We start from the raw sequence: 1,070,979 nt of genomic DNA, 5'->3' as shown, positions 1-1,070,979 counted from the left end.
TACCAGTATTCTGCAGTCATTTTAATAACAGTCAACACTGCCAAGCATTTGTTTACGTAGATAACTGCGCACAATCGGCGCGGCACTCACGCATCCATCAAAATAACAGGTTATGTCCATATAGTTACAAATACTTGATTTCAGTGTTCAGATCAGGCAGGGCTACCTGTGAAACCAGTCATGTGATCTACAAGCTAAGCTGCAAGCATTGTGCTGCATTCTATGTGGGCATGATAACCAACAAGCTGTCTGTCGCATGAATGGCCACCGACAAACTGTGTCCAAGAAACAAGTGGACCACACTGTTGCAGAGCACGCTGCCAAACATGTCAACCTTCATTTCAATGACTGGTTCACAGCCCATGCCATACGGATCCTTCCCAAAAACGCCAGGTTTTCTGAATTGCGCAGATGGGGACTTCCCTGCAATACATCCTACGTTCCTGTAACCCTCCTGGCCTCTACCTCCGTTAGTCACTGTTCTCACCCATCCACCCTTGCCCCATTCCCATTCCAGCTCTACACACCCGTCGTTCCACCATCACATCCTGTCTTTTTCCTTCTCTCCTTATCCAAAATTCCCCCCCCCCTCCCCCCCCCCCCCACTACCCTGTCGCCGTCTAACCTGCAGCACTTCACTGTCCGCCAACCCCACCATACTATCCCTCCCCCTCCCCGCCCCAGCCTGCTCCTTACCACCAATCTGTTGCCACTCCCTTCAGGCATTGGTGCTGCTGCTTGCAGTGTGGCTTCAGTTGCCTGAGGCTGCAGTGCTGTGTGTGTTGCGTTTGCAAGCGCGCGCGCACGTGTTTGTGTGTGTCTATTGTTGACGAAGGCCTTAATAGTCGAAAGCTTTATTTTTTAAAATCTTTTTGTTGTGCCTATCTAAGACTTAGCATCTCTGCTATGAGGTGAGTGGTAACTTTCCTTTTCATAATATTGTTACATTCCAGCCTGGATTTTCCAGTGTTCTTATATTTATTCTTATATTTGTGGAAAAAACATTCTTTGACACCATAGAGTTAAAAAAAAGGGAGGTGCCATTACGTGACAAACTTGAAGCCAATGTCCGCTATTGAACCGGCCCAAAACACTACGTTCACCACATTCGTAGCTGCATAGTTCCACACAGTGATACTTACCCGTGATGTCACTGTGACGTTCCTGTGCCCAGTTTCGTCAGTGTTGGATATTTCGATTGTGAGGAGACGTAGTTGTTTCCGGGTGTACTAAGCGATCCAAGCATAATCTAAAGTTTAAAGGAATCAAATTTCATTTGTAAGTGGAATAATGCAAGCAATATTTTCTTTTGTATACATGAATTATTGCTGCAGTGTTTACTTTTATTGTAATTGTTTCATTCCTGTCATTTGACTTTAGATCTGCTTCACTTTTCTCAGTGTGCGTTCTTTCACTCATTGTCACAAGTCGGCCGCGCGGGATTAGCAGAGCGGTCAAAGGCACTGCAGTCATGGACTGTGTGGCTGGTCCCGGCGGAGGTTCGAGTCCTCCCTCGGGCATGGATGTGTGTGTTTGTCCTTAGGATAATTTAGGTTGATTAGTGTGTAAGCTTAGGGACTGATGACCTTAGCAGTTAAGATCCATAAAATTTCAGACACATCTGAACATTTTTTGAACTTTCAAATCGCAAATGCTCCAACATCCGAGCCACACTGTATCAATGGTGTAGTCCCCGCAAAATACACGGCTACATAACCAGCTAATTGTTGGGCAGCGCCTGGTGCCCTAAATTCCTCTCGCCGCTAATTATTACTCATTGTTCACATTTCTTCTCCCTTTAAAAAAGATTCTGTCTAGAACAGACGGAAACTGAGGTCATGTATATGTAAGTTTTGTTTGCTTGATTGTATGAATGTGGATGTATGCTGTGCTTCCTTTCAGAAGAAGGCTTTGGCTGAAAATTTATGTGAACACCCTTTCCGTCATGCCGGCCTTGTGCTTGGCGTGTGAGTAACAATCTATCCGTTTCACAGTATAGCTATCCACTAATGCAGTTTGTTGTAAATAATCCACTGAAATTCGACACGAACAATGATGTACATAATTACAATACCAGAAGAAAAAAAAGACATTCATTGTGCTACATTAAAGTCGACTGTAGAACAAACAGGGATTCACAATGCTGAAACCGAAAGTTTTGATCACTTGCTCATTGATATAAAGTAAAATTTGAAACTAAACTGAAAACGTGTCTCTTTGGTAACTACTCCCATTCTACAGAAGATTATCTATTACTATAATGTGTAAATGGTGAAGGGTGGGAATTCCTACCAACTAACATCTGTCCATCTATAATTAAAAAACGTAAAAACTAATAAACGATCAGTGTGGAGGCATATTTACAAAAAGAAATTGATGTCAATATATATTGACTCATTCCATATCATTACGATTTATCGAGCTAATGATATATGGTACATGAAAGTAAGTAACTAACTATTGGTACATCACAAATCATGGTGTAACCTTAAACACTTTGAAAACCTCCAAATGAAATCCAAAAGTAAAATCAAGCTTATGATCAAAGTATATGTACATTCTAGTTGTTCTTTGCCTGGTTATTCCTGAAAAACTGACAGCGTTACATCTACATCTACATTTATACTCCGCAAGCCACCCAACAGTGTGTGGCGGAGGGCACTTTACGTGCCACTGTCATTACCTTCCCTTCCTGTTCCAGTCGCGTATGGTTCGCGGGAGGAACGACTGCTGGAAAGACTCTGTGCACACTCGAATCTCTCTAATTTTACATTCGTGATCTCCTCGGGATGTATGAGTAGGGGGAAGCAATATATTCGATACCTCATCCAGAAACGCACCCTCTCGAAACCTGGACAGCAAGCTACACCGCGATGCAGAGCGCCTCTCTTGCAGAGTCTGCCACTTGAGTTTGCTAAACATCTCCGTGACGCTATCACGCTTACCAAATAACCCTGTGACAAAACGCGCCGCTCTTCTTTGGATCTTCTCTATCTCCTCTGTCAACCCGACCTGGTATGGATCCCACACTGATGAGCAATACTCAAGTATAGGTCAAATGAGTGTTTTGTAAGCCACCTCCTTTGTTGATGGACTACATTTTCTAAGGACTCTCCCAATGAATCTCAACCTGGTACCCGCCTTACCAACAATTAATTTTATATGATCATTCCACTTCAAATCGTTCCGCGTGCATACTCCCAGATAATTTACAGAAGTTACTGCTACCAGTGTTTGTTCCGCTATCATATAATCATACAATAAAGGATACTTCTTTCTATGTATTCGCAATACATTACATTTGTCTATGTTAAGGGTCAGTTGCCACTCCCTGCACCAAGTGCCTATCCGCTGCAGATCTTCCTGCATTTCGCTACAATTTTCTAATGATGCAACTTCTCTGTATACTACAGCATCATCCGCGAAAAGACGCATGGAACTTCCGACACTATCTACTAGGTCATTTATATATATTGTGAAAAGCAATGGTCCCATAACACTCCCCTGTGGCACGCCAGAGGTTACTTTAACGTCTGTAGACGTCTCTCCATTGATAACAACATGCTGTGTTCTGTTTGCTAAAAACTCTTCAATCCGGCCACACAGCTGGTTTGATATTCCGTAGGTTCTTACTTTGTTTATCAGGCGACAGTGCGGAACTGTATCGAACGCCTTCCGGAAGTCAAGGAAAATAGCATCTACCTGGGAGCCTGTATCTAATATTTTCTGGGTCTCATGAACAAATAAAGCGAGTTGGGTCTCATACGATCGCTGTTTCCGGAATGCATGTTGATTCCTGCAGAGTAGATTCTGGGTTTCCAGAAATGACATGATACACGAGCAAAAAACCTGTTCTAAAATTCTACAACAGATCGACGTCAGAGATATAGGTCTATAGTTTTGCGCATCTGCTCGACGACCCTTCTTGAAGACTGGGGCTACCTGTGCTCTTTTCCAGTCATTTGGAACCTTCCCTTCCTCTAGAGACTTGCGGTACATGGCTGTTAGAAGGGGGGGCAAATTCTTTCACGTACTCTGTGTAGAACCAAATTGGTATCCCGTCACGTCCAGTGGACTTTCCTCTGTTGAGTGATTCCAGTTGCTTTTCTATTCCTTGGACACTTATTTCAATGTCAGCCATTTTTTCGTTTGTGCGAGGATTTACAGAAGGCACTGCAGTGCGGTCTTCCTCTGTGAAACAGCTTTGGAAAAAGGTGTTTAGTATTTCAGCTTTACGTGTGTCATCCTCTGTTTCAATGCCATCATCATCCTGGAGTGTCTGGATATGCTGTTTCGAGCCACTTACTGATTTAACGTAAGACTAGGACTTCCTAGGATTTTCTGTCAAGTCGGTACATAGAATTTTACTTTCGAATTCACTGAACGCTTCACGCATAGCGCTCCTTACGCTAACTTTGACATCGTTTAGCTTCTGTTTGTCTGAGAGGTTTTGGCTACGTTTGAACTTGCAGTGAAGCTCTCTTTGCTTTCGCAGTAGTTTCCTAACTTTGTTGTTGTACCACGGTGGGTTTTTCCCGTCCCTTACAGTTTTACTCGGCACGTACCTGTCTAGAACGCATTTTACGATTGCCTTGAACTTTTTTCCATAAACACTCAACATTGTCAGTGTCGGAAAAGAAATTTTCGTTTTGATCTGTTAGGTAGACTGAAATCTGCCTCCTATTACTCTTGCTAAACAGGTAAACCTTCCTCCCTTTTTTTATATTTCTATCTACTTATATATTCAGGGATGCTGCAACGGCCTTATGATCACTGATTCCCTGTTCTGCGCTTACAGAGTCGAAAAGTTCGGGTCTGTTTGTTATCAGTAGGTCCAAGATGTTATCTCCATGAGTCGGTTCTCTGTTTAATTGCTCGAGGTAATTTTCGGATAGCGCACTCAGCATAATGTCACTCGATGCTCTGTCCCTACCATCCGTCCTAGACATCTGAGTGTCCCAGTCTATATCTAGTAAATTGAAATCTCCACCTAAGACTATAACATGCTGAGAAAATTTATGTGAAATGTATTCCAGATTTTCTCTCGGTTGTTCTGCCACTAATGCTGCTGAGTCGGGAGGTCGGTAAAAGGAGACCATTATTAACCTAGCTCGGTTGTTGAGTGTAACCTCCACCCATAATAATTCACAGGAACTATCCACTTCTACTTCACTACAGGATAAACTACTACTAACATCGACAAACATGCCACCACCAGCTGCATGCAATCTATCCTTTCTAAACACCGTCTGTGCCTTTGTAAAAATTTCGGCAGAAATTATCTCTGGCTTCAGCCAGCTTTCTGTACCTATAACGATTTCAGCTTCAGTGCTTTCTATCAGGGCTTGCAGTTCCGGTACTTTACCAATGCAGCTTCGACAGTTTACAATTACCACACCGATTGCTGCTTGGTCCCTGCATGTCCTGACTTTGCCCCGCACCCTTTGAGGCTGTTGCACTTTCTGTACTTGCCCGAGGCCATCTAACCTAAAAAATCGCCCAGTCCACGCCACACAACCCCTGCTACCCATGTAGCTGCCTGCTGTGTGTAGTGGACTCCTGACCTATCCAGCAGAATCCGAAACCCCACCACCCTATGGCGCAAGTCGAGGAATCTGCAGCCCACACAGTCGCAGAACTGTCTCAGCCTCTGATTCAGACCCTCCACTCAGCTCTGTACCAAAGGTCCGCACTCAGTCCTGTCGATGATGCTGCAGATGGTGAGCTCTGCTTTCATCCTGCTAGCGAGACTGGCATTCTTCACCAAATGGGATAGTCGCCAGAAGCCAGAGAGGATTTCCTCCGATCCATAGCGACACACATCATTGGTGCCGACATGACCGACCACCTGCAGATGGGTGCTCCCTGTACCCTTCATGGCATACGGAAGGACCCTTTCCACATCTCGAATGACTCCCCCCGGTATGCACACGGAGTGCACATTGGTTTTCTTCCCCTCTCTTGCTGTCATATCCCTAAGGGGCCCCATTACATGCCTGACATTGGAGCTCCCAACTACCAGTAAGCCCACCCTCTGTGACCGCCCAGATCTTGCAGACTGAGGGGCAACCTCTGGAACAGGACAAGCAGCCATGTCCAGCCGAAGATCAGTATCAGCCAGAGACAGAGCCTGAAACCGGTTCGTCAGACAAACTGGAGAGGCCTTCCGTTCAGCCCTCCGGAATGTCTTTCGCCCCCTGCCACACATTGAGACGACCTTCCACTCTACCACAGGACCACAGGTGAGGGGTCAGCCTCAATGTGGGCAGTATCCCGGGCAGCCACAGCCGTAGTCTGATCGGGGGATGTGTGGGTCCAGCTGGCCGTCCCCGACAAACCCCCGTCTGGATCCCTACAGTGATGCCCATTGACAACAGCCTCAAGCCGTGTGACCGAAGCCAACATTGCCTGAAGCTGGGAGCAAAGGGATGCCAACTCAGCCCAAATCCGAACACAGCAGTTGCAGTCCCTATCAATGCTAAAAACTGTTGTGCAAAGAACGTCTGAACTAATCTACAGAGAGCACAAACAATTCGACACAAAATTTAAACGGATATTAAAATACAAGATTGCCTAGTAAATGCTGTAATGCTGCTACTTGCGCACAGCTGACACACTGCTCGGCGGCGGAAGGAGACTGCGCGATTTTACACTATTCAGGTATTAAAAAGGCGATGCTATAACTCTCAAATACTATAATACACCCGAAATTTATGAATTAAACAATGAACGTACCCAAAAACACGCAAAAAGAAATTAAGAATTAAACTATGTAACAAACAAGTGAGCTAAGAGTATACGATTTGCTGCGGGCAGCTGCTTATCCAACGGCGACAGGGAGCACACTGGCTGTGACCAACCGAGAGAAATGTTCAGGGAAAAGAAGCAAATAGGCTACTGTTGGAAAGCTAGGCCTACATCTTACGCTGGTTGGACTATCATTACTAAAAAAGTTACTCACATACATGTTAAGGAAAAATATCCATTTTAAGGGGTCTTAACTGTTCGAGACCATTCCCTTAATCACAATGTTGGAACTTGTTTTAAAAAATATATCTTTTCTTTTTACCTTGTAAGTTGTTACTGCTGGCCACACACTGAATGACACATAATAGAAAAGATTTCAAAATTATAAGATGGGTAAACTACACTGAGATTAATGCATTGACACACTAATAAAACGAGAACACTATTCTGCATGGAGGTATAACTCTACACAGTTTTGTGTCTGCGACATTTCAATAATCGTTCACTTCACTGACATGCATAAAATGCAATAGCACACCTTGCTTCTTTCCTCATTGCACACGTTTATAGGCTAGCAAATAACATTTAGTAGGTTTTTTTGCAAACGTGAACATTAAAAACTTTGTGCCCGAGCTGACAGTTGAAAATGTAACGAATAAGCATTACTAGTAAGCAAACAAGCATTGATTTTGGAGTTCCAGTTTCATTTGCTAACGATACAATACAATAAAAGTACAATTAAACGGACTACGAAAGCATGGTTTTCACATCACTTCCTTCTCTTCTTCTTTGTTCGAAATATATCAACAAAAAACAAGTTACGTTAACGAGGCCAAGTGTGTCGTATTACTAGAGCAAGCACGCATTCAAGAACAGAAAAACTATCGAAATTGCCTTCCTGACACAATGTTATTCATGTAGCCACTGTAACTTTTAGTATTTAAAGATGTTGTTGCACGCACACGATGGAAATAATGGACAAGAAGCAGTCATAAACAGTAGTCTGTTAATGTTTTTGGACTACTTAAAATGTCTGGAGACCCATCCACTTTGGCTTCAAAACAATGTACAGCGTAAGTCTGTAGTGCCACCGCCCTTCTTTTCTAGCTCCATGGCTGACACATTGGTAATAACACTGTTCAAAAGTACCTTAGCCTAGTTTAAACGACGACCCTGTGTTGCAGGCAACTGCGCTACCGGCCATTGCGCATGTGCGGCGCACGTTTGCTGAACACGTTGGCGAAATTAAACATTTTCGGCTTGTTTCGACTTTAGCGACACTAGTTGCATGAGTATTAAGATTAAGTATGACGGTAGATAGTAACCAAACCGGAATATTAAGTGGGGAAATTGTTCGCTTTTTGGGTATCAATGCTATGCACAGGTATTTGTAGTGTTTTAATGACGTTGAGTACAAAAACAAGGAGCGACTTTGTCGCAGTCGTGTCGCAAAAATGCGTGAACGGACCAGCGCCGCTCACGGCTGACCCACGTTAGCTGCGTTAGGTATTCGTCGGCGTGCGTACCTGCCGATAGGCAAAATTGTGGCGCCGTGTGGCATGTACGGCAGTTCAAATGGCTCGAAGCACTATGGGACTTAACATCTGAGGTCATCAGTCCCCTAGACTTAGAACTACTTGAACCTAACTAACCTAAGGACATCTCACACATCCATGCCCGAGGCAGGATTCGAACCTGCGACCGTAGCAGCAGTTCGGTTCCGGACTGAAGCGCCTAGAACCGATCGTCCACAATGGCCAGCACAGTGCGAACTGAGCCGGTGTAAAGTACAGACGCTTTTTTTGAGAACGTATAGCTTCAATCCACAGACCATGTGTACACCCTACAGATTTGGTGTTCTAGTGGACCTGTTATGCAGAGAGAATTAACGAGATCGCCGGTTGATGGACGACGTTAGAGTAGCAGCCGAGTGGATTTTGCTGGTATCATTCCCGCTTTGGCAACGACGTGGCAAAGTGTCGGCTTCATTGCTAACACCTAAATGCCAGCTGCAAACAGGCCCAGAGGCTGCCGGAAGGCTGAGGCGCTGCATCTTCTGGCAGCAAACAATTCGACAGTAAAAACGTATGGCATTCATCACCGAAATTTGGACCTTGGACATCATAGCATATTCCCGTGGACGTTTATTGTGGCTGGTGTCAACAAAACAATCCTGGATGCAGATTTCCTTGACCACTACAATTTATTAGCCTACAATGCAGACACCCTCCTGATCGATTTGGCAAAAAAATTGAAAATAGCAGGACAGTGATGGCCAGCAGCCTTCTTCAGTGTTAAAATAGTGAAGTCCTTTGGATCATACACAGATACAGTATACTGGAAAAATTTCCAGAGGTCACTCGCCCACCTGGTGCAACGAGGAACGAGAAACATTCGATGGCCCATTACATTGTGACTATGTCAGGCCCACCCACCTCTGCCATCCGTGTCGACTTGTGCCCGAGTGACTCACTTTAGTAAAGGCTGAGTTCGAGGCCATGTTGCATCAGGATATTGTTCGCCCATCATGCAGCCCATTGTCCTCTGCCCTGCACTTAGTACCAAAGAAGGATAATTCGTGGCGCCCATGAAGAGACTATCGTGCCTTAAACACAAGAACAGTGCTGGATCTGTATCCGGTTCTGCACCTGCAGGATTTTAACCACGTTTTGGTGAACTCAGTTATATTTAGCAAAACTGACTCACAATGGCGTTCCTGTAGATCCCTGTGGCACCTAGAGACGTTCGGAAAACAGAAATTATCACGCCCTTCAGGCTTTTCGAAAGCTTGGAAAGCCGCCCAGACCTAGCTACTTTTCCTGGATGGCGTCTTACGAGGCTTACCGTGGTGTTTTGCGTACCTCGACATCATCCTCGTCTGCTCGAAGTTGCCCAAATTCCACTGTCGCCACCTAACGACCATTTTTCGGCGCCTGAGCCAGGCCAGCATGGTCATTAGCCCCTTAAAAAGCAGATTCAGTGTCACGGAAATTGTGTTTCTAGGGCATTTAATCACCCGTAGCGTATCCACGCCACTACTGTGCAAGGTACAGGCGATCTTGAACATGGCACGCCCACAGACCCACAAAGGCTTGCGTAGCTCTCTAGGCATGATAAATTTTTATTGGCGCCATCTGCCCAACGCCGCCGCAGGGCTGAGGGCTGGAACCCCTGACTGTGATGTTTCGCGGCCGTACCTCAAAGGGAAGGACTCCTGTTAATTGGAGGAATCCAATAGAGAGAAGCTTTATTAAGCCCAAATGAAGCCCCACAGAAGTGATGCTGCTCGCCCACTCAATGCAAGACGCCGAGCAGGCCATGGTGGTGGACGCTACCCAGACAGCCATAGGCGCAGCGCTTCAACAATGCGTCAGTGGCAGCTGGCAGGCACTCGGTTCTTCTCGCAGAAGCTTCCAGAATCACAGTGCATATGGAATGCTTATGATCATGAGTTGCTTGTGCTGTTCCAGGCAGTAAAATACTTCCGCCCGTCGATAAAAGCTCGTCCCTTTGCAATTTCCACTGAAAACAAGCCCCTAACTCACGTCTTTTGGAACAATAATACTAAGTGCATGCCACACCAAACCCGGCAGTTCAGGTATGTGTCGCAGTTCTCCATGGACATCCGCCATATTTCCGAAATTGACAACATCGTCGTTGCACAAGAGCAGGAGAATGACAAACAACTGGACATCCTCCACCACAACACATTGAATAGCCTACAGCACGAGTTAGTACCTGTTCCTGGCTCTGCCCAGAAAATTTGGCGAGACGCTTCAACAGGCACACACCACTCGTTTTTCCCAAAGAAATTCGGTGGCAGTTTTTTCGACTGTATCCATGTCTAACAATACCACCACTTGCAAAGTAGGTTAGAAATCAGATTAATAATGTTGCTCACACAGCATAAGTTTGCTTTATCGGGCAACAACAAAGTTATTGACTGTGGATGGTATCGTCAGAATGGAGATAATGAAGTCACTGTAAGAAAAGTCATTAATTTTGGCATTTATCTTGAATGGATCCCACATAGATTTCGTCGAAGTTGTTATGGCTCATCTTGTTGGTTCTAGGGTGATTCCACTTTGACTGCTAGAAGGTCCAGGTCTGTATTTTAGCAATATTTGAAGGCCTAAGAAATGCGTTTTTCAGGAAATTCTTAATGATCAAACAATTTCAGATCAGGTCAATGGTATGGTAGAAATAATTTTTGACTTGGTGTTCACGATCCACATTTTTATTAAACTTCCTGTAAATTCAAATATACTTCTTCTTAATTGTCACATCATCAAGTAAACAGTTTTGTATCAATCTTCATATATTTAATTTCCACTTTAACCAAACACAAGACTTGACTGTTCTTTTACAAAGCGAAAAAACAACTTAATACTGCAAAGTGAAACAAAGACTGCTCTGTGCGCATTCGCGCCAAAACGGTTACAAGTAAGTCAAAGATTATATCAGTCTCACAGAAATGAATACACACGAGAACCATATCACTGTAATATATCGATACATCGGAGTACCTATACATTAATAAAGCCAAATGTTAATATTGTCACAAAAATATGTCTGTTACTTCGCAAAAAAATAGTACGATATTACTGGTATCGAGAACTGGGGTTGGAGTGCCATAATTCCAGAGTAATGTTGATTTTATCTTCTAAAACATCGCTCTGGAAACAAAACTTCAATTGTAAAAGTGTTAAAAATGATATGTTATGTGCAGCTGTCGAACATAAGGTAGGCCTAAACAACCTAGTAAATATGTCATCGTCGAAATTTATGCTCCTGCACCAAAATGTACAATCCTTATCAAATAAAGTTAGTGGGATAGAAATATTGTTATCAGATGAACTAAAAGAAGTGTCAGTTATATGTGTTAGTGAGCACTGGTTATCAGAAAATATGTTACATCACACAAGGATAGAGGGCTTTACCCTTTCATCTTTTTTTTTGGTAGGAAAACCTCCATGCATGGAGGAACATGCATATATGTTAGAGAGGACGTCAAATACGATAATTTAAATTTCACTAACCAGCTAGGGGAAGAGCAAAACTTCGTAATTTCTGCTACACAACTGACAAATTTAAATATAATTGTTATTTGCATATATAGAAGCCCAGATGGAAACGTAACTACTTTCATTGAAAATCTTGAGAAGGCACTTAACAGTATAAAAATAGTTAGTAAAACAACCCTCATATGTGGTGACTTTAATATAGATTTCAACAAGAACTCAAAAGACAGATTAAACCTTGAAGCCTTATTAAAAACCTACAATATACATACAACTATCAAATCTGCCATCAGAGTCACCAAATCGTCAAGCAGTGCTATAGATCAGATACTAATAAATACAGATAAATATTTATACAAATCTTGAAATATGAATACAGGTTTCAGTTATCATTATGCACAGTTTATTGTATTCCCAGTAGAGACTGCAGGGAATACTGAACAACAAATGACAAGAAAAGGTAGAAATTTTAGCAAGCACAACCTAGAACACTTCAGGCACTTACTAAAAAAAGAAACATGGAATGATATAGACAACTATGAGGACACATGTAAAAAGTTTGAAATGTTCATGGAAATATTCTCCCATTATTTCAATATTTCTTTTCCAGTTAAAAACCAAACATTAAAAACTAGAAAAATAAATGTTACATGGCTGATGAAAGGCATTAAAATATCATGTGCTGAAAAGAGGAGACTTTATGAAATCTCAAAAACACAAAATTTTACAGAAGAATTTCTGGTGTATTTCAAGAATTATAAGAGAGTGCTTCACAAAGTCATAAAAGAAGCTAAAAAAACAACAAATGATCACCATATAAAAATGGCCAGGAACAAAATGAAAGCCATGTGGAAGATAGTCAGAGAACAAGTAAGAAATGAGACCTCCCAAAATGTAAATGTCCAGGTAATCCAAGATGGCAAAAAAATTACAAATCCAGAAGAAGTAGCCAATGCTTTTAATACATACTTTGCAAATATTAGTGAAAAATTACTCTCTGACATAAAATCGTCAAATAAAAATCCTGCTACAAAACCATCAAATCAAAAGAGAAACTGCAGCTCCCTATTTCTTACTCCAACCAACCCTAAGGAAATTATACTATCAGTTAGAGAGTTAAAAACAAAATTTTCAACAGGTGTGGATGAGATTCCAGTTTATGTCATTAAAAATGTGGGTGACCTCATTGGAATACCATTAGCCCACATTTTCAACAGTTCATTAACAAATGGAGTCTTTCCTTCCTGCTTAAAGACAGTGAAACTGAAACCACTGTTCAGAAAGGGTAAGAAAGAAGACATAGCCAATTATAGACCTATTGCCTTGCTATCTACGTTTTCGAAAATACTAGAAAAAATTTTTCATAAGAGGTTGCTAGATTTTCTAGAAAAGTGCAAAATATTATCCACAACCCAACATGGCTTCCAGAAAGGCCGATCAACAGAAACAGCAATATATGAATTTCTGGATGAAGTACTCGAAAAAATTGATAGTGGACAAAAAGTAACTGGCATATGCCTTGATCTGTTCTAAGGTTTTTGACATCATAGACCACACCCTATTGCTGCAGAAGCTTGAAAGAATTGGTATCAGACGTATGCCTAACAACTGGCTTAGATCATATCTTACTGACCGCAAGCAAGTAGTAGAAATAAATTTTCACAAAGAAAATAAATCAACAAGACACTATTCTGATTATAAAGCAGTAAAATATGGAGTACCGCAGGGCTCGGTACTGGGCCCCATCCTATTTTTGATATATATATATATATATATATATATATATATATATATATATATATAAATGACCTAACATCAACCAACCAGTACCATAGCACTATCCAGTTTGCAGATGACACAAGCATATTAGTCAGTGGGAAGACCGCAGAGATACTACAGACAAGACTGTCTGAGGCATTAACAAATGTTGTAAACTGGTTCAACCAAAACAAACTAATAATAAATAAAAGTAAAACAGTAGCATTAAATTTTCATAATGTCAAGAGAAACACTGAAGAGGATATAAGAATTCAGATGTCAGACACAGATATTGCAAGTGTGCCTAATACAAAATTTCTGGGGGTCTGGCTACAGGATAATCTTAGATGGGAAACTCACATTGGCAACATATTAAAGAAGCTAAGTACCGTGTGTTATTTAATGAGAGTGCTAGAAAACTGCTGTCATAGGGACTGTCTAATGACAGTTTGCTATTCTAATATACATTCTGTCCTAAAATATGGGATCACTTTCTGGGGTAACCCGCCATCCTGCCTAAAACTCTTCAGGATGCAAAAAAGAATAGTGAGAATCATGCCTGGAATAAAAAGAAACTAAACATGGAGACCATTATTTAAAAGGATGGGGATTCTTCCCCTTCCATGTATTTTCCTATTTGAAAGTGCAATGTTTATAAAGAAATATACAATAACAAATCCTAGTATCCTCCCCAAAAATGAAAATGTTCATCATCATAATACAAGACAAAAAACTGACTTTCATGTACTCCATACAAAAACCAGTTTGTGCCCAAAAGGAACATTACACCAAGGAAAAATTAGCTACAATAAATTGCCAAGAGAAATTAAAGTAAAGACTGATGTAAAAAATTTTAAAGCAGCATTAAAAGAATATCTGTTGATACATTGCTTTTATAGCGTGGAAGAGTTCCTCCAAAATCCTTGAGAGTCTAAGTGATGATTATGCAAATACTGTAACCATTAATACTGACCTATAAATACATTCAGATGTAATTCTCAAGTTTCTAATGGGGTTCGAGTATAAGTTGTATACCGACTTGCCCAGTATATGAAGTAAAAATCTGTGAATGTAATTCTCTAGTGTACATGTCAATTCATAGTATAGAAGAGTTCCTCAAAAACCTTAGAGCTTAAGTGAGGATCATGCAAATACTGTAATCGTTAATATTGGCTTATACATGTATTCAGTTGTAAACTTCAAGTTTCTAATGTGGTTTAATTATAACTTACACATTGACTTGCCCAGTATAGGAAGTGCTGTAAAATTTTGTGAACATAATTTTCTAGTTTCTAAAGTGTTTTAATTGTAAGATATACTTTTACCTGTCCAATATCTGATGTGCTGTACATGTAAGATTTACTGGACCAATTAATACAATACAATACAATACAATGGTCACGTAAATAAAGAACCATTACACATGGAATGTCACACCCTGGCATCAGCACCACCATGTCGCTCGTAGCTTCTCATTTCATTTTGCCGGTGCTACGGAAAGACGGCCATCAATGGGCACGCATCTGCAATGGATACCAGTGTGCCAAAGTTGGGAGGCACATCAATGCACCCATCAGCACGTTTCCCAGAGCGACATGCCGTTTTGCACACGTCCATGTCGACATCGTGGGCCTGCTCCCTCTTCACAAGGCAAGTGATATCTGCTGACAATGATAGGCTCCTTCACACACTGGCCGGAAGCAATGCCCATAGTCAACACCACCACTGAGGCCGTAGTCAAAGCCTTTGTTATCAGTTACGTGGCACACTTGGCAGCCAAGTCCCATCACAATTGATTACGGCCACCAGTTTCACTGTGTGCTGTTCACACTAGTCACCTGACTGTGTGGCACGCACTTACACAGAACTACCAGCCAGTGTCTAACGACGTGGTTGAGCAGCTCCACTTAACACTAAAAGCCACCCGAACTTGCACAATGCTGCCTGGATGGAAGTACTCCCACTGGTAGTGCTCGGCCTGCGTGTAGCGCCGAAAGAAGAGATTCTTGCTTCACCTGCTGGCCTTGTGTATGGACAGTCTCTCGCCATCCCTGGTGATTTTTTGGTGGAGGCACCATCACAGTACGACGCGTTGTCACCTCCACTGCAGAACATCTGCACTCCCACTTGGTCTGCCTCTGACCATATGAACTGACACAGTATACACACTGACCTGCAGTGCTGTACACACGTCATGCTGCTTGCTGACACAGTACAGTCACCACTTTGGACGCCATACTTGGCTCCACATTGCGGCGAGAGAACACTCGACATTGAGCACAACGGAAAGCTGACCAAAGTGTTACTTCACCAAGTCAAGCCAGCTTACATCTTGACCGCTCCTGCCGCCATTCACTTCTTTGGTGCCGCGGAAGACCTGTTAATGGGCGATATATCCTCCGTCACCAGTCACAGAGCTCATACCTGTAGCTGACAATGACGCACGCATGCCAGCAGCTGTCACTGCACTGCCACTTGTATCACAGCTCCACCTCACCTTGCCCAGCCAGCCGGCACAAATGGTTCAAATGGCTCTGAGCACTATGGGACTCAACTGCTGAGGTCATCAGTCACCTAGAACTTAGAACTACTTAAACCTAACTAACCTAAGGACATCACACACATCCATGCCCGAGGCAGGATTCGAACCTGCGACCGTAGCAGTCGCGCGGTTCCAGACTGTAGCGCCTAGAACCACTTGGCCACTCTGGCCGGCCAGCCAGCACAGCCACCCAGGCTACACTCACCAGAAGCGCCCAGGTGACCCCACCACAGCCGCCAACAGACTACATCATGCAGACTGGTCACCGTGTCTGATTCAAACGTTGTGCTGTATCATAATCAAGCCCCAGACGTCGCCTCCTGTAGATACCCATCTCGGTGAGCCGTATCATCAGCACATCGTCTCCAGTTGAGCTCCAGACATGCAGCCCATCCTGGAAAGAAAGTCAGCAGTGGAGTTTTTCCTCTGTCACCACAGAAATGATTCAGATGACTGGTTGGAGTGTGCTGTTTACATCGTTAAATATCAACATAGCATAATTATACATTGCCGTACAAAGAAGAGTGAAGTGCTCAGAAGGGGAAGGAAATACAAAACTTCATTGCTAGAGAAGGTATGTGATGTTATTTCAGCGATTACGAAACTGAGTCACCGCCTCTGACCTAGATGCTTGCACTGATTCGGTTGAAAAATGTCATAAAATCGTTGTATTCTTTCTGGAGGTAAGCTCGCACACAATTGTTGTAACTGATCCTTGCTACCCTATATGCTATCATTGGGACAGAGTTAACCTTTAAGTTGGTCTGACACATGTTTTATCAGGGACAGAACTGGGGGTCTCAATGACCGTGGTAGTACCTCAATGGCACACAGGTAGTTCAGGGAGACATGTGCCATGTAAGGATGAACATTGTCCAGTTGAAAAATGGCGCCGTTATATTGTGACAAGAGAGGTAACACATGAGGATGCAGTATCTCCATGACATACCGTTCTGCTGTCAGAGTTCTCTCAATCACTAGTAACAGTGACCTCAAGTCATACCCTACCCATACCATGACGCCAAACACAACACTGCTAGGCCTCTCCAAAACATTGGTACTATGGAACCTCTCCCCAGGTCGCCTCCATACTCGCCAAGAATGGTCATCCAGGTAGTGTAGAACATGATTTATCATTGAACACAAAGTGACGCCATTCATCAACTGACCATTTTTACCATTTACAGGACTACTCCAAATGTAACCATTTACATTGTCATGTTAATGGCAGCCTATGCTTGGGATAGTTATTCTGTTGTCTGGTTGTTACTACACTGAGATGGCAAAAGTCTTGGGATACCTCCTAATATCGCGTCAGACCTCTTTTTACCTGATACAGTGCAGCAACTCGATATGGCAGGGACTCTGCAAATCGTTGGAAGTCCCCTGCAAAGATACTGAGTCATGCTACCTTTATAGTTGTCCATAATTGTGAACGTGTTGCTGCTGCTTGATTTTCTGCATAAACTGACCTCTCGATTATGTCCCCTAAATGTTCGATGGGATTCATGTTCTGCGACCTGGGCGGCCAAATAATTCGCTCGAATTGTTCAGAATGTTCTTCAAACCAGTTGTGAACAATTACAGTCTGGTGATACGGTGCATTATGAACCATAAAAATTCCTTCGCTGTTCGGGAACATGAAGTCCAAGATGGTCTCCAAGTAGCCGAAGATAAGCAAATCCAATCAATGATCGGCTCAGTTGGACCAGAGGACCCAGTTCATTCCATGTAAACACAGCCAACATCATTATGAAGCCACCACCACTTTGCACAGTGCCTTGTTAACAACTTAGGTCCACGGCTTCATGGTATCTGTGCAACACTCGAATCCTGCCTTCAGTTCTTACTAACCGAAATCGGAATTCGTCTGACCAGGCCACAATTTTCCAGTCATCTAGGGTCCAACTGATAGCAGTGTTTCTTATCGATCTTTAAGTGAAGGCCATCGGCCACTGCGTTGTCGGTGGTGAGAGGTACTGCGTGAAGTTTGGTCTTCTTGGCACACTCATGACACTGTGGATCTCGGAATATTAAATTATCTAATGATTTCCAAAATGGAACGTCCCAAGTGACTAGCTCCAAACTACCATTTCGCATTCGAAGTATGTTAGTTCCTGTTGTGTGGCCATAATCAGCTCGGAAACCTTTTCACATGAATCACTTGAGTACAAATGACAATTCCACCAACGCAGTGCTCTTTTATACCTTGTGTACGCGATACTACAACCATTTGTATACGTGCATATTGCTGTCAGTGTAGTCTCAGAAAGGGAAGGCTTCAGACGCGGCCAATCGATTCGGCTCAAATTTGGCAGGTCGATGTGTACAACCTGAAATGAAGGACTCGGATATTTTGGCTCTACAACCCCCCCCCCCCCCCCCCCCCGCCTCATTTTGTGAGGTTGTGAAGAGCAATCCACTCAAAATTGGCGGGATCTATGCATATTTATAATTACAGCATTTTTCATCATCAGGTATGGGGTCCGCAAACGCATAGTTTTCCGCAAATCGAGGACAGAAACTTTTACAACTGCCGCTTATGTACTCACATGGCCGGGAGAGCCGATAGCGCTATGCTCAGGGTAAGTTGGTGGGAAGCAGAGAACCCGGATACGAATCTCTAGTATACTCTACGGTTTTCATTTTAGTAAATTGTAGTTTTTTGTATCAGAATTCGTAGGGACGGGAGGGTTAATAAGGTGCGCAACTCAACATGGAATAATGATAGTAATAAGATAGGCAAACTAATTTGCCAGACGACGTGCATTAGTAAAGAATTAAACTTTTAAGTCTCGTCACATGAAAACAACTCCGAGTAAGAGTGCTGCGAATTTCTCACGAGAGACCACAGATAGCCAGCGAACCTTATAGAAGTCAATCGGAAAGAGTTGTTTTCCGTCATTAAGCTGCAGCGAGCCTCGAGGATACATGTAATGATTTTTCATCGTTAATCCGTCGAATAAAACATGTTTTATGAAAGAATACAGTGATCATCCATAAGTAACATACGACTTGTACTGTATATAGTTTGTAGTAATTATCTTTTCTGTTTGTGCTGTAGTAGCTAATTATTGTTTGCTGTGTCATATTTTTCAGTTGCATAATCTGAATAATGGAGGATGTGCACCCTTCGACCAGCGCTGAAATGTTCAGTTGGAAGCCTGTCACAGACGATAGCCAGCGGGAAATTACCGACGCTGTGTTTTGGTTTGTAAAAGTGTTGCAAGGCAGATGTATCGTCAGTGCACTACTGGAAGCAGGCAGTTCTGTTTCTTGGCGTTTCAGGTTGTTAAGAGCGGCTGTCGTCGAGTGATTTTTGGAGCTGACGAACGAAACGACTATTGTTGATACTGGAGAACTATACCATGAAGGGGAAGCAGAGGGTGATTCAGTGGAAGATATCACGACTAGTGAATCGCAAAATGGTCATAACATTTTGGGAATGTCCACGTCGCAGGCACCTGTTCCCGATGAGTATTATGAACCGGTTACTAAACGATTGAACTACGGCGCTATATCACTTGAAGTAAAATTAAAGGCGGTAGCGCTAGCGAGGAATCATCCAAATTGGAACCTATAAACACTGCAAAAGAATGGAGCACCAACAGCCCTGAAAAGGAAGAAGGACCTACAATTGTGGGAAAATAGTTAGGGCTCACCGGCCACTTGACCATCTTCTTCCTCTGTGCGAATGCACAAACAGTGCCGAAGTCTTACGGGAATCGGCAACGCGCCGCGAGTAATGAGTATAATGGGCGGGGACACTACGAATGTAGTGCGGGACAATACGTTGAGAATGTGGGTTTCGCGGGAGGCGTGCCAGAGATAAATCCCTGCAGTCCTCGGTGACTCAGATGGATAGAGCGTCTGCCATGTAAGTAGGAGATCCCGGGTTCGAGTCCCGGTCGGGGAGCACATTTTCATCTGTCTCCGTTGACGTATGTCAACGCCTGTGAGCAGCTATGGGTGTTCATTTCATTGGAAAATCATACCTTTAAAGGAGGGACAAGATACGACCAATACCAGGCGATAAATAAGAGGACATACGACCGATTTGTCGAATGTCGTCGTCGTAACGAGAATGTAACAACGAGAATACTCCGGGAGTGGGCTGCAGGAGCAGCCCTTCAGTATACGACCAACGAGGATTTTACATTTGCTGCATCATTATCTTGGGCAAGGAATTTCAAATCGGAATATAAAATCCGTCAATGGCACGTCACTAAATACGTCTCCCACAAGGAGGTAGAAAATATAGAAGATAGACAGCTCTTTTCAGCGCGCAAACGGCGTCACTTATGACCAGTTTAATTGTTATTACGTGATCACACCGATCAAACAGGATGTGTGTATCGGGTGAACATTCGACGCACGTTATCGCGTAAGGGAGAAAAACGAAAACTTGTCGCAGTTGGTAGTAAAAAAAGTGACTAACACATTCTTACACGGCGCATTATGCCATCGCAACCTCTGGAAAAGTGTTGCATAGGTTTTCCTGTGTTTACAAGAAACGAATGTTACATTTGGTACTCGGGTTATAGAAGTCAATCGCGTAATCGCCTCGTTGTAAAATCTTTGCATTACTTGCTCCAAATTCGGGAAATCGACAAATGGAATTTACAGAACATTTATTGAGAATGCTTTAAAACCATACGTTGCTGAAAACAAGTTTTGTCTAATATTGGGTTCCTGGGGTGGACAAACTAATACTCTAATGTAACACCATGTATATAGATGACGAGGGTCAACTGACGCGCACGGTAAAAGTAATACCGCCAAACTGCACAACTGTGTGCGAGCAGTGTGATGTTTATTTCTATCACCAGGTTATAAACTTTATTTCGAAGCTTCAGAATTGCAGCGTGCTTCTGGAAACCCAGCAGGAATTGCACAACCGCACGGATGCAATAACTATTTACAGCATAATTCATAACCAACTTTCAGCACCGATTTTTCAGGCAATGATATCGTATGCGTGGTACACATCAAAATTAATTCTCGAAAAAGACATATGTTTAAATGTAAACCAAGTTTGTTTTCCACCAACTCTTCGGAAGGAACAGGGCAGCCGTCGAAAGAGTGCATTCGTTAGATTTTTCTTGGTGCCGCGACAGTGGCGGCTCGTGACCAAAGAAGATGGTGGGGTACTTTGCTCACGAAGGAAAACATCAACAAAAGAGAGAAAATCAGTACACTGCTCATGTTTTTGTAATGCCTGATATTAACAGACCACTCGCTCGTGTAACTCCCGCATCTACTCATAATAAAACCAAATGGTGTACTCAAAAAAGGTATTACTTTTGCAGAATAAAAGGAATTAAAATCAACTGCGGCTCTATGTACTCAAAAAGTGGTAGGCATGCCTTACTAACCTTTTTCAGCAGGACTGATGTTAACGCCGCTCGATTTTATCTCTGAATTTGCAACTCTGTTCTTCTTTCCTTCATATTTGCAAATCTTTCAGTGGCCGCGGTGGTCTAGCGGTTCTAGGCGCTCAGTCCGGAACCGCGCGACTGCTACGGTCGCAGGTTCGAATCCTGCCTCGGGCATGGATGTGTGTGGTGTCCTTGGTTAGTTAGGTTTAATTAGTTCTAAGTTCTAGGGGACTGATGACCACAGATGTTAAGTCCCATAGTGCTCAGAGCCATTTGAACCAGCCAAATCTTTCAGTCACTCTTTGATTAAAGTCTGCAATTCCTAAAACGAAGTCTCGTTCAATAGAGAGTATCGCGTGTGCTGATAGTCTTTCTTAGTCCATAGGTTTTGATGCATTTCAGCGAAGAAAAACCAACGTTCTGCTTATGATGTGGTCATTGTAGTTATCGCTTTCAGGAGTTTCACAGATTCGCTCAGTATATCACAAAGATCATCGTCTGTTATGTAATCCAGAAAGCTCAAAGCTCCACATATGCTTTTGAACTCCTCTCTTCCATAAATAACAGAAAGTTCTGTTCGAAGTTTCTTTGCTTCCAAAAAAGAGTAGCATTCAATAGCAGCTGTGAAAGAAGTTTCTGGAAAACTGGAAGAGTAAGTAGCGAATTTCTCTGGTAGAAAGAGAGAGGCTGCAACTAGGTGTCGTGAACTAGAATCTTTCTTTTGCCTCGTAACATATGACATCACATACTTCTTTTGCCTCCCGCAGTAGACTACACATCGCTGGGCCATCTTCAGTTCTCCTTCTTTTATGGTACTCGTGTAAACCTGTTGAATTTTCACTCACTTCCTTCCCTAATGATCGATTGCTTCACGTTCAAAAGCTGTCAGCTGATTTTGTGCGTAAGTTGGGTCAATATCCCTTTTTTGTAGCTGGTTATAGAAAATATCCACATGGATCATGATTTTATGAAAAAATTAAAGCCAAAAAATGAACTTTTCATCCTTCAAAATTGTTACTAAGCCATAGGCTTGCAAGATAGTGTTCTCATTACACAGTTTTCCCTCCTAGCTCATATTATTCATGCACATGATAATATCTTCCCTATATTCGAAAACGGTATTGACGCTCCTTGACTGAAAATTCCAACTCGTAGGCACTGAACGTGGCAGTCATTTTCGTACTATTTCGTCGAGAACTGCTGTTCTTTGAGGAGATGCTGAAAAGAAGCTGCAAAGTCCCTGAAGTTTAGTGAAGAATATTTGCACATTTTTATTAATGGATGCGGCTTTAAGCATAATGAGATTCAACTTGTGGGCATAACAATGAACGTGTGAAGCATAGGGAAACTTTTCCTTAACAAGAGCCTGCACCCCACGTGACGAACCACTCACGACTGCAGCACCATCATATGTTTGCGCTATTAGCTTATGTGGACAATTCCCCAAATGATTATTTATCTGTTCGATTTTTTTTCTATGGGACTTAACTGCTGTGGTCATCAGTCCCCTAGAACTTAGAACTACTTAAACCTAACTAACCTAAGGACATCACACACATCCATGCCCGAGGCAGCATTCAAACCTGCGACCGTATCAGTCGCACGGCTCCGGACTGAGCGCCTAGAACCGCTAGACCACCGCGGCCGGCAATATATATATCTGTTCGATGATGGACGTTGCCAATGACTGGGCATCATGCTTTTCTGGTGCTATGAAGTCTCAAAATCTTTCAACTGGTTTTCCGTTAATGATGTACATATATACCATAGCCATCTGGAAAACACAGGCTACGTCACTGCTTTCGTCAGCTATTACGGCCAAAAACTCAGCACCCTTAATTTCCTTTCTAATTTCCTCTTGGCAGACTTGAAGAATGCACTGGAGGAGTTCATTCTGGATGGTTTTTGAGGTTCCTTTGAGAACTGTAGCTTTCTCTAAACGCGATTTTAATACAGAGCCTAATTCTGCCCTAAAATTAATCAAAGTATGAAAAACACCAGGATTGGAAGATGACTCAGTCTCATTGTGTCCTCTAAGGGCAAGCCCCAACGCATCACAGAAACGAATACAGTTGATAACTAGATTCAATATGTACCTATTATCGGTAACTTTTTGGTTGTGTAATGCCACGGACCTCCTGTACCCACTTTCTAATTGGGTAGCTATATTTACATTGCCTAGACTTGCCATATTCAAAACGTTACTTACATGGACTGAAGAAAGTTCGTGTTTTCTAATTTTGTCATGGAGGTGTTGAATGTCACAGACTCCGTGTTTAGACCATGAAAGATCTCCTCCAAATAATAAACAAGGAAAACAAATAAGGCATTTTTCATGTCATAACCACACAATCATTTATGCTGGTTGTACAATTCAGAGTTAAATTTCCTGTTGAATTGGCGACTTTTCGTTTTAATGGTCTGCGAAATTGTTAAAGCAGGAGACGGCCTACCAAGCCTCTTGATTTCTAATTTTTCTTCAAAATTCCGTGAACTGAAGGGTTCAGTGAGCAATGAAACTACCTCATTCATTATTTCACGTATTCACTTGTCACTTGAGCCTCAAAAATTCACTGTAGCACACGCTAAAATAACTAACACAACGTACAGGAAATAATTTCGCTCACAGCTACACCTGAACTGGTAAGGTAGCGCGAGAATCCCGCTTTGTTCGAAGATCCAATAGTTCCTTTTCCCTTCGGAAGAGTTCGGGCCCTCTTCCCGCGGCTGGCAGGGTGGCCTGGGTGAGGTGTTTATACACACAAGGCCTGCATACGAGCACAGTGTTGCCAAGCGTTACCCCCGCACCCCACACCCCCACTGAGACACCAAGCCCGCGTTTGCAGCCACAGTGCAACCACCACCTGTCTCTAGGTGGTGGTGGTGCAACCCTCTGTCGCCGTCGGCACATTCTGTCCAACTCCGCTGCGTTCGGCGTTTGGAGCCCAGGCATTTCAATAGAGATAAACAGCGCGCTACTTCTCCACTAGTATAGAACGTTCAGAAGGCAAACACAGTTGAACAAAATTATTCCTTGGGGATAGCGCAAACCTGCAAACCTATACAGGAGCCGCCCCTGTGCCGTGAGTATATTTGTTTCGAATGTTTATAAGTACCATCCTTCTAGTTGTTCGAAGAAAAGTAAGGACACGTAAAAGTGACTGGAAGAGCCACTGTAAAGTGACCAGGAGTAACATTTTAGTTGTTTACCGTCCCAAGAGGTTTGATAAATTTATGTGTCCCCCTTTTTATCATTTCTTATTGATTTACTTACCTTTTTAACCCTCCTATTCCTATCAATTGAGATATGGAAAAATACAAACGAGAATAACTTCCACAAGGTTTCGTAAAGACTCGAACTGGTATTCTCCACTTTCCAGCCAGTAACCTTGGCCATTGCGCTATCGGTGCTCTCTGCAAAAAAGCGTTTACCATGTGGGTAGATAAGCGACTGTTGTAAAAGTTTCTTTCCTCAATTTCTGGAAAGTATGCTTTTGTGGACCCCATACCTGATGATTAAAAATGCTCCATTTACAATTTTCTATTGATTTCGCCAATTTTGAGTGTATTGCTCGTCATAATCTTTAGGGCAGATTTTCTCAAAAATGGGATGGCGTTGAGCCAAGATATCTTAGAGTCCTTCGTTTTAGGTTGTACATAAGCAACCTGTAAAATTTGAGGCGAATTGGTTGGCCATGTCTGAGACCTTCCCCTTGTCAGACCATTAGTACTGGATGACTCAGAACTGTTGGATGAAGACCATTACTTGTTCTTAGATGGCAGGCACAGACGAAGTGTTACAATATGGCTGGTGCGCAATACAACACTCCTCTCTAGTAGTAGTTAGATGTAGTTGACTGAAACTGTGACAAATATGCCTACCCTTATGTCCTCATAAGGTCCAGCATCAGGTCTCTGTCACATCCCAATGCCCCATATGCTGTTGGTGCTGTTCATGGCCCTTACCCTTCCATGCCTGGCACCAGTACTAACTGGCACTATTTTTTTCTGGCAATGTATTTTCGTAAGTTTTGTTATTTTAATTGGAAGATCCTGATCAGCAAACAAGTCCAAATGATGTACATGTTCGGCAATTGTTCTTACCATACAAAAGAAATATCTTTCACTATTTTCTGTGCAATCATTACCATACAGAAGTAATGCTTTTTATATTGCAATTCTGCTTTTCCTGTGTACGACTAGAATTGTATAAAATAGGTGATTTAACTCTGAGTAACATTTTCGTGTTAGAATTAAGTAGGGCGATTGTAAAATGTGATGACAGGTTCATTACTTGTATAAACCTAGCCATTGTTTCTCATAATGAAATCGCTTTGTTCTTGATGTGCTAGTGACACATGAAGTGTGATGTTTAACTTATTTATTGGAGATTTCTGACAGAGATCACGTCTGAAGCAGAGGAAAGCGATTTATTCTTGAGATTTCGTTCACATAATATCTTTCCCTGAATTCAATAAACAAAAAGTTCTCACAAGTCGAAAATTGGATAATGACAACTAGGTAGGCAGTTACATAGAAAGTCTCTTGTCACACTAAAAATTTGTAGCTGTAGGTAAAACTAGAGTGAAAACATAATGCATCTCTTTCATAACGCGCTGGAGTCAACAGTTAATGCAAACAATCATCTCTTTCATAACGCACTGGAGTCAACAGTTAATGCAAACAATGTGCTGTAATAACTAGTTTGTGGCATATAGCCAGTTTAACAGCACTTTGGTTGGTACAACACTCTAAAAATTTGCCAGAAGTACAAAACTGTTTTCTGAGACTCTTATGACCCAACAGTCTGTAACAGAAAATTTTCTTTTGTAAAATTTGGCATGCTTTGTTTTTTGAGTATGCTTTCGTCATGTGTCTGACAAGACAGAATGCTTCATCCCCTACTACAACGTATACTGACACAATATCACGATCCTGAATATTAATTGGAGATGAATAAAATGTCATTCGACTTAGTAAGTTAAATATTTCTGATTTTTTGGTGTGATTCCACTGTGAACTTCTTTTCCATATGATCCAATCTCTATGATTGTAGAGTTTGTAGTGAAGGGAACCAGACTAAGGTGGCTAACTCATTCTTGCCATTTATAACATTTGCATAGTTAAGATACTTCCATTTGGACGAAAATTCCTTTGCTTGTTCCAGAAGTTTCGCTGCTGAATGAACTTGCAAGTAAATTAGGGAAGTTTATAGACTAGAGTGCACAGCACTCCTTCCACAATTCTACTGATTCACCATGTATAAATTCGATGGAAAATTCTGGAGATGCATAAGATTCTCATGTTACCAAGAACCTCAAAAACGTGTTATTGAAATAGTGTACTTTTGTTCTGAATAAACTTAAATTTCATATCTCTTAGTGTAATATGCAAGAATAGAGGACGAAACATTCTGGACTCATATGGAGAAATAAAAGAGAAAAAAAGCTTGAAATAGGACAAAACGCCTTAGCGAAACCAATTATATGGGTTTGGTATGATAGCTTGGCTATCCTGGAGACAACTCAATGGGAAATACCTTAAGTAAATCAGTTGATATTAAACATACTACTTAAATCTGCCGATTGTTTCCACTACTTCGCATTTGCGAATAATAAATATGGCTTATTAACATATAAGAAGCAACTAAAAGAAATATTGTGTTCCCTGAACGTCTCCAATATTTTTCTCTCTCACTTGGATAGAATGATCGACAGATTTGCTTACAACATTGTGACATATTCCAGAGGTAACAGAGAAATTGTATCCATACTAATTAATCTGGAAAAGCCTGAGATGCGAGAGATGCAAGCTGTACCAAAAATTTCAAATGAACATACAACTTCCATGCAGTTGAAGGTAATTCTGATCACATCAACACAAATTTACATAAGAGAAGAAAATTACGCTAGCTTAACATCACTGTGATCTTTCAGCTCCACTGATGAGGTTCTTGAACTGGTCACATGACGGTTTTCTGTATATCACTTTCTATAGTTAGTAAAACATGTGCAAACTGACTGACATTTAATCTAAAGTATAGCCTGAATTTTGTGTCGTCATTTACAAGGTACTTGTTAATCAAAACGTAAGAACAGCCTTCATAGCCTGATGTCCCGGCAACTCCAGCAACATCTGTCTGTTGCTGCAGACAGCAGAGTCAGCGCTTCGCTTGGTATTCTTGCTGGCGCTTGTCTTTCTCTTGAAATGTTAATAAAATGGCAACAATGGACATCTTGATGGCAGCCGCTTTTACTCGATATCCTTTATAGGGCCAGAGAGACAACAATCATCACAACAGATTCATTCTGGACAAATTAAGGGATGCGGTAGCAGTAGAATTACAGACTACGACAAAGTACAGAATAAATTTCCTCTCTTATTGTCTGAAAACGAGAGATGATATTAAAGTTACAAGTAGGACAGCTGGCAAACAGGTAACATAAAAATTATAATTTATTTTGTGAGAGGAATTTTGTCAGAGAGCTTCTTATTTGGACAGGTTTATCTGAGACCATGTTAAAATTTCGTCCTGCTTTTTGAGTGTCTTGCTAAGAAAATTCGATTTCTGCCATCAGTTGCTCATCGACACTCAGAGATCCACATTATGTAGAACTCATACGATTGACAATAGCCTCAGCAAATTGTGGTGAAGTTTCTATTGGCTTACAAAATATTTCCTATACAGCGCTCATTATTCTGTAAACAGATTCAAATATTTCTCATTCTCTGGAAACGTCTTCATTAAAATATTCTTTTACTCTATCTAAAACCTGTCGGCTGTGAGGTTTGACAAAAGGCTCAATAATATGTATGCCTCATCTCCAATGAGTACAAAGGGCAGTAAAACTGACGACAGTCTGAGGTAGTGGAGTGTCTGGCAGCATATTAAGGTTCTGTTCTTTCATTGAGAGAAATACACTAACTTTTTTGTCTCATAGACCAAGTGCCAATTTTATTTCTGTTTTTGTACACCCCCTGGCTCTCACATACTGAATTTTTACAAATTCATCAGCTTGAAATGCGTGTTCGATAGCTGATAAAGTGCTACTCGCTTTGACAGGTTTAACTGTAGAAGAGTAGAGTGAAAGACTTAATAAGAGTTATGTTTTATATATTTTTGACTTAAATGACACAAAATGTAAGTTTTTTCAAATTACTGTATAGATACTTTAAATAGGATTGATGAGCCTGATACTTTATTAACAGATTTTCAGCATTTGGCATGAGTTTAGTTAGATTTTATCTTAAATCTCCTTGGTCACTCACTTCCAACCATTTTTTTATATGCACATATGCAACAACCACCTTGAAATTCCTTTCCATAAGGTAGGAAGGTGAAAAATGAAATTGAACAGATTTTTATCACAGCACTTAGTTCACTGAGCGGTTGCCACCACCAGATTCCAACACTGTTATAAGAATGTAATCGATCTGTTTTGTATATTACCTTAATACACTAATAATTATATTGTATGCAATAAATTCCAAATTAAACAAAGAACAAGATAATCACAGTGTCAGAAAAATAAACCAAGTGGTAATCTCCACCTAGTGGATAATTTAATATGTAAGTGATTATGAAGTACTAACATATCAAACTCACAAAACTTAATCAATTGGTAGGACCATCTGAAATTTTCACATTATTTTTAATTAACATATGAAGAAAACGTGTTACAACATGTCAACCAGTTTTGTTCATTGGTCGATCTATGGCACACAATGTCCAAATAAACATAAGAACCGCTATTTTCTATCTTTATAAGCAACTTATGTATCAAAGTTTACTAATGTTCTAAGTAATTATATGAGACTAACGAAATAACTAAACTCAACACATGTAAACAAATCGTCAATTTTAATTGAACGCTCTGTTAAAATGTATGTCCAGAAAATGATAGGAGCACCATACTTAATTTTGTTGTTCTGTAATTAATTTTGAAGTATTTATGGAGACTATGTTATATACTCATTCTAACATTCTGTAGTGAATGATTTATAGCTGCCAAAACAATTTACAGGTGTGACAAGAGAACCAATCCATAAACGATTTGTTATAGTCAGTAAAAAATGGTTGTTGTTGACAATATTTTTGGTGACATTTTACGCAATGCAGGTATATTTGTGTGTGTGTGTACATGTATTGAGCATGTGTGTTCACACACACAGGTATATGCATCCTCATTTTTTAAACTTACTGCCCACTGCTATCTTTAATATTTAAATCTCCTGTCCATTTCCAAGTTTCCTGCCAGTTATCATATTGAAAACGTCATGTGACTACAGTACCAAGACTGCAGTGCTGACTAGAAGCAGACACAATGAGTTTCAAAGGCCTCATAGTCATACTAATAATGGCCCATGGCAGTTATATCAAGCTCTAAGTGTCTGTTCTTTGACAGCTTGAAATATTTGACCAATCAGTTCACACTATGAAAAAGGCAATTTATTGTAAAATATTGTTAGGCCTGCTATAATGGATCGAGATGAAGACATTTTCGACGAAATGTTGGCCTGTCCAGTTTCAAAATCGTCTTCTTTGTCTGTGAGTAGTAACACATCCCTTGCCACAGAAGGAACGGCTGGAGAATGTCACACAAGAGACAGTCAGTAACTGATGTTCAAAATAAATTGATGGATGTTGAGAAGAGAAAACTTAAACTTCCAGCTGAAGATAAAGTCAAATCAGTCTAAGTTTCAGGGTTTTTGGACAGCCTCCTGCCACACTTAGGCAAACTTTCAGATGAGAAAATATGGTATTGATGTTGGATATTCAGTAACTCGTTTATAAACATATCACTTTCACCGTCACAAAACTACTATCGAATGTGTCTTTTTATAATCAGTAATGAGATCTACCAGATCATCATATTACTGGTGGTATATTTGTATCTCCCAGCATTTATTGTTAACAGTCAAGAAACACACAAGCAAGCCTACCTTTATGTCAACTGCCGATTTTATTTAAATTCAGAACCTTTGTAGAGTAGTAAAAAATAATACACACCTTTATTATATTGGCAATGGTGCAATTTTAAGGGTAAACCCCTCTGAAAGATAATATGACATATTTGGTTTTGCGAGAATACTTCTGAAACCATGAGAAATAAACAACAATGTTTCAAATATTAAAACTAATGTTCTTAAAGAGAGTACAATCAGATTTTTCAGTAATATGGTATTTTGCAAAATACCCTCACTACAATCAATAAATTCTGCAAAATTACAAAATTCTTAGGATAAAAAAAGAAAACGTCACGCCAAATTCAGCCACATAAAACAATCTTGGTTTTCAAAATGCCATTTTTACAAAAGAATCCGTAAATCACTCACTTTGGAATGGGTCGCCATGCTGCCAGATGCAGCTTGCATGCATGATTTTTCCAGGTGCCTCTAATTTGCAATGACTCTATGATGTGGGGTTTGGGGCTACCATCCACTCACCATTCAGGGTATATATAGACACCCATGGAGACTGTCAGGGCTAGTTGCTTGTCCCTTTGTCTGCATGCCATGAGTGCTGCAGAATTTCATAGTCCTTAATAGAGTCCACCGCCGATTGTGGTACTGTCTTCAATCCATAATATTCATTGCTGCAGTAAATATAGGATATCTCTACTAATTTGTATTTCTTCAAGCATTCTTTTTTTTTCTTTTTTTAGTCAGTTTCCTATATTCCAGGAAATACAATGGCACTAAATCCAAAGAACATTATTAAGTTATGAACAATGAGGTCTGACCTGCCTGACAGTTGAAACTGTTATCAGTGAAAGTGAGAAAACATTTGTTTTGCAGTTCTCTAACTGACTAAAGATGCCTTTCAGGATGGTCTGCATATAGAAAGTTAAACTACTTTCAATTCAGACAAAGCACATGTTATTCTACAAACAGTGGGAAATGATGATGATGATTACATTAAGGGTGTTAAGAATACTAATTTAAATTCATCTATTGGATGTACAGAAGAAGGCAATGGGGGATATAAACATAAAGTTAGTGAATTTTGGAAATCGGGGAAAAAATATAAATTAAAGTTTGCGACAGTCAAAGCCAGATTCAAATGTTTTCCTTCAAAGAAACAGCTACACATTTCGTATAAGACATTTCAAAAGGGAGAAGTCTGTGCATAAAGCTCCACAATATTTGAAAATACGTATGGACTCAATTTGAAGATGCTCTACAAAAATAATTATCAGTTCACAAAGGATATTCACAGATGGGCTTTGAATGCAGGAAAACAATTAAAATCATTGGCAGATTTCTATAACACATCTGTAGAATGGATATATATAATTTCAAATAGAAACACTACATTATTTCTAGAAAAATTAGTAAATTTTTAATGGAGAAAACCTTAAAAGATGTAGGTAAACTAAAAATAGAACTACTAAATTTGCTGAAAAAGTAATACCAGAAATCTCACTAGTTGGAGAAGAGAATCCTTTTAACTCTGATCAGTCAGTTCTTTCAAAGGACATAAAACTGAAACAATACCCCAACCACCAAACTCTATGACCGCAGTTATGCAATTCAGGCTATTACATCAACAAGTCGTTCTTTTTTTGTCACAGCTGTTAATTATTCTGCAAAAAAACGGGGGATTTGGCCCTTGAGTAACATCATATCTTTGTACTCCTGATAATGTTCTTCTGTTAGCCTCACAATCAGGTAAGATGACAACTAACATTGTAAAAACGGAAACGTCTCTGTAAAGTTGCTTCGTAGGACTGTTGTTCCATCTGATTCTGTTTACATCTTATTCTCTACACTGTTTATCTGCAGTATAGTTCTATTAACTCTCCCGGAAGGACTGAACGGGGGAGCTGACGAAAATTCAGTGTTTATTTGGTGTTAAGTGCAAGCAACTTGTGCTTTGCATCAGTATGTCAATACTTTATGTGATCCATTTATTTCCCATATGTAATCCAGATCCACATTTATCATATCCTTCCTTTACCTTCCTTGCTTGTGCTAGAATGTGAATGAAGGGGTGTTTCCATGTGACTTTTGCTGTTTGTTTTGTGTTTAGAAAATGAGTTGCTTCTGGTCTGATGGAGCACAGGTTAACCAACCTCACATGTCTTGCGTGGGCAAGGAGGTCTGTCCCTTGGGTTAGAGAGTTGTCAGTGTGTTAGGTCGGTGGCAGAAACAATCCCTCTGGTCGCCTTCTTTTCACACATGGGTCTTCTGGGTTCTCTGAGCAGAGTGACACTGTCTTGCTAGCTTTTAGTGAATGTGGTTCATAAGCTCTTAACTAAGCCTTATGCCGTCAGTGATGAGATATATCATAGCTTTAACCACAGTCTTCATGTGTTAAATCATTGGGTATACTTAAGTTCTTCACCCTAACTAAAGTGTTCTAATGAATTCTTCAGGGTGTGCCACGCATTGTTGATGATTTGATGCTTGAATGCTTCAGTTTATGATTTTAGCCATGGTCTATGTTTGCTTTGTTCTTTTGGAACATTGTGGTGTGGAGTGTGTGCCTCAGAATATGGTTAGGCTGACGTAAAGTGCTTTTAATCTTTTGTGAATATGAGAGTAATTATGACTTCGTATGTATGTGCCATATTTCAATCATTTACTGTACTTTCCTTTCACTGTTACAGTTTCTGTCTTATTTTGGTGTTGTCCCACATGTTCTTTATTCTGTGAGCCTTCAGCTCTGTTATTCCGTCTCAATACATTTTCCAGTCTAGTTTGATTGATCGTTACCAGTTGAACTAATTGAGCTATCACATTTTCCTGCTTTGTGTGAACTTATGATATCTGCCTTTGTTTAGTGGGGACCATGTGTTGTTTGAACCACTAGCAACTGTAGTAGTGCAAAGGATGTTCTGGCACACATTGTGAGTTGCCTACATCAGGGGCATGTATACATTCAGGGTGAACCTATTGTTTTCTTTTGATTGATAGGTGCTTAACCTATCATCCTGCTAAATGGGTTATGACCGCCTGGGGATAATCCTTTCCTCTGATTGACAGGTCCTTGACCAATTGTTCCCCTATCCATCCACTCCCCCTCCTCCTTCCCTTCCCCCTCCTCCTTCCCAATCCCTCTTGGAGCTCCCCTCACCGATACAATCACACTTCTAATATTAATTTGATTGACTCATTATTTAAATTGATCAATTCATTAACACCTCCCCTCTGGTAACCCCCCTAGCCTTCCCCCTCCCCTACCACTTCAAATGTTGGGAAAAAGACTCAGTTGATCAGTCATTTGGAGGGAAATCGATTGCAGTGTATGGAATATAGCTTAAACAGTTTAGACTATGTGTGGAATATTATTTATTTAAAGAATTTATGAGATTCAAGGCGGTGTATGGAAACAGGATACAAGGTGATATATGAAATATAGTTTATTTAAAGAATTTTTCAGGAAATCGATCTCAGTATGGAACATTTAAATAACTGTAGTGCCTTTTTATTCTGATAACACTTGGAAATGCTGAGCAGGCTTAGTTTATATTTGCTGCCAGAGTCACGGATGTTAAGGCTCTTATTATTTACTTTCCTCACTTTTCGAAGCACACTGGTGTCTTAGCACAGATGGGAAATCAGAAGATTTACATATCTAAGAGTTTGTGGCATATTTCAAAACCCACCTTCAGTTTCTGCAGATGGACAAATTACTAGAATCTCAGCGGCAAACTATTTTGTACATATCGAGAAGCATGCAGCAGTCATATTGCAGTGACAGTTAAACCCTGAAAATATGATCTACAGATCATGAATGGAATGAAATGCGATATAGTAGCCAGAGTTTGGGGTCTCCTGCGAGTGTGTCTATCATCAGGGCACCGCAATGAAGATCAAAATAGCCCAATGTCATAATTACAGATCACACTACTAAATACCACTAACCATTGAGTGGCTGCAGCCTCCTTTGATTTCGGGCCCCCAAACAAAGCATCAAGTAGTGGAATTCTGTTGATCAGGAAATTCCAGTCTCTCTTCCTGTCTGTGTCTTTCGCAAGAGGCCACTCCCTCATTGTCTGTGTGAAGCAACTTCCCAAAACATGCAAGCAGATGTTTCCATCTCTCGTCAGAATGCAGTGTTCCTATTGACTACTGCTGAAGACAAAGGGAGAGCTGATACAATTTTGATATCAGAAACAGAGTGAAATAAGTCATTTGCACTACCCTTTAAAGTTATGTGCTAAGCAATTTACAGCAGTCAAATAGATCACTTAAAATACTGATCTCTACCTTATGATGATCCTTCATAAAAAACAAATCTTTAATGTTTGAGTATCACACACAAACATGATGCAAATTAAGTAATGAAATTTGTGCCACAAATAGATCATATCACTTGTATTCACAGATGTTTGAGAACACAAACATCCTCCTCCAACACATCGTTCCACTAAACATATCCCATGAAAGAAAAATTCTAGCGATCAGTGTTGCAGATGGCTTCCATGACCGACTGTAGACCCGGGTTAGTGTTTGAGTGTGGATCTGCCACGGGTTATATCTGGAGTGATGTTTGGATGCAGATCCACAATGTACCACACTCGGGATAGGGTTTGAAGGTGGATCTGTGGCACAATATATCCAGAGTGGTGTTCAGAGGCAGATCTACAACATGTCATATCTGGGATAGGGCAGGAAAGTGGACCAACCACACATTACATCCAGAGATATGTTCTGTGTTTGAAGTTAGTTTCAGCAGCAGGTTGGACTGGATCATGGGAACCATATGCAACACATACATACTGAAAACAGAACAAACGCACTGCAACAGTAGAATATGTGATTGGATGCATTCGAGTACAGTGCTATACTGTACTGCCCGACAACGAACATAGTGCCTTTGAACTAGGTATTTTCAACTGTTCTACATTTACAGGCAATTATAGAATATGGAATGAGAAGTGATGTCATGATCGTATGGGTAGAAGCGGCATAAAATCGATAATTACGAAAAATGATGGAAAATACGTGTAAATTGAGGAAAATACGCCGAAATGCAAGGAAATTGAGGGAGTACTTTCATGTCTTCTGCTTGGTGCAGAACAATTCTTGCACATGGGAACGAATATATGGCAAGAAGAGGAATACGAGAAAACTTTGACTTGGAAGTGCCGGAAACCAGTGAAACAGTCATTTTTTTCGTTGAGGCAACATCATACTGTATGTCTATTGATGTAACAGTGATTCGCGCGAGTTGACTGCTGTATTTCCCTCTTTCCTGGAAAAAAGAGAACCATTTGTATCTAAACTTACTTGCATCCGTGTTAAAGGATGACTGAGAGTAAACGGAGTGAGCAGTTAAGATGGAGTTGCAACGAGGTATGATTAAATGGTAGACTGGTGATGCATTCTAGAGAGAGAGGGAGATGTTGCTGCAGGTCATTTGACCATTTTCTCCGTTATTCTGTCGGGATGTGTCAGTTGTGTGACATAACCTGCGTTCTGCTCTTATACAACTTTGTGTGCTGTGTGTGACTTACAACACTGTCTGCTTGCGATTGTTAACAGCAGACGTCTCAATCATCAGGGAACTTCCATCGTATACGTGATGAAAAATGTCCATGCTGTTTCGACATGTTCCTCTATATGAACGAAGATTTATGTGACATACTCCATTCCCCTGCCGCATCTTGGGCATAAAATGGAGTCCTCAGTTTCATAACTACAGTGATTCAAGTTAGCAACAGGTGTTTGTGAAGTATTGCAATCACTGTGTACACATCTGCTTGACAAATTCCTTCTACATAGTTATTGGCGGCATGACTTCTAATTTCACATGTCAAATACCGCTGCTACGCGGTTGTCTCTTTCTTTGAATGAGGTATTCTCCATTACTAACGATAATTTTTTATAGGACTGATGCAAGCACAGTACAATTTCTGAACTGTGATTGGATATGAACAGTGGGCGCTATATACCTATGGAATGCTATGTTTTAAGGACGTAGTTTTTTCATTTTACAGTTTGTCACCATAATTTATCTTAGAGATACCTGGAGGAGAATGTAAGTCATGCACTGGAAATATACTTCTTACACTGGGATAGTAACAGCTTTGCACTCCACATGACTAATAGATCAGAAACCTAAACGCTCTAACATTGTAGCGTGTTTTAAGTGCAGAACCGTGTAGCCTTAGGAGTGCACGTGTTTATGTTCTCTAGAACAATACTTTAGAATTGATAGCGCAGTTGATTTACGTAACATGCTTCAAACTCCGTCTGTCTGGAGCTCCATCGGGCACAAAACCACCCATCTCTTGTTCTTAACCGTCTGTTATATCATCACAACACTTTCATATCCACTATAAATCGATAAGGTGTGCTAACCTCCTCGGCATTTGCGCATCAGGAGAAATCTTGTGCTCTCGGATAGGTGCGGAACAGCAGTTACAGACTCGTTCGCTCTGTTCCTTCACGAAACGTGGAATGTAGCGGTCTACTTTTGGTCAGCTGCAGATTAAATTAGTGACAGTGTTGCAGAGAGCATTGGTCAAAGACAGTGTGAGGAGATGTTTCAGTATCTAACTTTATCCTAAGAATGCGAGAATGCTCTGTGACTCCCATCCGCATGCGGAAAAATCGTAAAATACGCACTATGATCGAAGCGCTAGAAATACACTACTGGCCATTAAAATTGCTACACCACGAATATGACGTGCTGCAGACGCGAAATTTAACCGACAGGAAGAAGATGCTGTGATATGCAAATGATTAGCTTTTCAGAGCATTCACACAAGGTTGGCGCCAGTGGCGACACCTACAACGTGCTGACTTGAGGAAAGTTTCCAACCGATTTCTCATACACAAACAGCAGTTGACCGGCGTTGCCTGGTGAAACGTTGTTGTGATGCCTCGTGTAAGGAGGAGAAATGCGTACCATCACGTTTCCGACTTTGATAAAGGTCGGATTGTAGCCTATCGCGATTGCGGTTTATCGTATCGTAACATTGCTGCTCACGTTGGTCGAGATCCAATGACTGTTGGAAGAATATGGAATCGGTGGGTTCAGTAAGGTAATACGGAACGCCGTGCTGGATCCCAACAGCCTCGTATCACTAACAGTTTAGATGACAGGCATCTTATCCGCATGGCTGTAACGGATCGTGCAGCCACGTCTCGATCCCTGAGTCAACAGATGGGGATGTTTGGCAGACAACAACCATCTGCACGAACAGTTCGACGACGTTTGCAGCAGCATGGACTATCAGCTCGGAGACCATGGCTGCGGTTACCCTTGACGCTGCATCACAGACAGGAGCGCCTGCGATGGTGTACTCAACGACGAACCTGGGTGCACGAATGGCAAAACGTCATTTTTTCGGATGAATCCAGATTTTGTTTACAGCATCATGATGGTCGCATCCGTGTTTGGTGGCATCGCGTGAAGACACATTGGAGCGTGTATTCGTCACTGCCATACTGGCGTATCACCCGGCGTGATGGTATGGGGTGCCGTTGGTTACACGTCTCGGTCACCTCTTTTTCGCATTGACGGCACTTTGATCAGTGGACATTACATTCCAGATGTGTTACGACCCGTGGCTCTTCCCTTCATTCGATTCCTGCGAAATCCTACATTTCAGCAGGATAATGTACGACCGTATGTTGCAGGTCCTGTACGGGACTTGCTGGATACAGAAAATGTTCGACTGCTGCCTTGGCCAGCACTTTCTTCAGAACTCTCACCAATTGAAAACGTCTGGTCAATGGTGGCCGAGCAACTGGATAGTCACAATACGCCAGTCACTACTCTTGATGAACCGTGATATCATGTTGAAGCTGCATGGGCAGCTGTACATGTACACGCCATCCAAGCTATGTTTGACTCAATGCCCAGGCGTACCAAGGCCGTTATTACGGCCAGAGGTGGTTGTTCTGGGTACTGATTTCTCAGGATCTATGCACCCAAATTGCGTGAAAATGTAATTACATGTCAGTTCTAGTATAATATACACTCCTGGAAATGGAAAAAAGAACACATTGACACCGGTGTGTCAGACCCACCATATTTGCTCCGGACACTGCGAGAGGGCTGTACAAGCAATGATCACACGCACGGCACAGCGGACACACCAGGAACCGCGGTGTTGGCCGTCGAATGGCGCTAGCTGCGCAGCATTTGTGCACCGCCGCCGTCAGTGTCAGCCAGTTTGCCGTGCCATACGGAGCTCCATCGCAGTCTTTAACACTGGTAGCATGCCGCGACAGCGTGGACGTGAACCGTATGTGCAGTTGACGGACTTTGAGCGAGGGCGTATAGTGGGCATGCGGGAGGCCAGGTGGACGTACCGCCGAATTGCTCAACACGTGGGGCGTGAGGTCTCCACAGTACATCGATGTTGTCGCCAGTGGTCGGCGGAAGGTGCACGTGCCCGTCGACCTGGGACCGGACCGCAGCGACGCACGGATGCACGCCAAGACCGTAGGATCCTACGCAGTGCCGTAGGGGACTGCACCGCCACTTCCCAGCAAATTAGGGACACTGTTGCTCCTGGGGTATCGGCGAGGACCATTCGCAACCGTCTCCATGAAGCTGGGCTACGGTCCCGCACACCGTTAGGCCGTCTTCCGCTCACGCCCCAACATCGTGCAGCCCGCCTCCAGTGGTGTCGCGACAGGCGTGAATGGAGGGACGAATGGAGACGTGTCGTCTTCAGCGATGAGAGTCGCTTCTGCCTTGGTGCCAATAATGGTCGTATGCGTGTTTGGCGCCGTGCAGGTGAGCGCCACAATCAGGACTGCATACGACCGAGGCACACAGGGCCAACACCCGGCATCATGGTGTGGGGAGCGATCTCCTACACTGGCCGTACACCACTGGTGATCGTCGAGGGGACACTGAATAGTGCACGGTACATCCAAACCGTCATCGAACCCATCGTTCTACCATTCCTAGACCGGCAAGGGAACTTGCTGTTCCAACAGGACAATGCACGTCCGCACGTATCCCGTGCCACCCAACGTGCTCTAGAAGGTGTAAGTCAACTACCCTGGCCAGCAAGATCTCCGGATCTGTCCCCCATTGAGCATGTTTGGGACTGGATGAAGCGTCGTCTCACGCGGTCTGCACATCCAGCACGAACGCTGGTCCAACTGAGGCGCCAGGTGGAAATGGCATGGCAAGCCGTTCCACAGTACTACATCCAGCATCTCTACGATCGTCTCCATGGGAGAATAGCAGCCTGCATTGCTGCGAAAGGTGGATATACACTGTACTAGTGCCGACATTGTGCATGCTCTGTTGCCTGTGTCTATGTGCCTGTGGTTCTGTCAGTGTGATCATGTGATGTATCTGACCCCAGGAATGTGTCAATAAAGTTTCCCCTTCCTGGGACAATGAATTCACGGTGTTCTTATTTCAATTTCCAGGAGTGTATTTGTCCAATGAATACCCGTTTATCATCTGCATTTCTTCTTGGTGTAGCAATTTTAATGGCCAGTAGTGTATGTATATCACTGTATGGTATACTTTGACGTGTATGTTCAAGAATTAACACAGAATTAACGTACTGCACAGTCATCTATCTACGTTCGCAATGGTATTCGCAAAGTAGAGGAGGGACAGTTTAATGATGATACAGAAACTGGGAAGCAATCTGCCGTGTCACTGGTCAGCATTGTAAAAAACAGTGAAATTTGCGAAAATTGATCGTACTATCAACTGCGATGCTTATTACAGTACATCAGTGGTGTCTTTTGCATCCCATTTGTCCACTGATATGGTGTTGATTAACACATAATGATTGACTGTCATCACTTGTTTGAGATGGAGAAAGAGCCTCGGAGGAGGGGCAACACCTTCCGAGGATAGCTAGCACCGAAACACTTATTGCCTACATGACTGCAATATGTGGAATCAATGAAACCGGTACACCGAGACATGAGTTATCCTGTCACTGTGAAAGATGAATTTAAATGTAGAGGTTGTCAGTCACCTTCGGCCAGCAGTTTGGAAACGCTCCACAATGCCGCATATCTCTTCCAGTTTCCTTATGTTATGACTGTCTTACATTTCATACAGTGTGTGTATTGTGGGATGATTTACTCTGTGCGATGTCCACTTTTCTGTGAGAGCAAATGGAGTGAAACGTGTTAATATCAGTTCAGAACAAGACACAGACCTCGAAGTCATGGCGGAAAAAACAAAATTTATGGAGGTGTTCAAAGCTTGTAAAAGCAGAAAAAGACAATGTATCAAACAACAAAACAGGGACCCTCTCTTGCGACTGATTGTCTGTGGGATATTGTCCTCCTACAGCACAGGTGATGAAACTTTACGCAGGTCAGTGCAACCGACATCGACCACTGGCCATGAGTCTTCCTTATTTTCCCGACAGGAAACATCATCGTAACTGTTCGTACTGTCTTTTATATTACCTAATGTTGCAGGAGAAAGCTTCGTTTTGGCGCTGACCTTACACACTGTACATCATTGGTGGAGCTATGACGACTTGTTCCCATTTTAATTGATTGATCAAAACACAGTTCTGTCGCATTAACTCCCATTACCCTGTTTCTACATGGGTTGCAGAAGTTGGTAGTTATAGCGCTTTCTGGCTTCTGATCAGTTCCGACTTAAAATTGAACGATCACACGCGCAAAGCTGCAGGGGTGGGGTAGGGTGGTGGTGGTGGGGGGGGGGGGGGGGGGGGAGGTCTGAGGAACAGTTACAAGATGCATAGGGGCTATGTAAAAACCACGTTGAAGTTTTACTATGCCAGGTAGGTTCGGAAAAGGTGACTCATTTCGAGATATGAGAGTGCCACGAATATGATTCACTAGTGGCTGTAATCATAGAAAGACATCTCCTTAGGATCCAGTGCATGTATGTGGTTGAATCGGGAGACTTGATTCCAAATCACAGACAGGGTTTGTAGCGAAATCATTACACTATCAGCAACTCTTGTGTGTGCCTGTAGAATCAAGACCACTTTTTATGCATGGTGACGGTAACCTAGTCATTGTGATCACGTTTTTCATATCGCAGTCCTTACGGGTAATGTATGCTGGCGCCAGCAGAATCTTACATGGTCAGCTTCGATGGTGGAGCTTTGACAACATGTTCCCATTTCCACCGAGTTGTCAAAAGACAGTCCTGTTGCATTAACTCAGCCCAACCTGTTTCTATACGGGTCGTAGAAGTTGGTGGATATAGCGTTCTTCAACATCCGTTCACTTCCGACTTAAATTGGCATGATCACATGGACGAAGCTGGAGGAGGCCAAATCAGAAACTGAAGAACAGTTACAAAATGCAGAGGAATTGTTGAAAACCACGTTGGAGTTTTGCTGTAGCAGATGGGTTCGAAACAGGTGACTCGTTTCGAGATAAGAGAATGGCACGAATATTATTCACTGGTGGCTGTAATCATTAGTAGCCGGCTATGGTAGCCGAGCGTTTCTAGGCGCTTCAGTCTGGCACCGCGCTACCGCTGCGGTCACAGGTTCGAATCCTGCCTCAGACATGGATGTGTGTGATGTCCTTAGGTTCTACATCTACATCTACATTTATACTCCGCAAGCCACCCAACGGTGTGTGGCGGAGGGCACTTTACGTGCCACTGTCATTACCTCCCTTTCCTGTTCCAGTCGCGTATGGTTCGCGGGAAGAACGACTGTCTGAAAGCCTCCGTGCGCGCTCTAATCTCTCTAATTTTACATTCGTGATCTCCTCGGGAGGTATAAGTAGGGGGAAGCAATATATTCGATACCTCATCCAGAAACGCACCCTCTCGAAACCTGGCGAGCAAGCTACACCGCGATGCAGAGCGCCTCTCTTTGCAGAGTCTGCCACTTGAGATTTGTTAAACATCTCCGTAACGCTATCACGGTTACCAAATAACCCTGTGACGAAACGCGCCGCTCTTCTTTGGATCTTCTCTATCTCCTCCGTCAACCCGATCTGGTATGGATCCCACACTGATGAGCAATACTCAAGTATAGGTCGAACGAGTGTTTTGTAAGCCACCTCCTTTGTTGATGGACTGCATTTTCTAAGGACTCTCCCAATGAATCTCAACCTGGTACCCGCCTTACCAACAATTAATTTTATATGATCGTTCCACTTCAAATCGTTCTGTACGCATACTCCCAGATATTTTACAGAAGTAACTGCTACCAGTGTTTGTTCCGCTATCATATAATCATACAATAAAGGATACTTCTTTCTATGTATTCGCAATACATTACATTTGTCTATGTTAAGGGTCAGTTGCCACTCCCTGCACCAAGTGCCTATCCGCTGCAGATTTTCCTGCATTTCGCTACAATTTTCTAATGCTGCAACTTCTCTGTATACTACAGCATCATCCGCGAAAAGCCGCATGGGACTTCCGACACTATCTACTAGGTCATTTATATATATTGTGAAAAGCAATGGTCCCATAACACTCCCCTGTGGCACGCCAGAGGTTACTTTAACGTCTGTAGATGTCTCTCCATTGATAACAACACGCTGTGTGCTGTTTGCTAAAAACTCTTCAATCCAGCCACACAGCTGGTCTGATATTCCGTAGGCTCTTACTTTGTTTATCAGGCGACAGTGCGGAACTGTATCGAACGCCTTCCGGAAGTCAAGAAAAATAGCGTCTACCTGGGAGCCTGTATCTAATATTTTCTGGGTCTCATGAACAAATAAAGCGAGTTGGGTCTCACACGATCGCTGTTTCCGGAATCCATGTTGATTCCTACATAGTAGATTCTGGGTTTCCAAAAACGACATGATACTCGAGCAAAAAACATGTTCTAAAATTCAACAACAGATCGACGTCAGAGATATAGGTCTATAGTTTTGCGCATCTGCTCGACGACCCTTCTTGAAGACTGGGACTACCTGTGCTCCCTTCCAATCATTTGGAACCTTCCGTTCCTCTAGAGACTTGCGGTACACGGCTGTTAGAAGGGGGGCAAGTTCTTTCGCGTACTCTGTGTAGAATCGAATTGGTATCCCGTCAGGTCCAGTGGACTTTCCTCTGTGGAGTGATTCCAGTTGCTTTTCTATTCCTTGGACACATATTTCGATGTCAGCCATTTTTTCGTTTGTGCGAGGATTTAGAGAAGCAACTGCAGTGCGGTCTTCCTCTGTGAAACAGCTTTGGAAAAAGGTGTTTAGTATTTCAGCTTTACGCGTGTCATCCTCTGTTTCAATGCCATCATCATCCCGGAGTGTCTGGATATGCTGTTTCGAGCCACTTACTGATTTAACGTACGACCAGAACTTCCTAGCATTTTCTGTCAAGTCGGTACATAGAATTTTACTTTCGAATTCACTGAACGCTTCACGCATAGCGCTCCTTACGCTAACTTTGACATCGTTTAGCTTCTGTTTGTCTGAGAGGTTTTGGCTGCGTTTAAACTTGGAGTGAAGCTCTCTTTGCTTTCGCAGTAGTTTCCTAACTTCGTTGTTGTACCACGGTGGGTTTTTCCCGTCCCTCATAGTTTTACTCGGCACGTACCTGTCTAAAAACGCATTTTACGATTGCCTTGAACTTTTTCCATAAACACTCAACATTGTCAGTGTCGGAAAAGAAATTTTCGTTTTGATCTGTTAGTTAGACTGAAATCTGCCTCCTATTATTCTTGCTAAACAGGTAAACCTTCCTCCCTTTTTTTATATTCCTATCTACTTATATATTCAGGGATGCTGCAACGGCCTTATGATCACTGATTCCCTGTTCTGCGCTTGCAGAGTCGAAAAGTTCGGGTCTGTTTGTTATCAGTAGGTCCAAGATGTTATCTCCACGAGTCGGTTCTCTGTTTAATTGCTCGAGGTAATTTTCGGATAGTGCACTCAGTATAATGTCACTCGATGCTCTGTCCCTACCACCCGTCCTAAACATCTGAGTGTCCCAGTCTATATCTGGTAAATTGAAATCTCCACCTAAGACTATAACATGCTGAGAAAATTTATGTGAAATGTATTCCAAATTTTCTCTCAGTTGTTCTGCCACTAATGCTGCTGAGTCGGGAGGTCGGTAAAAGGAGCCAATTATTAACCTAGCTCGGTTGTTGAGTGTAACCTCCACCCATAATAATTCACAGGAACTATCCACTTCTATTTCACTACAGTATAAACTACTACTAAAGCGACGAACACTCCACCACCGGTTGCATGCAATCTATCCTTTCTAAACACCGTCTGTACCTTTGTAAAAATTTCGGCAGAATTTATCTCTGGCTTCAACCAGCTTTCTGTACCTATAACGATTTCGGCTTCGGTGCTTTCTATCAGCGCTTGAAGTTCAGGTACTTTACCAACGCAGCTTCGACAGTTTACAATTACAATACCGATTGCTGCTTGGTCCCCGCATGTCCTGACTTTGCCCTGCACGCGTTGAGGCTGTTACCCTTTCTGTACTTTCCCAAGGCCATCTAACCTAAAAAACCGCCCAGCCCACGTAAAAAACCGCCCAGCCCACGCCACACAACCCCTGCTACCCGTGTAGCCGCTTGTTGCGTGTAGTGGACTCCTGACCTATCCAGCGGAACCCGAAACCGCACCACCTTATGGCGCAAGTCGAGGAATCTGCAGCCCACACGGTTGCAGAACCGTCTCAGCCTCTGATTCAGACCCTCCACTCGGCTCTGTACCAAAGGTCAGTTAGGTTTAGGTAGTTCTAAGTTCTAGGGGAGTGATGACCTCAGAAGTTAAGTCCCATAGTGCTCAGAACCATTTGAATCATTAGCAGACGTCTCCATAGGATCCGACGCAAGTATGTGGTTAAATAGAGAGACTTGATTCCAAATCACTGATAGCATTCCTATCAGAAGGCGTTACAATTTTAGCAACTCTGGTGTGCCTGTAGAACCAAGATTGCTCCTTATGTAGGGTTAAGGTAACATAGTCACTGTGATCATGTTTTTAATAGCGCGGTCCTTACGCGTAACGTATGTTTCTGGCGGTAGAATCCTTCTACGGTCAGCTTCAAATGTCGGTTTTCAGTAGTGTTCTCCGAAAAAAGCATCGTCTTCCCTCCACAGATGCCCATTTGAACTACCCGGTGAGTGTAATCCGACTACTGAAAAAGAAAAACTACTCGCCATGCAAAGTGACTCTCATGGTCAATTTAATTAATTGGCCTATAATCTGATGTCAGCGACATGCCACCTGACGGGTGTAGGCGATGTATGGCACCACGGATATGATTCTTCACTTGGTATTTTTTTAGTTACGGCGATATCTTGTAGCGATATTTGAATCTCTCACTTACACGGTGAGAGACCAAAGTAATAAAATCGTAAGCGTTACCGAATTTATAAAGTGATACGTAGTACAAAAATTATATTTACAAATTCTCTGTGTTGTTATCTTAATAGAGAGTTCGAAAGTGAGGAGGCGTCCTGTGACAGTGGTAGATCTTAGAGCTCCATCATGAGCCAAAAATGAGTTTAATATTCTAGTACTATGATGCAGGATGTGACAGATAAGAAAAGATATTTTTCTACCTGATGAAAGAATACTTAGAGGGAATATAGCCTATGCCATAGTTATGTACAGGATTTTCACAACAAGTAATGACACATTAGCGATGCAAAAACGTGTGTATTGTGCGATTTCTTGTATCTTCGAAACTAACGGGAGGAAACTAGGTTTCGCGTGAAAAATTTGAGGTGTATGGTCAACAACGTCGTTGCCGCAGATTAGGTAAAGTGGGTTTTTTTAAACTGAGTAGTCTATGTCATGGTGGAACTGATTAGAACTACTGCATACGTCCAAGCCGTAGCTGCTTGTTTCGTAGTGCACTGTGGCTGGCAGCAGCTGTGGCCAGAGGAGGCGGCAACTGGAAATAATGGATTAGCTCAGGCTTTGATGTGTACAAAGAATGCGCCTACCTATCTGATCTCGCCCGGAGCAGCGAAGGTGGCGAACTGACCAGTGTGCTGGGTGAGCGTGACAGAAGCGGACGTGTGTGTGTTGCGTGAGAGAAGATTCAAAATGATGGGCGTTTGCACTCGACATTAATAACATCTAAAGTCCCGCCACGCAAAGCATCCTCAGATGTTCTCCAAGGCTGGGGGTGGTTCTCTCTGGCGTACACAAGTGTCCACGACTGCGGCTGCGGCCGTGAGTATAAAATGGCTCTAAGCACCATTGGCCATAACATCTGAGGTCGTCAGCCCCCTACACTTAGAACTATACTACTGGCAATTAAAACTGCTACACCACAAAGATGACGTGCTACAGGCGCGAAATTTAACCGACACGGAGAAGATGCTGTGATATGCAAATGATTAGCTTTTCAGAGTATTCACACAAGGTTGGCTCCGGCGGCGACACCTACAACGTGCTGACATAAGGAAAGTTTCCAAAAGATTTCTCATACACAAATAGCAGTTGACCGGCGTTGCCTGGTGAAACGTTGTTGTGATGCCTCGTGTAAGGAGGAGAAATGCGTACCATCACGTTTCCGACTTTGATAAGGGTCGGATTGTAGCCTATCGCGATTGCGGTTTATCGTATCGCGACATTACTGCTCGCGTTGGTCGAGACCCAATAACTTTTAGCAGAATCGGTGGGTTCAGGAGGGCAATACGAAACGCCGTGCTGGATCCCAACGGCCTCGTATCACTAGCAGTTTAGATGACTGGCATCTTATCCGCATGGCTGTAACGGATCGTGCAGCCACGTCTCGATCCTTGAGTCAACAGATGGGGACGTTTGCAAGACAACAACCATCTGCACGAACAGTTCGACGACGTTTGCAGCAGCATGGACTATCAGCTGGGAGACAATGGCTGCGATTACCCTTGACGCTGCATCATAGACAGAAGCGCCTTCGATGGTGTACTCAACGAAACGATGAACCTGGGTGCACGAATGGCAAAACGTCATTTTTTCGGATGTATCCAGGTTCTGTTTGCAGCATCATGATGGTCGCATCCGTGTTTGGCGACAGAACTGTGAATGCACAATGGAAGCGTGTATTCGTCATCGCCATACTGGCGTATCACCTGGTATGATGGTATGGGGTACCAGTGGTTACACGTGTCGGTCACCTCTTGTTCGCATTGACGGCACTTTGAACAGTGGACGTTACATTTCAGATGTGTTACGACCCGTGGCTCTACCCTTCATTCGATTCCTGCGAAACTCTACATTTCTGTAGGATAATGCACGACCACATGTTGCAGGTCCTGTACGGGCCTTGCTGGACACAGAAAATGTTCGACTGCTGCTCTGGCCAGCACATTCTCCAGATCTCTCACCAATTGAAAACGTCTGGTCAATGGTGGCCGAGCAACTGGCTCGTCACAATACGCCAGTCACTGCTCTTGATGAACTGTGGTATCGTGTTGAAGCTGCATGGACAGCTGTACCTGTACACGCCATCCAAGCTCTGTTTGACTCAATGCGCAGGCGTATCAAGGCCGTTATTATGGCCTGAGATGTTTGTTCTGAGTACTGATTTCTCAGGATCTATGCACCAAATTGCGTGAAAATGTAATTACATGTCAGTTCTAGTATAATACGAGGGTTATTCCAAAAGTAAGGTCCGGTTATAAAAAAAAAATCTAAACTAAAATGTTTTTTCAAAACAATTGTTTTATTTACATTCCTTACATCTTTACCTATTTTTCTACATAACTTCCATACTTATTTAAACATTTGTCACATCGTTCAACAAGCTTTTGAATGCCTATGTTATAGAAATCGGCCGCCTGTGACGATAACCAGTCCTTAACTGCTTCTTTCACTTCATCATCTGTGTCGAAGCGCTTGCCGCCGAGAAACTCCTTTAAGTAACGGAACAGGTGGAAATCACTTGGCGCCAGGTCCGGACTGTAAGGAGGATGGTCCATCTGTTCCCATCCAAATTTCTTGATCAGAGCTTGCGTTTCATTTGCAGTGTGGGGTCTGGCATTGTCATGCAACAACAAGAATCCAGACGACAAAAGACCACGTCGCTTATTCTGGATTGCACGTCGAAGTTTAGTCAGGGTAGCGCAGTAGGCGGCTTTATTAATCGTTGTTCCTCTCTCCATAAAGTCGACTAACAATACTCCACGTCTATCCCAGAACACAGTCGCCATAACCTTACGTGTTGAGATTGTCTGCTTTGCCTTGACCTTGACTGGCGATGACGTCTGACGCCATTGCATTGACTGACGTTTAGACTCTGGAGTGATGTGAGAAACCCATGTCTCATCCCCTGTGACAACATTGTCTAAAAGACTGTCACCTTCCTTATGATATCGCTCCAAAAAATCAAGAGCAAAAGCCATTCTTTTCATTCGTTGGGGCTCAGTAAGCAGCCTGGGAACCCAACGGGCACACAATTTGTGAAACTTCAAATGTTCAGACACAATTCTGTACAAAGTTGTTCTACTCACATTCGGAAAATGCATGTCTACGTCTGTAATAGTGAATCGGCGATCTTCACGAATTTTTTTGTCAACCGCATTGACCAAATCGTCTGAAATCACTGATGGTCGGCCACACCGTGGTTCATCGTGCACATTATCCCGTCCTTCATTAAAAGCTCGCACCCACTTGCGCACTTTACTGTCGCTCATTATGTTAGGACCGTACACTTCAGTAATCTGCCGATGGATTTCCGCCGCTGAATTGTTTCTTGCAGACAAAAACCGTATCACTGCCCTTACTTCACAATCGGTGGGCTGATCAATTGTCTTAAACATTGTAAAGTGACACTGTGAACTACACTCAGCAACAGTAACAAAGCGAATGGCGGCGTTTGACGCGCAAGGCTTGCCGGGAGTCGGCGCGCATGCGTGTTTTGTCATTGGCGCCATATTTCAATAGTTACGGCGAATCGGACCTTACTTTTGGAATAACCCTCGTATATTTCTCCAATGAATACCCGTTTATCATCTGCATTTCTTCCTGGGGTAGCATTTTTTATGGCCAGTAGTGTACTTAAACCTAACTAACCTAAGGACATCACACACATCCATGCCCGAGGCAGGATTCGAACCTGAGACCGTAGCAGCAGCGCGGTCCCGGACTGAAGCGCCTAGAACCGCTCGGTCACAACTGCCGGCGCCTTTGTACAGGTTCTCTGGTCCCTGAACGTTGGTGACAGCGGCGTTTGAGGGGTTTTGTGCGCTGGGAGTTGAGTGCTCAGGATGTGCGAGTGCTTTCAGCTATCTTCGACATCTTGCCATGACAGCTTATTGCTATGGAGTGGATTGTGGTTTAAGTGTGTCGTGATTAGCGCTTCTCAGTGCATCGCAGTGGACTCTGTCTTGCAGTGGTATTTGATGTTTCTATTCTATCACGCAGTAGAGCCTTCCTCCCTTCTTCTGATTCAAATGGTTCAAATGGCTCCGAGCACTATGCGACTTAACTTCTGAGGTCATCAGTCGCCCAGAACTGAGAACTAATTAAACCTAACTAACCTAAGGACATCACACACATCCATGCCCGAGGTAGGATTCGAACCTGCGACCGTAGCGGTCTCTCGGTTCCAGACTGTAGCGCCTAGAACCGCACGGCCACTCTGACCGGCCCTTCTTCTGATTGTAGCGGAGAGAATCATTTTAGAAAGTCTACATTACTTTTAAAAACCCAAATCATGACGTCAAATTCTCGATTGATCAATTTATTGTTTCCGATAGTTGTACTGAGTGCACAGACGCGTTTGGGTGTGGGTCTCTTTCTCCCAGCCGGCGCGGACTGAGCTACCCCGCAGTCGGCGGAGCGCGCTTTGTGATCGCGAATTTGTGTGACTGCCAGGATTTTATTTCACCAGATATGTTTAGTGGAAACATTGTGGTAGAGGAGGCCGCATACAAGACACCAGGTATATTTAACTTTACGATCTATTGCGATGGAAATTTCATTACTTGATTTGCATAATGTTTGTGTGTGATACTCAAATGTTGAAAATATGTTTTATTACAAAGAAGGATCATAGTAAGATGGAAGTGAGTGTTTTAAGCGATTTATTTGATTCTTGGAAACCGTTAAACAATTAAATTAATTTGACAGGATAGTGCAAACGGATTATTTCACTCTATTTTTGATATCGAAATTGCATCAGCTTTCCCTTGTTTTTTATTCCAGTCTTTGATCAAAATATGAATTCTTTAGACGATGACCGGTTTCAGTCCGTAATGACCATCCTCAGATCTATAATATACAAATATATACACCTAGTGAGCAGTGTGTCTTTCAACAAAATACAGCAAAACGTATCACAATATACTATTGTACAACCAGGGAGATGTGCAGAAAATATGGTAAAACGTCCCTTTTTTTACACCATGTCCTAAAGTGATAAGGCCATATTGGCATCGTCAAAACATATAAATATAATCAGCATAGCATCGTCATATAGATCTAAAATAAGGTGTAGAATAGGCCGCACCGTCCATACAGTCATTATTGCAACTGGCTACTGAAGTACAGTCGCTACCAGAAATCTGTTTGCCTACAACATCCCTAGATGTCGCTACTGTCGGCTTAGATGTAGTCATGTATTACGTAATTAGGATATGTAGTTTCTGGACGTGAGCTTTCTCCACCAAATAAAGGTGGGATTCAGCACCTGCAAATTGAATTTTACAAATAAACAGTATATCCTATGCTACATAATTGAATTTCTATTCTCAGTCAGGAATTTGCATGCGTTCTTGCATGCGTCGGTATTCCACAGGGGCACGTATTTTGACAGGAATTTCTCAGGTTCTTTTGTTCTGGGATTAGCGTGACATCCGGTATGTCAGTCACGGGGCCCGAGCAGACACTCTTTGTCAGGCTCATGGTCTGGCCACTGATGGCCACGCCACTACGCAGAACCCCAAGTGAGCTGCATGTGCAGTGGCGCAAGTCAGCACTGGGTGTGGGCCAGTAGACAGGGGATAGCGGACAGTGTGTGCTTCACGATCGAAAGATTTTTAACAGTGTAATTACGTGTGATTGGGGTCTCATGACAGTATTCCTTGCAGGATCAGGATAAGAAGAAAAGTGGTCAATTTAATTCCTTCTTTACAAGACCTGCATCTTTCCAAACAGCGGAGAATGATGACAAGAGAGATCCAATCCAGCAAACTGAATTTTTGTAAATAAACAATATACCCTCTGCTTTGTAATTGAATTTCCTGTTCTGAGATCCTTTCTCTCCATCACAGAGCCGTCCAGACAAGGAAGGGGAGAGTGGAGGGAGGTTGGAGGGTTTACTAGAGTGGGAGAGGTTAATTCATTGATCAATTTAAGTAAACAGTCAATCAAATTGATAAGAGTGAGAGGGGCTATTCGAATAACTCAGGCCTGAAAGTGTACCTGTATGAGCGAGAGCGAGGGGGACTGGAGGTTTCCTGAGGTTTTGCGATGAGGACGGGGAGGGGAGGGGTGGGGAAAAACAGGTTACGGAACTGTCAATCAAAAGGAAGGATTATCCCCAATGAGTCATAATCCTCTTAACAGAACAATAGGTTAAGGACCTGTCAATGAACGGAGAACCATAGGTTTGCCTCTGAATGTATACTTGCCCCTGAATGTAGGCAACCTGCACCAACAAAGTGACCTAATACCCCTGTTGCCCCACTACCTTCATATAGTGTCTGATGAAAGACAGCGTTGTCAGCAGCTCATCGATACTCTGGTCACATCTCATGGCCTGCAGGTCACCAATCAGAATATCATTCACACATCTGTTGACCACTACTGATGTACTTACAGGGAAGAAGATGTGAATGCTGAAGTAGATGACGCCATTTTGGATTACATCACATGCACCCGCCCCCTCCCAGAGGCAGATACTTTGACAGTGGTTGTCACAAGAGACAAAGTTGATGACACAACCAGTAAGGGTGTAGTCAACAGATCGCCCATCATTGATGACTTATCGACTATGTTTTACCGAGCCTTCTGGGCGCTCATGGCAATGTGGTGGATGACTATGTTTCAAGGACTGCAAGAACTGATGACATCTGACCAAACAGTCCCACCCTCCTTTGTTGCAGGCATCGTTGTTACAGTCCACAAACCATCCCACTGTTCAACAGTCACAAGCTATAGACTGCTCACCACATTCAGTACTGATTACAAGATCTTTGCCTGTTTACTCGCTATGCATCTCATGTCCTCTCACCAGAGCAAACAACACTTAGGGAACAGGTTAATGTAGAGACTGCCACAGGGGAATGCTGAGACTTAATTGTGATGGCGGAGCCTGCATGCAGTGGTTGTCGCTATATATTTTGATAGCGCCTTCAATGAAGTGCACCACCGTTTCCTGTTTTTGGTTGCAGCCCACATGGGCATCCCACCTCCCTTCATCAATGTCCTCCAGCGCCTTTACGGGAGTGCCATTTCATTAGTCCAAGTCAATGGATGTTCAGCAGGGCTATTACCCATCTGCCATTAAATTTAGCAAGGGGATCCCCTCGCTACCCCCTGTATACTTTTGCTCATGAGCCTCTCATTTGGGGGGGGGGGTGTTCACAAACAAGCTCCCTGATCTCACCCTTCGCCAACACACTTTTTGCTATCTGGCATATGCTAATGGCCTCCTCCTCCTCCTCTTCCACTCTGGCTCCGAGATTCGAGCAGTCCTCAGATTGATTACCATTATGAGCCTGTGGCTGGCAGTGCCATGAACATCGCCAAATCTTCGTTGCTGTTCATTGGATGAGGCCTCCGGGAAGATGAAGTGGCACACCTACTGCTAGTGCAGACATTCCAGTACTTGGGCATCACCTTTACCCCTACTTCCACATGTGCAGTCAGAACGAATTTCCATCACCTGTTACACATCATCTGTAATGACATCCACCACAACCTCCTGCACTGCCAGGACGCATTTCAATTTGCTAAGTTACTTAATCTTTACGTGGCATTATAACTGGCCCACACCGTGCAGGTGCTCCCTATAACAAAGGCGATTGGATGCAACTTTCAGGTGGCCCTTAGTTGTTATCTGACTGCTGGTTCCATGTTCAAAGTCCGTTGAGAGACACTTACCCGGTCTCCATGGCATGGTGGCCTCAGACTCGTCAACGTCCATATGTGGGATGCAGCCTTGTATATGAGTATCATGGGAAAACAATTGGCCAGATAGGGTACATCCCTAACAAACAGCTTGCTTGAGGTTCTCCTACTTGCATTCACCTCACCCACCAGCATCTGTCGGCCACATCGTGCCTCATTTGTCTCACATTTCTGCCTTTTTCATCAACTACAATTACACATGTACCAGCCACCCAGATATTCGTCCACCTATGACCAAGGACTTTTATAACTTACTACTGCATCGTGTTCCCCATAATGTGATGTAGGCCAGATATCCCTCCATCCGGTGGCTCATAGTGTGGAGTACATTAAGCAGCATTCCTCCCTATGGGTGAGTAGGCAATATGATATTACATAGTCAACAGCAAATTTGCCACAAAACAGCGGCTGCACAACAGTGGTTTGTTGGATTCCCCTCTTTGCCTTCTTCACCAGCAACTTGCACTGATGATCACTATCTGGCCTGCCCCTCTTCACAAAACATCTGGCGATTCATGCAGCAAATGACTGTCTGCTATGTTCAAGTTCCACCAGATACGACTGAACTGCTGTTGCTTCTATACCTGGAGGACAAACATTTTCCTGTCGCCAAATTTCATGCCAATACATGGGTCAAGGGATGGATGGTCAGTTACCTATTCCATGCTGGGCCAAAATCCCGCCTCCACTGCTGGAACTATTTACAAACCTCCCATGCGGTGCTTGAACACACACCCTGTTACCGAACATTATTTGCCAACTATCTTCGAGGGATGTTTGTAATACCTTCACTTAGTTGGGGAGTGCCTGGATCTGAGGGCACCTAACCTCCCTCTGGCGGGGTGTGAGTTTAGGCCGCCTATGATCGATTCTACCCCCAACCTCCATAGAGGGGAGAGCGCGCCATAAATGCGCGGATATTAACTATTTTTCTTTCCTTTTACCCAGCCTTTTGTTTTTTTTCTATGTGATTGACATTGTTGCACATAATTTCATAATAATAGTAAAAATTACACAAAAATAGAAATTAATAAACGAAAATAAAGCCATCCACTTATGTTGCTTCCTATATCTCCCACTTCCCTGTGCCCCATAGGTTCGGTGGGATTCGCCCCCTGCCCCACTCTGCCCCCTGGTACCCTTCCGATCCACTCCTCCATGCAGTGGGCCTGGGTTTGATTCCTGGCTGGTCGTTGGTTGTGTTTCAAAAATGAACAGCATAGAGACAGAAGTGATGACACTTTCTGTAGGACCTGACCATCATTTTGCAAGACAAGGCTCAAACACATACAGTGCAAGCTGTTACTGATTTGTTTAACTGATGGTGCTGCTAAGCGCTATACCACCTACTGCACTCCCCTGACTTAAGGCCTCGTAAGTTCAACTCGATTTCTAAACTGAAGTGCATTCGCTTCAGAACTGCTACAATTCGTTGGGCAATAGACCGCGCCACTCGAACTGTCAACACAACTGACACTGCGAAGAGTATCCTACGACTTCCACACCTCTGGCAACTGGTTATACACAATGCTGGCGACTACTTTGAAGGTCAGTAAAACTTTGAAACACTTATATATTTTGAATGAGCTGTAAATAAATAGTTGCCACTATTAAAGTTCCAACCCTCGTACTATATTTCAGTAATTTTGCAATTCCAGGAAACGCTGATATTAATAAATGAATGAATAACTATGGCATAAGTGCAGGTGTACGATATTATACGAAGTAAACCGATTGTACGATGAAATTACTGACTGTGTGCCATAGTCGGCAGTCGTCGGTAAGATGCCTTTCGATTTAGTTATGCAGTACACCATGCTCTCGTACCATTAATAGTTAGCTTACAATCAGTGTGAACAAGTTCATTTTACATGAATTTCTTAAAGAAATCCATCATAATGGTGTCCTGTCTAAAAAATTCATTACGCAGAATTTAGACAATAGTATTGCACTTTCAGAATCTGACGGCGCTGCTACATCTCTCTAAGGGGACGTAAAACTACGAGAGTATATCCACATAACAGGTAGGAAGAAAACCTATGTGGCAGCTCACTACGTCAGTTTAAGGACGGACTGGCATAATTATTAGAAAATTTGGGAAGGAAAGCGTGGCCAGTTATACCGTACCTCCATTGTGCCACCATGTACGGACTCATCAGCTAAACTGAGACGTTTCTGAAGGTGGAGCACGAGTGGGGTATACTTGCAAACACACAGTCATTTATCAGTTGAAAACAGGCCTCCTACAGTGGTATAAAAAGCAAAACAGAGCGAGGTTTTTTCATGAACAAGTACGTAAAATGTCGAAGAAACACGATGAAACAGTAGTGAGTTTCAAAGACAGGATTCACAAGATAAATGTACAAACTTACAAATTTGGGAACAGTGATGGGATGAATAAGGTTACACTCCAAGAAGTCGAGCAGTAGATACCTTCCTGATGGTTCTGTAATCCAACACGTTTAGAAAGATTTAGGCAGGTATCCTGAAAGCCTTGTACTCTGCTGTTGGGCTGGCTATGAGTTTGAAGAAACTGATATAGCAACAGGGGTACGTGACAAGTGAGGAGTGTTTCCCATTAATGAGTTATGTTACAGTTATGGATGATTGGGGCATATCCAGAGGCAGTGCCAGCAGCCTTAATGGTTTAGAAATGGAATGGGTGGATACAAACAGTGGGAAAGTAGAAGCAATGGTAAGGATAGACAACAGGGATGTGGACAGGCGTTAAATGAAGCATGGCATTCCCATTAAGTTCGGTGTTACATATATATGCTGAAGAGTAAAAGAAACTAGTACACTTGCATTGTGTAGGGCCCCCGCAAGCATGCAGAAGTGCCGCATCACAATGGGGCATGGACTCGACTAATGTCTGAAGTAGTGCTGGAGGGAATTGACACCATGAATACTGCAGGGCTGCCAAAATATCCGTAAGAGTACGAGGGGATGGAGATCTCTCCTGAAGAGCACATTGCAAGGCATCCTAGATATGCTCAGTAATGTTCATGTCTTCAGAGTTTGGTGGCCAGCGGAAGTATTTAAACTCAGAAAAGTATTCGTGGAGCCACTCTGTAGCAATTCTGGATGTGTGGAGTGTCGCATTGTCGTGCTGGAATTGTTCAGTTGCGTCGGAATGCACAATGGACATGAATGGATGCAGGTGATCAGACAGGATGCTTATGTACATGTCACCTGTCAGAGTCGTATCTAGTTGTATGAGACGTCCTATATCACTCCAGCTGCATACACCCCACACAGCTACAGAGCCTCCACCAGCTTGAGCAGTCCACTGCTGACATGCAGGGTCCATGGATTCATGGGTTTGTCTCTGTATCCATACACATCCATCCACTCAACACAATTCGAGACGAGACTCATCCTACCAGGCAACATGTTTCCAGTCACTAACTGTTCAATATCAGTGTTCATGAGCCCAGGAAATGCTTAAAGCTTTACGTCGTGCCATCATCAAGTGTACACGAGTGGACCTTCGGCTCAGAAAGCCCATATCGATGATGTTTTATTGACTGGTTCACATGCTGACACTTGTTAATGGCCCAACATTGAAATCAGCAGCAATTTGCGGAAGGGCTGCACTGCTATTAAGCTGAACCACTCTCATCAGTCATCGTTGGTTCCGTTCTTGCAGGATCTTTTTCCGGCCGCAGCGGTGTCGCGGATTAGATGTATTCCTGATATTCACAGAAACTCGTGAAACGGTCGTATGGGAAAACCCCCACTTCCTCGCTACCTCGGAGATACTGTGTCCCATCGCTCGTGTGCCGACTGTAGCACCACGTTCAAACTCACTTAAATCTTGATAACCTGCCATTGTAGTAGCAGTAACCGATCTAACAACTGCGCCAGACACTTGTTGTCTTATACAGGCGTGGCCGACTACAGCGCCGTATTCTGCGTGTATACATATCTCTGTATTTGAATACGCATGCCTAACCAGTTTCTTTGGCGCTTCAGTGTATATACAGAGGTGGAATGTGACATCGTGAGAACTGTGAGAGGTGGGAAACAGAAGTTCTTGATTCTTGTTGGACACAAGTGTCAGTGGCAAGGTGGTACCTTCTGGGTCAGAAATCATCATGCTGTAGGTTGCGTGGGGTGGGAGACAATGACGTAAAGTCATTAGGGCCAGCGGTATTAAATTTTCAGATTGGGGTGGTTCAGCATTGCTTCCGGTAAAAAATAGTAGAAATAAATTGCTCGTACAGAGTCAATGAGATTACGTAGTAAGACTTGGAGAGAAGCTGACATGGAAGCAGATTCACGAGAGGTTAGTGACAACGAATTGGAGGAAGTCTCCATGGGATCTACATCCAATAGAAATATACAGGAAAATATTACGAATCATGAAGTAGAAACTGCACATCAGCGAGCAGAAAGTGAGCGTAGCGGTGATAGCAGCGTGTTGCCAACTGTTGCAGGTGAAACAGCCACGCCCGCAACTAAACAAACAGTTGCGTGAAACGCGCCTGGTTACGACACCGTAACTGCAATTCTAATGAAGTTAGATCAATTCCAGAAGCAACAGGAGGAGAGAGATAGAGAGAGGGAATGAATACAGTTAAAAAGGGAGAGAGAAAGAGAGAATGAAGAAAGGGAAAAAGAGAGGGAAAACAGAATATATGAATTGTTTAAAACTTAGAAGTCATGAAAGCAGTCATAGCCAGTTTGAAAAAAGCGTACCAGGAATTTCCAAATTCGGTGGCTTATTTAACAACAGACGTACAAAATCTGCAACTAGAGCAGAATAACATGAAGGAAGACATTCAGAACATAATTGAGAGGGTAGAAAATATAGAGATAGAAAATGAGGAAAGTATACAGAATTGCCTTACGTAACATACTAATAAAGTCGAAGAAAAAGTAGAAAAATGGATGAATAACAAAGAGAAACAAATAAACGATAAAATACAATCAGAAGTGCCACGCGCAATTCGCGCAGTTCACTCGATTAGTCAGATCAATCAGACAGAACAGGAAAGAGTAAATAACATGAGAATAGATGATAATTATGTACCTGCTTCGCATGTTTCACACGAAAATGCACCGTTCTCTGCCACTATAACACAATTTGTGGGGTACAGGCGCGACGTGTAGTCCTAACAGTGAACTGTTGAATGGAGCCAGGACTGTGCCCACTGTATCTTCAGTAATGGTGGAAGACAGTTTAATTAAACACCGGCAGCTCCAAAGCTTCTCCACCAATAAGAAAAATATCCACCCGGTTGTATTTATAAAGAGTTTTCGAAACGTACTGCCCAGAGCATGGACAGAGAAATAAAAGATACAGTTTATTGTTTCGCACATAGGAGATGCTGCTCTATGGGCGACAGATGCAGCTGAAACCAGCTACATCTGTGAACGATTTGAGAAGGCATTTCTAAATAAATACTGGTCGCCTTGTATTCCGGAAAGACTTAGAAAAGAAGTATATAGTTCAGAGGCATTTAGTCCTAAACAAGAAAGCCTAAGAAAGTATTTTGAAAAGTACATCAACAAAACGCGATATTGGGACGAACCGATCTCAAATCGTTGAGTGATCAAGCTATTAAAGGCCAGACTTCCGCCAAATATTAGAGGGAAACTAAACTATTTCCAGACAATGATCTGGATAACTTCTTGTCTGTGTTGGATTCAATAGATTTAATTCAGGAAGACTTAAAATGGCAAAGTGGCAATGGAAATAGTTGTGATTATAAGTAAAAGAACAATAATAAACAAAATGGTTGGAATAATTGTGGGAATTGTTATAATGGGCGAAACCACAATGGTAAACCTATGAACGAAAACCAGTCGTTTAACGGCCATCCGAATAGTGACAGAGGTAATAACAATAGACAGGCTTGGAGAAATAGTTTACCCGAACACAGATGGAAACGAAGGTATGAGGAAAGGTTTGGCCCAGGAGGTGGCAATCAACAGTAATTGCGAGACACAGGGTCACAGTGGAAGAATAGATTTGCAATGGCGTGGTATCTGAGAGAGGATAGTCAGAATAACACAGAAAAATATCCAAACAATAGCAATAATAGGAACGAACATGGTGAAGCAGGTACTTCAAACAACCCGGCTTGGCAAAATCAGAATCAAAGTGTGAGAATAGTTGATTTGACGAATGACAATCGTCCTATATCAACCGATTCGACAAACTAAAGACGGGCACAATTAGCTCTACGTTGTCGGCCGTGGGACAGACGGAGAGCACACAAGAGAATAAGAAGAAACATGATGTAGTGACTATGTTAAGATGCTGTATAATAATGGTATTGGGATGAAGGAGTAACTTTCATCAGAGAATAAGAGATGTAATCAAGTAGATAGTGAGTTGATACAGGCTGTGGTTCAGGGTGAAGTTCTTAGTATGCTGGTCAATATCATGATTGGTATAGGAGCAATGGTTAATGTTGTGGGTTATGTTTTCTATAGGAAATTGTGCCAGTTGCATAATGTGTCAGTGTTGCCAGTTCAGAATTGCAAAGTGTTGGGGACTATTGGTGCCCAACCACAGACAGTGAAGAACCAGGTACAGGTGGACGTATTTATGGGAAATGGAGCATTCAATTGCACATTCCTAGTTGAAAAGGGATTGAGAGTCGCCTGTATGCTGGGTTGGGAGTTTTTGAGGGAAAGGAATGCCTATATGGACCTCTCTCAACGTATTTGCAGTTTGGAGAAGTGAGAGTGAAACTGGAATTGCTGAGCACTATACATGGCAAGTATTGTCAGAATGTTGAAGTGAAGTGTACCCTGCCAAAAATGCTGTATATGCAGCAGTATTTTTTTTGGGGGGGGGGGGGAGGGGGGAGATTATAGCCATCAAGGTGGAGAGAATGTTAGTAACACAGAGCCCTGTCAATCAGTAAAAAAAAAAAAAAAAGTTCAAATGTGTGTGAAATCTTATGGGACTTAACTGCTAAGGTCATCAGTCCCTAAGCTTACAGAGTACTTAACCTAAATTATCCTAAGGAGAAACACACACACACACACCCATGCCCAAGGGAGGACTCGAACCTCAGCTGGGACCAGCCGCACAGTCCATGACTGCAGCGCCTTAGACCGCTCGGCTAATCCCACGCGGCCTCAATCAGTAATAGAGTAAAGGAATCCACGTTTCTGACACCAGAGAGACAATTACAGTTATCTCAGCTATTAACAGAATATATAGAGGTATTCTCTGAGAGACCAGGGATCGTCAGAGGTTACATATATAATATTGATGTGATACCACAGAAGACATTTTGTAATGCTACTTACTCCAGTCCATGGTCGAAAAAGGAGGCAATCAAACAAGAGATACAAAAGATGCTAGAATGTGTAATAATTGAGCCGTCAATGTCACCTTATAGCAGCCCGTTACTAATGGTTACAAAAGATAGTGGTAAAATACGTCTGGTGTTAGACACTCGTGACATTAATAAGGTTACTGTGCCAGTAAGGACCAAACCAGAGAATTTAGAGGAACAGTTGCAAAAGTTCCTTGGGGTGAAGTATCTTTTATCCAGAGATTTGTGAAATTCCTACTGGCAGATAGCTTTGATGGAGCAGTCGAGAAAGTATACAGCTTTCATTTTCGCTGACTGGAGTTACCAGTTCAAAGGGCTCCCATTCAGGTTAAATACGAGGGCTTCGGTGTTAGGCACTGAGTTGCTTGATAGAGTCACCGTATATATGGATGACATTTTGATTGCGACTCCCACCTCGGAAGAGCATATTACGATAATAAATAGAATATTGAGCAAATTCGAAAGGACGGGAGTCACTGCCAATCTAAATAAGTCAAAATTCGGTAGAGAAAAAATTAAATTTCTGGGACATGTCATTTCACCCTTAGGGATTGTGCCAGATGAGAAGAAAATACAAGCCATATAGAATTTTCCATCGCCTAGAACAAAAAGGCGATTGTAAGCGTTCTTGGGCTTAGTATCCTTTTTCCAGCGTTTTGTGATCGATCAATCATTAAACAGCAGTGTGTTGTTGAATCTGCTCAAGAAAAATATAGTTTGGCAATGGAATTCCGCCTGTGAGAGAGAGTTCAATAGAATCAAGCAAGGATTAGTCAACGCAGGTATTCTGTACTGTACCACCCCAACATGGAGAAAGATTTGTGCATTGCTGCTGATGCATCTTTGACAGGGCTAGGAGCCTGTCTGTTCCAAGTGGATGAAACAGACGGCAAACACCAGATTAAAGTGATTAGTTTTGCGAGTCATGTACTAGTAGAATGTGAACAATTGTATTCAGTAACGGAACTTGAAGCCTTAGCTGTGGTTTGGGCCTTCAAGAAATTTCATTTTTACGTTTACGGTAAGAAGTAAAGGTGTACTGTGATCATCAATCTTTAAGTTTCTTGTTAACATGTAAACTGTTACATGCATGCTTAGCGATATGGGCTTTCGCTTCCAAATTGTATATATTAATGGGAAACATAACAGCATTGCTGATGCTTTGTCCAGGTTGCCACAGGGCATGTCTGAAAATGTAGAACTTATCGAACAGGCATCAGAGTACAATGTACTGTTGATTAAAAATCAAACATACCGACGTAACTTTTTAGATATGTGAAAACACATATCTGAATTGCAAACTGTTGTCTGTAAGTGGAAAAACATTGTGCAAATGATCACTGAGAATCCAAAATATGAGTTAGCCAAGCAATTTAAGACAACAGATAGCATTTTGTACCATAAACCTAAGAAAGAGGAAGAATGGTGATGTGTGTGCATTCCGGAAAGTTGTTTGCAAGACTTTATCTGGTATACCCATAAAACTTGGGAGCATTTTGGTATAAATAAAACTTTTGCTAAGATGGAACGGTTTTGCTACTACACAAATTTAGGGAGGCATGTTCACAGAATTCTGAGAACATATCTCATATGTCAGAAAACGATACTGAGCAACTGCTCAGCAAGAAACGTATTACTTGCAAGCTTACCGACACACCTCTTACAACTAGTTTCCTTGGAGTTAACTGGAGCACCCTCGACAGCATGAGGAGGGGCAAGTATATACTGGCAGATTACGATGTATTTTCCAAATATATAAAGATGTATCCGATCAAATGCTCTTCAACTACAGCCACTATGAACAGGATAGAAAAAGATTATATACCCATAATTGGTAAACCAGAAGCTATCATTTCAGATAATGCTTTGTATTTTACAGGTTACAAGTGGTGAAATTTTCTGAGAAACCGTAGTTTAAAACAGATACTGATAGATAGGTTCCATCTGGAAGCCAGTCCAGTGGAATGCATATTCAAAGAATTTAACAGATTCATGTGGACATATGCGCTGAATAAACATGCAAAATGGATTGAATATGTAAACGTGTTTGAGAACATATTTAACTATCTACCACATTCTGCCACGCAATTAAACGCCAGCAGAGGCAGGATGAAAATGACTGGTGGGTAACTCCATTGCCAAAGTTAAACTTTTGGCTGCCGACTAAAGAAGAGAAGATCAGGAAAGCTTTGACCTCTCTTAAGAAATGTGCTGAAGTTAGGAAACATAAGTATGAGCAACAGTTAAGGAAAGTACAAGAGTTTGAAGTAGGAGAGATGGTACTTCTAAAGAACCACCCGAAGGCCTTTCTTGCAAATAAAGGAAATAAGAAGTGGCAATTATTGTATAGTGGACCATATGTGCTTGAAAAGATACCGTATGGCGTAGTTATTTTCTAACTAATCCTGAGAATAAGAAACCAATGGGTTTATACCCATATAAGGATTTAAAGAAGTTTTATAAATATATGTATGGATGTAATAGATGTAAGTTCAGGCTTAGTAATATTTCTTTTCATTAATGAATTTTCAATTTATTTGTAGTCAAGATGAAAGTTTTATCGTAGTATGTAGGAAAAGTTTTATGCAGTTAACGTCATTATAGAATTTGTTAGAAATATGTAATGACAAATACAATGGTATAAGTAGAATTTTTAAAAAAATTAAAGAATTTAAATGATCATGATTATAGTACACGTAACGGTACGAGCCATGAATCAACAAAGCGAAAAAATTAAAGATCAGTAGGTAGAAACCAGGTAGTTTTATCTACCGAATTTATGAAGATACAATGTCATTAAGATACGTTCATGTTTTGAGTGAACACGACTGACAAGTACAGTGATTTGAAGAGTATCACGGAAACAGAGACATATTGAGGAGTCCTGTATTCAGTGAATATATATTTATATGTGTCTTAATATGTGACCGGGCAGCGGCCTTGCCGCAGTGGATACACCAGTTCCCGTGAGATCACCGAAGTTAAGCGCTGATGGACGGGGCCGGCACTTGGATGGGTGACGATCCAGCCACCATGCGCTGTTGCCATTTTTCGGGGTGCACTCAGCCTCGTGATGGCAATTGAGAAGCTACTCGACCGAATAGTAGCGGCTTCAGTCAAGAATATCATAGTAACGACCGGGAGAGCGGTGTGCTGACCCCACGCCCCTTCTATCCGCATCCTCAACTGAGGATGACACGGCGGTCGGATGGTCCCGGTAGGCCACTCGTGGCCTGAAGACGGAGTGCTTTTAATATGTGACCAACTGAGTTAATGTATAAACCAGACTAATATCAAAAAGTCCAAAAAAAGGTCTAATTGGCCAAGCATATGTAACAGGAAGGTACTATTGATACCAATACCTAATGTGTATTGTAATGAGTTATAATGTGAGTACGAATACAGTGTGTATTTCGTCATGTAAGTAAAATGTTAAAGTTTTCATGAACGATTTATTGTGCCACAGTGTGAGGAACAGTGACTATGGGTGCATAGACCCGAATGAACGTTGTGTCAATAAACTGGATTCAGTGTGACCAAAAGTAACGTCATTTACGGGAACTATCGTGTAATAAATAGTGTTCATTAAACGTTATAAACGGTATAACGCCTGAGACTTTGGTTTTATTATAGTGTACTTAAGTTAAATATTGTAGATAGATTACAGGCCGTGGCAGACTGATAAGTGTGTTTCGGACGAGGACGTTACTTAACGCAGTCGAAGCACAGCTGGTCTCAACGGACATCAGAAAATCAATATCTCGCCAACGATTGGAGTAGAGTAAATCAACAATGGGAATCCGCCCGCGCAAGCGAGCAGAACAGCTGATATGTGCAAGCGAGTACGGAGATACCTATTCGTGACGTTATAGACAGTGTGGTGTGTAAAAGAAGTAGTGTGACTGTGTAAACAGCCTACTCTGGGGCACAGCAACTATATGAAGCTATAAAAAAGAAAACGTTAACGTAGGACAGACTGTGAATTTGAACTCTGTCATGCAGCAATAAGAAATGGAAATATAAACTTCAACAAGAGCGTGACGAACTGTACTTAAGCAGTGTCATACGGTGGACTTCGTATGTATTAACTAGTGGACGATTATTTCATACGCAAAAGGACATAAACTGTCGCTGGCTGAAGCAATAAAACAGGTTTAATAATCATGTACCTCTCCTACCTGCAGAATAAACATCTATTTATCTATAATGAACTGATGCTTCTGCTGTTCTTGCACTTCATGAAATTTTGCTGTACATCGGTGGCGGAGAACAGCTGCAAGGAGGGTAGGATACGACGCACGTCCGGGAGGCGGTTGTGTGCGGCTCGTCGCTGTCGCGCGTCAGTTGATCGCTAGCCTCGGCGGCGTCACAATCTGCAGTAGGCGCTGACGGGTGCGCAATCCGGCGCCCACTCCCTCATCACTCCATCAACTTACCATGAAAGAAAAATAACGATGAACATTCTATTATATGTAAAAACTTTAATGACAAACCAAAGCGAAGGTAACTATGTCTGTATTTACACTACTAGCCACTAAAATTGCTACACCACGAAGATGACGTGCTACAGACGCGAAATTTAACCGACAGGAATAAGATGCTGTGATATGCAGATGATTAGCTTTTCAGAGCATTCACACAAGGTTGGCGCCTGTGGCGACACCTACAACGTGCTGACACGAGGAAAGTTTCCAACCGATTTCTCACACACAAACAGCAGTTGACCGGCGTTGCCTGGTGAAACGTTGTTGTGATGCCTCATGTAAGGAGGAGAAATGCGTTCCATCACGTTTCTGACTTTTCCCTCGCCTATCGCGTTTGCGGTTTATCGTATCGCGACATTACTGCTCGCGTTGGTCGAGATCCAATGACTGTTAGCAAAATATGGAATCGGTGGGTTCTGGAGGGTAATACGGAACGCCGTGCTGGATCCCAATGGCCTCGTATCACTAGCAGTCGAGATGACAGGCGTCTTATCCACATGGCTGTAACGGATCGTGCAGCCCCGTCTCGATCTCTGAGTCAACAGATGGGGACATTTGCAAGACAAAAACCATCTGCACGAACAGTTCGACAACGTTTGCAGCAGCATGGACTATCAATCTGGAGACCATGGCTGCGGTTACCCTTGACGCTGCATCACAGACAGGAGCGCCTGCGATAGTGTACTCAACAACGAACCTGGGTTCACGAATGGCAAAACGTCATTTTTTCCGATGAATCCAGGTTCTGTTTACAGCATCATGATGGTCGCATCTGTGTTTGGCGACACCGCGGTGAACGCACATTGGAAGCATGTATTCATCATCGCCATACTGGCGTATCACCTGTCGTGATGGTACGGGGTGCCATTGGTTACACGTCTCGGTCACCTCTTGTTCGCACTGACGCTACTTTCAACTGTGGGCGTTACATTTTAAATGTGTTACGACCCGTGGCTCTACCCTTCATTTGATCCCTACGAAACCCTACATTTCAGCACGATAATGCACGACCGCATGTTGCAGGTCCTGTACTGGCCTTTCTGCATACAGAAAATGTTCGACTGCTGTCCTGGCCAGCACATTCTCCAGATCTCTCACCAACTGAAAACGTCTGGTCAATGGTGGCCGAGTAACTGGCTCGTCACAATGTGCCAGTCACTACTCTTGATGAACTGTGGTATCGTGTTGAAGCTGCATGGGTAGCTGTACTTGTACAAGTCATCCAAGCTCTGTTTGACTCAATGCCCAGGCGTATCAAGGTCGTTATAACGGCCAGAGGTGGTTGTTCTGGGTACTGATTTCTCAGGATCTATGCACCCAAATTGCGTGAAAATGTAATCACATGTCAGTTCTAGTATAATATATTTGTCCAATGAATACCCGTTTATCATCTGCATTTCTTCTAGGTGTAGCAATTTTAATGGCCAGTAGTGTACGTATTTAAATGCTTAATAAGAGTACAGTCTTTATAGCTCTGCCCTGGTTTTCCCTCGGTTTCCCAGTGGCTTTTACCCAAATGGGCGAGCATAAAACAAATCATTCCGTGGAGAATTAGTAAAAGAGGCTGCACTCAACCTTAGAGTATAAGCATCCATTTGCAAGAATTGTAAGAAAGCACGTGTATTATCATAACTATTAAAATGACATATGTCTGCAGTCACCTGTTTGGACGCAGGCAAACTTAAAACATATTAATATAATGATTAAAAAAACAACATGTATCTGTCGTCATCTCTTTTTACGCAGACGAATTTAGTCAATAATAATAATAAAATAAATCACATCGATCTGTAGTCACCTGTTCAGACGCAGATAAACATAAAAAATTAAATAATAATGATTAAATCAAACACGTCTATCGTCACCTATTTGGACATAGACAAATGATAAAAGGAAATATGCTAATGTGGAATGCCATTTACAAGACTGTATGTAGCTATGCAAATGGCATACCATGGAGCTTGTATAGTGCTGCCTCCGGCAAAAAATAGTAGAAATAAATTGCAGAGACTTGATAGTGGAGATTCTGTTCAGGCGCTCCACGATACTTGCCGTCAGGTGAGTGACTGTTGAGTAGTGATGTATTCCATACCGCTGCAACACGGTCTTGAAATACCTATTGGAGGACTTCCCACCATGATTGGCTTGGAGGTTGTCTGGGCATCGATTCGCCCTGTCTGTAGCAAACACTCAAAAACATCCGCGACAGTTCTACCCGTTTTTGTTTTGACAGGTAATGCCCAGGTGAATTTGGAGTATGTATAAATAACCATTAAAATATATTTGATTCCATTATTCTCATGCGAATATCCCCTCATATCTAGAAGATCAGCTTGTCACTAGTCATCCAACCCTTTAATCATCACATGCTTACGAGGGTATGTTTTGCTTGCTGCTTTGTGCAGTTCTCTAACTACCGTCTCCATACTTATTCGGTGATACCTCTCTCTCTAAGCTCAGAGATTATTGAAACAACCTCATTCGAATGAGCTGTATTACCTGCAACAGCTGATGCCATGAGCAGCCGTAGTCGATCTATTAGCTCGTTGAGGTCGTCATATCACCAATCTATATTGTGTTATTAGTTACAGTTATAGGATGCTTACCCAACATGTACGGCCTTCCCCTGCTAACGCCAAATGTTCTATCTATCTGACTGGGGGTGTGACACTTTAACATCAGCAACCGTAATTTCTCATGAACTGCTTTCAGTGCTTGAATCACTTTCTGCTTCGTCGACATCTTGGTGTATACTAATCAGACATCTCTGCAACGCGAAGCTGCCGGCCGGAGTGGCCGTGCGGTTCTAGGCGCTATTGTCTGGAGCCGAGTGATCGCTACTGTCGCAAGTTCGAATTCTGCCTCGGGCACGGATGTGTGTGCTGTCCTTAGGTTAGTTAGGTTTCATTAGTTCTAAGTTCTAGGCGACTGATGACCTCAGAAGTTAAGTCGCTTAGTGCTCAGAGCCATTTGAACGTGAAGCTTCATATATCCAGTCATTTTCTTCTTCCTCTTACTATGTACGTGCACCCCCTTCTCAACAACAAGGAACTCTACATCTATTTTCCCCTCAATAGCCTCGACCTTTTCAGTTAAGTCGGCTACTTTCTTACAGACTTCATTAACTAACTCATTTAACACATTCACCATTTTCAAAAGAGTCTGGTAATATGTCTCTATTTACCTACGCATACCTCCAACTTTATGCACAATAGCCTGAATTTTCGCATCCATGTACAGGCGAATGTTCTCTCTGAGTACACCCATTCTCTCGGGTTGAGAGCTAGACATGGTGCGGCGTGTACTGATGTACTAAGCTCTCTTACCGTGCTACATATGCAAAAACTCTTGAAAGTTTCGCTTGTACCTACCATCTATCAGTTTTCTTGTTTTATCGATAACGAGAAACCCATCCTGTGAATGATTCCAGCAATCTGCACATATCTTTACAAAATCGTTGAACGACATGTCAGTTCCAACATGTGTCTGATAAATGTGTTTTAAGTTCAGGTTGTCTTGTTTGAAGGCTATAATGAGATTTGCATTATCCCTGACCAACTGTTCGGGCATTCTGGAATATGTTTGGCTTGGATAAAATACATCAGCATCCATATGACGACCGAAACAGAAATATTTTCAAATATGAAGACAGTGTTTGGCTTTACTTTTCAGGTGGAGGAATATTACCACTTTCACTAAATGTCATGTATGTAACACCATCTACACCGTGCAATATCTCCTGCAGTAGCTGATACTTGGGTTGAAACAATGTTTTTGAGAATACACAAACATGATCAAATTGGACCCCATCTACATTTGTTGGCAGAGTCATGAGGACATTAGTCTTCCCACAATTGGATGGACCTACAGTAATTGCTTGTATATTACCAGGAAGGAGAATTCTGTTCTTCTTGTTCTTCTTCAGGCCTTCTTTTTCATCTTCACAGGACCAGTTACCTACTACAAAGTCCTTGTGGTGAGGGTGATTCATCCAGCCTGCCATGATACCTACTGCGTTAGGTCATGGTGTGCAACAGGCTTTTATATAAAAAAAGAAAATGTGCGTAATCAGATGTGGGATTATAGACAGGGTCATTTTGTCTAGAGAAATAAATCAAATATAATTTGAGATGATAAATATATTTATTTATTCACGATCTACAGTTATACATAGCATTAGCAAAAAAAAATCACTTGCTTCTTTTTTAATTGGTGCAGCAGTAGTGCAGTATTTGGAAAATACCTGCTTCTAATACCCCTCAAATTCTGCACGTATGTCTCACAAAGTTATAGGCGTGTTACAATACTCTGGTACTCCATCAGTAAATTTGATTTCGACATTTTCCACACCTAATTGGCGTATAGCACAAGACTTCGGCACTGTGCTTATACAGGTACTAAAACAATGATCTACATCTTCTATGTGAATGCTACATGTGTGAACCACGTTAATGATATTACTGTGTATGGCTTGAGCATATGGGAGCCATCTATTTAGTCTCTCCATCGTAGTAGTTGTCACAGAGTCTAGATTGAAAACGTTATCAACTGTTGAGTGGTGCATGTAGATACTCTGACCCTCATCACTTTTAACCCTCAATTTAGCATCATCATACGTTGATAGTATACTCACTATTAGGTCTCCACAGTAGATGTCCTGGTAGGACTGGGACGGAACATATTCTGTAGTCATATGCTTCTAAATATATGTTTTTGCACAGAGTTCATGCCACTTGTAGTCTGTAAATCGCACTTTAATATTTTTGTACACCTTTTCGAGCACTAACACAGATGACAAGCTATTGTCTTGTGAAACTTCAATTCCTAGATGAAGACGTTTTGAACCACTAACCGTTAACACATACCATGAGGTGAACAGTAAAGGTGGCAATGCACTGTAGGCTGGTATCTTCTCATCCACAACATCCACACCAGCGTGGTTAGCCATCTGTTCTTGCACTGATGCTGGCTGAATGGACGGTGTTGCACCATCGACAGTGTTGAGCGACACAGACAATAGAGTCTCATTATCATGATCCATCATGCTGAGAAGCTGCATTAGAGGATCCGTCGATGGCACATGTGTGGGTTCCTGCAGGTTGGAGTCTGCCGCCGTCGCTGCTACAGGCGCTGCTGCTCCCAACAGGTTGGAGGGGAGCTCTAGGGATGCATGTGGTGGATAGAGAGAATAATAATGATGGGTATAATTTGTTGCTGGTAGAGAAATGTTAATAATAATAATAATAATAGAGCACTGTAGATACTTACTTTTCCACTGCTTCCTGCTCCTGTTCTGCTGATGCTTCATCATCCCGGTTGTGTGACAACAAAAGATTTTAAGCAGCTGCTGTGCCCTCCTTATATACACAATACCTGCGTCATCATGATGCTGTGCTCCTATTCGTTGAACTGCATGATCACGTGACCTGTCGCAGCCCTCACTAGCAGCAAACTCGTGAACTAGGTTAGTTCTTTGGTAGCCTGGATCAGTGGCAGTTGTCTCTTGTGGGGTGGGAGATTATATGTAGGTTTTAGAAAAGATAGACAGTTCCAGCAGAGGCACATGTTTGCACGCGTTGTGTAATGCATCTTTAATGCATCTTGATGCGAAGCAATTATTTTCAGGACTGTATTCTGCCTCTTCGTACATTCGAGCATTAATGCTCTCTTCCATTCAACATGTAGGAGTCTATGGGGGCAGTGCTTGGCTGTATACTTACAAGCAACATAGCTGTTAAACTTGTCCTGGTCAAACACCAATAATTCATCGATAGAACACATTCGGCACGATCACGAGGATGTGATGGTATATGTCGCTTATACGAATATGCTTACATGGAAGCGACTTGAGATCAACTGCACATCTCTTCCGTTTTGGGAGAGTGAATGCTTCATGATAAACATTTTGGCAGTTTGTGCATGTGCAAGACCATGTGCTGGTTACGAGATGCATCCTGGCTCCATTCCTCTGCATTGTCACAATGTGCTGAACTGAATTCCTGTGCTTATTCCTCCTTCACTCCTCTATTATCATACTCTTCCATACCTCATGTAGTGAACTGTAGCTACAGTCCTGCTTCGAATGTGTACATGTAATGCAGCTATTGATAGCTGCTCTATCCTTCACATTCATCTCGATGATCGAACACATGATGATGGTTTCACAATGACAGTTCAGCAAAGACTGAATGTGCAGCACCAATTCCGGTCATCTGAGTGGAGAAACAAAAACTGCCGCCATATTGGATAAACATCAGCTGACGTCATGTCAGTCATCTTTGACGACAGCACCCTCTGCTGGTGGTACTATGTACTAGGCCCAGACCAAGTGGTGAACATGATGTAAGCCGCCATCTTGGATAATGGTACTTGTGTTATCAGATGACATCATGTCCGCCGTCTTGGATTAAATCTACATCTACATCCATACTCCGCAAGCCACCTGACGGTGTGTGGCGGAGGGATGAGAGTGCCCTCTGGTGGTGGCACTGTGTACTAAGCCAATTTGAGTCCGTACTTGTGGTGAACACACTGGATGGCTCTACTGCATCAAATTGTTTAAATAAAGACTTATGTCCAGCACTGGTCGAGTCCTTTTCCCGCCAATCCCTAGGAAGAGGTGACTTATGTTAGTGGAGGTAGTCCAAGTGACATTTCTTCCCGCCATTTTGTTAGGGTAGTAAACGTGTGTTGCATTGTCCTGTTGGAATTTGAACTTCCCCACATTTTCTGGGGGAGGGAGTTAGGTTAGTGGAGGTAGGCCAACTGATCTTCTTTCCGCCAAAATTCAAACTTCCCGCCCAAATACCCTATCTCGAATTACGTCATGGTCACCATCTTGGATGACATCACGTGCTGTTGCCAGGTCTACATGCCGCCATCTTGGATGTCGTCATCGCCGCCATCTTGGATACATCTGGCAAGTAGGTTACAGTACGCTTGTTTGCCCACTGCTTGAATACTGCTCAGCAGTGTGGGATCTGTACCACATAGGGTTGATAGAAAGATAGAGAAGATCCAACGGAGAGCAGCGCGCTTCGTTACAGGATCATTTAGTAATTGTAAAAGCGTTATGGAGATGACAGATAAACTCCAGTGGAAGACTCTGCAGGAGAGACGCTCAGTAGCTCTGTACGGGCTTTTGTTGAAGTTTCGAGAACATACCTTAACTGAGGAGTCAAGCAGTATATTGCTCCCCCTACGTATATCTCGCGAAGAGACCATGAGGATAAAATCAGAGAGATTAGAGACCACACAGAGGCGTACCGACAATTCTTTCCAAGAACAATACGAGACTGGAATAGAAGGGAGAACCGATAGAGGTACTCAAGGTACCCTCCGCCACACACCGTCAGGTGGCTTGCGGAGTATGGATGTAGATGTAGATGTAGAATGGAGAGTGGGGGGATGCAAAGGTTGTCCCACTACTAGTCACCCGTACATATGGGGCTCTAATAAGTCGTTAATCTTATTATGATAATGTCACATTCAAAACCACCGTCGCATTTCCCTGTCAGTGGGCAGCGGGGAGAATGCTAATACTGTCGTCCTCATTCACGCATTTTGTGGCGTTATCTCGCCCACAGTTAAATTGCTTTTTGGTGGCTATGCCTGAGCCAGTACTTTAGGTTGTTTGGGGGAAGAGACCAAGCAGCGAGGTCTCATCGGATTAGGGAAGGATGGGGAAGGTAGTCGGCCGTGCCCTTTCAAAGGAACCATCTCGACATTTGACTGGAGCGATTTAGGGAAATCACGGAAAACCTAAATCAGGATGGCCGTACGCGGGATTGAACCGTCGTCCTCCCGAATGCGAGTCCAGTGAGCTAACCACTGCGCCACCTCTCTCGGTGAGCCAGTACTCATACAGCTTCTATACGGAATTTCTTCATCTGTAACTGTGTCCACACTATGACCGCCATCTACATTCGCTATTATTTTGTCCGTGAGCACAACTTGCGGACTATTGGCAAGATATCCATTCTTGGGCAAGCACAGATCACTCATTGTCAGACAGCGAATATCAGGATAAATTGTTAACCGTGCGAAAAACGTCTGAATGGTGGGTCATCTGATTAGGTTGCAAATTATTAAATTTCTTCTCCTGTCTACCAGATGGTGTCAACATATACTTCCCAATAATATCATGACTCAACAGTCTGTAGTTGCAAGCTCACTGTGGGTCTGTTGAATCCGCTCTCATATTTAAGACCTCTTCCATCCGTCTGAAAATCTGCAGTGCCTTGGTTGAGCTGCATAGTCTCTAAATCCTCAAAAACTTCAGAGTAAGGGCAATAGTGCACTATTGCGGCTACAGCCATGACCACGGCTGGCCGTGGCCACAGCTACTGTGACCAGGACTGCAGCTGGCCGGCACAGCTGGCAGTCGGTTGGCCGCAGCTCAATCACACCATGGAGATTACGGAGATAGCAACAGCTGTATACCTCTGGCATCGTCAGGTGAAACGAAAGAAGAAAAGATACTCGATACATCCTACGTTGCAATCCTGCTCTACAAATGGAATGTTTGTTACTTTTTTGTGAACTTCGTGAACACGTAGATAAATCCCTCAATTTCACTAGAATGTCTATAAAAACTTTTGACGAAATACTAAAGAAAACTGAGGACAGCATAAGGGGTACAAACATGGAAATGCAACAATGCATAGGAAATGAAGGGAAACTGCTAATCACATTAAGATAAGTTTTATTAAATAAAATTTTTACCAATAATGAAATTGTTGATGTTACATTACGTAGTAAGTAAAAATAACTTGATGATTCACCAAAACATGTAAGAACTATTGTTGTAACACGATTATCTATACTGCTGTTCTGGTAGAGACTATGCCGAATTATTATTTTGTGAAGAAGAAGAACTAGATTGCGTGGGGTAGGTTTCCTGATAATATCCTGTTCCATCACAAGATAACGATGTGGTGAGGAATATCTGGCTGATGATTGTGGACTGTGAAAAATGTACGCTCGGTAATGTTCGTAGAAAGATGTGTTTGGACAGTTAGGATGCATTCGAGCTTCTTCAATAATACTTAAGATTTTCGTTTTACAGACAACTTCAGGTGCTAAGGTGTTTCTATAACTCACTGACCAAAGACAAGAAAAAAAGCCTGTCCTTATCTGTCATCATTTGTGTGTCCAGTTGCTGCCTGGCATCTGCAGATTTTTGCAGAACATCGATTAGTTGTCTTCCAATTTAGTCTTCCGTTTTCCTTCTCTTACCGAGCACCCTAGCCTGGTATGGTCCACTTGGAACTTCAATTTCTGCTGGGGACTGATTCTCAACATTCTCAGGTGACGCGCTGCTATGTGTATGTGACAGTGGAGTGGTAATATTTAGAAATGATAGGAGGTTAAAATGCAGCTGCAGAACCACTTTTACCGGTTAATCTCCGTTTTTCTGGGCTGCGTGAATCTTTAATGTTACGCCATTTCTTCTGTAATGATATACCTGAAAAAATGAAATATTATCTTACCTACCAATAATGTCTATTCTTTGTAAACAGAAGCTACAAGTAGTGATATGTTAGATGACTTTCCACATACCATATGTGGTAGGAACTGATGGAACATACATTAATTTAAAGAAAATGGTTAGAACAATTCTGTTTATTAGATTATCTTAGAAAAATATTTCAAGGCATTTTGTTCAGAAAATGGTTGCCTTAAAAATAAACTATGCCGCAAAAGTGTGAAATAATTTAGTAATTTCTCCCTTTTAGGTATCTGGCAACTGGAAATTCGTTCGTTGATTTGAATCATGCTTTCCGACTTGGACTAACAACAGTCCGAGAAATTGTAAGAAGCGTATGTTCATCAATCTGGATTAGGTATGTTCAAATATGAGTGTTTGTCAGAACTGACCAAAAACGACTGGCTGCAAACAGCAAAAGATTTTGAAACTAAGGCCAATTTCTCAAACTGTTTCGGCGTCAATGATGGAAAGCATGTGCGACTGATGAAACCAGCAAACAGTTCATCAGTGTTCTTCAACTGTAAGAAATATTTCTCTATTTTATTAATGGCTGTTTGTGATGCAAACTATAAATTTGTCGCTGTAGATGTGGGATCGTATGGTAAATACGCTGTCTCAACGATATTCAGTGTTCTCTAAGCGAATATTGTCTAATAACTTGGGCATTCCAGAAGGTGAACACATTTCAGACATAAACAAAACGCCAGTGCCTTATGTATTTGTTGCTGACGACGCCTTTTCGCAGTCACACAGAACTGCGTGTCCATACGTAGGTAGGTCTGCAAATGGGTACAAAAAAAAGTATTGGACTATCGTCATTCTCAAGCAAGACGTTTCATAGAGTGCACGTTTGGGATACTGGGAAATAAGTGGAGGATCTTTTACAGACCTCTGAATGTGGATGTTCACCATAGACATTGTTAAGACACGTTGTGTTCTATACAACTATGTATGAAAGAGTGATGGTGATTAATATTTAGATATACTGTATGGATATCCTTCAGTTCATGAGGATATTCCACAATGAATACGTAGGTGTGCATCCAGTTCACACTACAGAAACGTTTTTGCCAATTACTTTGGACATGAAGGCGCTCTACCATGGCAGCTGGATTACATTCACTGAAGTCTGAATTATATGTACATGTTGTGTTAATAAAGATAAGTAAAAGTAATAGAATTTACACAGTTGTTCTGTTCCCGTGGTGCTGCGCATTCTCTGCCCCTGAACATCATAGTCACTTCCTCCCACATGATCTTTTTACATTTTTCTCAGCATATTCTTCAGATGACAAGTCCACAAAGCAGGCCTCTTCCTGATGTTTACAATAAATTTCTCCGTATGACAGAAAGATCCTTCTGCAGTAAACAAATAATAAAATGTAAAATATCTCCACAGGTGGAACTGCATTGACGGCTGGTCGCACACTGGCAGTGCAAAGTGTGCACTGCCCCATTCAGTTGCGTGTAGCTTTGGCTGCATGACGAAGTACCAGTTTTGCCAAATCCTAAAAAACGTACCCCCCCTAAAATCAATTCGAAATCCCCCTACATTTTCCTTCAAACACCCTAAAATTCCGAATAGGCATCTGTGTTTGACAGAAACATTGAACTATTAATAAAAACATTCAGGTAGGAAGAAATGATGATTTTATTTACATAGTTGTATTTTATACAATGCAACTTATAATCTAAATACCCTATTGTGATAAACAGACACTGGCGTTGTGATCATGTTAACTGATATAAAAATAGACACTTTCATGTAAGGATGTTTGGTTCAGCATAATGGAAATCCATTCTTTCGATAGTTCTGTGATCTATCACGAGCGACGCAAAGATGCGCAATATCCACCAATAGCAGTACAATACCATTCAATGCTTTTGTGGTACAAAGTTCTTTCCTGTTGCCTTGGAGACTAGAGAAAACCATTCCCATCATAGCCCCATTTACATATATATACATCTTAAATGTTGCCGACCGCAGCGCCGCCAGATTTTGTGTCCACTGCTGAAGCACACTGTGCAAACTCCTTTGCTCTAGTCTCTATGATCTCAACCTCTGTCGTTCGCAGTTTCTGTCTTTCTCCCAGAGTCCAACCCCCCCCCCCCCCCCCCAAAAAAAAAAAAAAAAAATCCCCCCATAAAAATGAAGCCCCTACAAAAAACCCTTTCCATCTATCCTCCCCCTAAATTTGGAGGGAAGACCCCTAAGTTGGCAACACTGCAAAGTGCTGGCCAAAGGGGGGGGGGGGTTGGCCGCTGCCGACTCTGTGCGCATTGCGTGGCACCTTTCCATGCAAACTTTACCGCATCCAACCAGCTGCAAGTCTGCCCGTGGCCGTGGCCACAATAGTGTGCTATTGCCCTAATAATGACTGTTCTGCAACGAGACAGAAATGTGAGGGAATACAAAAGCAGCACTCTTTTCATCTGGAGATCCTCCATATGTTGCACATTTCTTGATGTCTCCTCCCACAATTAATAAAATGTTCTGGGTTATTACACTGTGGTCAAATGAATTTCACATTTAAACCCAACATTTCAGCCCCATCAGTGGAGGATTGTACCTTCTTCAAGTGTTCGATTCACACCCTGACTCGCTACTGACAGCAGCAAAATTCAGTTTACGTGTACTCACATGCAGTGGCGTGATGCGACGTATTTTGAATACCCGAGCGCAATTGGTCATTGTCTATTGCTATCGTCCACTGTTGCTTTCACCCCATAGTCCATAGTGGAAGATTGGAGCACATTATCTTCAGCTCCGGGATCCAAATGTCATTCAATTTCACACCCTCCTTCTTCCTACGTGGCGGTCTGCTGGCTACAAAGTATATTTCACAGCATGTTCTCCATTGAAAATGCCCTCCTCACATGGGATAAAAAGCTGAGTTTAAATATGGAATCCATCTGCGCACAGCCCAACAGCCCAGAACATTTTATTACCTGTCAGTCGATAACTTCTTTTACTGGACAGTTTAGATGTTATTTTTCAGAGTTCGTTTGTTTTCGATAGTTTATATATTTTTTTATTTTATATTATTAAATTAGTCCATACACTGTGTCTTTTCGTTATTTAACCTGGAGAATTTCAATATAGTCCTGGTATACCAGTCATGTCTTATTACTACTGATGAAGCCCTTACTGCTAGACACCAAATTAGTGACAAAAGCGTCTATATCCAACTGTTTGCTACAAACACGGCCATCTCGACTTTAAATATCCCTTAAAGCACACTAAAATACTCAAAATGTATAATTTCAGTACAGACTATTGCTATTGCATAATTGGTGGACAAATTGTAAATAGTAGCACTTACATGAAAGAAGATGAAACAGTATTTTGACTCTGCTGAAAATTTTGCTACAAGCAATTGGCCATCTTTGTAACCAGGCTACAGAATCCTTTTCATATCGCAAAATTGGCGCACATCTGACAAGTAGTTAATAGTCTGAGAAACTGCATTTACTGCTTATTGGAGGTAAGTGCTCACAATAAGCACCACACTTAAAAAATATACAGAAATGAAATATAGTGCTTCTTGTATCACTTGTCCTCATCTCTTTTTCCAAGGTTAGTTACCCCGATCAAATATTTTCGTAAACACACATGTTCATATAATGATAGAACAGTGGTGGAGCTACTGTCCCATCCAGAATGGCGGCTGCACCTCATGGTCCAGTTAACGATAGAAAATTTATGCTAAAAATTCGTGTAGTAAATTTTAGTTCAGTGGTTGGGTGGAAGGCTATGAATAACACACTAAAAATTCCATGCTAGCGGGAGTGTGAGTGTTCATGTGGAAAGCGGTGGTGGTGGTGGTGGTGGGGGGGGTCAAGCATTCAAAGGACTTTTTTTACGTTTTCTTGAATAATTCGAAAATCGCAGCTTCTGACGCAAATGTTTCCCAGCAAAACATTAAACATTAAATTTCCTACAAAACACATCTTATTCATTTTTCCTCTAAGACTGATAGTTTCCACATTACAGGGGATGGAAAAATTATAGATTTTTAAAAGCAGTGTGTTAGGTGAGAGTGCCCAATTATCGGATAGTTCCCATGTATTGGATAGTAAGGTTGATGATAATGATTTATTGATCCATTTTCATCTACAGCTGCACAATGTGCAAGAGATAATTGGATTTTTATGTTAATATTAACAGTTTTACATATAATATACCTTTGTACATAATAACACACATTAATATATCAATTAATGATGAATACTTAAATAAACATTGTTACGCTATGTACAGACAGATAATATACAAATGTTCTGTATTTATGACGGTATTCATTTACTGTGTAAAAGTAGTGATCAACCAAGTACGACTTCAATTTAGTTTTGAAGTGACCAATGTTTTTTATGTGTTTAATGGTAAGGCATTGTATAGTTTGGTACTATGATGGATAAGACTGTTTTGAAGTAACTTTGTGTTGGCGCTTTGAACACGTACATTTAATTTTTGTCTTGTATCATAGCTGTGTATTGTGTGATTTTGAGTGGTGAGTGGTCTTTTTGTGTGTAAGTTTTGCTTTAAATACATTATATTTTCAAGTGTATATATGCAAGGAAGTGGCAGGATCATCCTTTTTTGCAACAATGGTCTACATGATTTGCAATTATCTACCCCTTCCATTATTCCTAAATTTTTTTTTTTTTAATTTTAAATGTTTTGATGGCATCTTCAGAATTTTCCCAGAAGATAATCCCATACTGGAGGTGAGAGTGTACAACTGCATAATATACACACTGAAGAGTGTTGTAGCTGGTACAATTTTTTAATGTATGTAACACATAAAAAAGAAGTACTTAATTTTTGCTCATTTGCTCAATATGTACTTTTCATTTCAAGTTGTCTTGTAGATTATGTCCAAGAAATTTGGTGCAGGCTGTTTTGGTAATTGCCTGTCCATATAATTCTAGATTGGGTGATATCAGAATTTTTTGTTTGTGCTATGTGTATATCCATAGCTACAGTTTTCCAGTGTTTATTATTAAGTCATTGTTATTAAAGTAACATGTTAGCCTGTCAATCGCTTCTCTTTCGTTTTTTACAAGAGTTTCTTCTGAGTTTCCTGTATTTAGAACACTCATATCATCAGCAAATTGAAATATTTTACTGCTGTCATTGCTTATATTTAGGTCATTCACATAGAGTAAGGAAAGGACAGGACCAATTACTGATCCTTGTGGCACTCCATATTTAACAGTCAGTAGCTTGGAATTATATTTCCTAATAACAGTATACCTTCCCTGATCTATTTCCACATATTATTCCCTGTTCTTAAGATAAGAGCTAAGCCAGTTGTTAGCTATTCCCATAATGCCAAGATTTTCTAGCTTGTGTAGCAATTTGTCATTATTTATGGTGTCAAATGCCTTTGGCAAATCTAAAAATATGCCCATGGTAAGCTTTTTTGTTGTCTAATGCTATCAGTGCCTCTAATAGAAAGGAGTGAACTGCTGATTCGGTTGAATGGTTTGCTCTAAAACCGTTGTTAAGATTCTGACAGAATGCCATTATTCTCTAAGAAGTCTGTTAGTCTCTTATTGAAGAGCCTTTCTAATATTTTTGAGAAAACAGACAGAAGTGCCAATGGTCTGTAGTTGGAAATATCATCTTTGTTTCCTTTCTTGTATAAGGGCTTTACTTTTGCTATTTTCAGACATGAAGGAAAAGTTCCTGTCGCAAAAGATCGGTTACATAGGTGAGTTAAGAGCTCAGTGTTCAAGTCCCCACATTTCTTTATAATGGAATCAGGTATATCATCTATACCTGAGACTTTTTATTGTAACCTGTACTACTTCTACATTTGATGGGTACAGAAACATTGATTTGCTTGAGACTTTTTCCCACGTTTCTGTATGCTGTTTTCTATTGGAGGTCTGTTGTAGTAGTTTCTTTGTTACATTTATAAAATAGTTATTAAACATATTAGCAACTTCCTGTGAGTTAGTAATGTTTTCCAAGCCCGCCTTTAATACAATATTATTAACTCTATTTTTGTAAGATTAGGTTTCTTTCTTTGCAACTTGCCAGATTTAAGCATTCTTTATTATTTTATTTAAGATAGATTTATATTTTGTAAAGTAACTATCAAACTCCTGAGTTGTATTGTAGCTTCTTGCATTATTGTGTAGGTACCATTTTCTAGCACAATATTTCCTTATACCACTAGTAATCCACTTGTTGCTTTTAGTCGTTTGCGTTGTTTTGGCTTTCAATCAAGTAACAACTGCACTCTGTTGGAGGTGGCAGGAACTGTTAAGTATTGGTTCGCTTGGACGCCATTTTGAGTTTTGATGCAGCACGAAGTGTGCTTTCTTGTGAAGTGGTTGCCTGAGTGAATTCAGAGTTTGGAAATATTCTACAGAGGGAAATACGGAAGCGTCCGATACCACCCGTCTGCTTGACCCATGACGGCACAAATATGGCAGAAACGACAATCCACTACGACTCTAATATGGCGCCTATGATGTCATTATGTAAACATGACAACAAACACGAAAATACATCGAAAAACCAACACACACACCTTCCACAAAAAAACCTAATCAAACTAACGGGACAAGCGTGGGAACTTGTGGGTTTTTGGGTGGGGACAAACTAAATATAAACACACGCCACTACACAAACAACAAAAAAACACTAAAATAACAAGAGCCCATAACCTTCCCAAATTCCACTACACACAAAATCCACTGGAATCGATCACTTCCCTTGACCTATATACGACAACAGAAACAAACGGTACCACACTATAAATCTCAAAACTTTCACCACCACCACACTTAATCCTACCACAAAAAAACACCTAGAAAATCAAAATTGGAGTTGAACACTTCCCTTGACCTGTTATCCTTGACATCTCCACATACAGCCGTGCCTGGTCAGAGACGCTGGAAGTTTAGTAAGCCTCATTTCTTCACGACTTCAGCCAACAGGCCAAATAGCTGAAGAAATTTTATTAGAGACAATGCAGTGTCCCCCATTATCGCCGACAACCAAAAACTGTTGACCTCGTCCGTCATATCCATACCTACCAAAGACATAAACAAAGCAAGTTACCAAAATTCACACACGATGAACAGAGAAGAAACTACAATAACGTCGACATAACATAACCAAAATGGTTAACTCACTGAAAAATATTCCGCTGAAAGCACAGTCACCACCGATACCACACATGTGCGATGCTACCGGGCAAGTGAATCCCATATGCCACATAACACGCTACGCATAAACACACCACCAGAGAGAACCACCGACCGCAACAATACGCCACCTATAAACACGCCACACACGCAAACTAAACCAAAAACATCACCTAACACACAACACATAAACACTCCACCAGAGAGCACAACCGATCACATCAAAACGACACCTACAAACACGTCACCCTCACAAACTAAACTCCGTGCCGTTGTGACGTCACACACCACACTCGCCTTACGTCACGGGTCAAAGCCGACGGGTGGAATCGGACACGCAGGCATTGACTAAATATAAGTGTATACGGTTTTGTGTTATATATAGTGGGAAAGCTCATAGTTTCAACTTCTGAACAATAGCTCGAAATAATGTGTTTGTTAAATACTGTCTTTGTTATATGCTGGTGTTACCTTTCAAGCGTGGGTTCCTTTTTATCGGATATCCGGTAGTCGGCTTAGCTTTTTTTTTTTACTTATGTTATATTTCTTTTGTACATATCATTGTCGAAACCAAGCAATGTTAGAAGCAGTAAATGCCGTTAGAGAGGAGTAATGCGGGTATTTGAAAGCAGCAAAAATCTGCCACGTTCCCAAATTAACCATAGAAGAACCATAGCACAAAACTGAAAATATTGAAAGTTTGGTTAACAAAAAACCAGGAAAATCTTGTGTTAGGAAATGAATTGGAAGAAGAATTGATACGCTATTGTAAAGCAATGAAAAGTAGGTAATTTGGGTTACGGTCATGTGACGTAAGGCAACTTGCTTTCCAATGAGCAGTGAGAAATAACACCGAACATCCGTTCGCGCTTTCAAAAGAAGCAGCGGGGAAAAAAATGGTTCAGAAATTTTCTAAAGCGCCATCCCTGTCTTTGTTTAAAAAGACCAGAGTCCGTTTCTTTGGCTCGAGCTAAAGGTTTTCCAAAGAAAAACGTTGATTCCTCTTTCGACCTCCTGGAACCTGAGCTAGAAAAGATCGGTTTCAATCCCGCCAAAGTGTTTAACGTAGATGAAATGGGAATAACCGTTGTTCAGAATCGACGTACAAAAATTATTAGTTTAAAGGCTACGAAGCAGGTGGGAAGTTTGTCATCACAAGGAAGTGGATCCCTGATGACATAGGTAGCTTGCATGAGTGCAGCTGGCATGTTTGTTCCGCTACTGATTGTCTTTCCTCGTAAAAATATGAAAGCGCAATTGTTGAATGGTTGTCCTCCAGAAACAATTGCAAGCTGTCACCCCTCACAATGGATTCAGCTCCATATTTTTACAGAATGGTTGAAGCACTTCTTACAGTTTACAAAACCATCCACCGACAGCCCAATTATATTGATATTTGACGGGCATTTCTTCCACACGAGGAACATCGACGTGCCTGAACTAGCTCGGATACATGGTGTAATAGTCATGTGTCTACCACCACACACAACACACCACCTCCATCCATTAGATGTAGCCTTAAATGGATCATTCAAACAATATGACAGCCAAGAAATAGAGTCCTGGATATCTAAACATCCCTTTAGGGCAGTTACAGCATATCAAGTCGGGGAATTGATGGGGAAGGCATATGCTAAGTGCGGATATCTTGAAATTTTGGTGAGTGGTTTCAAAAAATGCGACATAATCCCCTTTAACAGGATTGTTTTTTCAGAACTGGACTTTATCCAATTAGGTAATGGGCATGAGAAAAATCCTAACAATAATCCTCAACTTCTGGAGCCCGCGCAAACGAAAAAAGTTGTTTCACCATTACATGTGCATCCACCTCCAACTGTCAACCAAACAAATGCAACAGCATGTCCCACTGGTAAAGCCATTACAATCACTAGCTCGCATTTCAAGAAGTTGCTTGAAGAAAAGTTGCAATTACAAGGCCCAACAGATAAGCCTAGGGCCAAACCACGTCCATCAAACACAAAACCAACCGGAGCCCAGTCAGAACATTCATTTTCAGAAAGGTCAACAGCATTACCAAGAAGGGATGGAAAACATTTGTATGTGATCACTGTAATAAATTACGCAAGCAATGCACAGTATATAAATTAATAACGCCTTTATGTTATGTAAGTAAGGTTTTTTGTATGTTATCTATTAAAAGTAGCCTACTTAAAAGATAAAGTATGTTTCTTCTTATATCGAATTGTACTTAATCCTGACTACTATCCGATAATAGGAACCTGAATTTAAAAACAATGAAATGCTCATAAATCGGATAATGTACAATTTGTGACCAAAATAATGTTGTTGTTGTTGTGGTCTTCAGTCCTGAGACTGGTTTGATGCAGCTCTCTATGCTACTCTATCCTGTGCAAGCTTCTTCATCTCCCAGTACCTACTGCAGCCTACATCCTTCTGAATCTGCTTAGTGTATGCATCTCTTGGTCTCCCTCTACGATTTTTACCCTCCACGCTGCCCTCCAGTACTAAATTGGTGATCCCTTGATGCCTCAGAACATGTCCTACCAACCGATCCCTTCTTCTGGTCAAGTCGTGCCACAAACTCCTCTTCTCCCCAATTCTATTCAATACCTCCTCATTAATTATGTGATCTACCCATCTAATCTTCAGCATTCTTCTGTAGCACCACATTTCGAAAGTTTCTATTCTCTTCTTGTCTAAACTATTTATCGTCCATGTTTCACTTCAATACATGGCTACACTCCGTACAAATACTTTCAGAAACGACTTCCTGACACTTAAATCTATACTCGATGTTAACAAATTTCTCTTCTTCAGAAACACTTTCCTTGCCATTGCCAGTCTATATTTTATATCCTCTCTACTTCGACCATCATCAGATATTTTGCCCCCCTAATAGCAAAACTCCTTTACTACTTTAAGTGTCTCATTTCCTAATCTAATTCCCTCAGCATCACCCAACTTAATTCGACTACATTCCATTATCCTTGTTTTGCTTTTGTTGATGTTCATCTTGTACCCACCTTTCATGACACTGCCCATTCCGCTCAACTGCTCTTCCAAGTCCTTTCCTGTCTCTGACAAAATTACATTGTCATCGGCGCCACAAAGTTTTTATTTATTTTACATGGATTTGAATACCTACTCCAAACTTTTCTTTTGTTTCCTTTACTGCTTGCTCAATATACAGATTGAATAGAATCGGAGAGAGGCTACAACCCTGTCTCACTCCCTTCCCAACCACTGCTTCCCCTATCAATAATGAAAACCTGGGTAAAATATTATATTTTGTTCAGATGCTTGTGACATGTGAAAGTGTATCTTATTTTAACATAGCATGAAATAAAGTACATCAAATATAATCATAAGGAAAAGTATCCGATAATCAGGCACTCTCCCGTACTGTTTACTAGTAAATGAAATGGATTAAGAACATCTGTTAAATTTTTGTACCTCATCTATGTACAGTAGAACTGTATTTAGGGTTGAATTGTCTTTTGAGAGTGTGATGAGCTAAAGGGGAGGGTGTGGAGATGCTTGAAGGAAGTCAGATAGATTCTGGTCACGCACTTCCTTCCTTTGCAGGTCTGCAAGATGAAGAGCAAGCAGGTGAGTCTCCATTCTGTCTTCCCCACTATGTTAGAAGAAGCAATTACAGGGTGTTTCACAAAGTTAAACTGACCTTTTTGTAGAGAATGACCGGTGACACAGTGCAGATACATGCCAGGGGGGGGTGTATATTTTCCGCATAGTGTGTTAACACTAGATGAAGTACAGATATGACTTACCAAAGCTTGATTTGTGGTGGTACAAAATAATGTTCAAAGATTTTTAATTAGAAAAAACTAGCCCCTGGTATGTTACAGTACTGGAACCTCTTTTTTTTTTTACAAATCAAGCACTGTGACTTACTAACAATACCAACACAAGAAATGCATCTGTACAAAATCTACTTAAACCTCTGCAGACCTGCCAGAGGGGGAAACTGATTCTTATGATATTGCAGTGCCTGTGTTGTCCAGATTTACAATACAATGTTCCTTCAGACATGCATGTCTGTCTGAAGAAACAGGCACTGCAACGACCAAAGCCATTATGAATGAGATGTATTCGCAGTTGCTAATATGGACAACTACCAGCGGTATAATCGAATGATGACAGTGAAAATTTGTTCCAGACCAGGGTTTGAATCCGGATTTTTTACTTATTACCAGTCGTTGCTTTATCATTAGGCTATCTAAGTGTGGTCCACTGTGAGACCCAAACTTCCATATGTCATCAACCATGTGTACACAACCTGAACTCATACATTCATATGTATGTTCCCATTATGTGGGAGACATTTTAATTGAAAGCCACTTGCTTTAGAATTGTGATGCAATATTTCTTTGGACATAAAAGCATGTCCAAAGCAACAGGCTCTGTGGCAACTACATCCATTATGAAATACATGAAATGTATTTGCAGTTGCAAATACAAACAACCATCACCTGTATAAGAGCCCTTAATCTTCCATCACTCATTACAGAATTATAAATTTTAATGAAATGAATAATGAAATGATGCAATCTACAACAGATAAAAAATAAAAAGTAACAAAGACAGAATAACAACTGATTTTAATGATGAAAAGTACGAAGAATAGAAATGGGTGCATGGCTATGTATTGGGAGGAAATGAACTTGGGCGTTACGTGATGAACAATGTATGACGATGTCAGCCATCAAAACTTTTTCCCGAGAAACTTATGATGGCCAGTGTGGATGCCACCATTTGAAACGCATTGCAGAAAGTTTTGATGGGGCACGATGTGATGTGACATGTCGGCCAGTGTCAATTGGCCTTTTTTCTTCTTGATTAGAGATGATTTTTTTCGCTTAAAATGTTATTTAATGAAAACTGCTTCATCATCTTAAGTTCTTATTTTTACACACTATGGGAGCCAACTCTGTTGCGTTATTGTAAAACCTAAATAATCTTTCGCTTTCACATAGCTGATCTCAGTTGTAGAAGAACACTCAGTGATACTGGTAATATATCCAACTTGTCATAGAACATTTCCAATTTGCCACAAAAATGAAGTACCATAGCAAAATAAAGATTAAGAAGACAAAAAAGTACAAAAGTAATTTAGCATCAGTTAGGGCAGCAAAAATAGGTAAACGTCTCGTTATCAGACAACAAGATCATCAAAACTTTCTTTCAGAGAAACACTGACATGACATGACATGCATTGAAGACCTGTGAGAATGCCGCCATTTGAAATGGATCATGGAGTGTCCTGACATTATGTGATGCCCAAGTGAACTGGCCCTTTTTTACTCTTTGACCACTGCAAATTCTCATATAAAGCAGAAGAGAAATGGATGAAGGAAAAGTTTGAGAAAATAGAAAATTAGAGTGTCGAGGGAAATACAAAATGATGTATAGGCAACCTCAAGAAATAGTCCCTGAAGGCAACAAGAGAAATAAAAGTAGAATGATAATTAATAGTAGGGACAACAAGAAGAGTTTAAAATATGAAAAGAGTACATACGTAGTAGATCTACATGGGGCAAAACATAGACCATGTAGCATACCTATTGAAGATGAATAAGCAGTAAATGAAGTAGAAAATGGATACCAAGTAATGGAAAATGAGGTGTTAAAGGCTTTAATGAAATGAAAAATTATACAGCAAATGGAGTGGATGATATGCTACCAGAAGTATTTAAGAATCTAGCAAATGAGAGAATAAAATATATTGTATTCTTGAAGTTTATGAATGTGAGGAGTGACCAAAAGACTTCTTAACTGCAGTAACAACATCCACTAAAAATAGAAAAATGCCATTTAGTGAAAGTGTTACCAATTGTGTTGAACAGGAGAATATTTACAAAAATAGAAAGCTTTATAGATTAAGAAGAATTTTGTTTGAGAAGATCAAGATGAAAAAGAGATGCAATAGGATTTTTAGAGCATTAGAAGAGATGTATATTAATCATAACAGAGAAGTTCATAATCATCATTATCAAGTAGCATCTCCAGTTTTGTGGGTGCTGGTGGTGAGCCTCTTCCAACTTTTTCTATCCTTCCTCAGGAATCCTATCCCAGAGGAGACCACTTTCAGCTATGTCCTTCTTAAATATGCAAATCCATCTTCTCCTTGACTGTCCAACATGTCTTTCCTCATTTGTAGTCATTTCAAGAAATTTTTTGGTTATTCTTGTTTCTTCCATCTGTTCCATATGACCATACTATCTTAATCTAGATTGAAAGAGGTTTTCTATTCTGGGCTTTGCACCCCCCCCCTCCCCCTCCCCCCTCTCACATCCATCCTGTTCTTTTCTGTGCCATAGTGCAGTTCAGAGAGTACAGTGGTACGAGATATTACAAATTTTAAGAGAAGAGGGAGTAGACAGAAGAGAAAGCAAGCTAATTAAGAACCCATAAATAGAGCAGAAAGTCAAGGTACAAACAGGAGAAAATACAAATGAAAGCCTATCAGGCAGAGGGTGCTCTCGCCCATTTTATTTAATATATATTTGAAAAAGAACTGTAAAAAATGTTTTGAATGAAACAAGAGTATATCTACCAGCACAGAAAGGACAGAATTAAAAAATTCACTGATAACACAGTGTTTTGAAAGAAGATAAATAAACTGGTAGAAGATCTGAGTATTTCAGGCCAAGAGTATGGCATGAGAATTAATATTAAGGAAATAAAGTGTATGGTCATTGGTAAAAAAGGAAAAGAATACAACCAAAAGGTTACAACAGGACGAAATTAAACAAGTATAAAGTTACGAATATTTAGACACCTTAATAAAGGAGGTATGACGTACATACAACTAAATGAAACCAGAATTAGAGTTTTCTAAGGAAGAATTCAAGAGGAAAAGAAGCTACTATATGGAACACTGAACAGATAACTGAGAAAATAACTGGTGCAAGATTTTGGTGTAGTGTGGTTTTGTATGGTGCAGAAATTTAGGTGTTAAGGAAGTAAGATGAAAATAGAGTAGATGTGGAGGAGGATGGAGAACATAAACTGGACAAACGGAGATAAGAACGAAGAAGTGTTGGTGAAAAAAAGACAAGTATTACATGAGTGTTTAAAGAGAAAAAAGAAATGGTTGCACTCTAAGATGATAACACTTACTGACAGATGGTTTAGAAGGAGGTGGTGAAAGGAAAAAAAGATGAAGTAAAAGACACCAATTGATATATAATGTGAAATTGCAAAATAGTTATGTAATCACAAAAAAGACAAAAGAGAGAAAAAATGGACAGCCAGTATTACGTACAGACCTGCCAAATTGCCAGAATACTAAAAATAAAGGGGTGTGTGCTAGATATATATTTACCTATTTTACATATTTTTTTTTTGCTGAGTAGGAATTGTATTTGCTTTAGATGCATTGTCTAAGCTTTTGAGTTGTTTATCTATTTTAACTTGTTAGACAGCTGAAAACCAAAGAATTTTACATGCACTGTTTCATTTAATGTATGACCATTAATATCTACTTTTGGTGCACAAACTTTGCTTGAAGACATTACCAGTGCGTGTCTAATTTAATTTTCTTTTCAAGGTGACCAGTAATTTAATAGTGCTCAAAAGAAACATTTCTTTGTTGATGCCTGTAAAACTTGTTTAGCAAATGACTGATTTTCACCTTGTTTCCAAAATTTTGGAAGAAGATATTACAGAGAAATGAGTGAAATGAATATCTGTCTCAGAATGTTAACCAGCCAGTCCTGCCAAAATGGCTGCAAAATGACTGCTCACCAGAAAGCAGAAGTGTTGAGTTGTTAATAGGCACACACGTAAGAAAGAAAAATTACACACACACACACACACACACAGAGGCATATGCTTACAAACACTTACGTGTATTTTAGTTTTATTCTTAATTCCCCAAAGGATAAGTCTGAAAGCTAGCAAGTTATTTTTCTTTTGTGTATGCCTATTGACAACTCAACACTTCTGGTTTTTGGTGAGTGGTCTCCTTTAACTCCATTTCTACAAGAACCTTCCTACAACTTCAAAATGGTTGCGAGGAAACTCAATTAAGTGGGTACCTGAAAACATTTCATATGTAAAGTCTATACAGTTACTTAAAATAAATTTTAATGTTTTGGTTCTTTTATCTTTCCTTGATCTTAATGTAGTTGCCATTTTAAGGCAAAGAGAAGAATGTAACAAGTTTTTTATCTTCTGAAAAAAGTATTTTATGGAAAATTCTGGCTGCAAGAAGATGAAGGATAGACCTAAAGCCTCAAAAATTAGATAAATGAAAATGAACTGCATCAAATACATCAATTGGTATACATGAAAATAAATGGATCCCATAATGACTTGGAGCCATGAAGAATACAGAATGCATCAAGATACACATTAACAAAAGGGAATATGGTAATGAAAAATTCTTGGTGGAACATTAATAGTAGAAGGAGTAAATGCAACAACTCAACATTCATTTGACACATTGAATTGTTGATAGGCACATAAAAAAACTGAGAACGTTGCTAGCTTTGGAACTAATTCTTTCTCAGAGCTCATAGACTACTTAGTTCTGGCTGACTATGTTCTGCCATTACTGTAGTTCATCTGGGGTGTTGGGCTCTACATCTACAACTATACTCTGCAAACCACTGTGAGGTGCATGACATAGGATGCGTCCCAATGTACCAGTTATTAGAGTTCCTTCCTGTTCCATTCATGTATGGAGCATGGGAAGAATGATTTTTTGAATGCCTCTGAGCATGCAGTAATTATTCTAATCTTATCCTCATGGTCCCTCTGTGAACAGTACATAGGGAGTTGTAGCATATCCCTAGAGTAATCATTTAAAGCAATTCTTGAAACTTTGTTAATAGACTTTCTCAGGATAGTTTACATCTGTCTTCAAAAGGCCCCATTTCAGTTCCTTCAGTATCTCTGTAACACTCTCCCATGGATTAAAAAAAAACCTGTGACCACTTGTACTGCCCTTCTCTGTGTACATTCAGTATCTGCTGTTAGTCCTATCCAGTATGGGTCCCACACACTTGAGCAATACTCTAGGACGGGTCATACGAGTGATTTGTAAGCAATCTCTTTTGTAGACTGATTGCACTTCCCCAGTTCTACCAGTAAACTGAAGTCTACCACCTGCTTTACCCATGACTGAACTTATGTGATCATTCAATTTCATTTTAAGTGTCGCACGCAGGTACTTGTGTGAGTTGGCCGATTCCATCAGTGATTCATTGATATTATAGTCATAGGATACCACATTTCTTCATTTTGTGAAGTGCAAAATTTTGCATTTCTGAACATTTAAATCAAGTTGCCAATCTCTGCATCATGTTGAAATCTTATCAAGATCTGACTGAATATTTATGCAGCTTCTCTCAAAAATAACTGAATCATCTACAAAAAGCCTAATTTTACTATTAATATTGTCTGCAAGGTCATTAACATACAACATGAACAGCAAGGGTCCCAGCACACTTCCCAGGAGCACTCGCAAAGTTACTTTTACATCTGGCGATGACTCTTCACCCGAGATACCGTGCTGTGTCCTCCCTACCAAAAAGTCCTCAATCCAGCCACAAATTTCATTGATACCTCATATGATCATACTTTTGACAATAAGCATAGGTGTGGTACTGAGTCAAATGTTTTCAAAAATTAAGAAACATTGCATCTACCTGGTTGCCTTGATATGAAGCTTTCAGTATGTTGTCAGAAAAGTGCGGATTGGGTTTCACATGGTCAATGTTTTCGGAAACCATACTGATTGGCACTGAGGTGGTCATTCTGTTTAAGATACCTCATTATGTTTGAACTCAGAGTATGTTCTAAGATTCTACAATGAATCAATGTTAAGGATATTTGACAGTAGTTTTGTGGATTATTTTTACTACCGCTCTAGTAGGCGGGTGCGACTTGTGCCTTTTTCCAAGAACTGATCATGGTTTTTTGTTCAAGGGATCTGCAGTAGATTATAGTTAGAAGAGGGGCTAACACAGTCGCAAATTCAGTTTAGAATTTGACAGGGATTCCATCAGGGCCTGAAGCTTTGTTCAGTTTTAACATTTTCAGCTGGTTCTCAACACCACTGACAGTGATACTTGTTTCACCCATTTGTTCAGTACAGCGAGGATTAAACTGCAGAAATTCTCCAGGATTTTCCTTTGCAAGGGAAACTTCGAAAACAGAGTTAACCATTTCAGCTTTTGCTTTGCTACCCTCAATTTCAGTTCCTGTCTCATTCGCTAGGAACTGGACACTTACTTTGGTGCCACTGATAGCTTTTACATATGACCAGAATTTCTTTGGATTTTGTGGAATGTCATTTGACAATATTCTGCTACAGTAGTCATTGAAGGCATCATGGATTGTTCTCTTGATAGCCAAATGTTTTTCCTTCAGCATCGCTCTGTATATAGCCCTATGCTTTGTTTTACACTTATTATGTAGTAATCTCTGCTTCTCTAGAAGTTTCTGTACAATGACTGTATACCTCGGAGGTTCCCTCCCACTATGAACTGTTCTACTGGGTGCATTCAGTGCATGGTCAGCTATTCTTTTAAACTTGAATCAGAGTTTTTCTACCTGCTCCAGACCTGTGCTGAAAGTTTCACATTCCCCATTGAGATATGACATTACTGATTTTTTTATCTGCTTACTGAACATATATATCTTTCTGATTGTTTTAGATGGCCTTGGTACTGTGGTAATCATTGTTGCCACTGTGGTCACTGATATCAGTTTCCAGATGGACACTCTCAAAGAGGTCAGGTCTGTTTGTGGCCATTAGATCCAATACATTTCTGTCATGAGTAGGGTCCCTAACTAGCTGTTCTAGGTACTTTTTAGAGAAGGTATTTAGTAAAGTTTCAGAGGATGTCTTATCACGTGCACCACTAACAAAACTGTCATTTTCCCAATTAATTGTTGGATGATTAATGTCTCCATCAATGATTAAAGTGCGCTTGGGGAACTTTCGTACAAGTGAACTGTTGTGTCAGGTGGAATGGGTGAAGGGAGAAAGGGAGGGGCAATTCAGGAATTGTCGATGACTGCTGAGAGGGAAAGGCAACAGGTGCATGAGGCAGGAATTGGGTACCAATGAGCTCATTTTGGCTGCAGGCAGCAGGAATTGGGCAGAGTGCACAATGATGAGGAGAAATGGGTTAGGAGAGGAGACAGAAGAGAGGGAGAGAGATTTTAGGAGGAAGCTTGTGAGTGCAGGATGAGTGAAGCTACACTCATGGGGCAGGGTTGGAATTGGTGTGGAGCAGGGGTTAGCAGAGACTGATGTCGAAGGATTACAGGATGAAATTAAAACAATTACAGCCCTTGGTCACAAAAATGAAGTCGTTTTGACCAAGGTTTTAGCTACTTCTAAGAGTGCCTTCATCAGAAATAAAACATTTGAAACTGGCATGTCACGTATAAAATAAGTATGAAGTGATAATGCTTTAGTCACAAAATATTAAAATAGAAAACATAGAGGCAGGCTACTAAGGGCTGCACCACATGTCAAGCTGCGGTAGCATCACTCAGAGAGTCTGCCTCCATGTTTTCTGTTTTAATATTTTATGACTAAAGTGTTATCACTTCATATTTATTTTATATGTGACATGCCAGTTTTAAATGTTTTATTTCTGATGAAGGCATTCTTGAAGTGGCCGAATCCTAGGTCAAAAAGACTTTATTTTTGTGACCGAGGGCTGCAATTGTTTTAATTTTACCTTGTAATGGGTGCTGAAAATGCAGCAATGTTTAATGCTTGAAGATTATAGGATGGAAGGATGCGTTGCAAGGGCAGTTCACATCTGCATAATTCAGAGAATCTGGTTTTGGGGGGAGGGCCTGGTGGTGTGGGTTGTGAAACAGCATTTGACATTGAGCATGCTGTGGTCAGTAGTGAGAGCAGCTCTGTTCTTGGCCACAGCATGATGGTGGCTATTCATTCTGGTGAACAGCTGGTGGTAATTTCCACATAAAATATCATGCAAAAGTTACAACAGAACTGGTATGTATGGTATGGCCTCTTTCACAGGTGGGTCCTGCCACTTATAGTATAGGCTATACACCTCACAGGACTGGTATGTTATATGTGAGACAGGCACATTTGGCAAGCCTTGCACCTAGGTCTTCCACAGTGGTATGACTCATGTGTAAGTTGGTTGGGAGCAGGTGTGGCATAATGATGGACTAGGATATTTCATGAAATGGCTGGTGGAATACCACTGTGGAATGAATGGGCAGTATTGCTGGTAGGATGTTTCTGATTTCCAGGAATTATGATGACTAGTTGAAGCCTTGGCAATGATATGGTTAAATTGTTCCAGTCCAGGATCATGAACCTAAGTCAGACAAAGTATTTGGAGTTTTGTTTGGTTAGGAATGCTTCCCTAGGTGGCTCATAAACAGATTGGTATAGGACACTACCAAGTGGGTGTGCATGGCTGTATAGTGTATTTGTTTGTATATCTACCCTTCAAAGTAGAAGTAGTTAAGTGTAAGGATGTAGTTTGTTTATGCATATAAAGTATGAGGCGGTGGATCTGGAATTGGTAGAGCATGGTACAGGTAGTGTGCAATATTAGTAAGGCCTTATGTTGGAATGGGAGATGTTGATGTAAAAAGGTAATATCACCTGTGATGAGTAGGGATTCTAGTGGTAATGGGGTGAGAGTGGTCGAGAGATGGTGAAGGAAATGGTTTGTGTCCTTGATATGGGAAGCTGGACTGTGGACAATAGGATGGAGGTGTTTGTCAGAAGAATCGAGATACTTTTCATGGGAACACAATAATCAGCTACAGTGTGGTGTCTAGGATGGTTAGGTTTATGGCATTTGGGAAGCATGCAGAAGATAGGTTATGCTGGGGGCTAGCTGAGTTGAGGAGGGAGATGGATTCAAGCAAGAGGTTATGGGATGGGCCTAAGGATTTGGGAATGGACTAGGTGTAATACTGGACTTCTGGAATGGATTGCTGTGGTAGGGCTTGAAGGTGGAAGAACTGGACAGCTGGCAGATATCTTCTGTCAAGTAATTACTGTGGCCTTAAAGAGTGGTGGAGTCTTTCTTCACTGGCAGGATGATTAAATTGGGGTCTATCTGAAGGTTGTAGGCAGCTGTCTGTTTCTCCTTCAAGATGTTTGCATTATTGGTAAGGGATAAAAAAAAGGAGGGTGAAACCAATTTGGGCATAAGAAATTTTTGGAAGATAACCTGCAAATGGTTAGGAAGTTTCATATCAGCACACACTCTGCTGCAGAGTGAAAATTTCATTCTAGAAACATCCCCTAGGCTGTGGCTAAGCCATGTCTCTGCAATATCCTTTCTTTCAGGAGTGCTAGTTCTGAAAGGTTCGCAGGAGAGCTTCTGTAAAGTTTGGAGGATAGGAGACGAGGTACTGGCAAAAGTAAAGCTGTGAAGATGGGGCATGAGTCATGCTTGGGTAGCTCAGATGGTAGAACACTTGCCCGCGAAAGGCAAAGGTCCCGAGTTCGAGTCTCGGTCCGGCACACAGTTTTAATCTGCCAGGAAGTTTCAAACACTCCTTATATTGCAATGCAGCAGCTCCAGCTGTCAGTCTATACTCGTCACTAATCTTCTACATGTCACTAATCTATATTGTTCTACTTATGTTTATGTTCTAATATCATGACCTAACAAATAGTTGTTGGTTTCTCATGGCGTGTCTTTTCTTGTGTTCGGAGTTAGTATACAAGCGGCAATGAGTCTAAGTTTCATATGCTCCACTACAGAACTTCTGTGTGTTCAACTTATGAACTTTCATGTGTCCAACCTCAGTGATTGTTTTTTTGTGTACAACTCTATGGATGTGGTATTTTCATTGCCTCTACAGTGTCAATGAAGTTTTCTGTCCATCTTAGACCACCTTGTGGCTATGTTGACAGCACAGGGTCCACTGTCTCTCTGTGTACCACCACTGTTTTCTGCCATCCAATGACTCTGCCACCGTTTGGTGAGCTTCTGCTTATTGCTCCACCAACACTTCATCGTATTCTGGGTAATGGACATGGACACTTGTAAGATTTTGTTTTTGTCTTCAATTCCATCTCACAAGTTCATATTGCTATGTTCCTTGGCCTCATTTTCAGGAGTGGTCTCCCTCTCATTGTTCTGTTAGTTGGCCCCCTTTTCAGGACCCAGCCTCTCTCAGTCAGTTAACATCCATTTTGGGACTGGCTTCACTTACTTTGCTGTCTGGTGTCATTTGTTGTTTGTTTATCATCACATTTGCACCCACAGTATTGATGCTCATGACAAATTTTTCCTAGTTTCACATGCAGCCACATCAGTCTCCACATAGTTCCCTGCCTACAAATTCCATGAAATCCTGTGCATCTGTTGTGTAGGGATGCCTAACACCCAATGAAGTGGTTTGTCAGTGCACCCTTTGCTGTTGGGATCCATTCTTGAAAGCTGTGCTCCATGATATCAAATTAAAGGGGGGGAGGAGGGGGGGAAATTCTGTCATTGTTCGTGAATCACATTGGCAACAGGCTCACTGAGAAAGAGGAAGTTGATGCTGCACAGATCACAGATCAGAAAACCTGGCTGCAATGGGCTACAACAACAGCAACAAGGATATTGTATGACACTTCTGTCGTGCCCCTCTTGTTTTGTGCAACATGAGAGAACTGCATGCCCCAGGTGCTGGGCATGCTGCCACAAGTGTTGCAAGAAGTGACGCATTGCATCACTTTCACATTCTCAGCCTTACTCAGAACAAACGAATGTTCATTCCATTTCGTTGTTGTCTCCAGGTCAGAATAAGCTCTGTCTGTGCTGAAAAAATCATTGTCACTACAAGCAGACATCAGGGCAGCCGTTTCATTCCTCATCTCTTAGATGTATGCATGTCTGGGATACCCACCATTGGCTCCCATCAAACACCACCTCGTAACCTACAATTAACAGCATAATCCAGTTCCTGGCCTATTAACCACTGCCGCGGCTTACAAATCTGTAGTCTATTCGTGTTAACAATCCTAGTGCTGTGAATTTGATTTGTTTGATTTTGGCATTTTGCTGCTTTTGAATTTTCCATTATTATGAGATACTCTTTGTCTTTCTAACCCATGTTGCGGGATGCCACACTGTCTCGGCTGCCCATTGAGGCCTGATCTGTTGTTTGCTCACGACAAATCAATGTGTTTTCCACTTAGCCACTGAAGTACAACAGACTATTGATGCTTTCCCATTGTCAGTGTAAGTAGGCTGTTTATGTTTTCTTATTGGCAACGTTACGTAGCGCTCTGTATGAAAATCACTGGCTGTGCTGTGTGCAGTCTGTCGCTAGTTTGCATTGTTGTCTGCCATTGTAGTGTTGGGCAGCTGGATGTTAACAGCGCATAGCGTTGCGCAGTTGGAGGTGAGCCGCCAGCAGTGGTGGATGTGGGGAGAGAGATGGCGGAGTTTTGAAATTTGTAACACTGGATATCATGAACTGCTATATACATTATGACTTTTGAACACTATTGAGGTAAATACATTGTTTGTTCTCTATCTAAATCTTTCATTTGCTAACTATGCCTATCAGTAGTTAGTGCCTTCCGTAGTTTGAATCTTTTATTTAGCTGGCAGTAGTGGCGCTCGCTGTATTGCAGTAGTTCGAGTAACGAAGATTTTTGTGAGATAAGTGATTTGTGAAAGGTATAGGTTAATGTTAGTCAGGGCCATTCTTTTGTAGAGATTTTTGAAAGTCAGATTGCGTTGCGCTAAAAAAAAAAAAAAAAAAAAAAAAAAAATATATATATATATATATATTTTGTGTGTCAGTATAAGCACAGTCATGTACAATTGTTCAAAGGGGACGTTTCACCAGCTGCAGAATTACATCTGCAGTAGTACATACCAAGTGCTTAAACACATTGATCTTTAGGTGGGCTGCTTGGTCACGGCCTCCAGCAATTGTTTAATTCAACAGGTGGTGTCATGCACTGTCTTTCCCCCTTGGCTAACAACTACACTATCTTGTAACAGATTCTACATCTTCATTGGTGGGTCCTTTATCAGCATTTTTGGTTGTTGGTTGTTGATGCCTTTCCCATGTTTCCTTATGTTGCTTGTTGCTTATCTACTGTAGCAGGTGTGACAGTCACAACACTGTCACACATTTTTCCTGTTGAAAGTCTACCCTGTACTGTGGTTTCAGTCTACAGTCCTCCCTCTTGGCTCATCTCCTTTTACAATTTGGTTTGTGCAAAGGCATCCACTAGCATCGCAGTTCACTGTGGGCAGCACACTGCCCAAGTTGTGCCCATCCGTCATCCTGCCAATGGACCAACTGCCCGACTACAAGTGACATGGTTCAGCCTCTCCATGTCCCTGCGATGCCTTTTTCTCTCATGGGAATGGGACCTGCACTAGCATGGGTGCCTCTGGGTGCCTTCTGCATTGACATGGGCACAGCCCATGCTGAAGTGGATGCCTCTGAAACCTTTGCTGGCACCTGCTGTTCACTGCTGGCACCACCTCCACTCCCACAGAACACCACACTTTGCAGCTTATGGCATCTAGCAATGACACCAACATCGCCATGGCCCTGCCTTTAGGATGCTGGGATTGTCCACCAGCTCTCCTGGACAGGAAAGATTGCAAATGGCCTTGCTCCCCCACTACTTTCCACACTTGGGGGCCACACAGATTCAGAGTTTTGTGTGCCCATAACAACTGCTTCCGACATCACAGACATGTCACCTGCCAGCATACCACAGAGGACCATGCATCTGGTCACTCCGACACCAAAGAAGGAAGGGAGGGGGGGGGGGGGTGTAGGAACCTGTACATTAGTACACCTTCACTGCTGCTGCAGTGCATATCAGACAGTTTGAGTAGGACACCATCTGGCTGCTCCAGGCCTCTACCACTGATCACCAAATGTGGTCCGGTGCCCCAGTCACCTGCAACTGAGAACCAACGGCCCCTGGCAGGCAAATTCTCTTTATATTGCCATGCACGATCTCTGTCTGGTAGTCTGTACTCATCACTGGTCTTGTGCTTCTCACAACTCTGTACTGTTCTCCTTACATTTATGTTGTCATGCCACACCTAATATGCTTTCTCATAACTGTGTCTTTTATTGTGTTCAGAGTTAATACACGAGTCACTCTGAGATTAGTTCATGTGCATTGTCAATAGAGGGAAGAGGCTGTATGTGTTGAAAGAGGCCAGTGATTCTCGTAAGCAGGCATTTACTACAGTATAAAGTTGGATCTGTTTTCAACACATCAGAAATGCGCATGACATCACGTCCTTAAGAAATTGAAGCTGAAACAGTACGTCAATTGCTTGAATAAGTGATTTAAGTGATTTTGGTGAAGAAACTGATTCTGGAAATAGTGATTTCACATCATCTGCCTTTAGTGGCAAAGTTTTTTCTACACGTGAACAATTGTTTTAAGTTGTATCACACTAAATGAAACTATGTCTCACCATCATCAATCCTCATAGCCATAAGTCCAACAATTTTCAAAATCTTATCTTCTCGGATGAGACGAAAATTGGTGAAGCTTATTCTTTTTTTTTTTTGTTGTCTGACATGTGCTATATTATGCTTGAATTGAGAATTGCCCTATCTAACATATAAAAATATAATTTTTGTAGTCCTTCACATAACTTATCATGTTTGGAAGGGATGCTAAACACTGATCATGTGCATCAACACCCTTTATTGTAATCAGTGATGCACTTATGTTTTACCTCAATTTTCCCAATATTTCCCTGTTTTCATAGTTTGGTCTGCCATGAATGGTTGATAGAATATGGACTGGTTTTTTATCAATCCATTTGAGTGTTAAAATTTTATTTGCTGATACAAAAGTCAGTTCATCTTTTCTGAGCACTACATTTTTTAATTCAATAGGCGTGTTCTTTCTGTTTGGTCTTACAGTTCCAGCAGCATGGGTGTTGCTCTTCAATAGTTTCAGAAACGATGTAGGGAAACTAATACAGGGAAACTACACCAATTACCCATATATATAGTTCTCCATACATCCAGAAAAGTTTCAGCTAAGTCAAAACCAACTTCTCACTTGATGGAATTTCCATAGTACTTTCTCTCTCAGATCTGTATAAATTTTAAAACAGGGTGTCTATGACCTGGGACAACCGGGAGATCCGGGAAAAACCCGGGAATTTTTTCATCCGGGAGAAAACCGTGAATTTTTTAGAATTCCAGGAATCTATTATTGTTTTAGTTTTCAGTTAAATTTTTGTGATTTTGACTGGTAAGAATCAATACTCCAACAAAGGATATTACTGTATCCCGCTTCTGCAGAATAATACTGCAGCAACAAAACATGAACGAGAGGAAAAATGAATGAAAATAAAACTTAAGTCTCAAAGGAAATGCGCCATATACAACAGCAAAACATAGTGCTCATACAAGCATCTGCCAACAGCAAAGTGTGTCAAATGCTTCAGGAAGACTATGCATTACCTCCTAACAACAAATTGTCTCCGATGAGCATGACGTCACAGCTGTTTACATTACGAGGGCAGTTCAATAAGTAATGCAACACATTTTTTTCTGAAACAGGGGTTGTTTTATTCAGCATTGAAATACACCAGGTTATTCGCCAATCTTTTAGCTACACAACACTATTTTTCAACATAATCTCCATTCAATGCTACGGCCTTACGCCACCTTGAAATGAGGCCTGTATGCCTGCACGGTACCATTCCACTGGTCGATGTTGGAGCCAACGTCGTACTGCATCAATAACTTCTTCATCATCCGCGTAATGCGTCTCATGGATTGCGTCCTTCATTGGGCTAAACATATGGAAATCCGACGGTGCGAGATCGGGGCTGTAGGGTGCATGAGGAAGAACAGTCCACTGAAGTTTTGTGAGCTCCTCTCGGGTGTGAAGACTTGTGTGAGGTCTTGCGTTATCATGAAGAAGGAGAAGTTCGTTCTGATTTTTGTGCCTACGAACACGCTGGAGTCGTTTCTTCAATTTCTGAAGAGTAGCACAATACACTTGAGAGTTGATCATTTCACCATGGGGAAGGACATCGAACAGAATAACCCCTTCAGCGTCCCAGAAGACTGTAACCATGACTTTACCGGCTGAGGGTATGGCTTTAAACTTTTTCTTGGTAGGGTAGTGGGTGTGGCGCCACTCCATTGATTGCCGTTTTGTTTCTGATTGCCGTTTTGTTTCAGGTTCGAAGTGATGAACCCATGTTTCATAGCCTGTAACAATCTTTGACAAGAAATTGTCACCCTCAGCCACATGACGAGCAAGCAATTCCGCACAGATAGTTCTCCTTTGCTCTTTATGGTGTTCGGTTAGACAACGAGGGACCCAGCGGGAACAAACCTTTGAATATCCCAACTGGTGAACAATTGTGACAGCACTACCAACAGAGATGTCAAGTTGAGCACTGAGTTGTTTGATGGTGATCCATCGATCATCTCGAACGAGTGTGTTCGCATGCTCCGCCATTGCAGGAGTCACAGCTTTGCACGGCCTGCCCGCACTCGGGAGATCAGACAGTCTTGCTTGACCTTACGGCGATGATGACACACGCTTTGCCCAATGACTCACCATGCTTTTGTCCACTGCCAGATCACCGTAGACATTCTGCAAGCGCCTATGAATATCTGAGATGCCCTGGTTTTCCGCCAAAAGAAACTCGATCACGGCCCGTTGTTTGCAACGCACATCCGTTACAGACGCCATTTTAACAGCTCCGTACAGTGCTGCCACCTGTCGGAAGTCAATGAAACTATACGAGATGAAGCGGGAATGTTTGAAAATATTCCACAAGAAATTTCCGGTTTTTTCAACCAAAATTGGCCGAGAAAAAAAATGTGTTGCATTACTTATTGAACTGCCCTCGTAGATTCGTTTGAGCAGTTGCGGGTGGGTTCTTGTGCATGCGCAGTTGAGTCGCGTATGAGTAATGCCTTCTCCCGCTTCTGGCTACGGATGTGTGGCTGGGCGCCACTACCTAATATTGCCCCGGTTCGGAAATGTCGTAGATCCGGGGCTGATGCACAGAGCAGTCTGAGCTGTAGTGGGGAGGTGGGTAGTCTCCACGTGATCCGTGTTTACGTTGTTTCCTCTTCATTTATTGCTCTCACATTAAATGAAAATCAAACGGATTTCTGTGGCCGGAAGCTAGCAAATGAATTAAAATACGTTCGCATGTTTACGGAAGGCTAAAATTTTCTCCACCTTTCTGACAGTCAAGCATTAATCGCCTTGCAGAATAATGAAGTTATTTTTGTTGGTTTGCTAAAGAGATTTGACTTGTAGTAATCTTTAGCGATGAGGCAGTCAATTTATTTGAAACGAAGTGTTTAGTTTCACACTGTTGGTTAGTTTCAACTGTTTGCTGCATTTAAGCCGAATTATGCATTTTAGTATGGTTCACGAAATTCTGATACTCTTGAAGTATCCTCTGATGTCTTGTTCCTTTTGTGAATAGCGCAAAATCTTTTAATGTTTTACACTTACGAACATATGAGCTTCCTCCGTCATCGTAGCTGCGCAAGAACAGGGATGCCTGTTATCTGGCGGCTGGTGCTCTCTGACAACTGCTGAAACTAATCAGTTTCTATAACACGTCACGGGAAAATATTGCAAATGGTGGTTTGAAAAGCGTTACTTTTTGATAGTAAATTTCCTTTTACACAAGATGAACTATGTGCTAGAATATACGATGAATTTCTTAAATCACAGAGCGTTTGACTCTCAATTAAAAGTCAACTCTTTGAGGTCGACCATCTAGAAGAATTTCGAGCCCAGAAGATCAGAAATTTACGTCGTTATTAAAATTTTTACTGGCACATTTGTGTGATACAATTCAAAGTGCAACATGCGCAAAAATGATCAACATTATATGTGGAAGCTTAGCTTCTCTTGCAGCTTATTAATCTTCGAGACCATGATTATATGTGAAAGCTTTGTTTTTCTTGTAGCAACACTATGTATCTTAATTTAAACCATTAACTTTTCCTATTTGTATTTTCGGCCGGTATTACACTATCAAATTTCTTTGTCCAATATCTTTGTCAAAGATATTTGATGGTGTAATAGGGACTTTGTCAAATGTCGTCCAATATTTGATCAAATCTAGGGCCTCGCTGTAGATTTGATCAAAGGAATCGCCTGTCTTCTGTTCACTGCAATGTGAAATGTTACCACATGGAGCGCTAGCATCGCTGCATTTTGTCGTCTGTAGTGTTTTTATAAACATTGCCGGTAAATACAATTGGTGTGTGCCGACAACTACAAAATTAATAGAGATGTATGAAGCTGATGAGGTGCTTTACAACGTGAGGCACCATGAATACAAAAATAGATTAAGAAGATTGAAGACCTGACCTAACCTAACATAACCCTTTTCTGTAGAAATGAATCGGATTGTTACAGTGAGCCTGTCTTCTGAAGATGTAGCAGTTCTTAAGTGAATATTGTGCTTTGTGATATGAGGATACACCTCACAGAGCACATACAGAAATGTATGCTCATCCATTCTTAAGTAATTGATGTACAACTTGACGTCTTCCACTGTAAGCCACCTAACAAGTTTTGTTGAATGCTTTTATCGTGTCGTCGTAAAACCCACGGCTTCACCCAGATTAGATTAATTTTTTCGTTCCATAGATCCGTGCTGAGAAGATCCTCGTGGATGTGGAACATGTCAATCTTTTTAAGCTGAAATAACAATACTAATAGTATGAATAAATACGTCATTTGTTTCTATTAAAAATTTCGTCAATGGAGTAGAAGGAGTTGACCACTAGTAAGTCTTCCAGGTTTCTTTTAAACTGATCTTTATTTGTAACTAAAATTTTTATGTTTGCTGGCAAATTATTTAAGATGAGTGTTCCTGAGTAGTGGACCCTTTTTTGAACTAAAGTAAGTGCTTTGAAGTCCTTGTGCAAATCATTTTTGTTCCTGGTTTTGTATGTATGAACTGAGTTGTTTGTTGGAAAAAGAGATATATTATTTAGGACAAATTTCACTAAGGAGTAAATATACTGAGAGACAGTAGTTAGTATACCCAGTTCTTTGAAGAGGTTTCTGCAGGACGTCCGTGAATTTACTCCACAAATAATACGTATTACACGCTTTTGGACTCTGAAAACTTTTGTTTGACTTTAAGATTTACCCTCAAAATATTATACCATAGGACATTATGGAATGAAAGTAGGCAAAGTATGCAAGCTTTTTCATTTTTATAATGCCTATGTCTGCTAACACTCGAATTGCAAATACAGATTTGTTAAGGCGTTTCTGCAGTTGTGGTGTGCTCCTCCCAACTGAATTTGTTATCAAGTTGTAATCCCAGGAATTTAAGACTGTCAACCTTGTATGTATGGTTCCTTTTTTTTCCCCCACTTCTTTTCCGCATGTGCACATGATGCAATTGCGGTACGTGCAACTGCTGCGGTTAAAACAAGTTGTTGTCAGCCATCTTGAACTTTGACGAAAAATTTGATGACAGTGTAATACCACAGTCTAATGTTAGACTGTGGTAATACCCCTTCTAGCACTACGTCAAAGATCTTTGTCAAATATATTTGACGGAATATTTGATCACATCTTTGATCAAATCTTTGACAAGGAAATTTGATAAGTGTAATACCGCACTACTTATGAGTGATCTTGCTATTGGCCGACTACATCACGTGTTCTATGCTGTCGTGATCTGGCGAGATCACGTGACATGAGCTATGACTGGCTTACAAAAGCATGTCGCAATCTCGATTTCAATGCTTTCGAAAGTAACATGCGGTATTTGGTGGAATTCGAAGTTATACCTTCATAACACGAAACTATGCAGCATACATGTTGCTGCACATCAGAGATCTTTCCATAACGCATTTTCCCCCATTAGTTTCGTTTTCTAAAATGCTGGGAAATTCTACGTCTCCATATAAAACCATAAACATTCAAAGTACTGATAAATTTTACAGTGCCAAGGAAAAGTATACTATCACTTAACACGGGAAGAGTGTATTTTCACCCGGGAGAAAGTGTATTTTCAACCGGGAAAAACCCGGGAATTTTTTTTCCTTGTCCATGTATACAACCTGTAAAAGTGTAGCAATAATCATTATCTGGCAGGCATACTTTATACATTTTCAAATCAACTCTTGCTCTCTTTTAAGGACTGTATTGCACATACAACAGTCCACCCCAAAACTTCATCAAACTTACATCAACACTAATATTTTTCCAGTTTTATACTCTCTGAAATTTTTCAATAAGATGAGTGATAACTGGTCTATTTATCGTGCTGGGTATCTGCAAAATAAGTTGCAAAATGTAGATACCTTGAAATAGTTTTTGATATTCTAGGAAGCATGGACTTACCAAAGATAGGAGTCTTAATTATTTCTGTCTTCAACCAATAATTTTGTAAAGAAGGGTTTCTTAATTGGGACATAAGAATACAAAGTGCAAAGTGAGCATTAACCTGTCTAATGCCACAGGAAAGTAGTGCTCTTGCTCAAATATTCTTTTCTACTTTGTTATTGCCAATACCTCAGGGCATACACTAGCTGCCAAAAAATTTGTTTCTTGACTATAGACTCCCAAAAACGTACCATAAACAACATGTCTGCTACTTGCATTTTTGTTGGGCTTTAGCCTGAGGATCCACAGATACTAGGATCCATGTTATCTTCATTGCTGTTGTCGCTAATGTGAGAGCTACACCAAACATTGTACCAATTCCACTTGTCAGTAGTTGTCAGTGAACTTGTTTCTAGCACCTCTATGTCACCTTAAGTGTTAGGCATACATCCTCTCCATAATCTCCCTTTAGTGGCAAAGTTTTTTCTACATGTGAACAATTGTTTTAAGGTGTATCACACTCAATTAAACTATGTCTGAATATATCTCATATTATAAGGTTCATGTGTAATAAAATATCCACTGTAAAATAGCATATAGTATGTTATTAGAGACACTGTCAAAAGTTGTCAAAAACAAGTGTATGTCTGTGTGATGATATTAATAAAAAAATTATATGCCAATGGGTTAATATTCATTACAGAACAATAGTCATCTGTGTGTCACAAGAAAAAAGGCCCATTTCCAATGTAAAAAATTGCTCTTAATGCAGCTAATGAATCTTCAGTTCTTAAAACTAGGTATTCAGATAATCTGTAGGATTAGCTAATGAGCTATGTTTTCAATTTCCCTATGAATTTGTAGAAAGGCTCAATTTCTTGCTGTGGTGTTTGATGAGAACTTACTGAAGTGCTTTGTAAGAAAATACAAAACTCCATTCTGAATTTTTTTTTACTGTAAATGTTGTTGTTGTTGTTGTGGTCTTCAGTCCTGAGACTGGTTTGATGCAGCTCTCCATGCTACTCTATCCTGTGCAAGCTTTTTCATCTCCCAGTACCTACTGCAACCTACATCCTTCTGAATCTGCTTAGTGTATTCATCTCTTGGTCTCCCTCTACGATTTTTACCCTCCACGCTGCCCTCCAATACTAAATTGGTGATCCCTTGATGCCTCAGAACATGTCCTACCAACCGATCCCTTCTTCTGGTCAAGTTGTGCCACAAACTTCTCTTCTCCCCAATCCTATTCAATACTTCCTCATTAGTTATGTGATCTACCCATCTAATCTTCAACATTCTTCTGTAGCACCACATTTCGAAAGCTTCTATTCTCTTCTTGTCCAAACTATTTATCGTCCATGTTTCACTTCCATACATGGCTACACTCCATACGAATACTTTCAGAAATGACTTCCTGACACTTAAATCAATACTGGATGTTAACAAATTTCTCTTCTTCAGAAACGCTTTCCTTGCCATTGCCAGCCTACATTTTATATCCTCTCTACTTCGACCATCATCAGTTATTTTGCTCCCCAAATAGCAAAACTCCTTTACTACTTTAAGTGCCTCATTTCCTAATCTAATTCCCTCAGCATCACCCGACTTAATTAGACTACATTCCATTATCCTTGTTTTGCTTTTGTTGATGTTCATCTTATATCCTCCTTTCAAGACACTGTCCATTCCATTCAACTGCTCTTGCAAGTCCTTTGCTGTCTCTGACAGAATTACAATGTCATCGGCGAACCTCAAGGTTTTTATTTCTTCTCCATGAATTTTAATACCTACTCCGAATTTTTCTTTTGTTTCCTTTACTGCTTGCTCAATATACAGATTGAACAATATCGGGGAGAGGCTACAACCCTGTCTTACTCCCTTCCCAACCACTGCTTCCCTTTCATGTCCCTCGACTCTCATAACTGCCATCTGGTTTCTGTACAAGTTGTAAATAGCCTTTCGCTCCCTGTATTTTACCCCTGCCACCTTTAGAATGTGAAAGAGAGTATTCCAGTCAACATTGTCAAAAGCTTTCTCTAAGTCTACAAATGCTAGAAACGTAGGTTTGCCTTTCCTTAATCTTTCTTCTAAGATAAGTCGTAAGGTCAGTATTGCTTCACGTGTTCCAGTGTTTCTACGGAATCCAAACTGATCTTCCCCGAGGTTGGCTTCTACTAGTTTTTCCATTCGTCTGTAAAGAATTCGTGTTAGTATTTTGCAGCTGTGACTTATTAAGCTGATAGTTTGGTAATTTTCACATCTGTCAACACCTGCCTTCTTTGGGATTGGAATTATTATATTCTTCTTGAAGTCTGAGGGTATTTCGCCTGTTTCATACATCTTGCTCACCAGATGGTAGAGTTTTGTCAGGACTGGCTCTCCCACGGCCGTCAGTAGTTCCAAAGGAATATTGTCTACTCCGGGGGCCTTGTTTCGACTCAGGTCTTTCAGTGCTCTGTCAAACTCTCCACGCAGTATCATATCTCCCATTTCATCTTCATCTACATCCTCTTCCATTTCCATAATATTGTCCTCAAGTACATCGCCCTTGTATAGACCCTCTATATACTCCTTCCACCTTTCTGCTTTCCCTTCTTTGCTTAGAACTGGGTTTCCATCTGAGCTCTTGATATTCATACAAGTTGTTCTCTTATCTCCAAAGGTCTCTTTAATTTTCCTGTAGGCGGTATCTATCTTACCCCTAGTGAGATAGGCCTCTACATCCTTACATTTGTCCTCTAGCCATCCCTGCTTAGCCATTTTGCACTTCCTGTCGATCTCATTTTTGAGACGTTTGTATTCCTTTTTGCCTGTTTCACTTACTGCATTTTTATATTTTCTCCTTTCATCAATTAAATTCAATATTTCTTCTGTTACCCAAGGATTTCTACTAGCCCTCGTCTTTTTACCTACTTGACCCTCTGCTGCCTTCACTACTTCATCCCTCAAAGCTACCCATTCTTCTTCTACTGTATTTATTTCCCCCATTCCTGTCAATTGCTCCCTTATGCTCTCCCTGAATCTCTGTACAACCTCTGGTTCTTTTAGTTTATCCAGGTCCCATCTCCTTAAATTCCCACCTTTTTGCAGTTTCTTCAGTTTTAATCTACAGGTCATAACCAATAGATTGTGGTCAGAGTCCACATCTGCCCCTGGAAATGTCTTACAATTTAAAACCTGGTTCCTAAATCTCTGTCTTACCATTATATAATCTATCTGAAACCTTTTAGTATCTCCAGGGTTCTTCCATGTATACAACCTTCTTTCATGATTCTTAAACCAAGTGTTAGTTATGATTATGTTGTGCTCTGTGCAAAATTCGACCAGGCGGCTTCCTCTTTCATTTCTGTCCCCCAGTCCATATTCACCTACAATGTTTCCTTCTCTCCCTTTTCCTACACTCGAATTCCAGTCACCCATGACTATTAAATTTTCGTCTCCCTTCACAATCTGAATAATTTCTTTTATTTCATCATACATTTCTTCAATTTCTTCGTCATCTGCAGAGCTAGTTGGCATATAAACTTGTACTACTGTAGTAGGCGTGGGCTTCGTATCTATCTTGGCCACAATAATGCGTTCACTATGCTGTTTGTAGTAGCTTACCCGCATTCCTATTTTCCTATTCATTATTAAACCTACTCCTGCATTACCCCTATTTGATTTTGTGTTTATAACCCTGTAGTCACCTGACCAGAAGTCTTGTTCCTCCTGCCACCGAACTTCACGAATTCCCACTATATCTAACTTCAACCTATCCATTTCCCTTTTTAAATTTTCTAACCTACCTGCCCGATTAAGGGATCTGACATTCCACGCTCCGATCCGTAGAACGCCAGTTTTCTTTCTCCTGATAACGACATCCTCTTGAGTAGTCCCCGCCCGGAGATCCGAATGGGGGACTATTTTACCTCCGGAATATTTTACCCAAGAGGACGCCATCATCATGTAATCATACAGTAAAGCTGCATGCCCTCGGGAAAAATTACGGCTGTAGTTTCCCCTTGCTTTCAGCCGTTCGCAGTACCAGCACAGCAAGGCCGTTTTGGTTATTGTTACAAGGCCAGATCAGTCAATCATCCAGACTGCTGCCCTTGCAACTACTGAAAAGGCTGCTGCCCCTCTTCAGGAACCACACGTTTGTCTGGCCTCTCAACAGATACCCCTCCGTTGTGGTTGCACCTACGGTACGGCTATCTGTATCGCTGAGGCACGCAAGCCTCCCCACCAACGGCAAGGTCCATGGTTCATGGGGGGGGGGTACTGTAAATGCTTTTATAATAAAAGCATACTGTAAATGCTTTTATTATAATTCAGTTGAAATTGGGCTCTATTACTATCAGTAACAAACTGCATAGAGTCAATACACTAGGAAGTAAATGTGAGAATTCTGAGGATCTTTGAAGGAGTATCAGCAAGATGTTCATTTTGCTTTATACCTTATTCCACTGGCTACTTTTGCTGAATATACACTTTTTGTACTTTTGTTGCATCTCTCCCAATGGATAATTGTTAGATAATGGGAAGTGAAAATACACAAAATAAGACTGAAATTTAGTCTTCAGTTTAAAAATTCAAGAGAGACGTCTAATTGCTGAACTGAACTTCTTTTTTTATGTGTTTCTCACATTGTTATACAGCTGCACCACAAGTACTTTTACTAATGTGTTTCATTTATTGGGGGGCTGACCACAGTGTGCCAAACTGCATGGAAGCCCAATGTGCAGGCCACGATTCAGTCTGTGTTGGCTTTGCTTGGTCCTTCTCAGAAGTACCCAATATAGAGTGACATTTCATTTAGTATTGCAGTGTGGCATTTCTGATCACCTTGATTCTCTTCAGTTAGGCAGAATTGTGGTGTCAATGCTGTTTACCCTTTGCTATATGTCTGTGGTATGAAAGACATTCATTGATTCAGTGGCTGTTTACACAAAGCAGTTTCCTAATAATGAATGAGAGTCACAGAAGAGAGGGATGAGACTTTTCAATATCTGTTATGGTGTCACATGATTGATGAGTACCACAAATTTGCTATGAAACAATGTTACAACACCATGTTGAAAGAATTTAAAGATTTAGTTAACAATGAAAGAGTAAAAAATTACAATGATCAACAGACAAGATTCATTATCCTGCACATCGAGAAGGAATTTGTGGCATGGAGCATGTGAAGCAACTGGTGCTACAAACACTAAAATTTCTGAAGTTGCATACAGTATCCCACTGTCAGCTGCAACTATTTTCGATAGGCTGAGCAAAGAATATGGAGACTTTATTTAGTACTGCAAAGTACACTGGTTAAATAAGGGGGCATGAATGGAATGATTTTTTTATTTAAAACTCACCGTTGTTGAATTTTGTGAAGAAGAAAGGATTACAGGAATGAATATTAGAAGATCCAGAATGGACTGCAGACCTCGCATTTTAAGTGTCCTGTACTGTCCACAGCAAGACACTGCAAGTTGAGAAACTACTTATTTAGGATTTGATGGGGATGCATTTAAAAAGAAAATCACATTGAAGAAGGAAAAAATTCTAAAAAAAAACCTGTTCAGGTCCCTAAGGTCAATGGTATTAAAGAAAATGTGATGTCTGAAGAACTCATTTTGATCTTGATGGAATTACAAGGATAGTTTTCTAAATGTTTGGAAGACAATACCAATCTTACACTTGTTTCTAAGACCATTTTCCCTTTCAGTTGGAAGTGTTCCTATGCATGTGCAGATGGAACTGATTGATCTGTAGTGTAATTCCCATTTTAAAGACAAATCCTTTTATGTTACGTCTGTTCAGGCATCTTGAGTGTAGAGTTTTCGCATCTCCGTAATGAAGTTGTAAAAGTACTACAATATTTCAGTCAGTGTATGTGTGTGAAGATCTTTTTTTGGATTAGGAAGCTGTGTAAGTCAGGATCACATGGCAACCTGAATGCAAAAATCTGTGAAATTGTCCGCATCTGTCCTTATGCCGACAGTTTGTACTGGATACAAATTATGTTATTGTCTCCAGTGCATCAAAAATTAAATAATACTGACAATTTGTTTCCTTTGTGACCTTTGTTGTTGAGAAATATGACACCAAGTTGTATGCAGTGTGACTGCATTGCCATCTAAATATGGCGCATTTCCCTCCTCAAGCTCGGACAGCATATCATGGCATGGTAATGAGAGGAATTGCGCTATGGCATGCAACCTAGGGTGGAGCTCATGAGCTGAATTCTAGCCCATCCCTTACTTAGTGTTTCCCTTACTTAGTATATTTCTGGTTTTTTATTTGTATGGAATTCCTTAACATGAGATTTTGTGAAATGTGAAACAATTGTGGGACTGTTAAGCTATCTTATGCACTGTCTGTGAAGGTTGTGTTTGGGCCCTTTCATCTTCAACAGATAATACAGTTTAAAAAAGGCTTTAGAGTCAATGGACGATCAATCATACAGATTATGAATAGGAACAGACCCAAAACCAAGCCTACACATTTCATGTTCTCTATTGTAAGTTCAGTTTTATTCCTGTCTCATGGTTAGGCAATATGATACTCACCCTTCTATTATGAAGATTAGATTCCATCCCTGCAGGAAGGTTGCCATAACATGTTAGTTTCCCAAGCAGAATTTAATGGCCCATACAATATGAGCCTCAGTAAGATCACCATTATAACAAAAGATTAGTTTTTGTTGTTTACCTACCCAGAACTTCATTTGTAAGAGCATATATATTTTGTTCAACAAGTCTGGAATACTATTGCAAAATGTAGTCTACGATACTAGAGGTCTCATTGACCTAGGCACTTTGTGCATTATCCAGTTAGAGCCCATATACTATATGGTGTTTACTACGGGCATGCTTTGTGATCATTTCCCAGTCACTTAAACATATTGCCACCACAGCGATACGCCCTGAGACATCCAGCATCAACAACAGCTTCATTCAGTTTGTGTTCAGCACTACAGTAACATGACACGTAAAGATATAAAACACTGTAATAGAATCAGCATAGCGGCTTTACTTTCAGCAGGTCATACACAGCAAGATGTTGCTGACTGGTTACATATCCCTCAAAGTGGTGTGTCTAGGTGTGGAGGAAGTACAGAGAAATGGGAAATATGAACAACGGACTTTGCAGTATTTATACTCGTATGACAACCAACATCAATACAGGATCATTTCCTCCAACTGTCGGTTCACAGGCACCCAACATGAACTGACAGAAAGATTGGAAATGTCTTCTCCTGGGCAACAGGGGTTTGTATCTCAGACAAAACAGTGCATAGAAGATTGCATCATGATGGTCTTCATTACTGAACACCAATGAGAAGTTTTGCACTGAACCAGTGGAACCGATGCAATTGAAGGACCTGGGCTCTTGCACATCAACATTGGACCATTGCAGGATGGAGTAATGTCATGTTTGCAGCTGGACACTAGAAGTGTTAGGGTTTGCAGAAGCACTTGATGACACCAAGAACACCAACACATTCAGGAAGGTCACCCATTTGCAGCCTGGAAGTGTAATGTTATGGGCGGCAATAATGATGAGATGGCTGACCCCTCTAATTACCGTCTATGGCAGTTTGACTGGTCCCTGATGCCTCTAAGAAGAACTACAAGTGACTGTAAAACCCTACAGAAGTGAAGTCAGTGACAACTTCATCCTAGTTGATGACAATGCAAGGCTGCATCACACTCTTCAAAGATGCAAACTGAATGTATTGGCTAGCACAGTCCCCAGACTTGAATGCAATTGAGCATGCATGCAACATGTTGAAGGTGGCCAGTGCACAGTGTCTGAATCCCCCTGACAGTCTTCAGAACCTCACTGAAGCTGCCACTGAGGAGTGGGAGCTCATACCCCAAGATAAACTTGATAGTTTTATCTAGAGCATGCCTTGCAGATTGGAAGAACTCATCCATGTGCGGGCAGGACACACTCACTACTAACGACTGATAATCATCATCATGAGATGAAGATTTTCACTGTTTTCTTTTTTTTCCAGGATGTACACTTAGAAGAGAGATTGATTTGTTTTGTAATAATTTTTTGTAACCAACCAAAACCATTCTTGTTTTCAGTAGGAATTGTGTTCATTTTGTTAATAAGTTATTGTTCTAATGGATGTACTATAAGAAGTCATTGTAGTAAAGTCTGTGATATTCCACACTTTAATTGAGGTGTGTACGTTCCTCTGTGCATTATCCTTTACAGAATGAAAACTCAGAGGCTGTTAGCAAGTTATGTTCTTAAGAATGAGTCGAACTTTATTGTAGGCCACTTATGTAAATTTTCTTGAAAATAATGGGAGAAATAAAATGGACCTCCAGTTAAAGATGAGCTTTAATAGATGGATATCACTTCAGTATATTTAAGTCTGTCAGGCAAGATCCCTTGAATCATGGACTTATTAATTGTTTTATTATAATGTCAGCACCAGACTTTAGTATCATATTCACTAAAATAAAAATTACTTCTTAATGATAATGACATTTGTAATATGATTAGGAGATATTTTTATTTTGTTTCTTAGTGTATTTTGCTGTTTATTAATAAGTGAAATGCATGCTGCCATTACTAGAATATCATTATTGAAATTGGTGGTCAATATTTTCAGTATACTGCCATTTCTACCAAGACTATTATCTTGGAATTAATTTCATTTGCTTCATCATCTTTATTTGTTTGTTGTTTGGTAATAATACATGTTTTGTTGTTTTAGACAATTGACTTTAAGCATTTGCAATACTTGTGGCAATGAAGTTCTAACTGTTGACTACAGATTGTCCTTTGAATTCGGTAGAGATTTCGCTTCCTCACACAATACGCTTTAATCCCATATGATATACAACCCCCATTGTTGTACGACAAAAAGTATTGAAGGACTATGATTAAGAAAAAGTAAAACTTTTCATCAGTACTGACTCTTTTGTAAACCTCTTTCCATAAGTTTTCTCTAGATACCATTATCGAGTCACTGGTTATGTTTTTGTTACACAATGTTTTTCATTTATGATCTGGTCATAACTGCCCAGGCAATTTTTTATTTTCTTTTTATCATCAGATACTCCACCTGTATAGGATGGACAAAAATATGGAAACACCAAAAACAACACATTACCATGCCTAATATGTTGTATGAAAACTGTTGGCATTCAAAGCAGCTTCCAGTCATCTCAAATGGATTATGCAGTCCTGTATAGAATTTTATACCATTCTTCCCATAAAATAGTTGCAAATTTTGGTAACAATTATGGAGGTGCACAGGAATCATGCACCCTTCTCTACAAAGTAGATCACAAAGTCTCAATAATATTATGATCTAGTGACTACAGTGGCCAGGGGAGATGCAAAAATTCATCCTCATACTCACAAAACCTGTTCTGAATGATGAGCTGTGTGAGCAGGGACCTGCCATCTTGGAAAACAGCACCACCATTGGAGAACAAACATCGTACCATAGGATACCATAGGATGGACTTAATCGGCCAAAATGGTCACATAATCCTTGGCAGTAATGCGACTTTGCAGAGTAATCATGGGGTCTGTGAAGCACCATGATATGGCAGCCCAAATCATCACTGAACCCCCTCTCCTGTTTTTACTCATGTTTTACTCCAGAACATAAATTCGGCCAGAAGTTGGAAACAATGTGACACTAGACTCATCTGAGCAAATGACATTCTTCTACTGCTCAGTAGTCCAGGTTTTGTGGCTTCAGCATCCTGTTTTCCTGTTACAAGCATTTGCGTCATTGATGAGTGGTTTTGGAATGCCGGCACACCTTGAAATTCCCTATTCCTGGAGCTCCAGTCCATTTGTTTGGTGGTGGCAGGATTTGCAAGTGCGACACTCAGTTCTGCAGTGCCTTTTCAGCTGTTGTCCTCTTATTTTTCATCACAGTCCTCTTGAATGACCATCTGCCACTGTCACTCAACACACACTTTTGTCTGCTTTGTGATGTGTGGAATGGTGTTCTTCTGCTTTCCCTGTATGTGGTATAAATCTTAGATACAGTGCCTCTTGAAACACCAAACACTTCAGCTATCTCAGTTACAGAAGCACCCACCATACAAGCATCGAGAATGGGTCCATGTTTGAATTTACTTAGCTCTGATATAATGTAGTCACAATTGCACAGAACACTGTTCTGGCTATGATTGACATTTAAAAAATGCTGAGGACATTGCACAGGTGCTGTTCATGGTCAAATACAGCGGTAAAGCCTGTAGGATTGTGTAGAATCTGCTTTTATGTACAAGCATGCACTGTTTCCAATTTTTGTCCTATCTCTGTAAAAATGGTTTTGTACGTGTGGATCAAAGAACAAGTTGTCAATGACTGTTACCCTATGCCTTTCAATTCTCTTTGGTAGTTTCATTGTGGGAAATAGTCCAAAGGTGGGCATAACAATTCTAGGAGATCTTAATCAGCACTACCAAATAGAAAATAGCTGCAGATAATGAGAGTATAACATTGCTATTACTCTCCCACACTAATGACCTTTTTTAATTTTTTTTCTGCTGTCATTTCGAAACCTATCAGTACTACTAGCTTGTGTTTCTCCAAATCTACTGTTGTAACAAAGAAATTAAAAAAAGTATGTTCAGCCCAATATACACTAAACAATTTTTGTGTATATTGCAACACTTCCTCTTTCCTAGTTCTATTGTAACACAGCATTAAATCATGTCCGTTAGAGGTATCTCTTCAATTTCAGTGATTTTCAACAGATGTTTACATAAATATAAATAACTACTGATACTGCATTTACCGTATCACTTTTCTTATTTGGGATTAGAAGTTTGTCCATTTTATTTCTTGTCTTAATATGTTTTGATGAGAGATACTCCAACGGTGTTTGTTCAGATCCACAGATTTATCCAAGCTGTAGTATTTTACTTTGCTAGTATCCTTTTCAAGGGTAACTATATTTGTCCAACAGTTCTGTCTTTTGAATTATATAGTACAAAATCGTTCTGTTCTCTGGTGTAAAATAATAACACTCAAGTATTTTAAAACATTGTTTTTAATTTATGTTACAAATTGGCAGTGTTTTCAGACAATATACATTACAAAGTAAGGAGTCTTAAACATTATACTATCATTTACACACATACAGAAACTTACTGATCTTCACATCACATAACACCCAATTTCACTCTTTGGAAATAAAAAAAGGAGTGTAAATGTTTAAAATTATTTCTCAATAAAACATTCTTGGCAGTTATTACATCTTACATCATCCGCTTCTAATACTAGTAATATTACACCACATTACTTACACATGGTTGTGAAAGCATTTATAATTTTAATGCAAAAGAGCTGTAAAAATAAAGTTACAAATATACACTGATTGTCAGTATAATACATTTAAACACTTATCAGTGGTTGGTTACAGTGATGATCCATCAAGAGAAGTATGTAAACTTAAAACAAATGTTTATATATGGGTTAAGAAAAACTGAAATGCAAATGAACAAAAACTTTTGTATGACTTTTCCACTGACACTTGCACATGAAATACAGAACATTGTCACAGAATTTCTGAAAATGAAAAAAATAATTATTGTCAGTAAGATATTCCATTGAAAAAAAGAAATAAAAGAAGGCAGATCATTTGTAGAATTATTTAAATTACACCATCAACATCTTAACAAACAATAAATGCATCATTTGTTCAACTTTCATTGACAATAACAGATGAGTTGACTAGAGCATCTTTTATTGACACAGTATCAAGGCAGAACCTGATGCATCTTTACCTCAGCAAATTTGTATAATATATGATACTATGGCAGTTTAGTATAACATTCAGCTTTCGCAAATTTAATTCTGTTTAGGAAAAAGGTTTTAATTTACAACACAAGAAACTTCAACTAACATAAATATATAACTTAATAACACATTTCATTATGAGTTAAATTACATTGAGTCTGAAGTGCCAGTCCTCTTTTCTTGAGGAAGGAGATGGGAGTGAGATGGGAGAAAAGGACATATATACTACAGTAAAGTGATATAGCACCAATAATTTTTTTCCACCAACACATATAAACACGATGCAGTGAGAGACATCTTACAAGAAGCACAGAAAAGTTCTTTCTTTGAATGCTTCACTATGTATTTCATACAGTTTGTTACACCTCTTAACAGCCTATGTGGTGGACATATTCCAAGTATGGAAGTATAACACATCACTACATTAAGGAACACATCACAACTTTCAGCAGAATTCTTTTCTGTAGATGAACACATGATATCCCATGAAACCCCTTGAAGGAGCCATGGAAACAGAGAAGTGAGAACAACACAATGAGTGCAAACTGTTTACACATGCTGCTCTACGTATTCTTGATGCAGACCTGGCACCGACTCACTCTTGTCCTCAAGGTGCCTGCCTTGAGAGTCTGGCTCTGGGGCACGCGGAACTGGTTGGCATCTTCAATTGTCGCCAACCAGAAGCTGAATTTGTTGGCAAAGTAGTGGCAGGTGCCCCTAGCTCCATTACATTCAATGAAGGGTGTTGCACGGAAATCTTCCAAGCATGAACCTGGACTTGCTAACGATTGTCCACCGCCTTCAGCCCCAGCTGCAGTGTGCTGTCAATGTGGTTTCAGATTAGTACCATGGTTATTGTTATGGTATCCTTAAGCAAGATTTAAGTAAATAAATTCTTATTGCTTTAACAAAAAGTAAACAGATCTTAGAAAATCCTATAAATGAAAAACACACATGTCTTTTATTAGACTGCAATAATCTGTCAGTCTGGGAAGTGCTTACTTATCATATTACTAACAAACTGGTACAACTAAAAATCATGGATTCCATGAAATTCTGTGTTAAAGCTTCAGTTAAATTCTTTCAAGCATGATCTAGTTACCAAAGTTTTCATGTCGGGTACTCTTTCTTCATAACACACCATCTTCAGATATACTTCTCATGCAAATTTCATGTCACATACATTTGAAGCTCACCCCTTTGTGATGTAAAAGGCAAGGAGTAAAATGTCGAAGTTATTTCTTCCCTCATACAAAGAAACTTTTACTACGTATTACCTCACATCTTTCCATTAAATACCACAGGATGTTCAAGCAATGTCCTAAACTTTGTTGATTATGCCTGTGTAAACATACCACTGCTAAATGTCTGCTCACCTTATTAAAAACTTATATTACAGCTAAACCACAGTAAATACATAATATTATGACAAGGATGATTTGTAAGATCATTATATATCCACATGCTGTAATTTATCCAGGATTTTCCTCATATTTTCACACAACCTACACTGAAAATGTGTTCTTAAATGACATCTCCTTATTATGAATCAAAGTATAGCTTTTTGTTAAATGATCTATTTCTGATAGATTCAGTACCTTTCAAACATAAACATATGAACTGACAAGCCCATTACCAGCACTATTACCTTGGCTGGAAATCATGTGATCAGTTGAATGTTGAGAGGAAATGGGCTGAGAGAAATACTTGTAATTTTTTTTTAAGATGAATCCACTGAACAAGTCTTCTACTATGAGTACTCTCACGCTAAAATTAACATCATTATTGTGCTTCATACCTTCTAATACTCCAGGTGGGTTTCAATGTCTTTCAATTAGCAATAATCAAGTGCAGATTAATTTTTAGTTTTTTTGTATTCAAGGGCAGCTGACAATATACTTACCACACCTCAGTCTTATCAGTGCTTTCTCAGAATACAAAACATCCAAAAAGAGTTCATAATTATAACTTACATATTCTGTCAGGCCATTACTATAACTGTGAACAAAAATTAGCATAGTATATGACTCTTTAGACATCTGATATTATATCTTTGTCTGATGAACAGCTATCACCCAAAATAATGCATTTTAGCTCAACTGTCAAGAAATCTTTAGTCCAGTCACTTATCGAGCAAAATATCTCATAGGTTTTCCACAGCAATGTATTTGACCTCACTGGAAAACAACTAAATATTGTCGCAAACCATTTGTGATAGCATCATAGAATAAAACTGTTCAGACTTTTGCAGCCTCCTCTTGTACCTTAGTGGTCATCTTGACAGCTTTGGCCGATGATTGTTAAGTGTTTTTATGGCATTTTGGGTGATAGCTGTTCATCAGACAAAGATATAATATCAGATGTCTAAAGAGTCATATACTATGCTTTGTCAAAGATTCATGCTCCATTGCTGGAAGTGAATGTTTAACAAATAATCTTTTCAGTTTTTCTGTAATTGTTGTCAGTTCTTGAACTCAATATTACAATATAGTGTGGCTGAGATATACCTGTTCTTACTGTATCATAATGCCATTTGTCTAGTAAAGCACTTTTACTTTGTCTCCATTCTTTATTCTTCTAAGTTTTGAGGATATTACCAAAGGTTATATTTGTTTTGGCACCTCCTCTCTTGTCTCACAAAATACCCCCCCCCCCCCCCCCACCCACCCACCCACCCACTCCACTAACCTACCTCCTCCCACAGTAGCAGATATCTGCGTAGACTAAAAGACATCAAAATCTTGCACGATTATCCAAGCTGTACCACCAATCAGTCATCTGCCTATCCTCATTTCTGTTTGTTTTTCCATCATGAATTTTCTATTTTTGTGATGTATCTGTCTTCTGTGTTAGCATAAAAATCCATATGCTCATCAACCACTCCACTACCTAATAAGGTATATCGGACTGTGTTAACCTTACCTTCTTTAAATTCATAACAAATTAACAAATTTATTCCCTTCATTTATAATAACAGCAATATTTCTAACTTTTATAATTAGCAACATGTTTTAAGCAAATAAAAGGTGCTTGTGAGGTACAGTGTCCATTCCTGTTGAGTAAACCCTTAAATAAGAGTATTACTTTTACAGATGAATTCAGAATGTACTGTTACTGGGAAAACAACATATTGACTGACAGTACAATTGTGCTCTTAAAGACAAATCTCTAGACCAGAATATATCTGGCCAGGAAATTTTCTCTGTCTCTCTTTGGGTTTTTCTACCTTTCGTTTCCTTTCCTTTCCTCTGTCTACTATGATTCACATTTTAATTTTTTTGTATTTTATTTGATTCTCTGCTCAGTCACTTGATATTTAACAAGCTACAAATCATTTTCTGATTATAATAACTTAAAAACTGCCGACAACACTTACCATGACAAAACTGTATCCTATCCAGAGTCCAGACCAACCAAATGGACATTCTGGTACTGTGTCAGATTGACTGTGGACAGCTATTATATTTGCTGGAGCTTCACAGACAACACACCTGTATGGACAAGAAATGATAATAAACAGCAATAAAAACAAAATAATAGGTGTTTTAAGTGTTTACTACCTTATAAAAATATCTGTGCAATTCTTATTTGCTATTTCTATTGTGGATAGAAGTCCCAAATTCTTACTGACCTTGAAATGAACTGCCGAATAGCACTCTCTTCTACAGGCATCATTGGTATGGCCTCATTTGTAGATAGCCAGTAAGACTTATCATTGCGACTGGCATAGTTACACACATCATTAAAATCACAGAACAAAAATGGCATTGTGCTGAATTTCTTCACACAGGATCCAGCAAAACCTTTTGAAGGAAAAAGTTACATTAAATGAAATTTTTAGGAATCTGAAAATATTTGTGGCAATGCTAATCTCATTTCAAACTGCGATTTAGGGAATACAAATGATTCACAAATAAGTTGATTTATAGATTTTTGTCCATGATGGTTTTGTGAAATCCATTAAATTGAAGGTAAGCAGCCAAGAAAATTCCAGAAGAGATAGAATTTGCATGGCTGCATGCACAAAATATAATTCATACACCTTGAAAACCTGAAAATTCACTTGGTATTGTACATTAGAATGTTTTCCTTATTTTGAAGGCACGTTTTCTGTTTAGGGTAGGATGGGAAACAACAGCACAAGATGCTTATTCTCTTCATGGGTGTGCTGCCGGACATGATTGTCTTCACTACACGATATTTCGGCGATCCATCTGGCCGCCATCTTCAGGTGCGATTGCTGAGTACACGATCATGCCAGAACTGAATGAACATCAGAAACAGTGGCTCCTTTATACCCTGGGTCCATGCCATTGTGTCTGCATGCGAAGGGGAAGAGCTGCCCCCTGCGAAGCGAAGAAATGCAGCGCCACTGGCAGTAGAAACTGGAGAAAGTGATAAATCGCAAATTAAGATGTACACAATCCGAGTAACGAGAAGCCAGAGCAATAATTTGTATCTCTTTAAATGACATGTTATGTCCCTCATTGAGACAATGTTTGATGACAGCAGAGTTTTCAGGTTGGAGCAAACGTATGTGGTGATGATGTTCCACACATTGGTCATGAACAGCGTGAATAGTCTGCCAATATAGGCCTTTCCACAATGACAAGGAATTTTATAAACTCCAGGCTTTCTCAATCCCATATCATCTTTAACAGATTCAAACAGGGCTCTAGCCTTGGCCAAAGACAAAAGAACACTTTTGATATCATATTAACTGAGAATTCTAGAAATTTTTGAAGAAATCTTCCAGCAAAGGGTAGAAAGGAATTGATTTACTAGTGTCCAGCACTGCTTCACCTGATGGTCCAAACTGAAAAGCGTGATTAATTTGATGATTGATATATCCTTTGAGCTTGAAGACAGCCTTAAGATGATCCAATTCCAGTGTCAAATTTTTGGAATCAGAGATGGCATAAGCCCTCTTGACCAATGTACGTAGAACTCCCATGCACTGATGTGGTGGACGACAACTAGCAGAATGACGATAGCGGTCTGTATGTGTGGGTTTATAGTATACGCCATGTCCCAAGGTAGTATTTTCTTTTTTGTGTACTAGAACACCCAAAAATGGTAATTTGCCATCTTTTTCAGTTTCCATTGAAAATTTGATGTGTGGATGAAGACAGTTAAAATGATCTACAAACCGATTAAGAGCTTCCATTCCATGTGGCCAAACAATGAAAATATTATCCATTTTTTGGAGAAAAACATGTAGGTTGAAGAGAAGATATCTTCAAAATCTTCCATAAAAAGATTGGTGACAACAGGGGAAAGAGGACTCCCCATAACCACACCATCAGTTTGTTCAAAAAATATGTTGACGATAACACGAGGTGACACAGCTCAGTAGTTTTATCATCCAAAAGTTGACAAATTAACAAGGACTCTTCTGAAGGTACCTGGATGAAAAGACAAACCACATCAAAACTAATTAAAAGGTCAGATGTTCCACTGCATAAAGCTTCAACCATTGAATGAAATCAGCTGAGATGGATAAATGATGTTCACATTTCCAAATGTAAGGGCTGAGGATGGAAGTAAGATATTTAGCTAAATTATAAGTAGGAGTGCCCAAATTACTAACGATAGGACGAATAGGAGTTCCAGTTTTATGCACCTTTGGTAAACCATACAACCTGGGCAGTACTGCCGACCCTGGATGAAGGTTTTTGATGGCATCCTTTGGCAGGCTGCTCTTCTTAATAAGTGAAAAGGTCTTGTGGAACATCAGTGTCACATACGTTTGCTCCAGCCTGAAAAATCTTCCGTTGCCAAACATTGTCTCAGAGAAGGGCACAACATGTCGTTTAAAGATATGCAAATTATTGTTCTGGCTTCTAATTACCGTGATAGTGTGCTCAGGGAATCCATCAAAATTCAATTATCTGATGACATTATTAATAGAGATAAAGATTTTTCTTTAAGCAAGATACGGAACCCTATTTTATCTGATATAAAACAACAACGGTCTGGTTTTTGACCTGCTGCATTTTAATTTGCGATTTAACACTTTCACCAGTTTCTACTGATGGTGGTGCTGCATCTCTTTACTTCACAGGGGGCAACTCTTCCACTTCTCGTGCAGGTGCAGTGGTCTGGATCCAGGGTATAAAGAAGCCACCATTTCTGATGTTAATTCAGTTCCGGCATGATTGTGTACTCAGCAATCGCACCTGAAGATGGCGGCCAGATGGATCGCCAAAATATTGTGTAGTGAAGATGATCATATCCGGCAGCATACCCATGAAGAGCATAAACATGTAAGATGCTGGGAAAATCTACAGACTCACAACAGCACACGATAGTTACTTGAAAGCAAGATTGGTAGGGCAGTTCTCAGATGCATCAGCATTTATTTGGGTGCTGAAATATTTTTGAGAATCAGCTTCCATACAGCCAAAGCCACTGAAGAAAAGAGAGTTCAACTCATACTTTTATCACATGACATCCCAAAAGCCAATGGATCACGGTTATAAAATGTGTGCAATTTTCTTGACTTTTGAAAAGCATTTTACTGAGTGTGACACCAGCACTTAAGTCTAATCATACAGGGGGATTGGATTGAGGATTTTAAGGTAGGGAGGACTCAGCATGTTACCTTAAAATGAGAGTCATCAACAGATGTAGGAGTACTGTCCTCAGCTGAGAAGAATGCGCATGACAGGAATGTGGCGGTCACTCGCTGTCGGCATTGTTATATGCCCTAGACATGATAGTAAGTGCTGGTCTAAAAAAGTTTTCATGATTGCAATTACATCAGCATTGTAACTGTATCTGGAAGAGGTTCAAGCAATGTACGTATTTTGAATTATCTCACTTCTTCAATGCAATGATACTTCCAAAATAATGTTGTTAAAATTGTCCATTTGCATGTATAAGCACTACACATGCTGTTTGAGTAATTATTAACTCTGGTACTGTCTATGCAACTACTGAAATGTATTTTTTCATTAGGACATATTTTTCATTTTATTCATTAGAAACAGCAGCAAGAATAGGATCTTCTTGATCATAACTTGCTTTCAGTGTGGATGTGATGTCTGCATGCACATTTCATTAGAATTTTCCTTTTTCTCACTGGTGCTCTATTTAAAAAATAAAAGACACAGGCAGACCATAAACAGAAAACAATGAAATGCAACAAGGGTGACAATGAAGTTGCCTGGTAAAGCAATATTCTCAATAGCCATGTGGTAGAAGGAAACTGGGGGAAGAACTGCCCCCCGTTCCCCACCTCAACCCTCACAGCCATTTCTCTTAACTGCCTACTGTAACCTTAGGTGTGTCCAAGGCATGTGTGTTGGGACCATTACTATTCTTGTTGTGTATTAATGACCAGGTAGACAATATTAATACCAACCTCAGACTTTTCGAACATGATACAGTGATCAGTGATGAAGGTGCACATACATACAGTCAAATCTTAGTAAGCTTACAAAGTAGTACAAAGGATGACAACTTGCCTTAAAAGTTCAGAAATTGAAAACTGTGCACTTCACTAAAGGCAGAAACATAGTATTCTTTGACTACAGTATCAATGAGACACCATTAGAAACAATCAGCCCATACAAGTACTTGGGTGTAACAATGTATAGGGATATTAAGTGGAATAGTCACATTTTCTCAGTCACAGTTAAAACTGGTGACAGACTTTCATTCAGTGGTAGTACAGTGGGAAAATTCAATCAATCTACAAAGGAGAGTGTTTACAAAACTCCCATGCAACATATCCTAGAATATTGCTCAAGTGTTTGGGATCCAAACCAAACCGGATTGACAGAGGATATTGAACACATACAAAGGAGGGCACTGTGAATAGTCACAAGATTCTTTGATGCATGGAAGAGTGTCACAGACATGCTGAAGAATACTTACAAGGATTTGAGATGCTAGTGTGAGGAATCTAGGAATATGCAACAGCATAGCACTCTTATGGGACTCACAAAGTCAAGACGACACTAACTACAGTATGGACAGAGGAATTTATGCAGTCATTCTTCCCACACTTCATATGTGAATGGAACAAGAAGAAATCATGACAAAGGGGTACAGTGGGAAGTACTCTCTGCCATGCTCTTCATAAAGATTTACAATGGATATAAAAACAGATGAAGAGGCAAATTGTGTTAAAAACATATCAAGCTAGTCAAAGACACAAAAAGTGCATGAGTTAACTAAATATTAGTGTTATTAAACTAGTGATAAATATTTACCAAGATCTTGGTGATGTGCTTTTTCATTTCCTTCAATATACAGAAGACTGTAACCATCCCACAGCTTGACATGTCCAGGCTCACATTGTGGAATCTGGGTTGTCTGACTATGCCTCACCAACAGAATACCAGTCAGGTAATCAGGCTGTTGTTCACAAGGCAATCCAGCATCACCTTTTGGTCCGGGATCTCCACGTTCTCCCTGTAGAAGATGTCACAATCATAACATACATTGATATTTTTATCCTTAATTGGTTAGCTGATAATACAGGCTACATGCAAAGTTCTTTTTCTGTAAAATAAGCTTAATAGTTATGTTTTTAGACACTGGTGGATTGAAACTGTGTTTCTACTACCACACATGTAGTTAAAAATGTGAATGACTGACAGAGGATATCTTTTATTGTGGCACATTCTCCTTATTTGAGTCATGCATGGAGCCTACATAGAAGACAATATATTTTTGTGCATCCAATATTTTAACAAAATCTTGGAGTCCATACATGAGCCATATGTTATATCTCTGTATTCTATTAAATTCATTGCAGAAATATGATTATATCATTCTGATCAGAAAGTTTCAGGATGTAACTAACATCTTTCTTTTAATGTAATTCAGGACTAAATTATTTGAACAAAAGTAACAATTTGTGTTGTTCTGTCTGAGATTCTCTTAGTTTATTTAATATAGATCCACTCCAAGCAATACTGCAGGATATATTCAGTGAATAATTCATTTGAAATTTCTGTTTCACAAAGAAGCTGCAATTTCATAATACACCAAAAATGAACAAAAGCCCATCATTTGAATTACCTAAAATACAGCTTACATTTACATTCCGATTCATAACAGGTTGCATTTTTATTCCCAGATATGTATAAACCCATTACCAGTTTGATTTGTGAGTCACCAAAACTCAAGCTCTACAATTTCCAACCTATTTTTTATCCGTAAATTACAGTTTAAAATTATTCTGTAGTTATGTTAACAATTTCTTCAAGGCTAGACTGAAATCTTCAGAATGTCAAATTGAAAGTAATTTATAAAATACTACTTTAGTCTAACATATTGTCAAGGATATCTATATTAATAAAGAGCATGGATAATAACGATATTATTACCAAGCCATAAATGCAAATTACAAAACAACTATTGTTACGTCACATTTCCTTAAGACACATCTCATGGTAATTGGCTATTATTCTTCTCTCTGGATAATAATCTGCACTCTGAAAACTCATCAGTTCAGTCACAAGTCTATTTAGACAAATATCTCTCAGAGACTACAGCAAAATGAAATGATTGCATGGCACTGATGGCCACAGGTTTGGATGCCAAGTTGCAAGTCTTTTCAGTTGACATCACATTGAGTGACTTGCATGTTGATGATCATGACATGATGATGAGGACAACCCAACATCCAGTTCCGAGTGAAGAAAATCTCTGACTCACCCGGGAATCAAAACTGGCCCATTGCTTTGCAGTCACACACACTGACCACTCAGCTAAGGAGATGGACAGAGACTGCAATGATAAGTTATTACCTTATTGCTTACACAGATTGTCATTTTATGTTTCTTTGTGATGTTTAGGTTATGCGGCATTCTTCAGAATTGTTAAAAATAAGAAGGTTTGGCTGCCAAGTTGCAAGTCTTCTCAGTTGACATCACATTGAGTGACTTGCATGTTGATGATCATGACATGATGATGAGGACAACCCAACATCCAGTTCCGAGTGAAGAAAATCTCTGACTCACCCGGGAATCCAAACTGGCCCATTGCATTGCAGTCACACACACTGACCACTCAGCTAAGGAGATGGACAGAGACTGCAATGATAAGTTATTACCTTATTGCTTACACAGATTGTCATTTTATGTTTCTTTGTGATGTTTAGGTTATGCGGCATTCTTCAGAATTGTTAAAAATAAGAACTTTATTACATTTGTTACACATGTAACCAGTCTAAAATTGTTATTGCAGCTATTTCGCTGACTGACATATCAGCAATGACTCAGATCACAACACAGCAGACATTACAGTTATAACAATCTCTGTGCAAATGTTTTCTACACAATAGGTAAGCTTGCTTTTTATGTAATTAATTCACGCTCTTTCATGTTCAGAAATACACCGCTGCACTATATTTTCTTAAATCATTTTACTAAACTGATTATTACATGTAACTGACAAATGTATGAACCTTATCTTTGACTAGTGCCTGACATTTAATTATTCTCAGTAAAAACCTGATTATTAAAGATCTATCACCACCCCTTCCACCAGTGCCAAGATGTGTAGCCTACACTCATTATTTAAGCACCTTGTATATTGTTAATCAATTCAGTTAAATACTATGTGTTCTCTGTGTCATAGTGCTTCAAGGTAATTAGCTTTATTTGTTTACAATGTGTATTTAATAGTTCATGTTTCAGTGTTGAGATTTAAAAAGACTGTAATAAACAAAAGTAAAGTGGCCACTCACTATATACTGGAGATGCTGAATCGCAGATAGGCACAACGAGAAGACTCTTCCAAATAAAGCTTTCAGCTCATAAAGGCCTTCATCAAAAATGGATGACACACACACACACACACACACACACACACACACACACACACACACACACACACACACACACATGTGACTGCAGTCCAAGGCAACCGTAGCCATCAACTGTATAGGCCGAAAGCTTTATTTGGAACAGTCTTTTTGTTGTGCCAATCTATGACTCAGCATCTCTGCTATATGGTGAGTGGCAACTTTCCTTTCCATAATATTGTTACAGTCCATCCTGGATTTTCCACTGTTTGACTGTAGTAAAGAAAAATGATACATGCCTGTTAATGTAAGGCCAGAGATGGTATCAGTGTATTGTTTCTCTAAAAAGCTGGCAATGTGACTTGTTACTAACCATGGAGCAGCAAGTTGAGTATTTAACTTTTTCTGTGTTTTCTTTACAGTTTAAGTCTTAAATTATGTGCATGTTATTCTGTTTAAGAGGTGTAATCTCACGTTTATATAAGTGTAAAGTATAAATTCAGGCAGTCTGTAGTGCAGTTGTCATTTCTTTTGAATAGCCAACAACACAGCTCAGTAAGGTGGCAGTCTGCATTTGTGACATGTCAGGATTGTAGCAAGTTGCATATTTAGTTTCTCTGTGTACTGTTACAGTTTACTTCTTAAGTTAGTTGTGATGAGATGGATAGCATGTGTGCACGCTGTGTGTGGATGCAAGATGAGCTGGCTGCAATTCACAAACAGCTGAAGGTGCTTTTGGCTAAGGTCAGCATTTTCAGGCTGCTGTCTCGGAGTGTACTAGTGGTGGAGAGTTTGGCATATTGCATGGGACACCTCAGGTTTTGCTTGTTTAGTTCATGGTCCCTGCTGCCGGGGTACTTTCAAGTTTACTTGTCACGATGGATCTGACCTCACCACTGGCTGAGTGGCAGGTGGTAAAACATTTGGGTCACTCAAGGTGGTGGGTCAATGTGGAACCTGATCATCTAGTCTTGCCCATTCACCCTGTGAATGGATTGATGGCCAGCCACTCCTTCAGCAGGGTCCTAGTAGACATATGGGGGGGGGGGGGGGGGAGGGGGGGGGAAGCTCCAATGTAAGGGCTATTATGCAGCCCCTTAGGCAAATAGCATTCAGGACTAGAAAGAAAGTTGATGTGAGGCCAGTCTGTCTACTGGGAGGGCCCAATCTGAGATATGGAGGAGGCTTTTTCTGTGGCTATCCAGCATGCAGGGTGCAGTCATCTCCAAGTTGTGGCTCACATTGGCACCAAAGACACCTGTCACTTTGGATCTGAGGTCATTAACGTTTCATATGGGCAACTGGTGGAAGTGGTGAAAACTACTGGCCTTCCATGCAGGGTGCAAAGCTAAGCTCACAATTTGCAGCATTTTTGCCAAAGTTCATCAGTTCCTTTTGCTTCAAGTGGAGGTTCTCAACAAAAGCTTCATTAGCTCCGTGAGTGCTACTGAATACATTTTCTGAAAATTGTCTTGAGCAGTTAGATCAAGAGCCCACACACAGTGGAAATATTTTAGACCTTGCAGCTACACACAGGACAGACTTTATCAGTGGTGTCAATAAAGAGACATGTAATGAGAGAAAATATGGAGAAAGGAGGAGTTGCCATATATGTCAAAAGTTATCATTGTGCAAAAAGTATAGAAACAAAAGAGTTTTGTGTAGAGAAACATATAGAAGCATGTGCCTGTGAGCTTAAATTAAATAAAGGCACATTTATAATTGTAACTGTATATAGGTCCCCATCAGGAAATTTTCATCTATTTCTGAAAAATTTGGACTCCTTGTTGTGCTATCTGTCAGACAGGGGGAAGCAAATTATTATTTGTGGGGACTTCAATGTAGATTCTCTGAAAGAGGGTAATAGGAAAAATGATCTTGAAGTATTACTCGGTTCTTTCAATTTGACACCCGTTATTGATTTTCCTACTCGGGTGGTAAAGGATAGCAGCTCACTGATAGATAACTTCTTTATAGACCAAGATAAGTTTAACCAGATAAATGCTCAGCCTGTTGAGAATGGTCTTTCTGATCATGGTGCACAGCTAGTTACAATATATGACATAGCACCATTCAGCAATACTAAACAGTCCTCCAAAGTAGTACGTTCAGTCAACGATTTAACAATTGCAAATTTCAGGGAAAGCCTACAGCAGTTAGACTGGGATGAGGTGTACCGTGAACCTGATGCCAATTTAAAATATAATTTATTTCATGACATTTTTGTAAATGCATTTGAAAACTGCTTCCCCAAGAAAATAGTTAAATATACTCGTAAGAAACCTTGTAACAAACCATGGCTTACTAAGGGTATAAAAATATCCTGTAACCGAAAAAGGGAAATGTATCTGACAGCAAGAAAGAGTAGTGACCCAGAAACTATCAAAAGTTATAAAAACTACTGTGTTATATTAAGAAAAGTTATTAAAAAATCCAGGAGTATGTGTATCATGTCTGAAATCAGCAACTGATAATAAAATTAAAACAATTTCGAATATTATTAAAAGAGAAACAGGTCAACCAAGAGCAGAGGAAGACAGTATTACCATCAAATTGAATGAAAACTTTATGAACAAAAAGTCAGAAGTTGAAAATATTTTTAATAATCATTTTCTAAATCTTGTGGATATAGTAGGATCCAGGTGTTCATTAGAAGATGCTAGGCTGTTAATGGAAGAGGCCATACCTATGCAATTTGATACAATTGAAATCTCACCCACTTCTCCCTCTGAAATTAGGAAAATAATAAACTTGCTTAAAAGCAAAAACTCACATGGAATTGATGGCATTTCCAGCAAAATACTAAAAGCTTGTTCTCAACAGATAAGTAAGATTCTCAGCCACCTGTGTAATAGCTCTCTGGAACAGGGCATTTTCCCTGATAGACTGAAATATGCTATTGTTATACCTTTGCATAAAAAGGGGGATAGATCTGATGTCAACAATTACCGTCCAATCTCCCTTCTAACAGCTTTATCCAAAATTTTTGAGAAAGTAATGTATTCAAGAGTAGCTTCACATATCTGTAAAAATGAAGTACTAACAAAATGTCAGTTTGGTTTCCAGAAAGGTTTTTCAACAGAAAATGCCATATATGCTTTCACCAGTCAAATTTTGAATGATCTGAATAACCGAACACCACCCATTGGGATTTTTTTGTGATCTCTCAAAGGCTTTTGATTGTGTAAATCATGAAATTCTGCTAGACAAGCTCAAGTATTGTGGCATGAGTGGGGCAGTGCACAAATGGTTTAATTCGTACCTAACTGGAAGAGTGCAGAAAGTTGAAATAAGTAGTTCTCGTAACATGCAAAGATCAGCACATTCCTCAAACTGGGGAACTATCAAGAATGGGGTTCCACAAGGGTCAGTCTTGGGTCCTTTGTTGTTCTTATTATATATTAATGACTTGCCATTCTATATTCATGAAGAGGCAAAGTTAGTTCTCTTTGCTGATGATACAAGTATAGTAATCACACCTGAGAAACAAGAATTAACTGATGAAATTGTCAATACTGTCTTTCAGAAAATTACTAAGTGGTTCCTTGTAAATGGACTCTCACTGAATTTTGATAAGACACAGTACATACAGTTCCGTACAGGGAATGGTATGACGCCATTAATAAATATAGACCTTAATCAGAAGCATATAGCTAAGGTAGAATATTCCAAATTTTTAGATGTGTCCATTGATGAGAGATTAAATTGGAAGAAACACATTGATGATCTGCTGAAATGTTTGAGTTCAGCTACTTATGCAATAAGGGTCATTGCAAATTTTGGTGATAAACATCTTAGTAAATTAGCTTACTACGCCTATTTTCACTCATTGCTTTCATATGGCATCATATTTTGGGGGAATTCATCACTGAGGAATAAAGTATTTATTGCACAAAAGCGTGTAATCAGAATAATAGCTGGAGTCCACCCAAGATCATCCTGCAGACATTTATTTAAGGATCTAGGGATATTCACAGTAGCTTCTCAGTATATATACTCTCTTATGAAATTTGTTATTAACAACCAAACCCAATTCAAAAGTAATAGCAGTGTGCATAACTACAATACTAGGAGAAAGGATGATCTTCACTATTCAAGATTAAATCTAACTTTGGCACAGAAAGGGGTGAATTATACTGGCTCTAAAGTCTTTGGTCACTTACCAAATAGTATCAAAAGTCTGACAGATAACCAACAAGTATTTAAGAAGAAATTAAAAGAATTTCTGAATGACAACTCCTTCTATTCCATAGAGGAATTTTTAGATATAAATTAAGAAAAAAAAGAAAAAAAATATTTAAAAAATAAAAAAAAATAAAAATAAAAAATAAAGAAAAACAAAAAACACACAAAAAAAATAAAGTTGTTATATTAACTTAAGTATGTTGTTAAATTAACCTAATTATGTTATGTATTAGAAAATTCGACTCGTTCCACATCATTACGAAATATCGTATTCATGATCCATGGAACTAGTATTAATCTCATCTAATCTAATCTAACAGGGATTAGTGATCAGGATGTCATCATAGCAACAGTGGTTACTACAGTAGTTATTAAATCAATCAAGAAGGGCAGGAGAGTACTTCCGCTGCAAAGAACAGATAAACAGTTGTTGGCATTTCACTCAGACAGTGAACAGAAATGATTTAGTTCTAGTATGATGAATTTAGGGGAATTCTGGTCAAAGTTTAAACAGACTCAAATCACCCTCTGAAGAAGTATGAGCTGAGTAAGTGCTTTAAGGACACAAAAGACCCACCATGGTTTAATAACAAAATTTGGAAAATGCTGAGGAAGCAATGACTGTTGCACTCTTGGTTCAAAAGAGAACACAAATGATGAAAGGCAAAAGTAAGTGGACGTTTGTACATCTGTAAGAAGATTGATACATGAAGCACACATCTGACACTATCATACCTTAGCAAATAATCTTGCTGAGAAGCCATGATGGAAGATAGCTAAAGGAAAGCTGAAGTTCTAAATTTTGTGTTTCAGAATTCATTCATGCAGGAGGAACATATAGACAGTTCACATTTGACAATAGCACAGATTCCCATATGGAGTAATAGGCATCCCTGGTATATAGAAGCAACTGGAAGATTTGAAAACAAATAAGTCACCAGGTCTGATTGGAACTCCAATTTGGTTTTACAAAGAGTACTTTATGGCATCAGCCTCTTACTTAGCTTGCATTAATTATGAATGTCTAGCCCAGCATGAAATCTCAAGTGACTGGAAAAAAGTGCCCGTCATTCCTGTACATAAGAAAGGTAAGACAATGAACCTGCAAAATTATGGACCACTATACTTCACAATGGTTTGCTGCAGAATTCTTGAATATATCCCCTATTTGAATATAATAAATTTCCTTGAGACAGAAAACATTCTGTCCACAAATCAGCAAGGTTTTAGAAACCATCACATGTATGAAACTTAGCTTCTCCTTTTCTCATGACGTTCTACACATCATGGGCGTAGGGCATCAGGCAGATTCCATACTTCTAGATTTCCCAGGGAAGTGTGAATGGACTGCAGTTATTCTCCGTGTACATAAATGATCTGATAGACATGGTGAGCAGCAATCTGCAGCTGTTTGCTGATGAGGCTGTGGCATATGGAAAGGTCAATTATTTCTGATTGACATAATAAATGACAGCTTGTTCTAAATGTAGAAAAATGGAAGTTAATGCAGATGAGTAGAAAAAACAATCCCGTAATGTTCAAATACAGTATTAGTAGTGGGCTGCCTGACGGTCATGTTGATTAAATATCTAGAAATAACATTCCAATATTATATGAAATGGAATGAGACAGAAGGACAGCAGTAGGAGAGGCAAATAGTCAACTTTGATTTATTGGGAGAAATTTAGTAAAGTTCATCTGTGAAGGAGACCATGTAGAGAACATTCAAGTACTGCCCAAGGATTTGGGAATCCCACCAAGTTGCATTAAAGGAAGATATCAAAGCAATTCAGAGGTGGGCTGCTAGATTTGTTATTGGTTGGTTCGATCAACACAAATATTCCAGAGATGCTTTGGGAACTCAAATGGGAATACCAGGAGGGAAGGTTATGTTCTTGTTGAGGAACACTACCAAGAAAATTTAGAGAACTGGTATTTGAAGCTGATTGCAGAACTATTCTACTGCTGCCAGCATACATTTCACTTAGGGACCATGAAGATAAGATAATAGAAATTATGACTTACATTGAAGCATATAGACAGTTGTTTTTCTCTCACTATATTTGTTAGTGGAACGGAAAAGGAAATGATTAGTAGTGGTATAAGGTACCCTCCACCATGCACCATATGTTGGCTTACTGAGTGTGTTTGAAGATGTTGACGTATATGTAGATGTAGAATAAAAAATGAAATCAGTCATTTTTCGTAGGTATGCACTTCTAAGTCATGTCTCAAAAATATAAGACAAAAAGATTTTACAATAAGATATCTTGACAAAATAAGGCATCAGTAGTGCTGGAAATGTGAGGAAATAAGAAAGGTGAAAATCTGTGAATGTAAAAGACTATCATTTTTCAGTAAGGAGACTTCCACATCATGTTTCGAAATATGGACACATAAGCACAAGATATAGCATTAAACAGTGTGCTGAAATTAAAAGATGCTGCAAGTTGTTTTCCGTTATGAGACTAGGAAATAAATTGGATGTTCATGGCAAAAACTCTTGGCAGATACATTACCAGAAAAGAAAAGAGAGAGAGAGAGAGAGAGAGAGAGAGAGAGAGAGAGAGAGAGAGAGAGAGAGAGAGAGAGTGTGTGTGTGTGTGTGTGTGTGTGTGTGTGAGTTAAACCCCATGTCCTTACCTGTGAAACATCTGATACACTTACAAAGATATGAAGATATACCAGAAGAATATAGTCCAACACAAGAGTCCATTACTTGGAGAGTTCTATAACAATGAATACGGTAGAAATTTAGATGTGATGTTCAATACTGCTAAAGTGCAACCCAAGCATTAAGACTGAATCACTTGGCGCAGAACATTGATGAAACAACATTAATCACAAGGATAACAACAGAGTTGCCTTATGAATACAAACATTTTGGTAGTGCATGGGACTCTACTATTAAGGGGACGAAAACATTGGAAAACCTGAAACTAAGACTCAAATCTGAAGAAGATAAAATGAAGAAAAACAAAGAAGAGATAAACTGTCATCCAAAATTATAACAACAAAAAGAACTTTTGAAAGGTGGTGTTTGTTTTGCCACAAAACAATATAAACAGGTCATAGGAAAGTAGAAACAATGTAAAGAATACAGATCATAAACAACTGCAACATGCATAATGATAGACAAAAATGTTCTCCATTTTTTCCAACTTAGCGGATTTTCACACACATTCTAACAATTGGTTAATGTGCTCAGTATGGGGTGTAACTACCTCTGGCAGCAGTACAGGCCTGAATGATGTCATCAACCTCATGTTGAGGCAATAATGTCCATTCTTCCTGCAGAGCTGCTTGCAAATCTTGGAGAGTGGTTGGTGGATGCTCATGATGCAACCTGTCCCCACTAGTACATCAGAGACATTATGTGTGGGATTCAAAATGGGAGAGCGAGGAGGTCATGCAATGCATGCGATACCTTCTGTTTCCAAGAAAACATCAACCACCCATGCTGTATGAGGTCAAGGATTATCGTCCACCGATACGAAGTCTGGGCTCACATCACCTCACAACAACCATACATGAGGTCCCAAGATCTTGTCACGATACCTGACAGCAACTAAACTATGCTGATTCACCCATACGATTTCATGAAGAGGCATTTATGTTGTCAACATAATCCCTGCCCACAGCATTAGGGATCTTCCTTGATATCGCTCTCTTTCCACAACATTTGGGTCCCAAAATCATGTTCCACATTGCCTCTAGATGTGAATCTATTGAGAATCACTCTCCAGACCAAATTAGGACTCATCTGTGAAAATAAAATTGGCCCACTGTTTGACCATCCACGAGGCATGTTGATAACTCCACTCTAGATGTTCCCTTCTGTGAAGATGCATCTGAGGTACAATACACCAGGTCTTTGACAATAAAGGACACTTTGCAGAAGCCTTTTGTACACCGTTTAAGTTCTAAGGCAGTACCATCATGCTCCTACAGCCAAATAACAGTCCTCTTTTCTGCTTTCACATTGGGTTTGCTGTGTTCTGGTCTTTTGGGCACAGTTTTGGTCTCTATAAACTGTTACCACATTTGAGAAATAACAAAATAATTCACTTTAAGCCTCCAAGCCATATCAGGTTGCGACTGTCCTCCAAGCCATATCAGGTTGCGACTGTCATGCCTCCATTCTTCCTGTAGTCCTCCACTGCAGAGAGTCTCGTAGGCACCTTCTCTGTGCCATATTGCACCATCTGTGGCTCCATACACAGTGACTGTGGATGTGGGACTATCCGGCAAATGCTACCCCATTTGATAGGTGCCCTGACATCATTGTTAATGTGGTTGCCATTGACCAGAATAGCATCTTTCATGCAGAACATGATTGTAAAGATATCTATTGACAGTTTGTATGATTACATCATGAAATAAGACATAGGATTGGTTGTTTTTTGCTTCAATTTTGGACACCAGTGTATTATTGCTTTCAAAGCTACTGCCTACAGGAAGAAAGATCAGAATAAAAACAATGAGAAATTAGTGTTTAGTTCACTATGTAAGTGAGTGTAAAATGAAACTTAGTGACAACAGGAACAAAATACAGTGCTGTACCTGTGGTACATATTATCTGGGAGAGTGTTGGGCAATAAAGAGACTGCATCAAATTAGTTCTGCAAAAACACAAATCATCCTGCTTACTGTAAGAAGGAACATGAGAAAATGAAAACACCAGAAGCACTTGTGACAGAAAAGCACAAAAAGAAAATTAATAAAATAGATATCAAATTTGTTGTTGATAATGGTAGTAAAGAGCACATGTCTGTCACATGAAAGGAAAATTATGTCAAGAGCGAACAGCTGTGAAGGTACAAAAATTAAAGACTACAAATGTGAAGGTACAAAAATTAAAGACTACAAATGTGAAGGTACAAAAATTAAGACTACAAATGGAAACTTCATGTACTGTAATCTTGTTGGTGAAGCTGAATCAGAAGAGGTGTTGTTGATAAATGTATCACACGTCCCTGAATTGTCAAGAAATGTATTTTCAGTAAATACCACTACTGAAAAAGGGGGAGTGTCAATATTTGACATGAAAATGGTGAAGATTGTGAAAGATGGAAATATTATTCTGGAAGACAACAAATAAGAAAATGGAATTTATGTGGTTATCTCACAATCAAAAGCAAGATAATGAAGCTTTTGTCAGTTGCTGAGCTCCTGTGGGGAATTTATCTTTGGTATTTTCAGTTCACTGTGAACAATTGTCTAGTGCACATGTGTTCGAATTGTATCTTTGTGTTGTAATCAACTGTATTCTAGAAGCCTAAATCTGCATTCTGCATTTCACTGCAAGCTTTTACCCCAGGAAATCCCACAATGCTGACATCTCAATGAACAACAATAGCTAATGCAACTTAATCACTATATTTTGCCTGATTGTCTTCAGATGACAAAAGAGCTGTCTCATGATTGTGTTAGTAACAGGTATGAGAAAGTGACTTTCATGGTGCTTCATGCGATTTTCTTCACCACATGGACCAACCTATATGGACAAAATAGGATGAATGGAGACAGAACACCAAATAGGATACTACGATAGATACCATCCCAGTGGAAGAAAAGGGGTCACCCATGATGCCGCTGGCAAAATGATGTGGAGAAGGCAATGGAAGCAGGAATCTGAATGTTGAGGAAAGTCAACACAGAAGAGGATGGAAACTAGGGACAGGAAAGTGGTGGCATCCATAGATAACCCACAAAAAGAAGAAGAAGAAGGCTCAACCTACATTGTATATGAACTGTGCAAATGATATTCTTCTGTTTCATGCTAGGCACTCCAGCAATGACCCAGTTGTAGATGAACAATGTGCAATGACTTTTGATCTGCTTGGTAATTTTGGTGATGAGTTTACTCAACATTCCCTACAACAAGACAATGTTCCACAGACTATTTTACAGTTTACCATATGCAACACATCTGGTTAAAGGAATTTTGTGTATCACCTCCCTCAGGCCATGTGATCCAGCACATAAACATCAAAATTTTTATGGGGCATATGTACAAGAAAGTTTTCATCCCAAGCTACCACCATTCCAACGAGAACAGCCATCAACATGGTTCACAACTGTTGACTGTATTCTAGAGGGCCGCAGCATTTCTGACAACACTTCCTAGTTTGTCACCCTAACACAGGAGAGCATGCATACATAATCAGCTATTTCATCGCAGCCCCCCCCCCCTCCCCCCTCCCTGTAACAGCAAATTCATCGCCACCAGAGAGGCACTGCTTCACTGGCTCGCAAAAACACTGGAGCCACAGTTGCTGCATGGGTAGAGTGGGTAGAGTGCTGTAGACTCAACATGCTGGATCTCTTACAAAATCAACACCTTCTGATCAACATCAGTTCAGAAGACAGCACCATTCCCAGGAAGACTCTGCTTACATCTTCCTACACCAGTAGTCCAACTATTCACTATGAATGACTCTCCTGTCAAAGTTCATGGAACAGTCACATGCACCATAGGCTTTGGCCTCTGCAAAACATTTTCATTGCAGGTTTTGGCTGCAAATGTTTGTGAACCAATCCTAGGCATGGATTCCCTGCAACACTTCCATCTCTCTCTGGGATTATCATAAGTAACCCTCAACCAAACCAATAGTAGAAAATCTGTACACTGATGGTCCGCCATTATATGCACAACTGGTTTCACAGGTCAACAATCCAGAAGCACCTTCAATGTGCACTCCACACGACCACCATCTACAGCTACTCAATGACTGTCAAACGTTAGAATTGGAGATACAGAAGATTACAATGGCTTCTGCAGAAAGTGAGTTACGTGTCACATGTTCTTACCTGCAGCACCTCCAACAGGAGCAGCTCCATAGTCCTGACGCAACTAATACCAACAACCATCACAGCTTCAGCAGTCGACACACACATACAGCTATGACACATTACAATGTCTGAGCCACCAGAAACTCATGTCAGTATCATGAATTTTTCTTGCTATGTGCATGCATCGTCCATGAGTGGTACCCCCCCCCCCCCCCTCCCCGCCCCAGGACTCGCACTCCTCAACAGAGAGGTATTTACCATGAAACTGGGCATACAATTGATACTATACCAGGTCGTGTGTTTGACAGACATTTCACTCACAGCTACAAACTGCCCAGTGATGTCAAGCTGGCTGCTATTACATCAAGAGACTATCAGCTGATGGGTTCCTTACCATCACAGATCCAATGTGACAACAATCACCTCCTAGCGTGCATACAGAACCTGATGTTACCACACGCACCACCATGTCACCTCCGCAGTCACCCATCCAACTGCCACAAATCAACACAGACCAGTAATCCCACCACAGCTGCCCCATTGATCTCCACCCTACTTCAGCCAATATCACTGTATTGATAAAAGGCAAGGATTGCGATGCCATTTTCATTTTCCTCTCTATTGATGAGAAATGGTCCAGCTCTGCCCTGCATAACAGCCAGCCATGGCATGGTTCGTCACGCACATATGCACAAAGAAGACTGTATCAGTTGTGATGCCGGGTGACCTCCTGTCCCCCAGTGTTCCACACTCCAATGGTGAGGGGGGCTCTTTAGGGACCTCACCACTGATAGTGGTGAGTTTGCTTAGTGGTTGAGGTCCTCCATCAGATTGTCTTTGGTATTTTCAGTTCATTGTGAACAACTGTCTAATGCAGATATATTCAATTTGTATCTCTGTGTTGTAATAAATTGTATTACAACATCCTAAATCTGCATTCTGTGTTTCACTGCAAGGATTTTCTGCAGGAAATCCCACATGAACATCACTGACATCAAAAGTGACTGTAAAAACAAAGCACTAATGACATAAAAGATGAAAACCATTCAGCAGCACAAAAGACTAGGACATTCGAATTTCAATTATCTGAAGAAAATACCAGAACTGTGTGATTTTGTACACAAAATTGTGTCAAGAGGGTATGCCTTGTTATGAAACATGTATTATGGCAAAGCAATTCACAAGACCATTTGATACTGTGTGGCACAAGATCTCTTGAGATTATTCACACTGATTTTATTCTACAGAGCCACAGCACCTCTAACAACATTTACAAGTTCGTCACCCTATTGAGCAACACAGGATGACATACTCACATTATCAGTTACATCATAGTAGTGACCCTGTCTAATGGTAAATTTGCCACTACCACTGAGTTAGACCAATGCGTTTACAAATCAGATACTGAGAAGAAAATGTGTCTTACTTTACATGTTGATGATGGGATTTTATTTGTGAAGACATCTGCCAATTGAAAACTCCCCTGCAGTAACTAAAAAAATGCTGACATCTCTTGGACATGAAATCAAAAGAACAAAAGAAGGTCCAAGGGACCAGAGATAGGGGTCATGTGTGTGTGAGATGTGTTTGCTTGTGTAAATGAATGTGTGTGTGTTTCTTTTTTTGATGAAGGCTTTGGCTGAAAGCTAATGTGTATGTATCTTTTCATTGTGCCTGTCTGTAACTTAAGGAACCATAAAATGAAACAGATTTGGTTTTTGGATAATCATCTGACCACAGAAATCTGTCATTTGATGATTTGGGATATAATTTTTACAGAAATTTTCCATTTCCTGAATAATAAGTTGATTATCCATCATGTGAACGAATATGGTGATTGAGCATATGGAAGTATGGTAATAAACAGTCCTTTACACAAAAGAGAAGGATTAGTTTCTTTACAGAGGAGAGAAAACAAATCTTTAATAGCTTAAATTACAACTGAGCTAAGTTATGAGTAGGGCCTACTGCACAACATGTGAGATTTGGAAACCTAGCTGCAGTTAAGTTTCATCAAAGCCCATAAGATTAAAGAAACCTGGAATTGAAACTAGGTGACAAGTTTTTTCCTTTTAAATTACACCATCATGACCACAATGACTTCCTAGAGAAAATTATTGCATTTATAATATTAATAAAATGATGAAAATAACACAAAACTAACTTGTATGCCAGCTGTTCCATCAAGACCCATTTCTCCCTTCAGACCTGGTGGCCCTCTTAACCCAGGAAGACCATTGATACCTGGTGGTCCTGGCTCACCCTTTAGTCCTGGAGTTCCAGGAGCACCAGCCAATCCTGGTGGTCCACGGTCGCCCGGCCTTCCAGGTAGACCTACGAACATAAAGAATATCTGAATGTACTAAAAAAACCTTAGTATAAAAATGTGCGACTTAAGTTTCAGTGTAACTAACAATAGAAACTTGTGTGCAACATGAGTAAAACAACAAAAAAGTCGATGACTGAAGGAATACGTGGTCAACATTATAAAACAATGAAACTTTGTGGTAGATTAACACTGTGTGCCAGACTGAGACTAAAATTCAGGACCTTTGCGTTTCACGGGTAAGTCCTTTACCAACTGAGCTTCCCTGCATGACTCACAACCTGTCTCCACAGCTTTAGGAACCATGTCTTTCCTATATCCTTTCTCCCAAAAGTGCTAGTCCTCCAAGTTTTGCAGAACTTCTGTGAAGTTTGGAAGGTAGGACATGAGGTGCTGGTGGGAGTAAATCTGTGAGGTTGGGTCATGAGTCTTGCATGGGTAGTTCAGTTCGTAGAGAATTTGCCCAAGTTTGAGTCTCAGTCCAGTACACAGTTTTAATCTGCCAAGAAGTTTAATAGCAGTCTGCAGCAGAGTGAAAATTACATTCTATAAAACACTATTCAAATTTTAACTATAAGGATGCATAATGCATGGAATGCATCTGTATAAGAATTAATAGTTCTTTACATTTTGCAGCTATAAAAGTGTATTAAATGAAGGAATAATTTAAATAATTTTAGAATATACTGACACAATAACCAAATTTACCAGAATGTGGTAACAGAGAAAGACAGTAACACAATTCTGAAAAAAATGATATGTTGTTGGCTGGAATTTCGATGATGGCACTGAGAGAGCAAACCAGGAAGGGTGACATGAAAGACAGTGATATCTCAATGCAAGATGATGGAAGGATGAATGCAAAGGTGGAAGATGACAGAGTAGGTAGCACATAAAAGCCGAAAGTGGCAGGCAATGATAAATCTTGCACAATTTTCTGAGCTTTAAGTATGACTCTGTGGTATTTTTCATTCACCTTCTGATGAGTTGCTGCCTTCATTACCTATACAGAGTGTTTCAAAAAGTACTTCACAACTTAAAATATTCATACAAAGTTATTGAAAGAAGATACAGAGCTGGGTTTAGTGTTATTTTGTATGGAAACACATCAAGTTTTTTTACTTTAAACTAAAGATGTTGTATGTGGCTTCCATTAGTTATTCTGCAGACATCCCACAGGAAGCCAATTTTTTCCCAAACTTACTGTAGCATTGCAGGTGTAACTTGCCCAGTGGTGGTGTAAATTCTTCCTCTAATTTCAGACAGAGAAGCTGGCACAGGAAGTACAAATGCAATATCCTTGACGAATCCCCATTAAAAAAAATCGAGTGGTGTCCGGTCTGGGGAACTCATGGGCCATGCAATTGGCACATCATGGCCAATCCATTGACCTGGAATGCGGTCACTGAGAAAATCCCGGTTGTCAGCCAGGTAGAGGGGTGGTGCACCATGTTGCATGAAGTAAATATTTCATTCTTGGTCATCTGGATCGATCTGTGGTATCAAAAATTGTTGTAACATATCCAGGTACACTATCCCGTTGACGGGTCTCTCATGGAAATAAAGAGGGGCCTTACACTTTGTTCCTCCTCTAAGCATAAACAACATTCAATTTAGGGCTATCAAAAACATGTTGCAATGTTTCATGTGGATTTTACTGTCCCAAATCCTACAGTTATGTGCGTTAACCTTGCCAATTAAGAGAAAAGTTGACTTATCAGAAAAGATGATTTGTTGCAAGAAATGTTCATCCTTATGTAATCAACTTAACATATGCATGCAAGAGTTCTTGTGAGCATTTTTATCAGTGTCTTTTATTGCTTGTATGCAAACAGTTTCACAACACACACCAATAAGTCATACAAGAGATTTGCAGTTCATATGATGCACGCTGGGTTGATTTCCTAGGGCTGTTGACAAAACATTGTCGCACATGCTCAACAATGTCATCAAATGTGCTTGGACGACCTGATGATTTCCCATGTCTTACCGAACACCCTGTTTCTACAAAACATTTACGCCACTCATAAATTGTAGGCCTGCTAGGAGGATTTTCAGCATACTTGGTACAGAAAATATGCTGAACTGTTTTCGCTGGCTTCAATTCTTCAAACCAAAAACACAGCTAGCATGCTTGGGTCCAGTGCAGGCAGCCATCTCTAGCGCAACTGCCATCAGCGCTCCTTACAGTGCGATTTGGCACCAGTGAACTACGCAAGACAAAACTTGATGTATTTCCATACAAATTGACACTACAATCACCTCTGTAGATACTATTAATTAATTTAAACTAATTTTCAAAGTTGTAAAGTCCTTTTTGAAACAACCTGTATTGCTTCTTTAAGGATAAATAGCAAACATCACTGACTTTATTCCATCATCTACAAATTTGTCTATGTCTGTGTGTAACAGATCTGCAGTTAAAAAGATTTCTGTGACTCTTTTTCAGTTTACAATCCTCCAGCTGACAGTTTGTAATAATAATAATAATAATACAGGGTGTTTCAAAAATGACCGGTATATTTGAAACAGCAATAAAAACTAAACGAGCAGCGATAGAAATACACCGTTTGTTGCAATATGCTTGGGACAACAGTACATTTTCAGGCGGACAAACTTTCGAAATTACAGTAGTTACAATTTTCAACAACAGATGGCGCTGCAAGTGATGTAAAAGATATAGAAGACAACGCAGTCTGTGGGTGCGCCATTCTGTACATCGTCTTTCTGCTGTAAGCATGTGCTGTTCACAACGTGCAAGTGTGCTGTAGGCAACATGGTTTATTCCTTAGAACAGAGGATTTTTCTGGTGTTGGAATTCCACCGCCTAGAACACAGTGTTGTTGCAACAAGACGAAGTTTTCAACGGAGGTTTAATGTAACCAAAGGACCGAAAAGCGATACAATAAAGGATCTGTTTGAAAAATTTCAACGGACTGGGAACGTGATGGATGAACGTGCTGGAAAGGTAGGGCGACCACGTACGGCAACCACAGAGGGCAACGCGCAGCTAGTGCAGCAGGTGATCCAACAGCGGCCTCGGGTTTCCGTTCGCCGTGTTGCAGCTGCGGTCCAAATGACGCCAACGTCCATGTATCGTCTCATGCGCCAGAGTTTACACCTCTATCCATACAAAATTCAAACGCGGCAACCCCTCAGCGCCGCTACCATTGCTGCACGAGAGACATTCGCTAACGATATAGTGCACAGGATTGATGACGGCGATATGCATGTGGGCAGCATTTGGTTTACTGACGAAGCTTATTTTTACCTGGACGGCTTCCTCAATAAACAGAACTGGTGCATATGGAGAACCGAAAAGCCCCATGTTGCAGTCCCATCATCCCTGCATCCTCAAAAAGTACTGGTCTGGGCCGCCATTTCTTCCAAAGGAATCATTGGCCCATTTTTCAGATCCGAAACGATTACTGCATCACGCTATCTGGACATTCTTTGTGAATTTGTGGTGGTACAAACTGCCTTAGACGACACTGCAAACACCTCGTGGTTTATGCAAGATGGTGCCCGGCCACATCGCATGGCCGACGTCTTTAATTTCCTGAATGAATATTTCGATGATCGTGTGATTCCTTTGGGCTATCCGAAACATACAGGAGGCGACGTGGATTGGCCTCCCTATTCGCCAGACATGAACCCCTGTGACTTCTTTCTGTGGGGACACTTGAAAGACCAGGTGTACCGCCAGAATCCAGAAACAATTGAACAGCTGAAGCAGTACATCTCATCTGCATGTGAAGCCATTCCACCAGACACGTTGTCAAAGGTTTCGGGTAATTTCATTCAGAGACTACGCCATATTATTGCTATGCATGGTGGATATGTGGAAAATATCGTACAATAGAGTTTCCCAGACCACAGCGCCATCTGTTGTTGAAAATTGTAACTACTGTAATTTCGAAAGTTTGTCTGCCTGAAAATGTACTGTTGTCCCAAGCATATTGCAACAAACGGTGTATTTCTATCGCTGCTCATTTAGTTTTTATTGCCGTTTCAAATATACCAGTTGTGGTGTCACCCCCAGACACCGCACTTGCTAGGTGGTAGCTTTAAATCGGCCGCGGTCCATTAGTACATGTTGGACCCGCGTGTCGCCACTGTCAGGGATCGCAGACCGAGCGCCACCACAAGGCAGGTCTCGAAAGATGGACTAGACTCGCCCCAGTTGTACGGACGATGTAGCTAGCGACTACACTGACGAAGCCTCGCTCCTTTGCTGAGCAGATAGTTAGAATAGCCTTCAGCTAAGTCAAGGGCTACGACCTAGCAAGGCGCCATTAGTAATTTATTGCCTGTATCTAAAGAGTCTCACTTGTATTGCCACAATCTCCAGATGTACAGGATGGATTAAAGTTAAGTATTCCAAAAGCTACGTACTTTTCTTTATAACATTCATTATGTATCCTGTTTCAGACCTCACGCCCTCCGGCTTTAGCGTAGCGCGTGCCTTTCGGCTTCCTCTCATTGTGTCTAGGCTGTCTTGTCTAGACACAACACCGGTCATTTTTGAAACACCATGTATGTATTACACAGAAAGGCAGATTGGTTACCCAGCTTTAGCAGGAACCAAGCTGGTCACATGACTAGGCACAGTCATGTTTCAGTTAAAAGTAGCATGCATCATTACCTCACAGTGCGATCGCAGAAAGAGAGAGTGGAAAATAACTTAATGAGAGCCAGTGACAACTTGCTATTAACATAATTAATTTTACTATCAGTGAGAACAAGAAAGTTGTGATATTGCTGACAGAGAAGGCAGCGGAAAGTGCACGCAAACATTGACAAGCATAAGTCAAGTAAGACATTGGTGTGCAAATTATGGGAGGAAGGATATGATGTTGAGTGGAGCAGGGTACAAGTGTCTACCCCAAAGCCAAATAAGTATGAGTAAAATGAACACAGTAAACAGTTAATTCATGATATAGATAAAGATGTTATTAGACAGCAATTTCTGCAGGACCGTAAATAACACACTGAAATACCATCTTTGCACAGGACTGGACTTCCAATCTAGCAAAATAACTCTGAGAAAACTATTCGTTATCTGGTATTTGGCTTTAAAAGGTGACAGAATGAGAGTCATTATGCATAGATGAGAGAATGTACTTGCATAAAGAGCATACTACAGTACACTTTTTACCAAATAAATAAATAAATCTATAGATATTATTAAGACCCCAACCACATTTTTCTGTCTGTATGTGAAGGCTAATTTCAGAACTACTGTTTGGATTTTGACACGGTTTTCGTTAATTGATGGACTGATTAACAAGGAATAGTTACTTAGTGCAACAGATACTTAGTGCTTCCTCTGCAAAGCTGGGACAGGACACTAGTCAGAATTAAAGTACTAGCGGTTTACATGGATAAAGTGTGAATAAATGTTGCAAAGTGACAGTGTGCAAAAGAGTATTGTCAAACAACATTTTCTGTTGCGAATGCAGAATTTCATTTTGTGTTCACTCCTCCCCTATGATTACAACACAAACTTGAGACTATCATGTAGAAATGGACAGAAAAAAAATTAAAAATACATAGGCAAGATAAGCCTTGAGTTGTTAATAAGGAGCATCAAACTTCTCCTCTTTATTCCAGTGACAAAATGTTGCCACTATATGATCTACACCTGAATTCTATACAACTGGTCTAGAATCTTGCAAAGAATAAAATCTTTAGTCGTAATATGTGAAGCATCTCGCTCTATAACCTGAAACAATAACAGCTGATGCTTTTACTGCTAGTACATAAATGTCGTGTCACTTAGCGTGGTGCAAGCCTTTCATTGCAGCATCACTTTGGCAACTTACCTGTCAGTTTCACTGTTTTTATATCCAAGCAGCTATGTAAATGGACTTACAAGCCTGAGTGGATCACATTTTGGCCCTTCCAAGAAGACAAAATTAAATTGGTGACGGAATCAAACCCGGCACCTTGGTGTTACTAAACAAAAACGCAAACCAATAGACTATGTGCTCACTTTGTGTTTTCTGTTGTGACATTAAACCACTAGACCATGTGGTTACTTTGTGTTTGATGTTGTGATGTTATCCCTTAAGGTTGTGACACTAGAAGTCTATAAAGGTTGTATATCAAGCCAAAATAGTGTGTGATGAGTACCGGCGGAAAGATATTTTGAAGCATGATTAAACTGAAAATGAAAATCAGTCAGCATAGATTCGAACAAAGAGTTGGCATTATCATTCTCAACTGAAACAGCACATGATAAAACAACAAAGCTGAAATACAGCAACACCACCAGAAAAGGTACTTTTATGGATACTGCCCATGAGGAGTTGTGGTCAGCCAAGGTGAGATATATGAGGGGGTATGCAAAACAAAACCGAAATAACATTGCCATGGGTGGAGCTTGTGTAGTACACATTTCTGCTGATAGGCATGTATAGCATAATACATTTCCAGTTCAGTGCCACCTTTTTTGTCAACTTGGCTTGGTCTGTTCATCTGCAGTGACTGTTTTTGCTAGCGCTGCTGTGTTCTTGTTTTGCTTTTTTATGGTGGCAAGTTTAAGTGAACAATGTGCAGTTGTGAAATTTTGTTTTATGCTTGGTAAAGATACTACTGAAACTGTTTTAATGTTAAAAACAGCTTATCACTATGCGAAAAACTCAAGTGTATGAATGGTCTGCCTGACATGTCAACTGATGACAAACCTCATTCTGGACGTCCATCAACTGCCCAAATTGACAAAAATATTGAAAAAATTCGAGAGCTTGTGCTCACAGACCACTGAGTGACAACTGATCAACTGCTAGGGATTAATGGGTTATCTTGGAGCTTGGTGCAGCAAATTTTAACAGAAGATTTGCGAATGAAAAGGTTGCTGCCAAGTTTCTTCCTCAGGTTCTGACTGACAATCAAAAGGAACGTCGAGTTAAAACATGTCAATCCTTGAAACAACTGCTTGAAACTGATCCAGATTTTTTGTCAAAGGTCATTACTAGTGATGAGTCATGATCCTATAGTTACGACCCAGAAATAAGGCAACAGTCACCAGGTCCAAAAAAATGTCATCAAGTCAAATGAAACATCAAAATAATGCTGATTTGCTTTCTTGATGCCATGGACATAGATCATTCATAGTTCGTTCCCTCAGGTCAGACCATCAATCAAACCTTTTATTTGAATGTTTTAAGAAGATTGCACAACAGTGTTAGTAAAAAAAGATCCGTTTTGTGGCAGACAGGAGATTGGTTATTCCACCACAACACATCTGGACACACAGCCATCTCTGTTAGACAGTTTTTTGCTGAAAATGGCATGGTTCCACTGCCCCATGCACCTTACGTGCCGGACCTGGCTCTGTGTGACTTTTTCTTATTTCCATGCATGAAAAGGGCCATGAAAATGGTTCAAATGGCTCTGAGCACTATGGGACTCAACTACTGAGGTCATCAGTCCCCTAGAACTTAGAACTACTTAAACCTAACTAACCTAAGGACATCACACACATCCATGCCCGAGGCAGGATTTGAACCTGTGACCGTAGCGGTCGCGTGGTTCCAGACTGTAGCGACCAGAACCGCTCGGCCACCAGTGGCCAGCGGGCCATGAAAGGACACTGATTTGACATTGAAGAAATCAAGGGGGTCGGGAGGGGGGGGGGGGGGGTGGATGGGTGGAGGGGGGGGGGGAGCCATTAGCCATGACTACAAAAAATGTTTTGAACAGTGGATACACCAGTGGAACAAATGTGTTAGTTGTAATGGAGAGTATTTTGAAAGGGATAAGCTTGTTTTGTAAACAATTTGAAAATATATAGTTTTTAAAAAATAATCAAGGTTTTTCTTGGATACCCCGTTGTGCTGTGTGCCCACATGTTGCCAAGGTTGTTTCAACTATGCTGCAGAAGTTTCATTGGGAAGCCCTTACACATCCCCCATACAGTCCTTATCTATCTCCGGGGAATTTCCATATTTTTGGAGCTTTGCAGAAAGCTATTTGTGGCCTTCAATTTTCTTTGGACGAAAAAGTGCATGCCTGTACAATCATGGTTCCAACGGTAATTGCAAACATTTTGCCATGAAGGCATTGACCATCTTGTCTCACAGTGGGATGAATGTATCAACATTTAAGGTGTTTACTTCTGAAATAATAAACAGTTTACTTACTTTTTTCCATCTGTCTCATTTTCATTTGATTACCCCTTATGTTCAGACAACCAGTCTTGACAATACTGAGAATAAGATTACGTGAAGTAAAACTGCAAGGAGAGTATGATAACTGATTCTCACAGAGTTGTATACTGATTTACGTTGTGTTGTATATTGTTTACTTTACATTTGACAAAATAAAAACTTATGATATGCTGCATGCCCCAAACTACAGTCAAATACCCACTGCAGTATTTCTACAGTTAGTTTGAAATGTCAATATATAATGTAAAATGGAACTGAAAGCAAAAAATGTAAATGCTACATGAGAGCAGCACAACCATGCCAGTTTTCATGAGATCTCCCATTATTCCTGATATATATCTGCTAAACAAGTTACATGTTGAAGAGAAAATTAAGGTCCAGAATCTTCTTCTTCAGTCGTGTACTGCTCTGCAGAGATTACAAACCAGTAAATTATTGTTTCTTCACTAAAATCTATAATGATTTTTTTCTGTATGTTTGTGATGATAATTTCACATAATAACAACAAAAGATCTCACCAAAATTATGTTCTACTCCTTTTGTAGCTAACAGGATGTTCAATTCTGTCTATGGGCTCTCACTTACCAGGAGGACCTCTCTCTCCCTTTGGTCCAAATGGTGGTGCAGGTCCAGGAAGGCCCTTGTCTCCTTTCTGCCCATCAAACCCAGGGGTACCAGGAGCTCCTGCAGCTCCAGGATAACCCTTCTCTCCTGGGGGTCCTACTGGACCAGGGGTACCAGGAAGGCCATCAAAACCTCGATCACCCTTTTCACCAGGTTGCCCAGGTATGCCAGCAACTCCTGCCAACAACAAAGACATTTACATAAGTACATTTTTCCATTGCAATAAACTAAACTGCTACTACTATTGTGCAGAGAGGAAGAGATCAAAGAAAGTGAAGAAAGGTGATTTATAAGCCCGCAAAAGAAAAGAAGAAGTTATTCTAACAATAGATCAAAGTAGAAACAAGATACAAGGCCCTACTTCTAGCAAGAGGAATATGACAGTAGGGCACAGCTGATTATTACTAATCATGTTGTACAACAAAATCATAGGGGCAGAGCCAATTGCTTCTTTATTTTTAGAGTAAAGCAAAACAAACGATGCCTTACAAGTGATGGTGCTTCTCTATGAAACAAAGTTCAAATAACTTTCAAGAATGTCAAGTATATAATGAATAAAGCAGAGCATTGGGCATATACTTAAGTGAAACTAAAACATAGTTCATCATAGTGAATTGGATTTCAAGGAAGATGAAGCATGCTGATAATAACGGCTAAATAACTACAAACACACTTCTTGTATAGAAAGACACTTAAAGGTGGTGGGATGGGCATTTATAGCAGAAATGTAGCTTGTTGAAAAGTCAAATGGGCCACTCATGTGTGTGCGTTTGTGTTCTGTACTAACTAGCTCTAAGGAAGGACATTGTTCAAAAGATTTTCAGTCTTGGACTCCTATCAACAACTCAACACCTCATCTATATAGAAGTTGTTAACTTCACTACATCTGTAATTTAAGAACAATGCTAATGATATTCATACAAATTATATTTACTACTGTGATACAAGTAATGGAACCAAGCTTTTGAAAAACTTATTTATGAAATTGCAAATCAATTATCATCACATTTTTTTTTTAAAGAATCAAGTTATTTTACAACATAAAGACAATTCAATCTAAATGTCATATATTAAGTCCAAAGCAAGAGCTATGATTTAATTACAGGCCATTGCCATCAACAATGGATGTTGGGTCATGCACATTAAGGCAGAAACGAGTCAATACTGAGCTTTAATACAAATGGCCCTTCCATGTAAATCAGAGACAATACAGCAGACAAAATACACATGGAGTTATGAGAGACAACTGAGGGAAGGTCATGGTATTCAACAGTCAAACTGAGAAGCACATTCAAGTTACAGAGAATAAAGAAAGGACACAACACTTAAATATCAGAGTTAAGAGATATAAATTACTACAGTAGAACATCAATTATCCAAACTTCGATTAACCAACTCCTTGGACTCTGTGGCCATGTGAGACCATCTGCCTGCACTTTGCACCAAACAGTGTACTAGCATTACTGGCCAATTTTACTTCTGTCACAACAGGTGCCCATCTGAGTCACATTTGTTCAGTTGATGGACTACTGTACTTCTGGTCTGTTCACTTTACTGTATTCTTTAATCTGACGTTTTAGCTGTGTGTGCTTTTTAAGTTTATTATTGTATTCCTTTTAATTTTAAAAATAGAGTGTAGTTTTATAGAGGTTATTAAGTTGTTGATTAAGAAATAGTGTGATGCATGTGCAAAGTCAAAGTTTAAGAAACTGAAACAAAAAATTTTACACTTTTTAAAAGGATTTTCAGTGTCTAAAACTTTCTGTTTTCTTTTCTCTTTATTGGAAATGTAACTTTGTACTTAATTTTGATTTACTATGTTGTTTTGAGCTCTATAAGAGATTTATTTCATTCTGCTCATTATTTGACCTTTTTAGCATTCCAACCACTACGTGGTCCCAAAAGTGACGGTTAACCAAGGTTCTACCGTATTATTACTTTCTTTCTTTTGCTTACACCATAGTCCCGCAGCGATCGCAGGGTTGGCATGGTTACAATGGATTTGGCAATGTTAGTGCCCTTCCTGCTGTCACCCCATACCCCCCAGGATGGAATCAGTGTACCCCAACTGTCTGCGTCGAGTGTAAATCGCGAAATAGTGCAGACGTGATTCAAATGTCTGCGACGAGTGTAGCTGAGGTGGAACGTGGGGACCAGCTCGGCATTCACCCAACGGGATGTGGTAAACCGCCTAAAAACCACATCCAGGCTGGCTGGCACAACGGCCCTCGTTGTTAATCCGCTGGACAGATTCGATCTGGGGCCGGTGCACCTACCCGAGTCCAGGAAGCAGCGCGTTAGAGCTCTCGGCTACCGTGGTGGGTGTATTATTACTATTACTATTAATATTATTATTATTATTATTATTACTACTATTAAGTTAGTCTGCTTCCTGTCACTGGTAAACATTCTTTTATATAATTCTGTGTATTGCTCATAATGTGTGTTCCTGTTTCATCACTTACCTTGGTATCCTTTGTCTCCCTTTGGACCTGGTGGTCCAAATAGTCCTGGTGGTCCAGTATCACCCTTAATTCCTGGAACACCTGGTGCACCATCCTGGCATGGCCTTCCTGGCGGTCCATCAACACCAGGCGGTCCAGGTGGACCTGCAAGTCCTTGTTCTCCTTTTTCTCCTTGTGGTCCTGGTAACCCAGGAATGCCAGGATTTCCCTGTATGCCAGGTAAACCAGGTAGACCCATTTCACCTGAACAGTACAGAACATTCTGTGAACCAGCAGTAGCAAAATTTTGAAGAAAACGATAAAAAGTACCCTTAGAATTATGGAATAAGAATTATGCAAGTTGTTTGTGAAGAAATAATGTAACAAATCCTGTACACCACTGACCATTGTACTGGGATTTTACCAATACTTCTCTCCTACTTTTCAATTAATTCACTCACTTGCACATCTTGTTCTGAAAATTCCATCATGATGAAGAGCCCCAGGGTTGGGGAATGAATCAGTTTATACATTAAAAGGCAGTAGGACCTAGGAACCACTGCTGGCTAATAACAAATTATGATTAGTGCTAATCTACTCAGACTGATAAGTGAGGGTATTAGTTCTAGATTAGTTTATTCTCTGCCTGGGATTTGACAAAAGATCAGGAACAACTCAAGGAACCCACTGAAGCTGGCTGACCAGCTCGTGGGCTGCCAACATTGGATCGCCAAGTACAGACGAAGACAACAATGAGGAAAATGGACATTGGGGACAGCACTACAAACAAACAAATCCAGTGAATAGTCCAAGGAGAGAAACCAAGAAGTAGTGAAGCTGAAAACAAAAGACAATAGTGTGCTATGATTAGTGATATGAATGTGAGGTGAATAAAGCACTGAAGGCAGAGCCATGGCACACTGAGGTGTTGATGAGATGGGTGTGGTATTGTGGTGCAGTGAGATCAGCACAGTGGCATGGGAATACTAATGCTTGCATCTGAAGTGCTGGCACCTACTGGTGGATAACAAAGTCCAAGACTTCTGGCATCTTTTAGAGTCACTGACCTGGGATACCAGAGCCCTCCCTCCTGAAATGGGCACATAGTTCCAGAAGTATCCTGGACCATGCTTTGGAAGGTGAACATGTGGCATGGTAGGTGTCTCGACACACAACCTTGCCAGTTGCTGTGAGGAACTGGGAACATCTGACATCATGCCAAGATCTGGCAATATGAGCATATTTTAAATTTCTTGTATGATGTCTGCCTGTGACCTGTCATAGAACTAGAGTACAAAACTCCATTCTGAACCCTAGAGAAGGATGCAAAGTCTACATGAAAGCTATTTTTACTTCTAGCATTCGGGTTGTAAATTTCAGAGTTCATCCTAAATTCATTCTTGTTATTAGCCACAAATATTATTACAGAGTATACGTTATGGTATGTAAGTGTAAGAATTCCTAGGCCCCTTAAGAAACTTCTGCAAGACGTTCAGTTACCAACTTCACACAGTATTCTTATTGTACACTACTGTAGAACAAAATTTTTTTTTTTTTTACCTTAGCTGCAATGTCCCAGAAGATAATACCACAGCCCAGTATTGAGTAAAAGTATGCTAGCCATCCGCTCTGTGGGTCAACACAATGAGGGGGGTTACTAAGTCCAAGCAGCAGAACTAAGTATTTTGTTTATTCACTTGGTGGTGCCATGTCAGTTAATTATCCACCTGGACATCCAGGAACTTGACGCATGGACTAATGTCTATTGTATGCCCATTTTGTTTTGTTTGAAATGCCATAGTACGAGTTTTTGTAAGAATAAGGGTTAAACTGTCGATTGTGAACCAGTTAGATGCCAATTCCATTATTCTCCTGGCTATGTCTGGTGTATATGTATTTGGGCCTTTTATCAAACATTACAGTTTTGTAAGAATCCCACAGTAACCTAGGCAAATAATTTACAGAGATCAAAAACAGAAGCAGCCCAAGCACCGAACTCAGTGGCACACCATATTTAATGTTTCCCCACAATGAATTTAATTTTATTCCTGTTGTATCATTTGTTAGTGTGACACTCTGTTTTTTGTTCTAATGTAAAATGTTATCCATGCAACAGGAAGGCTTTTAACATTAATTTTAGTTTTCGTAGTTGACTCTTATGATCTACAACTATCAAAGGCATTAAAATCACAGAAAATACCAACAGGGTAATTTTTCTCATTTACTTCTATTAGAATTGAGCCCTTGAGAACATAAACTGCTTTCTGAGTAGAGAAACCTTTACAGAAGCCAAACTGAGCTATTGTTAAATTTTGTTCAATTAGAGGTGAGTTGCTTATCCCCACTTTTACAGATGGGTGTTACAGTTATTGTACACTATTATAGAATAAAACTTTTTTTTTTACTTTAGCTGCAATGTCCCAGAAGATTATACCACAGCGCCATATTGAATAAAAGTACGTTAGAACATCATGTAGGATCCTGTTCAAGGAACTGGGTATTCTAACCACAACTTCTCAATATATTTATTTCTTAATGAAATTTGTTGCAAATAATATGTCCCTAATTGCAATAAGTAGGTAAATACATAGTATGTAATAGGAAGCTTAATACATAGTATCAAATGAGAACAATCTACATCAAGACCTAAAATTGTTTACCTTGGCCCAAAAGGGGGTCCAATATTCAGTAACACACATTTTCAATAAGTTTCCAGCAACCATTAAAACCTTGATTTCAGGTAAAGCACAATTTAGAATTTAGAGTTTATTCACCTCAAATATTTTACATGTGACTGGTGTAATTATTTACATATTACATTCATGACATTTACATCACTGACACATTGTTACAGATAATGTGAAAATTACACAGTCCGGGCACACTTTCAATTGTTTATTGCACAAGAACTAAACACTGCACAGATATCATACATATTGCATTTTGAAGAGAAACTCTGAAAGTTTTTTTTTTTTTTAAATTCGATATGTAAACCACGAGTGACCCGGCAGATGTCAATACGGTGATCAAATTCTTGCCATACCCATCCCAGCATGGCATCGTTGACTGTGGCAGTCACTTCCCGTATTCTCCTCTGGAGCTCTGCTGCATTACATGGTATAGGTGGGACATACGCCAGATATTTCATTGTCCCAACAGAAAAAAGTCACACGGAATGAGATCTGGTGATCAGGGAGGCCATTTGATGAAACAGCTGTCCCCATCTGTAACACTGCTGATCCATCAGTGTGGCAACTCCATGTTCAGGTACCCATTAACTTCATGATGAAAATGGGGTGGAGCCCCATCCTGCTGAAAGATGGACAGAGAGTCTGATTGGATTTGAGGCATCAGCCATTGCTGCAATATGTCAAAGTATGAATATTCTGTGAGAGTGCTCTCGGCGAAGAAGAATGGCCTGTACAGTTTGCACTTCTCTTTGCCAGGCAAAGGCAACCCATCAAAATGAATTTGTTATGCCAATGGTAAATGGCCTTCCTTGTTGGTGGCTCCTTATCATACTTGCTTAGAAACATCCACTGAACAGCTGTAGCACACTTGTTTTTGTCGAACTCCAACACACAGAAAGCTCGCTCTGCACCTGAACTAGCCACGTTTGCGACTAGCGCTATCGACAAGTCACCAAACAACGCTTTGGTGGTATACATGAAAAAAAGCTTTCAGGGTTTCTCTTCAAAATGACATATGTATGATAGCTGCATAATGTTTGGTTCTTGTGCAATAAATAATTGAAAGTGTTCCTGGACTTTACGTACACCCTGTATACTTAGGAACCTTTTCACCAGTGATTTATTATAACTTAATATGACAGCAGTCATAACTGTATGTCACTTAAATCTTGTTTCTCATACTCTGTCATGGAGTAGTACACTTCCTGCTTCAACTACTCTGCTAGAATGATTGTAAATATGCTACAGGGAACAGAATGGGCACCTTTTGGGAGTATACTGAAAAACCTACGGCCTAGATATTTGTGACTGTTGTGAATCTAGCCTACTGTTGAGTATATCAATTGAGTGTCCAGTTCTTGTGCTGTGATCATGTACAGACATCTTAAGGTTAAAATTATTTAAATTCTCTTTAACACTGGGGCTTGGCACTGTCATAATACTGAGCTTTTTGAAGTGATTTTTAAAAGATTATCTTGGAGTACATGCTGCTGTGCATCTCATAGCTGTTTTTTGCCACTTGAATACAGTTTTTGAGCTGGGGCAGTTACCCCATAGAAGAGTTCCATAGGTAAGGTGGGAGTGGAAAAATGTAAAATATGCATATACTAGTAGGTCTCTGCTTCCATTATTCCTCATTTTGTTCAGCAGATAAATCATTTGAGAAAGTTTTGAGCACAATTTTTCTGTATGACTCACCCAGATGAGTTTCTGATCTACCTGTAAACCTAGCAGTTTAATTATTTTTTGATCTTCATTGGAGACACTTAAATTGAAAATAATGTCTTCCATTTTATTGTTATTAATTTGCATGACTAAGCAATTTCCCTGGAACCAGTTAGTGCATTGGTCCATAGCTATGTTTACATTATGTCACAGCTCCTCTAGATTGTCCACTTGTGTGATTAGAGTTGTATCGTCTGTGTACTGGACCCAGTACTGAACCCGTGGAATGCCTTTTGTAATCGGTTACCATTGGTTGTTTGTAGTAACCATCTGCTTTCTGTTGCGTAGGTATGACTCAATAAGGTGCTGAGCATTCTCTCCAACTTCGTAGTATTGGAGCTTTTTGATAAGTGTACCGTGAGAGATAGTGTCAAAAACTTGCCTCAAATCTAGAAGAGTCACACAGGCTGTTTTCTTAGTATCAAAAGAATTAGTTTGACAGACTTTTTGGGTGGCAACTCCTTCTGCTCTGTAGATTAATATGTTAACAGTGAATGTTCAACCAGTTTAAACAAAAAATATCTGTTAGATTTCAATTCTGACAGCACTTGGTCACCACTGTAAAAATTAGGTATTCTGTGTATGATAAATTTATTAAAAGTGCATAACTATGTTTCATTCTGACAGTGTTTAATTCTGTAAACATTAGCAGTTCCAGTTTACTGTAATGTATTCACATACCTTGTCACTCTGCTACCAAATGATCAGGAAAGTGAGTATTATATTCAAATGTTCTATGTTTTTTATGTTATGCTTTCTGACATTTTCCACACCCATGAGAACCATCTCATTTTTTGGTCTATGGAATGAAAACTGAATTTAATCTAATGCATACTTCAGTCCCTCACAAAATACAACTTGACTGATTGGTTAGAAATGTAATTCAAGAATTGGGCTACCATTTCAGCACAAGATTTTTGTACCTAGCTGAAATACCAAATGGATTTTGTGATCCCATTAACAAATTATCTGGGAAAGATGATGTTTGCGATGGAGTACGCACTGTCTTTTAAACTAAACCTGATGGACCATTTTTATTCCTGTATCTTCAGCTATTGTCAAGAAGACTTTGTTGAACTCAGTAGGAAAAGATTTAAATTTTGTATCATCTGTCTCACTGTAAATGTCAGCAGGCTGTTAATTATCATCTGCCTTACTAAGTTTATTCATTTCATGCCTAGTAGTACCTCTAGTGTTACTGAAGCTCTTCTGTGTAATTTACTGGCACTCCCAGTAGTTGCACCAGGAGTACTAGTTCAGCTAGTTCTTGCTACTTCTGTGAAGTTCAGAAAGTACAAGAGTGGTAAGAACTGAATCTTTGAGGGCAGGTAGTGAGTTGTGCATGGATAGCTCAGTCAATAAGCATCTTTATTTCTTGCCCATGAAAGGCAAAGCACCATGTTTGAGTCGCTGTTCAGCAGCCAGCTTTAATCTATGAAGTGGAAAATTCATTCTGAAAAGAAGCTTCTTTTTCATGTATATGATTTTGTCAGTAGTGACAGTTCATTTCTTTTATCATTATGCAGTTCAACAAGACTGTAACCACTGTTTTTCATGATGATTATGATCAGTTCTTGATAGAGTTGTCAGAAGCTTAAAATATTGATATTTGGACATAAAATTGTCATTTGTATCTCTGGTAACATAAATTATTAGTGCGTCAATAGTGTTAAGAAAAATGTTTAGCTGTAGTAAATGACTGAGTGTGCACAAGTTACTCGTATTTATAAAAACAACTAAGGATGCATCTACAACACTCTTAGAGATTAGAGTAATTCTTTTAATATTACTGAAATCTCAAGAGGATCAAGTTATAAATATGAATGAAGCTGTAAGTAAGCAACAGTACATAAAAACACTGTAATAAAAAAGACAAGTCTCGTTAGTTTCAATCATTTTATATTGCCTTAAGTCTTTTTTTAATGTGGCAAAAATGTCACAGAATTACAGAAAGTAAAAGACATTAATAAAGGCAAGTAACCAGGTGAAAAGAGCATGGAAAATGCAACACACAAAGGGGACACATCTTTAAAAGGTTGACTTCAGATATACTGCTACTCTTTTCTATCTTCTTCAACATTTACTCAGTTAATAAAATTGCAACAAGTAGAGTTTTCTAACACAGTGTTAATATAATGGGTAATTCATGTAATACGTACACCGATGTGTTTAGAAGCACTTACCCTTCTGTCCTTGAAGTCCTGGTGTTCCATCTCTCCCATTTTTGCCTGGTAAACCAGGAAGTCCCTTTTCTCCTTTCACAGTGATCCCAGGAGGACCAGCAATGCCTTGAGGGCCTGTTTCCCCTGTTTAATCAGATGTATATGACAGTTGTATTAGCAAGGTGATGTCACAACATTATACCTGATCTATTCAAAAGCAAGAATAGACCTTTTGGAAGTAAGAAGAATAGAGGGGAAAGTTGCATGATTTAAAGGAATTCAAGTTACAGAGTTTTACACTACATTAAATGAGTCATGTTTCATGCATCCTGTCCTGAGAAGTAATGGGATGTGAAAATATAACAAATATCTACATTTCATTTGGGTTTATTACAATAAAATGATTTCAGCTATGAAATAATATAATATTATGGTATTAATATTAATTATATTTTTATATGCTAAAGGTGACAAAAGTCATGGACACCTCATGTTGGACCTCCTTCTGTCTGGCATAATGCAGCATCTCAATGTGGCATGAACTCAAGTTTTTGGAAGTCCCCTGCTGAAATATTAGGCACAACTGCCACTACAGTAGTCCATAATTATGAAAGTGTTGCTGGTGCAGGATTTTGAGCATGAACTAACCTCTCAATTACATCCAAAAATAATTGATTTGATTCATCTTGGGCTATCTGGGTGGCCAAATTCACTCGAACTGTCCAGAGTGTTCTTAAAATCAATTATGAACAACTGAGGCCTGGTGAAAATTCTACCATTGTTTGGGAACATGAAGTCCATGGCAAGTGGTCTCTAAGTAGGCAAACATTTCCAGTCAATGATTGATTTAATTGGACCAGAGGACCCAGTCAATATCATTTAAATACATCCCCCACCACCAGCTTGCACAGTGCCTTGTCAACAATTTTTGTATGTGGCTTTATAGGGTCTTTGCCACACTTGAACCCAACCATCAACTCTTACCAAATGAAATTTGAAATCATCTAACCAGACTGTGGCTTTCCAGTCATCTAGAGTCCAATTGATATGGTCACGAGCCCAGGAGAGGTGCTGCAGGAGATGCCCTGCTGTTAGCAATAACACTCGCACTGGTTGTCCGCTGCCATAGCCTATTATTGCCAAATTTCACCACTTATGTCACACATTGATTTCTGCAGTTATTTCATGCAGAGCTGACAACTCTATGCAAATACCACTGCTCTCGGTCATTAAGTGAAGGTCATTGGCCACTGTGTTGTTCATAGTGAGAGGTAATGCCTGAAATCTGTTATTCTCAGAACACTCTTGAAATTGTGGATCTCTGAATATTTAGTTCTTTAACAATTTCCAAAATGGAATGTGTCATGCATCTAGCTCTAACTACCATTCTGCATTCTAAGTCTGTTAATTCCTGTCATGCGACCATAATCATGTCAGAAACAGTTTTACTTGAATCACCTGAGTACAAATGACAGCTTTGCCAATGCACTGCCCTATTATGGATTATGTGTACAATACTACTGTCATCCATCTATGTGCAAGTTGCTAGCCCATGACTTTTGTCACCTTTGTGTATCTACCTGATGCATAAATGTACCTAACCTCCTACTGTTGTACATTCAAAGGCATTTCCGTTTAGTCAAATTACCTAAAAATATAGCTCACCCCATTGTGTGTTATGCTGACGATACAACACTACTTACCACACATCAGAACATTTCAGATCTGAATAACCTAACAAAAGAAACACTAGATAAGGCCCTGGACTGGTTTGCAGCCAATAAGCTCCTATGCAACCCTGACAAAACACAACAACTTTTAATGGGAACATCAAATGAAGTAGGCAATAAGTCAGTAAAATTCTTAGGTATTCACATTGACTCAAAACTATATTGGGAGGAACATGTCAATCATGTATGTGAAAAAATATCTCGGGTGGCATATCTTCTCTTGAAACTAAGGGAGGTAGTGAGCTTGGAGTACCTCAGGGTGACATATTTCGGGCTATTCCAGTCACATATTTCATATGGAATTATTATATGGGGGCACTCCCTTCACATCAAAAACATATTGAAATTACAAAAAAGTCATACGTATAATATGTAAAAGAGGTCATAGGGAGCACTGTCGTCCTCTTTTCTCCAGACTCAGAATACTTACAATTATAAACTTATACATCTATGTGTCTGTACTCTATATTAAAAATAATATTTCAGAATTTATTGCCAGAAAGGAAATACATGAACACAACACCAGGGCGGATGGTAATTTAGACATACTGTGCCACAGATTAGCGAGAACAGGAAATTCCCACAAAGTTAACCCACTCAAAATGTTCAATAAACTGCCAATTCATGTTCAGTCTATGGATACAAATTCTTTTAAAATTAAGTGGTACAGCTGGCTGTCAGATCATCCATTCTATGACATTAAAGAATTCTTTGAGATGCCTGAGGAGAATATAAGCATTTAAAAGTTGTCTGTAGTTAAACATATTATTTTGTGCTGTGGTTAATCGTGTGTAATTACAAAGTTTATACTATAAACAATAAAATACCTTATTATATTAGGTTATAAGATAGCTTGTTGCGTTAGCTTTTAAAAGCTATCCTTTGTAATTTGGTACACTGCCATGCTTCAAATGTATTTATAATGTATTGACAGAAGTTTATTTTGTTATTCTGTATGTACTAGTACATCTTGTATGACGAAGCCAATATCATTGTAAAATGATCTATGGTGAATAAAATTCTTGAAATTCTTGAAAAGTGGGGTCATAGGTGAAAGCAGCAATTACTAGGGTGGTGCAATTACTAAGTATCATTCTATGTGGGTATGGCAACTAAAAAACTGTCTACCTTGATGGATGGTTACTGTCATGCAGGGTCTAACTGCAAATACAGCCCTGCTGACCATGCCGTACCCCAAAAGAACAACAACTAAAACTGCTGCTTCAGTACCAATTCCATTTTGGTTCTCCTCCCCAGCACCAGCTCCTCTTCCTCCCAAACACCCCTGGCATAAACCTTCACTAATCCACATCCCCAGCTATTCCCTTGCCCTCATCTCTTTCTCCTCCAGTTGCCAAAAGCCTTTCTTCTGCACCACGCTTACTGGGATCTACAGTGTCTCATACACTGGCAATGTTGTGATGACTGAAAATTTGTGCCAGAGTGGGATTCAAATCTGAATCACCTGATTATTGTGAGTAGTCACCTTATTCTATTAAGCAGCAAGCAACTCACCATATCCCAGTGAACGACCTACAAGGTGCAGAAAACCTGTCCTTCTGGAGGATTTTTGGTACCTGACACCACAAAATGTAAATACAAATGTAATCAGTTCTCATCCTCATCACCTGCAGATTCTAAGCTTAAGCATTCAGTGTCTTAGAAATAAATCATTAGAACTTGAGGTAGCTATGAACAGTGCAAATATTGACTGCATGTGCATTGTGGAGCATTGGTGTAGAAGTTTTGAACTAAGTAGCATTAATATTCATCCGTTTAAGTTGGCAAGCCAATATTGTAGAAAAAATACCAAAAATGGAGGTGTATGTATATTTACCAAACCAGGTATCAGCTATAAAAGAAGGTGTGAAGCTGAATCATTGAGTGTGGAAAATCATTTTGAAGCAGCAGCTGTGCAGTTGAATTAAATACAGGGAAAGGTCATAGTCATAGCAATATACAGACCACCTACTGGTGATGCAGACATATTCTTTAACCAATTAGAAATATTGCTTAACACTCTGTTCACCAATAGAGCCACTGTAGTTGTGTGTGGTGACTTCAATGTTAATCTTATGAGTGAAAGTAGGCTAAAAGACCAGTTCCTAAATCTGTTATGTAATTTCAACCTGCTTCCACACATACACACACCCACAAGAATAACAAATAATACAGTGAGTCGTACTGATAATATATTTTCAAATGTAGGAGGCACAGAAATTGAAGTAACAAATACTGATTTGGGATTATCAGACCACAATGCTCTTGTCCTCAAAATTCCTTCAAGGTCACTGAAAGAGAAAAAAACACACTTCATGTATAAAAAAAAAATTTTCTACAGAAAACTGTGTAGAATTCATAAATGTGCTAACTAATGAGGCTTGGGCAGAAGTACTATCCCTGACAAATACAAATGATGCATATAACACATTTTCTTCCATTTTCATGGGATATTTTGAAATATGTTTCCCAAAAAAGGTGTCAAAAATCGGGTCACATGGCAATACGAAGCCAAGTTCTTGGATCACAGGTGGCATCAAAACTTCCTGTGGAACACTAAAGAGACTAATTTCTAAAATGAAAACATCCACAGACCCACAATTCATAGAATATGTCAGGAATTGCAAGAGATTATATAGAAAAGTAATTGCTAAAGCAAAATTCATGAGTAATGATAGTTTTATAAGACAGTCTGAAAAAAAATCAAAAGCCATATGGGGTATTGTGAAGACTGAAATGGGGAAGAGTTGTGAAAACCAGGACATTAGCCTCAAAAATTTAAAAAAAATGTCAATATTAATAAACAAGATTTGCCAAATTATATTAACAATTATTTCATAAATGCAACAACTTCATTAAGCTTAAAATTTACAAACAAAGAAAAACCCGAATATCCAAAAACAACTTGTAGGATGAGGGTAGAGCCAACAAATGAGGGTGAAGTGTTGAAAGTGATACAAAGCTTGAAACCCAAAATGTCGGCTGGCATACATGAGGTGCCTGTGTCAATCATAACAAGGACAACACCACAAATTGCAAAGCCCTTTGCACACATAGCCAATTAATCATTTAGTGAAGGAGCTTTTTCAGAAAAGCTGAAAATTTCAAAAGTGAAGCCATTATTTAAAAACAGCGACAAGTATAAGGTAAAAAACTATCGCCCAATATGTCTCCTCCCAGCATTTTCAAAAATATTAGAAAAACTAATGAAGCACCGAATCAACAAATATCTAAATGACCATAATTTACTAAACAGAAATCAGCATGGCTTCCAAGCACATAAAAATACTGAAACAGAAGTAATGTGCTACACTGAACAAATAATCAAAAATCTAGAAAAAGATTATAGTGTAGTAGGAGTAAATTTAGACCTCTCCAAAGCTTTTGACACTGTGAACCAGGACATTCTTTTAGAAAAATTAGAAGCGTTGGGTATACATGGGATAGGAAAAAAATGGTTTGAATCATACCTAAAAAACAGAACACAGGTTGAAGGACTGACATCAACTTACTCCAACCACAAAATAAATTCAGTATCAGAGGCAAAAAATGTAGAAATAAGAGTACCACAAGGCAGCATCCTAGGGCCCATATTGTTTCTTGTCCATATAAATGATTTTCACACCTCAGATGATGCAGCCAAAGCAATAATATTTGCAGATGATACTAGTGTGATAATAAGTGCACCAAAGCAATTGCTACCAACAACTGCTGATAAAGTACTAAATTACATGCACTCTTGGTTCAATGCAAACAGGTTGACATTGAATGTAAATAAAACAAATTATATGCAGTTTGGGAAAAGATGTCAAAATGTAAATCTCGATCTGGTGTGGGGTGGCAAAATCTTAGACAGAGTGACATCCACAAAATTGCTTGGGATTTATGTGGATGAAAACTTAAATTTTAATGACCACATAATAAAACTTGCACAGAAACTTAATTCAGCCTGTTTTCCCTCAGAATTATTGCAAATGTTTGTACCTCAGAGGGTGCCAGAATGGCATATTTCGGCTACTTTCAATCTCTTTCCACATACGGAATAATATTTTGGGGTTCCACAACAGGGCGCCTAAAACCAATTTTTTGTTGCAGAAGAGGGCCATCTGAATAATAACTCACAGTCATCCACAGACACACTGCAAACCCATATTCAAAAAGCTTAGAATACTTACTATACCAACATTATACATATACAAATGTGTATTGTATGTCAGGACCCAAACTGCAGATTTTCAGACAAATGCCAACTTTCATAACTACAATACCTGTAATAGCGCAGCACTCCATACTCAGCGAACAAAAAGAACAAATACACAAAGGCATGTGAGCCATATCGATGCAAAACTGTACAACGCACTGCTAGTCAACATCAGGCAATTAGAAGATGATAACAAATTTAAAACAGAATTTAAAAAAATTCTAGTAGGACAATGTTTTTATTCTGTAAATGACTATGTAGGTCAATAAATTTTTTCTAATGATATTTATAAAGGCAAATGGAAAATACTCTATCTGTACCTAATCATTCATTACCTAATCATTCATTACCTAATCATTCATTACATTTACATATTTAAAGGACAGCTGTTGTGTGATGTAAATATACTGACTTGGCAGAAAATCCTAAGAAATTTTGGTCTTATGTCAAAGCGGTAGGTGGATCGAAACAAAATGTCCAGACGCTCTGCGACCAAAATGGTACTGAAACAGAGGATGACAGACTAAAGGCCGAAATACTAAATGTCTTTTTCCAAAGCTGTTTCACAGAGGAAGACTGCACTGTAGTTCCTTCTCTAGATTGTAGCACAGATGCAAAATGGTGGATATCCAAATAGACGACAGAGGGATAGAGAAACAATTAAAATCACTCAAAAGAGGAAAGGCCACAGGGTACGCGAAGGAACTTGCCCCCATTCTTGCAGCGATGTACCGTAGGTCTCTAGGAGAGCGTAGCGTTCCAAAGGATTGGAAAAGGGCACAGGTCATCCCCGTTTTCAAGAAGGGCCGTCGTACAGATGTGCAGAACTATAGACCTATATCTCTAATGTCAATCAGTTGTAGAATTTTGGAATACGTATTATGTTAGAGTATAATGACTTTTCTGGAGACTGGAAATCTACTCTGTAGGAATCAGCATGGGTTTCGAAAAAGACGGTCGTGTGAAAGCCAGTTTGCACTATTCGTCCACGAGACTCAGAGGGCCATAGACACGGTTTCACAGGTAGATGCCGTGTTTCTTGACTTCCGCAAGGCGTTCGATATAGTTCCCCACAGTCGTTTAATGAACAAAGTAAGAGCATATGCACCATCAGACCAATTGCGTGATTGGATTGAAGAGTTCCTGATAACAGAACGCAGCATGTCATTCTCAATGGAGAGAAGTCTTCCAAAGTAAGAGTGATTTCAGGTGTGCCGCAGGGGAGTGTCGTAGGAACCTTGCTATTCATAATATACATAAATGACCTTGCGGATGACATCGGAAGTTCACTGAGGCTTTTTGCGGATGATGCTGTGGTATATCGAGGGGTTGTAACAATGGAAAACTGTACTGAAATGCAGGAGGATCTGCAGCGAATTGACACACGGTGCAGGGAATGGCAATTGAATCTCAATGTAGACAAGTGTAATGTGCTGCAAATACATAGAAAGAAAGCTCCCTTATCATTTAGCTACAATATAGCAGGTCAGCAACTGGAAGCAGTTAATGCCATAAATTATCTGGGAGTACGCATTAGGGGTGATTTAAAATGGAATGATCATATAAAGTTGATCGTTGGTAAAGCAGATGCCAGACTGAGATTCATTGGAAGAATCCTAAGGAAATGCAATTCGAAAACAAAGGAAGTAGGTTACAGTATGCTTGTTCGCCCACTGCTTGAATACTGCTCAGAAGTGTGGGATCTGTACCAGATAGGGTTGATAGAAGAGATAGAGAAGATCCAACGGAGAGCAGTGCGCTTCGTTACAGGATCATTTAGTAATCGCGAAAGTGTTACGGAGATGATAGATAAACTCCAGTGGAAGACTGCTGGAGAGACGCTCAGTAGCTCGGTACGGACTTTTGTTGAAGTTTCGAGAACATACCTTCACCGAAGAGTCAAGCAGTATATTGCTCCCTCCTACGTACATCTCGTGAAGAGACCATGAGGATAAAATCAGGGAGATTAGAGCCCACACAGAGGCATACCGACAATCCTTCTTTCCACGAACAATACGCGACTGGAATAGAAGGGAGAACCGATAGAGGTACTCAGGTACCCTCCGCCACACACCGTCAGGTGGCTTGCGGAGTATGGATGTAGATGTAGATGTATATACTTAAGCAGTGTTGTGTATATAAGGACTTGCTGTTTAGGGAGGACAAAACTAAAGCCTTATGAAAAACAGACTATGCATTTAAAATAACAAGCAGGGATGTATATAGGCTATATTAATTTCATTGTATTATTATTAACTTCATTGTATTATTTTGTTTTGTACTTTTTTACGTATATATTGTTTGTGTCCCATTTCTTTGAAATGGCTTACATGTACCCTTGACAACATCCATACAATATTTATTGTCAACGGATGGATAAATAAAATAAATAAATAAATATTATGGTATCTGAGTGTGCCTCTAGAACCAATACAAAATTTTCAATGCCACTCATGTTTTCTTAATATTTTTGCAAACAACCAGAGGTTTCAAACCAAGAATGACACCACTTGAGGAACAGATATGATGGAGAATGGAGACGTATGTGAGAAAGGGTTACATACCAACTGAAAGAAATTCACTAAAATGAAATGAATGGAATCAATTATTATAAAAGCAGTTATATGCAGTGACATGAAAAGCAGAAATACACAATCTTCACTGTACTGAACATATCATGACAACATAACATTTGTGCCAGACTGGAATTAGAATCTTGGTCTCCCTCCTATTCCTACCAGTTGTCTTAATTAATTAGGATGTTTGATCATGGCTCCAAGATTGACCCAAACTTTCAATGTCAATGGAAATTTCTTCTAATATCATCTGTTCATCTTCCATTAGACCATCATCTGTCTTCTCTTGTTCCCTACAATCCAACAAAGCATTTTGACTGACCACCATTAACGTAGCTATACTTTCTGCTCACATTTTCATTACAGCCACAATGTTTTCCAATTACAGTACGTTTCCTTATCTGTTACTTTGCTTTTAAGTCTCTCCTAGTAATTTACAACATGTATCTTTGCCCATGTCTCATTGCTTTAAGCAAAAACTGATAAATGGATACTGACTACAAACTTACTGTTTTAGAGACATGGAAAGTTTAGTTTTGAAACCACAGTTTAATTCATCAAAGGAACTGCATTCAATTTTTACTCTTCCATTTATTTCTTTTGCTGTCCATCTAGTCTCCATGTTCAAGTGCCCCTCCCCCCACCCCTCCCCCAACCGGTTCTACGACTTCATTGTTAATTTGTACAATTTTCTTTGTGATGTGTTGATTGACCATTATTTTAGTTCCATTGTAGAAGGTTTCTTCTTGATTAAGTGGTTTAGTTCTTTTTTGAACTCTGACTGCACTAGCAGTAAAGAGTAGAATGATATCAGTAAAATGAAGATGGTTCAGACACTTCCATTACTAGCAATAAAGAGTAGAATGACATCAGTAAAATGAAGATGGTTCAGACATTTCCATTAAAGATGTTTCTTCCTCTTTTTTTTTTTTTTTTTTGCTTTAATGATCTAAAAACTTACTCTAGGACTGCAGAGAATAGTTTTGATGACATGAAGTATCCTTGCATTGCTCCTTTCATTTCCAAATTTCCCACTATCCTGATGAAGTCAAATGAAAGCTCCAGCACTTGGGAATATATTACTTATAACAACAAGAACAATCTGCTTTTGACAAATCAAACAATGGAAAATCTGGGATGGAATGTAAAAATATTATGAGTCGTGTGTGAGTTACATTTACGTGAGAGAGAGAGAGAGAGAGAGAGAGAGAGAGAGAGAGAGAGAGAGAGAGAGAGAGTGTGTTTTGTGTTGTTGTTGTTGACGAAGGCCAATGGCCAAAAGCTTTAATTGTGAGAGTCTTTTGTTGTGCCTATCTGCAACTCAGCATCTCCGCTATATGATGAGTGATAATATTGTTACAATTTTTGACAAAATAATTTAATTGGATAGATAAAAGATCTGCTAACCGAGTGGCAGCAGAACACACACATAAGATTAGGCAAGCTTTTGGAGCCATGACTCCTTCTTCAGGCAGAAGGATTGAAGTGGAAGGAAGAGGGATGAAGGAAAAGAACTGGACAGGTCTAGGAAAAGGGATAGATTTTGACAAAGTCAACCAGAACTTTGGGTCAGGGAAAACTTATCGCATGAGATGAGAAGGAAAGACTGATTCATCTTTTTTGATAATTTAATCATGATTTTACTCTTTGTGATGTTGCCACTTATAGAAGTGGCTATATATTTTATTTGCTTACTCTGTTAACTTCAGGAAGACAGATTAATTATGAAGATGACCATAATGATTGACACTGGTAACTGAATAAACAAATAATCACAATCAGAGACTTTTATGGTATTTACAAAATTTATTTGTAAGTAAATTTATCTATACCGCTTTTTATCATCATTAAAGTACAATTAACACTGATGAAAAATAAACCCAAACAGTACTCGATGGAAGGCTGAAGCCAAGAGTAGGCATTATTGTTCATAACAGAAACCATGAGTGGATTAATAAACATGTACCATCAAGATTTACACTGTTGAGCAGCTATTTTCAGTGCAATACAGATACACAGATAAATGAGGGTAAGAAATCAAATGAAATTCAATTATTCTGTAATAAGCTACCATAGATAAAGAGTACTCAGAAAATATCCCTGAGCAAACTCTGAAATGTTGCCAGAGGGGCATGAGTTCACTATATATTATTAAAAACTACCACAAAATTTTAGATAAAAAGGAATTTCCTACCTCACACATTCCATAATCATCATGCTGCAATAACAAATGAATTTCAGTAAGATCTACTGTACTTATGATATTATTGTTATTTGCAGTTTTACTAATTAAGGTTTCTTAATGAGACAATAAATAAAAAAATTGAATTTGCTGAGTGATTCAAATTCCTCAGATGTATTTTGATTGAGATAATTGGAATAATATACAAAATAAATATTATTTTGTTTAAAACCCAAGTAGCATTATTACTTTAATGTACTATATGCTACTCACAATTTTCAAAAACATAGTAATATAAAAATGTTTCAGAGATCACTAAGAAAAGCAAGAGTTTTTCAACAAGTACAAATAAAGTATTCAAAACACAAAATTTGCAGAATTTTGATAATAATAAGTAGTGCCCATGGACACAAGAAACTCAGATGCAGGTGCTAATGATGTAAATGAATGTGTGTGAAATGAAAATGACACTGGCTACAATACGATTTCTGATAACAAAATTATTGTGAGGGCTGTTTTTTTTTGTTTTTCAACCTCTGATCGCTTAGTATAGATGCTACACGAGTGGTAGAAAGTGGACATGCACTGTAGGCTACTGTGCAACTCTCCCACTACACATTCTACCAGTTCCAACCTCAAGGCATGAGTCTGCGTTGCACTACAGCCACGTAAACATGGCTGCTGTCATTGTTGCTGCCGCCATGTGTGAATTGTGAAGTGTAATTTGGTTTCTGCAAGCAGAAGGGAACAGTGCAGCAGAAATTCATCGGAGAATGACCTGAATGTACAATGATAACTTCATGACTGATGGTGTTATGTGTGAATGGTGCCAAAAGTTTAAAGATGATTGCCAAAAGTTTAAAGATGATTGAAATGACATGCATGATGAAGGGGACCAAGGATGCAAGTATGTTGTTACAGCCGATCTTGTTGAATGAGAAAAATCATAGGTTCACCATAAATGCTTTGTCTATGGAAATTCTGGAAGTTTCAAGATCTGTTGTACACTCTATCATTACTCAACATTTGGGATGCAAAAACTTTGTGCTCATTGGGTTCCAAAGATGTTGATGGACACCCACAAAAGTCACTGAATGGTGTCAGTTTTGAATTTCCTTGACTGTTATCACAATAAAGGAGAGAACTTTCTGAAATCAATTGTTGCCAGAGATGAAACTTGGATCCAATAAGACACACCGGAAACAAATTGACAATCACAACAATGGATGCATCCAAATTCACCAAACAACCCAAAAAAATTCAAACAAACATTCAACAACAGAAAGGTTATGGATACAATGTTTCGGGACATAAAAGGTGTGTTGCTTGTAGAGTTTATGCAGCCCGGAACCACTATCAATGCAGCTGCTTATTGTGAAACTTCATGACGTTTGTGGAGAGCCATTCAAAACAAATGAAGAGGAATGCTGACTTCAGGAATTGTGTTGATCCAGGACAATGTTCATCCACACACCGCTGGCACAATCCAACGGCTCCTTGAACAATTTCAATGGAAATTTTTGATCATCTGCTGTACAGTCCTGACTTGGCACGCAGCGACTCTCACCTTTTCTCTGAACTGAAGACATGGCTAGGCGGGCAGCACTTTCAAACCAATGAAGATCTTCAAAACAACATCAATGCTCATTTGAAATCATTGGCGGCAACAATTTTTGAAGAGGGTATTGCAAAGCTTTTCCACAGGCACGATAAATGTCTCAATCTTTTCGGTGATTATGTTGAAAAGTAGCCATAAGTGTACAAAACTTCTGGTAATAAAATAATTGTTTTCAATGAACTTGTCTTTTATTTATAGCCTATTGGAGGTTGAAAAAAATGGCCCTTGCATTTATATGTTTAAAACTTACTGTGTTTTTCCCCCTTTAATATCTGGTCAAAATGTATACAAAAATGTACAGTTTGTGTGTGTTACACGAAAATAAATATAATGTATAAGTATTTTTGGCATTTAAATTATGTCATTCATATTTTTTATGAATTTGTGGATTATACAGATTTTTGATAATCTGGATAAATTATGGTCTTACCTATTCTCGATAAATCAAGTTACACAGCAATGCACATTCTTCTTCAAAGTTTAAGTACACAAATTCACATACTGATAACATCAAAACTTGACTGTCTTTTATTAGTGGACTGATGTGGTGAGAGGGATATGTGAGGAATGGTATGGGTGTGGAGACAGGTGATTTTGTAGAGCACAGAGGAGGAGGAAACAAAGAAAGAACTATTAGAAAAAAATGCAGAAGAGAGAAAGCAGTTAATAGCAAATGAGGCAACAACATCCCCACTTTCCTCTCTTGCTTCTTTATGCAACCTATTATGATTTGCAACCACTTATCCTTCCTATTTCCTTCAGTCTAAACCATCACTCATGGCTGTCACACTACAGTACTGAAACTGTGTTTTTAGGCTTCATATTTTTAAAAGTGACACTGATGGGTCAATCAATGAAGGCTGCAGAGCCAAACAAATATAATATGATAATGTGGAACAGAAATTAACTGTGAAGTGTACTGTTGCATTCCATAGTTAATTTTTGTTCCAAGACATATTTATAACCTCTGGAGTTAAAACAGTGATGATAAATGTGACTTTTCTAAACAGTTTTTACATCAGAATGAAATTTTCACTCTGCAGTAGAGTGTGCACTGATATGAAACTACCTGGCAGATTAAAACTGTGTGGCAGACCGAGACTCGAACTCAGGATTTTTGCCTTCCGTGGGCAAGTGCTCTACCATCTGATTTACCCAAGCCTGACTCATACCCATCCTCACAGCTTCAATTCCACTAATACCTCATCTCTTATCTTCCAAACTTCACAGAAGCTCTTCTGCAGAACCCTGCAGAACCAGCACTCCTGGAAGCTGTGAGGATGGGTCATGAGTTGTGCTTGGGTAGCTCAGATGGTAGGGCACTAGTCCATGAAAGGCAAAGGTCCCAAGTTCGAGTCTCAGTCCGGCACACAGTTTTCATCTGACAGGAAGTTTCAGTTATTACATCAGTTTCCAGATGTTCTCCTTTCTCTTCATTTCTTCTATTCCAGAAATTGTCAGTGAAATGATGGCCTTTTTCACTTGGTAGCAACAAACAGCTAAATAAAATAAACAAAGGAATCTTTGAAAACAAATATCACTAAAAACAGTAGAAGAATACAAGATTTGGAAACGGAGGTGCAGATGGCAGATGGTATATTATCAGTTGATGTAATGGAAGAGGTCAAATGTAATGTCTGATTTAAGAAACAGCTAGAAGTGCACATTTCTGATAGTAGAATGAATAACTTTACAAACAAATTGAAGAAATATTCATATTTTATATACTGCATCGTACTTGGAAGAGAGGTATGACTTGACATGTGTATGTCACAAAGCTTACTGTTTTGAGAAAACACTTAAATCAGCTCACCTTTCGGACCAGGTACTCCCATTGCACCTTGAGGACCTCTTGGACCAGGTATTCCTTGATTTCCCTTTTCACCTGAAGTTCCAGGTAGGCCATCATATCCTCTTTCACCCTTAGGGCCTGTTGGGCCAGGAATACCAGGTAGCCCTGGCTCTCCCTTGTCTCCTTTTACATCTACCACTGGTCCTGGAGGACCACGGTCTCCCTTATCTCCTTGTACTCCTGATAGTCCTTGGATTCCTGGCAGACCTGTTGTACAGTATTCAAATACATGTGTTCAGTCTCAATAAAATGAAATGCTGATTCAGCTAAAATGTTTCAGTATTCTCTCACATCTAACTATATACTCACACATGCTGATGAAAGAAATTTGCAGCACCCAAAAATAATTAATGTAGAGTAATGAAATTTCAGGAGTACATTTGTCTAGGTAACATATTTAAGTGATTAACACTGCTAGATTGGTTCCATAAGACCATACCACGGATTTCCAAAAACACTGCTAGATCACAGGTAATGTAGGTGTGAGTTATGCCATTTGAAATGTGAAATTCTGGTACATTAATAGCCACTGTAACCACCAAATTCTGGATGCAAGCACAAAAAAGTGAATGCATTGTGTTGTACACATGCTGTATGTCAGTTTGTGGAAAGGAGTTCCATCCTGTTGCACTTGATCTGTCAATACAGAGATGGCTAAAGCTGTTTGTGCACGGCACTGCAGTTATCATCTGAAGATGTCTCAGACATGCTCAATTGCAGACAGATCTGGTGATCGTGTAGGCCAAGGCAACATGTCAACATTCTTTAGAGTATGTTGGGTCACAACAGTGTTATGCGGGTGAGCGTTATTCTGTTGGAAAACACCCCTGGAATGCTGTTCATGAAAGGCTGCAGAAAAGATCAAATCACCAGACTGATGTATAAACTGTCAGGGTGTGCAGGATACCCATGAGAGTGCTCCTACTGTCATGCAACATTGTGCCCCAGACCATAACACGAGGTGTAGACTCAGTGTGTCTAGCATTCAGACAAGTTGGTTGAAGACCCTCAACTGGTTTCCTAATCAACACACAGCCATCATTGGGGCCCAGAGGTGTCCATTTGCTGTAAAAGTTTGTTGTGTCAATGTGGTGCCAACTGCTGCTCAAATTACTGCTGCAGATGCAAAATGATGCACCAGAGCCATACAATGAACATGATCATCTTCCAACTCGGTAGTGCCATGTGACCGTCCGGAGCCCAGTCTCTTTGTAACTGTACATTCTAGTGACCACCACTGTCAGTAATCATGTACAGTGGCTAAATTCCTGCCAAATCATTCAGCAGTGTCATGGAAGGAATATCCTGCTTCTCATAACTCTATTACAGACCTCATTCAAACTCAGTGAGATGCTGATAATGACATCTGTTTCACCATTAAGAAGTTCTTAATTAACATCAACTCATGCTGTTGAATCACAAAGGTAATTAATGCTCACAACCATTACAGTGTGTATTGAAAGCAAATCTGATTTGCATCCTCATAAGGGCCCACTACTGCCCGTCCTTTGAGACTGGCATGAAATTTGAATAGATGTCATCTTTCAGATGCAGAAACACACCTACCCATTTTTGTTTATGCTGCATAACTCCTTCTTGGTGCTGCAATTTTTTTCTATCAGTGTATTAATTAAGTGATAGCAACAATGATATGAATTTCTTGCTATGTTTCTGAGACTATTAACAAAGAAACATGAATGTATCAGAGCATGATGAATTTTCTGTATACTTAAAAATAATCTCTTTAATGTTAATTTCTGGTAAAATACTAGTACATCAATTTTATTTTCACACAGACTTAGAAATGAATGAAAGTTTGATTAACCTATTTCTATATTGACAGGCTGAATAAAAGTAACAGTGCAAAAGAGTAATTTAAGAATCACAGGTATTTAATTATTTCTTAATTAGTAGGAGAAAGGGTGTCAGTAAATCAAATAGATTTAAAAGTTTTTAGAATTCCCTACTCTGTCAACATATTAATCTACTTCATATAAACTAATCTACACAATGGTATTTTTAGAAATCTAATAAATTTTACCTCTTAGGCCGGGCTCTCCCTTTGGACCGTCCATTCCGTCTTGCCCTTTGAAACCCATGTCACCTTTAGGACCTGGCCTGCCTACAGGACCAGGGTAACCTCTTTCACCCTTAGCTCCTGGCATTCCATCAATTCCTGGCAAACCTGGTGTTCCAAAGATACCCGATGGACCCTGAAATACAGAAAAAAAAATCATAATTTTATAAACTGCATAATGATGAATACTGTATTAACCAATAACTGCTATGGCAGGGCCAACAGCAACAGGAAGGTGAGGTGAGTTACTGCAAACATTAGGTCATAAAATCTCACAATATGTACTACAGGAGTAGAACCAAACAGTGAATGATACAGCCAAATATACAATTCAAACTTGTTGTCACTACATCAGAAGACTGGTTTGTATTTCAGCTGATCTGTAAAAGTAGATGCAGAAAATCAGTATTTAGAATACCAAGAAAACTGTCAAATGATTAAGAAGAAATGGAGAAAACCCATGAAAATCAGCGAAAAAATTATTTCTTAAGTATTCAAAACATATTGTAGTTCCCAAATGGTAGTGACATTTACAGAAGAAATTGTCATGGTTTCAAGACACGGACTTGTAGACTGATCAGCAAGTGTATTTTGACCATCAATTTACTTTCGGAGTAATCTAGTGATGAATAGGAGTAGGCCTTTTTAGGATAAACAACGACAACAAGCTCCCCTCCCTTAAAAGTGTCTCAACACATTTAAAGATATCTTAAACATATACAAGGAAGATAGACAGTATTGTACCAGAGTGCGCAGTCATCAGCTGTCACAGAGGAAAACCAAATAATATGGACCAATACCACAAAAACTTTCTCCGAATTTTCTAGTATTCAACACAACATATAGTCTTTTACAAATAAAATAAAGCAGCTTCAAGTTTAATTACAGCACAATCATAAGCATTACAGAGCGCTGGTGTAGAGGCAACGAGATACAGCATATAATGTTATCATCATATAAACATGCAAGTTGCTACTGTAGAAATATCTTTTTGGTGGGTGTTCATACATTTATATCAGAAGTAGCCCACATTTTAAAGTTAGTATATATCTGATCACAATTACTGCAGGTAAACATTTTGAATAGCTATTAAACTAATAAACATACAAATACATAAAATGTTAAATCATCCATTGAATGTACCACTCACTTAGTGGTAATGTGGACACTCTCTTCAATAAATTAAATGAAATCATAGAAAGAGTCTCATCCTCCAAAACTAACACAATAATATGTAAAGAAATGAATATAAAACCACGTGTGGAGGGTGGAATTAGTAACAATTCCCTAAGTAAATTGAACAGTTTTGGCATGTTATAAACTGTAAACAATGCTACTAGGGCATCAAAGAGTTCACCATCAGATATAGATTGGGGTAACTTATTTATGAAATATTATCATTTGATAAAACATACGTAAATAGCAGCATGCTCTGCTGAGGCAGGCAATTCAACTCCGCGTACACTCTGTATGCACTCAACAAACATGCCTTCAGTGTGAAGTATTAGTTTCTGTTGAGTAACCTGCTCTCATAACTGGTTCTTTATTTCAGATTCTATGCGACAATATATTTTTAGTACTGAGGATTGTTAATAATTAATTAACTGATAACCCTTTCATGATTTTATCAATTTCCTTTTATTAGTGGTTTTTCCATCAGTATTTGAAAAATATGAAGAATGTATTTTACTGCAATAATTTCACAAAATGATTGTAGCTATATTACAGTAGTAATGAAAATCTTACTGTGTCTCCTTTCATTCCAGGGAATCCTGGAGGACCAGTAGCTCCCTTTTCACCATCTGTGCCAGGCAGTCCTGCAACTCCAGCGGGTCCTCGTTCACCTTTTTCTCCTGGTGCTCCAGGACGACCAATTCCAGGCAAACCAGGTTCTCCCTTTGCTCCTGGAATACCATCCAGGCCACGAAGTCCAGGCTCTCCACGTAGACCTGGAATACCTGGTTCTCCTTTCTGTCCTTTTTCTGATGTCTGGCCTGGTTCACCTTTCCTACCCTGCAAATTGAAAGGAACTACTTAACTCTACACAAGTAATCTATCACAATTCAGACACATATTTTTGCATGGCACAATGAAAACATTAATTCTGTAAAAGTTATTTGAAAATATTTGTTTATTTTTTCCATTGTAAAAGAATTGTATAGGAAACTATATCTGGACAAATTCTGCTTATGTTAAACATATTCCACCAATTTACTTATCATTGTATCTAAACTTCTGTGAACTCATAAGTGTTTATTATAACTTTAATCATGTAAATGTTTTAATAATAGTCCATTGTTACATTTCTGTTTATACTACAGTGGCTGTGGCCACCAGTGAATAGCAGTTTTTAATCTAAATTGGTTGTCGAGTATGTGTTAAACCAGTTTTGTAAAAGTTCGTTAAAAATTATTCAGAGTTCATCAAACCACAGTTTTGAGTATGTATGTTCTATAAAGAAAGTCAAAATTTTGCTCATTTGCAAAAGTCTGGATTACTGGAAGTCAGAGCAAGCAGATGGTTCATACACATTGGTGGTAAGTAAAAATTTCACAATTTTGTATTATTCTATTGCTGCACTCACAGAATTTGTGGTGTGCTTCATTTTCAAGCAGTAATAGTCAATCAAAAGCAATATTTTAAATTGTTATCATGATAGTATGTCATTGTAGCTGGTGGAGTGGTGCTGGGATAATTAAAATATGGGACTGGCATTCTAATAAAGTTTCAGACAGAATGCAAAAATGGAGCATTTGAATTAACAAAACTTTTTGAAATCTTTCAACTGCAAGTTAAAGTTATGGACATTGGGACATGTGGACATTATTGAGGACTTGATTATTTCCTTCCTGGCATGACAAAAAAGATGAGTGCATTTTTTTAATTTGTTTTTTGTGTGTAGGGCATTGACAGGGAATCCCTGAATGGAGTTATTGTTTTTAATTGAACTAAAAAAGAAATAACAAAATTATATCAAAAAGAACTGGTTACACAATTAATGAGAGGGGACAATTGAAGATTTGAACAAAGAGTCAGAAGTTTATTTTCAAGTGGGAATGCAATGATCACACATGCAATAATGAAATGAAAAATTTAAGAAATAAACTCAGAATAGATTTGAGAAGTGATTGAATAGCAAATAGAACAATTGAATCTTGAACTAAAAAGTGAGCTAGGTAAACTGGGTTATCAGAAAACAGAATGCAATACCAAAATTTATGAAACTAAAAAAAAAATCAAGATTTCAAAAAGTTAATTAAAGTTTGGATAAAGCTGCCAAATAATGGAAAACAGTGTCAAAATACACATATCAAGAGAAAATCTGAGCGGTGAACTGGGCAACAGAATCAATAATGTAACTCAAAAAGTACAGTAAAATGTGATTTAGATAGTCAAACAGCAAAAGCAGGTGTTCAGATCATGGAATTAAAAGAGAAAATTAATAAAATAAAATTTACTATAGAATCAGGGCCAAAAAAGATCATTGGGTGACTGTAGTTGAATCAAAAATTGTAAATATGGAATTCACTCTTAACCATATCAAAAGAAATAGAAAATACTGCAAAGACTTCTGAAATTGTTAATAATGTTATGACACAGGAATATGTGAATTTTAGCCCATAGATTGTTCAAACTAAGCAAAATTTAGAAGACAAAGTCAAAATATTAAAATCTATAATCACCCCCATCATATATGTTAAAGATATGACAGGGGTGAACAGAACAGATTTTAAATGAAATAAAAAAAAAAAAAATAATAATTTAATTTGAAAACAGGTAGACCCTGGAAAGGAAAACATAGTTCAAAATATAACAGGAGATGGATGATGGAAGAAATATACTGGGAAACTGATCATCATTCCATTGGGAGCATGTCAGTTTGTGGTGAGGAACATGCATCAAAATAGGATTAGTAATTTTAAAAGAAGGTTTAGAGAGAGAAAGAATTCACAATTTTATGGAAGAAACACAAAGGGCATATCAGATGAACAGGCAGAATTTTAATAAAGAATTTTGGAAAGCAATAGTGATAGTATGACAGATGACAGTTGGAGGAGGAAATGATAAATAACAATTACAATGAATATGGAATAAATAAGTTAATAGATGATGTGGAAACAGAAGTGAAAAGTAATTTTGCTGAATCTGATATTGTAACTGGTGAGTCTTACGATTGTGTACTTGGGAGTGAAGAAAATCTACCATATAATTGTAATGTAACTGATGATAAGTTTGTTAGTGAAGATAATGATTAGAATTGTGATGAAGAACTTAGTGGAATGATTTATGTTGCAGTTAAAGAAGAAGCAGTAGAAGACGGTAATTAGAAAATGTTGATGAAAATGGGTGATAAAGGCAGGTTACTGAAATAGATATTCATGAGAATCAGAATTTGCCAGTTAACACCAGTAGTTAATCAAACAGAAAGAGGAAAATGAAGAATGTGAGAAAACACATATTATGGCATTTTGCTGGTAGTGTGGGATAATTGTAATGACAGCAGAAAAAGTCAGAGCACAGTTAGAGGAAATTTGTGAGAAAATGCATTCTAATTTTTGGGAAAAGATGAGTAACAGATTTGAAAATGGGGAGGAAGCTGTAGACAATGGTCAGTCTGTTAATGAGAACTTCATAAATGAAGTGGAACCAGATATTGCTAAGAGTTCATTTAGATAGAAGGGGAGAGATTGGAAGACAAAGATGAAGTAAAGAATGTGGGTGTTAGGGAAACTAAAAAGATCTTTAATATGAAAGGGATCATGAAAAGGAATGTGAGCCATATGGAAGTCCTCAAATTTATGTACAAAAAGAAAGTTGGAAAGGTAACGGTAGTTGAATCTCTGGGATTTCTGAAAAACTGAAGGATAAAATTAAACACAGTCCTGACTTTATTGAAGTGCCTATAGTGAGAGTTAAAATAAGGGAGTGTACTGGGAGATATAGTAAAACTATGAAGAAAAGAGTATTTTTATCACGTACTGTTCTGGAAACAAAATTTTCAAAAAGTTGCCTAGTAATTTCAGATTTAAGAGAAAACATTATTTTGGGAATGGATTGGATTATGAAAGTGAAGTAGGATAATTGGTTTAAAAGAGAATTAATGTTTACTGACTCTTAAAGGCAAAATTTCAAGACAGGTTACATCAAATATTCAGAAGCACACAAACACTAGTAACCAAATAGAGGGGAGGGGGGGGGGGGGGGGCGGAATTATGCTAATAAAGTGAATATTTTGATGATGTTTATACTGAAGAGAAGCTAACTGATTAGTAGTGTATTAGTATAGTTGAGGGTAAATTAAAGGAAGCAGAAAAGATGAGCTCATACCAGAAACTGAAATTAAGGTAATTGCTGTGGAAAATATTGTTACATTTTCAACAAAAAACAGGTTAAAGCTGAAGGCATATGAACCATTTTTTGTCAGGCCATCTGGTGTTTCATTCTCAAAAAGAGAAGCTCTAGAAAGAGTTCTGCTAAAAAATGGAAAGATGGGGGATAATGCAATGGAGTGGAAGTGAGTACAATAACCATCTTGTCGTCTCAAATGAAGATGGGGGAGCAAGACCTTTTCTCGATTCTGTACATATACATAAATATTTCAGCTCGTCCCGGCGGAGGTTCGAGTCCTCCCTCGGGCATGGGTGTGTGTGTTTGTCCTTAGGATAATTTAGGTTAAGTAGTGTGTAAGCTTAGGGACTGATGACCTTAGCAGTTAAGTCCCATAAGATTTCACACTCATTTGAACATTTTGAACATAAATATTTAGAGTGAGAAACTGATCATTATGAAAATATTCATGAGTTACTATATACCTATGAGCATATTAAATTCATGACTAGTTTAGATCACACATCTGGATTTCACCAAATTCAACCTGAGACTGTTCTAGAAAATACACTGTTTTCTTTTGTTGGGGTGGGGTTAGATGTAACCAATATCACGTTGTGCTTTGTGCACATAACATTTCTGTTGCTGAATTTCTTATGTGCATAGGACTCCATTTTGAGGAAAGAACTGCTTGCCAAATTAACTATTTAAGTTGACGATGTTTTAATTATTGGAAAAACTGGGAAGAATATTTTGAGCTAGTAAGGGAAGTTTGTGAAAAATTTAGTGAGACAAGTTATGTTATTAAAATTAGAAAAGCGTAGATTCACTTGTTATACTACCCCTCTGATAGACTGTTTCTTTGATTTGTTTATTGTATGAACTTCTGAATCTTGATCTGATATTGTTCGTGGTAAAATTCAGATTATAACTCAAATGATCACAATAAATGACTTCCCTCATGACTATTTTAATCAATAATCCATAACACACACCTTGATCAATGACAAGTTTCATGCATGAAATTCCAGAGAGATAGAATGTAACAGACGGAGAAACACAAATTTAAGTATAGGATGTACATGTCTGCTAAAATAGCTGATCCATATTTGATTACATTCAAAAATACTCAGCCACATGGCTCTATGAAGAATGTAATTATTATTCATTTACATAAAAGATCTATTTGTTTGTTACGTTAACTCAGGCAGATTTGGAATATTTACATTATTCTGAACAAAAGTAGGAGCACTACGTAAATCTGTTGAAAGTTAAATTATGCCATAAATGTTACTAATTAAAAATAATTAAATAATAAAAAGTCATGTAAAGTTATTTGGAACTAATGTTTACTAATTCCATTTATTATTTTTTTTTGCCAGTTTGTAAAGCTTAACATTGTACCTAAACTTCTGTGAATTCATAAGTGTTAATTCTAAGTTTAGTTACATAAACATTTTAATAATATTTTGTAAATAGTCCATCATTACATTTCTGTTTACACTTAGGCAGTTGCATCTGACAGAAAAAGGCAGTTTTGTTAATCTAAAGAGTTTGTCAAATAAATGTTAGTCCAGTTTTGTAAAAGTTGTTAAAATTACTTGGAGTTCATTAAACCAAAGTGAAAATTATAAGATCTGGGTATGTCTTTTCTTTATCAGAATGCCAAAATTTTGCCTATTTGCAAAAATCCAGGCTATTGGGAATCAGAGCCAGTAGATAGTTAATGTGCTTTGTTGCAGGGATTATGGACAGACAAGATACGTACAAATTTCACAATTTTGTATGATTCTACTACTACGTTCATAGAATTTGTGGTACACTCCATTTTCAAGAAGAAGCCATACACAAATAAAAATAATATTTTGAGCTATTCTCATGGTAGTAGGATGGTTACAACATCCTATGCCATTTCAGTAATGTTACTTACCAAATTATGCTCAGTATCTTGTGAGAACTTATGTAAATTATGTTTTAACGTGCTTTAGTTACAGTAATGTGTGAACTTACCGGTATGCCTGCAGGACCAACATCACCCTTTGGTCCGGTGGGTCCAGCTGGACCGGGTAGTCCTGCTGGCCCTGGCAGTCCTTGATTACCTTTTTGACCCACAATACCCGGTGGACCTGGTGGTCCCACATCACCAGGAAGCCCTGGGAATCCAGGAGGACCATAGTCACCTTTATCTCCTTTGGGGCCAGGAATTCCATCCATTCCTGGACTTCCAGGAGCACCTGACAGACATATGCAATTTTGTGAGATACAAATACCACATTCAATATTTGACATTGCCACTTTTGGCATACTTAACCAGCAAGGCGTATATCAGAGAGAAAAATTCTCTTACTGGAAGAACTGCAGTGAAGGACTCTGTTCATTCATTCATTTAGTCATTCATATATTGTTTTTCATAAATACCATCACAAAGGATAGATTTCTTGTGCTTTAAAGGTAGTAAAGTTCTATTGTTAAAATACAAATGATTTTGGGCACATGATTGCTGTACTAAAGAAGTTTAGATAAAACGCTACATCCATTTTACCAGCCACTCACATAAAGGGCCATCAATAGAATAGGCATGAGAATGGAACTACCAGTTTGAAGAATTAATACACATTTTTCCTCTTTTGTTACCTCCACTGGAATGCAGATAGGTAATCTTGCAGTCTTCAGAACCATGGACTACATTACTGAACTATTGTTCTTGAGATACTAATTTAACCATAAAAAACAACAAATATTAGAATCATTGCTGAATTTGCCTAAAACAACTCTTAGATTGTTACCTGGTGGTCCGCTACGCCCTGGGAATCCTTTCGGGCCATCTATTCCGGGTGCACCTCTGTCTCCTTTCATGCCAGGGAACCCAGTAATTCCCATTCTTCCAGGTTCTCCTACCAAACCGGGTTGTCCTATGAAAGAAATAGTTCCATACTGTTAATGAAAACTTTTAAAACAATTCACTGTATATTTTGTCAATAATGAGACTTCATAATGAAGTACTGTTTTTATGAAATAGTTATAAGAACCAGAAATGTGCTGTTACAAATATAATAATATAAAACTGTCTAACTAAAGAAAGGCCATGAAATAAAAGCTTAAAATCATAAGATGCATTAAGCAGATACAGAGCTTTGTATGGAAGTAAAACATGGACAATAAATAGTTTGGACAAGAAGAGAATGGAAGCTTTCAAAATGTGGTGCTCCAGAAGAATGCTGAAAATTAGATGGGTAGATCACATAACTAATGAGGAGGTATTGAATAGAATTGGGGAGAAGAGGAGTTTGTGGCACAACTTGACTAGAAGAAGGGATTGGTTGGTAGGACATATTCTGAGGCATCAAGGGATCACCAATTTAGTACTGGAGGGCAGCATGGAGGGTAAAAATCGTAGAGGGAGACGAAGAGATGAATACACTAAAGAGATTCAGAAGGATGTAGGCTGCAGTACATACTGGGAGATGAAGTTGCTTGCACAGGATACAGTAGCATGGAGAGCAGCAACAAACCAGTCTCAGGACTGAAGACCACAACAACAACAACATATTTACATATTTTAAACACTCTCACAGTCAGCCTTCCAAATGCTGCCCTGGTGTAACTGATACTGTGTTGACTCTCAACATCAATATTTGATTTGGAAGAGACCTCACTTTCCATTTAAGTAGTCAACATTTTGAATAGGTAATGGTTAACTGTTATACTAGGTGCTTGGCCATGGATTCCTGGGGCTACTACATGTGCAATTTTATATTTTCATAATTTTGCTGGTGTCATAACTTGTTATATTCCTTGGTATAGGCTACACGTTTGGACTTGTTTTTAGTTCTGGCTCAAACTATGTAATGTGACCTTGTCATTGAAATACTGGAGCCTTAGGTCAATGTTATTGTCAGTTCAGTTTGGCTGTAAGCATGTTAAGGATGAAAAGTTTCCTACCCTAGTCGCATGGAAATATTTTTCTTGTAAGAATATGGACTTTAATGTGGTTGAGAGGTAGATGGAGAATACAGTTGTCATCATCATATTTCCCTGTTTCACAGCAGTCTTGAGCTTAAAAGGTTCTGCAATAATGCCTTTTGCAAATTACCAATGCCATCATGTTGTAACAAAGCCGTTTCAAGATTGTTATGTACTTACTTGTACAGCCATGAACACAAACAATTTTTCACAAAATATCTGTTTTCATAATTTGCACGGCAATCCTGTTAAAATATAACAGTCAACAGCAGTTTCAGCAAATCTCAAGACTGAAACTGCTAATCAACAAACACAGTAGCTGGCTAGAGCAACTATATAGACTGCTGTTAAATTAAACTGCACTGAATTTTATATGATCCTGTAGGATTACATTGTGTACAGAGACTGTACATGTAATACAGGACACATTAAAAATAAAAAGCATTCATCTTATATTTTAACATCACTGATTACAAGTAACAATTACACAAATTTAATGTGATAAATACTCTTCAACAGTGAATTCCTTTTCCACCACACAGTCTTTGTGATTCTTTGAAATCTTAGTGTCATGTCCATTACCATGCAGTTTTTAGGCAGACTTCTTAGTACTGAGATACCTGAGTCCCTGCGTCCTTTTTCAAGCATTGTCTGTCGGTGGGGTATGCTTCATATATCATTTTTTACTCTGCACTATCTTTTGTGACACATATTATAGTTTTATATATCTACAAGGATGTAAAAGTTAAGATGCTTAGTCTTTTGAAGCAGTTTTGCATGCTTCAGAAGTCCAAGTCTTTCTTCTTAATATGAAACTGATTGCTTCCCCCCCCCCCCCCCCCCCCCCCTCCACCACCACCACCAATGTGAACACCCTTTTTATTTCTCAAATGTTTGAATTGCCCCACACTACCGCTCCATACTGCAGGTATGGTTCGAAGAGTCCATGGTATACTGTGCACAGAAGCACACATAGTCTCTGTAGGTTTATAAGAACTTCATTTTCCAGGAGCCACTGAGTTGTGGTGTTTGCAGATATCTATGCTCCTCTCTCAAGCTGTACCACATTTTGGTCATTGCTGATTACTGCTATGTCATTGAGATAAAGATTAAACAACAATGGGCCCATTACAGATCCCTGCGGCACTCCATATTTGATAGCTTTAGTTTCTGACTGATACGCATTCTCTATTGATACATATTGCTTCCTGTTGCGTAAGTATGATTCTATCCATTCGCCTGCTTGCCCTCGAATATCATAGTTTTCCAATTTTCTTCTCTGTATTTCATGGCCAATAGTGTCAAATGCTTTGGAGAGATCCAGAAACATTACAGATACAACTTGTTTATCATCTAAGGACTGTATAATATATTCTTTCAGACTAGCAATCGCTGATCCCACAGAGCTATTCTTTTTGAAACTAAGTGCGATAGTATAAGAAAGTTGTATTTGTCTAGAAATCAACTACTCTATTATACACAAGCATTTCCAGGATTTTTGAGAAACCTGATATCAGTGAATCTGGTCATCCTTATCCCCTTTCTTGTACACTGGTACCATCTGCTTCATCTTCAGTTTTTCTCGAAAGATTCCATCTCTGAAAGAGCTGTTTGCTATCTTTTGCTATCTCCAGCAATGGTGAGATTATCTGTCCACCTACCATGCATGGCATCCCTATTCTGCTGCACTGAATCCACACCACAAGTCAGTCAGATTCCATTCCCTTATCTCAACCCTCAAAAGAAAACCTGAAATTTTCCAGTTTCCGACTCGTACATCAGTTCCTCACATATGCCCCACTTTCAGTTTCTACTTTCATCATGTCCTAGAAATCTCATTTGACCAACACAGCTACCTGGAACTGATTAACAAGCTCCCAAACATAATCCTCCAGCCATCCCACCATTATCAATCAATATAAAATCTACACCATAACTTCCACTTAGGGTGTCATCATTTCTGCATCATGATCATCTGATACAGTCATACCATATGTATGCTTTTCATCTTTCATGTTATTTTAACCACATTACATTTTAAGAACCTTTACTGATTGAGAGCAGTCACATTTGGCTATCTGTCAATCCCTCTCTTGAGGGAATGAAATGACAATTAGAAACAAAAGAAAGAAAGAAAAAATGGCATTCTGATGAGATCCGTGTGTCCCTACCTCAATTACGACATCACAAAGTTGACTGGTTAGTATGTATCACTTTTCTAATTGATTTCTGCAGCTGTGATAGCTCAGCATTAATTCTTGTGGATTGGGTATGTGGTCTTTATGGCTAGTCATTGTTATCACAAGGTTGTATTGTACTTCAAAATAATCCAAGGTAGTCACTGCATTGGAGTTGGGCCTGATGGTCTAGTGACAAAGCGCATGCTTGGAAACCAAGAGGTCATGGAATTGAATCCTGGTCAGACTACAGAATTTTTCAGTCTGCCTTTAATCTAGCCTTTGCTTTTCAGCAATGTGGGGAATCGCATGGATCAACATGTTAAACTGCATGCAAGTTTCCTTTCCCTAGTTGGATAACTGGATTAGGTCAGGGACACACAAGCCACTAAGGTGTCATCTGATAGAAAGACTTGCCATTCAGCTGGTGGGCCAAGTAAAATTATTATTACTGGGAAACATGTGGCCTTGACCATCCAATTTAGAGATGAACCACTCTTCTTGTATCAGCTGTTCAAAGAACACAGATTTTATGATGTAGGCATTTAGTACATGAGAAGAAAGCTGAGAGTAGTCCTGAGGAAGAATGACAAACTGACAACTGGTCCTCTTGTATTTACTTGAAATCTCAGAAGCAGAATTTGTGTGTCTGTGTATTTTATGGATCAGACACATCAGTCATCTACAAACTCATTTGTAGGAAGACATCACTCACATTTATCACATATTTATAAGTGAAATAATACCTTACTTACCAGAGCAAAACATGTATACATTAATGTATTTTATTTATTTATTTTTCTCTATAAGATAACAGCACATCACCTTTTGGGCCATCCATTCCAGGACGACCAGGTATTCCTGGAGGACCTGGGGGCCCTATTGGACCTGGCTCTCCCTTCTGACCTGGCTGTCCTGGAAGACCATTCAGGCCAGGAATACCTTGATCTCCCTTTTCTCCAGGAAAACCTTGCAGCCCTGAAATATAAAGCAGTTGCACATACCATTACAGACTTCTAAAAGTTACTGAATCATGACATTTCTGGAATTTCTATGAATTCAATAATCAACTTTAGTTTACTCATTGTGTTTTCTAAACTGGTTCATAGCGATCCCTCAGGGATGTGGAATTAATCAAAGTTATTTATTTATTGTACGTGAACTACTGGAAATATTGAGAAATATATACAGTTTACAATATACAGTTAAGAATTCAATCACAAATCTAATAGGTTCAAATTCTCAATAATACTAAAAGGAGGACATTTACACTATAAAATTAGGACTGTTATTAAAATAGATATTTAATCATAGTTCAACAACTATTGAATGCAGTCAACTGATAGTGGAGGGAGCAGCATCATAGCTTTGCACCTGGCATGACCTGTTCTTATCTTGTCCAGTCGTGTCCCCTCACTTGTCTTCAGATCAAATCCTAGTAGACTGGAGGATGGATCTTGAACACACTGACATTTTATTTTTACAGCATTTCACATCTTGCATCACTATTCTTTAAGGTCAAACTTCTTATTGTCTTTTCTATTATGGCACTAAGGAGTGCATGACATCAAGCGGTCTGGAGGAAGGTCATTTAAGACTCTTCAACATACCATCATATCCCGCCACCCTCCCTTAAAATACCCTCTCCATTTTCCCCTCTTTGTTTTCTATTTTGGTAATATTTATTTACTATTTTGTATTTGTTATCATTTGGTAGCATTTACTGAACTGGGAAGTCTTAGGGGTTGTCGGGGTGATGCAGATTCCTCCATTCTCGATCGGATGTTTCTTGACATTGGAATTCAGGTGGTGAAATGTTACTGATAGTGTGCAGCAAGGGGATCGGTGTGGATTTTAATGCAGCTGTAATAATTCTCATTGACTTATTCAGATGGATGTCTGTTTTCCTTGTATGAGCATTGTGTTGCCATAGGGTTGGGGTTGGGTTGCCTGGGGAAGGAGAGCAGACAGCGAGGTCATCGGTCTCATCGGATTAGGGAAGGATGGGGAAGGAAGTCGGCTGTGCCCTTTCAAGGGAACCATCGGGGCATTTGCCTGGAGCAATTTAGGGAAATCACAGAAAACCTAAATCAGGATGGCCGGACATGGGATTGAACTGTTGTCCTCCCGAATGCGAGTCCAGTGTGCTAGCCACTGCGCCACCTTGCTCGGTGTGTGTTGCCATACTGGGGCATCATATTCAGCAACTGTGTATACCAATGTCAGAGCTCCAGTCTGTAGAGTGATGCATCAGCAACCCTGGTTGTGCTTGCCAGTTTTTTATGATGTTATTTTGTGTCTTTAGCTTTTTGCTAGTGTTTTTCAGGTGTCTTTTATATGTTGAAGACCAGTTGAGCATGACACCACAGTATCTAGGTTGGAAATTTTGTCTGATCCTCTGCTGAAAGAAGTTCACATTGAGCTGTTGGTTTGAAATTCTATTGTTTAAGTGGAATGTGTGGACTCATGTCCTGGCTGCATTTGGTTGGAGTCTCCATGCTTTGTAATATGTGTGGAGACTTTCTAATTCTGTAGACAATATACTTTTTCCTTCCTCAAGTGTACTGGTTTGTTTGGTTACGGCAAGGTCATTGGAATAGCAAAACTTGTTACACATAGTGTTTGGCACACCACTGGTATACAGATTGAAGAGCAAGGGTGCCAGTATGGATCCTTGGGAAATCCCATTTTTTATGGTAAATGATTTACTCTGTTTCTGTCCAATGATAACCATGAAGTAACAGTTGGATAGCATATGAGGTGCGACAATAAAGTAATGAGACTGATGTGAAAAAAAAAAGTTTGCTTACTGTCTTCGTCAAGTTTAGTGTTGTCTCCTTCAAAGTAGTTCCCTTCTGATTGCACACACTTTTTCCAACGCTTCTGCCATTAATGGTAACATTTCTGGAACTCATCTTCTGTAATATCCTCCGAGGCCCTTGTCACAGCTTTTTGGACATCTTGTGTTGTTTGAAAATGGTGTCCCTTGATTGTCGTTTTGACTCTTGGATATAACAAAAGGTTGCACGGAGTGATATCTGGTGAATAAGGTGGCTGTGGTAGTACTGAAATCTGTTTTGAGGTTAAAAATTGCTGTACTGACAGAGCAGTATGGGATGGCCCATTATCGTGATGCAGAATCCAATCTTTCTCATACTAAGATCGTCAGTTATTATTAGACAAACCATTTCTAGATTGATGTTCAGTTCTTCTGCAATAATTTTCAAGGATAATCTCTGATCAGATCATACGAGTTCACGCACCATGGCCAAATTGATATCCATCCGTGAAGTTGATGGTCGTCCAATGCGATCTTCATCTTCAACATTCGTTCTGCCTTCACTAAACATTTTATGCCAACGATAAACTTGAGATCTTGACATAACCTCCTCTCCAAAAGCCTTCTGAAGCTTACCGTAAGCTGTTGTTGTGTTTTCACTAAATTTAACACAAAAATAAATGGCATACTGTTGCACAATATTATGCGGTTTCATTTCCGTGACGAGAGACACAAACACGTGTTAACTTAATACAGCACAACTCACGACTGAGCAGTTGCATTGATGTGCCGCTTGGACTAGAAGCAGCTTATAGACCAAGGTCAAAGATATTGTGCCAACGCAAGCCTGCAAGGTTGCCACATCTTGCGAAGAAAATCAGTCTCATTACTTTATTGTCACACTTTGTATTTCCGACAAGTGTCTTCAGTTCCTTCCTTGGGATATGCTGTTTTAGTTTCAGCAGTAGTCCATCTAGCCACACAGTATTGTATGCTACTGACAGATCAACAAAGACCACCAATGTCTTTAGTTTTTTATGGAATCCAGCCTCACCGTAGGATGTCAAGGCTAGAGCCTGTTCAAACCAGCTGCACTGGCTTCTAAACCCAGCCTGATATGTTGGAGTTATATTATGTATCATTCCTATGAATCAACATATGCATTAACAAAGAGAAACACCTGTTAGAAACTAATTCTGTGCGCTTTATTAACAATCCCTCAATTATATTAAGTCACTGCTGCTTATCTACTACTGACTGCTTACAAGATACATGGCTATGCTGATATTTAACACAACCTATTACAATAACCTGGCTGTTCAAAGGATGTTAAACGCTAATATTCTATCTTTTATTTTACCATCTCAACCCTGGTAAACCTACAACTCCATCCCATCCCACAGAGTCTCCCATCAAACATGAAAGACATCAACCACCTCCTGGAACAACTCAAATCCATTCCCACTTCTGTCCTACACTGAATCTTCTTTGTCACTTTAACACCATCTTGCTCTACAAAATCACACTGGAAAGACAGGGCACCTCATCCTTATATCATTAACTCACAACCCCACCTGAAAGTTTTCCTAAAATCTGCTTGGGGGGAAGGGGTGTGGGGCACTAAGGGAAGTGGGATGCCCCTGTTCTATACTAATCTTTTCATGGACTTCATAGAAGATGCATTTTGCAAGATCTAGAAGATTGTCCTCTGGCTTGGTACAAATTTATCGATGACACCCATGTGACGTGGGCTCACAATGAAGAATACCTTCACTTCCTGCGCAACATTTTAACTCCTTTTCCCAACTTAAATTCATCTTGTCATTTTTCAAAGCAAAAGCCCACCTCATTAGACATTGGACTTCTCCTCATAGAAGCTCACATCCAAACCTTGATCCATGTAAAGCCAATCAATAGGCAACAATACCTCTACATTGGCAGCCAATCCTTTCACACCAAATGCTCCCTTGCTCCAGTCCAGTCTGAACATCATTAAACTAGATGAGTGCATGAACAGGCAGAGAAGAAATGTCTGTCCTTGGTACTCTCAGACTCAGTTAATGAGAAAGTTCTGCAGCATGACTCAAGCAATCTGAGCAGCTGCTGCACTGAATGGATGATTTAGTTTACTAACAATCTAGTACTAGTTTCCCTGCACTCTGGAAATGGTAGCTTCCTCTTCAACATACCATCACATTCCGCCACCCTCCCTTAAAATACCCTCTCCGTTTTCCCCTCTTTGTTTTCTATTTTGGTAATATTTATTTACTATTTTGTATTTGTTATCATTTGGTAGCATTTACTGAATCAATAACTTACTCTGTTCCTTCACATTTTTTTTATCTGCATTTGTAACTCTCTTGTTTTTCGTTTTTCCCCCATCTCCCTTTCTATTTTCATCCTAGTGTTTAATTGTATTAGTCATTTAACTTCTCATCTCTCTTCCTCATATTCCAAATTTACTTGTCACTTTGTCCATTTATCATCTCTGGTTATAAACTAGCACAGTGCTCACCAATGTACTTCTCTCTCTGATGCCTCCCCCTTTATCCTTCCAACTCAGATTTTACGGTATTTATGTGATGCTCTCCTGTGAGTCAAACAAACATTTGACCATTTTCTGTTGTTTTTAAGCATTTAATATCACCTGTTATTCCTAGAACAATATTCTAAGATGAGATGCACAAGTGTTTTGTGCACAATCTCCTTTGTACACTGAATGCATTTTCCCAATCTCCTACTAATGAAAAGAAGCAGCCAGCTGTTTCACTTACAATTGAGCCTATGTGATCATTCTATTTCATATAACCTCAAATCAACTGTACACCATGGTGGATCCTTCACATGGCAAACTGTTCTCATAGGTACATATCTATTTAATGCTTTGTCAGTTATTCTTTTAAATGTGAGCTATAGTGCCTTTACATGCTTCTGCCCAGGAATAGATGTTTTGAGTTTCTCTTTGAGATATGAGGCTACTACCTCTTTATCTACTGCTCTGAACACATAAATCTTTCTATTTCTTTAGTTATCCTTTGCAGTTTAGTAATCATTGTTGGCAAAATTGCCTCTTGGTCACTGATATCAGTTTCAACATAGGTGCCCTGAAGAGGTCAGGTCTGTTTTCTGCCATTTGATCTACTATATTTCCATCATTACTTGGCTACCAAACTATGGTTTTCAGAGATATTGCAGAGACATGCACATACTTTAAAAATACCACATGTGCAGCAGTGCTATATTGTTCACAGAGGGTGCCTCAGACTCAGGTGCTCGTGCGCGCGCGCGCGCGCGTGTGTGTGTGTGTGTGTGTGTGTGTGTGTGTGTGTGTGTGTGTGTGTGTGTGTGTGTGTGTGTGTGTGTGTGTGAGCCTGCCAAGGTCTCCAGTCTATTTACGGCTAGCCAAGCTACATTCAGCCTCAGTTCTCTATGTGTATTGCTACAGCTCTTTGTGTCATTAATTGGTTCCTTCTGAATGTTGCATAAATGAATGAGCGTTTGGCTATGGTCAGTCATCTTCAGGTTGCTGCCTTGGGTTGTAGCAGTGGCGGAGAATTTGATGTGTCGCATAGGACACCTCAGGTGTAACTTGTTTTGCCCATGGGCTCTGCATCTGAGGCACCTCCTAGTGCACCTGATTCGATGGATCCTCCCTCACAGCAGGGTGAGAGATCGGTGATAATGTGTTTGTGTCAGTCGAGGTGGAGGGCCAATGTGGAGACTGGGTGCCTGGCCTTGCCCATTCACCCTGTGAGTGGACAGGTGGCCACTCCTTCGGCATGGTCTGAATAGGCACAGGGGGGCAATGGGTTTACTAGTTATTGGAAGGCCCAATGTTAGGGATGTTATGCAGCCCATTTGGTAGATAGCATTCAGGGCTGAAAAAAAAAAAACCATTGTGCACTCAGTATATCTGCTGCGGGGCCTCATCCAAGATGGGGAGGTGGCCTTGCCTGTGGCTAGCAAGTGTGCAGGATGCAGTTGTCTGCACGTTGTGCCTTACATCGCCACCAATGACACCTGTTGTATGGGTTCTGAGGCGATCCTCAGTTCGTACAGGCGGCTGTTGGAGGTGGTGAAGACTGCTGGCCTCATGCACAGGGTGCAAGGAGAGTTTGCAGTTTGCAGCATCGTTGTTACAGTTGATTGGGGTGCTTCGGTGTGGAGCCAAATGGAGGGTATCAACCAAAGGTTTTGTTGACTCTGTGACAGACTTGCTGCAGATTTTGAGACCTGCATTATCATATGGAGTTGTAGGGTAGGTCAAGGGTGCACTACACAAAGGAAGCAGCTACTCGGGTAGCAGAGGACGACATAGTAATAAGCATTCCTGTGTAGAGAAACAACTGAAAGATTTGAAAGGAAATAAATCACCAGAACGATATGGAACCCCAGTTCGATTTGAGGAAGAGTACACTATGGCATTACCCCCTTACCTACCTTGCATTTATCATGAATCTCTCACTGAGCACAAAGCCCCAAGCGACTGGAAAAAAAAAAAAAAAAAAAAAAAAAACCAGATGATTCCAATATATAAGGAGGATAAAAGAACGGACCTGCAAAATTACAGACCAACATCCTTAACTTCTGTTTGCTGTATTCTCAGTTTCAATGTAATAAAATTTCTTGAGACTGAAAAGATTATGTCCAAGAATCAGCATGGTTTTAGAAAGCAAGGCTTGTGCAAAACTCAGCTTGCCCTTTTCTCACATGATATACTGAGAACTATGGATGAAGGGCAATAGGCAGATTTCATATTTCTAGATTTCCAGAAAGCATTTGACACGGTACCACATGGCATGCTGTCATGCTTTCATGTCTCATTAGCCTATCCTTTTGATTCACTCTTAGATTTACCCCCCAAAAAATTAATGCTGTCGATTTTGGATTGCTGACAGATTTCTGTAACTAGTGTATGAGCCCCACTGCTTTTTAGGGTTGTTTCAAACTCTGTAACTTTATTGTGAATGCTTTGGTAGTTGAGCATTAGAATTAAAATGGACTCTTCTTTGGGATGCAGTGCTTTGGGTCTTTTGCTGAAAACCCGGAATCTCTTACAGCTGTCATTACCTAGACTGGATGGAGAGCTGCCTAATCCAAAGATACTCCTGTGTACATTCCATTACCTGGGTAGTGTTGTCTGATGGGTAATGCATGCCTGATCCACTTAGGATCACCCTAAAGTTCTGAACTATGTGGTGCAAGTCTAGGAAGTTACAATCTCACTTTTTTCAGAACCTTTGGAGTCTCTAGTTTGAGCAATCCACTCATCTCAGAAGCAGATAGCCATAATCAGTTCTGAGGACAATATTGCAGACTGTGAGCTACACTGAAACTCCATGAGCAATGCTGATCTTGCCCACTTTCTCTGCCAGGTGCTTAAATGAACCAAATATGACCCCTGATATGAGGCACCAGGAATATTTGTTCCTATATGTGACACAATGTACAACAGATTGCATCCTGTTCTCTAAATGGCTGCCAGAACAGTCTCTTAGACATGTTGACTGAGGTCCCGAGCCATATGCAATGAGAGCACAAGGTGGTCCTTACCATCCCTTGCTGCCCTTTTCCCAAGGGGTAAAATTATTTGCCATACATTTGACCTGTCAATGATTAACAGACCCCTCCCTTTCATGTACACTTCCTCCTGACACAGTGTAAAGAAGCTTTTCTACAGGGGAAGTGTGTCACACAGCCTTGTTTCAATTTCATTGGGAGACAGTATGTCAGACGTGCTGATGAGAGAGATGAGTATAGAATCTTGAGTTCTCCCTGGTCCTTGCCTTTCCTCTAAAGGATTCCCAGCACTATCACTGATTCATGATTCACAGTCTAATTGTAAATTAGTAATTGGATCATATTTTCTGGGGGAGAGGGAATATCTATGAGAGAGGCTAGTACTTGAGGCACATTTGAAATCTCTGATACATGTTTCTTCATAGTTCATCCAACACACTGATTCTCAGCAGCTTCTTATGGCCTGATGGCCATTAGGGCAAATTCTGACTGCTTGAGAATAGAAACTAACTGATCTTGTGCAAGAGAAAAGCAATCACAGTGAGGCTCCATTATGGCTGTTGCAAATTTTGTCTGAATGCTGAACAAATGTCATTACACTAACCTCACTGATTCTCTTTCAATTTCTGGATCTCTTACAGTACCTGAAATCCAAGTCTCCTTAAGATCTGTTGCTATACTGCTAAAGAAAGTGGTTTCTGTGTAATGAGAGAAAAACTTGGGGTAAAATTTATTGATTCCTTGACGATAAGTTTGTGTATTGAACTTTTGTTCAGGTTAGACTCACTAATTGACTCATACAACAATGTTAAAAACAGCGGTAATGTGCAACAAATGGTGACAATATACATTGAAGTCAAATGGGAAAATCAAAGATGATGTGACACTTACAATATAAGCAAAACACTATATTGCATTGCAGCACTCAAATTTATAAGAATTATATTTATGTCGGGATCATAAAATTTCAAACACCGACTTTGAACAAGCAAATCGACAAATGGAAGAAAACGAAAATTTTGCACTAATTACATAAGTACTACACTGTGATTAGTGGAAATGATGATCCAAAATATATTGCTGCCAAAGCTTGCAGAATATGCTAATGTAGCTCACAGTCATGATTCACTACAAAATATGTTACTGGAACAACTCAACAATTTATCTTCTAGCATATAAATACCCAATGGATTAGAATGTAACATTCACCTGAAAAATGATGCTGCTGCCAACATTTCTAAGAAGTAGCAATGTAGTTTACAGTCGATATTATAGTGTGAATCCTGTACAGCAATTGCAAACATGTGAAAATAATATGATACACACAAACCTTGACACAATCAGTGAATGTTAATGAGGAAACAACACACAGGTAGTAAAATCTTAGGATCTAGAATTTGTAATTTGACCTATCATGCACATGCTGTCTCACACAAAGATAAAACAAGATTTCAGCTTGTATGGGATGGTCAGAAAGAGACTGAAAATTTTAAGGGTGTTGCAAGGTAGGCTGTGTTGAGAAATAATTGTTAAGAAAAAAATTCAATATGTTGTGCTGTTTCCAAGTTAATTACTACTGAAGTAAGCAAGTCAGGCTTTTACATATGCAAATTCAAGCGGCCCACCAGAGAAGGAGTTGTCAAATGTGTTCTTCATTTGGTTTCCTAAAACCAAAACAGAGAGAGGTACGAAAACTGGACATTAGATGCTAGTAAGTATTGAAACTGAGCCAAAGGTTTGGCAGTGTTGTGTGCTATTATCTACTCTATGAGAATAACTGACACATATTGTATCTCATGGGCTGCTGGAATTTGCATGTGCAATGGCCTGATTGGCTAACTTTAATGCTAATTAACTCAGAAACAATGCAATATATCAAACTTTTTTCTTAACAACTATTTCTCAGCACAACCTATGCTTCAACACTCTTACAAGCTTTTCATACTGTTTCTGACAATATGTAAATAAACATGTGATATGTGCAGATATTTTACTTGGATGAACTTAAGATTCCTTCTAAATTATTGTACCAGTGTTGAACACAACAGTTTATCCCACTCAAAACAGTTAAAATCATGGAGCACCAAGAAAGTATTCTTCTGCTTGGGATGGCGAACAATGCATGCTTGTCTTGCATACGCTGCAATGTTTGTTTATTTATTTTGGCCTGACAGTACCTCATTTCTCAATTATGTTTAAGATGACATTGTTGAAGAGGTCTAGTACATGCTAGTTTCTGTGGAATATTTGTCCCTTACCTTTAATTACCTGATCAACTTATTTTTTGATTCACTTTCCTGTTTCCCAGTAAATTTTCAGACTTTAGTCCATTAGTGTAATTCCTTTCTGTAATATGAAGACAGTTGCAGACCTGACCTTATCCTGATTATTACCTTGGAGTCCAGGAGTCCCAGTCTTCCCTGGTGGTCCTTGAAGACCCTTCTCACCCTTCAGCCCTCTGGGTCCAGGTGGTCCAGGTGGCCCAATTTGTGGAATTCCTGGTTCTCCTTTGGCTCCTGGCAAACAAAAAATATCATGCTGTCTTATATTATCTCCAATGTTAGGTAATAGCACTTTCTCAGTTACACCACCGTACTTGGTAATAGTTTTGTAAATTACATCAGAAAATCTGAAAAACCAATTGAACCTTTTAAAAAAGAGAAAGCAGTTGAAAAATTTGGGTGATAGTGACAGAAAGAGCAGTAAGAAGTCTCAAACTTTGGTACATGTTATTTTGGGTAAGAAAACAGAAAGGGGCAAAGAGGGTAAAGCTTGTAATGCTACATCCCAATAAGATAATGTAAACATCATAATAATTGACTTAAAAGAAAAAGAAAACTATATTTATGTCATACAAAATTAAGAGTTGTAATATTTTTAGAGGTACAGAGGTTCATTTTATTGGGTACAAGTCTGTTCATTTGTCATAATGAAATGATGATGGTCGGTTCACTTTGTCAACAGGAAAAACTGGAATGTATGCAGAAACCATTGTTTCATTATAAAAAAATGAATGCAAAAGTACTTTCCAAAAACTTAACATCCATCAAATTACTTTTAATGTCTTCAGCAATGATGGTGAATTTATTGGATAATTCTGCAGACCTTCTGCAAAATACCGGCAGTGTTTGTGTGTGCTTTGCAACAACTCATGGGAATGCAGATGAAAAAGGATTTATGAGAGCTATATGTAAATAATCATAATTACAGTAGTCAAATATCATAGCACAACAACATTATGTTTAGGTAAAAAGTAATGTATTAACTGGCTACCCAAATTCACATAAAGAAAATTTAGTAGCAAATGACAACCAGTATGTACACAATAATGTGCAGAAGATCCTACAAAACCATATAATGTAAAAAAAGGTAAGGACAACAACAAACAAAAATTGTTTTAAACTTAATTTATGTAGATTCATTATCACTTAAAACAAGTTCAAATTTTACAGATTTAAATAAAGAAAGCACAATGGTGCTAATGTATGTTTATATCTCTATGAAAAACAATGTTTCGCATAACAGGTGAATCTTATATCCAATAATTTTTATCTGTCAAACATGGTCAATGCTAGAGCAGCAAAACCAAATGATAAATGATGGCAAATGATCAGCATCATTGGTATAAAGTAATTTCTTAGTGTGTAACACTTGTGTGTTCCACACCTGCACTTCCACTTCCAGAATAATGTCAAAGTTACAAGTACTGAGAAAGGGTGATTAGACAATATGTCTAAGATTCTCTACCATACCATCGACTCTCATACCGAATGTAAAATGCTTCTACAGATGCTACACTGTTGATTATACTTTTACCATCCAATTGTGGCCCTGTACAGTAGTGCTGCACACAGAGATGTCATTGTAAAATTTATCTGTGGCACTGATTTGTGACAATGTTTTTGTCATGTCTAGGCTAACACTGAGGAATTCCTTGGCTTACATGTACAATGCAACCATGACATTCATGCTTGACAGAATTTGTTCATGCGTGTTTCATCTTGTCTAAACTGATTGATTCCCCTAATTATTTTTACACTTCATGTTTTTATGCTTGTGGTCAACATTCATCAACAGTAAAAGTTCTATTTAGCATGTTCAATTTGTGATGAGATTAACTCCATCCAAATGTTTTATGTATATATTTTAATAATATTTTAAAAAACTAATTTTGAAATTTTTCACAAAAATGACCTTTATCCTTATAGTGAAAAACAAATACGAGCAGAAATTGGCAAAAATTACACATTCTATTTTTTAAGGAAGCAGTTTCACTTTGGAACCACTGAGACATAAAATTTTCAACCACTCATCATTTCATGAGATATATTTGAAAGAAATTTTGTATATTTCCTAGATACAATCTCACAGCTGGAACCTTTGATTAGCGCGTAAGGCCTAATAAAATTATAATCCTAAACACCAAACAAGAATGGGACTCAAATTTAATATATTTATATCATAAGTACAGAACAGAATAGATACTGCCCCAGAGGTTTCATTTTGAAACTGCTCATAAAACCAGTATTATAAATGTAAATTTATGTTACAATAACTTCAGATACACTTTCAATATCAGTGATCTCCTCAATATGATCACTACAAAAAAAAAAAAAAACCACATGTACAATCTCCTACAACTACATAACATAATCTCCACACCGATTGTTGCTTTGAATACTGTAAGTGACTGTTACAACACACTATGTTCGTAGAAGTACCTCAGTGTACCATTAGATGTTGTGGAATGGCTTATGTGGTACTCAAAGGGTTAACTGAGTTTTGGCATTTAAAACTTATGTCATAATGACTGCAACATCTTCATTGTGAAATAGTTGGTTGTAAAGATAATTCATGCACACTCAACTGCCTCTCTAGTGCTGGGTGCCAGTTATAAATACTTTTGGAATTATATGTGACTGGTAAATGATGTTCATTGCATAATGTATAAAAAAAACTGTCTTGCATCCACATTTGAAGTGGATGCATAACAAAACTTATGGTTTACTTAACTTTGCATAACACCAATGTGTGTTATTATCACAGTGGTTTTTATGTTTGAGTGATGTCTCATATTAGTTTGTGCAAAGTGTAGCACTATTTTGACTTAGCCCTCTATGTTGGTACCACTTCCTGTACTTTGCTGCTTGAAAGTGGGGCTCGTCTCTCTGGTTTTGAAGTGTTTATCTGGCCTTTCACTGATTGCCAGGTAGCGTGGACAGAGCAGTGAGGACTGAGGGGGTTGCTCAGTGGCCAGGCTATGACTTGAGAATTGGCTTGTTGATATATGGCCATCTGCACGTATGGTCAGTGGACAGTTGGCTTGCTAGATTTTGTGTTATTATTAGCACTACTGTTGTTCTGGTCTGCTGCACTAGCTGTAGTGTTTGTTATTGATAAAAGCCATGGTTGTTTCCTGTTTCTAATACCAAGCTGTTCCAGGTTAGTTTCTAAACTATTTCTTGTGCCCTGTACAAGCCGGTGGACTGAGATTCCATTACCAAGGTGTATGTGACGGTAATATTCATATAGCAAATATTCAGGCTCCGGCAAAAGGGAAGCTTCATTCTTAACTTTTTAAAATTGTATTTATCTTGTTAGTGTTGTTAATTGGTTTTAACTGTATGAAAAGCAAATATTTTATTTTGTTAGACTCAGTATAGTTCCAAACTTACTTGTGCCAGCTTACTGTCCTATGTTACATTGTACTGAACACAAAGGTAAATTAAAACAAATATTGTCTTATCACTCATTTTATCAGTTTTGGAGTAATATTTAGTCTAGGTAGCATGCTATTTACCAATTTACATCAATTTAATGAATGTAATTTACCGTTGACAAAAAAGCAAATTTATAGTTCTATGATGCACTTGTAAGGTGGGGAACATTAAAGGGAGGCAATAGCTGAGAAGGGAGTGATAAAGCGAAATATGTTAACACTGAATACAAATTTAATATTAGAAAGTCTTTCCTACAAGTATCTGACCGGAGTGTACCCTTATTTAGAAGTGATATGGAGACAAATAACAGCACAGACAAGAAGAGAGTAGAAGCTTTTGAAATGGTGTTTCAGAAGTGTGTTGAATATTATAAAGCTAGATCGGATAACTAATGAAAAGAAGAGCTTTATGGCACAACTTATTTAAGAGAAGGGATAAGCTGACAGAACACATCCTGATGAATGTTGTAGAGGGAGACTGAGGCTGAACGCAGAAAACAGTCGCAATAGTTCTGCAGAAATGAAGAGATTTGCCTGGATCAAACCTGTCTCTAGACTGAAGACCACATTAACAAACAAAACACTGAAATGAACCAAAAGAAATGAGATTGTAGTGGAGATTAAATAATAACTGAGCACAGATGAAAGGTTGTGTTGGCTATCAATATTACATTAACTGTAGCCATCCATTCTAAACAATATTCAGTTCACAACAAATTAGGCTTACCTTTAGGTGCCGCAGGTCCTGGCAACCCCCTCTGACCATCTCGCCCAGGCTCTCCAGGGAAACCCATTGGGCCAGTCTCACCCTTCTCTCCTCTTGGACCAGGAAGACCTCTTGGTCCCACTGGTCCAGGAGGTCCTGTGGGCCCAGGGGGCCCAGACTCACCCTGAGAGTGAAGAGAAATTGCCAAATGAGTTTCAGTGTGTTTTTATATATTTGACTTTTTGTCCTTCTTTACAGCATATACTAATTGAAAAATAATATTTTGTGTATTACAGAATTAAGACACATCATAAAGTAGTAAGTTTTCTGTACGTTATAGGAGCAATTCTGTTAACAGCGAACATGCAAGATCTAATGTCCAAAAATGTTTATGTGTTTTGATGTGGGCAACCCTACAAATGAAAGCAGTTGTGCTGTGAAATGGCTCTTCCATCAGTGTTCTAGTACACAGGTGATAGTTACTGTTGGCAGATGGTTGATAGCACTGAAATAGTAATCAAGGCACAGTTAAAAATGTTTCTTGAATTTTTGTTGTAACATCACAGGCCAGCCTGAGTCTGCCTGCACCAACACTACCATGTTCTATACCACACTTTCTGATAGGCATTCCCCACATCTTCATGTATGATCCTATCACCGCCTTCACTCCAGGGGTTTTGGGGTCACATTATCAGCATTTGGGAATGCTCTGCCTGCAACCAACCCCTGATCGCCTTTTCGCCACTCTTCCCTTCTGGCACAAGAATGGCTTTTTCTTTCTGCCATATTGCTGCCGACACAGATTTTCCCTTCTGCTGCTGGAACAGCTCTGCCCTTCTAGCACTGGAATGGCTTTCTCTTTCTGCCACTGGCATAGCTCTCCCATATCACTGCTGGCACAGCTTTTCCATTCTGCTGCTGGCACAGCTATGCCCTTCTGCAACTAGCATAGTTCTTCCTTTCTGCTACCGGTACAGCTCTTTCCTTGTGCTGCTGGTACGGCTTTTCCATTTTTGCCATCAGCATGGTTTTTTCAATCCACCGCTAGCATGGCTCATTCTGCTGTCAGTGTGGCTTCTTCTGCTGCCAGCATGGTCCCTTCCCTGCTCTGACACACATAGGTTTTCAGATCCATTTTAGTGCCTACTCAGAGCACATGTTTGTTGCCTGCATGGTCCCTTTTGCCACTAGCACGGCATCATTTGCTACAATTCTAAATTTTTGTGTCAATCATCACACGTTTCCTTTTCTGTGACTCATCTGTGCACAGGTGTTCTATTCTTCTTCCAGTGCTCATTTCTGTGCAAGTTTCCAATCCAGTTCATCCTTCTGTGCCACCAGCACCACTGCCTTAGCCAGCTTGTTTCCTTTGGAGTGTTCATGTTATGGATGCATTCCTTTTCATAGTCTATAGTGTGACCACCACCCGCAGCCCAATTTCAACGCTCCTGGACATCTTCTTCTTCTCTTTGGTGGAGCCCATCAGTGTTGTGGTGTCAACAGTGGCTGGTGCTGGTTGAATTAGCCTCCCAATGGCCACCAACATCTCGCTGACATCCCACTGGCCCTTCCACTATGGCCAAGCCCCTCAGTACCTAGATAGCTTGATCATCCTTTTCACCCTAGAGCAGGTACGCACTTTAATGGTACAGGAGCGGGCACATGGTGTATTATGTACACAGTGATGATAAATGTCCTTTACTTTATTATTTATTGCAGTAATTTACATTGCTTCATAAAGCAATTGCAGGTAACTTTTAAGCTATGCATAACAATGGTCCCACATAGGTTACAAATCTAATTTAATACACTACAATAAATTACTTGTAAATTAATTGCGTAATCACAACATTTTCCCCAGAAAACTGCTGTTTGAGAATGACTTCTGCAGAAAAAATAAATACAAACTAATCTTATTGTTGTGGAGCTATTCTTTGCCCTTCCACAAATTTCACATCTACCTTTTTCCTTCACTGGTTGATGTTGCATATGCAGCTCTTGAACTTTCTAATGACACAGATACAAGTTAACATCAGGTAGTAGACCTGGTATTGCTGATCTTCTGATAAGATGTGATTTCATGAGTTGAAAAGAAAGGTTCTTTAGAAAAACTTGACATGAATGTTTCTTATTCTTTCCATTTGCTTGAAATAACATTTGAGCCTTGATACCCAGTCATGTTCAACATTGCATACCATATAGCCATAGCCCATCTTCTTGTGACTCATGTTACTGAATATTTATTGTACATTTGGTCAACAGTATCAACTCCACCCTTTGTTTTATTAGAATCTAAATTTTATGTGAGATTTCTTAGTGGCCTCATCTACTATTCCTTCATTGTGCCTTTGGAAATGAGTACAATAGATTTGTTATGTTTAGGCACATACAGTGTGATAATAATCTTCAGAACTGGTTTCTCTGTTCTTGTTGGGCAAAAACTCATATGGTGTTTGTTTTTATCCTTTATTAGTGTTTCCTACACAAGTGATTTTGTTTTGCAACAGAGAGAGAGCCAGTTTGTAGTTGGTATAATACTTACCTGTTGTCACATTTGTATTTGTGCCTTTATCAGCTCAGTTAGTCTACACGCAATATCAAATGGCTTATTAGAAGCAAAAAACAGCCCTTCTGGCTGCTTGCTACAATACACTTACAATGAAACAGTGTAGAATGATTAAGCACTATACAGAGCAAATATTTTGATGCCATATTTAGATGCTAACCCATTCGTTTCACATCTCGTATCCCCAGTTTCCTTATCAGCAAATCTAATACACCTGAGCAGGAATAAAATTCTCTTGTAACTCATGTAGGATCTAAAAACAATAATTCCTGTTCCATCATTTGACCAAAGTTCCACTACATATATGTGGATTTCATCTTTGAGGCCAATCAAGTAAAGAATGTTGAATGCTGCACAAATTTCATTACAATCTGTTAACTCAGCATCTCTATCTCTAGAATAATTTTCTTATTGCCTTTTTCTGTCAAAGTATACACTAATAAGATGCACAATTTCTTCTATCATATCAACACTGATGATTTGAGGAACTGATTCAATTTCCTCTACAATACCTCATGCTACCACTTTAGATCCCGGAAACATCTCGATAATATTTTTTGGTGGTACATGTCACATCTTTTTATGCACATCAGTTTTCATCCAATTTGTTTTTTTGTCCTCACCAATAAATATATTATCTTCAGTATCAAAGGAAGATAATCTTTCATCATACACAATTTCAGAGTCACTTTCATGATCAATTGGTAGTATTACTTCATCCTCTATATCAGAAAACAAATCAGTATCTCTGCTGTCATCTTCTTCCACAAGCATCTCTAAAAGAGTTCAGTCTAATTCCTCATCTGTCAAGTATTTTTTGGCCCCACAATAAGAAACATAAACTATTTTTAGTGACTAATGAAGTATAAAAATGGTTTTCTAGCAACATTGACAATTTGAAATAGTACTTACTTACACAACGAGGCTTGTGGTGTATACAATACACTGCAGCTGCAGTTCCAGAAATAACTTATCATTGCCTTTGACCTATTGATCCTTCATGTAACTAAACATAAGCTAAACACTGACTGGGAAATTGTTGCCAGGTATATGGCTACAAGGCTTGGCCTTTTTCCACTGTGGGCATAAGGTGAGCCTGGTGTATAAAATACACCAGCACAAACACTCTAGGGAAAAGCGGTGAGGAGTATTGTGGCTGGACCAGTCATCTGGACACTGCTGCCATTGGTATGTACACCCACAGCTGGTGGGTTGCAATACTCCTGGTGTCTCCTACCAAAGCCAGCCACATGTGTCCAAAAACACCGCATGATTACTAACACTGGCAGACCACAACAGCAACCAGCCAATTTACGTACACAGCAACACATCACTCTGTGTACACACCAGATTCCAGTGGACTCAACTACAGGCATCATCACCATCCACTAGTGGCACATACATCTAATGGCAGCACTACAAGCAGGACACTACATAGTGTCTGTGTGTCACACACCTCATGGAAATACTTCTAATGAACTATTTAAGACGAAGCGTGTCCACTACTGACAGCATTTGTTCACATTCTGGGCTCTATGCCGGGTCTGCAATGCAGCCCATATACTGGTAGTATTCACCAGCAGCAGTTCCACCATGATACACCAGGATTAAGACTGGACATCAATGCAGTGAAGCCTAGGACTCCAACCTAAACACGGTTGCACAGCCTGCCAGCAGTATCACATCCCAGCAGCTGCCATTGGTTCAAGCACTGATCTCCCATCAGCTACTGGTGCTCTTCCAATGTTCCACTGGCCAGCCTTCACCTGACCATGCCAGACAATAAACCAGACATGACCTCCCTACTGTTTAGGACATCAACCAGACACTGACCAAGGACCTCCAACTGGCCTCCAGTTGACAGAGTTTATTAAACTACTAGTGTGGCTATTATTTTCTATTCATGTCAGAACTGTGAACTGTTCATTTATGTTTTTACCAATAATTGTGTTGAAACTTCCTGGCAGGTTAAAACTGTGTTCCAGACTGGGACTTGAACTCAGTGTGGGAAAGTGCTCTACCATCTGAGCTACCCAAGCATGACTCACAACCCATCCTCACAGCTTCAATTCTGCCAGTACCTTGTCTTCTATCTTCCAAACTTCACAGAAGCTCTCCTGCAGACCTTGCAGAACTATCATTCCTGGAAGAAAGGATACTGCAGAGACATGGCTTAGCCACAGCCTGGGGGATGTTTCCAGAATGAAATTTCCACTCTGCAGTCGACTGTGCAGTGATATGAAATTTTCTGGCAATTAAAACCGTGTGCCACACTAAGACTCAAAGTCAGGACCTTTGTCAGGAATTTTCATATCAGCACACACCCCACTGCACAGGGAAAATTTCATTCTGGAAACATCCCCCAGGCTGTGGCTAAGCCATGTCTCCGCAATATCCTTAATTCCAGGAGTGCTAGTTCTGCAAGGTCTGCAGGAGAGCTTCTGTGAAGTTGGAAGATAGGAGACGAGCTACTGGTGAAATGAAGCTGTGGTGACAGGTCATGAATCCCGATTGGGTAGCTCAGATGGTAGAGCATTTGCCTGTAAAAGGCAAAGGTCTTGAGTTTGAGTCTTGGTCTGGCACACAGTTTTAATCTGCCAGGAAGTTTCATGTTAGTGCACACTCTGCTGAAGAGTGAAAATTTCTTCTGGAAACATCCCCCAGGCTGTGGCTAAGCCATGTCTCTGCAATATGCTTTCTTCCAGGAGTGCTAGTTCTGTAAAGACTGTTTCATATCAGCACACATTCTGCTGCAGAGTGAAAATTTCAGAGTGGAAATAAATGTGTTTCTTTCATTGTGCCCTGGGAGCCGACTTTATTACCTGTTGTCCTTGCCACCACATAAGGACACTTTACACAGGAAGGGACCAAACTGTTTTTATGTAATTATTAATCATATGTAATGGATTTCCAATGACAAAGAAATGTTCAATCTAATTATATTGCTAACAAATATATAACTAATGAGTATCTAGAATATTTTGAGACATGATATTTGTTTTAACTAAATGCTGCTGACATACTGTATTTTGGTACTAATTTGTTCTCATGACTGGTCCTGGTGTTTAGAGATTGCCTTTCTTACATCTTCCTAACACATTTGATTGATGTGAAAATACATATGGCCATTACTTCATCTAAATATTTACTATGACCACAGCAGTCATCAAACACTGAATATTAAAACTAGGCCCATAGCATTAATATTTAAATTTGCAATTATCATACCTGAAAACCTTGGGTTCCCTTCTCTCCAGGTCGTCCATCTCGTCCTGGTGGACCGGGCTCACCTTTGTCTCCAGGGGCTCCACGGTCTCCTTTGAATCCATCTGTAATGTCTATGGGTGGACAGGTACCTGAAATACACAAATGTCTCTGTTATATTTATTTACTTTTTATACCTATATACCTGGACTGACTGTTATTTTTCTTCTTTGGTACACCTGTTATTTAAACTGTGAATTGTTGTCATAATTTTGAGAAAAAAATAATTACGTAAAAAAATTAAAAAATCTCATCTACAACTGTCACAATCGTGAGCTACTCATAGTACATGAAATTTCATCTGGTCAATCTTGATTTACAATTTTATGGAAGTAAGTGACTGACTAATATTATTTATAACTGAAAGAACAAAATCTGAATTATAATAATGGAATAAGAGAAATTACACAAAGTAAGAAAATTTTGTCTATTATGTGTGCCTAAGTGGACCAATTATCCATCTGCAGGTAAGTGATTACCTTTGCTATTTTTTGTTTTGTTTTGAGGTTACACTGGTAACAGAAATCTGTAAGGAGACAATGAGGGCTTCTAATTTTGCACTGGAGTACAAGTGTGCACATAAGATGCCCCATGATTGTCAATAAAGGTTGTTTTATTGTGACAAAAGCTAGAATATTTCAATATAATATCTTGAATTGTAGTTATTCCGCAAATAATGCCAAATGTTGAATTTCGTTTCTTAGTGAAACAGCACAGGTGTCCCTGAAGCTAACATTCCATTAACATTTGAATATGTGAGTGGGATATTAGCTTCAACGTCTCAGTAATTAAGAAGTGCAAAATATACCATAATTTGCAAAATAAATATGATCAAGACAATATATTAGAAGTATTCTCTTTAACATGGTTAAGCAACCCACAGAACCCAGTGCAGAACTTTAAGAATCATCACGTAAGCCTTCTGTACATGCCATTTGTAGACAAGCCTGAAATGACACAAAACTAGCAGTGCGCAAAAAATCATTAAGTGATTCATTGCAGCTATTTGTATCTTTAATTGTTTTAAGATACAATAGTGGTCAAAAATACTCACAGTGGATAAGGTTAATAAAATAAAAGCTGTTAAGAGGTATTAAAGTGAAGGAAGATGAGTCTACCGAACCTGGAAGAGTCAAATTTCTGTTGACTGTATTGTGTGCGAGTTGCTTACCCCTCTGGTATCCACTCAAGACTTTTTTCTCCCGTTTTGTACATAGAAATTAATTTTCTTGAAGAGATTCAATGTTTAGTGTCCTCACTACAAATACATTTTTTCTTTCTTTCTTTCTGGTGAGTAACTTTTTCATCTATCTATTTTTTTAAAGATGTACTTGCAGGTAAATGCTATTCAATCACTTCAGCTAAAGGTGATATTAACATTGTGTCAAAATTATTGACGACTGAACCTCACTTTCTTGTTATACAATTCAGATTATTTTCGAGATGCAAAGGAATTAAGGACACTAGCTGTCAGATACCAGATATATACAGATTACTTTCTTCAACAAATACAGGATTCATTGGTATCAAATATTCACATGAAATTGTGGAAGATGCTTCTGAAGCTGCACATCTGGAATAGAGAATTATGTGGGAGTGAAAAACAGATCAATGAAAACTGAAAAAAGAAATGTGTGATTTTTTAACAAATAAGTGGACAGATGAAGTATAAAGGTATTATGAAGAAAAGGTGAGGAAAGCAGTTTATGGATACTTCTTACCAGAAGGGACAAGTTTAGGGGAGTATCTACTGAGGCAGCTAGGCATTAGGGTTGTTTAGGGTAGCAGATAAACAGAGAAGAAAGTTCAGGTGTATTGGTGTATGTGAGAACTTTCTTTTTCAGTTATTCATACCTGCTTCTCCTTTGCGTCCAATTAGACCAGGTTGACCTTTGTCACCCTTTGCTCCTGGTCTACCAGGAATGCCAGGTTCACCCTTGACACTTAGACCAGCTTCTCCTTTTACTCCTGGCAACCCAGCTGCTCCTGGGATGCCATCATTACCTGGAAAACCTTGTTCGCCCTGTATATGAAAGCATTCATGTGTGACTGAAGAGTATTTCCAGAAGAAAGCTATTGAACTATACACAGCAGACATACTTTAAAAAGGACTAGTGCTACTTTTTCAGAAAATCTTTCAAAAATCTGCGTTCTCTTGTTGTACTACATATGACACTGGTTTCACATTGCACTAACCTTTACCATATATGCCGTTGTTGTTGTTTCATATGTTTATTTCATATGTTTGTTTATTAGTCATTCAGCATGTTTACCATACAACTGGCTTCATCAAAATACATTTTACATATTTCATAAAAGTATAGTTGTTACTCAACTGCTTGTGTCTGTATATGTGCGGATGGATATGTGTGTGTGTGTGTGTGTGTGTGTGTGTGCGCGCGAGTATATACCTGTCCTTTTTTCCCCCTAAGGTAAGTCTTTCTGCTCCCGGGATTGGAATGACACCTTACCCTCTCCCTTAAAACCCACATCCTTTTGTCTTTCCCTCTCCTTTCCTCTTTCCTGATGAAGCAACCATCGGTTGCGAAAGCTTGAATTTTGTGTGTGTGTGTTTGTGTTTGTTTGTGTGTCTATCAACATGCCAATGCTTTCGTTTGGTAAGTTACATCATCTTTGTTTTTAGATGTATTTGTAATTCATAAGACATCATGTACACAGAGAGGGCGGAAAATAAGTGATACTCCCTAAGGTGTGAAGAATGCTGTAATATTCCAGACAGTAGCTGATAATATGTTGCCTTGGTAGATTAAAGTGCTAGGAAAGTGCTGAAAGAAGAACAGGGGTTAATCCTTCTACAACTCCTCAGTTACTTCCACAGCCCACAATTACCATTTTTCATCAGAATGTAAAAATTTATGGGTGGCACTCACTGAAGCAACATTCGTATGTCGACATCACTAATATATGCAGATATGATTCTCACAATTAATCAGTGTAAATATTTTATGAACCTATTTGAACAGTCTGTCTGTAGTCACTCACATCACTTTTCTGGGTAAATGTATTAGAAAAAGTTCAGTGACTCAAACTGACCACTATTTATGACTATCAGTTTTCTATTAAGTGGTGTTTTGTGGGGATTTACCATTTTTTATGACATGAGTGGCAACTTCACTATGGAAATATGTACTAAAGAAAATGTCACTGTTTAGAGTTAATTTATATAGTTGGTAAACCAGTTTATTTCAACCATAAAAATAGCTAATAGAAGAAGCTGATCATCATCCTTATGGTCCGCCCCGGTAGCTGAGTGGTCAGCGTGACAGACTGTCAATCCTAAGGGCCCGGGTTCGATTCCCGGCTGGGTCGGAGATTTTCTCCGCTCAGGGACTGGGTGTTGTGTTGTCCTAATCATCATCATTTCATCCCCATCGACGCGCAGGTCACCTAAGTGGCGTCAAATCGAAAGACCTGCACCAGGCAAACGGTCTACCCGACGGGAGGCCTTAGCCACACGACATTTCCATTTATCATCATTATGAGTTTTGGAAATAATAAATGAGAAGTAATCTCAAGCTCAAATCAACAGTATAATATCCCTATTAGGATACAAATCAAACCAGTTTCAGAGAACAAGACACCAGAACTTCAGCATTATCAAGGAGCAACATCAGTATGACTAAGTTAGTAACATTACAAACTCTAATTGTGTCATTGTATAATTGAGTCACATTAAGATTTAATTAGGTTTTTAAATTTGTGTGCTTTTCATCTGAGCTATAGCTGTAACTGTTCCTGTTTTGGAAACTAGCTGCCCCTTTATCTTGAGTACTGGATTCTGGAGGACTGAGATTAAGCAGAAATGTATCAGAGCTTACCAAATCTCTTCATCTAAATTCATATATTATATTTATACAACAAACATCAATACACTTTGGAAAACTGATAAATAAACCATTTTTGACATCTCTGTTTGAAAATTTCAAGAAACAACACAGAGTAATGAAAATCATTTGGTATCTGGAACCTAAATGAACTTCAAAGGCAAACTAGTGATCCAAATTCGTACCAAGTAACTGCACTTCAGCACCACATATGCAGTTAGAAAAAATATTATCAGTTCAGTGCTGAAGTTTATACTATCTTCTGAAAGTACTTCAGTTTTATAAATCAAGTCAGCACATTACTCACTAATCAACACATACACCAGCAAATAATTAGAATTAAAAAGACCCCTAAAATGCAGAGGACTTTGGGGAACTACTATAAAATGTATGACCAAATACGTACATCATGAAAACATTTTGACAGGAGGCATTAACGTGCAGACTGAAAGAAAAGGTCACTCAGATCTGCTTCCTGAGTATACGCTGCTCACAAATAGGTCAACAGATATGGAAAAAAGATTAATCAGATTATAGTACCCTTCAATCAAAAATTAATTTCAACCTGTATCTCAGGACATTTACTGAAAACAACTGGAGATCCCAAAATCATTACTTAGGAGAACTCAAATAAGCCAGAGGGCTATTTCCAAGAATAATGAAAAATAAATTAGGAATGCGAAAGTACAGAAATAACACAGCGATTCCAATTATAAGGTATTAATTAAAGTTAAGTCCAAAAGGAACATAGCAATCCTTTTGGAAGTCTCTCAGGATACTGGTCTCTCTCTGAGCACATAAAAAATGTAAATAGTGGAATGACATCTATGGTGAGGCTGTAGAAGTGAGAATAAAGGACTGGAATGACCAAGAACCCAACCAACAGTGGCATCAATTCACCAAAATTTGAAAACAAACTTGAAGATCAGCACTTGCAAAATGCTCTCACTGTGAACAAAACTCACTGGCAAAAATTAAACAGGATTTCAAACGAAATAACACATTGAATTTCTATAGAACATTAAAGAAGAGTTCGCAAATTATTTGACTACCAATCTCTGCTTTAAAACTTCTGGTATGGTGTTGGAAACCAGTAAGGGGAAAATATAAATTTTTAGCTACATGAAACTTCCTGGCAGATTAAAACTGTGTGCCCGACCGAGACTCGAACTCGGGACCTTTGCCTTTCGCGGGCAAGTGCTCTACCAACTGAGCTACCGAAGCACGACTCACGCCCGGTACTCACAGCTTTACTTCTGCCAGTACCTCGTCTCCTACCTTCCAAACTTTACAGAAGCTCTTCTGCGAACCTTGCAGAACTAGCACTATAGAAAGAAAGGATACTGCGGAGACATGGCTTAGCCACAGCCTAGGGGATGTTTCCAGAATGAGATTTTCACTCTTCAGCGGAGTGTGCGCTGATATGAAACTTCCTGGCAGATTAAAACTGTGTGCCCGACCGAGACTCGAACTCGGGACCTTTGCCTTTCGCGGGCAAGTGCTCTACCAACTGAGGTACCGAAGCACGACTCATGCTCGGTACTCACAGCTTTACTTCTGCCAGTACCTCGTCTCCTACCTTCCAAACTTTACACAGTTTTAATCTGCCAGGAAGTTTCATATCAGCGCACACTCCACTGCAGAGTGAAAATCTCATTCTGGAAACATCCCCCAGGCTGTGGCTAAGCCATGTCTCCGCAGTATCCTTTCTTTCAGGAGTGCTAGTTCTGCAAGGTTCGCAGAAGAGCTTCTGTAAAGTTTGGAAGGTAGGAGACGAGGTACTGGCAGAAGTAAAGCTGTGAGTACCGGGCGTGAGTCGTGCTTCGGTAGCTCGGTTGGTAGAGCACTTGCCCGCGAAAGGCAAAGGTCCCGAGTTCGAGTCTCGGTCGGGCACACAGTTTTAATCTGCCAGGAAGTTTCATATCAGCGCACACTCCGCTGAAGAGTGAAAATCTCATTCTGGAAACATCCCCCAGGCTGTGGCTAAGCCATGTCTCCGCAGTATCCTTTCTTTCAGGAGTGCTAGTTCTGCAAGGTTCGCAGAAGAGCTTCTGTAAAGTTTGGAAGGTAGGAGACGAGGTACTGGCAGAAGTAAAGCTGTGAGTACCGGGCGTGAGTCGTGCTTCGGTAGCTCGGTTGGTAGAGCACTTGCCCGCGAAAGGCAAAGGTCCCGAGTTCGAGTCTCGGTCGGGCACACAGTTTTAATCTGCCAGGAAGTTTCATATCAGCGCACACTCCGCTGAAGAGTGAAAATCTCATTCTGGAAACATCCCCCAGGCTGTGGCTAAGCCATGTCTCCGCAGTATCCTTTCTTTCAGGAGTGCTAGTTCTGCAAGGTTCGCAGAAGAGCTTCTGTAAAGTTTGGAAGGTAGGAGACGAGGTACTGGCAGAAGTAAAGCTGTGAGTACCGGGCGTGAGTCGTGCTTCGGTAGCTCGGTTGGTAGAGCACTTGCCCGCGAAAGGCAAAGGTCCCGAGTTCGAGTCTCGGTCGGGCACACAGTTTTAATCTGCCAGGAAGTTTCATATCAGCGCACACTCCGCTGAAGAGTGAAAATCTCATTCTGGAAACATCCCCCAGGCTGTGGCTAAGCCATGTCTCCGCAGTATCCTTTCTTTCAGGAGTGCTAGTTCTGCAAGGTTCGCAGAAGAGCTTCTGTAAAGTTTGGAAGGTAGGAGACGAGGTACTGGCAGAAGTAAAGCTGTGAGTACCGGGCGTGAGTCGTGCTTCGGTAGCTCAGTTGGTAGAGCACTTGCCCGCGAAAGGCAAAGGTCCCGAGTTCGAGTCTCGGTCGGGCACACAGTTTTAATCTGCCAGGAAGTTTCATATCAGCGCACACTCCGCTGCAGAGTGAAAATCTCATTCTGGAAACATCCCCCAGGCTGTGGCTAAGCCATGTCTCCGCAGTATCCTTTCTTTCAGGAGTGCTAGTTCTGCAAGGTTCGCAGAAGAGCTTCTGTAAAGTTTGGAAGGTAGGAGACGAGGTACTGGCAGAAGTAAAGCTGTGAGTACCGGGCGTGAGTCGTGCTTCGGTAGCTCAGTTGGTAGAGCACTTGCCCGCGAAAGGCAAAGGTCCCGAGTTCGAGTCTTGGTCGGGCACACAGTTTTAATCTGCCAGGAAGTTTCATATCAGTGCACACTCCGCTGCAGAGTGAAAATCTCATTCTGGAAATATCCCCCAGGCTGTGGCTAAGCCATGTCTCCGCAGTATCCTTTCTTTCAGGGGTGCTAGTTCTGCAAGGTTCGCAGAAGAGCTTCTGTAAAGTTTGGAAGGTAGGAGACGAGGTACTGGCAGAAGTAAAGCTGTGAGTACTGGGCGTGAGTCGTGCTTCGGTAGCTCAGTTGGTAGAGCACTTGCCCGCGAAAGGCAAAGGTCCCGAGTTCGAGTCTCGGTCCGGCACACAGTTTTAATCTGCCAGGAAGTTTCATATCAGCGCAAACTCCGCTGCAGAGTGAAAATCTCATTCTTTTAGCTACATATTTCAAAGACTTTCAAAATTTTGATCATCCAACGATAATCTTATAATTGAAAAGATAGAATGATATCAAAAATCAGGTATCTGTCAATATAAGCATCCATAGAATAGTTTATTGGTTGGAGGGCTAAGCCTTGGGGTATGGGGTACTTTAAATATTTTGGATTTTGGAAGACAAATGGCAACTTATAAGTAGCCATTAAAAAGTTCCAGTGTTGACCTGTTAAAAACCTGCATAATACTAACTTTTAAATAATTTTCTTGAAATAAAAACATCAGACTGCTCTACATTTTTTTCCTTTCCCTGAGAGCTATTTAAGGGGGGAGGGGGGGGGGAGGCTGCCTCCCCTTGCCCCCAGGTAGGGGCACAGGCGCCCTTGCTGCAGCAGAAAGTAGTATAATTGCCAAAACATGGAAAATACAATGCAGGAAATTCATCCAGAAATGTCATGCAATTTTTACAAATATCTGCAATCACATAAGAAATCTCTGAAGATTACTCTGCCCACCCAAAAGAAACAGGGAAAACAAAGAGCTATAACTATAGAGTGATCTCTGTATTAGAATTTTCTTATAAAATTGTCTCAGAAGTATTACTCAAGTGACTGATCTTCTAACTGGAAAAATATCAGGAAAGATATGGAAAAGGCTGACCTTGTGCAGAACAAATTATGAATATTAAAAATCATTCTGAAATCCTGTAACGGCAGACAGATGGTGATCACATTAGCTGGCTTTAAGAGTCAGAGATGTATGTCTTGAGATATTAGAAGGACACAAAGACACATGAACTTCAGAGAAGTAACCAACAAATGTTAATCAACACCACTCCTAAAGTTTGATTGTCAGGCAAAATATCTAAAAATTTTGGTATTAAATCAAGAGTGCAATAAGTAGACACTCTTTCTCTTGTATTGTTAATTAGCATGTGAGGTAGAGAAGTCTATAGAATCACTTGGAACAGCCACAATCAAAATTCAATGTTCCTTAATGTGAAGGTAAGATATTACAACACTGTACCTGAGGCAGAAGAATTATAAGGATCAGAAACTTTGATTACAAAAATGATGAAATTATTTTTTTTCAGTACAGCCTGCACATGTGGACCATGAGCTACATGAGCTACATCAACATCCTAACCACATATCCAACACTTTTAGGAAAAGCTGACTGAAATTGTATGATTCCAATTTCAGAATGACAATTCTAGGCAGAAAAAAAATAATTCTCAATCTTACTCTCTAATAGCTAAGAGAAAATAACTGCTTGAAATTGAAACATATCTTCAAGAAATAGGCATTAGAGAGGACATACATTATATAGTATAAACTCAAAATTGTAACTGATAGTAACTAGTTTATTAAAAAACAAACCATCAGATACAATAACACTTGGATTGAAGAAAGCAGAAAAAATTCAGTCTCATTCAGGATACTACATAAATACAACTACAACATGTCACTTCCTGGAGTAAAAGTAAACATGTTTTTATCTTTATATGTTGAGGAGATATTCTTGTGATATGAAGTCATAAGTTCACCACATTTTAAACAAATATCTATGAAATATGTATACAATTAAATTAGTAAAATTCTTTTTATGCTTAATTCTTTTTATGCTCAAGGGTGTAATACAACACCACAAAATAAATGCAAATGACATCAGTATTAACAACATTACTTACAATTATCCTCTGTTCTTTTTAGATCTGCAATACTGAAATATCATGTTAATCAGTTAGAGATCCCTATAAGGGACAAAATTATGAAATAGTTAAAAAAGTGACTGCAATGCTCACAATTTGTTCAGTATCTAAATTACAACTCACTTTGTCTCCTTTCGCGCCAGGCAAGCCAGGTATTCCTGTTCGTCCCTGTCTTCCAGGTGGACCTAAATTGCCTTTGGGACCTTCTCTGCCTTGATCTCCTCGGTCACCAGGCAATCCTGGAGGACCTCTGACTAAACTCGATGATAAAATAACTGAATCACCTTTCTGCCCTTGGATTCCTGGTTGTCCTGGTTTTCCTGCCAAACCCTAAGGAAAGTTCATAAGACATTTAATTTTCGAATAATTACTTTAAACACAGAATAAATAAAATTGAAATCACTTGTGTAAATGGGCAGTATGTCACCACACATTACTCACTGCAATCTTCTTTAATGTCTCAGGTGCCTATGACCTTTGTGAAAGGTATCTATATTCTGCTTTACACTTGTTGGGCACACGGTTGATTGAGAAATAAGATGGTGGCCCCACACAGAATGTCAATATCCCTTTCTCAAGGAACAATCCTAAACCTAACCCTGTATGCAAAATTTACTACTTATATTGTAAGTTCCATACCCCTGACTGTTGAACTGTTATAATTCACAGATAATACATGTCAATATTCAACTACCATGTATCACCAAAATACCTACGGTTGCCTAGATCATGTTACTCCAAAATAAATGGCAGTTGGCTGATAAAAAATGGACAGACAATATCATATTGTAAAACACTAATAATGTTGTTTACTCATACACATGTGGAGTAGCTTTACAATTCGCAGAACTAATATAAGACTCATGAATGATATGGTATGCCCACATCAGACATCTGAGACCAAATGAAAAAACTGCCTTCATGGGTTCTTGACAGGGTGCAGATCCTTACGTAATGCCCAGTCTTCATCAGTTGCCAGTACAACTTCAATTAGATTATGGTGCAATTTTCTATCACAGTGATATCAAGACAGCATTACCCAAATGGGACAAAATACGTTGCCACTACATCAGAATCTGTATCAAAGCAATATCTTCAACACCAACAAAGTACACTATCAGAAATAGCAGAGATGCTCTTCATCAAATACCAATGAAATACAATAAATACAACAATCATAGAGATATAACAGAAATGCAATGAATAGAATGGGGAAACCACTAACTTCCACTTTACTTTTTGGAAACACCTACTTCTAAGATTCCAAGATACAGACAAGGCAGCACCTATTTGCACCTCATCTTCCTTATCACTAACTGTTTCACTCAATACATGGGTGATTTTTTTCTTTTTTTCCTATTTAAAATTTATAACAACGACATATGTATTAACTCAGTGGTATGCTCAGGTTAGTACTGTTGTTGTTGTGGTCTTCAGTTCTGAGACTGGTTTGATATAGCTCTCCATGCTACTCTATCCTGTGCAAGCTTCTTCATCCCAGTACCTACTGCAGGCTACATCCTTCTGAATCTGCTTAGTGTATTCATTTCTTGGTCTTCCTCTATGATTTTTACCCTCCACGCACCCTCCAGTACTAAATTGGTGATCCCTTGATGCCTCAGAACATACCCTACCAACCGATCCCTTTCTCTAGTCAAGTTGTGCCACAAACTCCTCTTCTCCCCAATTCTATTCAATACCTCCTCATTAGTTATGTGATCTACCCATCTAATCTTCAGCATTCTTCTGTAGCACCACATTTCGAAAGCTTCTATTCTCTTCTTGTCTAAACATGTTTCACTTTCGTACATGGCTACACTCCATACAAATACTTTCAGAAACGACTTCCTGACACTTAAATCTATACTCGATGTTAACAAATTTCTCTTCTTCAGAAACGCTTTCCTTGCCATTGCCAGTCTACATTTTATATCCTCCCTACTTCAACCATCATCAGTTATTTTGCTCCCCAAACAGCAAAACTCCTTTACTACTTTAAGTGTCTCATTTCCTAATCTAATTCCCTCAGCATCACCCAACTTAATTCGACTACATTCCATTATCCTCGTTTTGATTTTGTTGATGTTCATCTTATACCCTCCTTTCAAGACACTGTCCATTCCATTCAACTGCTCTTGCAAGTCCTTTGCTGTCTCTGACAGAATTAAAATGTCATCGGCAAACCTCAAAGTTTTTATTTCTTCTCCATGGATTTTAATACCTACTCCGAACTTTTCTTTTGTTTCCTTTATTGCTTGCTCAATATAAAGATTGAATAACATCGGGGATAGGCTACAACCCTGTCTCACTCCCTTCCCAACCACTGCTTCCCTTTCATGTCCCTCGACTCTTGTAACCGCCATCTGGTTTCTGTACAAATTGTGAATAGCCTTTCGCTCCCTGTATTTTACCCCTGCCACCTTCAAAATTTGAAAGAGAGTATTCCAGTCAACATTGTCAAAAGCTTTCTCTAAGTCTACAAATGCTAGAAACGTAGGTTTGCCTTTCCTTAACCTAGCTTCTAAGATAAGTGGTAGGGTTAGTATTGCCTCACATGTTCCAATATTTCTACGGAATTCAAACTGATCTTCCCCGAGGTCAGCTTCTACCGTTTTTCCATTCGTCTGTAAAGAATTCGCGTTACTATTTTGCAGCTGTGGCTTATTAAACTGACTGTTCAGAAATTTTCACATCTGTCAACACCTGCTTTCTTTGGGATTGGAATTATTATATTCTTCTTGAAGTCTGAGGGAATTTCCCCTGTCTCATGCATCTTGCTCACCAGATGGTAGAGTTTTGTCAGGACTGGCTCTCCCAAGGCTGTCAGTAGTTCTAATGGAATGTTGTCTACTCCCGGGGCCTTGTTTCGACTTAGGTCTTTCAGTGCTCTGTCAAACTCTTCATGCAGTATCATATCTCCCATTTCATCTTCATCTACAGCCTCTTCCATTTCCATAATATTGTCCTCAAGAACATCGCCCCTGTATAGACCCTCTATATACTCCTTCCACCTTTCTGCTTTCCCTTCTTTGCTTAGAACTGGGTTTCCATCTGAGCTCTTGATATTCATACAAGTGGTTCTCTTTTCTCCAAAGGTCTGTTTAATTTTCCTGTAGGCAGTATCTATCTTAACCCTTGTGAGATAAGCCTCTACATGTTAGTACTAAGACTCATTACTGATCCAAAACATTATCAGAAAACAGCACTTTCTTGATCTCCAGTCTATTATCTTCAATGTTGTGTCACCTGTAGGTTTATATGTGTGGAATGATTTTATTTATGACTGTGTGCAATTACTGAAGTTCTCAACTCTGTGACTTTCTCTCCTTCTCTTCACCACTCTGTCCTCTTTCATTTGTTATTAAGATGACTATCAAGGTTTGTCTTGAAAACATACTTCTCTTGTGTAGTCACATCTGTATTTGAAAGGTTCAACTGACAATGAATGCTGTAGCACCATCTGATATTGCCAATGTTTTCCCCAATTGCTGTCTTGCATTGCTATTCTTTAGGCATCAGTCTTCATGGAGCTTCCTTTTGCTCCATGTGACTGAAAGGCAACCATTGTAGAAAAAAACAAACACTTCAAAGAAGGTTAGACGAACTGAAACTAATAGTAATATTTGCAATAAGAAAAATATTAGCAGAAATTCTTTACTCACAGCTGGTCCTGGTGGCCCAGCAGTTCCAGGTATTCCATCATCTCCAGCCTCTCCAGGCGCACCTCTCTCTCCAGGTGGCCCTCTTGGTCCTGGCTGCCCAGGAATACCATCATTTCCACGGTCTCCCTTCTCACCTCGTGCTCCAGGTGTACAGTATTCACACCGACCACCTATCTCTCCTTTTTGCCCAGGTAAACCTACACAAATATTTGTAAAATAATATTAGATACTGACTACTGTTACAATGATAATGGAAATTTTAGGATGAAAATAAGAAACAATAATCAAAAATGTGGAGATGCATGTATCCACCAGCAGATGCAGCAGATGTATGATGAGTGATCTTGATGCATATTCAAAAAGCAGAAGAATCAAACTAATTTTCTGCTTTAGCTCTTTTTCTAGTATTTGCACAAACAGTCTCGCTCTCTATCTTTGTCTTTGTCTCTATCTCTCTCTCTGTCTCTCTCTATGCCACCAGTAAGGAGACACTGCACTGCACTAAGCAGGATTTATACATACATATCAGTCCCATAGGGATTGTGAGGATAAGATTAGAACAATTACTGCATAAACAAAGGCATTCAAACAATCATTCTTCCCATGCTCCATAAGTGCATGGAACAGGAAGAAACCCTTATAACTGGTCAATGGGATATACCCTCTGTCATGCACCTCACAATGGTTTGCAGAGTGTAGATATAGATGTAAACAGGATTTCATCAGTTCTATGTGATAATATACAGCTTCTTTCAACATTAGTAATGATGAAGGGTAACCTCTGTCCACTTGTTGCTTCAAATACTTCCTTATCAAAAGTTAATACCTATGTATCAAAAGTCACAAAACTGAAAATCTAGGGCACCATATAAATGCAAAAGATTTGCTGAAGACACCACTACAGTCAAATGTAGATCACTGTTGTTGTTGGAGAGTATATGTGGTGTGTAGAGGACCTTTATCCTACATGAACTGCAAACAATGTGATCTTGGCTCTCATAAAAGAAAAGGCACCAATCCTGAAGACCAAAAGGTTTAAATTTCACAGAGTGGCTATACATTCCTATATGTCTGCAATGTTTGAGGAAAACTGAACTGCTAGTTTTCTAGGGTAAAAGGTATCAACTAGTATGTCTCACTGATGGATCCTGATGCACAGTGGTTATTTCAATCATGGAACTGTTTTCAAAAGGAAAGTAGATAAAATTTTATAAAAAGTGTGATGTACCAGCTGATAACTTTTCCCCAAGAAAAAATGGCAGTCCATTGTGCCTCAAATATGGTGGATGAAATTTAATATCTTTGCTGAAGAGATTCTGGAACTCCACTATGTTGTCATCATTTACTGACATGGTGTGGCAACAACTGTGTGTGAGGTCTTGCCACCAAGATGCGGCAAGTTAAAATAAACATTTCATGTTTCCACAGAATATTTAAGAACCATTTGACAGTAATTTCAATTTGCAGAAAAACATAAATTACAAATTATTGATATCCTATGTAATATATTGAGTCCAGGTTCTGCGTTGTAAAATTTTGTACAGATCCTGGATGGTAATCATGAATAATCACTACGCTGTCCCATACAAAAATCAGGTTCACTTCTGGATTTCTTGCACCCTGCATCCCTTATATGGAGAGACAGTCACTTATGTATTTTACTGAGTTCAGTTTCAACACACTTACATGATACATACAGCTTCAAAAAGATGATAATTTCATTGTTTAATCAGATACAGCCGTACTGTGATGGTGTCTCTCTCTTGAGTGCAGCAGCCAAATCAGAATGAACAAAAGTGAACATATAAAAGAAAAGTACGTTACTTTCAATGTTCTGTGATACTACTGTCACTTTTACATTCCATTTTTTAGCACAACACTTTACACTGTATTTCATTCAATATTTATCAAATTATGAGAGAACGGCACATTGCTTGACTATGACAGTTTTATCTATTTTTCATCTGACAATTAACTTCAACAACAAAAATGCAGAAAATTTAACTTTACTATTTTTCTACAACAGAAGTTTACATTCCCTACAGCAATGTCTGATTAATCAGAGCTTGGGGGGGATTGAAAAACACAACTATTCCGGTATGGTAATATATTTCTTCATTATTAAAAAGGGATTTCGTGTCTCTCAAAACATTCTTATGAAAATGTCATCAAAAATCTTTTATCTGTTGATTTTCTCAGTATTCTGATATTTAAGGGGAAGGACTGCTAAAAGTGAGAAACTAAAGGAGAAAGAGAGTATACACCTTACATCTTGGCTGTAATTATAACTAAATACCAATGTTCGAATAAAAATATAATGAGTCAGTAGGTGTACATCTTAGTTTCATGTGGACATGGATGTATGTGTAAATTTTCAATATCATTTGCTTGACTAATCACAGGCTTCTATTAGTTTTTCAATACAATGAAGTAGTCACTAGAAAGCATTCATACAGACCTGGACGTCCTGGGGTACCAGGCCTTCCATCTCTTCCTTTTTCTCCAGGAGGACCAGCAACACCTGGAGGACCTGGAATACCATCCCTTGAGTCTCCAGGGAAGCCTCTTGGACCAGAAATACCCCTTTCTCCTTTTTGTCCTTTCTCGCCATCCCTTCCAGGTGCACCATCCATACCTTTTGGGCCCTAAGAAGAATATAACCCAAATGTGAGTGAAAAGAATGCTAGGCTCAACTTTTTCACTGCCCATATATCAAGAGCTGTGTTCCTTTGAACCCCCCTCCCTTTCTATTCATCAATTTCTCATACAATTTGAACCAAATAGAAACAAATGATTTTAACAAAAGGTTATTACACCATACTCAAAGATTGTTGGGTGAGAGTAAATATTACATCCACGTGTTGTGAAATTTAGTAAAGATGATAAGAAATTTTCTATAACTGGACAGATAGAGAGAGGGGGGGGGGGGAGGGCGGGGGGAGGGGGGGGGGGGGGGAAGGAGGGATGATTTTGAAAGAGCTGTTGTCCCTGTGATTGATAAAAATTATATCTCTCATGGTTGTTCAGGATAAAGAGGTAATGGTATTAAATACCATCAGCATTTAAAGAAAAGTGTAATAGAGAAAGCAGTGTCATTTCTATTGCCCCAAGTCAGTGCTGGGCTGTCATGGTTATTAAAAGATGGCTGCAGGGGTGGCCACATGCCTTCCTTGTCACCATCCTCTTACCGCTCAATGATGGAATATGTGTACTCCAGCTGTCTGTGGGCAGTATTATTCATATGAAGATGAGCAGAGATTTTGAAATGTCTGCAAATTGTGTAACTGAGGCAGATCTTGTGTACAAGAAAGACTGCCAAGAAGAGCTCTGGAATGAACAGACAGAATATGGAAGAAAATCAATTGGACAACCATGAACACAATGGAATGAATGCCAAATTGTCCATTATGTTCATAATAACAATTTATTTTTATTTATTTATTTATTTTGATCCAATATCAACTGATTACAAAAAAAGTTTCCTTTGTTCCAGTCTTCTGGATAAGTCAGAGCCTTACTTACTGGAGGTACATATTATTGCATATTATGGCATCATTATCTAAATTTAGTTGAGAGAACAATGTTACATATATGAACTATACACAAAAACAATTTGCTATTGGAATACATAGATTAAGGAATTTACAGTTTGCAACAAAGTATTCAGATCTGAGATTCAAATATTTACAGTTTGTGACACAGTCTAAGATCCGAGATTCATATATTTTTAGATATATGGACTTCCATCATATGAGTGTACTAAATCTAGAAACTCATCTATTGAATATACAGGATTGTGCAGGAGCCATCATTTTAATTTCTTTTTTAGTTTTGTAATGGTCAATTTGAAAATATTAGGATGGAAGCAACTGAGTATTTTTATGCCTGCATAGTGAGGGCTTTTCTCATGAAGTGTTGTTCTATGAGAGATGTTGTGGGGTCTCTCTCTACCTCTAGTGTTGTGATCATGTATTTCTTTATTAAGTGTTTTATTACTATTTACTGCCATAATAATCATCTTAAATACATACAGGTTATGAACAGTTAGTATTTTAAATGTTTTAAAGAAATTTCTGTAGGACTCCCTCGCACATTTCTTTCCTGTAATCCTAAGTGCCTTCTTTTGCAGGATAAGTACACATTTCATATTACCTTTACTGCTGGATTCCCATACCTAAACTCCCTTTGTGATTGTTTTGGTGCGACAGTTGACATAATGTTAACAAAACTCAGCAGATACTACCAAATTCAAACTTACTTTAGAGTGTGACAGAAGTAACTACTATCTCCTCATGTCTGCAGCAAGAACAGGTATGATAAGTAAGGTATAAAAGGGAGAGAACAGTGAATAACTTAAGTACCACCAGCTTTAATATATGTAAATGGAGGAAGCACTGAATAAATCTGACATTTGCCTATAAATTTAACAGCAACAAAAACTAATTACAACACTTAATGCTTTCAGTAGTGATTTATCTTTGGAAAAAATGAAGATTAGGTATGAAATACACTTGAAAAATACTGACAGAAAGCAACAGTGTCAAAACAAGATGAGCAACACAAATAATGTATTTCCAGATGTGAATAGCTGAAACTACAAAAATGCAATATCAAAATTAAGTCACTGAAGTGACACAATCTATTAGGAGCACATCAAAAGTGTTAGTACTGCTGACCATCATATGACCTGTTCCAGTACACTCAAAAATAAATTTTGATAAAAGGAAGCTTTTTCCCTCACCTATTTGCTAGAACTTTGCATTTATAAGTACTCAAACTGGTACTTGTATGTCAAGAAACAGCACAACTTTATGCACAAATCTGAATGCCATTACATTAATATTTAAAAAAAGAATATTTTAAAAAGTAGTAGTGTTGAAAAACCCAAATCTTGAAAACTAGAGATATAAAAATTCACACAGAATCTTTAGTTATGATGTTAGGATGAAAATGTTACACTGACTGCTCATAACTTGTGTAACTGTTAAATATTTTATAACTAGTATGTCGCATCTATTTCTAGTACAGGGGAAAAGAAGTTCAGTGTGGATCGATCAAATTATTAAGTGAGAAAGAAAACAGTGAAACTGAAGTTCAACAAAAGTATAGCAGCCAGGATGAAACTGATGTTGAAAATAGGTGGACTGATGTGCAGTGAACAAAATTTAGGCCTGGAAAAACACTTAACACAGAATGAAAGGTGCAACATCAACAACTCCAAGAAAAAAAATCTTAAAATAAGTTCTCTTCACTGCGAAACTAATGAGCCAAAGGAAAATAAATCTCAATCTGCTCAAATACAAAAACATTAGGGCAACCACTGTAATGAAGAAAGGCATAATATAAGCGAAGTATTGTTTTTATCAGACAGTCATGGCAGAAACCGTGTAAAAATGTTGAATGATGTATTACCAAGTAACTATAAGTGTACATCATTTGAGGACCATTACAAACTCACTGTAAGCAAAATTAGAATTTTTCAGGAGACACATTTAATTAATTAACAAGCAAGTTGAGAGGGAATTTTTTACAATTATCTAATTTCATACAGTTCTGAAGATGTTTTGAGATGGTCTTTGCATAAACATAAAATTTTTGATAGTTTGTCAACTGCTGGGAGTAGAAGAAGAGTTTTCTTTTTCGTAACTTGCTTTATGCTCAAACTAGGTCCATGATACTTGAATATTAAATGCTTGTTTTCTACATTAGAAGTTTTAAAATAATTTTTCTTTTTTCTCTCATACATAACCTCAGGAGATTCTTCATCCAAATAAATTCTCCTTAGGGTGTCATGATCTTCATACTCCTCACCATTTCAGAGAGTATGTCAATCTTTCTTTAGAAATACGTTTGAAGTTTAGGAAAACCAGTCATCCCCAAACATCAGCACTTTCCAAATTTTGCTAGAATATTCCTGTGTTCACAGGCTGGTATGATCTCTTCTATCCTCTAATACTCCTTCTAGACTCTACTGAGTACATGATCTGGTGCCATGAAACTGTATGCTTATAGGAAGATAGTTGGTAAGTTCAGAGAACACTTTAGCGAGTTCATAAAAGGTGCCAGCATACAGAGCATTATAGAATCTTGGCTCTGACTATGCATTAGTCTGAAAAAAGCTCAAGCTTCAATCCTCTCTTAACCATATCTCTAATTCTCTCTTCCAAATAATGTAGGAGAAAATGTTGTAGTGCAGATGTAGTTACATTTGCACCTCTTCCAGCTTCTGTTTCAAACCAGGTATATTGCAAAATGTTATCACTACCTTGTTTTGGTCATCTATCACTACAGTCAGGTTAGAGAACCATATCCATCACATGTAAAAGACTTCTCCAGTCAAGAGCTTTGGCAGAGGTTGATTTGTTGCATGTCAAGACAACTTTTACAGTGAAACTTCCTGGCAGATTAAAACTGTGTGCCAGACCGAGACTCGAACTCGGGACCTTTGCCTTTCGCGGGCATGTGCTCTACCAACTGAGCTACCCAAGCATGACTCACACCCCGTCCTCACAGCTTTACTTCTGCCAGTACCTCGTATCCTACCTTCCAAACTTTACAGAAGCTCTCCTGCAAACCAGGAGAGCTTCTGGTTCACAGGAGAGCTTCTGTAAAGTTTGGAAGGTAGGATACGAGTTGCAGGCAGAAGTAAAGCTGTGAGGATGGGGCGTGAGTCATGCTTGGGTAGCCCAGTTGGTAGAGCACATGCCCGCGAAAGGCAAAGGTCCCGAGTTCGAGTCTCGGTCCAGCACACAGTTTTAATCTGCCAGGAAGTTTCATATCAGCACACACTCCACTGCAGAGTGAAAATCTCATTCTGGAAACATCCCCCAGGCTGTGGCTAAGCCTTGTCTGCGCATATCCTTTCTTTCAGGAGTGCTACTTCTGCTTGGTTCGCAGGAGAGCTTCTGTAAAGTTTGGAAGGTAGGAGATGAGGTACTGGCAGAAGTAAAGCTGTGAGGATGGAGCGTGAGTCGTGCTTGGGTGGCTCAGTTGGTAGAGCACATGCCCGTGAAAGGCAAAGGTCCTGAGTTCGAGTCTCAGTCTGGCAAACAGTTTTAATCTGCCAGGAAGTTTCATATCAGTGCACACTCTGCTGCAGAGTGAAAATCTCATTCTGGAAACATCCCCCAGGCTGTGGCTATGCCATGTCTATGCATATCCTTTCTTTCAGGAGTGCTAGTTCTGCATGGTTCACAGGAGAGCTTCTGTAAAGTTTGGAAGGTAGGAGATGAGGTACTGGCAGAAGTAAAGCTGTGAGGATGGGCCATGAGTCGTGCTTGGGTAGCTCAGTTGGTAGAGCACTTGGCCATGAAAGGCAAAGGTCCCGAGTTTGAGTCTCGGTCCGGCACACAGTTTTAATCGGCCAGGAAGTTTCATATCAGCGCACACTCTACTGCAGAGTGAAAATCTCATTCTGGGAACTTTTACAGTGTCTTTAGAGTATTTGTTCATGATGCTGTGGAACTTCGTTGCAGGGGCTTTATGCAAGTGTAGGTTAATTTTACACACTTCCTGATCTTCAGTTCCTGTGACCTTTGTTTTCAGTCTGAGCTCCTTGCATATTGAACAGGTGTCACTGTGAGGGGTACCAAAGCCAAGATGCAAATTCTTATAGAATACTGTCTTAAATTTTTACACAGAACAGCTTTTAGTTCCTACTTGTCTTTGTTCTTTGCATAAACTTTTCCTCATTATATTTACATGCAATGTTGGGGGCAAATAAGACTGACTCATTTTTCCTCTGCTGTAATGACATTTCTGCACTTATACTTCAAAATGTGCTTCAAAATATGTTCTTTCACTTGTTGGGTCACAACAATGTTGGCTTGAGTTGCTCTTGAGCCACATCTTCATTCCTGTATTGCAGTCCCTCATTCTTGATAGTGCGAGCAATCAAGGCTAAGTGATCTCATAATACACCTGTTGCTTGGTATCCATCTTCAAGTTTTATCTTATACTTGATAGACACTGATTAGTTTCAGTGGGATCTACAGCATATCCAGCTGGTGCTAAGATATCCACGTGTGGAGGAGGCAATGCATCTTGCTTGCTCTTACGTACTGAAGAATATAATAGATCACTGAAATCTGATAAGTCAACATAAGAGAGTTTGCCTGTATGACAGTCTCTCCCTCCATGGTTGCTTGCCTCACTCCTTTCAGCCAGCCAGCAGTCAATATCAGGCACTGCATTTTGCTTTGAATATCGAGACAATTTTCCTATGGAGATGTTTGACTACTTTGTTTCTCTTCTCGTATAGCCACTATGTGCTTGATTCACAGTAATATTAACATTCATTATTGCCTTCCCTATATGCTATTTCACCCAAGTTTAGTCTTTTACACTTGGCTGTGACAAAATTGGGTCAACTGGCAACTAGCTCACATAACAGCTGTCATCAAGAATATACAGATCATGCAAACTAAATAGACACCCAGAGCAGTGGCAACGGGAGCTCACATCAGCCACTGTGCTGTCAGCTTAGATGGTGCGCACATAATATGCCCTGACATCTACCAACAAACAAACCAATTATTCCATGAGTGCCATAACATAGTCAGCAAGTATGTGTTCTGACATCTTTCACACGTTAAACAGATTACGAGAAAACCCAAGAACACCTCTAATGTCTTTGGCAAACTAAATAGTATAAAGCAAGTTTTGAAAATACCCCTACAAATGCATGAGGAAAGTTTTATGAAAAATGGCTGTATTCTCTGACTGTTTTGTTGAAGCATGCTGCATAGGCTTGTAGAGGAAGATGAACAATGTGCATTAAGAACAAAAATATTCAAAAAAATGCATAAAGTGAGTTTTGCAAAAACAATCCTCATTCGTAAAGCCTAACACCATGTTCAGAGACATCATTCATAACATACTAAATAAATCACTCAGTTCAGGAAAAAATGACTATGTCATTATCCTAGCTGGAGCAAATGACATAAACGAGAGAAAAGATGAATTTGTGGGCCCACTGAATGAAACTATTTCAAAAACTATGGAGACTCAAGTAATAGTCTGCACAGTACATTTGAGATGAACAGTTATTTAATGAAAAGAGCTACAGTGACAAACCATATCACAATAATCAATGTAAACAGGTTTCTTCAATGAAAAGAATTTTCAGAACATGGATTTCACATCACAAAGTTAGGAAAATCTAAGCTCTGTGCAAATTTATTGAAGGTGCTAACAAACAGTAGGTCCACTATCAAGTGTCTGACCCCTTCCCATCAACATATTCTATCTTCATGTACAATCGCAAACTAACTTCGTGTCCAGTCCCACACAAACCATTCTGTTTTCTTTCAAGTTGTCCCATAACACACTAAATCTTCCTCCTTGTAATGACTGCTCTATACTATTTTTACACTTAAATGTCAGGTCCCTAACATAAGAGTGACAAACTTGGTATTCTTTTGAGAGATAACAGAAGAATGATATGCTAAAATGAACATTGGCTAAAAGAAAATGACACAAAACTGTATATTCCACCAGGTTTTCATCTAATTACAACTGAAGGTTCTGGGGGTTCCTCCATATACATAAGTAATGACTTAGAAATGAATTGTACAGATCTGGACATTAACAACTTATGTACTAAAAGTGTTTTTGAAGCAGCTGTTATGCTTCTGCCAACAGTAACTTGTAACTGTTTTCTGTATATCACTTGTGAAAAATGAAATGTACAACAAGCACCATGCTATAAACAAAACTTTGAAAGTAAATCTGAATGATGAGTTAACATCCAAACCAGAAATTTTTTTAAATACTTTTAATGACTATTTTAGTACAATAGCTGAAAACCTGATAAAGAAGAATTGCCGTGGAGCCCGTACTCAACACCCAACACATGTCAAAACCGTAAAAGCATCAATGTTTCTTCACAAAGCCTCAAACACTGAAGTGTTCCAAGTTATAAAAAGACTAAAAAGTAATTACTTCAGTGGCAGTGACAGCATACCAGATTTTATGGTACAGAATTGTTAGGAATACGTTGTAGCACCATTAACTGTTATAACTAATGCTGCCTTTAGTAATGTACTTTTGCACGACCACCTAAACGTTGTTAAAGTTTCACCACTCCACAAAAAGGTGCCAGAAAATGATGTACCTAATTACAGGCCAATAGTACAACTCAGCACATTTTCAAAAATATAAACTGTTTTACACCAGATTAGAAAGTTTTATTACCAGATTCTCTTTAATATCAAAGCACCAGTATGGATTTAGAGATGCTAAAACAACAACCACAGCAGTGCATGAATATCTCAACACAACTTTACAAACATTAGATAGTAAAGAAGTTACTACTGGTGTTTTTTAGATTTGTCTATAGCTTTTGACATTATTGTTCACACTATACTCCTCAGAAAGTTAGCTAATAAATGTTTGAGAGGTACCGCAAACCAATAGTTAGAATCGTATCTATCAAACAGAGTGCAAAAAGTACATGCCTCTGAGAAAATGCCTGTTGGACATAGTGTACCACAAGGCTCAATCCTGGGACCCATACAGTTTCTTTTATACATTAATGACATAAACACAAAGTTTCCTTCACGGTATACTACACTATTGACATGACACAAATATTCTGATAGCAGTCACATACAAAGCTGACCATGATCAAAAGATTAAACCACTTATGGTCATCATCAAGTGAGTGGTTCAATGAGAACAATCTCATCACAATTGTGCAAAAAAAATTTATAAAAGTTTCGGCCTCTCACCTCAACAATGAGAAATCTCTGACCTGCTCCTAAACAAGAAAGAGCTCTCCAGTGCGAGTTCCACTACATTTCTTGGTATACGGCTTGAAGAAAATCTTAAATGGAACTCACATGTCCGTTATATCTCAAATAAGCTGTTAACTGTGTGTCATATTCTCATGGTATTCAGCAAATCAGCCATTAAATTAGTCCTTACACAATTATGTGTGTGTGTGTGTGTGTGTGTGTGTGTGTGTGTGTGTGTGATTTGTTCCGTACTTAGTTTTGATGAAGGATGTCTGAAAACTTTGCAACATTTTCAGTCTTATCTGTAAGCCTATTGACCACGCAACTGCATGGTGAGTTGTTATCTTTATTTTTCTTCCATTTTGCAGCAAGATTCAGTGGTACATATAGATACTGCCTGCAAAATATATTGTGTGTAGGGCAGGTAGTAACGAAGTAAATAATTATAATGTCATGCCTGATGCTGAAGTTTTACTGAATGAACAGCAAAAACGTATTTATTTTCACTGCTTTGCAGGGGTGTCAGCAAAGAAAGTTTCAAAATGGTTTGAAAATATGTGTGAAGTGGCTACGTGCTCTCCTTCTCAAATACTAGATGTATATTATCTGGTTAATCTGTACATCTTGAGTTATGCTGGTGCAAGAGATATACACAGTTTCTAACTTTAATACTTAACTTATTGTGTTAAATCTTTAACACAATGAATAGATTATGACACAATTTTTAAGTTTCAAATTTAGTTATTAAATATATGAAGCACTGAAAACAAAATTTTTCTTTCTCCAGAAAGCCATTAGATAGGCATCCTGCCACTGAGATTGGATGATGATTTTAGTTATTTAGTAATATAGCTGTGGATAATATTCAGTTGTTTCCTAACGATGGTCAAATAGGCTAAAAACAGGTTAGTAATAAATACATATTTGTGGATAAAAAAACTATTTACTAGTTTTTACCCTTAAAGATGAAACTCTTCTCAGAAATATAATGAAAGAAACATTAACTTTTTAAAAAAAAAATATGTGAATTTATCTGCATACTTACAACTATAGACAGCCCTTTCTCTCCAGGGAAACCACGAGGTCCTGGGGGACCTGGAGGACCAGTAAATCCACGTGGTCCATCATTCCCAGGAAACCCTAGAGAAAAAGTAATTATGCTAAATTAATTATTTCTCATAAGTAGATAAACAACGCTGCAGCATTATGCCCTAACAGACAAAAGAAGCATGCTCTATGACACTTTAGTATGGCGATTAATAAATCTCAAAAAAAAAAAAAAAAAAAAAAAAAAAAAAAAAAAAAAAGATTACATATGGTGCAGATAACCCCAAATTTAAACTGTTTAATGTTGAATTATGTCTTAGTATGTTGCTTGTTATTATGAATATTAGGGTTACAAGTATGGTTTTAAAAGTTCTTGGAATCTCCACGAGTGGTCAGCGCTCGTGCAACGACTTGTTCATGTGATATTCATTTGACTGTTACCTGTAAAAACATGCCACGTGAGTGCTCTTGGAAGACAGCTGTGGCGGTAATGTGGCTCGTTGTTGCTCATGCGTAGTGATTTGCAAAGATGGAAAAAAATCGAGATTTGATCAGTGATTAAGTACTTCATAAAGAAATGCATGAAAGCAAAAGACATTCATGTTGATTTCCAGAATACATGGGGAGACTCTGCTCCTACATATTAAACAGTTGCCAAGTGGACAAATGAATTTAAATTTGGTTGGGAGAGCTTCGATGATGATCCACACAGTGGTCAGCCAAGATGTGTCACTACTCCATAAATCACTGCAAAAGTACACAAAATCGTCATGGTGGATCGCCAATTGAAAGTGCGTGAAATTGCTCACGCATGTCAGATGTTATCTGAAAGGGTATATCACATTTTACCTGAAGAATTAGAAATGAAAACATTATCTGCAAGATGGGTGCTGCGACTCTTTCTTCATACAATGCATGCTCACACACATGTGTCGTCACCATGGCAAAATTACACGAAATAACGTATGAATTGTTACCACACCTGCCTTATTCACCTGATATGGCTCCATCAGACTTCCATCTCTTCCCAAGACTGAAAATTTTTCTTGGTGGGTGAAGATTCCCTTCAAATGAACAACTGATAGCTGGAGTTTACCACTATTTTGCAGACCTGAAGGAAACTCATTTTCAAGATGGGATTAAGGTACTATAACATCGTTGGACCAAGTGCATTAATCTACAAGGAGACTACATTGAAAAACAAAAAAAGTTTCAGTGATGTAATTACTTTTTTCCTATTCCATTCCGAGAATTTTTCAAACCACTATTGTAGTTTCCAATCCAGACTATAATGCTCTACAGAATCTCCAGTAGTGTCAGCAGGACCTGTAAACAGAGACAAATTTATGCTCAGAGGGACTATGCAATGTGCAATGCGGGCCCAAATTGTGAAGCTGAACAGCGCTGAAATGGTGGTGACCATGCTGCGGGCTTATCTGCAGCATCCAACTTGCTATAGAATCCAAACCACCTGAAAATTGACTTCATGACTAAATAAAATGAATAGATGATTTCATGATGATGACTGAATTTTATTGCTCTTTCTCTTTACAATTCAGTATCAACCACATATCATACACATACACAATCTGATTCAACATTCATGGAATGACACACATGCACAGAGCATCTAATACAACAGGTATACGATCATTGGTCAATTACTGTCAGCCAATATACATAATTACCACAACTAAAAAATCCTCGTACACATGCTGAATGGTCATTTCCAATAAGAAAAGGGAATGCTATAATGTGATATGTGAGACAGCATCATAATGAGAAAGCACTGTACAATAATGGCAGTCTGACACAACTCTAATAGCCCTTAAGCCCACAGAGTGGTACAATATGGCTGAACAATAACATTTATTGGGCCCTGATAACACAATAAGATTGTTTGAAGTAAAGTAATTTCTCAAAATATGGGGTGATAATGTATCATCCAGTCACTTAAGAAATACCTCTGAGAATGTTACTACCTTTGATATTCCAAATCTCTTCTTTTCTGTGAAAATGGTTCATCTTTCAGACAACCATAGAAGAAAGAGGATTCTTTTACACCTACTCAGAATAAGTTTATTATTATCTTAACAGTACTTAAGCTTTTTGCACTTTTACCACCTTATGAGAATCATTTTGAATCATCAAAAAAAATAAAGCAAATGCTTGATTTTTGAGAAACTTCATTTTACTTCTTCTCAAATTACTCTCCTTCAAATTGTATCTATGATTTGTGTCCTTGCAAGTACCACCGAGTTATCTCTCAATTCTGAATTTCAGACTACCGCGATGAGGTCTAATGGAAGATGTAGCACTGACATATGTATTATTTGATACATTAACATAAAACAAAAGAGTGCTTTGCTCTGAAAGGCTATTAGTACAAATTTTATTGAAACTGTGTCAGAAAAAGCAGAGTATTAATAATCAAAACAGCCCTATGACTACCTTTAATGAACTACTAAGCATGCAGTTTCTCTCTGCACCTTTGTGTCCACAAAGCAGTACCTGTAACAAAAGTGTTGGTTACAGTATACATCTGTATCTGCACCTAAACTTTACGAGCCATTTTCTCGTCTGTGGTGGACGGTACTTCTGGAATTCTGCAAACATATTCTTCACCTCCTCCCCTTGGACCCCGCCCCCCCCCACCCCACTTTTCCCCTTTTCCTGTTCCTTTCACAAACATAGTATGGGGAAAATAGCTGTCAGTAAAGCTTTGTAAGACATATAATTTCTTTAATTTTCTCATTATACTCATTTTTCAAGATGTAAGTGGAAGAATGTACACTGAGGTGACAAACGTTATGGGATAACAATATGCACATATACAGACGGTGGTAGTATCATGTACACAAGATACAGAAGGACAGTGCATTGGTAGAGCAGTCATCTGTACTCAGGTGATTCATCTGAAAAGGTTTCCAACTTGATTATGGCCACATGATGGGACTTAAAAGCCTTTGAATGCAAAATGGTTGTTGGAGCTAGACACATGGGACATTCCATTTCAGAAATCATAAGGGAATTCAATATTCTGAGTTCCAAAGTGTCAAGAGTGAGTTGAGAACACTAAATATCGAGCATTAAGTCTCACCATGAACAATGCAGTCTCTGATGGCCTTCCCTTAAAGACCAGCAACAGCGATGTTTGCTTAGAGTTGTCAGTGATAAAAGACAAGCAACACTGTGTGAAGTAACTGCAGAAATCAATGTGTGACATATGACGAACATATCCGTTAGAATAGTGCAGTGAAATTTGGTATTAATAAGCTGCAGCAGCATACGATCGATGCCAGTGCCTTTGCTAACAGCACATTACCTGCAGCACGTCTCCTGCTCTGATGACCATATTGACTGGACCCTACATGATTGGAAAAACTGTCACCCAGTCAGATGAGTCCCAATTTCAGATGGTAGGAGACGATGATAAGGTTTGAGTGTGACACAAACCAGATGAAGGCATGGACTCAAGATGTCAACAAGGAACTGTGAAAGCTGGTGATGGCTGCATAATGGTGTGGGCTGTGTGTGAATGGAATGGACTGGGTCCTCTGATACAACTAAACATATCATTGGCTGGAAATGGTTATGTTCACCTACATGGAGACCAAATAACAAGAGAATTTTTATGGCTGACAATGTGCAATGTCAGAACTTTCTGGACATGAATCCAATCAAATATTTATAGAACAGAATGGAGAAGTCAGTTCATGCACAAAAACCTGTACTGGCAACACTTTCATAATTATGGACAGCTATAGAGGCAGCATGGCTCATATTTCTGCAGGGGACTTGTTAGTCCATGCCATGTTGAGTTGCTGCCTACACTGGGCAAAAGGAGGTCTGACACAATATCAGAGGTGTCCAATGACTTCTGTCACTTCAGTGTAATACGTTATCCAACTCTTCTTGGAGAATAAGCTCTCAAAATTTGAACAGCAAACCTCCCCATGATACACAATGCCTCTTGTAACATCTGCCACTGGAATTTATTGAGTGTCTCCTTAACACTCTCCCACCAATTAAACAATCCTATAACATGTCACTCTTTGTTTCATTTTCTCTCTCTCTCTCTCATTTTAATCCAGAATGGTGAGGGTGCCAGACTGATGAGCAGTACTCAAGAATTACTGTTTTATTTTATGGATGAATTATATTTCCTTAAGATTCTCCCAGTGACTCTCAGTCTAACATCTGCTTTAACTACTATTTTTTTATGTGGTCATGCCACATTAGATCCCTCCTGATGATTACTCCTAGGCATTTTACAACAGCAGTTACTGTTTCCACTGATTTGCCACCAATAGTGTAATTGAACAGTAGTGAATCTCTTCACCTAGTTATTACAACACATTACTTTTATTCAGGGTCAACTAATACATCTTACACAAATCTCACAGCTCTAGAAATTCGTTTAAACTACATTCAATATGATTTATGTGGAATTGTTTCAGTTTTCTGTTGAAAACAGTACAGTTGTCAATGTCCTTTTGATATACAGTGGGAGCTTATTGTAAATTATTATTCATACTATACTGGGAGTGGCTGAGTCTTTGTGAAGGATTTGCTTTGCCCCTGCATTATGATTGTGAATATCACAGTTAGTTTGGAAAAGCTTTCTGTTATTGATTACAAATATCATCAACGAGTAGATGTACTGACTTGTGAGTGTCAATATCTCAAGTGCCTTGAATAGGTGCCTACAGGATGTCCTATTTGAAACATCACAGATCAACCTCACAGCTCACTTTTGTATTTTGAAAATTTTTACAGCATTTCCCCAGAATATTATACCATACAAGATCAACATGTGGAAATATGTCAAAATGACAAAATTATTGTTTCTCTGCCAACAAATGACACAACAGCTCTTAGAGCAAACCAAGCTGAACTTAGTTTCTTGAGCAGGTAATCAATACGTTAATTCCATCTTAATTTATTGTACATTTGTATTATATGTAAAGTTTCATTCATTTTCTAAACATTGATATCTATTTCAAAGGTTTGAAGCTTGTTATTTGCTGTCCAAAACTGCATTAAATTTGCTTTTGAGAGGTTTAGTGATAGACTATTTGCAGTGAATAATTAGTACACCTGTTGTATTATTGTTTCAGCTGAAATTTGCACTGAGGATTTCATGCCCTTGATCAATATACTAGTACCATCACCAAATATTACTGTATTTGCATTGTTATTCAATGATGCTAGTAGGTCATTAATGTACACTAAGAAGATGAGTGGTCCAAGGTTCAAGCCTTGGGGTACACTGTACTTAATACTTGCCCACTCTGATTTTATTGTTTCACCTTCACCTGTTATGGCAACTCTTTGTTTTACGTTAAGTAAGTAGGATTCTAGCCAAGCCAATGGTTGGTTTTTGATGCCATAACGTGGGAGTTATCATACTGATATGTTTTACACAGTTAGTTTGGAAAATATTTTTGTTGCTGATTACTGGGGGGCCAAACCACACACTGGGTTCAGTGTGGGGTGGCAGTGGGGTGGGTGGACTGCTGTGGCCAGTTGTGGGGTTGTGAACCACTGAGGGCTATGGTGGGATGAAGCTTCTCTATTGTTTCTAGGTCCCCGGTTCAAGACACAATACGCAATACAAGACTGTTTGTCGGAAACAGTCAATCAATGAGAAGCAAGACTGGATGCCATTCAAGTACCCACTGCTCAATCCAGACAAACATTGCATACTGATTTACATCTTGGCATATTACACTATGATCATAATTATGATTACTGTTTTCATCCAAGTGTGGTTATTGGAAAAATGGATACATTACTTGCATTTCCTGGTGCACTCAAATTTAAAAATGAAACATAAGGAATATACTGTGTGGGTGCAAAAGCAAAGAAACTGTCAGATTTACATTCACCACCCAAACTCCTGTAACTGGCTCCAGCAGGAATACAGACCAATCACAGCTGTCGGAGATGGACCCTTATTTAACACATCACCGCACACAGCATTCTGGGAAGAAGTCACACCACTGGGCAGATGTCACGCTATCTGGTAGGACCCTGTGACCATCAACCATTTATAACAGCTGGAGTGATCATCCTCTTGTGTGGTCACTTATGTGGAACATTCAGTTCACTGACCATTATCTACAGAAAATTTTTGCTTGATCCTGTACATTGCATGGACTCTGCTTTTGGCTTGCTACTTTCTGTTTCTGTATTACATGTGTTTATATTAACTTTGTGCCGCTACTGTGTATTTTGTCCAGTAAACTGTGCTCATCATCACAGACTTCAACATCGGCAATGAGTATTTTCGAATTTGCAGTGCATCGATATCTCAGGCTACATTGACCCAAAATTTATAAAACAGTGGCTTCTACAACAGAAGGAACAACAACAACAACTATTGGAAGAACAGTAACAGCAACTGGCCTCACTACAGCAGCAAACAACAGCATTACCCACCAGAAACAAGATGTCTTTGACAGTTCCTCTGTTTCCATCATTTCTAGACAGCAGTGATGATTGGAAAAAAATACTTATGGTACCTCAACCATCATTTGACTGCTTATGAAGTAGCTGATTCAGATCAAAAGGTATCACTTCTTCTTTCGTGATCTTCACTTGGCGTGTTGGTATTGCTCTATAAGTTGTTCCCTACGTTGGATTGTTATGGGTGTCAGCCCTGAGTGGCATACAATAGATTGGAATTTTAACAGCATTTTAAATGCTCAGGGAAACCTATGAGCACTGGATCACTGAGTTTCAGGGTCTTAGTCAGTGTTGTGCTATTGTGTGTTCAGAAGAAATATGTTGCGAATAGTATGCTGATCCTATTATTCGGGACTTGCTCCTCCAATGTTTACCTAATAAGGAAGTGTTTGCACCGGCTTTATGGTAGTTGGATGCTTCTCACAATGGGATACTCAGTCTTTCAAATCCACACAGGAAACTGACAGTTGGTGGGAGGTTCAGTTAGGAGTGTTCACTGTCACCACCAATGTGGCAATAAACACTTCCCACAAGAACACCAAGAAATCCAATGCATACTCAGGCCACTCTGATAAACATACTATGCCACACTAATATCCTCCTCCTCATCACAACAAACCAGGGGCACATGAATAGGACAGTGAAACTTCAAGTGTATCCAAACATTCTTTCACTCCTAGTTCAGTTTCTGAGAATTGTCTGGTATCTCCGTACAAACAGAACTTCTGTTGGCATTGTTTACCCTCCTATACTTAGTGTTTCCATGAGCACTCTCACTGCTGCTATCCACCTCAGTCAGCTATCTGCTTTTCACATGAGATTAAAGGACACATCAATAGTGTGATTCAGTCACCCTCCACACAGTACCATAGGTGTGATGTCGAGTCTTGTTCTACAATTTACTCCTTTGATGGCTCTTGTGAATGTTTGCCTAATGAAGCAGTGCACTGTAGTTAAAACATGGTTGCTGGAGGACCTCAAAGTGATTACTCCTGCGTCATCAAGCTGAAAGTCTGCCCCCCCCCCCTCCACCCCCCTTATAACAGTAAAGAAACTGGATAGCTCTCCCCAGTTATGTCTTGATTTTAAGGCTGTTAATGTCCAGTTATTTGTAGATACTTTCCCTATTCTGTGCCCAGAAGACCTGTTTTCTACATTGAGAAACAATGATTGCTATACAAAGGTCAATTTGTTGGAAGTGTACTTGCAATTACAGTTACACCTGGAATCTCAGGACCTGTTGGCACTCAACAACCCATTTGCCCTCCGCCAGGGTAACCAGCTGTTCTTTCGTATTTCCAGTGCCATGGCAGTGTTCCAGCATTATTTGGAACAGTTGGTAAAGGATGTTTCCTTGTACTGTTATTATTTGGATGACATCATAACGACAAGGGCATCTGCAAGTGAGCACCTTCAGAACTGGAAATCTTTGTTATCTTAATTAAACTATGAAAGTTTCATATGTAACACCCCACAAGCGCAAATTTTTCCACCAGTCCAGCCAACAGGCTTCTGTCATACCGAACAGCACATTTGTGATATAGCTGTTGAATATTTGGTTTTATAATCAGCAAGCAGTACATCCATCCTACGAAGCAACACAGCCATGCCAAGAGAACATGCCCAGGCCCCAGAATCCCAAGGAAATGCAATCCTTTATTGGAGAAATTAGGTTCTATAGACATTTCATTTCCCATGTTGCAAAATATCCTACTTGTTTCAATATACAGCAGAAAAAAAGGTATTACATGCAAGTGGTCTACAGACAGTGACACAGCTTTTCTCAGGCTGAAAAAAGCCCTACAGTTGGCACTGTGCCTCATCCTGTTTTCAGTGGAGAAACCTCTTCTTCTTGCCGCAGATGCCTGACATCATAGATAGGAAGAAGTGCTGTCCCACAAGGAAGCTGATGGTTCTGAACATTCTTTTGTGTTGGTTTCCAAGATATTCAGTGCTGCCCAATGAAACTACTCCCAGACTGAAAAAGAGGCATGAGCTATCAATTATGCAGTTAAGAAATTTCACCCTTATCTTTACGGCATCATATTCCACTGCTGACAGACCACAAGCTGTTGACATGCACCACAGTTTAGCCTCCCAGACAGGAGAGCATGAAGGCTGCAACAGTGGGCATTGTCCTTATCAGCATATAAATACATCACCTACCAGCCGAATGGCTCCAAGCCAATGCTCATACTTGTCCCAGTTTCCAGCGGGTCAGGAACCTGAATTTGACACTCAGGAAGTCATCACATTTCAGCAGAACTCTGGTTGTTAACAGACACTTAATGATTTTGTTCTTGATGTTGTACTTGTGACAGCTCAGTTGCGAGCACACCCTATCTATACAGTTACTGAGTGGATTAAGCAACAGGGTTGGCCTCAGCATTTACCTGTAATGACACACAGTTTACTCAAAACACTCTTTCCATTAACACAAAGGCTTGCCCTCTGCAATGGTGTACTGCTTCTGCAAACAGAATACAAATGGCCTTAGGGTCATTATTCCTGGTTCTGCGCCCCACAGTACTTGCACTCCAACATGCAGGTCACTGTGACACATTCCATGTAAAACAACTTGCACACCATCACACATACGTGGCTGGCCATCAACAAGGGCATCGAGTACACCATGTATACTCGGCAGCAATCTGGACCACCCGAGATGTTTTCACCCCAGCTCTCATAAGACCCTTGAAAGCATCACAACATTGACTTCACTGATCCTTTCTTGCATCAGATGTGGATATCTGTGATGGACACATACTGTAAATATTTCTTCATCCACTCTATGTGCACTGTACCAATGGTAAATGTCAATGAGGCCCTTTCATAAATCTTTGCTGTCAAGGACCTGCTGAAGATCATCATTGGCCCCAGGATTTGCCACATGTACATGATCAAAAAAGTCACACCACATGAAACTGATCAAGTCATCTTAGCAGAAGTATCAGATGTTTAAAGTGATTCAGACTTATTTGAAGTCATCATGAAAGGCATGATTCAGGACCCATGTGGCTTATTCAATAACAATTTGCCATGCACATCTGATGGGAAAAATACGAAACGATACCCAAGAGATTTATTTGCCGAGACTATCACTGACAATGATGGATGTCTCCTCTATCATCAAACAAAGATGGAAGTAAGTCAATTGCTTTAAATGCATGAATTGATGATGCTGACGTTAATAATCATATAGCTGTATCATATTCAGCATTACTCTTGAAAACCTAACAAGTATACATCAATGTCGGGTATTGCAGTTTGATGAAATCAATCATGTATATGTGAAACCATATAAACAATGGAAGTGATGTGGCAGTTTGTGGAGTGAGAAATACAACAGCATCTGCAAATGAAATTGACCAGTATCAGTTGGGATGCTACATTGGTAGCAACGAAGTAGTATGGCACATTTTATCATTTCCAATCTATGAATGACATCGAACAGTTGTTCATTTAGCAGTCCAGCTTTAAAATGGACAGCGTGTGTACTTAACAACAGAAAATGCCTGTACAAGAGCACTGTCACAACTGACAACAACATTAACTGCATGTTTTTCATTGTACAGGGAGTAAATGTTTGCTAATATACTACTTTAGTCTGAAGTGCCGCATGTCTGATGCCATGGCACAAAATCCAAAGAGATTCATACCTTCTCTGTGCAATATCAATGGAAATACTATCAATGACAATGCTGCTAAAGCAGAGTTACTAAACATAGCCTTTCAAAATTCCTTCAACAAAGCAGACAAAGTTAATATATCAGAATTTGAATCAACAGCAGCTGCCAACATGACTAATTTAGAAGCAGATATGCTTGGAACAGAGAAGCAACTTAAATCACTTAACAAAAGCAAGTCTTCTGGTCCAAATTGTACACCAATTAGGTTCCTTTCAGAGTATGCTGATGCAATAGCCCCTTACTTAACAACCATAACAGCCGCTCGCTTGACAAAAGAGCCCTACCCAAAGACTGGAAAGCTGTACAGATCACACCAATATTCAAGAAAGGCAATAGAGTAAACCCACTAAATTACAGGTCCATATCATTAATGTTGATATACAGCAGGATTTTGGAACATACGTAAAGTTCAAACATTATGAATTACCTCAAAGAGAAAAGTCCATTGACACCCAGTCAACACAGATGTAGAAAACATCAGTTTTGTAAAACACAACTAGCTCTTTACTCACACAAAGTGTTGAGTGCCATTTACAAGGAATTTCAGATTGATTCCATATTTCTAGATTTCTAGAAGGCTTTTGACACTGTACTTCACAAGCGGCTTGTAATCAAATTGCATGCTCATGGAATATCGTCTCAGTTATGCAACTGGATTCATGATTACCTGTCAGAGAGGTCACAGTTCATAGTAATTGATGGAAAGTCATTGAGTAAAACAGAAGAGATTTCTAGCATTCCCCAAGCTAGTGTTATAGGCCCTCTATTGTTCCTTACCTATGCAAATGATTTAGGAGACAATCTGCATAGCCATCTTAGGTTGTTTGCAGAAGGTGCTGGTGTTTATAATTTAGTAAAGTCATCAGAAGATCAAAACAAATTACAAAACAATTTATAAAAGATATTCACATGGTTCGAAAATTGACAATTGAATCTAAGTAACATGGGCGATAAAAGGAATCCACAAAACTTTGGTTACATGATAAATCAGTCAAATCTAAAGGCCGTAAATTCAACTAAATACCTAGGAATTACAATTATGAAGAACTTAAATTGGAAAGAACACATAGAAAATGTTGTGGGGAAGATGAACCAAAGACTGCCTTTTATTGGCAGAACACTTAGAAGATGCAACAGATCTACTGGAGAGACTGCCCACACTATGCTTGTTCATCCTCTTTTGGAGTACTGCTGTGCAGTGTGGGATCCTTACCAGAAAGGATTAATGGAGTACATCAAGAAAGTTCAAAGAAGAGCAGCATGTTTGTATTATCAAGAAAAAGGGAGACATTGTCATTGACATGATACTGGATTTGGGGTGGACATCATTAAAACAATGGCATTTTTCATTGCAGCAGAATCTTCTCGTGAAATTTCAATCACCAACTTTCTCCTCCAAGTGCGAAAACATTTTGTTGACATCAACCTACATAGGGAGAAATGATCACCATAATAAAATAATGGAAATCAGAACTCACACAAAAGATATAGGTGTTTGTTTTTTCTGTGAGCTATTCACGAGTGGGATAATCGAGAATTATTGTGAAAGTGGTTCACTGAACCCTCTGCCATGCTCTTAAGTGTGATTTGCAGAGTGACCACATAGATGTCAATGTAGATGTAAAAGTGCCGACATACTATGCATGGGGTGCATCAGTGAACAATTTTCAACATAGCAGACAAGTGAAAGCAGTTGTATGGAATATCAGTTTATATTCTATCAATGTGTTAGGCCAACAACACAATATTCATGCAAACACAGAATACTTTTATTTGTGATCACTGTTAATTAATGTACATGGAAGAAAATGCTCAAGTAAGTGCCACTTATCATGAAGCTTATCAAGAATTAAATATTTTTGAGAACAATGGACACTGTTACACTTAATGTGCTGGTGCACCGAATACTGTCCAACCCTAGCAAATACGCATTTCATTTGCAATGATATTGACAACACGCTTTGGAAAAAATATAAAGGCTACTTGAGTGAAGAAACCTTCACCATTTGCATGATACAAATTAAAATCTGGACATTCAGTTCACATCAAATATGTATAATACGCCATTTGTTTTGATTGAGGACATGTATTTTGCAGTCACTAACAAAGCATTAGTATAACTGGGAATGACTTAGCTGAATCTATCTGCAAAATGAGGTGTTTCCAATGACAAACATACTTTGATGTCAACAAATTGGTTGTTTGTTCAAACAAATTGTCCAAAATTGGTTTCAGAACAACATATAGTCTATGACAGAATTATGCATGCAATTACAAGCCAAAGTGGTGGATTGTATTTCATAGATGCACCCACAGGCACAAGCAAAAATTTTCTCATTTCACTTATTTTGGCTACCACATGATCAAGAAATAATACTGCACTGGCAATTACATCATGTGTTACTGTGACAACTCTTTTGGGTTGTGGCCAACCAGCACATTTGATACAGAAATTTCCATTGAATATGCAATTTACTGAGCCATCAATACCAACAAAAATTCTGGAATGGCTAAAGTACACCATCACGTTAACACATTATATGGGACAAATGTGCTGTGGTGCACAAAAAGCACTGGAAGCATTTCATCATACTCTTAGAAGTTTGAGAAGAATTGAACAGCTCTTCAGTGGTGCACTCATTTTATTGTCTGTTAATTTTCAACAAATTTTGCTAGATATGCCAAGTTCATCAGCTGCTGAAGAACTTAATGTATGTCTCAAATCATCAGTTTTATAATGGCATGTCAAGAAACTGATTTTGAAGAACAATATGCATGTCCAACAACAGCATGATCCATCTGCTGGAAGTTTTGCAAAACAGTTGTTGGATATTGGGGATGGAAAAATGGCTATAGATGAATCCGCACAATATATGTTACATTACAATACTGGTCTACATTATTGAAGAATCTTCAAAAGATGCGGTGGCTGCATCAAGAGTAAAACCAATAACCTGCACGTCAGTTACTGTCATATTTATTAATCATATCTCTACACCAGTATTCAGCACACAAAATTTGCCTAATGGGCTTTCTGACCACAAAGTCCTCCCTCCCTATTTAAAATAATACAAGCATACATGTGCATAAACAGTCTCTCATGACTAAAGACCACCTACAAATAGTGTATAAAATTTCCAACACTTTTATATTACTTAAGCATGAAACATGAGAAAATGATTATAGAGTACAACACTGAACGGAAAGCTACACCATTTTTTGATCATATGTGTCATTATTTTTACACTGTCTTTATACACATAAAACATATACAAAAACTCTTGACTGGCTATGAATACAAAAGAAGGACCATGGAAATAATCACCTTCTGTACAATGTAAATGTAACTTTAAAAAAAATTTAAAACAAACATGGACTCACATTTCCTAAAATGCTTTAAAAATAATTAAAAGATCATTAATAAAGTCACATCAAAGGCAAACAGATCTCCAACAATCAGTATATTGTAAACTCAAGTAATATGAGTAAGGTTCTTTGGGGAGTTGTCAAAGGTACCATAGAAGACAAATTCAAGAGAGATCTGCCTGAATATCACGAACCAAATGCAACAATAATTTCACATGCAAAACAGAAGAGTGAATTATTTAACCAGAATTTTTCTAAGTGTTATGATATCTTGCCTCGGATCACTGGACTAGCAAAGTCATTCAAAACTATACTGCCAACACCAGATAGGTCAGTTCTCCTGACCTAAGCAACTGAACTCAGGTAGTATGAGTAAAGACTTTTAGGAAGTTGTCAAAGGTACCACATGAGGCAAAGTGAAATCCACAGAATTGTCTCACTAATATGGGGTTGGTGGATCCCATATTAGTTGTTAAAGAATAATTCTCTGGCAATTTCCATACCACTGTGTAGTGTGATAAATAATTAGATATGCAGAGCATGTCTCCCAGAAGTATTCAAGAGTTCAAAGAAAATTTTGATCTTTCAAGAGGAGGACAGTCACAATGTAAACAATTATTTCCATAGTCTCAAGTACATCTAAGTTAACTGTGAAAGTCATCTACAACTGAGCAACAGATTTTTATATTTTTTTGTTGTTGATAAAATGGAACCACTATCTGTACATCAGTTTGGATTCCATGAAAACGGAGTAGTTAATGGCGAACTTTTCAGTTCCATTGATCACATTATTAGACCCATCAAATAAAGGAAACTTCTTCTGGACTTTTCATTTACCAAAGTAGGGCTTTACATCTCCTCAGTTGCTCATTATTACTTTAGAAGCTATAGTCAAGTAGCATCAGAGGCACAGCAAGTCACTGATTTCAATCATACTTCACCATAAAGTAAATAGTAGAAATCACAATCTCAGGATGTGAAACAGATTACTCTGACAAAACGCTGATAACCTGAGGAGTCCCAGAAACTTCAGTACCTATGCCTCTACCTCTCCTTTTCCTACTTCTATCAACACCTCACAAGTATTTCTCCTGTGTTATTTCCAATGACACAGATTTGCTCTTTAAATCTAACTCTGCTCTGTAACTGAAGTACAAGAGTAGTGATACAATTGATGCGTCCTGTCCTGACTGAATGGGAATAAATTGTCATTAAATGCAAGCAAGAGAACTCTATCCTCTTCTTATTGAATGAGTACTCTTCATTAAATTACTCTTGTCTATAAAAAGCAAAATTCCTACTTTTATGAATAATGTAAAGGAAATGCTAATAAAATACATTTTTTTATTCTGTTGGTGAATAGTTTATGTGGATTATATAACTTCATCCACAAACCTTAAAAGCAAAGTGAAAAATATTGGACCCTGAGACATTCCCAATTTCTGCTGCAAAATGTTTCCTCTTCTGGGATATATGTAGTGATTATTCTGTTATAGTCATTGTCATTGTCATTATTATTATTATTATTATTATTAGTAGTAGTAGTAGTAGTAGTAGTAGTAATAGTAGTAGCAGCAGCAGCAGTAATAGTAGTAGCAGCAGCAGCAGCAGTGGTGGTGGTATTAGTTTTATGTTTTAGCTGTTTTTCTGATCCTCTTTGAAAGGATTCAGAACACATGTCATCAACATTTTAAGCTCCTGCTGAAAAATGGAAAATGTGTGTTCCCTTTATTAAGCTTCTACCTCCACTTTACTATTTTTCTGTTACCTATAACATCTTAAACATTGTCCCATTTTCTTTCCTGCCAACCATCAAAACGTTTAATGTTTAGTTAGTCTTGAGACAGTTAAAAATTGCTGTAAATTATTGATTTCATGTAATATGCTTGAAATTATTATTTATTCCTACTATTATGTTTTCATTTTAACAATCAGATAGCTTAAAAAACATTTTAATAAACTTAAATAACAGGTCACTCACCAAGTAAAGAGTACAAGGTCTGTTCAAAAAAATTCTGGAACATTCGTAATTTTGTGCCATTGATATACTGGAGTGAAATTTGGCTTGAATCATTGTAGATGCCAATTGAAGACTGACTGTGAGAGAGATTGCAGAAGAATGTAGCATTTCAAGTGTATCGTGTCATGAAATCCTGACACAGCATCTTTGAATGCTTCGTGTTTCTGCCAAGTTCATCCCAGGCTCATGCATCAAGACCAGACCCTCGTTCCACGATCTGTGATGAGCCTTTGGTTCATGCAAATGAGAACAGGACATTTATTAAGAGAATCATAACTGGTGATGAGACATGGGTCTACAGTTATAATGTTGAGACCAAGGTTCAATCTTCACAATGGGTCAGGAAAGGTTCTTCAAGACCAAAAAAGCTCATCAGGTCAAGTAATATGTCAAAGCCATGCTGATAGTTTTCTTAGACTTTGAACAATTAGTTCATCATCATGAATTCGTGCTGCAAGGACAGACTGTTAATTGATGACACAGTTGGAATGTGTTGTCATGTCTGTGAGAAAATGTGAGAAAGAAATGGCCTGAAATGTGGAGAGACAATTCATGGCTCTTGCATTACTGCACATTCATCCCTGTTGGTGGATGTCTATTGTGCAAAAAATGAAATCACTGTGCTGCCTCATCCTCTGTACCCTCCAGACTTTTATTATTTCCAAAGTTGAAAATCCCATTGAAAGGACGCAGATTTGCAACTATAGATGAAATAAAAGAAAATTCACAGACGGCATTTCGTGTGATTCAACAAGAGGCATACCAAGATTGCTTCTGGAAGTGTAAACAGCACTGAAAGTAGTGTATCAATTGTGAAGGAGAGTATTTTGAAGGAGACCATGCACAATAAATAAAAGGTAAGCATAGAAAAATTTTGTGGACTAAGTTCCTGAATTTTTTGAACAGGTCTCGTATTGCTAGTTGTTATCACGGTTTTTGTTGTTGTTGTTGTTGTTGTTGTTATTCTTCTTCTTCTTCTTCTTCGCCTTCTTTCATGAATCAGTCATTTATAACCAGGTGTTATCAACACTTGTTGACCTTCATTTTAGCCCAGGATTCTTTCAAGCACAATGAGTGATCGTACTTCTATTGCTCCATTCATGTCTGTTTGGTTCTTCTCTCCTCTTCCTCAAAACTGAGATTTTCTTGACTGCATTTCACTCCTGTAAATTTGGTGATCCTAAGCTCTTAAAGTTTTCTTTCTCTTTGTTAGTACTTGCTGGGTACAATAATTTTATTTCTCAAAAATGTATGAATCTGATGGGTTATTTTTTTTAGGTCCATTCTTTTTCAATGTGTCCAAACAGTTGAATTATCCACATATGCTGTGTAACTATGACTGGGGATTTGCCTGTAGACTTCTGCACTGTTTTTGGATGACATTTTCCATCTTTTATTCTTGTTTCTAATATTTGTCTTGTAATTTTATGGTATTTTTTTCAGTTACTTTTTTTTTTGAAGAGGGTAAATACCTTTGATTTTTAGAGTGCTTCTGGTTTGATCAGTATTGTATGATATCAGATTTTACAATTCCAGGAAAGGCTTTTGTTGTTTTGTTCACTGAAATGTGATTTCTATTTTCTGATGTAGGAATTTCAAAGCCTTCCTTTTGTTATAGCTTTCAGTAATCCTTAAAATGAAGTATTTAAATTCCTTAGACTAAACAATTTGTTCTGTTTTGATGACAGTCATTTATTTATTTATTTTTCAAATGAAATTAGTAATTCAATTTTTCCCAGTTTGTTCCTGCAATATTTCAAGCTGTTTTAGTGTATCAGTGATATCTTTGCCAATTACTAGAATGACATCTGTGAATATTATATACTCTAATTCTATATCTTTGAGTTTAGGCCCTACTAAGTGAGTTGGTGCATGTGTTCTTCTCCGTCCCCTTACAGTTTTTTCAGGGGAACACTTGAATAGTAAATAAGCCACCTTTTGCTATACTCTTGTGTCTGTTTTAAATGGTTGCTCAGATCTATCATAAATTTCATTTTTTATTTCAAACAATGGAAAATCCAGGATGGATTTTTACTTTTTCTCTGTGAGCATTCATGATGTTTGTTGTCTTTTGACCTAATCCAAATTTAGCTCATATTTTGAAGCAAGATGCTTAGTCTATGCTGTCATATGCTTTTATGAAATCTTTCATGTCTAAACATGCAATGAAAAAATGTTTTATGTACCTGTAAGACCCTGTTCTCCTTTTGCCCCTTTCTCTCCGGGGAATCCCTCAGGACCTGGGCTGCCAGGAACACCTGGGCCACCCGTTGGGCCTTGTGGACCTCTCTCACCGGGACGTCCTGGGAAGCCATCCTCACCCTTTGGGCCTGTTGGACCAGGGAAGCCACGGGGACCTGGTGGACCAGGAGGACCCGGTCGTCCACGCCCTCCCTGTAGGGGAGAAGTTACAAAAGCATCTCACAAGTGCATACAAACATAATCAATACAATTTTGATAATGTAACAAGTAAATTCCTCCAGAATGAATTTTCACTCTCCAGCAGAGTGTGTGTTGATATGAAACACTCAGCAGATTAAAATTGTGTGTTGGACTGAGACTCGAATCTGGGACCTTAGCCTTTCACAGGCAAATGCTCTACCAACTGAGCTATCCAAGCATGACTCATAACCTTCCCTCAAAGCTTCACTTCTGTCAATACCTCATCTCCTACTTCCAAACTTCACAGATGTTCTCCTGCATATCTGGCACTAGTAGCACTCTTGGAAGAAAGAATTTGTGGAGAAATGTCTCAACCACAACCTAGGGGATTGTTTCCAGAATGACAAGGGTCTTAGGCTTGATTTCTGGTCTGACACACAGTTTTAATCTGCTAGGATGTTTCACGTAAATTCCTAATTGTAACAAAGAGAGATGTGAAATAATTTAAGTATGGAGTCATCTCCAAAAGAAAAAAATATACATAGTATGTTGAGCTACTTAAAACAAGAGAAGTTCAGAATTTGACAACTGCTACTACTTACTCCTGGTGGACCCTGTGGTCCTCTCAGACCCTGAGGACCAGGTGTTCCATCCCGTCCAGGTTCACCTTTCTGGCCAGGTCGTCCATCCAAACCATTCAGTCCGTCAAATCCCCTGTCTCCCTTCTGACCTTGGGGTCCAGGTGGTCCTGGATATCCATCTCTTCCCTAGGAACATTAATTATGTGCTAAACCAAAAATGTTGAAATAAAATGATAAATTAATAGAGACATTACCTAAAGAGTCTCATTTTCTAAGCAGTCAAATGTATGACCAGTCTTTTACTCCACAGATGAGGAGAAACCTACCAGAGTTGATTATGTGTAAAATCACAGATGCTATGAACAACACTAATAACCCACAATAAATTTTATTAGACTGAATGACCAATGTATGAATAAATTAGGGAGTGACAAAAATAATTTTATAAAATGGCAAGAATTCATGGAAATAACTGAAATTGCTTGTCATATTACAGTTTTCTGCTCAATGATTGTCAGATCATCTAATGTTTTCATACAGGGTGTTTCAAAAATGACCGGTATATTTGAAACGGCAATAAAAACTAAACGAGCAGCGATAGAAATACACCGTTTGCAATGTGCTTGAGACAACAGTACATTTTCAGGCGGACAAACTTTCGAAATTACAGTAGTTACAATTTTCAACAACAGATGGCGCTGCAAGTGATGTGAAAGATATAGAAGACAACGCAGTCTGTGGGTGCGCCATTCTGTACGTCGTCTTTCTGCTGTAAGCGTGTGCTGTTCACAACGTGCAAGTGTGCTGTAGACAACATGGTTTATTCCTTAGAACAGAGGATTTTTCTGGTGTTGGAATTCCACCGCCTAGAACACAGTGTTGTTGCAACAAGACGAAGTTTTCAATGGAGGTTTAATGTAACCAAAGGACCAAAAAGCGATACAATAAAGGATCTGTTCGAAAAATTTCAACGGACTGGGAACGTGACGGATGAACGTGCTGGAAAGGTAGGGCGACCGCGTACGGTGACCACAGAGGGCAACGCGCAGCTAGTGCAGCAGGTGATCCAACAGTGGCCTCGGGTTTCTATTCACCGTGTTGCAGCTGCGGTCCAAATGATGCCAACGTCCACGTATCGTCTCATGCGCCAGAGTTTACACCTCTATCCATACAAAATTCAAACGCGGCAACCCCTCAGCGCCACTACCATTGCTGCACGAGAGACATTCGCTAACGATATAGTGCACAGGATTGATGACGGCGATATGCATGTGGGCAGCATTTGGTTTACTGACGAAGCTTATTTTTACCTGGACGGCTTCGTCAATAAACAGAACTGGCGCATATGGGGAACCAAAAAGCCCCATGTTGCAGTCCCATCGTCCCTGCATTCTCAAAAAGTACTGGTCTGGGCCGCCATTTCTTCCAAAGGAATCATTGGCCCATTTTTCAGATCCAAAACGATTACTGCATCACGCTATCTGGACATTCTTCGTGAATTTGTGGCGGTACAAACTGCCTTAGACGACACTGCGAACACCTCGTGGTTTATGCAAGATGGTGCCCAGCCACATCACATGGCCAACGTCTTTAATTTCCTGAATGAATATTTCGATGATCGTGTGATTGCTTTGGGCTATCCGAAACATACAGGAGGCGGCGTGGATTGGCCTCCCTATTCACCAGACATGAACCCCTGTGACTTCTTTCTGTGGGGACACTTGAAAGACCAGGTGTACCACCAGAATCCAGAAACAATTGAACAGCTGAAGCAGTACATCTCATCTGCATGTGAAGCCATTCCGCCACACACGTTGTCAAAGGTTTCGGGTAATTTCATTCAGAGACTACGCCATATTATTGCTACGCATGGTGGATATGTGGAAAATATCGTAGAGTTTCCCAGACCGCAGCGCCATCTGTTGTTGAAAATTGTAACTACTGTAATTTCGAAAGTTTGTCTGCCTGAAAATGTACTGTTGTCCCAAGCATATTGCAACAAACGGTGTATTTCTATCGCTGCTCGTTTAGTTTTTATTGCCGTTTCAAATATACCGGTCGTTTTTGAAACACCCTGTATATGTTAACTGAGTAAATTTGCCAGTTATGAAAGGCCTATAGTTTGATGTGGAATCTGAACCACTGTGCAGCTTGATTTTCTTCACACATAAAAGTAGTTTCAGTGGTGACATTCAATTTAAGAGATAGAAAAATTCTAAGTAAGTGATCAAGCTCTAATCTTTGGACACATGATGTTACTAAACAACCAGTCTTAAATTGGTTTTTAGCATAGTTATGACAAACGTTAATCAAAATTCGTGTTTAATGTCCATCACTTACAAAATTAGACTGTTTTATTTGCTGTTTTATGCTCATAAGCCAACAGGGTTGCCGCAATTGTAACACCAGTTCCCGTCCAATCACTGAAGCTAAGCACTGTCAGGCTTGGCTAGCACTTGGATGGGTCACCATTCGGATCTGCCAAAAGTTGTTGGCAAGTGGGATACACTCAGCCCTTGTGAGGCCACTTGCAATTGAGGAGCTACTTGATTGAGAAGCAATGGCATTGGTCACGAAAACTGACAACAGATAGGTGAGCGGAATGCTGACCACATGGCCCTCCGTATCCACATCTGGTGATGCGTAAAGGCTCAGAACAACATGGTGGCTGGTTGGTACCATTGGGTCTTCAAGGCCTGTTTGGATGGTGTCTGTTTGTTTTTGTTTATGCTCAAAAATATGAAATATTCTAACTGCACACGTTATGTTATATACAACCTCTATAGCAAAATGTAAAGTTTCCTTTCAATAGATTTCTGAAACTGAATTTTGTCTTAAGTTATCACTAGGAACACAAAGCTAATATTTTTGAATGTTATTTGACAAGTTTGTACACCTAACAATTTCATCAACAAAGTAGATGAGAGTAGCTTTGAGTAAGCCCCTTCATATCAACTCCATCACATCTTCAAGAAGTCATATCTCTTAATTATTATTAACAATTAAACACAATCAATGACATCATGTTAGGTGAAGATAATTTACAAATGGATGAAGAATTAAATAAATAAGAAATAAAAATTACTTACACGTGGCCCTGTTGGGCCTGGTAAACCTTTTTCTCCCTTCATACCTGCTGCACCAGCAAATCCTTGATCTCCTGTCATGCCTTGCTCACCTTTCATTCCTTGAAGACCTGGTTCCCCCTGAAACATAATTAAACAACAGCAAGAAGTTTGTTTTAGTTTAGCAGTTGAAAAGAAGTTTAATCATTTCAATTACTTATTTAAAATGTAAGTACTTTGAAATGAAATACCTTTGGAATTTGCAAAAAGCTGTATCATTATTACCGAACAACAATAATTATCATTGAAGAACATATATACTTTTAACTCATAAGACAAAGAATACATGAGAAAAAGAAGTGACTTCTGATTATAATGCCTGCCATCATTGTTAAAGATTCACTTAGAGTTCGGTGTTGAGCAGTCTTAACTTGAATTTTATTAATATCTTTTTATCGGTTAGAGTTATATGTGTAAGCAGTCATGAAGGAGCATGCACAGCACGGCATGTTAGCACTCATAAACTATTCCACATATTTTGAAAGCTCAGCAAATAAAATGAGCTTTTGGCTGAAGGTCTCTGAAACATAGACAAACAATTTCTGTGCTCTGTTTTATAGCAGTGAAACACAACACACAAATGTTTACCACAGCTTAACATAACACTTCTTTCAAAACTTTTGTTTTTGTATTTGGATATGTTGTGACAACTAATTCCTCCTTTCTCGGTAATTAATTGCATGATAGGGCACTGTGTCACCCCTTTCAAAAGCTACCATCAAGACTTACACTACCTGACGAGAGAGATACATAGTTTGCTGCCTATTTCTCTCTCTCTCTCTCTCTCTCTCTCTGTCTCCCCCTCCCTCTCACCTTGATAGGGATCCTTGACATATATGCAAGATTGATTAGTCAGGAATTAGTCACTGAGAATTTTTGTGAATGAAATCTTGTCTGACAGTTGCTTAATCCACAATATTTTATAGGGTATATGACCAGATTTGGAGTTTTGGAATAGTTACCATTGGTTCCATGACAACCTTGGGGTGAGGAAGACCTCAGATTATTAAGTGATTTAATTTTTTAAACCAGATGATGTAACTGTAACTATTCCAAAACTGGTCATGTACCCAATAAAAGACTGTAGATTAAGCAACTATCCTGCAGTTTTCTTTGTTTTTCAAAATGATATTAGGGCCCCCCCATGAACCATGGACCTTGCTGTTGGTGGGGAGGCTTGCGTGCCTCAGCGATACAGATGGCCGTACCGTAGGTGCAACCACAACGGAGGGGTATCTGTTGAGAGGCCAGACAAACATGTGGTTCCTGAAGAGGGGCAGCAGCCTTTTCAGTAGTTGCGGGGGAAACAGTCTGGATGATTGACTGATCTGGCCTTGTAACATTAACCAAAACGGCCTTGCTGTGCTGGTACTGGGAACGACTGAAAGCAAGGGGAAACTACAGCCATAATTTTTCCCGAGGACATGCAGCTTTATTGTATGATTAAATGATGATGGCGTCCTCTTGGGTAAAATATTCCGGAGGTAAAATAGTACCCCATTCGGATCTCCGGGCGGAGACTACTCAGGAGGACGTTGTTATCAAGAGAAAGAAAACTGGCGTTCTACGAATCGGAGCATGGAATGTCAGATCCCTTAATCGGGCAGGTAGGTTAGAAAATTTAAAAAGGGAAATGGATAGGGTAAAGTTAGATATAATGGGAATTAGTGAAGTTCGGTGGCAGGAGGAACAAGACTTTTGGTCAGGTGATTACAGGGTTATAAATACAAAATCAAACAGGGGTAATGCAGGAGTAGGTTTAATAATGAATAAAAAAATAGGAGTGCGGGTTAGCTACTACAAACAGCATAGTGAACGCATTATTGTGGCCAAGATAGACACAAAGCCCATGCCTATTACAGTAGTACAAGTTTATATGCCAACTAGCTCTGCAGATGATGAAGAAATTGATGAAATGTATGACGAGATAAAAGAAATTATTCAGGTAGTGAAGGGAGACGAAAATTTAATAGTCATGGGTGACTGGAATTCGTCAGTAGGAAAAGGGAGAGAAGGAAACATAGTAGGTGAATATGGATTGGGGGGAAGAAATGAAAGAGGAAGCCGCCTTGTAGAATTTTGCACAGAGCATAACTTAATCATAGCTAACACTTGGTTCAAGAATCATAAAAGAAGGTTGTATACCTGGAAGAATCCTGGAGATACTAAAAGGTATCAGATAGATTATATAATGGTAAGACAGAGATTTAGGAACCAGGTTTTAAATTGTAAGACATTTCCAGGGGCAGATGTGGATTCTGACCACAATCTATTGGTTATGAACTGTAGATTGAAACTGAAGAAACTGCAAAAAGGTGAGAATTTAATGAGATGGGACCTGGATAAACTGAAAGAACCAGAAGTTGTAGAGAGTTTCAGGGAGAGCATAAGGGAACAATTGACAGGAATGGGGGAAAGAAATACAGTAGAAGAAGAATGGGTACCTCTGAGGGATGAAGTAGTGAAGGCAGCAGAGGATCAAGTAGGTAAAAAGACGAGGGCTAATAGAAATCCTTGGGTAACAGAAGAAATATTGAATTTAATTGATGAAAGGAGAAAATATAAAAATGCAGTAAATGAAGCAGGCAAAAAGGAATACAAACGTCTCAAAAATGAGACTGACAGGAAGTGCAAAATGGCTAAGCAGGGATGGCTAGAGGACAAATGTAAGGATGTAGAGGCCTGTCTCACTAGGAGTAAGATAGATACTGCCTACAGGAAAATTAAAGAGATCTTTGGAGAGAAGAGAACCACTTGTATGAATATCAAGAGCTCAGATGGCAACCCAGTTCTAAGCAAAGAAGGGAAGGCAGAAAGGTGGAAGGAGTATATAGAGGGTTTATACAAGGGCGATGTACTTGAGGACAATATTATGGAAATGGAAGAGGATGTAGATGAAGACGAAATGGGAGATAAGGTACTGTATGAAGAGTTTGACAGAGCACTGAAAGACTTGAGTCGAAACAAGGCCCTGGGAGTAGACAACATTCCATTAGAACTACTGATGGCCTTGGGAGAGCCAGTCATGACAAAATTCTACCATCTGGTGAGCAAGATGTATGAGACAGGCGAAATACCCTTAGACTTCAAGAAGAATATAATAATTCCAATCCCAAAGAAAGCAGGTGTTGACAGATGTGAAAATTACAGAACTATCAGTTTAATAAGTCACAGTTGCAAAATACTAACGCGAATTCTTTACAGACGAATGGAAAAACTGGTAGAAGTGGACCTCGGGGAAGATCAGTTTGGATTCCGTAGAAATGTTGGAACACGTGAGGCAATACTAACCTTACGACTTATCTTAGAAGAAAGATTAAGAAAAGACAAACCTACATTTCTAGCATTTGTAGACTTAGAGAAAGCTTTTGACAATGTTAACTGGAATACTCTCTTTCAAATTCTGAAGGTGGCAGGGGTAAAATACAGAGAGCGGAAGGCTATTTACAATTTGTACAGAAACCAGATGGCAGTTATAAGAGTCGAGGGGCATGAAAGGGAAGCAGTGGTTGGGAAAGGAGTGAGACAGGGTTGTAGCCTCTCCCCGATGTTATTCAATCTGTATATTGAGCAAGCAGTAAAGGAAACAAAAGAAAAATTTGGAGTAGGTATTAAAATTCATGGAGAAGAAGTAAAAACTTTGAGGTTTGCCGATGACATTGTAATTCTATCAGAGACAGCAAAGGACTTGGAAGAGCAGTTGAACGGAATGGACAGTGTCTTGAAAGGAGGATATAAGATGAACATCAACAAAAGCAAAACGAGGATAATGGAATGTAGTCAAATTAAATCTGGTGATGCTGAGGGAATTAGATTAGGAAATGAGACACTTAAAGTAGTAAAGGAGTTTTGCTATTTAGGGAGTAAAATAACTGATGGTGATCGAAGTAGAGAGGATATAAAATGTAGACTGGCAATGGCAAGGAAATCGTTTCTGAAGAAGAGAAATTTGTTAACATCGAGTATAGATTTAAGTGTCAGGAAGTCGTTTCTGAAAGTATTTGTATGGAGTGTTGCCATGTATGGAAGTGAAACATGGACGATAACTAGTTTGGACAAGAAGAGAATAGAAGCTTTCGAAATGTGGTGCTACAGAAGAATGCTGAAGATAAGGTGGGTAGATCACGTAACTAATGAGGAGGTACTGAATAGGATTGGGGAGAAGAGAAGTTTGTGGCACAACTTGACTAGAAGAAGGGATCGGTTGGTAGGACATGTTTTGAGGCATCAAGGGGTCACAAATTTAGCATTGGAGGGCAGCGTGGAGGGTAAAAATTGTAGAGGGAGACCAAGAGATGAATACACTAAGCAGATTCAGAAGGATGTAGGTTGCAGTAGGTACTGGGAGATGAAGAAGCTTGCACATGATAGAGTAGCATGTTGAGCTGCATCAAACCAGTCTCAGGACTGAAGACCACAACAACAACATTAAGGGCTTGGGTCAGTTAATGAGGAACATGTGTCATTCACTTCTATTAAAAATCATTTAATGTACGAAGTACAGTTTTTCTTGAGTTGTTACAATCTGCAATGATTTTTTTTCAGATCTCTTTATAAACAGTACCAATATCTATTAACAATCTCAGCTGCTGGCACTGTCTAGGAAGTCATTTATGCATATTGTGAACGTCAATGACTTGAGACAAGCTGGATATTGTCTTAATTTCCAATGAAAACTCTGCTGCCAAAATGACACACTGAGTTCTATCTGACTAGAAAGTCCTAGTGCAGTGATAAATTGAATCAGATATTTCATAAGTCAGATATTTCATAAGTATGAATTCACTTCCTTAAACTAAGAAGCAGAGTTCCCCTGAGAAACAAAGTGCTCTTCTTACTGGATCTGGCTCCTGTGACTCGAAAGAGTGAGCCTTCTTTCACAAGATCTGCTCCAGGAACTCATGCTGGTTAGGCAATTGTTCCAGCCTCATGAAAGTCACCATATCTTACAATATACATGCCCCAGAAATTTGCAAGAACTTAACACAAGGAATAAAGGTATGGATTTTTAATCATCATTGCTCAGAGCCTTCTTAAAATATATTTGTTGCCCATGGAGCATGGGATATCAATTCAAAATATGTCAAAATGAATGGGTGAACAGTTCAAATTTAACCTGGCTGACAGATTTCTAAGACCTTAATAACTATGACAAGTAACTAATGTATTATTCTTATGCTCTATATTTTATTCCACAGTGGATGTAATTGAAATTCAAGATAATTAATATGAAATATGACCAAACTAGATCTTTATGGACTGTAAGAGTTTAGTGGACTACCTAGAAGTATTTTTTTTTCTCAAAACATTCATACTAGACTACCAACTAATAGGAGAAGCTGTAAGCAGTATTCTCCAAACAAGTTTCTCAAAATGATTGTAATGCTTGAAAAATATGTTACTGCAATCAGTTTGCCATTTTGATAAAATCAGCATTCTCTTATCACTTTAGAGAGCTGACAGACAACCATTTAATCATGTAACAAATAAATTTTTTTTCTCTCGAAAATCTGCAAACACAAATAAAACATAAAGTTCAATTGAATAAATTCTTCAGTATGACTATCTTGAGTGAATTCGTTTTGTTTCTTGGACACTTACATAAAACTTGTGACAGCTGTATTATTCAGGGACTAGAATCTGGGAAAATGGTTTCAAATACAAAAGCAAATAGCATACGAGTTCTGTTCAAAAAATTCTGGAAGATTAATAATTTCAGACCAAAGGTGTGTTGGAGTGACGTGTGGTCGCCATACCTGATATGCCTGTGTTTAATGTGTAATTGCCAGAAGTTTCATTGTTGTACATCTGTTAGTTATTATTCAGTGCTGTATTGAGTAGAACATTGTGTCACACAGTTTGCAAATTTCGAGAGGGCAGAGTTAGAGGAGCAACATGTCTGCATTAAATATTGCATGAAACTCAAGAAAACATTTACAGAGACACACCAAATGATGCAGAAGGCCTACAGTGATGAGTACTTAAGCCATACACACAGTTTAGAAACAGCCAAACAAAAGTTAAAGCCAACCCTCATTCAGGATGCCCTTCGACATTTACCGACGACACTCATGTCAGGAATGTCAAAGAAAATGTGCATGCCAATTGAAGACTGACTGTGAGAGAGAATGCAGAAGAATTAACATTTCAGTTGGATCATGCCATGAAATCCTGACAAAGCACCTTGGAATGCATTGTGTTGCCACTGAATTCATACCACTGTTCATGAGTTATGACTAGAAAGACCTTCGCCTCACAATCTGTGATGAGTTTTCAAATCACACAAATGAGAACAAGTTGTTCTTTAAGATAATCATAACTGGTGCTGAGACTTGGATCTATGGTTATATTGTTGAGACTAACGTTCCCTCTTCCCAGTGGGTTGGAAAGGTTCTCCAAGAGCAAATAAAGCTCGTCAAGTCAGGTCAAATGTCAAAGTCATGTTGATAGTTTTCTTTGACTGTGAAGGTTTAGTTAATTCTGAAATCACGCCATAGCGAAAAACTGTTAACTGATGGTCTATTGGGACAGTGATAAAGTATGACACCAGTGAAAAAGTATGACAAGGAAACAGCCTGAAATGTGGCAAGGCAATTCATGGCTCTTGTATCACGATAATGCACCTGCACATTCAGCTCTGTTGGTGCATGACTATTGCACAAAGAACAAAATCACTGTGCTGCCTCATTCTCCATACTCTGCAGACCTGACCCCCGAAGACTTTTTTATTTCCAAAGTCAAAAACCCAACTGAAAGGAAGAAGGCTTGGAATGATAGATGAGATAAAAGGAAATTTGCAGATGGCACTTCTTGCGATCCAGCAAGAGGTGCGCCAAGACTGTTTCCGGAAGTGAAATGGCATTGGGAGTGGTTTATCAATTGTGGAGGAGAGTATTTCAAAGGACACCATGCACAATAAGTAAACAATAAACATAGAAAAAAATTGTGGACAAAGTTTCAGAAGTTTTTGCAGAGCCCTCATACTTGAGTCCCAGCCACATAATAAATAAATAAATTAAATACAGAAGAAAATCGTATCATCAATTTGTTATCCATCATTTGCAGTGTTTGAACAGAATACACAAGCAGTTATAAGTATGTTCTACTTGGATACTCCATAAAGTATGTCTTGACATGCTTTCTAATGTAGTAACTCTGTTTGACGTATTTCTCATTTTACCACACATGGACCTATAAAAATGATTATTCATTACTTCAAACAAAGTCAAAAACCCAACTGGAAGGATGAAGGCTTGGAATGATAGATGAGATAAAAGGAAATTTGCAGATGGCACTTCTTGCGATCCAGCAAGAGATGCGCCAAGACTGTTTCCGGAAGTGAAATGGCATTGGGAGTGGTTTATCAATTGTGGAGGAGAGTATTTCAAAGGACACCATGCACAATAAGTAAACAATAAACATAGAAAAAAATTGTGGACAAAGTTTCAGAAGTTTTTGCAGAGCCCTCATACTTGAGTCCCAGCCACATAATAAATAAATAAATTAAATACAGAAGAAAATCGTATCATCAATTTGTTATCCATCATTTGCAGTGTTTGAACAGAATACACAAGCAGTTATAAGTATGTTCTACTTGGATACTCCATAAAGTATGTCTTGACATGCTTTCTAATGTAGTAACTCTGTTTGACGTATTTCTCATTTTACCACACATGGACCTATAAAAATGATTATTCATTACTTCAAACAAAGTCAAAAACCCAACTGGAAGGATGAAGGCTTGGAATGATAGATGAGATAAAAGGAAATTTGCAGATGGCACTTCTTGCGATCCAGCAAGAGATGCGCCAAGACTGTTTCCGGAAGTGAAATGGCATTGGGAGTGGTTTATCAATTGTGGAGGAGAGTATTTCAAAGGACACCATGCACAATAAGTAAACAATAAACATAGAAAAAAATTGTGGACAAAGTTTCAGAAGTTTTTGCAGAGCCCTCATACTTGAGTCCCAGCCACATAATAAATAAATTAATTAAATACAGAAGAAAATCATATCATCAATTTGTTATCCATCATTTGCAGTGTTTGAACAGAATACACAAGCAGTTATAAGTATGTTCTACTTGGATACTCCATAAAGTATGTCTTGACATGCTTTCTAATGTAGTAACTCTGTTTGACGTATTTCTCATTTTACCACACATGGACCTATAAAAATGATTATTCATTACTTCAAACAATGGAACATTGAGGATGGAATGTAACAATACTATGAAAAAGAAAGTTGCTATTCACCATATAGCAGAGATGCTGAGTTGCTGATAGGCACAACAAAAAGACTGTCACAAGTAAAGCTTTCAGCCATTAAGGTCTTCGTCAGCAATGCCATTAAAGTCTTTGTCAGCAATAGACAACAGACACAAATACACACACACACACTCACACAAACACAACTCACACACACAACTGCAGTCTCAGACAACCGAACCCACACTGCAAGCAGCAGCGCCAGTGCATGATGGGAGTGGCTACTGGATGGGGGTAAGGAGGAGGCTGGGGTGGGGACTGGGAGGGATAGTATAGTGGGGGCGGCAGACAGTAAAGTGCTGCAGGTTAGATGGAGGGCAGAGGAGAGGGTGGGAGGGGGAGGGGGAGGGAGTAATGGAAAAGGAGAGAAGTAAAGAGACTGGGTGTGATGATGGAATGACAGCTATGTAGTGCTGGAATGGCAACAGGTAAGAAGCTGGATGGGTGAGGACACTGACTAACGAAGGTTGTGGCCAAGAGGGTTATGGGAACGTAGGATGTATTGCAGGGAAAGTTCCCACCAGCACAATTCAGAAAAGCTGATGTTGGTGGGAAGGATCCACATGGCACAGGCTGTGAATCAGTCATTGAAATGAAGGATGTCATGTTTGCACAGGGTGTTCAGCAACAGGGTGGTCCACTTGTTTCTTGGCCACAGTTCGTGGGTGGCCAGTCATGCCACTCCCCTGCCCTCCGTCTAACATGCAGCACTTCATCATCCGCCACCCCCACTATACTACCCCTCCACCTTCCCACCCCAGCCTCCTCCTTACCCCCACCCAGTCACCACTCCCATCATGCACTGGTGCTGCTGCTCACAGTGTGGTTTCAGTTGCCTGAGACTGCAGTCATGTGTATGTGTGTGTGTGTGTGTGTGTGTGTGTGTGTGTGTGTGTGTGTGTCGTATATTGTTGACAAAGGCCTTGATGACTAAAAGCTTTATATGTGACAGTCTTTTTGTTGTGCCTATCTGCGACTCAGCACCTCCGCTAATGGTGAGTAGCAACTTTCCTTTTCATAATATTATTCATTACTTCCACACATAGTACAACCCACCTAATTATCTAATTGTGTTTTCACAAATGTCATATCTGATTAAAGCCTTTTTTTATATTATGTGCATCTATCATTGAGGCCACATGAACGTACATTTGGTTGTGTGTGTGTGTGTGTGTGTGTGTGTGTGTGTGTGTGTGTGTGTGTGTGTGTGTGTGTGTGTGTGTGAGAGAGAGAGAGAGAGAGAGAGAGAGAGAGAAAGAGAGAGAGAGAGAGAGAGAGAGAGAGCTCTTTGTTATTTCTCTATGGCAAACAAAAGACAATGTGTAAATACCAAATGCTCAATGTAAAATGGTAATTGCTGCGAAAATAATTCCAATGTATAAACTTTGTGTTCAGCAAATATCAGTAATTGTTGTGGATATAGAAAGGAAAGTTCTGGCAGAATGTAATTAATTTAGGAGTAAAAAAATCAGTCACTGAATAGCGTTGAGTTGTCAAATATTCACAGAAAAAAGAGAATGAAAACTTACTAGCTTTCAGAAAGAATCCTTTGATAAGCTAGAGTACAAATACACACACAAAAAAAAAAACCACACACCTATGCCCCTGCAATACAGCCTAGTTGCCTGTGAACAGCATTTTAACAGTGATGAGAATTTCATGGCTCAATATGCTTAAGGTCTGATGAGGCCTTTCACAGACAGCCACTACCCCTCCATCTCTCTTCCCCATCCACTCCCACCAAACCTAGTCCACAAACAGACTTCTTGTGACAGATCCTCACACAAACCTAATTCTTCAACCACATTCAAGAATGAGCTACAAATGTACACCCACATCTTCATCCAGTCACCCTGGACTGGAACAACTCAACCATTACTCTGCCATGGCTTTGAGTATCTGTTATCATGACCAGAAATGAGGGACATCCTACCCAAGATCCTTTCTACACCTGCTTTAGTCGTATTCCGTAGCCCACTCAACCCACACATCATCCTGGTCCATATACAAATTCTGCTCGAATCTGTGCATAGCTTTTTATGTTTGCATGACAACCAACTAGCTGCCCACCAGAATGAATGGTCACTGCCAAGCTGTGGCCAAGAATACCCACCCACCAGCAACTGCTGAGCAAAACGTGCTCAAGTTCAATCGAGTTCAATGGCTACTTCACAACCTGTGCCACCTGGATCCTTCCCTCCAGCACCGGAACTATGTAAATGGGAGTTATTGTTGCAACACATCCTTTGTTCCCATAATCCTCCTGGCCTCAGACATCAGTAACCCACTCTTCCCACATCCTCTGGCCAGATCTCCACTTCATCTGTCCTGTCATCCCCTTCCAGTCCACACTTCCATGTCATCGTCACCATGTACCATACCTCACTTGCTCTGGACCTGTGTATCACATGCCTAGCCCATTCACATGTCACCCCTCCCTCCCTCCTTCCTAGTCAGCACACTTGCCACTTCCTTCTGAGTTGTTAGCTACACATCCCCAACCCCTCTTCTTGCTTACCACTCTTCCTTCCTTTATGCACCCCAACCTAGTACATCTGCTGAATTGTAATCCCAGTATTGTGTGTCTAACTGGCACAATGTAGAGACATAGGCATATGTGTGCATATGTGTGTGTCCGTGTACTCTTTTGTCAACGGTTCTTCCAAAAGCTAACCACACTTCTCCCATTTCTGTGTGTGCTTATCAACAACTCAATGGTTATGCTATTTAGTGAGTGGTTTCCTCCAGTCCTAAATTTTAATTGTTGCAGAGTATATTTCTGGAATCATTCTGAGTCTTGAATATGTATAACAAGATTGACTTTATGTAAAATGTTAAAATACAGCTATACTATGTGGGGTATTGTTTTTCTTATTTATTCAAATACCTAACTTATCTGAAAACAGAGATTGGTTTTCATGCCTTTTGAGCCACATCACTGGAGGGAAGTGGTTATGACAAAAAATGAAAGAGAAAATACAAAACAGTACACATTCAAACAACTGATACAAAACTTGTCAGCATTCATCAGATTCGTGTCCTTGTGGTAACTGATTACTATTTGCACTGACAGGAATAGTCAGAATAGATCAAGTTACTGAGTGTGCACATACTCTATAAAAAGCACTAATGAAATTTATATCTGAGTAAATGCCACCCATCAATCAGGTGCAGGCTGATGGTTGACTTTCAAAACTTTTGTTTGATTTTCCATCCTGAAATATTCCATGATCATAATATTTCACAGTAATTACAATTTTACATTTTTATTACCCTTTCTCCCATCTCTCCTGGTTCTCCTTTTGGTCCAACCACTACTCCTGATGGGCCTTCTTCATCAAAGGGAAGTACTGCTGGTCTTCCAGTTGGACCACGTTCACCTTTTTGACCTTTATCACCTTTTTGACCTTCAAAGCCAAGTCCAATGTTTCCCTTCTCACCTTTGGCACCAGGTGGGCCCCTAGGACCCTGAAACAGGATCATATACACATTGGCACAATTTCTATAATTTTGAATCTTAATTTACTGTAATGAAAGATTATATTAAAATGCCAGAGTATTTGTAACTGATCACTAAACTATGCTGGTGAGCAACATCAATGTCAAATCATTCAGAAAAAACTATATGCCTTACAGGGTCACTTTATAATGCCCTGAACAGTAACAGCACATACATTAAGAAGAGGAAATGTATTTGAAAAGGCCATCTATGATCATAAAAAATGTTTTTATTAACTGCACATGGGCTGCACTAGTGTTAAAGTTAATCATCAAAATGAAAGAAATAAGGAATCTGACATTTCAGAAGAGAGAGCTTGTAATGACCAAGTTGTGTATCTGGAAATAAGTGTATGTTTAAAAATAAATACATTTCTACTAGACACAGTGAAAATAAAAACACAACAAAAGAAAACTTAAAACCTGAATTTAAATTTTCTAAAGGTGTATTATTAGTGCATACTATATTTGGCATATTTCTTAGCAGCCACTTGATGTTTGGAATCACTTACCATAGGGCCCACCTCTCCCTTAATTCCAGGAAAACCAGATGGTCCAGGACTCCCAGGGAGACCTTGTACACCTCTAACTCCATCAAGGCCTGGTTCACCTTTCTGGCCTTTAGGGAACAGGCCGGCATACGCTGGCTCTCCCTTCTCACCCTTAGAACCTGGAAGACCGGGGATACCACGCGGACCAGATTGTCCAGGGTAACCAGGTGGTCCTTGGGCCCCCTGTAAAACAGAAAAAGTAAATTTTATATTTACACCTTAATTAATCTGGAAACAATTCCAAAATTCTCAAAGCAAGGAGAATAGTTAAAGCATTTTCTATCAATATCACAAACATTATTGCCTACTCTATAGAGAAATATACATCTGTAAATGATTCAAAATTCCTTTATGATTGCCCACCACATAATTTCTGCATTTTGCAAGAGGAATGACAGCAATTTATTTAATTGAAGAATTGCAAAAGACATGAGCACTTACCAAACAGGGCATTTTAAAAATTAATTTTATTACAGATTGCATATCCAACAATACTTACATCTGTCCCATTGCAACCATCAACACCTGGAAGACCTGGAGGACCTGGGAAGCCCTGTTGTCCAGGAACACCATTGGTTCCAGGAAATCCTGGCATCCCCATTTTCCCCTGCAAAAATTCATGGAAAAAATGAAATAGTTTATTATAATATATGCAGATTTTTTAATTATTTTGAACTTGAACAAAAATGACGTTTCCACCTTATCAAAAATATTTTCATTTCCCAAGATCTCATTCACAATTTTTCTGTAAAAGAAGATGTCTTGTACAAAAAATTAATAATTTAGAAGAGCTTGCATTATATCTCCTGTCACATTACCTTTCCAAAATACATTACAGTATTCACTGAAATATTCTGGAAATCCATGTTCATTACAATTAATTTGTTCAGTATATATTTTCTCTCTGCTATACTTTTCGTTAAGTGATTACATTCTTCTTGCTTTTTTTATCCTCTTTTAATTTATTTTTGACTGACTCTAAATGTAGTATGGCTGAAAACATGTGTCTATTTATGGCTATCATTAGCTAAGCTTCAGTTTTACAGCAGTGCTTTCTCACCAATAAAATAAAGTTAGAAAATGCTCAACACTTTAAGACAATTCAATAATTTAGAAATACTAACATACCCTATCACCTTTCAACCCACGAGGTCCTTGTGGTCCAGGTTCCCCTTTGTCTCCTTTAGGCCCAGGAGGACCTTCCATTCCAGGATGTCCCTGCTGACCTTGCAGTCCTGGAATACCAGGAAGGCCTGGAGGACCCTAGAATTTAAAGTATAATGGCAATGGCACAAATGTTCAGTACTTTCAGAAATTCAAACAGACTAATCATTGTCACCAACTCTAATACTACTACTGTCTCCATGCATATAAACTAAATTGCCTAAATTATGTTAATTACATAATTACAATAAATAAAAGGTAAAGTATAAGAACAAATAATTAAGTGAGTTATTGTAGTGTGAAAGATTTATACTGGAAAAAAGTGGAAAAAAGACATGTATTTTATGTTTGTTATATTAGTCACAAGATTCACTGCAATAAAGTAAATTCCAAGCAAACTTCATAAACCTAAAAACAAAAATTAAGTTTGACATATTCTCATATGGTGTGTAATGATGTGAATTTTTATTTTACCACATTATCTGCCTAGTTGCTACTAAAGCATTGTATTCAGATAGCAAAAATGAGAAGAACTGTCAGATGTACTTAAAAAACTGTTCTTAATAACTTCTTACCCTTGATCCTTTCTCAGCGAAACATTTCGGTATGCAGTTCGTAGATGGCGTACAGTTACCCCTCGGGTTGCTAGGAACAATTTCATAATTGCTGGGTGGTCTACTACCTGAATCCGTTCTTCCATATAGACCATAAGTTCTATTGTAGGAAGGTGGAAAGTAGTCCTGAAAAGAAGTTAGTAGATACTTAGTTTCAGAAATTTTATGTCAATAAATTTAGTTGATGCATAAAAAGTAATAAATTCAACAAAAGGTACTGAACAAAATAAACAGTCTTAAAGAGAAATACTGCCTGTTGCAACAGATAATTCTGTGACAAATTCTGTGACAAAATTTAGATGCAAGACAGTAGTTTATTTAACTAAGTTAGACTAGATGCATCAGTAGGTGTCTTCCTATATTTAATAGGAGACACTGCTACCATACACAATTGGTCATGTAAAAAACTCATTGAGTCAAATAAATAACATGTTCCTGCAGAAAACTGCACATCATGCCTGTCACTTGTCTCTGTGAGAAGTATGAGAACTGTCTCAGTTTTGAGTGAGTAGCAGCACAAGACCGAATGACAAAAACTATGGAAATTTACTGGTCTGTGTTTTAGTTATTCATATGCTGTAGTGGGAGAAAAATAACATTTACCAGAAGAATATTAGTTGATATTCAAATGAAAGAAAGCCTAAATCATACCAACATTATTCCACTTTCATGACAGATTTTATGTTCATGAGTCTCACCATATGCCTTTTCTAATACCAGACTGTCACAATGACATACTGGAAGAAAGTTGAGTACATCTACATCAATACTCTGTAAATCACTGAGAAGATCATGAAAAGGAATACTTTTTATTCTACCATATTTAGGGTCCTTCCCATTCCATTCGTGAATGGAGTGTGAAAAGAATGACTGCTTGTGACCTGAGTATGAACCATTAATTGCCTAATTTTGCCAGTGCACTCTCTACTGGCTGTCTGAATGATGGTTCTTGAGGTTTTTTATGGTGGTCTGTCTATAAGATGGGAATGTTAAGCCTTGCAGTCCCCACAGTGCTATTCGTAAGGCTGGCACTGGATTGCACACTCGCTCTTCTCTCATTGTCATACAACACAAAAATGACACCAAACCTTATAAACACCCATTTCAATTACTTTCATTCAATAATCATGCTTAAGGCACAACTCTCATACACTACTGGCCATTAAAATTGCTACACCAAGAAGAAATGCACGTGATAAACGGGCATTCATTAAACAAATATATTATACTAGAACTGACTTGCGATTACATTTTCACGCAATTTGGGTGCATAGATCCTGAGAAATCAGTACCCAGAACAACCACCTCCAGCCGTAATAACAGCCTTGATACGCCTGGGCATTGAGTCAAACAGAGCTTGGATGGCGTGTACAGGTACAGCTGCCCATGCAACTTCAACTTGATACCACAGTTCATCAAGAGTAGTGACTGGTGTATTGTGACGAGCCAATTGCTTGGCCACCATTGACCAGACGTTTTCATTTGGTGAGAGATCTGGAGAATGTGCTGGCCAGGGTAGGAGTCGAACATTTTCTGTATCCAGAATGGCCCGTGCAGGACCTGCAACATGTGGTCGTGCATTATCCCGCTGAAATGTAGGGTTTCACAGGGATCGAATGAAGGGTAGAACCACGGGTCATAACACATCTGAAATGTAACGTCCACTGTTCAAAGTGCCGTCAATGCGAACAAGAGCTGACCGAGACGTGTAACCAATGGCACCCCATACCATCACGCCAAGTGATACACCAGTATGGCGATGACGAATGCACGCTTCCAATGTGTGTTTACCGTGATGTCGCCAAACACAGATGCGACCATCATGATGCTGTAAACAGAACCTGGATTCATCCGAAAAAAATGACGTTTTGCCATTCGTGCACCCAGGTTCGTCGTTGAGTACGCCATCGCAGGCACTCCTGTCTGTGAGGCAGCGTCAAGGGTAACCGCAGCCATGGTCTCCGAGCTGATAGTCCATGCTGCTGCAAACGCCGTCAAACTGTTCATGCAGATGTTTGTTGTCTTGCAAACGTCCCCATCTGTTGACTCAGGGATCGAGATGTGGCTGCACGATCCGTTATAGCCATGCAGATAAGGTGCCTGTCATCTCGACTGCTAGTGATACGAGGCCGTTGGGATCCACCACGGCGTTCCGTATTACCCTCCCGAACCCACCAATTCCATATTCTGCTACAGTCATTGGATCTCGACCAACGCGAGCAGCGATGTCGTGATACAATGAACCGCAATCGCGACAGGCTACAATCCGACCTTTATCAAGGTCAGAAACGTGATGGTACGCATTTCTCCTCCTTACACGAGGCATCACATCAACGTTTCACCAAGCAACGCCGGCCAACTGCTGTTTGTGTATGAGAAATCGGTTGGAACCTTTCCTCACGTCAGCACGTTTTAGGTGTCGCCACTGGCGCCAACCTTGTGTGAATGCTCTGATAAGCTAATCATTTGCATATCACAGCATCTTCTTCCAGTCTGTTAAATTTCGCGTCTGTAGCTCGTCATCTTCGTGATGTAGCAATTTTAATGGCCAGTAGTGTATATTCAGTAGTCATCGCTTTTCACATCCCAAATAGCAGGACGACTTTCTACTTCACTTAAAAGATCTTCCATGTTAATCAAATCGAATCTCATGGCTACAATGTGTACAGTATAATGTACAATGAATGTTTCGCATCACTGTCTCAGAAATGACTGCCTGTCGGTTGGCAAATCTGCAACGCTATGTCTGTGATCTGTTTCCCAGTGTGAACACTCCAGTTCAAACTAATGCACGTCTGGCGGTGACTGCTGTAAACACAGTGACCCTGTCCGTCACATGTGGCGAGGGTGAGTCACTGCTGGGTCACAGTGTCTCGGTGAGGCACTATAGTGTCCCGGTATGAATGCTCCTGTTCAAACCTCTGTCGCTGACCGTCGCTGGGGACCGTCACCAATGTCGCAGTGTGAAACGGGCCTAAGAGTCACACAGCCAAAAATACCATATGACCCATTTTTTTTATTTCTTTTGTCCGCACTTAGACTGGTATATGGTTTTCTTATGGCTTCTGTCGATATTTTACTCCTTTTTTTGTCTTCTCTTTTAGCTTTTCTTGCTATGCAATTCCTGCATTCGAGAATTTACCTATATCCCACGGATGTAGGTTTCTCTTCTTCTTAAGCTGTCGCGGGGTAGAGTCTTGTACCACCTTGGTCCACGTGTTGTGTAGTACCTGTCCTACTTTGTGTGTGTGTTTGTGTATTTTAAACATATCTTATACTGTGCATTTTAGGTATGAATGTGGAACGAGATCAGCATTCTGTAGGTCTCTGTGGAAGCCCACGCGCAAGCTGTCCAGTGTATGACTACACAGACTGCTTGTCTACAGGCGAAGAGCTGATTCATGTCCGTTATCTGTCTCATACCCGAAATACATCTTAGTGCACTATTACACCCAGACAAATTTACGTTCCTTTCAACAGAATGCTGGTACACATGTTATTCCATTATGGCTGTTAACTACAATAAAACTCACTGTTGAATCGTAATTTACTACTATTTGCGCAAACTAAGTTGACGTTCGGTGTGGTGACTGATGGGAGCGACAGTAAATGGGAAATGCCACTCCCACCAGCCATCACGCCATGTGTCAACGTAGTGTGCACGGACTTTTCTTTTTATTACATTTCCTTACTTGGACATAACTTTTGTTATGTCACTGCATCTTGTCCTCCCTTGCATCACGGACGATTCATGTTACTCTCACTAAGAATAATTTGTTGCATGAAGTAACTTGCTTAAAACAAACAAACTGAGATAAGATGTGGCGGAGTTCTGCAGTATGTCGTATGTGTCAAGGAGGGTGTGGCATCCTGTATCCAGAACTCAACACATTGCTGGTGACTATAGTAACGGGTCGACTGGTAATTACTGTTGATGAGCTCATATTGGCGCTGAAGCGAGCCAAGACCGACGCCAATAATGTAATGCGCCGGTTCACTGCGTAATAGCTAAACGCAGGACAGTAGTTGCGCAACCCGCGTATCTAGTAAGCTGTGTGGGTTGCTGCTGCTATGTGCCGCAGGCGATCCGTATTCTCTTCCCAAAAATAGAAACGATATTTGCTCCGTTTCTTTTCTTTTATTCTAATCGAAATACTGTGTTGAGTACCTATTATTCTATAATAAAAAGACTTATTACTCAATACCACTCACCATTCTTTTTGTTAGAGTAACTCAAACTCGTTTTTTCACTAGACACTGTGACGGTTGCTTTTTGTAATACGCTGCGCAACCACTTTTTCGAAACCCCGTAATTGTCTCCCATTTCCATGCAGCAGTTTAAAATTTGCCTCAAAGGAGCCTACAACCTAACGCTGTAATGGTGGAAAAGGGTGGCATCCTGCGACCTCACCCTCGGGCTAGGACACGCATTAAACAGCAAGACGTCGACACGTGCAAGAAAAAGGGCAGAGCTCAGGAGGTAACGTGATGTGTAAGATGGGTTAATGATGCCACACTGGCACCAAAATTAATCACACTTCTACCTAACGCCACTCCTCTGCGATGGGGAAATGCCCAGCACTGAAATCACACGGTCTTCTTATGAATGGCAGAGCAAAGCATTTCGGACACTGCTCTTAGTATCGACAAGAAAAGGCCTCAGGGGGATGCCACAAAGGGCGTCAATAAAACCACCCCTTCTCTTTGGGCGATGATTCCCACACATTTCGCTGTCGGAAACGACAGTTCGCATTGTGACGGGCAAAGGGACGACGTTCTTGACAACCTTTGACGCTGATGACAACCCCCGGATAATTCAATTCTTCTCTAAGGAGATCGTCGACCTGCAAATCAACTGAAAGTGACTGCACCCGTTTGGAGCATGGCGCGAACGCAATTTTTGGTCTGGTGCACAGGGTAAAACCACTGGGGTCCATTCAAAACCATTTGATGAAATTCGAAACGTGATCCGAAGCAGCAAAGTGAGTGTGTGCTTTTTCAGCCCTCCTGTTTTGCGCCATCTGTGGCGTGATCATGGGTGGCTACAACGCTGACATGTGCGTGAATAAAACGGCAAAGGGTCACTCTATGACCCCCAGTTCGGCAACACCCTCGGTGCAGACATGCAACTACAAACAAACTAATAATTAATTACGTAAGTTTTTTTTCATACCATAATTAAAACGTTATGACTACCCGTAGTAGTGGTGTAACGGGCCAGTTATTTTTTTCCTCGGCAAAATATTAAATTCAAATACCGGGTGGTTATAATTAAAGCGCAGCTACTCACAGACGTCCAGCCTGGGCTGTAATCATTGTATGTCGGCGAAGCTTCGTTGCTATTTTAATGTGTTAATGTGGAACCGAACGACGCTGGAAAAAAATTAGATTCAATTTTGGCCAGCAGATGCAAATCTGGTGCTGTAAATGTAAGAAATTCATATAACAATGTTTCCATATGTAATGGATTAGGAATGGGACGTGGACAGAAAAACGTCAAACAAGTGGTTTTATTATTAACTGCCGCTTACACGGTTTCAACTGTACGGCCAATGTGGACGTCGACGAGGTGCTGTACAAGGACAGATTTGGACCTGGTGGCCAAAATTGAGACTAATTTTTTGTTACACATTAACGCATTAGAATATCTACCAAGTTTCACTGTCATACGATATAGATACAGCTCACACTGGGTCTCCGTGAGTAACTGCACTTTAATTATAACCACCCGGAGTAAGTGAGGAATGGTATTAATTTCGGACTGTTGCTGAGTGAGGGGAGAAGGGCGGCAAGTGAGGAGAAATCCCTTTGTTAGTGCTTATGGTACACACGTCATGTGCACATCGAAAATTCCGCGCCACAGTACCGTATGAGGCACGTCACGTACACATCGAAATCTCCGCGCCACAGTACCATATCACACCACTAGAGGGACCAAAACAAAATGGTGCAGCCCACTGATAAGGTAGAGTACTGTGGGGTAATTGACATAGCGAGTAGGGTTTGCCAAGTTCCAAGACAAGCAGTACAAACTTATGGCCTACCATGAAGGGCAACAAAACGGGGCGCAGACTATCATCGAGGTACTGCTGTGCTGTAAGGGTGACTGTTGGTATCTCGTCGCTGTCCGGTCTCGGGACACATCTTCGCTGGTCATCAGGTCTCAATTCTAAGGGGGACACATCACTGAAGACAATTCTACTCCAGTCAGTGAGATGCCAAACCCAATCTTGGCTAGTAAAGTCGCCAGAACTCTCTCCAATTGGGAACGTTTGGAGCATTATGGGCAGGGCGCTCTAACCACCTCGTGATTTTGACTACCTAACGCGCCACTTGGACACAGTTTGGCACAATATCCTTCACGAGGACATCCAGCAACTCTGTCAATCAATGTCAAGCCGAATAGCAGTTCCTTAAGCGCTAGAGTTGGACCAACGCGTTACTGAATTGTAATCATTTGTTTGTCTGTACATATAGATCACATCTACCGTTTTCCGTCTCGTTTGAATAACTCCTCCTTGATGCGTCTTTTTTTTGTCTTAGAGTGTAGTTGACGGTGGTCAAAGGAGAGACCGGCAATAGCAAGAAGAGCGTTTCTGAAAATGATGAATTTGTTAACTTCTAATATAAATTTAAGTGTTACGAAACCTTTTCTGAAGGTATTTGTTTCAAATGGCTCTGAGCACTATGGGACTTAACATCTATGGTCATCAGTCCCCTAGAACTTAGAACTACTTAAACCTAACTAACCTAAGGACAGCACACAAAACCCAGTCATCACGAGGCAGAGAAAATCCCGGACCCCGCCGGGAATCGAACCCGGGAACCCGGACGCGGGAAGCGAGAACGCTACCGCACGACCACGAGCTGCAGACGGTATTTGTTTGAAGTATAGCCTTTTACGGAAGTGAAACGTGGACGAGGATAAACGATTCAGCCAAAAAGAGACTAGAAGCTTTCGAAATAAAGTGCTTCAGATGAATTCTGAAGGCTGGATGGGTAGACTGCATAACTAATGAAGACTTAATGAATCGTATTAGGGAGGAGAGGAATTTATGGCACAATTTGACTAAAAGAGAGGATCCAGATTCATTAAGGGATCGTCAGTTTGGTAATTGAGGGTAAAAACTGCAGAGGAAACCAAGACTTGAGTATAGTAAGCAGGTTTAAGTGGATGTAGGTTGGTCGGTTGGAGGGAGCAGACCAAACAGGAAGGTCATCGGTCCCATCGGGTTAGGGAAGGTAGTCGGCCGTGCCCTTTCAAAGGAACCATCCAGGCATTTGCCTCAAGCGTTTTAGGGAAACCACGGATAACCTAAATCACGGTATCTAGACGCGGGTTTGAACCGTCGTCCTCCCAAATGCGAGTCCAGGGTGCTAACCACTGCGCCACTTCGCTCGGTAAGTGGACGTAGGTTGCAGTAGTTACGCAGACATGAAGAGTCTTACACAAGATGGGCTAGCGGTGAGAGCTGCTTCAAACCAGTGTTTGGACTGAAGACCACAAGAAGAACAACAGCAACAACAACACACGATGACCACACGCCATTCCAATAGTGCCAGTCAATGCCGCCCTGTGGAGGCGACGAGGTGGGCTACTATGTCCACGGAACTCAATTTGGTCGGCACCTTTTCCTAAACCTAAAGTCTCCGTCTGAATATTGGTTGTCAGCAATTCTCTTTCTCCATTCTTTTCTGTTTCCTGTTAGTCTCTTCATTTCCTCAAGTGAGCCTGCTCCCACATCATATACAGGGTGGGCCATTGATCGTGACCGAGCCAAAATATCTCACGAAATAAGCGTCAAATGAAAAACCTACAAAGAACGAAACTTGTCTAGCTTGAAGGGGGAAACAAGATGGCGCTATGGTTGGCCTGCTAGATGGCACTGCCATAGGTCAAACGGATATCAACTGCGTTTTTTAAAATAGGAACCCCCATTTATTTTATTACATATTCGTGTAGTACGTAAAGATATATGAATGTTTTAGTTGGACCACTTTTTTCGCTTTGTGATAGATGGCGCTGTAATAGTCACAAACATTTGGCTCACAATTTTAGACGAACAGTTGGTAACAGGTAGGTTTTTTAAATTAAAATACAGAACGTAGTTACGTTTAAACATTTTATTTCGGTTGTTCCAATGTGATACATGTACCTATGTGAACTTATCATTTCTGAGAACGCATGCTGTTACAGCGTGATTACCTGTAAATACCACATTAATGTAATAAATGCTCAAAACGATGTTCGTCAACCTCAATGCATTTGGCAATACGTGTAACGACATTCCTCTCAACAGCGAGTAGTTCGCCTTCCGTAATGTTCGCACATGCATTGACAATGCGCTGACACATGTTCTCAGGCGTTGTCGGTGGATCACGATAGCAAATATCCTTCAACTTACCCCACAGAAAGAAATCCGGGGACGTCAGATCCGGTGAACGTGCGGGCCATGGTATGGTGCTTCGACGACCAATCCACCTGTCATGAAATATGCTATTCAGTACCGCTTCAACCGCACGCGAGCTATGTGCCGGGCATCCATCATATTGGAAGTACATCGCCATTCTGTCATGCAGTGAAACATCTTGAAGTAACATCGGTAAAACATTACTTAGGAAATCAACATACATTGCACCATTTAGCATGCCATCGATAAAATGGGGGTCAATTATCCTTCCTCCCATAATGCCGCAACTTACATTGACCCTCCACGGTCGCTATGTTCCACTTGTCGCAGGCATCGTGGATTTTCCGTTGCCCAATAGTGCATATTATGCCGGTTTACGTTAGCACTGTTGGTGAATGACGCTTCGTCGCTAAATAGAACGCGTGCAAAACATCTGTCATCGTCCCGTAATTTCTCTTGTGCCCAGTGGCAGAACTGTACACCACGTTCAAAGTCGTCTCCATGCAATTCCTGGTGTATAGAAATGTGGTACGCGTGCAATCGATGTTGATGTAGCATTCTCGACACCGTCGTTTTTGAGACTCCCGATTCTCGCGCAATTTGTCTGCCACTGATGTGCGCATTAGCCACGACAGCAGCTAAAACACCTACTTGGGCATCATCTTTGTTGCAGGTCGTGGTTGACGTTTCACATGTGGCTGAACACTTCCTGTTTCCTTAAATAACGTAACTATCCGGCGAACGGTCCGGACACTTGGATGATATCCAGGATACCGAGCAGCATACATAGCACACGCCCGTTGGCCATTTTGATCACAAAAGCCATACATCAACACGATATCGACCTTTTCCGCAGTTGGTAAACGGTCCATTTTAACACGGGTAATGTATCACGAAGCAAATACCGTCCGCACTGGCAGAACGTTACGGGATAACACATACTTATACGTTTGTGACTATTACAGCGCCATCTATCACAAAGCGAAAAAAGTGGTCCAACTAAAACATTTATATTTCTTTGCGTTCTACACGAATATGTAATAAAAATGGGGGTTCATATTTTAAAAAACGCAGTTGATATCCGTTTGACCCATGGAACCGCCATCTAGCAGGCCAACCATAGCGCTATCTGGTTTCCCCCTTCAAGCTAGACAAGTTTCGTTCATTGTAATTTTTTCGTTTGAAGCTTATTTCGTGAGATATTTGGCCCGGCCACTACCAATGGACCACTCTGTGTGATCTGTCTAGGGAACTTGCAGTCCAGGCCTTGAATCAGTCCTTCTATTACATTAGCTAGAAAACTATTGTCGGCGGTTGCCAATTCCTTGAGCTCTTCCATTCCAAACGGTTTGCAGCAGATATCTGTTCTGATCTATGCTTGATTCCACTGATACCGTACAATCCTTCTGAAGTTGAATTATAGGATTCCTGTAAGAAATTCATGTTTCAAATGCTGAAATCAGTTTCATTCATTACACAATATTTTGCGACCACGAATTGAGGCTCGGTAACAACTAAACACCGTAGAGGATAACAGATTTTAGAGGGATTGGGGTAGGGAGGAGGATGGGGGGGACGCATTTAACAATTTCAAAACTTCTACCGCATATGAACAAAGGAAGCTGCTGCGTAATATTCACATTCAGTTACATGGCTGTTTGAAAAGTAACATTTACGAAGGTGTGCTTAAAAATAATGCCTCCGAATTTTTCATTCTCAAAATCGGTTGATGTATTACATGTCATGCACATTACCCGGTCGACTTTCTCACTTCGCTGATGCAAGTTGCAACCCTCTGCCGCTATAGGGCCACGAACTGTAGCGGGTAACATGGTTGTGTGTAATGTAACTATGTCGGTGCGTGAGAAACAGTATGCTATAATCGAATTGAGTTTCTAATCGCATTAAACTTTGTCCATACATGGAGCATCCTCTCCTGCAGCATGACTATGCCACACCACACACGACCGCTGCGACATCTGCAACAATCCCGTGCCTTGAGTTCACTGTCGCCTACCATCCTGCATAGAGTCCCAACTTGGCTCCATCCGATTCTCCACCTGCGTGCAGAACTTTCAGAACACCTACGAGGACTTGACTTTGATAGGAATGAAGCGGTGCAAGCAGAGGTGAGGTTGTGTCTCCATCACAAATTCAATCATTCTACAATGACGGTATCACCAAACTGGTCTCTCGGTGGGAGAAATTTATTTCTCGCCTGAGTGACTATGTGGAGAAATAAATATGTGGACATGAAAAATAAAGACGTATAATGTTAATAAAGTTTATTTTGTTTCAAAAGTTTCAAGAGTTTTCACATAAAAAATCTGGAGGCATTACTGTTTAGCACACCCTCGTATCTAGCAGATGCTGGAGGTTAAAAGATCATGATCTACACACACAACTGTAATCCAAACGCATCACCTGAATTAATAAAATACAGGGTGAAAAGTATTTAAACCGACAAACTCTGTGAGGTTGTAGGGGACATCAAAACAAAAAATTTTTCCCTAATGTCTTTTTTTCCTATGAGGAGTATTTAAACCGGTGGAGGCCGTATTACGCTCTTCAGTTGTTAGAGGCCGTATTACGATCTTCAGTTGTTAGAGGGCGTATTACGCTCTTCAGTTGTAGGCAATTGCTTTCCACGAGTGCAGTAGTGCATTGTCTCTGTTGGGCCGGCCGGGGTGGCCGAGCGGTTCTAGGCGCTACAGTCTGGAACCGCGCCACCGCTACGGCCGCAGGTTCGAATCCTGCCTCGGGCATGCATGTGGGTGATGTCCTTAGGTTAGTTAGGTTTAAGTAGTTCTAAGTTCTAGGGGACTGATGACCTTAGAAGTTAAGTCCCATAGTGCTCAGAGCCATTTGAACCATTTGAACCATTGTCTCTGTTTTCTAATGGAGCGATACACCTGGAGTGAGTACACTGATATGGTTGGTGCGTACTACGTAGTGCACCACAACGGACGAGCTGCACAGCGGGTTTATCAACAACAATATCCTAATCGCCATATCCCGCATCATACGACCTTTGCTGCTGTGTACCAACGTCTGCGTAAGACCGGGTCATTTAGCAGATTACCTGGACAGGGACGCCGTCGCATGGTAAGAACGCTGCAATTTAAGGAAGCTGTCTTGCAGCATGTGGAGCGGGATCCTTCAATCAGCACTCGTGCAATTGCACGTAACGTGGAGACGAATCAGAGGAATGTAAGAACAGTCCTTCGACAGCAGTTGTTGCGTCCATTTCATTTACAGCGTGTCCACAACCTGGAACCAGTGATGGAATCTTCAACATGCAAAATTCGCATGTTTGGAGTGAAGATAACCCACATGCCACAGTTACTAGCTCTCATCAAGTGCCGTTATTCGTTAATGTGTGAGTCGGTGTTGTTGGGGACTGTTTAATTGGGCCGTATCTGCTACCTAGGCCATTAAATGGCAGGCACTATTACAATTTTCTCGCCAGAGCATTGCCAGAATTGCTGGAACACGTCCCGCTCCCTACAAGACAACGCATGTGGTTCCAACATGAAGGGGCGCCGGCACATTTCAGTCGTCGTGTGCGTCGATTCCTGGACCGACGGTTCCCAGAAACGTGGATTGACGAAGGTGGTCCTGTACCGTGGCCTGCTCGATCCACAGAAATGCCCCCTCTGGACTTTTTTGTGTGGGGAGAGATGCGCAACCTTGTTTACGCAACTCCTCTTTCATCAGAAGAGGTTCTGGTTGCCCGGATAGTAGCAGCAGCAGGAACAATTCAGGATACTCCAGGGGTTTTTGCCCGTGTCAGACAGAACATGATCCGACCTTTGTTTACGTGTCAATGGAGGCTTTTTGAAAATCTACTGTAACTGAAATTGGGTTGTGTTAATGTGTTGTCTCTTGGTCATAAAAAAATGGAAAAGTGTTTGTTGGTTTAATTAATTTGCTGCCAGAGAAATCTTCCTCTGCCGGTTTAAATACTCCTCATAGGAAAAAATGACATTAGGGAAAAATATTTGTTTTGATGTCCCCTACAATCTCCCAGAGTTTGTCGGTGTAAATACTTTTCACCCTGTATAATTCGGGATGTTGAACTTTTCTTAACTTAGAAAATATTGCAGACCCGCAAAAATCTAAGAGCAGTTTTGGAATCAGCACGAAAATTCCTTTGAGATGAGTCATTTTATACGTAAAATATAGGTTCTTTTAAATTTTTGGAAGATATTATTTTGCTAATGTCGCAGACAGGTTTCAGGGTGTAATAGTGGACTCAAGTATGATTGCTATCATTTTAATATGCAAAATAAGAGTATTTTCTGTCAGCCGATTGCTGTCTTATTTCGAAATGGCGGTTTCTGGCAATGTCGTCCAGTCTCAGATCGTCTATAGTACTTACAGAGCAGCCTGTCCTAACGGTACTATCATTTCACTGTCATTTTCAGATCATATGTCGTAGTTACAGAGTAACCATTCTTAATGGAATGCCACAGTGGACTGTCACATATGACAGTGAACTGATAGTTCCGTTAGGCTACTCCGTACCTACGACATATGATCTGAAGATGATCAGCATTGCCTAAAGCGAATTATTTTGTAATGAAATAGCGAACGATAGGCATAAAATAAGTCTATTTCCTATAAGTAAGGATAAGTCCCTGTGATAAATATGACCCGTTTTGACGTGCGTTAGTAGACATTTAAAAAATATTTCATATGGAACAGAAAAATTCTTGTTAAGTTAAATCGAATTTAAAATAAGAAAGAGCTAACCTTCCCCAAGCAGTTCTATAATTATACATATTTTTATATCTCGTATTCTGACATCACATGCCTTAAACTGGCGGGGAAAGTAATGACTTGCCATACATTTCGTGTAGACACCAAGCAGTACTTGATAGTGAGCTGATGTTGTGGTACGTGATGATGATAATAATGATATTGGTTTGTGAGGCGCTCAACATCGAGGTCATCAGCGCCCATACAAGTTCCCAATCTTTCCAGTTCCATTCTCGCCACTAACCCCCGGCGGAGAAAATCCCCGACCCGGCCGGGAATCGAACCCGGGACACAGCATAGTCTGAGGCACCATATCACGGATTGCGCGGCCCCTGACGCCGGAGGTTCGTGTCCTCCCTTTGCCATGGGTGTGTGTGTTGTCCTTAGCGTAAGTTAGTTAAAGTGGTGTGCAAGTCTAGGGACCGATGACCTCACATTTGAACATCCAGAGGTAGCAGCGCTAGCCACTAGACCACGAGCTGCGGACCATGTTGTGGTACGTCACGAGACCTACAATGCTTTTATTTTTGTGAAAGTCAACCAAATGTCGGGTGACAGTCATATGCGACTTCTATCAGATGTCTGGAAGAAAAAATTACTGAACTATGAAGACACATTGATAAAAGTCACGGGACAGCAGTATGCATGCACTTGTACAGATGGCGGTAGTATCGCGTATACAACGTATACAAGAGCAGTGCAGGGGCGGAACTGTGATTTGCACTCAGGTGATTCTTGTGAAAATTTTTGCAACATGATTATGGTCGCACGACGGGAATTAACAGACTCTGAAAGCGGAGTGGTAGCTGGAGCTAAACGCATGGGACACCCCATTTCGGAAATCTTTAGGGTATTCAATATTCCGAGACCCACAGTGTCAACAGTGCGCCGAGAGTACCAAATTTCAGGCATTACCTCTCACCACGGGCAAAGCAATGGCCAATGGCCTTCGCTTAACGATCGAGAGCAACGGCGCTTGAGTGCACAGAGAAGCAACACTACATGAAATAACTGCACAAATCAATGTGGGATGCACGACGAAAGTATCTGTTAGGACACTGCGGTGAAATTTGGGATTAACGGGCTGTCGCAGAGACGACCGACGCGAGTGCCTTTGCTAATAGCACGACATTGCTTGCAGCGCCTCTTCTGGACTCATGACAATATCGATTGGAGCCTAGACGACTGGAAGACCGTGGCATGGTCAGATGAGTTCCGTTTTCAGTTGGTAAGAACTGATGGTAGGGTTCGAGTGTGGCGCAGACCCCATGAAGCCGTGGACCCAAGTTGTCAACAACGCATTGTGCAAGCTGGGATGGCTCCGTAATATTGTGGGCTGTGTTTACATGGAATCGACTGAGTCCTCTGGTCCAACTGAACCGATCATTGATTGGCAATGTTTATTTTCGGCTACTTGGAGACCAAGCAAGGACGGAATTTTCGTAGATGACAATGCGCCGCGTTACCAGGTCACAATTGTTCGCGATTGGTTTGAAGAATACTCTGGACATTCGAGAAAATTGTTCAGATTGCCGAACATGAATCCTATCGATTATTTTTGGGACATAATCGAGAAGTCAGTTCGTGCAGAAAATCCTGCATCGGCAACACTTTCGCAATTATGGACGGCTACAGAGGAAGCATGGCTCAGCATTTCTGCAGGGGACTTCCAACGATTTGTTGAGTCCATGCCACGTCGAGTTGCTGCACTAGGCCGAGTAAAAGGGGTCCGACACGGTATCAGGAAGTATCCCACGAGTTTTGTCACCTCGGTGTATGTTTTATTTATCAATACTGAACCTGCACAGCCGCGCGGGATTAGCCGAGCAGTCTAAGGCGCTACAGTCGTGGACTGTGCGACTGGTCTCGGCGGAGGTTCGAGTCCTCCCTCGGGCATGGGTGTGTGTGTTTGTCCTTAGGATAATTTAGGTTAAGTAGTGTGTAAGCTTAGGGACTGATGACCTTAGCAGTTAAGTCCCATAAGATTTCACACACATTTGAACACTTTTGAACCTGCACAGAGTTGTAAAACCTGACAACATAAGTCACAAGTGGACTTCGGATCAGAGACTTGGGACAAACTGCAGCCATAAAAATCATCACGCTATAGTGATGAAATCAAAAAGCTGGATTTATGGAGTAATGGTACTGTACTGAACGGGGTCTCAAACTTGATAAATGACCCATGCACAGGTGCTGCCCACCAGATATTTTCCATCCTCCTCCAGCACCACACCGCAACGCACAGTAATCTCCCGTCGCATGCAGGTTTCCGAGCCATAAAAGACCATGCGTCAGACAAGATTTTTCTCTTGTTTCCAATTTAATAATTTCTTTGGCTGTTTGGGTGATTTTTCCTAATTTAATTTTTGTGTTCCCTTTCTTGTGGATTTATATTTTTTGTGTTTTGGTCGTTACATTGACGTTCCTTGATGTAAGCAACACCTTTTTATTCCTATAGGGTGCTTTGTCCAGCAATTCTGCTCATTATGTCTTTTTTTGCAGTTAGTCTTCGTTTTCCTCGATGACAGCGGGCTCTATATAGGAGACGGCCCGCGGCAGCGGTCGCGTGGACAGGCGTGTGGCGACTATCGGCGACGCCCACGCCCACGCAGCTCTCGCCTTCCGGCGACCGTCGGAGGAAGCAGGGCCCGCGATACGCCAGAGGAAGCGTGGGCGCTGCTGCTGCTGCCGCCGCTTCCGGGCCTTCGTCTGCTCACAGCTCATCCAGCCCTTTCCATTCCAGAAGTGGAACTGTAGTGTTCTGCTCGGATCTACGCCTTTCGCGAGCTTTCTACACTAATCAGGCACGCTACATAGTTCACCTTACAGTTCCAATCACCGGACAAAAATATGACACCACCAGTAGAGAACACGTTAATGTAGTGAAATGCCCTCTCTGTGCTTGATAATGGCCTCAATTCAGTGAGGAAAAGAGTTCACAAGTTTCTTCAGGGAAGCCATATTCAGCTGATCACTAGATCCTGTAGGATTACCAAATTGCGGTGATGTTGCTTGCCACGTTTTACCAGCTGTTCCAAACGTCGAGTGAATTAGTGGATTACGACGAACGTATGTGTACAGCCCTGTGAATACGGCTGTTGTCACGCTGGAAGACGGGATTGTCCAAAGCGTAACCATTACGAAGATGCAGAAGGAAAGGAAATTCTTGGACGCCGTGAATGTTGAAGTTAACATCCTGGTTCATGTTCAAGGTGCCGGCCGCTGTGACCGAGCGGTTCTAGGCGCTTCAGTCTGGAACCGCGCGACTGCTACGGTCGCAGGTTCGAATCCTGCCTCGGTCATGGATGTGTCTGATGTCCTTAGGTTAGTTAGGTTTAAGTAGTTCTAAGTTCTAGGAGACTGATGACCTCAGATGTTAAGTCACATAGTGCTCAGAGCCATGTTCACGGTAACGCGAATGATTGGACCCCAGTCATGGTACGAAAAATATCATAGAATTATCTCCGACCTCCAACCATCCACAAACGTCTCACTGGGTCGTCGGTTCACTCCATGCCTTGTATCATTTGAGAAGAGGCACACTCGCGAGTCGTGGGACCATCTACACTCCCTTACACGATCAGCTAGTGCCCAGTTTCTATGCTGTTTATTTCATTGAGGCTTGCAGCTCTAGGGGCCGCTGTGAGCAACAGCCATTTGCGAGATCTCCGACTCGGCCTGCATGTAGTTCCATTCGCAATGTTCGCTCGGAAACTACATGAGACAGACAGCACTCACTGATAGCTGCAATTCCCGTCGACTTTGAGACATATCGTCATTAACAAGGCGTGACACTTACCTCTGTCGATTAGGACTTTTTTAGGGCCACTGTTCTTACCCAGTTACGTAGCTCCTTGTGGGGATGATTACTTTCTGTCCGATGCGCTTATATGCGTCCTTCTTCTGAGACTACTCAGTCTCTTCTGTAGGAATTTCTGAAGTATTTCCAGCGGCGGAAAAGATAAGCTAGGTAACGACTTACCAATCACCTAACGGTTGCGTCTGAATCCCTCGCGCTAAAGATGTGAGTCGAATTACAGGACGCGCCTGGATAGTTCGTCCATCGAACAGTTGATCTTTCCAGCAAACCGAACTTTTCACTTACATTGTACGGCTTAGATAAGCTGCTTAGTTGTTTGTCTGATCAGAAGTCTAAGGCCTGTGATTCTTCAGTTTCTCCTGGCGCATTTGTTGATCTAACAATCCACGTGTGTACCGTCGGTTCATAGTGTCCAACGGGCACAATATTTCGACGGCTCAGACATGTCATCATCGTCAGGACTGAGCTTCTCCGTTTTTCTTTTTTCCTCTCCTCGTTTCATCCCTTTCTCTGAAAGAGGAAGGCGGGCTGCTTCAGTGCTTCACTACACAATTCAGCCAATGTTTATGTAACTAGTATATACTGTTGAAAGGTTGTTTCTTTCGTTCACTTGTTGGCGAGGGGAAAAGGAGGGGGGATTACTGTATCTCCCATGCGCGTGATCCACTTATATCCCATCTTTTATCAAGCCATTCCCTCCACGAATCGCACCCGAGGACACGCGTCGGAGGCCACAGACGCGATTGCGTCGGCTTCTGTGGTAGCGTCTTTTTATAAGGGGCAGTCAAATGAAAACCGAACATCCGCCACAACGGGACCATCGAATGGTTCAATTCAAAGTAATCACCACACAGCCGGCCGGAGTGGCCGAGCGGTTCTAGGCGCTACAGTCTGGAACCGCGAGACCGCTACGGTCGCAGGTTCGAATCCTGCCTCGGGCGTGGATGAGTGTGATGTCCTTAGGTTAGTTAGGTTTAAGTAGTTCTAAGTTCTACTAGGGGACTGATGACCTCAGAAGTTAAGTCCCTTAGTGCTCAGAGCCATTTGATCCATAATCACTACACGTGTTAAGACATTTATATCACTGGAAGACGAGACGTTCAATTCCTGTTTCGTAAAACTCGAACGGCAGCTGACATATCCACAACCGCATCCACAGTTGCATTCCTCGTTCGATTGAAATCGACGTCCGCACATGGCGAAAGATCCGGACCGTACGGAGGATGTTGCAATATTTCCAACCAAATCATTGAAGCAGAGTCTTCGTCGGACTGGCAGTGTGTGTACGTGTGTGTGTGTGGGGGGGGGGGGGGGGGAGGGGGGGTGCGGCCGTTATCATGCAACAGGATGATTCCGACCGGCAGCACTCCTGGGTGTTTTGGCTTTATGGCGCGTCGCAGTTTCTGCGAAGTATCTTCACAGTGCTGCGCACTGACAATGGTTCCACGCTAGAGGAATTCGTCCGCAGCTCGTGGTCTAGTGTCTAGCGTTGTTGCCACTGGATCACGGGGTCCCAGGTTTGATTCCCGGCCGGGTTGGGGATATTCTCTGCCCGGGAACTGGTTGTTTGTGTTGTCCTCCTCCTCATCTTCATCATTTGTGACAGTGGCTGGATTGGATTGAGTAAAAATTGGACAACGTAAAAATTGGGACTTTTTACGGGCGCTGATAACCGCGTAGTTGAGCGCCCCACAAATCAAACATCATTGTCATCATCACGCCAGAGGAACTCGACGAGCAGAGGGCCGCTGCAGTCCAAGCAGAAGGTCATTACGACCTTACCGGACCTGTGCGAACAGCTTTGGATTGCTTTGGCGGGGAACATGTGAGAAGTTTCCGCTGTTGGCTTTGCCATTTGCTCTCGGGCTGTCGAAATGCTGTCGGACAGAATCATCCTGTTGCACGATACCGCCCGCACCCACATTGCCAATCGCACGAAGGCTACGCTTCCGTGATTTGGTTGGAAACCACAGCAACAGCCTCCGTACAGCCCGGATATGTCACCGTGTGTTTTCCACATCTTTGGCGGACTGAAGAAAGCGACACGTGGACATCGGTTTCATAGGACGAGGAAGTACAAGAATGGGTGTGATTGTGGGTGCCTCAGTGGCCGACAGCGTTCTACGAAACAGGAACTGATCATCTCATCTCCAAGTAGGATAAATGTCTTAACGCACATGGTGATCACTTTTGAATGGAACCATTCCATGGTCCCGTTGTAGCGGGTGTTCGGTTTCATTCGATCCCCTCGTAGTTTCTCTGTCCGTCCTGCTCGCCAGATCTTTGTGTTTGCAGGGAGCGTGTCTTTTTAGTTAGACCCTCTCCTGGTTCTCAAGCCTTGCTGAGATTATAGTCGCAGTCTCTGTTGAAGAGATTTTCCCTGGTGCCAATTTCGATAGCTTCTCTAACAGCAACATCTGGGGCTCATTTCGTCTGTTTACCTGACGATGGCGACTTGTCTGATCGCCGAAATATTGCGCCCGCTGGACACTATGAACCCGCAGTACACTCGTGGACTGTTCGATCTAAGGGCTTTTCGTTTCCTTGAAGCAACTTACCATACGGCCAGAGTCTATGTGAAAGCAAACATCTTTGAACTGTAAAACACGTAAACATTGGAAAGTGTGTAGTGACGAATACCTGGAGTTCGCTTATGGTAGCATACAGCTATCGTATTCACACGGATATTCAGTACGTACACCTTCCGCATACATACAGAAATGTGAATAAATGCTTTCAGTGTCACAGCGCTGTCTGCCAAATAGACAACGAATGTGTATGTCACAAACAAATCCAACATTGTAAAAGCACCCCAAGCCGTCTGAAGATGTTGGCACGACATTGAAACGCTTGCTGGCGTTAAAATAAAAATAAAAGCTTCTGAAATACCAATGGCTATTAATAATTGTTTGTATCTTTAGAGTCGCAGTCCTTAACAAACAGTCCATCATGCGCGACATATTTCTGTAGAAACATCCAAAGTCTTTATAATTTAACGCTCACTTTTAGTTAATGTACTTGCCTACATTTTCCACTCTTCAAATAGTAAGATACTTACGCCGTTCTTGCCACAAGTAATAACCCTCCATTCTGTGATAGTTTTGGCAGCAAAATACCAAGTTACGTACTTTAGCTACTCAGTCCTCTGTGATGTTTTGTCATTTGGAATAATTAATTTTGAAGCACATTTCTGAAAACGCTCTAGTCAGTTAGATACTGTCACAAGGTTAAGGACTTGTGTACTAAAACAGTAAGAGATACGTTTTAGCCCTTAGATCGACATAATTATACGACAGAGAAGAAGAGTCGGAATTTGTGCAGTAACACTGCCTCTTTCAACGTTTGATATTTACATTTACTACAACAACAGACCAACCGACAATGTGCCTCAATTGGATGTGCCTTGTGAAAACCAAAACTGTCGATATTCATCCTAAACTACGTGCTTACGATAACGTTATAAATGGATTTTGGACGTAAATGGGGAAAATGGTTGGCCTCTAAGGAAATTCGGCACGTCGTTTTTTGCTTTATTTCTCCACTTTTTTGCCCTCCGACCATCCCGTTTCTCTCTTTAACGCTTACCGAAAGAGAATGTTTGTAGCCTTGGGCGTCGCCCGAACGGGTAAACCTTTCCTTTAGCTGACGTCCCCGTTTACTCATAAGATGTTAAACATCTACGAGCAACTATACAGGGTTGTATGAGGAGTGACTCAGTCACAGTTTTTCTCTTTTTTGACGCGTTGTATTGCTACGTCAATGCTATATGTCAAGAATCTTCAAGCAAGTTAACTGTTGGGGTCAACTAGAACTTCATATGGGATCCAGGGAGTGTAATCATGTAATGTACACAGGTTTCCATAAAATAGGAAATAACCACAAATGGTTATAGATACTGAAAATATAAATCGATGCCCTGATCAATGGAGATGGGCAGGATAGAACCAGGTCAAACTCGAAGGCGATCAGGTGTTAGTTCAATAATCATTCATAGGCTGTGGCAACAATTTATAATCACGTATCCGATAACTGGGAGGTTTCGTCACGTAAGGCCTGGACTATGCTGTGAATCGATGACAAATTGGCTGTGATGCGCTCACAAGAATATGACAGTGATCCCGTCTCAACTATAGCCTGTTCTTGCTGCAGCCGCCGCAAGGGTGATATCATCGATACTGCGCGTGTAATGCTACGTACACGTTGTCATTGCCTGTTCCACTCATCAATCTTTACAGGAGAAAGATGACGCTCCTATTTAACGCTGGCCGACAGATGATTTTAGGACCAAGAGTGAGTGCTGATTTAATTTCCACTGTGACGGCAGATGTCTTTTGATTTGACAGATAGCCCGTACTCGTTAGAATCGATAAAACATCAATGTGTGTGGTGTGACGTATTTTATAACGTATTTCCTTGTCTTTAGTGAGGTATGGTAAAAGAGTGTGGGCTCACAGATTACCGACGGTATACTAGCGCTGTCGTTAAGAAGAGAGTAAAGAGTAACGGGTTGTGCTGTTGTGGTTAACGGCCGCCACCTCTAAGACGTCGCATTGGTGATAATTTCGGGCACGTACCCACTCCGGGTTGCAAAAAAGAAAGTCACACTCATTAAATAGTTGGAAGTGTTCATTCAGGGAGTACACTCACTGAGCTTGGACATCAGAGAAACAGTCACAGTCTTTAAATATTTGGGAATGTGCGTACCACCACGTAAAAGAAGTGGAAAAGACAGATGTCAGACTAAGATTCATTGTAAGAATCCTCAAGAAGTGTTGTCTGGTAGCGAAGGAGGTAGCTTTCAAAACTGTCGTTAATTGTTGCTCCGCAGTTTGGGGTCCTTACCATACAGGACTGATAGCGGAAACAGAGAATATTCAAAGAGAGCAGTGCGTTTCCTTACGAGTTCGCTTAGCAAGCGCGATGTCACGGAGGAGCTAATTCAGCTCTAGTGCCAGATACTGCAAGGGAAGCTTTATGTATCAAGTAGCTGCTTACAATTCAAATGCGGAGAACGCTCGTTCCTAGAAGAACCGTCCAACGTGTAACTTCCTTACATATACCTCCTGAGAAGGCTATGAACAAGAAATTAGAGTTCCGATCTCACGCCGAAGTTTAGGAGCAAACGTTCTTCCCGCGCGATCATGAAGGGGTGAAGTGTAATGGTACACGCAATCTCCTCCGCCACACGCTGTAATGTGGCTTACGGAGAACGGATGAAGATGTAGATGTAAGTGATCGGGCTAGCCAGACCAGACTGGCACAATCATTTTGTATATTTCAAACAATGTTCATGTTTTTTATGCTGCTATATGTATTCCACCGTTCAACCAATTTTCGTAGGTATCTAAGTTGACGTTATTGTTTCCAATATGTGTAGAAACCAGTGTTCATAGATGTCCTAAGCGAAAGCGTGAAAGATTTACAAACTTCCGGACCAGCGCTTGTTAATCTCAATGAATGTTTGAGGTGTGTCAAGAAGTCAAATTCCGACCGCTGGGAACAGAGCTATCCGGAGTAGTGTTAGTAATGAGAAGACTGTGAGGTCTGTCTGTGTGTGTGTGTGTTGTGGTCTTCAGTCCGAAGATTGGTTTCATGCTGCTCTCCACGCTAGCCTATCCTGCACAGGCCTCTTCATATCTATATAATTACTGCAGCCTACATCTTTTTGGACCTAATGACTGTATTGGTCTCCCTCTACAATGTGCAGTCCCAAAATTTCCCTCCATTACCAAACAGACATTTCCTTTTTGCCTCAGGGTGTCTCCCAGCGATCGATCCCTTCTGGTAGTCAAACTGTGCCATAATTTTCTGTACTCTTCAGTTCAATTCAATACCTCCTCATTCGTTATTAGACCTACCCATGTAATCTTCAGCATTCATCAGCAGCATCGCACCTAAAAAGGTTCTATCTCCTCCTTGTCTGAACTTTTCATTATTTGGTATAAAGGGTAGAGTGAATCATTGGAGACTGGACTCTTTGCAGATTCCACGTCTCCTCAATCAAATACCGGGCGAGCTGCCAATGTGGCGGAAGGGATTATAATTGACAATATTTGGGGGAGATATCTAGCTTACAAACTTTCCGAAAACCTTGGCAGCAACCGGAGATTTCGATCTATTTCTTCATTTATTTATGGGACAATGTATTCCAAATAAAAATATGGAAGCCTAGAGCATTCTGAGGTAACCGTTTATGACTGTAAGTTAGTATAGTCGATGACTCGCTAGACAAGATCAGAGTGTCTACCCTGATTACTGATCGAGGAGAATAGTTTAGTTAGTGTACTTTTCATCTCTGCTCCAAGGAGTAGTTAAGGCTGTTGTAGATTCGGTTCATTATAGAGCCTGGGTGTTTTATAGCAATATAACAGGCGAGCTGGTAATACAGTAGTGGAGTTGCAAATCTGAGATAATTGGGAGGGGTTACCACGTCCGGCATTTGCCTTCCAACCTCACGAAAAGTTTCGTGGAAACCGACGGGCAGAACCTGGTTTTAATTCACTTCGGAGGCAAGACTGTCCATTGCCCCAGACGACAACGAGAAATGTGAGTTTGTGTGTACGCGCGCGCTCGCTCGCGTGTGTGTGTGTGTTTATGTGTGTGTGCAACGAAAAGATTGTTTTGAGAGCTGATTACAAAACATTTCCGCGTCTGGCCAACGCCTGCGAGCTGCTCGATGGTGCCTCCCGCGAAGAGATCAACTGGTATTTACAGGCCGGCAGTGGCGCGACCCTTTTTATGCAGATGAGTCACTGACAGCGCCAGTTTATGGGCGTTTTTTGCGCCTGTGGGCGCTCCGATGGGACGTCCGCCGTAACGACATCGGGGGTGACGCAATCGTCGTGCCGGCTGGAAGCGTCTGTTGACACGCTTCCAAGGCGTCATCGGCGGGGAAGTAGCAGGAGCACACTGCCTCCCGATTGAAAACGAGAGACACTTGGTCTTAGTCATCTTGCAAAATGCCGACAGAACTGAACCTGTACAACACTGGGCATACAGGTTCTGCATCACATCAGAACTAGGAAGAGTTAGACGAGAGGGTTTGCTGCTAGGCGCTGAACACTGTTGTTATATGCATTCATTTGCCGCTTTACTTCCTCACAGCGTTCCTTGAACTTCAGGATACGGCCCAGAACAGGTAGTGGGAAGGCTGATTTGGCGCTGATCTACATAACACCATCTTACTGTCAACATTTTGTTGGATGTCTAGCTGAGTTTCTGCTTAAGGGATTGCTTCTGTCACATTTTTCTCCACTGGTTCGGTGTCCAGGCTCTTTCCTCAGATCCACGGCGTTTCTAGCCGCCAGCACTGAAAAGTAGTGCGACTAACGCGATGAAGCAAAATTACTCAGAGTGAACTCCACCCCTCGACCATCAAGAGCCTTAGCCAAGTTAGGTGATGGAACTGGTCGTTAAAAGGGCAACCTACTGCAATGGGGACTACTTCAACCAGGAGATGATCTTTGGAGCGCCCATGTGCTGTACAATGTCCAGTTTACTGCACTGCTCCTTTGTCTTTCCTCTATCATAACCAATGAACCATCGAAATACAAAACAGCTGATGGATATTTCAGAAACACTTTATGAAAATTTTTCGTCGTTTAGAGAGAAGAATTTGTCTCCAACTGTATGCGAATGGCGTCTCTCTATAATGAATATTTCACTCCGCAATGGAACGGAGTCTGTAATAAACTGGATCGGAACTACGTCCCAGTTTTTACCTTTCATGAGTAAATTCTTTTCTCATCGAGCCGTCTAAGCACGCCTCCGACGGAACAACTCGGAGCTTCAATCTGCCATTACATCTCTGCCACCCTCCCCAACGTCACAGAACTCTCTCGCATATACTGCTGAACTGCCATCCTAGGAGAAAATATCTGACTGAGAATGGTTTGAATAAAACTTTGCGGTTCCTTCTAGGATGCCTCCTACAGACTGTAACCGGGTGTAAGCTGTAATACAGTACTGGGTAAATGAGAGGGCAGAAGCAGATTGAGCTCTGGGTAGGATCCGCAAGTGTGCTCAGATGCTCAGCTGGTAGGAGCATTTCTCCAGAAGTGTAAAAGACTGGATGCGAGTCCAGATTAATTCGTCAGTAAATTCTGACTTGTTCTCAAGATCATTAGGGCTAATAGCTCTGGAGTGTTTCGTATAAAATTCGAGTATTTGTTCATCATCAAGTCGCGTGACTTTCTTATTGGACAGCTTACGTATCAAGCGTATTAAGGACAACTTTTAGTACATGCACCAGGCCCCCACAACCGCGCGAGTGGTCGACTGTGACGAGCGGACAAATTGAATAGCTGGCCGGCGGCCATTAGAGTGGTAAACTGACGCACGGAGTTCGAATGTTTATACATCGCTTTTGGTTATAAAATGCCTTCCCTAGAGTTAGGTCACAAACATAATGCCTCATTTAAATACTTTACTACAATATAGTTTTTAATTTATGAACAAACAGCAACTAGCCACTGTTTATGAATTTATGATACGTAGTACATCGAATCTGCCGTAGCTAAAAGTTATGCACTGGACCCCTAGCATTTTTCGTAGTTCATTTACGATAGAGGTACGCAAAGTGCATCAAAATACTCGAAGATTTGCCCACTATGTTAATAGATATTTTCTGACTCTACCTTGCTTTAGATTTTATGACGAAAAGTGCGTTATACATGGCGTAGTGCTTTGGCAACTCACGACCAAATTATCAAGTTACAACCTAACCTAGACCATGAAAACACTACCGATCAGCCAGCTACAACAAACAAGACTTCAGGCAGGCATCCAGTATCGATTAGTTGTGACTAATGCGATTTACTTTCGAAGATGTACACTTCAGTTTATATGTGTGGTTTTTTCATATAATAAATAAAACTCAACAACTGTTCCATCGAGAGAAGTTGTGAAATCAGATTACAATTACACACATTCAGTTGCATTTTATAACGATAAAAAGCCTGCTAACTCAAATTTCGTGTTGCTTGCAACTCAACTTTTATAGTTAAAATAAAATGTGGTTCACAAAGAAAAATTTATCATCTGCTGTATATGGTCTGGAAAACGAAAGATGGATGGAACAGCATCATCTTTCAGCTTTCTGCGATTTACGTAATTTTCAAGGAAACAACTTTCTTCAAAATGATCGGAACATATAAAATGCTATTCTGTCGGTCGGAAATCTTGCCTCCTGACAGCGTGTAACCATTTTTGTAACAGCTGTGCTTTTGAGAAAGGAAACCTGCAAATATATGTACAGACATTATGCTAATACCGTGTTACAAAAACATTTGTTAAGCAAATGCACTGACATACAAAACAACTTAAAATATCCACATATCTGTGAAATGTAATATTCGTTCCTTTCTCCAATTTATTTGTACAATTAATCGCTGTACAACTCTTCACCATTGTACTTCTTTTGATTGGAACGTACAGACGGTAGAATTACGAGTAACAAATACTGTATGTACGTCCCAACAAATATACATCGTTGAATAGGGTCTTCATAAACAACAATACTAGACAACATATCAGACTACAACCACTATAATGGCGTCTAGCCCAAGGTTCAATTTATCCCGCGACTGCAGCGCCATCAGTGAGTCTAGTTATTTTTTACAAGGTCTTTGACATGCACCTACAGGATTGTGTTGTGCTTTTGTTGTTGATGATGAGAGAGTGAAATCCGTTGGCGACACATAGTTTTATCTTTTCTAATAGCATCAAGGAGCTGCTGCCGAACTTGACGTCTCCATTGACATACGGATCATTATTAACAATGTCTCATCACACTCCCTGAGAGACTGTGAAGATGATTCGAATTTAACCTAGCGCACTCTTCCCTGATTAAAAGCTTACACCATCACACAGCTGCCGCTATACCCTCCCCCACAGCGTTCTTATCACCACTGAGGAATATGGCGGGAGAACGTAAACAATTATGAAAGACAACAGAAATGGAAAGCCCTCGTTCAATGCAAGACGACTTGCCTTTATAGCGATCATGAAATCTAGATAAAGAAGACTGTTTATCCGCGCAACCAACAATACTCCCCATGGCGCATATCTTTTCCACAGTGGAACACCGCTCCTCCTAAAGGGCCATTAAGTGACGCAATCCTCGTGATTGAGTGGAGTGGGATTCAAATTTCCATCCGGGCTTCCTGACCCAGATTTTCAGTGGTTTCCCTAAATGTTTAAGGCAAATGTCGGAACGGTTTCTTTGAAAAGGAAACTCTCTATTTCTTTCCCTGTCCTTTCCCAGTCCGAAGTTGTGGTCTGCCGGAATAATCTCGCTATCGACGTGACGTTATGCGACAGTGTTCTCTCTTTGGACTCCACCTAAAATTATTTAACAGTCCTCATTAAATATTTGGAACAACTGTGCCTGTGTGACTCACTGTAACAAATGGATGATATACGGTCACCAGATTGATGTTACTCGACGATTCCTCAGCAAGAGTAACTGCTTACTTAAATCAAAATATTACTTACAGATATGCCTTGGATCAAGGGTATCGGTTCGATACTACTTGCAGGGCTGAACAGCATTATTGTCCAGTTAAAAGACTCCAGAGCTTGTAGGTGACTGATTATAGCACCATACAATTCTCTATTTGCGTTCGTCGTGGAAAAGAATTTGTGAACACAGGAAGCCCGGTTAAAACTGCGTATACTCCTCATGAATTCCACGTGAAAGTGATCAGAAAGAGGCACAAAATTTCGTCAGGTGTGGGGGATATAATACGAACATTGGTGTAGGTGTTTTGTTGCCCACGGAGGGTTTACCTGCATTCTGCAATATGGACTGTGGGGAGACGGTGAAACTGGGTGCTGTGGGATCTTCAGAGTCGGGTGCGGCGCGAATGTTGTCAGAGTTACAGAAAGCGAGTATGACATTTCCATGAATGATCGTGAAAGCGCTACTGAACGGTAATCAGTGCGCATTTCTTGTTACGACTAACTTGACTAAATGTTGAAGCTCATCTTTCACGGAGTTGGCTGTTCCGACACGTCTGCTCCCTACGACTGTCCGCCCAGAAATGCTTTTGTGCAACCATGGAAACGATTGGTCTATTTGGACAGTTGGTTTCAGAGAGTCACCTGCATTCGGCTCTTCTCATGTTGCCAACCCAATTATCGTCTGTAGACTCGTTTTTCTCGCGCTTTTAACGCAGGAACGACAGAAAAACTTGTCTCTTTTAGTTTTCCTGGTAAATTTGATTTGTGCAGAAGGGCCGTGACTCACATCATCTTTCTGTTCCTGGCCGAATTGTGTCGTCCACTCTATATTATGATGTTACTTTGTTATCTCTCTCAGTCATGTCATGCCTGTTTTACAACTATTGCCGTAAATATGGAATGCTGCCTCATTAGCGCTTATCTGATTTTTTTTTAATTCGCGCTGTTAAAACCAAATCTTCATATTGTTGCCAAGATACCAATCTGATTTGCCGGTCCCTTTGTGAAATATTTGCAAAGATAAGGAAGATTTCTTGCAAACATTGCCTCAGGAACGTGATTTTCTGGAATCGTGCAGCAAGAAACAAAAAGATGCAATGTCCCGTCAAGGATCACATCATTTGAGACCGATCCAACCTCGGATTGGACAGTGATTAAAGCAGAAACAGGCCACGGCCTTTTTAAACGTGTTATCATGACATTCTTCTTTAGGGAAACGGCAGAAAATCTATATCTTAATGGCAGATGGGTATTTTTGATTTGGCAGAAGACGAAAACTGATTTTTAAATGATTAATGTTGTGATCTAAAGGTACCGCATTAGTGACTACGTAATGCTGAAGACTATGCTTCATTTCCCACTAAACCCCTCTGCAATAACAACTTACAAAATGGTTCAAATGGCTCTGAGCACTATGGAACTTAACATCTAAGGTCATCAGAACTTAGAACTACTTAAACGTAACCAACCTAAGGACACCACACACATCCATGCCCGAGGCAGGATTCGAACCTGCGTCCGTAGCGGTCGCGCAGGTCGAGACTGTAGCGCCTAGAACCGCTCGGCCTCTCCAGCCGTCAACAACTTACACTGATTAGCCAGGACATAATGACCACCTACTTAATAGCCAGTATGTCCACCTCTGGCATGGATAATCGCAGCGAAATGTCGTGGTTTGTAAGCAATGAGGCCTTGCTAGGTTGCTGGAAGGGTGGCACCACATCTGCACACACAAGTCACCTAATCGCCATGAATTCAGGTGGGGGGGGGGGGGGGGGGGCGCAATGAGCTCTGATGTCACCTTAAATCACATCCCAGACGTGTTCGATCAGGTTCAGATCTGGCGAGCTGTGGGGGGCCAGCACATCAATTGGAGCTCGCCACTGTGTTCCTCGAACCACTCCATCACACTCCTGGTCTTGTGACATGGCGCATTATCCTGCTGAAAAACGCCACTGCCGTCGGGAAACATGATAATCATGAAGGTGTGTACGTGGTCTGCAACCAGTGGATGATAATCCCTGCACGAGCTCAACTGAACCCAGGGAAGTCCATGTGAATGTTCGCCATAAATTAATGGAGCCGCCGCCAGCTTGTCTCCGCCCCGTAGTACAGTTGTGAAGAAGCTGATCCCTTGGAAGACGACGGATTCGCACCCTCCCATCGGCTTGATGAAGAAGATATCGGGATTCGTAAAACCATGCAACACACTGCCACGGCGCCAACGTCCAGTGCAGATGTCATGTGCCCGTTTCAGTCGTAGCTGCCGATGTCGTGGTGCTAACACTGGCACATGCATCGTTCGCCGTTAGGAGCGTTCGGTGTACCATGTGTTCAGACACTCGTGTACTTTGCCCAGCATTAAAAAGTATCGTGTTAGTTCCGTCACAGTTCGCAGCCTGTCCTGTTTTACCAGTCTGCCCAACCTACGACGTCCGACATCTGTAATTAGGGGTGTCCGCTCAAGCCGACGGCGTCTGGACGTCGTTCCACCTTGGTTTCGCCACGTGTTGAAGGCACTCACCACAGCGCTCCTCGAACACCGGAAAAGTCGTGAAGTTTCCAAAATACTCGTGTCGAGCCTCCGGGTCATAACAATCTGCCCTCTGTCAAACTCAGAGAGATCACAAGCCTTCCCCTTTCTACGTACAGACAGCACGATCACTGATACTACATGCACCGTGCGTGTGTCTGACGCAATCATTTCTCGCCAAGTGACGCTGCATCACCTGGAAGGGTTTATATCGACAGCAGGTCGGTGTCATAATGTTCTGTAACGGAGTAACGAAGAAGAGCAACATCGCTGATGGTTAGCTTCCTCCACATCTCAAGATGGTAATTGCTTTCCATGCAGGCTTTTTTTCACATTTGCAGACACAAATGGTAAAAGAAGAATGTTGTGACGGGAAAAATCTGAGTAGGACATTGCAAAGGCATGAACAAAGAAAAGGACACATGGAGTGCGCGATTAAATGGCTGTAGAGGAATCAAATACGGAAAAACAATAGATAAAGAAAACGTGAGACTGATTAGGGAATCACCAAAGTATTGGTATAACTTGTTTGGAAGATTGACCGATATTATCAGCTGCTTAGCCTTACATAATCTGGCATTTAAAGCCCACAGAGAATCCCTTAATAGCGGAAACAGAGGAAATTTTGTAGACCTATTTAAACTTTATTCAAATATGATCTGACGCTAAAAGAGCATTTGCAACGTGTTAATGAAAAGCAACTTTGTCAATATTATCTGAACCACGAATGAATTAATTATATTAATATCCAAATCTGTTATTAACGAAATTATAACAGAGTATGGTTTCATGCTCGATTGTACCGGGAATGTGAACTGTGCGGAACAGATGTCTATAATGAACATTTCGTTGTGTTTATTGCCGTCGCAGAAACAACGGGAGAATATTTAATAAATACCATTTTAAAGTAACTAGAAAATAATGGCCTAGACATCCAAAACTGTCGAGAAAAGGGATATGTTAATGGCGCCAATATGGTTGGTATTAATAAAGGTATCAGAAGAAGAATATTCAATATTAATTCACGATCATTCTCCATGCTGTGCGCGGCCGACCCACACTCTCACCGAGTACCATCATGACAAAACGAACAGACACCAGGCAATCATACAATTGATTCGCCTGGATGGGCAATGGATCCACCTTCTTCAGTGCTGATGCACAAGTACGTCCGACCTCCGGCAGGAATTTCTGAGTAGCGAGCACGGAGGAAATGGGCGGGGACTGCCACTGATGCCGCATATAGTCCTGATGCAGCTAATATCAATTGTCCCTTCCCTTTCCGCTCCTTTCTCTCCTCTCCTCATTCAGTTAGATCACATGTTTCACAGGTGCGGATTCCGCGTGGCGTTTGTTGTTTCAGAAATGTCCAAAACAACGGACACCACGAATTCATACAACACTTCTACAACTGGGAAAATATATTTCGGCTTCATCAATAAAGTTTTTGTGCTCGTTACAAAGTCAAGCAAGCTTTGGGATCTTATAAAAACGAAATTACAATTGGCATTAAAACCTCTGTCTGAAACAAGATGGGAAAGTAGAATCAGAGCAGTAAAAGCGATATTTTTGCAAATTGGTGATGTCATCGAAAGTGTGAATGACCTGAAAAATAAAACTAATGATTCTAAAATCTCTGATAGCGACTGCGAAGCAGTCTTGAACGAAATGTTAACTTCTGAGTTTATCGTTGCAATATACGTGTGGTTTGAGATTTTACTACGTGTAAACAACACAAGTAAACTATGACAATCGGTTCAAGTGAACTTGAAAGTAGCTGTTGATATTGTATGTTTATTTCGTGACTGGATTCAAGAATTCCATAATACAGGATTTGAAACAAGCATTGTACAAGCTCTATTGTTCATAGATAAAAGTAGTTACGAAGGAATAGCACAGAAAAAACGAATGTTCGGTTATGAACAAACTGATCAACCTACACAAGCTGTTGAAATGAAGTACAGAATTAACGTTTTTAACACAATGACAGATGCTGTAGCAGTCGACACTGAATGCTGATTCAAAGCGCTCAACGAATATTCTGAACGATTTCTTTTTATTATTTTTGATTATTTGAAATCTTTATTCAAGCGGGATCTTCTCAAGCATTGTACCGGTATTGATTTAGGTACAATACTTCGAGAAGGCGAAAATAGCGACATACAGCCTTTCGAACCTTATGAAGATCTCCTGCTTTTATAATACAATCCACTGGACTCAAAGACGCAAAACAACTTATTCATTACATTGTAGAAAATAATTTGGAAGGAGTATATCCAAATGTTTACATAAAGATGAGAATCATGCTTACAGTTCCGGTCAGTACAGAGAGAAGCTTCTCAAAGTTAAAATTTACCAAGACCCACTTGAGAAGCAAGATGAGCCAAGAAAGACTAACTGTGTTGTCAGTGCCATCAATTGAAGCGGAAGCAGCATGGGTAATAACTATGACGTAATCTTAAAAAAATTCAGTCAGTTGTACCCCGACAATATCGTCTGACAACATCGCGGCCACACGATTTGCAGCCCTATGTACTTCTACATTATCGGCCGGTATTGCCCCTCAGTATTTGCGGCAATATATTTCTGGACCCGGAGCGTTTACAAGAGTCCACATGATTGTCACAAAATGGATGACGCCGAGCTATTAGAAGTGAGTGCAGCTGTACTGCTTTTAATCACACAAGGAATCAAGTCTGAAAGAACAAGATAAATAGGGATTTGCGGACATGTTCTTTAAGTAGGGGGAACGCTTCGGAAGAGAAGTAATGCTGGATACATACTTGTTCTAGAATTTTAGCAAACTGTCGAAACACTATTTCAAATATCTCTTACAAGCAATTTGTCCCAGAACTGCTAAAACCGAAATAGATGTATGAGAACGTATAACGTACCAGTTACTATCCGCAGGAAAATATGTGATTATATGTCCCGAGTGCCGTGCAAATATACCGAGCGAGGTGGCGCAGTGGTTAGCACACTGGACTCGCATTCGGGAGGGACGGGACGGGAAAAACCCACCGTGGTACAACAACAAAGTTAGGAAACTACTGCGAAAGCAAAGAGAGCTCCACTCCAAGTTTAAATGCAGCCAAAACCTCTCAGACAAACAGAAGCTAAACGATGTCAAAGTTAGCGTAAGGAGGGCTATGCGTGAAGCGTTCATTGAATTCGAAAGTAAAATTCTATGTACCGACTTGACAGAAAATCCTAGGAAGTTCTGGTCTTACGTTAAATCAGTAAGTGGCTCGAAACAGCATATCCAGACACTACGGGATGATGATGGCATTGAAACAGAGGATGACACGCTTAAAGCTGAAATACTAAACACCTTTTTCCAAAGCTGTTTCACAGAGGAAGACCGCACTGCAGTTCCTTCTCTAAATCCTCGCACAAACGAAAAAATGGCTGACATCGAAATAAGTGTCCAAGGAATAGAAAAGCAACTGGAATCACTCAATAGAGGAAAGTCCACTGGACCTGACGGGATACCAATTCGATTCTACACAGAGTATGCGAAAGAACTTGCCCCCCTTCTAACAGCCGTGTAGCGCAAGTCTCTAGAGGAACGGAGGGTTCCAAATGATTGGAAAAGAGCACAGATAGCCCCAGTCTTCAAGAAGGGTCGTCGAGCAGATGCGCAAAACTATAGACCTATATCTCTTACGTCGATCTCTTGTAGAATTTTAGAACATGTTTTTTGCTCGCGTATCATGTCATTTCTGGAAACCCAGAATCTACTATGTAGGAATCAACATGGATTCCGGAAACAGCGATCGTGTGAGACCCAACTCGCCTTATTTGTTCATGAGACCCAGAAAATATTAGATACAGGCTCCCAGGTAGATGCTATTTTTCTTGACTTCCGGAAGGCGTTCGATACAGTTCCGCACTGTCGCCTGATATACAAAGTAAGAGCCTAGGGAATATCAGACCAGCTGTGTGGCTGGATTGAAGAGTTTTTAGCAAACAGAACACAGCATGTTGTTATCAATGGAGAGACGTCTACAGACGTTAAAGTAACCTCTGGCGTGCCACAGGGGAGTGTTATGGGACCATTGCTTTTCACAATATATATAAATGACTTAGTAGATAGAGTCGGAAGTTCCATGCGGCTTTTCGCGGATGATGCTGTAGTATACAGAGAAGTTGCTGCATTAGAAAATTGTAGCGAAATACAGGAAGATCTGCAGCGGATAGGCACTTGGTGCAGGGAGTGGCAACTGACCCTTAACATAGACAAATGTAATGTATTGCGAATACATAGAAAGAAGGACCCTTTATTGTATGATTATATGATAGCGGAGCAAACACTGGTAGCAGTTAATTCTGTAAAATATCTGGGAGTATGCGTACGGAACGATTTGAAGTGGAATGATCATATAAAATTAATTGTTGGTAAGGCGGGTACCAGGTTGAGATTCATTGGGAGAGTGCTTAGAAAATGTAGTCCATCAACAAAGGAGGTGGCTTACAAAACACTCGTTCGACCTATACTTGAGTATTGCTCATCAGTGTGGGATCCGTACCAGGTCGGGTTGACGGAGGAGATAGAGAAGATCCAAAGAAGAGCGGCGCGTTTCGTCACCGGGTTATTTGGTAACCGTGATAGCGTTACGGAGATGTTTAATAAACTCAAGTGGCAGTCTCTGCAAGAGAGGCGCTCTGCATCGCGGTGTAGCTTGCTCGCCAGGTTTCGAGAGGATGCGTTTCTGGATGAGGTATCGAATATATTGCTTCCCCCTACTTATACCTCCCGAGGAGATCACGAATGTAAAATTAGAGAGATTAGAGCGCGCACGGAGGCTTTCAGACAGTCGTTCTTCCCGCGAACCATACGCGACTGGAACAGGAAAGGGAGGTAATGACAGTGGCACGTAAAGTGCCCTCCGCCACACACCGTTGGGTGGCTTGCGGAGTATCAATGTAGATGTAGAATGTAGATGTAGATGTAGACGACGGTTCAATCCCGTCTCCAGCCATCCTGATTTAGGTTTTCCGTGATTTCCCTAAATCGTTTCAGGCAAATGCCGGGATGGTTCCTTTGAAAGGGCACGGCCGATTTCCTTCCCAATCCTTCCCTAACCCGAGCTTGCGCTCCGTCTCTAATGACCTCGTTGTCGACGGGACGTTAAACACTAACCACCACCACCACCACAGTGCAAATTTTTGAACAAGAGCGAAACGATATTGTCTTCGCTCAGACACGACTGCAGCGCTGATGTTGAGAGAAGTAGGAAACACAGGTGAAAGCAAGATAGAAGCATAATACTGAAATGAAATGTCGTGTGGCTAGGGCCTCCCGTCGGGTAGACAATTCGCCTGGTGAGGTACACCAAGGGCGGGGAATATGTCGGATTTCAGAGCAATATCTATCTCTGCCGTTGTCAGTATTATGCTGACAACGGCAGAGATAGATATTGCTCTGAAATGCGAAATATTCCCCACCCTTGGTATACGTCAGTAATTACCTGGAACATAAGCAACATTGGCCAGTCATACCGCAGAACTGCCGTCTATTGTAGCAATATTGAGGGCAACGCTATTGCAGTCATATACTGCTGTAAAATATGGTCCTTTAAAACACACCTTAAGATACCGACAAGTTTATGGCACTACCAACTTCAGGAAGCAATTGCGGTAACCATTATCGAATGCTCTGTGTTGTGCGTTGCTCGTTGTTTTGTGTTATTTTCAAATGAGTTAAGAGGCTATTCTAGGCCCATTTAAGGGTTTGAGTACAACTTTCACGACGCCAAGTCAGTTTAGCGATCGCTATTGCCATGTTCGCGTCTGCTTTCGCAGAAGCACTGAACGAGGGAGTAGACTGGCAGCGTTGCGAGAGGGAATCTTCCCCCAACCCTCCTCACTCGCGCCTTATGTTTTTAGTCACATAGTGTACGACAAATGCAGTTAATTTTAAAACCCAACTGACAATAAATCAATTGTTTTAAATGTTATTGGCAGAGATCGAACAAGCCAAAAATACGTCTAATTATTTAATGCCACGATTGATTTCGTCTCATTACGTCAAACTGGAGATGCCTATGCTTGTTTTACTACACTGTCAGTGTAATGTGATCATCATGTCATCCACTCTTGAAGGAACGTGTGAATATTTTTGCAACCAGCACACTTAATGTGCTGTGTGGACAACTTTTTATTACATGTTGTATAAAAAATGCTGATGTGCATACCACTCTATGCATAGATAAATAATGATTTGCGTACACTTACTTGTATTTCACTGTACAATGTTTGGTTTCTCTTTTGTCCTTACAAATTTATCAAAGGTAGCGCTAAATGCTCAAATGTAAACCGCACACACAATACTGTGGGACACGAACACAACACGTTTTTCGAAACAGTCACGACTTGAGAGATGTGTTTTAGGAGCAATGTATTTACGAGCAAAATTTATTTACCAAGCAAATACCATAGATTTCCTGACAAGCAAAGATCTAAATAACTGAGATGAAACTCACCCTTGATTCGTTTGCAGCTACGCCACTTGGAGCGCTGCAAGTTGATTGTTTCAGAGTTACCAGAAGTTGTATTCACTACAATGTGCGTCTGATTACTACTTCAGGTGTGTATTGGACTCTCTGAATTGCGTTGAAAATATGTTACTCGTTTTCTGGTTACGTCCATCTCGCATCCGTAATACTGGGTTGGGTAAGTGATTCCAAACTTGTTTTTGTTTCACATAAAACAGAAGCCGCTTTCGTTGCATGGTGTTCTGCGGACTTGTGTACATCTGTTACTGCTTACGAAACTGAGTGCGAAGTGCCCAGTTTAAATGTATTGTAAGTATATTGCTCACATTGTACGTTATTTTTGTTTGCATCCGTCATCTGTACTTCCTCGCATTTAATAAAGAACTCCATGCTAGCAGGTTTTGACAAATTGGTATTCAACTTTATGATATATTGCGACAGAATGCGTATGTAAATCTGCTTTGAATGGTGTTGCTCCTTATCCACTGTCCACTGCCTTCCAGAGTATGAATGTTGATGTAGACGAATAGGCCCTATGCTTTGTGGGCTTGGTGACTTCGTTGCAAATGCTAAAAATGTGACAGCTTCACAAATTTTTTCACACATCATTAACAGGTACTGCAAACAGTACATTTTTGGAGAAGTCGGTGAAAATTTCAGTGGCGTCCATTAAATGGAAGAGTACGAAAAACGAATGGTAACAAAAATTACTTAGAGTACAAGCAATATACTTACATTGCAGTTAAATCGAGCAATTTCACACTCGGATTCGTAAGCAGTAACATATAGACATGAGTCCTCTGCAAACCATGTGACGAAACCAGTTGCTATCACATGTGAAACAAAAACTAATAGCCGGCTGGAGTGGCCGAGCGCCGGCACGGTAACTCAGCGTGTTCGGTCAGAGGGTTAGCTATTCTCTGTAATAAAAAAACTGAGTTAATGGATCAACGACAAACTGAAATGGCTGTCTTGCGACGTCCGCCTCGAGCAGATACAACGAACAAAATGAGTTTTTAAAAAAAAAGCGGTTCTAGGCGCCACAGTCTGGAATCTCGCGACCGCTACCGTCGCAGGTTCAAATCCTGCTTCGGGCATGGATGCGTGTGATGTGCTTAGATTAGTTAGGTTTTAGTAATTCTAAGTTCTAGGGGACTGATGACCTCAGAAGTTAAGTTCCACAGTGCTCAGAGCCACTTAAACCATTTTAAACAAAAACTAATAATGGAATCATTTACCTCACGCAATATTATGCATGAGAGCAAAACTTCAGCAGAATACGATTAACATATTTACGTTGCAACTGAAAGAGCGCAAGTTGCACAAGAAGGTCATAATCGTGGACACAATTTCCTCTTGATAACAGCCACACGGTCGAAATGGCAATATTGTGTTTTACAAATAAATATACTTTACCACCGGCCTACCAGACCATCCATTAAGTATGAAGGAAAAATATTACCATACAGTACTTGCATTTCTGAAAGTAATAATACGGATTTCCGCTCCATACTTTTCATATTCAAAGTTCACTGCCACGCCACTGGTAGCGCCGCTGTCGTTGAGTTTACGTTTCGTAACAAGGGCCTTGCACTTCTGATATTTTGGTTTTGTGTGATCCAAACCGCCTCTTGCTGGCTGGTTTCGGCCTCCCTTAAAAATGTTTACTTGAAAAACAGCTGCGGAGGTGTGCAAGATTCGTCATTGATACAAAAACATCTTATATTTGTTGGCAGTGGCAAGAGTGACAGATGACGGGACTGCCAGAGTGCCAGTAAGACGGACCGTAACAAGACTTGCTGGGCACCGTGTACTGGCAGACTGGCCGTGGCGCAGCCTTTTAACCTCTGGGCCGCTTTACAATTACCAAACTGAGCGGAATGGGCCAGAGGGTGCCTCCGGGCTGGCAGCTCCAAAGCTTTCTACCCCAAAATATGTGCACACCGGAGCTCCGCCACCTCCCAGCCGTCCGTAAATATGTCACGTGATAGCCGCCGTGGGAGCCAGACAAAGCGGAGCAAAAGATAATCTGCGCCTAACGTCGAGCTTTTATCTCATCGATTTGTCAGTGACAACAACTTTAGTCTTTAACATAACATGAAGCTCTTACGCTTTGACTCAATGATATTGGCTTTATGCTGATTTTCACTTTAAATTGCAAAATGTTCGGTACTACAGCACTTCAGGTACAGTCTTCGGTGTACTCCGACAAATATGTACGATATTTTTAAGGAAGTAAAATTATTTCAGACAGACCAGCGGAAAAATACTCCTGTCAGAGCACAAAAAAATACGAATATGTTCCTGTTTATTTAAAAGACTCGAACTGAAAAGACGGCCGCTGTGGCCAAACGGTTCTAGGCGCTTCAATCTGGAACCGCACAGCTGCTATGGTCGCAGGTTCGAACCCTGCCTCGGGCATGGATGTGTGTGTTGTCCTTAGGTTAGTAGGGTTTAAGGAGTTCTAAGTCTAGGGGACTGATGACCTCAGATGTTAAGTCCCATAGTGCTTACAAGGGAACCGCCCCATCGCACCCCCCTCAGATTTAGTTATAAGTTGACACAGTGGATAGGCCTTGAAAAACTGAACACAGAGCAATCGAGAAAACAGGAAGTTGTGTAGAACTATGAAAAAATAAGCAAAATGTACAAACTGAGTAGTCCATGTGCAAGATAGGCAACATCAAGGACAGGATTAGCTCAGGAACGCCGTGGTACCGTGGTTAGCGTGAGCAGCTGCGGAACGAGAGGTCCTTGGTTCAAGTCTTCCCTCGACTGAGAAGTGTACGTTCTTTATTTTCGCAAAGTTATGATCTGTCCGTTCGTTCATTGACGTCTCTGTTCACTGTAATAAGTTTAGTGTCTGTGTTTTGCGACCGCACCGCAAAACCGTGCGATTAGTAGACGAAAGGAGGCGCCTCTCCAATGGGAACCGAAAACATTTGATCGCAAGGTCATAGGTCAACCGATTCCTCCACAGGAATACACGTCTGGTATATTCTATTTATTTATTTATTTATTTATTGTTCCGTGGGACCACATTTAGGAGAAGTCTCCATGGTCATGGAACGAGTCAATACATGAAATTATAACACGATTGTAGAAACAGATAAAATGAAACAAGTCGTTAGTTTAAATAAAGAAAATCAAGAATGTAACACTGGAATTTGCTTAATTTTTTATCTCTTCCAGGAGCTCCTCGACAGAATAGAAGGAGTGAGCCATGAGGAAACTCTTCAGTTTAGACTTAAAAGTGTTTGGGCTACTGCTAAGATTTTTGAGTTCTTGTGGTAGCTTATTGAAAATGGATGCAGCAGAATACTGCACTCCTTTCTGCACAAGAGTCAAGGAAGTGCATTCCACATGCAGATTTGATTTCTGCCTAGTATTAACTGAGTGAAAGCTGCTAACTCTTGGGAATAAGCTAATATTGCTAACAACAAACGACATTAAAGAAAATACATACTGTGAGGGCAATGTCAAAATTCCCAGACTATTGAATAGGGGTCGACAAGAGGTTTTCGAACTTACACCATACATAGCTCGAACAGCCCGTTTTTGAGCCAAAAATACCCTTTTTGAATCAGAAGAATTACCCCAAAAAATAACACCATATGACATAAGCGTATGAAAATATGCGAAGTATACTACTTTTCGTGTTGAAATGTCACTTATTTCAGATACTGTTCTAATGGTAAATAAAGCGGCATTTAGTTTCTGAACAAGATCCTGAACATGGGCTTTCCACAACAGCTTACTATCTATCCGTACGCCTAGGAACTTGAACTGTTCCGTCTCGCTTATAACATGCCCATTCTGTCTGATTAAAATGTCAGTTCTTGTTGAATTGTGGGTTAGAAACTGTAAAAACTGAGTCTTACTGTGATTTAGCATCAAATTATTTTCCACAAGCCACGAACTTACTTCATGAACTACATTATTTGATAATGTTTCAATATTACACACAAGATCCTTCACTACCAAGGTGGTGTCATCAGCAAACAGAAATATTTTTGAATCACCTGTAATACTAGAAGGCATATCATTTACATAAATAAGGAACAGCAGTGGCCCCAGCACCGACCCTTGGGGAACGCCCCATTTAACAGTGCCCCATTGGGACTGAACATCATTACCACTCTCAATATTGCGGAGGATTACCTTCTGCTTTCTGTTCTTAAAGTAGGAGGCGAACCAATTGTAAGCTACTCCCCTTACTCCATAATGTTCCAACTTCTGCAGTAATATTTTGTGGTCAACACAGTCAAAAGCCTTCGTTAAATCAAAGAAAACACCTAACGTTCTCAACCTTTTATTTAATCCGTCCAAAACCTCACAGAGAAAAGAGAATATAGCATTTTCAGTTGTTAAGCCATTTCTAAAACCAAACTGTACATTTGACAGCAAATTATGTGAATTTAAATGCTGCAGTAACCTTGTATATACAAGCCTCTCGATAACTTTAGCAAACACCGATGGCATAGAAATAGGTCTATAATTGTCAACATTATCCCTGTCTCCCTTTTTATAAAGTGGCTTCACTACCGAGTACTTTAATCGGTCAGGAAACCGACCACTGCTAAAGGAAAAGTTACAGATATGGCTAAGTACTGAGCTAATATACGTGGAACAATACTTCAGTATTCTGCTAGATACCCCGTCATATCCATGAGAGTTCTTGGTCTTTAGTGATTTAATTATTAACTCAATCATCCCTCTTGTCAGTATCATGGAGGAGCATTTCAGGTAACAGTCTCGGAACACTTTTTTCTAAGAGCGCTATATGATTCCCTGTTGGGACTAGGTTTCTATTTAGTTCACCTGCTATATTCAGAAAGTGATTATTAAGTACTGTACATATATGCGACTTATCAGCAACACGGACATCCCCACTACGCACTGATTCTATATCCTCGACCTGTCTCTGCAGACCAGCCACTTCCTTTACGACTGACCATATGGTTTTAATTTTATCCTGAGACTTAGCTATTCTATCTGCATACCACATACTTTTTGCCTTCCTAATAACTTTTTTAAGCACCTTACAATACTGTTTGTAATGGGCTGCTGCATTTAGATTTTGACTGTTTCTAACGTTTTGATATAATTGCCACTTTGTTCTACAAGATATTCTTATCCCTTTAGTCAGCCACCCAGGCTGCCTGTTTGTGCTAGTACCCTGTTTTAAACGTTCTAACGGAAAGCAACTTTCAAAGAGCACGAGAAAAGTCTTGAGGAAAGCATTATATTTATCGTCTACTGTATCAGCACTATAAACATCTTGCCAATCTTGTTCCTTGATAAGGTTTACAAAAGTCTGTACAGCAACTGGATCAGCTTTCCTAAAAAGTTGGTAACTATATTTAACATGTGTTGAAGCACAAAAATCTTTTAGACTTAAAATTTGTGCAACATGATCTGAAAGGCCATTCACCTTTTTGCTAACAGAATGCCCTTCTAATAATGACGAATGAACAAAAATATTGTCTATGGTTGTTCTACTGTTCCCTTGCACTCTCGTTGGAAAGAATACGGTTTGCATAAGATTATATGAATTAAGGAGGTCTACCAGCATCCTTTTCCTTGCACAATCACTTATACAATTAATATTGAAGTCACCACATATAACTAACTTTTTGTATTTCCTATAAAGTGAACCAAGAACCTCCTCTAGCTTTAGCAAAAATGTTGTGAAATCGGAGTCTGGGGATCTATAAATAACAACAGTAAGAAGTTTAGCTCCACTAAATTTAACCACACCTGCACAACATTCAAACACCTTTTCAGTGCAGTACTTTGAAACATCAATTGACTCTATACGACACTGGTGACGGCATGTGCGTCACATGACAGGAATATGTTGTCGACCCACCTAACTTGTACACTTGGCGAATGGGTAAAAAGATTCTTCTACCTTGCCCGATTTAGGTTCTTGTGGATGTGATAATCACTACCAAAAAAATGATGAAAACATAAGAGTTTGTTACATAAACTGCAACAAATGAATGCAAAAGTTTCACAGTCGCACAGTTTTCCCCATGCTCTGTCAAAACATATGTTTTTAACGTTTTCAAATTTTTCTGTGTGTAGACCGTCGAATCCTGCATATGTCCAAGCAAATCTGAGCATGTCCTGGAATTTTGGAGAGCGAAGTTAATTATATAAAAGATTAAACTTTTCACTCGAGGGAAGATTCGAACGAAGGACTTCTCGTTCCGCAGCTGCTCACGCTAACCACGGGACCACAACGCTGCAGTGCTCACACTATCCTTGATGTTGCCTATTATGCCCATGGACTACTCAGTTTGTATGTTTTGCTTATTTTTTTATAGTTCCACACAACTTCTTCCTGTTTTCTCGATTGATCTGTGTTCGGTTTTTCAAGGCCTATCCACTGTGCCAACTTATAACTAAATCTGAGGGGGGTGCGATGGGGAGGTTCCCTTGTTAGAGCCATTTGAACCATATTTTTGACCGAACTGAAAAGTGGGGTACCAGCAACCTCAATCTACCTTCCTCAACACCTTGAAAAATTTTCCCAAAAATTTTGGCATGCTTATTCGCGCATTTTTTAACATGCAACTCACCTCAAACTCCCACATGCTCCCCTAACTGTAACTCACTCACACCCACTAATCCATCACTGTAAGTCGCTCATAACCATCTGCTCCCAGTTACCCTTTCTCACTCTCTCGTTCAACACAACTCATTGTCATCATCTCTTTGTGTCTCTGTCATCGTGTTCTGTGTCAAAGGCACAGTCGCCTTCGTTCTGTCTTGCTCCTACAGCTTCCTCTCACTTCACTGTCTCCCTTTTGCTCTCTCTCCTACTGCTAATATGCCATTCATTCCTTCCTACTGCAGCTGTCTCTTCTCACCTTCACTCTCTCTCTCTCTCTTCGTTGTTGTCATTATTGTATACCCACATCCGCTTTCTCTCTTTATTCCTCCCCCCCCCTCCTCCCTCCACTGCCAGCACATTCTCCTTCACCTTTTTCCTTGCACCGTTCTATCACTGTCAACTATTCACCGATTCACTTTCTCTCACACTGCCATTGTCTCCTTCGCTCTTTCAGTACTTATTACTTTTCCATCTCTTCGCTACTGCCATTGTCTTCTTCTCACTCAGCATAAAAAAGCGAGATAAGGAATTTTTTACCGTCTATAATACAACATACAGTCACCAGTAATATTTATTTTACAATTGTTGTTGCCTACTTTGGCCTAAAGAAACAAATACTCATCTGCATCCCGCTTCTTCTTTCTTCTTGTACACAAATTAAGTGGCTTGTTGGGAATCAAGGTACCATAGGAAACCTTACCTAGTAGTCCTGTACTCTCCACTATACTCCAAGTCTTCCAAGCCAAAATGTTTGCATCTGGGAAAGCTTCAAGGCCACCACAGTCCGCATTGTTCCCCCATACAACAGCCAAGGTCAACCATGTGCTGCCTCCAAACACAGCTGATACATCACACGTGAACTGCATTCTTAACCCACGAAAGACATTTGGACCACCAATAAGCTGCTGCTTATTGAATTGGCCAGCACGGTCAATTCTATTGCCTTCAAAGACGTGAACACAGGAACACTGCGCCGCCAACGGTGACGATAACCACGTCGCAAAGGCATTGCAGAGGTACGTTAACACAAGTGCACAGTTCTATCACTGTCAACTATTCACTGTTTCCCTCTATTTCTCTCACATTGCCATTGTCTCCTTCGCTCTTTCCATAACAAAATCACTGTCCACTCTTCCAGTACTTATTACTTTTCCCTCTCTTTGCTACTGCCATTGACTTCTTCTCTCTCAGCATAAAAAAGCGCGAATATGTTCGCATGCCAAAATTTTTGGTAATATTTTTACAGGTGCTGAGGAAAGTAGTATAAGACAGCTGGTACCACACTTATGAGTCAGAGTCTTTTAAATAAACAGCAAAATATTGGCATTTTTTGTGCACCGATAGGAGCATTTTTCCGCTGGTTCCCTTAATTCCCTGCTGCGGCAGGGCATATAACTCATATGAAAAGAAATGTATTAGTCAGTGAAATTTAGATAGTTCACTAATGAAACTGAAATAACACAAAACTAATTTAACACGCCAGAATGGATATTAGTGCAAAAAAATTGCATATGATTCAGTACTAAAACATGGGGTTCCGAGATGATAACGGAGACACTTTACTAGGAGACGAGGTACTGGCAACATGGAAGCTGTGAGGACGGGTCGTGAGTCGTGCTTGGGTAGCTCAGATGGTAAAGCACTTGCTCGTGAAAGGCAAAGGTCCCGAGTTCGAGTCTCGGTCCGGCACACAGTTTTAACCTCCCAGGAAGTTTCACTTTACAGCATATTTCTTTGTGATACGTAACTTTTAAAACTACCTTTTCGGCCTCACGCCGGATTTTACGTGCGTATTTTAAGTGTACAAGTACGGTTACTTCGAACCTATACCTCGGGAACGTATAAAGATATGAAGAAAATTTTCGAGCTTGTTCGAGATCAGTATCTTGGGAATACATTGTAAAAATTACAATCATTTGCTGTGCACTGCCCTCTCGGACTCAGAGACTGAGGTTTGGTACCCAAACCGAAGGTTTTGGGGTGTTTCTCGGCAACGGATAAAACTTTTTGAAAACAGGGGTGGGGGAGGTGGGACGGCTCTTCTAGATAAATGCCAAGAGAACATACCGTTAAAATTTGAGCAATTTGCTGGGGTCATTTGGTATTTTAACTTCACCTCATACCGGATTTTACCTGTGGAACTAGGGTAATTCTGAACATCTGTATCTTGAAAACAGATAAAGATATCAAGAAAATTTTCAATTTTATTCGAGATCAAGATCTTACGAACATACAATAAAAATTTCAGCAATTTGCTCTGCATAGCCGTCTTGAAATCCTCCGCTGGTGACGGCGAAAACCTAGTAAAAATTCGTTTTTGTGGGGTTTCCCGAGGAACCACCCATAAGTTTCGTCAAGCCCACCGTAGCGCACCCAAAAAGAACCATCCGATTTGCTCCATTTGCCTGAGCAGGAGGAAGTGTGTAATATTCATATTTTTACCCTGTACTGTAGGATAGTGACAGTTAAACGATCCTTCTGTTTGGTATATAAATGGTCCCTAGTCCAAGGGCTATCCAAAACACTTCAGTCTACCTTTTTTTCACCGTTAGAAACTGAAGTGTGGGCACCGGAAAATCCTGTATTTATGCGTAGCGTTTTGAAACGTATCAGGTACGCATGCTGTCGCTTGCATATAGGTATATCCCATGGTCTGAATGCCCGTTTTGCTTCCGCAATTTTCTCTGCGATTTATCACTCGCACGTTATGTTTTTGAAGAGATGTGACTATTACTGAATCGGATGTTCACTTCTACTAGTACCTTAAGTGCGAACTTTATCACACTCTGGACAGGAGTGTCAGCTATTTTTTTGTGTATAAATGCTGGATTCTTTACGAAGCTGACCGTTCTAAATTGATGAAAGTTTTTTTTTCCGAAACAGATAGCTCTAAAGCTAGAAATAATATGTACAATCGGGGAGAGCGGTGTACCTGGTGGATAGTGTATCCAAGAACACAAGTTGTTTTCTGGTCGGTACTTCAGTCTTGTAACTGATGTTGCAGTATCTTGAATGAACGCGCATCAGAGATCGATACGAGCAGTTTTCGCCTTTTTCTACAGTTTTTGTTGTTGTTACACACGAGGTTGTGTTTTGTGCAGCACCTGTAAATATTTCGCGTTCTACACGTTTAAGTTCTTTATACATGTTAAAGCTATATGAAATGTATTGTTAATCCATAATGTACAGAATTTTATGATGACTGAAGGGCCGTGTATTTTTTAACTATCTGTAGAACAGCTGGACAATTAAGCCGTACTTCGTCGGTTGTGCACCAATTTGTACCTTGAAACAGATGAAGGTCTTTCATCATGGAACATGTGCTAATTGCGGATGAACTGATTTTTTTAAATGTCTTAATAATTATATCTGTCTCACAAATGAAAATATGTGTTCGTTCCCAAAAGTTTCTATTTCAAAATGTATTCAACTTGTAGCGAATTTTTTTATGATATTTCTGCTTTATTTGGTTTCACTTATTGATTGTTGGTATGTTGCAGAGTAATAATGTAACAGATACGTTATTAAATACGGTAATGACAAAATTTTCTCGATTGCAAGGCTTTTAAATTTCAGTTGAATATTTGTTCGTAGGTACGTGGCTCTGTTGTACCTTGGAACATCTTTTCACATTTGGAAAAACTTTAATTTACCGGAGTAATTTCTGTAACTTCAGAAAAAGACAGCTGGGCATAAAAAGTAAATATCATCGTTTAAAAATGGAATAGGAAATTACATAGAGGCGAATATCTGAAACATGTACGAAGATACAAGACTCTCCACAGATAAAATTCAGATTTGTATGCCACAAGTACTGGTTAGTTATTTTCAATCTTTAAGGTGTTGTAACGACACGGATAACACAGCAGATGAGTTGAATTCAAGTAAAGCAGTGCATTTCGCCCTATAGATTTTTCTACTGCAGATTCTTTCAATTGTTTAATATTTCCCTGTTTTGAGTACGAAGATTCACTGAAGATTTATTTGTTTTATTGATTTATTTTTGCCTTTATGCGTTCACATGAATATTTTTTTGGAGGTTTTTTAATCAGGAAACTATTATGACAATAAATTGCTATAGCAGCCTACAGAAATGTAACTTTGACTGTGTTTAGCTGAGTGAAACACAAACGATTTTCCCACAGCTAACGCTTTTTCTTACTCTGTACTTCCATGAGACAGAAAGAGTTAACTTCCTTCATTTGCGAGGTCTGTGTGCTGCAGTGTTTCTGTGTTACTTGACTGTTACACTAACTGGAGTGTAAGGGGGGGGGGGGGGGCGGGGGAGAGGGGGCTGATATTCAGTGAGTACAGTACTATGATCATTTTTATTTTTCTTAAGCCACAAACAATCCTTATGCCGGCGGTTATTAAATTTTTCATTTTCAATTTTTACTTTCTTTTCACCACTAGCACTTTGTTAGTTTCGCTGTCTGTCGAAGAATCGATTTGCAAAACAGCTTCATGGACTGTAAAGTATACAGCAACAACAACCAATTATATTGATCGACGTATTACTAGCAAAGCCGCTTCTCAATGTAGTTCGCTATACATGCTGTTGAGTGCAGGATAGCCGACAATGACTACAAGCCTAATATTTAATTTCGGTTACTTTTACGACACTGCCTCTTAATTTAAACATTTGCACAATAAACAGGCTGTACCATGTGAAATATTAGCCGTTTTACGTATCCCGATAAGGTGTGACTGGTGGTCGGGTTCTCGACAGAAAATTCAGGGAGATTTTTCCTAAATCGGGATACATGGTAAACTATACTGGATACAGTACTGAGCTACATGTTCAGTAATCGTCAACATGTTTCACAAATTTTGCAAATCATAACCGAATGTATAATGGTGGTACGAAATTAAAAATAAACTGGTCACCTTTGGCATCTAACACTGCTCGAGTACTTCAGGCGTTCAATATAATAATATACAACAAGAATGATGCACAAACGAATTTTATTCTATTCATTGCAAGAAGCCAGAAGTCCTGCAGTCCATCCCACTATTTTCAAGCACTTCATGTGTTCTAGGCGTGTATTAAAATCAAGTCAGTTTGGTGACAGTGGGCGGTTTGTTAGAGTAGCAATTGTCTTTTTGTACTCGTGTCTCTGACAGTAGATTTAATGTTTATTTTACTTCGTGTCTTCCCATGAACCTTTAATGCCGTCTTGCCCCTAGCTCTACATACCCCTAACCGATTCAAGACAGTTGTCCTAAAAGTAGCTCTACGGTACGACGCTTTACTGACTTTGGTAATTTTATAAGGTCATAGATGACAGACAGTACACATGATAAGTGCAAACAGTGGTCTCATACAACATTCATATAGTATTTACTCTGTGACGACATCACAATGATCATAGAGGTACTGACGGTTTTCCATGGATGTAATGCAGGAGGTAAACGAAAGACAAACGTCACCTTCCATTGTTCAACGTAGGAGCAAGTTCTGGAAATGAGCTTTCAACAGTTCAGCTGCTCCATTGTTTCGTCTTATTCCCGTATGTGTAGAGTGAGATGACATATGGCCGGAATTCCGTTTAACCAGTGATATGTTGGCTTCCAATGTCCACACTGCAACCGTCCGCAGAGCTACATATCAGTAGTAACTAGATAGATGAATGAAAGAACTGAAATATTCGTTGCTGTTCAACGGTGAGTGAGTATCCTGTATTCGAATATAAATTTTCTGAACGTAAATTAACTCATACGCCTTATGTATTATAAGTTAGCGGCTGTCAATAATATGCAAGTAATTCAGTGTTTTTAACGAAGTGCGTTGTAGTTTTTATTGTGTTTAACATCTTAGCCTTCGCTTCATTTATTTTATAGTTATATCCAATAGCAGCACCTTACACATTTATATGGGATACTGTCCAGTTGTGCAACGATTCTCCTTAACTCTCTGATTTACATCAGATTGACTTTGGCTCAATATCTTAAAATGAAACGTGTTATCGTGCGCAGAATTCTCAAGTTTTGGACTGGACTTACGTATAAATGCTATTACCACTCTAAAGCAAAAGTTAGAAACAAAGAAAGCATAGAACATAATGAGATGCTCATGTATCTGGTTGCGGAATTAATCCGTATTTTATCTTACAAATAGTTCGCTTACATTTGTGTGTAGTTTTTCGATTTTGTATCAAAAACGGAGTCAAAGCTTTACTAGGTCTCAATACTTAGTAATTAATATGGCGACTGCTCATTTCATCGTGTTAGACCAATGAGAGAAAACTTGTGCATTCGAAGCACCTCTGGTGGAGAAAGTAGAAATTTACGAGGCAATAAACTCTGAAGCGCCTCTAGCGGATTAAAAGTGAACTTTCAAAGCTAGGCGTCTGCTACAGTGCACTTTAATCCGCAACAGTATTATACCTTCGCTGATAATAGATTACCGTACGACATGACACCCCGTTCTAATACTCTTCGATATGTGGCGTTGATAGTACATTATCGAAGAAATGACCCCCGTTCTAATACTCTTCGATTTTGTGGCGTAATGAGAGATTGTGACTGCGTTGGGCGTTATAGCACAGCTTAAATTACTGGGTCGTGAGTGGACTCTCTCTCTCTCTCTCTCTCTCTCTCTCTCTCATGTCATGAGACTAATGTTGATGAGTGAAGAGTGCTTTGATTCTTAGTTGTTCGATTGTCCCACATCTACGAAACTGTAACAGCTTGGTGTGTTTTTAAACGTGCCTCGTTCATGCGTGTGCGAATTATGAATAGCCTGTACATGTGATTTTGATACAGGTTGCACGGCAAGAGAAATATTTAAGTGATATTTTACCACTGGTTTGTCAAAGCTGCTTAATCAATGGATTTCCCCATTCGCAACCCGTATCGTCCCTAGAATGATTCTCAATTCGCCTGTTCCGCTTGTATAATTTCCTTACCACGTAAGGTGTCCGCATCGCCGTCAAACGGAATTCATTCTCAGGTAGACAGCGGTCATAACATTTTGGTTCAGCAGTCACACCTTTCCCCACTTCGCAAAATGCGAAATACTGTGATGACACAGCATGTAATTATTAGTATTAAATTTGTGGAACATTCCAAGAGCTAACCTGACAAAGTCAACATCTGGGAACAAGGATTATGAAACGATGACGTTGGGGCACCAATAGTAACAGGAAGAATTTTAATCAATAACTCTTATGCATAAGCGCAGGTGTACTCCCTTTCTATCCTATGACGATAGCTCGCGAGTGATAGCCACAGGAATTTTACTCAGTAACCCCACTTTTTCAGCTTAAGCACGGAAAAAAGCTCATTATGTCGAAAGGCGGTGGCCCACCAATGGTCGCCTCAGGAAGTTTACCCAAGAAAACCAATTCTTCAGAATAACGCGGGAAACGTCCCTTTATAAGAGAACATAACACTGGTCCTCGACAAAGTTTAGCCAACGGTGAACACCAGAGGATCCTTAAGAAGATTCTAGCAGAGGTGTTCGAAACTTCGACCATGTAGAGAAACATGGCGCGGGCTAACCACACAAAAGAGTTTGCCTTCAAGGGGTATAAAACTTTAAAACTGCATAAAATCGTATGCTGGGCAGGTACTTCAATACCGAGAAGCTGTGTGAAATTTGGGAAGGAAGAAGGAGGACTGGCAGCTTAAAGATGTGACGCTGGCCATAAGGACTGCCTGATAATTCAATCGCTAACATCGTTGACGGAGAGAGGCAAGTTACCTAGACCTGATCCGGCACGCGGTTTTAATCTGTTAAGAAATCTTGAGCAGCGCACGTTCCGCTGCAAAGTAAAGAATCATTCTGCAAGGATTCCGGATAATTTAATGTTAAAATTGAATTCACAAACTGAATAATCTGATAGGATAAAAGCTCTTTATGCTGTTAGTTGGAGTCTTATGGTCTTTTCTGAATTATTCATTGCCATACGAGGCGAACAAGTACATCGGGTAATTTGGTGAAGATTGTGAAATTGTAGAGAGCATTTTCTGTGGAAGTGTAACACATCTCTTATTTCATGTTTGCTATTTTTTGTTGATATTGTTGTCTTCAGTCCTGAGACTGGTTTGATGCAGCTCTCCATGCTACTCTATCCTGTGCAAGCTGCTTCATCTCCCAGTACTTACTGCAACGTACATCCTTCTGAATCTGCTTAGTGTATTCATCTCTTGGTCTCCCTCTACGATTTTTACCCTCCATGCTGCCCTCCAATGCTAAATTTGTGATCCCTTGATGCCTTAGAACATGTCCTACCAACCGGTCCCTTCTTCTTGTCAAGTTGTGCCACAAACTCCTCTTCTCCCCAATTCTATTCAATACCTCCTCATTAGTTATTTGATCTACCCATCTAATCTTCAGCATTCTTCTGTAGCACCACATTTCGAAAGCTTCTATTCTCTTCTTGTCTAAACTATTTATCGTCCATGTTTCACTTCCATACATGGCTACACTCCATACAAATACTTTCAGAAACGACTTCCTGACACTTAAATCTATACTGGATGTTAACAAATTTCTCTTCTTCAGAAACGCTTTCCTTGCCATTGCCAGTCCACATTTTATATCCTCTCTACTTCGACCATCATCAGTTATTTTGCTCCCCAAATAGCAAAACTCCTTTACTACTTTAAGTGTCTCATTTCCTAATCTAATCCCCTCAGCATCACCTGACTTAATTCGACTAAATTCCATTATCCTCGTTTTGCTTTTGTTGATGTTCATCTCATACCCTCCTTTCAAGTCACTGTCCATTCCGTTCAACTGCTCTTCCAAGTCCTTTGCTGTCTCTGACAGTGTTACAATGTCATCGGCGAACCTCAACGTTTTTATTTCTTTTCCATGGACTTAAATACCTACAACAAATTTTTCTTTTGTTTCCTATACTGCTTGCTCAATATACAGATTAAATAACATCGGGGAGAGGCTACAACCCTGTCTCACTCCCTTCCCAACCGCTGCTTCCCTTTCATACCCCTCGACTCTTATAACTGCCATCTGGTTTCTGTACAAATTGTAAATAGCCTTTCGCTCCCGTTATTTTACCCCTGCCACCTTTAGAATTTGAAAGAGAGAATTCCAGTCAACATTGTCAAAAGCTTTCTCTAAGTCTACAAATGCTAGAAATGTAGGTTTGCCTTTCCTTAATCTAATTTCTAAGATAAGTCGTAGGGTCAGTATTGCCTCACGTGTTCCAACATTTCTACGGAATCCAAACTGATCTTCCCCGAGGTCGGCTTCTACTAGTTTTTCCATTCGTCTGTAAAGAATTTGCGTTAGTATTTTGCAGCCGTGACTTATTAAACTGATAGTTCGGTAATTTTCACATCTGTCGACACCTGCTTTCTTTGGGATTGGAATTATTATATTCTTCTTGAAGTCTGTGGGTATTTCGCCTGTCTCATACATCTTGCTCACCAGATGGTAGAGTTTCGTCAGGACTGGCTCTCCCAAGGCCGTCTGTAGTTCTAATGGAATGTTGTCTACTCCCGGGGCCTTGTTTCGACTCAGGTCTTTCAGTGCTCTGTCAAACGCTTCACGCAGTATCGTATCTCCCATTTCATCTTCATCTACATCCTCTTCCATTTCCATAATATTGTCCTCAAGTACGTCGCCCTTGTATAGACCCTCTATATACTCCTTCCATCTTTCTGCTTTCCCTTTTTTGCTTAGAACTGGGTTTCCATCTGAGCTCTTGACATTCATACAAGAGGCCCTCTTTTCTCCAAAGGTCTCTTTAATTTTCCTGTAGGCAGTATGTATCTTACCCCTAGTGAGATAAGCCTCTACTTCATTACATTTGCCCTCTAGCCATCCCTGCTTAGCCATTTTGCACTTCCTGTCGATCTCATTTTTGAGACGTTTGTATTCCTTTTTACCTGCTTCATTTATTGCGTTTTTATATTTTCTCCTTTGATCAATTAAATTCAATATTTCTTCTGTTACCCAAGGATTTCTACTAGCCTTCGTCTTTTTACCTACTCGATTCTCTGCTGCCTTCACTACTTCATCCCTCAGAGCTACCCATTCTTCTTCTGTGGTATTTCTTTCCCCCATTACCGTCAATTGTTCCCTTATGCTCTCCCTGAAATTCTGTACAACCTCTGGTTTAGTCAGTTTATCCAGGTCCCATCTCCTTAAATTCCCACCTTTCTGCAGTTTCTTCAGTTTTAATCTACAGTTCATAACCAAATGATTGTGGTCAGAGTCCACATCTGCCCCTGGAAATGTCTTTCAATTTAAAACCTGGTTCCTAAATCTCTGTCTTACCATTATATAATCTATCTGATACCTTCTGATATCTCCAGGATTCTTCCATGTATACAACCTTCTTTTATGATTCTTGAACCAAGTGTTAGCTGTAATTAACTTATGCTCTGTGCAAAATTCTACCAGACGGCTTCCTCTTTCATTTCTCTCCCCCAATCCATATTCACCCACTATGTTTCCTTCTCTCCCTTTTCCTACTCTCGAATTCCAGTCACCCATGACTATTTTTAGTACATATATATGCGAGAGATACTATATTGATGACGTGAAGTTTGCACCTCTTAGCCGCTTGGAAAGCAGTGCTTCTCACAGTGGCATTTCCGGGATGGGGTAGTGCGTCAACCCCGGATAATGACGAGGCTCGGTGCGGCGGCCAGCCTAGATGTGGTTTTCCCACATTCCACTAGGTTAATACTAGACTGGTACCCAAGTACCGGCTCTGTTATACGATTCGCAAACATTTAGGTATATTTCGCTCACTAAAACTACACGCACATGTCCCGTCCCAGTTCGATAACCATGCCGACCCTCCGTCGATGCGGGACAAAGGCACAAGAAAATGATGATTACGACGATGATGAAGTATCTGCCTCTTCCTTTCCCTTTCTCTGGGCGATCTCTTGCTTTCCCTTTCTCTGAGCGATTTATTGAAACACATCTTATTTCCTAGTAATGAACGAAACAGTATGTTTCTTTTTGCAGTGTGATACATTTTCTGCATGTAGTGAATGAAACCGGAAAATTACGTCGCTCCTTGCTTTGTCTGCGGAACGTTATCGACGAAACGAGTTTGCTTTCCTCCCACACTGGAATTATCTCTTATGGGTCATTGGGAGGAGGTCAGTACTCCCTTTTTTCCCCTTATATGTCTTTCGCCCGCGTATAAAAACAACACAGAGCTGTGTGATAAGTTCAATGACCTCCCCTACAGCAGCAGGCATCTGACGGCAGCCGTTGTTGCTTCCAGACGGTTACAACGGGGGAAAAAAAGCCCGGTACGATGCCAGAGGTGTGGCGACGTTGCCTTTGAAAAGGATGCATTACGATGCAGCGACTTGCGTCTTTACTTCCGGAAGCTTAAAAACATTTCCCAAGCGCTGACAGATTTAGGATTTGTGTTATTCGTTATACACTGAAGAGACAAAGAAAATGGTACACCTTCCTAATATAGTGTAGGGCCCCCGCGAGCACTCAGAAGTGCCGCAACACGACGTGATATGGACTCGACTAATGTCTGAAGTAGTGCTGGAGGGAACTGACATCATGAATACTGCATGGCTGTCCATATATCTGTAAGACTACGAGGGGGTGGAGATCTCTTCTCAACAGCACGTTGCAAGGCTTCCCAGATATGCTCAATAATGTTCATGTCTGGGGAGTTTGGTGGCCAGCGGATGTGTTTAAACTCAGAAGAGTATTCGTGGAGTCACTCTTTCTAGCTATTCTGGACATGTGTGGTGTCGCATTGTGCTGCTGGAATTGCCCAAGTCCGTCGGAATGTACAATAGACATGAATTGATGCAGGTGGACAGACAGGATGTTTACGTACGCGTCACCTGTCAGAGTCGTGTCTAGACATGTCAGGGATCCCATATCACTCCAATTGCACACGCCCCACACCATTACAGAGCCTCCAACTGCTCGAGCTGTCCCCTGTCGCACGTGCAGGGTCTCCATACCCGTAGCCGTCCATCTGCTTGATACAATTTCATACGAGACTTGTCCGACCTGGCTACATGCTTCCAGTGACCAACAGTTCAATGTCGGTGTTGACGGGCCCAGGCGAGACGTAAAGCTTTGTGTCGTGCAGTCATCAAGGGTACACGAGTAGCCCATATCGATTATGTTTCGCTGAATAGTTCCCACGCTGACATTTGTTGATGGCTCAGCATTGAAATCTGCAGCAATTTGCGGAAGGGTTGCCCTTCTGTCACGTTGAATGATTCTCTTCAGTCGTCGTTGGTCCCATTCTTGCAGGATCTTTTACCGACCGCAGCGATGTCGGAGATTTGATATTTTACCGGATTCCTGATATACAAGGTACACTCGTGAAATGGTCTTACGGGAAAATCTTCACTTCACCGCCATCTCGGAAATGCTGTGTCCCATCGCTCGTGCACCGACTATAACACGGTTCAAACGCACTTAAATCTTGATTATCTGCCATCGTAGCAGCAGTAACCGATCTAACAATTTTGCCAGACACTTGTTGTCTTATATAGGCGTTGCCAACCACAGTGCCGGGTTCTGCCTGTTGTACCGTAGCGATTTGCAGATGTCCATAGCTGTGCAGCGTTGTGTTGGCTAGTGTTTCCCACATTGTCGTCTGCTTCGTTGATAAGCTATGTTGTTGCCGTCTTGTGTTTTGTTGCGCTGTTTTCATTGTCATTTATTCGAAAATGAGCGATGATGCTGCTGTTGGCCCATTGTGGGGGTTACCTTCTACTCAGTTCGGAGAGAAACATGATAGTTAGGAACTCATGGAAGCTCAAAATACAGATTTGTGTTGCTGTCACAGCGTACTTACAGTACATGAAGGCGGAGCTTGTTACCCCGTGCACCCCACCACCACCGCCAATCATACCCACTCTTCCCGCTCCCCTCTAGCGAGTTCCAAGTTACAGTAATTGAGTAATGCGTCTGTCCATTGAAAAAAGGTTCCAAGTGTGTTTCGTACTTGTTATCAACAGAACAATCTTCACCAAATGTAGACTAGTATAATTGTGACTGTAGCAGTTACAAATGGTGTTTCTAATAATAAGTGTAATTCCTATTGAATTACTGCGGCGCCCGAAGCTGCTTTGCTGTGAAATAATGTGGCCTATCTGTGAGTCAGTCAGTAAATCCACTTTTGTTCAGTTTAATTCAGTTTAAAGCCTTCGATAACACGTTTATCAGAGTAAAAGTCTTTCTGCTTCAAGGAAAATACACTAATGCAGTGGTACTCGACTTTGAAGTAGCTTATCAGTATCATGGTGGAGAAAGAAGTTTCTATAGTGAATATATTGACTGCGCGAGAAGAAACTGTGGTGACCTAAAGCCTCTGTTTACCAGACTTTGCGCCAGTGGTCTTGATTATAATCATAAACCTACGAGCACTGTTTCACCGTCTCATTGAAATCTCTTGTACCAAACTATTACACTTACTCTCTATGACACTCAAGTCGCCTCGAATGCGATCAACTAGGCATTGTAAGCATATATGTCGAGGACCAAATACATTGTGAAACGGCCATTCGTTGGGCATTTTAATGCTAACAATGCGATTTTTTGTTTCGAGCACGCCCATGTTTTTATGTGATTAGTGGGTCGTTGGAGCTTTAGTGAAGGCGTTCACAATTTTGCAGAGCAGAGTTAAAGTGAAAAAATTAAAGATTATGAAATGTGCAATTAATGCCGACCATAAGTAAGCTAGGAAAAGGTGATGAGAGGAAGAATATTAATTAGTAATACAGAGGGAACGGTGATAATGTGAAATTATTGAGGAAGTAGTGTTCGCGTAAGGCGACTTAATCGGTTAAAGTTAGCAATTTTGTTTGAATGGTAAGAAAGATAATTGTCCTATGTGAAGTTTCATTTCCTTTTTTATGATTTTCATAGAGAATCTCCCAGAATGACACTAACCAGAATGAAAATAGTATTGTAAAAGTAGTGACGAGTGCCAATGCGAAATGAAGCTGTTAGGATTATCTAATAAGAGTGACTGAATTACCTTTTGTTCGTCCGGGTTATTTAATATAAACCATACACATTCTGTTTCATACCTAAATTGAAAAATGCGTAATGATACAGATGTAATTGGAATCGAATAGAGCCATGTGATAGGTATTAGGCACACGGTCACAGCTCTTTACATTGTCTTGTTTCCTAAACAGAGTGTATCAAAAAGGATGGCGCGAACTTACACGGCTGAAAGAACACGGCCGGCCGTCGTGATCGAGCGGTTCTAGGCGCTTCAGTGTGGAACCGCGCTACTTCTACGGTCGCAAGTTCGAATCCTGCCTCGGGCATGGATGTGTGTGCTGGCCTTAGGTTAGTTAGGTTTAAGTAGTTCTAAGTCTAGGGGACTGATGACCTCAGACGTTAAGTCCCATAGTGCTTGGAGCCATTTGAACCATTTTTGAAAGTACACGATAGTAGAAGCACATATGTTCCAGTTAACACGGCTCCGCAAACGAGCCGCTTGCGAGACAATTACGACTGTATGGTTCCACGCCGCCACTGACGGCATTGTTTGTAACATCGTCCGGTTGCCCCCTTGAGCACTTGAGGCCGTCCCATGTTCGCTGTTTACACAACGGAATATTGCCGAGAGGTGGAGTTGGAATCACACCACACACGCAGAACGTACAGGACGGGTACACTACACTGTCTCAAAGGGTATCAGTCGCGTCTGAGGAGTGCCATGTGTGCTGTGTTATAGTTACGATGGAGCCGTACAGTAACGAAGAGTATGCGGATATGTATCATAATACACATTTGTCGTGTGAAAGAAACCCACATTTTGCTGCCGGTGTGAGACTGCATCTGACGCGCAGATACGGCGGACCTGTACCTTGGCCTCCAAGATCACCTGATCTAAATCCTTTGGACTTTTGTGTGTGGGGTCACCTCAAAAGCAAAGTGTAGAGCACACCCGTTAACACGGTTGAAAAACTGGAGCAGAGAGTTGTACATGCTTGTCAAGAATTCCGGAATGATCCAGGGGTTTTCGAAATGATTCGAAATACATTACAGAGACGAGCACAGTATTGAATCCAGATGCAAGGAAAACACTTCGAACACTTCCTTTAGCAGGTACCCCATACATCAAATGTGAACTAATTGCGATGTACAACCCAATAGCAAAGTCTAAATTTCAAATTAATGTGTACTAACTACAATGACGTCAGTGGTGGCTTGGAACCATGAAGTCGTGATTATTTCGGAAGAGGCTCATTTGCGGACCCGTGTTTACTTGGACATTTGTACTTCTAATATCGTGTAATTTCAGCCGTTTTTGCGCCACCATTTTTGATACACCCTGTATAAGAAGTCCTAATCATCCCCCCCCCCCCCCCTCTACGAAATAAATAATTCCGATTGCCTTTAACTAAACTTGCGATCGCTGATAACCAGTGAAATATAGATCGTAGGTGGAGAGGTAAGATATTACCCTAAGGAGTAAGGATGGTTATTTGAGATATGCCCTCTTCGTAGATTTCATTTCTTTTCAGGCAAATTCCCACCGTGTGGGACTGAGACACGGGGATTCCCAGTGAATATTTCCGCTAGGATTTTGAGTTCAAGTAGTTACGTTACAACCAAAGAAAAACCTCACCAAAACAATGATTGGAAATCGCAGGACTGGAACAATTTTTAATTTGTTCATCAGGCTTCACTGTTCACGTAAAAAAATTTTAAGTGCAGGCAATCACCTAATTTCGGTCACAACTGTTATTTTATCTTCTGGGTCATATGCACGTACTGATCCGCTGAAAATAGCTATTGTTGCCGAAGTCAGCTTAAAACGTATAGACGTTAATCTAATTATTTCTGTGAAACAACGTAACATAATAAGTTAGTACAGTCTGTGGACCCTAGTTCGAAGAAATTACTTAAGAAATCGTGTGAGCCTGGTGTGTGTGTGCGTAGCTGTTCGTGTGCGTCAAAATGTATATTCGAAGACTTCTGTCGCCATGTATTGAAGAGTACCTATTTGGATCAAAAGCTTTTGTAACAGACCACAAACTACGTGAGATATGTGTATCCAAACAAGCCCTCACACGCTCGCAGTAATAGTAACCGTCTGAGATCCGTATTTCGGCTGGTCCTGGCGGAGGTTAGAGTCCTCCCTCGGGCATGGGTGTGTGTGTTTCTCCTTAGGATAAGTAAGATAAAATAGTGTGTAAGCTTAGGGACTGATGACCTTAGCAGTTAAATCCCATAAGATTTCTATAAAAAAAAAGTCCCTATTGACGGTTTGCGCAATATACTGAAGAAGACTTCAGAGCGTTGAAAACATTGATGCTCTTTCAATATGTTGTGCAATATGTTGTAGCTGTAAGGGTGATATTGCGCAATACGCAGCACTTCCTCCCGAGACCGAAACGAATTCAATTAACTCTGAACGTTTTTTTCCGCAAAGAAACTGAAAAAAGTAGATGACAAAAAAATCAGGAATTGGGCTGCAAGATGGATGGGAAGCACTGTGCTGTAATATGAGAAATGAAATTCCTGAAACGCCTGATATATCATTGTACACAATAGCAAAGGAAACTGAAGATCGCGGTACCATGACAGCAAGCAGAAATGTTTATTTTACTTGTAGCAGTTCTTAGAGTTTTCAGATAAGGTCAGGTCAGCTGTGCAGAGAGCATAAATTTTTCTTTTTCTTGCAACAGTTGTCACAACACAGACATAAGATCATGTAAGCTTTGAATCAGTAAATAATGATTTCATTTCGGTTGCAACTGCTGTCATAGTAGAGAAATACTTAAAAACCACTACATGTGCAATTACACAATTCATTTATGTAATTTGTAAATAGTTGTTTCTGTGGATTACGAATATGTGCTGCCTAATATGAGCCCCTGGTCCGTTGAACTGATCACGGAAACTTTTCAGATTTGTTTCGCCCGTTCTGTATGATTTCTGGTTGTGTTTTGCAAGGCAAACAACCCAAACGGAGTACATGTGATTTACACTTGGCCGCGCGGATTTCTTCGCTATGAAGGCAGAGTTCTAAGTGACATTCTTCGAACATAAATATTGCGCAATATTATTATGCCGGCTTGACCGCGCACTTCAGCGCAGTGTAAGGTAAACGTACAGTTCTGCTTGCTGGCTCTAGACGGGCCAACCGCCGTGTCGTCCTCTACCAGTGGCGTCATTGGATGCAGTCTGGAGGGGCATATGGTCTGCACACAGCTCGCCTTTTCGTTGTCGGGTTTCTTGACCTTGGGACCGTTATTACTAGGTCAAGCAGCTCCTCAGTTGGCCTCGCAAAGCTGAGTTCCAGCCCTCTTACATAGCAAAAATCCCTGGCATTACCGGGAATCGGAGCCGGATCTCCCGTATGGCAGTCAGGCGCATTGATCACTGACGACTCAAATACGGATGCGGGCATCCTCGAGGTATATTGATACAATATTATTTTGACAATAATGTTGAGCGTGAGAAGGCTACTTAACGCATGTTTGTAAAGAAAGGAAGCCAGAAAAAGGGGGAGAGAAAGGGATAAGAAGAAAAGTCATTACTACTGCGTTTTGTCTGTCTTTTGTATTAGTGCTCAGTGGAAAATTTAAGATACACTCCCGAAGGTCTATTCTTTCTGAAATTTAAGAGCAAGTGTTTCACGTAGGACGTCAACACTGTCTGCGAGTTGCGTGCGAACCATTACCTCCGTGGGCAGGCTTCGATCACAGCGTGACAATCCGGTCCATTGTTCAGTTACGTAGAGTACCATTCAACAGTTTGTTGTGCCTCGTTTACTTGCGATTGATCACACGTTTATTTTCCGTTGTTGTGTATAGTTTTCTATTCAAATGATACACATTGTCTGGTTAAAATTATCGGGAGACTTATTAGTGGGCATTAATATGGGGTGTGTCCACTCATCAGCTTTGAGACGGCTTTAAATCTGCTGGGGACACTTTCAACGATGTGTCTGCATGTCTGTGAAGGAATAACAGCCGATTCTTCCTCCAGAGCCAAAACCAGAGAAGGTATTGATGTTGGACGCTGGGTCTGGAGCGAAGTAGACTTCTAATTCATCGCAAAAGTGTTCCATTTCGTTCAGATCGGGACTCTGGACAGACTAGTCTATTTCAGGAATGTTATCTCCACTAACTATTGCCTCACAAACGCTGCTTCATGATAGAGTACTTTGTCATCCTTATATAAACAGCCACCGTCCCGGAACTGTTCCTCTACTCAATACGCAGTACTGCTAAGTGTGTTTTCATTCTTCTGCATTCACTGTTTTCGTAAGTGCAATAAGGGGATCATACCCGAACCACAAAGAACATCCTCCTACCATAACACCATCTGCTACGTACCTCACCGTCGACTCTATACAAGATGGTAGGTAACGTTCTCCAGGCATTCACCAAATTCAGACCTTACATCGGTTTGCCACAGGGTATAACGTAACTCATCACTCTTTTCCAGTCGTCCACTGTCCAGTTGCTTAGCTCCCTACACTACTTCAAGCGTCGCTTAGCACTGACTACACGATTATATGACTTATAAATAGCTGCTCGACCATTGTAGCCCATTCTTTTTCAGCTCCCTGCGATAAGTCATTGTGCTAGCTGGACTTCTGGTAGCACTTCGGTACTCACGAGTGACTCCTTCGGCTGATTTCGTGCGAATTTTTACGACCGCCCTCCGCAATGCTCGACGGCACCTCTCCGACAGCACATTGGGTTCACTGATCTTAATTTAGCTGTGGTTGTTCTTTCGCGTTTCCGTTCACAGTCTCATCATCAACAGCTGACTTTGTCCGCAGCTCGTGGTCGTGCGGTAGCGTTCTCGCTTCCCACGCCCGGGTTCCCGGGTTCGATTCCCGGCGGGGTCAGGGATTTTCTCTGCCTCGTGACGACTGGGTGTTGTGTGCTGTCCTTAGGTTTGTTAGGTTTAAGTAGTTCTAAGTTCTAGGGGACTGATGACCATAGATGTTAAGTCCCATAGTGCTCAGAGCCATTTTTTGAACAGCTGACTTAGGCCTCTTTATAATGGTTAAAGTGTCAATGATGCATTTGTTACTCAGGTGACATCCAGTGACTAATCCACATTAGAAGTCAATGAACTCTCCTGACCAACCCATTCTGCTGGTACTGTTTTCTAATGGCAACACAGTATTCGTCGCCTCCTTGTGGTAGGTCCGTCTCTCGTGACATCTAGCGCTAACATTACAAGAAAAACGTGCAAACTGGCCAGCAGACAAGCAAAGTACCAAAGGATCTGCATGCGAATGCATGCGAATGGAATAAATTAAACACTGGCATCCTACCGAGCTGTTTGTTCCAATATTATGATGTGTAGAGCAAGAAGAGAATTAAAGTAAACGGTGACATGTACTGTGCCCATTTGTGTGTGCATGTGTGTGTTTGTGGGGTGGGATGAGGGGCGGGGGCGGGGAGAGGAGAAGGCAATGATGAAGGGCGAGAGGCGGATGAGGACGCAGCGCAGTGTCGGATTATCAGGAGGAGGCGGCGTCCCTGCGGTCGCAACTGGTGGTGGGAAGCAGGCTGCAAGGTGTTGGCGGCGAGCTTATCGGGGACGGGCGCTTCATAATGAATAGGCTGTCTGACCGCGGCAACCCGACACCTCGCCAGGGCTGCGTCCGCGCCTCGTTAGCTCGCCGCCTTCCCGCCCCGTCCCCGGTTACATTCTCTCTTCCGACACACGTGCCTTCACCCACCACCAATCACCCATAATGACTCATACCCTGCCTTTGACCCAGACAGGGTTAACGTTCACCGGCTATTTTGTTTTACACAATCTTTACCTATCTGTCAAAGTACGCTGTACTCGGAGGTAGGTGCTTCGAAACCTGGTAGTAGAAGAAATCTTGGTCACTTGCATTTGGCGTGTAGGATGACATCGTAGATACACTGAGAGTCATTGTGTCAATTTCAGACGTCTCCGAAATGAAACTAGTGGTACTGTCGATAATGATACGCTCTTCGGACTAGAATTCTAAGATCGACGTCTCGTTTGCTGTTATTCAAGACGAGTATACTCCGTCCAAACATTGAGTTTCACCTGTACTATCCTTGATTCCATGATTATTCATCACAACACCGACTCAGCATTACACTACGCCTGCAGTTGTCGGAGTCATCCATGAGAGCACATATTTTTTGAATAAAAACTGATATTTTCGCTCTGCAGAGATTTGGTTACAAGCGTCTTCACACAGTTTAAATCTGTTACGTGTCTCATCTCAGAGGAATATCGTGACAATATATGTATAACGTAAATACAGCGTAAGTAGTTGACCATTGCGACGTTATGTTCTTAAAATGCCTTACACACAACTGTAAAAAAGGGTAATATTTTAAGATTTGTAGTAAATTATGGCACGATTATCCAAACTTTCTTCTTTGGAGTAATACAACGAAGCTGTGTCGCGCTCGATCCTAGATGTGGAGCACTAATTATAAAGGTGTCGTTTCCGATATATGACTGCGTATTATTAAATCTAGTTGCGTGTAGCGAAACTTAAACTGAAAGCCAAAACGTTATGACCGCTGCCCGTCGCGAGTGTGGATGCCGCGTGGTGACGTTGTGGGCACGTGACACACTATGAAAAGTACGTAAGTGCAACAGAGACGGTTGGAGATTACCCTAATGAGGATATGCACTGCAAATGGGGAAATACACTGAGACAAGCGTCTTTCTCAAAGGGCCGATTATTATTACGTTCAGTATCTCGAAAACGGCAAAGCCATTCGAATGTTCACGTGCTACTGTCGTGAGCATGTACGGCAAGAGATATGACAGTGAAACTACCACTAGGCGCTAAGTGAGTGGACGTCCACGACTCTTCACAGAACGTGGATTCGGAGGCTTGTCTGCTCTGTAAGGTAGGACAGAGGGTGATCTGGGGCATCTCTACCGAAAGAGCACTAGGCTGGTGCACGCACAAGTGTTTCGGAGCACACCGTTCATCGTATGTGGTTGAACTGGGAGCTCCACAGCAGATCACCCTTACGTGTTCACATGATGTTCCAACGACATCGTCAATTATGATTGCAGTGGGAACGAGACAATCAGGATTCGACCGTGTAGGCTCTTGGGTGTATCACATTTTTGATACACTAGGTCGCTGGTCGTTTCCACAAATGCCTTCATCGAGCTGCACGGCGGCGCTAAACGCGCAGCGCGCCATGCACGCAGGCTAGGGACAGTAGTATTATGCTACGGGAGACATTCTCCTGCGCTTACATGAGACCTGTGGTAGTAATCGAAGATACGCCGACAGCTGCGAACTGCCTGCATCCCTTCATGTTTAATGTCTTCTCCGACCCAATGTCGTCTTTCAGCAGTATGATTGTCTGTCTCGGAGCCAGAACCGTGATATAGTGGAATGATGAGCATTATAGTAAGCTCATGCTGATGTCTCGGCGACCAAATTCGCCTGATGTAAATCCTATGAGACCCGTCTGGGTTGCTATCGGGCGCTATCACCGCATTTGCAAATCATCGGCCCGTTATTTGCGCGAATTACATGACCTGTGCGTAGACATCTAATGCCACATACCTCTGGAAACCTTCCAACAAACTATCATACCTGTGATAAGCAGAATCAATGACATTTTGTTCCAAATACGGTCAAAGAAGCTATTAAGCAGATGGTCATAATGTTTTGGCTCATCAGTTTAATTCAGAGTATTGCAATGCTAAAAACGTGGTATTTTTTCGTCGTTTCTTTGTGCTTATTGGTAGTCCAGTCATGTTGTAACTCATAACTAACTCCCGGGCGTTCAGATAATTGATGATTTGATTTTTATGCACGATGTTGTGGACGAAAAAGTAATCGTCGACGCGGTCATACCCTGGCAAACTGTCAAATATAAGGTTTGAAAATTACAATGGAAAGATTTCAAAAAGGTATCTTTGTAGTGGAAAACTTGATAAGAGACCATGACCGTCTTTTCAGCAGTGTTTTTACTTCGCCAGTGCACATTTTGTAACACAGCTTCTTTATCAGGGCTGCAGTTGTAATGTGAGTATTTATATCTTTATAATGTCCTCAAATGAAATAGGTCTTAAACTCGATTAAAAATAATGGATCAAAAGCCTGTTGTTGCGGTCTTCAATCCAGTGACTGGCTTGTTGCAGCTCTCCACAACAGTTTGACATCTGCAAGCCTCTTCATCTCTTCGTAACTACAGCAACCTACATCCATTTAAACCAGCTTACTGTGTTCAGTTCTCGGTGTATCTATGTAATTCCTCTCACGGCCACACACTTCCCTCAACTGCCTCAGGGCGTGTCGTATCAACAGGCCCCAGATTTTAATCAAGTTATGCCATAAATTAATTTTTCATTTCGACTCAGTACTTCTTCATTAGTTGTTTGATCTGCGGATCTAATATGTATTATTCTACTATAGCATGCCTCTCTTCTTGTCTGAAATGTTTATTGTTCGCTTCACTTAATATACGATGCACGGTTTCGCAGCTATATACACTGATGAAATTCATTCGGGCTTCCATTCACGTCAAGTCATTTAAAAGAATTATTTAACCAGATGATCGGCTTCGCAATGGGAAGCCCATAAACTCCAGTTATAGCCAGCCTTTTCCACCGAGTATTTCTAGAAAATCGCCTTGGACACGCCTTCTGCAAAGCCTAGTTGCTTTTATCGTTACGTTGATGACACATTCTGGCTTCACGGACGTGAAAAGCGGTACGAGTTCATGGACCATATTAACAATATCCACGCTGGAGGTAGAGACGGTCGGTGCCTTGCCGCTCCATGACGTCCTAGTCCGCCGAAAGGAAAATGGCTGTCTTAGCCACTGTGTTTCCGAAAACCTACCAATACGGACCGGTATCTGCTCTAGACCAGCTACCATCACCCAGCACAGAAACGTTCTGTTATGAGAGCCTTGGTGCATCGAGAGGAAGCCGTTTCAGTCGCTGCGGATCTGCCGAAAGAACTGATGGAGAATTTTCAAATGAAACAACTACAACAACCGACAAATTTCGCAAGCCATTTCACCAAAGATTCGTAACCAGAATCCCCTGAGGAGGACACCAAGAATCTTGCATTTTTATCAATCTATGGCTGAGTAACAGGAAAGATTAGCCGTCCGCTAAAGAGGCTCAAAATCGATCCAGTCTTCAGGACCAGCAAAAATACAACTCCTGAGGTCCGTAAAAGATGACGTAGGTCTTACAATGACAGGGATATACAGAAATCGTGCGGGTGCTGACAGTTTCCTGTTGGATTGGATGCGCACTTTATAGAGCGCCGAGAGGTTTTTCTGCCTACGGTATCCTGAGATATCAGGGACTCTGGCAATTGGAAGGTTGAAGTGGGCACGACGGTCGCATGACCAAAACGTTAGTTTATGTGGTTGTGGACTGAGCACCAGTGACGCCACAGGTAGTAGCACCGCTGTGTAAGGACAGCAGTAGAAACCATACGACAGTCACCTTCTGACAATGGCCGGGGCGGATTCTCAGTCACTTGACATGGATGGAAGCCAGAGAGAATTTTATCACTTTTCACTTACTTACACACTATACCACTAAAATTTGGCGTTGGTTCTATTGAAATAGGTCGTTGCCATATGGATGCACTGATGTGTAGTGTTTAATATAGCACTAGTTTCGATACCGTACATTTTAAATACTTACATTATTGAGCTATCGATACGGCATAAGTGCACAGGGTATCGCTCATGGCCGTTAAGGAACGAAGTACCCTATTACTTCGGTCCGAAATATAACTAAAGCCACTCATTAGCACTGGAGGGAGACATTTGCCTACGTTCTTATCACCTTTCGTGGTTCAATCTCTTGGGACATCAACGGCCCTTTATTTGCACCCTTAGTGATGAAAATAGGTTATTATTCTCTGATAATGTTAATGCATTAGTAAAAAACCTAAGATGATCAGCTTCCACTTCAAATGTGTGCCGGCGCATCGCTATGATCTTCACTCCAGTGTGGCCCCCCAATACGGTACCTATTTCCCTATACAGCCGAGACATTTTTCCGTTTTTCCCCAATTTGGGAGCGGACTGGTAACAGCCGTTATTATATAGCGTGCAACTTAATTTAATATATAAAATTTGACTTTTACAGCTAGAGGCACAGAAACGATAAGCTTAAATTACAATACGTTTCAGAAAGTTTCGGCGGATGATGTGATAAAACGAATAAAACGCTAGACACAGACAAAACATGCCCAAAGTACAGCGTCGAGTCAAAAGTATTCGGACCCACTAGTATAAAAGGAGACGGTGAGTATTGTGTTGCCAGTAGGGAGGCAGTAACAGCAGAATGGTTCGGGAAAGAGAACTCATTGTCTTTGAACGTGGACTAGTCGTTGGATGTCACCTGAGTAAAAAATCCATCTGTTACATTGAAACTATTTTAAAGCTATCCATTTCGACTGTTGGTAATGTGACTGTGAAGTGGAAACGCGAAGGAAGAACCATAGTTAAACTAGATACCAGCAGTCCAGCTAGCTCAATGATTATGCGTGGAGAGTTGAAAAGAATACGGTAGAATGGTCAAGCAGGTCCTCATAAGCCAAACATCTCTGTGATCACTGCTAAGCGACGCTTCAAGCGGTGTAAAGAGCGACACCACTGGATAGTCGACGACTGCAAACGGGTGATTTGGAGAGATGAATCATGCTGTACCCACTGACTATCAGATGGAAGCGTATGTGTTTGACGAATGCGTGGAGAACTTACTTGCCAACTTGTGTAGTGCCAGCAGTGACGTAAGGAGGAGGTGGTATTATGGTATGTGGGTGTGCTTCTTGCTTATGGTGTGCTCTCCCTATTGCGCTTCAGAAAACGGTAAATGGGGAAGGATATGAACACATTTGACAGTATTATATACAGCGTGTTCTTGTGTAGAGGGTCAGTTCAGAGACGATGATTCTATAAGCTCGACAATCCACCTTGCATAAAGCAGCATCCCTGAGGCAATAGTTTACGGACAATAACATTCCTGAAATTGACTGGCCTGCCAGAGTCCCGACCTGAATGCAATGGAACACCTTTGAGATGAGTTCGAAAGTCAACTTCTTTTCAGACTGCAGCGTCTAACATCAAGTTTCAGCTCTTGGGGAAGAATGGGCTGTTATTCCTCCACAGACATTCGGACACGTCATTGAAAGTGTCCATAGCAGAGTTAAAGCCGTCAAAAAGACGAAGGGAGGACACACCCCATGTTAATATCCACTCAGAAGTGTCAGGATACATTTGGTCGTATACCTAGTTGGTTGGTTGATTTACGGGAGGGACCAAACGGCGAGGTCATCGGTTCCGTCGGTCGGATTAGGGAAGGATAGGGAGGAAGTCTGGCGTGCCCTTTCAAAGGAGCCATCGCGGCATTTCCCTGAAGCGATTTAGGGAAATAACCGAAAATCTAAATCAGAATGGCCGGACGTGGGTTCGAACCGTCGTCCTCCTGAATGCGAGTCCAGTAGGTCATAGAGCGAAATCTTCATTGGCTATGCTGTACATTTAGTAGTGTTTATACACGGTCCAGTCACATAAATGGGACCACTGCCTATTTTTGACGTTAGAGTGCAATAATCACGCACAGAAGGCAGAAGACAACACTAGCAATGGAGGATGCATAAAGTACGTCGGAGGAGGACGCTGAAAACAGTGCACTCGTTGTCGTAATATGCAAACGGAACGATGTGTTTGACGTCCAAAAGGGCATGATTATTGGCTTTAAATCCACAAAACCGGCGCCGATGCAACTGTGGTGCACCACGGGCCATAGATGACAAAGGTGAATGATGCCTGCGAAGATGTGTGCGGGCGAACAGACGTGCAACTGTTGAGCAAGTGACCACCCAGATGAACCAAGGGGCTACCATCAGTGTCTCCTCAACAACCGTTCGGCGAAAGTAGCTGCATATGGGCCTGTGCAACAGGCGCCTGGCTCATGCAGCCATACTGACTGCTGCTCATCGGCGACGAAGGCTGGAAATTGCGCGTCAGTATTGCAACTGGACGTCCAGTAAATGGCAACAGGTGATCTTTCCAATGAACCACGTTTTATGCATCTTCAAACTGATGGCCAATGGCGTGTACGCCATGAAACGTCTGAAAACCATGCAACAGCCCTCGGAAGCGTCCAAGCCGGAGGAGGGAATGTTATGGTCTGGGGAATGTTTTGATCTCGTCATTCTGGATGGCACAGTTGATAACATATATGCATCTATCCATGGGGGTCATTTATCCTCGGTCTGTTAGCATCCACCAGCAGGACAGTGCGACGTGTCACACAGCTCTCAGTGTACGTGCATGGTCCGAAGAGCACCAGGATGGTGGACTTGGATTTAAACTCAGTCGATGATTTGTGGGACCACCTCGATGAGGCTGTACGCGCCATGGATCGTCGACCGAGAAACATGGGGCAGCTGGCCGTGGCTCTGGAGTCGGCATGGCTCCAAATCCCTGTCGGTACCTTCCAGAACCTTACTGACCCTCTTCCTGCACGTCTCGCTGCAAAAGCTGGTTCTTCAGGCTATATTTATGTCACTATACTTTGCTTGACGGTCGAGATGTGTTGGATATGGATAGGCACTGCTCTGTATAGAACGGTCACATCAGCTGAGACGATGGTTTGCCAGTCGTGACATGAAATCCTTCGCAGTTTCCATGCGTGGTGCCGTCTGATCGTTAGACAATTTATGCGAAACAAATAGGGATCTTTTGCTTGCACAAAGCTTTACGAATGACTTCATTAACGTTAACTAATCTTCAGCTCAGAGAATGAGTGCTAATTGTCGAAAACGAATATTTAGTTGTTATTAACATAAATAACTTACGCTTTATATCATCAATTGTTCAGAGTTCATTACAAGAGAATCCATTTACAGAAGTGAGCCCTGGTTTCAAGATCATTTGACTTTATTATGTGACAGTACATTATTGCACCACTTGTACTTCCACGGAGTGTTGTTTTCTTAGAAGTGTACGTCTCACGGGCAGCTTGGCGGCTGATTATCTCGCTTAGGCTTCACCGCCCCTTTGCTATTCACAACGTCAACACTTTTTGCGGAATTTTTGTCTTTAGATTCGTTCCGCTTTCAAGATACTACACCTTGCTCCAACATACATGAAATGCATGTCTCTAAATTTCTGTGATGAGACACCTCCATCTTCGGTAAACAGTCGTGAACTGTGAAAGAGGTAAACTCCACAGTTTATACGCCACAGGCAACTATGTAACTTACTGCTTTTCAAGGAAATACTTCACAAAGAAAACACCATGCGACAGGCACTCGTTTGTTAAGAGACGTAAGTTATTAACAATTATGTAACTCATACACATTGCTCATTCAAGATTTCATACGGTATGATAAATTTATTTCTGATGATTTTGAGAAAGCGATGTTTGGAGAGTAGTGGCACATCTCAGTACACATAATTTGCTGTAAGACTCTCAGTTTGGCTTCAGAAAGGGAGCAGTCACAAAAGTGCTATTTAGTTTTTATGTATGAGATAGCAGGGCTAAATAATAGGCTGAGGACATAAGATTTTTTCTGTAATACAACAAAAGTACTTATTATGTGTACCAAACAACACTTTTGCATAAGTTGGAACGTGATGGGATTAGGAAAAAAGCTCAGCAATGATTCGTATCTGGAAAGTAGGAAACAGAAGGTTTTCTTTCAGTGTCAACTAACGGGGAAGAAGTTTGAGTCAGACTGGTGTCATGTACGGTGTGGGAGCCAAAGAGTACCGCTATAGGTCCGTTGCTTTTTTGTATGTGTCAACAGTTTGCCACTAAACATGACTGATGACACAAATCTTATCTTTGAAGATAACAAAAATGTTATTGTAAAGAGATAGAAAATAATATAAATTAGTAGCTAATAGGGTAATCAGTAACATCAGTATGTGGCATCAGAGAACAAATTCACGCTTAACAGTAACAGGCTGCAATGCTGCAGTCTCTCACACGGAACTCTTGCAAAGGCGAAATGTTACTGACCAAAGGTGGTCAAACAGTCAGTGAAGTAAACCATTTTAGATTCTTAGGTCTGATGGTAGATGGAAGGCTTCCTTGGCAGTATCAAGTTCAAGATATTATGCAGCAACTGAATGCTGCTCTCTTCACTATTAGATGTTTACTTTGCTTACTTCCACTCTATTATTTCGTATGTTGTATTCTGGGGCAATTCTATGCATTCATAAAGAATATTCGTAGTTCAGAAACGGGTCGTCAGACTAATCTACTGTGTCAGTTAGGGAACATTTTGTAGCCCACTGTTTAGAAGTCGGAATTTTAACTCTGCAACCCCTATACATACACTGATTTGCAAACATAAGGAAGACCCATTTCCGTAAGAACTACTTTATGCAACGTAACGAAATTTTGCAGGTTACTTATACATTCTTCGTGTACCTACTCCTCCAGTTTGGTTGAAGTATTTATGCTAGGAGGTATTACAAATTTTCTTCCTTAAATTTTTGTGTATTTTATTGGAGACATAAGAGCTCTCTCTACTATTCTACAGATATAGTATCATAAGGGTATTATAAACTATTTATAAAAAAAAATCAGGAGACTATTTTCTATAGGTTCAGAGAAAACGGGTCATTTCTCAGAGAAATGTATTTCTTCAGAAATTGCAATTACAAATTAATGTAAGATATAACTCCCATTTTAATAGAAACAACAAGTAAAACGCGGCAGCATTGTGATCATCATCTTCTACATTGTCTGAATGCACCATCTTTCTCCTCTTTAAAGATCTTGCCTCCTTGGACACTTTTTGGGCTTATAGCTCAGCCTTGTCGACTCGCTCCTTATAAAGTTCCTCGCGTATGATTCGCATATTCCAACCGATCATCACTCACAGCTCCTCCATGACTTTCAGTCTCTCAGTATTACCATAATTAAATGTGAATACAGCACCATACACACTAAGCTTTAATGTGTGATACCCCACAAATACATTTTAGGTACTCTTGTCCACACTACATTGCTGAAAGACTCTTTCACATTTTGTGTTTTCCCTTGTAGACATTTATTCAATAGATCTGGATTTTCAAAATCTCTGTAAACTGGCTTTTTATAGCAAACATAAAAGCATCAGGTAAACTTACATAAAGTCAAGCTGATTCAGCTTTTTTATATTTACATCACTCGCCTGAATTAGGGTTGTGGATCGGCTTGTCATCTGTTGATATTTTATGAAAAAAGGTTTCCCACAGAGACTTTTTCATACGTTTAGGTTATTTTCGTTGCTGCTTATGGCTTGACGACAGTACTCTGATAGTTGATTGCTTTTATTGTCTAGCAGACGATTTCTAATAGTTTTGCCGTCAGACATCGGTGCCTTCAGCAGCTCTTGCTTCCTGTGTGTTATACCAAGAATATTGCATGCACAACGTGAACAAGAATCATAACCGTTTTGCCAGTCGTACCAACTTCAAAGCAAGGTTTTCACTAGATTTCAAATCATACCACACCCTCCTAGGCTTTATGGTCCTTGAGATGTTAATTTTTAACTGAGTAGTGGTTTCATCGTCATCTTCAGTTTTCTGCTATATCAGCAGATCCGTTGCCCCTCTATTTTCTGCGATCCATTGCTTCCTTCTTAAGGCTGTTGTGCGTTGTACCATCCATCACGTCATCCAGTGTCTGAAATCTCGTCCTTCCTCGCTTCCTTTTCTCTTCTACATAACCTTCTAAAACTGTTTTTATCAGTCCGTTATTCTTCTAAATGTATGCCCAGTCCAATTTCTTTTTCTTCTTTTTATTACATCTAGTAACCGTCTTTTTTCTCCCACTCTTCTCAGTACCTCTTCATTTTTTACTCTTTCCATCCAATTTATTCTTTCCATCCTTCGCCATGTCTACATCTCAAAAGCCTCCAGCCTTTCTCTGTCTTTCTTCCTCAAAGTCCATGTTTCAGCGCCATACAGAAGAACACTCCATACAAAACATTTTATGAGTCTTTTGCTCAGTTCTGTGGTTTATGAAATCCTAAAAACGTATTACGCAACTAATTAAATTAAATGTATTTTAAATCAACCAAAGTTAATAAATCGTATATCAAATTGATCAGCAAATTCCAAATAGTGTTTTTGCATAAAAACAAAAATTAAAACTTTTCAGCAAAATGTCGATTTATGCTCCCTAATTGATAACTTACATTAAAGAACGCATCGAAAATTCGCCGCATTATTTCGGAACATTATGTTGCCTTAATAATGCTAAAAGCGTTTTTTAAAGCACGCTACACTAACAAGTTTCTTAAATTTGTCGGAAACTCATAGTGGTACATTATAGGCTTCGTCGTCGTTTCTGCTTTGGACAATTTCTTACAAACGAACCACAACCAATACAGTTTCTTGACTGTCTGAAAACGAATGTTATTTCATGTTTATTCACCCTTAAATAAAACATTATGTTGCCATTTACCATAGTAATTCTCTTCACCAGGTACACAAAAAGTTAGGTGGGGACGACAACAGAATCAACTCTGTCTTCAGACACTGACTCACTAAATGCCGGATGTACAAGAGGTACGGATTTTATACCATTGGTACAAATTAACAAGCAGCACAATATTCGTAACTCTTCCCCCACGTAGACCTGAATATTTCCTGAGCTGCTAAATTACTCTGAAAAGTGAAAGACTACTCCCAAATGAGTACGACGAGGCACACAAATCGCAACTGTGCAAGTTTTTTAATTGCGTTGAAGAACGAGATGCTGCACTCAGTGGGCGCCTTTACGAGTAACGGTACACAGGAAGCCAGCCATCTGTACGCTTGATTTACTGGCTGTAACAACGAAAGCGGGTCAGCCCCTCGGCGGTTAACCGGACTCGCAGTTCGCTTATCTGTTCATTAACCTGGCAGTCACTGGCCGCATCTTTACTGCCGCTTCGGCCTAATCTCTACGCTCCGCTTTCATTGCGATTTTTCATACTGAAGATGTACGCACGTAACGCTTTACGGACGTGTTCCGTCAGTACTTAAACAGGCGCAACGACCTCTCTACTTCGAATGTAATATAATAAAGCGTTCTGCCTAAGGGTTACGATCGGAAGAAAAGACTCACTCCTATACTGGCTTATCCTAACTACATACAAACTGAAAATCGCAATATAATAGCTGATCACGTAAAGTTATTTCAACTTTCGACCCCATTAATTTACCGAAATCCTTTGCATATCTTTTCATGCTCCGATTATCTTTTTCTGATTATGACTTTGACGTTATTAGTATATGCGTTACCAGAAATGTTTTTACGTGTCACGAACCACTTAATCTTAGCAGGCATTAAACGGCACATTTAAGATTACTCTACACGGCGTACCAATGCCTGTTTGACACACTGAATAGTATTATTAAACGGCTTATGCCGCCTCATGCGTTTTCCTTTCAAACATCCCAAAGGGAGTCATGCATCACTAAAATTTCTGCACTCGAATTTTTTGAATATTTGTCACGTATGAAACAGTCTCATTGCAATTATTTTATCTCTGATTCCAGATGGTGACGCAGCATCGTAAGTATTTGTTTTTTTTTCTCATAATGTGGGGCCACAGCCATAATATATGTCTTTAAAGTCAGTATCGCCAGTCGACTGTTTATTATTTGCAGTGTTACATTTACACGATTATGATTTCGGCTTCAAAGTGCCATTATCAAGTGTTTTAAGAGTTATACAGTCGTATTTTAAATACGACAGTATGCCATCTTCGGCAGTGTATAACACTTGATAATGGCACTTTGAAGCCGAAATCATGATCGTGTAAATGTAACACTGCTAATAAAAAACAGTCGAATGGCGGTACTGACTTTAAAGAAATATTTAACAGTTGGTCGCTACGCTCGCTATTATTCGCAAGACAGGGCACCTACATCTCACACAATCTTCTTTACGATTCTATCCAAATTTCTTGGATTGCATGTCTTTTCTAACATTATAGACCTCGTTACACTCAGTGGCAGCTCTTACAACTACTTGAATTTAAGCAAAATGGGTCTTGAAAGAAGTTTTTAAATACATAAATTGAGACACTTACACCATTAAAGTTCATCACTTTAAGTAATTTAATTATGACAAATTGTACCTAGCCAGTTCATCTCTTAGTGCACTGTTAAAAAAAATACTTTTCCTGCTTGTTTCAATATTTACCCAAACATACCACTGTCTATACCTCTGTCCTAATTGTCAAGAATGGAAACTAACAAGTTCCACTGATCACGGAAGCTCCACTGCGGAACTAAATTCATACTCAGGCGCTGCAGAACTAGTTCAATTGCTTCTCTTTGCTGAGGAATCTTAATCTAAGACCTCTGGTTTCTATGAAGCCCAATTAAACACCCACTAAAGGAAGTTCTCTTCATCACTCGCCCCTTATTGCTTCACGTTGCAAACCTCGCATCCAATAGCATCGTCTTTTCCATTGAAGAATTTTCTTCATCGGCGTCACCTTCCACGTTCCACACAACAAATTCCTTGTTTCTGGAAGATGCTGCCCTCTCAATACCATAGTCCCTTTGAGGTTAGAGAACATTTCGTGACGTCTAGGACCACGCGTGAGAGCTTGAGGAAGGCGTAACTAGTCTACGACGAACTTCTCCAAGTATACAAATATACCTGTCCTCTCTGCCAGATATCTTCAGGCAAACTAAGTGCCGAATCGTGACCAGCTAGCACGCAGTTACATCATTGTGCTGCGAAAAACATGCAGATCCCTGCGTTATCAACTTGTAGAAGTACTTGAAAATATTCCGTGCTACATACATGAGCGATAAATTCGTATATCCTACCACAAATTACTATAGCATAACAAATTTTATTGAATTCTGACCACGCATCATTATCCGTATGGACTAAATGTATCCACTTGAACCTCCTTACTGTAGTCGAGTCTAAGTCTCCCTCTACAATTTATACCCCCTCCTCCCCACCTCCTACCCTTCCTTTTATTACAAAAATTAACTATTCCTTAATGCCTCATGAAGTGTCTGTCAACGTAACACTTTTTTTGTCAAGTTGCACTAGAAATTTCTTTTTTCCCCCAGTTCGATTCATTGCCTCCTCATTAGTTATTCGATCTGTCCATCTAATCTTCAGCATTCTTAATAACACCACATCTCAAATGTTCTATTGTGTTCTTGTCTGTTCTGTTTACAGTCCACGTTTCACTTCCATTATAAGGAAAGGCTCCATACAGATACCTTCGGATAAAAGTTCCTAACACGAAAAATGAAAAGGACTGCAGAACCTTACATGGTACTTCCGTGTGATGAAGCCCACACAAAATGCAGTGAGACGGTCTGATCATCGTAACATTCCATCAAGAAGGCCTGTATATGCTGTTGGGAATCTCCATCCACGCAGTTTGTAAGCCAGTTCAGAAAGCATCACCAGTAGTTACTGGAGGGGCGTGACAAACAAGTTGCAGACCCAGTACCTGAGGAGATGCTTTAGTGATAACATGCCCGACTTCTGTTTGGGAGGAGAACAGTTCAGATCTCCGTCTGCCATCCAGATATATGTATTCCGTAGTTTCCTTTAATTGTTTGAGGTATTTCCAAGATTTTTCCTTTGGAAGAGACAGGGCCAATATCTTTCCCCACCCTTCCTTAATCTGAGATAGTGCTCCTTCTCTAATGACCTCGTCGTCGACGGGACGTTAAATACTAATCTTCCTCCCTACCGACTGGTCATGCACCAGACATATTCGATGGGCGGCATGTCGCATGACCGTACAAAATTATTCAAATAGCTCTAACCACTATGGGACTTAACATCTGGCCGGCCACGGTGGCCGAGCGGTTCTAGGCGCTTCAGTCCGGAACCGCGCGACTGCTACGGTCGCAGGTTGGAATCCTGCCTTGGGCATGGATGTGTGTGATGTCCTTAGGTTAGTTAGGTTTAAGTAGTTCTACGTTCTAGGGGACTGATGACCTCAGATGTTGAGTCCCATAATGCTCAGAGCCATTTAAACCATTTTTAAACTTAACATCTGAGGTCATCAGTCCTCTAGACTTAGAACTACTTAAACCTAACTAACCTAAGGACATCACACTCATCCATGCCCAAGGTATAATTCGAACCTACGACCGTAGCAGCAGCGCGGTTCCGAACTGAAGCGCCTAGAGCCGCTCGGCCACAGCGGCCGGCCGTGACCGTGGATAAATAGTGCTATCCGTAGTTCCTCCAAGAAGACTTGCAGAATTCTCGTCACATCCCGCCCGACATTCGTCTAGTGAAGTATAGAGGACTGACAACGTTATTGTCCAACACCTCATAGATGTAAATTGGTATTTCTCTGGTTTATTTTAGTCTACTAAAATTAAATAACGGTAGAATGTTAGGAATGTCCAGCGAAAGCCACTCTTTCATGAATAAGTTAGTAATATGTCCTCTAAAAGTTAATTGTTTAAAAAAATTTCTATTTCATCTAAATAGAAATTGGATTGTCAAGTAAATGACTTCTACGGAGATAATGGCACTTGAGAAACATGACAAGAGATATTAAACGAAATGAGAAATCCTCACAGATCAACAGAGCATCAAGAAGACGCTACGACTGAACTGCGGTGGTTTACGGAGGCATTTACAAAATACACTCTTAAAAAAGGTCGAGACAAAAATGGTCACAAATTGAATGTCACACAGGTGTGGACGGAAAATTCAAAACTGTAAAGGTTTGCTGCCTTTTGGGCGAATGTGTGACGCTACAAGTAATTTCACCGCGCGTTTGACTAGGATAGTATACAGGGGACAGGCCGATACCAGGACATAAAGTGTTTCCGAATTTCATTCCGTGTGCTCAGTTGAACAATAAATATGCCTCGCTGACAGATGCATGAACAAAATACACAGCTGTCAGCATTTGAGAGAGGACGTGTAGTCGGGCACAAAGAAACTAGCTGAAGTACTCGGCGAATCGCTCGACATTTCAATAGGAGCGATGCCACTATTCGACGATGTTGGCAGGAATTGGTGTGCCGTGGCCGGACACAGTGTCAAGAAGGCAGTGGTCGACCTAGAGAGCCGACAGAAAGTGAAGACCGACCAATCGTCAGCAATCAGAGCCCAGGATTCATCATTATCATCATCGATACGAAATGCAACGGGTGCTTCAGTGGCCACAAGGACCATTAAAACTAGAACACTGAATGGGGGGAGGGGGATGTTACATTGCAACTAAACCATTGTAAAGTTTAGTAAATCACATCTTATTCAAAAGAAGTCATAATTTATAGGTTGTACATTAGTGAATTGACCAACGGTCCTGCCGCAGTGGTAACCCCGGTTCCCGTCAGATCACAGAAGTTAAGCGCTGTCGGCTGGGCTAGCTCTTGGATGGGTGACCATCCGGTCTGCCGAGCGTTGTTGGCATGCGGGGTGCACTCAGCCCTTATGAGGCAAACTGAGGAGCTACTTGATTGAGAAGTAGCGGCTCCGGTATCGGATACTGACATACGGTCGGGAGAGCGGTGTGCTGACCACATGCCCCACCATATCCACATCCAGAGACGCCTGTGATCTGAGGGTGACACGGCGGCCGGTCGGTACCTTTGGGCCTTCGTGGTCTGTTAGGGAGGAGTTCACATTAGTTAATCATCATTATTAGATGTCAAATGGTATGTTAACACCAAATTAAGTACCAAATGTAATTTATACCATACTGCAGTCGTAAATTTTACGATGGTTTAGTAATCTAGGGTTAACAGGCAGCTCACAGAAAGGGGGCTGAGCTCACGGCGCCTCTTGCGCCGACTACCATTGATCTCTGTACACCAACAACACCGTTTGCAGTAGTGTCGTGCACATTTGGCCTGGAATTTCATTGACTGGAGAAGAATTATCTTCTGTGATGAGTCCCGCTTCGAACTGAGCACCGATATCCAGCGAAGACGTGTCTGGAGACGCCCTGGACAGCCGTGAGATACCAACGTGGGCTTGCATTTCGGCAATACAGCGCCCGATCTCACATGGCGAGGGTTTCTACTGCTTGTCTTTGTGCTTGCCAAACCCTGTCTTGGCCAGCAAAGTCGCCAGATCTCACCCCAGTTGAGAACTTTTGAGCGTTATGGGCAAGGCCCTCCAACCAGCTTGGGCTTTCGACGATCTAATGCGCCAGTTGGACGGAATTTGGCATGATAGCTCTCGAGAGGACATCCAGCAACTCTATCAATCAATGCCAAGCCGAGTAATATCAGGGTCAGAGGTGAGGCAGTTCGTAATTGACTTGTTCAATTTGTGAAGCTTGTTCCCCTTAATAAATCATCCAATTTTTTTGAAGTTGTAATCATTTGTTTGTTTGTACATATACATCACATCTACCGATTTGCGTCCGTTCTGGTAATTTCTTCGTGGTGCATCTTTTCTTTACTTTTTTTGGTCTCAGAGTCCATTAGTAAGTTGGGAAAATGGTTGTGTCTTCTAATTCAGCATATACAATTTTTTCTGGTGGAGTATTGAGACGTACAGTTTTTCCTTTTCTGAACTGACCGGTTACAAAGAAATTCTTCCAATCCATATGTGGCATACAGCAAACTAGTGCTTAACAGTGTTGGTTACAAACAGTCTTGGTTGCAATTTTAGTTTCTTATTTTTCAACGATGCGTTTCGCCTTATTTAGGCATCTTCAGGTTGTCTTAATTTGGTATTTCTTAGAAGAACCCTTTACTCAGTGTAGCCAATGTATGTAGGTACTCGCTGTTCTTTATTTCGAGCTCGCAGGGCAAAGATATCTCACATCAAGACAGATTTCTGAAAATGGCAGTAGTTAGCAGCAACTGTAAGGTTTTGTTTAACATATTGCTTTCTGCTCCGCACAGGAACGAAAACATTGTCACCTAATAATATAATCAGTAGTAGCTGTCTGCAGAAGATGGGTACGTCTCGAGGACATAGTGCTCAAAGGACTATATAGCAGCTACACTGACTGAAGGATTCTTCTAAGAAATACCAAATTAAGATATCCTGAAGATGACTAAATAAGGCGAAACGCGTCGTTGAAAAATAAAATACTAAAATTGCAACCAAGACTGTTTTTAACCAATACTGACCGATTACAGTTGGATGGCCACGTCTTGCTGTGGTAGATATGTTGACAGGCACGAGTCTTTCGTTCTGCCTTAGCTCGACTCACACCTATGGCCCTGCTCAGCGACGCCTCCTCAGTGGCCGAAATCTCGCTCTGATCTGACCTACGATTCAGCGCCTACCCGGCTCACTCTCGTACGTTATGCCACCCACGCCATTTCTCTTAACATACAGATAAATTCAGAGAGCACTAATTGTTTACAGACCCACTTGCTTACTAAATTCGCTTTAAATGTATCTTTAAAGATATCTTTTCTGTCGCTGTAGTTCTGTATCGGGGACGACATCGCTAAACGCACACATTTCCAGTTGAAGTTAGCTTCCGAAGCAACGAAGATGGTACATAATGAAACTGATGATGTTTGAAGTTACTTGCTGTTCTTTATTTCGAGTTTGCAGAGCAAAGATCTCATATCAAGACAGATTTATGAAAATGGCAGTAGTTAGCAACAATGATAAGGTTCTGTTTAAAATATTACTTTCTGCTCCTCACATGAATGAAAACATTGTCACATAATTATGCAATCAACAGTAGCTATCTGCAGAAAATGGGCACGTCTCGAGGATAGTGCTCCAAGGACTATATAGCAGAAATTTAAGCTCGTAGAGTGCAGCAAGGTTTTTGGCTTTCGGAGATCGTATGTCTGTACGCAGACAAAAGAGAGGCACAGAAATTTCCTTTTTTCATCTTCCATCAATACATCTGACTATATATCATGTATTTCTGTTCCGTCGAAAAGTTTATAAAACAAAATCCTGTCAGAAGAAAATTACTTTCGTTAGATTTCGGTTGTTTTTCACATCAACAAGACTCTGGTGTAGCTCTATAAACGCAGAATCAGAGTTCTCGGTGGAGAAGGGTTGGGGCATTTTTATGTGCTGTAGCAGGGAAGACGAAAATTATCACCGTACGAGAAACGTCAAGACTTGAAATGATAAACGTTTACAAACCATAATTTCCTTTTGTCAGGTAATTATGCGTTGCAGAAATAAGATAAAAGGAAGATAATATAGATTTCATTTTCATTCAAGACGAAGCTTCGTATCACTGGCACAAAGATTTCGAAATTACCTGCGTCAAAATTTTACCCAACATTAGCTTTGTCATTGACGTTGTTTGTGTAATATCTCTTTATATTCGATGAATTATTCAGATACAATTCTACCCTTGAATGACGTTTACTAATTTTCTATCTTCATACTCGCAGAATCCATGCGAAAAGTAGTTCATACAATAGCTATGCCATGAGCGCATAAGTATTCTTTGTAGTACTCTCTCTGGTGGTTGTTAGAAAAAAAGAAATGGGGCTTCCGAGATTGTCTTCGTGCCGATTAGCCTGAGCTTGGTTTGGAAGAACTGTAATCTGATTATTGAGATTTATCTCAGAAGATAACTGATGCGAACTGTACGATTAAAAGGAAATGTATATAGATTGCTCCTTCACATAAAAGGTGTGTATTTGAAATTTGAGAATTAATGATATTTATCGATATATTGCGTAGTTGTTAATCAGAAGGGAACTTCCGAAAGACTGGATACGAACCTGCATTTAATAATCCAAGAGCTCCATTACTTCTTCGGAAGGTTAAACTTCATCAAAGCTAAATATCCGCTTGATATGAGGTTTCCCGACTGATTATACAACGCTCCCAAAATTACGAGGCATTTTATTTGTACAGATTAGCAGACTGCCGCAAAGCACGAGCCTGCAGAGAAGAAGAATTATCGCCTGATTTCATTCTAACAAGTAAAATTTCAGAATCATTTTGAGTGACTGAACTATGACTGTGTTTCCTATCATGAATGATTGATTGCTCGAACGAATTGAAAGCTACAGAATTATATAGAAAAGATAGGAGGAAAAATTACATTTGGAATGCAGCATGACAATGTGCGCAAGCAAGAAGTTCATGTACAGCAGCTCTTGAGTTTCTTATTGTAGTTCTTTTATTTGCCGATATCCTAAAACTTACTCTGTAATTTCCTAATAAAATGAGATTTTTCGATCAGTATCTTTGATGACGAAAAAGTGTCTATTTATAACAATTGTACTCGTAACTGCGACACCCAAAGTTGAAGCTATAGGTCACAAAGCAACGCCATTGTACATCAGCAATACTTTTATTATTTCTAGTAGTGGAGCGAGTATTTATGCAGTGTTAATCCGTATTCCTCCCTATTAAAGGAAATTGAAGGCATGCTGCTTCCACGCCATTCATTGTAAAAGAGATTCTGTATACACCAACGTGTATATTTGGAGTCTATTGTCGGTTCTGGCTAGTCGTGCCAACAGTGGAGGCAATATATCCTTTTGGCTACTCATTAGTTATGATAGAACGTTGAGATCCATTTTCATTTGTGTTTCTCGACGCTGTATGAGCGACTGTGGTGAGAGCTTGTACAGGAATTGCTGTGACAGTGTTGTTTTGTTTGGGAATGGAACTGAAAGGAAGGGAGAGAATGAAAATTGTTTCCCTCGAATAGCAGCAAAGAGGTCATATTCTCGACGACCTCCGCAGACTGACTGAGAAGCAATTCTGTCACATATCCTCAAAGCTTGAGTCTGTCAGTATCTTTCTCCTACTTTCCAGGCTCTGCAGAGGCTTTCCTTCATAGCGGAGAAAGTCTTAATCACAGCGCATTTCATGTTTTCAGGGTGAATTTGTGGTGTAGGCACTACGCTGTAATGGTACTTCGTAACAGATTAAAACTGTATGCCGGATTATGATTCGAGCACAAACATTGGCATAGAGATGGTCACTCAGTTGGAGATACCTTATTACGTTTGAGCTTAGAAAATGTTCTAACATTCTGTAATATATCGATGCCGTTGATAATGGACTATTGTTCTGTGGATCAGTTCTGGTACTCTTCCTGAAGACGAGTGTGACCTATGAAAAAAATGTTCAAATGTGTGTGAAATCTTATGGGACTTAACTGCTAAGGTCATCAGTCCCTAAGCTTACACACTGATTAACCTAAATTATCCTAAGGACAAACACACACAAACACCCATGCCCGAGGGAGGATTCGAACCTCCGCCGGGACCAGCCGCACAGTCCATGACTGCAGCGCCTTAGACCGCTCGGCTAATCCTGTGACCTATGATATAGATCGAGGAGTCTACAGTTCATTAAAGTTAATAGAGGGGCTACATCAGCAGCAAGTTCTGTGTAGATTACAGCTATTTCTCAGTGCCACTTGTACTAATATCTACTGTAGAAAGAACGAAAGTTCGAACGTGATGGAGACGTCAGCGATTGTTAAAATACCTTTTAAAAATGTTTAATCTCACACAATCAGGTATAATTTCAATAATCTGAAGATGGTGGCTGACGACAGAAACTGGTAATTTCTTGATGAAATTATACATGTGGTATTGCTGGACAATAAATCATTAAAAAAAACATGTTTCACTCATCTATACAGTGGTGCGAGAATTCAATTGGGGCACTAATCCTGTAACTTCCTTTGGAAAAGAACATTTGAAAACAGAGTTCAGCATTTCTACTTTTCCTTGGCTACTCTTAACATGTTGTTGTTGTTGTTGTTGTTGTTGTTGTTGTGATCTTCAGTCCTGAGACTGATTTGATGCACCTCTCGACGCTACTCTATCCTGTGCAAGCTTCTTCATCTCCCAGTACCTACTGCAGCCTACATCCTTCTGAATCTGCTTAGTGTATTCATCTCTTGGTCTCCCTCTACGATTTTTACCGTCCACGGTGCCCTCCAATGCTAAATTTGTGATCCCCTGATGCCTCAGAACATGTCCTACCAACCGATCCCTCCTTCTAGTCAAGTTGTGCCACAAACTCCTCATCTCCCCAATTCTATTCAATACCTCCTCATTAGTTATGTGATCTACCCATCTAATCTTAAGCATTCTTCTGTAGCACCACATTTCGAAAGCTTCTATTCTCTTCTTGTCTAAACTATTTATCGTCCATGTTTCACTTCAAATCAAATGGCTCTGAGCACTATGGGACTTAACATCTGAGGTCATCAGTCCCCTAGAACTTAGAACTACTTAAACCTAACTAACCTAAGGACATCACACACATCCATGCCCGAGGCAGGATTCGAACCTGCGACCGTAGCGGTCACGCGGTTCCAGACTGAAGTGCGTAGAAACGCACGGCCACACCGGCCGGCTGTTTCACTTCCATCATGGCTACACTCCATACAAAGACTTTCAGAAACGACTTCCTGACACTTAAATCTATACTCGATGTTAACAAATTTCTCTTCTTCAGAAACGCTTTCCTTGCCATTGCCAGTCTATATTTTATATCCTCTCTACTTCGACCATCATCAGTTATTTTGCTCCCCAAATAGCAAAACTCCTTTACTACTTTAAGTGTCTCATTTCCTAATCTAATTCCCTCAGTATCACCCGACTTAATTTGACTACATTCCATTATCCTCGTTTTGCTTTTGTTGGTGTTCATCTTATACCCTCATTTCAAGACACTGTCCATTCCGTTCAACTGCTCTTCTAAGTCCTTCGCTGTCTCTGACAGAATTACAATGTCATCGGCGAATCTCAAAGTTTTTATTTCTTCTCCACGGATTTTAATGCCTACTCCGAACTTTTGTTTTGTTTCCTTTACTGCTTGCTCAATATATAGATTGGATATCATCGGGGAGAGGCTAAAACCCTGTCTCACTCCCTTCCCAACCACTGCTTCCCTTTCATGTCCCTCGACTCTTATAACTGCCATCTGGTTTCTGTACAAATTGTAAATAGCCTTTCGCTCCCTGTATTTTACCCCTGCCACCTTCAGGATTTGAAAGGGAGTATTCCAATCAACATTGTCAAAAGCTTTCCCTAAGTCTACAAATGCTAGAAACGTAGGTTTGCCTTTCCTTAATCTTTCTTCTAAGATAAGTCGTAGGGTCAGTATTGCCTCACGTGTTCCAACATTTCTATGGAATCCAAACTGATCTTCCCCGAGGTCGGCTTCTACCAGTTTTTCCATCTGTACACTATTATTCGGTGCCACGGACAGCCTTGACGTACGACTGGAACTTATTTAGATTTTGTGAGAGGTATGTGTCCTTGACGGCTACATTCTGCACTGTCGCTTTAGTAGTAATAGTTGGTCGTGCATGAGGACTACTCTTGTGAGCCGTCAGCTAGGCCGGCCGCTGTGGCTGCCCTGTTGGGTCTGGGGGCGCATGAGAGCAGGTGGCGGGCGTGTCCTTGGCTCCCACGCAAGTCACGGCGTACTCTGCCAGGACCCGCAGACGCCTGCAGTCTGCAGAGCGACCCTCGCCGCTCCTTGCTGTGCCGCACACACCGACTCACCTCACTCGCTTAGCTTCTCGGCTCTAGCTGACACAGCATTGCTCCCTAACTCTTCCTTACCTTACAGCTGTCCCAGGACAACGAATCAATATCACTTCATTGTCTTTTATTCAAGGCGCGGGGAGATACAACACCTAAGGCAATGGGCTCGCCTTATAGAGAGGACGGACTCAAATCGGCAACCGTATTTAGATATTGCGTGATTTCTCTAAATCACTTCCGACGATTGTCAGTCTGCGTGCTTCAACAAGGAGATGCTGGTCCATCCGAACCATTGCTCTGTATCTAATTCTCTTGTCTTCCCTACATCTATAATGTACTTCTAATTTGCTGTTTGCTGGACGCTGGTTCATTAAATATCTATCTGATTTTTGTCAAATTCACCTTTTTAAAATTCCAGTAACATGCTGCGTGTTGCCGACTTACCACGCCAATTGGATGAAAATCGTTTGAACATCTGTTATGGTTTCGAGAGATTAAGTTTGTATTTTCAAGCGCTTGAGTCGTTGCCCATTGTTGAATCAGATCTGCGGTTATGATAGTCTTGTTACATTTATTGCAAAGTGGAAACTGTTTAACATCAACATAATTTTAGCAATATGTGACGTTAAGCTCTATTTTCTGGCCAGACACAACCGTTGAGCGTAGCATCAGTTTCTGCTGGAATAAGCGAGGCTTTTATACTCAGTGCGCCATAGATGTGATATCAGTATTAGATGACTTAATTTTTGGAGCTCGATCGAGTGGTCTACACCCTCGGATCATTGTGCGTATTTTTCCTCACTTGCTGAATTAGATATTTTCACCCCTCTGCTGTTGCTACCTCCGCGTGACGATATGTGCATTTGCATCTTCCTCCTCCCCTCTCAAAAGCATACTCGTTTTCTAGGATATCCAACAACGGTTCCATGTTGGTTTCCCAATATATTAAAACAAATATGAACCTCTGTACAAAATTAATGGTTATTACTTTGCTCTTCTCTCCGGAGAAGACAGACAGCTGCTGACACCTACTGTAATATTACTATCAAATTATGGCATCGGATATTGTATTTCCCGTAAACGGGAAAACAGGGGCCATCATATATGCGTCATTATTTGAGAAAAATGTTTATGTATTGACGTATGGATCAATTCAACAGGACGGTTTATCTTATGTTTTGTCGACTCAGCTTGCGAAATCCGAACTGTCATACGCTCAGGCCATGTAATGTTCTGTAGTATAACAGTGTGTATTTTCTTATCTTTCAGTTATTTTGATAAAAATATTTTATTATAGTTTCTAATTTAAAACCGTCTATGGTTGTAAATGGAGCTCATATTTTCCACACAATTCTCGTTCCTAATATTTATAAGCTGTTCAGCCTGTAGTACCTGGGGCAATCAAAAAGTTTCCATTTGAAGGCGCTGCTGCACACTGGGCTCGCATTCGGGAGGACGACGGTTCAAATCCGCCTCCAGCCGTCCTGATTTAGGTTTGCCGTGATTTCCCTAAACCGCTTCAGGCAAATGCCGGGATGGCTACTTTGAAAGGGCACGGCTGACTTCCTTCCCTAATCCCATGAGACCGATGACCTCGTTGTTTGGTCCCCTCCTCCCCCAAAGCAACCAGCCAACCGCTACTGCAGCTTGTATGTAGCGTAGCACGACTCAAAATTCCTATTACTGGCTTCTATGGGTTGTTGAGAGGACGTAGTAGATGAAGTTTTGATTAGGAACTCATGGGTACTGGCTTTTATGGGCTGTTGAGAGGACGTAGTAGATGAAGTTTTGATTAGGAACTCATGTCCGAAAATGTACCGTTAGGATATAAAATAATCTGAAGGTCGGCTCGCCTACAGATCTCGCAGTTCACGGTACGCACACTAACTGCAAGAGGGCGCCGTCCTCAGTCCATGTTGTAATACTGTGACATCACACAACACCTTCGTCCGACCACAGAAACTGTTGCGAGAAATTTGTACGTTCGAAACTAGGAGGGTTGGCTGTGGTGCTCCACAGACGTGCTGCATTCTCCACTTTGAAAAAGCATGTCTGTCATCCATCGTCCCCTCGTCCCAAGAAGACGTTCAAGAGGCAGTCATATGTTAGAAAGGTGATGCGTACCCTGTTCTTTGATTACCGGGGCCCACTGCTTATTGATTTCAAGGAACCTGGAGTCTCCGTCAGTGGGGAACGGTGCTGCGTGATTTTGCCTGGTTGGCACACCGATTCTGGACTGTACAACCTTCGAACGGAAAGTTTTGATCGTCCCTTATACACTGCTAATTAGGAGTATTTTCACACAAGAATTCTGGGTTCACTGATAATTTACGATTCCTTATGTTATAATTTGTGATGCATTATGTTCCATTCTGAGAAACTGCACATTTTGTTTAAAGTAATCAGAGTTATTCGTACATACATTCTTCCCATTCTAAGGGTCTGTTCATTCGTAGAATGAATGAATGAATATAGCGAATTTTTCTCAATTGTTTTCTCTTAAATAATTTTGTCTGCATATTCGAACATTCCAGGGTTATTTATTCCGACTGTAGTAATTATTAAAATCTTCTGTATGATGGGAGCATACAGCGCACCTTCCCCCTTTACCCTGTCTTCTGTATTTTCAAAACTTTTAGTTCCATGTATTCTTATTTCTTCTAAGACACATTTTATAGTATCAAGGATAAACTATTAATTTGATTTGCACCTGAAAAGTGTATGAAGTTTCGCGTATGGATATTACCTCTGACACTGGTGTTGACATTTCGTGGAGTAGTTTTACCAATATAGACCTACCACCAATTCCTATTGTAAATTTAATTACAATCGGTTGCATTATCTGAAATGTAAATATCTCTTTAGAGTTCGATAACATGTGTTACAAATAGAACAACGTTTGTTACCTGGTTCTGATTTTTGATAAATGTATTTTTATATTACGAGGGTTGAATGAAAAGTAATGCCTCTACCTTCGTTAATTGTTTTTGGATGGGAATATTTTAATAAATCAATCGCAGAAATAATCCTTAGAGTATGATCTTTAATTACCAATATTCAATTGGGTGAAACCTTCCTCAAGAATACACTGACTGCACGTTGCTTAAATCGCATTGACCGACTATCTGCGCAGGGTTCCATACTTTATACTGCAACAACGCAACCGTACAATGCTAAGGCTTCCTGCCAACTGGAGCTGTAGAGAAGTGGTGGCAGGGGTAGCAGAAAATGGCGTAAACAAATAGACCTGCATTCTGATTGGTCCAGACTACATAGCGATTAAGGCACTATTGTCGAGACATCTCTAAAACTGAAACCACGATGGTTATGGCAGTTTGTGTAGCTGCGATAAAAATACTCTTTTAAGTTGCTCTTATACTCCTATTTTATATTTGACGCCAGCAGCAGGAACGGAATGCGTTTGTTTCGTGACCGAAAGACATTTAGCTTACTTGCAGTTCGTCTACAGGCACTTTCTATTCCAGGCACGCCGAGACTATTAGGGCCCTTGTTTAAGAGGGCGACAGCTGATAAACAGGCAGCAACGGGACAAGGAGTTCGGGTGAAGATAAAAAAAGGGCGACCTCACACCGTCCTGCGGGATGATCTGAGGTGGAGGCGGGTTGCGTGGAGGCGTGTGATCTGGGTTCTTCTGGAATGTTCGTCCGCTGTCAAACAATACAGACCCTGTGAGGTGATAAGGAATTTGAGACAAGGGACACATGATCGTACAGTAGTCCATGTCATAAATGTTTTCGTTCACAAAACTCTTAGAAGCATCTGGTGCCAAATCCTTTTAATGTGACCACTTCTTGTACAAGTTATGTAGAGCGCGTAACTAATGATTCAGGCCACCTGATGTGTGCTTGCGAATTGGAAGTAAGTCTTCATATATTTCGCTCACTGTCATTGGTCATTTTCGTCGACCATGGCAAAATGAAGGCATTTACTTTATACCTCATACAGTATCAGAGATCACCGTATGCATTTATTGTTAGGAGTGGTAATTGCTAACCGTATTAATATTACTTTTTCTATACCAAATTGAAAAATACTCGTCGATTTCACATAAGTTTAAAGTTCTTTAACTAGAACTGTGTTTTCTGTGTTTTGTTTATGACGTGTCGAATATTCTATAGTTCAGATATGTTTAATCACGTTCGATAAAAGTTTTGTCATCGATATTTTTTGTGTTTGTGTCTTAGTTTTTTGGTAACTAATGTAGATCGATGTTCAGGGAAGCAAGTACAGACAAAATTCTACCTTACCCGAAATGTTTGTCCTTCCCGAATAATTTGGAGTTGTTAAGGGCCATCTGTTGGTGGTATGGACCAGGGAGCGCACTGCCGTATGCCCAGCTGTGAAACACGGACGTGGCCCGCCGTTGCGTCACCGTAGAAAGCGGTCCGCCCACCAGAGTCAAAGCCCGGTCACTCGGGCTCCGGTGTCTGTGTAGTGGCTGGCGCCTAGGCTTCAAAATGGAGTTTCATCTTAATGAGTCACTTTAATAGTGAATTTCTTTGGAATCTCTAATCCCAAAGGTCATAGGGTGAAGTTCATTTCTTTCCCGCTGATTCCTCCTATTTTAAGGCAGTGACCTTCAGTCTACAAACTGTCCTCCATACGCTCCAGATGATTTTCCAGTATACGAGGAGTATATCATCTTGTGGAAGGTTTAATTTGGTTGTGGAATTAAATCTGGGACACCGGCACCATCCCCCATGCCGTTCGCCAAATTCGCTGGGAACAACCCAACTTGGGTAGGGACTGTAGTGTGAAAATGGAAAATCTATGTAATCAGACGTTAATTTCACTCCACTTGTCTGGTGAGTTATCGAATTCATCCTCTTTAACACCGACCTAGACACAATATATCTACATCAGCTTGGAACAGTATTGTTCCTACAAGTACAGCAGTTCCAACTCATGTTTGTGACTGAGGCTCTAGAACGTTTCCTATAATTTTAAGTTAAATGCCGAACCGAATATTGCTTTCCAACTATTCCTATTCTTGGCACTTCCTACTATCTGATACCTAATTGAAAAGAAACCCTAGCTCCGTTGGTGGTATGGACCAGGGAGCGCACTGCCGTATGCCCTGTCCTGCTAACTTCTATAGATTGGATGCTCCTAGGCAACATTTTTTAAAATTTTGTCCGATGATGTTTCTTTAATATTCGGAGCTCACTTTTGATAGATATTTGAGCTGACGTTGGAGGTGTTTTCTGAGTTCGGATGCCCTTTTGAACACCGCAATGTAACATTAATACCAAATAAGGGAAAGTTTTGTATTGAAACCGCGTGTGATTTCTGTAAAACGTATGCTTTTTAGTGCCTTAGTTTACTATAAAGGTTAAATCAGAAAAATGTCTTTTATGTTTTACTACTCTTCAAGAAAAGGACGATGGTCTATGTTTCGAGGTTAGAGTTTTATTTGAAGCCTCACATACATCTGTCTGCTGTCTTGCTAATATAGGGATGGTAGTCAGGGCTGGTTGAAGGCACAAGTGCCACAATTAGTAACGACTACTTGGGGCGCCAAACTGAGTAGAGCACCAGGGGCATCCAAGTCCAGGTTTGCATACAAAACTTATCACAGTAAGGCAAACCGATGTGAATGAATGTATGCCGAGGGAAAATAGAGGAAGATGGTGTGGGCGCCAAATGATAAGTCATTTGCTTGGAATAATGTTACCGAGCTGGCCCTGGTGGAAGTACCTGTGTGGCGGTTCACAAAGGACGCTTAAAAAGGGCTGACGTGATGGAATTCCTCACTGGTGTAGGCGTATCACTCGTTCAGGTCCACAACAGTTAACGTTAGTTGGTATGCATCAGCAAAGCGAACGGTATCCAGCGATGAACGGCGCTGCATTGTAAGTGGACAACAAGCACGACGAATTTTTTTATGCAAACTAGAAATGTGCGGTGGATTCAGACAACATTCACGGTACCAGTCGCATTATTCGTGAAAATTCCCGCAAAGCCGTATATGAACTATCTTATTTATCCAGTGGAAGAGGAAATATAGTGGTAATTATTCAGAACCCTACGAGAGGGGTATTCTACGTCAGTCAAGAGCTGTGGAAACCAATATCTTTCGACGTTTTTCAACGTTTCGAGCTGAATAGAGAGAAACTTTTGTTGAAGAGTGTGGCAGATTATGAGGTTTGCGAATCTAATACGATGAGGTGAGGCAGTCTGTTAAACACTTTTAACGTATGAGAGGCACATTCCTTGCTCAACCGCACTCATGGTAACAATGTCTACTTTGAGGTAGCGTTAATTAACTAAAATGTTAAACAAATTTTTGTAGATTCAGTCTACGATTTTTGAGGAATAAAGAAGATAAAATGTGGGAGGTATTACATTTAGACTGATCCTCGTATAAAGTCAGACAATTTCTGTGCATTTCAGACAACTGCCTTTCCTTTCTTCTGGTATCCATGTTCCTCATTATTTTGACGCTGCTTAATATTGCATCAATAATTTCCTCTTTCTTCAATTCTCTTGATTATTTATATCAGTAATTCGTTGATTTTTTGCTATCGAACATTTATTTCATATTCTCAGGTGACGATACCAAGAACAAATAACGAACCGAGGTTCAAGCATGTCGAAAAATTTATGAAAATGTTTCTGTTGTGTCCTGTATCCTAGTACTTTCCAGACAGTTCTTTTATTCCTGTTTAATTTCATTGTACTCATACGTGATTTCTGGCTACATTGCTGGATTGGAATGTCGAAAGTTTGCATTTCTTCTCAAATATAAGGCATCAATTACTTTCAGGCGCACATCTTTTCATAGTATGGTCACGAAGAAAAGGACCATAACACGGCAGACGCTGCTGCTGTCGAAGCGTGTATAATTTTTACGGTGGTAAAAGAAAATGCTGCCAGCATCTTACTGATTTTCTCGGAAATATGATTTACATTTCAGAAAACTTATAATTATTGTAGTAGAAAGCGAAACTGACTTCTCTTCTTTTAGAAAGAAATGTTCAAGGTACTTCTTTGGCATATTTCAATCGTGTGTCGGTATGAGCTTGGAGGTCATATTGTAAGGAGTGCACACTTCTGTATCACTTTCAGTTCATGTCGGTGTGATAAGCAGGACTAAAAATTCTGATTTGACCTTTTCATACTTGACCTAAATTATTAGAGGCTTACGCAGAGGCAGTTCCTAATAGTAAGAAACGGTCTATGTTCTCACTGTTTGTTGTCTAACGAGTTGGAGCCTTTTTAATAAAAGTAAATTCCTTAAATGAGTTTGCGATCATTATGAATTTTTGTGAGTAACGCTTTGTAGCTTTATTATGACGTGTTTTGGCTATTGCTACAATCAGAACCAAAACTTAGAGCTCCTGAAACAAAGTTCAGTGTCAGTTGATTTAAAAGTTGGTCGTCAATAGTCTGTTCCACTAGTTCAAAATTGTGGAACTGATTATGACAGCAGCTAAAATATTTAATAGCGAAGGGTGGTTTGCCAGCATATGGTGAGCCAGACAACCATTTGTAAAATTCTGCCACAGTCCATATCACTTACAACACGTGCTATCCTTGGTACTTACGAACTTGCCTCCGCGGCGACTGTTTTGCCGCTGGTTCATCGCACAGGTTACTGTGGTGATGGAATTTCTGTCATCTACCATATTCACAGATGAGGCTGCCTTTACGAGGGGTAGTCTGTCATCCTTCTCGACACTTGTGGGCTACGGAGAACCCACCGTACTATGGTGGCAGCGATCCGTCAGCATCAGTGTGTGGGCGGGGATTATTGGCGACCGCCTCATGTGTCGTCATCCATCCACAACGCCTCGCAGGTAAGGCATACTTGCACTTCCTGCTGGTGACTCTGCCTCCCATGTTGGAAGACATGACTTTGGTTGAGCAAAGGGTAATGCAACTAATACACGATGTTGTTCCAGCTCACTTCCCTCTGGAGCGTGGAGCTAAACCACTAATACAGACGGAACATTATCAGTGTCCTGGTTTGTTTTCATGTGTGTTTTCAATCATTGGAACTTGCACTGTCAAAGATCACCTTCAAGTGGGCGTATCTTCCTTGGAACGCATTTCCGGCCAAATGTCTATATGACGTTTTACCTGTTATCTTCTTAGGGATTGTTTGCAGCAATTTGTCCCTATTTAGCAAAGTCACGCAGTGTGTGTATATATACTGCGTGAAGGAAGCTATTACTACTCTTCCTTTTGTATATTTTTCGATACTTTTCCAATGAAAACCGCGAAAAGAAAATAAGTAAGGAAGACTAGAAAGGAATCAGTTGCGGTAATCGCCTTAACAGATCAACGTAAACCACGGAAACCTACATCTTTACGGTCAGATAGAGATTTGAGCCCCGTTCCTACTGTTGACGGACCTTAACAACAGTGCCGGTTATCTACCGTAGCTGAGAGTTGTATGAGACAGCATTTCGTAAAATAGGCTACTTTTGACTTGGTGATCCGGCTGTTTCAACTTCTAAGTACGCGTATTACACAAAATGTATTTTACGTACGATTTGATGCTAAAAATGGCATGTAAAAAGATGTATTATTTCGTTTGTGTCGAGCCATCCTCGATAGGCCAGTATTATCTTGTAAACATTGTGTTTCCAAATTCGCATAACAGATTTTGAGGATTTGTAGATGGGGCCGAGAGGATATTGGCTTGAAAGCTAATTCACACTCGGTAAAGTACCCTTGCAATTCTACATGAATAAATATTTAAAATAATGTGATCCACTTTCTCACACCAGCTGGACGTAAGAGTGATAGTAGCTAAGAATGACTAATAATTACTAAATTTTTAACGAACTAGCTAATGTGGTAAAAATGTTCAAAGTAGACTGACAAAGGAAACATACGCTGTTAACTTTGTACCCTCGACATCGCGTCTTCCACTGCTAGTCCCCAACCTGTTTCGATATACAAACTCTTTCACCCAGCAGACGCTTATGGGTGAAATAAATCATTTTACATGTTTGTTACTGTAACAGTGGTTAGATCATTACCAGACAGAGTTCATGCAGAAAATGATACCGTCTCGGTCCCCACTGCAATATTTCGTAGTGTCCAATGGAATTCATGAACACAGTTTATATGATGACTAACCAACATTTTTGACCGTCTACTTCAGGCACCACTCTTTTTTAAACATATCGATTTTTATAATCTCATTTCATTACACACAATGAAGGGAGTGTCTTCCTAAAAGAGCCTATGTTAAAAGAACCGAAAAAAAGTAATTTAATTCATCTATTACAGCTAGAATACGCTTGCTCAGATTGGACAAAATTAGGGGAGCAAATCTTTTGACGACGTTTGATGAGAAGCGATCGTAACACGCACATTGCTTGGTTCAAAGTGGCAAAACGTATGGATGAGATGGGCCGAGCATGAAGTTTACTAACGGTATTCGCACTCTGAATGCAAATTGGCGCCTCGGATTTAGTGCTTGTTGTGCTGCCCGTGTAGAGAACTACTGGAATGAATCACTAGTGGAATAAACCCTGAAATATTGCCTTGGCGAATGGAAAAACATTCATTTCAGTTTCCATTACATGTTTAAGTTAACTTTGACCGGTTTCCACTTATGGTACTACAGCGCACAACACTTGCTAATCCAAAGACGTTATTAACGAGATCGGACAATCTGGCAATGCCCTTAGGTAGCCAAACGGTAAGAACCTTACCGATATGAACATATAAAAATATGTCTACATAAAATAAAAACACCTCAGCCCTTACTCAATGAGCAAGCAGATTTCGCTAATCGCAGATACTTTAGAAATTTTAATTTTAATATATCATTTAATATTTGAAGATAATAGAACAAAATAATGTACAAGTAAGCTAATAACTTGGCTTTGGTAAGTAATAAGAAACATATCTATGAATTAATTTGGTTCGTTCCTAAAAAGGGTTCACTTTGACCGAACTAAAGTGTGATAGTGAATCGGACTGTAGTAGTCTTTCGACATTATGCATTTAAAAATGTTTCGTCCACTTTTTGTACTGAGTTTTTCTGACATGTTGCTCATTTTCTTCTCTTTCTGTTCCTTTTATTTTCTGCAATATAACACATAATCTTTTAATAACGTGACTGTACTCTTCCACGAGCTCGCCTCGCATTGTAACAAAGGGCACGCCGCACCAGAAGTACATGATGTTATGAAATAAAAGACGAATATTTGTCTCTGAAGGCGGTGTTTCGATTGCTCCTTACATATGCGCTACTGAGCCTGCTGACGGAACTTTTGATTGTGACGACGTTCCCATTCCCATATCGACGCACATTGATAACCCCGCTATCAGAAATACAGCAGATTACCGAAGACCGCTATTAATCATTGTAAGGCCCGATGCCCACGAGCGATTTATTATCGCGTGCTCGCAGCGTCATTTCGTCACGCATTTTAGCAGTACCTGTGGGGCAGTGGAGCCACGCACACTACGGCAATTAAGCTGTAAACTCTCTGCGACGAAGCGGATGAATGGAAATGATGGTATGGCGTCAGTGGCCGGGAGTTCCCAGACGGGAATTTCGGCCGCCAAGTGCAGGTCTTATTGAGTGCGACGCCACAACGGGCGACCTGCGCGTCGACAGTGGGGATGAAATGATGATGAAGACAGCACAACACCCAGTCCCTGAGGGGAGAAAATCTCTCCCCAGCCGGGAATCGAACCCGGGTCCCCGCGCGTGGCAATCCAATGCGCTGACCATTCACCTAATGGGGCGGACCGACGACACGGATAGAGAATCGTGATTGTCAACCACTACTGCTGCGTAGCAATTTCGCCTAGAAGCAACTGTCGTTGTTGGATAATTGGGCAGTGCACGCGTGATGTGACAGCCACCGCCAGCCTCTCATGGATGCAACCGGTTTGATAGTGGAACTGTTTATTGAAGAGGCGAATGCATGCTCTTGAAATACGAGAAACATGTCACAAAAGTTACTATCATAATGTTAAGAAGAGAGACGCATGGTTTCAAGCGCGTGGAAAGTATTTTTGAGGGTTTTGCTGCGAAACTGGATCAGCAGACAAATGGTATACGCAAGTATCACTGTAAAATGATGTTACGTCTGTGTTCCAATGACGACGTTTTCGCTCGAATTTGGTCGTTCAAAATTTGAAGCAACCTTAACAAGCAAATGCTTCGTTCCCCGGCGAAGCCCTTTCATTTCAATGTACAACTCTTCTGTCAATAGTGACAGTTTAAAATATATTCTGTTATTTCAGTGGGTTCAGTGTACTCAATACTTTATTGTATAGCAATCATGATGCTTGTTTACTTCTATTTACATCAGTACGGTTGCCTTCCAATCGCTACTGCTTCGCGATTATCGCTGTGATTTCGCTGTGCTTGTACTGAAACCATTGCTGAGGTAGAAACACGCGCGGCTGTTACTTGCTAATGTGCATCGAGTCTAAGCGAAATTGAAGAACATTTGGGTTTAGTGTCTCGTCGACGTCGGCGTCATAGGGACAAAGAATAGAAATAGAACGAACCATCCAGACATTTGCCTTGAAATAAACCGAAATATAGGTGGTCGGACGGGGACTTGAAGCACCGTCTACGCAAATGCGAGGCTATTATGTTTAATCTCTGCACCATCTCGCTCGGTCCGTTGTGGCGCCATCACGGCACGGGAATCTACGGTGGCTCACGTGCACGTCTGTTTAGCCACTGGCGACAGAAATATGCGTGCTCTGTTTGTTCTTGTTGTCACTACAAAGACAGGGGCTGGAGACCCCTGCCGCCTAGTCGAGACACTGTTTATTTCCCTAATCCTTGGTTTATCTTAACTATAAGATGGAGGTCCTCTCCAGAGCATCAAATACTGGATAGCTCTGCGTGGCAAACAACGGCATTTCTCGGAGTGCAAGAGAGTTTTTTCCTTAACAACTGACAATGAACAAAGCTCGTGACACTCAACAGTCTGAACATCATTCAGAATGAACTGGAAAAATTTGGATAGGGCATCCCTCCAACAAAATAAATTTTGCGTACGCCATAGTTGCTCCAGCGAAGATGGCTGTAATGCCAACTAAAGAACATGTTTTCATTCGGAATATGTCTGGCATACTCCCTACTCTGTCTTAACTTACATGTCATGTGTTTCATAGTCTCTCATTTGGACAGAATTTCGGTGTTTGGGATGTCTAATATTTCAAATATGTTACCATATAATAACAATGACAGTGATGCGTGCATATAAAATATAAAAGTGTAGTGTTGTGTTTATGTTCTTGGTAGTGACAATGCGAGAGAGGAGAAGGTGAAGCCTACTTCTATCGAGTAGCACCCAGGGAGCTGCTAAGCTCAACTTCTCGATCCGATGGGTGGATTTCAAAACGCAGTGTCTCGTGCTATCAATCAATGAGATACGAGGAAGGGTCTTTGACTATGGTCCAGTACGTTAGCTCAGAGTACTGTGATGAGAAGCTTTGTCGGCCACCTCGCTTCCCCTTGCCCACCAAATTATATCCATAAACATTTTTCGCAACGCTATTTCCGAACTGAGAGCCACCACACAAGCGTGCGTTAATAACCTGCACCACTGCGGAGATACTGTATCTCTAAAGACCGTGGAGTAGTCAGTTTCTTAAGATCTGACATTTCTTGTTTTCTTCGCTTCTGACTTGTGGTGAAATTTAGAATTTGCTAAAGAGCTGAATGCATCCCGTTTTGCTTTATGGAATGTTATCAGTTGGTAAAGGCATAACGAAGGAACAGGTCTAATAATGGACAAGAAAATAGGGGTCAACTACTGTGAATAACATAATGAACGGACGATCACAGCCAAGATTTGTACAAAGACATGACGCATTGCAGTAGTACAAGTATAACTGCTTAATATATCTACAGATAATGAAGAGGTTAAAAAGGAAGAAAAGAAAAATGTTGTGGGGAAAGGAAATGAAACAGGAAGCTGCTTGGAAAAATGTTGCAATAAACACAATTTAATGATTGCAAACATTTTGTTTAATAATCGTGAAAGATTTTGGTTCAAATGGCTCTAAGCACCATGGGACTTAACATCTATGGTCATCAGTCCCCTAGAACTTACAACTACTTAAACCTAACTAACCTAAGGACATCACACAACACCCAGTCATCACGAGGCAAAGAAAATCCCTGACCCACCGGGAATCGAACCCGGGAACCCGGGCGCGGGAAGCGAGAATGCTACCGCACGACCACGAGCTACGGACGTGAAAGATTTTGTGTACCTACAAGAACCCTAGAGGCACTATAAGATTTCAGATGTGTTATACGAGTATAACGAAAAGAAAACAGATTTAGGAACCAGGTTTTAAACTGCAAAACATTTTACACGCTGATATGAAGTCTGGCATTAATTTTTTAGTCATGAAACGTGGATTAATCCTAAATAAATTGCAAAATAGGTAGTGCGTTAAGAGATGAGACCTGGATAATCTGAAGTAGCCACCGATTTTTCAGAGTTTCAGAAGAAGAAACTTTACACTCAAACAGGGAAAAGGACTACAGCAAAAGATCAGTGGGTGGCTTTGACATATGAAATAGAGACAGTAGAAGACTAAACAAGGGAATAAGGCAAGACTCCGCAGAATTTTTTCCATAACACACGAAAAGTGAAATTTAATTGATGAAAGAAGAAAATATAAAAATAAGGCCAATGAAGCAGAGAAAGTGGAATACAGACGTCTGGAAAGGGATTCACAAAAGTGCAAAGTCCCATAACAGGAATGGATAGAGGAGAAATGCGAGCATGCAGAATCCTATATGACTAAAGAGTAGGAAGAGAGATGATGGTGAGATATTGGGGGGGGGGGGGGGGCGAGAAGAATTTGACAGAGCACTAAAAGACAAAACTAAAGTCATTAAAAGTCAAAACAAGGTATTTTGAGAAGACGATGCTTGCTCAGAATTATTAAGAACCTAGGAAAAAACCAACTATGGGTAAACTGTTCCAGCTGGTATGCAGGGTATAGGCTTATGAGAAAACCGAGATGTCCTCAGATTTAAAAAAAGAACTGTATAACCTCAACATGTTGATGCTGAAAAATTTAAGTATTATCGAAACATGAGTTTGAAGTTATGAAAGTTATGGTTGCAAAACACTGACACGCAACTACAGAAGAATGGAACGCTTGGTAGAAGCTGACGTGGGGAGGATAGGTCTGGGCTCTGGATAAATGCTGATCCTACGACTTATCTTAGAAGGCAGGTTGAAGAACGACTATTAGACAGTTAAAATTTTTGTAGATTTAGAAGAAGCTTTTGACTATGCCGAGTGGTATACACTCTTTGCATTTTGAAGTTATCAGAGATAAAATACAGGAAGTGGAAAGGTGTGTAAAACTTCTACAGAAACCAGACTGCAGTTTTTTTTAAAAGTGTCGAAGGATATGAAGGGGAGGCAGTAGTTGGCAAGGGAGTGGGACAGATCTGTAGAAAGCTGTAACCTATCTCCCACATTATTCCATCTTTATGTGTATCAAGCAGTAAAGCAAAGTATAGAGAAATTTGGAAAAAGGGACTAAAGTTCAGGGAGGAGAAAAGCTTTAAGTATGCCGATGGCATTGTAACTCCGTCAGGAGAAAATGACTTGGAGGATCGGTTAAAATAAAAAATGATGCCTTTATAAGAGGTTATAAGGTGATTATCAGTAAAACTGAAACAAGGATGCTGGGTTGTAGTAGAATTAAGTCGAGACAAGAAAAATTTGATTAAGAAATGAGAGCCTAACTGTCAATAGCAGAGGTAAAGAGGCTATAAAATTGGTCTGCCACAGGCAAGACATGATGTGCGGAAAAAGTGGAAGATGTTCCTTGGAATACAAATATGTTAGGAACTCGTCTGTGAAAGTACTTATCTGAACTGTAGCCTTATATACAAGTGAAACGTGAACGACAAGACAAGAAAAGAATGTGACGCTACAGAACGTTGAAGTTTCGATGATGACTAATGAAGGTACAGAGTGGAATCTAGAAGAAAAGAGCTTTATATGACATTTGATTACCGGAAGTAATTGGCTTGTAGAAATATCACGAGACATCAGGTAATGGAATGAAGTGTGGGATTAAAAATAGTAATGGAGACGAAGGTTTGAACGTAGTAAGGAGGTTCAAATGGATAAGATGTTCGAGCCTTCCAACTGCTTCCAAGTCGAACCTGATGGTCTAATGGCAAAAGTCATGCGTGTCAAACGAAGAGGTCACGGGATCAAATCCCTAACAGAGCACAGAAATTTCCAGTCTGTATTTAATCCAGCCTCCAGTGAGACGTCACCAGGAACGACACCTGGTTCGAATGCCCCGTTAAACTATAGGTGCCCTTTCCCCGGTAGTATAACTGGTATAGATTAGGAACACGCAAGTTCCCGAAGAGACGTCCGATTGAAAGACTTGACCCCGGACATTGAGTCACACGAAATTATAACTGCTCTCAAGGCTGTTGTACAAGGTGGTCAGAAAGGCATAAGCAATGACCTGACCACAGAAGGTAATAATGCCGTATCAGTGAGGCGAGTATCTTCCCCACAACACTCTGATAACTACTTGACTCCTCTTGTAAACGTTCAATGCATATATACTGAATCGCCAAAGAAACTGGTGTAGGAATGCGTATTCAAATACAGAGATATGTAAACAGGCATAATACAGCACTGCTCTGTGCACAGCAAGTGTCTGGCGCAGTTGTTAGAACTGTTACTGCTGCTACAATGGCAGATTATCAAGATTTAAGTGAGTTTGAACGTTTGTTATAGTTGGCTCACTAGCGATGGGACACAGCAACTCCGAGGTAGCGATGAAGTGGGGGTTTTCCCGTGCGACCGTTTCACAAATGTACCGTGAATATCAGAAATCCGGTAAAACATCAAATCTCCGACATCGTTGCGGCCGGGAAAAGATCCTGAAAGAACAGGACCAACGACGACTGAAGAGAATCTTTCAGCGTGAAATAAGTGCAACCCACCCGCAAATTACTGCAGATTTCAATGTTGGGCCATCAGTAAGTGTCAACGTGCGAACCATTCAACGAAATATTGTCGATATGGGCTTTCGGAGCCGAAGGCCCAATCGTGTATGCTGTATGACTGCACGACACAAAGCTTTACACTTCTCCTGGGCCCATCAACACCGACATTGGGCTGTTGATGACTGGAAACATGTTGCCTGGTCGGACGAGTTTCTCTTCAAGTTGTATCGAGTGGATGGACGTGTACGGGTATGAAGACAACCTCACGAAATCATAGACCCTGCATGCCAGCAGGGAACTGTTCAAGCTGGTGGACGCTCAGTTCAAAATGGTTCCAATGGCTCTGAGCACTATGGGACTCAACTTCTGAGGTCATCAGTCCCCTAGAACTTAGAACTACTTAAACCTAACCAACCTAAGGACATCACACACATCCATGCCCAAGGCAGGATTCGAACCTGCGACCGTAGCGGTCACGCGGTTCCAGACTGAAGCGCCTTTAACCGCGCGGCCACACGGCCGGCAACGCTCAGTAATGGTGTGGGGCGTGCATATGGAGTGATGTGGGATCCCTGATACCTCTAGAGACGATTCTGACAGGTTACATGTACGTAAACATCCTGTCTGATCACCTGCATCCATTCATGTCCATTGTGCATTCCGACGGACTTGGGCAGTTACAACAGGACAATGCGACACCCCACATGTCCAGAACTGCTACAGAAACACTCTTCGGAGTTTAAACTCTTCCGCTGGCCACCAAACTACGCAGACATGAACATTATTGAGCATATCTGGAATGCCTTGCAACGTGTTGTTCAGAAGAGATCTCCACCCCGTCGTACTCTTACGGATTTGTGCACTGCCCTGCAGGAGTCATGGTGTACATTCCCTCCAGCACTGCTTCAGACGTTACTCGAGTCCATGCCCCGTCTTGATGCGGCACTTCCGCGTGCTCGCGGGGGCACTACACGATATTAGCAGGTGTACTAGTTTCTTGGCTCTTCAGTGAAATATTCACTTAATGGTCAGCTACCTACAACGACTTTTTTCGCACAGTCATCCATTCATATCCGATCGTAGTCACCAACTTTTACTGGTACTAGCCTGCTCTGTCTTATGAAAGAAAGGGAAGAAAAGAAAAGAAAAGAGGGGTGTTTGAGGGGCATCCACGAATACTGAATAGATTCCCTGCTCCTTCCTGTGTACTCGTATTATTAGTCGATTGGAGAGGTATTCTTAATACTATTGCAGTCAACCGATAACATTGTGTTGTTATGTATTGTTATACAAGTGGACGGGATGTCACCGGGGCCAGCACTCAACGTAATTCTGTGGAATAGGACGAAGGAACCCGCCGATCTGAAAACCCACCAGACAATCGGAACACGATCAAAATAGTCACATATCGTCACTAAAACGAAGACAGTCGAGATTTTTTGAGGGCTCTACCCGATAGATTACAATGGTTCAAATTGCTCTGAACACTATGGGACTCAACTGCTGTGGTCATCAGTCCCCTAGAACTTAGAACTACTTAAACCTAACTAACCTAAGGACATCACACACACCCATGCCCGAGGCAGGATTCGAGCCTGCGACCGTAGCAGCAGCGCGGCTCCGGACTGGAGCGCCTAGAACCGCACGGCCACCGCGTCCGGCTGATAGATTACACTATCAGATATCGGGACGCAACGTGTTGGCTCAAGATGAGAAGACTGGATAAGCTAACTACCATAACGGGAGAAGAAATATGAGACAAACGCTACTTGAAGAGGTGGTGGTCAAATAGTTGGCAACGGAACAGGTTAGCAGCAATTAGGGTTGGAGAGTTACTCCTTATTCTCCAGTGTCAGGGAACGGTTAGGAATGAGACATACAAACCGAAGTAGAGGGATGGTCTACTTCTTGACTAGGCATGGCCCTTTCCCAATGCATTTACACCGCATGTTATCTGAGTTTAAGGGAGTAATCTACTTGTGGGCAGACACAACAGATAATCATGTCAGATATATCAGCGGCAGATGACGAAACTAACCTCAGCAACAATACAAAGTGACAACTCTGTTGACCAAATCACCTAGTTCACAAGCCGTGACAAGCTATTGTACCTAGAGTCATGTTGAAACTGTAGACTGAAGCAGACACATGTTCAAGTAACATTGGAATCAGTGGTGGGCGCATGACTCGATGTCTTTCCGATGTGTACCTTCCACCTACCCCTGCTCGACTGTGGTTGTAGGAATCTACAACTCATCTCTGTAATCTTTCCCATCATCTTTAAAGTTCCTTCAGTTTCAACAACATACTAACGTTCTTACTTCACACTCTCCGTTTTTACTAATTAATTTAATTTTTCTATGTAACTCATTGTTATTACTTCGATTTTTTATTGCTGAAAACAATATTTGCTTGTAATTTGGAACACTTTATGTTATGAAATGAAACATTGTAAAATGTACGAACTGTTTTCAAAATATTAGGAACAGGTCTCCAAAAATGCGATAAATAAATGAATGAAAAATGAAACTGTCTGATCTAGATTGCGTTCTCATACCGACAAAATTCTGGTTATGAAGATTTCTTTCACAGTCGTGATTCGGATTGGATGTCTGGGTCGCGCCACCTTACTACCATAGCTTTGCGACGTCAACTATACAAATAAGCTATCTGAATTGCTCAAAGAAGTTTTTTTTACAATCTGCTTACTTGCGAAATTGTGTGGGCTTTGTTAAAGGGGGACAGGAAAAATAAATCTTGAGAAAACTAAGAAAATAACTGTGCAATAAAAACAAAATAATAAAAAACTAAAGGCTCTCTCTTCGAAATTACACATCTTGCACAGTGTGAAGTCAAAATCTGCCGCAGGCTTACATTCAATATCTTGTTGTTCTACTCCCATTGTAACGTGTTTGGATCCTTCGTGGCATGCTGTCCACAAGATGACAGAGACAGAGGTGCTCTAGCCCTTTCTAATCTTCTGAGTTCATCCACTGTGTGAAGACGGTTCTTGCCATGACGCCCAGAAAGTTTCAGGAAGGTGTTCACAAGGTGGGCTCAGTGTGCTAGTGCATTAACGTCTTGAAAGACCAACGCATTCCTGAAATGACTGCGTGTTGGACAACAGGTTGGAGGATCCTCTCCCGATATCGCACAGCCCTCAAATTACCCTTCACAGCACTGAGAAGCGTCCTACGTCCGAGCGTGATATCGGTCCTCTTTGTTGAGCCCACTGGAATGCACGTCTGAGACGTACATTGATACACTGGTACCTGGCCATCTCCACATTCTTCTGCTATGACCACAAGCGTCAGAAAAAGTAACATCAGGGGAACTAAGGAGCACAGGAAAAGCATAACTGTGAGTGACTACTGCACTTAGCTTTCGGGGGAAAGTTTGTAGAGCGTTAGATCGTCGTACCAAGGGTCCTGGGTTGAAATTCCAATGATGTAATTTTTTTTTTTGCTATATTACACTTGAAAGTGTTATATGGGACTATTGATACTTCCACACGTGTTGTTTCTTTATTGTACCGTTCCGACTGTTTATGTTTATTCTATGAAACTACAAATGCACTAGTCGCTTCATCACAAGTGATGTCTGTTCTGTAGCACATGATCAACAGAATATCACATCGATCTGTACAAATGTACTCTATAGGTTTGCTACTTTCAACTATCGAAGCGAAAGCAGACTGCCAAAAGCACATTGCTACAGTCTCCGAAAATTTCTTTTACACATCAGGAAAATGTTCTCCCCTGTAACATTTTCAAGCGCAAACAGTGCAAGAAAATTGTGAATGGCGGGGTTTGAACACAGGACCTTTGCTACGACAACCTTACGCTCTACCACCTCACCCACACGAAATCTTAAAAACAATCATTAACTGAAAACCTTTTCATGTGCTCCATAGTTCTGGTGCTACTTTTAATTACCGTCTACGCGTGTTCTGGACGGCAGCACATAGTAAGAAGTAAATCGATGTTTCAGTTGATACTCTATCGACATACAACGATTGGTACCGATCTGACTGTCTGACATCTGGAGGTTGGGGTGTGAGAAAGAGTATTGGGAAAGAGATTCTCGATCAAAAAACACAAATTGTGTAAGACATTAGGGCGGCGCAAACCTGTTTTGTTAATTTTTATCAATCCCACGTGCCGAATTTCACTGCTGTTTCACTCCTAATGGATAATAGCATGTTAGATAACTTCTCAATCTTTTAAGCGCACTTGCCCAGTATCACTGCTGAGATCCCTTGGGAGTCGGCATTGTGTAGAAGAGTGGCGACCGACGTGTTCCAGCAGCGAGTTACGTTTACCCAGCACCTTATCTGTGGCATCAGCAGCGGTCTCACGGCAGACTGCGTCGACGAGGTCGCGCTCAGCAGCCACTATCTCGCTTCCCGTCTCTAGGGACCCGCGCAAAAACATCCAGCCCCCTGAGCTGTGACATCTCTTGTGCCGTGTTGCGTGTTGCGGAGCTGACGAGTCGCTGGCGAACCTCATAACTTACCGCTACCGTGCCACGATAGGGGACTTGCAGTTGGGCACGAGTACCTTTTAGCTCGTCGCGATCGCGTTTCAGGGTCTCGTAGATAGATGAACAGTTGTTGACAGAATAAAAGCTCTTGCGGCGCCGCTGTGTTTCTTTGACGGTTGTTTTCCGACGTCGGAAACCACTTAGCGGATTTTTCGCGACATTTAGCCACTATCGTGGCAAATGTTTTTCGTATCTCAGAAAACAACAGACAAACCTACCAGTCAAAAACAAATACTGAAAAGTGAAAAGAGTTTCATCCAAACATTTCTCATTCAAAACAGAGGACAGTCAGAACGGACTGACTCAGAAACAAAATGCATTTTGGTGAAATATTACTAACGAACAGCATTCTCTGAAAATTATGTATATTTGAAGCATAAATAAATGTGCAGGTAAAGGCGGAATTTCGCCAATATATTTTTATGCAGAAAACATGAGATCTTTGTTATGGACATAATTCTTGCAGGATTTCTCATTAGAGCTGATTCATTGTGTTTGTATTTTAATGCTGTTACACGAAATGGTCATTTTGGTGTCTCACTGAAAGAGATTACCATCACAATTAAGTACATCGCAAGGGCTACAAACCTCTGTAGGTAAGTTATAGCCTGAAAAATTCTGAGAGGCTGCAATGTATAATTACTTTCATTGCCGCCGTTTCACAGAGACATAAATGCTTGCGTCTGCAATTAATTCTCTGTAGCATTTTCAGAGTGTTCATTAAAGTGGTAATTAAAGTTCCTAAACTAATGCAGGAGCAAAATAACACCCCTACTCCGTTTCAATTTATGAGTAGGCTCAACAATTTCTTCAGCTATTTGGCTGTCTTTTATACAAGGGGTCGAAAGTACAATTAATTTAAAATCCTATAAGTGATAGCATTCTGAGCCCCGTACAACCGCTCGCTCGGCGAAATATACGTACTTAGAAACTAATAAATTGCACAGGTCACACCAAAAAAGAAAGGAAATACAAGTAACCTATTGAATTATTGATTAACCTCCTGAATTACAGATCCAAATCACTGAAATCGATTTGCAGTGGGATTTTGAATATACACTTTGTTCGAACATTATGTGAGACTTTGCAGAAAACGACCTTCTGCCACACAATCAAAAGGGATTGTGAAAAATATCGATTTTATGAAGAATAAGTAGCTCTTTATTCACTCGAGTAATAGGTGCTATCGACAGGGGTTCTCAAGCTTATTCCATATTTTAAAATTTCCAGAAGGCTTTTGACATATTCCTCAGAAGTGGATTTTAATCAAATTACGTTCCTATGGAGTATCATCTAAGTAGTGCGACTGGATTCGTGATTTCCTGTCAGAAAGGTCAGTTCATAATAATTAACGGGAAATCATAGAGTGAAACAGAAGTTATATCCGTGGCGCTCTGTTCTTCTTAATCTGTATAAACGATTTAGGAGACAATCTGAGCAGGCCTCTTAGACTATTTGCAGACTACGCTGTTGTTTACCGACGCTGTCGTCATCGGAAGATCAAAACGAACTCCAAACTGATTTAGAGAAGATACGTCTATATGGCACAAAAAGTGGCAGTCTACTGATCGTACACTATAAAAATTTTGAGGTCCTCCACATGAGTACTAAAAACATCCATTAAATTTCAGTTCCACGATGAACAAATTTTAAAGACTTCAAATCAACTAAATATCTAGGGACTACAGTTACGAACAACATAAGTTGGAACCATCACAGAGAAAATGTTGTTTAGGAGATGAACCAAAGACTGCGTTTTAATTGCAAAACTCTTAGAAGATGCAACAAATCTACAGAAGAGACTGCCTACAGTACGCTTGTCCAACCTCTTATGGAATGTTGCTACTGCGCGGTATGAGATCTTACTAGAAATGATTGACGAAGGACATCGAAAAAGTTCAAAGAAGGGCAACTCGTTTTGTAGGCACTGCTCTCGGAATCCCTGAAGTAGGGTGCTAGCCCTCGCCGCTATCCAGGCGGATCGTGACCAGTGAGCTATGAATCAGTTATACAGAGTGTCGCAGAAACGTCGCTACGAACTTCGAGGGGTTATAGAGAGTGTGTTGAGGAACAAGTCGAGGATAGGAACCAGAGTTCGGAAACGTCATCCAACATCGCTACAGACGGTCGAAGTTACAGGCGCCGGCAGCTGCCACTAGGCCACCTCTTCCGCAGCAAACCTGTCTTGTACGCTAACGGGCCGTAGGTGGAACGTTTCGCAACGTTGTTTGTTGTTTACTGATTGCGACTGATTGCCACGATCTCGAATGGAAAAGATAGAGCTATGAATGCGATGCTCTGTTGCTTCAGTGGGTGATAGTTTCACACACGGGTTTTCATGCACAATTTAGCTTTCTCCTAGAAACCTATAAAATCTCCAGGGTTTTATGCTATACACGAGAAAAATAAATTGCTGAAGAAAAACCGTGTCCGCGACCGACATCCACCAGGGCAACGGAGCATCTAATTCATAGGATGCTGATGTTTGGTTTGTAGGTCGCTCAACTGCGTGCTCAAAAGCGCCCGTACAAAGTCCAGATTTTTACACAGTCCAATTTGTTCACAATCCAATCTAGCCACTGCCACGAATGATGATGATGATGAAATGATGAGAGCAACACAAACACCCAGTCCGCGGGGAGAGAAAATACCCAACCCGGCCGCGGATCGAACCCGGGACCCCGTGATCCAGAGGCAGCAACACTAGCCACTTTTCTTTTTTTTTTAATTCATTTTGTTCGATATTGTTCGTTGCGTTTGGTCTGTGCGGACGTCATAACACAGCCGTTCAAGTTGATCGTTCTTTCTTTGACTCAGTTTCTTTTATTACAGAGAGCACGGAGCCCTCTGACCGAACACGCTGAGCTACCGTGCCGGCTAACCACTAGACCACAAGCTGCAGACTAATTCATAGGAGACGAGACGTGTCTATACAGCAACTAGCTCCATATTCTCCACTGACGATTGTGGCAATCACTCGCGATCACTGACTAACAACAACATTGCGAGACGTTCCAGAATCGTCTGTCTGCGTACAAAATCAGGTTTGCTGCTGAAGGGATGGCGTAGTGGCAGGAACCGGCACCTATGACTTCGATGTCCTGTAGCTTCGTTGAATGCCGTTTCCGAACACGGGTTTCTATCACCGATTTGTTCCAGAAACATCCACTATACAGTCCCTCGAAGTCTGATACAACATTCGTGGGTCACCTTGTATACAAATTACGACTGTATAACATGTGATACTAAATTTATGTGTAAAGTTAGTAGATCAAAGATCACCTTTAAACAGCTGTCATATTTTTGTATCATCTGAGCTGTTAGTAACGTGACGTGTGAGCGTTCGTGTATTTGCGTACTACAGGCGAGTTGGTGACGGAAATTTCTTCCACCACCATAATTCGGCTGCCTCCGAGTCGAGGACCACTACTCAAGCGTGCGTTAGCGATCTCCGCAATGGAGAAATCCCGAATCAGAAAAAAAGTCCATGGGAATGTCATAAACACTGATGTTGCTATAAAGTGATCGAAGGTCACATTAGCGAAGACAATTCTATACGACGAAAAAAGTACTACGCGGAAAAAAGTCATTCATAGGTGATTATCGGAACAAAGGTAATATTGTGCGATAAGAATTTGAGCGGTTTACTACGTCAAAAAAATCAAATGGCTCTGAGCACTATGAGACTTAACTTCTAAGGTCATCAGTCCCCTAGAACTTCAAACTGCTTAAACCTAACTAACCTAAGGATATCACACACATCCATGCCCGAGGCAGGATTCGAACCTGCGACCGTAGCGATCGCGCGGTTCCAGACTGTAGCGCCTAGAACCGCTTGGCCACATCGGTCGGCAATCGATGTTCCCCGTGACCTTCCATCAGGTCGTCAGCGGACACGTTGACGTCGATCTGATACTCATCTACATCATCATTTACATACTTATTTTGCAGTTCACAATTAAGTGCCTGACAGAGGTTTCATCGAACCACCTTCAAGCATTTCTCTTCCGGTCCACACTTGAACAACGCGCGGGAAGGACGAACACTAAAATCTTTCCGTGTGAACTCTCATTTCTCTTATTTTATTATTATGATTTTTCCTCCTATGCAGATGGGCGCCAAAAAACTATTTTTGCACTCGGAGAAAAAAGTTGGTTATTGAAATTTCATGAGAAGGTCGTGCCGTGACAAAAAACGCCTCTGTTTTTGTGATTGCCACCCGGGTTTGCGTGTCATATCCGTGGCACGCTCTCTCTTATTTCGCCCTAATACGAAACGAGTTGTCCCTCTTTTAACTTTTTCTACGTCCTCCGTCTTTGCTATCTGCTGCGGATCCCACACCACACGGAAATACTCCAGAAGAGGGCGGACAAGCATAGTGTAGACAGTCTCTATAGTAGACCTGCTGCATTTTCTAAGTGTTCTGCCAATAAATCGCAGTCTTTGGTTTACTTTTCCTACAACATTATCTATGTGATAGTTTCAATTTAAGTTATTCGCAATTATAATCCCTAAGTATTTAGGTGAATTTACAGCCTTTAATTGTGTGTGATATATAGTATAACCCAAATTTAGCGGAATTATTTTACTACTCATGTGAATGACTTCACGTTTTTCATTACTCAGAGTCAATTGCCACTTTTCGCACCATGTAAATATCTTGTCTAAATCATTTTGCAATTGGTTTTGATTATCTGATGACTTTACAAGACGGCAGATGTCAGCATCATCTGCAAAAAATGTAAGAGGGCTGCTCACATCGTCACCCAAATCGTTTATGTAGAGTAGGAACAGCAGAGGGTCTATTACAATTCGCTAAGGAACGCAAGATATTACTTTTGCTTTCCTCTATGAATTTCCATCATTTACTACGAACTGATACCTTTCTGATAGAAAATCACGAATCCAGTAGCACAACTGAGACGGTAGTTCATAGGCACGCAATTTGATTAGAAGTCACGCGTGAGGAACGGTGCCAGAAGCCTGTTTTGAAATCTAAAAACGTGGAATCAATTTGACATCGCCTTTCGTTATCACTCACTACTTTGTAAGAATAAAGAACTAGTTGTCTTTCACAGGAACGATATTTTCTGAATCTATCTTAGCTGTTTGTGAATAAATCGTTTTCTTCGAGGTAATTCATGATGGTTCAAATGGCTCTGAGCACTATGGGACTTAACTACTGAGGGCATCAGTCCCCTAGAACTTAGAACTACTTAAACCTAACTAACCTAAGGACATCACACACATCCATGCCCGAGGCAGGATTCGAACCTGCGACCGTAGCAGTCGCGCGGTTCCAGACTGTAGCGCCTAGAACCGCTCGGCCACCCCGGCCAGCAATTCATGATGTTCGAACACAATATACGTTCAAAAATCCTACGGAAAATCGACGTTAAGTGATATGGATCTGTAATTCAGCGTATTGCTTGTATTTTCTTTCTTGGGTAGGTGTGACTTCTGCACCGTTCCAGCCTTCAGGTACAGATCTTTCGACGAGCGACCGGTTGTATATGATAGTTGAGTATAAAATTGTATAAGTATACTCTGAAAGGAACCTGACTAGTGCACAGTGTGGGCCCGAGACCTTGCCATTATTAAGTGGTTTAATCTTCTTCGCTACACCAAGGATATCTGCTTATGATTTACTCATGTTGGCAATTGTTCATGATTCGAATTCTGGGATACTTACTTCGTATTCTTTGGTAAAGGAATTTTGGAAAATATAATTCGCACTAACCAAAGAAGAAACGAGTAGCGAAACTGGGGCAGGCAAGAATAATATCCTGCGCTTTTCGCAATACCAGGAAGCCATTGAAGTGTTAATAGAGTAATTCTATTAATTGTGCTGTCTCAGCAAATATTATCAGTTATGAACCTGCTTCCATTCTCATCTTAGTGAAGAACCTGTTAGCGTAAAAGACGAGTGTAGTACCGGTAACACTATTACTATTCAAAGCTGCATTCGTTATCGATTTAAACGCATTGAGCTAGCCGTTGCGGTGTGTTAAGAGTGGTGGACACAGCAATGCCTATGATTCGAAATTTATCGAAGCCCGAAACATTGCGAAAAGATGCATGTACTCACCCTCTGGCCATGCTGTGTTGAGATATTCACCAGAAAAGCTGCAGTACCGTTAGACACACCCAATAACCATCATGCATGTACACCATTCTTCATCTGTATGAATGGCATATTTCTGTACTTAAAAAAAACCTTGCATAATGATGACAGTTTATTAATATATCACACAGGTATGGTAATACCATAGTGCAAGTTTACTAGCATTCGGTTAAGGGTTTCTACATACATACTCCGCAAACCACTTGGAAATGGTACTTCCCACTGAACCAATTGTTAGGGGATCTTTCCATTCCACTGTTGTATAGAGCACGGGAATAATGTTTGTTTAAATGCCTTTGTGCGCATTATAATTAATTTAATCTGGTCCTCATGATCCCTACGGGAGCGATACGTAGAGGGGTTGTAGTATATTCCTAGATGCATCAATTAAGGCTGGTTCTTGAAACTTTGTAAGTTGGCTTCCTCGGGATAGTTTAGATCTACCTTCAGGAGTCTGCCAGTTCAGTTTATTCAGCATCTCTGTGACACTTTTCTGTGCGTCAAGCAAACCTGTGACCATTCGTGCTGCTATTCTCTGAAAAGTTTCACGTCCTCTAGTATTTGACAAAGATACCACACAGTTGAGAAATATTATAGATATGGTCACAAAACTGATTTGTGAACAATGTCTCTTTAGAGTGACTGCAATTCACTCACATTCTACTAATGAATCGAAGTTGTCACCGGCCTTACCTACTACGGAGACTATGTGATCGTTCCATTTCAGTTCCCTTAAATTATTACGCCGAGATATTTGTTAAGTTGATTGATTACAGTTATGATTCGTTGATACTGTAGTCATAGGATACTACATTTTTTCGTTTTGCGAAATGTACAGTTTTATATTTCTGAACATTTAAAGCCAGTTGACAATCCTTGCACCATCTTGAAATCGTATCAACATCCGACTTTTTTTTCGGACAGTTCTTTGTTGTAGATAACAGTATCATCTTGAACAGTCTGAAGTTATTATCAATATGATCTCCAAGGTCATTAATGTACGACATGAACAGAAATGGTCTCACACGTCTCCCTGGGGCACAGCCGAACTTAATTCTACATCTGTCGATGACTATCCATCCAAGACAACTTGTTGTGTCCTTCCTATGAAGAAATCATCAGCCTAGTCGCAAATTCCGCTTGATGCCTCACACGATCGTACTTTTGATAATAAGCGTCAGTGTGGTACTGAGTCATCGAGAAATACTGCATCTAACTGCCTTGATCAGTTGTTTTCAGAATCACATTTGAGAAAAGCGCCAGTTGGTTTCATACGAACTATGTTTTCGGGATCTATGCAGATTGGCATGGAGAAGGTAATTCCGCTCGATATAACCCATTACGTTTGAGCTTAGAAAACGTTCTGAGATTCTACAATTAATGAATCTCAAAGACACTGCACGGCAGATGTGTGGATCACTTGTGCTGCCCGTCTATAGGCAGGTATGACCTGTGTGTTCTCCCAACAACTGGGCAAAGTTTTTAGTTCGACGAATCTACGGCAAATTATGCTTAAAAGATGGGCTAACATAGCCGCGAATTCGGTATAAAATCTGATAGGCATTTCTTCAATTTTAGCGAGTTCAGCTGTTTCGCAACTCCCCTGACACTGTCATCTACATCACTCACCTTTGCAGTGGCACGAGAATGTGACTGGGGCAACAAAGTGGATTTTCATTTGTGAAGGAACATTTCAAAACGGAGTTCAGCGTTTCTGAATTTGATTTGCTACTCTCAACTTCAATCCTTGTCTCTACTCTCAACTTCAGTCCTTGTCTCATCCACGAATATCTGGACACCAACTTTTGCATCACTTACAGCCTCTACAGGCGACTAGTGTTTCTTTGGCGTTTGTGACAGGTCCTTCAATAATATTCTGCTACAGTAATCTTTGGAGGCTTCACTTATTACAATCTTGAAAGCAAATGCTAGTGTAATATTTTCCACTTCCATTTGTTTATATGTTGTGCCATATCGGTAAACGACTATTTTTCAACTATGAACTGTGCCCTTACAATGTGAGAGCTTTTTTAAAAATCGATCAACTCAGTAGCAGTGGACGAGGAATTTGCTATAGACGTATCCTTGCTCTCTGTTGATTCAACGCCTAATTAATAAGAAAATAAATCTTGTTAACATATTCTCATTACTATTTTATAAGTATTCTGTGAGGTTGAGCTGGTTTGTTGTGAGAGGGGGGAGGGGGATTGAGGCTTGAGATTCTACACCTGTGTGTATCAATGCGGGTACAGATGTCTGAGAAAGCCTTATTGAGCGTCATGAGAGTAGATGAGGAGGTACTTTGATCAGGAAGTGAGATTAGTGGCTGAATGGGGAGCGACAGGATGAGCATACATTATCCTCCGACTGACTTGCGTCATCACTCGGCTACTGTCAAGACACTATACCGAGCTTCAGTCACGCAGTAGCGGATATGGTGGTGTGTGAACGGCAACAACTGGCAGAAAATGGGAGTAAGCTGCTCACCCACATGGATGATTGTGGAGAACCCCCAAAGTAGAACGTTAACCGTCACATCGTGATCACTTAAGGAAATAGATGTCCGTATTAGGACACCAGACACAATCCGAAGAAATTTTTTGCGCCAGGGTTATCAGACAGTGACCATTCACAGAGCCCAAAATGTACATATCTGGGCATGGATTCCACTTGAAAAATGACCAGTTCACTTTCTTGTACAACGTACTACATGTGGTCATTATTTGTTTTTCTATAAACCCCATAAACTGGGTAAACCTACAATTAGACGCAGACGTATCTTTACTTTGGAAACTATGCCAGCACCCACCTTTACACACAAACAAATACAGGTTTGTTTTTAAAGTCTTTGCATCAATTGTCACATCATCTAGACTACAAGTGGTGTTACACTGTATTAACGCGGTGTCTCCTGGGGGTGACTAATTTCTGTCCGCTGCGCTTGTACACGACGCACTCTTAAAGAAGTTGCATTCAAGAGTCGTCATTGTTTTGCACATTTCTGAGAAGTATGAGGACTACACATTGATTAAAAGTCATTTTACGATTTCTGAAGGACATTTTCTCACCAAAACCAAGTACAAATATAAGGTACTAGTGCAGCCTTACAGAGGAAGGTTTTAATTTGTGATGTTGGTATTTCACAGCATAGGCCATCTATCCATAAATGTTTAGGTTGACGGTGGTCTCCATAGGCTTGGGATAATGATGCTGCCTCGAAACGCGGATATCACGGCTTCGAGTGTGGGTTTTTAAATGTGCTGTTGATGTCAGACTTCACAAAGGCGAACTTAAAAGTGATGAGGATATATGGCTGTTATTAGGAGCCAGTAAATAATGAGCCTGGCAGTATAGGCTAGTGTGTCTATGTAAAAAAGTTGTCCTGGCTGAATGGCTGTATATTCGGAAGGTCGTTGTGGTTTTTTAACGTTGCAGAAGTACCCTTGAATACGCGCAAATTGTTACCGTTCAACGATAACTTAGACATTTCTTTTGATGTCAGTCTAACGGTAGTTCGAGTGGTTTCACAACAGAGGAGACAAGCTCTAACTGAAGATACAATTGACACAGTAGACGATAGTGCACTATGGAGCTTGCAGAAGTTATTGCGGAAAGCTGGCCAGTAGTTGCACTTAGATACGTTTGATCCCGTACAACTCACAATTAGTACACAGACTGTAACTGAATGATGCGGTAAAGATACATATGTTCTACGAGAATTTATGGTCATTATGTAAGAGGATTCGAAAAAATTATTTGAATGATGAGCATTTGGTGAGTTTGGGAAAGTCAGAACAGAGAAGTTTGAATATTACAATCCGAGAAACTGAGTGATCTAAGTACTTCTGGCAGTCCATAGTTATCTTCTGTGAGAAAACTATAACAAACAACATGTATCTTTATTCGTAGGACCACTAGTAATGCATCATAGCGCGACGTAAAAATAAAAAAAAAAATAGGACAATTTTCCAACAAAACGGGGTACCACAAATGTTCGGCACCACCTTTGGCGCAACCTGAAAAGACTAAACTCCTCCCGAACAGGCCATGAAGGCCCAACGGTACCGACCGGCCGCCATGTCATCCTCAGCCCACAGGCGTCACTGGATGCGTATATGGAGGGACATGTGGTCAGCACACCGCTCTCCCAGTCGTATGTCAGATTCCGAGGCCGGAGCCGCTACTTATCATTCAAGTAGCTCCTCAGTTTGCCTCGCAAGGGCTGAGAGCACCCCGCTTGCCAACAGCGCTCGGTAGACCGGATGGTCACCCATCCCAGCCCGACAGCGCTTAACTTCGGTGATCTGACGGGAACCACTGCGACGAGGCCGTTGGCTTTGACGGAACCTACCGGGTCGATACATCAGATTTTTTTCGTAAATTTCCAATATTCTGAGCTGATTTTCTTTTACTTTGCCGAAATCGTGTGGGGAGGGATAATATACATGAGCTATCCTACACACATTGACAATAGGAAAAAGTCGACTCAAAATAACGAAAAAGGAGGAAAATCGCGCTCTCTAGCATTCAAACCCGAGACATTCAGGGCAAAATCACAGACATGATGATAGCTGGGCAACACTCACCATCTTGAGTTTCTTCAGAAGAGTGGGGAGGGACGAGGGTGGCTTCATCAGGGTCACCATTTGTTTTAGTATTTAAGTTTCTGTGATGTATATGTCCCGTTTATCTTGTGATAAAAATAATTCTGAACTCTTCTTACTCGAGTAAGATTTACTGCCATCAGATGCCATCGCAATGATGGGCAATGCGCAGACGGCGTGGTTGCACAACGCTAACAGCACGCGTCTGAACCGCGGACCTGAGGCAAAGCAACCGGCGGCTCTTCGCGGTGTAAATCAGCGGAACTGCGCAAGGAGGTCCCTCGCGCTCGCTCAGATTACAATCTTTTCTTGCCCTCTCTTTTGTTCCTCTGCTTCCCTCTGCTGTCTTCCCTTTCCTCTTCTCTTCTCCCCTGTCATCCTTTCGCTCACACTGCTCGTTCCAGGTCCTTCTCACGAGGTAGCATGGATACGAGTGTGAACAGCAAACGCTAACTGCTCGTCCGTGGACCAGTGAGCTTGGAACAGAGCGACTAGTGTGCAGTGGAACAGACCGATACTCATTTTCATGTTGATGGTAGGAGTGAGGGTTTGAGGAGAGGCAATTTTTGTCTCTCAAAAGCGAAATTAGTTAAAGTTTAGACAAGATCTGGAGCGCTAATTTTTTGATCTAGGGAATCTTTCGAAAATCACACAACACGAAGATTTTATAATGTTTCCTGTTGTTTTTTCGTTGCGACGTATACGTGCTCTTTTTATTTTAATAAAGTACTGTAACAAACACATGGGAAGCTAGCGTACTCTTTTCTAGTCACGGAACCGTAAAGAGCGATTTATGACTAGTTGCAGGCACGATTGTTAGAAAGTTTGCAAACTCGCTGGATTTTTTATAGACAGTATGTCTAAGATTGACCTAATGATCTTCAGGTATCACATCGGAGCACAGGCAGCGAGTGCACGAAACCCATCCCCTCGCATACCTTGTTAAAGATAACTAAAGAAGGTGCCGAAACGCTGGGCGTAAAAATGGCATGAAAACGGGGTGGATACCACAAAATGTACCGATTGATGTTTGCTGGCAATAATAATTTCTAATTTTCTTCTGGTGTTTGATCCCAGGGGAGTTCTCTGGAATTTTCATTGAATCCAAATGTTCAAAGGAAACAGTTTAGGAGCGACACGTCCTCACAGAGCGATCTGATCAAATTTCTGAGTATGGAAATTCCGACCATGTGATCTGTAGTAAAACATTACATTACATACAAGCCAGTTTACGGTGCATGACGTAGATTACAACGTACTACTATTAGTCCTGCTCCACCCACGGATACCATCCGGAAGAAGTGATTGTATTCCTTCATATGTGCCATAACATCGCTCATCTTCTCCTTATGGTACTTACGCGAGATATCTGACAGGGGCAACAGTATCGTTGTACAGTCTGTTCCCGGAAAGAGCGAAGTGGTGCTACAGCTAAGGCACTGGGGCCGCAGTCGGGAGGACCACGGTTCAAATTCCTGTCCGGACATGCAGATTTAGATGTTCTGTTGTTTCCCGAGTCAGATTGACACGAATGTTGGCATGGTTCCTTTGAGAAAGATACGGCAGATTTCCTTTCCATCTCTACCCTGACTCAGGGGCGATTCGAGAAGTAGGTCAAGGGGGGCCGGGGCTAATGGGGGAGGTGGCGTTTGGGGGAATGGAATATCGCTTAACAAAAGGAGCGTTGAGGTCCTCCATGGACAAATTGATAAAATTTGGTTTTGCTTAAAGTAGTTTCTGGTAACTGTTTTGGAGGTCAGGGTAAAAAATGTGTATTAATAAATAAATTTTAAGTTAAATGATATTTATTGGTTTAGATAGTAAGCTATTTGCTACTCTTATTCTTTTGTTAAAATGTGTTTGAAATACATTGCAACCTACAGTGCCACATAATTATATAAAAATGAATGAATCTGTTGGAGTAATATATTCACTGACTTCTGAAGTCATTTTGTGGTGTCACCGCCAGACACCACACTTGCTAGGTGGTAGCCTTTAAATCGGCCGCGGTCCGTTAGTATACGTCGGACCCGCATGTCGCTACTATCGGTGATTGCAGACTGAGCGCCGCCACACGGCAGGTCTAGAGAGACTTCCTAGCACTCGCCCCAGTTGTACAGCCGACTTTGCTAGCGATGGTTCACTGACAAAATACGCTCTCATTTGCCGAGACGATAGTTAGCATAGCCTTCAGCTACGTCATTTGCTACGACCTAGCTAGGCGCCATTACCAGTTACTATTGATGCTGTAAAACATGTACCGTCAAGAGCGATGTTCACCAATTATGGATTAAAGTTAAGTATTCCAGCAGCTACGTACGTTTTTTGTTAGTCTCATTTCCTTGACCTGTTCCAGACCTCACGCCAGCCTGCGTGAGCTAAAACGTGTGCCTTTCGGCTTCCTCTCATAGTGGGTTGGCTGTCTTGCCAATCCACAACACATTTTATCCAGTGTGATATGATGCTCCATTGGGGGAGGGGCGGGGGCCTCCCACATAGTTCCCCCCCCCCCCTTGCCACCGCCCCTGCTTTGACTGAATGTGTGCTCTTCTCTATCGACTTCATCACCAACATGACCTTAAAGCCTAATCTTCCTACTTTCCTTTAGCCTGTCTCAAATGGAAATGGAGTCCCATGCTTCTTTACAGAGCGTAGGGTAACGATGCGGGAGACCCGCACCGCCTTACTAGGCAAGGTCCTAGTGGAGGTGGTTTGCCATTGTCTTCCTCCGACAGTAATGGGGATGAATTATGATGATGAAGACGACACAAGAACACCCAGTCATCACGAGGCGGGAAAAATCCCTGACCCCGCCGGGAATCGAACCCGGGACCCCGTGCGCAGGAAGCGAGCTGCGGACCTGTCTCAAATAGCTGTTACCTAAATATTTCCCGGCACAGATTCATGAAAGATATGGCGTGTTTGTTCTACAGAGTTTGATGTGAATTCCGTAATCATCTTTATAATATTCTAGTACTAACAGACCGCTTACAGCTCCAGTATCGCGCATCGAATTCCTTCGTTCTCTTTCTCATATCGATCCAATGAAAACCAAAAATTGCTGAAAGAATAATAAAAGGTAGTTTTTCCCACAGATCTGACAATGTACTGCATTATCCGAAGAGTCTTCTTAGTCTCACCATACACTGCTTCGTAACGTTACACAAAGTTCTTTTTATCGCTGTAATAATTCCAGCGGAATGCCTGTATTGGTGGGCTCGAGCGCTACCAGATCTTTTGTGTTACTCATGAGCATTACCATTCTTTTATCGGCATTTAAGGCAAATTTACATTCATTACACGAGGGCGTTCAATAGTAATGCAACGCATTTTTTCTCCGTCAGTTTCGGTTGAAAAATATGCGGAATTTGTTGTGGGCCTTCGTGGAATATTCTCACTTAAATCTCTAAGTTCCGATAGGTGGCTGCGCTGTACATAGTCTTTAAAACGGCGTCTGTAATGGAGGTGCATTCGAAGCAGGGAGCTGTTATTGAGTTTCTTTTGGCGGAAAATCAGAGAATCGCAGATATTCATAGGCGCTTGTAGAATGTCTACGAAGTCCAGGCAGTGAACAAAAGCACGGTAAGTCGTTGGATGAGGCGTCTGTGGTATCGCCACAAGGTCGTGCAGATCTGTCCGATCGCCCGCCACCGGCCGGTCTCACACAGCTGTGACTTCTGCAATGTTGGAACGTGCAGACACTCTCATTGAAGGTGACAGATATATCACAATCAAGCACCTCGCTGCTCGACTGGACGCCTCTGTTGGTAGTACTGAGACATTTGTCCACCAGTTGGTTACTCAAAGTTTTGTGCCCGCTGGGTTCTTCGTCGCCTAACGGAAGACCATAAAGAGCAACGAAGTATCATCTGTGCGGAAATGCATGCTCGTTACAAGTCTGATTGTCGTAACTGTTTGACGAACATTGTCGCAGAGGGTGAAAATAGACTCATCACTTCGAACTGTAAACAAAACGGTAATGCATGAGACAGCGCCACACCACCTCTGTCCCGAAGAAAAAGTTCAAATCTGCATCCGCAGGCGGCAAAGTCATGACGACGATCTGTTTCTTGTCCTCTTTCATGGTGCAGCAATCAACTGAATAGATGGCAGTATATAGTGTGCGTGCGTCAGTTGAGAATTTAGGTCTGACGGGAGGCGCGCTAGGTTAGTCCGTGCAGTTGCTATGACCGCAGTGTCCGGATGGCGCATCTGCCTATTAAGCAGTAGACCTGGGTTCGAATCGCGGTCCGGTACAAATTTTCGACTTTCTCCATTGATTTAAATCAATGCCCGCTGGCAGGTAATGTCATTAATTGATTCTGACACTCTACACTATCTGATCAAAGTATCGGGACACCTACTAGTGGACATTAAATGGAGTATGTCCACCCTTTGCGCTGATGACGGCTTGAACTGCGCAGGGGACATTTTCTACGAGGTGTCTGTGGAGGAATGGCAGTTCACACAACTTCAAGAGCCGAAGCCAGAGAATACTGTGATGTTGAACGTTTGGGCCTGTCGAAGTCTACATTCTAACTCATCCGAAAGATGTTCGGCTTGGTTCAGACGGGGTCTCTGGACAGGGCAGTCCGTTTCAGGAATGTTACTCTCCACAAACCATTGCCCCACACATGCTGCTTTATGACAGGATGCATTGTCATGCTGATACAGTCATCGTCCTCGAACTGTTCCATTTCTGTACGTAGCATACAAGACTGTAAAATGTGTTATCCTACCGGATTTACCGCTTTCTTAGGTGTGATAAAGGGACCACACCCTAACCACAAAAAAAAAAAAAAAAACTGATACCGTAACACCACCTCATCAGTAATTCACCGTTGTCACTGCAAATGACGACAGATAATGTTCGCCAGGCACTCTTCAAACCCAGATCCTTCCGTCGGCCGGCCGGAGTGGCCGTGCGGTTCTAGGCGCTACAGTCTGGAACCGCGTGACCGCTACCGTCGCAGGTTCGAATCCTGCCTCGGGCATGGATGTGTGTGATGTCCTTAGGTTAGTTAGGTTTAAGTAGTTCTAAGTTCTAGGCGACTCATGACCTCAGAAGTTACGTCCCATAGTGCTCAGAGCCATTTGAACCATTTTTCCTTCCATCGGACTGCCACAGGCTACAGCGTAATGCATCACTCCAAATCAATTGTTTTTAGTCACCCAAGTTCCAGTGACGTCACTCTTTACACGACCTCAAGCGTCGCTTACCACTGACAGAAATGTGTGGCGTATCACCTGGCGTGGGAACATCTCAGATTGTCTGGCAGTCTTCTACACCCTACACGCAGTCATTGTGGTAGCCGGACTACTGGTTCCTTCCTCGGATTTAATTAGAGTTTTCTACAGTCACCCTCAGCAATGCTTGGAACTCACTAGTGATTTCTTTCACTGATTTGAGGCCTTTTTTTGTTTTTGTTTGTACAACCACCCTCTGCAATGCTTTACGATCCATGTTCTTCAGTACGTGAAGTCTTTCTGGTCTTGTTTTAGCTACAGTTGTTCCTTCGCATTTCCACTTCATATTTACAACACCAACAGTCGAGCAGTTATAGAATAGTTGAAATGTCCCTGATGCATTAATTACACAGGTCACATTCATTTCGAAGTCTCTCTTGACAGACCCATTCTACTGTTAGTGCTTCTCTACTCATAACACAATACTCCCCCTTTTCCCCTTCTTCCGTACTGGCGGGTCTGCCTCTCGTGACGTGTGGTGGTCGTTTCCGCTTTACATACGGATGTCCAGATACTTTTGATCAGATGGTGTATACATTTCAGATTAGATCTTTCCTACGGCTTCAACATAGTCTCTCAAACACGTCGCCGCGCTGACTGCCTGTTGTAAGAGTCTCACGTGTCAAGTCACGCCAACGGCTTGGAACTGTGTTAAAGGTTAAAACGGAATGCCTTTTGCACTAGTGTCGTTTAGCGACAAGCACAACGCCTCCCTGTCGCGCGGGACATCTGCACCGTCTCGCGTGAGCAGTAACTCTCAGAGGATGTCGCCTACGCCGTATCACCCCGCGTGGGAACATCTCAGACAGTCTGGCCTTCTGCAGCGGCAGTGCTGCTGTGCCAAAACCGGGCGCGAGTGGCGACTGCCGTCAGAAGCAGAACGGAATCTGGGAGAGTGGGCAGATGGTTGCATTGTATGCGGCTAGTATGCCGTTTGAGCTAAGCGCTCTTGTGTAGCTGCAAACCGCCCCCGTATGAAGAATCCCATTCTCTGAGCTTAACATCGACCAGTCATAATCTGCCCATACACGACGTTTGCATTCGCATGAACCGTGTTACTTAGATGAACTTCTTTCCAGCTACTAAAAAAAGAAAAAAAATACATTTGGGTATTTACAAAGACGGATTTTAGATGTAATTAACAACTATGGATACCATGACCACAGAATTGAAGAACGGTTTTATTTTATCGGAGTAACCAATGCGTTGCAGGTTTGAGTCGGTTTAATGAGGTGATAGAGGTCGCTCAGTCCTCGAGACTGTTGGGAATCGAGTCCCGATCCGGTACATAATATATAAGTCTTCACAAACGGCCATCGGAACGTATATTCCGTTAGGTAACATCCCGTTAAGTAGCAGAAAAATCTAATTTCAGTTACGGATACACTTAACGTGACAACTTTACGTACAAGCAGCTAAGATGAATTCATTACCTCAGGCGAGTGAATTGATGCGCGAATCATCGTTTTTCAGTTGCAAAGGACGGATTTTTTTGTATGCTATGGATTTTACAGCAGAACCATTATAGCAAAAATCTCTGAAATACACCGATCGCTCTATTACGTTAAAGTGGTAGCAGTTTCGTTTCGGTGCCACAGTTGCGTATCGCATAACTAAGGCGCGTAAAATCATGAAAACAGAGAATTAGTGCATTTGCAGACTTTAGCATGGTATTGATAAGAAATCAATGTGAAGGAGAAGAGCTGCATACACAACGCCGAGCAGAGGAAGTGAAGGAAGAACCCATAATCTCTGTTTTATTTTCGCAAAACTCTGGTTCCGTTTTTCGAAAAAAGAGAAAAAGTTTCTGTAATGATTACAACCGCGAATTTTACCTAACACTTCCGTGAAAGTTTGCTATCGTGACAGATTTGAGCACTATCGTTTGTTTGCCGTACCTTTCTGTAGTAAAATAAGTAGCGCAATACGCGTTTGTGTCCTTTATACGGTTATAGTTCTATAGCGGAGACTTTACGGTTACCAACCCACTAGAGACGTAGCATTACCTAAATGGAGGACGGGAGCAGCAAGAGGCTATGATCTATTTAAGGAATCGTTACAGTATTGGCCCGAACTATCTTAGGAGTACCCATGAATTCCATATCATAATGGGCTGGTGTTCCAACTACTTACGTTATCTCTTTCAGTATCTTACACCTACACTTTTATTCGAGAAAATTCCTTTAGAACTGATGTAGACCTTTAGAATGTTTTCTTAATTTCAGTACGCTTGAGTAGTTTGCAAGGACGAGTGAATCAGTGTTCACGAACGTACGTTCCTAATGGTATCAAGTGATATAAGTTTCTTTAGCAGAATTTCATGTATTTCACGACTTATTTTTCAGTCAGTACGCCATTTACTGCGCTTTCTTTCTTCCTAGTGAATTCTATTGCTGCAAGCGGATCCTTCTAGTAGTTAACACTGCCACTAGTTCAAAATTGGCCATATGTTTCACTTGTCACCCGAGACGAAAATTACTTCTCGCCTTAATAAAACTTTAATTTCAATCTGGCTATGGTATATTATCCAGAAACACACACAGGGCGCAACCCGAGGCAGGCTCCAATCCATGCTTGCACGTCACAAACAAAAATATCGCGGATGGGTGTGAGTTATTAGCAATAGTATCACCGGGTACAGATACTTAATTTTTACACTGATTTTGTACTGAGTACTGTCGGAATACATTTGCTTGAACAGGTGTTATTGAGACTTTTCCTCGCAACACGGACGGTAATGCCAGTGAAGAGAGGAGGGAGAGAGAGAGAGAGAGAGAGAGAGAGAGAGAGAGAGAGAGAGAGAGACGTGGAAAGCAGAGAGATGTTATGTCAGTTCTGTAGTGGAAACTAGATGGCACGACTTCTTCGTCCATAAACGGAATTAGCGCCGCCGCTAAGCATATCGCTGACACCCCAGTTCCCAGCTCGGCTCCTCTGCGGTGTCGGGCGTTGCCTGCAAGTTTCAAGTGGAGCGTTTGCTACAGATCGAGTAGCTGTAGTCGCATTCTCAAGACGCGTATTCTCTCAGCGCCATTAAGTATTGGCTAGTAACGTTGACTTCTTTGTGAGGAAGTGCTAAAAATCAGTTTCTATCGGCTATACATTCAGAGTTAGTGTGTTAAACACTTTTGTACATTCTGCAGACGTAGAACTGTCAGAAACTGCTTCTTATATTCAGTAGTCAGTCGTCATGTAGCGATGTGGTACACTCTTCGTGTTGTCGTAAAAGGCGAGCAATAGCAGAAAACACTCACGTTACCAAAGACCAAATGCTGTTGGTGGATTGACGTTTACAGCTGATGGATTAATATGCAATACCCTGTACGCCAAAGGCTGCCATACTGTACCACGAAACAAGGTTAAGTTTCTGTACAATACCCAGTACTGAATATAAAGCATTATTTTATATCTGAAAACTCAGCCATTCCTTTGTTTTAGGCGGTGGGTCACTGATCGCGCTGAGAATCCACAGTGTCTCGTAGTAGGGTGCTGTTTAAGTTGTCCAAGCCCCAAGTAATACTATCTTAAAACTTCTGCAAGCTCTGCTCTAGAGCTCTCGGGAGCACTAAGAACCAACCTACTTGATACAATAAAAGGGTTGTAATGAAAAAACATATCTTGTAATAAGCTTTTCATGTACGTATCATTCAGTCAACTGTTGTTAACCGTAATATGGTTATGCCTCGCGCTTATCATATCGACTTCCAGACATCACTTGGAAGCAAGCAGGTTACTACTGCAATAACACATTACGGAATTTTTGTTATTTGTACACGGCGCTCACTTCTCAGATATACGCAGCTTTCCCAGATCTGAGCAAAACAGATTCGAATTGTTCTTACTGATATCTCGTTGTGGAACTCAAGTCTGTACATTTTTTCGCTCTCTGTTTCCGTTCGTACATATATGTGATATATTGTCAAGAGAAGTGGCGAATTGTTAAATTACAGGGGCAATATTTACCGACATTTGGATCCAGTCCTCCATCTGTTCATTAGTCACACACGCGTGAAATCGCCAGATATGAGCCGTCCTCATTTCTGCAAAACTCTACTCTTCTGGACTCCAGTTAGTAACTTAGTGCAGCAAATCCCCCTTTCCTCGATTTTCCGCTCCTAAGCTTAACGCACTATCAGTTGAGAATAGTCGCACCAGATTGAGAATAGTCGTACCAGATTAAGTTATATGTGATGTTTTAGGAACACGAGATCGATTCGTAGTTTGCTCATCTTGAAATAGCTTTTACGTAGCTTCCTCGAACCACGAGACAGAAGCAGCAGTCGTTTTTGCAGACGTGTGAATTGACAGATCATCACGAATTTATAGCTTCTCTCTTCCATCTGCTTCTGGTGCGATGCACTTTATCTTATTGCTTTCGTACACTCGTAGTCGCTCTTCTGTCGGATGCAGATTTCGCATTGTATTTTCGGATCTGCCTTTGATTTTTAGCCACAGTCTTACTGGCTAAAGTGACGCGAGCACCATTCTTCGACTGTAATTATGACGTCATCGAAGAACATAAGATAGCTAATTAGGTTGCTCCCTGGCCTCCGATGAGACTGTGTTGGCGTCAGATAGTCAACTGCGGATGACGGTCATTCGCAGCAACTGACGAAGACGGCGGCCTAAACCGTGCATAAAAATTGAATTTTCTACTCGGAAAGGGTTATTTCTATCAGTTGTGCCGGGAAACCTTAAAAATAGGAGTCACTGCAGAGGTGGAAGAGTGATAGAAATGCGGCGTGCGAGATAGTGAAGAAGAGAACGGGGCGAGTACTCACCACGGCGGAGGCGGCGGCGGCGGCGGCCAGCGCGCACAGAAGAGCGGCGCGGGCCCCGAGAGCGACCATGGCGGCAGCGGCGACGCGTGGTGACGGCGCGCCCGGCGGCCAGCCACTGGCCCGGCTCTGGCCGCCGCCGCCGAGCCGCGCCGCCGGCCGCCGCCCCCGCCCCGCCCCACCCCCGCCCCGGGGGGGTGGGAGGCCGGCCGGCGTCCGGAGGCTGCGGCGCGCGCTCAGTACGCTGCGGACGCGCAGACATGCCGCGGCTCGCCGGCGTAGCCCTCGTCGGCGTCGCCGCCGCCCTAGCCCTGCTGCTCGCCGCCGCCCCGCCCGTCGCCGCTGTGGTGAGTACTCGCGCGCACTCCTGTTGCCATGGCGACCGGCCGCTGCCAGCGCTGCTAACTGTTACAGTGCCCACATGTCGTACGGTCAAATACGCCTAATGTCAACTGTCTTGCTAACCTTTCCCTCCACCTCGGATGACGCTACTCAGCAGGCCTAGCTACGACGCTTATCGCCTCATTATGTCAAGATATTTAGTGACCAACCTCTTCCCTTCGAATTAGGCTAGTGACTACGACGGAAGTGGCCGAAAAAATCGTGACAATTCGAAATCATCGTGGGATACTGGAGCGTGTTCTTCTTGTTTGTTTAACAGTGTAACGTCGTCTACGGCTTCCATGTCATGAACTCAACTGCCATAAAATGAAGTTCATCTAATGTGAACCATATTACTACTTTTCCGCGTTTCTAGGTTGCTTGACTGCTTTGGGAAGCGTGACAACTCCTTGTCAACAATGTTACTGTTGTGTCAATGACGTTTATCATCTTAGGAACCAAGATTGTCATCGACTATTCCACTTCGTATCGAATACCTTTGCTGCGGACAAAGTCATTAGTCTACCACCAACGAAGGGTTTTGTGGTACGATGCTTATTTCCTTAGTAATAAAATATAATAAACACCTCGCAGATGCTGACTTGTCAGATGTTTTATTCCAATGTCTGTCATATTAATAAACTTTCTACAGCATAGACACTTCTGCAGGTAACCTGTCAGTCACATGTCTCAGGCCTATATTTTTCAAGTGTGATTGTGACTAATCAAGATCAAAGAAACGTAAAGACTTCATCAACCTGTACGCTGGTTTGAACATCACAGTGCTTTACAGGGTGTGGTCCTATTGGAGATAGTATGCCGTTGACTTCTTGCTACCTCTGAACTGGCTTAACCAGCCAGTAATTTACCGTAGACGCCTTGCCACGGTGCAACAAGGCATTTGTGAAAAGTGAGAAGATTTTTAGTAACAAATAATTTCCTCCCGCGTTCAGCATAGTTTTAGAGTTAATGCATACGCCTGATGTCATAACAGTAATCTAAAGAGATTCTACAGCAATTTTGTTATATTTTGGGTTTATTTGTTGCGACCAGAACCACACAGAAGCACATGCGCCAGGAAAGGTGAACCCTCCCGACGGAACGTCACTGAGTCCTCTACGTCTGAGAGGTCATGGCGTTGAGCAAAACACAGTGCCGTCATTTCTTCCTGTCACAAAGCTGAAACTTCTCCTGTCCTTCTAAGTATGGCTCTTTTATAATGTTAGTGCTAACTTCTACCACTGAATACTTCTGTAGGGACGTGACAGGACCTTACAACGCCGACTGTTGGTTGTGCCGTTCATCGTATCATGGTATTAAGGCAATAAGCATTTGTGTATAGCACAGATATTCGGTGGAAGGGACCGACAAAATCACTATGATTTATGCTCATTTTATGGTTTTTAATGTAGCTTCTTTATTTGTATCTGGAACTCTGACTATTGGTTTAAGGCAGTACAAAAATGAAAGAAAACTGCCTCCGATTTATATGTAGCTGCTTCTTATTCCATCATCTGTGTCAAGCTGATTCGCCACGTGTTCAGATGATAATGCTTTGTGCTCTATCGACGGAGCGTTGAAGCAAACTTTATGCACTATGAGTAGAAACATAGTTGTGACTTGAGGAACGTGATCGCTGCTACGCTGGCGCTGGATGTATTTTTCGGCTGGAAACGTAATACAGACGTTACAGATAAAAGTGAAGTTTCCATAGGCTCTCTACACTAAATATTGAAACGCAAATACGTACATTTCACGTGTCGAGCTTTTACAAATTTTCAGAAGAATCTAATATCTCGTACATGTCGCTTGATATGATAAATTACTTACAGTGAATCTGTAGCGCATTAGATGTTTGGAATGTTGAACATGTCCAAACTTGACGACTGTCTACAGTGACTCTAATGATGGTTTGCCATTAAAATCGTATCCATTACAAGCGCAGGTGCAATCTCGACACGCGTCTCTCTTCAGACATCCCAAAGCGAAGTGTAATGTGTATAATCCAGGCAACATTCTGTAAATAGTACAACAATGTGAAGATGGTACACAGGTAAAGGGACCGCATATAAAGAAAATGTAAAGTGATTGACCGCCTCTCTTGTCAGAGTTTCCTCAATATGAGAATCATTCAACATTTGTGTGAAGATATATATTACTTGACAATAGAAAAGATAAGAAATTATTTTTCTACATAGCCCTCAATGGCCTATCTTATGAGAAAAAGTGCGTTATTCCAGCAAAAGAGAAGCTTTTAGCCGGTGCTTGATCGTTTCCGCGCCCTTTCATAGAAGTATCCACGAGATTCGAGTTTTTGACATTCAAAGTGATCCTTAAGTGAATCAGGAATGTTGACTTCAAGTCCGTGTCGGTGTTAGGAGGGGGAGGGGCCAGGGAGCAGGGAGACAATGGGAATGAGGGACACTCTTAGCAAATGACTTCATCACTTTAGTGCCGATAGACTACAGATACTTCAGCAGATCTCTACATGATGCACTTGTTCTCTCTCTTCCCCTCTCCCGTTCCATTCCCCCCCCCCCCCCCCCCCATCTCCTAACCACACTCACCTCCGCAAAGTATGTCGTGTTCAACTCTTCTGACCCCAAAAAACGAAAATGAATGTGACTCGGTCTTTCTTGACCAGCAAAGTGTTGTACCTTCTTAAACCTTGCGCGTCCACACACATACTTTTTACGATGATATTGAGGAGCTTCAGTACGTTTTGTACATTGCTCAGTGGACGTAAATAAGTTTCTCTCGCTCGCCTATCAGAAGATGGGTAACTGTCAGCTGCTCCGGCCAAAGGGCATGCACCAACTGCCTCTGCCATCTTTCACCAGCCGTCTTATTAGTACGAGCGTTACCCGCAGCTTGGCACACTACTATTACAAGACATACTTTTCAATCAGCAATAATAACAACTATCACAGTACCCACGATGCGACTTAAACTTTTAAGGCCGTCAGAAGCTCTCGTCATAGATAACCCTCACTCTTGCTGCACGAAAATATTCCTCTCCGTCCATAAGGGGGAGGGGGGTGGGGGAAGGGAGGGGGGTACATAGTCTTCCAGGAAGCACATCTGCTTTCTTTTCTCTCTTTTCACTCGGAACCCTGCACTGCCTACTACCATAGAACTGATGACTTGCACAATACGTCACATAATGAAGAATTCCTAATATGGACCGTACTATTAATCTTGTTTTAGTTTCATACAACAGGTTTTTCTGTAGGAAACCGGAAAAAAGGTTGTAAGGCGCCTGGTGGTTTGACGTTTATCGTGCTGTAGCCTCGAAATAAATCGTAACTATCAACTTTTCATGGCGTTGATGTTTGTTTTGCTATGCAAGTAGCCTACAAAATCATGAGGATTTACCATTATCTTAGGGGTTTGATTCACATTTCCCTATTCCCATATTTCGTAAGTAAAAAAGCAATTGAGGCTCCAGTCTTTCTGACAAATAAAGATGATTCATCTCTTTGCTTCAAGTTTTTACAATACCAATCGATTATTTTATCTCTTATTTCTACAACTGGCTTTGATTTATACAGTCGTATGTCTTAGTCGGTAAAGGCAACCTCGTTCTCCAGATTGCCATCTGTGGCTGTGCTGTTAGTCAGAATACAAAATTATGGTATAGCTATTTTGTTATTTACTTGGTGACCAGAAATTTAGCGCAAAATTGTTTTAAAGTAGATGCGAAACCAAGAGATAAACGAATTCATTGAAACCAAAGAAACAATACCGAAATATATGTGATTAAAAAAGGGAGAAGCTGTGGTTTGTTTAGTGACTTCAGATTACTTTCTTCTGTGGGTGTAATCATTACAACCGCAGTGAAGTTGGATGTCGTTTGTTTTCAAGATTAGATACTAGTGTATTACTAGGAAAAAACTGTTGGCAATTGTAGTAATTTTTGTAATTGACAATTTTTTTGTAGCTATACTGTGTCTATTATAGCGGACTCGAGCTGCTACTCTTTCTTTACGATGTCCAAAGAATTCTGAGTTTAGTGCTGCATTCGAAAACAGATTGCTTGGTTCCAACCGTACATCTACTATACTTTCGGACCTTCATCGTCTACTGAAAGTTTCTCTTCTACACCGGAAAGGGTCATGGATTTACACTTATGGTTCTTTACTGACTTGATCCCTTGCTAACTTGTCTTTTTTTTTCCTCTTGCTAATTTTTGCACGTTCTTACTACACAATGGAAACGCATACTATTGTTGCTAACTTGTGGATTTCCGAACTGTAAAGATGCAGTTGTTTGACTACGGTTCACACTGGTGTATTATTCTGATCTTCGAACAAAAGACTGGAAGATCCATCAGTATTTCAAAGGAAGTTAAGTGTGTGAATTTAGTTGCCACCGACACTGACTTTACGGTTAGTACTAGAATATGAGAGAGTGGTTTGTGGAAGCCTGAGCCTTAGTTGCCGATTGGAATTCAAAAAATACACGGGCACAAACAATTTCTTTTAACGATAGTATGGTAGTGATTAACGTTAGATGATCGTCGATGACCTTAATTAACACCTCAGTCTAGAAAAGTTATCTGTTAATGGAAGTAGACTTTTATGGGTTGATGTGATCTTCATCCAGACGGTTGTCATGCAATGAAATGAATCTTTTTGCACGACAGTGCAGCTTCGCATAAACTCAGTCGAGGCGTACACCAAGCGATGACCACTTTCAATATGAAAATACCCTGCTTCCGGCATTGCACTGTACTGTCGGGAATTCTGTGAAACAGGACACTGTAAAATCATTTTCCTTTCTTGCCTCAGAGAGAAGACAACACCATTATTTTTCTTTTTCGAGTCACTGTAATGCATCTGGCGTCTTACGAGCGTCTTGTCTTCTTGTTTGTGCTATTGCTGTCTGGGTTCCTTAAAAATTATTGTTCCCAGTTCTGGAGCTGTCTGAAGCTATTAAAGATTGATGCTGCTCTCCTGAAGACCATATGGGACTACGTTTTTTTGTGGAAGCCTGGGGACTAGCTCGAGTGTCTGTTGTTTCCTTTCTTTTTCTTTTTTTCTCGTGTCTCACTCTTTTCCGTGTTTGCTTTAACTATCTCGCCCGTTAATGGCTCCGAGCAGGGGATGTCGGACTCATCAGAACTTTAGCTGTTGAGATACATATTCCTTATAACTTCTCTCCTCATACGATGTAGTACTTTGAAAAATACATGCGATTACATTTTCAACATTTTCATCCTTGTGTTCGGAGTCGGCAAACATTCATCGCATGATATTCGTTGCAATATTATCAACAGACTTGTTACACTATTAATGCAGTAGACTGACATACAATTAATATCTACTCTTGGCAGTGAATATTAGCACAGCATATGACGCCAACAGCACTAAGTCGACTAATACCACAGGACATACAGTGGATAAACTGGAATAAATGGTGTCTGGAGGGTGGCTATCGTGGGATATAGCGATCTGCAGAAACTTCAGTTCACTTTAGTCCAAGATTGCCGTAACGTAGATGTGTCGCCTTGTATAATTTGATGTATTATAGACCTAAGCTGACGTCTTCTTCAAACCTAATTCATAGAGTAGCACAACCGTTCTAAAAGCCCTGATATCATCTCCCCTTCATTTTGCATTTCATTTCTTTCCTGTAGAGTTGTGTCACGACCTTTTATCGCAAAGGTGGTGATATAGAAATTGGTCACACAAATGCCTGTCTAGAAAATACCACCCATTTGCTGTGTTTATTTGCTCTGAGCGCTGAAAGAAACTAAACTTATCATCTAGCAGTGTTAACAATAGATACCAAGATTAGAATTGAGCAATGCACACATATGAAGCTTTTTACATGTTTGTAACTCCCAGTTGTACCGTTTGCAGTTGAAATGAAGGCTGAATTCAGTCCGAAAGAAAAGCAAGCGGCAGTGACATGGCAGTCACACTCCCAAGACTGTGGCAATGGTGGCAGTGGCAGCAAGGTGTAAGGCGGAGGGGGTGGGGGTGAAGGTAGGAAAGAAAGAGTGGGTTTGTGGTGGTTCTTCCCACTCACCACGTCCTCACTGGTCCGCCGCTTTTGTGATGTTGGCCAGTCGTGTCAGATGCCCTTGATAGGCAACAAACAAGGGTACGTATTTCAAAACCCAACGCAGTGGAGTGAAGAGGAAGTAGCAACATTTTTAATTTATATCTCGAAGTTCAGATTAATAAATCGGTTTAGTCGATGGAATAACCAGTGAGGATGTGCTGAATTGAATATGGCACAACTTGGCTAAAAGAGAGGGTCAGTTATAGGACATATCGCGAGGCATCAAGGAATTCTCAATTTCGTAATGGAGGGAAGTGTGGAGGGTAAAAATTGTAGAGGGAGACCAAGCCTAGGATGTAGGCTGCTGAAGTTCTGCAGAGGTGAAGCGCTTGCACAGGATAGATTACCTAGAGAGCTGCATCAAATTAGTCTTCTAACTGAAGAAAACTACAGCAACAGACGCGGAGAAGTAATCGTAATCAGTACATCAGTTGTTTAAGGAATGGAGTACTCTAGGCTTTGCATGGAAATAAATGTTTTGCTGTGATTTCTTTTTCGATATGTTTGACGCGTTTCATGGACATAATTCCATCACAGTCAATTTAAATATATTATGTTCGCATTGTGATTGCTTGTGTAGCCGCATTCGCCCACATAATATCATCCTGTGTGATATAAACTGAAGAAAAGAAATTAAATGGGCTTGTATATGTCCTATTTAAGAGTGGAAATGGCTTAATAGGTTGTTGTTGTAAAGCTGCATGCCCTCGGGAAAAATTACGGCTGTAGTTTCCCCTTGCTTTCAGCCGTTCGCAGTACCAGAACATGGAACATTTGTGTATGTAGCTCAAGATGGATCGAATATGTGGCAAACAAAGATATTAACATCTGTATGCAAGCTAGCTAAAAAAAACAACATGTAAGCTATAAATCAAATCTTATATGAAAGCTACGTCTCAGCATGTTGGAAGAGATAGAGCATGGCGCATGACTATGGAAACAAGCACCATGGGAAAATACTCCAGTGAAAATAAACCTGATGATGAGATCGTACCTTTAAGACACGTAACCAGATAAAAAAAATAAAGACGTCAGTCACATAATAAAATACTTATGTTCTCTTGTATGGGCTGAATAGACCTGAGTCTCCATTCACACGATGGAGACCAAGGGGGTGGGCGTGGAGATACGAGGATTCTGACTATATTAACGAAGCGAGTGAGTATTTTGCTGTCTGGTCAGTAGTCCAACTTTCGCTACGCAATTGTGATTTGTTTAAAAAGAAACCATTTATTTACTCTTCTCTGCGGTATTAGACGGTGCTTGAGAAGGGGCTTATACTGATATGTGTTCTACCGGCAGTTTTTTCCCCCATTTTTAGAGTATTCTTCAGCTCTTTTTGTACCCCGTTTTACAGCAAACTGTGACTGCGACATATCACTATATTTCTATCCTCAGTGGGTCACGAACACTCTCGAGAAAAGTAAGGATTTCAACTTTGAACAAACCACACCAATTATTCTATGTCGATACATTAAAAATTGTGAATAATTGACATTAGGGCAAAATACACACCACACAGGTAGATATGTTAAAACCTGTAAGTAACTGACATCACGGTAAACTGCACACCACGTAGATCGCTGCCTCTTGTTGGAAACATTATTTCGGTACCTTAAACAGTTCCATAGACATTGGAGGGTAACTAAATTACTCAAAATTACGACAGAGCGTGGTAAGGCTCTTCTAATACTCCTGGCTTTGTAATTTATCTCCATAATTGTCTTCCTCGTGCCGGCTAGATACCGAAGATGAAAATTTATTTAATCACAATTATTCGAATTGGTTGTACCTGTCTCCAGCGCCGATACCGGATAGACTGAATATACGAGTGACACGGAACACCACAGATGTCAGAAAAACCTGTGTTTTGTGCTGTGTGAACACCTCCTGTAGATGCAATAAGTTTGTATCACTTTGGAAGACCTTACATCCCGCTGCAGCCGTCAAAGAGGCGGCTGCAAGAAGGGGGATTTCTTAAGAATGTAAGGTACACGAGTTTTGGCATTCTGCGGTCCTGCGGACGTAAACAAAAAAGGAGGTCACAAAACTTGGAATATAGTATGTGAAGAGAGTGCGACAATAAATAGCTCTACAATGGGCAGAGTATATTTACAACGGATTTATTATTTGTATTAAAGTAAATAATCTTATTTTTCGGGGAAAGGATAGGAAGGTTGGGAGCTTACATCTAGTCAGCGAAGAGTTTATTAGAAACGGGACACACCCTCGGATTTGACAAGGACGGAGCACGAAACCAGTCGTCGCATATTTAAGGGAATCATCCTGATTTTGGACTTAAGGGAAAGTACAGAAGCCCTAAATTTGGATAATTAGTTCTGTTTCTCTCGAGTCCAGTGTAGTTAATCAGTTCCATCATTGGAAACGTACTAAATCAATGGCGCTCTCCTCTCTAGTCTACAGTCTTAAATTCAGCAGCCAATATTCGTTGCAGTTTGTTCTTCACTTCCTTCTTCATACCTGCACCCATACATCAGAATGCCTTACAATATTTTCCACACGATCATACCTCTAACTCGGATGGAATGGTTCAATGTTTTTCCGTTTAGTTTGTCACATGACTAATCGATACCCAAGCCTGCCCTTATTCAGCGCTGCATCCGTGCTTTCTCCTGTTCTTTGTCATCCATGTACACTCGAGACATCTTCCCAGTTCAAGTCTGTCTCTCGTCCAAGTGTGTTTTACTATGACTAGCCATTCGGTGGGACAGCGTGTCAATTCGTCATCCGGCTATCCAGTTTTAGGTTGTACGTGGTTTCAGCAAATATCTTCATGCAAATGACGGATTGATTAATATGAAAAGAACACTGACATTTTGCACCCTCGTCCTTCCTCAGTTCGATCTTGCAATAAGTCTCTAATGCCCCCGATATCGACAGGACTTTCAACCATTATTTTATTTCCTTGAAAGATTATGTGCTACCTCCCTTCAATCAACCATCCCATTTGTCTTCCTCAGAGTGTTTAGTAACAACATTCTGGAATCTGTATGCACGTTGTTCTCTGCAAATTTTGGAACACTGCAGCGTTGAGGTGCACTCTCGTTAATGTCTTTATTTAGGTTTTTTCGACTGTGGGTTGTCGCAAAATTCATCTGCTGCCGCTGGCAAAGTATCCAGGCTGCCAGTAGCAGCGCCTGAGGTCACCGGACTCGTTAAGCTACTACACAACGCTGGGCGGTACATGAGCAAGCCCACTAGCCCAGCTTATATGCGATTTCCTGGAGACGCTCTCGCAACGGAAAATGCCCATTTAATCTTCCTGCCACTTCTTTCTTGCGAATTCCAGAGTCACCAAGTATTAAATAAAACCTTGTATTAAATGCTGCAAGCGCTCTTCTATCTGAGCCAACTGCACCACGTCGTATGGTTGTTTTGGCGTTATTTGGTGTTTTGAATGCAGTTAGCAACTGAGCAACGATTTATTTAAATATTGTTTCTTTTTGAAGTATTGCCACTGTAATTCTGAAGAAACAATGCAAATGTGCTTTCTGCAAGTGCAACATATTGATCATCAAAGAAGCAGCAGCACGGGTATGGTGTACGAGGTGAATTGAACACTGACCAACGTCAGTTAGCTCGTTCTCTGTCTACGAATCAACCAACGACCACCCTCGACACGACACGAGGCGCACTGGCGAGAAAGCCAGCTTTACGACGAGGACGTCACAAGCAGCCAGCCGCTGAGAGTTTTGAGGACAGTGAGAGAGAGTGGCCCCGGGAAGCTACGCCCACGCGGCGGGTGCTTCCAGATAAGCGCGGGCGGCCGCTAGGCGCAGCAAAAAGTAAACAAGCCCGTGGTGCGCCCTGTCTTTATCTGCCGTCTGGTACGCCAGGATACTCTTACCTTATGCCACAATTCATAACATGTTACGCTCTTATGTTAGCGTTAAGAGGAGGAGACGTTCTATGCTAAGACGATGGAATCCAAGTTGTCAATAGCGCTTGTGACTGCAGCAAGTAGCTACAACCCTTAACACTTGAACTTTACGTTACTAACATATGTATCTGCTCGTATCAAAATGCTTTCAGATTTTTGGCCTTTCAGTGCTTTAAGTGTTGCAACGACGTAATATTGAGGACCGGAAACCGCACTGTTTTCTTTTAAATTAAGAACTAAAACCTCATTTTAAGTATAGGTGAATTAAAATGACTTTTTTAAGAGTTAAACCGCAATTATACATACGCACGCACACACACACACACGCACACACACACACACACACACACACACACACACACACACACACACACACACACACACACACACACTGAGTTCTTTAAGGAGGAACAAAAATATAGTGTAGGCATTCTGGGTTGGTTCAAATGGCTCTGAGGACTATGCGACTTAACTTCTAAGGTCATCAGTCGCCTACAACTTAGAACTAATTAAACCTAACTAACCTAAGGACACCACACACATCCATGCCCGAGGCAGGATTCGAACCTGCGACCGTAGCGCTCGCTCGGTTCCAGACTATAGCGCCTAGAACCGCACGGTCACTACGGCCGGTAGGCATTCTGGGACGTAATCTGATTAATAGATATAGCTATGACTTTAACACTTAAAAGTGATGCTTGAAGGACACCAGTCTGTTATTAGCATCTTACCTAACGTGATCGTCGACTTGATACCTGATAAATCATCTGGAATGATAGGACCATATGAAGATGGGTAAATGCGCTCGGACCCCCAATTTGTAATTTAAGCTGTCTCAAGATTGAAAAATAAGCCCCTAAGATACTAACTATGAATAAACCCATATTCATAAAAAAATGGTTCAAATGGCTCTGAGCACTATGGGACTTAACATCTGTGGTCATCAGTCCCCTACAACTTAGAACTACTTAAACCTAACTAACCTAAGGACATCACACACATCCGTGCCCGAGGCAGGATTCGAACCTGCGACCGTAGCGGTCACGCGGTTCCAGACTGAAGCGCCTAGAACTGCACGGCCACACCGACCGGCGATATTCATAAAATTAGGATCTCCACATTACATACGAATTCTCTGCAACCGCCCTCCATGGATAACTTCAAAAATTGACTTTAACATTTTTCCGTAATCCAGCAACCAACACTCCACGTCCGTTGCAAAAATGTTTTCTTACAGTATCCCGTTTTTGTGGTCTGTGTGATGCAAAGCACAGGCCAAGTAACCCTCAAAAACTGTGATTACTTTTGCGATTCTTGACATTGACTGATTCTCGCATAGTTATTCATTAGCGTCTTTGTTGACGTTAATCAGTTGTCGATTGATTATGGGCTTGTAAGTTAATCAGTTGTCGATTGATTATGGGCTTGTAAGTTAATCAGTTGTCGATTGATTATGGGTTTGTAAGCCAAAACTAGCTAACAGTAATAGTAAACACTGAACGACAGTCAAAGTGTGTTGCTTTTCGTTGATAAAAAATACTTGTTCTAGTTTTGCAACTTCGGAAGAGTTCGTTGACACGAACATGCGGAAGTACTGAAAACTACATCTGTTCTGGTGGCGTAGATCCTCACAACGCGCTGCAGAGTTCATTAAGTCTCACTTCGCCTGCTTTGGAACACCTGTCAAGTCGAATTACGTTTGTGAAGAAACCTCTTACTATCACTTACGTTTCACGTTGCAGACACCGAAAGCAGAAGTTTGTAGACGAAGAGAGCAGTAAAGTAGATACAGTGCGCCTGTAGCACAAAGAAAACTACCGCTGGGCACTGATAGACCGTGCTTTTATCGCGTAGTTAATTCCTCCTTTCACTTTTTCTATTCCTTCCCCACTGTGCTCGAGGTATAGCTTTCTGAGCAGAGACGAAGCGCAGTGAAGCAGTGTGGGTGGCAAAGCGTCACTGGGAGAACACAGCTTTCGAATTTCCGCATTTCCGTCGTAAAATATGGGTGTGAAATAATACATTCTTCTTTCGACTCGCCTTTTGGAACCGATTTCGAGGTAGCTTATTTCTCTTGTCATGTAATTTACTTGCAAGTGACTTCGCGGAAGAATAATGAACAACAGCCGCTACGCTGCATACTGATGCATCATTTGACGAGGAATGAAAAGGTTATTAGCTGTTGCCTGAGAGATATAATGGTTTAGAATGACTCCTCGTGACACTCCTCATCTCAAACGACCCTGCTCCTGTTCTTAAAAAGGTAGTTATTGTTCAGCTACACTCTGCTACTGAATCCACGATGGTATGTTGTCATAAAAAAATGGAAGCTTAGGTTTTCTGGAACACTGCATCTTTGAAATGAGGAAAGACTCAAGGTTAAGTTAACGCTCCACTAATGTTCGGCACAGGTGGAGCACTAGCGAGGTTAGACAAAGAGAGGAAATCGAACGTAACATTCCAGAGAATTACCCCGGTAATTCACTGATGCGGTTTAGAGAAAACATAAGCACAGTTTTTGACGAACTTTGCATCTTATTCGTTCTGGATACGTCCGTAACACCTTAACCCGTGCGTGGGTGAGGTGACAATGTAAAATGTTTAATTTACTCCGGAAATGGAATCTGTCAAGCGTCTAGCACACACTATCATGTTCTTTGGAAAAAATCTTTCAGCGAGGCTCTCACTATGGTACTGTTGGTATCACTAGTTCACCCTCTGTTGTGAAACCTTGGAACACTTACTACGACAGCTCGTATACAGCAGCGCCGCAAGGCGACTTTTCGCGACAGAAAAAATATCGGATTGCCACCTTGCGCCATATGCTGTTGTCTAATGAAGCTTGTGGCTTAGGAGCCGTGATGGTACCTTAAGTCTACCAGGTACACACAAATGTTGAATATAATTATTTCAGAAGCAGATACAAAGGACAGTGATAACTTCGGATAGATTTCACTAGCGAAAGGAGGATACTGTCACTCTCAGAATGATCTGTTTTATAATCTAGGACGCTCATGACAAAGACCGAATACTGTTATCGAAAAAAGACAGGATTGCTGGAGCTCACTTTCAGGGCTCTAGGAGCCATTCTTACCAAATACCATAAGTGGTAAACCTAATGCTTTCAATAAACGTGACACAGCAAACGTAAAATTGTGAAAAATCTCTTTTACGCCGACGGAATCTTTTTTTTTTTATTAAACAGGTACGACACTCTGGACATGACAGCCCATACGCTGTTGGTAGAAGGTCTTTTGATCAGCCGGTGGTTCTAGGCACTTCAGTCTGGAACCGCGCGACCGCTATGGTCGCAGGTTCGAATCCTGCCTCGGGCATGGATGTGTATGATGTCCTTAGGTTAGTTAGGTTTAAGTAGTTCTAAGTTCCAGGGAACTGATGTCCTCAGATGTTAAGTCCCATAGTGCTCAGTGTCATTTGAACCATCTTTTGATCACTGAGTTTTGCTATTTGGGGAGCAAAATAACTGATGATGGTCGAAGTAGAGAGGATATAAAATGTAGGCTGGCAATGGCAAGGAAAGCGTTTCTGAAGAAGAAAAATTTGTTAACATCCAGTATTGATTTAAGTGTCAGGAAGTCATTTCTGAAAGTATTCGTATGGAGTGTAGCCATGTATGGAAGTGAAACATGGACGATAAATAGTTTGGACAAGAAGAGAATAGAAGCTTTCGAAATGTGGTGCTACAGAAGAATGCTGAAGATTAGATGGGTAGATCACATAACTAATGAGGAAGTATTGAATAGGATTGGGGAGAAGAGAAGTTTGTGGCACAACTTGACCAGAAGAAGGGATCGGTTGGTAGGACATGTTCTGAGGCATGAAGGGATCACCAATTTAGTATTGGAGGGCACCGTGGAGGGTAAAAATCGTAGAGGGAGACCAAGAGATGAATACACTAAGCAGATTCAGGAGGATGTAGGTTGCAGTAGGTACTGGGAGATGAAAAAGCTTGCACAGGATAGAGTAGCATGGAGAGCTGCATCAAACCAGTCTCAGGACTGAAGACCACAACAACAACATTGATCACTGAAAAACAATCTTCTTCGAATAAAGCAATTCTTCTTGTATATCTACGTCCGTACTCAGTGAACCACTGTGAAGTGGATGACAGACGTAATTTACCATTATAGCACGTATTAAGGTTTACCCAGTTCCATTCGAATGTGTAGTTGGGGAAGAATGACTCTGTATGCGCTGCAATTAGTCTAATCTTGTCTTGGTGGTCCTTACGGGAGAGGTTGTACGGTGGTTTTGTGTTTCCCTAGATTCCTCATTTAATGCTGGTTCTTGACACTTTGTGTGTAGATTTTCACGGACTAGCTGCCCTCTATATTCAAGCGTCTGCCAATTCATGGTTTTCAGAATTTCCGTGACAGTTTAGAGAGTCAAACAAACACGAGACTATTAGTATAGCTCTTCTTTGTTGGTGTTCACTATCTCCTGTTAGTTCTGTCTGATATATGTCCCACACACTTGAACAATATTATAGGAGGGATCTCACGAATGCTTTGTAAGTAGTCTCCTTTGTAGAGTGAGCGCACTTTCCCAGTATCTTACCAATGAAACTAAAACTGCCACACGGTTTAGTCCGACTTAGCCTTCGTGATCATCCCCTATCATATTCACTAAAACAAGCGCGCGGGGCATCCTGGCGCTCTAAGGCGCCTCGTCACGGTCCGCACGGCTCCCCCCGTCGGAGGTTCGAGTCCTCCCTCGGGCGTGGGTGTGCGTGTGTTGTCCTTAGCGTAAGTTAGTTTAAGTTGGAATAACTAGTGACCTCAGCAGTTTGGTCCCATAAGCCCTTACCACAAATATCCAATCGCTAAAAACTGTTACACACAGGTGTTTGAATGAGTTGACCGCTTTCATAGGCCAGTGCATTTTTTTCGTTTTGTGAAGCTCACATTTTTAAGTTTCTGAACCTTTAAAGCAAGCTGTACCACTTTGAAATCTGATCAAGATCTGACTGATTATTTGTGTAGCATTTTTCAGATCGTACTTCATTATAGATAACAACATGACTGTGTGGGGCACATCCGAAATTACTTCTACATCTGTCAGTGATGCTCCATGCAAGATAGAATTCTGCACCTTCTCTGACAATATGCGCAGGTTCAAAATGGTTCAAATGGCTCTGAGCACTATGGGACTTAACTGCTGAGGTCATCAGTCCCCTAGAACTTAGAACTACTTAAACCTAACTAGCCTAAGGACATCACACACGTCCATGCCCGAGGCAGGATTCAAACCTGCGACCGTAGCGGTCTCGCGGTTCCAGACTGTAGCGCCTAGAACCGCTCGGCCAATATGCGCAGGTAAAGACCTCACACTGTGACTGAGACGTTCCACCGTTTTGTCTAAATGTCCTAAGAAACATCTGCAATGAGTTCAGCGTCGACGGATCACCGCTTAAATATGATATTTTATGGGACGCCTGCGTTGCCCTGTGAAATTTCTGGTACCATGTCCACAGGACAGTCGGTGTGAGGTAAACGATTAGCGGTCTGTTGTCTTGACGAAGAAAACTGAGCCGGTGAGAAGGTCCGACAAGACGCTCCGAGACCTGTGCAAATAGCTACGAAGCGGCCTGCCAGGGCGGCGCTTCTTTTGAAGTCAGCTGATCACTCTGCCGATGCACCCGTACCGCACCGTTGCTCTGGCGGAATATCAATGTGCGTCGCAGAGTGGCACGGACACAGTGACCAAAAGCATCGTAAATACATGAGCAGTGGCTCAAAACTCTTAATTATAATAACGTTGGTGCAGTGCAAATTACGCTACCTGACAAAAAAAAGTGAAGCACCTGAAAGACTTGGATGTCAGTGTAACTTCATACACGTACACGCCATCAGAGGATATGTAAATGATTCAAGTTGCAGTTCTCTGTGACAAGTAGAGCAGTCACCAGAGTGCATTAACGTTGTTCGTGTTTAGTGTTGTTACCAGACCTGATGGGATATATTAAGGGCCTTAACAGTATCAGATGTTGCGTGATCACTGTGAAGGACACGGAGATGCCGCGTACTCGTATGAGATAGTGTTATCAGCACCTGACGGAATTCGAAAAGGCCCTCTTTGTGGGTCTCTATTTGGCTGGCTGTTCGATTAGTGTACTGTCCAGATTTGTCGGCCATTCGGATGTGACAATGGCCCGTTCTTGCACTGCATGGGAACGGGAGGGCAGGAACAGTCGTCATTAAGGTTCCGGTCGACCACGTCTGACCATCACAAGGTAGGATCGCCATGCTGTGCAGTAAGCATTCCGTACATATCTGCGTCTGCCATCCGAAACAAGTAATGAATGAACTCCGTGTCACATTCCGTGTTGTGCCGCCCCGTTGGTCTGAGACTAGCAGTAGGTAGCAATAGCAGTACCGTGCCATGCGCAATCTGATGTTAACACCACGACATAAACGGCTGCGTTTGGAATGGTGCCCCGACCGGGAAGCATGGACAACTGATAAATGGCTTCGCGGCAGTGGAAGAGGTGCCAGTCTTCCAATTTGGAAAAATAAATATATTGTGTCTAGACAAGACAGCCTAGACACAATGAGAGGAAGCCGAAATGCACGCTATAAGCTCACGCAGGATGGCGTGAGGTCTGAAACAGGATACGTAATGAATGCTATAAAGAAAAGTACGTAGCTGCTGGAATACTTAACTTTCATCCATCATTTGTATACATCGTTCTTGATGAGACATGCTTCATATGATAACTATCAATTGCTATGGCGCCTTGCTAGGTCGTAGCCATTGACTTAGCTGAAGGCTATTCTAACTATATTCTCTGCAAATAAGCGAGGCTTCGTCAGTGTTGCATCGCTAGCTAAGTCGTCCGTACAACTGGGGCGAGTGCTAGTAAGTCTCTCGAGACCTGCCGTGTGATGGCGCTCGGTCTGCGATCACTGACAGTGGCGACACGCGGGTCCGACATGTACCAATGGACCGCGGCCGATTAATGCTACCACCTAGCAAGTATGGTGTCTGGCGGTGACACCACAGAAGAAACCGCAGAACAGTTGCTTAATCCACAACCTTTTTATTGTGCAAACGACTTATTTCGAAACACTTAAAAATTCCATTATCTGGTGTAAACTGTAATAATAAAAATATTCTGTTACAAGCGAATGGGAGGGAATTCTCAAGTCTGAAATATCGTATAAGGAACTGTGCGGCTAAACATTTTTAATTTAGAATTTTTTGGCCGCATAGTCCCTTATCTGATGTTTCAGACTTGAGGATTCCATCCCATTTGCGTGTAACGTAGTATTTTTATTATTACAGTTTACACCAGATGATGCACCTTCAAGTGTTCTGAAGCCGGTCGCATACACAATAAAAAAGACAGTGGATTAAGCAGCTGTCCTGTGATTTCGTTATGTTTCGAAATGGACTTGTACAGTTGCGGTTGCCCCACGCGTAGAACTCTTTGCCCATTCTGCCAATGTTTTTGAGAGGCACAGCCGTGTTACTCCAGGCGTCATGCTGTAGGGAGCCATCGGGTATGACTTCCGATCACGAGTGGTAGTGTTGTATTTCTGCAGTGAAAAGGCTTCGTTTTGACGATTTCATGCGCACATGTCGAAGGTTTTTAAAGTCTGACATGTGCTGAAACAAAATCTTTTACAGCACCACTTGAAAATGACCCAAAGGCCGGAACTGCAGTTGTGAAATAAATTATTTCTACAGTCAACGGTGAATATGATGTCCTTTAAAAAATCTTAGTGTACTGTAGCTCAGTGGCATGGTGCATGTCTCATTTACACGCTACTTAGGCGACTTGCGTGTCGCTAGCCTACACCAGTAATCTTACCACGGAAAGGAGACTTACCGCTTTACTTGGAATCCGAAACACTTGTCTTTACTGGCGAATCGTCACGTAGTTGAGAGGTGAAGATTAAATTAAAGGCAAAAACGTCCATGGTCCGAACGGGACTCGATCCGACGATTTTTTTTTTTTGAAGCACGTGCTTTACTTCTAGACTACCAGGTTCGACTTTAATAAGTCATAGATAAAATCCTGTAAGTTACTACACCACACGGATCGTAAAAGTGTTATTTAGTGACATCCAGTTGCTTGAGGCTTCCACTGGTTTAGCGAAGGGCGGTACAGTACTTGAGTAGCGGAGTGCCCTGCCGGTGCCGGCCGGCGAGTGCGCCCTTGACTGCGGCGTGAGAGCGCAGTGTCGGTCAGTGAGGCAGCGCATCAGCATGCGGGCGACGCACTGCCGGCGCTATGTCGCGCGTCTTTGTGGCCGCCACGCGGGGGACCTGTTTGCCCCCCACTCCCGCACTGCGCTATATTTAGTGGCCGACCGGTCCGGCCTACCTGCACTGATGGCTCTGCTCAGCCGGACGGCTATGTGTCAAGCAACGGCGGGCAACACACATCTGCCTTTAATGCCGAGATAAACAAATCTCGATGGGCTCTTATTTAAAAATAGGCGTCAAACGTCTGTAGTTTCGAAACATGGAGCGAAGTTACATACGAAGGCGAATTAGAAATGTCTTGCCTCTATTTTTTATTAGGTAACATACATTGAGGTGGCAAAATTCATGGGATACCTCCTTATATCGTATTGGACGACGTAGTGCAGCAGCTCGATGTGGCATGGGCTCAACAAGTCATTGGAAGTCCCCTGCAGAAATATTCAGCCTTACTGCCTCTAGAGCCATCCATAATTGCGAAAGTGTTTCCGGTGCACGATTTTATGCGCGAACTGGCCTCTGGATTATGTCCCATAAATTCTCGTTGGGACTCATGTCGGACTATCTGGGTGGCCAAATCATTCGCTCCAATTATCCAGAATGTTCAAACCAGTCGTGAACAGTTGTGGCCGGATGACATGAAGCATTGTCACCCATAAAAATGAAGTCTATGAATGGCTGTAAATGGTCTCCAAGTAATCAAATATAACCATTTCCAGTCAGTGACCAGTTCAGTTGGATCAGAGGACCCATTAAGTTCCATCACACCATTGTGGAGCCACCACCGGATTGCGCGTTGCCTTGTTGACAACTTGGGTCCCTGGCTTCGTTGGGTCTGCGCCGCACTCGAGCCCTACCATCAGCTCTTACCACCTGAAATCTGGGCTCATCTGACAGAGCCACTATTTTCCAATCGTATAGGGTCCAATCGATAAGGTCACGAGCCTAGGAGAGGCGCTGCAGGCGATGTCGTGCTGTCAGCAAAGGCACTCGCGTCAGCCCATTAATGCCAAATTTCACCGCACAGCCCCACATCGATTTTTGCGGTTATTTCACGCAGTGTTGTTCGTGTGTTAGCACCGACAACTGTACGCAAACGCCGCTGCTCTCGGTCGTTAAGGGGAGGCCGTCGGCCACTTTGTCCGTGGTGAGAGGTGATACCTCAAATTTGGTATTCTCAGCACAGATGGTTCAGATGGCTCTGAGCACTATGGGACTCAACTTCTGAGGTCATCAGTCCCCTAGAACTTAGAACTACTTAAGCCTAACTAACCTAAGGACATCACACACATCCATGCCGAGGCAGGATTCGAACCTGCGACCGTAGCAGTCGCGCGGTTCCAGACTGTAGCGCCTAGTACCGCTCGACCACACCGGCCGGCATTCTCAGCACACTGTTGATAATGTGGATCTCAGAGTATTGAATTTCCTAATGATTTCCGAAACGGAAAGTCTCATGTGTCTAGCGCCAACTACCATTCCGCGTTCGTAGTCTGTTAATTCCCGCCGTGAGGCTATAATCACATCGCAAAGTTTTTCACATGAACCACCTGAGTACAAATGACACCTCGTCCAATGCACTGACCTCTTATACCCTGTGTACGCGATACTACCGCCATCTGTATACATGAAAATCACTGTCTCATAACTCTTGCCACCTCAGTGTAAGGTGCAAGGTGCATAAAGGTAATTACAAATGTAAGTACTATTTTTCCACTTAGTCCCCACATGGGTTCAGACATTTGTCCCATCGCAATACTAAATTTGAGATGCCCCTGTCGTAGAATTCGTTCGGATGACTGTGGAACTACCATCTTGGCCTCATCGTTCCATGTGAATCGCTGTCCTGCCAGAGACTTATTCAGTGGACCGGAAACTTGGAAATCAATAGGGGCGAAATCCGAACTGTATGATGGGTGGTCCAGACTCTCCCAGTGAACTGATTGGAGCTCGTCGGCGGTTGTAATTGCCGGATGTCGCCTCGCATTGTCGTGGAAGATAACCACGTTATCCACATCGAGAATCCCTCGGCGCTTCTTCCTGATGATTGCCCGCAAACGTGGCGACGTGTAACAATAACTGTCGGCATTGATGGTTGCACCTGGTGGCATGAAATCCACCAGGATAGGTCCGCAGCGATCCCACAGGGCTGTTAACATATCTTTCCCAACAGACGGCAATGAACGGAATTCTTTTCTCACAGATGAAGCCGCATGTTTCCAAACCATGCTCTGCTGCTTCAATTCTACCATGAAGTGCATAATCCACTTTTTATCGCCAGTAACAATGTGGTCCAGGGAACTGTCAACATTCCTGGAATATCGTTGGAGATAGTTCAGTGAAGCAATCATTCGGTTGTCTTTCATCCAGTCATCCGAATGCTTAGGTATCCACCGACATGAAGCTCACGAGCCGTGTTAAGCCTTCGTACCGGGTACGACTTCAACTAATGTATACTTAGAATTGTCAAAAAGAAACTATAGTATAAAATCTCCAGTGTTGAGGTGGTTCTATGGCGACGTTCCGAAAGCCAATAAATAAAAAAGGTCCGCATTTGGTGAGATACGATAGAAGATTTCACTTCTGTGGGAAACCACAGCATCTACGTGTTTAATAAACGTACATTTAATAAACTGTCCGTTGTAGACTGTATTGTGCTTTATTAAAGTCTCGCTATTAGCTAATTTCGGCCGTGAGCCATTATCAGACACATTTGGCATGTTGTGTATTACTTATGGTGCTCTCTCAAACTCTTTTATGTTACATACATGAAACCAGAAGTCGTACTACATCGTAACATCGATTTCTGGTTTTATGTATGTGACGTAAAAGAATGTAATGAGCACGATATATAATATGTGACATAGCAAATGAGCTTGATAAATAAACATTAGCAAATAACACGATTTTAATAAAGTACAATACAATCTACAACGGACAATGTATTCTTTACACAACAGAAGGGTTAGAGGTTTACGACAGGACACTGACACAAAATATAGTGACCAGGTAGTGCGGTACTACGGCACCCCTTGCGCTCTACTTGCTCAGGAAAGAAAGTGATGAGAATTCCTTCCATCTCTAAGCCTTGAACTGAGTACTTGCGAATCGGGGAGCTACTGAAGGTATGTTCATAAACAACGTTCGATACGTCGTCGAATGATACACAGATGGCAGGAATTTCGGGAAATTCGTTGTATTTACCGCGAGAGGAATAAAATCGCGCAAGCAGCTGCAGCAGTATCCTTAATCATATCTGTCGGAATTTCATTCTTCTTTTCGTTACAAAATATAAAATAAGCAACGCATTAAAGTTGCTCGTTAAGCAGTACGCTTCGTGCGAGTCTACTTCATCTCACCTGCTATACGTTTTCTTCCTAGCAATAACGGGACTCCTTTATCTCGGAAATGTTCCCACTTCTTAATTTTATCGAGATGTTTTATTTCTTTCTTCAGTTTATTGATTACTTGTGACGGTTCCCTCTAGATAATAACGCAGCTTTCCTAAGATAGTTTTGACTGCCTTGATCTCATTTCCTAATCACATTTATAATTTTCCTAATCTTGTTGAAATACACTTGTTTAATACATATGCAATCGTCCATTCTTTTCAAAATTTTACCGAGCGAGGTAGCACAGCAATAATTCACTAGATTCATATTCTGGAAGAAAGCGGCTCAAATCCCTGTCGTCTCATCCAAATTTAGGTCTAGTTCGATCGTCTCTTTTTTTATAACCACGGTAGATTTCCTTCCTTTTCTTCTGATGACATCGTCTTCGTATTGACATCAAACCCTAATCTTCGATCCATTTCTATATTTTACACTACTGGCCATTAAAATTGCTACACCAAGAAGAAATGCAGATGATAAACGGGTATTCATTGGACAAATATATTATACTAGAACTGACATGTGATTACATTTTCACGCAATTTGGCTGCATAGATCCTGAGAAATCAGTACCCAGAACAACCACCTCTGGCCGTAATAACGGCCTTGATACGCCTGGGCATTGAGTCAAACAGAGCTTGGATGGCGTGTACAGGTACAGCTGCCCATGCGGCTTCAACATGATACCACAGTTCATCAAGAGTAGTGACTGGCGTATTGTGACGAGCCAGTTGCTCGGCCACCACTGAACAGACGTATTCCATTGGTGAGAGATCTGGAGAATGTGCTAGCCAGGGCAGCAGTCGAACATTTTCTGTATCCAGAAAGGTCCCCACAGGACTTGCAACATGCAGTCGTGCATTATCCTGCTGAAATGTAGGGTTTATCAGGAATCGAATGAAGGGTAGACCAAGGGTCATAACACATCTGAAATGTAACGTCCACTGTTCAAAGTGCCATCAATGGGAACAAGAGGTGACCGAGACGTGTAACCAATGGCACCCCATACCATCAAGCCGGGTGATACGCCAGTATGGCGATGACGAATACACGCTTCCAATGTGCGTTCATCGCGATGTCGCCAAACACGGATGCGACCATCATGATGCTGTAAACGCACCCAGGTTCGTCGTTGAGTACACCATCGCCGGCGCTCCTGTCTGTGATGCAGCGTCAAGGGTAACTGCAGCCATGGTCTCCGAGCTGTTAGTCCATGCTGCTGCAAACGTCGTCGAACTGTTCATGCAGATGGTTGTTGTCTTGCAGACGTCCCCATCTGTTGACTCAGGGATCGAGACGTGGCTGCACGATCCGTTACAGCGATGCGGATAAGATGCCTGTCATCTCGACTGCTAGTGATACGAGGCCGTTGAGATCCAGCACGGCGTTCCGTATTACCCTGCTGAACCCACCGAGTCCATATTCATTGGATGTCGACCAACGCGAGCAGTAATGCCGCGATGCGATAAATCGCAATCGCGATAGTCTAAATCCGACCTTTATCCAAGTCTAGGCTACAATCCGACCTTTATCAAAGTCGGAGACGTGATGGTACGCATTTCTCCTCCTTACACGAGGCATCACAACAACGTTTCACCAGGAAACGCCGGTCAACTGCTGTTTGTGTATGAGAAATCGGTTGGAAACTTTCCTCGTGTCAGCGCGTTGTAGGTGTCGCCACCGGCGCCAACCTTGTGTGAATGCTCTGAAAAGCTAATCATTTGCATATCACAGCATCTTCTTCCTGTCGGTTAAATTTCGCGTCTGTAGCACGTCATCTTCGTGTTGTAGCAATTTTAATGTGTATTTTATACATAAGTCACTCCAGTATGAATTACAAGTGTACCCCTGAGTGGGCTACGACCGCGAGATGCGACGGGCCAGACGGGGGCAGGGCGCCTCCTTCCTGGGGCGCGTATCTGCGCCTCCCTCCCCACTCGCCAGCCGCCTTCCTGCCTCACAGAGCTTCCGGCGGCGGCAGCTCGCAGCCGCTGGCCTCGACTGCCGCCCGCCTATACAATCCTCGCTGTTTCGTGCTCCTCTGCAGAGTCCGTTGACCGATCTCGGTATCGCCATCAATTTTTCTCATCTCCCTCAAATTACGACTAGTTAGCTACGCTTTTCGCCGTTTCAGTTGATCGTAAAATTTCATCGCACAGTGCCGACCTGCTAAGCCACGAAGGAGCCATTACCAAAGTAACAGCTCGGCGTTACCACACGGAGACAGCATTTGCAGAGGACGAAAGAGTCTGCTACGAGTGCAAGCGGCGAGCACCTACTCAAGGCATGCCAAACCTTTAGGGTCAAAATTATAAAGATGATTACAGATCCTAAATTGTATATTTTGGGATAAAGAACCATACAAAATAAATATACTCTAAGAAAAGAAAAGAAACATTGTACCACAAAGGTACGGAAATTGGTATATATGATGCACATAGGTACAAACAAATAAATGATTACAATTTCAGAAAAAATGGATATTTATTCAAAAGAAAGAGCTTCACAAAATCAGGAAGTCAACAACGCATTGGTCCACCTCTGGCCCTTTTGCAAGTAGTTACTTGGCTTGTGGCTGATTAATAGTGTTGCTGGATGTCCTCTGAAGGACATCGTGCCAAATTCTGTCGAGGTGGCGCGTTAGATCGTCAAAAGCCCAACCGGGTTTGATGGCCCTACCCATAATGCTCCGAAAGTTCTCAAATTGGGAGAGATGCGGCGACGTTGATGGCCAACAAAGAGTTTGGAAAGCACGAGCACAAGCAGTAGAAGCTCTCGCCGTGTGCGGGCAGGCATTATATTGCTGAAATGTAAGCCCAGGTTGGTATCCCAGACAAGTCATCGCTGGTCATCGGGGCTCATTTCGAATCTGGACTCATCGATGAAGATAACAATTCTTCAGTCAATCAGATTCCAGGCTGAATGTGCCCAACAGCTCTGTAAACGGGCTTGTTGGTTTAAAGAGAACAAAGGTAGTCGACGCAAGAGGCGCCATGGGCTCAGCCCCTTTTCTGTGAGCCGCTTATTAATTATCCTTGTGGTCACTGAAGCACCGGTTCAAAAATGGTTGAAATGGCTCTGAGCACTATGGGTCTTAATATCTGAGGTCATCAGTCCCCTAGAACTTAGGACTACTTAAACCTAACTCACCAAAGACATCACACACATCCATGCCCGAGGCAGGATTCGAACCTGCGATCGTAGCGGTCGCGCGTTTCCAGACTGAAGCGCCTAGAACCTCTGAGCCATACAGGCTGGCTGAAGCACCAGTTGCACGTCGTATTGACGATAATGATGAATCCGTAGCTCTGAGTGTCTCTCTTATGATTGCTCGGTTTCCTCATTCTGTCGTCACTCTAAGTCGATCGCTTCCTTCTTGATGCTCTCTTCGGCCATGATTCAGCCATTCGACCAATAGTGGCATCGCTCCTATTGACATGTCGAGCGATTCGTCGAATACTCCAACCGGCTTCTTTGAGTCCAACTACATGCCCTCACTCAAATACCAACATCTGCGTATATTGTTCACGCCCCTATGTGCGAGGAATTGTTACTGTCCAGCTGAGTACACGGAATGAAATTCACAGAGGCTTTATACCCTAGTATCGACATGTTCACTATTTACTATCAGTACCAGCTGCGCGGTGAAATTGCCCAGCAACGTCACACATTCAATCCATCCGACGCAAGAGTTTACAGTTTGTTTTTTCTTCTGAGAAATTATTTCATTGTTGCAATATACGTCCAGTTTTCTTACCTCATAGTCTCTGAAGATGTGTACTATAAATTGCTTCCTTGGCACAATACATATACGACTGATTAAAAAAACTATTTTATGTGCGGAGCTATCTCTTTAAAGTCATCCTTTTTTATTGAGACCTATAATCGTTTTACACTGTAGCGCAGTTTAATGTGGAGTACTATTAAATTTTGTAATAATTCTCAGAGAATACAAGTCGTCCATTTACTATGCATTGTAACCTAAGGATCTGTAAGCCACTAGTTGATCTGACAAATGCGCTGTGCCGCTCTTAGTCTCCAATATTTTGCACTCGCGCGAGATGTTATTCGCGTTGACGTAATTTAAAACTTTACGCTGTCCGAGGTCTTGAACGAGAAATGCTCGATGGACGAGTGTAAGAGGTTGAATCTAGACTTAATAGCGGTAATTGGAGTGAAATGTAAAGAAGATAAATGTAAGGTAAATCAACATCATCTCAAAATGATGTAGCGGGAGCAGGATTCGCTATGAACAGTAGAGTAAGGTGAAGACTGAGCATACGGTGTCGACACTGATGACGGTATTGTGAAAAACCATCCACAATCGGCTACGATGTGATCACAGTGTGTTTTCTCCTGTGAGGTTATACGTAACCCTCAGAGTAAGAGAACCTAGTAGAAACAGAAGAGCAACATGTTAGTATGTTCCCATGCGCTTTGCTCACTGTACAACGCACAGCAAGGATATTTGTAGGAGTGTGGCAAAATTTTATGCACCGTTGTAATGCACACCACTTCTGGTAACTGTTATGAACTTCTGTTGTTTCTCTACGGTGTCACTTGTTTACCTTAGTACAAACTAAATGTTCCTTTCCCATCATTAGTTCATTATTTCAAAACATTTCGTTTTGTCTCCCCTACCATCTGCGTAATTTTGGTTTGGGACACCCTGCGGAACGTTATACACTAGCTATTGGTCTCGAAGACTAACAGGGTATAGGACCTCAATTTTATACTACTTAAGCCTTTAATCTTGAGAGAAGAGTTTCCATTCGGTTTCATTGAGCAATAAGAGGAATTTATTCCATTGCCCCTGAAGTATTGGTGTGTTTTCGGGAGAATTGATCTGGCAATGATTTGATATTGTATTTCATGTCAAAGATGTTTCATGATTCTTAGAGCATCACAGTGTAGCAAACCACTTTTGTTTTCTTCAAATCACGACGCAACGATCCTCCGTTGTCGACTTGAGTATTAGAAAGCAGATACATGATAGGTCATAATCAAAACTATTTTCCTGGTGGGGGAAACATGGTATAGTATGAAGCATCCGTGTTTATAGGTGATAATCCGCTTAAGAACGAACATTGGCTGACTACAGATCATAATAACACATCCTAGTTACTGCTAACTATTCCATTCTCTTAGGTTATCCAGCGAAAGGAAGTAAAAATAGTACACATACACCAATCTATGTACTAATCAATGTCTTGGCTTACGGTGGGCTTAATTAGGTTAATATTAAACAATATTCGGACATTACGGTGTCGCGTACAGACAATGCATTGGATGGTACAGAAGTTCTCCGCCTAATCAGTAATATGTGCAAATTACCAACTCATAAGGTCCATGATAATTCTGAGTGTTTTATTTTTTTATGCGAGGGTAGCGGTAACACTTGAGACAAATTGTTGTTTCAGTGTGCTCCTATAGTAATCGTTCTGTGCATTACATATCTTGTAGAGCGGTTAATGGGTTCAATGATTCCCTTTAGAGTGACCTCGGCAACAGCTGACAAGAACATTTGTAATAGCAACTATGAATCCTCTACGTTGAACTTTCTGAACTTGTGGTTCCCTACAATCGTCCCCACTTCGAAACCACTTATAAGCTTCGATTCTGATAGAAACGAGCATATGATCTTGACGTCTGACGCACGTACAGTGGTATGTATCGTCATTCAGTTTTGCCTGAAGTGTGATGCTGCCGTAGACTATTACGGCCCGCAATAGAACACCAGGTGGCGACTGTAATGTGTGTAGAACAATAAAAAAAAAGAACAACGTTAATGTAGAGACGATCCGACAACACAAATGTCTGAGTATTAGCGAGATAATGTACACAAAATGAAAATAAGTGTTTGCGGCAACAGATACCATTAAGATACAACATTTCACGTATGCAAGTGCTTGCGTTTTTAATAGCGGAATGAAAAGCTGAAGAATAACATAGCATGTGTGTAAATGGCCGTAATTCTCGGAAATGGGGCGTTGCAGGTGATATTTTACGTCTGATGGACTGATAAAATCAGTGACACTGCTTCTGAGCTGTTAACAGGTAAATTAGGTATGCTGATTATCCTCCACCAGCCGTGAAATTTGTGTAACGTCTTCGTCTAATGAGCAGGGAAAATATAGTTTCTTGTAGTCAGCATTCATCGGATGAGAAATACGCTCGCTGTTGGTGTACATTGCGTGAGACTGAAATTGTAATTTCCCACTAATGTGGCCAGTCGCCTATAAAAGGCACCTTCTGAAGATTACTTTTATTTTGAGCAGTCGTGCAGTAAATCGCAAGTGGTAACGGCTTCCGTGTTGTATGTGGCTATGTCGGCGTTGACGATGCGACGCAGAGGTCTGTTACTCCCTCACGGCATCCACCAGGCGCCGTTTGCTGCAGGAGGTGCAGCAATAAAACATGCTGATAAGCAGCGACAGAGGCGGCGGAATGTAAATAGGCTTCCTTCTTCCAGGAACGATGACCTCAGGAAATAGCTCACATTAGGCGCATCGCAGACTCGCGCTGCATCATCTCTCATTCATCTGCGGTATTTCGAAACACTATAGATACAGCGCTTAGATAAAATAGTGTGGGCGCCCACGTAATATTGTGTAGATTCTCCTCTTGCCCCGGGAGAAAGTAATAATTCCAAAACAGACAGGAGATGACAGCAACGATGATACGTTTAAGAGCACCTGACGATGGCAATTTGCCGAAATGGGCTCATTGTGAATGAGATAAATTATAAACAACTTACATAGCAGTGTAACTGGATATTATTCATAAATAACCATGTAATTAAAAGACATATTTTGCACTGCGGGCCCCAAAGAACAAAAGCTATACAATAAGTAAACACTTTTACAGTTACAGTATTTACTGACCATTGAACATTAATATCACTTATACAACCGGATCCTTGTATCTGGGAAAAATTCAAGTCCCCAAGGAAATAAAAGAAGTAGAAGGAAGTAGGAGTTAACGTCTATCAAATGGTTCAAATGGCTCTGAGCACTATGGGACTCAACATCTTAGGTCATAAGTCCCCTAGAACTTAGAACTACTTAAACCTAACTAACCTAAGGACATCACACACACCCATGCCCGAGGCAGGATTCGAACCTGCGACCGTAGCAGTCCCGCGGTTCCGGACTGCAGCGCCAGAACCGCTAGACCACCGCGGCCGGCTAACGTCTATCACATGATGCTATCAGTGACATTTGAGCAAGTTCAGAGTTATACACACGACACAGTCCGTGTAAGCGCAGATATGCAGAGGAAATGTTTCCGAGTCTGTCACCTGCAGTCGGTCACTGCTGACAGTCAAATTCATGACGAAGTACTATAGGGAGCGACGACGAATATGGTAGAGTCCAGTAGAACGGAGTCACGTCGTCAGTGATCTCTATAATACCTGGATGCACAACTATGATCTCAGATCACAGAATTTCGGCTTGCCTGTTCATAGTCCGTCATGTTGTAATCAGGCAAAACAATTTAAATCGGTCTGTACGTTACAAAGAATTATTTACTTATTTCTGGCTTTGAAATGTATGTCAACAAGTGATATAATAGGCTGATGTGGGAGCAGAACTGAAACGTATTCTATTTTGCATTTTCGTGACATATCGTGAAAGCCATGTTGTAATTAGGCAAGGAACATCTTTGGCCGACACACTCAGAGAGCTGGAGTTAGACATCCGGGTGGTATAGAGATCACTGGACGTCTTACACAGAGTCCAGCAGCGGTGGCGATGGACGAAGGTGTACCGATGTCAGAGACTGTGGACCTCATAAGTTTAGCATCTCCGCCACAAGCGGCAGTAACTTCGTTGTGTGACCGCTGGCCATGCCTAGGGAACTACGAAAAGGGCCAGATAACCGCCGGCAGAGCAGGGTGCAGCGAGCATTCTTTGGGCAACCACCTCATCGTTACAGCTGCTAGACTGTCTAGGTGTTTCATTATTTGATTTTAATATTCAGAAACTGAAAGCCATCTTGAAGATAGTGACATCGGAAATTCTGAACCAAATAAACACAGTCACGGATTAGGCCTTAGGTCTGGTCCCACAGGCCCACTGCTGTCTACAAGCGGTACGAGGAGCGATTTATGAACGTGGGACCTGTGATCAGGATCTCGCCAATCCCTCCAGCCGTTTTGAATCCTGGTGATTCCGCTGTTTCTTTATTCAAACAACTGTGCGTTTGGTCTCACAAGGACTGATTGCACCCCGTACCGGAATTCCCAACATAAAAAGAATGTGAGGAGGAACCTGGAATCGAACCCGGGACCTTCCGATAACCATTTTTATTATTATTATTCTTGCTATTATTATTTGGACTTCCATCCACCCCTCAGCTCGTTCTTGCGGTCGTCAAATTGTGCCATCATTGGATAGCTTCTTTCACCTGTATTCTTATTTCCATAATTAATTAAATTCTTCTTCTTAAAAAATTAATTAAAAATCTCTGTTTCCTCCATTCACGGACGTAAATAGTGTTTTCTGTGGTGGAAAGTAACATAACTAAATTATAGTCGGTTGTTTAAGTCTTTTTATATAATAGACTTCACGAAGGCTTCTCATACCTTCCCCTATTTCTTCTTCGTTGGCAGCAAAGGTGCTGTGACTTGCGTTAAATTGAATCTTCTTCTTTATTGAGAGAAATATTCGTAAAATGTAGTTGGAGGCCTACAACGTTAAAGCATAAAGTAAATGTAATTGAAATTAAAAGTACAACTTCTTTTCTGTCACCATTGTTGCAGTTTAGTTACCTTCGTAACTTTGTAGTTAAAACAATAATTTCCGCTCTAAAAAATTTCTGAAGTTCTCTTTATACTTTTTTTTAGTCTAAGCAAATGAAGTTGTGCTGTTAAATATTGTAGGAAATCAGGCTGAATTATTTCGACTTTTGCTAAAAGGTAGAACATTTGACGAAGTTGTCGCATTTCTTTTGGTCACAGGATATGGTCTGTCATCAGAAGTCAATATATCAGCAGATGCTATGTGTACTGTGACTCTATTTGTAATCGCAACTTTGTATATCATGAAATCCCGTATCTCCTTCGAATTTGTACGCCCGCACCCATGTTCGTCTCTGTTTACCAGACCACATGTGGTGCACATGGGTCAAACTGCTAGGTGAATTTCATGGAGCTTAGAATTTATTGCAATTTTTCTGTTCTCTGTGCTCTCACTTTAAGATGGCAGATGTGGCCAGTGTATGCTTCCGCTTACCGGCTAGGGAGTTGATAAAGTCAGTACACCTTCTTCCAAGTTCTGAACTAGAGAATTGGTATTTATAGGAAAGGAACGTTTTACTCTAAAATTTGTCTGGTGTGAATTTTGTGCATTTAACAGCTAACAAAATTGAAAAATGTTGACAGACTAGTTTATTTGCCTTTGTTTACCATTACATCGATACCGGTTTCTTAGAATCAAAGAAGTTGTAACTGTACAAAACTGGCTCACATTGCAAGATAATGTTTCATTGTGTTGCCTTCATAGTAATGTTAGTATTGACAGATGTAGACAAATACGCGATAGTACTTAGATGTAACATCGAAAAATTAGAAATGTAGTTTCATAGACCTTATTACAAGGACAAACATTTGCGGTGACGTATTGGTAACAGGGCAGCAGGAGCGAGAAAACAGCTGTGCCTTTTCAAGGCAATCATCCCGACAAACTTGTCGATTTGAGATTTGCGAAACCAGTGCCACAACTACGGCGTCACCTCGTTCGATTTCGCTCACAAAATGAACCGCGAAACACGATGTTTCTATTCATTTATTTGTAAAAATCGGCTCCTTCTGAAAGCGACCATGTACGCCCACTTTGTCGATACGAGCTATTGGTATCCGTTTAAGTTTCACTGCATATCTCATTGAACTGAGTCTTATTGTAAAGAGACCGTCCTGGATCAATCGCGATGCTGCGGCGTCGGCGCACGAGCGGACCTACCAACATCGTAAATAACGCCCCTCCTCACCTGTACAGCAAGGTGGAGGTATGTCTCCGAGCCGCGCTTCCCCTTCCCACGAGATAAAAAAGTTACACCTTCCTCGTGGCACACAACATGCGTCGTTCATCCTATCCTCACCTGTGCTACGGAATGAACAAACAATTTTGTGGTGAGACGATAGGGGGAGGCAAGAATCTGTGAAACTTGGGACAATGTGTGAACTGTTAATCTTTAAACATGACTATTGTTATACGTTACCCTCAATTGTCCATAACGGAAACCACGTTACTTAGATGCTATTGCTTTTGCAGCCGGGTATATTGTATTTTACATATAAACTTTCAGGGACCCACATGAGTAAATCTCTTAAATGTCAGCATAGAAATGTATTCCAACCGGCGTCGCGATGCAGCTATGCTGGAGGCTTTGAGTGCCTTTCTGTCATTATTATTGTAGTTTGTCATTAATCATAATGTTACCGCAAACCCCGCAGCATAATTCAGATTGTGAATACACTGTTTACTAGTGTCTCAAACACACCTGACGTCGGTCGCCTCCAAGTTAAGCTACGGTTTTGCTACTGGTTCGTTATGTTGGCTGCAGAACACTAAGTTGTTTGTCGCCAGTTTGGAACGGATCGTCACACAGGAGGTCCTTTCTTCGTCTGCCCTGGACTTGTTAGCACACATTTAGCTTTTAGCACGGAGTCAAAGATTCCTTTTTGCTGTGTTTGTACTTGCCTATTTAGAAAACCAATACTTACGGAGCGTACTAAGGCATGCTACCCACATTCGCAGCCTCGGTCGCTAACATGCACTGGTGCATTTGCAATCGAGCAGCAAATAGCCGGTTCGAACCTCGGTGATGAAATTACTTTTCGCCACCAGTACAAGGCAACAAGAAGAGGATAGGCGATGGAATGAAATTTCTGTTTAAGTTCAAATGGTTCAAATGGCTCTGAGCACTATGGGACTTAACATCTATGGTCATTAGTCCCCTAGAACTGAGAACTACTTAAACCTAACAAACCTAAGGACAGCACACAACACCCAGTCATCACGAGGCAGAGAAAATCCCTGACCCCGCCGGGAATCGAACCCGGGAACCCGGGCGTGGGATCTGGTTAAGTCTTTGCGCCATTGATCCAGGTGAAATGTCAAACCTCTTCGCTGTGACTCACAGAGTGAAGAGACGGCGGAACGATAAATTCGGCGGTCCCCTTGGTGCTAATCGACAGGATTTAGATGTTGTCGACGCTGATTCCCCCTTCTGTCTTTTATTCTTTCGAACAGCAGTAGCTCGACACGGCATTCACCGCTTTGAAACATCAAAACCACACATTTGACACAATTCAATTTCAGTAAAAAATCTTGGACCAAGCAATGATCCACTCGAAAATTGAGTAGTTACGTAGATATATTACTTCCTGCATTATTTCTTCAGTTACAATTCTGAAAACAATCTCGTTGTATAGAACACATGGGGAAAGGGAAAACAAACCTAAATAGCATGCGATTTCTTTTAACGCTCTTAGCTGAAAGCGTAATTTGTTTGCGAAGTATTAGCAGATTTTGGAACTTCTAACATTTGTTAAAACTATGTGCACGGACCTGGCTTGAATCCGGATATTATTTTATTAACGCCGTGCCAAGTCATGAAGCTCAGTTTCATCGGGCCTGCACATAGCTCTCGTCTCATCTACTACCGACTTTTCCTCATTTTAATGTAAGCTGCTATTCTCCTTTCTGTTTTATCACTTTCGACTTTACGCAGTTGGGTACTAAATAGTTTGATGTATTGTGGACACATATTTTTCTAGAATTTGTTTCTTCAATTATTGTATTCTTTGAGTGTCATTTTTTGCTATTAATTTTATGCAGACACTGCGTGACAAAAACAGCTGCAGCACCCTGAAGACATGGTCGGAAATCAATGTAACTTCGTACACGTACACACCATCTGCGGCGATGTACATGATTAGAGTTGCAATTCTCTGAGACAGGTACAACGGCCACCAAAATGTATTAGTGTTGTTCACATCTAGTATTGTTACCAGCCTGATAGAGTGTAGAAGGGCCGTGAACAACGTTAGATTTTGAGCGATCACTGTGAAGGTCACGGAGGTGCTGTGTACTGGTGAGAGACAGCATTATCGGCACCTGAAAGAATCTGTAAGAGGTCTCATTGCGAGTCTCCATTCGGATGGCCGAATTGTGAAATATCCAGATTTACGGTGCATTGAGATGTGACAGTGGCCTGATGTTGGACATCAAGCATACTCGCCATAAAGATATACTCAACGTCTAGATTTCAGTCGGCTTTGTCTGATCACTACAAGGGAGAACTGCTGCATTGTGCACCAAGCACATTGTAAACTCTTCGCATCCGTGCCTACCATGAGTGACCAAATAAAGATCTCACTGAATCAGTCTGTGTCGTACCGCATACTGGTCGGAGACAAGCAACAGCCGGACTAGTGAATTATCGTCCCATGCTTAGGCTGGCGTTAACACGACACAAGGTTGCGTTAGGAATGGTGCCGTGACCAGGAAGCATCGACTGCTGATGAATGGCGTCACATTGTGTTCAGCGATGAATCGGGGGTCTGTACTACCCCGGATGACCACCATCGGCGAGTGTGGCGGCGATGTGGGGAGAGGGCCTCTTTGAATGCTTCCGGGAGGCACACCGGTGGTACTCCTGTCGGGATGGTGTGGAAAACTATCTGGTATGGCTCCAGATCATGGTTAGTAGCGACTGAGGGAGCTCAGACGACAAAGTGGTACATCACGGACATCCCGCGTCCTCGTGTCTCACATCTCTTGCTATAGTATCGTTCTGCGGTTTTTTTTATAACAAGAAAATACTCCTGTACATATGGCACGAGTCTCTATGAAGCATATGCGTGATGTTGAGGGTTCCAGTGCCATTATCCGGGATGTGGTTGGTTCAAATGGCTCTGAGCACTATGGGACTTAACTTCTAAGGTCATCAGTCCCTAGAACTTAGAACTACTTAAACCTAACTAACCTAAGGACATCACACACGTCCATGCCCGAGGCAGGACTCGAACCTGCGACCGTAGCGGTCGCGCGGTTCCAGACTGTGTCGCCCAGAACCGCTTAACCGGGATATCAAAGACCAATTACAATAATTGTGGGCCATCTTGCCTCAGGCTAGGATACAACTGCCCTAATACACCCTTCCCAACGGAATCAGTGCTTGCACCCAGACCAAAGAGAGTGCAACGCGGTACTGATAGGTGGGCTCGTACCACCAAGTTGTTTGTGAAATTGGCTCGGTTCGTAGTCACTGAATAACTTCGCATACCCCTGCAAACCCTTAATTTCATTTCGTTTCCACCTCGCGTCTGGTTGTTTCACTTTTTTTCGTCAGCTTTTATTCAAGGCTTGGCGAATATGTTTGCGTGGAATATGAATGAGCTAAACAGAATGAGCTAAATAAGTATGCTCGACTGCGTGCGTGAGCGAGCTACAAACACACACACACACACACACACACACACACACTTATTTAGCGCATTCTGTTTAGATGATTCATATTCCACACAAACATATTCGCCAATCCTCTGTCCCACATACGTATTTGTCCTGTAAAACTAAAATGTACGTCACTAGTACACAAAAATCATTTAGTGCTAACCGATATATATGTATGTCAGTCCCAGATAAACGGTTAATAGGAAGCATCTTGTGGTAGTTGCTGGGCGACGGGGAGGCGTGACGGCTCTCCAGATTGAGGCGGGGAAGCGAACAACCGCGGCCGCCGCAGCGACTTAACCGATGCCATATCGGTGCAGCTGGGCAGATGTGCCGCCCTCCTATTACGCTGCATCAAGCTCCTCAATTGATGGGACGACCCGCGGAGTAAGGACGCTGCCTCCCGCCGGGTTCCGTTAGCGCAGGCAGGTCGCCGCCGTCCGATCCAATCAGGAGCTCGTCCCCGTAATGACGGACTGCCAACTCGCCGCGGGCAGCACCCAGAGAGACCACCGCCGTCTGGGAAAGCACCTTCCCCAGAAATCCTATACTACTGGACCCGTCTCGCTTTCAAGCGTGGACGGCGTCCCGGCAGGGGACTGCCTCGATGTAGATGAGGTTAAGTACAACCCGAGGTTGTTACGGCACTGTGCCCCCAACTAAGCAAGGCCTTTGGCAGGCGGTCCACGGGATCCGGCGACTGTCGGTGTTGATTACTAAGGTGGAAGTGGGTGTCTTTTATTCCGATTGAGTAGTTACATTGCTTCCGAGGACAGCGTTTGCCACATCTCATGAAACCCGACGAACTGTGTGCAGTGAGTAACAGGAAGGTTCCAGAGTAAATCTTTCGCTCTGTAGTGGAGTATTGTCTGTAAAGAAAGTTTCTGCACATTAGAACTGTGTGCACAACAGCAACCTTAATCAGGATATTTGTTTTTCACAGTATTCTTACACACTGAACTATATAGACACAACTGATTACTCGCTTTACAACTTCAATCTCGCTTCGTATTTCCGTTTTTCATGGAAGTTTTCCAAAATATTTTTCTAGACTTGCGCGAGACAAGTATGGGCACTGACCAAGAATATTCTTATCGCAAAAATGGCAGTCCGCCATATCGTGAACTTCAGCTAGACGCATTCAGGTGTTCAGAATTCTGTGAAATCTTGACATATATCCCATCATAGAATATGTTAACGGGTATATTTGCTCATCAATATAACTCAAACTCTAACCCGGGAGCTCGGTCTTAGTCGCAAATTGTCTATCTTAACGGCTTCCAGAGGCAACAAAAATTTAATTCTCTGTGTTTGATATAATTATTGACCGCATTTAAAATTTTAAAATGTTGTCATAATATACTCATTAAGAGCTACAATCTTACGTCAAAGCTTAATACAGTAAGATACGTATTATAATTAGAAACTGCGCATATGCCTTGAGGCAGCGTAATTACGCCGCGCGAATTACCCGTATTGGAGATTGAGAGATTAATTCTTCAACATCAGACAGGGAATTTTAATTCATTACTTCGTTACTATTCACTCTATTCGCAACACATATCACTGACAGTATTCGCCCCTGAATGTACACTATATATTCGCCACTGAATATACACTATATGATCAAAAGAATCCGGACACCTGGTTGAAAATGACTTAGAAGTTCGTGGCGCCCTCCATCGGTAATACTGGAATTCAGTAAGGTGTTGGGCCAGCCTTAGCCTTGATGACAGCTTCCACTCTCGCAGGCATACGTTCAATCAGGTGCTGTAGGGTTTCTTGGGAAATGGCAGCCCATTCTTCACGGAGTGCTGCACTGAGGAGATGTACCAATGTCGGACGGTGAGGCCTGGCACGAAGTCGGCGTTCCAAAACATCCCATAGGTGTTCTATAGGATTCAGGTGAGGACTCTGTGCAGGCCACTCCATTATAGGGATTTTATTGTCGTGTAACCACTCCGCCACAGGCCGTACATTATAAACAGGTGTTGGATCGTGTTGAAAGATGCAGTCACCATAGCCGAATTGCTCTTCAACAGTGAGAAGCAAGGAGGTGCTTAAAACATCAGTGTAGGCCTGTGCTGTGATACTGCCACGCAAACCAACAAGGGGTGCAAGCCCCCTCCATGAAAAACACGAACACACCATAACACCACCGCCTCCGAATTTTACCGTTGGTACTACACACGCTGGCAGATGACATTCATCAAGCAAAAAAATGGTTCCAATGGCTCTGAGCACTATGGGACTTAACTTCTGAAGTCATCAGTCCCCTAGAACTTAGAATTACTTAAACCTAACCAACCTAAGGACAACACACACATCCATGCCCGAGGCAGGATTCGAACCTGCGACCGTAGCGGTCGCGCGGTTCCAGATTGTAGCGTCTAGAACCGCTCGGCCACTCCGGCCGGCATTCACCAAGCATTCGCCATACCCACATCCTGCCATCGGATCGTCACACTGTGTACCGTAATTCGACACTCCACACAATGTTTTTTCACTGTTCAATCGTCCAATGTTCACGCTCCTTACACCAAGCGAGGCGTAGTTTGGCATTTACCGACTTGATGTGTGGCTTATGAGCAGCCGCTTGACAATGAAATCCGAGTTTTCTCACCTCCCACCTAACTGTCATAGTAATTACAGTGGATCCTGATGCATTTTGAATGCCTGTATGAAGGTCTGGATATATGTATGCCTATTACACTTTACGACCCTCTTCGATCGTCGTCGGTCTCTGTCAGACGACGAGGTCGGCCTGCAAGCTTTTGTGATGTACATGTCCTTTCCAGTTTCCACTTCACTATCAAATCGGTAACAGTGGACCTAAGGATGTTTAGGAGTGTGGAAATCACGCATGCAGACGTCTGACACAAGTGACACCCAACCACCTGACCACGTTCGAAGCCCGTGAGTTACGCGGAGCCGGCCGGGGTGGCCGGGCGGTTCTAGGCGCTACAGTCTGGAACCGCGCAACCGCAACGGTCGCAGGTTCGAGTCCTGCCTCGGGCATGGATGTGTGTGATGTCCTTAGGTTAGTTAGGTTTAAGTAGTTCTAAGTTCTAGGGGACTAATGACCTCAGAAATTAAGTCCCATAGTGCTCAGAGCAATTTGAAGTTACGCGGAACGCCCCAATTTGAAGTGACGCGGAACGCCCCATTCTGCTCTCTCACGATGTCTAATGACTACTGATATCGCTGATATGGAGTACCTGGCAGTAGGTGGCAGCCCAATGCACCTAATATGAAAAACGTATGTTGTTTGGGTGTCAGGTTACTTTTGATCACATAGTGTACCTACAAAATTATATCACTGTATGGCACATAGATCAGGTGATACGACCTCATAAATAGTGAGATGCGTGAAAAACAAACTTTTGCTAAAACAGACCGCAAGTTACCCGGACAGTACTTATCCAGTGTTTGATAATGAGAGCGCTTAGCGACTTCCAACAAACTTAAAATTTCAAACGTTTGCTGAACTTTTTCTCGCAAACATGCTTAATGTCAAATATTTGACACAATAACTCATTTATAAAGTAATCAGATGTTTGAAACAGTTTTATACATGGGAATTCAATGCTTTAAAGTGGTGGGTTTATTGGTTCAGAAGAAACTGAAACATCGATTCAGTGAACACTAGTCAGCAAACGCACTTAGATACCACTTCCTTTACGCAATGTACAGAAAATTGTTTGCTGTTCAGCAGATTTCACTTTCAGTAGACTTCCAGAAGAACTAAAAAAAAAAAAAATACCGCTCACAATCTTTTACACTTTATTAATTCTTTAGCTTCTTTTGTTAATATGTTTTCTAATCACCGTTCTGAAACTATGTTCTGTCTCGTTCCATGACTAAATATCTTTGGCTCGCATGATCTCCAATGAATCTAATAAATAAATAAAAAATAAAATAAAGAAATTACATTGTGGAGAAAGGTTTAGACGCAGTCTTGGGGTTGTTCCCATGTAGAATCTTTCACTCTGCAGAGGAGTATACACTTTTGGGAAATTTTCTAACTATAAGAGCATTAACTCGCAGAAGGCAATATTCTGGGTTCGAGTCCCGGTCTGGTACACAGTGTTAATCTGTTGGGAAGCGTAATTAGAGCGTACATTCTGAAGCAGTCTCAACGATTCATTTTGGAAAATTCTTACAGGCTGAGGCTAAGCCATTTTACCTTTCTCCAAAGAGCGCTAGTCCAACAAGGGATGTGTGGTAGCTTATATGATGCTTGGAAAGCAGGAGAGTGATAGTGCGTAAAGAATGCCAAAAGGCGTGACGCGGTACCGAAGTCTGTAAAAGTCAAAGATTCTAGTTTTACTCACGATTCGCCACACCGTTTTAATGTATCAGTGTTTCAGTTAAGGTTTTATTTAATTCCAATATATTTACAGCAGCACCGACAGAATCATGCCGTTCTGTTTTTGGCGCGCTAGAGAATGCCGCATTGTGACGCAGTAGGTAGTGAATTTTTACAGGCGCCGATCATCCATATATGTTGAAGAATCACACAGGATTTCCTATAAACCTACGATGCGAGATTATCAAAAACTTTAAAGTACAGTATATGGTGCGGAGCAGAAAAAAAATGATATTTTGCTCAAAAACCATCCCATAACATTTCGTGAAGCACTTGGTATCAGTTCTGAATGTCTGTAAATAACAAGTCATATTAATGTAGAATTTTTGCCTAACGAGCGGACTATCTTCGAATCCCATTAAATCAAAACAATGATCTATTAAAAGAATATGTAGCTCTTTAAAACGTGAAGCAGCGTTTGACATTTGCTTCTAATTCCGTGACATATACATTTCTTTGTTGCCTATCAAGGATTTTCTGGGATCAGCAGTGTGTATCACAAATGCTTAAAAGTCTCCGCTAGTTGACAGGCGAAGAATATGCAGTGGAAACGGGCATCAGTAGTTACAAGAACCTTGTTTTAGGGGAGGAATACCAATATTATTATACCCACTGAATTTCATTCTCGTACGAACCGTGAAAGTAAGTTTACGCTTCCAATAGACAATTAGAAACATTCACATAAGGCACAATGCAAAAGCCCCTCTACAACGTAATGTGCACTCTGATTTTCCCCGTACAGATGCAGTGCAGCTAATGGAACGGCAGGGACGAGTTGAAATTTTGGTGAGCCCATTATAAAGGTCAGAGGCAAGTCGAAAAAAGTATGAAGAAAGAAAAAAAAGAAAAGCATATATTGTTGCAAAATTGTATTTGATACAATAAGCAGTAATTAACGCTGTATCATTATTTTCATTGTATTTACGTAATTGCATGGAAACTTTCTCTCATTAGATCTAATCGTATACTCTTTTTCCGCTTTAAGTCTGTAATATGGACACTTTGCTTCCTAGGTTGAGTAAATAGTATTAGAGGATATCGAACGATCATATAATTTCAATCAGAAATAACGTCCATAGAACAACAGATGAAAATACCGCAGTTCATATAAATTTAGTTTAGGGAGTTTATGTTCTTGTGATGAGTATATGTGTCAGGAGAGCTCGTTTTTCTGGTATGAGCTATCTATACATCAGTGCATAAGTCTTACAGCGGCTAAACGTTGGTGAGGGTGGAGCAGCAATTAGGCAAGCGTCAAATCCGTTCCCGTCACGTCACAGCCCCGGAAAGCTCTACCAGACAAGCTACAAAAAGCCAGGATAATAAATTTTCATTACCGCGATCAATAAAGTTGATTAACTCCAGTTTCGTTATGCTGTCAGCGCACGAAAGGGGTTAACATTAGTCTTAATAAGCGAGAAGAGAAGTCGGCTGCGGTTGCACTTCTTGTTTTTTATCGCGTCTAGCACCATATTTTGAGGGATACTATACTGACGTCCTTGAAACATCAGCTTGATACAAATCATTCCACTACGCCTCCTCCATTGCCTCCCTAAATGCTCCCACGCCTAATCGGTGAGCTTTCCTGTCTGTCCGCACGCACGTGCGTGACTTTACCCTCATTTGACATCCACTAATTCGACAGATCAGACACGTTCCTTTTTAGTGTTGCTGGTCCGGAACCAGGCACATTTACGCTTATTAGCACACATCTGGCGAGGGTCCACAGTAAATGGCACTATCAACATCGTTGGCAGCTGACGATGTTTCTATATTTGCAGCAGAAAAGGGACAATTGTTAGCGTGTTTAGGGATATGATTTCGGAAGCGTCCATTTACGGCGCGAATACTACATTGCCTGATGAAAAGTTTCCAGAAACACCTTTTTATGCGGAACTGACCACTAGATGTCATGATAGGTGGACCAGCCTGTGTATAAGGAGGCAGGAAGTGTTGTGTTATCGGTGAGAAGCAGTGACAGAAGATGGGTTGTTCAGGAGAACTCAGTTACTTCGAACGTGGACTAGTCACTGGATACCAACTGAGTAACAAATCTAGCAGGGACATATCAACTGTTCTAAAGCTGCTCATATCGACGGTTGGTGATGTGACTGTGAAGTGGAAACGCGAAGGAACAACCACAGCCAACAAAAGACCAAGGAGACCCCCCTGCAGCGACGGAGCACGCGGAGAGTAATTGTAAAAAAGTACTACCAACAGTCCAGCTAATACAATGGCTACGCGCAGGGAGTTAAAAAAATGGGCTACAGTGGTCGAGCAGCTCCTCATAAGCCACACTTTTCTGTAGCCGATGCTAATCGACGCTTGAGGTAATGCAAAGAGCGTAACTGATGGACAGTGAACGGCTGAAAACGAGCGATTTGGAGTCATGAATCGCGCTATACCCTGTGGCCGTCCGATGATGGGGTATGGCGAATATCTGGAGAACTTTACCTGCCATCATGTGTAGTGCCAGCACTGAAGCTCGGAGGTGGTGTTACGGTATGGCGGTGTTTTTCGTGCTTACAATGTGATCTCCCCATTGCGCTTAAGAAAAGGCCGAATGCCGATGGATATGAACACATTTTAGAGCGTTGTGTACTGCGTGCAGTAGAGGAACAGTTCAGAGACGATGACCGTATCAGCATGACAATGTATTCTGTCATAAAGCAGCATCTGTGAGGCGTTTTGTGCTATTGTCAACAATAATATTACTGAAATAAACAATAGTTCAAATGGCTCTAAGCACTATGGGGCTTAACATCTGAGGTCATCAGTCCCCTAGACTTAGAACTATTTAAACATAACTAACCTATGGACATCACACACATCCATGCCCGAGGCAGGATTCAAACCTGCGACCGTAGCAGCAGCGCGGTTCCGGACTGAAGCGCCTAGAACCGCTCGGTCACAACGGCCGGCTGAACAGTAGTACTGCATGAAAACTGGATTGGTCATTAATCACAAAGTCATGCTTCAAAAACAGAATGACTTTTTTGCTCGTAATATGACGTGTTTCGGTCTTAGCCATCTTCAGATATCTAGGAGCAACATGCTGCAAGCAGATATAAAGGTGACAAGAAGTTCACGTAAAAATCATAAGCAGACTCATTTTCATTTTACGAACAATAAAGTTATTCTATTTCTGAAGGACGGTTTTTGATTAGCGACCAATCCAGGCTTTATGCTCTACTACTGCTCAGTTTCAACATGGTCGCCTGCCTTCTCCAAATTCTCATTCACATCTCAGCCTACTTGGTACGAATGAGAATTTAGACTGAGGAGGGAGGCGTGCTAGGAAAGTCTCGTGCAGTGGTGCAAAGCCACTGTGCCAGGGTGGCGTAGTGGTTACCGCATCTGTCTAGTGAACAAGAGACCTGCGTTCGAACCCCGGCCATGGTACAAATTTTCATTCGTCGCTTCAGTCTGCATACATTCATCATAGATATTTGGGACTCGGAAATATCTACGGAACCACATTGTATCAGTTGATTGAAGCACCTGCGCCTGGTGTCCAGGCAGGATCCCCCGTTTTGTTCGATGCTGAGGTGCTATTCCAATATTGGTGCAGAATTCCAATATTGGTGCAGAATGTCTGCAATTCTGTTTGAGTTTAGGGGGAATACCGAGTGGGCTGGGGCGTGAATGGAAATTTGGATTGAGGAGGTAGGCGTGCTAGGATAGCATCTGCAGGCGTGCAAATCCACTGTGACAGGGTGGTGTAGTTGTTAGCGCATCTGCCTAGTGGGCGGGAGACCCGGTTTCGAATCCTGACCTTGGTACAAATTTTCATTTGCTGCTTCAGCCTGCATTCATACATCAACGTTTTTTCTATTTTTTAAAAATTGGTTCTCAGCTACGAAAGCTGTTTGTTCAATTTGTAATCTGTATTGATACACTACTGTCAATGGTAAGGCTCATTATTCATAGGGGGGCACACTAGATATTTACTGTTTTCTGAGAATTTTAGTTCTGTTTCAGTATCAACACATAATAAGCCACATTTGATACCCCTATCAAAGCACGAGGCGGGACTGGTACCCACAACCTCATGGAGTCAGGCAAACCCTGTTGTTCGAAGATAGGACAATATATTTAATTTAAAATTAAATTGCAAATGTGACTGAAATAATGAGTTATGCTTCTTTTATTCTTTTCATTCTGTGTGACCACGCACCTGATGCCTCCTTTACGACAGAAGCGAACGTGCTCTGGCAGCATAAGCGTCGGGTGCCTGCCGCCCTTTCTGGAGAAGACGTGTCACGGCGTAGACCGCTATTTCTGCGCACTGTGTACATACTGCAACCACCGAGCTGCACTGCGCGTTTCCGTCTATTTCTGCAGGCGCGTAACAGTCCTCTCATCCTCTGGTAGGGGAATATTTTTGTCCTCGAGCCCATTTCATCAACGCTGTTCCAACGAAACCCGTCGCAGCGAGTCTCTCTTATCCAGCCTACAATACATGGGTACATGTTTTCGACATGAAACACCCTAATGTCTGTGATACAGCATATATCAGATACATAAAGACGATTCATACAACAATGGATATACAGAGCTTTGTTTCTTCACTGTCTATAGTACAACATGTATTCGATAGAAAAAATTCGTACATCAATGGATACAGAAAATTTTGAGGTTTTGTTTGTTCAGCCACACACTTCTACACGAATCCCACGAATGTCACGGGATGTGTCTAATCGATACACGATTTCTCTCCAGGTATTCTTTAGCGTATGCTGATTCACTGTCTCAAATTTAGCTTTAGTTCTCTCACGAAGCTGTTCTACTTTCTCTGTCATTTTCATATGGCACATTCTGTCCTTCACATACACACACAGGAAGATATTCAGGAGAGTAAAGTCAGGCGACCAGCGTGGCCGTGGGACTGGACCACGTCTTCTAATCCATATTTTTAGGAATTGGTGACTCAAGACGTTATGAAGTTAAACATGCCAGTGCTCGAAGAGAAAGTGTGGGTCTCCATGTCGTTTCCGAGGGAATACAGAATTAACTAAAGGATCAAGATACGAGTGACCACTGAGAGTTACCTGTGCAAATAAAAAAGGTCCAGTAATTTCGCTCTCCATTAAATCATACCAAACGCTGACCTTAGGTCTGTCTCGTTGATACTCCGTGGCCTCAAGAGGATACTCACAACCCCAATTCACGCATTATGTTTGTTGACCTTTCCACTGATGTAAAATGTCGTCTGTGAGTTGTCTATGTGGTCTATGAATTGTCTAAGTCGAAGCGCTGAAGAAGTCTTCGACAAACTTTGCTCATCCGGGTTTGTCGTCGGATTGGGGGAGGTTGAACTACAATAACGAACCGCATACCACAACACGGTTTGTGCTTTTTCAACATTCGTTGCCATTTTCAGTTGTTTGTAAATCTTTCAGTTTCTTCGGTTTTCAGCTCCAGAAATAAAAAAAGAAAACAAACGAAAATGAACGTGATGTAACACTATAAATAATACTATTACACAGTTACTCTACCATCTAACACCTAATAAAATTATCTGGCTTGTTTATTATGTTCTTCATGTTTCAAATTAGTATGCTTCGTCTCACCCTGTATTACTCGCAATAGTTCGCAAGTTGACGTACAGTATTCAGATGAAAGCAATTACCTGCCGAAGTAGATATGACTCAAGCACGAGCATATTATTTCTCCCTAGACTTTAAGAAATTAACCTTTAAGAAATAATCCATTCCCTTCGTAGTATTACAAGTGAAATTCTTATCCAAACTTACTAAACGAAGCTATACTGTTGAAATGCGGTGACACGTTGGGTGTCACCACCTAGTTCATAGCTCCTTTCAGAATTTAACTTTATATCGGAAACTCCAATTTGAGAGGACCAAGGTTGAAAATCGCGTCTGGGCATCCTGATGTAAGTATTTCCTAAATCACGAGAATGCAAGGATGGTCCCTTTTACATAGCAGGGAATAATGTTTCCATCCTTCTCCACGAGAGCTAGTGTTCCGTCTCTAATGACCTCTACCTTGATTGGACATTAAAAACTAACCTCTGTCCTTTCTTCTTCTGTCGAGAGCAACACCATTACTGCCAAAGAAAACAATTTGTCGCAATGTCACCATAATGGATTCGTTAGCCCATTTATCCACTCGAACAACCTTCGCAGATTCTAAATTAATGCACCTATGGTTTTTGATAAGAGCCTACGTGGTTTCAGAAGATGCCTGTGCAAAAACTACAAGATATCCAGAAAAAATAACACAAGTCAGTGGTCAGAGCATCACTCCAAGTTTCGATTCGTAACATGCACCATGACGTAGCTGCATTAGGGGGTAGGCGTGTCACAATTTGTTGACAAATCGTCTGCTCTGGGATGTCACATCAAATTAGTTCGTGCCAGCAGATAGGCAACCCACTGAACGGATTTCCAAGCGCGCTGTTTCCACAGCTTCCCAATCAATTCGTTCAACAAACTGCACTCACATATTATTCGGCATCAGCTAACGACGTGCAATCTTGAACTGCACAACTCTTTTGATGCAGAAACGAGAACTGCTAGCATTAGTTGTTTCTACAGAATCCGAACGATTCCTATACTTCCATTGCCGAAAGATCTATTTCCTAGAGAAAGAGCTCTAATTATCAATTAGTTCTGATTTGATACACACAGTAACCAATTTTTTACTGGCTGAAGACTTTCCAGCCAATGCTAAGTGACATACATGAAGTGAAATGTTTCTCATTTCTAGTACTAATACAATGTATAAGAACTATCATTGAGAAAAACGTGGTTTTGTACACAAGAATGTATTGTAGGGCTCCTTTTATAATTATGCCTGATACTGATTCTGGTCTTCTCCACTAGAGCTAAAAGCTAGGATTTTAGGTGACTTACGATACCGAGAGATGAAAAACCACGTCAGCGTATATCTCCTTAATTTGCGCCGGACAGTTTTCAGCCGCTACAATACATAGAAATATAACCGCATCGTAGACGTTTTCTTTTTATCTCTTCACGAAGTGCGTTGTAAGGCACTTTCATACAGCGTAATCGCGAATATATACCAGCGAACTGTGTGCAGTCTGGTACGACACGAGGATCAAAGTAAGTATACAGGCAGCAGATGGAAAGTTTCGCGAAAAAAAGGGACGTTGGAGACTGACGTTCGAGAAACTTATTTAAGGAAGAAGAAATTTCATCGGCTGAAACTTACCGGTTTTTGCCCAAAGCGGTGTAGAGAAAGCAACGAAAGCTTCATTAGCAGTAGGCAAGACTGGGGCAGGGTGTCATAACATACGACTTTTAATTTTCTTGTTATTTTCAACAGATTTCTTAAATAAACAATTCATTGATTATTTTACTTGCATTTTTCAGCTAGTTGCTCAATCTTTCTTTTAACTGGTGAATCTGTTAAAACAGCTGTATTTAGTCTTTGGGAGTTATATCTGTCTGTATCGCCAGCCTTTGGCAAAGGACTTACAACAAGAAGCGACCTGCGCAAATTTCTTGAGCTAAGGACATTTAACAGAATTTTCCACGCGAAGATCATTTGAGAAGTTTCTATTTCTTTTGGCGTTAACCCTAGCAATAGCAAGGGAGGGGGCTGGGAGGGGGGGGGGGGGAGGGAATATCATGCCCAATGCCCACCTTTCAAAAATATTATAATCTAGTCATTTACTGTATATTTCAAAATTTTGAGAAAAATATTCATTGTATTTTATGAAGTCTTCTTTCTACCATATTCTATATTTTTTTTAAATTTTTCAGTTAAGCCTAACCTACAAATTTAAGTATTAGTGATAGATGTCACTTCTCCCAATGAATGTCATTTTCAATAATTTCACGATCAGGACCATGCTTACACATCAATATCCATCGGCCGCTTGTAGAGCGTAGTGCATTAATTCCTTCCCCTCGGCATCAGAAAAAAAAAATGCTTTTGTGTCTGGCAAATAACCAACGACAGTGGAAGGCTGAACAGTCTCTTCATCGTCAGTTTCATTTTGGAGAATTTTATCACAGTAACTTATTTTTCTACCGACCTCACTGCTGCAAGCATTATGTCTGGAGCAGCGTCTTCTTGAGAATGGAAATCATGTTCCAAGTAGGCTGTATTCATTTTATTGTCTGTACAGTCGCTCAATTTCAAGTATGGGTCAATCAAGCATTTATGTTAGCTTCCAGCTTGAAAATTACCCGAGGTTGAACTCGGTCGATCGCACAAATAATAAAAAGAATACCGTTTACTAGGACCATGTTTTCATTCACAAAACACGTTGAGGCTATGGACTCCACAAAAATAAAATTTTAAAACGTCTCCTTGGTTTGTCTATTTTATGATTTTTTACAATCTTTACATGAAACAAGCGAAAAAACTACTAGAAAACCGTCTGGGGTGGACTGTCACATGCGATAACATACCCGAAATTTTTGTGATAGCCAACAAAACAGATTTATCGTGCAAATGTCATGAAATAATAGAAAATAGATGGGATATAGATTTTATTGAGTAATGATTGAAACACTTACTGTTGCAAAAACACAATAAAGGCCGGAAAAGTTTCGCCAGGAACTAGGAACTGCATACACCCTACTCAGAATATTGTGATCGTGATGTAGTTTGAGAGTTTAGATCGCTACAGTCGAGTCGGCGTAAGTTGAAAAATGACAGGTGGCAACGCTATTGCAAGCTGTCAACTACGATGTGCCAACGGCTGCAGGTGAAAGCTTTAACAGTCTGTAGTGCTCCGGCAACACTGAGGCGTTGCTGCAGAGACGTTAACAAAACCGCGTAGCGTGATTGGTTGCAGTAGGCCCGCGAAGCTATTGCGCTACTGCGCCCAGCCCACTGCAGCTGTCATGGATCTTCTTACAACGACTCAACAATAGGAAGCAGCAGCGATTGAAAACAGACTTGTAACAAACAACCCACTTGGTCCGGTCTCCCCTGCAAACACGTGAAGACTGCTTTCTGCCAAACATGTGGGTCTCTCGAGCTTTCTGTGTATCATGACAGAGCTCGATGATATCAGTGCAAAGCCAGTGGTAGTGTATCTTGCGATTGTTTGCTACCTTCCAGTTTACCAGTGATGACACAATTATGTTGAAAGTTGTTGGCATTTCTGAATTTGGGAAAACAGTAGACACCAGCAGAGTACACGTCCCTTATTTAAGATGTAAGTATCGATAAACTCGGATCACATATTAGCTTGCGGGGTAAACTTGAGTGGACGCGTAATGCGGCGAGCTGAAGACTACGGGCGCCGGAAGCGCTGGTCCTTCCTCCTTCCTGCGCGCAGTTGATACTCCGTATCACTCCCACAACGAGGCCGCAGCTGCCTACTCACGCGCTTGCCGGCGTCTTCCGGCCCCAGTTTCGCCGACGGCAGAAATCTCCTACCCTTCCACTGTCCGCCAACTTACCATGTCCCCACTGGGTACAACGATAGTGTTTGAAAAAAGTCACTTGTCGCTAAATTAGGATGGGCAACGGGAATAATACTATAATTGTTTCACTGCCGAGAGAGTATATGAGGAATTGTGCAAAATGTGAGATACAAACAATCGATGAATGAGGCAAAAAGTCTTTTGGAAACCTATTTCGAAAATATGTGAAGTTCCGATTTTCACAGCGGATATTATCCGTTCCTCTGTTTACCATCACACCATTCCTTGAAGAGGGGGTGACGATAAAATAAGACTAGTAACAGTTCGCACGGAGCCAAATAAGGTGTTATGGTGACATGGTGAAATTGTAACAATTATCTTCCCGGACGACCTATGACCTATTTCCAGTTTGACAATCGCTTTCCGTATGGGTTCATCCAATGCCTCAACACGATTCGACGGAGTCGATACCCGAATTGTCTTCTCTCACTGTTACAGTACCAACTGCCGTCCTGCTCTAAAACATGCAATTTTCTGCTACAGACAATTAACACAGCCGAACAGTAGCATCGCTTTTTGCATTTGGTAAATGTTTAGTGTAAAAATATAGGCTACTGTCTTTCGTGAAAGTATTTTTCCGAGTTTTCCTTGTTTTATGGCAGCCAGCATGCAGTTAAATAAAAGGAAGCTGAGATAGTCACTGACAGTTTACTTGAATACTTTCAATTTTGTTGTTTTAGAGCCAGCACTGTTGTAAAGTTTACTTATAGTCAGGCAACAGATCAAGCAGGAACAATATGCTAACAAGAGAACCGGTCTACGCGAACGTCAGAAAATTGCCAACAAATGTTCTACTGACTTAAAGCACCCACGACACCCACGATATGGAATTTAACGTAGTTCTCTGCCCTTTACTCGAATCTTGCAGGTGTTGATTTATTATTGAAAGAAAAAAAAAACAAGGTTTTGCTTGGCGTAAACATGTGTTACCCATATATACTAAATCGATAAATGTTGAAGAATATGTAGTGAAAGCTCAGTAGTGAGTACCACGTTGACAGCAGAATACTGCTTTTTTATAAACTTCTGTCCTGCTGGACCTGATGGTTGTCCCTTACGAGAGCGAGGTGTGGCAGGCGCCGCCCACGGGAAGCCGTGTGGGCCCAACTTGTTTGTCAGCCGGCTGCTGACGTCACGCACCGTCACTTTCGTATTAACTGTGCCACTCCCCCGTGCTCTCCCCCCAATGTATACAGTGCTTGTACCAAAATACTCATGCTCAAGAGCGCGGAGGACGATGTCTTGTTGCTTTATCCCACTTGCTGCCGCCATATCCTCCACTCGCACCAAACTAAGCACAGGAATCAGGCAGTACACACTGCGTTTTTTGATATTTATCGATTCACATCACTCCATTCTTGAAAAAATAAAAGGGGTGAAAATATTTCAACCCAGAACTAACTCCGTCCGAACAGGTCTCGAAAGGCCCAACGGTACCGACTAACGGCCGTGTAATCCTCACCCTCTACGCGTCGCTAGATGCCGATAGCGACGGGCATGTGATCAGCACACCGCTCTCCCGGCTGTTGTCAGCAGTCGTGACCAGAACCGCTACTTCTCAGTCAAGTAGCTTCTCAATTGGCCTCATAAGAGCCGAGAGCACCTCGTTTACTAACAGCTCTCGGCAGACCGGGACGCTCACCAATCCAAGTGCTAGCCAAGCCCGACAGCTTATAACGTCGCTGATCTGACGTGAACCGGTCGGTGTTACCACTGTGTCAAGGCCGTTGGTTTCTGAAGCCAGAGCTATCAGCGTTTTCTGCACAGCATATCACAAAATCAGACAAATAGCAATGGCATGAGGCTTAAACATCTGTACTGTGAAGTCTCCAGTACTGGGAAATTGTCGTTATATGGGATGTGATCATGAATAAATATTGCAACTGAACTAGCATAAATCTGTGTTGTACGGGGACAACTGTAAGTGCCATATTTCACTCAGTCGCCTAATTCCTCTAAATATGTATCCTGAGCTATGAGTTCTTAGAGAGTCTTGATGGTTCGGCTTCTGATACTACCTCGCAGGATTTTGAGTTGAAGCTTCCTGATCAGGATACATTGAGTGATATGAACTTAGTTGCAGCTTGAAATGACGCTGAAATAAGATTGATACACAAGGTGCCAAGTTGCACCAAATAGCAAGAGTTTTGACGCAGAACCCGTAATATTTGACATTTCCTTCCATAACCACATCTAAACAATCAGCAGAAGTCATCCAATATGGCTCTCGCCCCGTATCAAATATCAGTTCATGCGGCTTGTCCTGAAAATGTTTCTGCTTAAGAGATCGCTTAAGGACGGTTGAAGACGTAAACTGTGCCCATGTCGAATAAACAACACTGACCTTCGAATAAATAGACTAAGTATTTCGGCTAGTGTGGTGTCCTCCCTGATTTGTTTCGATCCTTTACATCACTGCCTGCGCGCTACACTTGCCATAATATCTATTACGGTTCAAAGACTAGTCCTCGATTTATTAGCAAGTGAGTCGACGCATTGGTTGAGACACTGGACGTATCTCTCAGTCTCTTTCTACCACACTGATATAGGTTTTCAGCGGTTTCCATTCATTATTTGAGATGAATAGCGAAGTGAATCCTTTGATCATGCCATGGTCAGTTTACTTCCCCATCATTATTCGTCTGAGATAGTGTTCAGTCTCTAATGGCTCCGAAGTCGTTGTAGCGCTAAACCTCAATCCCTAACGAAGGCTTTACCGCCCGACACCACCTTTGGTAAATGATAGATTCTCATATATTCTGTGTAGTACCTATTCGTTTCGTACTTCATCACTCCACATAATTCTAAACATGTCTATGCAAAACCACGCTTCAAACGTTTCCATTTTATTTTTGTTTCTTTTTTCTCTGCCCAAAGTCCACTACCATACAGTATTTCACTGGAAACATACGCGTCCCGTTATTCCATCTCTGTTTTAGGTCCCTTTTCGCCATCAAAGAATCTCCTCTGTTTAAGACACTTTTCGTTACGTGTGTTAATCACCAACTTATGATAGCCCTATTTTGGTCATTTTCTGTGATCTTTTACTGTCGTTGCTGTTCTTCAGCAACTTCAGCTACTTGCAACTGTCATCCCTACTACCACTCAACTTTTGTTCACCAGTAACTTGAATTGTACGACATGTAGGATATTCATTCTATTGAAAAGAATCGAAATAATCCTACAAGGATTCGATTCCCAATTCTCCATATTCAGAATTCAGTACTCACTACTGAGCCAACTCGTTCGGTATTCGTCTGAGGCTAAATAACATGGCCATTTGGCAGTAGCTCGTTAGTATAATCTGGTATATACCGTGAACTGGCTACACTATGTGGCCAAGGAGTTATGCTGCATTGTTTATCATAGATAGCCTACTAGGAAACCGGAATATCGACGGGTTTCTCGGTATCTATTCCGTGAAGGAGAAGTTTGTCTACGCTCAGTCAGAGAATCGGCACTGTGGCTGTCACCTGTTGGGACGCACGTGTGTTGAGTGGGCCGGTACTGGTGTAGTGGTGCTTGTTTTACCGTGGGCCGTGGGGCGCGGGTTGCGTGAGCGCCTGGCCGTGGGTGGTAGCAGCCTTCCTGCGGCCTTCGCTGCTGCCGCGGCTCGCAGATTCTTGCCGCATTCTGCGCGCTGTTGTAGCATTCCTCTCCTGCTAGCAACAGATGCTATTAACACTGAGACCAACTGTGCTTGGATGAAGTAACTGACGGCAAAATTAGCTACACTACTGGCCATTAAAATTGCTACACCAAGAAGAAATGCAGATGATAAACGGGTATTCATTGGACAAATATATTATGCTAGAACTGACATGTGATTACATTTTCACGCAATTTGGATGCATAGATCCTGAGAAATCTGTATCCAGAACAACCACCTCTGGCAGTAATAACGGCCTCGATAAGCCTGGTCATTGAGTCAAACAGAGCTTGGATGGCGTGTACAGGTAGAGCTGCCCATGCAGCTTCAACATGATACCACAGTTCATCAAGAGTAGTGACTGGCGTATTGTGACGAGCCAATTGCTCGGCCACCATTCACCAAACGTTTTCAATTGGTGGGAGATCTGGAGAATGTGCTGGCCAGGGCAGCAGTCGAACATTTTCTGTATCCAGGAAGGTCCGTACAGGACTTGCAACATGCTGTCATGCATTATCCTGCTGAAATGTAGGGTTTCGCAGGGATGGAATGAGGGGTAGAGCCACGGGTCGTAAGACATCTGAAATGTAACGTCCACTGTTCAAAGTGCCGTCAATGCGAACAAGAGGTGACCGAGACGTGTAACCAGTGGCACCCCATACTATCACGCCGGGTGATAACGCCAGTATGGTGATGACGAATACACGTTTCCAATGTGCGTTCACCACGATGTCGCCAAACACGGATGCGACCATTATGATTCTGTAAACAGAACCTTGATTCATCCGTAAAAATGACGTTTTGCCATTCATGCACCCAGGTTTGTCGTTGAGTACACCATCGCAGGTGCTCCTGTCTGTGATGCAGCGTCATGGGCAACCGCAGCCATGGTCTTCGAGCTGATAGTCCATGCTGCTGCAAACATCATCGAACTGTTCGTGCAGATGGTTGTTGTCTTGCAAACGTCCCCATCTGTTGACTCGGGGATCGAGACGTGGCTGCACGATCCGTTACAGCCATGCAGATAAGATGCCTGTCATCTCGACTGCTAGTGATACGAGGCCGTTGGGATCCAGCACGGCGTTCCGCATTACCCTCCTGAACCCACCGATTCCATATTCTGCTAACAGTCATTGGATCTCGACCAACGTGAGCAGCAATGTCGCGATACGATAAACCGCAATCGCGATAGGCTTCAATCCGACCTTTATCAAAGTCGGAAACGTGATGGTACGCATTTCTCCTCCTTACACGAGGCATGACAACAACGTTTCACCAGGCAACGCCGGCCAACTGGTGTTTGTGTATGAGAAATCGGTTGGAAACTTTTCTCATGTCTGCACGTTTTAGGTGTCGCCACCAGCGCCAACCTTGTGTGAATGCTCTGAAAAGCTAATCATTTGCATATCACAGCATCTTCTTCCTATCGGTTAAATTTCGCGTCTGTAGCACGTCTTCTTCTTGGTGTAGCAATTTTAATGGCCAGTAGTGTACTTTTGGTACGATAGTCTCGTAAGAATATAAAAATATTTTACAGTTCAACGTCCTGTCGACGCCTAGGCCACCGGAGACGAATCATTTGCCCCATATCCCGTTCCGTAGCCGGTTCGAATCCTGTCAGTGGAAGACGATTTCACCGCTAGTATTTGGCCGACAAGGGGACTAGATATGGCGGCGTTCTTGCTTGCTAATCATTTCATCAATGTCCTGGATTAAAATCCAAACCTCTCGCAGTGTCTCGTGGAATGAAGGCATGTGAGACTGGTGACGGTGATCCGTTTATCGGATGGGGACGGTAAACTCGGCGGCCACCTTGGTGCTATCCGAGAAGGCTGTGTACCAGTAGCCTCTCCTACTGTCAATGTCAACAACACAAGCAGGACACTACACTGTAGCACACCCGTTACAGTTACCTACAAGAGACAGGTACACTGAAAACACTTGACATGCGAGCTGAGAAGTGGCGCGAAATGGAGAAGGCTTCCAACAGGTAGGGTACCACGCTAGTTCATTTGTTTGTTTGCTCAGATGAATAAATATTTGAAAGGAAACCGCCCGTGGTCTGTTCAGGAGATCTAACCGGCATTGCCCAAAGCGATTTAGTGAAACTGTGGAAAAATTACACGAAAACGAGTGAATCGGGATTCGAACTTCTCTACCCCTGAATACGCTCCCGAATGCAAAATTAATCTATCCGAACGGGGACGTAAATCGGTGGAGGTGATGTACGTATACAGACAAACAAATGTCACAATTTGACAAAAAATTGGACGTTTTATTCAAGAGAAAGAGTTTCACAAATTCATCAAGTCAATAAAGCGTGGGTCCACCTCTGGCCCTTATGCAAGCAGTTATTCGGCTTGGCATTCATTTACAGAGTTGTTGGATGTCCTTTTGAGGGATAATGTGCCAAATTCCCGAGCTGGTTGGAGGGCCCTGCCCATAATGCTCCAAACGTTCTCAACTGGGGAGAGATCCGGCGACCAAACTGGCCAAACTCTCACCGTGTGCGGGCGGGCATTATCTTGCTGTAGTGTGAGACCAGGGTGACTTTCCATCAAGGGAGCGTAGAATATCGTCCACTTACCGCTGTGTTGTAAGGATGCCGCAGATGACAACCATATGGGTCGTGCTATGAAATGAAATGACAATCCAGACCATCTGTCCTGGTTGTCGAGCGTATGACATGCAACAGTCAATGAAATTCCAGGCCAAAGAGGTGGCCGGAGTCGCCCCGAAAAGAGGTGATACCAGCCTCAATATTGCCCACCATATGACCCGACAACAAGGAGTAGCACCGAGCGAGGTGACGCAGTGGCTAGTACACTGGAATCGTATTCGGGAGGACGACGGTTCAATCCCGCGTCCGGCCATCCTGATTCAGGTTTTCCGTGATTTCCCTAAATCGCTCCAGGCAAATTCCGGGATGGTTCCTTTGAAAGGGCACGGCCTACTTCCTTCCCCGTCTTTCCCTAATCCGATGAGACCGGTGACCTCGTTGTCTGGTCTCCTTCCCCAAACAACCCAACCCAGGAGTGATTGTCGGGGGTGCTGTTTCATTTCATAGCGGGACCTCTTTGGTTGCTATCCGCGACATCCTTATTGCACAGCAGTACGTCGACGATATTGTACGCCCCGCTTTGTTGCCCTCTATGTTAAGTCATCCTGGGCTTAGATTTCAGCAAGATAATACCCGCCCGCACACGACGAGCGTTTCTACAGCCTGTCTTCGTGTTTGCCAACCTCTACCTTGGCCAGCAAGATCGCTGCATCTCTCCTCAATTGAGAATGTTTCGAGCATTATGGGCAGGGCCCTCCAACCAGCTCGGGAATTTGGCGATCTAACTTGCCAGTTGGACAGAATTTGTCACGATATCCTTCAGGAGGACATCCAACAACTCTATCCATCAACGCCAATCCGAATACCTGTTCTAAGAGGGGCCAGACGAGGCCCAACGCGTTACTGACTTTTTCAATTTGTGAAGCTCTTTCTCTTGAATAAATTTTTCAGTTTGAAATTGTATTGATCTGTTTGTCTGTACAAGTACATCTTCAGATTTTGGTCCCATTCGGATAATTTCTTCGTAGAGCACCATTTTTGTTTTAGGTTATATATAGTAAACAAAATCGACGTGGTACAGGGGGACAAGACGAACAAACAAAGTGAATACTCAGGAAATAAAACGATGTGATGTAAGTGAAGAAAGAGGAATTACAAGGTGTGTTGGTATCTTATATTCGATAAAACACCGTCGGTGTCAGCTGTCGTGTTGATGTCAAGGGTGCTGTTGAGTATGGATGGTAACAGCGGGTAGTCAGACTAGAGTGCAGCTGATCCGTCACCAATTAATTGGCGGATAATAAAAGTAGGAGAGCAACCTGCCATCTAGAACTACATCCTGAGTACATGGTAATGAAGGCACCTCTCTAGATGTAAATTTTCGCTCACCGAGCGTCAGAGGCCACAGAAATGGACGTGATCACAGGAACGTGACTAGTGGGCACTCGAAGCAAAAGTCCCGTGGACTGATGAGAGGAGGTAAGGACGAGTACGTCGGAATCCACATCAAGTGATGGATTCAGATAAGTTTTACACGCATTCTCATAGGAGGAGGGGTGTAGGAATTTGTATGGCATGTAGTGGGGCTCTTGAAACATCGGACATCGTCTCGCTGAAGCGAAAAATGTCTGAATCTATTATTATGTGTAACAGTTAACCGATAGCACACCACAAGCGACTTCACTTTTAGCAAGTTAGATAACGCCCTATCCTATCTCAACCATATTACATCAGAATAGTTCAAGGACACGAAAATTTTTGCGTGGTTCCCAGGGTCATCTGATTTCGATTCTGTTGAGCGTGTCAGGACACTATCGTGTTGAATGTACACTCCTTAAACTCAGCTCCGACAAGTCTCAGCGGCTGTGGGTGAATTTTGAACGGTTATGGATCCACATTCTTAGAAGTGTATCTTGGTGTCGATAGAAGTACTTGTTGCCGCTATCTTCTGTGTGAAAGGACGTTTTGGACGCTGCTAGTTAGATGCCTCTAACTCAATATGAAGGGAGTGAATACGAGGAGACACTGGAACGACGACATAGAATGACGCAACCCGAGTACGCCTATATCACACACACTACACACGTCGATGCTTTCTTCCCAGTGGCTATGCTTTCTGAGAGTGCTTTCTGAGAGCTTCCTCTGAGGCGCAGTTCCTATTAATTCACTTCTAATTCTGTTTTGTAGTCGTAAGACTAAAGTTACCGTAGTTATTAGATAATAGTGTGTTCTTTTTAGCATACGTTATCTGCTTATCACGCAATTACCTCTAAACTAGGTAACCTTCCTCATAGATAGCAACAAATGTGCTGGTTAGCAAATGTGCTAGATCAAAATAAGATCCAGGCCTTTCACGCGCAGGCTGTATAGTATGAAGCATAAGAGCATATTTGACGGATTGACTCAAAGTCTATTTCTACCGGTACTTCCCCTCTGTTACTCGAAACTACACAAAGACTCTCCAGAATGGAGAACGAAAGGGTGTGACGTAGAGTGGCTGGAGACAAAGTAAGGGAACGTTTCGGGAAAAAATATTTCCATCCACTGAGGAGGGGCTATGCAATTAAATAAACTTTACTGACAGGTACCTGGGAAGAAAAATCCGAATATGAATCGTAATACGCACTTTTGATTCAGTACGCAGTTTTATTGCTGTGGCGGTTAAACTGCGATAATTTTCATATTTGAGAGTATATAGCTGATAATTTTTGTTACGGTATCCTGTAAGATTACAAAATTCGATTATTATATGGTACTTTTATCGGCATAACGAATGAACTTCCGTTGAAATTAGGGAACTGATTTCTAATAGTATAATAAAACTACTTAAGTAATTCTGATTTGAGAAATATTATGTAAAACTATAATGATTAGTCTTTATTCGGGTGTTGAACAATGAAACAAAGCGACATTATCTGTAAAATTATTAATTTTTAATTTTTTGTTAAGCAAAAGAGGATGGCTCTAAGCACTATGGGACTTAACATCTGAGGTCATCAGTCCCCTAGACTTAGAACTACTTAAACCTAACTAACCTAAGGACATCACACACATCCATGCCCGAGGCAGGATTCGAACTTGCGATCGCAGCAGCAGCGCGGTTCCGGACTGAAGCGCCTAGAAGCGCTCGGCCACAGTGGCCGGCAGCAAAAGAGGAAAAAGTAGGACTGGTGTGTGATGCCATACGTTAACATCGTTTTTTTCCCCTATTTTCTTAAATCAAAAGTTTTATATACAGTCGTTAGTCATCGAAATATTCCGTTAATGCTCTGTATGTAATTGATTCTCAAATGCATGAATAGGGAAAGGGAAGCCAGTGATACGTACTCTCGGTTTGTGTTTCGCTGGGGGCTGTCTGAACTGCTCTCCAGCTGCCACAAAGTGTATTTCTGGTAGGAGATGGGCCCTTTGTGGCCGAGCCTCGAGGTTAGGTTCGCCAGCCGGCCGCTCCGGAGGAAACGACTTTGCGCTGTTAAATTTGCGGCCTCATCAGCGGGCAGCGGCGTGGGCCGCGCGCAGCCAGTTGCCTGTAACGAGTTTGGATGGGCGCCAGCGCCTCAGGACCGCCCTGTTCCGCGCTCCCTCCTGTTCCCCATCTGCCGAGTCCGTCTAGTTTTGAAATGGTGACTACACACATAGAAATCTGTGCCTTAAAAAACTGCGAAGATTATGGTTCAACGTGCTGTCGACGACGAGGTCGTTTGAGACGGAGCACAAGTTCGGGTGGGATAGGAAATCGATCGTGTTCTTTTCAAAGTATCCATCCTGGTATTTGCCTTACGCGATTTAGGAAAACCACAGAAAATCTACGCTGCCGGAAAGAAAGTACAACACCCTCCAGGATTGTGTTCAGCGGCTCCAGGGTATAGCAAGTGCACACTGAGGGGTCCTAGTGTTAGTGATTCATTATCACGGTCATCGGTCATGAGGTGGTGCTCAGGAGACCTCTCTGTGCACCCTCTGGTTTTAAACTGCTGGCAGTAACTGTGCTGACTTTTGAGGGGTACAGTGTTTGCAACATTCACTCTAGGATACGACCATGCCCCACCGACGAGTACGTAATCCTACTAAAGAGCTTCAGCCGTCTGAATAGAGTCACATTGTGGGCCTGCGGAAAAAAGGTTGGGGGTATCGACGGTATACTGCACTTGTTGGGCAGAATGTATCGGTGCTGTGTCGCTGCTTTCAGTAGAGGGCCGTGGAACATTCCCAAACTTGTACACTAGATTCTGGACGTCTGCACTGTAGAGACGCTCGGCAAGATCGACATAATGTGCGAGAGTCGGGACCGACAGAACATAATCTAAGGACGAAGGCATGGCACATATTTCACCTGCTGTGTCATTATGTTCCATTGGGTGTTGTCTGCTTGCAGCAGAATTACGATCACACGTGCCTCTGACCAGCTACTACTGATACAACGACACCGCTAGTCATGTCTACTCTGGTGTCCTGAAGTAGTTGACTAGAGAGCAGAATGGCACTCTGTTGTCTTCGGTGATGAGACTTGGTTCTATCTGGATGCGAGTGAGGACCGTACACGTGTATGGCGTGGACCTGCTGAGCTGTCTATACACAGGATGCATTCGCCCGTAACATACAGGACCCATCCCAGTCTTCATGGTGAGGAGACCATTAGTTACAAGTTCGGGTCACATCTGGTGTTTCTGCAGGGTAAAGTAACCAGTGCCCGCTACATTGCGTAGTTCACTATCCCCGTGCAACTGCCGTTTCTTCGACAGGAAGGTGATGTGCTTTTCCAGCAGGACAACGCACGTCCACATACCGCTGCTGCGACGCAACGTGCTGTTCATCGCGTACAATAGCTGCCCTGGCGAGCCAGCTCATCATATCTCTCTCATATTGAACACGTATGGGACATGATGAAACGGGAACTTACTCGTTCTCCAGGGCCTTCAAGAATCATTGCAGAATTACAACAAAAGGCGAAAGATGCTTGGGACAGTCTATCGCAGGATGCCATTCGGCACCTTTAGACCATTTGCAAGCGAGGATACGCGCCTGTGTTGCCGCCCTAAGGAGGTACACTGTATAGTGGGCGACCCTCGGGCACCCTTTACTGCGACATGGATGTTTCATTTTGTATGAATTTGTTATCATATTCCCCTGCAGTGACTAACTACCTGTCACCTCACTTGTCTATAAAATGACGTAGGCTTGATGATGTTGATTTTTTTAAAATCCCTAATGAGGGATTTGGGAGTCGTCCTGACAAATGAGAGTCCATTGTACTAACCACTACGTCACTCCGCTCGGTGTTAGACTTCGTTCTCTGCCTTCGCAACAACTAATATCGAGCATCTCCCTGCAAAAGTTTCACTAAACAATCGTTCTTGTTCGTTGAAAAATAGAGGGTTGTCGTTTTATGTCTCTTATACACCGAACCCATTAATTCAGTAGCAGGAAGAGGCTGACTTTGCCTGTTTGAGGAACAATTTGCCACAAGTGATCAGGAAATCCCGGTAAGTTTAAGTGAAGACTGCCAGACGGGGATTTGCTCGCCATTCCTCCCGAATGTGCGTCCTGTACCTGAACCACTGACCGGGAGTGGCGGGTTGCATTTGCTCTTCAGTCATGCGTTTTAAGAATTTAGAGAATATCTGTAAAATACTAGGTTTGCAACTGTAAATATCCGATAGTTAAATGTTGATATGACGATTTATTGAAGTTTTACAGCATCACAATGACATGAAATTAAATGGTTCAAGTGAAGGGTGTGGATGATGGTGATTATCGTCTAGATTTTATGAGGTAGATGTAATCCAGCGGTGTGGAGGGCTTAGGAGAAAAAAAGAATAAGGTTAACTGGAATATTGTGAATAACAGCAGTGGACGCTATATTTGATTTGTACTTGTGAAAAGAGAAGTTACAGTGACTGGAGTCACATTCGGGAGAACTGCAGTTTCAATTTCCTCCCAGCTGTCGAGATCTAGGTTCCGTGGTTTTCGTAAACCATTAGAGGCAAGTGCGGGAATGATTTCTTCTAAATGGACACGAAAAATTACCTTCCGCCGTTCTTTACAATCCTAGCTTGTGCTCTGTCTCCAAGGGCCTCGTCGTCGGAGGACCGTGAAATCCTAAATCTTCCTTCCTTGGAGGTGTGAATATTATAAAGAAGTTGTTGAGAAGGTGTTAGTTTAGCTATGCATTTTTTATGTATGGGGACAACAGGAGAGGAGCACAGGTGTAAATAAGTTAGGAAGGACCCGTTAGAATGGATGCATATCAGGACGGACTTCTTGTTGTGAAAAGAGGTATCGAGATTGTGTAGGTCTGCGCATAGAGCGATGTACTGCTGTAAGCTCAGGCTTGGTGATTAGAGGAGACACTAGGAAGTCGTTGGTATCAGATTAACGGGATATGTAGGACAAGCGTTCAGTGTGGATGAGGAAAGTTGGAGTTTAGCACAATATTAAACAACTCGTATGGGAAATGAATAACGAATGAAATAACTAAGGCGAAGTACTCGGCATTCAAAGATTTTGAGGGGACTGTAAACCTTTTAGGATAAAGATTGCGAGATGATGTTAACCAAGCCTTGAATGAATGAGATCGATCATTCTACTTCCGTTGAGCTATTGGTACGTGGTCTGTATTTGATATGATGCGGGTCTAGTTTCTTTTTTTTCCTTTTTTTGTGGAAATGTGTTGTAAGGTCTTATGAGACCAAACTACTGCGGTCATCGGTCCCTAAGTCAACACACTAATTAATCTAACTTAAACTAACTTACGCTATGGACAACACACACACCCATGCCCGAGGGAGGACTCGAACCTCCGACGTTGGGAGCTGCACGGACCGTGACAAGGCACCCCAGACCGTGTGGCCACCCCGCGCGGCAGTTTAGTTTTACAACGTAATCTGAATAGCACAAAGCGCTTTAACACTAGTTTTAACAACACTACGAGTTCGTCGTATTATACTCTGTCGGTATATGTCGTGCAATTTTACCCGATTTAAGATGCCCCGCGGGGAGCGAACACGGGGTAAACCCCCGATTTGTCGTCTCTACATGCTGTTTCTACAGTGTAAACGTGCCAGCAAGTTTAACTATGATCGATGAAACCTTCCCTGTAATATCGTAGGGTTTGACATTAGCTATCATTCTCAAAATGGACAATGTTTTGATGAAGTAGTTCTTCGATGTTCTAATTTGGCACAGAGTGAACAAGTAAATGTTTCGGAAATTTTCTGACAGGCCATCGGTGCAGGTCTCAGAGATTTTTCTAGCTTGAATCTTAGTTTGGTTGTATGGTTCATTTAGTAAGCGTGTTCCATGTGAAAAACAAAGTTTTGGGAGTGAGCCTAGGTTCTATAGCAGAATGAATTTGCCATTAAATGTAATTATACGTACCATATAATAGGCTGCAGAATGAGCTTCATTCTAAATGACTTTTGAAATAAGCCTAGTAAAATTGTAATCAACCCCAATATTGAAACTTCCTAGCAGATTGAAATTATGTGCCAGACTAGCGCACTACAACTTTGCCTTTCATGGACAACTACTCTCCAGGCAAATGCCTGGATAGCTCAGTTGGGAGAGCGCTTTCCAGCGAAAGGCAAGGTTACAGGTTCGTGTCATGCTCCAACACACAGTTTTAATCTTCCAAGAAGTTTAAAATCAGCACATATTCAGCTGCAGAATACCGAACCGTAAAGTTGGTTTCAACAATATACTGCAATTCTAGGCGTTGTCCGATTGGGTGTAGTTTGCATTTGCCTACGTCACCAAAGAGGAATGTCAACTTAAATGCCAGATAACAATCCTCTGAAAAAACTGAAGCTGAACCCCAGACTTATGGGGGTGTGGTCTAATACTTATCCGCTTAGCCTCCAAACTGCATGGTTAACAAAAGCTCATTTTGTGGATTCGCGGAAAAAACTGTTACCGATTTTGCAGATCCATCTGCAAACCTGAACAATTGTCCCATCTGCGATAACCTCGGTTACCACTAAACCTTCAACCTTCGTCCTTCCTCTCATTTGTTGTACCATTGTTTGATACATTAAAATGCAATATTATTGAATTTCTTGCTGTGTAATCTTATTGATGTCGGATGCTATAGGTTATCCTTTAATTCGTATTGCAAATATGTCATTTTGAGGTAGATCTCAATATAGCATATAGAGTTGGAATAGATTCTGGTGTCTTCATCTATCACCCACGAAGTGTTAACTACCGCCAAAGAGCATATGACTTGGCTATGGCATTGCTATATCCGATGGTTGAGTACTTAAAGGCCGTAGAAATAGTGTATATGTTGTGTCATAAGTTTATGGTACTCTTATTGTGAGAACACTGCAAATACTGAGCAAAATTTTTCTAAAAATTTTTCGTGTACAACTCGTTTTTCCAAGACCACTTTGTTGATAGCAGTGCATGGAGAGATATCACAAATGCTTTGCGTACGACGCAAAGGTCCGTCCGACTGCAGGAGTGTACTGCGCTGGAGCTGCAAGATAGGTAGATAGATAGATAGAGAGAGAGAGAGAGAGAGAGAGAGAGAGAGAGAGAGAGAGAAAGAGAGCGAGAGAAAGAGAGAGAGAGAGAGAGAGAGGAAGGGAGGGAGGGAGGAGAGGAGAGGAGAGGAGAGGAGGGAATGACCTCTGAGGCTGCTCTGGAAGTGTTTGCAAGCCAGCTGCTTGCCGGTCCGGTACTCCCACGCCGTCTGCTAGCCTCTCTCAGACGCTGTCTAGACGAAGCGCACCGTAATGCAAAATGCCGATTAAAGCTGTACTATCACCAACAGCAGTCTAGAGCTACGTCTGGGTTGTAGACACCATATAAAACGTGTTATTGGCTTTATATGGTAGTGTTTATAAGTAGCCATTCCTGTTTAGCGCACAAATATGCAGGCCCTGAGAATTATTAAGCCAAATGTGAGTATTCTCACTTTGTCTCATTTGCTAGTGCGATACTGAGATTGAGTGAACTGTGGACTTTCAAAGTCAGCGACTGTACAAGATTCCTTTGTACAAGAATAACGTCAGAAATTTCACTGTACAGTGTATCCGCTATTTTCGTCTTCTTCCATATTACAAAACCTTCTTGTTCTAGGTACGTTTCCCTTTTCTATTGACCCTCATAATTATTTTACCTAATTAAATGCTGGAATCCGTTTCCGTAGCTGAGTGGTCAGCACCATTGGCTACATCCGGAGGACTAGGGTTCGACTCTCGGTACTGTCAGGGATTTTCCTTGGTGGGAGGTCTGGAAAGGGGGTACTCAGCCTCGTGATGCCAATTGAGGGGGTACTCCGCCGAATAGCAGCGGCTTCTGATCATGAAAACTGACAACGACCGGGAGAGCAGTGTGCTGCCCCACACCCTCCATATCCCATCCAATGGCACCATTGACAGAGCATGACACGGCGATCAGTCGGTGACGGTGGGCCCGCCATGGCCTGTGGACGGAGTTAACGTTACGTTTTCAAACAGTAGTCCGAGATTCCTCATCACGACGGACTGGAGTCGTTTGTAAGACCCCTTTAAGGAAGCTCTGCTAATCTTAATCTACTCTCGTGAAAATCCGTTTTAATGTGCCGTTACAGTAATACGAGATCCAACTTTGTCAGAGACCGTTACACCTGTGCCACAACTGAAGTTTTCTATTCAAGTGCTGTTACTGTTTCACTGAGGGCACCACAGCGTCATCTCTTTATTTTCATCCTTTTAATCTGTCGGTATCATCAAGTGCCTACGTACGAGATATGGAGCGTTTACTCTTAAGAAAATCTGCTTGCTACGGAGCATGGCAGTTACTGTGAATATTATCAAGAATTACGCTATTAATGGACACTAAGCCGTAGGCTATCCGAGACTAACTTCTAGGTTAGGGATATAGTTATTAACAATATTCTGTCTTCAGTCACAATATTTTTATTTTCTGATTACTGCTCGACATGTTTCGGAGCTACGACTCCAGTTTCAAGAAATTATAGACATAATGGGCGTTACATTTACTTCAGTTTTTCATCTAACGGTAACAGAACGACACAGTTGTTAGATTTAACGAGATAACTGTCTCAGGTGGAATTAATGAGAGAAATGCTAAAGAAATAAATTACCTAACATATTACCTGTGTTTGACGACATAGCGTTCGTCTTCTACATTGGTGAAAAACACCCACATTCGCACCTACATCAACGTAAAGGACGGATGTTATGTGGTCAAAGGCAGGTAATATGTTACCATACCTTAATTCTCTCATTATATGAAATTCCATGGCATTAACTGGAATGTATCATCACGATCTTCAAACTTTTCGCTAATGGGTATATGACTTGTATTTGAACACAGACTAAAACAAGGCCGCAATTGCTGGCAGATTAAATATTTCTGTTGGACGGGGCACGAAATTTGATTGCTCACTTCAAATCTCGTTGCACACTGAAAGACTCATCACTTATTGTAAATGAAAGGTAGAGAGTTCGAACTCTCCATGTCATTGCTTAAACAGTGAATACGGAAGTTGTATTTATCTCATAATGTGGCGTTTTGCTTCTTAAAGATTGTGCTACTCGCCATCTGAAAGACGGAATTTGCTTTCGTGAATGACGTAACCACGTCAGCTACATAGAGAAATCAACATCGTATTCCAAACTAGTCACATGAATCCGTGATTGACGTTAGACGACGTGCGATCCGTTGGCAGTCACTTCCTTGCTACTGCCCGAACGTGGTTAAAACGATGGACTAGCGTCCTGGCGGAGCGGGTTTCAAATTTCTGATCCGTCATGCTCGATTATGTTTTTTGTGGCTTCGCTTTATCACTTGCAAAAATGGCTCTTAGCACTATGGGACTTAACATCTGGGGTCATCAGTCCCCTAGAACTTAGAACTACTTAAACCTAACTAACCTAGGGACGTCACACACATCCATGCCCGAGGCAGGATTCGAACCTGCGACCGTAGCGGTCGCGTGGTTCCAGACTGTAGCGCCTAGAACCGCTCGGCCACTCCGGTCGGCTATCACTTGCAACAAACTCTTGTCCACTTCCCAGATAACTTTAAGGAATGATCATTTCCTTCGAGATACGTATCCGAAATAGTTGCTTCCTGGTTGAAGTGCACCAAATAATAGTGCTATAATGACCGAACCATGCATAAGTGTCATGGACACTGTTGATAAAACAACACGGAACAGAAACTGCTTGGCAAATTAAAATTGTATGCCGTAACGAGACTTAGACTCGGGATCTTTGCCTTTCACGAACAAGTTTCTACCAACTGAGTTACCAGTGCACGTGGTAGGATAGCTGAGTCGGTAGACCACATGCCCAAGAAAGATAAAGGTCCCGAATTTCGGCCCGGTACTCAGTCTTAATCTGTCAGGTGGTTTCATATCATTGCACACTCCACTGCAGAGTGAATATTTCATTCCGGAACACGGAACAGGTTTACCGTGACCATAGGCCAAACGTAACTGTGTGGGGTATTACTTGAAACTAACACTGTTAACCCCATAATTATATGTCGTAAAGTTACTTCTTATCACAGACTTGGCACTTAGATCAACAGTACGCTGAAAAATTGCATCAAAGTTATGGTATATTGGCTGTATGAGCTGTAGGGAAGTAAAAAGAGAGGTACCAAAAGGCAAGTTGGAGCTTGTTTCCTTGTGTGAGCCTTCTGGAATGTTACACGTACAGAAATGTGAAGTGGTGCCAGTTATCGACCACTCTGCGTTCACGTTTTATCCCATGTTTTGGATGTGCGGCACTTGACTCGTAACAACGATTTTTACTGGTTTATGACAGCCGACGTGCATTGCACGCACTGTGATTTGCCGTATCATTTCCCGACGCTCCTCCCTCTGTGAGTAGGATTTATGTGACGCGCCGTGCGGTATAAATCTCTCCCTCGGAACGGCTGCCCTTTAAATAAAGACCTGTGACGTCCGCCCATTATGGCCTCTGCCCCCAGAAACCATCTCTCTGGCGAACAAGCTCTCTCCTCTCTCCGGTTCTGATAATCATTTCTGCGTCTTTCTTATAACTTTTTTTGTGGCAGTTTATCGTTGTCATTTTTTACGTCTCGCAGCAGTATCTTAGATTGATACTGATTGTTCCCAGCTACTGGCTGTCATTAAGTACTCATGAAGCTCAGAAACTGGTGAAAACAGTTCATATGTGCACGCCGCCTCAATTAAAATGACACATTTTTTTACTTCGACGTACGCGACTCCAAGCAGCGATGACTAGTTTTTGAAAGCCAAGACGAACAGAGCTGAGTATAAAATTTTTGGCTATTCAGCGATTACACTTATTTTATTCTGGGCTTTAATTCGGTCGTTGTGCAAGTTGATTCCGTCAGACCATAGGAGCAACAATAGACATTGTCATTAATGCTCTATTACATTTTACTTAAACTTGATTGTTCTTAGTGTAATGACTATCACCGTCGTATTGTTCAGCTGAATACTATGGGTAATGACATGTAAACATCAACAGGGATCGGATTTCTTTTAATAATGAGCTGTTATTCCTGAATAACTCTGCTGCTTGTCTCAAATGACGGGTTTTAGTTCCTGATACTGTCATTGTCCTTTTAGTATTCTTCACTTACAGAATACTAATGCCAGTGAATTTTGATAGTTGCTTACTCTGTTTGATCAAAACAATATGGGATTAGTGGATTCAACTTCATGCAGATACTTTGTTATTCTCCCAAAACTAGTTTCAGCAATAACTCGCTATCATCAGCAAGTTTTTTATGCTGAAGTACATGAAATATATAGTTTACATTTTTAAAATTCAGTTTAAATTTGTAGTTACATCACCAAATTGAAGTCGTTCTTAGCTCTCAAACACACTTCATCATAAACATCAACTATTTGGCAATAAGCATTTTATTTCTCTTAATCAAATTTAGAAAACTAACCACTGGAAAAAAAGTTGCACTTGAAGGCTCATATGGAATACTCGGGAAATATGAAATAGGGTTGTAAAACTGCAAATATCATAAATTTGAGGAGGAAACTATTTTATGTGCACAAAATAAAATTTTGAGATTGCTCTTTATTTAAACTCTTCAAAGCATTACTTGTTAGTAACAGAAAAAATACTTTGAAACGGTAAGAAATCTGTTAAGACCACAGTGAATTGTTGCATGTCCTCCTGCCATCACAGAGACCAGATCTCAATGTAATTGAGTCTTTGTGGTCCACTTTCGAGAGAAGCGTGCATGATCGTTATGCGCCTCCATCATCTTTACCTGAAGTTGCTACTATTTTGGAGGAGGACAGGTGTAAGATTCCCTTGAAAACCTTGCAGGACCTGTATTTATTCATTCCGAGACGACTGTAAGCTGTTTTGAATGCCAACGGTTGTTTTTCACCAGCGTTAATCATGGTAACGTGTTTTTGGTGTTTCGATATTATTGACTACCTCTGTAGAAATATTGGTACGTTTGATTGCATTCCGCTGTTGCGACATCACTGAGTCTGCGGTGCCATAACTTCCATCAAAGTCCTTAGAAAAATTCCTTATGTGGCGTACTGTTTCATGTTGCCCAGGGCGCTGCTGAGTAGGATCGAGGTGCGTTGAATATACACTGCGAGTCCTTTACCATTAGGGCGCCGTCTTGGAGAGCAGGATGCGTGTCATTTGATGGTAATCGTGAGCGAGCTAATGAGTGGCGGCCCCTTTGTCTCGTGTCGAAGGGTTGCCCGAAAAACAAGCCGACCCGAGTCTGTGTCCGCACTAGTCGCGCCGCGACTAATTGACGCCGCCCGGGAAATTAGCCCAGACAGTGCTGTTCGGCTCTGTGTATTACAGGCCGTGTGGACGTGCATGCAGTTGCAGAGATCATGACTAAAAGTGCAACGTATGTAAATATAACGTATGAGGAACCATTAGTTGAAAGTTACAGAATCGACTCAGTTTCGTTGCAGTCCTGAATATGTCATATTCTTCATGAATAAGCTCAAGTTACGGGAATAGTGATGAGTTAGTAATCTAAAAGAAAATATTTTAGCGGGAGGGCAGAAGGAAGGAAGATTGTATTTAGCATCACGTCGACATCGTGGTCATTAGTGACAGAGCAGAAGCTCGGCTTCTGTCAAGGATGGGGAAGGAAATCGGCCGTGCCCTTTGAAAGGAACCATCCCGGAATTTGCCTGGAATAATTTAGGGAAAACACGGAAAACATAAATCTGTATGGCTGGACGTGGGTTTGAACTGTCGTCCTTCCGAATGCGAGTACACTGTGCTAACTGACAGTACTAACGAATAATACTAGCTTCAGAAACCCTGATCTCTGCAGTTCTTGCACTTTTCTTATTTGAATTACATAAATCTCAGTAGAAAGAAACTAAATATATTGGATTCATAGCAGCCGATTTTTTTCAGATTCAATGAGTGGAAGTTAACAAAAAGCCAAATATATCTATCATACGTGCAAAATGGTGAAATAGGCGTCTAGAATTCGAGTGAACCAGGCTCGAAATCCTGACACTCAGCCGTCATGGATTCGGGGTAGCGTAGCTGCCCCGTAAAAGCTTGGAGTCCTTTTGTGCAAGGTTGTGGAATTTAATCGCACCGTTACTGAATGTCAGTATGCGCGTACATGATTCAAAATAAACATCGATCCTCGTTAATGACAGTAGTGCGTCAATTTGCATTAGTGAATCCATATAAACAAAGGGTAACATCGTTCAAATTTGGATATGGTTTTCAGGAAGTCAGTAACCGGTTCGAGCCACTAACCCATCTCGAACGACGTCCCTGTCAATTATGTCTCAACCTCTTCATCACCAAAGATATTGTAAGTATAATACTGAAAGAGCATGTCTCCATAGATGTCTGCTTTCCGTGAATAAGACATTGCTGTCTGAGAGGACAACATAGAAACAGGAACGCTCAGTCATAAACACGTGACACTTAGAGAGGGACGAGGGCATATATTGCCAACTTGACTGTAAACATTGCTGCCACAGAAGCACTTAAACTACCCGGAGTTTACGTAAATCACTCCACACGAGTGGAGTGTCGGAAAAAGAGGTATAGTTTTCAGCGGTCGAAACTTACTTACCGAGCAACCAGCCACAATGGTTGGTTCACTGGATTCGCGTTCGTGAGGGACAAGATTAAAGTTACATCTGGACATACTGATTTATGTTTTCTGAGGTATCTCTGTATTCATTACGGCGAACGCTTCTTAAAAGAAGACAACTGATTTAGTTCTCCATACATGACCTATTGAGTGTCTACTCCGTCTTTAATAAGTCATCGACGAGATGATGAACGCTAAACTTCCCCTCCTCCATTTCACGTGTCACCAACATTATTTAAAACCTATATAGGTGTTAGTCTTAGGATATGGTCTCGGAAATGTTGGAGACCGGGATTAGAAATTGTGGATGAAACATATGTACATCGTTTACTGTTTGCTGATGACCAAGTTCGTCATAGCACAAGACGTGGAGGATGCAAACTGGAACCTAAAGATTAATTATCAAGAAACAGATACTTGTACGTAGACGGAAACAGAATTAAACGATTAATAATTGTGTTACTTGGGATCTGTTTTAAAAAGAGAGGGAAAATCCGATACAGAAGTCGATAAAAGAATTAGCAGTGGCCCTTAGATTATCGAAATGCGCAACAGTCATATGGAACAGGAATGTGATGAATAGAACTAAAAGAATCATATTAAAGTCGATATTGGAATTGTAGTCTTGCAAGCAGCAGAGATCTGGACAACTAATCAGAAACATGTTAATAAGCTGAATGTATTAGAGGTGATTTTTTGGAGATCAGCAAAAATCTCAAGACGATAAAGTCAGGCACAATCAATTGTTACAGGGAATGGAAGTGAAAGAAGGAATATCTGATGTTCTGTATAGAAGGAAACTGCAGTAGTATGGACGTGTAAGAAAAATGAGGAAACAAGGACACCAAAACTTATACCGTGTTGAGAATCTGAAGGAAGAAGAAGAGGAATCCCTTTGATTTCCAGACTCCAGTATGCAGTTGATCATGAGAAGAGTTGGTGCGAAAGAAGATACACGAGACGGAAATACTTGGAGAAACATCTTGAAGTGACAGTGTTGAATATTGGTGTGCTAATACGTTAGAATTTCTGAGCTATGTTATGTTGGAGAAAACAAAAAAACATCTGTATTGAGGAAATCTCACATAAATAATCTGACAGACTCACAGAAAATAATGCTGGGATGCGAAAGACGAGAATCATATATGCTCGACAGTGCTGTCTTGAAGTTTTTGATTGTAAGTAAATGCGATAGTATCACTTATATGAGGCCTGACGACATAAAATAGCTAGTCTTTATCTCTTCTCTTCATGGCATTATCACACTTTCCAGATAATGATAGTTGCATCTCGTGGTCCTGATGCTTATTTCATCAAGATAACAAAGATTTCGACATAGAAAACGGTTCATCGAGATTGCCGAATCTAGCGGACACTCTAGACGCAAAAAATATTTAAATAGCCCTGTCGTCGTTCTGAGGAGGATATGATTTCACAAGTAGTATAAGACAAAGGTCCGTATTCAGAATAAGCAAAAAAGTTCAGTAAATATGTGCTCTACAGTGCGTACCTTAAGAGCTGTGTGCTCTTGTTCATGGTCGACCAAGTGAAACAAACCTCTTCTGTGGCAAGCTCTTTGTTTTCCATATTTTCGGAGATGGTAGTATGGACCCGAAAAAGAAAAAAATGTCGAGCGAATATGGGCCCTAAATTGTACTTTGAGGCTATGAGCACTTGTTCATCTTCGCTACTTTGGTACATCTCTCTTATACTGAACAAGTGCTCATAGCACCTACAGTACGCGTTTTACAGCCCATGTTTACTACACATTTTTTTTCTTCTTTTGGTATCTACTACTTCCTCTCAAAATATGGAAAGCAAAGAGCTTGCAGGAAAAGATTTGTCTCACAGTATCGGAGATGAAGAAGTGCTCATAGACTCTAAGGTGTGCATTTTAGCGTCCATATTTTCTGGACTTTTTTGCTTAGAATGATCCTTCCTGCCATATCCCTGAATACTGACCATTCCTCCTCTGACGCCCTGTGTATTAGTCGATAATTCTTATCGAAAAATTGGAAAGTGACCATTTTTCCTCCGTTAGAACTGTTTAGAGACAGGTGTTATAATCTAATAGTCTGTATGGTCACTGCGAACAGCCAATAGTGATTTGCGCGTGCTTGGCATCGATTCAGTGACTTAATTGATCAATTCCTGAAGGCCACTTAACTACTTATCAAGAAGAGAAACCTCGATTTCTGTAACAGTTGTGGAAGATGGTGTTATAGCTGCATTGTATGTTAGTACCAGCTGGGAATGAGGTGGAGGAACCAACAAAATAGTTACGTCAGTTATAAATATGTATAAAGCAAGAGAGAATGAATTGAGGCACAACCTGGAAGTTCAATGAAGAAAGACGTCTCATGATTTAAAGGGTTTGTAATTTATCGTAGTTATTTCAGCCTTAGCTCTCTTCTATGATTCAAAACACAGTAAGCGACAATGAGGTTTACGGCAACGAGAATTTCCGCGTTGACTCTATTTTTAACTGTAGTGTCGTACCCGCATGAGCTTCCACGAATAGCCTTCCCCTGTGCGATGCCCTTTGCGAAACTGCTGTTTGTAGGCTGTGAACGGGGGTGTTATCTCCCGCGCGCCTGCGCCGGAGTTTGTTTTTTCGCGTCTCGTCCCCGCGATAACCCCGCTTTCTGGACGCCTGCCCACTATTCATCGGTCGGCCCGGTTTTTAGCGACGATTTATCGTTTCATTGATGCGAGACACCGACGGCGGAGATGAAAGACACACGCTGCCGCGGCACGCCGGGTCACGGGGACAGATACGCGCGCTAATTCACGGCGCAGTGGCCTCTGGTCCGGCGATCTAACAGGCGACGAATTGGAGCATCAACTTTCTAGATAACTGCGAAACATTGTATCTAAGATTTATTTCGTACTTTTACGCCTATTGGCATGCGTTCAACGAACTGTTCGTCAGACTGGATTATACCACTTTTTCTGGATTGTTATTCGACTGAGACAAAGGATCTAAACTGAATTCCATAAAATTCTTCTGGATCGTAGATCGTGTCATGTTGTTAAAATGTATCAAAGTTTCAGCAACGATTGAAAGTAGCCTTGAGAAGGGCCGATAAAGGACGACACACCGGAAACATTTTAACGGTATGACGTGATCAACGACCTAGAAGAATTTTATGGAAATTCCTCCGTCACGAAGGGCACGAACGTGCGCTATATTGAGTTTCGAGAAATCTGTTTTTCGATGATTATGTGGGAGGTGTATGATCTGTAGCAATGCACCTTCGGGGAGAAGTGTAAATTTTTGCTGCGAATTGTGGTGATAGAAAAACTACAAGCTTTACGGAGAAGCACGGAGACGATGCGAGGTACAAAGAAGACAGTTCCTTTTCTGCATTCTCCCCAACAGTCAGCAGTCACTGGTGGAGATGTAGCATACAGGTGGATTAAACTCATTCAGGCCACTCGCCTGTGTGAGAAAATGTGGTACGTTTTTTATTTTAGATCTGCTGGATGCCATGACTTGACAAAATAGAAGTAAGCAATGTAAACTGCACGTTGTAGTTACAGAAATAGAAACTGCGTTTCTTGAGGACTAACCCGAGATGATCTTTCCGTTAATCCGTGCCGAATTTGTAAATGTACACGACAAGTATTCAGTAAGACCTCCTTTCTCCATATGTATCCAACTGCATCAGTGTTCCATATCTCTAATGACCTCGATTTCGATCAGACGTTCAACTTTAACCTTCCTTTCTAAACATACCCTTATGAGATTGTGAAATGGCAGATGTTATTTTCAGTTCTGCCGCAAAAGTGAGTCAAATATCCACAGAACAGAGAAAAAAACAGGTTATTTTTGCTCATAATGTATAAAACATGTGAATCAGTATATTTCAGATGATGGACGTAAGTACCTCGCGAAGGTCCACGAACTTGTAACATCACAGCGCAAAACGAGATGCCCATCACGTAGAAGGCCGCATTCTGGATCAAGCATATACGAACAATTTAAAGAGTCGCGTAATCATCTAGGCACCTATGACGTCTCAAAGCTGTGTAACGTAATAGGTCATATAAAGATATTACAGAAATAAATGAGAATGGCCGAAATTATCACATTTTTAACATGGAAACACTGCTACAATTGGAAGTTTTAGATACTTAGATTCTCAAAATGTTGAAATATTACCATAATAAGAACCAAAAGTGCGAAAGAGTGCATAAAATGACTGAAGCACAATGTAATGCTTTGTTCTCTGGTAACCTCTCCTTTCTTGAACAGTTCACATGAGACGGATCGTCTTTAACACACCTTCATCGAGTCCTGCACACCGTTGTGATGTATCAACCTGTAGTAAGGACAGACCGAAGGCACAGCCCTCACTGAGGAGGATATGACACGCGATGCAACTCGCGATACAACCCAGAAGCAACCTACATTTATGGAGCGCATAGAAACGTAACTGAAGCTATTTAACTGGTTCACACTGGGTCAACAGCTATACAATACCGACACGATGCTCTGTCGTATCGCCCGGCGCAACATGGAGTGGTGGTTGCTCTTGCAGCTGTGTAGTATGATACACAGAGAGGAAAATTACAAGTCATCTAAAGTGTCTCAAAAAATTATTTTATGTGGATGAAGCAATGCTACATCCACCTCAGTAGTTAGTTTCCAGTAAAACTTTTACTTTTCGTGTGAAAAATTAAAAAACGCTATTTTGGGATTAGGGCATGTTTTCCGCCATGCAGTCTTTCTCATATGATTTTCAAGAAACTATTGGATAAAAAAAGCAATAGTTTCCTTTCATCTTATAGTCTGACGTCATAGGCTGATATTGAACTGGTATTCTTTTCGCTATTGCCCACAGATACTGTAACACTTTTAAATTAAGTAAAACACAGAGCACATTTTGAAAAGTTTACAGTAATAAATTTAATAGCTGGGGAGGTTACTTGTGGGGTGTACCAAATGTAGCTAACATATCGAAATTGTTTTTAAGTCTGGAAGGACAGTTATGTCTTAGTTTCGTATCGCATATCGGATCGCCTCAGTGAGAGCGACACCGTAGAGGGAAGAGGGTTGCAGGTTTGTTCCTTCTAATCCACAACAGTATTTGTCATGGCCGGCCGGAGTGGCTGAGCGGTTCTAGGCGCTACAGTCTGGAACCCCGCGACCGCTACGGTCGCAGGTTCGAGTCCTGCCTCGGGCATGGATGTGTGTGATGTCCTTAGGTTAGTTAGGTTTAAGTAGTTCTAAGTTCTAGGGGACTGATGACCTCAGACGTTAAGTCCCATAGTGCTCAGAGCCATTTGAACCATTTTTTTTTTGTCATGACCATCGCGTGTCATACCCGTTTGGCTACCTTTGGTTGAAATTTATGCGTGCCGAACGAGTGGTGCACAGTCTTTGACCAACAGAATGACGAAACGTTAAGCCCCTGACCATTTCTGTCCGAGTTGGACTTGCATCCAGATAGGCAGTTCTCTGCTGTGTACTTGTGCATTCGGGTTGAAGCGCAGCAAGTTTACATGTGGCAGCTTTATTTTTTTCCAGTGTTGCTGTGACGGCAACACTATCAAGTTCGTGACATTCTCTTTGTGCTCTTTGATGGAATGTTTGAGCGGAGCGAAAAGAGACTAAAACGGGGTAATAGAATGGTTCTTTGTCCGAATTTTCACAGCTAAACGAAGATAGGGTAATGGAGTATCAGGCAGACCAAAGTGAGTTCTAGTTTTGCAAAGAAAGATTTAATTGCTTGAAAGTAACCAAGGTAATTATGAAAAACTTAGCGATTTACACGAAAATCACACAATGAATTTTCGTCCGAATTTTCGTAACCAAACGAAGAGTTAGAAATGGACAAAAAACTTACCAGACTGATCAGCGTGAGGTCTGGTCCTCCGGAAAAAAAACTGAAATAAAAATTTGGAAAATAAGATCGAATGTATTGAGAAATGATTTGTGTAAAAGCAAGAAATAAAACAGATTAGAAAAACATTTGCCGAACCATTGAACGACTGTCGACATCATTTCCAGCAAATAATGTGCCAATTGAGAATTTAAAGTTAAGTTTTTAGCTTAGAATCTTAGAATTTTGGAAATTTGTGGTAAGGACTATGGGAACAAACTGCTGTTGTCATCTGTCCCTAGGCTTGCACACTAATTAATCTAACTGAACCTAACTTAAGCTAAGGACAATACATACACCCATGCCCGAGGGAGGACTCGAGCCTCCGACGGGGGGAGCCGCGCAAACCGTGCAAGACGCCCCAGACCGCTCGGCTACTCCACGCGGCTCTTAGAATTTTAAGGAGTACTGTAAGATTTTATCTGCGGGAACCATAAATCCTCAATTGGTTCCTCATTTGCTGTACATGTTATCGTACATCATTCAGTGGTCGTCAAATTTTTCTCTAATCTGTTTTATATCTTACTGTTAGACATAACATTTCACAAAACATTATTGCTATATTAGAGACTTTTACAGATTTTTGCCAAGTAGTTTCCAAATCACTTCAGTGCATGTTTCATTGTCGTTATCAATTTTTAACAAAGCTCTGTGATACTTGATACTTGGCAAGCGTTTGAATCTTTGGCTGTTCCTGAGAACCCACTGAACGCCTGAGACACCTATCATCCTGGCAAATCGGTGATCGAGGTCACCATAGCACGTCGGTGATCAGAGGAGACCAGTATAAACTTTGGACGAGGATGTTGGTAGCCGGGGGAGAAATACGACACAGTAGCATCTGCCGTCTGCTTGAAGACCATTTGCTGAATTCGTTCGACTGCCTCGACGACAATCAGCGTTCTTGGAAGAAGCGAGGACAAGCAGCTCTACCGCCTGCGTCGGCCGTAACATTGAGCTAAGTGAAACTGCAGTCTGCGTCTCGTGTTACGAGCAGCTGGCTGGCTCGGGGGCAAGGACAAGAATTGATGCCGTTGGCAAACTGCACTTCTCTTGCGGGGATCTTGAAGCAGATTTTTCGAATGCAGTGCATTTCCGGGACTTCTTTATTTACTTCTTTCTGGCTTGAACTTCACGTCCCAAAAATCTGACAAGTATTAAAGTTGTAGCGTCAGTCCTCCTTCCAATCACTATTTCTTAACCGTAACTTTGATATGCTAGCATCTGTCAGGACTTTATATACGACGGAGCTCCGTAAGATGCGTGCTACAAAAAAACTGTACCAAGGAAGAATTTTACGTGACGGCTGAAATAAATTTGGTTTGGTTACACTTTAAAGGAGGAGATTGATTTAGTAAATGATTGTACAAGCGATTATAGTCCATTTCCAATAGCGCAAATGACTCAAAACGGAAATGTTTGTTTCGTACGCCTGGTGAACAGTTTTTCTCGTATGTCATTCTAATTCGAAGCAAAAGTCAGAATTGTGATAGTATGCTGGATCCCATTTGGTGTTCTGACTGTTATATTCGCTCGATGTAAACACTTTAAAGATACGCACTTCATTGCACGTCGGTTCCGAGTTCAAATATCAATCACGCGTAATCTAGTAGGGTTGCGCCGCCCAAACGTAGACACCTGGTGCCATCTGCCACCCACCACGTCCCGAGGACTTTATCAGTCGAGACCAATCGCAGAATCGATAAGAATATTCTGGGTGCGTGTTTGGCGTTCTCTTATAAACAATTCTAAATGTTGGCTTCTATTCCACGAGGCCTGCTTCATATTAATAATTGAATGAACGATATCATGAATATTTATCGACATGATCGAACATTTTCAGACACGATGAGGGCACACACTCATAAGAGTATTATCACAAATAACAACAGCTGCGGAAGTCTTAAGTTCACATAATCTCTGTTGATTAGCATGTACAAAGTGAGTCAGCTACACATTGCCTCAGCAATGCATTTTACAGCATCCAGGAGAAGATATATAAAATAACGTGTGATGAAGTTCGTCATTCCGGCTAAGTCATCAACATGTGCATATATGGGGAGAAAAATTGTGCCACCGTCTCTCAATAAAATGTAAAATGCATATTTTACCCAACTTTTGTTTGTTAACAACGAAGCGTTCTCCAACGTGCAGCAGTAAAACCTTTTATAAACCCTTGCTGCTTCGAATACCATACTTTCAACATGGATTATGCAGCAAAAAATCTTTGTAAACGTATCTCGAGTACCATTACTACGATGTCATGGGACTGCCAGTTTGAGCTTCCCCTCAGATATTCTCGATCCTTGCTCTTCGTACCACGAAAATTTCTCTGTAACGATCTGAAGTTGCTGAAGTATGTTGTTTGAGCCAAACCTGGAAGAGTATAGGAAAAATCATTTTAATTCACATTCATGTTCTGGAAATCAAAGGATATTACTGTAAAACCCTGTTGTGATCATGCTATAAGCATTATGAGTAGGTATTCGTCAGAGAAAACATGTAATGTTTTTTCACTTACATACTGAAATTCTGTTTTCGGGAGTGCTGCTTCGTTCCTTGCGTGGTAGACTAGTCTCCTCAGATAACGTCGCGTGCGCGGTGTGTGGTTGAACAATGGGACGCAAATCAATACGCTGACAGGACGAAACCGGACACAGCAGTGTGTAACATCTGGACATCAACACAAACAGCCAGCGCTACTCGACACTGCAGCAGCAGGTTTCAGCGTTCAACCCTTGTCTGAATGACTGAATTGCGGGGAAACCTCAAAGAGAGAAATCATCACTTCCCACATATTCAACAGTGATTATGTATGATACAATGATCTCGCAATGAAAGAGACTCGGTCAAGACCCTCCTGTGCACATCGGCGCTTACATATATGATGTCATGAATCAAAAGCTGTAGACTGAGTCGTGTACTGGCATATACACTAATATATGAGAAAAGACCTTAATAACGAAACACAACTCCACTAGAAGTTCCTACACGTTTCGATGTTGAAAATCGCCTTAAAGTGTAATTTCAGTAATATTTTTTTTTCTATCAGTTTTTCCCTAAAACAATTTAATACTCGTGGGGGTAGGCACTATGCTGTAACAGTAACCAACCGCCTGCAGTGGACTTTCATGTCGAAAAAGAGGTAATATTATTAATGTTATTATTATTGTGCCACAAAATACCGTTGCTGTCGACATGAAACTACTGACAATGTGAATTTATAGTAAGGAGAGTCTCTCATTATTTTCATCATTAGCAAGACTAACAGCAGACTACAATATGCTTGAAGTCATCACTGTCATTTCACTAAAGAACGACACTTAAGATGCAACAATCACGCTTTGTGAAGGAAAGCTGGAAGACTACAATTGCGCGCGGGTATACGAACGTACACCTTGGCGTCTGCCAGTCAACATACACCATACACAATATACACGCATTACAGTTGCACCAGAATGTGCAGCCTAATTAAAGTGGAAAAAGTTAATTAAATTGGCAACAACTGTCATCGCTGAGTCACTGTTTACACAGTGTCAATTCTTTCGTTAATTATCGAAACATTTCTGAGAAGCTATTGGCAATATTGGTGTAGAAACCGACTAAAGACGTTACTGTCTGCTTGGCTGTAAGTTGTTGTGTCTGGTCCACATTCCTTAGTAATTTGTTTCACCGAGCGAAGTTGTGCAGTGGTATAACACCGGACGTGCTTCTGGAGCACAGTGGTTTAAATCCTGTCCGGCCATTATATTTCTGTTTTCTGCAGTTCCCCATAAATGACTTAAGGCACATGACTGCCGGGACGGTTCCTTTGAAAAGGACACGCCGATTTCCTTCTCCATCCACCTCGAATCCGAACATCTTACCCTTATCTAACTACCTCGCCGATGGTACGTTAAACCTAAATCTTGCATCTTTTATTCCCATTTTGTACCCAGCCTCCAAGCTTCATGCCACAGCAGGCCGTGTACTTCTTTCATAGGTAATGGTATAGTAGCCCGTTATTAAAGCATTCAAGCATTACTAACTGAAAGACGTAATAACAGTGACACAACTTGTAATAGCGTACTACAACTTATACACTGCAATTCCAATATGCTAGCACCCTATTATTGACATTTTTAATTACGAGTGTTTTGTATTCACAACAATTTCTATATACATCCTCAGTACTGGAAAAGTCTCTTTAACGATACAGAAACGTATCCAGCCCGCCCAAAGCGTGTCTCTCCGTTAGATCAGCGTGTCCCTAAGCTGCTCATTGGAGTTGACGTTTCAACTGGCCTGGCGCGAAGCATTCTTTCCTCGTTATCGATAGTATTCCCTGTAGCGGAACACTCCGACAGTACAATTCCTGCGTGTGTCCCACTTGCCACGAACACCTCAGACTTCTATTTATTTTGTATACATACGTGGATTAGGACGACATCCATACAAAAAAGAATTACTCTTGATGGAAACAGGTAATAATTTTCACCGTTACCTCACGTCTGGCAGTAGCTGATGTGTTGTTGTTGTTGTTGTTGTGGTCTTCAGTCCTGAGACTGGTTTGATGCAGCTCTCCATGTTACCCTATCCTGTGCAAGCTTCTTCATCTCCCAGTACCTACTGCAGCCTACATCCTTCTGAATCTGCTTAGTGTATTCATCTATTGGTCTCCCTCTACGATTTTTACCTTCCACGCTGCCCTCCAATGCTAAATTTGTGATCCTTTGACGCCTCACAACATGTCCTACTAACCGGTCCCTTCTTCTAGTCAAGTTGTGCCACAAACTTCTCTTCTCCCCAATCCTATTCAACACCCCCTCATTAGTTATGTGATCTCGCATCTAATCTTCAGCATTCTTCTGTAGCACCACATTTCGAAAGCTTCTATTCTCTTCTTGTCCAAACTATTTATCGTCCATGTTTCACTTCCATACATGGCTACACTCCATACAAATACTTTCAGAAACGACTTCCTGACACTTAACTCTATACTCGATGTTAACAAATTTCTCTTCTTCAGAAACGCTTTCATTCCCATTGCCAGTCTACATTTTATATCCTCTCTACTTCGACCATCATCAGTTATTTTGCTCCCCAAATAGTAAACTCCTTTACTACTTTGTCTCATTTCCTAATCTAATACCCTCAACATCACCCGACTTAATTCGACTACATTCCATTATCCTCGTTTTGCTTTTGTTGATGTTCATCTTATATCCTCCTTTCAAGACACTGTCCATTCCATTCAACTGCTCTTCCAAGTCCTTTGCTGTCTCTTACAGAATTACAATGTCATCGGCGAACCTCAAACTTTTTATTTCTTCTCCATGGATTTTAATACCTACTCCGAATTTTTCTTTTGTTTCCTTTACTGCTTGCTCAATACACAGATTGAATAACATCGGGGATAGGCTACAACCCTGTCTCACTCCCTTCCCAGCCACTGCTTCCCCTTCATACCCCTTGACTCTTATAACTGCCATCTGGTTTCTGTACAAATTGTAAATAGCCTTTCGCTCCCTGTATTTTACCCCTGCCACCTTTAGAATTTGAAAGAGAGCTGATGTGCCCTTAGATAAAGTAGTACTGCATTTGTTACCATTCATTCCCCATTCTTAATTAATCTCGTTCCAAGTATCATTACACTTTATCGCGTTCTCCCCTCTTAATTATCAGAATGAATGCGTACAGAGGGGATCTCGGAAGAGCAGCGATGTTGCACTCTTCCGTCGCCTCCAGAGTTCCTGTTAAGTCTCACCAGCAGCAAGGGGTTCGGGAGAGCGCTGGAGCTGCGTAAGCTGACCTGCGGGAAGACGAGCCGCGCCAAGGCCAGCCGCGTCAGCTGCCTCTGTTTCTGCCTCTCTCCCAGGGGCTAAGCTCGCACACCTCCCTGCCGTCTCTACCCGCACCTGCCGCCCACTAGCTGAGCTCGGGTGCTTACCATTTCTGCATGCTCTTCCAGGCGTGCAGTCGCCTTCTTCATATTTGCTAAAAACGACTTTTACGATTGTCTTCGAGAAAACAATGGTCCTTTCTGTGTGAAATATTATTACGGATCTACTGTCTTCCCAGGAGACGCCACAACGATGATAAATACTGTTAAAATAGAGGTACCAGTAGAAAAAAGAAAACAAGTCCGTTGGTTAATTATACACGAGAAGAATATCAGGTGTACCATAAAACTAAGAAAATGGAACAAACATGCGAATGTTGTTACTAATTTCCTAAGTAGTCTGCGACGGACTCAGTGTGCTCTCAGAAACTGTCAGCGAAGACTACTTTTGCAATTTAGGGAAGTATCGGAAGCGAATTCCTTACAGACGAATGGAAAAACTGGTGGAAGCCGGCCTCGGGGAAGATCAGTTTGGATTCCGTAGAAATGTTGGAACACGTGAGGCAATACTGACCTTACGACTTATCTTAGAAGAAAGATTAAGGAAAGCCAAACCTACGTTTCTAGCATTTGTAGACTTAGAGGAAGCTTTTGACAATGTTGACTGGAATACTCTATTTCAAATTCTAAAGGTGGCAGGGGTAAAATACAGGGAGCGAAAGGAAATTTACTATTTGTACAGAAACCAGCATGGCAGTTATAAGAGTCGAGGGGCACGAAAGGGAAGCAGTGGTTGGGAAGGGAGTGAGACAGGGTTGTAGCCTATCCCCGATGTTATTCAATCTGTGTATTGAGCAAGCAGTAAAGGAAACAAAAGAAAAATTCGGAGTAGGTATTAAAATCCATGGAGAAGAAATAAAAAGTTTGAGGTTCGCCGATGACATTGTAATTCTATCAGAGACAGCAAAGGACTTGGAAGAGCAGTTGAACGGAATGGACAGTGTCTTGAAAGGAGGATATAAGATGAACATCAACAAAAGAAAAACAAGGATAATGGATGTGGTCGAATTAAGTCGGGTGATGCTGAGGGAATTAGATTAGGAAATGAGACACTTAAAGTAGTTAAGGAGTTTTGCTATTTGGGGAGCAAATAACTGATGATGGTCGAAGTAGAGGAGATATAAAATGTAGACTGGCAATGGGAATGAAAGCGTTTCTGAAGAAGAGAAACTTATTAACATCGAGTATATATTTAAGTGTCAGGAAGTCTTTTCTGAAAGTATTTGTATGGAGTGTAGCCATGTGTGGAAGTGAAACATGGACGATAAATAGTTTGGACAAGAAGAGAATAGAAGCTTTTGAAATGTGGTGCTACAGAAGAATGCTGAAGATTAGATGGTTAGATGACATAACTAATGATGAAGTTTTGAATAGAATGGGGGAGAAGAGGAGTATGTGGCACAACAAAAGAAGGGACCGGTTAGTAGGACATGTTGTGAGGCGTCAAGGGATCACAAATTTAGCATTGAAGGGCAGCGTGGAGGGAAAAAATCGTAGAGGGAGACCAAGAGATGAATTCACTAAGCAGATTCAGAAGGAGGTGGGTAGCAGTAAGTACTGGGAGATGAAGAAGCTTGCACCGGATTGGGTAGCATGGAGAGCTGCATCAAACCAGTCTCAGGACTGAAGACCACAACAACAACATCGGAAGCACACGTCTCTAAAAATCTGTAAATCTGTGATACAGATTTGTACAGCGTTGGTTATGTACCTAACTGTGGACGGAACTTGTAACACCAGATCCACTCCGCGATGGTGATGACTTATACAAAAAATCAATGCCAGCCATGGTTTTAAATCTCCAGCAGTTTCCGCCTGTGTTGCCCCGTCTCTCCCTCACCGGTCGTCAATTAATTAGTGTGGCTCATCTTGGACACACAACTTCCATTCATCCAAATCTTTGTGAATGATTATGTTAACACTTTCCTCGCTGCACCCCAGTTCCTCAGATCCTAATCGCATTGATAGTCGTCCATATGTTCTCAACGTTTTGTATTTCCTCAATTTTGTTTGTCATCGTGTGTTGCACTTGCTCGATGCTGTGTATCGTTACGCATTTTGATAGTTGATCTCACCATGCGAATCATCGACGCAAAATTTTCTTTCTGTTGCTGGTGCGTAACTACATTTCCTGGTCCCGGAGCGTGCTCCCTACACTTATACCAAAATCGCATGTATCTATATCGCCGTTTAAACTATAACGTGATGACTTTGCGTAGATCTTTTGGACTTCATGAAACACCCGCCTTGTTAGGGAATTTTCTGATAACATGTGCCTCAATGCAGTCCATAATGTCTCTGTTCGCCCCCTTGCGTGTCATCGTCGGTTCATAGGCATCTCTGAAACGATATTCGAACTTTTACAGCATATTTACATCTGAAAGTTCTTTTCCCAAGTGTAGCAACTGAACAAATGACTGGGGTGCTCGAGTGGACTAAGATAACGGATTACACATGAAAGTGCTTCTCTTTCAATTAATTCGGTGTCGTGCACAATCGAGCCGTGATCTAGAATAGATCGCGAAAGATTTCATCAAACTGATCTCTTTGTCAGTTCAGATGACATTACCACCGACTGTCAACACAGCCCATTGATGTTTCCATTGGACTTCATATTATTTCGATTTATAATTTTATGTTGCTACCATAATCACAATCTTACTGTAAATATTATATTTCGATTTATAATTTCATCTTGCTACCATAATTACAGTCTTACTGTAAATATTATATTTCGATTTATAATTTTATCTTGCTACCATAATCACAGTCTTACTGTAAATACTCTCCATCCTCATGACGTCCATTATCTTACAATATCAAGTTAAAGACACCTGCACACAGTCTATAAGAGAGTAATTTTTCATGAAGGTTTGGAAATGTATTTATCAAAAACAAAAAATACCCGTTTAACTGAAGAGTGGTAATGAAACACGTTAAAAGTGCCAGATCTGATATTTCTCAGTTGATTGAACAAACAATTTATTTCTGTTCGTACGCAACTAACTTGTATCCAATGAATTGAGAAGATATTGTGATACCACAGAATTATGCTGCTCACCGCATAAGCGCAGAAAATAACGAGACATATTACAAAATCTATAATTTATTAAAAACATTGTAAGTGCCATACCAGGAATCTGACTAGTTGTAATTAGCAGTAAGAAAGTTTTTTTTCAACCTGATTCTTGCAAAGTAGAAAACACCAACCAGCCATTGTTAATGACTTTATTTATTTACACAAACAGCGCTTACCGGTTTCGATCCGACGGGTTCATCTTTATATGGCTGTTCACGCTTATAGTTGGGGGGGTTGGGTTGTTTGGGGAAGGAGACCAGACAGCGAGGTCATCGGTCTCTTTTTGGATTAGGGAAGGACGGGGAAGGAAGTCAGCCGTGCCCTTTCGAAGGAGCCATCCCGGCATTTGCCTGGAGCGATTTAGTGAAATCACGGAAAACCTAAATCAGGATGGCCGGACGCGGGATTGAACCGTCGTCCTCCCGAATGCACGCTTATAGTACATTGGTTATTGTTTACATTAGTTGTTGAATGTTTTTATTCAAAAAATTAATGTAAACAACAACAGATGTGTTATAAATGTGAACAGCCATCCGAACATGTACCTCTCGGTTCGAAACCGGTAACGACGCTATTTGTTTGAATAAACGACGTTATTAACAGTGCTGTTTTAGTCTTTGTACCTGTAAGAATCAACTTGTATCTTGTGCACAGCCAAGGTCTAAAAAATGTCAGTTTTCGACAAAATATCAGGAAGCTGATTTTGTTCCAAATGCCCTTAATACCGAAGGACAATGCAAGTATAAAAACACGGCATTCGGTTTTTAACACGTACAATATAATCAACAATATCCAGTTCTCATATCTCTTAAATTTTGGAACTCCAGAAGGAAGCACAGCTTGGCACAACGTCCAGGTTCCATCTACTAATGAATGTTTGGAAGACTTTCCTCATGGTCTGGGATCTGGATCAAGTCCTGGGACATGCAATAGAGTACCGAGAAGACAATAGCATTGAAAACACTTTTTGTGGAAATTAAAGTTTGGAACATCTCCCATTTTCGCTCTTCAATTGTCATATAAGATGCTACGTTAACTGTACGTATTTTCATAAAGAGAAGCAGCAGGTTTTTGCAGATGAAGCGAAATCAGTGGTACATGATATTCCATTAGGTCTGTATAGGTAATAAGGTATTTGATTCACTACATAGAGATTACCGTTACCGCTTCAGAAGAAAGAGAGAATAAATTGATAGTAGCTTCACCTAAAGAACGCTGGAAGTTGCTGCAATTCGTGAGAGTATCAGAGTACTGCAAGGAATACCGCGTCACATTAAGTAAACTTCCCAACAAAAATTCGAACCAATTTAATTTGAATTTGCATGTGATGTGTCCAACATATTATTGTTTAAATGAGCTTGTGATAAAACGTATTGGATAGGGAATAGTAAGCAAACATGCAATAGGTAGAAATTTAATTTTATAGAAATTCTTGAACGAGATCTAAAGCATTTTTCAAGTTATCTCCTGACATTTCTTTTCATTGTTACTTTATTTAAGAGATACATTGAGTGATAAGAACTTACGTTCCGATAACATATTACATCTTACATGACGCGCCTAAATATGGCTTTCGTTAGCAAATCGTTTATGCTGCCGGCAATGTCTTGTTGCATAAGCTGTGTTTTTAAAACTTATGAATACATTTGAGAAGTAACAATCCACCAGCCCGTAAATCTTATACACAAAAAGTTCCATAATGTACTGAAACACATTCGACTCAGCTTGTGTACTAGACATCGATTCGACACAGGGACACATCTCGCCCTCTGCATGTTGCGATGCCTTGCCCACAAGATTTACAGTAACACTGCAGTCAGGTAACATAGCCATTGCCTTTGTCAGAGCGACAAGTTGTGAAGTATCTTTGACGTCTTGCAGGTGAAGAGCTCCTGTATTAATACCGTGTAGAGAAAAGTGATATATGACTGGAGTTTACGGCGCATTCATCTTGTGGTGGTGAAGTGGTAGCTGCAGCCAAAGTTGCGGTGAGCTCTTAACTCAGTCTTACGACTGCTTCCGGCGATTGACCCTATTTGGTGCTCTCCAGATCGTGAAAGGAGCTGAATGCGGCTCCCATGCAAATTACTCTTGTTAAACTCGAAGGCGCTGCCTTTTGTGCACGGTGTAGTGACGCGGGGGCGGAGATATCCCAGCGTTTGCAGAAAGTGGAGAGTCCAGCGCGTGCAGTCGCCTTCCCTTAATGAGGCGTTCGGCATCACGGTGCTGCTACAAGCCTAGCTACGCGGCTCCGGGTTCCCCAGGTTCTGTCGTGTTCCTCTGTGCAGGCTGGACGAGTCGGGAAGGCGACGACTCTCATTAGGAGCTGTCGACTAGAGATTTACAGTACAAACGCTACCACTCCTACTGGTCAAGCACGCCGTAGGTCCCCATTAATCGCTGAAAGCTTGTAATTATCTTTCCGTGTTTGCTAGTCTTTCATTATTGAAGTTGCTGGTTTCACAGCAGCCGATGGTACGACAACACTCCCCCTTACTTGGGAATCTGCCACTGCTTTCTCTCTCTTTCCTATCGTTTACCCTGACGTATGCGGTACGCTGTTTATACTGTAATATTTTAAGTAACTGACTCCTCCATTCTCAGCCTGCTGGAAAACGCCCAAGTGGACGTCCGTGGACACGATGGAAAGACCGAGTAGTAACAGTCGTTAAACAAATGGAGCCGACAGCGATGGAAGCTGAAGCTAGAGACCGCCAATCATGGGCTACCATATGCAACAGATATCCCCAGAGGGGATGCAACGTCTACTGATTAGGTGCTCTCATATTGCTTAGTTCCTTGCCAATTTGACTCGCTTTGGTAATCGCTGTAGGGACATCGCACACCCTATCAACCAGTAAAGTTTTATTTCGTTTCCTCCACCGCTTCTGTGTACTTCATTTACTATGGCAAGCAGCGTAGTGTCTTCATTGTTAAAGTAGTTAACGGATCTCTTTTCGCAGTTATTTAGACTAAAGCTATACGGACTCCTTCATCCGTATGTCACTGCTATTTAAGAGCAGTGAGTAGAGGTATTGTATCTCTCCCATTTTCTGAAGCGAAACCGCCAGTGCGATAACCAGTGTATTCTGTCTCATCTCTTGTGTCGAATAAAATAATAACTAGGCTAATCAATAAAAAACTGAACTACTTACGTAATTTCAGATCACAAAGAACTGGAATGGTATATATTTCTGTACGCTCTGTTTAAAGAACTATGAAAAGAAAAGCTTTCTTTCATTCGTTTTCATAGCGACGTGGATATTGACCTACCTTCGACGGTAGAGTCTGAAAGACGAGCACATTCCAATTACGCCCACAGGCTGCCTTTCTAATCCTGCTGCGAGGATACTCCGGTGACTATTATTAGATGGGGAATGCCGACAGCAAAACGCATTTACTGAGATACCCATAGAGATTGCCATCAGATAGCGGTCGCGGTTTCGATAAAAACTGTGGTTACGGGAGCAACGATTCATCCGCCTGAAACGATAGGCGTCTCTTTAGTAGCTAACCAGTAGTAAAGCGGGGCGAACGTCGCTTCACCAGGGGATAGTAGGCCAGATATCTCGTCAGGTACGCTTGCTTGCGCATTATGTGTAACAGGGCTGAATAACCACCTAGAGAATAGCGTGAATACGACTTTCAAAATCGAAAACTGAAATAATGCCAAGTGCGCTGAGAGAGCACAAAAAAATCGGGGCGTAAAAGAGAATCTGGGGGCTAACGGATAAATTTTGTTGGTTACACGTTTATTTCCAATTATTTACTGATCGGAAATTCACGCAGAGTTCGTCCAATTAGAAAATAATATTACTGTTTAGAGCCCCGTAGAAAATTAAGTTACAAGAAATCAAGTTAAAATGAAAATGCAGAATAAGGGATCATAAGGTGGTTCATTTTGATTCATATAGTTTTGCACAGTTGTTTTGTGATTTGATGTTTCATTTGCGTTGTTCGAAATGGAATTCAGACCCAGAGAAGAAGGAACACAGTGTAATTTCAAAACGATCAGTAAATGTCAAGGTCGCCAGAGATGAAAAACAAACTCGGAATGCCCAACTGTCGGTAAAGAAATCGGCCATCCCTTCTGAAGGAATAATAACGGCAGGTCATATTTAGGATAACAAGTAAATGGCCAGTTATTGATAAATAAATCGACCATTTCTTTTTTTGCCCCGCCTCGCCCCGGCCCGGAGCGAGTATACCTCACGGCAGAGTATATTTTAAAAAAATATCTGAAAATCTAAATAAGGATGTCTGGAAAGTGGTTTGAATCACGATCCCATCGCATACGAGTTCAATGTCTTTACACACGTAAAATAGAAATGTCGACGCAGATGGATTGTTTGTCCATCTTCCTCTACACGAGATGATCGCTTAGATGGTTAACGTATTTTCCATCAAAGTAGGATAAGCATACAAAGAATCTCTGGCTTTTCAGAAAATAGTGGTAAAGTAGAAGTTGAAACAACATATCGCGGGGGCAGTCCGAGGATTCCTTAGATAAACTTCCTCCTCAGGTTTTCTTACTGTTCTCAGATCTATGCTGTGAAGACTGGCTACCATTCGCTTCAATTGAAAGTGACGTCTTTTGTGACCAGTGGCGGCGTCCGGCGTCTGGTCCCCGCCGCCTCTCGTTCTTCCGGCTGGCGACGACGCATCCGTTTTAAGCAGTGCATCCGGGTCGCGTGGTGTCGATGACCGCATCATCTGCGCACCCGACCCAGTTTTCGCGCCTGCTGCCCCGCCTCGCCCCGCCCGGAGCGAGCATACGCCACGGTCGTGGGCGGCTAGCGAGCCGTCTCGTTGGGCGAATGCCGCGTCTCTGGCGCTTCCCTTCATATCACTGCGTTCGTTTCCTTCCCTGCAACATTTAGTAGATTTGTAGCGCTGTACTCAGTCTGATAGCCGTGCTTGAGAAAGGGAATAGATAGTAAATGGCGGATCGTTGGTCCCACTCCCGTTGAGGACTTACATTAAATAATTTCATCTATATATTTCTTCATGGTCCTCTATTTTTTCCAGAGAGAATCTTGTAGTTTACACTGTATCAGCAGGAAATAGCCATCATGCAGCTGCACTTATTTATTTGTTCATACCCAACTAGTGTAAAGAGCACATATATATATATATATATATATATATATTAAAAAAGAATCACCCCGGTTCCCAGGACTCCTGAAGATAGATGTTGACTGTGGAAATTGTGTCACAGACACAATCCCTTTGACTGTTCAGAGATGTGACTAAACAAGCCCAAAGATATAAAGAACCATGCATGAGCAGCGCCTATTAACGGAGGGGGTCCGACAGCCGATCAGTTCCAGTCATTCCACCAGGAAGGAGGTACACGGCTCGTGTTGTCTGTAGCTCAACCATGTCTAGACGGTCAATACCGCGGTTCGATCGCGTCCGCTTTGTTACTTTGTGCCAGGAAGGGCTCTCAACAAGGGAAGTGTCCAGGCGTCTCGGAGTGAACCAAAGCGATGTTGTTCAGACATGGAGGAGATAAAGAGAGACAGGAACTCTCCATGACATGCCTCGATCAAGCTGCTCAAGGGCTACTACTGTAGTGATGACCGCTGCTTACGGATTATGGCTCGGAAGATTGTTCAAATGGCTCTGAGCACTATGGGACTTAACATCTATGGTCATCAGTCCCCTAGAACTTAGAACTACTTAAACCTAACTAACCTAAGGACAGCACACAACACCCAGTCATCACGAGGCAGGGAAAATCCCTGACTCCGCCGGGAATCGAACCCGGGAACCCGGGCGTGAGAAGCGAGAACGCTACCGCACGACCACGAGCTGCGGACGGCTCGGAAGAACCCTGACAGCAAGGCCACCATGTTGAATAATGCTTTTCGTGCAGCCACAGGACGTCGTGTTACGACTCAAACTGTGCGCAATAGGCTGCATGATGCGCAACTTCACTCCCGACGTCCATGGCGAGGTCCATCTTGCAATCACGACACCATGCAGCGCGGTACAGATTGGGCTAACAACATGTCGTATGGATCGTTCAGGACTGGCATCACGTTCTCTTCACTGATGAGTGCGCATATGCCTTCAACCAGACAATCGTCAGAGACGTGTTTGGAGGCAACCCGACGAGGCCGAATGTCTTAGACACACTGTCCAGCGAGTGCAGTAAGGTGGAGGTTCCCCTCTGTTTTGGGGTGGCATTATGTGAGGCCGACGTACGCCGCTGGTGGTCATGGAAGTCGCCGTAACGGCTGTACGATACGTGAATGCCATCCTCCGACTGATAGTGCAACCATATCGGCAACATATTGGCAAGGCATTCGTCTTCGTGGACGACAATTCGCGCCTCCCATCGTACACATCTTGTGAATGACTTCCTTCAGGATAACGACATCGCTCGACTAGAGTGACCAGCATGTTCTCCAGACATGAACTCTGTCGAACATGCCTGGGATAGGGCTGTTCATGGACGACGTGACTCACCGGCAACATATTGGCAAGGCATTCGTCTTCGTGGACGACAATTCGCGCCTCCTATCGTACACATCTTGTGAATGACTTCCTTCAGGATAACGACATCGCTCGACTAGAGTGACCAGCATGTTCTCCAGACATGAACTCTGTCGAACATGCCTGGGATAGGGCTGTTCATGGACGACGTGACTCACCAACCACTCTGGGCCAACAGTGCCTTGATGAACTTGTGGATAGTATGCCACGACGAATACAGGCTTGCATCAGAGGGGGGATTATTTATGTAATTTTTGACTTATACAATTGGTAGTATTGTCCAATAAATAAATTAAAATAATTCCCAGAAATAAATGAGAATAATCCCAACGCCCCCCCCCCCCCCCTCCTATCCCTCCCACCACTACCGACCAACGTTTTCAGGGAATTATCCTTTGTTATCGGCGGAATGCTGGAAATGGAAATCACCTTCCAAATATTCCAAGTTGGGATTTCCTCTGGTCCACTCCCAGCCAGCTGGTACATTTGACAGAAAAGAACAGCGAATCTTTACTTGACAGGATATCATTTACTGAGACGAGAGAGTATTGGAGGTGGATGGCTAGGGAAAAGGATGCACACAACCAAGGTTCCAACAATTTATTTTTAAAAAACAGTAAACTTTTCATGTATTCTTTTTCTACGGGATTTAACATAGCAACCTTATCACTTCCAGGTATATATTACATTAACAAGACACCTTATTATCACAATTTTAACAGAATTAAATCTAAAAAGACAAGGAACTGTGCAAAAATATAACCTGTTACGTTAACAAATGGGATACAATAATCAGCAGTTTACCAGAAATTATTATTATTATTATTATCATCCAGATACAAGCAATACAATCAAAATATTATTTATGGCCGGCCGGAGTGGCCGAGAGGTTCTAGGCGCTACAGTCTGGAACCGCGCTACCGCTACGCTCGCAGGTTCGAATCCTGCCTCGGGCATGGATGTGTGTGATGTTCTTAGGTTAGTTAGGTTTAAGTAGTTCTAAGTTCTAGGGGACTGATGACCTCAGAAGTTAAGTCCCATAGTGCTCAGAGCCATTTTGAACCGTTTTTTTTATTATTATTTATGCTGATCAGTGTCTTTAAAGCACCTTTTAATTAAAACTCGAAGCCTCCAAAAGGAATCAAATATTACGATAGTTAGAGTACAATACATGAAAGGGTTAATCACATCAGTAAAAAATCTGTAGGATCTCCCTCTTAGCCGGCTGAAGTGGCCGTGCGGTTCTAGGCGCTGCAGTCTGGAACCACGAGACCGCTACGGTCGCAGGTTCGAATCCTGCCTCGGGCATGGATGTGTGTGATGTCCTTAGGTTAGTTAGATTTAATTAGTTCTAAGTTCTAGGGGAGTAATGACCTCAGAAATTGAGTCCCATAGTGCTCAGAGCCATATCTCCCTCTTATTGAAATTACTCCGAATTATCTCGGAAACTTTGCAGGTCGAGATCTATTACTTTCGGTTCTCCACACCAAGAAGAAGTTGATTCCCTGACCATGCCCTTTATAGACATGGACAAGACAGTTTTCTTTCTTAACTATAGAGTGTTCCTTGAAACTTGAGATCTTTAGGGATCAATTTAAATTATTGGTATACGCACACCAACAACACAATTTCGCGGCCAGTACTCTCAAACAAGATACCATACCCCACTAATTTGTCGTCATTGCAGGAGTAAATCCAGGAAGATAGTCATGTAACAATCATATGCAATAGGTAATTCCTCTATTCTAATAAGGCGGCATCCATATAGGAAGAATTCACAACTTGGACTGCCCTAGATACACCAATAAAATGCCACCATTGCTAACATACAGTACATTCCATGAAAATCCGGAGTCACGTTGAGTCCACTTCACTATAACACGCGTCGGTATGGAGCGAACCAATGATTATATATTCACATCCATCACGCGACGCTGAACACGTCAGTCATGCTCGACGGAGACTCCTGAGGCTCTGCTCAAGGGCAAACACGCTTAGCACTCACGCCATCACATGTGTCTGTCATACTGCTTCCACCCGGAAGAACTCACACTACCTCCTGTACAGTTGAAGCGTCCCCTTAGAAAAATTAATGAATGACTGTGCTGATAAACCTCTTACGTTATTTGAATTTCAAACAGCTGAGCAGCACTGAACGTACTCAGACATTGCTCTCTTTACTTATTTTGATCAACACTAAACTGACACACAATATTTTTAGCGCAACACAATCTGACTTTTAATAATCCCTACAAAAGAATGGCCCTGACTAACAATAACCTATACCTTTCATGAATCACTTACTTCGCAAAAATCTTCGTTACTCAAACTACTGCAATACAGCGAGCGCCAATACTGCCAGCTAAATAAAAGATTCTAACTACTGAAGTCACTAACTACTGATAGACATAGTTAGCAAATGAAAGATTTTGATAAAGAACAAACAATGTATTTACCTTAATAGTGTTCAAAGGTCATAATATATATCTCTGTTCAGCCGCAGCAGTCCAGAGCGTTAACTGTGCCTTCCTATTGCTCATTAAGTCGCCGCTTTTCTGCTCATTCCAGACACACGTCCCCTCCGTCACATGAGCCACTCCGCATCTGTGCTTCAGTGATCGCTTTCAACGATGCTGCCAAATTTTTTCACAAGAGAGAGAGAGAGAGAGAGAGAGAGAGAGAGAGAGAGATATGCCCCCATTATCAAGGGCTCAACCACAAGCTGTCATCGCACTGTCTGGTGCACACATGTCAGACGGCATTTGACATGTATCTTCTGATTACTACATCTCTGTGTGTGCCGTCTTATCTTTTATAGAAACTGGGAATTGAACGTCTGTCCTCCTGAATTTGAATCCTGAATCTTAACCATTACGCCAAACGCTCGGTCGCACGTATACGACTCAAAAAACTTGATGCCTGTTTCAGTTTCAGCTTCAAAACAGACAAAATGCACCAACAGAAAGTGTTTCGCCGGCTGTGGTGGCCGTCTGTAACCGCGCCACCGCAACGGTCGCAGGTTCGAATCTTGCCTCGGGCATGGATGTGTGTGATGTCCTTAGGTTAGTTAGGTTTAAGCAGTTCTAAGTTATAGGGGACTGATGACCCTAGAAGTTAAGTCCCATAGTGCTGAGAGCCATTTGAACCGTTTGTAGAAAGTGTTTCTGTATGTAAGTTTAGAGCGTAGAAGTGTAGCCGAAGATTCAGTTATTTCCTTTACGCTTAGTGTATGAAATAATCAGTTTTAATTCCGACCGAAACGTTTGATCCTGCCATTTACATTGTGTCATCTTGTAAATATTGGTGTTCTTAAGCCACACAGTTTGGTTACTTTTGGTCTGCAGAGTTCAGAAGGCTGTTTGTTGTCGGAAGGGGCGTGGTTTGCTTTTGGTTTCTACTTTCCCTAATCAACCTGATTAAAACGGGTGTCCAGATTTGCACCTGAACCAGAAAAATAACGGTACTGGTAATTTCTATATAACAGTTCATCCTGTTGGCCCACTTGAAACAAATACAAAATAAAGAGACGCTAACCATTTGCGACAATGTTAGCTCCGAAACTTCATATTCATGCAGCCGGGGAAAGTAACCTCAGTTTGAAATTTGAGTTCAACACATGAACTGCATCGAAATCTAATATTGTTTCAGAAGTTTTCCAAGCTCTGGTGAAATCAGTTGGAAACTGCACTAGACTAGGTTCATAACCACTTAGCCGGCCGGAGTGGCCGAGCGGTTCTAGGCGCTGCAGACTGGAACCGTGCGACCGCTACAGTCGCAAATTGGTTCAAATGGCTCTGAGCACTATGGGACTTAACTTCTGAGGTCATCAGTCCCCTAGAACTTAGAAATAATTAAACCTAACTAACCTAAGTACATCACACACAGCCATGCCCGAGGCCGGATTCGAACCTGCGACCGCAGCGCTCGCGCGTTTCCAGACTGAAGCGCCTAGAAGCTCTCGGCCACTCCGGTCGGCTGCTACGGTCGCAGGTTCGAATCCTGCCTCGGGCATGGATGTGTGGGATGTCCTTAGGTTGGTTAGGTTTAAATAGTTCTAAGTTCTAGGGGATTGATGACCACAGCAGTTAAGTCCCATAGTGCTCAGAGCCATTTTTGAACCATAACCACTTAACGTTTCTTTCTCTGTAAAGCAAATTCTTATTTTCGTGCTTTGCAGACAATAGTCCCAGAATACGCGAATACGTGATTGTTTCTCAACACGGTATGTGGTATATGGAAAGCGCCGACAGAATAAGACATTTCCAATTACGTCAGTCAAATCCAATCGCTGTTGGTGTGTACGAATGTGTGTCTGTGTGTTTGACAGGGGATGGAGGTGAGTCTTGTTTTGTCAAAAAACGTTTAATTAGATTTTTAGTTTCTTTTTTGTTTGCCCTCAGCTTCCAAACTCTAGAGAAGAGTGGTTGGATGTCGTTCGATATTTTGAAGTGTTGTGCAGTTTCTGTTTGGGAGCTCTGGGCAGCAAACACATGGTTCTGCAACAGCCATACAATTGTGGAAGTAGTTATTTCAATGATAAGCACGATTTCATTGATCTTATCTTTGCTTTCTTCGGCGCATGCAACTTAAGAAACAAACCGCAGTATCACTCTTCTTCAACACGTATTCGTCGGAACCATAAACTAAAGTTTTCTATTTTGTTCCTGTTTTTCTTTATTGTTTCTAAGTTGCGCTTCTTCGTGAATAACTGTAGACAGATATTTAGTTTCTATGTCTTTATAATCCGCGGAATTAACGAGCCACAAATACTTTTCAAATCCCATGTGCTCCTCGTTAGAGCATTCGATCAAAGAATGCATGCGAAAAACAGAATCTTTTAACTGTGAGAATTAGTAGAACAAGGGCACAAACGGTAAGAACCGCTGAGAGGCGCACGACTGTTGCACGCCTACCCGTCTGCGATGGGGTGAATCCTGCTGTGGCAATGGTCAATTCTCACAAAGCAGAGGCGTGCGTAACTCTGCACCGTTGCATGCGTCCTCTTGCCACTTCGTGCAACGGCTCTATCAACCTGGCGCACATGGAAAGTTAAACATGTGCAAACCCACCTTTACTCAGACTACTATCCGAGCGACGAGACGCAGTTGTTATCTCTTTAGAGTCGTAATTGGGGAAGGTGGTTTAAAATCCTGATCCGACCATCCAGATTTCAATTTGTCGTTTGGAACACGTCGAACGTGACCCCACATCTGAGCAAGTGCAGCGAGACAATGCGCGCCGCTCCGGACACGTAAGCTGGTGGCGGCATGCAGCAATCGAGTTCATTGAAAACATTAGGCACAACGAGTCCGCTTGGCGCGGCTATTGAGCGGGTCCAGCTGGGCGGTGCAGGTTCGCTGACAGTGGCAGATGCTCGCCCTATAAACAGACGCCCGGTTTCTTTCCGCCCAACACGTGCGCACCAGGACAGCAAAACAGCCCCCAGCAACGCCGCTGCATATGCCGACGCCGACAGAAAAGCGTCGCCACAAAGTGTTTCCTCGCGGGAGAAAAGCGCAGTTCCACCAGCGGGTTGTGTGTTGGGAGGTAGCTGTTCTCAACTAGAGTATTCTCTCGAGGCTCCTCCAACTAAAAACAAGTTGAGACTAGCTTCCGCGTGTTTCATAAATTAGATAATGACCTGTAATGGGCTATAATTGCAAGCAGCACTTTTTATGAACCGAGCGATGTGGTGTAATGATTAAGGTAGTGGAACTCATTTCGGGAGGAGAATGTTTGAATTCTTCGTCCGTCAATCCGCTTCTGGACTTCTCGTTATTACATTTTTCATACGAATAACGGGCTGATTCAGTCTGGACAGACCACAATTCTTTCCTTCTCTTAACAGTCTCACAATTAACCAGACGATAAGCTTTAACCTTCCTGTCTTTCTTCATTCTTCTCGTAATATGAAAAGTACTGAAGAGGAGCAGAAGAAGAAGAAGAAGAAAGTGAAAGTTCGATGTGGGGATGATGTATTAAGTATAACGTCTCTTCGCCGTCAAGCTGGCTAAGGCGGTGAACCGTCTCAGCTGGGCTAGGATGGAGAAGTCAATTGACCGTGGCCTTATTTAAGGAACCATTGTAGCCCTCGCTAAAGTAATTTTACAAAAACCATGGAAAAAGTGAACTGGAATAGGCTGGTCGGACATTTGGACCCTGCTTTTCCTGATGCGTCTTGTCACGGTCCGCGCTGCTCTCCCCGTCGGAGGCTCGAGTCCTCCCTCGGGCGTGGGTGTGTTTGTCGTCCTTAGCGTAAGTTAGTTTAAGTTAAATTAAATTGTGTGCAAGTTTAGGGACCGATGACCTCAGAAGTTTGGTCCCATAAGACCTTACCACAAATTCCCAATTTTCCTGAAAGTGAGACCACAGTCGTAGCTAATGCTCCACATAATCTGGTTTTGGAACAAGAAATTACAATAACAAACAAAATAGTAGGCAGACAGACTGTGCTACTACATCATGGCGAGCACTGACGTAACTTTTTACAATATTTGGCAGTAGCATGACTTCACGTGTTGGGTTTTCACATTGACAAGAAAAAGTTACTCTTTTCTGAACGTCTCCTAAAAAACAGAACGTCGATGTTTTTACCCATAAATAATGTCCAAATATTCACCATCACCAGTGAGTTGTGTCTAAGAGTATCAAAGAATGTAGTGTCAACATTTTTCAGCGCCTGTTAGTAAAGCTGTAAAACTTCCCCCCGCAGTACGGTTGAAGTGGCAGAACAGGAATCACGATCTGTCAGATCACCTCTACACCCTTGATGAAGTAACATAATTAGGCACTACGAGAGGATAATGGTAGCAATGCTGTGCACGTAGCAAGGGCCACGTATGGTTCTTAAACGACGAACCCATGACAGCTGTATGCGTTTGTTAAAAGAGTAGTCTGTCATTTCGAGCATCGTACCGGGACGTACCACGTTGAATTTTTTTTTCAATAATCAATAAGTAGTGTTGATAGCACAGTTATCAACGCAACGAATAGCTGTTACAGTCAGATGTTTCTGAGACGTTATCCTATCCAACAACTGTACAGGTTATCAGAGCCTCTACCAATTTCCGTACTGAAATCGTTGGCTAGTATTCAGCTCTGATACCTATTAATGACTGTGGTAAGATTTTGTCAGTAACCTAACCTCTCCATTCCCCTACACTGCTCGGTTAGTTCATAAATAATATTACCGCCTGACAGGCACTGAATTCGCCCGTGCTCGACCCTTAACTGTGTGGACAGTCGCGTTCACCTTCAGCTGACTCGAAAAGTATCGCACTGCCGCTGTGTTTATTACACCTTGCATTTTGTTTGGAAGTAATTTTAATGTTTACATGTAAAAACACAGATTTAAATTAAAAAATAAAATTAACGGCTTTCTTCCAGTACGTCCAACGGTCTAATATTCCGTTGACAGTTAATCTCAGTATTGACATAGTGAGATGATGTGCAGAAAAGTTTACCTCCGGCCTTACTGAAACACCTATCTTCCACGTTTCCGAGATATGTATAGAAAACAGAATCCTGAAAGGTTGCATCAGGTTTTTGCAGCCTGCTACTCCAGCTATGATGCCAGTGTCTTAGCCTCTGCGACACCTCAGCCAGTTTCCATTCATTGTAGACAGTGCAGTGCGAATGTAGTTCCCTTAAATATCTTGTTTTCGGATGGTAATTTTTTCCATTATAAATTGAGCAAAAGAGAACTGGCTGCCCATCTGCTTGCAATGTAACCACCACTGTGTTTCGATCTCACAGCAAGGAGAGCGAAGCGTAATAGGCGGCTTGGCTGCTGTTTGCTTCCATCCTGCCTCCAGGCTCCAGCATGAGGTAATGGCTGCCCAAGTAGGGTCCTGCCTGGAAGCGAAGCCCTGAGTCACAGCGCGAGCATTTCCTGGTGACGCGGCGTGACGGCACCGCTGCACTTATGTCGCGGGGCTCCTTAGCAGCATCCCTGCCGGTTAAACAGCGTGTTTACCATCAACTGTAATTGTTAGAGGCTCGCTCGGAGGCATCCACCTCATCCTGCAGCACTGGACGTAGGTTTGCTCTCGCTTCCGCTCGAAGCACACCTTCCTGTTTACACTTCTGTCCGCCACGCCTACGGCTATGCCTCCGGCAGTAGTGACTCATCCGGACTACATATAACTTACTTCGCATATTCGTTTGCGAGCGCCACAGTCGTGAAGTAATCTATGTGGAAGTTGTGTATTTGCGGAGGACTGTGGCAGATTTAAAGACTGCGCTGTTTCGTGGTACTTGCAGAGGGAGCTCAACGGTTGCACTATGTTGCGCAGTATGTGCCAGCACTGCCGGCAACTTGCAAACATTGCACTGATAGCAGATTTTATCTCTTTATCATTAAGATATGCATAGCCTCTGATTACGCAAAAACATTACTCTAAAACTAACAACATCGCATACGTAACTATGGACCAGCAACGTATTTTACTTGGGAGTTATGTCATTCTGTTGAAATAAAATACGAGAGCCGGCGTATCGTGTGACTGTCTTCTTCAATACTTCGATACTGCCGGTTCCTGGAGGGTCAGTTTTATATACGTACTGTGTTATCGTAAGTACCGTTGGTGTTTCAGATGACGACTGTGCGGAAGCTACAAGATGTAAAGAAATATGGCACATATCAGAGTGTAGACCGCTCTCAAAGTTTCGATTAGTAATATGCCCGGTGACGTCGTGGCGCCACGGAGCAGGCATTTCAGAACGTGAAGACCAATCATCTACTAAGTACTGTCGCATCGAATTAGTTCGCGCCTGCAGATAGGCTCCCCAATGGAAAGGTTTCCAAAGCTGGTTGCTGTCGTGCCTTCCCGGGGATTAAATGTCAGAGACTTCAGCGAATGGCACGCACGTATTGACGTTTGCCACATGTAAAACGGTACCCATGCTGAGAATCCGTAATGAGGTTTTAAAACTTTGAGAGGTGCCCTATCCACTGATACGTGTTTATTTTCTGTTTGTAGTTTTCGCGCAGTCGCCTTCTGAAACTCCAGAGGTACTAATGAAGAACCCTGTATTTCCATCTATGACAACTCTCTGAAGCACGCCTGTACGTTCGTGTTTCATCTTTGCCAATAACAAATGTGAAATCCCTTCCCAGGATATTTTAATAGCTTACAGAAATGGCCCGTGCAATTAATTACAGGTTCAGAAACGCAAGAAAAATGTTTTTGGTTACATTAGACGTAGGACATGAAATAGTGAAACTTTTAACATTAAGGTTTGTCCTCTTGGTCTTCATGAATGTAAAGACACTAAACATTGTGTCACTGGAAGTTAATCCTTTCCATAAACTAACAAAATAAAGAACCAGTTAAGTGATTTATTCAAACTTAAAGTGACTTATACAAAGTCTAATGAATTTATAAAATCCTTCACAGATTTGATAGTTCAAAGAACTTAGAGCTGATCGGAATGATAAGTAATTAACAGTTTTGAGTTCTTCGTGTAGTTTTTCTCCCTTTGACATTTTATCTTTTACACAGTCCAGTAAAAATGCAGGATGTCACATTCAGCTGTAAAATACTCGGAATTTGTAGACGGTATTAACTTTAACAGGCGGAGCGCTTTGTTGGTAACCTTGTGGACTAGTCTTAATATATTAATGATGATAGTTTCCTTACGCTTAAGATCAGAGCTTGATAATTGTATATTGAATAATGAACACGAGCTTGAATATCCCTTGACTGGTATCACGTTTCCTCTGTAAATATGATATTGTCACTCGACCAGTAAATATTCCTCCGCTTTATCAAGCAGTACCTGATCGCTTACAATGATTTGCGTTTTTCCTGTCAAAATGATTCGTTGTCCACATTCTGGGCATTTTCCATTCAAAGGGATGATTTAATACTGATCTTACTCTCAACATGGAACCTTGAATATAGAAGTTTCTGTTTCACGGGGAGAGATATGATTGCCAGTTCTGCGTGCATAATTTAAGTCTGTGTCATTCTATTACATAGCTTCCACAGATGCACAGACTATCATATTGAAAGCGGTACAAGAATTTCCGTGCAGTTGAAGAGGCAGGCGTATTCCATCTCGCTACTGATGAAAAGCTTGTAATGGTACAAGAGGGTCGCAAGATCTGCTTTCCATTCAGTACATGCAACAGTCTGAGCGTTTCTGGTTGGAACTCTTTAATGTGTCTCCGCCATGAAATTCGAGCATCAAAGCCACATGTCCAGGAGCACAGGGATATTGTGGTTGTTGATTTGTAAAGATATTGCATATGGGGCTAACCTGTGTCTGATGAAAACAGCCAATCGAAATTCCTGGAATACTACTTGTATTCCTTATTTGAGCGAGAAAATATTACACCTTTAAGAGTCACACTGGTTCTCCGTTTTCAACATGACTGCTACGTTGTAAATGGCTATCCAGGAAGAAAAAAAAAAAAGTCAAATGGCTCTGAGCACTATGGGACTTAACATCTGAGGTCATAAGTCCCCTATAACTTAGAACTACTTAAACCTAACTAACCTAAGGACATCACACACATCCATGCCCGAGGCAGGATTCGAACCTGCGACCGTAGTGGTCGCGCGGTTCAAGACTGAAGCACCTAGAACCGCATGGCCACACCGGCCGGCGACGAAAAAGCCTTTGGACCTATAAGCGAGTCGCTTTATGCTTTAAAATGAGAAGCAGCTGTAAACCAGTGTTGTAATCTGAAATCCATGCACGGATATCCGAACGGCGGCACATGGCCCCATTGGCTGTGTGCGGGGCGTCGCTGCTTTTTTCCACTCTATCCCTCCCAGTAGCGATGGCTCCCGGACGACAGAGCAGGGTGCCACGCAGTTTTACAACCACAGGATGGACCTGATAAACCAAAATGGTCTCATAATCCTTGGCAATAATGCTACCTCACAGGGTCACCACGGCACCTGTGGACTGTCACGATATGGCTGCCTAAATCATCACCGAGTCCCCTCGCTTTTTCGCTGTTGGGACGTAAACTCGGCCAGAAGTGGGAACCAGTGTGGGAAAACGGCTCATCCGACGAAATGACTTTCTCGCGTTGATGCATAGTCCAATTTTATGGCTTTGGCACTATGTTTTCCTATTACGGGAACTGTTTTTGGAATTCCAGCTCGCCCTGCAATTCCCTGCTTATGAAGCTACCTCACGAGTGCAGCATTCAGTTCTGCAGTGGTGACCGTCTCTCACGACCACTTAACACACACCTTCGTCTGCGATGTTACTTAGCGGATGATGTTTTTCCCCTTTCTCTATGTGTGGTATCAATCTTCGATACGATGCCACTTGAAACACCGGACGACTTGGGCTACATTGTTTACGAAAGTACTTACTATACGAGCACCAACAATTTGCCGACGTTCGAATTTGCTTAGTCCCGGTGTAATGTACTCACAGATACACAAAATACTGTTTTGAGAACGACTGGCACTTGCATCGTATCGTGTCACCGCCAGACACCAGACTTGCTAGGTGGTAGCCTTTAAATCGGCCGCGTATCGCCACTGTCAGTGATTGCAGACCGAGCGCCGACACACGGCAGGTCTAGAGAGACTCCCTAGCACTCGCCCCAGTTGTACAGCCGACTTTGCTGGCGATGGTTGACTGGCTACATCCGCTCTCATTTGCCGAGACGACAGTTTAGCATAGCCTTCAGCTACGTCATTGGCTACGACCTAGCAAGGCGCCATATTCAGTAATTAGAATGAATTCTGAACAGATAATATTGTGAATCATGTACTGTCAAGAGCGACGTTCATCATTAATGGATTAAAGTTAAGTTGAAACTAATTACGTCCATTTTCTGAATTCTCATTCCTTGTCATGTTCCAGACCTCACGTCAGTATAATTCTTCCCTCTTCACGCCAGCCTGCGTGAGCTAAACGCGTGCATCTCGGCCTCCTCTAGCAACACGGTGTTGGCTCTTCAGCCAACACAACACATCGTATTGAGGATATTGCACAGGTGCCGTACGTTGTCAAACACATCCGGCGTGGCTAGCATTTTTGTTTAAGCATGCATTTCTCGCGGTGTTCCCATATGTTTGTACATTTAACTTTACTTCTAAGGATCTGTGTGTGTTTTGGCTGATTTACACGCCTTAGTATTCTATGAAGCTGAAGTTCAGACGACCGCACACTGGTTTCACCGTGGCATGACGCCGACTTTGGGGCAATTGCAGCACAATGATGCGGCCGAACACTGTGCCGCCGCATCCTTGCTGGCTGGGCGGCGAGCTCGGTGGAGCGTGGCGCGCCGGTCCGGCCACCTGTTGCTTTGTTTCTGCCCGTGCGGCCACCCCGTGCAGTTCCACGGCGGAGCGTGCGCATCGCCACAGTCGTGGCCAAAAAAAAAGAAAAGGAGGGAACGCAGCCGGCGGAACGAGCTCCACAGACTCGGACAACCTCGTAACTCTGCATATTGAGGAGGGGCAGTGGGGGGCTGGCTGGCACAGCAGTTCAAGGACCTGTAGCCGCGCGGAAGCTTCTCGGCTAGCTGCACTTGCGCCTTTACGCTCATTTTATCTGGCGAGGAGATACCGGAAGTTATCTGTAGTCGAATAATACGTCATGTGAGTCGCTGGACAAGTGTGTGTCAGACTACAAATCCAAAGGGTTCAGTCATCGGCCGACCGAGGCTGGTTAGCACACTGGACTCTCATCTGGGAGGACGACGGTTCAAACCCGCGTCCGGTCATCCAGATTTAGGGTTTCTGTGATTTCCCTAAATCACTCCAGCCAAATGCCGGGATGGATCCTTTGGAAGGGCACGACTGATTCCTTCCCCATTCTTGGCACAATACGAGCTTGTGCTCCGCCTCTAATGCCCTCGATGTCGTTGGGGCGTTAAACACAATCTTCCTTCCTTCCGGTTCTTGGGTATTTTTCTGTAACATCGTTTTCTTGAGCATATAAAAAAACGCCAAATGGCTCCGTCATATAGAGTCTACATTGAACAGTACGTCGCCCTATAATTTACTGGATAAATTCATTTAGAGGTCGAAGGAAAGTAAGGACATACTGCTTCCAGTAGGAATATGTCTAGTAAAGCACCATGGTGTTTAAGACAAGCTTCGGGTTGTGAACAGCATTGTCTTATATATACCGATGTGGTAGACCCTGGTCAGAAAGATCAGCGTACGACTCGCAAGATATTTCGTTTGGAGCTGCGTTTGGTATCTTCAGAGATTAGTAAGAAACATCAGGAACAACATCCTTGCCTGCACGTTTCTCTCCAATCAGCCTTCAACGCTCATACCCTGCTATTGTTTTCAATTACGAAGGTCAGATATTGGCTGAGATGACTGTCACGGAAGAGTGACAACGGTAAAGCCACTGCCCAGAACTTGAGTTTCTCAGCTGCGTCAAGTACTGCAGTCAGTGCATGGCGAAATGCACACTACGTGAACGAGCGACTGTAAAGTTTCCACCTTTCCACCACTGTTGCTAAGAGAGGTGATGATCAACTTGTGCGGATTAAACAACGCTCTGCTTCAATCGGCATGGTATCGGTGGAAGAGGCATTTGCATGACCACTCTATTCTAGCTCAACATGTAATTGGAAGAAATTATATAAACCCCCACGTTCAGCCGCCATTTGGTTTTTTAGTCTTCAGGAAGCGGCGTGAGCCGGCCGGTGTGGCCGAGCGGTTCTAGGCGCTTCAGTCAGGAACCGCGCGGCCGCTACGGTCGCAGGTTCGAATCCTGCCTCGTGCATGGATGTGTGTGACGTCCTTAGGTTAGTTAGGTTTAAGTAGTTGTAAGTTCTAGGGGACTGATGACCTTAGATGTTAAGTCCCATAGTGCTTAGAGCCATTTGAACCCTTTTTGAAGCGGCGTGAAAAGGAATGGTGTAACAATTCCATTCAAGGATAAATTGTAAAAATAACAGGATAGTAGGAAAATGTTCATTCACCTCTTCTGTATCAACATTTACATCAGTACTCTGTAACCCATTGTGAATTGCGTGGCGGAGGGAAGAGATTGATTAACTTACACAATCTACATAACGTAAGCTCACTGTACGAAAATAGTATACTGATCACTCTTGAGCGCTAGCGATGGTGTAGACCCGGTACCAGACGAACACGAGGTCATCCATCTGTGACATAATCATAGCAGCGAAGTGGTGTGCGTGTCCCAGTCGGCTGTAAGGAATCAAATGGTTCAAATGGCTCTGAGCACTATGGGACTTAACATCTGAGGTCATCAGTCCCCTAGAACTTAGAACTACTTAAACCTAACTAACCTAAGTACGACACAAACATCCATGCCCGAAGCAGGATTCGAACCTGCGACCGTAACAGTCGCGCGGTTCCGGACTAAAGCGCCTAGAACCGCTCGGCCACCGCGGCCGGCGCTGTACGGAATCGGCTCAGATGTAATTCACAATACGGCGCCTCGTCTTCGAAATTTGCTAGTGATTCTGAACTCAGCCCTGGCGTGATAATTTCAACTTCCTGTGCTTTATTTCGATGGTAATTCGTGAAGAAAACACGGTCAGCATCGCCTTACAGGCTCTAAGAGAGCACCTTTGATCGCAAAAAAATATTACAATACGGGAATACGATTACTCATGAGTTTCAACAGTCACGGTTTCAACTATCACGGTATGACTCCACAGATAAAGATAATATTTCAAATGCCACTACACGTTGAATGCATTCGTAATACCCATACAACCATCTCCAATGTTGAAGTCATTGTTAAGGTGTCACAGTGGCGGTATTTTCGCGCTAGGTAATTCCAGTGAAGTTATTTATCACTTTGAGCATGGTGTTACTAATGTGTCCGCTGTGCTCCGTTCCCGCTGGAGTCCCGGAGGCAGCGCTGCGGTGACCGTGCTGCATTCCAGGCTTGAGGAGCCGCTATCCTGGGTGCCTGCCCCTCCCGCTGCCTTTCCCTGCCCCCACTCCACCCCTCCTTCCAACAGGACGGGACGCCTTGCAGTGCTCCAGCCGCTCCGCCGGTGCAGGTCCTACTCGGGCCGTGACGTCACCTGCTTTACGACCACGGCTAGGTGCCACGCCTAAGCCGCCGTTCTGCAGAACACGCGCGCGCGTTGACTGAATAATGACTACGTAACACATGTTCTGAATTTTAATTCTCCCAGATGAAGAGTCGCAGCCTCTATGGTTTGCTATTGAATGTCTATGTACCTCTTGTCTGAATATCAAGAGCTCAGATGGAAACCCAGTTCTAAGCAAAGAAGGGAAAGCAGAAAGGTGGAAGGAGTATATAGAGGGTCTATACAAGGGCGATGTACTTGAGGACAATATTATGGAAATGGAAGAGGAAGTAGATGAAGATAAAATGGGAGATATGATACTGCGTGAAGAGTTTGACAGAGCACTGAAAGACCTGAGTCGAAACAAGGCCCCCGGAGTAGACAACACTCCATTAGAACTACACAGCCTTGGGAGAGCCAGTCCTGACAAAACTCTACCGTCTAGTGAGCAAGATGTATGAGACAGGCGAAATACCCTCAGACTTCAAGAAGAATATAATAATTCCAATCCCAAAGAAAGCAGGTGTTGACAGATGTGAAAATTACCGAACTATCAGTTTAATAAGTCACAGCTGCAAAATATTAACGCGAATTCTTTACAGACGAATGGAAAAACTGGTAGAAGCCGACCTCGGGGAAGATCAGTTTGGATTCCGTAGAAATATTGGAACACGTGAGGCAATACTGACCCTACGACTTATCTTAGAAGAAAGATTAAGGAAAGGCAAACCTACGTTTCTAGCATTTGTAGACTTAGAGAAAGCTTTTGACAATGTTGATTGGAATACTCTCATTCAAATTCTGAAGGTGGCAGGGGAGCGAAAGGCTATTTACAATTTGTACAGAAACCAGATGGCAGTTATAAGAGTCGAGGGACATTAAAGGGAAGCAGTGGTTGGGAAGGGAGTGAGACAGGGTTGTAGCCTATCCCCGATGTTATTCAATCTGTATATTGAGCAAGCAGTAAAGGAAACAAAAGAAAAGTTCGGAGTAGATATTAAAATCCATGGAGAGGAAATAAAAACTTTGAGGTTCGCCGATGACATTGTAATTCTGTCAGAGACAGCAAAGGACTTGGAAGAGCAGTTGAACGGAATGGACAGTGTCTTGAAAGGAGGGTATAAGATGAACATCAACAAAAGCAAAACAAGGATAATGGAATGTAGTCGAATTAAGTCGGGTGATGCTGAGGGAATTAGATTAGGAAATGAGACACTTAACGTAGTAAATGAGTTTTGCTATTTGGGGAGCAAACTAACTGATGATGGTCGAAGTAGAGAGGATTTAAAATGTAGACTGGCAATGGCAAGGAAAGCGTTTCTGAAGAAGAAAAATTTGTTAACATCGAGTATAGATTTAAGTGTCAGGAAGTCGTTTCTGAAAGTATTTGTATGGAGTGTAGCCATGTATGGAAGTGAAACGTGGACGATAAATATTTTAGACAAGAAGAGAATAGAAGTTTTCGAAATGTGGTGCTACAGAAGAATGCTGAAGATTAGTTGGGTAGATCACATAACTAATGAGGAGGTATTGAATAGAATTGGGAAGAAGAGGAACTTGTGGCACAACTTGAATAGAAGAAGGGATCGGTTGGTAGGACATGTTCTGAGACATCGAGGGATCACCAATTTAGTATTGGAGGGCAGCGTGGAGGGTAAAAATCGTAGAGGGAGACCAAGAGATGAATACACTAAGCAGATTCAGAAGGATGTAGGTTGCAGTACGTACTGGGAGATGAAGAAGCTAGCATAGGATAGAGTAGCATGGAGAGCTGCATTAAACCAGTCTCAGGACTGAAGACCACAACAACAACAACATGTAGCTCTGACAGTTACGTGTAAAGACAGCTATCCACTCCCTACGGGTTCATCTCCCAGTTCTGACTTAAGACCTGTACATCTTCGTGGATATACAAACTAGTAAGAAACAGAGTCGTTCGGTTTCGATGAAAGTCCGTAAATACCTTCCTCAGTGTATTGCTTCGAGTGTGTATCTGTGTCTTTTAGATGACGGTGATGGATGTTGGTCTATGTTTTCTTTGCTATGGATAATTAGGGAAACGAAAGGAAAGGTATCCCTTACCAGCACATAGCCTGCTTTTTTCGAAACAGTCACCAACTTGGGGCTTCCATCTGACAGGCGAATCACCGTCACCAGTGTGAAATTCCTCACTCCAGAAGGTAAATGTTGTTGACAGGACACTAAATCCAGGGCTTCCGTTCCTTCTTCACTTCATGAACACAGAATACAGACTTGCGTTTTAACAGAGGATGCTGGCATACAGTCTGCAGATCAAGAACCGCAAGTCGTAACTTCCCTAGATAATATCTGGTGATGATAATTTTTTGGATCTCAAGGACTGCGACTATGTACTTTTGGGTTGAGGGTTATCCCCAGTACATGTTTACAATACTAGTAGTGGCTATTAAAACAAAAATTTCTGTGCACAGGTTTCTTGTCACAGTCCGCGTGTCCCCTCCGCCGGAGGTACGAGTCCTCCCTCGGGCATGGATGTGTGTGTTGTTCTCAGTGTAAGTTAGTTTAAGGTAGTTTGAGCAGCAATTTACTGCATTTTGTTGATGACCCTATTGTGCACGGTAAAGTATCTTCTTTGAGTGACTGTAGGAGGAAACAGGATGACTTGACCAGAATTTCTATTTGGTGTGATGATTGGCGGCTTGCACTAAATATGGAAAAAATGTAATTTAATGCAGACGAGTAGGAAAAACAATCTTGTAATTTTTAGCTGTGTGCTGCTTGACACAGTCACGTCTATTAAATATCAAGGCGTACCGTTGCAGCATTGCAAAGCAACTTGAAATGGAACGAGCTTGTATGTTCTGTTGTAGGGAAGGAGAGTGCTCGACTTCGGTTTATTGGGAGAATTATGAGAAAGTGTGACTCATCTATAAAAGAGACCGCGTACAAAACATGTATACGACCCATTCTCGAGTACTCCTCCAGTATTGGGTATCGCCACCAGGACGGATTAAAGGAAGACATCGAAAAAATTCAGAAGCGTGCCGCTCGATTTGTTACCGGTAGTTTCGGATAACACGCGAATGTTAACGGAAATGCTCCGTGAACCCAAATGGGAATCCCTGGAGGGAAGAAGGCGTTCTTTCCACAAATCACTGTATATTTATATAACTGGCATTACTGACAGACCGTGGAACGATGCTGCTGCTACCAATACACATCTCGCAAAGACCGCAAAGACAAAATGTAAGAAACTAGGTTTCGTACTGAAGCATATAGACGGTCGTTTATGCTCGCTCCATTTGCGAGTGGAACGAGAAAGGGAGTTGCCAGCTGTGGTGCAAAGCACCGCTTCACCAGGCACCGTATGGTGGCTTGTGGAATATGTATGTAGATTTAGATAAAGGAAGAGAAAAAATTAAAAAGAGAAGAAAAACTAAGCCATGGTTTGATCAAGACACTGCAATCTTCTTTGCGACGAGCAAGATTACAATTCCCACCTTGCCATTTCAGTTAAGTTTTCCGTGGTTTTCAAAAATCGTTTCAAAGGGACGCTGTGATGACCCTGCAACAAACGAGCTTCAGGTTAGCTGCTGCAGTCTCCTCTTCTTCCTCCTCCTTCTCCTCCTCCTCCTCCAGTGCCCAGACAAAACGACAGACGAACAAGACGCGGCGCGAATTCTCGTGGAGAGGGGGCCGGAGCAACAGGTTGTTGGCGTGGACGCCAGCCTATTTGAAAGTGAAAGTAGCAGCGGGTGGGTCGGTATTTCTGCCGGCCCGGCCGGGGCGCGGGGTCGTCTGCGGCGCGCCCTACATGGTAACAATGCTGCACCCGACGCCATGTGGTGGCCCACATCCAGCTGACGTCACTCTCGCGAAACAGAACACATGCATACACAAACAGCGCGCATATGTAGGCGCCGCTCACTAGGAACGTTCTTGTATGGAAGCTGAATTTCGACAAGTGCCAAGTGTCTCAACTAAAATTCTCCCTTGTAACAAGTTTACCCACATTTAAACGTCTCCGTTATTAAATGTTAAGCTACGTTGACAAAGCAGTTCATCTGCTCAATACACCGACGAATGGTCTCGTCTTATGGAAACACCGAGCACGCCCAAAGCGCATTACAATCGCAACGCGATGCTGTAGCGTACAATTTATTAGCGAGATTAATAAGAAACAGAGACCTACATTCTAAGTTGTGCAAGAAACAGCAACTAAGAAGTCGCCTGTAAATTTAATGACAAAATAAAGAAATGACGCTGAAGGCAGGGATTATTCTTCGAACATTGCCGGAAATGATGTGAATGAATTAGTGAAATTAGCGAAGCCTGACCGGAACGAAGGAATTTTGTCGCATGCGCATCTCTCTCTCTCCTCACGCTACTGGGAGATCATAAAGATATTTGACATTTTCCCCTGCAGTTTATTAACAGAGTATGTGCGAAATTATTCGAAACACGTATGGAAGCTACGTTCGACACGTTGAATCGTGCATAAACAGTGCTGCAACGACAATAGCGGCCGAATAGTCAGGTATCACATCCATATGCGCAGGCTTTAACTCTGCAAAGAAAATTCGTCCACAGAAAACGCTCGTCAGGGCGAGATTTATGACAGTCTTGGTTCTCAGTTTGCGGGAGCTAGGTTACTGTCATCCACTAGACCACTACAAAGTATGAAACTTCCTGGCAGATTAAAACTGTGTGCCGGACCGAGACTCGAACTCGGGACCTTTGCCTTTCGCGGGCAAGTGCTCTACCAATTAAGCTACCCAAGCACGACTCACGCCCCGTCCTCACAGCTTTACTTCTGCCAGTACCTCGTCTCCTACCTCCAAGGTGAGTCGTGTTTGGGTAGCTCAGTTGATAGAGCACTTGCCCGCGAAAGGCAAAGGTCCCCAGTTCGAGTCTCGGTACGGCATACAGTTTTAATCTGCCAGGAAGTTTCATATCAGCGCACACTCCGCTGCAGAGTGAAAATCTCATTCTCACTACAAAGTAGTTTGTACAGATAAGTGAGGGATATCTATGGACAGGGCTCTGAGCACTATGGGACTTAACATCTATGGTCATCAGTCCCCTAGAACTTAGAACTACTTAAACCTAACTAACCTAAGGACAGCACACAACACTCAGTCATCACGAGGCAGAGAAAATCCCTGACCCCGCCGGGAGTCGAACCCGGGAACCCTATGGACAGGGCATAAAATCATCTCTTACATCACCTGACAGATAGGTAGCACTGAATCATTCTTCGAAGTATTCTGCAGAAAATGTAAGTGTAAACTACCTGGACTCCTGGACATGCAGGGGTTGCACAAAAATATGGGAACACCGCAAAAAATGTATGCTTGAACATAAATGCAGATGCTAGCCAAACCTACAGGCTGCGCTGTTGTATTTGACCACGAAAGGTACCTGTGCGAGTGCTTCAATACATTACAAGTGTCTGTCGTGGTCAGAACAGTGTTCTGTGTACTTGTGAGCGCTTTATGTCGGAGCTAAGTGAATTCGAACGTGGGGAAATTTTTGGTGCTCATATACTGGGTGCTTCCGTAACCAAGGTAACCGAAGTGTTTGGCGGTTCAAGAGGCATCATGTCAATATGGCATACAGGAGAAGCGGAGAAACATCATCCACTAAGACACAATATGAACGACAGTGTTTGTTCAGTGGTTGTGACAGACGATCATTGAAGAAGGTTGTGACAGCTACGTAAGTCAACGCAAGACTCAACGTCGCGAACTCTGTCAGAACCAAAGCAACGTTGAGCGAGCTGTAATTCTAAAAATGCGTAACAGGAAAAGGTGGTGCCGAAGCTATAAAGCCTGTACTATGCTTCATGTCATTTAGTCGGATGAAGCTTATTGCTCACTGTTTCCAACGACGGACTGATGCTCCCTGCCAAGAGTGATGCATGGCGAGGGTTCGGTGATGATTTAGGCAACCATATCGCTGTATTCCACGGGCCCCATGGGTATTGTGTAAGATCGCTTTACTGTCAAGCAACATGTGACCATTTTGGTTGATTAGGTCCGTTCCATGACACTAAGTTTTTTTACGAATGGTGATGCTGGATTCCAAGACGGCAGAGCCAGTGTTCGCACAACTCGCGTCGTCCAGGGTTGGTTTTGTGAGCACGAGGATCAATTGTCGCATCTCTCCTGGGCACCACAATCACCAGATCACAATATTATTGAGTCTTTGTGGTCTACTTTGGAGAGAAGAGTGCGTGATCAATATCCACTTCCATCATCGTTACGTAAACATGCCACTATTTTGCAGGAAGAATGACATAAGATTCCTTTGAAAACCACACACACCTTTCATTTATCTATTCCGAGACGACTGGAAGCTGTTTTGAATGCCAATGGTTTTTTACACCTATTGGGCATGTTAATGCGTAGTGTTCTCGGTGTTTCTATATTTTTGTCCATCCTCTGTATATCTTCTGCCTCTCTTAGCAGTTTCTCGATATTTTTTTTTCAACATCCCTTTGCTAGGCATATTTGTTGGATTTTAGAGAGGGAAGGAGCATGTGGTTGTAGCTTATTGGCTCGCCTACATCGAGGTCATTTGGTATGTGACATTATTTCACTTGGCAAGGTGAGGGCAAGCATTAGGTTTGGCCACGTTTAACCTTCCAAGCATTCACCAGAGGCGACTTAGGAAAACCCGGAACATGTAAATCTGTGTAGGTACTCAGAGATTCCTCCCAGCTTCCTCCTCGAATTACAACTGGGCTTTCATTTATACACTGCAGGTAACAGTCAGGTGCGTGGCAAGGGACTATATTTATTTTACCATCAATTAATCGTTGCTGTTTGTGTACACGCCGTTATTACTCCAATTTTATCTACACGCTTCCTACAAGAGGGATACGTAAGACACGGAAGAACATTCGTAGATACCACTCTGAAACTTGGTTTTGAAATATGTTAGTCGGTTTTTGCGAGATGTTAGACGCCATTTTTTACTTGCCAACAAATTTATCTTTTCAATCATTTCTGTTTCCTGCTATTCAAACAGGCCTACACGATCACTCATTCTGTCCTTCTTTGTATAAGCTGGATGTTACCTATTACTCCAGTCTCATGCAGATTTTACACAACTTCATATTCTCATGCAAGATATTTGCACGAAAAAAAAACTGGTTTAGCTATGGCTCATTAATTAACAGTGTAGTGCTATTAATATTTTTACATTTTCTTAAGTGCAAAAATTTATATTTCCCAACTCCAAAAGCTAGCTGAATACTTTCTACCAGGCTGTTTTGTCAAGACTTGACTGGCCATCACTAACAACAGTTCCTCAAAGATGACCGCAATATCTAAAAAAAAACAAAAAAAAAAGTTAAGCTGACACTAACTACATAACTAATATTTAATAACAGTTGCAGTGGCCATATCATAATTCCTTGGGGATCACCACAAACTTCTTCTGTTTCTGTGGATATTCTTTGATTAGGGTAATATGTAGCGTACTCTCTGTCAATAAATCTCGAATTCCCTCTCAAGTACACTATCTTAAGGAATACGCTACTTCGTTCGGCCAAATTTCAGAGATGGCATCGCTTTTGCTAATGGGTGTCGGCGTCAAGGTTCTTTTCTGGTGTGTGTTAGGAAGCGTTTCCGCTCTCGACCAAGAAGCGGCATGTGCCAGGGCGAAGATGAGACGGAACGCCGCGAACAGTGAACTTCCTGCAGGCCCACGTGCACATGTTGCGCAAGAGGCTGCCACCTTTCTGGGTCAGCACCCGGCGCAGCCGCAGCCGCTGCACCCGGCCGTGTTTATCCTGCTAGGCGCGGCGCGGCGCGATGGCAGCGGCCGCGCAAGAAATGGCGACCGTGTCAGGATACGCATTCACGTGCCTCGAACTAGTTGCGAACCTCGAAACCTAATTTTACCACTGATTAAAGCATATAGACTTCACAAGTCTGCGACCCAGTATCAGATGTCTTTCTGAACAGATTAAAGTAGTTCAGTAGGTATATAAAATTATGATGTCACACACAGCACACATTTACATCTGACTTCCGTCTATTCCGCAAGACACCTTACAGAGTGTGGCAGAGGGTACTTCTGGTGTCACTGTCTCTTCCCCCTTTCCCTATTTCATTTACGAATGGTGCATAGGAAAAGCGACTGCCAATAAACCTCTGTAAGAGCCCTGATTTCTCTAATTTTCTCTTTGTGGTTATTTTGCGAGACTTATGTAGTAGGAAGTAACACCTTACTCGACTCTTCCCAGAATGTACTCTTCTCAACATTAAATCTCTCCATGATGCACGAGTTCTCTCTTGTAGGGCCTCCCACAGGAGTTTACTGAGCATCTTCGTAATGCTCTCACGCTGAATAAACGGTCCCCTGACGAAATACACAGCTCCTGGTTGCATCTTTTCTATTAATCCAACTTGGTAAATGTCTCGGTCTCAGACTGAGAGGAATACTCAAAAAAAAATCGGCCGAACAAATGTTTTGTAAGCCATTTCGTTCCTGGGTGAATTTCATTTCCTTACGGTTATTGCAGTGAATTTCAGCTTGTCATTTGATTTTTCTACTATTTATTTTATGTGGTCATTCCACTTTAAAGAGTTCTGGATGATTACTCCTAGATTTATTCTGCCAGTTAGTGTTTCCAGTGATTCGTAGCCAATTGTATAACCGAACAATAGGGTGGATTTCTTCGCCTATTTATGCGCAATACGCTCCATTTATTTTCGGGGCCAACAATCAGTCCCAGCACGAATCATCGATCCACTGCAGGCATTTCTCCAATTCTCTTCATTTTTCTAGTGTAACTACTTTCCTGCAGACTGTAGCACCGTCTGTGTCGAGCCTAATGTAGCTTCCAAAATTATCTTCCACATCATTTATATATGTTATAAACAGCAACACTTTGTATACTTACTCCTGCAATTACCTTTACCTCTGTCGACATTTTTCTGTTCAGATGATATTTTTCTGGTTACTCAGTTAAGGCGCATATAACAATTTTAGCTCAAAAGCAAGTTATTAGGTCAGTAAGTGATTTTGGATCTTAAGTAGACATTTTATGCAACTGACTGGTGTTCTTACACCTACACCTCAGTATTCTATCCACTTAAGAAGTATGTGGTTTGTTTTAAAGGAATGGCAACATTTCCGTGAACAGGAACATAGTAGGGCCTCGTAATTGTGTTACACTTAGAACTGAAAAAACAGTTTAATGTGAATACTTCATGACTGCTCAAACGTGTTATGCTGGTTGTGACTCGGTGAAACGGACTAGAAACTGCGAAAATGCTGTTTATGTGTGAATACTCTAAGTGCATTTTATCGAAAAGTAGGAAAACTGATCACGCGAGGAGCATTCAGACCCGTTTACTAATATCACACATCTTTGTTTGAATTTGCTATGATTTTTCCAAATCATTCCAAGCTAATGTCAGGATAGAACGTATTGAGCGGTGATGGCTAACACCTTTTGCATTCTTTTCCCATTTATTGGGCCTGTGAAATGGTTTAAAATATTTGAATGAATGTTTATTATTTTTGTCAGGTACTTGTTATTTCCGGTACGACGCTTGATATTTGAAAATTTAGATTTTTCCGATTTTTCTTAACAAAAATATGGGGGTGCGGCGACGTAATCAATGGCCGCGTGTCATATACGTAGAAATTTATTGAAAAAAAATGAATGGTGCACTTGAGCAGCATTTGACAGGAGTGCGATCCAAATACCTGGTGGACATCCTCATTGAAGTACCATACGTGTCCCTGAATAACTTGACGTTAATGTCGGGATGATCCAACTTCCATCTTTGTCTAACTGAGCTAGTGCTCCGTCTCTAAAGCTCTTGTTGGCAATAGGACATTTAAATCGTACTTACGTACGGTTGTGGAGGTAGTAAACTTACTACACAAGCGCACCTGTATACATACATAAGTTATAATAGTCTGACTCACAAATGAAAGGCTGTTTCACAATCTCAACCAAAGGCAAGTGAAACTCTAAAAGGTCACAGACAGCTGTTCTTAACTACGAGAATAAGCGGGTACTTGCTTCCCAGTACCTCCGGGTCGTATTGCGTTAGTGAAGAATTTACCATCGCTGATTAATCATTAATTTTTTGAGCGAAAATAAAGCTGACCCACAGTTAAAACGCAGCTGTGAACAAGCCACTCACTTTCCAATGGTGCATTAAAACGCTAAACTGACCCTTTCACTCCAGCGAATCGTCTCTTATCTTCACTGAATTCTCCACTCGAAGAAACTCCAGACAACTACCCGTACGGCACTTTAGCGTTGACCAATGGCTTTCAGCAAACTACTCGGGAAAACGACACTTACGGGATAACAGACGTGGAGAGTTTGCAGACATGTGTTTAGACGTACAGCAATAACTTTTCACCATATTTTAATGTAGGACAACGTGAGTATGGTCTGCCAATCTGGTCGTACCTCCAGCTTTACGTGTTATAGAGAATGAGAAGGTTCTTTACTTAAGTGCTTCTGTGTAGACAAAAACACGATTTGCTTAGTTCTCAAAATTATTAATATTATTATTTTTCTCTTTTACGGTATAGGAGAGTGGTGCTTATGGCACTTCTGGCGAAGATTATCCTTTACAAAATTATAAGCTGCTATTACTCAATTACTGACGAAAACTGCTTTCCGTTGAAGAAAGATTAACGTATTTTCTTTCGATTCTCCAGTACCAGACGGTCATGCTATTCTGCGTCGCTGACCCAAATCGTGCCAGTGAAGTGGTGCGAGTGTGGCAGTCGGTAGTATGGAATCAAGATGGGACGATGTGGAGACTTGACAGAGTGGCAGAAAGGAGCTATCGTGTTTGGACGTGTCCATGAGAACACTGTGAATGAAACTGCGCTATTTGTTGGTACGTCAGTGCGGAATGTTCAACTCGCAATATGTCATTGCTCACTACAGCAAATGAAGCAGCGCGTCTTCAACGGGCCGAACAACACAGTATATGACTTGAGTCATGATTAACCTTTCTTCTTATGATCCAAGACGTCGAGTGCACCGACGGCCAGAACATGCAATTAACACGAAGTGTGTGGAGGGTTTAGTTAATCGCGAAGATGGGTTTATGATGTATTGGGGATGTTTTTCGTACCATGACTTGCCTCCGCTCATTCAGATTCCCGCAAAAACGAGCCAGGATTTTTATTTTAACATTCTCATGATCAAGTGTTGCTATTTCTTCTGCATCTTCGTGATCCACCTGTATTCCAAGATGACAACATACGTGTTCACGTTGCTGCACGCATACGCTCCTATTTTGACGAATGCTCAAGCACTCTGTCGCACATCGACTTACTTCGAAATCATCGGATCTTAATCCCACAGAAAATCTATACTATTTTTTGGAAGAGTGGGTGAGAGGTAGCAATCAACATCCGCGGAATTTTGTAGTTCTCTGGTATTTAATCACCAACGAGTGCCTTTTTCTGGATATGGCCTTCATTAAGAAACTTACGGACTCTCTTGATCGCCGAATAGAGGCTGTTATTAAGGCTAGAGACGGTGTTACTCGGTATTATTGTTGTGCCTCCTGTGCGTGAATATTTTTCGTGTCGTTAGCTTACAACTGTTTAGGGTCTGATACTTCCCTGGAGGTTGCTTTGTGCCTTCCGAAAGCTGAGAGTGGGCAACATGGTGATCAATAGTAGGTTGTGGGAGGTCTCGAGCGTAATCTTCGGAAGAAAAACTTTGTTGAATAGCTTACGCTGCGAGCGCAGAGACGAGGACACTCGTGTCGACACGCGGAGGACTGGCTGGCAGGAAGCGGGGCCGCGGCCGGGACCGCGATAACCCGGGGGGTCGCCCACACCAAGTCGATGCTCTCCGGCCTGGATCGCAGAGGCGCGCCAAGCCGCCTATCCCATATACGCACATCTGGTCGACATTCCCTCAGGCCGATTAACCCAACATCGCCGCTGACGCTGCTCTCGCTTCTGTGGACAATTGTTATGCAAATTCGGATCAGGTGGGAATCAACACGTAGTCGATATAGAAATTTGGAGCATACACTATAACATGCCATGCAGCTGAACACGGCGCATGTGGCGAAGTATCAGCATTGCTATCTTAATTACTGTTTACAATATCCGATGACCATACCAGTGTGCAAGTACAATTACCACCATGACGGGTTTTTACCAATGTTGGCAATCTTATGAAATCATGAATGTCTGCTTATGATCGTTACCACTACAACATGTAACTTTTGCATCTATGTACAACAAGATGTTTCAGGATATCTGATGATATTGGAATAATGAAGTTAGCTTGCATCCAGTCAATGAATTTTTCCTCAGCGACATATTCAGCAGTTTTCAAAACTGCACTTATTTTTCAACGTGGTCGCATACGTCCTTCTTAACTGCATGTCGCAGCTGTGTTATGTAAGAAAGAATGTCATGTGGTGTACTAATACATTCTGATCCTGTGTGTTTTCCACATTTAATGTACTATTAACAGTTGTAGGCAGTGTGTTATAATAAAGCGTTTCTGGACCATATGCACATAACATATAATCGTACCTTTGATTACACCCTGCACATACATCGCCGGCCATTTATACTGAAACAAGCAACAAACTTCAAACTAGCATGAAGCGTACTTCATGCTTCGATAAGCGGATGATTAGCATTTCAGTACAATCGTATAACGTAGGTAAGAGCAATGCATCTACGTTCTGTGTGTAAGGAGAGATTACATAAGGTGTTTCTACGCATTTCAGTATTGTCTGTTTGTGAGAAGGTCGCGTAATGCCTAGTGTAAGAAGGAAAACTTCTACTCAGCACACGCGAAGTTCGACAGCTGTAGGATCAGGTCTATCGTGACTGCAGATTATACTTCCGCAATATTGCTGCTCACGGTCGACGAGATCTCACAATCGTCATGCGAAAAGGGAAGCGATGGGCTCACAGGACCATCGTGCTCAAGCAGGATCTCAGCACCGCCCCCCCACCCCCTCCCGCCCCCTGCGCTCCTGCCGCGACTAGCACCCGAGAGGACAGACTTATGGACTGCTCCACCCTGGAAGATCATAATGCATATCACGCATATTGCGTCATGGAATGAGCTTGTTTTCAACATTCCAAATATTCACACAGACAGTGAGACTACCTCTGGAGCACCAAAGACTATCAGCACGATGACTTGTTGAGGCTTCCCTTGACGCGGCAGCATTTAGAGCACGCCGACTTTGGGCATACGACTGGCACCAAGTCGAGTACCAGTTCTATGTCATTATTACGATGGATGGCCGGCCGGAGTGGCCGAGTGGTTCTAAGCGCTACAGTCTGGACCACGCGACGCGCTACGGTCGCAGGTTCGAATCCTGCCTCGGGCATGGATGTGTGTGATGTCCTTAGGTTAGTTAGGTTTAAGTAGTTCTAAGTTCTAGGGGACTGATGACCACGGATGTTAAGTCCCATAGTGCTCAGAGCCATTTATTGCGATGGATGTGTCCCAGAGCGCAAGCTCTAAAGAGGATGAACGTTGCCAGATTGCATTAATCATAGTGATGTGGGTCCACCATCTGGCCCCATGGTTAAGGATTGCCGTTGGGTACACAACACGTTCACCTCCGATTCGCATAGCCGGTAATCTGAACAGCGGCCATCAAATTTCTGACGTGGTGTTAAGGCCGGTGGGTGACTCTTATCTTCGAAATTTCCGTGACATTATCTTTCAATACGGTGGCATGTTGGCCATTCTGCCTTGACTGAATTCTATACAGAGAGTGTTCGACTGTTGCCCATGGAAAACATCTGGTCATGGGTTAACGAGAGACTGACACGCCACCACTCGCGAGCCGCTGCGACTGATGAACTTTCACGTAGAGCTGAAGCAGCATGGCAAAACGTATCTGTCATCAAAAAGCAGTTTGAGGCGACGCCGAGCCAGCTTAGAGCCAAGACGTTGGTGGCGGTAGTGGCAGCTCTGACTTCTGAATTTCGAACCTTGTATTTGTGGTGTCGTCAAGATGTCGCAGTGCCACACTAAAGTGAGCTAAGTCAATCTTTTATTAATTAATATAATAAAGCGAACTTATATTTCATGAGTTACAGTTCCTATGTGCCACCGCACCAAGCAATCAAAGAATTCAGTTTTGACCAGACGAAAGTAGTTTCGCCTGCTCACAACAATATTCCCCCAAGTACCCTACAAATTTAATTTTTCTTCCTACTGTACTGTATACATACAATCAGTAAAATTTAGTTTTATATTTTGCCCCTTGTTTCTCAATTTTAATGACCATCAGTGTACATAATTTATTGCGCAGTTAAAATGTATCTGTGTGATGTACAATTTAATATCCTCAGCCAAATTCACTTTTATTCGACCTGAAGGTCAATTCGCTCGGATACTGCAAACAAATTTGTTTTTGAAGTTCTGAATATCAGTCCGTCAGATTATTTGTGGAGCAAAGTGCCTAATATGTGTGTCGGGGTGAGGCTGTCTGTCCGCTGATTTATTTGGTGGCCCAGGCTCTTGCTGACGTCCGCGTCGGGTTCGGACCCAATTAATGGGGGTCCACGAGCAAAAAAGAGCAACAGCGTCGCGCCGGGCGTTGCCAAATGTTCGGCGGGCGACGGCCACATGATAAGGCGCTGGCTGTGCCCGCGCACAAAGGCTTCGGGGCAGCGACAGCTCTGCGACTTCCTGCTCACGCCCTAGGCGTGTGGGTCTGTCTGGTGGCAATGCAGCCAGTTGCTCTCCGGTGGTTAAAATTAACGCAATTTTTAACACAATAGACGTACGTCCCCTGGATCACACGCATGTACATTAACAATGGAAACATTCGTAGGGACGTTCTAAGGGCGTGTACATCCACTATCAATAGGTGATGAGACATAAGTAGCGAAGTGATCGTTAACCGGAAAGAAGTACTTGACTACGCATGGCATTTCCTTGTTTGATTCGACCGAGTAAGGGAGCAGTGGTTGAGTCAGTGAACTAGTATCTGAGAGGAAGTGAGTTCAAGTCTCTTTCTATATAATTTATGTCTTCTATGGTTTCTCCAACTCGTCACTGTCTGGTGACAATAAGACATTAAACTCCAGTCGTTTTGCTCCGAGCTGTGAACCAGTTGCAAAGGATATACAGCTTAACATGGATTCTGCATTCAGCATAGTTGATAGCAATTATAGACGTGAAAAAGTCATGTTCAGAGATTTCTGAAACTACCACACGTACGATTTTGAAAACGAAATCAAAACTAGCCGATGTAGCCAATACGTCTCATATATTCAATCTATTAGCAAAGAAAAGTGTCTATTAGCGAAAGACTGTTACACCCAAAACGAAAGCAGATTTGGCAACTTTATTTTTGCCGTAAACCCTGTTTAGCAGCTGGAATCGAAGAGGAACAAGGTGGTTGCGCTGATAAAAAGCTTAAATGAGATACTAACAAGCACACAAGTGTCTCTCGAGTAACATTCTGAACATTCAGAGGCATGGAAAGTCTGCACACGTTCAGTGATGGAAAGTTTAATTGCCTTTCAAAGCGAATACATAAAGCGTGAATAGGAAAAAAAGAACACAGGAAGAAAAGCTGAAGTTTACTGCCCTGTAGACATTTAGGTCATTAGAAGAGGAGAGCAAAGGATGATTTTAACTTTTTCTCGACGATGAGGTCATTAGAAACGGAGTAAAAGCTCAAACTGGAGAAGACAAAGTAAAGTCTGTGCCCGTGATCGAGCTATTGGCCTCAGTGAAGGTGGAGTACAGTCTTCCTCCGCCGCGGCAGTAGGAGGGAGAGGCTGGCGGGGCGATGTCCAAGACCGCCTTTTACCCACGGGAAAGATTCCCGGTGTTCATTAGATAGCGGGCTGAATGAACATGGAGCCGTCATAGATGGATTAGAAAGAGGAAAATTCCCCCTGCCCTTGTATAGCGAAAGGCTATTTACAATTTGTACAGAAACCAGATGGCAGTTATAAGAGTCGAGGGACATGAAAGGGAAGCAGTGGTTGGGAAGGGAATAAGACAGGGTTGTAGCCTCTCCCCGATGTTATTCAATCTGTATATTGAGCAAGCAGTAAAGGAAACAAAAGAAAAATTCGGAGTAGGTATTAAAATCCATGGAGAATAAATAATAACTTTGAGGTTCACCGATGACATTGTAATTCTGTCAGAGACAGCAAAGGAGCAGTTGAATGGAATGGACAGTGTCTTGAAGAAGGATATAAGATGAACATCAACAAAAGCAAAACGAGGATAATGGAATGTAGTCGAATTAAGTCGGGTGATGCTGAGGGAATTAGATTAGGAAATGAGACACTTAAATTAGTAAAGGAGTTTTGCTGTTTGGGGAGCAAAATAACTGATGATGGTCGAAGTAGAGAGGATATATAATGTAGACTGGCAATGGCCAGGAAAGCGTTTCTGAAGAAGAGAAATTTGTTAACATCGAGTATAGATTTAAGTGTCAGGAAGTCATTTCTGAAAGTATTTGTATGGAGTGTAGCCATGTACGGAAGTGAAACATGGACGATAAATAGTTTGGACAAGAAGAGAATAGAAGCTTTCGAAATGTGGCGCTACAGAAGAATGCTGAAGATTAGGTGGGTAGATCACATAACTAATGAGGAAGAATTGAATGGGATTGGGGAGAAGAGAAGTTTGTGGCACAACTTGACCAGAAGAAGGGATCGGTTGGTAGCACATGTTCTGAGGCATGAAGGGATCACCAATTTAGTATTGGAGGGCAGCGTGGAGGGTAAAAATCGTAGAGGGAGACCAAGAGATGAATACACTAAGCAGATTCAGAAGGATGTAGGTTGCAGTAGGTACTGGGAGATGAAGAAGCTTGCACAGGATAGAGTAGCATGGAGAGCTGCATCAAACCAGTCTCAGGACTGAAGACCACAACAACAACAACTTGTACCTGGGAAGGATTGAACCCGGACTCTACTGCTGTACCCACCAGATCACCACTGCCACTTGGATTGTGGAAGAATGGGACGAAAATCCCCATGGTCTTTTCAGAGAAGCTAAACGGGGCTGACCGGATGAGGATTTGAACCGCTGTCCACCCGAATGTGAGTCCAGTATCTTACCAGTGCGGCACTTCGCTCGTTGAGACAATTAGAGACAAATCAGTACCTCGGTTAGGCAAGCATAGAAAATGAATTTAGCAGTGGAGTAACCGTATCGGCATTTGCCTTAGTCATTTAGAGAAACAATGGGAGATTCAAGTCAGTTTAGTGGACTGGGATTTAAATCTCATTCGTCCCCGACACATCGGTGTGTTAACCATCTTGCCATGTTGCTGGTTAATAGTGTATTGTGAGAGAGTTTTGTAAAGTAAGCTATTTGAAGATGACAATAAATTGCGATAATTATGCTTTGACAACTAAACTATAGTTTGTTCGTAACGTTCGATACCAAATTACAGTATAATAATAATGACTTAGTGATGATTTCAGAAGTTTTATACCAATAAAAGGTGCGTAATTGTTCTGGAGAATCGTTCCGGGATTAATAATTGGCGTCAAAGATGCGTATTTCAAATCCTTATGATTCAAATGAATCGTAGGCGAGAGTGTCCCATTTGACGATAATACGAGGACACGCAGAAGTACAGGACCTCGATTTATTCTTTAATAATTCGCATTTAAATTATCATTCCTTTTTCAGATCACTTAGAACGGACGTCAGAGTAAGCCGTTTATCAAGACAACCATCATTTCTGCCTTATGATTTTACCACAATTTAGAAAATATGTTCTGTCTGTTGCTGTCCTTCACTGAAGAATTTCAAACAGTATTTAAACAAAAGTAAATTATGATTGGTACACCTTATTTGGAGATGCTGCATTCCAACGCTGAAAATTGGCACGATTTTTTTGGACTGTATTTGTTCTTAAAGTAAAACGCGAACAGATATACATGTGCACTTGGATGTAGAAGTCAATCATTGTAAGCGAGTTAAGCACCCGAGAACTCTTATAATGGTAGGTTAGGAAACACTCTAGCTGAATTACTGAAGTGTACACAATGTCAGAGCGAAGCAGCAAAGTATACGTGGGCGAATCTTCGTGAAAAGGTAGAATTTTATTCTAGTTTGCTGTGATCTTATAAAACGCTTCACTGAAATGTTAGGATGATTCCTTCCAGTTAGTGTCATAACTGATCTCGATATTGTTAATGTTATTGTGGAAAAAACATAAAATTTTACTGAAAAGAGGAAGTGAGCGATAACTTTTACTTAGTAATGTCCGGTTTGGGCTTTCTTCATTTCGATGTATGAAAGTATGAGGACTTAAACATGTAAATGACACTTGAAAATTTGTTTTCTACCCTCATGATATTGCTGAAAATGCTTCCGAGCATTAGGCGTTAATTTTTCGTGTCTGTGCAGTTTTAGTAGGATGAACATAGGTACGACTTATTGTCTATAGCCGGTCGCTGTGGCCGACCGGTTCTAGGCGCTTCAGTCTGGAACCGTGCTGCTGCTACGGTCGCAGGTTCGATTCCTGCCTCGGGCGTGGATGTATGTGATGTCCTTAGGTTAGTTATGTTTAAATAGTTCTAAGTCTAGGGGACTGATGCCCTCAGATCTTAAGTCCCATAGCGCTCAGGCCATTTGAACCATTTTTTAACTGTCTATAATGATGAGTTAGACACTTTTAATAAATGTTAGCTATGGTACGAAGATTCTAATCCGATTACTTTCGATCAGTGGCGCCATTTTTCGCGGTCGTTGACTCGTCCAGCCGACAAATTTCCGCACAGGTGCGGGGTTCCTCCACTTCAAAAAGGATGTTGTATAAAGCGAGACTGCCTGTCACTGCTGACAACATGACAATGTATGACGCATGTAGCATGTGTTGTCGTTTCTGTCATTCATACTTCTCTCAGATATAGACGTAAACACACACACAGACACACACACACACACACACACACACACACACACACACACACACACACACACACACACGTTTCTCTAGTTCCTAAACAAGCGCGGACTTGTAGTATAGATAGGATGTGACGCTGCAAATAGAGAGCGGGTTTTCCCCAATATTTTTAAAAAAATAAATGAATACAACTACTTATTAACTCTTAGCTGAATTGAAAGTCCCTCGGTTAAGGCAGAGGTTGCTTTTTCATTTTGTTGATTAAATTTACATGAATTGTGTACAGTCTATTGATACCTCGAAATACATTATTATTTTTTCTTGTTACTATGTACGTTGTTGGAATGGTCTGTGGTATGTGGTTACATATTGACACATAGTGGCTCATCAGAATATTAATACAGGCCTTTTACCTTTGTTTCAGGTATGTACCTCGTAAGCCTGTTAATCATAATGCACACACACATCATACAAGTGCCATATCACTGAACTGCCATGCCGTCCAGTGAACTGCGACTTCTTCGTGTGAGTATCTACGTTCTTACTCAACGTATGTACCTGGAAATTGCTGTTACTTATAGAACTTCTTTTACAGTTTTTCTGAATCTTCATTTTGTTATTGATTGCTATTGGCAACAGAAAGGGACGAAACGGAAGATGCTCGTATCATCTGATATTTATACTCGGAAACGAACACAGATTTACTTGTGCTGTAGTCTGTTTGAGGGAAGTATTAAATGTTTGCTTACTGGGCAGAAAGGTCACGCGCAGGCACAGCTCATCTCTGTCTACGCTGCTGTTTTCGATCTCCGCCACCGCACCACAAGCAAATCGTTGGACAGAAACGCTGAGTGGACGCCGGGAGCTAACAGACCATTCATTGAGTACAAAGAGCGAACGTGGAGCCCACACTCCGGGTGGCCCCCGTGCCGCCTCGGCCGGCCGATGCAACCCGCTCTGCACTGATGTTTCGCGGTTTGCCTCTTTTAGCGATGTGTACTTCCCCAAAAACCGCGCGTCCGGTCAGTCATCAGTATTGCAGAATTAAGCTTGTAAACAGTTTATCTTACGCTTCTGTGTGTTAGATACAATGGAGTAACAAGATCGCTTAATTATTTTCTGTAATTTTAAATTACTTATATTCACTAGCAAAATATTAAAAGAGGCATTCCCGGGTATTAAAAAACAATTGAAAATACTCAAAACCAACAAAGCTGCAAAATCCGCTAGCATTCTCATTATATTTTAAATTGAAAGTGCATAAGATTACAAGATAATACTGCAAATTGCGCATTTTGTTGAATGCTATAACGTGCCCCTAAATCGAAGACTGCGACGTATCTGTAGAGATAGGAAAGCTTCTGTCGAAGAAAAAATAAAAAATAAAAGAAAAAAGAGCAGTTCGGGAGGTACCACTCGTGTGAAAAGCAGCACGTTTTCTCTCACGTACGATATCTTGCAAAATGTGGCCATAGGCAGAAGACGCAGATTCCATCTTAGTGGTTTCCCGAAAGGCTTACAGAACTTATAGTTTCGACAGCTAAGTAAAATAATTGGTTCAAAAAACTTTGGTAGGTGGAACTTAACACGTAACAATGGACGGAGAGTATTCATGAGAAAGGAACGGCACATCGAGGAGTCCCAAAGAGGCGTAATAAGACCAACAATGATCTGAATAAACGTAAACGTTTTAAAAAGTTGTGTCAGCAAAACTGTCAGATTGTTCACTCAGAAAATGGTGTCCACAGGAAGGACAGCCGTTTTGTAATTGTAAGGGAATGGAGCACAACTTAGTAAGTATTTTAACATAGTTCACTGTTTCAAGCTCTTTTTGACTGTGGATAAACACGACATGTAAATGAGAAATAGAAAACGATTAGAAGCTTAGATAGTTTCTCCTGGAGCCTGTTGCGTAGTTTAACCATCTGGGGATAATATTACGAAGAAACGATGTAAACAGGAATCAGTACATGAAATTAGCTATAGAGACAGTGTATGGATGACTTACACGCTGAAGCGCTAAAGACACTGGTATAGGCAAGCGTATCCAAATAAAGAGAGATGTAAACAGGCAGAATACGGCGCTGCGATCGGCAACGCCTGTATAAGACAAGTATCTGGCGCAGTTGTTAGATCGGTTATCAAGATTTAAGTGACTTTGAACGAGGTGCCATAGTCGGCACAGGAGCGATGGAACACAGCATCTCCGAGGTAGCAGTGAAATGGGGATTTTCCCGTACTACCATTTCACGAGTGTACCGTGAATATCAGGAGTCCGGTAAAATATCAAATTACCGATATCGCTGCGGCCGGAAAAAGATCCTGCAAGAACGGGACCTACGACGACTGAAGAGAATCGGTCAACGTGACAGAAGTGCAACCCTTCCGCAAATTGCAGCAGATTTCAATGGGGGTATCAACAAGTGGCAGCGTGCGAACCATTCAACGAAACGTAATCGATATGGGCTTTCGGAGCGTTTATTCAGTCTCTGAAGCCCTTATCAAGTATCCCTGACTGCACCGTCAGAGATGTGATCTAGTATTCAGCCCAATGAGTGTGTGAAAGAGACAGGGAACTGAAACGATACGTATTAGCAATACGGCACGTTATTACAGCTGCTAGGGAACAATCGTAAGCACCACCATTTCGTTTATTAGAACTGAATCTTCCGTTTCTGTTGTCCTACGTGCTTTCGTCTCTTGTTTATCTCTTATCACTTCGAAAGAGGAGAAACGTTTTATAATTTTAGCTAGCGGCCGGCGCCACCCACAGTCGTAAAAGCTGATGTCACTTGGTACAGAATAATTATTTGCCAGAGTAGCAGTATTATTTTCTGTTGCTGTGTTAAAACATAGGTTATATATTTCTATTTATCGTAACTTGTCACTGGTTGCGTGGTAAATATAGAAACTTTGTTAAAATTGATCCACCTTGATAAAACTAAACAACGATGCTAATAAACTGCAAATAAATAAATAAATGAAAACAGCGCACATGTAAGTAATAAAACTCATTTCGTGACAACTCAGTGTTTTCTGTGTTAGAAAGATGTGAGCAGTATGGGACTGAATATTAATACGTGCTTTGAAAGGACAATTGAAAAGGGGGGAGAGGATCAGACATTGTTTCTAGGAATAAAAACGCCTACCCAGATCTATCGGATTGGACGCGATTTCAAATGGCTCTACTAAATAATTTATTGGTAGTCGTATTCTCCTTTTCTGCCGACCTTGAAGTTGTGGAGAATTATTTGTCAGTTTTTGCAACTGGCTGCATTACGATTTAGTTTTTCTGTAATTTTTCTTGAAAATATTAGGTGGCGGCTTACAGCGTCTAGAATAAGCTAGTATCACTTTCTACGAATCGAAGATGACCCATGGTTGTCTACAAAACACTATATCTGAACATAGCATTAACTTGGAAAATATACCGAAGTAGTTATGTACACGAACAAAATAAAGCTGTGTTACAGTTATTACTAGAAACATTAACAATTTCGGTTTTTGTGAAAATAACTGAATTTAAATTTCGCACTTTCGTTCAAGACCTCTTTTTGCACGCCAACTTGTAAATTTTCGATTCTGGTTCGAATGGCTCTGAGCACTATTCGACTTAACTTCGGAGGTCATCAGTCGCCTAGAACTTAGAACTAATTAAACCTAACTAACCTAAGGACATCATACACATCCTTGTAAATTTTCGATTCTGGTTCGAATGGCTCTGAGCACTATTCGACTTAACTTCGGAGGTCATCAGTCGCCTAGAACTTAGAACTAATTAAACCTAACTAACCTAAGGACATCATACACATCCGTGCCCGAGGCAGGATTCGAACCTGCGACCGTAGCGGTCGCTCGGCTCCAGACTGTAGCGCCTAGAACCGCACGGCCACTCCGGCCGGCTTTTTCGATTCTGCAATTGTCTTTATTTTGTGAAGTTCATGAACAATAATTTGATAAATGTTTATTGAATTGAGTTAGTAAGTGTTGGTGCTGACTGTATTTGTACGAAAGACATATTTCTCCTTCGGGGAGGATGCCCTACATTATTACATTATACTGCTGGATGAATGAACTCACGAGCGTACGCCTACTCGTAAATCAACAGTTCGCACCAGTGCATCAGCACGTGGCCTCGTATAGTACTGACGTTGCTACTTTGTGGAGTGGCCTGAAATTTTTTCGGGGTTCTTCCGTCATTGTTTATTAGTGTGGTGGAGAACACGTAAACAAGTTTCGCCAGAGATAAACTTCCCAAAGGCTGCCCGCGACCTCCAAAAAAGGATCAACGAAGAATAAACAACGTCTGCGACCCGCGACGCTGACCGAGTTTAAGCTTATGCCGCGCGCTGAATTATACGTTAACAAACGACTTAGTAGACGAACAAAAAATTCCCTGGGTACTGCGCTCGCTTAAGTATCTATGGTTTTGGTTTCTGTAGAACAGCAAGTATCTATTCCACCGATTCCGAGCGAGACTTACTATTCTTAAAATAAAATCTGTAACAGTTCGAAAGCTCACTTGGGAAGTAATATTTATCGTTATTTTACAACTTGGAATGTCTTTCCTGACGTCGGATAAATATTTTGAAATAATAAAGTCAGAAAAATTGTCATGTCCAGGGACGGACAGCGAAAAACTATATCAACTTGGGACAAATAAATGTCAGTGGAGCTTAACACTAAAGGGCATAACGAATTTTAAAATTTCTGCCCTTGGTGACTGAATGCACCGGGATCTACAGAGTTACTTGTGAAACTTAGCAATTACTTATAGAAGTGCTGCACTTGTTGACTCACATTCGGGAGGGTCGGGGTTCAATTCCCGGTCCGGTATCGAAATTTAGGTTTTCCATAGTTTTCCTACATTTCTTATAGCTAATGCTGGGAAGATTCCTTTGTAAATGGCATGGCCGACTTCCTTCCGTCATTACTCTCTATCCGAGTTTACACCGTCGTCGACTGGACGTTAAACTTTAATCATGTGTCATTCCTTTATTCTCTTTCTTCTGCTTACGTTACGGCTGTTGTTGGATCATGAGTAGCTCTTCATGAATTGCATTTTCTTCTCTTCTCAGAACATTTAAATTCTTTCTCTTCTTCTCTCCTGTTCTTCTTCAGAGATCTTCAGTAACCTCTAGTCTTCTCTGCTCATCTGGTGATTCTCTACCCATTTCCTGTTTATTTCTCTGTCGTTGATCGCCCGTATACTGGTCAGTGTGTACTCGGATCTCCAATTTTCCTACCCTTCCATCTTGATCCTCAATTCCGACCAGTCCTTCCTGAGTATAACAAGATACTTGGTTCGTATCTTTGTCCTTGTCCTCCCCGTCCTCTTTCAGTCGTTCTATTCATATGCATCCTGGTCACATGCCCCTCAAATCTTGTGCTTTCCAGTCTGATTTCTTCTGATACCGTCGTCACGCTCCGGTACAGCTCTTCCCAATGTGATCGTTTCCGTCTCTAACTAACACTTTTAGGTACCAATATTTTTCTAAGTTCTTTCTCTAGTTCTGCGCCATGTCTTCCTATCGGCAGAGGTGACTCGTCGGCAATAACATTTTCGAACAGCTTCGGGTTTAGTTACCTCTGACAGTTGGGAATCATTAGCACGGGATGTATTTTCCTAATAAAAGAATCCTTGGATGTTGGTCGATCTGAAACGTCAGGAGAGTTTTCCATAACATAATGAAAACTAAGTCACTAAGCTCAATTAACAGCAAGAAAAGGGCGCGCTCAACTGGTAGCTGACTAGAAAGAAATACAGTCAGTATCTAGTCCAGTGCTGATTGGTAGAGGCCGCTGTGAACTCGAGAAATCGAATATTTTGAGATGTAGATTTACAGAATGAAATAGATCACCCAAGCACATTGCTATAGGCAGTTAATGTCCTTCGTACAGTGAAGAGTAGGTTATAGACGTAGAGTTGTCATTTTGAATATAACTTTTATACTACATAATACAGAAAACTGTTGTTCAGTAGTTATCCAACATAGTTCGAGAAAAAGAATTTATGTTCGAACAAGACCAAGTGTAAATATAAAAATGTGAATTTGATATAACGCAAGAAGCTTGAGCACGTTGTGTGATTACCCCAATCAGCAATTCAGTGCTCTTTGTGCTGTTAACTGTGGCATCTATTGAAACCCATAACAAGTGAATATTATTCGAGATGCAAGTCTGTACTCCGCGTGTTAAGCGTCTGGAGAGGAGGACTGTAAATGGCAACGGCCTCCAGGTAGCAAATCCGATGTGTCTTTTAGATCACAGGAGGGCTGGCTACTCCAGTAACAGAACAGTTTATTTTTGGAAATATCCATCCACATGGCGAGCGGCAAAGCTGTGAAGTAGTAGTGGAAAGACTCCGCAATGATGGCACTCTACGAGTTTGTCAGGGATACACGCCTGAAAAAAAAAAAAAAACAAAAAAACAAAAAGGCGTCCTCTCATCTGCCGTGCGGAGCGTACTTCGCGTGCTCAGTGTAAAAGTCCTAATTTGTGACGATCTGTACACTTCCATGAAGGTCTCTGCGCTGATTACTCAATAATTTTACTCTTCCTGTAGTTGTAACAAGGGCAGACCGCAGTTGGGATAAAGTCGCGCTCTATTTTTTTGATTGCATAGCAGCAGTACACTTCCTTGGATGAAGTTCTTAGGTTTCTGGTCTGTTCTAGAAGTAGTTGAATTTGATCCGCCTCCATTGTTTTAATGATCGTCCATGACAGTTTACCTTGTAAATGATACCCCGACGCCATACCGAGAGATTGAGAAAGCTAGTTGTCGACTCTCACTTTTACAAGACTAATTAGTGCCTTCCTAAACATGGATTTGTCTATTATGTGAAGACTACAACCGTCACAATGTACTCAACTTTCAGTATGTTCTCCCGACACATTTTTCTGTTTATATTATTTTTCCCGAAAATAATTTAAACCATTAAACATTTACGACCGGTCTCTGTAGCCGAGTCCCTAACGCACGTTTATACGGTGGTGCTCGGCTCGGAGGTAAGCTGGTTCAAATTCTGGTACTGCATGAAATTTTCACTGCCAATATTTAATCGGCAACAGAACAGAGAGATGGTGGCGTTTACTTCCTGGTCATCAATCTTTGAACCAATTCCCTGTATTAAATTTTGAACCTCTCCAGAGTGATCCGTCGTCGGATAGGAACGTTGAGCTCGGCGGCGCCCCTGGTTCTATTCGAGAGGCGTAGGCTATGTGCCGGCGCCGGGTTTCGCCCTCTCCCTCCCATTCTCCCCAAACCCAACACTGCACTGTACAAGCACTGATCACAGTCATCTAAACGACACACATGCACACCTGGCGCTCCATAAGAAGTCGGAGGAATGCCTAAGCAAACAACGTTCACTAGGACCTTGTCTAGAACGGCGCTGCAGGATCCCTGCATCTGCCAGCTGCACTCATTCCCAGAGTCTTAGAGCTTCTTTGCCTTCCAATGTTTTCGAATGAGAAAAATGCACATTATTTTCATTCTGGTGTGAATAGCCATATTAGTGCACGTTTTTGTGTCCACAGAATGAGTGGCAGCTTGTTTTGTCTGTGTGGGTCACAGGCGACCATTCTGCAAGGACTGGGCCAACGGTGGTACTGTTTCCGGGTCCCAGGCTGAAGCTGCTGCGGGAGTTTTTTAAGTTGCACTTTTCGCGTATATTTAGCGCAGAATAAACCGTGCATCCAGGACTGGACTGGGGCACAGCTGTGGGCCGCGTGTTTAAAGGATGCCGTCCTTATTTGGCGAGACGGGATCCCTGCGCGGTTTTTCGCTTCGCTTGTTTGGCCTGCGGTCAGGCGCGCCTTGCGTCTTCCCAGAGCTGCTAGCAGCCGGTGATGCAATTGTTTAACACGTCGCCCGCATCGGTTAACCGCGACCGTCGCCGCGCCCCACGCGCTTCTCACACACACACACACACACACACACACACACACGGACGCGTGCACGCGGAAAGCAGAAAAAAGGCAGGCCTTGTCGATGTAAACTGGGCAATGAGACTGCCTCACTGGCGCGTGCTTTAAAGGGATCCCGTCGCAGTGCTCAGTATTTCTTCTTACACTACTCGCATACTCTGTTTGGACGTTTAAACATAAACTCCGAGCCGTCACTTGTAATTTGAGTTTCCACTTAAATTTTCGTGGGAAACGACTTTCCATGCTGACTGTAAACTGTACAGCCTTGCTGCAGTGGTTTACGAATAAGAGGCGTACCGCGAATGACTTGGACATGTAATCCAAAACTGTCATGAGCTCTGGAACAAGTGGCTAGGAGAGGGACCATAGGAGATCGAGTAACTCCAGTCAACGGTAATTCTGGAAGCACTGATCGTGCGAAGTCAGTTTAGCTCGTTTTGTCCATTGGGTACAGTAGGCTGTAGATGGCATGGCTCGAGATGGAAGTGCAAATGTCTCGACACAGTTGTACACTGTCGGATAGAAGACTAAATGAGATATGATTTATTATTATGTTAAGGACTTCGTAGAAAGCAGAACTCAATAAATTATTTTCGATGGGATGGCTTTATCACAAGCGAGAGTAGTATATACGGTTCCTTAAGGAAGTTTGATACGACAGTGTCCATTCTTGATGTGTATACATAACCTGATAAGTCCTCAGGCCGCTGTCCTAGGCCTATACATTCAGGTCACACCATTAGAAAATTATTGCGAAATGCAAGAAGACTTGAAGATGATCGATACATCTTATTTATTCTCAGCATAATCAAATAAAATGTAAGGCTAATAAATCGAAGGAAGTGCTCGACGTGATAACCTAGCAGGGTGGCGTAGTAGGCTTACTTTCGGTTGTTCAGATTCCCTTCTGGCCCTCTAGATTTATGTTTTACGTTGTTTACATGAGTCGGTTAAGGAAAATGACATGATAGTTCCTTAGAAAAGGACATTGCCGATAACTTCCCTATCTTTTCCTAATTCTATTTTGTGCTCCGCCTCTAATGCCATTGTCGTCGTCTGGACGTTAAATCCTAATATTCCTTTTTTCCATTTTTCGGTGTTACAATGAGTCATAATCGCCATATATCTAAGCCTATCCAAGAATAGGCTTCAAGTGGTGGATGGGACTCCTAAGCAATCTTACCCTTCATAAAAAAAAAACTCTTAACCATTCCTTGCAACATGCGCAGGTGCAATGCCATGCAAATAAGGCGGGTGGTGGCCAATACAGGTGTGACACCTAGTGCTTAAACCTCCCTGGCGCGGGGGTTGCAGCAGCTTACCAGCATTGCTTGATTGTTCCATCTGAAGTCTGAGGAGTTCTTCGTTTCAGGGTAACTGAAGCCAACGCAATAGTATACATGTTACCAGTCCATCTTGCAACATACAGGTGCTCGAGCGTCGAACCGGCACAGAAGAAGAAGCTGTATGCTATGTTACCACCATGTGGACAAGAAGGCTGTCATCTAACACCGAGCTTTCGGTCACCCAAGGGAGAGCACCAGCAGACCTTCGTGAACACCGTCTCCCGACAATCTTATTCACTGCTTATAAAACGAATCTTTCACTCTGCAGCGAAGCCTACTCTGTTATGAAATTTCCCGGCTGATTAAAACTGACGAGAAGAAGGGAATCGTTTAAATTACGTGCATTAGGACATTAACTCAATGAAATCCCTTTTCTTTCAAGCTAGTGGAGCCTGTGCTAAACAACAAAACATATGAATAGTGAGCAGTTTGTATAAGTGTCGAAGATTTGGACATTGTAGGTCTCATGGCTCAGGGATGCTTTCGTCGCGATGCACAAACGTCTTCGTAAAAACTCGTGTGCTACGAATCCGCGAGACAGCATCACATTGTCTTACACATGCTCGAAACTGTTTCCTAGAAGGCCTTACTCACACGTTCAAAGATGTGAGATGCGGCAAAAGCCAACACCGCACTAAGAGAAAAAACTGGAAGGGATAATACGTACGGTTTATCGTCCTATCAAAGTCAAGGTATTTGAAGCCTAAGCTCAGATTGGACAAGGACAAGGGAGAAAAGTGGCTATGTGCTTTACAAAGGGATTGTCCTGGCATTCTACGTAATTGATTTAGCGAAGTTGTGGATAACCTGAATGTGAATCACTGCTCGTGAATTCCGATGTCGTTCCTTATTTCGAATCATTTGCCTCAAGCATTATAGCTATGCTACAAACGCATCAGACGCCCACACTCGTGCTGTAGGGTCTAATACCTAAATGCAGTTATAGAACGTTTTCTATAATGGAATTGATCTCCATGCTTCAGCGTGCGGCTACAGTGCTTCACCGTGATTACGTGCCATCAGCCCTGAAAGTGGCTCTTCCAACTTTCTTTCTTCCTTCTTCTTCATCTGCTATCTGACTGGTTTGATGCTGCCCGTCCCATTTTCCTTTCTTGTGACAAACTTTTTATCTCAGACTAGTGCGTAACCCAATGATCTCAATCATTTGCTGTATATATTCTAATCTGTACTGTCCCGTGCAATTTTTGCCTTCTACGGTTCGCTGTAGCGCCACGGAAATTGTTTCCTTTTGTGTCGACACATCTAACATCCGTCCCTGCTTCTAGTCAGTGTTTTGTACATATTCCTTTCCTCGGCGATTCTGTAGAAAACCTCGTCATTTCTTATCAGTCGATTTAATTTTCAACGTCCTTCTGTAACACCGCATTTGAAACTCTTCGACTGCCTTGTTTTCCAGTTTCCCCACCATCCATTACCACTTCCATGCAATGTGCTCCGACACCAAACGTACATTCTCGAAAATTTCTTCTTCTACTTCTACGTCTACCTGAGTACTCTCCAATTCACTCTTGGCAGAGGGTTCATCGAACCACTTTCAGACTATGCCTCTACCGTTGCACTCTCGAATCGCGCTTGGGAAAAACGAACACTAAATCTTTCCGTACGAGCTGTGATTTCTCTTGGTCATTTCCCGCTATGTAAGTGGAAGTCAACAAAATATTTTCGTGTCCTCGGAGTCTTCCGCGGTGGCATGCTTCACTAAAATCTTCTCGGTTTCCAAACCACGTCACTTCGGAAAAAAAACTGACAATATTTTCGCATTCAGAGGAGAAATTCAGTGATTGAAATGTCGTGAAAAGATGTCACAGCGACGAAAAATGCCTTTGTTTTAATTCCTGCTACCACAAATATCAATCCGCGAGACTGGCTCCCCTTTCTCGCGACAATACAAAACGAGATGCCCGTCTCTGAACTTTTTCGGTGTCCTCTGTCATACCTACCAGGTAAGGTATCCATACCGCGCAGCAGTACTCCAGAAAATGCCGGACAAGCGTGGTACAGACAGTCTCTTAAGTATATCTTTTGCACCTTCTAAGTCTTCTGTCAATAAAATAATCTTGGGCTCACCTTCCCTAGATTATCTATGTGATGGTTCCTGTTTACATTGCCGGTAATTGAAATCCCCTGGTATTCAGTTGAATGGATAACTTTTAAATTTGTGTGATTTATTGTGTACCCGAAATGTAACGAATTTCTCACGTGAAGAACTTCACATTTGTTATTGTTCCTCAAAATAAGACTGATGTTTGATTGTTGTAGACTTCTTTTGGCCAATAATGCTACCTTTGAGTTTGGCAGTCTGCCCCTTTTTCGTGACAATACAAAACGAGCTGCCCGTCTCTAAACTTTTTCGGTGTCCTCTGTCATACCTACCAGATAAGGTGTCCATACCTTACTTCATGCGTTAATTTGCTTCCTAGGTAGCAGAATTCCTTCACTCCCCCTATTATGGTCCCTAATTTTAATGTTAAATTTGTCACTAGCTTCATATCCACTACTCGTCAATATTTTCGCCTTATCAAGCGCAGTTAAGCATTGAACATATTTGACAAGGTTAGAGGTGGTCAGAGACACTGTCTTGTTAATAGCAGTATCATTAGAAGATAACGAAAGGTGTTGGTGTTGGACTTGTCAAAATGAACCAGCCAAGCGTTCACCTTAAAATATTTAGAGAAACTGCCGAAAACGCATGTCTTGGGGGATGGGGGAGGCGTATAAGCATTTGAGGTCTCCATCTCTTTGCGGGGCCAGTGCATTTCCATTTAGAGTTTGGAGAGAGATTTATTGGCTAGTTGAAGCCCTGAGTCGGTCCAAGAGGCGATCATCCACTGTCCTTAACATACAGACTTCCGGATTCCACACTGATATACAACTTTCGTATAAATATTTTGGATCTGTTCTACAAGCGGAAAAATACATAAAGTGTAGTATACAGCGGCTACAAACAAGTCCTTCCGTATATCAGAAGCCAGCTTAGAAATTGAGATGAGGTAAGTCTACTATTTCCGCGCTAAAGAGGAATACGGTCAAGGACATCATAGGTGTGAAGCAGGTCATAGGTGGTCAGTAGGCTGTGTGGGTAGTTGCTCGGTAATTAGAGATTCGATGCAGTAGTGGGCTACGCGGCAAGTGTCGCCACGAAAGAAAGGGGAGAGTGGGGGCGGTGGTGGGCGTAGCGCGGTGGCGTTCCCACACTGTGCGGACACCGCTGCTTACGCAAAACCAGCGAGCCGAGCTGACATTTGTGCGGCCGCAAGCTCCAGGGAGTCGCGAGCCGCGGCTGATGTCACAGCCGGCAGCGTCACCGTCGTGACATCACGCCGGCCGCAAACAAGGCGGCACCCACACAGCCTGCCTCTCCTTAGCTCAATAGCCTATGTATAAACATTACGGGATGCGCTCGTGGTTATCGGCAGCTGGATCTGCGGACGTGAACATTACCCACTGCTCAAGAAAAACGGAAGGGAAAAAGTGTCTTGTTAAGGGAGGGCAAAGAACAGGAAGGTGGAGAGCCTGAATGAGATTTCGACCGGAGAAGAGATTTTGTCATTAAGGAGCAAAGGAACAATGGAACGTTAATCAGCCCGTGGACGTCGCGATCATTAGAGACGGAAAGAACGGAAAGAAAGAAAAGTGTCGTACTGTTGGATGGCGACCCCGAGGGGATGTTCAGATGTCTGTTTGGAAACGATTTGCTTCCTCCATGCACAACAGTCCCATTACAAGCGCTGTGGCGTTGCGGGCAACGTGGCGCGGTAACAGAAGTATGTAAGCGGAGCAGACACAGACGGGAGATCAGCCTAGCGAAGATATGGGCTGAAATGGGGGAATCCGTTGACATAATCGACGATGACAAGGGCAGATTATTATTACGCAGAGCTTTGAACGACTATCTCGAAAACGGCGAAACTGGTCGAATGTTCACATGCTACTACGGAAAGAGGTAGAGGGACGTGAAACTACAACTAGGCGTTAAATGGTTGAACGTCCACGACCCTTCACAGAACGTGGGGTTTAGAGGCTTGTCTGATAGATGATGATGTGTGGCATCTCTGCCGAAAGAGCACAATGCTGGTACACAAACAATTGTTTCGGAGCACGTCGTTCATCGTACGTTGTTGAACATGGAGCTCCGCAACAGACCAGCCCCAGGTGTTCTTACGTTGACCAAATGACATGGTCAGTTACGATTGCAGTGGGCATGGGACGATCGAGAATCGACCGTCGATCAATGGAAACGTTCTGGCTCTTCGGGTGAATCACATTTTTGCTACCTTAGGTCGGTAGTCGTCATCGATGTGAACGGTGCCTTGAAACATGCAGCGCGCCACGGACGTAGGCTGGTGGGAGTGGTGTTATGCTATGGGAGACATTGTCCCGCGTTTTCATTGGACCTGTGGTAGTAATCGAATACACCCTGACAGCTGCGAACCACTTTCATCCTTCATGCTTGATATCTTCCCCGACGGCGATGTCAGCTTTCAGCAGTCTAAGCAGTCTAATTGTTCGTGTCTCGGAGCAAGAACCGTGATAATCGGTTTTAGCAGCATTATAGTGAACTCAAGTGAATGTCCCGGCGGTCAAATTCGCTTGATGTAAATCCTGTTGAACTCATCTGGGTTGCTATTGACGACATCACCGTGTACGCAAATCAGCGCCCCCTTTTTTACTCGAATTACATGACTTGTGCGTAGACATCTAATGCCACGTACTTACAAAAACCTACCAATAAACTGTCAGAACTGTGATACGCAGAATCAGTGTTGTATTTCGTTCCAAAGTTGGACAAAAAGGCTATTAAGCAAGTGGTCATAATGTTTTGGCTCATCAGTGTGAATGTGTGTGTGTGTGTGTGTGTGTGTGTGTGTGTGTGTGTGTGTGTGTCACGGTAATCAATGTGTGTCGTTCTTCTCAGGCGCCATCCGCGAATGGAAGCTGGAAGGGGAGAAACAATGGTGGTGAAAATTTCTTCCAGCACCATGGTTCGAAGCGGTGGCCATAATAGTCACCTAGAAGTAAGCACATGACAAACTACACTGACGAAAAAAGAAGCAGCAAACTCAATAATTCAGCACAAAAAAAGGAAAAGTTACGTGTTCTGGCCATAGACAGGCCAGTCGGGGCCGACTGACCGCCATGTCATCCTCTGGCAGTTGCATCATTGTATATATGGAGGGGCATGTTGTCAGCCCACCTCTCTCCCGGTCGTTTTGGATTTCTGAGCTTGGCACCGCTACTAATCGCTAGAGTAGCGCCTCACTGTTGGCCCTCACGATGCTGAATGCACCCCATACATGTCCTCCCACCAAGGAAAACTCTCTGGCACTCCCAAATGTGTGTGAAATCTTATGGGACAACTGCTAAGGTCATCAGTCCCTAAGATTACACACTACTTAACCTAAATCATCCTAAGGACAAACACACACACCCATGCCCGAGGGAGGACTCGAACCTGTGCCGGGACCAGCGGCACAGTCCATGACTGCAGCGCCTACGACCGCTTGGCTAGTCCCGTGCGGCGTCTGGCACTCCCGGGAACCGGACCCAGGCCCGGCGCATGGCAGTTAACCGCGCTGACTACTCAGCAACGGAGGCGGCCAATAATTCAGAATAATTCAATATAATTCACACTAACAGTTACCTGGGCTGTTGTGACAGAGATTGTATAACATGTTAGCATGTCGATTTGTCCATTGCAGTTTCTACAAGGTAGCATCAACCACGTAAATACTTAAATGAAATGTTTCTCCGTGTTTGAGTTATATAATAACAGCACAAAATTGCTATATATTCACTTTTGTGTTGTTCGCTTTTGTCGTTCCTAGCTACTTCACTGCAGCAATGCTGTGTCTATTAATGTAGGAGTAATATGGAGAATTGTGACGCCTTTCCTTTCACTGGATAACGAGAGATCTGAGAAATGTGTTTTGAGTCGAGGAAACTTTGAGATAATCCTTACAACGCAGGAGGAGGGAGCGCAGTAGGCACTGGACTTGCTTTCGCAATAGGCGGGGTCCAAATCCTGGCCTCGAACGGTCTGAGTCGAGACTTCAAGCTCTAGCCTAGGTTGGTTAGTTGATTTGGCTGAGGGACCAAATAGCGAGGTCATCGGACCCATCGAGTTAGGGTAGGATGGGGGAGGAAATCGGCCGTGCCCTTTCGAAGCAATTTAAGGAAATCACAGAAAACCTAAATCAGGACGGCCGGACGCGAGTTTGAACCGTCGTCATCACTGATGCGAGTCCAGTGTAGTGACCACTGCGCTACCTTGCTCGGTGGCCTTTGTTATTAAGCACAGCAGCTTCATTGCAGTAGTGTATTAGTACCAGTAACATGCCTTAAACTTTAAAATAACTGTGTGAACGGCTGGGGTGCAAGTTAGGATAACTCGAAAATTATTTTATGATTACTTTTGTTTCTCAGTTGAGTTAAAGAGGAAATATGTGCCCAATATTGAAAGCTGAAAAGGGATGATTGTACGATTTTCTGCTAGAAGACGCTGGACGGCAGTGGGTTGGCCAGCCTGACTATGACACTGTCTCAGTAAACAGTCACTCGTACCAAGGTCTGCCTGAGATGTGGTGTTTGCAAACACAACGGAGGTACATTTCACCAAACGGTCCTCGTCTGCGCAGCTGTGCGACTGTCGAGCGTATCATATTCACTCTAATTTGGGTTCAGGGACAGTTCTCTATGTAATAACTGAGTTGTATGTTGTTGTAGTCTTTGTTATACCTATTTTTCCCTCATGACGACTTTGCCTGCCTAGAGAGGTAACACTCAACATGTCTTCTTACGAGCCGTTTAGTATTTGCGCTATGGCTGCTCCTGTTTCTTGAAGACAAGTGCAACCAGAGATGCTCTTTTTCGGAGCTTTAATACATTTTTGAAACATTTTTTTCCGCTGAATGTTTATGATACTATCATTCTGGCATGTGAGGATGCTGTTTTTAAGTTTGTTTTATCTGTCATCATAAGTGTACAGGTATTTACAAGATTCTATGTTTAGGTAACAGAAATGACGAATATAAATGATCGAGTTACGTTATGCATATAACGAACATTTTGTTTCTATCACAAACGTAATCTCTTCTTGACATGGCAGTATTTTCACCACAAATTTGTATGAATTCGCTGGATTGTCGTATACTGATTCTTCCAAGTACTAAAAAATGATGCTGTTTGAATTTCCTACATATAATGACAAGAAGTACTGATTTCGAGCTGAGGTTTTCAGCATGTCAGGGTTTTGTTCTTTCGACTGCTTTTTTTTCTTAGTTTTATAATTGTAGGCTACAGAGTACAAGCCCACTTACATTAACGCACGTTGATACTCGCCGGAGTGGCCGTGCAGTTCTAGGCGCTACAGTCTGGAACCGAGCGACCGCTGCGGTCGGAGCTTCGAATTCTGCCTCGGGCATGGATGTGTGTGATGTCCTTAGGTTAGTTAGGTTTAATTAGTTCTAAGTTCTAGGCGACTGATGACCTCAGAAATTAAGCCGCATAGTGCTCAGAGCCATTTGAACCACTTGATACTCGGTGGGGATAGTAAACCGACCTTTGGTGTGGAATAAAAATGTTCTGCAAGAGGTCAAGCGTGCCAGTTCTCGGAACCGGTACTATAACACCTGCAAGATACACGTACTTAGTCAATCTAGTCACCAACAAGACGAGAGGAAGTCAGCTCCGAACATGAAGACACGCACACTAAGTGGACGGAAGTCGCGAGAAAAGCCTAAATCACTATATTCACAATATGAAGACCTAGACAGCACTGGGGCGACACATTATGTAACACCCGGAGGACTTTAGGATTCCGCCCCATCCAGGTAGTGGTGCCGTCAAAGAGCCGGAGTAACGGGCGCTGCTTTCTTGGCCTGTAGACTGTTTGAAGCGCTAGCCCAGGATGCAATTAAAGTTACTTAGAAGAATCTAAACCTGGAAGACCTAAAATTCGTTAGCTGTATAGGGACTATAAACAGGAGTTTAATGTGTTGAATAATACTATGAGTATCACTGCCATCATTGTTGACACTATTCAACCGCCTCGAATTGCCTATTAACTTGGCGGTTTCTGTAAATGAAAAGTTCGTGGGAAGGAAGTACTGATGACTTTGACAATTAAAATCAACCTTTTCCAGTACGTACGTATTTTGATTGCAGCAGGCTGGTAGAAAGCACGAAATTCTGAGAGTAACTAGTGAAGGCCGCTCCGTTATAGCAGGCACTCCAGAGAAATCCGCCTGAGACATCTTTCTGTGACCCAGCGCTGTTTATCCCGCAGTGTGTTGTAGATTGTATCTGTTGCGTCTCGGCAGCCGGTGATGTAAGAGCGCTACACCCACGCTGCGGTGCGAGATGTCCCAGTTTGTCGCGGAACAGCGGGCGCGTTCTTGAAACGCGAGAATAGAGAAACAAGTAGGAAGCCGTCTGATGTCATGGGCTTACGCACTTCTTTCCTCCAACGCAAACCAGCGCTGCCGCCTGGTGGAGAAAGCTGTACTGCAATGATAGAGAAGTGTCACTGGCAGTAGTTAACACGATACGATATTGTAGTGCCTGTCTTGTTCAGACATGCGATGCAATGTTCCATCGGACAGGCATGCATATACCTAATGGATGTACGAGTGCAGGTTGGTAGGCACCTAGTTGACGACATATGGAAATTTGGGTGTGGCCATGACCCGTGCGTGGTTCCTATTGGTAAGGCGAGCAATCGCGATAAGCGGGAAATCCGAATTTGGGTTGCGGTCCGGCACAAATCTTCAAAGTCGTCATTCCATTATACAGATGATGGTTCAGCATATTCGCAACCGCAAATACAATTCAAGTAGTTCATACGTCTACTTAACGAAGGCTGTTTCTGTGCTGTTTGCGTTAACTGAGTCACGCTCCATATTCATAATGTTCTCCCCTGAATTCTGGGGTGCGACGCTCTGAATTATTGGCGTCATGGTTAGAAACCACGATAATTAGGAGTCATCAGGCTGTTTTAACTCATGTGTCATTTACGCTGCTGGCTTGTAATTTTTACATCTAGGATGGCGTAGTAAACTTAAGATTATGCAGGATGAGTCACGTAAGCGATTAACGTCAGGCCAAAGGCGTTTGTTAATTCCCCCTACAGACTCTGCAGATTTGAATTCGGGAAGAGAGTCTACAACTTATATCGTTGCGTCACCTCGTTCGGCTCACTGTTTGTAACTATAGCACCGTTTTAAATGAATAAACACGTAAAGTAATGTATTTCAGTTCTTCACATCTACAGCGTGAAAAAGCAAAAGCACTTCTCATAGACTCTGGCAATAATTGTCAAATTTGGAACCAAGTACTACACTAACAAGATCCAACGCTAACCACTATAGTAGTAGCGAACAGGATTCGCACCACCAGTGGAAGAAAAAGGACAGGGAAGTGTTCCCACATTAATTAGATAGTGCCGATGCCTAGTTACAGTGACTCAGTAAATTAGCATCGCTCTTTCGGCCGGTAGACGGTGGTTATTGGGTATGTTATTTTACATGTTTGTTTCTGTAGTACAGAAAATGTATTTTTTCAAGCACTGTGAGACGACAGTACAGAATTATGAACGAAAATGTCTTAGAAACCACTCGAAGCTAGATGTAAACGACGTCCGAGTGCAGATAAATTCAGCCACTACCGCTAAAGCAAAACTACTATCGGAAGAAATGAATTCAACACATCCACGCAATGCAAAATTCAGTATTTGATTTCATGAGAGACCGCCCGCCAGCATAAGATTAGACGGGGAGTATTGTCAGTAGAGAAGCAGTAACAGCAAAGTGAGTCGGTCAGTGGAGCTTAGTGATTTCGAACGTAGACTAGTGATTGGAAGTCACCTAAGAAGCAAATCTATCTGGGACATTTCAGCCCTTCTAAAGCTACCGAAATCGACTGTTGATGATGTGACTGTAAAGTGGAAACGCAGAAGAACAACAACAGCTAAACACACTCCAGGTAGAGATGTACTGACAGGCAGAAACCGTCGAGCTCTGCGAACGTTGGCTGTGAAAAAAATATTGAAATCAGCAGAAGGAATTACTCGTAAATTCCTAAATGCTACCACCAATCCAGCTAGCACAGCGATTACGCGTAGAGAGTTGGTCAAGCAGCCCCTCATAAGTCACACATTTCTGCAGTCATTGTTAAGCCACACATTTTTGTAGTCAGTATTAAGCGACGCTAGAGATGTTGTAAAGAGCGACGCAACTGGACAGTGGGTGACTGCACGCGAGTGATTTGGGATAGTGAATCACGCTATAACCCGTGGCAATCCGACGAAAAGGCTTGGGTGTGGCAAATGTATGGAGAACGTTACCTGCCGTATGTATAGTGCTAACAAATAAGTACGGAGGAGGTGGTTTTATGGTATGGGGATGTGTTTCGTGGTTAGGGTGTGGTCAGCTTATTGTGCGTAAGCAAATGCTGAATGAGGAAATATATGAACACATTTTAACGACGTTGTGTATATCCGAACAGTAGAGCAACAGTTCGGAGGCGATGATTGTATCAGCATGACAAGCACTCCGTCATAAAGCAGCGTCTGTGAGGTAATGGTTTTTTTACAATAAAATTCCTAAAAAGGATTGGCTTGTCCAAAGTCCCCATCTGAACCCAGTGGAACGCCTCTGAGGTGAGACAGTACGACGATTTTCGACTTTGCAACCAGAACTCAGTATCCAACATCACTACCTTCTCTGATTTCAGCTTTTGAGGAAGAATTGGTTGCGAAACCTCCACAGACTTTCGGACAACTCATTGAAAATGTCGCCAGCGGGATTCACTGCATTATACACCCGAAAGGTGAACACACTCTATATTAATATACACTAACAGGTGTTCGTATACTTTTGAACAAATAGTGTAGACTGTCACACGACAACATATTTTCCAAAGTGCTGCAAGCTACAAGATTTTTTTGCGCAAACAAGTGTAAACTATTCGGCCATTGAACTGACTGTACAGTCTAATTCGACAGGATACTCTTACATTTTCTCTTCTGGTATGTGTTACGATACATCAGTTTGGTCCTGTTAATTAGGCACGTTTGCAATTCTACTTTTTTTTTTTTAAATAAGCAGAGCTTCCAAATTGAGTTGTCACAACTAGCATCCGATTTCTGATCTCCAGTCGACATGACCAATCCTTATTATCACGAGGTGTCCGTAGCTTGTGAACTAGTGACTGACGTCGCCACCTCTAGTTCGGAGTTGGGGGAGGGGAGGGGGGGGGGGGGGAGTGTCGGGTTCGATTCCCGGCAGTGTCTGAGATTCCCTTCACTCCTAGATTGCGTGCTTGTTTTGTCCTTTTCATTTCATCTCATGTTCATCACAAAGATCCGCCAGTAGCCGAAATGGCGTCAAATAGAAAGAGTTGTTCCAGGAGTCCGAAAAGCCCCAGGCTGTTTCCGTACATCCTTCTTTTTAATGGATAATGGGACAGCAGCAGCTTTTTTATTGATGTGTATGTGTTAGCCTTATTTAATTGCAACCACTTTCGGTGATAAAATGCATCATCTTCAGGCAGTTCTGTAACATAGGACGATTACGCTTCCACGGACACTGTCGCCATATCTCTAATAAGAGGAGCAGAAACCACTGACGCCCACAGATCTTACCGTTTATGGTGCGTCTTGTTACAGCACGTCAACTCAACTCCTCCTGTTGAAAACCACCAAGGGGGACCGCTGATCTTAATGCCCCCAACCGACGAAATGGATGCAGATAAAGACAAGCAGATAACTGAGCGTATACTTGCGTGAAATATTCAGGTAGTAATAACAATCTTAAAACACTGCGCGTATCGCAGGAAGTGATATACGACACAATGAAATAATAAATATTATCATTCAGTTTTTATATTGGGTGTACTGAGATGAGAGAGAACCTTACTCCGTACACTCATAGAAGAGGAGATGATCAACCATAAAGATAATTGGATCATTACTCTCAGCAGTAATTAGCTCTTAATATTATCAGTCACTGTGGAGCATATCACGCATAATAAAGGTGACGTAATTATGAAAACGCATTTCCCGAAGTTTAATGAATCAACTATTGCACCGCAAAAAAATGAACTTGCACAACAAGAAGAGGTTACATCAGTACAGTGAGTCTGATCATCAGTACTCTGAAATCACCGTGACGGAAACAAACCTATTCCTTTCTGTTATACTTCCCTTTATAGGCACGGAAAAACCATACCGTTTCACTACATAAGCACTCATAAGCACTCAAAACATTCTCCAAACTATAAACAGATACATTTACAGTGTTCGCGAAAGGAAAAATAATTTCCAGGTATAAGATTAAATTGTGTTAACAGAGTGTGAGTAGCTCATTCACAACACGGCCCGCTTGCCCGAATGTTCCGCTTATGATTCCGTCAGAGCGTACCTCTTACCTATTACACTAGTTGCTAGCTGATGTTGTAACGCTTCCTTATTACTGTAACAGATAAGAGTGAATATTTTGTCTCGTTGTAGTAGTAGTAGTAGAGTACTAGTGCAGGAAGGATCATATACCGCAGTTTCTTCGTTTGATTGCTTCTGGTGGACAAATAGTTCCTTCTGTTATCTATATTACTGTTGTGGGTATCGTGCTGTGTGTTTGACTGTCAGCCAGGTACAAATAATGACGTGGTAAGTTTCGGGAAGACTGGTTCAGGTACATCTAATACTCCCTCTGAAATTTTACTCATCAACCTCAAATGTTCATATTTGCCTCAGGTTCCTCAGAATTCATACCGTCGCTTCGGTTTCCCGATGATTAATAAAGTTAGCCTCTCCAACTCCGGAAGCGGCAGTTCACCGAAAGTGGAAATTTGGAAATTTGTGGTAAGTTCCTATGGGACCAAACTGCTAAGGTCATCGGTCCCTAGGCTTACACACTATTTAATCCAACTTAAACTAACTTAAGCTAAGGACAAAACACACACACCCATGCCCAAGGGGAGGAGTCGAAGTCCGAGGGGGGGAGCTGCGCGAACCGTGGCAAGGCGCCCTCAGACCGCTCGGCTACCCCGCAATTCTCCGCACTGACATCGAGTTCTGGTTCAGGGCTCGGCAAATGCACCGTGGGCTTTCCTGAGCCCACGAAACGACAAAATCCGCAGACGATCTACAAATCTCTCCATGCTGTTCAGAATCTTCTCGAAACGCAGGAGACTTTTCCCGGAATTCATCAGAAATATTCTGTGCAGGCGGTACTGGACAATTTTTTATGAATGTTAGGAATTGCATCGTAAAATAAACAGCTATAGTTATTACTTTACTAGCTGACAAACTCGGTATTGCCCCGGGTACTTTGTATTACAAACGAAAAAAAGAACTCTTTTGCTGTATAATATCCCGGACAGTTCCTGTATGCTGTGCGCAGCTGCTTAGCGTTTAGACAGCAGGATTTTGTAAACGTGTCTACGGCGACACCTCTTCATAGCTCTCTACAGATGGCGATTGTTTTCACCTACGACCGTTTGCGCATCGTATTTGAAAGCGGTCAAAAGCACTGCCAGGTACCAGGGATTTCCATAAGTTGGCTCGACTATGGGAGCGCATTATTAGTAAAAAATAAATGTATTAAAATTTCATCCATGATGCAGAATTTTTTCACGTATCTTTATGTTAATGATGACATATTTCTTGAGCTACTTGTAGTGCGATGGTATTTTTGTGTGTTTACATTCAGTGCCATATGTGGATACTGTCTGCAAAATGTATTGCGAATAGAGTTATATATGCTGTTTATGACGATATGTCTTCTAAACTATGACAGGCAGGTGGTTCTTACGCCAACAGCGGTTGCTGCCAGACAGTAAGGGATATGTGAACCAAGTTTGGGCTCCTATCATTTAACTTTTGCAATACTTAAATATGCAACAGGTGTACTTGAGACGAAAACAACATATATGATTTATTTATTTAACGACTGTATTCTTTCTAATTATGAATTTTCATACATTACAAACAAGCAGTGGGAGAAATCTATGCACAGCGAAATCATGTTTCTTATCGAATGGTTAATTTAAGCTCTGCGGTACCCTGGTTCATTATGGTCTACCGAGCGAGGTGGCGCAGTGGTTAGACACTGGACTCGCATTCGGGAGGACGACGGTTCAATCCCGCGTCCGGCCATCCTGATTTAGGTTTTCCGTGATATCCCTAAATCGCTCCAGGCAAATGCCGGGATGGTTCCTTTCAAAGGGCACGGCCGGCTTCCTTCCCCGTCCTTCCCTAATCCGTTGAGACCGATGACCTCGCTGTCTGTTCTCCTTCCCCGAAACAATCCAACCCCATTATGGTCTATGGAGGACTAGGTTAAGTGCCGTACTGTTCTCGCTCTTATTAATACAATAATTTTTGTTGCAGAGTCTAATCAGTGTATTTAGAGTGATACCTTTTTTTTCAAATTTATTAAGAATCCTATCAGGTGGTATCCGTTTCCTGTTTATAAAACAACGAAGGTACTGCGTTTATCCTGAAAAAGAAAATCGAACTAAGAGCATTAGACCAGGAATTTTAAACTTTCGAGATACCAATTACAAGAAATTCACTGTAACCGTTCTTTGCTTAATTTTCGGTCACTTAAAACTTCAGAAATCCAGAATAATTACCTTAAATAATTCGTGAAAACACCAGGACCAGTATCTTAATGAGCCACAAAGATTATGCAAGAACGAATGAACATTTCAAATTAAATAGCTGTTCAGCATACTTTTCCACTATTGTTGCTGCCTACCAGAATTTCCGGACAATTATTATAATGTTCATTTTGAAAATTCTAGTATGTATTTGACCACTGGACGAAAGAGAATCTGAACAGGGCGAACAAATTAGTAGCGTTTGAGAATAGCGTTAATGTTATGCCGACAGTACGAGATCGTATCACTCAGCTCAGTTAAGAAGCGATGTAATATGAAACGAACACGTATGAAATTAGAATCAAAAAGTTGAATTAACTATGAGAATTGTGGGAAACAGTACCGCGTTTGCAAAGGAAAACGCACGGAAGATTGGTGTACCACATAAAATTTCTTCAGGTGTTTGACGTGCTCACTATGCTGGGCTGAAGAAAAAGGTTGAAGGTATTCAAGGATTTGCTGCTAGCATTGTAAATAACGGGTTCAGTCAGTATAGCAACTGTATGAAGACTCTAAAGTAACTTCGAAAGCTTCTGAAGAAAAGTGAAGCCGGAAAGGTAAGTTAAGAGAAATGATATTTGAAATGATTGGAACACAATTCTGCCATCTCAAACGATATTTCGAGTATGGACGATAAAGAGAAATGGGATAAGGTAGGTGGCGTCCGAAAGCAAATGGATATCATTTTCTCTCTCGATGCATTTCACAATGGAACAAAGAGGGGAATAAGAAGAGTAAAACGTTCTCGGTTTTCCAGCCGCGTCAATTCGAATAAAATCCTCGAGCTTTCGATGGCCATCTCCGCCATCGGAAGCTCGAGGATTTTATTCGAATTGACGCGGCTGGAAAACCGAGAACGTTTTATTCATGTATGCCGTCGCGAAAGACTCCGAGGACACAAAAAAAGGGAATAAATAATAATCACTTAAATTGAGCCTCAACTAAGAACTGCGCAGGGCTTGTGGAATACGTAAGTAGGTGTGGTATAGATGTATAATGTAGAACAAGTTGGCTACGTGCTTAGATTTCATGTTGCGTCTTTTTTTCACCGTGCCCGCTACGATACATGATTGAGGATGCAGAGAAACAAGTACCTTGTATTTGTCTTTATTGTATATTGCCTGTTCGACTCGACGTAGTATTTATAGCAGACATTTGATTTGCAGCACGTGTTCGCAGCTGTAGACAAAAACTGAAGTGGCCCAGGTGGACCTCCCGCCGCGCTTTCTGAGAATCGACTCTCGAAGAAGTCGATCTCGCCCAGGAAGCGAGTTGCGAAACGCCTCTTAAGACCAATGCTGAGGCGGCAGACAACAATAGCCTATTAGCGCAGGCGGCAATGAAGGCGCTGCAGCAGCCGCGAAGTGGGTCGGTGGAGGCAGGGAGGGGCTGCGAGAAGACAAACCAAGCAAGCCGTGGCGACCGATGTGTACACAGCACGTCCAGTCCAGAGACTGAGAGTGCGGACACTCAACCATGGCGATACTTTAGTGCCGGATTTTTCAGATACGTATTTTGTTTTATTCAGTTAGATCACTGCCAATGGAAGGGTACTTGTCTGTTTCTTGCGTATAGTGTGAGTGAGATGTCTGCATGTGCATTTCTCTAACATCTCCCTCTTTCTCACTCATGCTGTATACAAGAAATAGAAGTCTCTGGGAGACCATAAGTGGTGAACAACAAAATACGACAACGCTGAAAATGCAATCCAATTAAGGGCAATATTTTTCTGACGATCAATATCACAAACCCGGGGAAGAAGGGAGCCGAGGAGAAAGGACTGTTTCCGCGCTGCAGGCCTCACCCCTCGCAGTCGTTCTTCTCAGCAGTCTACAGTAGATTAGCAATTATCGCAACCTTTGCTTGTCTCGCAAATTTACTCTATTCATGCTACAGAAGAAACACTATTTTGACGAGTCTCGTCCCCGTATGAGCGCGGGGGCAGCAACAGGAATCTCGCATTACCGTCCTGATAAGGGAAACTCCCAATCGCAGACCCCTCAGATTTAGTAGTAAAATGGCCCGCTGGATAGTCCGTCAAAAAAGTCTGAACGCATGTCAAGTATGAAGACAGGACGAAGCAAAATAGAAACAGTCAACGGTCCAAGCTCAAGATGAGCAACATCGAGCGAGTTGCAACAATCACGGCGTCATGATTGTGTGGTCACGGTGTTAGATTGCCAAGCGGGAGATCCGTGTTCAGACCTACATCGTCCTCCTTTTTTTTATGAACTATCCTTCCGGTCATTGATGTGTCCTCCTTCTGTAGTCTTGGCAATTGTCATTGTATACGTTTTTATAGAATTGTCATTCTATACCATGGCAAGTGAATGTGATGAAAAGTGAGAACAGGCGAAATGCCGCATAGGCCTCTCACAGAAATGTAAATAACAAGTAAACGGGTGTGAACTATGTTACATCAAAGGAATTCAAGAGTCAAAACTTCCAAAACGGAGAGCAAGAGTTGTAACATGTAGTACTTGCGTAGAACAAATAGGAGGTACGTACGTTCTGGAGGTCCCTTCCTTCCACCTCGCTGTTGCAAATAGACGTTAGACCTCGACACGGACATAAATTTGAATACAGCGAGAAGTCACGACAATCACCGAACGGATAGTTCACAATGTGGAAAAAAACTTGGTCGCAAGGGAGATTGGAACATGGATGTCCTCCGTCACAGTCCAACAACATGACCACACAACCACGAATTCGCTCGATCTTACACATCTTACGGTTGGGCCTTGCACCGTTTCTATTTAGCTTCGTTTTTCACAGTTCAGTACACCTTCTTCCTGTTTTCATGTTTGATCGACATCTGTTTCTGACGGGCAACTTGCAAACAGGAATTGCCGCACTGGGCCTTCTTACCACTATCTGAGGGGGGCACGATGGGAAGGTCCCTTGTGAACATGGTCCTCGTGGGGATGGTTAGCCGCGCTTTCTTCCGATCTCTTTTGAAGAATCAAGAGTGTATCTGTGTCGTGTGGATGACTGTGATGAGTGTTTTCATAGCGTGTGGCGTTTCTATTACTACTACTGAAAGGAAGAGAGAGGGTAAAAACACGCACTCGGCACGCAGCCTACTCTTCTCAAATAGCTCAAAGGAGGCCGCCGATTTTATCGTTCCCATCCGACGGACGGATCAGTATCAGCAGTGACACATGGCCTCACTCGGAGAGTTGCCGCAACAGGACTAATGGAGCGTATTGTTGATCCCGAAATTGTTTTAGTCACCATGCGACTAAAACAGAGGTCCAAAATTACACGTTAATTTCCGTATTCCAGTGATTAGTTTCTTGTGAAAGAAGTTTCGTTATCTACGCTACGACTTCCAAATTTGAACAGCGTCTGTCACCGATGGCGCGGGGTCGAGGGTCTTGTTATTTTTATTCTCTGTGATGCTTATTCCGGCCATATAGAGCTTTCGGATATTCTCTTTCAAAGAGTGAAAATACACTTTTGTACGTAAAAATCAATGGCAATAAACTACACGCTATCGATTTATGCCTCAATCATTGTAATACAAAACTGAAACCCAAAGGTTAGAAGCGCGAAAAAAGGAAAGTATTAAATGAAACTGAGAAACTGAAAGTTAAAAGCAAGGTTGGAACTTAAAACTGCCACTTTGGCTAACACTTCTGAAATTTTATATCGTGGTATATCGGGGCACAAGGAGGATTAAAGAGAAACTTGTAACATTTCGAGTGATAAATCATTACTCTGATGCCGCGCGGAGTGGCCGCACGGTTTAGGGCGTCATGTCACGGACTGCGCGGCCCCTCCCGCCGGAGGTTCGAGTCCTCCCTCGGGCATGGGTCTGCGCATTTTTCTTCGTATAAGTTAGTTTAAGTAGTGTGTAAGTCTAGGGAACGATGACCTAAGCAGTTTGGTCCTTTGGAAATTCATACACATTTTTTGCATTACTTTGATAATAGTGCCAGAACAATGCGTAAATTGTCAAATTATGTTGTTGTTGTCTTCAGTCCTGAGACTGGTTTGATGCAGCTCTCCATGCTACTCTATCCTCTGCAAGCTTCTTCATCTCCCAGTACTTACTGCAACCTACATTCTTCTGAATCTGCTTAGTGTATTCATCTCTTGGTCTCACTCTACGATTTTTACCCTCCACGCTGCCCTCCAATGCTAAATTTGTGATCCCTTGATGCCTCAGAACATGTCCTACCAACCGGTTCCTTCTTCTTGTCAAGTTGTGCCACAAACTCCTCTTCTCCCCAATTCTGTTCAGTACCTCCTCATTAGTTATGTGATCTACCCATTTAATCTTCAGCATTCTTCTGTAGCACCACATTTCAAAAGCTTCTATGCTCTTCTTGTCAAATTGTCTTCTTGTCAAATGATACAGGCAGGTTATTCCACTGCAACGATGAGGACTTCATATGAATTTGTTATATAAGGCAGAACAGTTAGTATTCGTGGTGCAGCGGTACTGTATTTGACGGAAGTTTTACGTGAGTATATATAATGGCAAGCACTTACTATCACATGTTCTCTCTTTTCCTTTCACCATTAGAAACATTGTCACGGCTCCGAGAGGCAGGCAGAATTTGCTCAAGCGCTTTCAAAGAGATGCAGCGTCAACAGCAGACTGGTACTGCTCCTCCTTAGAATGTATCAGTTTTTTTTTCTTTCGTTTCCCTCTATTTTTTCGTTTCATAGTAGTAGTCAACTTGCAAGGAGGCGCTTATCGTTTGCGACGATTACGCAGCACTTTGTACACGATGTCTTCCTCCGTACATGTCGGTATGTTTACTTCTCTACTTTTCTCCTTCCCCTTTCCCCCTTACATACTCCCTCCCTCCCCCCACCCACCGTTTCCCCACTCTCTCTCCCCTTCCTTCCCCCACTCTCTCTCTCTCCCTATCCCACTCTCTCTTTCCTTCCCCCTTCTCTCTCTCCGTGTGTATGCTTTTCAGAGGGGGACAGATAAGGGAATGACTGTGTTGCTGTGATGAGAAAGGAAGAGGGGCGAGATTCCAGAGCGCGCGTGGGTCTAGCGCGGGGAGTTCAGCAACCGCTGAGGCGCATCGCCTGCCAACTGCCTTAAAGTGACGAGATCCTCTGATAGGACGACAGCGGCGCGGCGCGGACTTCGCTAAAAAAGCGGAAAACAGCCTTATCTGCTCCTCCATCTTTCAGACAGTACGGGAAGCGTCCTGAAATGACCAGTCGACCATTCTCTTAACATCGGAGGCGACCTGAGATAAATTTAATTTTCTCTAACTTTTGTCTATATCGCTTTTCCGATTATCTATTTTTTTCTCTCTTGTAAATGGGTTGGACTAGCTTTTACACCAGCTTTAGTGTCCACCATCTGTTGCTTCTTTACGTGTCTTCCTTTCAACTGTATAGTGATTTTTTTTTATTGTGAGATCATTACTCATTGTAGCAATCTTGTAATATTCCTGTCTTCGTTCTGAAGACACTCTGATACTTGAAACTTCCTGGCATATTAAAACTGTGTGCCGGACCGAAACTCGAACTCGGGACCTTTCCCTTTCGCCAGTCTCGGTCCGGCACACAGTTTTAATCTGCCAGGAAGTTTCATATCAGCGCACACTCCGCTGCAGAGTGATAATTTCATTCTGGACTCTGATACTTGTTGTGACCAAAATTTATCATTACATTTAGCGTTTTGTCAATCCCAAACCACTCATCAGTTTTCATAGATTTTCTTCTGCTGGGTTTCCTATGAATCAGCATTTTTGTTGTATTGCTTCTAAACTCTGCAGTGTGACTAACTGTGCGACATGATCTTACAATGCATTTATGTACGTTTGTTTAATCACAGTGCATTGTATATAAAAAAGTTGCCAATGGGTTCCTACTGCGTTTTTGAGAAGGGGAATCCACCACTAGTACTAAATTATGAGTAGCTAGGTGCCTACCTAGATCATAGACTGGGCATACTGCTTTAGAGAAGGGAACAATGGTCATCTTGTGATTGAAAATATTTAAGTATAGAGTTTCAACTGTAATTTCGTTTCTGCATTTGTAATACCCACCTTTCTCTGTCTTTTTAAGCGTATCATCTGATGATGACATGGTAAAAAGTCGAAACCGATCTTTATATTGGAAATATATAATAAAACGAACTCTGGACTACTTTTTATATCGAAACCCGCAGCTGCATGAAGATTGCTAACGATTCCCTGACATCGCATTAGGCGATATCGTACAGTACCAAATGAATTTTCTGTCAGTCATCCTCTTTTCGAAAACTGATTATTGTCTCAGTGAAGAAAATTTTGCTGTCTTTTATCATTACTGACTGTCTTCCACTTTTGCTTTTGCCTCTGTTATGTGCAGTTACTTTTGTTTTCGACCCTAAATTAGCTGTTTCCCTATAAGAGCGATCCAGTCACAGCATTTGTGTCCACGTGCAATGTATAATATGGGTAATTTTCCGTATTTGACCTTTCATTTGTTTCTAATAGAATTAAGATAGGCCATTTACGAGACTGCTAGTAACATTTTACTTGTTTACAGTTATGTTAAAGAGGAAAATAATTTGCTTTAGCCTTTCGTAAGGTTACGTTCGTCTCATCAGATAATTCTACAAAAAATGAGCACTGGAAACTCTGGAAAGGAGAATGGGTACCGATCGAATCCGGTCTGACTTCCCCTGTCTCCAAGTGAGGCATACACATTGATATCATCTCATTTTATCCGCCGAAATGATAGAAAGAGGCTTCCACATTCCAAGAAGATTCTGGCGTCATATTATTTCTTCCAATATACGTCGCGCGAATGTGCAATGATGAGAAATTCATAGAAATTAGATTTCACAATACCAACGCCTTCTAATGAAAGTACGTTCATATAGTTCGTGAAACGAAATTTGTAACTGGACTGATCTTAGTAGCGTGGAGCAGATTGATCTTGAGGAGAACTATTGGTACAAGTAGAAGTATCTTCAGGCGTGCCTCAAGTAAATGTATTGGGAACTTTGCTGTCCATGTTGTGCTTTAATCAGCTGGTAGACAGTGTTAGTAGTAACCTCACACTTTTTGCAGGTGATTCAATTATCGATAACGAAGACTGTCTCGAAAAAGCTGCAATCTCATCTTCATCTTCATAAGGTTTCAAAAGATGAAAAGATTGGTAACTCGCTTCATATGTTCAGAAATGTAAAATTATTCACTTAACAAAATTAAAAAGTGTAGTATCCAGTGACTGCTGCATCAATGAATCACACCTGGGATCAATAAATTCATACTAAAACGTTGGTGTAACAGTTTGTAGGGATATGAAATGGAATACTTACATATACTCAGTCGTATGTAAAGCAGGTGGCAGGCTCGGTAAATTGATAGGATACTGGAAAAATGCAATTAGCCTGCAAAGGATGTTGGGTAACCTTACAAGACACTCGTGCCACCCGTCATAGTATTTTAGTCAAGAGTGTGGGACTCATATCAAAAGGATTAACAGAGGATGTTGAATATATAGAAATAAGGGCAATGCGTATGGTCAATTTTTTTAACTCAATGGAAAGCATTACGGAAATGCTGAGAAATTTGAACATGGAGACGCTTGCAGACAAGCAGATAGACACGGACTGTCCTGCATAAGCCTACATAAAAATACATCCAGAAGCAGCACTCCATTACATATCGCTCTCGTAGGGTGAGCGAAGAGAAGATTAATCACATAGCGCACAGAGACATTGTAACAATCATTCTTCCCGCGCTCCATACGCGAACGGAAGGGAACGAATCCCCAATATGTTGAATGGAGTGACCACTTTGGAGCGATTCTCCAGCGTGGCTGCTGTCGGTTGCACGTTTCACAGTCAGTTGAGGATGATTCAGCGAGAGCGGCCTACGTATACAGGCGTAGAGGAAATCACTGTTCCCAAGCATCAACTGAAGATGTAAGACGAAGAAATCCAAGAAATGCCATGTTTCATATCATTTACAATACTCGCCGAGTATAGATATCGATGTCTTAAGCGCTAAGGCATTTGGAAAACCATCTGCAGTCATTGCTTAGCCTACCGTTACCTAGTCTCGCCAGACAACTGACAAAATTTTTCCTCAAAATAAAATCAGTCGTCAGCTGCACAACTGAAATATGATATTGTTCTTAACTGTTTTCGACAGATTAATCTGCTGCCAACTGGAAATTTAGCAGTGGATATATCAAATTAGGGTCGAACAACTGGGGAATCAAACTTCCTGGCAGATTAAAACTGTGTGCCGGACCGAGACTCGAACTCGGGACCTTTGCCTTTCGCGGGCAAGTGCTCTACCATTTGAGCTACCCAAGCACGACTCACTCCCCGTCCTCACAGCCTTAGTTCCGCCAGTACCTCGTCTCCTACCTTCCACTGCCCGCGAAAGGCAAAGGTCCCGAGTTCGAGTCTTGGTCCGGTACACAGTTTTAATCTGCCAGAAAGTTTCATATCAGCGCACACTCCACTCCAGAGTGAAAATCTCATTCTGTAAAAATCCCCTAGGCTGTGGCTAAGCCATGTCTCCGCAATATCCTTTCTTTCAGGAGTGCTAGTCCTGCATGGTTCGCAGGAGAGCTTCTGTAAAGTTTGGAAGGTAGGAGACGAGTTACTGGCGGAAGTAAGGCTGTGAGGACGGGGCGTGAGTCGTGCTTGGGTAGCTCAGTTGGTAGAGCACTTGCCCGCGAAAGTCAAAGGTCCCGAGTTCGAGTCTCGGTCCGGCACACAGTTTTAGCCTGCCAGGAAGTTTCATATCAGCGCACACTCCGCTGCAGAGTGAAAATCCCATTATGGAAACTAGGGAATCCTTCGTTCATAAACGATGATAACACGACGTATCGCAAAACGTACATAGTGTATGTAAAAATTGCCGCTATTGACTGATAACTAGAGTAAATTAATATCTCTTGTCATATAAAGAGTAAAGTCTTCCAAAAATGACAGATTGATCTGTCGAAACCGGTTAAATTCAGTAAAATATTTCAGTTGTGCAGTTGGCCACTGATTTTGTTTTGAAAGAGTATTACCACAGTTACTGGAAAAATGAGAGCTATCAAGAAAATCCTCTGACTACTATTTGAAAAATAATAGTTGTTCACGTCGGCGACAGGAGGAGTCGCTACGAATAATTTCACATCACACTTTGCAAAGGAAGTCGCTAATAGAGACGAGGAACGTAGTCATAAAGACAAGCAGCGTGTTCTAGTGTGTCGGATGCGGCGTTGCGCGCAGGTCGCGCGGGAACAAAGGCAGCGACCTATCACGTTCGCACGCGGCGGTAGGCGCGGCCGCTGCATTGTCGCCGGAATACACGCGCACACGCCTCGCACACAAAAGAGTCGGCGGCGCAGGCGCGCCCAGCGTGGATGCTCCTGCTGGTTGCAGCCTGCTCGCCTCTGGCGGCCGCACTCCACCATCCACCCCCTCCCCCCATCCGTGGAATCTGGAGTACAGACTTTTTTTTTCCATTACGGAATTCTCATACACCATGGATAACTATCAATTCTCTGGGATATAATAATTTTTTTTTCCGCTTGGAAAAGTTAGTTCACGCGGCACGACACATCTCGAAACTAATCAGCTCAATAACATAAAAAATGGCAATTTTAGAGCTTTGCCTCTCCCCCTTCCCTCTTACCCTGGATAAATTTCTATACACTCTGTGTAACATCACAGTCTAACATACAACTTCGCGACGCTCATTGCTGAGATAACTCTCGGCCTCTGACAGCTAAAATGACACTAGCGCCCCAAGCGCCGAGAAACACTGCTATCTCTTAGTGTCATATGTGCTGTAAGAGTAATGTTTGTTTTTAATTTTTTTTATACATAATTTGCCAACGGCATTGCCTCAGTGGTAACACCGGTTCCCGTCAGATCACCGAAGTTAAGCGCTGTCTGGTTTGGCTAGCAATTGCTGGGTGCCGTTGGCGAGCGGGATGCACTCAGCTTTTGCGAGGCCAGGTGAGGAGATGCTTTATTCAGAATTGGCGGCACCGGTCACGGTAACTGACACCGGCAGGCAGAGCAGTGTGCTGACCACATGCCCCTCCAAATCCGCAACTGGTGACACCTAAGGGATGAGGCTGACACAGCGGCCGGTCGTACCCTTTTTTGGGCGTTCAAGGCCTATTCGAACGGAATACATAATTTACGAAATAGTTATTATATTATTGGCTACCTAAGACTCGTTAGTAAAATCTCAAAGGAAAAGAATGGTCGCGTAACAAATGTAAAGGCATTCTAAACTTATAATTGAAATGACGGACTACAGTATATTCGTGAAGGAATGTTTTAGAATGTATTTTCGTCTTTCTATCGTGCCGCACGTATTGCTTTCAATCAAAAATGACTCTAAGCACTTTGGGACTTAAAATCTGAGGTTATCAGTCCCGTAGACTTAGAACTACTTGAACCTAACTAACCTAAGGACATCACACACATCCATGCCCGAGGCAGGATATGAACCAGCGACCGTAGCAGCAGCGCGGTTCCGGACTGAAGCGCCTAGAACCGCTCGGCCCAGCGGCCGGCCTGCTTTGAATCCAATCTTAATTTCGCTTAACAATAAGTCGTGAAGGTCTTTGTTTTTGTTTTTGGTTGTTTTTTTTTTTTTTTGAAGAAACTGGTTCCAATATCTTTCTAAAAGTACTTGTCTTTTTTCATTTGGTTTCTACGATATTTCTGTGGATGTCTGTTCCTATTATGATAGGCACTTACCTTGTCATGTAACTTCACGGAGTCTGATTGTTAACACTTTCTTACACTTCACTGCTTCACTCGATTTTCGAACTCTCGAATAATTTTATTTATTCTAATTACTTAATTTTCAAAACACGTCTACTTTTTTGTGTACTTGGTGTTTCTGGGTCCGATGTCGCAAGATTTGTGGAAATATTACGTGAAATTTTCCTTCTCAACAACTGTGATGCCGTTTATAAACTGGTTTGGTTCGAACTGTAACGAACGAAACTTCACTTTGTTTTTATGGGTATAGGAGGTCTTTCTACACAAGAACTTGTCTTCTACTGTTTATTAGCCATTTCGTCCTCCAAATAAGAAACTTTACTTTTCACCAAAAGTTTGCAGTTTGCTATAGAATCCTAATCCTAAGGAAACTTGAAGAATGAGAAATGCTGTTTCTTTTTCGTCATTGCTATAATTTATTGCACTATATACGCTCTCTTTTGTAAAAACCATGTTACTAATTGATATAGAAGATGGTACGTGCGTTTGTCGCCTATCTTATTCAACAGTGCGGCGTTGCTGAGCAGGAGGGTTAAGGACTGTATTCCTGAGACTGTGGTACCATGCTCTCCTGATAGGGAATCTTGCAGCCGATAGTAGCCATGTTCACGCTTACGCCAACTGCTCATACCAGTCAACGACTTCCGAATGGTGTCATGTTTTTTCTAGTTATTTTGGTGTTTATATTTCCCATTTCGAAAACTGACTGGCCGAATGCAGACTTACGGTGTGTCTTTTGAAAACAATTAGAAACGTAAAACTATTTTTTAATGTCGAAAATAAACACTGATGGTTAAACGCTGGTGGCGCGCATTTTTTCTATGACTTGAGTTTCTGGTGAGGCTTCTCACACGAAGTGTGACAGATTAGCATGTGCAAATAGTGTGAGACTTGTGTATGCGGAGAAATACTATGAGATGACGTGTAACTTTTCGGTGAGGGTATGGTTTTTCTGTTCATATTATGTGGAAGATCTTAGCATCGATGCCTACTTAATACCTGCAACAAGTGATAACTAAGGGGATTGCATCTCCCCACGATTCTCCACACGTACAAAACCTTGTTTCGACATACCTTCACCTATGCCAACGTCGTCTGGGCGTCAGCATAGTCCAGTTTCTATCAGTCCCTCGAAGTCCTCGAACGTCACGCACTCCGTCTTGCTTATTGCTTCCCCTTACCCTCCCTTACCCGACTCTTACACCTCTTAAATTCCCCCTCCTTCCTCGTCCACTTAGAATAACTCCCAAACTTGACCCCAACTACTCCTAACTGCAAAACCAGGCATGCTGCCGAGCCAATATTAGTGCATCACATCGCTCCTACATCTACACGCCTTCCACTTTGTCATCCAACGCAACTTTCAAGCCCATCCTCTTGGAAATTAAAAGCCGCCCTGACATTCATTCTTCCTAACCTCTTCCTCTGTGTACCTCTAAAATTAAGACTCCCCTTCTTCTTCCTCCTCCTACATTTTTCCCTTCTTCATAACTATTACCTGACAACCATTCTAGGTACCTCTGTCTTAGTCCTATGTCTCCTTCGCATCCCGAGATATCATGCCACCACGTAAACTTCCGCAACACGTCTCAGAGTACCGCTTATCCTTCTTAATACGACGTGGTTCTCTCGTGCGGCATGTCCTAAAATTTGGTGCAGTGAAGAGCATCATCTTAATTGTAGAGACCATCATCTGTTCCAATTTTAACAACACTAGCAAATAAAGTCCTTTTTAATAATTAAAACAGTTAAGTAAATGTCTTAACCGCTGAAATATCTCAGAAATGTTCTTTGAATATTTTTAAAGTTCCTGCAACCGAAAAGCGAGATATGTACCGCTGTCAGCTCTTAACGGCGTGTTAATTATGTATTAGTGTCTTTGCTGTCGTACTAGGTCCATTGTTTTCATGTTTTGGCAGATTTATTTTAACTTCGTGGCAGGATGGCCTTCAGTCTTTACACATGTCAGTTAACGTACGAGATGAGATGGTATGCGTCAACTATCTGAGAATCGTATAACTTTGTCCAGTGTGTTATCATATTTTAACTGATAACTGGTGTATCGCATTATCTGAAGCGGAGATTAGAGACCAGATCAGCGTTTGCCTTAAAGTAGAGTGGAAAACCTCCTAAAAACCACTAACAGGTGGGCATGTGTACCAGGCCAACGCTCGTTAATCCGCAGCGCGGATTCGATCTACTTCTGGCTCATCTCCCTGCGTCGCAAGCTGGTGTGCTGTGCGTTACGCTATACGAGCACGTCGAGTCAGTAATGTAACCGGAAAGAAAAACAAACAGATAATAGTAAATTTCTCATACAGTCGCCGACCAACACTATATAACGTGACAAGAGAGACAGTACTGTGTAGTCGATCGAATTAGCAACGATTGGCGACATTTGCTGTGTCCAGAAAACGGTTAATAATGCGGTTTAAGACCAACGTTTGGCACAGACTGTGTAGGCAGCGGTTGTTAACAAGGCAATTCATAGGTTGGCGGTTTCTTGTGCTTCTGTAGTGTCTTCTTAACGTATGATCTTCGTAAACAGGTCACCTGCTTATAGAAAATTGTCCCTGCCTCAAACAATTAGTGTACGCCTATGGAAATGATGGGGTGGCAGGTTTTTCAGTGAAAAGGTGTACTGGAGTTGTAGATTGTAGACGAATCTTTGATAGGCGACGTAAAACTAGCAGAAAGCGGGCGAATATTTTTGTCTTTTGGTAAACAGGACATATAATTTAAACTACAGTATAGATATAAATGGAATGTAACACACTTGGTTCGGCATTATCCGTCGTTATTAATCAAAAGCGCTGATATTGTTGAGCGATGTCGTATGCAGTTGCGGGTGATCAGTAGCATTCTGCGTAAAGCGCGTTGTGTATGGAGCCTTATCGCGTCGCACGCTAAGTAGGTCAGGCTGAACGTTTAACGATGCGGAGAAGGTAAAGGAAAAACGACTTTGTTTACCGCTGCAGTCGTAACGCAGACACGTTGTCCGAGGAGTCGAGTTTATCGCCTGTACCTGGGAGGCGCGGTTGTTGCTGGTGTAACGTGCCGCTCGAGTCAGTACCCGGTGCTAAAAGTGCTACGCTGTCGGCTAAGTAAACAACAGACGGCCTAAAATACAGCCAGAGGTGTCGGGAACAGCTCCTGGAGGAGATGACACATCGCTACGCATTACTGCTGAGTAACTAGCGTACTCTGGCGAGTAGAGCGTCATCATGATTCCCGCACCTCCAAACTGGAGGTCTAACCACTGCCAGTAAATCGTATCTCGGTACAAAATATCATCAGGAATTTGGGGTATTTCCAACGCTGCTTCTGCTCACGCTTCCAAGTTTAGGTCCAAAAGTTGGGCACAGATCATAAATCACAATTTCCTTAAAAGTTTGAAGGCTCCTCGCAACTACTATATTATAGATTGCAGAATTTATTCCAAATATTCCGCTTCACAAGTCCGTAATGTAATAGCTGATGGCTAGGTTGCTAGCTGGAACCCATCGCTGAAGGTACAAGTGTTTCTTCGTTTCAGTTTTTCCATCTTCTTCCTTCTTTTCCTCTGTTTCTGCGTAATAACTGGCCAATGGGAAACGGAAGATTATCTTCACTTCCTACCAGAAGGAAAGGCTAATTGGTAGGGAAAGGTCGCCGAGAAAGAAGAGGAAGATTTTGTTTAACGACCTGGTCATTAAAGACAGAGCACAAGTCTGGACTGATAAGACCAGGATACAGTGTCGCTCTTGGCTTTCACCTTAAAGGAAGACACGGAAAATCTAAATTTTATTGGCTGGATAGACGCGAACTTCACTCTATATTTACACATACAGTGTGAACAACGACTCTGCTGACAAAATTTCGGAGGTTTTAGAGGGAGACCTTCTGAGTATTTTGGCATAAGGAACCCGTGGTCTTCGGTGGCTCGTTATTGAGTAACGACGTAATTATTATTTATTCAGTTTGCCACTCCAGTTACCGTTATTTGTGGGCAAACAACCTTCATAACAGTGAAAAAGTCTGTAATACAACACGAAAGACAGAATAATCTAACAACCCAAAAGAGATGCAAAAATAGTGTGACTGGGTTCATAGCGTCGATGTGCCGTTCTTGCATTGCGTTCAGTGGACCCAGCAATAAACCTATCCGTACTGCTGTGTATCACTGTTAACGAAAACCTAACTTAGCCGTAAAAAAAAAAGAAGAAGAGTAAAGCGGCCTTTACTGTTATCAACGAGGAATACCATGTGTGAGTGGAGCAACAGTTACTAAACAAATGTTGTTATCAACAAGAAATACTTTGTGTAAATGGAGCAACAGTTTCTAACAAATGCTCACGGTCGATATCTGCAGTGGTATGCAGATATTCTCAGTGCAATACAGATACGAAGATGAATGAGGACAAGAAATCAAACGAAATGCAATTAGTCTGTAACGAGCCACGGAAACCGAGGGTTGCTTGTATCACAGTAGTTAGTGAACATCCATAAATGAGCTGTGAACTTTTGTCGGTGGAGCTATGGTTCACGCGGTATACTTCGCAGGCAGAGCGGAGGGAACGTTGTGTCAATATTATAGATTTTCCGTCCGATACCTTTCGCATATTGAGTGTGAGAAAAATGACTTATTCTCAGAATCGCTTTGAGAAATACACGATGGTGGCGGCATAATAGTCGTGCAGGTTTTTTTTTCGAATGCAGGATCTCTAAATTTATCTAGCATGTTTTTAGGAAAAATAAAATAATTGTCGTGTGACTAGCGCCTCCTGTCGTGTAGACCGTTCGCCGGGTGAAAGTCTTTCGATTTGACGCCACTTCGGTGACTTGCGCGGCGACGGGGATGAAATGATGATGATTAGGACAACACAACACCAAGTCCCTGAGCTGAGAAAATCTCCGACCCAGCCGGGAATCGAACCGGGGCCCTTAGGATTGACCTGTCGCGCTGACCACTCAGCTACCGGAAGCGGACATGATTTCAGGTGAACTACGTCTTTCTTCCAACGATTCCCAATTAAGTTCTCCGGGCGTTCTTTCGTATATGGAAAACCAAGCTGTCACGATTCTAGCAGCGGGTCTCTGAATCCATTCGATGTCTGTTGTCTTGCCCATTTGATAAGGGCTGCAAAGACTAGGACAATACTCTAGAACTGGTCGCACTAGCGTCTTGTATCCGATTTCCTTTAAAAATGCTTTGCATTTTCCGACGACCCTTGCAACAAATCTAGGTCTCACATTCACCTTCCCTAATAATGTTCCGTTTTCGGTACGTTCCACACCTTTCCTTAGTAACCCTAAATATTCACAAAATGTGACGTGCTCAAGGCGTTCATCACTAGTCTTGTACTAGGTTACTGCCCCACTCTTTCTCTTTGTTAGGCACTGTATTACGTCTATCCACATTTAAAGAGAGCTAGATTTAATTTCAAGCATAGTTTGTATGTAATGAGAACAGCAGAGGCCCTATAACGCTTGCTTGGAGCACACCCAATGTCACTTTCGTTTCTGCGGAACTCCACGTGAATGAAACTCATATGCGACAATAATTGCTCAACGTCCCTCTGTAAGGTTACTGCCGGCCGCGGTGGCCGTACGGTTCTGGCGCTGCAGTCCGGAACCGCGGTACTGCTACGGTCGCAGGTTCGAATCCTGCCTCGGGCATGGGTGTGTGTGATGTCCTTAGGTTAGTTAGGTTTAAGTAGTTCTAAGTTCTAGGGGACTTATGACCTAAGATGTTGAGTCCCATAGTGCTCAGAGCCATTTGAACCATTTGAATCTGTAAGGTTACTAAAAACGTAGATTAAAAATTTTGAACGGGATCCGCCTACATACAGACATATTTTGATTGTACATGGTTCCCACCACTCTCCATCAAAGCGACCGCGATACATCGTCATTCAACTACTGTGTGACTGCAGTAGCAGATAGTAATGTTCCTGAGGAAAGAGCATCACTGCAGCACCCGACAAAAGCTAGAAGACTGAAACGTCCCCTTTTGAAAAATTATACATGACTGTGCTTAAACTGACACACAATATTTTTTTAGCGCAACGCAATCTGACTTTCAGAAGTCCCTACAAAAGAATGGCCCTGACTAACATTAACCTATACCTTTCACAAATCACTTACCTCACAAAAATCTTCGTTACTCAAGCTACTGCAATACTGCGAGCGCCACTACTGTCAGCTAAATAAAAGATTCAAACTACGGAAGGCCCTAACTACTGATAGGCATAGTTAGCAAATGAAAGATTTTAATAGAGAACAAACAATGTATTTACCTTAATAGTGTTGAAAAATCATAATATGTATAGCAGTTCATGACATCCAGTCTTACAAATTTCAAAACTCCGCCATCTCTCTCCCCACATCCACCACTGCTGGCGGCTCACCACCAACTGCGCAACGCAACGCACTGTTCACATCCAGCTGCCCAACACTACAATGGCAGACAACAATGCAAACTAGCCACAGACTGCACACAGCACAGCCAGTGATTTTCATACAGAGCGCTACGTAGCGTTGCCAATAAGAAAACATAAACAGCCTACTTACAAGACAGCATGTTGGTTCTCTCACGCTTGTCTACTGCATTCACTGTCTACAAAAATCTTCACCTATCCCACAGCACGCACAGCTTCAGCTGTTCTCTGTATTTCGTTCATACGGTAAGCTCATCAATCAAAGTTAAAATTTCTAGACTCATGACCACCTTCTAGACTCGTGACCACCTAATACTTCGAGCTAAGTCGGATATAATCAACACTTTGAATGCTGTTTTGTTATGCACGTAATAGCCGGCGGCGTAGTAATCTTAAAGAGGAAGGAATCGATGTAACGCAGCGCTGACAGCATTAACATTTTAATTGACCTAACGGTTGTTGTCTGTTCCTTAGGACCTTCGTAATACATCCGTTACTTTACACAACATGCTAGCGGTGATCCATACCAATGAGACCACACCTACAACGGGCTTGGTGTGCTGAGTAATACATGTGCAGTCAACGGCCTCATTGCAACTAAATCCCACTTGTGCTTCAATGGCTGCTTAAGCACAAATCCCTTTTAAGTTCTCTGGAATGTAAAAAGGCGTTAAGTTGTTGATCTCTTCTTCATCGTCATCATAATAACAATAATCTTTAGCCATTTATCATCCCATGCAGGTTAAAGCCTCTTCCACACTTCTCCATACATCTCAATCTTAAGCTTTTCGAATTCAAGTTTCTCTAATTGTTTGGTAGGTGCTAATCCATCTCCCATTAGATCTTCCTGTAGGCCTCTTCTTACCACGATAAATTCAAAATAGTACCTCTTAAGTCTATTTCCCATAGTACACTCCTGGAAATGGAAAAAAGAACACACTGACACCGGTGTGTCAGACCCACCATACTTGCTCCGGACACTGCGAGAGGGCTGTACAAGCAATGATCACACGCACGGCACAGCGGACACACCAGGAACCGCGGTGTTGGCCGTCGAATGGCGCTAGCTGCGCAGCATTTGTGCACCGCCGCCGTCAGTGTCAGCCAGTTTGCTGTGGCATACGGAGCTCCATCGCAGTCTTTAACACTGGTAGCATGCCGCGACAGCGTGGACGTGAACCGTATGTGCAGTTGACGGACTTTGAGCGAGGGCGTATAGTGGGCATGCGGGAGGCCGGGTGGACGTACCGCCGAATTGCTCAACACGTGGGGCGTGAGGTCTCCACAGTACATCGATGTTGTCGCCAGTGGTCGGCGGAAGGTGCACGTGCCCGTCGACCTGGGACCGGACCGCAGCGACGCACGGATGCACGCCAAGACCGTAGGATCCTACGCAGTGCCGTAGGGGACCGCACCGCCACTTCCCAGCAAATTAGGGACACTGTTGCTCCTGGGGTATCGGCGAGGACCATTCGCAACCGTCTCCATGAAGCTGGGCTACGGTCCCGCACACCGTTAGGCCGTCTTCCGCTCACGCCCCAACATCGTGCAGCCCGCCTCCAGTGGTGTCGCGACAGGCGTGAATGGAGGGACGAATGGAGACGTGTCGTCTTCAGCGATGAGAGTCGCTTCTGCCTTGGTGCCAATGATGGTCGTATGCGTGTTTGGCGCCGTGCAGGTGAGCGCCACAATCAGGGCTGCATACGACCGAGGCACACAGGGCCAACACCCGGCATCATGGTGTGGGGAGCGATCTCCTACACTGGCCGTACACCACTGGTGATCGTCGAGGGGACACTGAATAGTGCACGGTACATCCAAACCGTGATCGAACCCATCGTTCTACCATTCCTAGACCGGCAAGGGAACTTGCTGTTCCAACAGGACAATGCACGTCCGCATGTATCCCGTGCCACCCAACGTGCTCTAGAAGGTGTAAGTCAACTACCCTGGCCAGCAAGATCTCCGGATCTGTCCCCCATTGAGCATGTTTGGGACTGGATGAAGCGTCGTCTCACGCGGTCTGCACGTCCAGCACGAACGCTGGTCCAACTGAGGCGCCAGGTGGAAATGGCATGGCAAGCCGTTCCACAGGACTACATCCAGCATCTCTACGATCGTCTCCATGGGAGAATAGCAGCCTGCATTGCTGCGAAAGGTGGATATACACTGTACTAGTGCCGACATTGTGCATGCTCTGTTGCCTGTGTCTATGTGCCTGTGGTTCTGTCAGTGTGATCATGTGATGTATCTGACCCCAGGAATGTGTCAATAAAGTTTCCCCTTCCTGGGACAATGAATTCACGGTGTTCTTATTTCAATTTCCAGGAGTGTAGTTCCTGACAGTATCACGTCATCAACTTCTGTCTTTTCTCCTATCTGTTTGTTTGTTTTTCTGTACCTTCTTGTTACACTGTACCCGCATAGTATCAGTGTTCGTTTGCGCATTTAACTTAGACTCTTCACTTCTATGAGTTGTACTGGCAGTACGAGCGTTGATCGAAGAACATTTAACTATAAGCATTCCTTTTTTACGTGTATCAATATCCAAATTGCTTAGCCAGGTTTCTGAGAGTAAAGTGAAATGGAAACAAACCATCTCGAAAGTACTTTGCAGTTTTTTGTTAGTGATGCTGATTCAAGCAGTAATGCAAACGAATAATTATTATTATATTGTGATGTTTTACATATTTTATTGTTATTTTTATTATACCCTAATCAGTTCCACTTTAAAAATGTTGGTGACAACAAATTATATTTTCCCGGAGCTGACGGTTAGGGAACAATAACAAATTGTGACTCCCCAACTCTACCCCCACAACTCGAAGAACTGAATCCTCGATCTGCTCCTGTTGCCGTATGCCCTGGTTACAGATTTTCCATTCAAACCGCAGTGAGATTTACTTCTTCCTAAAGCATTCAGTTTCCCAAATGAACTCCACCACCTCACTGTTTTTAGTTGTCCTAAATAGAAACATTTGTCATCTGTTTCTATAACTTTATCATTAATCTTTACAATTTCGCTTTCTGCGTACTGATCGTACATCATTTTCGTCGTCATACGTGCTTTGTTCAGTTTATCCATCCGTTTCTTAAGGTCATGTGGAAATTAAAGGTGTTTTAGATAAGATCGGTTTGTGTGTATTTTTCTTCATTTCAGATTAACGATTTGAATGAATTTTGAGTTTTTCAGTCGTTTGGTGAAATCGCGTGGAAACAGTATCGTTTTGTATACAGGGTGCTTGACTATTATTACTACAATGGAAAGAGGCAGATAGAGGACAGTGAAAGACATGTCCGAAAGAACAGACCACGTCCATATATGTATATAGGTCTGACAATACCGGCCATGACCTTCTTCTTCCGTGCAAATGCACACATATTACCCGAACTCATACGGGACTTGGTAAGAATGTCTTCCACGAGCAATGAGTGTGTTGGGCAGGGACACTACGAATGTAGTGTGTGAACATATAAAGTGAGAATGTGGGTCTCGCGGGAGGTGTGCGTGAGATAGTACCTGCAGTCGCACTATCCTCTGTGCCCTCAGTGGCACAGATGGATAGTGCTTTTTGCCATGTAATCAGGAGAGCCCGGGTTCGAGTCCCGCGCGGGGCACACATTTTCACCTGACCCCGTTGATATATATCAACGCCTGTCAGCAGCTGAAGGTATTATATATAATTCTAATTTCGTTCTAGACGGCTGTAAGTCTGTTCTTTCGGACATGTTCAAGAAACAAATGTCAGTAGATGCTAATGCTTGGTTCTCACTTATCGCTTTCGCTTATGCTTTTTGTCTATGAGGCTTGTTGGGTAGAACGAAAAACTCAGCCAAAGCATATACTTCTCTTTGTTACAACCGTCACTGCACTCCAAGACTGTTCCCAATGGAAAGATAAATAGCAGCATCAGTCCGATCCTATCAAAACCTGCACTGCTTGTGCCGACCAGGATACGGAAAGTAGTAACTCAACAAATACGACAAAGACACAATTTTGACAAGTTTAGGATTCTGCCACATTCTTAAATGTTACATCTAGATCTTTTTAATGAAGTAGAACTATTCTGTTGCACTCAAAAGGAAAAATACTGCACGATGTGTATGTGGCGCATGAATACAATCACACCTACAATGCCCAAGAGTTCGGCGCTTCCGGTGGAGACAACTGACATGCGCAAAGTAATACCTTTCAGCTTTCTGTAGAGCCTCTGGGGGTGCCGTATGCTATAAGTTAAAGATACTTATGTTATGAAGGGCATCCAGCGATAAAGTTAAAATATACAGGGTGTTACAAAAAGGTACGGCCAAACTTTCAGGAAACATTCCTCACACACAAATAAAGAAAAGATGTTATGTGGACATGTGTCCGGAAACGCTTAATTTCCATGTTAGGGCTCATTTTAGTTTCGTCAGTATGTACTGTACTTCCTCGATTCACCGCCAGTTGGCCCAATTGAAGGAAGGTAGTGTGGACTTCGGTGCTTGTGTTGACATGCGACTCATTGCTCTACAGTACTAGCATTAAGCACATCAGTACGTAGCATCAACAGGTTAGTGTTCATCACGAACGTGGTTTTGCAGTCAGTGCAATGTTTGCAAATACGGAGTTGGCCAATGCCCATTCGATGTATGGGGCAATAGCCGTGGCGCGGTACGTTTGTATCGAGGCAGATTTCCAGAACGAAGGTGTCCCGACAGGAAGACGTTCGAAGCAATTGATCGGCGTCTTAGGGAGCACGGAACATTCTAGCCTATGACTCGCGACTGGGAAAGACCTAGAACGACGAGGACACCTGCAATGGACGAGGCAATTTTTCGTGCAGTTGACGATAACCCTAATGTCAGCCTTAGAGAAGTTGCTGCTGTACAAGGTAACGTTGACCACGTCACTGTATGGAGAGTGCTACGGGAGAACCAGTTGTTTCCGTACCATTTACAGCGTGTGCAGGCACTATCAGCAGCTGATTGGCCTCCACGGGTACAGTTCTGCGAATGGTTCATCCAACAATGTGTCAATCCTCATTTCAGTGCAAATGTTCTCTTTACGGATGAGGTTTCATTCCAACGTGATCAAATTGTAAATTTTCACAATCAACATGTGTGGGCTGACGAGAATCCGCACGCAATTGTGCAATTACGTCGTCAACACATATTTTATGTGAACGTTTGGGCAGGCATTGTTGGTGATGTCTTGATTGGGCCCCCATGTTCTTCCACCTACGCTCAATGGAGCACGTTATCATGATTTCATACGGGATACTCTACCTGTGCTGCTAGAAAATGTGCCTTTACAAGTACGACACAACATGTGGTTCATGCACGATGGAGCTCCTGCACATTTCAGTCGAAGTGTTCGTACGCTTCTCAACAACAGATTCGGTGACCGATAGATTGGTAGAGGCGGACCAATTCCATGGCCTCCACGCTCTCCTGACCTCAACCCTCTTGACTTTCATTTATGGGGGCATTTGAAAGCTCTTGCCTACGCAACCCCGGTACCAAATGTAGAGACTCTTCGTGCTCGTATTGTGGACGGCTGTGATACAATACGCCATTCTCCAGGGCTGCATCAGCGCATCAGGATTCCATGCGACGGGGGGTGGATGCATGTATCCTCGCTAACGGAGGACATTTTGAACATTTCCTGTAACAAAGTGTTTGAAGTCACGCTGGTACGTTCTGTTGCTGTGTGTTTCCATTCCATGATTAATGTGATTTGAAGAGAAGTAATAAAATGAGCTCTAACATGGAAAGTAATCGTTTCCGGACACTTGTCCACATAACATATTTTCTTTCTTTGTGTGTGAGGAATGTTTCCTGAAAGTTTGGCTGCACCTTTTTGTAACACCCTGTAGTGAATTAGCCAAGCCATGGAAAACGGTGAACATCGTACGACGGGGTAATCACTAGGAAACAGACGGAGTGACTGAAAGATGTGCCACAAATAGACGCTGATATTGAGATACTGCTAGAGGGAGTCTAGTTAGGGGGGAGGGTGACGCAAGGAGCTGGCCGGTGCGTGGACGGCGCCACTTGGCGTCGGTCAACGGCGCTCGCTTTACGGCCGGCGCCGCCCACCGCGGCCGCTGCCCAGCCGTCACCGCAAACGACATAATCGCGCGGCCGGCCTACGGCGCCGAGGAAGTGGCGAATTTGAGGCCCACGCGGGGCGGGACCGGCGCCCGCCTGTCAACAGCCCCTGTCACCGCGATAACATCTCGAGAGTTCAGCCCTGGTCGTCCATATTTAATTAATAACAATTTCTTATGGTTTATAAAACGTTAGAAGGTAGTTCTGTAACTCACGTACATCACTCAGGGACATAAGTGTAGTAACGGGAACAAAAGTTAGAAATATGGTGCAGTAATGTACTATCTGTCTGAACATATTATTGTGCTGCCGTCTGCAATTCACTGTCTGTGCCGATAGTGTCCAACACTGATGCAGGAAGCTATTTTAATGATTAAGTATACTTTTACCACTAAACTACTGTACTATTCCCCTACAAAATTACTGACATAGTCTGATATCGATTTTCTTTATTTGTTGTTTCCGAAAAAAAAGAAATGGATACTAGAGTGCATTTCGGGCTAAACCTATATTCGCTGGCGTTAACATACTGACAAGAAAAAATGTTGTTCCTACTTGGACACAAGTCGGAGATTTTCTCCTCTCTGGGACTGGTTGTTGTATTGTCCTTACATTCGTATCGTCACAATTGACATCGCTATAGAGAGGGCTGAGTGGGCACGGCCCGAAAGCCAATAATTGGAAGAAATAAAGTACTCAGGCCTTAGCACACCACAACATCGATTTCGCACAAAACCATGCAACCTCCTCTTTGGAAAATTTATGAATGATTGTGCTGATAAACCCCTTACGTTATTTGATTTTCAAACAGCTGAGCAAAACTGAACGTACTCAGACATTTCTCTCTTTACTTATTCTGATCATCACTAAACTGAAACACAATATTTTTAGCGCAACGCAATCTGACTTTCAATAATCCCTACAAAAGAATGGCCGTGGCTAACAATAACCTATAGCTTTCATGAATCACTTACCTCACAAAAACCGAGCGAGGTGGCGCAGTGGTTAGCACACTGGACTCGCATTCGGGAGGACGACGGTTCAATCCCGTCTCCGGCCATCCTGATTTAGGTTTTCCGTGATTTCCCTAAATCGTTTCAGGCGAATGCCGAGATGGTTCCTTTGAAAGGGCACGGCCGATTTCCTTCCCAATCCTTCCCTAACCCGAGCTTGCGCTCCGTCTCTAATGACCTCGTTGTCGACGGGACGTTAAACACTAATCACCACCACCACCACCACCACCTCACAAAAATCTTCGTTACTCGAACTACTGCAATACAGCGAGCGCGAATACTGCCAGCTAAATAAAAGATTCTAACTTAATAGTGCTCAAAAGTCATAATATATACATCAGTCCATGACATCCAGTTTTACAAATTTACTCTCTCTAATGGACACACGTCCAGATCATCCACTCTCAAAACTCCGCCATCTCTCTCCCCACATCCACCACTGCTGGCGGCTCACCTCCAACTGCGCAACGCTACGCGCTGTTAACATCCAGCTGCCCAACACTACAATAGCAAACAACAATGCAAACCAGCCACAGACTGCACACAGCACAGTCAGTGATTTTAATACAGAGTGCTACGTGGCGTTACCAACATAAAAACCTAAACAGCCTACTTACAACCAGTAGGTAGCGGTCATCCACTGCAGTAGTAGCTCTTGGGCAGCCCAAGCAAGGCATGTCATCTCCTCCATGCCCGAACAACATCGCTTCGGTTCACTTCGAGACGCCTGGACACTTCCCTTGTTGAACTACAGACAACACGAGCCGTCTACCTCCTTCCTGGTGAAATGACTGGAACTGATCGGCTGTCGGACCCCCTTCGTCTAATAGGTGCTGCTCATGCATGGTTGTTTACACCTTTGGGCGGGTTTATTGTCATCTCTGAACAGTCAGAGAGTCTGTGTCTGTGATATAATATCCACAGTCAACGTCTGTCTTCAGGAGTTCTGGGAACCGGGGTGATGCAAAACGTTTTTCGATGTGTGTATAGTGTTTCTTTACAATCAGAGTGTTTCCAAGATTGTTATAAAGTTCCAAATACTAATGGGCATGAACAAGAGAATTTTATTTTAAAGTTATTAACTATTGACTAATAAACATATCAAAGTACGAGCAAACCTTTTTTTTAAAGTTCACTGCTGCTGATTCTGTTCCTGAACTGTTACTGTTGCGGATTAGTAATGTATGATTGTCTGCATTGTTAGAATATCGGCGCTGCAGCTTACTTGTTTTATTTGATGCTCCACCAGTCAGTCACATAGGGCGTTTGGCGTCAGCTCCAGGCTTCGATAACCCGTGCAGGTTCTGCCAAACCACGCCACAGTTTTGTTCAAATGTGGGTGAATTCCAAAGGAACCAAACTGCTGAGGTCATCGGTCCCTAGACATACACACTACTTAAACTAACTTATGCTAAGAACAACACACACTCACACACACACACACACACACACACACACACACACACACACACACACACACACACACACACACACACACACATACACCCATGCCCGAGAGAGAACTCGAACCTCCGGCGGGAGCGCCCGCGCAGTTCGAAACATGGCGTCTCAAACCGCGCTGCCACTCCGCGCGGCGCCACGGGTTTTATAGCTTCTGAAACAAGGTCGCTTCCTTATAGAGCATGTTACCGAACGTCGTATATTCATCCGTTCTCCGCGTCAACTATTTCCATTTCCTCTGGCTGAGGCATCCATGTAGTGTCGTCTTCTTTTTTATTTACGTTTTAGCATTTCGATACGTTTGGACCACTTTCTTACCGTTCAATGCAGTAATATTTCGTAATTAATTTCGCTATTGTTCCACAATAAATAAATGAGATTTCCAAATGCACAGAATAGAAACAGGAAAAGAAAAACAAGGATGCCTGTTGTGAATCAAGAAAATAAGTATTAGGTGTGGTCGTTTCAGTTGTAATGAAACAAGAAGACAGGTTTCGTTGTCTTTTATTTGCCGTCTCGGATGAGACAGTAATAATTCTTTTTGTAATTTGCCTACGCGTTCCGATTTTTTGCCATTGAGAAACAACCGGATAACATTTGTTTGCCCACAGAGTTTCTGCTAATCATCGAGTTTCGGACTTTGTCGATAGGCGGCTGCGTAAGCCACTTCCACAGCATTGTCATTGCTGTGTAATGTTACGTAGAAGGGCTTGTATAATTTGCTGTCTGTCGGAACTGTTCGATATACTGGCTTGAAGTTTCAGGAGAAATGCAATTGAATGACAATTTGCAAGATAGTTTTTACTTTCATAGAACATGTCCAGCCAGCCACACTTCCTTTTTCTAGAATACAGAGAGTAGGGCAGGGGGAAGGCGCTGAGATAGAACAGTTTGAGATAGAACAGTTTTGCCATGCCATCTGTTGAAAGAAACCACGGAAAGTTGCCTCGGCCACAAACAATAATAATTTGTAAAAATTAATCTTAATGCTTCTTTTCATTTTTACTGCAAACATATTGAGATCTTAACTGCAAAGTTGCAATTAACTTGTAGGACCTCTATAAGGCAAAAGAACATGTTACTGTTATCAGTCAACATCTGAACTGGAAATCACGCAGCCCACTGCTTATAGAACCGTGTCTCCCTTGGCAGTAGTGATCTAAAGGTGTAATGTTTCATTTCAAATACAATAACTCTGATGTCATCTATCCGCCTTCGTCGCGCGGAGCGGCCGCGCGGTTAGAGCCATGTCACGGATTGCGCAGACCCTCCCGCCGGAGGTTCGAGTCCTCTCTCGGGCATGGGTATGGGTGTGTGTTGTTCTTAGCATAAGTTAGTTTAAGTTCTGTGTAACACTAGGGACCGATGACACCACTAGTTTGGTCCCCTAGGAATTCACACACATCTGAACATTTTTTATCCACCTTCACGTAACACTCAACTACAATTACCTAACATTGTTCAGACAGATAACTGGCTGGGGTAGTCCCGTTGATGAGCCATCAACGTTGACATCCTCCCAACCTGTGTTTAGAGGATATTAGAACACAGTACACAGAGAGTGAATAAAGATAAGAACAAAGGTTCTCTGTAATATTGGAATTGACATCCTGCGAAAAGCAGCAGGACAATGTATACTGTTGCGAAAGTGGTTGAAATTATGTCAAATTTTATGGAGAAAATTGAATTTAGTTTAAACTATTGTGAAGTATTCTGTTATTCCCTCTATTGTTATTCCCTCGATATTCCATCGATGAGCCAGAGCTGTCGAATATATTGTTTGGTTGCTCAACTCATAACCAGATCACAAAATCACCCATAGCAACACAAGCAAAAAACATTGGACACACATTTATGTAAGTGGACCTTGAGATACTCGATCAGTTCCAGAATATTTATTCAATGGTTTTAATGGAGAAGCAAGGAAGTTTCTACACATCACGAAAAGCAAGGACAAAAAATTCTCAATGATAAACAAGATAGTGAATCGATTGTTTTCAAATGTTTCTCCTGTACATATATGCTCGTTCCTTCACAGATTACACTCAACAGTTACAACAAAAATTGTATAAAATAGAATATAAAGGATAGTCGATAATTTAAATTGTCGGTAGTGGTAGGACTGAAGTTATAAGGGATAGCTTAATTTGAAAAAAAGAAAAGAGGAGGAACACCTCTAACTGTATGCAAACTCCCTGAGAATACATACCGACGTTATATCTTTGTACCATACTTCGATTTCACATTGGTAAACCGTGCGAGTGATGCTTCGCGTATGTGTGTATTTTTGCACAGTGGTGGAGGCACAGTACCTGCACAAGACAGGCAAGAAATTCTTGTTTCTAACATTAGCAAGTGAACAGTCACAAGTTTTATATTTTCCGATTTCCCAATTGCAGTAGAACCAGAAAAAGGTGACAGGACAAGAGAGGCAGAACAACAAAGAACACGCATGCAAACACCACAAATAATACACTGAAGGGTACTACGAAAGTCTTGCAATACGACGCAGCAATAAGTCGCAGGAGACTGGTTGTTGCTGTGTTCTGAGAATATTTCATACTTGCATTGTAGCCGCTATGCCCAGTCTGTGGGCGTAGTTGTTCACTAGCAGGGATAGTTCGAAGTGGTATCGTCGTCACGAAGTGAGAGTCGGGCAGTTTTGCGGTATACCTTCGTGCGTGGTTTACATGTAGACCAGTGCTTTGAAGAAATGACTTTTGCACTCGGTGTTGTGTTTTCACATCGTACAATTGTATTCAGGTGGTGCAGAGAATTTCAAAGAGGAAATTTCACTCTGGAGGACGTTGGGAGGACGGGAAGGCCACGATCATCCATTACGGAGGAAAACATTGATGTAGTGAGGGAAAAGCTGGACGAAGACAGGCGAGTGACAAAGCAGATAAAGGATACCTTAGGGATAGGATATAAAATGTAGACTGGCAATGACAAGGAAATCGTTTCTGAAGAAGAGAAATTTGTTAACATCGAGTATAGATTTAAGTGTCAAGAAGTCGTTCTGAAAGTATTTGTATGGAGTGTAGCCATGTATGGAAGTGAAACATGGACGATAAATAGTTTGGAGAAGAAGAGAATAGAAGCTTTCGAGATGTGGTGCTACAGAAGAATGCTGAAGATTAGATGGGTAGATCACATAACTAATGAGGAGGTATTGAATAGAATTAGGGAGAAGAGAAATTTGTGGCACAACTTGACAAGAAGAAGGGACCGGTTGGACCGGTTGGTAGGACATGTTCTGAGGCATCAAGGGATCACAAATTTAGCATTGGAGGGCAGTGTGGTGGGTAAAAATCGTAGAGGGAGACCAAGAGATGAATACACTATGCAGATTCAGAAGGATGTAGGTTGCAGTAAGTATCAAGCATGCCAAGCATCAAACCAGTCTCAGGACTGAAGACTACAACAACAACATTACCAAACTTTCCTAGACCCTTTTGTAAATCCATAAAAGAACGCAACTGATGTGATGTTTTACTATTTAATAGTATTCTTCTTGATCTCTTAGTCTACGAGACGTTTAACTTGAATTTTCCGTAGTAATCGACTTGTTTGTACATGCGCATGCACATGCAGATGACAGTGTCAAAACACAAGTGGTTTTCGCTTAGCGTTACAACAGAGCACGCGATCCCATATCATCGTCGCATCTGAGGGAGCCGATAGCGAGGCTGTCATCAGCCGCAGCGGTCGCGGTATTATTTATAGGCGCGTCTCGCGGAAAGCGTGAGGTAATGCCTGCGCGGTGAATCAGCGGGGCGCGCAAACATTCCCACAGCGGCGCTGCTAGGGAGTAGGGAGATGGCAGCGCGGCGAGCACGTGGTGCTGTGTCGGGAAGGGCAGCCGTTTTTGCGCGCTGCCGCCCGCCTGCAGGAAGAAAACGACCCGCCCCGCCCGCAGTATCCAGTGTCCGGCCGCAGGAATGCCGACCCAAAACTCCGCTGCATGCTCGCGAACGTCGCCTTCCGGCCGTACTGGTCTCCATTGCCTGAAGCGGAGAACGGAACAAATTACTGTGTCTCCGGATGAGTAGTCAATCGAATACTTAATCGATACAAATAAAATAGTTTCTTTTCCAGTCACTTGTATTTTTTTTTTTTTTTTTTTTTTTTTTGCCACTACGCGTTTTGATGTGTAATATCATCATCTTCAGGTGGAGAATTATTTGTGTACATAGCTGGTGTTGAAGAGTACAGATGTCTCTCACAATAGCAGACCAAGGGCACTATAGGTGCAACATAACCTACCTGCAGTGTACTCCTCATCGCTGCAGTGTAGGTTATTTTGAATCTAAACTGCCCTTGGTCTGCTACTATGAGAATAAGTCTGTACTTTTCATCAACATCAACTGTGTAAATAAACAGTTCTCTACCTGAAGATGATGGTGTGGACCATCGAAATGCAGAGTGGCAAAAGAAACAAGTGACTGACGCAGAAACTGTTTTATTTATTTTTATCAACAGTCGCAGCCTCCATAATGTCGTCCGTTATGGATGAAATATTCATATTTAATAGACACAAAATAAATGGCGTTGTTCGCATGAATGAAGAACTGTTTGCTGTGACGTATTGATTCAACTCTAAAAGACTTAAGGCGAAACAAGGCACCTGGAGTGGAAGACGTTCGCTCTGAATAATTGGGGGGACATACCATGACAAAGAAGTATGAGACAGACTAAATACCCCTACACTACAAGAAAGCCGGCCGGTGTGGCCGAGCGGTTCTAGGCGCTTCAATCTGGAACCGCGCGACCGCTGCGGTCGCAGATTCGAATCCTGCCTCGGGCATGGATGTGTCTAATGTCCTTAGGTTAGTTAGGTTAAAGTAGTTCTAAGTTCTAGGGGACTGATGACCTAAGATGTTAAGTCCCATAGTGCTCAGAGCCATTTGAACCATTTGTTAAGTCCCATAGTGCTCAGAGCCATTTTTGAACTACAAGAAAAATGTGATACTTCTGTTCCACATTTAACAGTTGTTGACAAATGCGAATACTACTGAATTACGTAATTACGTAGGTAAACATAAAGTGAAAATTTTAAAATAATTTTGGAATTATACTTTCACCAGAAAAATCACAAAACGTGATCAGCTAAAATCTTTAAAATAAAAGAACTCAACTTATTGTTTGGCATTGAAGGAAAGTCTACTACACTGGCTTCAAACTCTACATGACAGCCTCTAATGGTGCGAAGAAGGGAATGAGGCACTATCCTTTACCTCTATCTATCGTCCTACCCATCATTCCTCACTACATGCTAGTGCAATACTAACTGGCTATAGTATTATGGTGTGTACTCTTAGAAATTGGCTCGGTGCATTTGAGGACAGTGGGATAGATTTTCTTTTTATGTAAAACTTATATTTGACTTCTTTTATTTGAAAAAATCCTGATTCATCACTTTTGTCACTGATTACGTAAAACTATAATACGTTAAAATTCCTCAAGGATTTCGTCACAACCACCAGAAAAAAACTAGTAGGAAAGACGACGTCGGTTTTGATCCTATGACAGCACACAAGCCATCTGAAGGACAGTAGATTATTAATGGTTTGAACGTCGTCCGCCAACAGATAGAGTAGTGACACAGCTACCAGAACGCCATCTGTGTCTACCCTTTAATAAGGAAAGTTCACAATCAGAAGGCTCCGTGTGGTGCAAAGGTGCGAAGCAAGCAGGCAACCATGCCACCATGTGTGCCACCTGAGCGAGTTCAAAAGGGGATAGATTGTAGCCTTCCTTGTGGCGGGATGGTCCTTTCGGAGAATTGCCACACAGGTTGGACGTGCTGCGTCAGTTGTGCAACGATGCTGGTATCTGTGGTCGCGTGAATATTCTCAGACCGTAGACGAGGTTCTGGACGTCCACGAAGCACAGACGCCCGCCAGAATCGTCTCATTGTAATGGCAGCAGTGGCAGATCGTACAGCTACCAGAGCACAGATAGGAGGATTTGTAAGCCTAGACGTGTCAACACGAACCGGTTATTAGCAGTGGGACTACGGTCACGCTCACCTCTAGCCTATCTTCCACTCATCCCGGAGAGTCGACGTCTACGGCCCGACTCGTGCCGTCAGAGGATCACTTGGAAGATGGGATGTCGTGTCGAGGTCTTCAGCGATGAAAGCAGACTCTGCTTGCACGCAAGAGTAGTGGGGCAATGGGGCTTCAAGCACCAGCGACGTCACAGCCTATCTCTGACGTCACAATGACGTAATGATGACGTCGCAATGACGTAATGAAGACGTCACAATGATGTAATTATGAAGTCACAGTCACAACCTATCTATGACGTCATAATGACGTAATTATGACGTCATAATGACGTCATGATGACGTAATGATGAATTACATCATAATGACATCATGATAGTGTAATATTTTTATGAAGTTATGATGACATACTTGGTGGACTTTTGCCAACAGCGTTGACCTTATTTCCACATGTTTTGATACTGACCTTACATAATATGACATCTTTAGCTCACTGCGACATCATTTTTTTATGAAGTTATGATATACGTGGTGGACTTTTGCAAACAGTGTTGACCTTATTTCCACATGTTTTGATACTGACCTTACATAATATGATGTCTTTAGCTCACTGCGATATCGTTGACAGTGCCACAACCTACACAGCTATATTTTGTTAAGTCATGATGATGTCATGGTGATGTACTTGATGGCACTGACCTTACGTAATATTATGTCTCTAGCTCATTGTGGTATAATTGACAGATTTTTCCTCTTGTTCCCTCCTCTGATGTACTTGATGGCACTGACCTTACATAATATGACGTCTTTAGCTCATTGTGATATCATTGACAGATTTTTCCTCTTGTCCCCTCCTCTAAGCGTTGTGACTACCTCACAGAACAAGGTTTTTACACACACACACACACACACACACACACACACACACACACACACACACACACACACAAGGTGTGCTATAAAAACAAGCTCATATGTTTATTCGGATATCATTTAATGTAAGAAAAAAAATTTTGTTACAAAATGTTATTAATTTATTTTACACTTTTACTTAAATCTACTTCATCATCTGACAGATCAGGTTTATTTTTCAACCATAAATACATGCAACGAGGGAACCAGCGATAGTGTTCCTCCATGGATCATCACCATCAACCCAATCATGCAGTGTCCCACTACAGTAGAAGCAGGTCATGTGATCAGCAGCACCAGAGTAGAAGAAACCTGCTTCAGGCAGTTCTTCAGCCTTTACTGGGATATACGAGGGCCAATCATGGAAGGACTGTTGACGTACTTGTTGACACCAATACTGAGGCCATGCTGGCTGTGCTGTATGCATCAAAGAGAATTTTTTAACTGTACAACAAGGACAACATGTGTTGATACCAGCAAGATGATATGATGTAGGACATATATGTCTCAGAAATGGTATGTCATCAAATTGCCAGTTACTCTCTTCAATGTTATAATAAATACATTTTACAGTATCATCGTTACTGTTGTGATTTGGTCTATAGAAGCCCATCTCTGCTAGGTCTTCAGGCTTCAAAAAGTCGATGGGCCAGTTACCATTCTCAAAAGTCTTTAGACGCTCAGCAAATGTAGGGTACATTGTGTAGTTTGCTTACAATTCTTAGTGCACATGTGTTATGCGGTTACTAACTTGTTGTTTGCTCTTTATATATTCTAATGATTAGATAACCAATTCTTACATAATTATTCCAGCTTCTCGTAATTCTTCTTCAATAGAAATAATCTCATTGTCATGTGATGAATTACCTGTTGCTTTTGACCTATGCAAAAAGAAAAGGCGTTCAACAACTTCATTTGGGTCATCCCAGTACACATAATCAGGAGGTAAATTGCTGCTATGTGTCTTCCACTGTTTTACTTCTGGAACATTACCTTCTGTTTCTTTCTCATCTACAGTAATTCCTTTACCACTACGAATACTAGGTTCGCTTTCCAAAGTTTCCTCACTTAGCTGACGATGTGCTTTTAGTAAATTTGCTCGAGATGATTTTCGAACTTTGTTTACATCAGACCAATTTAAATGAAGAATGTGTCGTATGATTGTTTTATATTTTATACTGTTATTAATATTAACTGGTTTATGAGCAGGATAACCTTTCTTATGGGCATTGGTAGCTTTTAAAATTTTTGCATACGTAAGAAGATCAGATTTTGTATAGCTTCTAGCTAAAGGTTTTTTTCTAAGAAGTAGATTATATAATCCTTTTGAACCATTGTATGTTACATCATTAATGATTATATCTGCTCCATCAATTATCGCTTTTTCATTCCCTATCATCCACCCATTATGGAGGTCATATCTCATACCATACACTTCATCACGTTCTTTAGGAGGAATTTGCCTTAATATTGATGATACTAATGTCTCATCAGGTGAAGCGAGAATACCTGGTTTCACATCATCTTCCACTTTTTCCTCTTGATTGGATGATATAACATCGGGTGAAATAAGATTTTCTGGTTTCACTTCCTCTTTGTAATGAGATGATGTAAATGTAGGATATGAAAGTTTTTCTCTTTTACTAACAGAAACAAGTTCTCTCAGAGGATCAGAAACTGGCTTCAATTCTTCCTCCAATTGTTTTTTTCTTTTAATTTCTTCTTCCTTAAGGGATAAAATTTTTTTACATATATTTCTTCTAGCAGACATAATTTGCCTTTTCAATTTTATATTGCGGTTTACAGCCTGTTGAACATTTCAATTTATTTGTATGGTTGGCACTAGATAATGATTGAAACAGGTACTGAGGTTACATCTCATCTGAGAAATATAGTCAAGTTACAGCATATTTATATTACCTCATAATCAAATTCCACATGAAGACCATAGTTTCCCAATTGAAATGGGTATAGTTGCTTAAAACTGAATTTATCTCCTTCCTTCACACTTAAAGGTACATTTAATGCAAGCTCAGTTTCCTTGCCATTGTGTACAAATGTAATCACTTCCAAATCAGGTGATGCTGAGCGTAGTTTCATAGTTCCTGTATAAGGAATATTATATTCATACTTCCCAAATATTGTATAGAATTAGGATTTGTGGAAGGTATGCTATCTATGCATAAAATGAATTTCTGACTTAGTTTAGAGAGTGTTTTATCTACATATGCTTTGTTAGCTGCATCGGTTTCTATTATTGGTTCTTGCAAATTTACAAGACGCTTATGTTGTATAACATATTTATATTAGGCTGTGGTGTGTGTGTGTGTGTGTGTGTGTGTGTGTGTGTGTGTGTGTGTGTGTGTGTGTGTGTGTGTGTGTGTGTGTGTGTGTGCGCAACGCTTAGAGGAGGGGACAAGAGGAAAAATCTGTCAATGATATCACAATGAGCTAAAGACGTCATATTATGTAAGGTCAGTGCCATCAGTACATCAGAGGAGGGAACAAGAGGAAAAATCTGTCAATAATATCACAATGAGCTAAAGACGTAATATTACGTAAGGTCAGTGCCATCAAGTACATCACCATGACATCATCATGACTTAACAAAATATAGCTATGTAGGTTGTGGCACTGTCAACGATATCGCAGTGAACTAAAGATGTCATATTATGTAAGGTCAGTATCAAAACATGTGGAAATAAGGTCAACGCTATTGGCGAAAGTTCACCAAGTATGTCATCATAACTTCATAAAAATATTACACTATCATGATGTCATGATGATGTAATTCATCATTACGTCATTACGACGTCATAATTACGTCATTATGACGTCATAGATAGGTTGTGACTGTGATGTCATAATTACATCATTGTGATGTCATCATTACGTCATTGTGACGTCAGAGATAGGCTGTGACGTCGGTGGTGCTTGAAGCCCCATTGTCCCACTACTATAACTTCATGAAAATATTACACTATCATGATGTCATTATGAGTAATTCATCTTTATTATGACGTCATAATTACGTCATTGTGACGTCATCATTACGTCATTGTGGCGTCATCATTACGTCATTGTGACGTCAGGCTGTGACGTCGCTGGTGCTTGAAGCCCCATTGCCCCACTACTCGCAAGTGACGGTCGTTTGCGCGTACGATGTAGACCTGGTGAGTGCTATCTCGTAGAGTGCTTTCGTACAAGACACACTGAACTCACCCAAAGCTTTGTGGTCTAAGGTGTGATAAGCTACAACTCTCGTTCCCCTTTGTTGTTTATGCATAGGACACAACGAGCGCTAGGTGCATGCAAAATGTTATTACAGCAGTTCTTTTGCCGTTCTTGCAACAGGAAGGTGATGTGTTGTTTCAACAGGGTAATGCCCGCCCACACACTGCCTGTGAAACTCAACGTGCTCTGCAACACATGCAGAAACTTTCCTGGCGAGAATGATCGCTGGACTTGTGTGCAATCGAGCACGTGTGGAATATGGTGAGACGAGAAGTGACTCGTGCGTCTTGTCAGCCAACAACTCTTACAGAACTATGTGGACAGGTCAAGCAGTCGTAGCATAACATATATTAGGACAGTATCCATCATCTCTACGATCAACTGGATGTCAGAATCAGCACCTGTATAGCCGCCCATGGGAGATACCTGGAACCTCTGAGCCGCAAATACTGTTCATTTGTAAATGTAATCATTTCATGTACTCCATATGAACTGTTGCGACAATAAATCTTGAGTGAATTTAAAACATCTAAAAGGGTTTCTTTCGGCAGTGTGTGTGAAACTACTTAAATAGCTACCGGTACTTATTGTTATTTTCCAGGTTATCACTGGATGGCTGAAACTAGTCTTCAGAAATAATATATCCAATTGAGATTGCAAAAATAAACTTTTTTTAGATGTGCTGTTCTGGTATCTCTCGCCAAGAAATGCTGCCTGCTATTAAAATAGTTCCTAAGCTATTTGAGTTGTCTCGTTTCTTTCCTGTCAAGGAATTATACGTTCTCTAGTAGTGCTCAAACAATAATCTTTACTGGAAAAAGGGAACAGATTTCAAATTTGTAACGATTTACTATATATTTCAGTTATTTTGCCCGATGCTTTTTTAAGGTCTTGACACGTAGCCCTCGGGTGTATTTCGTCTCTGAGTTAGTGTGTACGTGATGTTACTGTGGCGTTTTGATGAGGCACTGTTTTCCACCGCTGGGCGTAAATGGCGCACATTAACATAACTGCAAAATACACTCTAACCTAGATGATGAAAACGAAATGTCGCTATAGATAGGCTACACTGGAAATGTCGAGTAAAGTTAGTGTAACAATTTGTTGCTGTTTATAGTTTTCAGTGCTTTATATATTGTACATTAACGGTAGACATAATCTTAATATGCTTTCAGGAATCACCTTCAATTGGAAAATATCACGTATTATGACAACTGTTACTTATCGTAAAAAACGTATTCTTCGTGGGGTCACAAATGTTCTGTGCACTTATGTAACCATTTCCCTAATCCACTCTTTTTATTTCCTTTTATTAAATAGTTTATCAACGTTCTTGTGTGACCAGAATTACTTTCTATTGTGGCTAATCTCTTCACTTCCCGCCGGCCGGGGTGGCCGAGCGGTTCTAGGCGCTACAGTCTGGAACCGCGCGACCGCTGCGGTCGCACGTTCGAATCCTGCCTCGGGCATGGATGTGTGTGATGTCCTTAGGTTAGGTAGGTTTAAGTAGTTCTAAGTTCTCGGGGACTGATGACCTCAGAAGTTAAGTCCCATAGTGCTCAAAGACATTTGAACCATTTTCTTCACTTCCCAATGACGTGTTCGACTAGTTGTCCCACCTGTAGAATCTTTCATTGCCAAATCGGTTAATCCTTAATCCTGGAGCACTCATCTCCTATGAGCCCACCCGCTTCTGTCGATTCTCATAGGCTCATCGCTTCATCGATTGTGCAGTGAACACCATGTAATTTCACATTTTGTCTTTTCGCTCAGTACTGAATGTATCTGTGTAGCAGGACGTTGCAGTGCATGCTTCAGTTAAAGAAACGCGACTTTTCATCCTCAGCAAAGATTCACGGCTTATTACTTGTCTGATAAACTTTGCTTTTTTATTTTCCTCATTTATTGCAAGGTTTATTTAATAGAGAATAGAGGTCCTACCAGTCATTTCAGCTGATTGCAATAATGTTTTGGCTCGCGCTCTGTATTTATTTACGCTCTGTGAACCCACTTTCGTGCTAAGTAGTCTGTCCATTTCGTAATCCTTCCTTTCTTTCAACCAAAAGAATGCCAAGACGACCTGCCCAACATGCCTTTCATTGCATATTTTAATAGTGAGTACCTCAGACTGCTTTTAATATTTTTGCTATTAATATTTGCTTTTTGTAGATATTGTAAATTTTCAGCTCCTTAAACGCTACCTACCTTTCGGCAATTACTAGAGAAACAGCAGCTGATAAATCGAACGAAAAATCACACGCAATTCACACAGCATGGTGTCCTCCTTTTTACCACAAAAAATTAATTTTTCTACGTAATATGGAAAATTCAAACTGTTGTTTCTTTTATTAAGTACGCGGTTTCAGTAATTACGCGGTTTCAATATCAGGAACTAAACTTGACACCATGTCAGTGATTTCTGGGTATGCTTGTGGTGTGTAGTGTTCTTGACGTCGACTGATAGATTTGTCCCTGCTTAACAGCAGTGTAGATTTCTATGCTGCATGCATACAGCATGGCAACATGGAACCGTACAAATAGAGTATAGGATTGTTTCCGAAGGTGGCTATAATTATGATCGTTTGATCTTCAGACTCGCAACATTAGTCAGTGTCTGAAGGTTAACTACAGGTGAAACTGTAAGTCAACGATACGTTGTAATATGTTTCCCTGCAACGAACACGGCGAGACAGTGCTAAAAATGTTTTGAACATAACGAGGACTGTAGCCGATATTTTTCCAACAACCTGCAGCAGTATAGGACAATATACCCACATCGTAGGCGGAAATGACGGATGTTTGATCCTCAACAGTGACACTCACAGTGCGTGAAGCGGCTTCTAATCTCTTGGTAGCAGATCCAGTCGCAGAGCTGGGCGACTTCGGCCAGGAAGCGTGGCGCGAGGTGTCGGCTTACAGGGCTGTCTGGGCGTGGCCCTTGTAGCCCGCCCGCCACCCCCTCCCACACTTGCCACCATGTGGTCTCAGTAAACAATGGGTCCAAGTCGCCTTTGTCGGCTGCCCAAGCAGCGCCAACACAGCTTTAGCGTAGACTGGCGTTCCAACTACACGAACACACGACCTGTTGTCATGAAAACAACAGCTGTCGAAACATTCTACTCACTGTGAAATTACGCGTTTAGTTTTCCAACATATTTTTTGTCTCCGTAACCTATAAGGATCTGTATTTCTAAACTACTAACCTGGAGCACGGTTCCAGCTACAGGGTACCATTCTAACGGCTGCCAAGGGCAACACAAACTTGATTTTCAGTATTTCATGTGAATATTACGAATTTAAAAATTTAAAAGGCTGTCTTAATGTACTTATTAAGAGTTGTAATCTTCCGTGAAAAGTTTAATGCAGTAAGACAAGTATTACAGTTAGGAACTGAATATATGTCCTCACGCAGTGTAATGCATGGCGCGCAGACTATCAAGATTATATTCTTACAGTATTTGAGAATGAGACCACCTAGTGACTTCCAAGAAACCTTACACATTATTTCAGGCGTTCACCAAACTTTTTATCGCTGACCATCCCCCACCCCTTCCCCACCCCACCCGCTACCCTTCACACACAAAATGTTGGAATTTAATCACTTACTACAGTTTCGCTATTCATGCAGCAAAACTTCGCCATCAGGCATGACATTTTAATTTATTACTTGTTTACTACTAACAATTCTCAACACATTTTTCAGACAGTATCCTCACACACTAGTGGATGTAACTTCGAGATTATGTCATTGTACGGCACATAGTTCAGGACATATGACGTCATACACATTGAGATGCGCGAAAAACTGGCTTGTGCTTACAATGAAGCGGAAATTACCCAGACTATATCCGTACAGTGTTTCATAATAAGAACACTTAGCGACTACCAACACTTTTTGAGCATAATTTCAAACATTTTCCCAACTTTTTCCCGCTTACAAACTTGACTGAAAAGTGTAACACATTAACTCATTTGTAGAGTAGTCAGACGCTTTTAGCGGTTTTACACATGGAAGGTCGATTCCTTAAAGTTCCGCCGTTCCCCTGATAATCAAGAACCTCCCGAACACCTTGATCGGAACCAGGAACTAGAACCATAATACTTTCAGTTTGTTGCTGGGACACTGCTATCCATTGTGCCATTCCTGTGGAAACCCGATTGCACAACTACCGTCTCTTTCAAGTGTTCCTGACGCCACTGACTTTGATAAAAGATATGCCTGCACAGCAACCACTTATTAACGTCTGTGCGGCCCAAACAAACGAAAGCACCTAGATACCCTCCAATGTCAGTGTGCACGTAGGCAGCCTCATATAGGGGTGCAGTGGCGTGATGGAAGATAATGCGAAATCTGAATAAGTATGCAGTAGAATGATGTGATGTACAGTCTACCCAAACCACCCTGACCCCATCGTAATTAAAAAGAAAAAAAGTAAGTTGAAGACGCAATTGCATATACATAAAAAGTTTTCTCTTAGGAGAACGAGGAAGTTAACTTCGTTGAGTTCCGTTTTTTTTTTTTTTTTTTTTTTTTTTTTTCATGCGTATCCACCACTGTGGTACATCATGAAGACACGCAGTCAAAATGGCTCAGAGCACTATGGGACTCAACATCTGTGGTCATCAGTCCCCTAGAACTTAGAACTACTTAAACCTAACTAACCTAAGGACATCACACACATCCATGCCCGAGGATTCGAACCTGAGACACGCAGTCAGCCCACCCACAGTTTTCAAGGTTGTAATGTGCAATACTTAACTGAGATACATAAAATATGAAACCTAAAATAGTTTTTTGTCTCTGTTCCAGGTACGTATCAACTCTGGTTTTGGATCTTGGCGCCTATGTCGATGTAAAGAAGTACTGTGGTGAGTTATGTCTTTACTATTGTACAAGAAGACTAGCTATCTTCCTTCGAGTGCTGTAGGGGGAGGAATACATGTTAAATATGGGGTCGAATTACGGAAGTTTGGTAAGTTGAATTCGGTGGTCAGAAAGTTTTATGTATGAGAAGGAAACAGGGATCATTGGTGAGACAGATTATACAAACCAAAGGAAGTTCTTTTAATATACCGTGTTGCGTAAAAGAGAATGTACAGAACAATTTTTTAGAATCATCTCCATCAAGTCTTTCGTGAAGGCCTTTCAGAACATTTTAAGCGATTGGTGACACCTCTTCAGGTACACAGATCTACCTCTCATTTCGTTAACATGATGTTGTCACCAAGATTATTTTCTCTATACTTTGACCAGATGAACCGCATCCAAGAATGTCCTGTGATGAACGGCATCGATGCATGTCCCGTGATGCGATATCGGTTGCGTCATAGACGGGTGTTTGCGCCATGGAAGCGATATGTTACGAATTTTTCTGTCACGATCATTATAGAATGTCCTGTGATGAACGGCATCGATGCATGTCCCGTGATGCGATATCGGTTGCGTCATAGACGGGTGTTTGCGCCATGGAAGCGATATGTTACGAATTTTTCTGTCACGATCATTATAGGGCGTGTGACATTGCGATGTAAACGGCTGATGTAGTGCGAAACTCATCCACCGAGCAAAGTGGTGCAATGCTTGTTCTGGACTCCCATTCGGGGACAGCGTGGTTCACATATCCATTCAGTCATCCACAGTTTGATTTTCCGCGTTGTACTATATCGCTTAAATAATACTGGTACAGTTACGTAAATAGCAACAATAAGAAAAACGTCTAAAGTCCTTCCCCATTCTTGTCTAGTATAAGCTCATTCCCTGTCGCACGATCACCTGGTCGTTTACGGGGCTTAAGACTAAACTTCCTACCTTTCTTCCTTCCTCCAAAGCCATTCTTAGCAGAACTAGTGGGCAGTGACAGCTTTTAATGGTTGAAGGATGTACGCCGTTGGTTACACGTCCCAGATTGTGCAACTATAAACCGCCAGCCGTGTGCCAGAGAAATCCATTACAGATTGACCAAAGTTCGCTCGGTAGTCTGAGAATAGGCCTACTGGCAACACAATCAGTTAGACAACAAGGCATCCTGGTTCGACACATCTGTTTCTATCGATATTTTGTTGATAAAAGATACTTAATCTGTTGATTAACTATCAGCTGGAAGAAATGAGAGGTCTCTGATAATCCTGCATGTACCCCAGATTCATCACTGCATTGCTATCATATCTCCAGGCCATAGAATGTATATGTCAATGGGCAAGGATTCAACTCTTTTTGGGATGTCACTGATTGTTAACGATTGTTTTCAACAGCAACTGACGATTTTCTTCAAGGACAGCGTCCACCGGTTAACTACCAACGGAGTTTTTGGCATCCTGCCATGAAGAGATTATTAAAAGGAAAAGTTAACCATGGTCTACAATAAATAACTTTCAGACTTCGACACTATCCATTTTAACTAACATCTTCGTTTTTTAGTTACTGTAATTCTTCAGATCGTTTCATTTCAACACGTCTCTGACGAGAGCACACGCCGCAAGACACAAATCACGGCAGTATCAGCCGCGTCAGCTTCGGCACTACAGGTAAAGGCGTGCTGATGGGTCCTGCGGCACTGTTTGTGTGGAACCCAGCCTCCAGTGTCTTCAACAGCTGCACACGCTTGTTACACCGTTCGCTAAACACTGGTATTTCTGTCACGGCGCTGACGTATTTTAAACTCTGACCGGTTCTTCGCTCCAGCGCAGAACGCAACACACACACGAAACCCTTACACGCACAGCCATACAGCAGGTCGACCATTTCATAATCAGAGTCACGCATAGCCCTTCTGGAAACATCGACGTTTCATATCCGGTCCAAACAGAGTACGTGATAAGTACAGAGCATATCCGAACGCAAGGAAATTGATTTGTAGGATCGGCAAATGCACTGCAGTGCCTTAACGAATACTGGCTGCGATAGTTACTCGTTTACGCGGCCTTCACGTGTTGTAGAAGGTATACTGTTTTGAGATTAAATAAACGCTGTTCAAATGGTTCAAATGGCTCTGAGCACTATGGGGCTTAACATCTATGGTCATCAGTCCCCTAGAACTTAGAACTACTTAAACCTAACTAATCTAAGGACATCACACAACACCCAGTCATCACGAGGCAGAGAAAATCCCTGACCCCACCGGGAATCGAAAAATAAATGCTGTAAAATAGGTCATACTGACCAGACTAAATAAAGGAAGTCCTTTGGTTACTCGTTTGCTTCTCATGATAATGTACGTGGCATTCGCTTACCTTAACAAGCAAAAGCATAGACTATTTCATTTATTCTTTCTCGTTTTGGATACTGCGAAGCTGAACAAATATTTCCGATGTGCAGTATTTGAGGCACCAACAGCACATAGTTAAATGATTAATATGGCTTCTAATAAAGATTATCCTTCTCAACATTAGAAGGCGTTATGATACCGTCTACTGATAAAAGCCACATGGACTATGCTGATTAGAGATTTACCTTTTCTTCTGTACTTTATAAAACCTAGCATGTGTACACATGTCTTTTCCATAAAAGCAGAACTGTAAGCACTTTTCTTGAAAGCATTTTCATCAACGCCTCTTACATTAACGTGCTTCTAAATGTGGATACTATTGATTGTACTTCAAATACAGTTTGAGATCAGCATCCTTATTCCAGTAGCATAATTCGCTTGTTTCACTCACTCACGATCCACAACAATCTGTAGTTCTGGGAAATTTAATTACGTAAAATCTATATTGTCTGACAAAAAACTAAGCACCCGGGAGACATGGTTGTATGTCAGTGTAAATTGGAACACGTACACACCATTGACGGTATGTAAATGATTAGAGTTTCGATTCTCTGTGACAGGTAGAATGACAACCAGAATGGATTAGTGTTGTTCGTGTTTAGTGTTGTTACCAGTACTGGTACGGTATACAACTGGCGTGAACAGCGTCAGCGTTGAGCGACGACTTGTCGCGTACTCGTGTGAGACAGCATTACCAGCACCTGAAAGGGACCTCTTTGTGGGTCTCCATTTGACCAGATGGTCGAATCGCGTAATATCCAGATTTATGGGACATCCGGATGTGACAGTGGCGCGATGTTGGCCAGCATGGGAACGTGAGGGCAGGCATACTCGCCATTAAGGTTCCACGGCCGTGTCTGATCACTTCAAGCATTGCCGGATTGTGCGACAAGCTTATCGTAAAACCTTCACATCCGCTTGTGCCATCTGAGAACTGGTAATTGATTCCCTGTAACTTTCTGCGTCATCCCACAGCATTGGTCTAGACTAGCACCAACCGGACTAGGGAACTGACATCGCAGGCGCAGGCAGCCGTCAGCCCCACAAGAAAATCCTCAGCACTTCGAGTGGTGCTGTGGCCGTGAAGTATGGACCGCTGATGTATGGCGTCGCGTAGTGTTCAGCGATGAATCGCGGTTCTGCACTATCACAGATAACCATTACCGGCGAGTATGGCGGCTGCCTGGGCAGATTCCGTTCTTGCAGTGTTCTGGGGAGGCACAACGGTGGTACTTCTCGCGTCACGGTATGGAGAGTCACTAGGTACGACTAGCAACTCTGACGGCGCAATGGTACGGTACGGACATACTGCATCCTAATGTGTTACGTCTCAGGCGACAGTATCGTGCTGTCCTTTTACTGCAGGATAATGCTCGTCCACACATGGCACGAACCTGTTACATGCTACGGCGCACTTCTGTGGCCGTAGAACATGTGTGGAATCAGCTCGGACGTCAACTCCGTCCGATTGCCATGGATGTCAGGAACCAGTTGTGGACCGGCTTACCTCAGAAGAAGACCCAACAGAATCAGTGCACGCATCTAGCCCAGAGGAGTTGCAATGTCATACTGATAAGTGGCCTGATACTGCCAAGTATATTTGACTCGATTGTGTAATCACTGAAATAACATCAGGTGCACCTCAACCCGCAAAGTTTCTCCTCGTTTTCTCCTACCCTCCTGTGTACTTCACTTTCTGTGTCAGGTAGTGTACAATAATATTTTGTAACGCAATGGCTATCCACCTCTACACTGCATTTTCCCCTTATAGTACCATTGAGCGTCAGTAATGGAGGGTATTTGTCTAGCATACGTACCTCCCCGCCGTTGATTTAACATTCTCTAAATTAGAACTCCTATCGCTCCTATCAAATTTCGGTTTCCCACGAACGAAAAAGCATCAGCACGATACGGGATGGAAACAGGGACATTCGCGTGGTAACCAGACACGCAGTTGCGGATAGTTTGCTTTTCATTTCAGAGATATTATTTTCGAAACCAAACTATGGACATTAGGTGAAAGCTGTAGTCTGCTGAAGTTTTATCTTTTTGTATGTACACTCCTGGAAATGGAAAAAAGAACACATTGACACCGGTGTGTCAGACCCACCATACTTGCTCCGGACACTGCGAGAGGGCTGTACAAGCAATGATCACACTCACGGCACAGCGGACACACCAGGAACCGCGGTGTTGGCCGTCGAATGGCGCTAGCTGCGCAGCATTTGTGCACCGCCGCCGTCAGTGTCAGCCAGTTTGCCGTGGCATACGGAGCTCCATCGCAGTCTTTAACACTGGTATCATGCCGCGACAGCGTGGACGTGAACCGTATGTGCAGTTGACGGTCTTTGAGCGAGGGCGTATAGTGGGCATGCGGGAGGCCGGGTGGACGTACCGCCGAATTGCTCAACACGTGGGGCGTGAGGTCTCCACAGTACATCGATGTTGTCGCCAGTGGTCGGCGGAAGGTGCACGTGCCCGTCGACCTGGGACCGGACCGCAGCGACGCACGGATGCACGCCAAGACCGTAGGATCCTACGCAGTGCCGTAGGGGACCGCACCGCCACTTCCCAGCAAATTAGGGACACTGTTGCTCCTGGGGTATCGGCGAGGACCATTCGCAACCGTCTCCATGAAGCTGGGCTACGGTCCCGCACACCGTTAGGCCGTCTTCCGCTCACGCCCCAACATCGTGCAGCCCGCCTCCAGTGGTGTCGCGACAGGCGTGAATGGAGGGACGAATGGAGACGTGTCGTCTTCAGCGATGAGAGTCGCTTCTGCCTTGGTGCCAATGATGGTCGTATGCGTGTTTGGCGCCGTGCAGGTGAGCGCCACAATCAGGACTGCATACGACCGAGGCACACAGGGCCAACACCCGGCATCATGGTGTGGGGAGCGATCTCCTACACTGGCCGTACACCACTGGTGATCGTCGAGGGGACACTGAATAGTGCACGGTACATCCAAACCGTCATCGAACCCATCGTTCTACCATTCCTAGACCGGCAAGGGAACTTGCTGTTCCAACAGGACAATGCACGTCCGCATGTATCTCGTGCCACCCAACGTGCTCTAGAAGGTGTAAGTCAACTACCCTGGCCAGCAAGATCTCCGGATCTGTCCCCCATTGAGCATGTTTGGGACTGGATGAAGCGTCATCTCACGCGGTCTGCACGTCCAGCACGAACGCTGGTCCAACTGAGGCGCCAGGTGGAAATGGCATGGCAAGCCGTTCCACAGGACTACATCCAGCATCTCTACGATCGTCTCCATGGGAGAATAGCAGCCTGCATTGCTGCGAAACGTGGATATACACTGTACTAGTGCCGACATTGTGCATGCTCTGTTGCCTGTGTCTATGTGCCTGTGGTTCTGTCAATGTGATCATGTGATGTATCTGACCCAAGGAATGTGTCAATAAAGTTTCCCCTTCCTGGGACAATGAATTCACGGTGTTCTTATTTCAATTTCCAGGAGTGTATATCACTTTCAAATTGTTTGCCAGGAACAATGTAACATTTCTGAACTGCGAAAGGGTGAACATTGCCGGTGTCATTAATTTCAATAACGTCCCTCGCCCTATTGTTATTTCAAGGGGTCATACTGATTTACTTATTTATGTGCTGGCATATCCTGACAATGTTACACATCTCTCGTTGACTTACGGGCTTCTAAGATTAACAGAAGTATTGCAGAAAATAATGCAGTTTGAGACCTTTACGATGACGTGTAACATGGTTAATCGGATAAGCGAAAATTAACGATTAATTTTTATTCAAAATATTTTCATTATTACAGGTATAATTTTTTTTATCATACGATTGGTGAATATCTCTGAGACGACTACTGGTTTCCAAACGTTACTCTCTGAATAATTGATTAAAACTGACTGCCTCGATAGGTTTATATTAACCTATCAGCAACAGTTAGCAAAAACTTCAATAAATTATATATTTCCGGTCTAGCTAGTTGAATCCCATGGTGCTCACTTACGTCAATCACTAAAACTAACGGGTATTACACTCCATTAACGTTTCATTCCTCTTGGACGAGATTCATTTGGCAGTTCGTTTACAGCCGTTATGGTAGAAGGTACTGCGCAGGCGGAGCACACATGGGTTCCGCGATAAAGACGTTTGTAAATTATTAATCTACCGTGGCGTCATGTTGTTTCACATTACTTAGTAAATTACCAGTAACTGGCATTTCATATCTATAAGTGGAAGCGCATGAGATAATACGAGAGAGAAAAATGAGCTCGAGATGACAAGAAAAATTAGTATTTTCGTTTTTTTCCCCGATAAATAGAACTGTTACATAAACCTGTCTAGTTTCCAGCTGGGTAATTTTCCGTTCCAATATGACGAGAGTGACACTCATCGGAACGGTGCACTTTTTAGAATACCTTTACTTTCGCAGAAACCAGAGAACTTTATTTCACTGTAGCGTATTACACAGCGTTTTTACTGAACAGTCAGATTTTGTTGATTTTGTTCGTCTACTGTACGTATTTACAAGCAAAAAACCAATAGGGAGACTTGTACAATCGATTTCTTTGTTAACCACCGATGTCATCCTGTACTTTGATTTAGTGTCGCAAAATGCATAGTCTCGTAGACATTTGCATATAGTTCTATTGTGTTTCAGAATTGCATTTGTTTTATTATTTACTTCGACGCGCAGTGAATTATAAGGGCTGAGTGTTGAACCACCTACTCTTACGATCATGTTTCTGCCCTTTGGAAGTAAGTTGTGTTACACTTAACTATACAATATTTCTGAATTTATAGCGACATACCTCACAAGCACAGTTGATGTAAATGCCTTGTACGCCCACTGGCTCTTGGCATGCTGGCATCTTTACATGAGCTTCCCTGCATCATTTAGTCGTTAGATAAACTCTTCAGCCATTTTAATTGCTCTCACGAGACAATGTACACATTCTTCGTGTATAGGAGAGAAGTCAGTGCCTGCTAAAATCGTTTTCGAGGCAACAGACTCTAATCGCTTTTCAGAAATATTGAAATTACGTCAAAAGGGTGCTCTGTCATAGAATCTTTCGCGTTTGAATCCTTCGTTTCACAGCAGAAATTGTAAACCTCAAATAAATCGGTTTGGAGACTACAAGAAGTGCCAAGCAGTAATACCTGACCCGTTAAGCATTGTGTAGTGTTTGGAACTGGTTCTGCACTCCATGTTGGGCATAAATTCACTGAGATTTAAATCGCTCGTAACCATAAATCCTGTGAAAGGATCGCAATTGGCTGGAACAGCAGCTTATCTACAGTGGAGTCTCACCGCCATAAAATAAACATTTTATGCTTGGCACAGATATAGGCGACGAACGCCGCAGGGATCAACGTTAGGTCATGAATACCCGTGCACGTTTCTAAAATTGCTACGTTGGAAATCCCATAGCCGTGAATTTTGGCCTGTCTGTGTTTCCGACAGCAAACGCCTAAGCCCTCATATGTTCTCACCTTCTAAACTCTTGAAACAATGTGCACATATTTCTGCAAGCAAGAGTGAACATAACGAAGCACGCTGTTGTAGCTGCAGAGTATATTCTTATGTCTGGTACGATAGTTGCTGTCTCCTTAGAGAAGCCAGATATAATGAACAAAGCTAGTTGTCTATGTTCTGACGAAATTAGTAACTTATTATACTGATAACATCGAGCATATGGGCATACGGCTAAGTAGCGAATATCGTACAGTGGAAATGGAACTGTATCGTATTTACCAAATGTTTTACGTCAACTGTTGAGTAAAGACCTCTTCCAGATGTACGCCCATGTTATGATAAGTATATTTAAGCATCCACGATTTACTTGCCTGTTCTCCGATGTCACCTGCCCATATCGAGCACTATGGGACTTAACTTCTGAGGTCATCAGTCCCCTAGAACTTAGAACTACTTAAACCTAACTAACCTAAGGACATCACACACATCCATACCCGAGGCAGGATTCGAACCTGCGACCGTAGCGGTCTCGCGGTTCCAGACTATAGCGCCTAGAACCGCTCGGCCACTCCGGCCGGCCATATCGAGGTGCAGGGACGGACAAAAATATGGAAACAACACACAGTGTAGGAAACCCTGTGGAATTTAACTTCCAATCGTCTCAGAATAGATAAATACAGGTCCTGTATGGTTATAAAGGGAATTTTATACCATTCTTCCTGCAAAATAGTGGTAAGTTCATGTAACGCTGAGGGAAGTCGATAGCGATCATACGCTCTTCTCTCCAAAAGGCTCAATATATTTAGATCCGGTGACTGTGGTGGCCTGTGTGAACAGGGGCCCTGTCGCCTTGGAACACAGCATCAGCATCAGGGAACTAACATTGCAACATGGCACGCGATTGATATGATCATCCAAAATTGCCACATAATCCTTGGCAGTAATGCGCCCTTGCAGAGTAATCATATGGCTGGCGGAATCATCACCATGATTCAGTCTTGGGACGTAAACTTGGCCAGAAGTTGGAAACTGTGAGAAACAAGACATATGCAGCCAAGTGACTTTCCATTGCTCGACGGTCCATGTTTTGTGGTTTCGTCGCCAAATTTTTTAGTTATGGACATTTTCATCACTGGTGAATGGTTTTGGAATTTCAGCTCGCCGTGCAATTCCTTGTTTATGGGGCTCCTTGTGTTGTTTTGGTGCTGAGAGGGTACCAGAGTGCGACATTACGTTCTGCAGTGATTTTTGCATCTGTCGTCCTCTTATTTTTCGTCACAATCTTCTTCCATGAGCGTATGTCACGATCACTGTTACGATCACTCAACACACCCTCTCTTCCACGTCGTGACTTAGCGGATGATGTTTTTCCGCTTTCGCTGTATGCGGTATAAATCTTTGATACGGTACCTCTTGAAACACCGAACACACTGGCTGCCTTGGTTACGGAAGCACCCACCATTCGAGCCCCAACAATTTGCCCAGCTTGGAAGTTACTTAGCCCCGACATAAGACCATCACGACCATATGGAACACCGTCCCGTCCACGACTGACACTTGCTGCGTATTCAGGACATTGCACGGGAACCGTTCGTGGTCAAATACAACAGCGCATCCTGCAGGATTGGCTAGCACCTGCATTTTTGTCCAAGCATGCATTTCTCGCATTTCTCATGTTTCTGTTCAGCCTCCGTAGGTGGACATTACATTTGTTGGCCATGCTAGAGCTTGGGTTACGCCATTAATCAATCCGTCAATACCACCTACTCACGGAACCTAATATTAAAGCGAAACAAGTATTGTCGGTGTTCAGTTCTATCTACGTCTGCGTACGTATGATATCGCACGCGATAACATAACTACGTCGCGGGTAAAACCCTCCTCTAGCTGTCTGTATAACAAATAATAAAGACGTGACATAAAGTCATATAGAAGACTGGCGCCCGTTCAAGTAAATATGCGTAGAACTGCAGTTTCGGAATTATTACCATCTTCAGATATACAAGCGCAAAGGTAGCACAAAGACAAAAGAGCGTTACCAGTTGGGTACTTAATTGGTAAGTCTCTTGTCCTTGTGCCACCTTTGCCCTTGGATTTCTGAAGATGGAAATAATTCCGGAACGCTTAATGCATACTTCGTGATCGATAAACTCATTCGTCACCTGCTGTATGACTTTTTATGCGACCTAACTTTAGTTCTATCCCTACAGGGTGGTCCAAATATCTCACGAAACAAGCATAAAACGCAAAAACTACAAAGACGAAACTTGTCTAACTTGAAGGGGGAAGCCAGATGGCGCTATGGTTGGCCCGCTAGATGGTGCTGCCATAAGCCAAACGGATATCAACTGCGTTTTTTTTTAAATATAAACCCCCATTCGTGTAGTAGGTAGAGAAGTATCAATTTTTAGTTGGACCACTTTTTTCGCTTTGTGATAGATGGCGCTATAATAGTCACAAACCTATGGCTCACAATTTTAGACGAACAGTTGGTAACAGGTAGGTTTTTTAAATTAAAATACAGAACGTAGGTTCGTTTGAACATTTTATTTCGGTTGTTCCAATGTGATACATGTACCTTTGTGAACCTATCATTTCTGAGAACGCATGCTGTTACAGCGTGATTACCTGTAAATACCACAATAATGCAATAAATGCTCAAAATGATGTCCGTCAACCTCAAACCATTTGGCAATACGTGTAACGACATTCCTCTCAACAGCAAGTAGTTCGCCTTCCGTAATGTTCGCACATGCATTGACAATGCGCTGTTGCATATTGTGAGGCGTTGTCGGTGGATTACGATAGCAAATATCCTTCAACTTTCCCCATAAAAAGAAATCTGGGGACGACAGATTCGGTGAACGTGCGGGCCATGGTATGGTGCTTCGACGACCAATCCACCTGTCATGAAATATGCTATTCAATACCGCTTCAACCACACGTGAGCTATGTGCCGGACATCCATCATGTTGGTAGCACATCGCCATTCTGCCATGCAGTGAAAAATATTGTAGTAACATGGGTAGAACATTACGTAGGAAATCAGCATATATTGCACCATTTAGATTGCCATGGATAAAATGCGGGCCAATTATCCTTCCTCCCATAATGCCGCACCATACATTAACCCGCCAAGGTCGCTATGTTCCACTTGTCGCAGGCATCGTGGATTTTCCGTTGCCCAATAGTGCATATTATGCTGGTTTACGTTACCGCTGTTGGTGAATGACACTTCGTCGCCAAGTAGAACGCGTGCAAAAAATCTGTCATCGTCCCGTAATTTCTTTTGTGCCCAGTGGCAGAACTGTACACGACGTTCAAAGTCGTCGCCATGCAATTCCTTGTGCATAGACATATGGTACGGGTGCAATAGATGTTGATGTAGTATTCTCAACACCGACGTTTTTAAGATTCCCGATTCTCGCGCAATTTGTCTGCTACTGATGTGCGGATTAGCCGCGACAGCAGCTAAAACACCTACTTGGGCAACATCATTTGTTGCAGGTCGTGGTTGACGTTTCACATATGGCTGAACACTTCCTGTTTCCTTAAATAACCTAACTATCCGGAGAACGGTCCGGACCCTTGGATGATTTCGTCCAGGATACCGAGCAGCAGGCATAGCACACGCCCGTTGGGCATTTTGATTACAATAGCCATACATCAACACGATATCGACCTTTTCCGTAATTGGTAAACGGTCCATTTTAACACGGGTAATGTATCACGAAGCAAATACCGTCCGCACTGGCGGAATGTTACGTGATACATCTACATCTACATGATTACTCTGCAATTCACATTTAAGTGCTTGGCAGAGGGTTCATCGAACCACAAGCATACTATCTCCCTACCATTCCACTCCCGAACAGCGCACAGGAAAAACGAACACCTAAATCTTTCTGTTCGAGCTCTGATTTCTCTTATTTTATTTTGATGATTATTCCTACCTATGTAGGTTGGGCTCAACAAAATATTTTCGCATTCGGAAGAGAAAGTTGGTGACTGAAATTTCGTAAATAGATCTCGCCGCGACGAAAAACATCTTTGCTTTAATGACTTCCATCCCAGCTCGCGTATCATATCTGCCACACTCTCTCCCCTATTACGTGATAATACAAGACGAGCTGCCCTTTTTTGCACCCTATCGATGTCCTTCGTCAATTCCACCTGGTAAGGATCCCACACCGCGCAGCAATATTCTAACAGAGGACGAACGAGTGTAGTGTAAGCTGTCTCCTTATTGGACTTGTTGCAGCTTCTAAGTGTCCTGCCAATGAAACGCAACCTTTGGCTCGCCTTCCCCACAATATTATCTATGTGGTCTTTCCAACTGAAGTTGTTCGTAATTTTAACACCCAGGTACTCAGTTGAATTGACAGCCTTGAGAATTGTACTATTTATCGAGTAATCGAATTCCAACGGATTTCTTTTGGAACTCATGTGAATCACCTCACACTTTTCATTATTTAGCGTCAACTGCCACCTGCCACACCATACAGCAATCTATTCCAAATCGCTTTGCAACTGATACTGGTCTTCAGATGACCTTACTAGACGGTAAATTACAGCATCATCTGCGAACAACCTAAGAGAACTGCTCAGACTGTCACCCAGGTCATTTATATAGATCAGGAACAGCAGAGGTCCCAGGACGCTTCCCTGGGGAACACCTGATATCACTTCAGTTTTACTCGATGATTTGCCGTCTATTACTACGAACTGCGATCTTCCTGACAGGAAATCACGAATCCAGTCGCACAACTGAGACGATACCCCATAGGCCCGCAGCTTGATTAGATGTCGCTTGTGAGGAACGGTGTCAAAAGCTTTCCGGAAATCTAGAAATACGGAATCAACTTGGATGGAGCACGTACTTATATGTTTTTACGTATCACAGCGCATTGTACTACAAAGCGAGAAAAGTGGTCCAACTAAAAAATTCATATTTCTTTACATACTACACGAATATGTAATAAAAATGGAGGTTCGTATTTTAAAAAACTCAGTTGATATCCGTTTGACCTATGGCAGCGCCATCTAGCGGGGCAACCATAGCGCCATCTGGTTTCCCTCTTCAAGCTAGACGAGTTTCTTTCTTTGTAGTTTTTTCGTTTGATGCTTATTTCGTGAGATCTTTGGCCCGGTCACTATCAATGGACCACCCTGTATACACTAACAGATCTCCAACAACTGGTTTCCAATATGAAACTTGGGAATGTTCTTCAGCACATTACTTATTGTTCGTTCCCTTAGAGATTGTGAAGATTAATGCTCCTGATGCTCCATCCAATAATAAAATGGGAAGCATTTCTAATATGTGATACACGAAGTTTTACCTGCCTCGAAAAATACATACGTAGACGTATCTGAGTGTGACGAAATATGCGGAAACGATGCTCGGTATGGCGACTTGGCTGCAATTGCTCTATCGGAACCACCCGATACACGGGAGGACTGAGTTAAAGCGTAGGAACTGTCCGGCGTGGGTGCAGGAGAAGCGCAAAGCACGTGGAGGAGGAGGGAGGCCGCCCCGCCGGGCGGCGCGGTGTCAGCGCGCCGGCTGTGACGGCGCCGTCACGTGTGACGTGACACCCGTGCGAGCGGATCGCGGCGATGCGCGCCAAGTCGCATTACGCGCCGTCAGCTGCCGCGGCGGAAATCAGCAGTCGGCGCAGGCGTGCCACTCTCCAGGGGGGATGGTGCGTCTGCCCGTCCTGCAAGCGCCACCGTCCATCTGCTCTTATCAATCTCTTTGTCGGTACACCGGTTTCTCCACGTTTTCAAGTGAGTCGTCAAAGTATGGTACAAAATGGTTCAAATGGCTCTGAGCACTATGGGACTTAGCTGCTGAGGTCATCAGTCCCCTAGAACTCAGAACTACTTAAACCTAACTAACCTAAGGACATCACACACGTCCATGCCCGAGGCAGGATTCGAACCTGCGGCCGTAGCGGTCTCGCGGTTCCAGACTGTAGTGCCTAGAACCGCTCGGCCAGTATGGTGTAGATTTGCTTTCAGATCTAGGCGGCAACAGAATTGTTGTACAGTCAGCTTCAAATGCAGGTTCTCTAAATTTTCCCAATAGTGTTCCTCGAAAAGATCGTCGCCTTTCCTCCAGAGATTCCCATTTGAGTTCCCAAAGCATTTCCGTAACACTTGCGTGTTGTTCGAACCTACAGGTAACAAATCTAGCAGCCTTCCCGCCTCTGAATTGCTTCGATGTCTTCCTTTAATCCGACCTGGTGCGGATTTCAACCACTACTAGAACAGATCTCAAGAACAGGTCGCACTAGCGTCCTATATGTCGTCTCCTTGACAGATTAGCCACACTTTCCCAAAATCCTCTCAAGTCGACCGTTCGCCTTCGTGCGACAGGCCTCACATGCTCGTTCTCTTTTAAAGCGCTTCGCGACGTTATACCTAGATACTTAAACGATGTGACTGTGTCAAGCAGGACACTACAAATGATGTATCTGAACATTATACGTTTGTTTCTCCTGCTCATCTGCATTAACGTACATTTTTTGATATTTAGAGCTAGCTACCATTCATTATACCAACTAGAAATTTGGTCTAAGTTATCTTGTATCCTCCTACACCTTACTGTACGCCACGGCGTCACCAGCAAACAACCGCAGATTGCTGTCCACCCTGTCCGCCAGATCTTTAATGAATACAGAATTTAGTAGCGGTCATATCACACTTCCCCGTGCGTCTCCTGACGATACCCTCGTCTCTGAATAATACTTGCCACCGAGAACAACCCACTAAGTTCTATTACTCAAGAAGTCTTTGAGCCATTCACATATCTGGAAACCAATCGCATATGTTCGAACCTTCTTTAACAGTCTGCAGTGAGGCACCATGTCAAATGCTTTCCGGAAGTCTAGAAACATGGAATCTGCCTGTATCGCTTCATCCATAGTTCGCAGTATGTCATGTGAGAAAAGGCCAATCTGAGTTTCACATAATGATGCTTGATAAAACCGCGCTAATTTGTGGACATAAGCTTCTTGGTCTCAAGAAAATTTATTATATTCGAACTCAGAATATGTTCAAGGATTCTGCAGAAAACCGATGTTAGGGATGTCTTGTCTGTAATTCTGCGAGTCCGTTCTTTTATGTATGTGAGTCAGCTTCCATTTCTCCAGTCGCTTGGGGCTTTGCGCTGGGTGAGAGATACGCAATAAATGTCAGCTGAGTAAAGAGACAATGCCGGAAAGTAATCTTTGTGTAACCGAATTGGTATTCCATCCAGATCTGGCGACTTATTTGTTTTCAACTTTTTCACCTGTTTATGTTGTCCATACGGTAGGTGTTATATGGTTAAACGAATACTGTGGAAGTGAATCTCATGAACATTAATTTTTGGCATGTGTTGAAAGAAATAGTTTTACACCATGAACACCTTGGTCGAACGCTACCGAACTGACGCTTCAACATTTCCATGCATGTGGCTTATGATTAGAATTTCATCCTTATGCAACCTTATCTTCAGTATAGCAAAAAGCCATTCCTACTGCTGAGGAATGGTGTGAGTGCAATATGGTTGTGCAAAATATCACTGCAACTTTTCAGTTGGAGATAGCAATACAGCATGCACACAGAACGTGTACATGCAGATTATCGCCATCTTTCGTATTTTGAGAAACGTCGAATCACCGACATGAGTGAGATGGAAGTATCATATCGACATATTGCTGAGACAGTTTGCTGTAGTGCAGTGAGTGCAGAACGTGAAGTATTAAAATGCACTCAGGGCTGCAGTGTGGCAAGGAGAGTGGTCACGGATCCTTTCAGAAGGAGTACACCACGAGAAGTTCGTACCATTGTTCGGCTGGCGCTGACGAGCAGGCGGATAACAAGAGATGAAATCCGGACAGAGGTTACAGGAAAAGTGTGACCAAGAACCTTCGGGCACAGATTACTGTTCCGAACGGTTCTAGGCGCTTCAAAATGGCTCTGAGCACTATGGGACTCAACAGCTGAGGTCATCAGTCCCCTAGAAATTAGGACTACTTAAACCTAACCAACCTAAGGACATCACACACATCCATGCACGAGGCAGGATTCGAACCTGCGATCGTAGCGGTCGCTCGGTTCCACACTGAAGCGCCTAGAACCGCTCGACCACACCGGCCGGCCCTAGGCGCTTCAGTCCGGAACCGCCCGACTGCTACGGTCGCAGGTTCGAATCCTGCCTCGGGCATGGATGTGTGTGATGTCCTTAGGTTAGTTAGGTTTAAATAGTTCTAAGTTCTAGGGGACTGATGACCTCAGATGTTAAGTCCCATAGTGCTCAGAGCCATTTGAACAGATTACTGTAAGCTGGGATAAGACCTATAGTTTGTGCCTCGTTTACCGATGACACCATATAACAGACAGAGATTTGCTTGGTGTAGAGTCAGGCTACGCTGGGACACTGAATGGCATTCTGTGGTAGACAGCAATATGTAGCGGTTAGATCGACGCCAACGTCGCAATCGACGCATTTAGAAATCGTGATCACTTTTGTTATAATAAACAAATAAACGCCGTCTGGATCTTAACATTTTATTACCTGCTACCACTATCATTCTGCGCTATGGATCATCTACAGCTCTGGCGCCGCAAGGTGCAATTTGTCAGCATCAGTAGTCACTAATAGAACAAACAATTCTGTTGGCAGTTGGTGGTACACGCGGCGCTCATGAACCACAGCACAGATACGACACCTGAGGATGGGCTTGCAACAGTCCGAAACCGGTCGTATGAAAATAAAGTAATACAACTGAAGCGGTATTTTCAACCTCTTCGCTAATAGAAAGTTGTGATCCAGATGGTGTTTATTAATTTATTATCGACGCCAACGTAGACTGCCTGGTGAAAGGTCACATTAAGCAATAATTCCCGTGTCTCGTATCTCTTCAGCTTTCGGAAGCATGGTCTGAGGAGCTACTGGATATGACAAAAGGACGAGTTTGGTAATTGTTGAAGAGTGCTCGCAGGTTTGTGGCTACAACATTGTCAAGCCCATCACAGCCAGAAAACAAAAAAAAAAAAAAAATTCAGGGAAGAATGCAAGACACCACACTACAGTCAGCATGTCAAATGCGTTGCGGAATGTATGGATTCTACACAGGCCTGGCCGGTCCCCTGATTTGTCACCCAAGGACACATCTGAGATGCGATAGCAAGACGTATACTGTCATACCAGTCAGCAACAAGCTATCTTCAAGCTTCATGCCCTGATAATTCTTTCAGGCATGGAAAATGATTCCAAACTTGATACTCGGAGACTGTTGGCTTCCAGGTACGAATGGCGGTTATCACCAAAACAACTAGTCTTCAGTTATGCCGTTTTTCTTCATCTCCAGTTTAACCTGAAAGTTAAAACCGCACACAGTAACCGGTTTCTGAAATAACCCAATTTCGGTTTTGTTTCCAAAATAAACGATTTTGGGTTTTTTATTGCTATTGTTTTCAGTAACAAAGGTATGCAGCGAATTAAAACTAAAACAAAAGAAGAGTGGTTGGTTCAAATGGCTCTGAGCACTATGCGGCTTAACTTCTGAGGTCATCAGTCGCCTAGAACTTAGAACTAATTAAACCTAACTAACCTAAGTGGCAGTGTCAGTAGGCAGACGTATTAGAAACGGCTTGTGGTACTGAAGTTACTTAAAGTGAAGAAATTATTATACTTAAGTCAGTAGCATTTTTTTAAAATTTAAACTATGCAGTGACCGTTTTTGAAGAGGGTAGTTGCATCCGTCGCCTTTGTGACTTAAAAAAAGCATATTTTTTATCACACCTTTCGTTTTACTAGATTAAAACAATGTATTTAGAATTTTCGTTTGGTAGCAGATCTGAAAGCAGTTGTGTGGTATGCTACTGAAGTGTGTTTCTTTTACTTAGCGCATTCGCGTCGCTTTTTATACATCTAGATGTGTCGTCTGCGTGAAGATTATTTTTAGATCTACAATCCATACCAAAATAATGAATACATTTTCTTTCCAGACCACTTACCATAAAAAATCGCACTAAACAATAAAAGTACGATAAATACGCATTTTTAGTAATTGCGTAGGCTGATCTAAAATACCTTAAGTAATTGTACACCATCTAGTGCACCATGGCACGACATATGAAGAATTTAATGTACAAAACTTGGAGAAGGATTTTCCTCTGTGTGAGTCTATGACTAGGTGTTCTCATCCTATTGAGGACAATGAGAAGGTACTTGAAAGAGGTACAGCAAGTCCAGTTAGAAAAATGACATTAAAGGCCGTGGCACCATTTGTATTGACTTCTAATGGTGACTTAAGTGGAGGATGACGCCCTGGCCGGCTGGTAGCACCCAGTTGACTGGGACTGATCGCGGAGGTTGAGTTAGCAGGAGATGGATGTCTTGGCGTGTTTGGCAGCAACGGATCAACGCTAGAATAGATTGCTAGCGCGAATGAATGCAGATGCGACTAGCAGGGATGAGCGATGGCTGTCGGCTCGGAGTGTCCTCGTCACTGGAGGAAGTGGGCTCTTAGCAGAGGAGCTTGCTGGCACGCGCGCCGTTCCCAGACACCACGCTCCGTATGCAGCGCGCGTAGCGGCTAATCGGCCCCCGGCGGCGCCTTCGCTTACTCTCCCTGGCGCAGCGAGTTTCACAGTGTGACTATTCTGTTTCTCGATACACAATCTGTTCCCAAAAGGGAGTTTTTCACGGTGTCCAAAGAAGAGGTTCCCAAATTAAAACAAGGAAAAATTTAAGTTCCAAGTCATTTTTGCAGCCAATAAAATTGCCCCGAGTAATTCATGGAGTCAAATAGGACAACTATTTTTTAACAGGTGATAACGAAGTTTTTTTCCTTTTTTAGCGTCCAAGGCCCTAGATGACTATGTATTGAATCTGCAGAGCAATTTCTTTGATATTCATCATTTGGATTTGCTGCCCTTGCGTCTGCCATGTTTTCCATTAAAATGACTGGGTATAAGGCTCGCCTATTATGGAAAGCACTGTCTTTTTCATATGACCCATAACTGTTCAGCACCTCTGAGCCATCATCAGTGGGTTTTTAATTACAATCTGTGAAATGTGACCATACACTGATCAGCCAGAACATCATGAGCACAGGCATACTTTCGATACAAAACCGTCCATGCGATAGCAGTGTCACCTGACGAGGCATGACTGCTAGTCAGGCACATGCACGATGCATGTAACATCAGTGAGCGTGGTGTCCGTGTGTAGGCCGGCCGTGGTCGCCGTGCGGCTCTAGGCGCTGCAGTTCTGAACCGCGGGACTGCTACGGTCGCAGGTTCGAATCCTGCCTTGGGCATGGATCTGTGTGATGCCCATAGGTTAGTTAGGTTGTTCTAGGGGACTGATGACCTAAGATGTTAAGTCCCATAGTGCTCAGAGCCATTTGTCCGTGTGTAGAATGGGGAACGTGCGTGATCTATCTGATTTGACGGAGAGCAGATTGTGATGGCCGAGAGGCTTGGCACGAGTATTTCTGAAACTGCACGACTTTTCGAGTTTTCGAGAAGTGGCGAAACCAAGATGAAACCACATCCAGACGTCGTGGGGTTGGACGGACACCCCTCATTGCAAATGTCGGACGTCGTAGGCTGGGCAGACTGGTAAAACAGGACACGTGGCGAATTGTGGCGGAACTAACATCTGACTTTTATGCTGGGCAGAGTGCAGTGTGTGTGAACATACAGTGCACCGAACACTCCTAACGATGGGCCTCCGCAGTCGGCGACCCGTGCATATGCCAATGTTAACACCACGACATCAGCAACGTAACGATCGATACTGAACATTGGCGCAGTGTCAGAGCGTTTCATGGTTTGGTGAATCCCAATACCTTCATGATGACGATGGGAGGGCGCGAATCACTCGTTTTCCACGGGAACAGCTCCTTGACATCTATATTGCGTTGCGGAGACAAACTGGCGGCGGCTCCATTATGCTCTGGGGAACATTACGTGGGGAATTCACGGGTCTCCTGCAAGGCGCCATGACGGCCAAAGAGTGTCGTCGATTGGTTGCAGACCACGTACACCCCTTCATAATGATCATGTTTCCCGATGGCAATGGCATTTTTCAGCAAGACAATGCGCCATGTCACAAGGCCAGGAGTGTAATAGAGTGGTTCGAGGAACACAGTGACGAATTTCAGTTGATGTACTGGCCTCCCTTTTCTCCAGATCTGAACCTGATCGAGCGCATCTGATTGTGATTGAACATGGCATCAAACCACATCGCCCCCCTCCCCGGAATTTGCAGGAGTTAGGTAGCTTATACGTGCAGCTGTGGTGCCCACTCCCTCCAGCGAACTATCAGGGCCTCATTGGTTCCATGCCACGACGCATCGCCGCTGTTATCCCTTCCAAAGATGCCATACCGATTATTAGGTAGGATGTCGTAATGTTCTGGCTGACCAGTGACAACTAATCTACGAGAATTACGCAAAAGACAGTTTTTGCTTGTTAAGGTTACGACAGAAAAACTGACCTTAGGCCTAATTTCCATACATTATTTATCATTTAATATACATTCATATTTCACAAAATTGAGCAATAAAAAATTGATGATGGCACAGAGGTGCTGAAACATGTATGGGTCACATTAAAAAAACATTGTTTTTGCACAACCGGCGGAACTTTATCCAATAATTTCTGTAACGCTCTTTAGACTGTCTCAGAGATCATTTAATTTGAACATAAAACTCAAATTTTATTGTTTCGTTTCACTTGCAACAGCTTACTTTCCAAAACGGTCTTTAAATGAGTCGCCATGAGGGTTGTGCATCTACTCCTGGCAGTTGTGGTGAACAGCTGTGGTATTTAGAGTCATTTCTGACCAGAAATGATGATGATGATGATGATGAAGTCCCACACTCCTTGACAAGGCGGAGGGGAACGATGCGGGAGACCCACACCGCCGTACTAGGCAAGGTCCCTTTGCCCTTGCTTTCCTCCGACCGTAATGGGAATGAATGATGTCGATCCCGGGACCCCGTGCTCGGGAAGCGAGAACGCTACCGCAAGACCACGAGCTGCGGATTCAGACCGTTTTGAAAAAAAAAAAGAAAAAAAAGAAATTGAGGAAAGTGTTCTTCTGAAGCCGTATTAGTCCGAATAAGCATTCGATCACAGCCAATCGTTGGTCCTCGTCCACGGCAACCACTTCACATCAAAAACACGTTCAGCCGACAATTATTCAGTAATAACTGAACTGGTTGGTTGGTCAATAGACAAAAAATGGTTCAAATGGCTCTTAGCACTATGGGACTTAACATCTGTGGTCATCAGTCCCCTAGAACTTACAACTACTTAAACCTAACTAACCTAAGGACATCACACACATCCTTGCCCGAGGCAGGATTCGAACCTGCGACCGTAGCAGTCGCGCGGTTCCGGACTGCGCGCCTAGAACCAATAGACCACCGCGGCCGGTGGTCAATAGACATTGATTTGCACTTTGTATTGGTTATGAAGGCAACACCTTTGCCGCAATGGGAACATCGGTTTCCGTCAGATCAGCGGAGTCAAGCGTTGTGGGGCTGGGCTAGCAATTGGATGACCAGCCGGTCTGCCGAGCGCTGTTGGCAAGCGGGGTGCACGCAGCCATTGTGAGTCAAACTGAGGAGCTACTTATTTCAGAAGTAGTGGCTCCGGTCTCGTAAACTGTCTTACGGCCGGGAGAGCGGTGTGCTGACCACATGCCCCTCCATATCCGCATCCAGTGACGCCTGTGGGCTGAGGACGACATGGCGGCCGGTCGGTGCCGTTGGGCCTTCCAAGGCCTGTTCGGACGGAGTTAAGTTTTTGTGTTATAGTTTATGAAGCAATGATTGCAGTCATTTGCAAGCGAATAAGGAGTTCGTTCCAAATTGTAAAAACGAAACTGACCAGGACAGGTCTGACACCATCATGTAGGAGTACAGAATGACACAGGTAAAATTTTCAGCTATTGTAGAACAGTAATGAATACATTTCATAAAACTGCTTCCAGCTACTCATTTAGGAAGTAATGTAATTTGTGCTCTATATCCTTCGGAAATTTTGGCCACAGTTCTCTGTAGGTTTTGCGATGGTACAGCTTGTCTCACATATCCCAGTATTTCTTATTACTTGTCAGAGTCTCAGCAGCCATAATAAACACGGAGATGCACAAGCAGCAACAGGTGAACTCTCAGAATAAAGATGCTCGACGAATCCCATACCATTATTATTAATACGACGTCTGCCACATTCATTGTAATTGGATGAATTTTTTTGTAATTGATGAACCTTTTTTTGCCTCTGGTTTGGGCGACCAGTAGACCAATTTATCGGATATATAAAGTCCCAGTGGATGGCTAGTCGTACAGTTCGGAGGGATCAATAATATTCATATCCCACCTGCGCCTACTTTAAATCCGTAGGACATTTAAAAGTGTCGTGTAAGTACATAATAACGTCAACGCTGTCGTTCCAATGTAACTGAACAGTTTGTAGGAATCTATCGAACATCACAATAATATACGTTGTTATGAGATCAAAACATGACTTCTATTGCGTCGATAAGCGTAATCTGTTCATCCCAACACCATAGATCAATTGATGGTAAGGTCATCGGTCCCTAAGCTTACACACCACTTAATCTAACTTAAACTTACGTACGCTAAGGACGACACACACACCCATGGCCAAGGGAGGACTCGAACCTCCGACGGGGAAAGCCGTGCCGACCGTGACAAGACGCCTCAGACGAGGAGGCTACCCCGCTTGGCATAGATTAAGCGTGGGCCATGAAATCACGTAGCACAACTGTTATCTTCACGACAACGGTCATACGTGATGTATCTGATGCTTGTGATTGGCTACGTGCTACCTTACCTTCTGGACGTCCGTTCAGTGTGAAAAGCGAAATATTTCTACAGAAACACTTCCCTGTGAACGACTGTATCCTTGATGATAAACATTCATAAGAACGCCACGCCCATGCCATTTAAGGAGCTCATTGTTTCCTGGATGCATGTTTTCTGGATTCGGTTCAAAATGGTTCAAATGGCTCTGAGCACTATGGGGCTTAACTTCTGAGGTCACCAGTCCTCTAGAACTTAGAACTACTTAAACCTAACTAACCTAAGGACATCACACACATCCATGCCCGAGGCAAGATTCGAACCTGCGACCGTAGCGGTCGCGCGGTTCCAGACTGCTAGCGCCTATGACCTCACGGCCACCCCGGCCGGCTTTCCTGGATTCGGAATAGATACCTAATTTCGTAGGTGAACGAAAACAGATGATATGTCCATAGGGTGCGATAGTGATGAATTTCTTGAACAATGCGGAAGTGAAATTGCGACTACGTACAATGAGAAGTGTCGCCCCAAGAACGCCGGGTAGCCGCATCAGTGCCTGGCGCGTGGGTAAGCTACGCTCAAAAGCCCGCGGCATGGCAGCTGACGTAATGTGCGCCGCTATCTGCGAGCCGTGTTTATTCAGAGACAAAGCCGCCAGTGGGTCAGATAAATTACGCAGCCTTTCGCGGAAGCCGCCTTTTTCTGGTAGTGCGTTGTCGTCCCCGGTGCCGGGACGTCGCCTGTTTACACGCGTGGCCCGAGGCGGTGCTGGCGACGCCGTACTCCCCCCTCTCCGCTGGGACGAGCAGATGGAGGGGTAGTAAATTCCTCCTGGAATGTATGACGGCTAAGGAATGGATGCTATTTAAATAGTGAGCTCAGCTTCTGGAATATCTTGATGACATTGGGTCTTCGAGATGACGAGACTTCTAGTATTCAACGCGGAAAATTCTCAGACCGATGAAAGCTGTAGACGAGGATGGAGCAATGTATGTGACAGCCATTTTTCCATGTACTATACTTCTTCAGGATAACAAAGTGGAGTAGGATGTTATGATTCTCGGATGGCCAATTTTTTGATTCTCGTTTTCCAATAGTTCAACTGTTCAAAAGTTCAACAGGACAACTCCAGCGATATGCAGCAAGGCTAATAATTTTACAGGCACTTAGCTGCATTAGGACAATTTATTTCTTTGCTGCTGGTTTCAATCAGTGACCATAATCTGCCACATGAATCAACGTTAAAAAAAAAAAAGACATCAAAATCTCAATGTACAAAAGTCATAAACACACGATAGTACGAAAAGTAACTTACGAAAAACTGGCTAATACAAGTCACATGTCAATCGTGTTGAACCATAAAATCGGATTAGCTGTCAAACTCATGAATAATAACACAGAAGAACAGTAATTTTCTCACATCAGCAACCTTCGTCATGCACACGCAATAAGGAACTCAAAATGAGTAGTCTGGATTTAGTATGAGTAGCCAAAGTACTGAAAGATAACACCACAAAGTTATCCAGTCGATATGAACCATGAGACACAAAGACAATTTTGTTACTGTTTTGTTTATTTATTTTATTTAATAAAGGCTGTGCGCCTTTTAATGTTGCACAAGCAGAATACTCCAGGGCAGGACAGGACCAGCGAAACTAGTAATTACTGCTAACGATACCAGTTACGTTTATACTAGCATTGAGAGCTTCGCAGCGTGCACTCTAGAGCAAGTCGAGCAGGTGGATGCAGTCTAATTTGCGTGTGGTTACAATAGCTCTTGCTGTTATGGAAGTAACTTTGATGTTAATCTAACTAAAGTAATATTTCATATTTTGTATTATTCAGAGAAAGTGTTCAATTATAGTACGGCACATATTTGTGCTGTTTAGTAATGCGGGTCAGCTAAAATTAATTTTGTCATTCGAGTAGCAACCTTTAATGGTTATCACTCAGGTCCTTCAGCTTCAATACATGTTGATTAGCATGCACACAGACATTTTGTCATATCAGTGGCGTTAACCGTAGTTATTGAGTTAGAAGAAAAAAGACAGGCAGATGGGTCGGGATGTTACACCAGAGAGAGTTAACTGTTTAGTTCAGCGGCATCTGTGTTCTCGGGGCAGCGTGTCCGATTGATGAAGTCTACTAGGCAGGTTGGATCCTGTCTAATGAATGCATGAGATTTTAAATCTGCCGCTACTATGTGTGCTTTTTAAATAAATTAGAATGTGTAAGTTGTGTGAAACATCGCGTTCAAGCAGTTGGTTGATGGGAAATTGAATGGGCAATGCCTAGAGAATTAAAAAACAATTAATATATTAGCTTGGCGTAGGAAGAAAAGAGGAGTCATGAAACAAGTCGAAAGAGTGGGGAATAAGAAGGAAAGGGAACCTGTGGAGCTTGAGCACGTGGACTAGAACTTTTTTCTGGTTTCAGGCAAAGCCCATTTCGCCAAATACTATTATGTCATATAACGATTTGAACAAAACATCTGTCTGACCTCGTTACTATGAAATATAATAGTGCAAGATATTTGGTGTACAAAGTACGTTAGTCTGACTGCGCCATTACAGTTGTACACTGTGATTGTTATTGGGTGATTGTGCGTATCACGTTCTACTAATATAGATGAGGCAGGAATCACACTTGGAGAAGGTATTAATTTGAGAAATATCTCGTTTTATTAGTGTTCACGTTACGTACTAATGGTAAATTAATAGTAAAAATATTTTTTTTTTCATTTGAGCACCGAGTTGGGATAGCCTACCAAGAGTAGCCTTGAGTCTGTTGCTGCATCGGCAAATACCATATGCCTTTGATGTTATGGTTCTTGTCCAATAAAACGCTGTATGGTAGGGGTAGTAGTAGTGCACCGTGTACGTCAGCTGATCCGACTAGGATTTGGCTAGGTGAAGAAATCATCTCATAAATAATTATTTCTGGCCCACACGTCTTGGGCTGTGGCTGTCGAAGACGATTAGCTGAACAGATGCATTTAGCTCCGTGTGTCCGCAAGGCTGGCGCTGTCTCACGCACCTGCGTCCCGCCATTAAGCTATTGGTGCGGGCGGAATCCAGGCCGCAGTCGCCGCTGGGCGCGCTATACTTGGCTCCCCGCGCTGACATCACTCTTAAACGGGCTTAAACGGCCCTAAGTTAAACACGTCGCTACACTCCGCTCTGCTCCTCCGGCGGCTGAGCGGGAAGCTTCAGTCGCTGGACGAAGCGCAGCGGCAGGGAGTGTGGTAGGCGGCGGGGGGGGGGGGGGGGGGGGGGGGTGGTAGATGAGAGCTGGGTGGAAGGGTGGGGGGACTCGGCTCACGCTGTGAGAGCAGCACCAGTTATCACGCTGTCTGCTGCACCGCCGCACACTGGTTGCCTTTGTCCCGCGTGCCGGAACTGCATTCTGCTTGTAGCGAAGCAGCTCCCTCAGTAACTTTAAAACGCTGTAGAACTTCATTGTGAAGCATTTGCCAAAAACGGCTTTTATCTGCAGTTCGAAGAGCGAAAGAGTGATCGTGTTAATGTCGCGCTACACTGCCTTAGATGGAAGAATCGCTAGCTGTTGACACCACATATCTGTCGAAAACTTACTACACGAACGGTTCAAATGGCTCTGAGCACTATGGTACTTAACATCTGAGGTCATCAGTCCCCTAGAACTTAGAACTACTTAAACCTAACTAACCTAAAGTCATCACACACATCCATGCCCGAGGCAGGATTCGAACCTGCGACCGTAGGGGTCTCGCGGTTCCAGACTGTCGCGCCTAGAACCGCTTGGCCACACCGGTCGGTCTTACTACACACACTTTCGAATACATTCTCCTTCAGATAAGCTTGATTTTGCACGCTGTAATCTGTTAGCAGCAGGACTGGGTGTGGCCTTTACTGTCATTATTACACATTACTCAACAAGACATTGCAATTCTGCCGGAGCCAGAAAATGACTTGGAAGAGCAACTGAACACAGTGTCTTGAAAGGTGGCTATAAGTTGAGCATCAACAAAAGCAAAACAAGAGTAATGGAATGTAGTCTAATTAAAGAGGCGATGCTGAGGGAATTAGATTAGGAAACGAGACACTTAAAGTAGTAGATGTGGTTTCCCATTTGGGCAGTAAAATAACTGATGATGGCCGAAGTAAAGAGGATATAAAATGTAGATTGGCAATGGCAAGAAAAGCTTTTCTGGAGAAGAGAAATTTGTTAACATCGAATAATGATAGGACACAATCTGAAACATCAAAGTATCGCCACTTTAGTACTGAAGGGAAGTGAGGGAAAGGGTGGGGGATAAAAATCGTAGAGTGAAATGGTTCAAATGGCTTTGAGCTCTATGGGACTCAACTTCTGAGGTCATTAGTCCCCTATAACTTAGAACTAGTTAAACGTAACTAACCTAAGGACATCACACACATCCATGCCCGAGGCAGGATTCGAACGTGCGACCGTAGCGGTCTCGCGGTTCCAGACTGCAGCGCCTAGAACCGCATGACCACTTCGGCCGGCAATCGTAGAGTGAGACCAGATTCGGAAGGATATAGGTTATAGTAGTTATTTTGAGAAAAAGATGCTTGCACAGGACAGAGTAGCACGGACAGCTGCATCAAACCAGTCTTCGGACTGAAGACCACAACAACAATAAAAACAAGATACGAAGACTATACAAATCATACGCACCAAAATATGCACACTAAATATGTTAACAAACTGAAAGATATATTTACTGAAGAACTTTCCAACAAACAATATTTTGCATGTGTTGGCAATGCTGGCTCACAACGCCGATTCGCGAACGCCTAGTAATATCTCAGCCAGAGACAACAATCATGACAAAAGACAAAAGCCCATTCATTCACACGAATGCACTTCATTCACATACAATCATGCAGCATTGAATACATAAGATTTTTAGATTTTTAAATAAGGAACAATGCCAACATCGTAAGTGCTAAATAAGTCACCTAAAATAAATCTCAGTTTCAACCACCAGCTGTCAGGTGTAATGTAATGAGTTTATGATTAATGTTTTTGAGCCATCAACCATGCAAGTTTATAATATCGGATTCTTTAGATAAGCACTTTGAAAACGAGGCAATGCTTTTCACTATTATTCGGGACTGAGGAACAGATTTTAGTCTGGGGACAATAATTCACACCGAAACGCAAAGTTAGTGTTCACTACAATAACTATAGTCTGAGATTAAGCGTGTACGTGATCAGATTACAAACAGAGCAGGCCCTAAGCAAACTACAGCAGTCCACCGATTTGTTACGGTAGCTGTTCAAAAATGGTTCAAATGGCTCTGAGCACTATGGGCCTTAACTTCTGAGGTCATCAGCCCCCTAGAACCTAGAACTACTTAAACCTAACTAACCTAAGGACATCACACACATCCATGCCCGAGGCACGATTCGTACCTGCGACCGTAGCGGTCGCGCGGTTCCAGACTGTAGCGCCTAGAACCGCTTGGCCACCCTGGCCGGCTTACGGTAGCTGTTGTGTCGTGGGAAATGTCGCCAGTGCTTCTAGTTAACGTCAGTTTGCTTAATCGCTTTCGATTTTCTCGAGTACGGACATTACCATTTTCAGCGTACAGATTATTCTCTTGATATTGCTCATTAATGAATGCCTAGCGCCCAATAACCACGCCCATTCACATTCAAGGCTGGCGCGAAACTTCTGTCGTGTCGCGTCAGTTCTTGAATCGCTCCGCAACAAACAGTAATTGGAAAGGACAACAATATATGGTTGACCACTCACCATAATGTGTGTCATATGCATCATTATCATTTAAAGATTGTAATTTAGACTATAATAATTTTACATCTTTTACAGTGATATATGAAAAATCCAACAGAGCGCGCAGTAGACGTGTCAGGTGTCGTATACTAACCGTAAATATCGAATGCATATTTCATAAGGCAATATACACACACATATAATTTGTGTTGGGAAGCTGTAGAATTACATAATTATTGATGTGGCACTACGCTAGCTGCAAGTACCACGGTCGTGAATCGTACTACTACACTGGCCACGAGGGATCATCAAATCTCGGAATCGGATGCAGGCGGAAATGTTTCGTCACCAAAACTGAATACAAAGTGTTGTGTCTAGACAAGGCAGACTAGACACAATGAGAGGAAGCCGAAAGGCACGCGCTTAAACTCACGCAGGCTGGCGTGAGGTCTGAAACAGGATACGTAATGAATGCTATAAAGAAAAGTACGTAGCTTCTGGAATACTTAACTTTAATCCACATTTGTAGAACATCGCTCTTGATGATACATTAATAGAATCTCAATATCAATTGAATTCGGCGCCTTGCTAGGTCGTAGCAAACGTAGCTGAAGGCTATGCTAACTATCATCTCGGCAAATGAGAGCGTATTTGTCAGTGAACCGTTCCTTGCAAAGTCGGCTGTACAGCTGGGGCGAGTGCTAGTACGTCTCTCTAGACCTGCCGTGTGGTGGCGCTTGGTCTGCAATTACTGACAGTGGCGACACGCGGGTCCGGAGTATACTAATGGACCGCGGCCAATTAAAAGGCTACCACCTAGCAAGTGTGGTGTCTGGCGGTGACACCACACAAAGTGTTTATGTAACGTTCCTATTTTGCGAGAGTGAGTCAATCAAATTAATCGCAGAACACGACAGTGACATGAGCGCCACCTGTACTTCAGAAAAGCGTTTGACTCAGCGTAACAGCAACACGTATTGGCAAAAGTACGATCATATTGGGCATCAAACGAAATTCGTCATTGGTTTGAGGAGTTTTTAGTAGGGAGGACGTAGCTTGTTATTTCGAATAGGGAGTCATCGACAGACCTAGCAGTAACTTCAGACTTACCCTGGGGAAGTGTGTTGGACCCCTGCTGTTCACGTTATATGTTAATGATTTGACAGAGAACGTTAATACTGAGTTTAAACTTTCTGCATACACAGTCATCTGCAATGAAGTGCTGTCTGATAAAAGAGCCATAAATTTCCAGTCAGACCATGACAAAATTTCTAAACTGATGCAAAAATTGGCTAGTTGTAGGATGTAAGGTCTGCCAGTTATTATTGTTTGAACTAAATATCCACATAATTTTGTAATCATTTAGTAAAAATGTTCACATTACAGATTAAATAAAACGGGAACCCACTGATGGCACTGTGGTGCTGAAACATGTTTGGGTACTTGGAAAAAACGGTGTTTTGCATAACTGGCGGACATCACATCCTACAATTTTAACTGCAAACACGGTAAACACAAGGAGCGACAAATCCAAATGATGCATATATTGGCTAGTTGGTGTATGGAATTTACAAAATTGTGCACTTCACGTAGCGCAGAAATTAAATAAGTCATACTGGAATCATTCAATTCATACAGATACCTAGGTGCAACGGTTTGCAAGGATATGAAATGGAACGATCACATACGCTGTCTCGTAGGCGGGGTAGGCTTAAGCCCAAGCAACACAAGCCACTGGCGCCACAGCTGTAAGATTTGTGTGTTGGACGTGTCACAATTAGAAGCGGCCGCTTGGGACTCCCAGCTGAAAGAGGCGCCAGAGGAATTACAACTGTAAGATTTGTATACAGCGCGTATCACAGTTAGTAGTGGAAACTCAAGCGACTGAACGTGTAAGATTGATAAGGGGAGAGAGGGGTCGGCGGGGGTGCCGAGTGATAAGTCGCTTCAGTGGAGGAATGTTCTCGAACCGGCCCTGTTCGTAAGTAAAGCAGGTGGCAGACTTCTGTTGTAAGCTAATGAGAAACATGGGGCTAATGGCAAAGCGCTTAAGTGTCCTATCTTAATTGCTTAAGTGTGTGAAACCCCTACCAAGATGGCCTAACAGAGGGCACTGGCCGTTTTCAAAGAAGGGCAGCACGAATCGTCACAGGTTTTCCTGACTCACGGGAGAGCGTCACGGAAATACTGGAAAAGTTGAATTGGCTCTCGCTTGAAGACAGACGCCAGTTGTTCCGTGAAAACTTACGAATGAATTTTTAAGGTACTTCGAGTGTCGAACCTATGAATAAACAACAGCCCTGAAAAGCACGCTAATTGTAGCGTGCGGAGGCATTTAAGTAGTCATGCTTCCCACGGTCCATAAGCGAATGGGACGGGAAGAACCCCTGTAATGTTATACGATGCTAAGTGCTCTCTTCTGTACACTTCTCAGTGGTTTGCAGAGAATGTATGAAATTTCGATGTACCGGGCTAACATTTATTTTACTTTTCAGCTTACTCCTCCAGCGAGGTTAAACATTTATCCGATCCTTTGATAAGGCCTTGAAAGCCAGCAGGATAAAAAAAAAAAAAAAAACTGTCCCAGCCGTCACATCCAACGGGCTACCTCTCGGACTAAGGTCTCAGCGTCTTCAAAGTGCTGCTTACCTATATGGTTATTGAGGGACCCAAACACAGAAATTACGGGGGCCTAAGTCGGGGCTGTACGGCGGATATTTCAAACATTCACAAAGAAACGTTTCGATCTCTGTATGCAGCCGAATACAACTCTCAGCGAAATACAGATCTCACAATAAAACCCATCCTCCTTGCACAGTCCCAAGACCCTCACAGAATTGAAATGACACCATTTCATATCTCATACAGATATGATTTGATGTATATAGACTGCAGCAAGGTTGGGAATCGAACCCAGGTCGCCTGCTTATTAGGTAAGCACGTTAGCCACCAAGCCACATTGGCACAGCAGTTCACACAACTACACGAATTACCCTGGCATGCCTCCCTCCTCGACCCAAATTCTCACAGGGCACCTGCCTAGTATGCAGAAGATCCGGGTTCGATACCAGACCTTGTTACAAATTTTCGCTCGTCGCTTCAGTCTATACGTATAACCTTACAAAACTGCATAAACGGTGTTCTACTCGAGCACACGACTATAGTACAGCACATCTTGAACTTACTACAATTTTCAAATAACTGACCAGAGAATACTGCTTATCGGCTGTCTTCAACGCAACATAAGCTGCCATCTTAATGTTGTCTTATCTTTGCAGTTTCCCTCCAGGTTTTTTTTGAAACATGTAGCCTGCAGCTCACGCCTGATAACTCTTCTCATTCAGTTACGCTTTATACTCGGTAAAGTGCATTAGATCATGCGGTTTTTCGGAACAAGCAGATTCTTAAATGTATCAAGGCTGGCACGAACTGCTCCCATGTCACAAAGGCCGTCATGGTTTTTGCTTATAAGCTAGTTTCTCAGCTTCTGCTTGCTGCAAGAATTTAAATGGATTTGTCAATAGAGATCCTATCACTATCCAGCTGACTCCACAGTAAATGGGTTCGTCATTGCATTTCTATCAACAAGGCACTATTGCACAACTATAAGCATTGAGAAAACTGCGCCTCTGGTATACACGAAGTCGGAAAAATACAGTTCTTAAGACAGGTGCAAATTCTTGTCTTGCAAACGTTACGCTGGTTGATTTGGGGGAGGGGACTAAACAGCGAGGTCATCGGACCCATCGGATTAGGGAAGGAAGTCGGCCGTGCCCTTTCAAAGGAACGATTCCGGCATTTGCCTGAAGCGATTTAGGGAAATCACGGAAAACCTAAATCAGGATGGCCGGGCGCCTGTTTGAACCATCGTCCTCCCGAATGCGAGTCCAGTGTGCTAACGACTGCACCACCTCTCTCGGTTGCAAATATTATTAGATTTCGTTGTGCAACTAAAGTCAGTATGGTCTCGTACTAACCTACAAAAAAACTCTCTTCCTCAGACCGTCGGCGAATCCTTCAATAGGTAGGGTTGTTATAGCTCGCCGAGAGTATTGCCTTTTTGCGATCTTTTGTCAGGTACCCGAGGATTCTACCTTACAAAATAGGGCACAGTTTGTGTTTTTATGCATATTGGTTGCTAACATTACCAATAATTTACGTTCTGCTAGTGAATGAAATGCTAACATGCCATTGTGGGTCTCAATTTCTGCTTGTCGTTAATTTTTAATCGCATGCAGTTTAGTAATTTGGACTGGTCCTTTCACAAATATATAGCATAATTTTGGTTTGTGGAGAGATCCAGACGTGACTGTGAACATTTCATTTTCCCATTTTCCTCTTTTCCAGATTACGCTTACATTTTGGAGACTAGTGATTAGACAAGAATTTGGCTTCTTCTTTTACTGTATGTGTTTTTATAGGACGTATTTGTGGCGTATATTTATTCAGTCAGCTTAAAAATAAATCCTAAACTCCATAAATCACACCCAGAAGTTTACGCGACGCCAGCAGTGTTTTTGTGAACGGTGTAGAGGGGCATATGGTATAACTTGAAGAAAATAACTTTTTGACTGTCAGATGTCAATAGCGTAATGTTAGTCTTTTGCACTCGACTCAGTGAATCGTCAGTTGCTTTAAGCGAGGTATCGTATTTCTCGTTCCCTTGTCAGCTTTCCGAACCTTAGACCACGTACTCCACAACTGGTGTTAAGAAAATTTGGACATTTGTGTTAAGTTTCTATGAGACCAAACTACTGAGGTTATCGGTCCCTAGGCTTACATACTACTTAATCTAAGTTAAACTAACTTACGCTAGGGACAACACATATACCCCTGCGCGAGTGAGGACTCGAATCTCCGACGGGGCGGAACCATGCGAACCGTGGGGCAACGCGTCTCAGACCGCCCGGCTACCCCACGCGGCCTGGTCTTAAGAAGTTGACAAAGGCGGGCAGACCCACCTATTTCGACGAGTTTTGGCATACTTGTCGGAGGCCAGTCGAAAGTAAGTCCTGCGAAAAAGTTTATGCCTTTACACGTACATTTTAGGGAAAAAAATCCGGGGTCAACGGTGATGAATCTGGGTCCATTTCGGACCCGGTGGAATCGTTGGAATGTGGTAAAGACTTCTTTTATACACATCTGGCCCTCAACCTAACAGTTTCGGAGAAACTGAAGAATCAGTAATTTCGTTTCGTTGCAGATCTAATGCACAAGAAAAGCTACAGGCAACAGGCATGGAAGCCATGTGCTGTAACATCTATGTTCAACTCATATGGGCATTAGTTTGCAATATTTAACATTACTTTTTACTGCTCCTGAATGCATCCAGTTTCAGTCTTCCCACAAAGGACAGGTCCTAGACAAACCCAGGAATCGAACACTGGCAGATAAGTCACGCAAAGACGCCCTAACTGCATATCTGACTGGAACCTCTGAGAAGTTTTGGTCTTATGAAAAGTCAGTAAGCGGATCGGAATCATCTATTCAATTTCTCAGAAACCATACTGGCATCGCAACGGAGCCAGAAAGAGAGCCAAAAATTTAAATTCGATCTTCTGAAACTGTTCCACCGAGGAAAATTGTTATGAATTTTCATTCTTCACTTCAGTCTGCATATGTACATCGGAGATGTTTGAGACCAAATGGTCTGTTGAACCATCTAATTTCATTTCATCAAAGCACCTATGCCTGTGTTTCATTAGGATCTGCCATTTCATTCGATGCTGAGGTGCTGTTCCAACACAGTTGAAGAGTCTCTGCAATGCTATTCGAGTTTAGAGGGAATTCCAAGTGAGCTGAAGCGTGAATAGGAATTTGGATTGAGGAGAGAAGCGTACTAGTCCGTACAGTTTTGTAAAGCCACTGTGGAAGGGTGGCGTAGCGATTAGCACATCTAGCAAGTGAGCAGGAGACACGGTTTCGAATCACGGCCTTCGTACAAATTTTCATTCGCCGCTTCAGTCTGATATATACATCATAGATGTTTGAGACTTGAAAAGGTCTTTAGGACTATGTAGTTTCATTCAACTGTAATATAGTTCCTCTTTTCTGTCATCCCACGAAGACCGAAATGGCAGACATTGAGATAGGTGATTGCGGAATAGATAAGCAACTACTATCGCTTGATAGTGGAAAGGCATCTACACCAGATGAGACACCTGTAACGTTCCACAGAGATTATACGAACGAACTTGCTCCCCTTGTAGCAGTAGTTTAACGTAGGTCTCTGGGGCAACAAAGGGTACCTAACGACATGAAAAAAAGTGCAGGTCATTCCCGTTTTAGAGAAGGCCCGTTGGACAGACGTACATAATTATAGGCCTATATCGCTCACTTATTAGGACGCTTTTGGAGAAAGAAATTTCTGTAAAAATCAGCCACGCGGATTAACAGTGGTAGGTCTGCTCGCCTTTGTCAGCTTCTTAATACCAGGCCGCGCGGGGTAGCCGCGCGGTCTGAGACGCGTAGCCCCACGGTTCGCGCGGCTCCCCCTTGTCGGAGATCCGAGTCCTCCCTCGGGCATGGGTATGTGTGTTGTCCGTAGCATAAGTTAGTTTAGGTTAGATCAAGTAGTGTGTAAGGCTAGGACCGATTACCTCAGCAATTTGGTCCCATAGGAACTTACCGAAAATTTCCAATTTGCAAAAGTCAACATGGATTCCGTAAACAGAGGGCTTGCGAAGCTCATCTCGCTTTTCACGTCGATGAGATGCAGAGAGCCATAGACGTCGGCGCACAGGTTGGTGCCGAGTTCCTTGACTTTCAGGAAGGCATCCAATACAGTTCCGCAAACCTGGTTTGTGACTGGATCGTGGACTTCCTTGCAGATGGAACTCAACACGTCGCTCTTAACGGAACACAATTGACAGATGTACACATTATTTCAGGAGCACCCTAAGAAAATGCGATAGGCTCGTTGTTATTTACAATATATGTTAGTAATCTGGTGCACAACATCGGAAGCTCCATGAGGCTATTGGCAGATGACGCTTTGTCTACAAGCAGGTAGCAACGCCACAAGACTGTACCGAACTGAAAGAAGGGATGCAGAGGATTGATGTTTGATGCTAGGACTGGCTAGGACTGAACGTAAATAAATGTTTAATATTACGCACAAATGGAAGAAATCTCCTACTTTAAGATTCCGCTATTGGAAACAAAACACTGGAAACACTAGAGATGGAAAAGTAGCTAGGAATAGCCACCCGGAGTAACATAAAGTGGAATTAACACACACGCACACACACACAATTTAGGAAAAGCAAATGTCAGGAATGTTCGATCGCTTCTTGAGAATTGTTTATAAATCTAGGACCTTCACCAGTTCAGATTAATAGAAGAGATAGGCGAGATCCAACGAAAAGTGGCGCGTTTCATCACGCGATCATTTAGTCGGCCCGAGATCATTAAGGAGGTATTCAACGATCTCCAGTAACGGACGGTAAAACGTAGGGGGGGGGGGGAGACAGATTTGAAATTGAAATTCCGAGATAGTACGTACCGGGCAGAGTGAAGCAACATATTGTTTCCTCCCACAAACTTCTAGCGAAGTGATCAATATCACAAAGAGAATATCCGAGACATTAGAGCTGACACTGAGGTTTACCAACAATTATTCTTCCCACGCGCAATTTGAGAATGGAGCAGGGAAAGGGGGATCAGATAATGGTATCAGAAGTACCCTCTGCCTCACATCGTCAGGTGACTTGCGGAACATAGATGTAAATGTAGCTGTGTCAGACATCGGAAGGTTTGTTCTAGCAGGTAATAATCGGTCTGCTTCCCTATGTGGGGTACTGGTACGAGCATTCTAGTAAGGAGGCGGGTATAGCAGCGCGGGGTGGTGGACACTTCAGTAGGCCGGCCACGACGGCCGTGGCGATGGGAGTTCGCGGAAGTGCGGAGCTCCTAGCGCCAGTGGCGATAGCTGGGGGCGCCGGGCCCTGGCGGCGCGTGCGCTATCACGCCCACTCGCGCAGCCGCTGGTGCTGCACTTCCCACAGCCGGCCGCATTGCCAACATACCTGCGGCACGCGCCAGTCGGGTCTTCGACCTCCTCACTCGTCTCGGGCGCGGAATGGCCAACTCTAGCTCAAGAGCTAGTCAGTCCATAGGCTGATCTCACACATAGCGTGGTTGGTAAGCGCACAGAAAAATCACAAGTTACGTGCTTAGCATCGTTAAGCTGCGTTTGCATTTTCCCGTCTTACCTCGCGAATCAGTGGCGCCAGGATGTTTCGCGGTACGGATGTCTCGCCACTTAATTTACACTCAGCGAAACCTTGCTCGACACTGGCATAAATTGGGTGATCCTTCAGTATGGGAGAGACGATAATGTCAGCGCGTTCTGTCGTACCTCCGGATGCTGCATCCGCACTCAGCCTCACGACGGTAGGCCTACTGCATTTGTAAAAGAAAATGAAAACAGATCGCCACTGGTGGCACAACATATTATTCCGTTCGCATTAAGACGTCACAAAAATGTTTTCCCACATGTCCCCTTCACATCCAGTTGAAGATGACTTGAACACAGTACCAAATGTAAACGTAGAAGTAAAAATAACACAAAGGGCTCATTGTAACACACTTTTGAGAGTTCGGGGGCCCTGTGACTTCTGACGACTTTGATTTGGAATGTCATTAATTCTGTGAGCTGTAGATGCTGGTGTACCACACTGTCACCATCATTTTACGACCACGTAAATATTTTTGAGAAAAGTGTTTGTCGCATTGAAGAGTCGGAACTGTCACCCACTGATTCTTTAAAACATTTCATAGGTAAAAGTTGTTGGAATCACTCAAGGCTAGAACTGTGCAATAGGTTTGATTAATTTTTTAGCCAGTATATTTGTAAACTCTACCCCTGGTGCAAGCAAAGCCCTGTTTCGTGAAGTTACACAGTAAACCGCACGTACAAGAGCTTTTTCGATATAGTCGTTAATGCTCTTCATTTGAAGTTATACGTCCACAAAAATCAGAACTGCTGTGTTTATACGACTTTTAAACGTTTCTGTTCGCCCTTTAAATGTGTTAGCAAGTTTAACAATATTTGCTAACACGAATTATTATTAAAAGGTTTGAATTTGCTACCGAAAAGTAGCCGGTAATAGAGTTGGTAGAGGTCATCCCAGTATTTTTCTTATCTCTTGCTGTTTAATCATTGTAACCTGTTCGCCTCAAACTTAAAATTAACCTTCTCTTGCTTAAATCGCTGGCAGAACCAGACGAGTAATTAAATAGTTACCTGCATTCATTGATAATCGAGTTCCAGTTTTGGAACGCGTTATACTTAAGGAAACAATAAAATCTGTAAACGATTTTATTTAGTCACAATCACAAGAGGTGATCTTCCCATTACCAGTTTCGGCTGCTTGTGGTCGTCTTGTAATGCGGTAGTAATAGGCCTACACTAATTATTTCTACGGGATTCCTAAAAAAGTAGGAAAACATGAATATAAAAGACAACAAAACTTCAGTACACTTCGATAAGTGTGAGACGAATTCGTTCACCTAATAGAAAAAAAATTGAATGTTATACCTGAAGATGCAGTATAATTACGGAAATTAATCTGTAAATTCCGTTGAGTTTCCTTTTTGCCAGTTGCTTAAACAGTGAAATTCAAATGGCTCTGAGCACTATGGGACTTAACATCTGAGGTCATCAGTCCCCTAGAACTTAGGACTACTGAAACCTAACTAACCTAAGGACAACACACACACATCCATTCCCGAGGCAGGATTCGAACCTGTGACCGTAGCGGTCGCGCGGTTCCAGACTGAAGCGCCTAGAACCGCTTGGCCACACCGGCCGGCTTAAACAGTGAAGTTTTGGTGCGAAAAATATGCAGTGAATCAGGACTGATGGCATAAGGTAATAGTTTTCCAAATATGTTTGCAAATACCAATATATTTTTTTAAATAATTTTCACTGGTGATAATATATGTGTCTGCCCTTCACCTCATCCCATGTAACAGTTTTTAGGTACACAGTTATGCTAAGCACTCTTGTACTAGTTCCAGCCCTGCAAGTAATATTCACCGAATGAATAAAATCATTGGTAAGATACTGTATGCGAGACAGGTGGCGTGACTGGCGACATTTTCTGTAAAAGTACGAGTTAGTTTCTCCACGTATGCACTCCGCCACGCCCAAGAACGTTTTAAAAAAGTGTGATTCATTCGTCAGCCTCAGGTTTTACCTGAGGGGGTGCGCACTCTTCCGAGGGATGGGAAGACAGCGGGAATGAAGGACTGGGCCAAGTCACGCTCGCTCGGCGCTAACTGTGCCGCAAGTCAACGAACCGTCAAGTTCAACAAACCGAGACCAAGTACCCGCGAGGCCTCCTGTGGCTAGGCAACCCAGCAGTACGCCCTTCTTGCTGCGCTGCTACTCCTGTCACATTCGGCGCGGTAGCATTTTCTAATTCTTACAAATTGCAAGTAGTTGTGGCTAGCAAGATATGAGCAGTATCTTAACGAAGTAAAAAAAAGAAGCTCTATTTTTCTACAGTTATTTCATGGAACTGAAGCCTGAAAGTAGCGTTTGCAGCACGATTCCGATTCTGTTCTATTTTACCATCATTCATGCTTCTCTTTCCGTATTCATTGTAACTACGTTGGTCTGATGCTGCGACTGTTCACACATACTAATGGATCTCTTTCTCAGTTTGGACGCAGTAAATTAAAGGATTTAATCAAGTAATTTGGCGCAGTGATTAAGAAATGCAACTAATTAACAGTTAGAGCTGGTTTCTGTTCAAATTTAGATTTCCCGTAGTTTCTTGTGAACTGAATGTCCAGCGGTTCCTTAAATCAGATCATGACAAATCTCCTTCCAAACACTACTGCAGGGACAACTTTCCCATGTTCAAGAAGAGATGTGAAGCAAGTTCTGTAGAAATGTAAGTCTCCCTTCATCTCCTAATTGTACATATTGTTTTTGTAAGCTACGCAATCAAAAACGCCGAATACTTTATGAAGCGAAGCAGATGCAGAGTCTGCCTAGACAACCAGTTACACAAGTTTTCGAAATGCAGTGCAGAAAGAGACTTTTGCAATTGTTTTTAATGCAAGCTAGTTTTTGACAGATAAACGTTTTCCTACTGTGAAGCCCGTACATTCAAAATAGAATATGGGCCGAAATACTGAATCATGCACGTAGGTGAAGATATGAGCTTACCGTGTTGTTCATCAGTTAGTTGACACTGTTATATGAAATTGTTAGTTGGTACTGTTGTATGAAATTGGAATTAACGTAATTTATTGAAGTCTAACAGAAATAATGAGCTCCATTCATAAGTCTTTGGATATTACCGTTTTTTTTATTTCTATGCTATCAAAGAACCCATTGAGGTTCATTCAGCAGAACCTAATACATCTACAATTCTTCAGAACGTGTAACACATTCGATGACGTATCCTAGCCAGAGCCAGCAGTCCTTATTGGTACCTGAGTATTTCAGAATATCTGCCACAAATTCATGCCGAAAATTTGAAACTACGGTTTCACCACTATCTACCCAACTATTTTTTCATCCTTTTCCCAGTTACGGAGTTACGGAGGTAGTAATAATAATAATGTCGTGTGGCTAAGGCCCCCCCTCGGGTAGACCGTTCACCTGGTGCAGGTCTTTCGATTTGACGCCACTTCGGCGACCTGAGCGTCGATGGAGATGAAATGATGATGATTAGGACAACACAACACCCAGTCCCTGAGCGGAGAATATCTCCGACCCAGCCGGGAATCGAACCCGGGACCTTAGGATTGACATTCCGTCACGCTGACCACTCAGCTACCGGGGCCGGACACGGAGGTAGTAAGTGCAGTAGTACCAACAAACAGGACCAGATGACGTTTACTGACCAATGACGGTTTGACGATTTGTATGCCCATTCCAAATTTACTGTATGCATCTATTGATAGGGTGATAACTTGTGAGGGAAGCCCAAACGGTTCTGATATTGGCCAAATTGTTTTCATTTTCACAGTTTCCAAAACTACTTCTGTTGAAGAACTCCACTCCGAAAATATTTTACTGTAGAATAAATTTCTTTTATTTCTTAGGACCTAGAAATTTGTGAGAATAGACCTGAAATAAAATCTGTTAATGTTTCTCTGTGTTGGTTGAAAGCGGAATTTAGCTGGATACCTCAGATATCTGACTTCTCGTATCATCATTGTATTCTAAATGCTAAATCCTTGTCGCTGAAAGCTTTTTTTTCTGCAAGCGTTTCTGTCCGAAGTAATTTTCCATCTCTTGATATCTTTTGTATCTAGGTGGCATCTTCAGGGATTGTGAGGATTACTTCCTGACTCGTAACAATAATTTTGCCCGCAAATGTGTTAGCTATCCATTTCTTTTGTTTACTGCTATTGCAGCATTACTTTTCTAGTCCGTCGTTTATTTCTTGTGGGAAGCACTGATATGTTTTTCTCTGGATCGAAGACATTTTGGTGATACATGGCCGTATTTCAGTCGCTTCCATTCGTTATCATCTTCTTGCCCATCGTCTAATTCACAGCCGGCCGGAGTGGCCGTGCGGTTCTAGGCGCTGCAGTTTGGAACCGAGCTACCGCTCCGGTCGCAGGTTCGATTCCTACCTCGGGCATGGATGTGTATGATGTTCTTAGGTTAGTTAGGTTTAATTAGCTCTAAGTTCTAATGGACTGATGACATCAGAAGTTAAGTCGCATAGTGCTCAGAGCCATTCTAATTCACACTTCAGTACAGTAGGACATTCCGGACAAATGCTTTAGCAAAGGAACTTCTTGGCACGAGGTTCGTATGTTATCTCGTCAAAAGGTGTGTCTAGCCTTTAACGAGGGTACATTTGCTGTCCCCAGAAATAAGTAGCGAAACAGTAATGCAACTTTGATTACTTTTTACGAAATAAAATATTGGTCTCAGCAAAGTCTGAGTGCGCGAATTTTACGATGAATGGCGAGTATCGTAATTTATAAAGCAGGTTTCGCCAAATAAGGTTAGTGATACCTAAGGAAATCGAAGCGACTGCAACAGTTATCAGAGCCTTCGTGTTCAATTGAGTAGTAGTGCAGCTCGGCACTTGGGGCTGCATTTCGAGCAGTCAAAGGGCAAGAGTTGAGGATGACGAACTTCCTGCAGACTGCGGTATGCACTCGTGGCGTCTGCCTGGCCGTCACGTGAGCGGCAGGGGAAGGCAGGCGTGCCTGGAGGGCGAGATGCACGCAGCACTGGCGCAATATCCTGCACGTGTGCGCCTACGCGGGTTCCTCTGACTGCCGGGCTGCCGGTGACGTCACGCCTGCTGGATGCACTGGCTAACGTTCTCCAGAGACTCATGCCCAGCGTCCAAACACCTCCCAGTCCAGTTTAGCCGGACGTTTCTTTTGACACCTCAGTGTTTCGTACCGCCGTCTTCTGGACGATTGATTTTTGATATTTCTTTACAGCGCTATTCATTGTTATATTTTTATTGCTTCCGAGAGAAATTATATTTTTAATCTCTAATGTATATGAGATAGAATATACTGTATCCTGTTTTGGCAGGGATTATAATATTTAGTTGATCCATCAGTCTTTTTTCTTTATGATAAACATTTATTCAAAAAAAAAAATTCTCACTGTGTATCGTGGTCTTCACTACACCTAGAAAGCATTTTAACGATACTCAGTTCTTTTATTTCTCGTAAACTGATAAATTAGTTCTTGTGATAGTCATTATCATTTACTTCAGATATACATATATTTGTAACTGCGTATTGCAGTCTCCATTTGAGCTATAAAGCTAAAGAGTATTTTTCGATATTGGCTTAGATTGTTTTACGTAACGTAAGTTGCCTGTATTTCTTACTATATACCGAGATCTCATCTACAGCTGTAGCGCTTTTTTTTCACGTTACTCGATATGTTTTGCTTTCGATGTATGTTTTTCTTAATAATTCCCGGCGGAGCATCGTAGTTGTAACTTGAAGTATTTCTTTTCCTGATGCATTAAACTCTCGTAAATAAAACTGTTTTATTTACGTTTCAGAGCATAATCTAGAAGATGACGATTAATTCGTCATGTTGCTTATGTCTTCTGACGCATGCTAACTACGTTTCTTGTCAAAGCCAAATGTTATTGCAGCGATTTCCACTTTATCCGACACCAGAATATATAATGGAAATGAGGTCATTCTGCGACTCCTGAGAGTCTTTCGTCTATAATATAAGTAACACACAACAGCTTGCAACGTTATGTCACTGGAGCCCGTATTCGATTCATAGGCAGGCGAAGTGATCTGGAGATTAGGGAGTCGGTGGCCAGCGCCTACCCCGATCCGAACGCCTCACTAGTGCTCCATCTTTTCTGTGTCCCTGCTGAAGCTGTATGTGGTACACTAGAATTGTGCCTCTCAAGAAGCTCATCGTATCTGGTCGATTACAAACAAGTCTGTATCATAACAATGAGCCGGTTATTCTTATTCCTATAGGCACGCATATATATACATATAATGCGTCATCAGTTTTCCTACTGGTTTGATGCGGCCCTGTGGTAACCTTTTCGTCTCAAAGTTCCACTTAACGGCAAACGTTTTTAATTATTTCCTGGATATATTCCAGTCTCGTGTTTCCCTATAGATTTGTCTCTCTACGGCTCCCTCTAGTACCACGAAAGTTTTTGTCTCATGTCTTAACACACATTCTGCCACCCTGTTCCTTCTGCTACTTAGTGCTTACCATACATTTCTTTCCGCGCTGGCTTTGCCGAGAACTTCCTCATCTCTTATAAGTGTCCACTCCATTTTCATCATCCTTTCGCAACACCACATTTCAAACGCTTTCGATTCTTTTCTTTTTCGGTTTCCCACAGTCCATGATTCTCTCCTATACAACGCTGTGCTCCAGATGTAGATTCTCTGAAATTTCATTCTCAGTTTAAGGCCTATTTTCGATAGCAGTAGGCTTATTTTGTGGGGAAGTGCGCTTTTTGCTTATGTTTATTTTCTTTATCTGCTTCTTTATGCCCTCTTCACTTCGAACGACACACTTTTTCCATTTCATTATAGGGGAATTGCTTCAGTTCGTCTTGTTACTGGTGCCCAGTTGTCATGTTGCGTCTATGGCTAATATGATTTCTGCCATTACTCATTAGTTCGTCTTTCTCGGTTTGCTCTAAATCCATATTGTATTCTCATTAGGTTTCAATTCATTCAACAGCTTCTTCAGTTCTCTCTTACTTTCACATAGGATAACAGTCTCATTAGCGGATCTTGTCACCCTGAACTTTTGTCTCACTCCTAATCCCTCAGTGTGGTAGATTTATCATATGGTGTAAGTGGCGAAGGGGCAGAACGAATATGTAAGTATAAAATGATTATGTAAGCATCTCAGGTGTAAGAAGAAAATAAAATATGACAGACTGGAACATAGTTGTGCAACAGATTTAGTTTTCAGTAGCTCATAGTACATTTCATCTTGGAAATAAATTGTTTTAATCTCCCGCGGATGTGTATTTCACAGATGGTATTTTATCTGATTGCTAACGTCGAGGTAATGAATCTTCTGTAATTTGCAAACACCAATTACCAGCGGAACTTCGATAAGGAATCTCAGTTTCCTGGGCGACTGCTGGCCTGATCTTGTAGCAATCAATCACCATTCAAATCTCAGGGTTGCGGCTTGGAACACAAGTAGTTTGTTTTCGTCGCCCAGTGCTGATTGATCTCGGAGGTCGGAAGAATGGCCATCGCTGCTGCAGGTTAATTGCTTCTGCGAGGCTTAGCGGAGGGCCCGGCGAGGTGCATTCAACGAGACTGGGGCATGTACGTAGCCTACGCGGCTCGGCGGCGCACGTGTATCTGTGGAGGCGGAGCAAAAACGGACCAGCCTTGTGAGCGGGCAGCCCGCCGTTTTCTGGCAGCTTCCGCAGCAGCGCCCATAAACAGCCACGCCACTTGCCAGCCCATTGTGCGCCTTACACGTCTCCACGCACGTCTGTACATTGTGCCACTGCAAGCTGCTCGAGCCAGCCTCGTGCTGCGACAAGGGGATTGCCTCTTCGTACTCACTCGTTTCACTTACCATTATTATTATATGTCAGAGTGCTGAACGTTAGAAATTATAAAAATATGTGACATAAATCTTGAAATACAAACTTGTCTCACAGATGCAATAACAAAATACACTATTAAATATCTTCACTCGAGTCCTAAATCATATACTGGACAGGATAGAGTTGGCACTGGTCGTGGTGTAGTTAAATAATCCCATTTATTTTCTAACTCGCAGTGTAGTAAAGGTTATTCCGATGACCTTATATGTTGTGTTTTCGAAAGTTGCTGTTCACAATGTATATAAATGATCTAGTAGAAATCGCCGGATGCTCTTTAAGGCTATTCGCAGATGATGCAGTTGTTTATACCAAAGTAGCAACGCCAGAAGAATTTGGCGAACGACCTGCAGAGAACTGATGAATGGCGCAGACTCTGGCAGTTGACCCTGAACGTAAATAAATGTAACATATTGCGCGTACGTAGGAAAAGAAATCCACTAGTGTACAGCTACACTGTTGTTGACAAACAGCTGGAGACAGAGTCTGCCGTAAAATATCTGGGCGTAACTATCCAAAGCGACCTTAAGTGGAATGACCAATTAAAACAGATAGTGGGAAAAGCAGACACCAGACTCAGATTCATCGGAAGAATCTTAAGGAAATGTAACTCATCCACGAAATAAGTGGCTTATAAGACGCTTGTTCGCCCGATTCTTGAGTATTGTTCATCTATCTGGGATCCCTATCAGGTAGGACTGATAAAGGAGATAGAGAAGATCCAACGAAGAGTGGCGCCTTTCGTCACGAGATCGTTTAACTGGCGAGAGAGCGTCACGGAGCTGCTAAACAAACTCCACTGGCAGACGTTGCAAGAAAGGCGTGCATCACGGAGAGATTTACTGTTAAAATTTCGGGACAGCACTTTTCAGGAGGTGTTAGACAAGATATTACTTCCGCCCACATACATCTCGCATATTTACCACGAGGAGAAAATTCGAGAAATTAGAGCCAATACAGATGCTTACCGACAATCATTCTTCCCACGTACTATTCGCGAGTGGAACAGGGTTGGAGGGATCAGATAGTGGTACCGAAAGTACCCTCCGCCACACACAATTAGGTGGCTTGCGGTGTATGATGTACATGTAGATATAATTATTGATCGTATTGTGAAAATGTAAAATGCTGTCATAATCTGCTCATTAAGAAGTGTAATCGCACGTTATAAAATGCCAGTAAGACAAGTATTACAGTGAGAAACACGGCTTGTGGCAAAGTGACTAACAGCGGGCAAATACCAGAATATATTCATCCAGTATTTGAGAATGAGAGCAGTAAGTGACTTCCACCAGATATTACACAATTAATTTCAAACCTTTAAGAAATTTTTTCTCTCTAACACATCCCACAAAATGATGAAAGGAAAGAAGTTCATCGCTTGTTACATTTCCGCTGTTCATGCAGTGAAACTTCAGCATCAGACATGACGTTTTAATTTGTTGCTTCTCTACAACTAACTATTAGCAACACATTTCCAGACAGTTACGCATGTACCTACGAATGTACCTTCAAAATTATATCATATTACGACACATAATTCAGGAGACATGACGTCATAAACATACTCGAAAAGCTAGCTATTACTTAAAATGGAGAGCAAATTACCCCGACTATGTTCAGCCAGCGTTTCATAATGAGCACGCTTCAGACTTCCAAATAACTTTAAAGATAATTTCTAACATATTCTACACTTTTCTCGCTTGTGTGCTTCACGTCAAATATTTAAAAAAAGAGCTCATTTGTAAAGTCAGATACTTTAAGCTTTTCCTCGATTCTTTAAACAACCAGAGTTTGCTGGTTATATACCGAGTGATCAAAAAGTCAGTATAAATTTGAAAACTGAATAAATCACGGAATGATGTAGATAGAGAGGTGCAAATTGACATACATGCTTGGAATGACATGGGGATTTATTATACACCACTGTTTGGTTGGCACTGAGGCGTACCCTCCGATGCTATCCGTACAAAATCCATCGGCATCATGAACAGTTACCTGGCAAATTAGTGAAGCGGAGGGCATTTGCGGTGTGGGCGTTTTAAAAGATGGCGGAAGATGACGATTGGTTGAGTAACGTGTTGTGGACCGACGAAGCTCATTTCACGCTCCGAGGGTCTGTCAACGCCAACAACTGCAGAATTTGGGCTACCGAAAATCGTAGAACTGTCGTGGAAACTCCATTGCACGACGAGAAAGTCGCGGTATGGGTTGGATTTACCACATCTACCGTTATCGGGCCTTTTGTCTCTGAGGAAATGCGTGATTCTGGTTTTGTAACTGCTACCGTGACGGGTGAGAGGTACGCGGATATGTTACAGAATCGCATCATCCCCAGCCTGGCTGATAAACACCTGCTGGAACGTACGATGTTTATGCAGGATGGCGCTCCACCCCATATTGCTAGGCGAGTGAAAGGTCTCCTGCGCGCGTCGTTTGGTGATGATCGTGTGCTCAGCCACCACTTTCGTCATGCTTGGCCTCTCAGGTCCCCAGACCTCAGTCCGTGCGATTATTGGCTTTGGGGTTACCTGAAGTAGCAAGTGTATCGTGATAGACCGACATCTCTAGGGATGCTGGTAGACAACATCCGACGCCAATGCCTCACCATAATTCCGGACATGCTTTACAGTGCTGTTCACAACATTATTCCTCGACTACAGCTATTGTTGAGGAATGATGGTGGACATATTGAGCATTTCCTGTAAAGAACATCACCTTTGCTTTGTCTTACTTTGTTGTGCTAATTATTGCTATTCTGATCAGATGAAGCGCCATCTGTCGGACATTTTTTGAACTTTTGATTTTTTTGGTTCTAATAAAACCCCATGTCATTACAAGCATGTGTGTCAATTTGTAACTCTCTATCTACATTATTCCGTGATTTACTCAGTTTTCAAATTTATACTGACTTTTTGATCACCCGGTGCTATACGAAGATTCGATTCCTTGTTCCACGGGTTCTCTCGGCATTGACCTGTAACAGAATCAAGAGCTAACAGAAAACCAGTGAGCGCCGGACGAGGAACAAAAGCACGGGTCATCTGGCGCAGTGGGATTGGTCACGCAGCCGTAGCGCTGCAGCCAACAGCCTGTGGGAGCAGCGACAGAGCGCAGGCGCGGACCGCACGCAGCGCTCGTAAAGGCGCGCGCGCGCATTGTGTCTGCCGCCGCCAGTAATGGCCCCGCGCGCTGCCCATGAATTACAATGCCGCCGCCGAGGTGTCTGCCGGGCCAACAGCTCGTGCGTGCGCAGTCTTCTCTCCGTCCTTTCACCGGCTGCGCGAATTCTGTTGCAGTTTCTCCACATTTTCACCTGTTCTTATCACGTTCCGTAAGGTATCTCTGCTTGTGTTGTGAGGCCGGATTCTGTGGTTGTTGTCTCCGTTCATCCGAGGGTAGCAATCACGTGTATGTCTTACTTCTGCGAATCGTCTAATTTTTTTCTGTGTGTTATCGCATTTAACGGTTTATCCGTTTTTTTTTTTTTTTTTTTTTTTTTTTTTTTTTTTTTTGAGCAGGTGGTTGCGAAACACTCCACCAGCCTAGGTTGGTGTACAAATCGTACCCAGTTTCTCCGTTCTTCCGAACGCTTCTAAATCCGGATCTGATATATTGCGGATGTAAACGTACTGTAGGTGTAAAATTTTTTGAATATTTTTAGATGCTCATTCAAAACACGTACGGTGGAAAGAGCAGAAAAGGTAGACAGCTTCGCTGTGCATATTCAAATGTCTCTTGCGCCTTGTTCAACAGGAGGAAGCAAAGACTCCAACTGCAGTCACGGGATGCATCCGTGTTGTGTTCCTGACGGATATGCGAATTCACCTGCAAGTAGCATGAATGCTTCCTGTCGTCCAAGCCAACTCTGTTTAAAGTGGGGCTGGCCCCTTCCAATGTTCAGATAGCGCACGCAACGAGAGAAGATCGTCATAAATATTGATGAATGTATAAGGACATAGGCTTCCGCGGCCGGTACCATAGTGATTAAAATTCTTCTGGGTATTATGCCGCGTCATTGCTAAGAACTAACAACAATAATAAACTAAAAGCGACGTTTCGGCCGAACCACACGACTGGTTTTGCGTGGGGATAGGTTGGTTCAAATGGCTCTGAGCACTATGGGACTTAACATCTGTGGTCGTGAATCCCCTAGAACTTAGAACTACTTAAACCTAACTAACCTAAGGACATCACAAACATCCATGCCCGAGGCAGGATTCGAACCTACGACCGTAGCGGTCACGCGGTTCCAGATTGAAGCGCCTAGAAACGCATGGCCACAACGGCCAGCTGGGGATAGGTGCTTCTATTTATTACAGACTATTGATGTCTGACGTCACTCTTGTAAAACATTTAATTGGCTCTCTAATACGATTGGCTAGTCATGACGTAAGGGAATATGGAAGGAAAGAGGCTATTCGTGGATGTCCATGCCGTCTACGACTGGTAGCTGTCCGCCAATCAGCGTTCGGCTTCTGGTCGGCAAGTTTTCCTCCTGGTGTACGCGGAAGAGGACTGACAATTGATCTACAGCTGTTTGTGCAGATACGTCCGTGTCCCGTGTAGCTTCTGCCCCGCGACCGTACGCGGCCCGTTGGACTGGGATGGCCGGCAGCCAAGACGTCGGGAGTTTGTAGCCATCTTCTCTGTTGATGTTGTCAGGCTGCTTAATAATTTCGATCGCCTCCCGTATTTTGCGTTCTCGCATCCATGATTCTTTCGCCAGTACTCGGGCTTCCTGGAACCTGATAGGTTGTCCACAGTCACGGTCGTGTTCCGCTTTCGCCGATTTATTTTGTTGTTGTAATCGTACGTAGCGTTCGTGTTCTGCTACTCGTAAGCTGACAGGTCTCCCTGTTTCTCCTATGTAGGCAGCTCCACACTCACACCGTAGTTCGTCAACACCTGCAGTGTTAAGATTGTTGACTGCATCCTTGGTGAAACCTATCATTTCGTGGATCCTGTGACTGCTTCGAAAAATCGGTCTGAAACCTTGTCGGCGGAGGACGTTACCTAGCCGTTCACTTACGCCTTTTACGTATGGTAAGTGTACCAGTGGAAGCTTCTCTTCTTTGCCTTCTTCTCGTGTTCTGCTCCCCTTGGTTTTAGCTACCTTTCTTATGATATTGTCATCATAGCCGTTGGCGCGAAACGTGTGTTGTAGCTCCTTTAATTCTTCTTTCATGCTATTTTCATCGCTTATCCGGTAGGCTCGGGCAGTTAACGTATGCAGAACAGAATACTTTTGAGCTGGGTGGTGGTGGCTCTCCGCGTGCAGGTACCGATTAGTGTGCGTTTGTTTCCGGTACACTCTGTGTCCCAGTTTACCTTCGACAGCTGTGTATACTTCCACATCCAGAAATGGCAAGGTACCATTGTTTTCAGTCTCATGTGTGAACTTTATGTGCAGGCTATTTAAGTGCTGGAGGAAGTTTCCCAATTCCGCTTCACCATGAGGCCAGATAACGAATGTGTCGTCCACATATCGTAGCCAACAACTGGGACGTAATGGAGTAGAAGCTAGGGCCGTTTGCTCAAAGGCTTCCATGAAGATGTCTGCAGCTACAGGGGAGAGCGGGGAACCCATTGCCACTCTATCTAACTGTACGTAGATGACAGGCATAAGCGCACCAGATCGCAGATATCTGGTGGGATCCGATCCTGTAGAAAGCGCACAGTCTCCTCAATAGGTACGTTAGTGAAGAGAGACTTGATGTCAAAACTGACCATCATGTCTGATGGCTTTATTCACTGTTCCCTAATCAGTTGTATCAAGTGGGAAAAATCTTCCACCTAGGAATGTGTTTGTCCCACAAGACGGCGTAACTTAGGTGCCAGATGTTTCGCAACATAATACGTAGGTGAATCTATTCAGTTCACTATGAGCCTCAGCGGATAATCCTCCTTAAGGAGCTTAGATACTCCGTAGATTCTAGGAGGAACAGGCACCTTGGCGATTAGTCTCTTGGCTGTGTCAGGATCAGTTCTCGAGTCCTTCACGAGAGACTTCGTATTTGTGCCTATCCTCGCCGTCGGGTCACTCCTTAGTACTCAGTAAAGGGGATCGCTTAGCAGTTCGTCCATCTTCTTTTCATATTCAGAAGTGTCCGTCAGAATCGTAGCGTTTCCTTTGTCCGTATGTAGGACCACAATATCCTTGTTATTCCTGAGCTCCTTTATGGCCTGTCTTTCTTCACGTGTGATATTGGCTCTGGGTGGTTTTGCTGTTCGTAAAATTCTTAGTTTCCTGCCTTATCTTTTCTGCTTCGACACGTGGTACTTGGTGGAGTGACGCCTCCACAGATTGAATGATCTCTTCTGTGAGAATCTTTGCGGGCGTAACTGCGAAGTTTAACCCTTTGGACAGAACTGACGTCACTGCCTCACTGATGGTCTGTGTCGAGATGTTAACCACGGTACGAGCTGTATCCAGACTTAGCTGTGAGTGGTTTTTGTTTCCCGTTAGCTCCTCAAATTTCTTTTTCTGTCGACTGCTGACCAAGTCCTCCTCCATGCAGGCCTGCTTGTGGGTTATTCGGTCGATGTTATGGACATCCACGAATAGCCTCTTTCCTTCCATCTTCCCTTACGTCATGACTAGCCAATCATATTAGAGGCCAATTAAAAGTTTTACAACAGTGACGTCAGACATCGATAGTCTGTAATAAATAGAAGCACCTATCCCCACGCAAAACCAGTCGTGCCCTGAAGAAGGCCGTTGCAATTCGGCCGAAACGTCGGATTTAGTTTATTATTGTTGTTAGTTTTTAGCAATGACGTGGCATAATACCCAGAAGAATTTTAATCACTATTGATGAATGTAGTCGTGCAAACATACATAAATACATCTTACGGAAACAACATAAGAGACAGGCAGAACCGATCGGCTAATTAAAGGCTCCTTCGCGCTCCGTTCAACAGGAGGGAAGCGAAGACTTCAAATGCGTTCACGCAATGTTTCCATTCTTGGGAAGATGTATTTTATGTCCTATAGCAATACTGTGATTCTTGGTGACTTACTACTAATAATTGGGGTTGTTTTTGTTGTGTTTTTGTTGTGTTTTTGTTGTGTTTTCGAGGTTTTTAACTGTGTCGCCGTCGTTGTTGCTTTTATATCAGTTACTTGCGCTTGTGTTGAGCGAGTCAGTGTGAACCTTGGTAGTACGTTGCAACCCTCTCTAAGTTAATGTAATTCATCGCACGTCCATCTGAAGGGTCATAAACTCCTTGTTCCTACAGTACAAACATGTCCCGTAAGAGACGCAAAGGTGCTTAGTAGAGAGGGGGAGAGAGGCAGTCAAACCCGTCTGGGACACATGTCTAATAACATTTTGCAAACGTGACTTACACGAGAAATGCTGCATGAGTGTAATTCGAATGAACTTCAGCAATATCATCTGGAGTGTACTCTGAGCTTTCATGTGGTTACATCGTCCGTGGGCGTCATTTACGTAATGACCAAAAATAGTGGCTTCTGGATAGCAGGAGCGATAAGCACGTGGTGGTCAACGCCTGCCTGGAAAAATGAATTCAGGACGCGGCCTCACCCCGCTTGCGAAACCAGCCGCCTACCGCCTCGAGTTATCGCAGAGAACCACATCATCAGCGCGTCGTCATCGTTCTCATCGTGTCTTACTTGTAAATTTTTCTTATGTTATCTTCGCTACGCTGAATTCCCTTCCTATATGATTTCTTGCTTCTGTATGTTGTTTGTACAATAAGAAATAAATTTGTGGTTCCCAGTCCTGCTAGCTGTTCGATTTGAAACAACTCATCAGCTGGCGCATCGACTTCACTCCCTCAGGAGGAAGTGGGTGGAATAGTCGCTTGCAAACAATCTGTCTCTTCCGATATCCCTACGTTGCAGTAATGCAACTTTGGTAGAATTTTATAGGAAAAAACCAGCGAAGCTAGAGAAAATGTGTATATGTGTATCCTTGAGAATGCGTCAAGCTCTTAAGTTTAATACCGAATAGATGCAACTTAATTAGTTCCTTTCGGAAATTAAAAGAGTACCTGCTTCACTACATTAACTCCACAAATACCACCAAAAATAAATAATATTTAATGTAAATCTTACGAAACTGGCAGCTAGACGCCTCTCTCCGATAAGGGAAATAGACTTAGAATCACACAAATACCGGGGAATTAACATTAAGGTTAGAGTTCCGACTACGATGCGATCTTTGGAGACGGAGAACTGCCTTGGTCAGTGATGAGGAAGAGAAGTGACAGCGTACGTTTTAAAGGAACCCTCCCCACATTATCCTGATTTGGTTTAGGGAAACTCAAATCTGGATACGGTTCAATAGGGATTTCAAGCCTGCTCTATCCGAGCGATGTCCACTGTCTTTACAATTGCCTGAAATCGTTCGGTAGAAAGATTTAGTATTTGAGGCTCTAAGTGATGGTATTAGTGGAATGAGTAGTGATACTGGCACGACGAGTATTTAGACTGAAGCTACAAATTATAGAAAAGTGTACAACGCGGTACTAGCGTTAAGATCCTAACTCGAAGATAGTGAGATCGTAGTCTGTAAGTGCCCATATGCTCTCCTCAAGCTACATCAATAGTGCTTCCTACTGTCAGCCATAAGCAAAGAGGAAAGTACACTCAGTGACCAAAAGAGCGCCAACTCGAGAACCATACTTCAACGAGTACACTATTTACCGTAAAGAGTAACAGAAAAAATTTAAGAAATATGTAATAATGTACACGCAATGCTGCCCCTGGCCCCCAGTTTCCCACAGAAACTTTAAATATCATGCAGTGTAGTGTTAACTTGTATCCAGTGCAATTTAATGATTTAAAGCTCAGGACGTCGAACAGAACAGTCAGTGGACACTTACAGAATATAAGAGAGAGGAAAATGACTTGTATTATGTACTAATAATTAATGCAGATATTGAATTATTTTAAAATACTACCACAATCCAATACATATGTAAACAAAAAACTGAAAACAAGATCTTTCTATTCAGCAAATGATTTAATGAACACTGAAGATGCCTGAAACAATTGGGGAAAACATATCTGATTATGAAAAAAGAAATCTGTAGAAGTAATCGAGTAATAGCTGTCTTATCTCTAAGGTGAGCAGCATTTCTTTTATTCCTTTGTGATGGTCGTGGATTGGCACTGAGAATACAGGAAGAAAAGTACAGTTACTCAGCAGAGTAACAGAGTTCACTTTTGGAGTGTTGCCCTCCTGAGATAACGAGAAGACGCGGAGCCGGACAGGGAGAGCGACCTGAGCGCCGCTCAGCAGGCGGCGGCCGGCGGCCGGCGGGCCCGGTGCACAGCCAGAGCACGGTGGCCTGGTCCATTACGGATGCACGAGCGCATCGCGCCGTGGATCTGCCGCCGCGCGCCGGCCTGCCATGCGGAACTAACGAGACCTGTCCGGATCCCCAGCTGCGCCCACTTCTCGCATTGTCCCGCGCCCGGCCCGGCCCGGCCATGTAACCCATCTCTTCATTACCCGGGGCTCGCTTAACGCTCCTCAAGAATAGGTGCTCGTTTGTAGTTCATTCTCTGACTGCGTCCGATACGGCTCTCACCTCCTTGGAAAGGTTCGATGCCCTGACCGCTCACGTATCCCAGACATCGAAAGTTACGTGTCTAAAAAAATGAAAATACCGACACCCAGCGCAGTTCTTAGGAGAGAGCTGTAACTCATGATTGGCAATTTGTCATAAGGACTCTTTTGGTGCTACAGTGTATAGGCGGCGAGGTCATGTTTCAAATTTGATTCGTTAATGTTCAGCAACCTTCAACGCCGTACACATCACACGTATCACATACCACACGGAGCACACCACCCACCGACTAGTCCAACGTGCCCAACACCAATTTCCGATAGTTACGAAAAAGCCGACAATGTAGCAATATACTGTAAAAAGAAAGACTGTTGATTAACATCACGTTAACGGCGATATCACTACAGAATGGACCAGGATGGGGAAGAAAATCGGCCACATCCTCTTCAAAAGTAACCCTCTCATCATATGTCTTATTAAGTCCCATAGTGCTTAGAGCCATTTGATTTGAACCATTTGTCTTAGCTATTTAGCGAAACCACAGAAACCCAAATCTTTGTGGCCGGACGGGGATTTGAACCGCGTCCTAACTACGAGTCCAGTGTCTTAAGCACGATGCCACACCACTAGGTCAATATAGACTGCCGGATCTCATTTTTCTGTACTGGAGTGTTCAATCTTCTGAGAAGTTTCTGTTGTTAGTGAGCGACGGTGAATAGCTGCAGACGAGTATTTGACAAATACACGCAGCCGCCGATCTGAGTCAGCAACCTATTGTTACTGTTGCAGCTTTGAACAGGATAGGCCAACAAATCCATCTGATTTTCTTCGAATCACATTGCAGTGCCATGTCTTAATAACAGCAGCAGCAACATGCTGATACAGTGTAGGTCCGATTACAAGATGTTTCCAGACTGTACGAAACATATTGTTCTCTAACACATTTTCTTCAACACCTTCACCGAACTTGTCGCTGTCCAGAACCAGAGAAAATAGCTGACGAGACGAAAATAAAATAAAGGTGGTGAAAAAATATGGATACAACAAAAACACACACATTACCATGCCCAGTAGCGTGTGGGAAAACCGTACGCATGCAAAACAACTTCTAGTCGTCTCAGAATGGTTCTGTACGGTTTTCAAAGGACTCTTACACAGTCCTCCTGCAAAATAGTGCCAAGTTCAGGTAACGAGATGGAGGTGGATAGCGATCATGCATTCTTCTCTCCAAAGTAGACCCCAAAGGCTCAATAACATTGAGATATCTTGACTGTAGTGGCTAGGGGAGATGCGACAATTCTTCCTCGTGCTCCTGGACAGTGCGAACCTTTTGAACCGGCGCCCTGACGTTTTGAAACATAGTTCACTGTTGGGGAACAAATATTGTACGAGGTGATGGACGTGGCCAGCCGAAATCGTCACATAATATTTGGCAATAATGTGACCTTGCAGAGTAATCATAGGGCCCGTGAAACACCACAATACAACTGCGCAAATCGTACCGAACCCCCGCTACGTTTCATTCTTGGGACGTAAACTCGCCCAGAAGTTGTAAACACTGTGAAACAAGAGTCATCCGACCAAATGTCATTCTTCTGCTGCTCCACAGTCCAGATTTTATGGCTCCAGCACATCGTTTTCCTGTTAAGGGCATTTGCGTCATTGATGAGTCGTTTTGGAATTGCAGCTCGCCCTGCAGTTCCCAGGTTACGGAATTCCCTTCGTATTGTTTTGGTGCCGACATGGTTCGCGAGTGGGACATTCAGTTCTGCAATGAATTTTGCAGCTGTTGTCCGCTTATTTTTCGTCACAGTCCTTTTCAGTGATCGTCAGTCACGATCATCAGCACATCAGCACACACTTCCGTCCGCAATGTAACTGAGTGGATGATGTTTTTCAGCTCTCCTTGTATGCGGTATAAATCTTCGATATGGTGTCTCTTGTAACTCCAAACACTTTGGCTGCATTGGTTACGGAACTTCAAACCATACGAGCACCAAAAATTTGTCGACGTTCGAATTCACATGGCTCAGACATAACGCATTCACAACTTCACAGGACACTGTTCTGACCGCGACTGACACTTGTAGCATAATGAGGACATTGCGCAGGTGCCATTCGTGGTCAAACGTACAGCGCAACCTGCTACCTTGGCTAGCATCTCCATTTGTGTTCAAGCATGCATTTCTCGCGGTTTTTCCATATTTTTGTGCAGCCTCTGTATAACTCATATTTTAGTGGCACCAAATTTTATATAGCCACAACACACTCACTTTTCGTTAGGCATCCACGAGGGCCGTATACTTCCCTCTGAGTGTCACATCAGGTGTCTTTCCTCATTTCCCCGTAAAAAAAATTCTTCCAGTGCTTCACAAAGCAATGATGTCGAAGGCCTTACCAATTTAAACGATGTTGCGAATAAATAAAGTATAAGTGAAGTTAAAATGAAAGCTTTCACAACCGGATTACATTGCTGCTGGTAAACCTTTCGGGTATAAGGTGGTGGTCCACGAAACTCGTCTGCTCCTAACGTTTCGTCCAGAACAGCGCTGGACGTCTTCAGAGGCGTTGTTCCACTGTTAAGTCTTGCCGAGGACCGTGACCTTATTCCCCGAAATGTTTACCAGCAGCAGTAAGTGAAATTAACAAAGAACTAACAATTTGAAAACGCGTTTTTAGTAGTGCACTGTCCTTGAAAGGGAGTGGTTTCGCATTCGACACGAAATCTAGTACAAAATTTTAATTCCTTGCCAAAATGTTAATAGCTACATGTATCTTCTTAATAGTAAAAACGTTGTTTCAAACTAAGCAAGTTTTCACTATGAAAATCAGCAATGTTTTCACTTAGTAGCCTGCCTCTATGACCAGGAGGTTTACGTTCAATGTATCCTGATCTGAATGTCACGAGTGCGATTAATGGTGATAATCTCAATTTGATTTCTGTGTGCGAGATGGAAGATAGATTCATTCGTTCTCGTGAGATAAACTTGGCAGCAAATTGAACGAAACGACGCAAAATTCCCAGCAGTGTCAAGTCTGAAGGATTGTACAGGTTCGTTAGACACCCCAGACTATTCATTATCGGCCAATGCCCTCTTCCTGCTATCCAGCAGTAGCAAAACACTCCCAGATTGGAGGTGCATACGTACAGTATGTCGTCACCCTTCACAAGAAACGAAATCCCCTGCTCTGTTTTTATTGCTTCCTAACTACCGACTCTGACAGCCGTGGTATGTGCGGCACGCTTGAAATGTTTTATTGCCACTTTCCTGTACGATATAACTTTCGAAACTGTCAGTGGGTTGTACTGCACATGTCTCCTTTCGTGTCTGTGTTTGTGTTTTTGTGTCAGGGAAGAGAGAGAGAGAGAGAGAGAGCTGTGTGTGTGTGTGTGTGTGTGTGTGTGTGTGTGTGTTTGCGGGGGGGGGGGGGGGGGGGGCGGGTGCGCGTGCTTGTGTTGTGTGCGTAGGGAGGAATGTTATCTTAATAGTATAACTACGTATTCATTGTTGTAGTAGACAAGGCATGATCGGAGCTTAATGTCATCTGTCACCAAATAACTCGAAGCTATATACCTTGTATCATATCCTAACAGAGCTTTTATCTTTTACACTTGTATTTATGCAATGAGTAAGTCGCGCGTTTACATCCACAGCGTTTCAAACACGAGTGTAAGGAGTTAGAAGTCTTACGCCTCGATCTATTTCGAAATGTGTTACGATGGAGGTGTGGCCGAGCGGTTCTAGGTGCTTCAGTCTGGAACCGCGCGACCGCTACGGTCTCAGGTTCGAATCCTGCCTCGGGCATGAATGTGAGTGATGTCCTTAGGTTACTTAGGTTTAAGTAGTTCTAAGTTCTAGGAGACTGATGACCTCAGATGTTAAGTCCCATAGTGCTCAGAGCCATTTTTGAACCATTTTGTTACGATAGACGCATGAAACACATGGTGCTACATTCCTCTCTGAATCTTTACTGAGAATTTCTTCGGATGTTGCCAGCAGTTTTCCTCGGAAGTTCTTCCATAGCTCTTTTGTGTTGTCTCCCTGTAAGGCTTTTGATCATGGCCGTGATGCTCGCGCGATAACTAAGTAAGTCAACTGAATGGGCTAGACCTCTGAAATTCGTAATCTAGTAAGGCAACAGCAACTACACATGATTCAGGGTAGTAATAGGGTTCCGTAAATATCAGTTTTCTCGTGAAATCTGATTTCCTAAATATTTCTTCCTGTCGGTTTAGCGACTTATTTTGCCACCACTGAGTCGCTTTTTGGTCTCTGAGTAGCTATTTGACCAACAAGAATATTTCAGGGAGCATTTTCTTGATGTTTTAAGGAAAAAGATTATCGATTTTTATTTATTCCTGCCTATTATTTTGTAGCATCTTTTGTTTATGGACAACTAGTATCGATAATCTCACTGGAAACTTTGTGTGCAAAATCACGAGTTTCACAGTAGCTTCCCCTGAAGACCATTTCTCAACGCACAACAATATTGTAAGCTAATACAGATAGTATTGAAGTGCATCGCCTACCAAATAATTTCTCCTTATTGAAGACTTAACAGGTCGAAAATCAAGCACATTTTCTGATGCAGAAAGTTCTAGGAATATCTGTAGTTTAAAACAGGATTCGAAGCGAGGTTTCAGCACGTTATCTGGAAACATGCGCCGGCCGCGGTGGTCTAGCGGTTCTAGGCGCTCAGTTCGGAACCGCGGGACTGCTACGGTCGCAGGTTCGAATCCTACCTCGGGCATGGATGTGTGTGATGTCCTTAGGCTAGTTAGGTTTAAGTAGTTCTAAGTTCTAGGGGACTGATGACCACAGATGTTAAGTCCCATAGTGCTCAGAGCCATTTGAACCATTTTTGGAAACATGCGTAGCGCTGAAAACAGTTTTGAGAAAATGTTTAAAAATGGTTCAAATGGCTCTGAGCACTATGGGACTCAACTGCTGAGGTCATTAGTCCCCTAGAACTTAGAACTAGTTAAGCCTAATTAACCTAAGGACATCACAAACATCCATGCCCGAAGCAGGATTCGAACCTGCGACCGTAGCGGTCTTGCGGTTCCAGATTGCAGCGCCTTTAACGCACGGCCACTTCGGCCGCAGAGAATGTTTACAAAACGCTTAACCCCAACACGTGTCCGACTGTGTAGGTACCCAAAAGGATGTGTATGTATTAAACACAGTAAGAAACACCTTTATATTTTGCTGTAGGTGAGGAAACGATGTTCACTTCAACACATGAAACGACGACATATTATTCCGTTTTGATATAAGAAGCCTCTATAAACGAAAGGGTTGATGGCCGTTTGTGTGCAGAAATGCTGCTGACGGATATTAGTTCGATATTAGTGATATTCAAGAAAAGAAACGCTAAAGACACTTAAATTTTCATTTTGAACGGAATTTGTAAAATACTGTTTCGTTTTGGACTAGCAACAGACTTAACAGATGTTGAAATTGCATGAAATCCATACGAAGCGTGGTGGGGTTCTATCAACATGTTTGAACCAAATCAGTTGACTAGAAACGTTTTAAACAGCTGTAAAATAATGCTGATAACAGCGGAGAGGTTGGTGGACTTCGGAATTTTGGCTTCAGTATTACCAAGTGAGGCGTTGCAGTGTTTAAATCAGGGTACTTGGAAGAGGGGCTAAAATCTCCGACCAGACACCTTCATTAACTTTTCCTGTGCATCCCTTAATGACTTCACACGAATGGTAGGAATGTTACTGAACTGTCTTCCTTTTTATATCCCCAACTGAGCTAGTACTTTGTCTATTGACATTAACAAGGACTGAGCGCCACCAACTAATCTTCCATAGTTGAGCGCCGGCTATCTGGAGAGAGGGAGGCGAGAATTTCGGGAAAATTGTCACGAGTAAAGTTTAGCTGTGCTTGTTCCCACCTTTGTAGACGAGGTCTTTTAGCTTACGTTTGTGCCGTGACGCTCGACTTGAAGGTAATCAGTACGGTATTGAACCTATGGAGAAGTGGCAAATATAGTTTCTTATCACCTTACTTTGCCAAACTATACTGCACTGTCTTTGAAATGTGGTGATTTTTTCGTCGGGCAGTAATATTAAGTTCGGCGTTCCCCAGGACGTTGTTACGGACTGTACAGAGCGAGCCAGGAGGAGAGGTACATGCTTTTGGGGGTGATGGTATTGATGATTTTGAACAAAAAACTTCAAATGAATACATGTCCGTTTCGTAACCGTATCCGACATACTGCTGTTTGAAAATCATGGGTGTCAGTCGCTTAAGCTTCTTCACTACCTCCCACATGGGAATACAACCAAAACGTCATTAGGCTACGTAGTGCTGTCGTTACTGATCATAAGTCATATTTCTGAAACCACGCGTTTCTCCCCCATACACATTCACTTAGCGTTCCCGTTGCTTCCAGCATTAGGATTTCCATATGTCTTAACGGCAATTGACCGGCACACTAATTGGGCTGATGCTACTGCAGTTACGGACATTTCGACGAAAACAACAAATAAGACATTCGTTACAGTAATGAACTTCTCGCTCATACTTTACATGCGTGTGCTCAAGTAAAGGACCGTACAAATGCACTCAGGTCAGCAACAGAACAACTGTCTACAAGAGCTGCAAAATGCATCGTAGTTGACGGTGGACTTTTTCAACATCTGTTGTGAGTTAATGTTCACAATTAAACAAAACATTAGATCACAATGTTTCATTTACTGTCACCTGCATATGTTCCTCACTGTTTTCATTAGTTTCTTCGGAAACTGTTATGATCAAAACATATGTTCAAATGATATTTTTTGTTCAGAATCTCACCATTATCCCTCAAATCATGTACCTTTCCTCCTGCCTCATCCTGTATGTCGACGTCGGATTTCATCCGCTTCCTTCTGCATCATCGACAGCAAAAAACTACTCTCTATCGACACACACTCTTGACATGTATACTATATAAACATCTGAAACGTTGGATACATATCCCTCTAGGATGGCTTTCAGTTGAGAGGCTCGAATCGGAAGTGAACACACACACACACACACACACACACACACACACACACAAAGTACATGAGCGGTAGATGCGTAGATGCGCCGCTGCTGTTGACGCTACAAGTCTTGGCAGCGCATTCGTCAACTGATTCTGGCGGGAGCGTAATCCCGTGGACGCGCACAGCAGTTAACCGCTACCAGACCTTGGCATTTCGCAGGGTCGCCAGCTGGAACCGATGACCCGACTAAACACGTCGTGTGACAGTCTTTTTATGCTCGTCGCCAAACGCCTCGCACTCAATAAATTGATGTCAGCGTAACAAGAGCTCATGCGGAAATCTGATCGTCTCGCTGCCGTAAACGTGCTACATGTGTTGTTAAACAGTCAACACAGAACGCTCTCTGTACGTTTGGCCATCATTCCTGTGTTACAAAGTAGCAACGCAGACAAAGAGGAGCTTGGCTTCTGGCGACATTAATCTTAAATGTCAATGTATGCAGGGCATTCCAAAAAGATTCATCCAGTTTCACAAGTCCATATCTCCTACATTGACTCAAACAAATAACACGTTTAGGGTGGTGCCAGTCATTATTTGTCAGTTCATGTGTCTACCTGTAGTTGTCTCCCTGATGGTGCTAGCTCGCTCGCTGGATTACACGAATCACGTTCCTGGATATTTTAGAGATCTTACCTTTTCCCTTTTCCACAGTTACTAGAACATGGCGAAGTTTTCATTTTTCCACAGTGCGGAGCACCACCGTACTCTTATCTGTATTTAAGAGCATTTCTTAAGAATGGCGTGCCTCAACGACCGGCCGCAAGAGGCGTCTTGATCTCTCATCAAACCATTGTCTTCCAAGGTCGCCTGATCTCACAGCATGTAATTTCTCTGTGAGGCCCGTTAAAGACTCCGGCTATGTGCCTCCCCTTCCCAACAGCTTTGGGTGAACCGAGCCGACGCTCAGCAACAACATTGAACGCAGGAAGTTCAGACATTTTCGTTAAAGTATGGGACGAGTTTGACTATCGCCAGGTTGTTTGTGGTGCGTCCAATGGAGGACACACTGAACGTATGTGCAAGGTGAATGAGAAATATGATCCTAAAACGTAGTTGTAAATAGTATTCAAGATTGTACGTGGATGCATGTCAATCCTTCCAGGAGGGCAGACCGAGAGAGGTCGAACAGTGATTAGCACATTGGACTCGATTGGGCAGGATGGCGGTTCAGATCCGCGTCGAATTTCGCTAGATGGCTCCAAGCGAATGCCTGCAATGGTTCCTTTGAGAGGGCACAGCCGATTTCCTTTCCCATCTTTTAAACATCACGAGCTTGTGCTCCGTCTCTGATGATGTCGGTGTTTATGATACGCTAAACTCTATTCTTCGTTTCTTCTTCCAGGACGGCGCCAGGTCCATCCAGCCTACTATCAAATGAGTACCGGGAATCTTCCTCAGGGACAAAAGGCGGCTGGTCCCGCCACCCTCCCCCTCCTAGTGTCGCGGCGAGAAAAGGTTGCAATCTACCTTCAGTCATTCTAACAGCCCGGTCACAGAGTCTGCGCGACACACCTTTTACCAGTGTACGATAACGCCCGATAGCGTAATACCGTATTCAGATTTAGAACAAAGGACTTGTTAGCTGTCACATAGTAAAGAATGGTTGCATCAATACTGCATTGCTAGTTTCAATATTCGCTCGATGAACTTATCGCTAATAGCAGTAAAAGAAGTGCAGATGAGTAATAGCAGTCGAAAAGAAGCAATGAGTGACTTTATTTCCGGAACAAATTAGATAGTCCTACAGGAAACGGCCGTCACTACTCTTCATCACAACTACACTATTGCTCATAAATTAAGGACAATTGCAGAATGTGGTGCCACACAACGTGGCACTACACAAAACTGGCGCTAATAGCATAGGCACATAGGGGACATACACGGCACAGATCTATAAGTCCACGCTATTGGTGATAAGTTGAGAAAACCGTCACGGAACACATGTGCTACAAAACGCCACTGTTTCCTGCGCATGTACCCCGACATCAGTATGGGATATGATCACCATGCACACGTACACAGGCCGCACAACGGGTTGGCATACTCTGAATCAGGTGGTCGAGCAGCTGCTGGGGTATAGCCTCCCATTTTTGCACCAGTGCCTGTCGGAGCTCCTGAAGTGTCCTAGGGGTTTGAAGACGTGCAGCGATACGTCAACCTAGAACATCCCAGACGTGCTCGATGGGGTTTAGGTCTGGAGAACAGGCAGGCCACTCCATTCGCCTGGTATCTTCTGTTTCAAGGTACTCCTCCACGATGGCAGCTCGGTGGGCCCGTGCGTTATCATCCATCAGGAGGAAGGTCGGACCCACTGCACCCTGAAAAGGCGGACATACTGGTGCAAAATGACGTCCCGATACACCTGACCTGTTACAGTTCCTCTGTCAAAGACATGCAGGGGTGTACGTGCACCAATCTTAATGCCACCCCACACCATCAAACTACGACCTCCATACAGGTCGCTTCCAAGGATATTAAGGGGTTGGTATCTGGTTCCTGGTTCACGCCAGATGAAAACCCGCTGAGAATCGCTGTTCAGACTGTACCTGGACTCGTCCGTGAATATAACCTGGGACCACTGTTCCAATGAACATGTACTGTGTTCTTGGCACCAGGCTTTACGGGCTCTCCCGTGGCCAGTGGTCAGTGGAATGCACCTTACAGTTCTCCAGGGAACAAACCATTTGTGTTTAGTCGTCTGTAGACTGTGTGTCTGGAGACAACTGTTCCGGTGGCTGTGGTAAGGTCCCGAGCAAGGCTACTTGCAGTACTCCGTGGCCGACAGCGGGCACTGATGGTGAGATATTGGTCTTGTTGTGGTGTTGTACACTGTGGACGTCCCGTACTGTACCGCCTGGACACGTTTCCTGTCTGCTGGAATCATTGCCATAATCTTGAGATCACACTTTGTGGCACACAGAGGGCCCGTGCTACGACCTGCTGTGTTTGACCAGCCTCCAGTCGCCCTAGTATTCTACCCCTCATAACTTCATTAATATGTATTCTATGAGTCATTTTCAACACACAGTCACCATTGGCACGTCTAAAAATGACTGCACGCTTACTCGCTGCACCATACTCTGACATGCATTAATACACCTCTGCGTATGTGGGCTGCTGCCAGCGCCACCGTGCGACGACCGCAGGTCAAATGCACCACATGGTTATACCCCGAGGTGATTTAAACCCGCAAACCGCCCACCAGAGTGTTGTTTCGCCATGTATCAGCCTTATTCTTAATTTATGAGCATGAGTGTACTTTAAGATGTGCTGCCAAATTACATGAGTAATGCGACCAAGCGAAATAATTACGACAATGGCGTATTTTCGAACTAAGTGTTATCGTGTAAGAGAAGAAATTGTGAAACAACAAAAATTAAACAATTTTCTGTCACCAGCCATCTGACGTCCGCTGTGTGACTATGGTCCTACTGTCTTGTCTATACAATTATGGTTTTCAGCCATATGCATTTGCACGAATTCAAATGTCATCAACCCATAATCCATCAGTTGGTCGTCCCCTCATTTTCTTTTCTCTCGGAATTGATGCAAGAACGACCTTACTCCATCTACCATCCATTCGTCGAGCCACAAGTACCGTCCATGTCACTTTCATTACAGTCATATGTATGTCTTCCACTCTCCTCTGATCCATTTGTTTCCTTTTGTGGCTCTCCTGATAATTCCCAACATTACTCGCTAAGCGACCGTCAATTTTTGAACGTTCTTTTTTTTTCATTAAAAGTCCATGTCTCAGCGCCAAGAAGCAAACAGATAACACACACTGACTGCAAAGTTTGCATTTCAGAGAAATCGAAAGCATGGTTCTGAAAACAATAGTTAGCATACTGAAATCACTCCGTCATTTTACCCTTCTGTTTATTTTTGGTATCCAGTCATTGTCTTCAAAAGCGCTGTATATTGAGTCTCATCAACTGGCTCCATGACTTAAACGTCAACTTGTCCCTTTTCTATTAGCTGTGTTCATTATACATTACCTTAGTCACATTACTTAAGTTTAGACATTTTTTTATGCGGAGTCGGCTAAAGGAGGCGTAGCTCCGACGTAAGCTGCCCAAGTCCATAACCTTGGTTTCTAATATCAGCAGCGAAAACAGCCGATGAAAAGGCGTCGTATAACGATGTAACATTCCAAATCTGGCCCTCTTCTATCTAATGACCTCGGCAATATCGGTAAACAAAGCGGCAACTTGTTGATATACTCGAAATATCTCCTTATTTTCTCGAATAGTTTCTATATGTGTTTTATCCACACTGATAGGAAGTCTCGATATGGAAACTGATAAAAGCTTTGGGGTTTCCTTCGACTGAGATTTGAGAATATCATATGGATTAACCACAGATACTCACTGTTCAGGTACCCTAGTGAAGTTAAATTTTCTTCTACTTTAGAATGAAACAAAAATTATATTATTTACATACAGTTTGAATCAAGTGCTGATGATACAAGTAATTACTGTGCATTCTCTCTCATTTTCGTCATTCTTCATACAAAAACCCTTTTGTAGTAGTCATGACACAGGTTTGTGGTACGATAGCTGTGGGCTTCACTTGTCTCGAACGACCCTAGACCAACTTGTTATCAAGATAGAATATTCATCAAAGATATTTTATCTGGAGACTGAAAAACAGATCTATTGTGAAACACTAGTCAGTAAAATGCTGGACTGCACTCTGTATCTACCGATCTATGACAGTGCCATTGCCACAGTTTGTGTGACTGATGGACTATTCGTGACTGAGTGAGACCTATGACGAAAAACCCGTTACGATGCCAAATTGTACTATAAATTCACAAAAGTGTTTAAAACTAACATACATCACGTGACGGTGCTTGGCTCGCGGCCAGAGGTTAATAATGATAACGCGTGCTGTATAGTCTACTAATATTTTGTTTCGGCTATGTTTTTAGTTTGATTGTGTTCTGAATCGACTTAGTTGATGAGGATCAGGTTGAATTGCTGAGGTATGCGTACCATGAAACTCTGCTTACCCACGAGTTCTGGCCAGATACAGAAAGGTCAAGAAGTTAACAGTGAACTCTAAGGGTACGAACTCCCAAGATTTGCTGGAGGAGAGGGAGGGATAAAGAATGTTTCTAAATGTGCTAGGTTGAAGTAAACTTTATTCTATAGGCGATTCAGTGCACTTGATTTCAAAGGTCTAATGTAACCTAAGAGATAAAATTAAACTCCCCACTTTCATCAGTGAATGGTAAACAAAATACAAAACTGGAGGAGACCCAACACTTTGTGGTCCATAGAAAATTAAAGATTAGAAAGGGTATTCTAAGGCGTCTGTGAAGAACTAAATGGGCAGGCTACAGTCAGCCTAGGTACATTGTCTTTTCGAATCGCAGAAACGAGTTTAATGGCACTGGCGAGAGAGCCTTCAGACGGACTCTGGCGAGGTACGACGTCAGTGCCATATGTGGAGTTAGTCAATTTTGACGTTCCTGAGTGACAGAATGCCTTATGATTCTTTTGACTGCAGTTGCAGCAACGAAATGAATATAAAACTAAAGTCAGTTGGAGGAAAGTATGTCGGGTTGTTATGACTTCGACAACTGGCGACAATACAAACTAGGGTAAATAAGAGTAAAGTATTAGAAACAGCTTTACGATTGTCAACTGGTTAATTTTCCTAACTTTTGCGAGTGCCGTTTTTAGCATCGGGTATCATTATAAAATCGGGTATCATATAAATCACATCGATATATGGCTGACACAAAACAGATCTGTTGAGAAGCACTAGTCAGTAAAAAGCTTGACTACACTCTGTATCTACCGATCTATCACAGTACCAGTGTCACAATTAGTGTAACTCGTGGACTATTCATGACTGAATGAGACCCGTAACAAAAAACCCATTACGCTGCCAAAGTGTATAATTAATTCACAAAATTGTTTAAAAGTAACATACATCACATGACGGTGCTGCCTCCCCCTCCCCCCCCCCCCCCCCTCCCGACGCCTCCTGGAGCCTTTTGAAGTAGGACGTCGAAAAGCGAAAAGGCGAAAATATTTTTAAAAAATCAAGTTTTCAAAAATATGTTCATTTTGTTCCGCACATCTTTCCGAAGAGTTTGATGTACAAAACATTTATTTTCTTGGAAATGTAAGACACGTTAAATGTGCCAAAGTGCACTGCCACGTCTCTTCACAGAGCATTTTTATATCGCACGGCACTATTTCGCTCTGTAGAATTCAAACGTGTGTATTTTGTGATGTAAGCCATCAGATCTCTATTCAGGACAGTGGAAATGAAAATGTCCTCTGGTGCCTCTCCTGCTCCAAGTCAGCTGGTTTGATATCCTACACCCTTTAAAAACAACTCACAATTAATACTGGATGGGATTATTTGTGACCGGGAGAACAAGAACTCCTTTGTGGCTGACAGAATAAGAACTCTTCAGAAAATTTGCGCTCTTTATTATTAGCTAATAATTTTCTCTCTTGTGTAATATAAAATTAAATTTAGGAAACCGCTTGCTTTGCGTACTTTCACTCTATCTTCCCGTATGGTGTTATATTTTGAGGGAACTCTGTGCACCCAGCAAGAGTACTGTTTGGCCACTGATCTGCTCGTTTGTAAACACCTGCAGTGTTAAGATTGTTGACTACATCGTTGGTGGAACCTATCGTTTCGTGGATCCTGTGACTGCTTCGAAAACACCTGCAGTGTTAAGATTGTAGACCACGTCCTTGGTGGAACCTATCATTTCGTGGATTCTGTGACTGCTTCGAAAAATCGGACTGAAACCTCGTCGACGGAGGACGTTGCCTAGCCATTCACTGACGCCTTTTACATATGGTAAGTGTACCAGTGGAAGCTTGTCTTCGTTGCCTTCTTCTCGTAGTTTACGAATTACGGTGTAAGTGCGGAGCTGCCTACATAGGAGAAGCAGGGAGACCTGTCAGCTTACGAGTAGCAGAACGCGAACGCTATGTACGATTACAACAACATAATAAATCGGCGATAGAGGAACACCACCGTGACTGTGGACAACCTATCAGGTTCCAGGAAGCCCGAGTACTGGCGAAAGGTTGACTAACCAATCATATCAGAGGGCCAATTAAAAGTTTTACAACAGTGACGTCAGACATTGATGGTCTGTAATAAATAGAAGCACCTATCCCCATGCAAAACCAGTCGTGCCCTGAGGGAGGCCGTTGCAATTCGGTCGAAACGTCGGTTTTAGTTTATTATTGTTGTTAGTTTTTAGTAATGACGCGGCATAATACCCAGAAGAATTTTAATCACTATGTGTACATACTGTTTCACAATTTTTTCGTCTTACTTTAATTCTTTTTCTTACAAATTTTCTGATCAGGATTCAACATACTATGTACTTCCATGAGCAAATAGCACTGTCTCGCATTTTCCCAAGCATCCTGATGGATACATAAACGAATAAATAACCTTCAATGTAAAAAGGAAGATCTTGACCGAAAATCCCGTGACGATGAGTTATTCAGGGCCGGGACACTAGACAAGAACGGGAAAACAAATCGCAGTAGTTTTCTTGAAGTACCTAAATTTTGGATAATTGAACGGAGGTTCATACCCAGATCTTACAGAATGTGAGTCCTCTGCCTATCTACTACGCCACCTCTCGGTTTCTTTCGATCTGCCGGCCGGTGTGGCCATGCGGTTCTAGGCGCTTCCGTCTGGAACCGCGCGGCCGCTACGGTAGCAGGTTCGAATCCTGCCTCGGGCATGGATGTGTGTGATGTCCTTAGGTTAGTTAGGTTTAAGTAGTTCTATGTTCTAGGGGACTGATGACCTCAGATGTTAAGTCCCATAGTGCTCAGCGTCATTTGAACCATTTTTTTCTTTCGATGTAATCGACGCAATATTGAACTGTGTGGTCGGTAACGGTAGTGACAAGCGCATTTCCGTACAAGGCAACGTACGGCGAATGCGTACTTCATGGGCATACGGCATCTTATAGAGGTAGTTATCGGAAAATTATACGAAACGGAGTCAGTGGATTTTATTCTCGCCTTACGCTGACATGGCTACATTCACATGAGAGAAATTCTTTGTCAGTCAGTGTCAGGAATCAATGGCAGACAAACAGAACATTTAGTCGCGATTCGTTCACTCGTCACTCACTCGTCCAATTGTCCGCTGGCCCTGAGGTCCTCTGACACGGGTAGCAGCACTCTATTCAGCTGGGCGGAATTGCCGTTGATGAAACCATATTTGCCTCTAGATTAAAGCACTACAAGCAAACGTCGTGGATAGGCCGTAGCTGTTACTTGTAGAGGAGATATGTTTCGATGTTAATATACCTTCTTCAGTCATGGTTTTGTTTCCTTTTCAAGTCCAACGCGATTCGGAGCTAAGGCTCAGTTTTCAAGAAATACATTAAAATGTTGACCGTTTAGTTTGTTTAAAATTTTTCATGTAGCTGTAAAAAAATGACATACGTGATTTTAGACGAACAATGTGGCACAAGACATTATTCAGACATAGAAAAATTGCCTGTAGCGTGAGTGAATAGCCAGTGTATTTGCTCGTCGAGGATACGAGCGATGACATTTTCGTTCACATACTGCACGTTTAAAATCAATCTTAATTACTTGAATACTCAGAATTAATGAATTAATATTGAGTATTCAAGTTATTAAAATGTCTATGTTCCTCCAAGTACCGAGGGAATATTCCATAAATATTTAAAATCCATGTTCAGAACTTATATTATCTGTAAATAAGAATAGTTTTTTTCAATGCTATCATGTAATAAATTTTTTTTAAATAAAGTACTGCAGAATGGCCATTATTCACTACAGCAGGATATTCTCTGTTCTGAAACATTGTGGCAGGTTAAAACTGTGCCGTGTGTCAGACTCGGACTCGAAGTCGAAACCTTGTCTTTTGCAGGCAATGGTCTTACCATTAAGCTATCGAAGCAGAACTCAGAGCCCGTCCTCACAGCTTCACTTCTGCTGTTACAGCTCTCTCCTTCTTTCCAGTCTTTACTGAAGCTGTCCTGCATACCGTGCGGGACTGTCACTCTCGGACCAAAGGATATTGAGAGGAACTGGACAAAAGCCACAGCTTAGAGAACTGTTTCCAAATTTAAACTTCATAACAGATTACATTTATGTGGAGGACTGGGATTCGAACTCGGGACGGGGTCCTGCCTGGATAGCTCACTCGATGACCGTGTTAGAGTCCCAATACGGCACACATTTTTAATCTGTCACGAAGTTTAAAAATACTGGAGAGATGTAGCAAGCTACGGAGGAGTTTAGGATTAAGGGTGGAGTGTGAAAGGGGAGGTGAAGTTTCAATCGGCATGACGAAGCCGTTTCTAGCATGCCTGGTTATTCAAAAATTTGCGTATGTCGATGTTATGAAAATGTATATTACACGTTGTGGTAATATAGATCGCGTTGCCATAGCACAATCGGCAACGCGCATCTGTACCACAGACATTAGCGATGCCGCGCTGCAATCCGCTACGACGAATGGGAGGCGCTCGTGAAGACAGCTCTCTCTGTCAGCACCGCAGCGCCATCGCATGGAGGTCGATATAGTGCTAAGCGTGGACTCGCCCTTCCCAGTTCGTGTCTTCCGATGAAGCAGTCAACATTATCTAGTCAGGATATCGGTGCTTACCATGTCTCAAACGGAGCTTTTTTGTAAACGTTGAACATCTACTTCAAAAGAAGAGTTTGTAATTGTGTACTTCAAATGATGCTTTATTGTTCAAAGACATTTGTAAATATTCGACTCGTTCCTATAGCAATAGATTGTACAATGTTAAGTAAACGTTTTTATAATTCTTTCAGTAAAGTTGCATATATTGTAGTTCCGATCGGTGAGCTCCCAAAGCAGTCAAAGAACCCACAGTTATTACCGGGCGATTGTCATTTCGTCATTACATAATGTACATTATTGCACGTTTTTGTGCGATGAATGTTCTTATGGGTAAATGTAGAATTACAGTCAGTTAATTATCCTCCAAAAAGCAGTAACGTTTGCAGGCATTGCCAGATAATCGGATGCTGAGTGAACACTCTGTCGCGGAGGACTGTGAATGGCGGACGCAGACTCGGCGGAACTTTGCCCCTGCGTGGCGCGGCGCGCCGCGGCGGTCATTATCGGGGTCACGCTGGTGGCGATATCTGCGGCCGACGCTCTTAATAGGGACGCCTCCTGTCTCGCCGCTTGCCAAATACGGGTCGCGCCCGCCGCTATCTCTCCGCTCCCACAAAGCGAGCCATTCACGCTGCCACAAAAATTTACTATCTCCTCAGCATCTCACTGCGAGGTGCAAAAAAATATCAGAGCTCTTTAGGAAACCCAAAACTGTACGAACAGAAAAGTCCGCGACTCAAAAATTTGAATTAAAAGCATGTTTCAAACACTCTAATAGTGCTTCGCCAAATGTGTATATCTTAAAAATGACATCTATCGGCACTTTTTCCTCATTTATTTACCGTCACGGAAGTGAATTTCCATTGCAGGTGATCTACAATGATAATGTAGCCACAGCTGTATTTGAGGTACATTTATTACGTCGCAATCGGTATCGTCCAATGAAGGCACGTTCTGGAACATACACAGCCCTCCGCTTTGCTTGTGCTCGGAGGTCGGGGGAGCGTTCATGTGCTCTTCAAGTTCCAGAATGTGCCTTCACTGAATGAAACCGGTTGTGACGTAGTATACGTAGGCCTGTCTTTAATACAGCTGTAGTGGTTCTTGTTAACATTAACATTAATCAATTGTGGAGCACAAAATGATCAAGATTAATCTGTGATGAGTATTGGAAGGGAGTCTGCTCCAGAATAACGCTTCATATTGACATTACTTCTGCAGTATCAAACTTACACACCTAAATTTCTACATTTCAAACATGTTCTAATTTCGAATGTAAATTCTTAGTCTTGGGCTGTAGTTCGTGTTGTATCAATACCGTACCAGATATTCTGCATTTAAGTATATTTTCATGAAATTCGAAGCGGATGTTTCGTAGCTATCGTATTTTTCATGATTTCTACTTGACTTGTGGAACCAGTGTGTGAAGGGAAAGAAGCACACATGAGTACCCAGACTGCACGAGTACGGCTCTTGACCTTCATTGTAATATACAGGAAATGTATCCGCAGTTGTGAATAAGGGCAACCTCCAACTGTAGAATGGAATGACGACATTGAAAATCTGTGCAGGAGTAGGATTCGAACCCGGATTTCCCACTTGTCGCGAGCGGTCATCTTCACCATTTCGGCTATCCGTGCGCGCTTCACGGCCAGACCCCAAACTTTCATGTCGCCATCCATGTGTTACTAACCCGCATTCGTACACTTACTGTAATTCCCGTACTGGTAACGTCGGATAAATACGATACTGCAGTGATTGTGTTTGTAAGAAGTACGATGCAATATTCCTTCAGAGATGCATCGATACCCGAAGGAACGTTGCAGTGTACTTCTTAGAAACACAGGCCCTGAGACATTATATTTATTGTAATATACTAACGTTTTTTGAAAATTCTGTCCCCCATGAAGAATGGCCCGAATCCATCCTAGCTCTGAAAATGTATAGAGCAATGTACCACCAATAACTGATCACAACTTCTGAGAGATATGTGCACGTAGATCCTACAGGCTACGGAACGTTACGGTTACACGAAGCTCAGTCAATGAAGAGCTGTCAAACGCAGGAGAAATATAAAATAAAGTACTGTTATGCTCCATGGAAGTCAAATGGCATTATATCAGCGTGAGTTCTAACATGGTGGAATGCTCGGGTCTGAAAAATGAGATCGTCGTACAGAGAAAATTCAACCGTTACAGAGTATGTCGCTAGAAAATTGATTAGATGTGAAACCAATGACTAGAATAAGGGTCGTACTCAGCGACCACATAGTGTGGCTCATAGTAGCTTGAGATGGCCGCCATCATGCCCGCAAAGCCACAATGAACCATATCGTTAAGCCTGCAAGGTTGCCTTGACGCCCAATTGCAAAGACCGTGCAGTTAACAGTGCTGACTATTTGACGGTATCAGCTGCGGATTGTACTCGTGGTATGGATGCCATTCCGTCGGCTTTCTTTGTCCATAAACCACAAAGGCCTCAGATCGTGACGGGCACATGAATACCGCACACGACATGCTGTATGTCAAAATGTATAGTTATCTGCCGCTCCACATTCGACTTTCCTTACAGTGATGGTCACACACGTCAGTTGCTGCTGTGATGACTACAATCTGACTGTGTGCTTTATTCAGCGTCTTAGTGGTGATGGTTTGGAGCACAACTGATTTAATATGCTGTATTTCAGCACAACCAAGTCCGGTCACATGTGCGGTGAAATATGGAAGCCGTCGTAGAGAGATTGTACAACATCGCTGGCATTCGGGTTCGCCATTTGATTATCTCTGGAATATAACTGTTCGGCAATTCCTTCGTTACATGTAGTGGACATTTTTGTCAGACGATTGCCTGAGTTATGATGATCAGTTTATTCCATTATCTATTTCGCCCTGCAGCCGTTTCCAAGTGATTTTAACTCGCCTTAGCAGATGTCAGGGAACGAAGGATGTGATGTATTTGACACAGTCAACACTTATGGCTGTATACAGGGAAACGGTGCTCAGCATCCACAACACGACGAGCGAAGATATATCAGGCGCTATATTTGATGGTAATTTATGCGCTCTGTTTTCTTCTGTGTACAGCCATGACTATTGACGACGTCAAATATTTGCCACCTCGGTTGTTCCGTTTCGATTGTGACATGCGCTACGGAGTTTCAAAAACAATTAAAAGTGATCCATAGTGGAAAAAATTATTATACCTCAACAGTCGCCTGGCGAAAATGTTGTCATTTGATAAATACATCGAGGCAGGGGCAACCGAAGTAAAATTGCTCTTTTACAGCTCTTCAGTGATTAATGTTCGTGTTTTGACGACTTTTATACACAACTCTTGTAGGGAGGTCCTTGGGTCCCTCTCACAGGTGGCTGTAATATGCTAATTCCAACATAGGGAGGCAGACTTTTGTGAAACAGGAATACAAAAAAGAGTCTTCGTTATGACAATTCCGGGGATAGACATTTGACAGATATTTTGATTAATAGCCCCAATATGGTTGCATTTTTTGCAGAAACTGTATGATTTTGGTCCTTGCCCTAGAGAACGTGGTGTCTGGATACATCTCTGTTCCTTCCACAAGAAGAAATTGATGGTTACTTTTGTGTACACATTTTAGTGATGGGTGAGATATTTTTCTTGTCACCGCGTACGACTTAGAAACTATAAGCGTATATACTTTGCTTAAATTTTGCGAAAGATTGAGCTCTGAGGACGGAAATAGTTCCGTTATTAGCACAACAGACGAAGGTGGTCCTCATAAGGAAGTGAGCTACACGCAGTGTTCTAAGTGGCCAGTTTAGCCGTGTGCGGTTTCCGGATCCGGTTAGTATTGCGTTACTGAGGAACCGTCTCATAACGCGAGTGCCTGCCGTCCATAATGGGCGCTCTCATTGCGAGCACGCTCCCCGGTCCGTTATTAGGAAATGGGGAATATGGAGGACTCGCAGTTGGCAAGAGCGCAGAACTCAGACTTAATCCGCTGCGCTTGCGTCGCACTGCAGAGCGCCTGCATTTCAAACACTGCTTCAAATAAACATAAAGTTACTGTACGCTCGTCGACAGCAGATTCTGGTGTTATACACTGCCTGACAAACAAAGTGAATCACCCAGGAGAGGAGGAGACGAAATGAGGGTTAAGAGCGTTGTTTGATGTTGTGGCCTTCAGTCCAGCGACTGGTTTGATGCAGCTCTCCATGCTACTCTATCCTGTGCAAGCTTCTTCATCTTCCCGTACCTACTGCAACCTACATCCTTCTGAATCAGTTTAAAGCATTCATCTCTTGGTCTCCCTCTACGATTTTTACCCTCCACGCTGCCCTCCAATACTAAATTGGTGATCCATTGATGCCTCAGAATATGTCCTGCCAACCTATCCCTTCTTCTAGTGGAGTTGTGCCACAAATTTCTCTTCTCCCCAATTCTATTCAATACCTCCTCTTTGCTTATGGGATCTACCCATCTAATCTTCAGCGTTCTTCTGTAGCACCACATTTCGAAAGCTTCTATTCTCTTCTTGTCTAAACTATTAATCGTCCACGTTTCACTTGCATACATGGCTACACTCATACAAATACTTTCAGAAACGACTTCCTGACCTTTAAATCTATACTCGATGTTAACAAATTTCTTCAGAAATGCTTTCCTTGCCACTGCCAGCCTACATTTTATATCCTCTCTACTTCGAATATCATCAGTTATTTTGCTCCCCAAATAGCAAAACTCCTTTACTACTTTTACGGTCGCAGCTTCGAATCCTGCCTCGGGCCTGGACGTGCGTGATGATGTCCTTAAGTTAGTTAGGTTTAAGTAGTTCTAAGTTCTAGGGGATTGATGACCTCAGACGTTACGTCCCATAGTGCTCAGAGACATTTGAACCATTTTCCTTTACTACTTTAAGTGTCACATTTCCTAACCTAATTTCCTCAGCATCACCCGACTTAATTCGACTACATTCCATTATCCTCGTTTTGATTTTGTTGATGTTCATCTTATATCCTCATTTCAAGACACTGTCCATTACGTTCAGCTGCTCTTCCAGGTCCTTTGATATCTCTGACAGAATTACAATGTCATCGGCGAACCTCAAAGTTTTTATTTCTTCTCCATGGATTTTAATTCATCCTCCGAATTTTTCTTTTGTTTCCTTTACTACTTGCTCAATATACAGACTGAATAACGTCGGGGATAGGCTACAACCCTGTCTCACTCCCTTTCCAACCACTGCTTCCCTTTCATGCCCCTCGACTCTTATAACTGCCACCTGGTAAATAGCCTTTAGCTCCCTGTATTTTACCCCTGCCACCTTCAGAATTTGAAAGAGAGTATTCCAGTCAACACTGTCAAAAGCTTTCTCTATGTCTACAAATGCTAGAAACGTAGGTTTGATTTTCCTTAATCTATTTTCTAAGATAAGTCGTAGGGTCAATATTGCCTCACGTGTTCCAACATTTCTACGGAATCCAAACTGATCTTCCCCGAGGTCGGCTTCTACCAGTTTTTCCTGTAAAGAATTCGTGTTAGTATTTTGCAGCTGTGGCTTATTAAACTGATAAGTAATGTTATTTCAGTGATTATAAGATCGAGTCAGATTTACAAAGATTGAGCCTTCTTATCAGTATGACGTTATATCCCCTCTGGCCTGGATGCACGCAGTGATTCGAGATGGAAGGGTGTCATAAAGGCGACGCATCCACTCGGGAGGCGTGCTCGCCCACAATAGTTGCAACTGGTTCTTAATATCGTGGTTGCTGGCACTGGGACGGAGATGACATCCGAGCCGGTCTCGCACACGTCCTATCAGGGTAAGATCTGGAAATGCCGGACTAGGGAATTACTGTCCCATGCGTGCGGAAAGACGGCGGCGTTACAAGTGGTGCCATGACCGGTAACCATGGACTGCTGATGAATGACGTCCCATTGTGTTCAGCGATGAATCGCGGTTTCGCACTACCCTGGATCACCGTCGTCGACGTGTACAGTGGCGACTTGGGGTATGATCCCTTTCTTTCAAGCTTTTGGAGAGGTAAAGCGGTGTTACTCATGGCGATATAATGTGGGGAACCATCGGGTATGATTTCAGGTCATGACTGGTAGTGACTGGCGGCACAACGGTACGTCACGGGCATTCTGCGTTCTCATGTGTAACTTTTCATGTGACAGTATCGTGGCCCCATTTTTCAACACGACAATACTCGCCCACACGTGGCACGTGTCTCTATGAACTGTCTACGTGATGCTGAGGTACTCTCCTGGCCAGCACGTCCACTGCTGGACGAGGCCTCATTTAACGAGAGGTGGGAACACGTAATAAACCAATGAAGAATGTCGAACATGATCGTTTTAGTGGTCCAAGTGTTAGGGTGTGGAGAGGCATAACGTTGCATCGGTTTACTGACCCCCAAGTCTTTGCACAAGGTAAACTCACCAGTCACCGTTATTGTGACACTGTATTACTTACCCCAGTACGTCTTTTAAAGGGTTCTTTATTCACCGCTGACATCACTTTTGTGGAGGATAATGCGCGATCACATCAACAATACGTATGTAGGAACTCTTATAGCGAGCGTATATTCGGCGAATGGACTAGTCTGCTCGTTTTCCGCCTTAAAAACCATCGAGACGCATCGCATGTATTGGGAAGACGTATCGCAGCACGTCCACATACACCAACGAACATTCAGCAATTATCAGCCGCGTTGGTAGGGGAATGGATCGCCCTATTACATCAACCTCCTTACCAACCTTGAGGTGAGCATGGGAGCGCGTCGCAGAATACGCATTGCCCTCCGTCGTGATCACACACCCTTTTAAGAACCATATATCGCCTTTAGTGATGTCCAGAGACCATCATGAATCGCGGTGACTTGGGTGTAGATACGGTCTTTCAATAAAAGTGTCGTTTCTGTTCGTCTTATTGTGTGTTTCTTTCAGTTACCTTCTGTACTGTACTGCAGCCGTTTTTTCTATGTTTGATCCAAGTTTCATCGAGCTATGCTATTTAGCAGTAACACAGCATGCGAAAGTTACTTTCGTTCTTATGTCTTGCACACCAGTGTACTTCTTCTGCCTCTTTGTTGGCATTCCATGACCAATGGCCGGATCTTACTCTACTGATCTGTTATTTCATTAATTGTTAACATCTTAATTTTTTCTCAGGAGGGTATAGGACATTGTATGGGGGATGGTATGTCTTTGTGTCAATCTCTCTTTAGTCTCCACGATTCATTTCACATGTGTTGAGTGGAAGGGATGGCTGTTTACCAACTCCTTGTAAGGCCATATTAATCCAGTTACACTGTTGCTGTTAATACATGAGATATGTGTGGGAGGTCTGAGAACTTCATCTAATGAGGGTTGGTATTAGAAAGACCTGAATTTGTGTACAAAATAGATGTTATTTAATGTAAATTGAACTGCCGAAGTTTACTTCGACAGTCGTCATGTGAAATAAATACGGCCTCTCTTAGTTGCGAAGAGTCCATCTGGAAGACCATTAATATTGAAGGGCATGCAGTCGAATAACATCCGAGGAAACTATTTATTAGATTTCAAACATATTTTCAATTTAAAAACTACAGTACGCTTAAAGAAAATGAAAAAAAGACGGTCTTAAGTACGAAACAGTCTAAGAGCTAGAAACAGTTATTTTCCTGACGGAGTTGAATTGGACATAAGGCACGGAATCGACCACAGAGTCTGGTACGGGTCATGATCAACATGTCGTTTTTATCCGTAACAGGGATAAGAAGCTATGGACAGATCGCCAGAGTCTGAATACTCTTGGTTCCCAGGTGAGTGAAACAATGTTTTAATGGGAATACTATAATGAAGGAGTCATTCCATCGTCGAAATAATTGTCTCATTAGGTGACATTATTCATGTCCCTCACAACTACATTGTAATTTTATGTACACGGCCCAATCCCATTAATGTGACCACCACCGAAGTTTGACGTGAATGTGCAATAACCGCAGACGGCAGCACTAACGATGGAGGATATGTAAACCGTGTCTGGGGGGACGCGGAAATAGTGCTGTTATTGTCGTAATGCGGAAACAGAGCAACTGATTTGACGTTCAAAAGGACAGGATCATTGCTTTCAGGCCAAGGGTTGACGGCTTGCCGAAACCACTGAGTCTGTAAACTGTTTGAGTGCCACCGTAGTTAAAGTGTACCGTACTTGGCAAAATGGTGCTATCAAACACAGGCGACGAGGCAGCTGTGCTACACCATGGGCCATTGATGACATGGGTGAACCACGTCAGCAGAGATGTGTACCGGCGAATAGACGTACAACAGTTGAGCAACTGACAGCCCAGATGAACCAAGGGGCTACCAACAGCATCTCCTCAGCGACAGTTCAGCGAACGTTGTCGCGTATAGGCCTAAGCAGCAGGCGCCTGGTTCGTGCATCCATGCTGACTGCTGTTTATCGGCGACGAAGGCTGGAATTTGCACGCCAGTGCCGCAACTGCACTTCCACTGTGTGGTGACAGGTGGTGTTTTCAGATAAATCATGTTTGATGTTCCGTCGGCGTCAAACGACACTCTTCAACAATCATCGGGTGGTTCCAGGGTGGATGCGTGAGCATTACGGTCTGGGGAATGTTTTAGTGGCATTCCTTGGCTCACCTAGTCGTTATGGAAGGCACAACGGATCAGAACAAGCATCCATCCTTGGGAACCATGTTCGCCCCTACATACAAAATGTGGCTTTTCAGGCTTTTGGCAGATGGCCACATTAATGTGGCAGGACAGAAATTGTGTCTCATGAACGCAAAGAAGTTTGGATTAAGATTGTTGAAGTATACTAAGAACGAACTCAGTGTCTATGGTGTTCCACTGAGAATAACAGTATAGTAAAACGCTGATTTTCGCCATATTCAAAGACTAAGGGATATGAGGACCGTGCCTGCAGTTAAATAATGATTGCCACTCAGAATTATGTGCTCATGCACTTAGGAGTACAAATTTATTGATCGAAGGAATTGGTGATCTTAACTGTATATGTATATAATTCTTGAAATTATGCCACCTGATGATGGCGACTGGATGTACGAGAGGTGTCGGTGTACATTACAGCTACCTAGTACCCAACGGAAACTAAGGAGTCAGTAGCTATACGTCACAGTGAATCCTTAGGCTATTATGCCATATCAGGATTGATGAACTGTTTTAGACTAGAACTTGCGATAGGAGCTCGTGTAAACTTTGAAGGGCCATCTGAGCTCAAGGCTGCCGTTGGCTGTGCGTCAGATGCAGGGAGTGGTCGCAGTGTGGGCCGAGCGTGTCTGTTACAAATCAGCCGCGCTGTTAGGTAGGGCGTCTGTAGGTGGGGCACGGGCGCCGTGAAATGGCCGTGCGTAACGCCAGCAGGGGCCGCAGAATGGCCACGTCAGCTGCAGCTCAAATCACACATTACAGAGGTACGCAGCAGACGTACCGTCGGAAGCCAGCAAATGGGCGTACAGCACCAGCCGATAAATACAACTATTCTTCCTTCACCTCTGGCTATCAAAACAGCAACACCAGAAAGGTGGCCGGCCGCGGTGGCCGAGCGGTTCTATGCGCTACAGTGTGGAACGGCGCGACCACTACGGTCGCAGGTTTAAATCCTGCGGCGGGCATGGATGTGTTTCATGTCCTTAGCTTAGTTAGGTTTAAGTAGTTCTAAGTTCTAGGGGACTGATGACCTCAGAAGTTAAGTCCCATAGTACTCAGAGCCATTTTGAACCAGAAAGGTGTTATGCAGCTACCAACAAGTTTACGTTGCATTTTACATCAGTGTTCATGGATACAGACAGAACATCATTATTCCTTCTTTGGATATTTTGGCTGAAAAAGTACCACCCACTGTCACAGCGAATAATTCGATAGTAACGTAAACTTGACTGACAGTGGATATCGGCAGCCACAGTCATTAAAGTAGGTGAAAAAATTGATGCTGACTGCAATTAATTTTCAAGTCTTAAGCGAACATATAGTCTGTACAATAGAAACTCAATGAGTTGGGTTAGCGGTTAAGGACAGCAAACGTATTCGGTTGGTCTGGTGTTCTAATCCCCGTCCCTCTATACAGACATAAGTCTTTCGTGGCTTACCTAAACCACGTAAAGTGATATGTGGGAAAAGTCGTTTGAAAAAGTCACGGTTCGTTTACTTTACCGTAGTAGTGAGGACGTCGTCCTCCTCTTCCCGTTTATATATTAGCTCTGGTGTATTTGGCGCACTGCACACTAAAAAGAAGAAAATTGTAGTGAACACACCGTACCTTTCTTTCCTGTTTGTATAGCAGGTTTGGCGTATTTGGCGCTACGTGCACTAAAAAAAAGTTTATTACTTAAAGCGAAAGAGATAATATTTAAAAGAAAGCGTAGAAAATCTCACTGACTGACGAAAAACTGGTAGAACATGTTTGGGTAGAGACACATTACTCTGTTTTATTTCAAGGCAGGCGTAAAAATGAAACGTTGGTCTATGTAGACATGGACGTTCAGGATAAGAGATGAAGTATGTGAGGAAAGAATCGTCGTATTCCCCCTAAAGTTCATTCGACAGTGTGGCAATTTTCTTCACAGAGCTTACAGTGTTCCAGCAGTTGTTGTAGCTCTTTGTACATACGAATATTATGCATACCGTTACATTTCGAACAATACGACTTCCAAAAATTTAAACAATTTCAAAAACTCTCGTACCTGCAACTATGAAATAAAAGCAACTAGTGTTATCAGTTATGAAACCAACTGAAAGCATTAAATCGGAGTTGACTTGAGGACGAAAGTGAATCTCAGGAATTTTCTTCATCTCTACAGTCTGCATATATACATCATAGATGTCTGAGACTTGAAAAGGTCTCTGAAACCATATAGTTTCATTTGAGTAATTATAGCCTCAGTAACTGGTAGTACCTAAATTTAAGATGTATGAGATGTTTGACTCGTTCTTAACATGTGTCGTAATAGGACTTTTCATGATCAAAAATTCCAGAGTTTCTAACTTCAGTGCCGTGGTTTGAGCCTCTATTACTCGCGTCCAGAATCCAATGTCGGTGACGTAACTGCTGCTACACAGCGGTCACGACTTCATGTCGCTTCCGAATAGCGTGCAGTTGGTAAGCACGCCCAGATTCGCCGCCGCATTCCTGGTAATGGACCGAGGGCTGTGACGTCACAGCCGGCACATGTGGGTGACGGGTGCGTGGCATTTCGCTCTGTCTGCGGAGCCGTAAAGTTGAGCGATGGCGCATCGGTATAAATAGGGCTGCTGATAGCGGGTCTTGCGTCACCGCTCGTTACCGACTTACCCAGAAATTATTAATAAGGCGCGCTTCTTTCCCACTTGACCGTGAGACTGATGTGTCGTTAACGCGCTCACCACGCGAAAAACCAGGCTCCCGTGGGCGATTCCACTCCCGTTGCAACTCGGGCGAGACGATAAACGCCGCTTTGTAAATAGTACCGCCGCTCTTTTTGCCTGATCGCTTATTTGACTTCCTGGTGACGTTATGTCGCATCCACAAGGGAAGCAAAACCAAAGGCCTTACTTCAAGTTATGAACACTGGCGGTGATATCTTGTAACCTGACATATTCGTATCTAAAATTCAAAAGCCTATGCGAAACATAATATCAATCGGCGATGGTGGCGGAAGGGGCAGCGCGTAGTGCGCCCTGCTTCAAAATAATTTGCCAACGGCCATGTAAGAGAAGCGATACACCCTTCTCTTGCGTTGCAGTGAAATTTCATATCCTGTATTTGCTTGGAAGGCCAAGTGAACTCCAGCCGATATTTGATTGTGGTTTTCTAATACAGATATTTAATTCAACCAGTTTCTAAACAATGGAAGAAATATATATCAGAGAATAAGCTTAATCTCCCCGTTGACGTAGAAGCTATTAGGGATGGGCTAACCATAGCACTTCCTGTCCTCAGCACTGGTGTGTGTTAATTCTGCAAATAATCCGCTTTTGCGTTCATGAATACTGTGTTTAGAAAAATATCCATCCAATGATGGTTGTGCAAGTATGATATATTCTTGTAGTACCCTTTTGCTCTCTATTAAATAAAATGAGAGATGTGTGTTTAGGTGGTTGTATATCTTAGATCTATAATCACTAAAAATTTTATACCAGTAATTTTTCACTAGTGAAAATGGACACACACACACACACACACACACACACACACACACAATATGAAACATGTGTGTGCATATCCATTTCATTAGTGAAAAGTTATTCGTCTAAAAATTTTAAAAATTTTTCGGTTTAAAAGTGCAAAATATACACCTACCTTACCATATATCTCTCATTGTACATACTGCAGGAATACATCACTCTCGTGTAACCATCAGTGGATGAATATTTTTCTATTCCCAGTATTTGCAGAATCAGCACACCCTAGTGCTGAGTACAGTAAATATGTGCTATTTGTTTGCTTGGTTATCTCCACAGCAGATGATATAACAAATTATTTTTTCAGTTTCCCTCTTACGTTTACTGCAATTAATCATCAGACGTGATGCGCTTTTATTTATAAAGCATCTTCTGTGGTAGTTCTGGAAATTTTGTACTGGAAACATATTAGGTCTCTAAATTTTGGTATTTATAGATTGGTTCAAATGGCTCTAAGCGCTATGGGACTTAACATCTGAGGTCATCTGTCCCATAGACTTAGAACTACTTGAACCTAACTAACCTAAGGACATCACACACATCCATGCTGAAGGCAGGATTCGAACCTGCGAGCCGGCCGGAGTGGTCGAGCGGTTCTAGGCGCTACAGTCTAGAACCGCGCGACCGCTACGGTCGCAGGTTCGAATCCTGCCGCGGGCATGGATGTGTGTGATGTCCTTAGGTTAGTTAGGTTTAAGTAGTTCTAAGTTCTAGGGGACTGATAACCCCAGAAGTTAAGTCCCATAGTGCTCAGAGCCAGCCGAACCTGCGACCGTAGTAGCAGCGCGGTTCCGGACTGAAGCGCCTAGAACCGCTCGGCCACAGCGGCCGGCGTTTATAGATTAAAAACAGTACTAAACAGTGTTGAAAACAATATTAAAACGGCATTTCTTTATAAAATTGGCGCCCTATTTACATGGTGTTTTTGCCTCTTTTTACGTGTTCTGACGTCCTGTGCTTCTTCCTTCGTTGTGGGCGTAGGTGGAAATCGAAACAAAAGCTTGCTTCACAATCCCTTTTCGATATTTTTCGCCTTTTTTGATTGCTCTGTTTCTTGCGCTGCATATGTGGCCGTTTTGACTGCATACAACAATAGAGAATATGTCCGCCTGATTAGCTGGGAGGTAAAGTACTTGCCTCATATGCACGAGGCCTTGGTTCGATTCCCGGCTGGGTTGGAGATTTTTTCCGCTCGTGGACTGGGTGTTGTTTTGTGCCGTCCTCATCATCGGCCGCAAGTCGCCCAATGCGGCGCCGCATGAAATAAGACTTGCACTTGGCGGCCGAACCCGAATGGGACCTCCCGGCCAACAATGCCGAACAATCATTTCATTTTATTTCAGTAGAGGATATTTCCAATATTCTGATACTTTCCTTTTGGCTCATTAATCGGTGTAGATCTGTCCACAGAACTGCCACTTTGGCGGCTTGTGTGTCCAGTTTGAAACTATGTATTGCGGTAACTGTTATGAGTACGGCCTCGTGTTTGTTTTTGTTCTTGTTGTCTTCTTAATGACGATGATGATGATGATGATGATGATGATGATGATGATGTGACCTCGAGAAAAGAAAGTATGAAGAGCAGTACCATCGCCGGCCGAAGTGGCCGCGCGGTTCTGGCGCTGCAGTCTGGAACCGTGAGACCGCTACGGTCGCAGGTTCGAATCCTGCCTCGAGCATGGATGTGTATGATGTCCTTAGGTTAGTTAGGTTTAATTAGTTCTAAGTTCTAGGGGACTAATGACCTCAGCAGTTGAGTCCCATAGTGCTCAGAGCCATTTGAACCATTTGAGCAGTACCATCTTTGGGGCTACTTGAATAGGATAAAGCTGCCGAAATTAACCTCCTCATCCAACTACCGTATTACTCTTATCCTCCACTCGCTTCACATTGACAAACGATATGTAGGACCTCAGCGCCACGACTGATGATGAACTGTGTGCCACACCATCTGTCGTGATCGGGCAAATACTGACGATGAAAAGCTAATCCACAATCGTGGTTCAAACCATTTACTTAAAGTTAAGCGTCACTTGTAAGTAGTGCGTCAGCGGCCTCGTCTAATTAGCACGAAATGAGGTTATATACCTCTCATGAACTTTCCACTTATCTTTACGGCGCTTCATGAAAGGATCTGTGTTACGAAACTGGTCGTTCCATCCCAACGACCTCTAAATCGCACTACGTATAGCTGAAAGCAATTACGTGTGTATATGCCAAGTAAAGCAAACACAGACGTAAACTTGGGTAACCTGAAGAACCGTAAAAATCTGGTTTAACGGTCCCGTCGATACCGAGGTCGTTAGTGACGGAACACAAGCTTGAGTCTTGAAAGGAAAACTCTCGTCTGCTTTTCATAGGCACTATCCCAGAATCTGCCTTTGGGAAACCACGGAGAACCTAAATCAGGTTGGCTCGACGGGGATTTGAAGTGTCGTCCTGCCGAATGCGAGTCCATTGTCTTCAACAATTTCCTGAAAAATTTTCGAAAGCTATCGTCTCATAGAAAACAAAAATAAATTGTGCTAGTTGCTCACGCAAATATGTGTCTCAGATGTTGCTAATAAATTATGTATGTTGAGTATTGGGTGGTTGTAATTAAAGTGCAGCTAGTCACAAACGTCCAGTGTGGGCTGTAATTATCGTATGGCAGGGAAACTTTGTGGATATTCTAATATGTTAATGCGAAAGTGGAAAATACTTAGTTCCAACTTTGGCCACCAGGTGCAAAACCTGGCGCTTTCGATGTAAGAAAGACAGATAGAAATGTCCCCATATGTAATGGATCAGGAATGGGACGTGGGCAGAAAAGGTCAAACAAGAGAGAAAGGCATAGTGTTGATTTTATTATTAATTTATTATTTTTTCAATATGAACACCAGTAACGTCCATGAGATGCTGTACTGCACTAGATTTGTTCAAAAATGGTTCAAGTGGCTCTGAGCACTATGGGACTTAACATCTGAGGTCACCAGTCCCCTAGAACTTAGAACTACTTAAACCTAACTAACCTAAGGACATCACACACATCAATGCCCGAGGCAGGATTCAAACCTGCGACCGTAGCAGCAGCACGGTTCCGGACTGAAGCGCCCAGAACCGCTCGGCCACACCGGGCAGCACTAGATTTGTACCTGGTGGCCAAAATTGAAACTAATTTTTTTTCAGAGTAAATCGTTTCTGCATTAACGCTTTAGCGTATCTACCAAGTTTCACTACCATACGACAATTACAGCCCGCACTGGACCTCCGTGAGTAGGTGCAGTTTAATTATAACCACACGGTATAAGATGTGTCTTTATTATAACATTATTTGATATGATTTTTAAAGAATAATTGTGTTTAATTATTTCCTTTTGCACGACGGTTATTTGTTTATTATTGCCGAAAAAATGCATCAGCGCTAAATTCATATGTTTCATCGCTTCCTTAATACCAATGTAAATAGTGTATGTATTTGATTCAGGACAATTTTATACGTTTTGCGTTCATGTAAAACATGTAGAGTGTATGTGAAATCAGAATGTTCGTTGTAAAAGTGCTAAAGGTGACCCACCCTTTACTTTGTGACCGTCGTGGATATGTTTATAACACTGGGGCGTATTTCTATGATACTATTGCATGATGCACAGAAAATAACAAAAAGTCAAGCCTTCAGAGCTATCAAGACACGTTCACTGTAAGTACTGATGCTGAAGAGCCATTATGAAAATTCCAAATTTCGTTTATTTTCATTTCTTTTATGAATATTTTTCAGTTATATATTTTCACGACAGGGCACCACGGCAGGCAAAACAGCTATATGATTAGCAGTTCATCCTGTAATGCAGCCATATGAGGACGAACCGATATGCCATGAAAAAATGATTTTTTTAAACAGAAACGTCTATAAATTAGTGACTGGTAGCTGTTTTTGTAATATTTAAAGACGGAGCCCTCGCAATGTCAATTACCGACAAAATAGCTTTAAATAACAGCCTCATGGCTCGGTGAAGAGTCGTCACAGGAAGGTAGACGGCAATAGTAAGCGTTCATTTAGTAGCTTACTCTGTACTGTTAAGAAACTCTGTGTAGCTACATTTTACTTGTATTTAACTGTGGTGCAATTCGAAGCTAATATCCTCAGCCGCACTTAGAAAAAAAAAATTAAATTCGCAACGTCAAGGCAAAGATAAACCAAACAGAAGAAAGGCAGTACGGCTAGAGCCAGATAAGTAATTGCATGGAGAACACGTGCTGGGCTGACACCATCCCGTGGCCACTCATCTGCAGTGGAGCACGTCCCGTAGCTGCTGAATCACCGCCTAAAGGTTAACGGTTACTGGCGCCGTAAGGCACAGCGGGGCTCCAGCTACTAAGTGCTTGCCACCAATCAACGACTCATCACGAGTTGAAACACTTGAAGCTCCAGAAATGTGGCGCTGCAGCTCGCAAGACACGGCAGTTCACAGTGTTTCGTACTCTTCCGTATGCATTTAAGCCCAAGAGATGTCGTTAGTAACCGTCGTGAAACAAACTGACTGAATCTTTGCGCTTATTAGTGTTCATTATGATGTTGTCAGATACTCCACATCGTTCTTATAACGAAGTCCTTCTGGAGGTTGTTTACCATCATCTACCCAGCCCTGCTAAAATGTAAAGCTGCCATCAACCTGAGGGTGGTTTGAAACTATAGCGCTTTACTTGGCATGATCCGTCTGAGGTCTTATGCCATTACCTTCCTTTGACTTTTTGCCTGACTATCCAGTTAATTTAACGTGGACTTCGAATCTCGACATTTTTACGAACACTTCCACAAATGAAAGACGTAATAAGTAACAGATGAAAATCCTATGTCTGACAGTCGAGCGATCTACAGTCTGGAATTGAAATTCTGAACCACACCAAGGCCCGTTGTGAAGTACCAATAAAAAGCTGGGTCATGTGGATAACTGTGATGAGTGCATCTCAGTCTAATGGTATGTCTGCATTCTTATACTCAGTTACAGAAATGAAAGGCAATGAGAGAGAGTAATCCGGCGCCGAGACATACGTAGGCTACCATTTCAACACCACCAGGGAAGCTGCGCAGGTTAATGTCCCCATAATAGGGATGGCTCCGCAATAGTGGTGTTTACTTTCACTCCGTGAGTCACTCTCGGGGGTTTGTCAGTTGATCGAGGGCACAGGTGCACAGTGTGCTGATAATTCATTACACATCAACACATGTCTACCCTCTGCCGGCGGCTTTGTCAAAAAATATTTTCGTTTCCCAAAGAGTAACAAGATTTGTCCCATGGTTTTATTATTATTATGATCTTTGGAAGCTTCACGGAAGACACACGGATACCTCAAGATTGCTCGCCCCATTGTTCAATTGGACGCTGTTTAGTAATCATACACATTATGTTTGTTAAGACATTGGACTGCCATTTGTAAAGGGGCAGCATTCAATTTCCGACCTGGCCATCTCGGTTAGGTTTCCCGTGCTTTTACAAAATCATTCCTGGAAAGAAGAATTCGGTCGATTTTATGAGCCACACTTCTTCAATACAAGTTAGTGATCTACGTCTAATGATCTCACCATCAACGAAATATTATTACCAAACCTTCCTTCCTTTCATCCTTCTGTATCATTCTCTTCGTAGATCAATTATGATCTACGAGACGTCTTGTATCCCTGTTCCCAATCTTTCTGTCAAGCGAGAATGCACATTGGATACGCATTCGGGAGGACGGCAGTTCAAATCCCCGTTGGCTATCCATATTTATATTTCCCAGATTAGCCTAACCGTTTAAGGCAAATGACCAGATGGCAACTTTCAAAAGGACGTGATCAGTGCTCTTCCCTATCCTTTCCCATTTTCAGGTTGTTCTCTGTTCCTAATTACTTCTTCATTGACGGCACATTAAATCCTAAACTTCTTTCCGTTTCCCAATCTCTCTTAAATTCTCGGTGTCTATTAGACGTAGATCTGTCGCATTAGCGTCCTTATAGAGCTTATGCCTAATTGACGCTTCTTGTCCATTTTCACCAACGTTTCACTGTATTGCACGATTTTTAACACTAACCCATCTCATTAAATGATCAAAATATTTGAGTTTTTTTCTTTGATTTAGCGAGATGACGTGATTTTGAACTGATCGCTTAATGGAAGCGTTAATATCTGTGTTGTTCTTCGTAATTATTTACTTCGATGGAAATGTGATTATTTTCCGTTTTTCTTTTAATTTTGTAACATAGTAATACAACTGTGACAAACAAATGCCCTTTCTGGAGTGTTACGCACTGTGAATCTTATTGTTTTTGTGGTTTGTGTAAATCACATTACTAAAAATGTTCCTTCTCAATTTCCAGACATTTAAAATGTCAGACGCATTCTCTAGATCAAGAAGCACTCTTTAGGACGAAGGTAAAAAGAGAATATTTGCAGCAAGACAAAGTTCGTTAAAAAAGTTGTCCCTATTCCCGATTAGATGTATGCTTTCCAACTGATGTTGAGGTAGTGAAGACGGAGAAACCTACCTGTATGTATGAACGGCGAAGAATGTGACAATATTCTTTCGAAGGAAACAACAGACACAGACTTTTTTCGCGAATGCTAAACAGACGTAGTACAACTACCATTAGTCTTAGTTTCAAATTACAATGACCAAAATACAAGACATGCCGGTGAGCTAAACGCTTGGTAGGGACAGTAACCTCTTTCGGACAGTTCAATGGCTTGTCTTTCTGATCTTATTACCATTACTAGGCGTAATAATACCACTGCCACGATTCTATGCCGAAAACTAGCGAATACTCACTTTATGTCGCAGCCTTTCTGATCAACTAGAGTTAACAGAACAAGAGCAGTTAGAAAAAGACCAGCAATCAATTATTGAACGAAAATAGTGATTAGTATGTTATGATAAATCCTAGGACTTTTGTATCCTACATACAACTGATTATCGGATCACACTCACCAATTCATTTAGCTTTGATATTAAAATGGAAGTTGATAAAATGAAGGTAAAGATTCAATGTTGTCCCACAAAAATCTTCAAACTCTCCTTTTCGGCCTCTAAAAGGAAAAAGAATATGGCAGATAACAGATGTAATTAACTGCATAGCACAACCTTATTTGCCATTGGATAAGGCAAGGCCACTAGATCTGACGTGGTGGTTCGCAGACTCTACAACATATCGGAAATGCAGCATAAGTTGCCACTATTCCACAGTATGAGGGTAATCCCACATACTGGAACAGGACGCAGGCAGTTTCACGGTCAAAAGAGGCCGCAGAATGGATGAACGGAGTTGCTGACATCACTATACTGTACAATAACGGTACAAACTCTGAAATTCATATAATGACGAATTAGGAATAAGCTTGTATCCCATAAACACCGATCGTGCGAAAATCAAGACACTCAATTGACTCAATACATTCTTAAGTCGTTCAGATTCATGCCGTATCCTTGAGTATCTCAAAGTTCTCTATAGAGTAAAATAAGGTCCTTAATATTCCCAATGCATAAACTCGTATAAAGAACAGTGGGCCCATCCATATGTTGCCAAGGGTATTTCGTGGACTCTGCAGAAGATTCGCTGGTAAGCCTTTACACGTCCTCCTTGCAGTCCCGATCTCTTGCCCTGCGATCTCCATATTTTTGGAGCCTTGAAGAAAGACATTCGTGACCGTCGATTTGCTTCGGACGAAGAGGTGCAACCGCTAACGTTTTTCCGTGAAGGCATAATCGTCTTGTCTCGCAGTGGGATAAATGAATTAACAGTTACGGCGATTACTTTTGCAACAGTAAACAGTTTACTTACTTTTTTTCCATTTGTGTCTTTTTCATTCGAATGCCCCTCACAAAACAGCTGCAGAACCATGTTGTGGCGGAATAAACCACTAAATAAAGTAAAACGTGTATATGAAGGAGAATGAACCTTCACCTGCCCACTCGACTACCATTCCTCCGTCCGCAATTCTTATGATTTAGAATTGACAGGTGAGGAAGATTATGTTAAAGGAAAACTATTTTTTGTCATCATTTTGCTTAGTTGCATGGCAACAGTCACGAAAATACTCATCGAGACACTCTTTTACTGAGAGGTGAACTTGAATCAGGAGACATAACATCGAGGGAAAGTGAAGCAAATTGTAGACGTTCTCGAATGGGAGCCCCCGCATGTGATGACTGGTACGCAGTATAAATGAGATTTTTCCTGCCGCTTTGTGATACAGCGGAAGGGAGATGCTCCCCGACACGCTATAATTGGCCGGCATCTACCTAGGGGTTGCTTCCCCTAAGAACGGCTCTGACCTTCGTCGGCGGTACCAAACTCAGCAGCTACGCTTCGACCTCTTTGGAAAATAGGTCACCGCTGGGTGCCATAGCTGCTGCCATTTTGTAGCCAGTCGAATCGAAGGGAAAGTGTTAGCCCCTACGTAATGCAAGTGATAAAAGACATAATGTGTGTTCTCAAAATGTACAGTAAACAGTGCCGAGATACGTTTCGACCCCAGTGGGAAACCTTCAGTAACTACCACAGCGGTGACGTAAGACCGAGGAAATGACTTTCTTTCCGTTATCCAAATCACTGTCACGCTATTCTCCTTTTTTTATTTATTTATGTTATCGGAATCGTTGCAGGAATATCGACATTATTTTCGTGGAAACAATGTTTAAATTGGAAATACAAGTCCAATCTCGGAGAAACATAATTTTTCTTTCGTCTCTGTGTTGCTGCATTCATAATTATACAAAGAAATACACGACTCTCAACCAGTCTTACGGGAAAAAAAGTCTGTGCCATTCCATGAAATTAGCAAACCAGATGCAATTAGAAACGACAATGTTTAAAATACCAGCAACTGTTCTGACAACGTGACTTCTGTCTGCGAGCGGCTGTAAAACTAAGAGAATATTCCCCTTGTTTTAATTCTTGGCACGTTTGTTCTGTTATGTGCGTATGAAAAATGAATGAAAAAGGAATAAAGAAGGAAGATTAAGTTTAACGTCTCGTCGACATTGAGGTCATTAGAGGCGCAGCACAAGTTCGGATTGTGCCAAGGATGGGGAACGAAATCTGCCTGCCCTTTTCAACGGAACCATCCCGGCATTTGCCTGGAGCGATTTAGGGAAATTACGGAAAACCTTAATCAGTATGGTCGGTGCTCGTTTTTTAACCGTCGTCCTCCCGAATGCAAGTCCAATGCGCTAACGACTGCGCCACCTCGCTCGGTCTCCAGCTCCCTCCGTACTGCAGGGAGCGCCTCTATCGTTCGTAAATGAAATCTCCTGTGAACACGAGAACATTCTCACCGCTTAATACTGCTCACGTAGGTGTAGATTGGTCGCCCTTTACAATGCCCTAGCAATTTTATCCTGTCACGAATACAAGTTTGTTAAGGAGTTAATGAGGTAAAACAATCTACAACCGATTATCTGACGAAGTGATGCATTATTCCCGGCTCGGGAGCAGGCATGTTGGCATCTTTTGATGGATGGTCGGCCACCTGGACGAAAAAAAGGTGGGCGTGAAACAACTGCCACAGCAGCCGCGCATGTATCATACACACACACACACACACACACACACACACACACACACACACACCAACGAGAGCGTAGTGGGAGATTACCATAGTCATTTTACCAAATACAAAATTAATGAGATTAAAACATTTTCAAAAATGTTATGTTGGAGTTCGCTTGACTGAAAGTTGCGTATGTTTGACACATGTAAATAAAATTTTATAGTCTAAAATATTAGTAGGTATTTGAAGGAAACAAGTATAGAGAGTCACTATGAAGTTATGTTCTTTTTTCATAGCAATTATCATATTCGAGATTCAGAATTTTACTGACACGGAATGTAATTAAATCCCTAGTAAACTTATAACTGTAAGCTTTATCATATAGTAAGTATCGATTGCAAACGTAAGAAGTAATCATTGTGAGTGTGGTAGGTGAAAATGTTGGAGGCTGGAGAAGGTGTCAAAAGTAACAAGTAAAGTTATTGAATAAATTTCTTATTCAGAAAACAAATAGCGAAATAACATTCTGTTTATAATAACAGAGGTTCATGTTTCTTGTAGTAGCCAGATGTTGTAAAAAAAACCTCTCAGAGTTCTGTTGGAATCAGTACGTAAAAATGACAGTAGAACAAGCAAGGTAAATAATTGTCAGATTTGTAATGCAACAAAAGATAATGTCACAGCTGTTCCAAGTAATCGGGGATGTGCATCACATATTTTTATCACGGAGTCCATTTGGGAAACAAAAATGCTTGTTCTTATTTATGAGTTACCTTAGAATGTGATTCCATAGGGCATTACTGAATGTAAACAGCGAAATACGTTAAATAATTTATTTGTTTTTCTCCGAAACGTACAGTGGCACGAAGCGTAAAGGCTTTTGGATACCTTGTTTCATAAGCCCCATAACGTTGTTCTTTCGGTTTAAGTTTTCTTCAATAAAGGATTCATCAATCAGAAAATGGGTTTGAATCCCGCAATGTTTTATTGGGCTTTTGTCCTATTGGAGATAGCATGCATTTCTCTTCCGCCTACGGCTACACGATAAATCACACAAATTTAAAGGTTGTCGTTTCAGCTTAATACTTAGGGATTGCCATTACCAACAACTTAAACTGAAACCATCACACAGAGAGAATATGGGAAGACCAATTATTGGCAATACACTTAGCTTATGCAACAAGTCTACTTATGAGACTGCCTGCACTACGCTCATCCTTCGTCTTCTGGATATCGTTGCGCGGTATGAGATCGTTACTAGACAGGACTGACGGAGAAAATTCAAAGAAGGGCAGCTCATTTTGTATTATTCCGGAATAAGAAAGAGAGAAAAAGAGACACAGTTGTGGTATCGAGTTGGGGTGTCAATAATTTTAAAACGAATCTGTCCTTCGTTGCGGCGAAATCGTGCCACGAAATATCAATCACCAACTTTCTCCGCCGGATCTGAACATTTCATATTGACTCCCACCTACGTAGGGATAAATGACCATCTTAATAAAATGAGAGAAAGCAGAGCTCTCACCGAAAAAATTAGATGTTTATTTTTCTCGAGAGCTATTTGAAAGTCGAGCGGTCCAGAAATAGTCTGAAAGTGGTTCCATGAACCTTATTCCACTTAAGTGTGAAAATGCTGCGTAGTCATGCAGAAGCAGATAAACTGACTTACGCAGTCAGCTTCAGGGGGACTAACGTCAGAATGTCCTCTAGGCCGTTAACAGATGATGTTGCTGGCTCTGAGCTGCAACGCTAGAAAGTTGTAGTGAAGTGCCGGAAAACCTGCAGAGGATCGAAATTTGGCCCAGGGGTTTGCTCCTCTACAAAAACAAGTGCAACGTGCTGTGCATGAACAGGTCGTAAAAAAACATTACTGATGGAACTGTTGTCTTATTTACACCAGTTAACATGATAAAATATAAAAATTTTATTGCGTGACCCCTCCCACTGGAGGTTCGAGTCCTCCCTCGGACATGGGTGTATATGTTGTTCTTAGCATAAGTTAGTTAGAGTAGTGTGTAAGTGTAGGGACCGATGATCTCAACAGTTTGATCCCTTAGGAATTCACAGACATTTGAACATTTTTTTAAAAATTTTACTGACAATAACAATTTTTTGGAGAACTTCCATCCGTTCTCGTTGTGTGTCTATGTAGAAGTTTGAGTTTTAATTAAGACCTATTCATCATCATTGGTTCAAATGGTTCAAATGGCTCTGAGCACTATGGGACTTAACTTCTAAGGTCATCAGTCCCCTAGAACTTAGAACTACTTAAACCTAACTAACCTAAGGACATCACACACATCCATGCCCGAGGCAGGATTCGAACCTGCGACCGTAGCGGCAGCGCGGTTCCAGACTGAAGCGCCTTTAACCGCTTGGCCACCACGGCCGGCTCATCATCATTGTCCGAGTTGCAATTTATGTGCACAATTATCGTGAATCCACCTTACATATCTAAGGCCCTGGAACTATTTTAGATTTCTTTTTGATAGGTTGCATCGTTTCAAGCAGTAAATACAAAGGTATCTGTCATCTTCTTCATCAGACTGCTGCAGGTTATAAGAGAAAGGAAGAAGAACTGGAAGGGGCAGTCATTGAGTTCTTGCTAACAGACGCTTTGAACGAACTAGTTCGTAAGAGGAGATTGAGAGGGAGGAGTAGGTACGAGATGACAAACGACATAAAAGGAAACGGATATTACGCGGACCTGAAGAGGATGGCAGAAGACAGGAGAGCATGGAGAGTTACCGTGTGGAAGCTTGCCTTGGGCAGACACTAATAATAACATCAGAAGTAGGCCTATCCACATATTTCCTAGTCCTTGTTTTTAGAAATTTCTTGCCCTTATCAGTCCTTGCTCTCACAGAACTAATTCTTTCTGTTCGGGGTTCATTAGGTTCAAATAGCTTTTTTAGCAACTTCTCTTTTATTCTCCTATGCCTTCACTTTGTTTGATTGCGTTTCCAAATGCTGTTGTCTTAAAGTTTCCTTGAATAGGGTATCAGTCAGGATAGCAATGCAAAATAGTGCGTAAACGTGCCGCAATAGAACTGCATAAATGTTTCCCATCATCATGTTTTAATTAGTTTCAAAATCGCAGCAGTAACTTTCAGGCTCGCAGATTACACAAATGTACCTCGTAAAGTAGAAAAACCTCCTCTAAAGGAACATATAATTATCTGTGCTGAATCCTAAAATGTATGCTGCCTAGGTGCTTCGATATTTCAGTAACAAAATTTACTCACCTCGCACGAAAAAAGGTTGTTCCACAAATACGGTCACACAGCTGGTGCCGTGAGGTTAGTGAGAGCCCTCTCTAGACGGAAGTACTAATTATCCACTGTCGGTAGCGCTCTAGCAAGAATGTTTCCCTAAAAAAGTGCTCTGCCTTTAGAAATGTTACAGTTGTGACTAAATGCCTTACAAACTTCTAGGGCTTGTAGAGGTGACTGAGGAGACAAAATTTTGAATTGGAACCCTTGTCCCAACAGTGTAGTCATGGTACAGGGTGCTGATGTCATTTGACGTCTGTCTTATCTCCCTGACCTTGTTTGAGCTTCATTCGCATGTCTGTGCGTGTGACTGAGTACACATTTGCAGAATACATCGACATGATCCTTCTGCAGGGCGAAGCGCACTGTAATGGAAGAGCTCTTCGTCGCCTTTATCGGGATCGTTTTCCACAACGTCCGACTCCACCGCATATCCTTTTCTCCACAATTACGCAATGGCCTCGGAAAAGGGGTATCTTCGCTGTCAGCAGACGGGACTGGTGATGCTAAAATTGGAAGCCTGTTTGTGAAATCTACGCTCTTGTCAATAGTTGTAGTACTTCAGGGACAGAACTGAATGTGGTGCACTTTTCTGTGGCAGGCCATTTGCGAAGGAACTGTTACTGCAGAAGAAGCCTCCCCAGCGTGGCCTCTTTCTCGCCTTCCAGAAGGCTACGCCCGCCTCTGCTTCCGACGCCCACAGACCGCACGGCCACGCCCCGCCCTAACTCATTCTCTCTCAGTTCGCTGACCTAGACATACAGGCCTCACTTTGTCCGACGCAACAAAAAGATGACCTCTGGTTGTTTCACTAACTTGCTGTTCCATCGTGTCACGACCTGCAACTAAAATTATAAGGGCTTAAATGTAGAGAGTCACAAAAAATTCGATAACGCACATGAGCGTAGCGTTGAACGAACTACACTGAAGTAGATTCGTCTGTTGCAGCCAGTCGAACGCGGTGGGAGTGAAGGCTCATGCCATAATGGAATGGAGCAAACCCTGATTGAGTTCTGCTATACACAGTGGTAAACGACTTCGGATACTTATTTATTAATGTCTTTATTTTACCTGGCAAGATTAGGCCGTTCAGCTCCTCTCTATCAAATTGATATCACAGGAACCCAACATTAGCGAACGGTGTTAACGCCACCACACACACACACACACACACACACACACACACACATACGCACAAGTTGAAGTGATGGACAGACCGCAAGGCCGATTAAAAACTTGTAGATTTGATAATACCGTACGGCCGAGGTTAATCATTTTTGAAAACCATTGTTCCAAAGGAAGAGATCTTACTGTTTCAACTCGATTCAGAGTTCCAGTGACAATCAACAGAATGGTGTTCGTCGGCTTTCTCAGTCACGCCGCCGATCGCCTCCCCCCGTCCCCGTCGATCAAAGCAATACTAATGTTTTTTCGATATCAAATGTGTGTGTGTGAAATCTTATGGGACTTAACTGCTAAGGTCATCAGTCCCTACGCTTACACACTACTTAACCTAAATCAACCTAAGGACAAACACACACACCCATGCCCTAGGGAGGACTCGAACCTCCGCCGGGACCAGCCACACAGTGCCTGACTGCAGCGCCTCTGACCGCACGGCTAATCCCGCGCGGCTTTTTCGATATCAACGTCATCCGTCGTATCACCAAACCTGACGATCGAGCTGCTTACATTGAATGCTATTCCGCAGATTTGAAACGATTGTTACTACGCATCCACCGTTTTGTCGCACTTTGCACGATAATACGTCACTAAACGCTGTAATCCGCTTGCCAGTCTTCTTAGCGTAGCGTCGTGTATCAAATATATTGCATCCATCGTACAAACAGACCCTAGTGCCTGAAAAATTTTTTCTGTTTTTCCCACTCCTGTGTGTCCTGGAAAGCACATATTTTGCGGGAATACCAGATATCAAATGGTTCACATGGCTCTGAGCACTAAGGGACTTAACATTGGAGGTCATCAGTCCCCTAGAACTTAGAACTACTGAAACCTAACTAACCTAAGGACATCACACACATCCATACCCGAGGGAGGATTCGAACCTGCGACCGTAGCAGTCGCGCGGTTCCGGACTGAAGCGCCTAGAACCGCTCGTCCACCGCGGCCGGCTACCAGATATCCAGAGACGTGTATTATACTAAGTAAAAGGTTCGACTGATTTCAAACGAAATCTTGTTTCGAACACAGTTTCCGGGAGCCGTATGAAAATTAACAATAGTTATTGTGACAACTGGAAATTTGTTTTAAATAAAGGTATTTTGTTTGGATCTTCTTCCTTCTTTATTTTATAGTACTATTCGCTGCAGTTTATAGTTGCAATTTGTGTATTTATGAACGCTAGTAAATTAGTTTCAGCAGTTAGTAAGTAATCAGAATCCGGAAGGTGGGAAAGGTACTGAGTAGAACGAAAATTTACAACAGTCAAAAAAATTGTCAGACTCTGATGTAAATTATGAATCGGTTACAATATGAGATAAAGCCTTATTGAAATACGTCATAACAAAACAACTCGTTACGACCGAGAACATTCTTTCGCGGGACCAACGAATCGTGAAAATAGATATTTTAGAGAAATAAGAATATGCACAGAAATTCGACGGCCAGTAGCCTGCTTTGTGGAAGCCAGAATTGTGAAAACAATTGGTTTGCTTATAAATAACTTTTATGCTATCAGTCAAGATTTTTTTAATTTACATCTTTTCACGATCCTTTTCGGGAAACGATTCTCACTTCGAAGTACGTTTTTTTCTGTGCACTATGACACGTTTTCGTCATTTTTTTATGTATGAGGTTCTACTTTGTAATGTTGACTTTACTGCAACACAAAAAACGTGCATTTGTAACTGACTAATAACAACTAAAAATTACAAATTTTTTATATATTGCCGTGAAGTCAACACAACAATGCTGAACCCCACACATCAAAAACATTATTAATATGCCGAAGAGATTGATAAACACTGAGGAAGAGCTGCGAGTTACGGTCCGGAGTTGTATAATTGGTGTAAGAGCGTTACAAATAAGTTCAAAAAACTAGAGTGACAGATGTTACGAGAGAGACGTTGTACATCACAGGGGTTTACTGTTGAAATGTTGACAGCATGCGCTGGAAGAGGAGTCAGGCAACATATCACTTCTTCCCGTTAATGACCGCAACGAGAACATCAGAGAAATTAGAGCAATTTATCGACAGTCGTTCTTCCCGCTTACCATTCGTGAATGGAACAGAGAAGGGGAAAAAGGTAGTGGTACCACCTATACCCATCGCCACACACTGTGAGGTACTAGTGCAGTGTAGACGTAGGTATCCATACAAGACGTAACGGATGTAAGTTCAAATGGTTCAAATGGCTCTGAGCACTATGGGACTTAACATCTGAGGTCATCAGTCCCCTAGAACTTAGAACTACTTAAACCTAACTAACCTAAGGACATCACGCACATCCACGCCCGAGGTAGGATTCGAACCTGCGACCGTAGCGGTCGCGCGGTTCCTGACTGTAGTGCCTAGAGCCGCTCGGCCACCCCGGCAGGCAAGGATGTAAGTGCACATATTTCTATTTGTGACTGAGGATGGCTACTGAACAACATTGTATCAGTATTTATTCCATTTGCAGACTAACAATTATAGCTATTACAAGTCGTTTGTTTTTAGGTTGGTTACTACCTCCAAGAACATGTTGCAAGAACAAGCCATTAACTAAGACACAAAGGAATTACAGACATTGGCTGCGAGCGGATATTGATTGAAATCAATGGAGAAGGTTGAAAACTGTGCCGGATCGGGTTCGAATCCGGGTTTTGACCACTTTTTTTATCGACCACTAAGCCATTCGGACACAGTGGGCATCGCAACTGCACGGACGAACCTAGGACGCCTCCCGTCAGAATTCTCAACTTATCCACACACTACGAATGTAGTGCTACTTGCCCATTACACTTATCACTCGCTGTATTTTTCTTGGTGTGCATCTGCACTGAGAGATCGTTAGCTGTCTCGTTCGGACATGTCCGAAAGAACAGACACCATTGTGGTCCAGCAGCCATTGTGAATTAAGACGCAAAGGAATTACAGACATTGTCAGCAAGCGGGCATTGATTAAAATGGATGGGGAAAGTTGAAAATTTATTCTGGATCGGTATTCGAAGACGGCTTAGTGGTCAGAGCCTCTGCGAAGTAAGGAGGAGACCTGTGCTCGAATACCGGTCTGGCACATATTTTCAAATTTTCCCATTGATTTAAATCAATGCTCGCCTGGAGCCAATGTCTGTAATTCCTTTGTGCCTTAATTTATAATGACTGCTGGACCACAACGGTGCAGGCCTTTGATGCTTATTTTCGCCAGAGCAGCAGGTCAGGTGTTAAGTCTGGACACGTGGACTCAAAATAGTTACTCTACACTGACAGGCGTAGTCCACTTGGCAGTGCATTCTGTCCGTGCAGAAAACGTTAGGTCGTAAAATTCGTGAGGTGTTTGTGGGAAGATTGTTCGGCGCAAAAGAAACAAGATACTCAATGATGTGTGTACATATTAAGGTACCACATTTAAAAAAAAAAAAAAAATCTGTACTTGCACCCGTTTCAACCTGAATTTCAACCGAAATCCTCCTCAGGAACACTGTTAAGTGGGTTATAAAGCGGGAACCAGACACTGCTCGACAGAAGTGAAGCCTTCCGGCTCCGGTACCAGCCGCAGCGGTGATGTCCCACTGGGTGGACGCAGAAGCAGGACGGCGGCCCGGGTGAGCGGTCGTTGCTCGTTTAGCTCACTGGGGAGGCTGACGTCAGCGCGAGGAAGCGCGCCCCTACGCCGGCCGGCGTGGCTGCGGCTTTACGAGGGCGCCAAGTGGGAGTCAAGGGCGGCCTGGCCGGCAGATTTGTCGCGCTGCGCATTAATTGCGCCGTCCGCGCTGCTTAAGGGGTCACCCGTGTGGCGCGCCGGCCGGGCCGCGGGGGCACGCCTAAACCAACGGGCCTGCAACTGTTTGTGGCGTCTCTATTCTCTTCTCTTAATAAAAAGCATTTCTTCAGCAACCGTCGCCACGTCTGGTATCTGTTCACCGCAGCATTCGCGGCACCATGTAACGACGAGCTGACAAGGAGACCAGATGGCAATCTGATTATTATAACTTTCTAAATTTATGGTGCGTGAAGTTCAGATCACAAATGAAAACTACTCAAAAAAATTCTCTATAAAATAGGTTTTGAAGTTTTCCGAGCGTCTTTAACAACCTAAGGTAAGTTCATTTTTCGACAGGCAATGTGACCCTTTGGTGTAATGGTTGTCTGTCACTTGGGACATTCGGGTGCGATTCCTGCACGATGCAAATTTTTAAGTAAGTGCGCATGTTCTGCGAGCATTTCCATGAAGTATAAAACACATGCAGATGCGAAAAAATCGAAGTGCTTTTGACTACCATTACGAGACCTTTCTTTCTTTCTTTCTCGGGGCCTTTGTCCCGCTCCAACACGGGGTCGGCTTTGGTATTACGTATTTCGCAGTGTTAATGGCAGAGGGTGGCTGGATGCCCTTCCTGACGCCACCCCGAACCCCCCGGGACGGAAGCAGTGTACCCCAGCTGTCTGCATCTAGTGTAAGTCATGAAATAGTGCGAACGTTTTCAAATGTCTGTGAGTCGTGTAACTGAGGCGGAACTTGGGGACCAGCCCGGTATTCACCTAGCGGGATGTGGAAAACCGCCTAAAAACCACATCCAGGCTGACCGGCACACCGGCCCTCGTCGTTAATCCGCCCGGCGGATTCGATCTGAGGCCGGTGCGCCTACCCGAGTTCAGGAAGCAGCGCATTAGCGCTCTCGGCTACCCTGGCGGGTGCCTTGACTACCGTTAGAGGCCATCAGGCTATATTATTTAGTAAAAGGTGAATCTGGAGAGGAGGACCTGTTGTCTGGCCACCAAGATCACCAGATTTCGCACCAGTAGGATACTTTCTGTAGGGTCAGGCTGTATTCTAAACTTATGGACAGAATGAAAAATACTCACATTCCAGAGGCTTTCGAAACTGTCGGCCACATGTCAGAAATCTCTCCTCAACTCTGATAGTAGATGGTCACCAAATATCAAAAATGGTCCAAATGGCTCTGAGCACTATGGGACTTAACATCTGTGGTCATCAGTCCCCTAGAACTTAGAACTACTTAAACCTAACTAACCTAAGGACGTCACACACATCCATGCCCGAGGCAGGATTCGAACCTGCGACCGGAGCGGCACCAAATATCCTTTCTGTTAGAATGCGTTTATAACATTTCATTTTCATATCCTCCCGCCCCCCCCCCCCCCCCCCCTTCCTCGTATTCCTTGCCGCACATCCTAGCGTCTTTTTTAATTTAATTTTGATGCACCAGCGAAAATAAATCAAAATGTTATTACAACATAATACGAAGTAGAGATTAACTACATGGCAATACAAATAAATTGTCGAACAGTACTGTAGAAAATGACCTTTAATAGAAAGTTTTAAGGTCGAATGGTGGGCGGGGAATTTCATTGATGCAGGTTGCTAATATTCATTAACTGAAAGCGCAAGAGTTATAAATTCATGCTTACAAATACTTTTGCATATTTCCAGTCAGCACACTGACTGATTTAAACCATTTGGCCACCCCTGTATAAAGCGGGATTGAGCACTACATGTCACGAGAGGCGTAGGCGTAAGCGTCAGTATATAACGAACTGGGGAGTATTGCGTTGTCAGCAGAAAAGTTGTGACAGCAGAATGTCTCGGTCAGCAGACCTCGTTGACTTCGAAGATGGGCTAGTCATTGGATCAGCAATATTTCAACCCTTCTAAATCTTCCAAAGTCGACTGTTCGAGACATGACTGTGAAGTGGAAACGCTAAGGAATAGCCACTGCTAAACAAGACCAGGCACACCTCATGTACTGTACATGGGACCGTCGAGCATTGGGGAGGGTGGTGATAAATATCGCGTGACGTCAGTGGAAGGAATCAGCCATGAGTACCAAAGGGCTACCAGCAGTTCAGCTTGTACATTGACTGTGTTGAGGGAATTAAAAAGAATGGGGTACAATGGTTGCGCAGCTCCTCAAAAGTCACACATATCTGTACTCAGTGCTAAGTGACACCTTGAAACAAGTAATTTGGAGTGATGCATCACGCTGTACCCTGTGGCAATCCGATCCAAGGAGTCAAGTTTGGCAAATGCCTGAAGAATGCTACCTGCCATCATGTGTAGCGCCAGCAATGAAGTACGGAGGAGGTGATGTCACAGTACAGGGGTACTTTCCGCGGTTAGTATTGTCCTCTTATCGCACAGAAGAAAACGCTAAATGCGGAAGGGTATGAACAAAATTTACGGCATTTTGTACTGCACACAGTAGAGTAGTAGTTCTGAAACGACGACTGTTTATGTCAGCATGACAGTGCACCCTGTCATAAAGCAGCATCTGTGAGGTAATGGTATGTACATTCCTGCAATTGACTTGCCTGCCCAAGGTCCCGACCTGATTCCAGTGGAACATCTTTGGGATAAGTTAGTATGTAGACTTCTCTCCACACCTATTGAAGAAGAATGGGCTCCCATACCTCCACAGATGCTCAGACGCCTCATTGAAAGGGTTCCCAGCAGACTTCAAGCCGTTGTGAGGACGAAGGGTGGACACACCCAGTATTAATGTCCATTAACGGGTGTCCGGATACTTCTGATCAGAGAGCGTGTATTGCATAAAAACGTGTAGTAAGAATAAGGTTTAGTACTCTTGTGCAGTCATGAGCTAATGTTTGTTTAGCAGTGCATGTAATCTCTCATTAATTTTGTTGTAATTAATACATTACACTTCGGAAGCAATAATGATGTTCATAATTAAGAAAATAGAAAAAAGTTGATCAGATTTTCTACTGTTGCACACTATCTGAAGTATGCAATGTGGAATTGACAACTAGATTTTACGAGAGCCGCATCCACCAGTTCGATCGCGTAAATATTGTTACAAAAGCTTCAAAGATAACAAATGTATGTCCGAAACCAGACTGACTGACAGCTGTGTCAACGTACTCATATTCCGTCACTTTTCAACAGTACGAAGAGACCTGTAGCTAATACAGTTGTTGCTGCAATTAATGTTGGCGTTTCGAATCCAGATTCACTGCCACAGCTTCTGTTAGCCGAGCCCAATTTGTTCCCTTCCTCTTGTCAGGAAAAATTCTTCGCATTACCTTTACTCACATTCGGCTCCTCAGCATGTCAGATGTGACGGTCGTTCAGATGCGGAGGTGGAATAGTCAGATATAGTCATGTGTATAAGGCCAACAAGCAGCCATATTTTCATACAGGATGGTTTTGATAAATGCTGAATGGGACAGACTAAGGGAAACTATCCCTGACAGCAAAAAAAAAAAAAAAAAAAAAAAAGTCTATGACACAGGCTGGGCATTTATTAGCATTTCTGTACAGTACAACGCAGTGTACGATATGCCGTGATGAGAAAACCATTATTGTGGTGGGAAAAATGTTTGTAGTATCCATTAAAAAGAAACAGCCAATTAGAGCACAGTACTTTTAAGTAAAACTAACTGCTTCTTCATCTGAATTTGAGCGATGTTAAAACAAATTCCGATACTACAAACTGTTCGACGTGGCTCCCAAGGCCCTCTAAGCACGCGGGAATATTACGCAAAAGCGACTGACACACATGTTCAGATGTGCTATCCTGCAATCGAATGGCATCACAGGCAGCATTAATGCGTTGTTCTATGTCTGCACGTCCGGAATGAGCTACGCAGCCACGACTTCTTTCAAGTGCCCACACAGGCAGAAATCTAAATTTAAAGGGTTGAGGTACGGCGACCCGGAGAGCCATGCGACTGGACTATCTACTCTATCCATCGGCTGCTGTAAGTGTTGTAGAAATGCCTCCGCACGGAAATGCGTAAGTTAGTTGGAGCACCAGCATGTAGTAGCCACATTACCCTTAGTATCACCGAAGGCAAGTCTCCCAACAGGGGACCAGAGTGAGTCGACAACAGCATTGAAGCGCATGCCACCAAGTACCGATGTGTGAGCGCGCCGCCGTCGTGGACAGTACTGCCCCCTTGAGCGTAGAGCAAAAACACTATTACAGACAGAACATTTCTTTGCTGGTGTGTTCTCTCAATAACTGAAACCTACACCGTCAAAGATTTTTTATCTCCACGTTCAGGTGGGGTAAATACCTCGTAACGTATTTCCAGCCTTATGTCCATACGACCTTTCTTTCCTCATTATCTCATCAGGAAGTGTTTGATGCAGTTTGTCCCCATTTAACAAAATCACCCTGTTTGAGTGGTGTTAAACGTCAATGAAAACCGAAAGTAACGAGAAAAATAGCTCTAAATTTTAGGGAAACGGATAACGAACAGCACGTACAAGAACCATTAGGAAATAATGTGAATGGGAGACCAAGAGAGAGGTAGTTGGATTGAAAAGTGTGTAAGGTTGGGATGTAAAGTTTCACCCCTATCGTTCAGCCTGCACATCGATGAAACAGCGATGAAAATAAAAGAAAGGTTCAAGAGTGGGATTAAAAAATCAGGATGAGGGATATCAATGATAAGATACGCTGATGACATTGCTATCTCCTGTGGAAGTGAGGAAGAACTACAAGATCTGTTGAATAGAGTAGTATAGTATAGTATAGTAGAGAGCAAATAAAAAAAAGACGAATGTGATGAGGAGTAGCAGAATTGAGATTAGCGATAAAATTAACATCAAAACCAGGAACCGCGTAATAGACGCCCTAGTAATCCCGCTCTTACAGGGTTCCACAGGGAACAGCCTTGATACTGCCAAAACAGCAGACCTGCTTCGTTCTCGCTATTATTGGCGGGTGGACTGTCCTTGACTCCCACAGTGTTTAATCTGCAAATAATTTTTGTCCTCCCAGTCACCTTGTACGGAGGCGTTCCGTGGCAAGAATCCAAAGGAAGGTTTCTCAATTCCACAAGATGCCTTACCGAGAATTCTTTCATTCTGTGTGCACTTCGGCGTTACGCTTTCCTATGGTGAAATTGTAGGACTCATATGTAGCTCATTATTGGATATTTGGTAATTTCAGTTACTAGTGGTCAAATGATAGTCCAAGAAATGAATAATGAACTGAGTGCCAGTTGCCTTAAACAATTTCTGTTCTTCACGTTCTTCGTCTATGAAATCGTAAAAAATGAGTTAATTTTGGAAAACAATTAGGTGAAATTTGCCCTGATTACCTAGTACTACGTGTAGAAAAACAAATAATTCCGTTATAATATAGCATGAGGCCATAAATGGACATATTACTTCATGATACCTGAAAAGAATATTGAACCTTACGCTCTAAAGCTATGTTTTCAAATAGAATACTTACATTAGAAGGTAGAAAAATATTGGAAATAAGCATTGCATCTGATTATTTTCAGTTTTCAAAATATAAAGACTTACAACGATCTCTAGTTATGCCAATAACAAACACTTTGCTCATATTAGTTTTCTACTGACCAAGTTTAAGCGTGATACCTGTTCTTTCGAATTGTCGAATAACTGATACATTGAACGTTATCTTGAAATATATTTGAATTAAGTCTATCTGTCATATATGTGCATAAACTGCAAATCAGAGAGCGGCGGTCCTACAGGCGTATTTTTTTATTTTTTTTTTGTAAACATTAAAGATCAGAACTGCGAAATCTGATTCAAAGACAAAACTGGGCGATTCTCCCAGGGTCTCCGGAGTAATAACTTTCTTTCCCTATCACTTTTGGCACCATCTAACTCCATCACAAGTAGTGTTGATATATTAGCTGTCTACATTATCACTGCACTTGCAAAATCTGTACGAAAGTAGACCTGATACTCCCAGGATGACTATTAGTGTGGTGGTGTCTTATGGGAACTGCTAACTATGGGATCGGGTCACATATTCATCAATCTTTCAGAATAGGCTTCAGAGCGGGTTTAATATTGGTGGAGGCAATGTATCTTCACTTATTTCACATTTCAAAGTTTCACTTTCGAGGTAGACATAGAGGAATAAATTCGAAGTGAAATGCAAATAGTGATAGCTAATTACGCGTGACCTGGAGGAAGCATTAGTAAAGCACGCGCTTACAATGTGCGACATAGGTCCAGTAAGGACCAAAATTAAAAAAAAGAAGTAAAATGTCTCTCTGATTTTGTGTTTGGATAATCATGGATATATTGTCTTTCGAGACATGCTATATTACCATTGACGAAATGGTGCTACGATGCCAAAAGGCATCTAAATAAAAAACTCAGCCACATTCATCATTTACTTTATGTTCCGTGTTGCCCCGAAAACGTTTCTTAGTTCGTTGGCTGGCTGGCTTCGGGGAGGGGATAAAACAGTGATGTCATCGATCCCATCGGATGAGGGAAGGATGGGGAAGGAAGTCGACCGTGCTCTTTCAAAAGAACCATCCCAGCATCTGCCTGAAGCCATTTAGGGAAATCACGGAAAACCTAAATCAGGATGGCCGGACGCGGGTTAGAACCGTCGTCCTCCCGAATACGAGTCCAGTATGCCTTCTCTTACATGGAGAACTCCCCATCGAACCCCTCTCAGGTTTAGTCGTAACAAGGCCCAATGGATAGCCCCTAAAAAACTGCAAGCATGAAAACAGGAAGAAGCTGTACTGAACTATGAAAAAAGACGCAAAATAGAAACAGCGAACGGTTCAAGCTCAAGATGTGCAGCATTGAACATACATCTGTAGGTAGGACATCTTGGTTATGTGGTTACAGTGTTGGACTGTGTAGAGGAGAATCCGTGTTCAAATCTCTCTCGTTGCCCCATTTTTTTTTCTCAATATTATAAACTGTTCGTCTGGTTATTGACGTGTCTGTTTATTGTATTTAGATTTGTGTCTGTGTCGCAGTGTAACGTCCGTTAGCAACAGCGAGTGCAAGAAAGGGGGTTCCAGACATACGTACCTCCTATTTGTTCTACAAAAGTGCCACACGTTTGACTCTTGCGTTCCGTTTTGGAAGTTTTGGCTTTTGAATTACTTTTTTCTAACATAGTCAACACCCGCTTACTTGTTGTTTTCATTTCTGTGAGAGGCCTATGCGGCATCTCCCCTGCTCTCATTATTCATCATATTTACCTGCGATAGTATAGAATGACAATTCTATACTAATGTATAGAATGTCAATTGCCAAGACTACAGAAGGAGAACAGACACGTCAATGACCGGACGGACAGTTCATAATTTTGTGAAGAAAAAAGGGAGGACGAGGTAGGTTTGAACACGGACCTCCCTCTTGGCAGCCTACCACCGTGACCATACAACCATGACGCCATGATTTTTGGAACTTGCTCAATGTTGTATGTCTTGAGCTTGGACCGTTCACTTTTTCTATTTTGCTTCTTTTTTTCACAGTTCAGTACACATTCTTCCTGCTTTCACCATTGAACTGTGTTCAGTTTATGACGGGCTATCCATTGGGCCATGTTACAACTAAATCTGAGAGGGGTGCGATGGGGAGTTTTCATTGTTAGTATCACGAATGATAACTTTGAAATTATTTGACAGCACCTAAAAGCAGTGCAACGTAATTAATGGTTTAGAAGTAGAAAATCCGTCGCTTTTATCAAAATCGCAAGGAATGAGAATAGTGTTTACAAAATAATCGCGACAGTCAAAATCCGTGCTGAAATAGCCAAAAATCGAGAGGCAAGCGATGGCTGACTCAAGTCAGTCTAAATAACCCATCGTCCCAACCATAAGGAGTTGGTAATATCACGACCGTATGCATCAATGTAAGATTCTCGCGTTGTGAGATCAGCCTAACTCTTTAGTCATTGCGCAAAAGCCGCATCTGTTTGCGACTGAAGAGTGAAACGGGAGAGCTACCAACGCGCATGGCGATTCTCTGTCACCACTAGCCGTGTTTACTCTGAGAACGATGCGCAATTTTACTGCGGAGACAGAAAAAGTGATGGCTTCATTCTAACCATGATGACTGCGATGAGAAGGGACGTAATTATGTCTAGTCGCTGACACGTGTTGGTCATACTGCATCATTGGCGGATTCCATTGCTACTTTGGTCAAGAGGTATCAGATTTTCTAAGTTCTTATTACTTGCACATTGGTGATAATGTTAATCATACGTCCCTTGGATCTTAGTGTGACCTAGAGAGTGGTTTCATTTGGGAAAGAGCACTAAGATAGGTGAAATCCCAGTAAATATGCTAGTGGCCTTTTACAGGGATATTTCACTTCTAAATCGCACAGTTTACAAACAAATATCATCGGAAACTAAATTCGTATTTAGACAAATACGGTGCTGTTTCGCTGACGGCACCCATTCAAATGGCACCTGAGCATAGGAAGTGCTTGTATGGCAAATACACGATCTATATTAACTAGGCGATGGATACTTAGCGTGCTGGATATAATTCGCAAGGAGGCATCATACTTAATAAAATATACAAACGTAAATGAATTAAGTTATAGTGATTAATAGTTATTTGTGCATCGGATCAAGCAATGTGCTCTTTCTTAGGAAGGTCGTTTCATTCACTGATTATTTACGGACCTCCCACCAGAATCTGTCTCGCCGCAGCGGCTAATGAGGCGCTCGTTACACATTCTTTTGGCACTGATGCTAGTGCTAATAAAACATGACATCGCTGAAACTAACTGTAAACCGTTACGAGCTTCTTAACGTTCTCGAGGTCTCTCTATTTTGAAAGATAGACAAAGGGAAATGATCACAGCAATATCCACATATTCGAGCGAAACGCACGGTCAGTTTTATGAACTGCTTACACTATTAAAACCAGATAAATAAGGGTTGCCTGTCTCCCATGAGACAGGGTTAAACTTTATAAGACGACAAAATCAACAATTAATGCTCTAAATATTTATCAGTGGAATTAAAATTCTGGCTGAAAGGATATCAGTGATAAGTTTCGCTGATGACGCTGCAGTAATCAGTGAAAACGAATACGAATTATAGGAGCTGTTAAAGGGAATGAACAGTCTAATGAGTTCAGACTATGGATTGAGAGTAAACTGGAAAAAGACGAAAATAATTATAAGTAGCAGAAACGAAAACACTGAGAAATTTAATTTTGATGATCACAAAGTAGTCGATGTTAAGAAATTCTACTACCTCGGAAGCAAAATAATCCATGACGGACGAAGCAGACTAGCAAAGAGGGTAGTACTGACCAAGAGAAGTCTACTGGTATCAAACACAGGCTTTAATTTTAAGTAACGAATTTCTGAGAATGTACTATTGGAGCACAGTATTTTATGGTAGTAAGTCATGGACAGTTGGAAAAACGGAACAGACGAGGATCTAAGCGTTTGAGTTGTAGTGTTCCACAAGAGCGCTGAAAATTAGGTGGTCTTGCAAGATAAGGAGTGAGGAGATTGTCCCCAAAATAAACGAAGAAGTGAAAGTATGAGGAACACTCGCAGGAAGAAGGAACAGGATGATAGGACATATGTTAAGGCATCCGGATGGTACAAGAGAGAACGGTAGGCGAAGATAGAGGTTGGGATGTTGTTGTTGTGATCCTCATTCCGAAGATTACTTTGATGCAGCTCTCGATGAAAGCCTCTACATCTCTGAATAATTACTGCAGATTATATCCTCCTGAATCTGTTTACTCTATTCATCTCTTGGTCTCTGTCTAAGATTTTAAACTCCCTCCACCCCCTCCTTTCCACTTTCATTCAGTACTAAATTGGTGATCTCTTGACGTCGCGGAATGTGACCCTTGTCCTAGTCAGGTTGTGCCACAAATTTCTTGTCTTCCCAATTCTATTCAGTTCCTCCTCATTAGCTACGTGATCTACCCATCCAATCTTCAGCATTATTCTTTAGCACTACATATCAAAAGCTTCTATTGTCTACCGACTAAACCGTTCATCGTCCATGTTTTACGCAATACGAACACTTTCAGAAAAGACTTCCTAACGATTAAATCTATGTTAACATATTTCTCTTCATCAGAAACCACTTTCTTCCATTGTCAATCTACATTTTATATCTTCTCTACGTCGGCCATTATCAGTTATTTGGCTACTACTTTGTCTCGTTTCCTAATCTAATTCTCTAAGCATCACTTGATTTAATTGGACTACATTCCATTGCCCTTGTTTTGCTTTTGTCGATGTTCATCTTATATCGTCTTTTAAATACAATGTCCATTCCGTTCAGTTGCTCTTCGAAGTCCGCTGTCTCTGAAAGAATTACAATGTCATGAGAAAACCATAAAGTTTTTATTTTTTCTCCCTGAACTTTATTTCCTACTCCAAATTTTTGTTCTTTTTCCTTTACTGCTTGAGTATTGTCCAGATTGAATAATATAGGGGATAGGCTATATGCCTGCCTCACTCCCTTCTCAACCACTGCTTCCCTTTCATGCCCCTCGACTCCAGTAACTGTACAGATTGGGATAAATCCAAAAAATGATTGAGGACGTTGGGCCCAAGAGCAGCTCTCAGATGAAGAAGTTGTCACAAGAGAGGAATTTGTGGCGGCCTGGATCAAACCAGTCAGAGGACTGATGCCTGAAATATATACCTCTTGTACTGCACTCTGCAAGATTCCGAGAACCGACCAACTGAGAGGAAAACGTACACCGCGAACAGTCAATCACTGCCTCCAGCTGGATTCTAGCAATATATGCTGATAATCTCCACAAAGATAAAACACGACTGCAGTTTCAACTCAGTAGGAAAAACGTAACACAAAATTCCCCTGCAAAGTGCTTCTTTCTGCCAGGACTTTCCAGAAGTTTACTTCCAACAGGTGCTGGAAAACACATTTGTGGAAAATTGACTAGACCTAAAGCCAACATGTAGGTCCCGACCACAAACCGCTTGGACGGATTATAGAAGCACCAACCCATCGTATCCAGGCTGAATAAAGGTCCCTTCCTCTGGATATAAGGAACTGGCTCCAATGACCCCAACAAACAAGAGGACAGACGGCCCCCATGGACGCAGCCGGGAATGATATATTACAACTATTTCATGAATGGAGATTTAATGCAATACGTTGGCACACGATTCAGTGATGAGAAACTATTAATGGCCAAATTTCGATGAAGAAAATTGTTTCCGCTATCGTTGTTCTTGCCTCGTGATCGAGATCCAGTGTGTTACTATGATTTAGCGACGCTGCCAGTAGAAGTACGATGTTCTGTGTGAAGCGAATGCTGGACTCCTTCAGCAGGATTCTGAAACTGGTTTTCACCTCAATGATCTTGTATCCTGCACTCGTACCCGCAGGTAGCTTGTATGTTTAGTCGGTAAACAGATTATCAATCCAAGGCTCAGACATCATTTTGTCTCAGAATTTGTCCTAATACATGCAACGCGCTTCAAGTAACAAGGCTGGTGGCGGGAAGCTGTGCATCGGCGTAGGTACCAAGTATAACGAATTGCCATTCATTAAGTTTTAGTAGACGTTTGCTAAAGGACGTGTTTACGAAGCCATTTGCCACTATTGTGTGACATTTGTAGCGTTCGCACTGAGGTAACAAAAGTCATGGGATACCTCCTCTTGCCCGGCGTAGTGCAGCAACTCGATGTGGCAGGGACTCAACAAGTCGCTGGAAGACCCCTGCAGAAATATTCAGCCATCCTGCGTCTATAGCCGTCCATAGTTGAGAAAGTGTTGCCGGTGCAGTATTTTGCGCGCGACCTGACCTATCGATTATTTCCAATCAGTGATCGATGGGATTTATGTCGGGCGATCTGGGAGCCAAATCCTCGATCGAATTGTCCAGAATGTTCTGAAATGGTGCATTGTCATCGATAAAAATTCCATCGTTGTTTGGGAAGTCCATGAATGGCTGCAAATGATCTCCAAGTAGCCGAATAGAACCATTTCCACTCAATGATCGGTTCAGTTGGACCAGAGGACCCGGTCCATTCCATGTAAACACAGCCTACATCATTATGGACCCATCACCAGCATACACAGTGCCTTCTTGACAAATGGGGTCCATAGCTTCGTGCGATCTGCGCCACTCTCGAACCCTGCCATCAGCTCTTACCATCTGAAGGGACTCATCTGACCAGGCCATGGTTTTCCTGTCGTCTGGGGTCCAACCACCACCTCCTAGGTGGACCAACCGACACGATCACGAGCCCTGTAGAAGCGCTGCAGGCGGTGTCGTGCTGTTACCAAAGCCACTTGCGTCGGTCGTCTGCTGTCATAACCCATTAACGCCAACGTACGTTCCACATTGGTTTCTTCGGTTATTTCACGCAGTGTTGCTTGTCTCTTAGCACTGACAGCTCTACGTAAACGTCGCTACTCTGGGTTAAGTGAAGGCCGTCAGCGACTGCGTTGTTCGTCGTGGGAAGTGATGCCTTAAATTTGGTATTTGCGGCACAATGTTGACATTGTGCACCTCGAAATACTGAATTCCCTAAGATGTCCCATGCGTCTAGCTCCAGCTACCATTCCGCATTCATATCTGATCATTCTCGTCGTGCAGACGCAATCACATCAGAAGCCATCTCACATGAGTCACCTGAGTACATATGACAGCTCCGCCAATGCACTGCCCTTTTATACCTTGTATACGCGTAACTACCGTCATCTGTGTATGTGCACATGGCTACCCTATTACTTTTGTCACATCAGTTTTTTACGGCAGTTTCTGCTTCAGAGAGAATATGGTCTGTAAACCCTATGTATTATTCAAATAAAAAGGAAAACTAATGTCGAGCATTTCATATTTTTACGAGCATGAATGGACATCAGCAATGAAAGCTGCGAAAATATACCGCATTTATCGGTGTTACCAAGTGCGTGATCCGAGCGAAATTACCGTAAGAATAGCGCACCACCAGACATACTGTCTGTGTCTACATCAAATTTAATGGCTCCATCATTCACACCTCACCACGAGCAGCTTACATTCAACTGGCTGTGACATATTTTCACCTATTTGAAGATGTGAATGTCAAAATACATCGAACATTCTGAATTTTCGTTAAAATGCAGGTCCTCAAACCGACTACAAGAACCAGTTCGCAAGACTGAGATGGGCAAAGGCATGTCTTCCCCAAAAGAGTTATGGTTGCTGATCACTGCTCCATTCAAAATAACCTTTTGTTTGATTATTGTATTATTTCTTGACACATGAATTTGCTTTGCCACAGTGTGAACAGCGCGCAAGAACTGACTGTGCTAGCTACTGTCTTTTGGTAAGTGCCATTGAATCCCTTTCTTGTGACCTTCCTGCTGAAGAGAATACAGTCTTTCTGTTTCCAGGATGAGTCTAGATCCGTTCTGTGAATCATTGCGACGGTGACTGGCCACATGGGTGGGTCATTATAGTGAAGGATATCATAAGAGTACTCAGTTCGAGTAATAATTGATTAATATGATGAATCCCGACTACGAACGTGCTGATTAATGGTCCTCTAATAACAAATAACCACACTTGATAATAGCCTTGAGGTCCAAAAAGGATTGTGCTTAAAACAAAATTGCTGCTGGTGCTGAAGTTTTACTCAATATAGCAACTGTTCCCTATCCTGCCGAAATGGATTTATTTATCCAATAAGGTATCGCGGAAGCAGTAACCTAATAAAGCCTACACTGCACTGACGATTTTTCTGAGAGCGCCATCTTCATGTTCCACAGACGCAAATCATTACTCCATACTGCTTCCCCTTCCAATAATATATGAGGGTTGTAACTTAAATAGTGGCAAATATTTATTCACAATCGATACAAAAGAGTTACATGTTTGCACCTGTTACTGTCCTTCAAAGTAGTCACCAGCGTTGTGTAGAACCCGTTGCCAGCGATGTGGAAGGCGTAGTATACCGTTAGCAGAGCCTGTTCTGTTGATGGTGCGAATGGAGCGGTCTACTGCGTGTCGAATCTCTGGAACAGTTCTGAAGTGAATGCCACGAAGTGGTGCCTTCATCTTCGGAATCAAATAAAATTCACAAGGGCTTAAGTCCGGGGAGTATGGTGGGTGGTACAGTACTTCCCAGTCCCATCGACCGAACAGAGCAGCCACAGCTTGCTATGCGCCGGCGCATTGTCATGCAAAATGATGGGTAGGTTGTGCAGAAAATGTCGTCGTTTCTTTCGCAAAACTGGTCGCAGGGGATGCTCCAGAAACGAACAGTAATACGACTTAAGTCCTGGTGACTTTGAGTCCCACATATTTCTTTCTTCGCTGATTTTGCGGACAACTTCCTCAGTCCACCTAATTTTCAACATTATTCTGCAGCACCACATTTGAAACGCTTCGCTTGTCCTCTTTTCCGGTTTTCCCACTGTCCCACAAACACGATACTGTGCTCCAAACACACGCCCTCAGAAACTTCTTCCTCAAATTAAGGCCTATATTTGACACCAGCGAACTTCTCTTTGCCAGGAATGCGCTATTTGCCTGTGTTAGTCTGTTTCTTATGTCCTCCTTGCTTCATCCATCTTGGGATATTTTGCTTCCAAGGTAGCAAAATTCCTTAACTTCATTCGAGGTTACCAGTTTTGATGTTAAGCTTCCTGCTATTCTCACTTCTGCTACTCCTGATTACTTTCACCTTTCTTCGATTTATTCCCAATCTGTGTTCTGTACTATTTATATTGTTCCAGATTCTGTAATTCTTTTTCACCTTCACTGCGTATAGCAATGTCATCAGCAAATCTGATCAGTATTATCCTGAATTTTAATCCCAATTTTGAACCTTCCTTTAATTGCCGCCATTGCTTTTTCTATGTATAATTGAGGAGCAGGGAGGGGATATACCGCATCACTATCTTATACGCTTTTTAATGCGAGCACTTCGCTTCTGGTGTTCCAGTCTCATTTACCCATCTTGGTTCTTGTACATATTGTACATCACTCGTCATTCCCTGTAGTTTATTCCTATTATTATCAGAATTTCGACCATATTGCACCATTTTACATTGTCGGACGCTTTTTCCAGGTCTACAGATCCTACGAACGTGTCTGCTCCTTGCAGATATCACCAAAATAGAGCTATATTACCACATTCGATTGCCAGACCGCCATGTATCGTCACACATCATCACTTTCAATAAACTCCGGCGAGAAGCACAGTTCAAATAAGGGCAGTGGCTCGTAGGCTGATGACCAAGGATTGTGAACCACAAAATCTCCTTCACTTGGTTGCCAGATACTGGTGATGATAATTTCTCGTAACAATGTCATTCGAACCGGCTACCTTCTAGTCGAGCAACAGACTGACTGCACTGGCCACCGCAGCTAACGAGAAGGATTTCCATTCCCGTCTAAAAGACGTTACACGAAAAACAAGTACAGCATGTAATTGCCGAGTAAACTCGTATTTCATGATGGTCATACCGTTGGAAGGATATTCAGTCAGTGTCATGGCTAGCACCATTGTCATGGAACATAATGATACTGTTCTGGTGCTCAGATGGTCCCCCAGTACATTTCCAGCCGTAGTCTCCGATATGTGCTAGGTACTGAGGCATCCACGTGCCCTCCTGGATCTACTCACTCTGACCAGGATGTTGAAGGATTGTCAGAAAAGACGACGACCTCCTCTGCAGACATCTGCGCAGGCGCTGTTCGCGGCCGGAGAAAGACGAGACAGCGGCAGGCAGACTGCTGGTATTTATGGGACGTAATTATGGGAGGCCGCGGGAGTTACGGCAGGCAGGCATGTGGGCGTCACCAGGAGCAGTCGGCTGCAGGGGAAGCCGCCGCAAGCTGCCGCCACCAATCTGTGCGAAATACACTAAGAAAAGTCGCTTTGCTAGAACATCTCGAGCACTTTGCTACTACAGGGATACAATTCTCGAACAATAAATGCGACTGGGCTCATAAAATACATAGTTAATCTACCCTATCTAGTGTCATGATATTACAAAAGAACTTCATAGAGACACTTTACTTGTGAAACAGTGTGGAGGAAGAACAACTAAAACTTACAGAATAGAAGTGGGTCATTACCTCTTGTAAGAAATCTGAGTTTAGTACCTACACAGAGAACACAGTCCCAACAAAAATAGTACCAAAGGAACTGTATTAACAAAGCAGTCATAGTACAGCTGTCAAATCTCTCCTTAAACATAAACACAAAGACAATGTGAAATTTTTATGCGACACCAACGCCAGTTCTACAGCTTACTGATTGCATATTATTATTATTTTGTACATCCGCAGTATGTTCACATTCCTTATTTCAGAATACGGCAATACAACAAACTATTACTCCGTATCATGAATGTAAATCGATACATTAGGGCACCCACGAGTATATAGGTAGTTATACTGGAAAGATATGCCAGTAAGCCGCGGTCGTCATCAGTTATTACACCATCCTGGGAAAAGCTGCTGGCTGGTAACGAGGAAGCAAGTATTACTCCTTACAAGCGGCTGGACCTCTCCACTCGTCAAATCTCTCAGATGTTAGGACGTTCGAGTTGTGTAACTGAATATTATGAAATAGGGGGAACCGTGTGGACGAAGCGGGCAGAGAGGGCGAACAGAAAAACTGACCAAGTGCTAGAAATAATTTCACAAAAAAAAAAAAAAAAAAAAAAAAAAAAAGCCCACGCACACTACTGCATGCTGTTGTGGTCTTCAATCCGAAGAATGGTTTGACGCAACTCTCCACATTACCCTACCCCGTACAAGCCTCTTTGTCTCTGCTTAGCTACTATAACCTACACCCCTTTCAAACTGGTTACTGTGTTCTAGACTTGGTCCCTCTGCCGGCCGAAGTGGCCGAGCGGTTCTAGCGCTACAATCTGGAACTGCGCGACCGCTACGGTCACAGGTTCGAATCCTGCCTCGGGCATGTATGTGTGTGATGTCCTTAGGTTAGTTAGGTTTAAGTAGTTCTTAGTTCTAGGGGACTCATGACCACAGAAGTTAAGTCCCATAGTGCTCCGAGCCATTTGAACTTGGTCCCTCTCTAGAATTTCAACAACGCAGATTTCCCTCATTTGCCAAATTGACGATTCCTTGATGTATCAAGATCTGTTCCTCCTTTTACTCAGGTTGTGCTATAAATTTCTTATTTCCCACATGCGATTTGTACCCTGTCATTAGAATTCGAACTACCAATCTAACCTTCAGCATTCTTCTACAGCACCACATTTCTAAAACTGCTGTTCCCCCCTTGTCAGATCTGTTTATTGTACCGTTTCACTTCTTTACAAGGCTAAACTCAACCCAAATATCTTCAGAAAAGAATTCCTAACATTTGAATTTATATTCGATATTAATGAATTGATCTTTTTCAGAAATGATTCTCTTGATGTTTCCAGTCTGCATTTTATATCGTCTCCGCTTTGACCATCATCAATTATTAATTATTTTGCTGCCAAATAACAAATGTGTTTACTAATTCAACTACACTCCATCACCTTTGGTTTATTTTTGTTAATACTCACTGAATAATATTTTTTCATGACACTATACAATCCGTTCACCTGATCTTCCAAGTCCTTTGCTGTCTCTGACAGAATTACGGTGTCATCGACACACCTCAAGGTTTGAACTTCTTCTCTCTGAACTTTAATTCTACTTCCAAATTCCTCCTTGGTTTCCTCTGCAGTTTGCTCAATCTACAAATTGAATAACATCAGGTATAAGCTACAATTCTGTCACACAGACTACGTTGAGTGCACTGTATAGATTTCAGTATTACTGGCATGACCTACATAGAGATGACCAAAAAATTTAGAATGAGTAGAAATTATGGTGGTTGAAGTATTATGATATCTGTAGGTAAATCAGTCCTGTCATAGATGCACACCATGACGACTTACGATTCTTATGTGTCTGGTGAACGCGGATGTCGATCTAACCTTAGGGGTGGTTTCGATAGTAAGGAGTTCCAAGCTTGACAGAAATCCCATTTTAAACTTAATAAACCATGGTAATTCTGTTAGTGCGCGAGTATCGCATAGACGGAAATGTGAGACTATGACTGAGCTAAAAAATGGAATTCGAAAAATATGAGATGCAATTTCAGTGGACGCCTTGAATAACGAAATCCAACAAATGTCCAAGGAAACTGTAGAAACGCTTAAGCACAGTGATGATTCCATTATATACTGAGCCTCTAGCGTGCATTTTTTAAGTTTATTTTTTTATTTTTATTCTATACTACATAATGTTGCGTTTATAATAATTCCACATAGGAACCAGGTTTTCGTTCTTACTGTGAAATGAGCAATTGAAAAATACGTACTGTGTAAGGTTCCCAGTAATTCTACGTAACGGAATTTTCTGCACAAATCAAGAAATAGTCGGATTAAACCGCGAAAGCAGCCCTATGTAGTATTTGACACTAATGAGATATATGAGGAAATAAACATGTTGTCGGAAGCGAAACCTGATCGCAATTATACTCACTTCCACCACATCATGGTCTATATACAGGCTGGTACTGTGATGATATTATAAATTTTCAAGGATGGTGGTGAAGGGTAAATGTATCAATTTGAGGTAAGGGACCCACGTCCGGAAACAACGGACCAGTACCGAAAAGTTATAAGCGAAAATCGTTCTGATATGTCTGACAGTAGGTCTTCTAGTGCAAGCTCTTTGCTGTCCATGTTTTTGGAGGAAGTAGGAGCGATCAAAACGAGATAAAATTGTCTAGTATACATGGGCTCTAAAATGTAGAACTTAAGATTTTTGAGTTCTTGTTCTGTAGAAGAGATGTGTTTGCCAGTAGCTCCTAAGGTATGCACTTTGGAGCCCCTGTTTAGTGTACTTTTTTTCTCGTTTTGGCCCACACTGCTACCTTTAGAAATATGGAAACAAAGAGCTTGCAGTAGAATAGGTCCACTGTCAGTAGTGTCCTAACGATTTTCGCCTATAACTTTCGACTCGGCCGCTTCCAGAGCAGGATCCCTTAACTTAAATTCATACATTTATCCTTCTACATCGTCCCTGAAAGTTTGTAACATCAGTACGGTATCACCCTGTATTTACCTAGACGTCAAACATATACACTACTGGCCATTAAAATTGCTACACCAAGAAGAAATGCAGATGATAAACGGGTATTCATTGGACAAATATATTATACTACAACTGACATATGATTACATTTTCACGCAATTTGGGTGCATAGATCCATAGAAATCAGTACCCAGAACAACCACCTCTAGCCGTAATAACGGCCTTGATACGCATAGGCATTGAGTCAAACAGAGCTTGGATGGCGTGTACAGGTACAGCTGCCCATGCGGTTTCAACACGATACCACGGTTCATCAAGAGTAGTGACTGGCGTATTGTGACGAGCCAGTTGCTCGGCCACCATTGACCAGACGTTTTCAGCTGGTGAGAGCTTTGGAGAATGTGGTGGCCAGGGCAGCAGTCGAACATTTTCTGTATCCAGAAAGGCCCGTACAGGACCTGCAACATGCAGTCGTGCATTATCCTGCTGAAATGTAGGGTTTCGCAGGGATCGAATGAAGGGTAGAGCCACAGGTCGTACCACATCTGAAATGTAGCGTCCACTGTTCAAAGTGCCGTCAATGTGAACAAGAGGTGACCGAGACATGTAACCAATGGCACCCCATACCATCAAGCCGGGTGATACGACAGTATGGCGATGACGAATACACGCTTCCAATGTGCGTTCACCACGATGTCGCCAAACACGAATGCGACCATTATGATGTTGTAAACAGAACCTGGATTCATCCGAAAAAATGACGTTTTGCCATTCGTGCACCCAGATTCGTCGTTGAGTACACCATTGCAGGCGCTCCTATCTGTGATGCAGCGTCAAGGGTAACCGCAGCCATGGTCTCCGAGCTGATAGTCCATGTTTGCTGCAAACGTCGTCAAACTGTTCGTGCAGATGGTTGTTGTCTTGCAAACGTGCCCATATGTTGACTCAGGGATCGAGACGTGGCTGCACGATCCATTACAGCCATGCGGGTAAGATGCCTGTCATCTCGACTGATAGTGATACGAGGCCATTGGGATCCAGCACGGCGTTCCATATTACCCTCCTGAACCCACCGATTCCATATTCTGCCAACAGTCATTGGATCTCGACCAACGCGAGCAGCAATGTCGCGATACGATAAACCGCAATCGCGATAGGCTACAATCCGACCTTTATGAAAGTCGGCAACGTGATGGTACGCATTTCTCCTCCTTACACGAGGCAATACAACAACGTTTCACGAGGCAACGCCGGTCAACTGCTGTTTGTGTATGAGAACTCGGTTGGAAACTTTCCTCATGTCAGCACGTTGTAGGTGTTGCCACCGGCGCCAACCTTGTGTGAATGCTCTGAAAAGCTAATCATTGGCATATCACAGCATCTTCTTCCTGTCGGTTAAATTTCGCCTCTGTAGCACGTCATCTTCGTGGTGTAGCAATTTTAATGGCCAGTAGTGTAAATTCCAACCTTCTTGCTTCGGTGAGCGGCACGGGAAGGACATAAAAAGGTAGCGCTCGTCACTGAGAGCTGTGTGTTGTGGAACTGGACCGCCGCATTTGCAAGCAACTGGTGGTAGGCAGCAGACGCAGTGCCAGCGTTGTCCTAGATACCGCTGGCCGGAGGCGCAAGAAACGGCTGAGTCCCTGGGCAATCCTCCGCAGGCGCCGAGATGCGTATCTGTCTTGTAGCGTGTAGGCGCCGCCGGCAGTATCGAGATAGCCGCCACACGCACCGCCTCTCCTCTGCGTAATTAACGCGCCGCAGGCCCTGCGAGCCACAATAAAAACCAGCGCGGCGCCAGCGGGCTGCGGGCGCTGCCGCTCACTGCCGCCATATGGCATCTGCGCTGCCGCCTGTCGTAATTTTGTGGGATGCATGACTCTGTACTCTCAGGGAATCGCTCCCAGGAATCTGCTGCGGTAATAAGCACAGCACACTGTCCGGAAACTGGACATTCTGGTGCGAATGAGAAAAGTTAACGACTGAGTACTCCCCTCGATATACGGCAACAGGATAACGAGACACTAGGCTCATTCTTGTTTTAAGTTCGTACTGCACGAATCTTGATGATAGTTTTATAGTATTTTGAACTGGGACACTCACATGAGATTGTCCAGCCGCATAACTGGGACCATCCTCACGCACGATGGCACCTTTCCATCGCGAACTGTGCTGTGGTAAGCTGTGACCCCTAGTGTGTGTCTACACAGTGCAGGTGACTGTAGAGAGAGCGTGTAAGTTTTTAGTATCATATTTGTGCTGGCGATGACAGTGAAAGAGAGAGGGAGTGTGTGATACCCGGTGCCGGTACATAGGTTGCTTCTCTCCAATAGCAACAAGACGAGCTTAACGTCCCCTTTCGATGGTCGTATTACTATCAAATCTCTCACATGCTCTCACTGCTTAAGAAACTATCTGACCGATTGAAAATTCAACCCAGACAATTGAAACAAAGTCTGACGACCAGGAACAAACGCCACAACTCTCCCTCACCTCGTCAGCAAAAATACTGGCGATGAAAATATCTTTCATCACTGAGATTCTAACCCGGTATGTCCGAATTGAGCGCCATCCCAGAAGCATGCTATAGCTACTTTGGTTAGGAGGCTGGTGTATTGGAAAAGTTACATGATTACTGACCAGTTTACAGGACAGGTACAGTACCCAGTTGGGGTGTAATCAGTCATATACTAGGTCGTAATTAGGGCTTAGCTTGTTCATCAAAGCTAACTTTACTCATTAGAGCAGTTGCTTCTTTTCAAAAGACATCACTGTCCATAGGACCATAAACAGAATGATACTGTCATAATATCTTCAGGCTCCTCTTTCGTACGAAATATCTTTCTGCACCAAGAATTCTGCCGAGAACTACATATAAAGGCGTCGTGAACTACAGGAACAAACGCTTTAAAGTGTACAAAATAGAATAGAAAACGTCAGAATGAGCTACGTCGCGCAATAACCACGCTGCACGATAATGGTTTTAACCAACGACCTGTTTACGATGAAAAAGCAATTTCGTGAGTAATGTTTCCTTTAACCAAGACCTGAAAACTGTGATCAGTTGGAGAGCATTACATTCCAAAGTAGAGAAATACAGTCATACTGAAGAAACGTTATTCTCAGATCGTCATTTTTTCTGTTTTCCGTCGTGCCTTAGTTGCTTCCAAATTCATGGAGGTGTGTTCTGACTATGCAACTAAATTAGTTGCATAGACGAGATAAATCTCCACTAATTATTCTCAGAATTTGCTCTTTCATCTCATGTGGGCTTTCAGTTACATACATTTGTAGTGTCGACTGTAATGCTCGGCTGCTACCCTTGTTACTATCGGACGTAGTTGATATAATGTTTTCAACTCCATTTTGTCCAGTAAATCATTTCACAGAATTTGTGTGTAGTTCAGGGTCACCTTTTGCACTGCTGATTTCGTTAAGAAAACGCAAATATCCTTTCGTACTCATGTCGATGCTCTGATGGCACCGACAGCTTCTGATTCCTGCAAAGTGACTCGATCCATTATAACTAAGCAAGCTGACGCAGTGGTTAGGACACGGGCCTCCACATTCGTACGAATTTCTGTTAATAACGGTTTTAAATAGTATAAAATGTCGGCTCGAGTAATTAAAGGAATCCCAGACTTATTTGTGTATATCACTGGGAAATATTCACTTTCCGCTGAAACAGTCACATTGCAGATGCGTTATGAGGAACCGGAATAGCAGAGAAGGGAGCACCAAGGTACACTACCTTGAGTTAGCTACACACCAATGTGGATGGGAGACAGTGATTACATACTGCAAAAACGCGTTCATTTGGTCAATCCGACAACTAGCTCTCTCAAAAGAAGGAAGGACGATTGGTTTTCAACATCCCGTCGACGTCGTTAGTGACTGAGCATAAACTCCAACTAAGATTGTGGAAGCAAATCAGCCGAATCCTTTTGAAAGGAAGTTTCCTGCTGCTTGCTTAAGCCATTGAGGAAATCTCGAATCTGGATGGCTACAATAATTGTAGTATTTGACCTGAGAATTGTAATACTTTAGGTCTGAATCGTATTAAGACCAATGTTTTAATAACTCCATATGCATTCATCATTTCTCGAGGAACCCTATTTCATGACTGGGAATTAATGGTTGAGCATTATACATCAAATTTGCTGTAATAGTATAGTAGGTTGTACGTGAAATGTAGAAATCTTTCTGATGAACGATGAGGAATTTTGTAGGCTGACAAGCTGACACAGCAGTTAATAACAGTAGTTTTGCTAATCTCAACAAAGATAAAGAGGTTTGGAACATTCGAGAGTTACGGAGGTCGCTTGTTCTGGTCATATCACTTCCTACAGTCATAGACGTGACGTAATGCGTAGATTCCCAAACTATTTGGCCACGAAATACGGAGGAACACAAGCAAAGCCCTGTAGCCCTAACTCCAACTGACTGTACTGATGATCATCACGTATTCGCAACGCGACAGTCAAGTGACTTTATACTTTTATCACAAACACTCTTAAAACTGCTTTCCTAGTACCACGTATGCGTACGTACAACTTTTATTACTTTGTTCCGTTGAACAATTCATTTATAAACACCATCTTCATTTAATTGCAGAACTAAAAAAAATGCTTTCGTAGAATCTCGTTTCTGTGGAACCATACAGTCCCGTGGAATAGTCTACGAACCGATGACGTAACAAACAGCGTTCTTAGAACAAAGGGAAGTATGGTTAGTTTTAACGTCCCGTTGACGAGCACTCATAGTATTCAGTGAAATACCAATTGATATTCATCTCACCGTAATACATCTAGTGGATTTTAATGTACTGTTTCAATATATCACACAGAGACCTGTGTCTAAGACAGTGTTGTCTGATGTAGAATGTATGAGAAAGATAAGATTAATAGAGTCGCTATTGTCAGGTTCACGCCAATTTTTTTTACGTTATATAGTGAGCACTCTTAAGATATAGAATTTAGATTGCAAGATTTTACCTCAATGGTTCAAATGGCTCTGAGCACTATGGGACTTAACATCGGAGGTTATCAGTCCCCTAGAACTTAGAAATACTTAAACCTAACTAACCTAAGGACATCACACACATCCATGCCCGAGGCAGAATTCGAACCTGCGACCGTAGCAGTCGCGCGGTTCCGGACTGAAGTGCCTAGAACCGCTCGGCTACCACGGCCGGCATTTACATTAATTCTGATTAAATTATGACTGTACATTTTACAAGTCCCAAGTACCTTTTTTTTAGGTAAATATTCGGTTAGTCTTCTCCTTAACAGCTTTCTATTGGAGCGGGTCCGCTTTCTGGATCAATGCATGACATTTCATAAGGTCTAATCCTGCCTGTCAGTTTAGGCTATTAGATCTTATATTTGCGCTTATTGTGTCCTAGCCAACGTAATTTAGGTCTTCCGCGTTGTCTCTGGGCTTCGAAAGTGAGATAGTAGGCTGAGCTGATGACTGAAGTAGGTGATGCCCGTATGATGTGTCCGTACCACCGAAGTCTCCATTCTTGCATCCTCTCATTGATTGGAGCCATTCCATATAGTTGTCGGATCGTTGTATTTTTGATATGGTCAAGTAGGGAAATGCCTAATGATATTCTCAGTTCCGCATTTCCATGACATGTAGTGAGTGCTCAGCAGTTGCAGGTGTGGGCCAACACTCGGTACCATACAATGCAACTGACTTCACTACTGTGCGTTACATCTTTGATTTTAGGTAGATAGGCATCTTCTCATCAGAAAGAATAGCAGTAATGCTTCCAAGGTTCTCGGGTGTACTGCCGGACCTTCGACGATTACTTGAGAACCTTGGAAGCAACATGAAGCCGGAAATGCCTCGACGACAATAACAGTCGCATGCAGGTCACTCTGCTTCTTACCCACAACATCCTCATTCACATAGCTGTCACTCTGTAGTCGAGAACCTAGATATCGGAATGTGTCCACCTCGGTAAGAAAAGCTCCATTAATTTGTGTAGTTCCAGGAGATGAAAACTATCGAGATACTCAGTGTTGTGAATGTAAAAAAGGAGGTCAAATCTTTGTGGACGATTATACCATGTTTGGACTTGAGTTTCAAGATCCTCCCCGGTATCCATCGCAAGCATCATATCAGCATATAGCAGTCCATGGTACTCAGGTCTGTAATCGTGCGTTATGGTTTCCGTTACGGTAACAAAGAGCAGCGGAGACGGTGCTGAGACTTGATGAACGCCAGCTGTCACAGGGAAACTGACAGTGAGTCCTGCAGAGGTTCACATCCGGCTGCTGGTGGTTTTACAAACCATTTTTACCCAGCTGATGTGGGTTTCAGAAACTTGACAATCGCGAAGGGCATGCCAAATCAACTGATGTGCTATTCGATCAGTAATGGAGACGAAACCGTATCTTTGTAGAACAAAGACATGATAAGGAATCATTCGTTATCTTCTCGAAGGAACAAGTCGAACATTCCCCTGTTTTGGTTTAGATGAAGGAAGGGAAACATAGACACGTTCCTTAAAGGTTACAGCCTGAAACACACTGCACTGAGTTAGCTAAAAGTTGTAGCGACCGTTCGTTTCGTATACTACGTGCGAGACTTCGATTCAAACTTTGCGCCCTTTGTTTATACACCCTTGAGCGCCTTGTTTTAGTACTTTAATTAACAGCCAGAGCTTTGAAACTAGCCGATTTCGTGCCCCATCCTCATCCCAATATATTGGAAGTTAAAAAAATGTTATATATTACTACAGAAGGTAGTATTGCTCAAAGCTGAAAGAAAAGTTCCTGGTAATGGCATGTCCGCAATCCAATATGTGTTGAGATATGCGTGCCTCAGCGATACAGATAGCCGTACCGTAGGTGCAACCACAACGGAGGGGTATCTGTTGAGAGGCCAGACAAACGTGTGGTTCCTGAAGAGGGGCAGCAGCCTTTCCAGTAGTTGCAAGGGCAACAGTCTGGATGATTGACTGATCTGGCCTTGTAACAATAACCAAAACGGCCTTGCTGTGCTGGTACTGCGAATGGCTGAAAGCAAGGGGAAACTACAGCCGTAATTTTTCCCGAGGGCATGCAGCTTTACTGTATGATTACATGATGATGGCGTCCTCTTGGGTAAAATATTCCGGAGGTAAAATAGTCCCCCATTCGGATCTCCGGGCGGGGACTACTCAAGAGGATATCGTTATCAGGAGAAAGAAAACTGGCGTTCTACGGATCGGAGCGTGGAATGTCAGATCCCTTAATCGGGCAGGTAGGTTAGAAAATTTAAAAAGGGAAATGGATAGGTTGAAGTTAGATATAGTGGGAATTAGTGAAGTTCGGTGGCAGGAGGAACAAGACTTCTGGTCAGGTGACTACAGGGTTATAAACACAAAATCAAATAGGGGGAATGCAGGAGTAGGTTTAATAATGAATAGGAAAATAGGAATGCGGGTAAGCTATTACAAACAACATAGTGAACGCATTATTGTGGCCAAGATAGATACGAAGCCCACACCTACTACAGTAGTACAAGTTTATATGCCAACTAGCTCTGCAGATGACGAAGAAATTGAAGAAATGTATGATGAAATAAAAGAAATTATTCAGATTGTGAAGGGAGACGAAAATTTAATAGTCATGGGTGACTGGAATTCGAGTGTAGGAAAAGGGAGAGAAGGAAACATAGTAGGTGAATATGGATTGGGGGACAGAAATGAAAGAGGAAGCCGCCTGGTAGAATTTTGCACAGAGCACAACATAATCATAACTAACACTTGGTTTAAGAATCATGACAGAAGGTTGTATACATGGAAGAACCCTGGAGATACTAAAAGGTATCAGATAGATTATATAATGGTAAGACAGAGATTTAGGAACCAGGTTTTAAATTGTAAGACATTTCCAGGGGCAGATGTGGACTCTGACCACAATCTATTGGTTATGACCTGTAGATTAAAACTGAAGAAACTGCAAAAAGGTGGGAATTTAAGGAGATGGGACCTGGATAAACTAAAAGAACCAGAGGTTGTACAGAGATTCAGGGTGAGCATAAGGGAGCAATTGACAGGAATGGGGGAAATAAATACAGTAGAAGAAGAATGGGTAGCTTTGAGGGATGAAGTAGTGAAGGCAGCAGAGGATCAAGTAGGTAAAAAGACGAGGGCTAGTAGAAATCCTTGGGTAACAGAAGAAATATTGAATTTAATTGATGCCAGGAGAAAATATAAAAATGCAGTAAGTGAAACAGACAAAAAGGAATACAAACGTCTCAAAAATGAGATCGACAGGAAGTGCAAAATGGCTAAGCAGGGATGGCTAGAGGACAAATGTAAGGATGTAGAGGCCTATCTCACTAGGGGTAAGATAGATACCGCTTACAGGAAAATTAAAGAGACCTTTGGAGATAAGAGAACGACTTGTATGAATATCAAGAGCTCAGATGGAAACCCAGTTCTAAGCAAAGAAGGGAAAGCTGAAAGGTGGAAGGAGTATATAGAGGGTCTATACAAGGGCGATGTACTTGAGGACAATATTATGGAAATGGAAGAGGATGTAGATGAAGATGAAATGGGAGATACGATAATGCGTGAAGAGTTTGACAGAGCACTGAAAGACCTGAGTCGAAACAAGGCCCCCGGAGTAGACAATATTCCATTGGAACTACTGACGGCCGTGGGAGAGCCAGTCCTGACAAAACTCTACCATCTGGTGAGCAAGATGTATGAAACAGGCGAAATACCCTCAGACTTCAAGAAGAATATAATAATACCAATCCCAAAGAAAGCAGGTGTTGACAGATGTGAAAATTACCGAACTATCAGCTTAATAAGTCACAGCTGCAAAATACTAACACGAATTCTTTACAGACGAATGGAAAAACTAGTAGAAGCCAACCTCGGGGAAGATCAGTTTGGATTCCGTAGAAACACTGGAACACGTGAGGCAATACTGACCTTACGACTTATCTTAGAAGAAAGATTAAGGAAAGGCAAACCTACGTTTCTAGCATTTGTAGACTTAGAGAAAGCTTTTGACAATGTTGACTGGAATACTCTCTTTCAAATTCTAAAGGTGGCAGGGGTAAAATACAGGGAGCGAAAGGCTATTTACAATTTGTACAGAAACCAGATGGCAGTTATAAGAGTCGAGGGACATGAAAGGGAAGCAGTGCAGTTATAAGAGTCGAGGGACATGAAAGGGAAGCAGTGGTTGGGAAGGGAGTAAGACAGGGTTGTAGCCTCTCGCCGATGTTGTTCAATCTGTATATTGAGCAAGCAGTAAAGGAAACAAAAGAAAAATTCGGAGTAGGTGTTAAAATTCATGGAGAAGAAATAAAAACTTTGAGGTTCGCCGATGACATTGTAATTCTGTCAGAGACAGCAAAGGACTTGGAAGAGCAGTTGAATGGAATGGACAGTGTCTTGAAAGGAGGATATAAGATGAACATCAACAAAAGCAAAACAAGGATAATGGAATGTAGTCTAATTAAGTCGGGTGATGCTGAGGGAATTAGATTAGGAAATGAGGCACTTAAAGTAGTAAAGGAGTTTTGCTATTTGGGGAGCAAAATAACTGATGATGGTCGAAGTAGAGAGGATATAAAATGTAGGCTGGCAATGGCAAGGAAAGCGTTTCTGAAGAAGAGAAATTTGTTAACATCCAGTATTGATTTAAGTGTCAGGAAGTCACTTCTGAAAGTATTCGTATGGAGTGTAGCCATGTATGGAAGTGAAACATGGACGATAAATAGTTTGGACAAGAAGAGAATAGAAGCTTTCGAAATGTGGTGCTACAGAAGAATGCTGAAGATTAGATGGGTAGATCACATAACTAATGAGGAAGTATTGAATAGGATTGGGGAGAAGAGAAGTTTGTGGCACAACTTGACCAGAAGAAGGGATCGGTTGGTAGGACATGTTCTGAGGCATCAAGGGATCACCAATTTAGTATTAGAGGGCAGCGTGGAGGGTAAAAATCGTAGAGGGAGACCAAGAGATGAATACACTAAGCAGATTCAGAAGGATGTAGGTTGCAGTAGGTACTGGGAGATGAAAAAGCTTGCACAGGATAGAGTAGCATGGAGAGCTGCATCAAACCAGTCTCAGGACTGAAGACCACAACAACAACAACAACATGATTCAGTTAGTCCTCTCATTCCCATATGTTACGTAGAAATTGGCACTAGTCTTTCGTGTGGTTACCGCGGATCCTGATGTTCCATTCACTTCTTCTTTCCCGAGAGTCACTGGACACGGGCTCCAGTAACTTCTGCACATTGTTGATGGGTTGAGCAAACACCAATGCCACATAGCCAAAAATCAGACGGATTCAGACCAGATGCACAGGGAGACCATGCAGCTTCCTCGACCAATCCATCGCCCTCGAAATGTTGCAATGATGTACTGTCGCACGATTCGTTAAAACGGGGCGGTCTCTCTGCAAGGGTTACGTTCTCCAGTATAGCTATTAATTCATCGCGCAGAAATCGGTGATACATAGCACCTGATAATCCATTTGGCAACGTGTATGGCCCAGTGAATATGCCACCTAATATTACTGCCTATACAATGATTCTGAAGCGATCCTAATGCCTCATCTATATGAGTCCTCGAGGATTTGCATCTGCCCACATAATACTACACGTTACACGTTGCAAGTAAAACGGCACATTTATCAACAGGTATTGCTTCCAGGGCATGTAATTATAGGAAATTTTCTTCCAATGTTGACTAATACTATCTTCTGTAGGAATAAGTGACTCCATATAATAAATTAAATATATTACGGGATACGTGTTGAAGTCGGTACTACATAGATGGAATGGTTGGCTATTAGCAATGACGAAGCAAAATAAATAAAAATATAAATGAAATTGATGAAGATGTTAAACTACACCTATATGACCTCCGAGATAAACTTTAAGCTTCACATATATTTATTTACTGGTGTTTTTAGCAATACATGGGCAACTAAACAAAACGCAGATAACATTGTTTCGAGTGTCAGGTTAATCATGTTTCAGCACGAATTAACCAGTTCACCAACATTTCATTCAGTGCGTAGCTGGCGAGCTTAGTGTGTTGCTGAGTCTTGTTGAAACAGTAATGGGACAAGTTTACCTAGCGGGAAGATGTGGAAGTGGGTCACAGAGAGTGCTGGCATAGTGGCCAGAGATGCAGGTGTATGAAGAGCGGTGCATTTGCCTGTAGCCGACCGGGCGAATGGCCGCGCGGTGAGTCACGGGCAGACCGCAGAACCCGCTGCGGTCGGCATAGCGTTACACTAGCTCCTACACGGATGGCCGCCGCGCAGCCTCTCCGATACACAGCCCGGCTGGGTTCCTCCTGTCCCCCTGCACCTCTCCTAACACTTTGGTGCGGGGCGTGGGGTGGGGGGGAAGCATGTGTCTGTTAATATGTGAACTGCGCCGAAGACAAACATGTGGCAGAGGGAGACTATATTTATAACTGTTTTAGCATAGGAATACATTCTTCCAGACCATGAGCAGCATTCGTCTGAATCTACCGTCATCAATGTCATCGTTATTTTTCACCTGTTAATGGGTAAAACATTTTCCAGACGTCTCCACGTATTACGACCGTAAACTTTTGCTGACCCAGAAATGCCCTTTTGATTATCTGTGCCACCTATCCATGTTCAATTACGACATCATACTGACGGTTTCATTTAGACCGCGAAACTCGCTGCGGTCCGCTTACCGTTACCAGTTCCTCCACGGATGGCGTTCGTTAGGCCACCTTATGTCGAACTTTCTTTGTAAGTCGTCATTCTCCTGATTGGTTCGATGCAGCACGCCGCGAATTCCTCTCTTATGACAACCTTTTCAACTCGTTGGATACATTCCAATCTCCCTGTTCCATTGAAGTTTTTACAAATTTTCTATCATCTTGTTCCTTCTTCTTATCGGTGTCTTCTGTATGTCTGCTTTTTCGCCGGCTTTGCAGAGAACCTCCTCACTCATAATCTTCACAGTCCATCTAATTTTCAACATCCTTCTATAGCACCACATCTCAAAAGTTTCGATTTCCTTCGCTTTCTGTTCTCCCAAAGCCCATGATTCACTAACAGACAATGCTGTGCTCCAAACGTACATTCTTAGAAATTTTATCCTCAGATTAATACCGATATTTGAAACTAACAGACTCCTTTTGCCAAGTAATGGCCTCGTTGTTTGTGCTAATCTGCTTTTTATGTCCCTGCTTCGTCTGTCATGTATTATTTTGCTTCAAAAGTAGCAGAACTGTGTCACTTCGTCTATTTCGTGATGCTGAGCTTAATCTCATTCCTGCTACTTCTCATTACTATCGTCTTTCTTCAGTTCAGTCTCAATCCATATTCTGTAGCCATTAGAGACTGAACTTCATTCCTTTTTACACGTCCTGTAATTCTTCACTTTACGTTAGCTAGTATGGCTATAAGCCAGATGCATTTTGTTTCAGTTATATAACAGTAACTGCAACGTCCTAAACACCTGCACTCTGTCTTGCCCATTTATTGATCTTCCTATTTCTTTTAGTTGTACCCAACAAATGTCTTTCGTCATTTTGTGTTTCTACAGCCGTTACTTCGTTACTAACTTGATTATGATTATTGTCCTTGCTTGTGAGGTCGTATCTGTGAGTAAACAAGACTTTCAGTAGACCGCAATATGTGTTTCGCTTCTTTTCTTTATGAAGATTCATTAGTGAGGACTTCTTGTGATCTGTTCTTCATATTTTTGCGGCGGTAAATATGCAATTGGTTTTCGTATACAATCCAGTATGTTCTATTACGGACATTTCGGTGCGTTACTCAAAAATGTTTTCCAGTTTACTAGTACATTTACGAACGCGTTTTTCTCAGGTTGATAGGCTGGTGGAGATTTTAAACGACAACGTTCAACCAATCGTTCAGGCATTGTTCCCGGAAAAGAATTTTCCCTTCCAAGATGACAAAACCCATACATACAAGGAAGGAAGGAAGGTAGATTATGGAGTAAAGTCCCATTGAAGGCAAGATCATTAGAGACGGAACCCATTTGCCTTGAGCGATGTAGGCAAATCATGGAAAAAACTAAAACGGATGGCCTGACGGCGGCTTGTGTTTCACAATCTCGGAATTTGAATATTATCGATTCATTTGGATAAGAATAACATAAAGAGTTAAGGGTCTGCGATTGTCCTCAAACGTCTGTGAAGGGCCTGAAACAATTCGTTTGCTACGAATTGCGTAAACTATGTTGTTTTGCCACCACTCAGTAATTATGTGCATCCTCAGGAGCAGCCAACGTCTTTGGGATGCAAAAGGGGGGGGGGGGGGGGGGAGGGGTAGACGTACCGCGTATTGGGAGAGTGTCTCCATTATCACGCTGAACTCGCGCGTACGCTGCGCTCTCTCGAGTCACAGCGTCCATGAGCGACGCAGGAGTTTCTCTTCAGAAATCTCCGGCCTGTACAGGGGTCAGCCGCTTCAGACAGCAGCGCGTGCTGATGCTATCACCACCACGTACGCTCTCCCGGTGGTACACTGCCGCTCTCTTCTTTGCCGTCAATCGCGGTGGCGCGGTTGTTCAAGCAATACATCGCTTTTTGGAGAAGCGCGATTCAAATCCCCATCCGGTTCTTCCCGTAGTTTCTCTACAGGGAGTGAACGATAGAATGGTTTTTTGAAATGGCGTGGCCGATTTCCTAACTGAGCTTTTACTCCCTCTTGACCTGACTTCGTTGTTGTTCACCACCGCAGAATCGAGTCGTTATTTGCCAGGAAAATTGAGAGACGTATAATTACAACCGCCGTTCTGTGTATGACATAAGCACTGGACAATCAGTAAATATTAGTCTTTCTGATTTCCTCTTCCTAAAGAATATGTGGTATCAAAGCTCTGTCTTGTCAAATAGCGTCCCTGCGAGCACTAACGTTTCATGTTGTGTGTGTGTGTGTGTGTGTGTGTGTGTGTGTGTGTGTGTGTGTGTGTGTGTGAATGAGTGTGTGTCACAAATAAAGGGAAAAAACAAATTACTGCAACTTTCACGATATCTGTTCACTCGTTGCCTTGTTTCCACGGAGTCCGAACCAGCGACTTCTCAGTTAAGGCAGGTTGTTCAGTGTGTGATTGACCGCTGCGGATTAGCTAGGTAAGTATTCCACTTGCTCCAATCGAATACTTACGGGACGTCGCTCGGTTAAAGTTAAAACGTTGCGTACTCCGGTGATAGATTTTACTCACGGACCCCTACATCAACTACACTTTCACTAACAGACTTACGGTAAAGGTTGCCGACGAGGAGGGAAATGTTGCATTTTGCTTATCGAACGAGGCAGCACTGTGGTTAAGACACTGCATCGGCATTTGGAATGATGGAGATTCAGATATTCCATCCCTTCTGGTTTTATTTTCTGTTATTTCAGTTGATCACTTCATATGAGAGTCGGACTTGTTATTTAGTAAATGTTATTCTCCACTTTCTTCTCCTTCTTTGCCCACTGGAGCTAGAGTTCCGCTTGTGGTTATACCAATGTCTAGACTGCATCTGAACTTCCTTCTTTCTTTTCCTCTATATTTATGGTTTATTAGTGCATGATTATTTTTCGTCCTCGAATTAAATGCTTATGCTGTCACAAGTTTCGTCAAAACTGATCAGATGGTGCTTGAAGTACACCAATTCGAATGGCTGAAGCCGCAGATATGCGTGTTCTATCACCCATCAATGTTATTTATTTGTGAAACGCAGTACTCATGTACAATCTATGTTTAACTATTAACGCATATAAAAAAAACTGTATAACAATAAATAGCAGTAGGTTCGAAAGAGTCATAAATTATGTAATATCTGTCAAAAAGCGAAACACATATAGTGCTTGCAGTCATATTTTCGAAAATAAAAGTTTTTGTTTTGTTCTTTTTTCATTCGTCATCGATGTACGAATGTGGAGTATCAGTTAAGTGATTGAAACACAGCAGAATGAAGCAGCACGTGCTGACATCTAAGTAATGAGATCACTTTGGCTATTGGTACTGGCCCCAGCTGTGCGGATACAATGAAAATTATGTAGCACAGCCACATGCTGTTCCTGTCAGCTGTGTAAACTGCTCGACTCCACTATATTTCACTCACTTTCTTGAAACTCTTCATACTGGATTTTCTGAACAATGTTTAATTTCAAAATATTGAGTTTTGTTATCCATTTTGTGTTTTTTTATGATTTTTAGTGTGAGGGTTAAACGCCATGTCAGTATCGAAACAGATACAGTGCGCCCCTCGCAAAACTTCATGTGCTTGGTGATTAGTAACAGCGAAAACTGATAGTAATAATGAATATTTTCGTAGTATCTGATGGTGATACTTGCCGAATAATGTGTAACTACCCGCTCGGAGAGCCGTACAGTTAAGCGCTGTTTCTAGGGCGGGAAGGTACGCCGGGCTCAGATCGAATCCGCCCGGTGGGATAACGCCGAGAGTGGTGTGCCGGGATGCCACACCCCACTAGGTGGTACCCAACTGTAGCCTCAGTTATACGATTCGCAAACTTTTGGAAAACTTCAACTCACGTACAGATGAATAACACAAAACGGGTGATGGGGTGGCGACAAGAAATGCATCCAGCCACCCCTTAAACTAGCTCTGTCAAATCCGTTAACAACCGTGTCAACCCTGCACCGGTTAGGGACAAAGGCACAAGTAGAAGAAGGTGAACAATGCGCAACTGCTCCACTTCGTCTTCCAGATGAGGACACAGAAAACACTTAATGAAATTCTTAGATTCGTGCACTTGATCATGCCAGTTTGTTGCAATTGTAACATCTAATCACAACAGGTCCATGATCTTTCCCCTCGCCTGCGCTAAAACTGTACCTACTCTCACAGGACGCTGCACTTGTTACTAAATTCCTGTATTTCCTTTACCTGGTCTATTATGCAGTGTTCATTGCCTATTCTTACAACGGGCTGTATACATCTGGTCCTGTTAACCCCATTCTGTCTAGTTATACGGGGCAGTTTAGCTGAGTTGATGGGTTGCAAATGAATGGCGCTAATGAGATAGCAGAATTGTTTCCCGCCAGCTACGCAGCCAGTCAGGTGGGTTTGGTTGTTTGCGTAATAAGCGAGGCGGCCTGGTCTCCCCACGCAGGGCAGGAATCCGGCAGCCTCCCGCTTGGCACCAGCTGGCCGCCTCCTACCCTCAGCTGTTCGCCCCCGTGGGCGCCCAGTGGGGCCCACTGAGGGAGAGTCCAGGCTAGTACTTTCTCCTCACACCCGCTACACTTAACCAGAAACTGCAGGGCTCAAGAGGTCTACACGGGAATCTCAACTGCCTTCTAGACCTACCGTCCACGATCCAAGGAAGAAGATTACACATAGCGAACACGACCACTCATGTGTTCCAAAGATGTTCAGCATAGCTAAGTTGTAGTGCATTTGTAGAGATTCTTTCAAGGCTTGGCCGTGCTCTTAAAACCATTTGCGGACACTTCTAGTCGACTGATAAGGCAAGTTATTTTGCCGTTATCGTCTGCGGGATCGACAGCCATCGTGTATAGAGGAATGAGATATCAGAGGATGAATCATAACAAAATCAATTAAAGATGCTTTCGCTGAGAGGATTAATGGCCATAAGGTATCATGGAAACATTCCAGAGACTATACTGCCCTCATAGCCCTGTGTTCTTCCAAAACTGTTGCAAACTGTCCTACGTTTCTCGCCAGGTATACTGACGTGCGTCCTTTCTAGACATACGAGAAAGACAACTGTGCGAAGTCCTTCATGTGGATCGTCTGTATGAGAAGTAACATTCTATTGAACCACCCATTTCGTGATTTTGAAAATGAAAGAGCCTACTAATTGGCGTCCGCAACTTACTGAAGTGGAGAGGGCGTGGGGGGGGGGGGGGGGGGGGGGGGGATTTGGACCCCTTTGGAATCTGGAGCACAGAGTTTTTATTTATTACGTAGCTGTCATATACTTCTAGAAGTGGCCGGCCCTTGTGGCCGAGCGGTTCTAGGCGCTTCAGTCTGGAACCGCGCGACCGCTACGGTCGCAGGTTCGAATCCTGCCTCGGGCATGGATATGTGTGCTGTCCTTAGGTTAGTTAGGTTTAAGTAGTTCTAAGTTTTAGGGGACTGATGAGCTCAGAAGTTAAGTCCCATAGTGCTCAGAGCCATTTGAACAAACTCCTAGAAGTGATTTCCCGTCATTACGGTAAGCCTTTCGTTTAGCCAGTTGTAGCATTACTCTAGGCTTGTTTTTGTGGCATGAAATCTCTAGCAAGTGACCAACTCATTTATATATTTACATCAAAAATGGCAGTTGTAGAGTCTTCCAGGTTCGCCCCCCTCGCTTCCATGATATTTCTCCAGATGCCCATGAGCGTAATCTTTACAGCCATCAACTTGGAATGAATATCCATTGGCAACAAACCGCCCAAAACTAAGGACAGCATTTCAGTTTATCGATTTGAACGCAACACACGCAACAGTAAGACTTTCAAAAGCCATGTTGTAAAGCTATTCCTCACATCGTAAAGAGAACTTAAGTCAATATGCACCAAGTAGCAATACAGGCAAATAAAAATTTATTGTATACCAGTGCCACTTCTCTGTCACATAAACCTTTCAATTCAGAGCATAAAAGAAAATTTCGTAGTGGAACTTTTCTAATTTCTAAACCTTTTATTTATGATATGTCGTCTACGAAACTAAAATGATCTGTTTTTACACAACGTTTCACTGAAACAAGTTGTACATTATTCTTATTATTTCCTAAACGACTCATCACATACCTATGATCTCGTCCCTCGCCCACGCCCCGTTTCGGCATTGAGTGTTGATCTGAACTTGTTTCTGGAGGACATAGGTGGCACATAATAGACTATTACTAATTTACCCCTTGAAACTACCCAAAACGTAACAAAAACAGAAAAAGTGAGGCGGAGATAGGAAACGGAAGAAACAATATGATAGGAATAAAAAAATATAAAGAAATTTATCACCATTACTGAAATACGAGGAGGAGGCGATCTCCCGTTTCACCCATTTGTGTGGTACATTAAGTACTCGAGATCCAGTCTCCCTTTGGGTCTGGGTTTCACATCCAAACATAAGTTTACGGTCTCTGGACATATTTCCTTTCGTCGTTTAGTTAATCCTTGGCTCGGTATACAACTGGAAGTATTTTAAATAGTCAATATAGTCACTTGACTAAAACGGTTTCGTGTAACGTACCAACCCATGCTTTAGCTTCTCCTACTACGTATAAGCTAGCAGACCCATGCATTAAGATAAACGGAACCTTAGGCGGAATGTGTAGTTTCCGAATAACAAAGAATTCTTTAACAGTGAGTGACTTGTACCGCAGAATACTCGAGACTTAAGTAGCCAATTCTGTGTACTCAAGGGATTTCATGGTCAAGTGCCTTAACTACGAGCAAAGTCATGATCTAAAAGTGGTTCAAGATGTGTGAAGGTTAGGGTTTAACTTCTCGTCGGCGTTAATGTCATTAGGAGCGGGGCGCTAGTTAAGTTGGAGAGAGAGTAATAGAAAGAAAGGATTGGTGGGCTTATTTAAGTAATCTTTTCGGCATTCACCAAACATAATTTCGGTGAACACAAGGAGAGATTATCTGAATGTTGAGTGTGGCATCTAAAATCCGCTCTTCCCTAGTACCAATCCAAAACGATAACTGCCAAGTTACGTAGCTCGACAATAGTACTGAAATATTTCAGAAATTCTGTTAATTTGTTTTAAATACAATGTTCGTAGATTTAAATCGCTAACATTTTTGGAACTTCAGCTCAACTCGTTTCGTTTGACATAGTTGCATTTGTTGCATCATATGGTTCCATTCCGTAGGAATGATTTCTGTTCTGTAACTAATTCACGAACGAAATATTGGCTGGCGAATGAGCGTTGTAATTTAGCCTTGGACCGTAATTTGAAATTTCGTTCGATAGATACATCGCTTTGTTAAATGGCTCAGCATTCTGGAGAAGTAAATGAAACTGTTGTTATTCTCGGACAGTGTTCGCCGTACATGGCCAACCAATTATCTCCGACCATTGGCCACTAGATGAGGCGTTCTATATTAAGACGGTAGAACTTGTTCTATCTCTATCAAGTACGCTGGTCATGACATCACGCGTGTCTTACAGAGGAGTGGCTGATTTGTTGTTGCCGCAGTCGGTTCCCTATAAGTTCACCTAAAGATCGTATTACGAAGGTACCGAGAATAATATTGGTTACACCAACTGTACTACGCAAAAGACCGCAAACGCGAATGTGAGAGCAGCATATTATGATAACTATTCACCCCTCCGGGTACTATGATTTGCCGAGAACGTTGGTTTGACAAATAATACACGAAGGTATGGATAATTTGCAATACGGCTCATGCTTACTCCCCCTTACAAACGAGTTACTGAAAGAAATACGTTTTTAAAAGCAGTAAGAAACTTTTAATGATATTTGATTTTTGACAGTCCTCAAAAATATGAATATAATGAAATAGTGCTTTTAAAAGTTTGCAATTACATTTCTTCGAAAAGTAACACTTTAAATACGCCTACGTTGGCATAAAGTCTGAAGGTACGGGACTGCTTCCGCCCTTTCATGTCCACGTGGTGACAGAGGAGAAATTGTGCTATGCCGACAGTCTTTGCTTTCACTTTTACATCATTTTCTAACTCTTTTGAGACAATTCTCATTACTAACGCCAACCTGAACAATATCGCAATATAACGATTCTCAGTGTCTTTCAGAGTGTCTCCAGTCTCATTAAAAGTCGCGCATGGTCTCATTAAAAAAATTATTGCTTCATTATATCAACACATAAAAATCTGCGATTGTTAACAGCATGGGAATAACACATGTCTTTGTGTACTATCGTATTTTACGAAATTTGTTTAAGTATCGTGAGTCACTTACAATATCTGATGAAAAGTATCTGGACACCTGTTATTGGACTTTAATCTGGGAGTGTCCACTCTTCGCCTTTGCGACCGCTTCAGCTCTGCAGGGGACACTTTCATTGACGTGTCTGGATGTCAGTGGGGGAACGGCAGCTCAGTCTTTCGCAACCGCCGAAACCAGGCAAGGTAGTAATGTTTGACGCTGGGGTCTGGAGTGAAGTCGGCATTCTAGCTCATCCAAAGGTACTCCATTTGATTCAGATCAGGTCTCAAGACAGGCCAGTCCATTTCAGAAACGTTATTGTCCACAAACCATTGCCTCACTTCTGCTTCTTTATGACAAGGTGCATCATCATGCTGATACAGTCATCTTCTCCGAGCTCTTACTGTTCCTCTAATGTACGCAGTATACAATGTTGTAAAATGTGTTCTTATTCTTCCACATTTAGAGTTTTCTTAAGCTCAGTAGGGGGGGGGGAATCACAATTAACCAAGAACTACCCTCCTCCCCCCCCCCCCCCCCCCCCCCCCGTAACAGCACCTCCTCCGCACTTAACTGTTGATATTAGACGTGATGGCATGGAACACTCTGAAGGCATTCGCCATACACAAACCCTTCCATCGGATCGCCTCGGGGGATAGCGTGATTCATCGCTCCAAATCACTCGTTTCCAGTCATACCATGTCCAGTGGCGTCACTCTTTACATCACCTCAATCTCGCTTATCATTGACTGCGGGAATGTATGGTTTATGAGGGGCAGCTCGACCATTGTACCTCATTCTTTTTAAGTCCATACGCACACGGGTTGTACTGGTTGAACTACTGGTAGCACTTTGGAACTTACGAGCGATTCCTTCTGCTGATTTCATGCTATTTTCTGCTACCACACTCCGCAGTGCTCGACGGTCCCTGTCGGTCAGTACATGAGGTCAATCTGCTCTTGATTTATCTGTGGTTGTTCCTCCGCATTTCCACTTCACAATCACATCACCAACAGCCGACTTACGCAGCAGTAGAAGGACTGAAATATCCATGACGGATTTGTTACTCAGGTGACACCCAATGAAAAGTCCACGTTCGAAGTCACTGAGCTATCCTGATCGACCTATTTTGTTGTTAATGCTTCTCTTGTTGTTCCCACCTCTTCCATACTGGCCGGTCCGCCTCTCATGACACGTAGTGGTCATTTTCGCATTACATGGAGCGTCAGAATACATTTGATCAGATGGTGTGTACAATGAGTGTCTTTAAATGTAGATTCTACCTTGACGTTTGTTGCAGAGATAGCCTAGGTAACATTTTAAATGCGAGTTTATGTCTGTGCTACAACAACGATCACGGATGTATTTCTGTCGTCCAACTTATTGAATGAGCGATAGTCACTCACTATCCCTGTCGTAATTACCATGTCTTTAATAGAATAATTAATCTAGCATCAGTATCCATTGATAAGTGACAAACGAAACATACAGCATTCACGTTCCTATTGAACACTCGGTGAGTCTTCTTCCACTGTTGATCCACACTCTGTTCCAGTTCTGAAGCTATGACTTAGGATTAGGTAGTGATACAGCATTACATAGTGTGAAATGTAATAATTACCAGAGTCACAGCGAATTACTATCGAAGAATCGAGGGAGTGAAATTTTTTGTTTTACTTGTTTGATCCTGGAGCATGAAAATGTCTCGTCTGCAGTTAAGTGTTCGTCGTCACAGTGATGCCTATTCAATCCTGACTAGAGGCATTTAATGCAACGGGGATTTAGAAACCCCCTATATATTTCACCATGTCTATGTTATACAATATATCCTGTTTACAGGAGCGTGCGTAAATCAATAGACACAATGAAGAAGGCATGCTTCTTCATAATGATAGATTATAAAATGTTCTATCGTTGTTACATATTAAACCTCTTTACAGAAATCGAAATAAATTTTACCTAAGAGACTGAGAATAAGCAGCTAACAGTCTCTGGATCCATATCTTCGTCTGTTCTCAATCTTCAGCCTACTGGACCTGACTGAACGTGATACCGTACTGATACTAGTTGCGAGTCAAAAAGCACTTAACCCAACTCAGAAGAAGAGAGACAGATGAGCGACGTGCTTTCGCCAGCTGAGTTAGTGCTTCTCTCTAGTCTATCATAGCCGACAAAGAAAAGACCCACTCCGCTCTGCAGAATCAGATTAAATGAGTATTTCATTACGGTCACAGCTTAACGATGTGTATGACAATCAGAATGTTTTACTTATTATTTATTTTTGTTTATGTATTTGTACAGTACGCCGTGATTTTGGCATAGCTTAGAATAGTGTGCACCCTAAATTCTATTGCAGACTGTATCTTTCTAATTAAATAATTATATCTTGTGGAATAAGTACCGCTAACAGCTCTACGTAAGGTCCTGTGTTTCGGACCACAGTCGGTGTCGTAGCATGAAGCCACATCTTCAGGTGTGTGTACTGCGTACGGTGGTAATATCCGGACAAATGAAAATTTTTTAAAGCAAATTTATTAAAATAAATTCAAATGAAGATGAAAATCCTTTTACATATAAGTAGTTGTATCTTTCACGAGTAACATTACTCGATGTAACCCCCTTCAACCGCAATGACCGCCTCCAATGTTGTCCTGAAGCGATCGCACGCACTCTTTAAATCAGCGCTGTCTATATTCGCGAATGCTGCTTCGATAGCGGTGCGTAGAGATGTGACATTGGAGTGTCTCGTCATATTGGTAACTCTTTCGACTATGCTCCAAATAAGGTAGTCCAGGGGCCTGAAATCCGGGCTATTCGGGGTCCAGAACTTCTCTGATTAGAACATGTCAACGTTACCCGATAGTCAGTTTTGGACTAAATAGCTCGTAAGAGACAGTGTACCGCCTATTGCAAGACATATTGTCTCCCCGAGGCCACAGTTACCATCAACGGTTTCACGACATTCATCAAAACTTGCAGACAAACTTCTTTTGTGACTGTTTGTCCCTTTTCAAAGAAATGTTGCGGCATATCACCACCACTGGATACAACACCTAGGACGTGAACCCCAGACTTCCCCGAAGCATTATACTTGGCCTCAACATTGTAAACAGTTAATCTTGGGTATCCGAAGAATCGAACTACTTCAGTGGGCGAACGCCCAGCGCCAAGACTTTCGATAAGCGCGGCTTTTCGGGTGTACTTTGCTCTTCTCCATAATATCTCGGCCATTTTGAGATTCTGACTGTTTACTAGATGTCCATGACTTTCAAGAACGCTAATCGCGACCTTCGGCGGAACTACGATATGGCGGAAAATTCAACTTCGAATTTGTCTGGATTTAAACGCCGCGCCCTGTATAAATGTAGCGTATTTGCAATTTGACAGTACGTTCACTTGGCGTATTACTATTATTTGGACAGTGAATGTTGAGTCTGAAATCCATCCCCGCCTTTGGGTCTCGTACGACATAATTTGTACTCCCACCTGAAGACGTGACTTTAAGCTACGAAACCGGTCGTGGTCCCAAATAAAGGATCTTCAGTTGTTTGCGATTCTCAGTTCACAATAAGCACTTCTACAGCTGCAGTTGCTCTGAACACACAGCTATTTGCAACATAATTATATTTTAAACAAAAGGGTCATTTTTGTACATTACCTGCTAATTGTCTCTGTTTATTCACAACTATTAACTCCTGGTTACCAGGAAGCAACCATCCTGGCTCTAGAGAGTTTCGATTTGAGTCACAACCAACGAGTAAAATATTTCTGATACTTAACTGGCAGTTAATTAGGATATCCTAAAATTTTAGCGTCATAGCACGTTATCGACCCCATTTATAATTGTCTCATCAGTAATTACAATCTGTGTATTTCAGGTTTGCGGCCGATGTTGAATATATCCACAACTACGACATAGCCTTGTGTTGCAGGCCTAACGTACTGTTTCTGGAATGGTGTAATGTGCCCATCGATAAACTGAGATTGAAATGCTGTAATGTGCCCATCAATAAACTGAGATTGAAATGCTGTAATGTGACCTTCAGTAAACTGAGAATGTTCTAACTACATGCACTGCGCTGTTTTTCTGCGTGTATGACTCCTGCGCATTCCGTTTACATCACATAGCACAGTATCTTATGAGACGAATTTGTGTTTGTTGCAGACGTGCAAGGGCAGCCCGGTGAGATGCGACTGCGACAACGTGAAGGGCTCGCCTGGGGCCCCAGGCATCCCAGGTGTGCGGGGCATGGATGGACCACCAGGAGAGATCGGCTTTGACGGGCCGCCCGGACCAACGGGAGAGAAGGGCGCTTTCGGCGAGTTCGGCGCCATGGGGGAGAAGGGGTACAGGGTGAGTACCAAGTTTTAGTTGTTCTCTGCTGTACGTTTGTTACTTCTTTAAGGGGCTAGCACCTGGAACAGTGGAAAAACAGTAGAATAGTCAGAGTAAATGTAATAGCAATAGTAAGTGAGACGGAAGAAGACGCAAAGACACAACTCGACAACTTAAGTAAGGTAGCCAGAAAGGTGGGACTGAGGATCGCCTATAACAAGACAAAGACATTAAACACCACTGCAAACTGGGAAACACCGGAAGGCACTGTGCAAATGGAGGACAAATTTAAATACCTGGGAGAATTTATAACAGGAAGCAACAGGAGCAAGGAGGGAATAACAGAGAGGATAAAGAAGATGAGGTCAGCCTTCTGCATGACGAGAATATATCCACAGAGGCAAAGATAAGCCACTACAAGGCAACCGTGAGAAATGCAGTATTATATGCTGCTGAGACGATGACACTAGGAAGAAATGGGGTAGAAAAACTAGAGAAAGAAGAGAGAAAAATACTAAGAAAAATACTAGGTCCCAAAAGAGGTGGAGAGAAGTGAATGCGAAGACCTAGGGAAGAATTGTACCGGAACATGAGAACAATATCCGGGGAAACCAGACTCAAAAGGGCAAGGTTTGCTGGGCATGTAGTTAGGATGAGTATGGACGAAGAGAGTGTGGGAAACAACAAAGAGGACAAGGGGAAAGACGGGAACCAAGTGGATTGTTGAACTTCAGAAGGACTGGTTGGATTTGGGGATCAAGGTCGAAGGAAAGGAAAATTGGAGGAACAAATATACACCGACAAATATGTCGGAGATCAATGACAGAGGAGAATACAGGAAAAGATTAGAATGTCACCAGTGGAGCCGCGAGGAGAAACGGAAACTGAAGATCTTGGAAGAAGAGCGGGAAAGGAGAAGAGAAAGAATGAAGAGGTTCTGGGAGAAGAAGAGGAAAATCCAGTCCACGAATGGGCTACCCGTGGTCCTACAGAGGCCGTAACGCAAGAAGAAGAAGAGTATAAATAAGAAGGAGAAGAGTCTCGTTGCACCACTCCATGACACATGCAAAACTTCCAATGAAGCAACCGGCTGAAGACTGATGGATGTTGAGAAGGAAGACGGCATCGCAATTCCAAGAACAGTGAGGAGTACGCCGTGCAAAGAAAAATGGAAAGCACAGAATTAACAAAAGAAAAGCTGATTGTAACCCGAATCAGTGATGTGTGGACGGTTGACGCCTATAGCTAGTTTATACAGAACTGGGAAGCGGTTACATCGGCTAGTTATCAACAACATTATGCAAAACCCAATCCAGATAACAACTGATTTCAGAACGGTACTGAACTGTAGCGTATAAATTCTGGTTCTACTGGTGGTTCCATTTGTATAACAGGGGGTAATCAACAACGCCATGTGATACATTGAAGGCGCGAAGTAATAGCTTTATATCAAGAAGAACCACCTTCTAGTTCTAGAGAATGTTGGAACTCGACTTGGTATCGATCTCATAAGCAGATGCAATCATAGTTTCTGACAGAAGACTCCGAGCAAGATCAGATACCATATTAACGTAACAGGATTAGTCGATTTATTTCGTGAATATCGGCAGTGGTAATCAAACTCACTGTTGGATATTCTCCAAGATCTTTATCAAACCAAAACTGACGGACGGTACATTACCCTATCACATCATTTGCGTAGATGCGACCTGTAATGGTAGTGCAAGTGGTCTTTGTAGCTGTTACGGAGGACAACATTTTTTTTCTTTTAAAAAGCTGAGTGGGTGCAGGGAACACATACGTGTACACATCAACTGAGCTGCACAGTGGCACAGTGCCTAGATGATAATTAGGATAATAGCTACAACCGATCTATGCCGAAATCGAATCCGCCTGTCATCTCGAAACGACCAGGACAGTCTCGCACCTGATATACCTGCATATTTCCTACTGCCCACGGTTTGTCGGTCGACTTCAGTAAGAAGCTGTCTCTTAAACAGTCAAGGCACTCTGGTAATTCACCTGCATCCCTTCTTCGTGGAAGCTGCCGAAAGGCTCACTGCCTTGTGGCTATATGTCATTCAGATCCTTGTAATGGCTTTCGATTGCCTCGCGGATACAATCGTGAAGCACCCATGAACGAAAGCTAGGTGTTAATTCCTTCTCTTCAGATTCCTTGTATACAGCCTACTAGGAAGAAATTCAATATATTTCTGTCTATTAGCCTTTCTGAAATAATTTTCAGCCTCTCCAAGTATCTCTTTGTAATTCAAAATGACCCAGCGGGTCACTTTTCCGAATATTATTAACTGGAACATTAGAGCAAATCAAATTGTGTACAGATGAGACACATAGAGTAATTGACATGTCATAGATCTAGCCCAGAGATGACGTTGATATCATGTTTTAAAATTTGGTAGTCATGTGTTGCAGAATAACGTAAGTCAACTGCTTGCTTGATCTGTGGAATAGTTATGTACAGTGACATTCACTGCAAAGCCGAGAACTTTTCTGTTTGCCCCCGCGTGGAGAAAATTTTAAAGTTTACTGCGAGTAATCACAAAACGTTTTTGGACTATGGGTTGGGATGTTCTCATGATAACATACCCAACTATAAATCATGATTTTTGACAGATAGTTTTAGAGGTAAGTGCAATTTCAAGAACATATTGTTATGTTCATTATTTCTATTCCGTATTAAATACTTTTTGCTAGAAACAGATTCAACAGAAGGAGACCTACAAGATGCCGGTGGAGTAAAAAAAAAATTATTATAGACTTTATCGTAACAGAAAGAAGTGGTGTGAAGATCGGTACTGAACAGATTTTACTCGTATAGCGATCACGAACTAGTTAGAATTATTTTCACCTTCAAATTCAGATTGTAATGTTGAAAATGAACGACGAAAAACGTTTCATTCTTGAGCCAAAATGAGCTACAGATATGTCAGAAATCTTTCCGAAATGCTTTTTTCTAAAAAAAAAAAAGTAAATCTGGGACATACGAAATTATTAGTTAAACGAATAAAGGCGATATCGTCCCAGAAATAAAACAAACAGAGCAAGCTTGTCTTAAGCACCCTGCAGTTCATTGATGAAAGCCAATGCAGAGTGACATAGGCGACTGTAAAGCCATAAATAAGATAGTCTAAAATGAAATGAAGAAGATTACGAGGAAATATAATGACCAGCTTCTCATGGACATTCGAAGAAAACCAAACGCGAACATTTTGAAATCTAAGATGGCAACTGCACATCTAAAGTAACCAAGGTGAAGAACAAGGAAGGTCAGATGGTCACAGTAAAGCGTCTTATACTTCGTTCGTGATTTATACCGCAAGGTATATACTCCGTTTAATGGTTGTTGGTGAATAAGAAACTCTTATAGAAAACTGCAGACTGTGCTGCCATCTGCAGCAAGTGTATGTGATGTAACTATAACTGTAATGAATGCTGGGAATAAATGTGTACGCTGAAGTGATTGTGTTGAACTCCGTTAAAAAGTTGTAACTGATAAGGCTGGTGGCGACATGTTTGAGGAAGATGCTTGGTCGCTCTCAGGCGGACGAAGAGAGCCTAAACATCATTTTAGTAGGAACAGAAGCCGCAATAAACTCAAGCGTGTCACTCAAAGAGAGACTGATACAGCGTTGACACCAGTCTACTTCCTAAATGGTGGCAAACAGATAAGATTCCATGTGGACCAGAACCAGCAACAAGGAAGGATCATATCAAAGAGTTCCGACTGAGACGAAAGATCAACGAGGATATTTGGCGTAGACTGAAAAATGAATTCCTCCTGCTCCTAAGAAGTTACCACGAGGTTACGGGATATCCCTTAAGAAGAAAACCAAGAATTGGAGAAGCTGTTCTATGTCAGGAGGACACCAAACAAAAACAGCTGTGGAAGAGAGCAGCAGTGGGGGAAGAAGTGCGGCTTGGCAGAGACAACAAAATAAGATGCATCATTCTTCGGCAGCCTGATGGTACGAAGATCTGTCAACCGGCCCAGCTGGTTATCCCCCTTGACAGAGACCAAGGTGGGAAGGACGTTGGGGATTAAGAGACTCTTACGCCATCTCTCGGCTTCTTGTAGAAAACTGTAGACTGTGCTACCCTCTGCAGTACGTGTTTGCAATATAGCTGTAACTGTAAGGGATGCTCTGAATAAATGTGTGTGCTGAAGTTACTGCGTTGAATTCCTTTAAATATTAAGCAGCACCAATACTAGTGCACTCTCTGAAGCATAACTCCCATCCTAGATCACCAATACTGAAGGAATTCCCGCAGTATCGATAACAGGGGCAGAAAACCATCTGAGTCAAATGAAAAACAAGAAGGGTCTAGGAAGGGATAAAAAAGCTGAAACTATTAAAGAGATATGTCCGAAGCTATTAAAATTCTAAGGCTGTATATACAAATGTACCGAGACTGGAAATATAGGAAAAAACTGGGAAAATGCTGAAATACTTTCGTCCAAGCAGAGCGGAAACTTCAATAATGACTGTCCCGTAAGTCTTATGGCACATCTACAAAATATTATGTTTAAGTCATTACAAACCGATTCATTGAAGAACTGGACTTTTATCAAGAGCCTGAAAAAGCAATTCTCAGCTGTGACTTATTTGTTCTAGACTACTCAATTTGTCCTTGAAAAACACCATGGGATATAACATTAACATACATCTAGCATTTGTCGATACTCACAAAGCACTTGATTCAGTTGAGATGTGTAAATAATGAAAGTACCTAGGAATTCCACTGTCAGAAATGCTTTTGAGTAGTATTTTAAGTTCATAAAACGATGATGATAAGAGTAGATGAAGACCAAAGCGGTTTACAAGGATGACGCGAAATTTCCGAAATTGTTCATTCTATCCGTGAAAAACGTACAGGTATTCAGAGGCATGGCCCAGGATCGTAAAGGGATTCAAATTGATGCCCAGTACCCGAATCACCAACGTCCAGTGAGTTAGCACTGACGATGCAGCTGCTGAAGATGCTTCCAAATATATATGGTTTACCACAAATTATAGTTAAAAAAGTCAACTAATTGGCAGAACTGTCACAAAGAATTACGTTGAGTTTGGCAGCAACAGCCTCACCAACAAGTATAGTCGAGTGTATATGAAAACGGAAGTGCGGACCACATGTCACTTACAATGACAATAAACAGTCAACAAACCTTGGCTCACAAGGGGAAGGCCCCAGACACGGCCAAGCGATTCGGCTCAAATTTTGCAGGCCGCTTGTGTACAACCTAAAACGAACTACTCTAAGATATTTTGGGTCAACACCCTCGAAATTTTGAGAAAATCACCCCTAAAAGTTATGACGAGCAATCGACTCAAAATTGGAGGGATAGATAGATAACTGAAAATATAGCATTTTTCATCATCAGGTACGGGGTCCGCAAACGCAAACTTTTCCAGAAATCGAGGAAAGAAACGTTTACAACTGCCGCTTCTGTACCCACATGGTAAACGCTTTTCGCCGGCAGCGCCGATAGCGCAACGGCCGAGGTAACTGCCTGAGAATCGCAAAACCAGGGTTCGAATCCCGAAGCAACCTCGCGATGCGTTGGTATTTTTCCAAATCTCAATTGATTGGGATAGGAGGGTTAATAAGGTAAGTAAATCAATAGGGAATGATAAAAATAAGGTAGGCAAACTAATTTCCCAAACGCCGTGAGTTAGTAAAGTATTAAACTTTTAAGCCTTGTCACATGAGAACATCTCCGAGTAAGTGTGCTGCGCTGGCAACAAATGCACCTGCGTGAAGCAGAAAAAGAGAGGGAGAGTGATGTCAGACGTAAGTGTATTGGACAGCAGAAAAGCAAAAGACACAAATTGGAGTTTTCTAAGATAACAGAGAACTAAAAACGTGACGTAGGGAAATGTGGCACCGGATAAAGATTAGAAACAAAACGTAATACAGCGCATATCTCTAGGCAAACGAAGGAAATCTGGCAGAATGTGAAGCAAAACGAAGAGATACCCTGTCGCAGATTAAATAATTAATCAAAGTACGCAAGTGTTGAATTCTGAAAGGTGCCTTATAAGATCTAGAGAGACTAGTTTGATATAAAAAGACTCGTATTAGGCAATATTAATTTATCGTCTACACTGTAAAGCAACATCTGAATGAAGGCGCAGCGGTCATTGATGATGCAAGACAACGCTGAATAACAATCATAAAAAAGAAAACATCAGTTGTTAAAAAATTTTTAATCTTTCAAGGTATTAACATAAAACTGAAATTGGGCACTTGCTAGTAGTTTTATATAGTCGGTTCTACCGTAAAAAAGCGGTTTCGTAACACAAGGACAATAGTAAAGCAGTTTTAAACTATGATTAAGTTAGAAGATGTAAGTTATTATTAGAATTTTAAAAGTACTGATTGATTCCAACTTGCCTGCGCTAACTGCCACAGTTATAACAAGTTTTCGAACTTGTATGTTCATTCTAAAATTGTCTCTTTAACATTTTTTATGCAACTTTGAAAGGTGGACAAATTTCGGAAAATAAAAGGTTTACATACAACTGAAACTTCGACAGCACTTTTAATTCGGACAGTTTTCTACTTCTTAATGTTAAAGCTGACAATGGCGCAAAGTATTCATAAAACCGAACAGTAAAAACTCAACAGTCTAAATAACTTGAAACTGCAAGTGCAGGAGGTGTGTCCATAATGGTACTAAAGTATGGCTGAAGGATCTTGCAAACAATATAATTGATTTTCGAAGAAACACCCCACCAGCCATGGCAGCTGTACTTATATTAGAACAACCTGTCAAATACATCATGTGTTATAGCTCGCTGTGCACATGTGGGCAGTGGCCTTACGTTATGAATCCACTTGCGTATCCGCTTAATCTGTTCATAGGTTGTCAAGGACAGTCATAATGTTGTCAACTGGGACAGTAATGACAGGTGATTAAATATACAGATCAGATAGATTTGCGCTGCATTTAATGTTTATGAATCATTTAGATTTTTTCTTATTTGTTTTTATACCCTTCCTGTCTGCTCTCCTGTATATACAAACTCAGTAATGTGGATAGCTGTTGAAACACATTTTACATTATAAAATGATCCAATGCAAATGTATTGATCTGAAGAACTCTGTGACCTAGATTCCCTGCTTTCTGAGACCTGTAGCAAACTCTCTATTTTTCATTATTTACAAGATTTTCAAACAACAAGAAATCATATCTTGAACGAATTTAGCTTAATTGGAAGCACTAAAGTCGATCAGTCGACGTATCTAGATATCGAATTTTCTATCCATTTATATATCATTCTATTAAAAATCAAATCGGACAATTGCTTCATCGAACTCTCTCCACAAGTTCGGAATCGGTATGTAAAAAATTCATTAAATGCTGTCCCTCCACTTCTGTCATTTCTTGAGATTCTCTTTTCTTAAAGCATTTATATAACCAAAGTTTCTCCTTATCCTGGACCTCTCTTTTCATGTGGCTGATGATGATAGAGATTTATACAAAGCATGATGATGTAATTACTTAATCGTTTTCAGATTTCTAATATTGCCTTCTTCCTTTTTGTACTGCAAATATTCCAGTTCTGAAAGCTTTTCTTTATTCTTCCAGCCCAAATCCTGGTCAATCAGGTGTTTGATTCGGGCACCTACTACTCAGCCATCATCTTTTGGTTACCTTCATGTGCTGTACTAAGTCTTGTGAGGACAATGAAATGCATGCCACAGCCCTTACTGTTGTCGGCCGTGCATACTTATCACTATTTAGCTCGGGGTAAATATATCTTCAGTTGCCCTTCTGTCATAAAGGAAATCGCTGTGGTGCCGGCCGATGTGGCCGAGCGGTTCTAGGCGCTTCAGTCCGGAACCGCGCTGCTGCTACGGTCGCAGGTTCGAATCCTACCCCGGACTTGGATGTGTGTGATATCCTTAGGTTAGCTGGGTTTAAATAGTTCTAAGTCTAGGTGACTGATGACTTCAGATGTTAAGTTCCATAGTGCTTAGAGCCATTTGAACCATTTTTTTGAAATCGAATTGCTCTTTTCTAATTCTATGTTCTCGTGGGACATACCCACTCCCTTGGTAACTCATTATTTCTTTTCCTTTATATAGCTACCAAAACCTCTGATATTTATTCTCTAAAGAGCACATTCTAGTTTCAATCGTTTTCTGCATTTGCCCCTGCCTCTGATCATTTCTCTACCCATCTTGAATTATTCTCTGAACTTTTGGTATTCTTCATTAACATATTATTTTCATAGTTCTGCTTCTAACTTATGTTTCTCATTTTTTTAAGGCAGTTCTGCTGTCTAACATGTAACATCATCTAAAATTTATGATTCGAAAGAGTAAGACCACCAGTTACACCGTTCTGTCCCACATACTGCCTGTTTGATATGTCTGACTTCATCCTCAAATCCATTCTTCAGATGCGCCTATTTCAGCTTCCACCAGCTGGAAGAACTCCTTTATGCTCTGCAAGTATAATGTGTCTGTTTAGTTAGTAGCCTCTCTGACCCATAACGTGACAATTGCTCGAATCTTTCAGTTTAGCTTTTAAGCCCAGAATATTGTCACAGTGCGAAGATTTTTTTCCACTTGTCATCTAACGACATCTTCTATAGGTGATATACTCTCTGTTCCCTTCGGTCCACTTGGGCATTGCCTCCGATTGGCGGTCTGGCCTTTCGCTGCATTCCGTCAGAGACCACAACATTCTAAACTAAAGACGGAGTAGGAAGTGAGTTCTTCGAGGGCAAAAAGTTCCCTGAAGTAGCATCTATACCCCGTGTAGAACTTATAGCGATTTTAGAGGGATGTAAATACGCGAAAGAAACTCTAGAAGAAACAGTCTTTATTTTATCAGATTCGCGCTCAATACTGACTCTGTTAAAATGCTATGAAGTCAACAACCCCATAGATAATTTGATATACCACGTTGCAGAAGGAGCTCAGGAGCTTTCCCGCCCAAGTAAGACTACGATCATGTCTTGGGTGAAGGTGCACAGCGAAATAAACTGGAATGATGAAGCAGATACTCTGATTAAGAAAGCTATGCACATTGGTTTAATGAAATATGATCATATTCCACTTGACGATCTCCTACACACCATTAAAACTACAATCAGAGATCGATGGAACAAAAACCTTCAGTGGTCATACGAAAATAATGGGAGCACTATGCTTCAGTAGCACTTAATCTTCCAACACGTCCTTGGTGCCAAAATTGCTGATGCAGCAGAAACTTCGATTCAACTATGGAATATTCCGGCAACAACTCTAACGCCTCAACACGATCACGTGTTCATGTGAATGCGCCAGTGAGGAAGATAATCGCGACAATTATTTGTGTGTGACAGAATATGTGAAGAAACTAATTGCAGTATCTGATTTCCTCTAGCAGCACTTTAGCAACAAACATTCAAACTCTTTTAGCGGCAGAAAACATAAAAGTGTATAAACTCGTATGAAAGAACAAATAAGAATAGAGGGAAGCGATTATTTTTATTTCATTTTTTAAATTTCTTTCATTATTGTGTAGTAAATGAATAGGTACGATTTGTGTTATCAACTCTCCTCTGATATTAATGAAAGTATTTTAAATTTCTTGGATCATTTATTTAATTCCACGTTAAATTAATGTAAAGGATAATTGCTGTTTTTTCGCGGTTCAGGCTGTCGCAGATTTGAATGGTAAAAAACCATTATGAAGCTGGATAAAAGCCAAAAATAAATTTTGAAAAATACACTTTCAAGAATTCGAGACCTCAGCACGGAGTTGTACCTTTCTTCTCGTGAAAGAAGTTAGTCCCACTCGGCGCAGCAATATCTTCACCTATGATGCTATCACCGATCGAGATAGCGCAGTGGCTAAGACTTTGAACTCTTTTCTAGATTAAGGCCTTTCGTAGTTTCCTTTAATTGCTTAAAGTAAATGCTGTGATGGTTCCTTTGAAAACGAGGGAGCCTTCTTGTCCTTCTCCAATCTGAGCTTGTGTTTCGTCTCTAATAATCTCGGCATCGGCGAGACCTTAAACCCTAACTTTAGTTCCTTTTTATTATAATGCCCAGTGCGGAAATATCACTGATCCCACCTTTACGAGTACTTTACCGAACTGCCATCCACATTTTCTCAATAATTCCAGTACCTTGGGTTGCTGACTGTCTCCTGGCACCCTGATAACTTTTCAGAGATTCAAATATTTGAAAGTTACCAATCTTTGGGATACGTTTTACTTAGAAGTTCTCAGTCCAACACGTAACTCGATGCCTTGTCGTTACCCAAAACTTTTGGCTCACTAAGGAAAGGCAGAACTCAATAAACACGAGTTGTACCACCTCGCGCTCTCACCATTAAGATGACGTTGCATGGTGAAGGAAATGAAAGGTGAGAGAGAGAGAGAGAGAGAGAGAGAGAGGGAGACATATTGTTTTTATTTGGTCTCCCCAACGCTTAGGCTCCACCCCTCCCTACCGCATAGCGAGATTTTTCATGCCACTGTGTCCACTCAGAGCCAGCTGGATCTTCTGTATCGCCAGTTAGCTTCTTACCTTTTTGTTAGCCTACCTACATTTGATACTCTCTAGAGCTTTAAAACTCAGATACGAGAACCGTCTACTTTCTCTGCGTAAAGGAAAGTAATAAATAACGCCTGGCGTTGATACGTGAACCAGAAACCATGCAAGCTGAGCAGCTGGTGTTACAGACTGGCGGTTCGTCTTGTTTGGCTTGCAGACCGGTTTTTCTAGGGTATAAAACGCAGTACTATGGCTGGTGTAATCTCAGCAAAAGCAATTAGCATTATATTTATCCTAGAAGTCTCGTCTCGCGGAACAAATCTGCTCTTTATCCATTTACATTCGAAGAGTAATCGCAGACTATTATCTAGTGCTCCGAGACCTTTTTTTTATTTTTGTGCCAAAGTTTATATGGCCATTACCCATTACAACATGACAGGCTATAAAACTGGTTTAATTAGCTAAACTTCTGTTGTTTCCTTTCAATATTGCAGCTTAAAGTAGACATTAGAGCTTAAAGTACGGACTAAAGATCAATAGAAACATATGATGTGGTCTGATCAGTCCCACTTTACACCGTTTATGTATGGAGAACTCCTTTACAATTGTATAATCCAGTCTGTTCTGTTCCAGTTGTGAAACACCGTGGAGCTCTTACTGTAGTATAGTAGTATCAAATTTATTCTCTCCTCAAGGGAATTCAGGTTGTTTTCTTTTCCAAGAACGTCCATATACCATATTAGGTTGATATAGATTTAATCCCGTTCAAACTCTGTGGAACTGATGTCACCTCGGCTACGATATATCTGACCAACAAAAAAATTGTGTAAGGCAGAGTGTTGTGACCATTGCTGAGTAGAATTTAGTTAGATAACTTACAGATTCCTTTAAAAGCCGTATTAAATGAAAACAAATTAACTCGGTAATGAATCGGTTGTCATAAGCCAACGTGAATAGTATCTGCTATCGCTGCGGTTTGTTTCTTTCTTCAAAGACGCGAAACTTCACAGTAACTAAATCTAATACCAAATAACTCTGTTGAAAAAAACTCAGCTGGGTGACGATCTAGAGAATTTTTAGAACCAAAAGCAGTTCGTTTCATAAGACGAAACATACTGATAACAGACATGTAAGCCTATTTCAGACAAAACTAGCGTTAGGCGCTACAAAGAAACGCAGATATTTATGTATAGGAACCCACGGAAGAGATCGGTGTGAGAAATAAGAAGGGATGAAGACATTATATTTACACGCGGAGCAGCAGAAGAGAGAGATTAGATCAATGTCTATAGATACCGCGTCGATCACCGTGGTCATCATTTTCCAACTACTCTTGTAACGGTCTGCTGAGCACAAGTGATCTCCAATCTGTTGAATCTGTTGCTGTCATTATTCATATATTGTTACGGGACGTCTACCCATATCAGGCTTATCTTACTCCATACAGCTTGATTTTGCTCGGATGTTTGAGCATAATTCGTTTTTTTTTTTTTTTTTTTGGCTTTTTCTGTTCTCCTTATTCGCCACACGCTACTGACTCTTATCACTTTCCATCACAATAACAAGTTTCTTGCTTTCCTTAGTATCCTCTCCTCTCTCCTGATTTTATCTCTCTTTCTCGTCTGGTTCGAGTTACTGAATAACACCTATTTCGCTGCTTGGATTTTACTTTGCTGTTTCTCTGAAAGATTTCCGGTTTCCAGGTCTTGAGTTTGTTTCAAATGGTTCAAATGGCTCTGAGCCCTATGGGACTTAACATCTGAGGTCATCAGTCCCCTAGAACGTAGAACTACTTAAACCTAACTAACCTAAGGACATCACACACATATCCAGGCCCGAGGCAGGATTTGAACCTGCGACCGTAGCGGTCTCGCGGTTCCAGACTGTAGCGCCTAGAACCGCTCGGCCTCCTCGGCCGGCTTAGTTTGTTTTCAGCAATGAAAAATTTACAGATCCTTGAACTTTCTGTTCCACAGGAGTTTTCTCTTTTGATTCTTTTGGTATTTTGATGGAAGATAAGAGAAAGATTAAGGTTTAACGACCCGTCGATGACAAGGTCATTAAAGACAGACCACGAATTTGGGTTATGTGTAGGATGGGTAAGTAAATTGGCCGTCTCCCCTTGAAAGGAACTATCCTGTCGTCTACTTTAAGCGATTTGGAGAAAACAAGAAAGACGTAAATGTGGTTTCTGACTCTGCTACTCCGGAAAGCGAGTTCAGTGTTTTAATCACAGTATTCATTCGAATTTATCATGGCGCAAGTTGTTGTCCTTTCATACAACGCCTCCAATATATTGGAAGTCGTTGATTTATCATCGTCCAGCTACCACCAAAGTGCTATTGGAGACCATTCCTTGTCTATTAATAGCTATTTCTTCTCATATTTAAAAGATACTGCTTCAGGGATACAGCAGTTTTTTTTTAATTATATCTACTCTTTCTCCTCATGTAACACAAAATTGCACTGTCCAGAGGTAGAATATTACTATCCTGATGGTGAAGTAATTTTCATCACCAGTATCTGACCAGGCGAGAAATGGTGACATGAAGTTTCTTAGCACGGCAGCGTGTGCCAACACCCTGGATTACATTTTGAAATCCCACGCATTAGCTCATGCTGGACGTTAAGTGACGTGGTTTTTTTGTAGTGGGGACGCTATTTGAGAGGAGTAGGCGGTATCACACCGTCAAGGAACATCCTCTGCCTTCTCTCTCTCTCTCTCTCTCTCTCTCTCTCTCTCTCACACACACACACACACACACACACACACACATACTACACTACCACCACCACCAACAACAACAACATCGCAAACTCTACATTACACTACAACACCCGACGTGTACCCATCACAATCATATACACTAAACAGTAACACATATGGTCACAGAATTTGAACTTCGAAAGCAAGTAGGGGAAAAAAACCACGACGAAAGACAAATATTTGATGTGGTTGTTATTGATCTATATTTCACTGAACTTATCATCCGGTGTTTCTCAGCTACCAGAGTCAAACGACTTTATTTGCAAACGTATGACGTTAGCCAAAGGAAAAGTTTTGGTTTTATAGCCATCAGTCTTTCGATTAGAATGATGCTAGTCTTCATTCTTCTCTGTATTGTGCCTTTCGATTAGAATGATGCTATTTTTCATTTTCCCTATTTGTGCTAATCTTTTTATTTTTAATAGGTAGGACAGCTTCTATAATTTGTTTTGCATATTCTTGTCTATGTCTGTCCCTAACATTTTTCGACTCTTCTGTTTCTTCCTCGCCCAAGTAAGCAGACTCTTTCTGGTGTTTTCCATAGACTTCTTTTGTCTCCCGCTCTTTTCCTTACTTCTTCGTTTCGTACTCCATGCGTCTATACAGTATTCAATATTCACCGATAGCACCACATCTGAAATGCTCCCCTTGTTTCCATATAAATATCTGACTCCAGTAGAGCACTTGCAATGAAGACAGCTTACTATTCCACTATCAATCTCATATCTTTCTTGCTTAGGACGTTGTGTATAACCGTATTAGATCGGAGAATTCTCTCACTTCCTTCACTTGTACGTCGTTAAAAAATTGTGTTCAGCAAGTTGCCACGTTTTCGCTGCTACTCTTCATCACCGATTTTACTTTGTTTTCCCTTAAGGTGCTCCGGAACGCCCTATACTTGCAATGTTAAAATAACGCTTATAAATTACATCTTTCCTCACAAAGTATTTGAGGTAGGAAGTTGAACTTTTTACAGATTATTTATTGGAATATGGGCTACAACTTAACGCAGGGATTTTACAAAATCTTAGTTCAGTTATTAAAGATGATTTTTTTTTCAATTGTAATGAAAATTCACAACATTTTTTTGCAATTTTTTATTTATATATTCAAAAATATACAGTTTTTTGGAAAAAGGCTGTGTTAAATTATGCAGAAGGTACTGTGTAACATTTACTGAAAGTTTGAAACAAATATGTTTGGAAGATCCTTAGAAAACATGTAATTAGTATGAGAAAATGAAAGTTTTGGGAATCTAGCGACAAAGATTTGATTAACTGTTTAGTGCATTCCAGGTCCATAGGATGGATTATCTTCATCCTCTGCAAACTCCTCCTCCAGCTTCCTCTTGTTCCTCCTCCTGTTTACTCTTGCTTGTATTTCTAGACTCTTTACAGCCCTGTCTGCAGCCCGAAGGCGTTCCTTGTCTAAAGCAAGCATCGCTCGTTGTTGTGTTCGTAGATTTTGCTACCATTTTCTTCAGTTGCAGTTACTGCAACACTGTTCCAAAAGGTGGTCATGTATGAACACTTATCACATTTCAGTTGTATTTCACTAGCAAGTCCTACGTGCTTTATTATGGAGAGTTCCAGACCAACTTCACTACAATGAATACATCTTACACAGTTTGAAAAAATTCCATTGAGAACCGACATATCAAATATTTCATTCACATCCGATTCGCCCATAAAACATTCATAGTTTTCACTCATTGAACCAAGCTTCTTCTGTGAAGTATTTTCTTTCCCACTTTGACTGCTATGGGCAGGTGTACTTGAGAGGTTAGGTTCACTCACTTGGTTATCGTCTTTATTGTTTACAGTAATAACACATACCTTTGGCTTTCCAACATTTCTCCTTTTCTTAAAAGCCTTCAGAGGATTTCTAATAACTTTACTTTTACTCATTATTATACTTCAACAAAACAGAGACTCAAGAAACAGAATTAATTACGAATATTTTCGAGATAACGACAGTGTAAATAAACATGAAACAATCGACAATCACACCAGCGATATATATTGAACCATCACAGGTTAGCCACAACACATACTTTATCTCACATCACTAAAATGTACCTGATGAACACGGACGTTAATAATAACGCCATTTGATAGCAGTTTAACAGCGCCACAGTGGGTCACGCCCGTGTAGAACACATTTCAAAAAAAAATTTAAAAATAGTTGTAGTCTTCGGAATTGAATAAATTATATATCTATTAAAAGGTAATAGTCTGCATATTCAGAAAACGCAAAAAAGTAAAAATTGAACTTTTCATGACTTTGAGCCTTTCCGGAGCCCCTTAAGCCACATTCTGTTCGAAGTGTTCTCCCTATTCCTTGCAGCTGGTCATCTAAGCCTTTCTTACAGCCAGCCAAAATAGTTGTGTCGTCTGCTGACCTTAGCATTGATACCTGTTCCCATTGCGCATTAATTATTCTTTCGAAATTTTCTTAATATTGCTTAATTGTTCCTTTGATTCTGTCTTATACTCTTCTTAACATTATCTTGTGATTCTAATAACTTACAAATCGGCTCCTACAGACTTGTTGGAGCTCAGATCATTCGATGCCGTGTCAGACTCTTGTAGCATTACTGCATCACCTTTTCTTTCACATTAGCTTCAATATCTCCTTATACAACATAGTGGTACAATTTCTCTCTGTTTTTAGGAGATTTTATAGAATCCGTCATCTGGTCTACCACTGTGACGAAGCGAAGCTGAAGTAGGCTTGGCTGGTGGACTGATTTCTGGTTTTTAAACTACTCTAATAAGCTACTCTTTTTCGTGATAAAATTGCAAAACTACTGAATAACAATCTTTGGCATATCTCTGTTCACCAAGCGTTCCAAAATATTCTTGATTAGAAAGTTACCAGTATGTATCGTTATATGATGTGTATTTGGTGATCTTCGTGACATGCTTACAATTCGTCAAAACGTCCGCAAATGAGAGCAGCAGTGACTGTAGTAGGGGCAGGTTCATATCCCTGGCAGCCGGCGTAATGTCTTCATCCCAGCGAGCGTTCCAGGCCGGCCGTCGTTCCTGGAAGACAGAGCGGCGCCGCCTGGCCCTCTCTTATCTGGCTCAGCATCTGACAGGATTCGGGCCCACTCCGCCATTAGTTGCTGCCTAATAACGCGTAATAGCGATAACGCTTCCCCTTGCGGCCAGCTTTACACAGCAGACGACGAGGCACGTAGCCTGAGAGCGGCTGGTTGGAGTGATGCGGGTTTGATGAGAGGGGGGAAGCGTAGACATCTCTACCGTGAGAAGAACTGACTCTTCCCAACAATTACATACTGCAAACGGCGTCATAAATGTGTTTGAAAATGAAGGCAGATATGACTGTGTTTTATAAAATACACTGAAGAGCCAAAGAAATTGGTACACCACATCAGTAAGAGTACGAGGGCGTGGAGATTTCTTTTGAACAGAACGTTGCAAGACATCCCAGATATGCTCAATAATGTTCATGCCTGGGGAGTTTGGTGGCCAGCGGAAGTGTTTAAACTCAGAAGAGTGTTCCTGGAGCCACACTGTAGGAATTATGGACGTGTAGAGTATCGCGTTGTCCTGCTGAAACTGCGCAAGTCCGTTGGAATGCACAATGGTCATGAATGGATGCAGGATGCTTACGGACGTGTCACCTGTCAGTGTTGTATCTAAACGTATCAGGGGTCCCGTATCACTCCAGCTGCACGCGCCCTACACCATTACAGAGCCTCCACCAGCTTAAAAAGTCCCCTGCTGATATGCGGGGTCCATGGATTCATGAGTTTGTCTCCATACCCGTACACGTCCATCAGATCGATACAATTTGAAACGAGACTCGTCCGACCGGAAACGTGTTTCCAGCCATCAACAGTCCAATGTCGGTGTTGACGGGCGCAGGCGAGGCGGAAAGCTTTGTGTCGTGCAGTCATCAAAGGAAGCCGAGTGGACCTTCTGCTCCGAAAGCCCATATCGATGATGTTTCGTTGAATGGTTCGCATGCTGACACTTGTTGACGGCCCAGCATTGAAATCTGCAGCATTTTGCAGAAGGGTTGCACTTCTGTCACGTCGAACGATTCTGTTTAGTCGTCGTTGGTCCTGGTCTTACAGGATCTTTTTCCGGCCACAGCGATGTCGGAGACATGATGTTTTACTGGATTCCTGATATTCAAGGTACACTCGTGAAATGGTCTTACGGGAAAATTTCCACTTCATCTCTACCTCGGAGATGCTGTGTCCCATTGCTCGTGCGCCGATTGTAACACCACGTTCAGATTCTCTTAAATCTTGATAACATGCCATTGTAGCAGCAGTAACAGACCTATCGACTGCCCCAGGCACTTGTCGTATTTCGGCGTTGCCGCCCGCAGCACCGTATTCTGCCTGTTTATATATCTCTGTATTTCAGTACGCATGACTATACCAATTTTTTGCGCTTCATTGTATGACCTCCACCAATATGCTCGTATAAGATGTATTATAATTAATAGCGAAAACTGACGCTGGTGAAAATGGAATAGATAATAGTAGCTAAATAGATAATAGAAGCTAAATGGATAATAGAAGCGAAAACATCCCAGCCGACATGCAGCCGTTAACGAGATAGTTACAAATGTGTGGTTACTACTCATCGCTGATTCAAGTATGAAGTACTGTCCCAGATGGTACAAACGTATTTCGCATGTAAACTTTTGAGTTAAGTCCCTATCTAATTGGGCTCTAAAGACACTCATTGCCTCCCTTAACACGAAATGCAACACTACTTCAGCGCATTAAATGTTACAGTTTACTGCAAAAAGGAAGGAAGAGAGATTAGTCATTAGAGACAGAGCAAAAGCTCGGATTACGAAAGGATGGGGAAGTAAATCGGCCGTGCCCTTTTCAAACGAAATATCCCGGCATTTAACCTGGACCAGTTTAGGGAAATCACAGAAAACTTAAATCTGGATTTCTGTATGCAGATCTGAACCATCTGCCAGTTGCATTTGAATGTAATACTGCACTTGTTTCGACCGGAGTGCTTTGCGTTTTTTTGTTGAGATAACCTCAGACATGAAGATCCAGAGTATTGAGGTCAGGTGATCTTTAAGCCAAAAGTGGAGCTCTTGCTTGACTTGTCCATCTTGGAGAACATCGCCACGACATTTTTATTCTATCACCAGCAAGACGCGCTGGTGCCCCATCACACATGTACTGCATTCCCCAGTCATAGACTTTGGTTATATTTGAGGCTAACTGCATAATGACTTGATCGAAAAATTGGCATTTCAAGTACTCTTGTACTAATGAGGGCAATATTTCATACGGAAGTAAGTGGCAGTTCGTAACCACATATTCGTCATTCCTCGCAAACGGTTCGTTTGCGTACCAATTCTTACTGGAAGATTTTTGCTTCTGGTTTCGTATGCTTTCCCCCTTGTCAGTTTTTACTGTTAATTGTTACAGACGATGTATTTTTATCCAGAGCGCTCGGAATCGAGGCAAGGACCTAAATGTCTCTGCAGTGATGATTAAATATGGGACTGTGAATTGACTTATTAAATATGTGCATAATCTAAACTGATGAATAAATAATAAATACTATCAGGGATGGGGATGTTACGACACCTTCTTGGACAGCCATGCGTGTTAAAGTGCCGCTTCCGGGACGGGGAGGTTCGCCGGGCCCGGATCGAATTCTCCCGACAGATTAACGACGAGGGCCAGTGTGCCGGCTATCGTGGTGTGGTGATTGGGCCTTAATAGGTGAATATCGGGCTGGTACCCAAGTCCTGTTTCGGTTACACGGTTCGCAAACATTTATAAACCGTTCGCTCACTTCCTCATAAATAACACTATTCGCAGCCATTTTGGGGTACACGTATTCCGTCTCGGGGGCTAATGAAATTGCTCCATTAAGAGCATCCCGCCATCACTTAAATTAATGATGATACATCCGTAACCAACCACGCCGACCCTGTGCTGATGCGGGACAAACGGACAACAAAAAGAGAAGAGAAGAGATGAGTGTTATAACGTCACGAAGCTAGCATTCTAAGCGTATTACATGTATAAATATAAGCCGAACCAGGACAGAAAACACATAAAAAACAAACAGCAAATATGAACTTCTCCCTTGTGGAATAGATTAAGCGCCATGTAGGAAATGAGAAGAGAGTGTATGCGCTAGAAATAGTTGGAATAAACACAAGTAAATGACTTAGTAGTAGTTACAAAATTATATCAACACAGTGACTACAGCAATGGTAGGAACGAGAGAATGAATAACAAGTTCCATCCCTAACGTGAAGGCTTTGAACACTAGCGGCTAGCTTGGAGACATTAAAAAGGGGACCCGTGATTTTGGCTGTTTGTTTGAACGATGGGACTACTTCCACCTTTATTCTCGCCGATGAAATAAAAGTGCTTTAGGCGAGGAATATGTGGTGTGCTCCGTGCCGTGGACGCTTGAACTGAAAAAGTAATACTCAATCTGCCAGATTTTTCAGAACTTAGGAAGCAATAAAGTGAACTGCTTTAAGCTGGGTGAACAACTTTATCTGATTCATTCGTGGAAAGTTGATTTAAAACGCTCACTCCCCTTTATGGAAGCACGTCTTGATACTAGAGAATGTACCTGATTCCGCTTGTCTGTTATTATTACTAGCACATTACCACATTTTGGGAGCCGAAATGGCACTAACGGGAAACATGACGTTACTGCTTAAATCGACGCAGCTCTGCACACGTAATTTAAGAATTAAGAGGAAGGTGCATCAACTGACTGCACTAATTTGCTCTCGTGATGACTGGGTGTTGTGTGATGTTCTTAGGTTAGTTGGGTTTAAGTAGTTCTAAGTTCTAGGGGACTGATGACCATAGATGTTAAGTCCCATAGTGCTCAGAGCCATTTTAACCAACTAATTTGCTCTAGTTACCAGTGATACAGATTTTACACTCCGTGCACCACCCCGTTGACCACACAGTGTAGTAGTCGGTGATAATAAGATTGGACATCACAACCCCGCGGCAGATATTGTGTTTTGGAAGCACTTATTAGAAAAATTTCTGCATGGAGTTATAAGAACTGTCTTGCAGTTGTAAGAACTGTCCACGTTGCTGTGAAGCCCAGTTTTAGGTGACGCGGGTATACGTTTGTAAGGGGGAATAGAGCCAGGTTATCTACCTCCTATGAGGAACGTTCTTATGGAAACTTTTGGGCTTGCATGTTAACGCCAGTTTTGATTAATGTATTTTCCCCTATATCGACTTTAATACGTGCAAGCAAAAAGAAATATCTCTGAGCCTATGTCACATCTTTGTGTCAAGATCTTTGCAACAAGTAACAGTTGTATAGCACTTTCTGGTTGCTGGCAAAGTTTTACTATCACAGTGCATATGCATACAAATTGTGTAAACTGTCTGGTGTGGTGCCCACTGACCATCACAATGGAAGCAGATAGGTGGATACTAACAATAAAAGCCGACCATATTGTCGCAGTAATTTTGGATCCAAATCGACGGATAAACAATATTCATGGCAATGCGCTGAAGCTTGTTCTATCTTGTCATCGAGCTATCACCCAGCACTATGTAACTTCTGGAAAACCGTCTGAAGATGAGCCTGAAAAGGTACGAAGACCGGTTCATGGAATGAATAGATAACTATTTCGAAAAAGTGACTGGACGCCGTTTTATGTATTTACATCGAACAGGCTTATTTCTGAGTGGAGCGCCACCTCAAAGGCGTGCGTTAGCGACGTCGGCTACGGAGGCGGAGACGAATAACTATAATGATTCCGTGTGGCTCAGTGGCCTGGTGCAAGTCTTTCAATTGGACGCCACTTCAGCGAGTTGCGTGTCCATGACCTACCCCAGTTATCCAATCGGGGAATTGTGAACTACAGTTTAACATGGTATACAAGCCAAGTGTCGTGTCTGGCGAATCTCCACATCTTTAAGAGGTGATTGCTAGGCACACTGTAAAATCCGTGGTTCGACTGGGATTCGATCCCGTGGCCTTTCAATTTCCAGGCAAGCGCTTTACCAATTTATTTCCTTATTGTTCGTTGCATTTGGTGGGGGTGGACGTCACAAGATACCCGTTCAAGTTCATCTTTGATTCCTTCACACATTTTTTTTTATATATATATTGCAGAGGGCAGCCAGTCCTCTGACTGAACACGTTGCGCTGCCATGCCGACTCCGTTAGACCATCATCCTCGTCACACACAAATAACTGCAGCTGTCACACGTTAATATTGTAGTCAAGTCAAAATTTGTCCAATTGACAGCAGAGTTCAGTCTTTGTACTAAATTAATATTTTGTCCTAATCTGACAGGATTTTACTGCAAAACATGCCCTTAGAGATAACTTCGTCGTCAGCGAACAGTATGAAATTGCAAGTGCTCACTAGGTCATTAATATAATGAACAGTATCAGAATGGCTCTGAGCACTATGGGACTTAACATCTGAGGTCATCAGTCCCCTAGAACTTAGAACTACTTGAACCTAACTAACCTAAGGCCATCACATACATCCATGCCCGAGGCAGGATTCGCCGGCCGGAGTGACCGAGCGGTTCTAGGCGCTTCAGTCTGGAACCGCGCAACCGCTACGGTCGCAGGTTCGAATCCTGCCTCGGGCATGGATGTGTGTGATGTCCTTAGATTAGTTTGGTTTAAGTAGTTCTAAGTTCTAGGGGCCTGAAGACCTCAGCTGTTAAGTCCCATAGTGCTCAGAGTCAGTTTTGAGGCAAGATTCGAACCTGCGACCGTAGCGGTCGTTCGGTTCCAGACTGAAGCGCCTCGAACCGCTCGGCCACACCGGCCGGCAACAGTATCAGACTTTCGTACTATTGTAATAATTGTCGTATGGAATGATTAACTGCGAGTGACTCAAGAGGGATGTTCAGCAGCCCGGTGCAAGCTCTTTTAATTGGAAGCCGCTTCGGCAACCTGCGTGTCCTTAATGCACCGCAGTTATGCAACCAGGTAGAGAGAAGCTACAGTTTAAGGTGGAATCCGAACCACATGTCCCTGGCAGTCCTTTACATCACTGAGGTAGACTGAAGAATTTTGAAGTCTGGCTGGGGCTCGATCTCGCGTCATTTCTGTTTCCAAACATGCGCTTTGCCAAGAGACAACCAAGCCCGTCACATCTATTGTGTGTTACAGACGAACAAAAATGCCATAACAAAAGGGCCTTAACAATCAAAAGCCGTTTAATAGTAGCAAATACCTGAAAGTAACAGTATAAAAAATTCTTAGTAGCCATAGGGAAATAAATGAAACACTTATGAATTTGAGTTTCATATATGTTGAAAGAAAAAATTTTTCATGTAACTTTCCGTGATTTCGCCAAAGTGCTCAACTGTAATAAATGAAAAACTTAATAATCATGATAAAACCTGTCTACTGAAACCTGTCTACTGTGTTTTCAATATCGTCTTTATTTTATGCAGTGTGCCAATGTACATTTCCATATCACAGCTTCTAGTTGTAATGTAAGAACCTTCTTTGCGATATCAACACGTCAGTACGCTTATCTGTGAATGAAGTTGCCTTATTTTGAATATAAAATCACACTGATGTAACACGAACTCGTTGTTTACACTGTCATACCAACAGAGTTTTTGCTTTCCTTCGGAATGTACACTGATAGAGTAAGAACGCTACTGAAAAGAGAGTAGTTATTAAGTTTTCCGTAACGGTGTTACAATTACTCTCGTGTAGCCACGGACAATGAGCCAGAGTATCTGGCGAGCTTTGGTTCGCAGGAAAGCAGCTGTTGTAGCGTCGGCAAATGAAGCAGCGGTTATGTGGGCGGTCCCGGTCGATTGCGTAATTGCGGGCAGTTGAGCGGGCGCGGACCTGTTCCGCCGCAGCGAGGCGCAGCGCGGCCGACGCGAGACTTGGGGCGCGCCCTGTCCCGCTGGAACGCAGCGCCAGCACGCCAGCGCGCCCGTCTGCCGGGCCGCGGGATGCCTCTGGAGCCTCCAGCGCGCTGCCGCAGAGTGCGGTGCGGCGCAGGGCTCGAATGCCTGACCTCTGTCTCGCCCGCCACTTCCCACCTTGCACGAGTACTCGCGAAATGGCGCTGCCTGAAAGTGGCCGTATCCATTCGCTTTCGCAGAGCCACTGACCGCGCATAAGTTTCACATTTCGAAACCCTAAATCTCTTTACTGCGCACAACCTTAGTACCTTCGCTGCGCTATGTAAGGTGTTCCATGTTGTTGTTGTTGTTGTTGTGGTCTTCAGTCCTGAGACTGGTTTGATGCAGCTCTCCATGCAACTCTATCCTGTGCAAGCTTCTTCATCTCCCAGTACTTACTGCAACCTGCATCCTTCGGAATCTGCTTAGTGTATTCATCTCTTGGTCTCCCTCTACAATTTTTACGCTCCAATGCTAAATTTGTGATCCCTTGATGCCTTAGAACATGTCCTACCAACTGGTCCCTTCTTCTTGTCAAGTTGTGCCACAAACTCCTCTTCTCCCCAATTCTATTCAATACCTCCTCATTAGTTACGTGATCTACCCATCTAATCTTCAGCATTCTTCTGTAGCACAACATTTCGAAAGCTTCTATTCTCTTCTTGTCCAAACTGTTTATCGTCCATGTTTCACTTCCATGCATGGCTACACTCCATACAATACTTTCAGAAACGACTACCTGCCACTTAAATCTATACTCGATGTTAACAAATTTCTCTTCTTCAGAAACGCTTTCCTTACCATTGCCAGTCTACATTTTATATCCTCTCTACTTCGACCATCATGTTATTTTGCTCCCCAAATAGCAAAACTCCTTTACTACTTTAAGTGTCTCATTTCCTGATCTAATTCCCTCAGCGTCACCCGACTTTATTCGACTACATTCCATTATCCTCGTTTAGCTTTGGTTGATCTTCATCATATATCCTCCTTTCAAGACACTGTCCATTCCGTTCAACTGCTCTTCCAAGTCCTTTGCTGTCTCTGACAGAATTACAGTGTCATCGGCGAAACTCTTGTCCATGGATTTTAATTTCTACTCCGAATTTTTCTTTTGTTTCCTTTACTGCTTGCTAAATATACAGATTGAATAACATCGGGGAGAGCCTACAACTCTGTCTCACTCCCTTCCCAGCCACTGCTTCCCTTTCGTGCCCCTCGACTCTTATAACTGCCATCTGGTTTCTGTACAAATTGTAAATAGCCTTTCGCTCCCTGTATTTTACCCCTACCATCTTTAGAATTTGAAAGAGAGTATTCCATTCAACATTGTCAAAAGCTTTCTCTAAGTCTACAAATGCTAGAAATGTACGCTTGCCTTTCCTTAATCTATTTTCTAAGATATGTCGTAGAGTCAGTATTGCCTCACGTGTTCCAATATTTCTACGGAATCCAAACTGATCTTCTCCGAGGTTCCACGTACTTTGGGCATATCTAATAGGAAGCGCGTTCCAAAAATGATCGACGATTTCTGAAAAAAAATTTAAAAATGAATAAGACTTACCATGAGTTTGTGTTTCCTATATACTATGTGGTCGGAGGCATTCGGACACTTGTTAGTAAACCTTAATGGGTGTGTCCACCTTTCACCTTCATGACGGCTTGAACTTGACTGGATTACCTCCAATGAGATGCCTGAGAGTCTGTGAAGGAATCGCAGCCCATTGTTCTTCACGAACCGAAACCAGAGGAGGTAGTGATGTTGGACGCTGTGATCTGGAGTACAGTCGACTTTGTAAATCATCCCAAATGTGTTCCATTCGCTTCAGGCAGATATTCTGGGCAGGCCATCCCATTTAAGGGGTTTTATTTTCCACAAACCATTGCTTCAAATATGCACCTTTATGATGAGGTGCACTGTCAGGCTGATGCAGTCATCTTTCCTAACTGCTCCTCTACTGTGTGCAGTACACAATGCGGGGAAATGTGTTTGTATCCTTCCACATTTAGCGTTTCCTCCATCGCAATAACGGGACCACATTCCAACCACGAAAAATATCTCCACACCGTAACACCATCTCCTCAGTACTTCACTGCTGGCGCTACACGTGACGACAGGTGGAAGTTCTTCGGGCATTTGCCAAACACAAACACTTCTATCGAACTGGTACAGGATATAGCGTGATTCATCACTCCAAATCACTCGTTTCCCTTCATCCACTATCCAGCGGCGTCGCTCTTTAAACAATCTCAAGCATCGCTTAGCGAGGACTTCAGAAATGTGCGGTTTATAAGTAGCTGCTCTACCACTGTACCCAATTCTTTTTAACTTCCTACGCCCAGTCATTGTGCTAACTGAACTGCCCGTAGCACTTTAGAACTTACGAGTGATTCTTCCTGCTGATTTCATGCGATTTTTACTATCACCCTCCACTCTCCCTGTCCGTCAGTACGTGAGTACCTCCTTGTCCTGTTTTAGTCGTGGTCGTTCCTTGACGTTTTCACTTCACGCTAACATCACCAATAGTAAACTTGGGCAACTTTAGAAGGATTGAGATGTCTCTGACGGAATTGTTACCCAGGTGATATCCAATGACTAGTCGCTGAGCTCTTCTGACGGGCCCGTTCCGCTGTTTCTGCTTCTCTAGTGGCAACACAGTATTCCCCGCCTGGTGTTCTACTGGCGCGTCCACCTTTCGTGACAAATAGTGGCGAATTTCGCATTACGTTGGAGTGTCCGTATACTTGTGATCAGATGGTGTAAACTTAAACAGCATTCGTTGCTTACTTCTCTTTCTCATCCTTTCTTTAATAATCGTAATTAGACGAAGATTTGTGAGTAGCTCTTGCTACATATAGACCATCTTTATGAAGTGTGAAATTATTGGAGGAGTTGTATGGTGTATTTTGCTCTTACAAACCATAAAAGAGTCGTACAGCTATAATCAGTCCTTGGCCACTCTCGTTCTTTACAAAATTAGCTCGCGAATCACATTCAGCCACGATCCAACGGACAACCGAGAACAGATTGGAGCTGCAGAGCATTATTATAGCAATGTGCCACGTAGGCCATGGCGGCACTAGTTGCACGAACCGCGGTGGACAGCAGCAGTCGCTAATAGTGACCCTTGACGAATAACGCAAGGAATAGCAGTAATTAATATCCACGATATCGGAGAACACTGAACACAGCAGAACTTTTACTGTGAGAGCCGACTGTGGTGTATCTGCACTATTCGGCACTGACTTAATAATAAAAATCAACAGTGGCTCTAAACCTGTTGAGCATCGAGCCGAACAGAGCTGAATAACGGGTACAGGTACATCGTTCCATGTTGCTTCAACTCTTTGCAAGAATTCATTACTCGCGGTGGCTGGCGAGCGGCTCATGTGTGGGGGCGTGCCAGTCCCCTCAGTGAGTGAGAGATCTGGGTAATATGCTGGTCAGGGAAAAAGTCAAGCACTGTCTTACCGAGGTATGTCGGGACAACACGGGCAACATGCGGTCTTGCGTTATGACGTTGAAAGATACGTCACGGTGACCTCGGAGATAGTGTGCGCCCATCGGACCTAACACGACAAAGTGTCGCGACTGTTGTCCAAATCACCCGCTTTGCGAACCAGAGAGGATCCTGTTAAACAAATTTCCGTGTAACCGTCCGTGATTTCACCTCGGTGATGAAGCAGTATTCCACTGAATCGATAGAGATGTGACTCGTTTCAAAAAATGGTTCAAATGGCTCTGAGCACTATGGGACTTAACATCTGAGGTCATCAGTCCCCTAGAACTTAGAACTACTTAAACCTAACTAACCTAAGGACATCACACACATCCATGCCCGAGGCAGGATTCGAACCTGCGACCGTAGCAGTCGCGCGGTTCCGGACTGAGCGCCTAGAACCGCTAGACCACCGCGGCCGGCTGTGACTCGTTTCTCAGATACATTTCAGTATGGAATGTGTATTCCTAAATCTATTATATATGCTGTGTGTATAATCAACATCAGTTAAACTCAACTTGAAAAATCTGTGATCTTTCACATAATAAAACATGTTGTGGCTCCGTGTCTTCAAGATACCATCGGTAACAACAATGGAGATTTTAAAATAAGTGTAGTATGAGATTCGCACAGTTAAAATTTCATTTCATTTTTCTACTTAGTCCTAAATAACTAACAAAACAGAATTTCCCCTCTTGATTATTCTGAAGTGTATTTATTCACCACAATCGCGATTTCGACATATTTATGTCATTTTCAAGTGATAGCTCACTATAAAGTGCTTCACTTGAAATCATTTCTCCTCGTGTCAACCATGTTTACATATTCCATACGTAAAAATAACAGAAATGCTGCATCTAGTGGACAGATGCGACCTCTAGGCACTGTGGGACTTAACATCTGCGGTCATCAGTCCCCTAGACTTAGAACTACTTAAACCTAACTAATCTAAGGACATCACACACATCCATGCCCGAGGCAGGATTCGAACCTGCGACCGTAGCGGTCGCGCGGTTCCAGACTGTAGCGCCTAGAACCGCACGGCCTCATCAAAGGTTGTTTTTTCGATTTATTCACTTTATCTCGCGGCCGTTTCGCCTCGGTTTCGCTTCACCTCCTATTTATTCCATTCCTGTCTTTCCCTGAACATTTTTGTTTTTCCTCCTTTCGTCGATTAGTTGAAGTATTTCTGCTATTACCGATAGTTACCATTCTTGTATGTATGTTTATCTGTCCATTGTCTGTGATTGCCTCTTTTTTATAGATGTACCTTCCTCTTCAGCTGAACTACCTGCTGTGGTATTCATTACCTAATTATAATCTGAGTCTATATCTGTTCTTGTGTACGCCTTACGATCTTATTACAGAATTTCAGTCTAATCGTGCGGCCATGGCAGCAGCGTGGTTCCGGACTGCTGCGCCTAGAACCACTCGGCCACAGCGGCCGGCCAGATGCGACCTGAATGCGATAGTAATTATTACGTGAATTTCAACTTTCTTTTTTATAAATGACGAAGACACCTGCCTGTCTCAGGAAGAAAGAGGGATTGGGAGTCGAAAGAAGAGTTTCGACGTTAGGAATCTCCTGCCGGTCACTATAAAAGGAAAAACCGAGTGGGGGTGTGCCACACTGGCGCGTTGCCTTCGGCGAGGAGGAAAGGGACCAAAGCGAGGGGAAGGGATGGGAGTGGCAGGTTGGTGTCGGGTTGCCCATTCATCGCCGGGTCGCGACTTGGCAACTGCGACAGGCGCCCAGCTGAATGAGACTGCCGGCCTTGGCGAAATGTGCGCTTCTCCTCTGTGGTGCCCACACAGCAGCCGCTTTCAGCAGACTGCCACTCTCTGCGGCACGCGGTTTCTTCCTCGCTGCCAAACGGCACGCCTTCTCCAAGGGAGCGCCTCCCTGTCCCATCATCCAGTTGTAAATATTTCGCGCTTCCCCTAAATGCCTTCCGGTTTATGCTGGAATGATTGTTGTGATGGCGCGGCAGAGATTACCGTTTGTCCCAGTAAAGCTTGCCTCGTCTTTTCCAGTGCTGGCTGCACTCCACTCTTCTCTGCATAACCTCTGTAAATAACAAAAAATGTACGCACAGTAACAATTAACGCTATCAGCTGCTTACGACGTATAGTGGCATGGCCTCACTTCAGGTCACACGTTGAGATGTATGCCTCGTGGGTCAAGCTCCTCCGGCATAGCCTGGAGCATAGTTCTAAATGGGGAGAGCTCTCTGTTCGGACACGTTGCAGACTAATTTCTGATAAGGAAATATCCTGTAGGTACACAAGATTAGTGCGAAAAAAACTAAAAAGGAACTACGATACCAGGCCATGAAGACCACGTGACGGCAGCCTCTGCTATACGGCGTCATGCGAATGCGGTAAGGAGGAGCATAGGTCAGCACACCTCTCTCCCGGCTGTTGTTGACTTTCCAGACCTTGGAGCCGCTACTGCTCGTTCATGTAGCTCCTCCATTGGCATCACGAACTGAGTGCACTCTATTCCAGTCCTCCCACCAAGTGAGTACCGGGAATCGAAGCCAGGTCCTCCGCATGAAAGTCTGGGGCACTGACCATTCGAATGCGGAGGCAGACAGTGCGAATGAGGCATCAGCACCAGCGAGTTGACTGGGGTTTCGACATACGACAACTGGCGTGTCATTACTGAGTGAGTCAAATCGCACAGAAAGTAGCTGGACATTGTATACGCAATCGATGAGATGTCGGTTCAAATCTCTGTTCAGCCATCTTAATTTAGGTTTTCTGTTTATACGCTGATTGACCGGTGTATGATCTCGCAACTGTAATGTCGGGAGGATATGATGATGAATATCCTATAGAGAAGTTTCCATTTTTGGCGACATAATTTACTTATTCTGATCAAGCACTTGATGTATGCGCCCCGTACGTGAAACCCTGATTTTCCTTTTGGCCTTAACCGAACCTAGGCTGTTGAGAAATAGTCTACGCGTAGGACGTGGTCTCTTATTGATTTCACTGGCTGTTACGCTGCCGACATATTTGTCGGTGAACCAGGTGTAGTGGTTAAGCATCGATACATTTATGTCAAAAATATATGACGAAAGGTCCGATAAATTCAACAGCTAGTCTTAAATTAAAATTGTTGAAATCTGAAACATTGTATGTAATATACATTGACATGGCGTCTAATCAGTTTTCCGTTGCTTTCTTTGTCTCATGAACTAGGCGAATAAGAATCGTGTATACTGCATTATCCTAAGCACCAGTGTTGACCTCCATCAAACTTATTTCAATCATTTGCTGTTTATTGATTTTCTCAGGTGACATAACAAGCCCACTGTTTTGCAGGAACATGACTTTCAAATGACAAGACAGTGGTGGCACATAGCCTAGTATACCCACAAACGTCGGCAACAACCAGCTTCTTGTGTAAAAGCTTGCTGCCCTTCACTAAAATAACGTAATATTCGTCGATCCCGTAAGACTATTCTCTGGGTGTGGATCACAAGAAAATGAAAATAAACCTTTTAGCAGAGGAAGTAGGAACTCTAAGCAAACTACAATAAGTAACGTGACTGTTAGTGGTTGTAGATGAATGACTGTTCCGGCCATGGATGTTGTTTTATATGCACACAGAGGTGCTCATCGTTGGCCTCGTCAACGCGTACTATGTAGTTAAGATTACGACTTGAATATCTAGCCAAATGAGCAATTCGTCAGTAAATGATAGCGAGCTAGCCACATATTCCTAGCGGCGTGGTTAGACAATTTTCTGTCGTATTTGTGCTATCCTCGTATTCAGTTGTTGGCTCCGAAGAAATGAATTCTGCCACCAAAAATCTAAAGTCCTCTCTTACCCAGGCAACACTGAAATTGTGAATTCCTTCATAGACCAATTCAAGCGTAAACGACTTCGATACGAAGAATGCGGTCTTTTTAAAGGTACATTATATTGTGTCTCTGAGTTACGCGAGGTCTTGAATGGGATCCACCAAGCCCCGTCAGGGATTAAAGAAACTATCTGAAGCAGCTGCAAGGTGATTCATGTTTTGTGTGGAACAGCTGACAGAAGTGACAGGCTGATTAAGTGTCGCCTTTGTACTACCTTGAAGTGGCTGACGTCCGGGCAGGATAGGCCACATACCTTATACGTCGTCCTGTACTACGTGGTGGAGCCAGATGGCCAGTCAGAGCAGCTCACACTACTATCTGAGAACATGAGGTTGTTGCATTCTACCACGCTGTCTGAGAAAGGTTCTGGTCACCCAGAGTTTGCTCACTAATTCTAGAAGCGCGGAAGGTGTCTCCATTAGTGAGATAGAGGAAGTGATTTGGAAACAGGAAAGCAAACAAGGGACAACTCCCTGACGAAATTGCTGATAAATGTTACATTGAATACGCTGCGTCATTAAACCCTCTCGTAATTCAAATTTATCGAGAATCTCTCGCGTAGTCAGAGGTCCTGCGTGACTGGAAAAGAGCACAGGACACTTCTTTTTGTAAAAAAAGAGTAAGAATTACAGGAAAGCCCTAACGATCGACAGTTGTATAATCAGGGAGCGAATTCTTAGCTCTAACGTTCTAACGTTTCTGGAGGAAAAGAAGTTTCTCTTTCACGAAAATACTCTCGCGTCAAATCCCTATTCGCCTTTCCCCTCACGATATCTTGCAAATAGCAGTTCCAGGTGAACGAATGGATTCCATCTTTGTAGATTTCTACAAGATCTTAAGTACTGTAGCGCACTTTCGACTGGTAAGCAAGATAAGATCATACGGAGTATCTTCACAAGTATGTGACAAGTTCGAAGAAACTGTTGCTGACATATTCCTGTACATTATGTTGGACAGAAAACGTTCAACAGAAGCGAAAATAACAACGAATATGCCACAGGGAAGCACCACAGAACCGCTAACGTTCTCAGTATGCTTAATTGACTCATCAGACTCAAGCAGTCTCATGTTGTTCCGAACTATATTGTCCATACGAACGTGTCAGTGCTGAATGATCACAAGGAAACGCAGAACCACATAGAGAGACGCGAGATACTTTAAATGATCGGACTCCCACGTTTAGAACAGCTTCAAAGGTCTGATTACTTTACAAATGAGTTAAAGCGTTAAATATTTGACGTGAAGCAAGTAAGCGACAAAAAGTTTAAAAAAGTTTTGAAATTACGCTTAAGGTTTGTCGGAAGTCGAGAGATGTTCGCATTATGAAAAACTGGATGAATATGGTCAGGGTAATTTTAATCAGAAGCTAGTTTTTCACGCATCTCAATATTTATGATATTTGACGTGAAGCAAGTAAGCGACAAAAAGTTTAAAAAAGTTTTGAAATTACGCTTAAGGTTTGTCGGAAGTCGAGAGATGTTCGCATTATGAAAAACTGGATGAATATGGTCAGGGTAATTTTAATCAGAAGCTAGTTTTTCACGCATCTCAATATTTATGATATCATATTTCCTGAACTGTGTGTCGCACAATTATATAATTTTGCATGTATATTCAGTGGTGTATGTGGGTACCGTCTGCAAATCGTGTTGCGGAGAGACTATGTAGTAAACAAGTAATAAATTAAAACATCATGTCTGATGCTAAGGTTTCACTCCACGAACTGTAAAAATGCAGTAAGTGATAAACTTTTTTCGTTTCATCGTTCTGTGGATGTGTCAGCGAGATAACATTTCGTAAAGGTTTGAAATTACGTATAAAGTTTGTTGGAAGACGCTGAGTTCTCTCATTCTCAAATACTGAATAAATAAAGTCCAGGTCCCTGTGCACCGTCAGTTACACTGTATCACTATAAAAACACAGTTTCTAGCTGCAATACTTTTCTTATTGTGTTAAACTTCTAACAATAGAGTGTACCTCTTCGTGAGGAGATTATGACAGCATTTTAAATTTTTAAATTGGGCCAATAATTACAAGAAACACTGAAAATCAAATTTTTCTTTCCCTTGGAAGCCGTCATATAGGCAACCTGCAACTGATACTGGGTTCCGGTATAGTAGCTTAGTAATAATCTGTTACTAAAATTTCGGCTACAGACGTCTAGTGTTAACTGTTTTTAAAAGTGGGTAAATGCTATACAATGCCCATAACAAAGAGAAAGCACCCAGTAAAGCTGGGAACATTTAAAAGCCGCCGAAAAATTATCGACAGAAAGTGTTAAAAATTAGGTCCTATGTATGGCATCTTCCTTACGTATGCTTTGTCCACTCTCTCGTGATATCATGAAAGTCGTCCATGAACGTGTTGTGTTGACGTGACTCGTTAGATATCCCTACAAGGTAAAAATATCACTAATGGTACTTTCGATAATAATGGAGATTAGGGAATGTCACTGAATCTTGAGATGACATGGTTACTGAACAATTTTCGTACAGCTTCCATTGATTAACTGACAATGTGTGATGTCGCAGCATTGTGATGAAACTAGGCATCATGAAGTTTTGGAAAACTCTACGACACTGGTGCAAAAGCAGCTCAAAGCGTCTCAGTGTACTTATCCGAAGAGCGCCGGTGTCACTATCACACACCGATCTACCTATCGGATTGCTATCTGCCTAGTTAAGACAGATCTAGTTGTTCACGTAGGCTATAGAATGTTGAAATGTCCCATCATACATCCTCAGCTTGTCCATAAATTCAGCAAGCTCGTTTGTGTTTATTTTCATTCGCTATTAAAGTGCCTTTCGTAACCAAAGATCGTTCCCTCGTCGTCCTTGCACTGTCTGCATCTTGTACCGATGAAAATTCAATTCCAAATGAGGGAATCACCAACACTCTTGGGACTACAACTGTTGCTTACGATTTGAACGTAGGTCCCAAAATAGTGACACGCTTGTAGCATCGGCATTTGGCCTCTCCCAATCACGCGGGTTGTTTTATCCGAAAACTGATAATCAACGGGAGGCGTATTAGGATTTAATGTCCCACCGCAGTTCAAATTCAGATTAAGGAAAGTGAAGGTAGGACATTGACCGCATGCATTTCAAAGGAACAGTCTAGGCATTTGCCTTGAGAGTTTTTTATATGCCACGAAAAACACACATCGATGGTTGGACTGCAATTTGAGACCAGTTCTTGCCGAGGTGTTGATTCCGCCACCGTATTCTGTGTTGTACAAATGTTAATTTTTCCTCGTTCATCTGTCGATTAGTCCGTAAGTTGTTTGAAACGAGATAACAATATAAGGAACGTGATATTATGTTGTTAAAATTTACAGCCTTTTTTTTCGCTTGCTACATCAATACTGTTTGTCTTTCAGACAAAAGTGACTATCATTCCTCTTTTATAAATGAATTTCATTTTTGTTTTTCCAGGCATGACTCACATAATTCCTTTAGGTATCTACGTGGTTTTTATCTCCTATCTTTCATGTATGTTTGTTTATTCTTCTGTTAGGACTTACAGACTCACACTTCATCATATAAAATTCTCCATATAACTACATTTGACCACACTTGGCCCTACAGTCTGCCAACAGGGACAACTGCAATAATAGCAGCGTGATCAAATCAGTCCAATGCAACTTTTTTTGAGGAGGTTTTGAGTCCACAAGTGTTAGTAGATGAGCTAAACGGACAAACATAAAAGGTAGGTGAGATGAAAACCAATAAAGATGCCTAAACAAAGGGGTGAGGCATGTTTGATTAAAAACCAAAACAAAATTCAGTTCCATAAGGCGTGTAATACAGCGATTGTATTATTTTTGTTTCTTGATCTTACCCTGTCTGTGTCGTAAGTCGTTAGAAACGAAGTACAGACTCCATTGCGATCGAATATGATACGAGTCCGCGCGCGCAGCGTGGGAAGATTTCGGATTTCCATCGATCTAGCTGTGAGCCTTCCGGCGGAGGCCAGAGGTTATGGTTTGTGGCGGGGGTGCACGGTGGGCGTGGGCGATGTAACTTGTTATCCATCTTCGCCATGTATTATAATCCTCTTGGGAGGGGTATGTTCTGAAAAACAGCAGCAATCTACATGCGCTATGTCGAACTTGTACAGAATTCATATACTAGTAGCGTGATTACTTCTACATCTACATCGATACTCTGCAAATCACATTTGAGTGCCTGGCAGAAGGTTTATCGAACCACCTTCACAATTCTGTTATTCCAATCTCGTATAGCGTGCGGAAAGAACGAACACCTATATCTTTCCGTACGAGCTCTGATTTCCCTTATTTTATCGTGGTGGTCGTTTCTCCCTATGTATGACGGTGTCAACAAAATATTTTCGCTGTCTGAGGAGAAAGTTGGTGATTGGACTTTGGTGAGAAGATTCCGTCGCAACGAAAAACGCCTTTGTTTTAATAATGTCCAGCCCAAATCCTGTATCATTTCAGTGACACTCTCTCCCATATTTCACGATAATACAAAACGTGCTGCCCTTCCTTGAACTTTTTCGATGTACTCCGTCAATCCTATCTGGTAAGGATCCCACACCTCGCAGCAGTGTTCTAGAAGAGGGCGGACAAGCGTAATGTAGGCAGTCTCCTTACTTTTGCCTAGAACCGAATGTCACGAATTAGTAAGGCAAGCGGATAAAAGAGAGCATATGTAACGGAAAAGAAAAAACACAATCTGTCAGCTCTTTTTCGTACCTCATTCCAAAGATTTTGCTCGTAATTTGATTCATTCATCTCGTGTAAAGCGTAAATGCATATGTGCTGTAGAACGGATGTCAGAGGATACTTTCCATGTATTAAGATTACTCACGATTCCATTCGCGAATAAATGCCTCAGTGTTTTCATGTGTTTAGTTTTATCTCTGTTCTCTCTACGGCTGTGATACGTAAGATGCTGCAAAATATTTATAGGGCACATCCTGAATACTGCGCTTGTGGATTTTGTAAATAGATTTTTATATGCGCTTTGTGTCTTTCTTCGTGTATATTGCCATTTCAGTCTTTTCAGGATTTTTTGATGCTCTCCTGAGTACCAAAAAACATGTAACTGTTGCCGATGCACTTCATTACATATACTTATCACCGTTATCAACCCAATCTCACATGGATCCCATTCACTTAATCAGTACCTCAGCACATATCCTACAAGAGTTTTATCTGCAACTGCCAGTTGCCAAGTATTCTACCAATGAAATGAAGCCTGCAATTTGCGTTGCGTATGACTGAAGCTTTCGAACATTTCATTCCATTCTCCTATGCATTGTTGCTGCCATTCAGCGACGCAGCAGAAGAAGAGAAAGGAAATAAATTAACTTTCGTACCGTAATAGAGCGTCTAAGCAGCAATACTAAGCTGCTGAAAAGATTGTAGGTCATTGGGAGGTTTCGAGGTGAAACAAATTCTAACAAAAAAACTCCTGTGAATGTCATCGCGTCATGATGTTTGATCAGTCATAGTCTCGGCCGTCTTACTTCAGAGAGATGATGAATGCTCTAAATCGTCGTCCTGAAGAAGTAACGTGCAACTGTGGTCGACTCATGGCGACGCAGTCACACCCTCAAAGACTTTTTTGGAACTAACAGTGGCCGCTGGAGGCCTAACCACTCCCCGCTTTTATGAGTAAACATATTTTCATCTGGATATAGTCTAATATCTCGGACGAAGTAAGACACTATGCATTGTCTTATTTCGTACCCGGGCTCACTCACCACATCACTTTGTGTTGGTTTGTCGCCACCAAAAATTTTGTGTCTAATGACACTTTATTTTTACCGGAGCACAACCAAACAACGTAGTACTGGGGTTAAGAAATACAGGGGAAGCGTGTTTAATAGCACTGTTCGGTCCTCCTGACTTCAGTTTCCACGGCGTTTCTGAATCACGCGCTGATGGCCTGGCAGTCAGTTGCATAGGGCTCTGTCATGAGTTATCTGACTGGTTTGATGCGGCCCGCCACGAATTTCTCCCTTGTGCTGACCTCTTCATCTCAGAGTAGTACTCGAAGGCAACGTTCTCGACATTTGTTCGATGTATTCCAATTTCTGTCGCCCCCTGCAGTTTATGCCCTCCACAGCTCCCTCTAGTACCATGAAACTTATTCTTCGATGTTTTACCATTTATTCTATCATAAAGTCGATGTTTTCCATATGTCCCTTTCTTCGCCAACTCTGCGGAGAACAACCTTCCGCCCTTCCCTGTCCAAATTTCTTATCTTATGAGCTGACCAAATTTTCAATAGCCTTCTATAGCACCACATCTCAAACTCTTCGAATCGCTTCTTTTCTGTTTTTCACACAGTCCATGATCTACTACCATACAATGCTATGCTCCAAAAATACGCTCTAAGGTATTACTTCCTTAAATTAAGGTCTTTATTTGTTACTAGTAGACTTCTTTTGATCAGCAGTGCCTCCTTCCCTGTGCTGGTCTGCTTTTTGGGTCTTCCTTGCATCGTCTGTCAAGGATTATTTTGCTTCTAAGGTGGCGGAATTCCCTAACTTCGACTACTTCGTGGTCCCCAATTTTGCTAAGTTTATTTTCCATCTCATTTCTGCAACTTCTCATCATTTTCGTCTTTCTTCGGTTTACTATCAATCCATATTCTGTACTCAGTAGACTGTTCAGCCCTTTGGTTGAAATGGTTCAAATGGCTCTGAGCACTATGGAACTTAACATCTGTGGTCATCAGTCCCCTAGAACTTAGAACTACTTAAACCTAACTAACCTAAGGACATCACACACAACCATGCCCGAGGCAGGATTCGAACCTGCGACCGTAGCGGTCACGCGGTTCCAGATTGAAGCGCCTAGAACCACTCGGCCACAACGGCCGGCGTTCAGCCCTTTCAACACTTCCTGGAATTGTTTTTCACTTTCGCTGAGGGATAGCAGTGTCGTCAGCGAATCTTGTCAGTGGTATCCTTTCACCCTAAATTTTAATTCCCCTCTTGCTCTCTGTCTTTATTTCCGCCATTTTGTCTTCGATGGACAGATTGAACAATAGGGACGATAGACTACATCCCTGTCTCACACCATTTTCAATGAGAGCACTTCGTTATTGATCTCCCTCCCGGTTCTTTTACATATTATATATTACCCGTCTTTCCCTATAGCTTACTCCTGTTTTCCTGAGAATTTCAAAGGTCTTGCATCGTTTCATGTTGTTGAATGCAGTTTCTAGTCGACGTATCCTATGAACGTAACTTGATTATTCTAAAGTCTCACTTCCGTTGTCAAGTGCAGCGTCCTAACTAACTCTCTGGTCCCTTTACCTTTCTTAAAGGCCAGCTGCTCGACACTTAACAGATTCTCACTTTCCTTTTCCGTTCTTCTGTGTCTTATTCTTGCCAGCTGCTTGGATGCATGAGCTGTTAAAACTGATTGTGCGATTGTTCTTGCACTTACCTGTACTTGCTATCTTCGGGATCGTGTGGACTTTAAAAAGCTGATGGTGTGTCTCTAGTCCCATAGATTATACACTCCAACTTTAATAATGTTTGCCGCTGCACCCAGTGATATTAGAAATTTTGAATGAATGCTACCCATTCCTTATGCATTACCTGATCGCAAGTCCTCCAAAGGCCTGTAAAACTTTGTGTTAGTAGATCTCCCGCTATGTCTTCCACATCGACTCGCATTTCTTCTTCCATCCCGTCATCACACAAGGCTTCCTCTCGTGGAGGCATCCAGTGTACTTTTTCCACCTACGCGCTCTCTCCTCCGTGTGTATCAATGGAATTGCCCTTGCACTCTCTTATTGACGCCCCTACTTTTAATTTCGTCAAAGGTTGTTTTTTCGATTTCTTCACTTTATCTTGCGCCCATTTCGCCTCGGTTTCGCTTCACCTCCTATTTATTCCATGCCTGTCTTTCCCTGAACATTTTTGTTCTTCCTCCTTTCGTCGATTAGTTGAAGTATTTCTACTATTACCGATCGTTACCATTCTGGTATGTATGTTTATCTGTCCATCGTCTGTGATTGTCTCTTTTTATAGATGTACCTTCCTCTTCAGCTGAACTTCCTGCTGTGGTATTCATTACTTAATTATAAACTGAGTCTATATCTGTTCTTGTGTACGCTCATTGCAGAATTTCAGTCTAATCGTGATGAAATCCAGCTTGAATCTTCCCATGTCGCCGGGTGCTTTCCAAGTCTACGTCTTTCTCTTGTAATTTTTGAACTGTGTTCTACTAGCTGAAATTTATTGCAGACCTTAGTCTTTCTCCTCTCTCAATCCTAGTATCAAGTCCATTTTCTCCCATAACTCTTCGTTTTATCCCTCCGTCCGCTACAGTTTTCTAGTCCCCCATGATTATCAAAATTTCATGTTCCTTTAGATACTAAATTAACCGTTCAGTCTTCTCATATAGTTTCCTTACCTCTTTATCTTCTGCTTTTGACATCAGCATTAATACATATAATTTTTGTTGTTGGTTTGTTGCCAAATTTGCTGAGAACAGCTCTGACACTGACTTGTTCACATTTTTGCTGCTATTCATCTCATCAGAAATCGTTATTTCTTTCCATTTCACTTTCTGACCTTATATTTAGCGTTTGTATTTATTTTTTCTGATTTTCTGGCTTTCATGCCATGTCCAAACTTTTGACAGTCCGCGCGTTGACTCGTATAATGTTATCCTTTCGTTGGTGTTTGAGTCTTTTTCTCATGGTCAACTCCCGCTTGCCAGTCTCGTCCCGGAGATCGGAACGGATGACTAATCCGGCATCTTTGGTCAATGGAGAGAACATCATGACACTTTTTCAAATGCAGTCCACATTTCCTGTAAATAAACATTGTGTCTGTTTTTAGTGTAGTAGTACCTATTTCTTTCTGTAACCTCTTGCCATTAACCATTACTGATTCTTCCGCCTTTTAGGAACAATTTCCCCACCCCAAGAGCAAGAGTTTCTCCTGAACTCTGTCCGCTCCTCCGTCCTCTCTGACAAGGCTGTTAGCAGAACGAGGGTGCAGCCGGCCGCGGTGGTCTCGCGGTTCTAGGCGCTCAGTTCGGAGCCGCGCGACTGCTACGGTCGCAGGTTCGAATCCTGCCTCGGGCATGAATGTATGTGATGTCCTTAGGTTAGTTAGGTTTAATTAGTTCTAAGTTCTAGGGGACTGATGACCACAGATGTTAAGTCCCATAGTGCTCAGAGCCATTTGAACCATTTGAACCAGAACGAGGGTGGCTTCCTTGTACCGGAAGTATTCGTCCGTCGTTTCTGATGATTTTTATTCAAAATTTAAGCAGTGACGGGGATCGTAGGCGGGGCAAAGGACGTTTTGATTTCTAGTCAATGGCGGTACCACTGGAACACGGGAGCGTACCTATGCTGCTGTATACACAAATGTTGAACAACCACTGTAACAGGTCGCATGCATTAAATACCTAGGAACAGGCATATTAGGCGATTTCTAGTGGAAGAATTATAATTCTGACCGTAGGAGAGGAAGACGCCAGACAGATTCATTGGAAGAATCTTCAGGAAGTCTACTCCACCCGCAAAGAAGATAGCTCATTCGACCAACACTTGAGCACTGTTCCTAAGTGTGAGACTCTTCCTGGGTAGAATTCATAGAGCAAATAGAGAAGACACATATAATAATGGCGCCTTTCGCCTCGGTTGTTTTTAAGTAAGTGGGAATGCGTCACAGAGCTGCTCATTCAGCTCCAGTGGCAGAACCTACAACAGTTGTCGTGCATCACGATATGGTTTACTGTCAAAACTGAGTGTACTTACCTAGAAGAGTGAACCAATCTATGACAGGTGAAAAGACAATGAAAGTAAAACTGGAGAGATTGGATCTGATACAGAGGCGCTGAGCATTCTTCCCGTGAGCCCTAATGGCGACTGGGATAGGTAAGGGAGGAAGTGATAGTGTATACGAAGTGCCCTCGCCCTCGCACCTTACTGCGGCTTCCGGAGTATAGATGTAGATAGAGAATGCCGCACTCTCCACTCACGCAAGCGACCGTGGTGAGAGAGTGAATAAAGTGAGGGGAAGCAGCGGGGGGAGCAAAAAGTTGTGCTAGTGCGAATAATGAGAATTTATGACGCCAGAGGAAACGCTCGTCTTAAGTAAGTGCGAAGGAGTCATTACGTTTGGCTGCCGCCACACACCGCTGACGAATGCCAGACACATTTCGCCAGAGATGGAGGGGGTTGCGGAGTGACTGGAGGCACCGGAACCATGTAGTGTGGCGCTGCAGGCGGAAGCCGACAGCGTCTGTGTGCGCCGGCGGTTAGCGGCTGCTGCTGCTGGCGACGTAAACACACAGCACGTGCCGGGGTGAACAGCCTCGCTGTGTCCTCCAGGGGAGGAGCCACGTGGAAATTACCTCTCGCAAGCTAGCAACTTCAGATGATTGCAGGTTATGTTCGTACCTACCGATTGCTAGCCGACAAACCCCCCAGACACAGTAGACCACTAAATATTGGAAAATTTCAATTTCTTTTACTTTTTCCAGATACAGTAATCCGCACGGTGAAGAACTAGAAAGAATGTAGCGCAGCAGAACGATTTACACGACTCCTTAAAATTTAAAGCTATCCTCAGCCACCAATGTAGATTTGCTTCGCTGTGAAGGCTTGAAAGAATGTAAAACCTGCAAAGGTTTAAATTACGTGTAAAGCTAGTTCGGACCGATAGGTGCTCTAGTTCTAAGTGCTCTAATTCTCAAATACTGGATGAACATCGTCTGCGTAATTTACGCGCCTTGAGTTACCTTCTCTCAATACATATACACAGTTTCTAACGGTAATACTTGTCTTATTGTCTTAAAGTTACTGAGTAAATTACAACAGAATTTTAAATTTTTAACTATGGTCAGTGATTATATGAGCTACTGAAAATACTGTCCCTGGAAGCTTGTGCCTAAGACCAAGCGACCGTTTTACTGTTTAGTAATACAGATATATTCTTGCCGTCCTCCATCCTATGAACTAACTAACTCACCCCTTTTTAGTTTTACCTGAAGTAAAATTTCTTATCTATTACCCACTCAAACAGGGACGTTCCGAATTGTGAAAGGGACGCTAATGTTTGTAAACGGTTACAGCAGACTGGAAAAGCTATAGTCGTAATAATACCATCACTATCTGTAGCATACTTCAGCATTTTGCCTAAACATTACTCAATATTTTTCCAGTGTCGTCACAGCCGTCAGAGGAAGAATGTAATGTGACTGGGAAGATCTCCAGGTTGTCGTCATGCTTGCATCGAAGATTCTCGGTGTTCTACAGGGTGGCGACAAAGTTCCGTTGCTCCCTATAACAAACAACATAAACCCCTAAACGTAAATATGAATAACAGTTATTTAGAGATCTGTTCTTGAAGCCTGAACCTTACATGTTCAAAGGATCAGTGTGCTCATTGTCATTCTCAATGTAAAGGAGAATACACCACCAGTTTCAGTTAGGCATTTTCCGGAGCACTGCTGAGCGCATCGTTTCATAAAACAGTTACGATACCATTGCCGGCCTGAAAAGTGACTCGAGGGAAACTTTGTCTTACAGCACTTTTCAGGCCGGCAGTGGTATCGTAACTGTTTTTTGAAACGATGCGCTTTAGGAACTCCCACGGTGGATATCACACGTGGTGAGGTCTGGCTTCGTGGTGACCAGGCAAGGGAGTTCAAAAGGGTATCGCTTAACAATGTTGTTACGATACCATTCACGACCTGAAAGCTTCTGTGAGACACAGTTTCACTCCAGTCATACTGGCAATGCTCCGAAACATGTAGCACAACAACTGGCGGAGTAATATCCTTTACCATCAGAATGATTGTGCACAGACTGATGTTTTGTGTACTTAATGCTTCATATCTCAAGAAAACGCCACTAAATAACTGTGCTTCATGTTATTTATTTCAGTTTAGGTGTTTTTGTTGGTTATTATAGGGGATAACAGTTGTGTACACCCTATAGCTGTATCGTTTTTCCCAATTTCACTCCAATACCTGAAGAACAACGGCAACACTCTTCGTCAGATAGGAAATGACTCACAGGTGTTTTAACAATGAGTTGAGTCACAATAACGCGACTGTAACAGCGGAAACTGTTAACTGAATAAGATTGTATAAGGTGCAGAAAACGAGAAAGATGTAAAAATAGTAAATAAGCTGTCTATTATTTCAAAAGTTATTGCCATAAATGTTAAGATATTTATCCCACTGCGAGACAAGACGGTTAATGTACACACGAAAAAATGTTTGCGGTTGTTTACGGAACCATAATTGTACCCTGGCTTTTACCTCTTCGTCTCAAGCAATTCGACAGCCACGCGCACATGCTGCCAAGGTTGTTTCGAGTACGCTGCAAACGTTTCACTGGAAAGACCTATGCATCGTCCATACAGTCTCGATCTCTCACCATGCGATTTCGGTATATTTGGAGCCCTGAAGAAGACATTAGCGGCCGCCGATTTGCTTCAGACGAAGAGGTGCTCGGCTGGGTACATCATGGTACTGTAGGAAACTGCAAATATTTTCCATTAAAGCACTGACCCTCTTGTCACCGTGGGATTAATGTATTAACAGATATGGCTATTACTTTTTAAATAATAAATGGTTTAATTTCTTTTTTTCTATCTGTCTCGTTTTCAAATGGTTCAAATGGCTCTGGGCACTATGAGACTTAACATCTGGGGTCATCGGTCCCCTAGAACTTAGAACTACTTAAACCTAACTAACCTAAGGACATCACACACATCCATGCCCGAGGCAGGATTCGAACCTGCGACCGTAGCAGTCGCGCTGCTCCAGACTGAAGCGCCTAGAACCGCTCGGCTGTCTCGTTTTCATTCGACTGCCTTTTATACTTATTGCCACATAAGAAACATATTGTCTATGGTAAAGCTGCACTTGATCGTTATTAAGCTAAACTAGTTTTTGGCGTAGCTCATAATTCTACAAATTTCGGAAGAGGGAAAGGGCGGAGAGGAGTCTGCCCTCTATGTTAGCTGATGCCGAGACGAGTATGGTGAAGATTTGCAAACTTTGTGACGTGTATGGATGCTAGTATAAAAGCTTAAAGTATGGCGCAGCGGTTGGCTCATCCTTTTTATTCAACCGATCAGCCAGTTACAACACTCTGCTGTTTTTTTTTTAAATTCTTTTCCATGGCTTTTTTTTTTCGACCCTTACAGTCGTCTCGTAAACCTGTAGTACAGGTGCTAAAGACCGTCCTGTCGTGCGACTACGCCGACGTATTATCATATCATCATCGTTATATGACACTTAAACAGATGAACGTTAGATGCTGATGAACTGCGGACGAAACTGGCCCGGCTTAACAACAGTAATGTGCCGTTTGCTTAGCAATTTAAAAGGAGTGATGCGCACGAGATGCAGTAGGCTTTCGTGTTGTCCGGGTGGATGAAAGGATTTTCGGGTGCGGTCCGCCGCAGTCCCGTTGGAGCACAGTGCACACTCCCAAGACCCCGACCCACACGTGCGCCGCGACCGTCTCTCAGCCACGCAGCGGGGGTCTAGCTTCACGTCCACAGACAACTGATGCTAACCAGACAATGGCCCGAAAGACTTAACACCACGTGCTGCCGCCTTGTCCTGGGCCTAGCTATGCAGCTGTGACTTTACGGCGCTTGCGCTCACACACGCACACACGCACACACACACACACACACACACACACACACACAGGAACAGTTGGGAGGCAGTAACAAAGGTCAGTGCCATACTGGTGTGATTATTCAAGAAATTGTAGCCATTTGTTCTTCTAGATCTTGCGCACTTAGACCTGTACTCAAAAGCTCGTTCGTGCGGTAGCACTCGAACCGAAGAGAGGACACAAGTCGATTTACATTTTTTAATCACAGCTTTGTGGACCATTGTGCGGACTTGAACCCAGTACCTCTCCGCAGTGTCCCAGCAAACAAAGTCACTAGTGTAACCCCGTTTCGATGAAGGCATCATGCTCGACTGCTCTCTTGGTACCGTTCGAGGTAACTACAAATCATCAAAAAAAGTTTTGCATCGCCCCGGTTCCCAGAACTCCTGAAGACAGACGTTGACTGTGGATATTGTATCACAGACACAATCCCTTTGACTGTTCAGAGATGTCACTAAACCCGCCCAAATATGTAAACAGCCATGCATGAGCAGCGCCTGTTAGACGGAGGGGGTCCGACAGCCGATCAGTTCCGGTCATTCCACCAGGAAGGAGGTACACGGCTCGTGTTGTCTGTAGTTCAACCTTGCCTAGACGGTCAATACCACTGGTCGATTGCGTCCGCATTGTTACTTTGTGCCAGGAAGAGCTCTCAACAAGGGAAGTGTCCCGGCGTCTCGGAGTGAACCATTGCGATGTTGTTCGGACATGGAGGAGATACAGAGAGACAGGAGCTGCCGATGACATGCCTCTATCAGGCCTCCCAAAGGCTACTACTGCAGTGGATGGCCGATACCTACGGATTATGGCTCGGAGGAACCCTGACAGCAACACTAGGATGTTGAATAACGCTTTTCGTGCAGCCACAGGACGTCGTGCTACGACTCAAACTGTGCGCAAAAGGCTGCATGATGCGCATCTTCACTCCCGACGTCCATGACGAGGTCCATCTTTGCAATCACGACAATGTGCAGTGCGGTACTGATAGGCACAACAACATGCCGAATGGACCGCTCAGGATTAGCATCACGTTCTCTTCGCCGATGAGTGTCGCATATGCCTTGAATCAGACAATCGTCGGAGACGTGTTTGGAGGCAACCCGGTCAGGCTGAGCGCCTTAGACACACTGTCCAGCGAATGCAGCAAGGTGGAGATTCCCTATTTTTTTGGGGTGGCATTATTTGGGGCCGACGTACGCCGCTGGTAGTCATGGAAGGCGCCGTAACGGCTGTACAATACTTGATTGCCATCCTCCGACAGATAGTGCAACCATATCGGCAGTTTATTTGCGAGGCATTCGTCTTTATGGACGACAATTCGCGCCCCCATCGTGCACATCTTGTGAATGACTTCCTTCAGATTAGAGTGGCCAGCATGTTCTCCAGACATGAACCCTATCGAAATTTCCTGGGATAGATTGAAAAGGGCTGTTTATGGACGACGTGACCCACCAATCAATCTGAGGGATCTACGCCGAATTGCGGATGAGGACAGGGACAATCTCAACCAACAGTGCCTTGATGAACTTGTGGATAGTATGCCACGACGAATACGGGCACGCATCATTGCAAGAGGACGTGCTACTGGGTATTAGAGGTACCGGACCACCACCTCTGAAGGTCTCGCTGTATGGTGGTACAACATGCAATGTGCGGTTTTCATGAGCAATAAAAAGGGCGGTAATGATGTGTATGTTGATCTCTATTCCAATTTTCTGTACAGGTTCCGGAACTCTCGGAATCGAAGTGATGCAAAACTATTTTGATGTGTGTAGTTTCATCCTCTTTCTTTCATTTCAAGCGCATCGTTAATGCCACCATCACAATACTGCGTGACAGCCATTTGTCATCCACACGATATTTGTACACATTTGACAATAACAGATTGGATGAAGGCAGCCTCCTCGAGTACCTTGCTCAGGAGAGCAGTGAGGCTTCTCATATTGTCCACAGTGTTCATTGGCCAAGTGCAAGACCAGCTTCTGCACATTCTCATGTGAAGTATCTTGAAATACTTGCTGTATGTGTTTTGTGGTGTCCGACGTACAAATTACCGGAACAACCTTTTCATGTCAGTCCAGACGTCTGAATATTTTTGAAAGTTCGAATGAAACGAGGACACAGCTAATAATGTTATGTTCCTCATTAAGATGATCGGAAGAGAGCTAAGTTTGTTTATCCTGTAGTTCGATGAAGTCTTTATGATTCAAAACATAAGTCAGTTCACCTTTAGGATTCATTTTCAGATAATTGTAATACCCGTAAAATGTCGCAGAGCTTCTTCCAGCTGACACAGAGACCTCACAGAAGGCGATCTGCTGTATACACTATATCACGCATCATAACTTAAAGGCAAAAACATTTCTGATTAGTTAATAGGCTCGAATCCTTCAACGGTTCAGTCTTGATGTCTCTTTTACCACGGTAACGACTTTAGTTGGCAGGAACAAATCGCTCGTGTTAACCTCTGTTCCAGATGGTCGTTTGGTGGATTGTTAGTTTGTAAAACGTTGACGTCCTGCAGTAGTTTCAGCCTCGAGGCGAAGCAGTTTCCAGCAAAGAGTCGGGGCATACATCGCCTCTCCCAGTCCGTCATGGTCTTTTTTACCTCTACTTCTAGTATGAATTCTGTGTTGAACGGGGTCTGCCGTCGGCCGAGCGGTTCTAGGCGCTTCAGTCCGGAACAGCGCGACTGCTACGGTCGCAGGTTCGAATCCTGCCTCGGGCATGGATGTGTGTGATGTCCTTAGGTTAGTTAGGTTTAAGTAGTTCGAAGTTCTAGGAGACTAGGTTTAAGTAGTTCTAAGTTCTAGGGGACTGATGACCTCAGATGTTAAGTCCCATAGTGCTCAGAGCCATTTTTGAGGGTCTGCCATTGCTGGTAAACATGTGGGACAGTAAACGATGGCGTATCTGTGGAACCCGCCGTTATCTTTAGAAGATAATCTTTCAAATTCTTGAAAGCAATCCCTATTTTACCATTGTGTTGCATTAGCCTTGCGCTCTAAGCTACGTAAGACGAACCTGCGAGAAACAGACATCCCGCTGAACATCTCTCTGAGCAGACAGAACGACAGTCAGTATTCGCCAAATATTTGCTCCTCCCTCTGTCTTATCTCAGCCCACCTGCTGGAGCCTTAAGTGACTGCGTACACTGATGAGCCAAAACATTATGACCACTTGCTTAATAACGTATTGATCCACCTCTGGAACGCAGTAAAGCAGCGATTCTGCGTGGTATGTATTCGACAAGTCCTTGGTAGATTTCCAGAGGTACGTGACACCAAATGTCAACGGGTAAGTCACGCATTTCCAGTAAATACGGGCCAGCCGTTTGTTTGGTCGGAGCGGTCGCCGTATAGCGTCCCACCTGTGCACTATCGGGTTCAGTTCAGACGAATTTGATGGACAAGACGTCAACATGGGTCCGCTGTTATGCTCCTTAAACCACTATAGCTCGAGTCGGCCTTGTGAAACGGACAATTATCGTGCTAGAAGATGCCACTGCCATCGGGATAGTCATCAAGCACGAAAGGATGCAGGTGATCTACAATAATCTTCATGCAGTCTACAGCTGTCATGATGCCTTCAATTCATTCCACAGGTACAACGGAAACCGAGGCGAGTGTCTCCTAGAGCATAATACTGTCCTCACAACCCTGTGTCCGTGGTGCATTGCATGTTCCGAACAGCATTTCGCCTGATGACGGCCTATCTAAACACGAGCATCGACCCGATGTAACAAGAAACGTGATTCATCTCGCAAGCTACACGTTTCCATTGACCCATTGCTCAGTTTCGATGATCTTGTGCCCACTGCCGAAGCTGTTGCGTTAACATGGGAACCCTTTGGAGTCTATTTGCTGGGTAGCTCCAAGTTCAACAGTGTGCACTGAACAATGTGCTATGAAACACTTGCTCCAGCACCACCATTGTGCTCTGTGAACAGATCTGCCACATACCGCCGCCTATTCTGCTTTACAGAGCAAGCACACCTCGGACCTCCACCTTCTGTCCAACACGTTGTCACTTACCCGTTGTCCCACGGTCCTTCAGCACTTTCGACAGATTCTCATGCCAGTAGCACGCGAACAGCCAATCAGCTTCGCAGTTTCCAAGGTGTTCGTTCCCAGGCGGTGGGAATAACAATCTGCCCTTTGCCTAAGTAGTTTATGTCAAGAGATTTGCCCATCTGCGGTCCTTGTCGTCTCTAGACTGATCCGCATTCTTCTCTGCTCCGCTTTTGTTCTTTCCTGAATGCGCCACGTGTCCGCAACACCATCAGGCAGCATTCAGTTTTGCGGTTGGAAGTTACAATGCTTTGGCTCATCAGTGTATACCAACTTCTATACGCCTGCTCATTACTCATTGGCCAGAGAACATATCATCAGCTCTACATACTTCGCGGCTACTAAAGGATACCGCAAATCTAAGTCTCACAACGCTTCCACGGAGCGTTCGTGCACCGTCCCTAAATGGAGTAGGGCGGAGGGAGAGAGGTGTGGAAGAGGTGGGGATTGATCATTTTGATATATCTACATCTACATGCGTACTCCGCAAGCTACCGTACGTGTATGGCGGACAGCACCACGTACCACTACTCATTTCCTTTCCCGTTCCACTCGGAAATAGAGAGAGGGAAAAACGACTGTCTGTAAACCTTCGTACGAGCCCTAATTTCTGGTATCTTGGTGGCAGTAGAATCCATCTCCAGTCGACCTAAAATACCGGTTCTCTAAATTTGCGCCTTGGGAAAAAAGCATCAGCTTCCCTCCTACGTGTCTCATTTGAGTTCACTAACCATCTCCGTAATACTTGCGTGCTGATCGAACCTACCGGTAACATATCTAGCAGCACATCCCTCAATTGCTTCGATATCTCCCTGTAATCCGAACTGGTGGTAATCCCAAGCATGCGAGCAGTACTGAAGAATGAGCCGCACTAGCATTCTATATGCCATCTGTTTTGTAGATGAGTTACGGTTCCCCAAAAATTCTCACAATAAAACGAAGTCGTGCATTCGTCATCCATACTACCATCTTGATGATGATATGCTTTGTTCCCCATGGCGCGTGTGGGGTACTGAGGGACAAGTGTCGATATACACACAACAAAACGTCTTTGAATTATTATCGCCTTATGTTCACCTTCGTAAAAGCGAGCGACGGGGCTTAGTAGTTAATACGTTGGACACGCCCATGGAAGGAACGGGGCTGAAGTCCCCAACCGGCCATGCACACTTGGATTTCTCGTGGCTTCTCTAAAGTACTCAAGCTGTTTGCTACTAGTTCTGTAAATAAGTCCCGTCCATCCTTGTCCGAGCCGAGTCCTCTTGCCGCTGTGCGGAAAAGCGCAGATCCCTGCGTCTAGTGCTGCAGACGCACAAATTTTCTGTCACGGTTGGACGTTCCGGAAACGGGCGGCCATTTCCTGTCGTGTGGTGGGTTGCTTGCTGCTTCCCGTGGAGGTCGGCGCAGAATGGCCAGGACATGCGCAGCGCCGGCTATTTCGGTGTCCGCGGGTGAGGCGCGCTGACGGCCCCGCCTGTGTACCGCTGAGCCGCGAACCGACGGCCGAGTCCGCTGCGGCGGCGCTATTTTTAGGACGCTGGTCTCACACGCCTCCCCTCACCCACCCTCTAAAACAAACAGGAATATGTTCATAAATCCGGCCCGCGATGGCAGATGACGGACTATTTCTTTCGCTTTTACGGCTGTGTTGGCATGTCGCTCCAAACCACGAGCTTTCCACTTCTTCGAAAAGCGCGCGTGTGTTCTACAGCTTTGGTCTGCGTTCAAAGGACGTGAAAAGAAGGGAAAGAAAAGACTTCTTTAATAGGATAGTGGCAGAGAAAACGATCCACTGAAACACGCGGACATAAATGGATAGAAAAATCAAAGATGATACGGACAATACGTCATATATAAAAGGGAAACTGATAAGGTTCGTACGGTCATGTATGCCCACCTACCTTACCTCTCCATGGTTCACAGCCACATTGCTATAACGTTCCGCTGTTCCAGACTGTTCTAGATCATCAGTTAGATGATGCGTGAACGTGATTCACGAGGTAATCCTGTTAAGAAAAAGATCGACCAATGCCTGATGATAAATTTGTGACCCCTTTATGGGTAGAGCAGATACACCAATTTTTGTGCACCATACAACTTCCCAATAATTTCATGTTACATATTTTGCAGGAGCTACTGACAACCCTTCGTACAATTAAGATTAGCAGAGGAAGGAGGAACAAGCAATGAATACAGTTAAGTGTACATTCAATTGAGATCCGGTCTTGTAACAATACTACAGCGTTAATTATGCATCAACTAGGGTATAGCGGATTGTGACCATTGAATTACATGCATAACACCAATTAGATTTTTCTCTTATCTTTAGAACGGTAGGGATCGTAAATGGCGTTACACTAATAGATCACTTAGCACGCATGTAATATGAAACTACGATGTATTTAATACGGCGTTTAATGAGATTTTTATGATATCTTTAGAAAGAGCTGTTAGAACTACACTGTGGGTAATCCGGCGTTGTTAGGGTAGAGTTATGAAACTACCGTAGTCTAATCACAGGTGTAGCCTAGAGTACGGTAGTTTTTCTAGTAGCTTTTCTTAGTTATGATCGTAGCTGCGTTACTTATACGTTAGATGTGTTGCATACATGTCGGGCGTTTTTTTCGCGTATCTTACTACTCGTAGATTCCCCTATTAACCGGAAGCGATGAACCGTCTAGAAACGGAGTGAGGCTATACGAAGAGCTGCGTAACCTACGGAAAATTTTTGTTATGGATAGTTATCCTTCTGTCTGTTACTTAAAAATAAACAGTATTTATGGCAAAATTAATACTGTCAGTATTTAATTCAGCTTTTATTACAAAATTTATTATTCCAGAATGAGATTTTCACTCTGCAGCGGAGTGTGCGCTGATATGAAACTTCCTGGCAGATTAAAACTGTGTGCCCGACCGAGACTCGAACTCGGGACCTTTGTCTTTCGCGGGCAAGTGCTCTACCAACTGAGCTACCGAAGCACGACTCACGCCCGGTACCCACAGCTTTACTTCTACCAGTACCTTATTATTATTTATTATTATTAATTTTTTCAATAATACAGAGCTATCACATAGCACTAGAAAACGCAATTTCAAACAACCCCAAACATCTCGTCACTACTTTGTCGAGCCTATTTACAACATGTTTCTCTTCTTCATAAATTGCTTTCGCGCTTATCGGTAATAACAAGAAACTGAAGAAAGTGTTACCTTTGGTCGTTATGAAGAACTTTATATTGAGTGCTAAAAACAAGAATGATGATGTAGATTCTTTTATGTTTCTGCATGTAAACTGCACTTGTTACAGAAGTAATTGCTTTTGTTACATAAAAGAGCAGAATTTACGTCATCAGGTAACTTTTATTATTTATAAAATGCTGTTAATATTTTGTGGGGATAGAGAGTACATAATGGATTTATACCGAACGATGTGCCTTTCCGATTATGTGCGAAACAAACGAATAAAATAAAGAGAAGTTGTCGGCTCCTAATGTCGCTCTCGCACATTCATTTATGTTTCTTTCCCTAGGCTAATAAGGGATATGTAAAGTCATCGGCTACCCTGTTGTGTGAAACCCCCACCACCAATATTGAATACGATTAGGATGTGACGAGCTTCGAGTGATCATAACGTGAAACTTTATGCTATTCGTGCCATTCTTGCTGAGAATATGAGTGACGTTGAAACGTGTTGTCATCTCCAAAAATGCCAGACCACGATCCAGTCATGATTTCGGCAAAGAATCATGCTTTCGTTCGCACACACTAGGTTCCTAGAATGTAAACATTCCCAACATCGTGTTATCGCCATTGCTGGCCTATAGAAGAAATTCTGCGACTGATTCATAAATTCAGAACGTTAAATACGCGCTCACCCACGGAAACAAAATCATGCTCAGCAGACATCATTCCTGCCATCAAAAGTGCACCCTTTCCCAGGTGTTAGCAAGTTCACTACAAATGAATTCGATTATTTTCAAAAATAATTTTATTGACGTATACTTGTCATCCTTCAACAAATGACACTAATAAGAGCAAGAAGCAGCGAGACGTCAAGAGCTGAGGCAGAGTGCTTATTAACCGACGATGAGGAATGTGGTATACGAAACGCGGAGCACTGGATTCTCTTTACTCGTGGAGCGGCAGAGAAACTGCTCAGCTATTACTGAAATATAAGGGGCAATCAAATAAAAACGAGACAGATGGGAAAAAAGTAAGTAAACTGTTCATTATTTCATAAGTAATCGCCATAACTATTTATGCTTTAATCCCACTGTGAGACATTACGGTCAATGTCTTCATAGAAAACTCCTCGCTTTTGCCTACGGAACCATGACTGCACCCACGCGTGCAACTCTTGGTTCGAATGAAATCGACGGCTACGAATGTCTTTCTTCAGGGCCTCAAAAATAATACGGAAATCGCATAGGGAGAGATCGGGACTGCTTGGAGGTTGTGTAAGGAATTCCCAGTGAAATTTCTTCAGCGTAGTCGAAACAGCATCTAGGCGGGCCGATGTGTTGCTACAGCATCAAATAATTGACATCAACTTTGTGGAAAGGTTGATGATTTAAAAAATCACTAAACAGAAAATATTATACGAAGAAATTAGGGGTGATTAAGCTACGCAGGTGTCATTTTCCTCCTCTTTGCCAGAAGTGAGATATCGTTACATTAATGTGGTCTCGACCTCCTCTTGTGCATGGTATCGTTGTCATCCCTTGGGTGTCTGTATTGAGGCCACAATAGCGCCACAATTGTGCTCGTAAGGAGGGCGGAAGTCCCATAGACATGCGGGAGCAGCCAGCTGCCCTCTGCTCTCCTTTTATTTACTGGTGGTCCTCTCCTGCCAAGAATCTGCTTTGTCACCAAGGAGGATCCAGTATCCCTCGTTCACGTTAGATAGTACTTCTGCAGCAAGAGCTAAAAGTCTACTCTTTGTTTCGTGACTGGAGTATTGCCACAGCTGTTATCGCAAAATATTAATAGTCTGCACGAGAAAAAGACAAACTGTTTCCAAAATTGTCGTCGAGCGGACCGATATTTAAATGTCTATTTGCAATAGATACTGCCGATTTCCTTTTTCAACTTTTTCCAACCTAATTCATGCTCCGTCTCTAATGAGTTCGTCATCGACGAGATTTTAAACCCAAATCTTTCTTCTCTTTCCTAAATCAAAACTGTTCGAAAAAAAGAAAAAGAACTAAAGGAGACGAAGACGTACGCCGTGTTAGGTAGGGTAAGTGCAACGAACAGAAATCAAGACCCAGAAACGTGTTTATAAAAGATTCAATTGCTTCCGGGACGGAAAGGAAACTGTTTCCCTGTTTGTGACCACGAGCTGATTCATGAGAAAAATGTACGTGTGGAAGCTATTGGAGATTTCGTCACCGCGTGTGGAGGTTTAGTAAGGCGAGATGGCGCTACAGATTTACGCTGCAAGTTGCTTTGAAGACAACGCCCTCATGTTAGGTGCCCGAAAACAAATTTCTTGTTCTTAACTTCTGTAGCGCGAACGCAACAGTTGTTTTAAAAAGAAAATGTTACTGTGCTTTCGCGAATAACATGGCGTCAGTGAGCCATTTTCAGACGTTTTTCTGGCCTCTTAAACGCTTGTTTGATTCATTAATGCGAAGTATTTCGCCTCGTCAGAGTAACTTTCTTTTTGTTACACGTTTACAACAACCAAGAAGAGAGCTGTACGATGTGAAAAGGCTGCTTTGTAGCCCAGCATACATGCTGACGAAATTGATATTGTCTCTGTTCTCATTCCGAAAATGCAGAGGGCGTATCTTTGTATGTTTGGTCGATTTTCAACTTTTCCATCTCACAGCGTTCACACAGAAAGCTTTTCGGGTTGCAATGATTGGAAACCTCGAGCCAAATGACAGAAATAAAACAACTTCAGTAAATGTAAACAGCGCAGCCAAAATTCATTTATATAAAGGAAAATATCACCTGAACGAATCCACGTACGAATGAAATGTGATTCCTTTAGGCTTCAGACTGTAATCAGAATGATTAACACACCTGTAAAAGACACAAGCTGACATTTTTGATCAAAGCACTTCCTTCAGAAGCTAATGTTTGCGGCGAATAAAATGGCGGACGTCGGCTTCAAGTTTGTGACGTCATGACAACTCCCCTTATTATTCCTCCATTCATGGGGCTGAAATCTATCTTTGCTTCAAATCGTCATCACTTGTGATGGGTCGCAGTTCCGACAGTTCGACCCGGAGTGCAGTAGGCAACCATCACGGCCGCTGTGCATTGCCGTCTGCGTCTCATTTCGCCAGTCGTTCAAAGGTTGCTTCATTTGATTCCAAAGGGAGCCTTTGCTGAAGTTGCTTGTTATAAACGCTGCAGTAAGGATATTGCGGCCAATTGAGGCAGTTTTTAAAGTGAGCAAGTTATTTTGTTTTTATCTACTGTTCCATTTGTATTATAATTCTGTCCATCGAACTTCTTAGGCAATCTTAGTACTTAATAGCGATTTATGCTGATGGGCATTTATAAAACACTTGACTGACCATACTTAATTGTGCTAGATAGGTGATTACCAACGGATACTACAGACATAGTAAAACATTTGCTAAGAGAACTTGTGAACGGGTCCAGAATGACTAACTTAGATATGTACGGGCCTGCATAGAGCGAGATGAAGCAGTGAATAAATCAATGGTCTCACATTTTAGATGGAGTGGAGTTCATATCTGTCCATGGCATGAGGAAACACTTTAATTAAAATCAATAACTGATTACATAATAATTCGTCAAAAACAGTTTTAAAAACACGAGACGTCAGAGCTTACAGAGGAGGAACCCAGAGTGACCACATCTGGTTAACTATAAAATTGTGTTTCCGTATGTAGATATGAAAAATAAAGAAGAAATTGTTAATGAGGAGGAAGATTTTAAAACTGAAATAAAAATCCCAAAGTATAATGTACATAGTCTAGAAAATGAAAAGTTAGATGAAATGTTAACTGAAACAGAATTTAACAATACAGGCATGCAGTGTAAATATACATGAGGCAGCAAAAGAAGCCGTGGGCGAAGAAATTAAGTATGAGAAAAAATAACCTTTATATTATATTGATGCAGAAATAGAGAAAGAGGTACAAATAAAGAAAGAAAAATATTTAAAATGGCTAAATACACAAAGTATCCACGACAAGGTAGAATTCATAGTACATCAAGCAAAAATGAGGAAAATGGTGACAGAAGCAAAAAATAAGGATTGGGAAAATACCTATAATAAAATGAATCGTCTAATTGAAGGTAACAGAAGCTCAGAGGCATGGAAAATATTGAAAAAATTGAGAAAAGATTCTAAAGAAATTCAGCAAATTAACTACATTAGTATCCAGCCTTGGGAAAAATACTTCAAAGAATTACTGACTGAAAACAGAGGAGAATTTTTGGATAAAATTAATAACGATATAGAAGAAACAGAAAATAATGCCAGCATTTCACAGGACATGGAAGTAGCAAAAAAATCAATTAAAACTTTAAAAGAAGGAAGTGCTACTAGAATTGGAGGCGTACCAACTGACTATAAATGCAGATAAATTAAATGAACTTTTGAGAAGCCTTTTTGAGAAATGCATAAATGGCGAGGCCTTACCAGAAGATCGGAAAGTAGGATTTATATCAAGAACCCACAAGAAAGGAAGAAAAAATGAGTGCGAGAACTATAGAGGAATAACTGTAACTAATGTATTTAGCAGACCTTATGGAAGGATTATCACACATTTTTTGGAAACAGAATTCAAGGAAATGGAGGCCGAGGAACAAGCTGTCTTCAGGGAGATCAACTATAGATCATATATTTTGCTTGCAACAAATAATTGAAAAGAAAACTTTAGAAATTAACCCCTTCATTTAATATATGTAGACACAGGAAAAGCGTATGATAATATATCCATATGTAACTTGTGTAAAGCTTTATAAACGTTTAACATTAGTTCCATCACAATTAAAGAAATTCGGAACTTTTGCGAAAACTCTATAGCATGAACGAAAATACAAAATTGTCGCTCATCCGGATTTAAAGTTACAGAAGGATTACGTCAGGGATGCAGTCTGTCAGCAACACTTTCAAAATACATACAGAAGAAAGCAATGGAAAACTGGAAAATAAAATGTAAAAACATAGAAGTCTCAGTAAATGATATTAAGACATATTCATTACAATTTACTGATGACAAGTTAATTTTGGCACAAGATAGAGAAAACATAGAGCATATTATAAGGAAATTAACAGAGGAGTGTAAACAATGGGACCGTAGGTCAACAGGAATAAAAATATGGTAGTTTGAGACACAAATCAAGATTTGACACTCGAGAAAAGGGATGGGAACCATTAATCACACTGAAGAGTACAAATATAAGTGAGTCAGTATTACACAAGATGGCAAACAAGACAAGGAAATTAATTCGAGAATAAATGCTGGGAAGTTTACTATTGGAACAATAAATGGTATTTTATGGGACCAACAGATTAGAAAGGAAACAAAAAGAAAAGCCTTCAATACAATTATCAGAAACATTATGACATATGGATCAGAAGTAAGGACAGTTAAATCGCAAATAGTAAAAAGGTAGATGGCAACAAAGATGGAGTTCTGGAGGCGATCCACAGGGATATCTAGGCAAAAAAGACTCAGAAATGAAATCATCAAGAAGAAAATGGACTTTACAAGTTCAGCTGCAGATTTTATAGAAGGAAACAATTGTTATGGTAAGGAGATACAAAAAGGATGTCAAAGGAGAGGTCACGACAGAGAATTAAGGAATGGGAGCCACCAGGGGGAAAGGAAAGAGGGAGGCCGCCGACCACATGGGCTCAAGGAATTCAGACCGCTATCAGAAGACGAGATACTGAAGAAAATTTATGGGCAGATTGACAAGAATGGAAGATGAAAATCAAATTTGATGTGTAATCTTGCAATACCGAAAAATGTAAAATGTTGCCTTGTGAAAAAAGATAATAATTATTAAAAAAATATGTAGTTTTATCAAAGCAGCTTCAGTTGATTACCGAAGGGTCTTCAGAGCTACGTCAACGCGCCAAAAGCGAGTATCTACAAACGTTGTTGGTTTATGTTGTACGTTATCTGATCAAAAGTATCCGGACACCCCTACGTAATGCGGAACTGATCACTTGATGCCACGAGCGGCGGACCCACCAGTATCAAACGAGAATGGGTCGAACGTGTATTAGTCGTTGAATGTCACATTAGTAACAAATCCATCAGAGACATTTCAATCGTTTTCCTGCCGCGCAAGTGGACTGTTGGCGATGTAATTGTGACGTGTAAACGCGAAGGAAGTACCACAGACCAGACACACTTCATGTACTGACGGATAGAGACCGTCGAGCACTGCAGAGTAGATCTAAGAAATCACATGAAATCAGCAGAAGGAATCACTCGTGAATTCCAAAGTGCTCCCACCAGTGCAGCTGGCATAACGACTGCGTGCTGCAGGGAGTAAGAAGGATAGGGTTACGTCGGTCGAGCAGCTCCTCGTAAGCGGCACATTTCTGTAGTCAGCGCTAAGCGACGCTTGAGGTGGTGTCAAGAGCGACGCCTGTGTATAGTGGATAAATAGAAGCGAATGATGTGGAGTGGCGAATCATGCTATACGCTGTTGCAATACGATGGAAGGGTTTAAGGATTTGTGTTTGACGAATCCCTGACGAAAGTTACCTGCCATCATGTGTAGCGCCTAAAGTGAAGTACTGAGCAGGTGGTTGCTGAGGAATAGGTGTGGTTAGGCAGTGGTCACCTTATTGCGCTTAAACAAACACTCACTGCGGACGGATATGAGTACAGTTTTGAGTAATGTGTACAGTAGAGGAACAGTTCGGAGATATTGAATGTATCGCCATGACAAGGTTCAAAATGGTTCAAATGGCTCTACGCACTATGGGACTTAAAATCTGAGGTCACCAGTCCCCTTGACTAAGAACTACTTAAAACTAACTAATCTAAGGACATGACACACATCCATGACCGAGGCAGGATTCGAACCAGCGACCGTAACAGTCGCGCGGTTCCGGACTGAAGCGCCTAGAACCGCTTGGCCACAACAGTCGGCGCCATGCCAAGACACCATGTTATAAAGCAGCATCTGTTAGGCATTGTTTTGTGGACAATAACGTTCCTGAAATGGACTAGCCTACCCAGGCTCCCGATTTGAATACTTCTGGGATGAGTCAGAAAGTCGACCAGGCTGCAGGCCACGGCGTTCAACAACAATATCTTCTCTGGTTTCAGCACTTGAGGAAGAATGGGCTGCCATTCCTTCAGAGATATTCAGACAGCTCATTGAAAGTGTCCCCAGAAGAGTTCGGGCCGCCATAAAAGCGGAAGGTGCACCCTTACCACGTTAATGTCCGCTAATAAATGTTCGGATACTTCTGATCAGATAGTGTGTATGTAATTGCAATGAAATAACTTCCGCATGTTGTTTACACTATTGCATGAAAATACACCCCTTTCGGTTCTGTCTTGTTGCCATTCCTCCGATTAACAGCTTTAGCCCCGAGGGTGAAACTGTTTTTTGAAATGAATACTAGGGAATAAATACACTATTGAAAAGGCAGTAGACGGTCTTTGTTACTAAATTTTCTATTCATTTCTCCGTCTCGGTTTTGTCAGCAATACCCATAACGTTTTTATCCGCAACATAAGAACGCAATTTTGTATCATTTGAATACGGAGCTACACAAAAATTGCATGTCGTTATTAAGGTGGCAATGTTAATTCTTTTTTGTATTTATTTATTTCGAGATCCAACAGAATGTTAAGAAGAAAAAGAGGGTAGGCTTTAATGTCTTCTCGACGACGAATTCATTAGAGAAAAAAAGAGCACGAATTCAGATTGGAGAAAGATGGGCTAATAAACCGGTTATCGCCTTTTTTAATGAATCGTTCTAGCGTTCACCTTTATTCGTTTAGGGAAACTGCGAGAAACCTATACCTGGATGATTAGACAGGGATTTGAACGGAGCTCCTCACCAAAGCGAGTCCAATGTCTTAAGCACAAGTCACATCACTCGGTAGGAATAATACATACATGACGGAAGGATATTGAAAATCAGAGTTAATTTAAAGCCAAAAAGGTGTGCTGCGATCACACGTCAGCCCAACATTGATTACAGCTAATAATCGTAAAATATACTCAGCATAATATCACCAACATTCCCTGCTGACAGATTACAAACGTTTCACTTGTTGTTAGAAACTAACCTACAGCCTCAGCAGCTTCTTAAGTACACTTCCTGACAAAAGAGACTGAATCTCCTAGAAGGAGTGGAGGAAGCGGTACGAAACTTAAGTGGTTGAGAGGGTATATCATGTTATTTCAGTAATTACAATATCAACTCAAACTTAAAAAGAACTTGGCAGATTTAGCCCACTTATCAGTTTGACGTTGCACCGCTTATGATGTGCGTACATGTACTGACTTAGTTGGGAAGGGTGTCACAAAGCCGTTGTACCCTATCATGAGGCAAGCTGCCCCACCACTGTTGTAATTGGTCTTTGATACCCTGGAACAGAATTGACGTCTGCGCTGGTCCCACACGTTATCTATCGGGGACAGATCTGGTGATCTTGCTGGCCACGGGAGTTGCTCAACATTTCGCAGATAGTTCATTGAGACACATGTCATGTGTGGACGGTCTCTGTCTTTCAGAATGAATTTTAATTCTGCAGGGGAGTGTGCGCTGGTTTGAAGCTTCGTGGCAGATTAAAACTGTAAAACTGTGTGCCAGATCGGGACTCGGACCTAGGTCCTTTGCTTCTCGCGAACGAGTGCTCTACCGACTAGCTACCCAAGCACTATTCACGACCCGTCCTCACAACTTTACTTCCATTGGTACTTTATCTCATACCTTCCAAACTTCACAGAACCTGTCCTGTATATCTTGTTGTACTACGACTCCTGTTGCCTTTAGAGCTGTTGTGACAATAATAATAAAATTTAAGTTTCAGAATCTAAACACTTTCACTGTTTTTAATCGTTGGGAGGCGGCGGGGGGTTGGTAATTACGTGGTTCCGGACCCTAGAACCAACTGAAGAAAACTGTCTCCTAACGCCACGCGCCTGCGCAGAAGGCTCTAATCTCTTGTCCACATAAACAAGTGTACCGGCGCACGCCCTCTGCACGCGACACGTGTCCGCTGTATACACACCACGTGGCAGCCCCCTTCACTTCACTTGCTGCATTAAACTACTATCGCCAGAAGATAAAGTCATGTCATCTTCCGTTGCAATCTTTCTTTTCTCACACTATTTATAATGAGTTACGTATGTGACTGTAGGATAAGCGCTGATGCTGACTGACATAATTCATTGCGTTGTAATGAAAGCGAAATGACTTTCAGCAGGCGCTAAAATAACAGCTGGAAACAACAGTGGTGCTGTGCTGCTTCTATTCACGATCTACCGAAGTTATTTACTTGTGAAACCAACGACATGAAGTAGGATATGCTTGACTGAAATGAACTTTGCACCACGTATAAGGTTCGTGACAATATACAATTGATGAATATTACAGAGCTGCGCATAATCTCGTACGATATAGTGTGGAGATCCCACGTGCTGGAAAAGACTCTATGAAGCAGAGGGAGTAAAATGAATATTTCTCATGGGTTAAAATAAGAAGCATTCATTTACTGTTAAATCACAACTCTATTTTGTTAAATCTCTATTATCACTACTTTGCTAGACTCTTAAAATTTATATAATTATCAGCAACAGTTTGGCATCGCTGCTTGATTAATCCATCCTCCAAACGTCTTCATGAAATGTGGAATCCAGCGGTATACATTCATGTCCCCTGCTGCATGTGCTCTGGCCACCTCCCATTAGGTCTCATCTTTCGGAATGCACCAAAGAATTTCATCTGTCCAACTGGCTTCCATTCGCTCAGCTACGTGTCCCGCCCACCCTTACAGTATTAATTACGTCTTTCACTCGCCTGTTACTTTCTCCATTTGTCTGCTTTCTTGTCTTTCCTATACATTCCCAACACGCATCTGTCAATTTCTCTCTGAGAAACCTTCATTTTTGGGTGGATTTCTCATTAAAAATCTCGTAGGAAAAAAAACTGATAGTAAATTTTCGTTTTCAGACACATCGGAAGCATTGCTTAGAAAACCATATTTAGTTGACAAACCCTCCCCAGGCGATATGTCCTCTTCTGCTTATTTCTTTTGCGGTTCGCCCAGTCGTAATAGTCAGTACTCGTCGACACTAATGAATCCTATTAGCAGATATTTTTCTGATTTGAGTCGTTGACAAATAAATGTCATGATTCTAAGGTAATTTTCAGTGCACAAAGCAGTTTTTTCGTATTGTGAAATTCGATGAGTATTATGAAAAAGTGACGAAGGTGCGAGAGAAGATAACCACCCGCAGAGTAAAACGTTTAATGGGAAATCTTAATGTAAAAGTAGGGTTGGCCTCCGATACTAGAGTAGTGGAAATATATGGGGATGACACTGTAACTGGCAATGCAGAAAGCTTAGTCACTCAGGGGCAATGGTCACAGAAAGATGTGGAACCGTGGGAACTAATGCCCTAAACGTTGTGCCGTGGAGTCAAAGAGAGCGTGGATATATTCTTGAGGAATCTCCGCTATGCTTTTTGGATGGCAGACTAGGAAAATCGTTAATGTTTTGTGGAAGACGCTGCAGAAAAAACCGGCCCTCGTTTACCCACTGTTTACAAACTCGCAATACTGTCGTAGCAGAGTACCCTATACGAGCAGAAATGTGCCATGAAACAATACACACTCGTAAATACATTCCCTCCTGCCCACATACTTTCTCTCTCTCTCTCTCTCTTTCACACACACACACACACACACACACACTCACTCACTCACTCACTCACTCACACATACACACATACACACACACACCAACTTTTGATCTTTATGTGAGACAAGGTTTCCTTTGGTTGTAAGGCAAGACAAATATCGTATTTGGTAATTCACTACTTTTTATTCGCAATTGGAAAACCCTCTCCCTCCCAATTAGCTCGCATGGTCTCCGCTGCAAAGAAAAGATTTTCTACGATAGGCTGGACCTCAAACAGCTTACTCTGCCCTGTAGGGTACAGAATGAAAAAGAAAGTAGGTACGACTAATCCATTTCACGGAAACCGGTCATTTTCTGTTGTCCTAACTTACAAGTACCAGCAATCAGATGCCAGCTTTGTATTCTTTGTCATCGAAGAGGCATGCGGGACTTGCTTTGAAGTTTCCATTTAACTTAGCGGTTGTTCACCGAGAGTACTGTCCCTTGCACTCACCTCTCCGACCACATAAGAGAGAGCGTCTTTTTTTTACACACACATTCTCCGATGGATTCGTCGGGATCACTCTTTCTGGAATCTGCAAATTTCTACAAACGCTAACATACATTGTATTACATAGAATGTTATCTGGTGTCCATCCTGAGATCTCAATGTATTCAGTGGAGTGTCGAAAGACTTTTGGCCACACAATTTGATGCCAGGTTTCAACCCAGAGAAAAAAAAAAAACAAAAGAATCCAGTACAATTATACTGGTTATAAGGGCGTTTCCGAATCCACTGCAAGAATTTGGAAGATTCACTTACTAAATATACTTGTCACGGAATGACATCTGCGACTGAATGCAGCCTTCTCTTGCATTCCTTATGTAATGGCCTCCGTTGTTGAAACGGGTAGTCTTGAAGATGTGCGAAAAAGAGTGACCGGAAGCGATTGTTGTCCAGGGCAGAACCCTGTAACAAATGATTCAAATGACTCTAAGCGCTATGGGACTTAACATCTGAGGTCATCAGTCCCCTAGACTGAGAACTACTTAAACCTAACTAACCTAAGGACATCACAGACATCCATACCCGAGGCAGGATTCGAACCTGCGACCGTAGCAGCAGCGCGGTTCCGGACTGAAGCGCCTAGAACCGCTCGGCCACGGCCGCCGGCGTACCCTCTAACAGATTGCTTCCTCTGCCGCCTAGGAAAGCCATCAGTGTGTTATGTCTCGCGTGCATCCACAACGTTCCACGACGTTGCTACAGACTCACATTGCGATATGCAGTGAGAATACATAGCAAATGAAATTGGTATGGAGTACTAACCGGGGGCAAATTTTTAGATAATTTTTTGAGAGCCGAAGTATATCAGCGCTGTGTTTTATCAGATTTTTGTAATACAGTCACCAACACAATTTAATTCCCTGAAGAATGGTATCACTGTATCTTCGGCATGGTAATATAAACTTCATTTATTTAATACTCTTATCTACCAATGTTGCTGTATATGAAACTGAATTTGCTTTATGTTTCAGGGTGATCCAGGGATGCCTGGTCTGCGGGGACCACCTGGAATTCCGGTAAGCATCACCACATTGGCCATTCATACAGTATTGACATTGTACAGTTTCTTCGGATCTGAGTGTCTGATAATGCTCGCATAACTACTGCTCCAAAATCAATCAAAATTGAAGTTGGATCTTATTTAAAATGCACGTTCCAGATTGACACATTTACAGCTTCATGTTTCACTACAATGAAATCTCCTCGGGTTTATTGCTGCGTCAGTCCCCAGTGTGTCCACGATATTTCGGAAGGTATATTCTCTCCTTTCATCTTACGAGAGAGGGAACTTGCCTTCGGAAAAGTCACGGACACACTGCGGCTCGACGCGGCAAGAAATCCGAGAAGATTTTAATGCAGTTCACATGAGGCTACATCACCGTAAACTTCCTCAATAATCACGTTACATTTTTAGAAAATACCGACGCACGCAATTTTAATTCTTCAGGAATTGACCATCAGACATCGAATCTCTCAGATAACGCAAAAGATATTTATAGAAAGTTGTTTCTTAATGAGTAAACTGACAAAGTAACGCACATGAATAAATGGACCTATAGAAATAATTTAGCTCCACATGTAATGTTTTCTACCAGTGCAGCAGCTAACGTACGTGGAACACCTGTTAATAAACTGGAGCAGCCGTAGAACAAGGGAAAAATTTGAAATATGCCTTAGCAAGGTCGCAAGGCATCCTTGGTCGGCCCTTCATTCGTTTTTCTGGTTACAAGAATTCCCCGTGATTTATTTGTTTAGCGTAAAGCAGTACGCATGAAATACGTGCAAAAGTACAAGAAAACAAGAACAAGACTTAAATACAAATGTACATTAAACTAAGAAACAGTAGCTACACGCGAATGTCCAGTCTCCTTCTCTAGTCAAAGCTTGATGCTATAGCCATGAAAAAGTCGTTTGGATCATCCATGTGGGCTCTCAGTTTACAGTCCTAAACAGTGTGCTGGTTGGTCTGGTCCAGTGCTCCAAAATGAGACACTAAGTTGGAATGATTACTCCATTTGTGCAGTTAGTATACACACGCTCCGTGTACTGTTCGGATACGGTTTATGTTCTTCCACTGATGCCGTGGAAGTTCAAAGCCCTTGCGTCTCCGTAAAGGGTCAATAAGATGTTGCACTTCCTGTATCTATACCTTGTTCCGTGATATCCAGTGAAAGGGAAGAGACCATGAAATGTTAGCAAACGAACTGCGTGTACTCTGTACTCTCAAGAGAACACAGCGCCACAATTGCTCTTGAAGAGGACTGGATAGAAAGTGCAAATGAGTATGTTGACGCAAGTAAATTTACCTAAATCCGAAGGTTTGTTTGAACACCGCAGTGCTTCACTATGCTTGTTCCTGATCGAAGTTATACGCCGTTGCCTCCGTCATGCCACTGATCTGCATTATCCAGCCAATTTAGATAAGCTGTAATTTAAAACTATTATTCCAAACGATGACATTATTACACAGTAGCTGTATATAGTACAGACATTTAATAGTGTGTAACAGCATTCAGTCACAAAATGGTTTTGGTTTACTTTATTGAAAAACCACTGTCAGACGTTTCGAATGTCAGACGACATTTATACTTTTATCAAAACAGGTGGCATACTGGTTTACAATGAATCGCCCTAGGAACAACAAAAATTCACAATTTCAAAAGTATGACAATGATGGTTGTGCTACAAGCTTGTGTTAGAATGCGACTTATATGAAATGACCACCTGGAACATTATTGTTTTCATCGTCTTTCTCCAGCGAATACCACTGATGTTCCCAGAATCAACTTTCATTCTGCACCGTATTTGCAGCTGATTTGAAACTTTCTAGTAGGTTAAAACTGTGCGGTGGATTTTGACTCGAATCTGGAACGTTTAGCTTTCGCAGAAAAATGCATTGATGACTGTTCTGGAAACAATCCCATAGGCTGTGGCTGCACCATGTCTCCGAAATATCCTTTCTTCCAGGAGTGCTAGTCCTGCAAGGACTGTAGGAGAACAGCTGTGAAATTTGGAAGGTGGCAGATGTGGTACAGGCGAAAGTAGGCTTTCAGGGCGAATCGTGAGTCGTGCTGAACGAATCATCCGTATCATTAACTAAAAGTCACTTCTTCACGTGCTTGTAAAACATAAAAATTTTAGTGAAAAATTTAGATCCTGTAGCAAATTTGGCACTTCTGCTGTTTAATTTCTCTAATTATTTTCATCGAGAAGAAAATCAAACATTATACCACCATAGCATAAAGAAAATGTTTCGCCAGAACGTAAACAATTTGTTTTTTAAAAAATAATGTTCTTGTGCCTAGAATGAGATTTTCACTCTGCAGCGGAGTGTGCGCTGATATGAAACTTCCTGGCAGATTAAAACTGTGTGCCGGACCGAGACTCGAACTCGGGACCTTCGCCTTTCGCGGGCAAGTGTTCTACTCACTTTTTTTTGCGGGCAAGTGCTTTACCATCTTTTTTATTTTTTTTTAGGAGAAACAGAAACCTTTATTATTCACAAAATAAACATAGTACGTCCTGACACATGATAACTGTTCTGGAAGGAACCTCTCTGCCGTCCTACCATGCAGCATGAAATAACAACAAAATCGAAGTGGGGCCACCTCCGGCACCCTAAAGAAAAGTATTTTGGATATGAAAACAAAATTTGAAGTACATCCATTTGCTAACTGTTCAAGCGTGAGTTTTTCGAAGGTCGCATACTCGCATAATGTTCTTAGTCGATCACATTACTAGGTCGGTTTCACAACGAAAGCACCGCCACTCATCTTTGCACACCCGGCACACCCCAAGTATATGGCGGGTCCGCAAAAACCGTTACTGGGAAATTGGCATACCAATCCTTGTACTTTTGTAGCCGTAATAGTGTTGTGTGTCCATCTTGCAAGTATTGCCAGTAATCCAGGACGATCAGTAAGTTCGTACGTGTGTCTCTATAGATGTAATGGACCGTCATACCTGTGATCCACGCCACTGCGTTCGTCTTATGACGCGGAAAATACGTTTCCTCTGGAAAAAATACTATGTCAGAACAGACTGCTGTACAGATAGTGCGCCGCATGAACGCTATTATCTTTCTTGCGAGAGTCCAGACAGCCAATGCCTCGCCGCAGACCAGCCGATGGTCGTCCGTATCCAGCACGCCGCATTGCTGACACAAGGGCGAATCCGCCAAATGTATTGCGTACTTTTTATCATTTGTAGGGTATTTTCGGTTGACGACAATGTACCATGTTGACATGACTGATGTAGGTAGGTCGGGGTGGTGGACCGTGCGCCACACCACGTGCCAATTAACAGCTGGATGTTTGCGTTCCACCCTATTCCGGGCGATCTGTCGAAGAAGCAGATGGTACACGTCCTTCGATGTCGACTGTCGGGTCGTCGGTAAACGCTCTCGAACGTAACTGTGTTCCACGATGAACGTGCGCACATACGTTAATGTTGTGGCGTAACAAGCTTGCTACGCCACACTGGGAAGGGAGCCGAAAGAAAGGCACGCGTACACACACGCCGACTGGCGTCAAGTCTGGAACAGGATAACTATTGAATGGTAGCAAGAAAAGTACGTAGCTGCTTTATACTTAACTTTCAATCTTTGTTGGTTTACACGTTCTTCTTGAGACATTTATACGATAACTCTCAAAGTAGGTAAGGCTAATGGCGCCTTGCTAGGTCGTAGCCATGGACTTAGCAGAAGGCTATTCTAACTGTCTCTCGGCAAATGAGAGGAAGGCTTCGTCCGTATTGTCGCTAGCAATGTCGTCCGTACAACTGGGCGAGTGCTATCTCGTATCTCGAGACCTGCCTTGTGGTGGCGCTCGGTCTGCGATCACACAGTGGCGACACGCGGGTCCGACATGTACTAAATGGACCGCGGCCGATTTAAGCTACCACCTAGCAAGTGTGGTGTCTGGCGGTGACACCACAGTTAAAGGGGGCGATACATGGCCGACACTGACTGGAGGAAGATGCGATGTCGGTACGAGTTCTTCGATGATCGTCTCCGTAAGCGAGTGATTCCTATTGCGCCACCGTTTGAGCATAGTATTAATATACATGGCACGCGCCTTCTCGTGCACGTTCACTAAACCAACGCCCCCCTCTCGCGCTGGGAGGGTAAGCGTGTTGTACTGTACCTTAAAGAGTTGTCCCAGGCACACATAGTACCCAAAAGCCGCCTGAATCCTCATAGCCATCGTGCGCGTCAAGGGGAGAAGGTGTGTCAGGTGGCACATCATGGGCGCGAGGTAAAGGTTGACGAGTAACACTCGCTGCAGCGTATCCATCGACCGTAGGGCGTTTAGTCGTACTGCCGTGCGGACTCTGAGTAACAGTCTTCGGTAGTTGTCCGCAGCCGTTCTCGCTGTCTCTTTATGAAAGGTGATACCCAAACAGCGGAGGGTTTTCACCGCAGGTAAGGGTCCTTCCGTTCCTGATTCTAGTCCACGCCCCACATGCATGAATTGTGATTTTCGGTAGTTGACCACACTTCCAGCTGCCATCCCATACGTCTGTAGCCAATCCAGTGCTGTTTGAGTCTCCCTCTCATTCCGTACGAGGAACAGAATATCATCCGCGTATGCTCTGCATTTGAATGATAAATGCCATAGGGAGATCCCGGTAAGACGGCGGCGAAGGCCTGCGAGACACGGTTCTAAGGCGATCGCATAAAGGAGGATCGACGAGGGGCAACCCTGTCTCACTGATCTTAAGATCTTAAAATACTTAGTTCTCCCTCCGTTGACCACCATCGCTGATCTGGCGCCGTGCAACAGCCGCATCACAGCATTGGTCAATAATGGCGAGATACCCATCCTGTTCATCACCGCCGCGAGGTACACATGATCCATGCGATCAAAAGCATGATCGAAATCTACTGCAACCATCGCCCCCCGGAGGCGGCATGCAGCCGCGAGGGCGACGACGTCACGATAGTCTCCCAAGACTGTGGATATTACTGATGCCGCCAAGACAAGTCTGATCGGCATGTATTCGATTCTCCAGCGACTTTTTGATACGACTTCCCAGGATGCGCATGAAGATCTTGTAGTCACTATTAAGGAGGGTCAAGGGGCGACAATCACAAGGCCGTTTGCCACCACGGGGCTTCGGTATCGGTATCATGAGCCCTTCTGTGAATTGAATGTGAACCGGTACTTCTTGCCGCACTCATTAAACATACATAGCCACATCGGTGTCATAATGGTCACAAAGGCAGGGTAAAATTTCAACGGGAATCCATCTGGACCTGGGGACTTGTTCCAAGCACCTCGTGTAATCGTTTCCTCCAGCTCTTCACACGTAATTTCAGATAACCCGTCTGCTTCCCCGTTCACACTCGTCGCGTCTGGGATCTCTTCCAGGACGTTCCCCAACTCCCTCTGACCCTCCCCGTTGCTCGCATAGAATCTGCTAAAATGATCCGTGAACGCCTGTGCGATGCCCCTTTGTGTTGTAAAACGACGGCCATCGCCGAGATCGATCTCATGTATTAAATTCCTGCGACTTCTTCGTCTTTCCTTTATCACGTAATGCATCGAGGGAACCTCATTGGGCAGGAAATCCGGCGACCTCGCGCGTATCATCGTACCTGCCATCCTCTGCGTCGCAAGTTGTACCAGCTTCGCCTTAACTCGGTGGACGGTCGTCTGGCGTTCTGGTGTAGGTGGTTGAGCTAACAGTTCCCGGAGAGCCGTAAAGTAAAACTCAGTGGTCGTGCCCTACTATTGAGAAACCTCCTTCCCGTAACCTATTAACGTCCTCCGTAAAGCTGGCTTCGCGCACTCGATCCACCACTGCAGGACAGAACCAAAAGAATTTCGTCGACGGAGGCAGCCATGCCACGCGTCCTCCACCATGCGTCGGCACTCTGCATCTCGCAGGTGGGAGACGTTCATCTTCCAATTACCCCTCCGTCTCCATACCTGCTGTCTATCAAGGTTAACCGTACAAATATATGCCTCATGGTCTGTAAACGCTGTCGGCCATATTTCTGCGTCCACCGTCGACATTGCTAACGCCCTTGAAACGTAGATTCGGTCCAAACGGCCCTCGGAGTGGCTAGTAAAAAATGTAGATCCTGGTTGGTTGCGATACTTCAGGTCCCATGTATCGACTAATTCCATCCCGTTGACCAGCTCCCTAAGTTCGTGGCTAATAGTGTAGTTAGGTTGTTGGTCCTTTCTGTCGAGCACACAATTAAAATCTCCGCCGAGTATGCAACCATCGTATCGTCCCTGGAACAATGGTGCAACCTCATGGGCGTAAAAATCTGCTCTATCTCTTCTCTTATCCGAGCCTGACGGCGCGTATATGTTGATCAAACGTATTTCACCTATGGTCACGGCCGTACCACGGGCAGAAGGCAAATACTCTACTTCGTCTGCACGTATCCCTTCCTTTAATAGTATAGCTGTGCCAACGCCTCTCTCGTCACACGGGGAACAGTAAATGTCGTAACCGTAAAAGTCCGAGGGGGGAAGTACCCGAACTTCTTGTAATAGTGCGATGTCTTAATCCGCAGCCTTTATCATGTCACTGAGCATCTTGATTTTTTCCGGCGTCCCAATGCTATTGATGTTAACAGACCCTATCCGATAAGCTTGTTGCATGGCGGTCAACGTAGATAGGGTATCGTACAGTCGCTAAGTTTGCCGTACATAGGCTGCTGTCGGACTAACGTCCCCCGCCGTCCCCTCATATGGCTGCCATTATTCCGTACACTCTGACGGTCTTACACCGGGAGAGTGCGTGGGAGCAGTTCCTCCGGCATCATCTGTTCCCCACGGGGGTGGCTCTTCTGACCCATCGTTGTCGTGCGGTGCAGGCGCCGTAGCCTCCTCAGTAGACTGTTGCCGTCTATCGAGCTCCTTCGCTGTGTCTGGAGCATCGTCAGCGGTAGGTCGTACTGAGCTACCCAAGCACGACTCACGCCCCGTCCTCACAGCTTTACTTCTGCCAGTACCTCGTCTCGTACCTTACAAACTTTACAGAAGCTCTCCTGCGAACCTTGCAGAACTAGCACTCCTGAAAGAAAGGATATTGCGGAGACATGGCTTAGCTTCAGCCTGAGGGATGTTTCCAGAACGAGATTTTCACTCTGCAGCGGAGTGTGCGCTTCCTGGCAGATTAAAACTGTGTGCTGGACCGAGACTCGAACTCAGCACCTATGCCTTTCGCGGGGAAGTGCTCTACCAACTGAACTACCCAAGTATGACTCACGCCCCGTCCTCACAGCTTTACTTCTGCCTTGTAATTTATTGCATTTTAGTGCAATAAAAGATTTAGTAAAAAAAAAAAAAACAAAAAAATGAGACAGCTCAGTCCGTTGGCACTTGCCTGTGAAAGGCGAAAATCTCAGACTGGAGTCCCGGTCCAGAACACACTTTTAATCTGACAGGAAACTTCATCTCCCAGACTGGAGTCCCGGTCCAGAACACACTTTTAATCTGACAGGAAACTTCATCTCCCGTGTTGTTCTTCAGTTTTTTCGCGTACACTCACAGTTGTCTTCAATATTATTGCTATTACTAACGAACATGAATAGTAATGAAGACAACTGTGGTTGTAGGTAAAATGAATGAAGAATAACATGAATGTTACTACTGGAGAAATACGATGAAAACAAATGTTCCAAGCTGTCATTTCATGTAAATGCCTCCTAACACGAGTTGGTAGCGCATCCATCATTGTCATACCTTTGAAACTGTGATTTTTTTGTTTATTCTAGGGCAGTTAATTTGTAAACTAATGTACCAAGTATTTTAACAAAAGCATGTAAGCAATCTGACGATGAATATATGAATTCGAAACTGGCAACGGTGTTTTCAGAGCGATAAAGTACAGCCGTATTATAGCTGTTTGCTGCTGTGCACGGCCTACATTATGCAGCTTAACGTGGGCTCTGAACCACGATGAGGCATGGCAGTTTACACGACAACAAAGCATCCAGAGATGAAAGAAGCCACAAGCATATTTGTAATCAAGCACTTTCATACAGAGCATCATATCCGTATAGAAAAGCAACCGCGGATGAACCTGTGTGTAATTTTTTTCCTAAAGTAAGGCTTCTCTTAAGAGGAACAATAAACGAACATTGACCTTCACGAGCCTGTAATCCAGACCCTTGCTCATACACCTTGTAACGATAGTGTACTGAAGGTAAGGCGACAAAACTGATTGTTGTCTCACCGTATGAACACGTGGGAAGACCCCAGCTTCCAGATGAAAGCAAGGCCACTGTGAGCGAGGAAAAAAATAATCGCGTAACAACATGTCAGGGGAAGCGATGCGACAGATGAATTACCTGGAACGAATTGGCATGACTCTGCATAGCCAGGTAGAGAATGGGTGAAATTTTACAGCGTCTCACAGTCAGTAGATGGAGAAAGCAAGGCATACCATTACATGAAATACTTCCAAAAAGATGTATCTTGGAGAATGGTACAGCAATGAATTTACTGCCCGTAATACACGTTACCTTGCACAGCGACCTTTATAAAGGGACATTTGGATTGAAAGAACAGTTTCTCCAATCTGGCCTATCAGAATTTTGATCCTTGAACATTGGCAGAAACGAGGATAACCTGCTTCTATTACTGACTCTGGTTATGAAATATACTAAGCACTTCTGTTAATCTTAAAGAAAAGGTGGAGTAAGATTTCACGCCCTGTCAATGAAGAGGTCATAGTATTGTAATGTAGAAGCATTAGAATAACGGTGACAGATTAGAATGTATCGTCTCGTCGACGATGAGATCATTAGAGACGGAGTACAAGATCCGAGTGGGAAAGGAGACCGAGTATCTTTCACGACGCTGTGACAAGGGAGGTCCTAACCTCTGTTCGCACGTGGAGACACCCGCCACTTATCATCGAAATGTAATCTCTCAAAGGAAATTATTTTGCTGCGTTTATTTAAAATAAACATTTTATTTCATTCTTGGTAATTACTAACGTTTCTCCTTGGACTAAATGAAGCTGTATCACACCAGAAATTATTTTATGCTCACAGACAGAAGTGTGCGGAAAAATAGCACATGTGAGGATGGCCCTAACAGTGCAACCATAGTAGGTACAGCCACAACAATCACAGAAATGAAGTTCACATGTAGAATGGTAAAAATAGTCAACCCCTTTAAGTTTTGTACCCATACCAGAGTTCGTAACTCATGAAAACAGGTCAGCGTAACTCTTGAGCTGTTAATGGCCAAGAGGACAAGATTACTTACTTGCGTGTCTGAAAGAACATAAACATACATTGTTGACGGTCCTCAGTTATGGATCGTCAACGATGTATGTTCTTTCAGACATACAAATACTGTAAGTATTAAAAGCCTAGTTGGGCATACGATGTTAAAAACATTGTTCACGATTCCCTGTAGTCCCATTCTCCATGTTACGGGAATCCAGTAATGTTGCGCGCATCAGGCGATGAATAAAGTGGCCTATAGCAAAAGGATGTAAACAGTGTGGCATATGGAGGTTTGTGTCGATCTAGGAGCGTGAACGGATAGGCGAAGTGCTTAAGTTGACCGCTAATTAAATATAAATGGTTTGGCCGGGTACACTGTAACATTACAGCCGAAATTTGCTACATGTGGTTATTCTCTCTTTTCAAAAACTAAATTTATCACTTGTTGGTTTTTTTTGTGACCCTGGAACAAAATCTATGTACCTACGAGGCACTCCACAACTACATTTTCAAAGAGACGTATCAGTAAATGGTCTGAGAGTTCGGAACCACGCTTGGCCAGGCTGATGTAGGTTTTCTGTGGTTTCCTTAAATCGCTAAGCCATACATTTGGAGAGTTTCTTTGAAGAATCGAAGATTGATTTTCTTCCCCATGCTGGTCCATTTCGAGGGTGTGCTCCGTCTCTAATGACCTCGTTGTCAACGGGATGATAAATCCTAATCTTCCTTTAGTTCCTTCGCGTTAGTAAATAAGCCCACAGAACAAAATATTAGCCATCTTATCAAAAGAGCACGCTGGTCTCTTTGGGGTGCTATATATGGTGCACAACTCGTACCGGCCGGTCATGTGACCCACCACCGCTGACGTAATGGCAGAAGAGCAGAAAGGAGTTATGGTGTTTGGGCATGCCGTGAATGGAGTTACCCGATTTCTTGATGTATTAATGCCTGCAAGGTATGCTGTAGATATGTGAAAGTGGTCATAAAAACATTCTAATCGACGAGTACTGGAGACAATGACAACAGATTTTAAACCAGGCATGAATTGCTGCTGGCAGTGAACATAGGTCCATCTCAACCAGTTTCCGAGCGAATATTGCCTAGGGAACTGCATGCGACGGAAATTTAGTGTCGAATACCACGGTAAATCTACATCTATACTTTGCAAACCAGCGTGAGGTGCATGGCAGAGGGTACGTCCATTGTACCAGTTATTAGGGCTTCCTCCCGTTCCATTCACGTATGGAACGCGGGGAGAATGCTTGTTTGAATGCTTCTGTGCGCGTAGTAATTATTTTAATCTTATCCTCACGATCCCTGTGAGAGATACGTAGGGGACTGTAGTATATTCCTAGAGTCAATATTAAAACCGGTTCTTGAAACTTTGTTAATAGACTTCCTCGTGGATAGTTTACGTCTGTCTTCAAGAGTCTGCCAGTTCAGTTCCTTCAGTATCTCTGTGACACTCTCCCACGGATCAAACAAATGTGTGACCATTCGAGCTGCCCTTCTCTGTGAACGTTACTTTCTGCTGTTATTCCTATTTGGTACTGATCCCAAACTCTTGAGCAATATTCTAGGATGGGTTTAACGAGTGATTTGTAAGCAATTACTCTAGTATATTGACTGCACTTTCACAGTATTCTACCAATAAACTGAAGTCTACCACCTGCTTTACCCACGACTGAGCCTATGTGATCATTCCATTTCATATCCCTACAAAGTGTTACAGCCAGGTATTGGTATGTGTCTGCTGATTCCAATAGCTAGGACCGATGACCTCGCTGTTTGGTCCCCTCCCCCAAACCAACCACCGGTCCAACAGCGATTGCTCAGAGCAGCACACAAAGACTTACTTTTTAAATGAGCCAGACAACAAAAAAACTGGACAGTAGCTTACTGGAATGAGACGTTTAACTCGCAGTGTGTGGAGAGAGTAGTTTACGCTGGACGTGGTTCTGTCATGTTTTGAGGGTATTTTTCGTACGTTAATTTGGGCTTACTCAGTCAGGTCACTGTAACCATTAAACAGTAAGTTTATTTCAACATTATTGGTGGAGATATCCCTTTACAACAGCCGTGGTCACAGGGTTTCAAGCATACTTTCCTGGTCTGAGGAACACTCACGCACCCCACCGCTCCTCGAAAGGCCCGCTAAATCACCCAATATTAATCCCACAGAAACTGTCTGGGATTGTTTGGAACAGAGGGTGAAATGTAGCAATCAAAACCCGCCCAGTTTGGTAATTATACATGGTCTGAATATGAACGAATGGCTTCAGTTGGATATGGCATACCTGGAAAAACATGTGGACTGTCTTCCTTGACAGAGGCCAGAGGATCATCTCCGTGTGCATCAACGACATGCTAGTCGGCTATAGCGCGGTATTTGGCGCTGTCCAGTAGGAGATGATGTTTAGGCCCTGACAGGCGCTGTCGCTGTGGGAACGCCGTCTGCGAAACATCCGCAGGCGCTTCCGGCGTCGGCCGTCGACCCCCTCCGCCGCGATAGCTTATCGGGGAGCTCTGTCATCTCCTTTCTGTTCGTCTCATCTCATCTCGTTTCTTCTTCTACGCAGGCCATCACATGCCTTCCGCGGGAAAACGATGAATATCAAATCGGTGATGTCACTAGCTTCACTTTCCTCTCTGGTCACTGAAAAGGAAATTGTACATTCTGTGCGTTGTTAACGTAGCCATCCTTCTGTCTCTCTCTCTCCATTTTTGTCTTTTTTTGTAGCTGTTAAATTTCATTCTGTTGATTACACTAGATGCTAGTGAAGCCCTGGGTCTACGCTATGATTAATTTCCCAAGAATCTCTGCTTCAGAGACGTTCTCCAAGAGAGTATTTTGCAAAAATAAGACTCCAATTACTTTTTATCCTAATATCTTCGGTGTTCCACATAGTTCTTTTTCAGTTGATTTCTTGCAGCGCTATGTCGTTGGGTTTTATCTCCACTGAGGATGTTTCTTTTATCTTCCCCACAGATACATTTCTTCTTCTTCTTCTTCCAGTTTCAACCGTCCTGATTTTGATACGTCCAGAATTTACACCCATGATTTATAATTCTCCAAATGTTTGACAAATGTTTGTCTTGTATGTATACCAAGTTTCCCTTCCTTAGTAGCTTAAAGTTACGTTTTAATGCTCGCAAGCCCATCCCAGTTGTTATTTTCACATTGGTACCTGTTGTGTCGATATGACTTCATCGACAACATTCTGCAAGCTCCAAACCAAACATCGCACTTGGTTTTTTGTTTTTCAATGACATGAATAACAACAGTGACTTCTTACTGGGGAAACAGCATCAGAATGAAAGGCCTATTCGAAAGAGAGTTGATTTAAAGTTTAAACATGGTTGGGACACAGCAATACTATATACTAAATACAATACCACCCTGTTGGCGGTAATATTCATTTCACTCCCAGAGTTCTGTAAGCCAACAATTCGGTCTATTGGAAGGCAGGTGGAATCCAAAAGAAAGTGCATCTTGGTATTTGTACATACACAAATTATCGCCGCAGATAGAAGTCGGATTTATTAATCAATCATTAACAAGTTCAAAATCAGACTTTTGGGTTATTAGTCACTCATTTTAGCTCAGAATCTGTCAGAGCTTAGAAACAGCTAATCACCAAAGAGAAATGCTTTATACAAGGGGGAAAAGGAGAGATATCTCTTATTAAAAATGTTCACATCACTGCCTCGTAATAAATTATAAAATCGCGGAAATCGCCCAACAGCACTTCTCAGCTGTTGCTATAAACTCTTGGACAGACTTCTATGAAATAGGATAAGCACAAGAATGAGGGATGATGTCCCCGTTGAACTAGAAGCTGCACAAACCGGGTTCTAAACCTGACTACACAAATCGAAGTTGTATTGCAGAAACAACTGAAGACATCTGTAATGTTTGTCGGCTTGATTGTCTCTTACGATACAGTATGAAAGAAGAGCTCTTATGTAAGTCAATCAGAATCATCCCCTGCTATACCACATTGCGATTACAAATTAAATGCTCTCAGACAGCACTTACGTGTACTCCAGGGAAATTTCATAAGCAAAGAAATGAAACTAAATAATGGACCACCTCAAGGGTCAGTAGTATCCCCTACACTTTTCAACCTTTATACACACATCAACAGAAGTTTTGCATCACTCCCTTATTTAGAAATTCATAGGACGGAAAACAAAACCCGCTCTGAATTACGCACTTATTCGTTAGTAATGTGTCCAGATGTAATGTGTGTGTGTGTGTGTGTGTGTGTGTGTGTGTGTGTTTAACTGGATAACGTCAATACGTGGTGGAACGTCTCCTTGCTCGGCTGAAGGCTTGGATTCGTCGTGGCAAACCATCGATGAAATAACTAAGTCAGCCTTGGTCCTAACTGTCGCACTCCTCATTGGAGACTGTGCGTAAGTCGCCGAGAGTGCATGGTAGTTGTCGACGTCCAAAAACAGCTCGTTTCAACCGATTCCACACATGTTCGATTGGGTTCCCATCCGGGTAACAGGCAGGCCCCTCCATTCTGGTAATCTTAGCGTGCTGAAGGGAAGTGTTCACGAGGATGACACGATGAGCGAGCGAGCTGTTACCAATCAAGATGAAATTGTCACTAAAATATTGCCAATACGGACCCAGTATTGGTTGCAAAATCTCGTCCCTGTACCGTAGGACAGTGCCCTGAACAACCACGCCCTCAACAACCATGTGCTCAACAACCACGAGAGGTGTACAGAACATCACTACACCACCATCTGGTTGCACATGTGGATCACAGTGTTGGAGGAATTCTATATTATCGGGCTCTCATCAAACATGTTGTCTGAGACTCTTAGGGTACAAACAGATCCGAGTTTCATCCGTGAACAACACCCGATGCTAATCGTGGGACGTCCATTCTGCATGATTTTTTGCCTATCTGTAACCCCTCGTGGTCTCGCGGTAGCGTTCTCGCTTCCCGAGCACGGGGTCCCGGGTTCGATTCCCGGCGGGGTCAGGGATTTTTCCTGCCTCGAGATGACTGGGTGTGGTTGTCTCGTCTTCATCATCATCATTCATCCCCATTACGGTCGGAGGAAGGCAACGGCAAACCACCTCCATTAGGACCTTGCCTAGTAAGGCGGTGCGGGTCTCCCGCATCGTTCCCCTACGCTCTGTAAAGAAGCATGGGACTTCATTTCATTTAACGGAGACTATGGTGTGGCGGTGTACGACATGGTGATTGCCATGGTCGTTTGGTATGGATATTCGCATCATGCGATCGTCTACTAACAGTTTGATGCGATACATGGCGTCCTCTTCAAACACGGAATTCAGTTCTGGAGCACTCAGCCCACGGTTCCTTTGACTCATAAGTCGTAGATATCGAGCATCCTCTGCGCCTGCCAAACGTGGACGCCTGTGCTGTGTATGTCCGTAACACTATCTGTCAACTGGAACCTATTCCATTTCCGCACCACATCACTTTGACTCCGGTGCGCTGGTCGAGCGCTACTTCCCTAGCTGACAAGCCTGCTGCACGTAACTTGATGATGCGGACCCGATCATTGGTCGCGACTGTCCTTCAGGGCATGATGGATGTGCACTCTGCCGTTTCAAAGATGTCTCTGATGCGCCTCTATTGGTACTTTACTTGCAGCTGAAATGCTGCAGACCATTCGATTGCGGAGCTCTAACCGTAGGTAGCGCTGAGGGATAATCTTCCGCTCGGTGCATAGCGGTCGCAGTAGCAACATACCTGCACGACATTTCGGAGCGATGGAAAACTTCTCTTGGTATGTGTATTTCTGACAAACCTGAAGAAGAGCAAAGAAGTTTAGATATGTTGACAATCTAGCACTTGCGGTTCAGCACAAGGAGTTCAGAAGTGCTGAAAACACTCCAACTGATGATCTCGACGAACTACACAAATATTTTACTATGTGGAGACTCATACTGAATGTTTCTAAAACCAAAATCAGCGTTACCACTCAAACAACAGAGCAGCAGACTTTAAACTGAAGGTCCGTATGAACGACAAAGTGCCTGTCTATCAGTCACACAAATTATCTTGGCATTATCTTGGTAGGACACTGTCTTTCAGGAAGCATTTCGAAAAGACTTCTTGGAAAATAAACACACGAAGCAACCTTATCCAAAAACTCTGCGGTACTAACTGAGGAGCATAAGCAGATACTCTCCGACCTTCTGCGTTTAGTTTAGCCTTTTCTGCGGCTGAACATTGAACTACGGTGTGGTTGAACAGCCATCACATAAATAAAATAAACTCTCAGAGGTGTTAGCAAGGCAGTTTGCTTACCCCATTACTCTTCATTACGATTATGGAGAAATTCGTGAAAGAAATAAGGAAGTAGAAAATGAAGATTTGAATGTTTTTGCTTTTGCTGATGAAATCACCATTTGTGGAGTGACAGAAATGGAGGCTCAGAGTAGACCGGATTACTGGAATAAAAAACTTAGAATTCAAGTTGACTGTGAGTGAGAGCGAGACAATGGCAATGGATATGAGTGGGACACCCACACCTTGTAACATCGTACTGGAAGAAGATAAGGCTGAATTATGAAAAGTTTCAGTTATCTGGGTAAAGTCGTATCAAGGGATGGAAGTGCCAAACTAGAAGCTTTAAAAAGTGGGAAAGAGTAGGAAAAGGATTAGCTTCTTCCACCAGGTATGAAACCTAATCAGGGGCAAGGGAGTCCCTCTAAGAACTAAACAGACCATGTATAAAACCTATCTCCTGCTGATAATGACGTATAGCCTGAAGACCTGTGTCATAAATAAGTCAAATACAACTATGTGAATGAAGTTCCCTAGGTCAGCTCTACAAAAAAACCAGGAGAGACGGAGTCAGGAACGAATATTAAGGAGAGATATGCAGGTGACCTTGCCCATGGAGGAAAGAATGAATGACTGCTGCGAGATTGGAGTGGCCAGGTCATGTGAAGCGGATGAACCCGACTCGCACTCCACTTCTTTATGTGGAGATGGAGGTACCAGGAAATCGGCTGATAGGGCGGCGGAGAAGAGATGGGTAGACCAGGTTAACGAAGATCTCAAGAAGAGAGGAGTAACGCGGGATACAGTGACGAGAAAAAGGCTATACCAGGACAGAAATCAATGGCGGCATATCGTTTACAAAGCAAGGAAATTCCGATGAATGTGATGATGATGACGACTCAGATCAATACAACCGTTAAAATCATCTCTGGGTGCATAAGAACTACTCCACCCTACTGGTTTCCAAGAATCAACCACATAGCCCCTCCTATGTTAAGAGAACGAGAAGCCCCGTTGAAAGAATATTCCAAAATAATGAATAATCTTCAACTTTCCATCCATGAAGGTATCCCCGGGTTGACAACAAACCGACTTCGTTTCAAAAATCCACCCCTGCGCCTGTTTCAACAGCTTGCTGATAGCATCTTCACCACTGACAGCTAACGGCGAGAAACCTGGACTTCAAATGCATGACTTCGTCTTTCAGTCAAATTGAAAACTCCACATTTCATCCCCGTCTATTTCGATTCTGAGCTTCTAAAATAAAACCAATTAAGCACCTTTTCTTGGAATTTCAAACTCTTGAGTCCTTTGTTTTTGTTAATCGCCGACTATAACGTTTCCAAAGTCAAAACTATTGTCTAAGGTTTTAAAGCCATTTGCCAGTACAACATGAAGACCACGCAGAATTTGTGCCACGGGCGTTCTCTGCAGTCGTTATTCAAATTTCAAAATCGTTGTCTCTGGTGGCGGCGATTGCTACGCTGTAGGCCGACTTTCATCTTCATGAAAATTTCCTTCTTGCTCGAATTCGTTGAACCAATGAAACATGATAGCCAAAGTACGGAATTTCCAAATGCTAAATGTGATTTTATGAGGTACACTGAAATGTAAAAAATAAATAGAAGAAAAGAAAACCAACTGACAGAAATGCTCTCATTTTAGCTCATTGCTGACAGCTAATGAATATCTCCGTAGATAACGACTTCGGATAGGTTTGCATCGCGGATAATAGTCAAACATCGTTGTACAGTGCAGTAATAAACAAGGCTGTATGCTATTGTCGCGTGTCTACTGGAAACGAGAGAATGTATCAGAAACCCTTCTCAAATTTTTCAGGCTTTTTCTTGTAGATCGCAGATAAGTTAGTTCAATTGTCGCCATGATAGCTGCGTTCTTTTTCAGAGGGCACTATATAAAGTCACTGCTTGTTGTGGAAGAGCCACAAAAAGGACCGCCAATTGTTATAGTGCAATGTGTACCGGACGAGCTATACGTGCTCTCTTAGCGAGGGCGCTGTGGGGGATAAGTTCTATCCAGTCAAACGTACAGATAAATCTATTACGTATCTGTGGCCAATCTGCTTCCGGCCAATAACAGTTGACCCTGCAGTTAATGCAAACTTTATATGAATTAAAGTTGACAGACTAACTGGTGGGCCGGCCGCGGTGGTCTAGCGGTTCTAGGCGCTCAGTCCGGAGCCGCACGACCGCTACGGTCGCAGGTTCAAATCCTGCCTCGGGCATGGTTGTGTGTGATGTCCTTAGGTTAGTTAGGTTTAAGCAGTTCTAAGTTCTAGGGGACTGATGACCACAGATGTTAAGTCCCATAGTGCTCAGAGCCATTTGAACCATTTTGAACTAACTGGTGGGCTAAAGGTGTAGTTAAATAGGTGCATGTAAAGATGTATTTTCCCACCCACTGAGTACTGACACAACAACACAGTTCTTACGAAGCCATCAACATGCCTGTTGCGTAGACCTAGGTTTATCTGAATATTCCGCCTGTTAGCAAACAAACCATTGATTGCAGTACTTTTTCGTCTGGGGGCTTCAGTCATATAGGACACCTTGCGTGTGCGGTACGCCACCGGGGCTCCTCATGCAGCTAGACACACAAAATTTTCTTGAAATTCCAATTAGTTTGCGGACTGCGTTCGCAATAGTCCTTATGCAGCATATTTTGGAATTCATTAATTCTGACTGTAACGCTGCCAGAAAGATTTAATCATTCTGGAAAAATGGGAATATTAGCTCAGTGACAAACTCGAACTGAGACAAAAATTAAAGTCTGTTAAAACTGTGTTCACGATAATCTTCCACGTAATGTTTTTACTTTACGTCTGGCCATCTGCAAATTTTGCCAACCTCACTGTATTTTTAAAGTAAAGTGCAGGTACTACCACACAATCTGTAGATTAATTCCTGAACTGTTGGATTAATTTTAAAAGGTAATTTATAAGATTCGTTTCGTACTACCGGAAACAGATCCAGAGGGCACGTGAGTATGTTGGAGGGTTGATGTTGCAGGGAAGGCCGGGAGATGCTGGGCCGCGCGGTCCTGACGGGCTGGACGGCTGCAACGGGACGGACGGAATCCCCGGAACGAGGGGAATCCCCGGTGGGCCAGGGCCACGAGGCATGGAGGGCTCTCCTGGAGAGCAGGGACCCACTGGCGACCCGGGCGACGGCGGCGTCAACTCCAAAGGCGTCAAGGGAGACCGCGGCGTGCCTGGCAGACCGGGACAACCCGTAAGTACCAACGCCACATACCAACTCATCACTACGAAAATATGAAAATGAAGCTATGAACACTATCAACTGTGCTCTGTACAGCCTTGATAATGGTATTAAGTGAGGAACTATTACTATAGGTTGATTAGAATTACGTGGTAGGTGACACTTCACAGACTGGAGCTGGTTTCCTCCAGAGCGTTCAACATCACGCCCAAGCCGTTCGCCATTGCCGAACAACCACAACAGTTAGTTACTTCAACTTGTCCCGCTTTGTTTGTTGTAGTGTTTGGATCCGAATTCTGCATCTGGCGCTTTAATTTCCTATTTCATTGCACACGATAAAAAAAAGGGCACACACACACACACACACACACACACACCAGATACTAGCGATATACACGCTTTTCATACAGAGTGCTAATCAAACATTACCGAATCCTTCCGCTCTAGACGCGATTCAGCGTCACATATACAGTCATTTTAATGATAGAGAGTGTGCTGGGTGGCAGTGGGCGAAGCTTGCTTCTTCCGCTGTTCGAGCCCCTCTCAGAATTCGTTCATCACCTTGTGAACAAAGAGTACAGCCTCTTCGCTCATTTTTATAAATAATGTAAACAATTACTCTATACACGAATAAACTTTGTGTTCACAATGGTTACTTATTGTTAAAGCGCAGAATATCGTTACGTAGCTAGGGTTGCTTCCAAACGGCCGTACCGAGCTGGCCGCCTGCCACAAGACAAGAGGCTCGGCGCATCGCGGCCGGTGTGTTCGTCAATCCCCGCCGATCCGCGCAACAACGAATAAGTGTCGCTACATCAAAGGAAATGGTTCGTTCGTGCGCGGCTTTGCTTAGACGGCGTTCCTCTTTCCATTTTTATTGACGCGTACGTTCTCGTGTTCCATTCTGCGCTGCTATGCGCCGCGCGTTCTGAGCCATGGCGCGTCTGGTGTGTGTTCGACTTAGGTTGGCGAGTGTAAGGATTCCGGAGTGACACGAAGTTAGCCGACTTTCACCGAACAGAGATAAGTTACTTTTTTTAATGTGTGCAACCTTAAAACGAAACATTGTCGAACCAATTATTACTTGGAAATGGCCTTTGAAAATTGTTCCACGATCAGAGATATAGAGAAAACCGCTTCATGGAATGCTTATGGTCTTTAGTACCGAGCACGTAGCACTAAAAATCTCTAGATCAAGTATAGTTCGTAAAACAAGAGAGTTGAGAAGTGCCGTATCTCTTTTTCCTCCGTTAAAAAAAAAAAAAAAAAAAAAAAAAAAAAAAAAAACAAATGTGACAAATAATTTAGATCAGCATATGTTTCCGTTCTGGCCACTATTCTTTTTTTGAGCTGTGAACAGGTGTTCATTGTAGTAACAGTGATTTACTTCTTTGGACTGATTGGTGTTTAATACTTTTTTTCAGGGGGAAACAGGGCTGCCTGGTATGCGTGGCCTTCAAGGACAACCAGGAGACACTGGAAATCCGGTAATTCGCTCTTTTAGTTACTAGCATTGGAGCAGACTTCGTGCGCCACAGAGTAATAATGAAAAATATGATTGTTTCGTACAGTATATGTTCTGTTGTCCCGGCAAGTTAAAGATTATATTTTATACATACAACTGATTCATGAACTATAAACAATGCCTGCAAAACCTCCAGAAATAATAACAATAACGATTACCTCATTCTAACTCCAGAGATACAGATGACATGAGACGCATTGGTAGTTTGTGAATTATTGCGACTCCGGAGAATTCAGAATGAACAATTTCCTGACTTTTCACTCTCTAAGAGTATTTATTTTGTTTATTTCTGTTATCTAGAAGGTTACAGAAGTGAGGAGCTAGTACATAATTTCTTTGTTTATGACTGTAAGAATAGGTATTTTTCTTCAATAACTATAGCCTGAATAAATTATAGTCAAATAGAATTAGAATTCTCTAAATTCATAAAGTTTGTCTCTTTAATAATGATCCTAGTTCTCTAACGTAGCTAGATCTTGCTAAGAAATTTCTGCAGCTTCATATTCTTAATGTAGTTGTGTGTGTCGAAGTAGGTACCGGTACACCATGTGATGTGGTGCTCTTTCTCGCAAAACATATGGTAACCCTTTGTCAAGTTGATTTAGCACCAAATGTGTGTATGCCAAGTAGGTTCATTGTGTCTGATAACGTAAAAAACAACTTTAAGCACTCCCATCAGTTCTTACCCTAATGGTTATTGTCTTTGTGAAAGGCAGTGCAATATTTTATGTTGTGATGTTGGCAGTAACCCTTCTCCTACTTTCACCATCTTGAAACACGTAATGTTTCTGCCTCTGCCCTTCTATTAAAATTATAAACCGAACAAAATGTATCATACTGTGTGTCCACATTTATTTTAACCCTCACAGACTAGAGGCAGGGAGCAAGCAATAACTCTTCATCGTTGCTGCAGTGCATTCAGCAAGAAAACTAACTGTATTTTGGTTTCCTACTGTACCTAAAATATGCTGCTCGGACTAAATGATTGTTGTTGTTGTTGTGGTCTTCAGTCCTGAGACTGGTTTGATGCAGCTCTCCATGCTACTCTATCCTGTGCAAGCTTTTTCATCTCCCAGTACCTACTGCAACCTACATCCTTCTGAATCTGATTAGTGTATTCATCTCTTGGTCTCCCTCTACGATTTTTACCCTCCACGCTGCCCTCCAATACTAAATTGGTGATCCCTTGATGCCTCAGAACATGTCCTACCAACCGATCCCTTCTTCTGGTCAAGTTGTGCCACAAACTTCTCTTCTCCCCAATCCTATTCAATACTTCCTCATTAGTTATGTGATCTACCCATCTAATCTTTAGCATTCTTCTGTAGCACCACATTTCGAAAGCTTCTATTCTCTTCTTGTCCAAACTATTTATCGTCCATGTTTCACTTCCATACATGGCTACACTCCATACGAATACTTTCAGAAATGACTTCCTGACACTTAAATCAATACTGGATGTTAACAAATTTCTCTTCTTCAGAAACGCTTTCCTTGCCATTGCCAGCCTACATTTTATATCCTCTCTACTTCGACCATCATCAGTTATTTTGCTCCCCAAATAGCAAAACTCCTTTACTACTTTAAGTGCCTCATTTCCTAATCTAATTCCCTCAGCATCACCCGACTTAATTCGACTACATTCCATTATCCTTGTTTTGCTTTTGTTGATGTTCATCTTATATCCTCCTTTCAAGACACTGTCCATTCCATTCAACTGCTCTTCCAAGTCCTTTGCTGTCTCTGACAGAATTACAATGTCATCAGCGAACCTCAAAGTTTTTATTTCTTCTCCATGAATTTGAATACCTACTCCGAATTTTTCTTTTGTTTCCTTTACTGCTTGCTCAATATACAGATTGAACAACATCGGGGAGAGGCTACAACCCTGTCTTACTCCCTTCCCAACCACTGCTTCCCTTTCATGCCCCTCGACCCTTATAACTGCCATCTGGTTTCTGTACAAATTGTAAATAGCCTTTCGCTCCCTGTATTTTACCCCTGCCACCTTTAGAATTTGAAAGAGAGTATTCCAGTCAACATTGTCAAAAGCTTTCTCTAAGTCTACAAATGCTAGAAACGTAGGTTTGCCTTTCCTTAATCTTTCTTCTAAGATAAATCATAAGGTCAGTATTACCTCACGTGTTCCAGTGTTTCTACGGAATCCAAACTGATCTTCCCCGAGGTTGGCTTCTACTAGTTTTTCCATTCGTCTGTAAAGAATTCGTGTTAGTATTTTGCAGCTGTGACTTATTAAGCTGATAGTTCGGTAATTTTCACATCTGTCAACACCTGCTTTCTTTGGGATTGGAATTATTATATTCTTCTTGAAGTCTGAGGGTATTTCGCCTGTTTCATACATCTTGCTCACCAGATGGTAGAGTTTTGTCAGGACTGGCTCTCCCACGTCTGTCAGTAGTTCCAATGGAATATTGTCTACTCCGGGGGCCTTGTTTCGACTCAGGTCTTTCAGTGCTCTGTCAAACTCTTCACGCAGTATCATATCTCCCATTTCATCTTCATCTACATCCTCTTCCATTTCCATAATATTGTCCTCAAGTACATCGCCCTTGTATAGACCCTCTATATACTCCTTCCACCTTTCTGCTTTCCCTTCTTTGCTTAGAACTGGGTTTCCATCTGAGCTCTTGATATTCATACAAGTCGTTCTCTTATCTCCAAAGATCTCTTTAATTTTCCTGTAGGCGGTATCTATCTTACCCCTAGTGAGATAGGCCTCTACATCCTTACATTTGTCCTCTAGCCATCCCTGCTTAGCCATTTTGCACTTCCTGTCGATCTCATTTTTGAGACGTTTGTATTCCTTTTTGCCTGTTTCACTTACTGCATTTTTATATTTTCTCCTTTCATCAATTAAATTCAATATTTCTTCTGTTACCCAAGGATTTCTACTAGCCCTCGTCTTTTTACCTACTTGATCCTCTGCTGCTGTCACTACTTCATCCCTCAAAGCTACCCATTCTTCTTCTACTGTATTTAATTCCCCCATTCCTGTCAATTGCTCCCTTATGCTCTCCCTGAAACTCAGTACAACCTCTGGTTCTTTCAGTTTATCCAGGTCCTATCTCCTTAAATTCCCACCTTTTTGCAGTTTCTTTAGTTTTAATCTACAGGTCATAACCAATAGATTGTGGTCAGAGTCCACATCTGCCGCTGGAAATGTCTTACAATTTAAAATCTGGTTCCTAAATCTCAGTCTTACCATTATATAATCTATCTGATACCTTTTAGTATCTCCAGGGTTCTTCCATGTATACAACCTTCTTTCATGATTCTTAAACCAAGTGTTAGCTATGATTATGTTGTGCTCTGTGCAAAATTCTACCAGGCGGCTTCCTCTTTCATTTCTGTCCCCCAATCCATATTCACCTACTATGTTTCCTTCTCTCCCTTTTCCTACACTCGAATTCCAGTCACCCATGACTATTAAATTTTCGTCTCCCTTCACAATCTGAATAATTTCTTTTATTTCATCATACATTTCTTCAATTTCTTCGTCATCTGCAGAGCTAGTTGGCATATAAACTTGTAGTACTGTAGTAGGTGTGGGCTTCGTATCTATCTTGGCCACAATAATGCGTTCACTATGCTGTTTGTAGTAGCTTACTCGCATTCCTATTTTCCTATTCATTATTAAACCTACTCCTGCATTACCCCTATTTGATTTTGTGTTTATAACCCTGTAGTCACCTGACCAGAAGTCTTGTTCCTCCTGCCACCGAACTTCACTAATTTCCACTATATCTAACTTCAACCTATCCATTTCCCTTTTTAAATTTTCTAACCTACCTGCCCGATTAAGGGATCTGACATTCCACGCTCCGGTCCGTAGAACGCCAGTTTTCTTTCTCCTGATAACGACATCCTCTTGAGTAGTCCCCGCCCGGAGATCCGAATGGGGGACTATTTTACCTCCGGAATATTTTACCCAAGAGGACGCCATCATCATGTAATCATACAGTAAAGCTGCATGCCCTCGGGAAAAATTACGGCTGTAGTTTCCCCTTGCTTTCAGCCGTTCGCAGTACCAGCACAGCAAGGCCGTTTTGGTTATTGTTACAAGGCCAGATCAGTCAATCATCCAGACTGTTGCCCTTGCAACTACTGAAAAGGCTGCTGCCCCTCTTCAGGAACCACACGTTTGTCTGGCCTCTCAACAGATACCCCTCCGTTGTGGTTGCACCTACGGTACGGCTATCTGTATCGCTGAGGCACGCAAGCCTCCCCACCAACGGCAAGGTCCATGGTTCATGGGGGGGACTAAATGATTAATAAGGAAATATTGAGACACATCAGACTACTGTAAGAGTTTGTTAGAGAGAAAGTAGATATGAAATAGATCATAGGGAGATATATGGAGAACAAGGACATAGCTGCAGCTGGTGCTATCAGCTAAAAAGAAGCCGCAAGCATGTCAGAGACAGTCGAGAAGAGCTGTCGCAAACTGACCCAAGGATTGACTGCAAAAGAACACCAAGCTGTGGCAGCATGTTGTAAATTATTTGCTGTTGGAAAGGGAAGGAAGGTATGTTGGAGATCAATATCCTGATGTCTTGTAAGTCATTAGAGATGAATATTAATTGAATGGAAGAGATAAAGGTCCTAACCTCACTGTGAATATTTTGGTACCTTTTATGTGCATACTCATTCATAAACAATAAAAACTGCAAGGAGGAGCCAATATGTGCCTCCTACTAAAGTAATCACGCCAAATAATTAGAGAACACTCTGGATAATCATGATTTCCAAACAGGGATTTAAAACCTGATTCTTCACAATACATGTCCTAACCACTGAAATACTGTGCTCAGCTTTGCTGTTGAAGATATCAAGTCTTTGGCAGAACCTTGTATAATTGTTTCATAGGATGAAATCATTGTTTATTGCCCTCACTTAAGTATGTACATAAGTATGAGGTACATGCACAGTCACAATTCAGTCTGGTTATATGGAAAGTCTGTATGTCCACCTAAATATGTACCACCCCATACATAGATACTGCCTCAGTTGAAGGCATCCATTTTACTATTGTTTGTTGAACAATAATAGGTTTTGGATTTTCACCAGGTCAGAACACTGATTCTAAACTGGGATTCATCAGTGAAGAAAGTATGCTTTCTCTGCTTTGCAGCCATTTGCAAAACGTTTCTGCTGATGCAAACAGTGGACCATACATATGCAGCCAGTCGCCTTACATGCACACCACCATTGTGTAGTCTTCAGATTACAGTACACACTAGTATTACTCATCTTGTGTTTGGTTTAGCACCCTAAAACACTGTCCAGTCAATCTTGCGTGCAACAAATGCAGACCACAGTGTAAGGTGTGTAATGATGGACATTGGTTATTGAAGCTCTTCTTAACCTTAATCACACTTAGTTGAGCTTCTGGATGCAGAAGTGTTGTTACAATCTGTGAACATGAGAGTGATGAATATTTAACCAATGTTTCATCTGCCCCACTCTGCCAATGGACAACCATTGCATTTCTTCTGGTAGCTGATGGCTTCCAACAAAGTGGGCTATCTAAGCTGTCTGCTTCACTGTCACAGCACCAACCACAATCCTAATTTGTTGCTGCATTCATATGATACAAAATAAGTGGTTTACCATTAGCTTGCAAGCGGTATTTATTTGCTGCAATAACTTACTTGGTGACATCTTGCTGTTTGGTGTTCATCTTGGGATTTTTGGCCAACAGTTGTTTAGTGGTTTTTGCAATGTTGCCAGCATGAATTGCTAGCATTGTCAAAGATTCACACTCCACTGCTAGTGCTGGATTGCAGTGCGGGGTGCAGACGATTCTAGCCTCTCATGCAAGTTGAACGTAAGAAAAACAACTAAATATCAGTTAGCTGAAGATCCAGAGACAAGCATAAACAGGCAGCACATGTATAATTGGCAGTGAAAGCCTCAGCAACATTAAAAAAATACTTGGTGTTAATTATTTTATGATAGTAATATTTAACTAAAGTGCATGTCATTTATGTTGGCGGCCGAGTTTAGGTTCGTTTTGCGCATATGACGTCACAAAACACAGTCAGCCAATGAACTGAGAACGACGTTGCCATATCTCGACTGCCATGCAGAGCATGAACGAGTGTCTTCAGTTTTAGAAACTTTCAGTCATAAATAAAGTAATAGAACAAAATCAATGTCTTGATAGCAGACTTTCTTTTATAGAATGTTTGGAAAAAGCATTCTTTATACCAATTGCTTCATATTCTATTAATTAATTAAACCAAACAAGCAATAAAACTCCTGATTCAGGCGATAGCAAGGAAAGGTGTTTGTATCAATCTCACGAACCGCTTTTTCGCAATAAAGAACAGTGGTAATTGTTTATTTCCTATTGTGCTTCGACGAAGCGTGAGTAATTCATAGTCATACCAACAGTGTTTGTCAGTATTTTGCGTGACGTGTTAGAGTCCTCATGGCGTACTATAACCAGATGAGCTGCGTTAGCGTAGCGGTTAAGGTGTTGGGCCTCTACGCAAAAGGTTATGAGTTCAAACCTTTGTGCGGTGCTAAATAATTTCATTATTTAAGAACAATATCGAAGTGCCTTACTTCACGAATTATATTCGTTTGAATGCAATTTTTTGAAACTTTTAGTGCTTTGTCTCTTCATTAACCCTTTCCCTGCTGCAGACACGTGCTCCCCGCATTCCGCGCTGTGCGCGATTTTGTCATCACTGCACTTATCATGCGATTTCACAAAAAGTATTTGGCCCAAAAATTTGATTTTTACACGTCTTCTTGACTGATCCCTTCCCCCATAAATGACTTAATTTTGTTTCGATGTTCAACACAGTTATTATGCAGCATTAAATGTAGTAAACCTTTGCACGAAATTTTGAAGAGTTTGCAGAGGTAGAAGTCCATAGCGTATACTTTCCGTATGGTTGATTTTAGTTGCCACAATGTTGAGAATGAAATGTGGACAAAATACCTAAATTTCATATACGATTTACTGTATAACAATATCTCATTTAATTTAAGTACCACATAGGTGTCGTATGTAATATTGAGAAATATTCCATCTTTCGCGACTGTAATAAAAGTTTTATTTACACCGGACGCGTTCGGCTTTTTTTAAAGCACTTCATTCAATGAAAGGTATGGCACATACACAATGGTACTCATGTTTTCTTTCTTGTTTTTGTTCCACAGTCACAGTTTTACCAATGGTACTGAAATATATTCCTCTTCTGCAACTGTAATAAGCGACTTATTTAGACCAGACGCGTTTCTCTCTTTTGAAGCATCTTCAGTCTACAGTTTTTTGTCTCCTCCATTGCAAAGTCACCTTTCGTAGTTTTGTGCTGCGGTAACACAATATTCAACGTTTGTGTTGGCTGATCAGTGTTTTAGCAAATAAATGATTTTTGTGTGTGCCACACACAAAAATTATATTTGACATAGCTCAGAGCACTTCAATGATAGACAGTATATTCAAGTCCTAATGTTTTTGTAAGTCCACAGTTTTGTTTAATGTATTTTGTCTACTTCCTTTTGATTGATTGAAGTGCTTTAAAATAAAGCCAAACGTGCTCAGTGTAAATAAAACTTTTGTTACAGTCGCGAAAGACGGAATATTTCTCAATATTACATACGACACCTATGTGGTACATAAATGAGATATTGTTATACAGTAAATTTTATATGAAATTTAGGTATCTTGTCCACATTTCATTCTCAACATCGTGGCAACTAAAATCGACCATACAGAAAGTATACTCTATGGACTTTTACCTCTGCAAACTCTTCAAAATTTCTTGCAATGGTTTACTATATTTAATGCTGCATAATAACTGCGTTGAACATCGAAACAAAATTAAGTCATTTATTGGGGGAAGGTATCAGTCAATAAGATGTGTAAAAATCTAATTTTTGGGCCAAATAGTTTTTGTGGAATCAAATGATAAGTGTGTCAAAGCAGTCGGAACACGATGTGTGTGCAGTGACAAAATCGCACACAGCGTGGAATGCAGGGAGCACGTCTTTGTAGCAGTGAAAGGGTTAATGCGGCCTTGGTGGCTTTACTTCATGAACTGCGCGCTCCCCCCTAAACATAAGCTTGCGAACTATGCTAGACTATGGCGCTGCTTCTATTGGCGCGTGCGTCGTGTGCAACTGGCAACGCAGCAATCTCCCACATCTGGGCGGGCATGCGTGAGCCACCAAGATAAAAGAATTCAACTATACCAATTATCTGATTACTCTAGACATTACAAGCATTTTACTTTTTGATTTCTTTCATTTTGTTCAAAGGTAACACTACTTAATTTGGGTATGGACGTTTCTGTCTGTTACTATGTGTTTTGCCACACCAGGGTAAGATGAACAATTGAACTTGTATTTGGTACCATATGTAATCAAATCAGTACCATGAGCAATATTCAGTATTTGATGATATACATTTTGGTTCAATATACATGGTTTTTGGAAATTATAAAATTACTCACCTGCACCTAATAACAACATTTTCTTAATCTTTATTGTATGGGTTGCAGTAGTTTTAAAATAATTTAATAAGGGAAGTGACCAGTGGAAGTATGTTACTTCCAGGCTCACTTCTTTTATATGTTCCAAGTGCTCATAACATTGCCTTTTCTGCAAATGTGCTTGCAAACTTGACAAGTCACCAGTCTTAGCACTCTGAAAGCTGTATGAAAATATGTCTTTTGCTGTCTCCAAGCAGTCAATAACAAAAATGTATCTTACAATCTGTAGTAACTATTGTAATATGAATCAGAATGAAAACAGGAAACTGGTGATATGCGCAGGGATTCCCTGGCCTACCAGGTTTGGTAGGTCAACCAGGAGATCATGGTGATTCAACAGTTGGTCGTCGAGGGAGACCGGGAGATCGAGGAGACCAAGGGGAGCCGGGACTGCCTGGCATACCGATGTTCAATGACACATCTAAGGCATCGGGGCGATATCCTGTTGTTGCCAAGGGCCAGAAGGGTGTCAAAGGATGGCGTGGTCCAACAGGAGAACCAGGCATTAAGGGACAATTTGGAGACAAGGGCTATCGGGTTAGTATGTGCCATTCTTGTTTATGTGATAATAATAACAATTATTATTATTTATTCTCTCTCTGTCCCTCTCTCTCTTTCCCACACTCCCTCTTTCACCCTCTCTCCCTGTATAATGGTTCTCCACTTGCATCACTTTGTACACTTAACTTCACTTACACAGTCATTATTGCTCTTATTCAAGCTCACTTCCAAGGACTTCAGAGTACTCATTGTCACTGAAGCAAACAAAACAGTGCAGCTGCAACAGAAATATTCTTCATATGAATGACATCATAAACATATACACAGCATAACAAAGTGGCAATGTGAATAATTTACATATTCCTTGATGTAGAAACTATTTGGAATTATCACCTTTTTTAAACTCTTTCTGAAATATATGTAATGTTTTTGTACTAATTGTATCTGTATGCAGTGAATGTATTGAATAATATTTTTGCTTATGTACTATATTTTTCTGGTATAGGGCTTTGCTATGTATTTTTCTATGTAAACCATTCCCACTTCTGGTGTCATATTTTGAATATGGCTTTTAATGCTGAACAATCCCTCTATGATTCTGGTAATGCACACAGAGTGTATGATACTGAAAGAGCCAAAAATTTAAATTCTTTCAAATGTTCCTGCAAGATTTTTTATTGATAACCCCATTCATTGCTCTTATTGTTTGCTTTTGAATTTTAACTGCTTCGCAAAACTTGCATTGCCTCAGAAAATAAACATACTGTAACTAGCTATGCACATTCGCACAGTAATCATACACAAAAACATTGATTTCATATGTCACTGCAGCCCGTAAGCATTCTTAAGACATAACAGCATGTACTTAACCTTTTATTCAGTAGCCAATACATTTTTCCTATGTTAAAGGATCATATAACGAAACACATTAAAACTTTGTGTTAGACATTTGTCCAGCACTATATCCCCCTATTCCCAGCATTGTATTGTTTCTGGCTTTTGTTCTTATGTCTCTAAAGTTGAGCAATATTTTTTTTCTTATCATTAGCCTCCATGCAATAATCTCTATATCAATCCCTATGCACCTGACAGAGATTAACCACTTGAAAGCCTTCAGCTAGGTCTAGAAACAGCTCACAGTTTAATTCGTCTTGTCTATAGCAGCGATTCACAACCTTTCTGAGATGATTAAACCTGACTGCAATCAGATATTAGCTAGTATCACTCCCCTCTCCCACCCTCACCCTTCCATCCCCCCCCTCCTCCCCCACAAACCTTTTATATACAATGAGTTAGCAATTCTCAGAGCATCATGAGACTCAGAAAAACTGTCCACATTTGTTAAAAAACATGCTTCCTCAGTACCATTACTCTCCCTCATGACACTTGCTTCACACAGACCCTATGCCCATATTTAAAATATGCACCATACTTTGTAAATCAGTTGATTTCTGGACTCCTTGCTTCTGATCTGGCAGAAATTGGAAGACCTTAGGCTGCCAGTGCTTTGTGTCTGATCACTGCGACTAATACTAATAATGATAATAATAAGAATAAGTCTAGGCCCTACAGCAGTGTAGTAGTCATTACATACTAACTGTTGTGTTGTGCTGTCAGTTCATTTATAGTTGTGATGTAAATAATGAAAACATTTCTGGTCCATTGCCGGAACTACCTGCAATCAGAGAAGACATTTTCATCAGATACTAAGCATATGTCACACAAATGTCCCAGTTTTATTGTCAGTGACGCATGGTACAAAGTACAAAGTGGATGGAGTATAAGAGGAAGAAGATGTTCATAAAATTGTTTCATGATTTAATGCTAGTATTTGAAAAATAATGTGATTATTGGGAACTTACGTAATGAGAATAACAGTGTTACAAAATAGTGCTAATGCTAATGATCTTTTAAAAATAATTTAGTGTTATGACTGAAACATAATCGAATTCTCTTGGTTTTAGTCCTCATAAAATTTTATTTTACACCTCAGGGAGTGATTGCCACCAGATTGGGAACCACTAGTCTGTAGCAACTAGGATTTTCTCCAATAAGTCAAAGAGAGCTGTTTGAGTAGATTTGTTTCTCTGAAACCATTTTGAGCATTGACTAGTATTTTATTTTTATTCAAGAGGTTGGACAAACTCTCATGGATGAGCCTTCCAATTATTTTATGACAGCTAGATAGTAGTGAGAGTAACCAGGTAGCCACTAGTACCATCTGTTTTTTGAAGTGGGTTCAGTACTGACTGTTTTTGGTTTGTAGGGAATATTTCTGTACTAAATGATACACTGATTATGTTAGTTAGCTGAGTGTCTATTTTGCTTGAAATTTCTTTAATGATCTTATCTGCGATACCATGAGGACCATAGGATTTTTATAAAGATTATATTTATTACTTCTGTTTTAGTACTGGACTCAAAACATCGTATTTTCATTCTGGTAGATATTTACATGATTAGTTGACTCATAATGATTATAAATTATTTGTTGTGCTATATCTATATAGTGTTATTTAAATCTATATTGTGTCTTCATCAGCTCTTCCACCAAATAATAGAAGAAGTCAAACTTCTGGAAATTAGTGAATAATTGTCAATTCTCTGGGATATAATAACTTTTTGCATCACCTATAAAATATTGTTCTTGTGGTGTTGCACGTTTCAGAACTGACCAGTTCATTTATATCAAAAATGTTAATTTACAGTCTCCCCCCTCCTCCAGATAAGTTTCTGCAGATGCCAGGGCTGAAACTTTTTGGGATGTGTAACAGACTTTGTGAATTCCAATTTATCTGCAGGAACCAGAGCAATGTGGGCCAAGCTAGCTAGCAGTCAGCAGTGCCATTTTCAGCTTGGTATCAACTACACTGCTGATACATTGCCAGCTGATCATAAAGCTAATTTTTTTTTCAGGTTTCTCTATCAATATGTTACTATGACATTTGATGCTGGGTCAGGAGAGAGTCTCTTTGATTTCCCCACTGATCGCAGTGTGTCTTCTATTGTTAAGCTGCAATTCATCCTGACTTTCAGTGAATTATCTAATAGATCTGTTGACAAAAAGGAAAACAAATAGGTATTCCTGATAGGTGTAATGGAGTAGCACATATACACCAGAGAACAACAAGTGTTTCAGTCTACACATTGCTGAACTCTCCTTCTACTGTAAATGTGCCCTACTGTATACTGACTCCAGGGAGGGGGAGGGGACCAGAATCAGTAGCAGGAGGGGGGGGGGGGGCAGACATGTCTTAATAAATGTACCAAATTTGAAGTTTATGGCAGATTTTTCTCTCTTTTCAGTTCAGATATAACCTATGAGTGTTGTGATTAGTATGTTCTGTGTCTTGCATGAAATAAAAATGCAACATATATTCTTTACATGAAATAAGCTTACCAGTAACACTAAGCAGCTGCCACAGAAAATGAAGTTACGATCTTAGAAAACTTGACCAGTAATATGGGAAGCAACTTGCGTGCATCATCCACATGCATGATGAATGAATTACGGCTGAAAACCCACATTCATCTGTCCTCAGAACCATCATAGACACTGGCAGTTCATTGTATGGTTTAAGGAACCATGTTATAAGGCTGATAGTTTTGAGTAGAAAATCATCTGCAGAGACAAAAGAGATTTTCAACTGTTTCTTAGTGAGCAAACCTGTTAAAAATGCATGAAAGTCATCTTTAGAGAAAATGGAGATTTTAAATGGGTTCTTACTGAGCAAACCTGTTAAAATATGCATGAAAATAATCTTTAGAGAAAAAGAAGATTTTCAACAGGTTATTAGTGAGCAAACCTGTTAAAACAAGTGCTTGATAAACCATCACATAATTCATGAAGTGCCAGAAGAATCCTGATGGGTCAATTTACAAAATATTTCACAGCAGCTGCCACAATATAATTATAATTTGAAGAAAATAGAACTTGGAACTCCTCATCTCTTAATAGCGTTCTTTAATGGGAAACAGAGATTTTTCACAATTTTTTGTGGTAATAGCTCTTTCCAGACTATTTAATTTCATAATCTGATGACAACAACTGGTTAAATGATCTAAGATGTGAAATTTCGGGTGAAAGTGGATATTTTGGAGGCAGAAGGGGGCTTTCGCCCCTGTCTGAAATCTAGGTACAGAGTTTTAATTCATTACAAAATTCTCTTGAATTTCTAGCAGTGATGGCTTGTTATTGACAAACTGCAGATTAACATTGCCTGGTGTGAGGATTAGTTTTATGACTTTAGCAGTGACTACCTGTTTTTGATTTTTTTCTTGTTTGCACACTATTCACAATAAATTATGCTGATTCATTGGTGCAGTGGCAGTTTTGGCACTATTCTGCAGTCAAGTTGGATGTGAACTTTTACAGAACAGTGTTAAAACAATGTCACCAGTCTTTTCTCTGTCTCTTCCTTGTACAGTTATTTTCATGCTACAGACAGGGACTGATGCAACACCCTGAAGTACAGATTCTAGTACAATGTAAGTGTGGCAGCAGTATACGAGCTTGTCATCCATCCCCAACTCTCTCAAAAACACCCTCTTCGCTTGCTGCACAGCAGCATCTCAATAGCAATTTGCCATTTGTCTGTGGGCAAAAAATACTTGTGATGGCCTGAAAATTTTTACATTAATTTTTATACGGCAAACCTATTACAGTGGCCTCTGAAGAACACAACTCTCTCTTGCAGTCCAAATGCTTCAGGCAGAACAAAACCACATTTTGTGCACTAGAAGAAAGGAAACAAGAGTCAATTTTCAAGCTCAAAAAGATGTCCTCTCCAGGCATTGGAATCTTCTAAACTCTATCAGTTGCTAACAGTGTCAAATGCAGTCATAGAACTATGAATTATGCAGGCCACTTAGCCGGATTACATAATAGTCTGACAACCTGGAGAGAGGAGGACAGCCTTGGTTCAGTCCAAAGCTTTTAAAAGTCTATCTACTGGCCAATTGCAGGGTGGTTTTAGAAGACTTCTCACATTCACCGAGCCGGAACATGTAGTTTTTGAACCACATTTTGCTCAGTTTTAGTTATGACAGTAATAATAATAATAAGCAAGCATGCAAATGATTAAATAGAACCATTAACATTTTTAACAATTTTATGATAACACATGAAGTGGATTCCTGTGTTTGTAAAATATCCATTGGTCTCTGTGGAGTTTGTCTAGCAAACCAGTTTTCCATTACTGCTAGTATTTTCAATTAGTAATGCACAACTGTAGCAAATAAGCAGAAAATAATTGCCACACTAACCAATATCCCACATGACATTATTTCTCCTTCAGGGCCCACCAGGTGTTGCAGGTCTCAAAGGGTTGAAGGGCGACCCAGGTATAGATGGACCACGAGGAAAGCAAGGCCGCCAAGGGCCAGAAGGGCCAGCAGGCCCCAAAGGCCAGAAGGGAGCTCCTGGCTATGCTGGAGAACCAGGTAGAGATGGACCAAAGGTGAGAAAACCCAAGATTCATTCTGGTATTGTGTTCTGTCATTTTGGATGTGTGCCATAGATTAAGTCATCACAGTGTGTATGAATAAGTCAGTGTGTGTGGGTAGAAGTACATGCTCTATTGTTATTAAAGTGCTTTTCAATCAAAAGTACCATCAGTGTTAATATAATATGTTTTACAAGGACATATTTTGATATTTGTAATATCTGAAAATATAAATTCAGGGAGCACAAGGTGAAGACGGACAAATAGGTCTACCAGGACCACAGGGACCAGAAGGACCACAAGGAATCTATGACCCAGACTTGGATGAAGATGGAAAACTTGGTGTTCAGGGACCACAAGGAGCATTAGGTTGGTTGGGATACATTATATTTAGTACTGATGGATCCACAAAAGAACCCACCAAGAAGTATGTGGAAGCATGTCTATGCTACTGAGCAGTAACTCCTTTACATTAATGTGATTATCAGTCTTGGTATTGAAACAGCATATTTCTTTCAGTTAAGACTCTACATGCTAAAAGATCAATTGTTTTCAAATGTAATAACTTCTCTCAAGAAATGAAATAGCATTACATAAGCTAAGTAGTCTAAAGTCATGGGAAGGGTTATCCCATCGGAACATGTGCTGTCTATGATACCCAAATGTTGCAGGTATAGTTGAGACAGTATAAGAAGATCTCTTGATAGCTTGTAGTGCTGTTGCCAGCTTGCAGCTTCGAAGCACAAATGGATGCAGGCAAAAACAGTAGCTGTCTACAGAGCTGTGACAGCACTGAGGCATTGCCACAGAGATGTTTACAAAATTGTGGTATGTTGCCGATTGAGGTAGGCATGCAAAGCTGCTGTTTCCAGCCCACTGCAACTCTTGGGAATCAGCTTAACACCAATTCAACTGTAGATGTTGTGTATGGGGTGAGTATAGAGATGATGTCTGAGAGGTGTAATGAACATGGGAACATGTTACAAATTAACTGACTTTGAATGTGGGATGATAAGTGGTGCAAGATGCATTTGTCATAGCATATCAGAGATTACACAAAATTTTAGGTTTACGAGGTCTGCAGTATCTGGATCTTCAGTACCACAGAGGTAATGTATCCACTTGTGTAAAACAATGCATAGGACAAACCCAGATGTTTGTCCAGTGGACATCTTGTTGCCTCTGCAGAGCCATGTAATAATATTGTAGGTCAAATTACCCTAATTTGAATGTGGGGTGACAGGAACCCATTTCTACCATAACTGTATGAAGATATATGAATCACTCAGATTTCAGCAACTGACTACCAATTCTCAATACCTTCTCATGACTTTTGGCCCATCAGTATATATTACATGGTGGTGTATGAAGCTGAATTTTATGGCGTTATTGTTTCATGGGGCATCATTTTCTTGCAGGACCTCCTGGAGCAAAAGGAACATCTGGTATTCCAGGAGAAGATGGAATCTCTGGAACAATTGGTCCCCCTGGGCCACCAGGTTCAGCAGGGTTACCAGGACCCAGAGGTGCCAAAGGAATATCCATTAAAGGAGAACGAGGAGATGATGGTAATTTTGGACTATTATGCCCACATGACTTTCATAGCCCACAGTGAACTGTGATTGCTATTGTGAAAATATTTTTTTTTGTGGGTGTTGCATCAATTTGTGCTTTTATCTTTTTTTTCAAATTGTGGCAGGACACTAGTGTAGTGAGGCTCCTTCCATCACCATGCCAGTGTGCCATTTTTTGGCGGGATGGTGTTAATAAAGATACAAGCTCTTGGCAATAACAGTGGAACTTTGAGACAGCTGCCTAGGGATGCTTTCAGTGTGGCACACCGCCACATGCAGTAATATGATAAGTTCTGCCTCTGAAAAGGAACAGGCAATGGCTAAATACAAAGTTGGTGAAACCCCTACTGTTGAGATACAGATTCATCATGGGTCATGTCAGAGACTTGCTGTGGTCCTCTGAACTGGTCAACATGTTTCTTCAATTTTTCCTGTTATATATTATGAAGGAAAATTTTTTGAGGGAACTGCCATATTGTAATATTATGCTTGCATCTCTGACATGATAGTTGAGCCATTTGCCTGGTAAATTTTCCTTTACCTGTGAGGCATTTAAATCAAGTACTTTGAGTGTTGGTAGCAATGCAAAATGAAAGTGGGATACCAGAGAATTATGATGTTGTTATATCATGAAAGTTCTGGGAGAGTAAAACTGTGTGCCAGACCAAGTCTTGAACTTGGAACCTTTGCCTTTACGAGCAAGTGCTCTACCGATGGTGGAACACTTGCCTGCGAAAGGCAAAGGTCTCGAGTTTGAGTCTCTGTCTGGTACACAATTTTAATCTGCAAGGAAGTTCCATGTCAGTGCACACTCCAATGCAAACTGAAAATTTCATTCTGGAATCAATACACCATGTCAGGTTGAATGTGATATCCCAGAAAATGCAACTGAAGGACACAAACAGCATATGTCACATTAAAGATTGATTGGAGGTAGTGAATTTATGATCTAATGAAGATAAAAAAAAGAATGAATCTGACTGTCGATGAGTCTAAAGGAGATGTGAGCTGTCTGGGTCTCAACTATACAGGTTACCAGCTGTCACAACTCTGAGGTTCCTGTCAATTTGATAACATTTGCACTGACACATACATTGAAATGGCAGGTCTCAGTTGCACTGACATTTAGACACTATGGCCTAAAAATACTTTTGACAAATTACCAACAAGATTATAATCTGTAATTTTAAGTACAGTCATAATTATATTCTGAAAATACTTACAGTTTCAACTTTACCACAAATCTCATTATAGAAGCACTTACATGTAAAAGTTTGTGTAGTTGCTTAACCACACAATTAAATGTAAAATTACTGATTTAATTACATTCAACTGGACTGCATATCACCATATCCAGTATAGTGTGGTACTGAGCAAGTAAATAAATTAGTCAACAAACTGCCATCTTTATATTTAGAAGTGGGAAGCAGCGGAAGTTATGAAGCAAAGCACAGTTCATTTTCTGTCAATGAAATTCTGAAACAAGAGTTATATTATCAAAGATAGAAAAGCATTTAATACCACACAGCTGAAGAAAACACAAAGTGATAAATTTGAAGCCTATTTCATAAGCAGCTTAATACCCATTGCGTTGAGCAGAATAATATGTGAAATAACTAGGGAAAGGAAAAAAACCTGTTTTTTTTTTTTTTTTTTTTTTTTTTTTTTTTTTTTTTTTTTTTTTTTGCCAGTTTCTGTGTTATTATTCGACTATTTTAGTTTTATTTTTTGCCATTATATTTTGACAGTTCTGATATTAAGTTCTAACATATTTTTTGTGAAGTAATGCACACTTCTTATTTTTGTCTTATTTCATTTTTAAGTGTTGTCTTCAAGATCAGAATCTGCACATGAATTACAGTATATTTACTGCCACACCAGATCACATTTATTTACATTATTTAAAGGGAGAAATCATTTCTGTCAAACCTATTAAAACTAATCAACTATAGAAATATAACTTTGCAACCATACACTGTTTAAAAAAAGCACTGTCATAACTTCAATGTTTTCTAAGACATTATGTTGCTGTTCTGTCAGTATTTCACTATAGTGTGAAAACATCTGCATGGGGTTTTAATCTGAAATGGAAAGCAATCTGGCTTCAGCATGCCACCAGGCATTTGACATTGTACACATATCCTGCCGGCATGGACAGCTGCTTTCCCAATAAATTACGAAGGGATTTGTATTCCTTCAGAATGTCTTACAAAGTCGAGACTTGACATTTAGGTACACACAATTCTCTGGACAGAGAACTGAGAAAAGACTCATAAAATGTTTTGTATCGAGTGTTCTTATGTATGGCACTGTAACGTGGACTTTGAGGAAGAAAGACAGAGAAAGGCTGGAGGCTTTTGAGAAGTGGACATGGCGGAGGATGGAAAGAATAAGTTAGATGGGCAGAGTAAAAAATGAAGAGGCACTGAGAAGAATGAGAGAGAAAAGACAGTTACTAGATGTAATAAAAAGACGAAAAAGAAATTGGATTGGGCATATATTAAGAAAGAATGATAGACTGATAAAAACAGTTTTAGAAGGTTATGTTGAAGGGAAAAGGAAGTGAGGAAGGAAGAGATTTCAGATAATGGATGACGTGATGGATGGTACAACATACAGCAGCCTTAGGAAGGAAGCAATGAATCGCAGAAAATGAAGAGGCGAAGGACCTGCTGGTATAGCAGAAAATGGATGATGATGAATTCTTGTTGCAATATCTCCATTAACAGAGTTCATTATTTGAAGCCATTTTGACTGTTTTTTGACCGTGACTGTCTCAAGGTTTTTTTTATAAACTACTACTACCAGTCACAAAATTTGTTAACTAATGTATTATTTATTTATTGTGTGACATGTTTCGAGGGAATACCCCATCCTCAGGCTAAATGGCAGTACAAAAACAATTTCACAATAAGATCATACAGATGTTACACAATCTTCTCATTAAGAACAAAGTGAACAACTGTTACAAAACATGCAAACATCAGTCCAGCTTAACAAAGTGACATCGCCTCTTACTAGGTTTTATCACAGCAATTATGAAAAGACTGTGTAACATCTGTATGATCTTATTGTGAAATTGTTTTTGTAATGCCATTTAGCCTGACGATGAGGTATTCCCTCAAAACATGTCAACAATAAATAAATAATACATTAGTTAACAAATTTTGTGACTGGTAGTGATAGTTAATAAAAAATAAATCAATTAAAAAAATTTAAAAAATACCTTTACAGTGTTCATTATCATCCCATGGCTGAAAGATGAACCTAGAATTGTGAACATAGATCATGCTGATATGTTGCCATAAGAGTTGTTACCTGGTTTGAAGGTGCAACCCAATGCATTTCAGTGTTTCTATCACATCTGCCTGAAGTATTTTTCCCTTCATATTTTCATAAATGTCATTGGTTTGATTACAAAAAATTAATTTTTCTACAATAATGAAGAAAACTTCAGTTTAACTTGGAATGTGGCAATAAATTTATTTGATGACATAAGATTTTCTGATAGTTTTACACAAAAAATTGTACTAAAAATTGATTTGGGGAGATCTTTAATGTGGTTTATCAGTTAAAGTACATATTTCTGGAACACACTAGCCTAAATTCAAAAATTACTAAATATAGAACTTTAGCTTCGCAAACACATTAACTAACATGGTGCCCTTCCATTCAGATATTAAGAGCACAGGACATGAGACATCATTCAGCAAATGTCTTTCTGATAGTAATGCAATACAGTGAGAATTTTTTTTCAAAATTTATTCAGTATTATTTTTGCTATTTCGTGAATGGAGTTTGTGGTGACTTCATGATATGTTTTGTAGAGTGACATCTAGGTTTGGTTGGAAGATGATCAGACACCATAGTGATTTATGTGTTAGCACAGCTAAAATGCCAAATTTGGTGTTTTTCGTATATATATATATATATATATATATATATATAAAACAAAGATGATTTGACTTACCAAATGAAAGTGCTAGCAGGTCGACAGACACACAAACGAACACAAACATACACACAAAATTCAAGCTTTCGCAACAAACTGTTGCCTCATCAGGAAAGAGGGAAGGAGAGGGAAAGACGAAAGGATGTGGGTTTTAAGGGAGAGGGTAAGGAGTCATTCCAATCCTGGGAGCGGAAAGACTTACCTTAGGGGGAAAAAAGGACGGGTATACACTCGCACACACACACATATCCATCCACACATATACAGACACAAGCAGACATATTTAAAGACAAGGAGTTTGGGCAGAGATGTCAGTCGAGGCAGAAGTGCAGAGGCAAAGATGTTGTTGAATGACAGGTGAGGTATGTGTGGCGGCAACTTGAAATTAGCAGAGATTGAGGCCTGGTGGATAACGGGAAGAGAGGATATATTGAAGAGCGAGTTCCCATCTCCGGAGTTCGGATAGGTTGGTGTTAGTGGGAAGTATCCAGATAACCCGGACGGTGTAACACTGTGCCAAGATGTGCTGGCCGTGCACCAAGGCATGTTTAGCCACAGGGTGATCCTCATTACCAACAAACACTGTCTGCCTGTGTCCATTCATGCGAATGGACAGTTTGTTGCTGGTCATTCCCACATAGAATGCGTCACAGTGTAGGCAGGTCAGTTGGTAAATCACGTGGGTGCTTTCACACGTGGCTCTGCCTTTGATCGTGTACACCTTCTGGGTTACAGGACTGGAGTAGGTGGTGGTGGGAGGGTGCATGGTCAGGTTTTACACCGGGGGCGGTTACAAGGGTAGGAGCCAGAGGGTAGGGAAGGTGGTTTGGGGATTTCATAGGGATGAACTAAGAGGTTACGAAGGTTAGGTGGACGGCGGAAAGACACTCTTGGTGGAGTGGGGAGGATTTCATGAAGGATGGATCTCATTTCAGGGCAGGATTTGAGGAAGTCGTATCCCTGCTGGAGAGCCACATTCAGAATCTGATCCAGTCCCGGAAAGTATCCTGTCACAAGTGGGGCACTTTTGTGGTTCTTCTGTGGGAGGTGCTGGGTTTCAGAGGACGAGGAAGTGGCTCTGGTTATTTGCTTCTGTACCAGGTCGGGAGGGTAGTTGCGGGATGCGAAAGCTGTTGTCATGTTGTTGGTGTAATGCTTCAGGGATTCCGGACTGGAGCAGATTCGTTTGCCACGAAGACCTAGGCTGTAGGGAAGGACCGTTTGATGTGGAATGGGTGGCAGCTGTCGTAATGGAGGTACTGTTGCTTGTTGGTGGGTTTGATGTGGACGGACGTGTGAAGCTGGCCATTGGACAGGAGGAGGTCAACATCAAGGAAAGTGGCATGGGATTTGGAGTACGACCAGGTGAATCTGATGGAACCAAAGGAGTTGAGGTTGGAGAGGAAATTCTGGAGTTCTTCTTCACTGTGAGTCCAGATCATGAAGATGTCATCAATAAATCTGTACCAAACTTTGGGTTGGCAGGCCTGGGTAACCAAGAAGGCTTCGTCTAAGCGACCCATAAATAGGTAGGCGTACGAAGGGGCCATCCTGGTACCCATGGCTGTTCCCTTTAATTGTTGGTATGTCTGGCCTTCAAAAGTGAAGAAGTTGTGGGTCAGGATGAAGCTGGCTAAGGTAATGAGGAAAGAGGTTTTAGATAGGGTGGCAGGTGATCGGCGTGAAAGGAAGTGCTCTATCGCAGAGAGGCCCTGGACGTGCGGGATATTTGTGTATAAGGAAGTGGCATCAATTGTTACAAGGATGGTTTCTGGGGATAACGGATTGGGTAAGGATTCCAGGCGTTCGAGAAAGTGGTTAGTGTCTTTGATGAAGGATGGGAGACTGCACGTAATGGGTTGAAGGTGTTGATCTACGTAGGCAGAGATACATTCTGTGGGGGCTTGGTAACCAGCTACAATGGGGCGGCCGGGATGATTGGGTTTGTGAATTTTAGGAAGAAGGTAGAAGGTAGGGGTGCGGGGTGTCAGTGGGGTCAGGAGGTGGATGGAGTCAGGTGAAAGGTTTTGTAGGGGGCCTAAGGTTCTGAGGATTCCTTGAAGCTCCGCCTGGACATCGGTAATGGGATTACCTTGGCAAACTTAGTATGTGGTGTTGTCTGAAAGCTGATGCAGTCCCTCAGCCACATACTCCCGACGATTAAGTACCACGGTCGTGGAACCCTTGTCCGCCGGAAGAATGATGATGGACCAGTCAGCCTTCAGATCACGGATAGACTGGGCTTCAGCAGGGGTGATGTTGGGAGTAGGATTAAGGTTTTTTAAGAAGGACTGAGAGGCAAGGCTGGAAGTCAGAAATTCCTGGAAGGTTTGGAGAGGGTGATTTTGAGGAAGAGGAGGTGGGTCCCGCTTACCCAATCCGTTATCCCCAGAAACCATCCTTGTAACCATTGATGCCACTTCCTTATACACAAATATCCCGCACGTCCAGGGCCTCTCTGCGATAGAGCACTTCCTTTCACGCCGATCACCTGCCACCCTACCTAAAACCTCTTTCCTCATTACCTTAGCCAGCTTCATCCTGACCCACAACTTCTTCACTTTTGAAGGCCAGACATACCAACAATTAAAGGGAACAGCCATGGGTACCAGGATGGCCCCTTCGTACGCCTACCTATTTATGGGTCGCTTAGACGAAGCCTTCTTGGTTACCCAGGCCTGCCAACCCAAAGTTTGGTACAGATTTATTGATGACATCTTCATGATCTGGACTCACAGTGAAGAAGAACTCCAGAATTTCCTCTCCAACCTCAACTCCTTTGGTTCCATCAGATTCACCTGGTCGTACTCCAAATCCCATGCCACTTTCCTTGATGTTGACCTCCTCCTGTCCAATGGCCAGCTTCACACGTCCGTCCACATCAAACCCACCAACAAGCAACAGTACCTCCATTACGACAGCTGCCACCCATTCCACATCAAACGGTCCTTCCCTACAGCCTAGGTCTTCGTGGCAAACGAATCTGCTCCAGTCCGGAATCCCTGAAGCATTACACCAACAACATGACAACAGCTTTCGCATCCCGCAACTACCCTCCCGACCTGGTACAGAAGCAAATAACCAGAGCCACTTCCTCGTCCTCTGAAACCCAGCACCTCCCACAGAAGAACCACAAAAGTGCCCCACTTGTGACAGGATACTTTCCGGGACTGGATCAGATTCTGAATGTGGCTCTCCAGCAGGGATACGACTTCCTCAAATCCTGCCCTGAAATGAGATCCATCCTTCATGAAATCCTCCCCACTCCACCAAGAGTGTCTTTCCGCCGTCCACCTAACCTTCGTAACCTCTTAGTTCATCCCTATGAAATCCCCAAACCACCTTCCCTACCCTCTGGCTCCTACCCTTGTAACCGCCCCCGGTGTAAAACCTGACCATGCACCCTCCCACCACCACCTACTCCAGTCCTGTAACCCGGAAGGTGTACACGATCAAAGGCCGAGCCACGTGTGAAAGCACCCACGTGATCTACCAACTGACCTGCCTACACTGTGACGCATTCTATGTGGGAATAACCAGCAACAAACCGTCCATTCGCATGAATGGACACAGGCAGACAGTGTTTGTTGGTAATGAGGATCACCCTGTGGCTAAACATGCCTTGGTGCACGGCCAGCACATCTTGGCACAGTGTTACACCGTCCGGGTTATCTGGATACTTCCCACTAACATCAACCTATCCGAACTCCGGAGATGGGAACTCGCTCTTCAATATATCCTCTCTTCCCGTTATCCACCAGGCCTCAATCTCCGCTAATTTCAAGTTGCCGCCACACATACCTCACCTGTCATTCAACAACATCTTTGCCTCTGCACTTCTGCCTCGACTGACATCTCTGCCCAAACTCTTTGTCTTTAAATATGTCTGCTTGTGTCTGTATATGTGTGGATGGATATGTGTGTGTGTGCGAGTGTATACCCGTCCTTTTTTCCCCCTAAGGTAAGTCTTTCTGCTCCCGGGATTGGAATGACTCCTTACCCTCTCCCTTAAAACCCACATCCTTTCGTCTTTCCCTCTCCTTCCCTCTTTCCTGATGAGGCAACAGTTTGTTGCAAAAGCTTGAATTATGTGTGTATGTTTGTGTTCGTTTGTGTGTCTGTCGACCTGCCAGCACTTTCATTTGGTAAGTCAAATCATCTTTGTTTTTATATATATATATATATATATATATATATATATATATATATATATATATATATCAAAAAAGAAAGATGATGAAACTTACCAAACAAAAGCGCTGGCAGGTCGATAGACACACAAACATACACACAAAATTCTAGCTTTCGCAACCAATGGTTGCCTCGTCAGGAAAGAGGGAAGGAGAAGGAAAGACAAAAGGATATGGGTTTTAAGGGAGAGGGTAAGGAGTCATTCCAATCCCGGGAGCGGAAAGACTTACCTTAGGGGGAAAAAAGGACAGGTATACACTCGCACACACACACATATCCATCCACACATACACAGACACAAGCAGACATTATATATATATATATATATATATATATATATATATATATATATATATATATATATATATATATATATATATCTAAAAAGAAAGATGATGAAACTTACCAAACAAAAGCGCTGGCAGGTCGATAGACACACAAACAAACACACAAAATTCTAGCTTTCGCAACCAATGGTTGCCTCGTCAGGAAAGAGGGAAGGAGAAGGAAAGACAAAAGGATATGGGTTTTAAGGGAGAGGGTAAGGAGTCATTCCAATCCCGGGAGCGGAAAGACTTACCTTAGGGGGAAAAAAGGGAAAAAAGGCCCTTTTTTCCCTTTTTTCCCCCTAAGGTAAGTCTTTCCGCTCCCGGGATTGGAATGACTCCTTACCCTCTCCCTTAAAACCCATATCCTTTTGTCTTTCCTTCTCCTTCCCTCTTTCCTGACGAGGCAACCATTGGTTGCGAAAGCTAGAATTTTGTGTGTATGTTTGTGTTTGTTTGTGTGTCTATCGACCTGCCAGCGCTTTTGTTTGGTAAGTTTCATCATCTTTCTTTTTAGATATATTTTTCCCACGTGGAATGTTTCCCTCTATTATATATATATATATATATATATATATATATATTATGAAAATATTTAGTTTAATTCATGCACTGCATTAAAGATCTCACAAAAATTGTTTGATAGATTGTGCAAAGGTTTTGGGAAATGTCACATCAGATACTAAAACTGTTACTGGAATAGGAATCACTGAATGTAGGGTATTTCCATTGGACAACACATCTGGAGCTATAGTTCTTTACGTGAGCAATCAACTGTCATTGTAAGGTTATACGCAATTCACAGTGTTGAGAAAAAGAGTCAAAATCCAGTTTCAGAATTCAGTAACTATCAGTTACCAATATCAGTAAACCACTCCACTCAGATTTATAACTTTTTACACGGAAACGGGGAAAAATGCCAAATTTTGTGACGTTTTGTTATAACTACTAATGGCATATTATATCACTGAAAACTGCAGATTTTGAGCTGTTTTTTTACTTTACAATTTACTCAAAAATTTCCTGTTCATAGAAATAGCGTAAGAAACATGAATTTGAAGGTATTGTATGATGAACAGCATGATTTCAGAAAAAATACAGCTACAGAAGAAGCAATTATGAGGATACATTGATACTAAATAAGATGTTCTGAATTCTGGGGAGTGTAGGGATGCAACAAAAGTCAAATGTGTGATTTGCAGTATATACGTAAAACATGTACAAGCAGGAAGTCAAAATAGGCAGAATCAAAGTAAATGTAAGTGTACCAGAACATTTTAACATAGCTGTTGCTGTTGGAAATGCTGGAACAGTAAACAAGGCGGTTATACCGAAAAAGCATAAAAACTGGAAGTATATGCACAGGCACAAGTGCCAACATTTGTAGATAACAGCACCTCTGCAAAATAATGAGACTTCAGAAAAAATATTAGATGAAATAACTGGGATATATTTTGAAAAAATAGGGTTTGAACAGGCAGAGGTAAATCAAAATTAAGGAGGATACGTCAAAACCTTTGAAAAACTGATGCACAAACTACTGGCCTACCCATTTTTTGCATGTTTCTTCTCATATGCCTCTCAAAGATTTTGTGGTTGCCTGCCAGACAGTCTTGGTACAAACCACACATAACATTTGTTATGTTACAATTTACAGAACTCCATTCGATGCAACACTTGTGCAGAGACATGAACAGTACTGAAAACAGATTTTATTATTGTGCTGCAAATGGTGCGCTATTTCTTTCTGTCTTATCTCTTTTGGTTTAATTTGTTGTAGAATAAAGCCAGATATTGGCTATGAACAAAACTGAATATATTCACTCTATCCAATTCTTACTCTCTTCACTGCTATAAATTAAGCCCCTCTTCATTTTGTTGCTGCTAAGGTTAACTCTGAGTTAACTTTTTTTGTTTTTGTCCTTAGACAAATTTTTGAAGATATTTGAAATTGCAACTGATATGAAAAGCTATATTCCAAGTGGTGGTAAAATAAAGTAAGAAAAGGAAATAAACTAATTATTAGTGTAACCTTAGCATCTGGAGACAACAGTGGCCATGTGTGTTGTGTTGTGGTTGTGTGAAGGTGTGTGATGAGTTCTTTTTTAATGTCTGATGATTGACTTAGTTCAAAATCTGAATATTTGTATCATTCGGATCTATGGAACACATTCTTTTTCATTGTGACGGTATGCAACTCATTGCCTCCTCTATCTGGTGAGGAGCAGTCTATCATTTCCATATTGTTGTTATTCTATCCTGGAATTTCCATTGTTTGATTTAAACTAGTTATTAATGTTTATTTCAGGATATCCTGGACCACCTGGCTTGCCAGGAGCCCCAGGTCTACCTGGACCAAAAGGTATCTTGGGAGAGAAAGGCTTCCCAGGTCCCAGCATCATGGGTCCCCCAGGACCAGATGGCTTTCCTGGAATACCAGGAGTCTCAGGACAGCCTGGTGATAGAGGAGATCCAGGACCACAAGGCAAATACTGCATTTTATTGAAATTAACAGTATAACAGAAATTTAGATTGTATGTAAAAGTGTTTCAAAACTCTTGACTACAGATTATTAATATGAAGCTGTTTTCATATTTTTATTACCACCTACTGTAATGTGTCTTGAAGTGTAACATTAACCTCTATAAGCCAACACTGTAAAATATATGCAGTTATATCACTGTTAAAATATTGCACATTTATTTGAATAAATGAAAGTAAAATATTTTAAATTCTGATGACAGGTCCAAAAGGGCTGCCGGGAATAGGTGTTCCCATTCGTGGTCCTCCGGGAGAAGCAGGTCCACCAGGTCTTCCTGGTCCTGATGGTCGACCAGGGTACGCAGGTCTTGATGGAATAGAAGGACCGAAGGGAGAAAGAGGAGAAGATTGTGGTGTCTGCTCACCAGGTACTTAACACTTCTCATTGCTATAACAGTGTTACTTGTTAATGTTTGTATTACTTATTTAGAAATGTATGTGTTTAGATTTGAAGAAAGATGAATATATTGAGACAAGAAAGTGGAATTTGGTAGTAAGTAGAAGTTGTTGCTGTGGCATCAGAAGATTAAAACCTGAAGTTGGTAAAGAAGTATAACATAATCATAAAATTGAAAAATATTTTTAGGTTGCACCAGGTTTCCTGTCCTTATGCGTCTTCCTTTTATAATAAATTTGCACCAGTAGCTTCAATGGATAATCTGCAGATTAAAAGAAAAAAGTATTTTTAGGATGCAGAAGGCTTACTGTCTTTTTGCATCTTCTTTTGATACTAAATTTACTCCAACAGCTTCAGTAGATGGTCATTAATATAAGTTTTAAACTATTTTACAGGTCTGCCTGGTCCAAAAGGAGAAAGAGGTGATTCTGGTCTGAATGGTATACCGGGGTCTCCAGGTTTCCCTGGCCTTCCTGGCCCCCGGGGGCTTAAAGGGCCAAAGGGCAAGCCTGGTGCTCCTGGTCCACTTGGACTTGCTGGAATGCCTGGCAGTGCTGGTATGTATGTAGTGTTAATTGTAAAGCTACAATAGTATGAAGCAAACCTCCAGAAAGAGTGATAGGATTGTAATTATTCAAAAGTAGCTTTAGGCAGTGCACACAGGCCTTCTGATTCTGGGGAGCCTGTACCAGTATGCAAGATGAAGTCAGAGCCATCTGGAAACACTTCAAGCAATGAAAATCAGACTAACACTCTAGTCAATGCAACCAGGTCTAATCTATGAACTAAGAACCATCACTACCTTGGAGCAACCAAAATATGATCTCTACTTAAGATTGGGGGGGGGGAGCTAAAGATGAGGTGTAACCCAAAAATTTTGATCTTACATTACAGGAGGCATGATTTACAGATTCAAGCACCACTATTCAGGGAATTTCAGAATATTCAAAGGGAAATCTGGGAAAAGGATTGGAGCAACTCTACAATAGCTCAGCAAATCATTCTGTGTTTTCGAACAAATACTTGCCTCCAAAACTTAGCTCACCTTCCTGTAAACACTCTATGCTCACATTCAAATGTCCAAAGAAAATGTATACATTTTTCAGTGCTCACAACACATAAAGACAGCCAAAGAAACCCTGAATAAGTAGACATGTTTTGGGCCCAGGTAGGGAATGAATTACAAAGAACTTCAACTCATGGTGTCAAAATTGCTTTGATGTGCAAATTGGAAAGGAACAGCAGTTTCAAAATATTGTTGGCAACTACCCTGTGGGCAATAGAATAAATAAGTGACAGAAGATTTATTGAGCTGAGTGATGCCTTTGATCTTAAACTTATGCCTACTTATTTCAAGAGACATCTCAGCAAAAAGAATACATGGCACTTTCCAAGAAAAGATTTTGATGAATTCCAGTTGGACAACATCATAGTATCAAAACGAAATGTTTGGGGAAATTGTGAACATAGAAATGAGGAAAGGAGCCAATCTTTACTCAAATCACTCCCTGGCCCATGTGAAAGTTAGACTTCTTCCATTAAATAAGAAAAAAATTCCTTGGAAGAAAGTTGTAAGAATCAATTCTGACAAGCTGAAGCAAAATAAAGCTAATTTCCAGGAGCTGTTACAACAAAGAAAAACAGATACCTGCCAGGACGTACAGCAAAATATGATACATACTGCAAAAGATATAGTACTATTATGAAAGGGGTGTAAATACTCATGGTGTACTGATGACTGTGATAAGACAGCTGACCAAAGATCAATGGCCTGCAAAGCTTAGAACACAGACAACAAAGAAGATAAATTCTCACAGTACAAAGAAGTACAGAAGCAGACTGCAAATGTGCTCCATAAGGACAAAGGACCTAGACTCACAGACAAAAAGGAAGAATTTTGAGTCAGAATTTAAAAGGAACAACAACAGGAACTTTTACAGGGTCTTCATGCTGCATTAAAAACCACCAAGTTTGAACTTCAAGAGGAATGATGGGAAACTGGCTGTGAATGATAAACAAAATTGTGAGATCCTTGCCAAGTACTTCAAGAAATTGCTAAACTGTGAAGAATCCAGAGAAAAATGGCCAAGAATAGTCCCAGAGCAAATAAACAACAATTCTCCCCCTACTCCTGATGAATGTAGAAGGGTAATTGTGCAGAACTGTAAAACTAAAAAGCCACCAGAGAAGACTCAATCACAGCAGAAATCTTCAAAAATGGAGGTGAATTCACCTTTAATGCCCTATGTCATGAGATGGAAATTATCTGGAAAACTGAAATAATACCTGGTGAATGGAAAACAGCACTGATTCACCCTCTTCACAAAAAGGAAGATAGAACTGATGTCAACAATTAATGTGCCCATTCTGTCATATTTCAGATTTACAAGGTGTCATCCAAATCATAGGAGGCTAGGCTTATGGAGCAAGTAGATCATCAAATTTGTGTGTATCAAGTTGGATTCATGAAAGAGAGGTCCTGTATTCACCAGGTCTGGGGCCTGAAAAGAGTAAAAATGTTTTTAAAATGGCTGTTCCATTGTGAAATGATAGTCACAGGATGTTTCTGGTGACAAATACTTATTTGCAATCCTGCAAAATTACACACATGTATAAATGGAGCCCCTATACTAAACCACCAGATAACAACATGATATTTAAGACGTAATACATACCCTTTGATACAAAGTGAACGTACAACTTCAACAAAGTTGTCAAATAATATCAAAAATGACATAGGTTTTACAAGTCCACACACCAAAATAAGATTTCACCTAAACATGTGTGCTACTAACAGCAGCGTGAAGTGGCTGGCAGCTGTTCCCACTTAAGAGAACTAGTTGGCACTAGGTGGTGTGCACCCTGTGGTGCTGCCATCATAGTTGACCTATCTTTACAAATAGAAATAATATTAACAGTTACAGAATATGTACAATTTTTTGTGAACAGTAATTTTTTTTTTTTTTTACTGCTGCCTTATGGCCATGAGACAAGAACTTGCAAGTGCTTTTAATGCAAAAACCATTCAAAAACTGAGGTTTGCTTGGTAAGCAATGGGGATGCATGGAGATGCATGTTAAAGAGTTACTGGGAGAGATACTGGAAAACAAACAAATTAATTAGGAAACACACTGGACTAGAAGTTGCTGTTACAACTCTAAGAAAAATTAAATGGAGGTGGTGGGACATATGAAGCATGGTGAATGGATCATAGGTGGACCAAAAAATTTCATTGCTGGACTCCAAGAAATAAGGAAAAAAAAAAAAAACTGAGGTGGTGACCTTACGAAAGGTCACTTGAGGATCATTTAAAACATGACAGAACAACATTTGCATATAGCTGAAAACCATAAGGCCGGGAAAAGTCTAGATGAGCCCTTTAGCAAGCATTAGCAGGTTGATGATTATGATAGTGATCATGAATACATACTTACATGTATCTCTCTCTATTTATCTGTGTATATATGCTTGTTTGTGCATGCAGTACAGATGAATACCAAATTTGAAATGTTGGCTATTGTATCAGGAGTTGTAACATTTGTGCATTCCACTGAAAATATTTTTGAATTTAATTAACTTATCAGATATGTTGTTGTCAGGTCTGCAGGGAGTTCCTGGACCTAAGGGTGAACAAGGAACATTGATTTACCCACCTCAGTCTCAAATTCAGCCTGACAAGGGGATAAAAGGCATGAAAGGTTTTCCAGGGCCTCTAGGTCCACCAGGTGATGAGGGTCCTCCTGGAGCAGATGGACTTCCAGGTCTCCCAGGACCTAAAGGACCCAAGGTAGGTGAAAGCTACTGATCTTTTGCAGTTTCTTTTATTAACATAGTCTTAAAATGTTTCTTGATGTTGTAATTTTTGGTCCAAAGACTATTTTGATGTATCTCTCCAGACTTGTCTATCCTGTGCAAGTCTCTTTATTTCGCAAAAACAGACATAATGTCTGATAGGATAGCAGCAATCAGTGATTTTACAATGTTACTTGTAATCTGTCTTGATTGCAAATTTTTTATTCATATGACTGGTTTCAATTCATCTAGAACCATCTTCAGATGGTTCATTTTATGTGACGCAGTATGTGAAAGTTGCTGGATTTGGACGGGTTACTCCTGTAACTTATATATCAGTTCTGAAGATGGTTCTAGATGAATTGAAACCAGTCATATGAATAAAAATTTTGCAATCTCTTCATTTCAGCATAGCTAGTGCAACCTACATCTATTTGAACCTGCTTACTGTAGTCAAGTCTTGGACTCCCCCTGCAAATTTTATACCCCTATCTGCCCTAACCTGTACCCATTCACTTTCCCCCATTACCAAATTAGCTATTTCTTGATAATTTGAGATGTGTGCTACCAACTTATTCCTTCTTTTAGTCAATTTATGACAAAAATCTCTTTTAATTCCTATGTAATTCAGTACATTTTCATTTGTCACTCAATCTAGTAATCTCATTTTCAATATTCTTTTGTGGCACCAAATTTTAAAAGATTCTGTTCTCTTCTTTGTCTTCCATGTTTTATTTACAAATAAGGCAACAATTCAGACAGATACTTTCATGAAAGTATTCTTAACACTTAAATTTATGTTCAGTGTTAACATATTTCTGTTTTCTGGAAAAACTTTTCTTGCTATTGCCAGTCTGCAGTTTTATCCTCTCTACTTCAGTTACCATCAGTTGTCTTGCTACCCAAATATCAAACCTCATCTGCTACTTTCAGTGTCTCATTTCCTAATACAGTTCTCTCAGCATCACACCACATTTCTTGTCTATTACTTTCACTGATTTTCATGTTACAACTTCTTTTCAAAACGCTGTTTAGATGAACTTTCAAGCCCACTGCTGTCAGTGACTGTTTTACAGTGTTATCAGCAAACTTCAAAATGTTTATTTCATCTCCTTGAATTTCAATTCCATTTCCAACTTCCTGTTTGGTTTCCTTTACTTCTGTCTCAGTGTATGGATCGAATAATATGGAGGATACGCTACAACAAAGTCACACTGCCTTTTCAACTACAGCTTGCCTTTTATGTCCACTGACTCTTACAACAGCTGTTTGGTTTTTGTACAAGTGTAAGTAACATTTCGCTTACTGTATTTTCAAAGAGTATAGTGCAGTCAACATTGTCAAAAGCTTTCTCTAATTCTATAAATGCTATCAATTTAGGTTTTCATTTCTTCAGCCAATCTTTTAGGATAAGTCATAGAGTCAGTACTGCCCCACCTATTCCTATATTTCCCTGAAACCCAAACTAATTGTCCCAGATTTGGCCTCCATCAGTTTTTCCATTTTTCTATAAATACTTCATTTTAGTAATCTGCAGTCACGACTTATTAAACTGATGATTTGGTGATGTTTACATATGACAGCACCTACCTTCTTTCGTACTGGGTTGTTATATTGTCCTTGAAGTCCCTGTGTACTTGCCAGTCTCATATATTCAGTATTCCAGGTTGAAGAGATTTGTCATGTTTGGTTGTCCAAAGGATCTTAACAATTATGATAAAATTTCATCTCATTCATGTTACCTTGTTTCAACTTGGGTCATTCAATTCTCTGTCAATACTGCATCTGTCATTTGATCTTCATCCTCTTCCTTCTCTTTTTCCATAATATTGTCTCCAAATTTCTTTCCTTTCTGTAGTTTGTTGATACAGTCCGTTCAACTGAGCTTTCTCTCCATTGCTTGCTATGTGGTCGCCATCTGAGCTTTTGAAGTTCATACACCTACTTCTCTGTCCTCTAAAGATGTCTTTAATTTTTCTATATGCAGCATCTATGTTTGCTATATACATTTATTCTTTTATTGCTTTATATTTCTCCCTTAGCCATTCATACTTTGTGATTGTGCACATTCTTTAAAACACTTTCTTTGTATGTTTTGATTTCTTCAGTTACTGCATTTCTGTACTTTCTCCTTTCTACATCTATATCTACATCTACAACTCAGGAAACCACTATGAGGTGCATGGCAGAGGGCACATCCCATTGTACCAATTATTAGTATTCCTTTCCGTTTCATTCATGCATGGCACACTGGAAGAATGACTGTGTGAATGCCTCTGTGCAGGCAGTATTTATTCTAATCTTTCCCCAAGAAACCCTGTGTGAATGATACATAGGGGATTGTTGTATATTTCTGCTGTCATCATTTAAAGCTGGTTCTTGAAACTTGGTTAATAGACTTTCCCAGTATATTTTATGTCTATATTTAAGATCTTCCAGTTCTGTTTCTTTGTTATCTCTGTAACACACTTGCGCAGATCAAACAAACCTGTGACCATTCATGCTGCCCTTCTCTGTATATGTTCAGTATCCCCTGTTAGCCCTATATGGTGCAGGTTCCACACACTTGAGCAACTTTTCTAGAACTGGCTGCATAAGTAATTTGTAGGCAATCTCCTATTAGACTGATTGCACTTCCCCGAAATTCTGCCAGTAAAATGAAGTCTACTGCTTCGCCCACAACCTTGGGCCTATGTGGTCATTCCATTTCATATCACAACTAAGTGGTCATCAGTCAAATTCAATATCCCCTGTGTTATTCAAGAATTTCTGCTGGACTGTGTCTTTTTGTTTAGTTGTTCCTTTGCTGTGTTCACTGTTTAATTTCTCAAAGGTAACATTCATCTTCAGATCTATTTCAGCCAGGTGTTGACTGTTGCTTCCATTGAAACCCTCAGCAACTTCCAGTTTTTTAAATTTACTCAGGAATAATCTCATTACATTCATTTCTTTCTATAGCTTTGCAGTTGCCTATTGCTTCCATTTAAACCCTCAACAGCCTCCAGTTGTTTCATTTACTCAGGAATCATGTCTTTACATTCCTTGCTTTCTGTAGATTTTTCAGCTGAAATCTACATTTCATAACTAATAAATCATGGCCAGAGTACGTTTGTTCTTGGAAATGTTCTAGGTTTCAACGATCAAGTAGTGCTTTTTCCAGAATTGTACTGGTGGTTTCATCCTTCAATTCTTTCCCCTTATCCATATTCTCCTACTATTTTTTTCTTTATTTCCTTTTCCTGCTGTGCAATTCCAGTTAAGCTTTTGATTGGTCAACACAAACATATTTGGCTTCACAGGTTTTATGCCATAAGCTTCAAAGCCCCACACTGAATTAGTTATGGCAAGCCCATGTCTTAATTACATAATTAAGACTCATTTAACAGGTATACGGCAATAGTCACTGTGCAGCATAATCTATCCAATCAACAACAGTCTCACTCAGATGAACAATACGTGTAGCACTTCTATATTAAAGTTAATCAGCAATCATTGTAAATTGTCCTACTTCACTGTCTGTCTTTTTAATCACAATAACACATCATTGTGCTATCACATTACAGTTCTGATTGACATGGGTTCCATGAATCTAGGCAGTGACTGCCTTTCATATTCAAATTAATCTGTGTATGTTATTAACGGTTATAGTTCAGTCTGGTTTCATATTAAGTTAAACACATTATTGCACAAGTACATTATAACTCTTTTGACTGACATGAGTTCCATACACGAAATCTCAGAACACGCTGACTTAAAATGGCTTCAGGCCCGATTATTTTATAGCTTTGCAAAAATGGTTAGTAAAATTTCACTTTGTTAAATATGTAATTTCAATAATTTGCAATTAGAATATTATACATCTATATCTACATCCATACTCCGCAAGCCACCTGACGGTGTGTGGCGGAGGGTACTTTGTGTACCTCTATCGGTTCCCCCTTTTATTCCAGTCTCGTATTGGTCGTGGAAAATCCAGAAGTGTTACAATTAGAATTTTACATCTTAAGTTGATTGAATAGTGCAGAAAGATTGGTTTTGGCCTCAATTTTATGTTACAATAAGAGTTTTGACTGAAATAAGGCTTCTTGATGACAAAAACTGGAAAAATAGCTAAATAAACAATACCATACATAAAGGTGTTAATTAGCCAGAAACGAATTAAGTTTTGAAAATTAGCAACATGTATACTTTAAGGAGTTCTATTGGTTATTTTCCTAACTTGAGCAGTAACATGGTAATTAAATCTGTTTACATGTCAACAACATGAGTGGAATAGGAAATGATTACTGTTAGTTAACTGAACTGAACTTTTGCAAAACCAGTTACTTGAAATGGTTCAAATTAATTAGAAAATTATTCTGACTAATCTAATTTAGCAAAGTTGGGCCAGGACTTATAATTGGAATTACAGAATGACAGTTTTATCTTATGGCACATCTGTCATCCGCACTAATGACAATTGAGAAAAAAGTAATCGTTTAAGGAAGCAAATAACAAAAAAAAATGGGAATGGGTCCCAGTTTGCTTTGCTACACATTCTTATAGATTTTGTCTATGCTGATACTACGATGGTATTTCTCCATGTCTGTTTGTTGTGGCAGCTAACAAGCTCATCTCTTCCAAATGTTTTTTGATATTCTGTGATGGAAATAAGCAGTATATTAGAATATGGTTTACTGTTTATACAATTTAAGGATATGCAACATACTCTGAGATACTAAAGGGAGAACTGTGAATCAACCCTAAACACCAACAGATGGTCTGATGACAGAAACCCCGTGGAGGCCCGGGAAAAGAATAGACCTCCAGTATGTTCTGCCAGTCATAAAAGGTGACGAAAAGAACAAACCACTAATCGGGCTAACCCCCCTATTAGTGTGATTAATTGGTTCAGGACAGAACTAATGAAGCCTCGGACAAGCGCTGTCATGGTCGGGGACGACGCTTGAACCCTATGCCCGTCCACAATGGTAATGACACTGCTAGCCACACGGAAAATGATTTAAATCCAAATAGAGGTGTTTTGCAGGATATGCTTCCTGCAACCACTCTAGAAGGAAAACAAAGACATATAATGAGATGGTCAGATGAAGTTAACCGACACCTCATGTTCTGTTATTACCAAGCAACAAACTTAGGAACCAACACAACTGGATACAGATCACAAGTATACACAACATTTATTACCAGATACCCAGAATTAAAATTTTTAACAGAACAATGACTAGCTGATCAGATCCATGTAATAATCAAAAATAACAGGATACCCCAGTCAGAATTAGGAAACATCAAACAACAAGTACAACAAATACTGGAGCAAAATAATGTGCAATCAGAAGAAGAAGAAAATACAGTAATGGACTCAAACATCCCAGAGCAAACAAACAAAGACAACATGTGTTAATTAAATAATCAGAGGAAAATGAAATCTTAAGACAGCCACCAGAACAAGCACAAGTAGAACAAGAAGTGACACACATGTTAGATATAGAAGAAAAATTTCAGCTGTCATATATAGAATACAAAGACACAAATACAGTCATTAGACCATTCTTGCATAGACCACCAAATAACCCACAAGTCAAAACAACAATAACAACTATCAACACAATCATACACAACAAAATAAATGAAAATACAACTATGGAAGAGTTAAAACTACTGGTTTATATAGGAGCACTCACTACACTAAATATACACATTAGGCAGAGATCAGAACCAACCAACACACAGAAGAAACCCACAAAACCAGCATGGCAACGCAGGCTACAAATCAGAATAGAAAAACTGAGAAAAGACATTGGACAGCTAACACAATTTATAAGAAATGAAATATCAGACAAAAAACGAAAAAGGTTAGGTAAAATCTCACAACAAGAAGCGATAGAGCAATTAGATGAAAAGAAGCAGAAATTACAAGCATTGGCCAAATGACTTAGAAGATACAAAAAAAGTGAAAATTAGAAGGAAACAAAACCAAACATTCAACACAAACCAAAAGAAATTTTACCAGACAATAGATAACACACACATTAAAATAGACAATCTACCAAACATAACAGACATGGAACACTTCTGGAGCAACATATGGTCAAACCCAGTACAACATGACAGGCATGCACGGTGGATACAAGCAGAAACACACACATACAAGATGATACCACAAATGCCTGAAGTGATAATTTTGCAACATGAAGTCACCCGAGCAATTAATTCTACTCACAATTGGAAAGCCCCTGGAAAAGATAAGATAGCAAATTTCTGGCTAAAGAAGTTCACCTCAACACTTTCACATCTAACTAAATTATTTAACATAATAGAGGGAAACATTCCACGTGGGAAAAATATATCTAAAAACACAGATGATGTGACTTACCGACCGAAAGTTCTGGCAGGTCGATAGACACACAAACAAACACAAACATACACACGAAATTCAAGCTTTCGCAACAAACTGTTGCCTCATCAGGAAAGAGGGAAGGAGAGGGAAAGACGAAAGGATGTGGGTTTTAAGGGAGAGGGTAAGGAGTCATTCCAATCCCGTAGCGGAAAGACTTACCTTAGGGGGAAAAAAGTGTGTGTGCGAGTGTATACCTGTCCTTTTTTCCCCCTAAGGTAAGTCTTTCCGCTCCCGGGATTGGAATGACTCCTTACCCTCTCCCTTAAAACCCACATCCTTTTGTCTTTCCCTCTCCTTCCCTCTTTCCTGATGAGGCAACAGTTTGTTGCAAAAGCTTGAATTTCATGTGTATGTTTGTGTTTGTTTGTGTGTCTATCGACCTGCCAGCACTTTCATTCGGTAAGTCACATCATCTGTGTTTTTAGATATAAATTATTTAACAGTTACATTGCAGACCCATACACGTTCCCTGATACACTTACACATGGAATAACTTATCTGAAACCTAAAAATCAAGCAGACACAGCAAACCCAGCTAAATATCGCCCCATAACATGCCTACCAACAATATACAAAAAATTAACTTCAGTCATTACACCGAAATTAATGACACATACAACACAGAACAAAATTATAAATGAAGAACAAAAAGCCTGTTGCAAAGGAGCACGAGGATGTAAAGAGCAACTGATAATAGATGCAGAGGTGACATATCAAGCTAAAACTAAACAAAGGTCGCTACACTACGCATACATTGATTACCAAAAAGCTTTTGATAGTGTACCCCACTCATGGTTACTACAGATATTGGAAATATACAAAGTAGATCCTAAATTGATACAGTTCCTAAACATAGTAATGACAAATTGGAAAACCACACTTAATATCCAAACAAATTCAAATAATATCACATCACAGCCAATACAGATTAAGTGTGGAATATACAAAGGAGACTCATTAAGTCCTTTCTGGTTCTGCCTTGCTCTGAACCCACTATCCAACAAGCTAAATAATCCAAATTATGGATACAATATTACTGGAACATACCAACACAAAATCACACATTTGCTATACATGGATGATCTAAAACTACTGTCAGCAACAAATCAACAACTCAACCAATTACTAAAGATAACAGAAGTATTCAGCAATGATATAAATATGGCTTTTGGAACAGACAAATGTAAGAAAAATAGCATAGTTAAGGGAAAACACACTAAACAAGAAGATTACATATTGGATAACCACAGCGACTGCATAGAAATGATGGAAAAAACAGATGCCTATAAATATCTAGGATACAGACAAAAAATGGGAATAGATAATAAAAATATTAAAGAAGAAATAAAAGAAAAATATAGACAAAGACTAACAAAAATACTGAAAACAGAATTGACAGCAAGAAACAAGACAAAAGCTATAAATACTTATGCTATACCAATATTGACCTACTCATTTGGAGTAGTGAAATGGAGTAACATAGACCTAGAAGCACTCAATACACTTACAGGATCACAATGCCACAAATATAGAATACATCACATACATTCAGCAACAGAAAGATTCACATTAAGCAGAAAGGAAGGAGGAAAGGGATTTATCGACATAAAAAACCTACATTATGGACAGGTAGACAATTTAAGAAAATTCTTTATAGAACGAGCAGAAACTAGCAAAATACACAAGCAATCATTCATATAAATACATCGGCTACACCACTGCAATTTCATAACCACTTCTACAACCCTCTAGATCACATAACATCAACAGATACAAAGAAAGTAAATTGGAAAAAGAAACCACTACATGGCAAGCACCCGTATCATCTAACACAGCCACACATCGATCAAGACACATCCAACATATGGCTAAGAAAAGGCAATATATACAGTGAGTCAGAAGGATTCATGATTTCAATACAGGATCAAACAATAAACACCAGATATTACAGCAAGCATATTATTAAAGATACCAGTACCACAACAGATACATGCAGACTTTGCAAACAACAAATAGAAACAGTAGATCACATCACAAGTGGATGTACAATACTAGCAAATACAGAATACCCCAGAAGACACGACAATGTAGCAAAAATAATACATCAACAACTTGCCATACTACATAAACTAATAAAACAACATGTTCCCACATACAAGTATGCACCACAAAATGTACTGGAGAATGATGAATACAAATTATACTGGAACAGAACCATTATAACAGATAAAACAACACCACATAACAAACCTGACATCATACTCACCAATAAAAAGAAGAAATTAACACAACTAATCGAAATATCCATACCCAATACAACAAATATACAGAAGAAAACAGGAAAAAAAAATTGAAAAATACATCCAACTGGCTGAGGAAGTCAAGGACATGTGGCATCAGGATAAAGTTGACATTGTACCAGTTATACTATCAACTGCAGGAGTCATACCACACAATACCCACCAGTACATCAACACAATACAGCTACATCCAAATGTATATATACAACTACAGAAATCTGTAATTATTGATACATGTTCAATTACCCGAAAGTTCCTAAATGCAATGTAACATATACCGTACAGTTAAAAGGAAGTCATGCTTGATCAAGGTCAGCGTCACTTTCCATTTTTAACCAGACATAACGTCTGAGAAAAGAAAGAAATAATAATAATAATAATAATAATACAAAAAATGTGTACACTGGTATGATAAAAAACTTCTTTAAAAATTATGATGACCAGTTTCACCCATCAAACACTTTTTTGTTGGTTGCTGTAATCATAACAACCAGGCCCAAGTGGTTGTTGACTAGGAATCAATAAAATAAGAGCTTCATTTGGCCCATGATGAATGTTCACATTTGTGTCATATTTGGTGAGTGAGTTGTGATTGTAGCTGCAGACCAGTACTAGTCTCTTTGCACAAACTGTGTATTTAAGAGGATTTTAGCAAGTAAAAATTGTGGTAGGGCTAGGAAACCTTACCAAGAGGTAAAAACTCGACAGAAAATAGATTCCTTTGATGAAACCATAAGTCACTGTTCCAGTACAGTTTTTTAAGCCTTTTGGTAGTGATTTATGACTGCCATCATAAATACACTTTTACAGTCACCAACATGAGGTAGATGTACGAGGAATGGTTTTTAAGTAAGTACCGTTTTGAAAGGCAAAAAAAAAAAAAAAAAAAAAAAAAAAAAAAAAAAAAAAAAAAAAAAAAAAAAAAAAAAAAAAAAAAAATGCTAAGATATTTCAATAATTTTATTTTTACACGAAAGCCTGTACCTTATTCTACTTTTCTACATAATTTCCATCAATATTGAGGCACTTGTCATAACGTTGTACCAGTTTTTGAATACCCTTCTCATAGAAGTCTGCTGCCTGACTTGTTAACCACTGCATCACCATTGTTTTGACGTCGTCATCATCTCGAAGACGCTGACCACACAGGTGTTTCTTCAAGTGCAGGAACAGATGACAGTCACTGGGCGCTAGGTCAGGGCAGTATGGAGGATGATCTAGAGTTTCCCATTGAAAAGATGTGATGAGATCTTTGGTCTGATTCGCCACATGCAGATGGGCATTGTCTTGCAGCAAAACGATGCCCTTGCTCAACTTCCATGGACTGTTGCTTTGATTCTGGTGTGATGTAGGCCACCCATGTTTCATCGCCCATAACAATTTTGCTTAAGAAATCATCACCATCGTTGTGGTGTCACTCAAGGAAAGACAATGCACTGTCTAAACATTTGGTTTTGTGCACATCCGTCAACATTTTCGGTACCCAATGTGCGCACAGTTTTTGGTAATTCAAGTGATCGGTCACATTGCCATACAAAACACTATGAGAAACATTAGGAAAGTCATCCCGCAAGGAAGAAATCATAAAGTGTCTGTTTTCTCTCACCTTATTGTCCACTTCCTGCACCAAACTTTCATTAACAACCAAAGGATGCCCACTCCGTTGTTCATCATGCACATTTGTGCGGCCATCTTTAAATGCTTTCACCCTCTTTCTTACCAATCCATCACTCATAATGTCTTCTCCGTAAACTGCACTGATCTCACAATGAATATTGATTGCTTTTAGGCCTTTAGCACTAAGAAATCTTATAACAGCCCGTACATCACAGTCGGCGGGACTCACGATTATCAGAGGCATCTTAAACACTCAGTACACAATGTAAGAAGAATCAGACTGTAATTGCGTCAGTGCATGGATTAAGGTACCGGCTTTCATGTAAAAATAAAATTATTGAGACATCTTATCATGTCTTTTTTTTTAATTTCAAAATGGCACTTACATAAAAAGCACACCTTGTACATAATTATACCAGACACATAAACCACCAATGTGGACAAGTTAGAGTCAAGCACCAGGCTGTGAACCACACAAATAAACAAACAGTTGCAGCTGTGTTCATCACTCTGCAGAATGATTTGGTGCAGCTCTCTAATATATCCTATGCACATCTCTTCACCTCTGCATAACTGCTGCAGACTACATCCATTTGAAGTTAATTACTGCATTCAAACTTCAATTCCCTTCTCTACTCATCTATCTTCAGCATTCTCCTGCAGACATCAAATTGCAAAAGCTTCATATCTCTTCTTTTCCTATACTGCTTATTGTCCACATTTCACTTCCATGCAAGGCTACACCCCAGACAAGTACTTTCAGAAAATATTTCCAATGATTTAAGTTGTATTAGATGTTAACAAATTTTTCTTTGTTAGAATCATATTCTTGCCTTTGTAAACCCACATTTTGTATCCTCTCTACTTCAGCCACTGTCAGTTATTTTGGTGACCGAATAACAAAACTCTTCTACAACATTTAGAGTCACATTTCCTAATCTGATCCCTTCAACACCATTACTACACCCCATTACCTATATTGACGCTCACCTTATAACCCCTTTTCAAGCCAAAGTTGATTATATTCAAATGATGTTTCAAGTTCTTTGGCCGTTCTGACAGAATTACAATATACTTAGCAAAACTTAAAGTGTTTATTTTTTTAATAGCCTTTCAAATTTTTTTGTTTCGTTATTGCTTGCTCAATGTATAGACTGAATAACATGGGTCGTAAACACTTATTAAATGAAAACATTTTGCAAAAGAAAGCATATCCAAATAAAATATTTCATTTAATCCACTTCTTTAGGGGAGTTATGGAGATATAGGTATTCCTGGAAGACCTGGAAGGAGTGGATATAGTGGTATACCGGGTCCTAAAGGTGACGATGCTACAATTCCCAAGCAGTATTTGGTTGGAGACCCTGGAATTGATGGAAGAAGGTAAGACATTATTCATCTTTATGCTGTTATTGGCCTATTAGTCAGTTTATGATGTACATACTGTGTAATGAATGTAAATAACATAAATACAAAGTTATGTCATTGTTCATAATTAAGTGATATGCTGCAGAAGTAATTATGACATTACCATGGCTACTGTGTGTGTGTGTGTGTGTGTGTGTGTGTGAAAGAGCAAAAGGTGAAAAGTCAGTGTGCTTTTCTGATCTTTTCTAGTATATCTACTCATCATTCATCTGCGTATGAGTAAGTAAATTTGCAAGCTTTTGGAGCCAGTGGTTCCTTCTTCTGGCAGAAAGGTTGAAGGGGAAGGAAGAGGGATCATGGAAGGTTCCTTCCCCTTCAGTCCTCCTGCCAGAAGAAGGCACCATTGAATCCCGATGCCTGCACATTCCATAACTTTTATATGTGTTTTCTCCTGCAACCACTTGGTGATTAGATTTTTGGTCCATCCATTTCTGTTACATATAAATCAAAGTTTTTGACAGTGAGAGATATGAAATATGATTTTGTAATGAAGTATCACATACTCTGATTTACTGAAAGATCTTTAGACTATCCAACACAGGTACCTAGCAGTGAAGCTAGCACAAGCCATCCAGGACACCCTCTTCTTCCCACAAAAGCAGGTTAAAGAGGCATGACTGTGCTTCACTTTGGGAAATCCTGAAATCTGTAAGAATAAGATGGTACATGCAGCACTGAAGGTGGTCTGTGAGGAATTTGCAATGGCTGAATGTTCCATGCTGTTCTGTTTGCTGATATACATGTCATTGTCGAAAAGGATAGTTTTTGATGCATGTGAATGAGAGTGTGAATGATGAGAAAGCTGTGATCATTTGAATCAACCAACTATAGTGTACAGAATTTAAGTCACCATAATGGAATGAAGATTTGTGGGTGTCTTTTATGTCCTCTAATGCAAGGTTGCCTCTGTCAACAAGTACAAGTAGAGCACAGTGCTTATTTTACCACAATACCAGTACATCATAACTATTCTAGGTGGTGAAACTGCCCACATTCAACAACTCTTCTGTGTGGGATTCAACAACTCTTCTGGGAAAGAACTGATTTCACGAAGTTTAAAAAAGTGAATGTAGTATCTTTCTAACTCTGTTTTATGTTTAATATATCTTTGTCTGTTTTATGTTGCAGTCTGTGTACTTTTGTTTCATATACATTTTGACCCTTTCTTTTTACTATTTTGTTTCATTAGTGAAATATTTTTTGTTTTCAGTTATACATGTAGATATTTTTAAACTGGTGAATCACATGCTGAAGAGCAATGCTCACAATATTTTCATGATAGTTCAAGAGCTCATTTTATTACTTATGAGATAGACAAGCTTATAATATGAGAAGCACTCTGACAATCCTGCAGATCTCTCCAACTTGAAAACTCAGTATCTGTGGAATGTATCACTACAGATGTGAAATACTTATTTCTTTTTGTTTTGCTTTTCGCTGTTTCCCTACAGAGTCGGTATTGTTATGTACTGGTTTTGGCAGTGTTAGTGGCATTTGGTGGCTAGATGCCATTCTTGATGCCACTACCCCACCTGGGAAGGAAATTATGTGCGCCATCTGTCAGTGTCTAATGTAGATCTCATATTCAAATGTGATGACATTTTCTGTGTTTGCATTTCATGTTTCTAAGATGGAATGGGGTTAACAGCCTGGTATTACCTAGTTGGCTATGAGGAACTGCCTAAAAACAACATCCAGGCTGGCTGGCTCACCAGCCCTTGTTGTTAATCTCCAAGGCAGATTCGATCCATGGCCAGCTCACCTCCTCATATCCTGGAAGCAGGCACATTAGCATTCTTGGCTATCCTCATGGGTTATATGCTAGGTACTCAATAGACTAAAGATGTGTAATTATGAGCCAGATTTCATGTTTCCAGTTCTTTAAAAAGAAGAGTTATTGCTGCAAATCCTCTCTCAAATTTGTGCTTCTGTGAAATGTTTCTGAAACCTTAATTGTTATATTGCACTCAACATGCATTTTATGTCATTTTCTTCTCAATGTGCACTTGAAATTTGGTTGGTATGGACTTTTAACTGATTCTCTGTAGTATTCTGTGTAATGTGAAACTGTGCTACAGGAAGTAGCTATACATAATTATTCCTCTTCATAATAACTTCCTACTGGGGAAAGGAAATATATGTTTTAATGTAGACTTTTCACATCACTGAGAGATTAAAGATAGATTGAAACTCAGCCCCTGTAGACTTCTCAGTTTTCAGCACATACTTTATCATTTTACTCTCCAGGCAACACTGTAGCTTTCTGATAGGTGATGACTTCATTTACCACCAGAATGTTATATGTGAGATTAGATGCTAGTAGTATGTTAAACCTGGATTTAATTGTACTTTTTGATCATTTGGGTACATGATGATGTGACTTTTCAACATTGTTTGTTAAATAACTGTTTTGTTAATGCCAGGGGAGAAGTGGGTGAACCAGGAGATGTTGGTGCTCCAGGAGAAATGGGAGAAGCAGGGTATCATGTTATGGGAGATATTAAAGGAGAAAAGGGAATCAAAGGACCCAGAGGAGACAGAGGTAAGTAAAAGATGAAACTTCCTGGTAGACGAAAACAATGTGCCGGACCGGGACTCTAACCCAGGGCCTTTGCCATTTGCAGGCAAGTGCTCTAAATCAGCTACCCGAGCACAACTCATGGCCCATCCTCACAGGTTTATTTGTGCCTTTGCCTCATCTCCTGCCTACTGGCCTTCTGTTTGGAAGGTAGGAGATGAGGTACCGGAGGAAGTAAAGGTGTGAAGATCGGTCGTGCATCTGTTCGGGTAGCTCAGTCAGTAGAGGACTTTCCCATGAAATGCAAAGCTCCCAGATTTGAGTCCCAGTCCAGCACACAGTTTTGATCTGCCAGGAGGTTTCACATCAGCACATTCATTCAAGTGAAACCTATAACTATTTACACCACAGTGTCATCCCTGAAGATTAGTTGGTTGTTATGATATTTGATAAAGTATCAGGCATATTTAGAAACACAGCCATCTTTTAAAATATTGCATTGTCAATTCACCTACTGATACATTTCATACTCTGCGTACTGCTGAATGGGTATATGCATACAGTCAAAAAATTTCTCTGGTGCAGTAAAGTACAGCGGGAAGCTTTCTGTGAGATGACTCCAGCCTAATTTATTATAATCTTGTGAATATTGTTTAACTGCTTTAAAAAGTTTATAGTACAGTGTAAGGAAGTCCTATGGAATCAGATTGAATAGTGTAGATAGAGAGATAATATGTGAAATAAAGGAAAGGCAACCATTCATCTATAGCTGACTGATATGTGGTGTGTAGAAATATGCTGCAGAAGACAGTATTTTTACTAGCTTTTGAGCTCTTGTTCTTTCCCTAATAGAAGTACACATATTCATGTACACAGGCACCCTAACCACACAACACACACACACACCTGTTGCCACAGCAAGACTGACTGTTGATTACCAATAGCAGTTGCTGTGGCAGATGGAGAGTGGAGGGAAGGACAGCAAGACGAGGAGAGGATAATGGGGTGTGTGATGCAGGTGATTCGACAGATGACTCAGCAACTGCACAAAAATAAAAAAGGAGGACATACAAGAGGTAGGCAAAGGGAGAGGGGTTGGCAGAAGTGAGGGGTGGAAAGAAGGAGAATGTGAAGATGGAGGATGAGACAGGGAGGGAAAAGAGAAAGCAAACAAGGCATAAAAAGGGTGAGATGGGAAGGAGACAGGAGGGCAGATAGAGAGATAGGGGGGACAGGGGAGCATTACATGATCTGAATGAGGAAAGAGTGGTGTGGGCAGAAGAGGGAAGGGAAAAGTTAAGGTGAGGCAGTGGGAAATATGTTAGCAGAGGTTTAGGCCAAATTGCTCATGTAGTGAAGCAGCTGTTAAAGGTATTTTTGTAGTGGTGCACAACTTGTTTGGCAACTAGATGATGAAATTTGTGGTTTGCCACATTTTGGCGGAGGCCATTGATGCAAGTAGACAGTCAGTTGCTTGTAATACCAGTATTGAAAGCTATACAGTAATTGCACATTGGTGATAAATAGCATGGCTGCTTTCTCATGTGGCCTTGCCTTTTATAGGGCAGAAGATGTCTGTGACTGGCTTGTGGTAGGAAATGGTGGCTGGGTGTACTTGACAGGTCTCACATGTGGGTCAGCCACAAAGGAACAACCTATCAGGTGCAACATTGGAAGCAAAACTGGAATAGGGATGGACAAGGATACTCTGGAGGGTGCGTGGGAGGTGGAGTACAACTTTGGGTAAAGTGGTAGGATTGTGGGTAGGATATCTCTCATCTCAGGGCACAAATTGAGTGGAGTATGTAGTTGAGCTTTTAAAGGCCAAGGTGATACTGGGTAATCAGAGGGGTGCTAGAATGGCTAGTTAATGGGTTTTCTGGCGTCAGAGGAGGAGATCACAAGGCAGATCCATTTATGGATGTGCTGGACAGGACACTGTCTATCAATAGAGGCTATGGCAGGTTTATTGGTATATTTCGACAAGTCCTGCTTTCCACTGCAGATGTGGCATCCATGGGTGGCAATGCTGGAAGGAAGAGACATGGAATGGGAGACAACTGTCAGAGTGGAGGTGCTGTTGGTAGTTGGTGCACTTGATATGAACAGATATATTTTTCAAGCCTTCTGCAAGGTGTAGATTGACAGCTAGAAATGTGGCTTGTTGAGTTGAGAAGGACCAGGTAAAGCAGTTTTGGAGATGTTGAGGAAAAGGAAAGAGCAATGATTGTAGCTGCCCTGTTTCCAGATCATGAAAATGTTATCAGTGAATCTGAACCAGACAAGGTGTTTTAGGAATTGACTGGATAAGAAGAATTCCTCCAGGTGGCCCATAAATGAATTGACATAGGATGACCCCATGTGAGTATTCATGGCAGTACCACAGAGTTGTTTATAGATTTGGCCTTCAAAAGTGAAATAATTGTGACTCAGGATGTGGTTTGGTAGAAGGATTAGGAAAGAGGTGGTGGATTTTTGGAGGATGTGTGGAAAGTTTAAATGGCCACAAGGCCATGAGTATGGGAAATGTTGGTCTATAAGAATGTCACATCCATGTGCCCAACAAAAAATATGGTGGTAACAAGACAGGAACTGTGGAAAGGTGATGAAGCAAGTGAGCATTGTCTTGAATGTATAAGCGGTAGGCAAAATAATGTGAACACCTGTAATTACTTGGGAATGGTTTATTAGTAAGGGGTTGGACCCCAATTTGCCCATAATATAGCTGAAATTCTTCTTGAAATACTGGCATATAATGATTGTACAGTCTCCAGTGGAATGTTGTGCCACTCTTCGATCAGACCCTCTTCTAATTCCTATAGTGATGAGGGAGACAGAAATCTGCTCTGGAGTCTGTGCTCCATTACCGTCCACAGGAGCTTGATAATGTTTAAGGCCAGGGACTGTGCTGGCCAGGGGAGATGCTGCAGTTCAGTTGCATGCTCTTCATACCACGATTGTACTGTCCTGGCTGTGTGATTTGGTGCCTTATCATACTGAAATATGGCATCATTGTTGGGGAACATTTGAATCATGGGGTGCACCTGACCATTTAAACTGTTCACATAATCATTGGCTGTAAAACAGCCTTTGAGAGTAATGATGGGACCAGCAGTATACCATGATATGGCTGTCCACACCATCACACTTCCACCTCCATGCTTAACCACTGGAATCAAGCAATCAGGATTATAGGCTTGTTTTGGCATTCTTCAGATGTAATCGTGGCCTGATGTTGGAAATGACGAAAATGTTGACTCGTCGGACCATATGATGTGTTTCTACTGATCAGCTGTCCAGGAATTATGCTCCTGACACCATGTTTTAAATTTTTTGTGTTGGTTGTTGTCACTAATGGTTTCGTTGTAGCAGCTCGCCCATGAATATTCACTTTATGGAGTTCTTAGTGGACAGTGTTGATTGATATGGAGCCTCAAAGACGGCTATTGAGCTCTGCAGTCACTTTAGCTGCTGTAGTTTTGTGTTGTTTTGAAACAATTCGTGTTAGCATACAACGATCTCTGTCATTTAAAAATGTTCAAATATGTATGAATTCCTAAGGGACCAAACTGCTGAGGTCATTGGGTCATCGGTCCCTGGACTTGCATGCTACTTAAACTAACTTATGTTAAGAATAAGACACACACCCATGCCCAAGAGAGGGCTCGAACTTCCGGCACGAGGGGCCATGCAATCTGTGATGTGGTGCCTCAAACTGCACGGCTTCTCTGCGTATCTCTCTCTGTCTTTTACTTTTGATTGGCACCGACTATTATGTTTACTTGATGATGTATTTTCATGTTTTCTGTAGGCTGCCATGACTGTTGAAACAGTTGCTCTTGAAACATTCCGTAAGTTTGCTGTCTTGGTTACTGATGCTTCAGCTAGTTGGTCTGCCACAATCTGCCCTCTTTGGAAGTCTGTCAGGTCTTGCATTGCACATTGACCTCGGCCTCTGAATGTGGATGTGATGTGTGCACTGCTTGTAAACAACCTGCACTCATGCCTAGTCTGTACTGAACATACACAGTCCAGTGTGACACATGCTTTACCTTCGTTGTTGACTGTCAAAAACAACCATACTACTACTACCACTGTCCACATTATTTTGGCTATCCCTGTATGATGGCAGGTTACAGACAACAGTTTAGAGCTATGGTCAACAAAGGCAGAGGTTCATTCCATGGTAGCATAGTACCCAGGCTCAAAGGAATGATTAGCAGGGAGACCTGAACCCATCTCTCTTCTCACAACAGAATCCATCTCTCTTCTCACAACAGCAAATACCTGCTCTCCTACTTTCTGCCTACTCCTCAAACTCCACAAATCCATCCCCACAGGTCTCCCTAATGATTATCCCATTATGGCTGGGCACAATGCTCCTACAGAATGAACCTCTGTCTTTGTTGACCAGCTTCTGTAAAATAATATCTGTAATCTTGAATCCTACATCAAAGACATTGCTCACTTCTTTTGTCACCTTCCCACAAGTTCCTGTCCCATTACCACAAGACTGCTAGTTGGTCACTGTGGATGTGACATCTTTAAATATCCACATCTCCCATGCTCATGGCCTTATGGTCGTGGAAAACTACCTTTACCAACATCCTCTTGATACCAACCCACCTACCTCTTTCCTAATCCTCCTAGCCTCCTGGCTCACAATCGTGGGTATTCACATGGAACAATCCTGTGCCAGTTTATTTATGGTTTATCTGGTGAAATCCTTCCTATCTAAATCAACAGCTAAAACCCCTTGTCTGTTTCAGTTTAATTGGTGACATTTTCAGCACAATGATTACAAACTTCCACGAGAGGTAGAGTATACCTAGACTATGGAAAGTCACATAGCAATGCATGGTCAGAAATGATTTCCTGGTATGGTAGTGATTGCTCAAAAAACAGGAAATGAAAGACATGAATAGGGTGAGAAAACATGTTCATTATGCTTAGTACAGCTAAAATGCTGGGATTGCTTTGGCTGACAAATGCAGCACATGGTGCTACATGCATATCTGCTTCAATGTGTTCTGCCGTATGGTTTCAGCATGATGAGGCTCCCTCACATTACAGCGTTGATATGTGTCACCAACTGAATGCAACATATCAACTTCAGATTGGCCAAGATGATCTGGTGCATTGGCCAGTGAGATAGCCAGACCTGACTTGCCTAGATGATTTCCTCTGGGGGTATGTCAAGACAATGGAGTGCCAAACCCCCATTAACTGTGCTGAGGAACTTGTGTGCATTGTGGCATCTGCTGGGGAAGTCTGCAACATGCCCGGTATTTCCCGAAACATCAGATCTTCCATGTGCCGGAGATGTGAAGACTGCATCATGGTCTGTGATTATAATTTTGAACATCTTCTTTGATGATGGTCATTGACCGTTTTCATTCTTATTTCTTGATTTCCACTGTTCTAAGAATAATTAACAAGTTTTTTCACCGTTTGTGTCCTTTGTGTTTGTATAGTCACTATTGCATCAGGAAAGCATTTCCAACCATGCTCTAGAATGTGATTTTCCATACTCTCTCTCTCTCCAGATAGTTTGTAACTGCTGTGTTGAAACAACCTGTATAAGATATATTTAAAAACAAAGATGATGTGACTTACCATACGAAAGCGCTGGCAGGTCGATAGAAACACAAACAGACACATACATACACACAAAATTCAAGCTTTCGTAACAAACTGCTGCCTCATCAGGAAAGAGGGAAGGAGAGGGAAAGACGAAAGGAAGTGGGTTTTAAGGGAGAGGGTAAGGAGTCATTCCAATCCCGGGAGCGGAAAGACTTACCTTAGGGGGAAAAAAGGACGGGTATACACTCGCACACACACACACATATCCATCCACACATATACAGACACAAGCAGACATATACAACCTGTATAAGAAATTCACAAGATCACAGTGTTCGAAATTGTGGATGTTGTAATGCTTTTGCTCACAATATAGGTGAAAACAAGTCAAATGTTCAGCTTAAAATATTAATTAACTGCAATATCCACATTATAATTCGTGATCATTGACAAAAAAGTTTTTGAGCAAGAAAATGTCATGTAAATAATTACCTTGTTGAAGTGGAGGTGACAATGATTGTTTTTCATATTTATCATCATTCTTGTTTGCTGCAGAATTCCAAAGTTGATTTTTTGGATGATTCTACATTATTATGCGATTACAAGGATATTTCTTGGTAAAAGCCTTGTGATAAATCAATTTTCAATGTTCTTCATTTATTCACAATAATCTTTGTGACACAAAACCTCAGACTCACTGATCACATGCCTCATTGCTTCTGATCCCAAGACTGAAAAAATATCACCCATGGTCAACAGTGATCACCTTGATTATTTTCCGATAGTCAACAAACAACTTACTTTATTGGTACGAGTTAAGATATTATTAAAATTTCATAAGCCAAACGATTTTGCCACAGATTCATGCTAAAGTTCACTTGGCATTTTAAATTCTACTCTTACATGTACATACATTCTCTACAAGCCAGTCTATAGTGCCTAATGGAAGGTGCTTGGTACACTAATAGTTGTAACTTTTTCTGTTCCACTTACATAGAGAGCAAGGGGGAAAAACAGCTATCTATAAGCCTCTATATAAACCTTAATTTCCCTTATCTTGACACAAAATGTACATTATTAACAGTAGAATTGTTCTGCCATCAGCTTCAAATGTCGGTTCTCTAAATTTTCTCAATAATGTTCTGCAAAAAGAATGTTAACTTCCCTCCAGGGATTCCCATCTGAGTTCAAAAAGCATCTCCATAATTTGTGTTGGTCGAACATACTGCTAACAGATGTAGCAGCCCATCTCTGAATTGTTTTGATGTTTTCCAACAATCCCACCTGGTGAGCATCTCAAACAATCAAGCACTAATCAAGAACAGGTTGCACTAGTGTTCTATACTCGGTCTCCTTTACCGATGAACCATACTTTTCTAAAATTTTCCCAATAAACCAAAATTGACCATTTGCTCTATGTTCTGTTATCCTTAGATGTTCATTCCATTCTGTATCACTTTACACTGTTATGCCTAGATATTTAAATGATGTGATTGTCTTAAGAAGCACACAGTTATTGCTGTATTCGAATGTTATGGTACTATTTTTCCTACTCATCTGCACTAACTTAAATTTTTATACATTTAGAACAAGCTGTCATTCACACCAATTACAAATTTTGTCCAAGTCATCTTGTATCCTTCTACAGTCACTCAACAACGACACCTTACCATACACCACAGCCTCATCAACACAGATTGCTGCTTGCCCTATCCATCAGGGCATTTATCCATTTGGAGAATAAGAGCAGTCCTATCACACATCCCTGGGGAACTTCTCACGAAGCCCTTGTCTGTGATGATGTGATGAACATTCACAGTTGAGGACAACATTCTGTGTACTCTTATCTAAGATGTCTTCAAGCCTCACACATATCTGGGAACCTATTCCATACATTCGTACCTTCATTAACAGTCTTCAGTGGGGCCCCTGTCCTGGAAATCGAGGAATATGTAATCTGCCTGTTACCTTTCATCCAAGGTCCACAGGATATTATGTGAGAAAAGGATGAACTGAGTTTTGCTCATGCAATGCTTTATAAATCTGTGTGATTTGTGGACAGAAACTCTTCCATCTCTTACTATGTTTGAACTGAGTTTATGTTCAAGAATTCTGCAGCAGACCAAGTTTAAGGGTATTTGTCTGTAATTTTGTGGTTCCGTTCTTTTATGTTTCGTATACACAGGAGTCATCTGTACCTTTATCAATCACTTGGGACTTTGCACCGGGTGAGAGATTCATGACAAATGCAAGCTAAGTAAGGGGCCAGTGCCTATAAAACTGAACTGGGATTCCATCTGGACCTGGCGACATATGTTTTCAGTTTTTTTCAGTTGCTTCTGTATGTCAGGCATACTTATTACTATATCCTACATAAGGGAGTGTATGTGATGGTCAATCAATGATATGTTTGTATAATCTTCCTATGTGAATGATTTCTTAAATGCACAAAATAATATTTCGGCTTTTCTTTTGCAGTCTTCTAGAGCCACACCAGATTGGTCAGCAAGTGATTATAGAAGTCTGTGACCTACATAGTGATTTTATGTCAGAACAGAATTTTCTTGTGTTCTTGGCAGATCCTTTGATAAGTTATAATGGCAGTAGCTGTATGCTTTGTGCATTGATCTTTTTACAGTCACATGAATTTATACCAATTTTTGTCTGTCACTGTTTGCACGTTCTTTTCTGCTTTTGCTTGTCTGGTTCCTCAGAAATCCTCAAATTTTGTTATTAAACCACAGCGGGTCTTTTCCATCCATAATTCAGTTAGTTGGCACACACTCCTCTTGGATGTGATTTACAATCAATTTAAACTTTGCCCATAATTCCTCTCCAACCATGATACAGGAACTAAAAGATGTGTATTCATTTTCTTAGTGGGATTCCAACAATTGTTTTTCTGCTCTTCCTAGAAAAAATACTCTCCTAGACTTCTTGATGGATTTATTACCTTAAATAACCATCATTGCTATGATGACATAATGATCACTAACCCCTGTCTCTATGCTGACTCAATTGATAAGATCGGTCCTATTTCAAGCTACAAGGTCTAAAATATTTCTATTGTATAAGGGCTGTTGAACTAACTGCTTAAGACAGTTTTTAGAAAACGTGTTCAAAAATACTTCACAAGACCACCTGTCCATATCACCTGCAATTAATCCATAAATATGTAAGTCTGTATTCATATATAAAAACAAAGATGAGGTGACTTACCGAACGAAAGCGCTGGCAGGTCGATAGACACACAAACAAACACAAACACACACACAAAATTCAAGCTTTCGCAACAAACTGTTGCCTCATCAGGAAAGAGGGAAGGAGAGGGGAAGACGAAAGGAAGTGGGTTTTAAGGGAGAGGGTAAGGAGTCATTCCAATCCCGGGAGCGGAAAGACTTACCTTAGGGGGAAAAAAGGACAGGTATACACTCGCACTCACGCACATATCCATCCACACATACAGACACAAGCAGACATATGTCTGCTTGTGTCTGTATGTGTGGATGGATATGTGCGTGAGTGCGAGTGTATACCTGTCCTTTTTTCCCCCTAAGGTAAGTCTTTCCGCTCCCGGGATTGGAATGACTCCTTACCCTCTCCCTTAAAATCCACTTCCTTTCGTCTTCCCCTCTCCTTCCCTCTTTCCTGATGAGGCAACAGTTTGTTGCGAAAGCTTGAATTTTGTGTGTGTGTTTGTGTTTGTTTGTGTGTCTATCGACCTGCCAGTGCTTTCGTTTGGTAAGTCACCTCATCTTTGTTTTTATATATAATTTTTCCCACGTGGAATGTTTCCCTCTATTATATTGATATCATTAAGTCTGTATTCATTAGTTTAAAGTCCCCTCCAACTAATATTGCATGATGTGGGTATTTCTACGCTACTGAGTATATTGAATAATTTTAAAGCTGTCACAACAGAATTGATTGGCCAATAAAAACATCCTGTAATTAATTTGAGTTCACCTAAACCTGTCACATGCATACAGATAACTTCACAGTCAGCCTCAACTTTGATGTTGAGAGACTTAATATTTCTGTTGACTGCAATGAACACTCCCTCTTCGATGACATCCACTCCGTTTTTTTGATACTTGTTCCATGCCTTGCTAAATACTTCAGAGCTTTCCATTTCAGGTTTCAACCAGCTCTCGGTTTTGAGAATAATTTGAGCATGACAATTTCCCTGGCGGGCATAAATTCAGGAACTTCATTATGAATAGTTCAGCAATTTACTGTTAAAAGCTTCACAGCTGAAATACCTTTACTTTGTACTTGGTCTGATTTCACTCTCTGCATTTTGATTGGTGTGTAGTGCAACCCTGATGTATCATAGGGAGTCATACAACTTTCTACACCTTAAAACCTGATCCAGAAATCTACAGCCAAGACATAACAGATGCAACAGAGCCTTTGGCTGAGAACATTCACTTGGCTCTGAACCAAAGGGCCCTGATCAATTCAGGAAACTGCTTCTAATTGTGAGGTTGGCTTGCACCACCTGTGCGAAGTCAGCATTTCCACCACTTCTCCCAGTCAGCTGTATGAACAGATAATGGTAGCACAAGTGACAGATATTATTGGTGCACACATGGGCCACAGCTTGTAGTGCGACTGCACTCTGCATGATTAATAGCCACAGGCAGGGTCTCCTTTTGGATGAGGCTGCCTAGCAGACATACCGAGTGCACATGGGATTTCTTTCCAGCTCTGGACACTATTTCCCTATGGGGCTCCCTAATGCACCTAACATTGGAGCTCATGACAACCAGAAAATGCAACCTCCTCCCCTCCCCACTGTCACTGTGTACCTGCTCAGACCCTGCTAATGGAGTGGCCATCTGTCCACTCACAGGATAAATGGGTGAGACCCGATGGCAAGGCTCCATGTTGACTTTCTACCTCATATGAGATGAATGCATCACCACTTTCGACTCACCCTGTAGTGAGGGCAGATCCACTGTGTTGGATATGCTACAAGGTGTCTTGGCAGGAGAGCCTGTAAGCAAAACAAATGTCACTTGAAATGCTCCATGTGATGTACCAGATTCTGTGCCACCTTTACACCATGAGGGAGCAGTGTGAAGATGGCTGACCATGCCAAAAGCATCCTCAGCAGTTCACAAACTGTGGCCAGTTCCTGTGTCTACACACAGCGAGCACACAACCTATCCATCATAGTACTGCTAACTTAAGTATTAACTATAAAAGCATGCACCGAAAGTTAAATGTGTAACTTACTACCGTGCCGATGTGTCACCAGCAGAGGCTGATGCCTTACTGAACTATGTAATTGTGTGTACTATGATGATTTCTATCAGAATTTTCGCTATCGGTGAAATTTCTGGACTTTCACATATAAAGTACATTAATATTTTTCCATATTGACTTTTGCTTTTTACAATCACCAACAAGAATTGGAATATTGATTAATATGAACATTCTTTCAACAACTGTAACTTTTTCGAAAATAATGGCTTTTTATGAAAATTTCATAAATTATGTAATATTAACAGCTTAGTGTCTAACGTATCCCTATTATTGTTTCACACAATCAGTTACTTCATTTATAATATAATGAATGCAAATAAAAAAAATTACAGAAAATTATCATAATTGAATAGCACTTATGTAATACCATGAAACAATATAAGAACAAAAACATTAGCTACAAGAAATGAAATACAGATGTACAAGTGTATCATGATGTATATTAACTATTTGTATCATATTGTTGAATTGGAGGATCTTGGTCTGTTACATTACAATGTGTCTTACGTATGTATGAATAAAACACAATTTTTGCATTTCTGTTCACAGGGTTCGATGGTCTGCAGGGGCTTTCTGGTTTGCCAGGAGATCGTGGACTTCCAGGTTCACCAGGGTTGCCAGGAGCACAAGGATCTAGCATTGCTGGCCTTCCAGGGTTTAAGGGTTATCCAGGAATGGTGGGGAATCCTGGTCCAAGAGGGCGAGCAGGTGTTCCAGGTCTTCCTGGTGCTGTTGGATTACCTGTAAGTACCAAAGCACATATATCTTCTGAAATAGTTGCATGGTATACATACACTTCTAATAATTTTGTTATTTGGGTCTTCACTAATTAGGGTGTATACGACCTATGAGAGTGTTTTATGACTGAAATGGTCATTCCTGTCTGCAATCATTGTTACTTGATACAGCTTATGTCTGTTTAATGGGTCACAGATAGGAAATGAGGTACTATATTTACCATTAATAAATCTCACACTTTCTGTACCTACTGATTTAATTATTGATTGATGCTGAAACAATTTTATGCTCTTCTGTTGTCATCTCACTGATTAGATGACATGAAATGCTGATAATTGAATGTTGCTGGTGGAATACTGATGAAATTGAGAACTAAGTTGAAAGATCTTGAATTGCAGAAGGCTACTTAACTGTTTGATAAATAATAATTAGCTTGCAAGTACCATTCAATTGATGCACAGATGCCAATATTTGTATGGTAATAGATAATCCTTGACAGAATATAAATTTTCAGGGTTCAAGGTAACAACTCGCCAAATAGTTGAGTCACTGTTTCGTTGAAGGGACATCGATAAGACTGAGTATGTTACTAGCTAACTTTAATCTAATCCACAAACATATCTGCACATTCCTCTAACCTTCTGACTAGCCCCAGGAAGCAGCCAAAAAGGGGCACTCCTTTTATTGCCCATTATTACCCCTGACTGGAACAGTTTAACCACATCCTTTGCCAGTGCTTCCACAACTCATTATTCTGCCTGGAAATGGGGAACATCCTGGCTAAAATCCTTCCTACCCTTTCCAATTTTGTGTTCCAACTCCCTCCCCCCTCCCCAGTTCTACCTATAATCCTAGTCCATTCTTACACTAAATGTACTACACATCCCTTTCCACAGGGGTCATACACCTGTGAATGACCAGGTGCAGGACCTGTCTGAAACACCCACTAAGTACATCCTATTCCAGTCCCATCCACTTGTGAAAGCAGGCATATTGAATAGAATTTTATACTGGCATGACCACCAACCAGCTGTCTACCTGAGTGAATGATCACTGCCACCCTGTGGTCAAGAGCCAAGTTGTCCACCCAGAGGGACTGTGTTGTTGGGCACAATATGCTCAATTTAAATGGCTGCTTCCCAACCCTTGCCATCTGGATCCTTCCCTTGAACACCAGCTCCTCAGAATAATGTAGATGGGATTTGTCCTTGTAACACATCCTTCAATCCCATACTTCTCCTAGCCTGCCCCACAAGTACCTTCACCCCTGCCTCAAGACCTAATTTCACGCATCCTGCACTCATGTCCTCCTCTTCACAGTCTTCCTCTCCCACTGTTTTATCCCCTCTCTAAATCCACTCCTCCATATCATTGTTTGCTGTGCACAATTCCCTCTGCCTATAGCTAAAAAAAATTCATCTGTGACACATTGGTATCCCATACACTTACTGCCTCCCCTCCGAGCCATCAGCCACCCATCCCCAACCCTTCCTCCCATTTTTCACCTCTCCCACTCCATCTGACACAACTCCACACTCCAATCAGTCTACAGTGCCAGTGCACTGTAGTCAACTGGGAAAATGTAGCTATGCAGGTGTATGTCTGTGTGTACTGCACAGCTGTGAAGATGGATTTGTCCTAAGGTTAGCAGTATTCTCATTTTGTTTGCATATCATCAATGACTCAACACCTCAACTGTTCCATGAGTTGTTATGTTCTCCTTAAATGTTTAGACATCAATATTCTGTCATCAATGCAAGTAAGTTGTAATATGTAGTTATCAAATGTGGAAACATTCACAGTTCAACATTGTTTACAGTGATAAATGTTAAGAATCACTATTATAAACAACAAACTTCAGGCAATATTGCTTCCTTATTATTAGAAACTCAAACCCAGACTGGTATGGCAGCAAACTATCCACTCTTTTGATGTTGGGAGCACTTGTGGTGTATTACTCATTTATATTTCAATCTTATGAAAAGGATAGTTGCTACTCACCATATAATGGAGATGCTGTGTCACAGATAGGCACAATGAAAAGACTTGTCAGAAAGTGACCCTGCATATTTTCTCAGAGGCCTTGTTGGCTGAAAGCTCACTTTCTGACAGCCTTTTCGTTGTGCCTATCTGCAACTCGACATCTCCACTATATGGTGAGTAGTAACTACACTTTTCATACTACTACTACTACTACTACTACTTTTACTACTACTACTACTACTACTACTACTACTACTACTACTAATAATAATAATAATAATATTTATTCAACATTGAATAATCAGATACAATCCCTAGAAATAATACAGTTTCAGGACACCATACAGATTATTCTTCTGAATACATCAGTTTATAAATTACAAACTAAAGATTTGTTTGTATTAATAAATTTTACATTTTGATGCATTTTACATTTGGTAGTATACAATCACAATAGGCCTATTACAAATATTCTTGTTATCAACATTATATTAGTTGTAGGTTACTTAAAACTATGAGCTTGACATACTTACGAAGCACTTTTCATATAGATATAGTACTCATCTAGGGAATAGAAAGGGTCTTCAATTAGAATACTTTTCAGCTGATCCTTTAATTTGTCAGTAGGAAAGGCTCTGAGGCTTTTTGGTAGGGCATGTCTAGCTTCAGCCCAGCATGAAGTGCATTTTTTTCATATAAAGCTGTTCTGTGGCTATTTCATGGTATCTGAACTTATGCCTTGTATCATACTAGTGCAGGTCACAGTTGAAATTTGAATTTATTGTTTTCACAAGCAATATAACTTTCCAAATGTCTGTTTGTGTCTGTGTATGTGCAGATGGATATGTGTGTGTGTGTGTGTGTGTGCGAGTGTATACCCCTTTTTTCCCCCTAAGGTAAGTCTTTCTGCTTCCGGGATTGGAATGACTCCTCATCTCCCTTAAAACCAACATCCTTTCGTCTTTCCCTCTCCTTCCCTCTTTCCTGATGAGGCAACAGTTTGTTGCGAAAGCTTGAATTTCATGTGGATGTTTGTGTTTGTTTGTGTGTCTATCGACCTGCCAGCACTTTCGTTCGGTAAGTCACATCATCTGTGTTTTTAGATATATTTTTCCCACGTGGAATGTTTCCCTCTATTATATTCATAGCAATATAACTTTCAATATGTATACACCTATAGTGGTAAGCCTACCTAATTTTGGGAACAGATTCTGACATGATTCTCTAGGTTTGGCACCACAAATAATTCTGATAACTTTTTTCTGTAGTATTAATAATGTGCTTAGGTTGGCTTGAGTTTTTGCACCCCATATTTCTATGGCATAGTTTAAATTTGATGAGAATATGGCATGATAAGCTGTTTTTAGTACACCCATATCCTTACAATATTTGCTAATCATATTTATAGCAAATACATTCTTTGACAGCTTACAGGCTAAGGAATCAATATGCATGTCGCATTTGAGGCTGTCCTGGATTGTAATTCCCAAGAACTTTGTCCATTTTTACAATGTCATTTCCTATGGATAATTTCATGCCAAATTCTATATGTTTCCTTGCGTTAAATTCCATCGTTGCAGTCTTTGAAGCACCTACATTTAGATGGCTTTCATTAAAATATTGGACTATTTCATTAGTTACACTGTTGCACAGCACCTCCAGACTGTCATAGTCTTCGTGTTTACACATAATTGATGTATCATCTGCATACAATATTTTTTTTACAGTAAGGAGAACAATACTGTATATCATTAACATAAATCAAGAAAAGAAGTGGTCCCAAGACAGAACCTTCAGGCACTCCATATTTGATATCAGTAATTTTAGATTTGAAAGACCCACTGTTTGTTTTAAGCAAGAAAAATTGTTTTCTATTGCTCATATACGATTTTATTAGCTCATAAGCAGTTCCTCTAATACCCAGGTTCCACAGCTTGTCAGGTAATATGGTGATGTTGATACAATCAAAAGCTTTTTTATAGATCAAGGAACACTCCAGTTACATACTCCTTGTTCTCTGTGGCAGTTATTATTTTTCTATTAATTGTGCTTCGGCTGCTGAAGTTGACTTGTTTTTCATAAAGCCATTCTGATTTTCAAATATTAAATTGTGTTGACTCAGGAATGTCATTAGTCTGGTATAAATAACTTTCTCAACTACCTTAGAAAATGCAGGTACGATTGAGGTGGGCCAGTAGTTTTCAATTTTAGATTTATCACCTTTCTTGTAAATTGGGGTTACTTGTGCTATCTTTAGACTATCTGGGAAACAACCTGATGCAATTACATTATTTACTGCTGTGGCCATGGCATCAAATATGTTGTCTATGCATCTTTTCAGTGTACTGATAGACAGTCCATCATTTTTTACTGAAATGTAGAGACAGTAACTTGATTCCAACTTTCGCCAGAGTTGTTCATTTTATTAATAGTGTGGCCGCCAACAATATAAAACGCAAGGCGAGTCTGGCTTTAGTAAGAGAACGAATCCGTTTTACGCGTCGTGAGTTAGACGCTGTCGCAAGGAATTTATATTATTTACATCTGAAGATTTCAGCAAGATGTTCTTCCCTTAGTTGGGACTGGATTGACGGCGTATCCTGGGCCAAGGCAGACTGGGCTCACAGGGACAGTACGAACAGACAAAGTGCGAAGTTTAGCCAACTCGTAACACGAAAACCGCAAGAAGCTATCTCTGGACGATCCGTGGTGAACCTCACGGAGAAATCTTTTGACGATGCGACGATGTCAGTGCTTGCGAAAGGTTTAAACTTCGCTCCTACACCTGCCTCACTGCCTTTAACGGATTTCATCAGTTCCATTGAGGAAGCCATTAGACGTCTCCCTGTGGATTCTGCAGACGAAATTCGACGTGAATCTTGCCGAACGTTGTTGAAATGTGCACCACAACGGGGTAACATCTCGCCAGCTGAAAGAGCTGCTCTCCGCAGCCTGAGAGAAGATACTAGCACAGTCGTACTGCCTGCGGATAAGGGTAACGCCACAGTTCTTCTGACAAGAGAAGCCTACAACGAGAAGATATATTGTTAGCTAAATGATTCTACGTACCGCAGAATTGAAAAGGACCCAACAAGCCGAATATCAAGGAAAACTACTACCCTTTTGAACGACTGTTCTCTACCTGAAGAAGTTATCAAGAGATTGAGACCACACAATGCAGTACCACCAAGACTCTACGGTCTTCCGAAGATACACAAGGATGGTGCCCCACTACGATTAATAGTGAGTAATATTGGTGCTGCGACCTATTCTACAGCAAAATATCTGGCCTCATTACTAAAGCCGTATGTGGGTAAGTGTTGCCACCATATACGTAATTCCGAGGATTTTGTCAGTCGCTTGAAGGAAGTTAAGCTTAGCAGCTCAGATTTATTAGTCAGCTTTGATGTGGTCTCACTTTTTACCAAAGTGCCTTTAATGGAATCATTACATCTTATTGGTAACTTATTCAGTGCAGAAATGACGGCCTTGTTTGAACACATACTCTCCTCAATGTACTTTTTATTCAGTGACGAATTCTTTGAACAAACAGACGGCGTCGCTATGGGGAGCCCTTTGTCGCCTGTGGTAGCTAATCTCTTTATGGAGGACTTTGAGGAGAAAGCACTTGAGTCTGCTGTCTTAAAGCCTACTGTCTTCTGGTGGTACGTAGATGATACTTTTGCTGTATGGCCTCATGGCAGACAGGAACTGGAGAAATTCCTTCATCACTTAAACTCATTACATGAGAACATCAAATTTACGATGGAGATTGAAAAAGAGGGCACTTTACCATTTCTAGACGTGCTAGTACGCCGTAAAAATGATGGGTCATTAGGACATTCTGTGTACAGGAAAGCGACTCACACAGATCTGTATCTCCAGGCGTCAAGCTGCCATCACCCAGCACAAACAGCCGGTGTTCTCAGTACCTTAATATATCGAGCGCATATAATATCGGATGATGAAAACCTCCACGCAGAATTACAACACTTGGAGAAGGTTTTCAAAGAGAATGGCTACACTTCTCGCCAAATAAGGAAGGCCATGCGCAACTATCATAACAAGAAGCAACGCACTGAGGACGCAGATGATGACTTTAAATCAACTGCGTTCCTTCCATACGCCGGGAATGTGTCGTCGAAAATAGGCCGATTACTGAAGAAAAATAAAATCAAGGTTATCTTCCGTCCACCAGCAAAGAACCGGGCCCTGGTTGGATCCGTTAAAGATGATTTACAACTGAAGAAGGCAGGCGTCTACAAAATTCCCTGTGAATGTGGCGCTGCATATATTGGCCAGACGACAAGAACTGTCCATGAACAATGTATAGAACATGAAAGATACACCCGTCTGCGGCAACCGTCAAAATCGGCAGTAGCAGAGCACTGTATTTCTTTGGGACATTCAATGGAATACAATGTAACAAAAAATTTTATCCCCGGTTTCCGGTTTTTGGGATTCCGTAATCAAGGAATCAGTGGAAATACGTCTTGCCAATAATCTTATAAATCGAGACAACGGCTTTCAGCTGGATAAAAATTGGAATCCTGTTATTAAAATTATACAATCACAGTGGAATAGACAGTGTCATTCGATACTCAGTGACTAGATGAACCTTTATTTCCACCACCGAGGGCAGCACGTACAACTCGGCTATGCTGCGCATGTCAACACCTGATGCATGCGCTGTAGGATGCCAGTACATTTCACATGCGCGAGATTCGGCATAAATACCGCGACTGCACCTGGGCTCTTCAGTAGTTGTGTACTCACCTGATGATGGCCGGACATCTCTGGGCCGAAATATCGTGGCAGAATGTCGACGGGATCCGGCTGCATACCCGGAAATTATTAGAAGTCCATCATAGCCTGCTGATTTTGTATTTTTTAATGGCCTTACTACGTTTTTGATTTCCTTGCTATTGGTTGGGGCCACGTATATGCTTTGTTTGATTGGAATGCCCTTATATCCATACTGAAGATTCTTAAAATGGTCATTGACAGATTTTCCAACAGAAGAAAAGTACTCATTAAAAACATTTGCAATCTGACATTGACATTTCATGATATACCCTTTATGGTTTATAGTAAAATCACTAGTTGATCTGTCCTTACAATACCTAAAGCTATTTATTACTTTCCAAACAGCTAAACCAGTGTTAGTAGAGTTTCTTAACATTGTGGCTACATATTTCTAGCAGCAGATCTTTATAATAATCATGATAGTTCTTAAATTCTACCTTTAGTGTATTATTATTGCTATTATTTACCATTGCACATAGGAAAAGTCTAAGTTTCTCTCTGCTGTTTTTACTTCATGATTTATCCAGTTATTTTTTGTATCTTTTTGCACTCATTTACTGTAAAGGTCATTTCTGGGCATGAGACACTGAAGCAATAATAAAAATCTGATGCTGGTTTTTTTCACCCCATTGTAAGCTTTTCATCAAACTGTTGAGCTCTTTAACATTGTCATCATCGGTGATTTTTTTTGTCACACATTGTTTCTCTTTTCTATTGACATGAAGATTTTCAGCTTCTATCAATACCTGTATTGTATGGTGGTCAGAAATGGCAAGCTGCAGAACTGATGCACTGCATGTAAAGTGGGACATGTTAGTTATTATCTTGTCAATGCATGATTTTATACTATTGACCTCTCTAGTGGGCTTGTTTATCAGAAATGTTAAGTTAAATTGAGCTAGTACTAGCATTAGTTTTTTAGATATAGAGTCATTGGACAGCAAGTCAGTGTTTATATCTCTAGTTAGTTGTATGTTGACTGAGCCATTTTTATTACAGTGTTTACTGTCAATGTCAATAAGGTCATTAAGAACATCAAAGAAAATATCTAGGCTACCAGATGGAGGTCTGTATAGGCCTATAATAATTAAGTTCTCTTTCCCCCACTTATAATTAATTGCTTCTAGTTGTATTACACCCTCAATGCTGAAAACACTTACATCTATTACACTATAATTACTACCGCTGGCTGCAAAGATAGCTACCCCACCACCAGGTTTCTCTTTTCTACTGAGGGCAGAGCAAAAGATCATGGAGAGTGGCTGACATACACTAATTAGCTAATCTGTGTACCAGTGTTCACTCAGAACTAAAACATCAGGGTTATCAATTGCTGCAATGGTATCCAACTCATTGTGCTTATTGCTAAGACTTTGAAAGTTCTGCTGAATTAATTTGAATGTGAGCTTGGATTTTTGAACACTTGATGGACATGTCACCCTACCAGACTGATTGTTTTTAAGACTACAAGGGTTCTGCTGTATGATATTAGGGCTGAGTTTCTCCTGCTAGACCATACAGGGAGATGTAGAGCTACCAGGCTGTCCAGCATAGTTTACAAGTTTCCCTGGCTTGTCAGCAGTGGCTGTTTGTGTGGCAGGTCCTGTTTGGGTGGGTTGTGCCATTCCATAGAAATGCACTTATTTACACTGCTTTGTGTAGTGTTTTGTCTGATTTCATCAATAATTAATTTACTCACAATCTTTTTACCCCTCTTACTCATGTGCATACTATGAGTTGTGTGTAGGTGTCTATCTAGGTTACTGACTTTTACCAAAGACACATTGTGAAAATTATAACATATTGTTTTAAGCTATCATTTGTTTTATGCACTTCCAAGTTCACAATAGATTGGTATCTGTGGAATGTTAACGACAATTACTTTAGTGCCAGTCAACTTACTGAGTGGCGTCATTTGCTTGATTTTTAACCACATCATTTGTACCACCAATGATAACGACATAATCATTTGCTGAGAAAGATTCACTATCTTGCACACATGGCTTCACCACAGCAGAAAGAGGTGCACCAGGTTGAATGTGAGCCACAGCTGTAAAGTCATCTTGGATACTCACAATGTTTTGAGCTATTTTGTGACCATGACTGTCTCCACATATAAGAATCCAGCCCTTTGTGTACTTCTGGTTCTTCTCACTTTTTCTACTACCGTTTTGTAACAGTCTCTTGCATACATTTTCATGGATTACACAGTCATTTCTTTCACAGATTTCACTGTCTTTACATTGAACATTTTGTTTATGTTCACTCACTAGGTTAGCATTAATACATGAGTTCATTCACCTTTTTATTTAGTAATGTAACCTCAGCTTTTAAACACTGAATTTCACTTATTAAATCTTCAACTAATGCTGAGAGTTTGCACTTACAGTCACAACTTTTTGCGTTTGTAATTTTACCTGAGTTTTTAAGGCTGCACTGAATACAGTTCCAGCTTGTCAGAAATTCGTTGTTTTCTTTCACTGATGAGTCAATTTTAGCACATTGAAAATGAAACGAATTGTTGCATTCGCTGCATATGATTCCAGTTTTCCACATTTTTTTGCACTTTCTACACTTTTTATCGACTCAAGAAGTGTTTTTACATGAGCTAAGAACCATTTCACTACTACTTGCCGTCATATTGTAAGTGACCACTGTAACATTCCACCCTGGGTTTTCCATTGTTTGACTTATTTATATTTGCATTTTATTATTCCTGGCACTAAACAACAGTTTTCATCAACATGCAGTTAAGAAAGATTTAAATACACAAATTTTTTACTTTGACCAACACTGGGAAGTCATTGATATGTATTGAGAATATTATTGGTGCTAACATATCCCCCTCTTTCCTGCCTGAGTATCACTTATGTTACATTATTTTAGGTTGGTATGTATTTCACCATAAGTTTAAATCTATGAAAAATTTCTGATATTTCTATTCTGTGTAATTTATTTCTTTCTTGTGTTAACTAGATATTTAACAAAACTGAGTCAGTTTTTATTACTTCTATGAAGATTTTTGTGATCTATTTTTCAGGGTCCTCCAGCTCAGAGAGGTGAACGTGGTGATTTAGGTATGGCAATATTAGGTGGTGAGATTGGTCTCCCTGGCCCTGAAGGTCAGAAAGGGGAACCTGGTTCAGAAGGACCTCAAGGATTTCCTGGATTCAAAGGACTAGATGGAGTTACAGGCATTAAGGGGCCAAAAGGTGCCCCAGGATTCTCTGGAACACCTGGCACACCAGTATGTGTAGTTCTACAGTATTACTGAATTTTCTTTCTCTTTCTTCTAATTTTTGTGAACATCTTACACTGATATGTATTATATCATTATGGATGTTTCTTCTTTTAATCTAAAATCAATGGGAAAATATATTCAGACACTGGCAAAGTGAAAAAAGACTAAATCCTTAAATTATTTTAGTAGCTTACCTTGTCTGATATGTTTTTATAGGGACAGAAGGGTGCAAGGGGCGAGATAATACCAGGCCCACAAGGATATCCTGGTATTCCTGGTGCAAAAGGTCTGATTGGTATTTCTGGTGCAATGGGGCCCAGAGGTAAGTTAAGATTTCTATGGTGTTTTATGTATTAAAACAACGGAGAAGAGTTGTAAACAACATTCATTTCAAAATTAGAGTAGAAGTGACTACTATGCGTTCCTAGTGTTAAAATTAGGATAGTAGGTATTTTAATGTACTAGCATTATATGTATCATGAAACTGAAACTTACCAAGTGTGTGAAAGACAAAACAGAAAAAAAGCTATGAGGTCCTTTATTATACTCACCTAGGTATGTTTTATAATTGTATAGATGGAATAAACAGATGACTGTGTTGCTACAGGAAACAAATACTGGACTCATTTCCTGAAAAAGAAAATGATTGGTTTCAGCTAGACTCCAATAATGATTTCAAAAGATAGACATGCCATTTTTAATTATTGTTTAGTCCAAATTATTAGTTTTTCATATTTTTTTATAATTTTATGTTTGCCATTACTAAAACACAGTCATCTCCACCACATGTAGTTGTTTAAATGATTAGGTTGTAAATCACCATCATATTCAAATTAAAAAAGGCCTTAAACATTTTTTGAATATTTTTCTTTTCTGTTTCTAGGTCCTGATGGCCCACCTGGGCAAATGGGCATAAAAGGGTTAAAGGGTGAAATTGGTCTAACTGGAAGGCGAGGGCCAGATGGTGAACCAGGGAGAGCAGGTTATCCAGGACTTGGAGGACGGATGGGGGTTCCCGGAGAAATTGGTCTGCCTGGTGACGTAGGAGATGCAGGACCACCTGGTAAGTTTCAAAAGTTTAAACAACTTAGAAAATGAAAACAAAGAGGATTTTAGAATTTATGTAGGGATTATAAGTGTATTACTTTTATAATTTCCGTGTTATGTCAGTCTGTGTGCAACTGAATATGAGCAACATTATCATACCATACACATCTTGCCTTTAGTTTTCAAAAGGCATCATCAGTGACAAAGTTTGTAGGTGTTGTTCTACATGTGTGCTTGCTTTGTTGATTTTATGCAAGCACACATGTGGAACAGTACCTACAAGTCTTGCCACTGATGATTCCTTTCACAAAATGAAGGTGAAAGCCTTATATAACATGATAAAATTGGTTTCATTTACATAGACAAAGATAAACTGTAAATTATCAACATAGTATTATACACAAATAAAGATAACAGAACAGCAGAAGTTAAAGCTGTATCATATTAACCAATGACATACTGATAACATGAAATAATCTCATCGTGTTAATGTGAAAAGATACATTCTGCATAGCTTCACTCCCTATTGTTCAGTGGAATTAAATTGGGTGGCGGGGGGGGGGGGGGGGGGGGGTAAAACTGCTAAAGAATATATCTGGTAGCAAAAATACAATATAATGTGTATGTAGATAACCACACATTTTTGCAGATACCACTTTAAATATTCTTACATTACCATTCCAATACATGCAGTCCATAATATTTGTAGGTAATAACAAAAGTGAATTTCTGATGAACTGATGTACATATAACCAAAATACATGGAACAAAATTAATTTACATGTGGATTTTGGTCCTTATCAAGGGTTAAGAGTGGCATTCTAAATTCTGGTCTAGAAGTCCTTGTGATGCTAATAGCTGTAAATAGCTGTAAATTCAAAACAAAAATTAGGAACATGTTTTATTAACAACTTTTTTTACAAAGTATTTAAATCTCCAGAATAAATTATTAAAAATTCCTGTTACCAACATGATAAGTGCAAATGTTCATTGCAAACAGACATTTATTGTTACAGCCTGTGCATATCTGTTATCATTTGTCAGTAAGAGCATCAATAGATAGTAGAACATTAAAACTTCAGCGAGAGCAGAGAACCACATAGCCCCAACCTACAAAAAATGATCTCTCTCAATAAATGCTAAATTTCGACATTACGCCTCCATCATTAAACCGGAAGCAACATACGCAAGTGAAACATTATTCAGACTAAATACTCAAGCAACAACTGACAAATTGCAGAAAGTTGATAGAAGAATACTCCGAACAATTATCAGTAATAAACATCAAGTTAATGGGCAGTGGAGACTTTTGCCCAATTCAGTAGTGTATAAAGGAAATGAATTCATTATTGGTACAATGTGGAAAAGAAGGATTGCATTTTTTGGCCAAATATCTCGCCTACCAAATACTAGATCCTAAAGAAACTTTTTAACTACTTCTGGAACAGTAAAACCAAAAACATCTGGTTTAAAGGACTACAAAGTGATCTAGATGAACTGAACATCACCACATACCAAAGTCAACACAGAGAAGAGAAACTGCTTCTGAAGAACAAATACACACAGCTGACACTCAAACCATCAGAATGGAAGAAGTGTGTCATATCTGCAGAAGAACGAGCAGCCAGATCACAGTGAATGAAGAAGTTTTGGGAAACAAAGAAATTGCTGACTGCTAAGACCTAAACTTAATCATTATAGACTCTGTTGTACACTACTGGCCATTAAAATTGATACACCATGAAGATGGCGTGCTACAGATGTGAAATTTAACCGACAGGAAGAAGATGCTGTGATATGCAAATAATTAGCTTTTCAGAGCATTCACACAAGGTTGGCGCCGGTGGCGACACCTACAACGTGCTGACGTGAGGAAAGTTTCCAACCGATTTCTCATACACAAACAGCAGTTGATCGGCATTGCCTGGTGAAACATTGTTGTGCTGCCTCATGTAAGGAGGAGAAATGCGTTCCATCACAGTTCCAACTTTGATAAAGGTCGGATTGTAGCCTATCGCGATTGCGGTTTATCGTATCGCGACATTGCTGCTCGTGTTGGTCAAGATCCAATGACTGTTAGCAGAATATGGAACCGGTGGGTTCAGGAGGGTAATATGGAACGCCGTGCTGGATCAAAATGGCCTTGTATCACTAGCAGTCGAGATGACAGGCATCTTACCCGCATGGCTGTAATGGATCGTCTCGATCCCTGAGTCAACAGATGGGGATCTGCACGAACAGTTTGATGATGTTTGCAGCAGCATGGACTCTCAGCTCAGAGACCATGATTGCGGTTACCCTTGACACTGCATCACAGACAGGAGTGCCTGCGATGGTGTACTCTACGACAAACGTGAATGCACGAATGGCAAAACGTTATTTTTTTGGATGTATCCAGGTTCTGTTTACAGCATTATGATGGTTGCATCTGTGTTTGGTGACATCATGGTGAACGCACATTGGAAGCGTGTATTTGTCATCGCCATACTGGCATATCACCCGGTGTGATGGTATGGGGTGCCATTGGTTACACATCTCGGTCACCTCTTGTTCCCATTGACGGCACTCTGAACACTGGACGATACATTTCAGATGTGTTACAAGCTGTGGCTCTACCCTTCATTCTGTCCCTGCGAAACCCTACATTTCAGCAGGGTAGTGCATGACCACATGCTGCAGGTCCTGTACGGTCCTTTCTGGATACAGAAAATGTTCGACTGCTGCCCTGGCCACCACATTCTCCAGCTCTCTCACCAATTGAAAATGTCTGGTCAATGATGGCCGAGCAACTGGCTCATCACAATATGCCAGTCACTACTCTTGATGAACTGTGGTATTGTGTTGAAGCTGCATGGGCAGCTGTACCTGTACACGCCATCCAAGTTCTGTTTGAATCAATGCCCAGGCGTATCAAGGCCGTTATTACGGCCAGAGGTGGTTGTTCTGGATACTGATTTCTCAGGATCTATGCACCCAAATTGCGTGAAAATGTAATCACATGTCAGTTCTAGTATAATATATTTGTGCAATGAATACCTGTTTATCATCTGCATTTCTTCTTGGTGTAGCAATTTTAATGGCCAGTAGTGTATTATGTTTGATTTTAGTGTTCCATTGTGGACATAAACTATGTAAATAAATAAATAAATTGTTTTTAAATATTAAGTTAGCAACAGTAGAAAAACATCAGAAATTTAGCATAGCTAATAAAGAAACAACATTTTTTCGTTGTAATAGGTTTACTTGTTATGTTTGTTTATAGCCTGTGTAAGCAGAGATAGAACATAATAATGTTAATGTATTGAAGGAGTCCTTCCACATCCCTATAATAGTACAGACCAGTGTTATGGTATACCCTGAATCCTTCCATACCCCAGTTCATGATGGGCTGTTCATAATACAGTGAGTGAGTAAATGCAAAGCCCTTTTCTTGAGCAGGAAAATGATAAACAACCTGAATAACAGCAGCACATATTTAAGCAATTTGGTTGTCTGTTGAGGCAAGATCAATCTAATTCCTTCCATTCTCTTAGCTTTCTCAGAATTCTTGCTGCAACCCTTTAATGCCTTTATAAAAGATTAGATTAGATGAAGTGTAATTTTGTTTTTAATAGATACATATAGAAGAGATTCCCAGGATGCAGAAAATGTTTCAAAACAAGAATACACAATAAATATTATTTACAAAGAAAAACAAATAAGCTAATGCACCTTCCATAGATCCCAAGTGAAATGGCCCTCCTAGATGTAGAATAAATTGAAATATCATAAACATATTTTCAATTAAAAGGTATAACAAACTTGTCACAAACTATGTGAATGTTTAGTACACCAAGGCATCAGTGTCCAGAGGCAAAAAGATGTTGTGCAGTATCCTGTATGAGGTCCCGGATCCTCAAATGACACAGCTTGGAGTCAATTTTTTCTATTAAAAATCATTGTTTATATACCCTCCCACATTAACTCACACTTGCTTTCACAAAATTACAACTATAACATCAAAATATAAGAACTGTATTATTATTATCCATCTCCATTATAAATTTGCAGAAAGCTTCTGTGGGTGTTAACCCAAGTCAAAAACAGTCTATATGAGTCTGAAAACATCCTGAGATCTGCTGATTTAATTGGCACCAAACAAACATAAGACATGTCATTCTTTCTCAAACATCATTCCATAACTCAAAATAATATTCAGATAACTTCTGTTTTTTTTTTTTTTTTTAGTTATTTGTCAGATTTAGTTTATAGAATGTCTCTTGAAGCTGTGTATATATGTGAATATTTTACTAATGATATCTGATAACAAAGGTTACAAAATTTGCAGATATAAAATTTGAAGCTTTCTGTTATGTTGCAATATTGATTACATATCAATAGCAAAATAAATAAAATTGTAAATAGAAACATATTTTTTTATGTATTTAAAATCAAATGGAAAATAATAGTAAAATAATGTAGATTTGTTTTCAGAGTATTAGCTATTAATTATTTGCTGGCTAGGTGTAAGACCAAAGTGTGAGAATGTATCTATATACAAATGGAAAATTATATTTGTAAAAAAATTGCATCTCACAGCTAGGAAACCGTATGGCCATCCACAGTTACGGAATACATAATTAATAATAATTTGGACAAAGTGTAAATGGTGTCATAGCTTTCTGTAAGCAAGGGAAAAATCTGATAGAACTGGATTCATTATAATTAATTATTTACAGTGATCACATTGCTGTACTGAATATGTACAGAAATCAGACTGTGAGACTGTGCATACTACTCACACAAAAATTATTCTTATTTCTTGTTAAATGTGTTATAAAACTTAATAGAAACCACTGTCCTTTTCAAGATAGTACATTATTAGTTTTTAAAAGACTGATGAGATGTTAGTAGGCACTACAGCTGTTGAAGTTACAGAGTTAGCAACAACAGTACTAGGATTATACTGTGAGACTTTGCTGCCAGACAGGTGAGTCACTGTAAGTGGATATGTCTTGTGTGCATTCACAACATGATTAGCAAAGTATTAGTGGCAAACGTCATTTAATATGGTAAGGGACAATCTTGGTAATTCATGCTGCTTTAGTGGCATCAACTGACATGCCTACAAGCTGCTGTGGCTCCTCCTCATACACATATAGTATGAGGTTTCTGAATGGTAATTATATTACAAATAAATAATTTCTGTCTAGGTCATATAAGATCCCAAAGCAATTTAAAAAGAAATTATCTATTTGAAGTACAGATTGGTCATAGATTCAAATCTGGAATTTGTTTCCTTTATTAATAAACAGTATTTCAAACCCATGCAAGTTGTTGCAAAAATTCTGGCCACTGGTCAGTACACTGATAAAGATAAAATCTGGTCCCGTTGTGAATCTATATGTTATGAGAAAGAAAGCAGATTACCATTTCCTGAATATATTTCCCTCCACATGCCTATGACACCCCGCACACCCACCTTCTACATGCTTCCCAAAATCCATGAACCCAACAATCCTGGATGCCACATTGTGGCTGGTTATTGTGCCCCCACTGAAGGAATTTTGGCCCTCATTGACCAATACCTCCAACCACTTGCCCTTAATCTAGCCTCCCACATCAAAGACACCAACCACTTCCTTTCCTGACCCTCTACCATCCCCACCCCTTTACATCCTAAATCCCTACTAGTCACTGTTGCCGTCACCTCCCTATATACCAATATCCATCATGCCCATGGTCTTACCACTATTGAACACTACATTTTCCAATGTCCTTCAGACCCACTAACTCATTCCTCATACACCTAACTAACTTTATCCTAATCCACAACTACTTTTCCTTTGAAGGGAGACAGACAGATCCTGCCAAGCTATTTATGGCCCATCTAGAGGAGACCTTCCTAGCTTCCCAAAATGCTAAACTCCTAGTCTGGTTCAGGTTCATTGATGATATCTTCATGATCTCGGCTCAGGGCCAACACAACCTATCTTTGTTTGTTCACAACCTCAACACTTCCTCTCCCATCCGCTTCACATGATCCTACTCAAACTGGTGTACCACCTTTGTAGATGTTGACCTCCTCCTCTCTGATAGCTCCATCTGCACCTCTGTTCACATTAAACCCACCAACCACCAACAGTACCTCCATTTTGACAGCTGTCATCCCTTTCTCACCCAAAAAAATCCTTCCCATACAGCCTGGCCACTGGGGGACAGTGCATCTTTAGTGCCAAGAACTCCCTTGCTCAGTATTCTGAGAGTCTCACCAAGGATGTCACAGACAGGCACTACCCCCCAGACACAGTCTGCAATCATATCTCCCATGCCATTTCCCAACACAGCCCCAATCCTCCCACCACACCCAAGAACCAACCACAAAGAAGTGTCCCCTTCATCACCCAGTGCCACCCTGGATTGGAACAACCAAACCATATCCTTTTCCAGGGCTTTGACTACCTATCATCATGCCTCGAAATGAGGAACATTCTACCTGAGATACTTCCCATCCCTCCTTAAGTGGTGTTCCATCACACCCAATCTTCACAATATTCTAGTCCATCCCTGAGCCACTCTCAATCCCAACCCCTTGCCACAAGGATCATATCCCTGTGGAAGACTCAGGTGCAAGGCCTGCCCAAACCACCCACCTAGCACTTCCTATTCCAGTCCTGTGACAGGTTTATCCTGCCTCATAAGGGCCAGCCCACCTGTGAAAGCAGCCATTTCATTTACCAGCTCTGCTGCAATCATTGCACAGCTTTTTGTATTGGTATGACTACCAACCAACTGTCCACCTGGATGAATGACCACCACTAAACTGTGACCAAGAGCAATGTAGATCACCCCATGGCATAACATGCAGCTGAACATAACGTGGTTGATTTCAATGGCTGCTTCACTACCTGAGTCATCCGGATCCTCCCCTCCACCACCAGATTTTCAGAAGTACACAGATGCGAGTTATCCCTACAACACATTCTCCACCCCTGTAATTATCCCGGCCTCGGCCTGTGGTAACATACTGCCCCATACCCTCCACCCAACATTTTCCACCCCCTCTGTCCTCTTATCTCCTCCCCATTCTTGTTTCCCACCCTCTTTGTTTGCTGCCCTCTGTCAACACACCTGCCCATCTTTCCCCTTTCCTCTCCTTTTTTGCTCCTTTTTTCCCCACCTCCCTGCCCCACAACCTCCTGTTGCCATGTATTATCTGCACACTCTTCCAAAAGCATTCGTCTCTCTCCCCGCCAGTACACTACTATCCCTTCCCCTTCCCTTCCCCCTCAGACTACTGCTTGGATGTTATGTGATAGTTGCAATTCAGCCTGAGATGCTGGAGTTGGCAGTCACATGTGCATGAGATATACTTGCTTGTGTGTATGAATGGTGTGTGTTGCTCTTTTCCTGATTAAGGCTGTGGCCGAAAGCTATATGTAAATGTCTTTTTATTATGCCTACCTGCAGCTTAATGTGTTCTTTATGGTAAATAGCAATCTGTCTTTTGCTTATATTGTTGATATTCCCACTATGGAGAACAGTCTATTGCACAGCGGACTTTCCACATAATATGTTATTAATTAAACAAGATCTATGCTAAATCATAGTAAAGTTCCTGAAAGCACTGTCTAATAAATTTTTCATCAAAACTATCAGATTGTTTATGTTTTCTTAAAATGAATGCAACTCAGAGATGGAATAAGCTTATATAATCTACATTAAAAATCATGTCATAAAGAAAGACCAGGCAAGTGTCTTAACTTTTGTAAATACTTTCTATTAATGCAAAGTAATTGTGAATAGAAATTTTTACATACAGTACAAAACAATACAAATTGATGACATTTTTAACCATCAGTTCTCTTTTGTGGCACTATTTTATATTATTTTTGTTACAGATTTATAAAGCAATGTTACTTTTACTTGTATAATGTTTATTTAACTTCCTTGATATATATCAGGTTCCAAGGGCTTCCCTGGACAAGTCGGTATTACTGGTTTACTTGGCCCTAAAGGTACTGAGGGAGACAGGGGTTTTCCTGGAATTCCTGGTCCTCAAGGACGAATAGGCTTCCCTGTGAGTACTGATGATGTAATAACAAAAATACAATTGATATACACAGATATATTTTTTGAACTATGGAACTCCAGTCACTGTTTTAAGAATATCTACAGAAATACATTATTATTATTGTTGTTATTATTAAATATTTAATTTTATTGTTCTCACTCATGCCATATACTTGATACTCTCCTATTATTTATATTGTGAGCAACATTAAAAGCATGTTTATCATAAGTTTTTATCATAATGCTACAGCTGGCGTGTTGGTGTTGCTTGGTAATCGATGATTGATTTCTTCTTGACCTCAGCTCCTATGTAAAGCCCTACTGTTGGAGACCTATTTCCGGTCACACTTTGTTTTAAAAATTTCTTGACACTCACACTCCATCATTCTTTGTCTCTATTATTGTTTTTCCACTCTACTATTTACTTTGTTTCTCATATTTTTTCATGTGCACTACATATTTTGGTTGTTACTTGTCTCATCTCTGACTTGTCACCAGTTCTCTATGACACTTGTAACTTCCCACTATTTCAGATGTCTAGGGTTGCTGACTTTCATTACCAGAAAGTATGTGAATGCAGAGGATGAAATACAAAAATGTTTCTAAAATTCTAAATTTAGTGTATCATTAATGCCAGTATAATAGTCACAAGAAGAGATGGTATACTTGAAAAAGGCCTGGAACGATGGGAAGATACCAGTTGGATTACATCATTGTCAAACAAAGATTTCAAAATTAGGTAAGGTGTACCCATGAGCAAATATAGACAAAGACCACAGTTTAGTAATAATGAAGATTAGATTGAAGTTTAAGGAAATCATCTTGCAGAATCAGTGGGAAGAAGTGGGGTACTGAAGGACTGAGGAATGATGAGATTCATTTGAAGTTCTCTAAGGCTTAGATGCTGAGATAATGAACACCAAAGTACGCAGTTCCTCTGAAGAGGAATGGACATCTCTAAAAAGGACAAACCCAGATGTTGAACAGACAAACAGAGGTACAAGGAAGATATCAGCTAAGAAACCTTGGGTAACAGAAGAAATATTTCAATTTTTCAACAAAAGAATCAAGTGTAGGGAAAGGTAAGAATACAGAAGTACAAGTATAAGAAATGAAATAAATAGGAAGTGCTGGGAAGCCAAGATGAAATGGCTGCATGAGAAACGTGAAAAAAATCAAGAAAGAATGGTAGTTGGAGGGACTGATTCCGAGTATAGAAAAGTCAAAATAATATTTGGTGGAATAAAAAGCAACAGTGGAAAGGTGGATAAATGTGAGACTTATCACACAATCAGCTTTGACAGCTCTTGTATCAAGCTTGCTGACGAGAATAGTATACAGAAGAATGGAAAAGAAAATTGAGGATTACTCATATTATATGATGACCAGTTTGACTATAGAAAAGGCAAAGGCCAGGTCTGACGTTGCACTTGATAATGGAAGCATGACTTCAGAAGAATCAAGACAAGTTCACAGGATTTGGAAACCTAGAAAAAGAAAGAAAATATGGTGCAAGATGTTTGAAATTCTGAAAAAAGTATGAATAAGCTATATACAGGGAGCAAAAGGCTATTTACAATTTGTACAGAAACCAGATGGCAGTCATATGAGTCGAGGGGTATGAAAGGGAAGCAGTGGTTGGGAAGGGAGTGAGACAGGGTTGTAGCCTATCCCCGATGTTATTCAATCTGTATATTGAGCAGGCGATAAAGGAAACAAAAGAAAAGTTCGGAGTAGGTATTAAAATCCATGGAGAAGAAATAAAAACTTTGAGGTTTGCCGATGACACTGTAATTCTGTCAGAGACAGCAAAGGACTTGGAAGAGCAGTTGAACGGAATGGACAGTGTCTTGAAAGGAGGGTATAAGATGAACATCAACAAAAGCAAAACGAGGATAATGGAGTGTAGTCAAATTAAGTTGGGTGATGCTGAGGGAATTAGATTAGGAAATGAGACACTTAAAGTAGAAAAGGAGTTTTGCTATTTGGGGAGCAAAATAACTGATGATGGTCAAAGTAGAGAGGATATAGAATGTAGACTGGCAATGGCAAGGAAAGTGTTTCTGAAGAAGAAAAATTTGTTAACATCGAGTATATATTTAAATGTCAGGAAGTCGTTTCTGAAAGTATTTGCATGGAATGTAGCCATGTATGGAAGTGAAACATGGACAATAAATAGTTTAGACAAGAAGAGAATAGAAGCTTTCGAAATGTGGTGCTACAGAAGAATGCTGAAGATTAGATGGGTAGATCACATAACTAATGAGGAGGTATTGAATAGAATTGGGGAGAAGAGGAGCTTGTGGCACAACTTGACTAGAAGAAGGGATTAGTTGGTAGGACATGTTCTGAGACATTGAGGGATCACCAATTTAGTATTGGAGGGCAGCGTGGAGGGTAAAAATCGTAGAGGGAGACCAAGAGATGAATACACTAAGCAGATTCAGAAGGATGTAGGCTGCAGTAGGTACTGGGAGATGAAGAAGCTTGCACAGGATAGAGTAGCTTGGAGAGCTGCATCAAACCAGTCTCAGGAGTGAAGACCACAACAACAACAAGGTATAAGAACCAAGAGGGCACAATAAAAATGGGAGATTAAGAATGAAGTGTTTGGATTAAAAAGGATGTAAGATAAGGTTTCAGTCTTTCTGCCTACTGTTCACTTTATACACCGAAGAAGCAATGATGAATATAAAAGAAAGTTTCAAGAGTGGGTTTAAAACTCAGGGTGAGAGTAAGTTATTGATAAGGTACGTGGATGACATTGCCGGTGCAAGTGAAGAAGAATTGGAGGATCAGTATAATGAGCACAGAACATGGATTGAGAGTAAACCAAAGAAAGACAAAAGTGATGAGGGGTAGCAGAAGTGAGATTTGCAATAAACTTAACATCAAAATTGACCTTGAAATATACAAAGCTCTGCAATTATGCTATCTTGGAAGCAAAATACCACATGACAGATAAGCAAAGAGCATATAAAAATCAGATTAGCACAACAAAGAGGGCATTCCTGACCCTCGAAAGTCTACCAGTATCAAACATAGGCTTAAATTTGAGGAACAAATTTCTGAAAATGTGCATTTGGAGCAACACATTGTATGGTAGTAAATCATGTAGGAAATTCATCAAAGAAAAGAATCAAAGTGTTTGTGACAGAGGGATGTTGAAAATTAGGCACACAGGTACGATAAGCAATGAGGAGGTTCTCTACAGAATTGCCAAAGAAAAGACCATGTGGGAAACATTGAAAAGAAGAAGAGAGAGGATGGTAGGACATGTGTTAAGTCAACAGGGGATAACTTCCATGGTACTACAGCAAGCTGTAGAAGGTAGAAACTGTGTCAGTATAAATGGGTGTAATTTAGCATCTTACACTTGCAGATCTAGCATGGATAAAGGAGGAGTTGCCATGTACACAAAACAAGGATATAAGTACAAAACTGAAGAAGTAAGCAAGTTTTGCATCAATCAGCAGTTTGAAGTTTGTGCATGTGAGCTACAGCTAGATAATGTAGTGTTGATATTAGCAACAGTGTACAGGTTCCCATTAGGAGATTGGGAGCTATTCGTAAAAAAGTTTGACTCCCTATTATGCTGTCTGTCAACTCTTTCTATACCATAGATGAATTCTTGAATAGGAGTAAATAAATCTACAGGTATAATATATGTATTTTGTGCCATTTAAGGGAATGGGGCAGGTAATAAAAACATTAAATTTATTTTGTTTAAACCCCTTGATCCATGTGTTCATTTCTAATGCACTTGACACATTCCACATGATAATGGTTACCATTAGATCGATCAATGGAAAAGATAACTAACTAAGAGAAAATTAGAATACACCCAACAAATAGTTGTGGATGTTGGGTGTAGGTGCTACTCGGGTGATGTGCATTGCCAAGAATTTTTGTTCAGAGTTCTAAAATTTTCATGGATGCATTCATTCGGCCTATAAATAAGGTAGATAGTGCAGCCCCCTCCCCCCCCCCCCCCCCCCACACACACACAAGTGTGTGTGTGTGTGTGTGTGTGTGTGTGTGTGTGTGTGTGTGTGTGTCTCTATATATGCCCTGAAATCAGAAATGTCCTCCCCACTATCCTTTTCACCCTTCCTACTGCGGTATTCCGCTGTCCTCCGAACCAACACAAAATACTCGTCCATCCTTACACAACCCCTGCTCCCAATCCCTTACCTCAGGGCTCATACCCCTGTAATAGACCTAGATGCAAGACCTATTCCATACATCCTCCTACCACCACCTACTCCAGTCTGGTCACTAACATCACCTATCCCATCAAAGGCAGGGCTACCTGTGAAACCGGTCATGTGATTTACAAGCTAAGCTACAGCCACTGTGCTGCACTCTATGTAGGCATGACAACCGACAAGCGGTCTGTCTGCACGAACGGCCACCGACAAACTGTGGCCAAAAAACAAGTGGACCACCCTGTTGCTGAACACACTGCCAAGCATGATCTCCCTCACCTCAATGACTGCTTCACAGCCTGTGCCATATGGATCCTTTCCACCAACACCAGCTTTTCAGAATTGCGCAGGTGGGAACTTTCCCTGCAATACATTCTACGTTCTCATAACTCTCCTGTCCTCAACCTTCATTAGTCACTGTCCTCACTCCATCAGCTGTCGGATACTTCCACCTACAAACCATGCCACAGTGATCCCATTCCAGTAATCCAGCAGGATCTCCAGTCAGTACTCAAATCCTTAGGCCCATCCCAGAACCCCTCCCCAGAGTCCATCTCTCTACTTACCCCTACCACTCCCCACACTCCCACCTTCTACATGATTCCTTAAGTCCATAAACCCAACCATCCAGGACACCCCATTGTGGCTGGTTACTGTGCCCCCACTGAGAGAATCTCTGCTCTTGTGGACGACCACCTTCAACCTATTACCCGGAACCTATCCTCCTATATAAAAGATACCAACCATTTACTCGACCAACTCTCCACAGTTCCTGTCCCTTTACCACACAGTGCCCTGCTCATCACTATTGATGCCACCTACCTGTACACTAACATTCCTAATGCCCTTGGCCTTAATGCTATTGAACACTACCTTTCCAGACGCCCTATGGATTCCAAACCAACAACCTCATTCCTAGTCTCCATGACAAACTATATCCACACCCACAATTACTTCTCCTTTGAAGGCATTACCTACAAATAAATGTGCGGTACGGCTATGGGCACCCACATGGCACCATCCTATGCTAACCTATTCATGGGCCATCTAGAGGAATCCCTCCTAAAAACCCAGAATCCTAAACCCCTCAACTGGTTCAGATTCATTCATGACATCTTTGCTATCTGGATTGAAGTTGAGGACACCTTATTCACATTCCTCCAGAACCTCAACAACTTCTCCTCCATTTGTTTCACCTGGTCCTACTCAACCCAACAAGCCACCTTCCTAGAGACTGACCTTCACCTCAGAGATGGCTACATCAGTGCCTCCATCCATATCAAACCTACCAACCACCAGCAATACCTCCACTTCGACAGCTGCCACCCATTCCATACCAAGAAGTCCCTTCCGTACAGCCTAGCCATCCATGGTTGGCGCATCTGCAGTGATGAGCAGTCCCTCTCAAAAAATACCGAGGGTCTCACTGAAGCCTTCACTGACCGTAATTATCCTCCCATCCTTTTACAAAAACAAATCTCCCGTGCCTTATCTTTCCAGTCTCCCACCACCTCCCAAAGTCCCAAAGTGTGGCCACACAGAGTAGCATTCCCCTCATAACCCAGTACCATCCGGGACTGGAGCAACTGAATTACATTCTCCACCAGGGTTTCGATTACCTTTCGTTGTGCCCTGAAATGAGAAATATCCTGCCCCCTATCCTTCCCACCCCCACAGTGGTTTTCCACTGTCCACTGAAACTACACAATATATTAGTCCATCCTTTACATAACCCCTGCTCCCAATCACTTACCTCATGGCTCATACCCCTATAATAGACCTAGATGTAAGACCTGTCCCATACATCCTCCTATCACCACCTACTCCAGTCCGGTCACTAACATCACCTATCCCATCAAAGGCAGGGCTACCTGTGAAACCAGTCATGTGATTTACAAGCTAAGCTGCAACCACTGTGGTGCATTCTATGTAGGCATGTCAACCAACAAGCTGTCTGTCCACATGAACGGCCACCGACAAACTGTGGCCAAAAAACAAGTGGACCACCCTGTTCCTGAACACACTGCCAAGGATGATATCCCTCATCTCAATGACTGCTTCACAGCCCGTGCCATATGGATCCTTTCCACCAACACCAGCTTATCTGAATTACGCAGGTGGGAACTTTCCCTGCAATACGTCCTACGTTCCCATAACCACCCTGACCTCAACCTTCGTTAGTCACTGTCCTCACCCATCCAGCCCCCTCCCTGTTCCCATTCTAGCACTACACAGATATGTGTGTGTGTGTGTGTGAGTGTATACCTGTCCTTTTTTCCCCCTAAGGTAAGTCTTTCCACTCCCGGGATTGGAATGACTCCTTACCCTCTCCCTTAAAGCCCGCATCCTTTCGTCTTTCCCTCTCCTTCCCTCTTTCCTGATGAAGCAACCTTAGGTTGCAAAAGCTTGAAATTTGTGTTTGTGTGTTTTTTAATCAATTCCATTCATCTGCTTATATATTACAGGGTCCAAGAGGTGACATTGGTATACCAGGATTGGCTGGTTTGCCTGGAGAACCATCTTTCAGTGGTTTACAAGGAGACCAAGGAGAACCAGGTAAAAATATTGCATTGCAGCTTCTGTGCAGAGCTGATGAGTTGACTTGTAAATGACACAATGAAATCATTGAAATAATTGGTTTTCACCGTGACTGTTGAGCCTACAGGTGGATGTACATAAAATGAAACAATTAATTTTGAATTCATACAGAGTGATTGCCATTTGGCTCAAAAATATTCATATTATCATCAAAAGGTATAATAAATGATTTAGGAGTAAAGAAGACCACACACTGAATAGCTGAAGTGTTCAGTCATCAACAGGCACACAAAAAAAGGAGGAAAACTTCCTAGCTTTTGGACATGTCCTTTAATTAGCTTGAGATCTCTCTCTCTCTCTCTCTCTCTCTCTCTCTCTCTCTCTCTCTCTCTCTGGATGATCACACAGGACCACAATTGAAGTTCTGTCATTGGACTGGGGTGAGGTGTTGAGTTGGTTCAAAACAAAACAAAGGGACGAAGAGGTGGAAAGCGGGAGGAGAGGTTGGGTAGGGGTAGCTGATGGCTTGGAGGGAGGCAGCCAGTGTGTGGGATAGGAATGTGAGAGCTGGAGGCAACAGATGTGTGGGATAGGAATGTGATATTCTGGCACTAGAGCCAGTGAGTTCATGCAGCACAGTTCTATGTGAAGGACTCACATTCTGCCACACACTCAAGTTCAGTGAAGCAGGACTTGTCAAGGACCTACTCTCCTTCTGGTCTCTACAATGGAAACACTTCTTTGGGTCATTCCCTTCAACAAAAGCTACCCTAATCCCAAAAATTAAACCTGCCTCTTGCAACTCACACCTCCACCCAAGTGTGACCTCACCTACCACACTCAAGTCACCTTTGAGGAATTATTTCTTACCTCTAACCTAGCATGACCATCCTTCCCCAGGTCCCTTGCCAAGAATTCAAACATCTCAACAGAAGAAAGAATGACAATTCACAACTTCAAGACAGACACTCATTTAATCCTCTGCTGCAATTTCAGCACAGCATTTTTGTCAGTGTGACCACCAACCAACTGTCCACCAACCAACAGTCCACCAGAATGGGTGGTCACCACCAAAATGTAGCCAAGAACAGAATTGACCACCCAGTGCTGAAGCATGCTGCTGAGCAAACATGCTTGTGTTCAATGGCTGTTACAAAACCTGTGCTATTGAATCCTTCCCCTCAGCACCAGCTTTTCTGAACCTTGCAGATGGGCATTATCCTTGGAACACGTCATTCACTCCCGTAATCCTCCTGCCTACAACCTCCCACTGCACCCAACCCTCTCTCCCATAGTCTCCCCTTCCTCTGACCTGTCACCCCCTTACAAACCATACCTTCATATCATCATCATTGTGTGGCACATGAACTCACTGGCTCTGGTGCTCATGTATCGCATTTCTATCCCATACATGTGCTGCTTCCTTCACTTGCATTCCTATCCTGCACACTGGCTGTCTTCCTCCAAGCTGCCAGCTACTGCTCCCTTACCCCTCCTCCCATTTCTCATCTTTTCTCCTTTTACCAACCTGACTCAACACAACCACTCAGCCCAGTCCACCTGCAAAACTTCAGTCCCAGAATAGTGTGTTCAGTTAGCACAATGTGTGTGTGTGTGTGTGTGTGTGTGTGTGTGTGTGTGTGTGTGTGTGTGTGTGTGTGTGTGAGAGAGAGAGAGAGAGAGAGAGAGATCTATCTCATTGAAGGATACATCCAACATCCAAAAGCTAGCAAGTTTTAATACATTATTGTGTGTCTGTCTGTGACTCAATGCGTGCTTCTACTGTTTGGTTAGTGGTCTCATTTACTCCTAAAGTATTTATATTCTGCTAGAACTTTCACTATAAATGGGCATTCCTGTCATGTATTTGTATTCCTATCATGTATTTGGCACAGATTGATCAAGGCTTTGAAATTTTGAAATAGTTAGCTACAGAGCTCATTTTCTCAAATTAGAGTGATTTATTTATTGTAAGTCAAACACAATAAGGACAAAGAAAAATGTATAACAATGATAAGTGGTGTGAAAAGAAAGTAAGGTCAGTCAAACATAGTATTAAGAGAGGTGTTAGATATATATGGCATCAAAGTAGATTCAAACTGTGATTCTAACTCCTACATGCTCTATGTATAAGTTTTAGTTTTAAAATGCTGGAAGCATTATTATTACTATGCGGAAAGTAAAAATATTTATTTACTATATGCAACATAGACTGATTGAGTGTTGTGTTTTGCTAAAAATAGGAAATGTGTTTGTAACAAGCAAGTCTCTTTGAGTAATCAGGTAGTAAAAACTCCTTGTGATATTAATAACAAAGAAATAGCTAAAGTGGTAAAGAAGACAATATTTGTGTTTGAAACTTGTCATTTTGGGTTTTCTGTTGTCACACACCTTCTGCTTCACCATGTTCTCTGTTCTCATTTTAAGATAAAATATTATATAATTTTTTGAAACAAATTCACAATTTTGTTGGCATACTGATTGTTTCTTTTCTATATAAGTAAGTTTAATTTTTTTTAATGTCACTTTTCTTAACAAAATTTGAAACCAGCTGAAGGAAGAGCAATGGAAAATTGTCTTTCTCATGCTTGAAAATGTTATTCATATGCTCCTATCTTATGAGGTTATTTCATTTGATAAGTCTGAAAACTAAGAGAATAAAAAAAAAGACATAACAAAATGACACAGTGTGATGTATTCTAGAAATTATTCAGCTTAATGACGATGTCTGATGTGTTAGAGAAAAAGAACAAGTATAATAACAGTTTCAATATCCAGTGACTCATATAATGAATTAACTGTTTTTGAAAAAGATATTGCAAGATCCGCTTCAGTTGCGCAAATTTTTCTGGTCTTTACCCAGGTTTTGGCTAGAATAATCTAGCCTTCTTTAGAAGCATAAAATTACTATAACATGCCAGAGTAAATCACAGTCAACATTAAAAATTAAAACCTATAGTACCATGGTACCATGTCGAATTAAAACTACTTAACTGAAGTCCAGCCCCGGCATCAGTTCGCCATATGGTCGGTTGGCAGGGGCAAACAGGTTGGCACTGACCATTGCACGCGGAATTGCACTCAGCACATAGCAACTCAAGCGCGTGTGCATACAGAGTCAAGGCTGTATATCATTGGCTGTCTGTTTATCACATATTGGGATCTGATAACCATAATTTTAAGCAAACTAAGCATTATGTAGATGCAGTCCCTACGTGTATCAACTATATGCAAATTGTATTAAACTGTAGGAAATTTACTTGTTGGGTATATAAAGTTTAAGGAGTACATTTACAACTTTATGCACATATGGTCATCGTGTAAAGTATCCCCACCGAACAAGACTAGTAGTGAGCACTTTACTTGTCTCACTTATTTAAAACCTTACTCATTATCTAAAATGTAATTAGGGTGTAACTGGGCATACAACGCCCCTGTCATCACACTATTACTATTGACCAACATAGGTCAAGCATATTAATTAAAGTGTGGTGGAGGGTACAATGTCTCTGTCATCATGCTTAAGTGCTATTGACCGACATAGGTCAAGTATACTAAAATATAGTCTACGATGTCTGTTAGATGGGAAATATGTTCTATAGGTAACATTGTAAATAATGCTATATGTGTGTAATGTTATCGTTATCATTAAAAGGGTAAATATTTAGAGCAGCTAAGTTCTACTTTACTTTGCTGCATAATTGTTAAATTCATCTATGCTACTGACCGACATAGGTCACGTATATTAATTAAAGTGTGGTGGCAGGTACAACATCTCCGTCATCACACTTATGTGCTATTGACTGACACAGGTCAAGTGTACTAACATATAATCTACAATGTTAAGTTCATCTATGCTGTTGACCGACATAGGTCATGCAAATTAATTTAAGTGTGGCGGAGGGTACAACATCTCCGTCATCATGCTTATGTGCTATTGACCGGCATAGGTCAAGTGTACTAAAATATAATCTACAATGTACCTTTGACGGGAATAATCTTCCACATGTAACATTGTAAGTAATGCAATATGTGTGTAACGTTATCATTGAAAGGGGAAGCATTTAAAGCAGCTAAGTTTTACTTTACTGTGCTACATAATTGTTAAATTCAACTATAAAGGTGTCCAAACTCTCGTGAAAGAGTAGTGGGCCAAACTTAAATTTAAAGGGAAGTGCGATGCTTGATGTCTGAAAATGGTATGCGGCGACCAACAGAGAAATATGGTGGTCGATATATATATAGGTTTTAATTTTTAATGTTGATTGTGCCTTATTCTGGCATGTTATAGCAATTTTATGCTTCTGAAAAAGACTAGATCATTCTAGCTGAAATCTGGGTAAAGACCAGAAAATTTGCACAACTGAGGCAGATCTTGCAATATCTTAGTCTATCACAGTTGCTGACAGAGTTGCAATATGCTAAAAATTCTTAACTGTTTTTGCTTGTCCTTTAGGTTTCAAAGGAGCTGAGGGAATTCAAGGATTACCAGGACTGAATGGTCTGAAAGGGCAGCCAGGAGACAATGGAATACCTACTGCTGGCCCACAGGGTTTCAAAGGCTTCAGGGGAGACCGTGGATTTGGAGGCCTGCCGGGAATAAGAGGCAGGAATGTAAGTACCATAAACAGAGTTCCCTTGATTTAAAAGCTCAGTGTGGAGCAGATGAATACCATTTAATGTTGTTTTGTGCCATCTTACATTGAAATAAACATTTTGGAATTTGTTGTCACATATTATTTTTTGTGACTGCTGACCGTACTGAATGGGAAGTAATGAAGCAAAACAAATATTAGTTTGCCACACAATGAATTGTGGAAGGTATTTATTACAAATTATTTTGAATAATGATCATCAGATGTAGCTGTGGTAAGAACAATATCGTACAGTCTAAAACATGTTTCAGGAAAAATATATGGGACAGTGGACAACAGTTCCAATCATTACTTACAATGAAGTACAAAAAAGAAACACACCAAAGTGACCACATAAGGTACTGAAAATATAACTCTCATATACATGGAGCCATACATCTTGACATGTAGTCAATTTGGCACCTGGCTCCATGTGTAAGGGAGATATGTTTTCAGTATCATATGTGCCCACTTTACTTCATTGTAAATATTGCTGGAAATTGTTGTCCACTGTTGCATGTATCTGACTTGAGGCATCTTTTGTATTGTATGTCTTTGTTCTTACCACAGCTATGTCTGATGATGTATTGAAAGGCATCAACAAATTAATTTGTGGCTGAGGCATTCCACAATTCATTGTGTACCAATTCTGAACGGTAGCCTGCCTCATAGACGGAAACATTTCTGTATCACGTGAAGAAATTATTATGTTGCTTAGCATTACTTTTTTTTTTCAAAACTGACATTCCTTATATTGTCTCTTTCTTTCTGTCAGGTTCAAAAGGAACTGGCTAACTTCATGATTTATTAAAAATCTAACCTGGACTATAAATCAAACACAGATCCTTGTCTTTCACTGGCAATGTTTATACTGAGTAAGCTACCTCATTGCATCAGTTATACTGACAGAATTGAAGTTATGGGGACCTAGTGTTAAATTTGCCTGGATAGCTGGTTGCTACAGGCATTGCCCATGAAAGGCAAGATTCCAGATTAGAGTCAGCCTGTCAGGCATTTTCACAACAGCATAAACTCCTCTACAGAGTGAAAGACTCACTGTGGAGTAACTAGTTTATCTGGAAGCTAAGCAGTATTTAATATGTTTTGTTCACTATTGAGGACTCCTCCATAACCTAACTACTTTCTTCCCAAAATAATGTCTGCAGCCTGTGGTCTTGCGGTAGCATTCTCGCTTCCTGCTCATGGGGTCTCAGGTTCGATTCCCGGTGGGGTCGGGATTTTTCTCTGCCTTGTGATGGCTGGGTGTTGTGTGTCTTTCATCATCATTTCATCATTATTGACTCGCAAGTCGCTGAAGTGGCGTCAACTAAAGAGATCTTGCAATGCAGCAGCCAAACTTCCCTGCATGGGGCCTCCTGGCCAACGATGCCATATGATCATTTCATTTTTTTCCCCAAAATAATGTTAAACACCTTCATAGGGTTCTATTTTTCGCATTATATAGAAGTTTGTGAAGAGCTCTAGAGTTTGTCTCGGCAGAAATAACACTTTTCCTTAGATAAAAGTCCTCTAAATATAATTTTTTGTGCTTTTTTAGACTGTATCTGTGAGATCATTTTTATGAACAATGTTTGCTTTGCATTTTATGAATACTCTTGTGAAAAATGCAGTGCAAATACAAGAAAATTTGCATGAATCAAGGTATGTTCAAGACCATAAAATAAATTCTTCACTTTAATGGAGAACAGGCAGTTGTAAACTATTTAGTGAACACATCTTATGCAGAATGAAATGAAAGCTATTCAAATGTGTACCCTTGCTATGTACTGAGAGAAGTGAGATACTATGCAATTTAAACCTGTTCAGTAACTATAAATTTTTGAAACTACACCAATTTTTGATTTTCTCTCATTTTGATTATTTTCAGGGCTTGCCTGGGGACCCTGGACCCGATGGTCCTAAGGGCGTACAAGGAGAACAGGGCCCCAAAGGTTACCCTGGTTTGAAGGGGAGAGATGGTATACCTGGTTTGAAGGGACAGAGGGGTGATGATGGTTACCCAGGCCTCCAAGGGCCAAAAGGCATGAGAGGAGGAGATGGAGATCCAGGATTAATGGGAAGACCAGGTACAGACAGTTCTCTCTGTCTCTTCTCTTTTTCTTTCATTGATGTGGGCTGGAATTGTGACTTCTGTCTGTATCTTAAAAAGTAGACTTAGTGCTTCTCACTTGTACCCCACTACCACAACTTCTTTCAATTCCCCGAAGATCCATTGTGAAGATAAGAAAAGACCCTGTCATGAGTTGGTGACTCAAGTTTTTTTAATGCACATATCACCACACAATGTGATAATGCCATGAAGTCATTTACTTAGGGAGAAAAGAGGCTTTTTAGTAACACACGGTCCAGATTGTTCAACTGTTAGCAAAATACTTTAGTGGTGAATTCTAATGTACTTCATTCAGGTTGTTTTTGTCTGAATGAAGAGGAAATGAATGCTACTGGATGTTGCTGAACATGCTGTAATACTAAATAATTTGTGAGATAGTTTTATGACTAAATCTTCTTGAATATTGTGTTCCCTATACTAAAGAAAAATCACATAATGATAGATTCTGTACATTTCATAAAAATAGAGAAATGTCTACCGTACAATGTCCCTAAAATTCTCTTAGAATGCCCTAAGCACAGGAAGGAACTAACATTTGGTTATTTCTCAAAATTGTTGAAACAATTCAAACCAAAGCTAAAGTTTCACCATACAGGTGGAAACTGAAATTTCATTGTGGACCTAGGCAGAATCTCTGTGGTCAAAGAGATATGATTATGCTATAGAACTGTGATGTTAACATCCTGGTGTGTACTGTACTGTATGTTTGGAAACTAATTTGCAAGCAGTATTATGAAAGAAGTGGTAGCATACACATTTAGCAAGACCTTTTTACCATTTTGAAGAATAGTGCTTGTAATTGTTTGAAGTAAGATGTTGCTAATTTTTTCACATGGTGTGGTGTTGTGTAGTATTTTATTACCTGCCTTTTTAAAAAGTTATAGCCCCCATGACATATTATTTCACTCTTAAAACAGGGAAATGCCTAAAGGAATTTAGTGAGGTGTCATACTCTTTCTTTAGATAATAATGAACAATCCAAATACACTTTTGCAGGCAGATATTCTACTGTTTCATCATAGATAGAAATGACACAGTCATGTCACTGGTAACTTCTTTGAAGGATAGTAACCTATTGAATCCAAAAACTTACACACAAACTGTAAAACTATACCTGGATCAGAATAAAAAATGATTGATATCTGAGAATGGAAGAGGGTGGGGGTGTTGCCAGTTTGCTGTTGCATGTAAGTGCAATATGGCTCCAGTAGCAGCAGTTGTGCAGTTCTATATTGACTACATTCATATGTTAGCTGTTAATGTGTAATTTTCATTTCTTTTGCTATGGTAGTTGTCTTGTAGGCAGCTAGCTTTCAGTCACTTTGTTATTCTGATCTAGGTCTAGACGACAATAAATTTATGTAAACTAGTTATTGTTGTGAATTGCAGATGGAAACATTAACTCAATGAGACAATGAATAATGGCTTAATGTTTGAATTAAAAGACAAGACTGAAAAATTACAAGTTATGTAAATCTGGAATAGAATCAGCAACAGGCTCACTGAAAGTTAATGATAGCAGATAATGCAAAACATTGTGTTAGTGATCTAAGTCCAAGAACTATTGTTAGCATTAGCACTGGTGGCAAGTGTAGTGCTGCAGACTTAATGTTGCTGCTAGTAATGATGCGACTGGACTGCTGCTTGGAGTGAACTGGTTTAAGCATGTGATCACAGGCTTATATTAGTACTAAGCAGGAAGTAACTGCTGGAAACAGTAACACATGGCATGGTTGACCTCCTTAGCCAGTGATACTTTGTGGTCTATTGAGGACAAGAATGATTTTTTACTGAAGTATTTCTTTTTCATCATTTCTATGAAACTACATATTGCAAACAGGTGTTTGAACTTCTTGTTGGAGGAATATTAAATATATACTTCAGTAAAAAATCATTCTTGTCCTCAATAGACCACAAAATATCACTGGCTAAGGAGGTCAACCACGCCGTGTGTTACTGTTTCCAGCAGTTACTTCCTGCTTGGTACTAATATAAGCCTGTGATCACATGCTTAAACCAGTTCACTCCAAGCAGCAGTCCAGTCGCATCATTACTAGCAGCAACATTAAGTCTGCAGCACTACACTTGCCACCAGTGCTAATGCTAACAATAGTTCTTGGACTTAGATCACTAACACAATGTTTTGCATTATCTGCTATCATTAACTTTCAGTGAGCCTGTTGCTGATTCTATTCCAGATTTACATAACTCGTAATTTTTCAGTCCTGTCTTTTAATTCAAACATTAAGCCAGAAATCATTTTCTTAAAGAAAATGTCACTCATTTAGTCACATATACTACGTGACTATTGAGAAAAGAACCACAAAATACTTATTGTAACCTGATGTTAAAAGCGGTTATCATGAATTTGTTTAAAAAAATCAAAATTATCGAAAAATTTGCCAAATTGTAATATGAACATTTATCTGTAATTATAACACCAATTGCAATGCCCATGTTTGCATCTTGTATTACTCAGAGCAACAGCTCATGTTGTATTGACAGAGGCCATTCCATTTGTAGCCAAGTGATGCATTTGTCAGGTTGTAGTCAGTCATTAGCAACAGAAATGGGTCAGTAAACAGTTTTCTGCAGGCACCTCATTAATGCTACTGCTTTTCTGTTGATTTCTGTGCTGTACTTGTAATGGATAGTGTTTTTGTATATTGTCCCTTTAAATGATAGGTGTGCAGTGGCTGCTGATTCACAGAAATATCCAGAATGCAATTTGCAAAGAACTACATATTTACATGTGCACCAACACTCCTTGGTTTTCAAAAAACATGCTGTACAGATGAGAGCTCACAACAGACAACTGATATCTGTTTCTACTGAGTCACAACTGGTCCCACTGTCACTTCATGGCAAGCAAATTATAAAAGATACCATACTGCACAAAAATCATAATTTGAAGTGTTGTAAAAATGGGTCCAAAGCACTTCCAGTCATCCCTTACTATTGCAACATACCTGACTGACTTTTACATGAATAAAAACAATAAATTCTAGTAAATGTCATACAATCTGATGATACTTACCATCCCAATCTGTCTGCATTGCAGGATTGCAAATTTCCTTACATGCATTTAAAGCTTGGAAAACACACAGTTGCCAATATGTTAGCAAGGTAAATAATATCATTATGTTCCTTGAATAATCTCATTATCTTCATTAAAAGGCAACTGTTGTATGATAGCTGAAAGCCATTAATTATGCAGGACATTGCCAACAACAATCTATTGTAGAATTTGTTCCACTGCACTGTTCGTGCTCATAACAATGTGTGTTTTTTTGTAGCCAGATACTGGCAGAAAAAATTCTCTGACATAGTAGGACATGTTAGACTCTGCCAAACATGAACTTGTTCTAAATAACTTTTTGCATGCCATGCTTCACTTCTCTAAATTACAATTGCCTTGGTAATAGCCAAGCAAGAAAAATATTTACTTGCTTTCATTAATTTCTGATTAATTCCAGTTTAATTGCCAAGTCACAGCAACAAATAAATAATGGTGCCTAAATAAATTTATGAACTACCACTTATAACAAAAGTAATATCTGTAATGAAACCAGTGCATAAGAAAGGAGATATAGCATCAGCAGATAACTATTGACCAATATCACTTATATCCATAATATCAAAAATAATAGAATACTGCATGCATAAACAGATGATTCAATATTTTGAACATAATGGTATACTCACCTCCTAACAGTGTGGTTTCAGATCCAGCCTTTCTACAGTTAATGCAGTTGAGAGTATGGTAGCAAAAATATACAATTGTTCTGAAAATAAAGATATTATCTGTGCAGCACTGTTGGACCTCAGGAAAGCTTTTGATGTGCTATCCCACAATATTCTCATAAAAAAAACCTCTACCACTATGGAGTGAGAGAGAATGCCCTATGCCTAATGAAGTCATACTTGGACAATAGAAAACAGTTAGTTAAGGTAAATAACCAAATGGCAGAATGTCTCCCAGTTGTAAAGGGTGTACCTTCAGGATCTGTTCTTGGACTTTTCCTTTTCATTATTTATATAAATGATTTACCTGTAGTTGTATCATGTGATGCAGTGCTATATGCTGATGACACAACACTCATCATATGTTATACCAATCTTGAAAATGTGCACCCCAGCATGGCAGTAGCAATGGGGAGGTGCACTACTTGGCTTGAGGAAAATGTACTGCAGAAGAATGGTAGTAAAACTGAAGCTATTGTATTCAATCTGAATGCTCCCATTCATGTTAACAAAATAGTAAAATTATTAAGATTCCGTATAGATCAAAAGCTCAACTGGGATACCCACTCAGGGAAGATATGTGGCAAATTGGCATGTGCCATATATCTATTCTACAAGCTGAGGAGCCGTGTCAGTAAAGAACTTCCATTGTATGCATATTTTGCATTCTTCCATTCGCACCTGAGTTATGGAATACTATTATGGGGCAGTTCTGTAGGCTCAAAATTAGTGTTTAAATGGCAAAAGGAAGCCATAAGGTGCATAGCAGAACTTAGCCCATATGAATCATGTCGAGATTATTTTAAGAAACTAAATATAATGACAGTGTCTGGCCTGTATATTTACAACTGCCTTGTCTCGTTAAAGAGAATCTGAGTAAATTTGACTAAAGGAGAACAGTTCATGATCATAACATAAGAAGTGGACATACAATTAATATGCCATATGCTAGGCTTGCAAAGACACATAACAGCTACAAATATCTTGGTCCTGTCTACTTCAACAAATTACTTGAAAATGCCTACAAAGTGCCAGTAAATAAATTTAAAATCAGTCATTCGAGGTGGATCAAAAGTAAAGTAATTTACTCTGCTCAAGAGTTCCTTGAGTTTGTGACAAATGACCCATTTTCCTTATGAGTATGAACTATAATTTAAATGCAAACTACACATATGCCACACTGCGCAACTATTTTATTTCTGTTTCATGTACTTATTATTAATTATCTGCTTGATTATTTATTTGTCATGCACTGAATTATGTAGTTCATTTATCTTGTAATTGATCTATTTGGAAACTTCTTGTTATTATTTACATTTGCACAAATATGTATTGTATCCATCTTGGATTATTATATTGTTGTTAATAACATTGGTCATGTTGAAGTTTATATTATTATTATTGTTATTATTATTATGTTAACACTGATGACACCAATTGGATGTAAATATGCTCAATGGTGGAATAAAACATTTGTATTTTGTAATAACTAAATTTAATAATAACAATAATAATATACAGTCAAATTTTATATTTATCACCCTCTTTGCCTTAAGGACACAAGTGTTTTTATTTGCAGTTGCTCCATACAATATTTCTATTTTTCTCTTTAGTCAATTTTCTGTCCATTTATTATACAAGTTTTTAAATTTACTGTTTTAAAGTACAAGTTATTATTTTTGTGTCCACTGTTCTGCTTTGGGCTTAAAAAAAGGCTAAATTGTAGAATTCCTGGTGTTTCTGTATATCCATTTATTATATTTATCTGTTTTTTGTAAGTTCTAATTTACAAAACAATGTGAGGATGAACATATGAATTAATTAATAAATGCTTTAAGGTATTCCGGGAGATGTTGGAGAGACGGGGTTGAGAGGTACCCCAGGACCCAAAGGACCAAAAGGCTTTAGAGGGGATCCAGGTTTTAGCCAGTTTGCACCTGGAACCAAAGGAGAACCAGGAGAACCAGGACTGAATGGTGTAATTGGTTTCCAGGGAGATCGTGGAGACTCGGGCCAGTCAGGACTCCCAGGTTTTAAGGTAAACCAGTAATTACTCTTTATGACAACAATAAAGTGAAACAGTGCATTGTTTAAGTACAAGTATTTCTGATGATACTTGTCACAATTTCAAAAACAAAAGTTACAAAATAAATTGTAACTCTTTTCTGCATGACTCAAGACACAAAAGCAGAACTTTTGCACCAGTGAAATATCTTATTTATTAAGATCCCTCATTACAGTGTGTGATCACTACAAATGACCAACACAGTTTTGCCCCTGCATTACTAACTTACTTGCCACTACTCAAGAAGGGAAATAGCCAAGTCTGGAGTAGCCATGGAAGGTCCTGGCTTGATTGAAATATGTCTTCCTAGAGAATCTCATATAATTTCAATCAGATTTATATCCAGCAAGCTGGCAGGTCCTGGCATTTGAATGCAATACATCTGTACATGAAGATGAGCACTGTCATCCTTAAAAAAAGAGGAAGATTAGAGTGATTCTTGAATTTCTCCCGGCGTAATTGATAATCAAAATATCCACGGGTATGCTGCCAGTCTATAGTGCCCAACGGGCACAATATTTCGGCGATCATACATGTCGCCATCATCAGGTGAACTGATGGACTGAGCTCCTGTGAATGTGCCGGCACGGAGATCCATACGCTATGGCTGCTCAGAGGGAACTGGGTTCGGTCGCGGCGGCGGCCGATTTAAATACCCTCCGCCCGCTGCACGCTCCCTCCGCCGTCCGCGCCCCGCGCCACGGTCGCGCGGTGGAACAGATTGGTACCTGAGAGAGTGCAATTCACCCGCCGGAGCCTTGAGTTTATCTCACAGGAATTACTCAAACTACATTTGCAACTGGCTAGTAAGTTCACTTCTTGTTCCTGGGATTGGATTGATGGTGTCACCTGGGTGTCAGCTGATTCCACCCATAAGAAGGCTACGGGACGTCAAACAGCTAAGTTCTCACGTCTCCTTGTCAAACCATCTCTGCAGGTTCCGTGCAAGACTGTCATCAATTTGAGTGGCATGGTGTTGAGTGATGATGCGGTCCCGGTTTTGCAGAAAGGTCTCAACTTCGCTCCCACCCCCAAGTTCACTCCGGTCGCAGAAATTGTTAGTGCTGTTGAACAGGTTGCAGCTCGACTTCCGCCAGAATTACCCGAGGAAATACGTCATGAAACTTGTCGTGCGCTGACGAAATCCAAGCCGATGAAGTCAAATATCAGCAGTAAAGAGAGGGCGGCCATTCGTGATCTGAGGGAGCGCTCTGAAATTGTTGTCTTACTGGCTGACAAAGGCAATGCTACAGTTGTTGTCTCCCATAAGGACTACACTGATAAGATACAGAGCCTGCTAAATGATGATTCCTACCAGAAGATCAGCGTTGACCCTACAAAGAAGGTGGAGAACAAGACGAGGGCGCTTCTGAAGGACGCAGATTTACCGGAGGGTGACGCTAAGAAATTGTTACCCCAAGGTCCGGTACCGCCTAGACTATATGGACTCCCGAAGGTTCACAAAGAGGGGGTACCATTACGCCCCACTGTCAGCAACATCAGGGCACCTACATATTTGTTGGCCAAATACCTGACAGGAATATTAAGTCCTTATGTGGGTAAATACCCTCATCACATCCGTTATTCCGTGGAGTTTGTTAAACGCCTTGATAGCTTCAGGTTGGATGAGTCAGATATCATGGTGAGTTTTGACGTCATTTCCTTGTTTACGAGGGTACCCCAGCAAGAGTCACTAGAATTGATTAGTCAGAAGTTTGATGAGAATACCACTGAACTTTTTAGGCATGTCTTGACTTCCACGTATTTTCTTTTTAATGGAGAATACTACGAACAAACGGAGGGAGTCGCCATGGGTAGCCCACTCTCACTGGAGGTAGCGAATTTGTACATGGAGAACTTCGAGGAGGAAGTCCTGTCGTCATCCGTATGGAAACCTACTTGCTTTTTCCGTTACGTGGACGACACGTTCGTCATCTGGCCACATGGTACGGATAAACTCCTTGACTTACTTACACATCTAAATTCCATACACCCCAACATCAAATTCACTATGGAGACTGAAACGGAGGGTAAATTACCTTTCCTTGACGTCTTGGTCAAGAGAAGGGCTGACGGCACCCTAGGTCATGGGGTGTATCGGAAGACTACGCACACTGATCTGTATTTGCACGCAGACAGCTGCCACCACCCTTCACAGAGGAATGGGGTACTTAAAACTCTAGTACATAGGGCACGCACTATCTCTGATGCAGAGAGTCTACCCCAGGAATTGGAACATCTGAGAACTGTATTTCGAAAAAATGGGTACTCAGAGTGGCAGATTCAACGTGCTCTCCGCCCAACCACTGCAGCACAACCTGTTGAGATGGATGAAGTCACGAGGGAGGAGGTAGGCACTGCATTTATTCCATACACAGGTGCACTCTCGGGGAAAATCGCCCGCATTCTGAAGAAACACTGGGTCGGAACTGTGTTTTGTCCTCCAAATAAAACTCATGCACTGGTGGGGAGCACCAAAGATGACCTCGGTTTGAGGAAGGCCGGCGTGTACCAGATTCCGTGTCAATGTGGCAAGTCGTATATTAGTCAGACAATGCGTACCGTTGAGGATCGATGCCGTGAACACCAGAGGCACACTCGACTGATGTACCCGGGCAAGTCGGCAGTCGCTGAACATTGTTTGTCGGAAAATCACGCCATGGAGTATGACCGCACGAGGATTCTGGTACAGACGTCGAGATATTTGGACAGTGTTGTTAGAGAGGCCATTGAAATTCGCACCAATGACGACCTCATAAACCGTGACTGTGGCTATAATCTTAGCAAGGCTTGGGAACCAGCGATTGGGTTAATCAAGAGTAAATCGAGCAAACGTATAGTTGTGATGACCACGGCGGACAGAGCCATCACACCGACATCATCTCAGACGCTGTCGCAATCTGTTCCACCGCGCGACCGTGGCGTGGGGCGCGGACGGCGGAAGGAGCACACCGCGGGCGGAGGGTATTTAAATCGGCCACCGCCGCGACCGAACCCAGTTCCCTCTGAGCAGCCATAGCGTACGGATCTCTGTGCTGGCACGTTCACAGGAGCTCAGTCCGTCAGTTCACCTGATGATGGCGACATGTATGATCGCCGAAATATTGTGCCCGTTGGACACTATAGACCGGCAGCATACCCATGGATATTTTGATTAGGAAGATTAGAGTTTAACATCAACGTTTAATGACAATGAGGTCATTAGAGATGGATCACAATCTTAGATTAGGGAGCAATGGGGAAGGAAATCAGCCATTCCCTTTCATAGGAACCATCCAGGCATTTTCCTTAAGTGATTTAGGGAAATTATGGACAACCTAAATCTGGATGGCTGGACAGAGATTTGAACCATTGTCCTCTCGAATTCAAGTACAGTGTGCTAATCATTGCACTGCCTTGCTCTGTATAAAAAAGAAATTTTTGCCAATTGTACCAACACATGACAAAATGAAAAGTTGCAAGATCTTCTATATGTAATTTGAAATGCCAAAGAACCATTTTGGATGATATAAAGATTCATATGACCAGCCATCTTCATTCCTGCATTCACCAGCAATCCATTACCATGATTCTGGGGTTGGAAGGTGCGGAAGTTGAATGTGCACCAGAGGGTGTGGACCTGGATACCCACTAGGGGTCTCTGTGCTCTGTCATGTGCCTGCACCGTGAGCCTCACTGTGTGAATGTGCCACTCTCCATACCACATGAAGTCTGCAGCCAGTCGCGTTTCCTGTGGTCAGGTATTTAGGCGTGTGTGTGGTGCTACCCTGGCAGTTTGGTACTCACCGTAGTTTGCGTGTGCATCTCAGCTGTACTGTGCTCCAGTTTAGATACCTGCTGTCATTGTTTGGAGTGTTCCTGCATTGCGGTTGTCTCACTGTGTTCATCCCCTCAGTTATTGCTTGTTTGCCTCGTATCATGTCCTGGTCAGTCGTAGTATCTGTCGTCCTCTACCTGTTCATCTGTCCTGTCTGTTTGTAGTTAGCAATACCTCCAGCAGCTCCCCTGCCTGGCGGCTTCACATCTCCATTCTCTGCTGCGCACTGCATGTGGCTATAACAATGATAGTGGGATATTTTGTGCACAGCTGTAGGGTTCTTTCACATTTATCCAGATAAAAGCCATTGGGATGCCAGTTGACATTGCAGTTCACAAGAGGCCAGCAGAACACAGATCCATTTGATTTGATTTCATCCAGATCTGTGACCAGTGTTTTTATTTACTTGAGTGTTGTTTTTCTAACAGAACACACATTATGCGTATGTGATCCTCCATAAATATATTTGCAAACAACTGAGACTGTTATGCTCAACGTAGTTGTGTCCTGTTGCCTATTTCAGTGCCCTGTGATCAAGCTGACAGTCACCTGTAGTTATCATTGTTCATGTGTAGCTTTGTTGTACTTTGAATGGCATTAGTTACCTAATGCTGTGAACTTACAGCTTCTGTGTCCTCCTGTGCCACAGATTCTGGTAATCAGCATTGTGTCACTTTTACTCATATCAATATTAACAGTAGTACTGAGCACCAGTGACTTCTGGAAGTGGTCAGTGTATCAGTCCGTTGTCTAGTTGGCATGCTTAGATGAGCAGTACACTACCTGTGGTTATATAGAATGATAGTGCTCCAGCATTTTCCATGAAACTGAGCTACTGATTATCAGGATATCTTGACTGATCCCTGAAGGTTCCCCCTCATTTATGTAGTATTTGCACAGTCTATTACTATATTCTCATGACTCTGTTCTTCTCTGGATGGAAGTGTTGTGCCATAAGCATAAGCTTGAAAAAGTATGTGAACTATATAGCATTCTATTTCAAAGAAAAATATCAGCTGATGAATTCTTTCTTCTTTTCTGCTTCTTACACTGTAACAGATTTCCTTGTTAATTTTGAAGCTGAAATTGGCGATATGTATATGTAAGCCAGAATGAGATTTTTACTCTGCATCGGAGTGTGCGCTTATATGAAACTTCCTGGCAGATTAAAACTGTGTGCTGGACTGAGATTCAGACTCAGGACCTTTGCCTTTCACGATAAAGTGCTCTACCATCTGAGCTACCCAAGCATGACTTACGCCCCGTCCTCACAGCTTTACTTCCGCCAGTACCTCGTCTCCTACTTTCCAAACTTCACAGAAGCTCTCCTGCGAACCATGCAGAACTAACACTCCTGGAAGAAAGGATATTGCGGAGACATGGCTTAGCCACAGCCCGCTGATATGACACTTCCTGGCAGATTAAGACTGTGTGCTGGACCGAGACTCGAACTCGGGACCTTGCCTTTCACAGGAAAGTGCTCTACCATCTGAGCTACCCAAGCACGACTCACGCCCTGTCCTCACAGCTTCACTTCCGCCAGTATGTCGTCTCCTACTTTCCAAACTTCACAGAAGCTCTCCTGCGAACCATGCAGAACTAGCACTCCTGGAAGAAAGGATATTATGGGGACATGGCTTAGCCACAGCCTGGGGGATGTTTCCAGAATGAGATTTTCACTCTGCAGCAGAGTATGCGCTGATATGAAACTTCCTAGCAGATTAAAACTGTGTGCTGGACTGAGACTCAAACTCGGGACCGAACCAGGTTTGCAGGAGAGCATCTGTGAAGTTTGGAAAGTAGGAGACGAAGTACTGGCGGAAGTAAAGCTGTGAGGATGGGGCATTAGTTGTGCTTGGGTAGCTCAGACGGTAGAGCACTTTTCCGCAAAAGGCAAGATCCCGAATTCGAGTCTTGGTCCAGCACACAGTTTTAATCTGCCAGGAAGTTTCGTGTGTATATAAGTTCTGCTACAGTGCAGTAACTGTCGGAAGCATTAAGTTTGAAAGTTAATGTATTGTTAACTGTTATTATGGAAACTAAGATTGATATTACTGAACACATACAAATACGTACACCACAGACATACAAATTAATGTTTATATTTTGCAACCATATGCCATGACTCGTTATTTCATACAGATGTTTTAGTCCACCTTTAAATGCATGAAGTGGACAGTTCTCCACAATGTGTATTATTGTCTGTTCCTCCGCATCACAGCCACATGCCAGCACTTTCTCAGTAACCTCATGTCTTAAAGACACTGTCATATCTCTACTGCCCTCTTTAGATGTGGTTTAGTCTTGACTATTCATAATAGGGAAGATCAAACCCTGAAATCTTCTTTGTTAGGTTTATAATTAGGTGGACATTGTGGGGTGGATGATCCTTCCAGTTTTCTTTCCAATTCCTGGTGACATAAAAAATGTCAGCTCTGCTGTGATTTCCATCTCCCCTCCTTGTCCCCTTCCCCATGATCTTACCTGACACCACCACCCCCAACCTTTTGGTTAGTTCCACCCCTGAATTTGGATGGATCTCTTCTGGGGTCCAAAAACCTCCATCACTCCAATTGTGTTCCATTGTTTGTTTTGCCCGCTCTTACAGGAGTTTCAGGATGCTATTGCTTTTTGCACTGATGGCTCTAAATCTGCCGATCAAGTGGAATATGACTTCACATCTTCTATTGGTATGGAACAACCATATGTGGGGTCTTTACCATGGAACTGATGGCCATCTATCAGGCCCTTTGCTTTATTAAACTGCTCAGTGTTTTCCCACCACTTCTTGGTCTCTGATGATCTTAGTGCTACTGCTCATTTGATTGATTTCCTTTGGGTTCCCAGCCACATTGGTATCCTGGTTAAGGAACTAACCAATCGTTTGACTGGGGGTGGGGTGTACATTAGGTTTTTCTTGGCTAATTCCACTATACTTTATTTTGAGAACAAAGGGCCCCTACAGCTCTCAGTACTATTGCCAGTTTTAAACTGTGAAATGAAAATGATTGCTGGCTGTACAGAAGCGATCTGTAGAGGTGTGGCAACACTGAAATGTTGGTGTAAAGACATATAAAAATCATGTTATATGACTGGTTCTGGTAGATGTGTGAAGCTACTGTGCCAAGCTCACTTAACCATTAAATCTCTTCTTTCACTATAGTGTGTCTCCTCTGTTGGTCCTAACATTGAATACGAAGTGTCCTACACTGAAGAGAAATTTTTCAACTCTGTTCCCACTTTTGCTTTAAAGTTATCTGTAATTATGTCTGCATTACTTTTATTTAACAAAACTTGTAACTCCTTGTAAAGATGATCAACATCATTATCAGAGTGCAAATTAAGTGGGGCATAAACTTGCACCATTTCTGATGATTATATTCCATTTATTCTTAATAGCATTCAGTCTGAGAATTCCTTTTATATCACCAGTTCAATTTTTAATTGCCTTTATAATGATGAAGCGCCTTGGTTTTGCCTATATAAAAAGATTTTTCCTGACTGTTGTTGTAACTATGAACACAAGGAAACATGATCAGAAAATGATTATGATTATGATTATTAGGTCATGGAGTGACAAAAACTGAATTACACTGGATGTAGTTACAAGTAACAAATACATTTGACAACTAATAGCCCAGAGGCTCATACGTGGCCTTATAAGGATGCTGTCCCACCCAGTGTCACTAGAGTCCTACCGCATGTGCATGGTAGAACAGGTAAATGCAGTTGGTAACTGGGCTACCCCTCTTGGCTGCCGCGGGTAGCTGTGGCCAGCGGTCGGTGTGAACTACATTTTGCTTAGCAGCCTGAGTTATTTCCACAGCGGGTGCAGGTGTAGGGACTGATTGGTTACTACAATCCTCCATTTTTGGGGGGTGGAGGTGGGGGGAGGAACGGGTGTTGGTGTTGGTGTCTGTGATGCTGTTACTGCAGAGATGTCCATGGTGTCTGTGAAGACATGTAGGGGAGGGGGGATGAGGTGGTGGAAGAGCAGCCAAAGGTGGAAAGGTTCGAAACTTTTCCGATCTGCTTGGACCAGGACATACAGACAAAATCAATGGGATGAGAGCATCCCAATTGCCAGCAGATCTTGGGGTGACAGGTGGACAAGACTGGCAGTAGGGGGCAGGAGCCGTCTGGATATCAGAGTCCATGATGAGTGGTGTTGGATGGGGAGTAATGATCACGGACTGATGAGGAGAGGCTCTGGTGACAAAGACACAGCTACCATCCCCACTAGTGGAGGTACTGGCTCAGCACAGTGTGAGGCACCCGTACTGGACACAGGAAGCAAACCCATTGTCAGTGCTGATAAAACCCTGGCTGCCAGACTAGGTAGGCATGGTCAGGCCTGCCCAAGCCCGGAAGTGGCCAGGGTCACTGACGAATGAGGTGTCACATCCATGGCATGAGGAAGGGATCCAGCATCCATCCTGGGATACAAGTGATTACCAAGCAGGAGCTCAGCAGGATTCTTGGCTCCAATTGGCGTCATTCTGTAAGAGCTTAAAAGGAATGAGAGAGCCTTCTCAGCTGGTAATTATTTGATGTACTTGCATGCTTGCATCTTAAATGTTCAAACATGGTGTTCTGTCTCACTGTTAGACTACAGATGGAAGGGAGGCACCATGACGTAGTGAATGGCATTGTGTGTTGAAAAGTCCTTGAAAGATTGCACCATGAAATGAGCACCATTGTCCAAAACCAGGGTGCAAGGCAAGCCTTCTATGGAGAATGTCTGTGATAGTACCTTTACAGCTGCATCTGCTGTAACAACAGACAATGAATGACATAAGGAAAACCAGAAAAGGTACCAGTGACCAATAACTAGAAAGTGTCTAAAAGAGGACCAGTGAAATCAATGTGGACCCTCTCTGAAGTCTCTGTAGGGGCTGGCCATGATGGGGGAAAAAATATGCACAGTGCCACCAACTGATGCAAACAGTTGCAGCAGACCACAGCAAGTTTGTTCCAGATATGGCAGGCTACAACGAGGTGTTCCACCCCCTGATAATGCCCAGCCATAACACATGGAGACGAGCCAACAGTTTTGTACAAGAGATCCCTCAGTGACATTGATGTAATAAGTGGAGGACCTCCCACAGCAGAGAGCTCGATCCAGGATGAGGAGAGTTAACCCTTCTGTTGACAATAGAATAATGCCATCCAAGAGGGGGAGGCAATGGTGCAACACATAATAATTCCAATGTAGGTCTGATGCCTGGCCTGGTAGACAGTTGCACCACCATGTTGGATCCAGCAAATGACCTGTCAGAGCACCAGACCTGCTGTCAAGGCAGCGGTAATAGGGGAACTGGTGATGGGGATGCCATCCACCATGTGCCTCACCTCCCTATACAGTTGAAAACAAATCAGTTCCTCCTGGTCAAACAAGGGGTCAGTGCCCATGGAGAGCTGGAACAGTACATTCACATTTGCATGTTGCTACATAGGAATGAAAATGGATCTTTTAATTGTACTGGGACAAGAAAAGACCCCAATTCTGAAGATGATGAGCAGCTTTGTCTGGTAAGGATTCTGATGGGCAAACAGGGAATTAAATGAAATTTTGCACCATACAAGAACACCTGAAAATTTTTTAGGGCATAGTCAATAGCAAGAACTTCTTTTTCCACCCAAGTAAAATGTTGCCAAGCCATGTTGAGTGCTTTTGATACAAAAACAATAGGCTGTTCAGAGCTATCTGAATGATGATGGGCCAGGACTGCTCCCACCCTGTACTTGGATGCTTCCATGGCCAAGACCAGATGCTTGTCAGGTTGAAATCTTGCAAGACACAGCACAGAGCAAAAATTATCCTTAAGCTGAACAAAAACATGCTAAAAAGCAGCAGACCAAACAAAAAGAGCATGTTTCCAGAGCAACAGATGCAAGGGACATGTGATAGTAGCTGCTCTTGGAATGAACTTGTAACAGTACACCACCCGAAGTTCTTGTAAATTAGATGGACAGGGCAAAGTTGTAATGGTGGTGACATGTAGTTCCTGGGCGTGCATGCCCTGTGGGGAAATTTTATGACTCAAATAAACAATGGAAGGCTGGAAAAAGTGAGACATACATTCGAAGCCCCCATGCTATAGAACAGTAAACATAGCACAGATGTTACATAGGTGATCCAACACATTAGCACCTGTAACAAAGATGTCATCAAGATAGTTGATGCATTAAGGGACACCCGATGTAACTTGTTCTAAAAACGTTGAAAGATGGCAGGTGCTCTAGCAACCCGAAAAATTATCTGTTCACACTGATAGAGGCCAAAAGACATATTAACCATAAGTAACTGTTTTCATGCCTTCTTCAACAGAATCTGAAGGTAGGCATCTGCCAAGTTGATTTAAAAAAAAAAAAATGATCTCCAGCCAATTTTGTGAACAGTTCCTTTGGGTGAGGTAAGGGTACATGTCTATAAATGCATTAATAGTGACCTTGAAGTCACCATATGTCTATAAACGCATTAATAGTGACCTTGAAGTCACCATAGAGCCAAAGTTGACCAGACTTGAAGAAATCAGTCTAATCACTTCCAATGACCTTAGGCAATTCAGCTCCATCTTGACATGGTCACATACAGCTACTGGTACTGGCTGTGCCTAAAAAGAGTGAGGGTGGGCAGAGGGTTTGAGGGTGTTGTGTGATGCAAAATTGTTTACATGACCTAATCCTTTGGCAAACATACCTGGAAGGTCAGAACACAAGGAACTGAATACTTGATAAGGCACTTGGTCTGGCACCACATGGACAACATCCGAAATAAAAAAATGAAAAATCAAAAGTGTCTAACCCAAATAGATTTTCCCTTACTTGCATCATTAACCACCATTAGCCAATGGAATGAACAGCTGACTTGTAAAATGTGTCAGCCATGAATTGACTGAGAATACAAATGTGCTGTTTGTTATAGTTTACCAACTGATGATAGACATGTGCCAATGGTGGATACCAAAGCCTGGCATACATCTGTGAGTTGGATGGGGACACGGTGGCCCATGATGTGACTTGTGAGCATAATGGCTGATCCATTACCCAGATTTCAATGAAAAGTTTATTCTGACTTTCAGACAAAGATGAAGACAATGATGAAACAGTATGAATATCAATGTCCATTGATTTCTGCACTGTCTCTTGAGGGGGTAGATATTGACGTACTGCCATTATGGGGCCCATTCTTTGACATTAATAGCAAGAGGCCCACCACTTGGGGCAGGTTGCCCACTCATGCTGTATGAAACAAGAGAGACAAGAAGGAAATGGTGTTCACTGTCCATGCTGCCTCAGCCTGACTGGCTTGTTACGCTGCTGCTACTTCCATTTCCCCCAGTGTGCTATGCTCCATACACTGGGGCTGCATGCTGTCAGCAATGACGACGTCACTTCTAGTCTCTGAATGGTGGCCCTCAGTGTGAGAGATGCTGTTTGATTGTTGGTGTGTACTATGCTTGACTGATGTCTTCTGTGGGCAATAAGTGTAGAAACTGGCAGGTTACTACAACTGTAGTTCTGTCTTATCTTTCTCCTTTCTGTATATTTCTGATATCCCAATTGTATCCCACTAGATATTATTTGATTCCAGCAACAGTTCAAGTAATCTGTCTTCAGTCCCAAGTGTCAATCAGTCTATAGTCCCCATATAGATTGTGTTAGATGCAATCAAGTTTTTATGAGAAATAATAATTTTCTCAAGTAAACTAAGTGTAGCAATGTGCAACAACAGAAATAACTGATCCTGTTCTAAATACAGGCTTCTGTAGTCAACGATACAGGCTTCTGTAGTCAACGTGTTTTAGCCAGGTTGAATTACCAATATTCCAGGAACTTATTGACTGTAGTAGGGTTTCCAGAATTAACCTGACAGACCTGAAGATTTTGATGAGAGACTTGTCCAGTGCTAAACCTCAGCATAGCAGAGTATCAACAGTTTCAGCCCATCTCCAGTACTTCTATATGTCAATTATGGACATTCAGATTAAATGCTGAATGTGTACTTGTGGTGGAGATTTATCTTGTTATTATTAATGTATGCATCGGCTTTCTATTGCAGAAATAAATGCAGTCTGCCTGGAAGTTTGCAGATGTCTAATCTCCATGCTGCATACAATGTGAGCTGTAAAGATGCCCTTCTGTTTCTTTTCATCAAACTGTATTGAAAAGGGATACAAAATGATCTTTTCTTTTGTTGTGCACCTGTGCAGTTTTCCTTGACTTTTCTTACATTAAATCTGTCTCTTCTTCCTGATGACAAAATTCTCTTAGAACATCCACAAACCAGAGATTCTTCATTTAGTATTTCTACTGGTTTCTTTATCAAACTTTTCTTAGTCACTTCAGTCTAAGGAACTGCTAAGTTCTGTTTCAAACATTGTTCTCAGTAGCATTAATATTTCACTCCACTAAACATTTCACTCCACTACAAAGTGAAAGTTGCTTTCTGGAAACAATTCCTAAGACTTTAACTAAGCCATTTCTCCACATTATTTTTTCTGCCAGGAGTTCTGTATACAGGAGATTTTTTGTAAATTGGAATGATGTACTGGTGGAAGTAAATCTGTGAGGGAAGGTTGTGAGTCATGCCTGAATAGCTCAATTGGCATGAAGGCAAGGTTCTGGGTTTGAGTCCCAGTCTGGCATAGAGTTTTGATCTGCCAGACATTTAATTATTTTCAATATTCATATCAGGATTCTTATTTTGAGCTAGACAAAGAACCATAAATAACCCCTTAACTTAAAAGCCTGAGATTACTTATCTATCTTGACAGTATTTTGTCTAGAAATTCAAACCCCAGAGAAAATCATTCCATCTAGTTAGTTACAAATATGGCTACAACAGAGCACAAGAGAGCACAATGATGCTTCTTTGATTGGTTTTGCAGCTATGAGAAGGCCCCTCTTGGCTAACTGCTGTCAAAGTTAGAGGGGAAGATATTCTAGTTGCCATTTACTTGCATTGTGTAAAGATATTATACTCTGGTTTTCCCCTGCATTTTTTTCATTATGGAGAGTGATGAAGAGTTTGGTATGGAATGTAACTTGCAGACTTGCCCCCCACATGTCCAAGATTTTCCTTTATTGGAATGCTTTCAGACTTCAAACAAAGTGACTTGAATATCTAAGTAAAATAACTGATGATGAGTCAGTGAATATTGTAGTCACTGAGAATAATAGATGTGCTTGAGATAAGCACATTACTGATTGAAAGGACACAAACAGTGATGAAATAAGAATCTTCTTTAGTATAATACCATTATAAAGTATTATAAAGAAACCAAGCAGCCAGATGTATTGCTCTAAATATCAACTACTTGCAATTCCAATATTTCACCAGTTGCTTAGCTACAAACGATTTTTGGTACTAAAGGAATGGCTTCATTTTTCAGACAGCTCAAAATATGACCCTGCTGGTCATCCTCAGCCAAAGCTAACCAAAAGCTGTCCCGTTTTAGAAAATCTCAATAATAAATTCAAAATTGGTTGTACTCCAGAGAATGATGTCACCATAGATGTTAGACTTGTTTTATGTAAAGGGAGATTAGGTTGAGTTCCATCTCTACCTCTAAGGAGAGCAAGATTTGGAATAAAGATCTACATATTCCGTGAGTCCAAATCTAGCTACATATGATCTATAATTATATATACAGGTAAGGACCCAAAATTTGATGATGAATACAAAGATCTGTCCCAGTCATATCAAACAGTATTGATGCTAATGAAACCCCTTCTCAACAAAGGCTGCTTCTTTAAGTTGATAATTTCTGTACTTCTCCACATGTAGCAGATCTCCTTATTGATAAGAAAACTGACATATGCAGCCCGGTGTGACCTTCTAGAAAAGATATGCCACCAAAGTTTTGCAGTAAAAAATTGAGGGAGATATGTTGGCTTTTCAGATGGGTAAAGTTACAACAGTGAGATAGAAAGACAAGTGTGATACATCTATTTTGAGCACTATCCACAATGCAGAAATGAAAATTGTAAATAAAAGGCGTAGATAGATAAAAAAAACCAGCAACAGTCATATCATATAATGACACAGTGGGAGAAGTTTGTAAAGTTGACCAGCAAACAGCAAACAGTCCAGTAACATGGAAAAGAAGCAAAAATACTATAAAAGTTTTTCGATCTACTTGAACTGGTTCTCTTTAATTAATTCAGCTTATACAAGAAATCTAGAGGAACAAGAAAGCTCTTGATTTATGTGTGGCAATGATTGAGAAGATGACAGCTGAATGTCACAAGAAGGAATTCACTTTGAACGTAGTTGGTCATCCATCCACAAACATCAGTCCTATTCTTCTAATTGACTATCAGTTCCTGTCATTTGCCTCAGCTACTGTAAAGAAGCAGAATCCTACCAGAATACGTGGGATGTGCAGTACAGTTTGAGATGCAAATGGAGGACAAATAGGACAGAATCATGAGATACATGTGTGAAGATTGTGATGTAGGCCTATATATTGTATTATGTGTCAGAACATTTCACACAACCATGAACATATGGAGATGAGTGTTGTATGAAAGAGTATTATTGTAATTTTTATTGTTTATCAAAAAGACTGCAAACAATTTTGAAAGAAATTTGACTAAAATAGTCTGTCTTAATACATTTTATTCAATGTGGAGTTTTTTTCTAAAAACAATGGGTAAGCTCAAGGTTTTAAGATAATGTTTTTTCACCATTCTATAATTACCATTTAATTGAATAATTGTCAGGCTGCTGTTTGAAATAACCTATAATCACAAACAAGTTTAAAGTTTACACACTTTTACAGATAAATTGTTAAGTTAAGGAGTTAATTTTGTTTTACTACAGGGATTAAGAGGGGAGATTGGACTCCAAGGAGAAATTGGTTACCCTGGCCTCTCTGGAGCACCAGGCGTTCCAGGAGATGAAGGGCCTCAGGGACCAGCAGGTAAGTGATACAGTATGATTTACAATTATATTTATGTCTAATTTTGTATTGTGCAAGCCACTGTGAAGTGCACAACAGAGGCTACTTTCAATGGCACCACATATTATGCATTCTTCCTGTTTTGTTCGCGTATGGAGCACAAGAAGAATGACTGCTTAAAAGTCTTTGTGTCAGAGGATAATTAGTCTAATCTGTCTTCAAGGACCCTACAGGTTTGATAGATAAGGGTCAGTAGTAGAATCCTAGATTCCTCATGTAATAGTGGCTCTTGAAGTTTTTTAAGCAGGCTTTCATGGGGCAGTTGGCATCAATTTTCACTGACCAACTCTCCTGTAGGTCAATCAAACCTGTCACCATTTGTTCTGGCCTTCTGCGTATGTGTTCAGTATCCCTTGTCCAACATATTTCGTATTGGTCCTACACATCTGGGCAATGCTCTAAAATGATTTGTACAAGTGTCTTGTTAATGATCTCTTTAGCAGACTGACTGCATTTTCCCAGTATCCAACCTATCTGCTGTATTTGATGTTTCACCTCCAGAATTTACTCATATGCCAATTCGTTCACCTCTCCATGGGAAATAAATTAATAAATCAAAAATAAAATAAAAAAGGTTTCTCACGAAAATGAGAACTCCACTGATTTTATGCTAAAATGGAATCAGAACTTTGATAAGCTGATTTGCGGCCACATCTGATTGTGTTGACCTGTGGTCATAAAGGATAGCTTCTTTGTGTAATTTACCATTCTACTGCCTTATGGAGTTGTCCACTGAGGGAAAGATGTATGGTTAATAATCTTATTTTTCTAAAACAAACACTAAGATTTCTATGTTAAATGGTCAACAAAACATATTACAGCTCCTTCTTTAATTGCTTTGTTGTTCTTACACTCGGTTCCAGTACATTTATTCCTTAGTTGCATTCACTGTTGATGTACCTTTCATTCCCTAGATTTATAGTGTGGTGGATATAGAAACAAGAAAAGATCATAAATATGCACATAGTAACAACCAGTGTCATGTAAATAATAATATTGCAAACATAAGTGCAAGGCATGAAAATAATAACAATGCAGAGTTCACTTTTGTAGGTATGGTCCCATGTGATGTTCTATATTCTTGTGCAAAAGCTTTGAACAAGCTGCATATAGAAGAAAACAAAAAATTCAAAATTATTACAAATTAAAAACAAAATTAAAGACTTACTTTCTTAGCTGCATTTATAAATTATCTGATTATCTAAGTTCAAGACTTGGATGTTTCTTGTAGTAGCTAACAAGAAACTTTATTATTTGTTAGCAGGTTTCAACTCTTACATTATGTCAGTGATGGTGTACTGAGAGTTGTCAGCGTACTCGTGTGAATATTAAGCAGATGGTAATAAATAAACAACTGTATGCTATAATTGGAAAGGAAGCATTATTTTCAAAGTGTGGCTTTTTGATACAGATAATTACTGAAAACTCTGCCTGTGTGTATTTCTTGACTTATTTAATGTCCTTAAAAGTCTGAATTGACAGCAATCACACTATCAAAATTAAAATGTCCCTTTCTTGCAGCCTTTACACCTATGGGTACTGCATCTGCAGTGGGTAGTTGAGTTAACCAAATATTTTGGTAACTTTGCCAGAGCATATACAGACAAACAATATCTTGTCCAGCCTGTCCAGGAATGAGCAGTGAACTGTGACACCAACAACTGTACATCAGTCATTGATCAGTACTCCTCTTAACGCCCAATATCATTCAGTCCTCATTTTACCACTGCCACTGAGAGCCATCTCTGTCATGCCTCTCATTACATCCTCACTCTCTGCATGCCCAGTATATCGTAATTCGTCCCAGTTTCCACACACCTTTGATCTCTCCTCTTTCTTGTCAGCCTGAGTAGCCACTCAGTTGCCAAGAAGCCTTGTAAGGAGTTAATATAAGGTGTTAATTATGAAGGAGCTATAATTTTAAATCAAAAACAAATGTGTGAAGTCTGCGATAATTATTTTACAAATATTGGTGCTTGACTTCCACATTCAATTCAGTTAGTACCTCAGCAGCTTTTCATTGCTCAGAGTGCTCCAGAGCACCAAAGCTGTATACAGTGGCAATATTCCTGGTCCTTACATAAATGTTTGATCTACTTTATCATGATCTTATGCAAAAGCTGTTTCAGTATGGTGGTAAAGAAACATATGAACCTGAGAGATCACATATTGTGATTAGTTTGTATCATAACTCTCTGCAGGATGCAAAATATAGCGGTTAGCACATGTTATGGCGAAACAATTTTGTCCACAAAGCAATCTTTCAGTTAGAGTGCCCTTCAGCATTCTACTCTTGGTCTCCTCTTCTGTATTATTAGTATTGATTCATCTAATAATATTTGTATCAGTCTGGGAGTAAACATTGCATATTATGCCACTATTATTCATGCTAGCCATTCCAATCCATTGTTACAGAATATAATAACTGACAACAACCAAAAATTCATTATCTGGTTGAAAATATACATACTATTACCAAATAAAAATAAAAATAAAAATGTCTTAATGAATTTCCACTCTTTGCAATAATCACCATCAATGATAGAACAAGTTCTCGTTGACAGTCTTACAATATAATAAGAGATAATCACTAAGTTTCTTGGAGTGTCAATAGATAACACACCAAAGTTAAACAGTTACAAGGAAATACTAATAAAATGGTTAAATGGCACGTGATATGCATTTAACATACGGATCAAGAGTATATAACGTAGAAACATTTAAATGTGTTTATTATGCATTTGTACCACACTGAGAAATATTTATAATGCAGAAAAGGATTACTAAATTAATAAGAGAGATCTCTCTCTCTCTCTCTCTCTCTCTCTCTCTCTCTCTCTCTCTCTCTCTCTCTTTCTTTTAGACTACAAAAAATATGTTTCACAATTTCTATATATTGTATTTTAGAAGCCATTAGGTTTATACATAGCACCACCTGTCTGGTAAAGATTTTGAAGTTCATTCGTCTGACATATGTCAACTAAATAACAAAATAAAGGGTTGCCAGCATTACACCTAGAAATGTACATATGTTCAAGCTGCAAAAATTTTCAAGACTCTACAAATAAAAATATTGCTGCAGAAACTCTGCCTTTAATTTGTAGAGCACTTTATGAATGTCATCTTTGATTAATGTTTATGTTCTTCATATCATGCTGGTAGATACTGCATCAATTTTTTATGTTATTTTTCACATGCAATGTAAAACTTAACAAATAGTTCTTCAAATTTTTAGGACTCCCTGGTGTTGGTGCAGAACAAGGTCAGAAAGGTAGCGGTGGCCTTAATGGCCTTCCAGGAAAACCTGGACGCCCTGGGCAGAAAGGTGCACCTGGAGAATATGGGCTTGATGGACCTAAGGGTATCTCAGGAGTACCAGGGCTCTCTATAATGGGACCAAAGGGATACCCAGGTGCAGCAGGTAAGAACTCCATTGTTTGTGACTTTCATAAGAGCTGTATTACTATAGTAAGGAATGCTGACTGTTACAATACAGATAGTAAATAATTATGATTCATACACGTAGAGACATAACTTTGTATGTTGGATCCAGTAAAATTCAGATCCCTCCAATGTATTACATTAAAAAAGATAAAGATAAACTTCAGCCAGTTAAGTCAGAAAAACAGGAAGCTTATTCTTCAGTGAGAAAAGGAAAATAGCACAGTGGAATAAGCAGGAAAAATATATCTAAAAAGTTTCACTCTAATAATTGGATAATATATATTGATTGAAACAGGTGGATTATAAGTTATGTTTTAGAAATTTGTTATAGTATTTTTGTGTAATGTATTAATGTATATTTGAAAGAGATGTAATGTTGCTGCTAATAGACTCAGAAATTCTTTTTCTCTTTATATACAAAGTCAAGTCATTGATTTAATGTACAAGAGATTCTTCAATATAGGGGACTTATTTTAGACACCCGCATAGCACAAAAGACTGAAATTAATTTTAATTTGTGACAACCAATACATGTTTATCACATTATTCTACAGAGGTAGCTCTTCCATCATTTAAAAATTCCACAGCTGAATAACATTTTTGCACAAGAGTAGCATGTAATTTTTCCATACTGTGGACATTTTCCCTTTTGGCTGAAGGGATCAGCAGAAGAAAGTACTAACCCTCAATTTAGTAAGGATTAGTCTGGTCATGCCAATGGATGTGTTTTCAGTTTCAACATGTGCTGGTAACAAGTATCTCAAAATGCACCACTAAGATAGTAATGCATAATGTACAAACTGTTTTGTCTTATTTTGTTTATGTTCTGGTTTTTTAGATTCAGCTTAATATGTAATATGTTGTAACTCCAAATACAATCTTGTGGGTTAGCGCTTTCTTCCACTGACCCGTTCAGATCATTATAAATTTTCATAGTGATGTACTGTGGAATATGAGAACAAGTTGTAATTTATAATCATATGAATTTTTTTTTGGTTCTAGTATCATACACATGTTCAGTTCTGTTTCCCATAAATGATTCTGAATTTTTTATATAGTTTCTTGTAGTAATAATACTACATTTACACTAGTTGCTTTCTCCTAAAAGATGATGTAATATCTTGCAACAGACTCAGAGTAGAAAACAGTATCATCATTGTGAATGGAAGACTGCTTAACTTGTTTACCAAGCAGTTTACACGTGAAAAACCTGATATTTTTTTATTCAAATATTCCTATGAATTTGATAGATTGCTTCCATAAGCTCCTGATTTCATGGTTGGTTTGGAAGTTAACACTGATCGTGATTTTTTTTTTTTTTTTTTTTATAGTTGGCAGACAGGTAGATGTATCATACATTCAAAATGATTACACTTTCAATTTTGAAGGACCAACTTTTATTGCAATACATGGCCATAAAACATATGTGTCAGTGTAACATCAGGTCCCCATCATGAATACAAGTATTCACATGTTGTGGCATGGAGTTGTACATATTATGACACCCATGCAGTACTCTATCCCATGATGCTTGCACCTGAGCATGCAGTTCCTGTAGATTGGTGGCTGGAGTTGGAGTCCTGATACATGCTCCACGGCATTCCACACATTCTCAACTGTGGGGAGAGGGGTGATGTGGTTGGCCATGGCAGAGTATCCATAGCTGCAAGGCATGCTCCAGAGGTCTCAGCAGTATGAGCATGAGCATTGTTCTGCTAAAATAGGGCATGGGCATGGGCATTCATGAATGGCAGAGCCACCGATTGCAGAATCTCCACCATATACCATGCGACTATCACAAAGCCCATTAGGAATACTAATGTTGAATGGCACCATAGAATCTTGGTCCTCACACTGTCATATCAGGCTGGTGGGACATGTGATGGGAGACCACAAACCACTCTTTGTTGCAATCTCCATTGCTCCTCCAGATAAGGACCTGATGATCATTGCCTACTAGGGAGAAGTGGGATTCGTGACAAAAGATGTTCTGCTGCCAGTCTGCAGGGCCATATATCCATTGCTGCTGATACTCTGAGAGCCTGGTATAATACTGTATGGGTATGAGTGTCAGGTCTTGTAATGATTGGTGTGCTGCGATCCCTGTGACATGCAGCTGCCTGCCAAAGGTACTAGCAATTGTGGGATGTTGCATAGAAGGCAGGAGAGTCTGCTGAATGTATGCTATAATTACTGTCAGTTCTGTTCACATGTGGTGGACAATCTGTTGGTCCTCCCTCCTTATGGTGCTTGGCAGACGTCCACATTCTACATGTCATGCATGCATGCCCTCCAGTATTCATTGCCCAGCAACAGCAGCCAACAGTAATATCCATACAACTATGTGGCATGCATTATTACAATAGGACCACCCTGCCTCCCACAGTCCCACTATGTGGCTCTTTTGAACTCATCTAACTGGGTAACTTGGTGTTGAAGTGTGACCTGGGCATAGTGCACATTCTGGTGATGCTCTAGTGATGCTACCAGCTGTTGTACTTGCTGGCATGGCTGTTTGGGCCCTGTTATGTCAACCAATGAACATGCCATCATGGCCCCAGCCACAATTTTTAAGTGCGTAGCCGACTACGCATTGGCATAGCTGATGGTGTGCAATGTACCTGTCCAGTTCAGAGTAGATTGGTTTGGTCCTTCTTGGTGTAGCTCTTTTGAAGATGAACAGTGTATCTGATTTTAAGTATTTTAGTTTAAAACTACATTACACTTAACATAGCTCAGAAATCCAACATTAACAATACATAACAGGTTTTTGATCAGTCCCCTCTTTCACAATAAGGAATAACAGTATAGTATGGGAAGAGACTGCACATAAAGTGATATAGGACCCTTACATGTGAAGTACAAAGAGAACTGATAAGCAATTAATGAAGTCCTGACTAACTGGTAATATTTTGGGGAGTGGGTACGTCATAAATTAGCAAAAAGGATACGGACCGAAGACATTTGAATATGAGGGAAAGGAGATAAGATTTATTTTCAACTTCCAAAGATGGGAAAACAGTGATGGGAGAAAAAGGAAGATGCTCAATAGAAATCATAAAACTATTGCTACATTCCATCCTGGATTTTCCATTGTTTGATAAAAATCGTAAAAATATAGACGTGTTTGGAAAAGGGGGTGAAATGGCATATGACAATATACTATGTAGTATAAAGGCAATAAATGAGAATAGTACAGAAAACTTTGTCATCACAGAGTCAGTTTGTATGTAATTATGCACTAAAGTGTATTGCTATGCTTTTTTCCTTTCAGTTTGTTATGAATTTTCATAGCATTGTACTGTGGAATTTGTTATAGAATTTTAATCTATAAGAGAGAAACATCTTTTTTCTAGTATCATAGACACGAAACATTAAAAACTGAAATATTGACTAGAAATAAAGATAATAATAGTTTAATAGCAGAAAAGCAGTCCTGGGTGTGAGTAATACATTAAACAGAAAAACAACAAAACCACAAAAATATGTGTATGCATACAAACTTTAAAAACAACAATGCATGCTTCATTTCTGTTGATCTCACAATAAACTCAGCCAGTCAAAAAGCTGTAGATAAATATAAATGGGTGGTGGTGACATAAAGTAGAAGGAAAGAAGAAACTGGAGCTATGCAAGGGAACAAAACTGAGTTTCTAGTAATTGGCTGAAAAATATCACTGTCCCCAACTGAAAAAACAATGTGCAGTCTGGCATTAGAATGCAACAATGGGAAAACGTTTTAAAATTTTGGTAAATGCAAGACAAGTGACTGCACAAACGGATTATGAAACCAAACTAAATTATAGAGATGTCTTTGTGGTACGTTGGAATTAATTTTTTAAGCAGCAGTGAAGAAGAAATTATTAACGAGACAAGAAACATGATTCATTCAACAAAGAATGTCTGTGTAAGATTCTGGCTGATAGTTAGCAGAGTCATAAAAAAGAATGTCGGTGAGTGACAAATATATCTACAAAATAAATTGTGCTATCACAGTTCAAAGACTCAAACAAATTTCTGTGAGAAAACTGCCTTGAAAAGGATGATGTTCGTTTGAATAAACTGGGGTCTATAACACCTAGAGGAATGTTTACAATCTGAAAAATTATTAGAAGCAAGGGGAACTTATATGGGTTGATGGGGGTGAAAAATCAGATGCTCTAGTTGAAACAGCAAAATATAAGTGCCACACAAAAAAGGAGACACTACAGAACCTGCTTTCAGAATAAAATTCACAACATGAATGTCAGCAAAAGAAAAATTAGATATAAGTACTGCATCAAAATATCAAATACACTGGTAACAATAAACTGGAAGCAGAAGAACTGATTGAAATACAACCAGACACATTAAGCATCTGTGAATGTGGGCTAACTGAAAGCAAGATAGAGAATCTGACAATAAACAAACTTTGACAGTTACTACAATTGTGAACATAAAGATGGAGATTCTGTATGTATTAAAACAGGACAGCTTCTAAAGACTGTAAACAGCAAAACTAACCGTAACTAGAGAAAAAAACTTTGAAATTTCTGGTGTAGAGACAGATGCAGAATGTTTTATGTGTACAGATTACCAGGTGGCGAGATTAGCATCTTTCTAGGAAAAAAGCAAGCTAACTTACTAAAAATCAAACAGTGGAAAATCCAGTATGGAATGTAACAATGTTATGAAAAGGGAAGTTGCCACTCCCTATGTAGCGGAGATGCTGAGTCACTGATAGTCACAACAAAAAGACTGTCACAAAAAGACTCCACCACAAAATTCTCCTGCTATGCAATCCCAAATTCCTTGAACGCGTAACACACATTGAAACTCCTGCATTGCAGGAACTTGAGCAACATGCACAATGCCACCTCAAAAAGCTCTCCACCCTGCTCACTTCCTACTCCCACCTTGGAGTACCACTGACCATCATCTGTACAATAAACTCCAAACCTCACCCACGTCCCCTCATATCTGACAAACCCTGTCTTGCAGACCTACTACACTTACCCCACCCTCCAAAACTCCTCCCACCACCACCACACAGAATCAAGAACTAAAATGACCCATAACACAGTAATGAACCTTTCCTCCAGAAGCCTTAGCCACACAGAAATATCAGTCCTTTCAAAAGGCCTCACCTTTTGCTCCACTCCCAAATTCAATCATGCAGGACTTGTTAAAGACCTTATCTCCTGGTCCCTACAGTGGAAACACTTTTTTGCCACCAAACCTACCAATCAGACTCAACCAAAGACCAATATTCAACCCTGCCTAACCAGTTCACTCCACCATCCACCCGTGATCTATCCCCACTGCCCCCAAATCACCCCTGTTAACTTTCCCGAACTTCTTAACCTCAAAGCTTGCCTCAACATCATTCCCCAAATCCCTCAACATGCACACCAACCTTACATCCACAGAAAGAACTGCAGTCCACCATCTAAAAACTGATCCCGACCTTATAATCCTACCTGCTGACAAAGGCTACACCACTGTTGTTTTGAACCACAAGGATTACCTGGTGGAAGGACTCTGCCAGCTGTCAGGTACTTCCACCTACAAACCTTGCCACAGTGACTCCATTCCAGAAATCCAGCTGGATCTTCAGTCACTCCTCAAATACTTAGGCTCATCCCAGAACCTCTCCCCAAAGTCCATCTCTCTAGTCAGCCCTACCACTGTTCGCACTCCTACCTTCTACATGCTTCATAAAGTCCATAAACCTAGCCACCCAGGACACCCCATTGTAACCAGTTACTGAGAGAATCTCTGCTTCGTAGACCAATACTTTCAACCTATTACCTGGAACCTGCCCTCCTCTATAAAAGATACCAACCATTTCCTCCACTGACTCTCCACAATTCCTGTACCTTTACCACACAGTGCCTTGCTCATCACTATTGATGCCACCTACATTTACACAAACATCTCTAATGCCCATGGCCTTACCACTATCCTTTGCCAATCTTTTAATGGGCCATCTAGTGGAATCCCTCGTAAGCTCCCAGAATTATAAACATCTCACCTGGTTCAGGTTCAGTGATGACATCTTTGAAATCTGGATTGAGGATGAGGACATCCGATCCACATTCCCCCAGAACCTCAACTACTTCTTCCCCATTTGCTTAACCTGGTCCTACGGAATCCAACAAGCCACCTTCCTAGATGTTGACCTCCACATCAAAGATGACTACATCAATACCTCCGTCCATATCAAACCTACTAACTACTAGCAGTATCTTCATTTTGACAGCTGCCACCTGTTCCATACCAAGAAGTCCCTTCCATACAGTCTAACCACCTGTGGTCATCGAACCTGCAGTTGTGAGTGGTCCCTCTCAAAATATACCGAGGGTCGCACTGAAGCCTTTATGGACTGCAATTATCCTCCCAACCTTGTACAAAAACAAATCTCCCGTGCCTTATCTTTCCAGTCTACCACCACCTCCCAAAATCCCACCATCCAGCCACAGAGGAGCATTCCCCTCATAACTCAGTACCACTCAGGACTGGAGCAACTGAGTGACATTCTCTGCCAGGGTTTCAACTACCTCTCATCGCACCCTGAAATGAGAAATGTCCTGCCCACTATCCTTCCCACCCCCACTGTCCACTGAACCTACAATATATTCATCCATCCTTACATAACCCCTGCTCCCAAACCCTTACCTCATGGTCATACCCCTGTAACAGAACTAGATGCAAGACCTGTTGCATACATCCTCCCACCACCACCTACTCCAGTTCGGTCACAAATATCACCTATCCCTACCTGTGAAACCAGTCATGTGAACTACAAGCTAAGCTGCAAACACTGTGCTGCATTCTATGTGGGCATGGCAACCAACAGGCTGTCTGTCCACATGAATAGCCACCAACAAACTTTGGCCAAGAAACAAGTGGACCATCCTGTTCCTGAGCACGCTGCCAAAAATGACATCCTTCATTTCAATGACTGCTTCACAGCAGATCTTTCCCACAAACACCAGTTCTACTGAATTGCACAGTTGGGAACTTGCCGTGCAATCGTGCAATACATTCTATGATCCCGTAACCCTCCTGGCCTCAACCTTCGTTAGTAACTGTCCTCACTCATCCAGCCCCTTCCCTGTTCCCATTCCAGCACTACACAGCCATCATTCCACCGTCACACCCAGTCTTTTTACTTCTCTCCTTTTCCACTACTTCCCCCCACCCTCCTCTCCCTACCTCTCCCCTGCCCTCTGTCTAACCTGCAGCATTACACTGTTCACCACCCCTACCATACTATTCCTCTTCCTTCCCACCCCAGCCATCTTTGCTGAAGTCTTTTTGTTGTGCCAATTTGCGATTCAGCATCTCAGCTATAAGGTGAGTGGCAACTTTCCTAATATTGTAACTCACTAAAAATGAATACGAAGAGAAACATTGTTGTATGTGGAGACTTCAGCACTGACAGGAGAGAAGGATCAAAAACAAAACAAGAATTTGAAGAATTGTTAACACAGTATAGCATGGAGGCAACAATATTTGCACCAACAAATGTGACTTCTCAAAGTCAGACCATTATTGGCAACATCATCACTAATATTAGCAGATGTAACTATGAGTCACATGTAGTTCAAGCAGAAATATCTGATCATCAGTGGACAGATGGTCTGCTTCTGCAGAAGTAATGATATAAGACACAAAACAAACAACCAAAGAAATCTGCAAAATATTAACATCTTTAGAACAATATTGAGTAGGGAAATCTGGAATGAAAATCTACAGGCACAGAATGTAAATGAAAAGTATTACACACTTATTACAACAATTAAATATCATTTTAATGTAGCTTCCCCCAAAGAAATGAGAAAAGAAAAGGTGCAGGATCAAACACAGTGGCAGGATCAAACACAGTGGATTACCAGTAAAATAGTACAACATTGTAGGAAGTTGCAGGACCTGAGACAGTTGGGCAAAGCTGAAAACTATGAAGTATTATAAAAGAATTACAGAAAAAAATAAGGTGGATAGAAGCAAGAGCAATTAACACAACCATAATAAACTCAAAAAAATTAAATAAAATCAGTTTGTAATGTAATTAATGTTGAATGAAAGGAAAAAGATGGATCAAACTAGCAGAGATCAAGTCAGTGAAGATAGACAACACAGTGGTTGCAGATGATAGAGAAATAGAAGACTTACTTAGTGATTACTACGTAGAAGATGAACTGACGAAAACTGTAAGGGAACTGAAGTTCGAGAAATCAGTTGGTGATGATGAAACATCGGATTACATAATAAAAATAGTAAGTGAGAAAATAATCACACCATTGCTGGACATAGCAAACAGCTCTTTCAGAAAAACTGAAAATAGGCAGGGTGGTGTCAGTGTACAAGAAAGGGGATGAGAATGACCCCAACTACATCTACATCTACATCCATACTCCGCAAGCCACCTGACGGTGTGTGGTGGAGGGTACTTTGAGTACCTCTATTGGTTCTCACTTCTATTCCAGACTCGTATTGTTCGTGGAAAGAAAGGTTGTTGGTATGCCTCTGTGTGGGCTCTAATCTCTCTGATTTTATCCTCATGGTCTGCTCGCGAGGTATACATAGGAGGGAGCAATATACCGCTTGATTCCTCCGTGAAGGTATGTTCTCGAAACTTCAACAAAAGCCCGTACCGAGCTACTGAACGTCTCTCCTGCAGAGTCTTTCACTAGAGTTTATCTATCATCTCCGTAACGCTTTTGTGATTATTAAATGATCCTGTAACAAAGTGCGCTGCTATCCGTTGGATCTTCTCTATCTCTTCTATCAACCCAATCTGGTACGGACAGTTACGGGCCGGCTTTTCTGATAACAGGTTTCTCAAAACTCCTGGAAATGCTGATGTATAAAAGATTAGTTGACTATTTGGACAAATGCAGGAAGTTCCAGGAGGAATGGTCAATATTCAGGAATATGACAAGAATGGCCATTCGAGACAAAAAAGTTTAATAAACATGGGCTATAAAATGCATACCTTAAGAGCTATGAGCACTTGTTCATCTTCGTTGCTGTGAAATACATCTCTAGTACTAAACAAGTGTTCACAGATCTAAGGTATGAATTTTAGAACCCATATTTACTAGACTGCTTTTCTTTGAATGATGTTTCCTATCTTATCCCAAAATATTGACCATTCCTCCTGCAACATACTTGTCATGCTTGTACCATTACAGTATGATTCCAGAAAGAGTAAGTTTACAGAATCAGCAATTGCCAGTCTGATAGAATACAATATACAGTCCTTACATGGAAAAAAAGTTTTATCAGCAATGTTCCTGGATCTCTCCAAAGCATTTAAGATTGTTGACCATGAAATACTGATACAAAAATTGGAAGGCTATTGCATTCAAGGACAAGCAGGAAAGTGATATAATAATACTTAAGCAACAGAAAACAGTATGTATCAGTAGGGAATTCATACCAGTCAGAAGCCAAAGGTATCAAATAAGGAGTGGCACAGGGTTCAGTAATAGGGCTACTGCCTTGTTAACTGTATAGCTGTTGAAGAGAAAGAGTAGAAAATAATGTATACAGATGACATGACAACACTGAACCACGACCAAAATGTGGAATAGCTCGAGAGAAGAGCATATATTTCTGCAAATGTCACCACTCTTAGGAAATGAATTGTTTAGAAATCTGAAATTGACTGTGTATGCAATATTCAGAAACAAAGACAATGCATGGATTTAGAGGGGGATGAAACAAGTCCAAAGAGGTAGAACTCACAAGAGTCTGAGGTATTACAATGGATAATGAGCGGAAACAGAAACAGTGTTTTAATTCCACCTGTAAGTATCTCAGCTCCATCATATTCATAGTAAAGCAACTATCACAGTAAAGAGCTTCTGCACACAGTATACCATGGACTCCTTGAACCATACATGCAGTCCTGAGTGACACTGTGGGGAACTGAAACATTCAAGAAATAAAAAGAGTGTTCAAATTAAAGAAAAAAGCAATTAGAGTCATTTCAAGAAGAAAGGCTTCCGAAACATGCACAAACTGCTTAAAAAATGTAGCCATCTTAACTTTTACATCTCTTTACATATCTAAAACAATAATATACATCACAGAAGATAGCGCAAAGTGGATTACAAATACTAGTGTGCACACCCATAACACATGGAGGAAGAATGATATATGAAACACACTCCAGCTTCTGAAACTTGGGAAAGGACTTTCTAAGAAGTCTGCCTTAAAATCTGCATGACAGTATACATTATATTAATTTTCCAAAGAAACTAGAGGACTTGCTGGTGGGAAATGATTTCATAGCTCTGAAAAGTATTTATCACATGAAATTTGTTTATATTGTTATTTGTAATCAGTGATATAAGACTGTAAGGATAAGTGATAATGAACGTTTTTTGGTTTTGATGTGTCCTGTATTAAGCATACTTTTACTGTACACAATATAATCTTACAGGATCAAATAAAACTCAATACAGTGTCAAAACCATTTCCTATAAATATTTCTGAGTTGTTTGATATAGTTTCTTGTAATAATAATGCTATATTTACACCACTTGCATTCTCCTAAAGACTCTGGACCACCTGGTCAAAGAGGCAAGTCTACTAATATTACTGTATGAGACTTTTATTTCATTTATTTAATAAATACTCTGCCTTGTGTCTCTCCTGGATGATGGGGTTTTGACTATTATACATGTGTACTTCTTTCTAGTTTTCTTATGTCTGGATGAAGCACTGTATTAACCTAAGATGAGTTTTTTACCATTTCATTATGGGAGGGAGGGGTTGTCTTATATTTGCAGATTATTAATTCGTATTGCAGGGGCTTGGGGGAAGGGGGACCATGGACCACCCACTCAATATATTTTAGTCGTAGTAACTTCTAAATTCCAAATAGAATGAAAATAAACAAAAATAAGACGACAAAGTACGAATCACCATAACAGTGAAGTGATGAGTGGTGGAATGATAGAGAGAATATTGTTGAGCTATCAGATATTTTTTGTACTCTAATAAACACTCAAAGCTCAAACATGCAACAGAATTAATTTTATTTTTTGTGCAGCATATACCCTCATCACTTTTCAAGTCCTCTCAATTATCATTTATAATTTGATATTTTGCTGACTGTGACTCATATGAGAGCTATTCAGAAAGTAAGGTCCAGTCAAGTGTGAAATGGAAACCACAGTATGAAGCTTAGCATAGATTTGTTGGACAGTGTCTCTAGCATGCCTGTCGATCACGTCACAGAACTATTTTCAGTTCTGAGTGCACAGTGAGCATGTAAAAGAAGCCTGGAAAGTAATGGCACCCACCAGGTATGAATGCCTGTGAGAAATTTTGCCTGATTTCATGCAGCTTACCCATCAAAACTATCATGCATTTTGTTCTTCATGACAATTTCTTGGCCACACATTGCAGGGGCAATGAGGGCACTCCTGCAGCATTTTTGATGGGAAGTGCTTGATGACCCACTCTACAGCCCAGACTTAGCTTGCTCTGATTTTCATCTCTGCACACATGAACTGCTGGCTATGAAGACAATATTTTGGCACAGGAAACAAGCTGCAGATTGGTGTAGAGATTTGGCAGAAAGCACAGGTGGTGCCTTCTATGATGAAGGTACTAGAAAGTTGGTACAATGCTATGACAAATGTTTTAATTGGATAGCGACTATGTAGAGAAGTAGCTGAAAGATGTCGCTAGCTGTTACAAATAAAATATTTTTGATTTTCACTGTGGTTTCCATTTTAGACCGATCAGACCTTGCTTTTTGAATAGCCGTTTTACGTAGGAAATATAGACTGCAGCTCTCATGTTGTAATTGTGTGTGATGGTGGATGTTGGTTACTTTGCTTCATTTCATTGTTAAAATTTAGGTTTACCTGGTGCTAGAGGACGACCTGGTATCCAAGGTCTACCTGGCATGGATGGTCGCCCTGGGCAGACTGGTCCTAAAGGCTTCAGGGGTGATCCAGGACCACCTGGTGGCAGGTAAGAAATGCTTTCAGAATGTTAGTTGTTGAGGTACTTCCCATTCTTATTTTCTCTTACCGTTTTTTTTTCTTTTTTTTTTTTTTTTTCCTTAGCTTAGTGATGAGTCTGGAGTGCACATCTACCTATTAGTATATAAATTTCATCTCAGTATTTATTACTAGTGGAGGTTAAGACACATAATAACTTGTAAAAATATTTCCTTCTCTGTTCCTCTGTAATATGACATACATCCTCATTTTAATTTCATTTAGGGATTTTTGAGGCTCTCATAAGTAGTTATAGAAGATAAAGGGTAAGCGCAGCAACAGACAGCTAAACTCAAATATAAGAAAACACATCAATTAAAAGCCCAGAATTTTTTAATACAGCATTGGCAATGTATCACTTTAATTATTGGCATCAGACAAATAAGGACAGTGCAAGGTGAAACTATTAAGTGTTAACTAAATTCTGCACTGCAATAATTGGAAAACTATTTAGAAGATGTAGCTTATATACAAAAAGTTTACTAATGAGACATTAATTTGACTTTTATTTGAGTATTGATCATCTGCTTGAGATTCTTACTTGTTAGACTGCTTGAAATATTGTGAAAGTTTAAGAAAGAGCTGTATAATTTATGAGTAATATATCTGGTTGATTTGAGACAGTTACAAACATTTTCAATAAAATCTAGCAAAACAAACTGCATCAGAAATATTATGCATTTGTCAATTAACTACTTTTGAATTTATAAAAGCTTATATCCACAAAAGATTCAAAGAACATGTTTCATTACCCAATAAATAAATTGTATAATAGTGTAAAATATAAAATGAGAGCATAATATCATTGATTGTTTTTCAGTGTTTGATGTACATGCATAGAATGAGGATAAATGATACTTGTATCACCCAGTTCCCTCTGAAAGGTGTCTTCCAGAGTATTAATGTAGAAGCCAGACAAAGATTTCAGGGCAAAATCTACTCTCAATCTTGATTAGAGCAGAGTTTCTTTCTTGCAATCTATGACATATTGTCTGAAATCTGGTGATCAAAAATTACAATGAAATGTGTGAAGCTCGTGCAAGTTTGAATGTGGGCTGTTAAAGGTCCAAATGAATGAAATTAAATAAATGTTAGAAAAACAAATTAAGTATATAAATCTCTTTCTTTCAGTGTGAAGGGTATAGTTGGAGATGCTGGTGATCCTGGACCTTCAGGCATACCTGGACTGAAGGGTGTAAGAGGTGAGGCAGGACTTGCGGGCCAACCAGGCTTACCAGGATTTAAAGGACAGCGAGGCTTCCCAGGAGATTTTGGTCTTCCAGGAATGAGTGGCCTCCCAGGCAGGAAGGTATGTAAACTATAATAGGGCTAATAAGCAAACAGTATTGAGATAAGTACATAAACCTCAAAATACATCCATTGTGAGGGGCAAAGGGAAGAGGACACTGTTGGGGGAAGGGTGAAAGTAAATGGAATGGGAACTCCCTCAGTAGTGGCTGGAGAACTTGCAGTAGTGGAGACTGAGGCCAGGATGATTTTTACCTGAAGGTTGTGTTGGCACCCTCAAAATTGAGGGAACTTGGTGTTCAAGCCAGAAGGTATCATATCTAGGTTGCATGGATTGAGAAGCAAAAATTCAAGCTGGAAAAAAAAAAAAAAAAAAAAAAAAACCCTCAGTGTACAAGAACTTCATATATCCTGACTAGATAGGACTGAATGTAATCTAGATTACCAAAAATCCAGATAATCTCAAAATATTATAGTAAACGCAAAAAACTTTAATATGTACTACGATATATGCACCTTTTATTTTGGGACAAAATGTTTCATCCAGTGTTTCATTTTTCTTTTCTGCATTGTATGGTGATTCTGCAAACTGGTTTTAGTCGTCTTTTTCAAGCAGAAATCTTCAATTTTTTCCACTTCTTCTTCCAGTCTGACACAGTTAAAATCTCTATACCATATTCTGCAGCTACATTTTTCAGCAGTGCTCCTTTGTCTGTTCTGTTCAGTGTTTTCAACTTTTTGTCCATTGAAACAACCACTTTCTTTCACTACAATGCACACTCAAAACATGGTAACATAAGATCAATATCAGCACAGCTTCTTAACTCTTTAAGGAACAGTTCAACACAGACCTTTGTAAGATAGCTAGAAACATGGGACTGCAGAGTGCCAACGTAACAACTATACAAATACTGTACCATAACAACTTCATACTGCAAATCTTCATGTCAAAATAAAGAGAAACAAAAAAATGAACCCGAATAAACCAGAAATCTAGATTAACGAGGGTGGGATCAACTATGTTTTATGTGCTCATCTTGAGAAGCAAATCTACCACTTCTATTTGTTACACTAATGCTTCTGCAGTTTATACGAGTTGTTCTTAGAAGCAAGATTAATATTCCTGGGTGACAGATGTAAGTTATTTGAAATAAAAAAGAAATTCAAATGCTTATGTACTCTACTTTGAATGGCACTCAAGATAAATATTTGTGAATGTTTATTATAAGTAATTATTTTAGTCTGTTGTTTATTTTTATATTGTAACTGTGTCTGTGCTTCATTTTTCCATCAGGAAGGCATCAGTGTCCATGACATAACTTAGGAGGTCTTCTTATTGACATACTCAGCTTTCTTCTGTACACTTCTGACATAATCCAATCACAAAAACGACACTCTGATGAAGTCTGGAGATCTTGTTGGCCAGACAATGATAGAGCCATGACCAACCCACTGATTATAAACTTCTGTGGGGGGGGGGGGGGGGGGGGGGGGGAGGAGGAGGAGGAGAAGTGTTGATCTGGAATTAGGTATGTTGGAAAGTGGTGATGGTATTATTCAACAGCAGAAAGAATACTGCCATCACTGACTCAATAAACACACTCTGCATGAGTGAAACTTGTAATTTGTCAGCAAGTACTTGTACCAGGGAGTAGTTGGTTTCATTATTTTGCACCTTCGGTCACTTGTATGCATCTGATAGCAAGTAACAATCAGCATCACATGCAATGGCATAATTTCATAGCATCAGAAATATTCAGAGCACAGACTCTAAACAGGACTTGTTCATGCACACTTTGTCAGAGGACTAATGAGGAAGAGTTTTTAAACAATAGTGTTATAATTTACAGATTAAGGAAAGTGTTATCAGACCTAAGGACACTTGAGGATGTAATGTACACTGCACTGAATTTGGTGATAATTTTCTTTTGTACACAAGCAATCATGACTGCCCTCTATGCTGTTCCTATTAGCTAGGCAGAGTTCAAAATCAGTTTGTAAAGTAGCATAATTATTTGCAGTGGATTCAATCATCTGAAATTTTGGTAATCTAACTGCCTGTAACTGGTATGTTTCATGAGATTACACAAGTTAAAAGTATGTCTGTGGATGAGCAAAGAAGTACGTTCAAGATACATTTGTAATGTAGGCAGTTTTCAGTATTTTCTAACTGGGAGGGGCAACAGAAGGAAAAACATAATGCAAATGACAGCCAGATTTTTCAAAAATGGTTCAGATGGCTCTGAGCACTATGGGACTTATCTGAGGTCATCAGCACCCTAGAACTTAGAACTACTTAAACCTAACTAACCTAAGAACATCACACACATCTGTGCCCAAGGCAGGATTCGAACCTGTGATCGTAACGGTCGCGTGGTCCCAGACTGAAGCGCCTAGAACCACTTGGCCACACCGGCCCACCCAGCCAGATTTTATAAAATATTTTTGATGTAGATAAATCATATGAAGTAATAGTGTATCACTTTTGCTGCCTGTCTGCATGAGGATCCATTGTGAGGTCACATATATCACTTATGATCTTGGGCCGCAATTTCCCTTATCTGAAGTCTGTTATTGTGTTTTTTATACAATAATTACCTAAGTACATTTCCAAGTTATAACTATGTTAACTGCACTTCAATGACTGGGCGTAATTGGTAATGAAGTGATCATCGTATGTTAATGACTAGAAAAAAATGGTAACTTCGTGTGATATGGAAAATAAAATTAAAAGACAACAAAAAATATTTCTGCATCAGGGGATGAATTTAATGCTAAAATACATATGTTGTCACTTTGTGTATCCAGCTAGTGTACCAACACCAGAAGGAAGCTCTCTGTCTTGGATATGGGTAGAACTATAATGATAGCAGAGTGTGATGGATGGATAATAATGAAATGAAATGACTGTATGGCATCATTGGCGGAGAGGCCCCTATTCGGGGAAGATCGGCTGCCAAGTGCAAGTTTTATTTCATTTGATGCCACATTGGGTTACTTGCGTGCCGGTGATGAGGATGAAATTATGATGAGGATAACACAACACCCAATCCGTGAGTGGAGAAAATCTCCAACCCAACCGGGAATCAAACCCGGGCCTGCTTGCATGGGAGGCGAGTACATTACCACCCAGCTAAGCAGATGGACTAGGATGGATAACAAATCGTGATTATTTACAGCAGCTATAGGACGAACTACTGGATGGTGGATAGTTGGATAGTTACATAGAAAGGTAGAGACAAGTTTGTCTTGAGCTTTTAACTTCCATCGGTCTTCAGAGAAAAACAATTTTAACACACATATGCGGGTACACCCACTCACTTCTGATACTCAGGTGTATTGGTCAGAAGTGTGAGAAGACAGTAAGGGGCAGGAATAGAAGATGACAGGAGGTTGTATGAAGCAGGAAGATAATGGGAGAAGTGAGAGGGAGAAGGAGAACTAACAGCAAAGGCGTAGGCAAGTGCACACACAGGATAGATGGCAGGGGGCAATGAGAAAGGTGATAGGTAAAGAAAGAACAATCAGCCAGGAAAGAAGAGAACAGCAAGGACAAGAACAAATAACAAATAAAAATGGAAGAAGCAAATTATTAATGCATGCAAAGATGTAGAAACTGAAGGGCGGGAGATCAGTTGTTTGTGAGGTGTCTGCTAGCCCCAATCCTCCACCTCTTTCTCCCCTCTTTCCAGTCTCTTGTCCTATGATTCAAGCCTTGCTTCTCTTTTCTGTTCCTATTTCATTTCTCTGTCTAACAGGCTTCATATGTACAAAAGTGTTTGATCTTTGCTTTATTTTGACTCTCACATTTTCCTACACTTTCTTTCACATTCTCCCTCCATTTCCTCCTTCACCCATGTGCAAACTGGACCATACCTTCACTTACCTCTCAGCATTGCCACTGTATTATTTATTCTATTCTCTCATTTTCTCTTCTCTGTGCTTTATAAAATATTTTCCTATGTACACTTCCTGTGGCATTCGTACTGTCCCTACAACTTCAGCATACTTTCTAATCATATTATTACTTTATAAATGTATGCCTGTGTCCCAAAATTGTTTTGCTCTTAAGAGGAGTGAAAGTTCAACACCTCAGCAAATAATTACCTGAAATTTTCATCTCCAAACTGAAAGATAGGTAAAATTTACAACAAAGATTCAATTTGGATTAATAAATAAAAATGGCAGGCTACTGATTAGCAGGTACTGTAAAGTACTAACTATACATTTTATAAATAAAAAAGTTCATGGCAAATATTATCCTTTGATTATAAAGAGGAACATAAAGGAAATGTTGTCATCAAAAATAAAAATCTTGTTCAATTAAGGCCCGTATATGATTTCAATCAGGTTTTGATATGAATTGATTTATGCATTTATTTATTTTGTCCATTAGGGAATAAGAGGTGAAGTTGGAGACATTGTTATTCCAACAGCACAACATAAAGGAATGCCAGGTGATCCTGGACCACCTGGTCAAAGAGGTAAGTTGCTAATTTTACTTTATGAGTCTTTTCTCTTTTAGTTTATATTTTTGATTTACATTCTGCCTTATGTCAGCTGGGGCTTGGGGCACTGAGTTAAAGAAACCTTAAATGTCCATGCTGGGCCATGGATCCTTAATGCCTATCTCGCGTCCATCGGCCGTCGTAATTTAATATATTATTATTGTTATTATTATTATTTTTTGATTGTTGCCGACTTACGTGGTGGGCCTTAATAGAAATGATATTTCATTCAATTTTGATTTACGGTTAAATGCTTTCCTGAAGTTCTCCTTTTTAACAATATTAATCTTAAATTATTTGTTACGTTAATGAATGTTAGACTTGCTGCATCTTAAAACATGAGCATACAAGCTGAACAATGTAATAAACTTTTCATATTAATTTCCTTGGCTAGTCAGTTCACTTTAAAGCAAAAGATCTTTAGTTATTAATTACAATTGCGGCCCACACACGTGCGAGAGTATTTTTCTTACCTCCGTTAACCATTGTGTTGTAGTCGGAGTCCTGGCTGTGGCTCTCGGCTATGGTACTGAAAATAAGAGTCTTAAAGCTACATATTTCTGCAACTTCGTGCGGCTGTGGAGAAAAATTAATATTACGTTAATAGCGGGCGAGTATTTCGCTTCCGCTAATTTTCATAAGTTAATATCGCCACGTAATGGCATCGTTGGCTGCATCGGCCGCTGCGATTGTTGAACTGTAAATTACTTGAATGCAGGTTAATTCAAGGAAGGCGGACATGAAATCGGGATCACCTCTTACAAATTAAAAGTGCACAATAATATTCAATTAATATATTATCTGCTTAACTCATACAAATATGCTTACATTTGCCAGCACTCGAAAGATGTCCGTCTATACACAACAAAGACAAGATAGGAAGTGAAGTCGACTAAAAAAAATTAACAAAAGAGCGTATCTTGTCGTCTCTTTAGATCATTTTGTCATAAATTATTTCTTTGCATTGCATTTCCTTGCATTTCTCGACAGAGAAATTATTGTTTTACGGCTACATGATAAAAATATATTATTCAATTTTTAAATGTCTCTTCTTTATAAATACTGTTTTTTAAGTCTTTTCGTAATATAGCACTGGGGACGCTATACCTAGAATATGTCGTGGTTGTATCAGAAGCCAATTGTGGGAGAGATCTCCGAGTTTCCTTTGCTACTGTGAGACGATATGCAAACGAACTATTTGCTGTACTCAGAATTCTATTATAAATTCCCCCAATGTGATTCTTTTGTGCTTAATGACATCTGACTGCAATTCAGGCCTCTGTTGAAGAATGGAATTGGGTGAGGTTGCTTGCCTCATAGAAAGTAGCGATGGATGTAAATCATTAACATCAAGTTAACTCTGTGAAAATTTTTGACTAGGTTGTAGGATAGGATTGGTGTGTCAATGTAGGTAGTCTGAAACACCATGAAAGATAATCAGATTTATTCCATTTGAGAATTTACATATGGTCATAAATCACATTAACAAGGTGATTCCTCTTGAATGTGGACAGATTAACAAATTAACAATGAGAAAGAAGTATAACACAAATCTACAACTATAAAACCTAGTGATGTGGATTGGCACTTCCCCTTAACTGAATGAAAGTGCAATATTCTAGGTCACATACTTTCCATCTGTACCTAATCACAGAAATAATGCGAGAATGTGCTGCAATGCTCAATAGGTCAGTGGCCACCTGTTTAACTTTTATGAACTGCAAGGCTGATCATGCTATGGCCAGAGCTGCATATTTTGCCTATTCTGCTCAATGACAGGGTCCCCAGTCAGCTGTTCTTGTTGTGCTGTTATAACAAGCAAGTGTGATGTCTCTGCAACCACAGCAGCATGCGCATATGTGACACAATCCTGCAAAATTATCCGGAGCTTTGGATAAGGTACACAGCTACTTCGCAGTCACTCTGTATTGCCTGGTACAGAGTACTGCATCCTTATCAGACGATGCTAAAATGCAGATGTCTCCTTTCTGCTGAAAACCAAGTGCGGCCTGCCACTCTGCTGGTGTGGCTGTCCAGTCGCAACATTTTAACAAATTTTTCACTGATTAGCACGATTCCCGTACAACTGTCAATGCACAGGAAACACTGTCCGAAGAACTTTCCAGATGCTTCCTTGGTGCCAGCGTCAAACCAGACACATTCTCTGTCCCATGCTCAAAAAATATGGAGTGGAAGATTCGCGGAGGTTTATTACTTGCTGGTAATGTCACCCAAGATGCTTTTGTGAGCCCAGGGTGACACAGTTGAGGGGGAAACAGCGTGTCCCTGCGTTTTATTCATTTTGGGGAGACATTCTGCTGGTCTTGCATTGTTCTGCTGGAAATGCCACCTGCCTGTCGGGTGGCATCAAAGCCCTACCTCTGGAGACCGCCCTGGCAAAGCCTACACCTCTTGTGTGCTGGAGGTTGTAAAATTGGACCTTCGGGCTAACGCCCTGCTGTCTTTCCGCCACCAGCACCCTGAGTACAATCTTGCATGAAACTCTATCTGCAAAAATTATTTGCACTTAACACAATGTAGCACATTGTCATTGCTCATCCCTTAGCCATCTCTATTAGCATAGCGTGATGAACCACAAATTTGTTCACATCCATGCTGCTACTTGTCATTGCTGCCCCAATTGATTATTCAAAAATATAAAGTGGCGACTGATGTGTGCGTAGTCCATATACGTTTCCACCTAGTATTAGTCCTTCTTTAACACTAGAATTTTGTGTTGGTCTGTACACAGCTTAGAGTATGATAGGTGGGGCACAGGCCAAATTAAATTCTGCATGAGAAGATTATGTGTGTCATAATTAGTACAAATGTCAATCATAAATCAAAGAGAAAAGAATGGGTGCCAATCCACATAGTGTAACATGTATGTACATATTTAGATGAACACAAATAGGCAATGTACTAAAATAAATATATTAATGGTCAATGGGGACATGTGTATATGAATAAAGGGCAGCCATAGGGCTCATCTCTCTCACCACTGAGGGTGATGTAAGGTGACACATTGTCTGGGAAGACATGTAAACATATTGACATTAATCATAAAGAAGTTATAATAATTAATTTATCATGCAATACTATATTTGACATGAGAGACTTCTGGAAAGAACCTAGTGGTTATACAATAAAGAGTGTACAATAATCCAAGACTGTAGTCTTAACAAGGGAGCCTTAAGAATGAATATTCCAGGTAAATGACAAGTCCTAAGATTAGTGAAACAAACACAAAATATTATCAAGGAACATGAAAGATTTGTGTCATGCTATAAGTTAATATTTAAAAATCCATAAATGGAACTGACTGTGCTACAACATGTGGGTGCACACCCAAAATTTATGATACAAATGTAGGTACAAATTAGGATAAGCTAGACATGACCAATCAAGCAAATGTGTGTTATATCTAATCATTAAGTTAAGACATGGATATAATGAAACCAAAGACATGTAAGTCAAGCTTCAGTGCTTCAATAATAATAAAAATTTGATACTAATTAATTGGAAAGATATCGTAACACAGAGAGACACTTGTTGTACCTCTTTTAGGATTGTGGTGAACTTGAGTATTTCCTAATAATTCAAGGAAGACAAAGACTTCACACGAAAAGCTTCAACACTTACTTGTAGTGTCACACACATTAACTGACGTGTGGTCCATGGTGCTATTGACAGGGTGGGTGCAGGGCACGGTGTGAGGGATGGGTGGCATGAAAATGTGTAGTGGATACCTCTCTTGCTGCGTTGATCGCCATTGTAGTGTGGGGCTGTGGGCCCACACGAATTTTGTTGGTGCAATTTGGAGAGGTGGCAACTTGTGGCACTGGCATCACCTCTGACATGGTGTGCGCACTTAAGTGCAACTGCCTTATCGATGACGTCAGAGTGGCGCCTCTGCAAGACATCTGCGGAAGCTGGGCAAACAGTGGAGGCGGTGCTATGCACAGTGGCGTGTGCCGCCTATGAGTGAGTCTGGTAGGTCCTTGGCTCAAGAGTAGACTGCACATGGTATCCTGTGACAGAGGGAAACGATTCCCCAGGGCATGACGAGGTAGTGGATCAGTGGCCCGTGGCAAGCCTGTAGGGCACACTGAGCTGTGGGGGGAGCTGAACGGCAGTTCTGCGACATGGGCTGGCCCTGTGCTGCATTGTCTGCCTCCTCCCCCATGGCTTGTGGCAGGAACCAGTTGGTCCCCCCACCATGTATCCTGCACCATCACCTCTATCTCCGTCACAGCTGGGTGCACTCTGGCAGCATGCAGTTTGGTAGGTATGAAATACATCCAAGACAGTTTTGCCCACAATCCTTTACAAATGAAATGTGACCAATACAATCGAATAAACTAGGTATAACATGGTGACAAATTATATATTAACAAATAACATCTTACACAGTAGGTGGTAGTAGTGGCTATCCTAAGGATAAAAGGTAACTTGTAGTTCTACAACTAGTGTGATGAAGGAATATGTGTGGGTAAACTTAAAGGAGAGAAATGTGCCCAGCACCATGTAAAGGAACCATAGTACCTTTGAGCATGTGACCTTGTGAATTTAGTGTACATGCACTTATTCTAGCATGCAATTATTAGTGATGGTGAGGTATTAGTACTTGAAATATGCAAACCTGTGTAAATAATAATGAAATGCACAAAAGTAATTATTATTACGTAAGCACTTTTTTTGCATCTCTATTTGTTCCAACAGGTTATTTGCCTGTGTTTGAGTTTAGTGGTTACCAAAAATGCAAGAGCCTTGTGGTCAGTGTACACTTTTGTCCTTCTACCATACAAGAAGTAGTGGAATTTCTAGAATGCCCAGACAACAGCGAGTGCCTCTAACTCTGTCACCGAGTAGTTTCTCTCACTTTTTGTAAGGACACAACTGTCAAAGGTAATCATTTTCGAGACCATGGTTCCATTTCCAATATATTTTTGAAAGACCAATATGCCTAAGCCTGTGAGTGAGCTATCCATCAATATGGAAAAATCCTCTTCTAGGTTAGGGCACAACAATACAGGTGCATTAACTAATGCAGATTTTAGTGCTAGAAATTGCTTTTCTGTCTCTTCATCCCAATGACATGGTGTGTTCTTTCCAGTGAGTGCACTGAGTCATGGGTACTGAAAGTCATGGTACGTAGGAATTTTTGGTAAAAGTTAATGACCCCCAGGAAACCGCGTAATTGACACTTACTTATGGTTTGTGGGAATTGTGCTATTGCCGCTACTTCTTGGGGTTGGGAGAAATTCCCTCCTTGGTAATTGTGTGACCAAGGAAATGAACCAAGGTGGTGCCAAAGCATGATTTCTCGATGTTCACTGTAACCCCGTGATCTCTCAATAAATGGAACAGTTCACATAGCATGTAGTTGTGTTCTTCCCATGTCCTTTCTGCAATTAAGAGGTCATCAACATACTTAGTGACTCTCCCCTGGAGAAATGCATTGAGTATCCTATGTAGTCCGTAAGTATCCCATGTAATCTGTGAATAAAGGTGGTGGAGGAAATATTGAGGCCGAAGGGAAGTTGTCAGAATTGATAGCAGTTTCCGAAGGCCAAAAAGGCAGTGTATTTCCAGCAATCCAGATAATTTGTCAGAAGCTGCTGTGGAGGTCAATTGATGTAAAGGTTGAAACACCATGAAAGTTCTGCAACAGCTCCTCTAATCTCTCAGATCTGTCAGTTTCAGTATCAATGATGGTATTGACTTGGTGTGAATCTAATACAAGCCTAATGGATCTGTTCTTTTTTTCAATGGCCTTAATGAGATTGTCGTACGTAGATTGGGTGAATTCAGTGACACTGTCAGCTAACATTCGTGATACTTCATTTGCGACCCTGTTCCAAAATATATGAGGCATGGCATCAGAGCTACAAAGAATTTCTTATGAGGTTTGACCTGAAATTTGTATGTAAAGTTTTTAATAGTGCCAGTTTTGGGCATGAAAACCCTGGAGCTATACCTTAGAATATTATGTAAGTGCTCTCTGTCATGTTCCTGTATATGTTGTATCATTTGGACCTTCTCTGTTATGACTTCTTGTACTGTTTCTGTCTGGTTGCCCTGATCCGTGCAGCTGTCTTCGTGTTGTTTGATCAGCTGTGGTGTCTGATCTCATTTTTTATTTATGTAATGGGATCTCGTTTTTATTTATGTAATGTAACTTGATGCTATTTGTGGGTAATTGTGCTTTGATGGCCTGTTCATCAAAGCGAATTATGATCTCACATTCTCTATGCAGAGTGACAGTACCTCTACTGATGTCAATGAGAGCTAGAAGGTCTCCACAAGACAGTTAGCTTCTAGCTGATGTCCTTGGTTGACAAATTGTAACCGTGTTTCTAGGCACACTTTAGTGGTCTTTCCTACAATTGCACTTTTTATGTGTGCTTTCTTTGCTGCTAAGAAGGGCCAAGGTTTGTCCACATTGCACAAAGGGAATGCATTCTCTGATATGGCAGTTTCATGGCTGCCAATGTCAATGATGGCACGTAAAACTTCCGACCCTACTGTTACAGAGTTGACAAGATGGAGATCAGCACTGCTCTCTTCCTCCCTCTCATCTGTGAGCACATACCGTATGTCCTCATACCCAATGAGATTAATGTTGTTGTTTATTTGTCTGGAATTATGGGCATTGTGGGATGTTCTTTCATGTCTGGGGCATCAGCTATGGTTGTTGCCATTGTTATAAAATTCGACAATGAGTTGGGGCCACATAATTCTGCTCACTCGCCATTACAGTTTATGCAGCACTGGCCATTATTGCCATTGTTAGATTGTTGACGCTGTCTCTGGTCCCATCACTTAGTATGGGTCCTGTCGTCATTGTAACTATGGCGGTCATCATTGCCATTACTGTTTTTTTGGTAGCTACTACTTTGCGTGTTTCTATTACCACAAAACCTGTTGTTCCTGTGTGACTGATAATTGGTTTGTCCATTTGATCTTTTGTTTTCATATTTGTTTCATCTTTCTACAACCATCACAACTTCCTATAGTAGATATCTGAAAGTGTCTGCATTTGCATCACACTGACCAACCAAGGCTTGCTGGTATATAAAAGGTAGTTCAGAATAACAGATATCCTCTTCCAAATATGGCATGTCAAGAAGCTGGTTTTTTCTCATCAGGCCTTCAAACATTTTTACAGGTGTTTTGTGCTGTGAATCCTCTAGGTCTGGACACATGGTGATTTCATGTTTGACATGAGATTGTTCTGCTCATGACCAGTAAATTAACCTACATTTTTCTATAAATTCCTCATAAGTGTTTCAACACACTGCAGAGGGTTTTTATGTTGGCCGCATTGCTGTTCTTGTTTGTATATAAGAATTCAATTCAACTTTTGAGTACAATGGGCAAGACACAGGAAATGCATTCTAAAATTGTCTGTACCAAGCAATTGGATGAAGTGGGCTGTCTTCTTTGAACATTGAAAATTTCCTGTTTGACAGATAATGTTTAGAGTCAAGCACAAAATCTACAATATATTCATATATTGCATGGTTTGTATAAATTTTGCCTGTTTGACATTACGGGTCATACTGTGCAAATTGAGACTGCTCACAGGAACAGTACTAGCACTAAAATTCATTGACTTGTACTCTCACATAAGCCCAATGCGAGGCAGTGAAGGTGCACTGGACAATGGTCATTCTGACATATTTGCATCCATCTGTGTGGTACCACAGGGGGGTAAGAAGGGTTTTCAACAACAAGTAAACTGTTGTGCAATAGGATTGTGTTGTCGGAACATGCATTTACAGTTGCGATTGCATGCTCAATAGCTTTGATCAACTGTTTTGAATTTATTTGAATTTTCTTCCTGAAAAGTGGTGACCTGTTCAGAAACCATTTCTAATTTTTCATCCACTTCTTATAGACGGGTGGTGTGTTGGTCAAATATTTGTTTACCTGTAGTAAACCCATTTGTAACTGACTGTGATGCTTTTGTGGCAGTCCAAACTGCATGCTTCACTCGTTTTATTGCTATGTATGTCATTTTCTTAGCTGCTGCAGCATAACTTGAAAGTTTACTCTTTCATACCCAACATTGAGGGATCAGAAATTTTAGCAAGGTAACATTCCCACATATTTTAAAGTTTCTGTAGTCTCAACATTTCTGCACTCTTTCAGTGGCTTTCGTTGTTCAGTCAGTCATCTCTTTTATTCTTAAATTATTAACATTCTACCAGATTTTTCCTACTGTATGTAATTTTAATTAGTCTGAATGTGTTACAGTTATAGATTTCTCATGGAAAAACAAAAAAAAGATAATCTTAGATTGAGGGACATCTTACAGTTGGCTAAATAAAGATGTCATATTTCAGAAGGGTGACCAGAGAACTATTTATTCATGGGGGCAAACAGATTACATTGCCAAGAAGATGTAAATGATATGTACTTGCAGTACTGCCTGCAGTAACTTTTGTTTCACCCAGGAAGATTCATTACCTAATTACAGCTATTAACAAGACATTACACCATGACAAATGAAAAGTAGGTGGTGAAGAAAACAATAGCAATATGATTAGTCTGATATGGCTGACTGGAAACAGAAAGGTCACATGAAATCAAACAGTAAAGAAAAAGGCAGTACTAGAGTGATGGGCTCAAGGAGGGAATTGTGAGAAACAGTCAGAAAAGTGAAATTTATGGTATATGGCAGTTATTGAAGAAACAGGTCACAACTTGATGATAAGCTAACTAGTATCTAGTGAGAAGGGAAAAGAAATAAAGAAAGCAACAACAGGCATGTCTGCTTCATTATCAGATTCTCAATAGTTAGAGCATATCTTTGACTAATCTGAAGAGGAAAAGACAGTGGTAGTTAGGAAATATGGGGACAAACAATCATTAATGAACTGTGGGCATACTGAGGTAATGGATAAAAGTAAAATGAAGACACAAGGCCTACTGTAAGAAAGAGACAAGTTCATATTACAAATTTTTGAAACAACTCAATGAAAGAACAAGGTAGGTTTCTGTCACCAAACTACAAAATGTGTTTAAAATAATTTTTGATCAGATTTCAGTCTGCTTCTTCATTAGCTTCCACAGTGCTTGCTGTTGTATAGTGGTGGGCAGCACATGTATTTTAACTGATAAACTTTTTTTAATCCCTGCAGGATTTTGTGAAGAGCATTAAACTGACGTGGACAGATACAGTACAGAGCTAGTGAAAGACATAAAAATCATGTGTTATTATCTTTGCTGAGTGGTGAAAACTATATGCTGGAGGTTTCGTATGTGAACTAAGGAAACAGCATTAGTATGTTAATTGGTATATGAAAAAGGAGGAATATTCTCTCCTAATTTTAGTTTCGATTTGTGTAGCAGACTGGTCTGAAGAAAGCAAGAAATCAGCTTAAAAAGGTGATAAGAAATGATAAGATAGTGTGTTTGTGTGTTTCCGTCATTGGTAACTACATTATCTCATGATCGGAGATGACAAGCCTTTCCTTAATTTAAGACAGTGAAGCATGTTAATGTTTATCAGTTACAAACAGTTGCCTCGACTATAATATACATAACTACAGTACTGTAGAAAAACAAAAGTTGGAACATAAAAAAATGATAACAGTGACAATAAGAAACTGTGCACACCATCTACTGCACATAATAATGAAACTAATGTGGGAGACAAGTGTTGTTAAGCCAAGAGCAACAACAACAAAAAATTGTTAGTGTCAATCTGCACAACAAAACGTTAACAAAGAATGGTTATGTGATGTATATAGCAAGTGCAAATGGTGTTGCAAAAAAGCAAGTAACTGCCTATCAGAACTAAAGAAATTCCTGGATTAATAAACAATGTAATTCAAACATTGCAACATTACCACACAGATATGACAATGCATCAGTCATGTGTGAACAAAGAAATGCAAAAAACTAACGTTAAAATAAAACAGATGTGTTCCTTGTTTGGAAAGTGCAGCATGCTTGATGTAGTCAAATTGGACACATACAAGCAATACCAGATGTGGAATACATCTGAGTTATGAAAGAAGAAAGTTTATATGTAGAATGGTAAATGAAATAATTGAAAGCAGAGAAAATATGAACTTGTGTGGGACTGATGTCACTTATGGCAGAAATAGCAGCATCCCCAGTGTCATCTCCAGTGCCATCAGTAGCAGAACCAGCAGCTGAAACATTGCCACAAAAAGCAGAAACATCATGTTGTCCCAAATGCAACAGAAAGGCAACTCAACATTTTTTATTGTGAGTCACATGAGAGAAAAACAGTCAAACCTATGTGAAGCATCCCTCTTATGTATTCAAAATGAACTTCCAGTTCTGCAAGCAGAGCTAACTAATGTAGGCCTACTGAGAAAAACTGCTCCAAACAAATATGTAAATACAATGGTGAATAAGCCTCAAACTTTGCCTGATTTTCATGAAAATATGAGAGGCCTGACCAACTGCTAACACACCTAAAAGATGAAGGATGTGGAAGTGAATATGATATACTGTGTTTCTCTGAACATCACATCATAAATGAGATCCACATGTTACTAATTGAAAACTTGTGTTCAGCTACTCATTATTGTAGATCTAGTATGGGAAAGGGAGGTGCTGCAATATTTGTTAGAAACAATGTAGTGTATAAATCTCTAGATTTAAGCAAATACTGTGCTGAACAGTACTTTGAGGTAATTAGTATTGAGGTAACAGCAGATAGTATAACAGTTAATGTGCTGTCAATTTACAGGGCATCTGCTGGTTATCTGAATGTTTTCCTGAGACATGTTGAATCACTCTTGTCCCACCTGTCTGGAAATACTAAATAATTCATTGTAGTAGGTGACTTTGATGTGGACTTTTTAACACAAAATAGAAACAGAACATGAAATGTATTCGCAGTTGCGATTATGGACAGCCATCAACTGAATGACGACAATGAAATGCATGCCAGAATGGGACTCGAACCTGGTCTGCCCTCTTATTGTGAGCAATCACCTTACCATTTGGCTATCTGAGCACAACTCAAGGGCCAATCCAAAGTTCCATATGTTGTCAATCATGTGTCTACAACCAATGGAGTGTGGAGTGCCTCAGAACTCCATCGTGGGCCACCTACTTTTTATTATTTTTATTAATGATCTACCTTTTTGTACAGACAATTGTAAATTCACCATTTTTGCTGATGACATATGCTGCTTACTGATAATTCAGTAGACAGACTTGATGTGACAGCTAATAAGGTGTTTAGGGATATTGTGAACTGGTTTAACATAAATGGTCTTCCTGTTAATTACAGTAAAACAAACTACATTCAGTTCCATACAACCTCTAAAGAAGAAACAATATGAGAAAAACTAGGTGCCCAGCTGACAGCTAGGATGGATAGTGCGGAATACCTAGGTTTACATATTCATAACAAACTAAACTGGTCAGACCACATCCTGGTTCTGATCAAAAGAATAAATTCTGCTGCTTATGTTTTATGCATTGTCTGCTCTTACAGTAATATGAAAACCATCAAATCAGCTTCTTATGGTTATTTTCATGCCATTATGGCATATGGATCAAATTTTGGGAAAATCAGCCATTGGCTAGAAAAGTGCTTTGTGCATGGAAAAGAGTCATAAGAATCATGAGGAAAAGAGTCATAAGAATCATGAGTGAGCTCACCCTAGAGCCACATGCAGAAATCCTTTTAAGGAACTTGACATATCCACATCCACTGCACAATGTATATTCTCCCTCATGGGTTTCATAAGAAAAAAAAGCCCATTTTCAAACTTAATAGTGTCTATCTACATCTACATCTATGTGATTACTCTGCTATTCACAATAAAGTGTCTGGTAGAGGGTTCAGTGAACCACCTTCAAGCTGTCTCTCTACCATTCCACTCTCGAATGGCATGTGGGAAAAACGAACACTTAAATTTTTCTACGCGTGTCCTGATTTCTCTTATTTTATTGTGATGATCATTTCCCCCTATGTCGGTGGGTGCCAACAGAATGTTTTTGCAATTGGAGGTGAAAACTGTATTATAGTCATGATACTACAAGAAAAGATGATATCCACTAAGAGTAAGCAAACCTGAGTATGGTACAGAAGGGGGTCCACTTCAGTGGCTGTGAGATTTTTAATACTCTCCCTTGACAAATTGTTTAGTAGATGATGAGATCTTGTTAAAAAAAATTAAGGCACTTCCTTTTGCAAGGGTCATTTTACACTGTAGAGGAGTTCCTGAACCATAATGAATAGTACCCATGTACCTATAACTCTCAGATCAATTCCCAGATCTTTATTTGTGATCCTGTACACTTATCATTGTAAACATATTTATTTTTTTATGTTTTCTGTAATAAATATTTTTTCTGCAATGTTTATTTAACAAATTTTTTTCTGCGATAGAACTTAAGCTACAGATACTTTAATATGTAATTAAACAATATTACATGCATAATACCATAACCAATGTGTAAAACTGACAACTTCCATATCCTGTGAATATTCACAACATGAATCACCAGAACATGAAATAAATAAATAAATAAATATTATAATTTTTTTATAAAAATAATAGAAAACTCCACCACCCAACTGTCAATGTACCTCAAATCTAAAGAATTTTACAATATTGTGTTATTATCAGAAAATTTTGTAAAACAAATTGCTAATATTGAACTAAGGAACATTATCAGTTGAAGGGGTTGGTGGAAGCAAGTGCTAACCCATAAGAGATATTTCGAGTTGCTGTCTGCTACATGTTGGGTAAATTTAAAGACAGGAGCATAAATATGATAGGCAAAACAAACTATATGGTAGACAGCTCTTTCTGGCAGTGCATGTGAAAAAGCTTGTTATGAATATGTGGCACATTCAGAAAAACAACAAATAGTGCAATTGTACTAATCCTTACTAAACTGAGGGTTAATACTTTCTTACACTGACCTCTTCGATTACCTTTTAATTGCAGCCACCAAACATGTAATGCCACTGAATTTCTTCTTCACAGGATTCCCAGGACAGCGAGGACCCATGGGCATTCCTGGATTTGATGGTGCAAGGGGCCTTCCAGGCGAAGCTGGCAGACCAGGTCTTCCAGGAACACCTGGATTACCAGGATTGAATGGGATGGCTGGTAATCCAGGGAGACCAGGTCGCATTGGACCAAAAGGATTACCAGGTAACAGAAGTCAAGTAGAATGGTACTCTCATGTCTGTCAGATAGGAACAGGATGTGAGAACAAAAATACCTTTGCCGCATCAGGAATACTGGTCACTGTTATTGTGTTGGACTTTTAGACCAAGTGTACTTTTAACTGCTTCCTCAGCTCAGTACCCAATTAGTAATATGGAAGGAAGAAAAGAAGTGCAGGAACTATTTTCAAGTTGAATTATACAATTGTCTAGATGCCCACCTTCTACATAAAAGAAACTTAGGCCATGGCATACCATATATATTGGGAAGTTAAATTGTACAATTGTATAGATGCCCACCTTCAACAGTGCAGCCAGGAATAAGACTGCACATTATTTGATGCTCTTTTGTGATGAGCAATAAATCTGGACAGTATGAGTAAACAATGATGATGATTGTGTAGGCAGAACATCTTGAGTTACCTTATCACCAAGTCACACTATTATAGGCAGAAGTAGTCAAGAAGGAACTGTTATTTAAGCTTGAATATTACATTAATGTATAATGACTATAAACCAAATGTGAAGAGTGGAATTGCAAGCCAGCATATCTTCCAAACTACTATCAAATATTCCACAAGTTCAGTTTAGGATTCTTTAGACCAAAGAAATATCTGTGTCACAAATGTATCATATTTAATTCACTGGCCAGAAATGAAAAGCATTTGAAGCAAGAAATCATGAAATATTTGCAGAGAAGAGATCTGGCTTGAAAGAAGTGCATTAAAGTCAGAATGCTTGCACAAAGTGACCTAAGTGCTGTGGCTATAAATTTTGATCTTCAAGCTCTGTTGAAGGTTATGATGGGTACTTGTGCCCAAATATTATACCTGAGAAAAACAACAGCATATAATTGAGAATTTGAGATGGCATTTGCCATTTGTCAGGTAAGACAGATGGTAAAAGAGAATCGATTGAAATCAACACATCTGTGATTACAAGACAGTGCTGCCAGAAGTGACACAAGTGGGGATGGGTGTACATATAAATCTACATCTACTAGACATTCTCTTGCCTGTTCTCCTCCCAAATACAGAAAAAAATGTAGACATTCTTTGATATGTAATATCTTTGGAACAGAATGATATATCATTGCAATTTTGTGGGGTAGCATAGCCCTTTGTTTTCTCAACAGATCTTGGCTTGCGTTTTCCTAGTAAACGACAGTGCAGCAATGAATGAAGTAAGATTGTCATTTGAGCAATGTAAGACAGTACTGAAGTGGTACCAGACATATGAAAATATGATGGAGGTACAATGGCAATGGTGTAATGTGTACAGAACTCACCCACCAACACGTACAACAATTTATCATATTCCGGCTAAATTTGAAGCCAATTGTACTGTTCAGGATATGCATAAGGAAAGGTCTGGCTGACCAAAAATGTCAAAAAGTCCAGCTCCCAGCGCTGCTGTGTTGCAGTGTTGTACTAGGTCACCTCAAACATCTGTGAAGAAGGGTGTATGTGAAAGCAGGGCAAGCCAGTCAAATGTAAGACGAATTCTGAAGGCTGCAAAGAGAAAAATGTACATTCCAAAATTGCTGCATGGTGTAAATGAGGGCAACCTATATCAAAGGATGGAGTACTGTGAATGGTTTAATGGCATGCTTCGCAAGGATGGTTATCTGGTCTGACAGGGCGCAGCCCAAACTGAATGAACGGTACTGTAAACCATCACAGCTGTGTATACTGGGCTCCTGAAAACCTTCACCTTAACATAGACAAACATGTTAATCTACCAGGTGTTAATGTGTGGTGCAGTCTGTCATCATTTGGTTTGATTGGCCCATTCTTCTTTGAAGGTACCATAATTGGTGAGGTATATCTTCATATGCTGCAAACATGGATTTTGACTTTCCATCAGAGATGTGGTTGAAAATGAAAGATTTTATCTACAACAAGATGGTGCTCTGCTTGACTACCACAGAGATGTCAGAGCCTGCTTGGATGAAAATCTATCTGGGTGATGGATAGGTTGAAGCGGAGCTGCTGAGTACCCTCCGTGGTTTGCAGACCTTACTCCTCTTGACTTCTGCCTAGGAGGGACCCTGAAAAATGAAGTTTATCAGCAGAAGCCAACTAAATTGAATGGACTATGAGAAGCCATTGAGATGTTCTGTGCATTTATCACACTGGCAACACTGATAGTTGTAGTTTGCTCAACAGTTAAGTGGCGTCACTGTTGTTTAGCTGCTAACAGTGGTCTCTTTAAATACATAAAATAAGCTTCCCCCTGTGAAAGAATTGTAATGGTATTCATTTTGTTCCATTAATATTGACTATCAAAGAGTGTCTACATTTTTCTGGATCCCTCTGCAGAGCAAGGGGAAAATGGCTGTCCATATGCTTCTGTTCAAGTCACGATTTCTCTTGTATGTTGGTGGCAGTTTAATCTTTCTACCATCAGTTGCAAATGCTGGTTCTCTGAACTTTCTCAGTACTGTTTCATCAAAATAACATTTTCTTCCTTTTACATGCTCATTACATTTTATATAGTTTTACAACATTATGCTTAAATGTTTATATGAGATGACTATATCAAGCAGCTCACTTATATCTCATTTTATATGAGATGACTATATCAAGCAGCCCCCCTCCTCCACCCCCCCCCCGCCCCCCCCCCCCATGAATCATGGACCTTGCTGTTGGTGGGGGGAGGCGATACAGATGGCCTTACCGTAGGTGCAACCACAATGGAGGGGTATCTGTTGAGAGGCCAGACAAACATGTGGTTCCTGAAGAGGGGCAGCAACCTTTTCAGTAGTTGCAGAGGCAACAGTCTGGATGATTGACTGATTTGGCCTTGTAATACTAACCAAAACAGCCTTGCTGTGCTGGTAGTGCGAATGGCTGAAAGCAAGGGGAAACTACAGTCGTAATTTTTCCCGAGGGCATGCAGCTTTACTGTATGGTTAACTGATGATGGCATCCTCTTGGGTAAAATATTCCAGAGGTAAAATAGTCCCCCATTCGGATCTCTGGGCGGGGACTACTCAAGAGGACATCATTATCAGGAGAAAGAAAACCGGTGTTCTACGGATCGGAGCGTGGAATGTCAGATCCCTTAATCAGACAGGTAGGTTAGAAAATTTAAAAAGGGAAATGGATAGGTTAAAGTTAGATATAGTGGGATTAGTGAAGTTTGGTGGCAGGAGGAACAATATTTTTGGTCAGGTGAATACAGCGTTATAAATACAAAATCAAATAGGGGTAATGCAGGAGTAGGTTTAATAATGAATAAAAAAATAGTAGTGCGGGTAAGCTACTACAAACAGCATAGTGAACGCATTATTGTGGCCAAGATAGACACGAAGCCCATGCCTACTACAGTAGTACAAGTATATATGCCAACTAGCTCTGCAGATGATGAAGAAATTGATGAAATGTATGATGAGATAAAAGAAATTATTCAGGTAGTGAAGGGAGACAAAAATTTAATAGTCATGGATGACTGGAATTCGAGAGTAGGAAAAGGGAGAGAAGGAAACGTAGTAGATGAATACGGATTGGGGGTAAGAAATGAAAGAGGAAGCCGTCTGGTAGAATTTTGCACAGAGCATAACTTAATCATAGCTAACACTTGGTTCAAGAATCATAAAAGAAGGTTGTATACATGGAAGAATCCTGGAGATAATAGAAGGTATCAGATAGATTATATAATGGTAAGACAGAGATTTAGGAACCAGGTTTTAAATTGTAAGACATTTCCAGGGGCAGATGTGGACTCTGACCACAATCTATTGGTTATGAACTGTAGACTAAAACTGAAGAGACTGCAAAAAGGTGGGAATTTAAGGGGATGGGACCTGGATAAGCTGACTAAACCAGAGGATGTACAGAGTTTCAGGGAGAGCATAAGGGAACAATTGACAGGAATGGGGGAAAGAAATACAGTAGAAGAAGAATGGGTAGCTCTGAGGGATGAAGTGGTGAAGGCAGCAGAGGATCAAGTAGGTAAAAAGACGAGGGCTAGTAGAAATCCTTGGGTAACAGAAGAAATATTGAATTTAGTTGTTGAAAGGAGAAAATATAAAATTGCAGTAAATGAATCAGGCAAAAAGTAATACAAATGTCTCAAAAATGAGATCGACAGGAAGTGCAAAATGGCTAAGCAGGGATGGCTAGAGGGCAAATGTAATGATGTAGAGGCTTATCTCACTAGGGGTAAGATAGACATTGCCTACAGGAAAATTAAAGAGACCTTTGGAGGAAAGAGAGCCTCTTGTATGAATATCAAGAGCTCAGATGGAAAACCAGTTATAAGCAAAGAAGGGAAAGCAGAAAGGTGGAAGGAGTATATAGAGGGTTTATACAAGGGCGATGTACTTGAGGACAATATTATGGAAATGGAAGGGGATGTAGAGGAAGATGAAATGGGAGATACGATACTGCGTGAAGAGTTTGACAAAGCACTGAAAGACCTGAGTCGAAACAAGGCCCCGGGAGTAGACAATATTCCATTAGAACTACTGACGGCCTTGGAAGAGCCAGTCCTGACAAAACTCTACCATCTAGAGAGCAAGATGTATGAGACAGGTGAGAAATTTGTTAACATCGAGTGTAGATTTAAGTGTCAGGAAGTCGTTTCTGAAAATATTTGTATGGAGTGTAGCCATGCATGGAAGTGAAACATGGATGATAAATAGTTTGGACAAGAAGAGAATAGAAGCTTTTGAAATGTGGTGCTACAGAAGAATGCTGAAGATTAGATGGGTAGATCACATAACTAATGAGGAGGTAATGAATAGAGTTGGGGAGAAGAGGAGTTTGTGGCACAACTTGACAAGAAGAAGAGACCGGTTGGTAGGACATGTTCTGAGGCATCAAGGGATCACAAATTTAGCATTGGAGGGCAGCGTGGAGGGTAAAAATCGTAGAGGGAGACCGAGAGATGAATACACTAAGCAGATTCAGAAGGACGTAGGTTGCAGTAGGTACTGGGAGATGAAGAAGCTTGCACAGGGTAGAGTAGCATGGAGAGCTGCATCAAACCAGTCTCAGGACTGAAGACCACAACAACAACATATCAAGCAGCACACTATTAACACTGTATTTGAATATTACAGGATTGTTTTTGGTACTAATCTGCATTAACCTACATTTTTCCACATTTAGAGCAAGCTGCCATTCAGCATACCAAATAGAAAACTTGTCTATGTCATCCTGTATCCTCCTAGAGTCAATCAGCAACACACTTTCCTGCACACTACAATGTAATCAGCAAATAGTCACATAGTGTTGCTCACCCTCTCCATCAGATTGTTTAAGTATATAGAGAACAAAAGTGGTTGTATCACACTTCCTTCCAGTACTCCTGATGATACCCTTATCTCTGATGAACACTAGCTGTCCATGATAACATACTTTGTCTTTGACCCACTCACATATATGAGAGTCTACTCCACAAGCTTGTTCTTTCATTAACAGCATGTCTATGTGTATCACTCCGTGCAGGAACCATTCAAACTTAAAAATTAGCTAGTCACAAGTTTGTTGAAACAAGTCATACACTAATGGTGTGTGACTATTCATTTCATAATAGAGAAGAAAAGTAAGTATTTGCCAGTGTATCGCCCTGAAGCATGGGTCCCAATCATTTGAAGTTGCAAGAAGTATCCTCATCCTTTCATCATCTGCACTATGCTGTAAAACAGTTTCCTAAATTTCAGATGTGATCAGAAAGACATCCCCAAAATTCCAGTGAAGAATGTTTACCTATTTCACTAAGAAAAATACAAACTTTGTTCACTGTTTTGTAAGACAGAATTTGGAGGGGCCTTTTGTGACGTAAGCTTAAAAAGAAAGGGATGACCTTCAGCAGATGTGTCTGTTCCAAGTGGCGCAATGGTTAGCACACTGGACTTGCAATCGGGAGGACGATGGTTCAAACCAACATTCTGTCATCCTGATTTAGGTTTTCCGTGATTTCCCTAAATCACTTTGGGCAAATGCTGGGATAGTTCTTTTGAAAAGGCACACCCAATTTCCTTCCCCATATTTCCCTAATCCGATGGGACCAATGACCTCGCTGTTTGGTACCTCCCCCACATTAATGAACCAACTAACTGAGAGTCTGTGCATGACACACTGCCTGAATCAGATACAGAAGAGGATTTTGATGCATATTTAAGAATTCTGTGGATTATATTGTTTGTTTACAGCTTTATTGTTGAGTCAGTCTTTGGTTTTTAGTTATTCTTGTTTATTTTGAAGCTATAAAAATGTAACTGACATCTGATATATATCTGATTTAGGTTTAGTATGCATGCAAAAATTGAGTTAATCTTGGTAGTTCCAGAAAAATGGACGTAAGGTCATCCCCCACAACCACCAAGGGGAGGGAAGTATGATGCATCAATTTGTTATTTCTTTTTTTGCATACCGTATATATACCTTGCATCATCAGTGCTATAGAAACAGAGTAAGAGAAGAAATTAGAATTGTCTGAAGAAATGAACAATTTGGTGTATATGATCAGCATTAATCTTTGCTTAGAATGGAGAACATGGCCCCTACTTTTTTCTCTACTTCAAAGTCTGTTTTGAAAAGAATGATGAGATGGCTCCTATAGAATGGGTAAGAATAAAATGACGGTGACAGTGAAGAGAGTTCAAGAACTTAGAAAAATTAATTTGGAACACTTATGCATTGTATAATCATGGAAATGATTCACGAAAGTAAAGGCTTATAACTGTATCTCCAGGAGATAGGCTTTCCCCATTTTCTTAGGACAGATAATAAGAAATATGCTGAAGTTCATTGAATTATGTAAGTCAAGATGTACCATCATTTACTTACAGTGACCCAGTTTTCTGTAAAGTCAGCATTACTTGGGGAGAGATGCTTCATTTCACTTGACTAATGGTAGTGGGCACATGAAAACTGAAAAGTGAGACACTGTGTCAGAAATGAATTTTGTTAAGCATGCAACAGTTTGAGCCTCATCTTCTGTGCTTACTAACACACATCCACAGTCACAGTGCAGTTGATAGGAAGAGGACACTTTCTATCATCATTTGTTGTCCTGTTAAAGGTACAGGTGTGTCAGCTGGTGTCAGTAAAGCTATTTGTTCAAAAATTAGATCAGTTTTGATTGGAGTGTCTTTACTGCAACGTCTATTTTACGAATAGATTTGGTTATATGAAATGTAAAACCACTGTTCTGTAGTCTAAACTTCATGTTAAGAAATTAAGTATCTTATCTGTATGGAGCCAGCTATGGTAGGGACATTTTTTGGAGCCAACAGATAGAACATTCTGTTTGAGGTGTCCAACTAGTGGTATGGAACAAGTTCTCCCTCTCATTTTTTTGCAAGTACTTATACAAGGTATTTAAAAATGCCCCATATACTTACAGGAGATAGTACTGTCCAAAATTACAAAATAAATCTTATAAACATATGCCTGGTAATGAACACTTATTGAGATTTGGGCCATTCTGATGTATGGTAGCTGTCTATCAGCTCACACTACAGAAGGTGCTCAATGTAGCTCTTTCAGTCCTCCTCCTCAAAGAATCACAAAGCTGTGTGAATAGACATGGTTGGCCTTGGATTTGGTCAGGTGCATGGATCACACTCCTGTAATGTACTGCTGACAGATGTGGAATCTGCAAGTGCATTTAACTGTCCTCAAAGGGAGAAATCTAAGGGATTGCAGTCTGTCATGTGGGAAGGCCATGTTGCTAAGCCTCCTCAACCAACCCATCACTCATAAAAAGTTTTTGTTAGGCACTGTCATACAAAGTTCAGATAGTTGGGTAGTGTCCCTTTTTGTGTAAATCACATCTGGTGTCTTTGTGGGAGGGTAATGAACACCAATATTGTAAGTTTTTATAAGTAGTTTGACGATAAACAACACCTGTTAATTTTTCCAGTAAAGTGAACTGAGTCCTTCACCTACAGTTCCTCCTCACATATTGATGCTAAGGTGAACCTGATATCTGCTTGAGGATTTGCATGAAACTACATTATCACAATCTTTGTGAACCATGCCTCATCCACAAATAAAATGAAAGCTGTAAATTGCATATCTTATATGATTCTTCTTTGAATCACTTGGCAGAATTGTAACCTAATGTGATGGTCTTGTGACCTGAGAATTTGCACAGCAGGTAAGTGTTATGGATTAACAGTCACACCTCCATATTTGGTGAGCAGGCTATGTGATGTCTACTGTGTCCCCATTGTTGTTGTTGTTGTTGTGGTCTTCAGTCCTGAGACTGGTTTGAATACAGCTCTCCATGCTACTCTATCCTGTGCAAGCTTCTTCATCTCCCAGTACCTACTGCAACCTACGTCCTTCTGAATCTCCTTAGTGTATTCATCTCTTGGTCTCCCCCTACGATTTTTACCCTCCACGCTGGCCTCCAATACTAAATTGGTGATCCCTTGATGCCTCAGAACATGTCCTACCAACCGATCCCTTCTTCTAGTCAAGTTGTGCCACAAACTTCTCTTCTCCCCAATCCTATTCAATACTTCTTCATTAGTTATGTGATCTACCCATCTAATCTTCAGCATTCTTCTGTAGCACCACATTTCGAAAGCTTCTATTCTCTTCTTGTCCAAACTATTTACCGTCCATGTTTCACTTCCATACATGGCTACACTCCATACAAATACCTTCAGAAATGACTTCCTGATACTTAACTCTATACTCGATGTTAACAAATTTTTCCATATTGAAAATGACCTGCTGTCTGCAAGTTGCTGGAAAAACCTGTTGGAAATTTTTTCAGATTTTTTGAGGATGTTGATGGTATACATAACAGAACAGGCTTTATGTCTTATACATAATACTGATATGTTTAGGTCTATACATAATTACAAACATTAACTGCACACTCTAAGTTTTAACATGTGTTTCATATATTTTATTACATGCTCAATCACACTATCTACACTTAATATACACCATTACAAGCATTTATACTGCATTACCTACACAACTACAAATATTTATTACCTGTCTGTCGATTAACTCTATTGGCAGAATTACATGTCTACCATTTCTCACGAGGACTAATAGGCCTCTGTTTCACTGTTTGCATTGTTCATAATCCATGCAATACTAATCTTGCTTTGATGCCAGCACAGTTTCAAAACAATATGTACAGGATGGCTGACGTAGGAGGTAATTGAGCAATGAATGTCAACAGGAAGACATCCTATATTACTGAGTACTAGCTGTTCTTAATACAAGAGGACCGATCTGTATCCAAGAAGTATTTGTTCCCAGACATATGTTTTGGGACTTTTTCCTAGCTTCCTTTCCCCATAAAGGAGATTCTTTCTGGCAGGCTAGAAAATGCTGTGAATGTTTTTAATGAAAATGGAAACATTGGGCATAAATAAAATCTATTATTTGTCCATAACCTCACTGTGTTGTTATGCTTGACAAAATCAAGATAGTTCAATATACACTAGTGTATGATTCCATAAGGATAACTCGTCTACCATTGTGATGTACTGTGTAGGAAAAAAGGAGTTAATCCACATGACAAAAGCCAGGAAAGCTAAGGATTGCATCTTTCGACTCTGTTGTAGGAACTGAAGCTTTACAGAAGAAAAAAAAAATTGTAAATAGTTCCAGGATATGTTGTTGTTTTTCAAGTTTGAATTGGCATCACACAGTTCACAGTTTAGGCTAAAAAATAAACTTATTGGCATCCTCCAAAAGCTGTCTTACATGAAACAAGTGGTGTCTTTTCTCACTTTGATGACCCTATTCTTTAATGTCGGGATGTTCCCCAAAAGAATCACTTTAATTCACACCACGAATGCTGAATTTAGTGTTTAAAAATGGCATATCAAAAGTATCATTCACTGAGTAATCATTAACAAAAACTATTCCATTCCACTGTGGCAAGGTGCTACAGCAACCAGTTTTGAATTATTTCAGGATAAAAACAATCTTAGTTACAAAATTATTACAAGATTTTAAACATGGCTGCAGCAGCAACTGTTAAAATTCTTCACAATATCCTGCAACTGTTTTTGGCTGCCATCCTTTATTGTGAACAAAATTATTAAATATCACTGAGACACTTCACCATTTTGGTGCATATCAGATTGTGTTAAAGTAGTTGGGTATGTAACCTGTCCATCATAAAGCCATATAAAATGGAAAATGGATGTAACAGTAAACCAGCCAGTTACTGTTGTGTACAGTTTACATTTTATATGGCTTTGTGATGGACGGGTTACATATCTAGCTACTTTTACATAATCTGATGATTCCGTAAAAGGGTGAAATATGTCATTGATATTAAATAATTTTGCAACCAAAACCGTTTTTGTTCTAAATTAACAAAAACAACCACTAAAGGTAAAACTGGTAAAATGTAGATCAGACAGCTTGTGTGTATGATGACCATATAAGCAGAAAAGGGGAAAATTTGCTTCTCAGTAAGGCCTAAAATTATAATTAATGTGCAAGTTAATGAATGAGTTGAACACAATAAATTTCTTTACTGTAGAACTAAATACTTCGAAAGCAATATTACAAAATTTCATGCACACAAAAGGTTCTAAGAATTACTGTTCACCATGTAATTGTTTAATCATAGCTTTTGTATTGCTGTGAAAATTGAAAGTGAATACAACCTACTGAAAAGCAAATTTGTAACTGTGTTCCTGGAGAAACAATGGATAACCATTCATTTTTTTATTAAAAAAATACATATTTGTGTTAAATAATTTTCTCACATAAGGGTTTACTTATACAATTGCTTATCTGCTGATAACCTCATCTTTGAGTGCCCCTAACATTAATCTAATTGTTTATTTCATAGGATTCAGAGGAATGGTTGGAGATCCAGCACCTCCAGGACCTGAGCCAAAAAGTCGTGGTTTCTTCTTCACACGACATTCACAATCTGTTCAAACACCAGCATGTCCTCGTGGCACTGTTAGGATGTGGAGTGGATACTCGCTTCTACATTTCCTTGGTAATGCAAAGGCACATGGACAAGATTTGGGTAAGTAAAAAGAAAGTACATATCAGCTAAACATTGTGGTATAAGTGTATAAGTCAGAGTAACTATTTTTTATGAGAGCATATCCCAGGTGCCTCTACTAACAAGCAGATGTTACAGAATGGCCCCCTTCAATTGTCTTGATTCTTATAGGATTTGACAGTCAGTTAAAAAAAGATTGCTTGAAGGCTGAAAGATTTCCAAAATCTGTTAAGTATAAAGCTTTCTGAGTTTATTAACAGAGTTACTGGTAGCTCAGTGCATAGCGTACAAGTCTTTTAACTGTGAAGTTTCTGGTTTGATTATCTTTAGGAGCAGCAACCTCTTGTTTTGTTACTTTTGTTTGAATTCTTTATTCCTTACCAAATTCAAGCTTCAATTAAGAAATATGGAATAATAATTTTTTGATAAAAATAACACATTATTTACAGTAAATCATAATTTGATAGCAGAATACGAAACATCACATAGAAAATAAAATACTTTTTGATTTCTAGAGACTGAACAGTATTATTGATGTACACTGATAAACCAAAACATCATGACAACTGCCCAACAAAACATTGGATGCCGCATCATGACATGGTAACAAAAGTATGTAGCAGAGCATATTCGAACGGGGGATCACCCTGGCAAAGATATGTACTGTGAATGTGGAAATCCATTGAGATAAGAAACATTGACAAAGGGCAGATTATTATTATTCAGAGCCTGTGAACAAGTATCTTAAAAAGAGGGAAACTGGTCAAATGTTCACATGCTACACCTATGGAAAGAGGTAAAAGGACAGTGAAACTACCCCTAAGTGCTAAATTTTTGGACTTTCGTGATTCTTCGCAATGGGCTTGTCTCCTCTGTTTAGTAGGATAGATGGTAACCCATAGCATCTCTGCCAAATGATCACAATGCTGGTGCACGCACAACTGTTTCGGAGCACACTGTTCATTGTACGTTGTTGAACATGGAGCTTCACAGCAGACACCCCTCCATTTCACACGTTGACCCAACGACATTGTCAATTACAATTGCAGTGCACACAGGACCGTTGGGATTCAGCTGTTGGTCAATGGAAACATGTCAGCCCTTCAGGTGAATCACATTTTTTCTAGGTCAATGGTTGTCTACACAAAAAAATGGTTCAAATAGTTCTGAGCACTATGGGACTTAACATCTGAGGTCATCAGTCCCCTAGAACTTAGAACTAGTTAAACCTAACCAACCTAAGGACATCACACACATCTACACCCGAGGCAGGATTCGAACCTGGGACCATAGCGGTCGTGCGATTCCAGACTGATGCGCCTAGAACCGCTCGGCGACTCTGGCCAATTTGTCTCCACAAATGTTATCATTGAGGTGAATGGCAGCTTGAAACATACAGTGTGCCATAGACGCAGGCTGGTTGGAGCAGTATTACTCTATGGGAGACAGTCTCCTGAGCTTGCATGGGATCTGTGGTAGTAATCAAAGACACTTTCACAGCTGCAAACCACCTGCATCCTTTCATGCTTGATGTCTTCCCAGATGGCAGTGTCGTATTTCAGCTGTATGGTTGCCCATGTCTCAGAGCCAAAACTCTGCTACAGTCACTTGAGGAGCATTATAGTGAACTCATGTTGTCTTGGTGACCAAATTTGCCTGACTTATATTCTACGGAACCCATCTGGGTCACTATCGGGTGCCATCACTGCACACACAAATCAGCAGTCCATTATTTACAAGAATTACATGACCTGTGTGTAGACATCTAATGCCACATACCTCCACAAACCTACTAACAAACCTTCAGATCCCTGATATGCTGAATCAGTGATTTATTTTGTTACAAAGATGGACAAACAAGCTGTTAAGCATATGGTCATAACATTTTGGCTCATCAGTGTGTGTAATGTTTACATTTAACAAAGGATTTTTCAAGTCTCTATCAAATTTTGACTTACGTTATGCAATTCATAATTAAAAATCAAAAGTAGTTATTCTTATAAAAAATAATAATCATTCAGTATCAATGTAAAAAAAAAAAAGCTTGTGCCTACTGAGAACTGAACTTGTGACTGTGCAGTTAAAAGACTTTTACACTACACATTCAGCTGCAAGCACCCTGTTTATAAGATGGAAATGTTTTATACTTGGCAGTGTTTGGAGAGCTTCTAATCTCCAAAGGCAGCTTTTTCAAATTTTTGAAATCGTGCCATACTGCTTTAGGAATTTGATGTCTGCACAATGATTTTAGAATCCTTTGAGAATGAAGAATCTTGCGGTGAAGTCAGTCCTTAAGGACCCACTGTAAGAGTCAGTAAGTGCGTTTTCTGTGATGCTTCAGCAGAGATTTACAATTTTGTTTTTTTCATTGTGTTGACAGAGTCAGCAAAAACAAATACTACTCAATACGTGTTTCATACAATGCCCAGTGCCAGTGGAAAACATCCATTTATTTTTTTGACACCAGTACTATATTTTTTGAAGTGAAATTGTATGTGCTATTCATTAGAGCAGTAACGTACCAATTTACTCTGGCATGATATTTGATTTAATCACCTAAGCAGATTCAGAAGGATGTAGGTTGCAGTAGGTACTGGGAGATGATGAAGCTCGCACAGGATAGAGTAGCATGGAGAGCTGCATCAAACTAGTCTCAGGACTGAAGACCACAACAACAAACAACATGCATTAACAGAGAAAGCAAAACATTAAGAATAACTGTCACTCCATCAGCAACTGAAAAGTGCTGCTGATGTCAATAGCAGACTGACAGCAAGGTGCATGCTGAGACTCACGTGACAGGGGAGGCCAGACACTGAAGTTCATTGATACATTCACACATCATGTTCCCTAAATGAAGGAGAATCTTCCATGGTATGCAGCGAGTCAAGCAATAAATTATGGGAATTACGATTAAATTACTTTTATGAGGTGGTATCCAAAAGTTCTCGAAATAAATTAATTAAAATGATCATGTTTTTCTTATATTTTATTCTGCACCATCCCCTTCAAAGTAGTATCCTCAGGGTGAATACATTGATATGGACATTTCTGCCACTGTGGAAATGCATCCTGGAAGCCAGCTTTCTCAAGGTATTTAGTAACCTCTGGGATTCTGGTTGTATCTCCTCATCCTTCAACTTGATTTTCATCTTGACTAAGAGGAAGTCACATGAAGTTAAGTCTGGTGAGAAGGGTGGGTGGGCAACAATTGTCACCTTCTTTTTAGTCCATTATTCCAGATTAATGTAGGGTGTATGCAGTCATGTGTTGTCATGTTGGAGAATCCAGTCACTTGTACACCACTTCTATGGACACTTTGTTGTTATGTAAGCCGTTTCTGGGGACATTTTGTCCTCATGTTTTCCCTCAAATGTTTTAGAGCATCATGATAATACTCTTTATCGACCAGGTGACCACAAGAGATAAATCTTTGCGAAAACCAGTTGTTTAAGTTTCACACAGTCTTGTACATAATGTTGCTTCTGCTTGTCTTGAAGCACTTGTGGGAACAATGTGGCCACAGTCCTATTTGTGTTCAATTCTTCTGACAGAATACACTCAAATGTAACATAACATACTTCCAAGGTATTGCAGAGATCTTGGTTGGCCTATCTAAAATCTTGCAGAAGCAGATTACTCAGTTTCTGAACATCATCTAGTGTGGTCCTAGTTGGCCACTGCCAACAGTTGCAATTATCAGTTGATGTTTGCCTGTTTTTGAAATACATTTTCTGGTTGTATGTCCATATCTAACTTAAAGCCTGCTTCAGCTTTTGGTATATTTATGAAGTGGTTTTCCCGAGTTTAAAACAAAACTTTATACAAGCCCACAGCTATTTCAGATCATCCATCACAAACTACTACCTCCATGGAAACATGACAATGAAAATATTCTCACCAACAACTAGCCCAACCACTCAGCTTACAGTCATTTGGGACATGGATTCAAGAAGCATGTGTGAGGAGAACCTTACCAGTATTCCAGAGTGCTTGTAACCATTTGTGTACAAAATTCAAATTTTAGTAACTTTTGGAAACCACCTCAAAAATATTTATGTTACATATATTAAGAGAAAAACCAGCTGCTTTGAAGAGAAATGGGTGGAAAGGAGGGGGGAGGGGGTAGGGAAGTGGGGAATCACTGTTCTTCTTCTTCTACTACTCAGGTGTTGTCTTTATCTAACACTTCAAACAAGGCATTTACGAGGGCGGTTCAGAAAGTAACCTCCGATTGGTCACAGTGCGGGTTGTGGGGGGAGTAGCGACGCCATCTGTGCGTTCACGCACTCAACAGGTCAGTCGGCATCAAGCCGTGGTCGAGTGAACGTCGTACCTGCGCTAGTTTAGTTTTTGTGGCAGTTTGAAATGTGTGCTGCAATAGAAAACCCCGCCAAATGTGAAGTGCGTGCTGTCATAAGGTTTTTTTACAGCCAAAGGATATTCTGCAGCAGCTATTCATCGTGAGCTTTGTGCCTTGTACGGACCAAGAGTTATGAGTGAAGGAGTTGTCCGTGAATGGGTACGTTTATTTAAAAGTGGACGAGAAAACGTTCATGATGAAGAGAAGAGTGGCAGACCGTCATTGGTGACTGACGAACTCGTTCAGACAGTTGATGCAAAAGTTCGTGAAAATCGACGTTTCTCAATGTCGGAGTTGTCTACTGGTTTTCCACAGATTTCTAAGACTCTCTTGTACGAGATAGTGACATCAAGATTTGGTTACCGTAAGTTCTGTGCACGATGGGTGCCCAAAATTCTTACCGACCACCACAAAACTCAAAGAATGGCCTCTGCATTAGACTTTCTGTCACGTTATGAGGACGAAGGAGAACCATTGTTAAACAGAATCGTGACCGGTGACGAAACCTGGATTAAGTACGTGAACCCTGAGACAAAAGAACAATCAAAGATGTGGGCACATTCAAATTCGCCTACCAAACCAAGAAAAGCCTCGCAAGATTTTTCTGCCAGAAAACTGATGGCAACGGTGTTTTGGGATGCCAAAGGGGTGTTGTTGGTTGAATTCATGGAACGTGGTACGACCATTAATCAAGACGTGTACTGTGAAACAATAAAAAAGTTACGACGGGCTATACAGAACAAACGCCGTGGTATGCTGACTTCCGGTATCGTTTTTTTGCACGATAACGCCCGTCCTCACTCTGCTCGCAGAACAACGGCCCTTCTTGAGTCCTTCAAGTGGGACGTTATCAACCATCCACCTTACAGCCCAGACCTGGCGCCAAGTGGTTATCACCTCTTCATGCATTTGAAGAAATGGCTCGGGTCACAGCGGTTTGATGACGACGAAGAGCTCAAAGATGCGGTCACAGGCTGGCTCCAGGCACAAGCGGGTGATTTTTATGCAGAAGGAATTTCAAAGCTTGTGAAGAGATACGATAAGTGCCTCAATCGCTATGGAGACTATGTAGAAAAATAGTGCAAAGATGTAGTTGTAAGATGTATATATTAAAATATTTTTATTTAACTTGGTGTATTTTTTTAAATCAACCGGAGGTTACTTTCTGAACGGCCCTCGTATATAACTTTGCTCAGACCACTATCAGCTGCCTATGTACTAAATGTGGAAAATCTGTTTAATATAAACATTAAGAATTGTGCAAAATTTACAGCCCTGGGCCCAGAAATTCTGATTATTTATAGAAGGATTGGCTGAGGGCATGTTCTTTTGCTTTGTTTTTGAATACGTGAATTTTCAGTTTCCACCTTGCTGTCTGCCAGTAAACTGTTACAGACTTTTTAGACCAAAATATAAAAACTTGTTTGAACTGTTGATAGGGATGCATAGAGTATATGGAAATTATTTTTACTTACAGTATTGTGTTTGTGAGTTCCACAGTTTATCCTAAATTGTTATTAATGAGAAAGACCATTAGGGAATGTATGCATTGGCGTATAGCCTATGAACACAAGCAGGCCAAGCACTGAATCTCAGAATACAATATTTAATCTAGTATATGATATGGAACAGTGCAACATAAGCCCACTCCCCTTGCATCTCAAATATTTAATAACAATTTCTTAAGATTTGGAGATAGTGTAGTCGAAGGACTACTTTCAACCTGAGTCTGTACATCACTATTTTGTTGACTGACATTTGACTTTTATTTAATATGTCTTAGCTAAATACTTGTCAAAGTGACTGTACACTTTTTTCCATTTACAGTGTCCACAGTATATCATGTATGCGTAATACAATAATTTTTTAGTTTCACTGGATGCACTTGGCTCCAACTTCTTGCATTAGGAGACTTTAATGTGTAATACTATTAACATATCAATTATGAATGTGAATTTATATCTGTAACTCAGTCAGAATGGCTGTTCGGGATTATTTAACATATTTTTAACCAGTACTTTGCAAATCAGTGATTGAATCATGTGGCTGACTGTCTATTATTCGCATACTTGTTCTGTATAATGAAATGTTATTTCACACAGCTCTAACTCCTTGTGGCATTTCCTCAAGAGACTTAATGAAGAATTTCTATTTCCTTCTTTGACTTTTACTACATATATGCATAGCAGCACAAATAAAAGTTGTTGAGATTATTAGTGCCATAGACAATTGCTAAAATATGACTGAAATTCCTGTGCAGCTCCTGTGTTGCAACATGATTATGTACTACGGTTGACAAATTGGATGTATCATCATAGGGATTTTGATTCATTTACCGCTGATGAAAAAATCGCATTGCCATGTCTTACACTCATCGCATGTGATGTGCAAGTTTATATGATGCAGCTAAATAACCTTGTAAACATTATTTTTACTCAACTGAAAAGGCCTCTTCCTTGTCAAGATATATCGACACATATCACAATGAGAAACTTCAGATGAATAAATTGCCATGCATTTGATATTTCCACTACGTGACCTGATGCTCACTTGGTGATTATTATCATAAGATATCTTAACACATAATTATTGATTTACTATTATGATGTAGTAAATGAGGATAATGGTTGATGGTGTCATTTTCTTACACATACATGACCAATCTGTGCTCTAAAATAATTTCAGGTGCTCCTGGAAGTTGCCTTGTAAAGTTCTCCACCATGCCATTTGTGTTTTGCAATCTGAATAATGTCTGTGACTATGCCAGTAGGAGCGACTACAGTTATTGGCTTAGCACTACAGAGCCAATGACTGCAATGATGACTCCCATACCACCAAGAGACTTACCAAACTATATATCCAGGTATGACTTCTATATGGGCTTCAGTTTGACATATAAGCTATGTATGGTTTATTTTTATAACACTCACATAAAATATGATTTATTATACTCCCTTCTTATGTATATGAAAATGATGTATTGGGCCATTTTCCGTGCATTACTTTTCATATTAAGGTGAGGCTCTAAAGCATGGTGGGTGCTGTTTGGACCATCCTGTATACATGCTCACAACATAGGTTATATTGCAGGGAGGGTTCTCACCTGTGCAATTCAGAAAAGCTGGTTGTGATAGGAAGAATCCAGATGGCACAGGCTGTGAAAAAGTCATGAAGTGAAGAACATTACATTGGGCAGCGTGCTCAACAACTGGGTGGTCCAGCTGTTTCTTGTCCACATTTTGTCAGTAACCATTCAAGCAGATGGACAGCTTGTTGGCTGTCATGCCCACCTAGAGTGTAGCACAGTGGTTGCAGCTTAGTTTGTAGATCACATGACTGCTTTCTCATGTAGTCCTGCATTTGATGGGATAGGTGATGCTTGTGACTGGACTATAGTAGTTGGTGGTGGGAGGATATATGATATATTATAAATGAGACAGGTATTGCATCTAGGCCTATTACTGTGATTTGAGCCATGAAGCAAGAGGTTGGGAGTAGGGCTGGAGCAGAGATGGATGAGGATCTTGTGTAGGTTTGGTGGGCGCAGAATACCACTGTGGGAGGAATAGTGGGGTAGGACATTCCTCGTTTCAGGACATGATGAGAGGTAGTTTCTTGGGTAATATGCACATCTTTCAAAACAGGAGGTTCCCTTCCATCACTACAATTTGCCCTCACTCATATCTAGGGTGAGTTTTGATTTGAAACGCTTCTGTATCTGCCATAATTACTAGATTTAGCAACCAATAATTGCATTTTGTCTACACACACAAAAAAATTATTGGGAAAGCAGGTAATGAGATTGTTACTGAGACAAATGGTTATTTAACTCAAATGATCACACCTTGTTTTACTATGAGTATAAGTATAGTAAAACATTCTCTTTTAAATCTTTCTTTGTCATCCTCCATATGTTACTATAGATCGTGTAGTATTGTTGTGCATTATAATTAGTTTCTGAATCTGATTCTTTGCTTTCTGAAGACACTTTGATGAATCTGGTACTTTGCTTTCTGAGGACACTTTGATGGCTATAGAGAATTAATATTTCCTTTTTCCCACTAAGAAACTGAATTTTTGAAAAATTATCTCGAATAGCAATAGTTTATCATCTGTACTTGTAGTCATGTTTTAATGCTAATGAAATGTGTTAAACTATTTTCAAATGATAACTGCTTTAACTAACAAACAATTTTTGCAAGTACTGTATTTCCAGGGGCAGATGTGGACAATGGACATAATTTATTGGTTATGAACTACACATTAAAACTGAAATAATTGCAGAAATGTAGGAAATTAAGGAGATGAAACCTGGATTAGTTGAAAGAACTAGAAGTTGTTGCAAGTTTCAAAGAGAGTAAACAGAAACTGATGTGATGAGCTCAAGGCAGCAGAGGATCAGATAGGCAAATAGACAACATCCAGTAGACCTCATTGGGTAGCACAAAAGATACTGAATCAAACTGATGAAAGGAGAAAATATAAAAATTTAGCAAATGAATGTCTAAAAAATGATATTGACAGGAAGTGGAAATTGGCAAAGCAGGAATGGTTAGATGAGAAATACCAAGCTGTAGAAGCTTGCATGACTATGGGCACAATAGATGTAGCATATAGGAGAATCAAAGAGATCTTTGCAGAGAAGGAAAGTGCCTGTATTAATATTAAGAGCCCTTACTTACATTGTAAAGAAGGATGAAAGGTGGAAGGAATACATATGACTGTCTATTCGAGGGAAACATGCTTGAAGATAATATTATAGAAAGAGAGAAGTAAGTAAATGCAGATGCGATGAGAGGTATGATACTGCACAATTTGACAGAGTTCTGAAAGATTTAAGGCAAAATGAGTCTTCTAAGCTAGATGACAGTCCCTCAGAATGATTCAGAACCAACTATGATAAACTACTCTGCCTTGTATGTAAGATATATCAGACAGGAAAATACCCTCAGACTACAAGAAGGATGCAAAATTCCATTTGCAAAGAAGACATGTGCTGAAAGGAAGACTGGAAAAATTGGTAGAAGCTAACCTTGGGGAAGATCAGTTTGAATTCCAGAGAAATGTAGGATCACAAGAGGCATATCCACCCTACAATTTAAGTCAGAAGATAGGTTGATGAAAGGCAAACCTACATTTATATCATTTGTAGATTTAGTAAAACTTTTGACACTGTTGACTGGAATGCCCTCTTAGAAAATCTGAAGGTATCTGGGGTAAAATATAGAGAGCAAAACATTATCCACAACTTGTAAAGAAACCAGGCCACAGTTAGAAGAGTCAAAGGACATGAAAGTGAAGAAGCTGTTAAGAAAGAAGTAAGACAGAGTTGTAACCTCTCCTCAGTATTATTGAATTATACATTGAGCAATCAGGGCTGGAACAGAATGGACAGTGACTTGAAGAAGGCTTATAAGATAATTAGATAATTATCAATGAAAGTAAAACAATGGTAATGTTGTATTTGAATTAAATCAGGTTATACTGATAGAATTGAATTAGGAAATGAGATACTAAAAGTATAAGATGAATTTTGTTATTTTGGGCACAAAATAATGGACATAGCACAGAGGATATAAAATGCAGACTGGCAATAAGAATACAAGTGTTTCTGAAAAGAGAAATTTGTTAACATCTAATATAAATTTAAGTGTCTTATTCTGAAGATATTTGTATGGAGTATGGTCTGTACCTAAGTGAAATGTGGAATATAAGCAGTTCACACAAGAAGATAACTTTTGAAAATTAAATTGGTAAATGAGGTGGTACTGAACTGAAATGCAGAAAAAAGAAATTTGTGGCACAACTTGACTAAAAGAAGGGACTAGCTGACAGAACACATCTTGAGGTGCCAAAGAATCCTGTTTGGTAGTGGAAGAAAAGATGGGGGGGGGGGGGGGGGGAGGTTAAAAATTGTAGATGGAGGCATAGGCTTGGATACAGTAAGCTGGTTCAAATGGATGTAGGTTTCAGTAGTTACGCAGAAGTGAAAAAGGTCGCACAGAACTGACTAGCTTTGAGAGCTGCATCAAATCAGTCTTTGGACTAACAATAACAATATTATAATAACATTGTTGATTATTATTATTGCTTCATTTACAGGATAACTGAAATTTAATATCTATTGCCCCAATAATAATTTTAACTTTCTTACAGACCATTTGTATCAGGAAGAATGATAGCACAGCAATCGACTACAGTGTAATAAAAATTAGTTTATATAAGTTGTTTTATGCAGATTGTAATAATGTGCTATTTTCCTAGTACTGATGCAGCTTGCCACAGATGAATCATGTACATCTGGGTTGAACTTATTTTGTATTTGCATTGCTAAATAGATGCCCCATGTGCTGTTTTAAATAAAAGTAACCTATCAGTACAATTAGAATGCAGTGTTTTACAGTTATGTCCAATTAATTTTATAGGTGTACAGTTTGTGAGGCGCCTACACGTGTCATAGCAGTCCACAGTCAGTCCATAAATTATCCATCGTGCCCTAATGGTTGGGAAATTCTGTGGACAGGCTACAGTTTTATCATGGTAAATACTGGTGCTGTTAAGTTTAGTGCTATTTCATTAACTTTTGCATAATTATTTAAGTCTGAGATAATAGCATTTTTTATTAATTAAATGGAAATTTGGCAAGTAGCCAAACAGCCAGTTCACATATATTGTTTGCACATACATTATAATGCATAATCCTACAAAACTTACTATAAATTTACAAAGATGATAGTAGATAACCATTAAATAGTTATTCAACTCTACTGATAGATATAGCAGCATATGACACACAAAACATAACATTGAGGTCTTCAACAACTTTAGAATGAATTTTTAACTACTGGTTGACAGGAGAGCTTTTGTGAAGTTTGGAAGGTAGGAGACGAGATACTCGCAGAATTAAAGATGTGAGAACGAGGGGGAGGGGGGGAGGGCGGGGGGGGGGGGGGGGGGGCGGGCGGCGGCATGAGTAGCTCAGTTGGTAGAGCACTTCCCCTCGAAAGGCAAAGGTCCCGAGTTTGAGTCTCGGTCCAGCACACAATTTTAATCTGCCAGCAGGAAGTTTCAACAACTTTGTTATAATACTATAGTGCACATTGCACTTTCCTCCTTTTTAATTCTTCCATTTCTAACAGCACCTTAAAGTGTGTCAGCAGTTAGCAATTTGTTTTGACAATCTTTAACAGTGAGGCAGATATGTGGTTAGGTAGCCAGGGGCCACTTGATCCACATGCTCCACCTCTTGACAATCACTGGTTGTTGACATGATAATGTAATTTATGAATATATGCTTTTTGACTTTTGCTTTGGTTAAGTCTTAGTTAAGCCAAATTGTTTCAGTTTTTTTTATCTGCCATACCACATCTGACTCCAGATGCATAGTGCAATAGCGGCATAGGTCCTTGAGTTTTGTCTGTAGAAGGTCTGTCGCTGTCTATACTATTTCTCCAGATCCCGCAACCCCCCTCCCACCCCTTTATTTGTATCATGTATCCCAGTTGTAGTAGGTTGTGATATCGTATGATTTAGCATTTTTATCCATTATTTGTAAGAATCTTTGCATATATATCATTTCCATCAGGTACTACTAATGTAGCTGATCAGTCTGCCATATAATTTTATAATATCCAACGTGCTTTTCCATCCGACACATCACAAACTTAATTTCTGATCTGATATACTAAAAACATAGTCCTGTATACTATAGGATTTAGTTCATCAAAAAACAAAGATGATGTGACTTACCAAATGAAAGCGCTGGCAGGTCGAAAGACACACAAACAAACTCAAACATACACACAAAATTCAAGCTTTCACAACAAACTGTTGCCTCATCAGGAAAGAGGGAAGGAGAGGGAAAGACGAAAGGATGTGAGTTTTAAGGGAGAGGGTAAGGAGTCATTCCAATCCCGGAGCGGAAAGACTTACCTTAGGGGGAAAAAAGGACGGGTATACACTCGCGCACACACACATATCCGTCCACACATATACAGACACAAGCAGACATATTTAAAGACAAAGAGTTTGGGCAGAGATGTCAGTCGAGGCGGAAGTGCAGAGGCAAAGATGTTGTTGAATGGCAGGTGAGGTATGAGTGGCGGCAACTTGAAATTAGCGGAGATTGAGGCCTGGTGGGTAGCGGGAAGAGAGGATATATTGAAGAGCAAGTTCCCATCTCCGGAGTTCGGATAGGTTGGTGTTGGTGGGAAGTATCCAGATAACCAGGATGGTGTAACACTGTGCCAAGATGTGCTGGCCGTGCACCAAGGCATGTTTAGCCACAGGGTGATCCTCATTACCAACAAACACTGTCTGCCTGTGTCCATTCATGGGAATGGACGGTTTGTTGCTGGTCATTCCCACATAGAATGCGTCACAGTGTAGGCAGGTCAGTTGGTAAATCACGTGGGTGCTTTCACACGTGGCTCTGCCTTTGATTGTGTACACCTTCTGGGTTACAGGAATGGAGTAGGTGGTGGTGGGAGGGTGCATGGGACAGGTTTTACACCAGGGGCGGTTACAAGGATAGGAGCCAGAGGGTAGGGAAGGTGGTTTGGGGATATCATAGGGATGAACTAACAGGTTACGAAGGTTAGGTGGACGGCGGAAAGACACTCTTGGTGGAGTGGGGAGGATTTCATGAAGGATGGATCTCATTTCAGGGCAGGATTTGAGGAAGTCGTATCCCTGCTGGAGAGCCACATTCAGAGTCTGGTCCAGTCCCGGAAAGTATCCTGTCACAAGTGGGGCACTTTTGTGGTTCTTCTGTGGGAGGTTCTGGGTTTGAGGGGATGAGGAAGTGGCTCTGGTTATTTGCTTCTGTACCAGGTCGGGAGGGTAGTTACGGGATGCGAAAGCTGTTGTCAGGTTGTTGGTGTAGTGGTTCAGGGATTCCAGACTGGAGCAGATTCGTTTGCCATGAAGACCTAGGCTGTAGGGAAGGGACCGTTTGATGTGGAATGGGTGGCAGCTGTCATAATGCAGGTACTGTTGCTTGTTGGTGGGTTTGATGTGGACGGACGTGTGAAGCTGGCCATTGGACAGATGGAGGTCAACGTCAAGGAAAGTGGCGTGGGATTTGGAGTAGGACCAGGTGAATCTGATGGAACCAAAGGAGTTGAGGTTGGAGAGGAAATTCTGGAGTTCTTCTTCACTGTGAGTCCAGATCATGAAGATGTCATCAATAAATCTGTACCAAACTTTGGGTTGGCAGGCCTGGGTAACCAAGAAGGCTTCCTCTAGACGACCCATGAATAGGTTGGCGTACGAGGGGGCCATCCTGGTACCCATGGCTGTTCCCTTTAATTGTTGGTAAGTCTGGCCTTCAAAAGTGAAGAAGTTGTGGGTCAGAATGAAGCTGGCTAAGGTAATGAGGAAAGAGGTTTTAGATAGGGTGGCAGGTGATCGGCGTGAGAGGAAATGCTCCATCGCAGCGAGGCCCTGGATGTGCGGAATATTTGTGTATAAGGAAGTGGCATTGATGGTTACAAGGATGGTTTCGGGGGGTAACAGATTGGGTAAGGATTCCAGGCATTCGAGAAAATGGTTGGTGTCTTTGATGAAGGATGGGAGACTGCATGTAATGGGTTGAAGGTGTTGATCTACGTAGGCAGAGATACGTTCTGTGGGGGCTTGGTAACCAGCTACAATGGGGCGGCCGGGATGATTGGGTTTGTGAATTTTAGGAAGAAGGTAGAAGGTAGGGGTGCGGGGTGTCGGTGGGGTCAGGAGGTTGATGGAGTCAGGTGAAAGGTTTTGCAGGGGGCCTAAGGTTCTGAGGATTCCTTGAAGCTCCGCCTGGACATCGGGAATGGGATTACCTTGGAAAACTTTGTATGTGGTGTTGTCTGAAAGCTGACGCAGTCCCTCAGCCACATACTCCCGACGATCAATTACCACGGTCGTGGAACCCTTGTCCGCCGGAAGAATGACGATGGAACGGTCAGCCTTCAGATCACAGATAGCCTGGACTTCAGCAGTGGTGATGTTGGGAATAGGATTAAGGTTTTTTTAAGAAGGATTGAGATGCAAGGCTGGAAGTCAGAAATTCCTGGAAGGTTTGGAGAGGGTGATTTTGAGGAAGAGGAGGTGGGTCCCGCTGCGACGGAGGATGGAACTGTTCCAGGCAGGTTTCAATTTGGATAGTGTCCTGGGGAGTTGGATCATTGGGAGTAGGATTAGGATCATTTTTCTTCGTGGCAAAGTGATATTTCCAGCAGAGAGTACGAGAGTAGGACAGTAAATCTTTGATGAGGGCTGTTTGGTTGAATCTGGGAGTGGGGCTGAAGGTGAGGCCTTTGGATAGGACAGAGGTTTCAGATTGGGAGAGAGGTTTAGAGGAAAGGTTAACTACTGAATTAGGGTGTTGTGGTTCCAGATTGTGTTGATTGGAAATTTGAGGTTTTGGAGGGAGTGGAGCTGGAAGTGGGAGATTGAGTAGATGGGAGAGACTGGGTTTGTGTGCAATGAGAGGAGGTTGAGGTTTGCTGGAAAGGTTGTGAAGGGTGAGTGAGTTGCCTTTCCGGAGGTGGGAAACCAGGAGATTGGATAGTTTTTTGAGGTGGAGGTTGGCATGCTGTTCTAATTTGCGGTTGGCCTGTAGGAGGATGCTCTGAACAGCTGGTATATCCTCTCTTCCCGCTACCCACCAGGCCTCAATCTCTGCTAATTTCAAGTTGCCGCCACTCATACCTCACCTGTCATTCAACAACATCTTTGCCTCTGCGCTTCCGCCTCGACTGACATCTCTGCCCAAACTCTTTGTCTTTAAATATGTCTGCTTGTGTCTGTATATGTGTGGATGGATATGTGTGTGTGTGCGAGTGTATACCCGTCCTTTTTTCCCCCTAAGGTAAGTCTTTCCGCTCCTGGGATTGGAATGACTCCATACCCTCTCCCTTAAAACCCACATCCTTTCGTCTTTCCCTCTCCTTCCCTCTTTCCTGATGAGGCAACAGTTTGTTGTGAAAGCTTGAATTTTGTGTGTATGTTTGAGTTTGTTTGTGTGTCTTTCAACCTGCCAGCGCTTTCGTTTGGTAAGTCACATCACCTTTGTTTTTTGATAAATTTTTCCCACGTGGAATGTTTCCCTCTATTATATTAATAGGATTTAGTTCTTCTGATAGTTCTTTAGGAGCTAAAAGGCTGGCATTATAACTATTACTATATTTTACGAAAAGGATAGATTGCCATTCACTGTAAAGATGATCCATTGAGTTGCAAACAGGCTCAACAAAAATACTGTTACACAGTTAGCTTCTGGCCATAGCTTTCTTCAGAAAAGAAAACACACATATTCACAGAAGCAAGTACACCTCATCCACACGTGATCACGTTCTCCAGCAGTTCAGACCAGAATATTGTTGATATTATGAGCTGGAATTTCAATTGTTTGTTATTATATTTTTGTTCTTAATTTTACTTTATATTGTTGTCATGGCTGTGACTTCTTTTAACAGCTTGCTATTTACTTTCCCTTCTTTATGCATCATCTCGAAACCCACTTCTGACTCCAATCTCACTCATGGATCTATTTGCATAAAGAGGAGCAACTTTTCAGAACATATAATGCCAAAGAAAGCAAAATTTTCAAAAGAAGTAAAAAAAAAAAAAAAAAAAAAAAACACACACAGAAAAAGTATTTCATTAATTTTTTCGAATTTTACTCAAAATGCTCAGGGAGAGCTGTTGATAAAAATGTGTTTATTACAAAGTAATTTTTTGTTTTACTTTCATTATATGAAGACTTTAGTGGGGGACTAAATGCATTTTGTTGTGTCCTGTCGGACAATATGGCGTTTGATACAAGCTTCTATGGACATAACACAGTTTGATTAGTTTTCGGCAACAAGGAGCTGGTAAATAAATTTTATATTTCGAAAATTCACATTTTAATATTCAATACAGTACTTTCACTCTAGAAGTAGAAACAGAAACATAAATGCTCTTAATGTTGACATTATTTTTCCAAGAACAGATTCCTCTCCTAAACGATCACAGACAATACCTTGGGCAATAAGTTTGGTACATGGAAGGCTGCTAATTTTGGTGAAGAACTTAAGTACATCATTTTCTCTCCAATTTTTTGCAAATCAATGGCTTAGTAATTTTTCTTGCACTTATTTTCTTGTGTAATCCTGTTCAAAGATGACACAGTGAGTCTCCTTGCTAATTTGCAGAAATCTGTATCCAAATTTCCTAATCAAAAAAAGCACTTTGAAAAATCATCAAAAAACTAGTTGAGATGAGTTTTGATTTTCACTTTATTACACTTTCACCTATCATGTATTTATTCAAACGAATCCATTTCAGACCACTGATCACATTTACAGGCTTCAAATTTTTACTTAGTTCCTTCTCAATCTTTCATCAAAATCCTTGTTTCATACACTTTTGCCTAAACTTCCTGGTATGTATTTGGATTCAATATTTTGGACATTTTATGAAGTTTCTTTCTTAGTTGGCCAAAAACTGAGTCAGCAGGTAAAAAAGACTGTTCTCAAATTGAAAAGCAGAAAAGAACATCATTCACATGCACTGTAGATTTTCTTCTAGCTAAAAAAGGTTAAAATCGATGAAAAACATGCATCCACTTTTACTATACCCTCCAAATTAAAATACAAAAGCTTACATGACTGATTTCTGTAAGCTACATCAGAGTGAAAAAAGAAGACATATGCAACAGTGCTGCAACACTGAAAACTACTACCAGTTGGTCATGTTTGGTCAGTTGAAAGATTTCATTTCAGTCCACCAGTCTTGCATTGTAGGCAACACTGCTTAATAAAATAAATTCATGGATTTCATACAGTCTGACTCATTCATACCAGAGGACAAAATGCTATTTCCAGAATGAGATTTTCACTCTGCAGCGGAGTGTGCGCTGATATGAAACTTCCTGGCAGATTAAAACTGTGTGCCCGACCGAGACTCGGACTCGGGACCTTTGCCTTTCGCGGGCAAGTGCTCTACCATCTGAGATACCGAAGCACGACTCACGCCCGGTACTCACAGCTTTCCTTCTGCCAGTATCTCGTCTCCTACCTTCCAAACTTTACAGAAGCTCTCCTGCGAGAGCTTCTGTAAAGTTTGGAAGGTAGGAGATGAGATACTGGCAGAAGTAAAGCTGTGAGTACCGGGCATGAGTCGTGCTTCGGTAGCTCAGATGGTAGAGCACTTGCCCGCGAAAGGCAAAGGTCCCGAGTCCGAGTCTCGGTCGGGCACACAGTTTTAATCTGCCCGGAAGTTTCAAAATGCTATTTGTTGCTTTTACTACTTTTCAAAGCTCTTTTTGAAGGTTTTAAAACTTGTTTTTATGGGATCTGATTGTAGAAGTGTGTCGAGTGGGTCAGAGAATACTTTAATTTTTATGAAGCTCAATTTTGTCCACCAGTGGACATAAGCATTTTGAAAAGTTGCTCCTCATATATTCTTGTCTCATACTTCCAGGGTCCAATTAATGTGGGTCTCCTATCAGTTTTATCATCAGCATGTGTTTCAGTTTCTGATGTGGTGTCCAGAATTTCCCTTCCATAAAAGAGAGCTTATTCCTACCAAGATTTCACAAAAAATTGGTGTTCCGTCAAAGTATCCATTGCATTAAAGTGAGGTACACTGCATGAAAGAAACAGAAAAAAATGAAAAAGAAAAGAAGTGAAGCACACAGAAGACATGGTCGGTTGTCAACATAACTTCATACACATACACACCATCACCAGTTACATAAACGATTAGAGTTGCAATTCTCTGTGACATGTAAAACGACCACCAAAATGCATTAGTGTTGTTCATGTTTAGTTGTGTTGATGGGCCTGGTAGAGTATATGAGGTGTGTGAACAGTGTCAGACGTTGAGTGACCGCTGTGAATGACCCAGAGATTCTGCACACTTGTGTGAGACAGCACCTGACAGAGTCTGAAGGGGTCTCATTATGGGTCTCCATTTAGCCAGATGGTCGAATCGTGCAGTATTCAGATTTTCAGCACATTCAGATGAGACAGTGGTCCAGTGAGGTCTGCAAATTTGTCACAAAGGTTGTAGTTGACCATGTCTGACCACCGCACTGGAGGACTGCTGTATTGTGCACCAAGCACATCATATCCCCTTCACACCTTTGCTTGTAATCTGAGAATAAATAACGGACTCCCTGCAAGATTCTGTGTTGTCCTGTGTAATTGGCCAGAGACTAGAGGCAGCCAGACTGGGGAGTTACTGTATGAAATGTAAGAGGTCATTATCATCACAACACTAAACAGCTGCAGTGGAAAGGTGCCACTTCTGCGAAGCATGGACTGCAAATGAATGGCACTGCATTGTGTCCTGCATTTCCCAGGATGTCCATCACTGGTCAATTTGTCTAATGTTTTGGAGAGGCACGACAGTGTTACTCCTGGCATCATGTGTGGGGAGCCATCGGTTATGACTTATGGTCACAGCTAGTTGTGACTGAGGGAACTCTGATGGCACAGTGGTATATTGTGGACATTCTGTGTCCTCACATGTTACCTCTCATGCGACAGTATTGTGGTGCCGTTTTCAACAGGACAATGCTCATCCACATATATATCTATGAATCATCTGTTTGACACTGAGGTACTCCTGTGGTCACCAAAATCCAGATCTGTCCCCATGAGAAGTTGTATGGCACCAGCCCGGACGTGAACTTCTTCGCAGTACCAGTATGTCAAGTACCAGTTTGAACAGTTATGGACAAAATTGCCTCAGGAGAGGTTGCAGTGGTTTTATGACATCCTTCTCAACCAAATCAGTGCATGCATCTAGCTAGGGGGAAGGGCGGAGATGCAGTGTCATAATAATGATAAGTGGGCATGCTGTCGAGTTCTTTGTGCATTTTGTAATAAAAAAAATAACATCACATAGGCTCTCAATTCATTAAGTTTCATTTCAGGGTGTTTTGTCAGACAGTGTATTTTTGGTAAATCAGCAGCTACTAGTCCAGTGCTGATGGAATTGTTGTTTATACTTTTTCAGTGCTTTTTTGACACTTTTTGCTGTGTCACATGGGGTTATGCTTCATTTTTTAATAAAGTGTATTAGTTTTTTGTAATCCACGATAGTTTCCCAATTACTAAACAATTACCTGTTTTCTGCTACAATATGCGTAAACTTTGCTTCCATCTCCTAAGTGACAAGTGTTGAGGGTGTGGTCAGATCCCAATAGTTCCTTCAGTATTGCCCACATTGGCTCATGTTACATGGGCGTTTAACAGAGTATTTCATCCACAACACTGTTGATTTCCTTAGAGAAACTTACTCTTATCAGTTTACTGTCATTTGATATCACAAAATGTGCTTCTTCTATTATGTCTGTGATAGACTTCCCACCCAGTCTTTCCTACCTGCACCTGAGTGATGGTGTTCATTGAAGTCTCTAATAATCAACTTTGTATAGGGCATGCAGCTTTACTGTATGGATAAATTGGGTAAAATATTCTGGAGGTAAAATAGTCCCCCATTCGGATCTCCAGGCGGGGACGACTCAGGAGGACGTCGTTATCAGGAGAAAGAAAACTGGCGTTCTACGGATCGGAGCGTGGAATGTTAGATCCCTGAATTGGCAGGTAGATTAGAAAATTTAAAAAGGGAAATGGATAGGTTAAAGTTAGATATAGTGGGAATTAGCGAAGTTTGGTGGCAAGGGGAACAAGACTTTTGGTCAGGTGAATACAGTGTTATAAATACAAAATCAAATAGGGGTAATGCAGGAGTAGGTTTAATAATGAATAAAAAAATAGGAGTGCGGGTAAGCTACTACAAACAACATAGTGAACGCATTATTGTGGCCAAGATAGACATGAAACCCATGCCTACTACAGTAGTACAAGTTTATATGCCAACTAGCTCTGCAGATGATGAAGAAATTGATGAAATGTATGATGAGATAAAAGAAATTATTCAGGTAGTGAAGGGAGATGAAAATTTAATAGTCATGGGTGATTGGAATTCGAGAGTAGGAAAAGGGAGAGAAGGAAACATAGTAGGTGAATATGGATTGGGGCTAAGAAATGAAAGAGGAAGCCGCCTGGTAGAATTTTGCGCAGAGCATAACTTAATCATAGCTAACACTTGGTTCAAGAATCATGAAAGAAGGTTGTATACATGGAAGAACCCTGGAGATACTAGAAGATATCAGATAGATTATATAGTGGTAAGACAGAGATTTAGGAACCAGGTTTTAAATTGTAAGACATTTCCAGGGGCAGATGTGGACTCTGACAACAATTTATTGGTTATGAACTGTAGATTAAAATTGAAGAAACTGCAAAAAAGTGGGAATTTCAGGAGATGGGACCTGGATAAACTGAAAGAACCAGAGGTTGTAGAGAGTTTCAGGAAGAGCATAAAGGAACAATTGACAAGAACGGGGGAAAGAAATACAGTAGAAGAAGAATGGATAGCTTTGAGGGATGAAGTGGTGAAGGCAGCAGAGGATCAAGTAGGTAAAAAGACGAGGGCTAGTAGAAATCCTTGGGTGACAGAAAAAATACTGAATTTAATTGATGAAAGGAGAAAATATAAAAATGCAGTAAATGAAGCAGGCAAAAAGGAATACAAACGTCTCAAAAATGAGATCGACAGGAAGTGCAAAACGGCTAAGCAGGCATGGCTAGAGGGCAAATGTAAGGATGTAGAGGCTTACCTCACTAGGAGTAAGATAGATACTGCCTACAGGAAAATTAAAGAGACCTTTGGAGAGAAGAGAACCACTTGTATGAATATCAATGGCTCAGATGGAAACCCAGTTCTAAGCAAAGAAGGGAAAGCAGAAAGGTGGAAGGAGTATATAGAGGTACTATACAAGGGCGATGTTCTTGAGGACAGTATTATGGAAATGGAAGAGGATGTAGATGAAGATGAAATGGGAGATATGATACTGCATGAAGAATTTGATAGAGCACTGAAAGACCTAAGTCGAAACAAAGCCCCGGGAGTAGACAAGATTCCATTAGAACTACTAACAGCCTTGGGAGAGCCAGTCCTGACTCACCATCTGGTGAGCAAAATGTATGAGACAGGCAAAATACCCTCAGACTGCAAGAAGAATATAATAATTCCAATCCCAAAGAAAGCAGGCGTTGACAGATGTGAAAATTATGGAACTGTCAGTTTAATAAGTCACGGCTGCAAAATACTAACGCGAATTCTGTACAGACGAATGGAAAAACTGGTAGAAGCCGACCTTGGGGAAGATCAGTTTGGATTCCGTAGAAATATGGGAACACGTGAGGCAATACTGACCCTACGACTTATCTTAGAAGCTAGATTAAGAAAAGGCAAACCTACGTTTCTATCATTTGTAGACTTGGAGAAAGCTTTTGACAATGTTGACTGGGATAATCTCTTTCAAATTCTGAAGGTGGCAGGGGTAAAATACAGGGAGCGAAAGGCTATTTACAATTTGTACAGAAACCAGATGGCAGTTATAAGAGTCGAGGGGTATGAAAGGGAAGCAGTGGCTGGGAAGGGAGTGAGACAGGGTTGTAGCAATGTTATTTAATCTGTATATTGAACAAGCAGTAAAGGAAACAAAAGAAATATTCGGAATAGGTATTAAAATCCATGGAGAAGAAATAAAAACTTTAAGGTTCGCCGATGACATTGTAATTCTGTCACAGACAGCAAAGGACTTGGAAGAGCAGTTGAACGGAATGGACAGTGTCTTGAAGAGAGGATATAAGATGAACATCAACAAAAGCAAAACGAGGGTAATGGAATGTAGTCGAATTAAGTTGGGTGATGCTGAGGGAATTAGATTAAGAAATGAGACACTTAAAGTAGTAAAGGAGTTTTGCTATTTGGGGAGCAAAATAACTGATGATGGTCGAAGTAGAGAGGATATAAAATGTAGACTGGCAATGGCAAGGAAAGCATTTCTGAAGAAGAGAAATTTGTTAACATCGAGTATAGATTTACATGTCAGAAAGTCGTTTGTGAAAGTATTTGTATGGAGTGTAGCCATGTATGGAAGTGAAACATGGACGATAAATAGTTTGGACAAGAAGAGAATAGAAGCCTTTGAAATGTGGTGCTACAGAAGAATGCTGAAGATTAGATGGGTAGATCATGTAACTAATGAGGAAGTATTGAATAGGATTTGGGAGAAGAGGAGTTTGTGGCACAACTTGACAAGAAGAAGGGATCGGTTGGTAGGACATGTTCTGAGGCATCAAGGGATCACCAATTTAGTATTGGAGGGCAGCGTGGAGGGTAAAAATCGTAGAGGGAGACCAAGAGATGAATACGCTAAACAGATTCAGAAGGATGTAGGCTGCAGTACGTATTGGGAGATGAAGAAGCTTGCACAGGATAGCGTAGCATGGAGAGCTGCATCAAACCAGTCTCAGGACTGAAGACCACAACAACAACAACATAATTGAAATACATTACATTCCTCCCCGTCCAACAACAATGTTCCTACCCCCAGACCACACAGAAGCATCCCCCTTGTCACCCAATATTATCCTGGCCTCGAAAACATCAACAAATTACTCCGCCAGGGATATGACTTTCTCAAGTCAACCCCTGAAATGAGATCATCCCTTGACAAAATTCTCCCCACACCACCCAGAGTTGCCTTTCGTCGCCCCCCTAACCTCCGTAACATCCTTGTTAAACCCTACAATATTCCCAGACTACCTTCTCTACCCAGCGGTTCCTACCCCTGTAACCGACCCCGCTGCAAAACCTGCCCCATGCATCCCCCCACAACCACCTACTCCAGCCCCGCTACTGGTAAAACATACACAATTCAAGGCAGGGCTACGTGTGAAACTACACATGTCATTTATCAACTGACATGCCTGCACTGCACAGCCTTTTACATCGGCATGACAACAACCAAACTGGCTGAGCGCATGAACGGACACAGACGAACTGTCCGCCTAGGAGATGCCCAATACCCAGTAGCGGAGCATGCCCTCCAGCATAATTCTAGGGACCTAGGAACCTGCTACACCGTATGTGCCATTTGGCTTCACTCTGAACTGCAGAGATGGGAACTTGTACTCCAACACATTCTTTCATCCTGCCATCCCCCTGGACTGAACCTATGTTAAACAACCTCACTCCCATTCACTCTTCAGTCTTCTCCTCTTTCCCTTTCCTCTTTAGCCATTCACGCATCTTTTCATCCTATATAGTTGTGTTTATCTTTATACTATATACCTCTTTACTTCTGTATGCATCCTCTTTGGTTTGAAGCTGGCACAGTACTTACAGTAGAACATCTTTGGCTTCCCTCTGACAACCATGCCTCCATCCTTGCTACCCTCCCTGTTTACCTTTCCCTGTTGCTTCATAACCTGGGTTGTGAGTAACTGAATCCACTTTCCCTTCTTCCCTTTTTTCCCCTCTCTCCTCCCTGATGAAGGAACAAAGTTCCGAAAGCTAGGAATGTAAATTTTCAGTTCTGTTTTATGTGTATCTATCGGCTGTACTGAGCTGAGGTAAGTACTGGCCAGCCCCTCTATCTCTTTGTTAGTATTTGTTTCACATAATTGAAAGTAACCATTAGGTCTCTCAGTAGCTTCATATTAATTGACATCCAGTAATCTGAACACATCCTCTTACATGTACAAGTGGAAATGCCTGTAACGTACTTTTGGATTGTCTTTATGTGCAGATCTCTGGCCTCTTATGTATTACTCTTTTATTAGCAAGGCAGTGCCCAGTACCTGCCCATCTTGTTGTTTTAGATTGTGTTGTATCCAGGAAGGTGTGAATGCAGATCTCTTTTCAGCCTAGTTTTGGAAGCAGCACAATTGTGATTTGCAGTCTTTCGATAATCTGCACCAAGCTATCCTTATCTACCTCTAGAGGGAACTGTCCACTGTAAAATCCTATTTCTTGTTAAAACAATTGCAGGCTTTCATCTAACTGCACTGCCATTAGAACCAGCTCTTATACTGTCAAGCAACTTCTTAACACTTCAATTATGTTGATTGTGAGGACCAGTTTAATTTAATATATAAATGACTTACCATTAGTGATACTTTCATTATAGTTGTACCTGTTCAAAAGTTTGTGCTAGTGGTGAAGAACGCCAGTGCTGAATCTGCTGAAGATTCATGTCTGTGGGAAAAAATGAATTCCTTAGACAAACTTACTCTTCATGTGTCTGTGTATGTGTTGGTTTGTTTTTAGTCTCAGATTAAACAGTGTGAACCATGGTTATCTTTGACTGGAGAAATTTCATGGATCACGGCAAGTTCAGCTGCTAATGTCAGTTCACATCTGAGTGACATTACAAAACAACGCCTCTGTTTTATGCAAATATAGTTAAAAAGAAGTAAATAATAAATGTGGTGTTATTAATACAAAAACTGTTAAGTACATCCACTATTGCACTGCTGAAGGTCAAAATGTATAAACTTTAAGGTTAGGTTAAGGAAATATTGGCTATGTAAGTAATGAGTACAGATAAGGCAATAACTACGCAAATTGTATTCAAATTTTAACTACAAAAGAGGTGCATAAACTGCTATGATAACTGCATGCATGTTTGTGAACAAAACTACACTGAAGCACCAAAGAGACTGGTATAGGCATCCATATTCAAATGCAGAGATACGTAGACAGTCCTATAATAATGCATCATCACTAGTCTGTGTCAATGCTGCTGCAAGTGTGGCTGCTTGATGACTGATGCCATCTTAAGAGAAATGTCACTTATACTGCACTTCCTTATCTAACTGTAGCGCGGCTTATGCAACCTACCGGAAGTGAATTTCAGCCTGGCAGAGCTCAAGTAATAACTAGGAGCTATGCCTGCTGGGCTCCTTCTTTAATACTCTTTCTTAAGTATTGTAGATAAGCATATTATGCTATTTTATGGCACATATATATCAAAGTATGTTGTAGTGGCAGCAAGACTCACAGAGATGCCCAGAGGTGCCTCACACAGAGAGCTACAACTCCAAGAAGAATTGCTTCTCAGCTTTTGGAAATATCAATGTGTAGACTGTTTTTGTTTTCTTTTGTTTTATTTTTTTTTTTTATAAAATCTCATGGGAGATAAGGAAACGATAGATACTTTATTTTAATTTCTATAATAATGTGTCACATCACCAACAACATTAATCTTGCTACAATTAAGAGCTCCTTTAAGCCTTATGGACACAGAACCTGAATCATTTATTTTATGATGATTCCTCATCCTGAGAACCAACGGCATTGTAGACATATAATATATACCTCTGTCTCTGTTGTAGACTTCACATATCTGAAATGTCAGATACGCAATAATTTCTCTACTATTAAAAGTCTCCAGCCCTGCCACAGTGTCTACTTTAGGACCACGTACTACAGCCGCAGTAACCCAACCATTACCATGTCCATTAGCATCTGCTATCGTAAGTGTGAAATTCAATATGCATCCACAAAAGACTGAAGGGCCATGCAAAATAACTTGGGCACCTACTCCATTCTTCATACTAATAGCATTATTATCAATAGCTTTATATACTGTAAGGCGTGACTGCCTTCTGCTCCTATAATAACGTGGCATCACTAGTCTGTGTCAATGCTGCTAGCACTTCCTTATCTAACCGCAGCGTGGCTTACACAACCTACCGGGAGTGAATTTTAGCCCGGCAGAGCTCAAGTAATTTATTTATTTATTTATTTATTTGTCCATATAAATCTCTTTTTAAGTACATATATTGTACACAGGATATTGGACAGAAAACATTTTTTGGCTATTGGATTTTCAAATATCAAACATAAATTTTATAAATTTTTATGACAAATTGGATCTATACAGTTAATAATTACAAATTTTTGAAATACTGTATATTTATAACTTATTTCTACAATTAAAGATACAAATTACATTTTTTCTTGCATAAGATACTGTGAGACTGAATAGTAGCAATTTTCAGGAGGTAGGATGTCACAGACTTTTTAAAGCTTTGTAGTTCAGTAAGAGATTTTATATGTCTTGGTAATCTGTTGTAAAGTTTTGTTCCTGCATGATATACACCTTTTTGGCATAATGTGGTGTTACAATGATTGACGTGTATGTCACTGTCTGACCTGGTACTGTAATCATGGACACTTTTGTTTTGAGGAAAAAGGTTTTTTTTTTCTCAGTATGCTTTTTTTGACATGCGTGACTATTTCCAGTATATAAATGCAGGGAAGGGGTAGGATCTTTAGATCTTTAAAGAAAGGTTTGCATGATTTTCTGCTGCTCACTTGTTTCATTATTCTTATAATTGCCTTTTGTTTCCTGAAAACTGTTATGGCCTGATGTACATTTCCCCAGAAAATGATACCGTACTTCAGTATTGAATGTACACGAGCAAAGTATACAGCCCTAACTGTTTCTGCACTAGTACTGTTGCAGAGAATTCTTACCACATAGCTCATTTTTGCTAGTTTTGAATTTAGGGCTGTGATATGAGTGTTCCATTTAAGATTTTCCTGGATATGAATCCCGAGAAATTTAGTTTCATTGACAAAACTAATGTTTTGGTTATCCATACATATTACAGGTTGTGCCGGATTTTTATTTTGATCAGTGTGGAAATTCATTAGTACAGTTTTTTGGGGATTAACTATTAGCCTGTTTCTGGTAAACCATTCAGACACTCCTTTTGTAATATCTTTTGCAGATGCAGTAAGATTTTCTTCATTATTCCCTTCAATCAATAGACTGGTGTCATCTGCAAACAGTACTGGTTCAGAATCCCTAACGTGTGATGGGAAATCATTAATGTAGACCAAAAAAAGAAAGGGACCTAAAATGGAGCCCTGTGGAACACCATGAGTTAGTCCACATGGTTCTGAAACGTGTACCTGGAGTTCATTTCCTTCTGTGTACTTAATTTCAGTTACCTGAGAACGATATTCCAAATATGATTTGATCCACTGATTTGGCACACCTCTTACACCATACCATTCGAGCTTCCTCAGGAGTATAGAATGATCAATCACATCAAAAGCTTTTGTTAGGTCCAAGAATAAACCTGAGATATTTCTGTGGTTGTCCACTGCATTTACGACATGGTTTATCAGATTGAAAGTGGCAGTTTCAATTGATCTCTGTGGTCTGAAGCCATGTTGACACCCAGAAATAATATTATTCTTGTCGAAGAATGTAATTAGTTTTGAAAGGAACACTTTTTCAATAATTTTCGAAAACCCTGACAATAGAGACACAGGCCTATAGTTACCCATACATTGATGATCACCTTTTTTATATAGGGGTATTACTTTTGACATTTTCAGTTGCTGAGGGAAGACACCACATGATAAGGATGAATTGCATATGTCCAATAAAGGTGAAAGTATTTGTCTTGCTGTTATTTTTATAATATAATCTGGAATATCATCAATACCAGTTGAGTACTTACTCTTCAGTGAATTAATGGTATTTAGGAGCTCTGTTGGGCTTACTGGACTGAGGAACATGGATATATTATTTATTTCAATAGATGAAAGTTCTTTCCATGTTGTATTAGGTGGATTTCCAAATTTTTCCTTCACTAATTTCCCAGCAACAGTTGCATAGTAAGAATTGAAACTATTTGCAACTTCCCTAGGGTCAGTGACATTATTGCCATCATGTGATATCACAATATTTCTGTGAGTTGTCTTCTTCCCAGTAAGATCCTGCACAGCTTTCCACATGGACTTAGTTAACTAGGAGCTCTGCCTGCTGGGAGTCTGGTGCAGTTGTTAGATCAGTTACTGGCAGGTTGAATGTGGTGTTACAGTTGGCACACAAGCAGTGGGGGACAGCTTCTTCAAGGTAGTGATGAAAGGTAGTGCTGAAGTGGGAATTTTTCCGTACGTCCATTTCACGAGTGTACCATGAATAACAGGAATACAATAAAACATCAAATCTCTGACATTGCTGCAGTCAGAGAATGATCCTTCAAGAATGGGGCCAATGATGACTGAAGAGAATTGTTCAATGTGACTGAAGTGCAATCCTTGAGCAGATTTCTGTAGATTTTAATGCCGGACCATCAACAAGTGTCAGCATGTGAATCATTCAATGAAACATCATCGATATGGGCTTTTCGAGCTGAAGACTCACTCATGTACCCTTTATGACTGCACAAGACAAAGCTTTATGCCTCGTCTGGGTCCGTCAACACTGACACTGAACTGTTGATGCCTGGTTGGACGAGTCTTGTTTCAAATTGTATCGAATGGATGGACAGGTATGGGTATGGAGACAACCTCATGAATCCATGGACATATCAGCAGGGAACTGTTCAAGCTGATGGAGGCTCTGTAATGGTGTGGGTTGTGTGCAACTGGAGTGATTTAGGACTTCTGATATGTCTGGATACGACTCAGACAGGTGACACATACGTAAGCATCCTGCCTGATCAACTGCGTCCATTTATGTCCACTGTGCATTCTGATGGACTTGGGCAATTCCAGCAGGATGATGCAACATCCCACATGTCCAGAATTGCCACAGAGTGGCTCCAGAAACACTGCTCTGAGTTAAACACTTCAGCTGGCCATCAAACTCTGCAGACATGAACATTATTGAGAATATCTGGGATGCCTTGCAACATGCTGTTCAGAAGAGATCTCGACCCCCTCTTACTCATACGGATTTGTGCACAGCCCTGCAGGATTCATGGTGTTAGTTCTCTCCAGCACTACTTCAGACCTTAGTCGAGTCCATGCCATGTTGTGTTGCAGCACTTCTGCGTGTTCATGGGGAGCCTACACAACATTAGGCAGATGTACCACTTTCTTTGGCTCTTCAGTGTAGTAAGAAGCATATGCAAATCAATTAGTGATTATAAGTTGGTGGCTCAAAGGTTGTGTCCTGGAATACAGTATCTGAGATTCGATTCCCGGTCAGTTCGTGGATTTTTTTCTAATTTCCCCTTCTTTTGCCTGTGTTTAAAATATGAAAAATGACATTTTTTTTTTTTTTTTAATTTAAAGTCAAAGGAAAACTAAATCATGTGGCAGTTATTATGGCTGCAGCATTTGATTTTACTTTTCAGTTTTACCATTCTTATTCCACATTTCAGAAGCATGCACTGTACTTTTTTCTTATGTTTGCACCAAAGGCAATCTCCTTTTTGTAAATTTCTCCCTGAGAAGAACATTTTCTGTGGTCTTTTTTTAAAAAAATATATATAATGTGTTGCTTCCACAGTTAACATACACTATTTTTCTTACCCGCTCAATGTAAACATTCTCTCCTTCATCTTCATTTTCATTGCAATAAATGAGAAGAACACTCTCATTTGAAGTTACAGTAATTTCCTGATTTACTGAAGTTGTGAATAAAGTGCTACTTTCATTGTTATTTAAATGCAGCTAATTCATTTCAAAAAATTTATCCAAGCATAAAATTATATCTTGTCAAGTATGAATACCTTCTAGGTCCTTTTCTTAATATAATAACACATTTTCAAATTTTCCCAGTCAGATCTGTCCCTTTTTTCCGTGAATTAAAACCAGCAGCAACTCCTTTCCACATGGTTTCCGGCAATAAATCATTTTTAGCCAAGGAGAAGTTAGAGGATCACACCTTTTTCTGCTTATTTTCCTCCATCTTAGCAACACTACACTTTCGATAATAAATACTATGTATCAACAATGTATGATTAATATCTGCCATTGAAGCATGATAATCATTTGATGGTTGATTGTGGCAGCATTACCAAGCATGTTTCATGCTAATTTAGATCAACATTGAACATTGTACAGTCAGTCCAAAGTTTAATATTACACAATAGAATGGATTACTGAACAGAGTTCAATTTCTGAACCACGGTCAAAATTGGTCTCTAGTCAGTAATGTCTCTGCAACTGACCCTTAGTTTTTGAAACATTTGTTGTGCAAACAATTCATTATAGAGGAGATTAGAGGTGGAGTGATTGTCATGTTCACATATGATGTGTTGTTCAGTTGGAGAGACTCTACAGGGTATCTTACATCATGCCTTTGTGATTTATTTCATGTTGATGCAATATTCTGGAAAAGATCTGTCATATAACATATGGGATTTTATTCAGTGGACACAGCTATCATAGTGTTCATTGATATCATGTTGTCCCATTCAGCATGTGCATTGTTGCTGCCTGTGACAATGACAGTGAGGGCAATTGTAATACCAGGTTTCTGTATGGTTTGACTGGACATTGGCTCCACTAATCACAAATGGTCGCTTTTAGCTTATGCAGTATTTTCTTGAACTTCTTAGGGTAGCATTTTATTTTAATTACACTGTGTCACAAATGGAATTTCTTCCTCTATTAGGCTGGACATTAACTTTTTTTAATTCCTTGTTCAATCACTTGAAATGATATACATGCATGAAGCCCTCTCTGATTAAAAATTATGATTCCTCCCAAACTGTTTGTTGACACATTGGTGCTGGTTGCAATTTTAATCTGATTTCCAACTTCCAGTTCCATATGCAAAATTTGTGATGAGTTGATACTAAGCCCTATCATGGAACTGAACTCACTTATGTAGTAGTGTACTGAACTGGTGTAATTTGAAACTTATATTTTGGACTTTGTTTCTTGGCTTGGATGTTGACTAAGCCTCAAGCAGATTTGTATTCTTCAGCACGAGAAGGTGGAAATTTGCAAAGAGAAATGCAGGGAGGGCAGCAATGCACAAAACTCCATATTAATTTTTGTTTTCTACCTCTCCATCAACAGAAGTGCAATATTGCAGAGATATTTTATAGAAACTCCAAAAAAACCTTCGATAAACCTCTCAGAATGTGAAAGATTTCTTCTTATATGGTAAATCTAAGACAGCCACCTTCTCTCTTCTCTCAAAAAAATAATCTTGAAAAAGTTTCAGCAGACATTGCAGCTTAGAACAGCCTCCAGTCATCCACAGTGGTTTGAAAAAAATCAGTCTCAAGTAACCCAAGTGTTGTATTGTATTAACAGTAAGAGCTCTGGGACTGAAGTCAAGCTAGCTATTTATTTCACATCAAACTACATGAAGGAAAAATTTTCACCATGAATGTGTCAGAGAAACTAAAAACACTGTTAATCGGTTGACAAAAGAAAATTCACCTGACAGTTAACATTGCATAAGAGCTTGCAGGAATTACGTGGACAATGTGCGCATTCCACAAAGTTATGACAGCTTCTGGCTTGCCGTGACTGCTGGTCAGATACAAGCAACTCAGCTCAGTTCAGCGATGCACTGCTCATTGCCATTGATATACAGTGACATGAAACAATAAGATATTTGCTTCTATGTTAGCATGTACCTAAACAAATCCAAAAATAAGGGAGAGGGCCCTTATATCTGGCTCTAAAGAGAAATGAATGAATAAGAACTGCATGTACCTACTCTTATTTCTCTGTTTCTTGCCACCATTGGTAAAATGGTTTTGGTTTGTCCTCTTAGGCATCCATATGAGAGGGAAGGGTGGCAAGAGATGGTACTTGACCCTTCTGGAATCTGGAATGCGGAATTTTTTTCATTACAGATGCCTCATACACATCTAGGGGTGATTTTCTGTGCTTTTGATAAATCTCTCATTTAGCCTATTGCAGCACTTTGTCAGCATAATTCTGGTTGTATGACATATCTTGAAAGTGACCAACTCATTTATATAAAAAAATTCAAATTTGCAGTCTTGCTTTCACCCTGGACAAATTTCAGCAGCTGCCCTTGTTTGTCCTGCATGTAATTATTTGCATTCACTGTTTTTGCCATTTATATTTTCTTCTTTAAATGACTTGCTTTTTGTTGCCTCTGTATACATATTTGGATTCTTAACTGCTACAAAACTGTGTAGTAATGGCTGCACACTATTACTACAATGCCCCAAATTTCCTCTTGTTTACAATCACTGCATATGTTTTGTTGCAGCACACTCATGTTTGTGATGTGCGACCTGGGTGTATGTATTAACATAATTATGATCGAGAACTGGGTGTATTCAAAGCAGTCCAATAATTAGTGAAACATACAAAAATATGTTTGTATCCTTTAAGGATATTCAGCTTTCTTACACACACAGAAAATAGTGTTCCTTACCATGCCATGCATTTCAGTAAAGCAGTAAAGCTTTTTGAAAAATAAATGGTCTAAGCACTTGACACACATTGTGTGGAGGTAATTTGGTCCCATGCAATTTATGTGATTTATCCAGCATGACTGGTAGTAGAGCATTAAGCTGGGTGCACTTCAAAACATGAAAAGTCATTGTATCATACGACTTTGACATCAAGTCACAATTGGAATTGATCAACTCATACAAATACTGGATGTAACAATCTGTATGAATATGAAATGGAACTCCCACAGAGGCTCAGTTGTATGTAAAGCTGGTGGCACAATTTGGTCCATTGATACAATACTAGGAAAATACAATGAGTCTTCAAAAGAGATTGCTAACTTGTGTGACCCATCCTACAATACTGCTTAAGTTTGTGGGATCTTTACCAAATGGGGGTGTTGGGGTAATGAATAAACACAGAGACGGGCAGCACAAATGGTCACAGGTTTGTTTGACCCATAGGAGAATGTCACAGAGGTGCTGAAGAAACTGGAAGTCAGCTATCCTGTGAGTTTCAGAAACTGGTGTTTTAAATGATGAATGTAGGAGTATTGTAGAACCCCCTACATATCACTTCCATAGGCATCACAAGGTAAAGACTAAATTAATTATACTGCACACAGAGGCAATTAAACAGTAAATTTTCCCTGCTCCATAGATGAATGGAATGGGAAGAAGCCCTAATAAATGGTACTTTGTGAAGTACCCCAAACATGCACTTCATAGTGGTTTGCAGAGTATGGATGTAGATGTAGTTCATGATGAAGATATCAAAATATTGCACACAACAACAAAAAAAAAAAAAAAAAACTGTGAAACAGCCGGAGATCTGAAAGCATATTATTGTTTACCAATAATATGACAGATTAGAGTACCTGTGTGTGGGTTCATACTTATCTGCACAACAGATAAATTTTTTCTCCATATCTGCATCCTGTGATGAAAACAGTAAATTTAGTCAATTAGTAGAAAGTAGAAAACAATTTTCTTGTGGTGTTGCAATTCTTTTTATTTCTGTGCTTGCTAAGAGACAGAAAAATTCCAGGATCTGCTGAGAATTGACGCCAGGCCTTTGGATGTATAGTCAAACACTACACACTTCACCTTATGTAACATAATATTCAAACATTAACAGATATCGTCATGTGTCTTGCATTAATCTACATTTGAAAATAATATTCTGTTTGTGTGGAAACACACAGCTACTATGTCTCCACGATTTGTTAGATACAGTTAACTAAGTTGCTTCATCCAAAACAGAAAACATTACTACACAGTGTACATGGAAATACATGCTCAATGGATGTCAATAAACCTGCACTTTAGAGTCTTTGGTAAATTAATGATATTAACATTTCTTTGTGGATAGTTAACATTCAGTCTGATGTCAGAGTATGACTGTCTACTCATCCATTTCATTTAGTCACCAGACTTCTGTATTTGATGCACATTATTTAACTGTGACTGACATGGAGATATAGTAGCTGTATGTTTCCACACAGACAGAATATTATTTTCAAATGTAGATTAATGCAAGACACATTATGGTATTAGCTAATGTTTCACAATCAGTTTACATAAGACTAAATGTGTAATGTTGGACCACATATCCAAAGGCCTTGTGTCAATTCTCAGCAGATCCTGTTATTTTGCTGTCACTTATTACTTAATTAACCTCTGGCAATGACTTGTTAATGTGAAAGTTGCACTGTGGTTTGGGGTATAGGTCACCTTATAACTGACTAAGCCAGAAATGTAGTAGGAAGTCAGTGGCCTACAATCTTTAATAGGACAATGCCTATTCAATGTGGTATTCAAACCAGTCTTTAAGCTGAAGTCAGCTTTATGATCATAATGATTCCAGCCAACAGATAACAGAAGGAGAAAAGAAAGAGCAAAATCTATAAGGATTGACTGGTGAGCCAAATGTGTCATCGAAGTTAAGGGGAAACTATGAGTAGACCTTGATCAAAATAACAAAATGATTGATATTTGAGCATAGGAGAGGGGAGGGGGCAGTCTTGTTGTTTTATATTTGACTGCACACACAATGTGGCTGCTGCAGCAACAGCTGAGCATTTCTGTACTGAATAAAATCACATGCTGCCCAGTAACATGCAATATTGGGCATGCTTAGCAGAGAAGTAACATTCTTGTAATTTTTATGCACATTTTCAAAACAAGTCTAGGACATTCTGTCATTCAAATTCAATATTATACACAGAGAAGGAATGCAAATAATGAAAACTGGTCACACGTGTTACATCACTGCTCGCTAGTTTCATTTGCAACTGACTGTAGCAACTGATACCTGAGCTAGCAGAGTAGTATGAAGATGGTGACCAGAATATAAGACATGAACAAACTCATTCTATTTGGTTTTTAATGTCTTGTGAACAAGCATCTGCCAATCACTTCATTACTGATCCAATCATAGATAGATTCTTCCTTCAGCTCTAAATATGAGTGTTTATTTCCCCTAATTATAAAATGTGGTTGCAATCAGGAACCATATTTCTTTGATTGTGTCCTTGTCTTGTGTAATGCAGGTATTTCTAAATGTAATTTGCTTGTTTTGTGACTGCAGCACACCGATGCTGGAGCAGAAGGAAGTGGTCAGTCACTTGTTTCACCTGGCTCCTGCCTGGAGAGTTTCCGACCAAGGCCATTCATTGAGTGTCATGGTTTGGGCCGGTGCAATTATTTCACTACAGCATATTCTTATTGGCTGGCCACCATCGAGGAATATGAGATGTTCAGAAGACCAAGGCAGCAGACGCTGAAGGCAGGCAACCAAGAAGCTCGTGTCAGTCGCTGTGCAGTCTGTATTAGGCAGAAAAGAAGAGGTTCTAGTGATGGATTTTCTCTCCCTGATGCTGGAGAATATAGGACGGGTAGACGTCGCTTTGGATAAATTCTCAGCAGATGCATGTTGTAATGCACATATAAGAACTATGTTCAGTTTTTCCATCATTTACATGTAACTGCTGACAGTGTCAGAGAAGAACTAAGTAATGCTAAATTTATGTGTGGTGTGCTTTTTCTACCTGGAAAACATTTTTCTATCGGGAAAACATGAGTTTATAAGAGAATGCTTAAGTAAGTTTCAGTTGTGATCGATGCAGCTGGATGTTATGGAGAATGATGCAATAACTACAACTAACTGAAGTATTGTCTTCATAGAGGAGGAATATTAATTTGTGCCATTAATTCAGTTTCCTATTATTAGCATAAGTTATATTTAATATAATGACATTTTAGGAACTGTTCTATTTATGTACTGAATGCATGGTGCTATAAGTGATAGTAATATTGTAAGTGCTATCATGTTAAATAGATGTCATTTTGTAAAGTATTTATAAAATTTAAAAGAGTTTAATGAAGTCACTGCCATCTCACTGCCACTTGGAGCTGTACTAATGTAAATAGTAAAACATAAAACAAACAATGCAATATGTGATGGACACTGTAAAAATGCCACTAAGAATTTTGTTTGTTAATAGGGAAATCAGACTTGTGCACAAAACAACAGTGCATTGTATTTTGTACAGCATCAAATAAATGTATTGTTTTTTTCTTATTTTTTAAATGATTGTTAATAATATCATACTTTTAATTGCCAAATTATGAAGTTCAGTTAATACTGTAATATCTTCTACTTTTAACACACTTTCAGTTTTAAGCACCTCTCCTGAACGTTACCAATTTATAAATTTTATGTGTCCTTTAATTCATCTGCAGCAAATGTTGTTAATTTGTAATAGAGCAGTGGTACTTGAAGAGAAGTTATAGTCTTGTGGGCCAAAGAATTTTTATCACAAGAAATTAACTTGCAAATGATAGGTGGTGATTTACCACTCCTGATCACTTAGCTGTGCATCAATGAATAGGTTTAAATTCCAAAGCTCTCCACAGTGGTTCATGGAATGAGGGCATGTGATACTATTTATGGTGGTCTATCCATTGGAAGAGGATGTTAACCTCAGTGGCCTCCTTGGTGCTATTTTGTAGGAGCAGACAGTATGTGTCCAGCATATTTCATCCTCTCCCTTCTCTTTCATAATCAACAACAACAAAACAACATGGCAATACACTCTACACAATGCCATCAAAATCACCTGGGCTGAACAGTTACTAATTAACAAAACATTCACTCATTATGAAGAACAGGTGTCAAAACTTCTTTCTTCTGTTAATATTCACTACTGCACTTATCATTGCCCCTCTGTGTGTGTGTGTGTGTGAGTGTGAGAGAGAGAGAGAGAGAGAGAGAGAGAGAGAGAGAGAGAGAGAGAGAGAGAGAGAGAGAGAAGTTGAATTTGACTCTGAATGTCAGTTATTGCTTATTAATGCAGAGGCAACAATTCTTATTCACAAGAATTAAAGCATATAATATTACATTCGTACTATACAGTTACTAGCTGGATTTAAACAAAAAGTAACTACTGTGGCAAGAAAATGTCTGATATGATGTATGATTCATTATTTATTATTATTATCATTTTCTATTGTGTTCCAGAAATTGTTTTTCTAGTGTAAATGTTTTCTTTATTATGATGTACTTCATTAGATTGACTGTTAACTTATAAGTACATTTTATGATGTGCAGATGAAGGATATAGACCTCACCCATAGAAGTAAGTGAAAGACTCAGACTAGGAGAATAGCCACAAATCACCAAATAAACATTTTGTAACTACAAAAACACAATATGATGCATGAATGTAAGATACTTGCTACTAGAGCTTGGAAGAGAGGCAGGAGAGAATATAATATACAGCAGTGCTCTTAATCTGCATCATTTTTCTTGTAATTTGTAACTCATTTTGATACTGGTATATATGAAAATGCAGCAGAGACTAGGATAATTTCCATGAAAACTTTGAATGAGACAACAAGAAATTACAAGGTTTAAACAGAAAGAAAAAGAGAAAATAACATTTTGTCCCAGGATTTTGAAACTAGAGATTCTTTCTTCAAGATTGAACAGAAAATGCTGGAAGTGATGATAAACAACAATGTGGGAAAGAGGGTTAAGTTATTCTCAAAATGTTGGAGAGGAACAGAGCATAAAGAATGAAATGTAACCGATGCAATGCAAAATGTAGAAAATAAACACTGTATGGAAAAACAGAAGGCATTTTATTGATTAGAGAAAGACCAGTTATTAAGAGTTGAGTATAAACAGAAGTGAGGCAAGAATAATGGAATGATGAAAGTGAATGAAAGAAAATAGTCACAGAGATCAGAAGACATAAAAATAATGATGGGAGAGGAAAAACTGCCAAACAATGAAAGGAAAAAGAGATAAAGTAACATATGAACAGAAGAGAGCAAATTTTAGTTACCGAAGATTTAGAGATGTGTAGGATTTAATATATTTTATTATAATTTGTAATAATTCTCCGGTTCTGTCATTTGTGACTGTCTTATAGTGGTCAGCACAGTACAATAATTAGTTTCTATATATGAACTGCAGGCCTCATATATAGATGATGTTTTGACCTTTTCTAAGTCTGGTGTATAAAACTAGTTTTTCTTCCTTTTCAGCTATTTGCAAAACAGAACTGTCTTACCTGTTTTTCAGATATAAACTGTAATTTTATTTGAATTTGTATATCATTCTAATCATAAACTACTAAAGTAACATAAAATGTATCAATATATTATCATTGGGTCATTAAATAAGACCACTTTCTGGACTGCAACATGAGCATTTTACTGTTTCCATGCCTTGAAACTGTGCTCAAATATAGGAGGTTGAAAGAGACATCATATAGCACAAATTTCATTGGATTTTAGAACAAAGCAATACCTTAACTCTGTTTCGAAGTACAATATGGAACAAAGTATGTATGGAATAGAAGATGACAGAATTCCTGTGGAACAGATTGGGTAATTTTTGAAGACAATGTCATGCAAAGTTTAAAATTTGGAATGCTAGTATGTGGAACTGATGTGTGCAGTTGTGTGGTAGACTGGCCAGCCCCCCCCCCCCCCCCCCCCCTAGTTTTTAGGTTTTTTAACCACACACACTTATAAGCCAAATGCCAGGCCAGTTCCTCATCTAAACCTAAGAGACACAAAATACAGGCAGTAAAATTGTGAACATGTGCACCAGAAAGGACTGATAGTGGCATATCAATTAGCCTATAGTTTTCAGATAATTACTCACACCTCTTTTTTTTTTTTTTTTTTTTTTTTTTTTTAGCAAAATACCAGATTACTTCCTAAACTTAACACAATAGTTATAAACATGGCATACATGCAACAGAGGGTGCAGACAGATGAGACACAAAGTTTCTCCAACAATGTAAGATCTCACATTTGGTTTTGTGAAGTTTTACTATCACAGACATAATTATGAAATACACGAAGAACAGACACTCATTATATGGACCATGTAAAGAAAAATAACACCAGTCAAAAAATAAATTACTGTTAAAAAATAAAAACTGTTACAGCACCAACTGTTGTAATGCAAATGATGTGAAAGGGCTGAGATTTGTGAAACAACAGTTATTCACTAACAGTTACAGAAGGAAACTGATTCATTTTTGTCAATCTTATATTTTTCTTAATTACTATAGAACATTCAAACTTTAGGGTCCGTCCATGATGGATGCTTGGATAGTTCAAATGGCAGTTTTTACTGTGACAGTTCAATGCCTCAGCCCAGCACACAATTTTGATCAGCACACTAATGTCACATTAGCAAACATTAACAAATGAATATTTCATGCTGAAAGTAACACCTAGGATATAGGTTGACCATTCTGATGAGTAAGTGGCTCTCATTTGCATTAATGTCATATATTATGTTTCAATTGAATATTATTTTCCACAAATGCATCAAATGTATGCTCCATTGCATTTGTCTTGAACTCCAAATGAATATAATGAAATGCATAGTTCCCTTACTGTTACAAAGATTTATGTTATAAAACAATGGGAAGTGCAAGACGGAGTAGCAACAATATTATAAAAATTAGGTGTTCAGCCACAGAGAGGCACAATGAAACGACTGCCAAACTTCTAACCTCTTGGGCACAAATACCCTTCTTCAGAAATAGAACACACACACACACACACACACACACACACACACACTGTCTCTGGCAGTTGTGGCCCTACTGCAGACTGTGAATGCCACTTATGTGAGCGGCAATCAAGGGTGATTGGTGGGGGTAAGGAGGATGCATGGGGTGGAGAGGATGAGGGATAGAGAGTACATGGTGAAGACAGGATGGGGCTGTTATGTGCAGAGTCTGAGAGTTTGTAGGCTGTCCTTAGGGGGAGATTATTAAAGATGGGGGAAATACTATAGGTGTGTTGGCAGAATAGGTGTGTGTAGTGCTAGAGTGGAAGTGGGGAAGGAGGTAGACAGGAACTAGCAAAGGTTGATGCCGAAGGTACGGGAATGAAGGACATGGTGTAGGAGAGTTCCCTCCTGCGCAATTCAGAAAAGCTGGTATTAGAAGGAAACATCCAGATGGCATGCAAGCTTCGAAGCAGTCATTGAAGTGAAGCACATCACATTGGGAAGCTTGTTTGGCAACTGGATGGTCCAGCAGCTATCTCTCAGCCACCTTCTGGTGGGGACCAGTCATGTGGACAGACTGTCAGTTGTCATGCCCACATAGAAAGCAGCACAGTAGTTGCAGCTTTGTTTGTAGGTCACATGGCTGCTTTCACAGGTAGCCTTGCCTTTGACGGGTTAGGAGATGCCTGTGACAGGACTGGATAGTAGTGGGAGGATGTGGGATGGGTCTTGCATGTAGGTCTGTTGCAAGGATGGGAACAGGGACGGGATAGGGGAGGAAAAGGATACTGCGCAGGTTTGGCAGACAGCAGAATACCATTGTGGGAGTAGCGAGGAGGATAGTTTGTAGGATATTCCTCATTTCAGGGCACAACAAGAAGTAGTTGAAACTCTGGTGCTGAATTTGATTCAATTGCTCCAATTATGAGGGACACAAATACCCTTCTTCAGAAATAGAACACACACACACACACACACACACACACACACACACACACACACACACACACACACACACACTCTGTCTCGGGCAGCTGTGGCCCTACTGCAGACTGTGAATGCCAATTATGTGAGAGGCACCCAGGCACTAAAGGAGCTCTCCTTTGTGGTCAGACAGTGGGTATGCGGTAAGTGGTAGATCACTGGTGAGACAAGGCAGGAAGGGAGGGTAATTTCAGACTGTGAAGTCCTTAGTGAGACCCTTGGCATATTTGGAGAGGGAATGCTTGTCACGACAATCAGTTGTGGCCAGGCTGTATGGAAGGGCCTTATTGGCATGGAATGGGTGGCATAGGTATTACTATTGGTGGTTGGTAGGTTTGATGTAGAAGGAGGTAGTGATAATAATGAAGTCAGATCACCAACGAGTGTTCCCTCCCTCCTCGCCCCCCCCCCCCCCCCCCAACACCTTTCAAACACACTGAGACAGATTCCGATTCATTTATTTTATGACGATTCCTCAACCTGAGAAACAAAGGCATAGTCGACATGTAATATGATGAACGCTTATCTCTGTTGTACATTTCCCAAATCTGAAATGTCCGATAAGCGATGACATCACGTGAATTGAAATTATCTAGCCCTTTTACTTTATTGACTTTTGGTCCACGTACAAGAGCAATGGTGACCCAGCCGTTATCGTGTTCATTCGTATCCTTGTTAGCGAGAGTGAAGTTCAAATCTCCACCACAAAACACCGACGGACCATGCAAGATGACTTGGGCCCCTGCAAAATCCTTGGTAGTAATAGAAGTGGAAGTCAACATTGGGAAAGATGGGTTGCTGGGTTGAGGAGGACCAGATGAAGTGAATGGTGGACAAAGTGTTGAGGTTCTGGAGGAAAGTGGTTAGCGTGTCCTTACCTTTTGGCCAAATCACAAAGACATCATCAATTAATCTGAACCAGGTTAAGGGTTTGGGATTCTGTGTGGTTAGGGAGAATTCATCTAGATGGCACTTGAATAGATCGCAATAGGAGGGTGCCATGCAGGTGCCCATTGTTGTACGATGGGTTTATTTGTAAGTGATGCACTCAAAGGAGAATTCATTGTGTGTGAGGATGTAGTTAGTCATGGCAACCACGAAGGAGGTTCTAAGTTTGGAATCAGTTGGGCATTGGAAAGGTGATATTCAACATTGGCAAGACCATAGTTACCAAATATGTTAATGTAGAGGAAGCGGCATTGACAGTGATGAGCAGGGTGCTGGGTGGGTAGGGTTTTTAGGTGAATATATCTGACATCTGATGGAGTCCCTCTTTCACAGCCTCTGCAGTTCATAGCCATAGTGGTGGAGCCTTTGTTGATAGGTAGGATTATATGGTTGGGATCAGTTTTGAGGTGGTGGATTGCTGTTATTTCTGCAGATGTAAGGTTGGTTTCCATGTTGAGGCATTTGGGGAATGATAGTGAGGCAGGGATCAAGGTGTTTTTCCAGTTACCTATTGTCTCCCACATACCCGTTGTCTGGCCACAAAGGAGAACTGCTCTTGTAACAAGTACCTCGCAGGACTGGACAAACTGAATCACATTCTGCACCATTGTTTAAACTAGCTCTTCTCATGCCTTGCAATAAATATCCTGCCGAATATCCTACCCACCCCTTCCACACTAATAATCCTCCATCCATTGAACCTATGAAATATCCTCGTCTGTGTCTACCCCACCACTTCTCCCGGCCCCTTACCTCATGGGTCATATCCCTTGAGTAGACCTAGATGAAAGAGCTGTTCAACACATTCTCCCACTACCAACTACTCCAATCCTGTTATGGGCATTTCCTACCACATCAAAGACAGTACTACCTGCAAAAGCAGTTATGTGATATACAAACAAAGCTGCAACCAATGTGCTGCTTTCTCCATAGGCATGACAACTAACAAGCTGTAAGTCCACATGAATGGTCTGCACAAACTGCGGCCAAGAGGTGGCTGGACCACTCTGTTGCTGAACAAGTTGCCCAACATGATGTGCTTCACTTCAATGACTGCTTCACAGCCTGAGCCATCAGGATCCTTCTGCCCAATGCCATCTTTACTGAACTAAACAGATGGGAACTCTCTACAACATATTCTTCATTCCCACAACCCCCTGCACTCATCCTTTGCTAGTCCCTGCCCTTCACCTACCTATCCCTTTCCTTGCCGACACTCCAGCACCACACATTTTTTTCTATTCTGCCAATGCATCTACAGTCTTTTCTCCTTCTCTAATTCTTTCCACCGCTCTCCCTTTTCCACTCCACACCCCACCTTCCCACACAGCCCCCCAACTCTCTACCTAGTAGCCCTCTCCTGTCTCCACCACACCTCTGCATGTTTTCACAAGCAGCTCAACATCTTCCCCCACCCCTACTCAATTGTCCTCCCTCTCCCCACTCCATGTCTGCTTACTACTACCACCACAACCACCACCCAATACAGATTGCTACTCACGTCAGACACATTCACAGTCCACAATTGGGCCACAGTGGCCAGAGACAGTGGTCATGTTTGTGTGTGAGTTGTGCTTGTGTGAATGTGTTCCCGGGTACGTTACATGCTCCATATGAGGGTACGTTCAGCATTGATGAACATTATCATTATGATGTGGGAAGGCATAGTGTTGTATGGGAGTAGTGACCACCAGATCTTTGAACAAAGTATACTTGCCAGTCAATGTTATCGTGACACTGTACTCCTTCACCATGTGCATCTTTTCAAGGGTGCATTCGGTCTTGAATTTATTTTTGTGGATGACAACACACATGAAGGAACCCTTAGAATGGCCAGTCTGTCTGGGTTGCTTTGGGGAGGCATATTGCAGCACATCCATATGCCCTAATGACCATTCAGCAGTTCTCAACAATGGTGGTGGAGGAATGGAATGCCTTAACCCATGAACTCCTTACCGACCTTGTGGCGAGGGTGGGAGAATGTTGTAGAGCATGCATTGTCATCTGTGTTGATCATATATGTTATTAAAAACCATGTCACACCTCTTTTAATGTCCAGGGGACCACTGTGAATCACAGTGACTTCAGTGTAATTATTGTGCTTGAATAAAAGTGTCATTTCTGTTCATCTAATTGCATATTTCTTTAGCTTTACTCTGCTGTTATACATTAGGTAAAAATGTAGTTGAGAGGTATAGGAGGAGGAAATTTTGTACACAGAAAATCAGCCAGAAATTAAATATCTTGTGTAGGAATTATGAGGTTTTCTTCATCACTTAAGAAAAACATACAATATAATAATTACTATAGTTTCTAGGAGTCCTTCAATCAGTTTCAGTAGTCTTATCATATCGCAATATAACCACCATCTCAGAAAATGTACGAAATAATATATCAACAGATACTGATTATTACCCATGATACATGCAAGAAAGAAAAATTGTAAGTAGCTAACAATGTTTGAAATGGGTCAAAACGGGATGTATAGAAGTTCTTTCATCATCCAACATTAATTCAGTTGACCACAACAACAACATACAAGATTATTATATAGATAAGAAAACACATTCACATTTTCCACTGAAACGCTGCAGCACTTCTAGATGGGTACTGCACATGACCTTTCCAATGGCTGCACTTTGTTCATTAAAAGAAATTTTGAAAAAAACCTTGTGTAAACAAACAGAAATGTGTCGACTGGTCAGCAGCTATAGCACATGAACACTGCTGCTGCTATGGTCTTGGAAGTAGTTCCTACTTAAATATTAGATATCTTATTACTATGTTATGGTAAATGAAATTTTAAGTTAGGTTTGGAGTGGGACACTTAATGAAAAAATATTCTCTTTTATTTAGAATACCCTCAACAACAAATTTAATGATAAATTCTGTCATGCCCATCTTTGATGTGCATAAATTGACGAAAATGGTCAGCATAATTCACTTCAACAATGATTTATGAAGTGCGTCATAAGTTGATGCAAATGTCCTGCACCTCCTGTATCTAAGGGAGGAATATATACAAAGATTTCACACGTTCAATGCTTCCAGAACATAATGGAGCCGGCAACTTCATTAAAATGATGTTCTTTTTCTCACAATGCTCACGCCTGTTTCATTTGGAAAACAGAATTTAGAAACTCTACATTTTTTCCCCATAAACATAATTTTGACATCATCATTTGGATCACACTTAATTATTCTTCCAAAATAATGGAGCACAGTTTTTTTTTTGTAGAAAACTTCACAAGAACACAGTCATCTTTCTCAGCCATTACTGGTCTGCCTTCCTGCTCTATTTCTTGCATTTCATGTTCCTCAGGGCTCAGGAACATGTCAAGATCATCATCAGTGTCTTCACACTTGACATCCTCTGATGATGCAGAATTTTTACCAAGTGCTTTCTTTTTTTAAGGATTTCTCCTGACTTTCGGTCTAGGCCTACTTCATTTTTCTGATTGTTTGATTTGCCATTCAACTGCTAACTTTTCTTCCTCTGCCTTTTCGGTGTGCATGTTAAAATCCGACTTCTACCACTCTTCTTTCCTCTTTGAATATTTTTTCATGGTTAAGCTTTCAGAAAAGGACGAACTTGTTCAAGACTTACCGCTTGCACCATTGAAGAACACGACCTGTGTGTTCTTTTTCATCTACAACAGAAGAAACATGTGAAGATATGCTGGACTGAATGGATCCTTAGAAATAGCCAGTTCTTGCCCATCTGATGGAAGGGAAACTTTCAGAGATGGAAGAGAGAAATCGGTTACAGAAGACATTAAAATTCTGATTCATTGAAGGACTCACTGTTCTGAGAACAAATGCCAGATTTCCGAAAGACAGAAACAATATTGTTTTGCGTGACAGCCAAAGAGTATGCTTGTCCAACCAGCTCACCTATGCAATAGATGAAAACAGTTTTCCCTGGGTGATTTATTAATCAGTCATTGCAAATTCTATTGTAATAGCTTTTAAATGGATCAAACAATGACACATGAAGAAGCTACAATGATATGGAAAGGTTAACAAAATAATTTCTTTCTCTTTAGCTATAATGATAACTTCTAAACCCACATGGTGCTCGTGATTATCAGAAATTAGTAATATTGGTTGATTCCTGCTGCATTTAGTGTGATCAGTTATGTGCTCCAAACACTGTTTGAAAAGTACCACAACTGAACACCAATCCTGTCCTGCTAGTTATTGCAAGACTACGTGGAGGAGCACCTTTCAGAATTCTTAGACAAACAAAAACTGGAGGCAAAGCATTCCCGATGGCATGAATAACGCCATAATTTGCTCCTCTCTTTCTATAGATATTACCTGACCTACATGTTTTTCACACTTCACAACAAGCCTAGGTCGTATATTGACTGCAGATACTCCTGTTTCATCGCGACTGAATATGCGATATGGTGTAAGTTCACAGTTTTTATAAACAGACTTCAGATTATTTAAGAAGAGATTAACATTCGGTTTGTTCGGGCTGGTTGCTCATCCTAAACTAGTTGTTTCTGGGCCCTCAACAAAAGTTCCTTGTGTCATCATAAAGCCTTTGAATCATTCATGTCCTGCCAATTATATATATATATATAGCAGCCAGCCCATGATGCTTTCTATTGTCAGTCTAAAGATACTCCACTCCTCTCTTTGGAAAACACCAAAGCACATACCAAATTACATTCATAGACAATGTTCTCCTTATCATCTGCTTGGGAATATTTCTGAAGATGATACTGAAAGAGCTGTCTTGGAGAGACCAAATGCTTATGTCCCCTGTTTTATGCTATATCCCTTGTTGACTTACATTAGAGACACTAAAAGGAGGCTCTTAGCTACAGTCATCCTATCAAGGAACTTCTTGAGCCACTTATGGGGCATTTTGTCCTGTAAGGATCACATAGTCAATGTATAGAAATAGTAACTATCAAAATACTTATACTGAGAGGAGTAAGGCACCGTACCTCACCTCCCAAAACAGGATGTGTCATTCTTCACTTAGGAGCACTCCAATACGTCACAGTCAAAAACATAACCTGCAGAGCTACAGGTACCAAATTATGTTAGCTGATTCATGGGCATAAACGACCATCTCACATTCTAACTCACATTTTCAGATCACTCTCAACAATGAATATTTGGAAACAGTTGAATTGTTTTCTGTGATGAGCTATTACCTTTTAAGAACAGAATCGATTGTGTTCTCTTCTCAGCTACCAACACGAACTTTAGTAAACAAGATGGAACAAGAAGTGCACCTGATCAATATCACCTGATTAAACGGTATGGAAACAACAATTCGGAACAACTCAACAATTCAGAACTATCCAACTCCTCCCTATCCTAATATATTAACAGCCATTAACGTTTTTCTTAATCATACTATGTAGTTTCTGTAGTGTTGTGCTCTGACTATCGAGCTGTTGACATGTAGTGTGAATAAAGCTAAGGTTACTTCGTGCTCCTTAGTCAAGCACGCGCGTGGAACACCGTTAAAATGTGGCGAGAAACAGATTGTTCTCACAGTTTTTCACGTGTACAGGAAAAAAACAGGCTTTTCCGGATGTATTAGTTATTAAATATAACACATTTTTTGAAACAGAACACAAAGCTGACATGAAAAATGTGGTATTACAAAGATTGCTGGTACAAATCTCGCTTTGGTCTTCTTTCTATCTTCGTTCACTCTGCTATGCCTGCATCTTTTAAATTTAAAGTTCATCAAATATATGCTGATACATATCTAATAACCATTTTTTATGAAAAATACACAAATTCCTGTTTCTAAATACATACTGCAGGCAAAATTTTCAGTTTTCATTGCAAATATAAATTCTTGATTACCAAGGTAGTTTAAATTAAGAAAAAATGAAAAATTACATTTTTAGGACAAAAATGATAATCAAATACTCTTTATTTGGACTACGTCCACTGTTTTGCATCACAGATGTAATCTCACACGAGGCAGAGTGATCGGCGTTGTAGAAACATGGAACGAATAATTTTCACGGCACAGAGCACACCCTACAAATACTGCACTTTTACAGTTGCCACCGTACCACTGCAATATGAACCATAGAGAATCGATCTGGAACCAATTTAAGGCGTTTCTTGTGAGAAATCACAAGATTTAAGCTGCCAGACATACTGGAACTAACGTACAGTCAGACGCTGGCGGGATAAAGAGCAGCACGTCACATAGGAAGAGAAGAAAATGCGACGCTTGGATAGCTTTGTGGACTCTGTTGTTGATCGCCTCTTTATTAATGTGGCAGATGACAGTTCCAGTACTGAAATGTTTCTGTGGATTCGGATATGGAAGGACTCCAGAATTACCACACGACTGATCTTCAGTGGCTTCAATATTTAACTACACTACTGGCCATTAAAATTGCTACACCAAGAAGAAATGCAGACGATAAACGGGTATTCATTGGACAAATATGTTGTACTAGAACTGACATGTGGTTACATTTTCACGCAATTTGGGTGCATAGATCCTGAGAAATCAGTACCTAGAACAACCACCTCCAGCCGTAATAACGGCCTTGTTACGCCCGGGCATTGAGTCAAACAGAACTTGAATGGCGTGTACAGGTACAGCTGCCCATGTAGCTTCAACACGATACCACAGTGCACCAAGAGTAGTCACTGGCATATTGTGACGAGGCAGTTGCTCGGCTACCATTGACCAGACAGACGTTTTCAATTGGTGAGAGATCTGCAGAATGTGCTGCCCAGGGCAGCAGTCGAACATTTGCTGTATCCAGAAAGGCCCGTACAGGACCTGCAACATGCGGTCGTGCATTATCCTGCTGAAATGTAGGGTTTCTCAGGGATCGAATGAAGGGTAGAGCCACTGGTCGTAACACATCGGAAATGTAACGTCCACTGTTCAAAGTGCCCTCAATGCGAACAAGAGGTGACCGAGACGTGTAACCAACGACACCCCATACCATCACGCCGGGTGATACGCCAGTATGGCGATGACGAATACACGCTTCCAACGTGCGTTCACCGCGATGTCGCCAAACACGGATGCGACCATCATGATGCTGTAAACAGAACCTGGATTCATCCAAAAAAATGACGTTTTGCCATTAGTGCACCCAGGTTCGTCGTTGAGTATACCATCGCAAGCGCACCTGTCTGTGATGCAGCGTCAAGGGTAACTGCAGCCATGGTCTCTGAGCTGATAGTCTGTGCTGCTGCAAACATCGTCGAACTGTTCGTGCAAATGGTTGTTGTCTTGCAAACGTCCCTATCTGTTGACTCAGGGATCGAGACGTGGCTGCATGATCCGTTACAGCCATGCGGATAAGATGCCTGTTATCTCGACTGCTAGTGATACGAGGCCGTTGGGATCCAACACGGCGTTCCGTATTACCCTCCTGAACCCACCGATTCCATATTCAGCTAACAGTCATTGGATCTCGACCAACGCGAGCAGCAATGTAGCGATACGATAAATCGCAATCGCGATAGGCTAGACCCGACCTTTATCAAAGTCATAAACGTGATGATACGCATTTCTCCTCCTTACACGAGGTATCACAACAACGTTTCACCAGGTAACTCTAGTGAACTGCTGTTTGTGGATGGGAAATCGGTTGGAAACTTTCCTCATGTCAGCACGTTGTAGGTGTCACCATCGGCGCCATCCTTGTGTGACTGCTCTGAAAAGCTAATCATTTGCATATCACAGCATCTTCTTCCTGTCGGTTAAATTTCACGTCTGTAGCACGTCATCTTCGTGGTGTAGCAATTTTAATTTCCAGTAGTGTATATGAAGAAACCTTTGCAATATGCTTTTGAGTCAAATATAGCTCGTGGAGATAAATTACCCAGTGCTAAATTAGGAATTTTCCTTACTGTTGTTTTTAATTACAATACTAATTAGCTAAGAACATGTTACGGTTTTCGTCTGATACCCTAAGAAGCGTGTGGTATTGCCGGGATTTTGTCAAATATCATTTCATTCTTTTCCAAAATTAAATGACTCTTGAAGCTACATCGTTTCTCAGCCTGTCTCTTTATATATCTCAACTGCAACTGCTCACTGCACTGCAGGTTAGATGGACCAGCTGGGTGGCCTGTGCTGTCCAAGTTAAATGTGCTGGAAAAGCTGTTATTCCCTATTGCGTCACGCACAGCATGTTGTGTATATAGTTCGGCGTAGTCAGCGCGTACACAACTTTCCCACTAGAGCGCGCCCCGCTAAGCACAACAGCGCAGGCGCAGCGCTCGTCCGTCTTCGCACTACGAGATGGAGCTGTCATAGAGACGGACCAAATTCTGTTTCCGCCGATCCGCGTATTAATATGCAACGCAGCTAATGAGATTGCTGCTAACGTAGAACCTTTTCTCCTCGCGAATCACACTCGCGCAGCGATACCTGAACGCGCGAGGTACTATAACGAGTGTACAGACCTCCGATTAGTCAGTCTGCATTTGTCTATAGTCAAGTTTCAGTCTGCGCCTAATAAGATTATCATATTCCTGTACATAGCCATGAAGAGAAATGTATAGACACTTTGTCAAGTATCAGAGATATGTGAGAATAAGATTAACGTACCAAGACCAAAGGAACTTCAGATTGTCAATTGTAAACAGCATCCAGAATCAAGTTACGTAATCTCTATGATTTTTATTATTTTAATAAATGTGTGTGAAAATTAATCAAGTTCTGTTTAAAGTTGGTCACCGTCAATCTGCTACTCTAAGTGTGCAAGTGGCATTTCTATCGTCTGACCTAACGGCAGAAGATAAACACGCCACGATAAGACCACGAGACATATTGCTGACGCTCGCCTACTTCGTTAGAGCGACAAGTCAAATAATCTGATGGTGTGTGTACCGAAGGTCTTACAGTGCGCACACCACACAGCATAAAGCGTATTCCTACCATAATACTTGTCTGTAGGTACTCAAGGCAGCTTCTGTCGTGTCCTGACACAAGATAGAGAGGTGGCAGGGGGTTTGAGGTCAGTCTGCAATTTCCCAGAAGTTGAGGAGCAAGTGCAGAAAGCCAAATTCACGGCGAAGGCAGGTAAATGCTTGGATCAGCGCCAAATAATGTCACAGGGCACCTGAGAGAGGCGCGGATTTTCGGACTTGACAGGATGGTCGCAGCAGGAGACTCACAGTATTCAGAAGTGTAATTGACACTTTTTATTAGTGATCAGCGGTTCTAGGCGCTTCGGTCCGGAACCGCGCTGCTGCTCTGGTCGCAGGTTCGAATCCTGCCCTGTGTGATGTCCTTAGGTTAGTTAGGTTTTAGTAGTTCTAAGTCTAGGAGACTGATGCCCTTAGATGTTAAATCCCATAGTGCTTAGAGCCATCTGAACCATTAGCCATCAGACTAACTACTACATTGAAGGCTAATTCTAAACATTAGAAAAAGCAAAGGAGGCAACTGGTTGCACGAGAGAAGTCAGTATCTGAATCCACGGGGGTGGTCGCCAGCGTGCACTAGCAGCGTGTTAACCCATTGACTTAATAAAATTTTTCTCCAAAGTCGACTCTATTTTTGTTATTTAAATGCATGGAAATTAGCATATTCTGCCTTTCACACTTTTCTCAAAATTATATAACTCTTTTGACAGGAATTCTTTATAAATTTACCCTTACTTCTTGCTAAGCGCCAAGGAATGAAGATAATACTGTTTAAGAAGTTTTTGTTGGTGTGGTATACCCGAGCGCATTTCTTACATTTATACCGGGTATCACTTTTCTTCTTCCTTGCATTGCACACTATACAATTTTCTTGATGGGATTGAAAGGGATAAACCTAGTAAAATCTGAAAACGGTTGCTTATTACTCGCAAAATACCGAAATAAATCGAGTGAGCTATACACGATTCTTCAGCTTTCCAATGGTATATGTCATGTCATCTATTAACAGAGAAGAAGAAACACTAGCAGGAAGAACTTGGCCCATCTCACAGCCAGTATTGTAGTAACGGACTTCAGACCTGCGACCCGCTGTGAGCTGGTTGGGGGCTGAGTGCAAACCTGACCGCAGCTCGTAGTCTAGTGGCTAGTGTTGCTATCTCTGGATCACGGAGTCCCGGGTTCAATTCCCGGCTGGGTTGGGGATTTTCTCTGCCCGGGGACTGGGTGTTTGTGTTGTCTTCATCATCATCCTCAACATTCGTGACAGTGACTAGATTGGTCTGTGAAAAAAAAAAGAATTGGACTGTGAAGAAACTGATGACCGCGCAGTTGAGCGCCCCACAAACGAAACATCATCATCATCATCATCATCATAAGTACAAACGTGAAAGCAGCACTCGAACTGAGAAAAACACACACGTCGGAGATTACCGAGGCTGGCCACAAGTGACACGGAATCGGCGCCCCAGCAATCCTACTGAGAACCCTGCTAAATAGAAAAACATGGGTTTTTAAAGAATCACGGCGGCGCAACATTTCTCTCTTCCTATAGTGGACTCACCAATCCACCGGCACTTACCAAGCTTCGGCCAATCTGGCGAGTCATTCTGCACCTCCAGGGCCACTCTGGCCACCCACATTTAGATTCCTCCAGTTCTCCTATTTGGTGCGTAGGGATGTTCCTGGACTTTACATTTAAAAACTCCAAGTTTCGTGGAAACACCATTCAGGTGAAAGCTAAACGTCACTGCCACTTTTATTATGGCCAGCAACAACAGTGTTTTATGTCACTTCACCCCGCCCTCAGTCCTTTAGTCATGGGGACTGCTGTAGTAGCACTCTAATCTGTGTCAGTCCACTGCAGTTTTGAGGAGCAACTACCAAGCTTTCTGCCTTTGTGAAGACGTGCCTTTTGGTGGCCATCTTCTAGCCTGACACCTTACAGCAGCTTCTAGGCGGTGGATGGCTTTACTAATTAGTTCTCTTAAGTGAACTTGTCTCCTGGAACAATTGCCCAGTGCGTCTGCAATTTGCAGGGCTCTAGTGTTACTATATAGCTCCAGTAACATAAACTTTTGCGTGCTCTCTGCATTGTGTCTCTGATTTCCTATCTTGGAGTGAAACTGATGGCATCCAACAGCCTTAAGCGTAACAACATACGAGTCATTATCTTGTCAATATATGACAAATTAGTGAACAATTATTTGATAACAAATTTGTAATCTAGCTTCTGTTGTAGTTAAAACATCTTAGCTCTAGAAACGACATTATAGACATTCTTAGTTAATTAGTCTAGTTCTCTTTACATTTTTCACTTTGTGAAGTTCATATTTCACTTCACTGTTGGACACATGTAAACATCAACATAAAACAGTGTTATGTTTTTCACCGCACTTGTACGCACATAGACACATGCATAGAAACATCACTGTAAAACTTTGGCTTTTTTTTATGAAGACATATGTTACATAGAACATAAATTTAAATCATTGGCTAATTAACTCGTCCGCTTTTTACTTTTCAGATAGAAATTCAACACAAAAATAAAATACAGGGTGTGTCAAAAAGAATAACCCAATTAAAAAAAAAACTGTTGTGTTATTCGAGATATGATGAGAGAGGAAAGTTACTCTCTCACCTCAGATAAGCAGTGACATTATTGCTCTTACGATGCGTTTCGGAATTTAACCAAAATCAGGTATCCATGAGCGATTGCTATATATAGATATGGCGTTCCAAGCTGTATGTAAAACAAACATTTGCAGACTAGCCTGCGAAAATCTTGTAATCCCTGGGACCGATATCTTGCTAGTATCAGTGCCGATAAGTTCTGCATCCCTTCATTGTCTACAGAAATATAAAATAGTATTTCCATTCGAGCTTAAGAAGAAGCTCGTAGGATCTCCAACACTTCCTATTCTCGACTATGGCGATGCTATTCTTCAAGGACTTTCGTACGAAAACTCTCGCAAGCTTGAACTGGCGATGAATGCTTGCGTCCGGTATATTTGTGACGTTCGTTATTACGATCATATCACTCCAGTCTATGAACAATTATCGTGGCTACATGCTGATAACCGCAAGGAGTACCACACTTTATGTTTACTTCATCGTCTTCTCAATCATCAGACTCCCTCTTACTTACCCTCAGCCATTACTTTACTATCTAAATAGCACAGCAGAAATACTCGATCTCAACAAAGTAACTGTGCGGCTGGTCCCGGCGGAAGTTGGAGTCCTCCCTCGGGCATGGGTGTGTGTGTTTGTCCTTAGTATAATTTAGGTTAAGTAGTGTGTAAGCTTAGGGACTGATGGCCTTAGCAGTTAAGTCCCATAAGATTTCACACATATTTGAACATTTTTCAACAAAGTAAGATCCTCTCAGTACCGCCACACAACACCGTCATGTTTTCTAAATCATTTTCTGTATCCGGAACCCGACTTTGGAACAATCTCAATCAAAATATCAAAGAAATTGAATCACTTCCAGGTTTCAGAAAGCAGCTAATGGCTCACCTTCTCTCGCAATAGCTATCTCTCCCACATACTGGTCTGCAGCCCACACTCCTCAATCTCCCCTCCACCTACAACTTTTGCCTTCTCCTCACTTACAGAGTTATTTACTTAAATGAAGTCCTCTCCTAACAGCCACTATTACTGTAATTCCAATTTTCTTGTTCTTCATCCTTTCTTTTTCTGTCAGTACTAAACATGATTTAAGTAGTTCTAAACTAGTCTATATTATTTTTAATGCACTTCGTTTTATTATTACTGTTATTATTGTCATTTATCCTTACTTTAATTATTGTGAACTATTATTATTATTATTATTATTACTATTATTAGCTTATTATCATATCTAAGACTGTTATCATTTTCATGAATGTTTTGGTAATATATCTGTACGTGTTGTTCCTGGTCAGATGTAAGAGAGCGCCTTAATGCCCTAATCTGGTCAGGCTAAATAAGCAAATAAATAAATAAATAAATAAATAATAGGAGAAAAGGGTCAAGGTTCTCGATTTACGGAGAGGATGGACTGGGCATATACACAATTAAGTGCCCTACACGCAACTGGCCAATTTTTTCTATCAGTCCTCCGTGGTAAAAGTCCCATATTGATGAACAGTACTCAAGAATCGGTCCAACGAGCGTCTTGTAAGACCCTTCTTCAGTGGATGAATTGTGTTTCCGTAAGATTTTTCCCATGAAGCTCAATCTCGCATCTACCTTTCCTGCTATTCGCTTTATTTAGTCATTCCACTTAAGGTTACTCCGGATGGATATTCCTAGGTAAGTTTCCGACGCATTCTACTATATCATTTACACAAACAGACGGGAAGAAATCGCAACACCAAAGAGTTGTGCGACGTAAACTCAAGTTGGTAGGCTTGTTTTTACATCTGAAAGACTTCTTTTCAAACTTCGCGCGAAGCGCGTAAGGATGGCGCTGGTGGCGCCACTGTTGTAATCAGGTTTGCTTTAATAACACGTTGTAATGGTCGTGAGCGTTAGTTACATTTGAGATGGCACATGATAAGTTGATGTAAGTCAAGAATGTATTTAAGGCGAGAAAGAAGCCATTATCAACATCTAAGTTTAATCGAGGTCATGTACTAGGGTGACGAGAAGCTGGATGTTAGTTCTGCGATATTACAGAGAGACTTGGCAGGAATGTAGCCACTGTACATGACTGCCGGCAGCGGTGGTCAGGAGACAGTACTGCCACAAGAAGACTGTGCACCGGACGGCCACGTGGCACTACCAAGAGGGAAGACCTTCGTGTACTGTGTATGGTTCTGTCGCATCGTACTGCATCTACAGCAACAATCTGAGCAGCGGTTGGCACCACAGCGACACAACGAACTGTTGCAAATCGGTTACTTCGAGGACAGCGACAATGCAGAAGGCCGGTAACGTGCATTCCATTGACCCCAAACCACCGCCATTTGCGGCTTACGTCGTGTCAAGCAAGAGCTCAATGGAGGACAACTCTATCCGCAAACATAACCAGCATAAACCGGCCGTGTACTGACTGACCAAGTGCAACAACCATGGGACTGCAACCCAAAAAACGACATCCGGCATCTGTACAACTCAATACATGTACGTCAACATGCCTGCAGTCAACACTCTGGCGGCTACACCGGTTATTAACGTACCAGCATTTCACATTTTCAATGACTTATCTCGCGCCTCCATTATCCTGAGATCTTGCGTTGTTAATATTTAAACGTATTACCTAGACATCGAAATCTCATTATTCTCCGTTAATTACACTACTGGCCGTTAAAATTGATACACCATGAAGATGACGTGCTACAGACGCGAAATTTAACCAACAGGAAGAAGATGCTGTGATATGCAAATGATTAGCTTTTCAGAGCATTCACAGAAGGTTGGCGCCGGTGGCGACACCTACAACGTGCTGACATGAGGAAAGTTTCTAACCGATTTCTCATACACAAACACCAGTTGACCGGCGTTGCCTGGTGAAACGCTGTTGTGATGCCTCGTGTAAGGAGGAGAAATGCGTATCATCACGTTTCCGATTTTGATAAAGGTCGGATTGTAGCCTATCGCGATTGCGGTTTATAATATCGCGTCATTGCTGCTCGCGTTGGTCGAGATCCAATGACTGTTAGCATAATATGGAATCGGTGGATTCAGGAGGGTAATACGGAACGCCGTTCTGGATCCCAACGGCCTCGTATCACTAGCAGTCGAGATGACAGGTATATTATCCGCATGGCTGTAACGGATCGTGCAGCCACGTCTCGATCCCTGAGTCAACAGCCGGCCGGAGTGGCCGTGCGCTTCTAGGAGCTACAGTTTGGAGCCGAGCGACCGCTACGGTCGCAGGTTCGAATCCTGCCTCGGGCATGGATGTGTGTGATGTCCTTAGGTTAGTCAGGTTTAATTGGTCCTAAGTTCTAGGCGACTGATGACCTGAGAAGTTAAGTCGGATAGTGCTCAGAGCCATTTGAACCTGAGTCAACAGATAGGGACGTTTGCAAGGCAACAACCATCTGCACGAATAGTTCGACGACGTTTGCAGCAGCATGGACTATCAGCTTGGAGACCATGACTGCGGTTACCCCTGACGCTGCATCACAGATAGGAGCGCCTGCGATGGTGTACTCGACGAACCTCGGTGCACGAACGACAAAACGTCATTTTTCCGGATGAATCCAGGTTCTGTTTACGGCATCATGATGGTCGCATCCGTGTTTGGCGACATCGCGGTGAACGCACATTGAAAGCGTGTATTCGTCATCGCCATACTGGCGTATCACCCGGCGTGATGGTATGGGGTGCCATTGGTTACACGTCTCGGTCACCTATTGTTCGCATTGACGGCACTTTGAACAGTGGACGTTACATTTCAGATGTGTTACGATCCGTGGCTCTACCCTTCATTCTATCCCTGCGAAACCCTACACTTCAGCAGGATAATGCACGACCGCGTATTGCAGGTCCTGTACGGGCGTTTCTGGATACAGAAAATGTTCGACTGCTGCCCTGGCCAGCACTTTCTCCATGACTCTCACCAACTGTAAACGTCTGGTCAATGGTGGCCGAGCGACTGCCTCGTCACAGTATGCCAGTCACTAGTCTTGATGTTCTGTGGTATCGTGTTGAGGCTGCATGGGCAGCTGTACCTGTACACGCGATCCCAGCTCTGTTTGACTCAATGCCTAGGTATCAAGGCCGTTATTACGGCTAGAGGTGGTTGTTGTCGGTACTAATTTCTCAGGATCTATGCACCCAAATTGTGTGAAAATTTAATCACATGTCAGTTCTAGTATGATATATTTGTCCAATGAATACCCGTTTATCATCTGCATTTCTTCTTGTTGTAGCAATTTTAATGGCCAGTAACGTATATTTTTAGTGTTGCGATTCTTTTTCCGTCAATGTAGATTGTAAAGAGTAATCGTTCTGTCTACCAGTTTCAGCTGTTTATTTCACATTAAAAAAAAATTCAGTGATTATTTATGACCCTGATAAATAATCGTACTTTTGCCTTTGTGTTTATAACCCTGTATTCACCTAATCGTACAGAGATATAATTCTATTCAGTGTTGATCCGTGAGCTACACCTTACGTTATCTCAGACAGAGCACTTACGTCAAATTCCTGTGGAAATTGGGTCGGGGTTACTTTGGTGGCGCAGCCCCGGCCGGTGGAGCGGAGAGGCGCTTTTTGTAGCTGGGCGGGCGAGTGCATAACGTAGTCGCAGTGCGCCCCGGCGTGTCTGGCGCACGGCCAGCGGCGGCGCGGCTGAATGGAGATTCGGGGGAAGGCGGGCCCATTAGGCCGCTGGCGTCTCCTCGCGCTAGTAATTAGCTCGGAATGCACAATGAGGCCGCGCCGTGCTCCGCCGGAATCCAGAGCGATTCCCCATCAAAGCGAGGCGTCGGGTTGAGGGCAGATCTCTTGCGAACCAGGCCACGACCTCGGGAAAAAGTCGTTTCCCGAGCAGAAAGAAGCAGATCGTGTCGCCGAGAGTCCGGACCCCGTTAGAAAGAAGTTGAGTAGAGGAGCACAAAATAACAAAAAACCCCTCCGTAAGAGTAAGTTGTGAAGATTAATACAGCGGATGCATACACTCGAGACTCGATCTCGTAAGGTGCTACACACTGAGGTGACGGAAGTCATGGGATACCTAGTAGTATCGCGTCGGACCTCCATTTTCCGTCATTAGTGCAGCAACTCAGCGTGGCATGGACTCAACAAGTCTTAGGATGTCCCCTGCAGAAATACTGAGCCAAACTGCCTCTATAGCCGTCCATAATGACGAAAGTATTGCTCGTGAAAGATATTGTGCACGAACTGAACTCTCCATTACGTCCCATAATATTCGACGGGTTTCATGTCAGGGGATCTGAGTGGCCAAATAATTCACTCGTATTGTCCAGGATGTACTTCAAACCAACGCGAGTAACTGTGGCCGGGTGACATGGCGCACTGACATCCATAAAAATTCCATCGTTGTTTGGGTATATAACGTCTATGAATGGTTGGATACGGTCTCCAAGTAGCCGAAAACAACCATTTCAAGTCAACGATCAGTTCAGTTGGACGAGAGGACCCAGTCCATGCCACGTAAACACAGCCCGCACCGTTACGCAGCCACCATTGCCTTAAGGGGGGACGTTGATGAAAAACACACACTATTTCAAAAATGCACCAAATCCACAGTTTTGGAGATACGACAATGAAATTTTGTACCACGATTTACATGAAAGTAGCACATTTACACATAAAATCCTTTGATTGTATATATTCAACTTTATTTTCAATGAAATCTGAAGTTTTATTTTCAAAAAAGATGTATGTTCCTTTTTCTCTGGGTGGGTGACGATCCAGGCCGCCATGCGCTGTTGCCATTTTTCGGGGTGCAGTCAGTCTCGTGATGCCAATTGAGGAGCTACTCGACCGAATAGTAGCGGCTTCGGTCAAGAATACCATCATAACGACCGGGAGAGCGGTGTGCTGACCCCACGCCTCTCCTATCCACATCCTCCACTAAGGATAACACGGCGGTCGGATGGTCCCGGTAGGCCAAAAAAAATGGTTCAAATTGCTCTTAACACTATGGGACTTAACTTCTGAAGTCATCAGTCCCCTAAAACTTAGAACTATTTAAACCTAACTAACCTAAGGACATCACACACATTCATGTCCGAGGCAGGATTCGAACCTGCAACCGTAGCGGTCGCGCGGTTCCAGACTGTAGCGCCTAAAACCGCTCGCCCGGTAGGCCTGAAGACAGAGTGCTATTTTTTCCTTTTTCTCAGAAAGTATTCATGAGATTTCTAAAAAAATTCTCTGTTTCATCTCTTTACATGTTGTAAGCTTCTCTCATGAGGTTTTTGGAATAGATGAAATAGGAGAATTTTCATAATTTTTAATTATAATTCCACAAGTACAATTTTAAATTCATGCAAAATTCCAAGCACTTTGCCCCATATCTCCACTTGCAATCATAATTTCACAATTTACTCTTGAGACAAAGTTTATTAGGTTTACAGAAATACGTGTACAAAATTTCGTAATTCTAGCATTGATGGAATCTGTGGAAAAGGTACATAAGCTTTAAAAAAGGAAACGCAATTTAAAGCTCAACCTAACCTTTTTCCTTGTGTCACTTCTTCAGAAGGCCACACATTTGTACTCTGGGTCGTCTTTCCCTTCAAGGTTTCTCGTCTGGTTTCTTCTTGTCTCCCTTCTTTCCTTTACCAGGTCTTCAACTGACTTTTCAGCTGCAGAGACGCACTGCAGAGACGTAGCCTCATGGCTGGTTTGTTGTTGTTCCTCTCGTCTTCCATTCAGTAACTTATTCAAACGCAGTTTATCCAGTTTTCTATACACTTTTTGTGATCGTGGCGTAACTCAATGAAGAAAGACTCGAACACTTGTATAAATCTCTGTCAGTATCACAAGGCAAAAAAAGAATTGCTTCGTCATAAAGGATGCAGCTAGTTTGTTATTGTTTATAAGATACGGAGCAGAGTCAAAGATGATCTATTAAACCAAAGAGTATGTATCACGGCCTTCTAGATGTATCCCGCACACGTTTGGTTGGAAGTAATACACAGAATCGTTGTTCACTGAGCTGGCATTGAAGTGCTGCTTCAAAACGTGGGCGTGGCAGGCAGGCCGCGTCACACTTTTAATTAATTGTCAGGCACTTCGGATGCGATTTCAACATTGAAACTTTGGGAACTTATTGTCCATGAGCTGTAGCCCGCATCTCGTGGTCGTGCGGTAGCGTTCTCGCTTCCCACGCCCGGGTTCCCGGGTTCGATTCCCGGCGGGGTCAGGGATTTTCTCTGCCTCGTGATGGCTGGGTGTTGTGTGATGTCCTTAGGTTAGTTAGATTTAAATAGTTCTAAGTTCTAGGGGACTGATGACCATAGATGTTAAGTCCCATAGTGCTCAGAGCCATTTGAACCATTTAGCCATGAGCTGTACTAACAAATAAAAATAAATCGGAAATTGACGTTTTTGGTAAATTTCATCAACGTCCCCCCTTAAAGAGTGACTTGTTGACAACTTGGGTCAATGGCTTCTCGGGATCTGCACCACACTCGAACACTGCCATCAGATCTTACCAGCTGAAACCGATACTAATCTGACCAGACCACGGTTTTCTAGCCGTCTCGTGTCCAATCGACATGGCCACGAGCACTGATAAGGCGATGTAGGTGATGTCACTCGCATCGGTCGTCTGCTGACGCAGCCCATTAACGCCAAATTTCGTAGCATTGTCCTAATGGATACGATACATCCCACATCAATTTATGCGGTTATTTCACGCAGTTTTTCTTGTCTGTTAGCACTGACAACTCTACCTATACGGAAACGCCGCTGCTCTCACTCGTTAAGTGAAGACCGTCGGCCACAGCTTTGGCCGTGGTGACAGGTAATGCCTGAAATTTGGTATTCTCGACACACTTTTGATACTAAGGATCTCGTAATATTGAATTCCCTAAGGATTTCCGAAATGGAATGTCTCATGTGTCTAGTTCCAACTATATCTTTTCTTATGAATCACAGGAGTACAAACGACAGCTCCGCCAGTGCACTTCCCTTTTATACATTGTGTACGTCATAATAACACCCTCTGTATATCACCATATCGCTATTCCATGACTTTTGTTACCTCAGTGTAAGAGGGAAAAAATCGAAAGAAATTCTGAACGTCACTAGACGCTAAAACAGGCAAACGTGTTCCAAAATCGGTTAATCGGTAAAGATGGAAAATTAAAAAAAAATTAGACTGTCTTCAAATCTTACAGTAGTTTAGCGCAATGTTACCCAGATTACGTTTTTTGCAGATAATGAACAGACTGGAATAATAGAGAAAATTGCAGTGGCAGTTTCAAATGAGTCAAGAGACTGACGAAAAAAAATTTATACTTTGATTTAGCTATTCTATAGTTTCCCTAAATTCCGAAAGAAAGATACTGGAAAACTGCCTACACTACTCTTTTCCGCACTCTTCCGGCATATTGTGGCGCGCTATGTCATCCGTACCACATAGGATTGAGGAAATTTGGTGGTAGGTTCGTACCGGACCAAACTGCTGAGGTCATCGGTCCCTAGGCTTACACACTACTTAATCTAACTCAAACTAACGTACGCTAAGGACAACACACACACCAACGCCCGAGGGAGGACTCGAACCTCCGCCGGGGAGATCCGCGCGAACCGTGGCAAGGCGCCTCAGACCGCGAGGGAAGTACATCGAAAAAGTTCAGAGAAGGGCAGCTCGTTTTGTATTATCGTAAAACAGGATGGCGAGTGTTACAGATATGGTACGCGTGTTTGAGTGGAAATCATTAAAAGAAAGGTGTTTTACGTTGCGGCGAGGTCTTTTTACGAAATTTCAGTCATCAACTTTCTCCTCTGGATGCAAAAATATTTTGCTGAAACCAACCCACATAGAAAGAAATGATCATCGTAATAAAATAAGAGAAATTAGAGCTCGCATGGAAAGATTTCAGCATTCGTTTCTTCAGCGCGATTCGAAAGAGGAACGATAGAGAAGAGGTTTGAAAGTGGTTCGATGGCCTTTAAGTATGAATTGGAGGGTAGACATGTAGACGTAGAAGCTGCAGATGTAGATGCTTTGTAAGCACCTCAGCAATGATGAGACGTGAAACTTTAAAATATTTTTTGTACTACCGGTATAAATCGCAATATTCTTCTTCAGTCACGAAGTTTTTACTTGGTGGATGAAGTAGAAACTTGACGATTGTCTCTGAATTATACATGTTTTTCAATTTAATTACCACATTCATCTTATCATAGTCCATAATGGATGAAAATGTTATCGTTTTCTAAAATTTAACTTTCACAAAATCGTCAGAACTGCACTAAAGCCTTGTAAGTTCGAAAAAATACGGAAACAAATTTTAGTATGAATTCCTAAAAATTTCACGATATTCTGTAAGACATTTCTTTTGCTAGTGCTCATAATGGCCCTTGAAGCAAAAATGCACAGCTTCGATATAACTCAACATCGTGCATGAACTTTCCATTCTGCATTCCCTTCAAATCTTTGTATGATTTGAGAATAGAAGATCAGTACAGTATTTTCAATTATTTTTGCAATGTATCTTCATGTTTCTACAAGGAAAGTTTAATTGAAGTTCATTATCTAGAACACAGTAAACTTGTTGTCAAGATCTCTGTATTTCTTTTGTTTACTCTGAAACTGAAATATTTTTGTAAAGTCGTTTGTAAACAGAAGACCTTAGCTGTAAACAATGGTAAGCAACAAGTAAGCGGTTTTGAGAAATTGTGCAGTGAAGTTTCAATAAAATCTCATAACTATAATATTGTAAGTACAGTCACTGTGATTTTTTTATTCAGTTAAGTCATTTTTCAAACATTTCTAGAGGAACGACAAATTTTTGAAACTGAAAATTCTGTCAAAAATTTTATTCTAAAAAACTCGTCAATTGATACTTAACATTATACACTTCCGAGTTAAGAGCACTTAAACATACATTAGTATTGACATATCACTGTTTACCTGCTGGGCGAATTAATGAAACATTACTGTGAAATCTCTCAAAAATATAGACTCAGACGGTCTGAACCGTTTTAGTTTTTGATACTAAGAACTGCATTAAGACTTTTGCTATAATAAAGTACAACACCCTCAATAATTAATCTATGATTCAGTACAATCTGTTAGGTTGGTGCATAAGTTCGTAGCGGTTTTGTTTTGCGAGTTGGTATTGCGGTTGCAGTTTTATTTGTAGTTCACTGTTGCCTTTTTGAGTTTATACATTGTCATTCTGTCATTAGGAGATAGTGAGTGGAGCTGTGGACACTAGAAAATGGCGTGCCAAGTGAAGAAATCAGAACATTTCCTAGATATTTTTCTGTTTTAATTCAATGGAGGGGTGACAGCAGCCGAGGCAGCCAGAAATAATTTTAGCCATATATGGGGATAATGCCGTTGGACAGAGCGGGGAAAGAAAATGGTTTTCTCGTTTTGCGGAGGATCGTTTTGACATTAGTGAATCTCCACGGTCAGGAAGACCTTCAGAGTATGATGAAAATCGTTTTTGATCCACATCAGTGTAATCGAGAACTGAAACATGTGATGAACTGTGATCATTCCACCATCGTGCGGCGTCTGCATGCAATGGGGATGGTTCAAAAGTCGGATACATGGGTACTGTAAGCTCTAAGCCAAATCGCGGAATTCATCGGATTGTCCTATTTGCATCTCTGCTTGTTCGTCATCAACTGTCTCGTTAACAACACCGACCGTTCCTATTCTTTATCGTTACTGGTGACGAGAAATTGTATCTTTATGCTAACATAATGGAAAGAAAGGAATGGTTCAGTTCAATCAAAGCAGCAACTCTCTGTTCAAAGACCTGCTCGCATCCGCAAAAGATAATGTTACGCATCTGTCGCAACAGCGACGGTGTGGTGCACTACCAACTGTTTCCAAGAGGTGTAACCGTCGCTGCTGACATGTGTTGGCAGCAGCTGAGACCTCTTGCAGATGCAATCGAAGAACAAAGACCAGGAAGACTGCATGAAGTGATGCTACCCCTCGATAACGCCTGCCCGGATTCTACTAAAGTGACAAGAAACACCATGGAAGTCACTCCACACCCACCTTATTTACCTGACCCTGTGCCCTCATATTTCAACCTTTCCCACTCTTAATCCAACAATCTTCGAGGAACTTCTTTTACGGATGAAAATACGCTCCGAACATGGCTCCACGCTTTCTTCGCCTCAAAATCACGTGATTGATACAGTCGAAAAATCGAAAAGTTACCCCAGTGTTGGCAGATTGTTGTAAATAGTGAAAGAGAATATATTATTGACGACTAAAAGCATTTGTTATGTGTGTCTGTTGGGTCTACTAAACTTATGGAAAACTCTACGAACTTATGCACCAGCCCAGTAGTTTGAAAGTGCTTCGATAACCCTCTGCCAGACACGTAAGTGTGAACTGCAGAGCAGACATGTAGAGGTAGATGATGCTGATGTAGATACTTGGTAAACACTTCAGCATTCATGAGACCTGAAACCTTAATATGCAGTATTTTTTGTACTGCAGCTCGCAGTAAAATACAGGGTGATTCAAAAAGAATACCACAACTTTAGGAATTTAAAACTCTGCAACGACAAAAGCACTATCTGTCGGCGAATTAAGGGAGCTATAAAGTTTCATTTAGTTGTACATTTGTTCGCTTGAGGCGCTGTTGACTAGGCGTCAGCGTCAGTTGATGCTAAGATGGCGACCGCTCAACAGAAAACTTTTTGTGTTATTGAGTACGGCAGAAGTGAATCGACGACAGTTGTTCAGCGTGCATTTCGAACGAAGTATGGTGTTAAACCTCCTGATAGGTGGTGTATTAAACGTTGGTATAAACAGTTTACAGAGAAGGGGTGTTTGTGCAAAGGGAAAAGTTCTGGACGGCCGAGAACGAGTGATGAAAATGTAGCACGCATCCAGCAAGCATTTGTTCGCAGCCCAGGAAAATCGACTCGCAGAGCTAGCAGAGAGCTGCAAATTCCACAATCAACTGTATGGAGAGTCCTACGAAAAAGGTTAGTTATGAAACCTTATCGTCTGAAATTGGTTCAAGCACTGTCTGCAGCTGATAAGATTAAAAGAATCGATTTCTGTGATTTTATCCTTGCTCAAATGGAAACAGATGAATCTTTCGTTTCAAAGGTTGTGTTTAGTGATGAAGCAACTTTCCACACTAACGGGAAAGTCAACCGTCACAATGTCTGTATATGGGGCACTGAGAATCCGCGGGAAACAACTCAGTATGAACGTGACTCGCCTAAGGTGAACGTTTTCTGTGCCATTTCAGCCACTAAAGTTTTTGGTCCCTTTTTCTTCGAAGGTGCTACTGTAACTGGACTACAGTATCTGGAGATGTTAGAGAATTGGCTGTTCCCTCAGCTCGAACAAGAAGCACAACAATTCATATTTCAGCAGGATGGAGCGCCACCACATTGGCACTTATCTGTCCGTAACTACCTGAACGTCAACTACCCGAGGCGATGGATCGGCCGCCAGGCAGCCCGTGACAGAGCACTTCATCACTGGCCTCCAAGAAGCCCTGATCTTACCCCCTGCGATTTTTTCTTATGGGGGTATGTTAAGGATATGGTGTTTCGGCCACCTCTCCCAGCCACCATTGATGATTTGAAACGAGAAATAACAGCAGCTATCCAAACTGTTACGCCTGATAAGCTACAGAGAGTGTGGAACGAGTTGGAGTATCGGGTTGATATTGCTCGAGTGTCTGGAGGGGGCCATATTGAACATCTCTGAACTTGTTTTTGAGTGAAAAAAAAAAACCTTTTTAAATACTCTTTGTAATGATGTATAACAGAAGGTTATATTATGTTTCTTTCATTAAATACACATTTATAAAGTTGTGGTATTCTTTTTGAATCACCCTGTACATGTTACTTCAGTCACGAAGCTTTTACTTAGTGGTTAAGTAGAACTTGACGACTGACACCGAATTACACAGCTTTCTCAATTTGTCACATTTCTTTCGCCATAGCCTATGATGGACGATTTGTTGTCGTTTGCTAAAATTTAATTTTCAAAATCCTCAGAATTGTACTACTAGCCACAGATATTCTAAAAAAACCACCAAAAACAATTACATTTTTGTATAAGTAGCTGAAATTTCACACTTTCGTGAGACATTTCTTTTCTCTGATGCCATTAATGATCCATGAAGCAAAAACGCAGAGCTTAAGTGTAACTCTACATCATGCATAAATTCCCCATTTTGCATTCCCTTTACATCTTTCTATGATTTGTGAACAGAAAAATAGTTCACTATTTTCAATATTTTTGCAAATTATCTTCATCATTTTTCAAATATTTCCAGTCTTACGACAAATTTTTAAAATCGTAAATTCTATCAAAAATATTGTTCTTAAAAGTACTCAGTGAGTACTTACCATTGTTTACTTGAAGCTGAGAGCACTTAACATGCGTTAGCATTGACTTAGCTCTGTTTCCTTGCTGGGCAAATTAACGGAACATTACTATGAAACCTCTCAGAAGCCGGCCGTTGTGACCGAGCGGTTCTAAGCGCTTCAGTCCGGAACCACGCGACTGCTACAGTCGAAGGTTCGAATCCTGCCTCGGGCATGGATGTGTGTGATGTCCTTAGGTTAGTTAGGTTTAAGTAGTTCTAAGTTTAGGGAACTGATGACCTCAGCTGTTAAGTCCCATAGTGCTTAGAGCCATTTGAACCATTGGAACCTCTCAGAAGTACAGATTCAAAAGGTATTAATTGTGACACTAAGATCTGCATTAAGAGTCCTTCCAATAGTGAAGTACAACAACCTCAGAAATTAATCGATGATTCAGCAGAATATACAATTAATTTTATGATGCACCTTACTACAGCACGTAAACGACATTAAGGCTGGCCCTTAACACATCTGCCAACACAACATCGTCTACTTACTTAAAAGTTATTCATATTTGCCTGTGTGGCAATAATATTTGAATCGCTTTTCCATTCAGGAACATATTAAGGATCTTTATCTGCGTCGTAGTTAACCTCGTATTTGTACAATTAGTCCGTGAAAAGCATTTTCCTTGCACGAAAACTGCACATGTTACTATTACTGGTAGACATATTTCTGGATCTTCTCACTGTTTATATACACACATCCTGATAAAGTTGCCATTAGTCAGAATCAAAACTTAGGGATAGGGCTGCCATGCCTCCGTATATCATGGAACTATCAACTAATGTCAATACAGCTTATCACGCACCACCTTTCACATCAATAACTTTGCTTCTCGTTACTGTTTATTACCACTGTTTGCAATCGAGGTCTCCAGTTATCCAACTTCTATAAATCTTAATGTAATTAATGATGAAATATTGATTTTATGTCTCACAAAGATTTGATTCTTCAGCTTAACGTAGTTAATAAGCTGCGCAATCTCCTATACCATCACATCATTACATGTCTCGAATCCAGTGTTCGTGTCCTTTGGTCAACTCCATGTTCTTTTATCTTCTCTGCTTTAGAAAAGAGCCTTTATTTCTACAAATGCGTGCTTTCGTTCCATCCTAACAATATGGGTGGCTTCCACGTCCTGTCTATCCCTGCCCCATTTCTCCGCTGCTGGCTTCAAAACTGCCACGATCCCCACTGTCTTGAGGTGGCAGGTGTCTCATCCATCTTAGATAATGGTCTTTTGACGTCCACCTCCTGGTTTATGGGCAGGGAGGTGCCCCGTGTTTCTGTTTCATTGTTGGGTATAGTCTGGGCTTCTCGTCCGGCCTTCTGCTACAAGTCATCACATAGTAAAGGGAGAAACGAGTATGACTGCTTCATTTCCACTGCCAAGGCACTCAAATGCCATTATCTTCGGTACAGTAATATTACAGAGCTCTGATATTTCATTGCACCTTTAAAGTCAGCTGTGAATCACGGCACACTCCGCTGCAACAGTGATCTCTCCGGTGGCGTTGACAGAAATGATTCCAACAGTCTTAAAATACAGTTAACTTACAAGCGTACTTATACTGAGGTGACAAAAGTCATGGGATAGCGATATGCACATATTCACATGGCGGTAGCATGAAAAATGACTCTGAGCTCTATGGGACTTAACATCTATGGTCATCAGTCCCCTAGAACTTAGAACTATTTAAACCTAACTAACCTAAGGACATTACACAACACCTAGTCATCACGAGGCAGAGAAAATCCCTGACCCCACCGGGAATCTAACCCGGGAACCCGGGCGTGGGAAGCGAGAACGCTACCGCACGACCACGAGATGCGGATTGGCGGTAGTATCTCGAACACAAAAAGCCGCCGGCCGGAGTGACCGAGCGGTTCTAGGCGCTACAATCTGGAGCCGCGCGACCGCTACGGTCGCAGGTTCGAATCCTGCCTCGGGCATGGATGTGTGTGATGTCCTTAGGTTAGTTAGGTTTAAGTAGCTCTATGTTCTAGGGAACTGAAGACCTCAGAAGTTAAGTCCCATAGTGCTCAGAGCCATTTGAACCATTTTGAACAAAGAGCCGCGCGCGGGGCAGCCGCGAGGTCTTGGGCGTCTTGTCACGGTCCGCGCGGCTCCTCCCGTCGGAGGTTCGAGTCCTCCGTCGGGCATGGGTGTGTGTGTGTTGTTCACAGCGTAAGTTAGTTTAAGTTAGATTAAGTAGTGTGTAAGCTTAGGGACCGATGACCTAAGCAGTTTGGTCCCATAAGATCTTATCACAAAAAATCGAACGCAGAGTGCAAAAGGGCAGTGCACTGGCGGAACTGTCATTTGTAATCAGGCGCTACGTGTGAAAGGGTTTCTGATGTAATTAGGGCCCACATGACGGGAATTAGCAGACTTTGAACTCGGAATGGCAGTTGCAGCTAGACGAATGGGACATTTGATGACAGAAATCGTTAGGGAATTCAATATTTCGAGATCCACATTGTCAAAAGTGTACCGAAAATACCAAATTTCAGGTATTATTTCCCACAACAGACATCGCAGTGGCCAACGACCTCACGAAACGACCGAGAGCAGGGCGTTTGCGTAGAATTGTCACGGACAAGCAACATTGCATGAAATAGCCGCAGAAGTTAATACGTATTTGTTAGGACAGTGCGACGAAATTTGGTGTTAATGGGCTATGGCAGCAGATGACTGACGTGAATGTCTCTGCTAACAGTTCGACATCGCTGCAACGCCTCTCCTGGGTTCGTGACCGTATCAGTTGGACCTAGACGACTGAAAAACATGGCGCGGTCAGATGATTTCCGATTTCAGTTGGTAAGATCTAATGGTAGGGCTCAGTGTAGCGTAGAACACACGAAGCCATGGACCTAAGCCGTCAATTGTTTTCGATTGGTTTGAAGAACATTCTGAACAATTCGAGCGAACGATTTGGCCACCCAGGTGGCCTGACATGAATCCCATCGAACATTTATAGGAGTTAATCGAGAGGTCAGATCGTGCACAAAATGCTGCACCTGCTACACTTTCACAATTATGGACAGCTATGGAGGCAGCGTCGCTTAATATTTCTGAGAGGGACTTACAACTTGTTGAGGCAAGGTGATTGTTGCAGGTGGTAAGTTCATATGGGAACAAACTGCTGAGGTCATCGGTCGCTAGGTTTGTATACTACTTGATCTCCCTTAAACTAACTTACGCTAGGGACAACACACACACCCATGCCCGAGGGAGGACGCGAACCTCCGTCGGGGGCAGCCGCGCGAACCGTGGCAAGGCGCTTAAGACCGCGCGGCTACCCCGAGCCTTGTTGAGGCCATGCCACGTCGAGCTGTTGCACTGTCTGGGAAAGGAGGTCCGACACGATGTTAGGAGATATCCTATGAGTTTCGTCACTTCAGTGAACAACATTTCTATGCCAGCTCTAGGAGATGATCATTTCCTCTCTCTGACTGGGAAGTCGGCCGCAGTGGCCGAGATGTTCTAGGTGCTTCAGTCTGGAACCGCGGGACCGCTACGGTTGCAGGTTCGAATCCTGCCTCGGGCATGGATGTGTGTGGTGTCCTTAGGTTAGTTAGGTTTAAGCAGTTCTAAGTTCTAGGGGACTGATGACCTTAGATGTTAAGTCCCATAGTGCTCAGAGCCATTTGAACCATTTGACTCGAAATTAGGACCTGCACTTTGAGCTCTCTTTCCAATTTTGACAGGAGGACTTGATATGATCGTAACGGTTCGCAACCGTCCAAGCACCTGAGTAATCGTGCGCCTCTGCTCTCTGCTCTGTTATCTTTTTGTTAGGTGCTGAGCAAGACGTGGAGCTTGAAATTCGCTTAGGTTTTCATCCTCGGCGGATGTTTGAGTTCGGTTCCGTCTTGCACGCGCGCGTTTGTGCCGACTTGGCCGCTGTTCCTAACTTGGAGGTAGCGGGCTAGCTGCGCGTCAGGCGTGGAAAGTTGGCGGCAAACAGCACGGGTCACTTACCGGCTGGTCGGCTGCAGGTGCTCGCCAACAGTTCTGACTGCTGACACCAGCAAGATTCATCGTCTAAGTTAACCGTATTTTTAGCATTCAAACGGGGGCAAAATTTATTATTTAGCAAGTCTTATCTCACGACAAATGATATTTGAAGCACAGGAGCTGTACAAATAAAAGAAACACGTTCCAGTCGAAAGAAAATTATAAATGAAATATTAAACGAAGAACAAAAGTATTATATAGAGAAACAGTCTCTGTTGCAAAGCTGTTTTTTTTTGTAAATAAAACGTTTCGCCAGGTTAAGACCTCCTCAAGTTTTTTTTCTAAAAGAATAGAAAAAGCAAGGATGTAGTTAAACTAAATTACAAATTAAGGGCACGATTCTAAGCTGCCCTAATTTTATAGAAAAAACATTAAAAAATTAAAACCAAATTAACACTCACGAAAGTCTATCACAGCAATCCATATCACCGGCTGGTAGGGCGATTTGTCGGGACGATGGTAACAAAGTATCTACGGCAACGACCGTCGAACAAAATTCACTGGAGGAAGACCACGTATAAAAGCGTAAAATAATGCAAACGTAGGAAAAAATTTATAAAGGCAAAAAATAAAAGAGAGAGGGACGCACAGGCAACTTGAAATAGTCATAGCCGCCAGCTGAAGAAAAGCTTAGAGCCATACGACACTAGCGTGGGAAGCATGCTTTCCCTCTACACACTAGTTTCTCTGTGCCCGTCTATTAGACGGTTTAGTCACCTGAAATTCATGCCCATTCGATGTACGTGTGGCTCAGCACTGTGGTTCACATGGGAGCTATCACTATTTCAAGGCATTTTCCACTACCTCCTTTTATTTTTACCCTTTATGAATTTTTTCCCCGGTTTGTATCCTCTTACGTTTGTTCATACGGTCTTGTTCCAGAGTATCTTTGTCCGACGGTTCTTCCTATAGAAGATTTGTTAGCATCGTTCTGACTAACCGCTCTATCAGCCAGTGATATGCATTGCTTTGATAGCCTTCTGTGAGTGTTAACTTGTTTTTTTTTAACAGACGTTTTAAATAATCTTTTAATAATTAGGGCAGCTAGAACCATGGCACTTAATCTGCAATATACTATAATTACATCCTTGCTTTTCCTTTTCTTTTAGAAAATAAAAATATTTTTACAACCGAGATTATTTCTTTAAACAGGACGGACATTGATAAATATGACGAACTGGAGGGACGGATTCCAGAGTGGAATCCGAGGAAGAAAGATCCTGTGAACATGTATCAGCAAACGCGTCGTTGCCACGGTAGATGGCGTTGACAACGGCCTTGTGTTACTTATGTGTTGCAGCCTGTGTGGTTGACGCAGCGCACTTTAGGCAGCAAAGTGGTCCGGTACTCATGTCAGGAACAAGCTGAGATGGTGTTTGTGTACGGCCAAGCAGATGTAGCCAGCACGGCTAACCCAAAACAAGTACCCTCCCAAGCACCAACCACATTTGAAGCCCTTTTTGGGCATTTGTGTGATCATTCGCTCTTTCAGACAGAAGAACGTGCTGGGAGGCGGCGGACTGTGCGTACAACAGATTTGGAGGACCGGATTCTACAGGTTATTGAGACAAACCCCAGTACAAGCTCCACGCAAGTGCCCCGCCAACATGGTGCAAGCCAAAAGCACGATTATGTGTATCCTGCATGACAACCGCTACCATCCCAGCCACCTGCAACGAGTGCAAAAATTATCGGCAGTGGATTTCTCTTTACGGGAAGGATTTTGTGGATGGTTTTTGCACCAAACGATTTATTGTCGTTGCACGCACACCGTCAATTTCCGCATACGTCTTCATAGAAACTTTTCCCTCCACTTTCAGTCAGGAATCCCTCCCTGCAGTTTATCGGTTTTATTAATGTTCACCCAGTCCCAGTATAATTATGAAAACCGGTTGCCGAACAAATGAGGCTGTCACGGAATGGAATAAGCTTTACACAGGAATATTGTCCTTACTCAGAACTTTTCTTACAGATATAGAAAAGAAAATAATTAATATGGAACCTAAATTTCTCACAATGTCATCCTTGTATAAAATATTCTATTTTCTTGCCGCGCCAATTAACAAGAGATTAAGAGCCTCAGCAGACAGAGCAAAAGACCAGTTTTCTGATTGCTCAATAAAATAAGAGAGTTCCTGCGGCAATTTAAAGACATTCTTGGGTTCAGGTTTCCCGGAAATTACATTTCTTGTCAGTGCCAAAACAGCTATATTGGTCAATCAATTAGTACTGCTTTCAACATTTTACATAACACCAAAAGCACGTTAAAATCGCAATCCAGAAAAACCACCGCTTCCTGAACACAGCCTCACGAATAACCATACAATTAAATCTGATGAAACTAACCTACTGGAGCTTTCATCAGAGATGCGGTAGAGAACAGATTGTGCAGCATTATTATAAACTGTGACAGCGACTGTGATCTTAGGGAGGCATGAAAGCGAATTTTCTATGCTGAGAGACTATAGAGAAATTCGGAGATGTCGGTAAAATGTCTGGCTGAATGTAATGATGCAATTCGACTAGTCACGCGGGAATTATAAGGTCGTTACAGGAGCAATTACGACGGTCAGTTGTTCCCCACGGAGACGTTGCAGATTATTGTCGAAATCTTGAGGTGTAAATTTTATGTAACAACAATTTATTTTGTTTATAAAGGGAGAGAGAGAGAGAGAGAGATAAAAATCGACTGCTACATGAAACATAGAAAAGAAACCCACTGCTCGCATAATATTCATTAATAAGCTGCCCTACATAATAACTAATATATTCAGACCACATTAACATCGATTTCCTAACTTCAAATAAGCTGTAAGGCACACTCAGTTACAACACACACGCAAATAAATACCCGTAAGTAGAAGTATACGAGGGAGTTAAATAAGTAACGGAACACATTTTTTTTCTGACAGCAGGTTGGTTTTATTCAGAACGCCAATACACCATATTATTCTCCACTCTGTTGGCTACAAAACTCTCTTTCTCAACGTAATCTCCGTTCAACGGACTGCCTTATGCCACTTTACTGGAAGGGCCTGTGATACCACTCTACTGGCCGATGTAGGGACCAACTGCATCGTCAATAGCTCCCTGTGATCCACGTACTGTTTTCCTCGGAAGGCATTCTTCATTGGGGCAAACAGATGGGAGTCGGTAGGTGCGAGATCTGGGCTGTAGAGTGGATAAGGACGAACGGTCACAGAGCTCCTCTTGGATGCACAGACTTGCGTGAGGCCTTGCGTTGTCATGAAGAAGGAGAAGTTCGTTTGCATTTTTGTGGCGACGAACACGCTCAAGTCGCTTCTTCAGTTTCCTGAGTGTAGCACAGTGAACTTCAGAGTTGGTCGTTGCACCATGAGGGAGGACATCAAACGAAATAACCACTTCAGAAGACCATCGCCATTTTACCGGATGAGGGCGCGGCTTTGAACTTTTCTCCGGAGGAGAGGTGGTAGGCCGCCACTCAATGGATTGGCAATTTTTTGGAAATTTGTGGTGGTTTCCTATGGGACCGAACTGCTGACGTCATCGGTCCCTACTTAATCTAACTTAAACTAACTTACACTAAGGACAACACACTCACCCATGCCCGAGGGAGGAGCCGAACCTCCGACAGGGGGCGCCGTGCGAACCGTGGCAAGGCGTCCTAGACCACGAGGCCGTGGATGGGCGTTTTGTTTTCGGTTCAAAGTGATGAACCCATGTTTCATGAACCTAAAGAGGTTCGTAGCTGTGGAAGCGTAATATATCGTCTGGGATGTGCTGGCAGCTGTAAATACTGAAGCTTTTTGTGGGTTGTGTGACCAACGTGTTACACTGATCATTTTACCTATGAGTTAGTTTTTTGTTAAGTTATTCCGACTTATCGTTTGATAGAGACAGAAAAAAACTGATTTCTTGCAGCGTTATGTGTATTCGATTTACACACACACACATTGTCGTATCTTCTTCCTCTAATGATTCATAATTTATTCTGCAACAGCGGCAACAGTTAGCACTGGATTTAGTGATTACAGTTTTACTCAAATTCTGTACACATTGTACCTTTTAAAAGCCATATTCACTTTCATGGGCCAATAGTGTAAAATCAGAAAAGTAGACGAATCGGAAATAATTGCTACGAAAAGTTTTATTATTTTAATGGCTTCATTTGTGATCCAATATGACTATCCCGATCTCGAACCCTCTCCCCGCCCCCTCCGGCTAAGTTGTGCTTAAGTAGTAGGGGGAGGGAGGATAAAAATATACCCCAAAAGGGGTACTTTTGCGGTTTTGCGGTTACATCTCGTAAAGGACTCACAATATCAAAAACATGGTCCTATTAAAAGTTATAGGGTATCCAGTTCTGCATTGAACGAAACTATAAGCATAGTTTTTGGATCACCAATTCCCACACTAGCACCCATCTAAGTTGGATGCATTTTACATGTTATGAAAAATCTTCGCTCTAACTTCTGCTTTTTGGTACTGTCATCTAAATTAATCCATCTATCAATAAGGAGCTCCGTACATAAGTTATAGAGGAATAAATTCTGCTTTCAATGTGACCAAAAGTGAATTTTATGGACCACCCGTTTCCATACAGCACCACCTTGAAGATGGACGATGTCTCATCATCAATGAAGACTTTTTAACCTGCATTTCTTCAGTAACTGTTATTTACAGTGCATTACACATAGTACTATGGTACTCCGTTGTACTAGTCATATACCTAGTAAACATAGCAATACAATAAAACATTAAAATTGTAGAATATATAAAAGGATAATATTAGAAAAAGGTTTCATATAGAATATGATGAGATACATTCAACTGATATGAAGAAGGAGGCAGGATAAGGAACACAATTCTTGAAATCAGTCAGTGATGATTATATTTCATAATAGGAAAAATTGTAGTTAAAGGTACGAAGATCAAAACGGGAAAAATAGATTGGTACACATATTTCACAGACGTTGACGTTTGACTGTCGTTGGGCCACTCGGTCCCTCAAAGTTTATAATTTTCGCTTCCGAGTCCGTCGGCCCCTCAAAACCTGTAATTTTCGTCGGCCCGTCGTAATTTACGTCCAGGTCTCCGTCAAATGGTTCATCAATTTCACCCGGTAGGTGGGAGTTAGTGCAGGAGTTCCCCTTGTAGTTGCCACAAATGAATGACTACTTAATCCTAGCCTTCCGACACCCACAACTACATGCACACTCCTTGCTGCATTTGCAGAAAATTGTGGAGAGAAGAGACTGTGGAGCTTGTTCCTTGAAGGTAGGAACCAGGCCAAGATCATACTCTGAAGCCCGCCATCCCCAAGAGGAGCGGATCCATCTCGTGTCCCAACCACATTTGTACTAGTGGCTAAGTTCTCAAGCAGTGTTGTCGGGCTGCTTAGGATGTTGATGGTAGGGATGCCAGGTGAAATTTGGATTTCATAAGGGCTTTGGAAAACATGTCGAATCGGAATTTATCTGAAGTATCCCCTACCCTACCTCCGTATAGGATTGTTAAAAATCGCAGGCCAGCTTCGGAAACAGTTTCAGTTGAGTGTCATGCTCGAAGAAAGGTCTAATTTCTTCTTCAAGATATTAATTTTCGACCTTCTTGCCCTGCTTGAAGATTGTTAAAGTTGTGTCACATCCACTTATGGTGTAGAGAAATACGAATAGCCTTCTGACGTTGTCTGCCAGTTTGAAGCTGCTGGAACCAAATGGGGTCGTTCCTCTTCCAGGTTTTGAGAACTATATTTTTCCTGATGGTGTGCCTAGAGCATTAAGCATGATGAGAAGATCTATATCCTCACCAATTACCGCAGCCTTCTCATGCTCCTGTGATACCTAATGTGCAGTGGCAACAATCAGGTGGTCAGCGTCTTCATTAGGTGCTTTACTTTGAAGCCTTCACCTTCAAATCTCTCAGTTAGCAAGCTAATGAGATGTGCTTTATTTCTGTCATTGGAAAGGAATTGTTCCCGAGTCAAGTTACCCCTTTAACTCGGTAAAGGTGATCTCAGAACTGTGTGTCTTTTGCTTCGATGGAGTCGTTCAGCATATTTGATGCTCTTGGTGAGCATATCTTCTGAGTAGCCATCAAACACCACACTTGTCGCATTTCGGCACCATTCTTCCACACAACCCGATGAAGGAGAAATCCACCATCGATGTCAAAAGGTGCACCTTCCAGGTTTGCTTAATCCAGTGCTGTGAACAAGGCATTTAACACTCACTTGGGTGTCTTCCTCAGTCAGACAGCGTCGAATAGAGAGAGGGGATAAGGTACTACCTCATAATGCTCTTTAAGTTGTTCATCGGATTTCTTGAGGAATGCTGTCCGGTGGAATATGGATTCGGGGTTTACTGGTACACCCTCTCCATCAATGGTCACCTTAGATTTGAATCCTAGTATACTCATTACTTTTTTTTCCTGGAGAAACTAGATGATATCAAAGGTTTGACCAAGCAGGACGTGCATTGAGGAATTGTCAATATCAAATGTTCTGTGGCAGTTGATTGAGTCGTGCTGATGGACATAACAAAATTATTAACAGGGAAATGATCATGGGGTTCTGTCATGGTAAGAATCTATCTACTCAGAGTACTGTCTGAAATGATGCGACCAAGACTGAGCCCTCCGATACTTTTAGAAGAGAGCATTAGTGTCTGCTCAGTCGTCATGTCAGACCATCACCCACTCAAAAACTTAGCAGATGTTGTGATAGTAAACCAGTTATTGAGAACAAACTGTGAGTAGTCTTATTGGGATACTTTTTTTTCAAGGCCCATCATGTTTTGTAAATAGAGCTGCGCAGGTCTAGCATACAGAAAATGTCCACTGGCATGAAAATAGGGCAGCATTTTCTTAACGGTGTTGAGGTGGAGCTCCCAATCGCCCCCCTCTTTGTCTGAATGAATTGCTTCATCAGAGTAGTCATATCGAAGTAGAGAATCCATAACTAGGCATTGTAACCACATAGCTCCAGCTTTTCAAGTTTATGTGCAATCATATGCTTCAATTTTTCATGATTAATGGCTTACAAGGGACTTGTTGAGGTGTGCGCCTCTTCAACGTCCTGATTACTCTCTCGTTGTCACTCATTCTTGTTGGGATGATATATGGGAGAGCCAAATTGGAATGTATATGTGCACGAAATGCCCTTGAGTAAGCACACCCAGTCATCATATTTTCTGTTGATACCTGAACGTAAGCAGCGTAGAAAAGCTCTTGCTGCCCGCTTCCACTCATAATGAAACTCTCCCAACTCTATTATTACCACACTCAAATAGGAACGAAAGATGCCACTACCTCAAGTGAATTAATTTAGAGATGCTGGTCAAATGTAATGAAACAGACATTTTGTTTGATGATATCGCATTTGTTTATTGTAGTGAGAACTGATGTGTACACAGTCATAGTTGCTGGGAGGTGCATTGATGAACGTAAGAACTGTGTCTGTGACGGCGAGTATGGTTCAGAGCACGTTATTTGCTCCCTGAAGCCATTCCAACCTGAAGATCGTCTTCTTTCCATTGTCAAAAAATCCACTTGAAATCTACCAGTTTAATGTTCACTCTTGATCAATTTTCCGCCAAGTCCTCAAATATGATGCTTCTTCAAAGGTACTCCAGTATGCTCAAATGTTGTTACTGGAATTACACAGAATCTTCTATCTGCGCTGGCTTTTGTTCTAGCAATTACTGGACTATTTGAAGAAGCAGAAAATGCTGGCTTTACACACTGGATACCGCCCATGGCACGAAATTATTATGGCCATCAATTGTGTAAACATTAAAAATCTGCATTGTCAAACGCCCATTGCGGAAAAGAATTTGATTGATTAAAAGTTCTGAGGGTGGTTCGCATATGACCGTTCAAACATCCTGGCCTTGTCGTAGTAACAGCAAAAACCAACTCCACTTGCTATTGTATTACTTCTCTTGTGCCATATTTCTTGGACAGGAGTGATCCAACCCCATCTTAGAGGGATGAATGAAAAGATCTAGGTCTGGTGGAAGATATTACTGCAAGGGCAGTAGAAATTACCGTGGTTCTGTCATTCTGCTGTTGACCTCGTTTGCCTCTCTTTGTGACTGAATCAAGCAAGACCTTTAGGGCTTTGGAATACCCTCCTCACAGTTTTCCAGGAAGTGTTGGGGATCTGGGTAACTATCAATGCGATACACATTTGAACGGATATCTTCCCGGATTATGTCAACAGCTGCTATAACAAGTTGTAGGCGTTCTTCCTCCTCGGTTTTCTGTTTGGATTGTTGAGACAAGATTTTGTAACCAGTATTGCGGAAACAGTATACTGTCTCTCAACGTTGACGAACTGACATGATGACACCACCCCCATAATGGTCTTACATCCTTTTCTTCAGAGGTTCTCATTTACTTTTGGGACAGGGAAATCTTTCAGGACCTCTTTCAAAGAAAATTGGCACTCATCTTCCATGTCCTCAATGTAGTTGCAAACATATTGTAAAGCAGTAATTATGTCTTCATCCTGGTTTCTACTTTTGATGTTTGCTGAACTTACAGGGAGGAAAAATTGTCTCACAATATGCAACGAAATTATCCTCTAGTCGGGATGTGACTTCTTCGGCCCACTGCTCTCCCTTGGCAACTACAGTTTCCAAGACACCGTCTCCAATGTCGCTAGTGGTTACGGCACAGACGGCAACCCGCCAACGGACTTTCAGTCTTAGCTGTTTCGAAATGAATTCCTCACTGACATCCCTGCTAAAAAAAAAAAAAAAAAAAAAAAAAAAAAAAGAAAGGAGTGGTCCAAAAAATTCACTTTTAGCCTCGTCGAACGCAGAATCTATTTCTCTATAACTGTTATATGGACAACTTCATTGATAGATGGATTAGTTTACATGATATTAGGAAAAAGCAGAAGTTAAAAAAATTTCATAATACGTAAAATGTGTCTAACTTTGATAAAATGGAAATGCCATGTGGCTAGGGCTACCCGTCGGGTAGACCGTTCGCCTGGTGCAAGTCTTTCGAGTTGACGCCACTTCGGCGACATGCGTGTCGATGGGGATGAAATGATGATGATAAGGACAACACAACACCCAGTCTCTGAGCGGGGAAAATCCCCAAGCCAGCCGGGAATCGAACGCGGGCCGTTAGGTATGACATTCCGTCACGCTGACCACTCAGCCACCAGGGGCGGACTCTTAACTTTGATGAGCACTAGTATAGGAACGTGTGTTCCAAAAAGTGTGCGTCTGGTCTCATTCAATGCAGAATTTAATGCCCTACAACTTTTATAGGACCATGATTTCGATATTGTGAGTCCTTTACTAGATATAACAGTAAAACCGCAAAAATTTCCAGTTTTTGGTACCCTTCTTTAACTCCCCCCCCCTTCCCCCATTTAAGCACAACTCCGCCGAGGGAAGGGGGGCGGGAAGGATAGTCATATTGAGCCAGAAATGAAACCATTAAAACGTAAAACAATAAAACCTTTTGTAGCAATAATTTCTGATGTGGATTTTAAGCACAGTCGCCTATTAATCACCCGTGATAACTTCAAATGTACGAAAAGGTAGCAAGCTCTGAAAAACTCTTCAGATTGTACCTTGCTCATATTCACGAACAGGGTTTCTTGGAGAACTATTTCACTATCTTCAGTTGTTTCAAACGGCTTAAACAAAGGTCTGTGAAACCCAAATCGCCCTGAGGCACAGAATCCGGCAGAAACTGGCGCCGAGATTGCTACCGCTTTCCTTCACTTCCGGAAGGCGGTCGATTCAGTTTCATTCTGTAGTCTAGATAGTAAAGTACGAGCGCACAGAATATCTCGCCAGCTGTGCAAGCAGAACACAGCACGTCATTGTAAAGGAGAAAAATGTTTAGGCTTAAAACTTCGCGCGTACTCCAGAGAAGTGGAATTCATCCATTACTGTTCACGATGTACATGAATGATGTAGTATAGTGGTTCTCAGAACTTTTTGACGACGGAATCCTTGTGAAATATTAAATATTTTTCGGAGCCCTAAAATAAGAAAACCCGGTTTATGTCAATTCTTTAATTGTAATCCTGCAACAATATACAAAAAAATGTAGAATCATATAATACACAAAAAAGACTGCATTGATTCCACCGTAAATTGATGAAATTGTTTCCATTCAATGGGAGGTACACAGTTGTTTTTTATTTTTGACCAGTTGTTTAATGACAGGCTTGACAGTACTGCGGTATTTTGTCTTTGTCTACATATGCTGAGAATCCCGTTTAGCCGGCCGGTGTGGTCGAGCGGTTCTAGGCGCTTCAGTCTGGAACCGCGCTACCGCTACGGTCGCGGGTTCGAATCCTGCCTCGGGCATGGATGTGTGTGATGTCCTTAGGTTAGTTAGGTTTAAGTAGTTCTAAGTTCTAGGGGACTGATAACCTCAGACGTTAAGTCCCATAGTGCTCGTAGCCATTTGAACCAATCCCGTTTCACACAAGAATCTCGTAGGGAACGGTAGAAGAACAGTCAGAGGCTGTGTGGCAAACTGTGGCTATCCATCACGCACCCTCCACCAAAAATAGTCAAGTAACGTTATTTTGTACAGTGACTCCATGCTTGAGTCGGAGTCAGTACTCCGCAAGTCACCTGACACTGTGTGGTGGAAGGTACTTACGGTAACGCTGTCTGATTCTGTTCTTCCCTGTTCAAGGCGCATCGGAAGAATGACTGTTGGTAATCCTTTGTATTAGCTCTAATTTCTCGTTGTGGTCATTTCGCGAGATGTATGTAGAAGGAAGTAATACGTTGTCCGACTCTTTCCGGAACGTACTTTCTCGGAATTTCAATAGTAAATCACCCCGTCATACACAACACCTTTCTTGTATCGTGTGCCACTCGAGATTGTTGAACATCTCTGTGACGCTCTCGCGCCGTCTAAACGACTCTGTGATGAAACGCATGGTCCTTCCTCGGATCTTCTCTACCTCAGCTATTTTTTATTTTATTTATTTACGACATGCCCTATTACAGAATGTTTAATACTACGTGTACTTATTGTGTGTGTGTGTGTGTGTGTGTGTGTGTGTGTGTGTGTGTGTGTGTGTGTGTTCATGTGTAGTGTAGTGTATGAGTTGTGCGATAATGATGACAGAAAGGACGAATAGCCCCCTGCCAAGGGGGCGCCAAGCTTTACGTCCCCATACGATGGACGGATCACCATCAATAGTGTCACATGCCCTTACTTCATGAGACACTGCGGAGAAGTTTGGTATTTAAAACTGGACATTGGGGCAAAGTCTTTTGATCAGGAACTTTACGCCACCACCTCCCTTCCCCTGCTGACCAAATATTGGCAGTGAAAACCTTTCTCCCTCGTCAGGATCCGAACGGACTAACCCCCGGGTCGAGAGTCATCGTACAAGAATGCGTTAGCGATCTCGTTTTTTTTTTCGTCTTAGCGGACGTCACATGACATCTGCTGATGATCGTTTTGTTGCTGATTCTTACACTCAGTTCATGTATTGCAGAGACCAGCCAGCTCTCTGACCAAACACGCTACCTCGACTACGGAGGGGGTTTGATGCCTCCGTTATAAGTCATACCTAGTATGGGTCCCAGAGTGATGAGCAATACTCAAGAATCGATCGAATAATTATTTCGTATGCGACTTCTTTAGTGGGCGAATTACATTTCCTTAAGATCCTTCCTGTCAATCTCAGACTACCTTTTCCTCTCCCTGATATTTGTTTTATGTGATCATTCTACTTAAGGTCGTTGTGGATGTTACTCCTAGTTCCTCTATGGTATATATTGTTTCCTGCAATTTGTCTTCAACGTTGTAGTTGTACGGTAGTGGATTTCTTTTCCCGTATATGGGCAATATGTTACGTTTATTTACGTCCAGGATCATCTCCCAGAACCTAACCGCCAGGTTAGCCGAGAGCGCTAATGCGCTGCTTCCTGGACTCGGGTAGGCGCGCTGGCCCCAGAACGAATCCGTCCGCCGGATTAACGACGACGGTCGGTGTGCCGGCCAGCCTGGATGTGGTTTTTAGGCGGTTTTCCACATCCCCCTAGGTGAATACCGGGCTGGTCCCAACATCCCGCTTCAGTTACACAGCTTGCAGACACTTGAACACTTTCGAACTATTCCATGGATTACACTGGTTGCAGACAGTTGGGGTGTACTAATTCCGTCCCTGGGGGTATGGGGTGGGGGCAGGAAGGGCATCCGGCCACCCCTTCCACTAACTTTGGCCAAATCCGATTAATCATGCCGACCCTGCCTCGCTGCGGGAAAAGGCACAAGCGAAAGAAAGAAAGAATCATCTGCCAGAACCTACACCATTTATCAACCCACTGTAGTACCTTTAGCAGATACAGGGCTATTACAAATGATTGAAGCGATTTCATAAATTCACTGTAGCTCCATTCATTGACATATGGTCACGACACACTACAGATACGTAGAAAAACTCATAAAGTTTTGTTCGGCTGAAGCCGCACTTCAGGTTTCTGCCGCCAGAGCGCTCGAGAGCGCAGTGAGACAAAATGGCGACAGGAGCCGAGAAAGCGTATGTCGTGCTTGAAATGCACTCACATCAGTCAGTCATAACAGTGCACCGACACTTCAGGACGAAGATCAACAAAGATCCACCAACTGCTAACTCCATTCGGCGATGGTATGTGCAGTTTGAAGCTTCTGGATGCCTCTGTAAGAGGAAATCAACGGGTCGGCCTGAAATGAGCGAAGAAACGGTTGAACGCGTGCGGGCAAGTTTCACGCGTAGCCCGCGGAAGTCGACGAATGAAGCAAGCAGGGAGCTAAACGTACCACAGCCGACGGTTTGGAAAATCTTACGGAAAAGGCTAAAGCAGAAGCCTTACCGTTTACAATTGCTACAAGCCCTGACACCCGATGACAAAGTCAAACGCTTTGAATTTTCGGCGCGGTTGCAACAGCTCATGGAAGAGGATGCGTTCAGTGCGAAACGTGTTTTCAGTGTTGAAGCAACATTTTTTCTTAGTGGTGAAGTGAACAGACACAATGTGCGAATCTGGGCGGTAGAGAATCCTAACGCATTCGTGCAGCAAATTCGCAATTCGCCAAAAGTTTACGTGTTTTGTGCAATCTCACGGTTTAAAGTTTACGGCCCCTTTTTCTTCTGCGAAAAAAACGTTACAGGACACGTGTATCTGGACATGCTGGAAAATTGGCTCATGCCACAACTGGAGACCGACAGCGCCGCGACTTCATCTTTCAACGGGATGGTGCTCCACCGCACTTCCATCACGATGTTCGGCATTTCTTAAACAGGAGACTGGAAAACCGATGGATCGGTCGTGGTGGAGATCACGATCAGCAGTTCGCGTCACGGCCTCCACGCTCTCCCGACTAACCCCATGCGATTTCTTTCTGTGGGGTTATGTGAAAGATTCAGTGTTTAAACCTCCTCTACCAAGAAACGTGCCAGAACTGCGAGCTCGCATCAACGATGCTTTCGAACTCATTGATGGGGACATGCTGCGCCGAGTGTGGGAGGAACTTGATTATCGGCTTGATGTCTGCCGAAGCACTAAAGGGGCACATATCGAACATTTGTGAATGCCTAAAAAAACTTTTTGAGTTTTTGTATGTGTGTGCAAAGCATTGTGAAAATATCTCAAATAATGAAGTTAGTGTATAGCTGTGAAATCGCTTCAATCATTTGTAATAACCCTGTATTTAGTGTTTTCTGATATTTTTATTTTCTTATAGCCAACCTTAACATCTGCGAACAGCCATAAAGAGCTTCTGATGCATTCTACTGATCGTTTATAAACATTGTATATGGTAACAGTCTAGAAACACGGCGTAAGCCTGAGCGCTGATGCCTACAGCACTGTCGATCTCATGAAGGAAAAGAGGTATCTGAGTTTCGCAAGATCGCTGGACCTTTATTGATTTTTACGATTTTGTCATTTCTAAACAGGTTTCACATATTTTATGGCTTCTAAAATTCGGTTCAGTCCGGCTTTCGCCGCCGTGCAGTGCGGACGTGTGGTTTCCGCCTGCGGAGCGCGCGCGCTCGCTGTTGTTTACATTTCAGCGGCCGTCACTTACGTGTCGCTTACGTGCACTAGAACCATGGCCAACCGTTTTCGTAAATCAACATTACGATTCAACTTCTGCAACGAATACGCACGACCAAAGGCCTTGGAAGTGGAACGCTTCCTACGCGACGTTGCTAAGATCCCAGCTTCCGACATCTTGGGCATCCATTTGTCCATATTAAGCAGTACGGTGTATGTCAAAGTCGTCAGTTACGCGGTATGTGAAAGAATACTTCGTGACACCAACCATGGATTACGCTTTTGCCACGCCGACGGCAACGTCGGAGTGGTCACTGTCGACCACGCCGGCTTAGGAATGCGCACCGTACGAGTTTTCGAACTCTTGTTCGAGCTTCCGGCGGAAGACGTTATCGCGGCTTTCCGCCCCTATGGCACTGTACATGGCCACACTGCCGAACGCTGGGCGCAATTCCAAACGTACCCCGTTCTTAACGGTGTACGGCAGATCATCATCGACCTCCATCGCCACGTGCCATCTGACCTGCAAATTAGCGGGTGCCGCGAGGTTGTCATATACGACGGCCAACCCAAGACCTGTTCCGGATGCGGCAAAGATGGCCACCTCAGATCTGAGTGTCTTCAGCGACGAATCACCCAATTGCCAGCCGCTACCGTGGGACCTTCGGCTCCGACGACGGTTTTACCTATCACCTACGCATCGGCGCTCTCTTCTCTTCCCACCGGCCGCCGCCCGTCGGATCATGTACCGGTGACCCTTCCAGCTGCTAGGGATAGCGCCGAGGCCGACACGTCGCGCTCAAAGCCTGACGCTACTCCGGCGCCACTACCAACAGCAATGACTTCCAACACCCACCCGCCCGAACATATGGACGCCCCTTCATTTGACGTTCCCGCGACGGCCTTCCTCTCAGAGCGACGCGACTCCCTTCCGTCTTCCGACACAGAGGGACGAACCCGCAAACAACGTTCACCTAAGAGGCGCAACAAGAGGCGCCGTACGGTCTCGGAACGAGATGGATCACCCCCCCCCCCCCCCTGATGCTCCTGAGGCCGTCCGACCCGACGAGGCCTCGGAGAACCTGCACGACGCTACGAATGACGACAACATGACGCCGACTGTGGCTGTGTCGATGCCTACCCTACTGGCTCGCCCACGCGCTCCTGAACCAATGGACTCCACCGTTGCGACTGCCGCCGAGACGTCCTCCGCCCCTACGACCGAAGTGGAACGTACGGCCATCACAACGACAACGCCTTCAATGTTGTGGAGTGAGGACGTCGATGAGGACCCGGACCACACGCTGGGGACAGAGTTACCCCAGACGAAGGCATCGTTACGCCGCTGATAACGCCGTCAGGTGGTGTACGGCACGACTCACCGTTGCCTCGCCCCTTTTCATCCTCCGCCGGTGGAGTTCCCCTCCACGGCGGGGTATGGTTCCAAAGCTACCGAATGGCGACGATCAACACTAACACCATTAGTTCACCCGTGAAACTTCAACTGCTACGAGAGATGATATGGGCGTCGGACGTCGATATCGCACTACTACAGGAAGTACACTTGGCCACACTTACAGACGTCGCGGGATATAACACTTATCCTTCTCCTGGTGACCACCTGGGACGCGGCGTAGCCATCTACGCCAGAGAAGGCTTTCCAGTGGCCGATATCACATACTTTCCATCTGGCAGAGGCATGGCCGTCACCGTCATGGGGACGCGTATCGTTAACATTTACGCTCCGTCAGGCTCCACTCGCAGACGCGACAGGGAACTCTTCTATTCAGAAGAAATCGCTCCTTTGTTTCTTGGACGCTGCGACCGTTACTTGCTTGGGGGTGATTTTAATTGTGTCTTACACCCTAAAGATCAAGTGCCCCACTACAACACCTGTCCAGAACTGCGTCTTGTCGTCCGAGATCTGTTGCTCCGCGACACTTGGGAAGTTCAGCACGGCGACGCGCCTGGACATACTTACCAGACGAGTCACTCCGCGAGCCGCCTTGATAGACTTTACGTCTCTCGGGAACTCACACCTGCAGTCCAAGGTGCAGAACTTTGGCCCCTGGCCTTTTCGGACCACCGTGCCTACAACTGCAACATTCTCTTCCTCAAGCAAGTGGTCTGGCGTAGTCGTGCTCCGTGGAAGCTAAACACCTCCCATCTTCATGATCCCGAATGTCTTCAACGTGTTACCGAGACATGGGCCACTTGTGAACGTCGCTTACCTAAATACTGCACGACCTTGACCTGGTGGCTGGAATGTGCCAAACCTGCCATTCGACGTACATTGATTCAGTACGGAAAGGAAGTTGCTACGTGGCACCGGCACACTACCGACTATTTTCACGCCGTTCTCCGCGACCTGGACACCCAACCACCCACCTCCGACACCCAGAGGGAACGCAGCAGGATTAAGGCGCAAATTGTAACTTTGACACGCCGTAGACTGCAGGGGGCTATGGTGCGAACCCGATGTCAAGAATCGGTGGAACAAGAACATCCGACCATGCATCATATCGCCTCCGATAGGAAACATCGACGACAACAACTCATCACCGAGATCACCACCTGTCGCGGCCAGCACGTCACTCGCCAGGCTGAAATCGTCAGCGCCTTTGTCGACCACTACCGCACAATGTACCAGGAGGAGACTACCAACAACCACGCTGAGGAGTCTGTGTTACCACACGTAACTCGCACCCTCACCAGCGACGAAGCGGACGAGCTGATGGAGCCAATCCCCGGACGAAATCCACGATGCAGTCAAAAAAGGTGCTCTGAATAAGTCACCTGGTGTCGACGGATTGCCGATAGAATTTTATCGCGCTTTCTTCACACTAATGGCGTCACGGTGGACAACGATGTTTCATGAACTGCTGACGATGGGGAACGCCGTACCGCCGTCCTTCGTCACGGGATTTATTATACCCATCCACAAACCGACACCAGGTGTGACGACATCACATTACCGTCCCCTAACTCTGCTTAACGCAGACTGTAAAATTTTTACACGCCTACTGGCAACGCGATGCCGCTAGGTCCTGCCTAGCATTCTATCCCCGGAACAGACAACTCCGGGCGGCTCGGTTAATGTACAAACGGCCACAGGAGAATGTCGCGATTTAATTGCACTGGCAGCGGCGTGCAGACTCCGCGCCGCAGTAGTTGCCATTGATTTTGGCAGCGCATTCGACAAAGTGAGGCATCTTTTTCTATTCTCAGTGATGAACCGCATGGGTTTTCCACCAGCCTTCATCGACGTCATCCGGCGCCTGTACGGCACCGCCGAATCGCTGATTCAGGTTAACGGCCGTGTGGCGGGACCAGTGGCGATCCGGCGTTCCGTACGGCAAGGCTGCCCACTTTCGACCCTACTCTATGCCATAAGCCTGGAGCCACTCATCGGGAGTCTGACGAGCCACCTTTCTAGTCTCACTTTGCGACAGCACAGTTTTCGATGTCGTGCGTATGCGGACGACCTCCTCCTCTTGATCCGCTCACGGACTGAAACACACACGGTACTTGATTTGATATCAACGTATGGCATGCAGCGGGCAGTAACATGAATGTGGCTAAATTCGCGGCGATGCCCACTGGACGCGGCCTCTCACACCACGACTTAGCACCTCTCCCGTGTGTACAAAAACTACGACATCTTGGTATCATTTTCACCTCCACCGTGCGCCGCTCCGCTGCCATCAATTTTCGGCGTGCACTCCAAACTATCCGGACGACGGTGCGACAAAATCTTCTCCGACGACTCGGTTCTTTACAACGTGTCCAATACCTCAATCAACATGTGGCGTCCAGAATGGTCCACATTGCGCAGGTCCTCCCGCTGCCATCAACTATTGGACACAGTCTCCAGGCTGCCTTCGGATACTTCCTTACGACCGGTACGCTCTTTAAGGTCCGCTACGACACGCTCACCCTTCCCCCGCGAGCGGGGGGCCTCCGCCTTGTCAATGTGCGACTCCGCGCGGCGTCCTTGTACATGTCCACCATGCACAAGCAGTGGCACGGGGGCATCTCCCTTACGCGCAGCTTGCTGGAAATTTTTGTCCCCGCGACCATAACACCACCAGTACCAGTTGGACACATCAAGCACCATCTGACGCACATATCTGATTTCATCGTCGAGTTCAGTTATGCTCACACACACTTACCGACCACGCGTTCTCCTCGACCTAAAGATTTTTACGCCACACTCCTTCGTTCCATATCCAGCAACAATATCGAACTGAGACAACCGTCCACGCGGTGGCCCACGGTTTGGCGTCATATCCACCAGCCTTTTCTTCCCTCCAACGTCCGGCAACATGGTACCAAGTCGCAAATGAAAAATTCGCCACAAATCATCGTCTTCACGCCATCGGACTAAAGGACTCTCCACTTTGTTCCATTTGCCACCTCGTGAATGACGATGTCCATCAACTGACTTGTGCTGCCACCAGTGACGTCTGGAAACTTGCCCGACGGTTCGTTGCCTGTTACCTCCGCGTTCCGCCGGACTCGATTGACCCATGGACTTTTATCCATCCTGAGAATACTTATTTCCCCGCCACCAAAAATCATGCGATTGTATGGGTCAAGGGATGGACGATCACCTACATGTATAATGATGGCGACAAATAACGCCTTGATTTCTGGCAGTACTTACAAACCGCCCACAGTGAAGTCGAACACCGACCGCGCTACCGCGCCTTCTTCGCCAATTACCTACATGCGATCTTTTCGTCACCCCCGCTCAGTTGGATGGTGCCACATGCCGACAGCACTCCCGCCCCCCTGCTGACATCTGAGACTTGAGACTCCCCGCGCTAATTTCTACATTGTAACCCACAGTGGAGTAGGCGCATGGACACGCGCCTCCTTTCTTTTATGCACTATACCAGAAAACACTGGTTTTTCCCTCACTCCACTGTATATTGCTTCACACCTATTAGCTTACATCAGTATTATCATTCTTTTTTGTCCTACACCTTGTTCTTAAAAAAAAATTGCTCGCCTTGTATAACGTCTTGTGTTATTTTCGCCGGAAGGATGGCATTTATGTTGTATTTAAGTTTGTACCAATAAAGATCTTTTGTTCATTTACCCTGTCCCTGGTAAAAATAAAAATAAAAAAAACATAATAAAAATAATAAAATAAAATAAAAATAAATCAAAACGCTACTATTTTTAGGGAGTGATTCAGGGACGGGAGGGGGGAGACATCGCGGCCGGGCCTCGGGTTCCGACCCCTGCCCGCCTTGTCTCCACCTACTCATAACTGAACACTCTTAAACAAAATTAAAAAAAAAAGAGCGCTAATGCGCTGCTTCCTGGACTCGGGTAGGCGCGCTGGCCCCAATCGAATCCGTCCGCCGGATTAACGACGACGGTCGGTGTGCTGGCCAGCCTGGATGTGGTTTTTAGGCGGTTTTCCACATCCCCCTAGGTGAATACCAGGCTGGTTCCAACATCCCGCTTCAGTTACACGGCTCGCAGACATTTGAACACTTTCGCACTATTCCATGGATTACACTGGTTGCAGACAGTTGGGGTGTACTAATTCCGTCCCTGGGGGTATGGGGTGGGGACAGCAAGGGCATCCGGCCACCCCTTCCACTAACATTGGCCAAATCCGATTAATCATGCCGACCCTGCCTCACTGCGGGAAAAGGCACAAGCGAAAGAAAGAAAGAATCATCTGCCAGAACCTACACTATTTATCAACCCACTGTAGTACCTTCAGCAGATATTTAGTGTTTTCTGATATTTTTATTTTCTTATAGCCAACCTTAACATCTGCGAACAGCCATAAAGAGCTTCTGATGCATTCTACTGATCGTTTATAAACATTGTATATGGTAACAGTCTAGAAACACGGCGTAAGCCTGAGCGCTGATGCCTACAGCACTGTCGATCTCATGGAGGAAAAGAGGTATCTGAGTTTCGCAAGATCGCTGGACCTTTATTGATTTTTACGATTTTGTCATTTCTAAACAGGTTTCACATATTTTATGGCTTCTAAAATTCAGTACAAAAGGGTTCTGAACCCATAAATTCATTTGCAGTTTTGTATTCTGCTCTTCAGGAAAATACGTCTCAAAAGCTGCACGCATGTCATGGAGGCATTCGACCTGTTCTCCAAATATTTCGTTTGGTAATTCTTCTCTCTCAGCAACGAACAAATTTAATGTTAAAATGCTTTCTGATTCCCTCTTGCCAAGAATCCAAAAAATCTAATGCTTTAAAATCTAATGTTTTATGGCAGTTATTTTGTTATTGGTATTGAAAACTGTTATCTCTTTTCCTTGGAGAGATAGATTTAATTCATTAACTTTTTCTACATACACCTACCAAAAAAGCTAGTCTAAAACAACCAAGTCACAGTGCTCAAACGATCTTTTAATTTGTAAGAAATGTCAGTTACAAAAAGCTTGTAATTCAGCTCTTAGTTCGAATAAGCTTGTTAAGGCCTTACTGTGAGATAACCGTATAACCTCATTTTGGGGCCGTGGTGTTTTATGCCTGCTCCCAAAGTCTTCACACAATACTGAAAACAATTGGCAATGAAGGGCGCGTGATATAACATAAATTTTAGATATGGTAGCCTGTACTTTGTCGCGAGTACTTGTCTGTATAGGATACAATGCCTGCAACTACAATTCCGCGCTTTATTTTTTATTAGTGATACCGCTCCTGCTCGTTTAGTAGTCATTGTCTTGGCATCATCTGTACAAATACAAACGTTCCACTCGATAAGGTATATTTCAAAAACATTTTTAATCATGTTAAAAATTTATTTTCCAGTAATTTTAGTTGACAGCAATACGCACATAAGCATGATTTCTTCTAGTGAATATTTACATGGATATATTTCAATTATCAGCAAGATGGCCAGCCCAGAAACATTACTCGACTCATTCATTTGCAAGACGAATTTGTTGTGTTGAAGGCGACCAACTAGTTTGGTGTATCCTGCAAGAACGTTAATTCCACACGCAACAGTGTCGTTCGAATGTGGCTCTGTAGAAAGATACTTTGCAGAATTTTCGTTGAGCATACATTGCGTTATACAATATTGCAGTGAAGTGTTATCCTGAATTACGATCCAAAGTTCCTTAGGGCATGCATGCACAGCCAAAGGAACAGGTACTGCCTCGACTACAGCCGTTAGGAAATACATTAAGTGCACTTGCAATTGCGTATATGGACACCCATCAGCTGTAGAAAGGAATCACGACAGTGAAAATTTGTGACAGACCGGGACTCGAACCAGGATTTAATGTATTTCATAACGGCTGTAGTCGCTGCAGTTCCTAAATTCAAAATAACACAGGCACTGCAATATCGTATTTATCCGTCGATACCGGACAAGCGACTTTCAACTATAATATCTCCCCTGTACTGGAGTATACATAATGCATGTACGAGTATAGGTTATAGACGTATGGCTGGCGACATATGAAAGTTTGGGTTCGGCCTTGAGTCGTGCACGGATAGCCAAATGACGGGAAGTTTCACATGTGACTAATGCTGAATATACAAAGGTTGACTGATAATGAATGCACAAGGGCAGCGGAATGATAATGAATATACAGCTGACTATAATTAGCCGGCCGAAATGGCCGAGCCTTTCTAGGTACTACAGTCTGGAACCGCGCGACCGCTACGGTCGCAGGTTCGAATCCTGCCTCGGGCATAGATGTGTGTGATGTCCTTAGGTTAGTTAGGTTTACGTAGTTCTAAGTTCTAGGGGACTGATGACCTCAGAAGTTAAATCCCATAGTGCTCGGAGCCATTTGAACAATTTTTGACTATAATTAACATACGTGTGACTGTAACGAATATTTAGTTGCGAGCCAGCCGCTGAGCGGGACGAATGTGTGGCGGAGCCGGACGTTGATCCGATGTAAACAACGATTGTGTCGCCGCGTACCATATTAGCCTGAGTTACTTGCTACTTGTGCTTGTTTTGAGATAGATGTAATGAGTATTTCAAATTATCAAAGAAAATGTAGGATTAGATTTCGATTTGACTGTAATTTTGTACAATTTAAGGCGATTGAAATCAAGGAAGGAAAAAGTAGGAATATTTCCAGATGATGTTGGGTCATTCACTTATCTTTTGTTACAAATGCTGTACTTTTGAAGATAAAAGCTACCGAAATATGCTGCTCTATTGTGAAGAGGTATCGTGGTGTCGCAAAGCTCGATCATTCTGATGGTAGTGATGTTACTGTGTAGCTAGCATGGGTTTTCGCACATTTAGAATTTTTTAACTTTCTTTTGCAATCCCTTCTGAGGAAATAAATTGTGATCTAAAAGGCTGTGGTAGGGTCAAAATTGAATTTCCGAGAAATTTGGTCGGAGTTCAGCAAGTCAAAATCGAACTTTAGAAGCACATTCCGTCTTTTATAAATGTATGCGGGTATCGTGCTCTCGTAATTTGTGATGGACAACTCGAACACGCACGTTATGCAGTTCTACTGAACACATTCGTGCTGAATGTAACAGGAGGCGCTTGCCGCAGATTCCAAGTCTATGCCCTGTAACCAGTACGAAATTATCAAAAAATGGCTCTGAGCACTATGGGACTTAACATCTATGGTCATCAGCCCCCTAGAACTTAGAACTACTTAAACCTAACTAACCTAAGGATATCACACAACACCCAGACATCACGACGCAGAGAAAATCCCTGACCCCGCCGGGAATCGAACCCGGGAACCCGGGCGTGGGAAGCGAGAACGAAATTATCATACGCTGATCCAATGGCCGTCCGCGATCTCCGTGAACAGGAACTATCCGGACAGGCGGCAGAATCGGAGACTCAAGGGGACTCGAATAAGAATGTAGAATTAGTTTCTGTCCAGAACAAGCAGATAATGCCTCCACTGCACTTTCATGTGAGCATCGCCTCGTCCGTTACCGATAAGGACTTCATTGTATCGCTATCTGGTGAAAACCAGACTGAGCAACTGCCGCAAGAAAAGGATACAGCAAACATCTGTCCCACGAGGAAAGTATCTTCGGAAATGTAATCGAAGCAGTGATTCCGGTGGTACAAAGTGAAGGAGGAACAGAACAGGACTTACGCGATACCCGCACGGTATGTGATAAACGAAGGAAAGAGGACAGAGGGGAGTCAGGAGCAACCAAGACCCGAAGCATGGCGAAGAAATCAATGCAGCAAATGTGCAGACGGTGGACCTGTCTGCACGGAGACAAGTGACACGAGATGATGAAGTAACGTCAAGCAGGGAGGATGGGGGCAGTCGCCGTCGATCTCGCCTTCGTTATCGCCGACGGTGTCGCCTTCGGTGCATCCAAAGAAATCTCCCAAAAATAAGAACGAAGACTGCTTCTGTGACCGAGCGGTTCTAGGCGCTTCAGTCCGGAACCGCGCTGCTGCTAGGGTCGCAGGTTCGAATCCTGCCTCGCCCATAGATGTGTGTGATGACCTTAGGTTAGTTAGGTTTAAGTAGTCCTAAGTTCTAGAGGACTGATGACCTCAGATGTTAAATCCCATAGTGCTTAGAGCCATTTGAACCATTTTTTAAGAAACTAAGACGCGCGCACCAGGCGGCAGAGAGTCTGGTTCCCGTGTTAAGAGACAGGCCGAGAAATATACTTGAACGTGAAAAGGAGGTGGACGACTGTACAGTGGAATAGGACACCGACATGGCTATATTGATGACAGGTCAGGGAGGAACCGACGGTGCAAGAGAAACTGGCACTCGACATGAGCCGCGGGGTCTGGGGCGCCTTGCCACGGTTCGTGCGGCTCTCCCCGTCGGAGGTTCGAGTCTTCCCTAGGGCATCGGTGTGTGTGTTGTCCTTACCGTAAGTTAGTTTAAGTTGGATTAAGTAGTGTGTAAGCCTAGGGACCGATGATCTTCGCAGTTTGGTCCCATAGGAACTTAACCACCATCACTACCACCACTCGACATGGACATGAAATTTCGGAATATAAGCACAGTTTCGCGGAAGACGTAGAATCTCAGACCGACCAGGAAATGGAAGAGGTTCTGGAAGTGGTAACTACACGTGCAGACGGCAAAAGCAAAAAACAAACAAACATCTTAGTGGAATCGGACATGAAGCTGGGAACTAAATTGCCTTTACTTGTGCCACTCCCCCCTCCCCAACGTTTTAAATGTCATTGGAATAAACGTATGCTGTAACTTCCCTTAACATCAACAAAATACAGAATCACACGAAGGTGGCTGGTTTAAAAGACTTTTTATATCGCTCTTGTATGGGCATTGTTCTGCATCAGGAAGTTACTATATTTACTGCTCAAAGAAGAATTTAACGTTTTTCCAACTGTTGTTATTGAACTGGTGTTTGTACTGTCTCTGTTTGTATGTCTGTGAAGTACAATATTCCGTGCGGCGTCGACGACCTTCACAACGTACGCGGCTAACAATGACTGTTTCATTTCACCCACTTCCTACACCTCCTCTCGTTATGGCGGCCGGGGTGGCCGAGCGCTTTTAGGCGCTACGGTCTGGAACCGCGCGACCGCTACGGTCACAGATTCGAATCCTGCCTCGGGCATGGATGTGTGTGATGACCTTAGGTTAGTTAGGTTTAAGTAGTTCTAAGTTCTAGGGGACTGATGACCTTAGAAGTTAAGTCCCATAGTGCTCAGAGCCATTTAAACCATTTTGAACCTCTCGTTATCCTGTCTCGTAACAAAGTCCCCTCACATTCCGATTTTCTTACTTTTCTTCGCTCGCCATGGAGCAATCGGAAGTCAAAGAATAACTGTCTCGCTCGTGGAGGCGAAATGCGCCAACTCGCGATATATATTCACTTTAGACCATCAACAGTAGAAAGATCGTTAAACTGGTCAGCTGATCGATCCACAACCCCCACCGGCCAGGACAGTCCAAGGGATATCACAAAGTAAACATTAAAAACTTACATGTTCCTGGATTCCGAATGCCTCTAAGTATTTCTCGGGATAAAGTATGTGGTACTGCAATCTTCGTGAAGGATCGGATAGACACGAAAAATGCTCGCTGTTTAGAATCTGGACGGGGTACTAGATGTCGGATTTTTAATATTACAGCATTCCCTTAGGGAACAATCTTAGAGAACATAGAGCCAATTAAATAAAATGGTTTAGTGTTTTTACTTAAAAGACAGCCTCTCGAAAGTTTTAACTGGCGGTGACTGGAACTGTGCTATACACAAGAAATATCAAAGCCCAAATTTCAACTTCTCCAAAGCATTTGAGGACCTTGTATAAAATATGAGTTGGAAAGATGCGTGGGAATTAAAGTATCCTTTCAGTGCGCAGTTGCAAAGCAGGATCGATAGAATATATGTTACCAGTCGAAACGATACCTGCAGCCCTTTCCGACTACTTGACAGTGAAGTGCACCACTAGATTATCTGAACAAAAAACATAGCGGGGTCGTCCCACATGGAAACTAAACATAAACATGCTCCATGACAATGGCCTTGATGACGAATAGCCTGTATTTGTCAGGCTTCGCTCCGATTACGTGACAAATTTCGAAATACTGTTGACTGGTGGAAGCTACGATCTACCCTGATTGCTTACTGAAGGGTAAAAGCAGGGTGATTGAAAGATACAACTGAATTTGATTGCATATGTCCGCGGAAGCTTTACGAACAGCCAAACTACCAAGTTGTTTTAATAAATGTACGGAAGATTAAGCCTAAACTACTAAATCTCAAACAAACACAGTTGGAAGGCCTGAAGATTCACTCATTTGTTAAGTCGTCAGCTGCGGAGCAAGGAACCTCATCACTCTTCCATTTGATACAATACGAAAAAAACAGAAGAAGGAATTTTATCGAGATTCTGCGAACAGAAGACAGAGGAGTTAAGACAGGAAAAAAAAGGTGTTTTAACTGACGCACATAGGTTTTAAAATGTTTTATATGATGCAAGTCACTTTGAACCACGCTTTGTAAGGGAATTGCTTATGAAATGTGGTCTACAGAGTATAATAACCGTAGAACTACAGTAGAAGCTTAACAACAGAAATAACATGCGATAAAATTTTGAACATGATTTAAAGTGCTCCCCCCCCCCCCCCCCCCCCCTTCCCCTCTGACAAGAAGTCACTATGTGCCGACGGATTGCCAATTCAATAACAACGAGTTTAATATTACCAGTGCTCTGAGCCATTTTTAGTGGTTGCATATGATTGTTAAGTATGGAGCTATTGCATTAGGGTACTCTGAAGGGAACCTAACTGGTAGGCACCCTGTGCCGTAGGGCTTACTTCTATTAAATTCCTTCATTACTCCGAGGATATCTATTCCTAAGTTATTCATGTTGGCAGCTGTTATTGATTCGAGTGATGGAATGTTTACTGCGTCTTCTTTGGTAAGGGAATTTCGAAAGGGTTTAGTAACTCTGCATCAGCAGCACTGTCATTGATAGCATTTCCATTGCTATGGCGCAGAGAAGACATTGACGGGTTTTGTTGCTAGAATACTTCACGCAGGAGCAGAATCTCTTTGGATTTTTTGCCAGGTATCGAGACAATCATTCTTTTTGGAAACTGTTATAAGAATCTCGGACTGAAGTCCCTGCTAAATTTCCAGCTTCTGTAAAATATCACAAATCTTGGGGATATTGCGTTCGTTTAATTTTTTCATGCTGTTGTATCCGTGTTTGCGAAAAAGTAAATTTGTTTCCAGAATGAAAGAGCGAATTGCTTTCCAGAATGAATTTTCCCTGTGCAGTGGAGTGAGCGCTGATTCGAAATTTCCTGTCAAATTAAAACTGTTTGTACGTACCGAGACTCGAAACTTTTGTCATTCGTAGGCTCCTTATCCGTTGTATCTACCTGTCTCTTTGTCATTTTCGTCAGCAGTTATGTGCTAATGTTATCGCATGACACCTCTCAAATTTCATCGATGAAAGCTACACACATTTTTTTTATTACAGAAGGTGGTGGCCTCTCCATTGACCGAAAACGCCGGGCCACAATGCCGGCCTTTTGCCTTTCGCTGAAGAGTGCTTTAGCAATTGAGCTACCCGAGCACGACTCTCGGACCTGCCCCCTCCCCCCCCCCCTCCCTCCTCCCACACAAGGTTTACCTCCACCAGTTCCTCCCATCTTTTGGCGGAAGAACTTCTCTGAAGTTTCGAATATTGCAGTAAAGAATTTACATCTACAGTAGGTGTGCATCGATTTTTGTTCAATCCCTTACAGTGCGTTTCCGGACTTGAGACAGTGCGTTTCCGGACTTGAGGTCCTATTTAACCCTCTGAACACGAGTGGTTTCTGCCTCAAACCGCCATTTTATTAATTTGGTTTGGAGTACCAGTGCCTTTCGCGTTGAGACCAACGGTACTATTGCAAGACAGTGACATCTAGCGGTACACTGACGTACTGCTACGAATGTAGTGCATTTTTAACTGTCACTTACACCGTTCAAAGCAACCGTTGGCGCGGAGATTTTGCAACGCGTTTGTAGATGATCGTGACATATGGTTTTATTTACAGCGATCATATTGAGGAGATCATTGACGGTGAAAGCAAGATTATCTAAAGTTACTGTAACGTAAATTTGAGTTTGTACTACTACTTTATCAGTCGTTTCCACATGAAACCATCGGGGCAGTATGAATTCCAAAGAATTTTCTAATTGGACATAGAATTGTTAAATTTAGGCCATTTTTCTTGTTATTTGGCACTATAATATGTTTTAGGCACTATGTGATCATAGAAATTTCGAGGTACGGAACTGCGTGTAGGAAAATATGGGAAATTGCTTACAAATATATCACTAGAATCTGTGATTCCAAAGTAAAACCACCTCATTAACACAACGGTTTTTTGCGAAATTAATTTTGTGAAAAATTTTGATTTTGTTTCATCTTGGTGGGAATAAAAGGGTTACAATTAAGGCCATTCGAATGCCGCTGCAACCCCTAAACGCATGTGATGTGATCCCAGAAACACCCTGTATGAACAGTGAGATGACAAAAGTAGACGGATAGAGATATGTGTATATTCAGTTGGTAGTAGTAAAGCGTATACAAGATATAAAATTGCAGGACATTGGTGGAGCTGTCGTTTGTATTCCAGTGATTCACGTGAAAAGGTTTTCGAGGCGATTATGTCTGCACGACGAGAATTAACAGACTTTGTTATTCCAATTCGGAAATCTTTGGAGAATTTAGTATTCAGCGATCCACAGCGTCAAGGGTGCGCCGAGAATACCGAATTTGCGGCATTACTCTCACGGTGAACAACGCTGTGGCCGATGGCCATCAATCAACAACCGAGAGCAGCGGCGTTTCCGTAGAGTTGTCAGTGCTAATAGGCGGGCATCACTGCGCGAAGTAGCCACAGAAAGCGATGTGGAACGTACGACGAATGCATCGGTTACGACAACGCGGCGAAATTTGCCGTCAGGGGGCTATGACAGCAGACGACCGATGCGAGCGTCTTCGCTAACTGCATGACATCGGCTGCAGCGCCTCTCCTGGGCTTGTGACCATATAGGTTGGACCATAGACGACTGGAAAACCGTGGTCTGGTCAGTGAGTACCGATTTCAGTTGGTAAGAGCAGATAATTGGCTTCGAGTGTGGCGCAGAACCCTCGAAGCCATCGACCAAAGTTGTCAACAAGGCATCGTGAAAGCTGATGGTGGCTCCAAAATAGCGAGAGCTGGGTTTACATAAAATGGACTGGGTCCTCCGATTCAATTGAACCGATTATTGACAGGAAATGGTTATGTTCGGCTACTTGCAGACCATCTGCAGCCATTCACGGTCTTCATGTTCCCTAACAATGATGGAATTTTTATGGATGGCGGTGTGCCATGTGACCGGGCCACAATCGTCCGCAGCTGGTTTGAAGAACATTCTGGACAGTTCAAGTGAATTATTTGGCCGTCCAGATGGGCCGACTTGAATCCCGTCGAACATTTATGGGACATATTCGAGAGGTTAGTTCGAGTGCAAAACCCTCGACCGGCAACACGTTCGCGATTATGGACAGCTGTAAAGGCAGCATGGCTCGGTATTTACGCAGGGGCTTCCAACGACTTGTTGAGTCCATGCAACGTCGAGAGGTTGCAATACTCCGGGCGAAAGGAGGTACGAAACGATATTGGGAGGTATCCCTTGACTTTTGTCACTTCAGTTAAAGTACATTCGTGACACTAGCATTTTTAGATATGACTTTTAAATAAGAAAGTTACCCAAGAGCAGGTGGAATCATAGAATGCAAATGCATGTACGTAAAATTTATAAACTACACTACTGGCCATTAAAATTGCTACAACAAGAAGAAATGCAGATGATAAACGGGTATTCATTGGACAAATATATTATACCAGAACTGACATGTGATTACACTTTCACGCAATTTGGGTGCATAGATCCTGAGAAATCAGTAACCAAAACCACCACCTCTGGCCTTGAGACGCCTGGTCATTGAGTCAAACAGAGCTTGGATGGCGTGTACAGGTACAGCTGCCCATGCAGCTTCAACACGATACCACAGTTCATCAAGAGTAGTGACTGGCGTATTGTGACGAGCCAGTTGCTCGGCCACCACTGACCAGACGTTTCCAATTGGTGAGAGATCTGGAGAATGTGCTGGCCAGGGCAGCAGTCGAACATTCTCTGTATCCAGAAAGGCCCGTACAGGACCTGCAACATGCGGTCGTGCATTATCCTGCTGAAATGTACGGTTTCGAATGGATCGAATGAAGGGTACATCTGAAATGTAACGTCCACTGTTCAAAGTGCCTTCAATGCGAACAAGAGGTGACCGAGGCGTGTAACCAATGGCACCCAATACCATCACGCCGGGTGATAACGTCAGTATGGCGATGACAAATACACGCTTCCAACCTGCGTTCACCGCGATGTCGCCAAACACGGATGCGACCATCATGATACTGTAAACAGAACCTGGATTCATCCGAAAAAATGACGTTTTGCCATTCGTGCACTCAGGTTCGTCTTTGAGTACACCATCGCAGGCGCTCCTGTCTGTGATGCAGCATCAAGGGTAGCCGCAGTCATGGTCTCCGAGCTGATAGTCCATACTGCTGCAAACGCCGTCGAACTGTTCGTGCAGATGGTTGTTATATTGCAAACGTCCCCATCTGTTGACTCAGGGATCGAGACGTCGCTTCACGATCCGTTACAGCCATGCGGATAAGATGCCTGTCATCTCAACTGCTAGTGATATGAGGCCGTCGGGATCCAGCACGGCGTTCCGTATTACCATCCTGAACCCACCGATTCCATATTCTGCTAACAGTCGTTGGATCTCGAGCAACGCGAGCAGCAATGTCGCGATACGATAAACCACAATGGCGAAGGGCTACAATCCGACCTTTATCAAAGTCGGAAACGTGATGGTACGCATTTCTCCTCCTTACACGAGGCATCACAACAACGTTTCACCAGGCAACGTCGGTCAACTGCTGTTTGTGTATGAGAAATCAGTTGGAAACTTTCCTCATGTCAGCACGTTGTAGGTGTCGCCACCGGTGCGAACCTTGTGTGAATGCTCTGAAAAGCTAATCATTTGCGTATCACAGCATCTTCTTCCTCTCGGTTAAATTTCGCGTCTGTAGCACGTCATCGTCGTGGTGTAACAGTTTTAAGGCCAGTAGTGTACGATACAAATTCGGTAAGTAAGTAACTTCTTTCTGGAGAAATAGTGAATCAGAGGCACGAAATAAAATTTAGAACTCCATTCTGTTGCTAGAATTATTCAAGTTACCTTAATGTCGTCAAGTCAAGCTTGTTATAGTGCTTGGTATAAAGAGCTCCTCGAGCTTCACTAACTAAGGGGCTAAGCTGATTGAGACGGGAACTGCGGGAAATGGCGCCGCTGCAGAATCTCCGCCCCGTGTATTCGCCGCTCTCGCCTGAGTATTCCTCCACGCAGCTGGCGCTGCCCACGCGAAGCCCCCTGGCCTGGCTTTCCGCGATCGGCGCCCCACTTACTTTAAGCCCCTTGTTGTTTACGCGGGTAGAGCGGGCGCTGAGTCTGAGGCTGTTAGCGCTTCTGGGATCGCGCCGCTTAACTTAATGCTATCTCACGCACGCTACTTGCTCTAGCAGGCGCCGAGCTCTGCTGCAGTACGTGATAGAGCTGAGGGCCCCAAAAGCAAAACACGCCACAGCATTCGAAAATGTGACACCGCTGGTGGAGCGTGACGGGGAGAGTAGCTTTCCTCAGAAAGACAATGAGTTAACATTAATTTAAACGGATCAATGAGCAACAGCTCCACATGCTAAAAGGTTTGGGTTCGTACATAAGTTCGTAGCGTTTTTCTATTAGTTTAATAGCTTTTTCCAAAGCTGCTTCGCAGAGGAAGACCACACTGCAGTTCCTTCTCTAGATCCTCGCACGAACGAAAAAATGGCTGACATCGAAATAAATGTCTAAGAAATAGAAAAGCAACTGAAATCACTCAACAGAGGGAAGTCCACTGGACCTGACGGGATACCAATTCGATTCTACACATAATACGCGAAAGAACTTGCCCCCCTTCTAACAGCCGTGTACCGCAAGTCTCTAAAGGAACGGAAGGTTCCAAATGATTGGAAAAGAGCACAGGCAGTTCCAGTTTTCAAGAAGGGTCGTCGAACAGATGCGCAAAACTATAGGCCTATATCTCTGACATCGAACTGTTGTAGAATTTTAGAACATGTTTTTTGCTCGCGTATCATGTCATTTCTGGAAACACTGTAGGAATCAACATGGATTCCGGAAACAGCGGTCGTGTGAGACCCAACTCGCTTTATTTGTTCATGAGACCCAGAAAATATTAGATACAGGCTCCCTGGTAGATGCCACTTTCCTTGACTTCCGGAAGGCGTTCAATAGAGTTCCGCACTGTCGCGTGATAAACAAAGTAAGAGCCTACGGAATATCAGACCAGCTGTGTGGCTTGATTGAAGAGTTTTTAGCAAACAGAACACAGCATGTTGTTATCAATGGAGAGACGTCTACAGACGTTAAAGTAACCTCTGGCGTGCCACAGGGGAGTGTTACGGGACCATTGCTTTTCACAATATATAAAAATGACCCAGTAGATAGTGTCGGAAGTTCCATGCGGCATTTCGCGGATGATGCTGTAGTATACAGAGAAGTTGCAGCATTAGAAAATAGCAGCGAAATGCAGGAAGATCTGCAGCGGATAGGCACTTGGTGCAGGGAGTGGCAACTGACCCTTAACATAGACAAATGTAATGTATTGCGAATACATAGAAAGAAGGATCCTTTATTGTATGATTATATGATAGCGGAACAAGAACTGGTAGCAGTTACTTCTGTAAAATATCTGGGAGTATGCGTACGGAACGATTTGAAGTGGAATGATCATATAAAATTAATTGTCGGTAAGGCGAGTGCCAGGTTGAGATTCATTGGAAGAGTCCTTAGAAAATGTAGTCCGTCAACAAAGGAGATGGCTTACAAAACACTCGTTCGACCTATACTTGAGTATTGCTCATCAGTGTGGGATCCGTACCAGGTCGGGTTGACAGAGGAGATAGAGAAGATCCAAAGAAGAGTGGGGCGTTTCGCCACAGGGTTATTTGGTAAGCGTGATAGCGTTACGGAGATGTTTAGCAAACTCAAGTGGCAGGCTCTGCAAGAGAGGCGCTCTGCATCGCGGTGTAGCTTGCTGTCCAGGTTTCGAGAGGGTGCGTTTCTGGATGATGTATATTATATTGCTTCCCCCTACTTATACCTCCCGAGGAGATCATGAATGTAAAATTAGAGAGATTGCAGCGCGCACGGTTGCTTTCCGGCAGTCATTCTTCC

General features: G+C 41.6%; 2 protein-coding genes across 2 annotated transcripts; one reads left to right on the top strand and one right to left on the bottom strand.

Moving 5' to 3' along the window:
* Positions 1 to 116,139: 116,139 nt before the first annotated feature.
* LOC126484414 (collagen alpha-2(IV) chain) lies at positions 116,140 to 394,066 on the bottom strand. Its single transcript, XM_050107923.1, has 31 exons — positions 393,963 to 394,066; positions 267,209 to 267,373; positions 266,598 to 266,732; positions 265,969 to 266,076; positions 265,431 to 265,652; positions 264,694 to 264,888; positions 253,119 to 253,235; positions 250,051 to 250,215; positions 249,253 to 249,460; positions 231,519 to 231,613; positions 222,196 to 222,382; positions 219,738 to 219,934; positions 216,199 to 216,405; positions 208,906 to 209,074; positions 207,016 to 207,143; positions 201,243 to 201,405; positions 197,190 to 197,312; positions 187,323 to 187,475; positions 183,144 to 183,269; positions 182,368 to 182,591; positions 176,776 to 177,042; positions 174,994 to 175,165; positions 172,914 to 173,159; positions 158,815 to 158,937; positions 152,238 to 152,480; positions 149,734 to 149,949; positions 140,813 to 140,982; positions 125,126 to 125,327; positions 120,538 to 120,709; positions 120,283 to 120,397; positions 116,140 to 117,727 (listed from the first exon to the last, which is right to left on the bottom strand). Exons 1-31 carry the CDS (start codon positions 394,029 to 394,031, stop codon positions 117,470 to 117,472), a joined length of 5,340 nt encoding a protein of 1,779 aa, XP_049963880.1. The 5' UTR covers positions 394,032 to 394,066; the 3' UTR covers positions 116,140 to 117,469.
* A 147-nt stretch (positions 394,067 to 394,213) lies between these two features.
* LOC126484272 (collagen alpha-5(IV) chain-like) lies at positions 394,214 to 1,003,844 on the top strand. The gene is made up of 34 exons (XM_050107696.1): positions 394,214 to 394,306; positions 728,074 to 728,262; positions 791,891 to 791,935; positions 810,434 to 810,655; positions 812,068 to 812,130; positions 820,979 to 821,233; positions 826,495 to 826,656; positions 826,881 to 827,010; positions 828,060 to 828,209; positions 838,993 to 839,169; positions 839,429 to 839,593; positions 840,018 to 840,179; positions 843,222 to 843,409; positions 854,981 to 855,114; positions 857,583 to 857,701; positions 869,081 to 869,274; positions 879,099 to 879,305; positions 879,516 to 879,621; positions 880,183 to 880,362; positions 888,290 to 888,405; positions 895,072 to 895,162; positions 899,601 to 899,758; positions 901,667 to 901,865; positions 907,492 to 907,691; positions 922,367 to 922,466; positions 925,741 to 925,926; positions 937,814 to 937,928; positions 939,089 to 939,266; positions 943,602 to 943,689; positions 956,709 to 956,879; positions 967,691 to 967,876; positions 974,904 to 975,081; positions 978,644 to 978,758; positions 1,002,852 to 1,003,844. Exons 1-34 carry the CDS (start codon positions 394,220 to 394,222, stop codon positions 1,003,176 to 1,003,178), a joined length of 5,343 nt encoding a protein of 1,780 aa, XP_049963653.1. The 5' UTR covers positions 394,214 to 394,219; the 3' UTR covers positions 1,003,179 to 1,003,844.
* The last annotated feature ends 67,135 nt before the right edge of the window (positions 1,003,845 to 1,070,979 follow it).

This window comes from Schistocerca serialis, chromosome 6, assembly GCF_023864345.2.
Source record: "Schistocerca serialis cubense isolate TAMUIC-IGC-003099 chromosome 6, iqSchSeri2.2, whole genome shotgun sequence".
Classification (NCBI taxonomy): domain Eukaryota; kingdom Metazoa; phylum Arthropoda; class Insecta; order Orthoptera; family Acrididae; genus Schistocerca; species Schistocerca serialis.
Note: the sequence above shows the minus strand (reverse complement) of the source record. Positions and strands in the feature narration are given on the sequence as shown.

What these genes read in the sequence shown, in the direction of transcription:
- LOC126484414 (XM_050107923.1), bottom strand. Translation starts at nt 394,031, where the DNA reads ATGGTCGCTCTCGGGGCCCGCGCCGCTCTTCTGTGCGCGCTGGCCGCC. An exon ending in CAGGAGAGATGGGAGAAAGG is followed by an intron (nt 253,236 to 264,693) that starts GTAATAAAAATG and finishes ATTATGTTTCAG; the next exon opens with GGGGAACCAGGTCTTCAAGG. An exon ending in AGGACTTCAAGGACAGAAGG is followed by an intron (nt 152,481 to 158,814) that starts GTAAGTGCTTCT and finishes TGTACTGTTCAG; the next exon opens with GTGAAATGGGTCTACCTGGT.
- LOC126484272 (XM_050107696.1), top strand. Translation starts at nt 394,220, where the DNA reads ATGCCGCGGCTCGCCGGCGTAGCCCTCGTCGGCGTCGCCGCCGCCCTA. An exon ending in TGGGGGAGAAGGGGTACAGG is followed by an intron (nt 728,263 to 791,890) that starts GTGAGTACCAAG and finishes TTTATGTTTCAG; the next exon opens with GGTGATCCAGGGATGCCTGG. An exon ending in TGGTGCAATGGGGCCCAGAG is followed by an intron (nt 879,622 to 880,182) that starts GTAAGTTAAGAT and finishes TTCTGTTTCTAG; the next exon opens with GTCCTGATGGCCCACCTGGG.